We start from the raw sequence: 1,153,433 nt of genomic DNA, 5'->3' as shown, positions 1-1,153,433 counted from the left end.
GCTCCTTCTTCCTCTCCTTCCTCATTTAAAAATATCTGTCTTGCTGCGTTCCTGCTTCTGTCAGTTAACGTCAACATCCCATCCACAAGATACAATACAGAGTCTCTATGCCCTGTGGAAATTTGGAGAATGCATTCTTTCATCAGTCTCCACAAAGTGCTCACAACTGGGTAAGTTTATAGGCAATTAAGAAACAGAGTGTTCTAAAAATAACAGCCTATTTATAGTCTGTTTATAAGCTACTGTGTTGCTACTGTAGTGGTCGTAGTTTTCCCTAGCTGGCAAGACATAATATATGGGGGTTTTTGTCTTAAAAAAAAAACCTTAAAAAAGGAAGGAGTTAATAGGGACTTCTTTAATGGTTGACTGGATTAATGTTATGCTTTAAGCTTTTGATTTTCTTAGATTCTGCAGCCAAATTGTTTGTCAGTTATAAAATATACTAAATCAAAAGGATTAAAAATTACTTTTAAAATTGCAGGAGGAGCAGAGGCTATATTCTCAATCTGCTTGCAAAAATCTGTAGCTTGCTTGTGTCATCTGTCCTAGATTTGCCCGCTCTGATCAATATTTGCACCATCATTGATTAGGCCAACAGTGGACAGTAGGAAAAACTGGTAACATGGACTCAGTTGCAATACACAAAAGGAAAGAAAAACACGTGTGTAACAGACTTCTATGTCTGTTCATGGGGTTTTGCATCCAAATTAATATTTCCTTACCTTACCGTCTCTGTAAAATTTCCTTTAACTCCTGGCTGAATTAATAAGTGAAAGCTCCATCCAGGTGATGAAGGAGTGGGAACTGGATTCTAGAGAGCTTCCTATTTACAGATTACTAATTTATATGAGGAACACTGCTGAACAACGTGCTGAGCATATGTTCAATAAGAGCTGCAAGATTGAAGACCTGCTAAAATCATTTGGAAACAAGTCACTTGCATGGCTTCCTTCATCGGCCTTTAGGCAATCATGTATTTAAACTCTCAGCATCTCTATCTTCTATTTCAATGAGCAAAGGACCACAAAAGAAATCCTTTTAAAATCTTATTCAGTCAATGTCCAGTTCTGGGTTTTTATTCCCATCGAATTTTGGTAGGTTCAATAACTATGGCTGAAAGAAATGCAGTCCTCCGGTCCATAAAAGAAGGGGCTGGAGGGGTGGGGTGAAAACAGACATTTTTATAGTGAAGTATTATTATAGATAATGATTCTTGTGTAATCATTTGGACAAAAATTGCAAGGTAATGATGCTTAAACCTTTCAGTCTATGTTTTGGAACCAGTTTAAAAAAGAGAAGGTATCACCTTATTATCTAGCAGCCATTTGATGTCACATGGCGTATTATGAATTTGGAGACAACTTATCTTGTTATGTTTGTTTCTTGGACTTTATTGTTTAGGCTTTGTGAGGGTTTCATTGATAGGACCCAGCTCAGGTTGTTACTTGGCCTTTTACTATAGCTGCTGTTTTTGGAGCAGTATCTCAGGGAATATCTGCTTTCAGGACAGGAGGAATGGATGCATTACTTCCATGAAAAAAAAGTACTAATTTCTGAATTGTTTGCTGGGAAATAAAGAGTTGGGGCAAGTTATCAGCAAGGCTTTGTCTGGGTGTGTATCAGATTATTTCTGGGTTAGTATGAATTGTTCATGGCCAAAGCCAACTTGCAATTTAAAGGGGAGTTCTTAAGCCATCTTGTCTTCTCCTCCCTCCCCACATTTAAAGAGGGAATTATGGAATTGTTTGGGTTGAAAAAAGCCTCTAAGACTATCAAGTCAAACTATTAACTCATCACTGCCAAGTCTACCACTAAGCCATATTCCTAAGCACCACATCCTTTAAACACCTCCAGGGTGACTCAGCCACTACCCTGGGCAGCCTGTTCCAGTGCTTGACTACCCTTTCGGTGAAGAAATTTTTCATAATATCCAATCTAAACTCCCCCTGGTGCAACTCAATGCAATTTACTCTTGTCCTATTGCTTGTTAGTTGGGAGAAGAGACAAATTATGTCTAAAAATGCTTATTTAAGACCTCAAGACAAATCTTTTAATGCAAGAAGATACAAATGTGCAGTCCTTCAGCTGCAAGGGTTGCCCCTGCACTGAGCAACACCTGCTTGCCTGAGCAGTCTCAGCAAGTTGAATAGGGCTGGTGATTTGGAACTTGGTTTTACGGTTCTCCACTAATGTCCCTGGATAGCACACTGCAGCTGGCAGGAGTGGAAGTGTCACATATTGCAAGGATGACTGCTGTCTCCTAGCCAGGGAGTAGTCTCTGGCAAGGCTCTGGGACACCATAGAAATGAAGGATGCAGCTCCCTATGTGAAGTGTGGAGACCTAGGTCTAAGATATGTAAAAGCAGGGGCAAAGTGAGCCCTTTATGGCTCTCCAGAGGGACTATTTCCATCAAAGTTGTGCTGACAGAGACATCTGTTTAAGTACTGGTAGCCCTTTTTACAGGGCTGGCATGGGATTAATCTTCTGTCAGCACTTCTGATTGGTATTTCAAAGATGCCATTATTTAGAACCAAGCAAAGTAGAAGGCTAGCTCATCCAAGGAGATGGCTCAGGAACAGCCTTTCTGACTAAATCAGCCACGTCTCTCACAGAGTTATTCTGTAAATTTAGGATAAAGGCACAGGGCTTCACTCCCATTTTGGAAGGGAAACAAGCTCTTTCCCTTCCCAGGGAAGGTTTGGCCTCAGCCATTCTGTTTGGCACAGCCTTGTATTATCAGATTCTTGAAAACTTCAGCCTAAAGGCAGGTGGTCCTAAATCACTTCTTTTCTACTGAAATATTTAAGGATTATTTTAAACAAGAGCCTTAGCTTATAGTGTGTTTTATCGGCAAGGCTATCAGGAGAGCTGTCCCAGGCCATATTTTGCTGCAGTGCTTGCTTGGTGAGTCTGTCTGTGTAATTTCAGAATTGCTGATTCATTTCCAGGCTTTGAAACTAGTGACCCCAAACACAGCCCTTTTCTAACCTGAGGAACATTTTTTTAATGGTATGTAGACAACATGATTTACATGTTAATGTAAATCATCAGACTTAAGCTAGAGTTAATCTGATTTGCTTCATGGAAGGCAAAACAAGCAAATTCTTTCAAGGCTGTTCCTTCAATTCAGACTCCAGTCAGAGCCTCTTTCTGGAGCTACTGTCAGCAGTGGTCAGAAAATAATTGTGCTTCACCATGGGGAGTGTAACAGCTTACAAGAGCAATGCCTGACCCATCGCTCCACAGTCTAAACCAGTGCACAAGGACAGTGCCAGAGCACTTGCCAGACCTCTTTCCTTCTCCATTATTTCTTTTAAGTTGGGGCATGTGCAGAATTCAGTGAGGCAGAAATGCCTCCACTTCTTCCTCTCAACACTTTTTCCCTCTGGGGCAGCTTGTTAATGTTGGGGGGAGGGAGGGTGAGTAGGGAGGGTGTGGGGGGCTGGAAATCAAGCCTGTGAGTCATACAGGGGAAGTTCATTACAGGTCACACAGCTGTATACCCGGGCTGAAAAGGGCTGGGTACTTGCTGATGAAAGAGTCTCTCATCGCTGGGGTTAACATACACAGTAACATGGGATTCTCTGGTGGCACAGGAGATTGTTGTACAGAAACTGCGTTTCTGAAACCAGATTAAAAATGGGTGTAGGGTGCAATCAAAGCATGGGATTGCTAAATTGCCTTAGAGACATGGATATCTGGGCTAGGGCATGTGCGCATGTGTGTGGGCTGCTTGCATTAGGAAAGGTTCAGCTAAGAGTAAAGAAAATCCTTAGATGTGTCCCTTTGGTTTTGTTTGAATTTCAGTGCACTCTAGAACAATGTGTAGAGACTCAGCTGCTTCCCTTAGGGATGTGAAGTGTACAGAGTTTAGAACTTTAGATATTTCCAAATACAGAGAGATCTTGCAGAGTCACCTCTTGCTTCCTACAGGTGAGCTTCTGGATGGATGCACCGAATGCTTCGTCGAAACATAGCGAAGTATTTGATTAAAAACAACATTTTGGAGAAGAGAGAAAACTCCCAAGTAATTAACATCTAATAGAGTGCTCTTCTTCTAATTGCTAGGTGTATATATTAGCTACCAGTGAAGCAAGTACTTGCGGCTAATTGTGATAAATCTGTCTTTGGAAAATAATCGATTAAAGTAATTTAAATTTAAGCAACCTAAGACTGGACCTTGGCTCCAGGTATCAAATCCTTTTTTCCTGTGCTTTTAGGTTGTTGTAATTTAATCCTCCAGAGTGTATGTGATTTACCAGGCAAGACCACCCATACCTTCTATTGATATCTTAACTGTTAATGTAGGGTACATTTCATACTCTTCTGAAAACAAAATGTATGCAGTATATTCACTTGTGAACAGAAGAATACTTTTTCACTCTTCCATAACCATCTGTGTTTAAAATTATGGAAAAATAAGAAAAGTAGAGAGGATAAAACTTTGAGGTTACTCTTTTGGAGTGAGTATTCCTGCCAGATGACTCAGAATTCAAGCTGCTGCTCATTTTGCAATGCCAAGTGAAAGTCAAGTACCAGCCTCACTGATGTGAAAGAGTAGACTGGACTGAAGTGAAATATCTTGGCAAAAAATTGAGGTGAACTTGTTTAGTTGTACATGACCATCCCATAAACTTTCTGAGCTTTCCTTCAAGAGATACATACTGTAAAACAAAGACAGAGCAAGAGAAAAGGCATACGAGGTCACTGCCTACAGTTTTTAATAATGAAAAATAGTTTGAATGGTCTACTATCCATCTTCCATAGCCTGCAGTTAACTTAGGTAGAACATTAAGTATTTATCTGTGAACTTTAGAGTTCTGCCTGGACAGCATGATGATGCCCTGAAAGGAAACAGCTTTTTTGACATTACTTCACATAAAATTCTTGTGCATCAGCTAGGGAAATGCGATCTTTAAGAAACTTGTTTGGATGAAAAATTTATTTTCCCAGATAAGCTGCTCTCTGGATGTGGTTATCAATGTTACAGCTTCGAAATTGAAGGAGATACGAGTTGGATCCTTTTATGAAAGAATGTTTCTTGTTTTGTTGGTTTGGTTTTTACATAGCACAAAGGAAAAAATGTGATCTCAACACTTCCAAAATAGAGCAAAAACCTCTGAGTTCATGGAGCATTTTGCACAGGGAACTTTAATTGCAGCAACAAAGGTAGTGATTGGGTGCTAGGAAAAAAACCCTAAAGGAAAAAAAAAACCCTAGAAGTAAAGGTAATGAGATATATTCTTAGACCTCAGAAGCTGAGAAGGTCTCTTTAAGAACAGGTTGGACAAACATTAATCAGAAATGACAAGACTGAAGCTGAACCTGGGCACACACTGTGCCACTTCATAGAGTCATTTCTAACCATCCCTTGTATTGTGCTATAACTTATGATAAAGCTTACATTTGAAAAGTACCCCACACATACTGCCTTCACGGAAAGGTTAACTTCTAAATGGCTGAACCAGAAGTGAGGTCTTTTTCTCCTAAGGAATTGAAAAATACTAAATTGATAATGATGTACTGAGTCATTCTTTCCACTGCACCATCAAATTACATGCTTGCATCTGTCAGCCATATGCCATTCCAGTCTTTCCTGTCTTGATTTCATTAATAGCACTGGGCCAAACCAGGCAGAATTCCTGTTTGTGTAGGCAGGTGACCTCTCTCATTAGTATCTTCTTGCTTTCTGTTTTAGTGAGTATAGCCCCAATAATATGACATTTCAAAATCACATACTTCATTAATAGATGTAACTTAGAGTTAGTTTTTAGATGGCAGAAATAAAAATGCCCTCTTAATTTTCAGTTCCCTGCTTATTGGACCTTACAGGTACCCCATTTTTGCCATGTTCTTCCTGAGTTGCTTGTTTTGTACCTCATCCCATACAGTGGGACTGCTAATCTTAGGAGGAGCTTTGTAATACTGACTTTGATTTTGTCTGACATGAATATGAACTGTATGCTTTGTCTGGAAATAATTATGCTACTGAATTGATCCTCTCCTGAAGTGATGGCCTGACCTCCCTACTCCGAGTTGTTCCCTGAGAAAATGCTGTGGGACACATGCGGGAGGCTGCTTTTATAGGGCTGGATGACAGTTCAGAGATATGGGATGTAATTGTTCTCTGGCAAAAAAAAAAAAAAATCTCAGTAGGAGAGATATGCCAACCGACCTTTGCTGGTTTAATGAAAGGGCAGCTAAATGTCTGCTGCTGTGCCCAGAAAGCTTTTGGAAGATAAAGCCCAGCTCTCTAATACAGATAAGCAACTTGGATATGGTTGCAGATTTGAGACTGGGGATGGGAGTCGTTTTGTTTGAATTGGTGAATATCACTCCCAATTGTATCACCTTGCTAAGAAGGCATTGTAGTGGGGTTAATTCTTAATCTTCCTCCTAAGTGTTTCTCAAGCCTTTCTCCGTGCCCATAATTATCATGTGGAAACCCTCAGACTGCCTTGTGAAAACCCTTGTGGTTCAGGTGGGTAGTCAGTTATTGCCCAACTGGTGCTGCGAGCTGTGGGGAATGAACCAGCCACCAATAGGTTTCTGTTTTTTAAATACTTGGGATGTTCTGAGAAGAGGTTAGAAGGAAAAAAATCTTGACATGTACAAGAAGAAAAGTGGTGCACTGCTGCAAAAATTGTGGCGCAATGAGGAAGCTCTTTATATTTATAATACTGTTCAGAGGTCTAAGTCATGCTACCCTAAGACACTTCCTTCACAAGTGAGAAGAAAGGGTTTGGATCTACTGAATGTCATTTATCACAGAGGACTCCAAGTTAGTGGGGATTTTTCTCCTGTTTATGTTTAAATTGTTTTGTTTACTGAAGGGGCTGTTTTTTTCCAAAATTATGGTTTTCCTGACCTGTCTTAAATGTTCAGCATAGTTCTGTGGTTTTATAGTCTCTTCACATTAACTTTACAGTAAAGTTAATATGATAGAATGACATTGTGCCAGAATCTCTCAGCATTTTTTTTATTTAAAAAAACATATTCATAACCACAAAACAAACCATATTGCTCTCAAAAGAAAGGGGACATTCAATCATTTCAAGACTCATTCAACTGATATGGAGGTGAATTGTTTTGCTTTAGGAGTGTATTTTGAAAAGACCTAGTATCCACTTAAAGCAATTTTTTATATCCCTTCTCAGTCCTCAGTTTCACCACTGACAATGCTTTTTCCTGGTGTCAAGACTTTGACTAAGAGAGATTTACAGTTCTTTCCCAGAACAGAGTAGATATTTGGCCCTCCTATGTAAGTCTTTATTTACATACTGACTACTTCTGATCTGGGAGTCCTTAGGCTCTTTGAGAGGAAATGTTATTATTTTTTTCCATTTATATCTCAATTTTATTTTTATCTCAGGTTTTATTCATCTTTATCCAGGGGTGTTTTGCCAGGAAGAAAATGTTGACTTTAAATTTCCCTTTGTTGCAGGAATGCACTTTAAAAATCCCCTTAACAAATGCCAGTTCCTTTGAAATTATATTTCCCAAATGTTGTTTAATTTGCAAAAGAAGTAAAACCTCCAAAGGTACATAAAAAGGTTCTAATTCTTTCAGCAGAACTAGCAGATTTTTAAATCTAATGAAATGTGGTCAAATCTATTTGAATGAGTTCCATTTCAGCATTTTTACTCAATATAACCAAACTGTCAGAAAAAATATTTATTTGATGCTTGAGATGATAGGTATAATCTTTTTTTTTTTTTTCTGGCAGAAAAAAAAATTTCATCTGCATTCTCTGCTCACAAGGTTAGGAAGAGGCTTTGTGGGGCTGTCTTGCTATCTTGATGTGAGTCCCTGGACTCTGTTTTAGGTATGGACCCTCAGCCGTTGACAGCTCTTGGTGCTCTTTGCTGCAGGGAAGAGGGAGAGAATGGATTTGCTCAGAGCAGATGGCTCACGGTATTGGAACAAGCAGCTGGAGTGAGGTCTTGCCTACAGGTGGGATTATATTATATTTGTATATATTGACATATGTTGGAAGAGGATAAACCACTTTTACCACTTTTACTTGAGCTAGTGTCACTTGTACAAGTGCCTACAGTGCTATCATTTAGAAGCGAGCCGGTAATATTACTATACTATTTCTGACCTACCTCAAAAAGTGTGGATTTTCTTTGACTTAGCTAGAATGTTTGCATTCAAGTGCTGTCTAAGAGGGCCTTTCATCATGAACAAGTGAATGCCAGACTAAATCATGTAAGAATTACAGAAAGTTCCACTCTCATAATGGCCTCATATGCTCGTAAACTGAGTTGTGTTAATTGGATGGATTTTCCTAAGAGGAGAGAACAGGAGAGCTGGAAAGAATCTCAGCTGAGCTACTGTTGAGTCAATGCCCAAGTGGCTTGAATAGGCACTGAGATAACGGTGTCAGAAGCAAGGGAAAGATTTCTAGCATCTGCTAATGAGATAAGAAAAAACTGTAGAATCTTCACACAGAATCTAAGCTGGTTATTTTTTCAGGAGAAATAAAGTTTTATTGGGATGGTTTTTGTCTCAATTTGTATCTGGAGACCATATGTACTTCTTTTCTTCAGCTTCTTAGTGTTGAGTTTGTGGTGTGTGATGTTATTCCTGAAATTACTTGATTAGCTTGTGGTGTTATCCCTGAAATTACTTGATTAGCTTGGACTGAACCCATCTTGCTGCCCTTTCTTCTATTTATGGAAGTACCTATGGTATTTTTTCATTGTAAAGTAGCCAACAGAAATATTAATAGCATAAAGACTTCTGTCTCCATCACAGAGATTTCAGGATTTCAGTTGGGTCAAATCTGTTACCAGAACCACTGGAGAATGTACACCTTCACTCACCCCCAGCCTCTTACAGGCCTTGAAGGGGTCCCACATTCCGTGAATGGGATTTCTAGAGGAGGGTGATAGGGTACTAGACACCTCCTCTGAGTCATTAGATCCCATAATGCTCAGCTCTAACCAGAGGAAGTGCACTTCAGAGTGCTGAGGCTGGTGATCTCTTGTCTTTTTTACTACATACCAGGGACTTAGTGTTCACAGCTGTCTCCTGAGGGGGTTGGGAGCTGTGCATCCAGCCCCTCCCTGGCCACACAAGCTTTGGACACACAGCATGTGTGTTGTGCAGCACATAGTCTCAGTTAAAACCTTTTCACCTTTTTAAGTTACAGACAAGGGCAAGAGAGAAATACACTCATTAGCATAGAGAAGTAGGCTGCATACATCTATATAGGTTACTGTCAAATTCTAAACATGCTATCTCAAGTGCAAGGGGCAGTAGGAAAGTGAAAACATATTTAATTGAATAGGATATTCATCCTAGAAACATGGCTTCAATGTACTTCATGTCTAAAAAGACTGGAATATTCCTGAAATTTTCCAGCTTTTCTAACATTTGCACAGGTAACACAGAAAATTAAAAAAAAAATGGTCTTGCTTCATATGCCTGTATCTTCTTCTCCACTGGGAAGGCTGCAGATGATGAAGTAATGTGGAAAAAAGGAGGATTTCAAGGGGAGCATTACGTGTGGGAAGGGCTTTTGCCCTTAAACCAGTTGAAGAGAAAGACCAAAGTGTTTGAGCAACAGGACTTGCCAGGATACTAAGGCAGGAAGCTAAGAGAAAAATCTGTGGGATGGAAATTGCAACAGTGTAATGAAATCTGAGTCCAGATTTATGGCATGAAAGAATATTAACCATCTCCTTCCCACGTCTATTTCCTTCCTTCTCTTCACTCACTCTTTTCTTTGTGGAAAAGTCCTTTCTTCTCCTTTGATCTCAAGCTAGCATATCTATGTGCACACTGGCCTGGCAAGGGTCTCTAGAACATCTTTGGTTTAGAATTGTTCTCTGGGAGGTTTTATATGGTGCTATTTGGTAGGACAGTGGTAGCAACAGTACAGACCACCACATCCCCATTCCCAGGAACAGTCTCAAGAATTATCTAATTAACAGGCACAGAGGGCACTGGTATTTACTTTCTAAGATTCTTTGCTGGGTGTTCCTGGGGAGCTGCAGTGAAATGACAAAAGCTCGACTGATATTTAGCAGCTGAAAATCCGATTGTCAATTGCCAAGAGGAAACTGCAGTGAAAGAATTACAAGAGGTTCCTCTTCTTTTAAAATCTCTTCATCTGTCACATGCCTGGTTTTGTAGAGATGATATTCAAATTCATGATACCTCCTCCTTGAAAAGCTGTTGGTTGTCATAAACAGAATTTATTCTCAAATCCAGATAAACTGCTATTCTAGATCTGTAGTTCAGATGTATCTGAATTAATCTGGAAGTGAGATGCCATGCATCTTAATATGACAATAGAAAAAAAGGCTACAGGTCAGACTAGGGGATTGGCTAACTCTCCTAGCTGCTGTAGTGGCCGCAAATGGAGGCATGTGGGAAAGTGAAAAGAGTAGGAACACAGGTAATCCTGAATATTCTTCCAGATACAGCTATTATTGTCTTAAGGAATGTTGTAAAATGAACCTTTATCCTTTTGTTTGCTTGCAACTTGGATCCAAATTGCTTTCTTTAATGCTTCATTTGTTTTATTAGCAAAGAGGGCAAACTAGTGATGCCTTTTTAACCCGTTCTGAATATCATGATTTTGTACAATTCCACCAAAACCTGCTTTCATCATCTCCTTTTGTGGCTGAGCTGTCCAGTCCTCATGTTCATGATCTTTGTTGCTTTCCATCTCTGAATCTGTTCCAGGCTCCCACAAGAGATGTGGAGATTTCACTCATGATCTCGTAATACTCATGAACCAAATGAGCCATGGTGTCATGTAGGTCATATTTTTTCTCTCTTTATCACCCAATAGTGCCTAAACTTTAAGTTTTTATGCACTGCAAAGAGTTGAGCTGGTGTGTTCATGGAGCTTCCTATTACATTTATATAGATATATCTTATATTTCTATTTCTGTCATAGTCTCAAGATACCACTAGTGAGTGGTAATGGTCAGCAAAATGGTAAGGACCATCATTTATAAGTGAAGCTGGAATTGTGCTTTGTCTACTCTACATCCTTTATTATCACCTACACTGAATGTCCTCTGCTCCTTTATTAGCCACTCAGCTTTTTGGCCCTGCTGTTTCTCTGTTGGACCTCATTCTTAATAACTTAATATTAACAAAATAAGAAAACTTTCTCATTTAATTTCTCACTCTCTCTCAGATACTTCACTAGGATGGAAATTAGCACAAATTCAGATAGAATCATTAGTCAGCAAGAAATGACCATTTACTTCCAACTTCAGTTTCTACTTTCAAATCATTATCTGTCTATTCTAGCACATTCATCTTTTATGCTGTACTTGCTTGTTTTTACCACTTCAGTTAGATATCCTTTTGGAAATTGAACTAGTTATTTTCTGCTTTATGAGACTTTTCTACAGAATTCTTGCCCCCTTCAAAATGTAGTTTTGCAAGGCATAATTTTCTTCAAAGCCCTATTGACTCCTAAAGTTGATCATTCAAATGACTATTTTTTATGCTTTTTTTTTTATTTGAAGTTGTCATTTACTTGCCCACTACAGGTCAAGCAGCCTGAAGTTTTCTTGAAACCAATAAAAAATGACATCATATTTTTTGTGGTCCTCTCACACTAATGCAATGAGAGGCTGCACACTATCCTTGGTAATTCAGTTATTTCATCCTTGAGTTCCTTTAAAGCTCCTGGGTGAATACCATCTGGACTTGGCAATTTGTTAAGTTCATTTTCTGAATTTGTTTCATAACTTATTATACAGTTACTTCAATTTCCGACAGCTCCTCTGAGTCACTCATTTAAAAACAAACTCCCTCAAAAGACCCCCATCTTTTTTTTTTTTTTTTTTTTTTTGTTCTGGGAACACGGGAATCTTCCCAGCTTCTCCTAGAGGGAAAAGCTGTGCAAGAAATTACATTTTCTCTTCATACATTTCTGCTCTTACACTATTATCAATTGACTTTGCAATCAATCTATATCTCTGTGGATGTATTACTTTTATCAATTGTGCTTCGAAACTTTGTGTTTAGGTGTGTGTGTTTAGGTTTTAGTCTGTAGGAGTTCATGATCTTTTATTTTGTTCATTCACATCTTCCACTTTCTAAGGGCTGCCTCTGTTAAAGTATCAGATAGAAATATGAAACTCCTTTTCTTTCTCAAGAATTTCTCTGTAGATGATATTTATTGCCCCCGTGCTTTCAATATTGTGGCTTTACACAGCTTTGAGTGTGTGGATGTGATTCTTGTCTTTAACAAGTTTTTCTTTAATTTTACAAAGAGTTTTCGCTTTTTGAAAGTCATTTTCCTGCCATAAGGAAGAAAAGTTTTTTTCTTTTTTTCAGCTCTGAGCGATTGGGTCAGGGATTCCTTGTTTATTTTCCTGGAAGCTTATTTTAAATATTAGCTGCAGCTATGCACCCATTTAGATGTGCCTTAAAGGTGCACACCTCCATGTGCTCATTGAATATTGTAATAAAAAAATTAAAAAAAAAAAAACAGAAAAAAACCCACATCCAAAACCAAAAAAAACACCACATATATGCATACCCATATATGTATATACATGCATTTTATGTATATATGAAATATGCATACACAAGACTGAAAGGGAAATTGTGTTGTGTTCTGAATCCGTAGCAGCGTGTGAAATGAGCTGGCTAATTCTGGATCATTTTTATGATTTCATATAGTAGAGGTCCCAATGTGCTTGCTCCATAACCTTTTACATTTTTCTCTGTAAGTCTCTCTCACTGGGTTGCAGTGACTGTAGTGAACAGTTCAGATAGCTCATAGTTGCTAAGCACCAAGCAGGCCTTTAGTAGAAGGGGAAAGATAAGTGTGCAAATTTTAATATGCACAAGAAATTGTATTTATCCCTAACTGCATTATTTGCTTTGAAATGATATGATTTTGCCATTCTCAACCTGCCCTTTACTTCCTTTAGTTGCATATGGCATGTCTTGGAGCATATCTTTACAGGGATTTTAAAGCTAAGGTGACTCAGAGAGGCTTCCTCCTTATAAATTAACAATCTTTATCAGTTACTAAGAAACACAAGCAATATTATCTGCTGGTAGCAGCTCTCTGCATGTGGGCATCCTGAAATATTGACATCATTTGAACCATAAGGGTTCTGTGCAATTACATTTTTAAGGCTGATTAAAACACTAGGAGAGTTGCATATTAGTTTTAAATGTTATTAATAAAAGCAATTAAGATGCTTTCATTGTATGTCTGCCTTCCTGATGCTATGAGTCCAGTTGATTTGTGGGAATATCCTTGTGTACTATACATTTATCCTAGTCTCCCTGGGAAAGATGAGAAAAATGCTTAGTATTGAGATGGATAAAGGAAGATATGCTGCTACCTTCCTAGAGATGACAAGTTTTACATCTACTGCTTTGATGCTACTGGCCCACTGCAGTGAGCTTTGAGCCCTGTCTGTGCACTGAAAGTGCTCAGAATGCACCACAAAACTAATCGAAAAAGGTTTACCTGCCAAAACCCACTTTTTTTTTCTTTTTTAAAATTCAGATTGTGTTGAAAGGCTTAAGCTGAGGAAGGTCAAAAGACAATTTGGTTGTGATAAGGTTGAGGCATTTTAGCTCAATTTTATCTAGAATCTCGTCTCTTACATCCAAAGTTAAAAGTCCTATTTTAGCGTTTGATCCAGCTTTTAAAGCCGTGTTGTGCCGTGACCAGAATAGCAGGCAGGGTGTCACGCAGAGGACACCCGCTGCAGGCACCCCTCTGAGAGCACTGCCAAACCAAGGCAAATATGCCTGAGTCCCTCCAGCTACTGCTGTCATCCAAGAAGAAGGAAGATGATTGTTCCCTGTAAATACATCTTGACACAATATGACCAGCACTTCCAAGTGCATACACTGTATTATATAATACAGTGTGTAGGCATTCATAGGAAACTTTGCAGTCATTGTCATTTTTTTTTTTCTTGATCAGATGTTGATTTACAAGGTCTTTCTGATCTTTTTCAGTAGTGGTAAAATCATAACTTAACATTTCTTTTGGGTTCTAATATTAATACCAGCATGAATGCTATTGCAAGTAATAGTTTATTTTTCAGTGAGGTTGTTTAATTCTGTGTTGCACATCTTAATGGCTTGCAGCTGTTGATAGACCAGTGAGAAACTGCAACAGCATTTTCAGCCTCTTGAGAAACACTTTTGAAGTGAAGTTAAACTTGCCTGCTTATTTATAAGAAGACCTACTTGTGGTGAAATAGGACTTATTTCACCTGAACCTTGTCCTCTGAAACAAGTCTAGTTGAGTTGGCTTGGACATATATGGCTGATGCAGAGAGGAAAGTTCCTTCAACTCGTGAGTCCTCCCATACACAGAGTCTGCCTCCTTTGGATGTGACAGATTGTCCTGTGGAGCAGGCTTTGTTTTTTCATTGGCTACATGTTTTTTCATCCAGCTCATAAATGGCTTTATGACTGGTGCATAAAATCAGAAATGTAGTTGAAGGATTAGGACTTCAGCAATCCTCTGATAGGATTAATCTATGCAGGTATATCAAAAGACCTCTACTTTCACTTGCTAGCCAAGCAATACTATTTGCTCAGGTGCGGGGTAATGTCTTTTTACCTTTGATCTGTGCAAAACCAGTATTACCCACTGCTCTCAATGTATAATCCACAATAGACTTCCTTATAAGCTGCATCTTGTTGTGTCAGCCTTACCAACTAGCAAACAATTATTATTTGCTGAATATAAGATGTCTACCCATGTTAATATGCCTGGCTTCTTTAAACAAGTCTGAGCTTTCCTGATGCATGAATGTACCCTTTTTCTCTTTCTAAAATGCTGAACTGCTTCTGAAAGAAGGTTCTTCTCTCCAAATGAATGGTATTTCTGAAGCAATTACTTACAGTTTGAGTATTTATTTACTTCTATTGATAAGAAAAACTTTTCTCCCTTACAAAGCAAAAGACTGAAAGTGTTCAGAGACAAATGGAAAATACGAGAGACACTCCATACCTTGTATAAACTGGAACAATCTCTCAAAATGTGGGGGCTGCTTCTCAGGAAAGGAGGTGAAAGGCACTTCATATCCTTTTGGAGTTACTCTAGAGAAAAAAACTAAAGGCACCTTAGGGAGTCACAATCTCACCTTGTCTGCCTTATAAGCTTCCCATACAAACACATTCTGGTATTGAATGACACTGGAGTGCTAGTACTTGATAGTTTGCTTTAACAATTATATTTTTGTCTCCTCTCCCTATAGTTCTCAAGTTATTTAATGGTTAAATCATTACTTCATGACTGTTGCTGAAGTTAAATTGAAGCAAATAAGCTTTGAGTTTAAAAGGGAAGAAGACAGAATATATCCAACATTTTTTGTCACTTACATCTCTTTATGCAGAAATGTGAAAATATTTTCAGTCTCTTCCCAGCAGGGATTTCAGTACTCAAAGTGATTGCTGCTTCCCTCTTGATTTGGTACTAATATGTCCTTTAGGAAGGCCTGTGAACATCTGAAAGATGAAGAAAGTATTCTCCAGTGCCTGCCAGCTTTGGAGTTTATTGCTAGCTTGGGCTTGAAGTAGCAACAGAAGAAAGGAATCATTAGTAGAAAATGCTTGCTACTTTGAGTTTGTTGTTTGTTTTCCCCTCCTTCATTTTAATCATCCCAGCTATGGAACAAATGGTCATTTCCAAGTAGTTCTGTTGGGCTAGGGCTGGAATGTCTGAGTTTAACCTCAGCGCTGGCACTGAGGTTAAAAGCACCACCACCAACACCCAGGACACACTGTCCATAGTCTGCTTTTGTACACAGCCATCTCAGAAATTAGGCAAATTAAATGGTGAGAAACCTCAAAAGCAGAAAGCTCAGTATAAAATGCTGTGAGTTAAATTACTGTGCAGCAGATGATATAATTTTGTCCACAAGCATTGTCTGCAAGGCATGTCTAGCTAGTAGGATGATTTCTTTTTTTAACCAAGTCACTCTTAATTACAAAGAAAATATGGCTGACAAATTATTACTATTGAGTTTCTGAAAGAGGCATTTTCAGTTGCAAGTGGTAATTATAAAACATAATTATACTTAATATAAGTTACATGTAAATTAAAGTTTATTTCAGCTGCAACCCAAGCTGCTCTTTCAAGATTATTACTAAGTGTGAAGAAAGAAGCAGATCTGAAAAGAGAATAGAGTTTATGAACTAACAATAAAATTCTGAATTTTATTTCAAAATTTAAATTTTAACTAATTAGTGTCACGGGTGCAACACAGTTGAGAAGACAGAAGAGGTTTTGTAGTAAAGACCTTTAATTTTCCATAAACTGCTTGATATATTAGATAGGAATAAAATTTCACCCATTTAGTAACTTTTAACAAGGTATTTGGAGAGTCTTGCTTGAAAAGGGTGGGCAAGATTTGCTGGTCTGAATCCAGATACAGTATACAGCTAATTAACTTCACAGAACACCCAGCCACAAAATAACTTTTACATCAGCATTTAAAACCACATCATGTTTAATATGCACACTGGAAATACACAGTCTGAGGGAAATTAAGAGGCGGGGAAGCAATGCACTTTTAGAGTTTTGGGCTCCTTCTCGATCACTCCAATGAAACAAGAAACAGACAATTTTCTGGAGTGAGTCTAATGGGAACATTTTTAGTTTGCGGGTAGGACAAACATATCCCCTTCAGCCAGGTACTTTTTTTCCCCCCCAGATGTCTTTCAAATTAGTAACTAGAACAGCCTCCTTCTGCCTGCAGTTACCTACTGAAGCAGTCTGGCACAAGAGTTTGTTTCCCATGTTTGCCTCCATGAGGGGATTTCTTGCCACAGACTTAATATATTACAGTGCTGCATTGAAACCAGGGCTGATCACTCCAGTGATGCATGGTTGCACTGTGATGCATGGCAGTGCAGCAGTGCCTCCAGTCAAGCTGCCTCCTGGCCTGTAAAAGCAGCTCCAAAGCCATTTGTTCCAAGGCAATGTAATGAAGTTGTACAAAGAATCTGATTGCTACCAGGAATCTTTGCTGACTAGGAAAATCTTTTCTTGGAAAACTTAAAATCATAAACCCATTAAGTTGGAAAAGACCTCAAAGATCACCTAGTCTAGTCCTTAATTCAGCATTGCCAAGTCCATCACTAAACCATATCCACATCCTCACAACATTTGAACACTCCAGGGATGGTGAATCTGCCACTTCCCTGGGCAGCCCACTCCTTGTCAACTGCTTCTGTTGAGAAGGTTCTTATAATATCCAATCAAAACCTTGTCTGGTGCCACTTGAGGCTCTTTCTTCTGTCCAATTGCTTGGTACCTGGCAGAAGAGACCAAACTCCATCTCACTACAACCTCCTTTCAGGGAATTGTAAATTCCAACTTGTCTTCATTGCACTTGTCTTCATCCTTTGACCAGCTTAGAGTCCCTATCAAATAACATCTGTCTGTGGTCCTGGAAAGCCCTGGCACAGCTGCCCTCTGACAAAGGCAAGAGGACCTGAAAGCTATAAAATAACACAGAGACATTGATGTTCTGTCTGTCATCAGCTATAGTTGTGATCCTGTGGAATGCACCGTATTGATTTCAAGCAACAGGTTCTGTGTTGCTTAATGCAACAGCCTTCTATTTCTGATTTCTTCTCTTCTCTGATTTTTCTTTCTTGTGTCCAAAAACTTTCAGAAGTGGCCACAGACAAGTTCTGGTACCCAGTTTAGAGGATGTGAGGAGCCCAAGTCAAAAGAACTGGTTTTAAGAAATGCACAGGAAACAATATTATCAAGTAAGTTTTTTCAGTAATGTTTTGAAGTTGGCTCATTTACACTAATCATAATTACACAATGCATACTACCTTTCTCACTTTTAGGGAAGAGAACAACTTTCTTTTTTTGTCATATTGAACTCTGATTTTTCCTAGTTTAACTTCCTTTATTGGTGCAATGTAGATATAGCATATATAACCATGGTACTGTGTCAGGGTACTGAATATCCTTGAGTTTCTCTTCTGGAAAACAAGTAGTGCAAGCACCCTGTTGTGTTACTGGGTGTACTTATTAAATCATGCACCATTTAATATATAAATTTTTTTAAAAAATCTTTTAAAGTACTTATGCAAATTTATTTCAAATTAATTAAAAATTGAAGTCGATAACAATGTGTTTTCAATATGGAAAAAAAAGTGAAATGTGGAGATTAATTAGAACATTTTAATGTGGAACTCTACAAAGCTGCTTTTGTAGCTTAAGTTTTTTTCCTGGGTGGCTCAGTATGAACAGAATCAGACTTTGTTCAGCTGGCAAGGCCTTGATTTTAATCAATTAAAGAGAAGCAATGTTTAGCTCTTCTCATATTTGAGCCTTCTAGATCCTGTGTTCTCACACTAAAATAATTTTTCCTAATTGGAGGCAATCTGGGAGTTTGCTGGGATTAGCACTAGGACTGTGAGTCCCCAAGCTGAGTTTTAGAGCTAAGGTTCAGCACAGCTTGAGTTTTTGTGTTATCCCATGCAGAGAAGATTGGAGAGTCTGTGCAAGACTCCTGTATGGGTTGGATTTCTCTTCCCCCTCCACTTATTCATTACTTTTTTTGTAACTTGTACTCTATGCAAAATGCCATACATAAATTTATTTGTCCAAAGGCTAGCTGAAGTTGAGAGTTGACTTTGTCTTGCCTAGTTACAGTCAAGAGGTAGGCAGCCGGTGAAATCCTGACCCAGATGAAGATAATGGTTGTTTTGCTGTTGACATCAAGAGACAGCTTTTTCTTTCACCAGGCTTTGGCACAGGAAGGGATATCTGTGTAAGGGTCAGAGGACAGATAAATGTGCTGAGATGTGCTATCTACTGGAAATAAGCAATATAATCAGCCCAAGAGCCAATACTAACTGTCCTCTCTATCTAGAAAGAAAGGGGGTTAAGGGGTGTTGGGGTTTCTTTTTTTAGGAGTTTTTAGGTTTATATAACCAGTCTAATTCATCACTAATCTTGCTGCAGTTGGTACATACAGCAGGTTCACCAGTCCTCATTTTTCAGTGTCTCCACTTTATTTTTCTTGTTAAGCCAATTACAGACAAAATTAATTCATGAAAAGCTTTGGTGGTCCTACATGCTGTATTAAACTGAGGCAGTAATGAATGATCCACAGCTCATTTGCAGGGCCATATAAACATACAGGGCTCCTGTTTCTCTTTATTTGCCAGAAATTTTCAGGCTTACTCCTTCAGCCTAAAGAGCAAAAGCAACTGGAAAAGCTTCAACTTCTGTCTAGTCCACTGGGCAACAGAAAGAGATGTTCAATTGTGCTCCACAGAAAGGTTTTTGTAGGATAGATTGATCTTTAATGCTCCCTTCTCTCAGAAGGAATGCACTGACATCAGGCTGATGGAGAGGGTGTCTGCAGCAGTGCTCTTCTGCACAAGCACGTCTTGCTCCCTTCTTCAGAAGCCCAAAAACAAAGACAGGACTCTTGAACTGAGGCCTCTAGAATGAGATTTCATTCTTCCTGTACTACATGGCACATCTACTTAGTTTCCTTGTGTCGAATTCAATAACAATTGAGGAAAATAGCAAACTCCTAAAATCTAATGTTACCACTGAAAAAAATTAAATCTTTTTTTTTTTTTTTTTTTTTTTGAGAGAGAGAGACTTGTTTAAAGGTAATTCCTTTTTCAGTCAGGAAGTATGTGAAGTGCATCCTCTGTTCCTCATAACATTACAGAGAACATATATTGAGCTATAAAATATTTCATAAGCTTTTCCAGAAAATCTGTATTTCTCTTTCTCTGAAGTACCCATTCTCCTCCCACTTTTTTTCATAAACAGAAGAAAAATATTCTTAAAGAAGATGGTTAAATATAATAATGTAATATGTGTATTTTTTTGGAAATGTATGCATTGCAATTAATAGAGATGATACTAAATGAACAGCAGTATGATATTATCACATTAGTCACTCCTTCAAGCTAAATTCCTTTGCTATTCATGAAACTCTGACATGTGCGCAGAAACAATTTTCTTTCTAAGACTATATGCACCTGTACAAGATCACCTAAGAAATCTGTCATACACTCAAATAACTCTTGGTATGCAATAAAGTTACAGCTCTATGCAGATGTATTGCAAGTATTCAAATGGCTACATAAATACCTGTCCACAAGTTTGACTTGCTCCAGCAAAGAGAAACTTTTGCAGTACTCCTAGGCCCTGCTAGGAGGCAATCCAGGCAGTTTACTATACACTTCCTGGTGGGGTGAGATTCCCAGCAGAATTTCAATTGTGCCTAGCTAAACCCCTTTGACATCTCTCCTGCCAGCTCTCCATGTAGGGACTGATAGCTGTGTCAGGAATAGCTGGTGTAGCTTCAAAGCAGCTGTATATTCAGGATGTAGAGATTTTCATGATCTTTTTCTGATTCTGAAAAGTGCACTGCCTTGAGAGAGCTGGGTGCTAACATGGTGTAGGCATACACCTTTTTTACAAAACCTTTTTTTAGGGTTTATGGTGATATTTTTGTTACAGTTCTCACTGTAGTGATACATCCAGAAAAGAGCACTATACAAATATGTAAGATCCTGCTACCCTTGTACACTGATTTTGTCTATTTTATGGTTTCTGTTTAAAATTGAAAAATAAATTAAAAAAGCAAGGCAGAAGAATTGCAAACTGTTAAAAGAATTGCTATCCATTTTCTATGTAATACATTCAGGTACTACCAAAGGACTTATCTATGAACTGGCAACCAAAATTTGAATGTGGTAGGACTCTGCATCTATTCAAGAAGAGTAAAAGAAGGGGGTGGAATCCTGGTTTTAAAAAGAACTGGTTTATGTTGGAACTAACCCAAAAATAGGTTGGATATTACTACTGTGTTACAACAGCAATATCAATGTTGAGGACTCCTGCAAGAAAAGTCCTGCTAGTTGCTGTGCATGGTATGCAGCCTTCCTTGTGCTTTAGAACTTCCATAAAGCACAGATTACTTCCAGTTAAACTGAGGAGCTGTCTAGCCCTCCCACCCCTCCAAGAGTGTGGAGGAGAAGAAATTACTGTTTTCACACTCCACTTAGAAAAGAAGTTTCAACTAATGTGTGTTAATGCTAAAGAATCTGGCTACTATGCATTGCAAATTTGATTCCTATAGACAGCTACACAAAGGAGTATTCTAAAATGAGACTAATACACAATCCTTAACAAATACTGAGGTGGATAGAAAGAGGAGGGCAACTGAGAACACAGCAAGTCTCTAATGATATCCTTCAAATAAGTTATTTACATGCCAACCCTGTAGTTATATCCTCACTCATACAGTATAGGTCTCTGAGGGAAAAGAACAGAAATAAATTGTGTTTTGCATCACTTGGCATCTCAGTATAATCAAAGCCCCAGATCCAGGTGAGTATCCTATTGAATTGTAAAGTATTCTTATCCTTTCCTAAGAACATCCATTCATATGTATCAACTTTGCAGTCCTTGTTCTGCTGCTTGAGCTCTGCTGCCAAGCTACAGGGAAAATCAAAAGCTCAGTTCAAACCAGATGTGATCATAAATGGAAGTGATACCAGGATTTTTGTGAAACTTGCAACAATGGGATTAGAAGAAAAGTCCGAATTTGATAAGTGCTGCTGAGAGGCAAACTACTTGAGGTCCACATGAGAGGCAGGGGTCAGAATTTTCAGTCATGATGTGTGTAGACTGGAAAGTAGATGCTACCTGGTGATTTTCAGACATTTCTGAGAAGCCTGGTTTCCTAAAATTTGTGTTTATTTATGTGGACTGCGTTGTTTTGTTTTGCAAGTGGGCTGATGATAATTTATATGTCTGTATATGAAATCAGTACAACTTGTCTGTGTTCTAGGTATAAAGGAGCTCTTTCAACATCTGTGAGAGACTGGAGAAAATTGTTATCAGCTCAAAACAACTGAAGTGTGTGTGAGGGGGAGTGGGCCAGAGCAAGTTCTGTGAAGGTGGGGTGATGCACTGCTCCCTCCCCACCCCACTGGAGCCTCTAGCCCAGCCCAGAAAAGCTGTCAGTCACTGGCACAGAGACAGCAATGTCCCACAGCCCACCCTGGAACCAGTCTAGCTTCAGAGTGGCCAGATGGCTGGAAGCCTCACCTGGGAGGAGAGGGGTGGCAATGGCCACAGGAGACCAGAGCAGATAAAACCCATTGCCCTGAGATACACATGGTCACACATCCCTGTGGTCTTTGGATGGCAGCTGACAGGAAGCTGGATCCAAGGCAATAGCTGTATCTTTCTTCACTCTCTCTCTCTTTTCTCTCTTTCTCTCTTTTTCTTCTCCTAATTTCCTCCTCTTGAAATCTGGGTAATTTAAAGTTGATGAGTTAGAGATTGCCAAGTCAATGCTTTGTTAAATGCTTTATTTTGATTGCATATTTGCTTTAAATTTTGCTGAGTTCCTGACCTTCTATTTTACCAGTAAAGTTTGGTTTTTAACATCTTGGGAACTTTTGAATCCCAAAAGGGATTTGAATCCCAAAGGGAAAAGTAGCCTCTTTTAAATAAATTCACTAAGTGAGGACCAGGGCTTTACAGCATGTTTTCATTTTCAATGTGCTCCCTGAGATTTAAGCATGGATTGAACTTGCCTTTAATTATGTTTTTTAACATCTTTCTGATTGGAAGTTTGACTCTGAGCTGGCCTATTTCAGTGTTATTCTGCACTACCCTTTACAGCTGGTAGTTTTTGCAACTTTTACTGCCTTGCACAACCATATGCCAGGCCATGAAGCTGAAACTGTTGGTTCCAGGCCCCAATCTTGACATTAGTTGCTCAGTTTAATGACAACTTAGTAAAGCGTGCATGACAAATGTATCTATTCAGCAAGTTTACCTTGAAGAGGGCTAGAGGCAGAAATTCTATATTATCCCTTTCTTTTGTTGATGCTCAACTCTTATGTTTTACCCCTACAACATTGTTCACTGACTTTTTCTCCTGATGACTATGTGTAATGACCAGCAACTCTCTTATAATTGCAGGAATATTGGTAGCTTGCAATTTTTTAAAATTTATTTTTATAAACCTCAAGTCTTCCAGATGTCATTTTTCCCCAAGCTTGCCAGTTATGCTATGTGCCATGTAAGTGAATAAACAAGAAGCAGAGGGAGCACCACAACTTGGGCATGTGACCTCACAGTGACCTTAGGGACTGACTGTATTTTCTTTCTCTATTTAAATTGCCCCAATGCACTAAAAATAGCAATAACAGTCCTGCTCAAATCAGAAGTGGTACAGAGCCTAGATATACATAACCTGTCACAGGACTACTGCTAAATAACTTAATTCCTCTGTGACTGCAACTTTGTACTATTCCCCATGCTGCTTCTCTGCCCTGGGAAGCCTCAGCAACAGCGACTTGGGCTCCAGAAGAGTGTCTCTGCTTCTGGCACTGAGCACTGCCACCAAGCTCAAAGAGGAGAAACTTCCCCACAGGAAACTGAAGTCTTGTCAATTGCCCCCAGCCTTTCCAGTCCTTCAAAGAATGCTTTATTTTCTTGGTATCTTGATGTAACTCAGGTTCTCCTGTTTTTAATAGCTAGAAATTTTTTTCCACCGTACAGGGCGCCTGGGGAAACTTACCCTTCCTGCCCTGTGGCCCACAGAGAGCAGCAATGGTTAGAGCTCTGAAACATTTTCTGACCCAAAGTGCACTCCCAGGAATACCTGGGATACTCACAACTGACCATAACTTATCCTGCACCCTTTGACTAAGACTCAATCTCTCTCTGTTGCTGAGTTTGTTCAGAAAGTGATGTCCTTCCTTTTGAAATACAAAAGGTCATTAAACTGTACCAACAGTAGTTCTCAATACTAAAGGCTCTGCAGAGTTCAGTACTAGTTTGGACTTTTAGATAGAGAAGGCAAAATTAAATTTTGCTTTCACAAGTATATGGGGGAGGGACCACTCTGCTGCTGCTGTAGGAAAAGAATGGGGAGGCAGGGGCTTAGAGAGGAGCAGGGCTGGAATGGAAGGTGGTTGTGAGAGGTCCTGGGAAATCTCGTCCTGCTTCTTCTTCCAAGGCTGAATGAGGGAAGGATGTGGGAAGGGGAGTTTACTGTTGGTACAGACCCCAGTGACAGCCTGTTGTTGCACAAGCCCTGAGCCTTTCCTTGGCAATGGAGAGGATGCCAGCCCTTCCCTCCATTGCAATGGCAGTGAATGGTAGGCTGCTCTGCCCCTCCAACAGCCTGTTGTCTGGAGAGCTGTCCTAATCTGATACCCAGAGATGAGGTGTCTCACTGGGGACAGAGCCACTGTGCTGCAGAGGAAGCAGAGCTCAGCTCCAGCCATGCCTGAACCGCCTGGGATCTGCTCAGATCTGCTAAAGTTGCAAAATTTGAACCTCCATCTCAGAAAAATGTGTCTAGCAGATAAACACGTTTTTAGTTAAACACTGTGGTACAATCCAGCTGCTTCTTTTTATTTTTTTGAGTATTTCTTACCAACCAGATTGATCTTTTTGTTGATTGATCAGTTCACCAGATTCTGTCCCTTTAGCAGATGTGCTGTGAAACATGAAGTAATTCATGGGACATTCATCACAGGGTGTTCCTGGGGGAGACAGAACTGGAGAACTTTTGCTCCTCCTCTGTGGTGGAAGTATTTCCAATGAGCACTGTATTTGCCTGTTTGGCAAAGCTTCTCTCTGCTTGTCTTCTCCCAGACTTGGAGTGGAGCCATGCTCAGGGCCAGATGTCTGAGTCTGCAGGCCTGCTTTCAATTCCAACATCAGTCAGAACTCAGCTCCATTAATAATTCAGGTTTTTTCTTCTGTTAGGAAATTAAGAGCTTTTCCTCACTAATCTTTAAAAGATATTTTGTTCAATTGGATCCATTTTTTCATATTCTTGTAGGTGGCAATACTGTCTCTGGTTGGGTTCTGAAGGTTTTGTATTCTATAGCTTTCACTTTGAAGACCCTTTCAATAATGTATTATGCAATGTGATCTTCCCTATTTAGTGTCTGGGTTTTTTTCCCCACACCCTCTCTTGAGACACAAATGTGTTTAGGAAGCTTCTTATTTCAGAAGGATGGGTCCTGTTCTTCTATGAAGTAAAGGAAAAAGTTCTCTTACATTTTAGGGGTGTATTTTAAATTTACTTGAATTAATACTTGACACACTATGTGATTATGCTCTAAAAGACCAAGTTTGAGATGTACCTGCTATTTGGCTTGGAAACAAGTTTGTTTTGTGTGTGATTTTTGTTGGCTTTTGTTGTTGTTGTATTGTTGTTTTATTGTTGTTTGTTTTGGTTTTGATTGTTTTTGTTTGGGGTTCTTTTTCTAAGTTCATTTCAGAATAAATGTGTTGCCCAGTTTCAGATGGGCCCTTCATCAGTTTAATGTGACAGCTTTATAAGGTACAAAGACACAATTTCTGCTGTGACATCCCCAATCTTTAATAATTTATGAAGATTTGTCCTGCAGTTTGGCTTTCTTTGACATTCTGCGCTTTTGTTTAAGCTAAATTTAAGCTGGACAAATGAAAAAATCTTAGGAGCCCAGGAAGAATTAGTTCCAAGGTAAACATACTGTCCAGATGCATAAAATGTTTGGATCTTATTTCATTGAAGGCTCACATTCACCTGACCTAACACAGAATGACATACTGGCACTTCTTTCTCACTGACATCTTGTTCCCAAGAATCTGATTCCTTTCATTTTAAATGGTCTCTGACACGGCCACTGAGAAAGCTCTGAAAGCTGAATGTCTCTGGTAGAGTAGTGGCAATGGGGTGCTATGTCCACTGGCATTTTTGGGAGCCTGAGAGAATGGCTTTGCAAAGGATGAGTGCTCCATTCACCACAGTGCCCTGTCACAGTGCCATAAATGCCAGCCTCCTAATGTGCTCCTTCTCTGAGTGTATGGAAAAGGCCTGGTAGGGAAAATTCTGCCCTTCTGCAATGATGGCCGACTGCAGCAGCTTTACAGAAATGCTTTTCCTGTTCATCACAGTGAGAAGCGAATATTGCACACTTGGAAACAATCAGATCTTTCTCTTCTCCCATCACTTCTAGTTGACATGCATGCCTTAAAGCAGAAGATTTAGCTAGCTATCCTGAAACGAGCTAGCTTTCTCTGTGGAATGACATTCACTTGTACAATTTCTATTACTCCAGACTGCAAGGTCATCCATTTCTGCCAATACAAGTGTCTAACCCTATTACATCTCCCTAATGCCTCCCAACTTCATAGGATCACTAACTTCACCAGCATGCTCCAAGCACTAACAAGAACATTATGTAAGGTGAGACCAAAAGACCAACAGCTGAAAAGCTGCACACTTTTTTTTTTCTTCCAGCTTCATAAACTTTTCCAGGCCACTCTCACTCACAGCCCATTTCCTGAAGCTTATGATTCTCACAGGTATTCTCTATCTTCTAGATAATAGGTTTAATAACTACCTATGTGGTAGTAATTTAAATATTTTCTGATGTTAGATCAACTATATCTTTCCCTGTGTGAATACTAATTATCTCAGCAGAGAAGAAAATCAGTCTAATCTGATCTAACACTGTCAATTCACATTTCAATTCCTGTCCTGTTTGCTATTGCCTAACTAATTCCATGTTTGTAAAATTATTTTCTTTAAAATCCACTCTGTTTTGTGAAGAAGCACAGTAAAATTGCTGCCAAAATATTTTATGGCACCTATATTAGATTAAAGGCATCGTGTTCACTGTTCTCCAGTCAGATAACGCTGCTGACTCTCACTTCCCATGCAAATGGGACATACTGCCCGTTGCTTTCCCCAAAACTCTGGGATTTTGTTGTCCTGGGGCTTCATCTCAAGTGCATCACTTTCTCAAGTGTTTAACTTGTACCTGGCTTGAGGGTATGTCATGCGTATACACCAAGTGTCCCATTCTTGCTTTCTCTCAAAGCAAATTTGAAGTAGTTCTTAGTGTTTTGGGACCACAGTTGAAATGCTTTCACCCTGAATGTCCTTCTGTGGCAGGGTGGATGGGCTCAGGACAGCAGCTCCCCCCTGTAGGCACTGAGGCAGCCGAAGGGAGGACTCCCAGCTGGTGGTTTTCAATGGCATGTCTCTGGGAAGAATCCCAGAGCAAACTGAATTCAGTCAAAATTCAGTGAAATCTTTACAGGTGGAGGAGGTTCTCCTTCTCCACTCCAAGCTGGATTAAGGCATTGAACCCAAAACCTGGCATCAACTGCTGCTCTTACCCATTTTAGAGGTATATCTGTGGCAAACATTGGTAGGCAGCAAGAGACAATGCACTGACCTTTCCCACCCTTAAAAATAGGAAAGGGATAAAGAAGAAAAAAATCAATTTGTTTTAAAGAAGAAAAGCATTTCAGGGCAGATAGTGTCTGTTTGGGGATATGCCACTGTGTCTTTGTGCCAGTGTCAATGAGAGACAGTAGATGCATCTGGGCTAGTAAAAATAAGTCTGCAGCTCATTTTTTTTTCACAGTTGCACAAACAAAAGCTGAAATCGGTTCCAGCATGTAAGCAGCAGGGCCTGTATCTTTTCTGAAGTCCCAGTGCTACAGGCCCAGTTCTGGGCGAAGGTCTGCAGTGTTTCACAGTGAAAAGCTTTATATGAATATGGCAGGGTACCTTGAGAAGCTGTAAAACCTACTTCAGATGGAATAATCTGATACATAAGTTTAGCTTTTGGGCTACCTGTGATCTACTTAAAATTATAAATGTAAATTTCTTTCTACAAATAGAAGTAGGGATTTTTTTGACCATTGTCTTGGGGTAGAAAGATGTGGGGAGCAAACAATCTCTCTGACATCCTCCTGGGACCCCAAGACTTGGCTCCTTTTTAATCAAAACGATCATCAGCAGTGTGAATTCTTTTTCATGATACTGCAAGCACAACCAAAGGACCCCTAGGCACCCCCTGCAAACCTCTCCTTTGCAGGAGCAAAAAGCTTGTGTCACAGTAGCATGATATATAAGACAATAAGCACAGATTGTTGTTTATCTGCTGTGTCCCTTGCCGGGGGGGATCATGTTGCAATTGTTTAAGAGCCTAATTGCAGTTCTAAAATGTAATCCAGGGTGGGCAGTGAAGACTGACTTTATTATAAAGAGTGAATTAAAAACAGAATGGAAAAAACCCCAAACAGTAGCACAGAGTCCGGGAAGTGAACCAAAGTGGTGAAGGGTATCACCTTATTTCTCTAACACTGTGAGATTGATTTATAAGATTACAGTTTGAAATAAAATCTGGTTCTGCAAGGAGAGTTTTGATTTTGCTTAATAAGGGTTGCCCCTTCCATTTTATTTTTTTAACCTGGATCTAGAATATGAGAGGAAAAGGAAAGCATATACATTCTTCCATGGGCAGACATCTGAATAGCAAGGATTCAGTGTTTTCAGTGCATGCAAGGACTCTCAGCCGTCACCTTCAAAATACATTTGCTCCCAAAGCAGTTTGGCCACCTTTGGGGGCTGCAGAACACAAAATGACTTATTTTAGTGTTGAGCTAAAAAAAAAATCAAGATTTAGAATACATGCTAAATAGCAAAATGCTAGTAAAGTGACCTTTTTGTCAGAGGTTATGAGAGATTATGCTGCTGGACTGGGCAGACTGGACAGTCAGAACACTCTTTCACTGGAGAAAACTGGAAAGAAATATTTAATGGAAGCAGCAAAAGACTGCATTCCTGCATGGAATATGCCCACAAGAACAAATTTGCAAAGGGGGGATCAGTGGTATAAGACTGCTACAGGTTTTCTGAATTTGGAGGAAAAAAATTCAGTAGACTTGAAATTTCTAGGCCAAACTGAACTCTGATGTGATAGTGAAATACTTTTTGCTACTCTTCTGCAAAAGTTTAATGCATCAGTGCTTAACAAGCTAAGAAACCTCACCTACGCTTTGACCCATGAGATCTTGTCTTTATGACTGTGAAAGTAAAATAATCCACAAGAGGTAAAACTTTAGGTGTAAATACAAGTTTTGTCTCACAACAATTATGCACATTAGTGCAACAAAGCAGGAGGGATGAGCAGGATGCACACTGACAGTCCAACTTGTCCAGAGGAAAGTTTTCCTTGATAAAACAGAGCTACTTCACTGTTAGTTTCAAATCATAATATTGCAGTATTCAAAATTCCAAACATCTTGACTTTCCCCTGTCTGATATATTTAATTAATATTTCTTCTCCTAATGTTCTGTGTGGCTCATTCTTTTTGTGGCCTTTTTTAACTTATCATCAGTGTTTCTTCTGTATAAAATGAGGTAGAAACATTTTGTTGGAGATATACGGAAAATGGTTTTTTCCATTGTGTGATGAAAGGGGCACTTGGCTCATTCTGGTCCATAGCACCTCAGAAGGCAACCTGCCAATATTAGGTCTCTTTCATGTGCTACAACAAGCAGCAGCTCCAGTAGAAATATTGTTATCTCAGATTTCAAGAAGCACTGAGAGTTTTGGCCTATACTGTATTTTTAGAGTCTAGTTTCAAAACTCAAAAACTTGCATCAGAACTCGGCTATTATCAGCAATTCTTCTCAGTTATAAACCACATTTCTTCCCAGAAACAAATTGCAGCAGACTTGGTCAAGCTTCACTGAAATTCAGTCCAGTCTTTTCATCAAGCTGTGGCTCCTGGTGAATCATAGCTGAACTGTGGAGCTCTGCTGGAACTGCCAGGCACAGACAAGGCAGCTTTGGAGATGCAGTGTTTTATCTGTTGCTGAGCATGTGCTGCAACTGACTAAAAATTAATTGAAAAATGTTATTTCCACACAGACTAAAGGAAGCTATGTCAACAGCTACTGTGAATAAGTTCAGGAGAGATTTCTGGAAAGATCTGTCCCAAGCAGCCCCATTTGGAGGCAGCTGTGAGAAGGGGTTTTAAAGCCCTGAGCAAGTACAGATGGCAAGGCACTCTCATTCATGGCAAACTGCTGCTTTGTTGGCTGAGCCCCTTTTTGAGGATTAGCTGGGAAAGGATGTACCTGCAGGTGCTTCTTATATCTGCCTTATAAAGGCAGACTTTCACAGCTGTGGAGACATCTGGCTTGACATTCACAGGAAAATTATGGCTGGGTTTTTTTTTTCTTGACTTGCAGTGACCCAGATCACATGTGCAAGGTGGATGAGTGTACACAGGGACAATGTAACACTGTGTGTATAAATGTAGGATATTTATATGTATAAATTTAAATATGTATACAAATGTGTACGAATACAGGGTGCTGATGAGTGCTTGAGGGGGAAGGTACTATTTGTTATTCACATTTGAACATGTTAGTTATTAGACTTTGTTTTTTAAAAAGGGATGTCATTTTTCTCTAGAGTCTGTGAGTTGCTCAGTGTCATTAGGATGTCTATAGCCCTGGCATTAAAATGACATCTCTTTTATCTCCAACTGCTTGATTCTGCAAAAAATGCATTTGCCCTAATGTGGTGCTGTTTGCAAAAGCTGGGGCTGCAATATAAAACATGTTCATAAATATTAAGTTTCATAAAATAAAGTATTTCCCTTGACACTATCAGGGTTTCAAAAGAGTTTAGGAACTCTCTTTTTCATTCAGAGCAAAACAAAAGTGTAGCTTTGTTGTTAAAGCCAGATAATAATTGACCTATATTTCACACACCTTCATTTCCAAAAGTTGACAATGGCAATGTGCTCTTGAAGCTGATAGGAGCTTGTACTGGAATTAGGCTTAAACTTTTTGTGGTGGTCCTCTTTCCAGAGGTTTTGAAGATCAAATAACACCAATAAAATGCATATTGAAAGAGTTACTGTGATGAGCTGCAAATTTAAAGAGAAGGGACAAATTTTGTTATTTATTACTGACAGGCTGTGTGATGCTGTCCTACTTAATGTCCACAAGTAAACAAACTAATAAACAAAAGCCTTAATTTTCCTTAGCCAAGACATGATCTCCCTAAAACAGCAGGGAAACTGTAAGATTTTTGATCTTTGTTGGTAGTAAGAGCAGAGAGAGAAAATCAGAAGGGCACAGTGAACCAAATATGGTGAAATCTTAAAAAAAGCAGTTTAGCAGTAGCCCAGAAATTAATCTACCTTACTTCTATGGCCTTCTAGGGCTCATATTTTAACCTGACCTAAAGATCTTGGATATGTATCCAAATACTTGCAACCTTATCTCAAATCTAAGTAAGTTTGAGCTCAAGTTTTTAATTTTTACCTTCTTCTTTTGTATCTCTGATTCAATCTAACTTAGATTTTTCAGAATAGCAATAGTCTTCATCTTTTACCAATATCTTATTTTCTTGAAAATACCATTGGTTTCAGGTGGTGTTATGATCTTCAGATTGCTGACCTGCATATATAGTTAAAACATAAAAGAGTAAGGAAGATCATCTGCATCCCAAACAAAATCCAGACTCTCCTGATGGTGTGTCTAGCTGCAGAACTGAACTCAGCATATGTGAGGATAGGCTCTCTCCTAAAATCAATGCTCCCTGACAGCCTGGGGAAAAAAATCCAACTGCAGAATTATTCATGTCCAGTAAAGAACAGCCAATGTTGTTAATTGCTGTTTCAGCTAGTTGGGAGTAAAAGCCTTGTGTTACAGAATGAATCAGACCTCCTGGTGAACTCCCTTTCTCAAGGTGGCACAGTCTGTCCATGGGGTCTGAGCTGATTGTGTGTGTAAATAAGGTATGGCAGTGAAACCTCTAAAGACACATAAATTGAACCAGAAAATCTACAGCCTTAAAAGCAGTTACAGCTAGGAACTGGAGAAAGGTCAAAAATAAGGAATCATAGAAACAATGTGCTTGATTGAATCGCATTCTGCATTTTGGATTTTTCTATCTGGTGTAATTGCACTATATCATGAACTTGAGCTTGTGCTGTGAGAGGAGAAATACCTTGGGGTCTGTCATTAGATAAAATTTTACATTTATAATATACCTGTCTTCAAATGAAGGTTTTATGGAAAGTAAGCCTTGATTTGAAAACTTATTTCCCTCCAATTTCATTAAAACCCTGCCATCCAATAAAATCAGGTTTGTTTACATTGAGGGTTTTTAGCTGGTTTTAGTAACTAAGTAAAACTTAGACGTTTTTAAGTAACAAAGATTTTTTTTCATTTCAGCTTTTCAATTAGGTTTGCTTTCAAAAGCTCTCTTCCCCTTCCCCACCGCAACCCACAAGGACTGCTGTATTCGCATATTACTGCTAGTCACCGAAGGGAGAATAACATTCCACAGAACAAGTTATGAAAGCAGAGCCAGCTTGATGATGCTTCGTGAAGGGAAGAACCAGATTTCCAGAAAGAAAAGGTAATGCTGAAATGAGCAACCTGAAGGTTGTCAGACACCTCTGGCCTCTTCCAGGTGTGTGGAGTCCTGAATTCTTCACACTCAAGTGAAATCTCTTCTAAATGAGCATGGTATTTTCTTTAGCCTTTTTGCAACAGAATGTATTTTCTCTTTTGAGGTTGGTTTGGGGTTTGTTTGCTTGCTTGCTTGTTTGTTTCTGGGGTTTTTAAAATAAAATTTGGGCAAAATGTTCCCAGTCTAGAAGAAAACATAGGATGTGTGAAAGTGCAGGAGAAGGCTTGCAGACCGATGTTCTTAAGGCACCATACTTTATCCCAAGATTTGTTGTTTTGATGTATTAAGTTAAAAACGAAGTTCTCCTCCCTCTACTAAGTATTCCAGTCTAAGAATAAAACAAAGATCCTCTAATTAAGGCAACAAATAAGGAAGAACAAAAATAAAAAGGATAGTCAAAGAGAGAAGTTTGATTTAATTATCAGTCACTGCTGAATATTAAACCAAAATGTGTGGGTAAAACCTGCTGGCAAGTTGAGTCTCAGATGCAAATATACTGGGAGTTTGCTTTGCCAGCCTGTTATCCCTCATTAGGCACTTCCTTCTTAAAAATGGAGCAATTTCTATTCATCAAAGAGAATAGCTATATTCTTGCTTAGGAGTACACATTCATTTTGATTCCATGATGAGTTATGAATACTTCAAATCATAATTTCTTTTTTTTTTCTTTTAAAAATGCATGTTACAAAGCTTAGTTTATTACTAGGAAAGGCTTTCAGGTTATTTTCATTTCAAACAAAAGGGAAAACATTTTATATTCAGAATTGATGTAACTGACTGTTCTCTAGCAAACTTTCTGAGGACATCTGCAGACATTCAGTGTGTTGACATAATAGAAAAAAAAAAAAGGAAGCTGGGAATTTAAATTGGACCCAATATAGAGATGCATGTGTGTTAATTGAACAGCTGGAAAATACTAACATTTTGTTGTGAACAGGTAAATAGTTAGTTAATGTTACTGAAATTAACATAATTGAGGCAGATCCTGAATTACTTAAAAGATCATTAAGCTTTGGCCCAGAGGACCCTTTAGTCATAGATGTAAGTCTGTTCTGCATTCAGAGCTCAAGGGGTGACAGATACCTGGCACTGGGAGCATTGTGTCCTCTTCTCCCTGGTGGGGGCTTCTCCTGCCCCACCTCAGCACTTCATCGTTCAGATGAGGTGGAGGAAAGAGGCTGTTCTTCCAAATCCAGTACCATATTCCAGGTGTTTTCAAGACAAATCACAAGCAGAGTCTGCTGAAAAGACTGGATTTCCTGACAAGGATTTTCTCACCCTTGGAAAGAGAATATTCCTTAGGAAAAACATAAAATTTCTTGTGTTCTTTTTCAATTGTCCTTCACAGTCCAGCTAGATCCCAGCTCTGACTCACATTCAGTTCTGCTTTAATGCTTGAAAGAATCTTGATGTTTGAAAGTCTTGAATTCTTGAATCTTGAGTGCTTGAAACACTTTGATCTCTTAGAAGGACACACTTCCCAGATAACATCAACATCAGAATGAAACTGGGAAAATAGCCATAGTCATCAAAACCTTCTGGGTAACTTTTTTTCACCAGGTTGTTCATAACAGGAGACTGTTTCTGAGGCAGCCCACCAGTCACATCTCTGAGCTTCCACCTCTGCATCTGACACAAATATAAATGAGAGAATGTTTCTTAAGAGTACTTCAGCTGAAATAATCCTCTCCAATCCCATACTGGGTCGTGCTTTTCATAAGATTAACTTATAGGAAAGTAGTTTTATTTCTTCCCCTAGCGTCAGCAAGAAAATTCCACTCAGTTTTGGATTGGCTTAAGTCCATAAGTGCTTACTGAAAAAAAAAAAAAAAAGACAACAAAGAAAAGTTTGACTTCCTCAAATAAAAGTCTCTCTTCAAGCAGATGTTGAGGTGTTGCATCCTTCCTCCTTGCTGATATCTAGAAAACTTTGTGCCCTCAACAAATGCAGGGGGCCTCCTATTCCCTCAGTTTGGCAGTAACTGCAATGCTTCTCTGTGAAAGATCATGATGGGAGTAAAAGGCACTGGTTTCTGAATTGTAAGGTACAGCAGGAAAAAAATAAATTGTAGGGGTAACGATAGTACAGATTTCTTTTCTGGTCCCTAAACTCTTTTGAGATCATTTACAGCACATCCAAGATCAGGAGCCAGCAGCAACACGGTCTCTGCCGAACCTCTGGAGTCAGCAGGATGTGATCCTCCTCTGGCAAATGGTCTCAACAGTACCTGACTGTCCAGAGAAGGATGCCATGCCAGTGCAGCCCTGAGAGTGGCCCTGCTGAGCCAGAGGATGAGCAGAGCCATTTCCTGCAGCGTGGCCAGGGTTGTCCTGCCTGGGCTGTGCCCATGGGGTGGTGCAGCCAAGCACATGCCATAGCTGGGGGTCAGGTGCCCATACACCTCCTCAAGAGCTGCTTTCCTGAAGTTAATTTGTGTGCCTGAAGGGAAGAGTTGCTGTGCTATTAGCTACTCTGGCACCTGCCAGAGTGGTATCATGAGCTCTGGCTTATTTAATGCCCTACCATTGTGGGTCTCCTGCTGCTTCCTGTCTGAAACTTGCAGGAGAGTTGGCCAGTGACAAATATCCAGCAAAGGCTTACCAATATTTGTTGCATAATATTAGCAAGGGGAAAGACTTTATGCTGTCTCATGCTCATAGGTCATGCCCTATCTCCAGAAAACTGCCAAAAGGAGAAATTGTGAAGATGTTGAGAGGAGAAAATGAATGAGATGTGAATCAGTGATAAATCTCTGGAGAGGTACAAGCTTCCTCTAAGTCATCTTCTCTAGGAAATAGGCTGTACTAGGCTTTTCTGTCTTTTTTTTTTCAATAATCCAGCTTCAAAAGTTCCTAATAGCTTTTAAAATTCTCTTGCAGCAATTGTTTCTAACATTTCTGGACTTCTGGCTCCCTGCCCTCTGCTTTGCTGAGTTGACTGCAGAAAAAATTGCTTCTCCAGGCAGTGACCAACAGCCCACTGCCCCGGGAGCAGTGGTGCCTCAGAGCTGGTTGATGTCACTTGGTAGGGAATGTCGTGCCTTCCAGATCTTGCTGCTCTTCCACATGCACAGGCAGCATAGCTGAAGAAGAAACCTTCTTCATGTCTCACTGCATGGGAAGCACAGGATGCCAAATTAACAAGCCTTGATGTCAGTATTGTCAAAATGCCTATGAAAAGAATAAAGTTTCAATAGGCTGCTGATCCATCCCACTGTTACAAATAAAGTTTCAATAGGCTGCTGATCCATCCTACTGTTACGAATGGATGTGGGGGTTTAGATGAGTCCCTTGCCTTTTGCCCAGGCCTCTGGCAGCAGGCAGTAGATTTATTGAGGCAGCCAGCACCCCAAAACCAACTCTCATTTACAAGTTCTTTAATAATGGCTGATACAGTCTACTATAGAATGAATTTTTGATTTCAGAAGCAGAAAACTGACAGTCATAAGACTTAAAACTAACACTACACAGGAATAAGGGTAAAAAGAGAAATTAGTAGCAGGTTCATACAGTGTGGGGTTAAAGTTACCATCAATGTTATAGCTAGCCAAGAAATAATATAGCTCATTATTCAATGTATCTTACCATCCGATTGGTGGTGGGGCACCCATGGAGATCCTTTCCCTCAACCTCCAGGCAAGTAACCACAGATTTGTATGCAAACTCCAGGGAGAAGTCTCAAACATTTTTAGGGTGTGTGTGTAGGAGGCTTCTGCCTCTGTGATAACTCATGTGGTAACTCTTTTATAGTTTCTAAAACAGTGTCTCTTAGTCAAGAATATTTCTTTTGTCTCTTCCCACATCTGCTCTCAAGACTGATGTCGATTCTTAGCTGAGGCCTGAGCCCTTTTGGCAGCAGAGATAACCCCTTGCTGGCCTTCCAGCCTGGGTTATCTCTTTATGCACCAGCTATCTGTGGTAGAGAGGACGGGGGACTGTCCTGTCACACCCACAAAGAAAATGTCATCAAGTCTATTTTTACAACCCCGTTAAATAAGGACTTGATTTGTCTTCTGCCCTTTGACACCTCTTACAGGACAATCTTAGTAGCTGGGGTGGTGTCTCTGTGTTTGGGGGACTGTAGAGCTATAATATTCCAGATATTCCCTGACACACTCCGGGCCAGTGTGGCTGTTGAAACTACAGCACATTCACAGGGGCAGCAAGAGAGGAAAGGAATGGCAGCGTGGAAAAGGCACCTGGCTGCTCGCTGATGTTGTTGTCAGCAACCTGCAATCACACAAAAGCTTTACTAGGGTTTAACAGAAGAAATGATACTGCACAGCCATATCTGTGTAGGGCAGGGTCAGAAAACCAACCTGGAGAAAGAATAAATCACCTACTTGAAGATTTTGTTTTCTCCAGCTTGTAGCTCTCCTGCCAAAAGCATAGTACAACCTGCAATGTCAGAGCTGTGTCCTCAGCACTGAACTTTGCAGCAGGGTGCTATTATTGGGAGTGGTCCAGGAAAGATTGGATATGGGCACAGCCAAGATCTGTACTTCTGTTCCTGCATGCTAGGGCAGCCACAGCACTCAGACTGTGCTGTGGACAGCATGGCAGTATGGAAAGACAGGTCCTGTACCAAAGAGCTTAAGATTGTTATAGATGCAGGAAGTGGAAGGAGGAGAATAAAAAACAGACTTTGTATCAGAAGAGACTTTGTATCTTTGCTAAAATTAAAGAGAGCTCCGATGCAGAACTGTAGGAGTGAGATCTTAATGCAAACAAGTTTTAAATATTCAAAGTGTATTTAGAGGTTTTCTGGATATGTGACTTCTTGAGAAGGGGTGAGGGTTTACAGTGAGGAAAACCAAGATTCCCTAATGTGACAAGTCATGAATGCAGAAATGTTGGCATCCCAGATAATTGTTTGATTTCACAAATTTTCACTTATGTACAAAAATGTGGATTAAAATACACCATATTCTTCAAAACACATAAGCAATGTTTTGAAATGGTTCTCACTGGTTTTAGCAAGGGATTGTGTGCTTTTAACTAGAGATAGCAAGAAGTCAGTTTGTGAACATCAGGGAGGAAAATGTTTCTGACTTGACAAACAACAACAACAAAATGCCTTAAACTTAAACCCACAGGACCTGAACTTTAAACTCAGATCAGACCCGAAGCAGCAAATCCAACATGTGATGTAGGATGTAAGCCAAGCCAGCAGCCTGCTGAGCTGATGCCCTGCCTGGAAGGGAGGCCAGTGGTGTTTGTGTCATGCATAATACAGGCCAAGAAGGCTACAGGCTTCAGAGTGGGTAGAATGCTCTAACCTGGAGCAAATAAGAACACAGAGCTTTGCACCAGTTTGTCAAAGTCTTATTAGAACCTTCCCACAGAGTATCAGAAGCAGGCTAGCTCCCAGACACAAATTCAGGGCCTGCTGCGTATGTGGCTTGCATGGTAAAAGGGCTGGTGGCTGCTCAGCTGATGGAGAAGCAGTAGAGTAGAAAGATTCTTCAATAAAATAGTCTAAAAAAGAACAATTTTCCAGTGTTAAAGTTTAAAAAATATATGAGAGCAAAAGAAGTATGTACACAAAGTGCAACCCATTAAAACTCAGTATAGCTCCATGACTGTTTTTAGAATAGAGATTTCTCTTCTGCAGCTGCAGAGGAACCAGTTTGCTGCCTCTGCATCAGAGTGCAGCTGGGAAGAAGAAATCACCCTTTCTGATGAGAGTGGTTGCCAGCTTGCATAGGAGCAAGGCCTACATCTTACAACCCATTTACATGCCCTCTTCTGGATTTGGTCATTTTTCAGAAGAAAAGTTCAGCCTTTTGCTGGCAGCCGCAGCTACAGGGCAGCCCCTATAACCTGCATACCTATGGATCCCCTTTGGCAAGCATGGCCTGCAGGGCTCAGTGTGTTTGTGCAGGGGAGCAGAGACTTTTCCCCAAGGAAAGCACAAGGTTAGTTGGATGGAACTGTGGCACAGTTACACATGGATGTGCAAACTGCTCCCAGAGTTATCACCCCCCGGCTGCTCTGAATGCTGTGTCACAGCCAATGTCTACTTTATTTGCGCCTCCTATGGGGATCTTCTTGTTCAGAATTTCTGTGTCCAGTGCAAATGGTTTTTGAAAGTCTGGATCTTTTTAACAGTTTTAACTGAGCCCAAAGTAGCTCTCTACAGCCACCTGAAAGGAGCTTCTGGTCAGGTGGGAGTCAGTCTCCTGCCAGGTAACAAGTGAGAGGACCACATGAAATGGCCTCGAGTTGCCCCATGGGAGGTTTAGATTTGATATGAGAAACAATTTCTTCACTTAAAGAATGGTCAGGGAAGTGGCACAATCACTGTCCCTGAAAGTGTTCAAAATGTCTGTGGAAGAGGCACTCATGGATGTGGTTCAGTGGAGCACTTGGAAGTGCTGGGTAGCCAGCTGGACTTGATCTTAGGAGTCTAATCCAAGCTCAATGATTCTGTCCTTCTATAGAATGAAATAACATATGCTCAGTCTCAAATAAAAACACCAGAAACAGGTTCCTGGGAAAAAGCCTGTCTTAATCCTACCCTTAGTCTTCTATCTGTTTTTCTCTAAAATCTGTAGGTCTAGTATGGCTTCATTGTTAGAGCCAAGAATAATGAATTTACCTTTCTTCCCCTAAACAGAAAACAAAACTCACTGAAAGCAGAAAAACAAAAGTAGTTTAAAGAAGACCTAGCTAAGCTTTAAAAGGCAGTATTTACCACTTCAGGTAATTGCAGAAATTTGCAGTTTAATTTAGATGGAGGCATTAGGGCACAACTGCAGGTGCTGAGTGCCTCTTAAGGGAGTGCTTTTAAGGTAACAGCTTCTCTTTTTCCCCTCCTTCACTAAGAGAAACCACACACAAGACAAGAAGAAAATTATTTGGTATTTTTTCACTAGGTGTTTGATGCTTAAAAGGTCATGGTAGGGTATTGCTTTTTAGATGTACCAGTAACTGCAAATTTTTTAAATTAGCTTATGTTCTCTGCATGCTTTTAAAATATCTGCTCAAGTGCTTTTGACGTTTTGCAATATTGTGTGTGCAAAACCTGAGAAGGTTAGAATTGACATACTTACTGGCTTGGGCTTTCTTTCTGCTGCAGAAGGGATAATTTAAGACTCAAAAGATGGTGAAAGGTTTTCATTTGGAAAATACTTGTATAGAAAACAAGTCACAGAAGAGATGCTGAACAGACAGGATTAAAGGACATGCAGGATTGCTCAAAAATGCTATTTAAAAGATCGTGATAACAGACTAATTAAAAGAGCAGCAAAGTTTAAAGGATTATGTAATCTAAAACTAAAAAATAATTATTGATTTTAAAAAAGAGGAGAAAGAAAAGCACCTTACTTCTTGTACAGGAAGAGGGAAGTCTTTCAAGTAGTAACCAAATAAAAGTGACATTTTGATTTCTATGTTTGCCATATGGTAATACTTGATGACTTCCAAACACACGCCACCTACCAAAAAAAAAAAAATGAACCCAAAAATCATTCCCAGCTTCCCAGCCTGGGTAAACATTGCTTCTGGTTACTCTTCTTCAAAGCAGTTAGGAGCACAAGTGGTCCAGGCCATCAATTGTCTTGATATCCAATTTTCACTCCTTTCCCAGCTGCTGTATCTCATGGTGTGTGCACATGTGGCATCTCTAATTCTGATTTAAATGCATTAACCTTAAGTACTGAGAAAATAATGTTCTGCAGAGAGGTAGAGGAAGATGGACCTTCAGTATTTGTTTTAACTTGTTGTGAAGTCAGAGCAGTGCTTGCTGGCTGGTGCTTGAGTTGATGAGATTTTTAATGAACTGATAGTGGTGATCTTTCGCAAAAGAAGAGCTAGTGTTTCTTCTAAGGTCAAAGCAAATCAATACTGTCTTCTTAACTGTTGCCTATTCAAAAGAGAAAATTACAGATTATGGGGCATTTCACTTTCCCAGGTTTTCTACCCTTATGTCCCTGGATGACCTTAGCTCTTCCAGCTCCTTCCTATTCAAAATTTAATTATTTCCCTTGTTTCTGGTTTGTGTTTTCCAAGATCCTTACTATTTCTTCAGTATTATTTCTATTGGGAATTCAGCTTTAAAATCAATCTATGTTAGAAATACAGAATCTTTACTTGATATTGGCTTTCCCTGAGATATTCACCTATGAAAAATTCCAGCAATAGTTTTAGACTTTTAATATTTCTTCTCTTTTTGTCTGGGTCAAAAACATTGCAGAGAAAAATTGCCACTTGAGATGTAAATTCATGAACATTTATCTTATGAGTTTGAAGAGCTCGAAGAAATTGAGAAAACATGTCTTTTTTCAAAAAGGAAGGAAAATACTTTTTTTTTACTAAAAAAGTACCACTGTGCAAAACGGAAAATTCTTCTTTTTAAACAGAAACTGGAGGAATTTGAAGTTCTTCTCTAAATGCCAATTTAAAAGCAGACTTAATTATGTAATTTCTCGCAAAGCTGATTCTTTGCATGGCTGAATAGCTGGCAGTGTAACCGAGCTTGTTCCTCTGATGCTTCACACCTCGGGGAGTTATGTACAAAAAAGCAGACCTTATTTTCTCCTTGCAGTAAGTGGCCATAAATGACAGGTTTTGAACAATAGCAAAACCACTAGTCTTCCTCACTAGTTGGATTTCAGACAACCTGGATTCTGGGAAGAAGTCAGTGACTATGAAAGTGCATTTATGTGAAATGAGAGTACATTCCTCATCTCTGTAGCCAGAAGACATCTGAGCTTATGACACAAGACTCACATTGCCTCCACTCCCAACCAGCTCCTTTCTTCATGACACCCTTGGATTGCATGTGGCCACTAGCAGAGGATGAGTTCAACAATCTTGCTGGCAAAAATGTACTCAGTTTCTTTTAGGTCAAGTTCATGATTTTGTAGAAACTGAAGTCTTCACAGTACTGGACTGGGAGCTAAAAATAAAGAAAAATCTCAGACAAAAAAAATCTCAATAAATGTGGACATAGCTTTATTGAAAGGGTGGTGAAAATCCTGATAGCTAACATTTCGTGGTTAACTTTATCATGCTGCAAAGGCAGGGGAAAGGAGAAGATTCCCATCTTAATCTGAAGTTATGGTGTTGTATCACAGTGGTGCTACAGACAGCTGATCTCATGGCTGTGTCTCACTGGCTTGTGCAGTGGGGGCAGAAACCTTGGCACACTGGAGGGAAAATACTGTGAGTCTTCTGCATCAGGGCTGTTTGTGTTCCTTTCTGACTCACAGAGCCAGGTACCTAGATGTAATTGAGGTAAAGCTACTTCCTAATGGCCAGGAAAACCAGGCTCCTGACCTAGACCTATTCCCTGGATGCAGTTACATGAACAACATAAGGGCTGGTTTTCAGCCATTCAGGCCAGGCCGAGACTTTCCAACATTTGCTCATCTCGGTCTGCAACTGCTGAGCTCAGCACCAGGCTTCAGCTTTGCAAACTTTGAGAGGCAGTTGAGATCTGACATTTTGGTTTGGATGCACTGTGAAAAGGAAGTCTGATTTTGAATGTTAAGGGTGGTCCAGCCAGCTATAGAAGCACTGACTGTTCAGCTCGTAGTACTTTTCGTTTCCATATGTGCTGAGTTTCAGCCAGCTACTGAAAAAACAAAAAAAAAAAAATAGGCTCTGTGCCATACAAAATAGGTTTGGCTGCAGATTGGGTGCTCATTAAATCTAAAACATTTACCTGGGTTCTAACACCTATAGTCTTGTGGCAGAAATTAGACAATGAAGGAAAAATCCCACTATGTTCCTCCAGGCTTGACTTTCCTTTTATTTTCCATTCAGCAGGGCTTTATGACAGAGCTAACGAGGTGATGTCACTCTGCTAGATAAATTAATTTAGATTCTCACCAGAAAGCTGGCAGTCAGAACCAAGGAAGGGAAAGGACTGCAGGAGGAGTGAGAAGGCCACCATCTGCACAGAAAGGTGGCAATTGCCAACTGGACCCAGGACTAAAGGATGGAGAAGAGGAGAAGATGACCAGTGTTATTTTGTGTGCTTGGCTTTGGTTGTTTTCCTAGCTACAGAGGAGACATGCCCAGCATTTTGAAATTCCTGAAGCTGCTAGGAGAGAAGAAAGATGGAGAACCTGGTACTGCAAGCAGAAGTCCGGAGTACCATTGTCTGGAGTACAATTTTTGGTGTCTAAACATGCACGACACAACAAATTATGGCTTCAGTAATTATAGTCCTGTCCTTCTCACTGTGTTTCTTTTGGAGAGTTGGAGGGTTTAATGTTGTGAAAATATTGAAGAAAGAGTTGGTTCCTCATGCTTAACTTTCATCAATTTGTTATCTGTCACTTTTATCAAAGCAGTATTTTCCTAGTCTGGAGAATTCAAGACTGTGATGACATATAAGAAACATCAGAATCTTTTCTCTGTATAACCCCATTCAGTCACTAGGAATCTGCTATCAGCTGGAGACTGCTAGCGTTGCATCTTCAGTTCAGACACAGGCTGTTGCAGACGAGATGCAGACTGTGTTCTCCCACAGAGTATTTACTTTCAGCTTCTTTTGTTGTTCCTTTTTATGCAAAATAAGTATTTTTGAATGTAAATACAAGATTAGGGCTTGTACATGGAAAATGTGATTAGCGAGTGTGCGCCTACTAGCATGCATATTATTTTCATTAATCAGCGGTGACAGTCATTTTGTTTTCATGGTTTTTGGCAATCCATTTGCTCTATTCTGAGCGACTCAGTACCTAAGGAGTTTGGTGGAAAACAGAATTTTGTGAGAAGACGCTGGAAAAACACATTCTTTCAACCAGCTAAATGCTGTCACTGACAGTTACTCTCACATTATAAGCAAACCACGTGTGAAAGCTCAACACAAGGCCACCCTACCCTCCTGTTTTGTCTGGTGAAGGCTCAAAGAGGTGTATTGCACGTATTTCAAACTTTATTTCTTAGGACCCTAAGCATTATTATGTCCTTTAATAGTAAGGAAAAATAAAAAAAGAAAAGAAACCAGTGAGACCAGGTGCTATTATCTAACCTATTGCCACTTCTGAGCTAAGGCTTGTTTCTTCCTATGGAGACATCCCTGACTGGATGGCTGCATCATTTGGCTCTTGGCCTAAATAAGCATACATATGACTGATGTGTCAGGGGTAGTTTTCTTCCTGATGTAAACCAGCTGTTTGGCAGTATTTCCTTAGCATCTCCTCTTGATAATGTTAAACACAGAAAAAAATGGGATCTGTCCAATCCAGATGTAGCCACACAAAAGTTATTCCAGGTCATCCAACTAGGTTCTTACCATAAAAAATTCAGGCACTGCTTAAGAGTAATTTGTTCAGCCTTTTTTTCTTCCCACCAACTGGAGAGATATGTACATGGCAAGATCAGATATCTAACTTTAGCGGGGCTAACTATAAATGAGATGATTCTTCTTTAGAGTGAACAGCTTAGTTCATGCTTAAAGTAGTAGTTTTAGTAGCAGCTGGCAAGAAGCCTTTCATTCAGTTTCCTACCCAGCTGGGACAGCTGAAAAGTCATAGAGGGTTAAAGCTGCAAAAGGACTCACCTCTGGTTTTCCAGGACCATTTGAAATCAAAGTCTTGAATCTGGTGCTTAAAGTGAAAAAACCTTGGTTCACGTCTCTTCCAAGGGGAAGCTGGCACTCTGGTGGGGCGTTTCCAATAGCTTCAGCATTGAGCTGTACATAGAAAATGCTTCAGACAAAAATTTGTTTCTTAAATCTTTGCCATGTTCTGAATCACATAAAGCTTCATTTGATATAGCCCTTCAGGCATTACTTGGACCACTTGGCCAGGTGATCTGGAGTACCAAATCAGTTCCCAAAGCTGGGAGCATAAAAGATTCAGGAGGCATAATTTTTTTTCATTTAAAACATCCATCTCTGAGAGAGTCCTACCTGTATGAACTAATCTCTGCCATGCAGTTATTATTCATTCATTTTTTGATGACAAATAATTGTTAACAGGCTTTAGGGCAAAAAAATTGAGTTCTTGCTTTGAGATTTTGAAAGTTTAAATGCGCTCTTGCTGCCCAGTGAATTCACATCTGTATGCTGCAGGGCCACGTTTGAAAGTCAGGATTGAGAGTATAAATTAACTGAGGTCCAGTGTAGGTTTTGTGTATCCCAAGGCTACAGACAGCAACTCCAATCTGAATATCTGAATTAACTGGTAATTAGGACACTCCTTGCTAATGGATGGAGTGAATATGTGTGTGTTGATATGATGAGAAAGGAATACTCAGTATCATTCTCCCCTTTCTTTCTCTGTAACTTTGAACAACTGCAGCTTCCAAAACTTTTTTTTTTTTGGGGGGGGGGGGTTGTCAAATCTACTTGTGCTTATGTTTTCTGCATAATGTGCTGAGAATGGCTGCTTTCACTATGGCCAAGAAGCATTTAAATTGAGGAGACTGTCCAATTTGGGGATTTAAATAAGTTTGCTGAGCCTGTGAGATAAAGAACTTTCTCTGGAGTTTAAAAGCAGGAGAACTCCACGGAACTTATCAGTGAGAATAAAAAAAAAAATAATTTTAATTTCTCAAAGATCTAAGAAAGAAATTTGAGGACTCTAGGAGTCTAGAAGTGACAGTCATTTATCATGGACTTGCTCCTTTAGCTCCCTAACACCATCTAAGTATTAGGAGAATAAATTCTTAAAGTGGCAAGTTTTAGATTCTGCAGCAGTGGGAGCCCCATAAGCACTCAAGAAATAAATAAAATAAAAGAAGAGAAGTCTCAAGCCTTCATTTTACCCACTCTCAGAACCGTTTTATCATATTAGGCATATAATTTATTACAGTTTTGAATGACTGTTCTGCTATAAGGATAGAATTTTGTTTCTAAATCCAAAGTGGCTTTGGCATCACATGCATATTGAGGCCTTCTTGCACTTTGGAAGAGGAGCAATAAAAGTGGCATGAGACAGCATAACAAAAAGAATAAAGCAACCAATTTCTTATTATTTATCTCTTAAACTAATATTTTGTTCAGATTCATTCCACATTTTGCCTGTTATATACTTACAAAGTTTAAGACAGAGGAATTCTACTATATTGCATTTCATAGCATCCTGAGAGGTGTGGGCAATCTATTCTCTTTTCTTGATGTAAATATATTCATCTCATACTATTTCACCATGCCCCAGGAACTGTTGTTTCATTGAGATCATATGTTTCAATCTCTCTCCCTTTTTATTTTGTGACTTTGTACCAGATGTCAGTGGTTACTGCCAGAGACAGACTCAGTTTTTTCAATAGTCTTTCTTTGAATCCTCCTTGTCCAAAAATGTATCTATTCTCATGGTTCAGAGACTGAATCTGTGACCTTTCTAATGGTTTTTTGGGTATTCTTCAACCTTTTAAAATCACATGAGAGTCTTTTAGAAGATGAAACTGCTAACAGCTTTAGTTGTCATATACATAAAAGTGTACAAAACCCACTGCATCTGTAGAGTAGTTCACAGTCTTAATACCTGGTTGGCTTATTGATGGTCAAAACTCCACCCAATAAAACATTCCTTTTGCATCTGCAGCTTTCCTTGTGCAGTCTGCTAGGCTCAGGCAGGCTGGCTGGCTGCTCGCCTTATACCTGAGTGCCTACACCCTCTCCAGTCCAACTCAGCCCCAGTGCCCTGGGTCTGCTCAGCCTTCCACAACCACCTTGGTCTTGTTGACTATGGTCAGCCTTGCTTAATTTCTCTGTTCTTGCCAAGACTACCAATATAAGGAAACTGAACAAAAACAACCTTCTGAAACCTTTTGTCTTCCAGAGACAGCCCAGTTATTAAGTGGAATTTTTCTACAACAGAACCTATGTTTATCCAACTTTTAATTTAAAAAGCACTGTTGCTGTAAAGTAATTCAAATGAGTATTTCTCACGAGCTATAAAACAGTAAGATTTTTTAATGAGTTCATGGCAAGTGCTCTGGGCACATAAATAACAACTGCATCTCTCTGGATAGCTGCCCTTAGCCTCTGCCTTCTTAATTCCTTCTGTCCTTAATGATTTTCCCTCATGTTCCCAGCCCAGACACAAAGAGAAGAATTCCAAACCCGCTAGTATGTTCAGATGCAAGTACCACAGTACCTACTGTGATTCTGTCTTTCCTCCTTGTAGGCAGGACCAAATTCACCTTTGATGTAATTTTATCACTGTCAGTGGAGTTCCATAAAAAATGATTTTCAGGTAATTCCCAGTGGACAGCTCAGCAGGAGCTGCTGACATTGATTAAGCTGCTGATTCCCAAAGACATCTCTGTTAGTTTTTAGGAGAAAAGCTTGAAAGAGTAGTTTTGATTTTTCAGTATGATGTTCCCAGAAAGTACTTCCCCTCTGAGTAGAAAATAAAATAGCTTAAAAATGAACAAAAAGTGACATAAACTGTATGCAATCTCTTTTTATTGGGTTGCCATTACTGTTGAGAAGCTGTAAAGGACTGGGGATGTGATTGAGTTAATAATGTTATTGAGCTTCTCTGACAAGGGTATACCCATCAATAACTTCTGTTACTATATTTTTATGTCCTCCAAAAATAGCCTCTTGCTTGCCTTATGTCTTTTTTTTTTTTTTCCCTCAGAAACAATTCCCTGTAAGGAATAATTAATTTTAGTTTATACATTACAGAACTCCTTAAAGTTTCCCTGAAAATGTTTAGAAGTTATCATAAGTTGTTCTCTCTCCATTTTCTTTTCTCATAGTTGTCTATTGCGTTGTGTTTGGGAACGGAGAAAACTCCTATGCTGGTGTGGAACTCAGTAAGGGAATCTGGGGTTGACCCATGAGCCAGGAATTTGCACAATTAGCTGCGCAGGAACAGCCTACTCCCACCTGGTGATTTCAGGACTTTTACCAGGGCCTGTGGAGAAGATTTAGGACCCCTTTGGCTCATCCTGGCTAAGAGAAAGAGATCACCATCAGACTCATAACACATTTGAGAACAAGAAGGTAGGCATACAGAAAACAAAATATGGCTTCATCTCATTTCAAACAGCAACACCAGTTCCCATCAGGAATGTTCTCTGGAGACTGATATCTGCTAGCATTTAATGAGCCAAGTACAATGTGGGCCATTAAGTCCTCCTGGCTGCTTATCAGTTCCCTGGGAAATGTCCTACACCTCACTGGTAACTGTTCAATTATACCCCCATTGCTGGCTTCTGCAGCCTTGCTGTGACATCTCATTTCTAACAGCTGTGTCTGGCAGCCACTCACTAAAAGGCTGCATCCTAGCCTGAAAGCCAGTGGAGAGAGAGGGACATGGGGGCTGGTTGGTGATCAGCTGTGGTCAGTTCTGCATGCCCTGGCTTTCCCTCAGAGTGGAGCATACTGACAGATTCAAGTGGAGAGGAAAGAAAGCAGCAGTCGTGTTGGCCTCTTGGGTTAGCTGGGAACAGTGATCGAGCCCATGGAAATTAGGAGCCTGCTCCAAGCATCTGCCCTGCAGAACATGGCAGCTTGGCTCCCATGCAGAGATACTCAGGGACCTGCATTGCACAGGCAAATCTGATTTCTTGTTTTGTTTTTTAAAGCCTCATCTTTCAAACTTCCTATTAATAGCGTGTAGAAACTGCAGAGTGAATCCTTGTGACCTTTTTCACAAGGTTTAATCACTAGGTCACTGTAATGTCAGGATACTATGTATCTATATTACGTGTATGTAGCAGCTCATTTATTATTTAAATGCACGGTAAAGCAAAGTGATAAAAGTTGAGATGAATTGTTTTCATGGCAGAAAATTGAAATGAAATGCCTCATTTTTCAAAAGGGAGAAGTCCAAATGAATCAACTCTGTCATTCTTTCCTTGAAATGTGTCAATTTTAATAGAACTGTCTCTTTAGTGGAAATATTATTCTGTCAGAAATTTTCCAACCAGTCATATACCCAGCAGCAACTGGTAAAAATGGCAGCACTGGCTTTGAAGGCTGTCCCTGTAGCCCAGGGCAGTCTGGTCAGTGAGCCAGCCAGGAACCTCCTTTGCCTGTGAGGAGCTGCTGCTTTTGGTTCCATGTGAGGGTGTGGGCAGGCCCTCCTGCCAGCCAGTGGTGGGGCTTGCTCCCACTGCCCAGCTGCTTGCAGAGTCCTCAGTTTCCCTCTTTGCCACCTTGCAGCTAAGAAATGTATCATTTCTTGCAGTGTCTCATACCAGAATGCAAATATTCCTCTGTCAGTCAGAATGGCAAACCATGACATCTCAAGGATTCACATCCTACCCAAATGCTCAAATCTAAAGTGGCAGCTGGATAGGCACATTCCCATCTCTTGGAATTTTTTATCTGAATTATATGTGAAGGTGACTTCTCTTAATTTGGTGTATTAAGTGGAGTGAGTCAGCATTAAATAAATTAATATTTAAATGCCTGGGGGAAAATTGCTGAAGTTTTGAGGAGTCACAAGCACATGGAACACGGAAAATGAAGAGTTTGCAAAGCAGATGGCTCTTTGTTGGCTTTTAGGGGACACTTATAGAAATCCTAATAATGCCATGGCGTTTAAACTAAACTCCATCCACTAAGAGCTACATATGCAAGCACAGCAAATAATATCAAATTAAAATCCAAAGTGTCACTTGTTTTCATGGATAACTTTGGATGTCCATGTGGACTCCTAAAGTATCTCAAACAATCTAGCTCAGGGAACCAGGCTGGAAAGTTTTATCCTGATTACTGATTGTGAATCAAGGTACAGTATTGTATCGTTAACACCTATTAAATTCTCATTAGGTAAGCATTTGTGTTAGCTAGGTTTAGTCAGGAAAACGGTCTGTTGTACAGGATCTACTTTTTAAAATTAAAAATTAAATAAGGTTTCTTTTCCTCAATGTAGATTTGAGGTTGGTGTTCAGCTGGAGTTGTGACTTGGAAGCTCCAGAAACAACATAGTATGTGTATGAAATTAAAAAAAATCAATTTAATTTAAAAGCATCGTGTTAAGAGCAACATCTGTAGAGTGAATTCCAGACAGTCTCAAAATAGACTTTTGATCTTCTGTTCTCATCCATTGCAAAGTGAGAGGCTGTTGCTACAGCAGAATGCCAATCAAGAAGGCAGTCTATTTCTCTGTACCAAACCTTGTAATCCTCAAAGTCCACACGTACTCCTAATCCTGTTCTCAGCTCATTAAAAATAATCCTTAAGAATTCAGAAGGTTAGTTAAAAGGGTTGAAGAGCAGTGGTGCTGGGTGAGAGCCCTTGACTGTTGACAGGCACATGGTTATGACCCTTGTGGAGCAGTGTCAGGGCTGTGCTCTCCCTTCCATGTATTTGCAGTGGTGGCAATGCAGTCAGTGCCTGCACAGATCCTGCCAGGGAGAGGGGCAACTGGGTTGCATTCAGGCAGCTTTTTCTTTGCACATCTCCAAGGCCTAACAGTTCTGTTTTCCCATTAGAAGATGCTGTTTCTGGTAGAATCTGTCTGCTTTTTCTGTCCAGGGCTTGCCCTGGACTGACCTTGCAGCTTTTTCTGCCTGCCTTTGTCCCTGAGGCCAAGCTGAATTCACTGCCTAGAAGGATGGAGTGGAGCTCAGAGCAAGCCTCATTGCTGAGGTCTTACCCAGTAGATCTCTGTGTTCTGCATTATGTTCATTATTATTGTTAGCATTTACTTATTGTAGTTATCTCAAAGAGAGTTTACACTAACTCCAGATGCATCTTCAACAGGAGCAGCTAGGATATGGCCATTGCCTTTTGAATGTCAGGTGCTTAGTAATCTGCTCTCCAGAAAAAAATAAAGTCAGAGCCACAATGGCTCCTTCAGCAGTGATTCCAGGAAAGCTTTCTCCTGCATACCTGTCCTTCAGCATTCTTTCTGTGAAAGACAGCAAGGAGCTTCTGTCATCCTTGGACTAGTAATACATAAATTATGCTCCGCTGCTCTACTTTGCAAGCTCCAGCAGCAAGGTTCACAGACCGTAATCCAAAACAACTCCCCATAAGTGCTAATGAGGGTCATGTAGATAAATAAATCTTTACTTTCTGCATGTTAAACTTACCCAGAAGGACAATTTCCAAGACTTTAAACCATCAGTGAAATGGGGAAGGAGGAATATTAAGACTCCCATCTAATGTCAATGCCTTCTGGCCAGTTTCGTTACTTCCATTTTATTCCTTGCCATTGATCCTTAAAAAGAATTTATAGCTGTCCATTCTACACTCACTTTTTCATAGGGTCACAGATGTACCCATGCAGAATGAGTACTCTCATGCAGCCACAGGACATAAATGCTCTGGGAAAAAGGGCTCCAGGTAAAAAAAAAAAAAAAAAAAAAAAAAAAAAAAAAAGATAAAATCTCCTGGAAAAAATCAAGCTTCTCTTATCTGCTTTAGAAAACACCCCAAAGGGACTGAGTAAGTTTTCAGCTTTGCATACATTATGGGGGCAGCTTTGTGGTCAGTACTGACACATCCAATGTCATCCTTCCCAGAAAAAGTCCAAAGTTTGTGGAGAAGTTATACTTGCCACTGAGCTGGCAGAATATCATCTGCCATTTACTTATAAAGATCACATCCTTTCATGCCATGAGAAATTATATGCAGTCCCAGGAGTGCCGTACCTGACAAAAATGCAGAAACAATAATTATACTTCACCCTGTTATTGTGACTCCTGCAAGTGCCATGGTGGTGTGATATCAGAGAAGCATGTTATCTCAATGGACTGGGTCTGTATGTCAGATGGAGTGAGGCACCACTGTCGATGCACCACTTCAGTGAACTCTTCTTTCTCAGGTCAGAGGTCTGTTTTCTATTGGGAGGTGCTCTGAGTGCCAGTACTGGTCCAGCATGGTCCTCTGCGAAATTCAGCTGTGCTGGGCTGGCCCTGGCTGCATGCCAGGTGCCAGCCAAAGCCATTATATTGCTCTCCCTCCTCAGCTGGACAGAGGAAAGGAAAAATAGAACAAAACATTCATGGGTCAAAATAAGGACAGGAGAGATCACACACCAGTTACCATCACAGGCAAACAGAATTAACTTAGGGAAAAAAATAATTTATTACCAATTAAATTAGAGTAGAATAATGAAAAATAACACCAAATTTTAAAAACACCTTTCTCCCACCCCTCTCTTCTTCCCAGACTCAAGTTCACTCCCAGTTCTCTCTACCTCCTCCCTGCACTGCAGCACAGGGGAATGGGGTTTACGGTCACTTCATCACACATTGTTTCTGCTGCTCTTTTCCCCTCATGAGGAGGACTCCTTTCACTCTTCCCCGCTCCAGTATGAAGTCACTCCCATGGGATACAGGGATACAGTCTTCCATGAACTTTTCCAGCATGAGTCCTTACCAAAGGCTGCAGTTCTCTGTGAACTGCTCCAGAGTGGGTCTCCTGCAGGGTCACAAGTCCATCAGAAAACCTGCTCCACCGTGGACTCCTCTCTCCATGGTGCTGCAGGTCCTGCCGGGAGCCTGCTCCAATACAGGCTTCCCAAGGAGCCACAGCCTCCTTTGGGAATCCACCTGCTCTGGCATGGGGTACTCCAAGGACTTCAGGTGGGTCTCTGTTTCACTGCAGACCTCCACGGGCTGCAGGGTGACAGCTGCATGGCCATGGTCCGCCCAACAGGCTGCAGGGGAATCTCAGCTTTGGAGTCTGGAGCACCTCCTGCCCCTCCTCCTGCACTGACTTTGGTACCTGCAGAGCTGCTCCTCTCACAGACCCTCATCCTCTCTTCTCCAGCTGCACTTGCTTTTCACAGTGACTCCTTTCTCCTAAATCTATTATCCCAGCAGTGCTGCTGCCATGGCTCAGCCTTGGCCAGTGGCAGGTCTGTCTTGGAACCAGCGGGCATTGACTTCTCTGCCCACAGAGGAAGCTTCTGGCAGCTTCTCACAGAAGTCTCTCCTGTAACCCCCATTTGCCAAAACCTTTCCACACAAACCAAATACACCATCTTGTTACCATCTAACCTGATTAGCCAGGGAAACTTTGCTGACAGGAAGCAGTGGTCTGAACGGACTTTCTGGGAAGAGATTATGTGGTGTCTACAATACCTTCTGCAAAGAAAAACTTATACAGACCAGCAAAGAAACACAGAAATGATGAGGTTCTCACTGATTTCACTGTGTTTTTAAGGATTCAGAACATGAATTTTTTCATTCAAATTGGCTGAGGGGTTTCAAAATTTTCAGAACTTCAAAATTAAAGATAACACTAATTATCCAAGGGAACTAGCACTATGGAATTATCTTACTCACTAGAACAGCAGCTCTTATGTGATCTCTGTTAACTTTGTCATTGTTGTCTTTCTGAGAAATGGAGTTTAGTGTGACACTAGCCATGTTACCTACTAATCACCACAATATAACTATATTGTGAGAGTCAATGGGCAAAAAGTTTAAAAATTTACCATCTCCTTTTGAAGAATTCTGTAAAAGTAAACTGGTCTTGATTTTAAGAAGAAAAATACAGGTTTTTGTCTTTCCTCCCTTATCTCCTCCATATCCTTTGGTCAGTCTTGGGCCTAGAATTAGAAAGGTCAGTACAACATCAAAATGATGTTAGGCACTCAGGTCCTGTTTCAGCTGGAGCTGAGCACTGAAGTATGGGGAGACCCTTTCAAAATCACAATTTTACTACAAGTGAGCCTAAAATATTCTGGAATTAAGAAAACAGGGGATACACTTTAAAAGATGCCCACTGCACTTTTGGTAATATCACTAAAGTGAAGCACCCAGTCTCCTCAAAGGAAGAGTACATGAAACCATGCAAACATTTGTCCTTGGGAAATTTCAGCTCTTTTCTATTTTTTAATAGCTCAAGAACCTGTAGATCTGAAACAGCCACATGCTTTAGTACTTTAAGTGGGGGAACTGGAACTTTTTGGAATTTTTTCTCATTTCTTTCACAGTCAGCAGAGGGTTGCAAAGCAAAAGGTTGACATGTGGGTCACTTCTGCAGATACAGTTGCTAGATTGCAAGCAGCTGCCAGTTTGTTTCAAGGACATAGAAATTGTTGGCTTACAGTAAGAGAGCTGCACACAACTTAATCAGGAGCTCCTCTGCAGAAATATTTACCTGTGTGAAAGTGTCTTGTTTTTATTAACTAGAGAATATACTGAAGAAAAAATGGTTTGTATGTATTTTAGAATAATTTATTAGCTAATTGTAAGATTTTTTTTTTTTTTTTCATAACATGGTAGTTGGATGAAAACCAAAGTGCCTAGAAAATGCATGGACATAATTCCAAATACATAAACTTCCTATAAAACCCATAAGATACTTCTCAGACTTCTGAAATTTCTCCTGAAAAATATCAGACTTCCTTCAGTACCTGCTTAGATGGAAGAATTAGTGTGGCATTTGAAGACCTTTATGGCAGCAGTCTCCATGTAAGGTTTGCAGTTTCCCTTTGTTTTGTGTTTGCACTGATCACATGTACAGCAGAGAGTTTGTTTATGATCCTAAAGGAAATAGCTATTATTTATATGTAATTCTTCCTGAAGGAGTCTTCTCTATCGGCATTTCTTTCCTGCCTAAAAAGCTCTATTTTAGGATTCTAATTTGTGAAACCAATTCAATAAGGGGAAAGCTATCATCAGAGCTATACCATGATTCACAGCTAAGAGTTACACTTCAACTGATGGTCATTATTACTGCAGAGGACACAAATTACTTTCGACTTGAGCTTAGGCTTGCTGGACTGACAGAACTCAGTTAAAGAGAAGCCTCTGAGAGGAGGAGATAAAACCTTTACTAATATCTGTAAAAATTAACTTTCCTGAAAATAAAAAACTTAAGAAATAAAAAAAACTCTGAGTGGAATTCTTGTCTCTGAGAAACAAAATTATTAATGATGGGCTGATCTTTTTCTGCTGCTTATTCCTCACATCCACCTCAGTCTGTAACACTGCAGTCATTTACTGTGATGATGATGGCACCATGGAGAGCAATGACTTCAGCTGACAAACTAGGCATGGAAGTGGCTAAGTGAAGCAATATTCTTGTTTATACCACTTTAATTCACTTGCAGCCCTGAAACTGGACAAATAGGTAGCTAGTGTAATATCCTTTGCTTACTTTGGCTACCTTAAATTACTCCCTATTTCATCATGTCTTAATGTTGGCTTGAATATCCAGATCTCCTCATGGATGTCTTGCCAACACAGGCACAATACAGATCTCCAAATCTTTGCATGACAAGAGCATTTTTTCTATTGCAGAAACCGTTCCATCTTCTTTGCCCATTTCCTTTTTACAATAGTTCTCTCCTTGATCCTAAAGCTACAGCAGAGATGAAGTTTTCCCCTTATTTCCTCTATAACCTTTCAAAAATTGGCTACCTCTCCTCTCCACCCTCACAAATAAATTTCATATTCCCATGCTATGAGCAGAAGGCTACTGCAACAATCCTTTTCCTGGCTTGTCAGTCCTGTCTTGAGGAAGGCAGAGGGGTTGCATTTACTGGTAGAATGAACTATCCATCTAAAAAGAAATTTTAGCAGCATTTCTTGTCACTTCAGCTATAATCCACTACAAACCATTTCTCTTTCTTTGCTGTGAAACACCTACCTAGACTATCCTCTTCTTTCTGTTTTTGACCACTTCCTCACCTCTGCCAGCAATATCATTTTTCTTGTGCTCTCCTCTCGTGTAAGTGGACGCCTCCAAAAACTCCCCTCCTTCAAAACAATCTCTGGTCCTAATAAAGCCAGAAAACACGTGCTTGCTAAAATTCAGGTAGCAGACAAGCTGGGGTTGCTTCGTTTCAGGCTAAGTAGTATTGAGTCATCCTTATCTCCCTGTTCCCCCTCTTCACTCAGTGCATTTTTGATTACCAACGTTTGAATTGCTCTGTGAGGTAGGTAGGTGAGTAGGTAGGTAGGTAGGGAGGTAGGTAGGGAGATAGGTAGGTGGGTTGGTCAGTAGGTAGGTAGGTAGGTTGGTAGGTAGGTTGGTAGGTAGGTAGGTAGGGAGGGAGGTAGGTAGGGAGGTAGGTAGATAGGTGGGTAGGCAGGTAGGTACTCTGCCTTGTAGATTCAGGCCCACAAGCTGGATTAGTTTCTGACAGCTGCCTCAAGGCAATAACAGAAATGACACATTGCTACTTAAGTTGTAGAAAGTGAGACCTGCACTTATTAGCTTGTCAGTCTAATTAGCACCGTCAACAGCCACCATAATTTACATTAAAATAGCTGATCCAGAGCAAATTCCACTTTTACATTAAAGCATCTAGCAAACACAGACATGAGGACTCAGCCACATTTGAGACAGTCACAGGAAAGCTGTTGATGGAACAATGTTTCATGGTGTTCAGCGTGTTCAGCATTACACAGTGTGGGGAATCTAGGAGTTTGGGAGCTGCATAGATACTGTTGAGACGGGAGCTCTGCAGTAAGGAGTTCTTCTAGTTCGAAAGGCAAAGAGAGAATCAGATTAACAAAATTTACATGGAAGATCGTTGCTGTTCAAAAAAAACTCCTTCCTAAATGAAAAGGCAGTCTTTTCCCCATAGCCTAGTGCAGCCTGTAAGACCAGACAGGAAATCATCAGTCCCTCCCCAAAACAGGTCCCCAAAACTGAGCTGGCCCAGTACTTTCTAGGGTTGAGGAACTGTCTATGGAGGTTTTATGTCAGCAACGCTGCTTGCCCCTGAGTGCACAAATAAACCAAGGCTGAGGTCCTTCAGGAAACCCATTTCTCATCTCCCTATTGTTTAAGAAGAAGCAGGTCCATGTGAGGAGCTGCATTTAGTGTCTGAGATGCTGCACTTTGTGATGTGGGCACTGCTTGTCCTGGCTGACCCTGCTGAGGAATGCAGGTACATTCCTGTTGAACAGAGGCAGACTGGTACAAGACACTCAATATTTCTGAACTGGCTGCTTTTACCATCCCCATGAATAGGTTGATAGGTTAGAAATATATTATTAAAATAAGCTATTTATGAAAATGTGTGAACTCAGAACCAGGTGAAAGCTTTCCATTCAAAAGCCATTTTGAAAGGAGAAAGTGTATGTATAGCTCTATAAGAAGTGTTTGCCACGAAAGAAAGACCTCATGAGAAACAAGGTCTATAATGTGAGCTTGTAAACTCAATGTACTACCAGCAGTTGTACATTATTTGTCCTAGACATATTGGGTTTTTGAGTAGTGTGAAAAAACACCATATTTATGTTCTTCTGATTCGGTGTTATAATCTCACACACACTCCTTGCACGTCATATAAAACAGCACAACCAGTTGTCTCCACAGGCCATGTGGTCTCCTCATCTTGCCACCTGCTATTTAATGCACTCCTTAAAAGTTTGCTGATCCAGCTTGACCTTCTTCTCACGCTTCTCACACTTATACATCCCTTCTCAACCCACTTGACAGCCACCTTGCCAGCAATCTAGTCCAGACACAGTCTGGGTCCTTGCTCCTCTGCCACACATTCATGTCTGCATGCATCAGTTCAGATTTTCCATTCCTCCTCTTCAGTGGAATTCAGTTATGTATAATTGAGTTACCCCTGACATCCTCCAGTGACAGAGAAGAGACCTGGCCAACCATCTTTGTTTTGCCAGCTCTAATTCTCAGTTACACTTTTATAACAAGTCTCATGTCCAATTCACTGCCTGTTTCAGGGCAGGGCTGGACAAAGCTCAGTTTGAATGGCAGCAAGTACACAAATGGCTTATTAGACCAGTCCCTGGAGTCTCTGGCAGAGCACCAGCCCCCATCAAGCTGGAAGCTGTTCCAGCACCCAAAAGACTCTGCACTGAAGGGCATCCAGTTAAAATAGGCAAAAAGAATGACTGCAGGGAAAGTGGTAACATAACGAGAACGTGGAACTGAGGAAATGCTGCTTTACCAGCCTGATATAGAAGAAAAAGGAACATTTACCATTAAGAGTTGACTCTGTACCTCTTCTCATAACAGCACTCCTCTTTCCATCAACAAGGTCATTTTTAAAACTTATTTCGTCTCCATTCTTTCTTCTTTTTTTTGGTTTTTTTTTTTTTTTGTGGGTTTTTTGTTTGTTTGTTTTAGTTTTTGTTTTTATTTCCAGCTCAAGAGGGTTAGAGATGGCCAGTTCATTACCCAGTGCAAGGCTCACTGTCCTGTTGAAGTCAGTAAGGGCATGCTGGTACACACACCTCCATCATGTTGAGCCTGATGGCTTATATTTCCAGGAAATAAAGGGTTGTATAAAGAGTAAGGATTTCTCAAGGTTTTATGGAAACTTAAGATAGCATTTGATGAGTTCCTGTTTTCTGAGAACATTGTAGTGCTGTCAGAGAAACAGCATGGGAAAAACAAAAGCAGACAATCTTTTGCCTCTTAAAATTTCAGAACAAAATTATGCAACAGATGTAGGAAATATGGATTTATACACACACTAACTCTGAGAAATTAAAATCGCTGATACGTTTTTTGAAGACTCTTTTAATTCTTTGTCACATAACTCAGTACGTCAGAAAACCTTTTTCTTCACACATGCATTTTTAAAGATTAGCTTAAGTTCTTGCTTCTTAATGCAAGTATAAAGGTAGTTTGTATTTTATTGCATTACCATTATCAATTGTGTTTTATTTGTTTGCTGTCTTTATTTTACTAGTACTTTATAGTTCAAGCTTTGAGTATGTTATGGTTTTTGAAGGGAAGAATTAGCTGCCTACTATTCTACAATAAACAGATGTAAAACATAGGCAGCAATAAAAGCACAGTGGTCTTTTAGTAAGCAGCTGGATGTGATACCAGGAGCAGAGATTCAAGCAAACTAAATCTGATTTTTTTAAATGAGAGATGAAAAACAATCCTTAAAAAAGTAAGACCTAAATCTGATAAAATATATATCTAAGCATATGTCTCTACAACCATACCAAGCACTGTAAAGGAAAGAAACTCTATCAAGATTTCTTAAGCCTGCATTTCACTGGCATGCTCTGAAAGCATGGCAAAAAACAAAGCTGATGGAAAACATTACTGAAAATGTCAAATTCCAGTTTTCTTACATTTGTGTTATTTTGTTCTAGGGAATGCTGTGATCTCTTTCACTCCCCTGCTGCCGCTATTTATGCATATATTTAATGCTATTCCTCTGAACAGTCTCATCAAATTCTCTAAAACTGATCATAATTTTAGAGTTAAAAGGGGACATGAGAGTTTGCAGGATTTACAGTGTACTTAACTCCTCCAGTCCTAAACTACAGATATAAACTTTCTACACTTTACCTTAAGTGGTGTTCTTCCAGTCCCTTGCAAGATCTTGAAACTTTGCAAGACTAGAAAAAAAAAAAAGAATAATTTGCATGTTTGGGGCTATATTTTCTGAGGCAATTTGGAGCCTTTATTTTATTTAGAATAAAGCATAATCAAAGCTGAAAATTATCTTTCTCATCTAAATTTGCCTCTATGGACCTCTAGACCTCAATATTCCTTGACAAGTTTTAGTTAAATTACAATGTTTTTTGTTGCTGCACTTATGAAATATTTGAAAAATCAAAACCTTTCTGGTGAAAAATTAGATTGAGATGCTGATATACTTAGAAAATCATTGCTTCTGAAAAATTTTACTTATAATTGTGTTTTACACCTTTCTCTCTACAAAAATCATGCCATGTTGGTAAATGCTGCCCAAGAAGTCGCCCTGCCCAGACTCTTGATTATTTTCATTTGGTGTTTTGGTTTGGTTTTTATGTTTGCTTTTTAGGGGTTTTTTTATATCTTCCATTATTGCTTAAGAGGAAATACTACATATTCCGTGTAAAAAAATTATTTTATGCAGAACACTCTATATTAAGTATTTTGATTTGTTATCTGATCTCTGAACAGATAGATCTTCTAAGATTTACAAAAATTCTCCCCCTCTTTTTAAAATTGATTGTGTAACTGAATCTCACTTTGTTTTTCTTTAAAAAAAATAAGTAAACAGGGAGAATCACAAAATCTACAATCTCATCAGAGTTTTTTAATTTCACAAGGATGAAAATGGCACAATTTCTAAGAGACATCTGTTTGGTTTTTTTTTAATCAAAACCTTTCCTGATCCTTTTCCTGTGTCTACACAGTCACCAGAATTTGTAATCCATTGACCCATGCATTTGCACAAACTGAAAAATTCAAGCTACACTTCTTTTATATATCTGGCCTCAAAATTGAATATAACTTGATAGCTTTAGTGACCTAAGGCAGGAACTGCAATAAATATGACAGCATAGATGTACTCTAGTTTTAATCCCTAAAAATTGAATGATTATGTACTTTAGCCTGGATACTGTTAATAATAATAATAATATATTTTTAAAAATAGTTAATAAATGTATTTATATTTTCATATCTATTAATAGATTTACCAGCATGGAGTTGAGGTGCATGCTGATATGACATATTCCTAGTTTGGACAGAGGTACAGATTAATGTTTATTCATAGGAGGGCAGCTATTTAATATAAAAATCTAACAATTAAAAAATACTTGATGGTAAGATAATTAATGAGGCAGCCCTGGTGTGGAGATCTAATGTCAGCTATAATGCATCAAAGCATTTACAACAGTGCACAGCTAATAATCCCTGGACCACTACTTCCTAGGAATCGTGCTTCTTGAATTATCTGTTCTTTGCCTTCAACTTGCATTACACTGACATAACTTGCATTATAGAAAATAAAACAAGCTCTAGCAAGCAACAGAGACACGTGTTAATCTAATAGATCATGATATAATATTGCCACTTCTTATTAAATTTTTTAGTATGGCTAAAACCCTGTTCCTATGTTCTTGACCTTTGAAGAGCATGTTACCTTTATCTTTGCCTGTTCTCAAAATTTTCGCACTTATTTGAGCTAAAAAAAAAAAAAAATTAAAATTACACTGCATTTCTAAGTAAATGCATTTCTCATCCTTAAAGCAGGGCCCTTATTTCATATGTCAGCTACTGCAACTAGCTTCTTTATTTCTTTGAGAAATGCAGTCTCAGCCTTGCTCCCATACAGCTCACACTGACCACTGAGATTTCCCTGTGCTCGCCATCCCTGGCCTTCCATTCCCTATCTAATCAGACCGTGCTGCTTGATTTCCTTCTGCAAGAGTGCTGATACCCATCCTGGTCATATGCACTTATTCTCATTTCTTATGAAAATGCCAGCCTACACTTCTCCTGTTAACCTTCAAACACGGATGCTTTGTGTTTCTGGCATGCTTCATGCTCTGAAAGAAAGGTCCATGATTAGTCACAAAGCTACCTCATTATTTTTTCCCCTATCTTCCCTATTATTTTCCTTTGCTCTTATACCTATAGATTTTGGACAACAGTATGTTTAGAGACTACTTTGATCAATAAAGACGATTTCTTGAGTCTTTATTAGCTTTTTCACTTAGCCTAAGCTTTTACAGAGGGAGAGGATGTCTTGTGGTCCCTACTGTGCCAAGCACAATGCGTCTTTGCCTATGAATTAGGTATCTAAATGACATAATATTCTGAATAATAACTTTTATTCCCTATGAGGAGGTCACTACCCATGGAACAGACATATAAACAGGATTCTAGAAGCTTAAATTAGGAAGAAATGTGTTCTAGGTAATTTTCATGTTAAAGCCTCAAGGAAGCAGCATGACTGACTTTTGTACTGGGATTTCCCATTGTACTTCTCTATTTTATATGCCCAAGGAAACCTTTCACATCAGACTTAAGTTTGTCTTGTTCTGTAAAAACTGCTGACTGCTTCAGGATAAGATTAATAAAACTATGTAGAAGAAAATTATGTAAGAAATATTATAAAAAGTTTGTTTAATCCTATCAGTTGATCACTGTTTTATATGCTGAAACACAAATGTTCAAAAATACTAATTTTCTCTAACAAAAACAATTATTGTGTGCATGACAATAATTCTGGATATTTTAGAGGGAGGGATATGTCAAACAAAACAACAAAAAAAAAAAAACCAGAATATCTTTTTTATACATTTCTTTATTTTCTCCCATTTTGTCTCACTAGGAAAAAGCAAAGAACAGAAATACTCACTGACTTTGGAACAGAGATTAGGAAATAAGAAGGACATTAATCACCATCAAAGAAGCAGGTGCAATGGCAAAAAACAGTAGTATTAAGCTGGAAAAGCCCAGTAAGTTAAAGATAAAATGTATTCATTGTATGAATAGTTGTTGCTAGTTTCTGCAGCAAAGGGAAAAAGTACCCAAGGCAATGATGCCTTAGTCACTCTTGCAAAAATGAAGATTTTACCTTTCTTTTCTGCAAAGTGAATGGAATGCTACAGGGAGGAGCATGATGGAAAAGCCTTAGAGTGTATAGCAATAAAAAGAAATGGCTCTACGAATGAACTCTGTGGCACTAGAAGGCAAATACAGCGATTACTAAGTCTAAGGGATGACAAATACAAAATGTCAGCATATGTGCAGACATTCTTGAAAGAAAAGGTCATGAAAAATGACAAATAAAAGACACGTGTTTGCTGTGAAAAGATATTCTAAGTCAAAGCTAAAAACCTGTATTTAAAGACACTTCCACAAGAAGAGTATGTTATCCCGAATATCTAGAGTATATGTCCTAATCACTGTAGTATCAGTTAACTGAGGCTATGGATGTATAAAATATTAAGTGTAAACTTTTGAAAATATTAAGTGTCCTTTTGAAAAACACTCAAGCATGAAGAAATATCTTTGTACAGAATAAAGATTTTATTTTTTTATTTATTTATTTAAACAAATACTTTTTAAAAAAAGAAATCTATTAGGCCATTTTCCTTTACAATACCTCCAGAAGTGCTGAGAGCTCTTGAACTTTTTCATACCAATAATCTTTCCCTCTTTGATTTTGTTTTTGGCTTTCCAAACATTAAGTCGTTTCTCTTGCTTGACTAACACATATGTGTGACCTAGCCACATATTCTGTCATTGGAATCGTTACACCACTAAGATAAGACCAGCTAAGGGACTTCCTGAGCTAAAGACGTTATCTTTGACTGTATCATAAAATCTGATAACCTCTGTGGAGAAGTGGTAATAGAACTTCTTCATACTGCAATAAATTAATGTGGCCAGTGTTATTTGTGTTTCAGGTACTTGTGATAGCAGCATATTTTGCTTTTGAGATTCTTGGCAGTGTAAGACGGCATTCAGAGGTCTGGTATCTGAAGGCTCTGGGCTGTCTCTCTGCTTACTCACCACACCAAGCTCTGACACTGAACTCACCTCAGCAAAATGCTGTGGCCTTGCTCAGGGAAATACAAGACCTCAGACATGCTGTTTCTTGTATTTTTCGTAACAACAACAATTTAAAAAAAAGTCTAAGAGCTGTCATTTAAAGAAACACTACCCAAACAGAGTTTATCCAAACTCCAAGATCATTGTTGACAGAAAGGATAAATTCCCTTATAGTGATGGTATATACACTTTTCTTATTAATATGTTGTACCAGGGTCATTCCTGAACCCTACTAGGAATAGGTCCCTGGATCTTCTGAAGGTACCTTGCGAATGCAGAGGGAAAGAATGCACCAAGGATGACTGGGGCCACTGAATGCCAGCAACTTCTTCTAATTCACGTACACTGATGTACATCTAGACATTCTCATCACCCAGTGGCAAAAACTTCACCCTTTGAATCACTGAGGAGCTGTCATCACCTTCCACCAGCACTAGGAGGTGTTGAACACCGGACTGAAAGACACCATGTGAGAAAGGAAGAAATCATTGCGTAATCAAGGTGTTCCTTAAAAATAAAGTGTCCTAATCAAATAGTTCCTGACTAAATATTTAAAGAAAATCTGTTTTTAAGAGAAACATTAATTCAATTTGTTGTTCTACTCTGCTGTCTTGGGAGAGAACTTAATAATCAAATATCCAAATGCTGTTCCATTAAGAAAAATGCACATTTATACTCAACAAACTTGATGTGATAATTTAATGTTAATGTTGTAGCTTATTGACAGTTTAGTTAATGCCTCTTGCATCTTCTCTGCAGTTGTTTGACAACATTGCCTTATGACTTCCCTGAGCTGTCAAACACGCTGAATCTAGATCCTCACATGAGTGCGCATGAATGGTTCAGTAGCTTCTGTGCACAGCAAAGCCAGAATGATGAAACACAGAAACACAGTTAGAGGCACAGATAACCAAACTCAATTACTCCACATAGTTTTCACTCTGTTGACTCTGGTAATTTTAATTGTTTTCAATCACAAACAAGACAAAGGTCAACATGAACGTGAATCATACTTTGTCATGTGGTTCTTGCAGACTTACAAACAGGTTTGTCAGCATTTCTGGCAAACAGCAGCTGCAGGGTGATACCAAATGTTTTATGTCTAAAGCTCATTAGTTGTTCCTTCGCTTTACAAAAATAGAAATCTGTGCATTCTTGGAAACAGGAAGCTCTGAACTTAAACTGTACATCACACTCAGCTATCTTCTCTTGAAATGTCTCCTCAGGTACGGCCACTAGCATATTTATAGTGATCCATGTAAATTACAGGATGAGCAAGTTGGTTAGTTTAAAGGAAAATGGGTCTATTCCTCATAGCCAGAATCAGTCTGCCTGGTGGTTTACTTGTAAATCAAATGTAGCAAAAAGGAATGAGGGAAGACACACAGATGTATATAGGTTAGGAACAAAGATTTCTTATGCTTTCTCTACCATTGCCCTCATTTTCAGAGCACTCTTCTACTTCTAACTACAATGAGGATTTTATTTTCATAAATCCAATTTTCCAGAAATAATCAAATGAGTGAATGAGATAGACTGAAAAAAGAGAGATCAGATATGCTGTCTAAAATTAAATTCCTGTTAGGAACTGCTTAGAAGGATAATCTCCCTGTTTCTTTAAATTTCTCTGTTTGCTGATTACAAAAATAATTGTTTTAGTTGTTGACACATACAAGGGCTTGTCACACCTCACAATTTATAACCACTAGATTTTTTTCCCTTTGGCATTGTTTGCACACAGTGTAGTCAGAATGATTAAAAGCTAATGTAGGCTCTTCTAAAAGTTTTACTTGGGTTACAAATATATCTTAGGCCTGGTTTGCTCAAAATCTATATGCACAAATAGATCAATGACACAGGATCCTAAATGATGAAACACCAGAAACTCTGCCAAGATGCCAAGGGAGTGTTCACTCTGGCTTGTTCAGGATAGAAGCAGGATGGTCTGGAGGCAGGGCAGTGCAATAATTAAATGGGCATTGCCCAGCAGGAATTGACACAGCCAAGCTGGCCACTGTATTGTCCTTCTAAGCTCCTGGAAAAAATTGCAAATAAAAAAGATTGGCCAACTCTAAGCCGGTGATGACCCACTTCTGACTAGCAGACAGGAAAGAGAATTCTTTCTTGGAGCCACATAGACTTTCAAAGCTGGAGAAACAGGAGAAGATTGTACCTTTCCTCTGCCACTGCCAAAACATCAAGAATAATGACAATGTACATCAGGGCCCAGATTTCACCAAGATACCTTCTCTTCAGTGATGTGATGAAAATCACAGCAAATGACAGAACACAGAAACTCGCATCCAAAATTTAAAGAATGACAATTCCTGTGCTAATCTTCGTGGACACCAGGAGGAAATGCCAGAAGGTATTAATTTGCCTGTGCAGACCTTTTAGCAGTGAGTGATTTCACACACACCTCAGTGTGGGTAGGAAGTGAGTGCAATATACTCTGCTGTTTTTTCAGTGTGTGATATCTGAGCAGTGTCCAACACCTCTGCCTCAGACCCTCACAAGCTTTAATGCAATTACTCTCTAGTGCTGCTGTGAGGACATGTAATGCTGCTGCTCTTATGTATTAGTGCAGAAAGTGATGTATTGGAAGGCTAAGATCCACATATTAGGATACTTAATTCCAATTAGCTCCATTGAAAACAAAGCAAATCAGTAGGATACAGGAATCTTTATAGATTCAAAGATTTTGTTCAAACAGTTTATCTATGGATACCAAAGGGGCTAATGGGATCAGGAGAACTGAACCTTAATGCATGCCCTATTTACAGATCCAGTCTGGTTGGTTATTTCCTGTATCTGAGTATTTAATCTCCTTGTAAGGAAATCTGTATTTAGTGTCAGAAGTGGAGATGAAGTTATTTACTGACTGTAAAGCCAGTACACCACCTAGCCTGAGAGAATTTATGCAAAGGTATTATTAATCTAGGTATGTAACTGCATATTTTTTATTAGTTTTTGGCATTTGTGTCCTAGCTTGTGCTTGTGTTACTTTACCTCTCTCCATTTCAAAATCTATGAACTGAAATGAAACCAATCTTGTGTTTGAATGAATATTTAGTGCAAAAGTGTAGTTCAGTAACACAGAGAAACCTTTTTTTTCCCTTTGACATATGCAAAGCCTGCTGTTAATCTCCTTGTCCTCGTGATACAAGAACTCCATGAAGGTTTCTTTGTGGTTGACTGCTGAGAAAAAATGTTCATCCAAATGAATGGGAACACTTCACACAAAACTGTAGTAGATTTTGGCTACTACAGTTTTGTTTCACCATCTGAGTTACCTCTGATGTCATTGATATTCTTACTTTTGTTTTCAGTACTGCTCATGACACTGTTCAGAGAGAATTATTTTGCTATTACTATAATTGCTTTTCATTTAGACTGCTCATGACTTTATCCAAATTCCTCACAATTGACCAGTAGTGTTCAATGAACATTTACTGGCTAGAATTTTGAATGACAACTTCCCTTTTGCTCATTGTGTGCTGTCCTGGGCACACCTGAGTTGATTTCTTCTGCTTTGGCTGACATCATAATGTGTACTTTATTGTAGGAGCAATTGACTACTAGGACAACATCAGCCTTCAGTGTAATGAAGGCTATTTTTGTATTGGAGAGCAACACCATTTTCTTTTCTCATCCATAAATTCTCAGGTTAATTCAGTCTGCATCATGCAGCTCCAGACTACTCCATAGTTCAGCCCCGAGGCCTTTGCCAGATGACTGAAAAGACAGAAGCCATCTGTAAAATCTGTATCTCTGTGCAAACTTCCTTAAGACTGGAGCCATTCAGATCTGAGGCTTTGATTTGCATGACACACTCCTCAGTGTTGACATTTGGCTGTGTCAAAAAACACAAGTTAAGCCAGCCCAGATCTTTCCTCTCCACCTGTTTGTACAAAGCTGCCAAGCAGAAAAATTAAATGCTTATATTATTAAATAAGGAAGCCAGTTAAAACTCCTGGGCTGTTGAATTCTGCAGTTAGTTTTTATTTAATTGGTTCTATAAAAATGGTTACTAGACTCTCTTATCACAGCTGGGTCTCTGTCAAGGATATTGAGAAAACACTACCAAATTTGGCTTCTCTTTTGGAATATAGAATCACAGAACAGCAGAGCCTGGAAGACGAGGTTGGGGCTCATCTAGTCCTGTCACTGCAGCTCTGTGGTGGGGTCATGTCTAATGCAGATAAGGGTCTTCCATACAGCCCTAACAGTGGTATCACTTGGACCAAAAGCTTGGAGACAGGGATTGGGTACCATCACTGCATAGCCCTTGAAGACTAGTTCAGAGCCCACTATGTTCTGCTATGTCTGAAACTCCTGGGCAGGCTGTGCCTCTACTGCTTGTCCAATTGCAGTCCATTACATCTATTTTACAGCACCAAAAAGAACAGCACCCAGGAGCATAATGGGATAGCAACTGGAAATATAAGGAAGGAGAAGGGGGTTAGGAGGGTAGTGACTCTGGCTTTGAATAGAGGAAATCAATTGCAGTCAGCAGATGGGGAAACATCTCTGTCGATCTCTGGCAGCTTGGGATGACACTGACCTCCCCTTCCCCCTGCCCTATCACATCAGGGAAAACAAATCCAACAGTTGATGGTTAAGTAGGCAACAGAAGTGATCAAACACCTCCCAGGATGTGCCAAACAGTAGGCACCGCTGTATGTGCATCGCTAGACTGCTTCCTCTGCAGAGAAAATCAAATGGCACTTGTTCAGTTCTGACTGGGCTGGTACTTGCAAGAGCTTTCAACTCTTTTTGATCTTCAATCTATTGACTGTATTTCCCTCCAAAATAATGAGAGACCTGCTGAGGAGCCACAAAACACACCGGAGTGGGGGGAGAGAGCAGCACAGCCCCAGGCTCACTGTAATGGCAGTTTAATGGGACCTCCAGGGACAGGTACTTTCAGTGGCTGGGGGACCCCTTAGAGTGTAATTTCTTATTTCCCTTGGAGAAACTGAAATATATAACATGAAGAGAATTACAGAGACATACTGCTATGCTTCCTCAGTCATTATTTCACAGATGTTCACACACCAAGCATCAAATCATGCTGCAAATCATGGGCTTTGAGACAAAGAAGCAGAATTTGGCACAGTTTGTCATTTGAAAAATCCTTTCCTGAAATTCATAAAACAAATGCTTGCTACTGCTTTCTAAGAGGGGGTCTCTTTCCTTCAGTTGGCCTGGGTCTATTTTTTTAAAATAATGCTTCTGTTAAATCACCCCTGTTCAAACACCTTTTCTCCCTCCTTAGGCTACACAGAGCCTGTAACACATTACAGTTTGTCTCAGAAATGTTAAACTCAGTGTCTCAGTTCTCAAGATTAGGTGGCACAAGGCCAGCATAAATTCATTCCTACAGTGGATTCCTCTTTGGCTTAAAAAGTAACAAATCCTGCTGAAAAAATATCACAAGGAGCAGTGTAACATTTGGAAGCAGAAGAGCCTGTGAAGAGGCAGCACTGCCCTCTGTATGACATTCATATACCACAGTGGAAATATGTTATATGCTGAAATTTTCTTTGAGGGATTAGACAGAGAAAGAAAAGGGTGAAGAAATTGGAAGGAATTAGATTATTTTTTTGTGATAAGAAGATGATCTTGGAAATAATAGTTCCAGTGACTGAAAGCAGGAATACACAGGGACAAGGGTGGGAAGAAAGCTCTTGCAGGAACACATCTCAGGAATGTGGAAGCATTTGTCATGACAGCCTAAGTGGGATGAAAATATTTCTTAGACCTGAAATAAAAAACTTTGCCCAGAAAAGAAACCAGCTGTTTCTGGTATTCCCCCATCCTACTCCTCACTGGCACTGGTATCCTGAAAGCTGTCTAGTCCTGCCCTTTTCTATCAGACATGTGAATCCTGGGGCCAAACAGAATTTGGGTCTTACTTTTCCACTACCAGACCTTGACTGATATTTTGTTCTTCTCTTTCCATCCACTTTCTCGATATAATTTCAGTGCAATTTATCTGTTCAGGATTAGCTCTCTGTCTTCTGTCTGTAAATCAACATTGATCTCCATCTTCTTCTTTTAATTAATGCTTGTTTACTGAGCAGTATACTCAGAGAAGTTTCACAAAACACTGCGGCTGCATGGAAAATGAAGCTGGGGGGCAGCGGTGGGAAGGATTGGAAGCAAACTGGGGGACACTGCCTTCTTTATTCCTTTAATACATTTTATATGTCTCATTTGCTATAAAAGACACTGTTGAAGACAATCTTAGAGAAACAGAATGAAGGAGTCAGAAAAAGACAGATACCATCCCTCACTATCTGGATGGCCAGAGCATACACAGGAGAATGCATCTATTTGCCCAGGCCAGCTTAGCTACAGGCTGCTTCCAGCAGTTCTTTTTCCTTCTGGATGCACAGCCCGGTGCCTGGAGAAAAAGTTGCTTATGCCAGTTTAGAAGAGAAGGGAAATAAGAGAAGAGGAGGGAGGGAGGAGAACCTAGGCTCATCTGCACTCTGCAGCTGCCTCAGTCTCTGCTCTCAGCTCACTGGTTCCTGATTTTCTGCCCCTTAAAAGACTTTTGTTCATTTTGGTTATCACCCATCTAGCAGTTGCCTTTACATTCCAAGCTGCCACCCACAGCCTCAGCATCCCACATGACTCAGTTGCCTGCGTATCTTGCAAACCAGTACACTCCTCCCAGGTGGCTTCTACCTTCCTACTTTCACCCTAAATCCCAAACACCATCAGTCTACCCTAGTCCCCACCCCAGAGACTACTGACAGCCTCAGCTGATGCCCCATCCTTGGCCTGGTGACAGGTGAGTGCTGAATATGGGTGAAAAATCCAAGTTGCATTACACAGTCTGACACTGGATGCTGAAATACCTGAGAAAGGCTAAGTCTCAGCTTAATAAATCCCATTTGGAGGAGACCTGAACTCTGAGTGGGTCTCACCAGCAAAACACTTTTCTCTGGGCTGTGTCTCAGAAGGCCTGGCCAGCCAGCTACAAATTCTCACTTTGAGGTAAAAAGTTAAGTAATTAACCTAATTTGTAAGTAATTAAGTTTTTTTGGCCCAGGCTGTGATGTGCAGGAGCAGTGCATGGTGAAATAGGTTTTTTCTTCTGGCAGAGGAGGAGGGAAACTCAAAGGGCAGAAAAATGTCTTTAGGCTGAGTCCCAGAGTCTTGGGGCATCCCACCAGAATCTCGGGAGGTTGTTTGCTAATTTGCATAACAAGACTCAAGGTGATTTACAGGAACTGAGCTCATGTCACAATCTGAGCTATAGTAAAGCACAATCAGCATCTGTCAGCAGAACACAGCACTTCTGGGTATGGGTATCAGCCTGAATTTTAGTACTGTCCCACAGAACTTCTTAAACCAGAAATGAAAAATAAAAACGACAATCACAGGAAGGATCCAGTGACTCTGAAGATGACTCAGGTCACTGATGAACTGGGCATGTGGGCTCAGCATTCTGATATGGTCACCTAAGGTCTGGGAGGAGTAAAAGGGGAATATTAAGCAGCACAGCTGACATTATGCTTTCACTGTATTCTCATTTGCACAGGCACTGCAAGAATGCTTAGTCCAAATTTGCTGTTACAGATCAAACACTACACAGATAAATTGAGAGATCAGAGCAATGAGCAACATGCAGAAGCAGCTCCTGGAGACAAAGAGTGAAAGAACTCAATGTATTTAGCTTACAGAGATAAACAGTGACTTGGTTACAGTCTGTAAGTACAAGAATAAAGAACAGAAATGTGGTAATAAGGTCTCTGAGGTCTAGCAGACAAACAAATAACAAAGTCCTGAGTGGGTGATGAATCCAGGTAAGTTCACTAGCCTTCAGAAATAAAGCGGAAATTTTAGTACAAAAGCTAATTAACAGTTAAACAAAGTTTTGTATTTTACAATGGATCCTCTATCATTGGAAAAAGTTTAGTCACTGTCAGACACTCTTCTAATAATGGCTTCAGCACAAGCAGGAATTAATTCAGCCCCAGCTTCTGTTACAGATGAGGTCATGAAGGGACGTTGATCAATTTTAACACCAGGATTAATGAACATGTATTCATCCCATAGTCTCTGGGGTGTACAATTTTAACATCTCAGCTTAGAAGACCGCGATTCTCACCGATTCTACCCTAAAACTCCCTGACAACTCAGGGAGATGTTCTCTAGAGGAGCTTGAGCCATATTATCAGGTGATTTTAGGAAGGATAAAACATTACTCAGAAAACCAAATTTTCCTCAAAACCTCCGGAGGAGAAAAGATGGTGAGAGCTATTTAAGGCTCTTCTGCTACCACATGTCACACGTTGTGACGCACTCTGTCAATGTGGTTACACAACACTGCCACCTCCTCAGACAAGCCGCCTTTCCATGGAGGGCCTCTGCCCCCTCTGCCACTCCCTGGCCCCCCACTATGCCAAAACCAAAGGAATAAAACTCTGCTGATATCTGTCAAACCCAACAATTGTGAAGCAATGATGCATTCTTCTCTTCCTACAGACTTCTTGCCTTTCTTTGGCACATAAAACCCATGCTGTGACCAAAACACAATTGCTATTTTATTTGTATTAATTATTTACTGACATTTGAATTGGAGTTCTATAGAAGAATTAGAGGATGCTGGCGTTACATATGAAGAATTTGTCCAGCAGTCGTTCCACCTCCTGGCACTGGAGCATGAAGCTATACAGAGAAGGGAGATTAGCTGCACATCCAGTTTTGCCTACAGCCCTTCTGCAGCCTCACACTCGTGAGCAGCCCAGGTGAATCACTGACTCTGTTCACGCAGTAGCAAAGCTGGAGGGCCCTGAAATGCTGTTTTGCAGCAGTATTTTGATCAGCATGAAAAGCCATCAAAAATTAAATTATTACTATGATAGCTAGCAGAAACGAGATAGAACAACATGCAAGTAATTTAACAGGATTATTTTGGCCAGTTTTTGACTGAATGAAGAACACTAAGCTTAAAATATATACTGATGTGGTTATGATTTAGTTTTTAAAATGTTCCCAGGCTTTAGACATAAGCACGTGTTTACATAATAAGCTATTGGCATGAATATGAATGAATGTATGTATGTATGTGTGTATGTATATATATATATATATATATATATACACACACACACTTATAGCTAGATATAGATATAGATATAGATATAGATATATATGCAACAAATAAGGCTACATAAGGCTACCAGGATTCTCAAGTGATGGTTGCCCAATGCTTTCCAGAATAAGACTGTGCCTTGAAGCATTTATGGTTGTGTCACTTTTTTTCCTTTAAACTATAATGTTATAGTGTGGGTGTCTGATTTTGAATGAATTTCTAGTGTGAGGGAAAAACAAAGATCAACTATTTCTGACCTGGAGACTAAAGGAAAATATTGTGTTCTACCATTTTTAAAGTACATGTTCAAGCATTTACTTAAGCAACTCAGACAAACTTGTGGTTCTTTGATGAGGGAGTGAACTCAAGAGGAAAGAAGCTGTCCCTTGGGTAAACTCTGCCTAAATAGAAATTAAAAGTATTCAAAATGTGTGTGTTCAATGCACAATCAGGATTCCAGCTAAACACCCCCACCATTCTGTCACACTGAGAATAAACCAACTTGGGACTCTCAGGCAAAGGGATGTGCCTGAGCCATGGGAATAAAGGACTCATGGGAATACAAGGAACTGAAAGCAGCTGTCTCTGCTTTCATGTCCAGCCACTACAAAGATAAACAACATGACCTGACCCATGTGCATAGGAAGGGAGATCAAATGCACATTAAATCTAAGTTTATAGGTGACTGGATCAAAGGCATCTTGAATTTAGGATGATTTTAACTTTGGCGACTAAGTTAAAGTTTCATAAGTGACATTAGTGGTAGCGCTGAATTTGCAAATTTACCATTCTCTAGAGGAAGAAAAAAAACCACTGAATTTGGAAAGTTTATTTGTAACAGAAGATCAAAGACTCTTTAAAATATCTTATCTTTAATTTTTTACCTAAATTTTTAATCTTCTCTCTGCACCAACCAAAGGAAGAAGAAAACTCTATAATTATTTTGATAATTCAAACCCAAGAATGTTTTCCAAGGCAAGTTGTGTTTTCTTTCTAAAACAGCTTCACATAAAAATATCTCTTCCTTCTCCTTTACAAAATACAAGTACAGCAAGCTTTTCCAGAAACAAAGATCAAATGTGGTACTCAGATCTGTGCCCTCTGGGATTAGTCATGTTTTCAGAAGCTGCTAAGAGCTTTCCACCCTTCTAAGCTGGCAGGAACCCAAAGCACACAGGAACCTGAAGTAAGTTCCCAGTTTAAAACTGCCCAGGGCTGCTTCTGTGAGGATGTCTGAGACAAGTACACTGATATTTTGCTTCAAATACAATTCTCTAATCTCTTAATTTTGCAGAATCACAGAATGATTGAGACTGAAATGGACTTCTGAACTTTTCACTTGGTCCAACCCCCTCCTGCGCAAGAAGTGTCACTTAGAGCCAGATGCCCAGGATGGTGTCCAGATGGCTTTTTGGTGTCTCTAGCAAGGGAGACTCCACAATTTCATTGTTGATGTGGCAGTGCTCAGGCACCCTCACAGTGAAAAAGTATTTCCTGAGGGACTCCCCTGTATGTCCACTGTCCCTAGTACTGTCACTGATGAAAAGCCCCTGGCTCCTCTTTGCATCCTTCCTTCAGGTGCTTTTGTCCTCTGATAATAACTTTCCAGTCCTTCTCTTCTTTGGGCTAAACAGTCCCAGAGCTCTCAGCTTTTCCTCATATGTGAGATTGTTGAGTCTCTTCATCAGCTACAAGGCTGTACATTGGACTTTCTCCAGTATGTCCATGTCTGTCTTGTACTGAAGAGCCCAGAACTGGAAAGAGTGCTCCAGGTGTGGCCTCACTGGTGCTGAGTAGATGGGAAGTTTATTATTGCCACTTGCTGGGAATAATTTCTCTAATCAAGAATACTCTTAGACTTCGGTCCTACAAGGGTGCATTGCTTGCTCACATTCAACCTGGTACTCACCAGAACTCCTAGGCCATTTCCTTCTAAACTGCTTTCCAGCTGGTTGTCTTCCAGCATGGGGTGGTTCCTCCCCAGGTGCAGGATTTTGCATTTAAAATTAATCTGTTGGCTCACTTATCCAGCCCATCAAAGTTCTTCTGGATGGTGGGACAACCTGCTGGCATATCAGCCACTGTGCCCAGTTTTGCATCATCGACAAACTTTCTGAGGGCAAGCTGTCCCACCATCTAGGTCACTGATGAAGATACTGAACATAATTGAACTTAGTATTGACCCCTGGGATACATCAATAGTTACTAGCCTTTGGAATTTGCACTTCCCTCTAAGCCTGGTCATTCAGTCAGTTTTCAGCTCACTGTTGCTCATCCAGCCCACCCATCAGCAGCTTGTCTGTGAGGTCTTATAGGAAACAGGGTTAAAGGCCTTATTGACATCCAGGTAAACAATATCCACTGCTTTTCCCTCATCCACCAGGCCAGCCACTTCTTCATAGAAGCTTATCATTTTGGTTAAGCTCTTCTATCCTTAATATGCCCAGAAATGCTTTCCAAAGTTAGCTGCTCCATTGTCTGCCAAGAGACTGAGGTGAGGTTGACTGGCCTGTAGTTCCTTGGTTTCTCCTCTGCTCTTTGAAGATAGGGATGACATTTTCTTTCCTCCAGTCTTCAGAAACTTCTCCTGGTCACCATATCTCATTATAGATTAATGCCTTGCAATAAACTCTGGCAGCCCACTCACTGTTCATGAGTGTATCCTATCAAGGTCCATGGATTTATGCATATACAACTTGCTGAAATATTCCCTGAACCTATCCTTTTCCACCAAGGGCACAACTTTCTTCCACTAGCCTTTCTCCCTGGTCTGTGGGACCTATTCCTGAAGGCTAGTCTTGCTAGCAATGACTAAATCAAGGAAAGCATTCAGTACTTCAGCCTTGTCCTACACCTTGTGTAATCAGGTCCCCCACCTCATTCAGTAATGGGCCCACATTTTCTCCAGTCTTCCTTTTGTCACCTGCTTATAGAAACATTTCTGGTTGCCTTTCACATCCCTGGCCAGTTTTAATTCCACTTCACTTTCCTAACTTCATCATAAATAACCTTACAGAATGGTGAAAAAAAAATCCTGGCTTTTGGGCACTCTGGTATGATTCTCAGTGGCACCATGGCCTGGCAAGAGACTGCATGAAAGCAATTCTAAATATGAATGCCCCATTCTCACAGAAGAAATGTGAGCTTTTAATAGAAAAGGTCATGTCCATCCATATTTCACAGCATTATTTGAAAACTTTCTTTAGGGAAATGAATTTTCTAGCGTTTCAATGAATTTCAGATAATAGGTACCTCTTTAACTTTTAGCAACACTATTTAATTTAATCCTATTTAATTTTGGAAAAAATAGTCTCTCAAATAATCTTTACATGGTGAAGTGGAGGTAATGAATGGCCATACAAGCCAACTCAGCAAGTGAGTGTGTTTGCCCTTGTTGTTTTTTCTTTTGCAGGAGAAAGCAAATCAAGCTCCAAGGATCTGCTGTGAATATTGTGTCACTCAGACCATTTTGGCCATGGTTAGCACACAGAGGGTGAGGAGGTCCGGGTGGGTCATAGTTGCTGACTCACTAATTGCTTTGAGGTTTGTTTTGGCATTGATGATATTTGCAAAACCAGTCCAATAGTTTAATATTTATTGGTGGCTAAAACCACCCCTTATTATTGGCAAAAAATGGAAAACCTAGCCAAATACTTCAGGTAAGTTTGGTTTTGGAGAGCCAAGTAATTTGTCACTTAAAAATTCTACAACTTTCTATACTGCACATCAGCCTGCAGATTAAAGTATTCATAGATACGTGTGTTTGACATAGGAGATTTGGTCTGACATACTTTGAAAATTATTCAGTTCAATAAACAGGTTCAGCTCAGCTGAAAAAGAGTCAAATCAACTGGCTCAAATACTGCTTGCCTTCCCAGAACAATTTCTTGCTTTATTCTTCTCTAAAATAGTGATTTTATTGATTTGGGGATTTATTCAGTCAGCCCCGTACATGTTATTAGACTGAGCAAGCAGGCTGGGATCTCTAGGACTCTGGAAACAATAAAAAGAAAGGTTTAGTTGATAAAGGGAAAGAAATTTAGTGTGAGATTCTTGAAGAGCATATATCAGTGATGCACCCCTTCTAACATTTAGCTTTTCTCAGTGCATTATCTTATGCTTGAAGTCCTCAAGTCACTTGAAGGAACTAGAGTAGGGAAGGAAAAAGGGTGGGGGTGGGGGGGGAGTGTCTGTCTGTGATTATATTAACCTTAAAGTGTACACCTCCCTGATTTGATCCTCTTTTCAAGATTTTTGCTTGATGGAAGTCCATGGAAGTTCATTTCTGCAGTAAAACCAGCTGCACTCAGGACAGAAAAATTACTGTGGGGATAAATTGGAACCCAAGGAGAAGATACTGTAGGTTTCCCTTAAGAATGTAACAGCTCTGAATGCTGAGGTCCTGATTGCCATACTATAGCATAAGCTAAATTAAATGAAGTGTCCAACCAGTTAAGAAATAATTAAGAAGCAAGGTTTAAATTTTCTGTGGTTAGAAGCACAAGACAGCAAGGGGAACTCCTCTATTTTTAAGCAGCTCCCAAATGTTTGGTGCAGTCCTTCTGCCAATTAAAGCAGAGAGAAGCATGCACTTCTATCCTGTCAGAGTAAGGTGTGAGTTGTCCATCTACTTTAGCACCACTGGGATCTAGGGGAGTCATGGTCACCCTTTCATGTCATGGCCAGAAATGAAGGGAAAGGATTCATAAGTGTGTTTGTCACTGAGGGTCAGGGAAGACTGTCATCTTACACTATATCTTTACAATGATGAAGTAAAAGGAGGGAGAAAGGAGAAAGCAAAAGTTGGTGTCAGTGTGAGGGCAAGCAGGAGGGTCGAGAGGACTGCAGAATGCAGCAACACATCCTGGCTGAACATCTCAGCAGGGGAAAAGGCAGCATTGAAACCCTCCCTTGGCATTGCAAAGGCAGAAAATTACTGCAAATAGCAAAAGCATAGCTTCTCCAAGAATCACAGTCTTTCCCCCTTTTTAGGAATATGGCATATCTGCAGTGTTAGGCACTGCAAACTACAAGAATGCTTTGTGGATCTCTGCAGATATTACACAAATGTACAAAACCCTGTATTAATCAACCTGGCAGTGCAGGCACACACATACAAAATAAAAAAATACACTTTAAAAGCAAAAATAATCTAGAAAAACTCACCAGATTTAAAAATAAAAGGGGCTACACAAACTCACTCAGTGGAAAGGTCTCGTTATGTTCACATAAGATTTGCACATAAAACATCCTAAGAATATGTAACTTGAGAAAAGACAAGGGTTAAATTCTCTTATTGCTGAGTGTTGCTTTTTTTTTTTTTATTTTATTTTTTTGTAGTTTAAATTTTCCTTGAGTTTTTAAGCTATATTGAGAGCACAGTTGAACTACTCGAGTGTATCCATTTTTATTAGCTGGCGATCCCACACACTTGGATAAGCAAGAGGGCAGAAAGCCCTGTTCTAGAAGGCATCCCACATGGACACAGCTCCTGCTGCAAATTCCCCCATCAAGGAGCTTTTCCCTCCATTAACTCTAAGGAAAGCTGAGAAACACAGGCTGGTGGTTCAGGTGAGTGGTTTCTAATATTGTGGGTATGGAGAAGAATGCAAATGCTAGGAGAATATGGGAGAAGAATAGAGTTATCTTCTGAAAGAAGAGTAAATGGGAGAATTTCTTTCTTTTTTTTTTTTTCCCACTCTCCCACAAGCTGACGAGCAAAATAGGAAATCTTGCTAACAGCAGTAATACAACAAAGTTTAATCTTGACTTTACTAAAGGACTGTCCACTTTAAAGGAGTGCTTGAATAATTAAGAACATATTTTGGGGTTTGCTGAGTCATGACCTGCATTATTCATAAACTATGAAACCATCAGAGGGTCATATTTGGAAGTGAGATCTTGATAGGGTTTAGCTCTTCCTGACCTTATTTTTTCTACAGCAGTGTTTCATGAACCTTTTAATACCATGAGGTGTATTACATCTGCCTCTGCATATGATTCTCAAGCTCTCCAGATTCAACAGTTTTCTCACTCAGCATGCAAGTCTCTCCTGCTTTTCATCAAACATGTCTAAATTACAACTCTTAAGATTTCACTCTTAAGTAATAAGGACAAGGGCTTTATCAGGGTACTCAGAAATGGTGTTTGTTCTGTGGTGTTAATTCCCTAACTTGTTTGGAAGCTGGTTTTTTTCCCAACACAGAAAAAAATTATTTACTTAAAACCTGAAGCACAGCTGGGTAGAGATCTTCCTTCAAATTACAGTCACCCTCAGAGAATTTATGTAAATCTTTGGAATTAAATTTTTAAAATCCTACTCTGGAGAATCCATGTTGTTCTCATAGAACACACAATTATATTAAAAAAAATTTAAAACCTCACAAAATCACTTCTAAAACAACCTAAATTGATCCACAACAAATGGGACAAGTTTATTCCTTTCTAAAGGCCAGATCTTTGGCTTTTGCAAATGGCTACGACAAACAAGTTTTCAGAATGTATCCTAGCCAGCCAACTGTTTTCAAAATTTGAATGTTCTGAGCCATACATTTAATTTGAATGTATTTTGAATAAGTATTTAATTACCATGTTACAATCCCCAGCTTAGAGGATTGCTGGAAAACCTGCAACAAAATGAGTTGCCAATTGTTGGGCTAGGTTGGTCAACATTAAATTAATGTAATGTTTCATGGCACATTAAATAAAGCATGCATAAAATCAATGGAGCAGGTTTTGTTTTATGTAGGAGCAAGGGAATCTGTTCTGGAAATAATGCCATTCAGGAAGTACAAATATCTTCACCATTCATCTGAAAACAATGAATCACTTTCAAAGGTCATAAGCCTTCTTATAAGGTGTGAGTGTTTTCCTCAGCCTCATTTTTCACATTATTTTTGTTCTTCTCTTTACTGTACCTAGATTTTTTGTTTCTAAAAGGATCTCCTTGAGGTTCCTTTCACCTTTCATTGATCTATAAACATATACTCCTAGAGAACTATACCTCCTTCTTCCTTTTCTTGGTGTTAGCACATTATGTATGTACAAATGGAGATGAGGTTTTTATTCTGCCAAAGAATAACTACTCTTCCTGGACACAACTAATTAATCAATTGGTCTAATCTATTGGTTATGATTATTGGTGTCATATTTAATCAAATATAAGCTGAGTACTTGCAAGTCCAGTTTTATTCCCTTTCATTTTTACTTTGCCGTTCCAATCTCATATTTTATGGGGAAAACAATTTATTTCTGATTGGCCACATTTCTGCTGTGACCACCTGGAACATGTGAAGAGAATAAGTGTGCTCCTAGAGAAAGGAAGCTTTGTAATGTTCTCTATAGGCTGCTTTAAGAGACCAAATCTTTGTTTCATCAGCATCTTTATCACTCTTCCCAGAGGCAAATTATCCAAACTGCTTTTTGAGAACCCTTTTTACAAGTGTCAAAGGTCATCTCTACCAAAGTCATAACTTCACCTGGGATTTGCAGGATTGTAAAATCATTAGTGACCCTTCCTAAGTGCAATGCTCCTTCTGTATTCTGTGGCTTCTGAGTTCATGAAGCAACTAAAAGATATTATGGTTGATGAGTTATTTTCATTAAAATCTCTGTCATTAAGTCCATCATTTTAGGGAACATTTTTATCTCTGACTTTGCTCTGCTGAAAAGTGAATGTTTTGTAAAATTTTATAAAATTCCACTTGGTTTTTCTAGAGTGAGCTCAGAGAAGAAAAAATTATTTTCCCTCATTAATTTTTTTAAGTGCTTCTTTTCCAGGCAACCAAAAAAAAACAACCTCAAAGAAACACATAATCCCCTAATCAAAAACAAGCCAGTCCTTACAGATGATTGTTTTAACTTGTTTAAAAAAAGCCAAACTTTAAATTGGAGTACATCTCTTCTCTAAAACAAAAAAAGGAAGAAAATAGTTGAGAGACACTGAATATGTAATAGCATAATGAAAACAATGCATACCAATGATGAGGATCCCTGCCAAGAGATCTAGAACTCCACTCAATGACACACCTGTTAATCTGTGTGGGGTGTATGTTATATGCATGCAAACTTGAGTCCTTGACACATTTGACTGAAAAGCTCAATCAATTAATCATAATGTGTAAATTCATTCCAAAGCCTCTCTTCAGCAGTGTCAGATCCATTTTACAAAAACAAGCTGTGGCACAAGCCAGCCATAGTAATGTAGTAAGAAAAACTACTTGGATTTAAGTGTTCTCTCATCAGAAAGGTTTTTACATGAAGCTTCTGATGCCTTGGCAAAATCTTGCAGAGTGTAAGTAGTGTCCTGTTACATATAGTTTCTAAATTCATATTCCAGATTTTGTGGTTAGGTATCACCAGATCACACAAGCAGGAGTAATCATTTCACTGGTAATCTGTCAATTATCTGACCCCAAATTTTGATGGGACTAGCAGGTTTACATTTAACCTCATTTTAATTATAGTTTCAAGTGACTGTATGTGGAGATGGATGAATAAGTGGGATGGAGAAATGGCTGGCTTACCATGCCTGATCTCAGTTCTAGGTATAGCATATTGAAATGAGGGAATGCCACTTGTGCCAGCTGGTATATGGATTCAGGATAATAATGATTTTATGGTTTTTTCAAGGGAAAGGTCAATTTCTGTTGTTTCTTCTTAAAACGAGACAGTCCTAGTAAAGCCCAGAGAGGCTTGTGGAACTCTCTGATCTCCATGATTTTTGGCTCTGCGTTTGGTAACCGACAAAGCCCTCCCTCTTGATCTTGCCCAGTGACTTGCAGGTCACCTTGGCATACATGTCCCTCAGTTACCCTTGTAGCACCCAGCAATAATGCACCCAGCCTTTATTCACAATGAGAATCCCACAAAGATGTAGACATAAAGCATAAAGGTTCCCATGAGAATCAGGGGCATACAGAAGGACATATTTTGAAAGAGAGACTTAGACCTAGTAGTGGTTCAATACCTATAAGGGTTTGGATCTTGTTGGTTTTGTTGTTTGTTTGAATTGTTTAGGGAAGTTTGTAGTTTCCTCTCCTGTTTGTCACTGCAGTAAACATGAACTGCATCATGTTGCAATGACACAAGTTTACCTGGAGACTCTCCCATTTCCAGAATGAACCAATTAAAGATAAGCTGAATATATTGCAGTAATGTTCCTGTTTGTATAGTATTTTGGCTAATGTCAGAGAGTAATAAAGCCTGAAATAAAAAGGAGCAAATTAAAAATACATAAAGCAGCTGTGTGTTTCTTAAGTAGAGGGTGGGATTTTGGAATGTCAATGAATGCTTGCATCCAGTTGTGATTTGGGCCCTAATTCCATTTCATAACTGTAAATCTAATGATATTAGTGACCATCCAGCCATAATTCTTTAGGTGATGGCCACATTCTGTATGTGATTGGTAATATTAATCTTCAAGGAGTTTATATGTGATATAGGGTATTTAAAAGAACAATTTTCACAATCCTCTAATATAAGGGCTTTTTATGGTTATACAGATCTGCCATCTGAAACACCAAGCTAGAAAAATCATAGCTCTTTATTGTATCTGTGTGCTGTGAAGTTGCTGAATCTATAACCTTTTGATTTTCTTAAGAATGCATGGTGAGGAATGGTATGTACCTCTTAAGGCCAAGTTGATTACAATAGACGTGAAAGGGTAATTTTCAAAGCTGGTATAATTATGAACATTAGGAAACTGGAGTAAGCAGCCCAAAATATTGAAATGAGAATGCAATACTTTACAGATTGTCCTGAGATGACCCAACACACAAGCGGAGCCATTATGTTTTATCCTCTCACATGTAACATTTAGATTAAAAATTATGACCTTGAATTTCTCCTCTTTTGTGTTTCCTCTTGCACTTGTAGATGAGAGTTGGAAGGTGTTCTTGTGTGAGAGCTACAGTGCTGAACATCTAAAAATATTGTTGAAGAAGTAAAGGTCTTTCAGACAAATTATTAATAGTCTATTTTGGTTAAATGAAGAAAGTGATCTCACATCTGTCACAAAAATATTCATTACTGAAGTAAGAGGTACCATGATTCAGAGAGGCAAAATAACTCCATTATTATTAGACAGTCATTTCTATTTAAAAGTAAATAAGATATAAATAGCAGCGACAGTACATAACATAGTTGTGTCTGCAAAGAAGGCAATTATGTTGCAACAAGTGAATGCATTATTATGGAAAGAAATATCATGAAAGTAAGAATATATCCTTAAAGAAACAGAAATTTTCCTAAGTTCAATCATAAGACTTCTTTTGCTCCAGTATATTTCCAAGAAAGCATTATTAATCAATGGAAATTGTCATGAATTTAAACCAAAAAAAATGGTAAAACATACTCAAAATTAAATGGAAAACTAAATAAAACATATACTAACAACATCCTGTAATTAGACCCATTCCAGCTGCAGCACTTTTTTGTTTTTTTTCCCTATGAAATGCAGGAAAAGGAGTTACTTTCCATAGTTTTACAGAGGCCAGAAGCTAGGGGAAAAAGTAATGTAATGTGTAATGAACATAAGGAACCAAATTTTTAAAGCTTTTAAGGTAAGGCCTCTGAGCAGTCTTATCTAGCTGAATAAGTCCCTGATCATTGTACTAGAAGCCTTGTAAAGGTTCTTTCCAGCCCAGACTTTTCCATAATTGAACCCTATGTTACATTGAAATTCATGGGAATCCTGTTGTTTTTCCTCTTAATCAGTCTCTGGGTATTTTTCAAATAGTTGCAAGTTTTAAGGTTTACTTCAGAAAGCTATTACTAAGTTTAATGTTCTTTTATTGCGAAAAACATCACTTATCTCCTGCCAAACTCTCCATAGCAATCTGTTGGCATTTTGTTATATTCTTCTCCATGCAAAACCTTGTTCATTTATTTTATCTGAGCGCAGCCTAACTTCAATACACATCATGCTGCAAAAAGTTAACTCCTCCAAAAGTTATTATTTCTCTTAAATATGCTATTTTTTGTGTTCTTCCATCTGCTTCCCATATTTATGTCCTATATACATCTAAGCCATTTTGAATACTGCTAGCAATGTCTAAACCTTGGTTATACAAGCTAGTGACTTCAAGTTACATCAACTGAACATGCTTGAAACATTGTTTTCACATCAACATTACTTTGGAGGTGACTCATTAAAATTTCAGGGAGCAAAACAATTCTGTTACCCAGCTTTTCTGTTTTTCATAGCTTTTTCTTTGTTTTCCTGACCAACTCCACCTTCTTTTGAATAAATTTTTTACTTATGTGGAGCTAAGTGTTTTACCAGGACTTTCTGTGTGTACTTTGTTGCAAGGCAAACATCAAAAGATATTGTAGAAATAAGTATGATACAATCTACATCTGATTTTCATCTGATTTTAGAAGCACATCCTTGGTCATTATTTATAGTTACCTGAGTCTGGAGTAGTTGTACTGGGATGATGCATAATTGCCTACTCTGGTGGCTTTTATGCCTTTCTTGTCAGAGGGAAGCCTGTGTGTAACACACCTCGGATCTGCTCCCGTATCACGGGGTTTCTAAACAGTATCCAGCATTACTGAGCAATTCCACTCTGTACACCTTTGGCAAACAGAAGGAATTGATTGCAGGTAACAATATTACTTCCTCGATTCTGTAAAAAAACCTAAGCCAAAATCAAATCACTTGTTTTTGGTTTTTTTTAAGGTTCATAATTATTGCACACTTGGATTTGGTTTATTTCAATGAACATTTTCAGCAAAGGGCAAATATTTTTTTGTTAAGAGTTATTTTCCATTTTGCAAAGTGGTTTTGGTTTTGTTTTTCTTTGGGTTTTTTTTTTGTTGAGGGTTTTTTTTTTTTTTGTCAGCTGTATCTGAAAATGCACAGAAATGCATCCCCAGCCCCTGGCTCTTAGGCATATTAACCATGAAGCATCACAGCATGCCATGTTAGTGAAGAAAAATTTGCTTTGAACAAGTGCAGGGTTCTGTACCTAACAATATGTAACTCAAGCAAATTGAAGCCATTTTTCACTGAATTTCAGCTTCTAACATCTCTCCATTACAGATGTTCAAAATAACACCAGTGCCTTTTCTTTTTTTAATGAGAAATATCTCATTTGGAAAAATGTCCATTTTCCCATGCTCACATTCTGAAGCAAATTTCTGATCAAACATGTTAAACATTCCTTTTGGGTGGAAACCAAGCAGCAAGTAATACTCCAATCAAATGTTGATTTTTTTTGTTTTTCTGAGTTGGAGAATAATTCAATAACAAGGAAAATCATTCTGTTCCCTCAGTCAAAGATTTAGTTGGCTGCACCAGTATGATCAAATAACAAGCTAGCATGATAAAGTGAGTTAGCCAAGGTAGGAGCTCACTAAGAAAAGAAGTAGAATTAAAAGTAAGTAATTAAATTATCAAAGTATAATAGTAACACAGTGTTAAAAGTTCCTAAATCTCTTGTCAGGGAGTGTTACCCATCCTGCAGACATCTTCACAAAACATTTCAGAAGTTGCACTACCTGCCTATTCAACACTTATCTGCAAACACTGTGAAATTCATAAAAGCCCAACAATTCGCCTTTAGTTCTTGTGAAAAGTTTAGCAAGGCAAAATTAACTTGATAAGTACCCAGAAGTATTTTATTTCCAAACTCATATTTGTGTTTGAAATTCCCTTTTGGGGGTTAAAGAGAAGGTGAAAGTTGAGAGGAAATAGCTGGAAAATGTACTGACTCTAGTGGTGCTAATTAGTCACTCATGCTGATCTATCCTTTGGCAAATTCACAAATCAACTGAAACAAAGTCTACATCAAAGACTAACAACCTTAAAAAGAATTCAAATTAGAAGAATTCTGCATGAACTTCCATCCAGAAAGCACAAATGTACTTCTTATCATGTAGGTTGTACATACATACACGGATGCCCTTAGCAGACCCACACTCACACTGAAGTGTTATGAGCTTTATGGCAAAGTAAAGATGGTGCTCAAGAGTTTAAGGAAACAGACTCCAATGTTAGACACAAAAAGAAAACCACATTAAATATCCCAGACACAATTCTCCCCCAGTCTTAGCAGATCAGGCTTTCCTACTTTCAGATGATGGGAAAGGATTCTGAACATTTCTAGTCCCACTCATACTATACTGCCAGGTAGCAGAGACTGTATCATGTCCGAATGGTGACTAATGGAGTATTTCTGCTACAAATTCAGACTAGGTTAGGGTTGGTACATTGTAAGCTTGCTGAATTTAGCTTTTTGTGGCGACAGAACATATGACTGGCTTCACCAGCCTTACTTTGAGTACTTCCCCACTGACTGTGCAGATTCATGTGTAGAAGAACTTTGAATCAGTTAAGGCTGAGTAAGTATGACATCCATGCAGAGAAAACTCTTGAAAGCAAGAAAATGTCAGGTTATGGAACTCCTCTTAAAGGCACCTCAGTGCCCACACAACACATTTCCACTGACATGAGCAGACTTCACACCTCCCCACAAAACTTCCTTCTGCCTCCCAAATATAAGGGATCCCATCCAGCTCATTAATTTCACACTATAGAACCCCCACAATGTAAGCCTGGCTCAATACTGAGTATTTCATAAAGTTATTAAGGTTAAAATGATGTGAATGTGTGTGATTTTGAAATACAGAAGAGATGGGGGTGTTCAAATTTTATTTATGTTTCAAATTTGTAGTTCAGAGCTGTCCAACTGACAACAATTTTTTTTAGGTTTTTTTTTTTTTAATAGAAGAACATGCAGGATCTATTTCTAATTCTATATTTCAGACTACTAGCTTGGAGTAAATGTTCTGCATTCATGCAACAGGTGATATAGCAGAACAGTTGGTCCAAAGTTTAAATGAGCATAAGTAGTAACTGAGGAATTATTAGGCTAAGAATATGAATTGAGATGTGATGGATAAACACTACCAGAGATTTTAAAAAAGGATAAAGACACTGCCTGGTTTCTGTTGAGTTACTTTTGACGTTATCTGCTGCTTAAGGAGAAAAAAAAACATTGAGTGTCATTTGATAAGGAGGCCGATTCCTGTCTTTCATACACTATTCTGTAGTATTGCTACTTATTGGTGCTACCTGATACCTGAATGTAAAGCAATACTTTATAAAAGCATCTGGTCACATATATTCTGCCTAGAGTAGGTAGCACACATGAATTTTGAATGAAAATGAGAAACAAAGTAAGCAGTAATGAAATTTTAATCACAGTTGCCTGAATATTTCTGTCATTTTGTAGGCAAACTGGGTCTTTAGACTCATATTAGCACAGCTATTTAGGATCTTCTGCATACAGAGAGTCACCAGGGGTAACTACAGATTTAAAAAATCACTCAAAGAGACACTTTTGCAAACCACCCTCACTTCAATAGCTTTGAAATTCTGGTTGCTTCTTTTTTTCTGAATTGTGGCGACATTCTTAGTTAATAAGTTGGAAAGGTCAAAGCTGAAGTCCTTGTTAGGACTGTCTTTTAAAGGAATTTTTAAACTGTTTTAAAAGTTTTTAGTAGCTTGTTTGCTTTACCACTAACAGTTACTAGTTTGGGGAGTAGTTTCCGTACTATGTATCTAATTTCAGCATCAGCTGGTATTTGTTAGAGTTCAGGTATTCTTGTCCTATCCCTACCAAGTCAGCTAAGCCAGAATTGTTGTGAAAGCATCATCCAGAAGGTGTCTATAGCAGTTCCATGTGACTTCAGAAATCCTTAGTAGTAGGAAAGCTTTGAATTCCTGATAAAATTAGAGTTTTCTTTTTCTTTCAGTGATTGGAGCCATGCAAATGCTACTCAAAATTGAGTTTTCTTACCAGACTTAATGTGATCTTTATAAGTCTATGGAAGCAATAGCTAAGAAAATTAACATTGTCTGGTATTAAATTTTTCTTCTTCTGACAAAGTCCTATGCACCATCCATGCTGCTATTGACATAGTTTTTTAAGGTTTGACAAATATGTTGAGTCAAGCCTGTTTGTTCACCACTGGTAGAACTGGCACAATTATAAGGAGTGCCTGTTTAAACAAGTATACCACACCCTCCATATCAAGGGTAAAGCCCAGCTCTACTGGGGTTAATCCTTCTAATATTTCAATAATAATGCTCTTTGTTCCAAAGTGCTTAGACTTTCTGTTTTGCTCAGAACAATGTATTGGTGTCACAGTATCTGTAAAATTCACTGGACTATGCCATCATCATATGGGCACTCATTAATATCAATTTAAACTTCTCTTTGTGTCACATTTAATTGTCATTTGTCTCATCTCTGTAATTCCCACCTAGATAAAAACTCCTTCTGTAGCTGCTGCGACTTCTGTTAAAATAAGTGCACCAAAAAGGACAGACAACCACAGAGTAGGTCTCTAGAAAGCCATAGTTGATTTTTGATAGGACTAATGCAGTGTTAGAGTTCTTAATTCTTAAAATTCTACTGGTGGATTTTACTGATGGTTCTCGCGCACTGTCTGTGATCTTTATAGTCTCAAATGTTAAAGAAGGTGCAAAAAATTATTATTTTGGAGAGATACAAAGATTTCAGGGAAGTTGTACCTTTTTGCATTTGTGTATCTGGTGTGTATCTGTATTTGTGTATCTGGGGTATTGTACTTACCCTGTTTGTGCACAGAAAGGAGCAGAAAAGGAACAAATGCTTTGCTCCCTTATCTGCAATCTAGCAGTGACTTTCTTTCCCCCTTCTGGAAATCTACTGTTTTATCATGATTCTCATGGTGTCCAGTGTTTCTCTGAAATTTAGTCACCTGGCATTACCAAATAATATGTGCAACTTTTCTTATTTTAACAAACAAAGGTATTCCTGGTCCTTGCATTTGGGAAAAAAAAAACAAAAACCCAACCAACTAACCACTTCTCTAAAAATGTCAAAAGCATTCTTCAAGGTTCAAAACATGGACTTTGAATGCAAGGAATCAAATTTATCCTCATCCATTTACAAGGATGTAGGGAAAGCTGATGTGTTAGAACTCTGTTTTTCAGAACACTAAAGCACATGATTTAGCATTAGGCACAAGTGACACACACACTTGAGTGCTTCAGTTTAGGCCCATGATTTTTGATTTAATCAATCAACATTAGTGCATTCATTTTGTGAATGGACACTTACTCTAAAATACGCAGAAAATTAGTGAAGCAAATAATTCCTACGGTATCCCGCTTTGCTACTCCCTTGCAAGAGAGCTAGTTCAGGGGGTTAGTATCTGTGTTTGAAAAAGCTGGAGTAACTTACACACTGAACAGCTGTTTCTGACAACGGGGAAGGCACTTAGGCAATTTATATTTGCAATGTTGTTTACATGTGGGAATAATACTCCAGAGCACAGTATGTGAGCTAAGGAAAGCAAACATACACCCAATTTGTAAACCTTTAATATGCTTGTTTTACAACAAAAATAGACTTGTAATTAGTTCCCAGGGGTTCTGGTACAATAAGATGAAGTCTAATTTCATACAAGATTAACAGAAGATTGTTGCTTCAGCTGAGACTTGGACAAGCATGCCAAGACCAATAAAATGAATGGGAATCTTCCTACGTGTTTGAATGGCTTTACATCAGAATAAATAGCATGAAATTGAGAGTGACTGACAAGCCTGACACAGATATAGAGCTGTATCACCAGACCAGAGGATTTTTTTGTCCTGTCCTCAGTATCTGAGGTGGCTGTGTTCACATAAGCCTACACTTTTTACCAGCTAAACAAGACAGGATGATTAACTGTTCTGAGAGAGAAAGAGGCAAAAAAAGAAGACCTAAAACATGAGAAAGTTTTAGATCAAGAAAAACATTATGGTATAAAATGTCCTCTGATTCAGTCTTACTGGATCTAGACTAGAGATCCAGTTTCGTAAAAATTTATTTGTGACATAATGAATTACAGTCATCCCCACGTGACTGTATTATATTAGCAATTTATATTGCTAATATAAACAAAACACCAAAAAAAAGCAGGCTTGCAAAATTAGTTCCAAATCACAGCACCATGCAGTGAGGCTCTGCGCACATAAATTACATTTAAATATTCAAAGCAATTTTACCGACTCAAAACTCAGTGAAAATCAGAAACTTCAGTCTTCATGAGCATATTTGGTATAAGAAGATGAAATGTCTATGTGGAAGAGCTTGAAGTTTTTTCTGCCATAGGCATTAAAGACAGTTACAATTTTGGGGTTTTTTAGTGTTTAATTTAGATGATCAGCACAGATGTTTCAGAGCTAAATTGTCTTTTTTTGTTGGCAGTATATGCATGTTCTCATTACATCCTTCTCCCTCTCATCAACAGCTTTAGAGATTCAGATGCAATTTTGAGAAACTTGAAGAAAAGCATGAAGGTTTTATTTTGCCATATTCGTAATGAGCTCCTAGAAGATGCTGCATGCCCAAGGCCTGTTCAGCAAATTCCCTTGGTAAAATATTCCAATGTGTCCTTGTATGTGTAGATAACATATTCAAAATATATGAGACATATATTTCAAAATATACCGGATTCCTATTTCTGCAATGTATGATACAAAATCTTTCATGATCTTTCCTACCCCCAAAAAATATAATATAGATTTTCTCTAAATCTATATGATGTTTTATCATTATTGCATATATAAAATATATTATATATATATTATATATAGGTATTTATATATACATATTATAAAGTAAATTAGTTACTTTCAGTTTCTTTGTACAAAGTAATTTAATTATTATCAGTTCCATAATGAGTCCCTCTCTTCCCACTGCTTTATTTTTAATGAATTATTTTTGTGTATATTACTATTCCTTAATCTGGCTCTTGAATTTATGGCATGGATGTAGGCTCTTGAACTAACAAGTCCTGTTTGTTACTTTACCTTCTCTGGTAAAGGACCCCTCCTACAGAGGGGACGTAGAGGGACAAGGATTTCCCAAACATGACCAGAATATTTCCCAGCAAGGTCTCCAGCCCTATCAAGTCTCTGTAGTTGGTGGTGTTTAATTTCAGAATGGATGGGTTCGTTCTTTCTTTTGGTTATTTGGTTGGTAGGAAGAGAATGTCTTGTACTAGTTTAATCAAGAAAGATTATTATATAACATCTGTCAGATTGACTTGTACCATATGGGCCCTAGGCCATCTTCTGTAAGAGAACTTACAGAGACATCTCAAAATGTCTGTGAAAATAGAACATATTTTTAGAATTGTAGAATACCTCCCACACTGCCAAATGAACCTGTCAAAAGCGCATCTTGATTTCTTCAGCTCTAACAACTCATGCTTGTTTGCAGTAATGGTATTTATTGACCAAAAGTGGGTGGTAGGAGTTTTTTGTATCTGCTTTTGCAGATGTGAAATTAACAGTATGGAAGGAGTTTTGGAGTTTTTTTGTATTTTTTTTTTTTTTTTGCTGGGAGTTTTTCTAAAAGTTCTGAAGTGATATCTATTTTAATGTTACATGTGAGGAGGAAAGCTAAAAGAGACCAAGTAATAAGAAGAAAAGAGGAAAACAAAAAGTGACAAAATAAATGAGAAGCATTTACAGAATCCTGTGTTGTTGACAGGATCCAAACACAAAGATTACACATACTTGACCCTATTCCTGCTCCAAAATTAGATTTTCAGTAACAGTAAGAAGTAAAATTTTGAAATAGTAATGCTCAGTTCTGGGGTGGCAAAATGCCATCTTGGCATGGAGCTACTAGAGCTGGTGTGAGGGAAATAGGCAGTAGGAGAGCAATTCACCTAGCAGGGTTAAAGGGTCTTTAAGGGAGCAGAGGAGACTGGAAGCAGAGGATTTGAGAAATATGGGAGAGCATCTAATGGCTCAGTATGTGGATTTTGGACTCCGTATGTTTTGTTTACCTGGCTAGTGGTCTTTGAAGGACAGTGCACTCCTAGGCTACTTCTACTCCTACTGTGGTAGGCATAGAATCTTCTATTGCTGAACAGGAAGGTGTTCTATCTAGCTCCTAAGAAGAAAGTAATCGAGCAGGTGGCTGCTATAATCATGGCTGTTGGGATATGGAAGATAATGAAGAAGCCCAAGCATAATTAGGAACAAACATAAATGAGGCTATAAAGAAAAGGAAAGTGAAGGTCCAGAAATTATTCTAAAAGTGGGCGCTGTCATAAGACTAGCAGTAACTAGTCTTATGACTTAACTTTCATTAAGTGATGTGTTGATGGAAGACCATTTTGTCTGGATGCACTCACACCTTTCTGTTGAGAGCACCACTGTAAGGTGGGAAAGCATCATTCACATCTTGTAAAGGAATCACTCTATCAGTGGTCCACAAAAAATGTGTCTTCTCTTACTCCTGCAGTCACCTGGCTATTATCAGATATCTATAAATTCTGGCAAACTACATTCATTGAGGACTAGATTTTTAAAGGCAGTAAGCCTGTAGATGGTTACCAGCACCATGCATGCTCCGTGTAAAGAGCCACTGTTCAGTCATTAGTTACTCTCCCAGATACCTGGAGGGGAGCTCCAGCACACAAGGAGGGGAGTGCAAGAGTGACTGAGCTCTGCCAAATGAGCTGGTATGACAATATGGTGTAGCACAAGTGCCAGCATGCAGGTTTAGCCTCAGGAAGTGGCCTGCCTGTGAAAGGAAGCCAATGTACATGGACTAATGAGCTTTACATCTCAGCAAGCCCAATGAGTTTGGGATGACACTGTGCTGATATGACTACAGTGTGGACCATGCTCCTTTTTGCAATATGGATCATTTATTTCCACCCACTGACATCAGCTTCCATCTCACATTCCAGCTGCTCAGAGCCTGAGTTCAAGGCACGGCTCTGAAGGTGCTAAAGGATTTTAAGTTAGTAAAGAGGGCATCTCATAGCATTTTTCAGGGCACAGCTGGTACCTGTGATAAGTCACATACCCTTGTATTTTGGTAGAAAATCTCATTCTGAGGCCTTACACTAGGCACAAGCATGTCAGCTCTCCAGTGCCATGTACTTCTGAGTAGGAATATGGAAAATTCCATTAAGAAGCAGATGGACCAACACTTGCTCCAAGAATGCATGTCTTGGTAGATGGATGCTGAAGGCCGGGCAGAGGGAAGGAAGACTGCAATCTTGGTTAGTGCAACTGGGAGTTGTATAGGATTATGATGTTTACTGCCTCTTTGCATACTCTACCTCGCCATGTAGCTGCCCAAGTAATCAGTCTGTTTAAGCCAAAGTCAGCTTCAGGGCTAGAAATACTTGCATTGTGTTTCATCAGTTCTTACCCAAGAACCAGTAACTAATGGTTGAGCAACTTTTTGAATTGTGTCCTCATGCTAGAGACCACGTTTGTTTGTGAGCTGTGCCCTCAAACATTGGCCCTAAATCACTGATGCTTAGCACCAAAATGCAGTGAGGAGAAACATTCTCAGTTCAGGCAGCACTCTCCCTTGAGAGGCTGCAATAAAAACCTGAAAGGTGGTCCCTGTAACTTCCAGGAGAGTCTTTCCCTGCCTGTGGGAGTGCTTACTGCCATCTTCTAGAGCAAACATTGAGGAGCCACGTGATAAAGTTCTTGCTATCAGGAAGTAAATTTAGGCAACAGTTTATGCAGCTGAGGCTACCAGAACACTCTGGCCAGAAGAAGCAGCGGCAGACCATTGACTCAGTGAAAATAATGGAGAGTTAGTTTAGGATGCTACTACATCAAAGCTGTAATTGCCTGAAAGCAAAGGTTCACTCAGCCTCTGCTAAATACATGTTTGGCTGCAAACAACCCTGCCACGACCTCTAAATTACTGAGTGAGCTGATAATATTTTAAGATGCTTTGAGAAGTGGCCATGGTGCAGCTGCCAGAGGGTAGAAGGACAGCATGGCTCCCATCAAAACATGGCTGAGAGGCACAGCTAGAACAGCACATCTCTGTGAGATGCCACTTAGAAGGCAAGAGAATTCAGCTGCTGGTCACAGGCTTATAAGGGTTCAGAGACACTACCCAAACTTACCCCAGCACAACCCACACTGCCATAACTGGCAGTGGTTTCTAAGGTGTGTTTTTAAAAGCACTTAAGATACCCACAGTTGGCATAACTGGTTTCATGTAGGCACGAGATCTACTTGCCTGAGCTTCCACTGTAGATGTTCTTGGCCATTACCCAGTGCACCAGGAGATTACAGATACTGCTGATGGCAAATGTGATGTCAGTAGGGAGCATTTCAGAGGGCCGAATGTCAATTTTGCATTGATCTTCAGAGAAAGAAAAGAGATTGGTAGGAGACTACAGTGCTCAGATGAAGCAGCATCACAATGCTAACATGTGACATGTGCCCAGACTAACATATGCTGCTTCTTAGCAGAGATTTGTAGCTTGGATACAATGCCATGCTCATATGGCCGTGTGTTTGCCAGAGAACTTGGAGTACAGGCAAAAGTAATCCGAGTACATCTATACCTGCCACGTAGCCAAACAGGCAAGAATACATGTAAAGCTACTTCATAAATTTTTGTTGCAGATATATGGAATTTGGTGTGTCTGCATGGTTTCATAAAAGAAAAAGACAACATCTGCTTTGAACACAGCAGAAAGAAAGTATTGCTGGCTACGCCAACTCTGAAAACCTAATAAAAGCTTTTGAAGACTGTTGCTGCCTTTGAGGTAGCATTCCAAAAGACAGGGTATTGACTGATAGGCAATTACAAGGTTTTGATTTATTTTCACAAGGAAGATTTGAATACAAATATAAATATTGCCAAAGCGGATTGCATAAATGGTAGACTGCTTATATAACTGTGGATATGTGTCATAGGCAAGCATTTATAGAAATTCAGCAAGTTTCCTTCATTAAGTACAGATTACTCTCACTGATCTCTAGCTTCATCTGCTTCAGATCCAACTGAAAATGACTCTGCAAAAATCTGTATTTTCTCATGTCAGTTTGAAGGCTTCTGAACTATTGATCAAACAAATTTGGAAGATCTTAAAACACACAGCAAAGAGAAAACAATCACGTGTATTTCTTCAGCATGAATTGGCAGGAGGGAAAGGTCATTCCATTGACAGGCTGCAAACAAAGGGCACTTCTTTTTCTGGCAGCTGGAAGCAAAAGTTATCATTGCCTCAGAAGTGTAATATTTGTGAGCTCAAAAATGCATTGCAACAGCAGGAAAAAGTAAAAAAAATTGCTCAGCCTGTCCAGGGCACTGAAGATGTACTCTGTGCCTATTGTCCCCACTTTTCTGCTTCAACATCTCCCACAAGAATGGTGAGGCACCTTCTAAATAAAATTAAGAGAGGAAAAACACTAAATTGAGCAGCCAATAATTAATCTGTTGGCTACCAGTATGTAACTTCCTTGGTAACCAACCACTTAGGATAAGAATAGGAGGCTACTAACAAAATGTGAATATTCTGAAATAACGGTATTTGCAAACAAGACATAGCTTTGAGAAATGGAGCTCATAGCTCCATATTACAGCTACTGTTTAAGGCTAAAGCCCTGATGAATGCCAACACTCTATCCATTAGTATTTTGCCTATTTCCTTATTGACATGTGCAAAAAAAAAAATTATGAACTTTTAAAATTTGCTCAAGACAACTTATTAGTTTTATAGTGATAATGGGTTTGGTGTCTAAAATGTGTCTATCAAAAGCATACAAGGCTGAATGATATCGTAGGGAATTTTATTAGGCTTGGCAGTGGCCTGTGGTAAGATTGTGTCTGTATTTACTGAGATCATCTTGGCTATTATGTTGCATGAGTTAAAAAAATATTTGCTATGCAGTAGCATTAAAAATAATTATTGTCACGGATTGGCTTTTGCTACTTTAGAGGTAAATATAGGCATGTTTGCATTCTTTCTCCTAAGTGGAACAGACACTGAAACTTCTTGGTTTTAAACAGCCCAATATTAACACTTACTTGCTGGGTTCAGATTTTGATATCTCTTCTCTATTCTATTATTTATCATGGGGCACTACTTCAGCTGTGTTCTCTGCTTTTAGTCAGCTACATCACAGCAACTTTTGTACAATATACATTTTATTTCTTAGCTTTGTCACAGCTCCAATAAGACAATAAGAAAATGAGCCAGGTTTTACATTGTCAATAATCAAAACACTTATTCCATTTTCCTGATGTACTGTGTGATTAAAACAGTGTAATTAGAGGCAAACCAACTATTTCTGTTATGCTTAGGGTGCCAAGGGGGTGGTCCATTATCATGACATGTGAGACAGCAAAACACCAGTCTTGGTTTTCACTCTCCAAAGCAGTATTTGCTTTGGTGCCAATTAGGAAAGTCTTTTTTATCTATAAATCTGGTAAATTTTAGTTAAAACAAAAAAAGCACAGATGGTCAATAGACATGGAATTCTAATTTTCAGAACAGAATCAACAAAGTTGAACACAAGCCTGTGTTCAATTGCAAATGCAATTTTTTTTTTAAAAGTCCTTTCTTACATTAATATCAAGAGGCACCAGTTTTCTAAAGATCATGTTATCTTTTTAAAAAGTGCATACTCCTAATATTTTATGTAAGGAAAGGAAATTTTCTTAGGCAAAAATATGTCTTTTTTTTTATTATTTTCTACTGCGGATAAGTGACGTACAATTTCCAGTGCAGAGACTGAAATAACCACCACACTGGTCTCTTGGTGTATTTAGGAAAGTAAAACACAGATTTGGGAGGCTGTTCACCCCTCAAAATTCACTCATCTCCTTACCAGCTGCAAGATCAAACTGAGGAACCTCTAATGACTAACAAGAAAGTTGTCTGTAAATTTGGTACTACCCATAAGACTTCTGAGATTCCTTCACTGGGCAGGATATTAAAGACTCAGTCCAAGTTAAAGTTAATACATCATTTGTCACACAGAGGGTTTCTATTAAAAATTTCAGACCTACATCATTATGCACCATCTCACCATCATTAAGTATGTTCTTCATGGCTGACTAAAGTTAGCAAAGACACACTAATAATCAGAGAGCTATTACTGCTGAGAATTGCCAATGCTTCCTTTCACACAGATCATGCTCAAGCATGTAATAGTTATATCTTCCTCTCAGCTCTCTTTGGGTACCAGCAGGTTCACAAATCATTGTCCTGCCCGGTAGCCATTCCCTGCAGAGAGGTGTCTCAAATGGTGTTAGAAGGCTAAGTATAGACACCTGTCGAGGCTTCACTTTATTTTATCTTAATCAGACTGTGTAGACTAACAGAATATTAGGCTTGGTGGAAGGTCTTCTCACAGTTAGCATCAGAAGTCATTGTCCTGATTTTTTTGGGTCTTCACACTATTGATTGTAATTCATGTCTGGCTTATACAGGTGTATTTCAGAGGTTTCACTTTGATAGGGGATCCCAGATGGCTGGAGAATTGATTTTTTCTTTGAACTCTCCCCAGGAGAACTGCCTGTACTCTCTTTTGACCCTTCTCATTTGATGTGTTACACAAAAAACTCAAGAGGATTCATACTTTCACAGTGAGTTTAAGCTCTTCAATGCTTTTTCTTTAAACACAAATTCTCACTTTTTCATTCCTTTGCCAGATCTGAGAGCAAGGGACAGTTCAGCCCAAAAGAGAAGCTAGTGGTAGAAAAGAATTAGGGGAAGTAATTTTTTTTTTTTTGGCCCTGTCCTTTGACAGCACTATAACCTAAACACTGAGTTTTACTTGCAGGCTGAGTTGCTTTTAAGATGTTCATTCTGAGTGTGACTGAAGCCCTGGGCAACCTCGAAAAACTCCAAGGCAATTGATTAGTGAGAGTTGTAGACTTCAGTCAACATATCTATCAAAAACAAGTTTTCTCTCTCTGATTAGGGATTTATAGTTTGTGCCACTCTAGTATCTGAAAAATGATGGAGTAATTCCTGTTTTATATCTGTGTTGAATTCAGTCATACCCAGTGCCAAGAATTTCTTATGTGAGCTGTCCTACCATTGGGAAGTGCAGCCCTCCAAGGCCTGAATCTCATATCTCCAGGGCTATCATAATGCCCTGATTTTTCAGATTAGCTTTTGATTCACTCTTTTCCTTCTTATTTTGATTACTAATCCCCACAATAAAAACCTTGACCCAAAGTAAATGTATATATAAAACATTACATACATACATACATATAGATACATATAGATATGTATATATGTGTGTATATATATGTGTGTGTATATATATATATATATATATATATATATATATATATATATATATATACCTACACACCAAAGTATTTGCATGCTTCGACACAAGTAGTTCAAGTGTAAATTCCTTTGCAATGTTTTGGTGTGAAGAAAGCACTGTGATAATTTGAAAACTTGTGAGTGAAATAACCACTAAAGTGCTCACTCATAAATCTCAACACTGGGAAAAACTCGCATATGTTGTTAAAATTATGGATCCGAATGGTCATGCTAAACTTATAATTCAGTAAAGGATATTTAAAGAAACATATGTATGTTCAGTGGTCTGTAAAACAGCTTTTAGATTTAAAAGTGCACATCCTTCATAACTCCCTTCAATCCTGAAACAGTGCAAGTATTTCACAGAAACAGACATTTCTTTGCACATGCTGAAAATTTCTCCTAAAGATATCCAGGCATAAGTGCTGGATTTCAAGTGTCTTCCAGGATTCTTGTCCAAATATTCCTAAGTTTTTGAAGGTCAGATACAATGTTTGCACAATACATATAATTTTAACATGGTTTCTCAAACACATATAAACAATAGAGGGATTTTTTTCTAATTTATATTACTCAGAAAGTGATGAATTGTCCCATTCATATTGTTTAGAGGATGGGAAATGCTTGTTCCAAAATGAAGGGAAATATCATAAATCAGGGAATTGCTAACAGTAAAGAAATCTAGATACCTGTAAGTATTGTAAACAAAAAGATACTCAGTCATAAGTAAAAAAGCTAGGACAAAATAAACAAATGTTGCCTTACTTGGGAGCAGAACAGCTGTTTACCAATGGAATTAAATCAGTGATCCACTTAGTCTTGTGTCTGTTAGCAGACAATATTGAGGACAGGAAGTTAGGAAAAGACCTCCAAAATGAAGAAATGCAACTCATCCCTCAGTAGAAACAATTCCTTCCCTACCCCAGTAAAATTCTGATTAATTTGGTCATGAGTGTGTATATGCAATATTTTTCAAAGTTGTTGCCTAATTATCAGTGGATGTGCTCATTTCTCATCCAAATATCTTTAAAAATCTTTCACAGCTCTTGGCTGATCAATGTTTTCTCCCATTAAATTACACTGCTTCATTTTGTATAGCGTAACAGATGCAGCCTGTTGTCAATTTTAATTTGTTAGCTCTTAATTCAGTGTTTTCCTTTTTTTTTATTTTTTCCATTTTTTTACCAAATATATAGACACATCCCCTTCTCATAACCCCTTGTAACCTTCTCTTTTCCACTATTATTTATATATAAATAATGCCTCCTTGATTCATCTCATTCCTCAGCGATGTAGACTTACTCTCCAATACCTTTCAATTTTCCTAAACAATTCAGATTCTCCTTACCTTTTTTTATTTCACAGTAGTGTTTAGAACGATAAAGTTCACTCTCAGGCTAACATGCATTAGTATTTTCTAGAAATTTAGAAATAGATTCCATTGATTTGCTATTACCAAGCATAGCTCCTCCCTGAGCTTACTACAGGCATGATGATAGTAATTTAAAACATGAAAAAAGATATTCATATTTTTATTTGAAATTTCCTCACTGTAAATATTAATTTACAAGCATTTTTTTACAATTCATATGGCTCTTATTAGTTTGGTGAAGTCTTCTGACTAGTTCTTTTGCCTAGATGCCATAAGCTGTCTTTTCAAGATCATTAATAAATATATGCAAATGCACATATTAAACATATGTTGAAATATTTTGCTAACATTATTATTGTTTTGAAGTTGCTACTTATATCTGAGGGGTTCTTTACTTTCATTTTTTGTCTTTTACACAGGTCTACTCAATTACTTCTTTTTACATAATAGCTGATCAGATGGACAACACTAGCAACTAAAGAGAACTCACCAAGTTTTCCTTTATCTTTGACAAGCTACATTTCACTAAATTATTCCAGACAGCAAATCTGGGGAGGGGTATTCACTTTATTGTAGAAGGGTTTTTCTCAGTTAAAGATAAATTCTTCACCCTGAGGCTACTTTCAGCATAAGGTCAAGAAAGGAAATATTCTTGAGAGTAACCTCAGACATGTAAAATAGTTCTTTTGAGTGCAAAGATACTTCAAAAAGAAAGAGTGCTCTTCTTTTCTTTCAAAACAATCTCCTGTGATGTTTATGTTTTCCATGTGTAAGGTATATCGATTCAGATCCATTATTTTAATTTCTTTTCGGTTTTTTGCATTTTGGTTGGTTTTTTTGTTTTTTGTTGTTGTTGCAGGGATTTTTTTGTGTGCAATTTGGTTTGGTTTTTTTTTTTTGTTTTGTTTTGTTTTGTTTTGCTACAGCATGTGCTCTGTGTTTGGAAGGAAAAGCAATTGATACACTATGAGAAAAATGATAATTATATGTAATACAAGATACAACTCCTCCATTTTTTCTCCATTTAAAAGCCTATCCTAGTTCAAGGACTTCTAAACTAGAGCAATAAAATGAAGAGTTGAGGGGCATAAGTGTTGAATAAAAGAAGACTAGGTGGAAAATGCATTAAAATACAGGGCCATGTAGGGTTACACAGTCCTTTTCATAGTTCACACTCATGGAATACTGTGCAGCTGAGGTCAGCTGAAGTACTCACAATTCCACATTCAGACAGGAAAGAGCTGGAAGAAGAGACCTCCACTAAAGGATCTTCAGTTTTGGGATGTGTTTCTCTGTTAAACCATTGGAGCTGGAAGTCACTGACCTCCAGACCACACTATTTTTTATCCACTTGCATACTTTGTATTATCCAAGAGAAATATCCAGCTTGTTCTGACTGGAGAGAGTGGGTATCTAAGCCCTGTTTAAAATTGTAAGTTTATTACACAGACACTACACAATGCTTTTAATTACTTCAGAAACTAAATATTAGATCGTGGTAGATTAAGATCATTTTCAAAATGTATGCAAAGCAAAGCAGAATCTTGCTTTCACCTATTTATGCTCTTCTTTTAATTTGCTTAATTTTGATATTTTTCAGCATGAAAATATATGAGCATAATTTGTTCCTATCAAATTTTAGAATGTTTTACTTCTACTGGACAAAAATTTCACTTGAACTCTCCTATGAGTTTTGGGCAGCAAGAGTTCTATGGGGAAAATCTATTTAAACAACACTGCTGTTTATGTATTTACTTACGCTATGTACATTCACAGAAGAAAAATTTCTCTCTGCTTTCACCTTAATGAAAGCTTTTCCTTTATTGTTTACACTAAGTCCTATTTCTTTACTAAATTAAATTTACAGTTTTCATGAAATATGTATTGTCACAAATATTATCATTTTCTGCTGAAGTGCGAGGCATATTTCTTTGATCATACCTTCTCTTGTACAAAAATACAGCAGCAGATATGTGCAAACAACTCTCCACCTCAAAGAAAACTACAAAAGGGAAGAATTATACTGCTCACATAATTCTCTGTAGAGTCTGAGAAAAAACAAGCTGCATATGACATATGAGAGTTCCAGTGCTCAATAGCAGCAATAAGAACCTACGCAGATCACAATAGAAAGACAAACTTCTTATTCCACTCAATCGTTTACTTAGCTCAAAGACACCATGCTTTCAAAAGGTGTGAGAAAAAAAGCATTATTCCTCAGCATTATGCAAACAGTTTCATATACAGGGCAATGTTTGTTAATGCTTGTATGTTCCATTTCAGCACAGCTGAAGTTACTTTATGATAATATCCCAATATGCTTTTTTTTTTTCTGGGAGGACACCTTTTCAATACATCTGTCAACACCTGTAAGCTCCAAAGCCACAGGCATTAAGAATCCATCTGTTAGAGATATACTTCACTAAATTTATGCTTAAACAGGAATAATTCTTTGAAAAAACTGTGTTTACTGTGGGATCAGCAAGACAGACAAAAGTATTTCAAAGCACTTACTAAAAGATAGAGCAGCCTCTCTTCTATGTGGTACCTCTAAGGGATTCCTGAAATTCAATGTGTCCAGGAGTGTCTCCAAACCTGAATGGCATATCCAGGAGGAAGACGGACGACACAAATATATCAGCTGATATATGGAGAATATATCAGCAAAATATAAATACAAAGCAAGAAAATAACCCAACAACACTTTATATAATGGTTATTTATGGGATAGACCTTTATCTTCAAAAAAAAATGGTTTTGCTGGACTTCTAGACAAAAATATTAATGACCTAGAAAAATATTTCCATGGGACATAAGACTGCTCTTCAGATAGGAATTGCTATTCTAGATGAAGGCATAAAAACGCCAAAGCCCTGGGGGCACTCAAAGCCCTGACTGTCCCTGGCAGTCCCCAGGGCTTCCCATGACACAGGACTCATGTCAGCACCTGGAGTCATCAACTCCTGCCCCAGAAACGCTGCAGCAAGGCCATTCTGCAGCTTGCCATGGCCCTGCCCAGCCATGGGCCCACATCCCAGCCCAGTCTTGACACATCGCCATGGAGATTCCCCATGGTGCCCAGGTTTGTGGCTGCCCTGGGGCCTCCTGGCTGGTGGGTGTCTCACATCCTGGTTTTCAGGCTGTGCCAATGGACTCCCATAAGCAGCCATTCATGACCCACAGAGCCACCAGCCCTCACACAGTGCCCTGACTACATGTTAAACCATCTTTACAATGAAACCTTCATGGCCCAGAGTTACTCAGTTTAGTATTTAGTATCACAGAAGAACAGTGGGCTGGAAGGGAATTCAAAGATCATGTAGTTCCAACCACTCTGTCATGGACAGACACCTTCCACTAGACTAGGTTGCTCAAATCCCTGACCATCTTGGCCTTGGATACTTACAGGGATTGGGAAAAGAGAGGGATATCCAGTTAGGCTGGAGTGTTTTTCAAAAGCTTAGCTGCCATTTTTACCTTAAACCGTTCAGAATGTAAGTAAGGGCCATTCAGGCTCCACCGGGAGAAGGTGTCCTGAGGAGAATGAGTGAGGGGCTGGGGCTGGCTGTGGAGAGGGAAAACGGATCTCCACTCCCTAGCTGGGAGGCAGAGGTGTGGGTAACCTCAGGCTGCCAGCAACCTCTGTGATTCCTCCAGACACACCTCAACATTGTTCCAGGGAAGTTACTTGCTCTCCATGTAAGGGGAGAGATGCAAATCTCATGCAAATTAAACGGCTCCTAGTGCAGATTGTAATTTAGGCACAGCTGCACGCAGCAGTACAGGCTGTACCACAGACTCGCACAGCTAAACCAGCACCGCTCGCCTTGTGTGTGTATATCTCAATTTCCAGTTGCTAAAATTAAGGCAATCTCTTTTTTCCCATTAACCTGTCAGTCTTGCCTAAGGGGGGGGGGGGCCTCTGTGCCAAGTTTTTCTCCCACTGTGACTCAGGAAACATCTTCTCAAACTGAGCATCTATATGGAGATGGGCTATAAAATAAAGGTATAATTCATAAACGTTGGCTATTCCTAATTGACGTTGGAACCAGTCTGACTGGAGTGATACAGCAGATGGGATGCTGACTCACAGGGAGAGTTGAAGGAGCAGATATTAATGACTTCTTACACACCTTGCCTGAAGTAAAGCTGAAAACTGTGATAATACATCAAGTTGCTCAACCCAATCTCAGCAATAGGTCTGAATTTTGGTCACGACAATGCCATGCACTATGGAGCTTGCTGAGCTGATCTAGTTAAAGTTTATAATTTCCTCTAGACTTCAATTCAATCACCTACTTCATGTCAAAGTTCAATTGCCTCAATTAGGACTTCAAAAAGTCTTAGACTAAGTCATCAGTTGTATCTAAAACCAACTCAAGAAGCTCACTGATTGTTTGTGTCCTGGGACAGACCCTAAAAAAAAAAATTAAAGAATGGGAGAAATGAGAATTGTCAGGATGACTGACTTTAATGAATTGGAATCCATCCTGCATACTCTAGGCTTCTCCTACCCATTTGCCTTGTTACCTGTTTACTTTCTCTGAAACAATTATTTACCTTGTTAATTTCAGATTATTATGTTGTTCTCAAATTGGAGCACACCAGCATTTTCTTTGAAATATCTCAGCTGTCTTTGCATTTCACCTCCTCTCTTACTAGGTGGTGAGGGAGAGGGGGAGATGCAGGAAGAGGCAGATGAAGTTAAGAGCATGCTAGAATGCATGTTCGACTGCTCATTCCTTTATGGTCAATGTTTTAATTGTCATGAAACCTGAATTTATTTCACAGGATGGAGCTAATAATAAAATTTAAATATGTATCTGGTGTTCTTATACTGAAGAAGGGTTTACATTCATAGAGAAATGGTAACATGGATAAAAATAACTGTATTAAAAAAATGAAGGCCTAAAATTAAAAGAAGCATTGATGCATTTTGGGTCTTCTAGCTTCAGCATCTTTAAAGGGATTGTCCTCTTGCTTGAGTGCTTAGCCTTGCAGTTTATGTAATTCACCACTTTTAATTTAAAGCAAGAGAAAACACCAGTGAAATAGGAGCCATTTTTAACAAAGGCCTAATGTTTCTGTAGTCTGAGTACTTGTCTAATTTGTTAAACTACTGTACAACAGACCTTCCAACTAATGCATTGTAATTAGAATGACAGTAAAAAAAAAAGGGGGCTTTTTTCTTGTGTTTGACAATCACTTTAAATGATTTGCTGATGAAAGATCCTGTCTGAAATGCTATACTTCACAAAAAGTACTGCATATAAGCAGATCACTGTATTTGAAAGACATTGCACCACTATAATTCTGTTTTCAGAATGGATAAATTTGTTTTGTCCATCATATTTTAGCTTTAATTCATTTAGTACAAAATGAACCTTCCTCACTTGGCAGACACTCATACTTCATCCTAATTTGGCTACTTTATAAAGCTTTTGTTGATTTCACTTCTAATACTTTGCTTTCTTTTAATGGAGACAGATTGTAATTCATATTTACTTCACACAGGACATAAAATAGCACTGTAATAAGAAGCATTTGTAATATACTTGACCAAAAACTATAAAATGTGTATGAGAAATATATATGAAACAATATTCATTATTCAGTAAAGTATTGGCCCATATTTTTCCAGATGGATAATAGCCTTAAGCTATTAAAAACCTGTTCTGACCAGCACTGTATGTCTGAGGTTTTAATACTGACTTAGGCCTGCTATTAATGTAAAACCTAGAAAAGAGAAATGCAGCACATGAAACTGTAATTTTATTTTGTAATAGAGAAAAAAAAAAAAAAAACCTCAAATGTCAAAGAATCTCCATCTTGGGAGGCATGCGAAAATTAGACATGACTGTAAGCAACATGCTCTGTTGCATCCAATTTATGACTTGAGTAGACTTGAGTAGACCTGTGGACCAGATGATCACCAGAGATCCCTTCTCACCTATTATTCTTTGTTTACATGACTCTGCATTACTATGTCCCAAACATCCATCAGAATAGATGGAATTACCGAAGCAATATGATAGAAGGCAAGTAATGATGCAATTTATGTGCTGGTAATGAACATGTCACTCTGTCATGGAGTAAACCATGTCTTCTCGTGATGTAGCTTAATTTTATAGAGACTGTTAAGAAGGTGCCTGCATTGAATTGAAGGAAACATCAGGTTAATTACATGTTGAAGTGATTGCATAAATAATGTAAAAATAAGAAATTCCTTAGAATCATTGTTTGTAATTTTGCTTTGACATCTAAAGACCTACAACACATAAAGCAAACCTCAATGTTGAATATATGTATTACCTGCTCCTCCTGTAAATCTTGACTATCCACTAACAGTACCTGTGTAATAATTTTCCTAAAAAACACAGAGACTGAAACCCCTTCAGTTTGAGATAAATATTATGAAATCAACTCATACACAAAAAAGTATCCACAAAAACTATAATTAGTAAGGAATGGAATAAATTGACAAAGGGTCAGATCCGAAGTATAACAGATGTGAATTTTACGAACCTAAGTACAACACTGCACTTCAATATTAAGTAACACAGATATTTTCATTAGATGCAGTAAATTTCAATGCACAGTTTAATAGCTGACACTGCCTTAGTCTGGTCCAACATAACAGTGGTGGGACAAAGGTGCAAAGAAGCATGTGAGATAGTGAGGAGAATGCTGCACAATCTCCTTCTCGTGTTCCCACTGGGCTGTGCTGCTGTCATTCCTCTCTTTTGCCTTATGTACTCTCCCTTCCTTGAGCATCACAGTGGTTCACCTCATCACAGTAGTGACCAGCAGTCAGAGACCCACAGAGCACAACTGGCAACAATTCCTTGAACTCTTCCAAGACATCCATGCCTTTCTTCTGCCATGCTACAGCTCTGCACGACAGCTACACGGACACTTGTATATTATTTGCTATGCCGGTTGTGTAGATCAGTGCTGCAGAGCCTTGCCAATTCAGATTTCAACAACCAATGTAAGCACCTGTCATTCTATTCGCTGACCCAAGCTGAACATGCAGGAATGTTGGTGCAGACTCTGCAGCAGCAGATCTCTCTCTGTCAAGTATGTCTGTACAGCCTGATGGCATCCTTATACAAGTGCTAGTCATGCTGTTCCATAGGACTTTTGTTATGGATGCCCCAAGATCTGTGTGCCTGCCAAAGACCACATAGGCTTCCAGATGCAAAAACTCATTGTATCAGTGTAGATAAGATCCATCAGGATGTTTCTGAAATGGGTGCATTTACAAACACTAGACAGTTCACCTCCAGCTGTGGCTCTGGCGAGCACTAGCATAGCTTTTTTTTTTCCAGAGCTGACCAGCTAATTGACACATGCTCTTAGTTTCTGTCTTGATTATGGCTTATTCAAACCAAGCTGCAGAAAAATCAAAAAACTCACCTGCAGCTGGAAGTCCTCCTTAGGATTCATCACCAGTACAGATTATTGTGGGGAAAAACATCACAGATGTTTGTTTGTTTGGCAACAGCTCTAAGTCTAGAAAGCTTGAGCAGTTTCCCAGCAGGCAGGAAAGATTCCAAAACTTACTTGGAGCTGTGGTTACACTGTCCTGTCCAATACATTTGAGTAGGACAACCTGAATAAGATTAGTCTAGAAATGTTTCCAAGTTTCTTTCTATTTAAGGCGAGGAAATGTTTGGCTAGGGCTCAGTCAATTCTGACTGCAGTGACTAAGCACCTTAAGAAGTTCTCAGGAAAGCTAAGCATGCTTCTTAGACTTCAAAGTCTGGATTGACTGACTTTCAAAATCTTTAGTGCTGTTAGAGGCCAAGCAGGGATCTTGAGGTCACTTCTGATGATCCATTTCTCATACACGCTGAGTATTGCAACAATTACCAAAAAGTTTGCAGGGTGTGCAAATCCCCTGCAGCCTTCTCTGGACCCAAACCAGTAACACTTTTGGGGCTCATGTACAAATTAATGACAAACACCATATGTGGACCTTTCACTTCATTACCTACCCACTTCTCTTGATTATTCCAACAAATTTTAGAATACCCTATAATTGGGTGAGCTTTTACTCATTCTGGCTCATGCAGGACTACAACCACTCCTTTCTTCTTCAAGGTAACACTGGTGATATATCATCCCACAAAAACAAACAACCATCCCCCCCAAAAAACCTACCAGTAAGGCTCATAAACACAGTGATAACTGCACCCTAAAGTCATCTGTGAAGTTATTGTGAATACCTTGAGGCATAAGACCCAACAAGTCTGACCTACACTAACTAATGGTCTGTGGGCACTGATATGTAGAACACTTCATGCCCCACTGTCTCAGATACCTATTAGGAACAGTGGCTATTTATGTGGTATCTGTAGAATATCAATCAAGAAATGAGCAAGTGATTCCCTCTCATTTTATAGCAGCCTTAGATAACAAGATCAGTAAGAAATGACAGGCAAAGAAAATGTAAGCCATGTGGATTCATTTGATGGCAAGGATTTCCACAGCACTGCTGGGGTCTAAGAAACTTGTGAACATATAAGACTGGCTCTGTCTCAGCTGGACTCTGTCATAGCTGAGTACAACAATGTTGCACACTAGTTGGGTCTGACTGCTTCTTGTTCAGCTGTGCAAGATACTGGACTTTGGACCGGGGTATAAAACTGGCAAGTGATTTCTGACATTGGAGGCTGGAAGGTCTGAGTGGCAGCATGAAGGAGGTTAAGCAGAATGGTCTTGTTTGTAAAACAGGATGTGGTTATTGTGTAAGTGCTGGAGGGCCCAAAGAAGCTCTCAAATACAGCAGCTAAATTCTGAGAGATAAAGAGGATATCTACTGAACTATAAACTTAAAAGGCCTTTTACTGTTCCGACTGATGTCCCAGTTGGAACAGTAAAAGGCCTTTTCCACTAATTTGCTGGAGAAAATTTTTTGAAACATTTTTACAGGAAGAGCTGAAGTCCCAGAGAACAGTTTCCTTGAATGGCATTAACCTGAAAGCATGAGGGAGAGGAACTAGTGTTGGGCCAATCAAGTGTATATTGTATCACTTGCCTCAATATGTGCATGTATTGATACAAGGTTGCAATAATGAATGAAGTGCTCCTCTTCTGTAGTAAACTGAAAATCAAATCCAATCTTTGCTCTAAGAAAGTAAGAAAAACAAAGAGTCTGTAGTATGCAAAAAGAGAGCTTTTAATGTCCTTTAATTTGTCACCCAGTTTTAAAGAGGTTGTTGCTGTGATTAATATTCCTATAAAAAAATCATGTTAGTTGTACTATCAAAGTTGTATCTAGGAGTGTTTGCAGAGCCTGGCCTAAAACATACTGAACAGAAGGACTCAAAGGGACTATAACTTACATTCTTAAAGTTATATGTGTACCTGTCTTTACCTGTAACAGCTTATATTTACCAGTCAAACATGGTCAAGTTCTACCAGTTTCCTTCCCAGTTCAGTGTGTTATAATAAGCATGTGTGAATAGATGGGAAAATAGACATTACTTCTGTAACTTATACACAATTAGCTAAAATATGTTACAGAAAATTAAAGATATGCTGAAACTGCACATATTCATCTCTTAAAATTAGGTTGACTTTCACATCAGATATTTACTGAACCTTATTTAAGTTTACTCCTTTCTTTTTCCTAGGACTTTTGTCATTCTTTCACATTTTACCAAGTTGATTTCAGGAAATGTCCAAGATTTCTGTCCTAGTAATGCAAGGAACAGCTCTGTAAGCTCACTTTGCAAGAATATGTGAAATGTCTTGGTTTCTTTAAAATGATTGTACATCATACACCTGCTGGCAGTACAGCTGTAAATTAACAAGAACTTACAGGTCTAAGAAGAGTTTGTGGGATTTTTTTCCTTCTGAGGTTATGAAGATGGCTGAATCGTAGCAATTCCACTGCATTCGGGTTACACTCATCCCTCGGTGCACTACGGCACTGGACACTGGGCTAACACAGCGTGGCTGGCCATCAGGCTGGAAACACCACCTGAAAGAACCATTTTCCAGTCTGCAGAGCCTTCTACTGCTAAGGCATTCATGCTGAGGCTAGGAAATGTGAGCCAACGTCTTGATTCATATCTCTACAAGTTTTCCCTCCAAAAGGGATTGATCAGTTAATTTAAGCTGAAAAGAAGTTCAATAAAAAGTCACAAATAATTATGACCTTCATGAATAAAGAAACATGACGAAGACGGAATACTATCTACTTCCTGACCACTGACTACCCCAAATTCCAAGCTCGCAGTAAAAGAAAAATTAAAGCAAATACAGAATTCTCTACAACAGGGGCTATCAGAACGAAACGTTTGGCTCTGTGCCACCTGTTTAAATTGGTTTTGCAGCCGTAAAAATGAATGGAAGCACCTTCGTAACCCCGGCGCTCGCCTTGCGACGGCAGAGTGGCCGTGACTCCGCCGGCGGTGTTGGGCAGCTCGGCCGCGGCCCTCCGTCCAGCCGCACAGCGAGCGCTCTCGGGCCGGGGCCGCAGAACCAGCAGGGTGCTCGGGGTGAGTGCTACGAGGAGATCGCACCCCTCCTCTGGGATCGCACCCCTCCTCCGAGCTCGCCCGTAAACCCGCCGGCACTCCGCGCTGTCCCGGCTCCGGCGGCCGCCGCCGCCCAGCACGGCCTCGTCGCGGGACCCGCCGGCGCAGCTCCGGCCGCGATCCGCACCAGCCCTGCTGCCCGGGACGAGGCGCAACCGCGGGGATCTCCCGCGGGAAGCCACGCGCGGGGCCAGACTCCACCGCAGCCGTCGAGCGCCTCCAGCGCCGCGCCGGGGGCAGGGACGGCGCTGACAGCGCTGTCCGCGGCAGCCTCTGGCCGCCACCACCTGTTACCTGCCGCCGCCTCCGCCCTGCCGGAGCACAGCGCCCGGTCCGGCCGCCCCGCCGCGCCGCACACGCGGCCCCGGCCCCCGCACGGCGCGGGGGGAGCGGCTCCGCCACATCCGGGCGCCGCCGCTCTCAGCGCGCATGAGCGGCCGTCCCGCCGCTACCGGGCCGGGCTCCGCGGTATCGCCGCCGCCGCTCCTCCTCCCCGGGGCGCTGCGCTCCGCGTTGTCAGGCAAGGGGGAGCGACCGAGAGGCGGGGGAGGCTCCCTCCGCGGCAGGAGGAGGAGGAGGAGGAGGAGGAGGAGGATGATGGTTGTGGGGGCGGGCGGCGGCAGGCGCTGGCAGCAGCCAGGAGAAGCCCCGCTGGTGACTGGCTGGCGGCACACGCAGCTCTGAGGAGGAGGCGGAGGGTGCTGAGCCGAGCCGAGCCGCGGGGCGGGCGGCTGCTGCCGCCGCGGGGGGAGAGGCTGCGGCGGCGGGAGGGGACCGGCACACGCGCGCACACACGCGCGCACGCACGCGGACGGGTGACAGCGGCGGCCGCCGCGATGTGAGGGGGCTGTGCGGGGGGCGCGGAGGCTCCGCGGGGCGGAGAGGCGAGGCGAGGCAGCCCGCACAGCCCCGGCGGCGGGAGGGGCGGCCGGGGCGGGGCCGGCTGGGCCCGGGGCGAGCCGCGTTCCCCGGCGGGCAGGGCGCGGGGCGGCCGCGGGCGGCGAGCGTGGGACCGGCGGTGGCGGCGCTCGGTGGGCTGACCGACTCCTGTTTGCTTGGCTCCAGTCCCCGTCTCCGAGCCCGCGGGCCCCGATGAGAAACGTCGCTGCGCTGCCGGACTGACGCCTCGCCGCCCTCCCCGCGGACGAGGAGGAGCGCGGCGCCCCCGACCGCGGGCCGCCCCTGCACCGCCCTCCCCGGCGGGGGCTCGTCTGCCGCCTGCGGGGCGGGCGGCGCGGCGGTGACAGCGCGGCGGCGGCGAGGCCGGGGGAGCGGGAGCGCCGCCGCCGAGGACCATGAGGAAATTTAACATCAGGAAGGTGCTGGACGGCCTGACGGCGGTCTCTGCCGTCGCCTCGGCGTCGTCCGCCGCGCAGCAGCAGCAGGCGGGGAACCGGGAGACCGAAATCCAGGAGACGCTCCAGTCCGAGCACTTCCAGCTCTGCAAGGTGAATGAATGCTGCAGCCCCGAGCCGACGGGCGGCCGGGGAAGGGGGCGCGCCGCCGCGATGGGCGCTGCGGGCTTTGCTTCTCCATACCGACCTCGCCGAGCCTCCCCGCCGCTTCTGTTTACTTGTTTGGATTGATTATTTCGGGGGCGAAGACGGGAAGAAAGCGGTGGGTGTAGCTGTACAGGTCTTGCTGGATTTCTTTAGTCATCTTTCTTGGAGAGTTTCGGGGTTGTCGTCGTCTAGGCTCTTTCATGCGAGTAATCCTGACAAGTGTTCACTAGGGCTTCGTAGAAAGAGTTGGATGGATGGGGGAAGGAGTGATACTTAGCTGTAGTGCAGATCTGATTATCGCGGCGTTTGAGTAGAAGCCTCTGCTAATGGGCCCGAAGGACAGGGAATCTGTCCCTCTGCATTATTTTGAAATCATTTATCCTGTTCCTTTATGCCTGAAAAAGGCTTTCGATGTTTGTGGTGATTTCACTGCAGTGTGTTGCCAAGTTGGTGATGCTGCTGTTGCAAATTCTATCTAGAAACGAAGTTCCCGTTTATTTATTTGCCTGTGTGTGATACTATAACTGCAGTTTGTGTCTGCACACTTCAGAAAATGATGCAGCGAATTAACCACCAGCTGTATCAAGAGGAATAAAAGCTGATTGGAATATCAATACTCATTTTTATCTTTGTGAGGCATTCATGGCCTGACTTGACATGGATGAGCTTGTTGGTGGACTCTCCTCGGTTTTGTTGTGTATTGCAGGCATTTCTGTTGCTTTCAGGAGTTGGTCACGAAGAATGTGGAGAAGAGCAGAGCTGTTGCCAGTTAGACTTTATTCACTTGTGAAATACAGAAAGTTGTGGGGTATGCCGGCAACTTCAGTGAAGTACAAGGAGTATATCAGAAGCTTGCTGTGCGTTTATGAGGTCATGAAATACCTCTGCTTTAAACTAAAGCCTTAGAAATGGAAAAGCTGGCATTTGTATGGCTTAGGATGCGTGCATTTAGAGTGGAAGTAAGAGTAGGTGACACTTTTATTATGTTTTCAGTTCTGATTAATTGCAGCCTGAGAAGTTTAATGGAGTTATTGCTTGGTCAATTACCAAATTAGTCTTGGCTAACCAAAAAAGCTAAATGTGCCAATAGCTCCATATTAACAAAGAATCCCATGGTTGAGGGGGTTTCCCTTTGTTCAATGAAGTATTTTTTTGTTTGATCTAGTCTGGGGCTGCCTGTTCTCTTTGAGGGAAATAGAGGATGAGAGATTCATTCTGTCAAGCTCAAGTTGCCTTTTTTTTTTTTTTTCTTTACTGAGCTGAGAGAGGTTACACTATCATGTTGGGTCTGTTGGATTGAAATTGAAGTGATTTTCAGAAAAGCAAGTCTAGTAGTTTATAATAGTTCTGATGATAAGTCTGGCTTTGTTGCCAAACTTGCTAGGAACATCTCAGATTTTAATAGTTTAATGTCTTTGTTAGAGCTGAAAATAAGATTACTCAGGGAATGAGGTAGATGAAAAAATGAAATGCTGAGTTGATTCAGCCTTTATACAGAAGAAATGGAAGATTCAAATTAAGTTTCAGAAAGTCTGACTGTCTCTTGATGCTTCAAGATGAATGAGTAATTATGACTAAAAATCTTTTGTAACTGGTTCATGTAAGGCAGGTGATTTTCTCAGTCTGTGATTAAATTGCTTTGTAGTTCCTTTTTAAATTGTGATTAACATTGAATCCTCTTCTCTAACATACAGTCTTGATTCTGTTTGTTTTTGGTACCCTGCCTGACCCATTGTTACTGTGCTCTGGCTTGTTAGACTGTACGCCACGGTTTCCCCTATCAACCTTCAGCCTTGGCATTTGATCCGGTTCAGAAAATACTGGCCATTGGGACTCAGACTGGAGCACTAAGGCTGTATCCTTTTGTACTCTGAAGTGGATTTAGTGCACCTCACACAGGTGATGTCTTGATTCAGCTGCTGAACCATTCAGAAGTCTGGTGGGAACCAGGTATGCAGGAGGGGAGTAAAACAGCAAGCTCTCTTTGCTGTTGGTGGGTGGCTTGGTTGTTCTTTGTGTCAGTTTAAGTTGTGTAAATCATGTGCAGTACGGCTGCTCAGTTGCCCTTATCTCAAGGTAATAGATAAATTTTGTAGAGGGTTACTGGTGTGCTGACAATTTACAGCAGCTGACTGCAAATCTAAAGAGAGATGTGGGCTGAGCTCTGTTTTGTTGTTCTGCTCTATCCTCTGGGCTGTAAACATTCTGTGCTGCTTGGTAAGGTGGTGTTTGTTTGGTTGGTTTATTTTGTAGGGTTTTTGGTTGGGCTATTTTTGGGTGGTGGGCTTGTTCTTAAGATAAACTTTGTAATGCTCTAGTGACCTGCTACTACTTCTGTGTTGCCAAATGAGGGTTTCAAGTGGGGGCAGTAAAAGGTACAGGGATTGTATCTTGCTAAAAGCTTCCAAGTGACAGAGAGAAGCGGAATGAATTTGTGAAGTAAAGCACTAGTAACCCTGCTTCTTTTTGTTCACTAGAAAGTGAACTACCCATATGTTTATAGCCATATGGTACCACAGCCATATGCTACTATCCAAGCCATGTAACAACATATGTGTTTAAACTTTTCTTTTTAAAAGAAGGTGTCCTGTAGAGTCTCTAATCCACAGTACTGTTGTTGGGACCTTTACTTGTCAGCATAAAAGAATTAATTGAATTCTTTGTTGTCCTGAAATTAACTGGATTCTAAAGATCATGGGGAAGGTTTAGACCATCTTGCTAGAGAAATTGACTTAATCCTCTTTAAATTGTAGGTAAATCTAAAAATTTCCTTTGGTGTTTATATTAGTCTTCAAGTGGACCTTTTTTGTTTCTTTCTGGTATATCACTACCCTGTCTATAAAGTTAATTGCCATAAGAGGGTTGACTTTTAAAAGTTGAAAACCTAGAACTGAAAACTAGATTTATATTAGAACTCTCCAGATTTCTTAGCTCAGAGCGTGAGGAATAGGGGTAATAATGCAATGTTCTTAATGCCATATTTGAAACTACACTTAATTTAATAAATTTTCCTTTTTAAGAGGTTATAGAATTGAAATGAAGAGTGAATTGTGTGTGGGTGGTGTTAATTACTCTCATATTGGTAGAATAGATGAGAAAGCAAAAAGTAGAAGTTAGAACTTGGTTTGGAGGCAAAGAAGAGATCAAAATGTACCTGTTTAGAGCTTACTCACCTGTAATTTTGGGCAACATGATGTTGCAGTTTGGGTAATGATGACTCAACAAAACCTGTTTCTGGGCAACCATCCATGGCTACACACACCTGTGAATTCTTGGAGTTGGAATTGCTTTCTAAATAATTGAGAGACGTATTGCAAGATTGTTTGGGAAGAAAATATTACTGTGAGAAAATGACAGAAAATGTGTTTTCTAAGGGAATGGAGAAAGCTTCATGCAGAGGCTGAAATGTTAGTGCTCCTCATACTTGATGAAGATGAGTATGCTTCTTAGTACTTTGATACAGCTCTTGATTCTCGGAAGAACTGGTTAAAAGCCCTCAGCTGATAGAGTAACCCTGTAACCAGAGAGCACTGCAGGATTTGCATCTCCTGTGATTACCTCCTTATTGTGATGGAGGAATGCAGGCAGAAGGAATAGACTCAGACATATTCCCAATGTAAAAGCAGCCTCTTGCTTTCTGCTGGTTTGAGAAGAATGGGTAAGAGTGAGGCTTGCAAGTGCTTATTTTGTTCTATTGCTTAAAGATAGAGCCAACCCTCAGGATGCTTTGCCCGTTAAGGTTTTTATGAATAATAAATTACGTGCAAAGGTTCATTAAAGTGGGATCCACTTACTCTTTAAAGCTGCAAAAGTGTTTTTAATTGGAATGAGGTGTGGACTAGAAAGACTAAGTGTCAGTAAAGTGTTATTCATTGAAAAATCATAAAAGTGCAATGGAAGTCAGTCCTAATTTTCTTCTGTGTTTGTGTTGGGAGAGTATAGAAGTGAAGGAATGATAATGTTTCCTTCATTGCCTACCAGAAAATGGGAGGTGGGTATTATTGTTTTCCTTTTGTCTTCAAGTACAGGTACATCTTTTTACGCTTTCTTTTGCAAGTAATTTGAGGAATGGGGAAACAAGTTTGGGGTAAGTTTTGGAAAGGATATTAAAGGTAAAATATTCTTAAATCAAGGAGTGAGAACCTGTTAGAGATTTCATTAATATGTGAGGAAAATAATGTTAAAGTCCTGATTTGGCTTTGGACTATTTATCGGACTCTTTACAGAGGTTCTCTGTATTTGATCAGTCTTCAAATTGGGTATTTTAAATTCTGAACCAGAACAGGTTAATGTGAGTTTTCTAAATCACACTCTTACCTTATTCTTCTTTATGATGCCTCTGTAACCACTACTGGAAGAACAGAGTGACTTTTTATACACAAGTACTAAACGTTTGCAGTACTGTTAAAATTATTTGTAAAAATAGAGCTGAAGTTTTTTCTGAAGAACCAAAATCTGTGGTTACAAATATACTGCCAGTTAAATGACGTTGTCTTTCTTTATCTTAATGGATAAATATACTTGAACATCAACACTGTGTTGAATTCTCTAAATCCACAAAGTAATTGTAAAAATGGAAGTGCCTAAATTAAAGGTATAATGGGATTAGAAGTAGAATTACTATTCTGTTAATATTTTTTGCCTCTAGGCTTGATGGATGTAGTTGGTAACATAGTATTCTAGAGGGGCAACTTTGCCATTCTATGCCAATAAGACACATTTGGTTATAGGTTCTGCAGTTTTAAGTGGGAGAGAAGTCCATAAAAATACTAGGAAGAGACTGCTTTTAAAGTGTAAAACTTTAACCTTATGAGTCATGAAAGTTAGTTTGTGATTATTCACTGGTTTAACTTGAGCATTGTATTCATTTTAAAAAACTTGATTAGTTATTAAGAAACATTTCTAACTCTTACTTAGCTGGGAGATTTAAAACCAACATTTTTTGGAGGCAGACAAATCCTTAATTAGAGAAGTGTTTCCCCACCCCAAAAAGAACAGTTTTAGGTATCAATAACAAAAGTTCTGTTCTGTTCTCACCTATGAACATCAGCTTGGTTACTTTTCTGTGTATAAGGAAAAGTTACAAAGTGAGTAGCTTAGTAGAGTAGAAACCTTGAGCAGCCTGATGTGACCCTCTTCCTGACACTAGGATCTGTAAAAAGCAGTTAAGCTGTTGTATTCTGTTTTCTCTGTTGCAAGGGAAAGTGGGGGATGAGGTAGGCACGTGGGCAGAAGCATTGTGCCGAGTAACATAAAATCTCAAATGATTCCTCACAAGTAGTAGCACTCACCTGGGCATGCTGGTCCAGTTGTTCCTCTGAGTTTGTGGTGTGGTTCTTCCAGCTATTTGAGGTGTGTAAGTCTTGGCTGGTGGCCTGTTTCTTGTGTGGCAATTCTGCCTCAGGCTCCCTGTCCTCTGTGCTGGATTTTTGTGGGTGTGATCTCCACAGGGAACACTTGTGCTCACTATTGATTTCAAACTGCTATGGTCAGTATAAGCTGCTGGTGTCCTCTTTTGTCAGGTCAATACCTTTGGTTGTCTCCATAACTGGAGGGATTTAGCTGCTGTTACCAGGGTGGCTTTCATCTCTTGATCTACTGTAGCAACATGTGAGATAGCAAGTAGTTAAAAATTCATCTGTGCTTTGCTTCTTTTCTGTGCAGACCTGAACCATTACTGTAGGACATACAGTCCTTGGTCTTAAGAAAGTTTTGTGCATAATTGGCTGTGCTATGTTTTCCCAGCAGATATCAAAACCTTCTAATGAGTTAGAGTTCAGTTTATCTACTCAAGGTTTAACTTGGTATAATCAGTTAGACTTTACCCTGTGACGTCCTGACAGTGCTCAGTGTCATAAGTAATAGCCCTGCTTCTGTGCTCTTCATTGCTTTTGCTCTTCTATTTAGAAGGCCCTCTGGAAGCCTAATGTGATCTGAACAGGGGGATGTGTAAACTCTGAAGAGGCTAGGGAAAGATGTAATGAGCTTTTTTGGTATTTTTCTTGCCTTTAGAATGGTGCTTCCTCAGAAGTTTTAAGTCCGGGGCCCTGTACAATTAATAATAATAGTCAGCTGAGCTTTTTTATTTGCTTTTATAAGGTAGAATAATCTTCAAAGCTAAAGCAGAAATATTGAAGGAGTTTTCCTGGTCCCCACTGTTTAACTCCTCCATCTTAAACAAGCTTCTTCATTTTTCTGCACTTTAATTTTTCTATAGCAAAGATAGGACAATATATCAAATTAGATGTTTGGTGATAATCTCCCAATATAAATACAATATCTGCTGGTGCTTTGTGACTTAAAAATACGCATTTGCAGCATGAAGTTCAGCCTCTCTCTTGATAGAGGGAGTTCTAGAAAGGAAGGCCATTTTCACTAGAAATAATTGAAAATGAAGGGAATACCTGTAAGAGTAAGTGTTGTACCTTCCACACAGACCAAATTGTGCCTCCGACTCTTTATTCCCAAGCAGAATAGGTTATTTAATTAAAGTTTGGCTTTTTTTCCCTCTTGCAAACCAAGTTCACAGGAAGGACAAAAAATAGATTGTTCGTCATTCCATCGTTAAAAACCTGAAGATTCCAATCGTCCTGAATGTCAATGTCTGTATCTGTTAATTTCCCCACAGGCCTTTCAGCACTAAAAGTTGACTTATGCAAGGAAATGGCTGAAGTTTTTATGTGTTTGGTGTGTTTGGGTTGTATAAAGCTTGTTTTCTGTGATTTTCTGTGATTTCCATTCTCCAGTCTGTCAGTCTTTTTGAGACCTCACTTTTTTTTTTTTTTTTTTTTTTTTTTTTTAATCAAAATATCTCAAAACCCTGGGTATGTGGTTCCATGCAGTCAGTTTCTGATGAAGTGCTTGTTGCAGAATCTGGGTAGCTTTGCTGTAGCGGTATAATAGGTATAATACAAAATTCAAGCAGTTTGGTAAAGTTTCTGAAGCTCTAACAAAATAGCTTTTCCAAGTTGTGATGTGATTATAGCCATTAAAATAATTTCTCCTTTGGATCATTCAGACTTTGCAAGGCAGTCTGACTGATTTTGTTCCTTGATGGAAGCATCAGCTTGAGATATTTATATATTGAGGTTTTTGCTTTTTGGGTATTGTTTTATTGAAGTAGTTCTATACCTGCTCTTCTCTGTAGTAGCTCTACACTGGCAGTAGGACAGTGGCTGGAGTTGTTTAGAGTATGCAAAGATTTCAGTTTTTTAAACAGAGCATCCGACTGATGTTGGCACATCTTCAAGTGAACCAGATGAAGCTGGGTGATCCTTTCTGACCTAAATTAGTCTGTAATTTTGTTGATTCTGTGAACATGCCAAATTTGAGCTGAACTACTCTTTTGTGGATGGTCAGGGTCTTTTGGCATTTGTACACTGAAGAAAATGGTCTCAGCCCTTGTCACTGGTGTTCTGGACTTTGAATAAATATGCCTGTTTTGGGAAGAGTACTTTGTAAAGCTATTAAAAATATTGCAAATTGTCATGTCAGGGACATACTGATTATTTATTATTACAAAAATGTTTATTATCTACCTTGCTACTCAGTTCACACAAAATAGTTCAAGCAAGAAAACTACTTTGCTTAAACCGTATGTTAATTTTGTCACATTTCCTTTTAACACTACTGCATTTCTTGTCATATCATCCAGCACTTTGTTCACGTGGCTATTGTTATCTTAATGAAAAATTCCCATTATCTGAATGAAGAAAAACAGCAACTTTTGGGTATTCTGAAATGAAATAGGGCCAAAATGGCATGGTAAGGCATGTATCTCCTAAGTGCATGGAATTAAAACAATGAGTCCTACACAGACAAAGATTTGACTGAATTCTTTATAATAAATAGGATGGTGTTTTTATATCTGTGGTTTTGCTTGTTGGGAAACTTAGTGTGCTGGTTTTGGCTGGAGTAAAGTTAGTTTTCTTCACAGTAGCTGGTATCAGGTTGTGTTTTGGATTTGTGCTGGAAACAGTTGTGATAATGTGGGGATGTTTTCCTTATTGCTGAGCAGGGTTTATACAGAGCCAAGGCCTTTTCTGCCTCTCACCCCACCCTACCAATGAGCAGCCTGGGTGTGCACAAGTAGCTGGGAGGGGACACAGCCCAGGACAGCTGACCCAAGGGATATTCTATGCCATATGGTGTCATTCTCAGGATATAAAGCTGGAAAGGCTGTTTGAAGTGGTGGCGTTAGTCTTCCCAAGTCACTGTTACACATGAGGGAACCCTGCTTTCCTGCAGCTCCAGCCCTCCCACGGGTAACAGTGAATGAATTCCTTGTTTTGCCTTGCTTGCATGCGGGGTGGGTTTTGCTTTGTCCATTAAACATTCTCTATCTCAAACTGTGAATTTTCTCTCTTTTCCAATATTTCTTCCCCATCTCACCAGAGGCAGTGCGCAAGTGTCTGTGTGGAGCCTAGTTGCTAGATGGGGTTAAACTGCAACAATCATTTATGACACCCAATGTGCAGCTCAAACGATTTGAGATAATGACAGGATTTGACTGGAACGTGCTAGATTGAATGTATAGCTGCAATTGCTGATTAGCTATTAATTGGCAGGTGCTTGTCAGGAGCCTGGCTTGCCTGACTGTACATGAGAGTCCAGTGCTCATTAGTGGCTGGTTTTTGCTCTCACTGCTGCTGTGCTGCTTTATCACCTGGCTGTGCCGAGCCTGGGAGCGCTGTGACAGCAGCAGCAGCAGGGATGTGCCGGGCTGGCAGGTGCCCAGGGACTCGCTGTGTGTCTGTGCTGCTGGCCTGGGCTGGCTGGGACTGAGCTGGAACTTCACTCCAAGGGACCTGACCCACGGTGGCTCCACGTGGGAGCAGCTGGGTCTGTGTCAGTCAGGACAATCTGGAGGTGGCTGTGGCTGTATCAGGGCAGCAGCAGGAACCCCTGAAGGGATGGAGGCGCAGGGATAAGTCTGTGCTGCAGCAGGTGGATACTGACACATCAGTGCCTGTGGATAAGTCTGTGTTGGAGCACCTGAAAGCGTGTGGCCATGGATAATCCCACATGAGAGCAGGTATTCCCCTGGAAGGACTGCAGCCATGGGTAAAGCCACGTTAGAGCAGCTTTATCTCTGAAGGGACTGTGGGTAAGGCCATGCAGTAGCAACTGTGGCTGTAGGGAAGCAGCAGGTCTTTCATCGGGAGCGTTATTACATATACTTTGATTCTACTAATGCAACTTCTAGTAGTAATTCCTTTTGCTTAAGAATACTTGAAGTATAACCCTATTAAAACTCATACTATAATCCACAAAAATTTACGATGAAAACTTCCCTCTAGGTATTTCACTGACAGAGCAGAAACTTAATGGATATAGCCTTGCAGCTTCAAACTTGCTAGGTCATGGTGAACATGAGGAAAGAAATATTTGGAAAGCAAGCAAAGTTTGTAAGGCTGCAGGTTACTCTAGCAGGAGCATAGTTTGTTTCCTTGAATCACTTTGCTATTAGTGAAACACTGAGGTGGTATATGGATTGTGTGACCTGATGAGGTTAGGCTGAACTGTGAGAGGAAATTGGACGGCTGGAGCCAGGCTTAGGCTTTCAGACTTGTGGTACATTGCTCAATTCACTTAGATCTTAATTTGGCATTTTACTAGATTTGTTCTTTCTTGATCACTGTGGAATGGCTTTTAGAACTGAAGTAGCATTATTGCTGCAGGAGATGACATGAGCAGTTTTAGTCAAGTCACATCTGGAAGAGTAGAAACAGCTTAAGATTTGAGATGGGATAAAGAAAGCATGAAGGCACAAATCAAGGTTGCAAACCCTTCCTAACAAAACTTTGACAGAAATTTTGTGGCTGCATTTGACTTTGAATTGTCCAGGTCTCTTTGTTATAAAGAGGTTTCAAAAGGCAAAGGTAAGTGTTCTTACACAATAAATTTAAGGTGACCAAGTTGGTTTATCTATGTAGAACCTCAGTGAGAAACAGAAGAAAACCTGCAAATTATTACATTCAATATGATGATAAACAGAACTGCAGGACTTGGATTTTGGGAACAGTTCACTTTGCCCTTGATCTTAGCTATCTGCTAATGGTTTTACATTTTGAAAAATATTGGAGTACCTAATAGTTTTGAGAGAATTAATACTGTCATAGATCTTTAATCTGTTGGGTCTTCTCTCTTCCTGCTCTCAATGTGCCTATCTTAAAGTGCACCATCAAACTAATCTTTTTTTTTTTTTTTAAAGTATGTGATACTTGATCCTGCAAAGCTCATCTCGTTAAGTAGAGAAGACTCAGCTTTCCCAGAGATGCAGTTCTTTGACATGGAGTAATTTGTTTGCCAGTCTGAGGAATAGGTTTGTGTTACTTTTGAGGCAAAACCACATTGCTTACCCACTGCCTGTGTGCTGTCTGCCAGCAGCTTTTGGAGTTCCCGTGTTTTGCTGACCTGTGAGTTTCAGTTGTGGTATTGTAATTGGTACTTGAATGCCAGTCAAGTGTAGCCTTGTAGAATTCCTGATAACTTAGTGACCCCATTCGTGTCAACGCTTCTATCATAGGCACTGGTAATTGTACAGCTTATGTGTTTATCAAAGGAAGCACTCTGTTACCACCACTGTTGACTTTCAGTGCAAATACAGGTGAAGGTCTAAAGACATAATTTAAATCTCTGTCAGTGGTTTTTGTATCACTGAATTTAGACACATTAAAATAATGAAGGTCTTGGAAACAGCTGAAACAGAAATATTTTTGAAGAGAGGACTGGTAGAGTGGTATAATGCCTTATTTAGTAAATTTCTGAAATATGTAGCAGTTCCCTCAGTCTCTGGGGACTCACACCCAATCCTGATTCCTTGTGATTTTTACAATGCATTTATGAAATTACTTTTTTTGTGGCTGTTGTTTAGTTTTGGAACAATGATGTTCAATTTAAGACTGATGCAAATGAGAACCATTTTGTCTTCCCCTTAAAAATCTCTCCTTTTACGAAATTCTAAAGCTGGCTTTGTGTCAAGATCTGCACTATTGGATAACGTCCTTGGTCTGTGTACTACTTATTTTAACTTATTCACTTTGTGCAATGATTCAGTGTATTTTGAATCCCTAAGCTTTGCTTAAACAGAAAATATAGTAATTGATGGTGCTTGTATTGAGGCAACTCTATCAATTGCTGAATTAAGATTGATTTTAATACTGTATTAGTAAAAATTTTTTTTGAATATCAGAAGTAGGCCATGCATAGTCTTAGTTATCTTAATGCTAAGATTAAGTAGTTCTAATCTTATAGATTTTTACTGGAGAATTTTGAGATTTTTTTTTTTTTTTTTTTTTTTTCAGTTACTTAGTGCATCCCCCCTGCTCAAACAGATCCTGGTAGATTTCATGACTCAGGATTGTGTCCAGATGGCTTCTTCAAAACATAAACCCAGAAGTTCTTGTAATAATAATGATGCAGATTTTGTAATACTTGAAAAAGGGCAGTCCAAAGTGTTGCAGTTTTCCAAATCAATTATTTGATTCCTGTTATACAGAGAGAAGTTTACAGCTTTATGGAAATAATTCAATGCTACTATATTTGCCAGTTTTGCTAAATATCTAGGATTTTGTTTTATAAACACCTTAAAAAGGTAGTAACAAAACCTGATTTATGTTTAGGAAACCTGAAGCTTAATTTTCTTCTAGGATTGACATAATAATAGTTCACAGTAAGTCTTTAACCTGTCCCCCTCTAACCACTCAGTGCTCCTTCAAGCAGTGCTGGTGGAGAGTGGAGGCTAGGTTCTCCGCCTAGAAGGCTATAGACCAAACTCACCCTTTTCTGAGCTGTCTCTCATGGATTCTCCAAGAATTAATTGTCATTTCCTACTTTATATTCTCATGTAAACTCCACAGGAGTTTAACTTTGGAACTCTGTAAGCCAGGGAATTAAAGAGAGGGTGCGGATCCAAATGAAGCAATATGTTTGTAGTTGTGCTTAGTGAGCTATTATTTTATTTTGTGTGATTCATATTATTTAAGTAGGGGTTTGTATTTTTTAGCCTCTTGAAGCTGCTGTCTGGCTTGTACTCTGTACGTGTACAAGTAACCTTATTAGATTTTTGGTTCACATAATAATGATAAATGCAGTTCTTCAAGAGTAGCCAACAAAAGAGGTAATCCAGCTGGTGTCCAATGTTTCTGACAACAGTTTCTACTATAGGCCCTCCCTCTTTCCCAGCTAGTAACAATGATTCCTAGTCAGTAGCAGCAGATGGACCTATTTGCATTTTCCAACTTGCTCATTAGGGAAAAAGATGGAATACTAATTTTTTTTTTGTGATCACTTAATGTTCAATTAATAGTTTAACGTGCCTTAGATTTTTAGCATATGCTCTATCCAGTCATACTACCTTGTTAAACAGAGCAGATGTTCTTCACACCTGAAAAACACTCTTAACTGGACTTTGTAATGTTGATGTTAGAGGTACAGTTACTAAGCTTTAGTGATGCTTATTAATATGGAGAATGGGCTGCAAAACAATAACTTGCCTGGTGTTCTCTTTTATGTGTTCCAAATCTGTGTAGTAAACTGGTGCAATAAGATTACCTGCATAGCCACTCCTAAATGTCAGATAAAAAGGAAAGTCACCAAAAAAAAAAAAAAAAAAAAAAAAAAGCTAGCATGGTGTATATCCCCTCATTCTTTAAAATAATAAGGTGGAAAATATAGCCTTTTTGAAAATCCTGGTGAGTTACTAAAAGGGATGGAGAGAGATCAGGTAGCCTACATGTCAAAAGCAATGTTAGTAATTGCTTGTTAGTAATGTCCCCATGTTTTCATAAGGGCTGTTTGTCAAAGGAAATAGAGTTCAAGCTGACAAAGAATACAACCATTTTCTTAAACTTTTGTGCTTTTCTATCTTTAGTTTAAAAAAAACCCTAAACAGAGGTCCACATTTTTTTTCAATTACCCTCAGTATATATGGCTGCCTAGGATGTGACTGTTATACCTGTTTTCTTACAGACTTGGTCCCTGGAAGTATTGTGACTATAGCCTCAGTTATGTTAATAGTCAAAGGGTTAGTAAAAAAAAAAAAAAAAAAGAAGGGGGAAAATATGATTTATATATATTTTAGAGGAGAGGCAGCAGGAGTTAACTTGCAAAGTCCTGTTCCTTACCTGAGTAGCAAAGGACAAAAATGACATTTGAACTCTGGCAGTTAAAAAGATTTTTTTTTTTTTCCTATATGAATGCTCTGCCAATAATTTCCAGATCAAATAAATGGGTGTTCTGGATTTAAGAAAAAAAAAAAACAAAAAACAAACAGGTAAGGAGGAAGTGGAATTTTTATTACTTATTGACTTATTGCCAACTTTATTGACTTTTGATGAACTGTTTTTATGTTGGCAATTCCCAGTGAGAGAAGGAGCACATCAAATAATGCTGACAGTGAAGTTTGGTTTCAAAATATTTAGAAACTGCAATTTATATCATAGCATATGACCAGAAGCACATCTTCATTTCAACTCAATACTTCATATTGTTATCATTTTTTGGACACAACTTATTTTCTTAGCTTTTCTGGTTTGTTAGTAAGGAAAAACCTTTGCTACTAAAGCTAAAAATCGAGATGTCTGATCAGTTGATGAAAATGTATCAGTGCTATGGTAAAAAGTAAAATGCCAAGACTGTTGAAGTGGTGTGGTGGTGAGTTTATCAAGGAAGCTGTTGTGCAGACAGGAGTGTGTGATCACGCTGCCATCTGAGGATGTTCTCTGCCTTCAGTTTTTTGTCTGCAGCAGAAGTTACTGTTGCAAAGCGAACACAGCGCTGGGCAAGTTCAGAAAACAATGCCCTTGAGTAAGATTTAAAGGAGAAATGCTACTCTGTGCCATTTCTCAGTGGTCACAGTGTGCTACCAGAGTATTTGTAACAGATTTGACAAAGAAGACACTGCTAATGCTTGCTATTTTCATACACCGAGTAATGGACTGGCATTTCTAGGAGTCTAATCTCACTTGCTGTAGAAAGACTCACACAAAGAGACTATTCTTGCAAAATATTTCTGAAATCATATTTCTGTCAAACTTGAATTATGCAGGCTTTGATTACAAAACAGGTAAAATATTTAAAAGCATAGTTTGAAAGCTTTTTCCGCACAGTTAATTCTACAAAAATACCACCCTAAAAGTTTCAGAATACCAGAGGATTCTCTACCTGTCTTTATTTGCTGTAGTACAGACAATAACTGTAAATTGTACAACTGTATTTCACTTGGGGGAAGTTCACATATGATGAAATTAAACTCAGTTGTGCATACTTGTTGGCGTTGTCTTAGTGTTTTAATGGACAATATGTGAGATGATCAGTGTAAGTGAATTCTGTATGAATGTCACTGAACTGCTATAAATATATAATTTTCAGCTCCTAAAAATAACTTTTTAACATATTTAGTAGCCTGAAGTCTCTTAGTAGCTCAGTGCTGCTCACAGCTATTATTTGATATATTAGATCTGTGGCTGTCTATTTCTTTTTTAATGACTACTAATAAAAACCATTCAGTGTACTAATTTTCTTGATGTTTGACTGGAATACATGTATCAGTCTATCACAGTGGTTTTCAGTAAAATAGGTTTCATCCTGGATTTTTGCAACAGGCCACTAATTAATATTTCTTCCTTCATTTTATTCAAGGAGATTATATTGTTTCTTTTATAGTTGCTGGTTTTTCCTATTAGAACATGTTGGGTAATAGATATAATTTCTACTTTTCCTTTAAAACGTCATCTTTAAATTTTTGGGCATCTCTATGTGACTGATTTCTTTCTCTCAGAAAATAATTCTTAAAAAATACTTATCTTAATTTTTCGAGTGTGCTTTATAGTATAGCACTTTTTCTGGTAGAATTAATTGTAGCCCTTGTCCATGAATAGTTTCTAGGAATGTAACTATCCTACATCTCTGGTGATCTGGGGTGAATTATTTGATTCTTTCCTCTTCTCTGCTCCGAGAGGATTGAGTTTGTGCATGGATATGGTTTGTGAGGAGGGGTGAGGCTTGATTCTGTTGAAATGTTTTTATCCTGACTCTGAAGTCTTGTACCTGACAGTGAGTTTGAAGACTACTAGTTCTCTGCAAAGTCTCCAAGTTTAGAGTTGAGCAGACTATGTGTGAGGGAAAAAGGAGTAGTATTCAGACTTCAGGTTGTAGAGCTAATGTATCAATTGGGAATTTTTATAGTCCTTTGTTGCCAAAGAAGTAGGGACACTTTGCAGGTGAAACACTTTCAGATTTGTAACACTTCAAAGAACTAAAATAAATCAACACGAAGTTAGCCAGAAAAGGTTCCTTAGCTTTTTCTCTTAATACATATGTTACTTGAATTTTGTTCTGGTGGAGTTCTTTACTATCAGGAAGTCTAATGCTCTTCTTGACTTTTTTTTAATATATATATATTTTTTTTTTAATTCACACAGAGCTGTTGGACACTGTAAATATACAATGGGATTATTTGTTCCTATTTCATTGCCAATCTGCTAGGCTGACATTTGAAAGAAGAAGTAAACTTTAAACAATACCTTGTAAAGGTAGTATTTGTTATCTTCAAACTTTTCTAGTGAAATCTTGGAAATAGTAGTTTTCTCCCATGGTTTTGTTTGTTTGTTTGTTTTCGGTTTTTTTTTTGTTGTGGGGTTTTAGGTTTTTTTGGTGGTGGTTTTTTTTTTTTTTCCCCTAGTGAATGTTTGAGGAGCACCCAGGTGACTTGTCTGACAGGTACCAGCTCAGATGTTCCAGCTTATATTTGAGCCTCACGTGTTTTTTATTCCTCACCATGCAGAGCATACATAAAACTTCCACAGTTTACAGCTTCTAGGGAATTGTAGCTGGCTGACAATTACATGTTTTCCTCTCAGATTTTTGATGGAAGGTGATATAGAAGTGACCTTCCAAAATGAATTAATTCAATTTTCTCTATTGCTGAGTAGAAAAAGCTATCTGACACTCAAAACATTGAACACTGAACTACCCTGCATAAATGGAGGTTCTGACTCAAAGTGGGTCTGAATTGATGGGGCTACAATGCCACATTAATTTTAATGATCTGAATTTGCTGCTTAGAAACTATCTTGAGGTTGGATGATGAGTCCTGTTCCAGGCAATGCTTTTCTTCTCTCTGAGCCCTTGGATATTTTCATGTTATGGAATTTCTGAAGTGTCCTTTTTCACAGCTGGAAACTTCCATAGAAAAGGTAGGAAACCCTGTCTATTTGACATCTACAACTACAGGCTTTACATTAAAACCTCAGTAAAGCTCTGGACTGTGGTGATTGTCTGCCTCAAACAGCAAGTGATTTTCTTTTTCTTTCTAAATTTTCTGTGTGGGCTAGTACTGTGACTAGTGGTGATGATCAAGGTTACTTTTTTGGAATAACCATAATTGGTAGGTTTTATATTTTAACTGAACAGCAGCCATTTCACTTTCTTGTAAGTAGTTCTTGTGTAAATATGTTGCTGAAGATTCTAGTGAGACCCAAATTACTTGGAAAAAAAGAGTTGAAACTTAGTTTTGTATTTTAACAACAGTCACTCTGAGGAATCTGGCTGTATTTTTCTTCTAGCATATCTTTGTGCAGACTTGCTCTTTGCGTTGCCTTCTCTCTATCATGGTTAAAAATGTGAGAGGAACATTGGAAATGTGAATGTGTTCTTTTGGCATTTGGAGAACAGGGTGGTAGTGAAGGAGATGAAAGTGCTTTGTGGAAAGGAGAGCTCTACTGTTTCTGCAGCTTTTCTTTTGCTATGCAGGAAGTGTACTTAAATGCTCAAGTTTCTTTACAGACCCAAAGCCCGGAACCTTTCCTTGCTCCTTTTCAATCAGAGATCTAACTATAAACCTTCAGTGCTTGTACTTTTTATGAAGACTCTCTTATGATGCAGAAATATTGGTAGATATTTCTGTTAAGGTGCAGGATTGTACAAGAAATTAAAAGTTCTAAGCAACATCAGTAGCCCCTCTGTGTCTTTGAGGGGCTTGAAGCAACAATTTGCTCTATTTGGCACTTCTTTAAATTCCTTTGGAACTGGAATTGTTTCAGTTGTGTGAAGTGAATTGTAATATATGGGCATCTCTAATTTTGGATACTTTTATCTAGAGGAAAGACATTTTCACTGTGGAACTTGCTGCTGTATGACTCAATCTCCTAGTACTATTACATGTGTGTTGTAACTCTTGAAGTGCTTCCTGTGACTATGCAGAGCATGTATTTTAGGACATTGAGGTAATGCTTTGGATAGGATATGGGCCTAATCTGGCTTTCCCCCCCTCTTTCCATCTTCTTTTCTCCACTCTTTTTAGCTTGATATTTTCATGAAATTTATGGCAAAGTATTATCTGAAGATTTCTTTCCTTCAGTCAAAGTTGATTGAAATAACTCTTCAGACTCAGATTATTTGTTTGTTCTGCTAGTAAACTAGTCATTCTTGCAATAGCAGGGCAGATAAGCACTGCCTGAAATATCAGATATCATTTGGAATCTGACAAGCCCTGGAGTAAAGTGAATAAGAGATGGGGACATTCTCTAAAGTCTCAGGAAAAAAAAATCACTGAGGCTATAGTTGCAAAGTAATACCTTCCTCCATCTTGTAGTTAAAGCACCTACTAGGAAAAACTGCAGGAAAGATATACAGGAGAAGTTCCTTGGACTGTGTTTTATCTGTTGATAATCTGTTTTTCTGTTTTCCATCTTGTTGTAGTCTTTAACTGGGCCTTGGTTTCAGGGCCCATAACACTGTTGGAATTATCCCCTTCCCAGTGCTAAGAAAAACCCTTGGGTTTCTGAAACTCACAGCTTGTGCAAAACAGTAGCTCTGTATTTGTACTCCCGTGGGAACTCCTGAGCACTGCCCAGTAGTGTGTTTCTTGGGGCTAAGGAAAGGACCCATCTGAAGTCCTCGAGTACACTGAGAAAGATCCTGTAGTTTGCTTCTAGTTTGGCACCTGCAACAAATTTTAAGAGAAGAGTTAAGATGGAATGGGTAGGGTTATTTTTAGGGCTACACTTTACAACTTAATCATGTTGAAGACACGTGTTGTAATGCCAGTTTTTTTAATCTGGCAATTTAGGTTTTGTTAGTGACCAGTTATCTTTTTGACACTTAAAAAAATTAGGCTGAATAATGCAAAACATTTACAATTGATCTTGAGCTGGTGCATTAAATTTTAAAAATAAAATGCCATCATGGATTTGAGGAGATGTGAATTAAGGTTGCATAAGCAACTTCTAGGGACAATGTCAACCTTTTAATATTATGTGTCAAATTGGATTTCTGGTAAATACAAACCATAAAAATATTACTTTTTGCAACACTGGTGTGCAGCTATTTTTGTGTTGTGAAGTGGAGCTCTGTATAATAGCAGAAATGCCTCATCAAAATAGCTAAGTAAAATTACAACTATTTTCACAAAACAATGATTTATTTGAATGATTTGGCATGTATTTTTCCATGTTCTATAAAACACACGAAAAAATGAAAGGCACTCTAATGAGGGAGAATTGTTTTTTGCATATTTAAAATAAGAGTTTGAGCTCCATGGTACCCCTTGTTTATGCAAGGACATAGTTTCCTCTCTTGATTTTTGTGGAATAGTGCCATCTACTGAATTTTTGGAATTGTACCTTGGATTTCATTTGTGGTGCTAATTTTGAGCAAACCTATAAAATGGTCACTACTATTTTGATAGCAGTGAGATAGTAAGTTTCTCAGTCCTTTGGTGAAATGCAAAAATAGAAATTGTGCTGAAGGGGAACCTGAGGAGGCTTGATGTAAGATAAAGTGAAAAACACTGTCTTAGAGTTATAAAATACTTAAAGTAGCAATTAAAGGATAGCTGTGATTGCTCACACTTGAGGCTAATTTTAACAATTTTTTAGTGTCATTTTGAATAAGACTATTTAAGAAGCCTCTACTTCTGCTTTGACCAGACAAGGAAAATTTTGTCCCAAGACCCATTTATTTCAATATGTTTGAATTACTAGGGTTTAGGGACTGCTAGCTGAATTACTTAAAAAGCAATAGCAGCTTTTTGTGATGCTGTGCCTGTGAACATCTCGTGGGGTATTTGGAAGGTCTTTCAGCTTGTATGGGGACAGGCTCATAGCTGAAAGACTGCTATGTGTCTGGGGACAGATTGTCGCATCAATTTAGTACAGACAGAAGGGGTTAACTTGTACCTGCCATCTGGATTTGGGATCTAAGTTTCTCCATCTTGCCTATGCCATGGAAGTGTTGGTACTTCTAATCCTTGACCTGCTCAGTGCTTCAACAAGTGACTTTGCTGGTAACTTTTTCAAAGAGCTGTGTAAGCAGAAACATGGTATACCTGTGTCACTGTGTTGATGAAACTTCCAGTGATTAAAGTTTTTTCAGAAGCATGTTTGGAAGAGGAGTTTTTTTCATCCTTAGTACAATGCAAAGTTGTGTGGGAAGTAGAAGGGTAGATTAAACCTCATCCCTAAGCTGGGTGTTAAAGGACTGGGTCTAAAGGAAGGAGCTGATATCAGTACTGAGAGGAAAAGTACAGCAAAGTCTGGGGGAAAAATTGAGAGATGTGACCAACTTTTAATTTGAGATCTTCTTTAAGACCCCTTCCTATGCCTAGGTGCCCTGCTTTTTCTGCTGCCTTTATCAAAGCAAGTAAAAGTGGCTGCATGAAGAGTGGTAACAGTACCTGTGGTCTGATTCTAAAGGACTCCTAATGGTGTAAAGGGTTAATGAGGTAGAGGTAAAATTGGCTCAGGAGACTACACTCACTGCTATGAAGTTTGTGGGGAGTGGATTAGAGAGTGGGCTTGTGTGTGCACAAAGTTGAGATGGAATGACTGGGGATTACAGTTGGTCTTCTGTCACTTCTATCCAGTGGTTGGTGATTTGGAAATAACTGAAGAGATTTTATTTGTCAGACAAGAGTTAAAGGAACTATTTTAGATCATACTGTGTGAATGAAGAGAGTTCTTCTGGACCTAGCAAAATGCTTTACAGTCAGAAATAGGTGATGACAGACAATAGTTGATTGGGCAAGGATTGGCTATGTTCTTTGAAAATGTTAAATTGTCCTTTTATTAGATAATATCCAAGGTTATTTATGTTTTCATAAGCTAAATTAAATAAGTATGTAATTCACTTAGCATCTAGTTCTAGAACATTACACTTGTTAATGCTGCTCTTGGCAATGTTTGTACAAAATATCAGGACTCTGAGAAGAGACATCATTCTTATTCCAAGTATATACCTCAGTTCTGGGAGCACAGAATGCCCCTGCCTTTATTCTTGGCCAAGAAGCTATGCTTGTAAAGAGGAAAAGCCTGGTTAATTATTAATACTCAGATATAGCATGTAATAACATGTTGAAATTCGACTTGAAACTAAACTGGATTAAATGTGTAACAGGTGAGCAGGTCTTGGAAGCATATAACAGATAGCAAAGGTTTTATCTCTGAATTTTGATGAAGTTCTTCAAAAACACATCGTTATTTCCTGAATTTATACTTACATATGCAACTGCAACCTTTGGAAAAACTTTACTGAATTACCAGTTACCACCCATTTCACTGCATCTTGTGTAGTCGTAGAAACCAGTATTTGTAAGAGTTTCCTACCCTTGTGTTCTGCTGTTCTCCTTCTCTTCCTTCCCACCCAGAAAAAGTGCTGGATTAGTCATCTTTGTGTTGTTAGTGCTGAAATAGAGGTCTTACACTAAAGGAGTACAACCTGTGTCAGAAAGCAAAGTGATTAAAATCAAGGAAAGCCTGTAGCCTTTTTAGTTTTTTTCTTTTTTGGTCTAAATTGATGTTTTTACCTCTTCATTTAATAGCATGCTTTGCCATCTGTGAATTGTGCCTATAAAAACTTATCATTAAAACCAATCTTGTTTCTTGTTTAATTTTAAATCATGTTTTTTGGGTTTTTTTTTAGTCCTGTTTGCATTTGTACTGCTCGATTACATCTCGTTCCAATGAATGATTGCCTCTCGCTGGCAGCTCTGAGAAAACTCTACCAAATACAGCCTTTACAGAAAATTTGCTGGCACTTTTTATAGCTGCTTGGGAAATGTATTTGTGCACATTTATGTAAACAACTTTGATGTTTAAGTGCTTTGACCCCTGTGTGTTGTTGTTGGAAAGCGGATTGTAGTTACTGCTCCCTACCTATTCCCTATCAGTTTATATGAAAACTAGTTCAGGCATTGTTTAATTTTGAAATAAAAAAACTCAAGCAAATTGAGACAAAAAAGGGTGGGTTTGTGCTTTAAAATTGCTACAACTACCTTTACACAAAAACCACTTAACCAACTTTTGCTGAGATCTATAGACTTTGGTATTTTTCACCACAGAGCTCCTTTTTACTGTGTCAGTCTGAGACTGTTTTCTTTGCAAGCTAACATGGAATCATTCGGCTTCTAGTCTTTAAAGGAGCTGAACATTGTTCTATAAACAAAGTGAATACTTAAGGAAGCTGATCTGCACTTATGTACATTATTGGTAGCTGATTTGGAAGTTGAGAAAATCAACTTCCAGCCAGTTGTTTAGTCACCACTTCACTGGAAGTTCTAAACGTGCAATAGCAAACAGCAGTAGTAGTTTGCTATACCCTGTTAAACTACTATGATATTTGTCACAGGATCTAACATCAATTTTTGAAATGCTGTACCTGTTATTGCCCTCGCAATAGGACAAATTATATGTTATCTTGTTTGGTAGTACATGGATCTGAAAGGTCAAAGTGTATTTCCTAGACAGTGTTTGACTGTAGTACTTTCTGACTTTTTGAAAAACTCTCTCTTGCTAAATAACTGCGTCTTGACAGATTGTTCTTTGAGATGGTTGTTGTAGATTATGTATGTGAAAGTAATAGTAATCATTATATTTAATGAGATACAGTGGTAAATTTTTATTTTTTTAAATTATTCAGGCTCTGATTAAGTGGAAAACTGCTACGCATACATTACTGTAGTAAAATATGCAGGTGTATCATGCAGTCCTGGAATACATTGAGTAATCTGCTGGTTTTAGTGTTTTGTATACAATTCAAATCAGTGGTTTGTGTCTTTCTCTAGCCAATGATCTTTTTTGTCAAAATTTTCAAATGTTTAAGTACTGTTAGGTGTTACAGCTATAGTTTTGAGAAGTATCTAGGAATGAATATGAAGAGCTGCTACGGTTTCAGATTTATCTTAATACTCGTGAGCTATTGTAACAGTAGCAAATGTGATACCGTTCTGTATTATCAAGACTTTTTATCACAGTGTAATAACTAAAGATGCCAATATCTGTGTGGAGACAATTTGGAAAATAATTTAAATTATAAATGTGCATGTATACCTCAAGGTAACCAGCCCCCTGAGCTGAAAGACAGGGACAGGAAGCAGAATAGACCCCCTGTAATCCAGGATGAAGTAGTTAGTGACCTGCTGAGCCATTTAGGCACTCATAAGTCTGTGGGACTGGATGGGATTCATCCAAGTGTGCTGAGGAAGCTGGTGGAAAAGCTCACACAGCTGCTCTCCATCATTTATCGTCAGTCCTGGCTACCCAGGAAGGTCGACTGGAGGTTGGCCAATGTGGCATCCATCCACAAGAAGGGCCAGAAGAAGGATCTGGGGGTCTACAGGCCTGTTAACCTGTTCCAGAACCTTCCTGGTCAGCAAGGTCAGGCTATCTTGAGTGTGATCACATGGCACTTACAGGAGAGCCAAGGAGTCAGGCCCAGCCAGCCTGGTTTAGGAAACTGGGTGACATGCATGAGGGGCAAGGCTGTGGATGGTGTCTACCTGGACTTGAGTAAAGCCTGTGACTGTTTCCCACAGCATTCTTCTGGAGAAACTGGCTGCCCATGGGTTGGACGGGTGTACTCTTTGTTGGGTTAAAAACTACCTGGATGGCCAGACTAGAGGGTGGTGGTGACTGGTGTCGTATCCCGTTGGTGTTCAGTCACAACAAGTGCTCAGGGCTCAGTGTGGGGGCCAGTTCTGCTTAATACCTTTATTCATGGTCTGGATGAGGGGATCAAATGCACCCTCAGTAAGTTCACAGATGACACTAAGTTGGATGGGAATGCTGCTCTTTTGGAGGGTGGGAAGGCTCTGCAGAGGGATCTGGACAGGCTGGATCAATGTACTGAGGCCAGTGCTATGAGGTTCAGGAAGACCTAGTGCTGGGGCTTGCCCTTCAGTCACAACAGCCTCGTGCAACGCTGAAGGCTTGAGGAAAAGTGGCTGGAAAGCTGTCCAGTGGAAAAGGACCTGGGGATGCTTTTTAGCAGCCAACTGAACATCAGCCAGCGTGTGCCCAGGGGGCCAGGAAGGCCAATGGCACCCTGGCCTGTATCAGCAGCAGTGTGGCCAGCAGGGCCGGGGCAGTGATTGTCCCCCTGTACCCAGCACTAATGGGGTCACACCTGGAGTGCTGGGCTCCTCACTACAAGAAGAGCACTGAGGTGCTGGAGCATGTCCAGAGAAGGACTTGGCCTCAAGTGCTACAGGGAGCAGCTGAGGGAGCTGGGAGTGTTTAGCCTGGAGAAAAGGAGGCTCAGGGACCTAGGAGACCCTACCATTGTCTACAACTGCCTGGAAGGAGGCTGTAGCCAGGTGGGGGTCAGCCTCTTCTCCCAGGGAACTGATGACAGGACAAGAGAACATAGCCTCAAGCTGTGCCAGGGGAGGTTTAGTTTTGGTACCAGGAAAAATTCTGTCATGGAAAAGGTTGTTAAAGAGTGGAATGGGCTTCCCCATTCCAGGTGATGGAGTTACCATCCCTGGAGGATGGTTCAGGAAAAGACTGGACATGACACTTAGTTCTATACTCTAGTTGATAATTGGTCAAAGGTTGGACTTGATTAACTTTAAATCTAAATTCTGTGATTTTTTGATGACTGCCTTATGCTAAAGGTTAGATTGATAGCTACAGATTTTGGACTATCTTGTATGTCAGATGGGTCAAGCACAGGTGAAGAGGTTGTCCCTAGTAGTCCCTAGGTCTACTTAAAGTAACTAAAGAATTAAAAAAAAAAGCCAAAAAAACCTGGTCTTCTCTGACTTTCATAAACATTCTGGAATTTATTTTTACTTTCAAATGTGTTTTCTAAGGGCAGATGTGCACTGAGTTGCAACTATGTAGCTAAGCTATAAAAAATAGTAATAACTATAAAAAAGAGTATTTTGTGGAGACAACTTACATATTGCTAAAAGAAATCCTTAAAGTGTAAGCTTAGGTCTGAAGCTTGTTTGAAAAAATAACTTTTGGAAATGTTGCTTTTTCTCGTAAACTAAAGTGAATTTAGTCTTATGTGATATTAAATTAAGGTCCTACTGTGATTTCCTTGTGTATTTCCTGCACTTCTAGCAGTTATGAAAATGAGTACTAATGCTAGGACATGAGCATGTTCTCTTTTTCTTCTCTCAGGCACGACTGTTGTCTCTTGTTTTCTCAAAACATATGCAGTGAAGACACTGAAATGCTAGTGTTTTCTAGGGTTAATTTCTAAATGGCAGTGGGGAACATGGAAGCAATATTCAAAGGTACAGTTTAGAAGCTATTAATTTATCCAATTCCTTAATATTTTGAATCAGAATGAAGCATGAATAGTAGAATGGCTGCTTGTAATTGAAGAAGTAGGGATGGGTCTTTGATTAGAAAACTGCTCAGAGCAGAGTATTTCCTCTAGAGCTACCCAAGGTCTTTGGCAGAGAGTTTTTCCTGTCTACAAAATTAAAATGCTTGGCTCATCTTGTCATTATTCATTATAATTTTTGCCTGTTTTGGGAACGACGATGTAGTAGATGATCACTGCTTAGTACAGTGAGCTCTCTTGCCTAAAGCACACATACACAAGCGCAGCGGATTTGGGCAAACTGCATTCCCTGGGCTGCTGCCTGTTTTGTGTGGTTGAGAAATGCTTCACATGTACTGAAGCAGGCATGTATTATCCTTCTGCAGTCAGCCTTTGTGACGTGCTTTTTCAATTCAGCATGCCCTGCAAAACTGGGAGGCTTTGCATTGCTTTAGAAAAGAAGATTAATGCTGGTTAGGAGGATGATATTAATTTGAGATGAGAAGAATAATTTTAGCTACTAGGTGAAAAAGTGAAGATGACATAATCCTTGAGTAAAGGAACTAAATAAGACTAGCTGCAAGGACTGGGTTTTTGTGGGTTTTTTTTTTTGTTTTTTTTTTTTTTTTGTTTGTTTGTTTGTTTTTTAAATGACAGCAAGCACTATAGAAGAGGCCAAACTATTTTCACATCTGGATGTGAGGTTTCCACTGATTTGTTGAAGAGAGATTTGCTCTGAATATTTAAAACTTGTGTAATCTTACTCCCAGTGCTGCATATTTACTGATTCCTTGAAAATGTGGAAGAATTTTTTGTTTAAAGAAACATTGAAATATTCTTAATAATGACTTTTTGACTGACTAGTTATAATAGTGCTTCCAGAAATATTAGCATCAGAAGTGCTTGCAGAAAGCATCTGAGGAATAGAATCTGAAGGAAGAAGTAACTGGAGCAGTCTATGGACTTATGTTTTTCTGGGTCATATTCCTCTTATTTTGAGGCAAGGTAGCTGTAGAGTCTTAATTCCAAATAAACTCCGGGTTTACAAACAAGGTTTGCATTTAATTATGTTGGAAAATGTTGTTCCAGGGAGAGGCTGGGAAAATATTTTATTAGAAAACTACCTGTGTCAGTGAAGATAAACAAGTTTTAAAATTCAATTCCTGTAAGCATTTGAATTTCACATTTGAAAATTGTTTTTGTCTACTTGTGCAAATAATTATTAATTCAAGCGAATGCAGATGCATGAGCAGGGCCAAAGGCAATCAGCTCTGAAACTTATGTTATTTCTTTTGGGTTTTTTTTAAGTCTGGCAATTTGTGTAGTCAATCCATAGTTAATGTAAAAGCAATGACCTTGCATTAAAAGTATTCTGAGTTTGTGTAGGAAGGTATTGTTTATGGAGACAACACCCTCTCCACTCTTTTTTTTCTTTTTTAAGCCATAAACTGTGACTGGAATACAGACAACTTCTTTGTAAAAACACTTATTGATAAGAATGTAAAATAAAAGCAAATAAACCAGGTGAGGCTCTCTGACTCTTTAGGTCCTTCCATGGCAGAACAAAATTAAATTACTAATTCTGTTTGGGAAAGAAAGCTGGTATTAACTTAGGTGGATTATTCAACATCTGTCTAGTGTGTATCTCACCATTTAGCTAGATGTTATGCTGATTCATTAGTCTAGAAGAATGTGATTCAAGTTTAAAAGTTAAAATAGAGCAGTGTGTTGAAGCAGACTTCTCCCTGCTGTTGTACTTTTTTACTTTACCAGCTTAGAGGCTGAGCAGGAGATGTGTTTGAGTTTTGATTTGCATGCAGCTTAATAGTCTTTTCAGCCTTTCAACTGTCTGTAGAGAGAATGCACATGTTTTTTAAGAATGCACGTATTATCCACTTGGGTTTAATTCAGCAATTTCTCAGTAAATGGAAAGCTTGCAGAATGGGTGAGAATTGTACTGTTTTATTAATTTTTAGCCTATACTGGGAGAAAAAATTGTACATATATTCCTTGTTTTGCATAAAACTTTGGAATAATTTCTTTTCTTCTGAATGCTAAGGTGCTTCTTTAAAACAAGAAGTGTTCAACACTGACAAATTATAATCCAGAAACCCTGGGCATACAATGATGGTGAAATACTGACCAGTTTGCTTAATTCTTCTCTTATTTCTGCTCGATCTCCTAGACATTGGAGAACTTAATTTTGTATCAGAAGCAGGTACATAACCACATTTAAAATACAGGATGTTTGCAACTGAAAAATGAGTTAAGTATGGAGAAGTGAAAGAATCTGTTTTGCTGCAGCTTCCAGCAATATTTGTTATGGAAGGAGAGGACTGATTTATGTGTGAGGGTGAAAATGAGCAAGCTTTTGCTATCTCATAGCTGGTGTGAATCCAGGAAGTCTTGATACAGAGATCCTGAAAATTTACATTATACATAATTTTCCATTGACTCCTCCATATTTTGACTACTGATCTTCTCTGTCACAGCAGTTTTTTTTTTTTTTAATGTGCCTTGCATTTTTCAGGTCTTTTCATCCTTAAGTAATGTTTAAATGGAGAGAAAGATCCTTTGGCATTTGAAAAATGTAATGATTTGTTTATGATGCTTATTTAGATTAACTTCCTTTAATTCTAGTCCTGATATTGTTAAAATAACTGCTTCATCGTTCTTCAAGTTCTTCGTGATGAAGAATTCCTTAAATCTCTGTAAGTTAGCAGTTATACATAATTTTTTTTATTTCAAGGTAGGCCTTTTGATTTCTTTGTGTTACTTAGTGGCATTTATAAATTACTGTTTTGGTAACTATTCAGCTCTGTGTGGTTAGATATGTTGAGTGCACTGGCTAGAAGCAGGATGTTAGCCTGTGTGAATGTGGAATTAGTGAAAGTGAAAACGTTGGTTATGCTGTGCGTTTTGTTTGTTATATGCAAAAATTATTCCTTAATGGTACTAATTCCAGCTTTGGTCGGCCAGGAGTTGAATGCTACTGTCAACATGACAGTGGAGCTGCAGTAATCCAACTTCAGTTCCTGATTAATGAGGTTAGTAAAATGATTTATGTGTAATTCAGAGAAGATATGGAGCACATTTTCTTTAATTTTTCATTAGGCAAGCATTAAAATTAGCTGATAAAAGTGGTGTAGCACAAATAACAAACTGTAATAACAATTATAAATAAATTAAGTTTTTTAGTTTTGGAAAATGCTTGACTAAATCCTGAAAATATCTTTGTCACTAGAGTACTCTTTTGGTATAGGCAAGAACTAGGATTTCTTTTCATGTCCTTGAACATTGCAAGTTATCTCTGGAAGTGGTGAATTACTTTTTCAACAGCTCTACCAGTTTCAGTAGGTAGTTAATTTTATTTTGATTGAGTTACTGTCTTAGACATGAACTGAATAATGTTGCCTCAGTTTCAGACGCGTGTTTCTCGGGATGTAGCAGCTGAGATTTGACAGCAGTGCTGTTCTTGAGCTAGGAACAGGTTTTTAGAGGGATCTCACTAGCTTTGTCAGCACACAGATATTAGCAGTTCATTGCCTGATTTCTCTGCAGAGATGGGCATGAGGAAACTGATTAGCACACACTGGAAAAAGCTACTTCCCCATCACCTCTCAGTATAGCACTGAACCAAATATGAGTGAGCTGAACATGTGATCACATCACTTATCTCACCCTACTGCTTAGAACCTAGCTGTGCCATGGTGCTGATGCACATGCTTATATATATATTTTTTTCATCCTGGTAATAAATATGTAATGTATTTCCACTGTGATGCTACAGTGTTCCTAGGGCTATGAAAACAAGCTGACTAAAATGTTTTTGTTCTCCTAGGGAGCTCTTGTGAGTGCCTTGGCTGATGACACCTTACACCTGTGGAACTTGCGCCAGAAGAGGCCGGCTATACTTCATTCCCTCAAATTTAACCGGGAACGGTAGGGACTGGTTATTGTTGCAGTGCCCTTAGCACCACACTATGTGCTATTGTAAGATGAGATCTGTTTGATGCAGTCCAAGTCATAACTTGGTACATAATTGAAACTGGGCTTCCACTGGGTTTGAATTTCAATCTGTTGGGCCCCAAAGTAGTTGTGAATAAGACACACTAGTGACCTAAACTGAGATGCCTTTTCTATCACTTTGTGTTGCATTGCTGAACATCAATTTTCATATCTTTAAAAGGTGGGGGGGGGGTAGAATAATTTGAATGTATGTCTTCAGAGGAATTTTGGATCAACAGAAAGTGGGTGCACCAAAAAGACAACCAGGAAAACTGGTCAATTTTTTACCTGGAATTTTTTCTCCCTTGATGGCAAAGCAGAATTCTGCAGTGTTAGAGCTCTTGTTTGTATCACAGTAGCTGAAAACCACTTGTATTTTGACTAAAAATTTTTATGCTCAAGTAATAGAATTGTAAGCAAGCTACAGAGACATTTAAGATGAAATTTCTAAAAGTCATTTGAGTAAATTTCTGAAAAACATGTCCTTTGTTTTAAAAGCAAGTATTCCTTCCCTTTTAGGAGGTATTCCTTCTTTTTCAGTGCATGTAAAGTCTCAGCTGGAAGGCTGTGCTTGCTTTTCAACAATATGCATTAGAGATGGACTGCTTGGGGAGCTCAGAGGATACTAGCAAGAACACAGAATAATCTGTCACTTGTATTTCTTTTGAATAGGGCAGGAGGTAATACATTTTAAGTAACAGATAGCAATAGAAAAAGTTAAATACTTATGTAATACCGTCTAATGTAGTGTCATGCCAAGTGCTAAACAAACTGTTGGTATGTGAAATGGTACCCTTGTAGTTTTAAAGAGTAGGTTATGAACAAATTCATCAGGAACAACATAAATGCAGATTACTGGGGATTCTTTGTATAGAGGATTAAGTGATTCTAATTCCCTTTTGAAATTATTTCTGTGATCACTGTGCATAAAATCTGGCCTGGGCCTGTAGGAATAGGACAAGGGGTAATGACTTTAAAGTGAAAGAGGGTAGATTTAGGTTGGATATTGAAAGAAATTCTTCATTGTGAGTTTGGTGAGACACCATAAGTGCTTGCCCAGAAAAGTAGTGGGTGCCTCATCCCTGGAAGTGTTCTAGAAGAAGATGGATGGGGCTTTGCTCAACTATCTACTGAAAGATGTCCCTGGCCACAGGAGGTGAGTTGGACTAGGTGGTCTTTAATCATCCCTTCAGGGCCAGACAATTCTGTGATTCTGAGCTGTTGTACAGAAAACAGGAAGCTTCCTTGACTGAGGCAAATTCTCTGCTCCAAAGGAGTGGCAGTGTTCCTTTATGCAGCATAGAAGTCAAATGGAGGGAAATGCAAATTATAACCATTTAATGTCCAAATGTAAGATATACAGTAATGTGTCCAAACTGAATTTTCTACTTCTCCCTTCCTTTTTTTTAGTGACTTTTCTCTTAGTTGTAGTGTCTACTTAAGTGGCAGTGTAAAAGTGGGATTTGTATCCTGAAACCACACTTAAGCATGGGCTTCTAACCAATGCACTAAAACAGGTATCTGATTCTGAGTAAATCTGTTGTAGGCTGGCTTAGAGTTTTAGATGTGTGGTATCTTTGGTTAAGCAAAGTGAAAGTTTTAAACTATCCTTTTTTCTGTAAATGCAATGATGTCAGTCGCAAAATCCACCACAGCAAGTTGAGTGGGGGTAGAAAGGACTCTTGGTCACTGATGTTGCTTTAGTGGCTGACTTAGTTACAAATCCTGTCTCGCCAAGGTAGGTAATGAAAGCACCAGAGTTACCATGAGTGGTGTGAGCATAGCTTGAGACAAGGGCTTATTCTTCTAGCAATTTGAGTTTTAAAACATCTGTTATAGTAACATATGAAGTTAGCCAGAACACTTAAAATTCCCAGATCTGTACCTTGTCATACCACTTAGGTCATGCTGGATGACTGTTAACTGTTTTCAAATATTCTGTTTTCTTTTGACTAGTTTATAAAATACAGCTTTAAAAAATAACATGTAATTTCATTATCAGGTAAATATTTTGATTTGAACTTGAACTGCAAAAAATTCACTGTTGAATAATTCTAAATAGGAGCCTTTATAACACTCAGTTCTTTGTAATTCATTATACCTAATAATTTCAGTATGCTGTATGAATCTGAAGTAAATGAGCTTTTCTTTGGTCAGTTTTATGCTATATATTAACAACTAAGTTTATTGAGAAAAGTGTTCATGATGTAAATTAGTTATGCACAGTCCATTCTGTCAGCCCTTTCTGGAAATGTGTCAGGGGGCTTTGGAGGTCTTTGGTGGTTTTAATCCCACCCTCTAGTCCATGTCCACTTCCTGCCTCTCATTCCTGTATTGTACTGTGAAAGGAAAAGTGCCTCTCTATCTCCCCTTGACCTCCCTTCTCCAGAAAAACCTTGTTCTTTCTCATGGTGTGTTAATGCCAATAGTCCTTGGATTTACCAGGAATTCCTGTCTGCTAGTAATAACAGTCCTTGACTGGCTCCACAACCATCCAGTTATCTGTGTTTGAGACGTTAGTCCCTTATCTTCTGAGAATCAAGAGCTCAAAGGGATCTCACTGTGGACTGCTGTTCATAGGGTTGTTAGACAATGGGCTTCAATATGCATTAGCCCCTTATAATCAGAAGCTCAAAACCAGCTCACTTTGGACCACTGCTTATAGGGGTAGCAAGAGAGTGGGCTTTAGTTGTAGTAATTTTCCATTCTGGCCAATTTGAGTTGGTAACTTTCTTTGTTCAACAACAAAAATATTATTCCATTTGTGTTGTTATTAAAAAAAAAATAAATTCCAAGGCTGTTTGTTAAAAACAGATGTTCATTAGACACCTGTTAGTTCCTGGGAACCGACAGTGTTTCTGATAAGCTGAAGGGGAGTTTAGTCCACGTGCAGTTCATCAAGGCCAGGGCTTAATGAGCATTTCTCAGATCAGAGAAATTGGTGTCCTGGGTGGCCGAGGCATGCAGCACCACAACCCATACCACAACTAAAGTCAGCCCCTCTCAGCCTCTACATTCTCAAGTCATGAAGCTGTTATAGACCTAATTAATAAGAATTTTAAAGTACTTTATGTTGTGGGAGTTAAGATCTGTTCATAAGGATAACTAACTTCTCAAACAGGACTTATTTGAAATATTTTGTGCACTACAACACGGGCTTGTAACTGTCTTCTCTAATGATTCTTTGTCAGTTTGTGAAAGAAGATCAGATATGTTGCAACTCATTATAGGATGGAAGCAATGACTGTAGTGGCATCAGTCTTTGCTCTAGGACTCTGCTGAGGCAAAGGTTTAAAATTATTTAACTGATTGGGTTTATCTGGAAGTGTGTTGAAATTGCAGAAAAGCAGTATTTGTGTCCTATGTAACAGGAGTTGAACTTTAAACTGTCACAGGCAAATTTTTATTCAGATTTTGTTTCTAAATAACTATTTTATATGTAAGGGTTAGATTTGATCTAAAAAGTTGTCTTTAGCATAGAAAGCTAAACTGTAGCAGTTAGCTACTCAGATGAAAGGATTTTCTTAGTCTTGAAAACTATTCTTTAACTGTGTTTAAGAAAAATAGAATTAAAAAATCAAGTGGTAAGGCTATGACTTCATTAACTCTGTCGTCTTCTGGCACAGCCTTCTAGCAGCTCTCCCTAATTCCTTTCTTTTAGTCATGTGGAAGAGCTACTGCCCAATGTCTAACAACACAATTTCTAGACTTCACATTGGTTTATCCTGTTGGTAATTGAATTTTGTTGCCTCACTTTCAGGTGTTTTAAACATCTTTAGATGTTTAAACAGAGCTAGCTTGTTTATAAATGCTTCTGTTGTGAATTTAAATATTTTGTAAAATTAGCTGAAAATTTGAGTTTTAAATCTGTAAATTATTTCAGAATGCAGTCTCTAGTATATGACAGGAAAGTGATGTGAATTCTTGCTCTTCTACTCATGAATTTTAAGAACAGGGAGTGGTGAAAGAGGTGATTCTTTTTAATATAATTCTATGCCATTACAGGCTCTGTTCTGATACATGGAAAATGTCTTTGGGTGGCTTACATCAATCTTAGATTTGAGCAAAACATTTTTTTAAAAGCAGTGGCCAGGAGGCCTGAAAGATGCTGCTTTGTCTTGAATTATTAAATTAGTAAAGAATCTGTAGATAACAAACTGACCATTAATGGATTCATAGCTCCTCACTGCCTTTTTTAACAGTGATGGTTAGTCATTTGAAGCAAGTCTTCCAAAGCAGGAATTGGTGAGGTTTTACATGTCTAACAAATCAGTTAGCTGAAGTTACTGACAGATGTCAAAAGCTCAGTGCAAAACATGCTAGTTCAAGTTTTTAACCTTTTGTTTGCTGCATTTATGGAGGTTTTGCAGCTGCTTTATGTTCTAGATACCAAATAAGGGTTGGGAGATGGTAGACCAATGTCATGCTTGGCCACTGTTCCTTGACTGTGGGAAGCAGTGTGTAGGGGCCAGGACAAAAATGCATAATGATGTGGAACAGTTTTTTGTGTGACTTGTCATGCAAAAGTGTCTAAATACTCCCTCTTTTCAGAATGCATAATTCAGTGCGTGAACTCAGTATCTCCGGTTTTGTACATCTCTAAGTTGACTTCAGTTGATCACTATCTATTTCCTTTGCCATCTGCATATCTATGTATAAGTCTCTTAAACACAAGATTGTTGAGTGTTAACAAGTAATGCAAGATTCATGTCAAACTCAGTAGTAAATATAAATGTTTTACTAGGCTAGCTCTGAAATAAGTGCACTTAAAACATCTTATTAGAGTAAATATTGAAAGCATGTTGTGAGATACATACATACATTCATACATAACTGATCTGGCTTCATGCCTGCCATGCAGAAGCTGTTAAACTTGATGCTGATCTGAGGTGTGAAAAGTCAAACATGCATCACTAACAAGCCAGGGACTTTGACAGATCCTGTTTGAGAGGGTGGAGTGACAGACTAACTTGATTGAAAAAAGAAAAAGTAGCATGGGATGAAATATTTGAGGCCCCTTTGCCAAAGCAAACCAGCTTTGTATGCAAGTATGAAAAATTTGTTTCATTTTCCAAGACTTACATCCTTCCTGAGTTGACAAAAGAAAGTTTGTCTTTATGGTAAGTCACAAAGCAAGAATGGCATAAAAATAGAACAGAGTGTTTTGTGCCAGTGCTCTGCATATCGATCTCTGAATGCCTTGATAGCAGTTTAATTTTTAATATGTCAACTTCCGTGCTGTGGGATTTAAATAGTTTTCCTCAACATGAAACTGCATAATTTAGAGTTACAAAATTATGCTTAAAATATCTTTGGCTTTGTATCCTGCTGTAAACAGCAGCTTTAGCATTGTGTTTGGAACACTATGGAGAGTGGAAAATCCCACTTGTATTTACTTATTAACAATAAGATTATAAACTTCTGTTGGCACCTTGTTAGATACCGTGTGTTACCTTGTTAGATACCGTGTGTTACCTTGTTAGATACTGTAACTCTGTACTCAGCCTGTGCCTTAGCAGACTTGGGAGTTTTCGTTCACCTTGAATTTATAAACTGACCAATTCTGCCACTTTGTGGATAACAGAAGGACATACAGCTTGTCTTGCCTATGAGAGCAGGTGGTGATAGACATTGTTTATGGGGTTTTGGTTCATTTTTCACACATAGCTTAATTTTTGGGTTGGGGTTTTTTTCTTTTTTTCACACTTTTTAAAGTGACTCTCTTCAGAGTGAGAGGCAGCAATCACCTGGTCTCCTTGCCTTGATGGTGTCATATAAAGCCTTTTGCCTAGTGAGTTCAAAATTTTAACTCAGTGGTAATTCACTAGGGCATGTAATTAGAAGGAATTTGATCTTGTTTCAAGAAACTAGCAGAAGAAAACATATTCACTGTCTGGATTTGTTACACATGTGAATGTTTTTTTCACAAGGATCAAATTGCTTTGAAAAATGTTTCCTTGAGGCCATGCATGCATGCAGAGTTCCACGTGTCAGTGTGGTTGATGGAGCTGCAGTTCCATCAGCTGCCTTCTGCCTTTAGCACTGAGGCAGAACCAAAATGCCAAGTCCTGTCACTCAGAAATTTCGAATTCCAGAGAAACGATTTTTAAATTGCCTCAGTTGCCCTCTTAGCTATACCTTTCACACTGACTTTCATTGTGATATTGTGGGAACTCAGCACATCATTTTATTAATTCTCGCAGTTCTCATGGTTTTTGTACCATGCATCCTTTCGAGTGTACGGCACATTGTACGTTCAGTTTCAAAGGAAGTGCTTTTTGTGCAAACAGAAGGGGGAGATGTGGGAACTCAGCACATCACTCCTGATGTCCAGAGCTACTGAGAGAACCCTTGGGGGGGGCTCGGAAGTCTTGAAATGTTGCCAGAAGCACTTGGTGGCTTGATTTTCATCCATCTAGGGATGTGCCACCTGTGTATGAGGAAATGAAACCTGTGAGAATCACTCGGGTGTGAATGGTGAAGGTGCACGTGGTGACGAGGGTGATAGGTATTGGGAATGAAGGGTAAATATGATGAACGTAGTTTTGACTATAAAAGACGCGACCGCCTCGTGGGCGGTCAGAGTGCCTTCGGCTGCCCTGCCGGTCGGATCCAGGTCGGGCAGAGAAGGAACTTTGTGGATAAGAAATAATAAACAATTCTGAAGGTTGAAAAAGCTAGTGTCCAGACTTGTCCTTTGAGGCCCAGCATGCAAAGAACCATCCTACGTGTGTGTGGGAGCAGAGACGGACAGCCAAACCCCATATGATTTGAAGCATATAATGGCCAACTGCCACGTTCTTGGGCAGAATTTGACCTCCAGTCTTTAAGTTCTGCCTAAATGACAGGCTTCTCCATCAGCGATAGGAGTAATTTTTCTGCCTCGTGTGGTAGGGCTACATCTCTGACATGGCCATTTTTTTCCTGCACTTTAAGTTTGTGACTCCCTACATGTGTTTTGAGGCAAATGATTTGAAAATTAAGAGAATTTTTCAGTATGGAAAGAATTTACACAAAACACTCAAAAAATCTGAAACTTTTTTACCGCTGACAAAATACCCTGCACTATATATTTGTGAACTCCTCTTGGTGTGTCTGACATGCCAATGGTCTGTTACTTTTTGTGTCATCCCAAGACAGTTGAGTATCTTGCTCTGACACATGCTTGCTCCATCTTGACACCCCTGAGTTCACCACAACTCAGATACTGAGCACAGGTGCTTCTCTGCTGCCTGAAGAGGCAGCAATTCAAGTCAGTGGATTTGGGGAAGTAACATTTGGAGTGCTGTTGGGGGATATAAATGGAAATGAAATACCTAGTGCAGTTCCTACCACATTTGCCTAATGTTCTTTTGGCGGGACATTTTGGGATGCATTGAATAGCATCTTCTTTGGGATGCATCTTCCTCTGCTTATGCCTCCTGGTCTTTGAGGCCTTTTTTGTAAGGGTAGATGTTCTAAGCTTATCGAAGTTATGAGATGTGGAAAAAGATCCTTTTGCAGCAGTCAGACAATATCAAAGCTACTGCTTGTTTCCATCAGAATGTCATTTTGACACTGGCTTTTGACTTTTAAAGCCCATGGAGGACTCTAACAAGAGTCCATTTGGAGTCTACACTAACATCAGAATTAAACCTCTCAGCTTCTGAATTTTATGAGGTGCTATCTCATACATGAAAGGTTGAGGATAAAGGTGTGCAGAATACAGCTTTGATAGCTTAATCTTTTGCTTTTATTTTGCCTATACAGTAATGATCTGAGCAGCTGTGTGCTTACAGTTACTGCAGACCTATAATGATAGCCTGAGGCACTAGAAATATTTAAGTGACTTAACAATAAAACCTGTTATCAGTGTTTGTCATACTTCAAAGTATTTGTCACTGTGCTTTGTTAAAGCAGTGAAAAATTCTGAAGTATGTATAATGCTTCATAATGCAGTAGACTAGGAAAAGGTAAGGATTAATTTAGAAAGATTTCTGCTGTCATAATAATACAGTCACGTTAACAACCTGCCATTTTTCCTTAGTATTTCCTCTTAAACTAATTCTTTGAATAGTGTACTAATTTAATAAGTTGTGTTCTTTAATATTTCTGTAATTAAATTCCTGTAGGTAGTATTATCACTTGCTGAATTAATTGTTTTGATATATGTTGTGAAACAGCAGCAATTAAGATTTTTTTAATGTCTTTGACAGATTATCAGAAAAGTTACATGGTCTGCAGTTAAGAAAGAGAATCCTTTCAGCAGGTTAACAAAAAACTTATTGAAGAATTTTCTGTCATTTCTAAGACTCTACCATAAGTTATATCCGAAATTAATTTTAATTAGTGTAAGAACAGTAAATATTTTATCATTGTTTTTCCCTGTGGGTGTGCCACCTGCTTTTCTGTATATAATTTTGTTTTCTTGAACTATTGGTTCAACTTTTGTGAATTCATTTTGCAAGAAAGGAAAATCTTGGGTTTGTATTTTTTTTTTTTTTTTTTTGAGGGGTGGGGAGGGAGCAGCTTTGCAAATATGTGTGTGGAGAGGATGAAGCTTACAGTAAATTACAGCTACAGGAGAATTTAAAACTATTCTGCTTTGGGGTTGTGTAACAGTGCCTCATTTTAGTGGTGATGTTAGTTTATACTAAAATCTTGCAGTAGATTTCACATTGAAAAGATAAATGTCCTTAAAGCTTTTTTTTTTCTATAAAGGGTTTTTTCTCTTTGTGAAGATATGGGAAAGTGAAATATTTGAAATGACATGCTGTGCCTTGTACTGGTTTATGCTAAAACTTTGTTCTGTTTCACAAAATGTACTACGCTTACTGAGGGAGCTGAAATTGCCTTGGAGACAACATGAGGAATCTGTTGTGCCATGAAAGAGCTGCCTGCAAAAGCCTGCTTTCTGTGACTGCTGGCTCCAACAATCCCAGGCTGTCGCTTTAGATCTACAGAACTGGACGATTTTAAATCAGGGATGCTTCTATTTTAGTATTTTTGGGCAGAATGGCTTGCTACAGGAGAAAAGTATGGCAGTCTGCTTTTGACTGCTGCATTGTTTTCGGGCAGTTGGGGTTTGTGTGCAAGAGGGATGAGTACAAAATTTTTTCATCTATAGTCTTTTTGATGTGTTCTCAACAATTGATTACATTTTCCACTTTTATATATATATCCATTCACAAATGGTAGGGAGAGAGGGGGAAGACTGCTCGAGTTGTAGAAATGGCTAGAGGATTATGTGGCCAATTCTGCTTCTTTTGATCTTAAAATACATTATGGATGAAGTATATTCTAATCTGGTGGCAAAAAGATAGATTACCAAAAGAAAAATCTTCATTTTTCAGAACAAAAAAATGCTGTCTGTGGCCAAACGTCTAATAAGCAGGTATTGCATCACTACCAAGACTCTAACCTTTTGTTTCCATCCTCCAAAAGGAGTTTGAATCCCTTCAATCATCAGTCCAATTCTCAGCAGAACTAGCAAGGCTGCTCAAGCCATTCAGGTGGTCCTAGCTTCACTGATTTTTAATTTTAAGAGGGCTGTAACACTTCTGAATTTTTTAAAGTATACATGGCTTAAGGTGAAGCCTTAATTAGTGAAGAGGGAAGCTCAGTGCATGAACTTTGATGCTGGAAATATTATTCTGTAAATTTTTAAAATAAATGCAGTTATCTGAAAAGAGTCGTTAAGTCAAAATATAGTGGAGTTTCTGAAAGTTGGAAGACATACAGTTTTTCTATTAAGAAAATAAAATAGTGATTTTTTTTTTTATTTGCAAATGGATTTTCTGGATTCAGGGAGAAATGTTGGTTCTTATAGCAGGATCAGCATGCCATTCCTTTTGGATTTAACTAGTTTTTCTGTGAAATAAAAGATCTAGGAATATTTCTTAGTTTATAGAAAAATCACACAATCTGATTGTAGAGGAATAAGGTTAAGAAGTCTGTTATGTGCCTATTCTTTCAATTTTGAAGTCTTTTCAACGTCCTGCCTTTGAGAGTTTGTAAATATATTGTGAAGCTATTTGTTCTCTTCATTCGCTATTAGCGTTGAAGCAGTTCATTGTTTGCTAACTCTTGACAAAATTAATCTCAGTTGCACAAAGGAGACAGTAAATTGAATATCCCTGCATATTCAAGAAGTGTATCAAGAATATTGAGGAGCTCCTTTAAATGTTACCCTTGGGCTATAACAGTCGAAAGTGAAGGCCAAACTTTTATTTTTGCCCACTTTGAATGATGCGAAATAGATTTATTTTCATAACGAAAGTGTCGGACAGTTGTAGTTAACAAGATTAACTTGCTAATCAAGACAAGCCTACAACCCTGCTACTGATTATTTTTTCTGGCTACTAGGCCATGGTTTTGGATCCAACTGATGTGGTTGCCAGCTGCTTCTGGCATGTGGAGTGCTGGCACAAAACGCCACTGTGGTGTGGCAGAGTGCTGAAGGTTTATCTTATCGTTCTGCCTGCCTAGGAAGAATGTGTACCAATGTATGTAATTTAGCTTCCATCAAAATCCTTTTTTTTAAATGGTGTTGGGGAAACACAAGTTTTCAACCTGTGGTAGTTGCAGGTTATTGTGCTTTGTTAAATGTGTTACAAACTCTGCAAGTTGAGTTGGAAGGGCATTTTAAATCATGTGTGTAGTATTTTTTTTCTGTCAAACATCAGTGAAAAAGTTAATGCAGCCTTTTATTTTGGCATGAATGTTCAAGGACAAGAAATTTAGTTGGAAAGCAGGTAGATTAATATTTACTTGAGCAAAGTCCATTTCCTAATAAGGGAGAAATAATTGGAAAAACCCCAAGATCCAGGGGTATCTGGATCTGAATCCAGGTAGTATCACTACAGAAGTCTTAACTTTTGAAATCTGCAGTGCATATTAACATCTCTTTGGCCACCGCAATTTCTCTCTTTGCTGTTGTTAGATTTTCCTTTCAGCTCAAGTTAGTGTGTGTATGCAGCATCTAATGCAAAGGATCTAAAGCTGTTCTTTGCATAAATACTTAACAGACTTGTGAAGTGATGCATGGATTTGGCAATAAGCAACCCAGCTGGGAGAAAACAAGCACATAAAAAACTGTGAAGCCAAGGATTAGAGCCGACAGAACAAATTCTTGTGGAATAATTGTTTTACCTTATCACTAAAGCATTTCTGAAAGCCCAAGTTCGATAGCTAGGTAATTTGGCAATTTCTTTCAATGTCAGACCCTGTCAGATTAAAATGGTTTAGAGTTTCCAGAAAGTTTCTAGACTCCAATTTCGAGTTAGCATTCTGCCAGTTTGTACAGAGGTAATTTCCTTATCTTGAAGAAATAGTCAACAGTAATCAGGACCCAAGGGTGCAGAAATAATGAGGTTTTCAAATGCTAGTATTTGGGCTGGAGCTTCAGTCAAAGAGGAGTCCTCTGCTGGTACATACAGTTGTTAGCTGTTGAGTCTTGTGCAGGTACACCTTTCTAGCAGAAGAAAAAACTACAAGGCAGAAATTTAAAACATGATTGAAGTAAAGCTACAGCCTGAAATTTAAACTACTTTTAAAGTGACTTTTATAATTGTTTAGGATTATTCTAAGGCTTGCTCTTTAGGCATTAATTTCGCCTTATGCGAACTTACTTTTCTTGAGTTATATCTTTTGTCTGTCTCCTTACTTGAAATCAGCCTTATCTGCATGTGAAAACTTCTAAAATCCTTTGTTCTTTAAAACTTGAAATAGATAGATTCCAAAGGGAGATTTAGAGACTTTAGGAGTATTGTATTTTAAGTTTGACATGACAGCAACCAAATACCTTCAAAAATTTTTAAAGGTGGCTGTAATTTCTGGGGTTTTTTTACATGCTTTATGAGTTTTAGAATACCTTGCTTTCTATTTTTTTTGTTCAGCCTAAGGTTCTACTTTGTCTGTTCGTCTCTTACTTTGGTCATGTACTGGATTTTCTACTTTACCTCAAACTTGTCTTATATGTTCCTGTTTGCCTGTTGCCTTTTGGTAGCATAGACCTTGCAATGTAGGATATCAAAAAGACATTTATTTAATTCCTTTTTGGTGGCTTTGTCTTTCAGGATAACATTTTGTCACCTGCCTTTCCAAAGCAAATGGCTATATGTGGGCACTGAAAGAGGAAACATTCACATTGTCAATGTGGAATCATTTACTCTCTCAGGCTATGTCATCATGTGGAATAAAGCCATTGAACTGTGAGTTTAACCAATTTTTGTCTCTGGAGGGGAGGGAACAGCAATATCCCAGCTGTTGATAACATCAGTTGCTGGAATATCATTGTTATCTAGAGAGGCCTCCATATTCATCTTACTGCACTACACACCCTATCAAAATACATAGTCATGTAGATATTTTTATTTTCAAGAATGTGAAGTGCTAATGTTAATATGTTTCTGCCATTTAGCAGTATTTTATAATAGCTCCTGGGATAGCCATGGAAATAGACAAAATAGATAGTATAGAAGTAGGTGTAAAAATCACAATGTGTTGGGATAAAACAGAAGAAAAAATAATATACAATAAAATATAGTGTGGCTGGTACTTGGACAGACATGTCGTTTCTAGAGTTGGGGATTAAAGACCAAAGTGTAAAGATAATGCATTTTTTAAGAGGGCTGATATATCCTGAATTGGAAGTGACTTTCTGAAATGCAAATTTAAAGTCTATTCCAAGACCAAAATACATTTTATAGCTATCATCACTGCATTTCCTTTTTTCAATGTTAAAATTGTATTTACAAATATAATGGTTTGTGGGGGAAAGATGTGGTTGTGTGCTGCTCTTTCTTGTGCTGGTGTTTTGTTCCCAGTACATCTTCTTTCCAAAATGAAGTCCATCACTTGCCAAAGGGTGTTGAAGCAAACAAAGCTGTTTATTAGTGCATCTTCTTCATCAGCAGGAAGTCCACACAAAGTGTTAATTCTCTTATTGTAACAATGGCCATCTTGGGCAGTTTATGAAGAGTGGCAAAACCTGTATTCCAGTGTAAAAGTAATCATTTTATCTGCAGTGTCTGTAACAACAGATGCTAAGATAAAATGTTTAAAGTTAATGGTTTGTGGTTTTTTTGTTGTTGTGTCTACAAACAGACAAAGTATCTATGGGCTTGAAGACAAAAGTAAAAGTAACTCCATTTTGAAATGTCACAACTTTTTTACACGGAGTCTGTATCTGCAGAATCTGTATTACTTCAAATCATTTTGAGGTACCATTTACGGCAGGGGACAATTCTTTTTAATGGAAATATTTCTTTTTTAGGTCATCCAAATCTCACCCAGGACCTGTTGTGCACATTAGTGACAATCCAATGGATGAAGGAAAGGTAGGCTATTTTAAAGACTCTTCAATATGTTATTTTCACAGCAAGACTTTTTTAAAGTATAGATACCACTGCTATTTAAGGAAGGATGAAGTATATGAAGACAGCAAAGGTTCTAGGCCTTTGTTGTAAGTAACATAAAGTTACTTTGTTGAAAGTAACATAAAACCAAGTGCAGACATGAGTGTAGGACACATTACTGGAATGAATCATCTTGTAATTTGAAAACAGAGATGAAAATGATTAGCTGAAAAACTTTTGGAAACAAAAGCAAAGATTTTCCTTATGGAAATAAAAATTAGGATGTTACCAAAAAAACAATCATAACTAGAATGCTAAAAGTGTGATGGAAATTAATTCCACTTCATCATGTTGTTGTGTGTTATTTCACAACTTTAAAATGCTTATTTATATAGCATATTTTTATAAAATACCATGTACTTTGTCTTTAGATTAACTAATCTGAGACAGGGTTTTGTGTAATTTGACATCTAACTCATGCTCCCATATTAGGCCATTTATTATGATCCCTAGATGCTGTTTGCTGATGAAACTGGCCTAGAGAAAAGCAAGATATTTCAGAAATGTAAAGAAAAATATGTGAGAAAGATCTATGTATTAGACTTGTATTTTCATTCTTATGTGATAGTATTAACATAATCATCTGTTCATCTTAAAAAGAAGCTTTACAGTGCTTGTTCTTGAAGCCCTTGCAAGACAGGAGTCCTTGTCCTGTGACATACCATTTTGCTTACTAGTGTTCTACATATGCTGGAGAAATAATTTTTGTCTACTTTGTGTTTTTCACATCAGTAGTAGATTAAATTGGAGATAGGGAATGATCCCATTGTCTTAGCAGTGGTTTGAAAGCTTTAGCTACTTGTCAGCTTGTACCCTAAACACCTGAGGTTTCAGTCCAGCAGAGAATTTAATGAGGTTTTTTTATTAGTATGATGTTCACTGCAGTAAGTGCATAACTAATGGGTTTCTCTGTAGAATTAGGTTTGAATTACATTCCAGGCTTATGGACTCTAGCATATGAATGCATTGAAGCTGTTGTAATTTCAGGAAATACAAGTGATCAATTTATTTTGATGTATTCCACCCCACATCTAATTATTGTCAATTAAAGTTTAAAAATTACTGGTTTTATTCATCAGGCTGTAAATCAGTGTTTTGAGATCTTGACTTTATGCTTTTCTTATTTATCCTAAGAAAAACATTACTAAAAAAGCCCGGTGCAGTTGCAAAAATCCCACATGTGCATACTTTTAAATTGTGTTCATGCTTTTAGCTTTCTAATCACAGTGGATTTTCTAATGTTTTAAGTTAAAAAACAAAAATGTCATATGGCATATGATCACTTAAAAATAATCTTGCCTACATATACTTAATGATAATGGGAAAAATTGAATATTCACTTCTACTAGATCAAACGTGTCTAATATTTATGATATTTTAGTGCTGTATACCACCAAAACAGATGAAATCTATTATTTGTAAGCTTGTAGGACATCTGTTATTTTTGTACTGGAGACAGCTGTGCACCTTAAAAATCTTAACGTGCTGAAAAGGCTGTCCAGGCAAGACCTTTAGGTGTGGCAGTAGATTGTTACTATTGCCTTATGTTGGACATGGTTTATTTCCTTTTTTGCCATTAAGAGAAGTAGCAGTTAAGTTAGGAGACTGAAACACTTAAATAGTCAATGATGTGTTAGACCAACTGTTATGGGCAATTTGAGTCTTCACTCCCTGCAGTAAAGATTTAAACTTGCTTCTTGCAAAAAGATTATTTGGGAAATTATCTACTTTAGTTAATCTAGCTTTTCTCCTATGAACAAATAATGTTTTTGAGGTTACCTCAGCCAGTTATCTCAATTGTGATTAACTTCTAGAGAAACTTCATAGTACATAGTTTCTTTATAGACAGTGAATTCTTACTGAGAACTTCAGGGGGAATGTTGTATTGTTCCAGCAAACTTAAGCAGAATGAATTCCAATGAGGAAAATGCACAATAACGTTCTCCTTCTCAACACCTCCTATTTTCACTCAAGGTGGAATACACACAGCAAGGGTTAATATAGATCTTTCTGCAACTCAAAGTGATTTCCAAGGAAACTTCAGAAGGATGCCTTCATTTTTTTCTAATAATGCATGAATGTCCATTATATTTTCTGGAACTTGAGGCCAATAAGTACAAAGTTAACCTTTCTAATGTTGAGGCCTTTGCCTCTTTAATTTTTGTTTTTATAACTACTTGCTGTTACTATATATACTATTACACTGCATATCTTTTTGGACAAGAACCTCAGGCATTGTTAGTTATATAATTTTGATTTTCCTTACAAAGAATTAATGTATCTTCTTATTGCAGCTTCTGATTGGCTTTGAATCTGGGACAGTGGTATTATGGGACCTGAAGTCAAAGAAGGCAGATTACAGATATACACATGATGAGGTAATATTTTTTCATCTGCATTACTTACTCTGAGGATATAATTCACTACTCAAATGGTGACTTTTATTATTTTTTAATCTCCTGCTTCTGTCACCAGTGGATCAATAACTACGTCTCTTTGAAACTGCAAGTACTGGAAATTTTCTGTAAAAGAGCAGTGGGGCTTGGATAATAAACTTCAGACCAAATAACTTCACTGAGTTTAAGTCTGTAAAGTAATGAATGGTGGCATGGATTGGATTTCTTCACTGAGCTTTTAGATCTTAAACAAGATGGTTTAGCAATTTCTGTAATTTGGAATCTCTCACATATTCTGGGAACTGAGAGAGAAAAGAAGAGAAGAAGCCACTAAATAAATAGTCTCACTACAACATTTCGCTAACCACCTTTTCTCTGTCAAATAAGATCATGATCAATTCTCTTTGAAATAAGACTGGGGAAGGTTTAAAAAAACGTTGGCATTAGGTGCCATTCTTTTCTTTAAAACTTGATTATTGAGAGAACAGACTTTTTGAACAATTGAGATTAAGAAAAATGAGTCAGCATAATATACAAGTTGATGTATTTCATTTAAAATAATATAAGATGGGTCTTGATTGCATTTTGTTGACTCTAAAATGGCTTTGTCATTGTTCAGTATCAGCTTTAGAGTTTTTGTGGGGGGAGGGGGATGGGGTTGTTAGGTTTTTTTGGTGGCAGTTCAGTACTTGTACTGGTATGTATTCTACCAATGAAGAATTTGCTTGGAGGAGGAGGCTCTGAATTAATCTAAGCCTTAGATCATCAGAAATGTCCATATAAGCCCCAGAGTGTGTTAGGCAAAAAAAAAATTTTCTTCCTTCTATTTTCATTGCATTAACCTAATTAATTCCCTTTATCTTTTTTTTTTCATAAATTTACTCATGTCTTTACCATCTTTTTCTTCCTAGACCTCTTAGTTGTTGTGTTCTTCTCTAACTTTTTTAACCATTCTATTTTGTCTTTGTTTTGTAAAACAGAAACACAGCAGCATAGTATATATGAAGATGTGAGCACACTGGATTTATCATGTGGAATAATTGTCTTTGGCCTTGCTTTTTTTTTTCTCTTGATATTGGATTAGCCTTTTGATGCTGCAGGCATAAAGCAGATGCTTCCTTGAAACAATCAGCTATAAAACCAGAGACTTGTTCTTCAGGTGTTACTTGTCAGGTCAAAGTCCTGATATTAGGCATTGTTTTCCATTGACATAGTTGGACAGTAAAAATTGAAGTCTTTCTGCAGGTTTTCACTGAAATCCTGATTTCTACTTTGAGTGTGGTTTGGTAGTGTCAGCAGACTTTACCATCTTAATGTTGTTGTTCTAATTTTCCAAGTTGTTTATGAATAAACTGAGCTGATGAGATCCCCGAGGGTCTCTACCGTTTAGCTTCATCCATGAACTAATCAATTAGTGCCAGCCTGTCTTTATTCCAGATTGCTTTACTTCTTTAACCAGTTATTTATTTGTTCAAAGCTTTCTAATCTGTTTAGTTTTAGCTTCCTTTGAAATACGTTGTTCAAGGACTTTGAAAATTTTGTAGACAGCTTAAGTGGTGTTTCCATGAACCTCATGCCTCTTACTGTTCTCGGAGGTTTGTTTGACTATAATTACCTTTCACAAAAAGCATGCTGACTACTTCTATCTGGTGTATTATACTCTTCCATTTGTCAATTAACTCTGTTCTTTATTAAAATTTTGATGCAGTTTCTAGAAACTTGTCTAAGATAGTCATCATGCTGCTTATTCTGATTTTTTTTTTTTGTGGTCCATTTATTTAAAAATTAACTTAATATCTGCCTCACTGCTTTTTGTAACCAATTCTGATTTGAGATCAGTGAACAGTTCAGGTGTTCCATCTTTGAATTTCTTTAAGATTTAGAAATGAATGCATCTAGGTGTTCAATTTGAGATTTTTGATTGCAGAAGAAGTAATGAAATATCTCAGGTCAGACTCAGTAAAGAAATGTGTTTATCATAACTTGGGAATGGTTAGGAAGGGAAGAGAAAAAAGTGCCAGTCTGGAAATGTAGTGGTTTCCTTGCTCACAAGAGTGCACACAGAAGACTCAGAGTAGAGCAGTGTCCTGTCTCAAGAGATCTCCTCTGTCTGTGCTTGCTGTGACACAGAGCAAAGTTCTTTGCCAGTTTGTTTCCTGCTAACAAACTGTGCAAATTTGGACATTTCTGTGCAGAGAATCTTTCTGGCTAGTTTCTTGTTGATTTCCTGGTTTCATGGCATTGTTGGAGAACTTCTTGCACGCATTGACTGTAAGGGCTGTGTTCCATCATGAATATTTGCGCCAACTTACCCTCAAGGGACAGGGAGCATCTAATGTCACAACATGCTTCACCTCTTCTCTCACTGAGGGTAATGCATGTGACATTCTGCCCCGTAGCAGGAGCAGGATTTTAAGCCTCAGGATTTATGCACTTGGTTCTCTGCTTGTTCTTGATGAGGGCTCTTCTGAGTGATGAGTTGACAACCAGTAAGAAGAGAGCTACTTAGTCCAGTCTTGTCACACTCGCCATCTTAGTGGGTGGCTGGGCTTCCTCAGGCATCATGAGCAGGGTGGCCAGGACATTGATACCATAAAGAACATTTGCTAGAAACTTTGCCATTGGATTGGTTTCCTCCTCACTCATCACTTTGTAGATGATGTTATTCTCAAAGCATGTAACTTGAAGGTCTGTGCGGTCTTTTGCCATCATTTGATGCAACTTTCTTAACTCAAAACTTCAGATATCTGCAGGGATCCAAATGTCATCCTTTCTTCCTTAGCAGAGGAAGATCATAATGAGGGTCAAAATGTCTGTGTGTCCAGAGGTCTATGGAAAGATACCTGTTATTTCCTGAGGGAAGATTTTGAATCCAATTATATGGGTTTGTAGCTTCCTGCTTGGTTTAATTTCAAATGGCCTGACCTTTAGGAGGCTTTCTTGAAGCAAATTCCCATGTTGTGGTAGGGCAGTCTCATTTGTTGCCTGAAAGCCAGGTTAATGGAACACCGTGCACACTTTCTTCCTGTCTGAACACGTGTGCCTTCCCAGCACCCTGGGCCAATAGCTGCAGCACAAGGACACTAGGACACTCACCCCAAGGACAGGAGCAGGTGGGTAACATTAACCATGGCTGGGGAACATAGCTATAGGTCATGATTAAGGTTAGTGCTGATTGCTGGCATATTCTTCCCTCCAGAACATTCTACTTACAGGAAAATTCAGGGAATTTAGCTATAATTTGTGCTTGATCTTTCTATATTATTAATTAAATCCTGAACTTAAAGTAGGGTATATTTTTTATTATAACAGTAATATTTTGAATATTAAGAATTAGTTAGAGTAATGCACAAATGTAACATTCTTTTACCGAGAATTCAGAGGAAATTATTTGTACATAGTGGAACTGCAGCTGTGAATGAACTTTTGTTTAGAAAATTTCTTTGTAGCCCTTTACTCAAACATCCCTTTTTGTCTTGGGCAGGCTCAATGAAACAGTAAGACTAAATTCCTTTTGCACCATTCTTAAGCCTTTTATATGCAGACATTGGGGATTTAAGTAAGCTGTGAATTTGTAATGAGAAATACAGTTCATATTGCAGTCATTTCCCAACCTGTATGTTCATGAAACAAATAAAATTCTCAAGTATTGCTTTTTCCTAAAAAAAAAATAACCAAGACAAATCCCTCAACTGTAACTTCTTAAAACTAAAGCTTGTTTTATAATCAAGTCTGTTCTTCAAGTAATATTTTGTTTGTTCTGATGTCAAGTAAGCTTTGACAGCATTAACTATAATGCATTATAGATTACTATTTTTAGACTCAGTGTTCTGGTACATGGTTGAGTGTAAGAGATTATTTTGGAGCATTAAAAACATGTCAAAGTAGCTTGTGGAATTAAGAGGACAGGAGAAAGAGAAACAACCCTGGTATGTGACTTGCCAGAAACCAAAGTGTGTCAATGTATTTCATGTCATCGAAACAATCTTCGTGTTGTATTGTCATTTAAGTCTCATTAGCTACATTTGTTTATTTATTTTCTTCCTTTCACAGCAAATTTTTCCCTTCCTTAGGTTGTTGACAAGAGAGTTAGCATAAGTATTCCCAAAATTTAAAACACTTTCTTTGTATACTTTGGTAGAAAAGGAATCAGTATCATCATCTGTTCATGTTTAGGCAAAAATGCTGCCCATATCCATGGAAATTAAAGGGCTGTCATAATAAGGCTGTGAAATCTGGATAAGATATGGTAAATAACCAGTCTGGTTTGCAGAATAACTAATCATGGACTTTGCCAGTCACGCACAGTGTATTTCAAGCTCAATTAATGTCACAAGAGAGTAAAGGATCATTGAGAAATCCAAGGAATTATGAAAGGACTTAGCAATATCTCTTGTGCATTCCATATTTGCAGTAGTCTAAATTTGGTGTCAGAAAAGTGGATTAAAAAATTTCTCTTGAAAACAGGGTAAACTGCTTAAATTAATAACTTTTATGTTTACGTCATTGAAATTCTCCATTCACTGTTCTGGTTTTGGCTGGAATAGGTTTAATTTTCTTTTACTACCTAACAAAGAGCTTTGTGTTTAGATTCACTACGAATAACTTTGATAACACACGGATGTTTTAGTTGTGCTGAGTACTTCTTTTTATTGAAGTTATTGTACTGTTCTTACCTCAACCCATGAGTTGTACCTTTTTTTTTTTTAATTCTTCCCTGCATCCCACTGGTGAGTGAGCAGCATTGTGGCGCCTGGTTGCTGCCTGGGGTTAAACCATGACAGATGAGAAGAGTGGTCTCAAAATGTTCCAAAATCATATGCGTGTGGCTAAAATATGTATGAATTTAAAAGAATGAGATTATTTGTATCAGTATTTAATGAATTGAAACAGCTAAATTTCCCTGGTGGAAAAATACCATAAAAGCTTTGGTCTTTATTGATGAACTTGTCTCTTAAATTGCAAGGTTGCATTTAAATTATTCATTTTTGTACTTCTTAAAAGTACCAAGAACTAATAGTTATTTCCAGGGATATTTACAAGCTATTGCAGAAGAAAATAAATTTCGCAAAATGTTTTTAAGTATGCAATAATCTCTTGAAAAGCTAGTGATCTACTTAAGATATTTTTGTAGGAGTCTTGCATATAAATGTTTTTAATTTTGTTCCTCGGACTTTTTTTGGTTTATTTGTGATTGCAGAGTCTCCCTCAGTTAACTGCTGCAGTTGCTGCAAAAATTTTTCAGTCTTAAAATCAGGTATACTCACCTTCTTTGCAGGCAGCATAGCAGTAATTTTTCCACATGGGATCATCTTTCTGGAACAGATGGTGAATTGATTTTGTGTTTGAGTACAGCCTGTCTCTACATAAAACTCAGGGATAGTTTCTACAATTTCTAATAAAGTCTAGGCATATGTAGGACAGCAAAGTCAATTGTGTTGTTAGTTAAAAAATGTAAGATTCAATTCCCCACTTCCCCAGAAAATACATAACTGTCTCAGAAGTTTGAAACAAACTTCCCTAGAGTTCAGAACAGGTACCTTAAATTTGAATTAAAGTGAAGAGGATAGTAGGAATACTTCTAGTAGGAAACCTTCCCTGGTAATTAATTAAATATAAAGTTTTATCTAGACAAAAAGTTGGTTACTTTTTTCTTAGAGTTCTTTCTGTTTGAGTTCCTGTAATGATTCCCTGTATTTGTTTCATGTTCCTTAGCGGAAAGACTCAGAATGGAAGTAAGGTCAAGACTCAGTTTACCTGTGCAGACAACTCCAACTATGGATACAAATGCCTTAAAAATAACAACAGTCCTTTGTGTTACCTGGGTATGATCTTGTTATAAGGGTTTTTTTTCTGGTCCCATATGACCAGAAAAGATTTGAGACACAGTTAAATCTGATATAAGCATACTGCTGCATTATGGTACCAAAAAGAAAACAGGAAGTTTTAATCATGATGAGAATTAAGATTAAAGCAGAGTGTTTTATTCTGCATCAGTAAGTTTTGCATAAAATATTAGAATAAAAATGTACTACTCCTAGTGGCTCTTTAGTGTCTTAGAAGATTTGTTTTGCAGACTCAGTGGATTCTGCTTCATTTTTCTATTTCATGCATTTCTCCAGATTCCAGCACTAATATTAACTCTTGAAAATGTTAAAACTTCTTTGCTCTTATGTATAGAAATGATTTTTCAGATATCAGTTTTGTTTTGGTGATTGAGAATCTTGCTAGTCAACAGCTAGTGCTATCAGCTAACTAGTACTACTTAGGGTTATTGCACTCTTTTCATTATAACTTTCTTGTCGCTAGGCCAGCTTGTTGTGTACCTTGAGATAGTGCTGGAGCTACTTATGAAGTTGGTTTTTATTTTTCAGGCTTACAAGAATTTGTGAATCGTGCTATAGCAAAGGATATTGCTCTATGCAAAAGTTTATCATACACAACCCAGAGAGTTGTTAGTTGGATCATTTTTAAAAACATAAAGCTTATATTTCAAATATTTAGCTGCATTACTAAATATAACAAGTGACTCTAAAACTAAAGAGACTAAAACTAGACAGTAAATAGAAATAGCCATAAACCTGAAAGGCTCATTGTTCTCTTTCAGAGGTTTTTTTTACCTCCATGTTCCTTGCAAAAAGTGAGAGCAGTCATCCTTCTTCTTTGTGCTCAGATCTTTTTATCTTCTTAAGCATTAATGCTGTTTCAAGATCAACAAGTTTTTGCATTTCCCTTCTCTTGACATCTTATTCAAGAAGGGAAAGAAGTGATCTTTTCTCAGATTTATTCTTGCTTCCTTTTGTGAAACTTGCTTTCTTACTGTAGAAAGAGTTCTTCAGACCTATTTCTACATAAATGTGAACCAAACTGTTTCATTTACACTATGGGCTGCCTACTGTTGTCAAGGTTAGACTTCATAAGGGAGAATGTAAAATATATTGATTATATTGTATTGCTAAGCCTGTTGTAGACATTTATTTTGTCAGTGATGAGCTTTTTTAAATGCAAACTTCTCTTTACTGAGTCTGCACTCTCAAAATTGTTGATCCCTTGCTTTATTTGATATGATGTTGGTAAATAAAAATTCAATATTTATGCAAGATTTCTTTTATAATACCAGCTTTTGCTATATAAAAAATTATTTGACAGGCAGAATGGGCAAGAGTATTTCACTTTGATAGTAGGAGACTTCATGTAAGGAATGTAGGTTTGTTTCTGAGCTACATGTGTAGATGTGATACTGGTACACAACACCTGTCTTAAAAAAATTCTATAGTAATTCCACAAGGCATAGGGAACAATATTAAATTTCACAAAGAAATGCTAAACTTAATCTGTAGTTTACATATATCCAGATGTTATATTAATTTATATTGGGGAAATTTTTACTGGAGACTCTAGACTCCTGTAGCATAGCCATTTTTCTCTGTCATTTAAGCTCTGGATTCTCCTATTCAGTTTGTTGGAAACTGTCTTGTCTCTCTGTATAACTTCATGAAACATGAAGACCTGATCTGTGTATGATCAGTTTGAGCAAAGCTCGCTTGGATCTGTCCTCAGATGTGCTCTTCCCCCAGTAATTGCTGCCTAAGCTGTCATTGCTGATTACAGTTCACTTCTGCTCACACACCCAGGGCTCCTCACAGAGGAAATCCCAAGGTCCCTGCACAGCTGGAGTGAGCGTAAGCCCTTCTTACAGACAGAATCACTACTGAAGGTGTCCGCTGAGGGTATTGTAAAGTCCATCAGTTTTCACTTATTCAGCACCTGCTTTTCTAGTTTAGCTAGAGTAATGTCTTTGTGATAAAACCTAGCTTTTCAGTAATACCAAAGTTCTGTATTTCTTGCAGTTAACAGTTCCTTTTGTACCTTCTGGGTCGTAGAAATACTTTAAGGTTTCATTATTTACTGATATTTTCATGCTATAACTAACAGAGTTGCTGGAAGCAGAAATGAAATGGCACCAATCCTTTCTTGCTAGTTAATATTTTTGCCTTATTTGTATTCTTTGCATCATTGTTTACTTTCCTCTTGCCTGAAGGCAGCAACTAGATTTTATTAATTTAGCTGTTTTCTGTAGCTTTTATGTGGCATGGTGTAATCATTCCAAATTTTAGGTATCTAGAGATGATTTTGTATTTATGGAAAGATTTACTTGTAGCTTCCTTTGCTTTCCTGCACCTTGAAGCTACCATAGCAATATTAGAGCATCCAGGCTAATACTTTGCTTTCATCACCATAATTTCAAAAAAGTCTTGTTACTTCAATTCTTCTTTCATGGAAGTTTTTACCCCATGCTTGCCTCTTGTGCACATCCACATAAACATCTCAAAAAGATATGTTATACTTGAACTTCATAATCTCATCCCATGTTTTTTGTCTGGGCAATATTTTTTTCCCAATGCTGAAAAATTTTGGTTAGCAAAGCTTAAATAAATGCTTGCAGTTATTCTCTTCATGCTACCCTTCATGGAAGAATACTTCAGTACTATGCTGAGGAAGGTGGGTTCTTGCTCTCCCTAAACAGGTCACTACAATGAAGACAGTATTTTTGATGGGTAAAGTGTGTCAGAGAGTACTACTTATGTAAGAAAAACTTGACATGGGTAAATTGGGACATAATAGGGTAGGTATTATTTAATTAGTAATTTTTCTAATTGGTGTTTTCTGTTTAATGGCCTTGAGGAAGGTGTAAGAATAAAATTATATTAGATGCACAACCTATGTTGTTCTGCTTTCTCTTGCGTAGGCTATCCATTCTGTGGCTTGGCATCATGAAGGAAAACAATTCATTTGTAGTCACTCAGATGGTACCTTGACCATATGGAATGTAAAATCTCCTACCAAACCATTCCAGACAATCACTCCACATGGTAAGATGAAAATGGATACCCACTGCACTTGACAGCTCTTAAAACACGGAGAACTTGTTTTTAATAGAAGTGCGTTTTGCAAAAAAACAAGTATTAAAAGTGCACTTGCGATGCAGTAAAAATCTTTCTCAGCCATGCCAATTTCTCATAGATTTCACCTGAAAAAAATTCTTTATGAAATAAGAATCCAAATGAGTGCAGCTTCCTCTAAATCTCTAATCTTTAAGTTTGTCTTTCGCACCATGGCGCTGATCTCAGAGTTAACTAATGCATATTTTGCCAGAATTGCTTATATTACAATCCCATAGATTGTTTAAAATACATATAAGCAAGCACCTGTTTTATGTATAAATGTGTAGATTACCACATAAATTTTCAGAAGGGTTTGTAACAGAACAAGGATAGCATCTGGCAAGATGTTCCCACTTCTGAAAGGTCTTTCATTGATGTTAATCTAGGAAATTAACATTACATGTTGTTCTTCTGTGAAATATACTGCTGCTCTTCAAGTAAGTTGTACACAAATGCCAGGGTTACATGGTGTGCATGTCTCTATTTCATGTCTTAGCAACTTATTTACTTAAGGTTTTTAAGTGTGGATGTATCAGTGAGGATAATTGCACAGTGAGGATAACTGAGAGAGAGTGGGCTTTTCATGCTCAATTGAAGTCTTAGCACTTAAGCATACTACTCAGGATAAACCTCATTTTACTTGTAAGCTGACCAATTTTAATTGAAAAAGGGTAGACACAACATAAATTTTAAATCTCCTAGTGCTACTTAAAACAGCACTTTAGGGGAAGATTATATGTTTGAAAATAAATTTTCTACAGCAGTCAGGTTTAGAGTTGCTCTTTTTCCTAAACCTTCAAAGTTGGTGTGTTGAGAGCTTTAAGAAATTTTTAATTATATTATTCCAAGGCATACTCTATAACTGTCAAAGTTGTTGAATAAATGTTGTGTGAATTTTATACTTCTCAAGCTGCACAGTGAATTTCATTACTTGCCATAATGTTACGGAACTGCAAGATTAATGCAGGAAAATAATTTACTTTAGGAAAGCAGCTGAAGGATGGAAAGAAGCCAGAACCCTGCAAACCTATCCTTAAGGTGGAATATAAAACAACTAGAGCTGGGTAAGACTTGTTTTGTATGCAAAATGAGCATATGTAACAGTGCAACACTCTGGGAATGGACTTTGTTTCCCAGTTGTTGGGGTGCATATTCTGATGGTACAGCTTTGTTTTAGCTTTAATAAATCAGATATTGATGAATAAAATACAAATATTTGTGTGAATGAATTACTTTATACAAACCAACTATGCTGCTAATGCATTATCTGCACTCTTCTTTCATGCTACTAAAACTTGTATGCATTTTTGCTCAATTTTTTGAGTTCTGAATGAAAAAAAGGCTGATAAAGCAAAGAAGACACCAAAACACAGATATGATAAATTGAACTTTGACAAATATTATCCCAAACTGAATATTCTTAATTTTGAATACATGTTCCTCCCCCCTAAAATGTTATTAACAGAAGTTTTTCTTGGAGAGTGCAGTAATTTATGCAGTGAAATGTGCCTAATTATGCACATTGAGAATGTAACAAAGCAGTAATTGCAACAAGAGGCGCAGATGCAATTACAGGATCTATAGAGTAGCATGTTTTGTTATCCAGACTGCAGCTAGGATGGATGGATTTCCTGAACTGTGTGGAATTTCTTTTATTTGTGGTTATAAAGTGTTGAGTAAAAAGTGCAATATAAGATAAAATATTCATGGAAATCTGTTCAGCTATTTGCAAAAGCTGATTTTTATTTTTGTTTGTTTTCTTTTCTATTTGGGGTGTTTGTGTACCGTTTTTATTTACTTTTCAGACATTCAAATATGTAGAAGATGGTTAATTAAATGATACAATACAGTATTGTGTTTATATACTCATAATATCACTGGCTTTAACTGTTATTATTTTCTCTAAAAATGAGGTAAATAGAAACTTAAAACTGTGTCTGGCTCCCAGTTTTATAAAAATCTATCATCATCTGGAAAGCCATATTTTACTTGCAAAAGTCTACAACTATCTGAGTAACCCTTTCTCTGAAATATCAAAAAAACCTGAAATATCAAAAGCTGATTTTAAGAGAGAGAATCAAAAAACCTCAGCTTCAGCAAATTACAATTTCTGCAATCAAAAGCCTTCTTTTGTTATGAATAGTCATTCATAAAGAGACAATTAGTTTGGAGCTTGTTCTGTGACATAGTATTACGATGTGAAAACTACTTGACTTTTCACATCTTTTGAGGAGTTCATTCTAGTATAATTTCTAATAATTCTTGGTGGTTTAGGGAAGCTACTTTTTCCTGGTTTGGTTTTTTTCCCCTGTTGCACCTCTCACTTTCTGGTGTTTATCCAAACTGAATGTTTTGATACATTTCAATTTACTCTTCTCTCTAATGTTTTCTGTCTTCAGTGTACTATAAATGTACAATTATTGATAACCCTTCCTGAACTTTAAGTAAGAGAGGAGAAAAAAAATCCTGCAACAAGCAAAACCACATCAGTCTGCACTGTGATAGAGAAGCAGTGCACTGGAAATCTCCTTTCATTTACTGCTATGTGTACTTCAGTTTGTACTCAATTTTCAGTTTCACTTGTAATCTTACAAGAATTTTAAGGCAAGACAGAACTACCTTTCAATACCTAAATTTTCAATAGATTTTCTATTTATCATTTGGAATTGTTTATTATGAGCAAGATTTTAACTTTTATCTAAAGTGGTGTCATTTCTTATTCATGGTTTAGTTTCTGTAGCACAGAGGAGAATTGTTTCTGGACAGGACAAAAGTTTTTATGCTACTGAAACAATGTAAGAAACATCAAATAACGTTTTTTCTATGGCAGTTCACTAAAGCTGTTTTTAAAAAACAAATTATAAAAAACAAAACAGAGCAAAAAAGCTTACATGCAACAGGTACCATTTAATGCTTATTTAAGATATATTTCAAATCTTATATTCCCTATTTCCATGCTCTATTTTGAAAATCTTTCTATCAGCCCTTATTTGTTTCTCCCTTATCTATCTAGAGTGCTCAAAGATCTATGTCTGTTTCAGTATCTCATCCAGTGGAAAACATTTCATTGATATGATCTGAACTGGTTTTTTATTTTTTGCTGCTTCTAATTCTGGTAAGCTGGTTTTGGAAAAGTGGTTCAGAACTATGCAGAAGGAAGGACCGTAACCTATGGCAACCTATATTAAGGGCTAAAGACACTATTCTTTTTACTGTTGCAGCTCTTTTTAATTCCTTCTCACTTTTTTTTCCCTGCATTTTGTTTTCCATATTGTAAAACTGGGGTCAGGACAAAAGGAGTACATGAGGATTCTCCTGGGTTTTATGGGCTGCCTCTTTATTGACTAACTTTGTGGGGTTTTATGCTGCTTTTTGTTTGGTCGGTTTGGCTTTTAAGTTTTTTGCAAATAGTGCAAAAAGTGAAGTGTCCAGAGCCAAAGTAACTTACCCTACAACAAGAGTATGTCTATAGCTTTATTTCTGGGAGAAAGGTTACTATTGATGAATAAGGGGTGAAAAAGGTACATTCTTTGTATATTCCTTGTGCAATCTCAGAGCATAATGTCACTGTACTGCAGCCACTCTTCATTTAAAATACTTCATCCTTTTCAGAAGCACTGAATTTCAAAGGTAGCTTACCTTTTGAGCTTTCTGAACTGTTCCCATATAGCTTTTATGTGTACTTTTTCTGTCTGAAGTGAATCTAGAGGCACTGTCAAGCTTCCCTGTGCCACTGCCTCCCCCTCCAGATTCAGTCCCTCCTGCTGCCACTTTCCACATGTTCAGGCTCAGTGCCCTACAGTATTTACTCTGGTTGATATTAGTAATATGGTAAAATTGCCTGTGTCTAATAGAAATTAGAGCTCCAAAGTCTCCATATAAAACATAATTCAGAAGGGTTTTGTCTTGGTAGCTGATGCAGCTATCATTGACTGACGGAGTCATCTTAGCGAGATGGTTGTGTGTAATTGGGATCCCGAGGTTACATTAGTGATGATGCCTCCTACCAAGTAAAAGTTGTTGATCTGTTCATTTAATTTGAATAGTGCTATCTTTTTGTGCCAGCTTATTGGTTTAAAAACCACACTTCCCAAAATAAATTCAGCTTTGTCTTCACTAGTACTTCGGGACTTCAAGTATTAAGGTAAACTAACTCTTGAAGTCTTTTCCATCTTCGTACTAGGATTAACTTCTCCACAGATTTACTCAGGGTTTGAAAAGTAAGCCAGATGGTATCAATGACCTGATTTTTCTATGTACCATTCTCTCACACATCTGGATTGTCAGAAGCTGGCTCACACTTGATAGTCTACTACTAAAATTGAACAGAAACATCCTCCTGGGTTGTGAGCCACTCAACTCTCAATTGTATTATGTTTTCATACATTGCAAGACCTAATCCCGTGTTTTCTGATTTTTTTTGTCAATGACCTGTTGCCCCCTTTTATAGTCAATTTCTTATAGTATTCTCCAAGTAATTATATGTATTTCACTGATGAGGAAATTCATGTTAGGGCATTACTTGTAAACCTGCTGAAGCTGAACTGTTTCAAAGAATCTCTGTATGAGCAGCTGCTATAAATTTCTGTTAAAAATGCTATAAAGCAATTCTCTAAGATCTGAATCCTGGGTTTTTTAAAATGTCTTCCATTGTTTCAGGTAGGAAAATGTAATTCCCAAAGCTGAATCAGTCTCATCTATTATATAAAGTACAACTCTTCTAAATTTTTATTTTAAACGATGTATTTCTAATTGATGTGTACTAACATTTTAATACGTATCACAGCTGAAGGACAACACTTTAATTAGGAAATGCACTGTTTGTGTCGTTGCAAATCCATGGTTTTGTGAAAATATGAAAAATTCATACACAAACTTTTAGCAGTCTTTCTGTCAGACTTAAGTCAGGTTTAATCTTTGATTCATTTATGAAAAATCTGTGTGACAGATCAGAGTGTTTATTCTTACCTCTTCCATTTCTTGCATCTAAACTGGCAAGCCTGCCCAAAGCAGTTTGATTACCTTGAGAAATAAAATATGGAGAAGCTGACATACAATTTTCATTGTGATGTATGAAAATTAAAAATTGAAATTTGTTACTTTGTTAAAGTCAGTTGATACCAATGAATCTTCAAATAGGATAATTACTACAAATTGTCCTGGCAGCATTATTGTTTAAAAAACCTGATGATTTCTATGGACAAAAAAAGTACTGCAGTAAATCATTCCAGCACGAGTCCTCACCAGTATTTTTCTCTTCATTGACATCCTGAAAAATACCAGACTAAGTTCAACTAACTTTCATGACATTTCTTCATAGACCTGACCATAAAAGATTGTATGAAGTTTCAAAATGAAGAGCTGAGATTAAATGAAGACTCAGAAAAAACTTAATCCTCTTCTAGACTTACACTCTGAGCTACTGTTGGAGGCAGGATATTGAATTTGATGGACCCTTGGTCTGATTTATGGCCGTTCCTTTGAGGTCTCTTCCTCGGCCAGCAGTGCTCCTTGATCCTATCAAATCTTGGGTCGTAGGTCTTTCTGGAAGATCAGGCAGATTGTGAAATACTTGCAGAAGCTGGAGGCTTATCTCAGTCTGCTTTGCCTTCAGTGCTACAAACCCAAAGTACATCTCAGCCAAGTCTTAAACTCATGAACTGCAGCATGGGCATAAACCTAACCCTTAATATACAGTTTTCAAGAATTCTGACATATCTAGTCTCACTTTGTGGTTCAAATGCCAACTATAGAAAGCCATTTAGACAGTATGGAAAAGATGGTATTATTGGAAAGGATTAAAAAAAAAAAAAAGGTTTCCTCTCTTTTTACAATATATCAGGATGGGGTTTTTTTCTGTAGAAATTTTCTCCAGATACTGATATACTAGCTATTTCCAAGGAAGATGCAAATGAAGGGTAGAACTTCTGCTGAAAGTGAGCAGAAAAGTAGATCAGAGGCAACTGATAGATATGCAAAGTGCCTATTTTTCCTTCAGAAATATAATGGGAAATTTCAGGCAATAGTCAGTAATGAGTAACATTTATTTTTTGAGCTGCATACTTACAGTCAGTCTACTCTCTAAAAAGAATTATATCCTATTTCAAACATAAGTGGTATAAAAATGATTGATTCTTGACAATCAGGAAATAAAAAAATACCTGGTGAAATCAACATATTTACTTCATCTTGTTTTTCAATTAATTATGGATATACTGTAAATTATGTGCATATTGGAAATATGTGTATGTATTTAAAAGTATGTTTCTGCAAAGGCTTTTAAAAAAAGTTTCAAGGGAAGTTTCTAAACTCTTCTCAAGACTAGAAGAAATATCTCTGCTTTGCTCTTCTTGGCTATTTGATTTTGAAGTAGGAATAATGTATGACAAAGTAGTTTCTTGAATTTTGTGCATGGTGGTAGAGAGAAAAATGGATAAAACATTTTGAGTAAATGTGTGATGTTACTTAAAAGATGTTCTGTCTTTAAAGCTTATCCAGCAGTTGGTTGCATCTCCAAGATAGTCATATTACTGTACAGCAAGTAAATGGGACTGTTTCTTCCTGATTTTGCTGGGGTGTTTTATGTTACGGAAAAATGGGACTGTTAGCAAATCTGAATCTGCAGTTCAGTAGAAAAGAAACAACTTTAAATTAGTACAATTTAAAAAAAAAATCTCATCTTCATCCAAGAAGTTATAAAGATTAGTTAAATCAACAAAATGTTTGGAGGAGATGTCTGACTTAAACAAGAGTTAGAGTAAGATCTGAAATACATACCCAAGCTGTATATTTCATGAGAGCTGATTTACATTATTTTTTCTCCACCTCTGCTTAATGATATTTCATTGAATTGTATCATTAAGTTGCAAGACCTGCCCAGTCTCTTTTAGCATGTTATCCTGACTTGATCCTAAATGCTTCTGTTTTATTCCAGGGAGCCTTTCATCATTCTCTCAGGAGGCTTGTCATATGACACTGTAGGAAGAAGACCCTGTTTAACAGTCATGCATGGGAAAAGTACTGCTGTGCTAGAAATGGATTATTCTATTGTTGATTTTCTAACACTGTGTGAAACACCGTATCCTAATGGTAGGCTCTGTAAAGATTTTTCTCTGTACCTTGACTTCTTATCGCTGGAGTTTTATCCCATCAGAATATTCTTTATGATTGTCTTTCTGTTTTATCTCTGGGGATCAGAGTGCAGCAGCAATATCTGTTATTCCTATTGTCTGAAGTGTGGTTTGCTTGCCAAAACATGAATGGAATAGTTCATTATAAAGCCAATTTTGTGTCTAGAAAAAAGCAGTTACTCATAGCATTTTCTTTTTAATCCCAAAAGCATGTGCAGACCAAAAGCATTACAACTTTAAGCTGTAGTTATTGGAGCAGATGTGTGCATCTCTGGATATTTGGGCACAAAAGGCCTTTCCAGTCAGTGCTAAACCATGAGGAGCATTTTTGTATTATTTTAAACTTTTAGTGGCTTTATTCGTTCCAATATTTAGATGGATTTCATAACTAACCTGTAATCTCTCTTCTGCAGCAGGGGATTTCTTATCGTAGTTTGGGTAGATATTTCAGGTGAATTGTATTATGTTGCTGATGGTTCCAATGGTTTTAGCTGTCAGCTTCCATCAGAGTATATTAAACTGCTTAGCTTGGAATTCGAGATCTGGCTGAAAGTAGGCAATTTAATCTTTGAAAACTTTTTCAAGTTTCTAATTTTCCTGTCAAGTCAGCTGTCTTTTGAGCCATTTTGTAAGCAAGTAAAACTTAAACCCCACTGAATATGAGGAAAAGCAGTTTAGGGGTGGGAGGATGTTACTCAGAAATTGGCTCTTTCACTCATATAACCTGCTTATAGAATTTACTCTGCATGCTCCTTTTTCTGTTATTTGAGCTGTTGAGAATATTGAATAAAAGAACATGATGTTTCCAAACTTAACTTGGGTGATTCAGGAGTCTGCATATATAAAATATCTTCAAAAACTAGAGTAATCTTAGTGGCTTTGTAATCTCAGCTGCCAGAGTGCAAACACTGATTCCATGCATGGGCTTTATTTACCAAAAGGTAATGTTTTGTTGTTGTTTTCAGACTTTCAGGAACCATATGCTGTAGTTGTTCTCCTAGAAAAAGACTTAGTACTGATTGACCTTGCACAAAATGGGTAAGAATCTTCTTAATCTTTTAAGTCTTTTAAATCATTGGCTCCAGAACACTAGCCTACTGTTCTACTTTATAGCATTTTAGTCTAACTTAATACCTCAGAAGTTTGAAGTTTTGGGAAGCTTGCAGTTTTGAGGAAGGCAGCAGGGAGAAGAACTGGTCAGATAACCCAAGTAATTTTGGCTGTTGTAATCATTAAATATTTGCTGACCTTATTGCCAAATAAATTACTACCTGCATTGCTTAAAGTAACTCCATACTGGTGCAATAATGTCATATATATAAATGAATGATAGCATCTGCTCTCTGGTTTACATGTGTGGTAAGAAATTGCTTAAAAGGAGTATGCTATTGCAGTATTCACAAATAATACCTGCCTAAAACATTGGGTCTCTTGTTGCTTTGTCCATGAAGTAGTCCATACACTATTATTAGTGATGATTGAAAATTCTAGACACAACAAAATGTTTTTCTGAAGGGTATTGAAATTTGTGTAGACAATAGCAACTAACTGTTAAGGGATCAGGAGCAGAGGAGCGAGGTAAGACCTTGGTACTGTTCCTGATTAAAAATCTCCAATGGTCAATGGAGAAAGATCCTTGTGAAGAACATCCTTGTAAGGCAAAACAGAAACCTGTGAATATTTGTCCTCAAAGTCAGTGGTGACACCTTGGAGAATGAAGGCTCTATGGAATTTGAAAGAAGATGAAGTTTTGTCCTCATATCTCTCCAGCAATTGAGCAATTTCATTTAGGTTTTCCAAATGTTACATGGCTGTATGCTGTATCCAAAACTTGTTTCTGATGTGCCAATAGAACGAAGTATCAACATTCATATTTAGTTTGAAGTGCCTGAAATTTGAAATTATGTTAAAGGTTATTCTATTTCATACTAAAAGATCTTCCACAGTTCATGTTTTTACAATGGCCTTTGTTATGATTGACTTTCAAACTATTAGGTTTTTGACGCCTGAAAAAGAAATAAAATTAATGCCAAAAAAATCCACAGGTTTCCTTTTATCTTGTGTTCTCCCAGGAATTTGACATATTTTGTTAAATATAGCCCTGTATAAAGTTCCTGATGCACAGAATGTTTTCATCTGTTGTTAATTTTTCCTTTAGACGGGTTGAGAAGCTGTGTCTTTTCACCTCCACCAAAAAAGGGGAGATAAAAAAGGGAAAACAATGTATAGCATGCATTTCTCTGGAGATAAATGTTCTTTGAACACAGATACATTTACCTCTGTTAGTATTATTGACCTTTTTCCTCATTAAGCCTCTGTCACTTTTCAGATGGACCTAGTGGTGTGTATGTTCTTCTAATTGGTATTTGAGTATTGCTATTTGTAATTTTCAGAAAGTGATCTTGGAGTTGCAAGTGGATTAAACAAAATTTGTCCATGCAAAACCCTGGACAACTTCCTGTTTTAGTACAGTGTGCTAGTACAAAGTGAGATGGGAGTCTTCCTGTCTTTATCCCTCGAAGAATAGACTGAAGAGTTAGAGATAAATTCATAGCTCCATGTTACTACCACTGAGACTTGGCCGCTTAATTTTTTCCACAGGCTGCTAAATTAGTAAGCTTTTGAAAATATAAAATGACAGGGGGTAGTAATGCTCTAGAAAAACTCTAAAAACTGTACAAACTTGAGATTCCATCTAGAGTACTACACTATCTTTATAGTGTACTGGATGAGCAGTTAAGTTGTCTAGTTTATTTGTTCATAGTCTAATTTGATATTTATTTTTCTCTGTACGAAAAGAATGCCAGCTTAGTCCTTAGTATTTTACTTGTGTTCTGCACTTAAAAAAAAAAGTTTTCCCTAGATTAACAGTTAGCTTCTTTCTTCCTTTAAAGGTATCCTATATTTGAGAATCCCTATCCTTTGACTATACATGAGTCTCCAGTTACCTGTTGTGAATATTTTGCTGATTGTCCTGTGGATCTCATACCTGCACTCTATTCAGTTGGTGCTCGACAGAAACGTCAAGGTTACAGCAAGAAGGTACAACATCTACTACACATGTTTGTATTTTAAAATACTGAGAACCAGAAGCTCTAAATAACAGGAGTGGCCATGATAAGACCAAAGCTACACCTGACAGCCTGCCTTTGACAGTGACTAATAGCAGGGGAGGATCTGCAGTAATTTACCTTAACTTTGCACTGTATGATATTTTCTTCCTCAGTGTATTTGTTAATCTTCCAGGAATGGCCTATCAGTGGAGGCAACTGGGGTGTGATCACTCAGAGCTATTCAGAGATCATTATTACAGGGTAAGTGATACCATAGTCTACTAATAACTTTCTTAGCTCATTAAGTAGAAGTGGGAATTTTTTGTTTCTCTTGTAAAACATTGTTTTGTTTGAGTGATTCATGAAATTATGATCACCAGAAAGTCCTTGGCATAATCTCCTTGATGTGTTGCTGAGAAAGTAAAGCAGAATGTGGAACAGAAGGTAGTAACAAAGTCATAGAAGGTGTTTCACGGCATCATTATTATTGTTGTTGTTGTTGTTGTTATTTACATTATTGTTTACATTATTATTGTTTACATTATTGTTATTTACATTATTTTTTACTATCAAAGTATCTTGGATCAAAATTACCTTTCATTCTTCGATTTTTGCAAAATAGCTAAGTATTGTTTTAAAGCATGGTAGGTCCATTAAGTAGTTATTGAGCTCAGTTCTCAAAGAGAAGCCAATTTTTTATCTCAAAAAGGACAAGCAAATACTTAAATCTGATCATTTTGAGACTGATCTTTCTAATACTACTGTAAGGAACATAACTGAAATTTAATTTATGACTGTGCAGTGTATCACTTGAAGTGAGAGGGCTACTAAAGTGATTTTGGAACAGCCCATTAGCCCTAATCAGGATTACTGTCACCTTGTACTACACATTGCAGAGACTGAGACAGTCATGAAAAAATATAGTCATCTGATTCTCAAACTCAAGACTAAATAAACAAGTTAGGTGACTCATTAACAGTGGGATACTGTATATTTAGACATCTTCTTTACAAGTGTTGCTCCTAATATAGGGCATCTTTCAAAAAACAGTGCATGGTAAGGTATGCCTCAATATTTAAAATGGTATAATGAATATGTTACAGTGGGATCATCAAGAAGTTACCTTTCAAATGTTTTTTAGTCTCTTCTGTCCAAAGTAATTGGAGCACATGTTGGTAAAATATCTGCTTTTAATAAACTCTGAAAATAAAGTGTCACTAAAAAGACAAATAAAAATAGAATGTTGACTATGGGGTCGGCTGTCTGTCTCTGCCCCCGCACACGCTCAGGATGGCTCTTGCACGCTGGGCTTCAAAAGATGAGTCTGGATGCTAGGTTTTTTTGGTCTTCAGAATTGTTTATTATTTCTTATCTAAAAAGTCCTTTCTCTACCTAAAGGATCTGACCAGCATGGCAGCCAAAGGCACTCTGCCCACCCCCAAGGCGGCCGCATCTTTTATAACAAAAACTACGTATATCATATTTACATTTTTGTCCCCAATACCTATCATCTTTGTCACTAACTACACTCTCATCCCAGACCAATCCCCAAATGCCAACACCACTCCAGAAGATGGAAGACAGGAAGAAGAAGGAAGAGCCTGGTGGCACACCCTGATTCCTCCATCTTGTCTTTGCAACCCCCCTGTACCAAAACCCCAAAATTTGTGATTCACCCTATAATGATATCTTCCCTTCACCATTTACACCCGAGTGATTCTCGCAGGTTCCATTTCCTCATACATCGGTGGCACATCCTTAGATGGATCAAAATCAAGCCACCAAGTGCTTCTGGCAACATTCCAGGACTCCCGAGCCCCCCAAGGGTTCTCTCGGTAGCTTTGGACATCAGGAGTGATGTGCTGAGCTCCCACAGTTGACTGTGTACTTTCCCATAGAGGTTGAGCACTCCAACTAATCATTTCATCATCTCTTCTTTTCTTGTATTTCATAGGCATGCTGATGGATCAATCAAGTTTTGGGATGCCTCAGCAAGTAAGTGTTTTCAGTAGAGATTTTTCCTGTGCAGCTTTAGATTTTTCCTCTTCAATTAAAGGGTCTATTACTTCTGATATTCCACACAGCTCACAGTGAGAAATGCAGCAAGAATTCAAAGTAGAAATGGCACAAGGTTTGATGTTTGAATTGCTCTAGCTGGAGCTAACCTTACTCCTGGTACTTAAAAGCTGTTTAAAGCAATCTTGGAATCATCATCAGTTGTCTTTGAAAACTTGTGGAAACCTGGTGAGATTCCAAAAGGCTAAGGCGTGTGTGGTTGTGGGAGGGAGCAGATGCAATGTATATGTTTAAAAGCTGGGAGGAGGACTGTTTGGAGTGTTATAGATCTTTAATTTCGGTTTGGAGTAGGAGTGGAACCTGGGAGAGAGGAGGGGGTAAGCCAAACCTACTTGATTGTGTGCTTAAAAATTCTATGTAGCATAGATCTGTCAAAAGGAGATTCTGTTAAAGATACTTAGTTTCTTTCTGAAACAGATAAATAAACCTTTTAAGGGAGAAGTTGCAAGTATCCTCTTTATTGATTTAAAAACTTTTGAGTCTTTCTAATAAGACAGTTGACAGTTCATTACAGATGAACAAGGGAAATGTGATTCAGGTAAAACCAGTGAAATATGAAAGAGGAGAAAGGATGCTATAATTTAGGTTTTCCTAATGTTGTGATTAGCATTTATAGCAGTAATTTGGGCCATTGATTAGACAATATGCCTGTGAAGTTTGAAATCAGCATGTAGACAATTGCAAAAAAATCTAACACAGAATTAAAATTCCAGTTGAGAAGGATACAACTCAAGAATTAGCATTATTATATATCAATATATTAGCTATATGTTTAGATCAACACTGATTTTTCTCTTTTGCTCTGTTCTAGTAACGCTGCAAGTACTCTATAAGCTAAAAACAGCCAAAGTATTTGAAAAATCACGGAATAAAGATGACAGGCCAAACACAGATATAGTAGATGAAGATCCATATGCTATTCAGATCATCTCATGGTGTCCAGAAAGTAGAATGCTGTGCATAGCTGGAGTTTCTGCACATGTCATTATTTACAGGTTCAGCAAGCAGGAAGTGACAACAGAAGTCATTCCGGTAAGCAGTTATGACCATTTTTTACCTTTGTAGGATTTAGCTGTAATGAGACTGTTCTAGCAATTTCTTTTTTTTTTTTTTTTTAATCTTTAATTATATTAGTGAAATGGACAAAAGTAATTGACTCAAAACAGAAATGTGGGGTTTTGGAGACAAAATAATTAATTATGAAATTCAACAAAAGTAAATATTGCACACAGAGATACTGGTTTCCAGTGACATTTTGAGACTTTGCAGCCAATAATCATTCTTTGGTCTGTCTATGAAAACAAATAGTGGATCAAAACTTGGCTGTATCAAAGGTATAATGATAACAGGAGTGAATGAGCTATGGAGTAGAAGAATTTGAAGCTTTTAGGGAGTTGATCCCTTGAGTCTTCATAATTACCATCTGTCCTGTCAAAACTTCTTCTAGCAGAGCTAGAAGAATAAAAATGTGCCAAACATGCTCTGAAATCTCTTAAGAACTTTGCTGTGTCACTGTTTTATTCTGTATATGATACAATGATTCTATTACAAGAGTTGTGAAGTTTCTTGTTAAAGCAGAAACACACAATTGCAAATTTATGTACTTGAATGTATGAACTAAAACTTAACATTTAAAGTGTTGCCTGTTGTAAGTGTTAATTGCAATGTAGTTGGTTTTTTTTCTCTCACCTCCTTCAACACACACACTCTCCCTCCCTATTCTGCTTGCTTGTAAGTCGTAGTTTAAGGACCTGAGATGGGGGCTTTTTTTGTGTGTTTTTTATGTACAAGTACATTCCCTTCTCAGGGAATAGTTTTTTCCTAAGTTTTTATGAATCAGCCCAAATCGAGTTAATCTTCAATACTGTTTGACATTTTAAAAAATACTATATAGTTCTATAGTCTATGAGTTAAGTTCTATTTTGCAGGTGATAATAAAACAGTTGAAAACTTCCTTTACGGTGCACAGCAGTTAATTCTGATGTTGTTACAGATTCTGGAGAAGGAAACTAAAGTCATTATGAATTCTCAGTTCTTTAAAAAGTATGATCCAGTTCAAACCACTGAACTAAGTCACCATCAAACACTGAACTAAGTCACCGTGTGTATAGTATTACATCAGTAAAAATTTAGCAGTCTGTGTGACTTTAGCTCTGTTTTACCATTCTTGAAGTACATAAACCAAGTAATCTTCATAACTAAATATGTATGTCAGCAGAATGATAATTAAATGGGTCCAGTATTTAATTTCTTTCTCTATTAAGAAGGAAACTTTTAAAAACTGGGAAATATGTCAGACATTCAAGTTCTAGCAATCTTCAGATATTCAGTCTGTAGTAGTAGGGCTCTGTATTTCTGAATACTGCATGTGTCTTTGTTACACTGTTTATTAAACAGTTATCTTTCAAAAGATGGAAAAGTTCTGGATGTCACTTTTATCTTTTCTACCTTCAGTTGCACTTCATTTATTTCATATTCAGTATTTTGAAAGGCAGAACTTTACAGATATTTTTCTTAACTTTAATTAACAGATGCTGGAAGTACGTCTCCTATATGAAATAAATGACGTTGAAACTCCAGACGGTGAGCAGGTGCCACCTGTACCAACTCCAGGCACAGGTTCCAATCCCCAATCCATTGTTCCCCAGTCTCATCCATCTACTAGTAGCAGTTCATCTGATGGACTTCGTGATAATGTCCCATGTTTAAAGTAAGTTTATTCTGTTAACTTTCAGTGAGTCTGAAACATTGCAAGAATATGTGAGAGTATGTGTACTTTGCTATCGTTATAGATAGGTCATTGCTGGTGAAAGTGTTTTATTTTGTAAAGCAAAGTTTTTCAAGTATCTGAAATTTGAGCTCTGCTTTAAGAAATGAATATTGAAAAATTAATTTTTTAAACTTCTTAAGCTGACTTAAAAAAAAAAATCCTTGCCTTTTGGTCTACCTGATTTTAGGAAAATTTGGCATAGATGTTAGTATGGCTATAGATTATCATGCCTAAGAGCAAACAGTTTTTAATAGCAGCAGTTAAGTCACTTTGAAATCTTATTGTCCTTGAAACGAATAGGAAAGTTGATCTTTTGTGGCTCTCCTTAACTTTAGACCAAGTATGTCTGAATATGTTTCATCTCAGTTTTGCAGAGCCTTAAGTTTTAGAAGCAAATCAGAAGTGAAAATTCTTACAGATAGCAGGCTGAGTGTTAACTCTTTAGGCTTATAAATATATTTCTTTTTTGAAAGTTTTGCAAGGGAACAACTTTGTGTTTTGGAAACAGAATTAATTAAAAGTCGCTTTTTCATGGATCTTCACTTTGCATGATGCCTAATAGTGCTCTCATTGTAGGTTTTTGACAAGTTTTTTGATCTTTTTAAATTGCAAGCTTTTCCTGCAAGCTTCTTTGTGTGAGCTTTTACCCATTTGAGAAGTTAGAGTTTAAAAAGTCTTTTTTTACTCTCTCACAAGAGCATGTTATGTGACTTATGAGCCATGACTTTTTCTAACAGAATGTAAGAAATATGTAATATATATCTAGAGATATAAAGATAAGTATATAATTGGTTTCTGAAGTTTAAGATCCCAACTTGGATTTTAATTCTTTGAGTGTATCCATCCAGAAAACAGTTCTGTTAGGGTTGCTTTATTTGGGTAAGAGTTTTCAAACTGTATTGATTGTACTGAGTTGGAGAGGTGTATTTCTGAAGGAAAATTATCTAAGTAGAAAAATTGAAAAATTCTAAACTTACGTAAAATATTTTCAAATAATTTTTCAAATATCAACTTCAAATGTGCATTAGTGAGAATAAATGGGTAAAATAAATGGGAATTGAGGAGACAAGAGCTTGTTCTACAAAACTTCTTTCATGTAAAAAAATGCAAGACCTAATCTTTTCTGTGTAAGCTTGACAGCATGCAAACAAAATCTTTACAGGAGTTTCAATTCCCCCAGTCCCAGGTTCATTGCATACAATTGGTTTACCATTGCAATAATTTACTTGTTTTCATTTTGGTTTTGCCATATTGTCAGCTTTTTATTTGCATTTATCTCAGTACACTGTGCTTCTGTTTCCCTTTTCTTTGTGCTTATTCCATGTACACCTCTCACCCCCTTCTGTTCTCAAAATCAGAATTCTTTTGAAAACTGAAAAAATGTGTAACACCTTCTTTTTTAGACACTAACTGAGCACCTGTATCTATTAAAGGAAATACAGCATAATAGCACTGTTATGCCTTGTTCTGAGTTTGGAAAAAAAGAAAAATATGTGATCATTGTTCACTTAAGTTTAATTTCAATTCGGTAGTGAATCAAAAGAAGTGAATTCCTAGTTTCACTGTGGCTTTTTCTTCTGGTTGCTTTTGTTCACTTTTGATAATAGTTTTTACCATTTTCCAACATTTTTAAATCCAGCATGGTGTAGAATTTAATGAACTCTGATCCCATAAGGAAAAAATAGAGACACTGGGAATGCCATGTTTTGTTTACTTTGCAGAGTCAAAAACTCTCCTCTCAAGCAGTCTCCAGGCTACCAAATCGAGCTCGTCATCCAGCTGGTGTGGGTGAGTGGAGAACCTCCCCAACAGATAACCAGCTTAGCCATCAACTCAGCATATGGCCTGTAAGTATATTCTACACAGTTCCTTCATTATTCCATCACAGTGGTTTAAAACTATCCATTAAAATTGAGTCTCTGTGTGTGTTCACATGAGCTGCACAGCAACATAGAGGTAATCAGTTTCTTGTGCTTCTGAGAGAATTCCTTTTGGGTCATGGCAGAATCTTATGATGCTAGCAGCAGAGGCAAATCAGCCTCATTCTTCCTCACCTGGCACTATACAGCCAAGAGTAAGTGTCACTTAAGGCCCTGTGTCAAATAGGTTGGCAAGGACATTGACAGTGATCTGTTCTACTTGGCACCACGTTTTTACAAGAGAACAATTAATCAATACTGCACTCTAAATTACAAATTTATAAATAAGTGCAATCTAAGATAATTCCTAAAAATTAGGACGTGTTAAATGCTGATCTGCAAAAAATATTTGTGTGAAACATTACCAACATTTAATTAGCATTGTCTTTCCTTTAACTTCTCTTTCTCCAGAGTAGTTTTTGGAAACTGTAATGGTATTGCCATGGTTGATTACCTCCAGAAGACAGTGCTCTTGAATCTAGGAACTATTGAACTGTATGGCTCCAATGATCCCTACCGCAGGGAGCCACGATCTCCCCGCAAAACTCGGCAACCATCCGGAGGTGAGTAACCCAAAACATATTTTTAAGCTCAGAAGAAAAGCCCAATTGGTCATCTAGTCTTTGTTTGTATTCAAAGAATACACACTTTCTTCACTGTGGTTTTCTTTTTCTGGATCTGTTTCTAATGTCACTATTGCAGCTTGGTTAATTCATCTTTCCATAAAAATTGTTGCTTAGTGGAATCTACTGATGCTTCATACCATTACTTATTTTTCAGTGTAATGTGTATTTTAAGAAAAAATAAAAATTTACCATGGATTTATGCAGTTTATAAGGATTTACACAGCATGAGGACGTATCCTGATATTTCTGATACAGCTAGTACCCATATTACATGTTTGTATAAATCCATTAATGTTTGCAGATAGCCTGAGTGTTTGCTGGGATCTTTTGGCTCCTATTTTAAAATTTGAACAGAAATGTGCCTGATGACCTAAATCATGTTATGTTGTTAATACTGTTATGTTATGCTTGAGAGGAAACCTTTGATTGAAATGAACAAAATAAACTTCTACACACAAACTAGTAAAATAACTCTCTTTGAAATAGTAAAAAAGGACTGTGATTTTAAAATATGCTGAAGAGTGTTCCCTTTCAGCTAAAATGGAAAGTGACTTTTCAATCAAAATGCAAAGCTTTTTGTAACCAAAAGGAAAATTAAGTATTTTAAAATTTTCTTCTCCCTGATGTGTCATGGATACTCCTAAGTTATTTCAGAAAACAGCACAAGACATAATAATAAACTGTTCAAAAAACCCTTCCTCATGATTGAGTGCTAATTTCTTTAAGAGATCCAGAGTAAAGTCCTTGTAAGTTTTTCAGGTAATATTTTATTCAAATTGAAATGAATGCTTTAGGTGGTGTTTTAGTAAATCGATAGTTTGAAAAAGATCCAGTTAACACAAGTCAGCTTATTTCAACTGAGGAATTGGATCTAAAAATCATTCGTATAGAGCAGAGCATATACAGCCGGTATCCTGACAGATAAAATATTTTCTTGTATTGTATAAACTGTGAGTGAAAGAAATAGCTTTACTGTTTGACTGTGTTAATTTCTCCTGGGCGTAAAGGGCTTAAATTCTGCCTCATGCATATAGATTATAAACTGCCTTTTGGAGCTTTAAACATCACTTGCCTTTGTTTTCTTAACTGTTGGTATTTTAATCCAATAAATTGGATTCACATAACTCTGTGTTTCAACTGTGTCTCTAAGATGTTCATAATGAAAGCCCTTTTTGCTCATTAATGTAGCTTTTATATGAAGTCATATTTTTTTCATCTTAACTTCTGATACTAACAATCTGCATGGCAATGGCATTTTAATAACCTGGTTGTACAAGTTACTTGGCTGGCTTTTCTGTCTCAAATGTACTGTTAGTGTCTCCGTCTTTCCTTTTCTCATTGCTTCATGAAGGTATGCTGACTGTGGCTTCTTGCATGTGCGGCCTTTCTAACTTATATTCAGAGTCTGTGAAAAAGCTTCGCACCTCTTATATAAGTAAGTCATCTCATGGCATTCAAATATTTTTTGAACATCTGAACTTGATTTTTTTTGTTTTTTTCACTCACCATAATTACTTTCTTTAGTTCTTTTTAAAGTAATTGTTTTATTTGTAGAAACTGGTTTCAATCCACCCTGCATCCATTGTATTTCTTGTTCATGATATCTTTAAAAGAAATATAAAGGAATAAAGCAACCATAAATAGTCTCTGTATTTTGTGGTTTTGAATAAATTAATCTCAAAATCAAAAGGAGATCTTATCTCAGAATTTACTAATGTTTATAGAGCTAAGAGCTTACTCAAAAATTTAGTGTTATTTTACTAGAAATTTTCTTTGCTTGGTTCCCTTTTCAGCAGAAAAAGCTTCAGAAGTCCAGAGTTAGAGTATTAGTATCAATGATAAGAATAAACATTGTGATTACAGAGAGATTCTTCTTCTAAAAGTGAAAAGCTACTTCTACAAAAATGCTGTTTATAGGGATTAATAGGTGTTTGTGAACAGCCCTGTTCAGTTTCCAAGCAGTTTTGAAGTTCAGGTATCTGTGTGAGGAAGGTAAGCCATCAGAACCAAGTATCTGGAGAATGTAAAGCTTATTTTTTTAAAAGCGTAGCATTGTTCCTTTTCTTAGGACGCCAGTTTTCTCCAGCCCTCAGGCAGAGGTAGGTAATCTCAGCCTTTTTTTAAAATGAAGTAGAGATTAAACTACTGTAAAAATGGAGTTTAAAAAGAAAGACAACAAACAAACAAAACTGCAAAAAAACCTTGAAATTGTCTTAGTTCTGCCATTTCTTTTCCCCCAACAAGAAAAAAGAAATACATCTCAGAGGATAGTCTCAAATACCAAATACTGCTTTCTCTCTAGTCTTTCTTTCTCTACTGCCATGGCAGAAAGGGGGCTAGGCATAAAAGAAATACCTCCACCTTAAGGTGATACAGAACTGAAAACCAGGATCTGGCACTGATTGATAATTGTTTTGAAAAAAAAAGAAAAAATGGGTAGAAATCCCAAAGCTGAATTACTTGGACTATTTCATTTAGGAATAAGTTTAAACAAGTTTTGTACCCAAGAGTTAACTTCATAACCATGTAGTTCTCTTTCTGTTTACCATCCTGACAGTATCTGGGTTAACTGGAGCTACAGTGGTTTAAAAACTGAAAATAGTTTCTTTGGTTATCATTTAACATTTTTCATTATTTGTAGTTCTTTCAGTGTATGTGTTGCCCAGACTTCAATAATTGCTTCAATAATTTTCCACAGATAATGAGTCTGTTACATTTAAGTACTACCCTTTGATTTATTTATAGGATTGGAACTATATGAGATAGTCAGAACGCCTTTGGATTTTACATTCTCCCTTTCTTGGACATTCACTATCTGCATTTAGTGTTTTCAAAATGCAAGGAGCTCATGCTTCCTTGTTTTTGCTTTGAAAGATGCACCTTCATTGAATCTCTATCTTGAAAACATTTCTATTTAATACTTCAAAATTATTTCTATCTATGATTAAGATATTTTCAGTGGCTATAGAACTAATAATCTTCAGGGAGTACTATTACTTAATATTTAAGTCTTCCTAGAAAAAGTGTTTTCCTATCTAATGTGGATGGATTAGAAATTCCTATTCTTTGAGACAACAAGAGTGTATTTAAGGGAAAAGAAAAAATCATACTAGCTTACATATGGATTCAGACAGCGTGCAACACAGCAGCATATTGCTATTGGACATTCAACCATGCCTAGAAAAGGCAGGAAGGATTGGTCCTTCCTCATAAAAACCCAGATATTCTGTATTTTTCAGCATAAAATGTCAATTCAATAGCTTATCAATACCTGCCAGCATACTCAAGATCTAGTAAATGGTATGTCCTTAATCAATTAAAATTTACAAAGACGTCTTTTAAAAAATTACATAGAGTAAGAGTTACGTATCTTCTAAAATATGAATGAAAATGCGAGCTTTTTTCCCTTCCCTTGTGTTGCAAGAATATGATGTATTTCTCTGTCATCTTATTTTTTCTACTCAGAAAAGAAATTCAGATTCCCGTCTTAAAGCAGCATCTATTTAGAGACAAGGCTCTCTACACTAGCTAGACTGTAAAATGTCATTTCAGGCTAGCTCTACAGATACAAGCTCCCAGTTGGGATCGTGTTTTGGAATTTATCAGTGATTCGTACCAGGTATACTACTCACATGTTTTGGGTGGCAATTTATAGTTTGTGAAGCATGCAGTATATGTGTTTTGTTTAGGCCTGCCAGACAGTGTCATTAGTTGCTTGTCAGGGTTAAAAACAAAATCAGATTTTGCCTTCAGAGTCTAATAGTGAGGGGGGAGGGTGTAGAAAATCAGCTTTGGCCACGTGCCAAAGACATGAAATGTGTAAGTAAAAGTTTATAGTGTGATGAAAACTATACACGATGGAGGCTTACGTTGTTAGGCTACCATTGCTTGATGTACTCTGCTAAATAAGACAGGAGTCATTAAATCAGTACTGATAAAAAAATGAGACACGTCATAATTTCATGATGAAACACCAAAACTTATACAGCTGTTCTTTTTTCCTGCTTAGTTCCATAAGTTCACAGAGAACAGGAATCATAACTCTCTTTTTGCAAATTACTGTTGGTAAGAGTTACAAGATTTGATGTGACTCTTTGATTAATGCAACTTTTTAAAAGTTATGATTTCTTGGTTCTACCAGAGGCAGTTTAGGTTTCTGACAAAAATGAAACAGTTCTTACATGCATGTGACTTTTTAAAATTTTTATTTTATATCAAAAAGTTTTTTGACAGTAATCTATGACTGATTCAAAAAGTGGGGAGGAGACAAACTGGAAGAAAATACATGCCTGGAATTCTTCTGGAGTTGCTTGGTCATGTTCTTTTTCCTATCCTCCCACCATGAACTTTTAACTTCAATGTCATCAGATCAACATCAGCTGTGGCTGACATCAGCCAAGGCCAAAACTGTATCACAAAGTTTTATTGTTGGGCTTGGGGTTTTTTTTTTTTTGGACCCTGTTTTTCAGGTTGTTTTTAATTCTAACTTTAACATCATATCAAGTTAGTTTTAGTTGTAATTTTTAATTGCGCTGTTTTCAGCCAAGTTGTAGGTTCTTCTGAGACATGTCTGCTTAAAGCTTGTGAAAAAAACTAAGACTCATGAAGTTTTATATATCAGTTAATTTCAGCTGTAATTCTGTGAAGTTTTTAATGCAGTATGGTAATGATGTCTTCAATGACATTATTTAATTTTTGATAATTTGGAGAGTTTCTAATTTTCTTGCTTCTGGAGTTTACAGAGATAAACTAAAAGCTTATTAGAAGGTCACTTACACATTTATTGGTGTTATAGAAGGATATAGTTTGTGTTTCTGAAACAGAAAGTCTTGGATCAATTTTCTTTTGTAATTCATAGCAATTTGCATGGATACTGTAAACCTGAAAACAGAGAATTTTTCCAGGAGCACTATCTTGCTCCCAGTGCTTCTATCAGGATACCTGGGGTTTTAGGATGAATAGCAAGAGATTATCTTGGAAGTTTCTTCAGCTTGGTCATGGGCAGACCCTCCTAGTTCACAAACTTAGATCATTCTTGTTATATTCTGTTTGGTTTAATTACTAATACAATCATAGTTAAAATTACTTTTCATCTATTCCTGTTCCTTTTCTCTCCTAAGTGATAGCAATAATGGCTATGAAGAGATATCCAAGATTTGTATGCCATAATGATTACACAATGCACACTTATTCATAATTAAGATGTATATTAATCAAATTATAGCCTTGAGAGTTCCTACAAAGAATTCAAGTGTGCAGGTGTCTTCATTCTTGGCTAAAGACTATTTCTGTCAATTAATGAATTTTCATAGGAGAACTTGTACAAGAAGTTAAGCTCTTCCTTTGAAGGTTAAGAATTAATCTTTATTGGAAAGGAGGAAATTGTGTTCCCGAACTGCATGTATGAATTTGTTTGGTTTGGCTACTGAAGGTGCAACTATTTCTAAGAGCACAGTATGGGTTTATTCTCCCAGCGCAGCTATCATCTAAAACTTGTATTGCTTGTTGTGAAAGCAACTTTAGGATTTTTCAGAAATCTTTTTACACGATCCTGTCTAGTTCAAAACATTTACTCTCCCATGCCTGTTTAAAACTCTGGTGTAAAACTCTGATTATCCCATAGTGTTCATTCATTTACTGACAGATGACCAAATAAATTGCTCTTTTCTTTCTCCTGTGTAGTGGAAATTCTTTCTCCTGTGTAGTGGAAATATATAGCTTCCACCTGGAATTTCATTTGACATTTTAGAATTTCAGTTGGTTCAAGGACTGTTAAATGTAGGATTAAGAAAGCCAAAAGGTCATTTGACAAGTCTTGTCATTGAGTTTTGGGGTTTAAGCTATACATGCTCTTAGTAATCTTAAAAAAGATTATTTTGGATAAATGGAACTGTTACTGTAATATATTTTCAATGTGTTCCATATTGATATGTTATTTCAGGAGAACCTTTTTCCCTTTGAACTATTAAATTCTGATTAAGTTTTTGGGAATTTTAAAGCTTTGATGAAGTAGAGCTGTTGTATTTTTGTTTGTTAACAGATATGTACAGATGCACTTGTGAATGTGTAGTGTGCAGTTGTATAGACAGGCTTTTCATGTGATACCTTTATTGCCTTAGCCATTACCATTAACACTCAAATTTTTTGAGTATTGTAAATATTTGTGTGCATACAAAACTCTGTAATTTTAGCAAATATTTCTTAGCTATTACTGTTCAGCATTACATGCTTGTTTGCCTTAGTATCACATAATGAAATTTCTGTAGGAAAGCTTCATGTTATAAACCTGAAGATGCATTACTAACTTTAAAATATCAACAAAATGCACTTCTCCAATTTTGGGCAGTCTTGACAGCAATTTCTTGTCAAAAAGGAAAATAGAAAATTTCTTCTATACTTTTAGTTTATGCAATGAAATAATATTTAGGACCATTTTGAGGCAGCTTCCATCTTTTGCATCTGATTGTGTAGGACTGGGGTTTTATTTCCTTCACTGAAATGAAAGGAATTAGCTTTCAGATGTTTACATACTGCAGTTATTCAAATTGATCAGATTTGATAATCTAAGAAATTAAGTTAAATTCTTCCATGCAAGGGAGAACACCTACCTAACACCTTAGTTCTCTAAGTGACACCAATAAGGAGTGTTTCTGGAAAATTAACTTGGCAATACAAATTGGCAAATAAAAGGAACAGTGGAAAAGTAGTTTGAAAAAAGGCACTGTAATTTCACACATCATGTTTGCAGTCTTCAGGACCCTCTTTTATATGATTTTCTTTTGCAATTACATTTTTAATATGACTGATTTTTTTCAAAGCAAATTATGTTTATGTAAATAATTAACTGTTCTGATAAGTATGTCTAGATAAAAATATAATGTTTTTCACTGAAATTTATTGAAAGAGTGTATTTTGCAAAGAAAACTTTAGTAGGAAGAAGTGACTCTACAGTTACTGTGGGTAATGTCAAACAGAGTAGTATGTAACAGAAATTCTATCACAACTGGCTTGTTTGTCTCTAATAAGAAATGAAGTTCCTGACTGCGGTGGAAGTAAAAATGAAACAGGAGCTGTATTTATAATACACTGGTTCTGTGTTTCAGCAGGTCTTTGTGATATAAACGAAGGTACGGTGGTGCCAGAAGACCGCTGCAAGTCACCCACGTCAGGTAATCATAACTTTCCCTGATCTTCAGCTTCTTATTTTCCCAGAAGATGGCATACATTAAATTAACACTTACTAGTTGAGTAATTATGTTAAACCTGTTGTCCTGTCATAAACTTTTGGAACTGTCATAAATTTTGCCATCTTGCACAACTGCATTTTTAAAACAAGACTGACTTAAGAGATGCAATAGGAGTATGTTATAAAGATGATTGAAGAGAGAATAAGCTGGAATATTTATGCCTCAGGGAACATACTGCACAATGGAATTTTGAAGCATTGACAAGAGATGCACAAATTCCTGTAATAATTCATATGGTTGTGTTTCGTATTCCTCAAAAGTGGTAGAAATTATTTCTCAACAAGTTTACTTCTGCTTCCTCATAAGTGGCACATTACTATTTTTCTGTAGAATCAGAAATCTTCAGAAACCAGCATCCTAAGAAAGTAGGAGTTCCCTACTTAATACTCCTCCTCCTGCACCCTTTTTTTTTTTCAGTTTTCCAGTTGCCACTGCTGTATGTGAATATTTTAAATGAACCCTTCAAGATTTATTATTTTCATATTGTCTAGTTGAGGCTATAACCATGTAAATAATTAATAATGCATGTCAATGTATAGCTTGAATAGTTTTTGTAGTAGCTAAAAATTGTCACTTATCTTTAGTTCTTGCTCTGAGAACTGTTAAAGATGTCGTTTTGTTTCATTCAAAACTACTCAAGGTTAAAGGAATCAACTGCAGATTTAAATGAAGCATGTAAAGTAGTATGTAGTGTAAAATGCTAATTGAGATGGGAATCTAAAGATAGGTTCTTTTTCTATTGTAGCCTGTATCTTTCAAAGCCAAATTGAAAACATATCAAACCAAAACATTGTGTTCGTAGCACTAGTAGAAATTTTAACATAAACTTTATTTTCTGATTAGACAATTGTCTTTTGATGTTCATTATAAATTGAACAACCCTCCTCTAGATCAATCAATGTAATTTTCATTTTTGCTGGCTTTCTTAGAGTAAATTTGATTTGTTTATAATTAAAGTAAAACATAGCTGTGAGTTGTAGTTAAAAGTCTTGCCTGAAGATGTCATTTCATGACAAATCTGTGTTGCTAAGTATTGGCATGCTGAAGTCATCAACTTCAGTATAGTTTACAATGAAAGCATTTTTTGTGGTGTTGAGAATAAAGAGTGTGTTTCCTATTTCATTTTTACATATTGAGAACAATGCCTGTAAAAAATTTGCTATACATTGCTGCAGTTGCAGTAAATCCTTTGCCTGTCAAAGTTGAGCATAGTTATCAGCTCACTATGGTATTTGAATTTGACCCACTTATAAAATGTCTGCAATGAGCAGCTAATGGATTATAACCTTTAATGTGTATCCTTTTTCCCCCCTGCTCCCGAATCTCCCAAATGTTAGCCCAACCAGCTCCTGACTTATAACACTTAAAACACTGATAAGTTTCAATAAGAGAGTTCTTTCATAATTGGATGTTGAAGTAGAATAAAACTAAATTCAGCACTTCTGCAACAGTGCAATGAAGGCAACTCCAAAGATGAAAATTAAGGTTATTGAAAACTCCTAAATTTAACAATTGGTTTCCCCTACCTTCCTCCTGCTTGTTTGAGTTGAGTGTGAGCTGAAGAAGGTTAAAAAATAATGTCTAAAATACCAAAAATAGTGAATGGACAAAAGATGGAGGGGGAATGTAGCTCTTGCATTCTCCTGTAAAATAGCAGCATCTAGTAGCAAGGTTGGACTGTGCCTTACCTCCCTTGATTCTGTTGCCTGCTCTCCATGAATGAGATTCAATTTATGGTAGATTTCTCAACTTTTCCTTTGAAAAAAATCTTGGATGCACCACCCTGCTATGGAAATAATTTGTTGATGTTTTTGAAGAGAAAAGAACTGCAATTCCTTAGGTTTGGTTTGAGTTTTATATCTTTTCTGGGCAAAAGCTCAAGACTGAAAACAAGCTTGAAAGTGGCATTTAGCTTTCGGAGGTAATAGAAGACCTTTTTGAGAAATTTGCTGCAGAGTATTGGCACGCTTGAGAAGAAGAATGGAGGCTAAATTTAAGCAAATTTTTGCAGTCTAGAGGCTTTCTAGTTAAGAGGAAAATACACAAACACAAAATGCTTGTGTGCTACTAGCTCTAAGATTTGAGGATGCGATTGGCGATTGAATGCCTCATTGGCGTTCACTGTTACATTGTGATCTGTAAAAGAGACCAGTCACTGTCTGGACTGAAATCTCAAATCCACCTTTCCATGTCCAAGTGAAGTGGAAGGTAACTTGCATTAGGATTCCTCCAGTGGGTGGTTGTATAGATGAGAGGACTGCAAAAGGGACTTGCCTGCCTGTGCAAATTAGGAGAGTGTCCTACAGTTTCAGTAACACAGAACTATAGAAATACTGTGAAAATGCAGGAGGAATAATCTTACCTCCTGCTTTTTCTATGGATGTCAAGCAGCAGTAGGCTTAGACTCTGGGAGCATTTATCTGATCTAAAAGATTGTACAGCACTTAAACTGTCAAGTTTTTGTCTTCAGAAGTGCCAAAATTCTTGTTTTATTCTCGTTTCACACTTCCACAATATAAAATCCAATTAAATTTTAAAATTTTTAGACAAATTGTATTAATTTCCTGGCAGTCTTTTATTTTCATGACACTGGTAAGCCTGAAGTTGTGATCTGTTGCTAAGATCAGTTTTTCAGGGCTGGGATACAGAAAAATACAGGTGGCACTATTGGCCTAGAGTTGTCTGCAGAGCAGTTGAAGAACTGTGGTCCAACAGTAATTTACTGCGCTGGAAAAAAAAAACTCAAACAGATTTATAGAACTTGTTTTTATTGTTACAGCTGTGTTTTGTGAATCATAACTTAGGCAAATCTCTGTGTCTGGAGCAATGATTAGTAGAGCCGTTTAGTTATTCAGTGTAAACATTTGTTCAGTGAGGGCATTATTTCTAGAAGTAAACTCAATGTGCAGCGTTATACCTTGCATTGTAATTTCTGTGGCTAATTCCAATATGCCAGAATTGTGTCATGCCAAAGTAATTTGTACTTTATAATATCTAATACAGCTACAGAGAATACCAATATCAGTATTTGATATTTTCTTTGTATCTTTGTCAAACTCAGATCATGAATGTAATTTTGTATATTAAATGTGTACATATATTGTATAATATATGTATATCATAAGTGCATTAATATACATTGATTTTTGTGTCAAAACTAAATCCCCTTCCTTCATGTCAAACGTATATCCATTTCATTCTGTCTCCACTTGTAGGTTCTGGTTCACCAAACAATTCTGATGATGAACAAAAAATGAATAATTTTATAGAAAAGGGTACAGTATTTTTCTTTTCTTTAGTCTTAATTTTTCTTTAGTTCACCTTTTCATACACTTAGATTGATTTTTTTTTTTTATTATAATATTATTTACAGTGAAGACCAAAAGCAGAAAGTTTTCCAAGATGGTAACCAATGACATAGGTAGGAACTAGAAAAAAATCTACCCTTTCTAATCCAGTGCCTTACTCTATGCAGCACTAACCCAGCAGCAAAAAAAAGGCAAAATAACATTCAAATTTCAATGCATTCTGTTATTAATTTTTTTCATTCTTTACGCTACTTGGTAATTCTATGGGCTGCTTCTGTACTAAATACACTGGGCACAATAATCTAAAAAAATCGAGGATATTGGTGATTTAAGTTCTCTGATTTCGCAGTTGCACTTCTCTTTTTCTGAATGGGTGAAATTCTAATACACAGTAAGAGTTCAGTCTATACAAGTCACAACGTGATTCCACTTTTGCAAAGATGCACTGGTTTTGGGAACATATATTTTCATATGTTGTATTCATAGCCATATGGTCAGATTTTTATATGGCTGTGGTCAGGAAAGAGGTACTATCATGGTTTCAGTTATTCATTTGGAAGAGGACTGGCTTGTATATATATCAATATTCCCTACTGCTGTTCCAGAACTCTCTACTTTTCTGCATCCAACAGTGACACAATACTCTGCCACCTCTAGACTTGTGTCTTAATTTGGCAACAAAATTGCCTTGGGATGTATCGTATGCAGGTAGATTGAACCCTTTCATGGCTGGGATGGAAATAACTCTGCTTCTGACAACTGGCCCATTAAATAAATGAAAGCAAGAGGCTGTATGATTTAGCTTTGGGAAAGGGACTCTTCTTCCTTAACTGGGATATGGTTACTTTGATTGCAGAATCACTTTGCTAATGTTCATTTTGTTTTCATTTAGCAAATTAGAATATCATTGTAGGATAATTTCATTTTTTCTCTTCAGTCAGTTTAGGTTGAAATTATAGAGTAAAACTAGTTGCTAAGCTACTATTTCACAGATTGTGTGGAAGCATAGCTTGAGACCAAGGAGGAAGATATTTCTTTTCCTGAAGTCTCCCCTTTGTTTTTCTGTTTGGCAATTTAAATTTTATCCTAAAATAATAATCCCTTTCATCATAATTCAGTATTTGTGGCAAAGAATCATTCAGAATTCAGGGAGACAAACAGGAGTATAGCAAAGTAGTCCTTGAAATCTGAGGTACAGAATGAGAAAATATGTTGCAAAGGGCATATTTTTGCTCTATGTTGGACCTTCTTGCAATGACATGAGAAATGACAGGGAAAATTAATTTTGGGGCAGCAAAAGTCTGAATATAAGTCAAGAAAGCAATTGGCTGTCAATAATACATTATGTGAATTCATCTGTAATTAAAAAAGAAATTAGTGTCTTTTACATGAGTATTAATATGTTCCCCTAAAGGAATTTCAGGGTAACTAGAACCTAATGTTCAAGTTGAGAAAAACATTAAAAAAACAACACCTAATCTTGAGGGTATTATATCAATGTCTTTTGAGGTAATGTTTCCCTTTTGTCTCTTTTGAAAATAAGACACACTGTCTTGTGCGAAACACATGGAAAAATTGACTGACTGTGACTACTTTTTTTTTCCCCTTCTTTTCAAAGAGTTATGTTACAGCATTAATAAAGTATGCTAATGAGGATTTTATAGAGCCATTCACATCTGTTTCAGCTGGAAGCCTTTCAACTGAAAGTATTTGAAATGTTTTTCACAGCTAAAAAAAGCAAAACGTTTATTTATAAGCAATGTATTCTTCAGGGTGTAAGTTATACTGTGATTTGTGTAATTCACACAGTTTATTGGAAGCTTAAAGATAATTATTTTGCATTTTCACAGTTTTGAGTGGTTTGCTGTGCGCTGAATGTGGTCATTTCGCTACCATGTTTTCTGTATCTTATCTGGCATGCTTATTCTAGCTCTTTCTGAACTTACTTCTAAGCTCTTTCATGTAAATAAAACACCTTTCCTGTGTTAATAGTTGCATGGTTTTGCTTTTCATTGTTTTAAACTGAATTGACAACTGTTGAACGAAATGTGCATGGACAATGAGTTTTGTAAAATGTCACTGTCATCAACATCACTGTGTTGTATGAAACAAATTGTTTGCCATCAATTGTATTCTCAGGGATGAATTAGATGTATTTGATGTATATGGCATGGTCATAGCTCTCTGCACTGGCACACAAAGCAGTCAGCTCAGGTTCTTTCCATTCCTTGTCAATGTGTAAAATACAACCTGCTAAATGTGGTGCAAAACAGAATTAAAATAATTTCCATTGGTAACTTCAGTTGCTGTTAATATCCCGCTTGTGTATGCCCCATGGGAGCAAGAAGCAAGGGAATGCTGCTAGCAAAGTGTGAAGTAATTTCATTTCAGTGGTAGGGCTGCAAGGTGGTAACATCATACTCGCAGTTGTAAACACAGAAGCCATTGTCAATTTATCACTTTATTGCAACTGATGTGAAGCATCATCATTTCTACAGATTTCTGTAAAACAATATGCAAATGCTTCATGCACCAACATTTTGATCAGTTGGTCTGGTTTGTTGTCTTCTTCTAAATTCTCAGCTGTGAATGCTCTGTGCTAAAGAATGGATAAAGACCTGTTGGAATGTGTTGCCTTTGGGTCATGCTTCCCTTTAATTTGCATCAGAGATGAACCTTGGAAAAATCATAGTTAATTGTTTCCTTGGAGATATTAAGATACTTGATTTAACTAAGCATTTCTAGAAATTTTAGAAAGTACTATGGCCATTACTGAGTCCAATCCATCTCTTACAAATGTCATTTATTTGAAGGTATAAATAATATGCTATGAAGTAATATGAAGGAATATACTAAATATAAATTATTTACAGAAAGAAGAATTGGTAGGAAGTACTTCTTTTCTAAAACTATGGCATTTTTATGGAAAGACATTGGGATCCAACTTCAGTGAAAGCAAAACCTTCAGCTTTTTTACTGATAATTTGGTTAATTAAGTATTTGCCATGAAGAGATACAGATGATTAAATATTATAGCTACAAATTGTGTTGAAAGTTAAGATATAACAACCATTTCTGGAAAAACCTTTAGTAAAGGTGCCTGCAAAATATGGTAGATTTTAAAACCTTTAACTGTTCTAGTAGCCTGTGTCAAACAATTCTTAGGAAAATTGGTCTTATTTCCTTCACTTTACAAATTTTTAAAAAATTGTAAACAGTATTAGTAGATGAACTTAAGTAAACTTTTGTAAACCCTGCTGTTAGTACTGACAGAGGTTTCTCACATTTCTTACATTTTAAGCGTATACCTAAGTTTTTCAAACGTTGCTATAATAATTGACCATTACAGCTCTTTTCATAGAATCAAATTTTAGGATGTTCATAATAAGTTCTTATCTGCCCTAATGTCAAAGACCAATTCTTTCAATGTGGTTTTAATACTTTGATCTAATTTTTGATGCATCCAAGCACATGTTTTCTTACAGTTTCTTGTAAAATGGTTTTATTGTTCTCATGTGAATTTTAGAGATTTCAACATTAGTTAATTGGTAATGTAAATATTTCACTTTGTGTAGTTGTCAAATATAGAATTAGGGAGCTTTGGTGTCTCTAACAAATTCTAAGCTGCTTAGTTATTTCTCATATGATGTTATATGAAAAGGGCTTCATAAGTTGTTCTCTTGGTTGTCAAAGCTCTGAGACACATCTCTTTTATAATCTTTAGAATTTTATTTTAAAATAAAAGGAATGGAGGAGAAGTCACTGTATAGCTTTCAAACTGATGTGCTATACATTTAAAGCATCAGCTCAGGATAACCCACTGCAAATGAAATGTAACTGGTGCTTCTAAGGCACAGCTTCATAGTGAGAAGCCTTCTCACGCTTCAGGTTTTCTTCATTGAACTGAAGGTTGTTCTGCTAGACTGACACACAACATCTTATGGATAGGCAGTCTTTCATATTTTAACACCAACCTTCCCAGGCCTGACCTGTGAGAAATCTCCAAGAATCCCTGGGTTTGGACAGTTCTCTAATATAATACCTAATTATATATATTGACAGAACAAGCGTGTGCACCTGTGTATTACTCTTAGGTTTTTTAATATAGAGAAATATTAAATGTAGGACTAAACCCAGGCAAAACAGTCACTGTTGCCTTGAGCAGCAATATGCCAGGAGGAGCACAGCTGCTCCCAGATCTCTCTCTGGGCTGTAAATGCTGCTGCAACAAGGGAGATACTGAACTCTGATATGACAGCTACTTCTTGAAGTCAGCCACGTGCAGCAGGAGCAGTCAGCATCACCTCTGCCCTGTTGTACAGCTGGAGTGAAAAGCCTGGCACTGAATGCTCTCTCTGTAGATCTCCATCCTGTATCTTCCATTTTTCTGATTTATGTCTTTTGCTTTGTTCAAGGGATCTAGCATGTTGGTGGTTTTCATCTGCGGCATAAAAAAAAACTGAATTTATCAAAAATTGCAAAAATTAAGCCAATGTGAATGCAAGCAGGGTTTGTTTTTTTTATACTGAGTAATGTTAGTGAAAAAGGGCTTAGCTGGTGAAATACTCCAATTTTCTTACTGCATGTTTAGGCAGTTTTTTGTTTAAACACAAGATGGCACCATTGATGTTGGAATAGGTTCTTATTTCTCATTTACATTTGAATTATTGAGGTTTCTGACACATTAACATATGTTTTGAAATGTTGGGGTTTTTTGCATAGCACAGTAATTCACAATTTCCCCTAATGATATCCTTTTTAACAAATCTTGTATCCTCTTTTCCTATTAATGAGGCATAGTTCAGTGTGTGTTGAAAATTGTCTGACAAATTTGTTTTATCTTACCAGCCCAGTTCACACAGCTGGCCTTTCACTAAAGAACAAAAAGCTAAAACTGGATTGGCTCTCAGAATCTAACACATTTGCCTATCCTTGCTATTACATCTGATATTATCTGTAACATTGCAATTTCTTTTTTTTTTTTGTCAATTTTCTCCCAGTTGTTAAGATCGTGCCAAATGTTTCTATTTGAAAAGCCAAGAGTGGCTGTAGTGGTCTTCAATTAGTTAAATAGGTTATTTACACGTGGTGAAAGCTGTTAAAAGCCAAAAATAGCTCCAGTTATTTTCTGTGTACGTACTCCAGGTTTTGTTCAGTACCTCAGCTCTTGTTATTTAAATGTCCAACAGAGAAAAAAAGTGTTATGAGGAATGCCCATCCTGAAATTCACTATTCCAGATAAGATTTCATGATGTCTCCAGAAGTTGATTTAAGTTCAATCTGACAGCAAAAAGATGGGCTCCTTGTCACTACTGCTGTTGTGTACCCTGGTTTTCTGTTCCTGTCTCTGAGCTCTGATCTGAAATAGGAGTTGATCTTGTTTGGAAGCAACCCTTGGCAGAAACCTCATTTGGATGAGTTTTGCCCTCACCATTAGGCTAGGTATTTGCTCGTGCTAAAGCCAGGATGAGGGTAGAAAACACCCTCATCCTTGCTTTAGGTAGTCAGGCTGCCCTTTTCAGTTTCAGCCTGCACTAAAATAGGTGATTAGCATTTCTGCCTGAGAGTAAGTAATTTCAATTTAATTCAGGCATACTTTTAACATTGTCACATAAAGGAAATTAGAAGATTATTTCTGGAGTCTTGTTCTCAAATTTTTATGATGTATGATAGAAATAAAACCGTTCAACTATTCAGATAACTAGAATTTGCAATATTGATGAGCATAATTGATGATACGGTGAAGTATTTCACTTTTGGAGGAGTGGACCTAACTTTAAGTCACATGCTGTTCTTCAGGGTATGTAGAAATTGGAATGATTTCTGTTAAAGTGATAATTAGAATGAGATAACTCCCAATTTTAACATAAAAAAGCAGGAGGATTCAGGCTGCTTTGAGAGGTATCCATTACAATGTACTCCTAGAATTATGAGGCTAAGCTCAATATCTACTTTAGGAAAAAAGTATTACCCATGTAAGATCATAAAAATGATACATCAAAGCAGAAGCATGTACCTAAGAAATAAATTTAGAGTGTAGTCCTGGTCTAGCAGATAGACTATATCAAAATAATTTCTTCTCCAGTAATTACTGAAAGTAAGATGGAAGTGGTGTATATGCCTACTAGTTTATTTGTGATGGTTTTTGTAGCAGCATTTGTTTGTATTGTACTGCAGCTTTAATGGACTACAAGATTTCCAATACTATAAAAATAATTTCTAAGTTAGGAATTAGTTGAAGTGCTGGTTTTTGCTTGAGCAGTATTATCAAAATCTTTCTGGTTTTTTTGAATGTGTTGCAAGTGTTTGTGGACTGCTGATTTTATGATTATTCTCTGTAATGTCTTCATTGTTCTCAGTTTGTGGACTTTCTCGTGATTAGCTTTTTACACATGTGCATTAATTTTAGTGTAATTTCAAGTTCTTTTTTTTTTTTCTATTTTAAATGTCTCAGGTTTGATCAGAAAGTAGAGCATAGAAAAGGGGGATGGGATCTTAACTTTTTATAAGAATCAGTGCACATCCTTGCAATTCAGACCTCTCACCTGAGGATTTAAAACTTGAGGTTGAGCCAAAGCCAAATTCATCCAATCCATTAAGTCCCGCCTGAAGAGAAATCAAGCTCAGCAAAAGTCATAAGATGCTGTATTTAGGGATTTTGCTGTCTTCCATGATTTAGTTTGTACCACTCACTTGAGGAAGTGAGGCTCTGCTTTAGTGGAAGTCCTTTAAAGTACCTCAATGAATGTAATAAATATGTATTAAATATTGCAAAAGAAGCAAATAAGGACCAGCAAAATTATGTTTATTCTTTTTAAAAAAAAGATATACTTCACTTTTCAGCAAAGATGTCCAGGAAGCTAAGTTTGCCAACTGAGTTAAAGCCTGATTTAGGTAAGTTTATATAGTTGATTTTATTTTTACTAAATCTGAATGTGAGTATGTTAAAGTAAGAGGCCTAAATTATGTAAGCTATCATGACTTTATGTTGCATTTATCTAAAGTGTAGAAATAAAATTTTAATTCCACTCTTTTTGGGGACTCTCAGGCACAAAATGTCATTGCTGTCATCATAAGGTAAGCCTGCAATTCCTGTATATGGCTTATCACACTTTCATCATAATTTTTAGGTATCTGTCACTCACTTTATCAGTAGTACTGTGATAGCAAAACATGAATAAGCAGACAGCATTAGGAAAACTTCTGCTGCCTGCTTAGGACCATCTGATACACTTTAAATTGAAAAATGAAATATCTTAACTGGATATGTTGAGGTGCTCTCAACAAATAGTTGGGCATAGTTTTATAAATGTTACTTGTCTTGTGACCACTCTCTCTAAAGTAAAGCAATATTCAGCTGTTTGGATGGATGACCAGTCTGAGAATTTATTTTTCTTGAAAATGCACCCTAACTTTTTAAGTAAGGATCAGCTCAGTTATGAGGTCTCTGGTACTAAAGGTCATTGCATTGCCTAAAATGATGTACAAATGTGTCGGTTGGGGGTTTTTTAAACACTTTGACTGCCAGCTGTTAGATCAGATCCAGCTCCTCTGACTTGTTCTCTAAAGGTGATTGGGGACAATTGTAGACCTACAGTAATAAATGCAGCTGCCTTCTGCCTGCCACAGCTTGCTCCTCTATCTGCAGCAGAATTGCTACCACCAGCCCAGCAGAAGACAGCCGGGATCAGATGGGAGCTGTAGCACTGTGTGTTTGCCAGGTGCTGCTGCTGTCAACAAGGGGAAAAGTCTGTGGCACTGGGATATTCTCAAACTGAGCTGGACCACCCTGATTTACAGTTACAGCTTGCTCCTCTCAGAGAAATGTTAAGTTGGAAGCAATTCTTACAGATTCTTTATCCAAGGACTGGCAAGGATCATTTGGCAGGGATACAGATATTTTGACAATTTAACATCTGATCTATTCATGAGCCTCCAGTAAAAAAGTTTTTTAGAAATATATCATAGAATATTTATTAAATATATCATAGAATATTTAGAAAGTTTCAATGTTGTGTAGTCTAATTAGATAGATTTTCTGTTATTTAATCCAACTTCCTTGCTTCCATATTAACTTTTTCTTGTCCTTTGCGCAATAAACAGGGATAACATTTACTCCCTATCTTTGTTAGTAATTTTTTTATGCTGTTGAAATCTGTCGTCATATCTCTAATTTCATTTTTACAGAAATTTTTTTCTTTACAGAATTCAGTTCCTTTAGGTTATGTTATCTAAACCTGGGGTGGCTTCTGTTAATCTCCTCTGGAATTGAAATTTTTCCTCATCTTTATAAGCTCAGTGTCTGGAACCAGAGCAATTTGACTGTGGCCATGTTGGCACAGAAGAGCTGAAGAATTTGATGACTTTTCAATATGTTTCTGTTGTTCCATGCTATGTTAACTAATGGTTTAGGGATAATTTTGGGTACAGGGTGAATTTCATACTTGGAAAACTGGAACACATTTATACTTAAGTATCAACCAATTGTAATTCTGCTGTTTTACTCACATTTCTTTGATGGCAATAATTACTTGGAAGTGTTACTTTTTCCTAATGAAGACTGGTGAAAAGTGAATGCTGAATTTTTTTCAGCACTTTCCAATCTTGAAAGAGTTACAGTGTCTTCTACATCACTTAACATTTGCTGTTCCTTCTACTGAAATAATGGAAGGGTTTTTTCATCACGTCATTTCTGATAAACTCATAAAATGGTTCGTACCTTCTGAATTGCAATAGCCTTTGACTGGTTTTGACTTTGCATGCATGTGAATATCTGTGCTTAGAAACCTCATTTTGTTCTGTGTAAAATTATGCTAGGTTTTCAGACCTGTAAATCACTTTCTTAAGCTGTTACATTTAATTTTGCTTCTATCTTTTCTTGTAAAGATACAGGTTTTATATAGAGTTCTTCAGTGTTGGCTTGCTTGTATTTTTGTCACATATGTGGCCATATCTATGGGCTGTAGGAGACAACTGAAATTACTTTCTCCTAAATTCATTATCCTTATCATTGTCCCTTGTTTCTTGCCATGGCTTCTTAAAACCTACTCTTTCATGATTCTGTTCTTTCAAATTAATTTTCTGTCTGTAGATCTTTAACTGGCTCCTCTTCCTCTCTGAACAGATAAAATCTAAACTATATGTTTCTGTACTTATTCTCTGCTTTCTAAAACAGAAGTTATCTTGATCATACCCTTGTCTGCATTATACCATTGCTTTTCAATGTTCTAATCCAGTGATTAAGATGCTACTGCCACTAGGTGCTATTCCTTGCTTTACTTCCTCAAACGAGCCTCATCTTTCCATCCTTCTGGTGGTGCATAGCGATTCATTACACTGCTTCCTCTTCATCTAAATCTAATCCATTTACAAACTTCTTCCTTGACTTCAGGATCAGTAGAATGCACTAAAGCAGTTAAACTTTTAGCCCTCTGTTCTCTCTTCTGAATGGATTATCCACTCTCAAAAATGCCTGTTTCTCTGCCAAGTTAGTTTTCCTTGATTTTCTCCTGTCCATTCCAGGTCTTCTGGAATTTTTGACACATGTTCTTCAAATCGAATAGCTAGAACACACAAATGGACATGTAAAGCTATGCTTATTGCAGTTACTGTATGATTGATTATATTCAGACTGATTAATCCATGTTAAAATTGGAAAAAACCCATTAAATTAGTAAATACTCAAGCCTGAAAAAAACAAGCATCATAAGAGGTGGTGGTCATTAGAAGACTTCTAAAAACAAATTATTGTTTTCATTGTTTTACACTGGATTTATTGTTTTTAATGTGAAAACTTAGTATGTCAACATCTGATTGAGTTAGTTCCTGTAATCCATGTTTTATATTTGACAGCTAAAATTCAACAGGACAATGGTTTTTTTCTATCCTTGTTGGAATGAGGCAATTCCTCAGAAGATTCATTGTTTGTGTTAAGTAGATGTGTGTGTTTAGTCAGTTGAAATCTGTATGTATGCTTTCCAAATGCATGTTAGATATTCTTTGTAGAAAGTTTTTCAATAATTTAATGAAACTAACATAGTAGTAGTTCCAAAAAGTACATGGTTGAATGTTGTTCTTTAGCCCTTAATCCTGCTTTAAAATGACAATTGCATCTATACCCTACTCAAAAGCTTTTTTATTTTTTTTTAAAAAGCATAACATAAATTGCGTCCAACTTTTGCTGGTGAGAGCTGTCTTGTGCTAAAACTTTACAATTACGAAATAAAGACCATCATTAATTTGTGGATGCATAGACAAATTCAGTGTCTGCTGATGTATCAGATATTGCCACACGTACAGATAGCATACAGCAAGAGTGGAGCAGCAATTTACTTTTGTTAACATTAGAATTGACTTGTTGCTGAACAGTGAGCAAGGCATCTGGAAGGGCTTTAGTGCTATTACTGGCACTATGCTACAGCATTCCCAGTGGAAATCTTCAGCTTTGCATAGCAGTTCCAGGTGGCATTTGGTAGCATTTGTTTTCCTCTTAGTAAAAGTTTGGGGGTGTTTAAGTAGCTTGTTAGATCTCCAGCACAGAGTTTCCTAAAGTGGAACAATATTGGGAGTCATTACAGGTTCCGTGCTATCATGCTGTGCAGATGTCGCTGCATTTCCTAAAGTAAAATAGTTGTATCTTCTTAAGATTAGTTAACTGTGTTGAAAAAAACAATATTTTTTCATCTAGTCAATGAACTAATTGGCAGAGAGGTTTGTCATTAAACTTTTTTAAGGACTACCACTTGATAACTATTCTCTGGCTCTAGAAAACAAAAATATGCCTTCAAGTTGTTCATTATAATTACCTAATGGCAACCTCTGCAACAAATATTGGGTGCTTTGCTCAAGAAACAGCTGGAAATTGGGGAATAAGGAGATAAGACTTATGAAGGATAGGGGTACAAAAATCAATGGCATTATAGTTAGTATACAGGTGATGCTAAAGAACAAAAAAAATTTAATTATCTTATTTCCTCCAATTTGCCATTTTTTTTAATTAATACTGGTTTATTTTCAGATGTCAAAGACAACTCTTTCAGTCGATCCCGGAGTTCTAGTGTAACTAGCATTGATAAAGAGTCACGCGAGGCAATTTCAGCTCTTCATTTTTGTGAGACTTTCACAAGAAAGGCTGATACATCACCTTCCCCATGCCTGTGGGTTGGGACCACGCTGGGTACAGTGCTTGTCATTGTACTGAACTTACCCCCAGGAGGAGAGCAAAGACTTCTTCAGCCAGTAATTGTTTCTCCTAGTGGTATGTACAAAGCAGACAGGCTAAAGTACGCTTTGATAAAGTATTGTTGTTGGTCTTTGTATTTTTTAAGAAACTGTTTGGAGTTTTCTTTCCAATAATTGATTAATTTTAAACATGTATTGCATTGATTTCGCTGGTAAGTTTAACAAGCTACAGTGGTTACTTTGTTACCAGAGCTTCTCAAATTGGAAAGGTGGAAAGTACAGCTTCATAAAATAAAAAAATATCGCTTCAGTGTTTAGTTGCTGAGAAACGATTTGTAGTTGTTAAACAGAGATAGCAGAAGAGATTAATAATATCAAATGCTCAATTTATTACTGTTTTTTTAGTCATGAGGTAAGAGTCAATCAGTTTTCCTGCAGCAAAAAAAAAGAGTGCAAACTCAGGCTGTAAATTAAACAGCTAGCTTGAATTTTTAGTGATAATTATATTCCTTCAGATTGCTGTGAAAGGTCTTGGATCTTGTTTTTCTGATGCACAGCCACTGATGTGGTTGTAATTATGTATTAATGGTTTATTGGATAGACTGTTAGTCATAGATTTAGCTTTCCTGCTACCATTGTCTCATGCAGAACATGCTGCTCCAGTTCATTTTGCTACGCAGATGGTATCGAACATACAAATTGCAATGCCATTTGATTTTAGGAATGATGAGGAGTGGACATCTAGACCATATATGGGATTTGTGTCCATTGAGTGAGGGGTTGGCAGCAGTGGGCAGATTTGCTAACATTTGGTCATAAAGGCAATGCTGCAGGCTAGGCACTGTGTTTCCCCTTTGGATCTGCAACATAATCCTTAAAAGACATTGCTTTATATTTTGGATTAGCAAATGTTCATGTTGTTACTTACGTGTAAATGAATTAAGTAAAATAAAATTGATTTGCTAAAGGTCTGGACTACAGAGACAGTGGTTTGAACTGTAAGGAGGGAAAACTTTTTCATTTCAAGCTAGAGAAGTGGATTCAAAAGTGAACTGCAGGGGAGAAATAAAAAACCTACACCTGCTTTTCTCTGAACCATCTGAAGGAAAAGGTGGTGCTCACCTTTGACTAATAACATTTATTGTTGATATTAAATATACTGTGTACTCATCAGGAGAGAATTAAATGAGTTGTATTTATGACACTGATCTTAAATACAAATACATTTCCATTGAAGTTAATGAAAGAGTATGCACCCACTTTACCCTTGAAAACTGGTTTAACATTTTCCTGATTACATTTGCGCTTCATTAGTTTTTAGATAAATGCCCAAGGTTTGTGTACATCTGTTTTGCTAGGGGGGCAAACTGATGTTCTTTTTTTCTTTTCATTCTCCTAGCTTCTTAAAGGAATATTTTGTAGCATGGAAAGCAATTTAGGAGAACTGTTTTAGAAATGTGTTCAACTACTCTTTCCTAGGAACCATCCTGAGGCTAAAAGGGGCAATCTTGAGAATGGCTTTTTTGGACACCACAGGATCTTTGGTCCCACCAGCACATGAAACCTGGAGAGAACACCATGAAGATAAAGATGAAAAAGAAAAAGCAAAAAAACGACGACCTGTCTCAGTGTCCCCTTCTTCCTCTCAGGAAATCAGTGAAAACCAATATGCAGTGATATGTTCAGAAAAGCAAGCAAAAGTTATCTCACTGCCATCCCAGAACTGTATTTATAAGCAAAATATAACAGAGACTTCTTTTGTTCTTCGTGGAGACATAGTGTCGTTGAGTAACAGTATCTGCCTTGCATGTTTTTGTGCCAATGGACATATTATGACTTTTAGGTAAGACCGGTTTGATCGTAAGTTAAATACAAAAAGAAATAGTCCTCTGCTGCACAGAAAGGTTCCTTTTCCACAGGATGATGAATTTTAAAAAAATTACATTCACTCAATGTTGATGATTTTCTAATACTTGAACCTGAATGCTTTTCATTGTACATTCCTTTTAGTTATGTCTTAAACACATGAAAAAGTTTACCACTTTAGCTCAAGCTACACTGATTCAACACATAGTTCCAAACAGGTGATATAGGTCCATGGCTTTAAGTTTGTCTAAAACTTGAATTTACTTCCTGATGGAGAAAAGTGCCTTGAGTCAGACCTTTAGCTTGCACCTGACCAGAACTCTGCCTGGTTTTGTGCTGCGGTTTGCATCACACTCATGCCTCAATATTTTCTTGTGTAGCTTGCTTGTGCCTTAAAGGCTTAAACCGAGGCTATGAAGGTAAGATTAACTGCCAGTTGTGTAGTAATAAGTCATCTAAAGTAAGGGGTTTAAGTTATGAGTTTAAACATGTGTTGTAGTAGTAGAAGTGTTTAAATATACTTACAGGTCACCTATGTAATTTTCATGTCCTTTATCTTAAATGTTTCTAAGTGCTATTTTATTCTGAGCCAGCAGTGTTTATGTACTTAAACCCTTGCACCTGCAGTTTAGTTGTGGCCTGATGATAAGAGGAATGTAGAACATGGCCCTATAAAATTATGCCTGTGAAGTTCCTAAAACATTATTTTAAGGTTGCCAAAAGAAGCTTTCAGCTTGGGAAACTCTGTAAAAAAATACTTCTTTAGGAAGTTGTTAGGAGTAAAACTAAAACTGATACAATCAAAGCTTGTTTTTTAATTGTAGTATGTAAGTCTGTAACTCCATTGTTGTATATCCCATGTTTTATCTAAACATCTCTAAAAAATGCTGCTCACCTTGCAGGGCAACCCAGTATTGTTTTTCCTAACTAAAACTAAACTTATGTTCAGATACCATATATTGAAACAAATCCTGTCTTCATCAGGATTCACATTGTTTTCTAATGAACTTTACATATGTGATAAATTATAAATGCTGAATTGTTTCCTTGTGTGGGGAAGTTGGATTCCAATGCTGAGCTCCATTTTGTAAGCATTAATTGCTGCTGGGGATCAACCTTATGTGCAGTTCCTGTAAAGTTGTCAGAACACTGTATCATACCCAAGATGCCCAGTACTAAACTACTGATGCAAATTCAGATAGGACTAGTAACAGACAAACCTAACAGAAATGATGAAAATGCTTTCATGGATATCATGCTTGTCCTATCTGATCTAATGTTTTTGTGTTTTGCAGCTGTAAGAATGTTTTATGCTCTCATTGATCTGAAGCAAAACACTTCCCTGTTACTGACTCCTAGGAATATTCTTATTTTAGACATGCATGGCAGAGGTGTCATATCTGAGTGATATGTTTACAAGAGAATATTGCTTTTTATTTCTCATTTTTCAAACTTGCCTCCAAAGGCAATCTCAGCATCATGCTAAAAAAAGAAAAATCAAAAAAAACAGAACAAGGCAGCCTGACACTGTTGTGGTTACTACATCTTTTTTTTTTTGGTTTTAACTTCAGTTTTCCTCATTGGCTGCTTTTTTAGTGTCTAGAATTAATAACCTTATGTGGATGGTGTCTGCAGCAGCAGCAGCCGTTTATTTTATTACTGGCACATTGGCAGCTAACAACTTTTGTAATTTTGTTTTTTTAGAAGAACTTCGCAGGGGATGTTTGAGACTATTTTATTTTGGGTTCTACTTGTCAAGAAATTAGGTGTTTTGTCCCTTGCATTTATTATCACTTTGAGGGAGAGGAATGTTTGGTAGGGGAATATTGCTCTAGCCCAAGTGTGCTGTCTCCTCTTCAGTAGATTAGTACAGTAAGTTCTGCAGTTCCATATAGAATCAGAAAATACAAGGTAAGCAAACTTTGCTCTAAGAGGACTTTCTCTTCAACATCTAGTCAGAGAAAAAAGGGGGACTTAATTACTAAGATTGCTTGAAGCTACTGTATTCTGCTTTCCTTTGACAGCACACTCATGTTATATTTCTAAATTTTCTTGAGGACAGATCTTTTAGACTTGTATTTTTAGTCAAGGAGCAATTATTAACCTGAGAGAAGAGATGGGATGTTTAATTGTTAACTCTTGGTAGATACTTATCAAAATGCCTTAGTAATTACTAAGTAATGCCTAATTCATTAAATACTGCATTTGTGATTTACATGCTCAGACTAGCATTTTAAAAAATGCTTTTAAATGCATCTGTGGTGCAGATGTTTAAATTTCACTTTTGAGGTGCTACCTTGAAAAATCTGATGTTTTGAGATTCTGTAACATCATTGAATGATACTTGTTTATGTGGTATCATGCAGATGGTGAAGAGAAAAAATTATGTATTGCAGTTTAAAAATCAGCCATTTAATCAATAAGAGACATTTCTTCTATATTTATGGGGGTTTATTCTTTTCTTTAAGTTTGCCAAGTTTAAGGCCATTGTTGGATGTGTATTACCTGCCACTCACCAACATGCGGATAGCCAGAACGTTCTGCTTCACTGATAATGGACAAGCACTCTATCTTGTCTCACCAACTGAAATACAGAGGCTCACCTACAGCCAAGAAACATGTGAAAATCTTCAGGTAATGAACTCTGTTTAAAAAATCACTTTTTTCTTAGATACATTCTGAGCTGAGCCTTTAGGCTTTTGTGCTTTGATTTTTGTTTTTCCCTTTTGTTTTCCTTCACTGTAGAGAGGGATTCTGAATGAATCACTTCTAGCTTAAATTTTTGTTTCGTCCATCCTATTGTAGCTGAATCAGTTTCTTGCTTAATTTCATTTTGATCAACAGGAAATTTCCTCCTTTAACATGCAGTTAAAATTCCCTTGATCAGTTGACACTGGGGGAGGTGTGTGCTGACACAAGTGGGGAATGCCAACTCAGGATATTTGAAGGAAGCTATTATGTTTCAGGGGTATTAACAGCTTGAAAAATTCTCAGTCATGCTTCGGCAGTTGTATAGAATAATGAAAAAGCAGAGTTGCAGGCTCTACTTTCACACTGCTGTGGAGATATAGGTATTTGTAGATGCAGTTTCAATAGAACAAAGTCAGGAGTCTTGCCCAAGTTGTAGAGGGGCAAATAAGCTTTACTTGAATGCATTTCTTTGCTTCTGAATTCTATGAGCTCTAAGCTTGTAACCATTGGAAGCAGATAGTTTGGACAAGTTTCTTAATATGTTTTTTATTTTTCTATTTCCTACATCACCTTGCAATGACAGATGCTCATTAAAGCGTATTTCTTTTGAAATTCAAATCCTGAAAGTGAAAGAATATGCCATTATTTTTAATAATTTATGCCTTGTTATGTCTCTTTTTCATTGCAAAGGAAATGTTGGGTGAGCTCTTCACTCTCGTAGAAACACCAGAAGCACCAAACAGGGGGTTCTTCAAAGGCCTGTTCGGTGGTGGGGCACAGTCACTTGACAGAGAAGAACTCTGTAAGTTATTATTAATTGTTATTTTTCTGGTATTTCTTCCCAATGAACCTAGTGATCCTTGGTAAATGTATTATCTGTGTTCATAGAACATTACCTTTGTGGAGAGGAGAGTAAAATAGGGAGTGACAAATATTTTTTTTCATAGATTTTGTGTTGTACAACCTACCTACAAGATCAGAAAAGCTTGGATGATTTTTTTCACAGGTTCTTTTAGCTCATTTATTCAGCAGTAGATGAGTTTTGTTTTATACCATTTTGGTTTTGTTTTATAATAATTTCTTGTTTTGTAACCTTATTTTTATTCATCTTTATGAAGCGTGTAGTACTGACCATGATTCTATCTATGCTGGTAAACTGAAAGGCACTGCTTTTGGAGAATTCTATTCTGGACAGTGAGAAAATTAAAATTTCACTCTACGTCAGTTATTTGCTAGATTTTCCTTGTTTTGCTTATGCACAGATGCCTTAGAAATGACAGCAAAGGCAGAACTGTATGATATTTGAATTCAGTCCTTTGTTTATAGGACAGTAAAATTCAGTAAAATTCAATTTATAGGATAGTAAAATTCAGATTTGGCAAAACTTTCATTGCTTTATAATCTTTATAATTTTCTCTTTTTTTTATTACCTTTTTTTTTTTCCTGTGATGGCATTAAGTACTTTAATATATTTAAGGAAAATATCTTCCATTTATTTATGTAGATATTTGCTAGATGCCACACCATATTATGCAAGCTTCTTTTTAAGAACCTTTTTCTTATTAATGTGAAATGTGTCTGTTAAAATGGACAAGGTGCCCTGCCAATCCTTTCTTTTATGGTGGTTTTTTAATCTCTGCAGAATAAAAATGAGACTTCATTACTTGTGCCTGTACGTTTTGAGCAACTATCAGATATTTAGAGGTCACTTTTTGTGTCAAAGCTTTCTTTTTTGTGTGTTTCTATATACATATATGTATATGTAATACTATGGAAGGTTGGTGAAGTATTCCAGTAGAGAAATTTATGTGCACAAATTATAATTTAATAAGAATAAGAAAGAGGAAAAATACCATATAACTTTAGAAGCTATCTCTTTATATCATGTCAAGTTTCCACTATTAAGTTTTGGCTTGGATCTTTAGAAGGAAAATAGTATTGAATGGAAGAAAAAAATCCTAATGAATGAAAAAAAGCCTGACAGAGACTTCAATGGCAATTCAAAAGAGTTTTGAGAATATCTTTAAAGTAGCCATATTTACCATGAGGGTCACAGCAGAATCTGTAATAAGTGAAATTATTTCTCTTATTTTGGGAATTCACAGAAAGATGTTTATGGTACTAATTTAAATGTAAATTATTCTTAATAGAAGCAAAAAATCAAATCAGAGTGCCTTGAAATACTGCATCAAAATGTATTTAACCAGTTAAAATTATTTTTAATAATTTAAAAAAATTATTTTAAAAAAGGTAAAAAAAAAAGAAAATATTCAAACAATATTTCACTGTTTAAAACAAATACTCATATTTCTGTTGTCTTTATAATTCTGCTTGAGATTGGCACATCAAGTGTCTAGATTGAACTGGGTGACTGATGTGCCATTAAGAGCAAAGTTAATGTAGTCAGTGCTGTCACTGGAGTCTGGAGCTGTTCAGCTGACCTTTTGTGCTGATTTGTTCTTACAGCTGTACTGTCTCTTTACATTCCTTTTCTTTTTCTTTTTTTTTTTATTTTTGCAAGATTTTTACAATAATGGTGGCATTGACACCTAATCTTCAGGTGTCTGCGTGCTTCCATCAAAAAAACTTTTGCTGGTGGAATCACACTGGCTGGCTTACATACTGGCAAAGCGCTTCCAGAACTGACCACAACTTTTCAATATTTCAATACCTTGCTTTGTCTGTTGAACTCAAAACACATTCCTCATGAAATAAGCTGTGTTGTGCTGGTGACGTGTTTCTTTAACAATTCTGTTGATGAACATCAGAATTTTAATTTCACACTTGAGCTGTGAGGAGCTTACAGTTTTATAACCTACCTGGAAACTTGGAAATACGTTTGAATGCTTCAGTTCTAATGTTGAAACATCTACTAACATAGAGCAGTGAGTGTTGCTCATAGTCATACCTACAATAAGCTGTTTGGTCTCCATGCAAAGAAATTACACCTCTAGATAAACTAGTTTCAGTGATATTTATGTCACAATGATAGAAAAACTTACTCTTCTGTATTTGCTGCTTTTGCAAATGCCTCCAGTTGGAGAATCAGCATCTGGGAAGGCATCAAGGAGTCTTGCCCAGCATATTCCAGGACCTGGGGGTATCGAAGGTGTCAAAGGAGCAGCATCTGGTGTAGTTGGTGAACTGGCACGTGCCCGGTTGGCACTGGATGAAAGAGGACAGAAACTGGGAGAACTGGAAGAAAAAACTGCAGCTATGCTTTACAGTGCTGATTCTTTCTCAAAACATGCTCATGAGGTGAGTGTGTTAAACTGAACATTAAACTGATTGTCAAATAAATGCAAATTCTGCAAGGGACTGAGTTCTGCCAAAGGCATGTTAGCGGTATCTGAAGGGCATGCAGTATAATTGATAAAGGATGCTTCCCTTTCATCCATCACTTGTCACTCCTAACAATTAAGTACTCATTGTAAACAGCCTTGTCTCCTGGCACATTGCTCTAGAGCATGCAGTCTGCTGGAGTGGCATTTAAGCTTCTAAATGCACAACTCAATCCCCATTACTGAAAAAATTACTTATTGTCACTGAATTAATAAGAAGAGTAATGTTTTATGTCAGATTCCTGCTGTCCTTAAGAAAGATCCTGTTGTATGCAAACACTCTGAGTGCAACTTCATTTTTTTCCTCAGTGACTTCCACAGAATGGCTGTTCTCATTCATTTTCATGCCAACTTCTTTCCACACCCTCAACTCCTGTGCAACCTCCCCATTCTCCCAAAAATATCTCTTTCTGAGGCTAGCTCACCAGCAATGATGTTACCATTAGAAAATTCATCATGCTAAACTCTCAGTGTTCAGCGATGTGTTTGCAACTTTGAGAAGCCTTGCTAAAATCCTTCTTTCTCATGCTGCTTTGTAAAGCATATTATTTGTTTGTGTCATTGTACATTTTGGTACATTACAGAAACAGTAATTAGAAATTTTTTTTTTTTTTTTAGATGATGTTGAAGTACAAAGACAAGAAGTGGTACCAGTTCTGATGACTCTCATCAATCACATCTGTTTAATTTTGTCCTGATGAAAAAATCTTGTTTTTTCATTAATTTTGGCAGGACCACTGAAATTTAAAGGAGTATTCACCATCGGATACTATTGTTTCCTAGCACAAGTGACACAGTTTTACCTCAGTCCTGGCTTTAACTGAGGAGCTTTATATCTAAGAAACACAAACAAAAAAAAAAGAAACTTGAGTGTTTCTTAGCTGTTGGATAGCATAAAGTTGGAACAGAGAAGGTAGCTGGAACATGTGGAAAAGAGAGTAAAGGGAAATCGTGGTGAGATGGGCAGGGGCAATGCAGGGTCAATCCTGTGTTAATATTTCATATGCCAAAAGTTTTTTGTGCTATTGTAATTGCTGCCAGTGTTATACCCTCCTGTAAGGAGAGGCAATAAATCAGGGGTCCAAGAGCTGGAATCGAGCTGTTTGTCTTGCTGGACAGTAGCTGACTTACAATTACCCTCTCTAGGACTCGCTATATTTACCATTATTGTTGAAGAAGAGTTGAAGTTTCCTGTCACTTCTTTCATTTAAAAAGCTGGAAGCTTGGAAGATTTCTTATTGAAAATTGTATACATAGTTGACCTGTGCATAGTCTTTTCTTGGACCCCTGATCTAGTACTCTTGTGTTCACATCATATTCTGTGACGTGCAAAACAAAAGAATACGTAATTTTTGCATTAAAAAGTCAAGTGAATAATATGACTGGAATGTGTCATGCTGGGAGTTTCGTTTGTGTTATGGCTGTGCAATGTGAAATGTGGTAACATCTTCCTTGTGGTAAGAATTCTTCAACTTCTGTTCAGTTAAATATTATTTTTGCCAAAAAATATTTATTGGTTCAGGTTGTGTAACATTTAGAATTGGCTGTGAGTTCCATTCATGCTGTGAGTTTTTATAAGTGTTTGACAGAATGTATCTTTACAGCCATTAATTGAAATAGCTGAGATAGTTTTGCCAAGACTTAAGTTCTAGATGCCCCTTTAGTCCTTTACTATGAAATCAGATAACCTTGGACTCAGGTTTTCAAACTTTTACACACCACGGAGGTGCTGATGCATGAATAATGGCAAGCAAGCATCTAATACTTGATAATTGTCAGTATGTTGTTTAGCCAATCTCTAAGTTCTGCCAGTAGTGCTATTTTACAAATACCTGTCTCAGCCCCATGCAGCACTAAAGGCACTTGTCCTCAAGTTTGGATTTAATCTCTAAGGCAGTGTTTTCATTGTAAGCAGTGGTAAAGTGTGCATAAAAACTTTAGAAATTGCTGAAATAATGTTCCGTTTGGGTGAGGTAAATAATACAGCTGAGCTAACTGGTTAGTGGCTACTGCACTAAAGCTGTATCAGTGTGAATAACCAGGGCTCTTTTTAAAGAGAGGATTCCTTAAAATAAATGCTTGCATTTCAAAAACTAATTTAGACCTTTTTCCTCAAATCAGGAATAATTGTTGACTGGTTTTGTTTTATAAAAGGGAGTACTTAGAAGCTGATAGGTCTACATTGTCTGAAATTAATCACTTAGGTTTGCTTCTCCAAGCATAGCATTTTGTGTACTTTTTTCACAAACTTCCTGAATGTTCCCAAAGCAAAACTTTGGCTATATTTGTATTGTGAAGGGATGTTGCAGGTACACAGATAAGGCAACCTTACAAAACACCTCAAGGATGCAAAATATTGAAGTTATTTATGGTTCCTTAAATCACTTTTCAAATGAGAGGAAAATATGTTCTGGCTTTGAAGCACAAACTGATAAATTTTCTCACTTTAGGTAGAGGAACATTTTAAAAAGACAATTGAATTGTGTTGCCAGTAAAAGGGCATGCCCTACTATGCCCACTGCTCAAAGGACTTAAAAAATGAGAATGTGACAATTCAAACAAGCAGTATTATGAATTCTTGATAGCTCTGTCCCATAGCTACTGAGGCAATGTTTACTTGAGTTACTTAAATCAGTTTGCCATGCAATATTTGCCTCTGCATGTTAATTTATTTTCTAGTGTCTAATTAATGCCTCTTTAGCACCATTTTGTGAGACATAGAGTTAGAAGAAAATGAGATAAACCACTTCCCATCCCACATCCAAAAAAACCCACCCTAGCTGACACTTGTCCCCTTCCTTGTCTCACATTTATAAATTGAGTTAACTCATTATTATGTGACCTGCTGAAGATAAAGTACATTTCAGGGCAACAGAATCCTGCGGAATTAATCTGGTCAGGCTCTGGGGGAGAGGATTGCAAGAGTATTCTTCAAAAAATTATGGTATCATTCAATGGAAGATGACCTTGGCTTGAAAGGAAAGCATACTTAACTTTCTCATCAAGATGCACTTGACAACCACCAGCGAGCAAAATAATAAGAGGCAATCTGAGACCATCTGGCTGTACCAGAGGAGTAGTGGCTTATTTGGTGTTACAGAATCTATTGTAGCTGTATCTCTTCTGGTGCTTATGTTCAGGGCATGCTTCTAGATAGGAAGAATAATGACATGGTTGCTCATGAGATAAATACATAAATGGTTCTTGGTCAATAAAAGGGGCTATGTACAATTTTAGTCAAAAATGTTACTTTTTCCTTCCCAGTGGAAGGAAGGTGATCACACACACATCATTGCATCTTATTGTGCTATTGGTGGTGCACCTTTTGTACAGCAAAGTGTATTGAAATCCTGGCAGGGAAGCACCCCTGTTTTTTTCACTAGCATTTTAGTTGTGTGACATTTTTTTAGAGTGTTCGGAAAACTATAAAATACAATTGAGCTATTACTTTTTTTTTAATGAAAGTAAGAAACTACCTGCTGCTACCTATCTGTTTATATGTAGTGTGTCTTATTAGGAACTGTAAACTGAAGAAGCTTTTCTTCACCTTAGTCCTGCCAAGTCGTAACTTTTGAATCCTGGTATGTGTAAATATGTGTGTATTCCAAATCAGTCTGAAAATGTTACACCACAGGCATCTCCAGTGATTTGTTCTTCAGCAGTCAGTTATAAAGTAGAGTAATATATAGCTGTGTTCTTTGTCTGTCTTTATGCAAAGTTTTTGTGCCTGAGGTGGTACTTGCATGGCAGGTGATTGGAAAGCTACATCCAAAGGAGGATTTTTGGAAGCAAGTTCATTTTCTTTTTTTTCCTTTTGGTTTTCCTTTTATTTTCCTTTCTATGTTTTCTTTTTGGTTTTTTGAATTTGGTTTGGTTTTGTGATGTTTTGGTTTGTTTGGTTGGTTTTGTTTCTTTTTTCTTTTTTTTTTTTTTTTTTTTTGCTTAATGGCACTGATCTTACCTGAACTTTTAAACTTGAATTTTTCCTGCACTTTAATTCAATCATGGTATTTTATTCCTTAATTTTGTTTCTGCATTTGTGCAGTTCAGGTTCATTATTTGTATATAAACACACATGTTCAATAAAGACTTTAGAACAGATTACTTTCAGGCACCTTTGCTAATTATGTGATTTATTTAGAATGTCTGTTTTCTTAGCAAAATATGTATATACAATATAGAATCTAATGAAAGGCACGTATTCTGTGTCAGCATTCAGTTTATAAATTACTGCAACACTGTCGCATTTGTTACTAGATAATACAAAAGAAATCTGTTATATTTATACATACTGCTTAAGAATATACTTTTAGTTTTAAATAATTTTTATATGTACACTTCTACCTTTAATTTTAAAAAGACTTACGTTCAAGTTTTAAGTCAAAGTACTTAAAGTATGTATATTATCCATAGAAGTTGTTTTAAGCTTATGAATACATTCATATCTCATATCGAGATGATACAATTACTAAGCAATTAAAACAAATAGCCCATTTTGCTTTGCAGAAAATAATCAGTTATTTTTACCTCCCATTATGAACATCCTTGATCAATTCTCCAAGTATGGAGCAAGAAGATAGGGAACTAGCCTAATATTCAAGTTTTCTCAATAGCTGCAGTCCATGGCTGACTGGTTTTCTATGGCTTGGGTTTTTTTCTGGTACACATGAGAGACTTTTTTCAGCTCTGTTTCTTGGACTTTTAAAATTCTCCAAAACCGAAGTGAGGTTTGTCCAATAAACATTTTCTTTGAGTAATCTGCGTATTTTGATTATACATCAGCTCTTTACATGTAAGTCAGGGTTGGTTTTTATGTGGGTTTGTTTTGTTGGGGTTTTTTTGTGTCTGAAACATGTTAGAAAACTTAAAAGAGTCTGTGGCTGAAGTGCCCATTACTTTCTATTTGTAGTTTAACATGTCTGGGCAGGCACTGACTGCAGACGGCCCAGTGTGGGAGGGAGGAACTGCAGTGCCTTGCCTCCCTCTCCAGGTAGAAGGGCAACCTGTCACTTCAATCTTCCCTCATGCCAGCCAATTTCCTGGGTAATTGATTTGAGTCTTTTTGGGTGGATGTTGATAACTTGGCTACTACCACAAAATCTTCAAATGCTCTGTAGACAGAAATTAATGATGTTTGAGGGATGGAAGTGAAATGAATCAGGGGGGAACAGGGTGTAATGTAGATGAATTAGTTAAACCAATTTAACTTCAGTTTTCATTGAAAAACTGACCTGGGCCGATTTTTTCTTAAGCCCATTATAAAGATGTGTTATATATCTACCTTATTACTGTTTCAAATCTAATGAGTGTATTGTTTCTGGGTTCTTTTCCACCTTATAAAGTTTAAACTTAAAGATGTAGGCATTAATTTTTTTAAAGTGGAAAAAAAGGAAGAAGATAAATGAGGCAGAAACACCAAACAAGCAAATGGAAGATGTCAATCAGTATTTCTTTTAGTAGTTCCATGTGCTCCTAGAAACATTTAAGCTAACCTACAGCTGTAGGTTACTTTGACACTTGTATTTTTCTTTTAGTACCTAAGTTCAATATTATCAGGCAAATAACTAGAAGTTAAACTGTTTCAGTTGAAAACATGTAAGAAGTTGTATGTGGATTACCACTACCATTCAGTCATAGGTGATGGAAAGGGAGAGGGGTGGGAACATGTTTTAAATATTCCCTTTTAAAACAGAATTGTAAATAAGCAGTACTGTGTTATTTTAGACCTGAGCTCTGCTATCTGTAGTGGTTAGAACTAGGAAAACATGCTGCTTTCTAGTTATGCTGCTGTTTCATTGTACCAGCACCATGGGGGGAAAAAACACATCCGTAAAATTTTCTAACATTGCCCACTCCTGGGTAAGCATGCTTGATGTGTAGCAGTTCTCGTTTCTGTATATGTTAGTGTGTACATGTGTGTTTTCTTTTTCCCTTATGTTCATTGCAACTTATTCTTCAGTTAAGTCTTGCTGAGCCCCACTAGCTCTTCTGAGGATGATTACTGGAATATGCATTTTTAGATAGGGTTGCAAATCCATCTGTCTACAAATATAGTTTCATATGAACTGCAAACTGTACTGTTACAAACTCAACTATGTTAGATTGCATAGAGTTATTTTACTTACATGTACTTGGACTGAACTATGTCATCATAATGAAGTTAAAAAATTAAGTATGGAATATTTTTGTAAATAAAAATACCTGTGCAGCTGGTATTTTAAATTTCAAATGTATTATACATTAATGTTTCAGAAAAAAATGTTCATATATGTGTATATGAATGTGTCATTATGCTGAAGGGCTCTTGATTGGGCAAAATAAACTATTCAAATCTCTCCTGAAATGAGTGTAGTTTACTCCTTTTCTTCCTGACCAGTTGTTTTTCTGCTGGCTGGAGCAGCAGGAAGGTGTGAATACTGCTTTATAGCAAGAAGAACAGCCAGCCTGGCTGATGAGGACCAGCCCTGAAGGACCCCGAGAGGTGTGAAATTGTTCCTCTGCAGTGAAGTCCCTAAGCATATCTAAAAACATTCTGAAATGTGTATACTGATGGTGACAATGTGAAGTCCTGTTATCTTTTTAAGTTACCAGAAAAGTTTAGGTCGTTGTACAGACTCAGTAAAGCAAAGTATTTTCTGTGGCTGCATTTTGTCTATTAAATGAAGAATCCAATGTGTAAGGGGAGAAGAGATGAAACTGTTATTTTTTTCTTTGCCATGTTTACAGTACAGCAGATGGATTATTCTCTTGGATTGAGGCTCAGCTTTGCTGCAGAGCAGTTTCTAGCTTGCAGGGTTATTAAATTTGCTGTCTTTTGCTGTTGGGGAGAGAGGGAAATACAAACAACCTGGCTTTGTAAACATACTCTCAGTGGTGGGGAAATAATGAATCCGAAGAGAGGCTCGGGCAGTAAATTTGAGAAGTGAAATTGCTGTACCTTGGAGAAATTTTTGGAATCTCTTGATGTCAAATAGCAAAATATTTCACTGTTGGTTGTTTTAGTGTGTGAGAATACAGTTTCATCTGTGGGAAAAGTCTACCAGTTCCAGACTTGTTTTGTTTTTTTCTTTCATATCTGATGGTTACACATAATAAACAGGATGCTCTGCAGTGCATGGAGTTATAAAAAGGATAATGCGTTGGAATGAAAAAATTGTTTTATCTTCAGTTTAATTGGATTCAAGATATTTGGAGCTGTCACACTGCCTCCAGCTACTCACTAGGTCTGGTAGTCTCCAATAAAAGTAAAAAAGCTACAGTAGAAGTAGCTCCCTCCTATGGGTACTGTAGGACTGCGCAGACCACGGGACTGACGAGAGGGGGGGTGCCAGAGTGAGGTTACAAAGTGAAGCATTTTCATTTAGTGAAACTCAGGATTTGATGAGACCTATATTAAAAACGTATTTTCTTTGTACGTCCTGTGATTCAACAGTTTTGGTGCCAATGTACTGTAAATTAAATGCATTTAAGACTTACAGACATATGATTATATGCCCATCAGCACTTTTCTTACACTGATTTTTTAAATTGGGAATTTTTATTCAGGCAGGGTCACTGAACCAGCCCCTCCTTGTTGCCCACTGGGCTGTGGGGGCTCAGTGGTATCCCTGATCTTGCCTGCTCCCTCCTCCTGCCTTGTGCACCTGCACTGCTCCCTTGGCCTTGGGTCAGCCAAGCAAGAGGCACTGTCTGCTTCCTCTTGCAGGAGGCATCCCAGCCTGGCCTGAGGAAATGGGATGTTTTTCCCCACAATCCTGTACTGAGGTTAGCCCACAAGAGGAGGATGGCAGCAAGCACCAGTTTCTCTCCTCCTAGTTTGCTGGCTGATTTTTCTCAATGTGTAATTAATGTTCCCTCAGTGAGGGCTTGGGGGCTTGCATATGCAACTCATTATAGTAGCAGACCTCTGCTCACTTGCTGTAGCAAACAGCTTTCTGCATTTGCCAGCCACAGGAGGCAGTCTGGGCTAAGGCTTGTGCATAGGCTGCTCAGAAGGAGGAAGCTGTACTCACCCCCACTGCCCTTGCTGAGACCTGGGGAACACTCATTTAGCCTCAAACACTCCTTTAGAGCTGTTTGATTCCAACACTGCTCAGAAGGGCTGATGGAGGTCTCTAGCGAAGCCACAGCCAAGACAAAAATGGAAAGGTTGAGGTGTTTTGGAGCGGGTAACTTCATTTTTGTATCTTGCTGAAGTCTCAGTGTGAACAGGACTTGTTAGAGAGTTGAGTGTTTGAAGGGGTTTGCAATCAAAATGTCAGACTATGCTTATGTTTTGATAAATTTAGGAACTCCTCTGCCTAATTAAGCAGACATAATGAGAAATTTTCTATAATTCTGGTTTCTGTGGTGCAAGACACTCCTGGAAAGAATAATGTTGAATGCAGTCTCCCGTAACAGAGTGAACAGAAAAGAATTTCAAGCTGGTATCCCCTAATTCTCCTCTGCACCTGCAACTCTCTTAGCACCACTTGAGTTAAGTACTTTTTACCTGAGTGTTAGCATCACCTGCTGTCTGTGGTGCTTTTTCTTCCAGGATCTCCAAGGACGCAGCACAGTGGTCCAAGGTCTCATGAGACTTCTCTTCCTTAGAGCTGCTGTCTTCAGACTGAGTATGCACGTCTGCTGTTCAAGATGTGTCAGAATTTAATATAAATTTATAGAAGGAAGAACTGCTGTGTTTTTCTTTTTTAAATATGAAGGAGTTAGAAAAAGGGCTAATCAAGGCCATTGCATCATGTTTTCTTTTTTAAATGCTCTAACCCAAACTCAATTCTAGCTGTGAACTTAGAGGACCTTTACCTCCCATTTTGTCTTTAGCAGAGCAGTTATTGGTTGGGTTTGAGAGTTCCCAACCACTTCACAGAATTTTTTCAAGACCTTCTGGAAATTAGCTCCTTATTCTGCTGTTTAAGGTAAACCCCTTAAGAAAACTTGTTTTCACACATTTTTAAATGTAATATGTCATCAGAGTAGGATCCATGAAAGTTGCATTGACCTCTGGAGTGTTCCCTCATTTTAAAAGGCCAGTAGATGGTTTGGCTCTATGTCTGATGTGCAGCTCCTTGCTCTTTTTAGGATTCTTCTGTATGCGTCTTCTTTCTCTCCCGTAGTCTAGTTATGCTGCATGAACCAGTTTTGGCAAGTAGCCTGTGGATTGTAGTCACCAATGCAAACTTTCTCCAGCTGAAGAGAACTGAAAAATATCTAAATATGGCTGGGACTATGAGGGTCTAACACCAGTATCACACCTACTTCAAAGTATTTAGCAGATTATGGCCTAAGGAGCAATTAGAAATCTAGTGTGCCCTCTGCAGGGAACAGTGCAACTCTTGGGATTTGCATCATGTTGCACCTGGGGAGTATTGCATCTGAGGGCTTTCAGTAGTTCAGAGTATTTCAACAGTAGGAGTGGATATGGCAGAAGTGAATGCAAAGTTTAGTGAGGGTTGTAACTCAGACCATCAAGATGTCTTTCAAAGTATAAGGTGACAGGGATTGGCTATGTCCTGGAGACATTGATGACATCCTGGAGAGCAAATTTCAAGCCTGAAAATCCCACTCCTTTTGATTTCACCTGGGGAAAAGGCAAAGCCTATGTGAATAACGGTGGTTTGCTGTATTCCCCCACTGGACAGATGGGAAGCAATTACCCAAATTTTTCCTGTAGGCGTTAAAGGAATTTCTTTATATTTGCATTATAAGCAATAAGGTTGTCATTTGCTTTCAGTCAAGAGTGTGAGCTGCATGTCTTGCTTTATCATTGAGCTACTATCGTTGGTCTACTACCTGATTGTTCCAGGCAATGGAAAAACATGGGAAATATGTGGATCTGAGCCTGTGGTCCCATAGGCTTCAGCCTGGCAAATGAATTTGCAGCATAGCTCAGAGAGGCAAGGAGGCAGAAAGAAGAAAGAGGCTTGAGCTGGTTGGCACAGCACCGATTCTCTTCTTGACACGTTTTTTGCAGCTATTGTTCCAAAGAAAGTCTTTTAAGAATGCATTTAAAATGAGAAAAAGTGATGGTTTGTGCATTTACAGGGAGCTGCTCCCTAAAGTAAACAGTATGAAAAAAGAGGAGTTGGACTATTTGAAAAACCCAGCCAGAAGTGGTAGTGTTTGGCATAACTCACTGATCATGAGAGACCTGGCGTCCCACTGAAAGAGCAATGATAGCTCTGGAGGGGACAGGGTGCTGAGAAGGCATTGGACATGGAGCAAGCTGCTTGCATTTGCTGCTCTCAAGAAGAGGAAGGCAGCAAAAGCCTGACAGCCAGCTCTGAAATTTTCTCTGTAGCTGTGTTGTGTAGGATGGTGTTTGTCATAACTGGAGGAGAGCATCTAAGTGAGTGCTGGCACAAAGTTTTGTTCTGGGGATGTGTACAACAGGATTTGCTTTAGAAGAGGGGCACAAAAAAGATCCCACGAGGCAGCAGGCAGCCTCATTGTCAGCACCTGGAGAGAGCAGCTGGAAACAAAGCCTGAGGAGACATCTGCTTGACCAGAGGATCCATGTTATCCCAGGTATCACTTCACATATGAGCACTGTCAGGAGCCACGTGTGTCCAGTCACACCTGGGGCCGACCTGTGGCTTGTGACAGCCCAGGAGAGACTGGCCTCAAATTCGTCTGGCAGCCAGGATGAGGGGAACACTGCCCCCAAGGCTTTTCTGTTGGTGGTGAGAAACTGAGAGCCAGAGTCTGACACTGCAGTCTTGGCAGACCCTGACTGCAGACCAGAATCTCTGTCCTCCTCAAAGGGATGCCAGCGGGGTTCTTGCCCTTTGTGGATGGTGGGAGGTGTGTGGTCCTGCTGGCTTCTCTGACTCTGACACTGGGGTTCTGACCCCTGAGATTTCCCAAGGTGGCTGTGGACTGAATATAAAGATACAGCCTTTGATTTTTACAGTTCTTTTTCTTTAAGAAAAGACCCACACCCTCCACTGCTCAAGGCCAAATTAACTGGCAAGCAGTGTTTCTTAATGTAAGATCGGCAGCTTACTTCAGTGAACTGATATGTGGCCACATCTGTCCAAAGAGCACTGCAGATGCAAGCACCCTCTGGTGCAAAGAAATTGATTTGCAGCGCACGCTTTCTTTTGGCCTCACAGTTGCTGTTCTGTTGGTCTGCCGTGCCTTGGGACATTTGCTCCCTGCAAGCAATTCATGTGACACAGGAGCAGATTTTTTCATTGATTCATTCTCAGAGTTTTCAGTGGAGTGTCACATTTTGGCTAAAGACTCATGAGACAGGGATTTCATGGGCATGCCGGGTTTCAGAGCTTCACTGCCAGGTCTCTGTGAGTGGGATCTGCAACAGCCTCATAGACTCGGCAGTGAACGTGCCCTGTAATAAGTTGGGTTGTTCTCAGGCACCAGATGGCTGTTCATGGGAGGAGTACTGGTAATATTGCAAGTTAATAAGCAAAGAGTCACCCCCTTCTCATCATTACCACCCATCCTACTCTGGAGTGAAATAAAAGCCCTTCCTGCTCCATAGTTTTAATTAAAAGCTGTGCTGGTATGTTATAGAGCATCAAGAATGACTGAAATTACAGATACCTCTTGTCCTACATGGGATGATTAAATGCATAGGAAATGGGAAGTTGTATATCTTCCCGACAGCATTATCCTTTGCTCCTCTGCACACGGGAGTAATGCAGTAACTAGTATATGCTGTAGTAAAACTTCCCATTAAAAGCTCCTGGATAACTAAAATATGAGTCTCAAACTTCCACTTTGATTGAGTCATGTGAAAGATTCACACACTTAGCTACTTTTTATATTAACTCTTCCTATCACTGTGTAGGGTACAGGGAAACCTTTGAAACCTTTCCCAAAATCTGTGCTCCACTTTTTTCACTTTTTTCCCTTTTTTTTTTTTTTTTTTTTTTTTTTTTTTTTTTTTTTTTTTTTTTGTGGCAGCTCTCTGGGGAGGGTTTTCCTTGCTTTCTGTGCCAGGGAAACAAATGCCACTGGGCCACAGGACACAGGAGTGGAGGTACATTGTGGAAGAGGAAGGTTTCTCCACAACTTTGTCTTTTCATTAGCAGCCGCCGTTTTCCCATGAGGCGCGTGAAGAAGATGCTGTTATACCACAAGGAGGAGAAATGAGAGGCGGCAGGGTGGGATGTGTAGAGTTTGGGGTTTTGCAGGGCTGTTGCCCCTGCTCTGTGCCCCCTCCTTGGTGAAGTGACCCCTGGGGCTGGGCAGGTTGCACGTATGGGGACAAGGGACTGGAGTACACAGGAAGGGAGTATTTTGAGGGACCTGGGCTCAGGAACAGAATTTCCAGTGGAGGAGGGGCTGGGCAGGGTCCCAGCCACATCTGCTGGAGCCCAGGCAGGGTGCAGCTGTATTTTGGGCAAGTGAGGGATAGGAAGAAGAAAAGCCTCTGGATTGCCACCCAGGAGTTTTGTGTGCAGCTGGGGAGTTCAAAGGTCGAGGGGATGGGCCAAGGATGGCAGGAAGAAAAAGCTCTGTGTAGGGAGAGTGGCGGCTCCAATGGCTCGCTGGGATCCAGTGTCATGTTTACCAAACACTGGGCATCTCTGGATACCTGTGAGATGTGGTTTGGTTTCTCTGACTCTTCCACCTCTTGCTATTACCCTTCAATTTAAAGTTTTTCTCTAACAAGCAGACTACAACAGAAGGACTAGCAATGCACACAGCCTTCCACCTCTCTTAAATTCTGAGAAAATCTCCCAGGGACAGTAAGAGCAGCACCAGTCTGGGGGTCACCCAAAGTCTGACCAAATCAAACACTTGGGTATGCTGCACCCTGTATAATCCATCTCACCTCTAATTTGTGTTTGCCAGGAAAATCTTGTTTCTCAGAGGATGCTTTACACAGACTTGTGATTACTGCCTGCCTGGAGGGGGCCAAGAGACAGAGCAAGAGGAAAAATTTACCCCAAAAGACATAATGAAAGCAACAGCGTGGATTTTTTGCAGAGGTCTGATGGCAATGAAGGGAACCTTGGGTCATTTAGCAATTGTTATGGTTGATCAATACAACTTCACAAATTATGGGACTCAGTTCCTGTACAAGACAAAGCTGTATCAGATCGCAACTTTTGCTATATTGTAAAACCATTGATAGAACCATCCCAGCCTTTTCTGGAACTGAAAAAAAATCAGCTTTTGTCAAAAGCATAATGGGGTACTAGGCTGTTTGCTGGTCTGGATTCAGAGAAATCAGCCCTGTGGTTTCTCAGGAGTTTTTTTAAAATAAAAACAAAATGCCTTTACTTAGCTTAGGCTGCTATTATAAAATGTCATTGTGTGTAGATTACAGATTTTGCTATAGTCTAACAGTCAGTCTTTTCCATATGAGTGCATGCTTTTGGCTGGGAAAACTATTATCTGAATATAATGGCTTTCTTTTCAAGCCAAAAGCTAACTATGGAAGGCACAGCCAACTGAAATGAGAAACACTGCATTATTTGAGTTATTGTAAAACTGCTCTTATTTCTGACAGTGGTTTTGCTGAGGACAGTGGTTTTGCAGAAGAGATGCAATCTTTTTAAAATAGACCACAAATAATGGCTAAAAACTGAATTGGAAGCAGAATAAATAGAGACAATTAATTCAATGGGAAAAGGCTAATTTTCATTCTGATTACCCATGGTAGCACAGAATTATCACTTAATGCCATTACAAGACTGTAGGATAAGGAACAAATCATAGAATTCATTTGATAAATGGTACAATGCATGTACTATTCACTTCAATCTTTCAGTAATTACTCTCCACTGTGCTACACAAAAATATTCCCTTCCAGTTTGAACACAGTTTCAAAAGCCTCATTAGGAACTTTGAAACATATATATGGGTGAGGTTCCATCCTTTCTGTGTGTGTTTGTGTCTTTCTGCCTTCACCTTCCAAACACATTATTGGAAACTCTTCTTGGTTTGCAAGTATGTTCATGTGTCCTCTCTATATTCTGAAATACTTTGCTGAGGCTATTCCTCAAACTTCAAACAAATCTTGCTGCTTCCCCTCATACAGCTAATTTTCCAAGCTAAACCACAGTTAATTAATTTTTTGTCATCCTACTGTTCTGGACATGTTTTGTTCCTACCACCAGCTGCCAAATGAAGTCCTCTGTAAGTGGCAGCTGTCACGCAAAATTGGGTCTGGAGGAAAATCGGTGCTGCGCTCTGCTGGGAGGACCCAGGGGTGCATGCAGCACCTGATGTTGTGTTGGTTTCACCCTGCAATGCTGATGTCCCCTGGACATTGCAAGAAAGCCTTTTATTTAAAAGTCCTCAATTGTATTGGTAGTGTCTTCATTTTCTGTTTTAAAGAATCACTGTCTAAAAGCTGCATTTCACTGTAATACTGATCTTCCTCACGCTGACTCATTTCTGCCAGACCAAACACTCTCCAGGCCTCAGCATTTCTGCCATGGGGTGGGGGCGTGATGGTACAAGTGGGACTGCTTTTCTCATTCTAACAGTTGATGACCAGAGAGTGAATCAGAATTTGGAAGGGATTGCTTCTAGTGTGATGGGAAATTTAAGAGAAATTGTAAGTTGAAGTTGGAGTTAAAAAATAATTTGCTCAGCATAGGCAGATAGACAGTATATGCACGTAACATTTGTTTTTTTGAGAAACTGGCATAAAGACCCACTTTGGAACCCTCAGTACATTTGAATCAAACAGTATTGAGAAATAAAATTGAGAAATCATATAAACAGCGGTCCCTTCAAAAAAATAAAAGTAAGTTGTAATTTCTAAATGTCACAGTAATGTGCTCCTAAAAATATTCTCTTAGATGGCTGAAAACTTTTTCAAGCCTGCTTTTCAGCTTATCTCTCATCTTTATAGACTCTGGAAAGGCATGTTAGTCTCCAGGCGATGAATATGATTTGTTTACTCAAAGCGCTCCCCGAAATCACAAAGCAGCATTACTGTATGTTATTAAAAGATAAAAAATGCATTACTGTCAGGTGAAGGGTCAATGTCAAATCCTTGTTATATCAGGCAAATTCAGATTTAAAGCTGAAGCAGTCTTGAGGATGCTCAGTTGAAAGTGTCATATTCAGCAAAAATATCTCATGATAACACATTGTTTCCTGTGTCTGGGTCAGTCTAGTGTTGTCAGGAGAGAAATATCACCCTAACATGCACCTGCCTGTCAATTTACCCCCCTGGATATTTGCAATAAATTACAAATTGTATGACAACAACAACAAAAAATGTTAGAGAAAGGCCATCCTTAGAGTGCATGAGCCCAGGCAGGGGGAGAGGAGAGCTGAAAGGCCTTGCTGGAGTCTTGGTCTCTTTCTGGCTGCAAGAGGTGGTTCTATACTGAAAGGAGACTTTAAAAATGGCCTTGGTTCGTACTGTATCTCAAGGGGAAGAGGCAGTAAAAGTAATTTCTGTCAAACAACTAAGCAGATATGACTAGATATTGTAAGAAGCCATTCAGTTGGAAATCAGAAGTAATTTTTATATAACTGCATTCCAGAAAAAATATCCTCTAAGTTTTTACTACAGGACTCAGTCAAGTCCTGTATATGTCTTTTCATTCGATTTTACATGGAGCCTTCTTCGTAAGGGATGCTATAATGCATTTTGTAGAAACCCTGATTACAATCTGCATAATTATTCTTGCCCTGAGAAATTTTAAAAAATAAATAAGAAGTCCGGTTGAAGCAGTGATAGTCACAATAATGCAATGAAGGTGAATTAGCACAACTGTAACACTTTTTTTCAGAGACTAAACCATAATGCCTCTTGAACTGGGAAGGGGGCAGCTTGCAGAGCGGTGTATTAAGACCATGAGGCAACTCGTCCTTTCATCTAAATTGTTGGAATCTATCACTTTGCAATGAGGTTCTCTGAGGCAATTTAGGTAACTTTGTTTGATATGCATCTCAAAATAGTAATGGTAACAATAAACTGCAAAGAAAACAATTTGCCCTGTTTCTGACAATTATTCTTTCAATACTGCAGTGACCTCATTAACCAGCCACATGCATTAGCAAAATCCAGCATTTCAGCTAAGAATAAGAGTAAGAAAAACAATGTGTAAATGGGTTCATTCTAAATCTAACAGCCAGTTGAAAACCCTATAAAGTTTTTATCAAGCGTATGGATTCACCTAAATATTTTTATTTTTCCACTACAGAAAAAGATGAGATCCTTAAATCCAATGCCCTTTGCACAAGGGGCTTGAATTTCTATTACAAATCTTAGCTGCTGGAAACTGTCTTTGTATTGACTTTTTTCTGACAGCAGAGGATCAGCTGTTTAAAGTGCCTAATTTATTATTGCTCACATGCAAACAATTTCTCTCTTGTGGAATGAACAAGTGCAAATAATTACTTATGCATTCCTGACTAAAGACGCCTGTGAATTTTTCCCCACATGTAGCGAGACCATTGACCCATCAGGTATTTCTCTGGTTGTTGTTCCAAAGAAAAACATTGATGTCTTTCAGCACCTTGGATATGATAATGTGTAACATCAGCAGCTTACGACAAACTCTCTTCTCAAAAGATTTTGCTGAAGCAGGAGTTCTGCTGCCTTTCCATACAAGCAATACTCACTGACGTATTTCTGCCAGGAGCAACTGCTGCGGGTGTTAACAAATCACATTTTTTCCCCTGGGACAAAAGTGGAGTTTTATGTTTCAAAATTGTTATGTATTATGTTTCATTCTTGCTTCGGTCTACTCAGATATTTTATTTGGGTTGCAGATCCCATTTACTAACATAATAACAGACCGTATTCTCACAAAGCTGCTTGTGCTTTTATTCCAGTGACCCTATGCAACCCCAGCCTCGCTTGCCTGTTTTGTCCATTATGGTGGAGCTCCTTGGCCAGTAGAAGATGTACATTCATTAATGCCAGCTGTGAAGTAGCAACTTGATAGTTTCAATTCATTTAGAACATTAAAAAAAGTTTTAGATGTTTCCTTTCAAATGCAGATGTGGCAGAGTGTGATTATTTCAAACTCTTCAAATTCTATGACAACAAATTGTGAGGACAATGACGGCAGTGTGCCAGTCAATCCTAGTGTGGTCTTTGAAACATTTGGGCATATGGGAATCACTCTGGAGTTTGCCTGCTAGCACTCCTCTGTACACCAGTAAAAGAACTAGTCAATGCTAAAGAAAACCCAGAGCACTGAAAACTTGGGGTCTGGCTCCATCTTACGCTGGAATCTAGGGTTATAAAGCAGTTAGAAGCAGATCCTCAATAAGTTCTGAAATAAGCGGAAATCAGGCCATGCTTACCCATAAAGCTTTGCTTCTTTGGGCATTTCCAGAAGCACTTAAGCACCAATGTTTTCCTGAGAAAGCTGTGAACCTGCGGGCTTGAGTACTGCTTTTGGCTATCTATCCATGTGCTTTGGTATCTACACATCACCAAGATTCCTGCCTGTGGAGGTATAACCTCATTGAATCACAACAGGTAAATGGTATCACAGGTCATAGTTACTTGAACAATCTCCCTGATGCACCAACAAGCCGCAGTAGCCCTCCTCTCCTAGAGATGTCCTGCTTTCATTGCTTGGGATCATTCACAATCCCATGGCATTTTTAATGAAAGATTTCAGGCGGCAATTTAATTGCAAGCCTAAACTGCAGCACCAGCACAGCTGCTATTTGAAATGGTAGATGAAGATGGTTTGGTGAGGCTGAGGGGAGAAGGGCAGGCATGGAGGAGGGGAGCAGGGTGAAGGACTGGACCCCACTCAGGCAGCAATGGCAGGACCACTGTCAGCTCAGCCCAACTCCTCTCACACCAGTCAAGGACAACACAGCCCATGCCACACCTGTCTGTATTCCCTCCTTGTAGTGGTAAATTACTGTCATTATAAGTAAAGAAAAAAAATTAAACTGCAATGAATTAAGCAAAAGCAAAGTTAGAACTTTTTTCATAAACAAATTCCAACACTGATGCTTTGTAGCCTCCAGTTCTTTTGTTTCTCTGGATTTGATTCATTACATTAAGTCTTCATGTCAAGCAAAGCAATTGTTTGTGACCCTGGGAAAATGACTGTACAGGCACTTTATAGTTCAATAAATGCTTTCCCTGCATTTCAGAGCAAAATTTCTGTGGTGTGGTGCTATAAATGCTGTAGTCTGCTGGAGCTTATACCCCTGGGAGGAGCAACCCTTAAAAATGGGGTTTCCCCCAGTGTAAGTAAATTTTGTCAACCCATAGTGGTATGTGGGGTCTCATACAGCTGCTTTGCACTTTGTATGCATAAGCCAAGAGCTGAATGTGTTGGTTGTATGAGGAGAGGTTTCTTCCTTAGTGTTGTCTTCAAAGTAGTGTGGCGGTCATACTGTTTCCTCTTGCTTTCCATCTGTGAAGCTACTTCATATTTCTGCAAAATGGAGATAGGCAGCCTGGATCCAATTTACTTAATCCAGGACCTTTCTTCTCACACTCATCGGAGAAGTCTCTTTTGTGCCAGGCTGAAGAGTGTGCAGTCCTTCTGATCAATTTTTGCTCCTATGACCTGGTTGCCATTCCCAAGCTTGCATACTGTTTATTTTGCTTATAATTACTCATTCAGCTTTTAGGAGTATACACCTGTAGCTTGGACCTTTACTTGTTCTAATATACTCTTTTAGGAGTATACATCTGCAGCTTGGACCTTATTTGTTCTAAATAGAACAAATTTAACAGAGTTTGCATGGAACAGAAAACCATATTGATAGAACAACAATGTCCACGGTCCATTTTCTATCAAACTTTCCCCACTATCTGTTAATCCAGAAAAAGAACTTGCAAGGTTTTTATTTACCATTTCCCTTTTCTCTACTTTGAAAGATTTATAGCAAATTGAGTAAATGATGGCATAATGACTTGTGGAAAATCCAGTTCAGGCTACAGAGATCTGTGGGCAGATAGGTCAGCATGGCTTACTCTGAAGGAAATTCTTAGAGGGTAAAAATACCAGCTTAAAGCAAAGACGTGATCTTTTTTCCCTTTCAAATGTTGAACAGAAATACAGAGAGCTATGATAGGAAGCTGTATTTTAGGTGTTAAATTATGCTAGTCCTTTATCTTTTATGCATATAAAATTTGTATATTTTATGCTTACATGAAACATGACAAACAGATCAGAATAGATTGCTTTCCTAGTTCAAAAAGTGAAAATGTAAGCCAATTAAGGCAAAATAGCTTTGTTTTATATGAGTATTGTAGGAGCAGATCTGGTTGCTAGGCAGACCTTTTCTCCTTGCCCCTGTTCCCTCACATCAAGTTTCCAGCCAATGTGCATCCCCATCACTGCTCCCCAGCCCATTCCAGTGTCCTCGGCTGGCCTCTGAGGACTGCTGGGGACTGCAGACCCCAGGCAGAGCAGACTGTCCCCATCACTCTTCTCCTGCTGCTCCTTTTACCCTATAGAACCTTTCATCTCTCAACTATGCACTCCTCTCTCTAGGCTAGGAGAAGCCTAGAAGGTCCAGACAGGATCCTATTACCCCTGCTTTGCTGATTGTCCCCAAAATTCCCGTGCTGTATTCTTGCCAGATTTTCCCCTCTCCTCTTGGGCAATCTGCTCCCTCTCTAGTTTCCTTCCCTGTCATTCTTTTATAATTTCTGTCAATCTGACTTTCTTCAAATACTCCCATATTCAGGATTTTTCTCCCATTCCATAATCTGGCATTGAATTCCCAGCCCCAACAAATCCTCCTGAATCAATAATTTTCAGCCTAAAAATAAACAATCCTTGATAAGCATTTGCAGAATTGAATAGACAAGGTTTAGAAAACTATTTATTTTCCCTAATACCCTCAGTGTTCTCTACCATTAAATACCATGAAGAGGCTCACTCAGAAATCAGGAGCCATCCTTTTAAAGAACCTGCTGCCAGGTAAAAAGGGCTTGTTTCCAAATTCCACCCTACAACTTTGTGGAGCCCCAGTGATGGGTGTACAGTGAGGGTTATGCCTAGGGTTAGAATTCCAAAAACCACAAACCCCAGAGCTCCAAGCACACTAAAGCTACAAAAGACATGCCAAAAGGAACACAGAACTGCCACAACATGGCTCCATCCCAACTTTTCTCCTTGGCAGCAGCCTCACCCGTTGCACTGTGTACTCAGCAAACAAAGGTAAAGATTATGCCTAAGGAAAAGGTCCCACATAGAGTTAGGGTTCTAAAAACCACAAAGCCCAGACCTCCAAGCACACTGCAGATACAAAGGCATGCGAGGGTGAACACAAAACTGCCAAAATGTAACTTGCAACACAGATTTCACTTTTGAACCAGCCTAAATGCAAGGATAATTTTAATTCTCTGCCAAGGGTTAGGGTTTCATCAAAGGTTAGAGTTTTGAAAACCAAAAGCACACATTTTTGAAAACCAGTAAGCACACTAAAATTTCAAAATGTAACCCAAGGGGAAGAGAGAAATGCCAAAAAGTAAATTCCCCAAAAGGTATTCAATTTGACAATCCTCAGCCCAAGGCTGATTATAGTGCTCTGCAAGACTTAGGATTAGGGTTAAAATTAGGGTTCTGAAAAACAAAAAGCACTGAGATCCAAGAACACCGCAGCTGCCAAAGGCATACCAAAGGGAGCTCAAAACTGTCACAAAATGACTGCCTCCACGGCTTTTCTGTCAGAACCAGCCATAGAAAAAGGCCGCTATTCCTGCCAAGGGTTAGGTTAGGGTTACGCCTGGGGTGAGCAACTCAAAAACAACGGAGCCCAAACCTCCAGGCACAGTGCAGCTGCCAAAGGCATCCCAATGGGAGCGCAAAACTGCCACAACATGGCTGCCTCCATGGCTTTTCTTTCGGAACCAGACCTAGCCCCAGGATGCCTTTCGTGCCTAAAGTTAGGGTTAGGGTCACGCCAAGGGTTAGCAACACAAAAACCAGGGAGCCCAGAGATCCAGGCACACCACAGCTGCCAAAGGCATCCCAAAGGGGATAGAAAAACGGCCGCAACGTGGCTGCCTCCACGGCTTTTTCCGGGTGACCATGCCTAGCCCAAGACAAATTTTCCTGCCTACGGTTAGGGTTAGGGTTATGCCTAGGGTAAGCATCTCAGAAATCATGGACCCCAGAGCTCCAAGCACACAGCAGCTGCCAAAGGTGTCCCAAGGGGAGCACAAAACTGCAATACATGGCTGCCTCCATGGCTTTTCTGTTAGAAGCAGACCAAGCCCTAGGATGCTTTTCGTGGCCAAAGTTCTGGTTAGGGTTACGCCTAGGGTTAGCGTATCAGAAACCACACTGCCCGGAAGCCAGGGCACACCGCAGCTGCCAAAGGCATCCCAAGGGGAGAGAAAAACTGCCACAACATGGCTGCCTCCAAGACTTTTTCCGGGTGACCATGCTTAGCCCAACGCAGATTTTCCAGCCTAGGGTTTAGGGTTAGGGTTACGCCTAGGGTAAGCGTCTCAGAAACCAGGGAACCCAGAGCTCCAGGCTACCGCAGCTGCCAAAGGCGTCCCAAGGGGAGCGAAAAAAGGCCACAACACGGCTGCCTCGATGGCTTTTTCCAGGTGATCATGCCTGGCCCAAGGAAGATTTTGCAGCCGCGGGTTTGGGTTAGGGTTACGCCTAGGGTTAGCGTCTCAGAAACCATGGAGCCCAGAGCTCCAGGCACACCGCAGCTGCCAAAGGCGTCCCAAGATAGAAAAAACTGCCACAACATGGCTGCCTCCCTGGCTTTTCTGTTGGAACGACAAGTGGCCCTAAGATGCGTTTCCTGCCTAAAGTTAGTGTTCGGATTACGCCTTGGGTTAGCGTCTCAGAAACGACAGTGCCCAGAGCTCCAGGCACACAGCAAATGGAAAAGGTGTCCCAAGGGGAGCACAAAACTGCCCCAAAACACCTGCCGCCATGGCTTTTTCCTTGGAGGCAGCCATATGCCATGGTGAACTTCCTCCCAAGAGCAAGGGTTTAGGGTTACGCCTAGGGTTAGCATCTAGGAAACCACAAAGCCCAGAGCTCCAGGCACACTGCAGCCGCCAAAGGCATCCCAAGGGGAGTGCAAAAGTTCCGAGAGATTCCAGCACCCACGGCTTTTTCATCAAAGGCAGCTCTAGGCCAGGGCTGCATTTTCCTGCCTAGGGCAAGGGTTAGGGTTACGCCTAGGGTTAGCGTCTCAGAAAGCACAAAGCCAAGAGCTCCAGGCACACTGCAGCCGCCAAAGGAATTCCAAGGAGAGCGCAAATCTGCCGAGAGATGCCTGCCTCCACAGCTTTTTCCTCAGAGGCGGCCCTTATCCTGGGCTGCTTTTCCCGCTTAGGGCTAGGGTTAGGGTTACGCCTAGGGTTAGCGTCTCGGAAACCACAAAGCCCAGAGCTCCAGGCACACTGCAGCTGCCAAAGGCATCCCAAGGGGAGGGAAAAAACACAGAGAGATGCCTGCCTCCATGGCTTTTTCCTCGGAGGCAGCCCTAATCCCGGGCTGCTTTCCTGCCTATGGTTAGGGTTAGGGTTACACCTAGGGTTAGCATCTCGGAAACCACAAAGCCCAGAGCTCCAGGCACACTGCACCTGCAAAATACATCCCAAGGGGAGCGCAAAACTGCCAAGAGATGCCAGCCTCAACAGCTTTTTCCTCGGAGTCAGCACTAGGCCAGGGCTTCTTTTTCTGCCTAGGGCTAGGGTTAGGGTTACGCCTAGGGTTAGCGTCTAGGAAACCACAAAGCCCAGAGCTCCAGGCACACTGCAGCCGCCAAAGGCATCCCAAGGGGAGTGCAAAAGTTCCAAGAGATTCCAGCACCCACGGCTTTTTCCTCGGAGGCAGCCATAGGAAATGGCTGCGTTTCCTGCCTAGGGCTAGGGTTAGGGTTACGCCTAGGGTTAGCATCTCGGAAACCACAAAGCCCAGAGATCCAGGCACACTGCACTTGCAAAAGGCATCCCAAGGGGAGCGCAAAACTGCCGAGAGATGCCAGCCTCCATGGCTTTTTTCTCGGAGGCAGCCCTAGGCCAGGGCTGCTCTTCCTGCCTAGGGCTAGGGTTAGGGTTACACCTAGGGTTAGCGTCTCGGAAACCACAAAGCCCAGAGCTCCAGGCACACTGCAGCCGCCAAAGGCATCCCAAGGGGAGCGCAAAACTGCAGAGAGAGGCCAGCCTCCATGGCTTTTTCCTCAGAGGCAGCCCTAGGCCTTGGCTGCGTTTCCTGCCTAGGGCTAGGGTTAGGGTTACGCCTAGGGTTAGCATCTCAGAAAGCACAAAGCCCAGAGCTCCAGGCACACTGCAGCCGCCAAAGGCATCCCAAGGGGAGCGCAAAACTACAGAGAGATGACTGCCTCCATGGCTTTTTCCACGGAGGCAGCTTTATTTTAGAGCTGCTTTTCCTGCCTAGGGCTAGGGTTAGGGTTACACCTAGGGTTAGCATCTCGGAAACCACAAAGCCCAGAGATCCAGGCACACTGCACCTGCAAAAGGCATCCCAAGGGGAGCGCAAAACTGCAGAGAGATGCCAGCCTCCAAGGCTTTTTCCTCGGAGGCAGCCCTAGGCCAGGGCTGCTTTTCCTGCCTAGGGCTAGGGTTAGGGTTACGCCTAGGGTTAGTGTCTCAGAAATCAGAATGCCCAGAGCTCCAGGCACACTGCAGCCGCCAAAGGCATCCCAAGAAGAGTGCAAAACTTCCGAGAGATTCCAGCCTCCATGGCTTTTTCCTCAGAGGCAGCCCTAGGCCAGGGCGGCCTATTCCTGCCTAGGGCTAAGGGTTAGGGTTACACCTAGGGTTAGTGTCTCGGAAACCACTGGGCCCAGAGCTCCAGGCACACCGCAGCTGCTAAAGGCATCCCAAGGGTACACACAACTGCCATGACTTGGTTCAATCCTTCTTTTGTCTTCTGCATCCGCCTCATCTTGTTGCATCCTTTATTCTCCTCAATTATGTTTTTTTCCTTGGATTAGTGTTCCACCTAGTATAAGGGTTCTGAAATCCACATATGCTGGACCTCCTTGCACGCTGCAGCTGTTAAAGTCTTGCTAAGGGGAACACAGAAGTGCAACAACATGGTTTCTTCCGTGTCTTTCTCCAGTTAGTCTTTCTTAGCTCAATGTGACTTTTACTCGCCTGTGTGGTGTTAGGGTTCAACATAGGGTTAGTGTTAGGGTCTAGGCTGTCTATGCTTCTCTGTCACTTCATGACAGACTTAGACTATGGTGTGAAATTGCCTTTGTTATTTTTATTGTAAAATCTCTTTCAGTGATGCCTCAGCCAGACTTTCTGGTTTTTCTCTGCTTCATGGGTTTTTTTTTTTACTCTCGTTTTGCCTTTGTCTTGCAATGTTTTAGTTGAGGCCATTACACAGTCAACTAAATTCCAAGCACCTCTGAGATCTACAGAGAGTGTTCTGTTAGCTCTTTCTACAGACAAGAGGTCCAAAAATTGGCTTGTATATTTTTTTCTGAATATGGCAAATATTTTAGTCATCTCAGTGTCTATTTGTAGTGTGCAACAAACCTCAAACTCCTGGACCAGCTGAGAGGAAACAAAACGTGGATGGTGCTTTAGTGCCACTGCATAGAGCTGAGTGCCCACTGTTGTGATACAACTACAGATCCCCATTCCAAATTCCAAATTTGGACTCTACAGACACAAATTATAACTTGTTCACAAAATAAGATGAATCAAATCTTTCCTTTGATTTGTAGTTGCATATAGAATTGCTAAAGACAGAACTGGGATCATACAGCTTTGATATCCTACTGTCTAGCATGTGTCCTTTGGTCAGCAATGCTTTTCTTTTTGCAAACAATTTACATTTATACATCAAGGTTTCTATGTAAAACAGTGTTTATCATACAGCAGCCTGAATTCAACAGGAAAATTACTGCTGCCTTTCCAGCTGTCTGTTGGATCACGAAAGTGTCATCCTCCTTTCTACCAAACTCTCCCATGAGACTCTTTCAAAGCCTGAAGAGTATCTTTAGAATTTTGATGGACAAGTAAAGCATTAACATAATTTCTTTCCACATCACATATTTACCAAATATCATAGAGTCATATCTTATAAGGGTTATGCATTTTAGTGTTTCTATCACAAATTATGAGTTTTTTCAGAAAAAAAAGCAAAAATTATTTACTGTCTAGTATTGAATTTCACATTCCTGAGAGTAGGATAACCACAGAAATGGATTTTTTTTCATTCATTGTTTAAAAGTCCTTTGACTGTTCAGGCTTCTCCATTGTCTTCCACCAGGGATGAAACAAGCTTAGATAAAGGCCAGGCTTAGAGGCTAGGATGTTTTTTAAAATCCCAGTGAGGGGTAGCATCCATTACTGTTTTGTAGTTTTAGGGATCGTTTTTTCCCCTGACACACAGAGCCTCTCAGATCTCTCTGTCTATGCACTTAACCTTCTGATAGGGATTCAGATTTTTCTTTACTCTGGGTCATGAATAAAATGGTCTTAAGAATGTAAAGTAGGCTCTGGCCATCCTCTGAATATTGTCTTTTCTTAATGTCCTGGGATGACGTTATGATGCTTGTATCCCCATTAGTGTGTTCTGTTTATGCTGGATATTATGTTCTGTGCCTTCAAGACTGGCTCTGAAGAGTGAAAGTCTTGTTTTGGTTTCTTATCAGCTGCTCCCCCACAGGTGGTGGGACACAGAGATGAGACAGTACATAGTGCGGCTTTTGCTTTTTGCCTGTTTATTTTGCTTTGCTCTTGCTCTTGCTTCTGCTTTGCTTCTGCTTGCTCTTGCTTTTTTTGCTTCTGTTCATTAGTAGTTTAGCTGAACAGTCCAAATTCCTTCCTGGACTGTTTCTCCTTTCCTTTTTGGATCTACTTGAACCTGCTCCAAACTGGGACCTGGGAAACACCGAGAGTTTGCACCTTGTGGCTGCAGCAGCTGCCCCAGCACCGGAGGGACTGATAACAGAGCAACCACCCCCAAGAGAGACTTTCTGAATTTGTCATCTTTTTCAGAGTGGTGAAAGAGTGGTGTCATCCAGTATTGTTAATTTTGTGTGCTGCGGGGTGCTGTGCCTATTAAATAAGCAGGTTCCTTCCACTTCTCTCTGAGGAATCCTTCCCGTACAGGTTGGGGGAAGGGGCCCCCTTTTGGAGGTTTTCTCCTAAATTTTCCCTAAACCAGGACACTTTCAGACTTTAAGACTGGGGTCAGTTAAATTATCTGACTATTACCTGCTCTTTCAAAAGTCCAGCAAAGCTTAGTGCAAGGAATTTTAGAGTCCTTGGATTAAAGGAAAGACCTGAGCTAGAAGAAAATCAGTGTGAGGCTGTTAGGGTGAGTAGGAAAACTACTGATGGTGACAATGACACACAGTCAGGTCATAGCTGCCTCTATGATTATTTGATATGTAAATTATTCACTTGGCTGAAAAAGGCAAGGAGAAAGAAAAAAAATGCACTGGAAACTATTGTCAATTATGGGTATAATGAAAATTTGTTTCAATATTTTGTCTGCATTTTTGTTTAACTACTAAATTGTCCTGAAATTTTGTCTCACATGCTTTTCAATTTTTCAGGATTAGAAAGTGGCTTGCTCCGGTGAATGTCCTTGGTGCAAAAGTTTCTCTCACAAATCTCAGTGCTTTCTCTCTTGTAAGCATTTAATGGGCTTTTTGTATGATTTTTGAAGTTGAGTGACCTCTTGCCATGCACAGTCTTCAAAGGAATGTGAACTGATGACAGTGAAAAGGCCATACTTTGGGGCCATGACTTCATTTTGGAGATCCGGTATTGCTGTGGTGAGTTAAGCACAAGCAGCAATGCTGAAGTCTCTCTCCCCTTGCCTTCCTCCTCATAAAGAAACAGCTGTGACTTCAGAAAACACCCAACATCAGATATTAATTCAAATTTGAGGAGTTTCATTTTGAATATTTCCATGAGCAGTGTGCCAGGATACTTTCTACCTTTCTGAGCTCCATCCATTTAATTTCTTCATTCTCAGCATTAATCCATGTGAATAGCAGATGACATGCAGATCTTGAAGTAGTCTTGTTGCTCCACTTGTTTCTACTTAATCAGTCATGAAAATCAGCCTTGGGGTAAAATTTTCCACATTTCTCACCTTCTAAGCTTTTGTCATTTTACCTCCAGCAATAACAAAGTTTCTACAGAGAAAGAAATTGAAATCAAAACAAAGCAGAAAAACAAAGGACTGCACTAACCTACCTTGGAAAACAAAGAATAGTTGATGGAGAAGGAGAAGCCAACAGTGGTATAATTTTCCTCTGCTCCAAAAGAAATACTTGGGATATTTATCTCCAGAGACTTAGTTTGCCCTGGCACTGGAGGAAAAGAAAACCTCTAAATTCTATGGAAATACACCTGGAAACTCAATTGTGGAGGGATAGAATGTAGGAAAATAAAGATAGTGCAGAAGGTAGTCTCACGTCTGAGGAGTTGCAGCTGTACTAATGCCCAAAGATTAGGAATAGACCTGCCCTTAATAGCTGTGTCCAATAAGAAGAGTGCTACAAAACAGTGGATTAGGTGGTTGAGGAGAGTTGTTGGAGTTTGTTGGTTGTGCTGTGAGGAGAGTTGGGGTTTGTTGGTTGTGCTGTGAAGGAGTCAATGCTGTGAGGAGCTGCCCATGAGAAATCACTGAGAAGGTATGAGAGCTTTGCAATATGATGACAACACTCAATAATTATTTCTTCTCTATTTATTTATGTGCAAGTAGTTCTGGTTGCTGGCATACATTGCAGTAGAAATCATCTTGCTAGGTTGTAGGTGGTGGGGTGGAATTTCACAAGAGTCAATGGCTTTGTTAAGTTGTAGTCAGTGTTATGAAAGCTACTTTTCCATGGCTTTAGGCACTCAGGCCCTGCTTCCTCTTGCTGCTTTTCAAAATATCGACCTGCATGTAAATCTGTATTGGGTTTGATTCTTTTTCTTGTGGTTTTTTTTTTTGGGAGTCGGGTTTTTTGTTTGTTTTGGTTTGTTTGTTTTTGGTTTTGTGGCGGGTTTTTTGTTGTTCTTGGTGGGTTTTTTATCAACTGCACAGATTGAGGATTATGTCACTGCTTCTGATATTCTAATGCTCTGGACTGGAATCTTTAAAGGAGCTTGGGTGCACAAATTCTTAAGGCTGAATTTTGACCTTACAGTATTTCAAACCCCTTCTCGGGCTCACCTAAGCAGAGCCCCTACCTTCAACTTCCACTCCCTTGTTGGCAGTACACTCCTGTCATCAAGTCACAGTACTTAAAAGACTTAGAAGAAAACAGCAGGTTTTGTTAGTAGATATAGTATATATCCCATTAAAAAAAAAAAAAAGTAAGATCTATCTCTGCTTTGTCACTGTCTATGGAATAAGAGCTCTTATGTCCCCTCTTCCTTGTCACCATGCAAGCTTCCCAGTCATAGAGAATAAATGCCTTATAAAGACTGCAGTAAGTTTGAGTAAAATGTATTGTATATAACCAAGGGTAGATCCCCAAAAATAAATTTAATTACATAAATCTGTACTTTTGAAGAAATGATTCTTATTCTGCTACTTCGTTATGGATCAGCACCACTTAGGCACCAAGACACTCTCAAAACTCCTGAGTAAGATATCTTTCTTTTAACTCAGTATTTTCTTCTTCTTAGCCACTCACACAAGAGCCTGTTCTTCCTTGAACCCAATATGAACTTCTAAGCCTGTTTTCCAAATCCCTTCTGACCAAGCTAACTCTGGTTTAGCATGTTGTGGGAAGTGGGGGCTGGCTGACTGCTATCACAGCTTTTTAAATGCAAATATGCAAATGACCTTCAGTTTGTCCTTCTTCAAATGCCTCTAAGCATAGCATGAATTTCCCCCAATATTTAGACTGCTAATACCACCACTTTCTCCAAATCTCTAATTAGAATTTGCTTCTGTGTTGGTGCCTGCTGGAATTAATTGATATTTGTTAGATGCTGAAGGGCAGGAACATATGGTGCCACCTTGTGTGCTGTGCTGATCTATTTGAAACCCTGCTGCTGTGACTGCTGAGTCAGTTCTTTCCTTTTCTCAGAAAAAGCAGTAGCTTCAGGACTGACAAGTAGAGAAGGTGAAAGCATTTAACCCATCGTCTGAGCAATGTGGTTGCAGCTGCAAAATAGTAATAGCTGCAAAATATAATAGAAAGACACTGGAAGTGAGAAACACTCAGTGTTAAATATCTGCTTTTCAGGCTATACCCAAGTCAGAAAGGCTGCTTTGAAATAGGTTGATTCTAGTCCCCAGGGATGAACTCCAATATGCAGATGAAGTACATTGATGTATTTCTGGAGTAGTTTTCTTTTTTTTTAAATTCATTTAATGTTGTTTATTTTTGACCCGAAGGATAACAGCTCCAGTGTTCCAAGGCTGCCCTGTAATGCCCACCAAGAGTTTGCTAATCTCTACCAAGTTTATCTGTGAGTTACTGGGACCTCACCCACAAAGCATGTCTCAGTGGTGCACAGGAGCCCAGCTCAGGAATACATTATCCTGGTTTCTATGCTTTGAAGAGATGGGTATGGTGGCTTTATGTAGAAGGCAAACATTATCTGACACTGTATATGGGCAGTGAGGTGTGAGGAGAAAAGCCACAGAGCTCAAAGGCAGGAGGGGCTTCCAGAACCACTGAGCCATTTTTATTCCTGCCTCATGACAGCTAAGCAAAGTCTGAGCTGCTCAGGCTCCTGTTCTTCATGTCTGACAGGGGCCAGGTGCCACTTCTGCATTGCACTGATCCATAGCACAGCTCTGCTCCCCAGCAGTCTGCCACAGAGCACAGGGCACACATCCCTCCTCAGGAAGCTTTGCCCTTGGATGGACCCTTGCCCTACTGCATCCCCCAGGCAAATGTTACTTCTTAGAAAGCAAGGGATTATAAATCTACTGATGTGCTGCTGCAGGATTAAGGGATCTGGTTTTGTACTGCACTTGTTGTGAGTATTTGTTTTCTTTTAGTTAGTTAGTTTGTGTTTTGGTGGGTTTTTTAGTTTGGGGTTTTTTCTAAACCATCCTATTCAGGAACTAGTGCTAGTAGTATCTGTACAGTGTATCAGTGGCTTCCTGACTCCTTTGTCCATTTGCTTTCCTTCAGAATAAATAAAATGAAAATACACTGAAAAGCCCTGAAAGAAAACAGGGGAAAACCAAACCGCCAAACCTAAACTTAAAACTAACTTCCCTTTGCAAAACAAGGTGGTTCCTAGGAATGAGAGGTGCTGAAGAATGAAATGGGCCATAGCTTTTGGCATTGATTTGGTAAAGTTTGCTCTCAGCTCTTCAGCAGATGATAGTCTCAGGGAATTAGCACAGAGCTGGGGAGGACAATCTAGCTTTGTTGTTCCTAACCCATCCAGTTTAATCCCTTCTTAGAGAGAACACATGCATTGAATCAAAGTTTATTGGTTTAAAGCTGACCAATCTATAGAGGGGTTTTTGGGGTTTCTTTTTGTGTTTTTTTTTTTTTCTTTTGTTGTTTTATTGTGTTTTGGTTTTATTTTATGGACTTTACATACTAATCGAAAGTTGCATCCACATTTTTGTCAGCTGAGGAAAACCACAAATTGGCTGCATTTACAGACAGAGGAAGGTACTGTTAAGGCAAATATTCAATTTCCTGCAGAGAGGCTGTGAATCATAGCTCACAAAGCAATACACGTGGGGTTTTTATTCTATTGTAAAAATACTGGGGTGAATTTGTTGCCTGAAAGAAATGAAATGCAGTGAGATAGCAAGGAACAAATTAAGGCATTTTGCACTGACATAGTGTGCTTTGGATAGCTTTCCATTATATTACCCTAAACAGCTGGACATTGAAGTTGATTGGATTTTTTCAAATTTTCATAATTATTATAGTGGGTTTTGTCAGAGGGAATGGTATTTCTAGCATAGCAAAGAGTTATTTTGTTTTCCTTATTTCACTCTCATTTATCTTCACATCTCTCTCACTGACTTTTTATTTCAGCACCTTTTGCTTTTCATGGGTCTTTAGTTCCATTAAACATCCAGCGCTAATTAGACTCTGTTGTCTAGACTGTACCAAACACTTCACTCAAAATCAAAGAGCATTTAATTAGTTAGTCTACAGGTTACACCCTATCTTGCAACATTAACACAAATGAACAGTTGAAATGCTTGTTACAGTCTAGCAAAAATGAAAAAAAAAAAAGCTTCTTTAATGGCAATCAAGATTTTAATTTTGTTATTGCTGAAGGCAGGCATGACAAGTCCCTGTTACTCAGGTGACTGTCAGGCTGTTTGTGGTGGAGGGAAGGCAGGGAAGCAGTAATGTTTATTTCTGTCCTTTCTGAGGAACTGCTACACAGACAGAGCCCCTTGTCTGTGCTGAGCACCCATGGGGTGAAGCCACATGGTGGCCTTGGCTTAGCACAGCCTGCCATGACCATGGGCAGGATCCCAAATAACTCCTTATTTGGGATTCTGCCCATGTAGGATATAAAATATAAGATGTAGGATATTATATACATAACTCTTATATTTGGGATCTCTGGGTATTAATTTAAATGGGGAGCAATGATGGCTAATATAGTAATATTGTACTGTTTCCAGTGACTATGATAATAGATTGCAAACTGTATCCTGGGATGCTTCAAGAGGTTGAGGGAGGTGATTCTGCCTCTCTGCTTTGCTGAGATGCCACTGGCAGTGCAAAGTTTATTAAAATTTACTAAAACTCCAAATCACCAAAGCAAGTGATTTTGTGAAAATTTAATCTTTATTTCTTTAAAAAAAAATGGAAAGAAAAGGAGCTCTTCTGCACTCTAAGCTGCCCCTGCAAAAAAAAACAGCTGTCATGAAAAACCATATGAATGACATAAAATGTCAGACATAATTCCCAATTTCTGAATATTCTGGATTGAAAACACAATGGTTGCTACAGAGGCAAAGAACAGTAGGCATTTTACTGAAGGAATTAAATATCAAGTAATTACTATTTAACTGCTCAAAACTATGAATAATTATTTGTGCTCTCTGTAGTGGTCTGAGTGTCACATTGAAAAAATGGAGATGGCTAAACAAAGCCAAAAACTTGATCTGAAAGTGCTTTAAATCTGTATGATCTCTGGAGTACTTGGAGAAAAATATCTGCTGAAGTGAGTGAACAATTCTCAAATCAGTACAGGCTAGTGACCAGCAATGTTTTCCAGGAATGCTTTACCCCTCCTTTCTCTCCTCAATAACAATCATCTAGCAGCATTCAGAAAGGAAACGACTTCAGGTTCAGAGTCTGCCTCTATTTTGCAAGACATTTAAGTGTCTGTTGAAGTCAAACTCACCAAGTTAGCTTCTTCTTGCAGATGGATCTACGTAAGTCATCTTTTCAAAGAAAATTTGTGCTGAAATATGCAGAACTGCTCAAGATGTACTTGAGATAATTTGCTGATGGCATTAGTTAGGCAGTGCAATCTACAAGAGCTAGTTCTGCAACTAAAAAGGAAAATAAAATTAACTAAACTGCTGGGTGAGGACTTCAAAAACTTCAAAAATATTTTTGATAGAGAAAATAACAGAAGCAAAACAGAATTGGAATTATAATGCTTAACTCACTTTAGTGATCTTCAGAATCTACACTTCAGTCACTTGCTTTGGTTCACTAGCATTGCTATTAACAGAGGCAGATGCATTTGTGGTGTCCCTGTTGTAAAATGAAATAAAAATGATATTGGCATTACCAGTTTATAAATATTATTATAATTTTTACAGTGCTTGGCTGTCAAGAATGATTGCTGCAAGACCTCTCTCTTTCTTGTTCATTCTAGCAGTAAAAACCTGATGAAATAAGGAAGCTTTAACTTTCTTCCTCATGAAATTAAAATCTTCAAAATTACGTTGAACTGTACACTGACAAAAAATAGTATGTATTCCTGCTCAATGTGTTTCTTTCTTAGTTTGTTTTTTGCTATAATAAGATCTTGCTACAGAAAACTTTTAATATGATTACGTTAAATGCAAATAGGGAGGGCCCACATATACTGCTGCTATCTCTGCATGACAATTTCCAATGGATGTGCAATGCCATGAGTATGAGGTGCCTGCCACTCCTTGAGGGAAGGTAAGTAAATAAAGCAAAATTTCCTTATTTTTATTTATTTTAGTATATAAACCAGCATGTGTGACAAGCAGCTGTGACATGTTAGCAAAGTAATATGTCTTTAAACAACTATCAGAATTAGCATGTTAGAGGCCACATCTTTGACAACTGCAGCAATGTTTTAGGGGTGTTATGTCTCAGGGGAACTGTGGAGACTGTTGGAACATAGGCTGGATTAGAAAATATTAAAAGAGTAGTATTGAATATTTTCAGTTTGCAGTGTAAGAAGATGCATTTTTCTATTTCTACTTCAGGCAGGGGCAAAATGAAGGTAATAAGGTGTTCTACCTTTACTTTTTGGAGCTCTGAAAGCCCCCAGCATCATTGGTCTGGCATCCATGAACACTCACATGCACCTCACTTAGGAGTGAGACAGTGTTCAGATTTAGTTTACTTTGGAAGTTCACTGAAGTCTTCTAGAATAACAAAGGTTTATCTGCATGCTTTGTACAAAGTGCCCTCAAAATTTTACCTAAGGTTTTTATTAAATGAATTATGTATAAAAGTTTCTATTCATGAAGGTTAAGATTGAATTACTAGGCTGAACACAGAGATATGTGTCCCCCTTCTACAGTTTTCTTTGATCTCGTTGATAGGCTCTTCCATTTCATATTCCTTATCTAATTCACAAGAATCTTTAGCCCCTCTCTGTCTCTTCCTTCAAAAATGTGCCACTTCCAATGCTCCCTCCTACAATTACAGTAGACAGGTGGTGGGTAGTTCAGCATAGCAGTGACTAACGGAAAAAACATCCATGAAATAGGGACTTCTGAGTTTAAAAGCTCTCATTGAAACCATCCATAGAGGACTATCTTTTTTCTGAAAGTAAAAGAGATTATCTGTGTGACATGGGATTTTGTTAAAAGCTTGTTACAGAAAACCCATAAACCCTTCATTGAAGGTAGGGCATTTTGCCTGGGCGGGAGCTGATGAAGCTTCCTTTGGTTTGATTTTTGCAGCTGTAAGAGAGGTGATTTTTTATTGTAAAAAGACAGGGAATGCCCACAACCCTATCTTACATGTCTGCTAAAGGAAAGGTAGACTACAGATTGCCTCAGAAACCTATTGACTGGCATCACTAGAAAGAGTTAGCTTTTTATATCTTCTGGAAAAAGGAAAAATTCTTCATTACAGCACATCTCCTCAGAATACTTCTAACACTTCAGCTAACCAGCCTGAACCAATGACAGTTTTTTAAGGCTAACACTGGTAAGAGACAGAGATGCATTGATTTCTACCTGGTCTTCAACTGGGCTTGAATGAAAGAGGAATTGGCCTAATACTTGATTAATCCAAAATAAGCTAATTCATCATTATGTTAGCTTTAGATCAAATCTTGACTCTTAATTCCAAATCAGAGTCCTGAGTTTTGAGGACATGATTTGACCTGTCTCAAATCGCTAGCAGGATTGCAGAGGCTTGTTAGATGGAAAGGTCGGTGGGTTTCATGAATCACAAGTCACTTTGGATTCCTGTTCTCTCAAACAACCAAATTAAGGTTTTGGTCGACATCAGCAATAGTTGCCTTCCAGGCTGTGTGACTGCTGTTCTTACCATAAGAGTTACTGCAAAGATAATTAACTGGACCCCCAAATTCTACTCTGGCAAGAGGTTGTGACACAGCTGGAGAATTTACGTGCACAGAATCTGGGAGCACAGAAATGTCCCTGGTCCCCTAAGCTAAGATAGACCCTTTCCTGGATACTTAAAAACCAGGGCTATAGACTTAAAACTGTCTTCTGAATGTCACAACCTGAAATGACAACAAAAATCAGGATGCTGACAAATGCCAAGGTGTTATCAATGAGGCTATTTCTGGGCCAGGGTTTGACCCATGTCTAGATCAGAGTTGGTGTTACAGCTTGGATTATCTCATGTGTACAGCCCCTTTCCACTTCCACAACACTCCTATATTGCACACTCAGCTGAAGTAGGTGAGATGTGAAAGTCTACAGATGCCTGAAAGGAAAGAAAACATCCTCCATCCCCTACCAACACTTCCACGGTTAAAAAACAGCAGTGATTTGCACATATGGTATTTTTTAAATTTGAAAGTTATTTGCTTTTAACTCATTTTTCTCTACCAGAGAAAAATGTCTTCTACCAGAGGTGCAGAGGTTAACTCTCAGATCTGTCTTTCTGCAGCCAAGGTCTCTACCCCTCAGCAGTCTTCCCAGATTCACTTCAAATATAAACTGATAATTAAAGATAGATGATGATTCATGCTAATGAAAGTGTTTGTACATTAATGGAAACTGCATGCAGGCTATCAAGAAATGAAGACCAAGTAATACAAAGATATAAAAACTTCTGTTGAGGTACTGGCTGTTAAAAAAAGAATTAAAACCTAAGACATCAAAAAGTTAAAATGGATGTGTTCTCTGGAGATAAAACCTATCATCTCAATTTTGTATTTACAGAAAAACTTCAGGTTCTTTTAATTATCATGACTCTGAAGAAGAGTAAATGCAAGTTACATTTTCCTTTTTCTTACTCACATTTCTAATTATACTGTTGCATCAAATTTAGCAGAAATATATGTGGTGTAAATGAACTCATATGACTGTGAGAACTCTTGTTTGGTAATTCCCTGACCTTATTATATTCTGCTAGCCTTGTGTTTATCTATCTAAAAAGTTGAAACCCCCCAGATGCACCAGCTCTGTGTATGCTTGTGTCAGGAAGATCCTGGGTATCAGCTGCAGGAAGGCTGGAATCAACCCTGACTTAATGAAGAGCTGGTGCAGTGTGGTGCTGCGGCAGTCAGTGGAGGCAAGGAGAGTGTGATGGGTTGGGCTCCTGTGATGTGTGATCGACTCCTGACGTATCAAGGAATGCTGAAATTAGTCCTAGGCAGAAAATAAAAAAAGACCATACAAAAGGCAGGAGCTGAGATGCAGCGCTGTCTTTTGGGACACCTAGCTGAGTGACTGACAAAAATCTATTATGGTGAGAGGGGTGAGCATGACTAAAAGGTCTCACAGCATCTATTTTGACAGGATGATTAATTTCTCATTACTCATTCAGAACCAGGATAGCTAGGGGGAATTAGGGGAAATATTTGATTCTTTCAAACATTGATTATTTGGAGAAAAGCTTTTGCACAAATCAGAACATTTTATTCTTTGTTTTGAAATGGCACAGTGAAAGATACCTGATTTTGGAGGTTCTTCACAGTCGCAGCAGTGTCAGGACTCCTTATTTCAAAGCCAGGAGCCAAATCCTTAGCTGTTTCAGATGGTCTAACATATATAGCCCATGTTTTCATGCCAGCTGGTTCTGTCTCCTCCTCCAGGACTTATGGTCCTGCTGATGTGATGGATTCAGGTCCATAAGGGGACAAATCCTGACTGCTAACCTGCAGTACTGCTTGACTCCCGTAACTTTTACCTGATAGCCACCTGGGTAATAATCTTACCTTCTTCCTCCAAGAAGCACTTTATGTTCAATGGCCCTCAAGAAATAGAATAACTATTTGCTTCTTTGCTCTTGCTGATTTCTACCTTGCACAGCTCCTGCTTTAAGACCTTGCATTTGAAGCACCACTCAGGAAGTTCTGTGTGTTAAGCTGAGCTTAAGAGAGAAAGGCAAAGCTAGGATGGTGCTTTCACCCTTCACAAAAACCATACCTAGTAATGGCATGCTGAATCAGATGTGAAGTCTCTCTAGCTCGGTATTTTCCTTGTAATGTTTTCCCTGTCCATGTACTTATTTTTTACCTAAGTAAAAAATAAGTACATGGACAGGGAAAACATTACAAGGAAATTTTACCACTTAACTATTTTTGTTGGAGGTGTAGGGGGAAAGAATTAGATCTGGACACAGCAAGAGAAGGAGAAAATAACTGAAAGTGAGAAGTGTGAACAGAAAAGCTATTCAGAAGGGATGTTGTAAAAGAAAAGGGGAGGAATTGTGGAAATTGGAGATGGTAAAATAACACAGTTCGTGAGGCAGTGAGAACTGCAGAAAATTGCTGTGGATAATAAATATGGAGGAAGCATGGAAGAATGGAGAAGTTGGAGAAGGAGCCCATGGAATAAGGGAACCTGAACACATCCAGGGGGTAATAGGAACAGCCAGTCTACCATCAGCTATGTACCTAACAGAAAGAAGTTTAAGGACACGTATTTGTAATGCATATTTACTTAAGAGAGTCTGGGTTTTGAGTAATTTTGAAAATCTCATTATTTTCTATCTGTCTTTTGCTAAGTACTTTCTAAATCTGGACCTTTGAGTATATGTTTCTGAAGAGAGCCAGAGTAAAAACAAACATGGGACAAACTAGGACCTGTGTGTCATAGGGCAGCTTTGATGAAGCTCTGTAGGATGAGTGGATGACACTGCTCTGGGAGCACACAGAAGGCTGAGCTGGTCTGAACTGAATGGCAGGGCTCTTTCCCTGGGATCCACCATGGCCAGGATACTACCTTGAGGTTTTAGGACACCAGAGGACCCTTTTGGAAGGGAGAGGATAATTTCTGGAGGATTGAAAGGTTCTCATCTTCCCTGTCATATGCTTTCTCTTGCACAGGACTTACAGATAATAATAATAATACAAAGAACAATAATTACAAATTATTTTTGCCCATTTTATTAAACCCTTTTCTTTTTGGTTTCCTGGAAACCTAGTGCTTGATGTTTGTGGATTTTCACAACATATTTGTTTAAGGCATGTGACTATACTGACTGTGAGTTCAATTTTGTTAGGCATTAGCCAATGCTTTAAATTAAATTTCTCACTGGAAAAAAACCTCCAGCTTGAAAGCCCCATAAAGATTGTTGTTTTATGATTCATGAATGGTTCTGATGAAGAAGCTCTTCTTGGTGAAGAAGAGTAAGTAGAACTTCATAGAAAAATGGAAAGAGAAATAAATGACCAAGAGAGCAAAGCTTTAAGCTTTTCCTTCATTATGATTTCCAGACAGTATCACATGGAAGCACTAGATTGTAAACTGTGAGGTGTAAATATTTATTAGTTTTCTATCCACCGTGCTGATATTCAGCTGGTATTAGTAGGGATTTCCACAACTTATGAAGTAGTAAAATACAACTGTTTGTAATAATTCAGGATTTCTTCTTATATTTATTGACAATAAGCAGTTCACTTAAAGAGCATTTAGTGTGAAGCAAAATGTTTTGAGTTTGGGTAAAATTCAACCATACACACACCCTATCAGCACTACCTGCTGGCTCAAAGCTAGTCGCAATGAGAGCTGCCCAGTGGTTTATGTTTGTAAGACAAACACACCTGAATTATTATAGGGAACCATTGCTTTGTGAAAATAGGTGTCTGGTAAAATAATCACAAAATTTTTGTTTTGGTTTAGGATAATTTTGTTTTCATTAAGGATAGAGTCTTTGTTACAAAAGGCCAAGAAGGTAAAATATGTGCAAGCCCATTTACTTTCTCATGGACTGTGATATCAAAAATAAAGTGTTTGAAGTTGACTGGTTAACGGAGAATTTGCTAGTCTGTGGAAGAAGTTTGGCTGTTATCAATTTTCTTTCTGTTACTAAGGAAAAAGAGAGTAATTTTTAGACTGAATCCCTATTACAGGACTGGTTCTGATGAAATCTCTCATTAAAAAGAACTGAAATTAATGCCTGTAAATTTTTACAGGAAAGGAGAATCACAGTAAATAAAGTAACTGTTCTGTTTCAAATGCACTCTCAAATCCAAATTAATTTAATATACACAACAAAGAAAAATGGATATTTAATCAGCTAGATCCTTTCACATTCCCTGTTGTAGCCTCAGTGAGCATTAAGTTATTACAAACATAGAGAGTAAATTTAGAGTGGGGTCATGTTTTTGTGTATTTTAAAGTTTCCTTTATAATTAAAACCTTGCTCTGTTTATATAAAATTCTAATTGATAAATCTGTTTTGTAAACAGTTCTATTTTTACATTTAAATTTCATATAAATTCCTGATGGCAATGTTCTTATTAGTCTTCTTTTTTTGTTTGTCTTTTCCGTGATAGAACTTTTACTTACATACCTCACAAACACGCTTTCAAGTTTTTGTCTGCTGACAAAATATGAGAAGAGGCTAGGAGAACTTGGTTTGTTTATTGTACAGATGAAAAGGCAAGGGGATCACACTGCAGTCTTTCATTGCCTGTGGGGAAAGCCATGGAGAAGACAGAGCCAAACCATTCTTAGAAGTGCTCAGCAAAAGAACACGAGACAAAGATTACAATTGCTTTGACCAGACAGGAGGAAAAAATTCTTCATGGTGAGAGTAGGTCAGTGCTGGAAGAGACCACCCAGAAAGACTCGTGAACCCCCACTCCTGTAGATTTTCAGAAGTCAATGGGGCAAACCCATCTGCAACCTGATCAGAGTTTGCAACTAGGTCTGCTCTGAGTAGGGTTTGGGACTGGGTGACTCCCAGGGGTCCTCTCCAAACTAAATTTTCCTAATCTTCTATGAAAGAGTACTTTAAATAATGGCCATCTGATTTTTTAATGAGGAAAAGTCAACCTCCAGAATGCTTAACAGATAGTACTTTCCATTAGAGTTAGTACAGCTGTGGGAATCGACATGATATATACCAGTTTTTGAAGTTCTAAGTTTATTTCTCTGTAAAGTTTACATGGCCAAATCTCCCTTTAGATGCTGAGTGATCTTGCTATGTTTTTTAGGATTAGCAGTTGGGGAAAGACATTGGATACATTCAAAGCTCTCACAGACATTGTTATTTCCTTCTGGACTCTTTGCCAATGTATACCACGTACAGACAAATAATCACAACATTTTACACACAAGCATAAAAAGCTCTATTTACCTGAACTAATAGCCACGTTCTGCAAACATTTGCCATTATGTATGAGGAGTTCCAGTAAATCATTCACTTTGCGCCCTAGTGGAAACCCTAGAGAAATATTTTAGAGTCTGGCTCTCTTCTTTTAAAAAACCCCACAGAAATACTAGCTTCAACTCGTTCATTGTGCATTATTTGCAATATAGGCTTGGGGTACTCATTCTTTGTGTGAATCTGTTTCCTGTTCTACCTGTACACCTTCACAAATATCTTGTTGGAATTGTATTCATTCATCCACTATGTGAGTACTCAGTTCTAAGTGTTTGTGCTCTGGTCTAGCTTTTTTTTTTTGACCATCAAATATGTGAGTACATGACTCAAAACACTGAACAGTAGTCAGGTATCCAGAGCAAATACCCATGCTTCTTCCTTAATGTGTCAAAAATCAAATAAATCTTGAACATAGAAAAAATAAACAACCCTAAGTGTCCCTGAATAACAATGCTGCAGTTGATAAAAAACACATAAAGGGCTTCTTCGAACTGAGTTTGCTATTGCCAATTAAAACATGCCTCCATTTTCTGCTCTGCCACTTTTTGACTTTCTTCCTTCTTTACTCTTGAATTACCTTCCCAACATATTGACTACCATCCCCCCTATTTGGTGTTGTCTGGGAACTCCCTGAGTATGTATTCCACCTTGGCACTGGGAGCATCAGTCACAATGATGAACAGTGCTGGCACTAGTATCAATGCTGAGGAACATTCTTTCTAACTACCCACCCAAATCTGATGTAAGTCTTCACAAAGACTTGCCCCAGATTTCTCTGTGGGGCTGAGGTGAGGTAGACCAGTCTTTTGTTTCTTGGACTTCTGATTGTCTTTCTTTCTTTCTATTGTTGTTTATTTTTTATTTTAAAGTCCCATAAAACTTTAATATATTTGCTGACAGATGACTTAATTTTGTGAAACCAAAATCAGTGCCAAACCACCAGAGAGGCTGACAATGTTGCAACCTTGCCAGCCTCCACAGTCCCATGGGAGCGCACCACTTCTCCTCCTGCAGCCCCATCAGAAGGGTCTTACCCTTTCACCAAGCACATTTGAATCATAACATTTACAATATCTTAAAAGCCTTTCAAGACCCTTCCAAAATGCACACATAAAAATGATATAATTCAGTATGTATTGTCAATAGGACCGATGAATAGGGCCTGCATCAGTCAGATTTCCTGCCTCTCATACCATCAGTTCCAGCTCCAGATCACAGAACCTCCTTGCTAGTTTTGCCAGTGCTGTCAGTCTTTCACCAGATCTGTGAAGAGAAGATAATTGCTGCATCAATCTGTCTGTACACTGAGAAGATATTTTGACATATTATGTGGTCTGAAAGGAAAATAAAATTCAGGGGAAAAAAAAAAAAAAAGGATGGACAGAGATTTTAAAAGGAGTAAAATGCTCTTCCTCCTTTCCTCTCTCTTTAGCAGACAAACCTGTGAACCCCAGGCTTCATACCCAGAGGCTGCATTTAACTGCTGGTAAGTAGCTAACCTTTCCAAAACACCTTGCAGCGCAATGCTTTCTGTGAGAATGCCGCTCTGCTGCGCAATCATGCGGCGAGCTACATGAAGCCCGGGGACAAATGTGCGCCTAACTCTGCTCAAAAAAGTCCTCCGGGAAACCCGTTACGAATAACGCCCCCGCCAAATTACAAAATTGGAGGAGGGGTGCCCCTCCTCCGGCATCCCTGTGCTGCGGGAGGCTGGTGGGTGCCCCACCGCCTATCCCCATTTCCCCCCAGCCGCCATGAGGAGGGATCTCGGCAGGAAAACAAGTTTCAAGCAGTTTAAAATGAAAGTGGCAGGGGGTCCTCGCCGCAGCCCCTGGGGACTGGCGAAGGGAGCCGCGGGCGGCGGCGCCGGGCCGGGCCGGGCCGTGCCGGCGGCACTTCCCGCGGCGGCCCCGCGGGGGCGCTGAGAGCCCGGTGTTGGCGGGCAGCGCGCGGCGCCTCAGCGGCCCCGGGCGGCCCCGGCGGCGCGGGGGGAGCGGGGCCGGCGCCTCCCGCCTGCCCGCGCCGCTTCCTGGGCAGCGCCGCTTGCCGGGACAGCGCCGCTCTGCGCCCCTCCGATCCACGAAGGGTCCCCCTTCCACCGCGAAGGGCTCGCTATCCGGCTGTCCCAAGGGCGCTGGGGGGCAGCTCCCCGGGCCGTACCCCCCTTGGCGTTCCCTTGCCGTGGGGAAAACGGGGACGGGCAAGCCCGGCGGAGAGCTCACGGAGGGGTGACAGCCCCGAGCCGCTGCCCTGCCAGGCTGCCTTGCCCACCGGGCCGGCTGCACGCCGCCTCCCCGCGCCCCCGGCGGGTCGGGCTGGGCAGACGAGCGGCCGGCGGCAGAGACCGCGGACTGCCGGCAGGGAAAGTTGGAAAGGCCTGGGGGAGAGCCGGGGCAGGGGGCTGGCAGCGGGGTGGCGGGCGCGGAGGAGGAGCGGGGAGAAGCCGCACCGGGAGGAGCCGGAGGAGATCTGCGGGCGGTGCATCAGGCGCCTCCGGGATAGAGGAGAGGGAGGACCCGGGCGGGGAGCACGGCTCCGGGTACCGGTGGCCGGGAAGGGAGAGCTCCGGCGGCATCCGGGGAAGGCGGGTGCAGCGCCGGTGACCTGCCGCAGATCGGCTCATCCGCCGCCGCTGGAGGATGCACGAAGCGCCAGCCGCCCGCACGGCTCCGCCGCCGCCGCCTCCTCCCCAGGGCGGCTGCGGACAGCGGCGGGAGCGCCAGCAGAGATAGGGGAAGGCGGGGAAAGTTGTGCGGGCCGGGCTTAGGGCTGCGTGCCCCGCTGGGGCAGGAGGGCACCGCCGGCATCACGCGGAGAAAGTGGGGCTGGAAAGCAGTTTCTGGTCTCGCTGCCAGCGAAGCGCATTTAACCAGCATTACGGGGACGAAGGGAAACTGGGAAAGTAACTCGGAAAAGTGAGTGGGATTTTTTTTTTTCCCCCTCTGTTTTGCTCCTAATCCGAAAAGAGTCGTTTAAAAGGAAAGCAAAAGCCGCCGTGTGCGCCCGCTGCTGGGAGAGGCACGGGAGAGGAGCGCACTGCACACCGGCACCCCTGCGCACGCTGGGCGAGGGTGCGGGATCCTGCGCTCGGCTCTCCCCTGACACCATCGTGTAACAGAGCAGCTGCTTATAGTAAACAGAATGATCATACGACAGAGCGCAGGAAGGTGAGACAGAAGCAGAAACAGAAACTAACACTGAAAGGAAGAAAGAAAAAAAAAAAAAAAAAAGACAGCGACTGCGAATTACTTCCAGAGAAAGTGGGTGGATATTGTGCGGCAGCGACCTGGGATTTTAGGGGATGCACCCTTATATTTTGCTTCTCTCCAGTCCGAGCCTCTCTTCTCCTGTGGCAGAAAGCGGCTGTACTCAGTACAAGAGGAGGAATAAGCAGGAGGGGTTCGGTCAGCAGTGCTTGCGGTGCCCTACTGATCTGCTTTAAGGATTTTTTTTTTCCTTTTCCTGGTGGATGTTTTCTTGACCTTGATTTTGAGACCTCTTACTTGCATCGCAGTTTTTGTGGCTTTCTGTCCTTTGGCGAAAAGTGTAAAAGGGGAGGCTGGCTTCAGTGCTGAAAGTTGCAATCGTTATTATTTTGGAGCCAGCATGTGCACCAACATAGTCTACGAGTGGCTGAAGACCCTGCAGCTCCCCCAGTACGCGGAGTCCTTCGTCGATAATGGCTACGACGACCTGGAGGTCTGCAAGCAGATCGGCGACCCGGACCTGGATGCCATCGGCGTGGCCGTGCCCCACCACCGGCGCCGAATCCACGAAGCCGTGCGGCGGCTGAAGGAGGCGGACGAGAGGGCGGCGGGGCTCTACTTCACCCTGGAGCCACCGCCGCCGTCCCCCGCCCCCGCCGGGCGCTGCCCCCGCCGGGCGGGGGGGCCGGAGGAGCCGCGGCGGGGGGCGGCCCCCAGGGCCCGGCCCGGCGGGCGGCGGGGGGCGGCCGGTGGCGGGGGGCTGGTTGCGTACCCCAGGCTGAAGCTGAAGATCATGATCCGGGACAAGCTCATCCGCGACGGCATCAACCTGAGTAAGCCGCCCTACTCCAACAAGGTAAGAGGGTCCCCGCTGGCCGCCACCCCCGGAGGAGCCGTGGCTGTCGGGAGTAGCGGGGCGGCTGGGATGGAGATGGGGGGTCCAGCAGGGCCTGGTCCCGCCTCTGCCATGTACCCGTGCTAAGTTTCTCCAGTTGTGCCAGTGGCGTTTTGGACGGGAATTTGGTAGGGATTGAGCACCACCAAGGTGTGAAGAGTAGTGGGGCCAATAAATGTCAAATCCACCAGCACGTTTTGGCACTGGTGGTATGGCATGGTGCTGTGTTTTGGTTTTGCCTCCCTTTTTTTCCATTAACCGTTTCTTTTAGTCTGGTTTAGTTTGAGGTGGGAAAGTGGAAATTGACAGGATGGTCTTAATGGTTTGGGTGTTTCTTTGTCTTTTCAGTGAAACTTTCCTTTGTGTTCAAGAGGGATGGCTTCTCTCGTCTTTTGTTAGTGATCCTGATTTAGTCAGTTTTTGTTGGTGAAATGGCTCCTGAAATAAGTGGTCATCTGGCTGGAGGAAGAACTCCAGCAGCTGAGTCCAACTGTTGCCTGGATTAACATGGTATTGACTGGTGAATGTCAAAACTATTAATCAGGCTCCAGCTCAGGTCAGTCTCCAGGACGCACAGTCTGCTGAAAGACCAGAAAAGGGTACATCTCAGTAGAGTCCATTTCAGGCTGATGAAACCTCAATGTTTACCTAATTCTTATCTTTTGAAAACGTTATAATGCAAGATTCATCAGATTTGGAAGTTTGAAATTGTTTGTCTGAAATTTTTGGTAGGTTTCCTGCTGGAAATGTAATATGCAGAATATGTAAAACAATAGAATAAAATGAATAATACCATGGAGAAGAAAATTTTTTGTGAAAGAAACTAAGGTATTATAATGCATGGGGGTTTATGAGTTCAGGGTGAAATGCTTCAGAGTAGTTTGATGACCCAAGTTGCCTATATTTTCTTCAATGATTTGAAGTCTCATTTTTCAGAAAGACTGAGAAGTTGATCCTGACCTTCAGCTTGTGGTTACTTTTTCTCTCTGAAATGCTTATGAATGTATGGAGGCAAGGTGGCGGGGAGGGCTGCAAGTCTGGATTTACTGAAATCTGAGGAATTAAAATTGAGAATGTGTTATCTGCTGTCATGGACATGGCTGTGAAGATAATGGGCAAAATTCAACTTGGGTAACATTGGGAAGGTGCAGATAATAAAACTGCAAATTTCAGTATTCCAGTTTTTTAACATTTAGGTGACAGAGGCCCATAGTCACTTCTCAAGTACAGCACAGTTGTCTGGTTTGGGATATTTATTTGTTCCCTTTTCCTGAGCTTCTGGCTGAGGACATGATAAGAGACCTTATGTCAAATTTAACACTCATGAATATATAGTCCAAGGACAGCATCTTCCAAAAGTTACTGTGTCATTTTGCGGAGATTTTTTCCTGCCCTCATGGTTTGGAGTAACACGTCATTAGATTGAAATTACTAATACATGTTTGATATAAAAGAAATTCCATGGAAGTTATGGCTTGTCAGTGTAGCTGCACCACATTACCACCTCCACAGCTGTGTTTCACGTCTTCCATTTGACTTTGTGTGTGTTCTTAGTTACCAATTCAGTCTTTCCAAGTGGATCATCTACCTTCTCTCTGTGTTTTAAAGTTGTGTAGAAGTGGCTCTTTGGGACAAGGTTTGGTGGTGGACTTGGCAGTGCAGGGTAGCAGATGGACTCAGTGGTCTTAAAGGTCTTTTCCAACTTAAATGATTCTATGATACTTTTCCACAGGAATTGTAAAATTTATAGGATGCCAGCATATGACATCAAGGCAATTCAAATCCTTGGCATTGATTTCTTCTTTAGCTCACTTTATTTTAATTTGATGAGTCTGATTATAATGTGGATTAACTGTCAGGACAAGCTTGACTTACACAGAAAGCATCACTCAGCTTTAATTTTTTAAAATCTAAATGTAATATTTTGAAATACAAAGAGAAATGAAGTTTAGTTTCCTAGTTTTTTTTTCAGACTGTGGTGTCAATGTATTTATTTTGGATAATAAATGCACATAACATCATTTTTTACAGTAACAGAAAAAACTTTTCTCTGTGTGAATCACTTCACATTGTAGCATGTTGTAGGAAAGCATAAAGCTGGCAAGATTTGAGTGTGTGTTGCTCAACATGCATTATTCTGAATGCCACCCACTGTAGCAATCTATCTCCAAAATGGCTTAAAGTAAATAGCAGAAGATCACGTCACTGTACATTATTCATTGGATGTTGTTTAGAGCAAGAAAGATGAAATACTGTATTTTTGCATTTGGGAAAGAGCCATATTATACCAGTGTCTCTTAAAAAAAAAAAAAACAAAACAAAACATAAAGAAGCCAACAAAGCCAAACTTAAGAAAATTGTGGGTATAGTTTAAGCATTGGAGTTTTATATAGAACATACAGCATATGTAGAATATAGAGGCTTCTACATGTCAAAAGAAATTGAATATATTTTCTGCAGCACACGGGACTGAAGAATCAACTTGAAATCTATGTCATGTTTTTTTTTTGTATACATTTACCACTCATCTTTGTCATGTGGGCATTCTGGATTGAGGCACTAGACCACTGACCTATTCAATAGCTATTTGCATTTCTGGTTGTGCTGAGCTGCATACTAGTCTTCCACTTCCATGGCTTACATGGAGAATGCCATCTTTTCTTCTTAATATCTGTGCATAGAACTTAGTGTCTAAGGAGGAGCCTGCTGGTATGTATATGTGTGTACATGTACATGTATATATGCATTTCACTTGTTTCCTGAGGACTGCTTCTTGGATTCAGTAAAGAAGTTCTCAAGCAAGAGAAAACATCCCTGAGAACTGGAAGTGTTTCTCCTCTGGCTTCTTCAGAGTCTTTTGCTCACTGGCTGAGTTGTAAACATGTCAAAAGATCAAATATTAATATTGTATGTGGCTGTGGAGATGTTAAAAGCATCCTTTTGCTGTCTTTCCTTTTTTCTGTAGTTTCAGATGAAAGGGGGAACAACAGAGTGGGCAGAATAGAAATCTATTGCTATGGTAAAATTTTAGTTTAACTTAGTTTGATTTCAGTCAGCAAAAATGGCTAACAGCTACTTTGCAGAGCTTAATATAAATCTCTTGAAAGACGTGCAGTCTTGGAATTGAAGCCATGTGTGTGGGTGACTTCAGACACAGAGAATTATCATAAGCCATCTTGATTATTTCCATGGAGAATTTGAATGAGGCCTCACCTCCTTATATTGTATCCTATGTGTATTTTAGGTAAACCAAGGAACATAACTATAACTGAGGAAAACTCCAGAGGAGTCAGATTTTGTTCCATGTTGGTAATGCTCCATAGTACTCAAAGCTTTATGTTTTAGTTTTTTCACCGAGCTTGCTATTGCTGGCTGGTAGCCTAGGAGTCTCCTATGTCTAAGAAACTTCTTGTGGAGGTGATGGGATTTAATGCCCTTCAAAAAAGAGCCCATGACCAAGTGAAACTTTTTGTCATCTTGAAACATCTAGCTGCTCAAAAAAATTATCTTTGATGGTTATAATTCTGTCATTAATTAGGAAGTGAATTATGCGCAATGTAAAAAGACTTTTGATGGTCTTTTGCCCCTAGAAGTTTTGGGAAATGAATTGATGGCAGAAGGAAACCAAAATGAGCAGACCTCCTGCATTATAGTGAAGATGAATGTGGGAAAATACAGCACTGATCTGAACTAAGGGGATCTGTGAAGTATAGCCATCAACTTCACACAAAACCACTTTTTTCTTTGGTAGGCATATTCCAAAATGGATAATGTCCATGCTGGGTTTGAGAAGGAGTAAAGTCACTAAATGTCACTGTGGAAGAGAGCAGAGGAGCATTCAATTCTGTCAATAAAAAGACAAGTAGGGTACCTTGTTGTGGAACATGCCAAGAGAAATTTAGTACTCCATTTATCTTGAACGTAGATTAAGTGACATTTAATAGTTTACTGTAATTTCATTATTATTTCTAATTGAAATAAATAGCCTGACCTTTTTCTTGAAGAACTTTATTCAGTTTTTCAGCTGCATAGAATTGCAAGTACATTAAAAACATACATGCATTAAATCTCTCATACCAATTTAGATTATTTGCTTAGCCTCAGTAAAGTTATAGTCATGGAGATTTCAATATTTATTAGAGAGAATAAAACTGTAGTGTGACACATGTACATGTACGTGACCTCATTGTCACTCACTGAGCTCTTCATGATTATCAGCATGCTTGGAAAACAAACTAAACTAAACAAACTAAAAATTCAGATACATGAGATCATAATCTCAAGAGTTCAAGCAGATGTAGAAAAGTAAAATGTCAGATCCAAGTGAGTATCTGCTTAAACACCCAAACACATTTTTAAGTTATGTCCTGATAATATAGCACAGATTTGTGGTTCTGATTAAGTCTTTGTTTAATCCTTGCCCTGACAAAATGAGGAATATTTCACAAAAGTTAAGTTTTAAGAGGTAAAGAAGCCAGCAATTATGCTTTGAAATACACTGGCTCAATCTGGGGCTGGATAATGTAATGAGTACTTTAGATATCTACAGAAGTTAATTCAGCAAATTAAAAATATTGTGCTTTGAAGAAATGACAACACTCACCTGTACTGGAATTAAACATGAATCTTTTTCTAAAGATCTGGCTGCTTTAGAATAACTGCATCAACTCTGATTAGCAGAGCGTTCTCAAATATGCCTTGGGGAAAGCTGCCTATTGACAGAAGTACTAGTGCATTAAGTAGTAACAATATTTTCATGGCAATAAATTAGTAAAGCTACAGGCAATGTTCAGGAAGTGAAAAGGTATTTTATATAAGATATCACAGAATTTGCCTTTGACTTCACAACTCTTTTCTTTTAAAGAAAATGTAGCACCTCATATATTTGGCAGCTGTTTCAAAGTCCCGGTTTATTAAACTCACAAAAAACAAACTGGAAAAGATCTTCCAATCAGCCCATTAAAGCAAAAATGTTGCAGAATGTGAACAATACAATACTATATTGTATATGCATTTGAATTGTTCCTGAATATTTTAAGGTGTATTCAATCTCCTCTGGAAATGTTGAATGCAAATCTTCATGGGTTTCATTATTTTTCAGTTAAGAGCGAAGGAAGATCTCATTGGGGTACATTACAGGTGGCATCCTGAGAGAGGATAGTATCAACTCTACAGCTGTCTTTCCCCCTTTCCACGATTGTGTTAAGAATAATTTCTGAGCTCTGATAGAGGTGTGGGCTGGCAGAGGAGCTGTGTGGGACTGAGCAGCTGCCCTGCAAGGGGAATCCTTCCTACATCCTCCACTAGGCTCTTACTTTGAAGGAAAAGCCAAACTTAAAGGTTCCTGGCAAAAGAGAAATGCCTAGCCTGTGGTAGTTCCTTGAGGGCTTTTTCCTTCCCCTAAAGGACTTGATTCAGTCAGAGCTCTGTAGTGCAAAACTGAACTAAACTTTGCCACCTGCTTTGGGGTTTTGTGTAAATACTGCACCTCAAGAGGGACACCACATCTGGTGTGATAAAAGTCTGTCTACCAGTTTCACTTCCACACACCGATAACCTGTCTTGTTTTAAATAAGTTTGGTGATCATAAGTCTTTCTGAAATGTAAATGCATTTTAAGGAAAATATTTATGTTGATAACCTTACCCCCATAGCTTCTGCCTATCCCATATGTAGCCCATACACACAACTACACATGTGGAATACAAAAAACCCAAGATAATTTCTCAGTAAAGAAGTAATCTTGTGAGCCATGTTTCTAGTTTTGCGTATGACCAATATGAATATCTCACATATTCCATAACATGGGCAGCTGTGTCCCTGATTTCTGACATGAAATTTAATAATTGAATTGTTTAAAGTCATGACAGATTTTAGACAGATGAGGCACTGGAACCCACTGCTGCAGTGTCTTTGTCTATTTCCTTAGGATTAGGAGTAAACTTCCTTACGTGTAAGTAACAGGAAAGTGGTCAAGGAATAACTGGTGGCCTGGCTGCATGGCAAGCAGCCATTCTCCACATTAGTTATACCCTTTTTGCATATGTCATTCTGGTGGGTCCCTTTCCACTGTGGTGTATAGATCCAAACATAACCTGAAACATACTAACAGCCATTACAGAGTTTGTGATAAGTGCAGCAGAGAGGTTTGATTTGACAGGAATACTATTATTGTAGATTAGGAATAAATTTATTATATCATTTACAGGGACTCACTGGTTTGAGACTCTTCTACAGCAGAAGAGGATGGAATGTGTTAATACTATAGAATGTAGGTTCAATGTTTGAATTTCTTGCTTTGTCAGTTTGAATGAGCCCCTCTGCTTGGTGTTTGACAAAGCTATCTGTTCAATCTCTTTGTCTAGGCTAATATGACATCTCATATTGATGTGCTTATCTTGACAAATGTGGTGGCTTGTGCACCCTGCAGGAATTGTCTTTTATTAAAAGAGCACAGCATGGCTATGTTTAGCACTGCCACGTTATTTTGGGAATGGCTGTGCAGCAGGAAGGGGAGATTTGGGTGAACCTTCCATGACACTGGCAGTCTGTGAGCCAAGCCAGCCCAAAGCTGTCTCCAGTGACTCATCCAGCCTCTTCAGTTTGTTACTTGCAGATAGTAAAAAAACTTTTCTTATGATTTTGCAAAACAAAAAGAAGTGGCGTGTCATGTGAAACACAAGTAGAAGGGCCTCAGTATCTCAACTTCATTCTCACAAACTCAGCAGGATGGGAATGATGGTGATTCATGCCTCTCATGGGAGCCCTGTTCTTCCAGTTGGTCTCATTCCCAGTGAAGTCAGTGGGGGTTTTGCCAGGGATTTCATTTGATGCTGCTTTTTGAGTGAGGTGTTCAAATTTAAATCAGCTAACAAGCATACCCCTACAGGCTGTAATTGTGGTGGTGGACAAGAACAGGATAACATGAGTTTAGAATGGTAAATATAACAGTAGCATGAAAAAAATAAATCAGAACTTTTCAGGTCTTTAAGTATCACCATTAACAGCTCAAACAGTAGTGAGGCAAACTTTTGAACATAGATCTTACAGATCTGTGCTAGAATAAATGTTTGGTAAATATTCTCTGAAATCTCCACTAATGTGTATTAGTTGGAGCTAACATAGTTTTTTACAGCTGTCCTCTCAGTAAATTAAAATCAGGGAGAAGTAGCAATAATATATGGCAAATAAACCTTATAGGCAGGTACAAATGTATGCCCTCTACACATTTGGGTTTTTTTCTGGAATAACTGCATTGGTTTTGAGGAAACACACCCTGATGCAGGCATGTGGTGTTATCACTGTATATGATGTCAGTCTTTTGGGGAAATTAAGTCTGGTTTGATGTCTGTGCCTCAAAAAATGCATAGTAAACTGGGCCTGGTTAAGAAAAGAGCTAAAAGTCTGGGAAAAAAACCCTTGCCTTTTAGTCAGGGGCTAAGGAAAGCTTGTACTGTTTTTTTTTCCCAGAATTAGTTTAAGTGGCCACTTGGCCATGCTTTCACATGCACAGAAGGAAATATTTTTATTAGGAGAAAAAGACATTGAGAACTTCAGTGGCTGAGTTCTATAACTAGGCTGTTCATGCTGTGAAGAAGGCCAAAAGCCAGTATAAACCAAAAACTTAGTAAGTATATTCCATAGAGGAAATAACAAAACAGCCTCCAGACAAAACTAGGAGTGTGTGCCATTTTTGCACCAGTGCGCTTAGTTTGTGAAAAGAGAAGTTTGCTGGAAGTGGTACCTCTGCCTTTGGGCTCCACATTTCCCAGCTCTTCCCAGAGCCTTCTGTGTTCCCCAGAGCTACCCATTCCCTGACTCCTCCTAAATTATCTCCCCAAAGTCTGCCTCAAGATACACTATCTTCTTCCCTAAAACCAATCTTTTTCCCACCCAAGAATATACATCTTTTGCCTTTAGTCTTCCTAACATTTTTTTCTCCTAATCTGCATTCTGTGTGAGTTTCATTCCATCTCCCTCTCCTGCTGCCCAGTGTCTCAGGCTGCTATTTGGATCCTTCTCTCTCCTCCCTTTTGTTCTAATGAGAAGAGAAACTTTCTCTGCTACTCAGGAGAGCAGGGCAATCCCTTCCCTGCCCATTGTGGTCACTGTCCCCAGCTGCCTTCCCACTGACTTACACAGGTGGCTGAACCCAGATTGTTCTCATAAAACGAAAGCTCTAAACTTTGATGTTAAAAATTTCAATCCTAAAACTGCCATAAGCAGCAGTCCTCCAAAGTCCCTCCAGCCCCAGTTTTGTGGCAGAAAGAAGGGATTGATCTAGGAAAAGGAGAATCTATAATAGCTTTTGAACTGCTGTATGGGACTGATTCGGTCTTTTTGAAGCAGGACTCAATGTATTCTTAAAAAAATAAGTTGTAACCTCAATACAAAATGCGTTCAATGCAAAGTTTTTGAAAGGCTTTTCTTTTTTTCATAATTTTCTAGTTCAAATAGTATGATCATAATATGTGCTTCTAATTGCAGCATCTCTGAATTCTTGTCCCATTGTTTTTTGTTTGCCAAAATGTTTTTCTTGAGATTTTATTTAAACCTTTTCTACTTATAACTGCTTGCATTGTACTGCATTAAGAATTTTTATACAATTGCATCTCTGACATCTTGTTTTCCTCGGAGTTAAGGTTTCCCCCTAAATATCCAGTAATTAGTTTAGCAGAGGTTTTTCTGCAGTTAGGGAATGAAAAGTAACAGAATAAAGAATCATCAAGACTACCATAGGTCTTTATGTGCTAGTTCCCAAGATAAAAACTTCAACCTAAATATAAGGGCAAATGGTTATTTCAGCATCTGAGTCTGTATTCTTTCTCCCCTCATAGAAGGGGATCTCATTTTAAAACACTAACTTGAAGAAACTAATAGTGGAAATTGAAATTGCTAACCAAGAAGATTTGTTCCTTTTAAGGTATTAATATTAAAAGAGGAGAGAACACTAAATAAGGAAAAGGGACTAAAACAAGAATAAATTTGATTTAACCTGCAGTTTTCATGTGAAGAAAACTTATTGGACTTTCCTGTGATAACTTCTAAATAAGATTTTGCCAAGAGGGAGTTTCAGAGAGAGCATTTTCACATGCACTTAGTATTTGCACAGTGTTAAAAATAATGCTCTATATTTTGTGGAGTGGGATGGAGCAAGAGGAAGTTTGACAAGAATACCACTAGCTGGTTTCTGTCCTGCTCTAAAAATTACACACAGTAGGGACATACTTCATAGAGCCAATGATTAGAAGTGATAAAATGTGTATTTTGTGTAAAATGTGTTTGGTTTTGACATTTGTCAGTAATGTCAAAATCAAACAAACCCCCCAGTCACTCATATTATATCTTTTCAAGAAGTAACATTTGTATCCCTAGCAAAGGTTTAGGCTAAATTCTTCAATATTTCTCAGGCTTGTGGTCTAAAAATTCCTAGTTTGAAGCAGTGTTGAAAAATTCTCTTTTCAGTAGTGTTTTGGATCCTGATGCAATAGTTCCGCAGGACTTTTTTTTTTTTATCCTCTTTGATAGAAAGGCATGCATGTGCCATCAAGTGAAAGGAAGGGAGCTTATTTACTATCAGGCCATGATGGGAATCAGCTGAGCCAAGCTTGCTCCTAAGTGCTCCCAGGCTGGTGGCCTCAGTGCTTATTTACCTCTATAAATAAGAGTAGAACTGCATAACTTTGAGTTATGTCAGAGTATTTTTTCAAGGAAATTTTTGCTTGTAATGACTCTTGTCATAGGTAAGTTTTATGCATGTCTTTGAAAGCAGGGATTATCATAATAAGAGGTGGTCTGAATCTCTTGTGGAGGTTGTCTTATGCTGATAGTGTAGCAAGTATGTACTGGTTTGTGTGTTGTGCTTTTTATAAAACATTGTATCACTTATGAAATTGGGTGGCTTTCCTATGTGTCTTCAGTAGCAGGTATTAATTCACCTCTGTGAGAGGTTGTGAAGGATTGAGGTTATTTCCCTAAGGAGTTGTTTCATCGTAGAGCTGGAAACACACTTAAAAGAAAATTTATATTCTTTACTTACATGTGTTAAAAAGAACTGCTTATGCAACCACTGGATTCATTAAGTCAATTATTATGGTGTCTATCAGGAAATAAGCTGTTGCTTTATATCCTTCCTCTGTATCTGTGATGGGTTTGGAAGAAGCATGATTTTGTCTAGGTTTTTATAGAACTTGTTTTATAGACCTCTCAGTGGCTGAAATTGATGTAATAGTTAATATTATTGATCTCATTTTGGAAAATAAGGCAGAAATTCCTTTGTGCTGAGTATATTTCTTCCTACAGGGACAAGGAAATGAGTATCATCTTCTCAATAATAAATAGCAGCTTTGTACTTACAATGAATATGAATTAACTTCAAGGTGAAGGTAGTGAAGGAATTTCAAGAGCTTATTTTTCTTTTCTTCTCCTTGTATCTTTTGTCATGTTTGTAATGGAAAAGGGTCTTTCTCTAATTTGAATTTGCCATACAACTAGATAAGAACAATGTGTTACTTTTACTTAGCCCATTCTAACTTTAAAATCTTCGTTTTTTGTTGTTGCTTTTCCTGGTTGTGCAGTATGAATATATGCTTCATGTAGTTGATAGTTTTTCATTTCATAGATGTCTAATTGAAAGTTTGTGTGTGTTATTTCTAGCTAAGTGCTAGCTTTGATGTGCCTTCAAATCCATAATGGTACCTAAATTCTGCTCTAAATTTTTCCAGTTGGCATCCCAAAAATGACTTTCAGAATGACTTGGATGTTATCACTGGCACTTTGCTACTTTATGCAGCCTCTACAGACCATATGTGCTCTCTGGTAGTTTTTTTTTTTATCTGCCTTTTTTTTTTTTCTCCTTCTCTTTTTGATCTCTTTTCCTTTTTTTAGTATGTGTTTGTCTTACTACATGTTCCTTTTACCAAAAAAATCCCCTCATTTTCTTTAGATTCTTTCAGATAGGTATCTGATTAGTAATTATCTACTAGTGGTTATGTTTATCTCATGGGCTATAATAAGCTAACAGAGAAATATTTATGGCTTTAATATTACATGGGTTTAGGGGCATGCATGAATATTTAAAAGCATTACAAAAACCCCTAAAACTAGAACCCGAAGAGACTACAGAATTGAATTTTTGTCTTGCTGTACTTTCTTGTGGTCTGCTCATTAGTTTCTTGAAGGTGAGACCTACAGAATATGTAATTGTATGATGCTGGGTAGATAGTTCCTAGATAGAAGAGGAAATTTCTGCAGTTTAAGTGTTATCAGTTATCTTTTCTATAGTAGGGTTTTCAAATTAAAAGCATACTTACACTAGATTCTGTCAGGTTTGTAGGCTGCGGCCATTGCTCCCATCATGTGAGTTAGTGGAAATTTTGCTATTGATTTTGTTGGGAATGAACTGAGGGTTTTGCCAAGGAGCTACAACTGTGCTTTCAAAGTACTAAATAAAAAATGTAACCATTATGGTTTCTGGTTGAAATCTTGCCTAGATTTAAATGGTTTTTAAAACATATTTTTATTAGCTGCTATTTTCACAAGCTGGTAAAGTCCCTTCTCCTTGGAATGAGCTGCTGAGATTGTGGGTACCCCTCCCCCCTGCTCTTAATATTGTTAGCCAAACGCTGTTAAATCCATCTGTGTCTCTTTTATTCTGCTTGTTTGCTTCATTCTCTTTCTTTCTCACTCTCACCCAACCCTCCCCTCCCTCCATGGCCACCCACCCTTTTCTTTTTCCAGTTTGGAGGCTCTTATGTTGTAGCCTGTCAAACAGTCTGTGAAATTCTTGATGGTTTCCCATTTTTCAGCTAGAAGTTAGGGAATAGAAGATGTCATCAGTAAAAATGAGATTTTATTTTTTGGTACATCAAAAATACTGAGAAGTCAAGAAGTGGAATAAATCTATAATTGTGTTATAATTATCTACTGATGTGATATATCTCTTTCAAAAGGATTTTTAACCTATTTAAGAAGAATAATTCCATATTTTAGTTATTGGTGCCTTACTAGACTTAAGCTGCCTGGGAGGAACGAAACTTGAAAAGGGGGTATGAGCTATAGTAAAGAAACTGCAAGAAAGCCAGACTGAGGAAAGAAGGGTTTTTGCACTGTGGGTTTGTATCCTGCTGTTCTGGAGCTGTATGCCCCAAGGACAAGATCACTCTGACTTTGGTGGAGGGGTGGGATTTAATTGGAGATCAGTAGATTGCTTTGCTTTTGTGTCTGATCAATCCTAAAGGTGGAAGTTTTACCGACATTGTTACTAATTTCCTGTTCTTTTTTAATTTAAAGTCATGTGTTCAGGGGAGTTTTGGCTGTCTGCCCATATGCTCCCTTGCTTTTTCTTCAGAATATCTGGTTTCTGCTCCCTTTTCTGATAAATACACACATATTTTAGACCTGTGAGCCTGTTTCTTGTGCTCATGTAGACCATCAGCCTGGAGAAAAAAAAAAAAAAGGCACAAAAGGTGTGCTAATAACGCCCTAAGGATATTTTCTTTCTATATCCCCAAAACTATGTATAAAGAATATTTAAACCCTGGCTATCCAAATATTGTCAGTGTCTTTCAAATACAAGGAAAAATGGAAAAGAAAAGCATATTTTTTTTCAGAGGTTCATGTTTAAATCACAGCTCTGGATGTTGTTTAGACAGCTTGCAGCTGAAGAATGTTTCTTGCAGTTTTATATAAGCTTCTTTTTTTCCCCTGTACAAATAAGTGGTAGTGTTGCATGGAAATGTGTATTTCTAAGTACCAGAAAAAGGAGTGAAAATGGTTCAGGCCTTTTCCATGTGTTCCCTTTCAATGTATCTAGGATTTGATCAAGTTGCCTGAGTTGTAAGAATAATTCTGTTTATGTGACATCAGATCTACATAAGAAGTTAAATGTCCTTCTGCTGTTCAGCTAATTGGTAGCACCAATCCTTGTAAGTTTTTGTGTCTGTAATACTTGTCCAATACCTTTGAGTAGAGGTGGCATGCTGGTTAGTTTTTTTTTCCTCAGTTATAAGCTTGATTTTGAAACTGGTGACTGACAAGCAGTTGTATAACTTTTCAAAGGTCACATTACTGGTGATCTTAATCTTGGCTATTAATTGTTTGACAACACTAAGCTGACTTTGCTGTTATATTTTTTTCCTGGATCTTCCATGCAACAGTTTAACTTGTTACTTCTTGCCATGTCTGCCATGGTCATGGAGAATAAAGGTTTTTGTCTTCTCTTCTGGTGACAAGCTTTAGCTGCCCAAGGATGTTACTGAGTTCTACCTAAAGGTGTCTGCTTTAACTAATAAAGATGGGTAATTCTCCTTTTAGGTTTTACTTGCTGGGTCAATTCTTGTTCTTTGAAGTTGGTCCCCTCCCTTGTTGGGCTTAAGGGCTCTGGACATTGAATACCACTGGAGCCTTGCTGGTGTTGGGCATAACTCTTTGCAATTGACAGCTTGGTTTTTTTTTGCTTCCATGAGGCTGTTGTCCTTTTCTAATGTTGCGATACAGTGGATTCATGCCTTGGATCTACAAGGCCCTGAGACCTTGGGTAACAGAGCCAGACATTTATTTTACATCACTGGTGTATGCAATGCTTTGTGGTCAGTTGTGCTTTCTTGCTGTTGTCCCTGATGAATAACACTCCTGTATTTACCAGGCTCTCCCTCCAGTGTAAGCCATTTGGAAGTCTAAACCTGTTGTTCTGTACACTAATGCTCTATCCAGTTGAATGTGGCCTACTGATATAAAAAACTCTGTTTCTCTACCCAAATCAGTACTAAAACCAGTGATTATTGCTGTAATGAGGATAGACCCCAAAACTTGTCGTGATCTCTCTTGAAGTTTCTATTTGTAAAAATACATTTTTCCTATATTTTGTACTCGTTTGGTATTTTGATTTATACTCTGCTTCTCTAGTTTACTAATCCAAATGTCTAGTGAAACAACAGCAGACAATATAATGAAGTTAAGATTTTTGGCATCCACTTATTTCCTTTTTTTGTGGAAATTTGTTGTCTGGTATACCAAGAAGTTAGGTTGAGTTGACATAATCAATTCTAGACAAGTCTAGGTTGACTGTTAAACATCCTGTCACTTTTTGATTAATGAAACAGAAACATTTTTATGTGGGAGGATTAATAAGTATTCTCTGTACAGCATAAAAATCTTGTTTGTTTAAAATTTTTGTTTCAACCTTCTGTTATCTTCCTTTACCCAAAAAGTCACTGCTTTTGGTCACTTACACCACCAGTTTTGGGCAAGGGTGGCATGTTTTCTTGCTGAGGCTGCATGCAAGGAGATGGGCTGCTGCTCAATTTCCCCTCATGCTGTGATAACAAACCCAGCCTTGTAGGTAAGTGCCTCTGCACAGCTGTTAACTCCTGCATGGATGACAGTGTCTGTCAGACAGAGCCACCCATGTGTCCTCTGTGTTTCAGCTCCTGCTGGTTTTCTGGTGGGTAGAGGAAACTGAGGTAACTTTGTTCTCTACTTTAAACACTTTGTGCCTGGGCAGGATTCACCTGTAAGTGCTGCAGGAACATGTGTGTGCAAAAGCAGAGTCTGCAAAGGATGTGTCCACAGTATCATTAAACATTGCACAGTGATTTAACCATGGGAAGGGATGTGCTACCGAAAGAAATCAAGTTCATGGAAAATCCCTGGACAGTTCAAATGCACAAGCAAGAAAAAAGAACAAAAAATGTCACTCTTGTGTTTCCTCAAGCCTTAGCAATGGAAGGGATAAATGAGAAAAATCCCCATGTTTGCATCTCTGTAGTGCTGTATATCTTAGTTTCTACTTGTATAATCAGCAGATCTTCTGTTTAATGCAGTGGGAGCACATGCAGTGTCTTTGAATGTTGTCTGCATTATCATCCTAATGGTCTGAATATATTTTGATTCACAAATGCTGATCTTAATGAGAAGAGGGCAAACTGCAGCAGTGGAGATTTTTTTGTGCTTAATTGCTGAGCCACACATTCCTCTACTTATGTGAACTTTGGTGTTTTCAACAGTTTATTTTTAAATAGCAATCATTCTTAAATAATACGGTTGTTACCCACTTTTACCATACAATTCCTGAAAACAAACAGTTCAATATATTGCTTTCAGGGGAAACATTTTGCAGTTGGTCCTAGCCTGAAGCTTTGGGGAAATTAGGAAATCACTTAGAGGAAGTTATAAATTTGTGTGAAGGGGCTTTTAGATTAAGGAACACTTTTTCAACCATGACTGTGGCTCAGGATAGGATGTGTAATCTGATCGTGTAGAAATTACTGTGTTGAAGCTCGGGGATGAAGGGGTGAGTGGGGAGGGAAGGGAAAGAAAGGGTGAGGAGAAGAAAGGAAAAGAAAAGGCAAAGTATAGTTTTTACCTTGTTCTTTTCAAATTCTATCCCTGGAGGTTCTTCAGGAAGGATCTGCAAATTGTCTCTTACTGGTTTTTTTGCAGTGTCATTAATTGAGGAAAACCCTCACCAGAATAAAAAGGAATTTTTATTGCACACTAAAATACACTTCAGTGACCATTTGAAGCAGATAATGACATCAGTATGTAGGTGTGGAGGAATCTTTCTGACTTAGCAACTGGTTTATTCTTATCAGTCATCCTAAGAGAAGCTCTGCAAGATCCTCAAAAGTGCTTTTTCAGGTTTTTTTTTTAAATAGAAGCTGTCTTCTAATTGTCAGCCTACACATTTGTGTATTTGCTCTTCATATTTTAAAAAAATACTAATGACCTTTTTAAGTAGGTTATTGTGTAACAATAGAACAACCCAGACACAGTGCCCTGTGCATATTCTCCAACATGGGTGTGTCTCCTTGCATGAAGAGATTAATTGCAACAACAGTCCCCATTTGAGGGATAGCCCAGACTCACAGCACGGTAAGAGCAGGTGTATCTCTTCAATGCCCTTGTTCTGATAGCTGAAACAAGGAAAGTTCTCCTGGTCTCTCTTTGTTCAAATAGCCTACAACCACAAATATTCTGATGTCCCTTTCCTGCTAACCCCATTGAAGTTATAATGTGTGCTTGTTTCAGAATTTTTTATCTGGTAATGTCTAGCTAGGATATGTTTTCATATCTCTAAACACATTAAAGTCTTTTCCTGTTATGAGTTATTTAATTTTCCTGATTTCCTTTCCACCTCTCCTAAAAAAAAGCATACATTTCTAGAAGCCAATTTTCTTTTTATTATTGAGGAAAAGCAGTAGATTGCTCAAGTAATGTGTAAGCATTTCCTTTTTTGTTTCCTGGGTTTCATCCTGTTTTGTTTTCTCTTTTTAAAATGATGTACAGTGTTTCACTACTTTGTGGAATATTCTTGGACACTGCTGAGAGTGGTAAGTTATCCCAGGTGTTATAAGTTGTGTCTTGAAGTTTTTAATTACAGGTCCAAAGTCTGTGTATACCACTGCTGACCTCTTCAGTTTTTGCTTCTAGCACTTAGAACAGATTCTTTTTTTTAATTGGTGAGTTTTTTAATTGGTGTAGCCACATGCATTACATAAACAGGGGTGCCAAATCTGATCTTTGACAGTTTTAATTTTTTATTTACATATCTCAAAGCAATGGCTACTATCCCTGCCCCTACTGCTTTCTTAGATAAAGTAAATGTTTGTAAAGTCAATTTTGCAGGGCTGAAATTCTTGGCAACAAAATAATTTTGAACACTGGTAAGGGAATTTATGGATTTCAATTACAGTTTGTAGTATATCATAATTCTAGTTTTATACCCTGTGCAGTTCAGTGTTTTGGATTTTTAATGGGTATAGAGCAGTAATCATAAAAGTGATTCAAAATGCACCCAGTAATTACAGAGATTTGCTGTTGCTTTTGCATTAAAATGATTATGATTTACAATCAACGAAATTGCAGTCTGTGGTTTTACTTTAGATACTCATGCTATTACACTGCTTATTAGTTATGGTCAGTGATTTAGAGCTTAAGAGCTGCACATTAGAAAGCTGTAAAATTAGTTATTCTTTAATGGATGATAACAGTAAATTTTAAAAATAATTTATATTAGTTATAATCTTGTATATTAAAGAATACACATGTAGCCCTTTGTATCTCCTTTTGTTGCTAGAAATTATCTACAGCTAAAATGACTTAGATGGACTGCAATAGCCATAGTCACATACATATGCATGTGGGTTTTTTCCTCTTTGTTTCTGTTATGGTCTAAGAATTTAAGGTTAGCTGCCAGCCTCCTTTCTGTTTGGCATGTAAACTAAGTACTTTTCTTCACTCCTTACCATCAAACCCTAAATACATATCTAGGTATAGATGAGTTATTGGAAAGGTAGCTAATATACTGAAGTTCTGAGTACTTAAAGTCATACAAAAAGAAGAAAGATCTATTTTTCTTGCCAATTATTTTAGAATGCCTTTTGCATAGAATGAGGATATAGAGGAAATTTGCTCACATTTCCTCTTTCTGTCCATTTTCTCTGTTTTATTTTTTTGTGCCTTCATGCACCAAAACTCAAGAACAGACAACTACCCTTAAGTAATATTATTTGGATGGACCCTACAAGAAAAATGAAGAGACAGTTTACAAGAGCATGTAGTGACAAGGTGAGGGGGAATGGCTTCAAACTGAAAGGGAGTAGGTTCAGATGAGATATTAGGAATAAATTATTTACTGTGAGGGTGGTGAGGCACTGCAAACCATTGCCCGGAGAGGTGGATCCCTAATCCCAGGAAGTGTTCCAGGCAGGTTAGGTGGAGATCTCTGAGCAACCTGCTTTAGGAGAAACCTGGAAAGGTGTCTATGTCAGTGGGGTTGGAACAAGATGGTCTTTAAGATCCTTTGCAACAGAAACCATTCTGTGATTCTGAGTTGGGCTTTGGGAACTCTGCAATAAAGCTGTTTTAAAAATGTTTCTTGAGAACATTCTTGAGCATTAGCATAGAGAGCACTTTTCTGTTCTTATTAAACTTGGATTTTAACTGAGATAAGATAGCAATCAGGGGCATTAGCAGTCAAGTCACGATGTAAAATGTACTCCTATAGTTACTGATTATATACCTGTTATTTAGGAATACTGAATAAAAACCTCAAAACTAGAGAGGTTTCTAAAAATTTGAATGAGAGTGGCTTGTTTCTACATGCTCTCATGCAAGGCCTTTATTATTTTTGACCAAGTGTTACAAGAATAAATGCAGTATTTCATTTTAGCTTGTGTTTAATGTGAATTCTACTTAAGGTTTCAGTCACTGTGTTGAATTAACACTTGTATTAATACCACTGATGTAAAATGTTCTTAAGAATAGTCTTTAGAAATTTTACATATTAAAATTTTTCATCAGAAAGTGGGTTTTGAAATGCAACAGAGATCCAGTACTGGTTGCTTTGGATTTTGCACACTCTGGCAGATTCTCTCCAGCCTGGCACCTTTAGTGGTTATGGTAGTGTGAGACAGGGTGCATTGGGAATTGAAAATACCAAGATTTTATCTTTTATTCTTTTCTTAAGGACTTAAGTACTTGTAAAATCAAGCAGGAGAGATGCCAACCAAAATTGAACCTGAAAAAAATTTTCACCAAAGTCTATTTGTGTTTAGAGATTGTTGGATATTTTTTAGTTAAAATTAAGCATCTGAAGTGTTCCATTTATATTCTACCATTTTTAGTGAACTTTTGATTTCTAACGAGACTTGGCCCAGAGTACCTGCAGAATCTCTCTGGTCTGTAAAGCCTCATCTGTTCATTTCTCCTTCTCAGCTTCTTCACTGGAAGATCTGCGAATCCCTAGCTGGGACTGGTCCCCAGTTTGTGCAGATGATCTCTGATATATTTGTGAAGCCCAGATGTGTGTCTAGGGTGTAGCAAAAACTCCAGTGTTGGAGGCCCAGAAATTGGAGGCCCAGAAATTGGAGGCCCAGAAATTGGAGGCCCAGAAATTGGAGGCCCAGAAATTGGAGGCCCAGAAATTGGAGGCCCAGAAATTGGAGGCCCAGAAATTGGAGGCCCAGAAATTGGAGGCCCAGAAATTGGAGGCCCAGAAATTGGAGGCCCAGAAATTGGAGGCCCAGAAATTGGAGGCCCAGAAAGTTTGCCTAGGAGCCATTTATCCTGTAACCTCATACTCATAGCTGCTCAATGAGGTTGCATTCTTGCATGACTAGAGATGCCTTTTGCCGAATTAGATTTTAACTACTGTCCTTTCACTGCATTATTTGTAGTCTGTATTAGAATAAGACCCTCATTTTATAAGCAATTTAGACAAAGCCCCAAATACAACCTTTTTATTAGGCAGTTAATTTTAAATTTCTGCTACCTTCATCTTGTCTGAGCACAGACACACACACACAGAGCTCATCTTTGTGCCCTTTGAGAAGGGTTAGCTTTGATTTGGATAAATCCTGTGATGTGAGCAAGTCTATGGCCACATGAAGATGGGTAGCAAATGGAGATGGAGTAGAGGCAGAGACGAAGACATAAGTGATGGGGGAATTCACAAATGCCTCTTTACAGTCAGAGTTTGACTCTGCCTCATTATACTATGTGACCCTCTGTCCTCTGCATTGTAGATTCATGTTTTTTGAGCAGGATTATTTTAGCCAAGTATTAACTGGGAGGGGTACTGAGTGATGGATGAGTAGCCAAGGACCCTGACAGAGTCCTTTGCTCAAACAAGGTTTTCTGCCATTTGTCAAGAGAATTCAAGCTTGCCTGTTTCATAATAGCTCTATATTTGTGGAGATAAAACTGTTGGGCAGTTTATTTTTTGGTGATTAGTACAGTAGATTGTGTTGGATGGGTTAATACTTGCTGCTAGTAATTCAGTGGTTTCTCTGTTTAGATTCTCTTTTCCATGTAATACAGGAAGGACAGAAAAACTAAGACCTTAAGTTTCCAATAAGTCTGTAAAGCACGAACATCTGCTGGAGTCATGAACTGTGTATTGGCTGTGTTTGGTAACAGGGCAAAGGCAGCTGATCATGATCATCCTTCTCTTAATTACTTTGTCAAATGTCACTACAGTTCCATGTAGGGAAAAGAGGCATTTCCTTAATGAAAAGGAAGTAAGATAAACAGCAAGCAAAAAAAAGCAAAAATAGGATAGACTGCTAGTATGCACACTGCGGCTCTTAGAATTTAACATGACAATTATGATTAAATAAAACTTTCTTGCAAAAATCTCTATCTTTTTTTCTTACCAAAATACAGAGTCTCTAGTTCTAGTTTTAAAGGCTGTTGGCCTTTGACCCGGCTAGTTACCCAAAGTGAATGTAGGTCAGAGTTTAAATTTGGCTGTTTCTTTCGACAGTTATTTTCTCTAGGCTTATGCTTATCCACCAAATATTCATAATATTTTTTAATAGGGTCTTAGTTTTTTATGCAGCAAGATGAGAAGGAGGTATACTTTGCAAATGTGAGTGTCCATTTTACATTTCAGTAAGCCAGATTTCAGGTGAATCTATCACTTGAAGCTCAGCCTAGCTATAGAAATTACATTTGAGGCCTTTGGACCTTCATGGGGCAGTAGTAATCTGTAGCTAATCTTTATGTTAGCAAAATCAAAGACTATGTTAATGCATATTTAACCCTGAGATACTTTTACATATTCAATTCCTTTTGGAGTAGAATATCATGTAAAAAGTGTATTATATGCTACTAAGTCTATTTTGATGGTTTAGCTTGTGAAACTTGAATAAGGTATTTATGGTCTAAAAAGGCAAGACAGATCCATGACTTTTTTTACAGTCATGACCTCTGCCTGCACAAAGGCAAAGTGAGGCTGTTTCAGGTTAAAGCTAACTAGGTGATAGCATTAGCTCAGTTCAGACTTGGGTGTTGACTCTGAAATTCTGCTGGGAATTTTCTGGACAGCAAGGCTCATATGTTAGGTAGATGTACAAGTTGCACTTTCACTGTCCTGGAGCTGAGTTTAGTCTTTTCGATTTGTTAAGTAATGCTGAGTCCCCTGAGCATTTCTCTCTGTGGGAGTATGACAGCAATAGTTTCCTGTGCAAAACAACCCACTACAGCTGTTTTCTAACACTTACTATAAAAGTGTCTGTTTGCCTTAAGTCATGCTGAATTATGTTAGCCTTTTAAAATGAAATATTCTGAAACCAGCTGCATTTACATACATTAGCTGAAGCTGCCTAATTAGCTTAATTAATTAGCATAATTAGCTAAGTCTTCATTGTTCTGTAGAGTCAGACTGCTGGGTAAGCCTTTGGGCTCAAAAATAGTATTTGAAGTACCTGGACTAAATGCGGGTAAACAGGGATGAACTGACTTACTTCTAAGATTAATCTTGGAAGTAGTAAAAGGTTATCTGGCAATTACTGAAGGTACAGGTGGGTTAAGCCTGTATGTATAAAGGAGATCCTTGAGCCTGCTAGGATGTACAGTTGTCTCATATGAATACTTAAATGAAACTTATATGAACAGTTTTCCTTGTGGCAAATACAAAACATGAGTTTGAACTGTGTTCCAATGAGATTGGAGTGTAACTTGTTGGGATTGTTTAATGAAACTTAGCAACGAAAGGTCCAGTCACTTTTATCTTCTTTTTAAATAATCAGTTCCATGTAGGTTACATGGGAAGCTTTTAGGTGCCTGCAAATGGCACTCAGGAAACTGGAGATTGCCAGATGTGAAAGCTGCCACATTCATCTGTTTTCAATGTCTGGGCAGCGTCAGTTGGCTGATGGTAGAGCAGCATCTTGTCTCTGATGTCTGAGAACTGCATACCTGCACTATTGGAGTGCTTGCACCTGCAGCCTGAGGCTGTCCTGGGCTTCCAGGCCCTTTCATAGCACATCCATGTGCAGTACAGGTAGATGATGTGCTGCTGTCACCATACACAAGTGTGTGCTGATTTTCTCAGGCTGTTCAAGGGACTGGTGCTTGCTTCTAGGTCAGGTTGCTTCTGTGAGGATGTAGATATATTCTCTGTGCCTGTATGGCAACAGTGTATAGGGTTGGGATTTCTGCCGGACTGCTCACAAAATATGTGGGGCAGGGTCTGCAACCAGTGTCACAGAACTTTAGCAGAGTCAGTGCAGAGTTAAATTTGATATGTTTTGTCTTGTGTGGCTTTTTTCATACTAAAACAGTAGTAGCAGATGAACAATATTGAGTAAAACAAATAGATTTATGCTGTAGATACTGTAAATTTTGAGGCATGATGTGTGGTAAATCATAGTATCACAAAATAGATTTATGGAGTCTAGGAAAACTGAGCCACTTCATTATTTGCTTTGGGATAATTATTTTGGTTATAATAACAGAACTGCATCACAGACATACCTTCTTCAGTTTCTTATTGAATCAGAATTTTCATTTCTTTGTCCTAGAATGACTTTTGTGTAAATAGGCTTTTATAATCATTTCTTGTAATGATGTGATTAAGTGAGAGAGAGAGGATAGCTCTTACCATTTTTTTTTTCCTTACTGGTTTCCCTCTTGATACATTGCAAATGATCTGTTTGAACGTTTTTGAGGCTTTATTATATGTTTCACAGCATGCAGTACCAAAGTGTGCAATGCCCTTCAAGAGCAACCAAAATATTGAGGCTTATATGGTGAAGATGGGAAAGGGAGATAAGGCATAGTTTTATGTTTTGAATTACTTGTGAGTTCTAAAATATTATTAAATTAGGGAAATTGAGCAATAAAGAGAACACATGAAATGTCAGCAGCTGGCATGGACTTGCATAATTCCAAGTGTGATTGAGATCATAGTAATTGTCTGCATTATTAATGCCTTGTGTATTGGTTCCTACAGCAATAGTGCTATCACTTGTCTGTGAAGCAGCATGTAGCAGACACTATTTCAGTGAATAGCCTAAATATAATTGTAAAAGGTGCACATTTAGGGGCTCAGTTGGATCCAGACACTTGTGACTGATCAGTCTTAGGACTAAGCTAAGCTTCAGTACTGAATATATTAATTCTAAATTGTGCCCATTTAACATAAGTGGGAATATTGTTTTACTGTGTGAGAATTTCCTTCACCAGCACCACTTGTTTCAGAAAGCACTGTAGATTAATGATGAGTGTATAGTAGGGGCCATATGGATGGGAGAAGTAGTCTTGAAAGCCAGATTAATTTATTACAATCAGCTTGTGTCTGGAACAGGTGAGGTAAATCATTAGTTGCCAAGGACATCTCATGAGTGTGAATAGAAGCAATACATTAACTGAGGAAAAGGCAGGCCAGAACTTTATTATTCTCTTGTTCCAAGTATAAAGGAGGAGAGTGGTACAAACAGGACACTCTGCCTTACGAGAACTAGAGATGATGTTTTGGAGTTTGTTGTTGTATCAAATGTATTTTGCTGTGAGTGGCTACATTTTATTTGTTTTGCTAGTTGTTGCTGATAGGTAAAATGAGCTCTTTTGAGTTTGCATCTTGTTCTTTTTGCAGGGTTGTTTGGTTCTGACTATAGTCCCAGAACTTCAGATTCTACTGGCTTCCCTTTCTTAATTTTAAAACCAGTTCTTATACTTACTTGGATGGTAAAGCTGGTTCCATTTTTTTATGATAATATTTTAGGAAAGCAGTGTTTTTATTAGGTATGTGAGGTTTTTTTTTAATGTTTTGGTTTTTCACAAAAAACCAGCAGCAGTCATAGTTTTTAAACAAGAGCTTAAATGGTCAATGTAGAATTGAGTACTTTAAGCTGAAGTACAGACTTATTTAAATAAAATAGCGTTGTGTTTTAGGGCTTGTTTTGTCTCTACCCCCTAGGGAAATGGTGATACTCTTTTGGAAAATGGAAGTGATAGTTTGACTTTGGGAGGAAAAAAAAAAGTAAGTTTTGATGTAAGAGTTGCAAGATAAGGAATGTGGGAGGTGGAAGTAAGGGAAATAATGGGGTGGAGGCCATGCAGGAGAGTTATTCCAAGTTTATTCTTTGTCTTTTGGAAGGTAGGAAGGAAATGTAGCAGAGTAAAGACATAGAAGGCTGTGATGGAAGTAGAGGTTAGTATAGCCATCCAATGCCCAAGTACAAAACCTTGTGTGAGTATGGTGGCTTTCTGGGAAAGTTAGTTTCATATTATGGGGTATATATAAAGCAGTGGCCTGTCATATAAGCTGGTAGCTATTGTTGTTGAATCTTTGAATAGTAGCTAAATGCTGGTGGATAAGAAGGTGACTTGCTGTAGGTAAGTGACTTGCTTTGGGATCTTCTAAAGCCCATCTACATTTTCCACATTTGTTTATACCCTTAAGGTTTGCATATCAGTATTCCAAAATAAACTTGAGTCTTGGCATTCCATGACAGGTTGTCTGTCTGCTGACAACCTATACATGTTGTGTTGTCCTTCTGCTGAAAACCTACCCTCCTTCTAGTCAGTATTTGTTGCAATTGATTGCTTCCAGAGCTTTTTTAATTCTGTGATGAGTAAGAGCAGTCTTTTTCCCCATTGTCTTTCTTCCTTCACGTGCTCAAAGCTAGGACTCTACTACAGCAGCGTGCACAATGCATCACACAAAGTTTGCATAGAACTGTTTTTGTAACATTCTTAAAACTCAGCAGACCTTGACTGCTGCATTTTTCTCAGCTGAAATGTTGAGATCACATACTGTAGTTCTAGCAGTATTGCAGGTTATAGTGCTTACTGTGCTTTTTTTTTTTGGTACCATCAGTCTCCTGTATGTGATGTGCAGAAAATCTCTCCATGTCACTCTTGCTTATCTTGATCATTTCGGGAGTGAGAATCTCCTGTTTCATAATACCAGTTTGAAACTTGACTGCAGATGCTGCATGTTGTTGACATGCTAGGAAGGAACATAGCCCAACCTAGGAATGGTGCCTCTCTCAAGATTTCCATTTGTCCAGACAAGATGACAACCTTTTTCTTCTTCAGAAGGCTGTTTAGCCGGGGGTCTCAGGCCCTCATGTTTTCAGCACTTGCCCTTTCTGTGTAGGTTGGTGTGCTTGGGAGGGGAGCTATGTTCTGGGTCTCTTGGGCCTTCAAAGAAATCTGTGTGGATATAAGACAGCAGAGGCGCATCTATTGTCTAAGAACCCTGATACTGGAATTACTGTGGTAATCAAATTAGTTGTTGTAGAAGATGGAGATTTTTTCCTAACATAATTTTTGTCATTTTCTATCTCTTTTGCCTCTTCTCTAATAGTTTATTGAGGCACCCAGATGACTGAATTAATAAATAACTTGCATCTTCCTCCTGCTTTGCATACTAATCTAGTTCTCTGAGACTGCTGTGTCCAGTAGGCAGTTGTGATTGGCTCTGAGGGTTTTTTCTAAACTACTTAGATCTCCTCTGAACTGCTCAGCTGGTGCTTTCCTGCTGCAGTGGAAGGCAGGAAATGTAATCCCTGATTGGTGTTGAGTAGCTGGAGTCCTGCTGAGGGCTCTGTCATTAGTCTCCCTCTGCTTCTTGAAATCCAAGGATTTCTTTCCTAGAGGTAAAATATCAGTCATTGGAATGCATGTACAGCAGTGTAAAGGGGTAACATATGAAACAAGTAATCTTCTGATGATGAATTCAAGAAATATGATCTGTCACAGATGGCAGAAGGGCTGTAACAGAGATAAATAGATGCAGTTTAATTCTGTACTAAAAACGCCAAAAAAACCCTTCACAATAGCAGACTTGGTTGAATTCCTCATTGCCCTGTAAGTGAAAAAGCAAAACATTTGAAAGTGAAAATTCTTTTGTGAATGTTAAAAACTGATAATAAGAAGGTTTACTCAAATGGAAATGTTTGTTTTAAATTTTCATTTACCTTTAAGTTAAAAGACACTGAGGTGTTCCATCTTTAAACAATTGATGGACTGTGTTTGAAGTCCTGGAGCTGGAGTCAGGAAAGTAGATGCACGACTGCAATTGAATGGGATGCTTCATATGTATTTGTTTGTGTAATGTGGGTGTATATGTGTTTTTAATCAGCTTTACACTACTTTGGTTCCAGAACTTCAAACATAGCACAAGAGTATTCTGTACATCATGTATTGGTTTTTACAGCTAGAAACAGGGGGTCTCAAATTATAAGAAATTTTGAAGGATGGTAGAAGGAGCAATTGGAGGTTAAAGTGGACCAAGCTGTTCATGAAAGAATTGCAGGGGGGGAAATGAATGATGTTCTGACCTTCAACTAAGTGATCAGTGTAAAGAGTCAAGTGTCATTTAAAAAAAAAAAATCCAACCAAATAAAGAAAAATTCTGAAACTCCTCGATTAGTCAATGTATAATTATTGTAGGCAAATATTTTATTGCAGTAAATATTAGATAGGTAAAATGTCCTCTATAATTTAGATATACCAAGTTCAGCTAACAGTGAGTGATTTGGAAGACTACTGGTAAAAAACTTATCTGCAACCTAATGGAGATAATCTTTATTTATTATTTAATACCTCTGTATCCCCCAGAGGTGATACAGTGGGTATCACCCACTTAGCCTATAGAATCTATGACGTGAGGTGTCAGGCTAAATACTGACAGTATTTAGTTTGGTACTGAGTGTTGTGATATTTGTTAGTGAGAATTATCTCTATGCCAAGTTATCTTGTGCTGCTGTGGTGAGGAGCTCTTGGTCTAGCCATCTGAGTGGGCAAGATGAAATATGAAACAGAAAAATTTGTGAAAGGTAGAGCTGAACTGGGACTGGGTTTTTCAGGTTGATTGCTGGTGTTCAAAGCTCTGTTGAAAAAGGGAAACATGGACCTTTGTTTTAGCAGCTCCTGTCCTTGGTTCAGCAGCCTTGTAATCTTGTTGGGGGAATCCTCTTTGCAAATGTGTGAAGCCTAATGGCTTTGTACATTAGGGGGATATAGTCTGCACTTAGTCTTCTGGTGCTGCCATTGTACCAAATGACATAATTTTGTATTTTGCTTGGATATCTTGCTGAAACACGACAAGAATTTTCCTGTTTTCCCTTTTTGGGTAGGAAGGAGTAGAAGTGACAGCTGGATGAGCTGGCTGGCAGCCTCCCAGTTCCTGTAAACTCTCAATGACAAAGGAAATGTAAAGTTTGGAGTGTTATATAAATTGTGTTCAGTGATAGAGTAACCTGAGCATGAATAAAATAATCGACAAAAATGCTTTTGTTATCTTTATATTAAGCAAAGGCTTGGTAATATCTCCCCAAAGATAAGAACACAGTAGTTCTGCAAATCATAGTTATAGACCACTTTCCTCTGTGCTAGTTGGCTTTTGTTTCTGTTTGTTACTTTAAGTAACATTGTTGCTCAGTGTCAATTATTTCAAGTTAGTGTTTAATATTCCAGCAATTTGATTTTAAAAGGAATTGAGAAAGAGCCAGTTCATAGTAAATAAGTTTTGTTTTCTAGCCAGTGCAATTGTATTTCTGTAGAAGAAGACTATGTACAAATGTAAATCAATACGTTCTTAAACTGAACTATGGGAGATTTTTTTTTTAAATTTAAGAAAGCTATAGATAATTTTTAGAATAAATGAATCACTTTCCATCAAAATTTTTTTCCTAATGGGGAACAATTAGTTTAGTAAGGTTTTGGGTTTTATCTGTATTATCTCAGCAGTGATACTCTCAAGGCTGTGGAAATACTTTTTAATATTGCATGTGATAATTTTTTTGTTCCTTAAATCTTAGATTCTGTAATCTCTTGACCTACATGCCTACTTAGTGAACTAAAAAATAAAAGTACTTGATTATGTAGAGATCTTCATCAGTGCATTTCAAGTATTTTACAATGGAAATAAGTACCATTTTACAGGTGATGAAACTTATGTATAATAGCAAATTAAATCACCTGAATGTGCTCATTAGATCAGTTGAAGATCTGGAAATAAACCACAATATTCCTGTGCTGCTCTCCCATTTTCTTTTCAGGGAAAAAAAAAAAAAACTTTCTTGTGCAGGCAGGTTCTTTTTTTTCTTGAATTTTTTCCCCAGAAAGAATAGATGGCAGTTCCTGATACTAGTAACAGGTAACATGCATGTGTGTAGCTGGTGCTATATATAGAGCATGCCTATGCATGACACCTTGCAAACACCAATTCTAACTCTGTGTGAGGTTATATTTTATTATACATTTTAAGTATCTTTAATATGCTAATATACTTTTAAATTCAATGAGGCTAAGTTGTCTTTATTCCAAATACAGGATCATTCTCTATGGTTTAAAAGAATGAGGAGAGCTTTGGTTTATTGCATAAAGTGAGTTTTCTTCTTCCATGGAGATTTGTTGTTTTGGGGTTTTTTTAAGGTTGATTATTTTTGGTTTCCAGCATAGATCAAAGCAAGAAAATACAAAGTGGTATTAAAACTTTTTCTATCTTTATCATAAATGTCCCATATACATGTGTTGGGTTTATTACCGCTGTAATAGAATATTTCCATCGTATATACTTTGCTGATCCATAACTGTATTACATCTGCTTTTCCTATGGGTGGGATTGTCCTGCTGACACTTGTGGTTTGATGTAAATACAGGTCTCTAGTGTTTTGATATAAAAAGGCCTTTCAAGTGTTTTACTTGTCTGTTTTCCATACAGTAATCCTTGAGTTAATTGTTCTGTGTGAGACTGGCCCTCCTGTGTGTTGGGGAACCTTCTATGCTTCTTAACATTCAGAAACTTCCTTATTTTTTCATATTAAATCCCTAATGAAATTGATGATGTTGAGCTGTCTTTTTTTTTTTTTTTTCTTTTTGAGAGGGGATGGGGGGTGAGTTTGATGGGGCTATCTTTATTTTTCAGATTTTTTTGAGTGCTCATATTCTGTGGTGGTTTTGGGGAGGAGCTTCACAATACCAAGTGGGTGAAAGGCATCAGATATATGTTGTTCTGCACTAAAGATAAGTAGTACATGGAGCAGAAGAGTAATCCAAACCAGGCTTACCTGTTTCTTGTGGGAAGTAGTAAAGGTAAGATGATTTCTAGAAAGTTGTAGAAGTAGGTTTTAAAAATAGAATACAGAAATTAGAACTGGTTGTAGCTGTGAAGTCTAAAAGTAGAAAAAGTTGCAATAATATAGCAAGTAAAGACATGAAGCAATAAAAAAAGTTCCCAATACAGTTTCTGACCTTGGAAGTGCCAGATAAGATTTAGAAACATCACAACCTGACAGAGTGGGTTTGTTATTCACCAAATCTTGTGATGTGAAAACTACAGTGGACTCAAAACTTGTAGGTCATAGGTGCAAAATGGGTAAAGAAACTGTGCCTGACACAGCAAATCAGTATCCTTTAAAACTGCAGAAATTGTCTGTTCACATGCCTATTCTAAAACCCCCTTTCCCACTGCAGCTGCTGCCAGGGACAGAATAGGTAGCGGAGTGGTCTAAACCACTGAAACATTTTTCCTCTGCAACAAATGATCTGTTTGCTTTGTCTAAAAATCCTCTCACTGACCTAATGACCTTTATTCCTGCTCATGCTTACTATTCATCTAGTTTTTCAAATCCAAGCATAAGCCTCTGCCTTGATGAGTTTAAGAGCTCAGGCCTCTCTAGTTCTATCTCCTGCCTTTTTGTTCTCTATCCTCTGCTATTTAAAACTGATTCGAAGTAGGTTTTGTTCTGTATATACCTCCCAAAACATTTTTTAGTAACTGCTGAAAATAATCTACTTCATAACATTGTCTTCAAGAGTGAACATCAGGGCTTTATTTTTTTGATATTTCACTTATGTTTTAAAAAAGTAAAAAAATGCAACATGTGCTGTAAACAATCTGTATTTGTTGAAAGCTTTCACTTGTCATCATTTGGCTTTTGTCTCTCAATTTCAACCTCATATAGAGTTTATTCTTTGTCAAAGAATTTTTCTACTAAGGTTGCACAGCGGTTTGGTTTTTTTTGTATGGAGCAACACAATGTCTTTTTAAAATTTGTATTTAGAACATTGATCTATTTTTTCCACTTATTCCACTTTACTTTTCTTAGTTCAGTATTTTAATATATTTTTCCTTTTCTAAACATTGCATAAGCAGTAGTTTGAAAAGATGCATGAGTGAAATTATCTGTGTAATCTGTCTAGCATTTTGTGATTGCACTACACAGTTTAGTTGGGCACAAAATCAATTATTAACAGCCTCATGGTTAACATACTGGCACCATCAGACAATTATTTGAAGTGTGACTTCTTTTTTTAGCATAATGAAAATAATACCAGATATAAGTATGCTTTTAATGTATCTGAGTATGCTTTGAAATAAAATTTTGGTCTATAGACAAAATTTATGTTCCTTATGGAAAGGGGAAAGTTAAAATCTAGAATAGGAATATTTCAGAATGTTGATTGCTTTTAATAGTAAGACCAAGAGGAGATGTTCCTGGGTTTTGGAACATCAGAGGAGATTGTCAATGACATGAAGATGTTTTGATAAAAGAATTTCTCCTAATTTCACCTGTGTCTCTGTATTCTGTGTGGAATCTTAGAATGGTTTGAGTTGGAAGGAACCCTAAAGATCATCCAGTTCCACCCCCACCCTGCCCTGCTGGGCCACCTTCCACTAGACGACAGGTCTAGTGGTTCCTCAGTACCCTGTGTAACCTGACCTTGAGCATTTCAGGAATGGGGCATCCACAGCTTCACTGTACAACCTGTTCCAGAGCCTCGCCAGCCTCACAATAAGGAATTCCTCCCTAAAATGCAGTCTATACCTACTCTGTTTGGAGCCATTCCCCCTTGTCTTGTCACTATTTGCCCTTATAACAAGTCCCTCTTCAGCTCTTTTGTAGGCCTCCTTTAGGAACTGAAGGGCTGCAAAAAGTTCCTCTGGAACTTTCTCTTTGGCTGAACAACCCCAACTCTATTTTTCCTCACAGGAGATGTGCTTCAGCTGTCTATTTCATTTTTGAGGTCCTCCTCCAGACCTGGAAATCTATATCATATTACAAACTTATGCTTACTCCTCTGGCATAGCAGGTTGAGGTACAGACTTACGTGCCATTTAAACTATGTGCAAACCTCTTAGTAAGATTTTTATTGGTGACCGTATAATGGGTGAAATTGAAGCTTACAGGGACTGCTAGGGGCTTTCTCCCCAGCCCCCTCTCCTGGTTCTGGCCCTGACTCCCTTTTCTCACCTCCCCAGAAAGGTTGGGGGAGATGTGCCTGCTGTGACATGTGCTTCTGAAGGGCTGACTCTCAGCCTTGGCAGATGGGCGGTGAATCGTAAATTCTGCCTGCGTTCAGTTTTGCAGGGCTTGTCGTTCCAGTGAAGGCAGTTAGAACTGTCAACACCTAAAAGTGCTTGTGGATAATGAATGTAATGTAAACCTGAGAAGGCCATGAACAGCACTGGCTTCCCACATAGCAGATGAAATCCACTTGGTCTCTTGTTTTTCAAGAAAGCCTCTTATTCCTATTCAGGCGTTCATAATAATGCAGTGTTTTGGAAAAAGAATTCTGCTTGTTCAAAGATGCATGTTAACAAAAGAAGTTAAAAAGATTTGAGCCTCCTATGTTTAATGTGTTTGGAAAGCCATTCCAGAATGTTGACGGCTGATTATTAATTACAGTGCCATGGGTAAATATGCCATGATTATCCAGCACATAATTTTATGTAACTTACATGCACATTTTCTAGTTCTTGCTCAGTATTTTTCTGATAGATTTTAGGAAGAAAATATATAGCAGAGGTGTTTTTGTATTCTTCACTAATTTAGTTGCTTTTAGTTGAGTGCAGCATAGAAGCAAATACCATTACCAGTTAGGTATTTGTGATACTTGTTTATTCTTCTAGAAGAGAAGGCCTTGTATTTAAGTAATTTTTTCTTCTTTGGGGGAGGAAGGTAGCAGGAATGATCCCTTGGAAAGGCTCTTCCAGAAAGACTAAATGCCAGAAACCAAATTGTGGAAGACGCCTGGCTTTCAAAATCCTTTGAAATGAAAAAAGATATGGAGTATTGTAGCATAAAGTAATCACCAAGGAAAGTAATCATCAAGGGATTAGTCATGAAATGTATGAAGTAATTGCTGAGATTGATGTGTACTGGAGGTTTTTTTCCTTTTAGTTTTAAATATAAAAAAATGTTATTTGAAGACACAGATGCCAATTAGCCATGGATTGTTTTTATTTGACTATTTCAATTTAAGTGGCTCAAGCTCTTTAGTTATGTGACCCTACATGATTGGAGGGATTTATAGTGAGAATGTATAGCTCTTATTGTACAAGTCATGTGGCTGCTCTAAAAGTGTTCAGTAATTATTTATTACAAAAACGGGTCCATACACTTATCCATGCACATACATTGCATTTATAGGCCTATAAGATTCTGACAAGAATCAATTTTATTGCAATAAATGACTTATCTGTGTGACCCTCAAAATTTTTCCTTTGTTTCAAAGGTGTGTGTGTTGTTCATCCTCAAGCAGTAGAGTACTAAGTATATTATTAGTTAAAACAATAGAACCAAGGATGGCAGTGGCGTGCAAAGTGAAGTTCAGCAGCAGCACGTGTGCATGCACTTGCTGAGCTTGCAATGCTCTTGGTAAGTCATGTTGTTGTGGGAACATCTGAAAAAGAACAAATGAAGCTGTGGAGAATTTGCACTGGCTATGAAGGCAATAACCCATTTTATGTACTTCCTTGAAGGCGCCATTCAGAAAGGACTTTTAACTTCCTAAAATAGCAAGATTGTCCAAATTAAATCTACATGGGGGAAAAAACTTAACTTCCTTCTCTCCAGATTCTTTTGAGGCAGGGAAGGCGATAGCTGCTTTGCCCTGGGTAGTTACATGCAATGATCTGACTGATATCTTCTCATAGTCTCTCTGTGGAAACTCATAATCACTACTTCTATTTTCTCTTCAATACTGTTTCTACAAAAAGAAAATGCACCTTGTACAAACTCCAAGCATCAAATTCAACAAGTGACAACATTGTATGATGAAGCTGTACAGTAGATCTCCTGCTGAATTTTTAATTAATACCAAAATATATGCTTACATTTGGAGATCCCTGTGTTGAATGATCCCAAGAAAAGCTGCAGAACCTCCATGTAAAGTTTCAAAAGCTTGCCTTTATTTCAGCTATTATTGCCTATAAAATGGATTTTTTTTGCAATTTATATTATTTACTCCTTTGTAATATAGAAGGGAAAGTTGGTTAGGAGAAGAGATGCATTAACTTCTGGAAATTTGCAAGCAGCTAACAGTGAAATGCAGCACTGTGGGAATGACTCCAGCTAGTGGAGGATATAGATAAAGCTGCAGTGCACTAATAAAACTGATACACTGAGCAATTAACTGGCTTTGTACAATGAGGGTCTATAAACTCTAATGATATTAACTTACTTTTAGTCTAGTGAGCTGTTCCACTAGAAGAAAAAGTATCATTCACTCATGTCTAAAGTTCAAATGTTTCAAGTGTTAGTCCTATGGAAAGTGTTTTCTGGAATGTGACTTGGTATGAAACAGCTATTGCTGTAGTTTTTGCATATTTGGAGAAAAAGGAAGTTTTGACCATGATTTTGGGGATTTTTTTCTGTGTGTTGAGTTGTTTGGGTTTTTTTTTTTTCCTTTTTTTTGTTTTCTTACCTTTTTTATACTGGTGAGTATTTCTTGGTTTAATGTGCTGCAAGTGCTTTACTGATACTCCTTTTTTATTCAAGGCTTGGGCATCTTCCCTTTTGTTGTGGAGTGTAAGTAGTTAATTTTTTTCCCCCATTTGGTCTTGGGCCAAAAAGTGCATGCCTGAGTGATCAGGTTGTTATGAAATGGAGAGTGTTTTACATGGATGTTTAATAAATGTGCTTAATTCTAATCCTTGTTTCTGTAATACTTAAGAAAAAACACTAAATGGCTGCAGTGAACAGCTCACTGCAGAGTCAGTCAGGGAGGAATTTCTCCCAATGGAAAGGTTGTTGAGAGTTATGAAGAAATAAGTTAAACAGTTGGAAAAAAAGGGAAAGTTAGACTTTTCAGTTAGTTTCCCAAATAATCTCTCTGTAATTTCTCAGGAGAAAAAAAATATCACAAGGCAAATAAGGTGAAGTGATTATTTTAAAGAGGATTATTTTAGTAACTTAAAGCTTGAAAAAGACTTTAAAATTTTACAAATACTAGTGCTCATTTCAGATCAGATATAAATGGGTTAAGCTCTGCATTTAAATCTGCTTTCTACTTTCCAGCTAGTTCTGCCAAAAAGTCATTCCACTGGAACATTAGGAAGGAAATAAACTTTTAAACATAATTTAAGACCGGAAAAATCTATTATGGTTGTATTTTGTATCATGACTTTTATAAAAATGACAACATCTATTATTTCAAAAGTGAAACAATCTTTCAAATATGTACAGGATAAGAGAAGGAACCATCCCTGGGACTGAATGCCACGCATGTCACTGATTTCTGTATTCATTTTAATGGCTCGAAGTGTTTAACATTCTCCAGGAACTAGTGCTAATGGCTTAATTCAGTGAAATCCTCTAAGAATAGGAAATCTGCCCAGTCCCTGAAAAATCATTCTGGGGCTTGCTTAACAATGCGAGTGCTTATATAAGAGTGTGTGAGGTCTTTTATTTAAATAATATTCTAAAAATATTTCCCTGTTGATTTGGGCTTTTTGAGGGACATGTATCTCTGAAGGATTTTGTTCAGTCTTTTCAGACAGCATAAATGTTACTTTAACCTTTCTTTCTTTTTACTTAAAGCCATAGTGGCCGTAGAGCAATACTTGATGCCATTATCTCTGTTGAATAACATGTTATCTTTGAAGTATTTTGAAATTTTTATTGCACAGCCATTGAAAGTAAAATGTGCTTGTGGGCAAAGCAGGTGTAGGCTGGTGGCAGTGGTCTGCAGCCATGTGCCATCAAGGATGTGGGAGGCCCTGTATTTATTAATAACAAGGTAAGTTTATCAGATGTTAAAACAACTGCTTGACTGGAAATTACTTGATTGACTGAAAAAGGTAAACCATAGACATACAGTTGAGGCCTGTTGTTCTAGAGGCAGAAACAGATGACTGTGGCCTCCAAGTCCACTGAAAGAATATTTCAACATCTGCTCTTTTTAGACTAACGGGTTGCATGTTCAGTGAGGGGGTCATCTGGGATATATGAAGAGGGTAAAAAACCAATTCCCAGTCTTCCAGCTGAAACCATTTCCCATAAATTCTGCTGAGCCTATCATAAACTAAGTTTTCTTCTAATTGACAGTAAACCAAGGTATTTTCAACCAAAATTATAATTTTCAAGAAAGGATGAATAAAACTCTCTCACTTGAGCTATAGCTGCAGTCAGTCTCAATAACACTTGAGTGTTACAGACATCCTTAATGCTTGTAATTAGGGAGGAGGAGATTAGCCAGATATCCTGCTTTGCAGGCCCCTGCCTTGGTTGCCCTAGGTAGTGGTTTATTCATTTTATTCTATTCAACATGGTGCAGTTTTACCTACTTTGACAGGGTCCTATATAGTTCCAAGTTTGTTTAAAAAGCCATTGTGAAATGATGCATTTTCAGGCTTTTATTTCCATAGCTCCATACTATATTCTAGCAAAACCTATATACATCTGTGGTTCCTTCACTCTGCGTGGTTACGGAAGACTCAGGAGGTCAAAAACCAGAAAATATCAAAATCTATGACCAAAAAACTTCACAAAATTAAAAAAAAAAGTCTAAATATTTGAAGTAATCAGAAGAATCTGTGCCCCTGGAAAATGGAAGGCAAACCTACTTTTCAGCCTTCCAAATGAAAGTGGTAGAGATGGAGGGGGAAGAGCTTGCAGAGCTGCATCTGAAAGTTCCAGAAATAAGAACAAGAATATTTTAAGCAAAATAATAAAATATTCTTCATGGGGAGTATGTTAAATAAATGGAGAAAACAGGTCTATGCAATAAACTTTAACATGTGCTGAAGAACATATGAACTTACTTTGCTATCTAGTCAATTGCTTGTTGTTGAAGTAGAAAATTAAAATAACATAGAAATCATTTATCTCATTGAAATACCTGTTTCACATGCCATGTTCTTTCCTATTACCATACAGTGTGCAGAACAGATGAGATGAAAAATTCCAGCTGCAGAAACAAGTTACAGCATTCCCTGACAAATTGTAGAGAGTGTATGTTACTTAATGAGATGAGACTTTAATCAACATGATCTGAAACTGAGCACAGGGAGTTTTGCCTGTGTTTATCTAGTTAGTATTATTGAAATGCATGTGGTAAGGATGTGATTTTTTTTTTTTTTTTTTTTTTTTTTTTTTTTTTTTTTTTTTTTTTAGTTAGAAACCCTGAGTTTACATCTCCACACCCTTCTGCTCCCCTCCTGAAAATCCTTTTACTGTATTGGATGCCCTTTATTTAAAATATCTCGATTGATCTTGTTTGTTTTGTATTAATGATACAGTATGTCCTTTACTGCCTAGATGAAATTCAAGTTTTTTCAATTAAATTTATAAATTCAGTTTCTTAAACTTACTTCTATAAATGCCAACTTCTCATAACTTGATCATATTAGTTGAGCAGAATTTGTTTTATGAATTGTAAGCATAAAATAGAGAGTTCTTAAAATGTTTAAGTCTCCTGGAACTAGCAGTTATCTTTGTAATTGTTAGGAGATTTGCAAGTCATGTTACTTCATAGAATTTTTTAATATTTCGTGGAATGTTTTTCAGAATGCACTGGTTTACACATTCTTATGTCGCTGGGATGATTCAAGATCTAGCCTCATACAACTCAATAAGTGATTAAACAGCATGCTGTTATATGTCTAATATGTAATCTGCTTGCTAGAAGAGGGTTAACTATAAAGGAGAAGACTTGAACAATTGTAAACATGAATATCAATCATTTTTCAACCTTGCTTGGGAGCAATGGGCATTTCTGTAATTAAAGGTGCATGTTTAACCACCACGAACATTAGAGAAAAAAGTATTAATGTCTTAATACTGACTTGGAAAAGCTGTGCTCATTTTGTTTCTGAACTGGACTACACACATTAAGTTGTTATATTAAAATCAGATAACTGCATTATTTTCAGTAGTTCTAATGAAAAAATCAAAACCAAACAAACTTCCATGGTGGTGAAAACATTTTGGTTTTGCAGGGTAATGCTGTCTGTCAATATTAGGTAAAAGATAACACTCATTAAACAACCATCTCAGGGAGTGTAGAGAATCTGGGTCTTGGTTTTCTGGAGAAGAAAATACTACTTTTATTGAGATGTTAGTTTGCTGAAAGAAAAGTTCAAACACTGAATACTGACTGTTCTTGAAAGTTGTCCTGTCTCTGTTCTTTCTTTCTTTCTCCTCCCCTCCCACTGCCCCCCCGCCGCCCCGGTCCTTGCATCTTTCCACCTGGGTTTTGTATAAAACAAAATGGTATTTGTAGGTCTTGATTTGCTAAGGTCTGTTTTTGATTAACCCAGGGTAGATTATCCAGTTTTGAGATTAACTCGACCACAGAGCTGACAGACCTGTGGGCAGTAGGCTGGAGGGGCTCTGCTGCACAGGCTGCCCTTGGGGACAGCTCTGCATGGGAGTTGCAGATGCTGCTTTGCTTTGCCATTTGCACCATCTTCTGTTTTGTAATCTCCCTTAGGAAGTGTTGTAGAAAAACTGAGTAACCTACAAATGTAGGAAAAAATAAAATGAAAAAAAGTGCATGATTCTGGACTTAGAAACACAGTTGGAAACGAACAAAAATTCTGTAGTGTTTCTCCTTCCTGAAGATATTTGTGCTTTTACTGTGAAAGCAATCTCCTGTGTGTTGGAGGTTCAGCCATCCTAACATCCGATGTTTATCATGACAGACAGCAGCTCTTCTAAACCAATTGTGTAGCACAATTGACATAGTTAGATCTTTTCTCAGGCTCCTGGTGTATATTAAGAAGAGTTAAATTGGATTGTCTTGTGTTACTGTAGACTGTACCTATGTCTCATTGATCAATTTGTATGGATACTGTGTCCTTTTCTCTTCCATCATTTCACCTTACCTTTTTAGCTCCTCTACTTATTATGTTGTTAATTGTATCTTTTCTCTCATTTCATCCAGAAGTCATTTCTTATTTGCTGTCTAGAGGTTTTATTTAGGTTCATAAGTTTTGATACCATGTTGTTTCTGCTTCAGTGGGTACAACCATTTTGCTCAATGTTTCCACTGAGCTGTAATATTTCAAATATATTGAAAAACACTCTTGTGGGTGTCTCTTAACACCATAACCTTCTGAATAAAATCATTGCAGTTCTCTAAGTTTAAAAATAAGAGCAGATTTAATAGAAAATAATGTACAAAATTGTGTGGTTGAATTTAATTCTATCTCAAAAAGCAGAATATGAACATGACAACTGTGGTTGCCTACAATGTCATTCTGAATGATATTAAATGCAGTAGCTGAATATAGTCTACTTAAACTGATAAAAATAAAGAAGTCTTCTCTACTACAAGCTTCTCCCTTGTGTGCACATAAAATGTCATGTGAAAAAATCTAGTTGTACAGTGGCTTGGACTCTTTGCAAACCCTGTATATTACTGCTTTTTGAACTGCAGACTTCATTAAAATCAAGGCAACAACTTTGGTAAAAAGGGCCTTTTAGACAATAAACAAGAAAAGCAAATGGAATGTCATGTCAATCTGCATCACTAAACAAATATAAGATACGTAGATGCATTTACATCAAAACGATATGTTTAAAACAGAAGTTTAATTTAGAATTCTTTTGGGTTACGTACAAATAGCCAAGAACTGAGACCCTTGAGACCTGTACAGGAATATTAAGTAAACGATTGCAAAAAAAAATCAAATGCATCAAACGAATAGAACTATTAAATAGTTTATATTTAAAGAGAGAAACTGTGCATTTGACAGCCTTTTAGTGTATAAAGCATTCTGAAATACAGCTCTTTACACAAGCCTGTGTTCTTTTATTTCTCACAGTATTTCAAGATGCTCATCTTCAATCTACCACTTGTCAAAATGAATTAGTTGGCATCTGCCTTTATTAAGGACTTCAGAAATCTTGCTAAGTTGGTTGAAAGATTTATTTGCAGTAATTACTAGGGAGCCTTGCAGTATAATTAATATTTTGTGTATTATCATAGAATATCTTGAGTTGGATGGGACCCACAAGGCTCATCAAGTCTAATTCCTGGCCCTGCATGGCACCATCCCCAAGAGTCACACCCTGTGCCTGAGAATGTTGTCCAAATACTTCTTGAACTCTGTCAGGCTGGTGCTGTAACCACTTACATGGAGAGCTTGTTCGAGTGCCCAACCATCCTTGGGGTGAAAAACCTACTGGTAAAATATGACATTATGATGTCATATATTGCACATTGTATTGCATAATAGTTCTGAATTTTTCTTGAAGAAGAAAAAAATCTCCAGGTTGTTTGAGTGGAGTTAGTGGAGTGTTGATTTAGAAAATGTAAAACTGTGTAAAATGATTTAGTATGATAATCACATATTCATTTATATATATTTCTTTATATATATATATATATAATTTAACCCTATATATTCTTAGGGTTAAAATATAAATTTATTTAAAGGTATTTATAGGAGAAAATGTATGTAAGGGTAGATATGGAAGAAACAGGTTACAGCTCATCAGGTTTTAGTCTTCAAAATTTGTCTAGCAGAACATGAAAAGTACCAAAATTGATTCCTGCTTTGTTTTCTTCTCAGTTTAAAATCTATGTGCTATACTAGGAAATACTGTTTTGTAGGAGAAAGCTGGGGCTTGCAAGTGAATCTCATTGGGAATTTTGGTTGGAGGGGGGGGGAAATGTGTACACTTCCAAGGCCGTAATAGTGTGTAGTATGTGCTTGTGAATAATTTTCTAATGCTGACTGTAACTTGCTCTTCCTGAGGCTGTCTCAAAAGATCCTATTTTCAAAATCCAGAGAAAGGATGTTAAGAGAAGAATGTCTTAAGTTTTTAAATTCTAGAAGCACTTTGGGCTTTTTTTTAAGGGCTGAGTTATTCCAGCATACAGTATTTTCTTGTTAGCTATGGTTTTTTTATATAAGCACAATACAGGTCAGTATTGAATCTACTTTGCACCACTTGCTTCGAATCATATGTTCCTCACAATAATGTTATGGCAGGGTTTGAAATGCAGTTTAGAGAAGTAACATGACCTAGATGGGGTAGTGCAAAGGTATAGATTTTCTGGATCTGTGTGGACTGACATCCAAGAAGCATCATGCTATGGTTTGTGCTGCAGGCTGTGCTCTGGGAAGCCTGGCAGGACATCTATTCCAGAGTTGTTCTGTTCAGTGCCTAGAAATCCTAGAAATGGCAACTCCTCAGAAAGCTAGAGTCTTTGGAGCATGTCTCCTGGCGTGATGGTCCTAAAAAAAGCTGTGTTCAGGTGATGCAAGTGCAGGGTATGTGAGGTTTTAATGGATTGTGCTTACTTTGGTAGTTGTTTGTCAGATCTAGAAAGGTAAGAGTGTAATTTGGAGAATTATACTCTTGTTCTCTTTGAAGAACATGTGTAGGTGCAGGTGACATTATTTTCTTCAGTGCTAGACTTCATTTGATCAATTTTTTTTAAGAGTAGTTTCTAATATTTCCAAGTTTAAAACATTTCTTTGTTTTACTGAGAAGCTGTTTCTGCATTTAATCTTCTTATGCCATGTTATATTGTTCCCCTTTTCCCTTCACATATTCAGGTGAAGCAAGGGATTTTACAGCAAAATGACAAAGTCCTTTAACCTCTGGGTTGCAAGTTCAATTTTTTCCTCTGTCAGAATTTGTAGATAGGGTCATGGTTGTTTTAGAACTGCAAACATAATATCTTTGCTAAGAACTAGATTAATTCTTACAAAATATGTTTTACAAGAACAAGAACAATGGGACTTTAATTGTGAAAATTTGCCTATGACTCATAGATTAAAACAGTTTATAGGATTTCTCAATAGTGCATTGCTTCTAAAATATTGTGAAGACCAATCACTTCTGAAGTGATTTATAAGTGAGTAATAAGCATAATGATTGGTTTCAGTTTATTTCTAGGGATGATGCAGAGCACAGAAAGCTAAAGACTTTGGCTGAAAAAGCCTTGGGTTCTTATCCTTGTATGCTAAAGGAATAAGGACACGTGAGGGAAGAAAGCTGGGTTATGATGAAAGGAGGAGTGTTAGGTTACCCTTGATTATGTTTATTTTGGCAGTGTTGCAGATATGGATTCATGATGAGATATGGTTTTTTCCACTTTCTGTTGCACAGCGTATATGTACATGTTTTCTTTGGAACTGGTAGAGAAAAGTAAATGTCATAGGATACACTGGGAATACTGGTGTTTAAGTGTGCTCTTCTCTCCCTGTAAAGTTTGTTACTATGTTACTCAAGATGAGAACAAGTTGTTAAAAGTTCTCCAAATGATGTGTGCTTTTATTATATTTTCAGTTTAAAAATGCAAGTGATTTTTTGTGGGTTTTTTTGAATGTTTTCTTATGGATATTATACAGAATAGAAAAGGAAGCAGATGTTTCAACAGATGTCACAGGGGGCCTCTGGAGGGAATGGATGTTTCATGCACCAGAGGAAAGAAAACTACTGAAAGGGGGAAATCTAGAATTGTGTGGCTTGAGGTCCACTGAGCTCAGTCACTCACAGATTTTTGAGGTTGCAGCTGTTAAGAGCAGAAGGTTTTTATTATTATTCTAGTGTCAGGACACAGATTCAGAAACCTTCATCACAGAATTTCTTCTCATTGAGCAGCTATGAAATGATCTGTAAGGATTTCATGGGCCCGTTGCAAGCTCCTGTGTAAAGTGCTCCATCTTCAAGAGGAGTGTCAGAAGGATTCTTCTGCCCTGGGAGGAAAAACCTTACTCGGGCCACTGCAGAGATGTGCTTCTTGGAAAAACTGCCAGGAGGAAATGAGGCAGACTAATCTGGAAATGTTTTCTGGACTGGAGAGAACTGCTGAAGTGGAGGAAGGATGAAGAAGAAAAATTAAAAACAACTTTACATAAGGTAGAATGGGATATGAACTTTAGACTCTTGCTGCACACTGAAGTGGTACCAGTTGCAGTGGTTAATCAGCTCTACATTGAGACTAATTTAATTTTACAGCAAGGAAGAATCATAGCAACCTTCACGTACTGTCTTGCAGTGCTTTGCTCTGGAAACAGCTTTCCCTATGATCTTTCTTTTTAAAATCAAAATGCCTTTCCTAGTTGTAACCATAACAAGAAAAAAACCCAAAAAACTTGAACTTAAAATTAGGTGATGAGGATCTCAGTTATCTTTATTCCATAATGTCTTTTACACAGAATGGCGATATCGGCTCCAGCAGTCCTGAGCCAGCACAATTCTTGGTAACGTGTTAGTGCTGTGAATGTGATCTGCTACATTCTATAGATGCAGTTTGGTGGAAAAATGTAATCTTGCTAATGAATATGAACACATATTTGGGAATAAAAGCTTTTGTCATGGGGGCCTAGTAGCTTCCAAATATTTGAATCTTCTGTCTGAATGACACAAAGCAACAGGGAAGATAAAGTGGTCTGTCTTCAGGGTCAAGAAAACCTTTAGAAATGTAACACAAGCCTTTGTCTTTTAATTAGTCAAAGTGGACTGTTGAAAGGAGTGGGATGATGGAGAGGGCCAAGAGCAGCCCATGATTTCTCAGAGCGGAACTTGCCCAAATCTACAGAATTAGAAGACACATTTTTCCAGTTCATTAAAGGCAGCAAGCTGTCAGTCAGATGTTTGAGCCAGCTCAGCTGAGAGAGGGCACCTGCTTTGGGTTTTTTACACAGAAATCCTAAGACTGGTGGGGGAACACTTTCACAGCCACTGTTGGCAGCCCTTAACAGTGGCACATGGGTTTGATTTCAGTCATCCTTCTTGGTTTGGACCTACTTGGCCACGTCCTCATAAATGGGCTCAGAGGGATAAACAGTACCCTTGGCTTTTCAGTATTTCAGAACTAAAATTTACATCTTATCTTCTAACTGAGATTGAATGTGTATCTACTACTTTAATCTGTGAGTTACTGCTCCTAAGAATAAATTGTATAATGGGAATCTGTAGTATTGAAATAGAATGGTGTCCTATAAATCCATTCTTTCCCCTGCTGCATGCTCCAATATGAAATACTGCCATCATCCGACTTAAGGGGAAAAGAAATGCCAGGGCAAAAGGAGGAAAGAGATTAAAATTTTAAGAAGACTTAAGAATTCCTGACAAAATAGTTTTTGCCTCATGCTTTTCTAAAATGTGAGAAGCACAAAATGAAGGGGAGAGAAAAAAACAGAAAGAAAAAAAAAAAGCCCAGAAACATGGAGCTATAAGAATGTATGAGGTGTTGGGGTTCTTTTGGTCTAGATTTATCTGCATGTGGGATTTGAGAAGCATCTGTGGACAGCAGAGAGCTGCCTGAACAGCACCACATGCAAGAGTTTAGAAAACACTCAAGAGCTCTAATAAGAAGAATAGAGCAGAACCTGGGACCAACCTAGGCTAACATTGCCAAAACAGCCTGATGTCCAACAGAGAGATGACATCAAATGGAAAACAACAGTTTGAGAAAGTACACTAGGGAGGCAACACACACTAATCCCTCACGGTATGAATATACTGTGTCACAACATTGGAATAATAAAATGTTTTGGTGCAAGTATTGTGAAAGATCTACATGTGTTATCTGGTATCTGAATGAAAAGAAATGTTCTGACAAATTCATAGTTGTGAAAATGTTGCTGGCTAGAATTATACTCCAAAAGGTATCTTCTATTATTTTTAATCATTTAGTAGCTCCTGAAAAAAATAGCTTTGCTGATTCAAGGGTTTTGGAGTTTGTTGCTATTTTCCACATGTACCATAAATCCTATTGCTTGTACTTTCAGCAGTAAGCAAGCTGATGTGCCTGTGATATAGTGACTGAAATTTATGTAAGAAGTACAGAACTCCAGTGGCTTTAAAAGAGTCTACATCTAAATAGAAATAAGTCCACAGCAATTAAATTTAAAGGCAATAGTTTCTTCCGATCTTTTTTTAAGTGCAATACCTTTTCTCTTCAATGAGTTTTCTTTTTTATTGACACTTGTTTTTTGAAAGTCATGTAGCTTGCGACAATTAAAAAGAATAAAGAATTAAATATTGCATATTTGGGAGTCTTATTTGATTATCTACTTAAACCCTGAAAATCAGCCTGTTGTGGTAGCAGGTTTTTTTTGGGTTTTTAGCTTGCTTTAATCTTTTTAAATAATTCACAGTGAAAATATACAAAGATAGTCTCCTATGTGGAGGAGATTTATGCAAAACAAATTGTATCTATAATACACTACTATATATATATATTTGTGATTTGATTTATATGTTCCAGTATAAGATCCTCCATGCTGCACTGCAGAGCTATGAAAAAAGCCGCTTTTACACATAAGGGCCAATGCAAGTTGAAAATGAGAAATTAAAGCATTAAAGAAGTGTATTTTTTACTTTTTATCATAGTTTTTAACGTTTTCATGCATTTGTGATATGAATGTAAAGCAGGTGGTAAAAGTGTGGTCATACTTGATGTGCACATTAAATAAGCCCTGTGCACTGTGGAGGTGTAAATGTATTTGTTATGGTGCAGTTTTTCTTATTTTCCATTGGAGTCCCTTGACAGAAAATCCGATGGAAAGATCTGGGACTTTTGAGATAAGAATCTGTTGCACAGCAGTGGCATTCTTTCCAAAACTGTATTTGTCAAAAATCATGAGGTACTTGAGATAAAGAAGTGAGTAGAGGGAAACATGTATTACATTTTAGCAGGGCTAGATTTGTTACCCAGAGCACAGTCAGAGAATTCATGCCATGAAGAGGCTGAGGTGAATGAGGGAGAAAGGATGCTGTCCTTAGGACTTCTTGATGGTGTTCCAGTTCCATTCTCTCTGCTCTCTTTGGGAGCCGGGGACTTTTTCAAGCCCATGAGCACAAACATGTTTTTTTAATAAAAAGGAAGGGAAAAAAGTATCACATCTATAGTGTGTCTTAAGCCATCAAGATAGCTCTTAATGGTTGTGAAAAACAGCATTGTGAAATCCTTACGAGTTCTTTCCAGAAAAATCTCAGTTGCATTCTCAGGAATAGTAGTGCTGGTGCAGCAGTGGGGATAATTTAACCCAGTTCTGGGTAATGGAGGGTATGTGGTATGTGCTGCAGGGGCCTGCACAAAACTCTGACTGCACTCATCACCCTCATTCTGCAGGGAATGTCACGTGTGCTGGATTTGTTGAGGAGCTGCCATGATTTTTAGATCACATGAAGAGCACAGACTTGGGACTTTGAGGCCGTTCATGTTGGTGGTACTTGTCCCCTTAATGGTGATTCTTCATTACTCCAGCTCCTTCCTAATTAGGGCACTGCCATCCACAGATTTTACTGAATGTAATAGCCCATTATTAGCTCTTCCAGACCACCACAGCTGTGTTGTCACTGTATTATCATCACTTAACTTCTGTCTGTTATTTTTGCCTTTGTGCTTTTTAAGCACAAATAACACTATTAAAAAATGGAAGCTGATTGGGTTGTTACTGAACCATATGCCTTAAGGGAAAAAAAAGTGCGGTTAATACTTTTGACAGTGTTGTGGAAGTTGGCAACGTGCTCATATTCTCTGTGTGTTCTTGACAGAAAGGCAGACTGACTTTGACATTTATATTTTGACACTCTAAATTATTTGGCTGACATGCGTGTTAAAAACAGAACAAGAAAAAAACCCAAACAACGACCAAACACCCCCCAAACTCTATTCTTTCCACTACTACTATCTGAACAAAGAATTGAGAATCACACTCAAATACACTCGTGTCATAAGACTTCTGCTATGGTCAAGCACAGGTATAAAATCCCATTTTCCAAATTTCTCTCTTCTAGTTCCAGTCTTCAATTTTATGTTTCCATATGGGTTTGTTCTTAATTTTTTAATTTTATATGACCATTGCTTTTCCCTGTGTTAACTTCCTTTCCTTTTTCTGCATCGTCTACCATAAAAATTAGCCTCTCAAAACAAATACATGTTTGTTGGATTGGTGGATTGGGTTTTATTGCACTTTGCTGCTCTCAGTACAGCATAATGTTGCAAACAATTTAAGGAGAGGGTGTTTTAATAACAATTAGTTCAGCTGCAAGAGGGATTCCATAGCTGGAACTGTAGCAATAACAATATTTTCAGTATATTTTTAAGACCATTACAGAAATCTTTTGCAATAGCAGCAAAGGCCTCTGGCATTACCTTTAATCTACTGACTGACAGATCACCTGTCATCTGCTGATGGTGACCAACTACTAAAGGCTGAATGCAGTCATGCTTCAACATAGCTAGAAGTTGTCTTCTCTCCTAATACTGAATGGGTGAAAAAAGACTTGTAATTGTCTTTCTCTATACCACCCTAAATAATTACATTGTTTGAGTAGTTTATTTTTTTAGAATGTCAAAATGCCAAAAAAGGACAGAAAGACAAAGGGAAAGGTAAAGGACCTTAGAGGTGCTACTTAAGCCATCAAGAACAGTCCTGTGCTCTTTGCTTAATTTTAGTAGTTTGGTTCAATATTTTTTTCTTTAAGCTACTTTTCTGTTCAGTAGGTCTTTTCCATGCTCATAAAATAATCTCCATTTAGTTGATGTTTGCAATTTAAATGTATGGTTTGGTAACTCTTATGTTAGGGGACTTTTTAGGTTTCTCATGGTAACAGAATCATTGACTATATGTGATACTTTCTTAAATAGGCATCAAGAGGAAAGGGTGTCCAATGCAGAAGAAAAAATAATATGAAAAGTCACATGACAAGTTATGGAAAAAGGTTATTTCTAGAAATGCAATGCAAATGATTTATTTTTAACCAGTTGATCCCACTTGGTTCATCTTCCTTCAGACACTTTAGTTATTAATGTAATGCAAATAGTAAATCATTCAGGTTCTCTTTACAGTTGTCAGACACATTTCTATGCTGTCTGTTTTGGCAGCAGCAGTGATGAAATACTCTTATTGACTGCAGTCACCACAATCTAAATAGATATCTGTCTTTCCCTAACACCACGTAATAGGAATTTGTGGATTTTATCCCTGAAATAAATCTACTTGAAAAATTTTTCTACCATGGGCTTCAATGTTCATTTTTTTTCTAGAGTGGTTTTGTTAACTTTTGGTATACTTAGAGAAGGCAGGAAGGTGGTTTCCCACACACAAAATTCCTCTGAACATATTTTGCTATGTTTTCTACTTGTTTCTTAAAATTCGTATTTCTTCTTTTTCTGTCAGGTGAAAATCATTTGCTCTTTTTATAAACGTGATATAAAAGGAGCCTGAAGCAATTAGATTTTTCCCTTCATCCCAGTACATGATCCATCTCATTTTTTGATCATTTATCTTCTTTCCAGGTTATTCAGAGGACGTCTTCACTTAGTTGCAGTTGGGCTTTGAATTGTGAAAGTTTCTAAATGAAATAGACAATTTTAATGGGGGATTCCTCAGTATTGTGGGTCTCTATTCTGCTATCTGTGTCTTTATCCTGTATCAAATAGAAATAATAATTGCATAAAACAAATAATTCTGTAGGGAAAATGCTGTGGTTGGCTGAATAGTGGATGGATGTCTTTGTCTTAGACTGTGTAGTTATTTACTTTCTTTTTCCGTCCCCCTTCTCTATTTTTAGACCTGATTGGGTCATTGTAGAGACAAACTTTGCAGCTACAGTTCAACAAGGTACAAAAAACGTTCTAGTGTGTTCTAGCCTATAATTTGATTATTAGTATGTGCTCTGGGGAGATGTGATGGTGGAGAGCAAGGGGATGCCTGAAGGAGGCTGAGACAGTGTGGCAAGTCTGCACTAGAGCAGGCTCCTGGCAGGACCTATGAATGTGTGTGGAGAGTGGAGCCCAGAGTTGAGCTGGTTTGCTGGCAGGATTTGTAACCCTGTGGGGTCCTGCACTGGATCTTTGTGTTCCTGAAGGACTGCAGCCCATGGAAAGGATCCACACAGGAGCCATTTGTGAAGAGCTGCAGCCAGTGGGAAGGATTCACACGGGAGAAGTTCATGGAGGATTGTCTTCTGTGGGAGTGATTCACACGGGAGAAGTTCATGGAGGATTGTCTTCTGTGGGAGTGACCTCACTCTAGAGCAAGGAAAGTGTGAGGAATCCTCCCTGTGAGGAGGAAGGAGTGACAGAGTGTGATGAACTGACCACAGTCCCAATTCACTGTCCCACTGCATTGCTCATGGGAAGGAGGTGGAGAAATCAGGAGTGAAGTTAACCCTGGGAAGAAAAGAGAGGTCTGGGGAAAGGGGTTTTCAAGACTGGGTTTTATTTCTCATTGCTCTTCTCTGATTTGATTGGTAATAAACTAAACTAATTTCCCCAAGGCAGCTCTTTTTTGCCCATAGCAGTAACTGATGAGTGACCTCTCCCTGTCCTTACCTTGACCCATGGGCAGCTTTGGATACCTGGTGTCCCAACATAATCAACCACAACATCTTTCCACCCTATCCTTTCCCAAGCAGCCTGAAGGTTTCTCTATGTGCTTCTCCCACTCTCTATTCAGTTCTTGCTCTGCAGATTGCATTTTGGGTGAGTTGCAGTGTGTTTTAGAAGCTCAAGTTGTGCAGGTATTTGGTAGGATGGAAGTTTATGGCCAGACTTACTTGATCAACATTCTGTTAAGGAACTTCTGATTTAACATACAAGTGCAGAATTTGTAAGTGTTTCTGAGAAGAAATATTGATTTTGATTTTAATCAAACATTACATTGCAGGTAAAATAAGCACTGGCCAGAGCTAACAACAACAAGGTTTCTATGTATTTAAGTCATAGTTTCACTTGAGCTATAGATTTCTTTCCTTATATCATGTAGTTTATTATAATTATCTGGCACACATTCATTAAAAGATTTTTTTTTTCTCAGAGGAAGCTGTGCATAAAGTGATGCTGTAGAATTTTAAAAACATCCTTGGTATTTCTTCCCCATTAAGATTCTACAAGGAACTCCATGAATTTTTATGTAACTAAGTAGCTTTTATAATTTGATATGTGGTATGGTTTCTTTTAGTCTTTGACTTAGCTAATAAACTTCATTTTCTAAAACTCCATAGCATGCAAAGATCTCAAAAGCTAAAGAATTCATGAATGCAGGAAGAGAGAGAATTTTATGTCTGCAGAAGCAAGTACTCGTAACGGGAAAAAAAGTCAAGTTGTGGCTTCCTTTGCAAATTTAACTACTTTATCCTATCTCCTCTCCTTTCATGTGTAGCTATTTCATAGTTAATTATTTTCCAACTGGTTGTAAATTTTTTTATCATGTGGGATGTTTCCTGTGCAAAATGTTTTTTCCTCTCTGTATCCCTAATACATGTTTTTATCCTAATTAAATGAAATTCCATGCAAAATGATCCATTTATCTGTGGGGTTTTGAGGTGAATGACAGTAAAGCACCTTCATGCTTCACAAAATTCATTAATTTATTTTAACAGTACTCCTTGATGTACTACCTGCATTCTACATTTGGCAACTTAGACACAAAGGAGGAAAACCAGCATGAGAATTTTTAGCATATTTAACATCAAACAGACATACTGTCAGATTCAGCTCTGTTGACAGGAACATTCTGCAATGAGATCTTTAGCTCATTATTAAATAGAACTCTAAGCTGGCTGTCACATATTGTAGATGATTATGGCTTGTATGAAATGCCTCATATAATTTCAGCATTTCTTTTCTAGAAAGGGATATGTCTATCTTGATGAGATAAGACAAGATTATTCACAAACCCTGCAGCCCTGCCATGGTTTTGCATAGGCTCCTCTCCCCTGTTGTGTGTCACTTGCATACCTTGATGATTTTAAATTAAGTAATCTTCATAGGCTGCCTCAGTTTTTTGTAGCCCCACACAAGCTTAATGTTTAAAATTGTTTTTATCGGATTCCCATGTCAGGGCCATACTTCAGAATGAAGAAATAGGTAAATTATCATTAGTAGCATTTGTCTTGAGTGGTGTGTGTATGTGTATATGTATGTATATGCTATATACCAGAAAATTCACAGCCTTTATATTTGCTCTGGATGTTCCTAAGGCACATACAGTCTTTTAAGTCTGTCAGTACTTAGTTAACATGTTCTGGAAATGTGAAGTTAATCATGCAGATGGGCATTTAGGAAGTCAGTGTTTTCTCATCTCCATGGGTAGATGATGATTTTCTTTAGGACTAATTAGTAGGATTATTAATCCAAACAATTAAATTCTCTTCTAACACTACAGCTGTCTAATTAATGCATCTATTAATTAATCAGTAGGTTTTCCAGATGTCTACTGAGATACTGTCCCTTGAGCAGCAATATTAGCTGTTGATTTTTGCAAACCAAGAACTAGAATCTTTCATTTGTGTGGTTGCAGATGAAGCAAGAGCCTGATTTATTAAAGTTGTATTTTTTCCTCTGAGTAAAAAGCTATTTTTATTGGTTATTTTTCACCTGACGTACATGTGACTAGATAAAGTGTCATTAAAATCTAAGGGAATGGTATTCAAATTCTTTCTTTCCAATGATCCAGAAAAAGCTCTTGCAGAAATGAATGTTACCATACAAACATGCAAATAGCTCAATTGTTTTCAATTTCAAAAACGACTTACCTTGTGGCAGTAAGTCATGATCTTACCACTGTGTTCTTATCTGTGGCATGCTGCCTTGCAGTGCAGCTTGAAAATGTGCTGTCATTTGGGTCAAGTCTGGCAAAGTCAGCCTGTCTGATTCAGTCTGACCATTTCTAAGACAGGAATGAGAGCTGTTTTGAGCACACACTATGTGCACAGGTTTGAGAAATTAAAAAAAATCAAAGCAGTTCTCTGCATACTGCAATATGTAGGATTTACTGTACGTGCTGTGCTGGTCTGCTTGGTTTGTAACTTCATTTGGAAAAGGGGATTTTTCGTAGATGAGTGTTAAAACTTGTTATTTGGCAATTTTTTTCTTTCACAACTAAAGCAATTATCAGTTTATTCAGTAATGAAGTCGTGGTCATCTAAAAGTGCTGAAACTGATGATCATGCTTTCCTCTCTGTTCCATAGAAGCCAAGGTATAAGTGACCTCGTCAGTTCTAATTATCGTACAACAGGCTGGGATGTAATTGCTAAGTTACCATGGCTGCATTTTTCCTAACACATTGTCTTCCTCAGTGACAAGGATCTATTTTGTTTCTCTTCTCCCTCCTTCCTCTTAGAATTTCCTCCCTTTTAATTTATTAGGTACAAAAGAGGGTAAGGAGGAGGAATTTAAGCCTCAAGAAAATTGTATTAATTTTAATTAATTCCTGGAATGGAAACCACACCCCCTCTATTCCTGTGTTGGTGCGCACAGCGCTCCAAAAACTTACCAGCTCACAGCTGCCAGTGTTGCTGTATTATTGGAACATATGCAGAGTTGGCTGCTTTTCCTAGTGCCAGGCATCCATGCTGAGGAAGGTGCTATTCTGTGAAAGGACAGTGTCAGAGGAGCCGAGGGCATATGTTCTCAATTGGCGTTTGTCCGTGCTGACATTTTGCTGACGGCTTGGGCTGTTTGGGAAGGTAGTTTTACTGAGGTGACAGGCTGGGTTTTGCCAGCTGGCATCAAACTTCACACAAACTACTGGCAACAAGAAACAAGTGCTTTGAATTAAACATTATAGGAATTCAGACCTGAGCAAAACTGGCTTTATGGAGGAAACACCTTGTTCTTGATCCTCAGCTTCTGCCCATTTTATTTAGTGTTAACACAGATATTTTAGGAGGCTTTGAGATTATATTGGCTTGGTTTTCAGCTGAGTTCTGGGAACTGAAGACCAAGCTGGGGTATAATTCTGTTTCTAGCTATAGACTGAGCTAGAGATAACTGTTAAGTGTTCATTGTCTGGACTATGTTGTGCAGAAACCTACAGTTGCACTATATCAATAGCTGTCTGCATGTGACTAACTGAGCAAACAGGATGATCTGGAAAATAGAAATAATGCTGGCCAACCAAGGAAATAAATCCTGAATCTATTAAAGGAAGAAAATAGAAAACCTAGCTCTATAAAACTCTTTTGAATTAGAAAGACCCTCAGTCTTCTCCAAGGGTGAAAGCTTTATTTAGCTCATCTTTAAGAATTCTCAGTGTTCCTATAAATTTTTGTGCTGGGATTTAGAAGACAAATCTGACCAATTGTTAACTGAAAAGCTTTTAGTGGTAGCTGAAGTAGTAGCATTTTGGTGTTCAGTATTTTTTTTTTCTTCTAACCTATGTTTCTATTCCTATAACTGAAAAGTACTTTAAAAATACCAACAAATAACTTCTTCCCCTTCCAGCCCCCCCCCCCCCCCCCCCCAAACCCAAACAAACAAGGAAAAACCTTAACTATGTAAGCATTTACTAGAAAAGAGTAATCAACAACATTATCATTTGATTTAGGAGTGAAGAGCATCTTACATATTTTCTTTGACTAAACAATCTTTAGAATCTGGCTAATCAGAAATGGGAAAAACATTTTTCTTTCTCACACATCCCCACTCCTCTCCTTGATTTCCTGTTCTCCCTCTAAATAGTCCACCCTAACTTCCCAGCTTTATTCATTACCTTGTTATAAAGTGCTACCAAATATCCTCTGCTATTATATTAGCCCTTGTATATATTGTAGATTTAAGGCAACAGTGCTAAGATTTGTTTGAGTAGTAATGTGAAATGAGCAAAACTCACTGTTCACCTACTTTTTTTCTTGATTTGCCACTATGTCATAAAGATTTTCACTCTGTGGTTTGCAAGTTACTGATGGTCTGGTAAGTATGTGGCAAGTATTTGATCCTTAGAGAGCTAAGTAATTGTATGTGTCCTCTTCCTTTTAAAATTAAAAATTGCATTGAAATGAAGAAAAAACCACATTGCTAATGTTGTTCTTCTACATGAGCAACTTATATAGTCATTGAAAAGATGTTATGAGACTTGTGATAAGTTGTCAGCTCCTATGAAAGATGCATGTAAGACTATGTCAAGACAGTCTGTAGTATAAAAGCATTTGGAGAATCCTGCTATCCAGCCTAGATCTCAGTGTGTTCATGGATTCAAATCCATGGACCAGTGCAGTGTAAAACCTGCATCCAGGAGTTTTCAGAGACAGAATTAAGATCTGCTAATCTTCAAGACTGTTTGTATCATGGGATTGTATTTTGTGCTTTTGAAAATGTTTTCTGGCAGTGGAAGCAAAGGTCTGTTTTTTGATCTTGGCTCTATTAATATTTTGATTTTTACCCATCTTGTGTCCTAACTAAAGCTACATGTATTTTATATATATATATATATATATATATATATATATATATATAAATATAGTATATATATTATATACTATATATATAATATAGTTACTTCTATTTCTTTCATCTTGTTTCAGAAAAAGTACAAAATAACTATCGCTGCTACGTAGTCTGCACCTTATACTAGCACTAATAAGACTACTTGAATGAGGCAGAATTTTTCCCTATCTTGTTTAAGTGTTTTCTATATTATAGATTTGCACAATAAATGCTCAAGAAATACAGTTTTGTTATCACCACAACTTAATGAGAAGCTTCCTCTTAGGATGGACAAAGTAGATAATTCGTTGCACTGTGTTCCATTTTTGGCTAGGCTTGAGAGATTCCTGCAGGGCATAGGTTTGAAAGCATGTTTTAAAGGTGAGATTATTTCAAGAAATAGTAGTCTTTATCTCCCTGACAAACTCTTGTATAGGCTTGACTTTTTCACTTCCTTACTTTGGCTCATTCCTTTGACATTAGCTGTTAGTAGTGTTTAGATACACTTTTACTCCATCAGGATGTCTCCAGTACAGTACATTCTGGCTATACAGATAACAGGCTGGGCAACAGGGATGTGCCAGCCAAATTTCCAAGCAGGCATAAATAAATAAATTCCAAAATGGGTCTCACAGAAATGGGTGTGTGTCTTTGGTCATTTCTTCAAAGTGTAGGACAGCACGGAGGCTACACTATGTTTGGCAAAGAAGGGTTTTGAAAGACAATTCAGTTTGAACCTTCTTTTTTTTGATGTATGTGCTAAGGATCTTTGAAATACAAATCAGTTTTTGTTCTTGCAGACAATCTAAACACAGCTGCTAGAATGTCAGGTCTGTGCTGAATGAATGTGGAAGGACCCCTCAGTCTCCTCCTGTTCAGGCAGACTCTCTCAGTATACAGTGCATGACACTTCAGCACTTTTAATAAACATGCTGCGTCAGGCATACTTGATCAAAGGTAGCCTTCTTCTTCTGATTAGGGCAGGTAAGCTTAGTGTCTGCTTTTTCAGAAGTGCTGAGCATCTACAAAGCTCTGAGTTGCTTGGATTTGCAAAGACTCAGCATCTTTGGAAGTCACACCACTAGCGATGACAAAATTGGAGTATCCAATTAGGTGATCTCATTGTAAGTCCAGTTAAATTATAGATGTTAGTGTACTTACAGACTCAGGTAATCACATGAATGCATACTTCCATTGAAATCAATAAATGTTAAATTACTCAGTGCTTTTAAAAATCCAGTTAGGCCCTGAGACAGCTAAATAACTGTAGAAATCTGATGTATGGGGACATGAATTTATATGTATGGTATCCATTATGCTAGGAGACTGGGTAGGAAAGCTGAGGAATGAAATGCCCAGTCAATGGGGCATGCAGTGGCTAACTTTCATAAGCTGCTTTAAAGCCTAGGATTGCTGCCTCTGCTTTCAGAAGTAAGTTTATGGTCCATATGTGGGAAGAGAATAACTTGGCATACAACAAACCTCAAGCCCAGCAGTATATTTATATATTCAACATTCTATTGCCCTTGGCAGAGAAATCTAAATATTGACCCACTGCCATACTTTGTAACAACCTTTTGCTGAATTCTCTTCTTAGATATATTCATCCAGTGCCATTAAGTTTGGTGGATGGAACCTAATAAACACAAAAAGGAGCAATATATGGGAAAGCAGGAACTCTTTAGAGGGCTTTTTCCTGATCTTTGTGAAATATCAAAGCATAACATATTCTATTTCTTTTTTGTAAGAAAGAATTATAGTCTTTTTGGAGGAAAGGGGTAATTATGGATGGTAATCAGAAAGCCTGAGTGGGAGAAGTCCAGTTTTGTGAGGAGATGCTTAGCCAACATGAGTCATATGAGACAATGTGAAGATATTCAATTTCGTTTGTCTGGCAGATTTTCAAAAGCTTATTTCAAGGACATGCCTAGAAGACTTCAGTAAATATGGATGTATTAACATAGTTTTTTAATTATTTTAAAAAACCTCAAAACATTTAGGCTATCACATGACTCAGATCCCCAAGAACTTTTGCAAAACCCAGCCACAGAGAACAGCAAGAAGTTTTTCATCATATATTATTAGAAAAATATTATGTCTTAGTTTCTCTTTATTGAAATAAGTGGCATATAGAAAGGAATTCAGAAATTTATTTGAAATTTCCTTCAGTTGTGTAGTAGTTGTCTTGCTTTGCCTTGACTAGTCAGGGCAGCTTTTTTAAAAAACATTTTTAAGATCTTAAGATGTTAAGAGATTTCTGTTATAAAAATTTTATAATCTGGCCATTTAATACACTTAGAAAAACAGTAAAAGGTGTGAGATGCATTGGTTAAATGTTTGAATACAGAAACTGCTAAAATGAAGGACTGAATTACAATTTTATATGATCTGCATATATTTATTGTCTCATTTTGTACTAATAGCAAAGATGTAAATTTATACCTAAAAAGCATCTGGGGAAATGCAGCTGAATTAGTGAATGTTGCTGCAAGGCTGTTTACTTTTCTTGGGGCAAGGAGAGAAGGGAGGAGGGGTTGATCTGAGGGCATTCTGATGGTAGTGTCTTGATGGGGAGAGATGTGATTTTTTGGGAAGTTTTGAGAATGGGCATTTAGCAGAGCTTTCAGCCTTCACATTATTTTAGTTTTATTTTTGAAGATAGGTGTCTGGGTTAAGAAAAATTCTATGTGCTCATTTGTGATAACATTTAATAGCACTGCACAATGATCCCTGAGAATGGATTTTTCTGTATGATTCTTCCCTGTTGAGTGGCTTTTTTCTCAATGTGGCAGGTGTTTAGAGACATGGAAATTTTCCATTCCTTGACTTGAGACCTTTTTTTACCTCGCTGGAATGACTGACAGCAGTCAAGGTGTAATATTTTTGGTGGGGCCTGATCACTACATTTATACATGTGTGTGTGCATGTGCATGTTAATCTTTGTTATAATTAAATTTTTTTTTTGTATTTTTAAGTTTTTGGACTAAAATATTGCACATTTTCTGGAAATAGGATGAGGAGAAAAACATGTTTTACATTCAAAATAATTCCAGCAGCTAATAATAATAATTAGCTTTATGTACTGAGATCAATAATAGGAGCACTGCCTTGAAGTTTAGGAGCGGGTGGCCTTTTTGCCAGGGGTATCTCTTCTATAATTCTTTTGCCAAATTACAAACTTTTAAAGTGTGCTTGCATGGGCTGAATAGAGACAAAAGGGAGATTTTGAAAAAAGTTAATCTTCTCTGTAATTAATGGGAGACAAGTTTTTCCTGGACTGATTCAAAGGATCAAAGTTAGGTTCCAGCTGAGTTCCACTCTTCATTCATTACTTCTGGAAGAAGCCAAGGGAGAGAAAACGTACTCGACTGAAGTTGGTGAACTCTCATTTCAGGATTTTCTCAATTCTCTGAATTTGTGTGTGGGCATTTTTCTGCATGTTTTAGTTCTGCTGGTGCAGACCAGTCTGTGCACATATCACCCCCTGCCCCGAGATACTTAACATGCGCTAGCCTGGAGCTACGTCATTAAAGCTGGATTCATTTTGCTGCAATTGCTGCTCCTGGGTGAAGAACTAGCACTGAAACTGAAATCATAGCCTCTCTTTTGCTGTGCTCCTGGTGAACCCTGTGCTGCCCCTGAGGCAATGCTGTGTAAGAAGCTGTCAGACAGGAGTGTGCAAAGCAAGAGGGAAAGAGCAGGGCTGAAGCATTTTGGTGCAAGCAGAACAGCGCTGGGAGGAAAAACAAATAGTAATCTTGAGAGTTCATATCTGTTTGTGATACTGGGGAGGACAGGGATTGGAGAAAAAAATCAAAGCCTAGCAAACTGAGAAAGACCCCACTAACCCAAAGCAAAAAACCCCTTCTTGGTTTTTCAACATATCACTAAAACCCCTGTTCTTATGTATTCTCTTTTACTTTTTCCTATGTTGCCCACTGCTTTTTAATTTCAGATTACCATAATAAACCCATTTATACTGAAATGTATTGAGAGAATGATGCTTTTGTGTGTTCAATGTGCTTTTACATAATTTATCTAGAACTTGACAGGGCCTCCATCCTTGTTGATTAAAAAGGCATTAATGAGATGGGTACTTGTCAAGACTGGATTATGGCCATCTTCATGTTAGTGAAAGGGCAATGGAATGACTACTGAAAACAAATGTGAAGCACACATTTTTGCAATGAATTATTGATTGGGCTTGATAGATGATAAGAAATTGGAGTGTCTGGGAAACAAAATATAAACATTCCTTGATTCCTTTTAATCAGGCGTTTTTTGACGTTGTTAATGTAAGATAGAAAGGTGTACATGATACAAAGTATTTTCTTTTTAAAGAAGCATAATTCAGTCTAGGAGGAAAAAATGGGTGTATGTGGATTGTATATTTACTAAGCCATAATGCACTATAGCTTCTGTAACATGCAAATTGATTTCTTCAATGTGCACATGAAAATTCGTAATTACCATCAGATAAACTGATGATAATTCAGCTAGATACCAAACACATGGTTGACAATACATCTATAACAATTCTCAGAGCTTAAAAATTTAAGCATACACTAATACTGATTTAATTTCTTAGCTATTTAGCTATTTTTATTTGACAAATTGAAATAGGTGGCATCCTGGGGAACAGACTAAAATCTGATATGTAAAGGCTTATTATCTTTACACAATGCTTTATGGACACTGCTTTGCTGTGACAGTCTCTTCACAGATTTTTATCTTGTAATGTCAAAACAATTAATGGGAAAATAATAATTTAAGGATGCTTCATCTTACTTGTCTTCAAGTTGCTAATGAGCTCCTGTCTCTATCTCTGGAAATTTTTAATGTGTGTGTGTGAGGAGTGCAGGGTTGATGCTGCTTTAGTAAGGTTTCAAGAAAATTTTAACTATGAACATTTATTTCTACACAGACACACACACATATCTAATCCCAGAAGTATGTGATGTGAGATGCAGTAAACATTTCCTGCTCACCATAATTTATATGTCTTCCAGCAGGAGATAAACAACAAAGTATTAGGGTTTGGCATTTGCATAATTTTGCCTAAATATGTGGAGATACTTTTATGGCATGTTAATCTCTAAAATTGGAGAAAAAAAAAAGATTTCTTTCTTTTGCTGTTCATGTCATACAATTGGAGAAAAATGCAGCAAAACAGTTTTAATCCCATTTAATTCTGAAATACATATTTTAATTTTTCTTGTTTGCATAAAATCGGCAGTCTCTATCCATTTTCTTGTTTGTTACTGTACTCAGTGTGTTTTCCTGTTGGAAGCCCCATTAAAAAATGGTAGCTTGAATTCTGAGACATGATGAATGTTGCTGGGGTTTTAACACTTCATGTGAGAATTTTAAAAACCTTTACTTTTACATTTCTTTTTCATCATTATAATTAACTACAACAAAGTAGTAGTTAGGAAGATCCAGCACTGGCATTAATATTGTCTGGTCTTGTGGAAGGACAAGAAGTCCTCCATTCTGAGTCAGCCACATGCTTTGGTTGGCACATGGGTTTTTGGGTAGCAGCACAGGGATTACAGGATTATATTGTCCTCTAGATTGGTAAACAATTCTTGTGTGGCTTCAAGGCAGGTATGTTGCAAGGACAATCTAACCTTTAGCTCTTCTTTTTAACTTTTTTGTTTCATAAAGGCAATAACTTGAAAAACTGCCTCCCATCTCCTCTGTTTATTCTAGCTGAATAGTTTTTTGCTTAGCAAATAATTTCTCTTAGAAATATCTAACCATAGATGTCTTCTAAGATATTTACGGGTGTTATGTGCCAAAATACCCTAATTAACTCACTAAAAAGTGTGATCATCATGTATACAAACATTATCAAGCACATGATCCCATCTTGTGACTTCAGTTTCACCCATTTGGCAATAATATGGGATAATCTGCTTCCATTTAAGCAGTGCAAAGGGAACTAACTTGTTTCCTGTTCCCTGGCCAAGCAGTAATATTTGAAGTAAGTGTGTGGGTGGTGGTGGGGCTGGATAAAGACCACTTCACCAGGAGAAGAGTTTGGTCTGCTGGCTTTTTCAGCTGAATTAGTGCTTAAACTGAAGGGAAGCAACCTGCTCAAACTATAAAGTAACTGTTGGCAGGACAGCAAACGGTTTCCTGTCTGGCTGGATTGTGCCAGGATATGAACAGTTACATTTTAGATATAATGTGTGAAGTAAAATCTGTTCAGTTTTGCAATACACATTAGCTTTTTCACTGCAAAGTGGTAACTTACAGAGACTTGGTTTTCTCTTTTTTCCAAATTTTCTGCTAGTATAAGATTTCTCCGTTTAGAGAGGAAGACTGTTTTTTCTGGTTTTGTATGATTGTGTGTTTTATCTTTACATTAAGGATTTCTAAAATAATGAGAGTATTTGGGGATTAAAATTCTTCTCTCACTGAAATCAGTCAGCAAAAATCAAAAGCTTGGTTGGGAAGAGTATCAGGCCAGTAATGGGTAGGAAAAAGCTGGTTCCACTTGTGCACAAGCCCACAGCATTTTCTCATACAACAATTGCTGAGAGGTTGTGTGTGGTCAGCACCACACTGGTAGCCTTAGGCTGACTGGAACTGCTTCAAACAGACCTAAATATCACCAGATACAGAGGAATCTGCTGCATGTTCCCATTGTTCCTGCTTCTAAGAAGCAATTCATGCATAGGCAGGCATAGAAAGCCTGGTTATCTTTAGTTTAGGTTGTAATGATAGTTTTAGCAGATCTGCTACAAACTTAAAATTCAAAATAGTGGCATGTTATTGCCAAACCTGTTAATACACCTCTGTTATTCACCTCTGAGCGATTTACTCCTTGCTGAGAGTTAAGTTAATAGAGCAAGTTGTAAGGCCTCATGTCAGCAGTTTGCACCCTCATAATCACAAAGCATTAGACTCACAAGAACTGTTCTTAATACAAGTCCAAGCATATGGTGAAAATTGTTTCCTGTAAAAACTCTCTCAAAATATTAACTGTGATTATTCCACTATTATAAGTAGTTTGATCCTATTTGGTTGAGGAATATTGTGGGAAAATAAGTGACTATTGAGGGATAAGAACTGTGAGAGAAAATAGGTTCTTTCCCCATCTGGTAGATTTAAAAGAAAAATTATGCTAAATTAGAGGTTTATGTTATCATTTATTGATGATATTTTTATGCCTCCAAAACATCTTGTATTTGAGAATATTGGGGCCTCAGGAAGCTAACTCATTTCTCTGTAGGTGCTAAAATTTCCATAAATGTGTAGTATGAAATCTGATAGATTTGCTTTTACTGAATTGAGGTTTAACTGACAGTATGACTTGTTATAATCCCTCTGCTAAATTGGGTTCTGCATGTTTTCTCACTATTACATTTCACTATGCACTGTATGTACTTTAAATATCTAACTCTGCAATTGACTGGGAATAGTTGTGAAGAGGTTGTTATAGTCTCTCTTGCGTAAGTAATACATCTATAGAAAACAGAATTAGGTCATTGGCACGCATGTTTAAGTGATTTAGCTCAAACAGAAGAACTGGAACTGAGGAAAGAGCAGTTTTCTGTGTCCTGAGGTTCTCCTGACTTTTCATCTTAAGGCTGCATGTTATGGCAACCGTCCTTCCTCTCGAGGACAATTAAATCTTTTTGGTCGGTGTTTAGCCTTTTCTCTTGGTAAATGAAACACGAATCAGCTCTGGGGTATTGCTGTGGCTGTATACTAAATCAGTAATACAAGAGGCGACGAGGTCAGAAGTCCAGACTGTTAGATGTTACTTGTGGTCCTTCCCTGCAGCCACGGGAGCAAGTCAGTCCCGGCTAGCTGCTCCCCAAGCTTGGCCGGAGGCAGCCACGAGATTTGCCACCCCCAGGATCTCTTAGAGGACCCCAGGTGGTGGTGCCGTCTGTGGCGTGGGTGGCACAGGCGAGGATGAGACCACGAGGAGTCCAAGGTAAAGGAAGAAAGAGAGGACACTTGCGTGGCTGTCAAGGAGGCTTTATTCCCCAATGGGTCCAGTGGCAAGTGACAAGGGAGACAGGCTCGGGGAGGAGCTGATAAAGGGAGTGGGCGTGGAAGGAGGAAACTCAGGGTAGCCAATAAGGAAAGGGCAGGGAAGGAACGGACAACATACTTGAACCAATGGGGATCATACATAGGAGGGGAAAAGCCCTGGAGGCAAATCATACAGCACAGTAAGGATGACTGACATCGAAAAATCTCGAACAAAAGGGGGGTGGTTACAGTAACTGACAAGGGGAGTAGGTGGCACCACTGGGAGGGGAGAGGACTTATAAGGGCAGGGAGGGAGGAGGGAAGGATCACTGGGTTTGATGGGCAGGCAAGTGGCGGGAAAAGAAAGTCACAAACAACCTGGGACAAACCATCGTGAGGGGAGAACATGGGGGGAACCAAGGACCAAACCATTTTCTTACCACAAAGCAACTAACACAACCAATAATAACAAATCTTTAAGAACACAATGCCACAGTTACTTCTGAACTTCTACTTCCTCTGGTACCTCTAACTTAATAACATCTAAAAGTCAACTATACATCCAGAACTGGTAAGGAGTTTTAAAAGTTTCTGTGAGAACAATCCTTAGATTTTTGATGGATTTTAGTGGTGTGAAATTATTTTACAAGATACATTACTGATGCAGGATGTTGGCTGGCTGGAGTGGCCCCTGTCCACATGAGTTCCTCAGTTAAGGTGTGATTTGCTTAGTCTGTGTGTGTGGTTGTCCCCCCACTCTACAGGAAGCAGAGCATCACCACAGCTGTGGAAAGTCACATGCATAGATCTCAATGTTCCCCCTCCTCACCCTCTGCTCTGGTTTGAGTGTGAATTGTTGTATAGAGTATCATCTATAAGTCTCCTTTCTTTTGGCTGCAAGAGATCCTATTAATGCTGGTTCTTTGTTACTCAAGAACAGTTTTATGGTGCTTTCAAATGTTAAAGATTTCATATGGCCTCAGGTTACTGTCCCACTGATGGGAGTGTGTCTCACTAGTGAGCTGAAAACACCCTGCCTGTAAGCTGCAATGCAAAACATGAGCAGGTAAACTTTGCCCGACCTGCTCTAGTTTTTGCATGGTCAGTTTGTTATTTCAGTCCCTAAATCTCGATGAAAGAATTTTGTAGCTGTGAGTTTCCTAAGTGCTCTGGCTGTGAAAAAGCTCAAAGCAGTGCCCCACAGTATGAAAGAATGTATAGGAGAACTTGTTTCCAGCAGTTAAAATCTCTTCATGGTTATGCTGGTCAAAACAGAAAAAGTTCATTAAATTCAGTATCTATATTCTGGACTGGCAAATAGAGCAGAATTGTCACTTGCTCTTTTTGGAATATTCTGTTCCATGCTTTAGATAATGTCCCTGACAAAAGGGAAATTTCTATGTATTAAGAAAACCCCAATGACTGGACTGTAGTAGTAGATTGCATAAGAATCTCAGCATGCTTTAAAAATAAATATATGAAGTAATGATATATGTAGCAATTGTCATATGGTTTAATCATAGCTTAATACAACTGAGTTCAGTCTGAGTCCAAGAGATAGTTATCCTATTAAAATCCAGCGTGATTACAGAGCTCCTTTCAGGAAAGAGGAGAAAAAAGGCTTGTCAGCTTTTGGCAGTGCTGAGGTGTTGGACTTTGATCAGAAACTCTGATTCCTGTGGCTTCTATTACACAGGGAAGGAACTTGTCTTGGCACATCTTCTAACGGGCTGTCAGAGATCTGTTGCTCTTGCCTATTGGAAGAACTTTCTTGATTATCGGACATCTTGGTTTGATTAAATCCTTCCAGAGAAGTCATGAATTAGAACCTGAGCATTCACAAGAATGGTTTTAATAATGAGTTTCCAGGCACCATACTTATGAGGCATGGGAGAATAGCACTTCTCTGCCTAGCAGATGTGGAAAGACAAGTTTATGGAAGGCTAGAAGATGTACTTAACTGGAGGTTAAAACATGGTAAAGGAATGGAAGGTTAAAAGTCATTTGTAAATAGTGGTATGAGAACTAGAAGCTACAGTATATGTTTTGTTTTAATAAGTATATTAAGCAATACAAACGGTTGAGATTTTACATGTATTCTTAGATTTTACTTTTTCTGTTTCCGCTTGATATGTTGTCATCCCTCTCTTAAAATCAGCGAAGTGCTGCAAAAGGTCAGGTTTTTCTGGGTTTACTCTTCAGAAGAGCCACTGGAAGACTTGAAATAGAAACATATACAATCCCAAGCAGTGTCAGTAAAAAGAAAGTAAACAGTGAAAAGATATTGACTGAATACACCTTCTATTTTTTTAATTAAGCTCAACACTACAGACACTTCACAGAGCTCCACAAATAAAGACTGGACATTAATGGAAATGTAAGTGCCAATTTTTGAAGCCTCTAGTCAGGCATGGGTTTTCTAGAAATGCACAAGTGTTGCTGCTTTTGCAGCGCTGCTTCAACTTCCCCCATCTTGCCCATGTGGGATGAAAAAGGATGTGTGTGATCCCCACTTACAGAACAAGCAGCCAGCCCATTTCTGTGGCTGCAGGTAAACCTACTGCAGTTTTCAGAGATGTGGGCCTCGTATGGCTGATCTCATCTGAGGCCTCAATATATCTGAAAGCTGATTCTTTGGTGGCCTTCCCGATGTTTCTTATTAAGGCAGAGTGTTAATTTAAGGTGTAATAGTTGTATCTGATCAGTTCCACATCCTGACCCTATCATCCAAAGTGATAGAGACGAGGAAACAGATTTTCAAGTATTTTAAGTTCATGCTTGTAACCTTAATGTTTAGTTTATCTCTCTCTAAATGTAGCTATTGCACTACTTGATGAACAGTGTGGTCTAACCTTGTGTCTGTAACTATGTTCCCAAAGCCTGAGATGGCCAAATGTGGAAAACCAGACTTATGGGATAGCCTTTCTAAAGCTAACCTTTCCTTATGGGTTGCAGTAGGGGTACTGGAAGTTTCTGAGTGTTTTATTTGTGTTCTTGCTACAAAATGGGCAAGCGCTGACTGAGTTTAAACTAGACCCTGGGCTCTAAGCCATACTGCCATCTGTGCTAGCTAGTCAGGATTCAAGATATCCAGACTCAAGTTAACCTTCTGTCTTTGTGGAGGTTGGGAGGTTTCAGCCAAGATTCAGTAAAAATTTTAAACTATTGATAGCGCAAAAAGACAAGGCTTATTTTTCATTAATTTTCTGCACTGAATTTTTTTCTTTCATCTGTAATTATAGATAAATCACAGATTGCAATGTTTTAAAAAAGCTTGAGCTAACTGTTAGTTTCCATGCAAAATAGTAATAAAAATAAAATAACCTCAGGATCTGTCAGGAATCAGTAACTTTTGGGTTTTTTATTCTTACCCTTCCAAGGGAGAATTTTTTAGTTCCACTCTGGGCTTGATTATTCAGTTTGGATCATACAGCTCTTGTTTTTACTGAATAGCTACACCTGTCCTACTGCTGTAATAGTTATTTAAGACAAAGGTGTTATATGCAATTTTTTAAAATGTTCCCTAGTTTGGAGAAAAAAGAAAAAAAAAAAATGAGGATAAATTAAAAACATAAGGGCTTTTTTTTTTTTTTTTTCAAATTAGGTCCTTACTATGTTTTGTATACCATAATTTCATGTTTAAACTTTTATGAAAATCCAGCTTACTTAATGAAGTACAGCATACAGATCAGCAGTTTCCAACTTTGTGTTGTATGAATCCAGTTCCAGCAGCACAGTATTATTTCCCAGTTTTTCTTTTGGTCTGTTAACCCTGATTTAAGAATCACTGACTTTGCAGAACGATGGCTATGGGAAGCCTCAGTGATGAGGAATGAGCCCTTTGTTTGTGGGAATACCAGTTCCCAGTGCAGCCTTGGCTGGTGTCCTGGCTCTGACAGTGTACTTGACAGCATCCGAAAACTGAAGTTGTAAAAATGGCACGGTAGGCATATAAGTTCTTCTTCCAACTGTTTTCACTCTAATTACAGTTATTTAAAGACAGGTTTAAACCCATAAAACATGAGATTTTAATAACCTTTCAAGATGTTATGTTGGTTTCACAAAATCTGAGTATCCTTGACAGCTGTGCAAGTTACGGCTGTCAAAACTTTAGGTATATCTTTGCTTGTATTTTGATTTTTTTTTTTTTTAATTCTGCAAAACGATACTGATCAGTTTTTTCCCTCTGCATTTCTCTGCCTTCAGTTTAATTGCACAACTCCTTATGTTGCAAGATAAGTCACACTCATTCTAACTTCTCTATGCAATTGCTGAGTTTTATGTTCTAGCTGGTTTTTTTTTTTTGAAAAAAGCAAAAAGAGTTAAAATTGTAGTCTCTTCAATTAAATGCTTCCAACCTTCTCCCGTTTTCCTTAATCAGAATGCCCAGATCAGGTTGCCTGATGAACTATGGCAGATCTTGGCACATTTCCCTGTGTATAAGGTCTTTCCCTTTTTCCATTCACAGTACTCCCAGTGGCACGTTTCTCTATTTTGCCTCTGTATTATCCCCACTAATTCCATGACATCCTCTTTATCTTAATGTATCTCAAACATTTGGCCGTCTCTTGATAGATGAACGTGCATTCAGGCTGGATGAGTAATGGAGGTGGCTGGGAACTGCTGGACCAGCTGGCTTCTGCCTCTTGCCTGTCAAGTGCTTGTGGCAATGCACTCTTCCATGATGCACTTGTTTCCATAGCACGGATGTGATACAGGGGGGATGGATTTAGGCTGAGCCTGGGTTGGGTAGCTCAGTATGTCAGTGTATTGTTGATATGTTTGCTGTCTGAATATGCTACCTCAGTTTAGAAGGGAGCTGTTGGAGGAAAAATAAGTAGTAATGAGAAGGACTGTCAAATGGTAAACAACTTCTGGCCATTTCACATGGGAATGCCTTTTTTTCCAGAGGCTCTGGGAATGCTGTGTGTTTCAAGCTGGCTGTGCAGTCAGTCACTGGTCACAAGCATATGGGGGCACAGCCTGAGACTCTGTGGTGCTGAGGCCTGGGGGTGCAGTGGGGTCTGTCATGTGATGGGCTCTGCCATAGGGCTGCAAAGCCTGTGGGTCTCCCGGTCTGACTGGACCCATCCTGCCGAGCAAAACAATGCTTCTCCTCTCTGAGAGAGACAGGGACAGACAAGGGAGCTGGGGCTGACTGCCTGTCTGGGAGGGTGGGTCTGGCTCTTTCCTGCCCCAGACAGGAGTCACTGCTGTGCCTCATACTCTTCTTCAGCATCACCCTCAGCCATCTCACTCCTTAGAGAGCTGGAATGGGGAAGCAAGTAGCAGGGACACAAGACTGTTTTCCTGCCTCCAGTAATTTGCTGCTGTTGGCAATCATCAGCTTCAGCTGCATGCTTTTAGAGGATCCTGCATTGGAAAGAGTCTGAACAGAGACTGGGTAACACTCTGGCAGCAGGTGAGCTGCCAAATGCCAGCATATCAGAAAATTGGATTTGAAGAGGGATGAAATTTTATTGTATCTTGATTCAGGATGTCAGTGCCGTTTTTTTTACATTTTTATATCTAAATAGATATATAGGTGTATGTATACACACACACATATAAACATATGTATACATATGTAAAATACTAACAAATCCAAAGGGGAAAGTTGCTGGGACTATCAGTTCACAGAACAAAGCAAACTGAGAGACTCTACCCTTGGATTGGGATAGACAGCATTTTCTAAAGCTGTAGTTTATTGTGCTGTTCTGGGTGTGGCCTTTCTTCAGTAAACAGAAGACAAGCGAGATACTTTCTGAGCCTGCTAGCAGCTAGGGTCTTTAGCATCTGTCTGTTGAGGGGATGTAAAGTTATTTTACAGGGTATTTATACTTCTTTTCTGTTCAGCTTTGGTGTGTGTGCCTTGTCCCATAGTTTTTGTTGATAGCTGTGTTATATTCCATCTGCACTTGCAATGGACCCCAGAAATTGTTAGATGGAATTTTTTGGCTGGGCTGCAATGTACGTTTCAGTTAGTGTTTTTTATAGTAAGACTGTGATAAAAGATCTGCTCTCATAGAATATGCATGGCTTTTCAAATGCTTTGAAAAGCAGATTAATTTTTTTATTTCCAGCAATTCCAATAGCAACTTATTACTGGAGTTTTTTCATTAAGTTGTTGGAAACAACTGTACTGCAGCAAATGATAAATACTCTATATTATTCTGAAAATTCTGTACTGTAAAGCATGAACATAATTTTCTTACTTATAAGATGCTTTCCATGCTGTGCACAAATCTCTTATTATGTGTCTTGTGTTGTGGTTGTCCTTATTTTCATTTAAATTTATTGCAGTGCTTTGTCTGAAGAAAATATTTTGATTGGTTAGTAAACATGCCACAGGGGGTAGGTAATTTACATGAACAGCAATTCTGTTGAAATTGCTATTCAAGCAATTTAAACTACCTGTTTCATCCTTGCTGTAGTTAAAGGAGGGGAAAGTTCTCCCAAAAACATGGCTTAGGAGGAGAAAAAAACAAATAAAATGACCCACAGAAAAAACAACTGCCAGTTCCTGAAATACAAAATAGGTGGTTTGTTTCTAATAAGGGAATAACTTTTTGGGAAAGTAGTAGGACCATGACTTGTTAGTCTCTGTGAACACCCCAGCAATTTGTTTCTATTGCAACAAATACCTGTAGCCTTCAGTGCTGCTCCTGTTCTCCTATAAAACTAGATGGGACTGAAATTCTTTAGTAGCTTGAGACAACTAAAGTTAATTTTTCAACTACTCCAATTAGTACTAAAATATACTTACAAAATAGCAACTTCATTAACAAAATGAAGGAGATGAAAGCCAATGTATCAATCACTCAAGCAGGAAGATTGCTGTTTTCTCCAGAACATGATTTCTTTTTAAAAGCTGGTTGTTTGTGTTTGATCAAGTTATAGTAAATCTGTTAATTAATTAAAAGCTGAGACATTATGAATTCTATAAAAGCTTCTAATATATTAATGATCACCTGAGGCTTTTAAGAAAGGTTTAAGCTATGGATGGTGAGTTCTGATGTAGTACTTTTGAAAGTTTGCATTCCTGGACCTCCTTTTCCCAGTCTTTGAGTACTGGGAAAAGCTGAGGACAGTGTCAGGCTGCAAATGAAAGCACTTCTGTTTGGGGAACCACTGAAGCATACCTAACTATGATCACTTTAAATATGTAAAAGATTCTGCCCTGGGACATGGTGTGACAGAAGATGCCCTTTGTCCTTGGACTTTGCAGGGCATCTTTCTCTCTATACACACTTGCAGAGTGTTCACTGACAAACTGCTTTCTTCTGCCTCACTCCTGTTTCCATTTTCATGTGTTTCAGTGACATACTGAGACCCATACCCTAGTGGGCCCAAAACTTGGTAGAGAAAGAAATCTAGAAGCCTAAATGTGTTATCAAGGTATGTCTAACAACAGATCTCAAGTCAATTTGTACTCAGATTTTGATAAGCAGAATTTTCTGAGAGCTGACAGATCTGATTTTAGGCATTAAGTTGTCTGCCATATCCATATGATTATTTATATCAACTTGCCACACTGAAGAGTTACAATGGGAATGAAAGATAGGGAGGAAAAAAACACTCCAAAACATGAGGAAGAAGTCTTCCCATCTCTGTTTTAAAGGCCTCAGTGAGGATGTGAAAGATTTAAGATTGTTTCTGTCTTGCATCTGGGATTATGTTAGTCTAGACTCAGGAAATGGTCCTGCCTTGCAGATGACACTCATCTGGGCTGAGGGACAGTCCTCAGTTGAAACTGCTTTTTTGCACACAAAAGACATAAAAGATGTTTTTACTAACAGGGGACGGGGGGTTGAAGATGCACCAGTGGGGTCTCCTGTTGGCATTTTTGGTTCCTGTTGGCTAACTGTGACACCTGGCATGTTGCTGGTCTCTGAGGCACTTCCTTTTTCTGTGATTTTAGAGTGCAGTGTAGAGTGCCTCAAAATTTGGCAATGATACCTAGGCAGCAGGTAGTTCAGCTGTGCAGGGGCTGATAAATACCAGGTAGCATATAGATCAAGTGGTATTCTGTGTCCAAGGGAAAAAAATCCATAAAATTCCTTTGTAAATAAGTATTTTCAGCCTGCCTAAACACTTAAACTTCAAGGTTAATATTAACCCATGCCATTTCCTCATCTGAAATCTGCAGAAAGTTTGTACCAGGACATCTGTTAAGCATGTCCACATATAACAGAGTAGTTGAAAAGGCAAAGATTTTTCTTTTTCCAGAGAGCCTTCACTAAAACATAGAAACACTCTTAAGGCCTGTACATCTAAAGGATTTTTAGTAAATCTTGAAAACAGCTGTAACACATCTAAAGATTAAATGTGCTTGATCCAGGGACAAAATAATTAATTCAGTGCTGATGCACAGATCTACAGCATTGCTTTTGTATTTCATGATTCCTGTGGATAATTTAGTGTGAGATTGACTCACTACCCAGAACACACAACAGAAGCTCATTAGCTTTTCACTCATTTTTCAAATACTTTTTGTTCCAATAAAAGCAATGAATTAAAAATCAAAGCATAAGTTGCTGTAATGTTACTTCTCATAGTTACATGCAGACAGTTTCTGTTTTTTCTTTTATTCCTTATTTAAGATCTTCTGATTCAGTGACAATTCATTTATGTAAATATAATTTTAAAAATATACTCACAGTTCATTCCAATTTCTAAAATGGTTGACTTTGGAATGCTATCTCTTCACTGCAGTTCCATAATAGAAATACTTCATGTCATGCACACCCAGAACAGCCCAAGCAGCAAGCTACACCAGAATTTTCCTGGCTTCAATCTTAATAGGAAGTGGTTGGGAATTTCCTGGTTTGAAATGTTTTTGACGAAGTTTTGAAATTATTGTGACATCCTAATTTAACACTATTTAAATGAAATCATTCTCTTTGGTGTTTGTTTCAACAGTATAATAATTAACATTAAAACAGAAAAAAAAAATGCAGCCATTTAAGTCATGATTGATTTTGGGTTACTTTTGGCTTTAGGCCATGTTTGGATTTTTGACATTTTATTATTAATTTTAAAAAATGAACATTTTTGTGGCAAAAAACCCTCTCCTTTGTCTCAGTCTAGTGTTAATATTGTGTTAAGTAAGCTTTTCATATTGGAAGCCATGAAGGGAGGAAAAATACAGTAAGACTATATTTATTAGACATAAGAATTAATCATTATGGATGACATAAAAACCTTCTAACTGTTAATTGACAAAGACAGTGTCATAAATCTATGGATATACTTGTATATACTCAAGCCTTAAAATATTTTAAACACAACCTCTGCTATTCCACTTGGGCATTTTCTCACAGTTTAAAAGTCTCCTGTTTTCCATTTTGCTCCTTTTGTGTTTCCTTATTCATGGAAATGGATTTTGGTATTTGTGATATTGTAGTTGTACTTGTGTTCCTGAAGTTTGTAAAAGCTCAGTTGCTGATGAATATACAGCATAATAACAATCTTGATAATTTATTACTCTGTCCAAAGCCTAATCCAATTCAGTTGTCAATGTCAGATGCCTGTAAGATTGCTCTTCTTTCCTTCTTACCAAGTTAGGAGAAAATGGAGGGTTGGCAAAAAAAACCAGGAACATTTGCACTCAAAAATTATTTTCAGTGTTTATAAATGTTTATAAAATTCAGTCTTTTACTGTTGGGGTGAGTTCTGTGAAGATTTGTTGGGTTTAAAGCAGAGAATACTCTCTCCCAGAAACTATACTATTGTTTTGAATTTTTGTAAAGATTTTGGATGAGGTTTTATTGGAGTATTACTATAATCCACTGTAGGTATCAGAGTGGTGGAAAGCCTATCTACCACCTTCTTTTTTAGCTATTTACTAATACATTTGGAAGCATCTATTTTTTCAAACATCCATTTTCAATGAGTAGCTAATTTTCTGACTTCTGGGTAGTTAAACTTCAATTATGGAAGCACATTTAATTTTTGGTTTTTTTGTCTGCACGTGGAGCGTTTCAAAGCCCAGGTTAGAAGCAGGAAACAACAAACCTCATAAAAATGGCAGCTTGGGAAATGTGTGATGTAGTTATCACAAAGAATTAATGCCACTGATTATTTTACAGGCACAAAACTAGTTATAGGCCACAGCTGTGGATAGGGATGGAGAGAGAAGGAAGCATGCCAAGACTGCAAAGAAGAAATTAATTTTTGTCAAGCAAGCTTGAGATGTTCAAGGCAGCCTCCCAGGGCGCTGATGCATGAGCTGTTTGCCTAGCTGAGAAGCAGAAATTCACCTACCAGGGAAATGCTGACAATATTACCTACCATGTTGTTAACTGTAATAATTTAAAATGTCTTACACACAATGTTCATTTGGAAGGCAAGGAATTTCAAGGTGCTTTACAATCAGAGTCATTTAAGCTGGAGGAACCTCTGGAGAATTAAGTCCTGCCCTCCACTGCAGCTAGAGGCAGTACAGCCGTGCCTCATCCAACCCAGTTTTGAATCTCTTCAAAGATAAGCATTCAACAACTGGACTGGCCCCTTGTTCCAGTGCTTGACTATTTCATTTTGAAAAGTTATTTCCTAATACCTCATTGGAATTTCCTGTATTACAGCCTGTGTTGGTGTCACTCATCCTGTCCTTCTGTGCTTCTGAGAAAACTCCAAATGTTGACATCCCCACCCCCAATTTAGCTACCTTATTTTCTGTATTAGCATATTTATGCTGTGTGTAATGGAAACAAAGAACCAGCAACCTTGTATCCAAGATGAGCTGCACATAATATTTTATAGAACCAGAAGGAAAATTAAGAATACAAACCCAACATCTAAACTGCAGCATTTTGTTAAAGTGTCATATTAAGTACCAGTAGCAACAGCGCAATAATGTTACATCTGTTTTTTTCATGTTTTTAAAAAATGCATCTCTTAAAGTATTTAAAACCCACATCCAGACAGCTATTACTGATAGTAGTCTAGTGAGCACTTTTCCTCTTTTTCTATGATTTCCAGTCACTCTGTTGACACTTGTTAATTAAATTTAATAATGAAATGTCTTAGTGTAAACATAACTGTCTATAGATGCTCCTTGATACATGTCATAGCAGAAAGAAGTGCCCTGTCTTGATCATGGTCTTAGGAGGTTCTGTGCCTGCCCCACTTCACTGCTGAGCAGCTGCTGATTTATAGGATACCTTCTGTGCCAGTTACATAGTTCCTGACTGGTCAAGAATTTGTAGAGCTGATCACAGTAAAAACTAATTATTTTTAATCTGATGAAATACAGAACAACACTGGTGCCAGTGTTGTGCTTTGATGAGCCAAGGACAAAATGCCTGACAATATTTTTGTGTAAATAATTTAGCCTTATTTTGTTGCCTAGGGTGTGTTTCAAGTCACCTAAATCTAGCTGGCTGGGCAGCCACCAGTGTTGAGCAACTCCCTGCTGTGATTGTTTTCTGTCTTCAAAGAAGCTCATACCTTGTCCCTTTCATTTTAATTTTTTTCAAGCTGGCCAAAGCCAGCTAGAAAAACCATGCCCCTAAGCAGTGTCTATCCCTTGTGTGGCATCCCAACTTCATTTTCATAATAGCATAGTTCCTTTCATACTTTTTGCTTCTCATTTGTAGATTTGAAAGCACAGTGAAGACGAGTAGCAATATACCAGTATCTCACTGGGAAACTGAAGAATCATAATCAGAGAATTGAAGCAGATAACAAGAAAGTTGTGGTTAGTATCTGTGTTTTTTATTGCCCAGTGTACTGCCCCAACCTCCAGGGCAAACTGGAACTTAAGTCCTCTTTGGTTTCTTTTTTTTTTTTCCTGCAGAAATGCTAGAACTTGGAATTCAATTATTACGTGATCATTTCCAGTTTCTTTTAAAATTTTAATTACACTCCCATCTTAAAGATGTAGGCTGAAAACTTCAAATGTGTGAAGAATATGAAGGCTTTGTATGCATTCTCTAAAAGAAAGGACCTGTTTTTAAGCAATCTCCTGAACTTTGAAGAGGACTTTAGTCATGGCTCTCCCCTCCTGAAATGCCTAAGATTTCACTGATTCCCCCCCAACCTTTACTGTCTCTTATGTGTTTGTATTCAGCCAGTACAGTATGCTCTGTTTATGCAGGGTTGGTAAACAGTGCAGCATAGCAGGTCTTTGCATAGAGAGCAGTGGTAGTGCTCCAATGTGTCTCATGCAGAGAGATTCAGTTTAGAAAAGCTGGGTGGTCTTGGAGGGAAAGGAAACAATAGCCTGATATAAGTAGCTATATTTTAAGAGACCACCTCCTTGCCTTTTTAGGGGTTGGGGGGCAGGGAGAAGAAGGCAAAGTGACAGAATTTGATCCATCATCAATAGCCAAGCAAGTCTGTAAAGGGCATCTTTTCAAAATCTGTCACTTCCCCCCCCCCCCCCCCCCCCTCCCCGTTTGAAAACAAAATGAGAATCCTGTTGGAATTCTTTATTGGATTTGGGGGTTTTGCATGGGGTTTTTTTTGCATAACAATGATACTGAGATACACTGGAGGGAGTATCTCCTGGATCAAAGGCAACTTACAGTAATGCTCTGCATCTGTTGGTGTGGAGTATTTAACAATACAGAGCAGTGCAGATTCTTATGCCTGAACTGAAGTCAATGAGACCTTTTGTGGGTTTAGAGCTAATTGCAGTAATTCTACATAGCAGGGTATTATGCTATAGAAAATACCTCTTAATGTTGTGGTTTGGTCCAATAAGAAAGAATTTAGCAGTAAGGCTGATTAGGATTAAAGACTCATGTGGATCAAAATTATTTCTCTGGATGATTATTTTAGACTAAAATTAATACAACTTTGCTAGGGATTTTCAGTCACCTGTAAGCAGGTAGACACTGTCTTTTTTGCCTAATATATTATGTGATAATGTTTTGTGTAGTGTTAAATAATGCTGGCTCCCTAAACTTAACAAATATAAGTATAGTATGTATGAAAAATGCATCATTCTGGCAGTCTGGAATGCTGTTAAAGGGTATAGAAGGGAGTTCATAGAGGTACTGAACTCTCACACACTCTGTGTGTGTTCTTCTGGAAAAAAAATTGAGTGAAGAATACATAACTGCTTCAATGTGTGTGGGACAATAAAATATATGGACTCTTGTTACCGCCTCAGCAAATGTATATGCATTTACATTGCAGTAACGTGAACTTACTGCTCATAATGCAGCAAAAATCACCATTAAGTGATATTTAAGAAAGTTTTTAGATTCAATTTAAGCCTCTAAACAATGAGTAAGTTTTGTTTCTTAGTGGCTTCCAAATAAAAGGGAACTTGTTTTGCTTTCTATTGAAGAACAAATTGTTTCATAAATACCAAGCTGCTTCAGAACTTTTCCTTTCTAAGTCTTTAAAGGCTGATTTGGTCTTTACAGAGGAAAATTCAGTTGTGGCTCCCACTTGTGTTGCACTGCTGCCAACATACCTAGGGTATGATTAAGATGGTAGTGCATGTTACTGAACAGTTTAAAGCAAACAAAGAATTTTCAGTACTATCCATTATTTTGCATGTGCACCCATGCAAACATTATATGGGCAAAAAGTAAAGAGCAAGATTTCTAGCTGAAACTGTTTGTAAGCAGTCCCTTATTAGCTACTCACTTTTTTCCCTAAAATTGTGGCTATATTGCTGTGTATATTTGGAGTCATTTTAGGTACTGTTATTTATTTCCCTTCAGTGAATGTTGGCTGCCTGCCTTCATTTCTTTATGTCTTTGCCAGTGATAAATTTCTGGGCACATAGAGCTATCCTTTGGAATTGAGCTGTTGTAGCTCAAGCATTGTTTTATCAGAGACTTGAAGGGAGTAACTCTACTGTAATTTTGACTGAGCTGTTGCCTTTTTTAATTGGCAATGTAGTGTACGCGTTGCCATATTAGATTTATGAAATCAATTTAAAAACACATTTTCCCCTACTTTTAAAAAATTTTGTAGTCCCTGACAACTATCTGAAACCATAACTACTACTGTTTATGCCTCACTTTTGTATTTATTTCTTGCATTTCTTCTATTTTCCTTACACAAGTTTTGCTTGCTCTTTTTATGTAAGATATTTAGATTCAGTGCTTTGCTTTTACAATAACTAAATTTTATGGTATCATATTAAGCAAAGAGAGGCACTACAGCCCTTGTTATAAACTCAGTGCATGGCTCAGATTTGTTTTGTAAGACAGTGCAAGCAACCTGGAGAAAAGGGGAATGGCTTCATGGGGATAGAGAAGTCATTTTACAGCTGACTGTTATTTACACAAGCTGCTGGTAGGAAAACGAGAGTAGAAACTGGATCTACAAAAGAAAGTCCTCCACCTAAGGAATTGGGTAATGGAGCATGTTTTTTCAAATGAGTTTGTGCTCTGCACCACTCAGTGCAACAAATAAGAGGATGTGTACTTCAACATCACAAACACAGTAAACTTTATACTTTACCGGAGCACAAGGAACAGAATTCAAACTGAGTCATTGTCCCTCTCAGCCTGCTTCTGAGGCTGTGAAACTGTATCCTATTTGCTTGTGACCTGAATTGACTGTAAACTTAGGAAAAAATACCATTTTAGGCACTTAAGGTCCAGAGTAGTTTATTTGCAGGACTGCCCTGAACAAGGCTGTATTTTAATGCTAAGTAGTTAAGCTTGTGTAATTGCAAACATGTGACACAGCACTATTTGCTACACCGCCCGGCTCCCAGCATTTGCACTGCTTGTCCTGAGGAAATCATAAGCACGTCTGTAAGGTTACTGCCACTGGCCTTCCTTTTGAAGACTGGGAAATCAAGGCACAAGGTGACATGTCTAGGTCAGTGAGGCACTGTCAGGACTTAGTCTCTGGAGCATCAATGCACAGTGCAGCACACCATCATCTTCTGTTTGGCCCATCTGCTGCCAAGAATAGCATGATTGATTCAGGTGCCCTTTGGATATTTAAGAGCACTGCGTGATTGGTCTGTTTGCTCCTAATATGTTATAAAAGATTTTTTTCCTCTTTAAATCTGTGAAATATACATCAGTGTTTTGCAATCAGAAATTGTCTTGAACTTCATCTTTTGTTTTTATATTGTAGCTAATCCATCTTCCTTATTTGTTAGTTTAAAACTTTTTTCCAGTTTGGCAAAGGTTGCTAGATTCCCATAGTAGTCTTTATCCCTAGACAATCTTAATCTGAAATAAATTTTCAACAATAAGGATATAAGATGGAGTAGAAGTTTCTATGTATGGTGTGATTTTAAGCTGTGGAGAGCAGTGGTAGGCACAGGTGCTGCAACTCAGCCAAGAGAAAGGCGTTTGTCATATGGCATTGCTCATTTAGGGCAATCCAGGGATGTAGTACTGCACACCCTGCTACAGCCTTATGAGCATATACTAAATAATGGTAGTACTTGAAAAGATTTTCAGAGATATTTCAAATGGGCATTTAGTCTAATATAATATTGAGGTCAAGTGACACACAATTTTACTGAAACCAAATTGAAATGGTGAGCACAATCTACATGGGAACAGATTTTATTTCCATATGCTGCACAAGAGAATGTGTTAGCAGTGGAGGGGGCACTGGGAAATCATGTACTCTTTACTGAGGTAAGAAGAAACAAACAAGCTCAAAACTAGTCTGATTGCTGCTCATCACAAGAACACCCTTAAAAAAATCTTTAAGTATTCTAAAGTAAGTTAAAAAATTTCATTACTCATCATTTGTCTATCAGCACAACTTGTGATTCAAGCCTACATACTTATCTTTTCTTTTTGCAACAGTTTTTCTACCCTCTCTATCTCTGCATTCCCATGAACTTTGGAGAATCATTGACTTAGGAGGCAGCATGTATTTAGTGAGTCAGGGTGCAGGGAAAAAAACCTGCAGAGCCATTAATGTAGACTCTTTTAATATGGTGTGGGTGGTAAATTTCAGATTTAAAATAATTTTACTTTTGTGATACTTAATTGGGGAGGAAAAAATGGAGCTGTATAATCCTTTAATCCTTATATTGCTGATAGAGTACTTTTATGCTTTGGTGTTTGTTGTGGGTTTTTTGTTTTGTTTGAGGGATTTTTGGCTGTTGTTATTTTGGAGGGTTTGCGTTCTTTGGGTTTTTTTAAATTTTTTTTTATATATGCAATTTTACAAGAATGACAGATTATTGTCAGAAATCATGGGAACAAATCAAGCATAGAAATTTTGTCCTGAAGGATGACCTTCCTAAGAGAATTCATGAATATACCTGACATGAAGACTTATGATAAAAAATTACTTATTCACAGCTATGACATTGTCCCTCCTATCTTAAAGTCTGTGTTCTCAGTGAAGCAAACAAGATGGGATTTTGTTTGGCTGTGGCAATATGTTGCTGCTGCTGCTACTACTAATCATTCATGCAGCTGGTTAGAACACTTATTCTGTTACTTTCCTGGAGCATTAACTTAGTTTTAAGTCTGTGGTATGCCTCCTGCCTACCTACACAATTCCAGGTAAAATGGATACAGCATAATGTGCTTTTAACAGAAATGTTATCTTCATACTGTCAAGTAATTGGAAAACATTTACATGCTGGGGTCGACTTTGGCATTGGTAAAAATTAAATTTTGATGTTGCCCCAACTTCATTCATGCTGTAGCATCATTGGCTTCAATGGCACTACAGCAGGTCAGAGTTTACTCTATTGTTATTATGTTGCTTGGTTTTTCCAGGCACAGATACAGGAAGGAACAGGGTGGATATAGAATAGCTGATATCGTCTTTGTCTTTCCCATGATTCATTTTCCTTGAAAATTAGTTTCACTGAAGGAAATGATATAACTTAGTAGATACTTGGGCCAGTTCTTCATACAAGCAAAACACACTACGGGAAAAAAAATTCTTTGTCCGTTATAGTTTGGCAGCATTGTGCTCACAGACGTGTCTGACATCTGAGAACATAATGGGGATATTCCATCTGAAGCAAGAAACAAACAAAACCTTTCAAAAGGGATGGCAGTGACTAAGTAACTTTTCACAATATGGGAGTTTGTGTGTTCTTTTGGATGTTTTATAACATTGTGGCAATCTTTACAGAGTGCAATGAAACCAAAGAGCTTACACAATAGTTTTATTTGGAGAATTGTCAATGAAAGTAGAACAAATAGTAGAAACATAGGCAAATTCAGTCTATGCAACAAATTTGCCTAACCTGATGATTGTTACCATCATGTCTTATGGAAAGAAATTAAAGAAGCAGCATGATCTTGAATTCTACCCTGTAGGCAAACAACAAAGTGTGAATTGTGAGTCTGCAAATTACATTTTTGGGAGTCTCTCTTCATATTTTACTTGTTTTCCAATTGTTACTTCAGCAGCAGCTCTTGGAGCTGGCAGAAAAAAAATTAAGACAAAAGTAGTTTCATCCTGCCTATTCTGTAGGCATTGATCCTTCTTTTTCCTCTGCAGAGGAAGCTTCTTGCCTTACCTCCTTTTGAGTTGCTGCATAGTATGTCCTCTTCATGACCTGTTGCATGAAATGTACTGCTCTTTGAGTTTGTGCATTTGCTCCTTCTTTACTACGCAGATACTTGTCTTTGCTTGTTTTTTGTGATCCTTTACCATTTGTTACTATCCTGCTTTTGCACTGGGTAGCTCTAGTGTGAATCTGTTCTTGTGGACATCTTTTCCTTGCATCAGACTGACCAGTGACAGTCTCGCATGCAGCTTTCCATACTTGGCTAGAGTTCAGCATCTACAGAGCTACTTCATTGCTCCCCATCCTGTTCCTTCTTTAAACTGCCAATGAGGCCTATGGAAAACAGAATTTATAGAGGGCTGTTGGGCTGACCTGCACGGCTCTCGCTATTTATTTTGCTGGTTTTACAATGCCATTGCCTCTCCTTCCCTATGGATAATATTTTAGTAAAAGGAAGAAGCATCCATTTGTTCTTCATTCTGTTTTCTACAACAGTTAGATCTTGATCTATGGCTAAGGCAGAAAGTGAGTAATCTTACTCAAATTTTTAGTTTGTTGTATTATGTAAGGACTCAATGAAAGAATAAGGAGAGCAACACTTTAAAAACATGCTAAATTAGAAAAGTGGCTGAGGTATTGGGACCAGTCCTCTTAAAAACCATGTCACATGGCACTTTTCCTATCAATAGGATTAATTTTGGGACTATTCTCCTTAATTCTTCTTTCAGCTTCAGTGTCAGTGCTCTGCATTATTTATCACCAGTCATTGTGAGAGAAAATTCTTCTGTGGTTTAGAGTTGGCATGCAAATCATAAATTAAAATAGACTGATAGCTAAGCAGCTCTTTGAAAGCAGCATTACTTTGAAGTAAAATCTGTTCTTCCTGCAAACCATTTAAAATACAAGGATAGGTTTGTGTGCAGGAGAGCCTAGCCATGATATATAGTACAGATAAGCATTAGTGAGGTTTTTCTTTGGGGTGGAAGAGGTCAGGGAAAAGCAGCAGTGGGAGAAATTTTGATTATAGATTTGATTTATGTCCACTCTCCCACTTTACTGAGCTGTTTGACAGGAAATTAGTGGAACTCCCTTTAAGACTTTATTTTGGGAAGGGGCACACTGTCTGAGCTTGAGCAAACCCCTTCTCTAAAACTCTTTGCTATTCTTTCCCATGTCTCTGTAAGAGCTGTGCATTCATGCTGAGTGCTGTTGTACTCTGAAGTAATTGCATGTATTATTGTTTCTGAGATGTATAACTCTGGGATTTTTTTTATCTTTTTTTTTTCCCTCTGTTGTCTCTATATAAGCATACATAATTACAGCGGTATATTCTTCTGTTAGAGAGTTTCAATATCTACTCTTTTTGAAGGTAACATTGCAATTGTGTTCGATTTTTTTAGGTGCAGTAATTAATTTTTCTCAGAGTCCACTGGTGAATTTCACAACTCAGTGAAGTAGCACAAGTGTGTAGGAGCTATTTTTACCCATTCTAGCAATGCCAAAACCCAAATCCTGTTCTGTTTTATACCAGTGTAATGCGGAAGTTAAAGATTTTCTGGTGTAGCATGGATTTACACCGATGTTGTATGTGCATTTGGTTCTTTGAATTTTACAAAATTATGCTGCCATTAAATTAAGCAGTATAATAAAACAGAGCACAAAGCAGAAAAAATCTCTCAATATTATATTTTCAATTTTTTTATAGTAAGTGCAAATAATAATGGGCCTGTTTTATGAAAAAGTAAAAGTACTTTGAAAACAATTAATGTATTTTCTTATTTTTAAATCAAAATGTCTTTTCATAAAGCTTCATTGTGCTGACAGTGCTTTAAACGAGAAGGAAAAAATGCCCTAACAAAATGCAGAACTGATACTCTAGATTATTCTTTATTTACTGCCTATGAAAATCAGGAATTGTAACATTTATTTGGGGTGGTGATAGAACTTAATGGTGCATATGACATTGGAGTCTAGTGGTGCTTAATTATTAGAGGGATGGTCCTTTGCTCTTTTGTGTTGAGAAGCAGGACATTTGTTTAGTCACAGAGGAGAACCCATTGCACCATGCTTTCCCCTACAAGTGGGCAGCTGAGAGGGCTGCTGAGTTTGCTCTTGGACTGTGACAGGTGAAAACCACCATTTAATGAGTTTCCTTCCCAGACAATTAGCAGAGGGAGGGAGCTTTCCCATCTGTGCCCGACACAAACAGGGTTTGCTGGTTGCCACATTTCCTTTGTGAGAATGATGGGTAATGCATTGAAATGGGTAATGACAATGATGTTGCTGGCTGCAGTCAGTCTCACTAACTGTTTTGATCTGTTTAATCTCAGGGGTTTTTATTAAATACTTCCTAACAAAGTAAAAGGGCAATGTGAAAGAAGAGTTCCCACCAGGGCAGTGCTGGATGAGGATTGTGGAGGTCTTGCAGTAAAACGAACATAAATACAACCAACAACTCCCAGGCCGTACTTAACATTCTCATCTGCACGTGTAACTTATCAATAAGATGTGGGTGTTTTGATTGCTTACTCTCTGCGTGCACTACTAAATATGGCCTTATTTTTGAATACTGCTGGCTTTCTTGATGCACATTAGATCAGTAAAATATACATAAATCCTTCTGAAGTCTTTATTAATTTCTTCCAACTCTTTTCAGAGTGCCGTAATAAAGAAAATTTCATTCTGACACCAGAAAACACACAAAAAATCAGTAGATTGCCATTCACATGAATGCAATGTGCCCTCCTTTCTGCAAATTCTCCTCTTAATTTAAACACTTTTCTAGTTGCGTATTTTATTCATCCTAAACTATTAATCCGTCTAATGCACAGACTTTAATTTCTTCACACATCAGTTCTGCTGAAGTAATCAAAATGAGAACACATTAACATATCACATCCTACTGTTGATATTTGGTACTTACTTGCAGTGATAGAATTTTCAGAGGAAAGAACAAGAGGGGTAGCTATGTTTTCTATACAGCAAATCACAATTTCTTTCCTGGAAAGTAAGCTATAATTATATAGTATTTGGCTAAAATTTATATATTGGATGGCATTCAATTGCCTGGTAGCAGTGTTATTCTTGTTCTGTATTTTCTTAATCTTTAATTTACACTTTCTAAAAAACATTTTTGTCTTGAAGTCTACTTGAGCAATTTTATTTCATATGGTTTATTACCCATTTAGAAAATAGAATAAATACAGTTTTGAGTAGAGGGTGTTGCTTTGGTTTTCTTTTCCTTTTCTTTTATTTTAAACCTTCAATTCTGTGAAATATAGCTGCCTTGGGGATTCCTTTGAAAAACCTGATAATGAATGTAAGATGTGAGTGACTGGTGTGTGATTGTGTTGATGTTTTCCCTTCTCTTGAGCCCAGTTTGAAATTCAGCTCTGCACAGCAGGGATTGTCCTCAGCCACATATTACTATTTTGAGGATTGTGTGCTTGAGTAGCTGTGCAGGCTTTGGGCAACTGGCAGCAGTTTGTCATGGCTGCCTTTAGGCTAGTAAACCTTGGGGCTTTTAATCCCTGTCCCTCTCTGTCAATCAAGTCTGTTTCACTTTTTAATGTAATATTATATATTTTCAAACAAATGGTGTTCATTCTGCAGTAGGTGTAAGAAAACTAAAAGGCCAAGTGTATAATGTTTACCTATTTTCCCCTGGCTGTGTCACTGAAAATTATTTGCTTTGTGATAGAATTGTTCATATTTCAATCATCAAGCTTTGTTGCCTGTTTTCTCATTGTTTTATTTTGATTGAGTACTTTGATGCTGTGAATCTCGTCTGCATTTAATTCATTATAATCATGTGAAATGAAACCCTGAATGGCTTCCAAATGAATATTATTTAATTTTCCTTGGCATTCATACAAACAGTGGCTTTGCCAGCTGAGCAGTAAGTAGAGACACGTTTTTCACTTCTGTGTGACCCAGTCAGATTTTAGACCTGTTCTCTTTTACATTTCCAAAATTCTGAATATGGTAGTCTGAATATTATTATTACAAATTTACCTTCCTTTTATTCCCAAAATATGAAAAATAAAGAATAAATTGTGTAAACTGTTTTTTTCACTGCTGTCAAAGTTTAAAAAGTGAGTCTCCACATTTAAAAGCCAGACACTCTGCAACGATTATCAGGCCTACTGATGTCCAGGAAGAGTAATTTTAGGTTTATTTGTGACATAATAAAAATATTGTAAAACATGGAAAGAAGGAAAAAAGTATTTGTATGGCTTTATGTATATAGCCATGCGACAGAGCTGCAAAACCTCACATTGTAATGTTGACAGAGCTTCCAACACTCCAAGTGAATTAGTTTTGATTTTAGGCTTCTCTTTGTCACTTGTTCTTTCTTGGGCAAGTCAGTGAATGCAGTTGACAGTCTTTATAGGTAACTCCTACTGAAACACTGGAATTTTCATTTCAACAAGTTAGTAATAGAAAAACAATTTACAAATAAATTGTGCTCAAAAAAAAGTGATTTCAGGAGGAAACTGTGATTGTGTTTTATTGCCTCATGTAGTAGGGGAATCAGTGTGGCTTTCAGAGGCTCTTTTGATTGCTGAAGTCATACAATTCTTTTCATGTTTGAGAGGAGCAGGCAGCCAAAGAGTCAGAACTTGCTCACACTGAGCCAAAGAAGCTGCACTGCTAACTGTGGTATGCTTGAAGCAAACCAACAAAACACAACCTCCTGGGCTTCTCTCAGCAGAAATAGGCACAGAGTCTAAAACTTTTAGGGATTGTTACCCTTATTGTACAAAGATCAGTTTGGGAATAATTTTGGGGGTTTTGTTGGTTTTTTTAGGGTTGTTTGGGAGTTTTGGTGGGTTTTTTTGTTTTCTTTTGTTTTTTTTTGGAGGGGGGGAGGATTTTTTGTGTTTTGTTTTGGTTTGCTTTTTTTGTGGTCAAGTTTTTGTTGGGTGTTTGGGTTGTTTTGGGTTTTTTAACGAAATACAGGATCATCAAGATCACCAATCTTATAGCAAATTATATGATGAGCAGAAACTTTGATATGATGGTAGGGCTTGAGTCCAAGAATGGTCAAGTCCCTAAAGCTTAAAAGACAGATAAGGTAAAACCCTTTCATAATGGACTCCACATGGGACAAAAACCAGAGACTTTGTTCAGAACATGGAGGTCACCCTCTAATGGTGATTAACAGGGGTTCTCTGGTCACCATAGTACATGTGCTCCTGGGAGAGAATGTCTTGCCTTCTACTCTGATTTTCTAATTATGGTTTGAATATGTAAGAGCTGTAGGCTATATTACATCTGTTTGAGTGGCAATGACATCAGCCTAAAAGAGGAATCAAATGAGAGTCCAAAGAAGTAAGAAATGAAGTGACAGTCAGTTCTGATAGACGGACAGGAAAAAAATCTCATGAGATGTTGTAGACAAGTCTTGCATCCCATTTCAATATGATACTAAGAAGGTATGTTAAATACAACTTAAAATGTTTGCCTTTCTTGTGTTCTGTGAGTCTGCCCTGACACTTGAATTTTAGAACCCTTGGTTATATTTCCTGGCTGAGGGACATGTTTATACGTCTGCATTTCCTTTAAGGCTTTTCCTTAAGCCTTTTTTCCTTGTAATTATCATGCTGTCATTACTGTGTTACCTACTCAGTCACCTCAACACTATGTGTTCTACAAAACTTTGACCCAGTATTCATCAGGCTGCCAGACTCCCACGGCACAATTACAGGATGCATGAGGGAGGTTTAAAAATTATTTGGTCCCCTAGTTTTTAACAGTTTTACATATGATTAACTACTAACTGTCTCAAAATGCTGCTGTAAGCACCATCTTTATATTCCACCAGAGACATGCTCTCGGGAGAACAATGAAACATTTATGGTGTTTGGAGGGGAAGGAGATTAGAAAGTGTAAAATAATTTCTTACTCATAAACTCCCAGTAAATTATCTTTTCATTTTGTAATAAGACACTTAGTTTCAATAAAGATCTACAGCAGTGGATTGCCAGAAAATAGCACTGTGTTAGTGCTGTTATCCAGTCCTTACTGAAAAATAACAGTGAAGCAATCAGGTGTTTTTGGAAATTGTTTCTCAAATCCTTGGATCTTTATTTGTGGGAATTCTAGTGCTGAGCCCTTTCATTTATATTCTACTCTCATCATCCCGTGTTCATTAATTTAGAACCTCAGGTTACTGAATTGCAAAGTCTGCTGTTATTTTCATTTAAATTGCAGAATATTAAACAGTAGTGTTATGTTATATTCAGATGGCAGTGCTGTTTTTCTCCTGAAAACTGAAGATGTACGGCCCAAACCTTCCTCTGCCCCAAGAGAGTAGGTGGTTCCATAGAAAGACAGGGTTCTAACCCTGACTGCCTATTGGAAAGCATCAGTCTGGTGATGCTTTACATGGAAGATACAGTCACACATGACCATGTCATTTTTTGTAATGTTCTTAGTGGTGATCCTTCTCTGTAGCCTGCCTGGTATTTTTTGTGCTGTTTAGAAAAGCTCCTTAGTCTGGAGTACTTTTGTGTGGAAAAAAAAAAGAAAGAATAATAGATGTTATGAAGTATTGGAGACCTCTTTCACTGTTCATTTGTAAAGTCACATGGACTGAATATGCATAAGGATGTTAGAACAACTCAAGTTTCTCCTGCAGATGAAGTTATTGCCTTTTTTTACAGTTTTCTTTCTGGAGTAGGTGAGCTCACTTTGAACTGGATTCTCCAAGTTGCAGCACCCCATTTGCTCAAAAATTTCCTTTTGGGTTGGAAATTCTTCAGGCTTAACCCTGGGAATGGAGATATAATGGTCTTTACAAATGACATCAAAGACACATGGCAAAGAGTCCGAAGGCTGTGTCCTTGAGCATGGAGGTGGTTCAAATCTCCATCTTTATGCTTTGCTTATATTATGGTTCTTAGTCTTTCTTACACTCACCTTTGGCAAAGCAGCCTGAAACACCTGGTGATAATTGCTTAGAGATCTTCAATATCTATAAGACACCATTTTGCATAGAAAAATATGCAGTTGGATAATGTCTGATTGATAAACTGAGGTACAGGTAATATTCCCTGTAATGAGCATCCTTCTTTCATTATAATCTTGTTTATTCCTCTGTTTTTAAAATAAATAATTGACATTTACTGATACTATCACTGTTGAATTTTTCTGTAAAAGTTATACACAATCTGTTCTTCTGCCTTCCAATTCTGCACTTAAGCAAAGTGTAAGTAAATTAATTTTCTAGATGGCAAGTCTTGGCCTTCAGGTCTTTTCTTCCTCTCTGTTGATTCAGGTTGCTGGTGTTTCCACTTAACATCCAGGATTCCACAGCCCAAACTAATGGACCTGTGTGTGACTCTTCCAACAGCTCATATCAGCTCAGTGCTGAACAGCTGGAGATTCCTTCACCAGTGCCTCTGCCCAGTGTTTGAGGAGTGTGCAGCTCCTGGCTGATCTGTAGCTATCTTAAATCTGAAATGTTTTAGATGGGAAGAAGAAATTTGAAAACTTCCATATTTTTCTAAGGAAAGTTCAGCCAACTAATTTCTTTTTCTTGTATTTATGAATTTCCAAGTATACAGCTAGGTTTCAAATAGCTGATTAGCTTGCTTGATAAGAAGAACTTGCATAAAATTATAGTCATGTGTCTACTCTTCTTTCAGTCTAATAGGAAATGTTAGATGGAATATGTGGGTGGCATCCTCAAAGCAATAGCTTCAGGAAGTGATCACAACTGAATACTGTTGCATTTGCCAGCTTAGAAAGAAAAATAATACAATAATCAAGGTGCTGTGGACTTGCATGAGTACTTGCATGTTGCTGCGTGGATGAATACAAAACTACCCTATCTACTGTCCTTCTCACAATAAACCAAGCAGCTCATTCTGCACTCCTTTTGCCTCAGTTTAGGCCAAAAAGAACTTTAAAAACATCCAAAACAAGCCAAAGCACAAACCTAAATAAATAGATAAAAGCCTAACCTGACAAAAATGCCCGAAACCTGCAAATGCTATGTTCAAGTACAAAGAACTAGAAACTATTTTGCTGTACTATCTTTCCACACTTACATGTAAAGTAGTTCCCTGTGGAATTACATGGGGATGTTTTCATTTTTAAAAGGACCATAGCAATTATGAGGTCTTCTACTCAGTTGTTTTCTTCATCTGTAACACAATACATATTTATAAGGTAGTAATACATATTTATATATTGCTTCTGATACAGCAAGTGTTCCACAGTTTGTAAAGAAAATGGTTAGGGGGCTCTACTATGTATTTTCAGAGCTTACAAAGATGCAACTATCTGTGACCTTCTAAAGAGAACACAGCCTTAGTAGATTTCACTGTTAAGTTAAAAAAAACAAAAACCAAAATGCAACAATTAGAGCTTTCCTGTGTAGCTGATACTTTGGTTTTGAAACATGGAAGGAATTAAATTTTTCCGAAGTGGGGTTTTTTCTCCCCCTACTCCACAAAGCCCGCGGAATGGAGGAGGAGTGATGTGTGTAATTTGTAGTCTTCCCTCTCACAACGTGATGCACAATTCATTGTGCTTGGGAGGAAGCCTGTGGACCAAACTCCACTGTGGCACTTTTGTGGGGTGAAACTGTCCTGGTAACTGGGGGAAGGAGCTGATGTGAGTTATCAAGCATCCTTTAAACTGTTTAATACATCTTGGAGACACAAACAGGACTTTTGCTTCTCCATTGCCCTAGACTGAGTGTGGTCTGCCGTGTTTTTTAGTTCACCCAGCACAGGACATAGCTGTTAATGTTTATGGTCCCAGTTCAACAGAATGAAGCTTGTGGGTAAGAACCAATCACTGTTCATGCATGTATTTTTAGCTGCTTTAAAAAAATTCAGTTATTTTAGAGAAAAAAAGATTCAAGTCCTTAGAAAGTTGTTATTGAAGGAGTTGTGCCGGCTTTTTAAAACTGGATAGCAATGGGAAAGAGTAATTTCCTAGACTTGAAATGTTCTGCCTCCATGGTATGGTATTTCTGATCACAGTAACTTTTGTTTCACAGGGGAAAAAAAATGGGGTATCTGATTCCACAATTATTTCATCCTTGTAGTGTTATTACTTCTGCCTTAAGGCCTACGGGTCCAACCACATACCCAGGAATCAAAGATTTTAGTTTCTGTGGCTCTTAGTTGCTCAAAATACACATCTCCTGGCAAGTGAATCTGAGTTCACATAATGATTTGAAAACAGATTGTTCTCTTGCACAGGGAGGAAATATGTTGTGTTCCTAACATGAGGGAACTGAGCATTTTGTTTGTGCAAAAGCTCACACTGAGTGAGTGGAGCAAGTGAAAAAGATGAAAGCCTATTTCTTCACCTCTGCTCATCTTTAAATTATTAGTCTTGTAATGTCCCAGCTTCATGTTAGGACAAGTCTAGAACATATGGTAATTCCTTCTAATTGTGTTGTCCTTTTTTTTTTTTTTTTTTTTTTTTTTTTTTTTCCTTGCACCCATACATGCTTAGGTCAGGTACCCTGCAGTTCAGGCACAGTTTTTGTGACGAATAAACCTCAATGCTGATGGGAATTTCCAACTGCCTTATTACTGCAGTACAAAAAAAAAAAAAAAAAAAAATATATATATACATATATATGTATATTCTGAAACCCTGTATAAAAAAAAAACTTCAAGATTTTACCTTTTAAGTTTCATTTTTGTGATTTTTCTATATTCTTCTAGTTATTGCTTTAAAGATAAATGCTTATGTTAGTTTTCTGATGGCTTTGCCACAGTACTGCAAAAACGTTTGAAGTGCAAAGAGAAATGTTTTCAAAGAGATCTGAAATTTACAGGAGCTCAGATCCTTTTGGTACAATAATTTATATTCAGCTTTATTAGAGTCAAAACTAGTGGGTTTGTGAACCTAGCTTTGAACTTCAGAGGCTGTTGGTGTCTTGCCTTCTTTCAATAAAAGTCCTATTTGGAGATCATGCTGCTTTATAAATTTGGAAGAATAACTGAAGAAACTGTGGCAATTGTGCTTTTGTGATGCATTGTCCTTCACAATGAGTAAGGACCTTTGTGCCAAGGGGAAGAAGAAGGGAGCTTTCTAATAAAAATTCTGGAGAACCGCAGTCACTGTATTTTGTTTGGAGGACTTAAGCACAGTTAATATTTCTTCCCAAAATTTAAATCCTGTCTAACTTGGCTGATCATTGTAGACAACAGTGAGAAACCACACAACAAGCTAAAATTATATAATATCATAACCTTGACTGCAGCAGTACCAATTTGATGCATTTGAAAATAGAATTTCCTGCTTCAGGGCTTGGCACAAAGTCTGGGAACATAATGCCTGATATTAAAACCATGGCTACTAAACTGCCATGGTGAACTAAGCTGTGATTCTTAGCAGCAGTGTTCAGTTAGCAGCATCCAGACAGGCGCAGAGCTGAGGGCTATCTTGAAGTGAGTATGCAAACCTGCTGGTAAGCAAGGGAATTCACAGCAAGGCTGAGGCATTAAGGAGAGCCATAGGTAACAGATACTTTCTGTTTGCCATCACTGCAAGGGGATGAAAGTGTAATAACGTTTCAAGTAGTTCTGTATGCCAGTTTGGTAGGTGTTTAAGTTGACTTATTTCTTACAGGTTTTATTAAGGGATTTCTGCCCTTTGTATCTTTGCTTTCCTTACTGAATCTGTTACCTGTAGCAAGAATGAAGAGTTTTACAGTACTAGAAAATATACAATAAGCTCATGCTGCCAGTACACTCCAGCTAACCAGGCACTGTGATCCACTGTGCAATTTCCCCCCCCACGCCCCAGTTTAAAATCACTGATGTTGCCACACATGATTTTCTTAGTGTGTTCTATGTTTTTGGGTGCAGACCGTGTGAGCTAATTATCTGTGGTGTACACATGCACATGTGAGTTCAGCTACTTTTCTGTTCATAGAAGGGCTGCTTGGGGAGTATGATTCACGCATTAATCCTCTGTCAGTTGCCTAGAGCTGGTCAGGTGAATCACAGCCCAGAAATGCCCTTCTCTCATGGGGAGTCTAGGCAGTTAGCCAAGATGTGGATGTCTGCAGAAGTCTGAAGCTGTGTCCTTAAAGTAAAATGTCATTGCTTTCATTTCCTGAACAGTGCAGCCATGGTATTCTTATGCTGTTAGGCTATTTAGATAATTCTGCAGAAAAGGTTTACTTTCAGAGACTGAAATTTAGGAAAATGAAATTAAAATTAGTGTTTAATAAGTTAAATAGACAAGAAGGCATACTTATTTAAAGTGATGGTTTTATGATATTGGTATAGCTTTTATTCGTTTTTCTTTCATGGGAAAGGTAAGACCTGTACCTTATACACAAGATGCAAAATAATTTTTGTGTGTAATACAGAATATGTTGTAGGGACATGAAAACATTTGTTCAGTGACTGTAAAGACAGATGCTCCCTCTAGTGCCTAAGACTATTTTCTTGTAACAGCAATAGCTTTATTGGGCTTTCTGCCATATTTTATTATGCAGTTACATAAGTCCCTCAGGTATTGATCTTAAAATGGTTATATGAAATGAGGATAAACCCTTTAGTATTGCATGCTTCCTGCATCTTTCCCCTTGTGTGTAGAAGAAAGAGTCAGATAATACAGGTGGATAAAGAAAGTTAATGTAAATATATTTTTTTTAATTAATGATTTTTATAGCCTATCAAGTCAGTAAACTGTTACTTAAATTGAATACCACCTGGGAAAACTTTTTTACTCAAAAGCATTTTTGAACCAAATGAGGGTTGCTTGGACCATGAGGAAATCGAAAAGTACCTGGACACTAATCACAAATTCAGGTCATTGTTCTCTTCTTGATATTTCTGTTAGGTGGTGTTTTAATATGGCTATTGAAGGTATCAGACTAAAGTTGTAAGTGTTGTGAACCAGTGTATGACTGTGTAAAAGGAAGAAATGCCTGAACTGTTGAGATGCCCAAATACATTGTTTAGTAGGAGAGTACAACTGGGAGGGTCTGTGCTGGCATCTGGGAGGAGGAGAGGGAAGAATGGAGTATATTTGTGTGCCATGTGAGGTGCCCAAGGATACAGACACTCTTTGCTTCTTAGGCTGTAGCTGCCTTCATCCTGACACAGTCCTCCCTGAGGGCAGCCTTTCAGCATTGTGGGGGTTCCAAAGTTTTTAAAGGCCATCTTTAAAAATACGCATTCTACGGTTGTGTGTCTATCTGTAAATCATGCTTAAAAATCAATTCTATTAGAAATAGTACATGTAGAGTAACATGTATGATCCAGTATGTCTGGAAAAGTATTTATGAATCAGTGTATGTTCCCAACAACATTTGATACTAAACTGTAAAATCCAAGGTTATGAATAGTTCCGCAATAATGCATTACCTACACTATTATCAAGCTCCTGTAGATATGACAGGAGAGGATTTGAAAGGGATTTGAGGGAAGAGAATAGGTAGGGGCTATTTTAGAAATATTTTACAAGTGTGATGATGAATGTATATAGTGCTTTGTATTTTTCCTAACTAAAAGCTGTCTGAAGTGATGGGCTTTTAGTTTGAAGGGTTTTCTATTATTTTTGTAGGTAGCCTGTGCATCCCTTCTCCCTTATTTTCCTTCTTTCAGTCTTTGTCTCCATAAGGAAAACAAATGAAAAATTTATTGTAAAGCCTCTGTGGACATCAGCATTCAAACCCAAGGAAAGTGTATACAAGTAAATTGTGTGTTCTACTTTGGTGCACTGGGAATATCAGTAATATTTTTCATTCTGTATCTTGCATTCATACAGCTGAATGGAAGAGTGACACAGTACAATTTGAAGCAGTAGCCAGCAGCAGCAGCCTCTTTTCCTTCTGGATCCTTGAATGTTTTTTGTCTTTCCCAGGGAGAGGGAGTGAGAATGTGTTTTAGCAATCTTTTTTTCAACATGTGCCACCTATACACCTATATACTTGTAAGAACAAGTAACTGACAGTAATTAACTGTGCTTGATTACATTTTAAAGTAGTCTGATACTAGAGCTGAGTTTAAATAAAATATATAATTCAGCCATTTGTTTCAATTGTAATAACTGACTATTTAAATTCACTTTCTCAGTGTTGCCACTGGCAGAGCTTTTAGTCTGCTGTAAGGATTTCTTTTCCCCTTGTGGGAGGCATTTTATCAGTAGTAGTGAGCATGGCAGTTAAACAGCAAAATCATGTTGTTTAGGAGTCACTCCTCTCTGAATACCCCCTCCATGAAAGGGATCCATTTTAAATTATTTAAGTTGTGACAGGGTATGTTTACATCCTGTTGGATGCCTCTGTATGCCTTTAACCACTTGGTAGTCTAAATGCTGCCTAGTTACTCTTTTGTTTCCAGCTGTGCATTGTAGATTTTGTGTGGCAAAATGTTCCATCAACCTGCTTCAAAATTACTAGGTAGGCTAAAACCTCAGCCAATTGTCCATAGTTTATTGTGGTCTTTTGGGTGGTCTGTGACCTTCTCAAGAAGAACACATCTTTCTTAGGAGGGGAAATAAGCCCCTAACTTTTTATTAAGTGCTACTTGATTATCTTTGCTGAAGTTCTCTCGAGAAATGCAGTTTCTTGGCAATTGCACTATAATGTTAGGAGAGACAAATATGGCTCAACAGAGTCATATTCAGGAGTTTTAAAGATCAGGTAACATGTCAACATCCTGAAATACAATGGAAATACATGGAAATGATAATTCATGAGGATGCTAATTGCATGCAAATATCACATTCCTTTTCTTCAAGGAAACAGGAAGGAATTTATCCATCATGAGTATTTGCCTTCCTCTTTCAAATGAAGGGCTTTTTTTGAGCTCTGTTGAGTCAGCAGGATGTGACCCATTCCTACCTTTCCCTCCTTTTCTCTGTCTGCCCAGCCAGAATCTATCAATTATTCCAACAGGTTATCAAGCTGATAACCTGTTGGAATAGCAAATCATTACTTCCTCTCCTGCTGGCTCTGCTTAAAGAGGAACAAAAGGAGGATAAGATTTTGGTTATGAAATGCTGAATTACCTGTCTTTCTAATCTCATGATCAGCTCTTGTGTATTCAAACCAAAGATGTGGGTGCTGTTTAAGAAATATTTAATGAAATAGACATTGTCATATATCCTTAATGTTGTTTTATGAGGATTGCTGTTGTAGAACCCAGCCTTGGATCTTAGGCCTGTTTCTGCTCAGCTGAGTATGATTAGTGTCTTGCTTCTTAGTTAAAATTGTGATGATTGTTTAGAACAGATCTAAGAATCTTGTTTAGAATAGATCTAAGAACATAAGTGCACAGCCTGGTGCTGCACTGATGTAGTTATTCTTGATACTTCTTTCTAAACATCAACTTCTATGTGATTCAAACTTTAATAAGATTTTTACATCTATGTATGTGGTTTTATTAATAAAGTGTAAAGTCTGTCCTGTAACTCTGTAATAATGCACTGGCTTTTGGTTTTTCTACTATATAGTAGTTTATCAGGTAATGATAGAATAATTTACTGTAGCTAAATACATATATTAAAAAATACTGTTTCAGTAATTGTTCCTTGGAGCTATTATAGTTTCACTTCCCCAGTCCCAGGGATGTCTGAGCAGTGGGGCACTGACCTAACCTGTAATTCTGTAATGAATTCAGGTCCCATCATAGCTATTCTGATTTATATCACTGCTGAAGTTCAATTAACACCTTCACCATTTCTGTTTCATATAGAGGGTTTTTTCATGTGTTTTTTCTTTTAAGTCTTTCATTGAAAATGGTGACAGTTGTCTTTCTTTAGATTGTAGAATTCTAAATTTTTTCTGTCCTCCTATTCCAAGTTAGATTTCCCCTGAAAACATTTGTGAAAGCTGATTTTTCTATGATGGAACATGAGGGCAGTATTTGTGTTGATTTTGTTTCATTCTATTTATGATCTATTTGACACAGTTTGCCTTTTTATCGGTATAAATTAATTCCTTGCATTTTATGTAATTGTATTTAACCTGGATTTTCTCAGGCTAGACCCAGCAGAAAACACTGTGTTTGACAAGAGCTTTAAGATGCTGAAGCTATAGGCTGCATCAGACCTGTATTTTCTGCAAAACAAGACAGACATAATAATGAAACAAAACCCCATAACCCCAATAGGGTTATCCTACATTCCTAACTTAAAACTATAACATAAAGCCATTGCTATTTCTCTCAGTTTTCTTTTGTAACAGTTTATCATATCAATAATCTCATTTACACCATTCATCTGACATGTGCTACCAGGGGTTATCTTCTAAGTGTAAATCAAGCTTTTGGAAATAGTCCAGAATATATCACAGTGTGGTATATGTCATTGTATAAACATGTTGGCCAAGCTTACGTCAGTATAAATACAGTGAATTGAAAGTTTGAGCCACTGTTGTGTTCATCTATTTCCAATAGCTATTTTTCCTTTCCACACTTTTCATGATAGTTGACCTGCTTATCTTGTGTTCTTTTCTCTGATTTGTATGCTCTTTCTCTTTTCCCATCCAACTGTTACAGTGCTGTATGCATTTCCTGACAGCCAATTAATTGGCTGTCTCCTCACTCAGCCAAGGATAGAGGTAGCAGTTCTACATGAACCCCTCATGTCCATTGATGTGCACAGCAGACATCCTAAGAATGGGGACACATTTCCCTGGTCTTGTGGCTGCCTGCTGTTCACATCAATTTCCCATTAAAAGGTAATTTAAAGGTATAGCCCTAGGCAGACTCAGGAGAGAGCTATAAAAAGAGTTTAATTAACAGTTCAGAATAATATAATCTAAGGTTGAATAGTCTGTAACCAGTTCATTTTTTTGTTCACACTTGTCATTTCCTTTACTTGCAGATTAGAGGAGATTTCCTTGTTTGGTAAAGAATGCAATGAAATAAGTCTTCGAAGAAGCTTTATTGTACATGTCTTGGAGCTAGATCACTGAATTATCATGAGCTTTAAACCTGCCAGTGCTTATCTTCCCTCTGCATTAGCTCACCTCTTCTCATCAACATATTTTAAGGAAAGAGATGCAAGTCACCTCACAGTTGAGCATGGGAGCTTCCTCCCGTGTTGCTTGTGTTTTTGGGAGAATTGCTTTGTTGAAACTTTTTCTTTTTCTTTTTCTTTTTCTTTTTTCTTTTTCTTTTTCTTTTTCTTTTTCTTTTTCTTTTTCTTTTTCTTTTTCTTTTTCTTTTTCTTTTTCTTTTTCTTTTTCTTTTTCTTTTTCTTTTTCTTTTTCTTTTTCCTTTTCCTTTTCCTTTTCTTTTTATTTTCCTTTTCCTCTCCCTCTCCTCTCCCTCTCCTCTCCTCTCCTCTCCTCTCCTCTCCTCTCCTCTCCTCTCCTCTCCTCTCCTCTCCTCTCCTCTCCTCTCCTCTCCTCTCCTCTCCTCTCCTCTCCTCTCCTCTCCTCTCCTCTCCTCTCCTCTCCTCTCCTCTCCTCTCCTCTCCTCTCCTCTCCTCTCCTCTCCTCTCCTCTCCTCTCCTCTCCTCTCCTCTCCTCTCCTCTCCTCTCCTCTCCTCTCCTCTCCTCTCCTCTCCTCTCCTCTCCTCTCCTCTCCTCTCCTCTCCTCTCCTCTCCTCTCCTCTCCTCTCCTCTCCTCTCCTCTCCTCTCCTCTCCTCTCCTCTCCTCTCCTCTCCTCTCCTCTCCTCTCCTCTCCTCTCCTCTCCTCTCCTCTCCTCTCCCCTCCCCTCCCCTCCCCTCCCCTCCCCTCCCCTCCCCTCCCCTCCTCTCCTCTCCTCTCCCCTCCCCTCCCCTCCCCTCCTCTCCCCTTCCCTCCCCTCCCCTCCCCTCCTCGAGTCTCCTCTCCTTTCCTTTTCCTCTCCTTTCCTTTCCTTTTCCTCTCCTTTCTTCTCCTGCTCCTATTGTTTTTTTTTTCCCTCCACTGCACATCCTCCTGTGTTTTTTCATTGTGCAGGTTTCTGCACAAATCCAGCCTGGCTGAATATAGCAGGATAAGTTACTTTCATGACTCCTAAAAGCCTTCAAATCAGATTTTCTGTCACTCTGGCCTGACCTTTTCCTGCAAAAATTTATTACCTAAAAGAAGGAGGAAAAAAAAAAGACATATTAAGGAGATCTCAAGTACTCTCTTCCTTGAGGGCTAAAGATATACAGTACTTGTTGTCATTTAACCATCCACTCACCTAATTCATTTAAAAATGCCAGCTACAAGTGCAACAATTTGTGGACATGACACATCTTGTATGCTTGGTATCTAAGAGCTAGAAGCCTGCCAATTTTACTCTCCTGGAAAAAGCTGTCTTGCTTTTAGATCTGTTTCCTTTCTCTACCAGTGAAAATATGTAGATTTCTTTAAAACTTTTGGTTTTTACCTGGATCACCTCTGAGGAAGAGTGGAAGCAGTGACTGAACTTCTGCTTTGTCCACGTATGTTAAATCATTCATTAACTAAATATAGCTATGCTGGGACACATTGTGCACAAGTCATATAGGCCTGATGTTTCAAGTATTGAATTTGTTTTGATTGCAGAGAAAATGAGAGGAGGCATAGTTTGATCTTCATTCTTTTGTGTGCCAAGTTTTTAAGTATGTTATGACAGTTTGGAGAAAAAAAAAGTAGCAAAGCATGAATCTTTTTTGTATGACTGACAGAAAGACCCCTTTAAGAAGTGCTTGAAGTGACTGCCTCAGTGAAAATTGTTGTGGAGCTAAATCAGCTTTTTCAGTATCTAATTAACACTGCCACAACATCCAGATAGTTAATTACTGTTCTGCTTCTCCCTCCAGTTGCTGTGTCAGGCTCAGAAGTTAACATGCACCTTCACAGTATACATCAAATCTGTTAATTTTCATCATGCTCCAACAATAGAAAGCTGTAGCGGTGATCAAAATAAATTTGAACCATAGCCATTCTGAAAGCTTAGTAAGGTTTTATGTGTCTATTTCAAACATGTAGTGGGTTTATGATTCTAATTGTGGAATGGTGGGGGAGGCTTCTTTCTTGTAACTCTGAGACTAAAAGCAACTTTTTTCAAACAAGACTGAAAATTCCCATGTGCTGACAACAGGGATTTTCCAAAGTGAGCAAAGCCCAAGCAGGCTTGATCTTCAGTGCCAGGAAACTTTGACTTCAGGGGTCTCCAGCTCATGACTTATAGGGAGTGGGTGAAGGAAATTAAAGTAATTTAAAATCGAGCTCTGTTTCTCTGCTGTAGTGTAGACATGCTGTCTCATGCAAGTTGTCACTGTGGAATTTGGTTTTTGGGTTTTTTTGCTCTTTTTTTTTTTTAGTCTACCCCCCATTCCCTCCAGTCTCAGCACAAAATTTCTGATCTATATCAGTCCTATACAACAGACCCTGTATATTCAAAGGTACAGTGTTTCCATATGGAGATGAGAGCACTACAGTAAAAAGGAATTTACTATCCTGTATGCATAGTCCTTCACTGCAGGACTGAGCACTGCTGTGGAAGAGGTCTAGTGCTCAACTTGTACCTGTGCTGAAGCAAACTGGAGATGATGTAAGCAAGACTGGGAACATCAGGAGCTGCAGGTTTTGTGTAGCTTTTGGTTTGCTCACAGGTGCTTGCTGACCCTTACACACAGCATGTAAGCTACTCACAAAGCAGGTCTGGCTAGCATATGCAGTCACCTGGAAACAAATAGCTGCTTATCTGTGGTAAATATCTGCTCTGAGAGGAAAGAGGACAAATCAGGCCAAATTTCTCTTGTGCTGTAGTTTTGAGGACCTGATAGGTGAAGATGAAAAGATGGGAAGCTTCTCACTGGGTTGCATAGCAGAAATCACTGTGTAGCTGTAACTAATCCAGGCCTGAAACTACCAATTTTCAAGGATGACAGTAAGATACATCTCTGTCAAACTGTCACTGTCTTACTTTAGGGTCTCCATCTTGTATTGCTGCAGGAACAAATCTAACCTTGCCCAGGACTGTACTGCAGATGTATTACCTGCTGAGAGGAGCATTTGACAGTTTGTCCCCGAGAGCCATTGCAAGGTGATCCTGAATTTGGACTGTGTTTTGAAGTGGGCTGGGTTGGCAGGGACAGTGAATTTTCTGAGAAAACATCACTGAATAACTAATAACATCTGACACTTCCTAGCCTTTCTACATGGCAGAGAGAGAGAATGCATTCGAGAGCTTGTTAACCATCCCTGTGCAAAGATGACTGGAGAACAAGAAAACAAGACATTCTGCCTGCCCTAGAATACTGGAAATTTTCAGATTCTGCAAACTGGGATTAGACAAGAGTAGGCAATCCCAGTACCTTTATTATTATGGTTTGAATTACGATTTCCAAACCCTCTAGAGTACAGAGGGATTAAATAATTCCTTTCTTTAGCAAGAATTGGTTAAACTAGGAACCAGGGGAACCTGCAGTCAGAGTAAGGACTGAGGAACAGTGAGTTCAAAGCAGCACCAAAATATTCAGATAAGGTATGCCCCAGGCCTAGAGAGAATTGAATCTGTTAGGAGCTAGTGAGTGAGTCTGCAGGTGCACAAACTGTTCAGTGGTGGAATGGGCCAAACCGCTTCACTAAACATCTTTTGATGGATAGCCTTAAGTGCCACAACTGCAATCAGAAGAAAATCAACACACTGCAGTTTTGAAATCTATTTGCAGTGTGTTTTCATTTTGCCAGCTGTTCTGTCCTTACTTTATACTAGCTTCGAAAGTTTTAATTATTCTGGCCCATAGTTAAAATTATGTTTGTGTGGCTAAATGCAAGTGTGTTGTATCTAATGTCAGAGATAATTGCTGGCTGCCTCAAGAGACTTGATAGATTCATTACCTCTACATATGGTAGGAAGAAAACTGTCAGATTTTATTTAAGCTTTGAAGAGCCTTTAAAAAGGGTTACAAATTGTTGCAGAAAGAGCATCAGTTTTCTAAACAAGGTCCCACGCATTGCTACATTAGTGTAGGGTATTTAAATTGATGCATCTCTTCTATCCGTCTTAGAAAAAATAGTCTGGAAGCAAAAAATAAAGGATTTATAGCTGTCTTCCTGATGCTCATAGATCTTCCAAAATGAAAGCATTTTATGCTGGACTCTGTCATTTTGAATATCTGTATGAGATCTGCTAAATATACAGAGGTATTTTCTAAGCCAAATCTGTGTTGCATCTGATGCTATCATTTACTAGGAATGTGGCTAGTTCAGCAAACATCATAAAGTGACATGTTCAATTTGACATCTTGTTCTATCTGTTTTATTATTTTTCCAGTGTGATTGCACTTAATGGCCTTATTGAGTTTAAAGTTGTATCATATGAATGCAGATGAGACAAGTTCCTATCTCAGAAAAATAACTGAAGCTCTTGCAAGCACATAAAAGGAATTGAAGTTGATCTCACTGTTGTCTCCACAGTCACAATCTGTCCCTTTCTTTGCCACGCATATCCCGCTCACATTTGACAGTTGTTGTTTTCACCAAACCTGCATTTCACCACACCAAGCCAGTGAAGCACAAGTCCAAGTAAGCAGTAGCTGTTCTGCTTGGCCTGCTGTGGAGTCACAGCCTAGAGAGGCAATTACGTGTTACAGCTGAGCTCCTTGAGAGGTGTGGAGACAAGTCCTCCCTTGCTCCTCCTGTCTGCTCCTAAACCACATGGTTCTACCCATCTCCTTTACCACAGCTTTGACTCCTAACTTTTCATTTAAAGGTTTAGGCTGCTAATTCAGCAGGAAATTCTTTAGCTCCTCTGCTTAGGCTTTGTTTCTGAGGAATGAGTCTACCCAGTGCAAAATTAGAAAGTACTTGATGTGGTGCAAAGGAAGATGAGGGGAAGATGAAATGACTGGGATCAAAGCAGGGGAATGCCAACTCTAGTTGGCAACACAGGAAGCTCCTCCTGCAGTAGCAGTGTACTTCAGATCTTTGCTCATAATGTCCCAGAATCATAACCAGAGGAGCAAATAAAGTCAAGATCAGGAAACAAAGGTGCACAGAAGACATTAGTAGCAGAGATCTGGGAATCAGATGCATCCACCAGACTTTCTGTCATCATGCATTTTTTTTATATTTTTTTGTGAACTTGTAGCAGGATTGTGGAAATGTAGCTGCTCCAGAAAAAAAAGCACAATAATTTTTATTGCATGTTTTCCTATTTGAATCCACCTGCTGTGCCCAAAATATTTTCAGGAACTTAACAGATGCTGATTTTTTTTTTTTTAATGATCTATAAACATTGAAGAGTAATTTCAGTGTGTGAGTGAAATGGTTAAGTAATAAAAGGAGAGGAGGGAGTAGTGATAAGAGCAACAGGTACTTTTACTGTCACAGAGGATATGTGAAGGCTGTAGGGCAGTGTGGTTGCCTAAGGAGGTTTTCCAGTGGCACTTCCTGGAATTCTTAAAAGCTTGAGTCGTCCTTTTGTGCTGACCTGTCATGGGTGTTTAAATCTGTCATGAGCGAGCAAGGAATTGATAAAAATATAGCATGCATTTGATGTAAAGGCAGCTGCAGAAAGGGGGATTAAATCTGCTACAGATGCTGACATATTGAAGTTAGCTCAAGTGGAAATCGAGCTTGTCTTAATCAACACACAGAAAGTTGGAATACACATAAAGAGGGAAGTGCTTCAGAGCAGATATAGGACCTTTCAGCTAGTTAGCCCTTGTCTCAAATTCAGAATGACGTCTCCTCAGAGAAGAGTTGGATGATGGTGCACAATTTTTTCTTATTTTTTCAACATGTAATGTTATAGAACCTAGTTGTTCACAGGAAGCCCATGTATAAAATAGGTTTTTTTGCATAATATCTGTAGCAAGGTGTTGGGAAACTGGAAATGAAAAATGGGGAAGGTACAGCAACAAGGTTCACAGCTGTTCCAGTTTTGAAGTCTCCTTGCAGTCAGTCAAGCACCACACAAGTGTGCTACTTACATATGAGTTTTATATTAAAGTAGATGAAAAAGCACATTAGGTCACTATGCAGAGTAATCTTATGAAGCAGTGAAAGCAGTTGTGAAATTTTCTTCCAAGTTTAAGACATCTGAGGAAGAGGACTACTCTGCAGAGTGATGTAGGAAAGGAATTTGTTTAATTGTGCATAGAGTCATAAAAATCTTCATAGGATTTTATTTAGGAGCAAAAGCATATTGTTTGCTGTTGTGTAAGCCTCCCTTGGAGAGATTTATGTTGGGTCTTTAGCCCTCAATTTTGTTATTTAAAACATTTCTGTGCATTCTGCACATTGCTCAGTTTCTCCATGTTGCAATTTTATCTGGTACTCTGGGAAGAGAGGTTTTGAGGCCAATAATTTAGAAATTTTTCAGATGTCAACTGGAAAGTGAAATTTATCTCACTAGTGTCTGAGCTGTAGGAATTAGCTTGCAAGGTTAACAGTGAAATAAAAAATGAGGTTTGGTGGGGTCCTTTATTGTTTGTGATTTATTTGTGGTAATAACCTCTGTCATACAACTAATGATTTTACAAGTGTTCAAGGAGGACGTTCATTGCTCTAGGGAACTCAGAGCATAAGGAAAACTGACCAAGGGAACAAGGGGACAGGGACAGGCAATTTAAAGCTTTGAATGTGATGACAGGAAGCTTAAATTTGATGTGATAGAAATGGAAAGCTTCAAAGAGGGAGTGACTTGACACAATCAAATTGACAGGTGAGAAAGATGGCTATTGCAGCTGTGTTTTGCATGAATGAGGGGAGTCTTTTGACAAGTCAAGGAACAGGACTTATCTATTTTTAAGTGTTAATAAGGGTCTGAGTAATAGACTTGTCTGTAGGAAGCACAAGCAGGGTCTTGGAGATGCTAAGAAAGAGGTAGCAGTAGAATTGGAGCATCTCAGCTGTGTTGTAGAGGAAAGAGGGAAGTGATAACTAACTCTGATGTTTTAAGTATCAGTAATGGTGAGAATCAGTTGATTTGTCATCTTGCACAAAGTGGAAAAGCAGAAAAAAAAGGTGTCACAGGGAAAGATGTGGCTACTGTTGCAGTATTGTATACTGTCCATGCGCTTTGTTAGTGGACATGGAAAAATCTAACTGGAAGTTCAATGTCTTTCCCTTCAGTTTTCCATACAATAGGACAAAGGCACAAGACAAATTTTCCACTGTGTGAAGTCTGTCAACAGTGCAGAGCAGAACTATGTATACTGTGAAAAATACAGGAGTAGTTTAGACAAAGAAAATTCAATTCACCATGAACTGGGTTAAAAACTGCTCGAAGCAAAGTCAGAATAATTTTACTGACAGGAAAAAGTTCATCTCGGGTCTCTCAAGGCAGTGAGATACAGAGAAGCTGTGTTCATCTGAAACATAGCCTCTGAAAGTCTGACTCAAAGTGAAGCAAAATAATTTTAGTACCTCATGTCAAATTTAAAATACTTCAGTTTTCTTCCACATGCAGCTGGAACCACCCTTGTCTGAGGAGCAGAGAGCTAACCAAGCACAGAGAGCTGATATTGTATAGTAATTTGAAACATTATTTTTTTTTGTTGCTGGTAGATGAACTTCTTAGGGAATTTTGGTTTTTGTTTCAGTGTGAGGAATCCAGGATTAAAGAGAATTTCTTGGAAGCATCCTAACAGACTACTGGGATTCAAAGCCACAGCTTGCTCTTATCAGGAGAGTTTTCTAACCAAATGACTTCAGAGGGGTTGTCTTTGGGCAACCATCTAATTATGAGGCAGCACCTATGGAAAAGATGAACCTTTCACCAATATGTATCTCACTTCTTAGCTTCTCTGAAGTTTGAGGGACTTTTTATTCTTGGTAATGTCAGAGGATTATTTAAAATTTTGTGTTTGATTTCTCTAGATTTTTTGAAATAATTTTTTGCTTGCTTGCAAGATATGAAGTCTGTGACTACATTATTCTATTGCTGACTAATTGTGCAGGTTATTAAAAAAAAAAAAAAGTAGAAAAAAGGTCCTTCCAAGATCAATTAGCAGTCAGATAGCACTTTGAGATGCTATTATTTTGTTGCCAATAAAGGAATATATGGAAAGCCAAGCCCAAATTATTTTAACCAGAGTCACTGCATAAGAAATAATTATCTGCCACCCTGTATTTTTTGTGATTCTTCTCCTAGCCTTGAGCTTTATGAAGCACATTTATTTTAATTTCGTTTTCTGTTACCATCTGAATAACATGGTTGCTGAATGCCAGACTTGAGTAAAATACATTCTCTTCTGCTATGAGTTTTCACACAACTTTTAATTCCTCCTTTTACTGAAGAGTACTGTTTGTTTCTGAGCTCTTATAGTGAAATGTGCTGCAGTTCTCTCTCACTGTCTTGGATATTTATGGATTGCTGCTCTAAGAAGTAGGAAAGTTTGCATTATTCCACAAACATGACCCTTAAAGTCGTGTAATGTAAGAAGCAAGATAACCCCGTTAATGCTGTAATGGCACAAGCAGGGTTGATTTCCCATTGCATTGCTCATGGTGACCAGAACGTGCCAGGTTTTTTTTGCAGGAGTAAGTGGATAGTGGGACAGGACTAACAGAAAACCGGTCCTTTAAGACAGGGAAGAAAGATTTCCATCAGTGTGATGGAAATCACAGCCTTCCTTGGAGTCATTGGGACTTACTGCCCACATGGGTGGGCAGGAACTGTGTTGACTTATGAACATGAACATGTTTGGTTGTATTTTTATTTTGATATGGTTGAGATACTTTGCCAGCATCCATCAACTATGTTTTAAGGGGAAATGGAGCTTAAAGCATATGTGCAGATAAATTGTGTGTTTTCATTGCAAGAATAATGTAGTTTTGTAGGTGCTCCCTTATGTTGGTCATTTCTTTACTTCAAAACTTGTAGAGTGAAATTTCTAAGTATTAATTCCCTTGTTCTTTTCTCATCTCCATATATGCCTGATTGCATAATCCAGCTTTCAGTTTACAAGGTCTTGTTACTCAGTGGCAACGCCTTTGTGGGATCCTTTTCCATGCAGGTATCGTGGAAAAGACAACATGGAAAAGGGAAACTCATAAGGAAATGCCAGAATGTTCAGAATAAAAAAAGTATTTATCTGTCACAGTAAGTCATATTCTGTGTATTTATATATTTTGCACTTTTTTGCAAAGTAAATGTAATTTGCAGGGGCTTAAGCCTTGGAAAAAGAAACATTCAAAACACAGGCAGACTGTAACAGAGCTATGTAACATAAAGGCTCTTTTACAATAGAAAAGATATTATTGTCATGCAAGAGGAAAGCCCTTTGTATTTTAACTTCTCTCTCTCCAAGAGTTAGTGCTGTTAAGTGTATGTGTGACCAGCTGCAGTCACTCACCAATTATGAGTAAGGAAATCCTTTTTTTACATATTATGTAGCTCTTTCAGTGGTTATACATACATACATACATATATACATATATATATATATGAACTCACCAAAAGTCATTGAGTAATAAGATAGCTAAAGTTATATCTATATAGGGATTGTAAAAGAAAAAAAAAAAAAAAAACCACAAAGGATGGAAAACAGGAGTAGATATATTAAAACAGACTTTAAATACGTGTAAAACAGATACCCCAATTATATGATGAAAAGTTATTCCATACAAGAAGGTCTGTCTCCCAAGTATCACATCTTTACTTTCCATATCAAATTCTAAAATGTGCAGTTACTTCTGTGTTTTGGCACCTTCTCCTCTGTGTCCAAACGAGTATTATTTGGATGTGCTTAAGAAAGAGGTTGTAGTAAAGAGAGACTTTATAAGAAAAGAATTTACTTGTGATTACTCAGTTTCCTATTCTTATTTAGTAGCAAAATCTAAGCAAAAAAGAAATGCAGAGCAGATTCATGGCTTGGAAAAAGTACATTTGAATGTAATAAACTGCTAATATAGTTGTTATTGGTAACTTTAAGTCCACTGCTTTAAAAGTTTTAGCAAAAACAGTATTAATAAAGACAGACATTCAAGCAAATTTCTATACCTTTTTTTTCTGATAAACATGCTTTTCCAGAATGTTTATATATTCTTGGAAGAGGGAATTTACCTGTATGTGTTGAAGAGATAATGTTTAGAGGACTCTGTCCCAAATTCTCTAAGAAATCATGTGCTGCACTCTAAGTAATAGAACTGACTTCTGAAAACTCAGAATAGTAGCATAAGATTATCCATTTGTGGGCTTCCAGAGAAGAAGATAAAAGTGATTAATTTTTTTTAAAATTTTCATTTCACATCAGATAAATGTTAACAAAATTTTTGTTACTTTAAAAAAAGAAAACCCCATTTTTTTTTCAGAGGAACAAGAAAAGGCATATGGATAATGTTGGTAAAGCATATGGAGGCCCTTATGTAAAGACAAAACAAAAGCAAAATAAAGTTACTGACTGGCCCCCTGAGGTGCAGCACATAAGCATATTTGGTGGAATGTTGCCAATTCTCTTTTCTTCTAAGGAACAAAACTCCCTTTATATCCTAAACAAGTAAAACCAACACAGACAGTATACATCTGGTAGCAGCACACTACTTGAATCTCTGTTTTCACACCGGTTATTTTCACTCAGTGCTCAGAAGGGAGTGACCTTGGGTTCATACCAATTACAGTGTAACAGTAGTTGGTTTATTCCACACAAATGCAATGAACTTTTTTCTTAGGTTGGGCATCAACCATATAAAAAGATCACTGCTGTAGGAACCTCCTTTCTGTTAACAAAGATCTTTACCTTGAACTGATGTTTTCCCACTGTGTTAATTACATTTGGAAATAAACCTTCACAGGCTGAGTCCAGAAAGAGATTCTAATGCACTTACTTGAAATTTTAAGCAATTTTTTTGGTAAATTTTGCTTCTTTAATATGGTTCATATCTTTTGTCTTCATTTATGGCAGCTATTTAAACATACCAGCTCTGCAAAGTTAAACATGTACTTCAAAAAACTGAAACATCTTTTGCTGAGCATAGTGTCTATTAATAGCTTGCTCTGAATGTATTTAGATCAACCTCTGGTATCTGCTATAACTGACACACACTGTCATTACTAAATTAAACATGCCAGAACTATTATGGTATATCCATACAGCCATAATACATTTTCACACACTTTTCATGTTCTCCTAAGCAGGGCCAGCATGGCTGTAGGCAGACTGCCTGTTAGAAACAGTCTTCAGTGTGTACTAACTCCTGAACTGTGCAGGAAATTGTTAGGGAACACCATGGTCATCACAGCCCAAAAGCATATTCTAGTGATTCAGTAGTAGAGACCACTAAGTCTTAGTACCCAGGAACATTCTATGGCACAGGAAAAAATTTACTTCTGTAGGTGTAACCAAGGAGTAATTCTACTAATTTTTTTTTTTTTTCCTAGGCTACTGCTGTCTCTCCATTCTGAGTTATTTTTAGAGACTATTGCTCAGATAATATTGTTTGGATAAAGAGACCCTCCTCACTGAGTGTTGCCTCTTTTCAGAGCACACACATAGACAAGAACTCATGTATCACTGTGCACATTGTTAATCTCTATGGAGATTTTGAGCTACGAGACCTTTCCAACATTGCTTTTTATTAGATGGCTAATGGATTGTGTTGACATTTTTTGAAGGGCTCATATTTCTTGGCAACAATCAATAAAGATGAGTTGAAAATTTCAGGTTCTTTTAAAATAAGTCTTAATTTTTATACTTTTTATTATGTCCTTAAAATTATTAACTAAAAAAGCCCTGTAACAATTGTCATTGCATAATAATAGTTTATTTCTTGCAAGAGGGAGCAAGAGCTTTTGATGTGTAGCTGAGGTTAAGTTCTGATATGTGAAAAATATGTTTAAGAAAGCTGAAGAGTTGCCATACTCTTCTTTAAGACAAATATAATATCTTAAAGTATATCTTTAAATTACAGACCACAGTGAAGTAGGAGCATACATGGACAGGACAAGGAGGGAAGAGAAAAGGATATTAAACCCTCAAGGTGTACTGGATGCCAGAAACAATATCAGTCAGAGTCGTAGCTAAGACAAAGCAGTGTCTGCGAGGGCACTGAGACAGGACTTCCAGAGCACCATTTCTACATCATCTGTAAACTCGTTTAAATGCACACCTTCACCTCCTGCCTAGCACAGTGCATGAGACAGGCTCCTGTGTCCAGTTTCTCCCAAGCTAGGATGAGATCCTGCCGGCTGGAAGGATGGCACTGGCCTTTCTTTCAGTCTGTGACCCCTTGCACCAGTGAGAGAAGCTCATACATCTGCCTCTGACCCTGGAGATTGCTGCACTCTGCTGCAGCTGTGTGTGCTTTCTTGTGCAGCCCTGTGATGAAGCCAGTCCTGCTAGAAGGCTTCTTGTTTTCCCTCCCCATTTTTGGAGAGGACTTGCACAGCCCATCTCCTTTTATGTGGCCAGAAATAATTGCTGTGCACACCTCTATTGTGTGGGCCCTTGAAGAAAAGGAGACTAATCTCAGCCTATAAAGTGTCTCACGTGCTTGTGATGTTTCCATTTTGGTCTTGGGGAATATCTGTAGATTATATTGTTAAGCATAATTCATTAGGAAAACCATTTACCATGCATAAGAGTGTCCAGCTGTTGGTGTGAAAAAAACAGACAAGCAATGCTTGGCCCCAAGCCATGACTGAGAAGCAGCTGGACAACCTGTGCTACATGTCATAATTTGTTTTGCTATTTTTTGGATGAAATTCCTCTGATACAGACATTTTACCTTTTATTCCCATCTCAGCGTTTTTAGAATGGCAATAGAATTTAAATTGAGAATGGTTTCTGGACAGCCTTAGCATTCCCTAAATTCTAAAAGCATTTCTGCTGTTTACTGTAAATGGGGTAGAAAAGTATCTCAAAAAGCCATATCCCGTTTTATGTTAGTCATCTTAGCAATCTGCTGTGATTAGATTCAAAATTCATAATTTACCTTTACTTTTATTGCCTATCAGTTGCACCAAATGGAATTGTGTATTTTTTGCCCTGTGAGTGTTCTTGAATGTCAAACTGATGGAAACAAATGCAGAATGTATTTTCTTAGATGGTTGAATTAAAAAACTTCAAAATGAAATGTTGATAACACAGTTGTGGTCTTGAGAGTGAAATTCTACTGCAGATAGAGCATTTTCTTCATTTTTCCCCACCCCCAATTTGATTGTGTTGATAAAGATTTATGTTATAATCCTGTATTAGAAGATAAAACTAGTGTGGGGAGCTTATGCAGAGTGTCCCTGCAAGGCACAGACCATCTTTTCACATGGCTTTGCAATCCCATCAAGCAATATTTGAGGTGGAGGCCACATTGAGCAGAAGGAGATCAAGAAAACTGGTAGTTCTGCTCCTACAAAGATCACAAAGTCTAGGCGTGGGAAAAAACAAGGAGCAGCTGCTCTGCAACACAGTTAAGGAAGGAAGGTGGCTTTCCTCCTGCTTTATTACTATCAAATGTTTCTGCTAATAAATGTTTTTGTGCCATGACAGTAGAAATATGTTGCATTATTAAAAGGCACCTAAGAGAAGAACAGAGAACCTGGAAATTACAAGACTGTCTGTGCATGAAGGCAATTTTCCAGAAGACTTACATTGCTAATACATTCAAATCTTTCTAATATGATGCTGAATTTTTTTTTAAACTTCTGCCAGTTCAAATTATTACAATGATATGATAAAATAATGAAGACCTTTTTAGTGCTGTGTATTATCCCAAGCAGTAGGTAGCAGCAGTGTTTCCTCTGTATAAATTGTTTCTTTTAAGGATTTACCCACCAGTTGTTTTATCATGGGGTTAGAGAATAAAGCCTTCCTGTTTCTGTAGCAGAAGGAGGCCTGCATCAATTTGCAGGCACATGCTGTCACAGTATGTAGCTTCTTCTACTGGACACTTAGAAGTGCTCTCCAAGTTCTGACCCATTGACCCAAATCCTTGTTTGGAACTTTCCCTTATGGTCCTATAATTCAGATTGTTTACAGTGTTTCTTCTTTCTTTGGGCTCAGTGGCACCCATGGGGGTGAAGGCTCTACACTTGTTAGTCCTCTGAGACAGTAGCTACTTTAGCAATTTGGCTCTGTTAGAGCCCCAAAATATTGCTGGTTCGTCAGAGACGTTCCACTTGTGCAAGCACCATCTGCTCTCATAGGAGCAGAATTTTACTTTTTAGAATATAGCTGATACATTCCAGGTACAGTGAGGCTTTTTCTAACAGTTTGATAAATCAGCTAAAATTATGAATTCACTTGTGCATATAAAGTTTATTAGAATATTTGGTCTGCAAACACTCCTCAGACTACATCCCAGTCTCCTGAATATGAACTATAGGTATCAGTTGGGTAGATTTATGTAGTGGAGTTTGAATATTGAAATAAAACTTAATAGATTGAAGGAAGTTGGAAGATGGCAAAAGGTAGCTGTTTGTTGTTGAAGTACAGTATCAGGTCGAACAGCTGACATTGTGCACCCAACAGCACCATGGTCTGCCAGCACTGCATGTTCTACAGAATAATTTTGAAAGGCTTGAAAGAATTCTCTATTAAAAGAGGGCATTCACTATCAGTTTTAATGAAGTAGAACATCTTGGTTACAACTTTTTTACTTTTTTCTCCCATTTTCAATTAACCTCTGTTAGTTTTGGATTTTTTTGTTTTTTGGGGTTCTTTTTAACATTGACAGCAATAATAACTACTCCTAATTTAAGGTAAGAAAATGTGTCTAATGGGGAACTATTATTCTAGATAGTTTTACAATTTAATCATATGTGGGGTTTTTTTTTCTCTTCAAATCAAAGAGACAGTTATTTCCATTGGTAAACTGCTTTTTTTGTATGAAATAATTTAGAGTATATTTTAGGAATTACTTTAAAATGCCATTAGTAATTTGAATAATGGTAATAGTAATGGGAGGGCAGGCTTGGGATAATATGCTCGTCTTCAAAAATCAGAGGCTCAATTGTAATCAGCATAAAAGTAAGAAAACTTTCTGAAAGTGAGCTGTGATAGATCTTCATTGGTGTGCAGGGAAAGTCTGCTAATATCAGTGGTTCACAGATTGTGAACGGTCCCATGGGTTCTGGTAATTTGAGGTCTTCATCTCCCAGTGTGGTGTTTTTAATTTCTGTTGTTGGGTATATGAGTATGTGAAGACGTGCAAGGGAATAAATATTCAGCGAGTAATTTCCTCTCCCTTTCAAGTAAACTGATCCTTTTATCACCAAGTGATTTCTGAATTTCTCATTTTGTTTGTTAGGATATATCACATTATTTTTTGACTTTCAGAAAAACTCAGACATAAACTCCAATTTTAAAGTGTTGCTTTTCAGAATGGAAGTTGCATTTAGCACCTCTGGTTTCCTACACAGCACATTAGGAAGATATTCATATGTGTTTACAAAAATGCACAACATTGTTCAAGACTATTAATGCCAGGCTATCCAAATTAATTTTTAAAACCAGAATTGCAGATGATTTAACGTTCAGAGGGCTAATAAATGCTAAGGAAAAAAATAATCTTAAGCATGAGAGTAATTTTACAGAGCTAAGGTGAGTCAGAACTTAGTTGCACTAAATGCCCTTGAAAAGTGTTCTCTGCCTTCCTACCAGCTTCACAGAGATGCTGTCCAGGTATTACGCAGCATATCCTCATGACAGAAAAGTTGTCACATCCTCCAGCTCCCACTCACAGAGCTTCGGCACAGTGAAGATGATTTGCTAACTTGAAAGGAGCTTGAGAGTAAGATTAGTAATAAAATTAATTAAGATATTTATAGCTTCTTCTTACCACTAAGATGATCATGTGTGCATCCTGTGTCTCTGACCTTGCAGCTTCACAAGAGGATATTTACTTTAGGAATATATGATAAGACATGCATTTGGAAAATTTGATAAGTATTAGGTTTTTTTGTGAAAAAAATGATAATGCATAATTGAAAATGAAAGCAAGTCACGTTATGTAGAAAAATGTCATTATTCTCATCAGAGAGATGAGAATTATAATTGGTTGTTAGTTTGATGTAGGTTTTAAAAGAAATTATAATAATCTAAACCATATGGAAATTCATAACCTTCTGCTATAAAAACAGCTGCAGTTTTCATAACTAGTAAAAATTATGCATATTTTTATTTGTCTGATCAACTGCTGGGTTTGGTTTTTGTCAGAGCTGCTCCTACAAGATACTACACAAATAAGGAGTTTAGCTTTTTAGAACTCACTTTCTTATTGCTGCTGTTATTTGTTTTTCCACCCTTCTCCACTCCCTTATCTCACTTTCATAATTCCCACACCATCTCCAAAGATCTTTTTTCACACAGGCTTAAGTCTGTTGTTGACATCGTTGTCACTGTGCTGTTAAGAAGGTGATAGAGTGATGCTCCTGGGCCTTTGCAGTAGAGAAAAGTTATGAAGGATTAAATGTTTGATATTGAAGAGTGTTCCAGTTCCTATTTTTTAACATTTTTCTGAATCCTTACCTTTCAGTGCTTATTCTGTGTTTACACATGTTTTTGTCTTCTGTGTAATTGACTCTGAGAGAGAGGCTGCTTTCTGAGTGCTTATTGTTCAGGAAGGAGTGGTGTTATCCAAACAGGAGAACAGCACTATCATATTTCACGACAGGACACTGATTTCAGAGCACAGATTTGGTTCAGCTCTTCCAAGGAACTGATGTTTGTCCTTTAGTTATGTGCAACGTGGGATGAAAGGCTTCTGCACTGACTCCCCATAACTTCAGCCTCCCATGTCCCCTATACAAACATAAATGCGCTGTGTCTGCACAAGGTATTACCTTTAGATGGTGTTCAGAAGCTTTGTGTGTTATATCATCCTGTGAAAAGTAAGCAGCTGATGCTGAGTAATAAACATCTCATTCCCACTTTGCAAAGGAGAGAGGTGGGAGTTCTCTGCTTACTTCCCTTCTCTCTCTGCAGCTGCTCCCTTTCTCTTCCATTTCAGACTGGAAAGATACATCTTCTCAAGTGCTGGTATTAGAATACTTGACCAGGGGTTTCAGGTTGCTTCCATTTGTGTCTATTAATTTAGATTAAATTAATTTTGAATTAGGAGTTATTGCACAGTCTTTTCAACCTGCTTGTCTTTAGAAAAAAGTCCTTAACTCTCTGTAATTATTGTTTTCTACAAGCTTAATATACATTGGTTTAAAATAGAAAATCCATTACTCAGGGGAGAAGAAATCTCTCTATCTCACTTTTATTCTAGGTATTTTTGTACCATCTGGTTTCTTAATAATGATGGGTTGTGGAAAAAGGATGTTTGTATTTACAGCTGTAATGAACTGCATGATCAAGTGAAGAGTTGGCAAGGGATTGCTGGGGGTAATTCAAGAAGGAGGAAGTGAGATGCAGAACATAAGTGCCAAACACTGTGTAATTAGAAAATCTGCAGCACATTCTTAAGAACTGCAACCACTCATCTGTCCTGCAGGTTTGTCCTTAAAAGGCCTGATGCAGTGAGATATTTACTGTGATATTTCCAGGGTATGGTTTTCATTGGCATTAGTAGGAACTGAGGGCATATGTCACCTTGCATGAACATATGTTTAGAGGGCTTACTTCCCACCATGTGAGCGCCAGGTTTGATCCATCACAATTCACTTTGCCAGATGCGTCCTGGGTCAGATGTCTGTGCTTAGCCAGTATTGTTCACCTAGAGGGTGACTGTCCCATATGACTCCTGAGCACCTTTATATACATGGGAGGCTATTTAAACCAGCGCTACTAATCCAGCACTGTGGAGATATCCTGTGAGATTTTGTGGTTGAGTCTCTGTTTGTGAAAAGTAAGGAGTTATTTACTTTTTGAAAAGAAGAAAACTGGTCAGAGGAAAAAAAATATGAATCTTAATTCTTCTGAAGGAACTTCATGCTGATGGGATGTTTTATTCAACTCTGTTAAAAAGTGCTCAATATGTACTTACGCCACCGCATCGATTATCATGACAAAAAATACACAAGAGGACTATTGCTGGAGGCACAGAGAGCACTGGAATGCCTCACAATTATATTGCCTCTTAAAAAAAAAAAGATCTTAAATTCTGCTTTTAATCAGCATCTTCATCAAAGTTGTTTGTTGGGGTGTGCACATGTCTGTGTCTGTCTTCCTTTCCATGTTGTAATGGAAATGCAGGATGCCCGTGTACAATCTTTCACCTCTGACAGCATGTGCTGCATGCTGCACACAGCTGTCATGGTAATGACAAGTCTGGTGCACCAGGATAATTGGGTACTTGAAGAAGATTCATAAGGCAATGTACTGCACAGTTCTGTGTTGTGCCCTGGAGCAAGGGGAAGGAGGGAGGGTACCAGGCAGAGTAGGCAGTGTATTTGTGAGAAATGATGATTTAGTAATGTGATTTTGTTTCCTTATGAAGTGGTTTCCCTCATGCCCACTCACCCCACAGAATTACATTAAGGGTTTAAGAGTTGGTTTGTTCTACAAAGGAAATTGGGTTCCATTTTAAATGTAATGGAATTGAAATATCCCAGAGGAGTGAAGGAGAAGAGTGTCGTCACAACACTGTGGCTCTCTGTAAGTAGTTTGGTGTCAAACCATGCTGTAATCCCACTCTCTGACAGCTCGTTATTAAGAAACAACAAGAACTGACTTCATTACTGTAGACTATAGCTGGCTTATCTGCAAATTAGCATCTTTTCTTCCCTTGTGGCAGATTCTGTCTGTTTTTCTGGCATCTGTCATGAGGTGTTAAAGGGGAGCATATTTTTAGAGTCTAATGTGATAACAATTAACCTTTGATCTCTTTCTGATACATCTCCTTTTTCATTATTGCTGAAGTTACTTGTCTTGGAGTGAAGATGAAATGGTTGGGTGGCGATGTATTTATGCACACTGATACTGGTAGTCTATGCAATACACAATTAGATGTTTAACAGATAACTCATTAAATTTTTTATGATTATTTCACTCCAGCAAGAGGAGAGGAAGTGTTGGTCATCAAGAAGCAGGAACCCAGGATACAAACCTTCCTTCTGAATCACTGATTTGTTTCTGCATCCTTGAATATGTCATTTAATCTCTTGTTAGGATGAACCTCACCAGCATGTTGAGAAACATAATTAATTACTGTTCATATAGCACTTGACTACCAGTGAATGACTCGTGGCAGAAATATGAAGTAATATTAGTGTTAACAGGTTGGAAAATTAAAAAAATGCCAATATTGTTTTTCTGGAGGGTTTTCTTGAGGTACCATACACACAGAATTTTCATCCAAAGGAAAAAAAAAATCATTATAAAATAAATCTATAATGCAACCTGTGCTGCAGATAATATAGATAATGATACCAGCGTAGCACAATACCAGCACTTGTAAACAAGAGCTGACTTGCAGTTAGATAGAGCGAGGTCATGTGCCTGAAAAGCTTTTCCAGCATCACCAATTTTGACTATTACAGAAAATGAAACGTGTCAAGCCATCCTTATCTTATTAAGAATAATGGGATTGACACAGGCCACAGAGGAATGCTGAAAGAAGTGCTCCTTAACTGCCTAAGTGGTGAATTAGACTGAGCTTCCTTTTCATACATCTTTACAAAGAACTTTGTAAGATGAACATTTTTTGTTTTGTAGATATTGTGCTTTGGAAGTCCAAGTTTTAGAAGACCCTTCAAGGAAACTAATTTGTGAAGCTTTTAGCTTTGCAGTGCCATATTTAATAAAAAAAGTAATCCAGAAGCAAGCATGCTGTCTTTACATATTCTCTATTTCTGGCTGACTGTGTGCATGGTCCTCCTCTGAACAGATGCTTGCCTACATGCCATTTCATTTCTCTCATCAAAAAAGCATCTTAGCTTTTTCACTGTGTCCCTATCCACGTGTGTTTTAACTGTCCAAGGATCACCGTGTTAGGACATGCCAGGCCCCATTGGTTTTAAATGAAACTTCCAGGCACAATCCTTCAAGGTGCAGAGCACAGCACAGCCACTTTGCAGTGTCCTCTGTGGGAGATAAGAGTTTTTCCTGCCCTCAGAATGTTTGTGCTGCCTTGCAGTATATTGTTACTTTAGTAATTGTGTTAGAAATGTGTCATTTAAGAGGCAGAATGCAGGTGGAAGTCATGCAATATTTACCTGCTGAGGTGCTGTGTTACCTTTGCATTTTGATGACTTCTGATGAAGCCATTTTTATTCTTTAAGTATTAAAGGAAATAACCTTTTTACTAGTCTGTGCTTTATGGATCTTTCCAGCATTAGTAGCTCCCTCAGATTACACATAATATGTATGCAAATCCTAAATACGTAGGGCCTTTGATCAACAATGGATTCTGTTGGCAAAATTTTTCTAAGAATGAAATAGAATTTGTTTTCACTCCTCTGAGAGATCTGGAACTTAAATTATTTCTTTGAATGTTATTTTGATTGCAGTGATGAAGTACAAAGGGTTATTTTTGTGGTAATACCCAATTTATTATTGGTTAGCACTGAGGTTATTCTGGCTATACTGTGTGATGTGTACACCCAAGTCTTCTGAGTTTTGAAGGCACATAATGCAGGAAAGTTTTGCTGCCCAGCTGATAGTGCCATCGGGATATCTGGAAAGATCTGAAACTGGTTTTGGTGGGGCGTTTGTCACTCTTTTTTGGTGCTTTGTTTGTTTGTTTGTTTAGGTTTTTTTTTTAATTCATTGTTCCTTTAATAAATACAGCAAGATTCAACCTTAGGAGCACTTAGAAAAAAGATTATTTTGTTTTTCAATAGGAAGATGAATGCTAGGAAAAATTAAATATATTGTATGGAACTTTATTTGTGGTGTGTTAACAGAAAAAAGATAAAACAAGTAAGGAATTCAAATTGTAGCAAATTAGACACAATTCCCTTACACTATTTTGTATGCTGTGAACTAAGAAGTAAGCTTTAGAGAGAATCATGTTTTGTCCTCTGAGGACTTTTAAGGTTTTTCATTCCTACCCCATTGGTTTTAGTTCACCTTTAAGACTCTTCCATGGAATTGAAAGGTCATTCTACTCGATTATTGTAAATAATGTTAATCTGGAACTTGAATTGATTTTGAGAGTTTGGTGATTATAGCAGGCAGATAACCAAAGTCTTGATAAAAACAGGTGAAGACATTGGCCTAGATTTCTAACTGCTAAAAACTGCTTGACTGCAACTCCTGATTCTGATGAAGTTTGTGCTGATGTGGGCCTAGGCATCCTTTTTGGGGGCTGTTCTGTGTCTACTACTTGTGTTGGGTGATAGAAAGGCGAAGTTTAGGAGTGCCAGGCAGGACAGTCTGCCTAATCTGTCCCTACTGACCTGCCAAACAGGCAGGTTGGTGCGTCTGAGGATTTGACACTGGTTATTTAAAGTAGTAAGACTTGAAATCTCATTTACAGAAAACATTCAGATTGCCAAAATGAATTTAAATATCTCTTTCCTTTCAAGAATGGGTTGTCACTTATTTGAACCATGTTAAGAAGTCTTTTGAACCTCAGGAAAAGGATATCCCAATTGAATATTACCTAATAGAACAATTTTGCTTTGCTTTCCATAAGTCTTCCTGATTATAAATGTACATGTGAAGAACTAAACTGTAGAACAAATAGACATTAATACTTCCAGTACTTTCACTCACTGCAGTTATTAACAGTCTTTGCTCATTAAAAAAGGTATAAAATATTGTTATTCAGAGGTTTATTAATCATATATTTTGAGATGCATTACCCATATCAACTCTTAACCCTTAGTAGAGTAAATAAAACCACAGTAAAAAATTATGCTTACCCAACACAGCCAATAAAGCACAAAATGCTGTTCAGTAACAGCTTGATGTTTAACATCTGAATTACAGCTTACACACATAGCAAATTATCTAGAAGTAATAATCTGTAATCAGTGTTTTAATTTTAATATCAAACAAAGAGAATAATGAAATGTTGGGATGAGAGAACCTGGTTTTAATAAGGGAGTACACCTTTTAAGTCCTAATTGATTCATTATTTATTCATCTTTCACCGTTTGTCTCATGTTTTTCCTTTCTTTTCTTTTGAAGACCATTGTTGCAGCACCCTTTTGTTCAGTGCCTTGAGCTTATATGCAAAACAGTCAGACATTCATGTTGAACTGAATTTTAAAAATTATAAATGTCATGTTTATATGGAGGAAGTGCTTCAGTCTTCCTTTAGTTTTGTTATTTTATATATTAAAAAATCACAGTGATGCCCCATGCCACAGAAAAGCAAGTGACAAAGGAATTAAGCCTTTAAGGAAATTACCCTTAAGTTGCAAATAGAGGCCTAGAAAATATCTGAGGAATATTTACAGAGCCTGTAGGATCCCTTGTAGGGGCCTTTTTTGTTGGGGCTTAGGGCCCTTTCAGTCCATCCCCCAAGCAAGGCTGTTAGCAGCATTGGTAGGTGGGAGCTTCATTAAGCCTTTCCTGCTGCAGGTGCTTCAAAGTGGAAGCCACTTGAGGGGCTTTTTGGCATAACCAACTTGAATAACCTTGAAAATCAGATGGTATATTTATTGTGGTAATTGCTCCTTGGGTACTTCAGCTCCTGTCCTAGACATGCCAGTCATTCACTGGGAATGTTAATATTGCAAAGTAATGATAAAAGGTGCCCGAGGGGAAGCTCAAAGCAGTGGCTCCGTTATCTTTTGTCATCCTTACCCAACTCACCCAGCTTTAGTTGATATCATTGGGAGAGTTGATATCATTTTGTTGAGACCATTGGGACCAGTATCCAGAAAGTACCAGAACTATAACTGAGGTAGAAAAGCCTCTGTCCTAGGGCATTAGTTTAAAATTTAATTATGTTTTTAACACGTCTGATATGTTGTAGAGTAGTAGAGAGGTGGAACTCAGGAAGCTAGTTCATTCTTTGGCACAGGTTGAGGCTTAATGTGACCAGGCTGACAATACTGAAGACACTATTTAAAAATGAAGCACAACAAAGCACCACATGGTTGAAAAACATTATCAGAAATAATGACAGTAAATGTGATTTGCTGGTAGTAAATTGAAATCACTGATTAAATTACATCTTTGGCTAATAAATTCACAGGGGTAAGAGTGCACAGCAAGTGCCAACACAGCGCAGCCCTAAGGCATAAATAAAAGTTATCTAATTGATGGTAAAGATAAATCAGAATAGAAGTAAGTGGCTTGTTAATGTGCTTGCATGGAATTCATTACAGCTGGAAAAGAAGCTCCCCCTCCATTCACACTTCACTGCACACGGCAAATCTAGTGCCTGTCACTTCTACCCCCCGGATTTGTTACCTAACAACTTCTCTTGCATGAGAGTTCTTTTGAGGGCGTACAACTGGTATCTATGAAATAACTCCGTTCTTACGAGACTACATTGTGATGAAATTGACACTTATGCTAACTGTAATTGCTTGCGTATTTTTTCTCTGTTGCTCAAGAAGGCCTGAATATTTTACCAGGAGGTGACCTGACTTTAGTTAATGGAGTGAGTCAGGGACCCAAGCTAATTCCAAACCAATCACCAAATGGAGTGAATGAATTCCTCAATCAGTTCTGATAGGGAGATGCAGTTTCTAGTTAGTGCAATTACCTGTGCAGAATGATGCTCTCTTCAAAGATGGGACATGATATCCAAATCATCAGACTGAGCAGCCATTAAAATGTGCCATTCAAAAAATGTGGCGTGGAAATTATGTTTTCTTTTAAAATAATTTGTGGTCTCTGTGGTTGCTGCATTGGGCTGTATGATTGTGTGGTTAGCAAATAAAGGCTTAAAAGCATCCATTAATCACATCAAAAAAGGGGAGTCTGGTTCTGCAGCCTCTGAGGTTCATCTCTAGGAGAAGTTAACGGGAATTCGGATATCATATTTCTTCAAACTTATTTTTTCAGTTCTGTAATAAAAGCTCTTTTAGATGTCACCTCTAGGAGAAACAGATTAGCATCCCTGCATGTGCTTTCTCATCTGCTCCTATTTATGGTCATGTTCTGATATCAGTGACACTGTGTATGGCTCTCAGGTAACTGCTGCTGCATTTAAGGAAGTTATTATTTCTCTACATATTGCTGAACAGAACTTGTCCTGCTACCTCAAGCTGCAATTAGCGAGGACCTAGTCACTTCACAGAGGTTATATTGTGCTGCTTTTTTGAGATGAGACTTTAGTGATTGATATTCATAACGTTTCTGCAGCCAAGGAGCATAAACATGAATATGAATGCTCAAATAATGGCAGCAGACTTAAGCTTCAGTAGAAATCCCAGAAGTGTTTTCAGTTGTGTAGATAAAGGCAACCACATGCTCCATATAAGATAAAGTATAAAAGAAAATAAAATTTTACTAATGCAAGTAGCTGTTGGATTTGGGAAAAAAAAAAAAAAAAAAAAAAAAAAAAAAAAAAAAAAACCCACGCAATTCAAACCTGACAAATCTTGAAAGACTTTCAAGATTTGATTTCAAGTCCTTCTATGATAGCCCTTGCAGTCTAGTTTTCCTTTGCTTTTTGAAAGTTTGGAGCTGCAATTTAGTGAGAAAACCAAGTCATCATCTCTCTTCAAGGCTGAAGGATAATGGCTCAACTCTTTTCTATCTTAATAGTTTATGAAAAGAGGCAAAAATTGCCTTACTTGAAACAATTGTGTGGTTCTCTGCAAACCAATCGACTGAACACTCATAATAACCATATTGACGTATTTTACCTGCCTTGTCGAGTGCGCACATCATTCAAATGAATGCTAAATCAGCATTGCACAATCCTTTGAAGAACATTGCAGATTTTTCTTGTTCATCATAAAATACGGCTTCAGACACTGATGAGTTTGTAAAGAGAAGTGAGGTGACTATCAGGGAAGATTATTGTAGTGAATTGCAAACTGGAATAGGAAGAAACTTTAAAAAAACGTAGTAGGTGTACTTAATAAGTGAGACAGCCTACATTTTCATCTCCAGAGGAAAAAAATGTTCTTTGCTGTTGCAGTATCTTTTACCCTAATGTAGCTTTTACATAGATGTATCAACTGATTGTGGACAAAAAACATTTAATTTTCTGTGTAAGAAACTAAAATTAGATTGAAATACCTAAAAGAGGTTTTCCCTGATTAAAGTTCTGGTGGTCTTTGCTGGTGCTAAACAACTCTGAAAAGAGTTTCTTTTGCAGGGTAGACTAATAGAAAGTTCTAATCTTTGAAGTAAAACTGGGCATGATTTTTATATCATACACCTATTCATTCAAAGTCTAATGTTATATATGCCATGTGCAGGTATATCCTGAAAGCTATCCATGACTGGATATGGCAGGTGCTTTTTCTTGGCGAGTCCCATAGCACTCATCTCAGTAGCAGAGTAGAGCAGTGAGTCCATGGCAGCTTCTGAACGTGGTATAACAGGAGGAAGGTAAACTAAGAGATGATTACGATTTGCTCCTTAGTCTAGATGCTGAAGAAAAAGATGATATGGAGTGACTGGGCCTTTCCAGAGGTCCACAGAGCCAGCTCCCATTTTGTAAATGGGTTCTATACCCCAAAGACCTCCATAATTCCTTGCCCAAAGCCAGCTGCTGCTCTTGCTCTTATGCATGGGGAGGAGTAGATTTCCCCTGTAATGAGTATGGCTGTCTCGTTAGTACTAAAATGCATTAGTTATTATTAATGGCAGCGATAGATAACCTCCTGAGATTATTGTCACGGCTGTGTGCTATCACATGCCTTGACATCCCCATTCAAGGGATTAGAGGAACAAAGAGAATGCTCAATGAGCTGATTAAATCAAATAAACAGATTTTTAATTCTCATTAAAAAACATTAAACAGCTACTGCTTTTACCAACAGAGAATGTGTGTGTGTGTGAAATAATAAAAATCTGTTGCGCTAATTCAGAAAATTTAAGGTAGTGTTTGTATTAGAAATATTGGGCAAATGTAAGTCTATCTTACTGAATGTTGCAAACCTTTTTCATTATAAGCAGCAAAAATGTCAAGGTACATTTTGTATTAATCAGTCAAAATGCAGAGAGTAAAACCTAAAACCTTATGGAGCAACCGAGGATATCCCTCAGGGGCTATTTCTGTGAATTGCCTGACTTTTGCCACTGCACAATCCAGATATCCAGCTATTGATTTAAGTCTAATTATATGCTTTTTAGTAATGGTTTACATGCGTATTAGAACAGGTTTCAGGAATAGAGTAAGGAGGTTGAGAAGCCGAGATAAAAGGCAGGGGTGATCAGGAACTGAGGAAAATAAATTCCAAATATTTTTGGACTGTTGTGAAAAAAATAATTGCCTATACGATGGGAGAGTTTCATAACCAGAAAGCCCTTTTTTTCAGTAATTAAAGTGTTTTGTTTAGCATTTTTGCTATTATCAATGAACTCTTATTTTGCTCACCATTTTGAGCTACCTAAAAGCAGAGTGAATGTTTTTATTTAGTTTGCTTGTGAAATTGTAAAATGTCTTGAAAAGGGGCAACTGATTTTCAGTCTGTAACAGACAGAGAGACAGAAGGGAAGAAACAGAAAAATAGAACTGTGAAGAATTAGATGAATACCATCTTGGATTGTCCGTCTGGTTCCTTCTTTCCTTCATCCGTCTTCTTTTCATCCTCCTCTTGGCCATCTGCCTTGGCAGCAGCTCCCACAGGTGCTGGGGACATGAGCACAAACAGCAACTGGTTTCCATTTACTAGAACTGGGGGGGGAGAGGATGTGTGTTTTTACTCTTTATAAAAATACCAACTACTTTTGACCACCTCCTGAACAAAAATACTTCATCAAAAGTTTAATAGGAAATTAGCAGAAGAAAATCTCCCAGTAGAAGCATAAGGTAAGCACCTGGTGGTCACAGGCTTTTCTATGGTCCTCCTAGCAGCTGTGGATTTAAAGACATTGCATTTGAGAAGTTCTTTATTAGGTGAGAGTAACAAATTGAAGAAGGGGGGAAGAAAAGGGAAAGAAAGCTCTTTCCAGACTGGGATACTACTGTGAAGGTTTTTAAGGTTAAAGAATGCGTGTAGTGCCAAACATAACTAAACATAGCTTGTAGCTCTGTATTTCAAGGCCATTAAATTAGTGTTGAGAATGTTGAGGGTCTGAGTGAACAATTGGTATTCCTTGAGTGGCCCGTTCTAGCAAACAGTTAAATGACACAATATAAAACACCCAAAAAAAGAAATAGAATTAAGTGGTCAATAATTAAGGTACTTGGAATATACACACAGCAAGAAGGAAGACACACTGCATGCTTCTCAAAACCCTTATTTACCCACATTTAGTTAGAATAATTAGCAACTTCTTGGGATAGTAGTGGAAAATCAATATTTTGAGGTAAGATTTTACAAAAGGAATTAGAGAACTGCAAAGAATAGTTGATACATAATTTCCTATCCTGTCATTACTGTAAGAATAAAAAGAACTTTTTTCTCTCTCTCTCTTTGAAAAAATACCTAGTGATTTTTCTTTAGGGAGTTGGTCCAGTTTCTTCATTTTCCAATAATAATTTTTAGAGCATGTTTCATCACAACAAATATTTATTGTAAAAATAGTTGACTTGAGAAGTAGTCTGAAGTAGGAAAATATCATATTTTCAGGGAAAATTATTATCAAAGGTAGTCATTTTGAGAACGTCCTTATATGTCTGTCAGATGCCTGATGTCCTGAGAGCACTCAAAGATCTTGACAATTCTGGTTGTGACTTTGGAAAATAGTAGCTGGGAAGTGGAGGCTAAATTACATACTTTAAGCCAGTATTTATTTGGTATTATGACTACTTTATTTGGTTTTTTGGTTTTGTGAGTTTTTTTTGCTTAGTACTTTGAAGCCTGTCAACCAACTTCCCATGCTCACAGCTTCCTTATCTTCTCTGAGCTTCCTGCAAGACAGCAGCTAAACACTTGCTTTATTTATTAAAATCTTTCAGTGGTATGAACATCTGACCTTGTTCCTAGATAACTTGATTGTATTTTTTCCCCAAGTAATTATCCCCACTGGATATAGTCCCAAAATATTAGAGAATGGAATGATGCCATAGATTTTCTTAAGTGATGAATGAGTCATGTGGAGTCCACTTACAACTTGGGTGATCTCCTTATCAAATTCTTCCTTTCTGAATCATCTGGTTAACGAACTGTGTTTATTGTTCTCTATGGAAGAACTCTACAATGTACTGCTCTGAAAATCTAATGTGGACAGAGGTGATATATAGACTCCTGAAACAACATTAACAGAACATTTTTCTATCTTAAGGTTTCTGTATTTTTTGTTGGCTTCCCCCCCCCCGCCCTTGTCAATGTCACTCTATTTCTTCAGTCCATTTGGAAGAAAGAAAAACAAAGAGGATAAATTATTGCATGGAATAAATGTATAACTGCAAAATATGTTGGGTTTTTTTTCTGACTGTGCCTTTCCCTTTGCCTCTTGAATGATTAACTTATGTTTATTTCTAATTAGAAAAGCCACATCAGACTAAACCACAAAGCATGTCAAAGAGTATGCAAATAATGCAGAGTACTTGAAAACCTAGGGCACTTTGCCTTTAAATGCCCCGCATGGTTTATTAAACTGTAATTGCACTCTCTGAAATGTCATATTGCAATTATATCCTGGGTTATTAATTAAAAGAAGAGAAACTGTAAATGGTGAAATAATTTTGCCTGTGGAAAGCTTTAGTGAGATTTTAGAGAAGGGCATTCAAGCAAAAGTAATTTGTGATAAAACCCACTGAAAGAAAATGAGACGTTTTGGTCTCCTACTAGGGAAGTGAACCTGAATCCATCCTTAGTAGCTTGGGAAGTGTAGCTAAGATGCAGAGACTCACAGAAGTAGAATTATAGGTGGTAATGACCAGTTACTTATATTAATAATTCATTAACACACAGCCTATATAAACAAGCTCTCTATCTTTTCTAAAATTTTCTCTAGTCATATCTTTCTGATAAAATAATAAAAAATCTGCAACAAAACCAGCTTGCTTTTTAAAAATACTTTGCTTGTTGGAGTTGCCATAATAAGGGAGTTGTTAACACTCTTTAAAAATAGGTGCAGATGTTGAAACTTTCGAGATTTTCACCAGCATTACCAAGTTCTAGTAAAAGTGGAGTGAATTTTCACTATTTAGGAAACAGTACTTCAAAACAGTAAGTGTTAATGCAGCTGATAGGAGTTTACTTCTCATATTCTATAGAATAATGTGGCTTTTCTTAAATGGAATTTAATTTTGTGATTTACAGAGAAGACCTAAATAGCTGTTTTTCTGAAGTAGAAATTTTTTTTTTTCCCTGGAATCTCTTGTATGACTTCCCTTTATGATTGAATTAATCCTGAGACTGAGAGATTTCAGTCTGGCCAGAGCTTTCTGGTATAAAATGATGAGTTATTTTTCTGAGAGAATGTAGGGCTAGTTCTCAGAAATCATTGTGCTATTGGACTGCATTGCTGAGATGGAGCGTATTGAAGGATTTGCTGGTTCTTTTTTTCCATGAAAGCATTCCTCCAGTGCAAACTGCACGCTCACACATATTGCTTTGCATCTGATGTCAGAAACTAAATCTGGCAAGGTGCAGTGCATGTTTCTGTGTACATGGATATTTTCAGACAGGCCATAAATAGACTGTGTTTTTGCCTCTCTAAATGTAAACGTAGGAATTTTTTTTCCCACAGTTCTTCAATTAGCTGTCTTTGGTAGAGAAGAAGGGACATCCATCTGATTACTTGGTAGATTTGGCTCCAAAACCAATTCTTCTGTGCTTCTGCACAGTAGTGGTAGGTCAGGAGTTGCTTCTGAAAAGTAGCTCTTTGGGGTTTTTCTCTTCTAAGTGTTGCTCTCTCAGTGCGAGTCAAAACATTGCTAATACTGAAGGAGTCTTCAAGTTATGTGTTTTCAGCATATGGCTTTCATTTAATTCCAGAAAGACAGAGGAAGCTTGGTCAAGAAGTTCTGGCAAAGGAAAAGGATCAAAACCGACTTTAAAAAGTAATCTTTTCTTTTAGTCTTGCAGATGTAATTATTACAGTCAAAGGGGATGGGAGAATGAATGGAAGAGTGGATAAATAATGAATAAACTGCCTCATAGACTGCACAGAGATAAAGCTTTTTTATCATAAAAAGTCCCTAGCTCCTATTATTTTCTTTCAGTTGTTGAGAGAAGAATAAGCTCAGAGGTTTTGTTAATTTGTGGAATACTTATCGGGATATGCTTTTTGTTATACTGTGTCTTTTAATAGAACAAGAGGTAAAAAAGAGAAAGTATATTCTTAAAGCTATTTTATAATTTCACTGAATGAAGAAAAAGCAAATCCTCTCCTGTTAGGAAAAACTATCAAAACCAAAACAACCCAAAGCACTATCATGTAACTAGAGGCACAAAACTCTTTAAATTCACATTTGAATAGTTTCCAAATGTGTCTGGCAAAAACAAGTTGAGGATAGTAAAAAGTTTCAGTGAATCTGGGGTCCCAGTTTGAGATTTGCTGGAGGAAAGGAGAGCTTCTTGGAGACATGCCACAGTCGAACCTATTCCCTTCATAGGGAAAAGGGAGCAAATATGTTTGCTTTTTTCCACTAAGCAAATTATTGAAAAAAAAAATCTTCCTGAACTGCCAGGAAGTGGAGTACATCCTGGAATGAATCAGGAGCTCACCACTTAGTTTCAGCCAATAGTCCTTTGACGAGCTTGCAAATGCAAAATGCCTTATCAGTGTAAGACCTTACCTGCTCCCTCCCTGATAGAGGCTGTATTTCACCTTCCATTTCTCAATTTCTTCTCTTAGAGATATGTCAAATTCAGGACCTCTTGGAAGTGGCTAGGGAGACCGGCTGAGAAGTTAGTTTTGAAGTAGAATGGTTTTTTTTAGGGAAAATAATCTGTAATCATCCAAGTGATTGACTTAACAATGAAATTTGGATTCATCAGAAGCTCATCCCTAGAGTCAGAATTTGAAAAGCTCAAAAAGTTTTGTGTGTTTATTGTCATCAGCCTACATTACCATCTTTGTGAGGTTCTGAACCAAAGCATCTGTTTAAATAACTAATTGAAGAGTATTGAGACAGCACAAAAGAGACTGCCATGAAAGTGTAATAAAAGTTGTAGTACTGTAAAAAACTGATTTACACTTCAGACTCCTTCTAAATCCTTATAAAACATTAGCTTTAAGTTTTTCAACTGTGTGAATAAAGGAGTAATGAAGAATTGGATTTTCTACTCTATAAGACTGCACTGATCAAAAGCACAAGGGTTATGAATTGTATGAGAATGGGAATTACTGCATCTGAATTTCCAGAGCTTAGTGTGTTCACTTCTGGAGAACTACAAAGTTTATACCCCAGATTTCAGAGGACATTGCAAATAGGTTTGTTGGTTTGGAATTAATAATTTTGAGAGAATCTATAGTGACAGGAATAATAATGACGTGTAACAAGTTATCTGTAGAGAGAAGAGACAAAAATTACTTATTAAACCAGGGAAGATGAAGATTAGTAATAAGGAATGTTAGGAAGCGTAAGACCTGGCTAACGGGATATGATAGTGGATTGTATTATAAAAAAATATTGGTTTGAGGGTGAAACAGAAGTGGGATTTCCTAAAAATTAAGACGTTAATGGAATAATTAGTATTTTTCATTAAATTCTAGTAAGTTAGCATTCTGTTTTTGCAATTGACACAAATTTAGGAGGTTTCTTTACTGTCAAGAGAGGAAAAGGATTGAGATAGGATGAGGAAAATATGATGACCTTGAAGATTGTAACAGAAATGTAATGAAGCTCAGTTTTAGGAAGTGCAGGATCATTCCTTTGGATTACTTGTAGACTGTAAATATTTGTGTAGATTGTACTGCTTGATTTTTAGCATGGTCTCTAATTTATAGCATGCTTTCTCATGAGCTTTGATGCCCTCTTCAAGACAGTGGTCAGGTATGGCTTAGAAAACAGAGAGGTCCAAATACCATTCCTGGCCACCAGTTTGGACAGTTCTGGTAGCAATTAACTCCCACAGCCTTTGCACTTCCAAACAGTCCCAAATGCTTTCATATGGCATCCGCGTGCTGCACATTGCAGATAAACTTCATTTTGTAGCATAAAAGTGCTACAGTGGTAGGCTATAACACAGGGTGCTTTTTTTGTTTTTGGTATGAGTATGTTGAACCGAAAAAACCCCACACACTAGCAGTAATAACACTAATAGTAAAAATGATAGCAATTGTTGTCAATGTTGTCATCAACATGTGTCCTTGGATCAAGGACATACAATATGGGCCCAGCCTTACACTTTAGTGCTGTGTGCTGTGTACATGGCTTTAGGGATAGAGAAGTTCTAGGACTTAACCAGTTTCTTCACCAAGTTGGTCCCTTCAATGAGAAATTAACAAGTTAGAAAAAATCCAAACCTACTAGAACCCTATGTATCAGAGGTATCTGTATGCTGAGTCCATAAAAAAGGCCATGTTGTTAGGCATTGAGAAACTGCATTTGGGTAGAGATAGGTGAGCATTCGCCATGTACAGCATGGTGCAAGGACTCACCTGACAGTTTTGTTTAGCCATGCTCATGGAAAATGAATTTGAACTGGAACAGGTGGAGCTAGATTAATTAAAGAATGGAAAGTCCACCATGTGCAGGGTACAAAGAGAGTTTAGCTTGTTAAATGCTGTACAATTAATGCTGAGGAGTGTGATTACTGCTTTGGGAACAGGCACCAGAGAAGAAAGTGAAATAATTGTTTTAGATAAAGGGTGGTAGTAGCAGGAGGGCAGAATGAATGTAACTGTTCCTGAATATATTTGATTTGGGAGAATTAATTACAACTACAAAATGATAATGCTTTTATAGGCTGCATGAGAGCTATAAGCTTGCACAATTTTCTGGTTTATTTTTTTTAGATGTTGATTAATATTTTACATATTTGCAAATAAAGTCTTCTTTTAAGGAAGCCTGTTTGTTATATAACACTATTTAATGCTCTGGTTTTCCCTTCACTATTTTATTTATTTTTGCAGTAGTTCTGGTGGTTGATTTCAGAAGTACATCTTGGTATTAAAATAAAAATATTAAGTTAGCCAAAGTTTAATAAATAAAATTTTTTCCCCAAATGTTAGTAATAAGATAGTATTCAACTCTACAATTAATTTGGTAGTTTTATTTTGTGCATTACTACCTTTTGCAGGTGTTCGAGATAGTATTTGGGGAAGAGGAGAATTTAGGAACACTTGCTTTTAGAAAACTTGTGACCAGTTACGGTTTCCTTTCCTGTACAGTGATATGATGCTAACTGGACAAATTCCAGGAGCAGGTGGTCACTAAGTACAAATGTATTGTTCCTTAAGAAAGCAAAAACCAGCAAACACTGCTATAATTTTGAAAGAAAAATTGTTAATTTACTGAGAGTAACTTAAGTTTTCAAGGTATCACCTGGGGTCAGGGGTTGTACCTACAATGCTACCCCATTGGTGGAAATATTAATTCATTAGGGACCATGTCTGGACATCTACCAACCTGAGCTGTTTTTGTAGGATATGCTGCTATAATCTCAGTTCATGACAGTGTAGTTGTGTGAAAATTTCTTTTTGTGCTATGTTAAAAATACCATTCTAAGCAGTATTGCTGGGGTGGGGGGGAAAGGCTAATTTAAATATATCATGCAGTTGTCTTGATATATCAGCATTCTCAACCATTTTTAATGTCTAATAGCTTCCTCTGAATAAAGAAACCAAATATATGCAAATTTATGAGGAGGCATCCATTGTTTGGCTGCTTTTGTGCCTGAGGACACTTTATGAAGTGTCGGTGATTACAGGTGCTTTTGTTTCCAACAGCATTTCCCCTAAAATAGCAACAATCACCAGTAAGAGGAAAAAACAAGCCTTGCCAATATCAGCTGAATAAATGAACTCAAGGGTGTTCAAGGGCCCTTCTAGTAAAGATAGCTGGTAGGGAGATGGTCTCCTCTGGAATATGAAATGTGTTTTATTGGGGCTTTTTTTTGTGAGAGAGAAGAATTACGCCTCTCACGAACCCGGTGGGAGTGACACTGCTGCATCATGGGGGCTAACTTTAATGCCTCCACTTGAATAACCTCATCACAGTAGTGGGAGATTCAGGGAGTGGGAACTTCTAACTACTGCCTGCATGCAGATCCCACTGTGCAAAAAAACTGGACAAAAGCTAAGATCATTATAACAAATGCTGAGAATTGTTAAATAAGCTAAAGGGCTCCCTTAGGAAAAATGCTATTGTTTTTCACAAAGACAGGAATTTAAGTATTCTCCCTCTCTCCCTGCTTGCTAAGGACTCTGGAGAGGCTGGTCGTTGGGAAAGCATGTTGTTCTTGAGGATACCTTGAGCACTCCTGCCCCTCCTCCTGCTTGTGATTCCTGTACCTTGGTGATGGATATGTTGGTTTTCCATCTAACCTTAGCTGCAGATATTGAAGAAGGAATAAAATACTCTATCCTTAGACATGAATGTTTGTATAAGTTTAGATGTTAGTATTTAGACCTTAATATTTATCACTAACACATATTAGAATTTGAGATTGCAAAATACATGAAAATCAAGATCATACCATCCTATTCTTTTGGTTAACTAATTTTAAATATTTTTCTCTCTATTACATCTTGTTACACATGATTAGGATACTTGCATGACATCACAGCTTGGATTCATTCTTAATACAGATTCTTGCTCCTAGGCCTTTTTTGCTGAGCCCTGATTTGAAGATGCTGTGTTTGATACATGTCCAAACAAGCTAGGGTGCCAAGGATGCTGTTGCCTTCTCTTCCCTCAATGGCTTTTCCACAGAAGACAAAGAGAATGGAGTGCCCACTTCTAGAAATGCAAACCTGGATGTGGCATCAGGTTGCAATCTCATATCCAGGCAGAGAGAAGAATGTGCAACTTGGTCTCACATTTTAGAAATACCCTGCATTTTTATTAGTTCATTCTAAGGTAAATCCTTCCATCTGATTCACAGGCAATAGCTCTCAGGTCAGGTTTTTCATGCTCCAAGAACTACCTTTTGTGTGCCAATAAGCACAGATTCTTAATACAAGGGTGCATTTAAATAAGAAAAATGTACCTGTCTCATGGCTAGCTCTTAAATGAAACTAGACTTAACACAGACAGCCACTCTTAAGAGAAAATGTATTGAGACAAAAAATGTTGTAAGAACGTTTTTTTCTCCATTAGCTGTATTTTGTTGGACCAGCAGAAATTTTGGATACTGCTGCACATGTAAAATGGGAATATAGGAATCAAATGAATATGCTCTTTTTTACATGAAATAAAACAGTAAAGGCTTATTTAAAACAAACATAAGTAGATTTTTATGTTTAATTAAGATTGACTGATAAGAAAAAGAATTGATGTGAGAGTATAGCTAAATATTATTAATAGGTTGCACAGATAGAAAATGATGCAGGCTTTCACACTGGGAGAAGAATGACTGTATAATCCAAAATCTAAATAGCAGAGAGCAAAAGAGATAGATGTGCCCAGCAATATTTCAATGTGCTAGGCCACTGTGAACTAAAATGTATGATAGCTCCAAAATCAATAGGAAAATCCATTTTGGGGAAATAAAGGATGAAAAAATTGTGGAAAATGTTGGTTCCCCAGTAGACTCTTTAAAAAGCCATTTTTAATTTCTGGTGATGCATCAAAAGAAAGATAACATCATCTTCTGTAGTGGTACTCTTCTAAGGCAGAACACATGAGCTTCTATAATGAAATAGATGAAACATCAGATGCAATTAACTTGCATCTAACCCCTTATTTTTGTATAGCAGTAAATGCCATTAGCAATTCTGATCTTTTCTTTATGATAAAGTGAATCAGCTCCTTTGTCTTATTTTGGTGTCTGTATGGAGACCAATTAATTTCAGATGAGTTTTTACCAAGGTTCTCACTGAGAAAGTTTTTATTGTAATGCATATGACTTCCCAGAGAAAAATAATGTCACATGGTTTTCAATAGACTACAGTAAGTAATCCAGGTTCTAGTTGTCAGAGACTGAGCCAAAAAATTAAGTCCAGGATATGGATACAGTCTCCTTTCTACAGTGTTAATGGCAGGAAGCTGAAGAGTAGAGACAGAGAGATCTTGCAGTATAAGGTACCTGTGATACATGAAATAAATTAATTTAGAGCCATATATTTTTGTGCCAATAACTAAATAGCTATCAGGAGTTTGAATTGGTTTTGGATTTCTAGAAGGTCTTTTGGCATACTCTTTCATTAAATGCAGGTTTTACAAAAGTTCTACAAGCACTTTCATATTGTAAACCATTTTAAAATAGATTAAGAAAAATCCTATAAAGCAATAAATAATAAATAAAGACAAGTAATTCCAGACAGGAAACTCCTTGCATGAGCTATGGTCAGAAACAGTATTTAAGGAGGCTTTTCAGTATTAGGTTAGTGAAAGAGTTGTGGAGTACACACAGCCCATTTTCTTTGTAGGGAAAAATTTCCTGGGCATCTGAGCAGACATATGACCCTAAAGAAGAGAATTAGTGATTGCAATCATGTATAGCTAATCAAGCCTTCTGCAGTGAACCATATTTGAAAATCTTCCGCATACACAGGATGTTTCAATCGACTTCTAATTTTTTCTCACACATTTTCACAGCAGTCAAATGTTGAATATTTGCTAATATTCCCTGGTCTCATTAAACAGAACATGGAAGATAGTTGGCTGGGGAGAAGAATAATGTCAGACTTCTGTAAACTGAAGCTGGGATGCTGTGGCTGCTTTTTAAGAACTTGTGTTTGTTCCTCTGATGTGAGAATTGAGAAAGCTCTGCCATGCAAAACCAACATCACTTTTGTGTGAGGAATGATGCTTGATCCCCTAGAGAAATTCACAGGCTCTGTTTTTACCTTTACCAAATCAGTTGATTTTTCATTTAATGAAAATCAACACAATGTGCTAGATACACCCAAATAATAATCTCATGATTAAAAATGTTCCTTTTTACTGGCAACATTCTTGATGAGACTTCTTTTTGAGACAGCTCCAGTGTAAAAATCACAGTTTCTTCTATACCTACACTGTCACTTGTGTTTGTGTAGCAAATGAATATTTTCTGAAGGTTCTGCCATAAAGAAGCAATCCTATATGATTTTAGACAAAGAAAAAAAAGGAATTACCAAAGGGAAAAAACCTAGCCCTCAAATATTCAAACTATGACAGAGGTCTTCCTTCTGACTGGTTCCAAGTAGTCATTTAATGGAGTATTAATACTCATGTAATGTATGCCAGCTCTCTTTCCCATTTAAGTTGTCTCACTGTAGAAAGTGGGATTTTTATTTGTCTTTGCTGGCTGAGCTACAACCAAAGACAGCAACACAGGGCAAGACTGTTTTATCTGCAGTAAAACACTGGCTTCAAGGCAAATTTTCTATGCCTAGCTCCATAAATTAACATGAAATTGAGCTGGGGTTTGAAATTTTGCATTCTAGCATGGCAGCAGCAGTTTTCTTGATTGATTTTCACTGTCCAGCTTTGTACAGAGATGGTGGAAGGTCTAATAGCAGGTTAGTTGATCACATTGTCCTTTTTTGGCCTTAAAAATCTATGGATAAAAACACTCCAACCTCTTTGTTCCCTAGTTTTCCCATTTTTAAATTGAAATAATTATTGTGTACATGGGTCATGGGATTTGCTAGGACTGTTCAGTTTTTGTGAGTGCAATGAAAAGAGAAAGGCATTTCTTTTCTAAAATAGAAATATTGAAATACTATTAGAGACTTGGTTTAAACATTTACCAAAGTATCATCTGGCTGTCAGAATTAATCTAATATGATTAACAATTTTATTATTGTGATTGCAGTGCAGGCATTTCAATACAAGTTCACAAGGGATTCCTCCTGCTTAATTTGTATGGTAATCCACAGTCATTTATTCTACTTTGTGCCTGTTTGTATGGGGTGGTTATAGTCTATGTTAAGGTGTTTGTGAGCTGGATAGGCAGCTGGATTCATGCTCATTAAGCCTCAAAGCCTCTCAGTTTCTCCCCTGCTAGCAGCATTCAACGTGCTGTGGTTTTGTGATTTGGAAGTACAGCACTGAGGGAACTGATCTGAAACCACTAGTCTAATTTCACTTTGGTCTTTTTTCACTTGACTGATCAGAATGATTTTCAGTCACTCCAGTCAGGGCTGGAATCCCAGAGGTGAAAAGTCAGCAAGTAATCCATTTAGCCACCAGGTCCTCCAGGTGGAGTTTAGCAAACTATAACAATTATTGTATTCTTTTCTCTCTTATCATGGCATGGCCATTGCTAATGTTGTATTGGAGCTTCCATTTTAAACCATGCTTTGCAGGAGGTGTGGAATTTGCTGTAAAAATTCCCTACATGATGAATCCGGACACAAAAGGTTGCAATGCAAGAACCTTTTTTGGCACCAATTTAAAGATAAGCTTCAGTGACTTTTAATGAAAAATTGACTTTTCCATCCAGAATATTCTCCCTCAAAATCCAAGCACAGAAGGCACCTTCTGTGAGAGAAAAAGGTGTATTTGGTGGATATGTATCACTGTTTCTCTCCAGCTGCTGCACAAGTTGCAGAGGGCAACTTCCATATTGAAAGGTAGAATAGCAAAGGAAAAACGATGAATTTCCCTATTAGTTAAATAAGGTAAAATAAATACCTTTATTTATTTGACCGGCAACACCTCATTTTGTTATGCCTAAATTGCCTTTTAACCACAGAAATTGCTTCTCAGGTTTAATGGTTTTAAGTTCTTGCACTTCTTTCAGGGTGGACAAGGTAGAACTGACAAGTCACTTATGTGAACAGGCAGTTGTAGTTTTCTAGTTACTTGAACATATGGGAAGCAAACAGCACAAAATTGTTTTGTTAAGTATAAGATCATGGAATCAGGATGACTTTGGGTTTTTTATTAAATGCATTTTTTGAATCTCTGTTGTAAAAAAAAGCTCTTTTTATAAATTTAAATTATACTAAAATAATAACTATTAAAAATAGTCTTGGAAAATCACATGTGCATGTATGACATATATTTTATCACATGTGGAATTTTAACTCATAAATTAAATATGTAAACATCTCTCTTGTAAACATGAAATCGTGGTAACAAGGTGGAACTTGGAAAGAATACTTATTATTTTTTATTTTTAAATCTACTGTTTTATAATCAGTCTTATGTTTTGTGAGGCATACATGTAAAACTAAAGAACCAAAATCACTCAAAAGGGATATTTCTAAATAGTATTCAATTTAATTTCAGTTGTCCTTTTAGGACTTGGATTTTGGTCTCATCTCCTTATACTCCTGTCATTCCCAGTAAGAAAACATTTAAAGGTCAGAGGCTTTTTTTTTTCCCAGTCAGCAAGCATTTATGCCCTTAACTTGTTTCTACTGCTAACCAGGCAGATACCTTCCCAGAGATTCTTTCTCCAGTTTATCTCAAGAACTACTGTTTCTCAGGATTTGATTGTCTCCAAAAAAATATGACTGGTGGGGAGAAAAAAATCCAGCAGGAAAACCCCCCTTCTGTTTCATGTTACTGGGCTTTCATAGGGTTGCTGTGCAACCCTTCTAATTTTATCCCAATTTCCAGTAAATGATGTAACATTTAGCAGTATTAATTCTAGGTTTTTATTCTCTTAAATCCTTTGCACTTTGATCTACTTTTGTATGTGGGAACAAGAAGATATGCTTTAACTCTATGCACCCAGGATAGCCCAGGTATTTTCTCTTTGGGAACCAAAAAATAGGGAACATTATCAAATAGGAGGAAATATTTTGAATGTGTCTTTCAGTGTACAGGACACAATAGGAAAGATGACAAAGCATTCCTCAACTGAAGATTCTTTCTTTATTACAAATCTTTAACACTCTTGGCTGTTAGAGGCAAAATGGATTCAATTATTTTGAAAGTGACAAACTCTAATCAATATTCAATTGTTGGTGTGCTAATTAGGAGATGACACCTTGTCTCTATTATTAGTACAGACAATTTGTGCTGAAGTTCTTCTCTGTTTTGACTGCTGAGACTCCAGTTAAGCTACTGACTCACTACAGAAGCACCAGCACTTGTCTTCTTGGAGCTTTAGGTTAGCATTCGACTAGCCAACACTCTCAAGAAACATGAAATTTCTCAGAAGAAATATTTATGTGGGATTATGTTACATGAAACATTTTAAAGAGCCTTTCTTCATTCATTAGGCAAAGACAAAACTGCAGGAGTTGCTACTATATCTGCCTGAGCTTGTTTCTGTAGGGCAGGTGCATTGCTGTGGAGTCCTTGGCTTCAGTGTCAATTTGCTTGGATTATTTGTGTGTGATGTAGTTGGGATGGTCTTTCTATGAAGATGACTCCCTTTTAAATTCATGTCTGGTCTTTGTTTTCAAAATATTAGGCATTGTACATACTTTTGTGTTTACTGAAGGCACATTTTAATTTAGGAATCAGGGTGGAGAAAAACAGGAATTGGAATTATTTCTCACAGACATAAAAGCCTAGAAATTTATATCCTAGCAAGTGACTGAATTATTGTTTGCACAAGTAATTTTTAAAAATTTGGTAAGAGACTGTTTATGTGCTTCTGCTTCTGAAATTTCATTTGTTTAATTAGGACAATAGAAATAAACCATATATCAAGGAGCATCATCCAGAAACTTCTAGTTATATGGATTAGTTCTGGGTGGTTTGGAAGGAGCAGGGATTTGTCTTTAAGATTCTTGTGGCTGCCTTCCAATTTGAGATATTTTAGGATTCTCTGAAATGGTCTCAGTCAAGGATTATTCATAATGAGGCAAAGTCAAATGCAGGCTCATTGTAACCTGTGTGATGTGAGTAAATACTGCAGCTCTGCAGCAACACACTTTTTGAGAATCTCCCTGTTCCGACAGATGTTGGACTCCTGATACATTACAAATTTTGTATACTTTCCAAAAGTATTAGGGTACTTCGCTTTTTTCTTAGTGGGAAGCTACATTGTTCTAGAAGATAGGTGGTACTTAATAATCTATTATTAATTAATCATTAATAGATAATATTCTATGTAATAATACATTGAACTTAAAAATTGGTGTGTGCTACATAATTACATAATAGTTTTTATATTGTAAATGATTTCATTTATTATATTATTATTGCTTGTATACTTATTATTAATAAAGATGTATTATTGTGATAGGGAAAGCAGTGTGTGGTGTTAGCATTTAGCATCATGGTAAAAAAATCAACCATTTGTTTTAAAAATCTATAAATTCTGCAAAAGATGTTTGAGTACAATCACTTTCCAACCCCAGTATAACCCTGGTGCTTTTTTTCCATTGTGGTTCCATCTGTGTTTATGGTTTTGGGTTTTTTTTTTTTTTGTTTCCCCAAGACTTTCCTGCTGGGCTACTAAATGTGCACTGCACCACAGCTCTGTGTATTTTTTTAAGTATTAAATGTTAATTTGGATGCGTGCAGTTCATCCTTACTAGTTTTTCCTTGTTGTCTGGTACTGCATTTCTCCTCTGAGTACAAGGGGGAGAAAATGAATGTTGCATGTGGAAAGGGAGGAATGAGAATGGGAGCTTCTGCTCATCAGTAAGTGATGGTGTATAACCCACTATAGCTCAGTATATTTTCAGATACAGCCTTTTGTCTGGTGACTCTGTCTTACCATCTCCATGCAGAGATGGAAGTCCTCAGTATTTTTACCACTTTCCAAAGCTTTTACCTGTGTGATTTAGCTGGGCAACACTTAATTAAACTCCATTTCCTCTCTTAACGCTTCAGGTATTATTATGCAGCTCCCTTCAAGAGGTAATTTGTAGGCTGTTTATCAAAGCTGTGAATTTAATAATATCAGAGACATGCTACTGCACTCGCACTTAATAAGATGTATTGACATTTCTTATGAACAGAATTTTCTCTCCATAAGTATGTTGTTCATCTGCTGAATATTGTGAGCTTTCAAAATAAGTAAAAAACCCCACAATATATACATTATTTAGTCATATTATTCCCTTACCCTTACCACCTTCATAGTTTGATACTGTTGTCTAAAAGCAGAACTTGAATGCTGTAGTACTTTCATAGCAACAGGAAAACCATGTTTCATTTAGCAGTGTTACCTGCAGCACCCAGCTACTGGTTCTGTTTCGAGGCATGAGGGAAATGACAGCAGTGCCCTGTCAAACTGTTGGATACACAAGTAGTCTCTGTTGTGGTTCCAGAGCAGCACTGATAACATAATGCAATAGAACAGGTCAAACTCAGTTTCAGATTTCCTGTTGAAAGTGGGCATGACTTGTTAAAAAGTTGGGAATTTTTTTAGGTGAGAGACTTCTCAATAAAAATAATCATTGTAGGAAGAGCAGATGCTTTCTTTAATATAATGTAAAATTACTCAGTGTTTTTTCTATGTACGTTCACACTAATACGTAGCATGATTACGTTTGCTCTTTCCTTAACTATTGTCTATAGCTCTGCTTTTCGTGCAATTTGCTCTCCTTTCTCTAATTCTTCCTGCTGCATTCAGTAGGTCTGCTAAGATTGCATATCTAAAATACCATAAGTGCAAATGATGAAAAAAGATTGTGGACGGAAATATAGAAAAAACCTGCAACTTCCCAAGTCTAACTCCTGCGTCCTTTATTTTAGCTTTTCTCTCCTTTAACTTTCGGAAAAGTAGCAGAATGACAACAGGAGCACCTTGCAGATATTATACAATCAGCAGTGAGTTAGGTAATTTAAATTTAAAGCTCATAATATGAGGTTAGGTATGTACATTAATGCTAATGTACTTGGAAGCATTGTGGAAGACCTGTGGTATTTTTTGAACAATAATTATTCTTGATTAGTCAATCCAAATTTTTAATAGCATTTTATTTAATACTTTTATTTTATACATTGTTCAACTTTCACATTTTGGGGCTGGTTCATCTACTTTTTTTTTTTTTTAAAGAAAGTATTAATTAATTATTAAAGCATTGAGAACCAATGACTGATGTTTATGGTAGTCTATATGGACAGCCCAATTCTTGTCTTGTTTTCTCTCTGAATAAATGTCTACAAAGATTCTATATTTGTTTAATGTGTGACTGATGTACATGAGACAAGATTTATTACAGGTTCTGCTGTACAGCTGTGGCCTTGGATGCTGTTATTTGAAAATTCCTGATATGAGATTGCCCTTGCTTATGTAACAGAGTACTTTCTCTGAGCAAATGCAGTTGTGTACTGGCTGCAGAATCTCTGATAAGCTAGTTCTAGCTAGGCATTGTGACAGAAGATACAGTGTCTTGGAGAGAGCCTCAAAAAAAATTTGGCCTGTCATCTGCACTATCCTGTAATGTCATCTGCTGCCTCAGTGACTGTAGGTGCTGGTACAATCACAAAGTCAAATCCAGAGGGCTTTCTCACTTGCAGTCCTCTGAGACCTTCAGTACTGCACGTGATCTAGGGTTTCATTTGCATTGGGCTGGGTATGCACAGAAGAAGGCACTCTAGGATTCCCAAATGGGAATTTTGCTGCCAGTTACCTAAACAACAAAAGAGGAGCTGAGATGTTTGATCAGCTCAGCAGAGGAAATTATGCAAGGACAGCATAACTAAAAGTAGACCTGCAGGGTAGACTAGAAAATATTTTTAGGTCATCCTAAAATGCTCCTTTGAATTAACCCTGGTAAATCGGTGTCAGGATACAGTAACCAGAGGCTTGGATCTGAGCAAACAAATCAGTTATAAGATCACTGTATTGTTTGTAGGTGATGTATTCAGGAGAGGGAAAAACTTCAAAGAGAATTAGTCACTACCTTTAAGTTTTGCTAATTAGTTTAGTAGACTTGTAAAAGTGTTTGTTCATCAAATGTCTGTCTGTTCTTACATGAGTGTTCTCTCATAGAATGTAAGAGTACATCAAGTGAAGAAATTGTTGTTGACCACAACAAAAGACCAAGTCAAACTTAGTGTGAAACCAAATGCTGGCCATGTGCTTTGTCTCTTCTATGTCAGAGCTTACTTATGTGAAGAACAGATGCACTCTCATTTTGTGATTGGATCTTATTTCTCCTCTTCTTTGAATTCTATAAATTTGGTACTTCAGAGGGAAAGAAAGTGACTTTATATTGCTCTGTAGACTTACCTTCTCCCTACTGATTGTGCTTTTCAGGAGACTACTGTGGCAGATCCCTAGTCCCCTGGCTTTTAGGGCTGCCTGCATAGTTCTCCAGCTTGTAACATTCTTTGGTTTCCTCAGCTCTGGACACAGCTGAATAACTAATTTATTACTGCTAGAGGAGCTGAGAAGCCTGGAAAAGCTTCAAGTTTGCTATTGTCAAAGGCTGTTCTTGATCCTAGGCTCATTATTCCAAGGTCTGAATGTTTTCTTTTTCACAATGGTTATGATGGTATTTTCTCCTCTGCAGCATCTCAGACCCAGACACCTGTGATTTCCACAGGCTTGGTGTTAACACCCATCATCTCTTGCCCAGCCACGTAGCTCAGCACTGAGCATCATAGAATATCTCGAGTGGGAAGGGCCCCTCAAGGATCAGAGTATGTCCCTGGCCCTGCAGAGGACAACCTCAAAGATCACATATCATGGCTGAAACTGCTCACAGTATTGGCCAAGCTTATGAGTTAGTTCTGTGTTGAATTTTGCACTACTAAACTTCATGAAAGATATGACATTGAGAAAGATGGCAGCTCCTATTGCACTTGAAACAGCATGAGGTGAAATTGGCACTCTGCAGATCCAGGCCCTTAGCTGATGATTTTGTTCCTCTTTCAGCTGTTCCTTTGAAAAGAAACCTGAGTGCTCTCTCCTGGCACTTCTCGGTCACAGATCTCATAGAAATAACCAATGCACTGAGCCATTTGCAAAAGCCAATAAAGGAGGCATTTTCCTCAAATTATCAGTTCATCTGCTCACAGTGTCCAGTGTTTTTCAGGAGCCCTGTAGGCCTTGGATATCTGAGGCTCTTGCATCGTGAATTTCGTGTAAAGAAAGTTCTCATAAATGATCCTACTGTTCCAAGGCCTCTCTCAGAGTAACTGGAGTACATGTTTGCCTTTTGGACCTCTGTTTTTGCAGTATCAGTCACTAGAAAGTACTTCAGAAAATCACTAGAAAGCAAGAAGTACTTCAGAAATTTAATAATGGTACTTCTTCTTTTAATAGCAGTGCCTCTTCTAATTTATGTGGCACTCCTTATCAGGTGCTTTCCATGCTTAGTCTCCTCTGAAAATACAGTTTAAGCACTCATGAAAGGATAAATTGCAAAGATATGTAGACATGGATAACTGTGGAGTGGTATCACAACTTTTTTGATAATGTATAAAACAGAAAAAACTCATTTGTTGACAGTGGTGTAAGCACAATGAAGTCATGGGGCACAATCTCATCTTCCCCAGAAAAAAGAGTTTGAAAGGACTCCAAAGTCACAGCCAAGAGAGAGGAGAGATCTCAGATGGCAACATTGAAGGAATGGCCCATCCACTGGAATGTATGTTGGGTTATGTACATGAAGGATGCAAAACTGATCCTGTGGCAAGAGACTACTTAATGAAACAGTCTGTAGGCTTTCCTTCCCAAAACCATATTCCCACTTCTATACTTTGCATTAGATCAAGTGATTGTATCGCAAGAAGGCGAATCAATAGATCATGTTAAATCATCAAAAAACTTGCCTTCTGCTTTTTCTGTGCTGGCAGAGTTAATTTTCCAAAGGATGAGCCAACTGAACTAACTCATCATGTAGTTGTATAATTCCATTTATCTGACACAAGGCAGAGAAACAAGAATCCTTGCCACAAAAATGCAGAAAAAACTGAATTATTTTGGCTGTACAATCTATTCAAAAGGTAATATCTAAAATGAGGTAGCCATTGCTCAAGGTCTCAGTCTATAAATCTTTCTCCTAGGGCCCCCTAAAAAAAAAAAGTTGATTTTTTAAAAAAGAAAGTTATTATTATCTTGTGCAAATAATGTGAACACAAATGAAAAAAACTCACAAAGCTATCTATTAGCTTGACATTTTTATATAATTTTTACACATTTTTCAATAAAATACATGTTATTGCTGGCTCTCTAGGACACATTTTCTGGCTACCTGTCTCTTTATTTATTTTCATGCTTCTTTTTTCCTAATCACACATAGACTGTATTATGGATCAGTCCTGTTTTGAGGCAGACTGCTAAACTTTTTATTTTAATATTTAGCTGAACTAAGTTCTGAAAGGAAATAATCTTTATGCTTTTCTGATACAACAGTGCATTCTGTAGTCTCTTGGTCTTGTAGTCTCAGTGGTGGTACTATTTACTCAAAAATGAAAATATAAATTCATTGCAAGGAAGGGCCCATTACATTTTTTAAAACTCACTTTAGAAGCTGAAGGCTTTTCTTTGAATGTGCTGCAGCTGTCCTATGATCTTGTGAATCAAATGCTAGGTTGCTGAAAATGAATTGAAGCAATTTGTTCTTTCCAGCCAACAAAAAATACAATTAAGTCAGATGTCACAGCTTGTAAATATTACTGTGCTTGTCCTTTGAGTAAAGCGAGCAAAATCCAATCCCAAATTTCCTTCTGCTTAGCTTGTCATGTCTTCTAAGGCTACAGTGTCTTCTAGTCATATACTGTAGTAGAGCATTTGAGGGGTGTTTTTTTCACCTTAAAAAATTTAGCAGCAGAAACATGTACTATTCCTCAATTATATATAAGAATGAAGATGAAAAATAAGCATGTGCCACAGTTAAGTATGCATATCTAGAAATGTTTGAAACAGTTCTTGAGATGAGAAGCCTGTAGAAAACATAAATATAGCCTTCGTTTTGATGTTTTTACTTTCCATTGTAAAAACTGAAATATGGGAGCTATTAAATGACAGTTGTAAACTCCTTACAGTAAACACAGAAGATTTTAACTCTCTGCTAGGCCATAAGGTAAACTCTGAGAATATTGTGTGTTCTCTGAGCTGATCCCAAGGAACTCTGTTTAGGCTCTAAATCAGAAGTAAGAATTGTGTGCACAGCAGCATGTTACTCAAATAATTCTGAAAATATCTCCAGTTATGTCTCTAGGAAAATATTCTCATCAGCTGCATGGAAACAGCAGTTAAAATACAACAGGACACTGCCCTCATTGTCCTTTTCCAGATTATGTCAGTGATGGTCAATGCACTGAAAGCAGAAACAGAAACGAAGGCTCTTTTTCTTCCTTTAGTTTGGAAATCTGACAAGGACAGGCTGTGCTCTTATCCACTATTGCAATTTTATGTTTCACAACTGGAAGGAGATACCTTTATATTCAAATAACTTCTTCCTCTGTGTTCACCAGAGAGTGTCACCTTTTTGTTTTCTTTCTGTAGCCCAAAATACTTTGTCTGTGGCTTACTCAGCCTGCTGAATAATATTCATACTACTTTTTGTTCTTCCAATTTTTTCCTTCTGAATTGTCTATTACTTTAATTATCTGTGTCTCCCATGGGATATCACAGAATGTGCTCAGCCTGGCATGGTGAGAGAAGGGCTCATTCAGCCTTCCTCTCTTGTACTTCTCGTGATGGATTGCGGAGGTACTTTTTTTTCTTTGGTTGTGTAGCCACCATGAGAGTGATATCAGGAAAAGCATTAAACTCTAGCCCACGGTAAGAGCAGGTGTAAGTACCAGCATGACATTCAGGGATTACTTTGAAGGTGGCTAGAGATGTCTGGTTTAGATTTGGGAAAACCAAAATGTAGGAGTGATGCATAACAATGTGAAAGTGGGATCATTTTTTCAGTGTTGGGAAGAAATACAAATGGAAGAAAGGAAGGACTGGGATGATGCTGGATAACAAGGGGGATTGTTCTGGAGAAAAACAGAGGGAGGTAGAAATAGGTCTAATGATAGGACCAGGAATTGCAACATGAGAAAATAATGGTAGTTGGGAGCAATAAAGGATTGCATAACAAAGGGAAATCAAAGGAACTGACTGTAATTAATAGTTAGACTGGAGGAAGATTTCAAATAAGACAGACATAAAGAAAAAGAAAGGGAATGTGCAGGAAATGAAACCAAATTTTTTCCACATTTAATGTTAAACTACTGAGCAGCTCAACTGTAATGATTCTGAAGAAAAAAGAGAAAAGAATTGGACAGCTTGGATTGGAATGTGTAGATGCACATTAAAAACAGAACAGCGGCAGTATCTGTAGGAGATGTGGAGCAGCTGTTCTGCAATGTCCAGTTTTATTCCTAAAGTCTTATATTTATAAATTCTTTTTTTATAAATTCTAAAATTCTTCTATCTTCCTGGTGTTCAAGTTTCTTCTGGATAAAGTTGTGCTTAAGGTCAAACCAAATGTGGAAACAGTGCAGGGGTCTTATCTAAAGCTTTATTACACACACTTTGGTGGAAGGTCCATTCAGAGCTTGCGCTTGTGACCGAAAAAAGTCAAGTCAGAGAAAGGTCATAACATGCAAAAGGAGCAGTATAATAGCAGATGTAATTTGTGCCTGTGTACATGCACCATGATATGCTGTGATGTCCTTTCCAGGAGAAAACAAATGAGGGTTTGTTGTTTACTCCATGCTTAGTTCTTACCATGTTGCCATAGATTTTGTTGACAACCATGTGTCTAGTTTTATGGAGAACTTAACTTTTGGCTAGGTTTTAATTAAATCAAGAATATTAATTAATATATTTACATCATAAATGCATAAAGTGTTAATATTTTAAAATTAGATTACTGGTTATGAAATGTTCCCCAAAAAAGCACAGGAAGGCATTAAAACTAGCTTTTACTGCTGTGTAGAACATCAGTGCACTATAGTAGCCTAACACAGCATTTTATATCGCTCCTCTGGTGGCTCCTCCACGTGTGCTGCCATTAGTTACAGAGATCAAAATATTCTGAGAACTCATCTTGCTCCACTAGGATCAAGCAGGCTCAGCTGTGTTGTCAGCTTCAAGGCTGTCCCATGCTATAGGTAGGTAGCCATGGCATGGATGGTGAACAGCAAGCTCACTGCTCTAGCAGCCCAGTGCACTGTCATGGAAAATTTCATGTCTTCTGGTTTTTCTCAGTTTTTCAGGAATTTCATTGTCAGAAGTAGGGAATGGATCAGGATTTTTTTAGTCGCAGCACAATATGCTTATGGATGAATTAATTTATTAAAAAACAAATAAAGTTTAGTGTTGTAACAAAACATTCTGTTCATGCTGCTGCTAGGTAATGCTGCTAAAAAGAGAAGGAAAACTTATGCTGTGAGGTAATTTTTGTCTTAATACTTTAGAGGAATATTTATAAATTTAATTAAATAATATTTTTAGTTCTATTGCAGTTAATGGCAGTATTAATAATTTTCAGTGTCATATTTCTCAAATCCACCTTCTGTAGCTTTGTTTATGTGTTTTTAAATTATTTTCAATGCATGCAGTACATCTGTAAGTGAAAAATACTCATATCTTTAATTTCTCTCCCCTTTAAATCTCAAATCTATTTCCAGTTATTTACAGTAACTCTTTTCTCCATTATTTTGGCTGCTTGTCAGCAAAGAGCTCTGGCAATTATTTCCTTGGGAGATCTGCCGCAGGCTGTAGCATTCTGAGACTGTAGTTCTTTTCTACTCAATTTTCCCTTAAAAGCAGAAGAGTAAGGCTTTAACTGTGAAGAACTTTTCTGAATTGCTTTTCTATTTTGAAGGTAAAATTAATAATATGATCTTAAAGGGAAAGACACATTATAATGAAATTTAGATTAAGGTTTAGATTTAAATTATAGGATGCTTCAGTATCTTTATTAGGCTTTCCTAGAAAGAGAAGGTTTCAACATTTCTAATATTTGTATGAAGTTTTATGTTTTTTGTAGTATTTCCTTATATTTGGTATTTTGTGTAGCTGCTTCATTCCTCAGCTGTAGATACCTATCAGGCCTGAAGTTTCATTCCAGTTAACTCCTTGGATTGGGAATATGTTCACATCTTCCATTGTTTTTTAGTACTGGATTAAAGAAGAAAGCAATGTATGGAGGTGGAATGTCCTTTCTCAGATAAACTCCTATAGGCAAAACTAAAATATGGTATACACTTAGATATTGTAAAGGTTGGCATGTCAGAAATTTTTCAATTATTTGGATCCTTTGTAGGACATGATATACTGTCTAGCCAAAGATTTTGCCCTTGGAAAATTGTTCGAAGATCTCTGTTACTCCCCTTAAATCACTCCTTACCCTGTGGGGTTTTATCTTGTTTTTTTTCCTTTTTCTCGCTTTCTTTTTTTTTTTAATTGTTACTTCTAGTACCATTCTGATATGAAATACCATCTGTGCCTTTTTCAAAGCTTTTAGCTCATTTCTTTTGTAAAATTTTAAGGCATATGCAGGAACTGTGAGTTCATTTATGACTTTGCAACTGTTCAAGGTGTTGGGTCATTCTGAATCTGCATTGGACAAATAGTTTCCATGAAATGTTATTTGAATGTTAAATTAATTACAGTACTTAAAAATTATAGTCTGTGCATTTTTAGTGAAAACATGCAGAATTATGGTTCAGAGTTGATTATTTTATAATAGCCTCTAATTATATTATTGTTTGCAAAAGCAAGGTGGTGTTTGTACTTGCAGCAATTTGAAAACTATAATTTTCCTGCATAATAGCCTGGCTGGAGTAAGACAAAATTGACCCCAACAAAGCGTCTGGCCTGTGATAACTCCAGCATAGTACCTTTGAGAAAGAGGAAAGAGGGTGTGTTCAGCTGCAAGCTGCGGCATGTTGAGGTTTGTTTGGAATTCAGACCTCTCTTTTCAGTGATGCTCAGTGTGTATTTAAGGTAGGAGCACATTCATCCTGGTCAATTTGAGAATTACTGTAATTTTCTTTTACCGCACTACTCCATGCCTGGTAAATTGCTTTATGATACAGAAATAATGCAACATATTGCCTTTGTCAAATACAAGACTTTCAGGCCCTGAAAGACGTGATTGACTGGCACTTAATCAATCCCATGATAATTTCTAAAAGGACAGAATGCTAAAATATAACAGCTTCATTGTCCTCGCAGCATCAGCTGAATTCACTTTCTTGTTAAACTTGACTAACACAGTAACGCTATTAAAAATATGTCTGGGAAGTACTTAGACATTTGTCAGATAATATTCTTGTATACTGGCCAGTATAGGATTGTTCAACCCTTTCTCTTCCAGGGCTGTTAAAATTCAGGTGCATATTCAGAGACAAAATCTCTGCTGTCCTGTGTCTTGTCCAGGAGAAGCTGTTTGGCACAAACATCTTAATGGGGTTTTTTTTGACAAACAGTAAAATCCTGTACGTAAAATGGCAGGTTGTAGCATGCACAGAAGTGATATAAGGTTAGGTGGATAGAAAATCTGGAGAGGCTTTCCAGTATGGTATGGTGAAGGGTCTGTGTCAGTGTCCTTGTATCCTCTTTAGCTCCTGCTGTTTCGGTGCAACTACAAAGAATAGCTGAGTTAGAGCCAAAGATAGTGCAGTATGAATAAGTGATGACCCTGCCTGCACACTATACAGATACCATACTTGTGATTATATGCATTATTAAAGTACTGTAGTCTTTGAATTCCAGTAAAATACAAAATAAGAAATAGTTGCTGAGTATCTTAAGAAGGTGTTTTTACTCCCCTCTATAGTCTGGTCAAGTGCCCAAAGACATTGTTCTTAGCAGAGAATTTTCAGAGTGGGTTTCTATTCAACATGACTTTCAGCCTTATGTTTGCATGGGAAGTCATCTTAACTTTCATTAACTCAAATACTTGGACTATACTTTCCTGTAAGGTGCTTTAAAATTGAACATAAATATATGAATATTAAAACTTGATAAAATATCAGCGTATTTTAGCTGCTGACAAGTTCTGGAGGCTTTAGTGGTTGCAGATCAATGGAATGGTGAAACCAAACTCTTAGCTATTTTGATCAAAAGTCTGATTATCCATCTGTACTTGTGACTTGGGTTCATCACTACCTGAAAAAACTTCCTGTAGCTTCTTCAAAAATAGTAGGGCATACCTTTGATCATCTGATGACCAAATTATTTTCTAAACATTAAAGTGTTTTTAAGCACGTATAATATATGATACTACACAAGAAAATTTCCTCATTTTCTAATGTGGGCCTCAGCTATCAGAAAGGATTATGTGGAAGCAGGGATCATTTCATGAGCTTGTTTTAAAAATTGAGTGTTAGTTTGCCATTTATTTTTGTAATTGCTTCCAACTTTGTCTGTGCTTGATTAGAGTTTTACCTAAGGAAGGACCAGTGACTGAGAAATTCTAAGATATTAGGAAAGTTCTATTAAGTTACCTGTCCTTCTGTGTGCCACTGCACCATTATTCTCCACAAACAATTTTCCAGTGTTTTGTCTAATTTGCTTTTTACAACCCAATACAAATTGTGCTTTTGCTATTTTCTATGGGAAGATAATGTTGAGCAGTCTCAAAAACCTTATATATAATTTATTTCTATTATATATGATTTAATCAGAACTTAATCATCCAGATAAAATTATAGCAGATAAAGTATTTTTATATTTATTTTTTTCAGAGAAGTTCTGGTATTGTGGTGATGTGTTATTCCTCATAGTATAAATTTTATACCTCAGTGCACAGCAGCTGCCTGTAATGCCATGTCCTACAGGACACTTCAGAGGAGATAGATTTATATAATACAGTCATAATTTATAGGTATTATAGGAAGATGTTTTATCAATTACATAAGCCAAAATACCCTGCAGAATTTATACCTTTTAGTTATTAAAAAGCAGTGAGTTTCCTAAATTAGTTATTGGAAATAAAGAGTTCAGCAACAGAAATTAATCTCTGTCACATTCCTGTGCAAGTCTGGCAGATGCTAGGCAGTGTGGAACATTTATTTGGAAAACGGAAAAATATTATTATGATACCCTTAATAGAAACAGACAATCAAAAAAATCTTAATGTGAAAAGGTTTTTGCAGTCATAAATCATAATGAAAATGTGCTGTAACAGAGGGAAAACATCTTCATAACTGTATGACCTTGGTGGAGAGGGCCACATTCTGGGAGGGATATGCTCTCGTCACAAATTTTTCTTTTTCATAGACAGATGATGCATTTATCAAAATGCAGAGTAAAAGACATGCACTGTAGCTCCTGGTAAGATCACATTGTATTTATCCTTACATTTTCTGTCAATTAAATATGTTTTTCTCCTTTGTTGAGATTATCTCTCTTTAAAAGGAGAAAATTTAAAATGGAACTTAGGCTGTGCCAACCTCAGCCTGCAATGTACCGCACATTAGCTGCCATTCAGCCAACCTGACGGTGTCATTGAGAGAGGATTTATTTTTACATAGGCGTGCATATGAAAGCTATTTAATCTCTAATAATAATTTCATAATTTCATCCCTATTGAAGGGGAGAAGATAGTAGAATATTGAGCAAATTAAAAGCTGAATGGTGAAAATATTTATCTTCAGCCAAAGAAGAGATTGGTATGAAGTTAAACTAATGAAGAACCAGGTAGCCAATTAAGACAGATGAATAGTTATTTACATACCTTTATTATTTGTTAATGTAAAGTACTGTCATCTCACCTAATGTAGCATCAGTGGGAGATAACTATCACCTCTCTGGCCAATTTGTTCCAATGTCTCACCAAATTCATTGTAAAAATTTCTTCCTTATATCTAGCTGAAATCTACCATCTTTTAGTTTGAAGTTGTTATGTTCTATTGCAGCAGGCCTTACTAATATGTGTCACTACTGAAGCAATGAATGGCATAGCAAAAAATCAGTGATGTCATTTCCTGGTGAAGGTTTGTCATCTATTAGAGTGTGAACTTGTATGGTGCATGTCTTCTGACACTCTTTCTTTGTGTAACGTTATGCCCTTCCTGCAGGTTTTCTCAAACAAGGATTTTTGGAGTAACATTTTGGAGTAATTTTTAAGTGTGACAGTTTTTGTGCTGTGAATGGAACAGGCCCCATAATAAACAGCTCAGCAGTATAACATAATTTTTTTCAGGTCACCTTTAAAGAAAGACATGGTGTTCCTACTGTGCTACATGCCCCCAACAAACTGCTTCCTTAGCAGGAGCTCTGTTGTTTTATTGATAGCACAGCTAACTACAAATAAATCCTCTGATATCCTAAGTCCCTTGTTACCTCCCTGATACAAAGCATCTCCTACTGTGTTTCCTGACAATCAGATGATCAAAAGTCTGAACTCTGAAAACAACAGTAACTGCAAGTCTTTCTTTCAGAATCCAGTTTTTGAAATAAAAGTTTTGTAATAAATTAGTAGATGAATAAAATATATCTCATTAATATACATTAAAACAGTAAAAGAGAGAAGATTTTGAGCTAATTAAGGAAATACAGAAGAAGGAGAGTTCAGCTTTGCTCTGTTCCTAATGAGCTATATAGTGTGGACAGTTGGTCATTTAAATCTTGAAGCTGAGGATTTAAGACTACTGGGAAAGAAGTCATTTTAAGATTAAAAAGAGCAACTTATTGCTCTGAAAAAGAAGAGAGAGACAAGCAGCATAACTAGTTTGGTTTTTTCTTTCTTTCTTTTTTTCATAAAATTCCAGCTCTTATAAAAAGTAAGGTGCTTTCACTGTCAACCAACATAGGTCTTATGGCATCAAAAGTTCGTATCCCTAACAATGGAGATTATACCAATGTGATTCAGAAGACAACTACGATTGTAGAGTCAAAGAGTAGAAGACTAATGATTGTATATTAGATGGTAAATAGTAGAAGAATACTGATTATATTTTAGGTGGTCCAGTGCCGAGCTTTTCTGTACCTAGGATCATGCTGCGATCTTGGGCTATTTTTGTTAAGAAGGCACTCACAAGGTTTCAGCACCCACTCTGAAAGGAGACGCCAGGAAGGTTACTGACTTGATTGTATCAGCTGTTTGTCAGAGTTTCATAACTTTGCTTTTGCAAATCTCCATTTTGGGAAGTAGTCCAGTCACACACTTCCTCATGAAATCTCACTGCCAAGAGTATACTGACTGTGACTGGTGTCTCACACACCTCGTGTGACCCTGTCAGAGGGATTTTAGGAATGCAGTCGTAAATGAATTACTTTGTAGATTGCACTTCAGCTATACTGTGGTATTTACTCTATAGGGGTAGGAACTGGCAAGTCAGAAATGCCTTGAAGACATTAAGGGGGCTTTGACCCCGTCTTGGTAATAGTCATGCTACATATTAAAAGGGCTGTTAAAGAATCTGGAATAGCTGCTTCATTATAAGAAAAGTGGGTAGTGGGTTAGACCATAAATTTGTATAAAATAGGTCTTGCTGGTTTTCTTCATTGTTTTTGAATGGAAGTGTTAGCTAATAAAAGTGGCACTTGCTAGAATGCAAGAGTTAATTCTGGAAGAATTTCAAGCAATTTGAATATGTTTGCAGAAATCTAGGTAAACATTCAGTCACTGCATATACTGACTGCACAAATCAGTCCAGCACAACGGAAAAGAAACCTCTGCTTTTCATCAGTCTGGCCACAATAACTTGTCTGGTATTTCTGTGATCTGGCTGTAATAGGGGAAGAAAATGCTTATGGGAAAAATCTAGACAAGTATTTCAAAGTTTAGAAAATGTTCAGTTTGACTGTGATTTGGGTTTTGGATAAAGAGACAGTGAAAAGAAAACGTTTCTCTATTGTCAAGACTGGGTTTGTTGCACATCTGATTTCATGTTATTTCTGGGCCTTGTGTATTATGAAGATCTAAAGATCATTCCATTATATTTGCAAGAAACATAGATAGCTCTATAAACACCCCATTTTTCTTTAGGAAGCCAAATCTGCATTTTATGTCTGACATGAAATATTTAAATAAAAAATTATTTAAAGGAATAAGTTAATATTCCATGATTGTGACTATAATTGGAGTACCAATATTCCTTTTCAGAAACAGATATATGTTGAAATATTGAAACACAGCACAAAAGGCCTCAACAGTGGGTGTAATTGCTTTTAGTGTGTTTTCTATGCACTGAGAATAAAGATGGAGAGACGTTAAGAAAAAGGAGGTAGAGAAGAAAGTAATGAAAACCAAGAGGCTACTGAAACTTTTCAAAATGCAGTAACACTCAAATGAGCATCTATGCAGTATTCCCTGAGTAATGCATTCCTGAACTTAGGAAAAGGGCAGGAGAACTTGTTTTAGATTTTTCTCTTGGAGAAAATCCTTTTATGTTTTTTATTAATGAGGTGCTCTGGAAGCACAGGAAGCTGAAACTGTCACTTTGATTACTTTATGACAATACAGGGCTCAACATAAAAGGGTTGAAAAATGCTAAGGATTTTTTTATTACTCTTTTCATAAATTATCATTAAAATTAGGGCAGTCTCTTTTGAAAATAGAGAACCCTATTGTTAACAGTTGGACACAGTCATTGTAATCACATTATCTTTTCACTAAGGACAATTACATTGATGATTTAAGATCCAAACCCATAAACTATCAAAACAAAAATGTGTTTTTTATTCTCAAAAATCCTATAAAAACCAACTGTGTGATGTTCAAAACTGAAATTGTCCTGTGCCCCTTAGGAAGAGAGCATCGAAGGCAACTTTCATTATGCACTGATATAAAAGCCTTATTCCACCAAATTTATTTTATTATGAAACAAGTTTAATGTGTTTTGATTATAGATAAGAAGAATAAGGATGGAATACGACAGTTGGAGCCTACATCTGAACTATTTTCTGCTAAGCAGAAAATTATCAAATGTTTATCCGGTTCAGACAGTGTCTGAGGTTATCGCATGCTGGAGTTCAAAACATACAGCAAACAGAGGACAGACATTCCTGAAGTGAAGACATTCTGCTCTCTCTTGCTCAGACACATACATTCCAAATTCTCAAGATTTGAGCTCTAACTATAAAGGTGTCTTTGTTTCACAGTAATATGTAAATGTTAGAGAAGCAATGTGTAGGTGGCCTGAAAATGACATGTCATTTTTCAAATTCAGTGGATATTGTTAATTGCACAAGATGCTATTTACAATAATAATTTCTGAGCCAGGTAATGATCTTTTGCACTTTATGTAATAGTTTAGATGTTGTATCATGCTCCAATGCATTTGGACTTATTACCAAGTCATTACAACAGGAGTAAGGCTTTTGTAATTTACAGAAGTGATTATGCTGTGGAGTGTAGGTTGTCATCAAATAAATAATTGAAAATGGTGTTTCTTTCGCTCAGGTCCCCTGTCACAAGCACATTTCTCCACTCTGACCATTAGAAAACTGTGTCTTGAGTTACTGTTCAGGCAATTCAGAACATGGTTACAAGCATCTTCGTTTCCATCAGTCTAAATGTGATATGTGTTGAATTCATTCATGCAAACTTGGTATGCTGGTTGTACTCTACTGATAACTTATGATGTAGGGAATGGAATTTTATTTTTTGTTTTTCAAATGCTTGATGATTTCACTCCATCACTTTGTTTTACAGTTATGTATGCTGTACAGATTGTCACAGCTTTAGTTCTGCAACCCATATCTCTTTAGGGCTTTTGCCTCAGGGCAAGCCATAACTGTCATGCTTCCTTGTTTAAATTAGTTTGTTTAGAGTGTATTGCCGGAAGAGACTGAGTAATGAAATTTAAATCCTGGCTGTATATTAAAAAAAAGGGTTTTTTTCTTATTGGAAGATTTTAACTTGTGTAGTAATTTTGGGCTAGTTTTAGGAAAATCTGAAGCACCAGTACTAGAGTTGTGAGCAATCCTAGTTGCATAGTAGACCAAACATGCTCCAGAGATCAGCCTTGTTTCTGAAGAAGCAAATTGGGGTCCAAATTTTAATCTTGTATTTAATTTTCAGCTTTTTGCAATTAAAAACTTAAGTACATGTCACATGGTAATCAGCTGCAAAAGTTTAAAAACAACCTCTTGGACAGATGTGTCAACAGGTTATCAAAGTGTTCATTAAGAGTGCAAAATTAAGTGGTTTTATTTTATATGGTCATCAAAATGTGGGTTGGGATGAGCTGCTGGATTTCAGACGAAGTGGCTGAAGAATGCAGATCGATGCAGTAACCTCCAGCACCAAGGCTGTAACATATTGCTGTGGAACAGCAGCATCTTCAATTACTGCAGGTTCTTGCTAGGCAAGATATACATGTAATCCTTAAAATTGATATTCATTTGCTGAAGACAGCGACTCATGACAGCCTTTGCCTTAGTTACAGTACATAGCTGTACATTGGATCTTTGAGCTGAAATTTGCATTTAGTTTTTTAAAAGAAGGTATAGCTTTTGAAGTTTCATCCTCTTTTTCTTTGTTCATGCTAGAAGGTTAGTTTATATGCCTATTTTCAGAGATCTAGCTGCTCTGCAATGAGGATTCTAAGACACTGACAGTGTTTTCCTTGACTGCTGATATATAGTTTTTGGTATGCAAGAGTGATGTGTTCATTATAAGGGTTTATTTAGAAGTATAATAAAAGATTAGGAAGATAGACTAGAAATTAAAAATTAAAATTAAAACCGATCCCTAAGAGCTCTTTCCCTAAGAGCTTCTGGATTCTGTCGTACTCATAAAACGGGGTTGTTCTTGGTTACTGGTTCTTCTACAGAACATCTTAATATTTTCTGTTAAGAAAAAAGTATAGCCAAAGAGGATAGTGTGTGCCGCTTATCTGCAAGGTGCTCAATAAACCAATTAAAACAATGTGCATGAGCAGGGAGTAGTATCAAGAAAGGTTAATGAAGAAAACAAATTTGTTGAATCTTAAGAAAGATGTACTGAAGAAAACCATGTAGGATTATGAAAAATTAAATAAAATGTGTCAGGTTGGCAAACTGCCACGTTATTTCAAGGGCTTAGCTCTGTATTGCAATCTTCCTTCTGCAGTGTCTTCTTCACTGGCTGTTGGGGTGGCTTACAGCAACAATTGTGTCATAGATGATTGGCAGCTGCTGCAGTGACGGGCTCCAAGTGGTCACTGTGCCATAAAAGGCTTTCAACTGAGAGGCATTTCCCTATTACAATGTCAGTTTCTCATTTATTTATCATCCTTACAGAAAATAGAGGAGATTGTGTATATTTGTGGGGAGGTTGTATGGGGAAGGCAAAGCCCTAAAATTGTCCAATGAGAAGTAACCGCAGACAGAACAGTTAGAGGTTAAACTTGATTGCTGAAACTCAGTTATTGCCTTCTTTGCCATGTTTCACCAGGAGTTTAACAGATTTTCAGGGAAGTAGATTATGTAGGGAAAGAAGCTATGGGCAAAGCCCCACTCCTTGGCCTTAAGCTCAAGTAGCACAACAGAGTTTTTACCCATATAGTATACTTTTTTCCCTCAAAAAAATATCATGTCCTCATCTACACAGACTAATAAGAGCAGCCCTTGCATTTTGCTACAACCAGACTATTACTCACGTGCTACCTGGTGTGTGAAAAAGCACCAGACAAGATATTAATTACAGCTTTGACAGTAAGTGATCATGGAGCAGTGCTGGAGCCTATCCTCAGCTGTGTTATCCTTACATGTTGGGGAAATATATGTAAATATATTAAGTTAGAGATACTTAGACAAAGTTAGAGATACTTTGTCTGGACTCACAGAGATGACTGAGCCCTCTTTTTATCACTTCTGGGATACCAGGAGTGATAAGCACAGTTGACAGCACTTGAACTGTGGGACTTTGTAAGTCACTGGGGCTCAGTGGCAGACTCAGTAGACCATGTAGGATGGAATGCCTATCCAAGAGAGGATTGACTAGGTAATTTCCATGTATTTACAGCAGCTTGGTTAAAAGGCTATGGAAGCACAGGTGTGATAGAGGAAAGCCTTCACAAAGAAGGTAAAGGAATTGCGCTGTAGCTGCCACAGTGTCACTTCTTATTCATGTTCATACCATGAAAGGACCAGGTTTACTCCTGCTTATGTAATGCTTTAAAATGTTCTAAAATTGCTCTGACTGATGGTTCTTTCACTCAGTCTAATCTTCAATTGAAAATTACTGTATTGTAAAATGGAACAAACCTACAAGGTCATACAGTTACTATAAGGGTATCTTTGAAAGTTTTTAAAGAATTCAGAGTTGATATACAAAATTCATCCTCTCAGTAGTCTTTAATATGTAAAACATCAAAAATACACATCTCTGTGTGCATATAGGTTATCTTTGAATTTCTAGACTGCTTGATGATAAGAATTCTAATCTGATAGCAATTTTCTTCTTCCTTATTTCTGGCATGGTATAGTCTATCATAAAAATACACTGCGTTCTTTTCAAGTGTATTCACAGTAACTATAGGGAAGTGAATTTCATGGTTTTACAACAGCACCTCAGACTTCACAAAGCAGCTGTATTGGGTTTTATTATCCTTTCAGCATCTAAGTAACTTTATTCAGTAGTAATCATGAGTATAAGGCATAGCAGTCTCTTGAGATGTGGAGACAGTGATTGTTAATCATAGTTTTGTAGTTGTTCATTATAGGAACTAGGGATATCAAAATATATGTATTATTTTTATTTAAGTGCTTGACTTAAATTATTTTTCTTTACATGACTGACAGTTGGGGTGGAGGGAAGAAACACTAAACAGAGAGCACAGACATAAGACAGGCTGCCTTTTCCATGTTCAGCATGGTTTTAGATCAGTACATGAAAGTGCCATGACCACAAGTGACACATGGATACTGTTTTGCAGGTGTAGGCTGTCTTGGGCAGCTTCCTGCATATCCTTACTCTGGTTCTGCTACTTGCCTCCTGAACTATGTGGTAATTTTTCTCAAACCAACCAGAAAATATGCTCTCTTTAACTGATGTTCTTCCTCTAGTTTTTTTTAGTTTCTTAAGTTAAATCAGGATTACTGTTATTTCTAATTTTTTTTTCAAGATTTTTTAGAACCTTTGCAAAACTTATAAGCTGACTGAGGAGATATTTGATCCCCTCAAATGAAGGAGGGGAAAGAGGAAGGCAGCTGTGTGGACAGGAGTGCTTGTCTTGGTGTTAGAGCAGGTTTAATCTGGCAAAATTCATGAATCTACACTGGTTATCTGTCTATCTGTCTCCCCTTCCTCTTGTCAGAGTTGAGGACAAGACTTTGTTGATGTGTGGGTTTAGCGAATAGAGCAAGGTTTATGCCTCTGCAATATTTATAAGTGTTGCAATTGCTATACAGCAAACCACCCTATTCTGCAGTCTAGATTACATTGTTAGAGCAATGCCTCAATATTAATGTGAGAAGAAGACATTTTTGGTCCATGTCTACAATGGTAATCTCTTTTGGGGTTTTTTGAGTATTAGCTGATTTGCTCTTCAACTCTTTGGCACTTCAGTTCTTGAACTTTGCAACACATTCATTTTTTTCTCATGCTTCAAGGGAGTTTTAAATAAGGTATATATTTAAAACTGAAAATTCAAATTCAAAAGTGTGAAAATTGGCCCCTTATTGTTTTGCAGAAAGGATAAGACATGGTGGTTGAATGGGGGATTTGGAAGATAAAAGGCATTGATAAAATGTCAGAGAATATATAGAAAGTAGAAGCACCATTTAGGAAGTCTCGAAAGCTCTGTAGGAGACTGTAACCTTCTGGATTTTCTTATATAAATATTTCACAGAATTTAAAAGTAATGATGACTTCTTTGATTCAAGAGATAGTAGCAAACATAAAGCCTGATCATAGCTTGGTTCTGTGAATATACCGAAGCTTTTGCCCCAGTAGGAGCAGGCCAGTTGACCCACTTTAGCAAAGCATATTTCACCCCTGATGCTTAAAAGAGCAGGTTCTGTGGGCAGAACCATAGCCATTGTAATCAAGAATGAATGCACCAAATTTCAGAGCTTAAAGCCTTCAGAAAGACCCAGCACATTGGGAACATCTTTCAAAGGTTTTAGGAAAGGGTTTCAGCAGAAAAAAAAAAAACTGTAGGTCTTCTCAAAAACAGTTATGTCAGAAAGCAGAAGGAGATTATTTCTGCATTTCTTATGAGAATAAAACTTATGTAAATTACTTCATAGTGGTACTGCTGACATCTGGAAAGGTTGACACCTCACAGTAGTCCTTGTTTGGTCATTGGTCATTAAATTCCAGGAACGGCCTGAAGCCACCAGTAAGATAATAAATAAATAATGTAAACCTTGTAAGCATTGAACTTAAAATGTAGCAAACTCTTATTAAAAACTGTAGTCGTGCAATAAATAGGGTCAGCAGCATTAGTTAGCTATCTAGGAGGAAAAATACCATCACTCCAAGCATCCCCTCCTCCTCCTTTTTCCATCCACTTTACATACTGAACATCATGTCACGTGGTCTGGAATGTGCCTTTGGTCACTTTGGGTCACCTGTCCCGGCTGTGTCTCCTCCCAGCCCCCCATGCACCCCCAACGTCCTCAGCAACGTGGCTGTGCAAAAAGCAGAAAAGGCCTTGGCTTTGTGCTCAGCACTAACAAAAACAGCTGTCCATTATCAACCCTGTGTTCAGCACAAATCCAAAACTGTTGCCAATAAAGAAATCCATTTCTGGATCGCTTTCTCCTGTATTAATGTTGCCACTTGGCCTGCTGATTCACTTCTGCTATTGAGATTATAGATACATTTAAGTGAATAGCTCCAGTTTTTAGTGGTTTTAATTTTTATATGACTTCTGCAGATAAATGTCCTTCAAGACATGGAATTAAATAAAATAATTTTAATTTAGATATTCTGTTTGAACACTAAATAATCATCCTGGCATTGTCTTACTGGGATACTTAAATAAGACATCTAAGTCCACACTTAGACATCAGAAATACACACTTAAATTGATTGCCAAAGGATCCAGATTTCAGAAATTTAATTATATTTCTGTCAACCAGGCAGCTTTCATTTTTATAGAACTTGGCCATTCAGATTTGAAAACACTAATCAAATTTTTTCACAATGCCAATAATGGTTTGATGCTTTTTAGAAAAAATTGTAAACAACAACAAAAAAAATCTTTTAATGCTTTTGGGATTTTTTTTCCTTAGTAAAAATGTGCCTGTGCTCTCTATTAGTACATGGATACAGGTAATAAAGAGGCCCCAGCTGCTTGTGCTGTTGCCAGCACTTTTGAGCGGAGCATCAAATTGTGTCTTTTCTTCTGCTTGTAGCAAATATTAATTCCAATAGGTTGTGACGGTGGTTAGACATTTTTTCCAATTATTACATATTTCAATGTGTTTTAAGGGGCTTTCTCCATTATGTTCTCAAGAAGTATGTTAAAAGAAAGTAAATAGATAAATTATTCTAATCTTTATATGCAAAGGGAGGATGGTGACCCTTCCTTGTCTCCACTGTAACTCTCCATGTTCAACTGTTTCAAAAAAGACCTGCCCTGAGGTTTTCTTTTTTACCTAGGTTTATCAACTGCTTTGCTGCAGTAGCCTTTGCTGGTTGACTTACCATCACTTTGAAGGGGCATCTCACATATCCCATTAAGCAGTTCTGAGTTTATTTAGCTCTATAGGACACAAATTACAACATTTTAAAGTGTAAAGCATACAAAGACTTTATTCTGAAGTACTGTTTCTGATAAAGCGTGATTGTAGGCAGCAGGAGCAAGGTAGCCTATGAACACCTACATTATGTTCATATTTGCTGCATATGTGACTGCATTCTTCTGTTCTTGTAAAACACAGAAAAGGGTTTGTGCTTAGACTCGTGGTTCAGAGCAAAGACTGCTATAATAGAAATTATATGTTGAGATTTAACTGCTCCATGGATTGTAGTACAACAAAGTACAAAGTACTACAAGTAGAAATTCGTCTCTCCAGTGGTGGTTCTAATTTTTTATTCAGCCGTGGCATTCTGTACCATGCTGTTTATTTTGTCCTTTCATTCACTCACGGATCTGATAGTTGTGAAATTGGCAGATGGCTTGTGGTGCTTTTCTAGGAGTGGTTGCATCAATCGCAGTGATTAAAAGGCTTGCTGATTTGCTTACCCATAAGGATTAATGGCAGGCAATGAAGGCTTTGTTTGAAAAATCCATGCCATGTAATTCAACAAAGGGTCAAAAAAGTAGACTGGAAGTAATCCAGTATTAGAGCTGCATTATAGAGAAGCTTTTAAAAAATCTTACTGACTCAGCAATTGGATGTTTCTTGATGAGGTCTGAACTATCAAGGAAAATGCAGCTTCACAGTTTTCTCAGTCATTCCATGAGGATAAAGTTCAAGTTTTTTAAGAAGGTCAACACCAGAACTGAATGACACGTTAAACTTTGGAGAGCTGCCCTGCATATTTTGTTTCTGTAAAAAATCAGAAATGTAAAGTACAGAAGTATGACCTTGACCCGTCCTCTCCCACATATGTAATTTAAGCATTCATAGCTGCTGATTTTTTTGTTGATATAGTCAAATACTTAGGCAGACCAGACTGAGCACTTTGGCCTGCTGCTTAGACTTTCCTAAGTTACTGTGATGGTTTCCTAGGAAATTATAGTACAAAATTGCAAACTACAGCCTACTATAATAGTAGACTATTATATTTAAAGTTAAATGTCAAGTATGCAATTTATAGCCCAATGAAGAACAAATTCCTTTGGGAATTCAGGAAGCTGGTTCTGAAAACCGTTTTTAAGCTGTATGCAATGGTCCGTGTATCGGAACAAAGCTACCATATCAACATCTTTCATGTGCATTCTCTCTTCAGCCTTTTGCCTCTACCATTCTTGATTTTCCAGCTCTGAACAGAGGCAGCTCCCTCTCAGTTGTGTCTCTTGTCAGATAAGCAGGACCCTCCCAAGCAATGAGTTTCAAATATTGTCAGGCTGGGAATGCCTGTGTCCTGCCTCTGCCGGCAATTGTGCTAGCTACTGGATGTCCCACCAAGGTAGGCTTGGCTTTGTCTGCCTGGTGTGAGCTTCCCTTTTCCGTCAGGGAAGGTTTCCTTAGTCATTTTTAGATTTGTTCTAAACACACCAACTGACTTTATTTGCTTGGAGAATTTAGGTGGAGGTAGGTGCATGCAAATTTAGGCGGTAGACACCTCCCCACAGACTAAGGTGCTTCTCTGTATCCATTTGTCAATAAAGAATGGAGCTGTTTCTCAACTATGCGTTTCTGAAAATGATCAAATACACCAATTTTGCATCTCTAGCCTGCTGTAGGCAGTTGGTATGCTGTCATACAGACACAGGGGCTTCCACCATTCCTTCTGTGATTCAGCTGAAACTGGATATTGGTATTCTTTCTTAGAAATCAATTGCATCCCTTCTATTTTTTTGCCTCATTACATTTTCTCAGTTTTGGCACTTTGGGCAAGCTCCAGGTATTATTAAAAAGACATTGAACTAGCTCCATTTGCTTTTTGCTTCCAGCCCTTCCTTGTGATACCATCACATTTTTAATCTCACCTGTGTGGTCAGAAACTACAGCCTGATCAGCATGGCTGTTCCTGGGCAAATGAGGATCTCCCTGTAAAGAACTCATTTTAAGTGTCCTTGAATCTCACTTTGACATTTCTGTCCTTTAGACTGACCAAGAGTTGGTCTTTTATGTCAGCTAATCCTCTGAGAGTTGCGAATAGTTTTTCAGTCCTTGGTAAGCTACAAACATTTTCAAGGTTTAGGTTTTCTTCTGTTTTCAAGCACAAGACATACGTGTTTTAAAACAATTATTGGTTTTCTTCTGTTTTCAAGCACAAGACATACGTGTTTTAAAACAAATATTGGTCTTACCTGAGGTATGATTCTTCTCAGTCATATACAATGCATCTGCACAGTCAGCTGCCTCTGACGGCCAACCAAAATACATCAAGAACACAAGAATCAGCTACTATCAGACTATTCTCTGCTGGCTCTTTTCACCAGGAGCCACTTTTAAAGTACTGAATATGATTTTGTTTTCTTTCAGTTGTCTTTATTATATCCAGAGTTTCCATCTTTGCTGCTGAGATTATTTTCTGTAATTTCATTTTCTCTCTGGTGCTAGATGCTGTTCAGATATTGCTTTGGACAATAGTGCTTGAGAGGAAGATCCTTATTTAAGGGTTCATTTTCAGTCACCCCTAAATTTCTCTCAAATGGAGCAGATGCTTCATCATGAGATCTTCCTGCATCTTCCAGAGAAGGAGCAGAATTATGTAAAGCTTTAGTTCTACTATCAAGTAATATTTGTGATGATATCAACCAGATTAGTCATCCTGAGTTGTTGTCTACAGATTCTGTGACCCAACTAAAAAACCTGTCTTTTAGACCAAAGATAAAATGGTTAAATGTGCCCAAATAAACTAAGATCCTACCTGAAAAAGAAATAAAAAATAATTAGGATTCTACATGTAATTGAAAATATTTCTCCATTCTTTTGCATTATTGGTTCAGCTAGGTTTAAATCCAGGGATTTTAAATATGCATGTTTTCCATATTGTCTCACTATACCCTGGAGATGCTCTATGTAAGCTGTTTTTAATTAGATTTGTGGTTAAAAGAAACTGCCTTTGCCCTAGTTGAGCATCTAGATGTGTTGAGCACTTTTAATGGCACTCTCTACACTGTGTGTGTGATCATTTACTATTTTTTTCCAAGCTGTAAAAGAGACAACCAAAATTAGCTTCTATTAATAGAGGTGTGATAGATGTGATTCTGATCTCACACATAGTAGATGGGAATCAGCTAGTGAATAAACACCAGAAAAGTGAATGAACTTAGGATGCTAATTTACCTAAAACTTAGGATAGCTTCCACAACCAAGTAGTTTTCCTTTTGGTTAATGCCTTCAGATGTGGGCAGTTCAGCACACAGATATGTTTTTCCATTTGCACAGTATCGCTTTCCCAGAGGAAAGTTTGGTAATATCTTTTTGGGTTGATAGTGTTTTGGCCAATCCTGGCTTTGGACCATGATCTGGTATCTCATTTTGGAGCTGTGTAACGTAGTGATGAAAGAGAGGAATTCTTAGCCTTGGCCTAATGCACTCTGCTTGTTTAATGACCTGATAGAGTAATGTGATGTGCATATTGAAGCTAGTTGGTAATGACTTCATTTGAGATGGAACCAGCCTTCGGCTACAAAAGAAGGCCAGCCAGATATTTTGGGGTTTTCTTAATAGATCACAAGATTTTTGAAGGCATATTCAGCACCCAGTTACAGTGAAGGACTTTTCTTCCTAACGTCTTTTCTATGTCTGACTATATGACATTAAAAAGCAAAAAACACTCACACACCACTCCTCCTTGCCCCAGATTAATTCTCCAAGCTGGAAATTTACAAGTTGGGAATCTGTACTAAATTTGGAAACAATGTATTTTGAGTGTATAAAGAGATAGTTTTTCAATAACTGATGAAAATAAAAAGCTACAATATCCTACTACTTACTAGTGAGGGACTGGGGATGTAGTTTTTTGAGAGAACTTTCAAATAGGGACTAGAAGTACAAAAAAAAAAAAAAAAAAGAAAGAAAGAAGAAGAATCACAGAATCTTTTTCCTTTCCCAAACTAGATCCAGATTACTCATTTCATTACCTCTTCTTTGGGAAAAGCTAGCTGTTAATTTTTGCCACTGTAAGGAATAGTAGACTGGTATGGAACTAGATTTGTATTACAGATGAAGACCATAGAACTGGTGCAGTATAATGACAGGTGCATCAACTTCAGCTGAAGACAGTGTGAATCTTTGTGTCTGTTGCCATGCTCATGAAAAGGATGTATTTTTGTAACTTTTCCAGAACTGTAATGCCTCTCTCTCCTCTTTGCAGGTAGTGGTATCTTGTCTGCAATAACAAGATGAAAACAGACCTCTTGCTTTCTGCTGGTTATTGGGTCATGTTTGCAAGCTCAGCAAGTCATGTGTTTTCAAAAGAATAGTTTTGTATGGTATTTTAAAAGCAGTGATGGCTTCAGTCTGATTTGGACTGGGTGACCATGAGACTGAAAGGAGAACTATTTTTTTTATAAAAATCTACCATACCATAGATGACTTTCAATCAATCAAACAAACCTATTAAACAAAGTTGCTGACACAGGTGGTAACTGATTTCTGCCAAACATCCACAGAGAAAGTGACTTCTGTCATCACAACATGATACAGAATAGGCTGCCTTGTGCATTTCCTTTGTGAAGGAGTCAGGCGAATATCTTTATAATGCTGTTGAAGACGAGATTGCATCTCCTCACCTGAATTGGTAGCTGTCATAAGGTTTTCCAAAAACTATAACATAAATCTTAGTTTTTGATGATTTCCGAGATTGAATTCAGTTGAGCTGAAGCCTTTATTGCATTGAATTGCAATGAGAGTCAAGGACCAATGGACATGAATAAGAATTAAAGAGATGCAAGAAAATAGCCCCAATAAAAAAGCCCAGCACCTGGATGCCACAGTTAGATTGAGTCCTGAATTGCCTTTGATGGGTTTCTCAATCTTGTCAGTAATGATGGTCTCCCATGGTGCCAGCAAACCACGAGCAATTTTCTGCAGTAGCTGCTGCGACCAGATTGTATTAAGATGAAATGTTGTCAAGAGACATATACAAAATCTTCTCCTTGCTTGTGTCTGATGCAAGGAAGAAAACCATCTTTTCTATGCTTGGTGAAGCATAGAGAACCCACCTCAAATCAAGGCTGGAAGAAATTATGTTTGTGTTCACTCACAGGCTGTTTATTGTATCTTTATTAGAGACAACTTTTGTAACTGGAATAAAATGAAATTGTACAGACTATTTTCAATATATTAAATAGCATTTGGTCATGTATGTTGGATATATTATTACAGGATGTTTTTCAAAGTAACAGAACCTGGTAGGAACATTTTTAGATATTGTGTTGTATTGTGCCTAATGCATAATATTTATAATAATAATATTTAAATAATATGAATAATTTAAATTTTTATTTCTTAGAAGCCAGATTAGCAGTGGATAGATAGAATAGGATATTTCAGTTGGAAGGGACCTAAATGAACATCTAGTCCAAATCCTTGACCTATTCAGTTGCAGATGAGAAGGGAGAACAAAATTGTTTAGATGTTTATCAAGGAGCACTGACAGAGATAACAGGTATCTGCATCACAGATGTTCAGTTCTGTGAAATCCATTGCAGTCTTCCCTTTGAGACCTTTAAGATTCAGAAGTTCACAACAGTTCTCTAATGGAAATTTAGGTATTTTAAATTAAAAATAAATATGAACCTAATTATGCCAAAATCTGGAAACAATGGGAAGTCATAGCCACTTAAGTTTAAGTAGGAATTCTTGGTCAGCATTTTGGTTAAGGTTTGTGTTCTTGTAATTTCTTTTGCCAGTAGTGAAAGAGGCATACCAACAGGTACTGCATACAAAACAGTTTCTGCTCATAACAGGTAAATCAGAAAATTTCTATCTTTGTGTAATTGTGAGGGTTATTACTTTCAGTTTTAAGTGAGTAAAGTGCATAAGCAGTCAGGTGTAGCTGAAAGAGCAACAGTTCTAAATCCTTTAGAGATGTCATTAGCTGATAGAATTAATGGACACATGAATAATTATCATGAACTCTTATAATGGTTATTTAAATAGAATGAACTCATAAAGCCACTGGAGTTCTTCTAAGTTGTTAGCAAGCATGAGGGTAAAGGATATTGTTAGAATTTACAGGTGGCTTTCAAAAAGGTGCCTTCCCAAAAGTTTTAGGGAAATTAAGTGACTAAAGGGTTGCTGCCTATACAGTTCCTTTAGTAGTCAGGTAGTGGATAAAAGAAAAAAAAAGAAATAGAAATAATGAGACTGAATATAGAGATGACTATGTCTGTTCGTGACATTAAGGTTAACTCAGCATAGTAACCACAAGGTTCATCAGCAACCAACTGCAAGATGAACTTACAGAATCAGTGACTGAGCAGTGAAATGGCAGATGAAATGCAATGTAAACAGATACAAAGTGATACAGGTAGAAAAAAGTCAGGACTTCACACAGAAAATGAAGGCATTGAGCTCACTACTAGTACTCAGGAGGACCATGAGTGACCTGGCCAAGCTGAGCACATCTTCCTCTATAATTAAGAGGGGGCTGAACTGAAGCCAGCAGAAAGCAGGTTTGGAACATTAAAAGCAGGCAGGTTTTCAACAGCCATGTTACCTCTTGAGGCAGGACAAAAGTTCTTATGTGTTAAAGCTAAGGAACTAAAATTGCCCTAAAAATAATTTCTGGCATAGTTCTCTCTCTGATGGTGCCACAACATGGCCTCTATTAGTACTAGCAGATGAAAACATAACCACCTTCTGTGGCTAGCCCAGAGAGCTTCTGAACTGTGCTGCTGTCAGCACCTTTCACAAGCAGCCATATAATAATACTGACATACTGTGATGTGTTGCTTCACTGATACTGTTTTCAGTCTTGTGAAGATAAAAAAGACAAATCTCTCAGGTACTGTGCTGCCCTGCATGAGAAAGAGGCCTAAACTCTGGAGCTGAATCCCTCACGGGTTGATGAGGTCATCTGAACGAACAGGATGCTTCTGAAGTGGTGAAAGGGAGAAATTGCTTTTCTGAACTCCTGGACCTAAAAGCTGAGACAGGATAAAGTGAAATGAAAAAGATGAAAATATGAGAAATGCACCAGCCAAGGTGATTGAGGTTGATGGATACATGTGAGCAAAGTGCAATAATAGCTCCCAGTTAGAGAATCTCCGAAGCTGCATGACTTAGCAGGAGTAGGACAATGTCAGTTTCTGAGTCATAGGCTTGAGCAAGATGTGAGTAACTTTTCAGATCTCTGCCAAAATGAGTACTTAACACATAAGCACAGTTTATGTGTATTTGAGAAGTGTGTTGGAAAGAAATTCTTCCAAAGAGTTTGTGAGATTTTTTTCCTTTCATGGCAAGATGTGACTGCTTTACAAGTGCAAACTCAGAGAATAAAAAAAAAAACCACTATGTTTTTTCTTCCTTTTATTGTGTCAACAAATTTCCTGTAAACTGAGTGGAAGTAATAACTCATCTTTTCATATCAATATCCCAGTGCATGTCTACTCTCTGGCAGGTCTTAAAACAATAGTAAGTGCTTGCTGGGTAAAACGTTGCATATTAACATCTTCTAAGATTGTTTTGAGTCCTTCAGTAATATAAGTTGCAGCTTAGACAGGCAGTAAATATATACTGCAGTAATCAATTTGAGGTAACTATTTGGAGAGAGATGTACACACTTAAGGCTCTTAGTATACCTTTTATCCTGCAGGTATGCAGCATATGTAAAAAAATAGAATGTAGCAGGTGGGAATGCTAGACCTCTGGAAATTTATGAAACTTGTGGTTGTTCACCCTGAGTAAATATGGGGCTAACTACTGTTAAATATGATTATTTTTATATGTTGCCTTGATTGCTCAGTTAGGAGGCTTAGATTGATTAAAGTTGGTTCTACCATTTGTCATGGATGCAGGTAGTATCTATGGCTGACAGCATTCATTTAGTTCTCTCCACTTTCTGCATCTTTGGTTTAGCTTCTGATATTTCTGTAGGCCCATTCAAATGTTTCTTGTGTACTTTGGACATCTCTCTTGGCAAGACTGCCTTTCCAAGTGGAAAAATCCCATCCAATACCAATTCCTTGAACTGTCTACCTTAAACTACCCATATTTTCCATACAATTTTTCTGTCAATTGTCCTTTATTAGCCATTTCATTCTGAAGTGACTTTAAAAAAAAAAAAAAAAACATCTACAAAGCATTTTTTTCATCCCACTTCAAGCCAAAATTCTATTTTCTTTTTGCTGGAAGCCTCCTGATATTTTTCCTGTGAATCATTTTTCATACCATGCCTGGATAGCTTCCACTTCAAAATATCCCTTCCCATCTGTCTTCCAAGAATTTTGTTTATTCCCTTTGTTTATTCTCTCCTTGCAAACTCTGACGTCTTTCTTCTTTACATATCTTATGGCTACCCAACGTATTTACACATTTTTGCCTCTCATTTGCATATTGCTGTCATTTTCTGGTCAAGATCTCTTCTGTTGTATAAATGACCTGCTTGCTTTGCTTCCATGTACTGCCTTTGTAACCCTCTGCCTCATCTCACTGGGTTTTCTTCTTTTCTAGTCCTTATATTCTTCTCCATATCTGAGAGGGCACTTATATTTTCTAGTCCTGTGAAAGACCTTCTAACCTTTAAGAATTTCTTTGCTAGCTCTTTTTTTTTTTTTTTTTTAATTCTCTTTTTGGGTTTCCTTCTTAGTCACACAGAATGTAAGCTATGGAAAATGAGGGGTTTTTAACAGCAGTCCTAAAAAAGTGAGACCTATATTTCTCATTCTCCTTTGTGGCTTTCCTATTGTGTATTTCTGGCATAGAAGGATGTTCCTGTTTTCTCATGAAAGTGTAGCTGCCTTTTTAGGGCCTTGGTATGAGTAGAATTGCACTTCTGAAAAGCTGAGGCTGTATGTGCTGCAGCTAGTGCCCAGCCACAGGATCAGTTTGTGGACCAGAAGATTAATTTGAATCATTTCTTACTGTGAGATGAGTTCTTTGGATACTGGCTAACCTCATTTATAACTTGAAGTGAAACAATCTATGTGAGCATTAACAAATAAAGCCTTTGCAACAAAGAATTGCCACAGAAGCATTCTGATATTACTTCCAACAGTGCACAACCTGAATGCTGAATCTGTAGGACAGGTACAGATAAAAATGACTGGTCAAGAGATTAAACTTCTCTGTCAGGTACTCAAAAGATATTAGCTGCCTAACATCTAAAATATCAGCTGTCAAAGTCCTTAAAATCCTGCTTCTTGAAGCAGCATGATCCAGAGCTAGGGTGAAAGGAAAAGTTATCACATATATAATACTCTGAGATGAATGTGTGTTGTAGTGGTTTAGGTCAATTCCACTTTTGCCAAGCTTTCTGTGTGCAAAAGAAGAAACAAATTAAAGTGGAATAAAGACTTTAAAATGTATGCTAGCTTAGAATTTAATTGGATTTATAACTGGTTATAGTCCATTCCCCACCAACCCATCTGAATTTTGGGTTTTTTTTTTCATAAAAACACACTGTTTTGCAACTTCTAATAGGACTGCAAATAACAGAAGACTGTTTATTTAATATTTAATAGCTTTTAAATATTTGCATCTTTTTTTCTGAAAATATATCTAAATGCCTAATTGGCTAATTTCTTCTGATGCTAATGCATCTTACTGAAAGCAACTCTTCTAATGCTTAATTCTTTATAGGTATTTAATCCTCCATAGTATTTGTAGCTGAGTGAGTCAAAAGGTGCTTAATAATGGGGGAACAAGTGTATAGAGGAAAAAGTTCCTATCACAGCTCAAATATAGCAAGTGTCTCCTATATTAAATTTTCAGTATATGACTTGGGAATAGGTATGTCAGTATTCTGTTTCTGAGGGGGAATTTCCTTGGCTTTCATGGCCATAATCGTTCATAGTTCACACAATCTGCAGTCACATAGGAGGTGTTCTTGACTTCACTTGTCATGTAAGCAATGGAAAGTTACTGTAATATTTGCAGGGAATCTGTAAGGCAAATGCTGAATGTCTTACAGTAATTACAGAAAAACCTAAATATGTTTTTCTCTTAATATTTTAAAAAATTTCATAACAATCTATGTCTTTCCATTTCAGAAATGAATGGAAAAGATAGCCTGTAAAACATGGCTAATTTTTGAGTAGATTTTTACCTTGGTAAAATTTTTCCCTGAACAGGGTCAGACAAACATCAGTGATTCTGCAGAGCAGTTCATACTGAATCAACTCATCATGAAAAGCAGGTGAGGACGTGTCCTGCAAACACAGCAAGACGTTCTCCCAAGCTCCTCTCCCTACTGCTTCCAGACTGAGATGCCATTCAGCAGGCACAAACAGGGAGACTGAAGTGTCAAACACCTGAGCTCAGTGGTCTTGGTACCTGTGCATTCCCACAGTCAAAACATCATGCTGGTTTCCTATCTGAACTGTCTGGCTCCAACTATTTCTTTCCTTTTTTCAGGGGTTAGCTCTGGCCATTGCAACCCCAGCCAGGGATGTTTCCAGCTGAGGAGTCCAGTCTGTGTTCTGCCTTTTCATACAGGGGGTCAGAAAAAATGTGGACTGGGGAGGGTGTACCCCACCATTTTGGGATGATTCCTACCTGCAGAACTGCTGTGCTGTAGCACCTTTCAGGCATGGGATGGGATAGAAGCACTGGGGCAGGATAGGGAAGAATTACAAAGCTGCTTATCTGATCATCATGAAATAAGTTTCTTGATGTGTGGTACATATGGATTGGTTCTGAACATTTTATGCAGCAATATCAAAACCAAATTATTTTTTAAAAATTTTCCCTGTAGTTTCTTCAGTTTCTGAAAATCATGTTTGGCTTATGCATGCCAAGTACATGTGAAATGCTCTTATGTCAATTTAGCACTGTGGTGAAGTCATTATTTCTGCTTAATACTTCTTGCTCCTGCTCAAGAATTTCATTAGTACTTTATAGCATAACATCAACCTGCAGGTTAATGTTCTCTCTGAACCTTTTCCAGCCTCATCATTTTCCAGAGTTCAAACTTCCTGTTCTGTTACTGTGAGCTGTATTTGTGGTTCCTAGATGTTCTACCTGCCCAGTAACTGGTTTCTATGCACTACTTCCTTCTGCAGATCTGAATTTACAAGTATTCTTAGCGTCATTTGAAAAATCAGCAATCTCATTTGTTAGGGTTTGTTTTATTTACTCCTTCATGCTTTTAAAAAAAATTTAGAGGGTTTTCTTTAGTACTGAATATTACAAAACTGTACTTTAGGCATTTTGAGAATCATTAGATATTATTGGATAATTTTATGCCTTGTGCATTCTTTACTGGTATTTGTCTAGGGTTGCACTATTTTCTAGTTTGTAGTTAATGTGATTCTAGCTGAATCAATACAAAATTCTAAGAATATATCAGGTTTGTAGTTACCAATTTATAACCTCTTTAAATAGTAGAATTAGGTATGGCTGCCAAGACCTTCATTATATAACCACAATGGTAGTGTTTAACTGTATTCCCATCCTCTAGAAATCAAATCTTTGGCAATCTTTTCTTTCATTATGCACAGTATTCATCATACTTCTTTGTTTGCCTTTGTTGGGTAATGAAATGCTAGACTGCCTTCAAATTTCTTAAGTATCCTGAATATTAAGGGGTTTTTATAAAACATGGTAGTAGTGGTTAAAATATCTCTGCACTCATCTCCATAGAGTTTTGAGAGGTCATTATAAAAAAGAAGCTGTTTAAGTAATTATTTTCCCTAGTCCATATTGTGTATTTATACCCTTAATTTACTCACACAGTGAAAAAAAATCTTTCTGCATTCTCATGTGATGAGTACCGCATTGTGCTCTTTGTGAGTTCAAGTATTACTTGAATATCTTAGTTTCATTGGCATGTCATGAAATTTTATCATTTCCATTTGTAATTGAAGTTTTTACTATTGCTAAGTATTCTCATGTTACTATACTTAAAAGCCTTTTTCATAATGGCTGTATACCTGCCATCTGTGATTTTATTCTGGTTGATCTTAGATTGCATTCCCATGTTTCTGATAACATCCATCCTACTAAATAATTTCCCCTTGCTTTATCATTCTCCAATTTGGCAAACAGCCCTTGGGGAAGTGGTGATAAAAAAGAAGAAATGTCATCTAGTTGAAACCTATTATGTGTTCCAGTTCAGTCACTGTGTAGTTGTGCTGGAATAAAGAACATAGCTCATTTTTAGGTTTACCACAGCAGTGACATATTTAAAATTTTGTTGTTTGCACAGAATATTAAATGAGTTTCTAAAAGCCTCTCCAAAAAAAAAAAAAAAAAAAAAAAACACCACCAAAAAAAACCCACAAATGCGATTTTTTTTCCGGATTTTTTTCCAGAATGAAAAGTAGATGTAAAAATAAAATAAATTTTAGCAAAGCAACCATGTCATTTTTGTCAAAGAAATGACATAGTCCTCTTGGAGGTAGTTAAGGTTTGACATAAAAATTGTGTATATCTTTTGAAACAAGTTTTTATTACCTTAAACTTCACTGTAGTTAAATTGCTTCCATTTTCAAAACCTTTTCTAAATATGCCTGTATCAGTAGGCCAGGCACATTTTGATTCATATTGTGAATCAAAAATCGTGTTGCTTTTTGCTCCCTCTGTAAGTCAGGTGTTGATATTTTCTGAGGAGCTGTTTGCTGTGTAGTTGCTGTGCTGGAGCAAGGCTGAAGACATATTACTGTGGAGTCTGTTGTTTTTTGAACATAAATGGAACACCCTTCCAGCCTGCTGTGACGAATTTCCTGCACAGTCATGTCCTTGAATCACAAGCAATCAGTGAACCATGGTTGCAGGCAAAGATTCTGGGAAAGAAACCTGGGGATAACTACCTTTTAGAGGAAAAAATGTAAGCAATAAAACTATAGCTCAGATACCACACTCAGCTCCAGGTTAATTCTGGAAATTATGTGTATTGAACGTGCCGCAGGTTATTTGGCTTGAAAAGGCACATGTCAGTAGCAATGATTTTAATCTTAAATGATACAAGAATTGTCCTACTAAGTTAGAGATGCTTTCATTCTTTAATACACGTGGAAAAAAAACCTACCTTCATTTATTTTATCAGGGGATGAATGCCTTGCTGTTAGTTACTCATGCTAAAAAGCTGAGCATCTTGGATATCAAAGTATATAGATTTAGTTTTTTAAGAACTCCTGTAAAGAAATTAGAACATTTCTGAATGCTCATCAGGGCAAAAATCTATATATCTCTCCTCTCTTTTGGATAAATGGAACTAACAAAAACTGATACAAAAGATAATAGCGGTAGAGTTGGTATCCTACTCATAAAAAAGCAATTGCATATATTCTTATTGAATTCCTCAAGGGAACTGGGTTTTCTATGCATACAAGAGCTGATTGGTCATCTTCTTGTTCTTATTTTTTTAATTTTATTTTATTTTTAGGTTATCTCAGCATCCATTCCCAACAAGTTTCCATTTTGATATGGATTCCCATTGGGAAATGAAGGATTGAAAGTCAGTTTTTTCTATATTGAAAAAAGGTAACTTAAAAGGATAAAAGAATAAAGATAGGCCCAACAGAAAACAAAGTGTTAACTATTGAAGTACAAGGCTAACATATGTTTTTTTTTAAGAACAGGTCATTTGGGATAGAAGAATATTGTGGAAAGTACCTTTAAAATCTAACCTGAAATACTGATAAAGTCTTTTCATAACCCAAAGAGAAGTCTCTCAAATGCTCCTTTATTTTTATGTGCTCTTTCAAAAAATACTTGCCCAGTAGACCATAAAAATCTTAAGTGACATTGTAGTTTGTTAGTGTCTTAAATATTATTAATTATTAAAGTAGCTGTGTTGTCCTCTTTAAAGTAGTTATCCATCTGAATAATTGATAACATAATTGGTTGTGTTTATTCCTATTACCTAGGGGCCTGTCTATTTGCTGTTTTAACATGGCTATCTAGAAGGAGGGTATTGATAATACGTAAAACAGTTTTTAGTGCTTATTGAAGAGGATAAAAGTGTATTATACTGATTTTTGGTGAAGGATTGTTACACATTTCTACAAAAACAATGCTACACTTGAGCTTCAGGGAGGAAATATCACTGTGATTCACCTTGGGATATTATAATATACAGCAGGGGGTTAGGACATTTTTGCATTACTTTTGTGGTTTTTTATTTTTCAACCAAGCAGTTGTTGACCTCTATCCCTTATGCAGTGGCTTTGTCTAACAGCACACGTAATCACACAGCACTGTTTCCCACATCCCAGATCAGACAGCAGCATGCAAAGCAGCTTAAACCAGCAGAATGGCTGTCAAGGGATCAGAGTGGAAAACCGCTAAGGCTAGGAGGAGGGGAGTGAGGATGAAGAGGAGCTTGAACTGGTCTCATGATACATGTAATGCATGGCAGCCATTCTTGGGTCCCTCAGACTTGGCATATTTTTGGCTAACTCTGTGAGAGCATTATAAATTGTGAATAGGATTTGCATGGGCATGGTATAAAATTTTCCCTGGTCGTGTGGGAGGATTGGCTGTGGAGCACCCAGGCAGTGAGCTGGGTCGCCCAGCTGACTGCTGGGCCTCCAGTCCATACTGCAAAGTGCAGTTTGCTGTTTGGATAATCCCTCTATTGCATTAGACACCTGCAGGAGGTGAGATGTGGTTTTTAAACTTGCTCCTATAGGCAGCCAACAGAGCAGCCCATGTAGTTAAGTTCAGCTCCACTAACAGTCCATGGGACACGTGGTGAGTGGTTCACCATTCATTCTTTGGCTTACAGGGTCTTTGACCTGGGAGCCTGTTGTATGGAAAGGGAAGCAGCTCTTTGCCTTCTCATAAAAATTGAAAGTTGTCTCAGCATGGCTGTAAGAAATTAAGAAAAATATGAAGGAAGACATAATCCCTGTGGAGAGTGGTTTAATTGTGATGCTTCAGGAGTAGTTGTACGAACAGCTAACAGCTGAGTCCTTTCTCAGCTTCTATATTAGATTGCACAAAATGGGTATAATATTATGGTTTCACAATACATTTTTGTGAATATCTAAAGACCACAAGGTCTGGAGAAATTCTAGGTGTCTACTTCTTTATAAAGCAGCAGAGAACCCATTGCAAAAACTTTTTAATGGACATGCTTGCTTATTTTTACATGTTAACAGAAAACTACCACTTCTTCTTAGTAAGTGGCACTGTAAGAATTGATAAGTATTCTCCTAAGACTCCAATTTAAGCCTGTCATGCTGAATATATAACAATATCTGGGCTGGTTCCCTCCCAAAACTACTTTGTCAGCAAAACAAGTACCCCTTTCATTCTATGCCAGAGCAGTGGAAAAGTAAATGCCTGTCTGTTTCTTCAGAAAATGCAACATCTGAGAGAGTATCTATATACAAGAGCATTCTTTGTCAGAGAAGTAATGCTTTATCTAAGAAAAGAAAAGACAAAAAACTTTAAAATCACAGTGTACTGCATTAACATCTGGTTTAGAGTGTGTTAAGAGCCAACAACTCAATGTCAATTTGGTCTGACTTTACGGTATGACTTGCTTGATTATGGCTCTCAGTGGGGGAGCCGAGCATTTCGATATCATCCAAAGCCCCTGAGAACGATTGGAACCAGCTGGTATTCTCTATATTACATAATTACAAAGCACGCGCCGCCGTTTGGCAGACTGAAGAGGCACTGGGGGCCCACTTCTCAAAATATTTACAGCCTTTTATTCTTCTCTAAACAATCATTTGCATAGTAAAAGTGATATACAGCACACAAACGTGGGTTTACTCTATTTCCACTTTCTCAAACTTACCTGGAAGTGGCTGTGTGTAGCAGTGAGTAGGCAGAAGTGAGATGGAGTTAGCAGGGGTAAAGGCTGTAATATTTTCAGAAAAAGCTTCATGTTGACTCGGTCAGTGAAAGACAGTGAATTTTTCAAAGAAAACCTGAAAGATGTATAAATATTTTGCCTATGTGGAAGCATATCATGACATGTCTGCCCTGGAAGTGGAGAAGTTAAGAAACTAGGAGAAGCTACACGTCAGCAAGCTGGTCATGGCAGGGTTGCTAATGTGTAGATGAGATGCAGTGGCTCATCTTGTTAAGAGCTCTGTGTGTGTGCATCTTTAAATAACATATTTTTGATTGTGAGATTGGTTTCTTTCCATGGCCAAGTTGGTAAAATTCTGTTTTATCTAAAGTGAGCAAAAAGCCTTGGAAATTATCAATAGCTGAGATGCTGGGAGAAAAAGAAAGGGAACAAAAGAAAAAATCTGTTGGAATTTCTATCCTTATGTATCAGTCTGAAAGATTTAAAGTTGCAAAGAGATAGGAGAGGGATTAACATTTAACTGTCTATTTTCTCCCTACCACACCAAGAAAATACATACACTTCTTGTACACACACAACTTTGAGTTACAAACCTCTGTCTGTCTGATCTTAGCACCCACAGCTTCCCATCATGCTATGTATGGGAGGCATTGCACAATGTAGCTAAATTCCTTTAAAGCTCCAAATTCTTCTCGTTTTCTCGTATTAAATTCACATTGGTACAATGGAATCACATATAGCAATGTTAAATGATTGATTAATGAATGTTTAAAGGTTTCTATGTGGTGTATGCAGGGTTTTTTTCTCTTTTGTCATGGTTTTAATGAAGAGATCATTAAAAGTGTTTAGTGGTAAACCCAAGATCTTTTGTCTTTTTATCCAGAAAACCTAAAATCTGATTTGCACCAAACTTTTACATCTTATAAAATGATTTTGAGGTGGAAAAGCTAAAAGTGAGCATAGGCAATTTCTTAGAGGCACTAAAGGGAGCCTAGTATTTCCACACTGTCCAGGATCTGAATGGTGAATCATTGATATGAATAGATATGATTAGTTGTAAATCTCTTCATCCCTGTGGGGGGGTTTATCATTCAATTTCCACACAGCAAGGGTTACTGAAACTAAATCTTGGTGCTTGTTTGTTTCCCACTTTCAAGATGTTTTATTGCATTGCATAATTTGGACTACAAGTGAAGGAGTTATAAGAGCAGAATCAAAATGAGAAATGTAGTGGCAGTCTGAGTGGGCTCCTGTAAACAGCTGGCTGAACACAGTGGCACAGCCTGGCAGGTGTCACTGTGTAAACCTGCACACTGCAAACCTTACTGAATTCTGAACTATGGTTTGCTGTCTGGTCCACTGCAGAATTTGACTGAGTGCCAGTTAGTTTCACAGCCAACTTCCTAAAACAGGGCAAAGAAAGGATGCTGCTGTCACATAGAACAGAGAGACAAACACCTTCATAACACAGTGCCATGTTAAATTACCAGAATAAGCAGATCACCCATTGCACTATTTCTGAATTTGGGAATACCACCAGAGTATCTACCACAGAAGATGCTAGAAAATTTATTTTAAGCCTGCTGAGTCGCTGGAGATGAATTTGTGTAAGAAAATACCTGACTGCATTTTAATGTATGCTGGTTTTTCAAGTGCTGCATGAATGCTCAAATAGGAAAACATACCACCAACAGTTGCTTTATAATTCCTCTTGTCCCTTGGCTCTCATTCATTACCATTCTGCTGGTTTTCCTTTGCAATCTTTCCTGTGCAGAGACAACATCACGGAGGAAAAAAGTGAATTGTAGGGAAAAAAATGTTCACTTATGACAAAAGTGATCAATTAGCCAACAAAAATACCACTCTGGGAACCACATACTTACAAAAAAGGAAGAATTGCTTGGGAATTTGAAGCCTAAGGTGGGCAGCCTTTTCTGCAGTGATCATGAAATAGAGAAGTTGCAAAGCTTTAACAAGGCAAAAAGCAGGATCAAAACACTGTGCTTAAGAGAACAGGCTCTTTGACGTTGATGGATCGATCTTCTTGGAATAACACCATGGGATATGGCCCTGGATAGAAGAGGTGTCCAGGAGAGCTGGTTGATTTTCCAAAATCTCCACTTTCAAGCTTGGTAATAGTTCTGTATTACATACAGGAAGTGAGGCAATGTTAGTAAGAGACCCGTGTGGATGAACAAGGAAGTTGTCACAGAAGCCAAATGCAGTAAAAGAAAGTAGAAGTAAAGAGGTGGAAACAGGGGTAGCTGACTCAGCAGGGAGATAGAGACATCATCAAGAGCACAAATCCATCTGATTCAGGAAAGCCAAAACTGTAAGAAATAGATGCTGATATAGATTAAAGGCTTAGCTCAGGAGTCTCACAGACTAATTTCTGTTCAGAAGTGGATCTGTTTAGCCTGCAACCTGTTATCCTAGTAATAGCCACAAAGCATAGAAGGCAATCCAGATTTATTTATTTATTTATTTATTCCCCTAAATAAATTAAGTAACAAGGACACGATTGACCTCTTTCTGAGAAAAATCTAATGTTTGTGAAGAGCTGCATCCTGTGGGAAGGAATCACACTGGAGGAGTCCATGCAGGACTGTCTCCTGTGGGAGGGATCCCACAGGCAAAGGCAAGGACTCCTCTTCCTTAGAAGAAAACAACAGCACTAATAATATGCGGTGAACTGGTTGTAACCCTCAGTTTCCTTGCCAGTGTGGCAGTACAAAAAAATAAAAAAAGGGCCTTAGCTCTGTGCAAACCCTGCTCAGAATAGCAAAACATCTCCTCATTGTCAACACTCTGCACAAATCCAGAACACAGTTCCATACTAGCCACTGTGAAGAAAATTAAGTCTACCCCAACCAAAACCAGTACAGCCCCATTCTTGATCTTCCTACATTGCTCTGGGGAAGGAGGTAGAGAATCAGGAATAAAATTGAGAACCTGGCACCCAGCTAGGATCAAACCACCACATAGTGAGAGAACACTTCATAATGGAAGTCTGATTTCTACTAATAAGACAGATGCCTTGAAGAAGGCTGCACATCGATCTCTAACCAGGCAATGGGTTCTTCCATGTTGCTGCTGTAAGGTTGTGCTCTGAACGCTCACCTTCCTGAATGGCTCTGATCTGAACAGCACAGTAATGGCTTTTCTTTCACCCTGACACTTCAGATACATATGTACATAGTTTAAGAATGGATGTGACACAAGAGTCAGATTGAAAACAGGTTTCTGTCCACCTGCTTGTAGGTTTTGCTCAAGTCAGCATTCAAATTGCCAGACTTTTCTCTTTGTCACTTTTCCAAAATAGTACTTCTTTGCATTCTGACTTTTTTCAACACTTCTGCTCCCTCTCCAGCCACATTAATAAATGTGTGACATCTGGTTCCATCCTGTACGATGATGTTGTTGTTTATGGAAATTGGAAAAGGCAGCAATAGCTGGAAGCCTGTCTGTCTTGATGCAGATAGACCTTACTAGTAGTAATTCAAGGCTGGATGAAAATTCCATGAATTCCAATAATGACATACAAGTCTCCACAAATCTAAGATATTTTATAGTCTGTTCTGTGTTCTAATTGCTTTCGAAACAGAAACTTCAATGAAAAGTAGCCATAATCTTTGCTAGTGATAGAGGTAGAGTAGATAATGAGTTGCATGTAGAACAGACAACATACCTCTCCAAACTTATGTAAAGCAGTAGTGCTGCTTTGTTCTTTGCTAAGTTTAAATCCATTTTTTAGCTAGCAGATTCAATAATCTGTGTGGTGCTACTATGTAATTTAATTATATTTAATGACTGCATTCAATACTATTATTAATGAAGTTCAACAAAAAGAACAGTATTGTGAAAAAGAAATAATATCCTCTATGATAGCTCAAATAAGTGACCCTTATTCTATTGAAATATGCATTGTACCCTGATATGATTAACATTAATTCTATTTGAGAAGACTTTTCACCTGTTATAAGAGAATAGGCCTTTCACACATAGTTCAGTTTCTTCTACTGGCTTTAATAATTATATTTATCGGGTACTAAGTTTTCTCCTTTGTAAAAATATGCATAGTAATTTTTGTGTATATATATTAAGTTGAATTGCCTAATTTCTTAGTTCTGTAAAACTGCACTTTAAAACTGTACATCTTGCAATAGGAAAAGAACTTTTGTGCACTAGTGTCACGATACTCAAGGTGGATAATGCAGCTTGTGTTTTCCTGAGTAGTATTTGTGCAACCTTTAAAAAGTTGTGTGCCGTTGTTTTAAAGTGTGATTGAAACCTTATCTGCTGAAAGTTTCTACGAAACACTACTTTAAAATTTGTCTTAAGCCATTGAAAGTGATATCTCTTTAAAATGCATGTCAGCTAGCATTTTACTACTTGAAAAAAGAAATAAAGCCTAAAGCTTAATGAAGCAAATGCATCAATTAGATAATTAGCTGAAAAAGCAAAAGGGAATTTCATGTCACTTTTAGTTACTGAACCTTAGGATGTCTTACTAATTTACACATTAGATTTTTCTCATAAAGAGGTCAATCATACACTTGTTACTTTACTTATGAAGATGTTAAAAATAGCAGACATGAAGAAGGAAATTTTTAACACCTGAAGAATTTTTCCTGCGATGGACAAATAGTTTTCTCTTAAATAGGTCTCATATATGAAATTTAAATGTTGATTAATAAAATCATGCTTAATTCAGTTGCAGAAAGAACTTAAGAAGAGTGCACAGAGAATGTCTTTTTGCATCAATGCTATCTTGCAGAACTGATAATTATTTTTAAAGAGGAACCTTTTAGTTTCCCTGTCTTAGAAGCAGATTAGGGAGGCAGTTTCCACCTTTCTTTCTTTGCCTCTATTTTATGGGAGTCAAACATGATTTGCCTGTTATGACTTAGCTTACTTGAACAGCTACAGGTTCTCAGTGCTGGGTGAGGCCAAGTGCAAAGGGTTCCTGCAGCTGTGTGCTGGTTTGTAAACTGATGTGGCCTCCTTTAAAACAGTCAATAATCCATATCCTTCACTAAAAAGCACCTATTTCCTGCCCTTTTCTGGGAAATAAATAAGCTGGATTTTTTATGCATGAGGATTGTTCTTTTTATACACACAAAAATTTTCTACTTCAGAGTTTAAGAAACTTGTGCAAGATTGCATTGGAAATGAAGCAAAATATTTTTTTTGGTTTCATCTATTTTTTAGTACTGTAATGTAACTCAGGAAGTGCCAAAGAAAGTGGCATCAGTGTAGAAGTGTGATGTTTTTAAAACAATGAAATTACTAAGAAATGTTGTATATCTTTCTAACCTCTTCTTGCAGGCATTTGATATAATCCTTAACTAGTGTGTCCTTAACTTGCATGAGGATTTTATAATCAAGTACCCTGTCTATGTTGATGCAGCGCTTGATACTGTCGTTAGAAACTTCTTTTGGATCACACTTGGATAACTTCTAGGCTTTTGTTACTGCTTTCTCACATTGATTAATATCCAAGGAAAATAGCTAGTGAAAGAGATTTTACCTAGGCAAAATCCTGACCTTGAGTTCTGGTATCTTGCCTTTGCATGCAGCATCTACTCCTGGAAACTGGTTGATAAGTGACTTTTCTTTAAAGCCCAAGGTCTTGCCTGTTGTTCTAAGAAAGGGATTTTCAGAGGCTTTTTAATTCTTCTAGGTTCTGTTGAAATCCCAGATAAATTCTTGATTCATTTGGCTACTGACCGCACAGTTCCTTTTCCATTATACTGTTGGGCTCTGAGTTCAAATAAATTAAATTGTGTTTAACAGGATTTTATAGCTATCTTTCTTAGAGGTACTTAAAAGGACTTTTAAAACTCAATTTATAACAATTCTTAAAGCTTAACTCTAACTCCAAATTGTAAATTCCTCAGACTGACCAAAAAAACTGAGTCAGAGGAAAAGCTTCCCATCAGGCTATTCTATAAGTCAGTTTCCTGTATGTTAGCTGCCAACCTGGCTGTATTTGGGATGTATCAGTATAGCTACTTTAAGCCAGCTCAGGGCTTCTGTGCCACAGCAGAGAAGCAGCAGAAATACAAGAATTTGCTTTACTGTGTCAAATTTCTGTGTGAACACTGGTAAGCCTATTTGCAACCCAACCACAATTTTTGACAATAAATCCTGTTAAAATAGACCAATATGCTTCAAAAGTCAGTTTGCAGTTCCATATATCACGAGGCAGTGTGCTTGAACCAAGGTCACTGAGATGTGATCAATCTATTTCAGTTCCCCATTTTACCTTTGCTTTCACCTCTTTTCCCTCCTTCATTTTCTACATCGCGGTTCAGCTACAGACCAGAAAGCTCGAGCACGCTCTGTGAGCCCACACAGCTGCTGCTTGGCCTCCCCTCTGCCCGGGGACCTCTCCTCTCCACACCTGCTTTTCCTGCACTGCCAATCTGCATAGGCCAGCAGGCACAAAAGTGACTGGAACATGCTTGAAGAAGTTCAATTAGCTTTTTAAAAATTTCTTTCCTTCTTCCCAGTTTCTCTTTAATTTGTGCAAGATTGGCTTCACCTGCAGCCTTACTAAGCCTAGCAATGGCTGTTATCTAAGGAATGTTGATGAGAGTGTCTAATTTCCCACCCCATTGGCCTGCCAGCTCCAATGGACTGGCTAAATAGTTGTGGACCTTCAGCACCAAAGGACAAGAGGGCAATATTTTGTTGCACAGCTATAAAACCCCTTCATGAAAGCTTTAAGAATTGAAGAATTTTATTGTACTCGCATGCATGGTATTGTCTGAAAATTTCATAATACTGGCACTAAAAAGTAAGAATCATGATGCTTCAAATTCTGTGATGCCCTGAAAATATTTAGATTATGTTTTAAGAGTCTGGGGGTCTCTTTCCTCTGTACCGCTGTTCTCTTCTAGACAGTCTTGGTTTTATTGTGGACGTGAGGACATTCCTCTGGGAGATTTTTGTTACCAGCTCTTTTCCTGCAACTTCAGTGCACTCTTTTTCTCATCAGTGACCCCCCAGCTTCTCTCCAGGTCCATCCAGCAGCCCCTGACCCCACACCTGGCCTTTTGCTGGTCCAAGCCTTTTTTTCTGGTGTGCACAAGCCATGCTTCCAGCACAGTCCTCATGCTAGGCCTAGCTTAGGATAGGCTTGGCATAAGGTCCAGGCTACATCTGGGACTACAGAATGAGACAGACATAGGTCAGGTACCACCAGTTCCATAGTGACATTAATATGTAATGCCCTTCAGAACAGTAACAGGTTTCAGTTTATTGCTGTTCCAGGAAGAGGCTTCAAGCAACCGAGTTCATTCCTGACCCATTGTCTATTACATGGATCCTCCTTATCTTCCCAGAATGATGAGTTATCTTGAAAGTGGAAGTATTTCAGGGAAAAAGGATATTAGAGGAGTTCATCAAGTGAACAATCTTATTTAATATTCTCCTTAATGACCTTGACTCACGAATGAAATTTGCTGATATAACAGAGATGGGGTCAATCTCAATGCAGAGTAGGAGTTGAATAACAAGTAGGATGAAGTGGGTAATATGAAGAGCTGAAATGAATAAAAAGAGATGGATTTTAATAGTGCAAGAGACAAAGCCGTGTATCAGGAGCAAATAATAATATCTGCTATATTCTGAGCCCTCATCATTTAGAATAAGATAGACTTAAGTGCATTAAGCATTCATAGGATGTTTATGAAAAACTGATGAGATTTTGTTGTGCAAAACATGCAATAGCAAAAGACATATGATAAGGTATTTCTAGTTCTTGTACTGAGTAGTATATCTATTTAAAATGTTGATGGAATTCCTTCTGAAATGCCACGAACGTGTGTATCTTCAACAAAGGTTAAAAATTATATTGAAATCACTGTAAATAAAGGCTAAGATTTCAAGTGATCAAGGATATTATGTTTGTTAAGAACAAACAGGTGTCAGCCAGTTGAATATTGCATTTAAGTTTCTTGGTAGCAGAAGGAGAATTTGCATGGTATTGCCTCTTCCCAGCTGGTGAGACAAACCTTTTCTTCAGAGAATATGAGTCTCCCTGGTTTGAAAAAAACAATATTTATGTCCTGAAGTTTCATATAATCCTAAAAGGAAACTGCCCTTCTGTGTTCATTTCTCTGAGTTGAATTTTGCTACAGTACCAACTGAATCATGGCAATACCTTTCTGTCCACTTGGGTTTATTTTTTCCCCTAGCTGCATTGTGTGTTTGGGTTATGACAGAAAATTCATAAGCATGTTGATAGTGATGTGACAGTGACAGGGTTGTTCAGCTGAAGACACCTTTTGAATTTCTCTTAATTTTTAATTCTCATCCCAGGTTTAGCTATTCTAAAAGAAATATTCTTAGTTTTACTTCAGATAAAGAAAAAATTCCCACTGTTCTTTTTCTGAGAATTTCCAAGTATTTGATCCCAAGGAACTGTAATTACTTTGACAGTTACCAGATATAATGCTGGTAATTTTCTAAGTTCTCATTAAAGACCATTTCAAAGACTTCAGAAAACAGGCATCTCATTATTACGAGTGACTCCATCTGAACAAAAAAGGTTAGTGGTTTTACTAGATCCAATAGAATTCATGAGAATGAGAATAAGAGTCCCAAGACAGTTCACAGAAAGGTAATAATTCATTTACTGTGAGTTTTAATAGATACCAAATCAGTATCAACAAGCACTTTTCTATCAGTCTCTTACATGTCCAGACACAGCTCAGGTATACTTTTGTATACAGGTACTGTCTAATGATCTGCTTAGAATAAAAGTTTGCTGTTTATTAGGATTTCCACAGGCTGCTCTGTATTAGCTGATAGGAAAGTTGCTGAAGTATGAGAAATGTGTCGCCCTTCTTAAGCTTACTTGCCCTCTTGGCCTTTGTTACAGAGTGTCTTCTCCCGGTGAGAGCTGTTCCCAGCAAGTGTTGGTGATTGAACGTGTGACAGAAATAAAGGAATTCATTGACTTAGGTGGTATAAAATCTGTTGGGCAAAAAGAGCTGGGGTTTTTTGTGGGTTTTTTGGGGTTTTTTTAATTGTAGTTCTCTTTTTATTAAGTTTATCTGGGAATTTTGAGTCCCTCTCCTAACTTTAAAAACCTTAAAGCCCCTATAGGTTTCTCTCACTGAGAATGTATCAGATTATTCACTGACATTTTAATTAATGTTACTTTTCTCCTTTGTTTTTTCGTAGCTTTAGTACCCCGCTCACACACAATTTTAAACTCAAAATATTCCCTTGTGGCCATTCCACCTTCAGGTGGATGGTTACCTTGAATGATTACCAGCTATGACTACCTGTTCCAGTGAAGAAAATACTGGGTGGGACTTTTTCCTTCTTTCTCTTTCATGCTGCTCCAAAAGAAACTGACACCTGGTATTTTAGCCTTTTGACACAACAGTTGCCATGGGAATCTGAAAGTTTACCCCCAGGCCCTTTACAAAAGTGCACCTTCCTCGTGGCAAAGGTGTTTCTATGGTAACATTTTACTGGAGGCCATAGAACTTACATGGGATGTGCCATAAGGCTTCTTTTGCACATTATCTCTCTTCAGTTTGTCAATATAGGTTTAGCTATGTTAAGACAGGAAACAGTGAGAAGAAATGTTTCCCTTGCTGACTGGGCTCTCTAGGAGTTACTGAACACCATTCATCAGAATTTTACTTTATTCCATGTTTTTATGCTGTGCTTTTTTGTTTTCTCCAATGGAGTGCCCTGTTATTCACTGGTAGTCATTGTCTGAATAATATGGGCTGATTGTATTATCTTAAAAAAACATACTGGATCAGTGTGATTTCTAGCTCTTCTTTAATAAACCAAATAAGACTTTTGATTTCCAAGATGTCGTTGATGTTTTTCAACTTCCTAAGAGATTGTGGTGTTTGTGAGGAAGTGGCTATCTGTAGTAAATGTACAAGACTGAGGGGTTAAGTATGGGGTCTTATTGTTTCTTTTCATTCACTATAGATCATTGTCACCTCTGATAATGGCTTTCACCTTAAAAAATGAGATGACACTTCCCAAATTAAAATGGTCCATGTTTTCTCACTGAGAGTCATCCATTGATGTCAGCTTCCATTTACAGCAGAGCCTGAGCAAGCAGCAGCATTCTTGCCTTGTAATAAATAATTTTAGGTTATCATCATTGTTTTATTACTGTGCTATCAGCCTCTATATTTATTCCTATCCATCAGTGAAAGGATTCTTATTGCTGCCAGGTATGTGGGCCCATTTTGTTTCCCTGCCTGTTTTAAAACGCTGGTCCTGGCTTTGCATCAGCCATTGCTTTGCTTTAACTATTGGGAGTGGCTACAATCTGGCTTATTATTAATGTCAGTCATTCTCTGCTGGCAAAGGTAGAAACAAAGCTTTCAGCCAACACCGTGCTACTTTAACAGGGCTCTTAATTAGATCTTCTTCCTTGGCCAGGGGACAGTGGAGAAGAGAAAATGAGATGAGCTAACAGAATTAGGACAAATAAAAGCATTTTGTGGATGCATTTCTGACAAATTAGCTCAGACTGCAAATAGAGATTGATTTGTTTGGGTGAAACGAATTGGTTTTCAGGAATGTAAGGATCAGACCCTTCAAGTTTAAGGTGAAAGAAGGTGTATTTAGAACCAATGTTAGCTTTTCTTCTGGCATTAACCCTAAACTGAAAATTCTGTCTGAAGTTAGCACTGAGGAAGCTTCTTCCATAAAAAGTCTTCTCAGGTAAGGACCATCTGCTCTCACACAGAAATTGGAGAAAACACAAATTATGAAAGTGAGAAACAGAGTCACACCCTCTATTAAATGCCTGCCACCTTAACACTGTGCCGTGACAGAGGAGGGTGCCAGCAACCGCCGTGCTCACTTGCCCAGAAGACTGCAGAGTCTTTCTTGCTCCCAGTGCCCTTGGATTTGTATCCACTTGAGATGAGTTTGCTCAAACTAAATACATTGAGCTGTTTGCCACTGTATGATTAATGCTAATTTTTATCTTTGTCATGTAGAAGCAAAAAGAGGGGAGAGGAAATTATTTCCATCCAACCTATTGGCATTTGGAGTATTTAATTCAGACAGCATTGCTTTATTCTGCTTTGTAACATAGGCATCACACAAATAAATGCTTGAGATGTGAAAAATTCATGCACACATGACTTTATCTGGCATTAAATCTTCTACTTGGAGTAATTAACAATTCAATAAAATAGGAAGCCATATTTTCAGTATAGGCTCAAAGAGGCATTTTAAATTATTCAGATACTTCTTAACATGAATTCATTGCCACACATAGGTTAGGTGACTGTGCACAATCTGATCGTTATTGTACCATTTGGTGCTCATTTTCAGACTGACTCCAAATTGGAACATTTATTTACTTAGCTGGGTTTCTTAGAAATGTGTTTTTCTAAGAGTTTAAGCAAGCCAAATATTTACAGCTGCTATTTGCTAAGGATTCTTCCTAGGGGAGAATCTGCCAGAACCCAAAATTTAAAGCATAAAGTCAATTTGTATGAAAAGGGATGAGAAATGCTCTGTGTACATTTCTGTCTCCTCTTTGGTTTATTTCCATCCATGTGTCTTTACTTCTCTGAAATAAATAATTTCTGTCTTCAAAAAATCATCAGCTGAGCCCTTTTGTAATTGAATTGCACCCAGCCAAATGAAGTCACTTAATTCTAGTACCTTGGCCAAATCAAATTAATTAATGCTGGCCTCTACTCCTTCCTCAGGTTTTCTCTGCTATTACACAAAACTGCACCCTGGTTATGTAGCAGGCCTTCAGGGCATCATTTATTTATCTTTACTTAAGCCTGCTGCCCCCTCTTCTCAGCAGTTCAGAAACTATTTAAAACTGCATTTTTGTGCTCAGGAAGAAGAATGAGGCACAAAGGTCAGGATAAACCTTGTCCTCATCTTGTAGACTGTGAGAATATAAATGCTATCTCGCTTCTTTCTTCTCTTCCTTTAATTTCTATCTCTAGCAGCACCTGTATTGTTGGTTGGAGGTTTTTTGGGGTTTTTTATTTTGGTTTTTTGTTTTTTTTTTTATATTGGTTCTGTCCTCCTACCCACATTTGTTGCTTTTGAGTGCAGCCCACTGATTGAAGACAGATCATGTGAAAGGGTAGCAAGGCTTTTTTTTGTTCTTTCATGACTTTCAGGAAAAAGAATATTTTGATGTTTTGTCTAGTGGTTCTTTTCATGATGTTAGAAGATAATGATAAAGTTAAATAAAGAGGTGATAAAAAATCTGCAATTTGGCATGCAGGGAATTCTCCTGTGAGTTTTCATAGCTCCATCTGTGCCCTATGAGCTGAGAAATTTTACAGAAATGGAGGGAGAGAGGGCCTGGTGATAAGCCAAATTCCTGTCCTTTTTTCCCTTGGCCAGCACAGGTTTTCTTATCCCTTGAAGTACCAGATGAGAGCTGTTATTTTTGTCCTGTCATAGGTGGGGAACTAGCCCAGGGAGTCAATCCTGTACCTAAGGAAAAGGGAGCATGTAGAGAGGGTACCACAAATTTGCGGGGCTGCGGCCTCCACTAGGGATTTTAACCTTTCCTGCAGAATCTAATTTGAAGGGTCCAATTTAAAGTAGAAAATGAATTTCCTGTCTTTGTTCATTGTCTCCTCTCACCTCCTTGAAATTTTTTGTAATATTTCCATTTAATCCATGTGGAATTTTGGTGAGAAAGTTCAAACAGTATCGCCTTGGATATCATTGAGAGCCATGGTAACCTCAGTAACAGTCTAGTAACAAACATTCTCTTGTGGCATCAGTATTTGCTCCATAATTAAAGTAGAAGTTTCCATTATAAGTTTGATTTTGTATCCTTCAGTGGAATCTAACAATTCCTATCAGCTTCAAAATGGGTTAGATTTCCTACAGGACTGAGAATTTGTCTCTTCATTTCTTCTTCCCAAAAAAGACAGGAATGATACAATATTTACCTGAAGATGACATTCATTAAAAAGAGGAAGGTGTGTATTCTTCTGTATCTAAACAGGAATAAAATAAAAAAGTGGGATTTCAGATTGACATGGGAGAATAAGGATTTTTCTGGATAAATACTTGTTAAGTATTTCAGTTTCATAATAGTAATTTATAAAAATATGATGTAATAAATATTTTAATGCAGTAATTGATTAGAGTTGTAGTACAATTTGATGGAAGATTTTTCCATCAATGCACTTTATGTTTGTGGTTTCTAGTTCTCATTTATGTAAAATGAGGGAGTGATGGCATGTGGCGTGTGTTTGTTTTCAACAGTTAATTGCTATTTGGGATAAAAATGGATATAGTTAAATATACCTTGTAGCTTGGCATTCATAAGCCTTTCAGTACTCTCATGGTAGCTTTCCTTTGACAAGGTAGGTAGAAAGTAGCCCCTAAACCTGCTGTTAATGCAATTACCTTGAAATTACCCATTACTCTAGATGGAGAGAGAATTAAATCCAGGGCTCTTAACTTCCTGGGAAAATTATATAGCCACTAGGCTGGTGATTCATGCCACCCTTCTCCTTCCAGAACCTTAAACCAGGTAATTAAGCACAGCTCAAAATTTGGAGCTTTCCATATTTCTTGCACTGATATCTGGGAAGGGCTTTAGCTGGGGGGGTGTTAGTCACCCCTCCTGGCCAACATTTACAGTGTCTCTTGCAGTAAGATGTGTAGACCCCAGTAATACAGCACTCGATCGTGGTGTGGGTGTCCTGTGAAGCTCTGCTCCATGAAGCTCCAGCAGCACATCCTGTGAACTCAGTTATGACTGACACAAGATTTTGAAAGAATTGTTGTGACTCTTTTTGCAGTCTCTCAGCTAGAAGCCAAGGTATCATTTTTGTTCTATAGGAGCAGAATAATTTAAAAACATGTGAATGAACAGAATTTATTATTCTTCATTGTACCAGATTCTTCTCCAATGAATTTTGGCAGTAGGATCTAATTAAAGTAAATAGTAGTAAATGGTGACAGTAATACATGGAAGCATGTCAAATGAAGAAGTAGGTATCTTGAGAGACTTTATTGAATGTGTTTCATAGCCTGTTCAAGCTGAAGTATTGTGAAGTGCTGTATTTTGTATGTGGTGTAGTGACGCTTTATTTTAAAAATTTTTTTGGGTTTAGGATTTTTTTTTGGGTTTTGGTGAAGGTTAGCTATTTTTGTACAGTCACTTAAGTCTAAACCAAAGTTCTCCTTGCCATATATTTTGTTTCCCAGTAAAACAACAATATGGCCTGCCCTATTATTGAAATGTAGCTGGCTAGATTTTCTTAGCTGTCATTTTCTTTTGGAAAATATATATTTCCTGTTCTAATCCTTGGTACCATGATACTGATCTCTTTATGTAAAGACATATGGTGTGGATGCATTGTAATCTACTAAAATAGAAGTAATTATTTTAGAATTGCAGTTCTTGGAAATCTTTTCTTGTTTTTCTGAGTTTATCTGGAGTGCAGACTGACTACATTACATGGAATCATATTGCTAAGCTTAAAGTCTTTGAATTGCAGTTCAGTTTTTTCTGTCTGTATGTGTTAGGGTTACTTCATATTAGCACACCTGTAGACAGAAGATGTCTTGTGAAAAATATTATTTATTCAAAGGCGAGTTGAAGACTTCAGAGTGGTTCTCTTAGGAGGAGCTGTCATGACATCCAATGCTCCAGTTCAATCCAGCCCTCATGAAAGGTTAGTAAGCACAGAGGGGCAACTACCATTTTATCCAGATACTTAAAGTCAACAAATTTCAATAATGTAAAAAAAAAAAGTAAATGTTGCTTGTCTTTTGCAAGGTAATTTTAACAAAGTCCCATCCTAGTTTCTTTCTGTGTTTTTGGCTTTCAGTTATATAATACTACACTTCTGTTAAAAAAAAAAAATCAGGAGATTAGGATGGAAAAGGACTGTTGGGTTGTCTTTGTTATCTCAAACACAGTGAGCACACTGGGTAGGAGGCAACATCAACTAGCAAGGATTCAGGATTTTGTCTTTTTTTTCAACACTATTAACTTTGCTTCTGCATAAATTCCATGTGCCTCAGGGGCCCGCTATTTTGGACAGAGGTTAGCCATTAACTGCTAACCCTGTCTGCATTACTATTGATTCTGCACTGTTAAAAAGACCACTTTCTAAATAAAAATTGTGTCACAGTCCACTGCAATGTGTTTACAACAACGAGAGTAAAAAATGCTTAAAATGTTCCCTTGTGTCTCCTCATTAAAAAGTAGGACTAAAGTAAATGCAGTTGCTTTCCATGTGCCTTATGATAAATATTGCAATTGGATATAGTGTTCTTTGATGAGCAGTAGAGGTTTTTAGATGTTTCTTCCTACTTACAGTGTAAATATCAAATCTTAAATCGTTAGGGAAAGACGGGAGAGAACAATGATGGATGTCCTGTAAACCTGGTCACCATTCCTTCAGTTTAGCCTTCTGGACAGGATGCTGGAGAAGGTTTCTCTTTCCCAAGAACAACCAAGCTTTCACTTCTTTCACTCATTGAAGAGTACAGCTGGTCAGCCAGTGGGAACACTCAGCTGTGTCCCAGCAAAGGTCACCTGGGTAAAGGTGGAAGCTGCTGGGCACTGGGAAGCCCAGGCCCAGAGCTGATGAAAAGAGGAGAGGCTTTCCCTCTGACACAATGGCAAGGAGTTTAAACCCTTATACCAAGAGTTGCTGAGTTGAAGGCAAGGCAAGAGTTTGTCTTCCAGCCATTTTGTTTAATTTTTGGCATTCTGCAGTTTTGAATTTCTTTAGCTGCAGTTATCTTTTCCTAGTAATTCCTCTGATTAAAAATAAAATTTAAAAAAAAAACCAGCAAATCTTCAGTTAAAGACTGCAAATAAGACTATGTCTTTACAGATGCTGGGAAGAAAAAGAGAGACATTTGTATCCTAGGGCTCCAACTGACTTGAAATTGTGTCAGGCTTTTCTTCAGTCACTCTCTTGGTTTGCATGATTAACTTGAAATTCCAACCTTCCTGACTTGAAAAGGGTAGCAGGGGCAGGCAGTGAGTTGGTACTGATCTATTGTGTCTCTATTCCAGGTACTGCAGAGTTACTCTTTACATCACTTATGCTGTAGTATGTTTTGTAATTTTGTCCAGTCTACTTCTGGGAATCCCAAATGAAAATTTCTTCCTGTGATCTCATTAATTTCATCATACTTTCATTTTTGTCTCTTCTTTACAAGGACTTTTAATATACTCTATCTAGTCTACAGGTTGGTTTTTCACCCTTTAAAACAATTTTAAAATATAGTTTTGCTGAAAGACCTGGGTGTGCTTGTTTACATTTAAAAAATTAAAGTCTTATCCTAGTCTCCAGATGTTTTCTTGGTGATACTGAAAATACCTAGAACCACTGAATCAATGTATTAAGGTAAAACTTGGACATCTGTAACCGTTTTTCCTGTGGCATTCCCCACAAGTAAAAGACTGGTGAATGAAATCCTCTGGTCCAATGTCCATCAGCACATAATCAGCAGTCCTGCTTTTCATTTACATGGATGAGTCTACTGTGACAAGTCTTTTTTACCTGTTATTGGATAGAGAGCATGAGGAATGAGGTTTTCATCTCAGTGAGTCCCAAGATCATTGACTGCAAACTTTGCCTCATGAAAAAACTAGTTCTAACACTTAAAATAAATATCATGGATGCTCACATATTTTCTGTAATGGCAAATGGTAAAGTTGAGTCTTTTCATAAGTTGCTTCATAGTAATTTATTTGCACATCACAGATCCTGCTATGCATTTTTCTCAGCTGTGTAGTAAGAGCAATGTATATGGAGCAGCTTGGGCAACAATGTTAGGGGAGAAATGGGATGGAGAAAGCTCAAGGGAATCAGTACATCATCTTTCTACAGGAAAATGATGTTGCAGTAGTAGTGATATTGTTTTTACTGAAAGCTATTCTAAATAAATGGAATATTCCACTAGAGGAAATGGAAAGCAAATTTGTTTTGGCTTTACTACATACTAATAAATATTATATTTTCAGTGGTGTGAAAGGAAACCTTTCCTAAAGCCCAAGGAGCAATATATTTCTATTGTGAGAAATAACCTTAAAAGGCAAAAATAAACCCATGCAGTACCTTTCTTTTCTTTTAAACAAACAAAATTTCTTTAATGAGGAAATGGAGAGAAAAAAAGTCATTACTTTCACTCGACAACTAATCATTATGCCTTTGCCTTGGTAAACATATATTTTTCTCAATTTAGCTACATTACATAATAAAACATTCTGGTTTCAGCAAATGTGTTTTCTGCTGAGTGTTGTGAAATTAAATAAAGAAGTAATGTCTTATTGATGCTTAGTTTTTGTGACCTTTTCCGTCTTGTATTAGTGACATATTGGTCCTCTGTCTCCAGTACTATGGGATTCTAATGGATAGTATAGAATGGGTCAGATAATGAAAGTCCCTGGTACATTAACTTTCAATTTCATGAATGTCTGAATACTGCCTGCAAGATGAATAACAGGCATTTCCTTCCTTTTGCATTTTAACATTTATGACCTGGTTATGATTTTTTTTTACTGTGTTACCTCACAACAGGTCCTATATTATCATATTAAACTGTGTACTTCTGCTTTTTTGGCAAAGATCAAATGTAATTTGCAGAGAGAAGCAAATAATGTCCAAATTCTGCTAACTGAGACAGTCTAATACCCATGTCTTTATTAGCAAAGGCAATTTTTTCCCCCAAAATTTATGTTCCTTGTTTAATAAGGTCTCGCTTAGATGGTTTAGAAAAGCAGTTAGACTTTGATAGTGGCTGGTCTGTAACTGGAAAAAAAAAAATAGCAATTACTGTTATAAGCAGTATTTGAGCCTTGTCAGGCTGTAATAGTAGGCATGATATATGGAAGAAAAGCAAGCACAAGGATTGACCAGTGTTTGTAGGATATATGCAAGTCTCCATAGGACACAATATTGCGAATATAAAGTACAAATTACATTGTATATATTATATAATGGGAAGCTTGCCATAATCCTAAAGTAGGTTCATATCGCCAGTGTTAAAATAAATAAATTAACAAATAACTGTTAATGGTAGCACTGAGGGTACAGCAGATGGGAACTCAGTCTTCCACCTCTTTTTAGTTTATTATTATAGTAATTGGCCTTTATGCAAAATATGTAAGAACCAACCTGAATCTTTCCAGGTCGGATTTTTAGATAATACTTTAGAGGGGTTACCTTGCATGTCAGAGCAGCATCTTTGCTGCTTTCAAGAAGCCTCTGCAATGTCAAGTTCTATAGAAACGAGCACCAGATGTTTAATAACATCAGCATAGCATATTCAGAATCTGTCAGAAGCACTGCACAATACTTTCAGGGGATGAGAACAAGATAAAGCTCACAGTCCATAGGAGACTTCAGCTCCATTTACTCTACTTCCCTTCAGCCACATTTGGAAACTGGAAGTAAAGTTATTAGTGTCAGTACTTGTTTCATCCATTGAGATTGATGCATGTAGATGAATAGGGTGGTTAACAAGGTTGGAGTATAGACCATGAATTATGTCTAAGTAGGAATTGGGCTAGATTTCCTCATTAAACAAAGTCCCTGGGTTCTGTTCCAGACAAAATGGAGTGAGATTGGGACTAGTGAGAAAAAGATGTTTCTCCCATGTCAAGAAGGAAGAAAATCCACAAAAATCTTAGATTTAGGTGAGATTTTCTAGAGGGAGGTAAAGAAATGTGATTCTGAAAGCGAGCTAGGTTACATCAGAATGCTTTATTGTTTTGTGGCTGCAACAGCTGAGTCAGTTCACAGTGCATCTCAGAGACAAATAGTATGTCAACGATTTTTCAGTTCCCAGCATCAACTATATTTACGATCGCAAGAATTCAAAACATTCTGGAGCCTGATTGAATCTGCTGCCTAGGAATCCATTCTTTCTCTGAAATCGTTTTATATTGGAGCAATTCAGAAATGAGCAGCAGTGTGAAAGTAGAAGAGATTCTGTGGAGCCAATCATAACACTGCTGTGGTTGCGTAGGCACTTTATAACAATCTAACCGATTGATAGACATTCTTTTTTTACACTCAAAATTGTAAGGAAAAAGAAAAAAAAAGTATTCACCTTTTTTTTTTAAACAACCCATATTGATACTTTTGCTTTTTCAAAAGATGTCATTTAAAGGCCAACTGGAATTTAATAATGCAGTATAAAACCAAACAAACTACCTATTTTAGAAGAAAAAGGCAAAAGAAATTTGGCAGGCTGTATGTAGGAATACCAAATTTCATCTGCAAAGTAAGAATGCAAAGTAACTTCTGTGGTGTGCTTTTTAATTTGAAAAGTTTCAAAGGTGCCTGTTTAAAATAAGTATTTTGAGAGGGTTTTGTCTCCCTGTCATTCTCAGTCCCATCTGTTGCAAGAGCAAAGACTTGGGACTTTGGGAATGCCTGGTGATTATGCAGATGCTGCCTCTTTTACAAAGGTTCTGTAACGAAGTAAAACATGAGTGTGTTTGCACATGGGGCATCTTTTATCTTGGTTTAGAGGATTGCTTCAGCTTTGGTAAAAAAAATGTTGCAAAGACTGTGTCCAAAACACTGTGTAGCGTTTTGGGGAGAGATACTACCTGACAGGCCATGAATCCTGTTCATATATTTGGCACATGTAACAGGCTGCCTCATACAGTAACCTATTATAAATAGCTACCTAACTGCTTTTCTGGTAAATTCTGTTCAGCAACCAGTGGGAAAGCTGGTGTTTGGGGGATTGGTGCATGCGTAGAAAACAATTCATGTCCCAAGTTTTTCTCATTCCATCCAGGTCTAGATGCCTTGGAAAGACCCCTGCTGTGCTTGTGAGGTTCCTGCCATCCCTTTCAGGACAAACCTGACTGTCCCTGTAGTTGATGACATTGTCAAAAGCAGGTGTAAGTGTATTTGGCCAGAGGTAAATTCTAAAAAGTACAGATGCCATCTATTTAAATCATCTGGTTTAAAAGGATGGCCTACCCTATTCAGTGTGAAGTAGAGCAAATCTGTGAGACAAGGCAGACACAGCAGATCAGGCTGCCAGCTCAAATGAACTTGATTTACGTGCGTTTTAAAATTAACTGGTTGCATCAGTTGGTCTTGGTCTATTCTTAAAAGGCAATTTATTTCAATGCACAAAAAAGGTATATAAAGTCATTGTTTAAAACTGCAGGCATAAAACATTATGCAGCATGTTTTTCCCAGATATAAGAAAGAATCATTCGAATGAAAAAGAGATAATCTGAAGTTTAATTTTGTTACTTTTAATGCAGATACAATAGAGCCAAAGAAGAGATATACTTTGGGGCAGAGATGAATATCCAGGTCTTTAAAATGAACAAAATAAATCTGGTAAAATAAATATAATAGGCAGCCTGAAAATCTGTTTTCAACCAAGGCATGCCACTCTGTATGCATTACATGACACATTCGTGATATTGAGTCAGACAAATACTATAAGGTCCCATTTTCAGTTTAAAAAGGCAGTTTAATTTTTGTTGTGCTGCACACAGATCTGAGTGACTTTTATGACTGGGAGGTGACTTTTACTGTTCATCATCTTGCTATGGCTGTGATCATCATAGCTTTTTTTTAATGATGAAGAGATTGACCTCTCTATTTCTGGGGTGAATACTGTTTACTAGCTTTGTGAAAATCAGAGAGGAAGCACGCTGGACTATTCCTGCACCAGTACATTTACACAGATCCTAAACAGAAGACCTTTATGCTTGAGGAGGTGAGAGTTTGTAAATAACTTTTTGGAAATAAATAGGTTCTACTAAGAAAATGCCCCAGCATAAGGCTGAATTATGGTCTCTTTAAGTGAGGAATTGCTCTGGAAAACCCCTGACTCTGGGCCTATAAAGCAAAGCATCTACAGAAGTAAAATTTCAGTTATCAGCAATTCACCTTTCTATTGGATCTTAGCAAAAGTACATTCTTGCTGCAACCTTGCTAAGAAATGCTTCTCTGAGAAGGTATGGGGGGTTGTACTGCTGAAATATGTGTGTCTGACCTAGGATAAAGGCTGGAACAGTGGCAGTGCAAAAAACACAACTGGTGTCTCTTAGAAAGGATTAAGAAATTAATTAAAACAGAAGATTCACATTGGAAAAAAGAGGCTTGGTCGTTCTTCTAGATGAAAATGAAACTATTTTCAGGGTGAAGCTCCCAGAGACCAATGTGCTTGGAGAGAGCTTTAGCAGGGAAGAACTGATTTCAGTTTCCAGTGATTACAGCTACAGCCTGATGGGTTATTGGTAATAAATTCATCAAGTTCCATTTGAAAACTAATTAGAATGGTTTCCTCCCTTGCTTATGCAGATGAGTAATTTCATTTTAATTCTTAAATTAAATTTATTTATATACTCAGTTTTTCTCATGCTAACATGACCAGTTTGCTTTGATGTCTTTTGCTCTTCCCTAGTGTCTGTGTGTCTCTGGTTCCTTGTATTATTGTCTGCCCAGTTTAGTTTCTATCTTTCTCATCTGGGAAAATTTTCCTTGACATAAACATACGTGCACATACTCTCACTCACCAAAAAAACAACCTAAAAACTTAACTGCTTATTAACTACTGTACTGTTATCCCTTAAAATTAAGTCCTTTCCCTCATTTAACTCCACGTAACCTTTCTGCAAATATACTGCCCAGTGCTAGGAACTGAGGCTGAAAACCTCTCCTCTCATAAAGCAATATAAAATGCTAATCTGAACATATTCCTCCTGCCCAATTCAATGAAAGCAGAACATATTAAATGTAGAGATGACATTTAGCTTTCATTCACCATAACAGGGAAAAATACAACTAGGAAATTCTATGACAGTTATCATATTTCTCTCATTTTCTTGGAAAGTTCCCTTTAACCCATATTAGCATCTTACACTAATTGAGAATGAAGGAAAAATTACTCCATGGGACATTCAAAGTCTGATGATGCAGTGACATACAAAGATTTTCTCTTATGAGTCATTAACTGAGTATTTAATCTTTGCCAGAGCCTGAAATTCTGTATTTATTTCTAGGCTTTTTTAAAAGACTTAAGTGAAAGATGTGGTGGTCATATCCTAGAGATGCAGTGCAGAGAATTAACAGTGAATGTGTAATCAATATTTCCAGCATCTATTGATTTATGTCAGTAATTACTTCTGAACCCATAATGCTGACTGTTGCCTTCTCCCTGTAGTGAAAAATACTGTTTGTGCCAAGGGATTCCTTATTTATCTCAATAAATTAAGTATAATAGCGGTAACTCTAAACAAGTGTTTATATTATATGGCACCTTTGGCACTGACCTTGAGAGTAATTCATTCAGAATTTTCTTGGCATGATTAGTAAAGAAAGTAGTAATTCTAGTCAGAGTCAGACAGCAAAACCCATGGGCTGAGCCAGCCTGGGCAACGCTGATGTAGAATATATAATTAAAAGATAACAAGTCAGCTCTCCTGAAAACTTGCACAGATAAGCTAAGAAGCAACAGTCTAAGTTGTATTGCTGGGAAACTTGTTTTGCAGTAACTTACAGCTTATGGAAATTGAAGTAGTACAGTACTGAGTTTCTCTAGGTCAGTAGTTCATAAATGAAAAAAGAGACCTGCAAATTTGCCCGTTTATTGTGACTCTGTCTCTGTAAAGAGCACTTCTAAAAACCAAAGGCTTTACTTGCTCACTCTATTATGCTTTTCCAAGGATTAAGGTGTTCCATATTTTGTCAAAATTCATAGGACTGGAGTAATGGATATTTAGTAGCTTCTATGTATACGCAGCTCCTTTCAAAAACAAACCTAGAGAAACTGTGGCTGTGTTTCCTGTAATTGAGAAGCAGTATTGAAGAGCAGTGGTTGGTAAAATTACCATTCAGTTTGGTCCATCTTAGAATATTTACAGAGTGGCCACAGCTTTATTCCTGACTTGGTTGTAATGATGTTAATTATCACAGCGGTAATTCATCTCTTGAACCACTTGATTATTTGAGCATTCACCTGTTGCTTAAATGTGTCCTTTTGTTTGCGATAGACACCCTCCTTTCCTGGCCCTTTATTTTTTCTGACAAAATCACCAAGATTTTAAAGGAACAAAACCCATAAAACATCATATTTTTAAACTGAAAAGAGCACAAAAAACATGGCCTCTAATTAGGCATGATGGCAAAGACTATGTGTTAGTGCTCTCAGTGCTAAAAAGCACTAGAGCTTAAAATGCTTAATGGAAGATAAACTGTATTTTTCTAGCATTATTTAACATTGACAAAAGATTTTGATGCTTTAAAGTCTATTGTTAAAATTAGCAGTGTGGTTTGCACATTTGTAACTAAGCATAAGTGTAAGAAATGTCTTTTGCTACAAAAGTTACCAAAGATATAGAAAACATTTTTATAGCAGAAATCCTCTAGTTAGAAATGCTTGTCCCTTATGTGATTTCCCCATATTTCTGAGTTAATGAAATACAAAGCAATATCCTTTGATAGGTCACATCTACTGAAGTTAACAAGAGGAGGAAATGCATATGGATGTAGTGAGCTGTCATTCAGCATTTATTTCTGATTGGTAATGCCATAGTCAGCCCTTCTGCAGTAGAGAACTGAATTAAAAATCTTCACATTAACTTACGTTATTAGTACTACAAAAAGTTAACTGGAAAAAAAAATGCTGACAGAAGGTATTTCTTTGAGCTATCTTATAAAAGCACTGAATCTTTCATTTTTGTCAGAAAATGGATGTCAATATTTTAATTACCACAAACTGGCTTTACCTGAGAGAAGAAGAGCCTGTGGCTCTATGATGCCAGCAAATAAGTAGGAGAGATAACACTGCAGCCTAATTTTAAGATTCTTTTCAATTCTCTTTTTTATTGATAAAACCTGTTCATTACAGGAAAAAAAAAAAACTCAGCAAAACTGCCAAAAAAACCCCAGGACAACAACAACTGCCCCTCAAACCGAAGCACCTAAATAGCTCCAGAAAGGTTCAAGCTTTAGAAAAACACCCCTCTTTCTGTGATGCATCCCTTTGTGATGGCCACAGCTTTTAAAAACTTTTCCCTCCCTGTCAGAAGCATTTCTGTGAAGGCTGCAGGTAGATGTGTATTGCAGCTACAGCTGAGATCAGCAGGTTCTGCTGCCACAGCCATTATGTAAGACTCTTCCTCAAAGAGAAAAGTTATCTTTTTTGATTAAGAACCTAATGCCTTTAGCTCTCAGCATGACATGCAAAGTCCCAGTTACCTAATGGAAAGATTGAAACGGCAGCTCTCAAGGAGGATTTGAATTCCCATCTGTACCAGAAAAAGAAGTAAGCAAGAAATTTCATATTCACCTGTCTGCCTGTACGCCAAAGTTTCCACTCAGGCTGGAGACACAGGGATGCAAGGGATATGTTTATATTTTGACAGAATATGGCATCCTTTACAGACAGATCCTTCCCTGCCTGGTGATATATCTCTGTGTTTCTGAAGACCATGGGCTACACAACAGTAATGTTTTACTTGATTTGGAGAAAAAGCCCCTATGACAGCTGTTGGTATTTTTTTTCAGTTGCAATTCCCAGAAGTTAGCATTAGCAACTACTTTGAAGTGTTCCTTCCAGTGTAATTAATTGCTGAGAATTTAGTATATCTGAAATATATCTCAACCTTCAAGGTTTGACACGTTTGCTTTATCGCCTTGCATATGGCAAGTCCAGGGGCAATCTCTTTAATAAGTATAGAAGAAGTTTATTGTGCTTGTGAAATCTGGGGGAAGAGAATCAAAGGCAGAAAATATAAAATAGGCAGGTTTTGTTGATAGGTCGTTCTGGGCTAAGGAATGATTAAAAATTTGATAGTAAGACAAAGTGCTAATAGGTATAATTGTTTGATGAATGCAGAGTGCTAGCAGAATGGCTCGTAAAAATAAGTTGTTCCTGACAGTGAAGAATGGGTCAAATCTTACCTTTGCCAGTGACATAAAGATGTCTAGCTACCACCTTATATTCCATCAAGGGAGTCACAGTGAATGAGTGCAATGCACATATTTTTCTGAAGCAAAACTGCGAAGCTGTAACTGGCATTGAATTCCTCAAAGACATTGGCTAACTTGACAGTTTGACCTCTTGAGTAACACATGGGAATATGCATGAGAAGTTAGCTTGACTTGACTTCTTGTTCTTTGTTTGGTGCTATTGCTGCTGCCTTTTGGCTTTTGTGAGGGAAATTGCCCTTTTTTTGCATTCTCAGCTCTAGCTGTAAAGCAGACTGCCATGAACAAACTTCTGCCTTGGAAACCTAATACATAAGATTTGGTTGCCAGCAGTTTGCTAGTTGCTCTTAAGCACAAAAAATGGTGTCTTAGGGTATGATCAAGTTTTTACCTTAGCTTTATAAATATTCATTATCTTACATTTTCACTAATTGCTCTAGAGCAAGAGAAAATGTTAATTTTTAATCAATAATACAGCATCCTTGAGAACATTTTACAAATTAGGACTTCATTACAGTCCCAGCATATGTTGTTAATGTTGGTTGTTACATGCTAATTAGTTGAGATTTTTTTTAATCAGGAGTAACACTGAAAGTACAAGCTATGAAATTGTCATTGTGCTGAAATTCTCCAGGCAAAGGTCAAGTAAAAGCTCACATATAGAAGAAGTGGGATGTAGTTACTTGCTGTCTGAATTTACTCTGTGAAATTAGTTGGTATGGAAATTAGGTTCTTTTCCTAATATAGGTTAATAAACTGTATATGTAATGCACACACATATTCTGATGTGAAACTTCTGATTTCTGATTTCACCATTTTAAGGCACCATGATTATAAATTGATGGGTTTTTTGAAGGCTAAGCATTTTAAAGCACGTAGATTTATTCATGCAGACTATCAATTACTTTGATATCCTTTGAATTAGCATTCAAGTTGAGGGTCTTTGAACTGAAAGGATTTCATTAATTGAAGGCAAAAGATAGGGAGTCCATAATTCCTTTGGATGTAACTGCCATGAATCTTGAAATGCGGCAGGAAGAGTCATTAGCAGAGTGCCATTCACATTGGCTCATCAGAAAGGGAATTTGATGTGATTGCCTCAAGCAGAGTACAGAAGGTCAGCACGGGCCAATACCCTCAGCTATCAGAAATGTAGAAAGTTCACAGAGCTGCATGACAGCTAGCTCCAGTAATCCTGACTCCTCTGTCTACATGAGTTGTTTCTCTGGGAGAAACCTATCGTCAACTGCTCAAGGCTCTTGCCATTTAAATTCTTAAAGGGATTTTATTTTTTATTAGCTGACATTTCTGTAATATTCTACATGACTTAACATTATTTTTAGGAGTAGTAGTAAGGTTCAGTAAGAGATTACAGATCAAGACAATGACCTGCTCTCTGTTCTGCATGTTTCACTTCCAGTTTTTCTCAGTGTTTAATGTTCTCCTATTATAGCTCTTCTGTAATTTCACATACTATTAAATGCAAGCAGAAAATCTTGAATCTTTGCACACTGAGAAGATATGTGACCAGTCAGGAAGGGCCATTTCTCCATTTCATTTAGCAGAGAGAACTTGGCTGCAAAAGGGATGGATGTTTGAGAGCAGACAGCACCGATCACCAATTCTCAATTCTTTTCTGCTTTAGTTTATTCTACTGGTACAGGACTGGGCAGGAAGGCACACTTGAATGACTGTAGGAATTTACCTTTCTTCCCCCTGCACCACCAACTTGGATAGGCACAATTCTGAGAGCAAATGAGGAACTGTGGGATGGCAGAGCCGCCAAGGCAGTGAAATATGATGGAGGGCCTGAGGGTCTTTGTCCAATATAAGAAATTTGAAATTATGTTAGTGGGAAGGAGAATATTCCTCTAAACATTTGCTTTTTGTCTTATCCAGATTCAAAACTATGAGATCTGCAGCTGTTTCAGCTCCTTTACTAGATTTCAGTTACAAAAATTTAAATTTTAACCAGTTCTGTAGTGGGCAAGATACACATCACTCTTTATATGGCAATTGAAATTATATATACAACTTTATGCCTGCTGATTGACATCTTTAGAAGCACTGTCTGCCTCACTATTCCTTGCTTATTAATCCTTCACTATCCCGTTTTGCCCCATTAATGTTAAAATGAATATTCCCCAAAATAAGAAGTTGGGACACCAAATTGATCCAAGTGGTTTTGTTTTCTATCTGAGAAATTGATGTGACTTCATGCCTACAGGGAAGTAAAGGGAAGAGATTAAGTTTTCTAAACCTCAGTTATTTCAGTTACTTCTGTAGAACACCTACTGTTTCTTCAAATAACAGTTCCATAAGAAGGACTGGAGACTGGAACTGATTGAACACATTGACTTTATTCATAAACCTTTCAAATTACTAAACTGATAAATCCAGAAGAAGGCATGGAGAAGTCTGGAGCTGAATGATAGCAAAAATTGCTCTCATGTAAAAACTGCAGTGCAGACAAGGTTCTCTGGTTTGGTTCGATTTTGTTTGTGGGGTTGGGTTTCTTTGGTTTTTCTGGGCTCTTTTATTGGTTGGTTGGGTTTTTTGCTTACGGAGAGCAAGGCTTTCTGTGGTGGTTCTAACTGTGGTTATTACTTTTAAAACTGCTGCCTTTTAAGAACTGTGTGAGATGCACTCGGTTGTGGTTGCATGAAAGTTCATGCTTAGCCTCTGGGGCTGTGAAAAGGTTCAGCTGATAGTTAAAATAAAAGGTGGGTCATTCACTGCTAGTCATATCTTGAATCTGTTGACACTTTTGGGGAAGTACTTTCCATGCCATTACACGCAAAGGCTCTGTTTCCCCTTTCAGTTGGCACTTCAGGCTGTGGCTATATTTTCTCTGATAGTCAAGTCTTGAGTTTTTATGTCTCCTGTCAGTGTTACAAAATGTTAATGATTTCATTCAAGCAATTAGTCAAATTAAAATCTCACACCATTTATATTATTTATCCGTCTTATTCTACTATCTCTCAATAATACTTTTGATCACTAATGCTCAGTGACTCTTAAACCTTGACCAAAGTTTAAGTCCCTGGATTATTTAGGTGTTTTCTTCTTTATTATTTAATTAAGCATACTAGGTCTGTGGCCTATCACAGTACCAATTTTTTCATTCACTTTCAGAAGTTTTGGTGCTGTGTGTACCCTCAGATTCAAGCCTCCCATGCAAGTTTCAGACCTAGAAGTCACCTCGAATCAAAAGGAATCAGAAATGTTTAGGTACTGGAAAAATAAGGAAGTCACAAATATTTCATTTTTAAAGCAACACCTTCACAACTCTTCTGTGTATCTCCTGTTTAATTCTTGCCTGGCATTATTTTGAGTCAGCTGTGAGTACATGCAGCTTTCCAGGCAGTAAATGCTATGGTTTAAAAAAGGGGTAATTGGTGACACTACTGCCGAAGAGTGGAGCACCAGTATGTCTCAGTCTTTTGAATCCACACTCAAACACATGCAGTATTTGGAAATACTGCTATGCTGTCCAACTTACTTGCCTCTTATGAGACAGTTTTTCTGGCAAGATGCAGTCCTCAAAAAAAACACCAAAAAACTTTGGAAATGGTGACCTGGGCAATGGCAATCCAGCCTTTTCATATTTCTTCATTGCAGTCCAGTAGGGAAGATTCAATAAGTTTATTTTGTGGGATGCAGAAATGACAGTATTATGGTGAGGGAAGAGACCAGAGTGAATGAGGGCTGGGAGGGTATATACAGAAGTGTGTCTTTTTGTGTGTATATATAAAGTATAAGGGTAGATGCATCTGATAAGAATGAGTGATTTTATTTGATCTGATTTTCTAGTTATCCCAGAAATCCATTGAAGAACCTTTTTTTCAGATGTAAATTAAATCTAAACACAAAGCCAAAGCAAATTGCATATCCATTTATTCCACACAAGGGAAGAAAATCCCATAAATAAACTTAGAATCAGGTTAGATTTTTTTAATGTTCATTTTATTGCACATGCCCCTTGACAGTTACTTAATTTTAAATGTTTTGAATTTTGAATCGTAGATTTTGAGCACATATCTCTTCAAAGAGATTATCGGTGCTTCTGCATTCTAAAATAAACTTTGATATAAGTAAAGCAAAGTAAAAATCCTTCAGTAATAAAATTTAAAGGTACTTTATGTTGTAGCTCAAAAATCCCAGATAATTTAAAACACCATTCATTTTAATACCTAGCTGTTTTCTTCACTTTTTATATTAAAAATGTAATATAGTAGACTTTAAATTATAAATGTAAATATATAGACAGTGTATTTAAGAAAAATACATTAAAATATTGCATACAATATATATGTAGTTTCACTTACTGTTAGCTAATTCAAAAAAACCTGCAAGTCAAATTTAAATATTCCAACACTGATACCAGCTCACTTACTAACATAAGACTTGTTTTGATCCAAATCTGTGTATCTTGGTCTAAAATGGGGGCAGGTGGAAACAGATACGGTGCTAGTTTAAGTTCATTTGAACAGACATCCAACTGAGATGATGCTATAGATGGAAATATTTCAATTCAGCAACTATAATAGGATAACTAAATAATGTTTGCCTGTTGGTTTTTTGTGGGTGTTTTCTTTGGTTTTGGCTTTTTTTTTTTTTTCATTTAGCCTTTGAAGGACAAAAATCAGGACTTTCTTCAAAATACTACAGATGAAGAAAGGGATAGATGGACAGACCCAGAGAAACATACTGGGAGGTTAATCAGTTTCCTAGGACAAACTCCTCATCATGGTAATATATTAACTCATTCTAAGTTTACCCTCCACCTTTGCCTTGTACTTCCTCAAGTACCCTCATCAGGATTTAGAGAATTCTTAGCATTCTTTGGACAAGACTTATTGGTAAAGAAAAAATTGGCATGGAAGCACTCAAAGCAGTTAGAAATGTCACTGCCTGGCATTAAAGTGCAATTAATCCAGCAACACTGATTAATTTCAGCTATTTCAATATTTTCAAAGCCACAAAATTATCTCTCTCAGGCTATCAAAGGCTTTTTTAGGATTATTTGAACCCTTTGTAAGAAGAGCCCTTGAGGATTCACTGCCATTTTTGATCCAAATGTGTAGCTTTCATATTGATTGAATTGAAATTTTCATGAGAAGAAATCTTGTAGCATCTTTCTCTTTTATACCTCTGGGTAAAGCTCTGCTCCCCACATCTCGATTAAATCAGCATTGACCTTGCAGCTCCCAGTGGAAAACACAAAAATTTGCCTTGACAGATTTTTCCCTTGCTGTTTTCAAGAAATTTTTGTTCTCTCCAGAACTGTAGGATCAAACTTTCAAAAAAATACATCCAAGGCACACCATGGACATACTACAAATAAAATCTCTCTATTAAAGGTAACGAGTTGCACAACTCTACATTCTTCTTCTGGAAACAGTTAAAATCATACACAAGTTCAGCAAAATGAATTTTACAGTCCTCATTTGCACTCCTGGCTCACCTCAAGCCTCTGTAAATTGCTAGGAAGGTGGTGTGCCGTGGGCCAGGCTGGACTTGGTAGTGGGGATTATTGGGATGGAGCAGAAGCATTACAGACAGAGCGGGTACCATAACTGGGTTTCACTGCCAGTCAGTAACTGGGTCTTGTAACAACAACTTGGTGTAGAGGACAAGCTAGGAGTTTTCTCAGGGTCCAGGTCTTCACATATCTCCTGTGAAGACCAGGACACTGAGAAAAATAGATCTTGCAAAGCAGTTGTTCGGGATGGTTTTTTTCCTTCCTCCCTGCAGAGGGGCTCGTGCACACACATATGTATTTCATACAAAACACAGAACAGAGACCTATAGTGAAGGTGATGCTTCCTGAATCCTGAAGATGGAGGGATATTTTTATAGAACATTCCTGAATAGGGAATGAATAATAAAAAGACAGGTATAATTGATTTGAAGGCAATTCATTTTCTACGTTATTCTCTACATTTTATTGAGCATTTACTCCAAAAGAAATTGCAGCATATTTTGCATTTTGATTATTTTGACTTGTAAAAATAGACTCCTCAAGTAGTTTTAACAGCCCTTTATATTTTGTCATATATCTAGAATATGGTATAGGTGTTTTATTTTTCACCTCTTCAATTTTTTTGTACTGGAATTTAAAAAAAAATCCTTTATTAGGTACTGGAACTTATGCCATACTATATTGTCAGAGTACAACAGCCCAAAACCTTCAAGCCCATTCAGTTAGGTTTGCTAACATTTATGCTTTTAACTATTGCATGATTTTCAGAGGCTTCTGTTGTATTACCTTGAAGGCCTTTTTCTTCCTAAGAAGCATTTTTGTAAGGTTGGGTATTTTAGAGACTTATTAAAGAACTGGTCAGGGAGAACTGTTTGTTGGGTTTTAATTTTTTTTCTGTTTTACTGTTGCATTTGGATCAGTGTTAAAATCACATATGTTAAGGATTGGCTTCTTCAGTAAAATATGTTTCTTCAGGCATTCTCCCCTAGACTACAGAAGTCATATCCAAATTCATCAGTTCCTCTCTATTTGCAAGCCAGGTAAGATGCTCTGACTGGCTATTTTTCATCATTCTTGGGGGCATTTGGTGTATATGAAAGCAGATGGTTTTGCTCAGCTTTGTCTTTGATAATATGTGTATTACAGCAGAGTTTACAGAATCAAGGCCAGAAAGACCTATTAAATTTTTTATGTCCTCTAAACAGGTTTTTTTTTTCCTCCAATCATATTGGAATATATATGTTGATTGTAATTTCTTCTGCAGAGAGTAAAGGGGTATAAGAAAAGTAGATACTTGGTTTTCGTTTTACTAAAACTGTGGCCTGGTAAAAGTAGGACATAAAAAAAGCAGAAATAAGGTCTGAAAATCTGGGACTCAGAAGTTGTCCAGTCATAGCCTGATCTGCCATGCTTAGCAGAAATAGGTCATGTAATCAGCAGAAGAACTATTAAAGCAGCAGGCATTTTTGCCAGTTTGGATGGGTTTGTTGAGTTGAGCTGGTATAAAAAACTGTCGGATACAAGATATATGTATATATTACAGGGAGTAAAAAGCAATTATTGCTTAGGTAGCACACAGAAGACAGGTAGGATTTAATGAGCCCTTAGGCTCAGCCCCAGCCCATGAGCATCAGCTCTTAGGCTGAGCCTGGGACACCTGGGGCCAGCACAGCCCGGGGCAGGGTCAGCCCTGCGGCCCCCGGCACCAGCTCTGCTGCTGAGCTGCCGTCTGCCACCAGCTCTGTCACCACTGCTGTCATTGCTGCCTCAGAGCTGTGACCTGATGATTCCCAGCTCCTTGACTGGCATCCGTGGCTTTTCCCTTTAGATTTCAGACATCGCTGTGTTGGTGCAACTTTCCCTCTTGAAAGTTAGTTTACTTTTCTTTCCCTCTCGAATCCTTGCATTGGTAACAAGCCCCAGCTCAGCAACTGTTCCCACTTGTAATCTTTATTTTCTCATCTTTCTACTCTTTCAGACAGCTCTTTCTCCTAACTTAGTCATTTTCTCAAAAGCCAGAGGCACAGTAACATAGTTGGGTTGGATCAGAGCTGGCCCTCGAATTCTGGAAACACAGCCAGGCAGGGCCCTGGGAGTCAGAGTGGGAATCTTACAAAGTGTTGCTGTTGCTTTTTGTTACAGCTTTTTTTTTTTTTTTAACTGCTAATATTTAGTTTTATCAATTTTTTGACAACTGAACAATAACAATTCTGAGCATTATATTTGTGCAAGCATAGCCTTACCTCCTGCTTTCCTCCATATACCAATAAGTATAAGTTGCTCTATATTGACCAATATTTTATCTTTCCACATCGACCTATATATTGATCTATTTCATCTTTCCCTACATTTGTCAACCATTTACATTTTTTTCTCTTCACAACCAATTTCAGGTGCATAGCATATTCTGTAGGCTTATGATAGAAAGTTTAACACCAGGAAATGTATGTATTGCATGCATTACAGAGGAAAGTAAGTTCCATTTCCGTGAGGAAAATGGAAAATCTGTGTTTTCATTCCACAGCATAACTGTGTTATCTTACTGTGTTCACAGAAGCAGTTCTTATAAATGTATATGGAGGTGAGTGCTGAAAATACCCAGATATTCAGTGAACTACTTCTAGTATAGATTTACTTTTGGTACAGATTCCTTTTTTGAATGCAGATTTCTCTATTTCAATGGATTTTGTATACTTATGCAAATTACTACTCAGGTTACATAAATTTAGTTTAAGGTCATTTTATGGATAATTTGTTACTTAGTAAAGTAGTTTGCCAGGTTATGAGACATTAATCCTCCAATAGGTCTTTAATTAGGAGAGATGAACTAAATAATTCATAGCAAGACTTGGTCTGAAAACATTTATACTACACAATTATACCATTTTACATGCAGTGACAAATTGTTTTGGTGTAGTCTGGAAATAGCAGGACTTAATTAATTGCTTCCAAGGTTTTAGACATCTATGATAGGTTCTTTAAATGCATTAGATTGGGAATTCGTACAAAGGCTAAAAATAGACTTCAAGTCCTTGGAGTTAAAAAGCTGAGATGAGAAGGAGGCTTGCAGAAAAGAGTAGGAAGAAGCTGAAAGAGCAGAGGAATGGCAGCTAACAAGCATGTCCAATTCCCCAAATATTATTTTTGCAAAACTGAGCTGGAAATCATTAAATACGGGAAATATCATGGTTTTACACTTGAGTAAAAGGAATGTGCCTTTTGTGTATCTGGTCCATTAGATGGAAGAGGTGGCTGAGAAAAGAGCCCTGAATAGTTTAAAGAACATACAATCAAGTAAAAAAAAAAAAAAAAAAGAAAGGTGAGATTTTTTTTCTATTCGGAAATCACATGGCAGATGAAAACAACTAAATTAAAATAATTTGTTAGACTGAAATATTAGAATTCATTATACTATTTAAAAAAAAAAAAAAAAGCCAAGCCCGAGCAAAATGAGCTGGATTTTGTGGTAACCAAAGGATCAATATATGTCATTAAGTGGTGTTTTCAGATGATGAATTGGTGAATCATGCTGCTATTGCACCCACAGCTAGTGGGAAAAGCAAATAGCAAAGAATTATAGTCATATGATCATATACAGCTGAGGAGAAAAACCCTTTTGGTAAGAATATTTACCACTTTATGCCATGGAGGAGGGTATTTTTCCTACAAATTAGATGCCACATTGAACACTTGAATTGTGAACTTGAAACGATGGAAATTCGTGACCCCAAGCCTGGAATTAATCCCTGAAAATGATCCTTTTGAGTATGGACAAATAACTGATTTTTTTCTTTGCAGACAAGTTGCTGACCTTTACATGTAGCCTCGCAGCTGGAGCACTCCTCCAGTGCTCTCAAGTCAGCCTTTAGTTTCCTCTATGGCCTGAGAAGACTCAAATGCACATTGATACCTCTCTAGAGGACATGTGGGTTCAGTTACAGGAGCTGCACCATTGTGCTGAATGCACCTGTGGGAGACCAGAAAACGAGCAATCAAAAAGGAAAATGGCAAAGATGAGTCATTTGTGGAGTATGTGATGGGAAAGGGCAGTTTGAACATGATACAGACTGAAAAGTGTGTTTTATCTGTGACTGCTTTCTGACTTTTTGCTGGAGCCATCTGCTGTACACCTACCAGCAGACCTTGAGGTTATACCTGTTTAATTTACTGGTGTGAATATGGCTTGTGGGGATTGAAGTTGTGAAACATCCTGTCTGAGTCCAGGCCACTACCTTCCACTTAAACTGCATGTTAGGTGTCTTAGCACTTGTGTTGATTTAGACCTTTCTCACTTGAGTTTCAGGTTCTCTGTCAGTTTGTGAAAGTACTGAACTGAAAATCTCCTCTGCCCAAAGCACTGGCATTGGGAACAGCGCCACTGAGGACAGCAACGCGTGTGACAACAACAGGAGGTGTCTGAAGGGAAATAAGGGAAACAGTAGTAGCCATCCAGTAGCCCCTCTTGCTAAAGTGCACATACCTAGGCTCATTCATAATAAATTTCACTGGTAACTCTTTAAAGTGATCTTAGGAATTCTCAGAATACCTGCCACTTCTGGGACTGTTTTAGACATCTATAGAAAATTTCAAACATAAGTATTGACCAGGCATCCCCCTCAGAAGCAAAACCTCTCTGTGTATTATGAAAAGGTACTGATTGTAGAGATGCAAGAGGTTGAAGATAAGGAACCTGTAGTGTCTCAGTGAAACAATATCATTATATCAAAAGGGATAAAAAGTCGAAGAGTAGAGTTACAGATTATGTTTTTCCAATGCCCGTATGTGAGTTAGGTTTAAGCTGAATTTTATGGGTTACATATGAGAATAGAAATCACATTTCACAGCTTCAAAGCACAACTTCACAATCATCCAAAATCAGATTAAGTTTTCTTGTTCCATTTCTCAGTCAGAAACACATTTGTACAGAACCTACTTTTTAGCAAGACAGGGCACTTAGAAGGAACTGCAGTAAACTCTTTCAATTCACTTATCAAAGCAGGGCCCATTATAAAACAACAATACATGGCAACAAAAGGAAGTTAATCTGTATTCTATAAATAAAAAGCTAGAGACCATCAAAGCTACTTGCAAAATCTTATGTTTCTTTTAAGTTTTGTTCCGTTCTCCCTCTTTGCATCCATGTGATGGAAGTTTATTTAAGGAGCCCAGCTAAAATATTCAGCCTTAGAGAAAAACAAAAGAATGGCCTCCATAAAGGAGAAGTTACAAAAGTGCAGCTGAGTGAGGAAGATGTCACAAACAGCTTAGCTGTCAGTAGCTGTGATATGTTGCTGAGGCAAAACCCTGCAGACAGGCTTTATTGAGTTGGCTGCTGCCTCCCTCAGCATGAGAGGTCAGCGTCCTGAGCAGCTCCAGCAGCACTGCTGCTAGGAATCACAGGAGCACACTCTGTCCCTCCAGCATCCACAGCCTCAGTGCCTGCCTGAAACTGAGCCTGGATTTGAAACTAGCTGATGCCACCAGTATTGTTTCTCTCAGTTTTCCTGAAAAAACACATGAGCTGTTGATCTTGCTTTCTGTTTGACGGTTCAGACCCTGCTGCAGGTCTACTTAGCCATTTTGAGTTTGTTCTGAAGAAATTAATTGATAGAAGTGATGGCTGCTCATGTGCCTCTGGCAGTTGGAGCAGCACCGTTGTCTGTGGCATTGAAGAACACATGCCAAGATAGCACCAAAGCAGTGTGTACCTGACTACTTAAAACCAAAATCAAGAAGAAAAAAATTAAGTCAAGTGGGACTCTCAAGGCAAATTGACAGTGGAGGGGTCTAGTAGAAAAGCATCCTCTGCCTAGATGAACCATACATGTGAAGGATGCAGGGCAGAGCAGCCATGCCAGTAGAATTCAGTATGATCTGTCTCACTGTAGCCTGACTGCTGAGAGACAACTTCAGGCAGTGGCAGATACAGTTCAAGTTTCCTTCCCTACAGTAGAGCCCATAAGACCTGAAACAGGTGTTCTTCCAGGGCTAGATTGTCTCTGTCATTCTCTGAAGTGTTTTTAATTGTAGGGCTTGTTGTGTGTTCTCTGCTATTGATGCATCTCAGTTTGCTGCTTAGATTTTTTGAGGGCAGAAGTGGTGCTTGATTTGCCTGGTTGGAGAAGCTACCAAGACAACTAATGGGGAAGTTCTGCACTGATCCATTCAGAGGTTAATTGCTAGTTATGTCATAGGTGAAATCAGCCTGTGAAATTGTTTGAACGTCGGTTAAGCACTTGTAGGATTTATGGTTCTTCAGAAAGATTTTTACAACTGGATAATAGAGATACCATTCAGGGTTTTTTTACTTTGTTTGGAAAAAAAGCCCTTGCACGCAAACCAAAAACCCAAGAGTCATCTTCAAAATAGTAGAATGTTGTTGTCATATATTTCTTAGTCATCCTCATTAAGAATGTTACAAAAATGAAGAATACTGACCATTTCTCTAGGTACTGAAGTATATTTTGCATTTCTCTTATATTTCAAACCATTACTTAGATGCATAAAATCATTCTAAGTGTACCACTGCAGTTGTGAGATGTATCTTAAAACAAGGAGACCTTGTATAACTCAAGCAGGGTTTGCATATCTAGCAGGAGCAGCCACACACACAGCCTCCTGGGGCGTCCTGTGCTGCTTCTGAGGCACAGATGTGTATTGGGGATTATAAAAGTCAAATAGAACATAATCTATCATATAGATAGATATAGATGTTATATATATAGATTAGATATAGATGATATAGGTTAGATATCGATATAAATAGATGTATATTAAACTTTTAAAGAGCTCTAGTCTTTCCCTCTTCTGTGTCTATGAATCAGGAAAGGATGAAAAACACTGAACTAACAAATAGACAGCTGTTGGGTATTATTTGAATTTCACTTCATCCTGGTTGCAGTGTGGAGAGAAGTTTGAAAGTATATATCTTATGCTTCCTTGCTATAACACTGCATTAGCTTTTGGCTAGAAGTAAATCAAGTGCTAATGCTGCTTTTGTGGAAATACGATATCCATGATTACTGGTAGTTGGGAAAATAATTCACTCAGTTCAGAAACTATTGACTCTGCCTTCATTTACTGCTGGTTGTCAAAAATGAGAGATACTGTATAAAATACCTGTATAATAAATTAATCTGTAAAACTAGTGGTTATATTCAGAAGACACATTCAGAATGCTCTATGTTCAGAACATTAGGTAGCATATTGTAGCTCTATGGCTCTGGATATGAGCTAAATTTACTCACCAAAATTCAGTGTTTTAAAAGCTTAATTAGGCTGGAAAACAGAGCTAATTTTTATACTGCCTTCTGGTACCCTTGCAGAAATGTTTCAAAAGTGAAATAAAGCTTTTGAAGCCTGCCTGTACTGAGCCCCTCAAGGTGGTGTTTCTTGATAGCTCCTGCCAGACTTCTGCACAGCCAGATCATCTGGTGGATTAAAGTTGGTCTGTAATTAGGCACAGTTACATGCCTGGTCTCTGCTACATGATGGCAGCCATCCAGTAGTGACTTTAACCTTTACAAAGCTTCCTGAAATTTACTTTTTCCAAATCCATGTGTAAAAAACAAATGCCTTTCTCCCTGTTAACCAAGAGCCACTATCTTAGAGCTCCTTCTATGTTCTGGCAGTTCTTCTTCACTGCCTTTCAGTGTGTTAAAGCTGCATCTCTCTGAGATGGTGTCATCCACACAAACCTTCATGAGAACTCCCAATGGCAAAGAGTATTGACAAAATGTGTAGTAAAGTCTTAATGGGATGTCTTCTGAGCAATCCTCTGCCCACAGGAAAGCCATCTCACTCCCCTTTGTTTGATATGACCTGACCCTAGCTATTATGACACTATAATTCTTCAGTCATTAATGCTTCTCTCTGCAGTATTTGTTTATAACTTTGCATGGGGATCTTTTGGCCCTCCTTGACCTCTTAAAGTATTGCTGGAGGAAGCTTCATGAAAATATTAATTGGGAAAGAAGGAAGAGAGGGACGAACTTCGCTTCAGTCTACAGAGAAACCTACTTTGACTGGCTTGTAAAACTAACTTTTATTAAAAGTGCAATTTAAAAAAAAACTTTGAAATGTCTATGAACAAGAGTAAATGAAATATTCAGCAGTCTTTGGTTTTAAATGTTGTGCAGTGGTCGTTAGGCATGCATTGTTTGAGCTTCCTGCCTGTAAGTGGTGTGTGCCTGGACCTAGTTTTGGTGCAGAGAGCTCTCCCTGTCCCCTGTTATAACCTTAATTGTGTGAAATGTAGATTGACTTTGTCCTATAACAACAACATAATAACGAGTGAAATTAATCATTTTATAACTTCTAATACTTCTTTAATGGTATATCCTATTGTAATGGCAACTAATCAATCTCTCTAAACCCACTTGGATTCATAGAATTGTTTATGGTTGGAAGAGACCTTTAAGATCATCAAGTCCAACCATTAAAACTAACATGGCCAAATTCACCACTTATCCAAGTCCCTAAGTGCCGCATCTAAAAGTCTTTTAAAGATCTCCAAGGATGGGGACCCAACCACTTTCCTGGGGAGCGTGTTGCTGGAGAGCCTGACCACCCTTTTGGTGGATAATTTTTTCTGATACCCTGGCTATACCTCCCTTGGCACAGCTTGAGGCCTTTTCACCTTGTTCTGTTACTTGTTACTTGGAAAAGAGACCGATCCACTACCTGGCTACAACTTCCTTTCAGGTTCTTGTACAGAGAGAGAGGATCTCCAGTTATCATTTAGGCTGCAAGATTACATACGTAGATCTCTCTTATACTGATGTATTTATTTTTATACCCTTGTGGTATTAATTCAGTGCTACTGGAGATACATCAGGTGTTTGTGTGGTCAGACCCAAATGGCAAATGTCCAGTATGGCGTGGGATCCCTCACATATGAGTAGGGCAGAGACTTTTGTTAAGTCTGCAAGAGCCATGAAATATGTTGGAGAGTGAAAAAGCACAAGCAAGGAGCTGGGTTTACAAAAGACAGTCTTTAGCAGGTGACTTGAAAAACTGCCAGTGATACCTGCTGATTTGGTGTAGCAGCTTTTTTCTTTTAATTGTTCCTTTTATGTATTGCAGACTTTTCTGTGTGAATGAGAATAATTGTATTATATACTGCAGTGTGCTGTTTTAACTATGGGTAAAAGGTGATAAATGTGTGAGAATGGGAAGCGAAGTAGTGAGATGCATTATATAATAAATCACTTTCAGGTCTTGCAGATAGTAAATGCATGTAAAATGAAAATGTTTCCTTAGGTTTCACTACTTGTCAGTTAAAGTTCTGCCATATTTTCCATGGCAGGAGGCAGGAAAAGCTATTCTGGATCATTTCCTTGAATACGACTTGGGGAAAAAAATCTTTTAAATGGAAACCTCCATTCCACAAATTATCCTTTGCTTATTACATCTTAATAATAAAAGAAGAACATGTTCACAAGTTGATTAGGTAATTCTTATTATTGAAATGCTGTTTTCAGTCAAAAATGATCTTTTCTCACATTTATTAGGAAACCAGCTTTAAGACACGTTGAACTAAAGCTTTTATGGTGCTGTAAAGCTGCTGTCCACAAAGATGATCTTCAGTTTGTTTGCTCTCTACAGCCTTTATTACAGGCAGCTGGCTGCTTGATAAGCTTTTGGGGAGAGGAGGGGTTTTCTCATATTTTGGCTCTGTCTTCCTGGTCTTTCAGTCTCTGCTGCATGTTATTAAGTCAGCTTTACAAAGCTTTTGCTCTGCTTAAATTCTGTGCATAAAGGATGAATAAGAAGGGGTTTTAGGTAAAAGATTGTCCTCTGAAGATTATGCAGAAGTCTTATTACATGGGCTACTGCATCAATGTTATCTTTAGATGTTGAATAAGGTGATTTTGTTTTAATTAAGTTATTTTAGAGAATGAAAACTTGGTATTTTCAAATTTGATTCTTATCTTCAATTTAGTTCTATTACTAGTTTTCTAGTAATGGCATTTTATATTAGATAAACTTCTGGCTCCTTTCTGAGCCCTTCTCATCCTGCTAAACAACATGGGAAGTACAAACAAGGATCTAACTATGCTGACATTTGAAAGAAGAAGAAAGAAATTAGAGGAATATGATGCTATTTGAAAAATGCTTTCACCTACTGTCTTTTATGTTTCTTCTTTTCTCCTCAGAGTTTTTTTTTTCAGAGCAGAATGTTTATGTTTGCCTAATATTTCTTTATGTGATTTTTACTGTTGATGATCATGGTAGGGAGTTATCTTAGAATATTGGGGTTTGCTATAAAACTTTCAATATTTCATATTTTCCTGCAGTACTTGAAAGTACTTAATCATCTGGTTTTCTGTAGATTAGTTTCTCCTTTTTGTGTGAGAGTAAAAATAGAAATCTTACTGAAGATTTTAGCTGTGTATTTTCTCAAGCTGTAGTTTTTCAATAATAAGTCATTGCATACCACAGCTATGGTATGTGAATTGCACTCCTCTACGTGTTGTTAAGCGAAGCTTTCACAGTATTTTATCCCTGTGCTATTCTTTACTATGTCATTTACAGCTGTGCTATAGAGGATAGAGATGCCTCATTATTTTACACTGAGAGTTGGGTCTATCTTTCTTAATGCATTCCCAACACAGGTATTCACATGTGAAGCAGATGAGTAGATCCCCCCTTTTGTAGTCAGTGCAGAGAGAAAGCCTTTTTTAGGATGTGGTCAAGATCATCCTAAGATTAGTGCCCAAAATACAACAGAAGTGTTTGTTTCTTTCCACTGACAATAAAAGTCATCTAGAAGTTGTCATTCTCTAGACATCTAAAGAGACATTTCTATCAACCATTCTCTCAGCTGTGGAAAGTGCAGAGATAGAGAGTTGAGAGCATTGCTTACTGATGGTCCATAATGCCTCTGTGCGTTCAAGTTAATTGCTGTGTGGTTTTTAAGCTCTTTTGAAAGAAAACTTTGTGGGTTTGGGGACAAGTGGGATTGGCTTTTAGATGGGTGATAATTTTTAAACAGTAGCGATGCCTTATGGCTTGATACCTAGGGATGTCAGAAATAGCACAGTGAAAAAGGGAGAGAGGGATTTGTGGGCAGAGGGCAGGTGAAGATAGTCAGAAGTACCAAGTAAAAGCTATTTATCAAGTGGTTTTACTGCACAAAGAATTCAATTTACTCTGTAAGTAGTTACCACATAACTTTTTTTTTTTTCCCCGTGATTGACCATAAGCTGTGTCTCTATTACTGTGAGGGGGACAAGGTAGACAGTGACTTTTGTTCTGTCCCTGTGCAGGAGAATGGCAGAAGCTCCTGATTTATTGCACAGGTTCTCATGAGGCTTTGTAGAGGATCTTAATGGTGTCATGCTTTACCTAAGATTTTGCAGGAATACCTCTGTCTGCAATTTCAAAGCATTATGATAGATTTGGAGGAAACCTGTCTTTTATACCCTGACTGCTTGATGACCTGACAGAAGAATGCAACCTCTCTGCTATTGATGTACAAGCGCCTTGGAATTATGAAACATGAGGTTTTTTGGTTTCATGCAACAAAGTATCAAATTAAAGAAACTTATTTGGGTTTGAGGGTTTTTTTGGTTTGGTTTAGTTTTTTGGTGCCTTTTATTGTAAAATCTCTTTTAAATCTGATAAAAATCTCCTAGAAGACAGAGAAAAACCTTTTTAATAAAGAAAGAATTCTGTTATGTATACATTGGACAAACTGGCAAGATACCTCCACAGTTAAGTGTTCTAAAATCATTCAAGGAGCAAATGGAGTACAAACCACAAAGTATCTATACATTTCTACCACATAATGTTATCTGTTCCTATATAATATGATGGTAGACTGGAATTCAGGCTGTATGTCTCAATTTGTTTACATAAGGAAATTGTTCTTAATGAAGTATAATTAGCCACAGTATCCCAAAATTAGAGGAGAACTTTTTGTCTGAGAGGATGAGGTTCTCTGTGTTTGACTTTTTTTTTAACAGGAAACTTTACCAGATTATTTTGACATAGACATTGAATTTATGTGATGTTGTTATTTCCGATGCTACCATCCTAAAGACTAAATTTAGGCAGGTTTTGACAGAAACGTGACTAAAGTTCAAAGCATTTCTTTCCTTCAGGCACATGTTAATTCTAAAAACAACAAATGGTTGTGTGATGTCTACAGTAAAACCTATTGGGCCTTTTAGTTATGTCTTAAAAAAAAAGGAAAACAGCAAAGAAAGTTTTCATCAAAGTAATTCCAGTGTGCAAACAGGAACTATTAATGTTTGGATGCAATGTTGTGTCATAAACTACATGAGAGCTACAGGGACCAGTACTTATTAATGGTGTCTGTAACCTCCTAGGGCATCATCTGTAAATTCTGGGCTGGTTTTCAACTTCAGCATCACAGTACAGACATAGAAGCTGGATATGGTGTCAGTGAATTTGGTGAATGAAGAACAGTCTTATACTAGTATATTTTAGGTCTGAGGGATAAAAATTCAGCAGTCAGAAGATAATTGTTTTCTTCCTTAAAAATTAAAGACCAAAGGAGAATAAGAGTAGACAAATACCTCAATTTGCTCTTAATTTATTCAGATGTGTGATTCTGTGACTGGGTAGGATAATTTGGTTGTTTAGGTGAATTTCTGACTTTATGCAAATAAAAATTCAATGAGGCAGAAAATGAGAATTCCACAGTAAATAGAAGCTGTTCTTTTTACTCACAGTTAACTGATTGGAACAAGTGGAAATTAAAAGCAAGCCTGGAATTTAGTGACCCACTGATAAGATGCCTCAATTCAAGTGGCACGAGAGTAGAAGAAAAATTCATCAGGTTCAGGAAATAATATGCAAGGGTGCTAGTAGCAGACAAAGAAAGGTCAATTTTCAAATTGTGTGATCTTCATCAGGAGCTTCTCACAGACTCACAATTCTATTATACATACATATATACATATAAATACAGACATATGAATTTATAGTATGTATACTATACATACTATAAATGTATAGTATACATTTATACTACATAATGTAGTGTCCATTTTACACAAAAATTTTATTTTAAAAGCACATTTGTTTTCTGATGGCATATTAATCTGCAGACTTTATTTTGGTCCCTCAGTAGCTTATAAAAAGAAAAGGTTCTTAATATTACGTTTCTGGCTCCTCTAAGATTTACAAGGAAAAGTTGTAAGCTCCACAGTTGATTTCTGTGTGCATGACAAACCATGTAAGGAAGCATATCTTTCTGGGGTGATTATTGCAGCAGAAGTACTGAAGTCATTGTTAAATACTGTGGTATCTCTGCTGTGCAAATGCTTCTTAAAACTCAGTTTTAATGTAATGACTCTATTTTTTTTTAATTTATACATTTTATGATTATGCAAGTGCATCTCCAGAGAAGGGCTTTAAAATTAATATTATTTGGGCTTTTCAGTCACATTTTTCATAGACTTCCTTTTTCTCAGTTGTCTTTATAGTATAATTTCCCTTAAGTAATGCTATAACTAGACAGACAAGCCTTTATCTAGTCTCTGCTGATCTTTCTCAAGCTAGAAGCAGATTCATAGAGAGAGAGTGAAATTTCTGTCTGATGGCAAAAGTCTCAGCTGAAGTCCTAACAAAGGATTTTGAAATCTGAATTAAAACCTAAATATCCAAAACCCTTTTCTGGGTCTTATTTCTTAGTAGGGAAGCAGAAACTGCTAGTGAGGGAACAGATTTTTTTCAAGGAGACAATCACGACATTTCCACACTTCTCTTCACCTGTTTAAATTAACACTTTATACACTGTAGAGGTTGAAATAAAGCTGAAGGCTACAGAAAGTGGTGGGGTTTTGTTTGTTGGTTTGTTTCAAGTCTGATTTGTAGCTAATGCTGAAATGAAGTTTCTATATTTAAAAAGATGACAGATGATGTTATAAGAGTACAGAATTCAGCTGAAAAAAATATTAAGAGATTTTTGTTACAACTTCCAATATACAGTTGTATATGGCATAAACAAAAGAAAAAAGTGGATTTGTTCTTACTTTAGTAGTGCCTTTCATTTGTACTGTTGATTACAGACATTTGCTTTCCTGACAAAACAAGAGTATCAGCCTATTTTGGGGGTTTTTTGCATGGTGGGTTTTGGGTTTTTTTCTTTAATTTTGTTGTTTGCTAATTGTACATTACTAGCAGGAATAGGCAGTAATATCACCTACCTTTGAGTTCTATGAATTTTTACCTCTTACATACATATTTAAAAATTAATAACTAAAATTTGTCTTTTTCATCCCCTTTCACTAAATTTAGAAGGGAGGTTTAACAGACAAGGGTCACTTATGTGTGAGTGTAATATGTGTAATCCACCGAGTGATGGGTAAAGGCTGGGAAGGGTATTTTTATTTATATGCATTTCTAATAGTATCTTAGAAAGCATTCTTCAGACCACTGTCAAATCTGCTGCAGCTTTTCTAAGGTGGTGAGTGGAGAGGAGATGTGCTGCAATTTAAAAAAGGACTCACGGAGTCTACTTGACAAAGAACAGCACAGTACTTTCCCTTACTTCACACACATCACCTGAGAGGTCTCATAATTCCAGAGTTCACTCTTTGAGCTTTTTCTCTGATGTGAAGCCATGAGGCCTTGGCAAAAGTTTGATGATTGCACTTTGCTTTCTGTTGTATTCTGTAAAACTTTTCAATGAAATGGAATATAATCCCTTTGAGTTTTCAGGGAAATAGCATTTTGATGTTGAAGGGGAGAAATCTTCTCTGACCTAAATTCTTGAAAGTGACTAATGCTTTGGGGAATTGCATTTTTTAATGCTTGAGCTGAGGTTATGTAAGGAGACCTTTTATGTCAGATGAGTGTTAACAATTGGGGAATTGACAAATCTTAAATTATCTAAATTACTTGTCTGAATATTCATGCCATAACAATAGATGCAATAAAGTTTCTTCTCTTAAATTGTGTAAAATAAATACATTTTTTTCAGTATTGCAAAATCTATTCCTATTAACTGGTGCACAAAAATGTGATAACATGAATTAAGGCAGGATTATTTTTTTCTATTCTGATTGAATTGCTCCTCATATCTTTCCCTTTCTCCTTCTCACTTATTTTACAAAAGCTGCATTAATTTTTATGGAAAGCATAAAGATATGAACAAAAATGCAAATCCACAGTAGTCAGTAAAAAAAAAAGTATGGTACTTTTTATATCTGTCACTTTTGCTATCCCGTGGAAATATGCAGCATTTTGTTCCTGAGATTTGCAGTGCTAAACATGTGGCAGAAAGGAGCTGATGCTGGGAGAAATATTTTTGTACTTTAATTTTTGTGCAATTTTTGTGTTTATTCAACAGGAGTACCTCAAATTTTGTTTGTTTCTTTCTCTGGTTAATGTAAATTATTTTCATTAAATTCCATTGCAATTCCATATTGTCCCCTTGCAAAGAAAATGTGAATAAATAGATACTTTATTTGAAGGAGGGATATAGAGGTAGATGTAAGGTTTCTTTAGTCTCTGATGGAATAAAATTTTTAGACAGTTGGTTGTCCAGAAAATGTAAAGCAGCTTTCCTAATTGTGTTTATTGTAGCCAGTTTTTCACATAGATATTTAGAATTTCAAAGAAATTCTAACATGCCAGTAAAAACTGTGTTCTCATACACAGATTAAGCAGCTGGGAATCACACTTCTTTCAAGGTGGTCTGAAGTCTTCATGACACTCCTGAATTAATTTGCCGACACTGTATGAAGTGTATAAATCTGTTCTTAGAAAATGTATATCAATTTTGAAATACAAATACCTATTTGTCCTCTAATTTAGGCAGTCTCTGGGTACCTTCAAAGCAGGTGACACCTGCATCAATGGAATCTGAAAACAATGGATATTACTTAGAGAAAAGAGATTCAGCCAGACAAGCAAGGTATTCTTAACTTATTTACATATTTCTACTTGTTGTTCAGGAGGCTGGAATTTAGTGGAGGAAAAAAAAATGGAAACATAATCAACAGAACTAAGGCTAGCTAGAAATGTGTCTCCAAACCCTTTGAATTTCCATGGGTTTCATATTTGGGAGATCTAGGGGTGCTGCTATGCTATAACTGAAATTCATTTGTTGTATATGAGAACCGACAATGTTTTTAAGTGATTTGTAGAATAAACTGCTGAATTTTAGACAACTTCTGAAAACTGCATGTTGATTGCATTGAATGAAATTTAAGTCAACTTAATGTGATTGAAACTTACATCCAGAAGGCTTGTGTATTTTCAGGGTGATCCTTTGATTCTTAGCACATCCATGCCCCTTTAAAAAGCTAGTTTTCACAATTAAGAAAATAATTCTAATGTGTGGGATGCCTAAAGATGCAGTGAATGTCTGGCAGAATTTTGGAGTCACATGCATCTGAATGCTACTGATTGGCAAGGTAGCCCCTGAAACTCAGCATGGAGGGAAGATTCTACATAGAGTTGCAGCCACCTAAGAGTTTGACTGTACTGTGACTGTAGGCACTCTGAAAGTGATGGGAAATTGCAACTTTCAGCTCACTCTGTAACTTGGAAAATTTTCTCATTTTCTCATACATGGAATATTGTTTTGTACCTTTATGTAAGATTTAATGGCAAAAGATAGCAGAGAGGAAAAATCTAAATAAAGAGAGAGATACAAATACCCTATGAACAGAACTCATCTCTGGGAAAAGAGAAAAGATGCCATAGTAAATGGTATCTTTCTTAATTTAATTTACTTTAAGGAGATTTTAAATCTGAGTGCAGAATTCTGATGCAAAAAAAAAACAGCCACAAAAGCAGCTGTTAGGATTTACTCAGTAAGGTGATTTTTTGCTGTTGAATGCTACATTCAATGCAATATCTGGATACATCCCTGCTGCACACTGTTTTCTTGTCACTTCTTTCCTAAGTAAATTTTTGTGAAGAGGTTAAGAAAAATTTTCCTTTTCTTGAATTTTCTACTCCTTCTAGTGGCCTTCTCATACCTAAGGAGGCCTAAAAGAAAACTGGAGAGAGGGACTTTTCACAAGGGCATGTAGTGATAGGGCAAGGGGAATAATTTAAGAGTGAAAGAGGGTAGGTTTAGATTACCTGTTCAGAAGAAGTGCTTTACTGTGAGTGTGTGGATGCACTGGAAAAGGTTGCCCAGAGAGATACAAAGAGAAGTGAGGGATGCCCCATCCTTGGAAGTGTTCAAGAACAGGTTGGATGGGGTTCTGAGCAACCTGGCCTAGTAGAAGGTGTTCCTGGACATGGCAGGGAGTTTGAAATTAGGTGAGCTTTAAGATCCCTTCCAATCCAAATCACTCAACGAGTCTATTATTCACTATGCAAAATTCCATCACAAAAACATACTTGGGGAGAGGGCAAAGGAAGTTAACATTATTAATTTATTCAACACATCAGCCTCCTTAATCTCATAGGATTTAGTAGTCTTCTGCATTATTAGTTCACTTTTACCATCACCAAAGTAATTATTTCTTGTTCCTTAAGATGGTATGTGAAAGTTTCTTGTTACTTTTGTGGATACTCTTGACTATATAATCAGCTAGTTTGGGGAATTAAAGTCAGCAGTATCAGTGTGTAAGTTGTATATATTCCTTTTAGTTCTTCCATGCTGTTTTGTGAAAACAACACTTCTTGCTTTGAAAGTCTCTCTTTTAGCTGCTGAATACTGAATATATTCAGGTTAAAACTGGAGAAGGCATAGCATGGAAACTATCACATCTAGTAGTTTCTGATGGTCTGACTCAGTCTTTGATCAGGGCTATCAAGGGATGCATCCTACAGGATTTAACTCAGTTCACTGTGTTCAAAGAAACTCTATGCAGACATGTACAAAAATGTCCTGAAGTAATGTTCATTAAATCACCTTCCATAGTAAGATACTGGTAATTTGCTGCAAGTATTACACTAAAGCACCTATAAAAGCCCTGGTTAAAAACACCTTTCCAGGGATGTCCCTGTTTTGAAGTGATGTGGAAATTTTTCTGACTTCTTTGAAACCCCTTTATGTCCATAGAACCAACAGAAAAGAATAAAATGTGAGGAAAGATAGAGGGTTACATTAAAAATCCATTTGGAAAAGAAAATACCAAAATATATTTGAACTGATAATAAAATTATTCTTTCCTTTCATCATGGAATTGTTTAGATCTTTGGATTGTGACATCTTTGAGAAGTGTTATTGCCATTACATCATTCCTTGTCCTGAGTTTGTAGTTTCCTCCTGTACAATGTGAGCTATGGAAGCACAGTCTAAGCTGCAGCATTTTTCTTTATTATATGACAACAACTGATCCTGTGAAAGGGCTATGTCATGCTGCATTGTGTATGTGCATTCTCAAAGAGAATCACCATTCAGAATAATTAATCATAATTAGCAGCAAAGAAGCAACAAGGTCAAAATAATAACTGGGTTTTTTTCCAGACACATCAATCTCACGTATTTATTGTGAAGTCAGGGAAAAAAAAGTCATTTTTCAGAATGTGTGCTTTTGTAGATTGGATCCAGCAATAATAGATATTAAAATGCAATTGTTACTGCTGATCTTATGCTGGTTTTTTCACCTTAAGGAAGAAGTCCCAATTTAAGCACCCAAGTTATGAAATATTTTTTTCGTCATCCCTTAGGAATTCTAGCTAAAATGTAGTCGTCTCATTCAGGCCTGTAGGTTGTTGGAGTCTTTTTAGTTCCTTATCAGTCTGTTCTCATCAGTACTCATGAAATGTGTCAGCACCACAGAGTTAACTGCAGAAATTAAAACAGAATTTGAGGCCAGCACATTTGCTAAAAGCAGCGAAAGAGACATCCTTCACAATAAGAAAGAAAATAAGAGGGAAGACCACGACAGGATTTTTAGTACATCCTCCAAACACACACTGAAGCTATAAAGCTGTGCAAATGGAAATAATACCCCTAGGCTTGACTCCAATGACTGATAAGAAGTAGGAGGAAGAACAAATCTGATCTGATGATCTGAAGGCTGAGGAACTGGAGAAAAGGTTATGACTGATTTAACCCTGAATACATTAGGCAATCAAGCTGAATGCAAGACCATTAAAAGATGATTCTGTATGCTGGTTATCCATGTAGATAGAAACCAACTGACTAAAGGCACATTTGAAAGAACTAGATAAATTGTATTTAATGGGTCAGAGCACTCTGCAAATGTTGAACTTAGTCCTTGTTTAGTTGCCATGCTTGTACTTCAAGGACAAGAGGTTTGACAGAAGTAAATAAACCAACAAAATAGTGTCTGCTGTTGAAAGGTTAATGAAAATTAATTTTAATCTTTGCCCCTTTCCTCTTTACATTTTCTGGGGGTTTTTTGGTTTTTGTTTTTGTTTTTTTTTTACAGAAAGAGGGATCACTCCTGACACGAAAAGATTTATTCCTGACCTTATAAACAACGTTTTGCGCATCACTTACATGCTGTACACCAGATGTTGTAACTACAACCTTTGATAACTTGGAAGCATAGGTTTTTGAATGCAAATACATCAATGTACTGGCTACTAAAACTCAGGAGGGAGTACTGCTGTGACATATCACATATCACAAATGATTGAATCAAACCAGGGAACACAATGAATTGCTCTTTAAGTAACTGCAAATCAAATAAGGAAAGGGAAATATTGTTGAAATGCCTCAATTTGCAACAAGCTTGTTAGAAATTGCAGGCAAACAACATTTTCTACAATGGATATGTGTTAACCTCTATAATTTTTTAACCTAGTCAAGTTCTGTAAAATACCCTCTAGAAGTGGCAGTGTTTCTGAAAGGAGGGAAAAACATATAAATAGGAAAATACCAGGAAAAAAATTCAGTGAGGCCCTGAGTGACATATTATTTGGGAATAGAATTAAATTTCAATGAAACAAAACAATTTAGACTCTAAATTAGAGGTTCTGGAAGAGATTTAAGAACAGTGAACCAAAACAGTGCATTTCAGTGGACTTGAGTGCCACATTACAGATTTGGCCAAGAGACCTTTCGTGATAAATATCAACCTTTAAAGCTGATAGAGGTGTCAAGTGGCTCCCTATTTCCCCCTCTCCATTCTAGTATCTCTTTTAGCTGAATTATTTTAATGTTTTTTTTTTTTTTTGTTCTGTTTTCCCTCATGGAAGATCTGACATGAGATTTCTGAAATACATTCCATTTCTATTCTCATTATGTACATATCAAACTGAAACAATATAACAGTACAGTGATGTGTTTGTGTATTTTATATACATTGTGAGTATATATAATGAAATATTTAACAAAACCAAAGCAAAAATAAAAATAAAGGAAGAGTGTATCCACTTTCCTTTCTCTGAAGGGATACAGATAGATAAAAACTCAACTGTACTTAGATAAACTGAGTGGGGCTGGAGAAAGTCATATACTCTTAGCTTCTTGTATATTCATTTGACTTGGTTACTGGATAACTTAAAAACTCTGAGGACATGATTTGAAACAGGAAATTGTGGACATGAACATAACAATAACTAATTATGAGTGCTGTTGACTGGAAAACAGATGTGAACTGAAATGCTCTTGTTCCAAGTGTTTGTGCCCTCTTTATAAAGGACTCCGGGGATTTTTTTTCATTGCTGTAGAATTGTTTATTACTGCTGTCCTCTGTTCCAAAATGCTGCATCATTCTAGAGTGCTCTAGGGATACTTTCCCAGCACCTAAGTGTTGTGTCTTAATGAGCAGATATATAAAGCATGTCATTATTATTTTTCATGAGAATCCCCTGCATGTTAATGTTGCTGAGGTGGTTTCTGTAAGATTATTAAAACAAGTTGCTCAAAAGTAACAAATCTGAGCCACCAGGGCAAGGCAGACTAAGAGAATTTAGATGAAAAGCATGAAGTCAGCTTTATAGTTGCTTTATTTTGCTTCAGCAGCCAATATGCCCTTGACCAGATAGGGTCTAACCATCTAATACAAATTCTTACACTTGCTGCTTCAGTGGGTTTTGTTGAAGATACTGGCTTCTTCTGTATGAGTCAGCAGTGTTTATCAATTTTTCTATCATGCCTCAGGAATATTGCCACTTACACTTTAATATGACTTGGCTTGTCATTTCAAATCTTGGAGGCTTTTTTGCAATTTCAGCTCTCATGTTGTTATAATTTATAGAGCTCCATGATAATTAAACTATGACTGTCAGTTCACAGATAAACACTTTAGGAAGATGTGGCTTTTTGTTCTGGAAATGAGCTGATTTATTTGGTGAGTTTTACTTAAAGGTGTAACATTGAGAAAACTCTAAATGCAAGTTGAAAAGTTCATGTTTGAATCACAGTGGGCATCCTAATTGGAAAATGCTCCTGTAGTTTCCATCCTCTAAAGATTTAATTCTTGTTGCTGATGTGCCCTACAAAATTCCTTTTATATTCATGTATTCAAATAACAGCTTTTATAAGACTATTTATGTGGGAAATTATACCTTTTGATATAAACTGATACCTTATTCTGTATCACCCATCAAAACACCCACCAAAAGAGTTCTGTTTCCCAGTATGTGCACAGCCCTGAAATCATAACTCCTTGATAGAGCCTTTGGTGTAGAATTTTGCAAAATCTTGCTGAATGAACACTGAATCCCCAAAGACTGCTGGTCATTGGGTATGCTGCTAAATAGTAGCTTTCAACATGTTTGAGTCTCAATTATGGGGGAAGGTGGAGGTGAAATAAGGGTTTAGGGTTTTTTTGTTGTTCTCTTACCCAGCATTTTACCAGGCCCAGTTTTTTTATTTCCCTATTTTCTTGTGTGTAGCCTATGCTACTTGTACATATGCATGTTACTTGGTACACTTTTTTTTCTATCCCTCCCTCTACCAAGCTACTTGATACCATTTCCGAGGTGAAACTTCAGGTGCATAGATGGTTACTGGTGGGTTAAAACCTTTGTCAGCTGTAAAGGAATAGTTTAAACAGGTTTACTGTAAAGTATTTACAGCCATAGGGTAAACTCAAAACATCTGCTTTAGGAAAATACTATTTGCAAAACACATTGTTGCTATACTGACAGAGAATTTGTACACTTCCATTGTTCCATTGTTGGGTATCACAGTCTACAGGTATAAGCTGACAGAATAAGGAAAAGCAGGAGTTCCAAGGATTTAATTTATAGTATATGATAGAGTTATAAAATTGTAATCTTGTTTTATGTGTTTAGTTTTCTCTAAATTGAAGTTTATGGGATAAAGAATATAATAAATCCCTATATATCCCTTTCCTTTATTCCAGATTTATGACTTCAAAAATCTTCAGTGAAAAGCTGTTTGTCTCAGCTCTGTGCATTCTGACATACAGGACTCATGTGGCTTCATTTATTTAATCTCGAATGCTTGTGAAAGAAACACCAATTGAAACTGTGGATATTCAAAAACATAGCACAGTGATATAAGAATGGGACATCTTTAATACTTTATGGTCTTGATTTTTCAATACTCTTACTCTCTCCTGAATAAACATGTAGGTAAAATTGGTAGAAATTTAGAATAAATCTCTTTTAAAAATCAAAATGAGGAAATGAAATGTTTTGTGGGTTTGTATCTGTGTATATACAAGTATGTGCACACTCTCATTTACTAAATAGCAAGTTTCAATATCTAAAATGCATTTCATATTTACAGGCTATTATTTCAGTGGAGCTACCTGACAATAAAACTTTAAATTTGTACAGGTTTTCTTCTGTGGACATCTGCCCTTTGCCATTCCACAAACTAAGAGTGTCTGTAGCATATTAATACTACGAAGAAGTTTGAAAAAAGAGAGGAGCTACAATACCTCTAAGGGTTGCTGCAATTTATTATTTCTTTTGGATGCTTTTAATTTATTGTTCTGAGAGTAGAGCTGAGGGAATTAATGAACTGGTCTGCAGTTTTATATTGGGAAGGTAGCAGAGGTGACAGGCTTGAGCTGTAGGAAAAATAAATTTGTGATAGCTTCTAAGAGTTTGTGTAGAGTTTGGGCGTCTTTTGGGGTTAGTTTTTGTTGTTTTTTTTTTTTTTTCCACAATGCTCAACACTTGTTAATCTTAAGTTTTCTTGGTGTCAAAATCAGCTTTTCTTCCTTTTTCATGGTCTTCGTTACAGGCCCATCTCAAGAAACGGTTGAATTGATGTTTGTGATATTTACAGTGAAGGTCAATATATACAGTGTGCCCTCCTGAGACACAGGTTAAGCATTGGTTCCATGAGCTGCTCTGTTTCCTCTGGGCAGTGCTCTTACGTCTGGGTTCACACAGAGCTGAACTCGCTGTGTGGTCAGTGCTGCCATGGCTATCAGCCATTTCACAGATCACATCACAGCCTGATGTGATGCTTCTAAATACCTCCTTGCTCTGAAAAAATATTCTACTGACCCAGCCTTCCCGCTCTTTCTTGACCCTAAATACTGTGGTTTTTCTCCTAGAAGTTTGGCTTTCTTGATTTTGTACCTGCTTGCATTCATGACTTTTCTGTGCTCATGTACATGCAAGGAATACTAAATATATGGAAGGATCACTAAGTCTTCTAAGTATATGGAAGGTGTTCCTTCCTTCCTAAAGCTCTGTGTTTTGTTCCTGCCTCCAAACCAAACATATCATGGAAATACATCATATTTCTGAGATGCAATCTCCTTGTCTGTTTGTGCAAAACCCTTTATCATTTCTGGATGACCACAGTGTAGCTCTCTTTTCCCTTAGAAGACTACCCTGACTGAGTTTTTAACTAAACAGTGCTGTGATTTAACACCAGCTGGCATCTCAGCCACTTCTTTACTCCCTGCATCAGGATGGGGGAGAGAGTTGAAAGAAAACTCATGGGTTGAGATAAGGACAGTTTATTGTTAAAGCAAAAGCTGTGCATACAAGCAAAGCAAAACAAGGAATTCATTCACCACTTCCAGTGGGCAGGCAGGTGTTCAGCCCTCCCCAGGAAAGCAGGGCTCCATCACGTGTAGTGGTGACTTGGGAGGACAAACACCATCACTCCACACATCCTCCCCTTCCTCCTTCTTCCCCCAGCTTTATACACTGAGCATATGGTACAGGATACGCCTTGTGTCAGATGGGGTCAGCTCTTCTGGCTGTGCTCCCTCACAGATTTTTGCACACCCCCAGCCTCGCCATTGGTGACATGGGCTGAGAGGCAGGGAAGGCCTTGATGCTTAACAATAGCAGAGACATCCCTGTGTTATCAACACTGTCCCAGCACAAATCCAAAGCACAGTCCCATAGGAGCCATTATGAAGAAAATTAACGTTACCCCAGTGAAAACCAGTGCAGTATTTAAATAAACTCTATGACCTGTACCACACAAACAGTGAGGGGATGTGTCCTTTAATAGCAATGGATGGAATTTCTTAGGATGGACAAAATTTTAAGTAGTGGTCAGGAGAAACTGCAACAGCAGAGAACATCTCTCTGGGCTCCCCTGCCAAGCAAACATCTGCCTTGGCTCTTGGGTAGATTACAGCTGTTAGTCACTTCCAGCTGCCCTGTACGGATCAAATACCTTGGCTCAGTGGTTGTCTCTGTCCTGCTCTAGTGAGCCTGGAGTGAGTGGTGAGCTGCTGAGTGACTCTGTCTTCAGTGTGATGGCCTTGACATATGCTAACATTCTACCACACAGCAAACCCAGTGTTTTGTGATACTGCTTGTCTACTGTGCTTCATTGTGACTTACCTAGAGAGGTTCACACTGCCCATTTAATGGTCTAAGTATGTCTAAGTGGCTCCCGACCTTCTTTTCATATTTTCTGGGCATCTATCACAATGAGGTGTAAATGAACTGTGACTGTCAGTAGCAACATTTTTTCAGTAGTGGTGTGTAGCCCTGCTGATCACTAATCAGCCCCACAGCCTGTTTTACTCCTGTAGATGAGTGCAGAACCACAGCAGTCAGCTGTTGCTATGAATTTTGATCAGAGTAAACACTGAGGCTCATTTGTTATGGAGATAGGTAGGAGCATGGCAACAGGCAATGATGGAGGCTATGTGCTGTTAAAAAATGAGACAGTCAAATAATGTTACACTTCACAAATTTTCAGACACAAAATATAGTATGAGGCTTTACAATGCTGGCATATTGCACATTATCTGGTAGCACTTGGAATGTTAATTCTGAGCGACTGTGTCTTTTCCCACACTGTTCAGATAAATCTTTTAGGCGATGCCTCTAATAAAAATTAGTGAAAATTGAAAATGCTTTCAATGAAATGCATTTACAAACCACCTATATGTGCACTCAGTTTACAGCTGTTAGTATATGTCAAAAGAACATCTGTGTTAAAATTAGCTGCTTCATCAAATGGAAATCATATCTGATGTCTAGTTAAATGTTGATTTTGCTTGTCTGTAACATATTCTGTGACTTCTCTTCCCAATCTTGGTGACATCGATTTGGGTTTGTACAAATTCCAACCATGCACATTGCCATGGTCTATCAAAAGCAAGAGATCTCTTTTCTCCACCATTCTGTCATACTCATTTTAGTACTTTGTTTACATGCTTATGATAAAGATATTCTAAAAGGAGGCACATGGGGATAGGTGGGACTGCATTGGAAACTGAAGAGATAGTCAAGATCCAGGGGGATATTTTCTCTCTCTGGGGCCTTTATTTTCTCATTAACTAGCAGCTCTCAGTTTTACACAAAAGACTTCTTGTGATAATTAACTTTACAGAATATTAAGATAACTGGAAGAGATACTGGTTTCTTCACTATTTGCACTGTGCAATATTTCTAAGGCCCCAGTGAGTTAATACATTACTACATTTTAACAAAAAGTTCATCCCTGCCTCTAAAGAGTTAAAGTCTGTTTAAGAGAACATTGGAAAGTCAAAGGCTTGGCCATTACACTGCCCAGTTGCCCAGGCTGCTTACAGCCTCTCCTTTTCTGTGAGAATTATGGCATGCCATTCCCTATGTTTGCTGCTCCCCAAAAGCCACTGCCTCATGTAGTACTCAGGGTCTTGCTGGGTGCTCTGTGGAGAACTAATGCCACTGGCTGTAGATCATCTGCCTTGGTTAGTCTTGTTTGACTGTTTGTAAATAACTTCAGTGCCTCCAATTGCACAACTACCTTGGGTATGTGTGTATGTGTGTATCCTCTTAGATGGACTCAGAGTTCATCAGAGCTTCTACACCACTCAGATTCTTCTCTGATTGAGCAGTGCATAATTGACCACAACCGATTTAACAATTCTGCTGGGATTTTGCTGGAGTGCACCAAACATAATTCAGGACAATGCAGAATTTCACAAAGATAAACTCTGAGTGTCCACTCAGCAGGTGCTGCACAGAGATAAATCTTTCGGCACCAAAATCACACAATCCATACTTTTACTGTCATGGGATATATCTACATTTTATCTGCTTGGTGCTTGGTATTTATTTTTGGGTTTATATTTGTATGCATTTATGGATCATTCAGGTGCCAGGATGCCATATGCAGTACTGAAGGCCTATTAGTGAAAAGGAAAAAAAATTATTATAAAGGAGATATACATGGAAACAAAAGATTCCTCAAAGAAGGACATGGTTTGGCAGGGATTTTTTGATTAGCACTGACTGGTATGCATTTCTGCAACATGGCTCTATGCTACAGAATCAGGAATTGTGTGTTTTATTTAGTGACATGGTTTATACTGAAAGGGATTCACCCAACACTGACATTAATTCTGTTCACCCTGTCACTGAGCAAAGTGCTGAGCAAAGATGAAAAATCTGATTTTTTTTTTTTTTTTGGAGTATTTTTTTTATATTTGTATGGAAGAATTGAAGAAATATGCCAGAAATAATATCCACAATCCTGTTTTATCAAACAGTTCATACATTATTGAAATGATATAGACACGTCCTGCCCTCCACTTTACAAAGTTGGGGGTTTTTTTCTTTTCAAATAATAAGTGACAAGCATTGGTCTGGAAAACATGTTCTCATAGTTTATGCAGTGTATGTTCAAGAAGAAGTTCATTCTCAATCACTGGGCCTCTGTCAATTTTTCCAGTGCCACAGTCAATATAGCTCTCAAAATATGATGAAATTGTATTTTATGCACTTCTTTTCAGATTTTCTTTTTTGACTTTCACTTGATTTTTTTTTTTTTTGAGAAAACAGTGCCCTCCCCAGTGAGATGATATATGCAATAACTCCATTATTTTAAATCTCTCTGACTTAACAAGACCTCAGAGGCTGAGCTGACATTATCTGACTGTTTACATTTCCTGCTGGTGGATTACTGTCAGGAATCAGTGAAGAAATTCTTGGTGGGACAGATAGAATCTACCTATCAGTTCTGCTGTAATTTATGTAGAATTTACAGCAAAACATCCAGACTCTCAGTGTTGTGTTCAGTAACTCACACCAAGGCCTTGTTACCAAGTTCTTATCTTTGGGAGAAGCACAGTTAATTTCTTCAGTAGTCTGTAAATTACTGCAGAACTTACAAATCTCTTATAAACTCAATGCAATTAATTGTAAATTAATAGATTCCTAAGTGTGAAGGAGCATGTAATAGTGTAGATGAGTCCTTGAATGAGCATGCCAGTTCTGGTGTCAGGGGTGGGAACTTCCCACTGTTTTATGTGACATCTTCAAGTGTAAACACATTTCTTTTCCTTCCCCCAACTGATTTAGCTTGCTACCATAGCAAGTAACATTTCCATTAGCCTCCCACCGTTAAATCGTGGAGTAACTATAATCACAAAAACATCCACCATGCAAGCAAACTAATAGAGCAGCAACTGTGGTCATAGCTTATCTCCATCTTACAGGCATTTTTTGTGAGTTCACCACAGCTGGTGCAGAAACAAATCCCTTTAAACTGAGTCTAATGAAGGAGAATAAAAATGGTTGGTTGCAATACAGATTAAGGGCTTATAGATATTCTTGAGTGAGCTTGCTAGAAGGAAAAATGTTGTGTTGTTTCCCTTATGTGCAGTATTTGACAGCAAGGCAGTGTCCTGTGTGTCTAGACTGCTCAGGCTTGATGGGGCAGAAGAGGAATAGTCTGAATTCAGGATACTTCAGATTTTACTTAAAATAAAATACATGTAGATGTTGACAGGTTTAGCTTTGTTTCTGTCCTGCTACGTGTAATAATCTTAAAACCAGAAGAAGTTTCCTCTTTATTGTTTGCACTATTTTGGTTCTGGACTGTAACACACTGTGTTTTCATATGTGAAATAGCCACAATTTTCTGTGATTTAGCTTTACTTTTAGCTAAAATTTTAAAAGAAAAAAGAATAGCCTTCATTGTATAGCATAATCAGGTTTTTTTTTTCCTACAATCCCAGTTTTGCAAAGCATATAGACTTGAAGCTGAAGTGACTCTGAGTCAAGGTTAACTTTTGCATACAAGTTTTTCTGATCTGGGATTTCAAGGTGTCTTTATCTTCCTCTGAGGCTGAAGCCTGGAAGCTTGGCAGAAAGCCATTCATGCCAAGGGCTTATCTTGCAGCACAGCTTCTCTCTTCTGGATACAGCTATAACTGTTCATATTAGTCAATCTTACATCAGCACCTTGACTACCTATGCATTTTGGGTTTGGCTTGTGGGTTTTTTTAACAAAATAAAATCATGAATAGGGTGGTGACACAAGGTATTAATAAAGAGGAGTCTGTATGTTAAATATATGTAGTAATAGAACATTTAAAATGCCATATTTTGGAGGGAGAACAGAGTCTTAATAAGCTTTGCAATGAACTACTAGAACTAAAGTGTGTACAAAGTAGATGGTGTTTCTTTTTTGCTGTTGTTGATTTTAAAAGCAAAATATAGGGTTTTTCTAACAGCATGTTAAGTGATGTAACAGCAGGGTGACATGGAGGGAGGAAGCACAGCTCGCTGTGCAGACCTGCCCAGGAGGAACAACAGCAGCAGAACAGAGAGATAATTCCTAACAGTATCAGATGCCACCCAATCATTCTGACACCCACCCAGCTTAAACATTTTGATAACTCTTTCCAGGACTGCTGCTTGCAGTTAAGTAACTCTTAATGTTTATATATGTTTGTTAAAAGCCAACTGTTGTTCTGGGTTTCCAGCTATCCTGTAGCAGTACAATAGTGGTAGAAATAGGAGGTACATTAGAAACAGTATCAGACCTGCACTCTATGTTCCCAATCCTAGTTTGTCAAATGCATCATGAATGTGATTGTTTTTGTCCAATTTGAGCATTTGTTTAGGGCCTTAGCATTTGAGTCTTTTCCTTCAGAATGTCTCTTTGGAAAGCATGAAGAAAAGCAGTGTCTTAGCTATGGGTAATATGAAACCATTAAGCAAAAGGCTGAAGGGAAATGTATTTCTTACTAGGTCTTAGTTTACTTACCAATGATACAAATTTTAGAAAAAAATGAGAGTTAATGAAGAGCTTTACAGACATTGTCAAAGGGGGATTTTTGGTGTTGTGTCATCCTCAACACATTTTCTCTGGCCCCTGACCCATCTGCCCCTCTCTCCCTTGGGAGAAAGGAGCTGGGTAACAGGTGAAAAGGGCTCTACAACTGTACTGCATGACACAGCCGTGTGCTAATTAGATGGCATCTCTGTCTCCAAAATAACAGGAATATTTCTGCTGTGTTAAGGGGAAAAAACCCAAAAGGATGCACTTTAAATATATATTGGAGGGGTACAACTGCATGCAAACTATTTTAAATCTTCTAACAATTAGGAGTTTATTAAATAGTCAGCTATACTCTGTAGGAAATCCTTTGCTTCTCCTTACCAGGCTTTCAAAGTTTCTTATTTAAATGTACATCATGTTTTAAATTATTCAAACACTTCCTATGATGGCAAATTTAGAAAAGAGCTAGTGCAGTTCAAAGGTGGTATCAATTGTAAATAAGGGACTTTGTTCTTTTTCTTTTTCTCTCCTCCAAACCTTTCTTTTAAATGTCCTTACACATTAAGTATTTCATGTTGAAAGGTTGAAGAGTGATGTACCCTCAAACAATCCCTTCTTTGATAGTACATGCAAGTATTTAGAAGGGAATTGAATGTCTGTATACATTCACAGTGGAGACAATATGTTCCATTTTTTCAAATTTCATATCCCAGGAACTCTCAGATACTACCTCATTTCATATTTCACTGAATTAATTTTTGTTATCACAGTTTTTGCTTACCAAGTTAATGAATTGTGCAGGACTTCTGATCTAACACCAGTTCAGTTATTAGGAACTATTTAAACAGAAGGGATTAAATACTGTGCCAATTTTATAGTTGTTGGGTTTATAACGATGCATGAATTTAGTTTTATCTTGCTTTTGAGTAAGGCCACTAAAATCAATCCACCCATTCAGAAGGGGTGAAGCTGCATCAGGTGTGCAGTGATTGAGTAACCCTTTGGCTATTTTCTCAGGCAGAAGGGTTCCTCCTGACACGATCCCCTGAGGGAGTGGGGAGTGAGATGTGGATCTGGCCCCCAAGCCAGGGAATTGCCCGGAGCAGCTGCTCTGCCAATCCCTGCTGAACAGGATTTGTCTGGCATATTGGTGAAGATGTGTGTTGATTAAATATGTATGCTGGTTGTAGTACATGCAGACTTCTATAGTTTTTCATCCCCTGCAAAAAAAAATTTTTTTTTTCTTTTTTTGGTGAGAGGGTGGGGAAAGAAGGAAAAGTTAAAACTAAACGTAATAAAACTAATTTTTCTCTCTCAAATATTGGATCTCTAACACTAAGAGTTTCTGATACATTATCTTAACCTTATTTGTTTCTTTTTTATCTTTTTAGGTAAGTGGAAGGTTTCTCTTCATGCCTTGGGGCCACATTTAATTGCTGTGGTAAGTGTTCATCATAAGAATATAGGGATCAGCTGTGTGTAAATTACCACCTTAAGTTGACTTCACATGCCGCAGTGGATTCTAGGAGGCTGCATGTATATCTACATGCTGCCTCCTGCACAGGTTACTGATGGTTTTGGACACAGAAGAAGATGTTTCCTCTGCAGACCTGCTCAGTTGTGCAGCTTGCAAGTATCGTGACTCATTTTTTCTCATGTAACTATGGTTTAGCGTTAGCTTGTTGTGTTTGGTCTTACAATGCAAAAGCTTGTTAGCTGAAGTGGTTTATTTGTGTTTCTATATTGACAACTTATCCTCCAAATTTCTTGTGTTTAGCTATAGAAGTAAGTATTGTTTTTCTCACGTCCTTTAACATTATTTTGCACTGCTTTGTAGCAGCACAGTTTGGATTGTTACTGGCTTGGGTTTATTGTGGTATGTGGTTTTTAAATTTACATTATAAATTACATGTGTATGTGAAAAAGAATTTGAATACCTAACCATGACTTGTTTCAGAGAAAAAATAATGTTTGAATTTACTTTTGCCCACTTACTACTCCCAATGTATCATAGGTGGGTGAAAGGAAAGGATGGACTATTTTTTAGGAACGTGTGTTTTAGATGATAAGGGGAAAATTTTCTGTTGAGGCCATGCAAATTCCTCAGGGGTTTTATTTTTGCCTAAGCTGGTGTATGAAGAAAGAGGCAGTGGACTGCAGGAGTGACAAAATTCCTTTTGCATTTCTGGCATTGTCCTGGGAATAGCAGTACTTGTGTCCTCCTCTTGTTGAAAGGACTGTGTTGTAGCACCATCTATTCAGTTGTGGCTTTGAAATTAAACTTTATGATTCTGCTTGAGTTTTGGTTTCTTTTGGAGGGGTTTGGAGGTTTTGTGATTTTAAATCTTTATCCTGCATGGATTTTGTTTATACACTGGTTTAAATAATGCATTGCTTACAGCAATAATGTTTTAAGCATATTCATTGTGTTTAGCCTATGCCAACAGCATGATTTATATTGATGGTATTTTTGGTGCAGATAAAGAGGGTTGTGGTAGTGGAGAATAGTTCCTCAATAAATCGGCTTCTTTTCAGTATATCACCTTTTCAACCAAATGAAGTCCATTTATTTGTGTTGTTGCTTTATCAAAAATATAACAATGGTGATACTTCTCTTTTTTTTTTTTAATGCTTTTTAAATGATGAAAGTGATGGAGCTGTAATGTGTCCTCATTCAGAATGGTCATACAAAGGCTTGGCACAGTCGATCTACACTGGCATGGCTATTTCATGTGAAAAAAGTTCATTGTACAGTTAAGTCCATACTTGTAAAATTCATGTTTTATGCAAGGCATTTGTGAACTAGCTGGAGGATACCCAGATGCACTTTTTTTTTTTAATTCTGGGTTGTTTAGGGTTTTTTCTTTTTTTTTTTTTTTTTTTGCTTGCTTAAGGGAAACATTTATTCAGTACCATACATAGTTCACAACTGGATATGTTTTTTAAGGGCTATAGGTTATTTAGGTTATTGTAGAATGAATACTGGGGTTAAAGAGAAGCCAGCACAACAGACAAAATCACAACCAATGTGTGATTATGTAAGTACATAAATATATGAACTGTTTATTTAAAGATGCTGTCCGATTAATCAAAATTCGTTCAGTGCTTAAAATAACTTAAACCCTACAGAAACCTTTCAGTAGCATAGAAGTTAATAACAAGTTAATAGCATATGTTGTAGTCAAATAATTTTTGTTGGACTCAGTGACCTAATGAAGAATGCTATCTACTTATTACAAAAAAATTGAATTTATAATGGAACAGTACTTCCTTGCTTCCAGTGTCCTTTCCCCTCCTCCTTTTTTCACTCAATATTTGCTAAACAATTTGACAAGGCTTTTTTTTCTTAATAAAAAGAAAAAAGATTAAATTTTTTTGTCAAAAAAACCCATAGAAAAAAATCAAAGTAACCAAAAAAATTGAATCACCCCTTACTAATACAAATAATAATTTATTGCTCGGTGATGTAGAGTAGAAAAACTGGATCAACTCTAAGAAGTAGAAAATGTCCAAAGGGAATAATATTTGGTGTCAAAGTTGAATAAAAACCTCATGGGAATTGTCATGCCTGGTTGCATTGGTTGAGCAGGGGGAAGGAAGCCATATGTGTGTGTAACATTATATACAAACTATCTGCTGAAGAGTTGCCAGTGGCCTATGCATAAAGGAAACTGTGCTTGAAAATGCAGTTATATCAGTGTCAACACTAGTTACATATTCTTTTTCAGCTTTTAAATTATATCTTCTTGTTGTGTAGGAAACTTAAAAATTAATTCCTGGCAGACAGATAATTTTTTCTTGAAACACAATAAAGACAGCAGATTTTCCTTTAAATGCAACATTGAAGTCTGTGCCCCATGCTGTTCACCAACCCTGTTATGGTTTTATTTTCTATTGAAGAAAAAGGACAAAAAAAGATCAGAAAACAGAAAAATGCAAAGGCGAAGGTCAGTTTTTCTGCTTTCATAGGCTTTTTATGCTTGTGCTTTGAACCTTTGTGAGGAGGACAGAGGCACGCAAATCCAGATGTTGTTTGAAGAGCTACCTCAAAGGAGGCTGGTCAGAGGAAATGACACAGTGTCAGGGCAAAGCTGTGATTGTGGTTTTTCATGACCTTATACAGTTTGATATCCAACAGCTTGACAGCTGTATCCCATTTCAAGTGGTAATGGTGTACTGATATGTCTGTCTTCCTCTGCCTTTTATTTTGGGGGTGCTGGTTCTTGACGCCTGAATTTGTTGGCAGACCTTGCTGCAGTTAAAAATTTGTCATAGATTTGGGTTTGGTTTTTTTAATACTGCTTACCCAGAGTGATCCTTATTTATATTGCACAGCATTTTACATGAAGCTCTTTTTTTAGCAGTAATATTCTTCTATTTCATTGTATTTCAACAAAATATTAGAAAGTGAATTTTGGAATAATACACATACTCAGATCTTTTCAATTTCAATCTTTTCAGCTCAGGTTGCTTTCAAATTTCTGTGGGGAAGCTTTAGTGAAAGAAAATAGGGTTGTAGAAACTGGGAATTCAGATTTGAATCCATTACACATAGCAAAAATTCTAATTAGTATGCATTTTCTGGCTTCCTTAGTAATGATCATTTTAGGATGTAAATGCTTCTAGTCTTACTTTTCCTTATTCAACTACTTGTTACATTCTTCTAGTTCGAGTTTACTTTTGTTTTCAGGAATCAAGTGACATTTTAAAAGCCTTTAGCTTACAGCTTCTGTTACCATGTTGTTTGCTCTCCTGTATTAGTAGCTACATCAAGGGCTGCAGCCAGGACATTAAACACAGAAAGAAACTGGGGAGCCTTTTGCAGTTGCGCAAAGAAGGGCCAAATGAAAAGGTACACTATCAAGAACTTGTAAATGCAAAAACTATGTTCCAATGTAGCTATTAAAAATAACTATTCAAGTAAAAAATATTGTATTTTGTACTCATGCCAATTACTTCAGACTTGTGAAGTCTGCTATGTGTATGTGAAGCCTGCTGTGTGTATGGGAGAGGAAAGCATTTCCAACCTGCTCCATAGGTTACTTCAGGTGAATGTGACTTTGAGGCATGCCTGAAGTGCATGTACTCCTAGGTGAATGAAGGCTATCGTAAAGTTTATCCATCTGGCAACTTCCCTTTCAGAAATAATCCTGCATTGAAGAACTTCTAGGGGTGGGGAGTGTTAAAGGTTTTTTGTTTTTTTCAGTTACTACATTTCTTAAACTACTTTAAAAAATAATTGTGCTAGACTGTTTCTATACTTATTAGGAAAACAGATTTTCAAAAATATTTTGTTTCAGAAAGTGCTCCGTAAGCCTTTATGTTATAGGATGAAGCAATGTTTCTCAAAATGTTTCATGAACAAGAATGAAGCAAATAAGATCTCAATTTTCTGACAGTACAAGGTGCAAAATCAAAGCAGTTCATCTTGTATTTTGGAACAGATGTGAAATTTGCAATAACACATTGTTTCTAATAAATTTACTTCCACTGCATTAATCTGTTTAGTAACATTTAACTTTGCTTTTCATTATTATATTATCGAGATTTTTCTAACCTGCCTTGTTTCTACAGCAGGTTGGTTAAGGTTGTCTCTCAAAGAAACTTCCACTAAGAAACATGCAGTGTCTTTGACTGAACTGAACCACGAAAACAATAATCTAAATGTTTTGAAACATTTTTGAGTTTGTGTGCATAGATGTATAAGCATGTATGTAATAGAGCAGGCTTATAATAACAATCTGGCTAGATAATTTGTTTCAATTTGTTGTTTTGACAGTCATAACTGCATTACCTTTCTGATTATTTACACAGACGTTTTGTATTGCATTCTTATCTCTTGTAGTCCATGACACCACCTATACTTTATCTATTTTTTCATGGGATTAGTTAGGATTGCATTCCATAAAGCAAAAAGTGCATTGTTTGCATTAATTCAGAAGTCCAGCCCAGAAGGATTGTAGTCATAACCTTATCATTGTACTTTTTAGTCTATTACATTTCATTCAAAAGGCTTAACAATAACCAGGCTGGGATTTTCGGTTTTTAATCTTTGGTTTCCTTATTTTGAATGTGAGGGGTGAAATTGTATGGATATAATCAGTGTACTCTCAGAAGATGCACGTGATCCTCTGTAGAGCTTTTGTTTCTTTATGCTGGGGTGAGCAGAACCACCATGGCAGCAATAATAGTGAGCTCATGTGTGACAGGGTTTCAGATTGCTGGTTTTACTTTGTGCCTGTGTCCCTTGTACAAACCCACTGCGTGGTGATTTAGAGGTGACAAACTGTCTTGTTAAATTGGCCCTCTCAGATTTGCCTGAGACCCTGTAGAGAGCACTTAGGTGTTTGTGTACCTGCCCTTATTTATGCCAGTCAAAGCTGGGGATGCAAACGCAGCATCTGCTGGTTTACATGCTAATGGAGCGCTTGGCTGGCCCTACACCTTTTATGAAGCCTTGATCTCTTTGTGGTTTTGGGGTTTTTTTCCTATCAGCTGAGGATATAAAAGGAAAGTTATCTGGTGTTGTGCAAGAGTGTTGGATGTTAAAAAAGAACCATAGTGTTATTTATGGAGCAGAGTAACTCCAGAGTGTTTAATTGCTGTGAACATGATAAAATTAAAAATCACAGTGTGGATTGCCAGTTAAATATTGATCTATGCATTTTACTACTGTGAATTTTTTTTTTGACGAAGTGAAATTTGTGAACTGCGACTGACATCCAACTCTTAATTATTTATGAAATATTGAACTAAAATATTTTATTTTGCTATTATTTGAAAGAGTGCTGTCCTAATTATATGAAATATCTGTTTTCCTCAAGGTTTGCTTGACAGGAAACGGTAAAATACTATTTTATAGTTCTTAAGTAATGGTGGAGGGGTCATGTATGTTTTAGTTTTGATTTTATTTTGTCATCTTTGAGAATTTCTCCCTGTATTCTATAGTCAGAACTTAACTTTTCTTTTATGGAAAAGAAATGGGAAGAGAAGCTTCCCATTGTTGTTACATATCTGTAATAAGACCTGAATGAAGTGACAGCAGAGGTGTTGACAACAAATTGTTTTAACCTTTATTTAAAAATGTAATTAAGAAATGAGAAGATTACCTTAAAATAAAATCATGGGGGAGAGTCTTATGCATGGCAAAATCTGCTTTTCATTACTGCACACTTTCAGCACTCATTTACATTGTTATTTCCCTAAGTCCCTGCAACTGTTAAATTATGCAAATCAAGTTGCCATAATATTCAGTGCCAAAATGTTTTATTTAATAGCAGTCATTAATTTATTTCTCTAATCGAATCCACTAGGAAATCATTTTAAATGTATCATTTTGCTTTAAATAGGTCCCAGTTCAGCAGAAAGAAAACCTGTTGGGTCTTACAATCATGAGGGTTTTTTAACACGTGCATGACAATTCAGCAGTGATGCCTCCCTTTTTCCCTCCCATTTACCCAGTAATTTTTGCATAATGGGAAAATCAAACAACATGTTTAAATGTGACATGACCAGTTATTTTATAATGTGGAGAATAACTACTATTGGTAATTCTCTTGCTCAAAGTGAAGCATTGTAAGAAGGAGAAGAGTTGAAGCTGACCTGAGAGAACTAGGGTAGCCCCTCTGAGAGATGGTAGAGGCAATGCTAATGAGATTGAAAAAGGAGAAATTCTTGTATAGCTCCAGGTCTCTTATTCACATGATATTTAGAATAGAATGCAATAATATCTTGAATGCAAATGCTGCAGTGAGGTAAGTTCAAGTGGTTTCTAGATCTCGCCAGGAAAGTGATATTTTTTGAAGTCTTAGCAAAAGGGAGGCAGGAGAATTTTCTGTTGATTCATCCATCTGTGAAGTGTATTTCAAATGTGCTGTTTAGAGGAGGAAAATTTTAAGGAACATGATTTGGTTCACTGCAATCACAAGAAAAAACATTATGGAGTTAGAGCTGCCCTAGGTTTTGGGAGGGCTGAGCATAATTTAAATGTTCTGTGATCTGAAAATACTATATGAGTAACATACACAGAATTTCTTTTTGTCAGAGGAAACTATTGCATTTGAAATCCTGAATTTTAGGTATAAAATATAAGGATTTGTATTCACATTTTTATAAGCAAAACTTGGATGTGGACAGATATTCTTTCACTTAACTTTAAACCTTTTCACCCCCACCTTCATCCCAGTACTCTTTTGGAGCTGTGACAGGAAATTAAATTCAGTGCAGGACTCAAGATTGCAATCATTTCTTCTCCTGTATCTGACATATTTTTTACCTTGTTCTGTTGCAGGGAAGTTCTGGCAACTTGAAAATGCACGTGAAATATTTTTGCAGGGACAGCTAAGGTTACCTTTGCACCATTTAAAAGCCACAGGAAGCAGAATATCCTGTTGTCTTTGAGAACATGCAAATGAGATTCTTGTCTAATTGAAAAATAGGACGGTTCTGGGTTAATTGCTGGAAAAGACCAATTATCCAAATACCTTCAGTAAAAGAAACAGCACAACCCCTCTGCTATCTTTCTTCAAAGAAATTATCATCTTTAATCTGTAGCACATTCACCAGAAGACTACATGACTCTTATTAATCACCTTTGTGAATAACTGGTGAGATTGTTTCCCGCCTGCCTTATTTCCCATTTGAAACTAAAAGGAGCAGTAGTTCTGTTGTCAGTGCCTTGCCTGTGGGTGTCCCTCCTGGTGACCAGTTGTAGATCCTTAAGCACACGGAGTGATGGGAAATAGTAGCTAGAGGGCCATCACCTTGTATTTTCCCATCTTCCATCTATGCAATTTTATCCAGCCCTAAACAGGCTGATTCCTTCCACATTCATTCTTCCTTCTCTGCTTTACCTCTAGAAGTGTTGCTATAGGAAGCAGAGAAATGAAAGGGGTGGATAACCTGAACCCCCTTCATATGTGGTGAAGGGCAAAACAGAGCTGCCCTGGACTCCTCATGCTTCTTCTTTTCCCCTTCCCAGCAGCTGGGCTTCAGATAGATCTGGCACAGAGGAGGAACATTCCTGGCTTTCATCTTAGAAGCAATCTGTAAGTGTTCATAGGCTTCTTTGTATAATTATGTTTTTCATACAACGCTGACGTGAGCAACATGATGGGGTGTATGCATCTTTTTGCCTAGTAAATGGTGTTTACCTCAGGTAACTTTGTCTCTTTATATGTAAAGTATCAGGACCTTAAATACATTAGAAGTATAAGTAGGTCTTTTGGACAAATCTGCTTATATTTTGTTGGTTTGAAAACTAAGAATTTCATCACTCTGGATGCTTACTTTCATGCTCAGGAAAGGTTATTAATTGTTAATTAATTATTTTTTAAGTCAAAACCATAATCTAAACAAGAATGGCACATAGAAAAAATATATTAACATTATCCAAAGTAATGCAAATTAATTTTGACTAATTTCCCCATATATATAGATGTTGTGGCAGAATTAAATATTCCATGTATTTTAAAATAAAACAATAAATTAAAGTAACAAGCAGAATTGGTAACTATCTCCTTTCTTTCTCTACCTCTTGACTTTGTTCTCAACTGATTTCCTGTCTGTGATTGTGTATTTCTTCATTCCCAAGATATAAAGCTCTCTGCTGAATCTCAGCAACAGGAAAAAATCTCAGCAGGTTTATTCTTTAGTGATCTGACCTTTCCTCTGTCAACTTGTTCACTCAGAAACAGTTCTGCATCTTTGATTCAATTTGCAGTTTACTGAAAAGCAAGAATGAAAACTTTTCAATTTGCCTCTCTACTTCTGTGCTCTTTAACTTCTGTGGCAGAATAATAGTTTGGAAGAATTAAGGAAGGTTTTCTTCTTGATTTGTCTGTCTTTTTTTTTTCCTGGAGCAGGGGGTCTCAGGCTTGAAATTTTGTTGGCATTATTTGTCTCTCTTGAAGTGCTGTTTGCCTTGATCCAATGTTAATTGGATCAAATGAAGGTAACCAGCTGCTAATGCCTCAGCTCCTGTCACTTCTACATGGAGATAAAATACGGTAGGTAGAGTCCTAGCTCATCATTCCTAGGCTTTTTTTCCATTTTCCTGGCTGAATTTCTTGAGGGTGATCTAGAAATACTTTTGCAAACTCAGCAACGTTGGGAGAAGCCGGTTGTGAGGGAAACATGTCTGTGGGCATGAGGAATGAGGGGAGCCTCTGTCAAAGCTCACTCTCAGGAATAATAGTTTCATCTAGATCCCTTTTTCTCCTCGACATTGTTTCCTATGTCCTCAGTGACCAAACCTGTCTTAGTTAAACTGCATCTACCTAATCTGCCTGCCTCTAGCACTTCATGTGGGCATACATGATTTCCTGTTGGTTTTGCTGGTCATGGGCAACCACGTGTAATTTTTGGACTTCTGTAATCATAATGCCAGGGTAAAGACTGAACTCATACATACAAGTGTTTGTTTTTTAAATCTAACATAACTTAGCTGAAGACTGTCCAAAGCTCAGAAAGCACTGCTTTTATTGCAATGTTTATTCTTGTCGTGTATCACAGCATGTCCAATGAAACAATCCAGGATTTTCTTTCCCTCCTTCTACTGGTTTTACTGGTGAGACACAGACTTGGAAGGTCTTCAAAGACAGAAGTGTTTGCTTAAACTAGTTACCGCTTTGCTTAAACTAGTTACTAGCTTTAGCTGTTCCTATGCTTCTGATCCCCCAGATTTCCCTCTAAAAGAACCTCTGTGCTCAAGGCTTGGGAGGATGTTTGAGGACCTTTCCATTGCCTGCAAGGGCTGAGCTCTGAGGTTACCCAGGGTGCCAAGGTGGGCTTCTCTACCAGCACACAGTGAAGACAGCTGGAAATTAGGAATTTTTTTCTGAAGTTCAGATATTCCCTGCCCTATTGCTGCCCCTTCTAACAATTAGCATTATCTACAAATAATGTGTCAGATACTCATTAAAGCCCAGATGCTTGAATTTGTTTGTATGACCAACTTCTTTAGGTTTCAGTATGGAAAATTCTCACAACTTTTGTGAAAAACACAAGTGACTTCTCAAACATCTGCACCCAGTTTGCACTCAGCTTCATTTCCCTGATAGCCATCTGCTCTGCTGCTGCACGCTCTTGCATATAAAAAGTGGACAGGGGAACTTAAAGTGTATTTGCAGATTAGTTGCTTCTTTGTTGCTTCCATCAAGAAGATAGTGCCTATGGGATTTCTTTTTGTTTTGAGTTTGGTTTTTTTTTTCCTCAAGCATGTGGTGTGAATCACCTGAAGCTGTGTAAATGAAAGATATGTGTATTTTTTACTTACAACTTTTACTGGTTTGTATTGTTTCATTTTTCTTCATCATCAGAGGGGTTTGTTTGCTTAGTTCTGAATTTATTTTTACCAAGATATGATTACTTTGTATGCAAGAAGCAGTAAATTATTTCAATATCCCTTTTTCTCTGCAAAGACTCTTGTTCAAAGTGTACAAAGGATAAATGTTAGCAATGTTTAGTACCCTTTAATGACATTAGTTTCAAGTACCATTTTAAGCCATTAGTACTTGTTAGTGGTCTTTGGGACAATCCACATGAAATTTTGAAGTGGTTTAGAATTTCATCAGGAAATTCTATTTCATCAGGAAATTACATTTCTTCAGGAATGTAATTAAATTGGTATTATTCAAAGAAATCTATGTAAATCAAATACACTCTATACTTCCTTCTCCTGAAAGAACTAAAACTACAAATTTTTAAGAATTTGTTGTAAGAATAGGTGGAAATTTTGTGGAACATGGAAAGGAAATAATTTGAAAAGAATGCTGACCAAAAAAGATCTAAGCTATCTAACTAACCTTATTCTGACTGAGTTACAGACAGTGCTGGTACAGCCTGCATGCACCATCAGGCAGACATTTCATCTGTTAGATATCTGTTTTTCCTGGTCATATGACTCAGAATAAATCTTGCTTGAAACTATACTGCCCCTTTTGATTTCAGTGAAGATTTAGTCATGAAAATGCTTTTTGTGAATGTATTTGCTGGATGAAGCTGAAGCCTGAGTGCTGAAGTAATTTTTGCATGCCACAGAATTCTATTCAAAAAAAGTGGGAAAACTTGTACATTTGTAGGATTCAAATGTCATCTTTTTTTCCTGACAAATTATACTTGTTTGTTTTCAAGTTTTAATCTTTAATCAATGCGAGGCCTGTGTTTTTAACAGAGTGAAACTGTGTAGAGTTAAGGAAGTTGTTAATGGGTCTTTGAGTGTTAAGGAACAATGTGTTCTTAAAGTAATCTGAAGAACATTGAGACAATGTTGTGTAAGTAAAATGTATATCCTCTGTAAGTATATAGCAAATTTGATTGAAGAAGGGATGAAAGTCCTAATTCTATTTTAGCAGCTTGCATAAGATTGCTGACCATAAAAGATAGCACAGCCCTTTTGATGCTAAACAGGAGTAAATGAATTATATTGGTAAACAGTAATAAATAAAGTGAAGATAATGATTGTGCTTTCAATATTACTCCATTTGGTTTCATAGGAGTCCTAGAAAATGTTTGACAGTTTTATAAACTTCATAAACTGAGGAAAATGCTCAGACCAATAACAATGCATCAGCATCTAGAGTGTACATTTTTAATTGTGTAGAAGCTGTACAAAATCCTCTCAGTCTGTCTTGTACCTAACAAGCCAAGGAAGAAAGATGTCTGTTTGCCAATATCCTTCCTATTCTACGTTTAGCATTGTAAACACCTCAGACTTCTATTATTTTTTTATACTAAACTTTTTCAAAAGAAGGCCGAACACTGCAAACAGCGCAGCATTTTGGTAATTAAGTGCATGTTACATAATGTACTCAAAACCATGGTTTCTCTTCTGATTCAAAGATGTTGGTCTTTGGTTGACTGCATGATTGCTGATAATGAACATCATTAGAAAACTGATAACAATACTCACCTCTGTTAAATGTATTTGCTGAGCAGATGTGTATCTCTGAAAATGGAGTTAAATTCATACTTCACTCAGAACTGGAAGGAGGTTATCTTTGGTATAGTGTAGTCCTGAAAACTGAAGTGATATCTGAATTAAGCTTCTCTGACGGGCGTTTTTTATATTTAACAAATGGAAATGCATTGCACATCTAGAAAGGCACTGGAATGTGTTGCTAATTATTGTTTTAAAAAGGATTCATCTATCATCCACATAGATGACATTTTGTTTAAGTGTGATGAATGCATATTTCTGTAAGAAGTGGGGCATCTTGTTTCCATTGCATACATCTTGACAATTACTGTAGTGCTCTCTTCTAAGAACCAGGTTTTTTGCAGATAAATATTTTACCTAAGTGTGGTGCTTAAGAAAGTCACAGGTCTTTGATTGCTCTAGTGATCCCCAAGAGAATCTTAAGGGTGTGTTCCACAGTGCAGAATTGTCCCTAGAAGCAGCAGTAGGTCCTAACAAGCACATGGATGATTTCTTAGGTTGGGCTGGTGGCCACAGCAGGAGGATCTCAATTCTCCTAGGCTTTGCTGTGTTGGTGTGCCTCCAACACACCAAAGGACTCTGTATGTTGATGAAGTGGAATGCCTTTGGAATTAGTTTGCCTTCTATGTGGCCATGGTGGCAGCTCCACTATTAAATGTCTGGGATATCTTTGCCTCATGGAGACATTTGGTGAACTGTGTAACATGAGCTTCCCCATCAGCTATTCATCCTCAAAAGGAAACGAGTAGGTCACATAACAGCAGGCCAGGTTGTTCCTCCCTTTACAGCAATGAAAGTTAAGAGGTGTAGATCTTGAAACAGCAGAATTTGTGATACTAGCAAAAAAAATTGAATGGATATATCAGATTGTTTTTTACTTTAAACTCTGTTTGCGATTTGGTTTATTGGTTATCTCTCAATTAGCTTGCTCAAAAATTAAAAAAAAAAAAAGTGGGCAGATTATTTCTGGAGCTTTAATTTGTTTTCTAATTTCTTGGGCTGGGCTCTTAAAATATGATATTTTTGTGTTTATTTATTTATAAAGTATGATTTGTATATTAAAGTGCATTAATATATTACTTTGCTTGTTAAAGCAATAGTGCACTGACTATCCCTAAAGTGCAAGCCTCCCCTTTTGAAGCACTCTCTCTGATTAACTTACCTGCCTTCATAATTAGAATAATCACATAATGTAATTTTTAATAAAGTGAAGCTACAAGGATTGATGTAAGATTTATAACAGAATAATCTGGTGTGGTGCTTATAATGTGTCAAATTGTGGCATGATTTGGAAATGCAGAAAATTGTGGAAAATGTGTAAAAATAATTTGTTTTTTGAAAGCAAGGACATGTTTTCAGTGCACGTGGGTGTTTTGTTTGATCATAGGAAAAGAACAGAATATTTTTGGAAGATCAAACAAGCTCATATGCAAGAGCAGATTTTCTAGTTCACCTAATGTCTGAGCCTTTTCCTCTAAAATTCCTCTGACACCTGTAACTTCAACTCTGGGGATTTTCAGTTTATCAGAATGGTATTCTATATAACAGTCAAGTGGCTGCACAATTGTCACGTCATCAGTATCTGTCTGTGATACCAGAACAGCCACCATACTGGAATACTTTGAAGGATGGCCAAATTTGTACTTTTAAAAAGATACACTGAAGATTTTTCAGTAGTAGTCAAGTTTTCACATACATTAGAACCTGATATTAAGGGTTATTTCATATTTCACTTTGATGTTGTTTGGAATATTAAACTTGATCAGTGTCACAGGCAATCCTCCCTGTGGCCAGATAACTGGCTACTCTGCACAGAGCAGATCAGTTGCCCACACTCAAGAAGAATTTCTTGAAGTGTATGTGTGTGTGTATAAAGGCTTGGCAGCTTAACAAGTACCAGGTAAAATTTAACAAACAAAAAAAAAACCCAATCAACCAAAAAAAAAAAATGGATTCAAGTCCCCTTTGGTTTGTATCAGCTCTTGTACATGCTGAGTAGTTTAGAAATTTCCCCACCTAATCATCAGTGAATAATATGATAATCTTTCAACATTCTAGCATGTTGTCTCCTGGCGATAAAACAAATTTTGAGTTTAAAGCAAATAATAGTAAAGTCAAGGATGTATTTTGGATGTATTTCTGTTCCGGTTGGCATTTTAAACAGCAGGCTCCTGATTTGTGGCATTTGGCTCAGGTAAGGGAGGGGGGTTCCTTTCGGAAGGGCAGAGGAGATATTCCCGCACATACTCCAAAAGCACCCGCGGAGCTGCCCTTCTGTGACCCTGCCATTTGTCCGGCCTTTGCATATGCCTTCCTCAAAGCATAGGCATCCTGACAGAGCCTCAGCTCCTGCTGTTCTCTGGCCTGTCTTAAACCCTGCAAGCACTTGTACTCCTACCTGAATCTGGAGAGGAGCCTTGTGCAAGTACTCAATGAGAATGTAGCGAGTGGCTTCTTCAGGTAATGCTTCCCAGCTTTTCTCTGAACTGTTATTAAGGCTGGTATGGTGGCTGGAAAATAGGAATGTAAGAGTTTGCTGTTACCTGCTTGTTTCTTTTACCTCTGCTCTGTTCTTCTATCAGTCCATGTGGTCTGTTGATAAAACGAGTTGCCAGTTCAGTCAGATCACCACCATATTTGTTTATACTCTTTTGTTTGAGCTATGGTTTCTTCATATTTCACTACAATTAATACTGTTGACATTACATGTGGCAATCTATTTCCTTATCAATGGAAATAAAAAGGCCAAAAGCAACTCTGCCTTTTCTTTGTGTTATGCAGTTGAGCCAGATGCAAGACTAAAACTTCCAAGCGGAACCCTTAACATCTGCATTTCAAATCATTATTACTTTATCACTATTTCACTTTGCACAGACCTGCTCCTTCAAAATTCCTGTTATCCTGTTTCAAGTATATGATCAGGTCACCCCAAAATCGTGGTTGTCTCTCCTAAAGACATAGTCTGTGTACTTCCTAGAGAGCAATATATTACTGCTCTTTCAAAGTTTATTTTAAATTGTGGGAGAGGATGATGGTCTAGTAAAAAGTGTGACAGTCTGAGGAAATACGATACTCTAGGACTCATTCTAAAATAATTAAATTTTCTTAGGTTGCATGCACAGGAAACTTGATTCCTTTCCACATGTCCCATATTTCAGTTTGTCATTGCATGTAGCTGTTTTTTTCTTTCTAAACTTGTGTGGCATGTCTTAAACTGTATGTAAAATATGATATGGAGATTTGTATCACTGGCATTTCTAAACATAGCATTTCTGGTTTCCTTTCCCATCTTTGACGTCAGGGTTTGACAATTGCCCTTTAATTGTGTGCCTACATGCTGCATTGGAAGCTCAGCTCATATGCCATATTCTATCTTGAAAGCTATATTATTTTTCTTTTTACATTTTTTAATCTTTTTTTTTTTAACTCTCAAATGCATTTGTGTTTTCATGCTGATTTTCGGTTACTCTGGTTTCTTGTTCTAACAGAAACAAGTCCACTCAGGTTCAGTACATAGGTGAGGCTTTTTTGTTTCTGTAGTTTTCCAGCTTTCCTGTTGTTCACAAGGTGTTCACAGTCATGCTGCACTTTACAGACAGTATGCTCTGGTCTAGCATTATACTCTATAAAAATTCATAATCAAAATGGACTCAGATGTTTTAACAAGCAACACTGAATGAAATTGCCAAGTATAGCTAGTATGGAAGCATAGCTGACTTAGACCCTGCTCTTAGTTCTTAAGGCATAAATCTACTGGTGCTAAGATGGTAATGTGGAGACAACTGTTAGTTATCTGAGCCTGGCGTTACAGAAGCCTAAATTAGGTTAGGGCTGTGGTCTTCACATGTAACAAAAGCTGCCACGCATAAGGAGAGCACAGAGAGACATAAAATCAGCTGTCTGTCAAAAGTGAATTCACTTTTGCATCTCAAGAGGATGGGCAGCATATTTGTAACGTTCTGGTAGAAATGGTAACATTTGGTATGATGGTTTCCTTGTTCTAAAACAATGGGATTGTTGTCTTTTACTTGGAAAGGTTAAGATGGGGGGAATAGTATTTCTCCTTGGAAGAAAATAATTCCACTTAAAAATTCCAAGGCTATGAAAGCTAATGAGTATAAGCGTGACTGGGTTTTGTGGTGCAGATATATGACAAGAAATATTCTTGCAGTCTGTGGTTGAAGAGGTTACATATGTTTTTTACTTCTACAGGTGTCTGTAGTAAGCCTTATTCATTATATTTCTCCACCACTGTCTCTGGATTTAACTTAAAGAATTCAAAATCTAGCACTGACTTTAGTGGTAATTTCCAACAAGTTCAGACATCTTAAATGTGTTTCTGAAACAGGTTAACATATCCTACTGATGTGTTAATGAAGCTCTTAATTATATCAAGGTGCACTATGACAATATTGTATGATGTGACATCTTCCCCAAACTATTCATGAGAAGTTTTGTATTTGAAAAAAAGAGTAGGAAGGAAGTTCATTACCACTAATATGGTAATAATGCAGGTTTTTTAATCAGTCATATTTTGGTTTTGTGTGAAGAGATACAGCTTTAGATTATTTGCATTTTGTACTGTTATTATGAATCGGATTTTTTCCGTTCTTCATATTTATTGGCTTTTTCATTCTCTTGCAGCAAGTTTGTCTGCAATTGAATAAGTGGTTTGGTTTTTTTTTTTTTTAATTTTTAGAAAGTGGAGGTTAGCAGTACTTCCTATAGAAATATCCAGGTAACAAATTTAGCACCTTCCTGGTGAGCTGCAGGGAAGAGAAGAGAGTTCCTTGGGAGCATTTAATTTGCCTGAGACTGTCTTTTCAATTGAAGGGAATTTATTATTATGAAAAATCAGAAGACATTCAACCTTTTTGGTGATAAATTGGCTTGTTGCAGTCAGACAACACTACTTCCAAAGATAAGGGCATGGATAAGCTATTTAAACTGAAAGGTGTAACAGACAAAGGGAATGTGAGCTTCTAATTTGTGGTTGCCAAGCCAGTTTTTTGTTGTTGTTGTTGTATTGGTGGTGAGGTGGGGGGTGGTTTTAGCTTGAGTAATTTGAAGTTGAATGATTCAGAGAAGGGAAACGAAGGTGGTGAAGGGTCTGGAGTGCACATTCTGTGAGGAGAAGCTGAGGGAGCTGGAGTTGTTTAGTCAGAAAAAGAGGAAGTTCCAGAGTGACTTTACCACTCTGCAAATCTTTGAAAGGAGGGTGTAGCCAGGTGGGGTCAGTCTCTTCTCCGTGGAAACCAACAACAGGATGAGAGGACACAGTCCTAAACTGTGCCAAGAGAGGTTAAAGCTGAGTATTAGGAAGAATTTATTCTTCCAAAGGCATTGGAATGGGCTTCCCAGGGAGGTGATAGAGTCACAGTCCTTGGAGGTGTTAAAGGGAAGGGTGGATGTGGTCCTGAGTGCCATGGTCTGGTTGTCGCAGTTGTGTTAGGTCATAGGTTGGACTCAGTGATTTCAGAGGTCTTTTCCAAAGTACTAAATTCTGGGATTCCTTGATCTCAGGGAATACATTAGTGAGCTAAGCCAGAGTCAGAAGCTACTAATGCTGTTGTTTCATGTGTGGTGGCAAAGATAGAAGTTCAGTGTCAGGAGTTTTTCGCTGCTAAGTGATGTACCTGTGCCTTGGCAGTAGTGTGATACTTACTGGGGAATAAAGTCAGGGTGAAGTGGTAACAGAGGGTTGTGGTTTAAGTGCTCTGTTATGCTGGTCCTTAACTATGCTTTTAATTTTATTTTTTTAAAAATCTTTCCAAAGTTATTTCTATCTGCACAGTGTAATGGTGGTAGCATCGGTATGGAAAGACATAGCTGCCCTCTGAAGCTGTTCACAAATACTGCAGTCTCAGTAGCTGCTCTGTTCACTTCTAAAACTGATACATCCTAACAGGTGTTACAAATATTGGCTGTCCCAGGAGAAGAAAAAGAAATGTTCTGTTAAATAAGATAATAGTATATCTACATAGTATCTTTGATTCTGTAATTACATACTAAGGCTGGGAACTATAATTATTTAACCCACCTCCAGTTTACAATTTGACAACACTGCTATGTAAGCCTAGAGTTATAAAAGAGGATAATTTCAGGCTTCAAAGCTCCCAGAACAGATGTGTCCAAAAGTCCATTCTGCACTCTGAACTCTCTGTGGTTTTCAATTACTGCACACAAAGGTCATGATTTTCAACCCTATTGTTCTGCTCTCCCCTAGCTTTCCCAGCCTCTGATTTATTACAGCAGAGAGTGAGATAAGAGCCAGTAAGTTAAAAAGTGTCTATGTTTTGGTGGGGGATGTGAGCAAAGGCTACAAATGCTTTCAGTAAAACAGAATGCTCTCCTGGTGGCTGCTTTTCTGAAGTTTATTAGTTCACCTGCCTTCAAATGAGTCCTGCAGGTGCTTTGACAAATGGATTGAGAGATTGCCTAGTAAATTCCTCAGCTTCTTGTAAATACTTCTGTGCCTTACGTAAATGATTTGTAATTTCCTATGCCAAGGTGTCTTTGTAAATCACACCAGAGACCCCTGTGCCTTCCAAAAGCCACAGTGTGACTTGGATGAGGAAATTAATAAAAGCTGAAGAAAAATACTGACAAAAAAAAAGTGTTAATAGAAAATTAAGGTGTTGAAATTCTAAATGTGTATTGAGGAAAGAGATTTCTTTTACCCTTGCCAGTTTCTCCCACTCATGCCAATATGTGCTGTTTGCTCATGGAGTTACAGGACCAGTTATCTCTTCTGCCAAGTGCCATGGTCCTAATATGAATCTCCTCCTCAAAAGTCACATTACTGTTGTGAATTCTCCCTGAACTACTACTGATCACTGAAGTGATACATCAGACACTTGAGTTTGGATCATCCCAATGCCATCTCTGCCTTGAAAAATAAGTTTAAACTTGACACAGGTACTTAAATAATTCGCAATTCCTGTTGGCATGATAATGTATTTGATCTCTCCCAATAGTTGGAGAAGAGATGACAGCTATGGTGTTTCTGATGCGTGAACAAAGTGGGGAAGATCATGCTTAGAAAAACTAAATAAACCATTAGTTATACAATAATCAGTTTCATTTCACCCTGGATATACTTTGAAAACATCTGAGTTATCTTGTATGCAGGTCTGAGATAGGCAAGTAATATTTTTACAGAGGGAAGAAGTGGGGAACATAGCATAAAGTTCAATGCTCAGTTCAAGGAATTGGAAATTCCAAGGCTCAATTTCAGGAGCTGAAAATTCTGGAGCCCTCATTTCAATCCCTTCCTTGTTTAAAAGCTGATTTTTGGTTTTCTGCGAGATCCTGCAGGTCAAAATTCAGGGCTGGAGGTAGTTAAAAGAGGTGTAGATATGGCACTTAGGGACATCATTTAGTAGTGGACTTGGCAGTGCTGGGATAATGGTTGGTCTCAAGGCTTTCAGAAGTCTTTTCCAATCTAAAGAACTCTTTTATTTAATCAATTCTGGAAATGTTTCCTTCTCTATGTATACTGCATATGTATATCTGTGTATATATCTGTGTCTTAAGGGTGGGAATAGCACCTATGATGTCAATTTCTTTGTATATATTCCTACTTTATAATTTCTTCTGAATTGATTACTGTCAAAGCTGAGCTCCACATTTTAAGATTGATATAATTAATTACATTCAAAATTAATACCACTAGAAAGCTGAATATACTGATTTTTTTTTTTTTTTGCTTGTTTGTTCCTAGCAGAAAAAAGGGTTTACAAAGAAGAATTTTCAAGTTTTAGACCTTTTTTGCAAATTGGTCAGGTACTTGGAGTCCTGATTTCATTAAACATATTCTGAAATATTTCTGAAGTCAAAATGAGAAGATAGATTATTTCTAAAGGCGCACAGAAGAACTTTTTCTAAAATCTCTGCTCATTTCATAATTGAGAGCATTTTGATATAGGTTTTTTTCTTATTTACATAAATTAGTGGAGTGGCAGGGGCACTTTCTGATTCCTTCCTGGGGCTCCTAGCCTGTACTCTGGCTGGACCTTAGTAATTTCCTTTTTACATCCATAACATTTTAGCACCTAGTAATTTCAGAAAAAATAGAGGGGTTGAGCAATACTTTACCTTCACTTACTCTTCCCTGTTCATACAAGAGAACAATTTTTTAATCAGCTGTGTTTTCCTTTGTGTTATCCAACTTGGGAAAGCGTTTTCCCTACCATTTCTCCTGTTTGTTTTGTACCTTAAAACTTAGTCTGTGGCTAAACTGGGCTAGTATGCAAAAGTTTCTTGCTTTTAAAAATGCTGGTGTTAGCTCTTAAAATTCCTGATGGAAAGAAATTAAGAAAGCTTGTTAAATTTTTAGAAATGTTATTTTATCTGCAGGGAAAGTTGAAGAGCTTCAGATGATGTAAGTGATAAATGCAGTCCTGGGAGACCTACAACTTGCCAATAACCTTTGACTGACTATAGCAGCACACAAAGCCTTAATAACTGACTCCTTACAGTAGCTGTAGTAAGTGAGGGCTGTTAAAGTCTGATAGATATTTGGAGACTTGTACAAAATGAGGTGGCTCTTTCAGGCTAGACTAGAGTTGGCTCTAGTAAAATATATCCATAACTCTGTATCTTCTCTTATTGGCAAATGCACAACTTGGCCAGGATTGCTGTCAATTGTCTTTCTGTTAAGATCTCAAATAAGGACATACTTCTTTCGTTGGTCAAACAAAATGTTTAAATAATGGTTTTTGTTTTGTTTCAAATCAGAAGTAAAAAAAGAACTGATACAGATATGAGTTACAGAAAAATATTTTAATAAATACATATAGACATCTGACTTAAACAGCAATCATTTTGAAAGGCCTGTCTGTCTTTTAATATTGGAATTTCTAGTTATTGACAAGATTGTGTATTTAATTTTCTGAGTGTCAGGAAAATCTCTAATACAATTTAATTTTAAAGGGAATTTTCAAATATTGCTTCAGACCAAATGGAGAACTGGTGCTAATAAAAGAGCTCTACTTCTTTCTTTTCATGCATGTGCATATATACTTCCAATATGCTTTCTGTTTTCTCTTATGCAGTGCTTGCTAAGGAATGGGCACTTTCTGATGATCCTTACCTCACAGTGAGATATATGGGCTTGGAGGCTGCCTTAGTTTACTTTTTGTTTTCCTTCTCTTGCGTGACGTTGAACTAAGATTGTCTTTCTTTGCACAAGAGAAGGAAACAAAAATGTTCACTATTACAGTTTATCAATGTTGTCCCTTCTATAAGCTTGAGAGGTGATAACATTTAACAAGAGTGGTGTCTTTTTCTCAAGGATTTGTTAAGGGAATGAAGACAAGAAAAATATGGAGTCATAATGTTGAAAAGATATATGGTGGAACACTGCTTGCCTTTCTTGATGATCCTTCTTCAGAGCTCTAACAGGGAAAATCTGAAAGCAGTCATCTCAGTGTAACTTGACATATAATTTTAGGTAGAAATGTCTAAATACTCTGAAAAATCTAACCTTTTTTACACACACTAAATAAAACTATTTCCCATTAAAATAAATAATTTTCTGGTGAGTACTTGTTACATTTCACTTAATTTTTTTTAATCCTTTTGGTTTTTAACTCTTTGTTTTGGGCACTGTTTCTTCCTGTGCAGGAAGGAATCCTGTGCAGAGGAAAGAATGTTTTTTGTTCAAGTTCAGGTTACTGAAAGTGTTCAGAAAGAAGAGTTTAGGCCAAGGACAGGGTTGTTTTTTCACAGTGGCCTTGAAGGAGAGGAGCCTGGAGCTGTGCGGGCATGGCCAAGATATTTCACTGTTTGATTGCATCTTATGTCACAGCCAGGGTGAGGGACAGGGATTCTCACTTCCCAGAATGACTGGGGTGTTTCTTTTCTGGGGGAGAAAGGGGTAAATGGAACAGTGGTAATGCTGGTTCTGAATGGAATATTTGTCACTGTTGGTTTTCATTGTCTCAGGCTTGGGGGAAAAACAGAGGGTCTGGGAGGGTCTTTTGTTCTTTGTCTCAGGGGCTGCACAGTGCTTGGTCAGTTGGTCAGTGATCATTTTTGTGCATAAATTACCCCCTTTTTTGTATAATGTTTTTATACTATTATTGCTCTTACTGTTTGGTTTTTTTAATCTCATTGCTGTTTCCAAAAATTGTTCTTAAATCAACTTGATATCACTGCCTTTTGTCTCTCTCTCTGACCAAAAGGGGTGGGAAGTAGAGCAGGGCGGCTCGCTGTCTTTCATTTTTGTGGGAACACCAACACCATTCCTTAGCCACAACACAGAGTAAAATCCTCTTGAGTTCATTTAAAATGAATATAGCAAACAAACCAAAGCAAATTTATTTGTGTTGACATTTGTCTTGATGAATCTGTATGCATTAAGTGTAGTAACTTCAAACTATGCTTTACTAATGAGTTAAACAAATTTTCATTTCCACTTGCATTTTGTTGTCTAGTTTTGTATTGTGAGTACAAGGCAGATTTATAGTAAAGTGGGGATTGATAAGGTGGTGAATTTGGGGTTTGAGACAGTTTAGTGCTAGATCAAAAGTATCTCAGCCATGGTGAACAATCTATCCCTGTTCCAATTTGTTTAAAAGCTCTGAAAGAATAACTTTGTCCTGACAAAATTCCAATGGGATTGTGTCCTTCCTGCTTTCTTATGCTATTTGGTATTCAGGCAAGTTTTAAACTGGAACTATGCCTCTGTCTTGTTGCAGCACAAACACTTGCATGTACTTGGGTTAGATGGAATGATGCACAAGTTTCTTCATGCTTGACCCACCTTAAAGTGGTACTACACGGTCTGGCATTAGTGAGCACAGCAGCATGGTGTGAGCAGCCTGTGTGAAGAAACTGAATGCCCATTCAGAAAACCTTTGTTGTACACCTTAATATAAAACAAAGCAAAGCCATTGTGGTCAGTAGAAGTAAAAATAGCAGTATAGATGACAGCACCACAGTATGAGCTGCCTATTGAAGAGAGCTGAAAGCCGTGTTTGTAGCGGATGCTTTCTGGATTCTGTCTCAAGCTGTACAAGTAGATCACAGCTGGAGTATTTGCAGAGCCTCAGATCTTTGGGGCATGCTCAACAATGACGTTTAGTATAGATCCATTTTTCCTTTTCCTGGCTTTAAAGTAATTGAAGTACAGGTCAAAAAGAACATCTGACTGAAAATACCCATGTTGAGATAGCAGGACAATTAAAACAGGAAGAGAAGGTGGAGGATAATAGCAGGACTCAGCAGTCACCCAGGCATGGTAACCTTCGTTGCTGATCCTGACCTCTTTGCCTCTTTTCCTTTCAGCTCCCAATGTCATATTTTCAGAACATGTTAACTGAAAAAAAAAAAAAAGGAAGAGAAAGCAGACACTAATCTAAGGATACTAAAATAGCACTGCAAAATGGGGTGTTGGTATTGCAATTTGAATGCTATTTAAACATTTTTTAAAATGTTAATTTTCTATTTTTAATCTTTTTTTCCTAACTGAGCACAGATATACCCATGAAAAATGACACTTGGCATGCAGTGATTTGAAGATCACTGTCTCTCACTTGATGTCTTCATTTGACAACATCTATATGTTACCAGGTTGCCATGACAACTAAGTACAGTTGTAATTGCAACCCTGGAAAGGTAATTCTTTCACTCAAAAACTGGCATACATTTAGCCTGTCTGAAGTTTCAACAAACCATCTTTTAATGACAAGTATTTTGAAATGCCTGAATGAGGTGCTTTCTTTGATGTCAATTTTTTTATTATCTTGTGTAGTTTAACCAGAAAGATATGTGGCTTTTATTCAGTGGAGTCTGTATTTTTTAACCTTTTTGTGTCTTATTTAGGTTTCAAATATATGGTATTGACTGTGAAATTAACATATGAAAGCAAAATACCACACAAAGTGTTCATTGATTTCTATTGCCAGTTCTGGAAGCCTATCTTGATACATTCCTCATGCTTACTATCCTTTGGGTTAAGTCAAATGAGTTTTTTATGGCTGACTGTAATTTTTTAAATTAAAAAAAAAAAAAAACAGAACAAAAAGGAAGAAAAATACAAACAAAACCAAAAGAGAAACTCGACCAAATGCCAAAAAATCATTAATTTCCTCAAGTTGTGTTACCATTCCATGAAGTCATGGTAGGAGCATTTTCTGTGTTTCTGAGTTGTTGCTCACTAAAGGCTAGTGCTGTTACTTGGGATTTCTGGGATAAATCAGGCAAGTTTAGCAATCAGATTTGTTAGAGGTTAAGTGAAAGCTGAGCATAAATAGTGTGGGTTTAACTTTATATAGGATAAATGCCTGCATTTATCTGTTTGTTTGTCTCAGCAATACCCAGCAGTAAAATTACCCTCCATAAGACACACACATATATGTTTGGGATTAATTTTTTCCTTCCCTCAAAACAAGAGCAGGGTGGGGCTTTGAATGTGTTTTGAAAGTCAAGCTGATTTTACTACAACAGCTTTGACTTTTCAGCATACACTTCATTTGTCAGTTGAAAAATAGTTTAAATGCATCAGGGCCATTCACACTCCCATGTTGTTGTTCAATCCCAGCTGGCAAATAAGCTCCAGAAAGACACTCACTCACTCCTCCCCAAGTGGGTTGGGGGAAGAGAATTAGAAGAGTAAAAATGAGAACTTGTGGGTTGAGGTGAAGACAGTTTAACAGGTAAAGCAAATAACACTCACACATAAGCAATGCAAAACAAGGAATTCATTCACTAATTCCCATCAGCAAACAGGTGTTCACTCATGAATAACAAGGAAGGAAGGAAGTGAAGGAAGTTCTCCTTGGGAAGATAGATGCCATAACTTCAAATGTTCCCCCTTCCTCATCCTTCAACCTTCCCCTTCAGCCCTAAAGAAAGACTTGGTGCCCCCCCAGCCTACTTGCTGGTGGGGTTGGCTGACAAGCAGAAAAGGCCTTGACTCTGTGTAAGCACAGTTCAGCAATCATGAAAACGTCCCTGAATTTTCAACACTCTTCCCAGCACAAATACAAAACATAGCCCCATACAAGCTGCTATGAAGAAAATTAACTCTCCCCCAGCCTAAACCTGCACATCCAAATATGAAGGGGTTTTTAATCGGTCTTCTTGCAAGTCTAAACAGCCATGATAATTTCAGAAGAACAGGTCCTCTGCCACAACTGTGGCACAACGCCAACTGACTTGGCTTTTATCTCTTCTTTTGCATTTGAAATAATTCAAAATATTTTTGTTTGGTTTTCTTCTTTTGTTGCCTTCTAATGAAACAGAGGAGAAGAACCATAGTATCATTCAAAAAAAAGGACCTGTATATTTTGAAACAAGTCGTAGAGGCATCACTTGAGGCATCCTAAAGCTCAATATAACCAAAGTACTGACCTAGGCTTTCAGTATTCTTACACACAACACAGCAGTATAAATTGCAGAGAAGGAATCACGATTGTTTAATTTGAAATAATCCTTTTATCTCTGAGGCCTGTGCTTTGCTGTATTATTTGAGCATTTTGTGTTATCTGGTAAACAGTATTCTAATTGTTTTTGCAGATCACTAATTTAAAAAGCCAGGCACACTTACACAGGGTAGAAAACAGGTATTCTGTGATTAAAAGACATGGAACTTCAAATATGTAATACCAACTGGTAAGGCAAGAGGATTAGGGATGGGACAGCAATCCCCATATCTCTCAATGCATCTTACTCTGAATATTCATAGAGGAATATAGTCTCATTACTCTGAATAAACAAACTAGGTTGTCCTGGTATAATTCAGCTCAGAATTTGCTGCTTAGTATATGAGAAATATGAGGTGTTTTATGTTGAAAGAGGTGGCTTTTTTTTTTTTTTTTAACTGGCTATTTATGTAGTAAATCCCTTATTTACTTTTTTCTATAAACTTTAAATATTCACTTTAGCACACAGGGAGATCAACAAGGATTTCTGATTTCTAGTTTATGCTGTATTTATCCATTTTCTTTTTCTTAAAGCCATTGAATTAAAAATTTGGCCCAGTGTTCTCGCAGGAAGTCAAGTTGTTTGTGTTTCGAAAGCTAGTTATGACTGTGTCTTTAATTTTTTATTCCAGTTGCCAGTGTTTCCTGCCAGAGGCACTGTTTTACACCTTCAAAGTTTAGGAAGTACTCTCAGTCCTGTAGTAACTCTGCAAAATTTGGGTCTTCACCTTAACTGCTGTGCTCTGAATTTTCTCTTGGCATATGAGAGGCCCGAATCCCTTCCTTCTTGTTTGTATTTGTTTGGTTTGTAGTTGCATATTTGATGAGTACATGGTCTTGCTTTCCCTTCATGAGAATTTTGCTTTCTGACTAACCTGGAAATCACCTACATGCTGTTGTGGTCTTCCCCCTGAATGCTCTGTACCTACAACTTATCTGTTTACGGTTGCATGACAGGGTATAGCTTATAGAGATGTTTATGTGGCACAGGATTAGAATGTAACTTTTTCAAAAAGTAGGGATCCCTTTAGTGTGTTTTCTCAGTTGCCTCAAGGTCCTTCAGAACCCCTGTGTTTTAAACCCATTTGCTTTCCGCCTTGGTCTGACCCTGTACTTAGGCAGGACTGCACCTGCCAGGAAAGCAGGCTCTTCACTTTCTGTGTTGTGCCAAGCTCTTTGGGAGCTCGGTTGATTTATTGTTATGGTGACTTCATCGACCACTCCAGCACTCCTTTGCACAAAGCCTTAGACAAACTGTGCCCACTGAGGCAGTCTGCTTAGCCTCCCAGCCTGGGGTCAGCACAGCAATGTTAAGAGATAATCACTTCACCCGAGCCTGCTTCCCACAGAGAGGTGTTGCAGTCCCCTTTCCCACAGACACACACTCCTTAAAGCAAATACATATCAACATCATAATGGTGCCAAGAATTCATAAATTATATATTGACTGCCTGTACCATCATATTTCTTATTTGTCAAGGAAACCTCATTAGGACAGAGGTGATCTAGTCCCCTGGGTGCCTTTCTGATGTTCTGGCATCTCAGTCACAACGCACCTTATAATCCTTATTAATTGAGACTTCAGCATTCACTCAGTCAACAGCCCCCTGTCATGAAGTTATTTTAGGTCTGTTTTCATCTACCCCATGTAAATCTCCTTTCTTGTTACATGAGGGAAGCTATACAGAAAGAAGCATTCATAGCTCCCACTTCTTAAGTTCATTCATCTATGAAATCTGCATTTCATGTGTTTCACACATGAATATTAAAGGAGAGGATTTACATGAGGTAGGTGTGAATTAACCTGTAATGCTTTTACAAATCTCTACATCTGCGTGTGCTCATTCAGGCAAATGGGTGGTTGTGGTGTCTGTATGAGAGAAGCCACTTATGTGCAGTTTTGTTATTACTGGAAAGCCTTCTTGGAGAAGTTTGGAGTCCAGAATGTGTTTGTCTGCCAGTCAAGGTGGGACCTGTAGTTAAAAGAGAATAATGACTATACATTTTGTGTTGCCCATTCAGCATGTATGAAGAAGTTGTTTCTCAGGTAGAAGTGTGATACAGATACGGTGCCTTGCATACTCTGTAACAGAGGGTCTTTAATATGCATATTGTGGTTAATACAGTCCTTGCAGCCTTTGGTTATAAATGTGGAAATGGGTTCTCATCTGTAAGAATCAAACTTTCAAAATGTGCAATCCATGCCTATAAATCTGAGAACCCATTTTGGCAATGACAAACATGTTTGAAGGGAAAACAGTATTTAAATCAGAGGGTCACACAACATTTTCTTGAAATTACAATTCAATAAAGAAATTGATGCTAATTAGTGTTTAAATCTCTCATCTTGTCAGCTCTGTGTGGTGCCTTGTTTGAAGTGAAATGTTTTTTGACACAGCCTTCCTAATGCAAAATTTGTTTTCCTTAGTTCTTTGATGTTGTTCTTAAAATGAAAGACATAAAAATGTTTTTTTTTTTTTTTTTAGCAATAGTAGTAAAGGAGGGGAATTGAATTGATTTGATATTCATATTACTTTGCATGCAAAGCCCCAGAGGATTTATCAACAACTCTGACCTACCTTCATCAGGAATGGAGGAGAAATGATTTATATTTTGTATTATAGTTACACCTTGAGGCCCCTTTCAAAATAAGTTTTATCAAAATTGATATTATACATGTCAGTGAGCGTGTCTGTCCTCCAAAAATTCACAAATAGGCCAGGCAATGACTATAAGTAAAACTGGTGTTAAGTGCCTCAGTCTGTATTGCTGTGTGGAACTGAACACCGCAATGGCAGTATCAGCTCAAGGTGAGTTGAAGGAGGGGGAAATGGTAAAATAAAGGCTTCCTCTGAGAACATTGGTACTGTACCAATTTGCATGTTTCTGCACAGCATACTGCTAATGCACTGTAGTATAAACACACATGTGCTTGGTTTAAATGCTGTGAGAGTGCAGTGCATTGTAATCTGCTGTTTGTCTTGCACCTGACAGATGCATAAAACAAAAAATTCCAGGTGCAAGTGAAACAAATTGTAAAATATGCATTATGAAATAATAGTGTGAGGGAATGTTTATTGGGGAAAGTATGTGTGCATACAGATATTGTGTAAATCATAAGTAAACTAAAATTATATAATATCATGCAAAATAGCAGTGTTAAAGTAGCTTAAATAAAGTCAGCAGATTTAGTTTTTAGGAATGTGGAGATGTTGTGAGGTTTTTCTCCCTGGTCTCTGTTTAATCTTTTCTTGCCCCTCTCCTGTTCTATCTTTGTGCACAGTCTCTATTACCTGCTTTGTCACACCTTATTCAGTTCAAATAGAACAATTTATATGCTTGTGAGTATTTGAAGTTGTTTTATCATTACACATATAATATTAAAAATTAGTATCAATATCCTCATTTATAGATTATTTTTATGGAGTTTTATCAGAAAAAGGAATAAAAACCATTTGAGTAGTAGGAAGTCTAGAACTGAGGCAAATAGATGGAGCTCAAAATAGCAGTGTATTTGCCTGATCTACCTGGGGTCATGCTTCTCTGGGTACTGTTTGGTTCAAAATACAGCTCCTGCTTGGATCCACAGCTGAGAAGTTTGGATATATATCACTTCCACAGATAAGAACCAGAGTCTTCAGCTAAAAACCTCAAAAATGTAAAAGGCAAACATTTAACCATTTATGAGAGTTAACATTCTGATTTTGTCCAGTACTCTGTCTTCTCACTCAGTGAATATGTAAATGGAGATTTAAATTCACCATGGCAACATCCTTAAGTCATGGCTGGTTTTTTTTCTGCACTATCTCTCCAGCTTTCATAGGGACATCCAAGCATGAAACGAATGTCACAATGATTTTGTGGGTGTTAGTAATTTTTACAGATCCCCAAGGGGAGGTACATGGTATCCAACCACATTTCACCTACAGAGTCAAGTAAAACAGTATCTGGTCAATTTTGAAGATAGATGATGCAGCTAGCAGTCAGTGTGACAGATTGTTTTATTATCTGCCTTATGTCATTGTCAGGAATGGAAGCTGTAGGGCTACCCACAAAGGATGACTGAGTTAACAGAACACTCAACAGTAATGGAAAGTTATTTTTCTTTAAGTCAAACAGAAGATACTGAAGGACTGGTAGAGGTGGGTGGGTCTTGGGTTTGGGTTGGAGAGTGGTTTGTATTTTTTGGGTTGTGGGGAAGGTTTTATAATACCTTGGGTTTAGTTGGTTGAAGATTTTTTTTCTTCTTGAGACACAGTACAGAAGACAGTTGCTTACAACCAGAATAGCCTGTACTTGAGCATATTGTCTTCCATTTTAAAAAGAAATCAGATTTTGGTAGTGCATACTGAAAAGTTTAAAGCTTTTTCTCTGAAATGAAATATAACAAAAACAGTTTAAAAAAATTTATATTAAGTCTGGGTGTATTTTTTAATGGGTTTTTTTCAAGACACCTTGATCACTCTTGAGTAGTATAAGAAATCATAAATTGGGCTAAACTTGGGGACCAGATTGGAAAATAAATAGAAATCCACACTAAAATAGATTCTTATCCTCTATACATAGCATAGAATTAGCTAGAATGCATGGTACATCTAGAGATTATTTCAAACACTGTGTTTGTATTAAAAGGATGTTTCATATCTAGTGTTCTTAAATAATAATCAATTGAATGAAGCTTACATTTCTAGATGGATTGATTCATTCTGTCTGTTACTAATGATGATTTGCAGTTGCAATGCTTGTTTATATTAATTATGCATCTTCAGTCAATAAACATCTTCCAGCAAATATTTGAAAATGCTATCAAATCTGTTGATTTTCCAACAGATTTGATAGCATTTTCCATGGATTAATTTGTATTGTATAATGCTGATTTTCTGCAGAGAAATTTTCTCTCAAAATGGCAATTATTATAATATGAACTTTGTATGGAATATCTTTGATTGAGAAACCTAATAATTATTGCTTTCCTTATGATATGATATGTTTTTTCCTTATGAGCCCTGTCATTTGTTGACGTCACAATTTGGAAGTTTTCAGTCCTCCCTCACATCCTAAGGCAGCTCTAAATGTAGTACGATAGTGCCAGAGACCAGTGAGTGTAGGGAAACCATCTCACAGCTGTCTGATCTGTCTGAAAATCAATGATAGTCATTACAAATAAATTCTAATTTTTATTGCTACTTCCAGATGTTTTCTCTCCTTGGATTAGGTTATGTTGCATTGGAATGTTTCTTCTTTCTTTCTTGCTGTGTGCTGTAAAAATGTTAAAGCATTTATGCTATTTTAATCATCTTTTTTTAAGTACTGCTAATACTGTTTGGTTTGCTGATCCACAGTGGAGCATTATTAGTCAAATGAGTCATTTCCCATGCTCTAGCAATAAGTGTCATATTTAGAGATATTAATAGCACCTTCAGTTTGGGAGAGGTGGCACTCTTATTTCAGTGGCTTGGAAAGGTCTCAAGTCTTGCTTCCTTAGGAGGAGATTATTTGTGTGAGGTCCAGGCGAACTCTGCCTGGAGAAGTGTGCTTTGGCAGGGGGCGTGGGGGACGGCGCAGAGCGCGCTCCCCGTGTGCTTCTTCTCTTGTGTCACACGTTTGTGTGGTTCACTCTGTGACTGCCACTTAGGTCAAGGGCAAGCTTTGACAAGCCTGTGCCTTTCTGTGACTGGAGCTCCAGGCTGTCTGTTCAGGCCTAAAGAACTAATTGTAGTGTTAGCATGGTATGTCAAAACATTTGTACAGTCAATATTCATGGATTCTTTAATATAGCACTTGCTTTTAGAGTTTCCTCAAAGCAGATGAGCAGAGAACATCACTGACTGTATTTGTAATTACTACCAGCCCTGCCTGCCTATGGAGCCATGTGAACACCCACTGTTTGCAGGAAATTCTAGGGTTGCTCAGCCCAATTCAAAAATGTCATTGTTGTCAGACAATACATCACCATTAGTGTGACCACGTAAATGGCAGAGAAATTTCCTCTTGTCTTAGGGTGATATGTTAAATAGAAAATGCTAGTAATGTCAACCTGAATAAAATAAAAGGTTGTCTGTGTTGGTCATTTGGATTTTTTTTTTCTTATATTACATATCAAAAGACCTTTCCCTTTAAGTTCAGGTATTCTTTGGTAGTATTTTGATAAAGAAACTTTTTGATTACTGCATGATCAGTTTAGACTAGTAGCACCACAAATATCAGTGGCTATCCATCTCAGACCTTTCCCTGCCTTTGCCATGTTGCTACCAAGTGCTGCCCATCTCTGAATTAGTGAGAAAATAATGGATCTGCCAGAGCAGTTTAAATATTTAGGAATTGTAGCCAGGCAGGAGGGATATTCTAACAGTCCTGGGGCTGCAAGCAGAGAACTGCTTGTCCTTGGGTTTATATTTTACAATATATAATTATGTTGAAGGTCTGGGTGTATTGGCCTGCTGAACCTCTCTGACATCCATACGTAAATCTGTTTTGTATGCGTAGTTAATATTTCATTTGCCTACAAGCATAAAAACTTTAGAAACTTGAGAAAAGTTGGATGTATAGGTTTAGGGGTTTAGTCTCTGATTAAGCAAGAGACTAAGGAATTTTTCAGGAATGCTATCTGAATTTAGTTAATAGCATGTGGAGGATAAGCCTGTATTCTAAACACAGCCATAAAGGGCCCCAAGTTTAAAGATATCCTACGTAGCTCAGACCAGTATCATGTGTGGAATATCCATGTTATCCTTAAAGCTAAAGGCTCTTGTAGTCTTGAAGCTAGTATTGACTTGAAGCTAATGTTGCCTATGGCTGTGCAGATAAATAACAAATTTCAATCAGTATGCTTTGTATTGCATCAGTTTGTTTTGTCATGAAGAAATAAAATGGCAATAATTTTTTTATTTGTGAGCAAAACTCGTAAATTCTATGACTTTTTTTAAATCAGTTCATGTGTATTTATATTCCATAAAAAGTTTTGGGAAGTTCTTTTCTCATATTCTCCATATAATTCTAGTACTGACAACATGACCTGGTTCACCTCCCTATTTAAAATGTGGCTGACAAAACTTATTAGTAGATAGATAGATCTAGACATTACAAATATATATTATTACACATTTAATTCGTTTAAATGTAGAGGTAATTTTTGAAAATACTATGAATATGACTGACTGCATCTGTAGAAATTATATCATGCTTGAGTACCTCTGAACCAGGAGAAATTTGCATGCAGGAAATCAGAACACTTGCTCATACAATTTTATATTTTTGCTACTGAATTATTTGGAGGAAAAAGTAAAACCAAATGCATCTGAAACAATTACTCAGAATGAAGAAATAATCACAAGGTAATTCTGTAATGCTTTCTCAATGTTTTTTTTCTTCTTGAGATAGATTTTGATGTTTTGGGTTCTTTTTAGACAGTTTGTATATGGCAATTATTTGGAGTTCAGTCTGCCAGATAAAAGCAGAGAAGTTTAAAGGAAAGTTGCCTTTTGGTATGGCAAGAGACATCACAATACTTCTTCTCTTTAACCCTCTCAGACTAAAGGAGCTAAAAATATGCAAGGAGTGGATGTGTTGGTACCCCAGAGAATTAGAAAAGATGCACCTCTTCCTTTTGTCATGGGAACACACTTCTGTGGGTTGGAGGAAAAGAAGCTCAAGTGGGGAGAGTTCCTTTGGCAGAAGGCAGGCATTTGTAGGCCTATGCAGTCTTATCCTTTAGGTCCACTGATATAAGGCTTTGATTTGGGAGAGTACATTTGAAGGTACTTTGCTATGCATGGCTAGATTGAATGAGAAAGATCCAAAGGCCCTTAAACTTCAATTAAAATTCCTGGAAGACAGAACACAGTCTGGATCTCTTCTCTCTGAAAGCAGTCAGGGTAGCTTGTGAATAATTTTGCTTTTTTGAGAAAGCACAGTCCTCAGGCCCAAGATTTTAAATCTTGATTAGATTCAGGCCTCATGGGTTGGTCTTGAAATAAATTTATGTATTCAGTGCAAGAAGTTAAAAGAAATTGCTGTCTCGTGAAAAATGAGTCAGCCTTTGCTGAAGAGTCCCTTTAATTATATTTCTAGTCTACATTTTTTCTTTTAAATTCATTCAGCATAATCTTCATTGCTGTCTCCAAAATAAAACTTAGTTTAGTTAATTGGCTGCTGAAAGTGAACAGGCTCTTACCTAGCTGCTGCATGACTCTTTCAGTGATAAGTTGGGGAGTGGGCTGTGTCTTCTTTGCAGAGCTCTCAGGACATGCACGTTGCTGCTGGCAAGAGCTGCTGCACTTTGGTTTAATACTTGCTTTCCTTCTGTCTATATTCCAGACCAGCTGTGACTATTTGTATATGTTTTCATGCACAGCTCTGCCAGCGTATTTTTTCCCTATGCAACCCCCTTTTATTTCTTTGCAATATCCAAGCATTAAATGGCAAAATATTTTTTGCAGTGAAAGTTAGATGGCAGTGATTTGTTTGAAGCCATCAAGTAAGTCTCTGCAGCTTTGGCCAGAAATGGATTTTTAACCTAGATCATGGTGATAGAATGGCAGAGTAATTAGTACAGAAGAGTCATAGGTGAGATTAAATTAATAACTTAGTAATTCTATTGTTATTGAACTGCATGTTAAGTTGCAATATAAAATTGTGACAAAAAATAGTTTAGAAATAGTTTTTTAAAAAACCTCCATTAGGGAGAATTAAAATGCTGAGAAGTTCTGTCCAAACTTAGTTGCATGATTTTAAATACTTTAGAATAACTTAATATATTTATTTAAAAAAAAGGCCCTTTGTGAAAAATTTTATTAATGGGGTCCTTGAAGCAAGTGCTAGGAATCGGCTTTTCCATTAGTTTGGAAGCAGCAGTAAAGTACGGTGAAATTCAGAGCTTCTGATTTTATTACAGACAGTTATATGCTAGTATTTAAGCATTTCAAATATAGTCCTTATATCTAACACCCAGCATTTTAAGAGAACTTATATACCTGGAGATGGATCACCAAATGATAATTTAACAGCAAGTTATAAATCTATCAGATTTTCTAAGTGTTGCAAATACTTGCATATCACTAACTTCTATTAAAAACATATTAGGTTTTAATTAAAATTCTACTGTTCATAGAACTAGATTATATAAAAGGAAGGTATAGATTTAGTGCACCTGAAGCAAGTTATTCTTTTGTTGGGGTTTTTTTCATTTAGGTGGATCTTTTACAAGTTAAAATAAATTATTAGTTTATGTTGCATAAATGAATGAATATTCAGAGATAATTTCAATTATAGTCATGATTTTCATGAAGTTTTCTTTCCTGTTTCAGTGTCATCTGCAGTCTATGGAAAAACTAGATTTGCATTTTATTTCTCCCTGGAGACAGTTTACAAGAAAGAAGAATTAGTAGGTAAAACAGGGCAAGTCTGAATTACAGCACTTTTGCTAACTGTCTGCCTTCCCATCAGTCCCCCCCTTTCAGCAAATTCACTGAAGCAATATTTTTCTAGGCCTGCAGATTACTTAAGGTAGCTGTGGCTGATGACTCTGAGAACACAGCTGCTAACACCTGGGTTATAAATAGGGGTAACTGCAGGGGAAGAGCAGATGCATACCTGTCTCCATGCCAAAATGTTCTACTCAAGGAGCACTTTCAGAAAAAGAACAGACTAGGACAATGGGAACAGTTTTGAAGAAATATGCGTAAGTGGCAAGGAAGGGGCAAGAGGGGATACAAAATAAGAGCAAAGGCTTTTCTTAGTATCCAGAATACAGCTTACAGGAGTCCAAAAGGAGGGAGCAGCTGGGCAACTCAAGAGGTTAGATGGGCATTGCCAAACATTTGCTATGACAGTTTTTTTTCTTAAATACTGATAGTAGAACATGGTATTACAAGTCACTTCTCTTTGGGAGATATTTGTGTGCCCACCTAGCACACGAGGCAGATGTATTGTTCTATTCCTCAGTTACTGGTCAGATGACCTCTCTTTGAATATTCTGGTTAGTGTTAACATCACAGAAAAATATATTATCTTATAGCCATAGTGTTTTGTTGTCTTCTTTCAGCATGATAAAGGTCAAGGCACAGGGAATGCTGGCCAGTCCTTGATTGATAGATCTATCAGGAGCTTGAGACAATTGATAGAACTGGTTGGTGAAGGCTAAGGGGGGGTAAATGATTGCATTAATAGAAGATTGCAAAAGGTTTTTTCCTCTTGGAAAAGTTATAAATCTCAGGTTTGATCGCTTGGAGTTTTGACATTCTATTTCACCTTTCATAAGGTTCTTTCAGAAGTAACAACTACTGACATTCAGACCAAATTTGATATGAGGCAATTGTGTCTGTGTTGCAGTGCTTCTAAAGAGGTGTAATCACAGCCTCTCAGAAAATATGGTCTGGTGGAATTGCATATTTTATAGAATAATTGTTCCTTCTTCCCTAAAGCATATGTCTCGAAGGAGAATAGGCAAATTGTTTCTGATGGAATAATTTTAGGCAAGCTAGCAGGGAAATAAGGTTGGCTAATGCTTTCCATCATTAAAGTCTGCTTCCTGTAGCTTATAGTTTTACCAGACTTAAATTTCTGGTTTGGGGTTTTCCATGCTTGATCTCTGTTTTAGGGCAGGTATGAACTCTTTGCATAGAACAAGGTTTACAGGTGTTACACAGACCTATAATTATATGACCAGGTCATTGCAAATAAATTTAGGTTGAATTGGTGGACTTACTGTTATATGTTTTTGGACTCTGCTTGATTTAAAGAAAGTTGAACATTTAAGTAAAATTAATGTGGCAGTCTTGTGTTTGGATAATGTAAAAAGTAACTGAAAGCTGAGAAGGCAAAAGTTACCAAATACTATATTATGTATAATGTTCTTTCCAGAAATTTAAGGTCAGTCCTTAGTATGGTGAATTCATAAGTTTGAAATTAATTCATTTGTTCAGTCACCAACAAGCTAGGGGAGCCACCCAGAGGAAAAGCAGTGGCTTCTATTTCATGGTATTCTTTCATTGGATCACATTATTGTTGTGAGGAAATAAAATTATCTGGATTTGAATTTATTTTCATCTCATTTATCACAAGGTCTTATGAAATATCACTTGAAAATATAATTCCAATTGACTTAAATACCCTTTGATGGATAAAAAACTGAAAGTCAGTAATCAAAAACTACTGAATGATCAATGACAGAGCACTGATTATAGGAAGCAGGATCTATTGAGTTGTTGGTACCACTGCCTATGCTGAGCAAATGGTTTCAGTAGCTATTTCTTGTGAAAAAAATGCCATGTTTATAAAACATGTTAATCACACTAAACTGGAAGAGGAAATAAATAATGGAATGCAAAGCAACTATTAATACAGAGAGGCAATAATAGATTTAAATTGGTTATGCAACAGAGGTAAGAAAAACAATTGGAGATTTACTTTTTTAAAAAATCTTTTGGTAGGGTTATCCCTTTTTGTAGTAAGGATATAGTTTAGTGGTCAAGTTCTAGTGCAACAACAACAAAGCAGTGCAGTTTGGTGTTAGAAAGTTACATGCTGAAATAGAAAATCACAAGCTGAACCTACAATAATGAATCATTGTTTAGAGATTGATCTCTGACTTGTAGAATAAAGAGGTCTAGAGTGTCTCAAGTTCACAGCATTTGCATTAAACCCCTTGATGGTGTTCCTGCCATTACTCATTGGTGTACAGATTGCTCTCCCCTGGACTATATGGGGCACCTCTGCCACTCCCAGACATACTTATGTGAGCATTGGGTATGGACAGAAGGGGAGGACTTCATAAGTTTAAACAGAGGTAAGACTAGGTCACAGCCCAGCAGAGTGGTGGTTTATGGCATTTTGGTGAGGTCATGACAGAGAGCAGTAGTCAGCTTCTCTAAGAGGGGAGCTGGTCCTGCCAGAAGGGGACATTAAGAGTGCTGCCTCATTCATACTGCCCCTCAGAAGGAAAAGCTGAAGTCCTTACAACATCACCTCAGTAGTGTCTGAGTGAATACTTTCTTTGAGGAAAGAGGCACAGATAGTCAGTGGGATGTCACCCATTAGAAATCTGTGGGGTTTTGTCACATATGTGCCTGGTCACAGTTGTTTGTGTGGGCTGGAATGACTTTGAGTCTCCTTGTTCTCTGTAATGATATGTAAGTAATAAGCTACAAAAAATTATTATTAAGCATGCCAAATTAAGATGAGAAACCACAAAAGTTTTTGTTGGACTAGTTCCAAAAAATTTATAACCATTGGTCTTTTGTACATATATATATATATCTTCAGTGTTTTCCACACCATTGAGATCAACAGTGGCTACATGCCTTTCAAAAGCCATGAGTGACTGTGTTGGTAAGAAACTCCATCACTCTGAGGATTATTATTCTTCCCAAGCTAATGTATTTGATGATTGTTAACCTGAGAATTATTAGGTCTAACATTGGGTATTAATAAAAAGGTTTCCATTAGAAATTCTGTAATTGATAGAATCAATGGACTAGTGAGATTTCACATCTCTTTGTATTAATTTCAAACATCTAAGTTTTGTTTTGGGATCTAAAATAGAGATCTAAATCTATATACAAATTCCTAAGAAGTATCAGTGCATGTTGTCAAAATTTAGCAAAGTTAAACTTACTGATGCTTTTACAAAACCAAGAAAGTTTTTTGTTTGTATTTTTTTTTCCTTATCTCTTTGTTTTGGGGTTCTTTTTATTGGTGTTTGTTTTAAATCTCCAGTGTATTTTCCATTCTTTTTCTAGGAGTGGAGGTTTTCCTGAAATTAGAAACTGTTGTAGGATAAACAATAAATTCTTTTGAAAAGTCTAATTAAGCTCTTTGGTCAAAATTGCTATTTGAAAAATATTATTACAGTCATGGAATCATGGAAGAGTTTGGGTTGGAAGGGACACTTAAAGGTTGCCCATTTCAACCCCCTTGCAATGCACAAGGACATTTCTGTCCACATCAGGTTGCTCAAAGCAACCTTGAATGTTCTCAAAGATGGGGTATTTACCACCAGTCTAGGCAACCTGTTCCTGTATTTCACCACTGTCATTGCACAAACCTTTCAAATCTAACCTAAGTCTACCCTCCTTCATTTTAAAACATTAACCCTTTTCCTATTGCAATAGGCCCTTCCAAACATTTGTCCCCATCTTTCAAGGCACCCTTTGTGTACTGAAAGACTGCAATAAGGTCACCCCAGATCCTCCTCTTCTCCAGGCTGAGCAATCCCAACTCTCTCAGCCTTTCCTCATAGAAGTGCTCCAGCACTCTGATCATCCTCATGGCCCTTCTCTGGACCTCCTTCAACAGATCCACGTCTTTCTTATGTTGGGGCTAAGTGCCGACTCCAGGTGGGGCCTCACAAAGGCAGAGCAGAGGAGCAGAATCTCCTCCTTCACCCTGCTGGCCACGCTGCTTTGGATGCCCATTGGGACTCTGAGCCATTGAGCACTACCCTCTGCATGCAGCTGTGCAACCTACTCCTAATCTCCAATTCAGAGAGAGGGATGTTTTGGGGTTCGTGTCAAAGGCCTTACATCCAGATAAATGACATATGTAGCCCTTCCCTTGTCCACCAATGTAGTCCCTCCATCAAAGTAGGCTGCTAGGCTGGTCAAACAGAACCTGCCTGTGAGGCACTTATAAAAATACAAAATATCCTGGTCATTAAGGTATAGCATATTGTTTATGAAAAATACTCTGCAACTTGATGGCAACATATATGATGTTGTTATTGGATATTGAGGCAGATTTTGCACAGTGAGAGTTACTATTACAAGGCATTTTCTGTGACACTTTCCTTTCAGATGCTACTTGGTCTACAGGCAGTTGCAGGTGTAAAAAATAGATTGTAAAAGTTGCTTGTGAATATGTTCACATCAGTCACTTGTTATGAAAACAGGAATTCCATCTGAGCAATGAGCTACGGAGAGAGGGCAAAAGAAGGGGCAGTAGGATCTGTGCCAGTAGTATGTCTTATGTCTTGAGGAGAATGACTTTCTAAGATTAATTCATTTTAAGCAAGAGGAATCACCTTGTTTTATGACCATGCACTAATCTCAAGGTCTGTACATTACAATTTGTCATTATAAAAGGTTTTTGAAGTCACATAAAAAACATGACCTGTTAGAACAATCCAGTGTACAAAGCCTATTTGCAAAATTTCTTTTATAAATCATGATTTGATTGTGATCAGTATGTTGTACAAAAAAAAAAAAGAATCTTTCTCAGTGGTGTATTCTTTTATGGCCTTCTTTTTATACCGTTAAATTGGTTTACTACTTTGTTTTTTATCTGAGTTTAAATTGTTCTTACATCTTTGCTTGCATATTTTCACAGGATCTATTTTATAGCACTGAAACCTTTAAAAGAAAAAGGAAGGAGGTTTTTTTCGTTCTTTTGTGTTTTATAGAGTCTTTCATTTGCACTCATGCATTAATGTTTCAAACCCAAGACTAAGCATGTTTTAGTGAAGTATCACCCTGCTCATTTTTGACCCAATTTGTGGACAATTCCTATTGGCAGAAGATTCCCTATATCATCTGCACCACTGTCCTGGTCTGTAAGTTGTAACCCAGAGGGCAGCAAAGCAGTGCTGCCAAACATGAATGAGAGCTGAGGCAGAAATCCTTCCTCACTGCTCCTTTCCTCCTACAGTGTACCAGAGCTGTAACAGAGGTGGGAATGATTTGGAACGCCATAAAACTGTCACTATGCCCCTTTCCTTTGAGTTACTGCCTGTACAACTGCAACTCTGAGTTTCTCCCTTGGGTTTTGTATCAAAGGTAGAATTTAGTCTCTTTTATGTAAGCCGAGAATATAGGTGTTTTCAGTCTTTGTGAAAACTTCCATTTTCAATGACTCTCAAATGATTTAAAAGTATAGTTCTGGTCTAAAACGTGATGACAACACAGATTTGTAACTTTCCTTTACATGACATGAGATCAATTTACACCCTACTTTTTTTCATTCTTCTGTGCTTGAAGTACTTGAAAATACTTTTCTCTGCCAGCAAGTGCAGATAGCTTACAGACCCTCTGTATTTAAATACCCTGTGTATTTAAGAGTGTTGCCAGTTACCAAACTTCAACAGTGTAAGGAACAACAGATGGAGAGCATAATAACTTTACTATCTTGGTAAAAAGCCAAAAAGCATCAAATTGACACACGTGCTTGAGAGCACATAGAATGATATGGTTTTTTTCACTGGAGAAATTTGAATGTAAGATCTCATTTGACACACAAAATGTGAAAGGTACACTTGGACATACTCAGTTTTCAATTAAAAAATGCATTTGCTCTAAGCTATTTAAATTCACATCAATACATTCAAGGATCTATACCCATAATAATTAAAAAATAAGTAGTTATAACACTTCACTCTAAAAATCTCTGATACAGGGTACTCTATTGTTGAACTGAGTAAGACATAAATCTTTCACTTAGGTGCAGAATCTTGAACTCTTCTACTGCACAGTATTGAGCTAAATGTGCTTTCCTCTGCATACTACAATTAACAGTGTGCAGGCTTTTGAAACTCTGAGCTAAGCTTTTCTAAACATATCAGTGACTGATTTTTCTTTCTTTTTATTCCAATGACATGACCTCTGAATCAAATCATGCAAGGCTTGCCGGAGAATAAGTCTTTGATGCTTTGAGAGCAAGCCAGCAAGGGATGTGTAAATTATGCAGAGAGCAAATCCCGACTGTGTGTCGTTTACTTGCACAACAAGCTCAACTTTAATTAAGCCAGGGCCTGAGATCCTTTGCCAAGTTGCTTTCAATACTGATTTTACAGTTCATAGAGCAACATCCTCACCTATATGAAGCCTTTTTAACCCTTCCAGACCCTGCCTGTGGTAGAATGCGTGTGATAAAGGGGGGGGTCATAATTCAGCAGCTGACAGAAACACTCTTTGATAAATATAATTATTTTAGCAGACTGCAGAGTTGAATTAAAAGATGTGGATTTTTAGACTTCTTTGGTGGAACAGGTATAATGATTGACATGACCTACCACTGTAATACTGGTGTTAAATCTATGAGATTATCACCTGCTAACTTCAAATGGGAAGGATTGAAAAGAGGTTACCTAAAGGGCACACCCAGGATTTGGAAGTGAGATAAATTCTCAAAACTCAAGAACACAGAACCTCCCATGTGAACTGAGAAGGTGTTTCCCATTGAGTGTAATCCGTTCTAGGGTTGCACATTACTGTGTGAATTCTTTCCTCCTTGAGCAAATAAAATATTAATCCATTTTGCTTATATTCTACAGAGCTGTATTTTTCAATTCTATTACAGCTGCCACCTAGCAGCTGTCACTGTTTCATTGTGGAGGGATTGTGGTTTCAGTAATTTATATTCTGATGTGTTAAACATTATTTCTAAAACTGATAGAGTTTGATTTCTAGTAGTAAAATTCAGTGGTGTACCTAATGGTAAGATCCATCTAAAATCTTCATTTTAACAAAGAAGAAGTTGAAAAAAACTTGCTCACATTACAAAATTTAGTGGTAGCTGTAAAAGGTTAAACGTGGCACCTGCTGTTAGTGTTTTGTACTTAATTCAAGAAAATTAAAGAAAAAAAGATTTAAAGAAGAAAAACAAGTGAAAAGATTGGAAGGATTTTCCTCTTTTTTTTATTGCTGTGTTTTTTTAAGCCACTGTACTAGCTCTGATAAAGGACTTAGTGCAGAAGCAGAACTTTGAAGGGTATATAAAAACTAGTCAATAATTGGGGTGGGGCAGGGAGAACAGTGTTTTGTTTTATGCTTTTTGCTGTTTGGGGGGATGTTAGGGTTTGTTTGGTTTTGTTTTTCAATATGAGATACCTCATGAATGTTCAAGAGCTCTTTCTCATTGTCTTTAATGAGCATCAATAGGTTTGCCTTGCTTACTCAGTTAATGTCAAATTTCTGTTGGATCTCAGATGAGGATGGGGATTTGAATTTTAAATAAGACTGAAAGGAAACTTTGGATGTTGGCAGTCTGGTTTAAAGATGCTGCTGTGTGTCAAATACAGCCAAATTTGATTCTTTCATTGAATTTCAAATATTTTCATTTATTTATTAGCAATTTCAAAATCTTTTAAGCTTCATTATGCCTCAAACCTTTTGAATTAGGCTCTCTGAAGCTTGGTGGTGATGGTTAAAATTAGGAGCTGCTCTGCATCCTGGTCATTGAGCTGAAAGCCACTATCAGGTAGTGCTGTTTGTAGCACATTGCTCGTATTTAGTTCAACTGCATGCTGTGATATATTTTTATGAGAGATTTCCCTTTAGTGCAATCTCTGGAAGTGTAAGTAATAATGTAATAGTAAATGTGTGTGAATATTAATGTTGGTTCAGATTATATCTTTGACATTAGCTTACATGCCAGCATTGTTTCTAATTTCTGTAAGACACTCAGTGAATTGCTTAAGTTATATCTTTGTATTGGTATTTTAAAAACTCTGTATGGTAAGTAAGAAATTTTCTACTGGTTCTTTTTAATTTTCAGCTCCTAGTCATGTAGAAATTCAGCAGTTGTTAGTTTCCCACTAGTCACCCTCTGTTTTACTGAACTTTTCTCTAGATTTTTTGGTTCATGAATTTGCTACTGATAGTCATGTAAATATTAAGTATAGGTATATAATGAAAATTCAATATTTAGTTTTCAGATATACAGGTACAGTCTGCACAGAGATTTCATACCTTTTTTTTCCTTCTAAGATTGGCACACATCTTCATATCTTTTTTCCAGTTCTTTATTTTTTTTTCCATAGTTTCTTTTAACATCTTTTTTTTTCTAGTCATTATCTGATTTTGTCATGAAACTTCAGCCTTTGTGTCTTAATTCATTAGTCAAAACAAATTGTCGTGGTTTCCTGTTACAGCTGTGTAAAACTCTTGTTCTCCTAACCCAAATTTTATGCAATATTCTTCTCTCTACTCAGTATAACTTACGTGCCAACTCATCTTACGAAGATGAAGCTTGAAGAAGAGAAAGATAACCAGGGATATAATTGCAATTTTCAGTTAAACACGGGGGAGGAGTGTTCAGGAAAAAGAAATTGGATTCCTCTTGGAGGTGTGTGCACAGAGAACAAATAGCAGCGAACATTTGATTGGACATACTGGGGTAAAAAGGTGCCCTAGTATGCTCAGTACTGTTCACTGAAGTGCAAGTTTTTGGATGAGCTGGGTTAGACATGGAGGAGAAAAATTGCTGGCACAGTTCTTGGTTCTTTTGCTGGGCTTGTATGGTGGGGAACAGATAGAGAGTTATCCAATACTCAGGTAATGTTACTCATTTCTTACCTCAGGCTCATATGAGGAATGGCTTTGAATATGCCCTAAAGACTATCAGATATCTTTAATGTATTGGATTAAACCCAATTTAGATCTCACATGCATTACCAGCAACAGGAGGGGGAGGAGGAGGAGGAAGGAAAAAATTTAAAAAGAGGCCTTTGTAGGATATATCAGCAAAAGTTATGCCCAAGAAATAATGTCACACCCATGTTGCAGGAAAAAGAAATTAATTACTTAAAATGACATTATGTAGCAGGAATTTCTATTTGTATTGTTTTTGTTTGCTTTAATTTTTCATTCATGCATCACCCTTAACCTTTAGGGTAAGAGGTATTTCACATTAGCATAAATATTAAGCAGATGCCATTTCTGCTACACAAAGAACTTTCAGCTAATCATTTTTCCATGCATTTAAATAGGAATATTAGAATGAGGGTAATTACTTCAGTTTTCCATGAGTGATCCATCAAGACATTGAATTTCACTGTATTTTGTTGCACAGATTAGTAAGTGTGGAATTAAATTACAAACCAGTGTTTAAATATTAGAAGTGTTTTGACAAGTTTGATTTTTTTTTTTCCTAGCAAAGTTAGGGTTATATTTTGAAAATGTATAATATATAATATTATGACCTCTTAAGAAGAGGTTATTTTGTCAGGAAAAGGTTCATCAGATTGGATGATAGGAGAAAATTTTAGGTTTAAGATATGGTCAGTTATAGGAAGGAATAACCTAGGAGTGAATTAGAGTGCGTCAAAAAATTAGCTAGAGAAATTGCATTAGATATAAAGATTTTCAGATTATTTTTGTTGTTGACATTATTTGATTTCACATCAAAGATAGCATTCTTGGCATTGGCGAAAGACAGTACAGCATTGTTGAAGCAAATGTTATTGTAATAAAATCATACAGCTTCAACATAAATATCTCTGGAAGTTTCAAATTTGGCTATCATCTAGTAAAAAGAGCTTTTATTTGCTTTTCCAGTTTTTGGCCGTACCCAGAGAAATTTTATTTTCCAGGTCTTTACAGGAGGATTTTACATTAAAACATCACACTGAAATAAGTGCAAGAATGTACTGTTCGTGCCCTTTCCAAGTTGGGAAGCAAACCTTTTTTTGTGCCCCTCTCTGCCTGACTCTATGCTTGAAAGCCAGTCATCAGCTAAGCAAGTGATGGGACTTGGAATGAAATTTGCTTTTTGAATAAAACAGACTGCATTGCCAAAATAATGTATCAGAGGAACTGCTTATTGCGTGAGAGCAGAACTGATATTAACAGGATGCTTTGTTGGTTGGAAAAATCCTAAGTAGGCATTGACTTCCCTTGCCAATATCAAGATTTATTGGCACGAGACATATTGACTTCAGCAAATCCATGACATTATTATATCTCGAAGACTAATAAATCTTGTTACCAGCCAAAAACATAAGTCAATATAATTATGCTTGATGATGCATGTTTTCCCTAAAGATCTCAGTGTCATGTTATACTTCCAAGAAATATCAAAAGATCAAGGAAAAAAAAAAAAAAAAACAAAAAAAAGAGAAGTCAGTATAAATAGCCACATTCACATGAACGTTAGTCTCTGGGTATTCACAAAAGCTAATTGCCTGTCTCTGTGTCATTTCATGTGCTTTTTGAAACAGATTCTTTTTTCTTCAAAAGTTGGACTCCTTTTCAGCAATAGGATTTAATTTTTATTATTGAAGAATAAACAGATGAAGCATACATGTGTCCACAGGAATTTCTAAATTCACAGATAGTCTTGTTTCCAAATTATATTGTAAAATACGTAGGCCTGTTGGGCTACACAGGACTGTGGTCTGCCGAAGAGACCATGTTTTGTAGTTCACGAAGGAAAGCAGTGCTGCAGGGTGCAATTTAGATAGAAAATCAAAAACATGCTTCTTGCTAACCTGATTTATTTTGAGTTTACTGTTTTATGGAACAAAAATAGTTTTTATTTTAAAAAAACCCGTCTGCCGTTGATTATACCAAAGGTTTCTTTTCATGGGCTTTTGTCTTGGGTTGTTCTTTATAGCAGAAGGAAGGTGGGGGAAGTCCAGGAAGGCTCCTCTGTGGTGGGAGGGAGCCCCCCCTCACCACCCCTCCTGGGGATGGCATGGCACCCAGCTGGGAGCTAAAACATGGATGCTCCTTGTTGGGAGGCATGGACCAGAGAGCTGCTCAAGATTAAAAATTTTTGCAGCTAGTATTTTACTATGAGAACAGCATCACTCTGGGACTGCATTTGTGGTTGTACATTCATTTCTGATTCTCTGGGAGCTGTTATGAAAATTTTTTTGCCTGGACTAGTTTTCTTTCTTGATTTATAACTAGTTTTTAAAAGTCTGAAGCAACTTCTGTCTGAAAATATATAAATACTTCTCTATTTCTCAAACTATTACATATTTCAGTTATATCTTTTTAAATATCCTCTTGCTCAGCTCTTCTTAATTTTCTTTTATGAAGCATGGTATTTTCTTAACCTCTTGACATAATCAGCAATAGCAGTTTTTCTTTCTGATTTACAAAGTAAGTGAAAATCTTTTTATTGTGGAAGCTTGGGTTTAATCTGTTGACTTGCAAAAATATATTACATCAATGTGGGAGCTGAATGGCAGCAAATGCATAAATTTCTGAAGAATAGGACAGTTCCGAATATGTAATGATACATTAAATTCCATGTCTGTATTTTTTAGAAGAGGATATTAAAAGAAACCATGATGTGACAACTTACAATCACACAGCAGTGACGATAACAGGTCTACACAGGAGTTGAATTCAGTTTTGCAAAAAGAAAACCAGTTATTGAAAATGCATTTGAACAAAACTGAAGATACTGCTGGGCTTGAAAAAAAAGATAGGTTCAGGACATTTATTTAAGAAGGAAAACAGTGTTAAGAATAGGTGCTCTGTCAGATCTGATGTAGCTGAGTTCACAAAACAGTTTCCATGTAATATGAGGGGTTGTAAAATATTAATGGCTCGCTAAAATGTTCAGTTTGAACTTAATTTGGCAACTTTTGTAAAGGATAATAAAAGATGTTTTTACAAGTATATTAATGGCAAAAGGAAGGTAAGACCAACATTTGTTCTCTACTGGATGTGGGAGGGAACTTAGTAATGGCAGCTGAGGAGAAGGCAGAAGTGCCTAACGCCTTCTTTGCCTCAGTCTTCAGTGGGAAGGCAGCTTGTCCTCCTGGGTTGGTAGATGGTGTCAGGGAGCGAAATGGTCCCCCTGTTATCCGGGAGGAGGCAGTCGGAGAACTGCTGAGACGCTTGGATATTCATAAATCTATCGGCCCAGATGGGATCCATCCCAGGGTGATGAGGGAGCTGGCAGATGAGCTTGTGAAGCAACTCTCCACCGTTTACCAACAGTCCTGGCTCACTGGTGAGGTTCCAGATGACTGGAAGCTGGCCAATGTGATGCCCGTTCACAAAAAAGGTGGGAAGGAGGATTTTGGTTACTATAGACCAGTTAGCCTGACCTCCGTACCCAGTAAGGTGATGGAGCAGTTTATACTGAGTGTCACCATGCAGCACTTACAGGATATCCAGGGTATCAGACCCAACCAGCACAGGTTTAGGAGGGGTAGCTCGTGTTTGACCAACCTGGTCTCCTTTTATGACCAGGTGTCCTACCTGGTGGATGCAGGAAAGGCTGTGGTTGTTGTGTACCTGGACTTCAGCAAGGCCTTTGCCACTGTCTCCCACAGCACACTCCTGGAAAAGCTGGCAGCCCAGGGCTTGGACAGGAGCACTCTTTGCTGGGTTCAGAACTGGCTGGATGGCCGGGCCCAGAGAGTGGTGGTGAATGGTGCTGCATCCAGCTGGGGCCACTCACCAGTGGTGTTCTCAGGGCTCTGTGCTGGGGACAGTTCTGTTCAATATCTTCATTGATGACATGGATGAGGATGTTGAGTCTTTCATTAGTAAATTTGCAGACGACACTAAGCTGGGAGAGTGTTGATCTGTTGGAAGGTAGGAGGGCTCTGCAGAGACCTGGAATGGTTGGATGGATGGGTGGAATCCAATAAAATGAAGTTCAGTAAGTCCAAGTGCTGAGTCCTGCATTTTGGCCACAGTGACCCCCTGCAATGCTACAAGCTTGGGAGGGTGTGGCTGGACAGTGCCCAGGCAGAAAAGGACCTGGGGGTGCTGGTCGACAGCTGGCTGAACATGAGCCAGCAGTGTGCCCCGGTGGCCAAGAAAGCCAAGGGCATCCTGGCCTGTGTCAGGGATAGTGTTGCCAGCAGGAGCAGGGAGGTCATTCTCCTGATGTACTTGGCACTGGTGAGGCCACACCGTGAGTGCTGTGTCCAGTTCTGGCCCCTCAGTTTGGGAAGGACATTGAGAGGCTTGAGCACGTCCAGAGGAGAGCAGTGAGGCTGGTGAGGGCTTGGAACACAAGCCTGTGAGGAATGACTGAAGGAGTTGGGGTTGTTTAGCCTGGAGAAAAGGAAAGTCCGTGACCTTATCACTCTCTACAACTCCCAGAAAGGTGGGGGTTGGTCTCTTTCTCCAGGCAGCAACTGACAGAATGAGAGGACACAGCCTTGAGCTGTGCCAAGGGAAATATAGGTTGGATATTACGAAAAAGTTTTTTACAGAAAGAGTGATGAAGTACTGGAATGGCCTGCCCGGGGAAGTGGTGGAGTCACCATACCTGGATGTGTTTAAAAAAAATACTTAATGTGGCACTCAGTGCCATGGTTTAGTTGAAGTATTAGGGCATGGGTTGGACTCAATTATCCTGAAGGTCTCTTCCAACCTAGTCATTCTGGGATTCTGTAAAATCAGGCAGCAAAATCCCTTCCCATAATCTTCCTGTTTCTCCCAGTAATTAGCTGGAGGATTGCTTTACTTCAGAGCAAGTCAAAACTGTCAAGTATTTCTCAAAAGCACGGATTAGATCGGGGAGATTTAACATGTTACAGGATCATATCAGTCATTATTTTAATATTTAGCCACATGACGTGCTTAGATGTTATTCAAATTTGAGACAGTTGGTTTTACATGATTTGAAGCAATTTTGAGATTGGGCCTTCAGCAGAAGAACATGAAGATAAATTTAAAAATCTGCATCTAAACACACAGAATTGCAACAGCTTTTTTAAGCCTGTCTGTCCTGTGCTACTCAGAGGGTTTCAAGGTGGCACCCCCTCCTAGAACCAGGGGTTTTGTGCTAATAGAGACAGTATTAGCACTGCAGGAAGAGAACTGTTGCCACTGTAGACTCAAACATCATGGTTTTTTTCATATGAATTAGTACATGTTCTCCAAACAAAATTTTGTTAATTACCCTTTTTTACGTACTCCAAATATTGTACTTCATATTTTAAAGACAGTTTGATAATGTAGTTTCCCCCTTAATGTGTTATATTTGTCACAGCACAGAGTATAACACAGGTGATTGCATCAAAAAGAGGTAACTGAGTGTATAGTAAAGTCTAACTTGGTAATTTTCTGTTGTGATAATCCTTCTCCCTTCTCCTCTGACTTGATGCACACTCATCTTTTTTTAGCTAATGATTCTGACCTCTACAGTCCTTTGGAAGAGATGGCACCTACAAGTCTGCCTGATAATTTGGGAGGATTTGTGGAGGTACTGCACGATCCTCTTTTGGTTTAGTGGACCATCACATTCTGAAAAATGTGAATGTGCAGTCAGATTACCTCTTTAACTGTCTTCTTAGAAGGTCCTAGGAGTGCAAAGGAATGTGTAGGAGATGGGGACGAAGCAAAATTTATGGAAAAGCTGTAACAGAAAAAGAGAGAAGTATTACACTGCATACAGATACAGTCAAACTGTTAACCCCTTTTTGTGAAGGTAGTGGGGATTAAAAAAAAATAACCCCCATACCTGTAGAACAAGAGGGTTCCATGAAAATGAAAGACAAATCTTTATCCAGCGGGGGGGATATGCTCTGGCATCTGTGTGTATCTATGATGTAACCAAGGCAGAAGTGTGATCGGCTGAGGTACACGTGACCCGAATGAATTTCATTCTTTTACAAAGCATGTGGGTCAGCTGTACGAGGTCCTAGCACAACTCTAATGCAAAGCCTCTAAACTGCTGAAATCTGTTATTCAGCTGCATATCTACAACAAAACAATTTTTCATGTTTCTAGTAGCTCTTCATAGCAAACTTGACCGAGTCTTTTTTATTTTTATTTCCAGTTGGTTATAATAAAGATAGCATTGGATGGCTGAGACACTTTTACAATATTACATTATCCTAATTTTACTGACTTATATTGTCTTTTTCAAGGTGAAACACAAGATTTCTGAGTAGTTTATGAAAAGGTGAAAGCTAAGATGGGATCTGCAGTTTTTTAAGAACTTTAGAGTAGTCTGGCTAGAGCCAGTTTACACTGCAAATACCAAACCACTGCAGTGAATTTCCTGATGAATTAGTGATTTGTCTTTTTGCTGTATGGATAGACTCAAAATACAGAATCCTGTACAGTATCCCTGACCTACTGATCAAATAACTTTGTTTATGAACAATATAAGATTATGGTATGTTGTACTGCGTACATAACTAGACTAAAAACCTTTGCTGTCTGCTCTGGTACAGGTTAAATTTGTAGTCTTTGATTTCAAGCTATTGCTCATTCCTTTTATATTCTTTGCTCTTGGCTGGCTGAGTCCCAACACAGTTTGTTCTTTAAGCAAGCACTGGGAGCAGTAGCCATTAACCTTTTTAAAGCAGCTTTTTAGCATGTCATGAGTTTATGTCCTGCTTCTTTTTGCCATTAACCTTTCTGATGGGACAGTGTGCTGTGTTTTGCTTACTTCAGCATGTCATGCCCATTTCCACCCCTTGCCCATTTGCAGGCGCTGTATTTCATTATAAGAAAGATGGGGGAATGTGGTGGGGAAGGGACAAAGGCAGTGCATGCCAGGCCTTTTCCCTATGCACACGAGCAGATAGTATGACCCTAGTTAAGAAAAGCAGCCCATTAAAGAAATATCCTTGTTTAGGTGCAAAAGCAGTTCCTCTGACACTGTCCCTGGCATTTGCTACAAGGCCATAATTGTCAACCATGATAAGGCATTGCAACCAGAGCCCTCAAAACAAAAGCTGTTCATCTGAGGCCAGCTTTAGTGAAAGGTTCAGTTATTCTTGCTTTACTGAGCATGAAATGGAATTGAAAGGCAATATTAAATGGGTTATTAAACTTAAGACATGGTGTCTTTTGATCTTCTCTTGCAATTGCCCTTACCAAATGCATATATAATGTATTCTCAATAGGGTTAGTCATTTGTGTGGCCTTTGAGTTTCTACAAATGTTAGCATTGCAATTATTCAGTTGTCATTTCCCCATAAACTAAAAATACAGTTCCCTTGGAAATTAAGTGTTTGTCTTCTGGTTATTTTCATCCTCTCTCTACACAAGAAAGTATCTACCATAAATGATTAAGAAGTAGAAAGAATATACGTATTTCTAGGACAGTTTCCCTGCCTCTCAAAAATCCTTAAAGTGAATGTACTTTTTTTTTCTCTTCAGCCTTAACATTTGTGTCTCAAACTTTGGGTTTATTTTGTCATATATATAGTCATATATGTGACTTCTCATATATCCTATTGGAATGGTTCTAGGACAATCAATGTGTTTCCTAAAAAAAAAAATACAAAAAATAACAAAATGACATGAATTTAAACAGGAATGCCATTGTTTAATACCATCTTTATCAGAACCTCTTCTCCAGTAAACAGTGTTTTCAACCAACTGTAGCTGGCTTAAGGGCAGGCCCAAGGGAATTTCATGAAAGCACATTTCTAGTTCTGGATTCAGCATTTTTTTCAGGTTACCTAGAAACCAGAAAGGGCTGGAACATCAAACAGCAGGAGTTATCTAAAGAACATTTGTCAGTTAAACCCAGCAGCTGGTAAGGGTGCCTGGTAACAGCATTTCTGCTGTTTGCTCAAAAACTACCACCAAACTGGATTAGGAAGCTTCCTAATTGTAAAAATTTGTCATTTTCCTGGCAACAAAAGTATTTTCTAGATATTAAATATCTCCCTAAATAATTGAAATACTTAAGCAGACAGTTATCATCAGTCAGGACAGTAGCATGAAGCAGAAGATGGAGGAACTGACACCACACCTTACTGGCAATTAAGCAGAAGATGGAGCATGAGTTAATTTTGCTAAATGAAGCTTAGCTGATATCCAATTTGTGTTTAACCATTTACCTGGGAATTCTTGCTAAAGATGTGCAGAATTTAGAAGAAGGGAAAAAATATTTTCTTTGTGGAATGAAAGAAATATTATAAGATAATTCCCAAAATATATTGCTAGAAATGTAATCACTTCTACTAGGATTTGTCTGTCTTATTTTGACAGTTCATATTGCAAATGTCATCTTGACTTAGGAGTGGCTGAGAAATACGGTATAAATGGGTCTACCTGTATTAGAATTTCTGGTATGTATAGCTTCAATGTATGATGGCATTTCTAAAACAATAGTAGAATAATTCCACTTTTTCTTTAATGATTCTAAAATATTTTTGTTATCTCTTTAGTATTTCCCCCATAGCTCTGGAAGATCTGTCAAACCATAAAATAAAAAGTAGTGTCAATACAGTCAAAGCATTCACAAATAGCCTTAGAGCATGAAAATATTGAATGGAATCAAAGGTGCCACTGGGGGGGATTTGGGTTTAATCTAATGAGTTGGTTTGGTTTATGTCTGCTGACAGGCAGGTCAACTGCCACAGCTTCATTTCAACACTTCACAAAATCATTGTCCAAATTACTAGAAGCACAAAAAACATGTAAAGGCAACTTTGACTTGAAAAATTTCTGTATCAGAGGACAAGTATGATTAGAATTAAATGCTTTATCGGGTCAGGTTTGAGTTGCTTGGACTAATATAGGTGATGTAATGTTACTCTAAAAATGCTCTGAAATTAAGGTTCTATCTTATGCTGAACTAAAATGACTTAGTTTCAGATATTTAAGGTCCTATCAATTGTTGGTATGTTCTATGCACAGGATTTCGGCTTTTCCTAGTGGTCTTTCACAGGAAATATGGAATGTGTCTTCTGATTGTGGGGCACCTCAACCTGTACCTAAATCCTGGATGTATTATTCATAAATCATTTTTCAGTCATAGTGTTTTACAACTATACAGAGGGGGATAAAAGTATTTGTGCCAATGATTTTATGTATATTCTTATTTTGACTTGCAGTAATGAAATCCCAAGTTGTATTTTTTTCACACAGACATTTTCTTTCCCACCATTAAGTCTTTCTTTGTTCTTCAGCACAAGTGTCAGAAATGCACAGAAATGCTTTTTATTTCAAACACTGACACTGGTGATCCAACTTTCTCTGTTAAGGAAATGGGTAAATCCACCCTTTCTTCATGTCTCAATCGATTTCCTTTTGAAAGGGAAAACCTATGCTTCCTTTACCTTCAGACAATGTGTCAGTATATCTACTGTGTTACATTGACAATAGATTCAGAGGGATTTCTTTTCCCCCCTTAAACCAACTAGACCACGCTGCCTGTTTTGCTCTGAAGTTCATGTTTGAATTTATGAAGTTTGAAGCCACAATTAATCCTTCAAGGACTGTTTTTAGCATTGCAGTTTGTGCTTCTGCCTGCATAAGGTTGGTTGTTCTCACGGCTTCTGCTCTCTCCTCTCACGCTGATTCTGCGATATAGATTGGCACCGGTGGTGCAGGGCTCTGTGCAAGCAGTGATGCTCAGTGTGTTGTTGTGTTCCAGTGACTCTGTGCACACAGTGAAGAGCAGGTTTTGAGTGCCCTCCGCAGAGCTGCCAGCAGCCTCTGTGTCTGGGCTGTGTGTGGTTCACACTGAGCTTGCAGAGATCCATGGAGAGCAGTGGTACAGTGCACAGAGATGTTGGGAGTGCTTTGTGATTTTGTACAGTAATCTTTTCCATTCTAATTAAGACATGAGGTTTTAGAGGTTTGCTCTAAAAGTGACAGGAAGAGAAAGTTTCTGTTTTGTGGGAAACTACAGGGCCTAAAATTTAGATTAGATCAAATTGAGCTTGGATGCTTCAAATCCACCCTTTAGCTTCACTGTAAAGCTCAAGTATCCCCCACCCAGCTCATGGAATCCTGTTAGGAAGCCAGGCTTGTTTTCTATCAACAGCTTTGTGTTCAAGAAACACAAAACATTAAAAAAACCCAACAAACTAAACCAGAATCCCACCCAAAAAAAAGTTCATAAAGATTGATTTTTACAGTTTCATATTTAAAAAATCAGTTGTGTTTCCCTGAAAAATCTTTAGGGCAGTTCTGCCTGATGTCAGTTGCAGCTCTCTGACACTATTAAGGGCAGGGTCACAAGCAGGTGAACATATTGTCTCCACAACATGCAGAAACTATATGTTGACATCCAAGAACTGGACACATTTATTTTGATTTTAGCTCCTACATATTTTATTTGTTTTCCTTTTATAATTTGCAAAATATATCTACTAATCAAACCAATAAAAGATTAATAATATTTAATCTAAATGCACATGTTTTTAAGAGAACCTCAGTTTGATATCTAAAATTGTTCACTGAGGAGAGAAGTAAAAGTTTACGTTGGTTTTCAGGTCTAGGATGGTATTCCAAATATGGGAGAGCATAATAGAGAATATAAAACAGGATATGGTTGTCAATCCATCATACCCCTCACTGTGTTCCCTTGGTAGAACAGTGACTTCTGTAACCTGTTAGCAAATTTAGGCACAGTTTAAGCTCAGCAGCTTTAAAAAGATTGGAAATGGTTTCCTTTTTATTTTTTCAATTTTTAAGGTATATCTAAATCTCACTGGTGTCTGCTGTCATATGCAACAGGGATTCTTTTTTACTCTGAGGCAAGGCCTGAGGCTCTAATCCCTGTCTGCAGGTGACCTGCAGTAAAGGCTTGTCAGAATAATTACATCTTGCTGTGGATAGGCATAAGCATTCCTTCTCTTTTTTTAAGATTCTTCTCTGTAAAATACCTGGCCTGAGCTGACTACTCTTCACAATGGGGGCAAGGAGCATAAAGCAAAATTAGCTATGCATGTCCTGCTGTCAGCCTGAGATCTCCATCATTGGCTTCTGTCAACCTTCTTGGCAGGAAAACAATCTATTCTTCCCAAGAATTTGAATTTGCTTTATGAAAACAATTCTCGTCCTTTAAAGTAATGAAGAAGAAACAAAAGAACCCCTCTGTCATATGTTAGTTTATAACAAATTGTCCCAGAAACCAAACCCCACATGTTTATTAAGATGTGTCTCCCTGTTGCTGTGACCACCTGGTGTTGGCTTGAATTGCAAAGAACAAAAAAGAAGTGATCGAGTGTGGATTTTTCCTCTTTATGTATTATACTTTAGTTTAGTCTCAGTCTGGCTCCTAAATAGAATAATCAATGCCATTATCTCTTCCTCCCTTATCTAAATCACATCAGGAGATCAATAGCTACAACAAAGACGGCCAGTGCTTTCTTTCCACTGGGACTCATTACTTCGTTGCCCAAGATGGGGGTATAGATATTCTCGGGAAGGTTATCTGGTGTTCCCTGGTAGTTAACAACAACTGTCAGGTATTAATGGTGCTCTGCAGCCTCACCTTTACAGTGCTGTGACTGATAGCAGGACATGTTTATAACAAAATGAATCTCTGCTGCCTTTTTGCCTCATCCTCCTGCATCTTGTTCTTTCTTTTCTTTCCTTTCTCCCTTCCTGTCTGCTGTTGCAGGCAGTATGTTTGGTATGTTTGAGAAAATCAAATGTTGGGGCCTTCTCATTGAGATTCCTCACAAGTGCAGGTTTGCTTTTATACAGGCTAACATCTGCTGCAGTGTTACAAAGACTAATTAAAATAAATTCAGATCCTAAATTAATCTTTTCAGTAACATTTATTGCACAAGACACTGGGTGATAAAGTGTATTATATGGTTAAGCTGAATCAAAAGTCATATTTTTATTGGATTTGCTGGCCAGTCAGGAGCAATCTCTGCAAAGAAGCTTATATTTGCAATACGGTGTTTTCTACTAGACTAATAAGGAAGTCTACCACAGTGTTCTCACATTTATTTATACATATCAACTAAATGTAAAAAATTATGTTAAAAAAAAGAAGAAAAATACACTTCACCTGTTGGTTTGGGCTACACCTGCCATTTTTCTTATCAAAACCAGAGTCAGTTTGCAAATCCTAGGTGAACTGATATGACAGATCATTCACACATCAAGTCATCCAATCCTCCAAGGGGGAATTATCCACTAATTTAATGGCTTCACTCTCTGCAGTGGAATAGCCCCCATTTAAGTGCAGATCCCACCCTACCCCATCATTCTGCTGTGGGAAGGTGGGCCTGGATCTTGGGTAACCCCAAATTCCTGTGTAGTGATGAGCAAAGAGAAGCAAGGCAATGGCACCTGAGGTACAGTTTGTACATATGAAGTGCTTACAGGAGTTAGAAATACACAGATAACCAGGACTGTGTTTATTCCTTGTTAGGTGTGCCAGAGAAGCAGAACAGGGTGCTAAAACAACAACATTGTCACATTTCTGACCTGCAAGGCTGTAAATGAATGAAAATGAGGGGAGAGCAGTTGTGAAATTGTGCCCTCCAGACACGCTAAGCTAAGGAGCCTAAACATAAAGCAGTCATGCTGCATCTTTTTTCTAATACAACATCAGAATTTGCTTGTTGAATCTTATAGACCTGACCTTATGCCAAGTGTAAATAATGAAAGTTTAGTGGTTGGATTTGATGTGAACAGGAGTCACCTTTCTCTGAAGGAAAATGAGGAGGTGTCTGACAGATGGATGAGAAAAGAATGTGGATATTTCAGGCCTTCAGACCATCAATGAACATTACCATGATGTGAAATATGTAGCCATAAAAAAGCTTATCTTAATAAAAAATTAAATTACTTGTATTTCCAGTTGTACTGCATATTAGGAGAGGTTATTACGGTGGAGTTTCTCAAACTCTGTATTCATAATTCCTTTTAAATTTTTGTTGACTATTTTTATCTGCAGTCATGCTTAATTTTTGATGAAATAGACTGAGAAAGAGCATAAAACATTTTTACTCGTGTTTTGGCTATTTCTCAATGTACCTAAGAAAATACATATCAGGAATTCAGAGTGCTGGGAGGATTGTTTTCCTTTGCCTATGCAGCATTTCAAGTGCAAGACATCTTGGCCTGGACCATTCCCATTTTAGGTGCTTTTTTGGTCATCTTTTTTCTTGAGATATTTTGACTTTTGCAATTAAAAATTGCCTTTGACAATTAATGACTTGGCTTCTGTACTGCTACACAAAGACTTTGTATGCTTTCCAGTGGGTGGGAAATAAGTTAGCCGGCAAATACCTGGGATTTTTTTTCTGTATGAATGAGAGAGAGGCCTTGCATAAACTGCTTGCTTTGATAGCTTTTATTCAGGGCCTAAAATAAAGCTCAAGCACATAATTTCCAGTAGCTCTCCATTGGTTACTTTGTTTTCCATACATGAAAGAGGAAAGCAGTGCAGGAGTTAATAAAAATATGGGTCCGTAAAAAACCAGTATAATGTGTTGCAGATAACTCAGCAATGATATTTATGTTTTCTTTTACTCTGACAGTCCCCAGATTATAATATACAGATTGAGTATTTCCAAGGACACCACAGGGAAACGTGCAGAGAAATCAAAATGGATTTTGGTAGAACATAAACAAAAACTGTCCAAAAAATAGCTTTGCAAATAACCAAGCTTCAGAATAAGAAAATCTCAGCAAAATACTTAAAAGGAACATAATGAAAGAAAGAAATAAACAGTGGAAGTGACTGAAGCTGTCTTCAATGAGAAAAACACAAGTGAAATGGAATTTTTTGTGTCTGAATTTCTTGAGAAATATGTGTAAGGTTTCTCTTCTCTGATGGTTTTATTTTGTTTGGGGTTTTGGTTATTTTGTTGGTTTGATTTGGGTTTTTTGGTGGTGTAAATAAAATTACTTGCATCTAGTTTGTTGCCTAAAATCAGTCTGGCAGAAAGCATGAACTGGTAGTTAAATTTTGGATTGGCCATCTTTGCTTCATGGGTGACATTGTGTCTTCATCTCATATGAAGAAGAAAGGCTTAAACTTGTTAGAGCACGGCTGTCTTGTCTTCATCTGACAATGTTTTTCAGCTTTTCTTTGCTGATTTGGGGACTTCCTGTGCCATCCACTGTCTCTGCATTACTATTGCTGTCAGTACTGTTCTAGACCAAGGAAAGATGGAAGCAAATGTCTTAAAATCAAAGCATGACCCTTAACTAACACAAACACACGTCTCTGCAGTATAAAACTGGGAAGCTGTATTAATACACCCCTTCACCGTTGCCACAATGGCAGGTGAGTGGATCTGGATTTTGGGTTCAGTCTGGCAGGAATAGTACTGAAAGCTTGGTCACATAGTTGCCAGGGCAGTGTTTGGCTACAGTTCAGCAGGAAGCTGAGAAGGGAGGAGCGAGGCAGAGACAGGCACACCACGCAAGAGCACCGGTGCTGATGAGACGTTTCACTAAGATGATTAATGCCCATTTACAAAATTGGGCTATTTACAAAATTGAGCATGCAACTTAAAGACTGCCTGGGTTAAAAGGAGATGTCCCTGCCTGCTGACACCGCTTTCGTGCCACACAGTTCCCTCTGTCCCACTGTGCCATAATTATGGCTGAGCCTTGCGCAGTGGCCTGTCCCAGGTGGCATTAGTCCAGGTCCTGCTCGCTGCAACTGCTCCTGCCTCTCCTGGGGAGTTGTGCCAGGCTGTGGCAGCAAGGGGACAAGGGAGCTCTTAATGGAAGGTGAGAGGTTTCCTTTTACGGCTGTTATTTCACTGTGATTCTGGGGTAAGAGCCATTATAAGGGTGTTTCAGAGCACAACAGGAAAAAACTGCCATAACTGGGGGTAATGGGATAAGGTTGAGAAAAGGCAAATGGAGGCTATTTCCTGACAGTGAGATCTGTTAGACTGTGGAATAGGTAAGTCTCCCTGGGGAAGTGATAGAGGTCCAAGCACTTGAGTCATTTAAAACTACAGTGGACAAAGAGCTCAGGAGGATATAATAGGGAATAATCTACCAGTGACCACAGAATGAAAGACTGATGTAGTATGTCCTTCCATCTCTAGTTTTTAGAATACATACAGTCTGACAGCAGCCTTCTATCTTAGTTTCCTGCTAAACATATTTTGGAAAGCCCCATTTTCAAAGAAAGAAAAATAGCTGCAGGTGTCTCTTAAAGGAACTACTGCTTGTTTTGTAATGTTGTTCCACAACCCCTTCTGTAGACGTTTCCTCTTTAGGTGACAAGTTTCAGGCTTTTGCAGGTGAATGAACTCCAGCTCAGGGGACAGCTTCCTTTTCAGACATGCTGTTTTCCCTCCTTGTACCCTTGTGCTTCATTACACCCTGGACCTAAATATGTTTAGCAGTGTTAATATTAGTTGCAGGCTCTTCTTGTACCTTGTTTAACCATTTCTATAATTAACTTAAAATGCAGAAATAAGGTATCATCTCTGGGTTAACAATCTCCTTCACCTTACAACTGTATCTTGGCATGATGGAGTTGGCTTTGCAGGAAGAGGAGTTCATGGTCCTACAGTGAAAGTCGGGGGAGGGAAAGCACTTCATGCATAAGGGACAGTAAGAGGGAAGCACAAAGAAAGTACCTGTGAGAAGCACAGCAAAGTCCAGAATTATTAAAAGAGCAAGAGATGGGGATAATGTGGTGCAAAAGGGTGGGAGAGTGGGAGCAATGGAATTTGTAAGTGTGCTTGTGCATGAACAACTGATGCAGAGAGATAGTGATGTGTGCAATGTAGTGCCCTAGAGCAGTAGACCCAAGATGCCAAGTTTTTTATAACTTGGAGGTAAAAGGAAATGTACTGAACATTTCAGTCACTGAGGAGGGCAGAGAAGCTCATGAAATACTTCTGATTTTGGAAATTCCACTGCCTTCACTGGTCAATATTGTTCTCATAATGCACTGAATTAAAAACTGCATCTAACCAGTCGCCTTCCTGTCCTTCTTTAGCTGTTGCATTCATGGTGTAAGCTTACATTAAACCACAGACTGCAGAATTCACAAGCAGTTGTGCAATTCATTTATGACTTGCTCCTCCTCTCAGGCTTCTACCCCTTAGTGGGTATTGACAGAAAATACTACTAGCATAAGAAATGGCTTGATCTAATCTGCAGTGTTATTTGTGCTAGAAAATGGAGAAGAAAATTGAAATAGATTATTTTCAATAAGCCCTAAGGGTAAGCTAATATACTCAGAAATCTTTAGCACCCCGTAATGATTTGCTGTCTTCAAAAGGTTGGTTTCTTTTTAACTGTGACTTGTATTTTTTTAATGTTGCAAAATTAATTTTTGACAAACCAGATCTGAATATTGCCTTGTTTATTCCATTTTTTTTACCTTCTTTCTGTGGTTTATTTTTAAACAGTGATATGCTTCATGTGTGCCATTCATATCTAAGCACAGATGCATCTCAAGATTCTCTAGCTAAAAGCCTTATCTGAGAACTGAAACAAACACATTAACCATCTTTGAACTATGTACGCATCCCATTAAATCTTTTTTATCTTGTTCTGTGTTTTATAGATATATAAATAAAAGGGGTTTTTTATATATTTAGTTATATTAGCTGTGATGGTTGATTCTGAAATTTTGACCTCTAAGGTATTCATTTGATCAGCACATGCATTTCACTGATGAAAGTGGTCAAGATTTTGAAGACAATGCACTGAGATGTAACTTGGTTTGTCAAAAGACAAAATTTTTATTGGTCATTTTCTAATTCAAAAGCTTTCTTTTGCTTGATGTGTAATCTCAAATTAACAATAGCATCTTAAGACAATTTTATGTCTTTTCTGCTCTCTATATTAAGCAGATGTAATTTGTTTCTCACTAGTTTGGTTTTTTTGCTGAGCAAATCCATAAACATTTTGTCTCAGAATTGATTTTTATAGAATAATAATAAAACTTAAGTATCAACATTGTACCTGAATAGCTCTTGCTTTATATGTATCTTATATTTGTAATGCTCTTTTATATTTAAAATTATAAAGAACTTTTAAAGGAGGAGTGGAATTTCAGTGACTATAGTGGTATTTATCCACTAAATGAACACCTTTATTGTATCATTTCTATAAAAGATTGGTATATTAAAAAGCTTATGTTATGGTAGGATGCAGAGTGTGTATGCATACTACATATAGTCCAGTAGAAAGCTGTGCTGAAGTATGTAAATGGATTAACACAGCATTCATAACCATAGCCTACCAATATATATTTCTATGTAATCTCTTGCAAAGTGTTTTCCAAGAGGGAAAAATATAAGCATGTGACTGGAATACTGATTCCAGTGGTGGTGATGGCATCTGGTCTAGAGAAATGGCTAGTAAATTGTTATCAGCTCCTGCCTTCTAGGCAGCTATTTTTCAGTGCAGGATTTACCATAAAGATCAGAAAAACAGCTGGCAACTATAAACTTGTTATAAAAAAGACTTTTAAAAGTCTTCTTCTATCTAGCTGTGATGTAGTGCAACTTTAAAGTGTAACTATTGAATGCACAAACTTATTCAAAACCCAGAACTCCATTTAGCTGGTAAAATCCTGCGATGGCTTTAATTGTTTAAAGGTTTCTCTGGGGATGTGAGTCTGTGAAGGACTGAAAGGGGATGGGAGTAGGGGATGAACTGTGTTCTGGAACTTCTGTTTCCAAACTGTGATAAGGATGTTTCACTGGACATATTTGCACTGTCATTAGTGAGCAGGAAGCCACATGGTAAATATTACAGAAGGATAAATACAGCAAGCTGCAGAAAAACATACCTGAAAAATATATACCAGATACTGTGTGTGGGAATGGTATATCTGCACCAGAGTCAATGCTGAGAGAAGTGGATTGGGGTGATTTTGAAGATGGATTTTCAAGGCATGTTCTGTCCAAAGCAGAAAGCTAAGAGAAAATGTAGTTGCTACCAGCTGGATTTTTATTTCTATTTCTTTTTTAGGGTGCGAACTTGTTCTTCAGTTTTCCATACTCACCTCTTTTATCTTCTTTATTTTTGTTTCCCTCCACAATTCCTGGAGCTCTCTCTGTATTGCCAAGTATCTAATTCAGCTTTAATATCTGTTTTAGCCATCTCTTTATTATAGCAACATTTCAACAAGCTGTCCCACTAGAATATCCTGTCTGAAAACTCAGCCCAACAGCTGAGAAGAGTGAGCTTGGATGGATGAATGGATGGATAGATAAACAGTTATCCAGAATAGCTCCTAGAGCTGTCTATTTTAGCAAACTATTTAAGCTGTCAGCCTGTGTGTATTTATAGCCTATTTATCACACTGGTATCTGAACACCTATCAATTTAGCATTAGAAATCCAGTCCAAGTCTCAGTTGAGTTGTGGAGACTCACTGACTGTTGCTCCCTTGCTTTAGATTAGTAGAATAAAAGATGTGATATCCAGCCATATTTTGCTTTTTCCTTCCTAGTCTACTATCTGAAGCCTTGATCTAGGACCTCCTAAACTGTCAGGAAAGACTCTCATGATTCCTTGGTTGTTCACAACTCTTATTTGAAAAAGGTTTACCTCTTTCTGAAAAGGAATTTTCCTTAAAAAGTCTTGCAAAATTTCCAAACTAAAATGTCAAATTCTATTTTTCCCAATTTTTTTGTCTCCTTTCTTAGGTTTTTAACCTTCCAATTTCTTTTATCTGTGGAGGCTTTTCTTTGTTTTTGTTTTTGACATCACTGCTTGGGCAATATGTCAAAGAGAAAGTCAAGAGGTTTTTTTTTCAGTAGCGGAAATGGAAGACGCTTTTAACCTGACAGTCAGAAATGCTAAGCTTTGAAAGTGAAGCTCTTCTACAGGTACTGAGCTGAGAGTCATCTAGAGAGGGGGAAAAGGAAATCTTAAACCAAATTGAAAGTGTCAGGTTTTGGCACTTGTTTTTTTTGTTTTTTTTTTTTTTTTATTTCTTTTGGGTTTTGGTTTTTGTGGGGTTTTTGGTTTTTTGGGGTTTTTTTTGGGGGGGGAGGGTTGGGGGGGGGGGGGGGGGGCTGTGCATTGTTTCAGTTTTATCTTCATATAGCAGACAGTCTTTATCTTGACCACCAAGACTGAGAGCAAGCTTATCTTGCTTTTGCTTTTCTGATTCTCTGCCTTGTCCCACTGTGGGGCAGTGATGAAGTGGTCTGGGTGGGAGCTCAGCTTCCAAGCAGCCCCCGCCCACCACAGTCCATAATTACCTAACTTACTAAAAGTGTAAAAGGTCAAGTTTCTCCTGTTGGAGAAAAGAACTTGGTGTCAGCCCCTCCCTACTATGCATTTATATTTACTACTAAGATATTTGCTGTATTTGTTGGCTGCTTGCAATAAAAATATTACGGGGAGAAAAGGATATGCATATAAATATAAATGTGTGGAGGTTTTAATGACAAGTTGCTCTCAGAGGAAACAGCTGATCAATGTATAGGGAAGATGAAGGGGTGTGATCATGATCAGACAACAAGGTTAACAGTATCAATCAGGTCTCCTAAAATAGATGGAAGAGTTGCAGTTTCACGTCTTCAGCTACAACCTGGCCTTGTTTTCTGGCTTCAAATATAAAATAGCAATAAAGCATCCATCTACCTGACATTCTTTTATGTTCTCTTTCAATCATGGGCTGCAAAATGTTTCTTCTTAGGTTTACCCTGGTTTGACATCCCTGTTATTGCCTATCACTTTAAGGAGTTGAAAGGCTGGGGATTGATTTCATTTACTTTCAGCTCTCAAGGTTTTTTATGTGGAATCTGTTTCTCACTTGGTTTGCATTTCATCTAAGATAATGCTGGGTATCAGTGCTTGAATAATAATTGAACTGAAGCAAGCTGTTCAGCCGAAGGTCTCAAGCTGGGAAAGCTGTGTTTGTCATGTGTGGGTATTTCAAAATAATTTAACATTCCAGAATTAAGTTGCAAGCAAACACAAAAGTAGGGGAAAATCTGTGCAGCTCTGGCTGTACAGCTGCACCACTGCCTTCAGTATTTCCTCACTGAACATGAGCTAGCCCTTCATGTTGTTTAAAAATTTTCATCAGTGGTATGTAGTAAAGCATTATAGCACTGAGAGGTGGAAAATTACATGCTGGTAATTTAGAAACATGGATGAGCCTTGTGGAATTGTTCCTCCCGCCCCCTCAGATGCTGTTGAATGGCTATTTAATAGTTACCCTGCTTGAAATTGAAGTTTTATTTTGATTGCATTAGTGCTGGTAAAATATAGATGCTGTTTGTAGCTTTTATAATTATGTTGCTACACCTTTAGTTGACAATAACACTGTACTATTACAGTTCCACCATCTGTAATCTCTGGTAATAAGTATTTGAAATTGTAGCTCAACTGGCAGAAAAAGCAACCTTATTTTACATTATCAGTCTATAAGTGGATGGGTGACCATGCAATTTGAATATTGCTTCTATTGAATGCCACTGTTTGACACATCCTACTAGAATTTGGCAACTCTGGGGAGTTGGAGATGCACAGTTTTGGGCCCAAGTTTGGGTTCACCTGCAGAGATAAGCACCAAGTACTCAGAAAGCAGCGTGACTCAGCTGTGTCTTTGGGTAGAGGAGATTTTTCACTTTGTGAAACTTAACAGATGTGTGCAAAACTACTGGATGCTTGTTTTCTTTTTTATTAAATTGCTCATTGAGCCATTCTAATAGTCTTTAAACTCTCCTATGCGAACCATTTTTCTTCAACTTGGGAAAAATGTTTTAATGGTCCAAATAGTAATCACATCTTGTAAGTCATAATCTGATGGCTTGAAAATATGGGTTAATTAAAATTTTGCAGACTGTTTTTGAAAAGCTTTAACTTTCTTCTGGCATATTTCATCCAGACGTGGCAGTGAAAATTCACCAATATATAAGCACTTTTTACTAGGTATTGACATGCACAGTTACTGTGCTGCCAGTTAGACAATGTGATTTCTGTGTGTTCTGGAGACCACTGACAATGAAGGATGTGTTAAATATTAAGGAAAGGTCTTTCTATGAGAAATTCTGTCATTTGCATAAAAGATGCCACAAGACACAAAAATGGGAGTTAATCACAGAGGTTAAACCATAAAAGAAAAAGTCATGCTTAGAGAGAGAGATATTCCTGTTGTAGCTATCTGTGAATTTATGATACTGCTGATGGATCTTTTAAACTTCAGAATTAATGAGCACCCTGAGGACAATGAATGACAGTTGGTTAAAAAGTAATAGAAGAGTGAATGGGCAGTATTGAATATAGAGGTTTTTGCTCTGCAGGGGTAGGCATGCTAAAATCCTTTTGCTGATAAATATCAAAAAACTTCTGTTTTGAAAAATATTATGCTTCAGCCACATTAAAAATTGCACCAACAAGTACATTATAGCCCCCACAGCTTAGGTCCCTTATAATTTAAAAGAAAAGAGGTAAATAGCATAACTTAAAAGCCCTGGATTTTTCTTTGCCTTTGAAACTTCAAGGAGAAATGCCAAGCTTTTAAATGTTGGATTTAACCCAAAGTGTTAGTGACTTTCTTTTTTGGAAAGAGAAGAGTGGAACTGGGCTGCGCTGGGACTGTACTTTGCTGTGTAACATCAAGTTAGGACTGTAGACTCTTGAAGCATCCCCCCCCCTCCTGGGCAAGTGAGTGCAGAATCCCCTAAAAGGTGCATTTGCAGCCTTCTTGAACTGTTAAAATGTTGCTATTCAGTGTGAAGCTCTTGCTTAGTATTTGCTTTCTTGGGTTTAAAGTGCTTCTTGTCAATTTTGAGCACTCCAAATCAGCAATGAGGTTTTCTGCTTTCAGCGCTGCTCATGTTGATCTTGATGGGTTGAGGGAGATTCTGACCAGCCTCAGATGGGTATTTATTTTAGAGTCTGAGTACAAAGTAACATTAGTTACACCTACAGCAATCCTCCAGCTTTTCAAAATTCAGAATTTAAAATTCAGCTTTTCAAAAATTTGCAAACATGAGCGTGGGCATCTCCTGGTGGTGGATGGTCCCTGTCATGGCACAGGGAGCTGGATTCAGCTTCCCTCTCTTCTGAGCACACACTTCATTATCACCCTCATGCAGATTTGTGGGTTGCAGCTGGTCTCTTGCCTGGCTGTACCAAACCAGTGGCCATAAATGTGTCAGTAGCCCATCAGTAAGTGACTTTTTTAGGTTGTAAGTCTGCTACCTGCCTTATGGAAGAAGGGAACATTGTATTTTATGGAGTTGTCTTGGTCACATAACAATGGTTTTTCTCCATACCATATGCCTTCATCTTTGCTCCATTTATAGAATATTCCAGCAATTGCCTGCAATTTTTCAACTTACACACCATTTAATTGTGAAAGCAAATTAATTTGCTGAAGTTTTTCCTCACCTCTAGAAAAACTTTTCTTTTAGCCTTTAAGACATTAGTTCAGCAATTTGTTGAAAAGCTCTGTATGAATGACAGACTCATTTCAATATCACTTATCTGTTCATTCCTCTGCCTTGTCAGCCCTTGTCATAAGAACCCCTCTTTCATATGGGTATTTTTTCCTTATCAGTGCTGAGCAAGTGCCTTGCTGTTTAATATAAAGCACAGGGATTTCCCTGTTACGATGGGGTTAGACATGTAATTTCAACAAGCCTCATACTTTTTGAGTCTCAGGCTCATCAGTTTTTTCTTTGCCAGAAGAAACTTGTGACAGGTGAACAAACAGATGAATGTGTAACTGTAGTAAGTAGAACAAAATCTTCCCTTCCCTTGCAGGGGGGAGTTCAAATGGTGAAGAGAAGGAATGTATGCAGTGTTCATCTTGTTGGGTTATGTTATCAGGGCAAATAGCAGTGCTGCACCTCTCAGTCACAGCAGCTATCAGCTGAACATAATCGTCCAAGGCAGCAGAGAGGCTAATAAGAGGATAATTGCCGCCTTTAGATATTGAATTTGGTATGACTGCTTCTGGAGAACTGTGTATGGTCCTGAAGTACAAGAAGGAAACCGAAAATTTGAGAAGGTCTCGGGTGAGAGTTTTGCTGTGACTTTCTAAAGGATCTCAATTGGTTCAGTTGGTCAAGGAAATGGTTAAGAAAGAACCAGATTATTTTAAATTAGTATTGCACAGAGAACAGAAATGTCATGTTAGAGGGCTTTGTTGTCCAGCTGACAAATGTATCTAACAAGCTAGAAAAAATTGAGAGAAATACAGTGATTAACATAGGTAAAATACGCCACAAGCAAGGACAGATTTTCTAAATGACGTCAGTGGTAGAACTTGACTCAGTATTTTCAAATTCAAACATACATTCAGTTGTTGGAATATCACAGGTTCTTTCTAACCTCATATGAAATTCTTTAAGAAAATCCTCCATGATGCACCTTCCACCTTGCTCTTTAATTTTTCTGTTCTTTTTTACTATGGTGTAATGCTGTATTTCCAGGCGCTCCAGCAGCTTCTCTTTCTGCTAGGCACAGAGGCTGTGTTGGATATCTGGGGCAGTCAGATCCTGACTGGGTTTGATCTGAGTGCAGAAATAGCAATATACAATGTGAGAGTAATTATTTGATTTTTTTTTCTGGGCTTTGAAGCTGCTGTCTTAGAGGACAAAGGAGAATAGAAGCGCATGAGGGCTTTTTTTTTTCTTTCTTTTTTTCAAACCTGTCACAGATCCTACTTGACAAACAAGTCTGTGCTAGTGTTAGGTTTGAAGTGTTATCATTAGACTGCCCTACTGGTTACATAAAGGTGTATAAAGCCTTCTGTCCAGCTCCCCACCTTAATTAAACATGGAGTTTTAAAATAATCGTTCCTGAAGCCCATTCCTTCACTCTACAATACACTTAGACCCATTGCATGGATCTCTTGAAAACAATCCTTTCTTCTGCAGTCTTCTGAGCCTTCTCCAGGCCTACGGATGCAGCTATGCTTGTGGGTTTTTTTTTTTTGTTTGTTTGGTTTTTTTTTTTAATGAAGGTGGTTGAGTGCCTGCAGTATTTCATGTTCAGAATTGAGAAAAAGGCATGTGCTCTCAGCAAGCATCAGAATATTTAATCCCCAGGGCTGGGAGGTATGGTGTGTATATCTATATTTATTTCTCAGGAGGTTTTAATGTCTTGGGTTCTTTTTACAAAACAGGGATGTTTGCACTAGTAAATTTTTTTATGATGAGGAGAATACAAACAAGACAATAATAACTTCCGTTTTCATTAGCTATATCTCTGCCTGTCCTGACATTTTCTGATGAATGCCCCCTAGAATTTCAGCAGCAGCAACAACAGCAAAAACTACCAACTTGAGGTTTCTTAGCAGGTTGAGAAACAGGGAAGGAGGAAAAAAAAGAATATTCTAAAAGTATATTGACTGTGCCAGAATTTGGGCTGGCTTCTGATTAATGTAACCAAAAATACACTTGAGAAATGAGTAGGAAATTATTAATGTTCTCAGACATACAGTTTGTATATCCTCTCTCCCAGTTTTCAAAAATATAAAACTCCTGAGTATGAGAGCGACTTTTGAATTTTAAATCTTCATCTGATCTGTGTGTAAATGGTATAAACCAGCTGCAAGTGGTGCCATTTGTTTCAAACACCCTCATTTTATTGAGAGTTGGCTGACAAGTGGCTCTAACTAATGGCAGGGGCCAGGAGGGCAGCTATGCCTACAACTTTAGTAGCAGACCTGAGTTGCTATTTGGTCTGAGTCCTCAAAATAAGTATGAGCAATTTTCTGCAAAGAATTTAGTGGCTAGTCAAGCCTTCGCCTGTTTTCTTTTTTTTTTTAAGTATTTCCAAATTTGATCTGTACAATTATATATCTGTCCCAGCGTTTCTGTCTCCAGCAGTGGAGAGTATTAGATCTTGGAGAAAAGTGCTAAAACTCCCACAGTGGACAATTATGGAATAAGCTGCTCTAAGGAAAAGTTCTTTCCTAACCGCAGGATGCCTTGAAGTATTTCTGTTCTGTTTAATGTAATTGGAGATCTTCATATTAGTCCTATAAATGCCAAATCCTTTTATTAATCCTTTTGCAAGATTAGGTCTTTTAAAAGTCAGTTCTGCACAGTGGCTGTTCAAAAAATAGAAATTCAACTTTAAAAAAAACCATCTTTCTGTTTTCAAAGCAGGACAAGATCTAACTGATCATTTTAAAATGTATTTTTCTTCATGACTAGCCTGATATATTCCAGTTGAAAGACAAGCATGATAATTCATGCTGGTTGTAGGAAACTGAATAAATCTTGTTGCTGCTAGAGAGAATATTCTTGAGACTTCTTTTTAATGTTGCTATTTTTCATTTGCCTGTTCCAGGTATTCCTGTAATTCTTTGTGCAAGACTCATTCCCTAATCCTTGGAAACACACCTCAGATGCTCTCTTCAGAGCATTATGCACCTTTTTTCTTTTTTGCAGGTTCATGATCTAAGTTTTAAACATCTAATTCACTACTAATCTTTATAAGAAATAGGATCATAAATTCAAGCATTAAAGATAAATATTAGGTAAATTATGAGGCTAATGTGTTCCCAACTAAGTAATTTTCTGGTAAGCATTGACATTTCAGAAGACATTTAATTATTGATGTGCAATAGATCAGGAATGATTAATCAAAAGGGTATTGTAAGTTCAAATGGATATAAATTATAAGTTTTATAATGCTGACATTATTTCATTTACTAGGACTTTAGGTTAGTAGCCATCTTGGATTAGACAATTTAGAGGCACACTGTGGGAATATTAATTTTTTTTCTGACTTCCCACAGATTCTGAACTGTCAGGGACTGGCCACAGTTGCCAAGTCTAAATCCTATGTCGAATTTCAATATAAATGCATGCCTGAAAGACTGTTTAACATGTGTAATGGTGTCAAACACAAGCAGTCTTTTAAAAGAAAATTACATTGGCTTCAGTTTTCCAGGACTGGTGGGGAGGTGGTGTTAAACCTTCTAATGATCTTACAAGCAAGAACTATGTTGTACCATAAGGTGGTGAAAAATACCATCATCTATTTTTATATAAAATGGCATATTTTAAGATTACACTGAATAGTTTACATGCTGTAGATTTGATTTTTCTAACACAAATTTTTCTCTGATAGTGTAGTGCTGATGCTGCTTTCTCATGAATATGTAACAGCATAAAGAAAGAGCTGGACAGTACGTGTTCTATATTAAGAAATCTATTTTCTCATCTTATAAAACACAAATATGTTCCTAACAGAACTATTCATACTGTTAAGTATGTTTGAATCAGCTGTTACTCACTGGTTTTATGCAAAAATATGATTCTTGTGTAGCCAGGTTCTGAACATGCTGTCTATTGTGCACACTATGTGCTATCTGACAGCTCCATTGCTATTAGGGTTGGGTCTGTGGTGATGATTTCTCAGCACTTGTGAAGGTTGTATAAAGATGTGGCCTTTCAACTCTGAAATGAGTTTGGGTTTCAGAGTCAAACTCATCTCTAAAATGGCTTTTCCAACTCAATAATCAGCTTACTAAAAATCTTCTAGGTTAGCACAGTACCAAAGTCATTGTGAATCTAAAGCTTAAAAAAATAAAAAACAAACCAAACAAACAATAGTAAAAAAAATCACAATCAGCAAAAAGAATGGAAACATTTTGGTGCCCTTCAAGGAAATTTTTTTTAAAGAGAATTTAGATGCAGTTTTTACTAGAGAATCCGTATTGGGAAATGTCAGCAGATAAGAATGTTTGAGCAGTTTGGTATTTTCCCTCAATCTGACCTGCTCAATTATTCAAAGCAGATAGGAAGCCCACTATAAGCACCTTTGGTTATCAGTTCCCAGTGTATTGGGGTAATATTGCTCTTCCCACAGCTTCCATGGCAACTGAGGAATATTTAGAGGTTCAGTTCAGTGGCAGACATCAGTGACAGCAAGGAGAAGACAATGGCTGGCTGACAGTAACGTCTCTGTTCTCAGTTACCCTTGAGAACAAGCTAATGGTACAAGAAATACCCCGTTTCTGCTACAGCTCAGAGTGCTCCTGGGTTTGCTGGCACCTCATGCATGAAAGTATCAGTGACTTTTTAGGCATTCTTGCTTCCCCAACATACCATCCAGCCATTAATGGAAGTCATGCAGACATATATCAATGTATTCCTTTTTTGCCTTTTTGTTTTCCGTGGAATAAGTGACAATGACAGTTGTACAGCCAATATTTTGTTAAGAAAGGTAATGTCCTTATTATGGCAGACTTCAGCATTTATGGCAATGAAAATTCATGTAATTTTTTTATTACTATGATATCTGTGCAAAGACTGTGATAGCATCTTCAGTTTGGAAGAATTAAAGAACAAAGCCTCTTAGAATTTGCTGAAGGATCTTCAGTAGGTTTTGCCTATGAGTTTATAATTTTCAATAATTTTTTTTTAGTGGTGGGCTGAATACTGCAGTAAGACAACTGTTCTTTTTCTCATCCATTTCCATTAATAGAAGGAATATTCTTCAAAGGGTGGAGATCAGTGCAATTTTGAACAATTGCATCAAACTGCATTTTTAGAAGAGAGAGATTTCTGTATCAAAATAAACATCACCCAACAGCCTAAGTATTGAACCTGGCTAGAAGTTCTTTAACAAGCTGTACGGCCATGACTGTGTAACAAACCTTTCTGTTCTATAGCTATTGGCATGGGATTTTTTTTTTTTTTTATTGTTTGAGTTCCACTAGGCTTTCTTCAGGCTCATTGTGCCTTGCAAACACTGTAGTACAATAACAGAAGTTTGAGCTGGCAAGTTCTGTACAAGCGCCTGTATTTTAAAGATATGTGAGGAAGATCTCCCTTGTAATCTTACTCATTAAGATGTGTGTGCAGATGCCTTTGCAGAGATTCCTAATTGTCTGCTCTGACTCTTTTATGATCAGCAGGTCTGCTTCTCATGTCTGAAGTTATTACTTTCATAGTGGCCTTTTCCTGTAGGCTTTACTAGATTTTTCATGGGGGGGGTGAGCTCTTTTCCCAGCTGTGTGCTTGAGCTACTTTGGTGCAGGCCAGCATGGCTGGGATTTTGCTCAGAGTCTTAGCTTGAATTTAGATAAACAATAATTTTGTTATTTGCAAAACAATCATGTAATACAATGAAGTTTTAAGTAAAGTAACAAAGAATAGAGAAATATAATTCCCTCATGCGCATCATGTGTTTCACCAGGTGATGAAAGGACCAAACACCAAGGACTCACTCAAGGTGAAGGGTAAGATGGTGTGCGATGAGCTTAGTGTCACCCCAAACCCAGTTCTGCTCTCTAGGGTTAAAGAATTCAACTGCCACAATTAACCAGTGTCAAGGAAAGATTGGAAACAGCAATCAATACTCAGTGGAATAAATCCTGAGGGTTTCATATAAGTTTGTATACAGTAATTTTTAAATTGCATATTTTAATGCTAAGATTGGTTTTTAACTTCAGAAGACACTGCAGAAATGACCATGATAGTTACTGTATTTTATAGAGCTTGAAAAAACCCCACATACTTTCACGCTTATTTAAGTTGTTCTGTGGGGAGTAAACCTTGTATCCTATAAATGAAATTCACAAGCTACACATTGCATTTGGTCACATTTAACTTCAGATTTTTTGTTTAAGCTTCTCTCTGCAGGGATCAGATGGCCACAGTATTCTGAAGTGTGCTGCATTTATCTAAAGAGGTTTTTGCTATTTTCTTGTATAAAGGCTCACAAGCACAGAGCTCATGAATTTGGAATGGAGAAAAATACAGAAACTAGTAAGCATTTTGCACTTGAGAAATATTGGTCTATTCAAGGATAGCCTTATTTACCAGTAGAGATATTCTACTTCCTTTCCTCTTAGACACCATGAAATGTTGCTTAATACTGGTGATCTATTGCATGGTGTTTATGGTGCCTGGCTGCATGGGGAGGTGCAGGGGGCAGTGTGCCTAGCTGAAGGCAATCTAGTAAGGACTCATTTCAGTGCTGCTGAGTTAAAATTAATCTGTTTAGGGAGAGAATTTGTCTTATCACTGATCTCTAAAGAGGCAGGGAAAGGCCACTTCTGTGAAGGGTTAGAGGCTTTTCAGTAGTCAGAGTTGTCAGCCCAGTGAGTGCTCTGTTTGCTTTCCCTCTGCAGGGGCCTGTGAGCAAAGTGGAAATTCAAGGTTGAAATGGGATCTCTGCAGTCATTTATGTGAAAGTTGTACGATGATGCCCCCAGATGAAAGAATACATAAAAATTCATAAGATACATGAGGAGCAAATTTCATTAATATTTATCAGCCTTCTTCTTTGTGGAATATACAGATGTTAGCTCATTGCATTTAAATGTAGTATACGCAAGACAGGAAAAAAGTAATGGGCAGTAAATTCCAGTGCCCTAATGCTTCTGAGTACACAGCCATGCAGCCAGAATGATTGTATCCCTGCTTTTAAAACAGTATTTTCATCTAGTCTTCTCGTGTGAGTTTGTGAAAATTCATCAACTTTATTATCATCCCAAGTTAAGTACGGCATTAAAGCACTTTTTTTTTTAAGGACTGCCCTTCAGACTTTACCAAGCTTACCACTGCAATGCCAGCAAGACTGGAAAATTAAACTATGGTGGTAAGACACTATTTCTGTCAACATACCTAGGTTTTAATCTACTGCACTTTTTCTGAGAGAGGAAAAAAGTTCAACCTGTAGCTCATCATTCAGTGCTGCCTCAGAAACATAGCTGAAGGGGAGAGGGTTATTTGGAGTTACAAATGTGCTAAAGCCTATCAAATTCTGCTGTGGCTACTTGTGTTCTCTTGCTAGGGGGTAATTACTTGGAACCAAGGTTCTTGGCAGATGTACTTTGTGCCATACCAGAAAAACAGGCCGAGCAGTGCAGTGCGGTTTTGTATAACACATTGTTCCAATTAGCTCATGCCAGGACCTATTAACAGCACTTTCTTCCATTTTTATCTCCTAGCCAAACACAACAGTAATACCCCTGGAAAACACAAGAGAACAATTGCAATCCATCCATCAGTTCTTACCAAATGACAACACATAATCAGTTACTGAGGAGTCCTGCACTGTTTGTGGTGGCTGATGGGGCTACCCTGAAGTAAAACCAGAGTGTGAGCAGCCTTACTGTGGCAATTCTGCTTTGTGCCTCAAACTTAGCAGTTTCACCTGGCAGGGTTCTCACCTGAGACTTCCTTGAACAAAACAGCATTCTTCTCTCCCGGGATGTGGGAAAGATACCACCACCTAATTCCATATTAAAAGGGCCTGCCTTGGTTGAGAAGTTCATGCTATGCCACCAACTTCTTGTGATGTCCTGCTATCTGTAGTCATCATTCCCTGTTGTAGGCATTTGTTTTCATGACAGCCTCCAGGAGCCACATGGTTTTGCTTTTTCCTTCTCTCTCTTAGCTGCTGCAAGTCCTGGCTGTGTCTGATGTTGGTTTCCAGCAGCGCATGCCTTCTCTTTGGAGTTTTTGGTTGAGCAAAATGAGATAGCTATTGAGAGAATTTCTCCTCAGCCTGTGTTTTAGATTGGATATTTGTACAGATGCAGGATATACTGAAGTGCCAGAAACATCTGTGTGAATTCCTGCTAAGTGGCCCCTCCAGTTTCACACTGGGTTACTGTGAGAGTCAACTGCCAGCTGTAAGATAGCAGCTAGACCCATACATGTTCCCCAGGCTATCCAACAGACTTCAGAGAATTACAGCATTAATCTCAGTGTCAAAGGTGGAAAAAAAATTAAATAAAACAATCAAAATTGATGCAGTTCTCCCCACAGTGGAGGCTGGCTCTAATGGCCTGTCGGAGTCACAGAACTGTGTATGTCAGACCTGGGCAGTGCTCACTGCACAACAGGCTATTGCAAAAATAGTACCAGAGGAGCAGTTTCAAAAGGCCCTAAGGGAAAAAAATAATCAATGATCTAGAAAAACAGAGTTGAAGAAATGATGATAGGGCTGTAAGAGTCCTGAAGGAATTGAGGACTCTGACCCTCAGAGGATTTTAACTAAATGGCTGCTTAGTTGATTGGATTTACTTGGGGACAGAGGGGCAGAGGAGCAGGGAGGAAAAAAGCTTAAATGAAGCTAGATGGAGAAAAGATTCTCTAATAGATCAGACTGAACAATAGTAAGAGCTTTATTACAGTCTTGTTAAAATTCCCCCAGCTGAACAGTTATTCAGTTATCATGTTAAGATCCCACTACAGCATGTTCCTAAGGGGATTTTTTCAGTCTCAGAGGTTGTATTCATGCCATAGTAGAAACAAATCAGTATTTCTCCAGTTAATGTGCCAAGGTGAGACTGAATTCATTCCTTCTGAGACATCTGGAGAGCTCATCAGCCCAAAAAGAGCCAGGTATAAACCATTTACATCAGAATTCTGCAACTATCTTTTTATCCAAGCCATACTGTGTCTTTAATTTCTTGCTCTTTCCTGTGTACATTCAGTTTGCTTCTTCTTTCTGCTATGAAAATGTCACTCTGGTTTTCCTTCATTGAAAGGCTTGTGTATGTGAGTCATCCCAGTAACTCTTGGATCTCATTTTTTTAAAATCTGCTACTAAGAGCTACTGCTTTGTATTGTCCTGAATACATTCCACTGCTCCAAACATCAGTCTCCCTCCTCCCTTCTCTTCTCCTAACACTTCACTTTGGCTGTGGCTCAAAGGCATTCTGGTCTTACAGAAGGGCACTTCACCTCAAGCGATGGCTCTCCAGCTTCAATGATCTTTCGCTTTCTCCAGCCAGGAAAACAAGTGGTAGAATCCCAAATGGATGTGATTGCCTGCCTGTGCACCAAGGTGTTGCTAGAGGAGCACTTACTGCCTTACTTCATACATTCCATACAGGCACATTTGTGACACTGTCACACTGGGTCTAGGAAGAGGGTGGTTAGGTGTTCCTATGCAAATACAAAGATAAAACATAGTGCAAAGGACGGTGTCAGATGAAAATGTGTCAGCAGATGGCAAGCTGCTGCTGCTACTTGTTTATTTGTTTCCATAGCAAAAAGCGCATAGGAAAATACAGGGTGCCATGTGGATTCTTTAGGGCAACGTTTTACCTTTTATGAGAGTCATAATGGCTGAGTTTGTCATGTGATATTAGCAGGGAGGTTCGACTAGTTGACCCCCGGTAGTGAATTATTAGTGATGTTTATACAAAGTATTTCCTTCCATAATGGTAGTAGCAGCACTCTGAATTTTTTCTTTTTTAAATATAGCACATTCATCAACTATTTATTCTTAAAATTACTACTAGAAATTTTTCTGTATTTGCTTTAGAGCTTTGTAGAATGGAGATGAGCCATTATGCTGACAATTAGTTTACAAGACTTGTAAATATGGGGGTGAGGTCTGTGAATTTAAATAAGGATATAGGAATTAAGCTTTGCTTCAACAAAGACAATTCATAATAGTACTTTTGGAAATGCTGCAATCTGTTAAAGCTGAAATGACATTAAAATACACATATTAAATATGTATTAGATAAATATTAAGACTGAAATATGCTAAATTTTGAGCTCGTAATTGCATTTTTTCTTTTTCCTGATGTGTCTTTTGATTCTTCTGATGACACCAAATTTTCCTCTTCTGATTTTTTAGTGCTTAAAGAAATGTAGCAGTACCAGGGTTAGCTGCATTATTGTCAATACCTCAGTGGGTTGTTCTGTTGAACTAGTGACTCACCTCACCTTCAGTATTTACAAAGAACATTTGGTATATCTTAGATATTAAGGGAAGTAAATAGGTATGTAAAACCAATTTCCAGTCAAATGTCATTTGAGACTTCGGAGTAAATATTGCATTATTTTATGCACTATCATTTATTATTTGCACTGAATAAAAATAAGACTTTGACCTTCATTGATTCAGTTGTTTTCTAGGACACAATGAAGGCTTTAGTAAATGTAATTTAATGGTCTAGGACATGGGTAAAAAGATGTGCAGATACAGACTGTAAGGAAAATGCTAATTATCTTAAATTTAATTACAGAAAAAGATCATGATGAGAATTCATAAAAACCCTTGAAATGCAGCCAAAACATTTTCCAAAGAACATTAAAAATGATTGCTGTTTACTAATCACAGATGATGTAGACACAAAGCTGCAGCGAGAAACAGGTTTAAATTTCCCCTATGTGGGTAGCAGTGGAGAATCTGGGCCAGATGTACAGAAAACTGGGACCTTAGTGGTAAAGAAGACTAATTTGTTTGAGGCTGAAGCACAGACTTCCCCATTACCTCTGGACTGTGCCAGCTGAACATGTCAACAGCCTCCACACATGACAGATGTCTCCGCACAGACTTCCTCATCTGTGAGTTCCGATGCACACAAAGTTGCATGATCTTTGGAAGAAGTCCTGCAGCTTTTGGTGGTCTCCTTTTGTGCTTAATGTAAAGTCAGAAGAGTACAGGTAGGAGAGAAATGGTGGTACGTGACAGCAGCATTACTTACCCAATAACTGTGGATGTTCAGGGATTATTCTCTTACGTGTAGCTGGGAGCTTCCTTCATCATGTCAAAGATGGAAAGTTTCACAATCCTTCATTTTCAGATAAGAAATACATGGCAACCAGGGCTGAAGCAGAAAGTCTGTTTATTGAAATAATTGTTTGTGACAATTTATTTTCATCTCAGAACTCTGACTTCCACTTCCATTGAAAGTACTGCTAATTTCTGAAAAGTCTCATTTCATTCTTGCATTGTTTTATCCTAACCTGAATGTTGCCTGTTCAGACAAACTGAATCCCATAATGCTAATTTTGTCCCTATTAAATGTAATATTTGATATATTTGATAAATCACTTAATTCAAATGAAGATTAGGATGTTCAAAATTATAGTTTCCCTTCAGAACTTTATCCTAAACACTTCTTTACCCCTGTTCCACTAAGGAAAAAAAGTGTAGGTAGTTGAGCTGGTTGTTTGTCTGGTTGGCTTCCAGTTGTCCTTCCTAGTTTGAGATGAATAGGAAGAAAAAACAGCAAATAAAAATATCCCCAGAGACACTAATGAGAATGGATTGGGCTTCTCACTCATGTTTAACATCCAGCTGGTTTGTTTGAACCTTTATTTTCTCTAGAATGCTACTATTTCTCAGACTGCTAGATAATCTGAACTTAAACTTCCCAAATCTGAAAGTGAGGTTTGATACAGTAAAACAAAGGAGAAATCTTCAGATAATTCAAGGACAATCCTGAGACATGGGATCAGGATCATCTTCCTGATGGTCTGTAGTACAGTACTTGAAAGTATCAGCCGCCTCATCCCACCCATTTCCTTTTTTATTGTCTTAAAAGATGAATTGATTACTCAAGTGTCACTTAAAGTGAGACAAGGATAGAGGCCTGGGATACTGCAGAAGGGCAGTACTGAAAAGGAAGGAAGTGACCGGGGGGCAGAGCGTGGGCTGAATGCGAAGGCAGAGCAGTGCAGGTGAGCCTTGGTCCCGCATCCCTTACGTACCTTCTGCTAACAGTGAGAGCTGGCCTGCCACTAACCTACCCCTGACATCTTGTGAAAAACACGATTGGAGAGTAATGACCCACGGACCACAGTTAGAAACCTCATGCAGCCTTGGCCGTGGTTTTGGCATGTGCTTGCAGGATGTTTTCAGGGAGCTTTTGTTCTGACCTCTTAAGCAATGAGTGCTGTCAGCTGGAGTGAGGCTGGCCCCCATGCCCAAGTGGGAACAAAGGGAACTAGGGGAGAAAACAAGTACCTGTCAGAGCCCCTGGAAGGCTGCTTGGCCTGGGCGTGTTTGGGGAGAAAGGATTCATTATAATTTAGGCAAACCAGAAAACACTGTGGTTCACAAACCTTTCAGGCTGTGCAACAGATGGTGTTGTTTTGGCTGGCACAGGAGGCAGGTGTTAAAGCAACTTCCAGAGATAATGGAGCTGCAACCAGCAGAGTTGAAAAGAGTACAGAGAATTAGAAGGCGTAACACATTTACATGGAGAAAAGAAGAGGCGCTTTGAAATGAAACTTGACTTTAAAGGCAGGCATCAAACTTGTTCACTGCGTCTAGGCAGAGTCACTGGTGTCTGCAAAAAGGGAAGCATTGCATGCATTTTTTAAAAAGGTAGAAAGGAAGACCCTGGGGACTACCAGCCTGTCAGACTCACCTCTGAACCTCGGAAGATCATGGAAAAAATCCTCCCAGAGGATAGGCTACGGCAAATGGAGAACAGGGACATGATTCAAGACAACCAGCACAGCTTCAGCAAGGGCAAGTCCTGTCTAAGCATCTCAGTGGCCTTGTATGATGGAATGACTATTTCAGTGGACAAGGCAGAAGCCATGGATGTCATCTCTCTGAAATCTCTAAGGCCTTTGACAGAGTCCCCCACAACATCCGTCTGTGTTGGAGAGATGGATTTGAAGAGTGGACTGCTTGGTGGGTGAGGAATTGGTTGGATAGTCACATTCAGAGAGTAGTGGTCAACATCTCAGAGTCCAGATGGACATCAGTGACAAGTGGTGTCCCTCAGGGATCTGTATTCAGACCAGTGCTGTTTAAGGTCTTCATCAATGGCATAAACAGTGGGATCGAGTGCACCCTCAGCAAGTTTACAGATGACACCAAGCTGTGTGGTGCAGTTGGCACACCTGAAGGATGGGATGCTGTCCAGAGAGTCCTGGACAAGCCCGAGAAGTGGGCCCATGGGAATCTCATGCAATTTAACAAGTTCAAGTGCAAGGTGCTGCACCTGAGTCAGGGCAGCTCCCCATACCAACACAGGCTGGTGGATGAACAGATCAAGAGCAGTCCTGCAAAGAAGGACTTGTAGGTGCTGGTGAATGAGAGGTCATGAGAGGCACATGAGCTGGAAATGTGCATTTGCAGCCTAGACAGCCAACTGGATCTTGGGCTGCATGAAAAGCAGCATGGCCGGCAGGGTGAGGGAGGTGATTCTGCTTTTCTGCTCCACTCTCATTAGACTCCATTTGGAGTACTGCATCCAGAACTAGGGTCTTCAGCACAGGAATGACGTGGATGTGTTGGAGCAGGACCAGAGGTGGGCCATGAAGATTGTCGGAGGGCTGGAGCCTCTCTCTTAAGAAGACAGGCTGAGAGAGTTGGCCATTCAGTACTGAAAGGGGGCTTAGAAAATGGGGCTTTTTAGCAGGGCTTGTTGTGATAGGACAAATGGTAATTGTTTTAAACTAAAAGGGGGTAGATTTAGACTAGTTCAAAGATTCTTACAGTTCAAAGAAGATTCTTACAGTAAAGTTTCTTACGGAAGTTTCTTTCTGAAACAGGTTGCCTGGAGAGGTGGTAGATGCCCCATTCTGGAAACAGTCAGGTTGGATGGGACTCCAAATAACCTGATCTAGCTGAAGATGTCACATGATCTTTAAATGTCCCTTCCAACCCAAACTATTCTATGATTCTAGAAGGAAAGGAAATATGATGACATGACCTGCTTTGGGCTCCCTCGTAAATAGTGTAAATTGCTGAAAATACATAAGCTTGTCAGGACTGAGACTTTGTAGTTATCATCTTTTATTGCTGATGTTTTCCATCCTCATATATCACTGAAAGAAGAGATTTGCTGTCTGAGAGAAGTAAAAGTAGTGAAAAACGGGTGTAGATGATCCCTGTGCATGGTGATATTAATCCACCAGAGCACAGAAAATATGTTCAGCCAGGGAATGGGTCTTCATTCTGCAGAGGATCTTGTCTTCAGTGATTAATCCCAACCTGTCAGTTTCTGGGGTTTGTTTCTGTAGTTGAATTTCAGGTTATAAACCCTTGCTTGCCCTGTGATCCAGGGTGGATCACAGACCTGCTGGGCTCCAAGCCCTGGGGGCAGGTGCCCACACAGCAGGCACTGCCTGAGAAGCCTGCCCTGAGACACATCCTGCTTAGATCATGATCAGCATTTGCTGCTGTGACCAAATAGTGCAGGCTAGCTAGCAGTACTCATTTCCTGATTAATTTAATGCTCGCTTGACTGCAACTACTTGTACTGCAACGATGAGGACATACCTGATATTCAAGCGAAAGTCCCAAGGCTTGTGGTACAAGCTTAATAGAAGGGCAATATTGAATCTTATTAACTCTCTATTCATATTAATTTGCCCCTTGGCAAATACCTGCTGCCAGTCTCTCCAATTTATTTTGCGATTCAGGCATAATTTCCCACAAAGGGACACTTGAAATTAAAAAAAAACCAAGGCTATCACACTCTGCACGAGTAAAGAAGTACTGGATGCACCTGCACAGTTTTCTTCCAGGTCAAATACAGATATTGTTGCAACCTCAGGTCAAACAAGCCTTAAGAATGCAGATGACAGCACATGTGATGCGCATACAGTCATTGGTGCCTGTCCAGCTTCAGAGCCCCCCACTGAGAGAATGACTTTTTAGGAATTGCTTTCAAGCTGTAATTTCAAGGGTTATTTCATCTTCTTACTCTCTGTCTTATTTTAGTTAAATTTATTTTCATTTCATTGTGATGTATTTCATCATTGTTACAGCAAAAGTAAATAGTAGCACAGTTGCTATAATAGTTGCTATGTACAGATGATTAAAGTAGAAAATATTATTCTACTCATTTCCTTTCACTAAGTTAATGAAGAGTCATTGAAAGTCTCAAATGCCACTTACTGTTTAAGATGCACTTGGTGATTGTGTCAGCTGCTCACTTGGCAGATATTATAAAGAAATACGAGCTACGTGTCCCAGTTAGGGAACTGTAATAATACCTGGGTTATTGCATCATGGGGATTCTTTTCCTCCAAGGATTGGTGTGAATAGATTTTGCAAAATATTTTAGAAGTCTTTTTACAAATTTGTCAATCACTTGGTCTGCTCTTGAACATGTGCATGGATTATAACCAGTGTTTATGGATAAGCAGAAAAAATAATCTAGGAAATATAATGTCTTTTCTAATTTAGACTGCTGCAGTTAGTGCTGAATGTTGCTTATCATCTGCTAGAAAGATAGATTGATGCTCAAATTGCCTAAATAGGCAACTAGAAGTCTCCCTTTACAAAGAGAGCTACAAAATTGCTTATTTTCCAGTGAATGAATGATACGAATACGTATTATTCTTGAAGTATAGTTCTATATTTTAAGTAATTTGGGGACTTATCTTGCAATAGGACATTTTGCCTAAATTATTATGTCTACATATGGCAGTGTTGTGATATCATGCGTGTTAAAACAGGTGCAGTACCAATTGCCTCGTAGACTTGTCTGTGGGAGGGTGAGTGATCCACTGTTTGAACTCCCTGGTCTGTGCATATTGGTTTTGGCTGTGTGCTGCTTGGCACTCCCAAGCCCAAAAATTTCAACATTTGAGATTGACATACCAAATGACAAAATAAACACAACACCCACCTCAAGGAAAAAAAAAAATCTTGCATAGAAACACAATGCAAAGAATATTTAAATTGTTTGGTGGTAGGGCAAAGTGCTTACAGATTTAAATTGTCTGTCTGCATAAAAGCATAGGTATTTATACTTAATTTCTTGTTGTCTAGTCAAGCAGACTTTCCCCTCTTTCAATTTGCAGTTACTATAATAGGAGCTTTGAGGAGCCCTTTGTAGTTTAGTTTGATATGTAGTTTGTATACGCTGCACAAATTTAGAATATCTGGCACTAAAACACACTAAAAATCAGTCTTACTGATTTTTGCTAGGCAAAGAAGGATGAACAAAATAATCTTATCATGAATCTTAGGAAAAGTCAAAATGTATTCTTCCTTCCAAGTAGTGCATTTGTCTTGCCTCTGGCCTAAGTTCTCAATAAAATGTGAGATTTTGCATGGCAGTTGGTAAGAAGTTAGCAAGGTGCTTTATTTCTTGGCAAGTATTATTGACATAAGATTTGAATACTGTCATTAGTTTAGAAAATTTTAATTGGCTTAATATTCAAGAATAGATGGGTCTTGTTTTCCTTCTTTGAAGTGTGAACTATCACAGCATAATTCGAGTTTGAAGAAAGATCAGGAAGCATGAACTCCAATCTCCTACTCAAAGTAGGGTGAACTATGAGTTCAGATGAAGTTGCTCAGGATTTTTTTCCAGTTGGTCTTGAAATCTTCCAAGGATGGAGACTGTTCAGCCTCTCTTGGCAGTCTGTTCCACTGCTTCATTGTCCAAGAAGTAAAAAAAAAAAACCTTTGTGTGATAAACAATCTGGACTTCTCATTTCAGTTTATGCCTGTTGTCTCCCATTCTCCTATTATACACCACTGTGAAGGGTTGGCTTCATCTTCTCAATAACTTCCTTGTAGGTACCAGGAGCTTCTGTCAGGTCTCACCAAAGGTGTCTCTTTGGTGAGACCTGACAGAAAGTGTTCCAGGCATGACCATGCTGGTAGTTGTCTTCTGAAATTGGTTGCTAATCATTGTCTCCTGTGTATCAGAGGAAGTGCTGACTAAGAGAGGGGCTGTGGTTATGGGGTTCCTGTACCTGCAACCCTAGGTGCTGCTGGCTGTCTTTGCTGCCAGGACACTGCTGGCTTCTGGTCAGCTCATCCCTGCACACACCCAAGGGCAGTGCCCTGAGAGCTGCTCCTCAGCCATTACTGTTGCAGGAGTTTTCTCCCCAGGTACAAGGGGTTTTCATTTGTTGTTGTTGAGTTTCATAAGACTGCTGTCAGCACTCTCCTTCAGCCTGTCTAGGTTTCCTGGAATGGCAGCTCTGCTCCCAAGCATATTGATGGCTCCCACTGCTCTGGCGTGAGCTGCAAGCCTCATGGCAGTGAGCTCTGCTACCTTCTCTTTGTCATGGATGAACTTGGTCACTGCTAACCACAACATGTCCCAGGGAAGACACCGGCATCTAACCAGCCTCCTGGCAGAGCACAACCCATTGACCCAACGCTCTGAGCCCAACCAGCCAGTAAATTTTGTACCTCCATAGGCTGTAACATCCTATCATGGATTCAGGAGTATTGTGGGAGATGTGTTGCAAGCCTTACTGAAGTCAAAAGAGCCCAGTTGTTTCCTTGTTTGGCCTTTTACTTCAGAAGTATCTGTATTGTTTCTGTGTTTTAACTGCTGTTTGCTGACACTCTGTGTCCCTGTTCTTCGGAAATTTTTGAAACAGCTCTTTTGACTGACTGGATCAGAATGTCTTCTTCCAATGAATGACTTTTCACTTTAATTTTATTGACTGAAAATCAGAATGAATTATAATTATCATTTAATAAAAGAAGTAAAGGGAGATTTTTCTGAAAAGGACTACTAAAATGTCATAGTTTGTTCGATAAATAATTACTTACTCTGCCAGACTCTGTTTTAGGCTTTGAAGAAATGCCTATCTGCATTGGAAGTTATTTTTATAAATTATAAAGACAAATTATAACACAAACTAATGGAAGGCTTTATTTTCATAGCGGTAACTTTTAAAAAGGTCATTCTTCACTTTCAGCCTCTGTTTTGGCTGATTTTTACATCTGTTCTTACAGACACCCTGTCCATCTAAGTCCTATCAGAATACAACATTTTTACGTAAACGCAGTCCCTCAATTACACAGGTTAGGCATTTGAATGTCATCTTTGGAGGTAAGAAACTCTGCTATGTCTGTAGGCACATGCACAAAAACTTGGATCTTTGAGACCAAAATACTGAAGAGCCTGAATTTCACTTCCCAATATGGCAGACCCTGCAGGTCAGGCTTCTAAAGCTGTCTGGGTAGCAAAGGATTTATGCAAGCCACTGACATTGTTAAAAGCATCTGTTTATCTACTTCCATCATATTTTACTTCTCTCAACTTTAGTCATCTTAAGCTTGTAGTCAAATAGAGTATCCTAGATTTCCCCAGCTATCCGGAGACAGAGACAGATCCATTACAAAGGGAATTCTTCAGTGCAATCCAGATACCTCCTAGATGGCTTGTGCTCTATACAGTTTTAGATTACATAGTGCTGCTGCAATTAAATATCAAATTGCATTTTTGCCCAAATAAAATTATTTTATCTACTTAGTAATTTGATATTTAAGGCCTGAAAAATCTAATGCTTGTCAGCATTTACAAAAATGATATTTAGGAACTTTTTCAGCCCTGATTTTTATTGCCCGTATTTATTACAAAAGACCTATAATTCTGAAAGACCTTGCAGACTTCTTTTTGCATGTAAAAGCAAAATGGAAATAATTAAAAATCATTCATAAATTATGTTAAAACATACCTGTATGTATATTGGAGGGGATCTTCCTTTTGTAGTGTTTGTGTGGCAGTTTTCATGAGGGTAGCTATCTAGTTGTCTTCTGCTATGTATGCAAGAAAACAGGAGCTTGGACACTTTTCACTTCAGAGCTGGAATTGGAAACAGAACATATGCACCCACTGCAGAACAGCTGCCTTGGCCAAAACCCACTCTCTTTTATCAGATCAACTGCATTTTTCTTCATGCATTCAGATAATAAGAAAACAATGTATTCTAATTTCTTTATCCTGTGAAAAAAGAATTATGTATGCATCAAAGATTAAGATTTTATTATTATTAAAGGAAAAAAGTGTGCTTAGACAGGTCAGATGTACTAAATGCAAATTCTTCAGAGAAATATTTCACATTGTAAGGAAAGCTTTATGCATGCAGTAAAAGACTGCATAAACAGGCTCTTTTTTATTCTGTGTGGTAAATGGTAATGACTTTCTTATAGAGAGGTGTCTACCAGAAGCTATGAGACAGTATGAATTGCAGAAAGATTCTTGTTTGGTATTTGAGCTCATCAAAATAACCAGACTGTGGGCTCCGAGTCCGCAGCCGTTTTTCAGGGAACAGCACCTCGGGATGGAAGGTAAATAGGTCCCACCTAGTGTCAGCAAGAACTGCAGGGAGGCAGTGAGGACCCGTGTCCTGCTGCTGTGAGCAGAGCTTGAAGCAGCAGCCCTGGCTGGGGGGGGGTAGGAGAGGAGGGGAGCGAGGTGGGGAGGCACTAATGGGTACCTTGAGGCACACTGCAATCAGGATGAGCAGCCAGTTCTCAGGCTCCTCAGCTCTGTCACCCTTCAACTTGAAAAGCTCTGGGAAAGAGATAAGTCAGTCGGTTAAATACAATAATTATACTCCTTCAAAAGCCAGTGAAAGTGGCACATGTTCAACACGGATCTCCTCCCCCCCTTCTTGATTGTAACAGAAGATTTGGGCGGATTTCCTATTCGGAGGCAATCAGTGAATGTGGAGAGCGAGGGATGAAGGATGCCCTGGCTGACCTTCAGAAGAATTATTGTTTCTTTCACTCATAGTTTCTCCCCCCCAGCCCCACCCCCATCTCCCTTATACAAGGCTTGGGAGCTACAGAAGCTTTTTATTTAAAAACAGGTGCATAAGTGGAGCTCTCTGCTGCGGGGATGTAATTGATTCAGGACAACAGTGCCCCTAATCAGACAGCTGCTTTTGTTGTCTTGCCCTTTTGTATGACGGAATAGGAAAATAGCTATCACCATGTGTCTTAGTCAGGAAATACTCAGCAAATATTTGTCAAGTAAAATGTGTTTAGAATATTGCTTAAAATTACACATATATTTAACACTTTCCCCTCCTTTTCTGCTCCAAACTGCCAAGTTTTAAAGGATACAATTTAATTAGCAATGGCATTTTAATATAGTTACTTGCACTGGCTGTGCACTATGCAAATAATTTATTTCATGAAAATTGTATTGGGATTGAAAATGTTTTTTCTTTCTCATGAAGTATTATAATTCCTAATTGGCTGAAGCTTTGCTGATTTAGAAATGTGTTCAAAGAAACCAAGGCGCAAGTCAAGGGTATAGGGGGATTAAAGTTACTGTCACTCTTATGCAAATGTCTGTCACCTCACACAAGGCTCACAAATTAAAATTGAAGTGCTGGTTTGCTGCTGCAGTCATGCTTTTGGAATAATCAGTAATGAATTCAGCTACATACCATAACTGTTTCCTTAAACCAGAGCATTATTCTTGTGTAAAATGCCACATTTATATTGTTAGAGAAAATTTATACCCATTTCATCCTACATTCAGATCTTTAAAGTTGCTAGATATGAGCCAAGTGCCTTTGCCTGCCCTGAAGATGAGTTTTCTATGTGCAGCACCATGCCTGTCATTACAGATTAGTGCACCATTTAGAGGGAAAGGGAATAGATAGAATAGATAAAATATTTTGCATATGCATAATCAACACAATTGCAAATAAAGGCAAAAGTCTTGGGAGGCAAAACACAGCTGTAATGCTAATGCTGAGTGAATAATTTTCTTGATGAATTTAGCCTCTGTGTCTGCTCACCAAATAGCCTCAAATATATTATAATTTCTGAAAATTTGGTTGTTCTTTAGAATCGCTGCACTGTTTTGTGGGGTTTTTTTTCATTTGTTTTATTTTTAACTCTATGGATTACATTCAATTTGTGATTATAAAATATTTGCTCTCCAGCCTGCAAGCTTTATTAGGTAGTTCTGTCTGTCATATAAAGAAACCTACTGCTTGTAGAGGTATAATTCCTTTAGGAATACCCTCTACAGTTGGCCCATAGCAAAGAGTTAGAGCTTTATTTGTAGTGGTTTGTGGCATGTCCTAGGAAGAGTTGCTCTCTCTATGGAAAAGAAAATTTTAACATTTATTTTGCTTTGAAGTAAGCAAAAGATAAAGTGGGGGTACTCTTCCCATGGGAGCTATATATATATGTGCTTTGCTTACCACATTTTCATCTACTTGGTCTGGTTGGACTTGCTTTTTTTTCTGTGGAAGGGAATGTTGATATTTATCTGATGTTTATAATTTAATTTATAGCTAAATTGATAATGACCACAAGCATTTTGAGAAAGGCAGTTCTAACAGATTGTATCTGAAAAATGTTGCTCTTTTTGGTATTACATAAGCAATTTCTTAGCAAGGACTAAGGGAATAAGCATTATTTTAGAGCAGCTATTGTCCTTCCTAGAGTGATTAGATGATTGCTTGACATTTTGTGGTGGGAAGTATTTGCTTTAGTAGTAATAAGTATTATTTCACTTTCTTATTCTAGTTATTGGAAAGCTCTGTGTTGAATCCTATAAGGCAGGCTGCCCTATGATTTGGGAATAATTTCTGTGATTTCCTTTCAATGGATAGCAGACAAAAGCCATTACACAAAGTATAAAGCTATGAATCCTTTGAATCATTTTCATACAGAAATAAAACCCTGTGTTTTCAAAAACAGTAAATCAGAACTACGTGTCCTTGCAACCTGAAAAAACACCAAGACAGTAGATGGACTTTTATTAACTCATGCAGTTTAAAACAGTTTAGATGTACAAGCACCAAACAGGCTGCTGCTTTTCCCAGTAGTGTCTGTATTCTTGCATTTGCCTTCCCATAAATCCATTAGTCAGGCACCACTCTGCAACAGCCTCTCTACTGGATTTTATAAACCATTACAGTCAGTTATTCTAAAATCAGCAGTTTATGTACACCAGATAAAACCCAAACACTGTGTTTATTGGAGGCTCTGTACCACTGCTAGGGTTGGAATCAAGCTCCCATAAATACAATATTGTTAATGGTTCTGATTGTGTAATAGTCACCCTCATAACACAGGAGAATGAATGATTGCCCAAAGCAAAGCAGTGTGTGCAGAGCTCATTGTATGCCATTTTCTTTCATGATGCATTTGATGATGAAGTCCAAAACCTTTCTAACTCCATAGCTGTTATTTAGGAACGTGATTTGTTTTGATGTGAAGAAGGAAGGTCACACTCTAACAACACTACACATTCCCCACCTATGTCTTTGATATGTGTAGTGCACAGATCCTGACTAACAAATCATGTTGCTTAAGACCTTATTTGAGAAAATAATCTGGATGCTGCTTTTATATGTCTTTGATGTGCACAGGGTTTTCAGGAACTATTAGAAGTAAATCAATCAAACAGATTCCTATAGCACCTGTAATTTATGTTATCCATTTTATGGCTTGCTGTCACCCTACCCACAAGCATTCATCTCCAGTGAGGTAGGCAGTGCTGTTCTTTGTCCAGCAGCCCTCTCGGGTCTGAGAGATTTGTTTGGAGTTAAAGCCATCCCTTATAGGACCAGCTTTCACTGACTAAACAAATAGCATTGTGATTTTTTAATTAACAGTACACCTAAGTAAAGCATATTGGCTATTGTTACTCTTCTACATCACAAAGCAACAATCTACAAACTGGAACTACCTTTCTTTTTCCCTCTGAAAGTAATTATTAGCTACAAAGCTGTAATAAATCAGAGCACTTAAAGGATACCTCAAGAGAGCTTTCAGGTTTGTAAAACCTTGTCAATCAGGGTTTGGTTTTGCAAAACCTCCAAATGAACAAAAGTTTTTTTATTTCAATTTTATTTGAACTTTCAGAGCAATGCAACTGAGAAGGTTTGACTTAAAGTTTCTTGTCAGAGTTTGTTTTTTGTTTTTTTTTTTTTTTAAATCCTGTTATCAGTGATATCTCAGATATCAGATATAGTAAATTGGTTTTCTTTAATTCCCAGTCTGGACAATATTTAAGCTGATATGAAGAAAAGATACATGTTTTATATCCTTCTTACAACTAATTAAGCGTACCCAGACCATTACTTGCTTATGTTACTCTGTATTTGAGGACTGTCTGCCTGGAGCAGAGAGATAACTTGCAGAAGGAGATGCATTGTGCTGTCAGCAGAGTGGCCGAGCTCATGCCAGGCTCAGACAGCCCTGGAGCACATTTCATGTGCTCACAGAGGTTACTGCAAACATGGGCACCTTGGGTCGCTGCATTACAGCAGCAACTTTATTTTACATACTACAGATCTACAGGTGTATTTCACACACGGGAAGGAAGGTGCCTTGAAATACTTCTGCTGGAGGACACAAAATACACTGTAAGGGTGAGTAGGAAGAAATCTCTTGAAAGGAAAATTGTCACAGAACATTGGCAAAGACTGTGCAGTTAGAGTGATCGGGGAAAAAAAATGCAGTATATTTATTCCTGAGTCCTTAGTTTTATCTCAGTAGAATGTATTTTTTCTTTTTCTTTTTTTTTTTCTTTTTCTTTTTCAGTGAATTAGGTCAGAGTTTTCAAAGCTGATGTATTCATTCTCTTAACAACTGAAAGGAACTTGACCTAATGGCAGTTTTTGGTAGGACAGACAAGGTTACAAGCATTGATGGAGAGATGGAGAGAGCAGAGTTACAGCCTATCTAGAGAATATCTGTTGGAATAGTGGGGGTTGTTTTAGCAAGGAGATTGTAGTCACAAGCCATAAATTGCTGCTAACTGTCTTTCTTCTCGGTCGAGAAGTGTCTGGACAATGCTCTCAGGCACATGGTGTGATTCCTGGGGCTGTCCTGTGCAGGGCCAGGAGCTGGACTTTGATGAGCCTTGTGGGTCTCTTCCAACTCAGGACATTCTGTTACTATAGCCAGTGAATCTACGAACCAGTTAGTACCTGTGAGGAAAAAAAAAAGCAAATGGGGTGTAGAGGGGGAGGTTTACAACAAGTGCTAATGCCCTCATCAAGGTATATGATGACTATCAGAGCTATAAAAATTAATTGGCATGTCTGCAGAAGGAAGAGAACAGCCCTATAGCATTCAGGTTCAGGTGGGCACAGCCTGGAGCTGCTGATTTCTCATGTTCTCAGGCTTTCTTGTCCGTTACCTCTCTGCTCCTCTGCAGCAAGAAAAACGTTCTCTTTCAGTCAGTGGTATATATTGTAAGCAATTTTTTGTTGATTTCCTAATCTGAAACTGAAGCTGTTACTGTAATTCTTACTGTATTTGTAGAGTAGCTGCAGCCCTGATTAAAAAAGAAAAAAAAAAAGGGTTCTTAAATTGATGGGAGTGTTCAACTGCTGGAGGAGTGGTTAAATATATTTGGAAAAACAAAGCATTACTTTGGAACAGTCAAGACCTGGGCATAGTGACAGCAATACTCAGGACTGGTGATTTAAAAACACTAGACCCTCATTAAAATAGACACCTTTATACTATTATTGAAGAGTCATTGAAGTATGACATAGAATGGCAGAAGAACAATGAAAAAGGAAAATTAAAGAACTGCAAATAATTCTTCCCTTTCAAGTGCTTTGTAATTAAATGCCTGAATAATTTCTACTGCTCATTAACTGAGATCAGCTAATGAAGAGTCCACTAGACAGTTGGGCCGTAGCTCTGCAGTACAATTGTCTTGTGAATAAAATTGTTACCTGACAGTAACAAAGTGTTACTGAAGCTGACTGATAGTAAAATTCCAACTAACCTAGATGGGGAAATAGAGCAGCCAGTATCTTGTTCCCCATGTTTAGCTAATGGAGAGACTTCTAACATTATTGAAAAGGGAAAGATATTCTGCTTCAACTTTTCATGGAAACACCTTAAATAAATAGGATTATACATTTATAAGCTGTTCTGACCTAAAATAAATTCATCAGACTAACAAGTGCATGCTCAAGCAACTAAGTCTGTCATCTGATTAAAGAGGGCAAATGGTAACTCTGAAAGAAAGGAGAGGTATGTAAATTCAAATTATTCCTTTTTTAATTTCTCTACATGTATATTGGGAGAACTAGTGAAAAAAAAAATTTTTGTCAACTGCCAGTGGATTACTCATAAAAGTATCACAAATTACTAAAACCGACCCACACAGAGTTTAATGGCGCATTCCCAAATGACAGGAATCTTCCCCACTTCTAGCATGTTAAAATATACACACAAGGCCAGGCTTTGGGTGAGGAGGAGCAAACATAAAAATGACTAGATGGAAAGGCTAAACACTGAAGAACTAAACGAATATTTTACTTTGGTCCTTCAGTCCCTATTCAGCTGAGCAGTGAGAAGCACAAGCTCCTTTTTGATTCTCCGCAAAAGTTCAATGCCTTGATTTTGTTTATTCTCTTCAGGCTCTCTTGAAGATGTCACTCCTTCCTCTCTAATAAATATTTGTGATAGCATGCACATGCTAACTCCAGGCTCAGCAATCCTAATTTATAGGCTTTGTAGCTGCATGTGAAAATGTGGTGCAGCTCCCAGCTGGCAGGCTGTCCAGCTGCCTTCTGGGACAGCCCCTTGGACTGCACTCAGGCTGGACTCCTTCCAGCAGCTTCAGTCACCCCTTGCTAATCCTGCTAACAAGGATCTGGTGCCCATTTTTGTGTGAAGAGTGTAGTGACAGCAGCAACAGCTTGTTAGTTTTAGGTTTGTTTACTGCTTTTTGGCAACTCCCTGCCCAATTCAAAGGGCCATCTGAGAAGTCATAGTTGCAGCCCTTCTGCTTCCCTTCTCCAGTGCAGGCACGTGCATTGTCTGTTTACCTTGCTTTAACAAGGTGAATCTTTTAATCATCCAGTTCAAAGCCAAAACGCAAGGAAGGGTGTTCAAAAGCAGCAATTACTTTGCATTTTTCTATAATGACATCATCTTAAAGATTGTATTCATCAATGAGCTTCTCTGAGAAAGTCAAGAACATCTGGTCATGGAAAGGCAAGTATTTAGGTGAACATCTATTTTGACCATTGTTCACCATGAAAAACTACTTTCTGTCAAAAGAAGATATTTACTTGGCATTGCCTTATATTCATAAATCTTAGCTCCTTTTACTCTTGCCAAAATAGTTTTTATTTTGAAAAGAAAATGTCAGTCGAAAACTTGAAAACTATTGTCTGAATTTGTTGCCATTATATGGAAGGTACATGAGTGTCATAATGATAGGGATAAATGTAAAAACCTTAAAAGAAACTTCTTTTGGAACTGAAATGATCCAAAGGAATGAGTAGAATTGCTATAGTATGAATCATGGCTTGGCCCAAAGTCTGAGTACTTCTGCAGGTTTTGGTAATTGCATGTAAGGCCCCTGTAATTTTGTCAGTGTACAGTGCATGCAGTCAGTGTTGCCATTTCCTTCAGGCTAGCCCTAGTCGTGCTTATTTCTGTTATTTTCTAAATGTGCTTTTAGGGGTGAATGGTAGCAGGCTGTTTCTTCACCTGTAAAGAAACAAAAAAAACAGGGAAAAGAGTCCCATAATGCTTCCTTAAACTGGATTGTTGACAAACCCTACCTAGTTTCCAGAGAAAGCAAATATTCTCTTATGTTTCCCTAGCACAGAAGCTATCATCTCAAACCAGGAATAGTGCCAGCAAACTCTGGCACTAAAGAATAAGCAGTTTACTTGCTCAAACTCCCAGGCCATATGGGAATCGGCACTCTTCTCCCCCACAAATACCTCTGTTACTTGAAAGTAGTCCCTGTGTTGCACACATTGTGTGCAAGGGTTCATACTTTGAATCCCAGTTGAAAGGGTTATTTTATCTAAAGCTTGATACCTTTCCTTTACTCAGTCTCTACTAGGTATTCCAAGTTGGTTAATAACAATGTGCAACTGTACAAGTATGGAATTTTTTTCACATGTTTTTGCAGGATTAAATTGGATGTAGTCTGATGAAATTAAATAAAATTTTATCTTTGATACATTTGGTGTGCCTTTTAGAGTTCAAGATTTTGGGTAGGCCCAGCACTGCTTGAAAGCTGCTGACTGGGGGAGGTGTAAAATCCTCTGTCATAACTTAAATGCCAGCATCAGTGCAACATCCAGCATCAAGTTTCTTCAAATCTACCTTGGTCTGCTTCTAAGATCATGACAGAGGATGCTGAACAGGCTCAGGCACAAGATCTGGTGTATGTGTTTGGTCGCTTGCCTTTAAAGCAGCAGGAACAAGTGGAAGTGTCAGGGGATCACCTGAGACCTGCTAGGAGCTTGTGACACAGCTTGGCACAGCTTGGCACGTGCTGTTGCAGTTGAGTCTGCTTTGGACCACTGCCAGGCTGGAAGAGAAGTCGGGGGTGCTGTTAGGAAGCTGCATACATCCTCCTCAGTGGGACTGGTTTTCGGGGGACTGGGGATTTTTTTATCAGCTTCCTGGGTTTCTCTATTGGCTTCCGGTAATTCTCTGAAGAGAATGGAAATGCTTTAATAGGTAATAAATTAGCCTTTTAAAAAAAAATAATGAAAAAATTGCATTCATTTCTCCAGCTATGTGGTGTTGAGGGGGTTATGTTGGGGGAGGATATTTTTCAGGTTTTTTCCTATTTATATTTTTCAATACTTATTGCATAAGTATGAGAAACTCAGGTGTGATCCAAAGTGATAGGCACTTTGGAAGTCCAGGGTTGTGGGTTATTCCTGCTATGGGTGGAGGCACTGTAAATACTCAGACTTCACAAAAGTGCAGAGACATCCAAAGTGATTTTCTCCTGGAAAAGAGTCAGAATGAGCTGTCTTGGTGCTTATCTGCAGGGAAAATTTGCCAGTGTAATTAAACTGCTCTAGTTACACAGGTAAAACCCCTTGCTCAGTCACTCTTGTCTCAGGAGCACCCAGGCAGGGAGTTTACAGCAGAGTAACCCCAGCAGCACGCTGCCCTACGAGTACAGCAAGGCCATTTGCCAGCTGGTGTGTGCCAGGTGGTTTCCATCTGAGATGCTCAGGACAGCACTGCTCACAGTGGAAAAAGTTGCTGAGTTGTGACAGGGCCTTAGGCAGGACACACACATTCCCATCAATGCCCTGAAAATAAACATTTTAAATCACAAGTCAAATTACTTCCCTAAGCATAGAAGCTCCAGCTGCCATTGAAAACCCCCAATCACAGCTTTCTTTTGCAGTTCAATTTGAGAAAAAGATGAATGTAACTGTTAAAATTCAACAAGGCTTCTGAAGTTTGATCCTTTGCTACCACTCTTCTTTTTCTCCACCTTGCCCTTGGCCACAGAACGATTCCTGACTGAAGAACAGGTTAGGAAAGACATGAGATGACTAGGTGGAAGTACAGGCTACCTGGCTTCAAGTCCTTGCTTTGCTGCAGAATTTCTGTTTGGTCTTGGGTGAGACAGTCTCTCTGCAGTTTGATTTCTGTCTTGCAAGGGTGAGGAGCAGCATGTCCACAGCTCTGTGGAGAGTTGCAGGTTGTGGTAACTACATCAGAGATGGCGAGTTATACAGGTTGTGCAAGAGGAGAGATTGTGTCAGTATCTCAGCTGTGTTGCATTTCACAGGAGATAGACTGAAAAGCTGTTCATTCCCCAGCCAGCCAGCTTTTCTGGAGCAAATGCAGAGCTAGTCCCCCCTCCCCTTTTTCTACTGAGCAGTTGTCCAGAGCCTGAACTACCCAAAGCATGTTTCTGTTTGCCCTAATGCACTCAAAAGTATCTTTCTTAACAGAGATAAGGCCCCTTGGAGCCCCTTGTGACCTCTGGTTATTACAGCCTGGAGAAATAATTGATTTTAAAGAAGAAAGGTTCATGAAACTTCTCAGGTCATTTGTCTTGCATTGAGATTTGGCTGGAGAAAAACTCATTCAGAGAGACAGAATGAAAAAGAGAAAAGGAAAAAGTGGGGGGGGGGGGGGGGGGGAGACAGGACACACTAGGTTGGTCTTCATTTCTTTCTCATCCATGTGTAGCATCCCTTCTTTGCCTGTCTGGCCTGTAGTTACTTTTTTGGTTAGTGAGGTTTTGCAGGGTATTCCTGAACTGCTGAATAATTGAGTTTATCATCTTGCATAATTTCCTCTTACTTATCTTACAGCAATCTCTGTCTGAGGAGAAAAAAAAAAGGCATATCTTATGTGGGAACTTTATTATACAGCTGATAAAGGCAGCTGTTTGAATCCTACTATCCAGACTTTCCTTCATTTCAAATGGGACGATTCAGATTGCGAGTTTAGCGCAAGGATATACAATGAGGGTAATCAAATGTCTTTATATGGCCTCAAATTTGTGTCATAAAGAACTGCAAAAAAGGCATCCAAACACAACGTTGGAAGTTAGAAGGCATTTTATGTCTACAGTGTAATCTGGCAGTCATTTCCCTAGCCTACAAAAGGCTTGGAAGTGCTCTGCTGTGATTTGTACACCCTAGAAAGAAAGAGATCCTCATGAACATAGACACATGCTGATGTCAAATGTACCTTCTGTGTTTCAGAATTACTGCTTGCTGGTGTCACTGTAGGCACACAATATCCCTGACACAAAAAGGAAGGGATAGGCTAATGCTCTATCTATAATCACCTGTGTTTCCTCTGGCAGCTGTGCCACTTTTTCAGTGTTGGATATCTGGTGATGGGACAGACAAGCCATAGCTTCACAACAGTACATGGATTGTGCTGGCTCTCCACTCAGATCCTTGAACAGAGTAATGGATGGGGGGGATGGAAAATACTTAGCAGGGGCAAAACGGTGGGTCCAGCCCTTATCCAGACTTTGAGGAGATTTCTCTCCTCCACAGATAAGTGAGTAGTCCCGTGGGGGCAGGGACACCCATCTCTGTTTTCTCTTAAAAGCTGCCTGTGGTTAAGTGTCCCTTTTATTTTTCTTTTATTCTCCAGAAATAGTTTCTCTTATTTCCTTCAAGATGCAAAACACTCTCTGCTTTCAGGCCAGTGACAGATCTTTGCTCCTTTTTGTGAGGAGGCAGCCCAGTGGGGTACAGTCAGACCCCAATCCAACAAGCATTATTGTCCAGAGAAAGGGAATGAAGCTGGTGAAGGGTCTGGAACACAAGTCCCATGAGGAGAGGCTGAGGAGAGCTGGGGACATCTGGGGAAGAGGAGGCTCAGGGGTGATTTTATAACTCTCCAGAACTCCCTGAAAGGATGGCGTAGCCAGGTGGAGGTCAGTCTCTACACCCAGGCATCCAGTAACAGGATGAGCAGACATGGCCTCAAGCTGTGCCAGGGGACATTTCGGTTGGACGTCGGGAAGATTTTCATCACAGGGTGATGAGACACTAAAATGGGCTGCCCAGGGAAGTGGTGGAGTCACCATCCCTGAAGGTGTTCAAGAAAAGACTGGATATGGCACTTAGCGTAATGGATAGCTGACAAGGTGGTGTTCCCTCATACATTGGACTTGACGATCTCAGAGGTCTTTTCCAACTTAATTGATTCTGTAATTGACACGTGCACAAAACTAGAGCTGCTTTTGCAGTCGAAGCTATTTAGGGGAAAACCCACAGAGTAGTCGGAGTTTCGTAGGATTTCATGAGCGCGCTTGCTTGGTCTCCGTGTTGGCTTGAACAGCCACGGTGGGGACGTTCTGTTCAAAACTTGATTTGCTGGGAAAGAAAAAAAACAAAAGAAGGGGGAGGGGGGAAGGCAGAACAAGCACACACGGTATTTCTGCAGGCGTATAAATAATTGTCTCCGGACCTGTGCGAAGTTTCGTGGCAGGTTTTCTGCGGAGAGGTGCCCGGGCGCGTTCCCCGCGCTCCCACACCTCGGGCAGGGCCCGGGCCCGCGGCGGCTCCGCGAGCGCGCGCTGCCACCTAGCGGCCACCGCCGGGCAGCGCACCGCGGCCTTGGCACCGCCTCGGGAGCGCGGGGCCGCGGGAACGGGAACGAACGGGTTCCGAAAGGCAGCAAAGCCCAGTCGGACTGCCCAGACCCTGCCCAGACCCTGCCCAGGCTTCCCCCGGCACTGTGCCGCTTTCCTTCGGTGGTGCGGGATGCTCTCTGGGCTGCCCAACCTGTGGTGGGATCTTCCGGGAGCTCCCGCGTTATCCGGTGAGGGGTTGGCTTTGCCATTTGCTTTTGTGTTTGCAAATAAAGTAAACGTTTGCTGAAGGAATACTCTAAGCCCACCGGAAAAAGTCTATGCCAAATAGTTTCTTCCCTGCCAAACTTCAACAAAGTGAAAGAAAAAAGAAGAAAATCGTAGAACAACTTAAACGGGCCGAAAAAGAAAGGAAACCGTGTTTTGCTTATGTGCATTGTACAAGATCACAACACAAACACAACATAAAGAGCTGATATTTTGTCCTGACATAATAATCATAATTCTACTTGCAATTTGGTTTTGGGTTTTTTTTTTTCAAAAAATTAAATGCCTCCAAGCAGGATGGTGATCTGGCTTAAACAATTTAGCTATTCAAGCGGTTCTTTCAAATTATCTGGCATATAGTAATTGAAATGAAGTTATGCCATTAGCTTTTTTTCAAAGTCTAGATATGAAACTACAGATTTATTAGCCATTTACAGTTGGTTCGTATAAAAAGATTCCTACTGTAAGGTGGCTCATTTGCAACCATTTGAGCACGTGCTCTGTATTTTATTATTAAGCACTGCAAGATCGCTGGGCTGTTTGTTGCACAGGAAAATTGTTTCCTTTTGTGCTTCCCGCTGTGCCACACTACCTTTCTGAAATCTATGGAATGCTGGAAGACTGAGAACATCTTGAGCTGTTATGATACTCTGCACAGATCTGGATGAGGCAACTACTGTGGCTTATGTTAGACAATTGTGGATATAAACAAAATGCTAAGGGGTTCAGTTGGTGCTAAGAGATTCTGATTTCTCCATTGCTAATGTCAGATATTAAAAAAAAAATTATTTACCTTATTACATTTTATACCTTTTAGGTATTAGAGTTTATGTTCCTTCTCTGAGATCCTGAGTATTTAAAACAACCTGATTTTCTTCGTGAAAACTGAACTTCTAATAAATAGCGTGATTCCATGAGCTGAAGCTTAAAGAATAAAGCTCTGCTTATATATGTACGAGAAAGTACAAAGTTATGAAAGTTATATTAGTTAAATAATAGTATTATTATTCATGGGGTGTATGTGTCATTTTTAGTTATCAAAGCATCTGTGGATATTATATATAGATAAACAGGAATGAGTCTTACAAAAAATACTGCTAAAACTTGTTCTTTTAAAGCCAGATGCTGGGGGAGGGATGGGGGCACAGCCATTGCTTTTCCTAAGAGCCAGGTTGGAGCTATATTGACATCTAGCCATGGATTCTTTTTCCCCTATCAACTATCAAACCCTGAGTTAACTTTGAAATAGTACTCTCCGGGAGTTTGATAGATATCTTGCGATTATTTATACACTTTGTATAATTCTGCCTTATTTTTGACAAGTAATCAGTCTTTGCTGCAACCTAGCTTGGACTATGAATGTTTTTCTCGTGCTGCCCAATGTTAAGTTGGACACAAGGACTGTCTGGCAGCCCTTGTGATGGAGAGAAAGTGATGCTGCATGAGAAAATGGTGTTTAACATTCTGTGTTTGCAAGTCTGAGCAAGAGAGAGGAACAACATTGTTTACTGCTGCTTAATGGGAATTTACAGAAGAACAAATTAATTTTTTTGTTTCCAGTCAAGATTTGTTGACTGAAATATACTTTGCCATTGAGGATGTAGGGTTGTAAACCCAGTAATTGGCAACAGCCTCCTAATAATGGAAAATTGTGTAGAAAGCCAGCAACAAGAGCAACATAATTTACAGATCCATTGGAAAGTTCAGAATAAAATTACTTTTGCCTCTTTTTTCTGTCTTTTTTTTTTTTAATTAACTGATAGCTTTTTTTAAAAAATCTACCTTTACCGCATATTTTTCAAAAAGCACAAAATGTCCATATGTGGGTAGGCCTGACTGAGCAGAGTGTCAGTGGTTTTGTGTTCTGTCTTCTAGCATGGACAAATTATAGAGTAATGTGCTGCATAAGAAATCCATGTAAGCACAAACCCGCTTTTCCCAGAGATTGCTGGCATCGTTCCTGCAGAAGTAACAGAGCTGGATAATGATTTTCTCTTCCCCCTCTGAAATGGCAGCGCTCTGTGTCCATTGTCTGCAGCATTGCAATATTGTCATCAACCTAAGTACATAAAACTTAGGTCAGATGTAAATAAGGCAGTTAGCAGACATCAGGTGTCTTCAAAAGAAGTTTTTTTGTTCTGATTTGGTTTGTTTTGGTTGTTAGGTAAGCTTAAAATTGCTGTTGTCAGTCTAACCAAGATGGTGAACTCTGCTAAGGAAGAAATACTGAGCCACTTCCTTGGAAAACAGCTAAAAACACATTTTTTAAAAACAGTAAGTATTTCATGTGCACTCCTTTGTTCAAGACAAACCCTTTCTTTGCTTGTTTTGATGCCCAAGTGTCATGGTCCGTGCATGGGACATATGTCCACAGATACAATTCTTGCTTTAGTCTGGCTGCAGATGGAGAGCAATGTCATCTGCTACCTTTAACTCACAGCCCCAAAGACCATAGATCTGATCCAAGGAAATGACTTTGTGCTTCTCTGCTTCCAGTATTTTGTGTTTCTTACATCTCACACAGGATCTGACCTTGAGGTCCCAGCTTCGTTTCAGCAGGGGAAGGTTACCTGCTACTCCAAATTCTTTTTCATACCAGAGTTTTCTGCTACAGAATCTATAAAGAAGAAAAGAGCAATGGGAGCTCTTCCTGTCAGTATCCTGATTTCAAAAAGTATCATTGTTCCTGCAAGGGAAAACAGAAAAAAAACAAACATAAATAGCTAGAAAACTAAAAACAGCACTTCCCTGCTCTTCCATTTTGGCAGATGTTGCTGGGAACTTGACAAATTTTAGTACGTGTCAATGCTGAAGACCTGTGTAGGATTCCTGCAGGGTGAACATGCTGACCTCTGCTTTGAATTCCCAAACCTGCCATGAACTTTACCATCCTCATTAGTGTCCCACCCCTCTGAAGACTCCATGCTCTTATAGTGTAAATTAATGAAAACAAGTACTGAAGAAAATTGAGTAAAGGGGTTATAAAGTTTTTCCTAAGCAAATTTTCTTCTGATTCTTACAAGTGTCTGTAGCATAACAAGCAAGAAAAACCAGTGAAATTTAAGGTTCCCTTAGCACATCTATGTCCAGATTTACTATGTAGTTTGCATTTGGAGTTGCCATCAGAGAGGTTGGAGACATTTTTATCCCATTTTGTCTTTACTAATAACCAGAGTCCTTTCCGTTGTATTCTCATATATTCTTCTGCAATAAATACCAAAAAGAATTCCTCTCACCTCTCAGACTTTTTAGTTAGAACTGTTGTCATTTCATGTAATAATTCTCTACTGTAAAATTGAATCCAGTATTAGAGAGTTTACTTAGAGTTTAGAACTGTGCAATTTTATGATCAAAACTTGATATTTTTTGACCAAGTTGTATTTTGGGTTGTCAGAGGATGTCATGTGCACAGATAACAGCGGGGACCTATACCAGCTGTTTAACCATTTACATTTGTCACAGAGATTCAAAATAATTATCTTTAAGAATCACTACAGTGGTACCTAGTGAGAACACCATAATTTTTAATATCCAAGGTTAGAACCACTGTTGCTTCTTATGCCCATACTACACGTTTAGCTCCTCTCATATATTTTAGTTTGATGAGTCTTATTCAAATTCCATCGGCATTAATGAAGAACACTCATTGACTTCAATAATCTTAGAATTGTGTCTAGTATCAACTACATTACCATAATCAAGTGAGGCAATTGTTATGGATGCATTATTTAGCACTGATTGGGAAGGTACTGTCAGCTCCCTTTGTCATATGGTGTTAGATGTTATTTTATAAGGACTTGATTATTAAATTAATACTGTAGGCTATAAATCTTGCAGTTGTGCTTTCACTTCTTATTGTGGAATAGTCTGTATTTGTGTTATAGTTTCCCTAAAGTGTACATTGGAAGAGTTCAGCCACTTCATATTATTTCCAAATCTGTAATCTCATCTTCTGTGAAGTGGCATTTCTTTCAAACCAGAGTGAAGTGAGGGCCATGATGTGCCTCACATTCCTCTCCACGTCCCATAGCAACATGCACCCTGCCTGGTAAGGCCTTGACCTGACAGAACTAATTTGGGCATAAAGCAATAAGACAAAGGATATCAGAGTACTGATGGTGCATCCTGGAATAACTTCCTCAAGCCCTATTCAGGGGATGTGATCAGCAGTCACAAAACAGGCAGTTGCAATTAGGAAGCAGGACACTGGCAGGTCACACACGCATGGCAGTGCTCTGGCACAGCTCTTTATCCTGATGGTGTTAGATGTTGCCCTGTCACGAGAGGATCTCCCTGTGCCCTGGATGGGTGGGTTTAAATTTTTTTATATCAGCATTCAGTATTTAGGTCATAATTATAGTGCATTTTGAGTGAGCAAGTTGAGAGCCACAGTGCTGTGGAGACAGGATACTTTCTACAGTGATAATCTCAGTTTTGTTATTATCTATGGGGCAGTTAAAAGTAATTTTGTTGGTGATCAGTTTTCCTTCAAAGAGCTGCAGGGGACATAGGACTCTTCTGCAAGTTAGCTGCCTTAAAGGAACACCTAATTTGGTGTCAGTGAAGTTATTAACTGTCATGTTAACCAATGCATAGACTTGTTTCAGCAGCTAGAATTTCACATCAGATTCTGACTTCCAGACTGATGGGCTTCTGTGCTGGTGCAATGCTTCTTCAGTCAATAAAAGTCCATCTGTGACCTTATTTCATGTTGCAAAACATAGACCTCCCAAAGTAAATCAGATGTGAAATCTTCCTCTGCTTTTCAGATTGGAGTGATGGTTCTGGAGAATAGTGTGATTTAAATTTTGGGATAGAGAAATGTGTGCATGTTGTATCGAGAACAGCAGCATTACAGTGGACTGTCTTAATCACCCACAGGATCAGGGAATTCTGAAGTGTGACAGCAGTGGGTAAAGAAGGCCCCTTGCTGGGGTGAAGTGCTCCACTTCCACAGCTCAGAAAGGAGTATGTGGCTGCAGGAGCAAGCTCTGCTTCAGAAATAGGGCATGAAAAAACAGAATATACTTGTGCTTACTACAGGAATGAAACCTCAGAGCTAGATGATGAACATGTGAAAACGTTCAAACCACGTTTTCTGGGGGGGATCAATATAAAAGAACTTCAGGAAGGGTACATAAAGTTGATTTACTTCGCACCTTTCTGTGGCTTACTGCAGAAAAATGTAATTGAACTTCAACTGGTCTCTGAATTATTTGCCCTTCTGTTAAGGCAGCAGAGAAAGATCTCTGATATCTGATAGCTGTTTATTATGATCCTGAAGAAAGATTTTATGCTGTGTTGCATGAAAACTAAGAGATTAAAAAAAAAAAAAAAAAGAAGAAGCAAAGAAATAGACTTTTAAAGATGGCTTCTACCATGCACCAATTCACCTCTGGGGTTTACCTTGCTGTATCTATCCCGAGTGCCAGCTTACAGGATCCTGCAGTGCACAAGCTGCCATCACTCCCCCTTTGCGCTCCTTCTCCATGCTCCCCCCCAAATGTTACTTCAAAACTAAGAACTCAGTCACTTAGCATTTACATCACAGCTTCTCACCACAGTATTTCTAACTGTGGAAATTGTTTCCTCGTTTTTTTAAATAACTAATCTATTATGAAGTAATTCTCAGTGTAAATTAAGTTTCATAACACAGTCTTAAATGCTTCTCAAAATAAAATGGCTGAGTAAAATAAAGTAATGTTATCATGGTAATGCAATGGATCTACAAAAATTCTTTAGTACTTACAGTGGAGACATATTTCCAACCCACTGGGTTCAATGAACATGGTTCAAAGCAACAGATAAGGAAATGGAGATGTTCTGTTCATAACTGGAAAGCCCAGAGGGTTATGGATCCTTTGCAAAGATGCCTGTGTTTCACAAAATTTCAGAATTATATTAATTTGCTGAGTTGCAGGATTCAGAGAATAAAGCAAGAAAAAGGTACATACCAATAACAAACAGTTTGCTGATTTTTTGCAAATCAAAGAGTTTGAAAAGCACTTATAATAGATTTATTGCAGAATAACATCCTTTGAAGTTATATATTTCTGGACAGATACAGGATAATCAGTATCCTGTTTTATTTAATTTTGTTTGTATAAGTAGAACACAGAAACTATTAACTGGGGAAAAAAGTGCTGATTAAAGGTACATCTAAATTTATTCCACATTGTTTGGGGATGGCACAGATCAGGATATCTGAAATCAGGTAGCTGGATTGTAAATGTAATAATTGTGTTAAACAGCCCAAATATATCCCAAAGTGTGCAGTCAGAGTCCAGTATGGATGTTTCACTGGCATGGGAAACTTTATTGGGTGTAAACACGGCATTTCTATTCTCCTTTTCATTTAGGCCCCCTGATCTAATTAAATGCTGTCTGAGAGTGTGTAACTAGTTTGGGTTATAGTAGCATAAATATTATGCCATTTTATATATACATATGTGTGTGTGTGTGTGTGTGTATTATTAGGTGTTGTGTAGAATTTCCTAGGCTGTAAGAAAGCAGAAGTTTTTTCTCATGTTTTCAGTTAATCAGGCCAGTAGCATTCCTGCCCTCTCACCCAGTGAAAACCAGCGGGTAGGAGTTTCATGCCCCAGCTGTTGAAGGGTCACCCCAGCCATGAGGCTGAAGTGCCACAGGCTGGCCCAGCTACCTCCCACCACTCCAGCCCCAGTAGAGGGTGCTGGGGCTCCCCTAAGAACCACTCCCTTCTTTAATCCATGTCCTTACCTAGTTTTGCCTGCCTGTTTCTCTGAGTTGTGAGAAGATCCTGCAAGCACAGCAAGGGCATCAGAGGAAGATGTTAAAGACAGCAGCTTGGAAGAAAACATGAGCTTTTAAATGTTAAAACTTATAGCTGTGGAGAGCATTCATCTTGATGCAGTTTCCAAGGCAGTGCGGGCTGCAGCACGTGCAGCCCTCCCAGCTCATTAGGAAACGTCAAGTGGTGTAGAGGGAATACTACCTCAGACCTCAGTGTGTCAGAAAAAGTAGAAGCTGGCAAAGGAAAAAAGGTTATTCGATGAATCCGGTGAGGGTTGATGGTCATGTAAAGGTCTGCATCAGCATTTATTTGCTGATGTCTGGTGCTTGAAAGATTTTGAACCTTCACAAGGTTTACCTGTCAAGGCAGCTGACATAAGCTTTAAAGATTGATGAAATAAATGACACATCTTACACTGGAGGCTCCTACCTATCAGGCGGTCATTAAGTTGTTATGGATTTCTCCCCTTTTCATCTTAAGGCAGAGGTTTGTGTCTAAACTCTGCCTTCTCAGGGCTCAGACAGGTCTGCACCTCTGTGGAAAGGAAGACACAGCTTTTAGATTTTCCCTGAATCTTGTTATCCCCATTTCTTAGAAAATTACCGTGCAAATGCTTCTGTGCTTTTCTTGGCACTTGAGGGAGGAGGGTGTTAATTGTTAAAAGATGCATTTATAAACCTATTTAAATACGTTTTTGTAACTTATTCCTATCACAGTAGTTTTTTGCATTAATCTGGAATTGCATTGTGGCAGACTCTATGTTTTTAATGTGTGGCTTATGATGAACTTTATCATATTTATATATGCAGCAAGCAGGAATCCACAGTTACATTCCATACGCGGAATGTAATTTCATACACCTTAGGGACTTAAACTTCAGAGACTTTTAAATACAAGCCTCTGGCTTGAAGCTGTCTTTCTCTTGGCTGCACACAGCACCCAGTAGAAGTTTCTATCTGGCTCGTCGTTTTTGAGGTGTGGCAGACTTAGAGATGGTAATACAAGTAGAAGTTTTACAAATGATTGTGTTAGAGACGTGTATGAATCCCTGAGTTCCTTTATTATACGTTGTGCGAGCATTCAGTTAGCTGAGGCATACTTCGCTTTTGAATCATGAGGAAAATGCCACTACCCAGCTTGCTTGCAAACTTGCTCGTTTGCTTAGAAGCCTCATTGCATCAGCAAAAACAACAGAGCGTCTTTAGAGTGCTCTGTGCAGCACTATGTTTCCTTTTCTGCGTTCAGTAATTTAAATGATTGGAGTGATACTTTTGACAAGGAAGAAATCATTTCATTGTTATGGATCATTTTTCAAGTGAAACTGAGTTTTGGAATAAAGTGATGGTGAGTAAACCATGTGAAAGGGGAAAGGGATCTTTATTGTTCTGAGTTTTATTCAGCAGTTTCTGAAAAGTAAGATGGAAGTGATTTTGCTATTCTCTCTGCAGAGTTATATGTCTTTTATTAAGCAGAAAACACAATGTAGCCATTATAGGCACTTAAAGGCACGTTTGCTGTTGTGTTCTGTTGTGAAGTGGAATGTGATTTCTTTTTTAATATCAAGATACAAATCTGATTCACAGTTAGTTCATCTGGCTTTCGGAAGAATCTGAAAGGGAAACGTCAGCTCATTAAACAGATGTATTTTGTCTAAGCAGCTACTTTTAAGATAAGTGTAACCCAGATTTTCAAAATAATTTATGATATTGCTATCTTTATATTTAAAGAGGTGGGTATTTTACTTAAAAAAAAAAAAAAGGAAAAATAAAATCTGATGGGGGAAAAATTTTATTTCTGATGGGGGAAAAATTTTTTACAGGTGACTAATTATGACTGTTCTCTTTATGAGAACAGTATTCTGCACGTTCTGTAAGTAGCTGTTTTCTCGTTTTCTTTTTGTTTTTTTTTTTTTTTTGCCATAAAAATGCAACTACTATTTCAGTCATTAAATTATTGATTTTAATCAGAGAGACACTGTGGATTTTTTAAGTCCTAGTTTTGCCCATAAGAGCAGAAAGGCCAGACAGAATAATGCTGCTTATGTAAAGGGAGGTACTTATATGCATAGCTGCAGGTTAGGACAAGTAAACTTTATTGTGCCTTCTCTTGTTGCTGATGGTAATCAGGACATTCATATTAGCCCGATGAAAAGGAAAAATCAACTGGAGGCTTGCTGAAGTAACTTAAAAAACACTTTCTTTTCTGAGGGAGAAAGGGAGCCTGATCTATCTGGTAAAGCTTATAATCAGTGTGTCTGGCTTATTGTCTCAGGCATTGCCACAGGCAGCCTTAGATCAGTTTGAGGCAGCCACAGTACAACCCTTTTTACTACACTTGCTTACAAAGTGAGTTGTACTTTGTTCATGTGGTACGCTATTCCCACAAAATCTTTCCATTTCCATATTCTTAAAATGTCAGTAATTTTTTCTTGCTCTGCTGGTGTATTTAATCTCATGGCACTGTTTCAGCTGTCTCTAGGTCTTTTCTCCATGGGCAGCACTGCAGTTGGGAGAGCATGATTAATATAAAACTTGTTCAAATTTGTGAGGGCTTATTTGTAGTTCCTTGTTTTAAAAAGGTGACTAAAGAAACCATTTGGCTGTCCCACTGCTGAAAATACAGGATTACACAAACAATTAGGGATTGTATTAGTTAAGGAAATATTAGGGATGTATGAGTTAAGGAAATCTTTTTCCATATAATTTAGCTAACATCTGCAAGCTATGAAGTTCTTAATTTTTTTGTCTTGTATATGTGATTTGTGTTGATGTCATTAGCTCACGACAGCAAGTTCGCAAGTGGAAATTATTGTCCTGTTGAACCTTTGGGCCATAATCATGTTATCTGGTTGTAAACCAAGAGTTTTATGGGTAAAGACAACCTCTGTGGTTGTCTGAAATATATATATTGAACAGGTTCCCATGCATGGAAGTTACCTTTGCAACTTAGGTATATCAGCTTCAAGTCCAGTGACCACTTTGAAAGTGTCTCCTGCGTGATTTATTTGCTAAGTGGATTAAATATCTCTTTAAAAAATAAAACTAGGAGAAATTTTCTGATTGTTCTTTTTTTGCAGTGACTGGGGGTTTTTACAACCATTTTCCCAGAACTGCAGCACTTCCATCATCATCCGATTGTACTCTTCTCAGATGAGCTCTCTCTGCCAAGAGCAGAGCCATGCACTCAAGACTGAACTTTAGAAACACTACATGAAAAAGATGCAATGAAATCTGCTGTATGTGGGATTTCCCTTTTCTTGAAATCAAAAATGGGGCTATGTTTGTGCAAACATTGTGATTTTAAAGAAGTATTTTAAAAGAAAGGTGCCTGGAAATGTTGGTTGGGATTTCAAAAGAGAGCAGCAAATGCTTTGTGTTCCTGTGGAGGAAGCCAGCTGATTGTCATGAAGAAGATATGGTGGTGTTCACACTGGTAGAGAGGTTTGCAGTAACACTGCTGCGCTGAGCCGAGATCCAGAGGGGATTCTCAAGTTACTCTGCGGAGTATCTCGGTACTGGAACCTGGTGAACTGGTTCCCCATGTGTCTTGACTGTGGAGTTATCCAGCCAGCTTGGCGAGAGTGAGTCAGGATATCTAGTCCTTACTGGATCGTTGGTCTGAACCACATTCCCTGTCAAAGATAAAGAGAAAACACTTTGAGGCATGCTGGATGTTTCAGAGGAAATAGTGGACCCGTTTTCCTGATCCACAGGCATTTTACTTCCACTTTTGAATTTTAGTAACCAAATACATAGTAACAGAATGTGGCTTGTGATGTCAGGATAGAAATGGTAACAGTGGTAGAAAAGTATTTAACCACGAAGTAATTTTCATTGAAAACTGGTAATGGCAGGAACATCATTAGAGCAAAATGGTTGTTTGATGCAAAGACACCAAATCCTGTGGAAGATTGTGGTTTTTTTCTTTGTTTCAAATTAGATGCTGAATTTCTGCCTCTATTTATATCCATGGGTTGGGTCTGGACTGTGATTCTCATCAAAGGATGATTAATGTGGAAGGTCTCTTGACTTCCTTCATGGCTGCTGGTGTCCTGAAGTCAGGAGTCACTCCTGTGGGCTCAGAAGTGCCCTGCCATCCTTATCATTGTCTCATTTCATTTGGAGTGCAGTAGTCACAAACAAAATCTCTTGCTGGTGGGGATTTTCTTCATGTAAATTCAGAACCGCTCTGTTTTGCCAGTTGCTGTCAATATAGGGTTTGATACAGGTTGAGATGGGCACAGAACAGAAGGAGTGTTAATTGCCAGGTCATGGGTTCTATTCTGGGGTCTGTCTAACCATACAAATAGAATGTGCCAGTGTTTGCTCTTGACAAGTGCAGTGTCCCTCTGCTAAGACTTCTGGGGTGTAGTTCAGAAACTTGGCTCTGCAGAACTGTAAGTTAACTCTGTACGTTGCCAGCTTCCCCACACAATGTGATCACACTTTCCTTTAATTAAAGTGCTTGAAGCAAAAAGATAAGCTAAACCGTTCTTTAGAAATAACATAAATAAAAGCACTAGTAGGTTTTAAACATGAACACTGAAGAAATTGTGGTTTAAAATGAAAGCAACACTTAGCTGGGGCACAGCAAGGGAGTGGACTGCATCTTCTCCTTATTCCGAGTTCTGGGCACATCGATTGTATCAGCTTCCCTTACCAAGCCAAAGTCCCATCCTTTTTGAGAGGCCTGTTCTTGTCTGGATATAATCCATGACCATCTGAAAGACTTCATGCTCCACTGACCAGGTGGAAAGTTCAAATTCACATGCATGAAGAAACTGCAGATCCATTTGCATGATAAGCCACAATTATACTGAGTTTGGGTAGTTAATTAGTAGATAGCAATATATTCTTCCATAGTAATTGCATATAGACTTTTTTCCCCTCCTAATAATCTCTCCTATTTCACTACCTCAGTTTATATTTTGTGTTTCTTTCACCCCATCTATCAATCTGAAAGTGCTGTATCTATATCTACTGCACACCTACATTTATTTTCTATTGAGACATCCAAATTCTAAAAATCTAAACCAACTGTTAACAGGTAATCTGCTCATCTGGAAGCCAATAATTTTTTTATCATCAGGTTGAAGACTGTATTCTTCCCCAGAGAAAAGATAGAGATATATATATAGATATATAGATGTGTTTATGCTTTGCAATAATAATATTTGTCCATGTGAGAAAGTGTGAAGTTTTTTTCTCCTGCCACACCATATGGCTTATGACTATTTACAATCCAAACAGTAACAGCTGCTGCTGTGTGAGAGAATCCATTCCTCTGAGCTGGAGATGCGCTGAGTAGGGAATGACAAAGTATGTGTCCACAGATGTATTCCAAATATCCTCATTTACCACTCAACATCCTGTCTATCTTTCTCCTCTTAGAAACCATTGGAGCTTTTTTCTTATATTCAAAGCTGATGGGGAGAGCTTTGACAGCTTTGTTTAGGAGTTCAGGAGCAGACAGGGAAGCTATGTTCAATAATGACTGTCCAAATGAGAGAAGGGAAGGACATTCCGGTCGGGTGCTCAGCAAAATGAAAACATGAATCATGCTCTTAACACCTTTCAAAAAAATACCAATTGACTTTCTAAATAGTTGACTCTCCTAATCAATAAATTAGAAGTTTCTAGTTGGAAGAATAAACCAGGTAGTCTCTAGAACTTTAAAATATATGTCACTTCGTGCCCTTCATTGATGCATGCTTAAAGCTTGGAACTCCATATTACAAAGATGTATTTGCATTCCTCAGATAGTGTGAATCTTTTGAATTCCTATCAATTGCCTGTTTGAACCTCTTTTTCTTTCCTGCATTTTTCTGCTGGCCATTTTGGTAATTCCTGAATTTTTGTATCAGGCATTGTAAGAAAATACTTTCTCTTGTCAGTCCTTCCTGTCCACGGCACGAGGACACTTTCCAGCTATTACACAAGTGCCCGGCCTTTACCTACAGTGCTGTCATTGAAAATGGCATTTAAACCACATCCACGCCTGTCAGCAGGTTCTCCCATATTTGCATCAAGTTGTTCATGTACCTACTCTTTCCCAATAGACAATTGGCACTTTATATTTATTATGACTTATCTCACAAAAGCATATTCCAGGGAGGATGAAATGTTCAGCAGGGTATTCCCTGGACATATCCTTCCTGTCACACAATAATCTAGCAATGCTCATTAGCAAAGAAGAATTACAGTTTTCTTGCAGTGATTGCTTTATCTGCTGTGAAGGTTTGCTGATAAATAAAACCCAGTGGATTTTGTCCGGCTTCAGAGTACATTGCAATGAATAGAAGTAAGCACACCTTCTAGCAACATTTTCTGTTACACTGAGCCCTTCTGATTGAAAAGTCTTAAAATTAAACCAGGTTAATTCCCTCACAGCATATAATGATACATAACATTTGCATTTCAGGTTTCTTAATGTATCTGCAGTAGTCCTGTGCCACTGGGATGTTTTCATGTCAAGGCTACAGCTACCATAGAACAAAAGAACTAGAAGGAACTTTCTGAGCTTTACTGGTAGTTAGGCTGGCAGCCCCAAACCTCACTGCTTCAGCAGTCCTTTAATTTAGATGCCCTTGTGGTCGTCTTACAGAGACATGTTTTTAACTTTAATAGTTTTCTTCCTTGTGCTTGGTATGAGCGAGTCTCTAGCTCAGACTCCACTTACCAAGGTCGACAGCCTCTGCCCCTCTCCTGAGGTGCTATAGATGCTCTGCTGCCATGATGACACTGCCTGCTTACAATTTCTCTGTCATGGCTGTGCAGTGACCAGAAAGGTTTTGAAGTAGAGACCCCACAGGAATGAATACAACCTTGTGACCACTGATAATGACCTGTAGGGCACAATCCCATAAGCCATTTCAGCATATGAGTAAAGTGGAAGTCCAAGTGGATACAGATCAAATCCCTTTATTGCCCGAGTGGTGCTGTTTATAGTTAAGGCAAAATCTTTATTAATCTAAGCACTGTAATATGGCACCATGTATTTGTGACTCCATAATTCATGTGCTGAGTCAGCTCATTCCCATGTGAAGAAAGAAGTTACTTGAGAACATGCTCCTTGGTGTGAATTTCATCTTGCTTGTCACAGATAAAATGAAATTAGCAGAAATATTTGTATCACAAGTCATAAGTGCAAGCTTAATCTACATCAGTGTTACAGCAAAGAATTTCTAACATATTCCTACCAAAAAAAAAAAAAAGTGGTAGGTGCCATTTTCTCCCCCATTTCTGCTTCACTAGAAGAGAAAAATTACTTCAGCTTCCTTGGTTCAATGCAGCTGTGCCCAGATTAAACTTGGAACTGCATGGAGAGAAATCAGTATAAACCAACTGACAACAAAAATGGCAGATGGGAAGAATTTCTCTTTATAAACTACAGCTATGTTTTGTCATGGCCTTTGCTTGCCAAAGCTGTTCTATGAGCAATAACAATGGGTTGCATAAACAAATTTAAGGGATTGATGGAATTTGATTTCATGCTTTGTTCTGGCTAGCTTGTCTGCTGTGTTAAGTAGAGAATCCATTTCAATACTCACTATGCCAAATTCTAGAAACAGCTGTGAGTATTTATTTTTAAGGTGCTGCCTAGGGATAGCCAAGTTTCTTGGCAACTGTGTTAGAGCACTCTGTCTAGAAATCACCTGGAGGATAAATTTTTTTTGCTGACCTCTGACATGATTTGATACCTTCAATAGCAGATATTAAAGCCTCTCCCGTCCTGCTCTTGGTTAATACAACACTGAAAGGAGAATTTGCTGTTGAAAGCTGTCCCTGCTTCCTAGCTGGGAATGAGTGGAGACTGAATTTACACTCATTCCTTTCTGCTGCCCCTTCACTTTGGAAACACTGCAGAAAAAAATTGCAGAGGGTTTGTGCTTCACTACTAGCTTTATAAGCCTGTGAAATTTGCCTCTCCTGTACACAGTCAGCCTTGCATACTGAAACTGCTTAGCTTTGGGACTTCATAGGTGTTGTCTGCATCTTGGCTTCTGACCAGCAAGCTAGAATCTCAGAGAGTAATCTCCCAAATCCCATACACTTGCTTAGCATAGCAAGTTAGAGCAAGAAGCTGTATTTGGACAGCATCCCAGTGAGACACCATGGAAAGTATGGAACCAGTTAATGTCAGAAGCCTGTACCTTGATGTGAATCTGAGTGTTGCTGAAGCACACCTCTCAGAAACCTGCTCCTGGAAGTTAGACTCGTTGATTTGCCCAGAGACTCTGCCAGGGCCCAATGAAAGATCTGAATGCACTTATGCAATAACCTTGTGAAAGCACACCCAGTAGCATCAGGCAAGCACCTCCAACAGTGATTGTTTGTATGGTTTTTCCTGCCGTGCCAGAAAACCTTGAGGTAGAGGGATGAGGTAAAAGGGCATTTGAGGTGGTCTTCTTGAGGTGTATCTACTCTAAAGCAGAGAAAGTCCTGCTCCTTCCATCTCATATATGTAAGGGATCTTCTTTCCTGTGCTTCCCAGGCTGATGATATAAGGTCTCATTTTGTTGGAAAATACGAGGTGGGGATGGTAAGACAATGTGATGGCAGAATCTTACACGAGAAGAATTGAAGTGCAAATGCTGTGTCTTCCTCCTTTTTTCTGCAGAAATGTCCCATCTTAGCTCCTCCAGAGAGCAGGAATGCCAGCAGCAGGGAAAGCTCAGCAGGGCTGGGACTCTGGGATCCTCAGGGAGCCTCAGGCCTGACTGTACCATAGGAGAAGACTTTTGGGCCATTTCCCCTAGAGTGGCTGTCACTCCATTTCTCAGTAGCACAAAATAGTCAATCAATGGCCCAAGTGAGGATCTGACAGGCTGAGAGCTGTGCATGGGCAGATGGGTTGGGAAGACTTCAAGCATCTGCATTATCTGCTTTAATGCAGGCCATTTTAGATTTTAAATGTACTTGAACAATCATCCTAGATTAATTCCTGCAGCATGAATTGCACTTTATAGTGCCATTGATCTCATTATTTCTTCAATTTCCTTCCTTTTACAGTGAATTTTATCTGGAAAAAAAAAAAAAAAAACAACCTTCCTCACTTTGTGTTATCACTGGATAAACTTACTTTCTCCAATACCTATACTAAACCAGTGGTGCAGATCCTGGGTTAAAAACCTGCAGCTGTTACAAGAATTTCGAATGTACATCTTCAAAATCCATCTTTTGCCTCTTGATTTTAATAGTCTTCTAAGCCATTACTTCAAAAAGGGATGTTGCCTATTTTTTATTTCTCAGGTTCTATAGCTAGTGATAAATGTATCTCAAGAGAAAAAAAAGCTGAAGATGATGAATAGAAGAAAAATGTTCATTATTAGCTCAGGCAGAAAATGAATCCCTTTTCAGAAATTCAGGAAGTTGATAATAGTGGATTTTTTTTTTTATATAGATGATTACCCTCATGACAAATCTATCACTTTGCCTTCTCAAACAAGTGTGATATGTTTTGTCTTTTTTTTCTTCTTGACAAGGGGATTCATGACATAATGTCACCCTGTTGGAAAATGTGTATGTTTCTGGTAATTACTGGAAATGATGATGTTCTTAATTTCCATATTATGCAGGGTGGTTGTGATTAAAAAGTTAGACATTGACATGCAAGAAAGTGCTGGGATAAGTCAGGTAATTTCTCCTAGCTGTAGCAGGCATTTCTCTGTGAGGAGACACACTACCACTCATGTGTGCTTTTTTTAACTGTTTAGCAGCAATCCCTGTACAAAGCAGAGCTGTGATCCCTCAGAGATGCTGAAATTTTTTGCCATCTTTCTTGGATGTACCCCATCCCTCATGTAAATTTTTTCAGGAGCTTTGGGGTACTTTTTTAGTGTTCCCACACAAAGAAAAAAACAAACAAACAAAAAAACTGCTGCTTTCTTACCTATTTCCAGGTCTCTATGTATTATTTTCAGAGACACAGAGGTGAAATTCCATCTAAGGCCCTCCCCCCACAGTGATGTGCTGTGGTGGAAACTCAGGCAGAGAACAGGGTGCCAAACTGTCCTTCTTATTTGTAAATCAAAACAGGATCCCTGCCTTCTTAGACATACCCTACCTTTGGACTTCATTTAGTATTTCCCTCCAAATTGCTCTGTTAAAAAGTCAAAGCCAAGGGTGACAGATCCACTCTCTCACCATGTGTACTGGTCTCTCCTTGCACTTAAAGAATGAAGTCACAGCTTGTGTTAAGTCTTGCCCAGCCCTTTAGAACTCCTCAGCCACATTTAACATGTCACATCTGGCCACCCTTAGGCGTGGTCGGCATCTTTATTCAAAAAGTGTGATGGAATGCTTACCTAAAACGTTTGCCAAACTAAAAAACAACGAAGCAAAGATTTAAGGTTCCCTTGAGAAATGGAAAGAGAGGCTGGCAGCAGGGCTGCCTCTGAAAACTGCTGGGAGAGGAGTATTCAGTAAAGGAGGAGGAATCAGAAGAAGGGATGATCTTCTCAACCAGTATGTCAGAACAAGGCAAAGTTTGTGTTAATGGGTTGCTGCAACACAGACAAATCCTGAGAGCTTTCTGAACTTAGGAAAGGGTTTTTTTCTAATTTTTTTTCTTTAAAGGATTACTTCTCTACTCATGGTAGAGAAGTAATCCTTTAATGCAGTGAGAAATTATAGTATTGCAACACATTTTTCATTCTCCAAATAGGAGGAAGAGCCTAACTCCTAAGATGCATTATAAATTCACAAACTAAAAGTAATTAAATAAAAAATTAATCACATCAGCTCCTTGTGTTTTCTGCCCCTTTCCCTTCCATTTTGTACCTTGTTTTCCCAGTTTTCTCATTTAAAATTGCTAATCTTTAAAAAATTATTGCTATGGAAAATAAAAATTTATGCAATAAGCAGTGTTCTTGGTAAATTGAAATATTTTATAAACATAGGATGTGTTTATTGAAAATATCTGCAGTTGACTGAACTTTACTCTTGAAAATAGTCCCTTTAAATTCATGCAGAATGCAGATAAAAGCCCCTTGGTAGTCTCTTTCCCTGGACTATGGTTAAGGAGTCTGGGTCCCATGGGCTCAGAACACAAGATGAAAACCATTATACAGGCTAGACCACAGTATAATGTGGCTTGAGCAATGGCACTGATTTTCATAGCACGTGGCCTAAAATGTTCCAAAATTTCCTATCCAAGGGGAAAGGAGGAGCAAAGAAACCTTGTGTTGGTGCCTGGATGAAACTCCAGTAAGCCACTGTGTTATAACTGAATAATTGATAAAGGAATAACACACTATAAAATGATGTGAAAAAGATGAATACTGTTCAAAAAGATTGCTGTGCTAATAAAGGGCAGGTTTTGCTCTGAACTAATTGTAAAATCCACCTACTGCAAATGACTGAATAGGCTCAAGTTGCTTCTTCCTAGAATTTCTTTGCTGTTGGTTATCTTTTAGCAGTAAAGTTCATTATGTGCAGTGTAGTAGGATAATGAAAAGCAAGAGACGGAATTCTCATCACTTCAAGAGGATTTCAGTGGTTTTAATCTTGACAGGCTTTCTGGCAGTTTCATTTACCTTTTAAATGTGCAGAAAATGTATTCAGATCTTGGATGCAATGTACAAAAATTTCAAGCAGATGTTTTTAGCCTGAGCAAGCACCATTCAAGAGAAAGGAAGCCCTGCATATCTGCTCTGGAAGCTGATGTGCGATGATCCCTGCGTCTGCTCCAGGGTGCATGCTGGATCACTTTGGCTTATTGAAAAGGCTTTTTCAGGTACAAATGACCAAAAAAAATTCCTTTCTGATATGGTGTGGAGCACAAGGAGCTGTAAGGGTGGAGTTGGTAGAAACACAGGACAGCTGAGCCAGAGAAAGTCCATCCAGTGCTTTGCTAGGAAGGTAGCAGGATGCAGTTGGTGCTGCTTAAACAGGACAGATGTGTGGCAACTCTCTCAAAAGGTTTCTTTTTCTCCTGCAAGACCCTCATTTGCAAAGTCACCTTGCTTTCACACAGCTTTTGTCTGATCTCACCTCTCTCATCTAGCATCAGAGGCCTTTTGGTCCTACCAAAGGCTGCCTAAAACTTGTGCTGCCTGAAAGAAGCCCTTCTTTATCTTTCTAAAGCATCTGTTCACCATCTAATTTCAAAGCATAGCTAAAAATCTTTTTTGTTTGTTTACTTTCTTTCCCCATGCTAGTGCTTTTGAATTTCTTAATCACTTTGTTGTTGTTGTTTAATTTGTAAATTTTTAGATGTGGTTCCTTTTCTTCTTTTGAGAGCAAAAAGACTGCCTCAGGCGCTGCCTTACGTATGGCAACATATATCAGAACTTATTAGTTAATAATACTTTAAAAAAAACCCACACAACATCCTCATGCTTTTTAAATCAGTGCAATGATTTGGACCTGTTTTGTTTCACCTAAGAAAAAAGCACAAGAAAGAAACCAGTTCTTTGGGAAGATGAAATTAGTTAACCCTGATGACTTTTCACACACATCAGTTGTGATCAATTTTTTTAAGATTTTTTTTTTTCCCCATAATGCTATAACTCCCCTTTCTGACAGTGAGATGCTTGTCATGACTCTGTAATTCATGGCATACAGAGAATGTGTTTGCTCCTTAGTGCATGGAAGAATAACTTTGGTTTTCATTTCCCATCCCTTACCTCCCCCTCCACCTCACTTTTTTCTTCATCCATATTTATACCAACAGTTGAAAAATAAGGGGAGTTGCCTCCTACCATTTACTTCAAGGCTTAAGAAATTGGGGTACATAACCAGTTGGGTTACACATTTCAGTTTATGGGGATGTTTTTACTCTCTCAATTTATAGACTCAAGTCAGGAAATGCCTTCCTCTTACAGCCAAGGGTCTTAGAGACGAAAGAGGAAGGGCAACCAAACTGGTGAAGGGGCTGGTGCTCAAATCTTAGCAGGAGCAGCTGAGGGAGCTGGGGTTGTTTATCCAGGAGAAAGGGAGGTTCAGGGAGGATTTTATCACTCTCTTAAAACTATCTGAAGGGGAGGTGTAGGCAGGTGGGGATTGGTCTCTTCTTCCCAGGTGACAAGTGGCAGGACAAGAGGGAATGGCCTCAAGGTACACTAGGGGGGATTTAGATTGAGTATTAGGAAAAAAATATTAATGGGAAGGGTTGTAAATCATTGGAACAGACTGCCCAGGGAAGTGGTTGAGCAACCATCCCTGGAAGTGCTCAAAGAATGTGGACATGGTTTAATGATGGACACAGTTCGAGACTAATAGTTGGACTCAATTATCTTAAAGTTCTTCCCATCCTTAAAGGTTCTGTGATTCTGTAACTCTCAAACTTTTTCTTTCCCTTCTCCCCCTACCTCTTTCTCTTGAAATCACTGGTCCAGACATTCTCATCTCAGCCAAACACATATTTTGAATGGCATGCATACATACCTGATTTTTGAAATTCTTTTTTCAAGTAAAAGGATTTCCAAGTAAAATTCACGGTCCTTAGTGTGGGTGGGAAAAGCCTTGAGAAGAGATATCCAAACACACCACGCTGAGCTTTTGTCAGACATTGCTTCCCCTGAACACTTTTTGAGCCACATCACTTGAGCCTGCTTTCAGCAGTGCAGCTTTCCTAAATATTCTGCCATGTGGTTGTCCTGCACCTTGCACCACTAAGCATGTTTGAAATCTGAGACTTAGACAAGACAAATTATATTTTCACCAGAAAACTGAAAGCTTCATCTTATTCCTCTGTAAAAAATATTTTTGTATCAAATACTTTTCTTTTCCTACTAAGTGTTTGGGGATAAAATCTCCTTTTAAAAAATGTTAATAATTATGAAAATGGCATTTAGGTTTTCATAGTTCTCCAAAATGTTTGAACTATGGAAAATTCATCCTCCAAGAACAAGTACAGATGATGTGAGTGTAGCAGTAAAAGTAATTGAAGTTGTAAAGATATGAAGATCAAGAAACTCCACTAGAAATATTTGTGCAATGTGATGATTGCTGTTCTTCCCTCTGTAACAGATGCCAGTGGCTGAACATCAGGGTTTGGATGTATACATACACTCAGCTGCTGTAAAATTTGTCCTACTGAATCTAACAATCCTGAGAATTCAGTTTAAAGGTTTCGAAAAAATACGTGAATTTTTTGAGTTACGTTTGTACCAAATGAGAATTCTGCATCTATTGTCAGTGCAGTAGTTTAGAGGAGAGGAAGTCTCATCTAAAAGCAGATACAACAAGTATGATTTGCCTGAGTTTCTTCTTTGAACTTAGAGAAAAATGGTCTCCACCTAGGTGAGCAAGAGCCAGCTGCCTTCCTGCTTATGCACATGCATGTCTGGTCCTGTAGAGTGGGCAGAAACTGAGCTGATGCACTGAGCAAGTGTAATTTAAATAACAGGTTTAATTACACTCCTTGAACTGGAGTGTCAGGTTTGTGACAAACGTGTAGTAATTTCCACTGCACCATACAGAGTCAGCAAATGTTGATCAACAGGTACTGCTTATTTTGTCTTTTTGAAGTTTTGATTTAAAATAACTGAGATCAAACTAGTTCCAAGAACAAGATATGCCTGCACTGGATTCTTAAAGTTTATTAATTTTACCAATTCATTGTTTTTCATGATACATATTCTTAGTAGCAACAGAAGTCACAAAGCAACTGCTGTGAAAAGATAATATGGTTTTTGAAGGCAATACTTTTGAGTGCTGGGAAAAAAAAAAAGATAAGTTAATAGCTTTTGTACAGACTTAAAATTTGTGTGTGGTGACAGAGTTGATTTCCTGGATGTCAGTGGTTGTCAATAATCACATCCTGGTCAGGGGGTGTGTCATCAAACAGTTCTAAAGGCTAAAAGCTATACATTTTCATTAGTCAGTCAGAGCTATATTCCCACAGCATTTGACAGATCTGCTCTTAAATCTTCCTTTTTGTTTAGATTATGAAGGAAGCCTCTTATATTAAAATAATTTTGCCTCTGGTTAAGAGAGAAAAATGTTTTTAATGCAAAAAAAAAGAAAATGGTGCACAAGCACTTTATTTTTAGAAGCCATTTTCTAAGCATTTCATTTGTTTTATGTCCATTACCTACTCTAAAAATGAAGGCAAATTGGGAATTATATTTTAGAAATAAACCTTTTTTCCCCATTAAAATATACTTTATGCATTTTTAGGCTCTCTGGAGAATTAAAGCAAGTAGCTGTCCTCAGGAGGACTTTCATTTGCTTAAAAGTGAGAATTTTCCATTTTGGTTTTCTTACAGAATATGGTAGTTTAAAAGAAGTTATTCAAACAATATGGGTTGTTGAATTCCTTTTCCTTTGTTTTTCCTAGTATCTTTGCTTTTCCACAAGAATTTTCAAAAAACCCATTTCTATGTATTTAAATATTTATTTGGTGCTGTTAAATCAGGGTTAGAAATAAATAAACTACTCCAGAAGCTATTTTGAAATTCAAAACCTGTCAATTTCATGTTGTCCTTTGTAATTCAGACACACTTTTTCTGTTCCCTTGATTTTTCTTCCCTCTTCCTCTCCCCTAAATCTCTAGAGCATTTCAAAGTAATATGTTGATGACGGCAGGATTTTTGCCTTGTTTCTCCATTCAACATTTAAATTCAAGAAATAGGTTGTATCTAATCTGTTCAGTTTTGACGCCTCTGATGTCAAAACCCAAGGGACATAACAATGGATGCCACCTTGGTCTCTTCAAGATGAGAAGCCAGTTTTGTCTTGTCTTATATGTGGCCCTATGTTTTTCCATAACGCTGAATTAATGGAAAAAGCTGTGCTTTAAAATCACTTTTTAAATTAATCAGTTTTCAAAAAAAAAAAAAAAAAATTCACTGACAAATAAATTTACTGTGTGTTAATTCTCTGCTCTTTTCCTTTGGCAAATTTTAGTGAATCTTGCCAATTTCAATCATACTTGAAAAATAATACTTGAAAAAATATTTGAAAAAGCCTTGAAAAATTTTGGTTTTAGTTTTCTAGCCATGTTTCTGAAGACCTATGAAATAATTGAATAGAAAACAAATGCTCCATTTGCACATGAGCAGATTCTTGCTTTTCTACTTGCAGCATGAGGATAAGCAATTCCATTAACCAGATTTGAATACAGGACCTGATGGCAAGACAGACAGTGAGAGCGTGATGAGCCCTACTGATTGTGAGCCAATGCAGTTATTCACAGTGAAAAGGCTGTGGTTCTGCACATTCTACAGGCCCCCAGCCTGGTTCTCTTATTTTTATACCTTTCCATCTGAAAATTCCTATATTCAGGTAGTGTCTTAGAGTCCAAATCTAACAAGACTGTGCGCCATCTTTCAGTGCTTTGGTTCCAACCATTCCCTACCCCACCCTGCAGAATGGACCCTCCCAAGAAGGTTTATGTCACTTCTGCCCCAGACTATCCTGTGTGAATGTAAGGCTTGAGCTTTTCCCCACACATAAAATGTCCCAAGACTTGACTTGACAATTGCTACTCTATAGTGTGACATGACGTCATGACTCCATGCTCCTCTTGGGATTGCTTCAGGAAGAAAAGCTGCAGTGCCTGCCACTGCACCACAGCGAGAGTGGAATTATGTATGATCCCTCCAGGCTTTCTGCTTCTCTTAAAGCATTAATCAAAAAGCAGCCTTGGAACCAGAAGACTTAGGGGATGATGCTTTGGAGGTGTTCAAGACTTTCTATTGCAAAGTGGGAGAAAGATCTTCAAGAGTCACAGCATCTGTGCAGGTTTTGCATTCTCATATTATTGTCTCCTCAAGGGATGATAATAGCAATAACTCTGTTATATACCAGTGGCCTTTTTCTGTCACTGATATAAATCTTTCAGGTGCTATTGTTCGTTCAGAAGCAATCCAAAGAAAGGCTGGCTGATTAAGAAAGACCCAGTTGTCCGGTGTTACAAATACTGGCTTATGGCTTTGCCCTTAGTGACCTGAGAGGAACCATAGGTTGAATTTTTATTATCAGTACTTCCCCAATAAAGCTATTTTTCCTCAAACCTCACATATTAAATTGATTATGCATCATGTAATTTTAAAAGTATGCAGTTTGTGTTGATTTATATGGTCAGACTGGCTGCCAACTCAGCAATTTCCATCCTAAAATAACAGATCCAAAAAAACCCCAAGTCCCACAGTCGGCTGCTTTATGTTGTAATGAGTCAGCTGCAGATCTGTGCAACCACTAATTTCAGCCCATTTGTCCAAAGGGACAAGCAAAAACATGCAATTTTCTAGCAATTATAATCAGTGAAGAACTCTACATGGAAATGGTCAGCAGAAATATCAAGAAAAGAATTTAGACCAGGAAACATCTTCTGCTGTTTTCTACATGTGCTCCCTCTATATCCATATATATATGTTTCCAGTAAATAATTAGATGACAACCTGGTTGGCTAGTTTTAGGAAAAGAAAAAGAACATAAAAAGCTGTAACAACAAAAGAAACCTATAAGAACCTAAATCTATAAGAAAACCCAAACCTGATGAAATCAATGAATTTGCTGAAGGTTTGCAACTGTATAGTTGAGTGAATGGATGCTGGCAAGGCAGTGCAAGTTTTCATAGCATCTCTTAACACCATAACAAAATGAATGAAAAATTTTCTACATGTGGTTATTTCAGATGTAAATCAGTGAGGCCTTTGTGTCATGTGTGATTCTCTGCCACTGAACAGCACGCAGACAAACAGAGAGCAGTGGTAAGTGTGGCGAATGTACAGTATCTCTAAAAGCAAGGAGAGATAGAGAGGCAGCCCACAAAGCTAAATAAGGCACTCTTCATGTGTATAATATGCATCTTGGTATTAATTAGGAAGATGTAAGAGAAGAAATTAGTCTATGCTTACTTCTAGTAGTTCAAGATACAGAGCTTGCTGATCTCTTCCAGATACTATTGTAGAGCTACCACGTGTTAATCACATAAATCCCACTCCACTGTAGTGATACAGTCCTTTCTTTGTGACTGAAACATGGAAAGCTGTAAATTCAGAGAAAGAAATGGCATCCTCAGAGTTTTCTGGTGGCAGCAGGAAATGAAAAAAAATCCAATATACGGCATCTATACTAATGGAGTAATAGAACCCATTTCCATTATCTTCCCTTTTGGCACAATGAAGGGCACCAGGCACTGAGGTATCTTTTTTTGTTGTGAAAGAGCCAATGACCATCTGACAATCACTGCGGACACCAGCTTTTATCATTCCCATTACTTATGACCATAATCATGTGTGACTGTGTCATTTTAAGGTGATCTATAGAGCTTTTTACTTAACTTGTGTATTGTTTCTGTTAATGATGCATAGTTAAGCCTAGAGCAGTAATGTAATGAGATGAATCAAATAGAGTTCATTTGTAGGGCCTGTGGAAAAAAACATCTTTAACAGACCTTGCATTTAATGAGAATATGGTATTGATTAAATTAGATCCACAATGGCATAAACAATAACACTGAGTTTTCAAAGTGTGCTGATTGAGCTTCTAGCTCAGATTTAGGCTCTGGGGTTAGAAATGGGGTGAATGCATATCCATAAATAGTTTTTGCTTGGCATCAGTACTAATTAGTGTAATTATATGCCAATGTCATTTGCTTAATTTATGAGTTGGCAGCATGGCTAAAAGTAGGGTTTTTTCTTGCCTTTTCTGTTTAGAATTTGGTTATTAGGATGAGGTCGTTAGTTTACAATTAAGTCACTTTATTTCCTCTAGCTTTAATATTAATGGAACACTTCATCACTGGAGCCCATATCTTGCCTTTCTGGTAAATAGAGGGAGGAATTCCTATGGGGTTTAGCTTCCCACTCCATCATTAAAGCTGCAGGAGGAATTTCTTATATGTGTTATATGAGACAATGAGGCAATTTCCTATTAAGTCATTTTTGTACACACATTCCCATCTTCATGCCTCCAGTGGGCTCTTTGGATCTTACTCCTAACCCTCTGCTGGCACAATCCACCAGTTCAGATGGAAGAAGCTTTTGCTTTGCAGAGAGGACAAGAGTGAAACTGGCTATAGTGACAGAGTTTTGCCAACCCAAACCAGCCCTAAACATTTAGTTCTAGGGTATGTGTCTGGCAGCGGTTGACATCAATCCCTCTGATGAAAGCTTTTTCTCCTTGATGTGGAAAGGGGATTAGGGAGGAGACCTGTTCTTTGGATCACCCTGGACAATGAGTGTGCCACATAAATGACTCCTATTGTTAGGAGTGTGATGCTTAAAAATAAACAAGCAACAAGATCATAAAAAGCTAGGAGAGATTCCTTTTCCTTCTCTCCCTCCATGCCGTTCCCTCTAGTGGTGGATCAGAGGAGGAGCTGCTGCCTTCCCGCAGAAGCTGCTGCAGAGCACAGCAAGCTCCTTGCCATGGAACTGGGCAGCAAATGTTTGAGTCACCTTTCAGGACACAATTTTAGAAGCAATTTTTCCAGTCATTTTAAATACTGTATTTTCCAGACAAGTATTCATATATTTTCATAGGTTTTCTTTTTCTCTCCCCAAAATTAAATAACCTACAAGTCCATGCTACTATAGTACAAAACTGCATTTTAATCCCAGTTCACTAGTTGTGTCTTTAACTTTTCTAAGTCATTCTAGATGTTTTAAAAGAATCCCAAATCTAATGCCCTCAGGAGTACATGCAATGGCTTTTTACCAGCATAGCTCTGTTTTGTGTACAGTTTTTATGTCCCTGTGTATAACCTCTGTGCCTGAACCTTCTGAACCAACTATCTTGAGTTCGTTAAAAAAGCTCCTCTGTGCGGTTCCTGATAGAAACCCTGGGTAGTTACAGTGGTAACCATGTGAGGATGTGTCAGAGTGGGACCCTTGCCAAGGCTGGCCTCCTTCCACCCTTTCTGTTTACTCCTCAGCCTCTGGAGGAAGGTGCACACTGGAGAGCTCTGCCCCTTGACAGCAGGATTAGCTGTTTTTGCAATTTGCTGGGGTGGGTGGGAGTGCAAAAAGGCTGAACTTGAGCAGCTGGCAGGGCTCTGAAAGCAGTTAAAGGGAGATCTGGGGATATTGCCTGAGAGTGGAAGTCCTGTGCTGGCATTCCTTCATCCATTCTACATTCCAGCCTTTTGCATTCATCTCAGATGTCTTCCAGAAACCTTCCCAGGAGAAACAGCTGCCTCATGCTTAAAAGAGGAAATATTCAAAAGCTCCTGAGGTATTAAATCTTGGAGGATTGATGCAATTTCTCCTTTTTGACAACACAGTTTTTAACTCATCTCTTGCTACAGTCAGAGGCTGAAAGACTAACATAAAATATTATGTTTATTTGAATAAAAGGTGGTACCTTCTGCACGTTCTCAATGGTCCTGAAAGTGGACAACTCTTTGATATTAAATCATGTAGCTTAACATGATATGAAAAACTGTATTGAGAAAAGAATCGCTGTGATGTGATATTGGCATGTGTGTTCAAAGGTCTCTAAGTACTTTAAGCTTGATCATCTAAAATTGGCATTTCAATGAGCTTTTTGAAATATCCACTACTAGGTAGGAGATTGATAGATAATTTAGCAAATATACAATTTTTTGGCCCTTTGATATCTTAAAAATGTTCTAAAAATAAGAAATGTGGAAAAAAATTGTATGCCTTTCTGTCTTACAATGGCTGAAGTTTTACTCCAATGCCATTGGAAGGTAGAGACAAATGTTGATCTGATATAGGACTGACTGAGGGATTGCTCACAGACAGAAGTAGGAGCCTGACAAGAGTCTGGCAGAGAGGCTGGAGCCTGAACATCTACACCCATAGATACGTTTATACTTGTATTGTTGTAAATAGGCAACTTCTGGGTTGGACTTGCAGCAGGTTAATGTTAATTGCAAGTAAAATTTTGGGTAGATACTCTGAGTCATAGACATATGGCCCCGTTCTCATAAGAGTGTGGGTCAGCTTGTGTTAACACTTGCGAAGCTGTAAACCCAGAGCAGCTTCCTAGAGGCAGTGGCTTTAGCATAAAATTTGCCAGGGTGTGAAGGGGAATGAGTACCTGAAGAAGGGTGGTTAAGATATTGAAGGGAACTTAATTGCTTTGGTATACTCTGTAATTTTGCTAGAGGAGGTGGAGATGACATTGATATTCTTCAGAAAAACAAACAGCAATTGTTCTTAAAGATAAAAGATTTAAAGATAGAAAACTTCTGTAACTAAATGCGTATGAAGTATTTTTCCTTCTATGTATTTCTTCAACTTGCTTGCTTCACACATTTGATAGTATTTTGAGGATGGCTGTGTTTGCTGCAACCCCTAGCATATTATTTAATCAGTTTTCAGAGTTGTGCCCAGGTCACTGCTGTTAAGTGTTTGATTGAGTACCAGCTGTATGCCTGGCATTGCTTGAGAACATGAGGATGACAGCTTGGAAAACTGTGAAAGCAGCTGAACAATCAGTGTGCTTTTTAAGCAGTGTGTCAGAAACGGATCTGCCAAGTTCAGGTAAAGCAGAGCTTTTGGAGAAATTTCGACAGAAGAGATGATATAGGGGAAAGACAAGGAAACTCCAAAAATCTGGTAGGCAGGAGGTCTGGGAGGAAAAAGGAAGGTGTGGAGGGAAGCAAGAAGTTAAGGTAAATTGAAGTTTATATAATGTATATATAAACAAGATAAATTAAAAGGACCCAGATTTATACTGAATTTGAAGGAGGTTGGTGTGTTTTGATTCTGAAAGAATGATAATGGTGAAGCAAAAAATTGAGGGGTGGGAGAAGGAAAGAAAAGAGGTGATTGAATTTTCAGGCAAGAAACACGTTTAGTTGGCAGCACTTTGATTTGTGTGATTTTTGTGCACACAGGAAGAGTGGAGGCTGCAGTAATGAAAATGGGAATGTGTGTTAGGATTGAAGTAAAGGATTGCACTCTAAGGATGGAAATGAAAAGGTAGATTTTGAAGATGCTGAAGAGATTGTTGTCAAGACTTGGAGATGCTTTGAGTGTAGCAAAGGGGGAAGAAATCAAACACAACCCCCAAATGTGGGCTGGAGTAATCGAAAGAGAAGTGGTACTGTCCACAGAACTAGGAAAGTTTTGTGAGGAGAGGTGTATTTGTTTTGGCCTTAACCCATCAAAAATGACAAAGAATTATAGACTTTCTTGGATAACTTATTCATACTTAAACAATGATTTTTTTCATGGAATTAACAGCATAAGCTCCCAGCATCTGAAACAGTTGCCAGCTTATTTAAAACAACCTTACATAGATTTGTAAAAGGCCTCACATTTCATAGCTCTGTTGAAAGGGTTGGTAGTTTGGGGATTTTATAGGTTTTTCAGATACAAGTGGCATAGGAGGAAAGGGAAAATGTAATTGAAAGATTGGAAGTTGGTAGGAAAATTTAAGGCAAAATGTTAGTACCTGAAGTAGGTAGGCTGTATGTGCAAAATGCTCGAGCAGGGACATTGGACCAGATGGCCCCACTATTGTCTCTTCCAACCTTACCTATTCTCTGGTTCTGTGATTAGTTACAAGTAGGTTCTGCGGGTTTTTTGAGCATTCCAGATGGGGTTTGGCCTTCCTTGTTTCATTTCTACTTACAGTGACAGCCTTTCTATATTCATTCCAAGTGGCCTGACCCTGCTTCTATATCCTGTGTACTTCCTCCTTATGCTTAAGTAATAACAGGAGTTCTTTATTCATCCAAATATCATGGCTAGTATTGCTTTTGACGTCTTCCTGGACCACAGTTTAAAAAAAGCGGTTTCTCAGCCACTGTAAATACAGCTACATAGAGCTGTTTATTCCAAAGATTTTTACAGTAACACAAAAATTACCAGTTTTACTCTATATAGCTTAAAGTCATGGTTCTTTCTTTCAGGATTGACAGCAAGGTTTGTTTTCTGCCAGCTGTCAGGTCTAGGGTATCCATGAGAAATCACCTCCTAATGAACCATTGTGGACTACCCAAGTGGAAGAGTCTGACAGCTGTTTGACAGACATGCATCAATAAAGTGGCACCATCCTGACTCAGCTGATAGACAGCGTTGAAACAATCAGTTTCATATTATTGTGGCATTCACGCTACTAAAAAATTAGTGGATTATGCATTTCTTCCCCTCTTCCTTGGCTGTCGTCATCCCCAAGTGGGATGGTGCTGCTGGTGCCCACCTGCCTATTCCTTCTGGGGAGGTAAGAGCAGCCCCACTCCTGAGGAAGGTGTGAGGGCAGCCACACTTTGTTTCCATTCCTTCTGTCTAGCCCCATGCAGAGTAAAGTTCCGCAAGGACACGCCTGGGATGCCAGCATGTAATTTTAGAAGCAGAGAAGTTGGTATGGCAAAGAGATTCCTGTGCTGGTGGGATACTCACAGTCACCTGTCTACTGTATGACAGTAGAGATCTAAATTCTTGAGTGTGGTCCCTTTTATCAACATGCAGATGAATGTACTACCTCTTTTTCTTGGTGCTAAAGAGAGTCTGTAGTGTGGTTGAGTTTAAAATGTTAAAATGTATTTATAAACCTAATGCTTCCTCCAGCTGGGAGCTGGAGCAATTCCTTTTGTTCAAGGACAGTAGTGGCTAGTCTGTGGTAAGAGAAAATTATTCATGGAAATGTCTGGAATACAGATTGCATCCTTTATTTCTAAACTGTTAGAGGAAGGACATGCACATGAGAGGTGGAAGGAAATAAAAAAAGTAAAAGTTTTAGGAAAGTCAGTCTACCTCCTGCCCCTCCCCAAAGCAAATATTTCCTTGCACAACGTCAAGGCCACTTCAGTCATTTATCAGCAATCCTGGCTAACCGGGAGGTCCTGGTAAACAGGAGGTCAGTACATGTCATTCTGTCTGCCAGAGAGGTTGGAAGAAAAATTTGGACAACTACAGGCCTGTCAGTCTGACCTGGGTGCCAAGGAAGGTCATGGATCAGATCATCCTGAGTGCCATCATATGGCACATAGAGGACAACCAGGGGATCAGGCTCAGCCAGCTTGCATGTGTGAAAGGCAGGTCCTGCTTGGCCAAATCTGTCTCCTTCCGTGATAAGGTGATACACATCATGGATGAGGGAAGGGCTGTGACTGTTGTCTACCTGGATAAATCTATGATTCTGTGATCAGGAGTTTTGCTTTCCTTGGCATTACTATATGCTATCATCAACTTACAGTATTCATTATTATTATTCATTATTATTATTGGAAAAAACTGAGCTGGAAACTCCCCATTTTTAAACAAAGCATTGCTTGCTAATCAGGGTATTATATTTCATTTAAGGAAATCACAGTGCAATTTCCTGCTAGGCAATCTATTACACTGGGGTGGGGAGGAAGCTTTAACTGCTGCTACTGCTGTTTTAAAGTGCTGGTCTGCATTTTCTATAGGTAAAGTTTGGGGTTGCCTGTTTCACATGTATGTAATGATTAGGGAGAAGGTACTTTAGAATGTTCTGATGAATTTCCTCATGAACCAGACTGTGCTGTTCCATCCCTTCTGGTACACTATACAGGATTTGCAGCAGTCAGAAGTGCAGATAGCAAATAAAAGTGGCAGCTGTGGAGAAGCACCAGCAACCCTTCAGCTGCAGGTTGAAAGTTATTCAGACCATGACAGCTGAACATTTATTTCTTTTGTAGCAATTTCTCCCAACATAAATTTCCTCCAGGACATAATTGGGTCACTTGCAGTGGGTTTTGCTATCTGTCTGCTATGAAGTCTTGCATGAAATGTAGAAATGGGTCAAGAACATTAAAATCTTGTTGGGACCTGTTTTCAGGCTTAGGCCAGGGTTTGTGTGTGCATGTTCACAGAGACCAGGTATAAGGCATGCTGTCCTGTGTACATTGACTGCATGCTGGCAGATGGGAGGTCTGTGCATACTAAGAAGATTGACTTCTTTCCACTTGGACAATGACAAGAATAAATGAACATTCTGGGGTAGCCAGAAAAAAATTGAAACTAGATTACCCTATACTTGCTGCTAAGAAATGCAAAGAGCATCTCCATTCATATAACATTTTTCCACTCAAACATTCCACTAAGTAGACATGAGGCAGTGCAGCTTTACTCTTGTTAGAAATAAAGCAGTCCTCATCTCCTGACTCAAAAACAGTGCTCTGTGCCTTCTGCTTGGCTTCAAGACAAGCAGGAGCTCCTGTCTTGTATCCTTCCAGTTTTAGTATTGCTTACCTATATATAGCTTTGCTTATCAGTCATCTAATCCTTTACAAAAAAAAAAAGCTGATATTTTTTAAGGAAAATAATCACCTAAAGACATTCTATTTCAAAGCTCAAAACAACATTGATTTCTTGCCTTGCTGCATTTTCACTCTGACTTGTCAGGTCACGTCCAAACATTGTTTTGGTGGAAGAGCAGAGCTTAGTATGTACTTGAAATGTCCAGGACCAGAGTTGAAGGATGCAGTCATGTCTTAACCACTACCTCTAAATGTATGTACCTGTCTCTCCCTTTTGCTATCACACTGCAGCCTGTGCTCTGCTTTGGTTGCCTCCACTATCCATGGTTCATGTTGTTCTCTGGTTGTAATGGCTCAGCTTCCAGCATGGTTCTAGTGCACAGATGTTAATGCTGGAGAATCACTGGTATCACCTGCACAATACTGTGCCAGGGATTTTGGCATGGAGCCCATTCAGTCAATGATTCATATTGGATCAGTGCTAGGGGTCCCAGATGTAGTCCAGTGGAGAGAGTTCATCTTTGTCTGTCCTTGAGTTACAGAGGGACTGCTGTGAAACCACAAATAGTTCAACTTCAGCAGTGTGATTGCATTTGTTGGTGAAGACTGAAGTGGACAAAGATGAAGAGGAAAGCTATTGGAGAGGCAGAACATTGATCATTTTCCAGGCACAATTTACCAGGAATTACATTTAGAATGGCTGAGACGTAGTGGCTGCTTTGTCCAGCTCTGTCTCTTTCCCGCATGCATGCACACACGTACACATATGTATCTGCACACACATATACAAACACACACCCCCTCAGACTTTCACATAAATAGAATTTGTGATGCTTGCTCGGCTCCTTTTCCTGCGTGTGATTCCAGCTATAGTGTATGGTTCTGGGAGCACAGTAACATCACTGTGCCAGCGGAGATCTGTGAGCAGTCGTCAGTCTCTGCTAAACAAACGTGCTCTTTGTCCTGATGAGATGCCATTTCTTATTTACATCATGCCCCTTGTGCTATTGCATCCTTCAGGCTGGGGTCCTAGGAGGGCAAAGAAAGAAGGACGGCCTCAGCAGATTGGCTCGCTCATTTCAAGTTGGCTTCTGAATGTCCAGGTGTTATCTCAGTAGAAATGTAACCCATCATAGTATCCACATCTGCTACTATAGATCCCATTACTCAGGAGGTGCCTTAAAATTTTGTGTAGATTTACCATAAAACCAAGATATGCTTTAACAAAATAGACACAATAGTCTTGCTTGCATGGTCTGTTTCGTGAAGTAAGTGAGCATGAGCACTGATGAGCGAAGTATAAAGCATGGTTTGGAAAACATGCAAATCAAAAAATAGTACATCAAATTTCAGGTGAAAAAAAGAAGAGGGAACAAAGATGTGAGAGTTTTCCCTCAAGCCAATATTGTTACTGTGCTTGGGGAAAAGGAGGAACTGTTTTGAAATACTGAAGCAGCCCAGACCCGAATGCATAACTCCACGTTCAAAGACTATATTACGGTTTGGTTTTAATTTTTGTGACCCACCTGGACATCAAGGGTTCATCATCCTTGCATTCATAAAAGTTGCTCTTTCTTTCCCTAGCAGTGCCACAGAGCAGCAGAAGGCTGTGCTTGGGTTCACTGAGCTGGAACAGCATATTGATATAAACAGAGCTGGGACCTGCCGAAAGAGACGCTGCTTGGCACTGACACCACCTTGAGTTCAGACAGGATGTGCATCTGTGCCTCATTGATAATGTAATAACCTTCATTACATTTTTGGCTGAGAGCACCTGTGCACAGCCCAAGATGTCAGCCCAGGGCAACCATTTTGATCGAGGTGATATTAACAGCTCTCATTAAAACTGATGACTATAGCAGTGCCCAGTAGCACTGCTGTACTAGAGCGTCTGTCAGCATTTCTATTACAGACCTCTGTTTTCAGGAGTTAATAATTTAGCCATAAAAGTTTTCCTACCTCTGAGCTGGACCTTGAATACAAAATATCAAACTGGGGTTTCTTCAAAAAAATACAACTGTTACCAGTCTGATTTTCACTTTTTTTTTTCCTGAGTCTGCTTGTGCTTTGTTAATAGCGCAATTGCATTTATCTGGCAATTGTAAGAAAAGTAAAAAAAAAAAGCCAGAAAAAGTTGTCTGTCTTCCTAGGCTGAAATGGGAGAGCTGGAAATTCCTGAAAAGTCTTGGAAGTCCTTTGGAGGAGGCATCCTCCATCAGCCCTGGGAGGAAATGAAGGTTATTACCTAACCTTTAACATTAGACATTGTGCTAAAGTATAGCAGTGTGGTTAACGTATTTGTATTTGAACTTCAGGGGTTTTTTTTTAACTGGATTTGAATGTATGGACTCTAGAATAGTACTACATGTCTGGGTAATAATGGAGCAATAATGAAGGAATAATTATTTCAGAAAAATATTCCTGGTTAAATTTCTGTAGGTAGACATGCTTATTCAAAATAAGAGTATCATCTTAATGCAAAGTTTTCATACTTTGAAGAGTTTATTTAAGTAATTTCCAAAACTTAGTCCTTCTGATTTTGGAATGTAAATTTTTCTACTAAGCTGTTCCTGAATGGTGTTAATTTTAAATATACTTGCCTCTGGGGACAGGCCCAAAAAGACTCTTATATTCATTTAAACATGTAAAGCTAAAACATAAATACAGACCCTGAAAATGTCATCTTTCCCATGCTTAACTTTACTGGTGAAAAACATTAATGTGTTTCAAGGGATTAAATCACAACATTTAATTATACAATTCCTTACAGACACAGAATGACCCGTTAAATCAGCGGGGACTGGAAGACAGCAGATACATGTCAGCAAAAAAGAATGTGGATAAATAGCAATTATGAAAGAGATCTGACAAGTCAAAAATCCAGCTGAGCTCTAGAAGTTTATATTTTGGCACCTGGCTCTTTGCCAGCACCAGTGTTTCATACTTGACACCTTAGTGTGTGCTTCTGAGAATATTCTTGCACAATTATGTGCATCTTAGTGAGCCAATGTCCCCCTTAGGGAAAGGAGGGGGTGGGAGAAAGAGAGGACAGAACAAATAATGGGAACATTAAAAAGGCCTCTTATTAGTCATATATTATATAATCACATAATAATTTAAGTTGAGAGGGGTTTATGGAAACCATTTAGTCCCAACTGCATACTTGAACCAGGGCTAATTTCAAAGATGGATCAAGGCCTGTCCACTTTTGACTGTCTTCAGGGGTTCTAATTCTGCTCATTCTCTGGGCTCCCCTTTCAGTGCTGAGCCACTCTTGCTGTGAAGAATTTTGTCTTTCTGTCTAATCAGAGTTTCTCTTGTTACAATTTGTGGCTGCTGGCTCTTGTCCCATTGTCATTCATCTCGGAGTAAAGTTTGGCTCTGTCTTCTCTACATTCCTGCTTTAGGTAGGTGAAGACTGGTTAGGTTGCCCTTCTGCCTTCTTTTGTCTGGGTAAGCAGACGTGGCAGCATTTGGCTTGGGCTCAGCCTCTGCTGCAGTAGCCTCCACTCTTTGTGAGTATTTCTCTTGTGATGTGTGGCCAAACTGGCCATGGTGGTTTGGACGTGATTTCAGGTTCTACAGAAAAGAGAAAAAACTTCTCCTTAGACCTGCTGGGTATTATCTTGCTCATGCAAGCTGGTAAAAAGGTAATCTCCACCACTGCAAGGGTGCACTGCTGGCCCACATTCCACTCTGAGGTTTACATGTAATTTTCTTTAAAAAGCATTGAAGATGAGAGGACAGAGGGAAATTAGCTCAATTATTCTATGGAATTAAGGCTATAAATGAAAGAAGTCATAGTCATTCTAGAACTGCTTAACACACATTTATAAAGTTTCATCATCCAGAAAATTTGGTTTGTATACAGGTGGGTAAAACAGGGCTAGGCATCCTTTCCATGTATGTTACCCAAAGCACAGCACAAGAGTATGCTAGTTTAGCATTCCTCCAAATGCTTCAGCAAGGTAGGGGGATAAACATTATGATCACTGTGGATGGGATAGGAAAACTGAGACACGATGGTTCCACTTTTACCAAAGGTCCGTGCAGTAAATCATTAAGGAAAACAATCCTCCTAAGCGATGTAGCAATCTGTCACCCAAACTATAGATTATGCATATTTTAAATCCAGTATCTTAAAGCTTTTAGTAAAAATTATTTGAGGATGGTTCGAGGAATGCATGAGTGTTCAGCATATTTAAGTTATGAGTTAACTAAGTGGTTCCTATTTTTGCCTTAAAAAAGCAAACACTTAAGAGAGGATATATAAACTACAAATCAACAGAAAATAATAAAAAAAAACTTCTCCATTTTCACAAATGAAAGTAGGATTTATGGCTTAATGTTATCATGAGTACAATTTACAGGGAAAAAATCCCTCCAAATTGTATTAAAAAGAATCTAACAGCAGTAAAATGGGCAGTAAATCTAAAGTTTAAAGACTGAGACAAAAAAGCTGTGATTTGAGAAATGTGCTTCTCAGAATGCAAAGACAGATCCTTAAATCTTCACTTTCTGGAGAAATCAATCTAAATAATGCCTTTGTGATCAGTCCTTCCCAGAGGAAATAGACAGTGCTTAGTGTATTAGGTGGTTTAGATTAATTGACATGGAGTCTCCCAGCCAAACCAGAGAGATGGGAAAGCAGATCAGTTGCTTGGCACTCCTCTGTAGCTGAGCACAGCCAACAAGCTGTTCATGATGGCAGCAGATGTTCTGGCCTTTGCCTTACTCCAAAGTTTGCCGTATGGACTTAGTTCATGGCCCAGTCCTCCCAGCTGCAAATTCCAGTGCAGACAAAAGCCCATCAGAGTAAAAAATTGGATGCTGAGGCATCAAGACCTGGAAGTAGTTGGTGTTTTCAGATAGGCGAAAGATAGGATAACATGTAGAGGTTATCGGAACTGCTTTCCCTTCCAGACATTGTCCTGGTATGGCTGTCTTTTGTTTCAGTGCATTAACACTGAGGTTTTTGTGGCTGGACCCCATTAAAATTTGCACTTCACAAAGTCCATGTTTCTTGTGACGTAGGCCATGAGTGTTCAGGGACAAGGTTCCTCAAGGCTGTGATCCAGCCCTATGGGAAAAATGCTGGCATGGGTTTGTACCCATTTTCTACAAGCAAATAATAATAAAAGAAGATTTTTTTTTTTAAATGTATACTTCTTTTATCCAGAAAAATCCTGGTTTTGGTAATGAAGGGCTTCACAAACAGCAAATTAGAGGAGATTAGCTCAAGAGGGAGGTAAACAAACTTCATCATGTGCATCAGGGAGCAGGGCACAAGAGCAAGCTCCTCTCTGGGAGCGCTGCATCCTTTTGGAGCCTTGGAAAGGTGAGCGTGTGTCGAAGCCATGAGGAGAGCCTGTGTGGAGCCTGCTGTGGCCTGCCCTGGGGAGCAAGCAAGGCTGTGCTGGCCAGAGCAGGGCTCCACCCGGGAGATGTGACTCAGGCTGTGGGACTAGAGCCTGTGCTCACACAGGAATGGCCTTCAAAAATCCACTCTTAAGTAAAGAGATCATAATTCCTTATAACTTGGGGAATTTGCAGGGTTTGGAGTGGGCTTGGGGATTTTTTTTAGAAAAAGAGATGGATGGCACGTTGCTTGTAATTTTAAAGAAAATGGATAATTTTTTTCAGTAGATCATGTAATCTTGCTATAATAAATATATTCATTGTTTAGTTTTTAAGTATGGAAAGTCAAATGGCTGGTTTTAAAATGCAGGGGTTTTACATATTAGAGGAACAGACATGGACCCATCTTCAATTTGATATTCCTTTTCGTGTAACCTTTTTCAATGTATAGAAGTTCTTAATGATTTGTCGATTTTACTTTTAAAATATTAGAAAATATCATACAAAATTTAAGAAATTCTGATTATTTTCCACAAAACCTTTTTTTCTTGCACATATTGTACCATGAGGCTGACTCTCCTATAGAGGAGGAAGGCAGAAAACCCACAAGGGTGTTCCTTTGGAAATATGAAAGCATTTCTATATCCATTACTGCAAGGGCATTTTTAAATGTATCATCTTTCACAAATAGGGATTTCAGAGTCCCATTTGGGAGTTTTGGCTATTCAAGATAGTGAGAAACCTAACTGAGAAGTATTCCAGAGCCTTTGGAGGTCCATTCCTGATTTTCAAAACTGAAATTATTTAAATCCATTTTGAAAATAGCACTTGGGTTGCAAGACCAGTGTTACCTCTGGAATGGCTTGCCTTTCAATTACACTACACCAGAATCACAGGATCTGGTTAGAATATGTTTAAAATGTACAATGTGTCTGGTATCTAATGACAGTGTGTAACATTTGTTTATTTTTTAAGAGGATGCACTGCAAACCCCATCCTTTTTCTTTAATATTGGTTAGTTATATGAGCTTTAATTTTTCCACATGCTTACTGACAGTTTGACAGAATTTTAAGTAAGCCTTGCATAGGAATCAATTCCTCTGTTTTATGCAGCGCGCTAAGAGTAATTTGATTATTCCTATGGCTGCAAAAAAAAAAAATCTGCATCTGTCCTGAACTGAAAACAGATCTGCATTAAAGAGCATTACCTCAGTATCACTGATACGCTAGAAATGAGTCAGCTGGGAAGTACATTTTCAAATAAAATATGATGAAATTACAAGCAATTAACTTCTTCTTTTGAGTAACAGAGATATAAAAAAACACATGTTTTGTTCTTTAAAAATGCCTCACGCTGTTAGTTAGAGAGTAAAAAAATAGGAATAATGTGCTTAAAGAGTGGGCTATGCAGGTAACAAGGAAATACATGCTGCAGAGTGTCAGGGACTGCTTTAGCCCGTGAAAGCAGTGGATGTTCAGCCAGTTAATGGTCATCACTGCTTCCTCCTCCAGCTGAAACCACGGTTTGACAGATCTAGTCATGCTGGTGCCTTGATAAAATCATATCAGGGTCTAAAATGTATTTTAGATTTGCTCTCACTGCAAGAGACTACAACTCTGTAAGGCAAACATATTTTTAATTCATATAATACAGTTCTTAGGATTGAGCTTATTTGGGTACAAGCCAAAAAATTATTTACATCATGAGCATTTTTAGCTCTCTCGAGGAACAAGGAGAACGCAGTAGTTAGGACTTCTTGATAACCACCAAAATGTATTTAAAAATCCTTTTGAAAGATAGGTTGACCATAGCCCTTTTTCATTTTAAACATTATGTGTTATTGACCTTTTTTTTTATGAAAGGAAGCATCATTTTAGCAAATTAAAAGACAATATGTCAGTATCTCATAATTTAAAATCTATATAAGGCATACAATAATTATTATCCACTTAGGATGTATTTAAGGACCAGCTTATGCCAGAGGTGACAGAGCAAAGCACAGAGAATTCTGCTGTAGCAAGTCATTCACTCTGAATCTGCCCTTGACTGTTTCACCTCCCCAAGAAAAGCCAAAGAGTAAAGTTACACCACTTTGCTATTTTAGTCCGTTGTTTTGGCATTTTCTTGTAAAATGAAGTCTCTTCTTGGCATCTGGGACAACAGTGACAGAAATTATAATTGAATCATCTAGATATATGTTGAGTTCAAAAAGTGGTTAGCACAGATGGGACAACCACTTTGTTGATTTCTTTTGGATGGCCTGCTTGGGACAGGACAAGACTGGGGGGGGCAATAAGCCTAATTTTTAAGGAAATGAGGCTGTGAATCAAAGATTGACTCTCTGCAGGAGGTATGAGTTAGATCCAGTGACTAAAACCATGTGAAGGATAGGGAGCCAAATAGCTGACAAAAGTGGAAAAAAGGATTTTTGTTGATTCATTATAAGAGAAATAATGAAAGCTAAAAAGATTTTGGAAAGCTGGAACAATAGCCACTGGGAGATTTTCTTCCTTTCTTTTACAGCTGTTGGAAAAGTGAGAGAAAAATCTGATCCACTCAGCTGCTACTTTATTTTTCCAAAGTCCATTGATCATAAATATTGTGATGGTGTTAAGAAAATTTATGTTACATGAGATTCTCATTACTGAAGTAATGATGCATTGGCCAGGAGGTGATGTGTTCTTTGGGTTGTCCAAAATTTTGTTTTGTTTTGAAAACCTGCCAGCATCTCTTAAATGATGTCAGATTTTTGTGTATGCCAGACATTACTGCAGAGTACCATGGGACTGTCTTTGCCTCAGTATAAGCCAGATTTTTTATTTGGGTTTCTTTGGTGGCTTATTTGGGTTCACCTAACACTGAAATATCAAAACTGTTGATTGATAGAATTAATAGATTATTAATCTATTAATTAGTTAACCCAGTGTCTCAAACCTTTTGAGCAATGGGCAGTCAAGGGTCAGTTAAGGAAGCAGATTGATAGATAGCTCTTTCATCTCTGAAAATCCAGATCTTGTCCTTCAGTTCATTTTTCATCAAAGTTAAAGACACAATCCTTGTTTTTGACTCACTGGCCATGGCTGGTGCCAATCTTGGGGTGGCAGAGGAGCACAAAGGCCAGAAAGACAGTGCTGTCCTGGGGGTGAGATTGGGATGTGCTCTTTCTGCTTAGATACATCTTCCTGCATTGCTTATGTAAAAGAAAGAAAGCTCTTACTTAAATGTTTTACCAGTGCACAAGCTGGATTTTTAAAAAATATGTTCTACACTGTTATCATTGATTTAGGCTTATGTGTATGCTGTAAAAGAAGCAACATGACAACATTTGTGAGAAAAAACCCCACCTCTCTGCATTTACTTTGTTTTCTCTGTACAGTTATCTTCTTTGTGCGTGTTTGTAAGATTACCTGGTATTCACAGAGTTTGAGTTACAAATGTTGGCAAAATCCCAAAAATTTCACAAGTTACTCCTGACCTTGCTTTGCAGAGTATTATCAGGCATTAGTCACCTCTATTCCATAATCAGAGAGCAAGAGAAATAGCAGAAAAATAAGCAAAAGTGGCAGTACAAGACAGTACTAAATTTTTTGGGTGCAAGTTATTAAGATAAAATATGTTTTCCTTACTAGACCAAAGGAAGGTGCCGTATAGATTAAGGGAGAAACACGGAACAATGAAGGGATGTGGCTGTTGTGCCATCACACCAACTAGTGTTACTGGGTACCTGTTAGATCAGGGAAGATCCTTACCTTCTCCCTGAGAGATCTGCATTTGTCATCTGTTGGATTAGATAATGAAGCTGTTTTGTGGAAAAATACATCAACTTAACATAAATGTAGTGGCAGTGATTTGGCTGCACCAGCCTTGCCCAGTGCAGTGGTGAGTGGCCTGTTGCAAGCTCTGATAAATCTGCCATGATAAATCCACCAGCTAATTGACTCAAGAGGATACGCCATATACTCAAGTGACCCTTATTTTCTCATCTAACAAAACTAGAGCCCAGTCTTGCAGGATATGGCATTTAAGAATGCATTTAATTGTAATAAGATAAAAAGTTGAATTGAGATGACCCACATTTTTATTCTTACATACATGAACATTTGTCCTGTTGGACTGACACCACAGCATTTTCCAGCATCTTGTCAGAACAAGACGTCGGTTTTTTATTCAGCAAAACAAAGTAACATAAGCCATGTATGTCTACACTACACTTGGAACCATTTCAGGGCATCCAGCTAGAAGACCACAAGTTTTGTCCACCATTGTAGGCCTTTTATTTAGTTAGTTGGCTGGTTGAAGGAATTTTTATTTCGTGTGTGTTGAACCCCCATTAGAGTGACTGAAGAATGATGCTTATTCTTTTTGTAACCATCCCCAGAGATGAGGATCTTTCCACATCGCCATTACGAACAACATGCATTCTTTCTTCTTTTCAGAAAGCTGACACTCAATAAAGAGTAGCTGTCTACTTTTCTCTGGCAAATGTAGCAGAGAAGAACAAGAATAATAAACCTGATCACAACACTTTGTTGACCATATCACCAAAACTTCCCATATCCTGTGTATCAATGCATATCCCTATCTAGTATAGTGCTTTTGTCATCAAAGCTTTTTCAGAAAAAAAAAAATCCTCATTTTCAATGGGAAAAATTTATTTTATTCCCAGATTTAGTCTGTGTGCTTATTTTTTCATGCATTAACTTCAGGAATAGGCATTTATTTTATTTATAATTTTTGAAGGATTCCTGTCATCTGAGCATTTTAAAAGGAAAGAGGAGATGTGTATTGATGGATACTCTATATGTTTTTACTCGTTAGCAGCAATGCCAAATGATTTGAAAGCAGGTTAGTACCTTAGAGGCAGCTACCAGAAAGGCTTTCTTCATTTATTCCGTTATAGACCACATGACATAAAGGACAAATAAGTGTCAAGAACTCAGGTGAGAATTATACACTCTGTTTCAAGAGTCTTGCAATTTTGATCTCTGTTTGCTTGGCAATATACCAAGTTTTTGAAATTCAGTATATATGTACATTTGGGCATGCATGTAGAAGCTGTTACATTTATTCTATTACCATTATTGTGAGCATCATTGCAATTATTGCTTCAAGAAACCCAAAATTTCTCTGATCTGCAAGGGATATAATCTTTTCCAGGCTATCAAACCCAAAGAGAATTTAAATTTGAAAGCTTTCAAAGGAATTACTGGTGACATTTTAAAGTTTACGACAGAAAGACAGATAATAAAGTTCTGTCTAAAGTGAAGGCACCAAAATGAAGCACTGTGTTTGCCTTTTCACAGGCTGTTCAATGTCAGCCTCCTCTCAGGAGGATCCACTGCACTGTTAATAACATCAAGATTGCTTCAGGTAATTCTCTGGCTTCCTTAGGGTAAATTTCAACCTGAACTAGACTGTTTGAAAAAGTGCAATTTACCTAAGTAGTCTGTAACCTCTTCTTTTTCCTTATCTGACCTGAATTCTCACCCCTTTGTCACTCACCTTAATCATATTAGACACCTGATAACAGTTAACATCGTTAGGGAATGAGAAACAACAAGATCTTTACAGGAATTAGCGGTCTCTGCAGTGCATGTTTGCTTTAGGTTTCTCTTGAAGTGTGGATCAAAGCGTTTCCTGGTCCCTACAGTTCATCTACTGTGCTTTCTTATTAGGCCTCCAAACACAGGAAGTTTACAGCTCAGGCTGCACTTTGATTCAAGTATAAGATATGTAAGTAAAGCAAAGGTATTTGCCCACTCTTAAGCCAGTAATTTATTCCACAGGGTAATTTACATTTTGACTGGTGTGTCTCTGAGTCTTGCTTGAAAAAAAATACAGCTTTTCCCTTTTGCCTGGTATGCATCATTATTTACTATTCTTGCATGTCCAAGTTCATCTGGTAAGATAATTTTATGAAGGTGTTCCACAAAGAATATAGGGAAAAAAAATTTTTATTTTTGAGATGGCTGATACCTCTGTTTATTCTTTGGGGACTGGGAATTACATCCCTAAGGAGGAAAAAAAGTCCCCTTTGGAACAGTTGTTCCTTTCTGTTGTGCAAAAATACAGTGGACTACCCTGGCTGCTGCCGTAGTTGCCTACGCCAGCAGCTCTTCTGTCAGTCACGTAAGGTTTTGCAAGCACTCGGAGCAAACCTCACTGGAGAAGCAGTGCCCCACACTGTCAGGAAAATATTGCTGAATTCCATTATATGAAAAGTTAAGTGTTCTTCAAGCATGAAGACCTCTTTGCAAATGTTTTCCATTATCTAAACTGTTGGCCCAGATCCACTAGCAAGAGAAATAGTGGGAGTGTAGAAGAAATGGTGAATATTGTTGTCTCTTTTTGGTTTATTACATTTCTCATGATATTTGGTATTTTTACTAATCCCGAGTTGCTGAATACAGTGATTATATGGGAAAGAACTTTCATTTAAATAAAATAAATGAGAAGTTGTAACAGTGATAAAATTCAGCCATTGCTGTTGCAAAGAAACATTTGAAAACATACACTCTGGAGGTGGAAAACTCCAAATGGAAAAAGAACCCTGAAATTTGCCTTTTATACAGTAATTTAAACTTCTGTAGGACACAGGGGAGTGAAAGCTACAATATTTGAGAGTGGGATGCCCACAATTTAGGGCAAATGCATTGCAGACCACCCATTCCTTGCAAGCTTCATAAAGTGGCACATAAACCAGTAATTGCCAGTTCACCACATCTATGCAAAAGCTCTTTTTCTAAGTGAGATGGGAACAGAGGAAGTTGCTGGGGGACCAGGCACTTGCAGATAACACCAGATACATGTTAGAAGTGATATGCAGCATTCTCCTGCTCTTTTAAAATAGCTTTTAAAATCAGAAGGTGGTGGTGTTTACAAAAATGAAAAAGAAATCTAACACTAAGTACTAAACAGCAAGATTTAATTGAGAAGATGACATAATTCAGGTCATATCTGTTTGCTAGCACCAAAACAAGACCAAAGAATAAATCTTAAAATGCAGGTTTAATGCAGTGAGTGGTGTGGATGAGCAAGGCAATTTCTAAAATCAGCTGAATACTTCAAGAAGCCATGTTGATGTGAACCGGTGCAGGAGTTACGGCCGGCAGCCGGGAGCTGGAATCCCCTATGCAGCGCTATTCGGCTGTCCCAGTTCTGAGCCCGTGCTCCAGGGGGCCCTGCGCAGCCAAAAGTGATGCTCCATTCACTCACCGTCTGCAAGCCGGGGGATGTGCTGCTGCAAGGGCTGTGAAACGCCCCTTTGCAGTCCCACATTAAATAAAGTATCTCAGGGGCAGCCTCTTCTGCCCCGGTCCTGCACACTTACAAGAGTCATTGCTTGCTTTTTACAAGCCACAGATTGTTGTAGGGGCGATGGTATATTTAGAGAGAAGTATTTTATTTTCAAATAAGAAGACAGCCAACATGAAGAGCAATAAATTCTGTGTATTGTGCTTACATGTTTGTGATTGTTCCCAGATTTAAAAAAAAAAAAAAAAAAAAAAAAAAAAAGAGTGGTCCAGCAGGGGCTTGTAGTGCTTTTTATTTGTTTTCTGTTTTGAACTGAGATAGAAGGAAACCAGGTTTTTAGTTATTGGTTTTATATAGTCTTGCTGCCTCACATGTTTAAGACAACTGTAAGTGCACCTCTTGGAGGATTCCTGATCTTTGTCACGTTGGGGTCTGTATCCCTGCTGCCCTCCTCTTCCCATAGTCTTTCAGGTCCTGCCTGCAAAACTGATGCACATTGCAAAGGGTGAGAGTAGCTGATTCAGTTAGCTGCAAAATGTTTGGACTGTCCTCACCTTTCTTCCTTTAAATAAAAGCGTGTTTCCGTATCCTTAAACGGAAATTCAGACTTCCACCTTTTCTCTTTGCTGCTTGGGTTTCAGCTGTACTTGGTCAGGTGGCCTCTGACACTGTACAAGAAAAGCAACCTGTCCCTTTAACAGTTCCTGTCATTGAGACAGGAGCCCTTCTTCAGGGATATACTGGGAAGTTTTAACCAGCAGTATTCCCTGTGGCAGAAGAGACTTGAAATGACACTTCTCAGAGCTTGGCTAACCTCAGAAGTCACAGATTTATTCCTAATAAGCTTTAGTTATTTCAAAAAGCAGTGAATTTGGAGTTGAGAGAAAGATATTTTTTCTTTTGTATGCAGCCTCTAGTTTTTCTGTACACAAGTAGACACAATGAATCAGGCTTGCCTGTTAGATGTAGCTGATTTTGTATACGCAGATCAATAGAAACTGTGACAGGTCACAGAATAAGCCTTAACTTCTTCGGCTACCTGCAGATTTCTATAAAATGCTTACCTAGTTTTGTCTCATTGATGGCTGCAGTCCAGAAGATATAAAACTACTTAGCCTTAGCAACAGTGACCATTTTCGCTTCAAAGACCTTCAAAAATATCTGTGTGGCAGACCTGGGACGCCACTTAAAGATGCAGTTAGAGACTGCCATGGTCACAATCATGGCCTGTTTCCACAGGGCACTATTACCAAGCTTATAAAAACTCGTGCCCAGCTTTATTTAGCTTTACAAGGCTTTATCTTCATTCTAGAACTGCATGAGCCTGTTTCCCCACACACCACCATGAGAAGGAGAGAAAATTTAAAAAGGGGGGCCAGGCTATTACAAATGAATATCTGAACTGTGCCCATAAAGGCTACTTCTCAGGGACATAGGAGAGGGCTTTGGCTGTGGTTCCACATCAAGGAGCAGCACTGTTTGAATAACACCTCCCATTGAGCAGCCTTCTTTCTTTGCTCTTGCCCACCACAGGCTATGCCAACAAAAGTGTTCATGTGGCTTCCTGATGTACCACAGAAGTGATCAGGATGGATTTTTTTTTTTTTTCAGGTTCCTTTTCTCCCTGCCCAGATCAGCTCCTTGAAACATTTTACCACACAGCTGCATAAATAGTTGGCTTTGGCCGAGCACAGGGAGGGAAGTGGGGTGGACACCAGTGTCTAAAGAAGGAGAGCCAGGGCTGTTTAAACTACCCTTGCCGTCAGAGAAATGCTCCAAGAATCACAGTTCCAGCTGCATGAAGTCCAAAAGCACAGGTCTAGATTGCCAGCTGCTTTCAGTGTGTATGAAGAACCTGTATAAAACTGGGAGGGCCCTGCAAACAAATATGAGACTAGCTCTGATCTGTTTCTTTTGTGGGGGCTGTTGTCAGTGCTATGGGCCATACTGGTTGTTCAACATTATGTTGTTGGATAACATCCAGAAGTAGCTTTGAGCCTCTAAAAAAGCAACTTCCCGAGGTAAAGTGACCTTTGGAACGAGTGGTGCAAGCACTGAGGTCCCACAAACACCCATCCTGCTTACTATGCCATTAAGATCAGGTCTGTACAACACCAGATCCTGATCAAGTGGCAACCTAGATGTGTCCTGTATCAGACTTGGGTGCGTGGTTACTCAATTAGCCTGCAAAATAACCTGCAAACCAGCATGTATTTCAGACTTGTGTTTATGCTGGATTCAGGGGACAGACTGTTCCTAGTCAGGAGTAATGCCTGCCAGAACAAAAAAAGCTATTCTTCAGAAATACTTCAAAACAAATTATAACCAGAAATGTAAGTTTGGACAGATTTGGTGGTTTATGCTAAATAGCTAGGTTTTATTTTATTTAGTACTATGTACCCTAGAACCAGAGTTAGCACATTGTGTGACAACATCCTAGTAGTCTGCACAAGAGTTACAATAGGAATAAAAAAAAAAAAAAAAAACAGCTAAAAAAACCCCAGCTAAATTCACTTGGTTAAAATCCAGCTAACAAACTCTAAAACACCAGTAGCTTTTGAAGTCTAGCATGTTTTCTCTATTTTGAATGCCTCAGACTTACAAAATGCCCTAAGACAGCTGAATGAAAAGTACTAAGAGCTTCTTGTTTTGTTTTCATGTTGGCCGTCTATGGAGGGGAAGACTGTTGATGTTGGTAGCTACAGCAATGGAGAGAGCATCCCTATATATTACTGAGTCAATGGGTGTGTAGTTTTTAGGTACCCAAGAAAAAGCTTTTTACATGAGGAGTTTAGCTCTTTGCAATTTGAGGGTTTTGAAGATGTCTCTGGAGGTGGTTGTACTGCAGTCTGTGTGGACACATTACTGAATACCTGCCAGGTGTCTGCATCTGACTGAGCAGGGTGTTTTGCAGAATCCTTCTGGAAGGAAAACCGGTCACAGAGGTCTGCTTGAACACTTGGGTTGATGGCAGAAAGGAACAAACCAAATTTTTATGGAGTTCCGTCCTACAGGTCACAGAAAGCAATTTGCAAACATTGAGGAGATGTCAGGGAAAAGAGAGGTAACATGGTCCATCCAGCTCCAAAAGCATCTGTGAAAAATTACATAGCCCAGATGGCTGAAATTATTTTCACATTCATTGCACATGTAGTCTGGTTTTAGCTATCTCCAGTGCAGTCATTCTGCTGATCTATGGAAGTTATTCCCCCCTCAGTGCATGAGCATGTTTCCCATTCACATAAATAAGAGTTATGTCTTTGTATCCAGGGAGAGAGGATTTTATTTGTCTAGTGCTGAAGCAGCTTCTCACAGGACTGTTTTCCTCCCACATTCTCAGTTGTGTTCTGCTCTTCTGACCTGTGTTTTCTTTGTTTTGATCTGTTTGAACTTTTGTATTTTAGGTAATAAATGCTAGTAAACTATGGAAAAGGTGACAGGCTAGAAACGAGACCCTAGCTAAACCACCGCAACCTAAAATCTGAGAAGTGGCTAAAAAGAGAGAAAAAAATTTGGAAAGTTTTGCAGCATAGATGTAATTTGATTTTATGTTATGATATCACCACATTTTCCTCTCTCCTTTCCCCTGGTACCTATCGGTGAGAACCTTGTTTTGCTGTATGTGGGAAAGTTTGCTCTTATTTCCAGGGCTGCTGTCAATTGATTTTAAAGTATCTGTCATAAGGTACTATTCAAGCAGAGCCAGGGATGATGATGGTTATCACCGCTAAAGTGATTTCTTTAGTATGAGTTTGGGTGGTTTAATTAATGGAGTGCAATACTGATGACCAGGGTACCTCAGCCCAAACAGACACTGGTGCTGCACCAGCAATGACAGGGTCTTATTTTGACACCTCCCATTTTTTTTCCAAGACTATTGCTGGGAGGGTGGAGCTATGATTTACTCAGAATTAGGTTTGATACACCAGGGTTTTCTGAATCAAAAGTCTGTCAAGTTGGAATAGTAAATTTTTGCCATTTTTTCTTCCCCTGTTTAGGTCACTTGGTTATCGGCATGCAATGATGAGGTTAGGTGTGCTCTTCTCCCTGTGAGTTTCTAGAAGTGTTGCTATCTGTCTGCTTCTTGTCCCCTCTTTTTTTTTTTTTTTTTTTTTTTTTTTTGTGTGTGTGGAGGAAGAGGGGAGAGATGGGAGAAGAGGAAGAAAGTAGCAACAAATTTTTAATTATTTTTAATTTTTTCCTCTTTTTTTTTTTTTAATTTTTAAAATTTCTTTTTATTACTCTGTTACTGTGACAGACCAGGTCTTCCAGCCACTCCAAGCTATCCTTCTGTGTGACAGAAGCTGTCATATAACTTTCTGATGATGATATTTCTTTTTACCTTTTCTATCTGTTCTCTTTGCAGGCAAGTTCTCCTAACATGCTCACTGCCTGGTTAATCAAACAAATTGACACGCAGCCGCCTTGGGAAACAATTGTGTAACTGGAGAGACCAGGGAGAAGGCAGGGGAGATTTCAGCAGCCCACAGTCAGCAGCAATGTGGGATGAATGAGCTCGTGGATGGCGCTGCAGGCCTGTCAGCATCCCCTCAGCTGGCTCCTGTATCAATCGGGGTCAGCCAAAACCACTGCGGAGGGGGTTCTATTGTACTCTTAAGCGAGTGCTGTATGGTCACTGTAGCTCTAGAATAACTTGGCATCGGCATATGGATCGATCCTGCTCTTTTGCATCTTCTGTACTGATGAAAAGCAGTTTTCCCTCAACTCCTTGTGGCGCTGGGCAAGCGTCCTGTTTGCCGGGCGGCTCCCCGGGTTATCAGGAGCTGCAGAAGAAGCAGATTAGGGCCATTCACACCGGCAGTTTCCTTAGTGCCTTTGCGAGACCGATAACCCCTGGCGGAGCGGCAGTGACGCCAGCAGGCAGCAATCTCGTCCCCAGGGAGAGCTGCCTGCCCTGCATGTGTGTTTATCCCCGCAGGTGTGGCTCCTGGAAACCCTGGCTCTCCCTCTGGTTTTTGGCGCCTGCGGTAGTCTCCCAGATCGGTCATCACGGCTTGTCCGGCTCCAGCCATTCTCCCTGGGGAGCCTCTTCTGGGCAGGATCTAGGGGAAGCGTTGCTCAACAGCAGCCTCATCCTTCACAGGTGGCTTTCTGGCGCTGCCAAGGGGGATGTGCTGAGCCAGCCTGGCTGTGGCACAGCACGGCCCGCGCCCGTTTCCTCCCTGCTGCCTGGCAGCCTGTGGGGAAAGGTGTTGGCTTCAGAAAACAAGACGGGCTAGGTGAGCAAACAAGAAGAGGCATGAGAACAGCTAGGTGTAATTCCTGAGCCCTTCAGTGCTGCGAGTGGGAAGGCAGGGCAGAGCCCGAGGAGCCCGGGATGGGTGGCAGGGGAGCGCTCCCACCCCGGCAAAGCGCCTGCCTGGCCCGGGGGCTGCGCCGCGCTTCCCGCAAAGCTCCTGCCCACAAGGGCGGCACAGAGTGCGGGCATGCCCTTCATCTACTGGCCTCACCTTCGGCGAAAGCAAGGTTTGAGGATTTTTGCACGTGGCTGTGAATGTATATTAGCTTGCTTGGCCCAGGATATAGTGAGCCACTGAGAATGAGTGTTTACTGAAGTGTACCCTGGCATCCTTATCCTTCCTTTGCAGCTGCTATTTACCAGACAGCATTTGTGGTGAATGTAGCTGGCAGGAAACATCGTCTGGAATGAACTGGATGAGTTAAAGAATTTTTCACACTAACATTGTTGCAGGCATTTGAAAATACTTCACATGAGAGCATATTTTTGCAACACTGAATTAAATTAACATTGCATGAAGCTGGCTGAACTAAATCGAATTTACCATCAAAATGTTTGGTGTTTTTGTTTTCGGTCCCTGCCTTGTTTACAGCTCCTCTGTGTTAGGCTCTGTGTTGCAGAGAGATCATCTCCCTCCACTCTACTGACATGTTGTATCACAAATGTGGCAGCAGCACAGCTGATTCTTCAGCGCTGGGTGGGGAGTTTGCTTGGGGGGAGTGGAGGGTGAGATTTAAACTTTCTCTTGTCAATTTAAGAAACTCATGATGAAAATGCACTCATTCCTGTGTTAGTCAAAATGGCCTGCTGTGACACTATTTCTTTAAGAAACTTAGACTGCTTAACTGGAATGGTAATGTCTTCTTTAAAACTTGCCGAATAAAGTAGCAGGATTGTTTCTTCTATAGGCTGTTCCGAGATTGAGAAATTGCTTTCTCCATTCTGGGCTTTAACTTGATGGTCAGATATAATTATTTTTCTTGTAGTTTGGTAACCCACGACTGGAACTTTTTCTTTATTTAACTATCATCACAGAAACTGAGAAAACTGCTTAAAAATAGATCTAAAAAGAGATCAGATCCCACAAAAACAGACAGCCATTAATATGCATGTCACCCCACCATGCTGAGTCTTTCTTTGTACGTTGTGCAATCTACTCCTTCTTTTACCCATTGCCTTTGTTTTCTTACTCTGTTCCTTGTTTAGATTTCATGTAGTACTGTTATTCTCTATTTTTTTCTTGAGAAAGTTTATAGCACATTGTGGTTGGTATAGCTATATGGGAACAGACTATTTTGCTCGAGTTATTTATTTGAATTGGGATTCTCTAAAACCCCCTCCTTGTCATCAATCTAACAGAGATGTTCCGACAGTGCATTAGTCATTACTGGGGTGACATGAAGCAGAGTGTAGTTCTGGAGACGCCCTTCCAGTGAAAGACACTGAGCTTTAAACCCTCTTCACAGATGTGCAGAGCTGTACTAGCCATGCCTAACTCCCTTGCATGCTTAATAGGCTTTTTGCCTATAAATCCCCATGTGCCATTGAGATACTGGATCTTAGTAGTAGGGCTGGATTTAATGGGAAGCCTGGATGTCTCCGGTTTATCTCACAGCTCCCGCCCTCACAGTGTTGCATATGGGGATGGGTGGGGTGCACTGCTGCTGTCACCCTGGTAAAAGCAGCAGAGGGAAAAGATCTCCCTGCCCAGCACCCAGAAATAGGCTCAGAGCTAGGGCTTTGTCTCCAGAGGTCTGACAGCAGCATGGCCATGCAACGGATGAAGTAAACAAACCAACAATACAGGCATTTTTGTACAGAATAGGTCTATTATTCTTCCTGACAGCATGACTCGGAATTTGAGTTGTCATTCTTTGTATTGTTCCTTATTTAAAAAGAAAGAGAAAGCAGAACAAGGAATAATACAAATGAGACAGCCTGGGGCTTGTGCTTGCCTATAGGATATTCTTAAGGGTCTCTTGGTGCTACAAATTGGAACGATTTTGAAACCAGGTCCCTGAACCCAGCTGTATTCTTAAAGCAGTTGGGCCTTAAAGTCTGACATGCTGCTGTGATTTATTCACCCAGGACTGCTATGCAGACCAGCAACCAGGAATCCATAACCAATCACTTACCAAGACTAATTCATTGATCACTCAATGTGCAGAGTTTTCCTTAGCTGGCCGATGCGGCTCACAGTCATACGGAGTAGCATCTATGTATTAATGCCCTCTCCTTTCCAGCCCTAGGTGAGGTTTAGGCAGGAGGATGTTGGGTGGGCTGTGGCAGGGATGCACACTGCTGCTCCTGGGCACTCTGAGCAGGGAGCCCTGACTGTGGCAGGCTGCCAGGCTAGATTCTGCCCTGACTGTCCCTGCCAGGCAATGGCTTCTGGCAGGAGCCCATGGCCAGAAGGCTGCTGGAAAGGTGCATGAAGCTGTCAGGAATTTGAGACAGCAGTTTGTTGCAACCCTAACTTAGTAAAGCCTCAAAAAATTGCATCAGAATAATTTGGAGCCCTTTCTGCTCATTTGGACTGGAAATCCATACTGTATTCTGGGCACAGAAAAGCCAAGATGGATTTTGGGAGACAGCCTTTTCTGCCTTACTCCAGCAGAGCCTGGCTATGCCTGAAAAGCAGTCCTTGGGCTTGCTGAAGTATCAAGGGTGGGGATGTTTCACAAAGATATATCAAAAGAATATGGAGTTACACACACCTGAAAGTACACAAACTCCCTGCCAAGGGATAAGAATTTTGTTCTTATCTGCCTGGTAACCTCCTCACCTGGCCAAGGAAGTCCTCTGGAGCATTCCCTTGGCTGGGGGGGGAGGGGGGGAGGGTTGGCTGCAGGGAAGCCCTGCACAAGGGGAGCACACAGCATAAATCCTTATTCCACTTTTCAAGACTGTGTAAACCTCAACTTAACTGGGCAGCCTCGAAGGTCTTTCATTCCACTAGACCATTTCTGTTTACACATCTGTAGCACTTAAACATTGCAGGATTGTTTAAAGGCATTTAACATTTAATGCATTTATGTTTATCTTTAAATACATAAACAATGCATAGATTTTGTTTAAAGGCATAAACATTGCATGACAAGCTCAATTCATGGTCTTAAATAATTGGGGGATTTGGCCTGAAGCAAACGAACTGACAGTGGAGGAATTAAGGGGAACCACAGCATACCTCTCCATTATTGACAGCTAATAGATAACAGATTACCTTTATTGGCAGATAAATGAATACATGATTGAGATCATATTCATTAATAGCAACCAGCAAACATCTTCCCCACTTAGTCTCTTGATATAGTTTATGAAGTCAGTGCCTGAATGCCCAGGAATGCCTCTTGCCTCCCTCTTGCAGCAGGAGGTGGGAAAATGGAGAAGCAGCAAGAGGAAGAGGGTGCCTGAGAGAAAGAGAGGAGGCATGAAGCACTCTGGCAGGCAAGTCAGATGCAATTAGAAAGTCTTTGAGAGACATGGAAAAATGAGGAAGCAAGCTCACAAAGGCATCCAGCAAGAGGTGCAAATGGGACCAGACACAGAGGAGGGCATTAAAATGTCCTGGTCAGGAGATGTGGATGGGGAACATAAGGGAGCACACAAATAATTTATCTAGATCAGACTGTGGTAACCAGTGAGTATCAAGGGGTTGAGGCACAGCAGGAAGAAAAGGGTCACGCATGAGTTAATGCCTCATGCTCACAAACCCAGGTTCCTGGATCAGGCACACAGTTTGTGGTAATTGGGAGTGGGGCTGTGGCCAAGCCTCATCCCCAATGGGCCACAGCTGTGAGCAGCATTGAAGGCAGTGAGACCTGGAGTGCCCAGGTGCCCTGACCAACCACCAAAGGGAACAGAGGGCACTCAGGTGCCATGCATGAACATGAGGGGTGTGAAAGGTTGGGCTAAACAACAAGAAAGGTCAATGCTTGTAGCCTTCTGAAGTGATGTTCTTGTGTGTGGGCCAATGCTTGAAGCCTTCTGAAGTGGTAAGGTATTACTCTGTATGGGTTGAAGCTTTCTGAAATTGTATGATGATCCTCTGTGTATTGTGGCCATCTCAACTGCAATGTGGCTTATGCTGTGACACCTGAAGGTGTTAGAGAAGTCCACACTGGGAGGACACATAGGATTGGTGGCATGGGGACACCATGGTAAGCTGCAAGAACTTCTTGTATGGCGCTGGGAGAAGTCCAGTCCCTTTCTCCCCGTGTCTTTATTGTCTGATGCCTCTATTGTAGAGGCAGCATATGCAATGAGACTGTTCTCAGCAATGCACTACACAAGACTGATGGCAATACAATTTTCTCAGGAATTTCTCATTATGAACTTGTTATTTTCAATGAATATAAGGTGGGAGAGTCAGCTAAAGGTAGTTCCCTGGCTTTCTTCCTACTCATATTTAAAATTTGGAAGCTTAAGCCTTTTCTTTCTGATGTTGTGGTGCTTGGCAGAGGTTGTAAAGCTTTGCTTTCAGTGGGGAAATTGATCAGCTTGAAAACTGAAAATTGGTTCTGACACTGCCATACAAATAAGACAGAGTGCAGCGCATACTGTTCTTTTTGTCTCTTTTATGCTATAGATTTCCTAGTGTGGGGTAGTTGTACCAGGTTTGTGAATGCACACTCATTTTTAATTGGATATTTGTTATTAAACATTTGTAAAGTTCACAAGCATGCAAAGCATATGGAAGTCTTGTTAAGAGGGATTTAGTCGCTTTCTGACTATGTACAAACATTTCAATACTTGAATCAGACTGAATCATGAGGTTAAAAATAGATTGGTAAAGTCTTCAGATTTACTTTCTAAGTTTTAAACTCTGTGGAGGCATATGGAAGAATTTAAAGTTAGTTCACTTGAATCTCTTTCTCTGATACCAGAAGGAGTAAACAAAGGGGTTTCCTTTCCTTTTCTTTTAATGAAAACAGGAGATTCTCAAGACTTGAAATGAAGCCCTGAGAAGAGGCAACAGCTTGTTTCCTGCTTCCTTCCCATTTTGTTTCTGCCAGGGACCCTCAGCTTTTGGGCTCAGCGCCTACCCTCCTGCCCCCTCATCCCACATGCTGTCCTTTCTCTGGTGCTTCTGCCTCTCGCCTCCCATGGAGAGCTTGCATTGTGCTTGGATGGGCTTAGGCTGCTCCTGCTCACTTTGTCCACAAGGCCATTGCCACTGAATGTACATGTGGATGTAAATCCGTGGCCTGGACTGTGAGGATGGCAGCTGTTTGTAGTGTGCATCTCACCTAATCTCAGTCCTGGTTCCTCTTCCCACAGCAGCGGGGATGGTTGGTGGGGTTGGGATGTTGTGCAGTTGTAGCCTGTGCTGTGTGTCCCTGTAATACTGAGGTCAGGCCCTCTTTGTCCTTGTAGGAGTGTAGCAGAACCAGATCCTCCAGAACTGCCCAATTTAATAGCTGACGATTAAAGGTCACCTATAGCAGCTGGAAAGAGCTGCTGCTAGAGCATAGCTTTGCTTTGCAAATGCAGGAATTGCTGAGTTGGAAAGGTGAGCTTATGCAAGTAATGGGGTGTGAGGCAAAATCATCAGTCACCATCATCTGTAGAAAGTGGTTTTCTGCCCCTCGTGGTACTTCAAAACAGCAATGCCATTTTTGCTCTTCTAAGAAGGACATCAAGATGTTTTTAACGTGAAAGGATGAAGTCTGAGAGCATCACTGACTTACAGTAGTGTGGTGAGACTTTACATATGGCGCTCCATCTCAGAATCATTTTTCCTCTTTTGAACTTGTAGTGATAAGTGATAGATTATTTTGGGTTTTTAATTTGCTTCTAAATAGAGCTAAAAAGGAATTTTAGAAAAGTATATACAGGGATCTTGCTAAAGGCCTAACATTTAAAATCTTTCATGAGTGTGTGTGGGCATATGCCTAAGAGAAATTTTTCTGTGTATGCTTATGTAGGAATAAGTCACACAGTTTTCAACACATTTACTTGCTTTCTGCATTCCAAGCTCACTTTCATTTGTGCAGCTACAAAGCTTCTGCTGTTTTCAGTCCTAGATAAGATTCAGAGGGCCACAACAAATTGGCGGTACAATCCTTATCAGCCGTTTTCATAACTGGCGGAACTCGGGTTGGTCCGGTCTGGAGGGGAAGCTGTGAAGGGACCAGCCTGGGCTGGGCCGAGGCTGCAATCTCTGGGTGAAGGGTACCCTCAGGGTGCTGCTGGGGAGCAGGGCTGGCTGCTCCCTTCCCAGGCTGGAGAACCCGTGTGTTCCAGGCACAGACCTGCCACCCCGGTGCTCTGGCAGTCGGTGTTAGCGGCAGCCGGCTCGAGGTGGTGGAAGTGACACATGTCTAGCAGGAAAGGAAAAAGGGGTTTTCAAAGCCAGACAACTGCAGCTGGGTGGCTCTGCCTTTGTTTGAAATGTAGTGCTGGGGAGTCAGCAAGGCCTTTGGCTCAGCTCCTGTGAGCCTTTGTATGTGCCTGTCAATTTACTTTTTTTGTTTTTTAAGGAGTGGTTACCCAGCGTTTTTAGGACACATGGCTCTTCCTCAGGAATAGGACTGTTTGGCTTGCTGATGCTTTTCATTTGGAGTAGGACCTACTGCTTTGATGGCTGATGGGGCCTTTTGCCCTTTCTGTGTCTAGATGTTGATGGAGAAGTGAGTGGCACAGATGCTTTGGAGAATAGTCTAGGCTGTAAAGAAGAATAAATTTAATAATCCCTCCAAGGCAGTTGCTGTTCATCAGTGTTAGATGGTAAGTCACTGTTATCACTCCATCTTCATATATTTCTTTATTGTTTCTTCAAACTATAGACTACATTGATGCTTTTTAGAAATCTATCATATAGTTAATTATAGCTGAATTTAGTAATTCCTGGCATTGACTTTCAAACTCGTTTCATCTGAGAAATAGAAGCATTACAGTTCTGCAGCTTCCTGTTGTTTTATAACAAAAGATAAGAAATTAAATTAGACAGTCCATTATCATTACAGGTGAAATTCAGGTGTTGGTTTATACATTTATTTTATCCCATAGAATAAAATTTGTGGATAAATATGAACATGAGGAATGTTTAAATTGGAAGGAATGAGAGTGATAAATAGAAATTTTGAGAAGTAGGATGTGGATAAAAAGTTAGTTATGCAGGTAGTGTTTTCTCTCCATGTTCTAAATACTAGTGAATTCGATTCCTTGTTGAATTTAGCTTGAATTCAGGTTGTTTTCTGTTTGCTACATCTTCTAATTAGTCACCTATTGACATTGTTTTAGAGGCAAGAGAAACTGAATGTTGCTCCTATGTGTTCACTTGGTTTAGATCTAATTTTCTGTTCAGGGCACCCATATGGAAGAACATTAAAAAAAACTTCAATGATTCATTGGGTGGCTGAAGCTGTTAGTACTCCCCAGGGATGGCACAAGAAATGAAATCTCAATTAAGACTGACTTTCCCTTACAAAGTAAAGCCTTTGAATCAGAGCATACCTCTGAGCCTTTTGTCTGCCAAATGGGTGGGGGTAATTCAGTTGAGAAAATGCAGTCAAGATGTGAAAAAACGTGCCTGGGGGCATCCAATGTTTCCAATGATGCACGGATGTTAGCAACATGCTGAGCTTTAAGATCCCAGAGCACAATACAACAGAATATTCACTTCTCAGTCTCTGGGAATTAAATTAGGTGTCAAACCGAAGGCCTTCAGGGAACTAAAATCAGCAAATCAGTTTGGTTTTCAGTTGGAACTTTTACATGACTTACAAACTTTCTGTGTGTGAAAGCTTACGGTAGTATGGTTCTCTGCTGGCACTGAAATGAGCACTTGTCACTATTTTAATGGCAGTGCCTTTTGTATAAGCCAGTTGTAACTTGGAAACTTAAAAAAAAATCAGACTATACTTCAGTAAAATAAATTCTAAAAACTTTGAAAGCATCAAGTGTCCTTTATAGTACTCTGCAGTATAGACTTTATAATAGGTGGTATAAAATTGATCTAAAGATTCTTAATTCCTCAAATTATGTGTAGGCCTGAACTAAATTATTTCTAAAGTTCCCGCAGAGACCCCTGTTCCAACTAAGTAAGTGGATTTCCACAAGTTGACCATCTCACATTATTCTGTTACATAAGAATTTTAAATAAAAAAAGAAGAGGACTGAAGCTAAATGTGTACTCCTCTGAAGGAAAAAAGTAGACAAAGTCAATAAAAGTGGAATATATTGTAGTGGTGCTATAAATTTGTTTTAAATGAGTTTGAAGTACACCACTTCAAATATCTTGTAGTATAGTATCACTATGGAGGGAGGATCTCTTAAGTGCAGATTGTCTGTTTTAAGATATAATAATAAAATTAAAGAAATTGGATCTTATTCTGTGGTTTTTCATAAAATATGAAGACCATCTTTAATGTTTTCAATTTTCTTCCTCTTATAGACTGTTGTAAATAGGCACTATTCTTGATCTCAGCTGCTCAAGTTTAGGTTAGGCTTCCTGAATAATGAGAATTCTCCTGTAAGCAATTCTCCCCCAATATATTTTTTGTTTTCTTTTATGCTCAGTGTTTTTTTTTCAGTATTTGAAAAATGCTGAAATTGTATTTTCATGTGCTGTAAAATCAGAAGGACTAAAAATCTCTGCTTTCCTTTCCATTTCATTAAAAAAAAAAAAAAAAGCCTATGTAACTTAATGTAGAGGGGCAAGGAAATGTCAACTATCATAAATTCTCAGGTTGAAGGTCTTCCAACTGAGCTAGTGGTAACTCCCAGGCAATTGGTTTTTCAGATGGACATGTTTTGTAGACCTAATAACTTTTCCTCTAGGTTATTTAAGGTGTACTCCTCTGGACTCCTCACAATTGCTTGAGGTTTTTTGAAGTGCAGTGTTAAGAATGAGTCTCATAGCCCAGATGATGGAGGTCTTGTAATGCTGAGGAGAGCAAGAGATTTATTTTATGTGCCATCTGTTAATAAATCTTTATTTAATGGTTGCTTTTCTATGACAGCAGGAAAGAAGTTGACTCATGCTCAGCCTGAAGCCTGCAGATCCTTTTGTGAGAACTGCTGCAGGGCCAGCTGTCTCCCATCCCCTGCTCATCCTCCTGACTTATTTCTTCCAAAGTGAACTATTTTGCAACAATTTGTCCTTTTTGCATTCCCCTTTGTCTTAGCCCATTTCCCCGATTTCCATATCCATCTGTGTACCTAATCTGCTCTGCTACTCCTGCAGCTCCTTCTAGCTTTCTGCAGTCTGAAAACTCAGAAATCAGGTTGCATCATCATCATCATCAACAGACATGGTCTTCTCTTACTCAGGGTTTTTAGAGCTTTCTGCTGTCCTCTGCAGGCTCAGGCACTTCTTGCAGATTTCTGCTGAGCACCATGATCTGGAGAGGATGGTCACTGAGGCCCCAGAAGAGCCTCAAAATGCATGTCTTGGTCACAAGACTCAAAATGTGAAAAGTTCCTAAACAAGTACGCTGTAAGAATATTGACTAGTGTGCAAATGTCTTGATGCATCTTTCCAGATTGGTGAGGAACAACTGGCAAGTAATTTTTGATGTGGTTTCCCTGTCCTGCACAGTTTCATGTAGATCCTTCTCTTCATGAATGTGCCATGTGAAGCAGCATTGGGAACCCTGTAAAAATGGAGTTATGTCTTATTTGTTTCCTTCTTATTTGTAAGGTGTATTATTGAACAAAAGTTAACTTTATTTGACAATAATTTACAAAGTTGCTCACTAAGGCAAGTGACCTCAAAATCTTTATGTGCTTGCAAAATAGTATGTGTGTTTCTTTTCACACTTCTTCCTGCAAATTTAGGTCAGACTGAGAGGTCAGTTGGGCCCTTGTGAAACCTACTTTTGCCCCATAGAGATAAACATTTACTTGCCTTTTCTCTGTGCTCTGCACTGTTGTGCCTGGATCTGTGCTACTAAACTCTCCAGACCTGTGTGGAGGAGGATTTTGCTGTCCAGGGCAATGACAGCTGGAGGGCAGAGGCAGTGTGGACCAGGGTGCCAGTGTGGGGCAGCCCTGCAAGGGGCTGGCGAGCCTGCATCAACCCAGACTGCTCTGGTGACCTCTCTGGGAGTGAGAGGACTCAGTTTCTCTACCTGTGTCATGCCCAAACCACATCTGCCATGACCACTTCCTCTCACGTATCAAAGATATGCTCAGTGGCCTGTGGTGTTTGTGTTCCAGCAGCATTTGGGTAGTTAGGTGTCTCTGCTTACCAGCAGGTTTTGCTGTGTATGATACCATTCAGGAAAAATCTTTATTCAGCCTGCTTTATACCTGATGTCATCTGAAGTAGATGTTGAACAGTATCAGAACCTTTGTTATTTTCATCCCTTTTTAATGCCCTCAAACTAACTGGTCTTTCTGCTGTGTCTTTCTGAGTTTGGGATGAGTTTAGGTTACCTCTGAAATACAACCACAGGCCTCTCCCCTGCCTATCATTCCCAAACAAGCTGTACATTTTCTGCATTGGTAATTCAGTTGTGTGAATTCCAAGCAAATTTCTCTTGTGCCAGTTAAATATCTTACTTTTTTTAGCAATAAGACATCCGGTTGTCCTGGTTTATTCTTCGTGGCTATTTTATTAGCACACAGGCTTTTAATATGATGGCCAGAGTTTGCTATTTGTTCTTGTCCCTTTTGTGACCTTACAGTGAACTCCAGTGTCTCTCTTCCCCTCTTCAAAGTTTGTGCTTTTTTTTTTCCCTCTTTTTCCATCATCTGCCTGGGTTTTGACTGTTAGTCTGCATTGTTTTAGTTGAGGGGGAGAATTTAGTTCACTTTGCTGTTTTCTGTCTTTCTTCACTAGATGGATAACAGCAGAATAGTGGGGGGGGGGGGTGGAATATGTCATGGAGCCATTATTCCATGATCAAAGAAGTCAAAGTTCTTGGCAGTGTCCTCTGCACATCCTGTGTGTGCAGCCCCATCATGTCCATGTGTGTCCATGTGTGCCCCTCTCTGCCTGGTGTTTTACTCAAGTTGGTAAGGTCTAAGGTGATGCTGAGGCAGCCCCTGCACCTTCTTGCTTAGCCCAATTATTGTCCAAATTTGTCCCACTTTCCCTAGGAAAACATGGGTTTGTTTTTATTCATTTCCTGTTCCATTTTTTTGAAGTAAGAGAAGTGTTCTGTCCTTCCTGAAAGGAAGTGTTCTGTCCTTCCTGAAAGAGACCAGAATGGCAGGAGGTCATTAAGGCACCTGGAGAGGAGCAGAAGCACTTCCCACACAGGCAGGCAATGCCTGGGCTCCTGATAAATTGAAGGGCAAACAACAACAAGGGAAGAAAATCAAGATCCTCACCAAGGGAAACAAACTTCTAAACAGTTTTTAAATAACACTTGGGAGAAAAATCTTGTGACATCTTAAAAGTGTTTGTTGTTTCCTTGAAAATATTGTAGCCACTTCCACCACTTGATTGCTCCTTCCTCCTTCCTTTAGAGATGGTGTAGTTTAGTGCAGTGATGGTGCATTTGAGGGCCTCTGTGCCACTTAGTCACCTGACTCCTTGGACTTCGCCATGAGAACTGATTGCTAAACTGACCCAGGATAAGCAATTATCCCAAGTACTTTTTGCTTGCAGCACTTTCCATGGATTAGCTGTGGCTACTATTAGTACTTAGTGTTAAATGGCATTCCCTGCATGTTTAACCATTGATCTGACACCATAAATTTTCTAGTTAGTTTCAAACTCTCAACAGCAAAAAGTAATTTGCAACTTTTCTGTATTCCTGAAGATGTTTAGGCACAGATGCAAATCAGTGTGGTGAACTTAAGAGTATTAAAAACTTAAGAGATTTTCCTAATGACTTTATAAGGACTTCATTAAGATACTTACTGAGATCTCAGAAGTCCATGAACCACAAGCGGAAAACCTCAGCTTCAGATAAAATCTCTTAGGAATTAGTGGTGAATTCAGTGTTTGTTACCTGCATTACTACTAGTAAACAAGAGGAAGCATCTGCTATCTATTTAAGCAGCAAAGATTAGCAGCAGAGGTTTCAAAGTAGTCATTTTCTTCCTCTGATGGTGATCTGGAAAGGCTTTCAGGATCTAGATTATTCTAAATGTCTCATTTCTCATTCCCCCCTTTCACCATATTGCCATATAGTTTTCATTATGGAGGAGCATGAAATCCAGAAAGATCTGACTGCCTGAAATGAAGAGATATTGCTGTATCATATAAACCTAGGTTAGTGCAGTTGTAGTTGAATTCTCTATGATTCTTCATCTTCAGTACAGTGTTAATAAATTATGACCATGGCTCCCTATGATGTAGTATCCACAACTTCTGTATATGATTAATATAATTTTACATGGAAAATACAATTGAAATATAACTGTCTGTTGCTGTGCTACCCTCCACAATGATCATGGTGCTGATAAAATTCTCCCAACTATAATACTTTTAGGTGTAATGTATCAAGTTTCCTTGCAAAAATACTTCAAAAACAGTCGATATTTCAGTTTCTTCTGAAACTCTGCATTTTTGCATGCACTATATAGTACAGAATTACTGCTTTCCAGCAAGTGCTTCCATGTCTTGGCACATGACTTGGGACTTTCTTTCAGAGCATTTCCCCTTCCCATTTGCGAGAGTGTCTCCTTTCAGCTGCTTATTTTCTTCTGTTGCTGTAATTTTTTTAGCAGGTTTCTGTTATGCTTCATTGTATAAATGTTGCTCAGCAAAATAGATAATTTCTTAAAATATCTTTGCTTTCCTAGAGTCATGGAGCATGTGATGTGCAGCCTGTACTGGTGCATAAATATTTACGGCACAAGGAGTACAGATAGCGTGGTCCAGTTGGCAGTGCCCTGGACCACAACTTTGGAAGACCCTGATTTCCTTTTTGGCTCAATTACTTATTTGCTGTGTTTCTCATAGCAGATAACTTTAACTTTGTGCATCTTCACCCTCTATTTCTGACTCAGATGTAGAGTGAAAATGCTTTTAATCTGTAAGCAGTGTTTTGTATAGTATGGCAGATCTTGTTCTTTAGGTGATGCTTCTGTAACAAACACTCGATGCATGTTAAGTAGTATTAGAAGGAGGTACCAAAACATCTTAGAAAGTGAAACACATAGGAGATCCATTTGGGCAAACATTTGGCACAAAAAATTTGCAGTGTTCTCTTGGAGGTCAGTGCCTGTCCGCACAGAAAATGTAAAATTCTCAGTGACTAGGGTTCCAGCACCTGGTCCTACTACTCCTAATTTCCTACTTCTATATTTGTTCCTGCACTATTTATTTCTGGACTCTTCAGAACCTTATGTGTAGACAAAAGCTCCCATTTTACTTAATTTTACTCTAATTTTGGTAACACTGTCTGTCATTATTACTGCAAGAATTGTAATATGTTGACTTCTGGGTGCCTGGCAGTTTAGGCAAGTTGCTTTGAAAAGAGGGAACTCCCTTTTGCAGCTGCCAAGGTAATTTTCAGCCACGATGAAGTCCAACCACTGATGATTTTATACTGAGTTCAGTTTTTACCAGAGAAGATAGTCATACCAAGGGGGGAACAAAGCTCTTTTCAAAGCCTTGCTTGGTCATAACTTTGCATCCATGTCAACACTAATTTTCTGTTTTCTGCAAGTTTCATTAGTTTTCAGACATTTTAAAGCAAGCCTACATGGCCAATGCTGAGAGGCTGCAGGAAAGGAGTGCTGGGATTTCTGTCCGCTCAGTGCAACAGGGAGAGCCCTGCCTGGATATTGAATGAGAAAGGAAACTTCTTGCTGCTCCTTTGCACTGGTCTGGTTTCCAGGGAAATGACTGGGTGAATTCTGATTGGCACTGTAGCTTTTGCAATGTGCAAACTTAGAAATTACTACAAATGTGATTTAGACCCTTCTGGGAGGGAAATGAGATACATAAAGTGTAAGTTGTCAACTTAATTCTTCTTTCAAAATTTGTACTTGAGGGGAGGGAGTGTTTTCCTGTCAGTGGAGTCTTTAGCTATAGTTTTTGCACCTTCAAAGTTATAACCAAACTGGCTGACTTTTGTGGTATGGCTAAAGTGTGGAAAGGTTGGGGTTGTTTTTTTTTTCACATTCTGATATAAAATACTACTGAAAAAAAATCCGAACTTTTCTGAAGTACTTCTGAAGTACTTTTGCTGCAGAAAGCTTTAGCACAAAGAGGCCTTTGTTTCACATAAGTATTTATATCTGTGGTAAACTCTTGCTCTTTTGTGTTTGGTGGGTTTTTTCTTCCCCAGACAGGTGCCATGGGGCTCTATGACATTTTTAGAGCAGATGGGATGCCATTTTACTGTTGTATCTAATTGACAGAACCTTACACTCTCCATGCATCCTGCCTTGGAAAATGTGGGCCTTGGAGTTTTAGCACTTTTTTCCTCAGGAGCAGCTTGTTTAACTCTCTGCTGGATGAAGAATGAGAGTGGTAGCTCACTAACTGGCCTGTGAAACCTCTTGGGAATTCATACCTCCTTGGTGCTGAATTTGCCATTTTGGCTGATTGGTCACTTGCTGTTGACTTGGCTACCATACATTGTATTAGGTACAGCCACAGATGCTATTGTGCACGTGCATTTTAATAGAAGTAGCAGCACTCTCTGTGAAATCCTGTAATGACAGAACATAAATGAGTATGTGTAAAAACACAAAGATGTCTGTGAAATGCTGCCTCTGGAGATGTGTGAATGCACACATCCCTCCATGCCTCCATCCCCTTTCAGATTGCCAAAGGAGGGATTTTGCAAGTGTCCAGTTTGGGGATTCCGGAAGTGGTGGAGGTCTCCTTTCCAAAAGGCTGGTGGATGAGAAGGTCTCAGAGAAGAAAATATGTCCCAGTTATTTTTGCTAATCTTGACATGCCACCATCATGCTCAGTTCTTGCACATATGGATGTCTCATACGAAAAACATGTAATAACTGTTTCAAGTGTAACTTCACCTGAAGGCTGTACACTCGCTGGCAGGTCTGGTGTATGCCAGAAAACCACACTTGCAATGTGCTTCCAGCATTTAAATCCTGAAAGATACATATGTTTCCCTAGCAAGTGCCTCTTTGGAGAAAGCAGGTGATAATTTCACTTTCAGAAAGGTAGCTGTAATTAACAGTGGTTGTCACTGGATATGACCAAGAGGAATAGGAATATCCAAACAAGTATTTAATGTATTTCAGTTGGAATATAAATGAACAAATAAACCCCTTGTCCACAAGCAGCTGTAATTTTTAGAATTACTCTTACGAAGCACATTGAGTGTGAGATTCTTGGCTTCCTTGTGCAGCAGCCTGTCCCTCTGGCAACTGCCATGCTGAGTCATATCAGTTACATGCTGCCACAGCCACTCTAACGTCTTGTGCAAATGTTAATATTAAAAGCAGGCCAGGTGGTTGCAAACTCTGGGATAGATCTTCAGTTCAAGAGCAAAATATAGGATTTACAAATAGCCTGTATAAAAATTCTCCAGTTTTCCAGGTGACAATGGTTGTTTCTGTGTCACTGTCATGCAAAAGCATTTTCATGTCCTTTGTGGTATCCTTGCTACCTGTAAACTCTAAATCTAACTTGTGGCATTGTATCTTGGCCTTTTGGCATGAGTGCCATTCAGACTCCTTTGGAGTAAGTGCTGGCTTCTGTGCAAAGGACTTCCACAGTCTGGTTTAAAGAATTAAAATGCAAAAAGTATTAAAAAAAAAAAAAAAAAGGAGAAATCTTAACAGGTTATGTAGTCAGCTCCAAGCCCCAGAGCAGCATCCGTTGTACTGAAATAATGGGATGTTGGAAGGCACTCAAGAACAGGTTAGACAGTGATGAAGGCACCACACTGACCCCAGGCAATTAATTCCATTACTTTTATGAACCTTGCTGTTAGAAAGCTTTTTCTAGTGTTTAACTGAACACTGCCCCAGCTGCAATTAAACCTGTTCATTCTTGCCCTATCCCCTATAGATAGAGAAGTTTGTTTTTCTTAGTGAAGGAAACGTTTTACGTATTTGAAAATTATTATCCTGTTCTCTGGCCATCTTCTTTTGTCTTCGATAGAGCATCCTCATTCTTTCAATCTCTGCTTGTAAACATCTCATTTATGTGGTTGTCTTCTATATTTTCTCTCATTAGAAAATGTCAGTCCTGATGTGTAGGGCACACTGGGTCAAAACACAACCCAGAACTCCAGCTGACAGCTTGGGCTTGGTGAGCGGTGCACGTGAGATTGCTACATCTTGCAGGTACTGGGTACTCTCTTGTTCTTCTGTAGCAAGATGACTTTTTTTATGATGCACGTTCAGGAGCTATTTTCAAGCACTCTAGCTGTCATCTGTAAATTTAATAAGCATATTCTCTATTCTACTGGCCAGCCTGTTAATTAAAATATTGAAAAACAGATCCCTGCAAAGCCTCACTCAATATATTTTTCCCCTTTGGTGCCAACCACTGAAAACGAATTGCTGAAAGTGTTTCTTTCAAGCAGTTGTGAACCACCTTATAATGGTATCATCTGTGTTGTAAAAGGTGGAAACCTTATTAAATTCAATATGTATTCCAGCTGCTGCTACTTCTTATCCACTACCAATTATCCTTCAAAGTAGGAAATTGGATTGATTTGACAAAATTAATTCTTGTCAAATTCATTTGGCTGTTTAAAACTCTTACAGGATAATAGGGTAGAAAAAGAAGCATTATATAATTCATGTGTCTTTCCAGCCTGTTGCTTGCCCTCCCTTAGCCTTCTTGAACTCTTATTCTTCATGTGCCCTTATTTATAATTACCATGGCACAGAAGTGAGAACAAGAGATGGAGACAGCAGTCATTATTACTGCCAAAATCCTTGTATCTTGAAGCCAAGTCTGGGTGTTCTTGGATGAAAATGAGCAGGTTTAGCTTACTTGAAACCATCAGGCTCACTAAGTACTCTAATACTGTTTAGCCCTTTGATACTGCCCTGAATTTTCTGTCATACCTAAAGCCTTTTATAATCCTTTCTCATGCATCCATATAAAACAATCCGGCTATTTAACCTCTGTTACCTGTGTACATACACACTTTGGGAAATGGGTGCTAAAATATTTAAAACCTGTTTCTCCCTTGGTGGAATCTATTTGCAGATCAGGATAATACTGTGCATGTTGGGGGTTCATTTGAATAATTTCCTGTTTGCAGACAAACATAAACACTAGCTAGGCAAGTACAGGCAATAGAAAGCATATGTTTAAATCGTGTTTTGTACACTGAAAACTGATTTAAGTAACTATCCGCGAGGATAATTATATTTCCTTTCTATTCATATGAAGTCCATGTCTATTAGTATGTATTTGGAAATGCTAGGAGTTAAAAAGGTATCGCAACACTTGAAGAATGCTTTTAGGAGGTAAGGAATTTGTCTTTTTGACAAATCAAAAGGCAATCTTTTCTTAGATCACTCTGCACATACAGTTTACATATACAAATGTAATAAATAAATAATAATATACAATAATATAATATTTTTTATCTCTGGGAGTTTTAGATTTCTATATAGACCCCTGAAATTTGGTGAGTGATGAAAATTGTCTTCTTACTGTGTGCTTATGTATTCCCTAAATGCCTCGTGTTACCATGGGAAACCTAAGGGCCACATAGGCTTTTCAGACTTCTAGGCAATTGCTCAGATAGCATCATCCATTAAAACCACCCGAAATAATTCATGGAGCTGCAAGTCATGTGAAATTAAGTCATGGATTGTATGTAGCCCAAAGCCTTGTGTGCTCACCACCCATCGCTGCTGCTTCTTCCTCAGTGGTAGGGACAGCAAATATACAGAGTATCCATAAGGTCACTTGGCTTGTCCTTAAGACATAGGGTTACTACTGCTCTTTTTTATATTCCCTTCAGTAATATAGCTACTTTTTTTCATTCCTTTTAATTCCCTCACATATTTTGTCCTCAGTGACACACGACTGAGGACAGTCCGAAATGTCCAGTTTGGATACACAAATAACGTGATTGTTTTATGAGCCGGTATTTCAGGGCTTAAAAACACATACACTTATCTCATTGCCCTGAGTTCCACCCTCTTGAGCTTTCTTCTGCAATCTGGCTTTCCCCTTGGTGCTTACACACCCTTCATGCTTTCAGATAATTGCTGCATCCTTTCCAGTCCCTTTAACCTTCATCTAGCCAAGCAACAGTTGTTTGTTTAAATGTATTTTCACAAATAACATCTTCCCACAGAAGTCAAAAGGAACGTGTGATGCACTTCTGGGATCAAGTGTATTAGTAATTTTCAAAAACCCAAGTCTCAATTACTTTTTGTTAGTCATATGTTGCCACAGGATACACATTGTACTGAAGCAGCATATTTGGCCTTGTAAAACAGAATTGCCTAATTATTAAATCCTTGCAAATGAAAATTCATTTTTTTTCTGAGAACTAGAGCTACCAGCCTACTCTACATATACTTAAACAAAAAAACTTTCCTGTAAAACTTCATCAACATGGAGCCAGTGCAGTAAACTCACTGCCCTCAAGGGCTGTTTTATCATCATTGATGCAGTTGGTTGAGTTGTGGAGGGTAAATTCCTCCCACTCACATCACCACAGTCACAATAATCCTTCTGTTCGTGAACTTCCCAAAATATTTATTGAGAGAATAGCTTGGAGGTATGTTTTCAGCAATGCTTAAGCCTGTTTTCACTTGTCTTTTTTTTTTTTTTTTTCTTTATAATTACATTTTGGGAGGGGGTTGGCCAGTGCTTAAAAGCTAAAGTCTCAGATAGATGGCTTCTTCTCATTTTAATTACTTTGACAGGCACCTCTCCTTTCCAGCTGAGCTACCCTAACTGGAAGCAGCTGCTCCTTGGAATTACTCCCCCTCCTCACTGTGTTGCAGAAGTAACAAGTGTCTCGTGCCCCTTCAATGAATTTATGGACATGAAGTGCGGTGTGGGCCTGCTTGTATAGAGATCTTTCTCTCTTTTCTCTAGGATTGAATGAAGTTTTATGAAGTGAAACGTGCTATTAACAATATAGGGAAAATGAAATCTACAGATTGGATATGATTCTCAATTTCTTTCTTAACTCTCGTTAGAGAGTGCAAAGTAGGTTTTATTGTATTTTTCCATGGCAATTTGAAACTCTGATTTGAGAGAGTCCAGAGTGATTGATGGTACAGCTTGCTGGGCAGTGAAAAATAAGGCTTCTCTGGAGGAGCACAGGCTCTGTGAATCAAGCTTATGCCTGTGTTTACAGCCACAGCTGAAATGAATACTTATCATCTTAACTACATTGTCAGTCTTGTGAACACTCCAGATTTCATCACTGGCTTGATGATTTATTTCACATACTAGCACCTGCAGCCAGTGATGTAAAAATTTCAATTTGCTGCTGTTTTTTAAATAATGGAAATGTAAATTCTGGGTTTTATTTTTCAATAAAAGAATGAAGAGGAAGACCTAAGTGCACCTTAATGACTTAGACAATTGAAGCTGAAGCACCCCAAAAGTCTTACTTTTGAAATTTCATTATATTTAAAATGCAAGTGTAATATTCAGGTCCCTGACATCTGTGATTTTTGAACACTAATCATTACAACAGAAATTGCAACACAACTGCTTTTCTGCTTGCTGTTTAACTGCCATTTGTTTTACCATAAACTCTCTCTTTATGTACACATCTGGGCTTGCTGCATGGCACAAAGGTCAGTCAGGGGCACAGCTCTGATGTGGGGAGGAGACCCCTGTTTTAGTCAGATGTAGTGCTTTGGAGAATGGGCAGAAAGCATTTAAAAGGAAAGATAGGGCAGCTGTTTGAAAAGTGAAACAGAAGAACTGTTTCTAGGGATGGAAGCAAGAGGAGAAGCTCTGGTGATGGAGCAGGAATTACCCCACCAGAAACTGATCTGAAAGAAGAGGTTGAAGCCAGTAAATTGTTGTCCAGTGGCTGCAGGAGGGAGAATTGACCTCAAGATGATGTGAAATGCAAGCAAACATCAGATTGTCACATCTGGTCGCCTGCCTAGCTGAGAGCATCAGGCAGATTTCTTCGATCAGCTTCTGCACTAACCCATTAGGCCCACCTACTCCTTCACTGCTAATATATATATGTGACTTACAACATAGGCTTTAAAAGTGCGAAGCCTAAGCTCAGTTCTGAATCCTTGTGGGACTGAAAGTCAGGCTTTGGTAGGGTCTGTTTTCTACTGGTTCAGATTGGGGATGGGGGGGGGCAGTGTATTAACTTTCAGAGGATCATTTGAGGAAAAATTTTTATTCTGCTATGTTTCATGGCAGTATTTAATTGGTATTGGGGAATGGGTGTTAGGTGAAGCGTGGGGGAGGTGGCTTTTGGATGGATGTGATCCCTTCTGAATGAGGAGCTAAGCAATTCTTCCTCTTTTGTTTTCTTCCAACTGTCTATAGTTGACTTGTTTGGGTCACACGTACTTTGTTGTAATAATATTTTGTTAAGGGCAACTATGTAAAGTTTTCTCTCTATAACAGGCAGATAATATTTTTATTTAAAGATCTGCATTTGCATTTCATGCTTGGTTGCTTTTGCAAATATACAATTAATGAAACTGAAATTACTGAAAGCTCTTGGGTTTCTTTTTCCAGGAAGTATTGCTTTTAAAAATGTTTATTTCCCTTTCAAAGGGAGATGCAATAAGCATCATCTCTGAGGTGCATACATTTTTATCTTAATAATTTGTGCTGGTCACAAAGTGAGCAGTAATATAGGTGTCAGTTTGTGATTGGTCATCTCATCTTACCACAGCTAACTTGGAGTGATACATCAGCACTGAGCATCTCAGAAATACACAGTTGCCACACACTACTCAGTTGTACCTTATGCTATTTTTATTATGTGCTTTAGGATGAGATCATCAGACTCCTTTTCATTAGTAATTTACTAAGAGTTTCAACAAAGGAATCAAAGGACACCACACTTGGAAAAAGGACAGGCTGATGTTCTACTCCCAGTTTTGAGGCTAGCTTTTCACCTTTTTTACTTCCACACTTCTAAAATCATCTGGAAGAAGAGCAGCCAAAGGACACTGAACTAAATATTTCTGTCTCTATGGCCTTTGTAAGTCTCTTACAAAAAAGATTTGTATGCATCCCTTCTAACAGCTGCTTATGAAAATAATTCAATCTGTAGAGCAACCTCCTGTGAATGACAGTGCGGAGACTACCCCTAGATATCTCAAAGGATGCTGAACTCCTTTCTGAAAAAATAATAAAGGTTTAGAAAACATTTTGTAAAAAGTGCTGCAGAAAACTAAGGAAAAAGTAAGCGCTGCTGACAGGAAAAAACAACACATCAAGACTGGTTTTGTGGTGCAGTTGGAGAAGAGGGGATGCTGAGTTTACGTGGAGAAGGCAGAAGTAGCACAGAGAACAAGAGTCTTAGTAATGTCTGGAAAATCTCCAGACAGTGCCTGACATTGTGGGAAGCGGTTGGAGTCCTGATCTGCAGGCACTTCTGGAGTGGCTTGATGTGCACCCAAGCAGGATCGTGGCTGTGGTTTCCCTCACCAGCCATGCTCCAGCTCCCAGAGCCCCTCTGCTGTCTGAGCTAGTGGTACCACCTCGCAGTCAAATGTGATGCTGTGCTCCATGACCGACAGGGGAGCTGGACAGGATATGAGAGGCCTCTTTGGAGCAGGAAGGGAAGGATGTCAACCTTTCCGTTCTCCTTATGAGTCAAAAGATATCCTTCCAGGAGGGCTGTGATGCTTGCTGTGATTAGATTTCCTTATATGATTTGTCATGTAAAGTCACAGTTACTGTATCTTAAATGAAGCCTGACAAGCTTCACAGCCCTACTGTGTCTACTGAGTGTGGTGCTAACCCAAAATATTAAGACTACAGGAATAATCCCACCTCGTAATTTTTTAATCTAGTAAAATACTGATATCTATGAGAATGACAGATTGGGTGTAATGTGCAGAGTTCAGACTTCTATCAGAATAAAGCATTTTGTTGTTCCTAACTCCTTTCTACTGATAGAATTAAACTGATTTAGCTCCATCTGGTTTCTGTTTGGCTTATTAGTGTGCCACTCTCACTGGGATGTGCCACTCTGGTCATGAGGCTGGCAGTAAGACTGGGAGCTGACAGCTAAACCTCTAAAAGAATAAATAATGATTGCTGACTATACAGCATGTAGTATGTGATCTAAATACCATCCATTTTAAAGCCATTGGAAAAGTACTGTCTGTATCACTTCTAAAATCAGGAATATTTTGTTTTCTGTAGTTGTCTAACTGGCAGGTGCAGAAACGTGACCATTTGGAACATATATGATGGATCATGGATGCAGGATGGATCTTGTACAAGCATGAACTGTGAGAGAGTACATTCTAGGAGGGTCTGGGACACTGATAGCCTGTTTGTCAGATCGACTGATGGGTCAGGTTTGTGGGTCCTCATTCTATCCCACGGCAGAGAGCAGTTTTTAAAGCAGCTGCTGGCATGTCTGCTTTCTGTTGGAGAGCAGCTGCTGGCCCCTTTGGCTGACACAGGTGATCTCTACTCCAAAGGACCATGCTACCAGAAATAATACTACTACTTAAACAGTTCTTAAGGAAGAACTTAAGGGGAGAAGTAAAAGAAATTATATTTTAGAAGGGCTTTGGAAAAAAAAAATGTAGCAAGGACAATGGGATAAAATTGTTTTAAGATGGGTCTTGACAAGTTGATGGGATGAAGCCTATAGCCACTAAGAGCTGCATTTCTAGTCAAAGACTGTGATGTGAAGCTTTGTGTGTTTCAATTTGATGACCTTCACCAAGCAGGAAGAGGGAGAGAGCTAAAAGAAGATGCAATCATTGGTAATAGGTGTTCCATTGTAATGTGCTTGTGCTAAGAGTTTTAGGGTTTTGGCAGGTCACCTGCAGGAGCTAGCTGGAATTTTTATTTCTCCCTTTCCCTCCAGCCTCTCTGCATACAATGGCTTGCTTGTTTATTTCTCTGAGGCTTTGATGTTCCTATTTGGACTTGATCTACTGGGAAGGGTGTTGTTAGTGATGTTGAGAAACCTCATGTGTTTTGTTCATGCACGCAGAGTTAATTGCCAGGTCTCTGAGCAGGAAACCATTTCCCTCAGGTCATTTATCAGGAACTCATAAAGTTTGGTGTCCATTTACTCTGTGGAGCATGATCCCCTTTCCAAGGCAACTTTGCATGTAGTTTAAAATTGATATCAAAGTGCTCAAGGTTGTTGATTTCCTGGATTAAATGCCTTTGATGCGGGTGACAACAGTTGTGATAGTCTAGTTATGATAGCGCATGTTGGCTTTTCCAGTTTATTTTGATGCATATTTCAGTTTTTCCCTATTAAATGCTTTGTTGAAACATTTATGTGATGTTGGTGTGAGATGGCACACAGCGCTTTGGAACAGAAAGTTTGTAATTTATTGCCTTAATGACTCAGAGGTTTGTGTTTGAGGTTTGTGCTTTACACAGAGAATGGATTTGTCCTAGTGAAGGCCATCTCTCTAAACCCTCAGTAAAGAAAGGAGAAAGATGAGCTTTTCTATGGCCACCTTAACCTGGAGCTGGGAGTATTCCTCTAGAAGAAAGTCCATCTCTCTTGAATAGACCAGTGCTCTCCAAGTTGGTTAATCCTGCCTGGTTCATATATGTGGGGAACTCATATTAACTTTACACCCACGTGTAGCTGATGCAGTGATAGGAGGACAGGCTCCTATGCACAGTGCATCTGCCATAACTCGGCAGGACTAGATTGACCACATATGTGTCAATTGTTTCCATCTCCTCTTCAGAGATTTGCAGAACAGCCACAGGGAGTTCATAGCCACTCTGCAACACTCTGGGGAATCGTATCAGGATTGCTGCCCTGCTGCCTCGTGCTGCCCTGAAGGTGCACAGTGACCATTTCTTCAAGATTTCTGAAACACACCTGGTCAGAGCTCTTGCAAAATATCATAAACATCTCAGAAAATTGATTAGATTTATTTCTTCCAATAGCCATAGAGAAGTCCAGCACAAGATGCTTTTAGAGAGCAGTCTCTTGTAGATGCTGGAGTTATCATCTAGGCAACTACAGGTAAAACTGCAGAGAAAAACTGTACTCTGACATGCCAAATTTCCAATAATTTGTTATTTTGCAGTAGCAGTTGTAACACAAAATACTGCACTTATAGCTGGGCTTCAAAACCCTTTTAAGATCTGATTTCATGCTTTTTCTAAAACTCCTATACTCTTGTTGCAGCTGATTTTTGTAAAATACTCCTGGGATTTAGTTCTGCAGGACATTGGCTTCATTAAAATAGAGGAACCCTGTCCTATCTAGGAGGGGGTGATTCTACCTGAGAGACGAGCAGGGAATAATTTTAGCATGTCATATTAATTGAATGTCTTGTGAAAGTGGCATGTTTTGAATGTCTGAAAATGCATAAATACTGTAATTGCATGACCACAGAAGATGGTAGCTATTGTAAACGGCCATGGATTTGTTTTCATTCACTCATGTCCATTTGCTTTTAGAGCAACTGCGCCTGGAGTCACGTGATTTTGCAGGATCTTTCTTTCCTTATCTTACTTCTTGAAATCAAAGGCTCTGTGTCTCCAATTAAAGGCTGGGGGGAAGACTGCCATGCATCATACTCCTCTGATGAAAGCTGCTCCCTCCACAGAAGGGATGACATAATGGCTCAGGAAGCAACTCTGGGACCACCACAATTTACAGTCTAGTTTCTGTTACCTGTGTACTGCGAGGCTGAAAAGTGTGGCTATTCAGGGCCTGCTTCTGTAAGTGATGTAATCATCGTTGCACAGAAGCAATGACCTCGGCCGGCAGGGAGGGGCCAGGCAAGTGGGAGTGCTGCCCCTTGCACCTATTTGATCTTTATCTGTTGCTGCCCAAGACACAACACTGAGGGGGGTTAGGCTGTGTGCTGCAGAGTTGTTGTTTTGTTTGTTTGTTTTTCTTAATGTGCCTCTGTCTATAGAAAAGACAAAGTACAGAAGATAGTGTGTATGACGAGCCCAGAATACTTAAATCCTGAGATCAAGTGAGCCTTGTTCAGATATTTTAAAGTAGATTGACATTACTACCGTAAGTGGTTCAACATGAATTTCAGAGGGTCAGTCAGTAAATTACCCCTGAGTAATTAAACCAGTTTTGAGTTATGCAAGCCATCTCAGAGTACCGAGAGACTTCAGTGACACGCCTTTCGTCTCGTACTTCATAGGCTTATAGTTGTGTACAATTTAAAGGTCAATTAGAAGAGATTTTATACCTGGTTTGGGTCTTTCATTATTTCTCATTACTAGTCAAAAAGATGCATTACACAGGGTGTATCCTACATGTGCATCCTAAAGGAGGGTCAGTCATCAGTGGTTTCTTTGCCACTTTCTCTCAGCATAATTTTCTTTCAGTTTTTCTGCCTCTGCTCGCCACCTCCTTTTCTCTGTTCAATTTGTGCTGTTAACCACTCCAGCAAAAGCTGCAGTAACAAAGTACTTAAAAAATGTCTTGTCCCTTTCTTTGTGTGGCAGTTGGTGAGAAAGGAAGTGTTTTGGCCAGCTTTTCTCTCCACTGCTAGCCTACAAACAGAATCTTAGCTTTCAGGACAGAAAAAGAGCATTGTTGAGAACATTTAGAGAAGATGAGTGCAATAACCACACTTTCCTTTATTCATTCTCCAGATACTATTTTTAGCCCTGACAGCAAATGGTATCATTTGTTGCTCCAGCCCTCCCAGGCCACCGGTGCTGTGCCCTCAGAGGGAGCCTTGTCAGCTGTAGGGCTCTGAGTGGGCTGGGGCGAGCCTGGTGCCAGGGGGCCCCAGGGCTGAACAGAGAGCATGGAGGGGAGCACAGGTTCTAGGGCAGGCTCTGAGTTGTGTTTGGGTGGCGCAGGGCATGTGATGTACAGCCCAGCAGTAAGCAGGGCAGGAGGGATGTTGGAGGATTCACTGGCTGCTCAGCTTTGTGAGACCTCAAAATGCTTGGCCAGCATGTGACAGCTGCGTATCCATTAAATACATCACTTTCCCTGCCACCCCAGGCAGACAGGTGCTTCCAATAAATGGTAGCTTGAAAGAGGAGCTTTTCGAGAAGCATCTAAACATTTCAAAGCTTAGGAATGAGCACTAAGAGTAAAGGACTTCCTTGCTGCTGGTCATAGCAGAAGCTGGGAGTGAGGTGTGAGGTGGTGGATAGGCCTTCAGGTCATTCTGCTGACCTCTGCCACTCCTTCTATTCACAGGCAGTGGGGTTTGGCCACTGTTATTTCATGTGCCTTCCACAAGTGCGTGTGTGCGGGCACTTAGCAGTTTCCCAGGTAGAATGCAGGAGCATGGCTGCTGCTGTCTGTAGTAATTATTTAATTTGACCGTAATGGGGATTGGGGGTGGTACCGGGGAGCATGAGGCACAGACGTAGGGCAGGCAGCATTCTCACAGTCCCGCCCCAAGGGCGATAGGTGACGGACCACCGCTCCTCAGGAGAATGATGGGGTCCCGGTAGCCAAACTCTAAACCTGAACCAACAGGGTGCCCCTTGCCCTGCCGGCCGTGCGAGGCGTGCGGCTGACACCTCTTCCCAGAGAGTCTTTCCCGGGTGTTAAGAAAGCGCTGCTGCCTTGACTGCTGGAGCTCCTGGCGAGGCACCGGCACGGGGGTAACGAGAATGGCGACAACAAGAGCTACGCCGGCGACCACAAGTGTCCCGACACCGCTCTTGACTTTTGGGGTGCGTTCAGCCGCCGGGGCGGCGCTGGGCCCTTTGTTGCCGCCCTGGGGCGGCCACATGTGCCGGGCGAGCGCCCGGGCGGGCGAAGGAGGGGTTTTGGGCCGCAGCGGCACCGCCGGCTGCTCTGTCGTTGGGTCGAAAGTTGAGGGGCGGCGGCGGCGGGGCCGTCCCGCGGTGTCCCGGGGCGGGCCGGAGCGGGAGCGGGGCGGGGGAGGATGGCGGGGCGGGGCGGGCCGGCGGCGGCGGCGGCGGCGGCGGGGAGCCGGCGTTGATCCGACGGCCGGGCCGGGGCATGGAGGGGGAGCGGGCGGACGGCCCCGCCGCCCCGGCGGACAGCGGCACGTCGGAGGTGTTCGCCCAGCTGTGGGCGGACGTGATGGGCATCCTGGTGAGTGTGGTGAGGACGGGGTCTGCCACCGGGGTGGCCGTGGGGGCAGCCTGCCGCGGGACGAGGGGTTGGGATGGGGGGATGGAGATGCTGCGGAGCGTTCGCCGGGTCTTCCCGGCACCTGCTGCGGAGTTTGCCCGTGTTGGAGCGTGCTCGCCCTGTGCGGGCGCGTACGTCCCAGAAAAAACTAACTTCACGGGCAAAGCCCTGGGTTGTGTCGGTGACCGCCTGCATCGCGGCTCTGGAGTAGGGCTCTTTGGGCTGTCGTGGTGGAAGGGGCGGAAGGGGAGCGCCGAGCACCGCCAAGGAGCCGGTCTGTGCAGGGGCTGCCCGCTGCCCGCCCCGGGGAGCGCTGGTTCAGCCGGATCAATGGGCGCATTGTCCCCTCGCTGGCCCGGCGTGCCGCCGATACGGGGCACTTTGGGCTGAAGGCGGTGTCGCTGCAGCCTTTACACCTCCCGCACGCGTTTCGGGGTGAAGCCCCGCGCGGGGCGGGCGCTGCCCCGGGGTCCCCGGGCACGGCCGCCAGGCCCGCAGCGCTCCCGGGGCCCCGCGGCACTCCCAGGCGCCGGCTCTGGAGCTCTTACTGCCGGTAGTTTTTCGGAGACGAGTTGCTCGGTTACGGCCCGTGGAGTTTCTGCGCCGGTGATCTTCTGAGGAGCGACTAATCCTCGTAATTCACTAGTTACAGACAAAAGAGATGGCCCCAGTAACGAGGGCTCAAGGAATTACGTTTAATGGGCACGTAGCGTACCGACAGGACGGACTGGATGGCAAACAGTAAAAATACAGGAAGAGTCAATCCTTTATTTCTACTTGCAGTGAGAGAATAATATTTACTTTAGTTGCAAGATGATAATTACTGCAGAGGACTGCCACTCAGCAAAAAAACAAATACTAACGTTATATATGTACTGGAGCTGGCAGCCTTCCAGTGATACAGGAATGTGGTAATCAACAGTGGAGTGCCTGTTTATTAATTTTAAAAGCAAATGAATAGGCTTGATGCGTGTTAGTTTTTGTTGTTAACATTTAACCAGCAGACACTCAAGAATATTATTAGAAATACTTTTTGGAAAACTGCCATGGAACGTAATGAATGGTAAACCCATAGGATGTAATTCAGAAGAAATGTTATAGAATTGAACAGAGAATTTAATTAGCATTTTATGCTGCATTTTTTTATGACATGGATTTTATTGTTAATATTCAAAGTCAGGTTCAAAAACCTGTCTTATTCCTTTTCTTCGTAGAAATTCTCCATTGACTTGATGTTCAGTCTTATAGCACCCAACTGGGTACACTTTTTCACTGTTAATGATTTTAATCTTAGAATGCAAGAAGAGTCAGTTCTGCCAGTTTGTAAGGAGCACACAGTTGGTACTTTATGAACAGTCTCTTTCTGTCTTTTTCTGGCAGGTTTCAGTACTGCATTTAGTAAGAGCAAAGTGCTATTGGATGCCTGGGAAGGAGTTTTTGAGGAGGCCAGACCAGCAGCCTAGCATGCTGAAGCTCAGGGCAGAAAAAGATCTGATTGTCACACAACTAATAATTTGAATAGGTTTCTTTTGGCAATACGAGCTAGTTTCCTTCCTGGGAAAACAGGGCTACTTAATTATTATTTGTCTTCTAGTAAAACTATGCTAAAATAATTTGTCTTAGAGTTGGTCAGCTTTACAGAAAGGAATCATCTGCTGATTATGAAGTTGCTGGTTTATATCAGTTGCAAACATCGCCCAGCCTTATTAGCATTTCTTGCTTCAGTGTTTTGTGTTGCAACACAATTACAAATGAAAAGATACCTTGTGTTGGGGCTCCTATAAGAGGGAAGACAGAAGTTCTCACTGCATGCTGTCAGTTTTATTCAGATGTAGACTTTTAAAGAGTTTCTAGTCTTTCAGGCTGCAAAATAAGGTCCTAATATGAACTGAGTATAAATTTACTTAGTGCTCTGTCCTTATTTGAAGGCAAGGAAAAGGTAGCTCCAATGCCATTTCTACTGCTCATCTTGTGGTACATTGAGCTTTGTTTCTTTCAAACCTGTGCTGCAAAAGGCAAGCAGTGAACTGGAGTTGTGGCTTCCAAATGGGAGTCAGTAGCTGGTTGGTTGTAGTCCATGATGCCCCATCAGTGGCCTGTGGAGCTGGCTTACTTCTTTTGCATTGTCAATTATGTGAGAGCATGGGTCTTAATTTCCTGGGATCTGTGGCAGTTCATGACTCAAACTGTCTGGGGAGCACAGATGTAGACACCAGGGTGATTCACAGGGGATGGCTCTGTAAATGAAAAAGTTGGTGCAGTGATATGCTGGCTGGGTTGGCCCTGCAACAGCCTAGAATCTACCAAAGGAATGCATTATCAGAGGGAGAGAGGCAGGAGAGAAAAGCCAAGATCGTTCTTGTAAGACTCCCACCTGCAGTGCTCCATCCAGCTCGGGGGTCCCCAATACAGGAAAGGACATGGACCTGTTAGAGCAAGTCCAGAGCAAGGCTGCCGAGATGGTCAGAGGGATGGGACATCTCTCCTGTGAAGGAAATGCCAAGAGATTGGAATTGTTCTGCCTGGAGAAGAGAAGGGTTCAGGGTGACCTAGTTGCAGATTTCTAGTACCTGCAGGGAGCCTACAACAAACATGAAACTTCTTACTAGAGCGTGTATTGACAGGACATGGGGGAGAAGCTTTAAACCAGTAAAGGGTAGATTTAGATTAGATATTAGGAAGAAACTCTTTACTGTGAGGGTGCTTAGGCACTGACACAAATTGCCTGAAGTTGTGGGTGCCCCATTCCCATAAGTGTTTAAGGCCAGCTTGGATAGGGAGCTCTGAGCAAATTGGTCTAGTGAAAGGTGTCCCTGCCCATGGCAGGGGTGTTGGAATTAGATGATCTTTAAGGTCACTTCCAACAGACACCATTCTATGATTCTGTGATCTTGGAAGGAGAAAACTAGAATGAAATTTAGAAAGAAGGTGATTATCGGATATTTGTTGATGGAATGAAAGAGAAAAATGCATTCTTAAGCCATGATTGCAGGATGATGCAGGGTGGAAAGAACCTCAGGCAGCATCTAGCCTATCCTCAAGCTGAAACAGGGAGAGCTCTGAGATCAGGTGAGGTTGCCTGGGGCTTTACTCTGTTGTGTCTTGAAAACCTCCAAGGACAGAAACTGCACAATCTCTCTGTGCAGCCTGTTCCAGCAATTTGCTGTCCTAATGGTAAAAATGGTGTTTTTCATAGAAGTGATAAAATGCCCGATTCTTCCCTCCCTATACTGAGAAGTTAGAGCAGTGGGGAGGAGGAGGGAAAGGTGTTGTCTTCCTCCTAGTGGCCCTGCTGGAAGCCTTGTGGAGTGTGGTGGTGTCTGCTCTAGGTGCTGAATTAGGAGGAGAGGCCATAGTGTCAGCCCAGCTGGTATTCAGTACTGAAGTTACTTGAAATACAAATTGAGCCCCCCTCCATATTTATATGGATAAATATATTTCATTGTTTCTGTAGTTTTAGTTGTGTTCCTCAAAATAGGACCTCATTAGGAGGAACCTGTGATGGCAGATCCCAGGTCTGGAGGGGAAGCAAATAATTGTAAAGTGCTTCTTGTAAGGAGCATATTTTATGGCCTTTGAAGTCACTTAATAGCCCTATACTTGATAAATACTGGGTGTGTTCTTGCAGCTGTACTAGGTTTTGCTGAAGTAAATGTGTTTTTTCTCTTTTGCACTTTTCTCATGAAATATTCCATAGGTGCAGCTGTGGTATAAGCATCTCAAGCTATTTGTGCTGTTAATGGAGCTTGCTAGATAACAAAATTGTACCCAAAAAGCTTTCGCTTAGTCTGTAGCAAGCACATGCTGGAATGTACTGGATAATTATAATTTTCAGTGTTTCACAGCAACAGTGGATGTTGGAAGTGTATTAATGTTTTAGAAAGAGATGGACTGTGAGTAGTAATAAAGAAATTATCTGCATTGCCAAAACTGAATGCTATGAAAAGGGTTATTTTTGGTATAGAATCATGTATTGATGTGGTGATAGCAAACTCTTTGTTTGCTGTGTAAAGGTCTAAAAGTTTGTATGTTATGAGATCTGAGAACAAATTTTAATATGAAATTAAAATCAGTAACTTCATCCTTTTAAAGATGTGCTTTCAAAACATGGGCTATTGACCTTAGTACAGGGAAGTCATTCCAGTGCCCCTCTTGTTTATGCCAAGTTCTTCCTTTGTATATACATAGGAGAGATATCTAGGTCAAATCCTGACATTAATGAAATCACTGGCAAAACTGATCAATTGTAACAGGAGTTTCACTAAAGAAAGTGTCTTATTTGTGTGAGGAGATTTTGTCTTCCATGGCCAAGATGCTAAACATACAACAGAACTTGAAAGAGATGCCACAGAATTAGAAGTCTTTCCAGCTTTTTATTTCACAGCAGTAGCTAGTTTCTTGTTTCAAACTACTGAATCAATTATAACAGCTGAAACAAAATAAAATTATTTCTTTTTCAATAGTATTTTGCAGTTATGCTGAGAGAAAACCAGTCCTTTCCCACCATCTGCTCTTAGTTGAAGAGAACAGAGTGTTTTGAGGACAATAAAGTTCACTTGGCTACCAAGAGCCCTCCTATTTACATATATAATCTATCTTGGTCTCTGTGTTTAAGTGACTATTTGAATTTCTTATCAAAGTAATAAAGAAAAAAACCAAAAGAGAAAAAGATGCCAGCTGATAATGCTGCTGTGATAACATGTAATTGGATGCTGGCTAACATACTTTGGGAAGAGGAATTTGATATTAAGCCAGGGAGTCTGGGTATCTGGAAGGATCAGGGAAGTAGATCCCCAACTGATAAAAGCAGTTGTAGAACTGCCAGGAGGAGTTGTGGCAGCTAAGACCAGCCCAAGGTTTCTTCCAGGATTGCTTTTCCTTAAACCCTCATTAAATAACTGTAGCCTCTTATGGAAATCACTGCACTGCTGCTCTCTCAGTTTCTCATTGGGTGACTCTGTTTTTCTGGTGTCAGATTGGCACCAAAAGGCCACTCCAGCTGAGATCATAGACACTCAGCACAGCTCTGTGGAAATGTGCAGGTAAATGAATAGCTGCTACAGGTAGATATGCTTTTGAAAATGCAATATACTTGTTTTTTATTATTTGTATTGATGACATGTCAGCATAGTGCCTGTGGCACTGTGTAGTTAACTCAAAACGCGCTGTGGGACATTCTGATTCAAAACGTTTTTGTTCCGACTTCTATTTGGAGCACATTTTCTAAAGCATATCCCACTTGCAACAATAAGGATAAACCCAGAAGGCCTGTTCTCTGCTTTCAAACTGGCAGATATTATTTTTTCTATTTTACAAAACCATGGAGGGTATTTTGCTTTCAAATAAAGAAGTCAAAAGAGAGAGTGACTGGCTGTCAGTTTAGGTGTTGTATTCAATTTTATAATTTAAGCTTAACCTGTTGCATCTCCTTTGCCTTTCCAAGAAATGTTGTGCCTAGCAATGCTAATCCCTTTATGAGGAAAGACAGCTCACAGAGATAACCTTTGGTCTAGGCTTTTCCTTGCACGTCAGGGCACATAAAACAGATGTCTCGATCAGAGAGTTTAGTCCCCATAAGACCCTACACCATGAGGAGTGATAAGAGCTTTTGGTTCTGGTGCCTTCTTCATTCTTTCTTGAAAGCAAATTCTTCTTCTTGCTGATTTGCTGTGAATACCAACTTGGAAATACTCTTTTTCTTCATACTTTTTTTATCTTTTGAAAGTCAGTCAACCAAGCTCTCTCTGTTTTTTAAGAGCAGTGAAATACAAGGTTACTAGAATTTGCCCGTAATGATGCTTTCTTCCTTTTGTGAATATGAAAATAATGACAATCTCTAGGGAGAAAGAAAATGTGAAAACTGATGTGGAAAAATAAAAGGTGTTGCACATGAGCACTTAAAGGACTTTTATTACATGGAATGCAATCTACTATGCTGCTCATGTTGGCTACCATTTTCTACAGTCAGGTGAAAACTTCTTATTTTTAGTGCATCTTAGAGCAAATGACATTTTACAGGAGCAGGTAATGATTAGTTTAACTTAGTCTGATGCTGTGTACAAACCTGTGTAAATTAGTGCTGATTGTATAAAGTGCTGTGCAAACAGGAGCAGAGTGGAGGGACTGGGGCACAGAAATGGAGCACAGGGTCACTGCTGGATGTGGCACAGGGCCAAGGGACAGAGGGAACAGTGAGTGCCCAGGGCAAAGCAGTTTGAGTCAGATTGTCTCCTTCCAGACCTGGGTTGAACTGTTCCAGTTTTGGCCCTGGGCTATGCTCCTTCAGGATTTTTTCCCCTGCAGAGGTGGCATTGTGAAGGAGAGGGTGCTCAGTGCTCGTGCTCCCAGCCCTGTTTCCTGCACCTTTCTGGGTCACCCTCTTGTCATTTGGAATCTCTGCTTGTAGCTTTTCCTTCATGCAGCAGCCCAGGCCTCCTCCTTTTCTGCTCAGCCTGTTGTGACAGTATTAATGGCCATAGAATACACACTGTGTTCGGACTTTAGGAAGTTCAGAAACAAAGGAGGAATAGGAATTACTTTGAATTTACACCCAGCAAAGTGATTTGTCACAATACCTGTTTAACATTGGATGCTGCTAACAATTTTCCTCTTGGTGATTGCTTGATACAGCTGATGACTTATGAACCGCCTGGCATTATTAGTGGTGGGAGGAGGAGGAAGGTGCTTGTGGCTGCAGGGATGCTGAGGTGGCTTTGCAAGGGGATCTGGATTCCATGTTTTTCATTGAGAAAATGGGCAATAGGAGGAAATTGGGTTTTGTATGCGCAAGTTTAAAAATCAGATTTCTGCTACAAAAACATGTTCCCCCTTAAAATATATGTGGATGTGTTGTGTGATAAGGTAAAGAGATGGGAAGGGGTTTTATTTCTGCCTGACATCAAGAGACATCTCATTGACAGGGAAAAATTACAACACCTTTTGAGCACAAAGGTTCACAACACAGATTTCCATTATTGAAAACAACTACATTAAAACTAAAAGGAGCTACCTGTGCTCTCTCCTCCCACAGTGCAGTTGCTGTGGTGTGGGTCAGGTGTGGGCATGGTGGCTCTGCTTTCATCTTCTTGAGGCAAGGGGAACGTTTTTCCTGGCTTATGGTAATAGCAGAACTTTTTTGTCTACTGTAGTGTTTTGAAACATAGACTTAAAATGTACCAGGTTTATTTGAACTGAGATTAGTGTAATAAAATACTTGATGGTGTAGGTTCTAACGACACCTGTATAAGCATTTCTGAGGTACATACTAGTTTTAGAGGCATGTTTCCTATGAAGAGCTGAAGAGTGGGGATTGTATAACCTATCTGGAAAACAGTTTTAAGCAGGGTGTAGCTGGAAAATTGGATGGACAAGCTTAAGTGTATAATACAATCGTGATTTATAAATCACACTTTCAGGCTTTTTATTAGAAAGCCATACAATAAATTGGAGAACTGGTTTCTAATATCCGTGTCACAATCTGAGTGTGATATGGTTGGAGTGCTGTTGCGGATCTGCTCTCCTTCAAGCCCATTAGACTTTGGTGATTTGACTTCCCTGTGGCCCTGCATGGACATGGGGATATGCTCTTGACATCAGTTTGCATCATCAGGCCTCCAGATGAAGATGTGTCGTTTCATGTGTGTGGGTAAACAGACACCGTGAAGGTTACAAGCATGGTAATACAGTTATCTAGAATATTAATACATCCTTTTATGTTTCATTATTGTCACTGTATTTATAATGATATACAGTGCTTTTTGCTCTTTGTAGGTTACAGCCTACTAACATTTAATCTCACAGTGTTCTCCACCTGGACTGTGTTCTTTGTGCGTGGGAGTGTGTGTAAAGGAGATTAGGTAACTGTTTAATATAATAATAAAAGCAATGCTTTGAAAGCTTTGCAGCAAGTGTGATGAGAGCTGATAGATGATAGTGGAAACAGTACCATGCTTGTTACAAAATTAAATTCAGAGTACATGAGAAATCTCTTGGTTGTGAGATGCTCCTAACCCTCTCACCTGCAACTGAAGATGCTTTGTGCAGTGCTGGTAGGTATGATGAAAACAAAAGATAAACAAAAGATAAGGGTCTACTTTCTGCACTGTTTACATAAAAACTTCAGGAGCCTAAGGCATGAGTTTATTTATAGTGAAGCAGTGTGTGGCCTGTAGGCTTTTAAGAAAAAAGGAAAATGCATCTTTTGTTGTTCTTTCATAAATTCAGTTGAGTTGAGCCTCCTGCCCCTTTCAATGCCAGCACCAGTCTGACCCTGCTCTGCAGAGCTTGCTCTTTGCTTGACTGCAATCCCAGCACAACTCGATGGAGGAGACATGAGAGCTCCTTGCACTATGGTGGCACTGTTAAAAGTTCTGTCAGCGAGTGCACATCCACAGCTGGAGCTTGGATGAAAACATGTGCTAGAGCTGATTGCATAGCATTACATTGCACTTCAAAAAAAAAAGCATTTTAGGCTTTTAAAGAATTCTGCTTGCCAGAGTAGTATCTTGTGAGTCATAGTATATACCTTTAGAAATGATATATCACTGGTGAAGAATCTGTGGGTTTTACACATTTTACACTTACAGGGATGTTTGGATGTTTGTGTTCTGCCTATTTATTATCTCTGTTTATCCACATCTGTTACAGTTCTGAAACATTTTCCTTCTCTTTTGATTCTGTGCTTGCTGCTTTCCAGCAGACACGTGCTGCATATTGCAACTCAGGCAAAAGGGGTTTTTGCACCAGAAATTTCTAGTGCAATCCTAAGGATGGAGTGCAAATTGAAAATATTTATTTTCTATTGCTAAACTAAGAGTAATCTCCTTTTACCATCCACATCAGACATATTGTTATCAATATAATTGCACAGGATTAACGCAGCCTTCAGTTATACAGAATAATATTTAATACTTGTGAGTTCTGGAGCTTTAGTGGTTGGCCACTTTAGGGCAGTAGGTCTGAAAGCTGATGAAAAATCCTTTGCACTTGAACTGCAGTTTATAATCTCTGAGGACGAAAATAAGAAAAATCCTGTTTTATAAATAAACATGTTTGTATTTATACATAATATCCACCAACACTTGGAGGTTGTGATTTCCACTCCATTATTAGGTTTCTTTCCCACCTCAGAATTCATAAATAACCATTGTAAAACAGGAAGAGGTGTGGGCATGTTGTATGTCAGTTGTGGTTCCTGTCTTCAAGTTTCCATCTTCAAGATGATTGTATGTTTACGCTTTAAAAACACAATGCTTCAGAGTATTTTTGGGGATATATCATATTTTATACAGAGGCTGAAGAAAGAATTCCCAGTGCAACATTTTATCAGAGGACTGGTAACGATACTGTGCTTCAAAACCAAAAAACCTGGTAGGGAGAGGAAATTTCTAGAGGAAATTTTTCTTCTGAGGTTTGCAGGAAAGATCTGGGGTTTTTTCTTGTTTAATCGGTGGAGACTGCTCTGTTGTAGGTAGTGGAAAAGGACTGGCCCTCCTTAATAATTGTTTTCCTCTCTAGTTACACTTACCTTTATTCTGAGGGGTTTACAGTGAGACAAGAAATGGAGTCTAATCCTGTGCAGTCCCGCTCCACTGCGGTGCCGTGTACTAATGAGTGCTGAATTGAGGGGACGCCGGGATGTTTCAGTTCAGTGAGGTGTACTGTTTCCTGCTCAGCCCAAACCCAGCAATGCATTGTTTAGATTTTGTATCAGGGAGTGAGTATATATGTGCAGAGGGATAAACTTTCTAAAACCTAAACTTTGTAAAACCTAAGCTTTGCATGATAGCTATCTAAACTCAGGAAGTTAACAGGGAACACAAGGTCAAGGACCTCACCAAAATCACTGGCATGATGGTGATGATGAAGAATAGCTTCATACCACATGTGGTGTGTGGTCACACATAAATGAGAAGGGAAAGGGATACTTCTGCATATCCTTGTTATCCTAGTCATGATGAGTCTCACTGGATTTGTTTAGTATGGAGCTTGAGTTCCTTAATACCAAAAGTAGGAGGAAAAAAAAAAGAGGTGAATTTTCTCACTGTTGCTTTTTCTCTCTGATGGATTGGTACTTTCTTCAAGTAATCTTTGCCAAGTTACTTGTGGGTTTTAATCTTTGTCTCGAGTGTACATAGAATACAAAAGATTGTACAAATCTTCATTTTTCATCTGCCAAACCTAATAACTACTGCAGAATGCTTACAGATAGTTTATTATTTTTTAAACTGCCAAGAAAGAGAGAGGAAAGGGGGATAAAAAGGTATGTTAACTGCTGCTGACCCTTCTGCCTTTCTTAGGCAGATCTGTTGCTGGGGGAGCTTTGAACAGTTTACAAAACAAAAAAATTAAAAAAGAGCAAAACAGGGTTTTTTCTCCAGACCGATGCCTGTCTCATATACAGGGGAAACAGAGGATGGCAGGGGATGGAGGTGCAGTGAGTCAGTATCCAGAGTTGTATTTCTGTGGCCGGAAAAGTGAGAGGAGTCCCAGCTGAGAAGGGTAACTTGCAACTGCTAGGAAGAGGGATTTAGAAGGATCATGTGAAAGGAAGAATTGCCACCTTCATGGCAGGAAATGGCTGGAGCACGGGACATTGGCTGGGGAAGGTCAGTGTGCAGGCTGACTTCCTGGAGACCCAGAGGAGGTGCCTGAATGGTGTGGACGTCAGGGAGCACGTGGGAAATAAATAATGGACATTTAAGCTTGGTTTAGAAATGAAAAGACTTATTTCAGGCACCGAGTAGGGATATCATAGTGCAAAGTAAGCCTTCATGTCTAGTTGGTCACACCTTGTTTTGTTTTTGCTTAGAGACAAATGCAGGCTATAGGTGGGTAACCATTGATGTGTGTATGAGTCATGTAAAACTAAACCATCAAGGTATTGCCAGCAGATGCTTTGAATGGGTAATTGGTAGCAGAGGGCTGGTTAGCTGCAACAAGCTGGGCATGAGAGTGCAATTTACTGTTTTCCCAGAGACAGTCTGATGCCCTGTTTTCCTATTCACATGTAACTCCTCTGAACCAGCCCTCGCGTCTCTCAAGCTTTGAAGAGATTGCCATATCTGAAAATACATTATTTTCCTTTCCATTTGAAAGAGTCATACAGCAAAAATCTTTGTTTTCTTTCAAATCCTAATTCTCTTTGAAAGAAGGAGCTTATTTACTATACATCCTGTGTTTTGAAATTGATAATGGTGCAGACTGTGAAAAGTGATGCAACATCTTGCTCAGAGAGCTCCCTGCTGGTTTTGTGTTGCTTCAGATGCAGCCTGGTACAGAGGCTGTCCTACCACTCTTGCTGGGCTTATGGGGTGGCGTTCCCTGAGACTGAGGTCACTTTTTTCATCTGAGCACAGTCTGTGAGGAAACTCCTTCCAATTGAGACTTTCTTTTCATGTTACTGCCACTTTTACAACTAGGTGAGATGTTTTTCTTTGGCATGACAACTGTCCTGGCAAATGGTTAGTTAGCAGGATGTTCTCCTTTTGATCTTCATGTCACTATGCAGAAAGAAGTTGCTCAAGGGCTTTGCTTGCCATCCAAGTCCAAGTGTCTTTATCTACAATTGTTTTCTTTCAGCCTGTGGTTCAGGGCCTTGTGTCAGTGAGAATCAGCTACCAGGTTTTATAGAGACACAATTTTTTTGTGAGTTTCATTAACACTGGATTCTGCCAGCTTCTGCTTTTTACGACCTCTTTAGCCATATGGGGCTTTTCAAATTGTGTTGTGCCTCAGTTTGAGGTGCATCTGTGATGTGAAACACTTGAGTAACTAATTCAGTCTCCAATAAAAGCATCATAGAATCACAGACTATCTAAGTTGGAAGGGACCCATAAGGATCATTTTATCCAACTTCCAGCTTCTCACAGGGTACCTAAAACTGAACCATAAAACTAAAAACATTGTCAGATGCTCCTTGAACTCTGATGGGCTTTGAGCTGTGACCAATTGCATGAAGAACCTGTTTCAGTGATGAACCACAATCTAGAACACTTTCCTAATGTCCCATCTGAACTTCCTCAGATGCAGCTTCATTCCATGTCCTCATGTCTCTTATCAGTGTGCAGAGCCATTGGACTGACAGCAGCCACAGGATTAGGCAATTCCTTGAAACAAGCACATGACATCCTTCATGTCCCCTCTTCAGAAAGATATGAGTTTGAAATACCTGTAAGATATGGCAACCACCCAGTTATTGAAGCCCAGACTCTGTAGGATGTGCTCTGTTGATAGGCAGAAATATTCCTCTTCTATTTGTGCAAGAGGCCTATTTAGCCTAATTAGGAAATGCTTTGGCAATGATGAAGCAGTGTGAGCACACAGGAACGCAAAAAACACCTCTTCACTGTACACAGATAAAGGGAAATGAGTCAATAAAATACGGAATCCCAGAGTGGAAAGGATTATAAGCTGGCAAGCGATAGAGTTCTTCTTGCTAGGTTGATATCCCTAATTGATATAAACATGAAGCCCTGTGCAATCTGTGGTACTTAAAAGACACGCATCTAAATAATATTTAAATAGATTCTTCATTTTTAAGACCCACTGGAGGGTAATTGTATTCAACTTAATTAAATGAACTGAAACCCCTTGGTAACCGTGCTTTACTGTTCCTAAATAAAACACTCTCCAAAGAGACTTGAGGAAGCTTAGTTAAGGCGATAAAAAACCTGAGCCCAGCACCATGAAGTTTTGCATGAGTACAATTATATTTAGTTCATCTGTACGCTACATACAGTGATTGAGACTGTATTAACAGTGCCATACCTCTGTTAGGAGTCAAAAGCTGAGGCTTCACTGAAGTGCTTTAAGGCAGAGTCAGCCTTTCTGGTTTCAGATTTTTATGAATGTGGGGTGTCTACTTAAGCTAGTTTATTAATGCTGCCCCTCTGTGCCAGCTCAGAGCACGTGTTCCCTGCAGGAGCGAGAGTTTGCAGGGATAGCACAGGCAGGATGGGCGGCATTGGTGAGGGAGAGCCTGGGCACAGCTTGCTTACGGGAGCTACAGGAAATCATTTCTTCTGCTGCTAAGATTACAGGGGGAAACATGGATTGCTGCCATGCTCAATTACAGTTGTTTCCTTTCCTGGTAAAAGATGACCTGTCAGGAAGCGGTAGGAGTGAAGACAAGGTTAGTCCCTGCTTATGTAGACGTGTTGGGTGTATCTAGGCTGCAAGTTGCTGAATTTCTAGCAGGAAAAAACAGAAAAATATCAGAGTTTGAGAAAGCAGTTTAAACATCAGCATTCTGGCTTTCCATGGCTGCTGGCTGGGCTGCCCTCTGCGCTTGCAGCAGTAAATCAAGGGCTGTGTCTCTGGGACACACAGTGCCCTGTGCTGCTGGGCACCTCAAACAGGATTGCTGGTGCCCATACCTACTCCCAAAAAGAGGAGTGACCTTGTCATGCCTTGGTGTGGTGTGCAGAGCAGTGTTTTTTCACGTTTTGTAAAAACATGAAAGTGAAGTTTGAAGTGAAGGCAGATATTTGACATTTCCTTTGCCCTTTCTGAAATCTTAATATAGATAGCAGGAGAGCACCTTCCTCTTGGAAGTCAGCATCCAAAATGGCACAAGTGGGAGTAAGTAAGTATGCTTGCTGTCACACCCAGCTTCCTAAGAGCAGCATTTCTGAAGGCTGGGTTTGTCACCGCCGAGCTGGGTGATGATGCAAGGTGCATGCTGCCCCGTAGCTCTTGCCATGTTAGTGCAGATGAGGTAATAGGCTCATCCAGCCATGAGAAATGTGAGGCAGGCAACTGCATCCCTGCTGGGCTTTCCCAGTGCTGCACACTGGGAGAGGACTCTGCTCTCTCTCCTCTACCTTTCAGTAGTTGTAGTTGAGGGGAAGGTCCCATGCAGGATTTAGCTGCTGGGATGGTAAGAAATGAGGGAAGGCACGGAGTGTTCTCCTTTACTGGTGCATCTCCAAAGCCAGTACTGCTGGGGGAAACTGCTGTCCATAGGGACCTGCCCAGGATCCTGGGCCTGGATCTCAAAGTAAAGCAGCGAGGAGTGCACAATAGTACACTGAAGAGGCAAGGGAGAGGGGTAGGGGGAACAGAGAAAGAAGGATGAGAAGTTTTTTTTTGCGAACTTGACTTTTTCTGGACAAGGTATGTCCTCCTTCTGCCAAACTGTCCAGGGGAAAAGTGTAGCACAGTTCAATTTAAAGGCAGTCATTCTCTCCTGCCTTGACACTTGAAAAGTAGTTTTGTTAGTGAAACTAGCACATAACCATTACCAAAGTTTGCTTTCTCTGAGCAACTTTAACACCTTGGGGTCATACTGTAAACAAGACTTGCTGAGCTTACACATGTGACTTGAGATACTGTTGACTACTCAGTTTGTTTTGCCTTTAAATATCCAAATATTTTTTTTACATTTTTTTGTTTATATTTTTTCAGACTACTCTTTTAATGATTACTCACACCTCAGTTATGTAGTTCCATATATCACAGATTTGGATTTGTCATACTGTGCTACTACTAAATATAAGGAAAAGAGCTTTAATGAGACTTCCTCTACTATTGAAGCTGATATGGCTATCTCCATAAAATATTTATTTCAACATCTACTTGAGATGTTTGCCTTTTGCCTATCTATTTCACTAGACACTAACTTATCTCAGACATGAAGCCACCCCCGTAATATATGCTAAATTTTCTAAATCTGAAACAGGAAATTCACCTCTATCTCCTTAATGGTATTTTTATCAGATATATGTACATTTCTTAACCCTTGCCATTCTTTTGTTTACCATTTGTTTCTGCTCCAAGTCTCAGGCTAGAACCCACTGCAGCTGGTGCACACGAAGTGACAAATTTTCACTCAGTGTGAGAAAAAGTCTCAGCAGAGTGTGCAAAAGGAGGAGGCAGTGAGAGCAAGGGAGAAAAAACTAATGAGAGGTGATGTCAGGTGCAGCTATTACATGGCTTAAACTTGTTCTGCTTTACAAGCTGACAATGGCAACTTGTAGCTGACTGATGACCAGTCTGGTGGCTGGGGGTGGCCTTTTAGGTATCAGAGTAGACAAGGTTTTTGAGTTACATTTTGATGAGCTTAGTGCAGAGCACCTCAGGGAAAGGAGGATAGAGGATAATACACGGTTATTAGGGACGCTGGACATTACGGGTGCTTTGAACTAACTGTCATGAATAAAATTTGCATATATTCTTGTCTGTCAAGACCTGGTTCTACTTGTGATAAATACCAACTTTTTAAGTATGTTGGAATGTACATTTGCATAGATGCAACTTTTTTGTTAGCATTTTTTTTTTTCCCCAGAGGACTTCCTTGGTTGCAAACTGCAGAGAGGGATCCCAGTAATGTGCTTTTAAATTTATTTTAATTTACAGAGGGAAAAGGAGAAATCACATTCAGAATGTTTTTTCCAGAGATGTTTTGTTATACCTTCTTGACAAAGACTTTGGGGCTTTACAGTAAATAGAAGGGGGGAAAAAAACCTGTGGTGCTACTGGTAAAGGAAACAATTATTTTCAGAATTTTGAAAAGAGTAAGAGGGTTTTTTGATGTAAAGATAGAGCAAAGTTTTTTATATATACATATATATATATACATATATATAAATAAACTTAGATAACTCTGTGGTTTAATGTGATTTTTTTGGGGTCTAGAGTGACTGTGCTCTGAACTCGGTGGGTTGTATTAGTAATTTCAGATAACAGCTGCAAAATCTTTGATATCAAAGTATACCATTGTGTTTTCTGCTTAATGTATAGAATCTATAAGTGTTTTAACCATGCTGCAGAGAGCTTGACACAGTAGTATCACATCTATTTTTGTAACTGTCTGTAAAGCCACATAGTTTAATGACTCAACCCTCAGATGCCATAAAAATTAATGGAAAGTCTTTTGAATCAGTCTGATCTGTATGTTCTTTTTGTTCTCACAGTGTCTGGCTATAGAGAGGTCAAGGGAACCATGACAACTTTTCAGCATCCTCAAAAATAGCTGCTCTCAATATAAAAATGTCATGACTTGTACACTGAGTATTTTATGCCTTCTTCTGAATATCAAGGGAAGCGCTGGCTGCCTGGCCTTGCACTTCTGTCTCACTCACATTTCTGACCCTGCTGACTGTCAAGACAGGCTTTGAACCTGTCATTGCATGGATAGTAGAATTGTTAACTCTGCTGAATGGAAGATTGTCCTTACTGAGCCCTAGGAATAGAAGGGAGTATTTCTCTAGCAGCTTGTTGGGTTCATTTTTGATGCAAGCATTTTGAAGCTGTGCCCGAAGGCAAAACATCAGCCCTATTCCCAGCAGAAATACATTGGTAGCAAGAGAGTCAGAAATGTGTAACAGAATCAGAATGGAGCTCTGCAGGTTTTCCTACAGATGCCTGTCCTCACTGTGTATTACTGTAGTAACCTGAGACACAAGCTCTAGCCAGAGAGATGGATGCAGGTTTAACTCTTGTGTTTGGAAAAGGTTTGGATCTGATTTCAGTCTGCCTCCTTAGAAAGAGCTGTGAAGGAACCTGGAATACTGTGTCTCAGGTTTATCAAGTGCAGCCTGAATTCAGGTATTAGTATATTTTGGAATGCAGGGAGTTCTGCCACGAGTCCAAGTTCGCTTAGGGAAGCATGCAAAGTTTCTCAAGCTTTTATGAGCTCTTATGATTAGTAAAAATATCTAAGAAGGAGTGGCATCTTAGTCAAAGTTGTCCCAAGAAAATCTGATAATTCCTTGCGTTTATTAGGCACAAATATATTTTCCTGCAACAGATGCTCTCATTTCACTGCTTTTTTGTCCCTCCTCCCTCTTACCCGTCTTCCCTCCCGTCTTCCCCAAAGAAGCCTGTTTGCTCTGGCCCACGTTCTGGCTTTCATTTATGTACTTCTTCGAGCTATCCAAACCAAAGGTATTATTGAAATGCAAGGTCATGTTCCGCAAATTTTTAGTAGGCGTTCCTGTTAAAATCTATCTGCCAGAAATAAACTGCTAATGTTTACAGTGACTCTCCACACAGTAGTCCTGTGTTTCAGGCATGGAAATGGATTTTTCTCATCTTAGCTTGTAAAGGTCAAAAAATGTGCCTTTGCCAGTGCATGATTGCTGTGTGTTGTGAAATGTGCCTTTGCCAGTGCCATTTCCACATTCATTTATACCTTATTAGGAAAAAAAAGTCAGATTGTCTTCCAGTTTCTGACCTATTCCTAAGATGCCAGATTATGCATGTGCTGTGGCCATAGCTGCAGTGGCTTTTAAGTTTTGAACTCGTATAGTTGCATTGTGTGCTGTAACCTGCATTGCCATGTGCAGATGGAGACCCATCTGTCTCGCTGAACAAACAGGCTTGTAGCATCCACATCTTTTTACATTTCTGAGATTCGTGCAGTTACGTGAATTTCACCCAGGGGCTGGGAGAGTGAGCACATGTATCCACTAATCAAGACCTTTTTCCTGACATTCCTAATATCTGCCAGAATAGGAGGAGGATATGCTGGAATATGCAGCTTTGTAACACATTTTTCAGATTCTGAGACAGAAAAGTACAGAGTAAAATAGTTGTATTTTTGGAAGATTTTTCTAAAAATCTTGTTCTGGATAGAAATTTATGCAGAAGGTATGCATGCTCTATTAGTGCCTAATATTTCAGTACACATGCAGGTTCATCAAATGTATTTGTTACTTAGAAAAGTCTGTTATTCCTCATTAGCTAATAGTGTTTTTAATATACTATTAAAATATGAATATATTTTTACTTAATTTTACAGCTAGCAGAGCTCTCTAGCAAAACATTTTTCTCTTTAACGCTTTCAGATGTCAAATACAGAGGATTCTGCCAAGACATTAAATTAACTGATGTGCAGTGACCGATAAATTCTAACTTTATAATAAGTGCCAAATCATTCCAACTTTTCTTTGTAGTCGTTCCATTAACAGGAATCCCAATGGATTCCTTTGGTATTCACATGCATATCAGAACTAATTCTCTGGGAATTTCAGGGCAATTCATCATTTTGCTCTGTGTTTTATGATGCCAAAAAATGTTGCATGCATACATTATAAAATGGAAATTTAGGAACACACTTCACAACTGAAAATAGAAATCTGAGAGAACTTCATTAGGCTATTAGATCTTCATTTTACATTTAACCCTTTATAAATTAGAAGTTGTGTATTTCCCTGGCTATCAAACTATATTGTGAAAGAGTCTGTGCTGTAGTGAAGTCTTAGGGGAAACGTGTTGTAACTTCTTACCAAATAAGTGTTTGGGGAATGGTTTTCCTGCTCGATATTTGTATTGCTCACAAACTTTTTTTCCATCAGAGAAGATCTGTGGGATTATATAGCGGGAACATTGCAGTTTGCATGGAAATAAACATAATTGGTGTAAAACACTCTTCGTGTTAGGGCTTTAACTGTTAAATTTGTTACAAAATGACAGAGGTTTTTATGAGGTTTTGGTTTTAAAAGTGTTACTGACAGTTCAGAGCATTTCAGAGGCTTCTGAAATACAGATATATCAGTAAGAACAAATTTGAAATCTATATACTTTTTCATTGCTCACATAAGCAGTCTCAAAGATGCAACCCATCTGTATCAAAATGGGACATAGTGGTACATGATTGAAGGTTTATTATATATTACATTGGCTTGTTATTTTTTGTATCAAATAACTGTATGCTTTTTCCTACCCGTGAAACTAAAACGGCACTCCACATTTGTCTAAACCTATGAAAATTGTCACTGGGTCTCACTCTTTGTGCATCAGAGTGAAACATTTTTAAAGTATTGTGAGTTACGCTTTTAGTATTCTATTTTATTAATAATTCTAGAGATTTTTAAAAACATCTCCGACTATTCCTTTGACTTTGTTTGTAAGGGAATGCATGACTTATCAAGCTGGAGCTCATGTTTTGCATCTGAATATTTTTAAAGACTCAAAACCAAAATAGAATTGCAAAGTACACTGCTGGTGATTTTGTGTGAGACAGTTTAGACTTTTTTGGAGACATTGTGGGGGGTCCGTTTAAAGAGCAGACAAAATGTCATGGTTTTTCAGATCAGTTATACTTGGGGTTTGATGATACCTAAAGTAGGCCTTGGCCATTATTTGTGCAGTAGAAGAATGAAGCATCTTCTCTTTTCTAAGTTTTACCATGTTTTTAGTAGTGCTTGAAGAATAAAGGAGGATGATGGAGATAACTCTATGTAGGGATCAAATTTAAGGTCATATAAATCAAATATACAATCCTTAGTTAAGCTATGACATTTACTTTTGTGAAATCATGAGTGGATGCTGCGGGTCATGAGATGCTTGCTGTCTTTTGCTTGGGTTGATTTATGTATCTGTATTTCTTTCTCAAAACCAATGCTCTCTGCATTGCCAGCACGCATAAACTCATAACAGCAACTCTTGGCCACAGACACAAATCCTTCAATTGGCATTTTCCACTGCAACTTTCTGGCAAGTTGAGGTGCAAATGCAAATGTTTGTGGTTTTGTTCTAATTTTGAAGCTATGGGGCTTCAAACTCCAAAGCTGTCCATATCTAATAAGGAGGGTGTGTGCGTCCTTTGTGGAATGGCAACTGCATAAAGCTGTAGCTGTCCTCTGCCTGGACCCCCAGCAAAAGCATGTGGCAGGGCTGTAATGAGTGTGTGTGCCAGCTGTCTGCTCTCTGTGTGTCAGCTGTATGTTCTAACATATTGTGGGATTTGTTTCACTTCCTTCATCTTTTTCTGGACATCAAGCTTGTTTTCATTTGCAGCATAGCCCCCCTCATGCTAGCCCTGAGCACTGCCAGCAATCCCTGCTGTCAGTCAGGCAGGGTGATGCCTGCAGCTCTGCTCCTCTGGACACAGTGGCACTGGTGGACTGGTCACTTGTGAATAGGCCTTTCTTTGCAGCCACGTGCTTGCTGGCAGTGGGGCCACCCACCTTCTGCAGGCTTTAATTGGAGTGCTGCAATCGAGCTAATTTTGTTCTAGGGACAGTCAGAAGCTTTCAGCCTTTTGGAGGCTACCTTTAAAAATAGCACAGTGAACTGCACTCCAGCACAAGCGAAAAATGAGCACTTGTTTGGCTGTGTTTGATCCACTGGCAGTGCCATTGCTGTCCTGCAAATGGTCCGTGACCACGTGTCTGAGGAGGTGTGGGGAGGAGCACTGGAGCGTGCTGAGATCCTCAGCTCTGAATGGCTCTCAGCTAAGCTAAAGTTCACATGATATGTTTGGATTTGGAGAATTTCAGGCAATTTCAAAGTCATTCATTACCTTTGAAAATTTTGGGTAGCAGGTTAACTTTATGCAATGTGTGGTTTCCAGAATAGTGAGAGGAGATGGACTGATAGGCAGTTTTCATGTTGTTCTAGTAAGATGATGCTTCCCTGTGTAGCTCTTATGTCATTACTGCTTCCAACTTGAATACTTTTAACTGGCAAAGCTTATCAAAGAATAAACAGACTCTGGCTGGGGAAGATACTCCAAAGTGAGAATTTTTGATAAACCTTAGAGAGTGATATTTGTTATGATTGCATGGCTGGGATTCAGATGTCACATCATCTCTTTGGAAGTCATACAGGTTCTCTTAATGCCCACAAAAGTGAGCAAATGAAGTTTAAGTTTTGGGGTTGCTTTTTCAGTTTGGTGTTCATTTTTTTTCTCCAGCAATGCTCCCCTGGTTATTCCTACTGAGTGTTTAAACACTGAAAGCACACTCTCAGCTACCTGAGGAGTGTCCAGTGGCACAGGGAAATTTGTGGAACTTGTGGTACAGGCAAAGAGTCCAAGTTTCCTCCCCAGCTTGTTGGGAAGTGATGGATTTCAAGGAGGTGGTTGTAGGAAGATGTAGGCTTCCGCTGTGAGCAGGTAGCAGTGTGGCTCCTGTAGAAAGGCAGGGTAGCACCGTTGTGCTCCTAAGGCTGCTGGCTTTTCCCCATGTGAACTATACATTTGATTAGCAGCGCGGGAAGTTGTTTGTCCAAAGCTCTGGAAAGTCTGATGTTCCCAGAAGTGCATTTGTGTAGGTCCCCAATCTTTTAATGCTTTAAACATCTCTGGTGTGAGACCTTTGGCAGGTTGAGAGATAGGAACTACAGTAAAAAAAATATGTAGGTATGGGGGCAAGGGACAAAGTGTAGATAATATTTAGTGTAGTTATGTTGCTTCTGCTGCTCCAACAAGTGATGTGCAAAATGCTTTCCACCTGTACTGAACACAATAGTGTTGAGAAAATGCATGCTGTTCTAAATTTTGGGAATGTGAGCTCTGCAAAAGTTTCTGGGGAAATCTGCAAAAGTTCCAGGAGATAACTGTTCGACTGTGGAATTACACTTTAAAAGAGTAGAAAGTAGTTTTCACAGAATCTGAGATTTAATAGGCTTTCACTTCGACTTAAACTGGAAAGTTTTTTCCAATTCTCTGGAAGTGATACTTCATTAGAGCAAACCTACCCCTTCAGTGTAGTCCAGAACCCTGAGAGTGGGACCATGTGCTTATTTCCAAGTTACAACAGCTTCATTAAGGTGTGGTTCCTAATTAAAAGTTCCTCCTAGCTCGTATGCTATAACTCAACCTTGCAATTTATGTATATTATTAGCATAATTATTTTTAGATTATTCCTCTCTTGCTTAGCTTTTTCTTAATAACCAAGACATAATTTTATGTGTGCATATATTAACAGCAGCAATAAAATAATAGTCTGCAATGTATTCTTGTCCTTCTCTCAGGATAGACATAGAGAGCCTATTTTCTTCATCTGTGTGACCTTCTGAGGAATGCACTCAGTGATATACATGCTCTGTCATAAATTAGACAAATACGGATGCAAGATTATTCCATCCCATCTTTTGGACCAATCTTAAGTGTGTGCATATTGTACCTGCCCACCCCCTCACTTTACAGATGGAGCATACATATCTGATGCTTAGAAAGGTTTCTCAAGACACTTAAAATTCAGCCTTTTGATTGTTCTGGTCTTATTTTCTTCATTCATAATTTTTAAAGTATGAATTTGGACAGTAATTAACAGATTATTACAATTAGGTTTCTGGCTATAGCCATTTTATTAGCAGTGTAGCAATCCTGTCCTGCAAAGCAGACATTTGGGACTCAGCAAACCATGTTGCCACCTCCACTACATCTTAAAAGACCACCTGGCAGAGTGTCTTTGTGGGTGTCATCATTTGCAGTCTGGCTGATATTTGGCGTATTGGTAAGAAATGTTTTGGTTGCAGTTAGTCATTGTCACAAAGCAGGGCTACTCTTGGTGAGGTCAGTGACATGTGTGTAATGACTGGCTCTGGGAAGAGTGAGCTGCTGCATGGGAGAACCAGGTGCTGCTGGGAGAGAACTGAGGCAGATAGTGCCTGAGGATGTGTTCCACTGCATTGTTGTCCCTACCTTCTTTCTCTCTCTGGGAATTAACAAAATCCCACCTGATTGTGAGGAGCTGTTCTGGTAATCCAGTTCCCAGCTGCTCTTGCTGTTAGTGTGCTCTGGGATAGGGATGGAGAGGATGACCTGAGCATGATGGGACGGATGAGCTGCAGGGACAGGGGTTTCCTTCATAGTTGGAAGTTACCTTTAAATTAGAATTTTAAGATTGATTAACCTGTTTTCTTTGTCTTCCCTGTAGGACGGGTCACTGGGAAATATTGATGATCTGGCACAGCAGTATGCAGACTACTATAACACCTGCTTCACAGATGTGTGTGAGAGGATGGAAGAGCTGCGCAAGAGGAGAGTTTCCCAAGACCTTGATTTGGTATGTACAACAGTTACAACTTTATTAACAAATAATTGCCATTCATGCTCCAGATGAAGAATCAATATTACAGCTTGAAGAATTCTACCCAGGGAAATAACTGTACGTGGCTGTGTTCACGCATGCAAACGTTTCAGCCAACTCAATTAAACGCTTGGAATTAGCTGGATTAGGTTTTTTCTAGGTATTTTTTATGATTCATTAAGCCTTGGAGTCTGCATTTCTTATTTCTTCTTTAATTAGAGTACTTCTTGCTTGCATGCATTTGGTTGCAATCCTCAACTCTCAGAGGCAAGATACTGTCTGACGACAGCATCGTTTCCTTGCTCCAAGATGCTCCCAGTGTGAGCACAATGAAACTGTGCAGGTTTTCAGTTGCGCTGTACAAGCTGTAAAGAAGTGCTTCTCAAAAGTCCAGAGTGCAAATACTGGTTCCAGGCTCCCAAGTGTAAGCAGTTCTGCCAAGCCCTTTCCCTTACTTTATACATTATAGAATCTGTAGCAGGTGATACGGGGTCACAGAGCTTTTCAGGATGGATGGGACCTCAGGAGGTCCCTAATCCAGCACTCAGCTCAAAGCAGTGTCAACACTGAAATCAAACCAGGTTGCTCAGGGCTTTATCTCATTGAGTTTGAAGACCTCCAGGGATGCAGATGTTGCACTGTCTCTGAGAAACATGTTAATACTGCTTTGCTATCTTCATAGGGAACTTCTGTTTTTAAATAATGTTTTGTGAGAGCCTTCCCATAGCAATTTATACCTGTTGTCTGTTGTTCTCATGAAACACGCCATTTTGATAACCTCCCCACAGATACCAGTAGATCTTCTTGAAACTGTCTTTTCTGACAGTTGGGAGCTGAGTCTCCCAACTCTGCTTGCTGGGCACAGGCACAAGTCCTTGAGAGTGCCTTGGTAACGGCTGTACCTGATGATGTGGATTATTTAAGGCTACTTTCTTTTTGGGGTTCCAGGATACCAACTGAGAGGCTTCCAGAGTTTGTAGAGACTACAGATTTCGGTTACACAATTAATGGCAGCAGAATCAAGGCAGGGAGTCATCTTTTGTCCCACTGAAGTTTGTTAGTTCCTTCTTTATTTTAAAATAGAAAAAAAAAAAAAAAAAAGCAAATGTTTTTGCAGATCTGCTGCTGCCAAGAAGTTCCAAGGGTTAAACAAAAAGCTATTGCAGGAAATTCTTTTGTAGACAGACCCTTAAGGCTCCTGTGCAGAGAAGTGAAGGCACAGAACTGTGATGCTCATGAAAACCCCAGGCCTGTCAGGCCTGGTATTCTCGGTAGCTGTTGGCAGCAATGAAACCCCCTTTCCTGGTGCTCTTGGAAGGCAGCTCCTGTGCAGGGTAATGGAGTGTGCCTTATGGCAGGAGAGGACCCCTTCCATAGACAGATGGGCCTAATTTGGCTCCCCTCACTTCTGAAGCTGCAGAAGCCAGGCTGGAAAAAGCCATGTGAGCTTAATTAACTCACATCAAAGGTGCAGATCTTCACACTGGTTTAAATAGATGTGAGCTAACCAAAGGCAGACCATGGAGTGATTCATTCTATTCCAGAGAAGCTCTAGTCAGAGAAAGTGGCTGTGTGAAAAACAGCCTGGAGATTCCTCTTCGGTGTCTGAAACTGAATTTGCTTCCTCTAGTGGTCCAGTGATGACTTCTTGAACTGCCAGGTCAGAGAGAAGACAATGCAATTGAAAATTAAATTAGTGCTCCATTTTTGCTACGTCTGTCACTCCTATCATACAGTTTCTATACATAAGGTAGCCATTCTGCTGATAATATATGAGCCTATAGATATTAGCTTACTTGCCCAACAATCACATCCAAACAGTGCTGACTACAGCTAAAACTTGCCCTCATCAATGAACAGGCAGGCTTGACTTAGCTACACAGAGAGGGGGAAATAGCCATGTAGACCAGAAGGTTAATTTAGTGTGATGAACAGAAGAGTGAGTCACTTGTTGTGCTGTTTTTCATTTCTATACACCTTGAAAAAAGGCAGTGTATTGGCAGACATTTGGGGATAGTGAATGGGAAGTAATGCTGGGGTAAATGCCCAATGCACACCCCAGGTGTGCTATGATAGCAAAGAAAAAAAAAGTGCCAGATAGCAAATATATGCAGCTCCAAAATTATTATGCACCAGTATTCTTGGTGTGTTAGTCTAGCTGACCTTGCTCTGCTATACATTGCTCTTCCAGCACAGATGAAGAAGGCAGTGCTGTCTCTACACCCTGTCTTCCCAACAGTGGGGTTGTGCCAGAGCTGAAGGTGGGCAGTGTATCAGTTCTTCCTCCCCTCCCCAAAGGTCTTCGCCCTCTCTTTAGCAAAGTGAACATGGCAGAGCTGTCATGCATGGAATATGTTTGCAGATTTTCAGGGGTCTGCTGGGGTGGCGGTTACTGAATCCGTATGAAAATGCAGTATTGAGTGAATAACAAAACGGAGCAGAAACATAAAAGGCCAAGGTTAGGTTGCTGTTTTTACTGAGTGCTCTGAACAAAGAGAAAGAGCAGGTCATCCCAGGAGTCAAAGCATCCTGTAAACGCTGCACAGAGAGGCCCTGTCAGGAGGAGCAGTGTAATAACAAAGACATGCCTGAGTTGGCAGAGCTTTGGCAGGAACATGTATTTAGCACCGGCTCGCCCAGATCGCCCTTTGTAGCACGTCCCCTGGAAGGACAGAAATATGAACTGTTTATTGCTGCTTCTGTACCCTTTGAAATAATTTTAAGCTGTTTGGGCTCAAGTGTTGATATCTTGATTGTATATTGTACTTTCTAATCAGCTCTCCAGCCTTTCCTATTAAACCATGGCCATTTCAGTCTAGATATCCTGCTCTGAAGTTGAATGTTTTAAAAAAATCACTTGGTAAAATTATTTGGGAAAGCAGCATATCTTGTAACAAAACAGTGGGGGCAAATGGAGCTGAACCCAGAATATTTTTCCAAATGGTAATGCTGTCAAGGATTGTTAGTTTCCCTAAACACGATAACTGATTTCTGTGTTTGGAGTTTTGCCTATGTTTTTGTAATGAAGAATGTGCTTGGGTTTGGGCACTAATGTTTGTGAACAGCATGGGAGTTGCCCACATTTCCTAGTATTTGGCCTATTCCTGTACACCATGTGGGCTTTTGGCTTAGGAAAAACTGCAGGTGGAGTAGATAGAGTGGATTTTCAGACCCATAATGACTGGTAATATTGAGGTGGACATCTGCTAAAATATAGTTATGGCCAGAGAAGTGACTCTGTGAGGATGATATTTTCTAACTGTTCACATGACATCCTTGTCTTTAAATTGGAGAGACATGAATTAGATGGATGAACTGCTCAGGTGTATAAGGAACTGGCTGGATGGCCAGACTCCATATTGGCTCAATATCCAAATGGAGATCAGTGACAAGTGGTGTTCCTTAGGGATCAGTATTTGGATTGGTGCTATTTAACATCTTTGCTGGTGACAGGGAGAGTGGGATCAAGTGCACCCTCAGCAAGTTTGCTGATGACTCCAAGCTTCATGGAGTGGTCAACACGCTAGAGGGAAGGGATGCCGTGCAGAGCGACCTGGACAGGCTTGAGAGATGAACCTGTGAAGCCTCATGAAATTCAAAAAAAAACCAAGTGCAAGGTCCGGCAAATGTGTTGGGGCAACCCTGTGGACAGGTACAGGCTGGGAGGAAAATGAATAAAGAGCAGCCCTGGGGATAAGGTTTTAATGGTGTTGGTGGAGGAAAAACTTGACATGACTTGCAGTGTGTGCTCACAGCCCAGAAAGCCAGCCAGACCCTGGGCTGCATCAAAAGGAGTGCGGCCAGCAGGTCAAGGGAGGTGATTCTTCCCTTCTACTCTGCTCTGCATCCAGTTCTGGGGTCCCCAGCATAGGAAAGATGTGAGAGAACTGGGTTCATTCAGCCTGGAGAATAAAAGGTTCCAAGGGGACCTTATTGCAGCCTTCCAGTAGCTAAAGAGGGCTGCAAGAGAGCTGGAGAGGCACTTTTTACAAGGGCATAGTGATAGGGGTGAGACACTAGAACAGAGAAGTTGTGGGTGCCCCATCCCTGGAAGTGTTCAAAGCCAGGTCAGATGGGGCTTTGAGCAATCCCCTTGCAGTGAGGTTGGCTTCAAGAGGCTTTTCAACACAAACCATTCTATGACCTACTTCCTTTGTGTCTCTGGGGTCATATCTGCATGGCTTACTGACAAAAGCAGCTTTGCCTTGCCTGTCAGCAGGGCAGGACAGCATTGACTTAGCCGTGAAAGAGCAAACTGCATTCTGTTGTCTCATCTATCACTGACAGCAGCCAGCTAACTGCTGCTGCCGAGGTCTGTATTGGAGCTGATGAGCTTGAAGTCAAAGAATGGCTTGAGGTTTTCTGATGGAGTCTGACAGCTACAGTTGGGGCACTGAGAAGTTGCATCCATCTTTTGTCTTGCAAATTATATAAAATCAATGTCACTGAAGAGCTAAATGGCATAGTAGCATACTTTTTTCCCCACATTCATGTAATTAATTTCATTGTGTGTGAGGAAGTGTTCAGAATCCCTCTCTGTACACTGTGATAATGTACAATGAATGTATTTGGAAAAATTGCCTTGCCTAATCCTGGGTGTTTTTACAGTACCTGCACAAGTACACAGGCAAAGCCAGAAAATAGAAAAGAACATAAAACCATTGTAAGTTTCTTGTCCTACTTCCAACATCAATGTAGTCTTCCTAAGTCTTGTCTGTGCATGGTTTTAAAAGATGCTCAACATCCAGTTGTTTGATTACAGACGGAGTTGACCATCTGGGTAATGTCATCCCATATAAATGGTATGTCCAGCAAGAAAAAGGGGAGGAAAAGCAGCAAAAGTAGACTAATAAGTAATTTGAGTGATAGAGTAATAATGATTTTTCCTCTTTAGAGCTGCATTTGTCTGTTATAGTACTACTAGTTGGCAATATCATCAGGCTATTAGAGAAACTAGCCAGCCTTTGCTGAAGCACACTAAAACACCTAGAATAGTTGCAGTCAGTGATTGATGTATTTTAAAAAAATCTTCAAGAGAGTTAGCCACCAAAGCTGGAGTTGGGATGCTGAGTTCGTTTGTGGAGTGTGCCTGTGTCTACTCGATAGCTGACACTAGTCATGTCTGCCTTCTTCACACCATATATTAATATTTCAGGATCCTAGAATAGACTGCTTATTCCTCCTATGAGATGATCACCTCTGCTTTGCAAATTCAGTACTGGCTGCTGTTACCATTAATCCTGGGAGGGCACCTCTCCATCTCACTGGAATAGGATCCCACTGTTTTGTTTTGTCTTGCTGGCTGTAAGAGGCCCTCCAAAGTATAAACAACATCTGAGTTTAATTTAAAAGGTATCTATAGCACAAAAAGAAAATAAGAGCTGGAGAAGACAGATAAGATTTCCAATTTTTCTTTAAGTCTCCAGGTCTTATGGGGCAGATACGCCGAAGAAAAAGTAGCAGTAGAAGGTGTGGACTTTGAAGCATCGTTGTGGATTTTTTTTCCCTCAGTATTGATTGAACTAGGGGGGATTAGGCCTGAGTATGAGTTACATAAAATAGATCCACCTAGAAAATAATTAATGGAGATTTACCATTATGTGTGTGCAGTCTCTCAGTATTTTAGGCTTATCTTAATAAGTTAAATTCATAATGGCATTTCATCATTAATGGAGCTTTTCAAAGGTAGACACAATGGAAATTCTGGAACAGACGGGCTATTTTTAGTGTCTCACATCACAGACCAAGGCGGCAAAGGCATTTAAATATAGAGCTAGCATTAAACATGAAAACAAAGCGATGCTTGTTCCATATGCAGTAAAGTGAATACCACTCTTAAACCGTTCTTAGTTTACTTAATGCTAGCAGACTAAGTAAAAATCTCTCCACTTTCTGCAAGCTAATGACCTCCTGCAGTCTCATCACTGTTTTTGTTGGAAGGCCGTTTATGAATAATCCCTTAGGCAAAATCTGATCATTTGTAGGCTGGAGACTCAGCGGACTTTGCAGCTGTGGTGGTTTGGGTGACCTTGTCTTCCTTTCATACTTTTGGAGGACGCTTGTTTTTTGGAGTAGGATCTTTTGTTTAACACTTCTGGTCTTCTGAAATATTTTTGATAATGTCAGTGTTACAGGAAAAATAGGTTGTCAAAGATAATTGGTTTTTGTTTGTTTTTTTCTGAGCTGGTAATACTTTTATAAACAAAATAATATTTATGTTATAAATAGAAAAGATAACTCACTTCTGTCAGTCCGGTAATTGTGGAGGGGAAAAATTCTCTTTAGCTTTACAAGTGTCTAGGTATTCTTCATCTTCTAACAACATTTTTAATCATTTTCTTGCCCCTTTACATACAGCAGGAATTTTACATGGAACCTTAGATCAGTTGAATATATTCTTACTGTGCTCTTCTTTTATCCCAGAAACGGCACAGATCTGTTGGAACTGACAGACTGGATTTGTATTAACTCTGTGATTTAATCTCATTGGAGCCTGAGGACTAGAGGGAAGGAGTAATTGATTGACTAACTTTAGCTCCCTTTATGTATTTTTTTTCCTTTCTCCCCTTAGAATTTAAAAGTGACAGCAAAACTGGAAATGTACAGCATCATGCTGGTAAATTTCACTGCAATGGATACAATTGTTTAAAAAGAGAGCAAATTAAATTGTCATTTAGAAGGTGCATAAAGGTCATTTAGAAGGGGGAAAAAAAAACCAACAAAACAACCAGAAAAACCAAAACTAGCAAACAAAATCAACTCAAACCTGCCCAAACTCTGTAGTGAACAGTTTATGTGATGTGCAGCCCAACTTGCAATTCACATATTACTGGATTTCCAAGATACCCAGCGTAGTGGCATTACTCTGGGAGGACAGCAATGTGTATTGGCTGTGTTAGAAGAGTGTCAGACTTTTGTAATGTGATAGGAGCTAAAACAACGGAGGAATGAACCTAAAAGATGTAATGTTTTCTATTAAGATTACTCCTTTGCCTTTGCATAGTGTCAGCTTGACTCCCCAGGCAGCTTCTCTGTGCACTCCTTCTGTGGCTCCCCAGCCACTGCTTACCAGTCCATCTATGTGTGTTGAAGACAGCTGGCAGCAACTTCAAATGTCAACTAAATGTAGCACTTGCTTGTGCTTCTTCTAAGTCCCCAAGTAGGGAAACACCACTGTGTGTCCTTGAGGAATAGTAAGGATACTGCTCAAGATGGATGTTGTGAGGTTAGCTGAAAAATCTCACTTGTAAGAACCATAACAGCCTTGCAGGTCATTAGGGAAAACAAACAAGTCTTAATCAATAATAAATCAAGAGCATGTTGTGAGGAGAATGAGAAACACGTAGTGAGTATTGGTGCACATCTGGATGTGCTTTGGAATGTCTGTTTCTCTGCAGCAGAAGGACACTCTTCCAGCAAAGAAGCCCAGAGGAAGGCAGGCCTCCATCTGTGAATTCAAAGGGACTGATTCCTTTTTTTCTCTTCTGCTGGCCTGGCCCCTGCTCTTCATGATGTAGGTTCTGATGCTCCACAGCTACTCTCCTTTGATCTTTCCATGCTTTATCTTCTCTGAGAGTTGTGTAGGTTTCCTGTTTCAGCAGTGTCGCCTGAAGCGCACAGAGAAATGCTCCATTTCAAACAAGAAGCTCTGTGAATTTTGTGTTTGAAGGAGAACTCAAGCAGTTTGAAGAGACAGGATTTCTTTGGTGAATGATCAATCTGGTTCCCACAAAATAATGAAAAGAAATGGCTATCAGCTGGAAATCCCTCTTCCCGAGTCCCATATGTCATATGCCTCTTGATTTATGTTTTTAGGTTTTCCCCAATGGTTTAGATTGCAGCCATAAGGGAACAAAGTAATCTGGGATTACTACATCCAGTTTTTCCCTGATTCTAAGGCTTCTTTGCTTGTTCAAGCATATAGAGTTGGGAAAGGCAATAATCCTGTAAAAATATACATATGAAAATGAACGGGTAATATGTTCAAAAGAATTCCATTTCAGCTTCTTATCAGAGGGATTAATTTCTTGCATTGCTTGTAGGCATGATGAATAAAATCAGTTATGGATTAGGAACTAATGAAAGAAGAAAGACTTGAAAAGATTAGCAAAATTTGGAATTCATAAGCTCGTTATGAAACACAGACTGGTAATTTTTTGTTTATGTCAGTGTCTTTTGCCTGTTGCTGCTGAAGTTCCTGATAAGACCACAGTTACAATTGTTTGGTTTACAATTAATGTGAAACTAGTGGCAGTAGAATTGTGTACCCCAGTGCATTTAAGGCTGTAAAGATGATAGGAATAGCATCATAATGAATCAATGTTTATAGATGTGGAAAAATAGACAAGCTTTTCATCATATAAGGCTTTACTCATGAGACATCCAGATGAATTAGATAATAAAAAGATAGCAAATGAAAAATCAGAATTTGTAAGCTTTCTCTAAGACAAAATAGGCTGATTAACAGTATTTGAAAGAAGCCCATCTCCCCTTCCCTTCCCAGGGGCACAAAATTCAGTCTTCTGACAGCTTTCTGTCTTGGTGTGTCCACAGATCACAGAATCAGAGTCTTCTGAGATGGAAGAGATCCACAAGGATCATCAAGTCCAACTCTTAAGTCCATGTAGGAATTGATCCCTGAACCTTGGCAAGGTCTTCCTTTTGGCAGCAGGCTTTAACCAACTGAGATAATCTCAGGATCGTGGTAGCCCAGCAAAGATTAGGCTGCAGTTGAAGTCCATTTTGACAAAAGAGAGAGATTTTAAAGTTTTGAAGCGTGTGCCAGGTGCTGAAAGTCCCACAAATGAGAAGAAGGAAGTCAGTCATTAGAGTAGCTTTATTTTGTTCATGTGGTTAACTGTTGAAAGCTGCATAATTGGAGCCTTCAGTTGCTAGCCTACACAGAAGCTCACCAAATAGTTTTATTTCTCCTTTGTGTAGCACTTTCCACCCTCAAAACCCTTGAAAAATATTAATTAGCCTTTGTTGCTTCCTTTGAAGCTGGTAATTTTAGGATCATTATCCCTATTTAGGCCTCGCCTCCCTGAGATTCAGCCACTGATGAAGATTTACCTATGTAATTCCCTAATTCCTCCTCTGTAGCTAAATTCACAACAGAGTAACCTGAAATTTATAGTAAGCTCCGAGCAACTTAATAACACAGTGGTGTAGCTGTAAAGAAATCCTGGCCAGTGAAGCACTGAGGCCAGCAGGTGACATGCTATGGCTGACCTGCAGCTCAAGCCTCAAATCCAGTCCATTAGACCACACTTCAAAAAAACAAAATTCAGATGTACTTCAGAATTGTGCCAGACTCTTAGAGTGTTCCTGGTCTGGCAACTTCCCTTTGTGGCTGGCATGTGGAGGTCTGATGAGGAGTTTAGCTCTCTTGGTCAGTAGTTGACTGCCACCATCTCGTTCCTACCATCCTGCCTCCACTTGAAATAACTGTCTGATGTATAGCAGGGGTAATAGAAATGCAGAGGTGCTGGATTTCTTCAGCGTGTTAATTTCACTGGCATAATGTCAGTTGGTGAGGACTGGAAAAAATGCCCATATTAAAGCCTAAATGAGATATTTCATTTTGAGCACCTGTGGGAAAGCATGAGAAATGAAGGGCACGGTGTGCAAAGTAGTAGGAGGTGGTGGTTTGATCCACTGCTGTAAAAAACCAAAGTTTGGTTCTTCCCTCTGCCTGAGGAAACCTGAACTCTTATCTCTTATCTTGAAGCACAGTACTCTGTAATTTAATATTCTGCCTTAACCTTATCTGTTAATCAACCCTGTTCACATATGTAAACAGTTCCTGGTGTAGCAGTGGGAATAGCTACGTCTCATCTTCCAGGTAGGCATCTTCACAAAGTTAGTGAATCTTTTCTTTTTCACTTGCAGGGTAAAAAAATCAGATATTTTAAACATGGTTCAACAGGAGTGGAGTGGGAATGTGAATCTTAGCCCAAGGTTTTTTGACACCTTTTGTATTTTTATATCATACATTCTTATTTAAAATAAATAATAAAATAATTACATTTATGTATTTTAAATTATATATTTTGGTTGCTTCACATCAGACTGATAGTCTAAAAAGGAACTAAGATGCTGACCCTCTAGCAAAATTCCAATTTATTTTTCTTGTTTGCTATTTTTTACTCCATAATTAGTTTGGATGTTTTGTTTGTAGGACAGACAATCGCAGAAAAGTTATCTTCCTTGATCCCTTTTTCTTTGATTGGCCTCTCAAGTTAATAGCAAGACTAGCTTAATTTTAGGCTGGATGAGTGTTAGGAGTGACTTGGTAACTTTGTCTGGTTTTCCTCCTTTGAGCTGAGTTATGTTTAGCCTTAGTGGGTTCGTTTTCTTGTGGCTATTGAATTGCAGGTGGTGCCTGTAAACTCACATTTGCTCTTGAAATATATACAGATGTTATGTAGCAGTCATCTTAATTTGCAAAGAAATGTTAATGTTCTTCAAATTTTCTTTAAACAGTGGAAATGGAATAACACCAAGAATTGCATCAGCTCTACACTTTGTATTTGCTATCATGGAAATATGAAGTGTCTGATAAAGCATTCCATGCCTGAATGACAGGGCGTATTTAGACATGGAACATACATTGTTAAAAACATGTAGATAAACAAATTAAATACATTCTTTTCAGTGTTTTACATTTTGGCTAAGGTAAACAGTTTCTACAGAAGCTAAGTAGTCATCACGTTTTGTAGCTGAAATGTTGATCTGAAGGTAGGAAAGGACATTTGGAGAAAGGAAAGGTGAATGTAAGTTTTGGCAGTTGGACTTGCCTTCTTCAGAGCTTCCTGCTCAGTTTTTCCACTCTTTTTTTATGTTTTGTTTGGATTTTGGGTTTTTTGAGGCACAGGAAATATGTGCTCAAGGAAGAAACCTCAGCTTTGGGGCAGAAAGTGTGAGGTGGGGAGTCCAGAGCATTAGGAGCAGGTGCCCCAGGAGCTGGGACCTCTCTGCATTTCTCAGGTGGAAGAGGAAAGAAGGAGATTTGGTAATTGCTTGCTTACAAGGGTAAGGAGTGAAGTGTTAGAAGGTTGGGTGAGTAGGTCACTAGAAAACTAAGGTGGAGTAAAGAAGAACAGGTGATACAGTTTTGGGGCTGCAAAGGGCGAAAAATGTCGCAGGGCAGCAAGACACTTGTGCTTATGTGAGCCCTGAACTGTCTGCATGGACCAGAATATTGTAACAGTGCAACATAATTTATAATTATAAATAACAACTAAAAAACACCCACAGTTACATAGCACAACTTGTCATTATAAGGTACAAAAAAAAGTTATAATCTTTTAAAAGTTAGAGCTAGAATGGTTGCCCGTTCTTGGCAGAAATGTCTTCACCCACCAGTGCACTTTTTTCTGTGAACCTCTCACGGTCACTGGCCATAATGCAGGCTTGCTTTGATAAGACACAAGGTCAAAGGAGGAGATTTTGAGTAGCAGTTTTGACCTTTTCATTATAGGTACTGCAGGAGAAGAGGCTGAGCCACAGTCAAGGTTCTGACTGCCACTACAATAGGTTACTCTGGAACTCTGTAAGCTCCAAGATGAAACTAATGAGAAAAGAGAAATTGAAAAAGAAATTCGTGTCATGGTTGGACAGTTTTTTTCTTTGAGTGTTTTATACACCTGAAAACACTTAGGGGCAAAAGAATAAAATTGAAGTTAGCCCTGTCTTAGTCCAGCTTCACAAAATAACAGAAGGAATTAAAACTGTTAACGTTTAAGAATGAACTGCAGAAGCTCAGTGAAAAAAACTAAGAATACAGAAGGTATCGACTGTATTATAGCTTCATTTGGAGCAGTGGAAAGGTATGAGTATCCCTAGAGTTTGCATCCTAAATGCATTTCTTCTGCTTTTTAAAATTACAAAAATAGAAATACCTTCCTGACCATAGTTCAGTCAGCAAATGGAGAAGAAAGCAGGAAGATTTTTTATCTGAGTGAGTGATACTGAACATCTGAGGTCTGCAATGAAGTTGGAGATGGGCATTTTTCCAAAAGTCACTTTCATGGGAAGCATAGCAAAGTATGGTGGGAAACACTCTATATCCATGCTACATGCAACAGGAAATATTATTGTTTTCCCTAAATAGTCCAAACACAATTGATTTTCTCTTCTTAGTGATCCATTGAGATTCTTCTGATTGAAACTATTTAGATTTTTAAAACAGGCATTATTCTATAGTGGCCTTTGTTGACAGTAAAAGGGGTATAGTTAGGGCAGGACATAACTATTGGGCTTATAGCAGATTACCTGATGCTTCCTTTCATTTTTTCACATAAATGGCTTTTTTAATTCTTCTCTGTTGAATCTTGAGGTCCTCCTGAAGAATGTTTTATAATTTAATATCATTGACATACTGTGAGGTAATTCATTTGAAAGGCTATTTCTGGTTGACAGTAGCAGCTCTTCAAGTATGAAAGCTTTCTTTAGAGATTATCACAGCACTTTTCAAATCTCTACCTATAAACTTAGGGGCTCTCTTAAAAAGCTGGTGTTCTTGCATCTTTTTCATGATCTCTGGGACATGTCTTTTTGTATTTTTTGTTACACTATTTCCCTTTATCATTTTATGACCACAGTCCTTGTCACCCTCTATCAGTCTTGAGAACAGGAATATTTTCTGTATGAGATCACAAGTTTGCCATGAACTGAGGCCTAATAATTTCCATCTTAAAAAAAAATCTGAATTTAATCTTATACATTAGATAGTGCCATCCTAGTTCCTACTGCTAATGCAATTCCTTGTAATTGATCTTTTAGCTTAGGAACACCTTGAAAGTTTGCAACTTTCATTTACTTTCAGGGAGACATATTTTGTCAATGAGTAAATCCTAAAAATTTGGTGGCAGTGTTTATCTGTTTCCTTTTCCATATAAATGCATATCGTATCATGGTAATACATTATGTAATGTAACATTTATAACACAGAAATGCTGGCCCTGTAGCACATAGATTATTCATAGCCCAAACCCACCCAAAATGGAATGATACAAAATGAGCTGTGTTTTGTCTCACCTTTTTAACGGGAGGGAAATGGCACATATTTTTCACATCACACCAAACAAACACCATAGGAGATTTGGAAATCTAAAAGGGTGTCTTACATAGTTTTTACTTTAGGCTGTCTGAACAGTGGAATGAAAACAAAATAAAGACTTCTTGTGAACAAGTACAACCCATGAGTATTTAATGTAATTTTAATAGCTCCTTTTATTAAGAGTAGCCTATTAGAATTTTTTAAGGAATCTATTGATTGTCCATGTCTCTGGCTTTGGTAGAGTTCAGTATCTATAGTAAGAGTGTGCAAAAAGTCATCTAATGCATCATACTAAGAAATTTAACTTTATTTGGCATGAATCACACTGCTTATCCTGGTCTTACTTGCTGTTGCTCATGTCAGGACTGGACAGGTGAGCAAGACTTACAGAAGTCAGACCTGTTTCTTATCCTTGTTCATTACCTTCAGAACATTGGAAATTCTTTTGAGCAAGAATTTATAAGCCTGCAGAAAGGGGTTACACAAAAGAAAGACATTTCTTGAAACACAAGCATATCAATCTTTGTACCTTTCTCTAACCAGCAGCTTCAGATCAACACAGATGCAGTTATGTTGAGTGGCAAGATATTTTCCAAATGGGGAATGTTATGGATTATTTATCTCTGGGTTTGAGCATAAGACTTTTATTTCCAGTGCTGTGTCCAGGCAGCTAAGTGGCAGATGAAGGGCTTTGATCACCAGTGCTGGATTTGTCAGCCTCTTTCCCAGAGTAGATAGAGGATAAAATACCTGAGGAAGCAGCACATTGTTCTAGATTAATCGCGTCTAGCCTCAGTGAGAGCTCAGGTATTGCCTCTGAACTGCCCTGTTACAGGAGACATGAAGTTATGGAGGACCCTCTGTGTTTCTTCTCGACTGACTGTCCTTCTGTGACACCACGTTTGTTCTCCAGGCTGTTCTCATTACTAGTCACTGTCATCTTCCCCTTGCATCCCACTCCTTAGTAGCTCAGCCTATGCCCTCCTGCCTTCCTCATTTTACTCTACCTATGCACCTTTTCAAAGCTTCATAAGATTTTCTTGGAGTAAAAGTCCTCACAGCACCCCTTCTCCATTCACATTGTCCCATATGCATCATTTTATTTTCCTTGAGCACCTCCTACATCCTACTTTTTCCCCATCCTTTTCCTGTATTTGTCTCCCTGGCTTGGATGTTGTTACCTCTTGGAGAGCAGTGATTTTGTGCTACCAGCTATGCTACTTCTGCAGAATAGCAATAGAAAGAATAGAAAAGATCAGAAATCTATGCAAATTCAATCCCTCGAAGACTAGTGAGTTGAGGGTAGTGCACATGTAAAATGTCCCTTGAAACACAGAATAAACTAAAAGTGAAGCTGTTTATTTAACTTCTCTGCTTACAGCTTTGGATTAGACATCACCATAAACAGTCTGCATCTCAGCTACACCAGATTAAGTTTGCAGCATCTGCTCTGGGATAAAATTTCCAGTTATTGCAAAAGGAGGAGTGGAAATTCTCTCTGTAGTTATGTGTGAAATGCATAAACCAGAAGTGAAACACAAATACAACAGTATCTGAATTTTTTTTTTATTGTGGCTGAAGGTGCGTTACTGAACCTATTTTGTTATAGGTACTGTTGTATTTCATGGTTTTTACCTTGTTGTATAATTTTGAGAAATCACCTGGTGCCTCCTTTGCCCCAAGACAGATTCATCTGTCCTTATCAGGCTTAACAGATGTTGATCAGACCTGTCTTTAAACTGTCCCAGCATGTTAATTCCACTGTCTCCCTAGGCAAACCATTTTAGCATTCATAATATCTGTAATACAATGGTGGTTCTTTACACAACAACGTGGCACGAAGCCTTGTGCTTACCTTATGATTCACTTCAATCCCTGCATCCTTTTTAGCAAACTGGCAGCTCCCCAGATGTTCCTCACCCTGAATGTCTTTTTCTGGGTAATTCAGTTTGAATGCAGTAACTTTCAGTTTTCAGTATTACACAGCATCTGATTCCCAAACATTCGGCCAGAATAACCTGCTTTTTCAGTCATTTCCCTAGAAGTGGTGGTAGATTGACATGTTCATTTCTTTAGGATGGAGCCTTAAATGAAAGCAACCTTTGTCTCTCTAATGGGCAGTGTCAGTACCTTCTAGCCCTGTGCTTCTTGGTAACAGAAACAGGCAACAGTCTCTTCTTTGCACTTTTCTCATTTAATCTTTCACCAGAGATCAAGCATATATTTATTGATCTAATAGGTATGTGTGAACCAATATGTATATATTCATATAGATTTCACTAGCTTTGACAAGAATTATTTTTTAATTGCCCAGTCCCGTTACATTTTCACTGATGGAGGTGGTTTTTTCAGCTCCTTCTGAAAAGCATATCCCACTGTGGATATTTGCAGGAAGGGGTCAGTCTGTAAGAGTGGAGGGTCCAGAGACCATCCTGTATTTACATGTGACCTTGCACAAAAACAGAAGATAAGCTGTCTCAACACAGAGGCCATGTGCAAAATGCTAAATAGTTTGTTCAATGCAAATTATATTACATGGATTGATTTGGCATGTACTTGCTATGTAGAAAATTTTGCCATCCTCTCAAGTGGAGTTACCAGTATTATGAAGTTGTTTTATTCATAATGCCTTCTTTAGTCATTCTTTATTGATTTTTGTAGTAGAGCCTTCCATAAATTTAGTAATTAATTACTTGATCTTGAACCCTGAAGGCCTTATTTATTGCTTGAAAATTAAGAAGTCAACTCAGGTTATAAGATAACTGTTATCCAACCTTCCTTTCAAAAGAATTGACCTGAAAAATTAAGTGGGTTTTTTTTTTTTCTCAATTTCATGTAATAATAATAATACTTTGTATTTTGTATATGCTTTGAAATTTTCCTGAGATGTTTGTGAACTAAACACAGTTGCATTCTTCCTGTGCCTGATGACTTTGAAACCAAATGACAAACTATATTGCACAGATTTACATTATGTAATAGCTTTGTGATACAAAATTATTTGTGTAACTTGTTTTCCCTTGTCAGACATTCTGTTGTTCTGTGGAACTGCATTTTAGAATCCTGACTTATTTTTTATTGTTTAAAAAGCAATATCCTGAACATATCTTATGATGGGGAAAACGCTATTGTTTTTTAATACAGTTTTATGTAATTATTTATATACATAAATACATATAAATGTATATTATGTGTGGTTTTGTATATTTAATATATTTTTAATATATTTTCTGCCAGTTTCTTAGCTCACAGACTATTTTATGATCTGGTTTTCATTAATATGAAAGAATACCCTATTCACAAACTCCTGCTGAAATTAGTTTCATATTTCCCCACCAACGCCCCCGTTCCTTTCCTCTGGAAAATACTGTTCTCCATCAAAAGTTTAAAACCATGCAGGAAGGAAGGCAGATTTCTGCTGTGCTCATTTGATTTGTCTGTAAAAATAATTTTAGAAGTGTGAGGACATGTCACGTAACATACCTTCTGTCCTTCATCATCACGACATCTCTTTGTGAAAACACATTTTGAGGTAGTGGTTTATGACTGCTCTGAAGAGGACAGACTTTATAGGAGTTTTGTCTTGGTGGTGTGGTGTTGCTGTGTAGGCAGACAGGTTATTGTGACATATGATGTGCATCTGGGCATTGAATGCTAAAATTTCCATTTTACAGATAGTTTAACAGAGGTATTCAAATGTTAAGTAATTTGTTGTAAGTATTAGGCTTTGATGTAGCATCTACTGACAGAGATAATTTTCTTGATTGGGTATGGAACAAGCCTGTGATGAAACAGTGGAATTGACTGGATTTGACAAATGACGTTTCTTCAGTGACACTGAGGAATGACACAGCAAGCAGATGTTCCTGGTGTTTGCCATACAGGATGTTCTGCTGCTTTTGGTTCCCCCATTTTCTTGACAGTTTGCTTTTGACCACTCCTGGATTTTCATTTGCCAAGACAAATTTTCTCAAAATTGCAAGAAAATAAATTAAGCCTGCAAATGTTCAGTTGTAGCAATGTCCATTTTCCAAAATTGATGAAAATTTCAGGACGTTCATGATATGTGTTTTCTGCACTCTCAAGTGCAGAAAGCAGCACTTAACCAAAGGAACCTAAATTAGCATTTGAAGGAGTTGCAGCAAAAATTAAGGATATGCTGTTTAAGGGATGCTAAGTCAGAAGAAGGAAAATAAATGTATATTCATGATGCTGTCCCTTTAATAACTATATACAAAAGGTAACATTTTAATGCAGTCAGCAGAGATTTTTCTGGAGGAGCAGAAAGCTCTCTGTGAATGGTTCCCTTTTCTCATTAATGTGTGGCAGAGCCTAACTCTCCTTTGCATTGCTAGATGAGGGCCTTATCTTAAGCAGTCAGCAAGGCAGTGCTGATAATTTGAAAACATTTGTATATACCAGGAAATTGACATATAGAAGCATTATATTATAGCTGCAGAGGGAATTTATGGAGACCATAAATATATTGGTTTAATTAGGGGCACAGTGCTAACTGCTGACACATTCTCCTCAAAGTCTGCTTTCAGAGCACAATTACTAAATGGTTTTATTTCAAAACACAGGAAGCTTAAGGATGAAAATTATGTTGGATAATTCAGTTGAGGTTTTTATGTGTTTGAAGTATTGTCACAGTCCATGAAATCTACAGGGCTGCTTGTGAGTGTGTATCCAGAATCACAGCCGGAACTGAGAAAGAGTAAATCATGGATTGCTGCATTGATTAAAAATTATAACAGTAAGAGAAATGTATCTCAATTTGGCAAACACTCTTTTAATAAAGCAGTGAAAACTGAGAAAAATGAGGATTCAGGGACTTAGAATGTTATTAAAAAAACCAGTTGTACTCTTTTGTTTTCTCCCATTTATTTTTCAAAATGATTATTTCCTGTAAAAATCAAGGACCTGAGAGTAGCCATGCAACTACATGAGGCAGGGTGAACTATTTAACCTACTCAACATGACTTTATCTGTCTCTTGGGGCTTTTACCAACTTTGCTTTCATAAAGACTAGTCCAAAATAGCTCCTTTCTGTCTGTTTTTTCTCCTTCTGCTTTCTCAGACCACTAGAGATAGCTACCCCTGCCTTTAGTCACCAGATCTAATTAAAACTTAGTCTAATGAAAATACACAGGTAGAAACACTAAGTATGTATCCCTCTAAGAATATGGAGAGAGATTTGTGTGGTATTGAGTGGGAGGCAGTCACAGAGTGTTTTGTGGTTATTTTCTCAGTAATCATCTCACCAGAGGCTTTCAAGGCTGGTTTTGCTAAGGAGGGGGTTGCTGTAGCAGAGTCCTCTCCTCTGCTGCAAATGCAGGACACCAAGGAAAGGAGATGTACGCTGTGGTTCCAGTTACTTACACCTCCATATGTCTTTTCTGAATGTGTTGGCAGCTTTGACAAAGCTGAGAAATACAGTAGGTAAGAATTCTTGTTTTCAGGCAAATATATTGAGACACAAGGGATTTAACTTACTGAAATAATACAGAAAGGCAGTAGCAGAACTAGAAGAGGGACTGAATATTTTTATTATCTAGATGTCCTTCTTGCTGTTTTGGGAGTGCCATTCACAGAAAGTGAGAGGTAAAACACTGTAGTTTCTGTGCTGTGTTTATGGTGGGTTTGGGTTTTTCACTTGGGTTCATACCCCAAGAGGACTCCTTTTTATCATTTAACAAACGATTCTCATTCTTTTCTTTGGGCCCTGTAGGAGCCAAGTTGCAAATAGTTTTTGGCAATTCAAGGTAGAACAAGCACAAGTAAGAGCTGTGTTTTACTTTCTGTGATGTCATAGTCTGGGTCATTCAGGCTCCTAAATCCTGGAGGGCCTTGTTCAGATTGTTTGCAGCCAGAGCATATAAAAATAGTAGAGAGGACTCTTTCTTTATAGGTTTGCTGGATGAACTCTGAGTCACTCAGCACTGTGCTGAGCTAGTTTATGGCAAGTAGGAAAGCCTTGCTGTCCATTGAAAGACCACAGCAGTCTGAGTGATGTCAAGTCTAATTTGGATGCATCAGCACTGCACTACTGCTAATTTTGTGTCCAGCTGTTTCCTCTCAAGGAATGCCATCTTCTGAAGCTATCTCCTGTCTGTTTGGGTTTTGTGCCTCATTCTCTTCTGGCCATCACACCGTATTTTGACCAGTTTTTACTGCTTAGGTGCTGATCTGCTCCACAGCAATACCAATGAGAGGATTCAAAGCAGTATGACAGATGTGAGCCCAGTGGCTGTCTTGGTGGCAGGTATTAAGACTGAGAAGGTTTGGGATTAGTTTTTCTCTTCCTGGGAGTAGCAGTGCAATGTGTGTTTCATGGTCACCACATCAATCATGGCTCTTACTTGTGTAGCTGTGGAAAAAACCCCTGGGGAGCAGGTCCTACAGAGACAAGGACAGTGTATAGTAAAACAGCTCTAAAAGGCAAATATTTAACTTGAGGCAAAGTGCAAAATATGTAGAAGAAAACTTCAGGGGAAAGTTTTTTCTCTCTGAAGACTTTTACTTTCCCTTTTCATAGTGTGAAGGACATCAAAATTTATCGCTTTGTAGTGTAACTGGAACTGGAGAGATGGGAGAAACAGTTGGAAAGATAAATGGGCTCAAATTAGCCCTGCATGCCAGCCCCTAAAACTGCAGTGGTCTTTCTGTAACTCATCCTGTTTTACATGAAGTGCTAGCCAAGAGTTTCATTCTTTTTAATTTTGTTGAAAATAATGATTAAAATCCTATTTAGAGCTACCAAGAAGCTGATTTTCAAGATAGTAAAGCAAATAGTTCATTCATTTTTTCATTCTGATCATCTAGTACATTTCTTTTTTGGAGTAAACTTCAAAATGTCTTTTTGTCCTCTAACACTGAGAGTTGAAGTGATAGAAAGGAATGGTGTAAAAGACAAGTGTTTGCCAGTGCTAGAGAAGCCAAGGACGTGCAAAGAAAACAGATTAATTTAGTGGCCAACAGGCAGAGACCATGAAGAACACTTTTTACAGGCAATCTCTTGTGTAGCCAGCAAAGGGATTGGGATCTACTGAGATAACCTCACATTTTAATACCTAAACAGCAGCAGCAGCATTTTGACTCCTTGTAAGTGTTTCAAGGCCTTGTCAAGGGAGGGCAGATGCAGAGGAGTTGTGAGAATCCATTCAGTGGGAGGCATTAATTAGACCTGAAGGATACCAAAGGAGTGAGGAAACAGAAGTGTTAATATGAAAGGCTAATAATTGAGTTTTTTTAATTAATAGTGTCTGACTCAAGCTGAGAGCTGGGAGGCAAATTGGTTACTGTTTAAAAATTTTAAAGATAAAGATCACGGTAAATCAATTCTATCACCTTATTTAAGCTTAAGTTTTGGCCTTTTTTAAAGTCATAGTAAGCTATATGTGATACCCTATATATGATATGAAAACAGGCTCTGTTATAGTATATATTTTCACCATGGATTATTTTCAAGAAGCCAGAATTGAGTACTTTTGAGGGACAGGGAAACACAAGAAAGAAACATTGCTTCAAATAAGAACTTAATCAGATTTTGGCCTTACAGTTTTATTAAGACTTGGAGTTTGTTTTCAAAAGTGCTGAGTACCAGTAGATTTTTGATATCTAAGGAATTCTGTTAAATCCACTCTTGCAGTCATATTGAAATTACTATTTCTTGTGGAATTTCAATGCAGAAGGGGTATACCTGGGTGTTAGGATTTCCATGAATTTATAAGGAATGTTGAATTATGAAACAGGCTTCAAGTAATCTCTCTATCATTGCGGCAGCCCCCACTCTTTCTTAGCACCATCCAGTTTCCACCCTCATGTCTTCTTTCCTTTTGTGATGTGATGCACTGATAAAGAGTGGCCTCTGCATATGCTGGGACAGCAAGTTATTTATTCTTTTTCCAAATTTAAAAAGATTTGTCCTCTAAAGGCTTGGATAGTTGTATAGAAACTGCAGTTTATGCACTGTGAAATAAAAGCTGCAGTTTCTACAGGAGCTGCAATCCTGTGCAATGAAAAATGAAGGTATCCTGTATTATCTACTAACTTGTCTTACTGCTAGTACTGTCCTGATCAGGACTTAATGCAGTAAAGCATGCAGAAACATGCTGAGGTTTAAACACACTAGTACTGTTGCAGGCATGTGCTTAAATACTTTGTTGTCTTAACCCCTCAGTTTCTCTGAAATATTATATTAAATATATGTGTGTGTAAGAGTTATCATAAATGAAATGAAGTGCAGATGAGACAATGAGGGAATAAAAATTGATGCTGATGGGCTTCAGTGTGTCTCTTTCTGCTTTCAAAGTCAATGGAAGTGCATAAACCCATAGTTTCTTCACAGAAGTGAGTAGCATGCTGAGCACGTTGCAAATATACTTAATCTAATTCCTATTAGATTAGAGGGACCTGTTGGTGTATGTGAAAGTCTAGTGTAGCATATGGGATATTGTTCTGTAGTTTCAGCTACATTTACTAATGTACTATTTTTATTTCACTTGTTTTTTAACAAAACCTTGTGTAATTGACAACTCAATTCTTTATCCGTTGGCATGCATTTATTCACAGACTGCACATAACCTTGAATAAGAAACAGTATTGTTGAGGGGAAGTTTGTGTTAGAACTGGATCTGAAACAATAAAAACTTAAACAGAAATTTATGCACTAATAGAGCCTCAAGATGTTGTAAAAAAACTCTGTTAGGGCTATAACCTGGAAGAAAACCCCCTAAGGTACAAAGAAGAGTGTGAGCAGGGAAAAAAAAAAATTAAAAAATAATTTAAAAAAGCAAGAATCTTTTGGTTGAGACATTTTGTTGCTGTCCTGATTAGAGCAGATTTGTTTCCAAGAAGTCTGGGCTGCTTTCCCTGCTGAAGACAGTTGAGCAGAGGAATTTGTACCACGGACACTCCGATAACTGTGGCAGCACCTGCCCAAACAAGCAGGTCTTGGCTGCAAAACCCCAAGCATTTAGAAACTCTTGCAGGTGTTTGTACAGCTTTAGTTTTACTTCTCTCGGGTTTTCCATACCATGGTAAATGAATTTAGTTGGAATGCCTACCAGCAAACTGAGTCATACTGCTTACACAAAGACGTTTGCAAAGACAGGGTGTTTGGTGATTTGTTCGTGGAGCTTTGCATTCGTAATTTACATTTGCTGGAGGGAAGAGCAGACAAGACTGAGCACGCTCCCTTCCCACAGCAAACCCTTGGCTTGTTGCGGGCAGGCAGCTCGCAGTGCGCTCGCTCCCTGGGATTGCAGCAGTGACAAAGCAGAACTGAAAGTGCTTAGCAGCAAATTATTAACTGAAGTGGTTTGACTTCATTAGCTTGTCCCCAGTCTAAAGCTTTGACTGCCATTTGGTTTAGATTGAAATTGAGGATTGTTGTTGCTCGCAGTGCTGCTGCAATGTTGAGAGGCACCAAGGTTTCTGGAATTGTGAGTCTCATTTACTAGTTGTTTGTGAGTTTTGTTTCTCTTTTGTACCTTTGGTACTGCCTTTGTCTTTGTGGGTTTTGTGCAGCTGGTTGGGGTTTGTTATGGCTTCACTGATCATATCATATTCCAGGTATTTTATCCATCTCCAGGATGAAGTCTGGCTCAACACTGCTTACCTTGAGGATTACAGTGTAGAGTCTGCTTTGGTCTTTCTCTTACTTCAAATTCCCCAGCTGTCAACATTATTTTTTACCACTTCTAGTCTTGTGCTTTGGTATGTCATTGCCCATATTATTTAATTTTTCTTTCTGGTTTTTAGTGGGTTGGTTTTTGTCTGTTTTTGTTCAATGCACACACTTATGTAGAAGATTGTTGCAAAGACTTAGTTACATGAAGTAGGAGCCATGATGAAGCGCCAGGTTTCTGTAGCATGACAGTAACAGATGACCTTTATATTGACCTTAAATTAACTGGGCTTAACGTGGAGCTTGATTGCTCTCACTGCCCTTCAGTGTGCTGTGGTTTAACCCCAGCTGGCAACTACGCCCAGCAGGGCCACTCACTCACTCCCCTGCCCTTGTGAGATGGGGGTGCCAATCAGGGGAGTAAAAGTGAAAAGATTTATGGGTTGAGATAAAGACAGTTTAATAGGTAAAGCACAACCTGTGCACACAAGGCCAAACAAGGAATTCTTTCACTCCTTCCCAAGGGCAGGCAGGTGTTCAGCCAGGAAAGCAGGGGTCCATCGACTGTAACAGTAACTTGGGAAGACAAATGCCATTACTCCTAGTGTCCCCATCCTCTTCCTCCTTCTTCCCCCAGCTGTGTATGTTGAGCATGATGCCATATGTCCCATTCCAATTCCTTGTGCACTCCCAGTCTGTTTGCTGGTGAGAGGCAGAAAAGGCCTTAGCTCTGTGTAAGCACAGCTCAGCAATAACAAAAATGTTCCTGAATTAAAAACACTGTCTCCAGCACAAATCCAAAACAGAGCCCTATACTAGCCACTGTGAGGAAAGTTAACTCTATCCCAGCCAAAACATTCTCCACTCTTTATTCATTACCATTTACATCATTTTCAGGTACCACACTATCCAACACATGCTCATTATTTGCCAGCCCCTTCTCATCCCTTGATACAATACACAGATATTATTTCCGAGCCTATGGACTATGCCTGTAAAATATCCATAAATGTCCACGGAGTTTACTGGGGACAGGAGAGGTGGTGTTTTGTCTGGAGTTTTTGGGCATCAAGGCCAGTTCAAATGAGTTTTTTGCTACCCTTGAAACTTTTTGTAAGACTTGTCCCCCAGTGTTGTGTGGTTCCTGCTATAGCCATTCCTCTGACATGCAACCCAAATCATGGGTTGCAGTGATTTAAACCTGTATCCATTAAAATCTCTGCCCCTTGTCCCTTTGAGCCAGACCATAACACTGAACATTCCTTCTCTTGCTCCTAGCCTGCCTAGGGTTTATCCACAGACTGCAGTCCCGTATGGCTGTGCCTGCTCCAAGCAGAGCCTTTATCTCTGAGCCACGGTCCCTTTGGGGATGTAGCTGCTGTGGCATGGGCCTGTCCACAGGCACAGTTGCTTTGAGGTGCACCTGCTCCAGTGTGGCCTTACCCACAGCCGCAGCCCCTTCAGAAATAAGCCTGCTCCCATGGCTGCAGTCCTTCCAGGGGAATACCTGCTCTCATGAGGGATTATCCATGGCTACACACTTTCAGGTGCTCCAACACAGACTTATCCACAGGCACTGATGTGTCAGTATCCACCTGCTGCAGCACAGACTTATCCCTGCGCCTCCATCCCTTCAGGGGTTCCTGCTGCTGCCCTGATACAGCCACAGCCACCTCCAGATTGTCCTGACTGACACAGACCCAGCTGCTCCCACGTGGAGCCACCGTGGGTCAGGTCCCTTGGAGTGAAGTTCCAGCTCAGTCCCAGCCAGCCCAGGCCAGCAGCACAGACACACAGCGAGTCCCTGGGCACCTGCCAGCCCGGCACATCCCTGCTGCTGCTGCTGTCACAGCGCTCCCAGGCTCGGCACAGCCAGGTGATAAAGCAGCACAGCAGCAGTGAGAGCAAAAAACCAGCCACTAATGAGTACTGGACTCTCATGTACAGTCAGGCAAGCCAGGCTCCTGACAAGCACCTGCCAATTAATAGCTAATCAGCAATTGCAGCTATACATTCAATCTAGCACGTTCCAGTCAAACCTGTTGTTATCTTGAACCCTGCAATACGCATGTTGGGCACCAAGAAGGACTGTTGTGGCTTAACCCAAGCTGGCAATTGGGCCCCACACAGCCACGTATTCACTGCCCTAGAGTGGGATGGTGAAGAGAAGGGGAAGCAGTACAGGTGAGGCATTACTCCCTTAATGTCCTGGCTTTGCCTTCTTCATCAGGACATTGCTGTAACTTTTGGCCAACTCTTGTGCAGCTAGATTGCCTGCATAAGTTCACTGTTTAGTGCTAATAAAAAGGGGCAGGGTTTTGAATGGACCTCTGAACAAAAGCAGTTATTCATTACTGAGGCCTCTATTTTGCTTCATGTGTTCGAAAGACAAGTTATAAAAATTCAAAGCATGCTGGACTTTTTAATTTGATTACCTGTGATTGCAGGATTCCTTTAACAGTAAAACATGGCCATTAGTGGAAAAAGAAGGTGCATGAGGGAGTGCAAAGCTGTACAGGCTTTGCTGAAATGAAGTGCAAGTGCTGCTTGTACACACAGTGTCACTGAAAAACTGTGGGTGGCTCTTGGAGTGCAAGGCTGCCGTGCACTTGCGCTTCATTTGTTTCTGCAAGGCTAGTTTTGTGCATCCCTCTTGAAGTCAAGTGTGACCCAAAGCGTGGTGGAGAAAAAGCTGAAGTTTCAAGTGGAACTTGGGAAGAAATCTGTTGTAGTTGCTGTTTCAGGAGCAATTTCAGGAATAAGCAAGGAGAAAACGTTACGCGAGAGAATAATTTGTAAGACTTTGCTGCAGTACTCTTAATTCTCCAGTGAATAGTTGTAGATAATGATTGCAGATGATTTGCTTGGAACAGTGGTAGCAGCTTTCTTTGCAGATTCCTCTGGCCTGAGTTATCTGTACTGACTGCAGGATGGATGTTTGCTGAGGTTCAAATGCTTTGTCTGTAAGCAGCACTTGTCATTTCTTCTCGGCAGACATTCTTGGTACTAATTTTGTTCATCATTCAGCAACTGGCCTTTTGTTGGGAAAGGTGGGAAAGGACCCTTACTCAGTCTGTGATGAGATAATCCCATGTTGCATAACAGCACAACAAGGCAAAGTAAAATGTTGCATCAGCACCCTGTGCTAGCCTGAAAGTGGGGCGATGCCCCTGGGCTGGAGGGAGCAGCAGTCAGGCCCAGGGACTGAGTGAGCAGATTTTACCAGGAGGCTGCTGTGGCCCTGGGGGGAAGGTTCTGGCCCCCATTGTCCTCTTCAGGGGAAATTCTCTGCTCCTCCTGCTTTGAACAAAGAAAGGAACATTTTACAGCTGCTTGATGGAGCCTCAGAATTCATATTTGTTACCCTTTAGATTTAAGAATCACTGAAACTTGTGTTAAGCACTTTTCTTCTGTTTGACCTGTGTGCCAGAGCAAACCCCACCTTCTACCCCAATTGTTGGTCATGGGGCAGGAGCCCACTTGTGCGTTTTCAGCAGAACAGCTGAGCTTTTCAAAAACTGGCTGGAGCTCTGCAGCTGGGCTGGAGCCTGGCCCAGCAGCAGGAGCTGTTAATGGCTGATTGAAGCCTTTAATTTAACCCCTTTCCAGCAGTTGTGCTGACTTGTGTTGGAGCTGTCAGGTGTCACTGTGGCACCATTACCCTTCAAAGCAAAGCATGCAGCAGTAATCCCATAGAGCAAGGGCTCCTCTTTGCTGCACCTCCAGCTGGGGCTGTTCCTCTTAACTACTACATCTATGGCACATGGATTTCTATCCCAGTCTTACTTTAAATGTAAACAGAAAACGGAGAAAATTCCTATCGATAGTTGTGTAGATAAAGATTTTTATCTTGAATGTGTAGAAGGCAATAATTACTTCTTAATTTTCTCAAATAGGGATGTTGCAAATCTTCTGTGTAAATAACCAAATTGTGCCAGATAGTCTAATGGTATTCAATAATAATTTTTGCCTCAGATGGGAGCAATCTTCCATGATGACTTAGAGCATCAGAGTTGATTTGAAATTTAGTTTTGAAATAAGGATCATGTGATGACTAGTGACGAAGATTTAAGTAAGATTCTGGCCCAAAGCATCCATCAAATACAGGCTTCAATTTCAAAGGTAAAGAGAGAACAGCTAATTTAAAAGTTCTTTTATCAAAGGTAGTTTTTATATCAGGAATAATGAGTAAGTACAGACTAGCAATTTGTGGTCTAGTCTTTTTTTTGCATTAATATGATTAATTTGTTTTCAGTTCTTTTGTTCAAGAAATTAATTTCTCCTCTCACTTTGTAGAGGACTTTGAAGTTAGCATCCAGCTATCAACCTCTGTCTTTCTCCCCTCACCCACTCACATTCCTGGAGTGTGTTTATGCAGGTTGAGAGGAAGAAGTGCAGTGCCCAGCTCTAGGGAATTAGTCTTAATTTTCAGGTGTTCAGTTTCACATGTCAACCTACTAAACAGAACCATTTTGATTTCAAGTTGTACATTTATTCTGCTTTTTTAAATGGCTGTAAAACTAAGATTTTTAAAATGTGTATCTAATATAAAACTTTTCCCAGTATGACCAGTTTCTTTCCTGCTTCAAGTGTCTTCTTAAAAAGGATCCTGAAATAAACTGTTTCTTCAAAATGAGTTTATTGTCATAAAGAAATGTCATCAGAGTTAGTTCCCAATATGCTCACACATAGTAATTGTCTGATAGAATTTTTTTTTCAAAACCTTTTCTCATTTGTATTCCTGCTGTTTTCCTTGTCAAAGTGGCTGAAATGGGGGTCAGACCCCACCAGCCCTGCATGCTTTTAAGTCCTGAAATATGCAGAATATGTCATGTTGTTACAGCTTTTTAACTGTGGTCCTCTCATGAAATAATGAACATAGAAATCACTAAGGGGGAGCTGAACTGAACTAAAAAATTAACGTGATAGTGCAAATCAGCAGAAAGGGCTTACCAAGTCTCAACCTTAAAGAATGGATGGCTTGAGAGCTTGGGCTGCAAGGCTTACTGCCAACAAAGATCTGAGTTCAGGATGTCTGCTTTTTTGAGCTAGCAGCTGTTGATGTTTTTAACCTCTGAAAGAGGAAAATAGAGGTACAGTGTTACTGTCAGCTGGAAAGCGGCAATCTATTTTGCCCAAATGTTTATAATTTTGATGTAATTATTTTTGCACAAAAAGATGCAACAGTAGGCTGTTTGAATTTCTTCATGGAAAGATGAGAAAACCAGTAAATGTGCATGTGGGCACAGCCTCGTGATAAGACTACTTGTCAGGGACAATGTGGCTCAGGTCCTGACTCAGCACAGCTCTCTGTTACGTGGTTTTGTTGCCTCTTTTTCCTGGTGGGGTTGGTTTGGGATTTTTTTCCTGTGATCTTGTTTCTCATGGTTTTGTGTTGTTTGTGGTTTTGGGGGTTTTTTGTTTTGTTTTTTACTGGATTCTTTCACTTCTCTAAAAGGTTCAAAGTTAAATCCATTTCCTGAACAATAGCACAAAAACTTTCAGAAATTCTGTGCTGGGTGTGGGAAAGTCTTAAATCAGTTTTCTTGAATGAAATAAAAGCTTTAGTCATGCTCTGAAAGGATCAATTTCATGTTAAAAAAAACCCAAAACACAGAGCAGGTATATGCACATCTATACAAATGGGCTTTTAAAAAGTGGAAATGTGGATGTAGGTGCAGGTTTTTCTAGAGGATTATGAAGGAAGAGGAGGTCAGGAGTTCTGAAGAGCACAACCTGATAGCAGCCCAGAGAGCAGCAGTTGTGGAAAAAAAGGGTCATGCCAGATTTCTTCCACTGCCCACGGTGCTGTTGAGTTCTGACTTTTGCGTGTGCCTTCTACAGCTAAAGAACCTAGCAGAAAGAGTCAAATTTTTTTCCATGGGTACTTGGGTTTGAGTTTGAGTCTCAGCAATGTGAGGCCTCAAGTAAAAAAAAGGGAAAGAACTGTCTAATTCTACTGCACGTTGCAGTGACTATTTGATGGAAGTTCTCAACATAAAATGCCTCTCAGCTTATCAGTTTGTCATAAATTAGAGAAGAAAAAAAAAGTGTGGTGAAGATTAAAACTAAAATATCCTTTGTGTTCTACTACATAACCTTTATGATTTTTAAAAAATCTGTCTACTTTTTAACAAAGAAAAAACAAATCACTGCTTTCCCAGAATTAAATTCATGCAAAATTTTGGCATTTTTCCCCCTGAAATGGGGGGCTTCATTGCTGATACTCCATGCATCTGTGGTAAAAAAATGTTTGTAGGTCTCTTAATGATCAGTGCTTTCTTTTGATCTACCTCCTCCTCAATTTTACCAGGGTTTTTAAGTAACTCAAAGTCGAATTGGTTTCTGAACTTCTTGGTAAATTATTGTTTGGTACAATATAAAGTAAAAGCAACATATAGTTTTTAAAAGTTTGCTATCATAATGATGATGTGAATGGGGGTATACTTGCAAAAAGTCATCAGTATTATGGTAACAATTGATTTTACAAGAATCCCTGAGCCTTGAGCATATTGATTAATCCAGCACAAAAGCTTCCATTCATTTGCAGTATAGATCATCTGAAATTCCATGTGCTCAAGACATGGATATTGGCATGTAGGTACCCAAGTATTGTATCAATACAAATATGACAGTGGTCCTGTGTTAGCATCTATTTCCTATGGTGTGTCTGAAAGGATTTATAGCATGGCTGTAGAAGTTTTCCTGCAGGCATTGGTCTAAGTCTGAGCTTTCCTTTTTCTTTCCACTTTTCAAAAAGAAAATATATTTTTTGTTGTTCATGGAAACACCGAAGAGAAATTGAGAAAATGGCAAATAATAGAAATATAGTACAGCTTTGTGTACATGAAAATGAAGAATTGGTAAGATCTGAAAAGGGTTAGTTAGGGAAATGGAGAACATCGTTGACCCTTAGGAATCAGTGGCCTGAACTGGAAGAGCACAGAAAAACAAATCAGGACCATTGGTATTCAGAAAGAGGTTTGCCATATTCAGCCATGGCTTTCATGGCAAGGAGCTCCTCATGCTTCTTTTCTCATCTTATCAGTGAGTGCTTCACTTCAAAACCACTCCAAATTCCTAGCCCCACGCTTACAGAAAGCAGGCTGCAGGGTGGTGGTGATAGGGACGTGTGGCTCACAGAGGTGCTGCTTTCCTCATTAATTGTGGCTATTGGTTGAAGAGGTGATTGAGGCCAAGGTACCGCACACTGCCATCAGCTCTCCTTGCCACAGGGCCACTGTAGCAAACTGTTATTTGCTTGTTTGTTTATTCATTTATTTTCTCTCTTCCTTTTGTTGTGCTTTTCCCATAGGACAAAACGCTCTCAGTGGGGGAAGTGGTGGCTCTTCCCCAGGCCCATTGTCAGCTCTTGAACAAGAAAGGCCCCATTTGGGCAGTATCCAGTTGGGCTTACCTCATGCCTCCCTTGTCTGTGTCACATCCTGAGTCCTCTGGCTTCGCATTTAACCGTTCTTGATGTGGTTTGTTTAAGGTTTTTTCATTCCACTGAAACATTACAGCTCTTTTTGATGCCAAAACCACTCTATCTTAAGGTCCTCCCTAGAAACCCATGTCTTTCACTGTTTTCCAACATTATTTCACAGAAGTTTTTGGCTTTACCTGTACAATAAAAATCAGTGCTGACTAATGTAAGGACTTGTAGGCAGAGCTGGCAGGTCTTACCCATCTTTTTATACCAGCAAGAGCTCTAGTACAGAGGCAGTTTCTGCCAGCAACAAGAACACTTGAGTATTGTACCATTTGAGTAACAAGTGTAAAATGCATCAATCAAAGGCCTGCTGTGTCTCAATCACATATTGGCCTTTATATTAATATAGTTTTAGCACAAAGATAGCTGCCATAGTTCTGGGCTTGCTTCATCTTGTTTGGAAAATTGATCAGAAGGCATTTGATTTCTCTGCTGCAGTATGCTGTGTTCCCATATCGACTTTCCTTTCTCTGGAGCCCATTTCTATGGAGGTTTTCTTGGGTTTATGCCATAATTTTTCTGGACTCTGCTTCTGTTTGTTACAAGTGAATTTATGTCTTAGCACTGCCTCACTTTTTATTGTTACATGGCTTTACAAAAGCTGCAGTTTCTCTATAATTGCTAATGAATTATGTTTTTCAAAATCATTGTGAAATGTTTTTCGGTCCTGTGGCTCCCAGCCTTACTGTTGAATGCAGAGTGTCTGAGATAGGTAAAAAAATCCTTCTGCTTTCATTGTTGGCAAATGGGAGAGAGAGGGTCCAGTGTTTGCCTTGAGATGTGTTAGGTTCGATAGATTCTGGTGTTTACATCAAGCTGAGAGGCAGGATATTTCTTCCCTCTCCAATACTAAAAGCAGACATGTGAGTACTCTATCAGTGTGTTCCCCCTGAAGCTGCATTTCATCAGTAGTTAAGCTAAGTGTTTACCTTATGTCTGCACTTTTGTATGAGGCATTGAGACACTTGGACTTTTGTTTTGTGCTTAGAAGTATTTATTGTTTGAAATGTCTTTTTTTTTTTTTTTAACCACCCCTTCTGTTTAACTCATTTCCTTTATCCAGAGTTTTGCTGCTGCTGCTGCAGGATGGTATCATTTAGCATGTGTCAGCTCAGGCTCTAATGTGCAAGAGCAATGGTGCAGAAAAATCTTCTTTCTTCTGAAGCAGCTACGGGGATGGTCCAGAGGTTGTGGTTTGAAACTCAAAATGAGACTTTAACTAATCTGTACCACTGGAAACTCACTGAGATTTTAGTTCCCTCAAACACTTGCTGAGATGGTTGACACAGGAATAGGTCTTCTTTATTTCTTTATTCTGACCTCTGGCTCATATCTAGTAACTCATAGGCAAATTCCATTACATACCTGCACTGTCTCTTTGCAGGGGTTTCCCTGCTTCTTCCCCAGCACCTCTACAGAGGCTGAAATACAGTGTGGTGGAGGACTCCAGGCAGAATTATTGCTTTCAAAGTAAATCAAACTCTTACAAGCCTTCAGTGCTCTGCTGTCTTTCAGATACCTCTCCATTTAATCATTTTAGAAGCTAGACTGGAACATGCAATGCATGTTCAGAACAAAGAGAGAAAACATTTGGGGAAAAGATTGGCAGAATTCTCTAACAGAGGTTTTCTGCTCTATATATCTTCTTCGCACCTGCTGAAATGGTTTCATAAAATTATTTATACATCTATAAGCTTTTTAGTCATCTCCTTTTTACTGATTATGTCACCGTATTTTCCCAGCACTCATCTGAGTCTCACTTTCCACACTTTCTGTCTGCACAGTGAGATTAATCCTGTCTTGGGATCAGCAGAGGAGTGCTTAAATTTATAATTCAAATGGATACAGCTCCTGTGGCAGAAATTGTGAAGAGGTTCATGAATTTTTAATTAGAGGGATTAATTCAATGAATACAATTTCCTAAACTAAGTTGTGGTGTGGAGCATAGATGTGGCTTAATGTTTAAGTAATTAAAATATGCACATTCCCCCTAGAATGTGCCATACCCTGGAAAACCAAGTTTCCTTTCAGATGCTCTTGTCTGCTATGTTTGTGTATTTCAGGAGCAGAACAGCAATGCCTTCAGATAGGCTGTGATATGCCTTTTACCTGTTACGTTACAGACAGAAAAAGTGAACTGAAATTGTTATGGAAGGAAAAGTTCCTCATGAATTCTAAACCTGCCATTCCAGTCAGGAAATGGTTTTTCAGCTTCTTTCCCATGTATTTTGTGCTTTGTACTTTCTTCACAGTTGCTTTTTTCGGACTTAGCTCATAAATGGTTGCAAAACTGTTTTGAAGATTTTTATGAGGAAACTAGTATATAAAAGCAAAATCACAATATTTAGAAACCTGCATTAATTTGAAAAGAAAATGTATGCAAATGATCATATAAATTCATTCACAAAGTAGGCAGAAAAAGCTACCTGCGAAGGAAGCTTATTTCTTGGTCCCTAAGGCAAGCAACTAAAGGTTGGAAGCGTAAGCTACAAATCCTGCTTGTTAAGCTTACTGCTGCGTTTACTTCCAAAGCAAGAGATTGGTAAAAAGCATTTCTCCAGCTTGCACTTCTGCACCAGAGCTCCCAAAATTACCAGTGTGGCTCTGCAGTCGCTCTCTGTGGCACCCACAGTGTGGAAGGGTTGGTGATCCCGGGCAATTCCTGGGGGGCGGGACACGTGACATCCATCCCTTCTTCCAGCTGCTGGATCAGAGCTTCTGCCGGGACCTCAGGACCTTGTCCTGCGCCCATCCTCTTGATGGTATTGGCTTTGGATGGAGGAAAAAGGACTCCTATTAGGACTTGGTGAGAAATGCGAGAACAAAAGGTGGGAGAACAAAATTCTCAAACAAACAATCTCAAGCTGAGATTGTTTTAGGTCAGGTGTAGGTGACTTGATAGTGGAATCTCTACTTTAAATTCAGTGGGCTCATTCTACAGTATATTAGCATTACTGATTTTTAAAACTTACTCCTGGGTTTATTGTCAGTATTTGAGATTCTGTGCTGTGCTGACCTTGGACATCCAGGGGAGCTGGACAAGCTGTTGCTAAGCCACTGTTCGCTTTCCATCTAATGTGTTCCCTGGGGATTGGATACTATTTATGGACATCTCAATTTCTCCAAAATGTTCAGGTCTTAGTTGCTGGTTTTAATAGTGTATTGGACAAGTTCAATATGCACTAGCAGTTTCTGGGTACAGGATGGGTGCCCTGCCTAGGGCCCCTTAAATCCAGAAACCATGCAAGTAAATCAATCGCCTTTGGGAAACACTGGATTTAATAGTGTAGCTTAAGGAACGTGCACTTGCTCAGATACTTTCTCAGATCATTGGGTTTCTTCAGAGCACTGTGTAGCATGTAGGTGATATGAATTTTCTGGTACATCTCAGACAAGCTTTATGGGCACATGTAGAAGGCAGTTATCTGGGGCAGCAAGGCTGCTCACACAGAAGATAGGTATTGCTCTGATGCCTGCTTTGTGTAGACAAGAGCTCTGGAAATGCAGTCTGGGGATGGCTCTTACTGCAGCCACTGTTTTTATAAGCCCAGGCTATCCCTGGTTTCATTTTTAAGTTTTGGCTCAGAAGGATGAAAGATGCACTTCAATGAAACTAACAATCTTTTCAGAAAATATTTTTAAAGGTATCACATGCTGGAGAACATGCCAACAGTACAACATTTGCTCAGCCTTCTAGAATTAGCCTTTGGTAAAAAAGGGCCCTGATCCTGATGGATTAAAGTCAACCCAACTTGTGGATTTTAAAGTGAGACTTAATGGATTTTAACCAAAATAAATAGAATTGCTCAAGGCTGATGAAAGTTCTATGATCTCTGATACAGATCTAAGCCAGAAGTTTAGTTGAGAGTACTATTTCCCCAAGTATTTTCTTTTTGTTTCTTGTGTAAATAGCCATAGAAAAAAATACCATTCTGCTGGAAAGGCAGGTAGGAATATTAATCATAACAGTGTAGGACTATCAGGTGTTTTGCATTCCAGCATTGTGAAGTAGTGCTCTGGAGGAGGGAGAGGCAAGTTGTCCTTGCTTCTGCCCTCTACAGTCCTCTTGGTCCTATAAAACGGGTCCTGTTCTAACAGGGTGAGCTTGACAGCAAATGAGAAAATAGAAAGTAAATCCAGTCAGGTTTTTTAGGATTTAGTTACATGGGATGCAGCTTACTGTTCAGCTGAGTAGTTTTATGCTGAAAGTAGGAACTTTTCATGAAATTGTAGTCTCAGGCTTCAACTGCTCAAACAGTTACACAAATTTACACAAAACTACTATATATAAAAAATAAAAAAACAAAACACTTGAAGCAAAGCAGCTTTTCAAGACGGTAGATAAATTATCTGGAACTTGGGTTCTAAAGGCCTTGTTGGAGACACGGTGGGTTCTCCTGACTGGCACTCTGAAACTGTAACATAAAACTGATAAAAGATTCCTTTTTTCATTAGTGCAGCAGAGCATGGACAAATGAGGTGGTCCTGAATGGCAAATGTTTGGATGGTGGAGCTGGTCTTTCTCTTCCTCCTTGCAAAGAGCTAGGCAGGGCTTGGAGAGTGTCTGAGGAAGATTCTCAGCCATGTGCCTGCAGCGTTTTCCAGGTGCAAAATTTAGGTTCCATTTTGACAGAACTAAGGGAGAAAGAGAGGGATGCCTGGTGCCAAGTAGCTATTTTCATTTCTCTTATCTGTGAACATCTCTGGAATTCCCCTGGCCTTGATCCAACTTCTGCTTGACTGGAGGAGTCCTGTTGGATCTGTCAGTAAGTGAACGTGATCGCCTTTTCATGTCCACTTTCATTCAAGGACTTCATTTCCCTTTTTGTGCTACAAAATCAGCAGAAGCTGATGCACAGACAATGCATGGTCAGGCAAAATCCCCCAGCAGGGCAGTGACCTGGTGTCAGCCTTGCACACAAGCAAGGACATGGCTGTGAGCCAACCTGTGCCCTCCCTGGCTCCTCTGGCCAGCAGTGCAAGCTGACTCAGTTGTGTGATGGCAGAGCAGGCTCCGTTCTGCTCCAGATCTTGCAGACTTCCTGAGTGGGTTAGTCCAACACCACCTCATGGCAGTCAGTAGTAAGTTCCTGTTAAGTATTAAAAGGCTGCATTTCCAGAAAATTGTGTCTGATTTTCTTTTTCTTTAATTAAATCCCAAGAATGTTTTGTCACCCTTTGTGTAAACAACGGGAATAGGAAGTACAATTTCACAGAGATAAGAGTTTTACATGTAGGCTGAGGAATGCATGAACAAGAAGTCCTTCAGCACTGAGAAACAAATCCATGTCCTTTTATTTAATTTTCTTGAAGCGCGTACACCACTGCTTAGCCAGCTGTGATGAGTAAGTTATGGAATTCACTTTGCAATAACTTCACAAGGGCCAAGGCTGGCTGAGAATAAAGTAGGAATAAGTAGTTTACCCCGTGATTTCACGTGAAGATCAACCAATAAAGTGTAGTTCTCAGTACTGATGACTCGATTATCTTCCTCCATTCTAACTGGAGTTTTCCCACTAATTTCAGCTAGACATGTTAATAGTATGTGCCTTTTAAGCAGTTGGCTTGCAGTCTTCAATTAGATACCACCAGTGGGACTCCCTCATCTTACTTGAGGTAGCTGAAACCTGTCAGGCAAGTTGTTCTGTAGGAGTTTCTGTGTCTCCCCATCAACTGCAAAGGGAGCCTGGATAATTGAGTTCTGGAGTAGATGGTTATATCCTAGTTGTTTGTAGAAAAGTGGTTTGAACTCCATACTGTTGACATGTTTCTGTGTGAGAAGCTGGTCTTTCTGAAAGGTATCTGCATCCTCTCAGTGTTTTTTCCTCAGAGAATTTTCTTTTAATGCCAAATTTTTCCTGAAGGTAATTTCTTGGAAATTGCACTTGAACTTATCTAACAAATTGTGTGTGGTCTAGTGAAAATAAAACGCCCCTCTTTCTATTTTGTTTTGAATGACTTCTGTCTGGCAGCTTTACTTTCTGTATTCTGCAGTGATAAGTATGAAATCAGCTGTTTTACTGGATTATTTCAGAATTTATCCTGAAAGCAGTTCTTTCTAGAGTAGTTAATATTTCCTGTATGAACTGTTTTGAAATAGTTTTTTGTTCTGTTACTGTCTTTTCCCTTTTTCTCCCCTTCATATTTCTTCTTTCTGGTGTTTGGATATTTCATTAACTTGATATTTGTTGTATTTTAGGAGAAACCTGATACCAGCCCCACATCTCTACAGCTGCGATCCCAGATTGAGGTAAGCCCTTAGATTTTGATCATCAACTTTTGTTTGTTTGTTCTTTGATTTGATATACTGCATAAATGGGTAAAAGTTTCTCTAGTGTCTGCTCTCAGTGCTGCATGTCTTCTCTTGCAGGAGTCACTTGGTCTCAGCAGCACTGCATCAACACCTGACACTGAAAGAAAGTAAGTGAATGCACAGGAAGTGAGAAAGGAGGGAGGGGGAATTTGGTACGCTTATTTTTCCTTGGAGTAAATTAATTCTAGATTGTACTTAGAGCCCTAGATTTCAGATACAGACACCATGAATGAAACCTGTTTTGGAGCCTGCTCCTTCTCTTCCTCACTTTTGGCCATCTATTATTTTGTGGTTTTTTGTCAAGGGAGGGTTTTTGTTTCTATTTTCTGTGAGTGCTTGGGGTGTGCATACACCAAGATGACTGCTAGTCATTTCTGAAGAATATCAGTGATTTTACATTCTCTGCAAATTATGCCTGCTTTAAAAACTACTTTCTTTGATTAAACCTAAATGCAGCCAAAAATATATAGGTGAGGAGAAGGGAGAGTTACAGAATTCCATCGTGTTCCTTTTCCTGTGCACTCCTGAGTTTGTAACTGTGCTTTTGAAGAAGGTGCCAAGGGCATAAAGTACTTAAAACCAAGTTAAAAGGAGCTTTAATTTTAGCGTCCTTAATGAAAACCTCTCTGTGAGGACTGAGAGGGTTTCTGTTTACTGTCACCTCCTGCTGCAATGTGTGTGCTTGTTTTCTGTGCCTCTTTCCTTTGATCCCAAGATCTTGGATCCCTGCTGCTGAGGGTAACGTGCAGTGGTGCATGAAGACAGCTGACACTCTATGTCCAATTGCCTGCACTTCCATGGGGTCATGCCAGCTGGACGAGTTCAGAGGGACTACATGGAATCCATTTGTGATGGGACTTGCTTTTGTACAGTTTTACAGTCCCACATTTGAATATCCTCGAGTGATTCATCACTGGGCAGTAATAGGAATGTTTCTTGCTTTTGCTAGTGCAGTAGGACTGTCAGTCCCAGAGCAATCTTTGGGGGATGCGGTGTATGGGACTTTGCTGGGCACTGACCATATAGAAGTCAGTTGTATGGTAGTGAACAACTGCTTAGGGGCTTCCTTTGGGCTTGTCTGGAAACTGATTCATGCTGAAGGTCTCAGAAAGTGATATATTGCCTTTAAGAGGTGCCTTCTCTTCCTTCATCACTCAGAGAGAAAAGCAGAGATGGATTGCTTGAGGTAGATGCTCATTTTCAAAGCAGCCTAAGACAGATAGGGTGAATCACCTTGTGTGAATTACCTTATTCTCACTAACCTAAGACAGATAAGGTGAATTACCTTGGGTACCATCACTGTCCCCATATTGCATGCTGGCAAAAGAGAAGGCCTAGAAGTCTTAGGGTTTAATACTTTGTGCTTCCAATACTCGTATATGGAAAAGAATCTTTGAAGGATACATGGCTCTCCAACATTATAATGAAACCAGAAATGCCAAGTAGATGGGAGCTGTAATCTGGGAAGTAAACCTGCAAGGTTATCCTATAATCATACCACTTCTCTCTCAGCCTCAAAGCACTTTACCCATGGGTAAATATCATAATCCCACCTCAGGTAATAAACAGATGAAGCTCTTGCAGAAGAGCAGCACACAACTCAGAAAAAACTTCACCTACCAGTTTTAGCCAGCTTCCTAAGTTGTGCCTCTATGTAGGTGTTCTACCACAAATAACTGAGTGAGGAGACAGTATCAGCAAAAAATCTCCTGAGTGACTCCTCTGAGACAGCCCATTTGTCTCACTGAAAGGAAATTATATTATCTTAGTTCAGATGAAAGGGACGTGTGATTTTTGTGGACCTTTCAAGAATGGAAGTGTGCCATTTGAGGTTTTGTAGAACGGTGTATGTGATTAACCTGATCATATATATGAAACTGGTGCAGGACAGGTTGTGCCAGATACTTGCACAATAAGAAGCAAGGCCATGTGACACATGATAATTGGACAAGGTGTTGAAAATAGTAAATTGTATCTACTCAGTTCTGTACAAATTATTGAAATCTGAAATTATACAAGTCAATGCCTATTTATTACAACCTGCCACATCAGTGTTGGCTTCACCCCTCTAGCCTGGAAGGCTCAATTCTCACAGAAATTGCCACTTCCAGGGAGCCAGGGTTCATAAAATTGATCTGCAGGGAAATTGGTCTGCAGGAAAATAACCAGTTCAAGCCCTTCCTGTATCAATACACCTGTATTTGCTACTAACATGCTGAATTTGATATTTTTCAGGGAAGGATGTTGTGTTGGCCCCAGGGCCAACAACATTGTGGCGTTTAGTATGTATGGCTTTCATCTGAATTTTCTGTGTGGGCATACTGCTAAACATGGAAGCTTGTCCCTTTGGGGACACAGTTTTTATGTCTCTCTCATGCTGCAGGAAAGATGTGTGGTAAACCTTCTACAAAACTTCTTTTGTTGTAAGAAGACTAGTTTGCCAAATGTGAAACGATGCAGATGTACATTGGTTTCTCATATTCACAAAAGATTTGGGGGACGAAAGGAAAGATTTGTTCAAAACTCAACACACAGACTTTCAGGAGCTGGAAAAAGTGGTTTTTTGAGTACTCTTCCACAAGTAAGAGCTTATCCAAGAACAGTTATAATTCTACATATTGAAAGTCCAAATGTTTTCCTAGGGTGAAATGTTGTTTCTGGTCTGGTGTTCTGAGCAGGTTGCTTTAGAAAATAAGGGCAGTCCCAAGGAAAAATCTGTACTAAAATACGGAGAAAGCAAGTGTCTGGCTGGAATACGGTCACTCTCAGTAGCACCCTCATCCAGCACTGCTGCTGGCACACCCTACAGCTTAATGCTACCAAGGTCTAAAGTTTTAAAATAACACATCTGGATGGTTGTTTAATTTGCCAGGGTTTAGACATTCCAGACAGAAAAAAGCTTTGAGGGAACCTGGGAAGAGCAATGTTTGCTTTAACCTGGTTTGGTTTTCCTTTTCTGTGCTGCTGAGCTGGAAGAGAGAGCCCAACAGGCTCCACTGTATGCCACACTGAAAACAGATTAATCTTGGTGGTCTGTGGTAGGAAAAAATCCTGTTTGTGTGGACAAGAATTGTATGTTCAGTCTTGCCTTGAGTCTTACTAACCTTGCTGCCCAGTCTGGTGTAAAGTCAGTGCAGAATTAGTCAGTGCCCTCAGTCCAGCAAGTTGCTCAACAAGCATCTGATTAGTGAGTGGTGTGCTCTACCACAGATGAGCAGCAGCAGAGCTTGTAGGCAGGCAGGAGGGATTAAATGAGCCTGGAGCAGAAGAGTTTGTCACTGTGAGTCATTGTTGCCCCCCACCACCCCCTAAGGCATTTGGGGCAATACCTTCCACTGTTGCTAGCAACACTGTTCCTGTTAATAAGATGAAGCTACCAAAACAGACTGTGTATGTGAACCTGCTTGGTGTTAGATGTGCCCTAACCAAATATTCCTTTTGTTTGGCTGGTTCTGACAAAGAAAGAAAAATCTTCACTCAGAGGCAAAACCCTCTGAGATTTATGTGAATAGCAGCGAGGGTACTGATGTAGCCTGAAAAGCTAGCCATAAGCAACAGAAAACAAAGTCATGTTTGTTCAAGCTTTGCTTCACAACTGCTCTGGTTTTTTGTTCTCACTGGAGTTCCTTCTGTAAATTGAAACAGTTTGCCAGGTTTCTAAGTTATGTCATATTCAGCAAATAATGCAGAGCATGGAATAAGGTGTTTGTAGCTTTCTTCTCTGAATAATAAACTCCACTTTCCTCTGCCCTTTCCGAGATTTCCATCTTTTAAACTGTGGTCTTGCTGACAATTGTGGTGCTAGTGTAACTTTGCTGTTTCTCAGTGTGCCTTCAGAAAAGTGGCTGCAGCATCTTTAACAGTGATATTATTAGTTTTAAACAGAAATCTCCCCAGAACCACAGGTGCTTCTATAGAGACACATTGGAAGAATCGTTAGTGTAGAAAACATGCAGTAAATGTGTTCTTTAGCAATTACTGATACTTCTCTGACCCCATACCATGTTCATCTGGGGATGTATTGTATATACAATTCCTATTATTTCGAAGAGATGGCAACACCCCAAGGATGTTTATTCAGATAGGGGACTGAGCAGGGTTTTCTCATAATTGTAAACAGAGCATTTAAACAAAGAAACCCAACTTTTAGCCTGTTCCCATTTTTGAGCATTCAAGTCTACATGACAGACTGATGAGCTCTGCATGTTTGCCAGGAAATCCAGGTTAAACCCAGTCCCCTGAACTCAGGCTTCTGCATCCTGGCTCTCATCCTGTTTTTAGAAGAACTGGGGGGATGTTGCAGAAAGGAAGTTGTGTGTTTTCCCTCTTTGGAAATAGATCTGTTTGCTGTCACTGTTTGCTCCATCAGCCTTTGGGCTGTTCTCAGATCTGTGTATCTGAGATCTGCTGGGAAAGAAAAGGAAGTGGATGAGAGATTCAGGAGAACTGCATTCGAATAGGATGAGGCACAGACATTCCTATAGACTAATATTTTTCTTAACATCTTCTTAATATTTCTCTTCTTGCTAGAGAAAGAAAGGATGAAAACAATGCATGATGTACCAGTTGTGTCATGTATTTGATGTTTCAGTCATTACCACTGCCTTTATGTGGCAGTGGTTGTTATGAATTGTCACCTCCTATGTGGATCACCTGCACTTTCTTGAACTGTACCACTCAAGTGCACTCCTGACCAGTAAATGGTCACCCTTCATATCAAGTGCCACGATTCATCCTGCTGTACTCCTCAGGCTGTGGCTCAGCACAGTTCAAATGTTCTTGACCCTATGATACTCAAGACCTAAATCTGAGACTCTGCCAGAGCAGGGAACTGGCCAGAAACATACGTGTCAGGCAGGAGGAGAAAAGCAGGCATGTGTGGGGTGCAGGTGACACAGGGCAGCATCGCTCAGAGGCTCTGCATTCCCCCGGCCTGGGGGAGCTGCTGTGCCTCTGGCAGCTGCACCTCAGCTCCCTCCTTCAGCTGCTCCTGGGTGGATGGCTGTCACCCTGTGTGTGCAGGATGTACCGAGCCACTCATGCGTGCCAATCATGCAGTTTGGCCAGATCTCTGGTGGCTTGTTGGGAATGTCACGGCAGGGGCTGTAGGCTCCTCGGGCGTTGTGGCTTTCTCCGAGGTTGTTAGCAGGCTAGCAGTGAGGCCACAGCACAAGTGGCTGCTATCTGCATTGAATCTGTTGTCACTGCAGGAGACATGATTGACTCAATCTGTTTTTAAGAATTTTTCACAATGAATGTGCCATAGTGCAGCCATTCCAGTGTCCCATGGCATAAACTGGAACTCTGTATCAACCTAAGGCTGGGAGAGAGCCTGTGTTTCAGTCTTCCTATTTTCCACCATGGTTTTCAGTGAAAGCTGCAGAAAGGTTGATCCAAGCCTCAGTTCTGCCCCCTTTGGTACGCTCATCTACTGGCCTTTGCCAGTAGCTTTTAACACTTGATTCCCTAGTCTTCCTTCCCTGCAGCATTCAAACTGCAGGTCAATATTTGAATGGAGGAGGTTATTAAATCATCCCTCCAGGTCATGGATGGGGAGGGGGTTTAAATTGTATCAGCATAGATTCTGGCAACTTCTCAGAGTGCCCAGATTAATTCTGGCAGGTATTTGTAAGCTCATCTTGGAAGAAAGAGGAGTGTAGGTCTGAAAGAGGATGTAAGGCAGAGAGAGGGCAGAAACTGAGAAGAACAAAGCAAAAAACAAACAAATCCCCCAAACTGAGGTAGCTAAAGGCTGCACATAATTGCTAAGAGAATAAATTTTTCCTTTTGCATAGTTTTAGAATGGAAAGGAATATTGGAAGAAAAATAAGTAAGAGGTTTTTTAACTTGAGGTGTTTGGACTTAAGATGCATTTTTTTATACCCTGTCCTTGCAGGAATTGAAAAAAATCAGTGAATGTGTATGGCCCTGTTTTCACTTGTTTGAGGCCTGATTTAGTCAAAGGCAAATTATTCATGCTGCCTTTAAACAGCTCCTCAAGAGAAGTAGGGCAGGAAACTCCCACAATAACCCACACAATGGGAATGAGAGGCCAGCCAAACGCTGCCTGGGACACGTGAGGAGGGAAACCAGTGTGCCTTTGAGCAGCTGGAAGAAGATTTCAAGCCTGGTAATTTTGTACAAGGAAGTATGAAGGGCACATTTCACGAGAAAGTCTGACTTGTCACAGCGAGTTGAGATGGCACGGAGTGAGCAATACACGGATAGGAGGGGAAGCATTGCCTGCAGCACTGGGCCCTGCTCTTTGCTCTCAAAGAGTTTTTGGCTGGCAATTATCTGCCCCCTGGCTGGGAGCAAGTATTCTGTTAGTAAATACATGGTGTACCCCCGTCTGCCTGCTGCCTGTCCGCGGACCGAGCCCACGGGACCAGTGTGGGGGCTTCCATGCTGGTGATGCTGCAGAGTACACATACACACGCACGGCCCACAAGCAGCTCAGTGTTTGTTTCCACTGAGAAAGTTTTGACCTGCTTAAAGAGCCATTGCTATGGAAACCTAATGAGAAGATAATTGAATGAAACCTCTTTGCTTTCCATCCCTTTCTCACACTGGTGCCAGCAAGGTCAGAACCTTGCAGGCCTCCTTTCTCTTCAGGTTCATGCAAATTTGATAAAAATACCAAAGGCCCATTTTCTTCCCTGTGCCAGCTCCAGTTAGATAAATTACCTTGTATTCAGTCAGGAGCAGTTACAAGTCTGTCAGTTTTTCATACTAATTATGTAAGTGGGCCATTTCTAATGCACACGGATAACCAAATGGCTTTGCAGCAGAGCCAGCATGGGCTTTTGCACTGGTTTATTCACCACTCTGAATATGCATAAATTTTGTATACTAAAAATCCCATCTAAAACATTTTCCACAGAGTACCACAAATAATCATTGGTAAGGAATGAGAGGGGCACTATCAGTTTATGGAAGGCAGTAACAGTGGTGGTTTGATCATCACACGCTGCTGTGCACCTGTGGATTTTATGGCCCGTAAATGAGACACAGACATTTGTTAAAGCACATCTGCATTTAAAATGCCCATCATTCTCAGTTCCCATATTTGTTCTGTTTTGAGAGTGATGAGATTTCAAAAATCAAGAGGCACATTCATGAAAGCAGCGCATGGTGTCATTTGTTTCTATTCCCAGTTCTGTGGAGTACCAGCACGTTCCTGGGGCACGTATGACTGTGTCTCTTGTGATATCAACCACTCTCTATGAAAGATTAGCTCCAGTGTTTCTGTCTGAGATCAGAATCAGTCAAGAGGATACTGGAAAGCTGTAGCCTAGTTAAAACCAGTCTTAATAATCATACAGACTTAGCTGGCTTGTGACCCAAATGTGTGCCTTGGGTCTTCCTTGCACACCAAGTTTTGGAGACCACCTCCAGGTTTCAAAGGTATTGCTTAGATGCAACAGTGTTATCCCCACTCAAGCACTTTCATGGAAAGATAGATTCAGAGACCATTTTAGATGTCAGGCTTTGACATTGCTCTTACAAAGCCCCCAGGCTGCAAAACAAGAACCAAAAGTGCCCTCCAGAGGCAATCCTTATGATGATGTCTCGTCTTGTCTGTTTAGGATGTCTGGTCTGGTCTCTTATCTTTCAAGCAGCCTCCTGTAAAAGCAATTAAATAAGTTTTTTAAGTTGTTCTCCCTTTCTCTGCCTACTGTTGGAAGTTTGTCCAAATAGTTAGGAAATGCTATCTTATTTTTTCTAATTTTTTTCCAGCATGTGTCTGTTTGTTCCTGTGCTTGATTTATTAATAGGCAGTAAGTTAATCTTCCTGCAGCTTTCCAATTTGACAGGCAAAACTTTCTAGCTTTCTTTTGTAAGATCAGCTGTCCAGTTCCCTAGATATTCTAACAGCTTTCTCTATACCACATCTAGTTTGAATTTATCTTTCTTGAGCATGAATAATGATGGTTATACAGCCATTCCCATATATATTTGTTCTTTGTATTCTTCGTACTGCCATTGGAATTTTCCATCCTTATGCCTTTTAGGAATAATATGTAGGTTTTCTCTCAGTCATCCTTGTCCGCCTGATACTCTGATACTCTGTCATTTGCAGACCTCCAGCATTTGAAAGACTGACTTTTGTGTCTGTCTTGTTTGTGTGCTTGAACAATGTTGAATGTTACTTGAACACTTCAGTGTTGAAAGTAAGCTCATTTCTGTTAAGCCAGTCTTTCTAATCAACGAGTTCCTAGTCCAGGTTCTCTGCTCCAGCTGTTGCTACTAAGTTTTGTGTCACTGACCACTGAGTGGCCTGATGTAGTTTACTAAATTCTGCTCAAACTCATCGACTCACTAGGGCAGTAATATTTGAGTACACTCAAAAGTAGCTCCATTTCAGTTTTGGGGTTTGTGAGGTTTTTTTCTCATTTGTTTATTTCAGCACTTTGGCTTGAAAAGGCACAAAGTACCGGCCTAGAGATGGTTTTGTATTTGTGAGATTAATGAATTAAAGTTTTGACCCTATCTCCTGCCTGCTTCCAGGGATTATGGGTTGATGAGAAAATACTCCTTCCCTCTGGCTGTAAATCTTGTTTTGTTCTTCTTTGTGTGAACATATACCCTTACATTTCTTCTGCTTTACGCAGTGACAGAGTACATTTCATGTGAAAGCTTGCTAATGAAGTTGTACATCAGACCACAACAAAAATGAAGGCCTCCATGGTGGAGTAATGGCATTTGGCTCCCTTTCAGACACACAGTGCTGAAACTTCTGCCAAGTGTCACTGCATCATTAACTTTCAGTACAAGTTATCAGTCTATGAATGGAAGAACACAAATCACTTGCAGTGCACGTTCACAGAAGCGCTGCAGATTTAACAGAGTAAGGGAGTGTCATTTGCAAATCAAACATACAACGACACCAAGGTAGTCTGGAATTTTTCACCGGACATGTAGGAAGTAAAATCCTTGATTGATTTCACTGAGGATTTTTAAGCATTGGAATTGTCGGGTGAAGCTAAAAAGCAAGTGCCTTATCAGGCACTATGTGGTAAGTTTTGTTGGCATTTCCATCTCTTCAGAGCAGCTGTTAGCATTTTCAAGGTCAGCCCAGGCATGGAAGATTTCCTCTTGAAGGAATGCGTGAAATGATAATTGAAATTTGCATCCTCTGATGAAAGTCAGCATAGTTCTTAATTCAGTTATAAATGAGAAGGTGGTCTGCTTGCTGTGGATCCTGCTTTTCTCCTCACCCCCTCTGGTCGGGCGTGTCAGATGTTTGCTCCTACAGCCCTTTCCCTTCTTTGGAGGCCAGTTTATGATGAGTTGGTGGCCTCAGGCTAACTCATACTGAACAGATGTCCACATCACAAATGTTGCTGCTACACCTGCTGCTTACTTGCATCGTTTTTGGCAACTGTGCAAGATAAGAAAAGGATAAAAATGGATTTGGAGGCCGCAGAGCACAAGAGACTGCCTCTCCACTTTAAGCGTGATTTCACTAGTGTGGCAGAGTTCTGATCATTAGCAGATTTCATTTTCTAAGGATGGTGATTTGGTACATTTCATGGATACTAAATTAATTTAAAATAAATAGAATAACTGCTCGATGGGTGGAGTCCATGTTCATCTGCAAAAAATGTAGCAAATTAATTCTCTCAGTTCCAACAGAGCTTGGCTTTCATAAAAAGAAAAATCTCCATTTACAACTCCACGTACTTTTTAATCTGATTTACCTTTATTTAGAAAAATACTTGCTAAGAACTTTACTTTGAAACGTCTGGATTAATTCCTGGCCCTGTTGAAGGGCTTTTTCTGGAAATTTTTGTCTGTAAAGTATGGGGTTTCTATTTTTCACCTTTCACTGGGCTTCTTAAAAAATAAGCATCTGCTAGCATATTATTGACTTTCCCCCTTCAAGAGTAAACACCGTAAGACACTAAATGTCTCCCTCCTCCTGGTGCACTAAAAATTTGAAGTCTGTTTGCCTCAATTAGTTTGCATTTTGTGCTGGATTAAATTTCTGAGCAGTCTGAGTTTCAAAGATTAAATTTCTGAGCAGTCTGAGCATTTCAGAGCTTCGCTATGCCAGACCTCCCTTGTCTAGATGAATTACGAATCACACTGAAACGTCGTACTGTCTCGTTTCCCCTTTAATGATACCTTCGCAAATTGATGCGCATGTGTTTCCTGCTTATAAGATGTTGGTCAGTAATTGCTTGCTTCTTCTGAACACCGACCTGGCTTGAACTGTAATTTCCCTTCGAGTGGTTTAGTGAATTGATCAGAAACTCTGTATTGCCCTCTGCTGGGGGTCTGAGAGAGCTCGAGGAGCCCGTGCCGACAATGTGCGTGGACAGCAACAAGAGTGTGTCACGTGTGTGTTACTATATGGCCTCATCCAGGGGACGATTTGGCTTGAGGTCTCCTTGGTAGGCTGTGCCGTGTGTGTTTCCATCCCGCAGGGCTGCAGCACAGCCACCGCACAATGGGACATTGGCGTGTCACAGGGCCGAGCCCACAGCAAAGACACTGCAGTGATGCTTTGCACGTGGAGCCTCCAGCAAAGCCCTTGATGCTTGCAGAAGTCGTTTCACTGCCTTGCTGCGGTGTGGTTAAGTGGCAGTTCCCACAGGGGGTTTCAAAGAATAATGCAAGGTTTGGTAATTTCTGTTAGCTCCATTTATGCAGACAGAGAAAAAAGGCAGTGAAGCGGGGTGATGTTGTCTCATCGGAGATCCCACAATGAACTGTTGGCACTGAGTTGGAATCCATTCTGGAAAACTGGTTCAGTGAACATAAAGACCAAGAACAAAAGATATATTTGCTATTTTAGTGAGTTGTTTGTAAAGCCCATGTGCTGGACTTGGCTAAGTCTCTCCAGCTAGCTTTTGAGGAAGGGAGCATACCCTGGTGAGAAAGCACACAGAAGGGATTTGGGAGAAGCTCTAGTCTCCAGTCAGTTATGGTTGCACTTCATAGGGTCTGGACAAACTTTCTCCACCTTGTCTTTAAATCTCTACTGCTGTCTTCCACATGGTGGCTTCTGGAGGTGTAGTGAGCACATATTTATACAGATTGTCAGATAAAAACCAAATAGGCTGAAAATTGATGTACAGCTAAACAAGTGCAGCATCCCAGTTCTACAGGTTCTAAGGCAGCAAAATTACTGTTTTGCAAATGCAAGTGGGGAAAGTATGTGAATAATTGTTTTTCTGAGGAATCCTTGGACTCCTTTGCCTTAACTGTTGGTTTCTGTCAGTATATATTTTTCTATGCTGGTCACAAAAGGCACATTTCAGAAGGAAACTCAGTTACTGTGGTCAGACCAGTAGGTTCAGTTTTCATTTCCAACTTGCTGCATTGGATAGAAAAGGGAAGAGAAAACAGCTCATGATATATTGTTTGGAAACTATAATTTACTGTAACCAGACAACTCCCCTGAAATGTGAAAAGCCTGCATCAATAAGTCCATTTCTCTTTTGTGTCCTAGGCTCTCCATTCATAAATCAAGTTCAGAAGAAGGCTCTGTAGGTCAGTATATTTCATTTTATTTGATACTCCTGTGGAATTCTTAAACAGCTTTTGAGTTTTGCTTGTGCTGGGATGTGAAGAGCTGGCAGAAGTCAGCAACATTTGTGTGTGTGGAGGGCTAGTCTCAGCAGCTTTCAGTTTGATGCTGAGTGTCTCAGTGATCACTAAAACTGCCCAGCCAGCATTGTCATGTGATAAATATGCATCTTTTGACTTGTTACATTGAATTGAAAATGTTTGCATGTTAGATCACTGCTAGCCTGTCATTTTGTATTCCAAAAATTACCACTACCAGTAAATAATGGGGGTTCTTTGTTAGTTTTCTTTGTGTCATGCCAGAGTCTCTTTCTTTGTTTCTAAAATTGCTTATTGGAAAAGAAAAATAAATTTGGGAGGTTTTTCTTTTTTGTTTCCTTTTAATGCTATTCTAGGGACACATCCACACAGTCTAAACTTAAGCAGTATTTCAGAGAGTCAGGAAGCTCAGCTCTAGGTCATCCAGGGCAAGATCTTAAATACATAGCTCTTTGTCAGTAGCATTTCTGCCAGATCAGGCACAGTATGTTCATTTGTAGGTGGCATAAACTGTATAGCATGTGCCCTGGTTAATTCAACAGAAGACAGATATATATGCCTTACCTTGAGCTAGGTCCCATTTTTCTTTCTAGAGCAAATTATTTACTTTGAGGTCATCAATCCATATGGAAATCTGGTACTTGTGGACATGGAGACCCAGCCTTGTACAGTCCAGGCATACAGAGAGCAAGAGTCAGGTGTAGCTGATGATCTCATGCCAAGTAGCAGAAAGTGTGTGCATGTTAATTATTTAATTTCTTGATAGATATGTACAGATACACTAGAAAATCACTTACCTGGGCTGTGGCTTAGGCTGCATAATTGTGATTCAGTCAAAGAGAACAAACCAACAAAATACTTCAAAAACACTTCTAGACTTGACATTAACAACTCAACAGACATCAAAATTGATGTAAAATATTTTCTATTTATAATTCAAAATATGTAAGTTACTGGCTTATCTCCATCCTCTATAGCATTGGCAATTATAAAAGAATGTACATTGCCCTGAAATTGCTACATCAACATAGTTCTAGTATGGAATAAATCAAGAAAAACAGAAAATTTGAGGGTTTTTTATTCTTGTTTCTGATTAAAAAATGGAATGGAATGTTTGAAAGTGTCTCTAGAATTTACTAACTAATGTTTCTTCCTAAAATTGTTTTTCCCTTTCCCCTCATCCTCCCGCTCCACTTTCCTATTAGGGAAAGCAGACTGGAAAAAGAAAAATAAGTTTTTTTGGCAGAATTTCCGAAAGAACCAGAAAGGACTAATGAGGCAGACTTCAAAAGGTAAAATTTTTTTAATAGTGCACATCCTATCCATGTAAAACATAAGGAGGCAGCATCACAAAGGAATAAAATGCCTTTGTAATAGTGTGGCAGCTGGGGTCTGTGGCTCTGCAAGTGTCACAGGTTTGGTTCACTGCGAGAGTCCTCAGGATGACAAGTCAAATTCTTGAGACTGCAGACACGAAGCTGGGCTGCCTTTGGTCCTTACTGTCAGTAATGGCATGCATGTGAAGTGGTGCAGTTAATATATAAGTAATAGATGTAGCTAAACAAGATGATTTTTTTTTTCCCTAGTCCTGACTTGGTAAGAGAAATACTGTTCTGTTTAAATTAGAAGGATATTTCTCCTTTCTTTGGCATTTTGTTACTTTGACCTGTTTGCTTTAGGCTTGAATCCAGCCTGTCATAGTAGAAGACACTGCTAGAAGGAGCAGTAAAAGTGTCTCTGGTGACCAGTGCAAATGTAGGATTGATTCCACTTAAACTGTCAGGTGTCTTTCTCTAGTTCTTCTGCAAAAGATGCAGCTGTGGGTTGCATTAAGTGTTTCTCTTTGCACAGAAAATTTCTGTTTCCCCATGTGTATCAGTTAGCTTCTTATGTTGCAAACTGATGTTTCTCCATTTCTCTCTATGTTCAGGTAGATTGTGAAAGATGATAAAAGCCCATTTAGTAGGTCCAAAAGGCACACATTTCCAGTTAAGAGTGGGTCCTTGCTGGTTCTCGAGGCAAGTTCTAACTGTCTGTGCTGACATGCCAAGCAGATAGCAGAAGGAGAGGTAGTGGGCGCCGTGTGCCAGCTTAGGGTGATTAGCTAGTCTGCATAGATCACAAACAGTGGCCAGTCCACAGGAGAGAGCTGCTAGGGCCCAGCACACCACTCCTGAACAAGCAAGTTCTGGCAGCTGATTCCAGTATTCCTCAGGGCTGAGTGCTTGACTTTTCCAGCATTAATTAGCACCACCTCTTTTAATTCTTGTCTTTCAGGGTCAATAGCATGTGATGACAGTCAGTTTTTATTTCTCCTTTTCGTGCTTGCTTGCTTTCAGTATCAAACTAGACTTTGTTTTTTAGTTCTAAATTGCTTCCTTTTATTGCTCAGTTACTTCGAAATCATTCCGTTCTTTGAAATCATAGCATGAGCCTGCTCTAGGGGCGGTCTGTTTCTGGCCAGCCAGATCCACGTGGCAACCAGATTTTAGAGTACTGGGTAAAATCCAGTTTCAATGTACTCTGCCCTGTGCATGAATTCTTAGATGTGCTTAAAATATTTGTGCTTTCTTCGTGCAGGAGAGGATGTCGGTTATGTGGCCAGCGAGATCACAATGAGTGATGAGGAACGGATTCAGCTGATGATGATGGTGAAAGAGAAGATGATCACCATTGAGGAAGCACTTGCTAGGGTATGATATGTGCATGCTTCAGTCTCCTTGACAAACATGTTTTAGAATGTAGGATGTATCAATCTGGAGTTTTATTTCATTCACAAAACATAGGAGAAGGCCTGCCTGTTTGCCCCATTGCAAAAGGTAGCATAAATTAGGTAGGAATTCCTTTGTTTATTGAGAAAAATGAGATTTAGCTCAACCAGAAATTGATATCCAGTATGTGGTAAATTGAGTCCTAAAAGCATTGCTTCTCTCCATTAACAATAAAAGGTACTAATCAGAGAAAAGATTAGGTGTAGAGTTTTTCATTGCAGCTGTCTAAAGTGAGGGAGAAGAATCTCTCTGACTTGTACTAGCTCTTATTTATTATGTTCATAGGTTTGTTTAAGAACTGACAGAAATGCTTCAGGTTTTGCTGAGCTTGCCTTACTCAATCCAGAACATACATATTTCTTACTATTTTCCTTGAAGCTAAGTTTTTTGATGCTTATTTCTTAGCCAAAAAGGTGATGTTTTTGCTTAGACAACATTCAAGAAAACTTATTCACCCATTTTTGATGTATGTCATTATGTCAGATGTAAAACACAGATATGTTTTTTTTATAAGTGGAGTGGCTGTCACAAATGTTTCTTTACAAACTTTAAATGTTAATAAACCACAAGAAAAGAACTATAAAGTATTGCATTTGTGCAGCAATAGGGCCAAGGTTTTAATTGCTCAGGAGCCAAAAGAGGGTCAAAGTTTCAACACAACCTTTGTGTAAAATACTGTGATGGAACACAGGATGTTCTGTATGGGAAAACATCATTTAGATTGGTTGGCAGTCAGATAAATATCTTTACTGACATACTGCATTGTGAAATAGATTATTGTAGAATATAAATTTATGTTATTGTCTGAATAAAATATTGCTTAGCTGGAAATCATATAACGAAAAATGCACTATTTTAAAATTACTGTGTTGGAATATTGGGAGTAGTTTTTCTTCTCTGCTGTTAAAGTTTTGTGGTGTGAAAGAGTTGTGCCTATTCTGATAGTTTATATATGGACTGGTAGAGTTTCCCTTTAGTGGTCTGAGTTACTAGCAACAGCCTTGTTTTTTAAAATATCGGTTCTTGATCCTTACAACACTTTGACTCCTGTAGTATTGGCTTTGTCTAAAGCCTTTTATTAGACAATGGGAGAGATTTTTTTTTTAATTTTTTATTACAAAGGATGGTTCCTAGTCTGTACTGCAGATCATTTTCTTTATGAAGGAAATTGGCAGGTCATTGTGATTTAGTCTGTCCACTGTAAACTCTGCCTCTGAGATGGGGACGTATAATTCATGTTTTACCAGCAATAGGTCATTAAATTTCAGTATTTACAGATCATTTCCTTCTAAAAAAAATAGCAACTCATTTTTCATACTTCCAATTATTGGGCAATTTATTTTGAATGAGTGAGTTGCACAGTGAAAAATTCAGATTTTCCCAGATCCACAATGATACAGGGGAAAAAAAATGAAATTACATTAACTCTTGCTATTTTGATGAAGATTGATCTCTTCTTGTCACTGGAAAATGTTCTTTCTGTCCTTTCACATTTCAGCTGAAAGAGTATGAAGCCCAGCACAGGCAGTTGAGTGCTGTAGATGCTACAGAATGGCCTGATGGCTCTTACTCGACACTTGATGGGTCTTCCAATTGTAATGTAAGTACCTGTCATTGTGATATAGCTCCCCAGTGTCATTTAATATTTAAATTGTTTCATTGCAGTACTGAAATATCCTGATTTACCTGGCAATTTCCTTAATAGCAAATGTATCACTGACCTTGTGATGGTCTGTTCTGTCTGCAGAGAATCTTTAACTTGCATTTTAAATCTTCAAAATCTATTGTCGTAGATTTCAACAGTCTTATTGTATAATCTTTCTTTATTTTATTTTTTTTTTTAATCTCACCCCTTTGTCACTGAGCTTTTGAAACACAAGTTGTCCCAGGCAAAAATCCCCCTTGTTTCAAAATCCACAGAAAATGGCTTTTAGGTCATTTAGAGGGAAGTTGTTGATTCATCAGTAGAGTTTCTCAGGCTTTTCTAGCCCTTGTTGATACATTCTAGATGAGGAACTGGCTAAGTCCTAGCTGCCTGCTGCCTTCAAACACTTCTGTCTCTGCATTTGCAAACTCAGCCCAGAGTTTGTGGCTTTTGTCAGATCCATAAACAGTAAGGCAGCTTTCCTCCTTTTTTTTTTTTTGCTTCTGAGCTGTTTAACTTCTGTTGTTTTTATGGGCACCAGACAGTCTTTGTATTATGCCATACTGAATTAATTATTTTTTCCTTCCAGATATCTTCATTTTCACTGAGTAGTTTATTCCACTTCAGTTCTCTAATTGGAAGTTCACAGATAAGTCTTAGAGAAGAACACTTTGGACTGTCAAATTCAAGCTCTTTGTAACCCATATAATTGAATCCAAGGCTTTTGAGACGATTGGTTGATTTATTTATTTTATTGTCAATGGAATTTCCTGCTAACTGCAGCAGCCAGTTAGCTCCTCCTTCCTAAGTGAAAAAAGGAATGCAATGTCATTTTATGAGATGTTTGACAGATTTGGTGGCAGAGAAAGATTTTGTTGTTTGTGTTCAAAAAAATATGCCCATCTTTAGTTACATTGGAGCAGAGGGGAAGTGATGTTGCCTTATACTCTGTTCTGATATATCAAAAATGTGCAAAGAATAGAGAAGGAAGGATAGTGACTCGCCTGCACTGATTGTTTAGCCAGCTGAAAGATGTCTGATCTTTCCTCATTAGTTTTTATAGATTGAACTTTCCCTTCTTTTAAGGCTTTTGTCCAGGGTACCTATAGCATAAGCCCCTCAAAACTCTCATTTACCATGGGCAAATCTCAGAAAGAGGATGAATTTCTCTCTTAAATCTTTTGATAGTGGTTTACACATGTGTTGAATTACTGAAAGCTGTGTGTATCTCTTGAGGACTGAACATGATTCAGTATTTCTGCCCTAATGGAATGACTTGGCACCTTTTCTCTAAAGTTGTTTTCCTAAGCCATCTTTGCACTTTGAGCCAACAGCTTGGTTGCCTCTCTCTGCTGTTCTGGTAGGATTTGAACCAAATTTCTGCTAACTTCAGTGGGGGATCTCTATTCACTCACTGTAGATAATTCTCAAGACTTTTGCCCTCGCTCCTGATTTTTGTCCCAGTTGACTTTAACTGAAGCTGTGAAACTGCTTGCCTTCAAGGGAAGAGGATCATCTGCAGAAATGAAAGTTCATGTTAGAACAAAACTCAGCCTGGTTTTTTTTTTTTTTTTTTTTTGTGGGCAAGAATGAAACTGAGGTTAACTGGGGTGAAAGACTTTGGGCTGTAATTGACAAAAGGGAAAAACAAACAAAGAAAAGTATCAGATAATGTCTAGAGATAGGATATGTGTTTACTCAGATTTTTTTTGCCAAAGGACCTCTCTACTATTCTGAAATGACCAGCTTTTGAGACGTGCAAAGATGATTCTGTTTTCACGCCCTTTCTTTCCCAAATGGTTTGAGTTTCAGTGCCATTAGTGTGATTTGTATTTGTATCTGCATATTTGGAACCTCAACTTAAAATTACCCCACTCATTTTATATAGGCCATGAAGCACAGATGATTTTCCATATATTAAAAATATACTTTTAGGTAGCCCACTGCCTTATACTTAAACTAGGAAAGTAATTGAAAATTCAAGTCCCTGAACTAAACATTTCCGCTTTGAAGTTGAAGTCCTTGGGCGATGATTCTTTTGGTTCTGTTTGCTTTTTAATCTTATTTATTTATTTTTCAGTCTCTCAGCCAAGTTGTTACTAGGCAGTTTTTAATGAAACAATGTGATCATTTTGTAAACAAAACAAAAACAAGTTAGAATCTAAGCAATGAGAGAATCTGAAAATGAAGGCAGAATGTCTGCAGTGTTCTAAGTTTTTAAGTAATCCTTTCAAGTCAGCTGTGCCCACAGCAGACAAATAATATCTAAAGTGCATATATCATAAGTTATTGTTTTCCTTTTTAGGAAAGACCACTTTTTAAAAACAGCTTTTATAGCTATCGTGTTTATGACTACCATAACTGGTGTTGATTTAAAGATTCTCATTTTAAAGATTGATTTGAGGATTCTGTTCTCCAGGTTCTCCTTTTTTAAATTACTCTACCAGGAAATGAAAACTTGTGTTTCATACCCTTAACAAAACTAAACCCTAAAGATGAACCACAAAGGAGTGAGGAGCAGAAAGGTCAGCATCCCAAGGCAGACAGCCCTGTGTCATTGTTGTGCTCTTAATTGTGTGTCCTGTTTGTTTGTTCTTAAGACACAAACAAACAAACAAAAGCCTTGCCAAGCCAGTAGGTGACCTGGTTATTTGCCACTATGGAGTAATTAGCAGCTTTCAGTCTCACTACTGTGATCCCCATTTCAAAACAAAATATGTGTGTTCTTTATTTGCTAATGTTGGTATGCAGTTGAAACTGTTTTTCTTTTCAGTCAGATGTATCAAAGCTATAAAAAGCCTAATGACTTTCTTACAAATTTATTTCTGAATATTTACATTTCATCTCTGTTGCAATGAAGGCAGTTCACATTAACACTAGACAAGCTTTCATTGCCTTGTGCCAAGAATTGGGATGTAAAGCAGGTGCAGATTACAAATGGGTCCCTTTCTGGATTGTAGATAAGGCCCTATTTGTCCTCAGGAGTCAGAAAGTCCAGGGAAAAAGAGGACTTCAAAATTGTATCACATTCTTTCTTTACACTGAGGTGCCTTTTATGCTTCCTAAAGATAGAAGATCATTTGATAACTTTTGGGGACTGACATTCTCAGTTCATCTAAAAGAGGGCTGCCTCGGAGCCCTTGCTGGTATGGCAGCAGCCCAGCTTGGAGAGCCATGCATGAGGAGAAGTCAGTGTGTTCAGTGTGTCAGTCAGTTTCTTTCCTGTGCTCTCTGCTGAAGACCACTAATTGTACCACTTGCCATGTTTCATGCCCGGGGAAATGGAAGAGGAAGCACCAGGGAGCTTGACAGAAGTGTGTGTCATATGTGTGCTGACACTGACACAAACCACTAATTAAATTCACTGACAGTTTCTGTAGATGCAAGTTGAATGAAGTTGTAATTATCTCTGAACCAAACTGGTTTGTTTGTCTCATCTTCTGTATTTTGGTTTCAACCAGTGGGTAATGCTCACCCCTCTGGGGGAACTTCAAGATAGTGTAGCTGGCCTTCATTTGAAAGGTGCCACAGTGAGCTGTGCCATGCTTGCCTGACATCACCCCACCTACCAGATGTGCCTTAGCAGCCTCAGGAGAGAGGCCATAATATTTATGAGTGGTGAGAACAAAAGCAGCATTTCCCTCCAACAATATGGCCCACACATGGGCATTGGAGGGCTGCAGAGCTGTTTTACGTCCCTGCCCTCCCAACACTTGTGTTCCCAGGATCATTACATGACCAGCAGGAAACTGGCACCCCATTTGGTTTCTCTGAGGAGAGTGGCAGCAGTGGTGCAGACCTGTAGGTGTGCTGTGCACATCTGCATCTGCTGTGAGGCTGATGCTGGGTACAATTCCCGCCTGTGTTCCTCTCTTTTCTGTCTTCTGCAGATCCATTTTTTAACAGACGGCAGTGCATGGAGTCCACAGCAATAGCTCTAGCTGGACTGAGATAATAATTTCTTGCTCCTGTACTTTCTTTTTTTTAAACAAGTTGTTAAATAGGGATAAAAGTTGAAAGGCTGTGCAGAATTGGGTTTGTGTCTGCTACAGGCATCAAAGGCAGAGTAACAGATGATAATGGACTTTGAGCTGTATTCATTTCAGTCTCAGAGGTGCTGAAGCTGTTGAATCAGGATTGTGTTACCCAAGGTACAAACCTGACTCTGACAAATAAGTCTGATATAATTATCTCTGTCTCATGACAGTCATTACTGTGTTTGGTAAGTGTGAGGAATAAGAAAAAAAGAAATAATGACAGTGTAACTTCTGTAACACCAATTATCTCAAGAGTAAATCTAAGCATAATTACAGCAAATCCACATTATCCAGGGTTATACTGTATTTCAGTATGTGGATGCTTTCTAAATGCAGCTATTTTTAACTGATTTTTATTCATAGTACTGATGGATTCTTAAAATTTTTAACCATTGGTTAATATTATTATTGCTCATAATATTGGACTGTTAGCATAAACAGAAAAAAAGTCCTTCTTTTGGTATTTTCAGTTTAATTTGTTCGAAATCAGCTCAATGTATGTTGGGAATCAGCATTGGGTATCATAGAGAGTAGAGTATGATGAGGGTTTTTTTTACTTTAAACAGTAGTATTTAATTTGAAGTAATGTGAATATTTTGAAATGTTAGCCCTGGTTTTGCTGTTATCCCAGGACTCACCATTTTTGGTAAGGTTTCTTTTCCATTAAAGGCTAAAGGATAGAAGAAGATTTTTCGGTGTTTTAGCTCTTCTTGGAGAACTTGTAGCTGCCTCCAGGCCCTGCATGCTCTTTAAAGTAACAGAGGGGAGCTGCTGCTGAGTGTGCCTGTGAATGAATGAAGAGCTTTCATCTTTGCTCCAAAGAATCTAGTGACCCAATTTCTGTTAAGATTTCCTGAAAGGCACCGATGTGCCTCCTCGTATTGGGTGGTGCATTTATTATTACTACCCAAATTCCTGTAATTCTGTTAGTGCTTAGTAACAGTTATGATGAAAAAGAGCCTATAAAAAGACATGCTTCAAAATGTAATGGTGAATTCCCACGCTATGTGCCTGTCACAGGGACCTGTCCTGGGAGGTATTGGCTGCCCTCCTTTTCCAGTGATCACAGGGACAGTGTCCAGCACCTCTGGGTGAAAGCTGGTAGCAGAAGAATTACAGCATATTTTGTTATGATCTTTCCCCTCTATCTATGCATAAGAGCAGGAATTCTCATGTGTACAGTAATACAAAAACCTTCATGAGAGAAATGGAAATTGTCATTACAGTTCCCATGACACAACCCAAAGTAAGGTCAGTGCTGGGGAGTGATGATAGCAAAGCATGAGATCATTGATGTGTTTATGTTTGGTTTTGTAGAACACTTACGGATTTTCTTACCTGTTTTTTTTTCTGAAATTTTCCAGAACACTTCAGAATTTGCAGGAGAAGCAGCTGCAAATTATTCAGAATAAAACTGTGTCATGTCTTTAAGTATTATTTACCACACAAGAGCCACCCGTGTTGTTATCAGATACAGCTTGGCTAGGTGCCTGTCCCTCGCAGGACTAAACATTGTCACCACAGGATTGTACTGAGCAGCTGGCAGGAATGTAGCCCAAGTAAACCTCCTGCTCACTGCCAGCAGGAGTTTCTACTGTAGTTAGTCTGTTGTAAAGTCTCTGAGAAAAATCTTCCTTCTGTCATGACTCAGCTTACAGTAACACCCAAGCAGTGGCTGCAGTTGGGCGTTCATAACCACTTCTGTTTGCATGCATTCAGACAAGCCCTGTTGACTTACTTTATTGCAAAATGTTTGGCCATGTGTTTGAAGAGGATGGGAGATGGGAAGGCAAATTAATTTAATATTTATTCTGACATACTAGTTCACTTTTTTTATACCCTTCTTGCCTTTTGGCAGCTGCCTATTTTTTCTGCTTCCTACCTAGAGGGTGAGGGGGTGGTACCAGCTTTTTCCTGTTCTCCATGCATCAGCCAGCAGGAGATGCTATAATCCATAATGTAGTTTCCCTGCCCCCAAGCCTATTAAATTAGAACAAAGCTTTGCTCAGTTCAAGAATTAGGAATTTCAAAATCCACATGTTTCACTGCCCTATTTGGCAGACACAGGCTGAATAAACTTTCCTTGTGGTACAACAGAAAATTTTAATTGCCCTTTCATTGGTTACCACTTGTGCCCCTTCCCCAATGCTGGTGTTTCCTTCCTCATACTTTGGATGGTAACATTAACAGCCTGATTGTTTGAAGATACTATAAGAATATAATTTAAGTTACTACAGCCTTCACTAAAGGGTTCTCATTTTTCCTTTGTTTCTCTGATATGAGTTTTACTATTTCATGTATTGCTGTTTCACCTTTGGTTTTCCAAGAAGCCGAAAGTTGAATTTCCAGCACCAGTAGAGTACTCCATTCATTAATAGTACAGCCTATGCCAAAGTATAGGAATCCTCCCTGAATTTTCTTAGCCTTGCCAAAACATAAAATTCAGTTGAGAGAGTCTTGTTAAAGGCTTTTGATTCCATGTATTGAGGAGTCTGTGGGAGAATTGGAAAAGAATGTTGCATTGTAACAGGTACAAAATAATGTAATACAGAGCTTCATTCTGCTACATATACCTATGACAAGTGGTACATGAGTGCTGTTGTAATGTCATTAAAATTAATTATGCTAATCAGTGAGAGAAGCACTTTGCCATGAGGAAATGTGTCTGGCTTGCAGATACAAATGTCAGCAATGTGCTTCTCAAAATTAAACTAAAACCTGGAAACAGTTAACAGCTAGGAATTTGCCTAAGCAGCTATTCTTGTATCAAGACAGACCTCCTGGGAGAATTAAACTTTTATGCTCTCGTTGCTTTTGACAGATATTTCCCACTAATTTCAGCAAGCAGTGTCGTCACCAGCTAATGTGTAATATATCTCTCACCAAAGTAGCCATTGGATGCTCCTTTGATTTTCTTATAAGTAATCACAGACCAAACCCAGACGTGGTTACCTACGGGGTCTGACACTGCACATTCTAGACTTGCACAGCCTTTGCGATTCATGTTCTTGGAAAAAAATATACTGATGACCTCTGTTAATTTTCTTTAAAATTTTGGAGGCTGTTATTTGTAACTTCAGGATATGATACAGATTATCACTTCTAAGTTTCATGCAGTTTTCTTAAACAGCCTCTGCAAGGATTAGAGGTCTGTGAAGCTTTCTTAATGAAACCCAAAACCTTTAAAACTCAAGTTGCAAAGCCCCAAACTTAAAACAGTTTCACTCATGGCCATGAACTTTTAAGGAAATCTGGGATACATTTCAAGGAAGTTGCTGTCATGTTTCACTTGATGTGGGCTTGTATGTTATTGAAACTGGAGAACACTAGCTGGTTTTATCTGTAGCTTAGAATTTTCCATAGGGCTTTACATCAGAGTTTTGGGGCTGAAGTAATTCAAGGGTAAGAACCCAGCTACAGCACACTAGTCCATCTAGTTTACATGACCACTCGGGAGTAGAAAAGCTGTGTACGGTCACTACTAAAAAGGTGATTTGAGAAATTGAAAAAGGCTATTTGACTGGGGGGGCTCATTAAAATTAGCCAGCCATCAAAGGAAATAGATGTTTAGTCCAGCTATGATTTCACAATGTGATTGATTTGCAGTAAATCCAGATGAACAGGCCACTTAAAGTGTGGTCCTGATAAAGAAGAATCTTCCCTGCCTTAAAGAGAGTGCTGTTGTGGTATGCCTATGCTACTGCTTTCCACCCCTGGATAGCAGTGTTCCCAATAAGCAGTACTCTTGGTCCTTGTTTCCATGTGCTCTGAGAAGAAATATCCAAATTCCGGATTTTTTGTGAGGTTTGGGATAAGGTGTGGTTGGTAAAAGGCGTGCCAACTTACTTGAGCATCTCAGAGTCTGTTTCTTAGGAAGGAAGATCAAAGCCCAGCCTAGGCAGAGAACTTTAAAGTCAGACTACAATACTTCATAAAGCCACCACTTCTGGACCAGCATTTCTCTTTCCAGTTCTTATTTATGTTCTTTTCTAGCACTGAAACTGAGGGGAAAGATAAAAAAATGTATCTAAGTTCACCAAGTTAAAAAACATTTAAGCAAGGTTTATTTTCCTTTCAAATTAGCTGTTTCTAAAGGGAAATTCTCCAGGGATTTTTGTCAAAAGAATTAAAAAAGAAAAAATAAAAAAAGCCTGGTAAAGGATTTAAGTTACATTTCCTATAGACACAGCCTCCACTCTAGTGGTGGTGTTTGGGGGTCACTCTTCGTCCTGGCTTTGCAGAGATTCTCTGTATTTTTTTCTTTCACTGAAATTCCATAGACAGTAATTAAGGAACTGGAGGCCAGCAAGAGGTCAGCAAGCCTTCGTCAGTGAAAACAGGGATTGTTTGCCATGTACAACACTCCCTTTTTTCCTTGTGGTGAATAGAAGATTTGCTTAGAGCTGATGACTTATGCCTTTCTTGCAAGTTATGCAGCTAGCGAGTAACTGGGGGAATCAATCAGTGAGCAGAAAACAGCTAATTGAGTCCAGCATCACGCTTTTTTCTTCTTTACATATTCAGCGCTGGAATCGGAGCCAGTTTGGTGTCTGATAATGTAACTCGAGAGAAGAGGCATTTTGTGTGCAGGATTCAGAGCAAATTCAATACTTAAGAAGAAGTGTCTGCTCCTAAATTTTAGGGTTACAAAGCTGACAGCGGTTGAGGACTCGGGGGAAAATACTCGAAACTGAGCTTTAGGCCTATAAATGCCGAAGCTGGTAAGTCACTGAGCGTGTAGCATGATGTGGAGAGGATGTGCCTCCTGTTTCAGAGAGGGAGAAAGAGAAAAGGCTTTTGTGGTTATTCTTAGGCACAGCGCAGCATGCATAGCTTTTCTCAGCTTTCCTTTTTCTTCCTTGGGCTTTTAAGTTCTTTTCTGTTCTATTTTCCTGTCTCTGACTTTATCCAGGCATCTTTAATAAAAAACTTTTTAAAGTTAGAATGGTTGGGATTTTTGGCAGATGGAAAGCCTGTTAGAAAGAAGAAAGGACACGTGTAGCCACATCTCCTAAAGGGAACAGCAAAGTCTCTTTTAAAACCACATTTACTGTAGAGCTTGTAGTTCTGAGGTGAGCTAGCCAGGGCTGGGGGACGTGATGTGATGTGTCTATGAATCTAAATGTGCTTTTTTGCTCCACTTTGCTGAACAAGAATTGTCTGATAGCAAAAAAGAATTGCAGCTTAAGTTTATGCAGGTATTAAAAGATTTCCTTTTTTTCTTAGATGGAAGGTTTCCTAGAGATTTCAGTTTGGGGTTGAACTATTACTAGGCATAAAGTGAACTGTAAAATTTTAACATCTCTCCAAATGGCTTCACACGGCTCATGTAAAAGTCATATATGTTTGGGGATTTTTCTGGAGCTGAAGCAAATTAATCAGTTATGATAGCTTTAACTGGATGTTGTCCTAGTGTTTCTTACACATTTTTATTGGGATATGGCTACCAAGCTTTGCCTGTTTTTAAGGGCTGCTGCTATAACCCTGAAGTGTTTCCAAACATAGTCCTGTCGAAAGCTAGCTACTTACTTCTGGTTTACATTTTGCCAGTTAATTCCAAGAACAGTAATAAATGTTAGTTCTCTCTCTCTCACTCTCCCTTTCTCTCTGTGAAGCACTAATTCAAAGAGGGAGGTTAAGATTGTTATTTCTGTGGCGTGTGAAATGGGCTGGATGTTAGAGAGCAGCAGAGCAAGGCGTGTGCCCTGCCTCCCGAGCAAGCAGCAGCAAAGGGCCGGTGTGAGAAAAGCAGGAGAGAAGGCAAAAAGGGTGCCAGGAGCAGAACTGTAAAGAGCTCCTAGAATGTCAGTGTGTTAATTTCCTATTTGTTCCTGAACCTAAAGCTCTTTACTTTGATCTTACATATAAGGTGATGCAAAGCGTGGTCTTTGGGGGTGCACAAGTCGGGAGTTTTCCAAGGTGAAGGGAGGCGAGAGGTGGCAGAGGAGATTTATTTCTTCTGGATTTAAGAGCCTCTTCATTGTTTGTGACCGCATTTATTTGCAGTGGATAGCTGAGCAGTGGGTATGGGCCTTGGCCTCCCTGTAGTTTTCCAGCCGTGTGGTACGTGGTGGCTGCAGTCCTCTGCATGCAGTTCTTGGTATTTCCAGATGCTGTTAATATATTCCCCGTTTCCCTGCAGTCCTTCGCGCGTTTGTGCAGCCAAGCTCTCCGAGCTGGCGGGTTTCCGCACCGTGAGAGCATCGCAGATGCGGGATGCACTTGCTCCAAGGCGCGGGAAGGGCGGCCCCGCCCAGCCAGCCCCGCCAAGGGGCCCCGCGGGCTGCGCCGCGTCCCCGGCAGCCCGGCCGAGCCCTGCGCTCGCTTTCGACCAGCGCGAGTTCTGTGCCTCGGCTTTGGCCAATTCGCTATGGTTTAGGGCTGTGGAGCCAGCTGTCTGCAATCTGATGTAATGTTGCCCTGGAAACCAGAAATGAAACACTTAAGCATTCACCACAGAATTACTACATACAGCATTAGCCAAAGTAATTAAAAGTTGAGCCATATGGGCTTTCGGATGGAAAAATTTGGAGCAGAGGAGATGGAAGTTAAGTTGTTCCTATTTGCAGTGCTGCAAATCTGTTTGTTGTCCCCTTGAGGGCACAGGGAGAGGCCTGCCTTGGCTGTGCACAGGGGGACAGGGAGCTGGAGGGGCTCCGGCTGTTTTACTGGCACATTAAGGACACCGAGGCTTGGCCTGGTGGGAGAACCAGGTGCCAGGGCCAGGAGGCATGGGTGGACAGGGCTCAGCATGGATTCCTCCAGTGCCAGAGAGCCTGTGTGTGGCTGAGCATCTTGCAGACTCACCCACTCCATAACAGACCACGTCTGCCCTTCTGCAGCCCTGCAGCACACCGAAGTGCCTGTGAAGGGGGAAGAGAACAAGAGGGGCTGGCAGCTGGCTACATCCAAGCCCTGTGCCAAAGCCTTGCTGCTAGAGCTGTCCAGGAAGCCATTTGCCCAGGCCACCATGCTTTGGGGACACTGGGGTAATTTTCCCGTCTGAAGTCAGGGACAGCTACCAAAAAAAGCAATTTGGTCACCATGAAAGAGAGGAGGGTAGAGTGGGTTGGGGAAATCAAAGCATGGAAGTTCAATGATTTCCAAATATCTCGGTTATGGCCTGAATGCTTTACATTTCTGTATTCTTTTTAATATTAGCTGTAAAGGAAAGCATTGCTTGAGCTGGAAAATTAAGCTCTGTTTCCCATGTGCCAAAGTGGAAACTTTTGATAATTCCAAGGCCTTTCTTAAAAAGTTGATTCAAAACCAGGAAATAAGTGAAGAGTAAGCCTTTTGAAAATGCATTCATTTTCAAGGAATTGGCATTATTTGACAATAAAGTTTCCTGAGCAGCACCACTGGTGTAGTTGCAATTTTTAGGCCTTTTTGCATAAACTTATTGTCAATCCTTTTTCACTGTAGAAGACTTCTCTGTCACATGCTGTCTGGTATGATAGGAAGTAGGATTCTGGAGGGAGACTGTCTTTCATCCACCCATAAAGCATGACTTGCTCTCACCTATCTGCGAAGCACGGGTGATAGAAAGGATCTGTCGCTGCTTGTGGAAGACCCTGGCTCAAAAGGGTGCTAGGAGTCCTGAAGCATTGGGGAAAAGCAGCTGGCACTTAATTGTGATTGGACTTTATTTATTTTGAAATATGGTGAGCACCCTCTGTACCACGCACTCGGGTTTGATTTCAGTACCTTGCACTGAGGCTGTTTTTACACTTGCTCTTGCTGTGCGACTTGTGAATGTGAGTGTCAGATGTTTTAAAAGCTCTTTCTTTGTTGTTGTTGTTGAGTCCTCATAACCATGAGGGGGCACAGTTCCTTATCAGATAGATATCAGTGGTGCCAAGCAGGACTAGCTGTTTATTTTTCAATGAAATCCTGGGTGGGAGGACCAGGTTTTAGCTGTTCTCTAAGTCTTACAGAGCTCAGAGTTTCAAAAACAGTAGTCTTGCAAACTGAGGGTACAAAAAATAATGATGGAAAGCAATCTCCTAGAGTAATTGCATTTAAAATAAACATATATTGAGTGCAGAATATGCATGATGGTTTCTTGCCAGGATGCACTTAATGGCCCAAGAAGTTGTGACTGAACTTCTTGATTACAGTCAATAATCCATTCATCATCTTATCTAAATGTGTCTGTCTTGTTTGACATATCACTAAGTTGTCCTAGGCATAATCTCTGAGCTAATGCTCATGTTGTTGCCTAATTTACTTCATGTAAACAGCCTGGGTACTCTTTACAGTCCTATTTTTCCCGAAGGAAGTTTATTAATTACCTAGCCAGTCTGTAACCACAGTCAACACATTTGTGCAATTCTTGGATGATGCATTGATAATTCCTGCTGCCATATGTGGTCAGTTTGGTATTCTTCCTTATTTTGGAGTAATGCAAAGTTCGTGGGAAGCTGGTAATGGACAGTGCCCTTACAGAAATGTGTTGAAGTTTGCTCTGGTGTGGTTCTGGGGCCCTTGTGAGGTGCATGCCTGGGAGGTAGGCTTTCAGAGCTGCCCTGGCTCTGTCAGGCACTGTGTGCCTTTGGAAGCATTCCAATGCAGCTGCTAATTGGTGTCCTGCCCCATGGCATCTGCGTTCAGTACCTCATCCTGGTATTTAAGTGCACTACAGAAGTAGAAAGCATTTTTATGTTTGGCCTCTCTTATTCATCCTTCAGATAGGCAGACAGAATTTTTGCTGGGAAGAGAAGGGGATTGCTTTTTTTTGTTTGTTTGTTTTTACTTGGCTTGCATCTCTTGGGGATCTTTATTTTTAAAAGTTTAATTAAGGAAAAGGAGAAAAAAGGATGAGCACACTGTGGAAACCCAGATAGCTGCACTGACAGGAAGTTGCATGAGGGTTTTTAGAGCTGACCATTAGGAATGCTGTGAATTGGCTGGGACTGTGAGTGCAAACAAAGTAAGGTATATGATCCATACCGCACTCCAGCTGGAGCCTGTGCTGTGCGCAGGAATGTGCAGCGGCGCAGGATGCCAGGGCTGTCCTGGCCAAGCCGGAGAGCCCTGCTGGCCTCCTCTCCTCTCCCTTTCCCTGCCCTTCCCCCCGCCGCCTTCCACATTCTGAACTGATTAAAACAGAGGAAGTAGCACGTTGAACATTGGATCTGGCTCGAAAATCGAAGTTGTCTTCTCGTTCACAAGGAATGGATTGTTTCAGCTTGTTGTGTCACTGCTGCTGGAGAGAAGGGAATTTTTTTTTGTCTCTGTAATGTTTGATACTTGAGGGAAAACAGCTGGAACTGAGCATACTGGATCAGATGCAAAACGAAACGGGATGCTGGGGAATATGGACTGCACTGTATATCTGAAAAGGTCAGAGTTTTCCCTTGGTCAGTGCTGGAGGAATGCTCTGTCCATCTTAATTCGAGCCTCAAGAGCCTTAAGGAGGAGTGTAAGGAACAGGGAGGAGGAAGGGAAGATTCTGTAGCTGTGGCAGTCTGTGAGTGAGGCAGATGAGGTCTCCTCCTTCCTTTCCTTCCCATCCCTTTCTTATGCTGCTGTTTTTGATTTTCTGGGAAGACTGGGGGGGGGAAGAGAAGTCGTCAGTGACAGCTTCAGTTTGGAAAAGCTGTTTATAACCAGGTTTAAATAGCAAGTTCTGAGATGCCAGACAGACCAGGGACTGACTAAACCACGGCAGCATAACTGGTATGGTAAGAAGAACCCTGGAAAAGAGCCCTGCCTGAAACATACTGGAAGAGGACGTGGAAGTAGTTATTACACAATGCATATGAAGAAAGACAAGGGCAGGAATGCATTTCGGTGCCTAGGATCTTACATTGCACAGATTTAGAAATCAAAATGGTATGTCATGCTTTTCGAAAAAGAAAAAGAAAAAAAAAGAAAACAAGAAAACCCTCAGTAATTTAAATGTTTCTCTCTGACTCGAGCTGAAAATATAACACCAGTTACAGAGCTGCATTGACACAATGCAGCAGATGAGCTGGGCTAACTTGACTTGAAGGAGCAAGCCGTGGAACTGCTGCTTTATTAATATTCCCTTTGTTTCTTTGCCAGTCAAGAGAACAATCCGATGATGAAACAGAGGAGTCGGTGAAGTTTAAGAGGTTGCACAAGCTGGTGAATTCTACTCGCAGAGTCAGGAAGAAACTCATCAGAGTTGAAGAAATGAAAAAACCCAGCACAGAAGGTAAAAAGCAACGTGGTTAAAACTGTTTGTGTGAATTCATGTTTCTGTTGACAGGGACAGAAAGTGGAGGATAGGGGGAGGGAGGGGTGGAGTATTCATAAGGGATGGTAGGAACAACTGCCTTGTCTATTGTGCATGCCTAAAGTTACTGAATTTTTAGGCTTTAGAAGGAGGAAAGTGACAGCCTAGAATGTGGTTACTGCTGATCTGGTATTCTCAGAGCAGCGCTGGAGAGCCCCTCATTAAGAGATTAGAAGTTGGCTTGTTTTATGCCCCATGCTGGGGAGGGAATGAGCCTGGGAGCAATCCCAGCCAGCTGCCCCACAGGCTCAGCAAGGAGGTAAGTGGAGCTATTACCATACTGCTCCCTCCTCCCAGGCCCTGGGTGGCACACAGGTGAAGCGCCTGCTCGTTTTGGGAGGGTAGCAGCTGGCTGGTGGTACAGTTGAACCACATGGCATCACCCTGTGGCAAAAATACAGAAACTCTATCAGTCATTCTTGTGGGATAGAGGCTGCATCGTGACTTCTACTTCCATGGGTTTCTGTCTGCAATTTGGCTTCTAAATGAGCCCTGCTCCCTACAGAAAGGGGGAGAGAAGGGAGGAGAAGGGTGGGGAAAGGGAAGCAGAGTTCAGGCCCTGGGAACATGATGCTGCAGAATTAACTCCGGATGACCTGCATGCACGTGTGAGCACTCAGATTAATGGAGCCTGATCCTCAGGAGCCTCTCTGCACAGTATGCTTGAGTCCTCACTGGAATTGTGGGCACCTCTCTATGTTGGTGGCCTTTCCGGCATCGTATGTCAATTCCCCTCAGCTCTGCAGTGACCTGAGCAGCTTGATGATTCTTCCCTAGTGCATTTAAGGAGAACACGTGCGTCTTGCGTATGTGGCAGGAAGCTGCTGGCAGATCTGTGACCTAGCCTGCCCCTCTTACATTATGGTTGGTGTTATTGGCTGGTGTGAAATGCACAGCCTGTCTAGAGCTCTGGAATGGGCAGCTGTCTCTGTCTGGAAAGGTTTTATCACCTCATATGGTGAGCATAAAGCCCAGATACCTTGGAAACAGATGAGGATTTTGAGATGGGACAAACAAAGTAGCACTGGTTTTCCACTGCTCTGGGGAAAGATGGCCCTTAGGGAAGCCTGTCCTACCTCCTCCTCCTCCTCTCCCCAGGGGTCTGGGAAAAGCTGCAGGGAACAATCGGGGGAGGCTCCAGGGGATGGGAGCAGACACAGGAGCAGGCAGCTTAGGGACTGCTGGGCATGCAGATGCCTTGCTGCAGTTGGACCAGACTTTCTCTTCAGCATGTTACTTATCTGTCTTGCTCTCCGTATCCTCTCTTGCAGTGCTTTGCCTCCTTATTTCCTTTCTCTCCCTCAGTCTTTCACTGAAGTGTGCCACTCCTTCCAGGGCTTTTATTTCCTTAGAGTTTTTCCACCCCTACCCCCTGCAGAAAAAGCACTGAACTAGCAACTGTATTTAAAAAAAAAAAGTTTGTTCTCCTTCCTTCTTTTCCCATCTGCTGTCTGTCTTCTCTAGCTCTAGGCTTCTCTGATTAAACTATAGCTCTGAGTTTGTATTTTATCTGTCATTCTGGAGTTTCATTGTATAGTCACTCTTTGAAAAATTGATGGCAGAACCAAGTATTGCTAAATAACAACATGGATTAATTCTGCATTACTTCTGTCTAAACTGGAAGGCCTACCTAAGTAGCCAGGTCTACCTTAGCAGTAGATATCTGTGACTTTTCTTTCAGGAAATTCGACACCCAAATTTTCACATGGTAAATTAAAAGTTCTTCATAAACATTGTCTATCCCAGTCTCTCATAATACAGGTCTGTATTCCCAATTGGATATATCAGAGAGCCTTCTGACAGGCTGTGCAAGATGACAAAAAATAGGGTGGTCAGGTTTGGGATTGCTGTCTGGCCTTCCGAGTTACCTGCAATTGACTGGAATGGGTTTTGAGCTGTTTGCTATGGTTCTTTGAATCTGTGTTATGCACATGAAGTAATGTGAAATCATAGGTGACTAGGTTTTGGGAGTTGGCTATAATATTTGATTGAGTAACATCAGCAAAATTTAAACAAATTCATTAATGTTCACCAGGCTTTAGTATAGTATAAGAGTAGACTTACTTTGAAAACTGACATGCACTGTCCTGGAAGAAAGATCCTGCAAAATCCTACTCAAAAATTTCTTCACAAAGAACAACTTTGCTGAATTTCCCTTATGAGTTTCTGTAGATTTTAAAGAAAAGCACACTAATCTCAGATTCTGCTCCCACATTTCTATTACTGACTCTGTTATCACAATGAATGTACATTTGGCTGAGCTGATACTCACTAGTATCTAAATCCATATGTATTTTGTCTTAATCTGCTCCTTAGTGAGCCAAATAACGGAAACTTCTAATTCCTGGGCACCATTCTTATATAGCACTTAAAAATGCATCACATCTACGTCTGTGTTATTATGGCTTTGTGTCATGGACTTACTCCAAATAACATCTGTTACAGTGTTGACACACAATGCATATTTTACAAGCTGTTTAAAAACATATTTACTTAGTGGACTAAAATTGTTTATCAGTACATACTCAGTCCCAGGAGAAAGTCTATTTTCTGTTCAAATTAAGATGTAGAGGGGGAGAAGCACAAGCTGGACAGTCCAGGGAAAGTGGTGTCAAAACAAGACTCCAATCTGCAGACCTACCCCAATAAATTTCTAAAGAGTGAAAGTTGCACATCAGATGTGATCCACTATCCCTTCAATGTCATGATGAGCCTTATCATAGTAAAATAGCATCTTAGGTTTCAACAAATGTATGTCAAATATGTTTTGCCAACAAAGTGAACTGAAGGTGAGGCAGGAATCCTATACAGGGCTGCTAATCTGTCATGGTGAAAGGTGTCCCTTGGTATTGAATGAGCCAGTTTAGTAAATTGTAGGTATTTTGGTAACCGTTCAAATTTTACTCTGCTAAGACTGTGGAAGCAATCAAAGATGAAGGCAAAGTTACATCATTAAGACATTTATTTTGGCAAGAAATAAATACAGCCATATTTGTGTGTGTATGTGTCTGATACATAGCTAGGAATGCTGTGGAATTTGTCAGGGAGACAGAGGAGGATGTGTACTTTTTTTTTTTACTCTAACCTTGTTACTGCATCTAGAACCTGTGCCTATATTTTGCTAAAAGAAAACCCCAGAGAAAAGTTTCTTATATGATAAATGTTAAAAGGAATTTCAGTTTGAAGTTCTTTATTTTCTTCTCTTCACTCCGAAAAGGAAACCTGGCTATCTGCCCATGTCCAGTACTTATGTTGCAAAATATTTCTGTGAAATATTTTCTGGAAAAATTTGGTGAAAACTAAGTGTTTCTTTCATTACCAGGACACTGTTGAAATTGGCACATCTGCAGTTTGACCTACTTTGTTTTTGCATCTGCTAAATAAATTCTGTGTGATTAAAACTGGTGTGTCTTCCCCCATCAAAACTCCAGAACTTTAAATTTCATCCTGGAGTTCAGCTCCATAACTTTCTGTGAAAAATACTCTTTTCTGCAGCCACAGGGGAACTAGGTATTGGAAAACTGTACCTGAGAGGTACTTGTTTGGCTTTTAATACCCGGGTGTACTTCTGACCTATTGTAAGCTCACTAGAGCTGAGCATCATATGCAAGTATCAGAAGAAAAACAAGAGAAACAGATCCCAGCTCCAGCTTTTAAGGGATTGTTAGTGGGAACATCTGTGGTCTTAGCTGCAGATGAAAGAGAGAAACTTAAAATAATGATGAGTTTACTTACAGGATGTTGTCTTCTGTCTGTTGTTAACTAATACCAGCATTCTCACTTCACAAATGGAAGGAACTACCTCAAGTGTATCCACTCAAAAATAACTTCTGAGTAATTTACTTTAAAAATAGTTTTCTTCCAATTTAAGTGGTTTTTATCTTGAATAAATACAGTAAGGCTCTACAGGGAAACATCTTAGAGAATTACGAACAATGACGAGCATTGTGCTGCTTTTGTCCCCTGTAGGTGTGGAAGAGCACTCACTTGACAACTCTCCTATACTGGATGACAGATCAGCACTTTACTCTGGAGTTCACAAGAAGCAATTCTACTTTGACAGCTCCTGTGAAAAGCAGCCAGAGGACGACTCGGACTCACTCACTACTTCTCCCTCATCCAGCAGTCTTGATACGTGGGGAGCTAACCGGAAGCTGGTGAAGACCTTCAGCAAAACTGATAGCCGTGGCCTTATCAAGCCTCCCAAGAAACTTGGGACATTTTTCTCTTACCCAGAAGAGGAGAAGTCCCAGAAAGTTTGCCGCTCCTTGACAGATGGGGAAATGAAGAAGAGCCTCGGCTCACTGAGCCATGGGGTAAGTACAGAAAGCATTTGCTTTTATGACAGCAACAGGCACAAGCACCATCTTCTGGTGTCCCTGGAGGAGATTCAGAGTGTAAGGAAGCAGATCCGATTGAAGAAAATGGATACTAACTATTCCTGTTCCAGAGCTTTTCTTTGCCAGCGCCCCGCTAGGAAAGGAGCATCCCCCACAGCTTGCGACCTGCAATTACTGCGGCACAAAACGAAAGGGGGTGGAGGTTGTGGCTTCCCAAACAGAAGGCTACGAGGGCGCACCTCTGTCAGCGAGTTCAATATCACCTATGTGGTGGAGAGAAGCCTGTACAGTCACCTCAACCTCTCACAGCTGGTGCGTCCCGTTACTGACAGGACCCTGAGCAAGGCCGACAAGCAGGACCTGAGGAGATGCCTGCTGGAGGAGGATGAGGAGGCCAAGAGGAAGTGGGCTGCCACAGTGGACCGCTGTACTAAAAGGGTTCTCTTGAGAATCCACCAAAAGTCTGTGAGTCAAAGAGTTGCCATGAAGGTGGTCTTCCAGTTTCTGTGAGGTTGCAGCGAACACTTTCTGCTTTGTACTTTTAACTAAAATTCAGCGTTTCTGCTTTCTTTGCCATTAGAAACTCTTAAGCACTGTAATGCAGATATAAGGGAAGAGCTTGATAAAATCATGCCAGAGAAGAGTTGTGTTGAGTCTGCCGTTTCTGTGTACAGAGTAAGTCAGTGAGAGCAAATACGACAAAATTCTGCTTTTTTAATTCACCTAGTGCAGAAGTAGAGATCACCAGTGAACACAGAAGGTTGGAGATGCCACAAATATGTTCTTTGTAATACTTTGGAAGTCAGTATTCTCTTCAAGGAGTACCAAGAGATGAACAAGATTTTCAGAGTAATAGAGTGTTGTTACTCAGCTGAGCTCTATTTCTCTTCAGCTGTCATTGCCTTAAATTAGCCCTTCCCTTCTGAGATTGCATCTCATCAGTTCACTCACCCAGTCAGTATTCTCCCTTACATACACAGCTGCAGAAAGATAGAAAGTTTGGCATTAGGTAGTCACTGCCCTCCTGCTTGCTGCTCACCACCACTGCTGGTGGTGAATTGTCACTGCTGCTCCTTCTTTCTAGCATGGAATGAAGGTGGTACCTTCCCTCAGGGCGTTACAGAAAGGGAACAAGGGGTGGCCAAAAGAGGAAATTGGGCTTACAGTGAGAAATTTAAGTGATTTGAACACTCCAGAGGGATCCAAAGCTGCTTTCTGATTATATGGCTCAGTTTTGACAGTTCCGTTAACCATGATTCTGAGTTTCCTAGGAACTTGCCTTTGGTGCCAGATCTCCAAAGCTGAGCCAGCTAGTCTGTTTTCTAGTTGACAATATTCCCTACTTTAGTGAATGGAAACAGCAGTGCACCCATAACATTAAGCAAGATATTCCAGTGAACAATGCAGTAGAAACAGCTTCCCCTCTTAAATAACAGATTTTTTTTTTTTGAGAGGTTTCTGCTTAATTCCTTCTGATATAAGGTACAAGAGTGACAGCTGTGGTCTCCTTGAATAGCCTGTGGGAGGTGACCAAGTCTTCATGGTTAACTTTTTGCTCTTTGGCCACAAAATACAGGGGTTTTTTTCCTACTCAATACCATGAATATTCTCTCTTGGCAGCCTTACTGTTTCTTCTGCATTGACTGCTCACCCTGCCCCTCACAAGATACTGTTTATAGCTACAGACCTTGTACTCAGAAGGTGTTGTTTCTTGTTAGGATATTGCAGTGTTAGGAGAAACCTTGCTCATCCTTCTGTGGGTTGAATAACAAGGTTATCTTGAACCAAAAACCATACTTGAGATGTTCTAGAGATACCCCATAATGAAAAATACCCTCCAAAAATGTCTTGGTAAATACAGATGACAGAAGCAACTCTTGGATTCTTCTAATAAGTTAGTCTTGTCTCACCATAATAATTTCATTATGAAAACTATCTGCACTGGCCTTTGCTTAATCACAGAGATACAGAGATAAAGAAATGGACAGTGCTTTGTTGTTGTTGAGGAACTTCTCAGTCAGCTGCTTCTCCAGCCTTGTGTGAATGGGATAAATGTTGGAGACCTGCTGCCCTTACTAACTTTTTCAGTGTTCTTCCTGAAGCCACAAATAGCTGACAAGCTTCAACTAATGCCGCTCCTTCCTAGAAACGCTCAATGTTTGTTTGCTGCAACCTCAGGGAAATTGCAATGCCTCTGTATTCAGTGGAATTGGTCACTCTGTCTTGCCTTGCCATTCATTTTTGTCATTTATATTTGTTTCAGAGGCCTGGACATGCATGAAATTTTCAAATGGCATCAGTTTTTCTTTTCTCCCAGAAGAATAATACTGTTGATTGCATGGCCATTCCATTGAATATCCCTCTCCTCATCCACAGACCTTTTGTTTGCTGCAGGATTGCCAGGGTCCCTGCTGGAATCTGAAGATGGAAGTTAAATTTTAAATGTATGGGGAGGTCCATAGTGAAACAAGCATCCTTAATAAGGTGCATTTACTCAGAAGCTTTTAGCCAACAGTTGTCTTAATCCGCAAGAAGACTTCTTCAGGAGGAGCTCTGGCTGGTTTGACAGACAAGTTTGCTTAGAGCAGTTCCAGATGTCCTCTCTTCATTGCTGGGATTACCATACGCTGTAGGATTAGTTATAGTGGTTCTTCACAGGAGGACCAAATTACTCCTAGCTAAACATGCTGTGCTTAAGAAACTGATCTTATGACTTGTGGTTGGTCTCAAATGTTTTCTAAAAACAATTTTTAAGACCTGTGCCATAGTCACATTGCCTTCTGAAAAAAAAAAAAACTTAGAAAAATTTTACATCACAGCATTCTCTTTAATGTGTGTGGGGCCTAGACAAAGCTGGCTTTGAGTTCCACTTGAGTTGTAGTGGGTACAGAAACTGTCATCCAAGTTTGTTGGGTGTAGCAGCAAGGAACTATAAATAAAACCTTTTAAAAGCTATTAAAACCTTTTAAAAGCTTCTAAGTGGTGAACAGGAAGAATGTTTACTTTAAAAATAAGAATTCTTATAATTGTTAATTAAGTGTCACAGTTTATACAGCTTGCTTCTTCCTAATAGATGAAGCGGGCTGGTGGTTCTCAGGTGGTGGGTTTTTACTTACTTACAATCCTTTGTAGGTCTGAGCTGATACTTAATTGATTCCTAAAGTGTCTTTGAAGTTACTCTGTTGGGTAGTTCAGACCATAAGAACTTTTAGTTCACAAGCGTTGATTTTCTGCCTCCTGTTTTTCTCAGCTCTGACTCTGAAAAGAATACTTACAGCAGGCATCTGCCTGTCTTCAAAACCACACTCAGAGCCCAGAGCTGAAGTTGTGCAAGTTCATTGTAATGGCCATACCTTCATTTCCCTGCATTGCCCCATGAGACTTCTGCCAAGGCCAGTTACTTGAGTGCTGTGCAGCTGGTTGTTCATTGGTCAGGCTTTATTACCTCTTAAAGAAAAAGCTGGAAGTGACTAATCTGGAATCAGCTGAGTCTCTGGGGGACACAATGCTTGTGGATAGCTGGGCTGGGTTTTCCCTCCTCTTACTAAGGGCTTATACTACTAGGCTTCCAGTGATTCCCTGTATTTCAGTGGAAATGCAGCCTATGCAGCTGTTCAGAAGGTAGGTTATTCAATGCTTTAAAAGATTTAGAAGATTGGTGGTTCTCTGTTTCAGTGTTGCTGTGGACTTACTTATGAAGGCAGACAGGAGTAAAGAGATGGAGTTGCCAGCACCTTGGAAAACTTGATGCATAAGATCAACAGTTTCCTCAGACCAAAAAGTTTTTTTTCTTTTTAAAAAGAGGAGTAGGCAGTAAATGACTCAACAGCAGCAGACCTTAGGCCAAGGAGTTGTCTCTGGAAAAGAGAGACTCATATTGCCTTGCAACAGATTTCCAGATTTGTGATCTCTCATCCCTTTGTTTGTTTTTTTCTTTCCATTTTTGCAGACATTTGTATTTCAGTTGCTCTTCTCCAAACTGCAGATGTTCTAAGTGAGCTAATCATGGTGATAAAACTATCTATCCTTGGTTTTTTGCAGAGAACCTGTAGCTTTGGAGGCTTTGATTTGACAAATCGTTCCCTTCATATTGGAAACAGTTCTGACCAAATGGTGAGTTTGAGAAGGTGCAGACTTGAAATAGCATAAAATGAAATGCACAGTAGAATTATAATAGACTGAAGTGTAATTTAGGTCTGTAATAATAGTTTGGGAATCCAAGAAAACAGAGCATCTTTGTTAACCTCAAACTTCCTTAGCTTTGAGAATAACATTCCCACCCATATCCATGTGTGTATAAGTATTTATATACAGTATGTGTAAAGAGGTAGGAGCAAGTGATCAAAGCACAGATCTGGGGGCACATCTGTGGGCTATTCTTATATCTGACTTCCTCAGAGCATCACCCAAGGCAAAATATGTGCTTGCTATACTTCCTTGGTAAAAACATTTACTATTTGGAATGATGAGGCTAACTTCACAGAAGATCTGCAAATTATTTGCATGGAAGTCATTATGTAAGAAGTTCATTATTAGTTTTCTCATTGTATCTCAGAGCTGTGGAGTAGACCAGGATCCCATTGGGCTGGGTGCTGTGCAGTTGATCTCAGAATATTCTTGTGTTTAAAAAAAAAAAACCACATCTCCCCTGAGAATTAATTCCATTTTATGTTAGTCATGTTGATCCCACTGTTACTGTTGGTTGGCCTGTGGCCAAAAATAACAGAACAGAAATGAGCCAGAACATTATATCAAATGAAATTGTGAACATATTTTTTCCTTTTGCCCATATATGCTTTTCTGTTTCAGAATTGGATTTGATAACCTTCCTGCCCACTTAAGTCTAAATTGTCAACCATTTTGTTTGCCAGCCAACCATTATATTATTTTTTATGTCAGCTGGGGTTTTGGGGCATGTTTTTTGTTGCCCTATTTTTTTTAACATTGTAAATTACCCCTAAATTTACTAAATCTCTGGGTGGTTAGTTTAGTCATCAATTTTCAACTCAGCAAACAAATTACCTTCTGAACTTATAGTGTTTATCTTTAAACACAGATACTTGTTTTGATCAGATTGGTTTTAATATAAGAAAGTGTGAAGTCTAGATGTTACATTTATCCCTGGGAGCATCAGCAGTGGGAGGGATGCAGTGCACTAGATCAATACATGTGGATCAAAGCAGGTTTTTTTCTTGAAAACATATAAGTCCATTAAGTAGAACATTTTTTTCAAAAAAGATTAGGTAAAAAGCTGTCGTTAATTTCTGGTAAAAGATCAAAATTACAAAGGAAGTTGTAATTATGAACAACTTTTAAGGGAAAAAACAACAGACTGTAAGAAATGAAGTATCAGTTGAATTTCAGAGAAACTTTTTATAAGAGCATTGATGAAGTAGAAAACATACACAAACGTAGAAAAAAAGATAAATCTTTAATGTAAAATATAGTACATTTATTTTAGGGTTTGCTATATTCTTGTAGCGAAATTTAACCAGTTCAGAGACCAAACTCAGTAGTTAATCTCTTTGGCCTGATGGATTTTGGTCCTTTTTTGTGCTGTGATTTTTGCTGCACCCTTTCCAATGGAGGGTGCCGGAGAACATCTCATAGAGCTGCATTGCTCAGTGGTTCCTGAAACAGAGTAGAACATAAGACCATGTTTAATTGTCCTGCCTGGGCAATCTGAATAAGGGCTGAATCATACAAGTTTGGTAAAATGTCAGCTAATCCATGTTAACTATGTACTTGTGACACAAGTAAGTGCTCAGAACCTTAAGCTGGTTTAGAAAAGGTTAAATGAATTCAAAGCAGCTGGTCTTCGTCATCCACTATATAGGAACCAGCTAATTTAATTCGTCAGTACCCTGTTGTGTGCCTTAAAAAAGCAGTGCAAGTTTAACCTACCATGGTTGATGGATTTAGTACTTTTTTTGTGGTATTTGGGGTTTTTTTGGGTTTTTTTTAGGGTGAAAAGTAAAACCACAGAGGTTAGCAGAATGCCTATCTGAAAATAAAAAGTAAATTTAGGTAGACAAATGTAGATACCCACATATATATATATACACACACAGAGATATATATATTTGGCTAGTATCTCAGAGGTACCTTTGTTCCTGTTAAACTCTTTGTAGTATTGAACAACATGAGCCACAACTACTGTTGTGTGTCCTGTTAGAGTGGCTTAGCCTGAAATGTAGGGTTTTCTATCAGATCAAATACTTACTGAAATTCAAAGGATAAAGGCATCCTAACAGTCCCCAGCACATCCACACACAATACTTTCACAAATCAGGCCTTAAGAGTAAGCAACAGTGGACTGCTGCGGTGGTTTGCAGGTCTCAACAGTGAATTTGAAACAGGAAACAGGGCAGTATACTGTTGTCCTGTGTCTGGCTGGCCATCTCTGCAATAACTGCTGGCTGAGGGAGAAAATGGCTCTTCTGTTTTTAAGGCTTAAGCCCTGTTTTATTTTGCAGGGCAAAGAAGGAGACTTTGTTTATAAAGAAGTGATCAAATCACCCTCTGCCTCCCGAATATCTCTGGGCAAAAAGGTGAAGTCTGTAAAAGAAACTATGAAGAAAAGGATGTCAAAAAAATACAGCAGCTCTTTGTCTGAACAGGTATGTAAGGTCTGCAGTGGAATCCACTTAATAATGGGGAAGTGATAATCAATATTGATTCTCACACATCAAGGTATCTCTGAAGAAATTTCTAACAAGATTATATGGTGTGACTTATTCCTACGTTCTTATAAAATCCTTCACTGTGAAATGGCTTCCTATAGATGCCAGTACCATGGAAAATGCACTTTCAGATTTTCATTTAAGTAGCTCATCAGAAGTCTATCGTTGATGGCATTACACACCTCACTCTCTACTTCCATTTCTTTTCTATAATAATTTATTAGGGGAACCAGTCTGTGACACAGGGTCATAGTAATGCATTTAATCTGCAATTTACACCCTAGTTTAAATTCCCAGCATAACTTCACATATACACAGCTCTTCTCTGCTGTTACAGGGCTCTTCTCCATCGTAGCTTGCCCTGTGCTGCAGCTCATTAAAACAAAGGCCCAGTCTAGTCAAAAAGAGGCATCTGACAGAAGATTTTCCTATTATTCTTTCATTACAGATTTTTATAGTCTATTCTTAAAGGCAAACCTGAAGTACATTAGTTCTAAATTAGACTTTAAATTTCAGTGGCCTAGAAACAATTGCTGTCTTTTTCCCTTTTCCTTTAGTGGAGTGTCAAAAATCTTCGGCATTTGTTTAAAACCGGGCTCTCCACTTGGATTGTGTCAGGGATAGGTTGGAGAGCCGCTGGGAAAGCAAAGTTCTTCCTGGTTAACACCGCCCCCCAGTGGGCCCGGACCGCTCGCGGGGGATGCTCGAAGTCATGGGAAATCGGGAGTGGAAGTTTTGCTCTTAATACAAAGCCTTAGTGCCGTAAAAGGAGCACTTCATAACATTCGGAGTAGCAACCCCAAACTGAAGAATCCAGAGGCACCAAGAGAGGCAGAAATATGGCCAGTGTCATGGCATGCTTTGTGACTATAGAATCCATTTCCTGTAGGACTGTTTATTAGCCATACTTATTCATAACCAGGGCTGTGCCACACTTATGGTTATTTAAACTTACAATTAAAATATTTGATTTAATATTTATAAGATGATCGTTTGGTATCTGACTGGCTTTCCAGTGTCCCTCTCCAAAGTCTGCCAAAGAAAAGGGATCCTTTGAGAAATTGCTTTATAGTGATTTAGCAATACTTCTGCTTTCTGTCACTCTTAAGATTGACCTCACCTCTGAAGTCATAATGCTGGGATGAGATTTCCTAATGATTCTGCAGCATGCAAATAATAGTGTTAATCTAGAAGTTTTATGGCCATTTGTCTCCACAGAACACTCTTGTATGCAAGCTACAGTTCTTTTGTTTACAAACTTTATGGCACAGCTGTTTTAGATTATTTATAACTTTTGGGCATCATGATTCAAAGTCTTTCCAGTATCTCTTTCTGCATGCATTAAACAAACAAAAGTTATGCTGGCCACAAATATCTTCTGCTTTGTTTTAACTGTGCTTCACAAAGGCTGACAGAATTTCAGTTTAGGAAAGACCCTTTTGATTTTCTGTAATGTTTGAATGAAAAGAAATTGTCTCAACTATTGTACACTGTAGCAACCAGGACATACAAATAGCAAAATCTTTTTATATTTATGCATTTATGCTTATGAGTATTTGTACTATACACAGGCTGCATTTTCTAGCTAATTCTTTTTTTTGTTGTTGTTCTTATAGATAAATGAGCAATGATAAAAAAATTAACTGAAAAAAACCCCAAAAACATTGCTTCACGTCCACTTGCATTGTCTGATTTGTATGTGTTCATCTTTGTACAAAATTCTGATTCAGAGACCTGAATTTGGCACTAGCTGTTTTGCAAGTACTGCTGGTAAAAATATAATGTGTCATGAAAACCCTTGAATTGAAAGTTTTATGTAAGGGGGTTTTTTTTGTACTTACTTTTGTACAGCTTTTTTAGATTGGTCTGTTTGCTCCCATCGCCACTATCGTGCCTAATAAAGTGGAGTTTCTACCACAGCTGGGTACTGCTCAATAAGTAGACAGAAGTTTTCAGCCTGTCTGGTAAAGAGCAGGAAAACAGAATCTTTTTCCTTGGAGGTGGACAAGTAGCTCCCGTCAGTGCCTGTGTTCATTTCTCAAACTCTAATGGTCCAATCCCTTTCAGGAGTCCAGCCCTGGGATCGTGCCGGGTTCCCCACAGTCGCCACCACCAGACACTGACTCCCTGGACAAACCCAAGCTGAAAGCTGGTGGCTCAGTGGAGAGCCTGAGGAGTTCCTTAAGCGGTCAGAGCTCAATGAGTAAGTTCAGTTGTGATTGTGTTGCTCCATTTTTGTGGCTTCAGGGAGCAGAGATCTCCACCGTAAGCAGAATCAGAAAAGGTCAAAGCAGAAGCAGTGGTTAAAACATGGAAAGGCTGATGGGTTAGTCATTAGGGGTATGCAAAGAACTGTAAGTTCTTTGGTGCAAAGGCAGGGGCTTTTTTGCTTTATGTTTATACAGAACCCTTAAAAAATGAAATCCTGCTTTCTATCTACTGGGTCCTGCTATTACAATATAAATATTGTAATATAAATGTAATGTAATAATGAACCTGTTTACTACTGATCAAGTAGTAAACAGGCTCATCTTTCCACTGGATTTCTCCTGAGCACTCCAGAAGGGCCTTCCACTCTCCCTTGAGAGAAACCTTGAGTTTCTCTCATCCACTAGTTAAAGGAAGGGTAGTATTTAAAACCTATATAGACTGTCTCTACAAGAAACAGCCTAAATGGAACAGCCACACACATGATGTGAATTTGCTACACTATTCACCAAATTTCTGGACTTGAGAGGGATTCTGGAACACCCTTGCAGGTTTCAGAGCTTGTTTTCCTCACAAACATTTTGTGAGCAAAACTGCCCAGAAAGATGTCATCAATCTCTTGTGACGTGCCATAGATGAGACACTTGTTAAACAGCTTCTTGGTTAAATATTGAGGGGGGTGAATTCAGGAAAGCAGGAGTGCAGAGTACATTTGCTAACTCTCCCATCCACATGTGTGTATAAGAAGTAGCAGCATTTGAGGGCTTTTAACTTTGATTACTGTGTTTGGGAAAGAACACCCATTTTCTGTCTTGTTTGTGAAGCTTCTTCACAAAAAAACTATTTTGTGAACTGATACAATGTCTCTCACACAGGTGGTCAGACAGTGAGTACGACAGATTCCTCAACCAGCAACAGGGAGAGTGTGAAATCAGAAGATGGTGATGATGAAGAGCCTCCTTACAGAGGACCTTTTTGTGGAAGAGCCAGGGTTCACACTGATTTTACTCCGAGTCCTTATGATACAGATTCTCTGAAGCTCAAGGTACCAGCTGTATCTGTTTTTAAGGAGTCAAACATTTATTTTGCTAAAATTAAAACCTTTTTACAATAACTGTAGAATTCCTAATCTTTTAATGAATTTATATCTGTTTTTGAAGACCTTTAACCTGTCTTCAGCATTTAAGATTTCCTTATATAGCAATTATAGAACTACAGCAAAATGTTACAGAACATAAGTAACTACTAGTGTTTCTCTGCATCCATGGAAAGACACTTGTGTCTTTAGTTTCTGGAAAATTAAAGGTGTGCCATGAACTTATTTCCATTTTGCAAGGGTTTTGCTTGAAAGATTGGAAAAATACTTTGTCTGCCACAATGAAATAATCCTCAATGGAAAAATTTTCAGAACTCTTGGAAGAAATGTGCATGCACCTGCACACAGTGTCTCTTAAAGGCATTTTAGTTAATATAACTTGGTTTGAGCTAATATTGAATTACTTTGCTAACTGAGTGGTCACTGCCCTTTAATTTTTCTGGATATCAGCTCTGATTATTTTTAGTTATGCTGTAGTCAACTCAAACTATCTGACTCCTCACATTCATTACCTAAAATTCCAAAGGCATCTAATTCCTATGAAAGCAGATGTATGTAAGGTAATCTCTTGAGGCATGCAAAAGCAGTTGCATGTCCATTTCTTTGTTATGGTCAGAAGCACATTAGGAAAAGCAACTTTATTGGTTCCCTCTGCATTGGCTTCTTTTGCTCAGGAGATTTGATTTGAAATTCTGCTCTTACAAATTCTGCTCAACACTGAGCTTGCTCGTTTGCACAAATTTCCGGTAGCTGCAAGCATAGAGACTTTTGTACCAAACAGTACTAATGCTCTACAGAGATGTCAGCAGGTTTGTGAATCTGGACAGCTGGGGTCCGTTCCAGGATCTTTTGTTGACTTGCTCTGAGGCATATCACCTAATTCCTTTTTCTTCCATTTGTAAAACAAGTTTAATCAGACATCTTTGCAAATGCTGTGGTTAACCTTTTGAAAACTGAAGTGTGTTGTCCATCCCATGTACATGGAATCCAAGTAGGTGCATTTGCTTAAATATCTGTCAGAAAGCTAAATGGCTTTCATACTTCTTTGGTCTGCAGAAAGGGGACATCATTGATATAATCAGCAAACCCCCCATGGGCACTTGGATGGGTCTGTTGAACAACAAAGTTGGCACCTTCAAATTTATCTATGTGGATGTGCTAAATGAAGAGGAAGAGAAGCCGAAGCGGCCCACCAGGAGACGTCGAAAAAGCAGACCACCCCAGCCCAAGTCAGTTGAGGATCTCTTGGATCGCATCAATTTGAAGGTCCAAATTCTCTCTCTCTCTGCTTACCCTTTCACTTTTTCTTGCAGGAAGGGGGCCACACCTTGGAAGTTTTTTGTTTTGGAGGCTACACACTAGATTCATAATCCTAAGGATTGTCACACCACTTAGCAGAATCAGGTCTTAGCTGCAGAGCTGAAGTGCAGAACTGCCTGTCAGGCTTGATGAAGTGCTGCAGGCTGTGAGTCGTGTACACTCAGACACCATAAATTGTTGCACAGTATGACCACAGGCTAGCACACTCCAGAGGCAAGCAAAAAGTGTAAAATAACAGCAGTTATCCTGTCTTTAAAGAGGACATTTTTTCCACTTTTCTATTCAGAAATGCTTGGGATAAATTGGTGAGGCTGTCACTCACCATTCATACTTGTCCCCTCATACAGAGCCATGCCACGTTGTGCCTTCAGGTTGCATGATACCTGGGCCATCTAATACACTGCATTCCAAACACAACAGTACATGCAGCGTTTTAGTTCTGGCACAGCTACCTCCCTGAACTCAGAGCAGTGTTCATGTAAACTACAATGCTATAATTTTGCTGTTGTGCATTGGTTTGCACTTACTTAACTTACTGTTTTTCTTGCTGGTTGCAAAAATCTCTTTTAGTATCTTTATTGACAAAATAAGTTGAATAAATATGTTGTCTTATCACTCATTTTTTTCCCCTTGTGCAGGAGCACATGCCCACTTTTCTGTTCAACGGTTATGAAGATCTGGATACCTTTAAGCTTTTAGAAGAAGAAGATTTGGATGAACTGAACATCCGAGATCCTGAGCACAGAGCTGTTCTCCTCACAGCAGTGGAACTTCTTCAGGAATATGATAGTACGTGGGATGTTTGAGGTTTTCTGTTTTACTAGAGCTCTGCCAAGAGCCTTGTGAACCCCTTAAACCAGAAAACTTGTTCCAGGATTTTGATCTTTTTTTTTCCTAATATAGTTATTTCCAGGGCAATCCTGTGTAATGCTAGATTTTTGAGAGATGACGTTAAGACTTCTTTTGTTCTGCTGGAATTACTCTGTTCACATAAGCCTTCCCACCCAATTTATTTAATTAATATCAAGTGTGAAACACGTAACAATTTAGAATACTGATGTTTAGGAATAAATCCTGAGATTACCTACTTAAAGTAGGAGGGTGAGACATAGAGAATAGGAAAAAAGAAATTTCCAGATTAGAGGGAAGAGATTAAGATTATCAAGAGTTCAAAAAGTCAAAGCCCAGATGGCTGTGGAGAAAGTGTAATGTGAATTAACTTCATCTGCACATGGTTTTGGTTCTTGGACTGTTAATTGCAGGACTGTAAAGGTAACTTCAGGTTGTGTACATGACAACACAGCAATTTTCAAAGGGAGCAGATATATCAGTCAAGTGCAAAGAGTGAAATACAGTGACCTACCTATCTATGTACAGCAGTGCAGTTTTGCTCACTGAACCATGTGGTCTTGGGCAAGTGGTTGCAAAGACAAGGAAAAGTGGAATAGGCCATGGCAGTCAAATGCAAGGGTGTCTTTGTTGCACAGGCATAAGCAGAGCCTAGCTGCAGCAACATAAGGCAGTAGTGAATTTGCCCTTCCTCCCCAAGTGTCAATAGAAGCTTGGTATCCACCAAGCAGAGTCAGTGGAATGGATTGTGAGAGGGCATTCTCAGCTGCTTCTGTGCAAATTCCTATGTTTTAGCTTAAACTTCCATAGCAGCTATTTAAACAGCTGTTATTAACTGGGAAATGCTTAATTCAATTACAGCAATATGTGTGGTGAATAGCTTTAGACAGTGCTGTGTGGCCTGTGTAGTTTTCTTGTTCATTTCCCAAAGAGGCATCCACTCTTTCCTTGCCCTTCTCTAGCTACTAATAAAGTTGCAGTTACTGAATTTGTTTCTTTTCACTTATATCGGAGTAGCTTTTTGTCACCTAAGATGAGCTTCTTTTCATTATTTGAAGACCTATTTAGAATGCTAAACTTCCCTGAAGTAATATTTTTTTTCAGGACCCTTCAATTTTGGTTTGCAAACTTGAAGATTTGGTGGTTGGAAACTACAAATTCCAGCTCCAAGTCAGGATGATGAGGAGAAAGAGAAATGGAGACTCGACACATGGAATCTGGGAGGGGCAGCAGCACATAGTTCTACCCCATAATTACCTGTCATGTGCTGAGAGTAGGAATTGGAGTAGCCATTTCTGACATTTCATTGCAGAAATGAGGGAAAATTACCACAGCATAAACTGTATTCTTGTATCATGACACTGGTTTTCTGTATCTTCTGATCCAGATTTAGCTTCTTTACAAAATATGATTCCTGACAAAAATTCTGGGTAAATTCCTGGAGTCCAGTGTATGCAAGCTGGATGGACCACACTTGAGTGTTGGCTTTTTACATAGACCAAGGAAGGAAGGAAGGAATTGGCACCATTAGTCTTCTTCATGTTCCTTCATCCTTTCTTAGGGGACAGTATCTAATGTGCCAGACTCAGTCCCAATCCTTCCTCCGGGTCTTCTGGAAGGTAATTCAGAGTTAGGAATTTTTTTTTTTTTTTTTTTTCACTTGACTTGGTTCTTTTCAGCTCTTTTGTTCTGCTTTGGGTGTTGTTCTGCTTTTTTAAGTCTTAGAAAGAACTTTGACACAATCATTTTAAATAAATTTCTGTGGTAAGAAGTTGGCCCCAAGGCAGCTGAGGAGCACAGGAATTCCATTCTGCTTTCATTGTGTACCATGCTGTTCCCTCTTGCTGAGGCCGTTGTTGATAATTTACCAAAGAGGATGAATGTTTCCAACATTTGTGATGGTTTTTCCTAATGCTCACTCTTTTCTGATACAAGTAATACAATAGGAAAGATCATAGAATCATTTAGGTTGCTAAAGATCTTTAGATACACCAAGTCCAATCGAGTCCACCACTAAACCTGTCCCTAAGAGCCACATCTACATGTCTTTGAAATATCCCCAGTGATGGTGACTGAATCACTGCCCTGGGCAACCTGCTCCAGTACCTGATCACCTTTTCAGTGAAGAAATTTGTCTTATTTCACAAACTAAGCGTCCCCTGTCACAACTTGAGGCCTTTTCCTTTAGTTCCATTGTTTGTTGCTTGGCAGAAGAGGCTGACCCCCACCTAGCTACAACAGTGCAATTCTAGAGGGCATTTAGGTCTCCCCTGAGCCTCCTTTTCTGCAGGCTCAACACCCTCAGCTCCCTCAACCACTCCTCATAAGGCTTGTGCTCCAGACCCTTCACCAGCTGTGTTGCCCTTCTCTGAACACACAAAATAAAGGTGTTTGAAATGGAAGGTTGAGAAGTTCAGCTGCATTTTCTGTTTGCCTGTTTTTCACTATATTCTCACATCCTCTAGGTAACAGCGACCAGTCAGGATCTCAGGAGAAACTTCTCATTGAAGGCCAAGGCCTAAGCGGATGCTCTCCTCGGGATTCTGGCTGCTACGAAAGCAGTGAAAACCTGGAAAATGGTAATGGTGACAGCAATGAGCCTTATAGTTCCTGCAATCTTTTCTTTTCAGAAGATATCTTCATATACTTTTGCTCCTTTCCCTAGCTAACACTTCCTGCTTGACTTTGTCCATTGCTCTACCTCTTCCCCTCTTGGCTTGAGCCATTGGTTTCCACTGCTACTGTTGCTAATTTATTTATTTATTTGCATTAGTAGGAGATAAGTCCCAATTCACAGTCTTTGTTTTGTGTCTCTAAAGCAACAGTCTTTCTCACTGCCATTCCCCTGCCTTCTCTACTCGCAATCATATTCTCACGCCACCGTGCCTCATGAGGCTTGCGTTGGTTGCACACTGATGGCCCAAGTCTGAGACCACCAATGGAGAAGTCTCACAGCTTTACTGAGATTAGGAGGCTTTCTTTTGAACCCATGCAAAATCTGTTAAGAAAAAATGTTCTTTATTTTAGGCCATATTTTTCTGTTTGCCTTGGGTTGCATGTTGCATTTTCCTCTGATCAGAACCCAGCTGCAGAGATTTATGACTTTTTAGTGTATGAACTCTAGAAAGTTAAATTATTGACAAGTTGGCAAGGAAATAAAATATGAAAAAAATGCTAATGATAGCATTGTCTATCAGTTCCCATTGCCTTATCCTGCATCAGTGAAAAGTGGTGGACTGAAAAATTACCAAGACAGATGACGTTAATAGAGATTGCTGTCTTTGATCTGAAGAAACAGTTTATTGTGCTCATTGAGCATGTTATACTTCAGGGATGGTCTAAACTTGTCATTAGGGATGAAATATTAAAAGAGTTGAAATGGGTTTGAGTTGGGCATTTTCACTCCAAGCATTTGAGCCATGTCTTGGCCCCAGACTGCCTGGATTCATTGCTAAGATTCACCATAAATCAGACACCAAGAACAGTATAAATAGATTTTGTACACCCCTTATAGGGGCCATTTTTCCAGTTTAAAATAAGAGCTAAGAATCTTACTCTTAGCATGTACATTTTCTGTTAGTCTGCCCCTAAAAAATAACCATTCATTGAAGAAAATTGCAATCTGCTTTGAAGCTGAATGCCTGAAATTGACAGTATACTAAATCTCTGAAATTGGGGAGGCTTTTTTCTTGAATAGGAATCCACATCCACTAGACATGCTGGAATAGAATCATAGCTAAACATATGGCATATGTGACAATTTTCTTCTCTTTTTATCTCTAAGTACAATCATAATGGTAGCTGTAACACTGAAGTTAAAGTGCTGCCTGTACATTTTCCTTATTTTAACAATATAATAAAATCTTTAGAAAGCAATTGGCATTGCATGTCTGGTTGGATACTTACGTTTAAACTAATATTTCTGTCTGAGTTTTTCAGAATGTGAATGCTGATGATTTTTATATTGTTTTTTATGTATGACTTGCTGCATTTCTGCATCATTTTTGCTCACAAATGCATTTACTGCTTGTTTTGAAAACCACTGTGAAAAGAACATTTGATTCATTCAGAGATTTTGTCAAGGCTATTTAATCTGAAAAGTATCCCACCTCCTTTGCAAAGTTCATGGTCCATAGTTGTTTATATGCATATTTTTTTTCAAAGTACAGTATGCTCTCATTTAGGATAGTCACTTGTCTGGTATAAATATCATAACATGCAGATCTGCTCTTCATAAAGGGCAAGTGCATTCTGGGAAGAAACCAGTCTTCAGATTTTCTTGGGAATGGTTATACATAATATTTTTATGACGAGTACAGTGTCCAGTTTGGGGCTGATATTGGATCCTTTGGCATAAGATTTCAGAGCTGCTCTTACATTTTGGCTAGAAAATAGTTTGCTATGTACTATAGCAGGGTATTTTTTGTAAGTACTTTTCTGGGTCCCACTGCAGTAATCCTTGGATATTCTCTTAGGTATCTACAGTGTACTTACAGCAGCATTGTGGTTTTATTTCAATTCACAGAGAGCAAGGAGCATGTAGTCTATGACCTGTCCAGTGTTAGACAGAAAAAACCTCAGAGCAGGACGTAACCATGCATGATTAGTCAATTAGTCCATGTAGAAACAGGGCAGAGAGAGCAAGCTGTCCCTTAGACTTGTGACAATAGTGCAGTTATTGGGCTTGTTTTGCATGCAGGTGTCAACAGACTGAGGTGCATTTGGAAACCATATCAGAAATCTGGTTCTCACAGGACTGGCCAAAAGCAGATAGCTACAGAATGGTATAAGAACAGAGCATGCATATCTGATGCTTCCCAGGACAGTCTTGGGGAATGACTTATTTATGGACTTTAGAATCTGGGTGCTGTTTCCTTGCATTCATCAATGTTCTTGAAACTTGTTATGAATGTCCCTGGTCTTCCAGGGATGTAGAACCTCCATACCCAACAGTATCTGCATATAGACCTCTGTCATACTCCCTCCCAAGTCATCTCTTTGCTAGTCTAAGAAGGCCTATTAATTATTCCCTATAGGTCATTCCCATCACTGTTCATGCTTGGCTTCTTTGAACCTTTACTTGTTATATTGTGTAGCTTTTTCAACAGGATGTGAAGAGATAGGAATTGCACATGCAATGTGCGGTCTTGAATGAGCAGACAAACCAGGCCTTTATCAGGTTGAGATTAGGGTGTTCTCTGATTTGTTCAGAAACTGATGCCCAGATTCCCATAGTACTGGGCAGGCAACCTAAGCACTTCAGCATTCAGTCCTGATCAGTCAGAAAAGGAAGCAAAAGAACAGGTGGCCACATTGCCTAATGTAATGTGCAATTCTACTAGTTTGTATTCAATAAAAAAAGCAATGAGGCCAGTATATTGTGCCATCATCTTTGTTGTGTCAACAGAGCAGTTTGAAATGCACCCAAAATACAGCCACAGAAAGCAAGACCAAAATGAAGTTAATAAAATCTGAGATTTGGACACTGCATTCTGTGTCTGGTTTTGCATACTTAAATTTCTGAGGACCATCTTCCATAAGGAAAAAATACTGTGAGAAAGGCTGAAAATTTTTTGCTGTAGCTATGGTACCTCCAGAAAGATTCCCCAAGACAGTCCCCTCTCTTCTGAGGCAGATGATGGCAAGGAAAGGAAAAGTTGCTTCCCTGTACGGTAATAGCAAGAAGTATCCTAAGAGGTGAACAGATCTTTGTTAAGCAAGAATTGCACCGTAACATCCAACAGAAGAATTGCAGTATTGCCTGTAGCTTGAGCTTAACCTGGAAATAATATAGCTTTGCATTCATTTTGTGCAAAGACCACCTTTGTAGTCTTATTTTTTGCCCACACATCTGTGTCATTCTGCACACATTTGAGTCAGATATGCCTCTTTGGTTAACAGCCCTATGAAAGGCATTAGTCTGCATAACTATAACAGGGGCTCAAAAGACTTATTACCAAAATACCAAATTATCAGAAATCACATGAGTTATTATCAAAAATCCTAACAATAAAAATGTGATTTAAACTTTACTAGCTATACACTTTAACCCTTTCAGGTTGTTTTACTTTTTTTTTTTCCTAAAGGTAAGGAATGTTGCATTTGTGGACATTATTTCTATAACACTCCACTTCGTGAAAACAACTTCAAAATACATTTAAAAAGCTGTTTTCAGGAAATCTTACCTTCCTGTTTTAGTGTCTCAGAAGCATAATGAAATTATACCTGACAGTCAGAAGGGGCAAAGGAATAGATGAAAAAAGAGGAATAAATGATAGCTCCCCTCCTGATAGTGCTCTTCACTTAAATCACATTAGAAGAAATTACATTCTCAGTGACTGTCCTTTGTACAAAGCAATAGCATTGAGCCCAGCACTATCTTTTAAACCATTTTGAAGCTTCAAGATTACACATTTGGTTATATATGTTACAGACAAAATAATTTCCTCCCATTCTCACCTCATTTGTATATGTATGCCTAATAGGGTGGAACGAACTAAAGATTTTATTTTACTTTCACAAAATTTCTCTTACCTTTTTTTTAAATTCATTTTCCTGTTCCTCTTTTTTTTTTTTTTTCCATTCCCAGGCTACTGGCTTTACACAGACATATCCTATTTCTAAAGAAATTAAGTGCTGCTTACTATATAACCTTATGGCTTCAGTAAGAGCTTATATTGCAGAGCAGTAGGGTTTTTCACAACTTTTCTTCTAATGCTGAGATTCCTGAGTGGGCTTTCCTAAAATCAGTGGAACTCCTGATCCAAATATCAGATTGGAAAGAAGGCACATGGATTCTGTAGCATGAGCTGTGACAGCAAGTCCCAGACAATAAGGTGAATTACTGCACAAGTCAGGCATGTGCTAGCAAATATAAATAATAGAAAGAGAACACTCCTTTCCATGCTCATTAAATATTGCCATTAGCGCCTGGAGGCACTAAAAATGAATGTAACATTTCTTTCACATCTTTCTAATGTGATTGCAAGTTATTTTCAGAAGGCAGTGGCCTAGCTCCAGGAAGGGTGCAGACAGAGAGGTTCTTTCTGCTACTTTTCTGAGTTACCTGAACTCAAGGTAGCACCAACGGAGACAACTTCAGTGTAGGATGTGTCTCTGTAAGCATTTTGGGGAAATGGTGATATTTCGCTTCAGCTGAAGTGTGAACAGTACAGATTCTGAGAAAGGAGTTGCTGTGTGCTCACATTCATCCTCATGGGCTCACCCTGATTTTAACTTTCTTTGATGGGACTGTTTTCCTTATATCTCCTTGAGAGTAACCTCCATTATCTTTGCTAGTTTTCTGGATACTCTGGTTTTCAAACTCCTTAAGCAGAGTAAGAGGCAAGGGAAAGCAAGGTATTTATTGTTTTAGGTTAAACAGGTGCTTTCATATGCAAGGTGAACAGTGCATATTATTTAAAAGCCAAGCACTGAATTTCTAGCAGGATAAAGCTCTGAAGGCAAACAGTACAAGAAGAAAGCATCTATTGCTTAAAAGTACGCACTATGACTTGAGACTAACACTAACATTAGTCACACTTGAAACTCCTTTTTGAAGCACTTATCTCATAAGATTATTTTTCTGTAAAACTCTGCTGTTGCTGCAAGTAGCTTTCCAAAGGGGCTGATGCAAAACCAGTCTTCATGCACTTTCTTGCTCTCTATTTTTCCACTGCGAATACTTTGCTGCTCATTTAAAAGAAGTAGTAACTCTATTGGCATATAATTAAAAAATTCATAAATAGGGTGTTTTTTAAAATCCTATGCAAACCAGCAAACTATTAAGATGAACATTATTATTTATATACTAAGATTAGAGACAAAGAAAAAAATGTACGTCTTTTGAGGTGTTTCAGGGCGACCTGTCAAACCACTTCATTCAATGAGTATAAAGTATCAGTTCTAACTGTAGGATTCAGTACTTCTACACTGAGCAAGGTTTATGTGAGCAAAACCTCAAATCTTTGCCAATTGGAGAGTAGGAAGGATATTAAGTATTTTGGATGTATTCTGCTTAACAGATAAATGTTAGGAAAAAAGCTGAAGTACAAATCAAATCTTTATGTTTGAAATGGCATTGAGTTCTTCTACACTTAGAATTAACAAAAAAGGAATAAATCATTTTGTTTCAGAAGCGTTTGACAGGGATCTTTTATTATGCTGCAGATTTTATTTTTAATGGTGGGTTTATTTGTTCCTAGGTAAAACTCGAAGGACCTGTCTTCCGCCCTCTAAATCAGCAATTGAGCATAGCTTTAGAGATTTCAGCAGAAACCAGCTATCAAATTATCCCACTCTTCCACTGACCAAGTCAATAGAAACTCTGCAGCCAGGGGAAAAAGAAAGCCGGCTGGGTTGTGCACATCGTGCTCTGAAGAGTTCTGTCAAGCCTCCGGCCGTCACGGCTCTGAAGAAGAACCGCAGAAGTTTACCAGTTGCTGTGTGTCGAAGCTATGAAACTCTGGATGGCCCCCAGGGTGTAGATACATGGCCAAGATCTCACTCACTGGATGATCTCCAGGGAGAACCCAATACCAACTTACAGGATGCTAACAAGAAAGTAGGTTCTTTTCCTCAGGATTCACTGGATATAGCTAAAAAGGCAACTAGCTCTGCCTTGCTGCCTCAGTCTCATGGAGGCAGCTGTAAGGTAGATGATGTCATGGCTAAGCAGGGCAAAGGAGCTGCTAATTCTCAGAAGGGAAGAGCTAAGGAATTGAGCTGCTCTGTAATGGAGACTGCAGGTGGAAAGCCTGCTCCGTTCCCCCTAAAAAACTGTGAAGCTCAGCCTGCCTTAGTGATGCATCATGCAACAAGGACACCTCTGGAAATACAGAGTAAAGGATTTCATGACCTTGCACGGGCTGATTATGCTCCAGTCCTCAAGGGAGGTCTAGAAGCTGAGCACAAAAGCACAAATGAGGCAAGAATGCAACCAAAAAATCCTTCTCAGCCACCGCCTGTCCCTGCCAAAAAATGCCGAGAACGCCTTTCTAATGGATTATATCATCCTCCCACGACCACAAGTGGAAACCACTCAAGTTTAGAAGCACCATGTTTGCCAGTAAAAAAGACCAGCTCATCCAGTCCCATTGATTGTCATGGAGTACCTGTCCATAGGACATCTTCTGAACAGGAGCCCAGTAGCCCTCCTAGCCCGCTGCCGCCGTGGCTGTCGGAGCTCCCAGAGACTGCTAGTGTTCAGCAGCATGTGGTAAAGCTTGGTCCTGCATCAGCAAGGAAAGTCTCTTGCAGCAGAGGGATGGATCTGGAAATGGTGATAGAAAACAAGCTGCAATCTGAAGACATTGATCTTACTGAAGAGCCGTACTCAGACAAGGTAAGTGGTAATCACTGCAGTGGTTTTATTCCACTAGCATTCCAAGGGATAGTCTTTCATTCATTGTATCTGTCATTTTTTGTGTGTAACTGGCCAAGATAAACCAACAGTCATTGGGACATTAGACATTCTATAGCTCTTGTTTGTCTTTGCTATCAGACTTTATGACTAAAGTAGTTCTTGTGTTGTAGGGGACTCAGAAACCCCAGACTTATTCTGAACCTTTATCTTTTCAGACCACTGGTGCCTTGGTGGCACTGGACATGGGAATGTGCTGAATGTGTGAATCTTTCTCTACTAATGTGGGGGAATAGAGCTGAAAAAGGAAGTAATGATTAGATTTTCTGTTTCCAAGAAACTCTGAATTGATAGCATCAATTAGTACATCTTTTTATAGTGGGGGGAAGGAAGGAGCCTTTTAGGGATTGCTTTTTTAGTTTTCCTGGAACCTTGAGGAAAGCTCCTTCTTGCTTCCATCCTTGCTCTCTTTCTGCTTCTTTGGTTGGTCTGTACAGCTACACTTCTTTAATCAGTCCTCTTTCCTTTGTGTATGGCTGGGAACATTCAGCATGGTCGCTGTGGCATTCCTGAGGCTTTGGTACAAAGGTACTCTGAAGACTTAGAGCAAGCTGAAAAGGATGTGGCTACAAACATGGACCAAATCCGGGTAAAGCAGCTGAGGAAACAGCATCGCATGGCAGTGAGTATTTCCATAACACAGATTTTCTTCTTTCTGAGCGGGCTTTTAAAAGGACTGGCTGGTAGTAAAGGGAGATATTGAGAAGTCCTGGTACAGAAGTACTTCTTATGTTCATCCAGCAGGTACAAGATAGGTAGAAGTATTGCAGGGGCAGGAGGTACCTCCCTCGGTCCCAAAGGAGGACAGTCAGTAGTTGAAAGGAAAATGGATAGCCTTCTCTTGACCAAATAATGATCTTAAAAGTCTAAGCAGATTGCAAGCAGTGGTAAAAGAGACTTGCTCACTAAGAATGGCATATATTAAATGCTTCTGTATTAAAATTTGAAAGGTTTTACACTCCTTTTTCATTTCTTAAACTATACTAGTGTCCACTTCTCCTTAGCAAAAGCAGAAGGGAGAAACCATCAAAAACTTTAATAGCTTCTTCTGAGAGAACTTGGTCTGTCTGAGGAGGTAATAGGCAAAATTGGTATTCTCTTGCCTTACTGAGAAATTAAATGGATCACTCTGAAAAGTCTTATTACTGGGTATTCTTTACTGATCTCAGAATAATTCAGAATGGTACATGGAAGTCAGCCAAGCAGCTGGATACTGCCACTGTGTCTGTATTGCCAAAATTGTTGTCAGTGCTTCTGGCCAAGGGATCTGAGCCTTTCAGTCCACACCACTCTCATACTGACAAATGTGACATGAGAGAAGTTAGAATATCTGCTATGAAATTCTACCAGTTTGAAAAAGAAGGCAAACAAAAAAAAAAAAAAGACTTGTTGTAAAACTAGCAGATGTGTTTAACATTAAGGGTTCTCTGTTCTTTTTTTCACTCCCCAGATTCCAAGTGGAGGACTCACAGAAATTTGCCGTAAACCTGTATCCCCAGGACTCATCACCTCTGTGTCTGACTGGCTGATTTCCATTGGTCTGCCTATGTATTCCAGCCTGCTCACAGAAGCAGGATTCAACACACTGAGCAAAGTGCCTTCTCTGTCACAAACTTGCCTTCAAAAAGCTGGCATCACAGAGGAAAGGCACATAAGCAAGCTCCTGGCAGCAGCAAGACTCTTCAAACCTCTTGATCCAGAGGCAATTTAACATGCTCCATAGTGTGACATTGCCTGGTCGAGAATCCACTGCTTCTTCCTGCACCAGTACCACTCTAATCACTTCACATAGCTAAAAGGATCAAGAAAGTGGCTCCCCAGGACAGGCAGATATCTTCTTCAAAGGATATGAAAGTATTTGGCCACTGAAGGAGAAGAGAGGCAACCACCAGGTAACATAGATGTGGTACTTCCCTCCCCCCTCACTCCCATCTAAAGTATTCCTATTTCATAAACTGCACAGGGTTGGCCTGAGAATCAGACAGCTTCACAGAATTAAGGGACCCTTGCACATTTTCCTCAAGTTTGTGATAGTGATACTAGTAACAGGTCTTTTGTACATCTAGGTTCCAGGTACCTGAAATCAGTTCTAAAGACCAGGTACAAACCAAGGTGCAAATTCCAGTAGAAGCTCTTTGGCAAATGTCTTTTGTTTATTTCAGCAGTCTAGAGCTAAACACAAAGCCCTCCCAGTCATCTTTGCTGTTGCTTGGTGTAGGTCCCAGTTGCTACGAAGCCTTTAGCTAGGCTGAAGTTGATGGACTGAAATTAGTTTTCAGTGTGGTCCATCTCTGTCACTTCACTGCAACTAACCCACAGAGAGTCAGAAAGCTTCTTTTTATTTGTACAGAGCTGAGGTCATTTTTATAACTGCTTTCTAGCAATCAGCTTTTTATTTGCCTTAAAATAAGCTTTTAAGCAGTTACCTAGTGTTCACTTTACCTGTTTTCACATTTCCCAAGCCTTGTTTCAACCTGTCACACTTAAGTTGCATTTAGGGTGATTTCCAGCTGAAGTAGCTTCTATAAAATGCCTCATCATAACATCTCCTGTGTTGTAGAGGTGCTTTTACAAATGCAGGGATATGCTAGGTTTTGGTTGTCAGGTTAACTCCTTTTTCACTACAGTTTGCATTTACTGTTGTTACTAAACTGTTCCAAGATATACTGCCTTGTATATATGTAACTGCTTTTCATTTTAATCATAATCTGTGTACTGTGTTATATTGTCAATCATTATGCTACAGCTTTGACTTGGTATCCTGACCATATTGATTCCAAACAGTGGGTTTCTGCAAATGAAAATTCACTTGCATTGAAAAAGCAAATTGTGTCCCATAGAAATCATTAGACCCAGTAATTCCATTGCATGGACAAGAAAATTCCTAGATAGTCTCATGAATAACACTGTGATTTTTAGAACACACCACTGCATTACTATTACCTCTTACTGGAAAGAGCATTGTTCTGGCAAATGTGATGAACCATTTTTCATGATGCAATGATATTTTTCTGCCTAGCTCCATGTGAAACATTCCAGTCGCATATGTGACTAAATGACAGATTTTATTTTTCTATATTGGGTACATGTTTTGTATACCAAATGAATAGCACATAACCAGCTTTTTATTTGGGGTCTATATATGGTGTGTCCTTCAGCTTCTTGTTGTAGTGCAGATGCTCCATGGAAGACACAGCAAGCTTAGTGTGGCCAGTAAAGGGAGATAGAATAGAAACCTGGGCACAGACCGGGATGTGTGGCTGTTTCCACTATCGGTTCTGACATCAATTTACTGTATAAAACCAGACAAGGCACTTCACTATTTGGTGCCCCAATTATCCCAGTCTCATACTGAACTAATGACTTCTGATAGAATGCTGTCAGATTGATGAATGAAAGATTGTGGTTACTCCATGATTCCTTACTATATCTGGCCCTTTCCCAGTTCATGTTTTAAGTGGATGAGTATGCATTTTACTGCAGATGATAACTAATTTGCCTTCTGGTAGAATTGATAGCTATTGGGTTTACTTCCCAAATTTTGTACTTCACTAGTGTCTATTGACACCATTATATGAAGGCAACTAAGTTACTGATGAAACTTGAAATTGTTCTCAAGCAAAGCTCTTTAATATTCTCCTTGGTGTCTGATAAGCAGCATGTTCTGATATGACAGAATCAGGAGAGATAGAGCAGACATGTTTTGTACAGCTGGTGAAAATCTGTGCAGCCTCGCCTCAAGTCCCATGTGCAGTTTTGGGCACCAGAATATAAAAATTACATTAAGCTATTGGGGAGCATCCAAAGGAGGGCCATGAGGATGGTGAAGGGTCTGGAGGGGAAGCTTTGTGAGGAGCAGCTGAGTCTGTTCAGCCTGGAGGAAACTGAGGGGAGACCTCATTGCACATCCTCATGAGAGGAAGCAGAGGGGCAGGTACTGATCACTCTGGTAACCAAGGGAACAGCCTCAAGCTGAGTCAGGGGAGGTTTAGGTTGGCTATCAGGAAAAGGTTCTTCATCCAGAGGATGGTTGGGCACTGGAACAGGTTCCCCAGGGAAATGGTCACTGCTCCAAGCCTGTCTGAGTTCAAAAGATATTTGGACAATGCTCTCAGGGACATGGTGTGACTCTTGGAGATGGTGCTGTGCAGGACCAGGAGTTGGACTTGATGGGTTCCCTTTTGTAGCTCAGTATAATCTAAGAGTCTAAAAAATAAAATAATTTTTTTTTAATTAAGTTTTTTTAATAATTATTATTTTTCTCTTGTTCCTCTCTGAGGCTTACATGGTGACTATCAGTAAGCAGGAGATGGAAAGAGTATTGAGACTTCCTGGGATTGCTAGCAGGGATCAGAACAGAGTAGAAGTAAGTGGACAGCAGTTATATTGCAGCGAGGGAAAAGTCCAAGCTGACTATAGCAATAAAAAAGGAAATAAATTTCCTTGTGTTGCAGGGAAGATAAGTCGTATAATAAAGCTCTCCCATATTAATCACTTCCCCCTCTCTTACTAATAGAAAGAGAATTATGGGAATAAGCTGAACCTGTTTGCCAAACTCTCTTTGTAAATCCATTCTTTTTAAATGATTATGTGACCCAGGGAAACCAAATCACACCCATCAGGACTGGAGTGAGCAGTTTGAGATTTATGAGTTTTAATATTTGTTTTCTTTTCTTTTATAAACTGTGCTTTGTAGTCTTACTTGAATTGCAATTTTAGTTTCTATTCTAATCAAAAAAAGCCTTAAGCTTCTCAGTGTTTGAGCTTCCCTGCTGTGGTTTCAGTGACCTGCGGCATTCCCCAAGCAGGTGAGGTGGCGCATTGCGAGAGCCATAACCTCTTGCATCTTCTTGCAACCGTCAGTGCTCTAAGCAAAAGTTCACTCATTAACTCTTGGAAAGCACAGAAGAAACCTGCTGCTGGAATCTTCATCTGCTCTGCTCATGCTCACCATGTTAAGTATCTATCCATTGTATCTTAGTAACTCAAACAGCTATTTAACAATAGAATCAGCAAGCCCAAAATATTACCAAATGCAGTCATAATCATATGCTTTGATCAATAACCTGCTGTTGCTACCCAGGTGGCAATTCCCTGTGCTCTTCTATGAGCCTGGTTGTGGATGCAGACTGGGAGCATGATCAGAAGCATTAAACGTTGCATTATTCAAACAGGCCATCATGTCTAAGAGCAGCAATAGTGGTCGATTCACCAAGTCACAGCTGTGCAGTTGTACTGTATTATTTTTAGAATAAATAATACTTTCAGTCCAAGATACTTTTAGCATTAATTGACACCCTTTGGGGAATCAAAACTGTCAAGCAAGTTATGTAACAACTAACAAAGTTGCACTTTCTGTATATGAAATCAATATTTAAATAACTTATTTTTCTCCATTTGCTGTTCTTAAATGATGTAAGTAGCTGTAATATACCAGTACTCAATATGTCCTGCAGTTTGCTTCAACCCAAGAAAGCTGTGTATTGTAAAGAAAAAAAAAAAAAACAAAACAAAATATGAATGTGTAAAGATTATTGTGCTGTTTCATTTAGCAAAAAAATGGTTGACAAAAGGGTTTTCCTGTGTATCAAAACTTGTCTATAATTATATGTCATACTGTTCATAGATAAAAAGTAAATAAATTTCCATGGTCTCTCTCTCTCTCTTTTTTTTTCTTTTTTTTTTTTCTTTTTTTTTGGTTGTTGTTTTTAATTGTCGTAGCAGATCTCTATGTAGTGTGTACATAGTGATGTCTAGTGATGTAATTTTTTTGTTTATTTTTTTGGCCCTCGCCCTGTAGCTTACCAAGCCTCTAGTTCCTCTCCTTTAACCATGCTCAACGCATTTACAGCAGGAGGAAAAGGTTTAAAAAAATGTAAAATATTAAAAGCCTTGATAATTCAAGACTAGAAGCAGCTGTTAAATTATATGATGTGAAATCAGCACAGTCCAAACTTTGTCTTTTTATATCCTGTGAATGTCCAGCTGCTGGGCTCAGTGAGATATGTGTGAGAGGCCTCCCAGGTCTCCCCTTGGGAGCTTTACCACTTTGCAGTGGAATAATTAATAATTGCTGAACCCAGAGGAAGCGCCCATGAGTACCATGCTGTGGAGTTGTAGTTACAACTCTTGCCTGCAAGAAGGGATTTCAAACCTGGTTTGCAAATGCAGCTCTGCTTCGTTTGGCTGGTGAGGTGCTGTAACTCCTGAGCAATCAGGTAATGTCTCCAGTCTGGAATATGATGCCAATGCCCAGCGCTCGGGGCAGAGGAGCCTTGGGACATGACTCTTGGCATTTCCTTCCAGCTCACTTGAGTAACTTCTTGCTGACTATTTTGCATTTGTTGGTCTGGTTAAATTTGCTGTGTAATTAATGGGTGTGCTTAGCCGACTAACAGCGTGCTGCCAGCTCCTCTTGGCAACAGCTCGAAGTTAATCCTTTGTGGGTTTAGCCCCAAGCAACGAGGGGGGGCTGTGTCTGCACGAGCTGTCGTTAACCGGAAGCTGAACTCAGGAAACGACACAATGCGGAAAACAAAAGAATCTTTTGGGCTGGATCCAGACAGCTGAATGCTCGTCCACCCCGGACAGCGCTCCCCGCGGAGCTGCGGGACGTGGCGAGCGCTCGGCGGCCCTGAGGGGGTCAGGGCTCTGCGCGGCCATGAGGCGGTAGGGCTCTGCCCGGCCATGAGGGGGGGGTGAGGGCTCTGCCCGGCCATGAAGGGGTGAGGGCTCTGCGCGGCCATGAGGGGGTGAAGGCTCAGCGCGGCCATGGCGGGGTGAGGGCTCTGCGCGGCCATGAGGGGGTGAGGGCTGTGTGAGGCCATGAGGGGGTGAGGGCTCTGCGCGGCCATGGGGGCTCTGCGCGGCCCTGAGGGGGCGAGGGCGGCAGAGGGCGCCGCGCCGCCGGGAGCCGCTGTTTCCAAGGGTCTCTCGAGTAACAAAACAGAAATAAAAACAAATGCTGCGCAACATGAGAAGCCAGGGCGCTTGCCGTTTCTGCAGCTGGAAGGAGTATTGCTTCCCTTCCAAGATTGCTGTGGTCCAGGATTGCGTTGGGAGCAGCTGAAACACACAGCCCCCATCTATGGCTCTCAGCGTTTTGCTGCTGTGTTTGATCCAAATGTGTGCTAACCGCAGTAGCTGCTGCCAAAACCAAACACCACCACCCCCCAACACATACATACCTATCCTTATTCTAAAAGTTCTCTTTCCACATGTGTTTGCACCAGAAAACGAGATGTGAGAGAAACGTGCTAAAAAATCTTGCTGCTAATACTTAGAAACTTTATGCCTGAGCAGAGGGTTCATGTGTAAGCCCCCAGAGACTTAAAAGCTATGAATATAATGTTGCATGTACCACCAGAGCTACCTCAGGAGTCCACTAAAGGATGATCCTTTAACATTCAGGAAGCAGTGCAGAACAAATGGTGTGACTCTTGGGGAAGGCGCTGCGCAGGGGTGGGATGATGATCCTTGTGGGTCCCTTCCAATTCAGCATATTCTGTGATTCTATGATTCTTAATAGTTCTTAGCCTTGCTCTTTTTCAGGCACTGCAGTCTTTCACAGCATGAATGGACATCATTATTTGTTTCCTTCAATTCTGCAACACAAGTAGTCTGTGCTGAGTTTGTGCATGCAGGAGTTTGTTTGCAGATATACCGGTACTGTTCAAGTCCCAAAGCTCTGATATTACAGAGATTCTGTCATTTCCAGTGGGCTTGGGCCTCTCTCCAAGCAGAAGAATTTTTGCACATGTAAATGGATTTACTAATATTCTATACCAAAAGACCCCAAGCCCTCTTTAAAAACTTTTCAGGACATTTATTGAATTAGTATTCTTCCAAAAAGAGTCAGACGAGAACAAAAAGCCATAGGTCTTATTTCAAAGAAATACTGTTTCTCAGCCTGCTGCAGTTGAAGTCTGTGGAAAATGTAGGTGCCTATGGTCAAACAGAAAGATGCCTGGTGGGATTAGCTGCTTCCAAGACTAGACAGGTTTGAGTAGGAGAGAAAGGTAAGTTGGGATTACAATTTCATCCTCCAAACCACCTTGCTGTTATTGAAGTTGGTTAAGTTCGCCATCTCTGAGATGAATACTGCATAGCCTTGAAGGTTCTGGACTTGGCTCTCCCAAGGTGGATCCATTCCAGGTAGGCAGAGACCTTTGCATCCCTGACAAGTTCTGCATTCCTTATGCTACTATGCATATGCTATTCTGAAATTCCCACAAGTTGCATTTTTTCATTTAGCCACAAATTGCATACATGGATGTGCAAGTTTGTGAGAACAAGGCTGGTGTTTATGTCCACAAATCCTGTATTAAGGGGACACCCTTGTGAATTAGACTATCAATCTATGGCTTTTTTTTTTTTTCTTTTTCTCTTTGGCTCCACTAACTCCTATGGTAATGAATACTCACCAGGTACTAAAAATGAAAGATATTTTTTTTTTTTTTTTAATGTTTTACTGAAGCATGACTAAACTCTAACCTAATACTAGCACTCACTTTTAATTGATTTAAGTGGCTCCATTTGCACTTAGACAAACAAAAAAAACCTCTGCCTCAAAGAGTGGAACTGGATTGTCTCTCCAGTTGAGTGTTGATTAAAGAACCCATGCAATGCCACCTCAACCCTGTGATGAGCTGTTCCTGTACATCACTAGCAGTGTGACAGTAGCCTGTCTTCCATTCTGATGTCCTGAGTCCCCACTGGAACGAGCTTGGTAGTGAGAGCTAAGGTTAGTTCAACTTGCAGGTGTGTTCAGATCCTAGCAATCCTACAGAGCCAAAAAAAAGAATTTTCAATCCTGCCAACCACCTACTGTACCCTGAGGTGGGAGCAGTTTTATAGCTGGCACTGGCTATCTGAAACCAGGATGAGTGACACTTCTGAGCACACTGAGACTGCAGGCGAGCAGGCAAGCACTACATACCTTTTTGTTTTCTTTTAGCAGCACTGAATTGCCTGCAATCCAGAGGAGCTGCTGAGCAGCTCACATTTGCTGATAGTGAAAAGCAGGATTGCCCCCCTCGTGCCTCCCACTGCGATCAGATCTTCTGCTGTTACAGAGCAGCGCAGGCTGCACTTCCTTATAAACATCAAAGTGTGAGCATCATAGAAACGTAGGTGTTTTGGATTTGGAGCAGTGCAATTTCTGGAGAGCAGAAGAAGGGTTTAGATCAATTCAATTACACAAAAAAAGCACTTACGTGCCTAATAAAGTCATGTGCTTAATGAAATGACAGATGAGAGGCTCTCTCAATTCATTAAACCACTTCCTTTTGAAAGAGACTTTTTTTTTTTGATTTAGAGCAGGCCTTGGGACCAATTGCTGCCTTCTCAGTTTTTTTCTCCTCAGCCTGATGAGCAAGTAAAGAAAGATTTTAGGCTGACATTCTAATACACATGTGAGCATGAGTCAAAATTTTGCTTTTTGGCCCATAGAAAACCTCTGGAAGGCATTCAAAAACTTGTTTGTTTTCTTTTTCCTTTTGTGTCTATATTAGCAGTTTTGACAGTTGTGTTTTGCTGCAGGAATATGGGGGGCTTCTACCTGAGTTTGTGAGGATTCACAGAAATTCACATCACAAGCAATGGCCCAAGCTTTCACACAATGCCTGTGTGTAGATATGTCTCCCCTGGAGCTGGCAGGTGTCTGCAACACAATGTTTAACCTTGCAGGCAAAGCTTCAGAGTTGTTTCATGCCCAGGAACACACAAACAAATTTCTCTATGCTTGTCTGCATACACAGTAGACCAAGATTCAGCCTCACTCCTTGCATCCTTGTGGGCTGCATCCTGTTGCCTTCTCCTGTAATTTTATGTGTTTGGCCTGTGAGAAGATCAAAGCCAAGGTTTTTTTAAGTTCTGGTCATTCTCTGATGCTCATTTAGGAGTGTCCGCAAGCAAAAGTGGCTCGAGATGCCTTGTGCAAGCAGCCCAAGAGATGTAAGTGGCCTGGGGAAAACACAGTTAACACGACACTGATCTGGTGAATACCTCCTCAGGGCCTCACGAAGATCCTGGGTATAACACAGAAAGGGAGGCAGGAAAACAAACCAGTGGGCTGGAGACCCTCCATGCTGGTGGCTATTTCTGCTCCTTTTTCCAGGTGTATGTACTTGGCTGAGAATTTTGTAAAGTTCTGTGAATTAAAGATGCTATTTGGAGAAGAGAAAGTCAATTCAATCGGGTAATAGAGAGAGCATCTATACCACATGCACTCTTTAATTTTGAGAAATACTGCTTTTACTGGAAGCAAAGAGTCCTGAAGCACAGGCAGTGAAAGGCCCAGGAAAGCAGGAAGCTTTAGTGGCTAACAGTGAAATCCTACAGATGTTGTCTTCTTGATGTAATTGAAGTAAATCTAGATAAATCCTACTTAGAGAAAACTACAAGCTTGTGCAAGGTTTTCACAGTGCCAGAGTAGGAAACATTTGATTTCTCTTACTTTTTTTCAGTCATTTCCAATATCAGCCCCAAAGGGTTTCTTACCTCTGTTAATTCCTGTGTGTGCTGTGGGAATAACATTTACAGGCTGTGCCTCTCTTCTTCCTTCATGCCCTCCCAAGGTGTGCCTGAGCCACCCAAGCACAGCAGTCCCTCCAATCAGCCACAGGGAAAATCCATCTCTGTAGTATTCCTGGCATGTGTTTGCTCTGACTGCATTAAGGGGACAGGAGGAAGGAAAAGGGATCAGCCAGCTCATGGAACAGCTGAGGTAGTAGTGAGGCTTACTGGGAGAGACAGGAGGGAAAGAAGGAAGGGCTGGATGAAGAAATTAAGGGAAAGCTGATGAATGTCTTAAAAACAAGAGCAGCATTTCTTCTGGGAACACAGAGGTCTACATTCTCAGGCGTATATTTGGTGTGAATTAGGCAAGGTTGTGCCTTGCCTTATTATGCGTTTAATAAGGTAGTTTAAGCATATTTTTTGAAAGAGAAACTCCTTAAAAATATATGAAGAATTTAATGACAAGAAGAAAGTTCTCCTTTACTTCCACTTATGGGAGCTACATGCTGTTCTCCCTCAGAAGAGGCATCTCTTGGCTCAGGACAATTACCACTGGACAAGGTGAGACATGAGGCTCTCGCCGTGGGCCACTGTTCTATGTTTCTGTGCTGTTCTGAGCAGGTTGTGGCTAACTCTGAATTGCAACATCCAATTCATCCTCCTCTCACACAGCAGTGGGAACATAAAACATTGTTAGTTTTCCTAGACGTATTGTTTCTGCTCACTGGGCTAACCTATAAAGGAAGCAGACACTACAAGGTTTGGCACCACCTTTGCATCAATTATGTCCAAAACCCAAGGCCTTTTTAAAAACCCACCAAACAAAACCCAAATGATGACAGCAGATAAAATAAGCAGTCCCACACTTGTTGCTATAGAGCCAATTAGCAAGAAAACAATGTAAGCCTCTGAGCCCCATTTGTACAGGAACTCTGCCACTTGCTGCCATTATCTTCATCCCATGGAAACCTGCAATTTCCTTCAAGCTCCAGCTTGATTCAAGGAGTGCAAATAGTAATTGATGTCTGGTACAAGGTTCTGAAAATGTAAATTGTTCTGTAGTGCTGCTGCTTTTAACTCTGTTACACAAGGGTCAAATATTTGACAAAAGGCCATTTTTGCCCCTATCAGTCCATACTTTTAGAAATTACAAAGCTTCAAAACAAATGCATAAATGAAGCGATGAGGACTCAGAGATATTAGCAAAATACACTTGAATCTGTTGCCTTCACTTCACTTTGTTACTGACTTGTCACTCTTTTCCACAGAAGGGTGTGTCCTACCTCTCTCCAGGTAACCTCACTGGAATATGGGTCTCCCTGATTGTGCAGCCCTGAGCTGGGACACAGCCATTGATGATGAGGAGCACTTCAGCCATCCCTGTGTCATGCAATGCACAGCTGGTTCCAACTCCCCTGATCTCCCTTCTGGTGCCACTAAATCCATATCACCCCTAGCTCCCTGCTCTGAAGGGAAATACCACTTGCACCCACCCTAACCCCTGGAGAAGGCTCTGGTGACCTGGGCGTGTGGGACAGGTGAGTAGGCAGGCTGGCAGCTGAGGCAGGGTCTGTGCCAAATCTGACATATTCTGTGGCTTTGATCTTCCAGTGACAGCCCCAGAAGTGTCCCTGGAGCACTGTGAATGAGCAGGCAAGGCACAGACACTCTTGTGACACGCAGCTGCCTTCTGGAGAGAGGGTCAGTCAGAAGGGAGAGAATTCACGGAGTTGTGCATAATCCTTTAATAAGAACAGGGAATACTCCAAGAGCAAGTAAAGTTCCAAATGAGAAGATACCAAAGTTTACAATTTTACCTCCCAAGTCTTCCAAAAAGTCCATGTAAGAGACATAACTAAAACAACAAGCAGCCATTAAAGACATTAAAATCTTGTCCTGCTCTGAAAGGTCATTTCCACATTTATTTCTCAAGTCTTACTTGTTCTGTCTCATGTGTGTTGTCTCACACTGACCAGCAGTATAATGAAGCACTACTCGAATTATTCACTTGGATAAAGTTTTCCTTCCAAAGTTGGACTTAGAATATATAACTAAAGCCCCCACAGACTTGTATACAGAGAAGGGGTCTCCACATGACTGTTTTATTGGCCAAGTGCTGGATTGCCATCTACTGGAGAGTAAAGAAATAAAATTCAATAAACAGCTATTTCATAGTGAGGGAACTATGTTGTCTGCATTTTTGGCTTTAACTTTCCCTGCTTCTGTACAATTAATACAAGTCTGTGATGGCCTATGAAGTTGTTTCTCTTTTATGGTAAGCAGCTTCTGGTCTTCACTATCTTCAAAGTTAGACTGCATAAATATTACTTTTAGAATGAGGCACTTAGAAAGTTTTTTTTAAAGGTTTCTTCAAAATGAGCATATATAATCTGTTTAAAGCTGGAATTACTGGATAAGCAGCAAGTAAAAATGTTGCTAAAGATTAAAGTTTTCATAGTTCTGATCTACTGCATTTGTGTGGCCTTTGTGTTCTTACAGTTGTAAGAATGGTTATTGAACAGCTAAATAATATTACTACTGGGAGATAAAACTGTTGGCAGAATTTATGCCAAAGGCAAATCAAAGTGAAACATTTAAAGCTTTCTTCCTCTATCTTTTTTATGTGAAATGAATCTGTGTATTTAAGCCTATTAATATACAGTAATCTCTTGCTGCCTTCCATTTACTTTTTTTAAAGACTATAAAGTCCAATGCTCTTAGAAGGTAGAGAAAAAAGTAGTTACAGTTTGTGGTACTGCCTCAACTCACCCTACCTAGTGCACTACAACTGCCTTGGTGAGCTGAATGTTCTTCCTATAGGATGCTCCTCTCATTCATTGCAGAAATTGCAGATCCTGTTCAGGTGGCAGATTTAAAAGAATCTGGGGAAAAATAAATCTGTAAGACTGTGGACTACATTACGAGGAAGCTTGGGGCAGATAGCAAATGAGGCATGTAAGTACAGTAAGAGAAAGAATGGTTTCATGGCTGTGTCAGTTGAGGCTAGTTTGAGTCATGCTTGTAACAGAAAATAGGAAAAAACCCAGATACTTTGTTTAAAAAGACAGATGAAGATTATTGAAAAGTCAGCTGTATTCCAAGAGGAATGAGCTGCAGCCACCACAGCTCTTGTTCCTTCTGCACACCCTGCACATGCCTGCCTCCTGCCCATCTTCCCTTATGCTTGTCCTTTGATGATCCTGTGTTTTCACTCCCCCTTTTCTCCTCATTGCTTCTCCTTGTTTACCTTGTCATTAGATCATCTGTTGAGGTGCTTGTTCCAGTCTGCTCCTCTCTGTTGAACACCACAGCCCTGAGTGTTTCACTCAAGACAACTCACTCATTGCTGCTGAGGCTCAGCTGGTGCAGCAGGAGAAACGCATTTTGGGGAGCATCCCATCCAGATCCTGCAGCGTTATGGCAAATCTGTTGCACAGATTCATATGGTGCACAGCAGCTACAGCCAGCATTAAGACTCGCTTTGAGCTCGACCATTTTCAGTGCAAAATAAGTGAAATCTTCTCATTGTTTAACTGTTACATTTTAGCACAGAAGCGAACAGAAAGGATGAGACCCAGGCTTTGCCAATAGCTGTGGTCCTAAAGCAATGAGATAGCAAGTGCTCAGTGGTGGAAGAGGAATAAGTACAGTTGAGGGATTATTGTTATTGTTGCTATTATATAATTTTCCCTATTTTTTTTCTTGAAATGGTTGAATGAATTTTCTTTCAGGAGGAAACAGATCAGTCTGCAGCTTAACCAGGGAAGTCCAGCCCCCCAGGACTGGACACTAATACATATTAGAATGGCATTTATCCCATTAATTTGGAGATTTCTCTTTAAGAAGTAAGTACATCTCTCCTAATCTCCTTTCCTTGAAAACAAAGCATGCTTTAGTCTCTGCATCTCATACTGGTGTACTGCACCTCTCTGAAGAAAATCTGCAACACCATCTGACTTTTGCAGCAACTCTTAAGACAGGGTTAAATCTCAGTGTTGAGCAATGTATGACTGAAAGGAAAAAATAAAACCAAATCAGTTTGCTATTAGTGCAGTTATCCTCCAAGCTCCAAGTCAGGTGACCAGTCTATTGGCTCAATTTTCTGTGCAGCAGTTTGGATATTTTTCCATTTTGATGAGACTGTATTTCTTGAAAACAGAGACAAAAAGCCAAACAGGGTGGGGAACTGGGGAGGTTTCCAAGCAGCTCTGACAGCGTGGAAGAGATAGAAATGTCATAAATAATAGTGTATTTCTTTTTTCCAACAAAATTTCTGAGTGGCATCAAAACAACAAAGCAAAAAAAGATCTGCAATTCACTGTCCTGTCATTCAATAACATTTTACATAGCTCTGTGCCAAGCCCTTTTATTTGCTTCTAGTGGCTCCTACAAGAATCAGGAACACATTAGCCAGCCATGTATGCCCACTGTGCCACCACCTGTGCCACCTGAGTGTCTCCCTCCAGCCCAGGAGTGCAGGCCAGGGCTGGCACAGCTGGCAGCTCAGTTAGAGCCCCATTAGCCAAGAAGTTTGACAGGAAGGTGCAAAACTGAGGAAAGTCCCATGCCTACTAGAGCACTTCCCTGTCCTCAGATCTAGAATCTGGGCTTAACAGCAAATTATCACTGTCTTGATTTTGTGTCTTGCTGCAGGGGCTACTTTATATTTGTCTAAAAATGAGTGTTTATGTTGTCCTTGCCTCATCCTGAGTCAGCTCATACCTCCCTCTGTGGTAGAGATGGGAAAGCAATTCACCTGGATAGCCAGCTGTGCCTTGCAGATGAAGTATCTTACAGAAGCACCCAGAGAATAAGGCTGTCAACTACTTTTTGCAAAATCTTTTAATTGCCTTATTCAGAGACTGCAGCCAAGCCTACATGCCATTCCTTTAGGTTTTGTTTAGGTGTTTGTTTTCTCTTTCCAGCAACAAAACATACTGATATTCTTCTATATATACTTTCATGGGCTGCCTTGAACTAAGGCACTTATTTCTCCTGTCCTGATCCATAAAAATGATATTGCTGGCACTGGTATCATAATGAAGCCTGGCATTTATCTTGATATAATTACCAAGCATGGGTTTGCAGATTTGTTTGTTTGTTTATCCTGTGCGTCCTTTGCCTTCTTGAGGACATGAAGACAGACTTTTCCCACCTAAAATATTCAGCCTTCTTTATGCGCAAATAGTGCTTCCCTGTAGCTATCCTCCTCTAAATCTTCCAGGGGCTCCAATGACCCTACCCACTTTCTTTTAGGCTACTATAACTACTATCATTAACCCTGCACTCAGTACTTTCCCTCCAAAGTATTAACCCTCTTTTAGCCTCAACTGTATTAAAAATTAACCCCATGAAGTTCCTACCCCTGATATCTGCCCCTTTTCTTCCCCACACAGAGCACTACCATGCAGGCTGCCCCTGCCTTTCTCATGCCTTTGGAGGGCTGCCTTTCTTGGAAGGAAATGGGCTTTGGGCAAACCTTGCTCTGTGCTAGGGCAAATCTAGGACTTGGCACAATTGGAAGAGCCCAAAAAGTGATTTCTGGGCTTGCTGTAAGGCAAATATGGGTTCCAGCAAAGCAGTGAGGACATTGTTCTTTCAGTTGTCTGAGTTAATAATATTTAATTGAGTAATTCCTTCCTAACTTAAAAGCTTGTGGAGTTTGCATGTTTATCTATATCTTATCTACTGCATGTCAGTAAGGTCACTGCTATCCCAGAAAACGTTGTGTCAGAATTGGATACAACACAGGATGAGAGCAGGGATGGTCAGTGCAGCACACCTTTCCTATACAGAGAGGCTAAACAGCCCTGAGGTCTGAATGGAGAGACTGATGCAGAATGGGATGAAGAGCAGTAAAGTGATGGTGGCGAGGGAAAATGTGAATGGAGAACAGTTTGCTCAGGGTCTTCACAATGCAGTGAACAACTGATATCAGATCAGCAAAAGGAAATAATGGTTCATGACTGTGTAGTTATATTGTGGTGGTGTTTACAGCAGACTGCTTCAGAGGCCACAAGAATTAACAAAATGAGGAGACTGTGGTTTAAGTATGTCCTGATGTAAAGCTTGCATTCACACCATATTCTTTTTAGCAGTCATAAACAAAGCTTAATTCCACAGAGAGCTGGAAGAATGTACAGGGGAAAAGGTTTCATACTCATTCCACAAACATAGGTAAGATGCATCTGAAGGAAAGATACTGGGATGAATAAACCCTTAGTCTGACCTAACACAACTGTTCTATGTTAATGAATTTGGGAGACTTACTGGAAGACTGAAAGGTGCAGCTCGTGCTTCCTTCCTTGTATCTCATTTTTTCCATAGTTAGGACCAATGGTAACAACTTGAATTTAGCCACAGTGGTCAAATATGAGGTCACTTTTACCTAAGAGCAATCTGTAGTACCTCAAACCCCAGTTTAATTGTCCAGAACCCTGTAAGAATTGAAATTGAACAGGAAAGAGCCTTTCCATTAAAAACTGAGCAGCTCACTACTGTGTTACCCTACAGGACATTTCAAACTTCAGCAGTTGCCAACAGCAGCAGCTGAAGGATGATCTCTCCTGGCTGACACTCCATTTTCATACACAATTTATGGTGGTTAGTGTTAATATATGGCCATAAACAGATGCTGCTTTTCTCCTTGCATGTGATAATGAAGCTTGTGACAAAGCCAGGAGTACCTGATGAGAAGAAAAAGAAGCAGAAGTGTTTTCATTGTAAGGTCACCTCACCACAGGGAGACTTTGGTGAACTAAGCACCTGCACAGTGGGTGACATAATGGGATTCAGATGCTGTCCTTGACCTCCCACCCTTTCCTTCCAGCTTTCCACTAATGCCTCACAAAGTGGGAAACAGAGAAACTATCCATGCCATTTAGTCCAGACAAATTCCAGATATCCACTTTCTCACTGTTATTCCAGTTACTAATCTTTCAGGATAGAAACAATTGAGAAACAACTGCAGCAGACATGGCCAGACATCTAACTCCTCTCTGGGAGGGGCTGGGGGCTGCCACAGCTTGGAGGGGGACGCCTGGTGGAGCATCCTGAGTACTGGCAGCCTGCCCACAGTGCTCGCTGGCCCCTTCTCCAGCAAGTCCTCCTGGTACCGGTTCCTCCAGGGTCTGCTTTGTCACCATTCCCAACAAATAAATGGCTCTTTGCAGCCCCAAAACCCCATGCTCACCACCTACAGACTTCTGCACACTGGACTCTGCTCCCTGCTGTTGTTTCCTGCAGGGAAGAGGCTAAAAATCCCTCTGCCGGTGCCACGTTTTTCCATGGAAAGTGCCTGTTGCGATTAAGTATGTGCGCATGAGGGAGGTTTCCAAGCTTGAGCAATCCATCTGGCAGCAGCACGCACCACTATAAGATCGTTCCCGCAGCACAGGACCCAGAGCTGATTTAATTGCATTAGTCACCACCAGCAGCACCGCTGATTTTGGACCCAGAGTGCTGGCTGGCCAGCAAGCCTCATGGTTATTTTAACTCTGTTTGCTTGACCTTTCCAGTGGTCCAGACCCCTCGAGGAGCTGAAGAATGCTTCATTCCCCACTGCTGCCTCTGAAACGCAGAGTGGCCAGGGCCAAGTGTTAGGCTAAATATCAGAATGCACAGGCTGAGTAATAGTTTGTCTTCACGAGGGGAAAAGAAACCAGTTTTAGCATAGTGATTGAATTTGATGGGAAAGAAGGAAATGGAGCTGGCTAATGTTTATTGTTCTGAGGATCATTAAACATTTCTTTATTTTGTTTATTAGCTGTGAGATTTCTTTATAGGCAAATAAATTCACAGATCTGCAGAACAGAACCAAAACCTGACATTTAGAGCCAGATTCAAGTTTTCCCAAAGTTTGTGAGTTTTCAGCTCATGTTATCCACTGATTTAAGCAGGATATAAGGAAAGAAGATGAAAAAGTTGTATCCTGGGAGAGAGTTTTGAAAGTCCAGCAGGTAGCAGTCTCTTTCAGGTAGATCATTCAAACATACATATTGTGTATCTAATATGTTACTTGCTGTAATTCCTAACACTGTAGACAAAGCATTGCACAATTTTAAGTAAGGCTCCAAAAAGTACTTCTAAAAAGCTGTTTACTGCCAGACCATTATTTTTTTAACCTCTTAAGCCAAACTCTCTCATTCTGCACAGCATCTGGGGAGGAAATTATTTCTCAAACTGCCAATGTCAAGACAGATGCCAGACAAACTTAACTGCGTAGCAGTGATTTCTCATTCATTGCTGTCTGAACAGCACACTCATCCTGGAGTCCTGTGCTCAACTTCCAAGAGAGCACTTGTCAGAGCTGAGCTGACACAAGAATTTGTACATAAGGAGCCATAACACAACTTGCTTTAATTTGGGAAGATTGACTCCTCTCATCAAGTGGGTTACTGCCACATGGCTGGTTGAAAATTAAGGCAAAACTAGAAGAAATTCATACCAACTGATCTATAAAACTGTGATACTAACACAAAAGTCATATAGAAACAAGTATAAAATAGAGAAAATTTATTAAATTATACCTGATATTATGCAACTCCATAACCTATGGATTTTGAAAGACCACCAGAAAACCCATAAATCTGATAGCCCAAAACAGGCTACTACAAGAATCAGATTTCTGTTTAAATAATCATTTTCTCACAATATCTTGGTAAATTCTGACAATTTATTATTTTTAAAAGATCCCACACCGCTGAGTTTTGAGGATGACAATGATGATGATCTAAATGTGCTAGTGGGATATTTGTTTTTACCTCAACAGCAAGCTCGTAGGCTGATGCTTCTGAAAAAGCAGAACCCTTGGGTTAAGGCTGCTCTTAGCTGGAAATACTTTACTGTTTGAAACTTCCTGATCAACATTTCTAGGGATTCTGTAAATAACTGGGGAGGAAAACATCTATGCTCAGATAAAAGACATTTGTGGATTTGCTGTCAGAGATGTTCAGTTCCCAGAGCAGCATTACTAAGTGAACCCCACGAACCAAAGGAGATGGCTGTGAAAATGATGCCTGCAGTCACACAGGAAGTGAGAGGGACAAACAGACTGTCACCTGCAGACCCTGGTTCTGGAGGTCAGTTACTCTGGCAGACTATCGAGTTAAATTTTTAATAGGAAGAAAGATAACATTTAAATTCCTCTAGATTTGTTTTTGCTCAGATTTATTCTAACCAGGGAGTCAGGGCAAGCAGCTGTGTTTTCAAAATTCACATATTTATAGTGTGAAATTGCTTCATAGTCTTAGGGAGGGGAAGGTGCTGAGGTTAGGTTTTAGCAGAAAGGTAACTTTTCAGACTTCTTTTAGCTAACTAAAACATGATAACCTTTCTTCCTGTTCTGCCACATAAAAATATATGGTATGGCTCTGACCCAGCTTCTGAGGTTAAGAGCTCCAACTCCAGCTCCACTCTGAAATGTTACTCTGTAAAAAAAAAAATCCATATTTATTGGTTCTAAGTCATTCAAACCTCAGATCTGCTCACTTAGAAAAAAAAATGTTTTTTCTAGCTGCTGGTGCTTAAACTGCACCTGACTCACAAATCATCTCTCACAGGCTTCAGCTGTACCTTCACTGTGCCTGTGAGGCATCTCAGTGGGACGGGATTATGGATGAGGCTGTCAGTGCCAGGAGGAACACAGCCTGTCTTTCACAGCCCTGAGAGGGTCTGCAGGGCTGGCAGTCCTATAAAACAGCTTTTTTTAGTTGTGAGCTGAATGCATTCAATCTGCTGGTCAGCTGAAGCATTCTGGAATTCATGTGAGGTTGTGCTACATACCCCAAGAGCAGAGGTGAGTGGTGGTACATGTTCATCAGGCAGTTAAGGGAAAAGGTCACTATTCTCCCTTTAACAAGCTGGGCCACCTCCCTCACAAACACCTCTGGCTTTCTCTCCAATGTGCCTCTCAGCAGAGACAGTGCAGTTATATTACATGAACCACAAAGTCCTGCTGGAGGGAAGAAACATCTCCATGGGTAGGTAGTTTAAGTGACACTATTTACTTTCTTTAAATGTGGTTTTGTGACCTTATAATGGGAAGTCATCTCAGAAGACAGATCTCTCACAGCTTTCTAGCGCACCAGGGAAAGGCAAGGACACTTCCAGGGAAGGAGCTGAGCCTGTGGCCACAGCCATAAGGAGGATGTGCCATCCAAGGTGCCACCAGCCTGACCCTAATGCCATCAACCACCAGGCCTATCAGCAGGAAATGCTTGGGCCCTGCAGCTGGAGAGGCTGGGAGACTAAAATATATGTGGGGAATGCCAAGCCCATGCTGGGTGCAGAAGGGAGCATAGAACAGTGAGGACAAAAGCTGAAGCAGGTGTCAGGAGCCAAGCTGAGAACACAAGCACAGCAGCACCTGCAGCTGGGCTCAATTTAAAAAAAAAAAAAAAAAAAAAAAAGGGGGTGTGGGGATGACTCGTGTGATAATTTCTAATTAGTAATTAGCTCTTGTTTGCAGGGAGTTTGGTGGCTTGGGCAGAGACAAGCAGGGAGAGCTTTGAACTGGTTTTGCTGAGGTAAGCTCTGTGCTGGTGTTAAGGTACTGTGCAGTGGGGTCTCTACTCTAGGGAGGGTGAGCAGGTTTTAAGGTCTTTTAGCTTTAGTTATAAGCCTTTATTGTAGTTTAACTCTTTCTGTTTGCCCCAGCATTGGTGGAAGTCTTTTAGCCTGTTTTCCTTTTCAATGTGTTGTATTTATTTTTTGTTATTCTTTGAATAATTTATTTTTCTTGTCTATGGTCTCTTCACTTCCAGATCTGCTTTGCCCCTTCAGGAACGTGGCAATTTTTCTCTCTCATCTACAGATGTGTGACTTTGCCTGTAATTAAGAGTTCAGTGCTTTGTCACACAAGGTCATTTTCCTTGCATTACAAATGTTCATAAATGTCCTATTCTGAACTGTTTTGATCTGTGCTCTCACTTAGTAGGCTGATAAGAAACTATTTTGCTGAATAACTGCCCATATCTTTACAAGCAGTCCACTTTAGAGAGGAAAAAATTTGTCAGCTGCTTAATTTATTAAATTAATGTCAGTAAAATTATGCTTTTAAATGGGTGAAGTCTGCTGTTGAAGGGAGCCATATCTGCCTCGTATAGGCCATCAAATTCATCACAAATTGGTTTTAAGTGTCAAAGCCACAGTAAGGAATTGCTGTGTGACTACTAAATGCGTTGTCATCTTTAAGCTATAAAAACTAAACCATCCCCTACCCTTTAGGAAGGAAGATAGCATTTATCAACCACTACATCTTCAGTATATAAAAGTTTAAGATGGTCTCTGGTACTGTAAGCACACGTTTTGCACAATGCTGAACCAGAAAGGAGTTATTTCAGCCTTATTTTGAGGTTAAGAGGCATCCGAGCCTTTATCATAGGTTCTAGGAATACAAATATATGTGTATTGCTTGTAATTCACTTAAATCACAGTAAACAGGGTTATGCTTTCAACAACAAAAGTCATTATGGAAGCTGTAGTGGAAGGCAAGAGGATATAAGTAGGAAAAGCTAATGCCTTCTAAATAGGATAAAGTGTATGTCTGTGAGGTGCGTGGCACCAGCCTCCCATTTAACCTCACCAATGGCACAAAAAAGAAGTTGAGCTCCCACCAGCTGGTGGAAATTGGAGGAAGGTTTTTTCAAAAGAGGGGGGAAATTAACATCACAAGATAGATGAAGACTACACTCCTTGTTGGTTTTGTTTTATTGTTATTGTAGCTCCAGGGAGCACAAGACCATTGACTCAGCCTGACCTGAGCTATTGGTGGCTGTAATTTCTACCATCCCTTGTTTTAAGAAGATTTACCAGAGCATCATTTCTCGAAGTGACAGCTCTTGTAAACAGATGATGATAGATTACCTGAGGGAATTACTTCTATATGTAGTGCTGTAGGAGGGTAATAAATGCCAGGTAGCTGGCAGCTGCAGAAATCCAGTGAGAGCAGAGGGACTAACGAAACTTAACCTTCATTCCACTCTTCATGCCCTGCAACAGTTTGACTTTTGGTGGACTGCGGTGGGACTAGTATAGAAAACATGCTCTTTGCATTGCCCATACAGTGATAATGCTTAAACACCACATCTGCTGAAACAAGAGATTGGGATGTAAGGAGAAGAAAAGGGAGAGAACTGTAGCTTTCTCCCACAGAGAAAGCAGATACAGAGGTATCAGCACTGCACATTCATTCTGTTCCCTTCTGCAGCACTGATCTTGTCTCCAAAGCTCTCCAGCAAATCCACTCATCCAATGCCATCTGTATTTACCATTTCACAAAAACATCTGTCTGATTAAAACCAGAACATGCTGCTTGTCAAGACCCAGTCTAGGATATCAAAGAATCAGGCTGGTAGAGCCAGAACGCTGTCTGGAGATGGATACAGGTTTTTGGGGATGGAGCTGCAACCAGTTTCAACTTCTGCCAGCACTCACAGATGCTCTCCCCACCAACAGGCATTCCTTGCTTGTGCTGCCAACCACCTGGCTAGACAACACCTCAGCTGCTCCACTGACACCCCCTCATGTAGCACCACACACCCCCATCCTGCCTGCCAGCCTTCTTGGGATATGCTCAACAGCTTGAGTGTTGAGAACATACTTACCATGTGTTAAGAAGAGAGTTCTTTAAAAATAGAAAACAGGTGTCTTTACTCTCCACCCCCCCCCCCCAAGTCTCTCTCCTAAATAAGCCTGTTGAGTAAAGAACTGTAAAAATTATGCTCTCTTCTCCCCTTGCTTTCAACTCTAAAAGACATCTTTAAAATCCAGTCTGATCAAAAAAAGCCAGAAGTAGCAAAGGTTTCTTTCCTACCTCACAAAAGTGCTGTCTTCTGATGGCAACCAACAAGATCATGCATCTGTTGTTTGTCGTCATATTTAATGGACTTAAGTATATTTCAAGCATCTTTTTATGAAATGCAGACATAGTGAGTTTTCTCTATCAATCACTGAAGATTTGAGACACACCTACAGGAAGCCAACAAACAACAGCTTTTGTTTAGTTAATTCCATTGAAGAGTATTTTATTAATCTTCTGTATTGTGGGAAAAACCTACTTTCATTGTAATACAGAAGGCATGCAACATTCTTCTAGTATTAACATATGAAACATGTATATCTTGGTTTGGAGTTTGTTGAATCTTACCACAGGATTCATGCTTGGCGGTGTTTTGATGTTGGCGTTGAGGTTTTTTGGGTTCTCCTTTTTTTTTGTGTGTGTTTTTTAAGTGGACACATTAGTAAAAAAGGACCTAACATCAGGGAGGACAGACTGTGGTAATGTCTAGGAGCTGGTGGGTCTCCATGTGAATAACTGAGTCTTTTCTAGTACAATTCACGCCCCTATCCTTCTACCAGGGCCTTACAGAAAAATTAAGAGGCTGTGCACCATCATGCTATGTGTTCTGTCTGTGATTTCTGAACACAGCTACCTCTACCCTACCCAAAGAAAGATTGGTGTGATGAAAAACACAGATAACAGTGGGAGCATTTTCTGCAGGTAGGAATGCAGGAGATTTGGGATATGGATGGTGCTGAAGTATGAGCGAGGACCACACAAGTGGGCACACTGGTGCTTAGCCTGCTTCCATGGCTGAGTTGCAGAGCTGCTCAGGTTGCTCTGTGCTTCACAGCTGTGACATCCCTGCTGCAGCTGGGGTGTCCCTACCCTGAGGCAGGCTCCAGAGAGTCACACCATGCTCTGCACCACAGCAGCAGCCTCTGCAGAGCTTGACAGCTAAACAGAGAACAGCAAAGGTGTCCAGTGACAGAGCACTTGCCGTAAGAGCTCCTGGCTGGATTCTCACCTGAGCTGCTAGGCTGTCTCTGTGTCATACTCCCAAGTCTCTGCTGTGCATTTTAGCCCAGGACTCCTGGCTAGAGCCTCCCCAAAGCTGGGCAGTGCTGTGTAAGTGGGGCAGTTGAAGGGAATGACCCCGCCCATAGTTTAAATACACAAAACCACAGGAATTCGGTCATGAGGGTGTTGTCTGCTGCACTTCTAGAAGTACTGAACTGTCTGTTATGATCATACTGACTTTTCTTCTTGATACCAGGCTCAAGCCCTCTGGGAATTTATGAATTTTTGTATATATAGATCAACATACATATATACTAAATGGTGTTGTCATGACCCATTTTCTGTAATGCTTCTAGTTGTGTGCTGGATATAAGAGTTTGAGGAACCTTGTCCACAACGTAATGACAAATCCAAGAGACCACATAGTGCAGCACACTAAGCAAGAGATTTCATCCATGACGTGTCATGTGGTGTCCCCAAGCTCCTGAGGCTACATGGGCAGACTGAAATGCCAGCCATTTTATTTTCAGATGGATGTTTGCAAGTGTCCATCTTGACCTTTCCTGACTACCTGGTATACATTGTAAATGCTAAAAGAATTCCCTAAGGGCTCCCACATGATAGAGCATTAGCTAGTGGCCGCTCCTCCCTTTCCCTTAGGTTACTAAGTGTGAAAGAAGAGGTGCAGAGACAGACTCCAAAAACACATTAGGATCTCCTGAGAGAAGGTCCTGCATGATCCTACTCAGATGTATTGTTTATTAAATGGGGTCTGGAGAAATCTGCAAAGTATGTTTCTCTTCTATCAAATCATGCTGAATACCATGGAGGTTGCAGTTTTGTACGTGGCACAGGAGTAAAGCCAGATTCAGGAAGCATTTATGAAAACCAACACAAAGCTTGATTGTTGGATTTATTTCCCCCATTGAAAAAGCAGATAAGGTTTCAGGATATCTAGCAGCATGCTAACTTTAGGCAAATTATGCAGGACAATCAATGAGAGGCAATGACAAATAGAGTTTCTGTGAGCACTACCTCTTGGTACCTCTTGGGCTTTTTTTATGTTTAGATCTCTGTTTAATTATCTGTTTTATTGTGTCTGAGTGTCTCTCCTATCCCTATTTAAAACCTGAGACAGACCCCGCCGAAGAAATGGATTGAAAAAAACAGTTAATAACCAATACCATGCAAATAAAAAGGTGATATAGGAGTCTAGCACATTTTTTTAACTAGCCTTTTTTTTCATTAGAAAGGAGGTAGCATAGTCCAATATAGAATACATATATACTATATGGATACTGCACACATACATTCCTTCATGTAGTTTGGCATTTAAGTTTGGATAATTTTCAATGAATGACCTAATCATCTTGTTTAAGCTCTACCTCCCATATATGCCTTACTGCTTCTTGGTATTTCTTTACATTTTCTTCATCACTGAAGCTCGCAGTGCACACTAAAACATCCATTGACAAGAGAAATAATGTTCCTTATGGTGTTTTTAGTGATAAAATTGGTGGTTTAAGGCTCAAGTGCTAGTGATAAATCATTTACAATTACTTTTGGCATTATAAAATGTAGGGCAGTGCATTCTCTTCAGAGAGAACGTAACAACTTAGGTAACAAAAAACACTTTTCCAGTCATTTTGATCAAACCTTCTGTACAGGAAGGAGGCAGCCTGCAGAGAAACTGTTGGAAACTTATTTCAAAGGCAGGTTATAGATGATTGAGGAGAGACACAGTAAAATCTGGGATGAATGATCTGTCCCAAAGCCAAAAGATTTTGAAGGAAAAAGCTTAACCAGTTGGAAGAAGACAACAGATGATTTTGTCAGCTTGAATCAAGCAGCAGAGTAAAACCCAATTTCCTGGGAATGCATGAAAGGAGGTATTCCAAAAAAAAAAAAAAAAAAAAAAAAAAAAAAAAAAAAAAAAAAAGTAAATAAGGATGCTGTATCCAGATGGTCAAAATCACACAGTGAAAAACTGTCTTCAGCAGGTGGAGATTGCCAGCCTTTTTGGAAGTGGCAGTGTCAACCTTCATCAGCCAAGGAACTGCAGAACTGGGTAGGAGGCATCAGAAAAACATGGAAGCACCACATTTTCACCAGTCATTCAGTAGATGTCATTTCCCACTATCTCAGTGCTGAAAGGTGCTATTTTCAGAGTGAAACAGTAAAACTGAGCTGCTGACCTCCACATCCATTCAGGAGAGTTTACTGCCAGTTTTACATAACCAAAAGTAGTGATTTCCACTCAGCCTTTTTCTTTTTTTTTTTCTTTTAACTCTTATATTTCCAGGAGGACAGAATGTCTTAGAAACTTCAAAAACAATAATATGGATGTAAATGTTGGTACTGAAATCTCTGAGTTGAAGAAGAAAATGGAGCTAGTTCAGAAGTCCTGGCTCCAACTCCTTCAGGCTCTGGATGCCCTCTGGAGAAAACCACATGTGGTTCTGTCACTGCTGTGGGATTAAGTTTTAGGTGCCTCTGGCAGTCAAGGAGGAGGGATTGCTGGCCTCAAAAGTTCCAAATATTTAAAGCTTTCCTACCTTGTAAGGTAAAGGTCTAAGTACAGCTCTTGTGACTGCCTTACCAGGTGTTTAGGTACTGGTTTTGCCAGCTCCAGCTTTGGGTGCTGGTTTAAAAAAGTTTCCAAGTGGAAACTTTTCCCTTCTCCACTCTCTCCTGAATCTCCCATCCGATCCTCTCTTCTACCAATGTTTTTTTTCATATAAACCCTAAACATCTACCTAGCATTCCACATTTGTATTTCTGAGCCAATGACAACAAGATATTATGCTTGCAGTAGTCTGCCTAGACTATTCATATGAAGACCAAAGTACTCTGTGTGTGGGGTTTGGTTTGGTGGGGTCTTGCTGCTGTTTTAATGGGCAAAGTTCACTTCCTGTCTTCTTTTCATGCCACAATAATTTGGGAAGCAGATGCCCAGCCCAGCTGAAGGAGACCAGTGGGTTAGGAGTTATTTTGACCGACACTAACTCTATTAAAATCCATGGACCAGCTGATTCACATGAGAGCACTGACTAAATAATCATAAACCTCCAAAAGAAATCACCTTTCATTTTGGGATAAATGAACCCATTTCCATCTCCTTATTCTAGAATATTTTTCTAGATGGCCTTGAAAAAATTGTTGAGCTCATCACAAATATACAGAAAATAATAACTTATGAACATATTTTTGGTAAATTTTTTTTCTATTCAGAAATACCCAAGTAAAAATCAGTTTGATTGTACAAGCAGGCTAATTCAGTGCTCTAAGTGGAACATATACATATTTTTGTCTTTAGGTATATTTTCTTTATTAGGTAATATGACTAAAATTATCAGCAGTTGAACAGTTAACAATGTTCACATTCTCTCTGTCATCTTCAGATTCAGTACTGTAAAGGGATGAACAGGTCATATAGATAGAAAATTATTCTTTTGATTGTCTTTGGTCTCTTGAACATAAGACTACATCAGTTCTGTTTGATTCATGTCTTCAATGATTTCTTCACAGCCCTGACCCTGAGAAATATAATTTTATTTTAAATGGAATGTGAGAATTCAGAGCACTGACGTGACAACAAATTTAGTAACTACATAAAATACTTTTGAGTATGCAGCACAAGAAATTTAAGAATTCAACTGAACATGCCCTTCTTCCTTTCACCTTCTTTTCTCCCGTTCATACTTAAGTTCAAGTTGGCATTTGTTTATGCAGTAAGCTAGCTCCAGCTATCATCTCTCAACTCCCCCTGCCAATTTATTTCCATCTCTGTGAAATATTTATTGCTGTTTCTTACACTCTTTTATTCTGAGGCATATGGCTTTTGTTTACATCGTAACAGAAGTAAGTAGTAGGATGTGTTTGCACAAGCCTTACAGGCATGCTCTTGCTTGGGTTTCTCAGGTGTTAATTACAGCTGCTGGTGTTTTGTAAGCAAAGGCCTGTGTTTCTGGTCAACCAGAGAGTTTTACAATACATATCAAGAGAGAATGTGTCATTTTCTGACTATTAACTCAGAAGAGCAGTTTATTTTCCTGCAGGAATAAATGTATTTCACATCTTTCTTCTCTTGATGTAATCTACAATTCTGTACCTTTGCCTATAACAAGGCATAGATACAAATTAGTCACTTGGCAGAAGCTTTGCCAGATTAAAATTTGTTTGCCTGTCCTTAAAGCTGCTGTCAAACAATTTGTCACTTGTTGTTAAAATATATAGTGATCATAACACTGCAGTACTTGATTTACAGGGGAGCATATATCCCTCTGTGCAAGGTGTAGGAGATTAATGTTGAGCCTTCCTCTTGCCTAAAACAATTTAAACTTGGGTTCACCACTTTTCTGCAAAGCTCCCTCATTCAGAGCCTGCTGGCCCCTTCCCCTGGGCCCAGGGATCTTCAAGTCTTTATGCAAAGTGGAGCACCTGTAAAGAGGGTCCTGGTGGGAATAGCACCATGGGTGAGAGGGAACTGAGCCCTCATGTTCAGTTTTGTGTATGCACTGGACAGCCTGATAGGAATCACCAGTGGAAACAAAACCTCTTTGCATGTCTGTCTGGCACTTGAGAGCTCTGAGGAAGATACTGGCAGTCCACTTTTGTGGCAAGAAATTGGGGATTTACTACAATCAAAACTACACCCACAACTCTGCATACCATTACTTACTTCTCCCAAGAAGTATTGAGAGGATTATGTGTGCGGAGTTGTATTTACAATTAAATAACTTTTCTGAGCTGCTTCTGGGCAAGCCTCACTGGTTATGTCTGTTACTGCTTAATAACTGTGGCAGGAAGCAATACAAGATGCATCCTGTCCCGGTCCTCCTGATGCTCAGATTCCCTCTGAGCAGAATGTTCTGCACAGGGTTCTGCCCTGCACCTCCTTGGGGTCTGCTGCACTCAGGCCTCAGGAGGCAACAGGCAGCTTTTGGGGAGAAATCTCAGTATTTTTATTGCTGCAGAAGAAGACTGCAATGAGGGAAAACAGACTGCAGCAGGATTTTTTTTCCCCCGGCTTACATTAATGGCTGTTTATTTGAGCCATAGGTGCTAATGGCTTGGGAAAAGAAAAACAGACATGACTTGCAATTTTTTAAAAATATGTTCCTTTTAAATGGCTTTAATGGTCAAGAGGAGTAAAATGAATGTGTTGAATAGCTGTCTCTAAAAATAATGAATAGAAACAAAAATTAAGACTGGAGCAGGACATACAAAAAGGATTAAGAGGTAAACATGCATAAATATGTAAACATGTATTTAAAGTAACCAGGAAAGATCAACAGCATTATGTACAAGAGCTCTGACCAGAGCAAAAAACAGTAATCAGGACATGAGGTGAGGAAACTCTACTGCACCTGAGCATTTCATTCGGAGTGCTGAGTGCCAGTGGGACCCTGGGTCTTCATATGGAGCCTCAGCTCATCCAAAGCCACTTGGGGCCCAGTCCTGTTTGCCCTATGACTAGATGAAAGAGTTCAGAAATCAGTATTTTGTTTCAACAAAATAAATTTCTGGTCTTCTTTCTAACAGTTCTTTTCTTCCAATAGCTTATATTTTCAAAGGACAAAAATGGATTTAACTCCATAGTTAATGCCTCCTCCCAAGTTCTGCTTTAGCTGTGATCAGAGAAGGACAGAGAAATGAAAATTACCAAAACTGAGATAGAAAATAAGTGCCATGAGTTGTTTAAGCTGAATGAATGGCTAGGCAGAGCAGCTTTCAGAATTGGGAATGTTTAGGAATAGCCTACGCTGTAGAAGGTGAAAGAGGTGCAGCTCAGAAATAACACCAGATATTAGGCCTGAGAGGCTGGCAGGCTGGCTAAATGCCTGAAGAAGAAAATAGGAAAAGATCACATAGAGGATGACTGAGTAATTTTTTCTACTGTATGAAGGGCTGAAGATCTATGAAGTGCAAGGGAGATGGGCTGCAGCTTGGACAGGAGACTCGTCTGAAGTGAATCTGCCAGACCACAAACCCACAGTAACTGCATTGGTGACCATAGCTCACACTGCCCAGAAATGAGAAGCAGAGGCAGAAAACAGTGTCCACAGAAAGCTGGGGAGGACAGAGGAGGGAGAGGAAGGAACCAAAGCCTGTTGTGAATACTGGAGAGTGTCTGGCTTCAGGCAGAGTCAGCAATGTCCAAAGCATCTGGCTGGTCACTGAGAAGTTCTGCACCAGCATTGGATTAAGGAGATGGGCAGCCTGCCTGTTCTGTAAGCAGGAACCTAGGCTATCTAAACTTTTAAAGGAGCATTATTGTTTCTAAATCACTCCTGACTCCCACAGGAAGGGCCCTGTGTTAAAGCTGAGTATTACAGTTTGATCTGCATCACTAATGTACAAATAAGTTCTGCTTATCACCTGTTAATTTATTCATTCTTTCTATGTTCGGAAACGACTTCCACGGTAGGTTTATCTGTAATATCAAAAGACCAACGGAATTGTAGTCCTGTAAACTGTTACTTCTTTAATCAGCTAGATTATATTCCACCAAATATGCATTATCTTAAAGAGAGGTTGATATACTAAAAGGTGATAAACAAGCTACCTTTTTGTAGTGGAAAGGGAATTAAAATGCAATGCATAATATTTATATTTCCATAATGTGTGAAACTGGAAATTTTTGGAAGAAAACGTTAACCTGGCAACTTGAGTTAGAAAACTTCATCCAATCATTGAGCTACTTTAATGTGACACATAAATGACAGAAAACACTATTTTATTTTCTCTTTTGCTTCTATTAATAATAACAGTAAGAAGTAAGAAAAACCTGTTAGAAAAACTAAAAATCGAGCTATGTCAAACCACAACAGCAAGGTAAGTTATTCAGTAAGCTAGTCATAATTCATATAGAAAGACAATGCTGATTTTTATGAAAAGGTTGAAATGAGAAGATATGAAGCATCCTTTTCTCAGATAGGCTTTGGGGCTAACAACTTCAACACATTCAGAAATAAAAACTGCAATTCTACAAAAGAAAATATATCAATAACTAAACAGAATGACCATGACACATTTATCTCAATAACAAAACTCCTTTCATGGAAATGAAAAAAAAAAAACATTTATGGCAGGCAGAATGATCCATTGGAGTAAGATAATAGATGCAAATTTTGGTCTAACTTTTGGTTTTTTCCATGGCAAAATCAATGAACTAAGGTGTATAGTAAATTAGTTAATTATGTAAGATGTCAAACCCCATAAAAGGATGTACGATTTGATTTTACAAATCGGCTCTGCCAGTGAGAAGTTTCACAACAGCAAGTACTAGTGATTAAAATGTCAGCATGAGGGACTGCTGCAGAATCTACCAATCTAATAACAGAATGTAACAATTACATGCTTGGAAAGTCCACATAATAACAAATACAAATTTTAAATTATTTAAAAGAGTGAATTAAATTGAAAATTTAAAAAAGAAGCACTAAGTTCCAGGAAGGTGGTCTCCACATGGGGCCCTTTTTTAATCAGTACATACTCTGCAGCTGCCTTTGCAGCACATTTACCACTCTGCCAGCCAGAGAACCTGTGTTTGGGGACTGTGTCAGATTTTCTGTGCCTGGCTTTTGCAAAAATTACACACGTTCTGAACATGATGCATTTGCAATTTCTTAAAATACTCTTCAATCCTCAGTTATTTGCATTCTTCAATTACCAGCCAGCCAAATCCCAACAGGACTTGACAGTTTCAATGACAGCAGTTTCTTCTCACTTTCTATAGCATAACATAAACCACTGCAGAATTCCTGTAGGCTTTACTTTAGCTCTTAAAGTAACTCTTGCTTTCAATATGAGCTCCAGTCCTTTCTTCCTGATAAGTCTTGTATTACTATTTGCAAGTGTGCAAGGAATGCGTTGCATCACCCAGAGGTGACAGCTCAAAAGTGAACTTTGCAGTGACAGTTTAGGTTTATTTGATAATCAATGTCTTCTTTAAAAGATAAAATGACATTATGAGTATTTTGTATTTACCAAAATGAGAAAATGTTGGAAATGTTGGAAAATAGTGGCAATGGAAGTTTTGTAGGCTATGAATTTGGAAATTTTCCTACTGTAACTTTTTTTTTGCATTCTTCTCCTTCCTTTTGCTTTCATTCAGCTAGCACTCTGCTTGCAAGAATACAGCTCATCCCCTTTTTTTTATTATTATGGCTGTGTTCTGCACACTTTAAGAGTTCTGATAATTTCTCAAAAGCTTTTCTTTGAAGCACTGCAGCCCCTGAAGCAACTTCTTTAAAAATTCCAAAGCAGGTACATGATTACTTCTTTCAAGATGGAGACTGCTACAAAGCACACTCAGAGTGCAAACATCCGTCAGCCTCTCTGAAAGAACCAAGTTGTAGACGGTAAGTTCAGCATCTCATCTCAACTTCTCACCACAGACATCCCCAAAGCACTAACACGTTTGCATATTCACTCAGCAAAGGTCAGTTAGTTTAACTTTGGAGTCACTGGACAAACTTTGAGAATTCTCACCTTGCTGATCAGCTGATCTCTCTTCTCTCTAAGTTAGCATGCAGTGCTGCAGGAGAGAGTAGTTTTCTACTCACTGTAAAAATCACACTATGAGTAATTTCCCTTGAAAAACATAAGACAATGATGTAAATGTTATAAAATGTTTCACAGTCACCCTGCCAAACTTCTGTGGGATCTTCCAGCCCTGCTTTAATATACAAAGGTCTTGAGCTGTGCACAAAAACAGCACGTGGGGTACTCATGTGCCTTCACCATTCCACATTTAATAACTCCCACCATTAAGCAATGTTATCCCAGGTCTTCTGAAACTATATTGATTTTTTTGGCTTCTCAGAGTTTTCCCAGCTGTGAAACTTATGTAAAATTACTATCATCATCCCCTTCTAGCTTTGTTTTCTTACTTACATTCCATCTAATTAATGGAAGAGACCTTTAAACCAGAGCCAGGGGTTGAGAAGTAGAGGCATCCTAGTGGTAGGTACGTTCGTCCAGTTGAGATAAATATGTGTGACTGTCTTCCGGTGAGTTGTGGCTCTGCCCCAACAGCAAATAATGTGTAAATGGATTTAGACTTCCATGTCCACAAGCCTAGAGAAGTTGAAATGTCTTAGCTATAGTATTAGGATGAGGTGCAGTTACATGAACTTCAGCTGCTTATTAGTATTAGAAAATTTGATTAGTAATTAATAGGTAATAAGAGTCTTCATCATATACACCCTTGAGAGCGATTTCAGAGAACACATCTGAAAAGCCTTTGAAAAAATACAAAATACAGTGGGTTGCAAAAGGGAAATGGAAGAGAATGTATCCTCTGTAATAAGAGATGAATGTTTGAATGTTTGTCATTAGTTTAATGAAGGGGCCACAGAAACGTCCTGCAGCCCCCCATTAGTCTAACATTAGGTCCATTGTGCACATATACAATACACAGTCACTTGTCCTTGTGAGGGATAATGTCTGGGGTACGTCCAAAGGCTAAAAATGAAGCCATTTCTACAATTCTGAAGCTTAGAATTAAAGCATCAGGAAATTAAAAAACAAAACAAACCGAACCCAACTTTTGACTGCCCTATTTTTCTAAAATTGCACCTCATCCCTACAGTAAACATTCCTTTTTTGTTTTGTCTGAGAGTTTGGTCTAATCATTATTTATTTCCACCTAATATTTATGTTTCTGGCTAAAAGGAGAAGAATTTTCAAGACATCAGTGTTCAGCTTTGCAGCTCCTTCCCCTGGCTTGAACAAACATACCACATTTATATGTTTAGAAGACAGACATTTTGGTCACTTGTGTGAGCAGTACATGCAGTCATGCAGAGTGGGACAATTTTAGCTTTCCATCTTGAGGACATTTAGAGGTACAAAGCTGTCATTTGGAAGGGGAGCTCGAATGAAGATAAAAAGTGCAGTTTGTCCTATAACTGCTATAGGATCCACAAATGTATGGATGCTTATAATAGACCACTCAAGCCAATAAAAATTAAAGTTTAACTATTAAAATGTAATTTTGAGGAAGAATTTTACTCTTGTGGAGACAAACAAGCCAAACAAATCTTTTAATTCAATGGAAGAATCAGACTTTTGATCCTGTATCATAATTTCTTCCACAGCACTTGCATTTCATACACGTGCAGCTCAGTGTTGTAGATTTTTCCTGACCTGAGATCAGACACAGATGATTGCAGCAAGAATAATTCTTCATCACGTTGTGCTTGGCACAAGGAACACAGGCTGAAATCCAGAAAAGAAGAGATGCAGATGGTGCAATGTGCAGATTTTGGAGCAATAGCCTTGTCCTGCCACTCTTTTCTGGTTATCTGTCCTGAAGGAAAGGGGGATTTACGCACCATGTAATCTCCATATGTGTTTGGGGGTTTCCATGATGCAATTCAGGGTGAGATTTCCTACCCAGATGCACATCTGTCATCTCCCATCCTTGAGCCAGCATAAGACTACAAATGTAAGAGGTCTGTAACTCAGATATCTGAGGGTGTAAGCAGGGACTGTCACACACAGTCCTTGAAACACTCTACTTTCTATGGATAAATATAATGAAATAAAAAGGCAAGGCTGAGGAGAAGGCAAAATGATATTTCTTTTCCAGTAATCTAACATTTTTCTTAAAGTTACAAACATTTATAATCTTTTTTATGTATGCTGTGAATATGAAAAAATACAATTGAAGCAGATCTTCAAAAGATCAGTGTACTGTTCGTATAAATGCAAATGACATATGGTTGAGCCTGCTTGTGTTAATTGGAGATTAAAAGAAAGGAAAAAAAAAGGTGACATCTTTTGAAAGAGTCTCCCATTAGGGCAAAAGGAGCTGCCTTTACAAGGTGTGATGTTGAAGTCTGGCTTAGCTCAATCAGCAGCACATGTGCAGTCCCACTGAAACTGCTAAGGGTGCTGCAGCAAGAGACAGGGAAGTAAACCGTAGTGCCAACAAAATACCAGCAGTAACAACAGAGTAATTCTTTTAATTTCATCAACCAACAGAAATCAGACCAGTTGATCATAATTGTTGCTGGCTTTTTTTAACTCAAGTCTCTAAATCAGAAGATTACTCAGCTGGAGGCCCAGTATAATGAGAATATATGCTTTCTTTTTCCACAAGAATTGGAAGTGCTATGATCTAAGAGTGACAACTCCAGCATCTGGGAGTGCTTAAAGCAATTTGTAGTTTTGCTCCAGTCATGTGGCTTTAGACAAGACTGAGCAAAACTCATATTGGTTCTGAGGAAGTCCCCATGTTGAATAGGACTCAATAAATTGAGCAAGGAGACTTTGATTTATTTGCCTTTTTTCATATAAATGAATAACGTTCTTTCTTCCCTTGCAATTGCTTGGCTGCTATTTTTGTGTAAACATTCATGACTATGTTAATTACATTGTATCTTTTTACAGTAATTTAACAGATTTTTTGCTCTACTTTAGAGGTCCTAAATATTTGATTTGTATAGTATACTTTTTCAACAGGCATTTTCATAAGCATTTTCTTCCAGATGTACTTTGTATAGTTTCAAAAGAAATGCATGCCACATTCCAGAAGTACTGTTGCCAAAGAATCTAATTTAAATGTGGAAATACTTTATGATATGCAGATCTACTTTCTGCTTTGCATATTTCACATTTTAACAACAACATGAAACTGCAAGAGTAGCAAGAATTAATTACTGCGAGCTATTCTTACTGAATTAAAAAAATTAATAAATTCCATATTTCCCACAGTTATTCTGCAAGCTGATACTGACTAAAACTCCTAATCTGACTGTATAGAATCAAAATGAAACTTTACATACAACTTCAAAACCTTCAGGTTTACATGTGTGTGTGTCAAGGAAGTGATGGGAACCCAAGATTCTATATGTAACCATCTCAGAAATGAGTCAAAAAACTGAGTTAGAAAAAGACATCTCTGAGCTGTTGGAATAAGCTGCCAGAACCAGTCTAAGTCAGCATTTTGCATGTATAGGTGCATCTAATACGTGTGTGCATACTTGTATACAGGACAGTGTTTTCATCTTCAGTGCTCCACTGTTTACCAGTCCCTCATTTGAGGAGGGAATTATCAGATATTGGTATGCAGTTGGTATGTTAATCTGTTGGCTTGCTCTTTTTTTGACTTTCCGTTTCAGTTCTCAGCCACGCATCACCACTCTGCAGTCAAAGGCTCCTGATAGAATTGAGTGCCTGGAAGACCAAGTTACCTATGCAGCAAATGCAAACAGTTCTGAGGGACATCCCCTCTGCTGTGGCTCAGGAGGGAGGCTTGGATCCACTGAAGTATGGTGTGCTTCTGGTTTGGGCTTGGGAGCAACAGGACATGGGCAGCCAAAGAGGAGCCAAGGCAGTTTCACACAACATGTGCACTGAATGGCCACCACTGTTGGAGGTTAGGAGATGAAACAGCCTGATTCACAGGCTTTACAATAAACTCCATCTTCTGTGTAAGTCCTTTTTTTTAGACTGTTTTTGTCCAAAATTTGACGTGACATATGTAATGACATCCCTGCGGCAGATTATACAAAAGCAGCCAACGCATAACTCTATTTTTGGTTAATACCACTTTCCCAAGCGAGGGATCCATGCTACAGAACTTGACATTAGATGACTTCTTGATATGTGAACAGTTTTTCTGAAATACTTTGATTACATCCAATCTGTCTATGAATAATTCAGTAAAATAACTTTCAGCTTGTGACTTTTTTCATACATAAGGTCTGAGATGAGCTGAAAAAAAAAAGGCAAAATTTACTGAGGGATTTACTCCTGTTGTTCAGACAGCTGCCTTTAAAAATCCTGTCTGGAGTCTGAGACTGTTAAGCACTAAAGCCATATCAGCTGCTGTTTTCCCACCCCACTAGGAAAGAATTTCCTTCTTCTCTGTAAGTACAAACCACCCCTCCACCTTGCACACCACACTAGGTGTAGGATCTTTGTCTTCGCCTTTGGTGGACCACTCTTTTCCAGTCCCTCATAGGAACTTGCTTCCCACTCCTTTTTTAACTTCACTTTGGCTTTTCACTTTCCTTCTCCTTACACTCTTTGCCCCTAAACCCAAAACCTTGAAGCCAAACAAGTTGGAGAGTCATCTCGCACTGTGACAGAGACCTTGTTTTCAGTTCTCCCTTATTTTATACAACCATAGGGGTAGCACTACTTTTAGTATAATACCGGGAGTTAGAATATTAATTTTAGGAGTAGTTTTAGACATCTGGATTGGGGTTCCATACAGACTAGACTAGGTAGCTGCTTCATCTTCTCACAGTGTTCCCGGCTTCAACACCTACACACCTCTCAGTGTATTAGCTTACTTCTCCCTGAAGCTTTTTCCTATGCTACAGAATGTGGTGCTCTACGGGAAGCTGTAAAATGTCTCACAAACTGGCTGAGGTAAATCAGTGCCAGGATGGCTCCCTGCCCACTCTGTCTAGTCCTGCTGAGAGCCCCGTGCTAACCTGTCACTGCTGCTCTCTGGTGTTGCAGTGCTGTAACACTGCATGGGATTGCATGCATGCACCAACTACTTTGGAGGTAACTGTTTGTTTCCATCCTATTTTGCACTTCCTGGATTTAGACATTCCTGCCTAACTATCTAGTTTAATTGGTACCTAATTAGCACCAGTACTGTGCTTTCCCCGTGTGACCCTCTCCATCTTCACATGTCTAAATCTGTCCAGTCCATCATACAGTGTTACTCTGTTAACTGTCTAAACAAATGAAAATTTAATGGGTCTGTTGTGTGAAAAGTCATGTTTACACACTGAAACTTCTGCCTTTCTATTAGTAGTTTCTGCAGACAAATGCAGGAATTAGACTGCTATTCGAAAATCAATACAAAGAGGACACAAAGACAAATTGAACAAAGTTCGGGTGTTCTGAGTGGATATTTATGAGGGGAAAGGATTGATCATCAAGACTGTATGTTATAGAGCATCCTCTTCTCTATCTAGTTTTGATTGCCCCTTCTGAATGATATGCATGCTGACTAAAAAGGAAAGCAATCTGGCTGAATTCTCTTGTTACCCATTTTCTGAGAAAATTAACCAAACAAATAAAAACAATGGTATCAGGACTTAAGATGGCCCTGTAAGTAGCACATTGATGGAGATAGCCAGCTATGCTAAGGGATTAATATAAATTCCTTGTGACAAATCCATCATACTCCAAGTGATATTGATAGAACATGCTAAGGTAATTCCAAGTACCATTTCAATTACAAATTATAAATTTCTCTTCTGCAGTGACCTGCTCCATCAGAGTGTCACTAAATTTTATCAATCTGGCACACAAGCTCATTTTCCTGTCTTCTGATATTTACTATCATATTTTTCATAGGCAGATATATTCCTGAACCTTCCACAAAGGACAAAAATTAATACCACCAGCACAGAGCTGCAATTCCAGTTCAGCCAAGGCAGATTAAATTTGAAAGAATTCTATATGAATTAAATGAAAGAGTATGGTGCATCCTTATTTCATCTTCATCAAATTATCAGCTGTGTCTGAATAAAACAAAATAAAGCTTGCATAGTTGGCATCAATTACTCTGTTTTACTCTGAACCCTTTCTGAATTGCAGAGTGCTGGAGGAATTGAACTCTGAAATCTTTCATGGGTGCTTCCCAGATGACATTATGTCATTCTGTTATACCAGTGAACCTTTACTCAGTGAAGCCTTATATCTAGATTTCTTCTATCCTTACTGTCTTGTGAAAACTAGGGCCCAGTCTGTATCTAATTCTTTTCTAGTTATTTATACCTTTGCCAACTGCCAACTCTGAAATATAACAGCTGAGAAATTTTGATTACTTCAAGAATTTACTTAGAAAATATAAAATTTTAAAAAGGTATTCAGATGTTCCTAGGAATAAGAAAAATATGTTTTGCCTAGCAGAACTGACCAGCCAAATATAACCCATCCTGATCTGGCCAAATGAGTCTCTCTGCAAAGGATTGCCAGACACACAACCTCCTTGCAGTCTTTATCTCGCTCGTTGAATTTGTTTCTGAATCCATGCATTTTTAATTATGATTCAGTGCAGGAATATTTAGCACAGTTTGAATGTGGACTCACTTGGAAATTTTAGGCAGCTATGCTCTCTGTTCCTTTGTACAGAGGAGCATCCTCTTCCAGCCCTGGGGTAAGTGCCTCCTGTGCTCACTATGTCCTCCTTGCTGCAACTGTTGCAGCCAGGAAGGGGATTCAGTCTGGGCAAAAGCTGGATCCAGTCTGGATGAGGTCATGGAAGAAAACAGATTTGGACAAAGATCTTGGAGCTGAGACCAGATCTAGAAAGGCGAGGAAAAACAGCAACATAAGGTCAGGGCAAGCAGAGGATGAGGACTGCTGCAGTGAGTACCACTCTGAAAATGACTGATTCTGTGTCTGCTAGCCCCAGACCACTCCTACATGATGTCAGGTGCATTACTTGAGCTACAGGTGGCCACCGAGTGCTCTATTTACACTTGGTGTTAGGTTTGAGAGCCTGGGGTCTGATATGTAGTAGTTAGCATTCACAGCTGCATCTGAAGTCAAAGGGAGCTATGCTTCAAACGTACAAAGCACTGTGTCATGCTAGCTATTTCACCAAGGCAAACCCCAGTCATCTCAAGGCTGGCAGCCAAAATTAATAGGCATATTTAACCTTAATCTCTCTGTCTCATTTCCCAATAAGTAAAATGTTGATATTCCCTACATCTCATGAACGTAATTCATAAGCATTCATTGTATGCTCAAGGTACTGTAACAATAAATGCTGTAGAAAAGCCTGCTACAATGTCAATAATTCCACATTACAAGCAGGATGAAACAGCTTTAAACAAAGCCCGAGGACGTATGTTGAAAAAGAGATTAAAAGTAAACTGAAAGGCTGCACAGTGTCTGTCCCATGCACTGTACAAGGCAGTGGTCCTCTGAGCAAAACAGTAACATCACACCATTAAAGGCTAAATTTTAAGTCATACCCTCTACAAGTCAAAACAAGCTTGTCTGAAAACTCTTACCTTTGGCCTACCCTTTAGTGTCAATACTTGGCTTTTAAATCATAATATTCTTTTCACGTGCAGCTTGTGTTTTGAATTCTTTGGGGGGTTTTGTGTGAACAGAACGTAATAATTTAAGTATATATATATTACATAAATTGCTTTACACTATGCATGCAAAATCATACTTTTTTTTTTAAGTGGATGAATAATAGGGGAAAAATAAAAATAGGAAAACAGTTTCAGTGCATCAAGCTATGGCACAAAGTAAATTTTATTTATTTTCCTGTACATTGCCCTAGCTTGGAATTGTAATAATAGGTGTGATAGTTCACATATATGAAAGTGAATAATTTTACAGCTAATTGTCATGTTTAGGCATATGTTTCAACAACACAGATTTCTATTTCTTCTTCCTCCCAAGAGATGGGGTTTTTTATCTGTTGATGCTTAGAAATATGGCAAGAACTCTCAACAATACAGCCTTCCCACTTAAATTTTGCTCCATTTATTGGTCTCTTCTTCCATCCTTTTTTTTTTTTTTTAATCTCTGCCTAGAGATCAAAGACATTCTTTGCAACCAGAAAAATAAAGATTTATTGATTCACCTTACAGGTGTTGTTTGTCTTCTCATCAAAGCATCCATTTTTCTCAAACATTCAGTGTAAGAGCTTATCTGTTTTTCGTCTGCAACAGCAACTAGCACTATTAACCAAATCTGTGATGTTGTCATCCAATTAAGACAGTAGATACTGAAGTGTTCAAAAGAATATAAAACAATAAAACATTCATGGAAGCAGAGTATGGTAAGGTAAGTAGGCCCCCAGTACTTCCTAAGTGTTTCAAAGAAATATTAAGGACAATTATGAAGTTTAACCATGCAATTAGAGTTATGACTTTATCTGGTGAAAGGTGTTGGTGTTGCTGTTTTTGTTTTTAAGTGAACTGGAGCCCTACAGGCTTAGCCCAGAGTGGGCTTATTTTTTTTTTTTAATCCTGTTACTTTCTCTTTTTCAGAAATGATATGTCATACCTCTATTTGCCTTTGATACAGGTTTCATATAAGACTGTGGAGCATCTGTGCATTGATGTCGTAGAACTGTATAACTAAAACCAGGAGACTCCTCTCCAAACTAAGAAGGTCTGTTTTTTCAGGCAATATAAGTGTATTTTTTATCAAGGAATGCAATGAGAATGGTTCTTTATTGTTAGACTCTGTCTTTGTCCTCTAATCCTCACCAGAAAGATTAATTTCCATATTTTACCCTTTGCTGCTGGTTGCCAAGAAAAAAATCAAATTCAGTAGCATAGGCAGCATTTACCCAAGCCTTTTAGGGCAAGTGGCAAAACATCTGAATGCAGTCTCCTGAGCAAAATTTCCAGCTGCAAGTGTGAAAAGATTAAGTCAGATCTCCTAAACAGGAATACTTATTTTTTAAGCCTTAGAAGGAAAAGTGTGATTGCTTTTTAATTTCTTACATGGTGAGTTACACTTGGCTTCTGATTTCCAATTTTTCTTACAAACCACAGCCAACAGAATTTTTCTGTTTCTTAGAAATGAAGAATCTCATATGATGCCATGAGCAGGATCCTGGGAAATCCCCAATTCCACTCAGTCAATAAAACAAAATGGTGAACCAGCATTACCACCCCAAGCTTTCCTCCCTCCACTGCTGTGCTGGCAACATAGCTGCATGGGGAATGAAATGTATTTCTACATCAGACAATGCCCAAGAACAAGAATAGCTCCAAATAAGCCGTCGGGACACATTGGGGACATATGTTGTATAAAGAGGATGAAGCTATTACACAGCTCAGTGCTGATTGAATGCCATTCACCCGCCAGTGGCTGTCTAGGAAAAATAGCATGATCGAGTAACTAGAGACTGTGTCATACGCTATACGTACAATGGGGTCAAATTAAGGTTCTGTCTGCGTTCTTAATTTTGTAATTCCTGTACTTGTCAAACGCCTTGTCCCCAGCAGACAACAACTCTGCTTTAATCACCCCAGCAAGGCTGCAAGGAGAACAGGGATCCCTTTCTTCCCCCACAAACGATGTTACACCATGTTAAGGCAGCGGACCTTTTCGCCGCGTAAGACTTAGCTCGGCACCCCGCGACGCGCACGCCCGGCGGGCCGGGGCAGGTGCGTTGTGCCGGCGGGGCCGGACGGCGGCGGCGCCCGCAGGGGTCGCTGGCGCGGAGGCGGCGGGCGCATGGCGGGACCGGAGGCTGGGGCGGGCCGGGGCTGGCCGGGGTGGGCGGGCTCCGGGGCCGGGCCGGGCGGGGGGCGGCGGGGCCGGGCGGCGCGCATAAGTCGGCCGCGAGTTGCAGGCGGCCGGCGGCGGAGTGCTGGCTGTAACTTGACACCGGGGCGAGAGGCCGAGCGGAGAGAGGGAGCGAAAGCGGCGGCGGAGGAGGAGAGGAGCCCCAGGGAGCGGGATGGTGACCACCTCCTTCCCCTCCCCTTAGCGGCGCTCCGTAGCAGCAGTAGCAGCCGCCGCCGCCGTAGGAGCGCCGGGGACTCTCGCCTGCCGCGGAGCCGGGGGCAGCCGGCGATGGGGACGGGACGGATCCCCTGAGCTCCCGGGAACTTTCCCGGCCGCGGGCAGCCGGAGCCGGGCAGGCGGATGGAGGATGCGCTTCCCTCGGCGGGCTGCGTGAGCTGGCGGCGGCGAAGGGGAGGATGAAGAAGAAGCAGCAGCACGGCGGCGGGGAATGCCCGGCGCCCTGGCCCCCCGCGGCCGCGGCGGCGGCTGGAGGGGGCCCGAGCCAGGGCGGGGGCTTGATGAGGCGGCGGCCCCTCTCGCTGCTGCCCTTCCTCTCGCTGCGTGACTACGTCTTCTGCATGGCCACCCTGCTGCTCTTCTGTTTGGGCTCCCTCTTCTACCAGCTCAACGGGGGCCCCCCGCACTTTCTGCTGGCCCTGCGGCACTGTCTGGGTAAGGACGGCCGGCGGCGGCGGGGACTTGTTGCGGCTCTCCCCCCGTGGCGGCTGGGCTGGGCCTCCCTCCGCACCGGGGACACGGCCGCGGGGCTGGGGCGGCCGGGGTTACCGGGCGGGATGAGCAGGCGGGACGCGGCGCCGTGAGCGCTGACACTGGAGTGGGACCGGCCGCGGCGCCCCGAGAGCCGAGCGTGGGGCGCGCCCCGCCACAAGTTCCTGCTGGCCAAAGCGGAGTCCCCTCGGGAATCTCTCAGCCCCAGGAGCGCTGTGCGCCCGCGGGCGGCTCTTTGTGTGCCCGGTGGCCGTGACAGAGCGCGGTGTGCCGGCTCCTCCGGCCGCCAGGTCGGTCCGAGGCGGAGCGGAGCGGAGGGCAGCGCTCGCTGCCCGCGGGTCGCGCACCGGGGGAGCTCGGGCACAGCCGCCCTGAGCTGTCAGCGCCTCCCCGCCGAGTGCTGTGCCCCGGAGAGGAGAAGCGGGATGCGGATGGCCCACAGCAGAAGATGCTGTTAAAAAAAAAAAAAAAAAAGAGAAAACCCAAAAAACCCCCAACCAAACCAAAAACCCCAGATGCACTTTGTGAACCAAGCATCCCTCCTTGTGCAAGAGGTTGGAGTCTGGAGAGAAGGGTGTGCTTAGCAGGGTCAGTGCAGCAGCGCTCGAACGCTCGAGCTCACTCGGGTGCTTTGCCAGCCTGGCTGCCTGCGTAATCCCGAAAGAGGTGCCCCGGTGTAAGCCCCGGTGGAGCGGGTGAAAGTCCCACGCTGTGGCCTGTAGTTCTCACCCTCATGCTGACCACAAGTTTTCACGTGGTTTTTCTTTGTAGCTAGCGTCCACATCGCTAAATGTTGCTTCCCTGCTCAGCAGAGAAGTTGTGAAAAAGAGTTTATCGTGAGGTCGAGTAAGTACCTTAGGCTGGCAGGGCTAGTTCAGGTGGTGGTAAGACAAGGAGGAATGACTTTAAACTGAAAGAGGGCAGGTTTTGTTTAGCTGTTGGGAAGAAATTCCTCACTATGAGAGTGGTGAGGCACCAGAACAGGTTGCCCAGAGATGATGTGGGTGTCCCATCCTTGGTATTGTGCAAGGCCAGGTTGGATGGGGATTTGATCGACTTGGTCTAGTGGAAGATGTTTCCTGCCCATAGCGGTGAGATTGGTTTAGATTGGAAGGGACCTTAAAGACCATATAGTTCCATTCTGTGATATGAAATAGGGAACAAAAACCGAGTGTTTCTCAATATAGGAGGATTACTACACAATCATTTGTGGTGTGAATTTTTACTGCATTGGCCACACTGCTTTACTTGTGTGTGAAGGTGAGGCTTTGGTGGTACTTGCTGCAGAGGTACAAGCTGTAAGAGACAATGTTAGGTTACAAACAAAAATACAGTTCATGTATTTGAGAAAAATAAGCTCCAGATTCTTTTCTATGTGTCCATATTTTATGAACAGTTTAAGAATATAGCCTTATGTGTGTGTGTTGCTTTTCCTTATGGGAAAACTATCCCTTGTCTTCAGTTAACTAGTGAGAGACTGTGGAGAGGCAGTAGGACAAGAGACTACAAACACTAGTTGCGGCAAGGGAAATTCCAGTGAGCTATCAGGAAAAAAAATTTCAATGTGAGAGAAGTCAGGTGTTGGAACAGGCTACCCAGGGAGGTTGGGATGTGTTTGTAGATATTCAGAACTCAGCTGCACTAGCCTCTGAGCAGCCCAAGTAAATTTTTCCTGTTTTCTTGGGGAAATAGAACCAGGAGAACAGAAGTCACTTCCAGATAATGTTATTCTGTAAATCTGCTGTACAAAATCAGTGAAAATTCAAGTGAAAATAGGCAAAGAAAAATGTTTTGGATATTACTTCACGAACACAACAGCAATTTTGGCTTGAGTTTTAATGACGTTTTTTCCTTTAATATTACAATTAGGAAGAAATTCCTCCACTGAAGAGGAAACTGACAAATTTTTCACCATAGAATCACAGAATTGCTAGGGTTGGAAGGCATCTGTGGAGATCATCTCGTCTACCTCTCATCCCAAGGCAGGGTCACCTAGAGCAGGTCAACACAGGAACATATGCAGGTGGGTTTTGAATGTCTGCAGACAAGGAGACTCCACAGTCTCTGTGGGCAGCCTGTTCCAGTGCTCTGCCACTTCTTGTGTTTTAGTTTATGGCCATTGCTCCTTGTCCTGTCACTGGGCATCATGGAGAAGAGTCTGGCACCATCCTTTAGCACCCACCTTTGAGTTATTTATGTGCATTAATGAGATCCCTTCTGTCTTCTCTTTTCTGGACTAAAGAGGCACAGCTCACTCTGGTAGAAGATTTTATTTTTAATTGATTGGTACTTTTAGTGGGATTAAACATAATCTCTGGTTTCAGACAAAAGTTTTTGTCAATTTTTAAATTTTTCCTCTTCTTCAGAAATAAATGTTGCTTAGGTTGGGTGAAAATAGACACCAAGAAATGCAGGGTTACTCAGCTTGTGGCCTTTTGACTGCTTTTGAGGAATGGGGGAAAAAAACCTAGGATCTACTAACCTAACCATTCTAGCCAGTAGTTGCATGTCTGCTGGAAAATCTTCTGAGGCCTGCAGATGAAAGGCTTGGAAACCACTGCATCTTGGAGAATGGGTCATAGTAATTTTTGTGAGGTACTCAGCAAGTGCAGAAAAGCCTTTGTTGTGTGTGCCTGAACGTGATGAGCCCCTGGGGATGGAGTGTAGTCTTACTGAAAATGTTTTGGGGTTCTTTTGAAGTGTGGGATTCTTGCAGGAGAAAGCAGACAGATCTATTAATCTCTGCTAATGAACTTCTGCACTTGTTACATGAATTAGTGTAGGAATTTCCTTTCTGTGCCTGCGTGAGCTGGGATGTTAAGGAGTTACAGGCTTGGCTAACATCCTGCACCAGGCTAGTGGCTGAGAGGGAAGCAGGGTCCTCGTGGCTGGCTGGAGTCCTAGTACCCACTAAGCAAGTGGTGCTGCTGCCTCTGCAGACAAGTGGGATATATTCTGGGTAGTGAGGTGTCTGTTTGCATGCAACTTTATGGAGTTACTTTATACCTCCTTGGTCTGCAGTTTCATTTGGGTTGTCAGAGTTGATCTGCGTGGGTGACACCGTGCTGAACATTTTACTTTTTCATTTTATAGAGTGGTGCCTACTCCTTTAGGTATCCAGCTGGGAAGACTTTCAAATTAGGAACAATATTTTTTTGTAACTAGAAGGCTTATTGTCTTTCAGGGAGCTAACAGAACTGCTTGGAGGAATAGATATTGGGCATCCCATCCTGCTGGCTGCCAAAGCTGTACATATAAATGTGTGTCTTATACAGCAAAGAGAAGTCTCATGGTGTTAAAAAAAAACACCTTTTTTTTCCCCCCTGAAGCCACAGATTCAGTGTACAAGCAACTCTTTCCTTGTAGTCCTTCCAACCTGCAATTTATGGTGCTAAAATGCACATCTCCAAACAAAAATGAGCAGTTTAGTTTGTGAACCATGTTTACAGTGTGAAGTTTGCAGTTTCCCTTATTGGAATCTATTTATCTATCTATTTCTGCATTTAAATCTACAGAAACCAAGGAATAGCCTAAAGGGAATATTGATTTCTCTGTTTTGTGCCCTCCATAGTGTGGGAGGGATCATCTTGTCTGACTTCAGAGTTTTTGTTTGCATTTGCAAGTTTCAGTGCATTGGTCATGTTTAGCTGTGTTATTGTGAGGGTAATGCTTGGATTGTTTTACCTCAGAACTTGAAAGAAGTTCCTGAGCAACAACACCAAACTTCAGTAGTGGTCTAGACAGAAGTCACGCCTGCATCAGGCAGGTCTGTGCATAAAACAAAATCAAGACAGTGTGAAAACCCTTGGTTTGAAAAACTTTAATTTTTTTGTTAGGCCTGCATCATATGCTGTGGAGGAAGTATACATTTATTTTCAAAGGAATGAAGTGTGAATATTTGCTAGTTCTATTAACTTTCCTTTGGAGGTGGGGAAGATGAATGTGTTTTCAGAACATTCAGAATATTAGTAATTTTTTTTTTCTCTCCCAGACTGACTTCTCTGGTGTCTTGTCCATATATGCCTCCTTTTGTTTGGTTGCCATACTGATTGGAGAGAATCTTGGAAAAACATTATGGCAGTTTGTGGGGTAGACAATAGCTGTATTCAGTATTTCCATTGACATCTCAATTTCTTTATAGTGGAGTCATCCCGAGCAAATGAGAGTAGAGCAGTAGATATGAGGCTGTGTTTTGTTATTTATCCTGTTCTGACTTCAAGCTCACGGTAATTCAGAGTACAGAAAGTCTGTGGAAGGCTGATGTTTCTGCTCTCTGTTCTGGATGTGGCTCACAGTGACAGGGCTCAAGTTTCCCACTGTAGTCATCCCATCGGGAGGGACCCTGTTCTTCAGCACAAAATTATTGGGGAGGGCATAGGCATATGTGGGTTATTTCTGAAGAATCTGTGGAAGATACTTAAAAGTGTATCTGTTGCCAGTAGACTTAAATTTGCTATGGGGGGGGTGCATACCAGTCCTGGATCACAAATGAGCCCCAAAAAACAGGAAGGTTTAAAAACTGCCAGGCTTTCCAGTAATGAACTTCAGTATTGGGATTTGCACAAATGAGATCTTGCTTGTTGGTTCTGCCAAGGTAATTCTGGCTCACTAATTGAAAACCAACTCCAGCAGTGGAAGGAAGTGAGAAGAGTCTTCCCTTAGATGAGTAAGACACAAATCGTAAATCTTGGACAGCCCAGTGGCTTTTAGGGAATGCCCTAGGGGCTCCACTCCCCTGCAACTGCAGTGGTTTTACATTGCTTTATTCTTCTCTTCTTTGACTTGTGAGATATACACGCTTCAAATTACTGAAATGAGAGCTTCCAAGGGCTGGTAGCAACCCTCTAATGGCCAATAAAAGTGTAAAACCTTTGTATCTTCAGTATTTGCTGTGCAAACTTGTTGTTCATGTCAATTAAAACATTTCCCCTCCTGAACTTTCCAGGAGCCGGTACAATAAGTACACTGGTTTGATTGCTTGTGAAAGTTGCCTTTTCTGTGGTTTCCTATCAAGGCAAAAGTCTCAAGTGTCCACTTGTGTTCTTCAAACAATTTCTATGTTTGACTCCCTCTTCATGACACTGGAAGTTCTCAGGTATTTTGGCCAAGATGGGCTTGGTAGCCTTACAGTTGTCAGAACAACAGTTGTGTTTATTTTGGGCACATCGGGGAATATAACCATAAAAGAAGGAGAAGGAAATCTGAGTAGTTGGGGAAGTTGTTACAAATATCTTCAAAATATTAAAAACTAAACAGCAAGTGAAACTTTTTATTTGAATCGAGCTAGTATGAATTGGCTTTATTTTGGTAGGGTGTTGTTGTATTTTCTTGTTTGTTTGGTTTGGTTTTGTTTTCTTTTTTTCCTGACCTATCTGATTTTTTTTCTTCTTAACCTATTAAGAGAGGGATAAAAAAGAAAGCCTGACTATCCAAAGAAAACAGTTAATCTAAGTGTCAGTGTTTTGTATCCAAATTTTTTATAAGCTGTAGAATGGAGGGGCAACTGATGGAGTTTTTTTGAGAGGAATTGGTTGGGATTTTTTTCTGGTAATAGTACATTTATATCTAGAATGATGTAAACCACACAATTCTTCAGGGCAAGCTTTTCCAAATTGTAGAAGCACCTATCATGCTTTATTTTTACAGGTAGACAGCATGCTGCCTTTACATGGCCAGAAAGGGTTGTCTCATGCAGTTTTGTTTTGCACATGCATGGGTCAGGAATCCTTTACTTGTTTTGAAGGCCCTTCAGGTGTGTGAGTAGGAGAAACACACTCAAGGAAAGACAATCAGGTCTGTAAGTGAGGCTGACTGTGGTGATACAGTACCCATTTCTGAGATGTCTAAGCTTTTAAAAAGGCCTAGGTTATGTTCTTACTGACAAGGTTTTTTTCTTACTGTTCTCAGAAGAGACCACTCTTCTGTACTCCAAAGCATTTTCATTTTGGTCTGACTTCTCAGAAGATTATTTAGTTGCAATACACATGGAATTAATTACATTTCAAAATTCATTAACATTGTAAGGCACTGAAAGGTCAGTTTGGAATCTGCTTCCTAAAAGCTCTGAAAAGAGATGGTCTGAACCTAAATCACAAGTCTGTATGTAGCTGTATCTTTCTTAATTAGCTCTTCTGTCCTCTTTGAACTTCCTCATTTTGCTGTTGTGAAGGCCATACATATTATCTTTCAGATAAAGTATGTCTGGACTTCCATTTAGGTTACTGAACTCTCAAGTTATAAGTGAGCTTCTTTGGAAGACAAAAGAGGAGCCTCATCTCCAAGTAGCTTTTGTTAAAGGACTGCTCATCACTCACAGCTTGTCTGATGGCAAGATTAACAAGGCTTTGCCTAACACAAGGTGATGTCAGGAAATACTCTGTGGAGAACCAAATGCATCTAATTTTATAACCAAGGTCATAAACCTCAAGCCTTTTTCTTTCAAAAAGATTGAGTGGTCTCTGGATTACATTGTGCTGGCTGGCTAAAACATTCTGTGCAGTGAAGTCATAGCAAAAAATGCTTGTGTGAATATGTTGTGATAATATACTAAATATATTTGGAAAATTGAATAGTATTTATTCAGGAATGTATTTTTTGCTTTCAAAGTCAGACTCCGGTCTGGGAATCAGGAATTTCATGTAGGTGTCTGTGTACATGTTTCTTTTTCTTATTGTCCACTTTGGCATTTGACAAGGGATTTAAAGGATTAATTCAGTCCCTGATGAGAGGGAATATTACTACAGCTTTTTCAAAATTTTTATTTTTTAGTTTACTTTCAGGTTATATGGCAGTGTGGTATATACACCTGTGTGAGAACAAGTCTCCTGGTTAAATGGGATGTTTCACTTGGGCCTGAGGAGATGGGAGAGGCTTCAGTTCTCTGCCCTGACAGACTTCATGTGACATTGAACAAATCATGTAGAAATTCTCTCTAACCCCTTTTTGTCCAAATGACATTTTGAAGATTAATGTGTGACAGAGTAGGATGGTCTGAGATAGTGTGGTGGTCATGGCCACAGAAATACTGAGAGGAAAAGGATGCTTTTGATAAACCCTTCTGTTGTGTACAGGTTTTGGCTGTGGCAAAGAGATAAGGCAGAGAGTGTTAGAAGGAAGCTCCTATATAGACTGAGGCAAAGTCAGTGGTCCAGCTGCTTTTCTTTCAAGGGTGTCACCACTGTTGACTATCACAGTCTCTGTTCAGTTTTACTTCAGGAGTTATTATATTTGGTTCCCAGAGTCTCGTCAGAGGGCTTCAATTTTTTGATGTGTCTTCATGTCCACAGAAGTTACCAAATAATTTATTTCTTGTTTCCCATAGTGCTGCTTAGACTTCATTTGTGAAAATGCAGTTTCTTGAAGCCTTGTTCATCCCACGTGAATGGCAAGTTCTCTATTGGAGAGTAGGCAGCCAAAAGGGATTGACTGTTAGGAGGAGAAAAGTGGTTGTTGCAGTGATTCTCATATTTTCCCACCAAATTAGGGAGAAGGAATGTTGCTTTTGCTCGGGGTTTTATAAAGACTGATAAACATTCAAGGGTGCTAGAATGAGAGACTGTAGCAAAAGTAACTCCTACAGAAGCTACAACACTTCATGCTCTGTGGGGAAAATAAAGGCTCCTAATTTTTCTCCCCCTTACCTCTAATAAGAGGTTTGGGATTAATTAACATCTCTGCTAACTCTACTGCACTGATGCCTGATAAAAACTGTTTTGAAATCAGTAGCACATGTCAAAATCACCCATGACTTTGGAAGTAAGTGGAAATTCTTTGTTTGTTATTTAAGCACAGGGGTCTTTTAGCAAAGTTTGTAGAACATATGATGAAGGTATAACAGAGGGAATTGGATTTGACACAATTTTTGGAAGGAATATTCTGTAAAATGGTGGAGCAGGTATCCTTTTGTCACTCAGTTTCCAGATGGTAATTGGTCCTTTCTCTCCCATCATTTAAATTTGTATGTTAATAGAAAGTGTGTCTGCTGTCTCTTGTGTCTAGGAAAAATCTGGCATTACTGAAATTGCTCCAGTGTATTTTTTATGATCATCAGCATGTGTTTTGGACATAAATTTTGAGCACATAAGGAAGCCCTTCTTTCAGGGTGGTTTTCTTAGCTTCATGTGCAAGTAGTTGCACACTGTTAGCTTCTGGCTCCTATAACCTATTCAGGAAGACCTGGATATTTTGTTTTCATAGTTGTCACTCTCTGCAAAGACAGGTTTCAGGTAAGATGTAAGAGTTTGTTTTCATCTTGGACTGGGCAAACAAGGCTGTTGTAGGGGTTTTTTTGAAGTTGTGACCCTCTGTGAGCTCTGTTTTAAATTGCAGTGGTGTGAAAGAAGGCCCTGGATTTCCTCTGTTACAAGTACAGCCAAAGAGGTCAATAGCCACTCTGTGTGCTCACGTGGGTATGTATGAAACACACTTAGAAAAATCAGCCACTGCATTGTTATGGGGGCAGATAACTTCAGAGAATATTTCTATTTGGGTTGTCTCTCCTGAAGAACTGGGGTGCAAGGGGGGGGTCCTCCTATCCCCCTTCTGTGCTGTATTTGGTTTTTTTCCTTGGACCAGTAAGTTTTGAAGCTAGGGTTTGCAGTGGTCTGGGTGCTGTTTATTCATACCATGGGGGCAGGGAAGACAAAAATCCTTTTGAAATTGGCAAGAATTAAGTTCTTCTTCAAATCTATAAGATTCAAGGTCTTCTCAGCCATTTGTCTGCTTCTCCTGCCTCATCAGTGAGGGGAGAGAGCCATTTCCAGGCCGTTGCAGTTTACTACAGACAAGATACAAGTAGGATCAGCCCTTTTTGGGAATGTCAGTTGTCTGTAGCCTGTTGACATTAACTTAGAAGGGATCACCAAGCTGGGATAGGCTGCCACTGCCTTTCCCTGGGCAGCAGAGGTGCTTGCCTGAAAGACCAAGTCTAACTGGTACAGCAGTGGCTCCTCAAGCTTTTAGCTTATGGTTTGGGTTTTTTTCTTTTTTCTTTTTTTTTTTTTCTTTTTTTTTTTTTGTTCTGTTTTTTGGTTGTTTTTTTTTTTTTCAAGTGAAAGCTGTAGAAAGTGATGACATGATTTTTTTTTCCCCACCAAGAAATGTTTCCTCATTGTTATTGGTGAGCAGGCAAGTAGATTTTCAAACATAACTTGTGTTTATATAATGAGGCATTTGTTTTTCTTTGTTTTAGAATCTGGGTTAGAGGATGTTTGGAGACTGGACGGGTGGATAGGAAGTGGAGAGCAATTATTTGACTGAAATTTATTATACTCTTTTGCTATTTAAAGCTGCACTGAGGGGAGCAGACCCTGTTGTGTTGGAAATGGATGTTGGGCTTTGTTTGCAAGCATGGAAGCACAGTGATTAGGTTTGTGCTATGGTTTCTGAGTACTAATGCTTTAGAAATAGACATTTGGATGCTTGCCAAGGCTTGCTACTTATCATACTTAATGATTCAGAGTAGAAGTCATCAGGAGACAGGGATGGAGATCATAGTGCCTGTGCCTGTTTGAGTGAAGAAGCAGTACGTCTCTGCCATAAGTAAATAGCATGTTTCAGCACCCCTGAGAGTGTTTATTTTAAAAACTTCTGCTGATCAAGTGGATGGTTAGTTCAGTTTAATGTAGCTGCCCCAGAGAGAGGACGCCATCATAACAATGTACTCTTACAAGGTTTCTAACTGCTGGCAAGTGACAATTCTGGGAGATGAGCTGCTGGCGCCTGGATTAACAGTTGGTAGTCAAGGAGATTTGATTTATTATTTCCACTCTTTTCTTTCTTTTTTTTTTTTTTCCTGATGTGGAATGCTCTGGGTGTTTCTGGGAGAGGACTTGTTCCTTACAACTCTTCTTGTAGTTTACTAATAGATTATTCTGAAATACATATAACAAAGTTGTTAGAATAAGTGAATGTTTCTTAGCTTTTCCTTAATTACTGCTGGAGACTGTTGTGAGGCTTCTGTCATTGCTTGGCCTTTGAATGTAATGGCAGATTTCTTTGGAGGATACTTTGATTTTCTCAAAGATTTTTACATGGTGTTTTAGCCCAGATTTCAAAGCTTGCTTTTGAAATCGAAATTCCAGTTAGATGTGTTTTTACCTTGTAAAATACTGTAGGATTTGGAAATTCTTGTGCAGATTAGAGTTTGCACTACATCTCTGAATGTCCTGTGGGTTTTTTTTTTTTTTTATTCTATACAGATTATGAAGTTTTATGCTTTTCCTTCATGGCAGTGTTCTGTGTTGAAATGGGCATGAGTCTTGAAGGGGTTGGGGCATGGGAAGCCTTATGATGTTGTTTCAGAAGGAGTTTGAGAATTATCTCACAATATAGAATTTTGGGTTGGATTTCAGAAGACAGTAATTTTGTGAATGTTTACAGTAATTGATAAATCTTTATGCCTCTGTTTATCTCATGACAATTAGGAGATTACATCTATATTGACCATACTTAATGCTGTCTCTTTGTTCAGTCTTATTTTTTGTTCTCTTACCTTCTAAGAACCTCTTTTCCTTCTCCTGCCCCTGTATTTATAGGTAGTTTCCCAGTCCTTTTGTTACTCTGTTCATCTGTAACACCAAACCATGTTTAGCAGATAGTGATTTACTAATCATGAATTGCTGGTGGTCCTATTTCCTTCAACCAGATTTTCTTTCTTCGGTGGCTTGCATCATAGAGCAAATACTCTTGCCTCTTTTGCTGGCCTTCATTTAGAGAAGAGCCACCTGAATCTCTGCATTGAAAATCAGAAAAAAATGGGATCTGAGAAGTGTCCCATAAGCAGCCCATGCCTTTGCATTCTTAAAAGGTAAGGAAAAAGGCTACTGGGGTGCTGTGAAATACACAGCAAGATCTTGGAGAAGTGATGTTGGTACACCTCCTCTCTACAAATTTGGTGAGATTACAGGTAGAAATTGCATTCAGATGGGGCAATACAGGGCCAAGAAGAGGATGTTGAACAGGAGAGAGCTATAGGGGGAGCAGGGGACAGACAAGTATCTTGATTAGAAAAAGTTACGCAAGACTTAGACTGCACATGGCTTGTCTGTACGACCTTTACTCCTCATTTCAGAGGTTCCCTCTGAAGTCAGCAGGGAGAGACAGTGGTATCTCCAAAGACTAGCTCAGGCTTCATATGTGGCTGTGATGGCAGAACCCCTAACTTAAGCACAGAGAAATACTTGGGTTTTGGTGGGAAGGATCTGAGTTGTCATGGTAGTTACTCTGAGAAACACTCGTTGATGACCAGTGGTTGGCTTCCAAAGAGAAGGGGGAGAAGGATGGGGCAGGGAGAGAGGAGCTGGGAAGTTACACTAGCAAGATTTTTAAATAGAAAGGTCATTACTTCGTGTCTGTGGGTCACTGAAACTGAGTGCTTAGGATGAATAAAATAATGACTACATAAGGCACTGGAAGAAGAACACCATGAGGGTATCTATCCCTGCTTGATAGGTGGATTTGGTGCCATGTTTGTTTCTCCCTACCTCTTGCAGTTCCATGGAAATGGTGAGCGGCAATAGCTTTGATATGATCTGAAATGTTGCAGCAGATATTGCAAGGCAAAGGCTGTGAAATTGCTGACTTCTGAGTTCCTTTCATGTTTGCAGCTGATTGTTCTTTTCCTAGCAGAACTCCCCATACAAATGTGCAGATTTCTTTTGTGTTGCCTGTTGGGAGATAGCACAATAAGAAAATTAGGGTGAATAACAAAGCAGTGGAGTCTAAACCTTACCACCTGTTTATCTGAGGAATTTTTTTGGGGGGCAGTGGGGTTGGTTTGGTTTGGGGCTTTTTTTTGGGGGGGGAGGATTTTTTTTGTGAAGTGGAGATTTTCAGAAGTGTGATTAAATGAAAGCTGAAATAGAAAATGCTTCATTGTCTGACTGTGAGCTTTCTACCTTACCTCATTATTAATGAGCAAAACCTATTACTTAATATCATCAATGATATTTTCAATTGTATTTTTCTGGGGAGTCAGTCAAATTCAGCATGAGTTATTTAATCTTCTGATGAACAGCCTTACTTCATTAGGCCTGTTGCATTTTCCCTGTCTAGTTTTGAATCTGATACTTGTCTCATCTAATCAATGAAGCAAATTTTGGCAAAGCTCTGTGATTCTTTATAGCTCAGCAGTTGTCTGTTTTTTGCACTATGCTACATGGAAACAGCTGACAGCTTCAGTTCTTTTTGCTCTGCAGCTCTTTGGTTATGAATTTTAGAAGCTGAAAGGCTTTTAAATAGCATATAGTATCTTTCACCTTCTGACCCCAGCTCAAATACAGCTGAGGCTGGCAGTAACTGGATCTTGTTATTACTGTGCTGAGGTGTTCAGTTAGCTGTGTGCAGTAAGTGCATTGAGGTGCTTGTGACCCTGCCCCTCCCCTCTTTGCTCTGCTGGCTCAAGGATCCTGCATGTCATGCCAGTGTCAGAGTGTGTAGCACCAGTGGAGGATCCAATGGCTTTCATGTGGTACGGCTCCCAATGGCCTGATGCTCTTTTCTCCCTCTTTCTAAATGTGCTCTGGCTTTAGTGATGATGTGTGTGCTGCTCATGCTTCGTGCAAGAGGGACTTGAGATTCAGAAAGATTTTAATGAGGGTTCCAAAGTTTGGGGGTGGGAGGGGAGGCCTGTTGGACCCAACTATCCCCAAGATAAGAGCTGTGCCTGTACGGTGAATTTCTTTGTACTACCCTGCTGCATTGATAGGCTTGTTTGTTTGGAGCTATTGTATAAATGATAAATTTATTATCTACCCCAAAAAAAAAAAAAAGGCCTGAAATTTTCTGCTCAAGTGTCCTAAACAAAGAAAATTTTTCCATCATCTGTAAAAGCTACTAAGTGTCCTTCTTGCTTCCTCTTCACTCAGTTGCCACTGACAGGACAACTCTGGTTTTTTATCCTCATGCCTCAGTTTTCATCTAACATGTCAAAGAGGAAGGTAATTATTAACACTCTTTATTTCATTTAAAGGGCACAGAGAGGTTTTGTGCCTTTGGTGTCATTTGCCTGATTAATAGCAGTATCAGGAACAGGGTTATGATTCTCTGCACTCTTAGGAGGGCAGGGATTTTCCCAGAAACCCGTGCACCATGTCCAAGAAAACACTGATGGTCAGCAACATGGAAACGCTTCTGCTTGCCCTTACTTCAGCACTTGCCTGCCTCTCCTGGTTGGGGTGGTTTGAGTTTGTTCAGTTTGTGAGCTTTATATCTGTACAGTGTTCCTGAAAAGTAATGGAGTTGTTTTTCTGAGGGGATTTCTGAGGCACAAGGTCATTCAGGTGAAAGCAGGTCTGCCCAACTGTGAGCAGTTCTTGCCCAGCAGAGCCTCCATCCAGCCCAGGCATAGAAACTCATATTTTCCTGTCTTTGAGGAGCAGAATTTTATAGTCTTTCTAAATCCTGTTTCTCTCTGCAGGGGAGCCTGCTACTGCAGAACTGTATGCTGGGCTTGAGACTCTCAAAATGACAGGGAAGGATGTGGGAGGGAGTGATAGCTGGGAAATGAAAAAGTGGGGTGAGAGAAGCAGAGGTTGCTGGGCAAAACTTTCCCGATTTAAGCTAGAAAAGCATACTTTTAAATGTATTCTGCTTAAAATGAGCTTGTGAGAGACAGGAATAGTACTGGGGGAGCAGACAAGTGATAAGTGGCACCTATTCTTATTGAAAAATATTTCTTGCTCCTTTCTGCAGCTGTCTTCAGCACCTTTGTGGAATTTGCTCACCAAAGCCTCTACTGTGAGTGGAAAAAGTTGTATTTGTGGCACGAATAGATGTTAAAACAGCTGCTTTATACAGGCAGCACAGCTTGAAAACTGTATAGTTAGCTTCAGAAATGTTTCCTTAACTTGCTTAGTCTCAAGACAAAAATATTTTTAATACAAAGGAGCTCATAATGCAAGGGAGTTGATTTGCTCAAGAGAATTTTATCCATCTGTTAAGCTCTCTGATTATTTTAACTGAAATTTTTCATCCACATTTTTATTTTATTCTGAGGTAATGCTTGCATTGTATGAGAAGAATGACCAGAAAACCTTGCACTCTAACAGAGTCATTACCATGCCACAAACACAAAATAATTATGGAACTGAAAGAAGATCAGTTGAATGGCTGATGCTCTTGCAACATGATTGTTTTGGCTCACAAAGCCTGGAAACAGAAAATTTTCATACAGACTACTCTGGATCCATATCCAAGCTTGAAATTTACTGGTTGTGAGAAATAAATGTGGTGGCCTCAGGCAATTCCTTTGTGAATATGGTCAACATCAAAGAAAATAAGAAATGCGCACTGATTAAATATATAGTTAAATCTGAGATAAAAATGACAGGTTTAGCTATTCAGCTAAATATAATGTGTAATATGGCCCTGGTTAAAAATATTTCCTTACTCATACTCTATAAATAACATCATAAGTATGGTTTATACTTTCTCCAAACACCCATTCTTCATTTCTGTTCTAGCCTGTTTGCACTCCTCATCTCTGACTGCTCTGGGTCTGGCAAGGCATCTCTCCTATTTTCAATTAATCTCTTTTACTTTAGTGGCCAATGGATGGTTCATTCATTGCAGAATGGGGAACCTTTAGTTCCTGGTGCTGCATGAGCAGTGGGATTTCTTAGTGCAAACCTGTATGTTGCATTTGGTCCTATTGCACAGAGCCTTGGAATACTGTGCCAGTCATAGCTGTGGTTTGGCAAATGCTCCTGCTCAGCTGGGAAAGGAGGTGGGAGGCAAGAACAAGGAAGAGGAGAACAGTAAGCATTCTTTCATTTTCCTTCCTTTAATGTCTTTATGGACACCTAGAACAAAGTGATGGTAGCACTAATGTGTTCAAACTCCTGAAACTGCACTTAGTAGTGAACCACAAAAAACAGTTTAAAGAAAGTATAAACTCATGAAATGTTCTATTGTGTTCTCTTATGTTCATTGCAATTTCTTTGAGAAAGAAAAGGAATTGCTTTACTGCCTTAATTCTGGAAAGAAAAATAGTTTCAAATTGGGAAAGTTTGCAATCGGCCATGGAAGTCAGGGTTTGCATTGATGGTTCTTATGGTTGTCTTACCAACTTCAGTCTGTCTGTGACACAAAAGTTAGGTTCCTGCTAAGAATTACGGCTCAGTAGAGCCTGATATTTATTTTCTTCTACTAGAATTAATAGTGTGTGACCAAAGTAGGGTTATTATACTGGCATATCTTGAAATTTCTTAGAATTTGCATTTCATTATTTAATATTATTTTATTTATGTAACTCTATCTTCTGTTTGTTTTATTTGGAGATCAGTCTGTAGTGCTGTATTTTCTTTCTTAGGAGGAAGGCATGCTAGATTTGTTTCATGAATAGTAATATTTTTCCTGCATGTGTTTTAGTGTAGAGGTAGTTCAGAGCTTAAATGCTGTGTTACTACAGGACTTTTTCTGTAGGAGAAATAAGACATAGTCTCCTTCTGGAGAAAACAAGATCAGTAATACATGTGTGTGGACGTAAGAATAATATTATTCCAGGTTACACATAGTGTTATCAACATGGTAAGGATGCCACTTCTCATGCATGGCATGAAGCTGAAGCAGATGTAATGAATTATTTAAACCTTTTCCTCTTTCTTCCTTACCTTGCTTGAGAATTTGTGTCCTCCCAGTAAAGTAGAAATGAATAAGGAATGGATATAAAGAATTAAAACACTTACCACTGGATCTCCTTTATCCATGAGGTTCGGATGAGACAGTTTTGATGTTTCCTCTTCATCTCTGGTAATAGCTATTACTGAGCAAGGATTGGAGTAGTTAATAAGTTCTGTGGATAAGAAGAGTTAAATAACCCAGTAGATTGCTCCAAAATGCTTTCTATGTGTTTCATACGAGTTCTTCTCAAGGTGGAAATGGCCAGGTTGAATGTAGATATCAATGTACCTATCAAGAAATTGGTATGATGTGCTGTTGAAAGTAAATTTTGGTTTTTCTGGGTGCCCTTCTCTTGCAGTTTGGGAGTTTGGGCAGCAAGGAATGTTCTTTGTGCTTCAAACTGCTTAAATATTTTCATGAGTTTTTGCAAGTGAAGCTCCCTAATGGCTTTCTGGTAAGCTCTGTATTGAGTTCACCCTGGGAGGAGAACAGAGACATTGTTTGAGCATACAGGGATGGGCTTAGGACAGCCAAATCCCACCTGCAGTTGAATCTAGCAAAGAATGCCAAGGGGAACAAGAAGGGCTCCAACAACCATATCAGCAGCAAAAGCAAGAGCAAGGAGAATGAGGGGCTGCTGCTGAACAGGGCCTCAGAAAAGGCTGAGGTGCGTAAAGCCACCTCCACCTCAGCCTTAACTGATGAGATTTGCCTTCAGAAACCCCAGGCAAGGAAGACCCATTGCCAGGGCCAGATTGTTCCCATTAATACCCTGAGTGACAGGACAAGAGACAGTAGTGACAGAGTGAAATACAGGAAATTCCACTGAAACATCAGAAAACCCTTTTCTTGCAGGGGTGATTGAACCCCAACACAGGTTTCCCCAGGATATGCAAAACAATTCCTGATCTGGGTCTGGCTGGCCCCACTCTGAGCAGGGGATTGGAGTGGACAGGTGGCTCTGCTGAGGTGCCTCTCTGCCCCACTGTGCAGTGGGACTGTGTGCCTGGGATTTCATGGCATGTACTGTCCTTTTAGAAACTTGGTTAGGAGTAGGAGTGAAGATTCAACTCTAGTGTAAAGTGTGGAACATGATAGACATGTTGCTGATTAGTGCCATTTCTAGGAACAGAGGTTGGGTCCTTGTGTCAGTCTCAGTGTGAAGGAGATTGATATGTCAAAATTGCATGTCACATTTATGAACCATTTGTAAGACGAGGATTTTTTTTTCAGGACTCTGGAAAATTATTTTCTAGGAACGGATTAATTAACATATAAAAACATCATTTTTGTGTTGCAGAAGGAAAGGTAAACTACGTGGCTAGTAACTGTATAATTTTAGACTCTACAAATCTTACTTGCTAAGTAGTAGGCTAGAAGGTGGAATATGCTGCTTCAAACTTTTCTTGGTCATGGTGTCCTTTGTATAGGTTTCTTTTAGTGGCTGTGTGAGATCTGCCTGTTGTCTTGCATTGAGTCATTCTCAAGGAAGGAGATATAGCAAGTGGCTGAAGAGAAAAATGAGTAGTGACTTTGGTAAAAAAACATGAGTTTGCTTTATGCACAATTAAATATCCTGTTGGACTTAAGCCTAGGAATCAGGATAATGTATGCTTCTAACATACTGTAGCTGAAAACATTTAGAAATGATGTTTTATTAGCTTCTGTATGTATTTGACAGCAATAAGTTTTTCCAAAAAGAGTCTTGGATGATGTCTGAGTGTGAGGGAGAAAAAGAATGGATAGCTACTCTAAGAGAGAATGCATATGGTAGTGCTGGGAAGAGAATGCTCCTTAGCAATGCTGGTTATAATTTACCACTTTTAGCACAATTGCTTTTTTCCCCCCTTTGTGGTATGTTTTCCCTTCTGGGTCAGTAGGAGAGCAGTTTCTTAGAACAGGGAAGTAGTACAGTAAATCCATTGTGCCTCTAGGATGTATTAACTTCAAAAGATAGGATGGCTTAGTCTCCTAGTGAAAGATAGACAGAATCTAGCCTACTTGTTTGTTGGGTTTTTTTCCTTCTTACTGAAATGTGATTTTATCTTGCAAAGGCATGGTCTAATTCTTTCAAGTGAAAAATGTTGAAGCAGATTTGTTTCAATGAAATTGATACCTCTGGCAAGTTGGATCCAATTCAGGTGGCTCTGCCAAGGATGGAAGTCCTGAAGCTTAAGGAGACAAAAGAAAACAATATTTTCAATTAGAGATTAACTTTTAAAAAAACAGAGCAAACTGATCTTAAAATTACATGTGAATTGAGAGCTGTTGTGATAATTTATTTACTAAGATGAGCAGCAATACTCTGAGATTTTCCTTCACTCAAATGACATTCATATTTGGCACTGGTAAGCATTCCTATCTAAAGGAAATTTTCTTGGTTTTTGCAGTGCTTCTGTTTGCTGGAGTGAAGGAAGAGTAATTTGAATACTTGTGCATTCCTTTTCCTACAGTTCCCCTGTAACTGTGTGTGTTAAGTAGATCTTGTCAACAGGCAAAGAGATTCTGAAGAAGTTTTAAAGGAAATCTTTGAAGGGTCAAGACTGAAAGTATCAAGGCAGGCTCTGATATCTTTGCAGAACTTTAATGGATGCTGTGATGTTGCAAGTTGACAAAGAATTGATTTGAATAATTTAAGGCATAGAATTGAGGTATATAATTGCATTTGATTTTTCTTAATTTTGCCCACTCTCTTTTCCTCATGTCTCATTGTGATAGTCTCCATGTAAACAGATACCAAATACTTTTAAAAGGTGGTGCACTGCTCCCCACTGGGTTGCCTACTGATTGCCTGAACCTCTGAAAAAACTGAGTAGCAGGTAAAGGACAAACCAGTGGATAGTCACTTCTCACCCTTTGACATGGAGTCTGCTGCTGAATCACTGCTGGATGACAGGTGAAGGAGTTCTGAAAAAAGTCAACAGCCCAAAACTAGGAAGTAAAGGAAAGTAAAAAGGATTGAATACTTAAAAGATGTCTTGCGACCTTAGCAGAAAGGTACCTGTCTGGTAAAATTTTAATCAAGTAGATTAAACAATCTCAGATGAGGGGCCTGTGGAATTTTCCTTTAAAACATTTTGCCACACCTGGGAGTGGGGACACCCACTCTTAGCTGCAGGCCATGCAAAATGTACATCTTAGTAGGGTGCATTGTAGGGTCCTTTAGTAGGGTGCATTGTCCTACTTAAGAATTAAATTAGATGTTTTTCTACTTCTTTCACTCCCTTTGATGCAAACCTCAGTTACATTAGTGGGTGAGAGCACCCAGTCTGCAAGCACAAGCCAGACCAAGAGGGTCTCCTTGAGAAGGAGGGGGAACTGTGGTACTGCACCTCTGCCCAGCAGCCCTTTAAAGCTCTGCTCTAAAAGTAAAGAGTGGCAATAAAGAGAGTTGGGAATAAAGACAAACATTGATACTGTAAAGTGAATATTAAATCCTGCTTTGTACTGTAGATTTGTGTGCCATTTTTACAAGGCTGTGCTTTGTTGCTCTGTGGAACTATACAGTCTTTTGCAAGTAATAGGAAATTTTCCTGTTAGCCAAAGTTTTCCTTTGGGTAAGAGTAGTTTCTCAGCATTTTGAGATGACAGTTTTTTTATACACTCACAATGAGCATTTCCTTAACCACAGTGTTTGCTTTTCTATTCTACACCTTCTTGGGAAGGCTGGAGCATCAGCAATTCGACAAAGGATTTCTTGGCAAATTAAAAATTGCTCTACTTAATACACCTTCCTTACACTGTGACTTAGTTTTACTATTTCAAAAAATGCTGATGGGACTTCTTGTTGTTACATATAGGAGATTTTTTCTTTTAAATTAGTTGTGCTGTAGTTAGATTGTAATTTCCGTAGAAGCTGGAGGGAGAAGTTTGAAGTTGAAAATCTAAGTAATCAGAGTAATATTGTAGAAGTAGTGCTTATCAGAAGTAATGCTGAAAACCTGGCACCTATATCCTGAAAAGAATGTTTGAGACCAGAAAGAAGAAAGGGTTTCAACATAATGTTCATGATTATTAAATGCAAACTTTGGTTTTAGATAGACAAGAATTACAAAGGAGGTACATTTTATAGCTGTAGGGAAGAATGAGAAATTACTGGAGTTTTAGGCTTATTTCTGTCAGTGTGCTATTCCCTGCACCACATGAACAAGTATCTAGAGAAACAACTGTGAATCAAATGGTATTCCAAAAAGTTAATGGTGTTCAAAGCTCCAAGGAGGAATGTTTGAAATTGTAGGAATTTTTGAATATATCTTTTGCTGTTCTGTTAAAGAAATAATTTAAATCTTGGATCTTCATTTGAATCTGGCTTTCCAAAAGTAAATATCAATATGGTCTGTTAATTTTGAAATATATTGGAATTGTCATCACGTAGTTGACAGTGACTACTAACAGTTAAGAAAACCCCATGATCTAAAGAGAACAAATAACTACTGCTTACTGTTGGACTCTCATCAAAATCCTTCTCTCTCTCTAAAAAATGCAGCTGACTGTAGCTGCCAGCTAATGTACAAACAGAACCGAGAGAGGGAACAGCTGCGCTCTGAAAAACAACATAGCTCAAAGGCAGCAGCACCCGCCTCAACTCCTCTGCTTTTTGGTTTCAGGCTAGAATTATATATTTTGGGGTACTTTCATATGTGTAAGTAAGCTTTTCTAAGGGATCTGTAGGATTATGGATTTCTCAAAAAGGAAAAAAAAAAACGTAGCAGCATGTTGATTTTAAAAGTAACTTCATCCATTTTTTTCTTACCTTTGTACTTTTAACATTTCTTACAAATTTCTGTAGCAGTCAGTGTTTGTTGAATAGGGTTTGTAGGTCTAGTATTATGCAGACAGCATCTCTGAATCTACTTGGTCAGTGCATGTTGGCCAAAAAAGTCCTGTGCCTGGGTTTTGAGGAATACCATCTAGAAATAGGTCACAGGTACCTAATAAAATGTTTCTTCTTGGTGGGCTTCTGTGTTATGGGAAGCAGGACTCCCTCATAAGGGAGAAAATAGTGGATGTGTCATGTTTCAGGTGGGATTGGAGCTGAATCTGCATGTGGCAGATAGAAGATAAGATAGCAAGTGGTGGCTAAAATCAGGTCAATTACACTAACAGAAAAAAATTAAAGTGATGAGTATGAAGAGTGGCAAGTATAAAGGTGTGCATTCATGCAGCTTTTTGTGTGCCTTGTGGTGTGCCAAATATCATTCTATATCTCACTGGAACACATAGAGCTTGTCACAGGGAATGAAATTTGTTAGACACTAGAAACCTATGACAAACTGTTCTAGTGAGTATAAATTCAATATTGCCATAAAATCTGACTCCAGTGACTCTTTAAGTGGCTCTAGGTTTTTGTGTAGTAAAGTGTCCTTCAGTTACTTCTCTTTTGTCTCTATTGCTATTATGTTTTACTCCAGATGACACATGATAGAGTATCTTATTTTTGAACTCCATAAAAATAAGCCTTAATGCTTTGTTTGCTTCAAGCCAAAAGCCTTTATTTCCTGTTTGTTATGGCTTAGCAAGTGGACTGTATTTTAGAAAGGGTGTAACACTTGTATTTTCTAGGTAGTATGACTATAATTTTTTACTCAGGAAAAAAAAGTGTATTGTTTTGATTTCTTAAGAGGTGACTTGTTTCTGGGTTCATGTTACAAAGTTCAGGTTTACTGAGAGAGTAGGCTTTACTCTTCCTAGGGAGCGTATGGTGTGTTGTTTTCTGCATAAAACCTGGTAATTTTCAAGGGCAAGACAATTGCAACTTGTTTGCTGTTTTTAGAAACTTGGGTGTTGCTGTTGCCAAGCATACAAAATAATGTTGTACATTGGTTTTTCACAGGGACAGTAACATGGAGCCAGAATCTGTTGGCTCCTTCACTGACATCTCGCTCCTGGGAAGTCTTTCCTTGCTGGGAAGGTGGCAGGCGAAGTTTGTCCCCAGTCTTGCTGCACTGGGTCCTTCACCTCACCTGTCTGTGAAGGCACCCCGTGGTCAGAACAGTGGACTTCATCATGGAGTGTAGTTTTGGGCACAGTTTGTCTGACCTAAGACATTTAAGTTCCCCCATAGATGAACAAGCAGTGTTAACTTGGTCATTGGTAATAAATCTTTCAAGGGATATGTAAAAAATAGGCATCCGGGTTTAGTAATGACTTCTGTGAACATTGCAATGCATTGTAAACCTAATTGAAAGTGTATTTCAATTGACAGTGTCTTAAATGAGTCTTCTGAGATCACAATTATGGTAGTTTGGGACAAAATGAATACTTAAGGTAAACTTAGTTTTAATTAGCACCATCATTTGTGCTTGCAGTACCATTGGATTTGCAGCATTTGACAGTTTAGGGAGAGAGGAAAAAAATACAATTACAAAAGACTCAAAACTAGTAATTTTATTTTAGTACTATGCCTCATAGGAAATCTGTATTTCTTATACGAATACAGAAAGTATTCTCTGAAGAAAGAAAATGAGTAAGTCTTTTTCTCTGAATTCTAGTCATAGGGAAAAAAAGAACCTGACTACTGTGCACTTCTAGTTTTCTGAGAAAAGTATTTAAAAAGTGTTATAATGGCAGATGTCATAAAAGTTACACTGAAGCAAAGTTGAAGAAAAGGAAAAGAGAAGGTTGGTAGCAGCAAGATAAAGCTTTGAAGTTTTTTCAGAAATTACAGCATTTTAGCTTTATTAATATTTTATTTCAGATTCTTTGTTTTCTGTTACTTCAGTGTTCTAGAACTGTAGTGACTTGGGAATTTTGTCTGTTCTTGAGTTTTAGTATGCACTCAGTTGTTTTCTTCTGTCATTCTAGAAGTTGGATGGCTCCTGGGCTAGGTACATCTTGGACAAATTAGAAGGCTCTTAAGTTTTGTGAACTGATATAAATAATGTAATACAGATTTTTGTAGTAAAGCTTCTAGTAATACTGAGCAGCTGGAAAAAATTACAAATGTTTTAAGACCAGAATAAACAGAGTAGAATATTGAGCAGAATATTGTTTTAGACAAGCTGTGCCATGTCTTCTGGTAATTGTGGGCCATGTCCTGGTCATGGTGGCTGGTGAACATATCCTGTAGAGCTGGAAGAAGAGCAATGGGTGCTAGGGGAAGCCAACTTCCCTTGGAGTATACCTGTGGTGTGTGTTGGGCTGAGGTTGCCTGTCAGAGCTGTGATTTTTCTGGTAATGCCAACAACTTGCTTAGGAATAGTGTAATCCATATTATCTGTTAAAATATTGAGTTATGTTAGCTAAGGAATACTAGTTGGATGGGTGCTGAATAATTTTTGCTGGCTATTGCAGAGTAACAGGAGATGCTGTTGTAGGCTGCGTGTAGTTCTTCCACTGTTGAATGCTACCATGAGCACCAAAAATGTCTTGAGGGCTGTGAGAGGAAGCACACAAGGACTTTGTGGGTTATTGACCAGAAAGTGTTTGTTTAGTCTTGCCAACAGTAGACCTAAGCTACATGCAAGATCCTGGCCTTCCTCCAAAACAGCTCGTGCCTCTTGTGAAAGGTTCCCTGTCTGTTCTGGGCTCTGACTGAGAGTCTGGACAGCCAGCCTGTGCCTCTCAGAATGGCACCGACTGCATTTGGAGCAGTACCCTCTAGCTCTACATCAGCTTTTTGTGGGGTGTGTGACAATGAGTTGTTGTACGTTGCAGTGAGTTTAGAAGCAGTTGACAATTTTCTTGGGTGTGGGGGCTGAAGAGCATGCTGTCAAGAGGATGCAACACCTGGATGCCTGCGCCAGTCCTGAAACACACTAGGTTCTTCCTTCCTATCCTAAGTCATGGAGTTACCAGTGGCAAACTAACAAGCCACTGAACAGACTTGCTGGGTCACTTTGTGAGATGTGGAATAAGCCACATGCTGGCTAAATATAGAATATGTAAGCTGTATTTACTTACATTTAGCTTTGGATAGATGCAGATGTTGGGAGCCTGCAGTGGTGAATTTTCTAAACAAAAAATCTTCTGCTTGTCAAAAAGCAAGGGATTGGCCTTGATTCTGATACCAGATCCCATGTGTCCTAGATGGTTTCATCACATTGCTTCAAATTGTGTTAACACCTGAATGCAAAGGTAAACATTTGCTCAGGTTTGGGTTTTTTTGCGATGAAAATAAAACTGGGAATTTAAAATTCAAGAAATCTGTTACATTGAATGACCAAGCCCATTTTGCAAAACTTGAAAATGGCATTTACAAAAACTGGAGATGCTAAACTGAATTTGAATTTTGGGGAGGCTATTTAGGTTGGTGAAACCTGATTACGGCAAACTTCTTGAATTGAGTACTGCCAAGTTCCCTTGGAGGGCTGTCTTTGTCTTCTGAACTTTGCAGATGTCGGATTTTTTAAACGCATTCTATGGAAACATTGAAAATATGTGCATCAAACAGTAGTATTATGGAAGCATTTGTAGGATAAAGCTAAGAGTGAAAACAGTGTTCTGTCATGTGCATCTGCCCAGACACCGAAAACCTTTGCAATACTGTGGTTAAGATGTTTTGTTTCAATTTTTTTCCTGTATGTTAGGGCTGTTGACATTTTAGGAATTTTTGTGGCAACAGTTCAGTGGAGGAAAAACATGATTAGAGGCTTGGGATGGGGGAAACAACCCATGTCCTATATATACCTCTACTACTGGATATATCTGGTATGCTGTTTAAAATAACTTACCTCTATTTTCCCTTTCGATAAGCATATGGGCTGAGCTGTTTGTTTCTGAATAGTAAACTGCACTGTGGTGGTTCTAGATCTGTAATTACTGGAAAGGCTCTGAACACTATCAAACCTACTCTTTTGGTGTTGCCTGAATTGGACTGAAATAAGCAGCTTTTCATAGCACATATCAGCAAACCTGCCTGTTCAGAAGTTGTTGACTTTGTCTTCTTACACTTGAATTTTAAAATTCAACTGGAGCTTCAAGATGATGTGGCATAATTTGCTGGGGTTTTTTTCTGTTTTTTAGTTCTTGTGGTGTCAAGAGAAGAAAGTTAGAAGTAAGTAAAAGAAAAATCTAATGCTGAACCAATGCCAAGTTTGATTAATATTTTCAATGGCATAAACGAAGTGTTGTGTTTGAGGAGACTTTTTACCCCTTTGGCCGCTGTTCATCCAGAGTCCGCAAACTTGTAATGTTTTCTTGATACAAGTTAGTTTTTCTTCTTCTTTTTTTTTTTTTAATTGCTGATCACCATTCATTATTTACAGATTGAAAATAATGAAGGAGAGAGCACAAGTTAAAGAAAAAAACTGGGTGATAAATATTTTGGAAGTATCTAAAGTAGTTTTATTGAAATGGAGATTAATGTCTGTAGCTCTGAGGCAGCTGTGGCTCTTGAGTGCATTTTGTACCAACTGATGCCTCTGTGTTGATTGAGCTGTAAGGTGAAGGACTGATTTGGGTGTGTGATGGTCTTGTGTTGAGTCCCTGCTCTGTCTCTTTAGGTATAGATGGAGCAGTAAGCTGTCAACACTAGTAGTAACAGTAATAGTGGTTAAACTTTTTGGGGCAGGTCTTAACGCCTGGTGTTACCTGAACAACAGCATGAGATTTTGCAGGGAGTTGGATGGGGTGGGTGTAGCCCAGCAGCTGAATTGGCTGCCCTTGTGTTTTGTTCTAAGAATACTCATGATCCATAAAGAAATCACCCCGTTGTGAGAAGATATTAAGCTATTAGAGAGCATCCAGAGGAGAACAATGCAGATAAGCCAAGGGCCTTGAGGGGAAGTCACATGGTAGGAGTGGCTGAGGTCACTTGGTCTCTTCAGCCTGGAGGAGACTGAGGGGAGATCTCATTGAAGTCTACAACTTCCTTTTGAAGGAAAAAGGAGCGACAGACTCTGACCTTTCTTCTGTGGTGCCCTGAGAGAATGGTCTGCAGCTGAGTCAGGGGGGTGGAAGTTTGAGGAGAAGGTTCTTCACCCAGAGGCTGGTTGGGCACTGGAAGAGGCTCCCCAGGGAAGAGGTCACAGCACCAGCCTGACAGGGTTCAAGAAGCATTTGGGCAATGCTCTCAGGCACAGGATGTGACTCGGGGATGGTGCTGTGCAGGGCCAAGGATTGGACTCAAGGATCCTGATGGGTCTCTTAGAACTCAGCACATTCTGTGAAATAAAGTTTATAGGCTTGTTCCTGAATTCTCTGTTTGAGGATGCTTTTATGGAGACCAGCTTACTGGGCAAAATAATAATATCAGGTAGGTTGTCCGGCTGCCAAACTGCAAGGATGAAACTGTAGAATGCTATTTTAGTATTTCTCTTGGGTAGAGCTAGAGATATGAGGGGTGTGAAACAGAAATAAAAGCTAGGAATATAGGAGGGTAAGACCCTACAATCCAATTCCTGAAAGCAATTATTTCCTATAAACAATTTAATAACTACTTTAAAACAAGGTAGATTTGTTTAGTTCTGCATTCTTATTGAAAACTTGTCAACAAACAACACTGCTCTGATGTTTAGAAAATTCCTCCCATACCCAACTGAAACTTTTTGCTCTGGCATCTTTGTGCCACAGTCCTTTTGTAGTTTAAGTAATTCTTGTTTCTATGAGCCTGTAAAACCTAATGTAGCCCTTTCTCATAAAAAAACCCCAAAACAACACTTTTAGTTTCCAGCAGGACTTCCTCCTTTCCTCTAATGGTGCTGGTAACACCTCTTGCGCCCTTTAAAGGGTGAATTACTTTCTGGAAAAATGGACAATAATGTTGCACAGGACTTTATATACAACCTCACGCAAAGCTTAAGTGGTGTTACTTCTTCCTTTTTCCACTTGGACATAACTTTCCTGAGGCACACTGTGTTCCTGTTTGCCTTTTTAACATTCATTTTCATCTAGATATGGACTTGTTATCAATCTGTCGCTCCCAGGTGAAAAACTCGTGTCCTGTTAGGGAGGATTTCTCAGTGTGAAGTTTTGTAGTTAGTTGCATCTCATTTCTGTTATTCTAATCCTCAGCATTGCCACAGTTCTCCATAGATCAAGCTGTAATCCACTTCTGATGACAATTCCTTCTAGCTTGGTGTCCCAGGGAGCATCATTGTGGCTGTCCCAACCTTTGTTCCAAAGTAATTACCAAAATTATGCCATTTTGATTATAGACTGCAACATGTCCAAACTAAGGTGGTGCAGCTTTTGGTTCTTACACAATTATAAATTTCTTTTCTCTCTTTCTTGGGTAGAAATGATTAAGTTCAGAGCAGAGGGCCAAATTCTGTTGTGTTTTGGTTTGGTATTGATTTACAGTAAATATATGAAACTGTAACAATTTTGTATTCCTGCGAGTGTCAGACTAAGATCAAACAAATTCTTCCCTTTGAATCTCCTATTTCAGTTATTTATAACTGCAAATGTATTTGTAATACATGGATGCACAAATGGAAATTGTGTAAGTCTGAGGTGGATGACAGCAGGGAACGCTCTTAAGATGACTAATTTGAACTAGGTAGGTGCTGCCATTGCTTTTCTCCTCTGTTTCATGAGGTATTTTTTGCCCTATACCTGAAGATGCTCTGTGGTAGCTTTTGTGTCCAGTGCATTCCTCCCATAACCCTGGCAGAGATGGCAGGAGTTCAAAGGATGACATTAGTGAATTTGTGATTGCTCTGACTGGATCTTGAAAGATTTGTCAAGCCATTAGTTATTTATTTCTCAAGCAGAAACATGAAGCACTGGGTTTTTTTTAATAAATCTAGTACATCTGGAAGTATTTAATATTTTTTCTGATTAATTTTAAAATATTCAAGTGCTGTTTTCTGATAAACCTCATTAAAGGAAGATTAGTTTTGTAATCCACAATTTCGGAAGATGGTGATGAAGAGTAGGATACCTGAACTAAATGTGAGCAATACTTACCTGGTGTGGTGGTTTCTTTGTATGTTATTTGGATTTAGGGAAAGGATTGAAATGGTTTTTGCCTTAGTGTGCTGAAAATTCTTCTTGGTGGTATGAAGCCATTTCAACAGCTGCTGTGAGATCTCTGAATCTGTTGATTTCATTTATGATTAAATACCACAAGTAAAATATTAGTGTGTTAGGTGTAAACTGCTCATCTTTCCCTTTCCATGTACGAAATACAATGCATCTGGCTCTGGATATTATTGGTTGCCTTCAGAAGACTTTCTGAGGAACATATGGAGTCATTTATGTGCGATATCAAAGTATCTTTCTTTTCATCATTAAAAAATATGACATACTTCTAACCATTGACCTCTGTCTCCTCCTATTTTTGTATGTCTGCTGAAGCAAATGAACTGTGCATGACGAGGATCAATGTTTCTACCTCATAAAACCCATGAGATCTGATCTGTTCTGGAAAAGGACTGCACATCTGCAAGGAAAACTTTGTGTAGAACTTTAACATGTGGGTGGTCTGGTTTCCCTCCTGGAGTTTTCCAAGGTTGCTGAAGTACCTGAGTGTTTTGTTGCAAAGGAGAGCTTTATGATGTTTTTTTGTGCTGGAAATTTTCTTGTCCCTGAATTTAGAGGTAGGGGAGAACTAGGATGAGTTTCATTCTAGGGCAAGAAGGCCATGTTAAAGAAACTTGCAAATATGTTTTGCACAAGATTGGCTAAATCACCCTAATTAGGATGTAGCCCTGGAGTGGCTGTATCAGCTCTTGTTCCGCCTGTTGAAGTAAGCAATGATAACATGGCAGTTGGCTGATAGAAAATAACATCTGCTCTTAGAAAACTTTCTAAAATGCCTGAGATGTATCTGGTTTGCTTTCTTACAGCAGTTATTTCTATCTGTTAAATGATAAAAAAGTTGTCTAGATGCTGGGAAGTGCATTAAGTTTTTTGAAAGAAGTAAGCAGTCTGCTCAACACTTCTGAAACTGAGCTGCAGGTTTGTCCCATCAGGTGCTCTTGCTTTCATTCTGAACAGGGAATTAGAGCAGCTGGCAGTCTGCTCTATCTGATGCAGAGAATTTTGTGTTCCAATAGGTAGAGAGTACAGTAGAGATTTAGTCCTTGTTGTAACAATCCTTAAAGTGTTTGAGCATATGCAGCATTGGCTTTTGCACTCTTATGTGCTTCTCTTGGTTACTTGCATGTTTGGTGAGAAATATTTAAACAGCAGTGAGTCTGGATCAGCAGTGATGCTTCTGTCAAACAGTTGAAGGCCTCCTCTCTTGAAATAAGATTTTTACTCTTTGCAAGTTACTATTGCTTTGTTATTAGTTTTTCTAGTATGGCGTGGCAGAAAACAGGGGGGCTTTGGAATGCAGTCACCTATACTGGTGCTTTTCTAGAAAATGACTACTGTGTGAAGGCAGCAGAAAGCTCTTCTGCTGTTAGTGTGCTGGTTGCAGTCACTTATGAAGTAGGTCAAAGGGGCCTGAAGATACACAAAAATATGAGGCACACATGTTGGGTTTTTCATAGTTAGGGGATTAGGTAAGAGAGTTACAATAGCAACAAAGATGCAGTAAACTGTACAGCTTGCTGGAGTCCATAGGCTGTGGGGTTTCATGCCTGTGCCTAAAGGTCTTACTGTGGACACAAATAATTTGCCTACAACATAGGGACTGCATAATAATGAAAGTTACTACTTCAGTTAATGTTTCCCAGAAGGAAGAAAAATTTGAATCCTTTATTTAGGGAATACCTATTTCAATAAAATGCTGTCACACTCTTATACTCTTGAGGCGGGTGAAGAGGTGATTGAACCTGCTGTTGCAGGAGAGAGCTCACACAGTGCGTGCAAGAGGAGGTGCTAGGAGACCAGGCTGCAGAGAATGTGGCACTTGCCATTGTGGCAGGTCCTCTCAGGAGGTGTGATACCTTCTTTTCCCTTCCCACAGCCTGCTTGCAGTCTTTGTTTACACAAGTGATGTTGCTCACACTGACAGGCTTACCCTGAGGGCTGTGATGGTGGTTGTCCATGGCTATTACTATTTGTAGTAGTAGTTAGGATACTACTACTGGGATAGAGTTAATTTTTTCCTAGTAGTTGATACAGTGCAGTGTTTTTTGATTTAGTATGAGAATAGTGTTGATTTGTTGTGCTAAGTAGCGCTTAGAATAAGTCAAGGACTTCTCAGTTTCTTTTTAATGAGGATGATGGTTGAAATGTATATATGGGAAGGAAAGAAGGAAGCGGGGGGGGAATGAATCTGCAGAATGGTAACTTTATTTGTAGCATTTAATTATTTTATTTGGTGTTAAGGACAATATATCTTTTTGGCTATATCCACTCAAATATTTCCTCCATAAGAAAGGAAGACTTTCCATAACTCATGAAGATAAGTTCTGCAGAAGTACATATATCCATGTGTGAGGAAGACATATGCAATTCTTCTGTAAAACATTTTTTTTTCATACAAAGGGTGATGCCTGTATGATGATCAAAGATGTTAAGATTTCATTCAAAGTCATGCTTTTACTTCTGCTACTATAGACTTCATTTTTTTGAATGTAGATGTGCTATTTCACTTCAAAAATACTTGGTACCTGTCATGTCAAAATGGCTATTGACAAAATAGCAGTTTTAACTTGCAGCTATTATTAGCATGCTACAGAGAGGTGTCTGGTTGGAATCAGTCAGTACCTGCTATGTATTTCACTAAAATATTTGATATTAGGTGTTGTGTCTGTAACCAAATGGAAGTCGGTCCAAATCCGTAAGTCAAAAGCAGAATATTTAAAGACTAAAGTATTATTTGTAGACTCTAATAAAACAGCATGGTCCTGTTAAGCTTTCCTTCACTACCACTTGGAAAGCATTGCTGGTATCAAGTATAACCATGTAAGGAGTACAACTTGATTTGATTGTTTAAGTCTGAAGAATCATCTCAGTCTTGCAGAGGTAAATTGGTATTTTACATATTTAAATACGTGTTTAAGAATTATGGCCTAAGCAGCAGTCACTATTTCACTAGTATGTTTGTGCTCTTCAGATTTAGAATACTTGCAAATACTTAAATATAAAAAATTCTGCAATTGGATAGGTCAATATTCAAGATAAAACTTTTGTTATATATATATATCTTTTTCCTGTGTATCACCATGCCCCTCAGACTGATGCTGTGGTAATAGAGGAATGCTTTTCACCTAATTGTGTGAGATGTACCTTTCAACAGTGAAATGACACTTACCTCTGTGTATAGTGCAGTTTTGAAAGCCACATTTTTAGGAGGGTAAAAAAAATGGTAAAAAGTAGTGGGAGGGGAAAAGCATAAAAATTATTTGAAGGCTGGAAAAAAATACCTTGCAATATGAAACTTGTTATTGATTTTGCATAAAGAAGACTGGGATGTAACTGGCTCACAGTGTCCAAGTACCTTTGCAGAGAGAAAATTCCAAGGAAATTACAGTATGTGAGAAAGTAATAACAGGAAGCAATAGCTGGAGGCTGCAGTCAGATAAATTTGAATTGGAAATAGCTATGATAACGAGATTATGTGGAGAACTGGGGACAATCATAAGATGTGTGACAAGAAAAATCTGTTGTGGAGAATCTGTCTGTAAGAAGGTCATTATGAGTAGCATGTTCTTTGTAAAAAGTTAAAAGAAACATTTTGGCCTTCATATCCTGTTTGTGTAGAAGCTATGGAAAAACCCCCACATTTCTTAATTAAGGGAGGAGAAAATGTTCTGGGAGGTTATCAAAAATGCAGGACAAAAACATTTCTTGTGGCAAAGACTCAAAGATACATCTTCTCTAAAAAATAAAATTCAAATGTTCTGGCAAATGCTGGAGTTCTAATACTCAGCACTCCAAAAATCAGTCATTGTAATGCAACCTCATTGTGGTACTTCAGTTTTGAAATAAATCTTAATTATCTTTGTCAAAATAGTTTTAAGCTGTTTGAGAAGGATCAATGGCTTTGCTTTTGCCTCCAAAATGGCAATCTCATGAAAGGAGGAGTATTATGTAAATGCTTTGAAAGCCTCTGCAGGTGGGAGAAGAGGGCAGTAATTTGGAAGTAAAATTTCCTGACCTGTTGTACATGACTGTAATATGAGAATAACTTTTTCTGGCCTTTGGGAGGGAAGAGAAGTCTTCAGGAGATTCAGGAAAGAATCTGAACTTTATGCAGTATTTTTGGCCTTGTTTGTTCACTCTCTGTATTCTGCCCAAGGGTTATTTATACTTGGTGTGCTTGAGCTGGATACTCGGTCCCTTTACAAAAATAAGGGGCTTGGGATTATGAACAATTGTGGATGATAGCTTTCATAAAACAGCCTTAAAAAAGTAGCTCGTGTGGGAGTCAGAGCAGAGCTCATGGGCTCTGGCAGACATTGTTACCATGAGATCTACAGGGATGTCATGGAAGAGTTCCTCGAGAGAGCTCTGAAAAAGCTGCGCAAATATTCACTGAACAGATAGGAAACCATGAGAATGGTTTCCTATCTGTTCTTTCTTTGGCAAGATTCATCTCTTTTGACTGCAAGGGAGGAAGAAATATTGCAGGCACAACATGTCTGGGGAGAAATGTGGGCAAGGAATGGTGATTCACTGAGCCTGAAGCTGATGGAGCTGAGCTGGTCTTTGCAGATAAGGGCAGAGAGGGGAAGGGGGCTGGGGAGGAGGCAGTGAGAGCTGGGGAGGCTGGCAGAGGTGCTGCCGAGCACAACCAGCAAGTGAGGGTTGTCTTTGGTCACACCAGCCAGCCAGCTCTTGCAGCAGACAGCAGCAGTGGAGCAGGACTGTCCCAGAAGTGGAGCCAAGTGAACAGGGAAACAATCATAGCTGCTCCTGGGAAATTCTTGTACATGCCAGGGCCAAGATTTGCCTCTGCTTTTCTTGGATCTCTGTCTTGAGCTTCTCATAGAAAACAGCAAGAGAGTTGGCATTGCATTGAATTGGGAGTTTGACCTTCTGGAAAAGGGGAGTTGAAAATCCAAACCCAAAGCATGTGAATTCTTGTGGTTTAAGAGCAGATGTCCAGTTTAATATCATATAACTCCCCAAAGCACTACATATTTTCATCCAAATCTAAACCAGTCCCAAATGCCATTGTCAGAGTTAGTACCCTGTTTCTGAATTGGCCTTCCATTACTTGAGTTCTCTTTAGATGGTCTGCAGTCAGTCTTTTCTCGTAATGGTAGCTGAGTCTTTTATACTTCTGTTCTTAGTGTTTTGAACAGCTGGACTAAAATTACTGAGTGATGATTCTTTTCTTCTAAATTTCTTAGTCTTAAGATATTGGGAGAAGTAGGAAAGTAGCCTTCTTTCACAGCTGAATGATCCCAGCTTCTCTTCCTCAGTATTTCAGTTAATTCTAGGGCTTCATGCTCCAGGAGTAACGTGTATGCCTAGCATTACCAGTGTTAGCTGGTCATGTGCCTGGAGATAGCTGTTTTGCTTTAGCTTGGGGTCACCAAACAAGCTAATTTTATATATATAGAGTGGTTTTAGAAAAACAAACATACTTGCTCATGTGAAAGTTAAGTCAGATGTGAGAGGTAGCAATTTGGAAAGAAATGTTTTGCCGTTTGAAACTGTGTGTAACAAGGCAGAGAAATTATTTTCCCAAACTTAGTGATGGTAGTTATTTCTCACAAAAACACCCCAAAAGAAATGATACAAGGTTTCTTTACATAAATGTAGAAGTTCATGATGTTCTGTAGTGCTTGATCATCTCGTTTGAATATGTGTGCTCTGGTTACGGTGAGCATGAACCAGCTTTTCAAATATTGAATCTGTTTATTTTGAAACTGATATTTGTGACTTTGGAGAAAAAATAATCCCTTACAATTGGGGTTGGTTTACCATGGATGTTAGATATTGTGATATTGTTGTGTCTGAGTATTTTGTTGTGCACTTTGTGAGGTATTTACAGTGCAGTCACAGATCAAAAAATGCAAATCCTCGCTCTCATAACCCAGCCTTTTATTTCCATAAAGCTGGAGATCTAATAGGATCACCACTTTATTAGGCCAAGAAAATTTGCAAGAAAAAGCTGGAGGAAAGAAAGGCATAAATGGCTTCATTTAAATAATGGGATACCACAAATGAGACTGGATTTAGTTACTTTTATTGGACAGTGTAAAGACAACAAAAGAAGCTAATGGTCTCAGGCTGTGCAAAGGAAAGTATTTACATGGATAGTGCTGGAAGGCTTCTTGCTCTCAGGCTCTTCTTGGTGAGATCTGTACCTCTGTCTCAGCTCTTGTTTATGAACAAATACTTCTGGGAAAGCATGCATCTGTGGTGTAAAAATCTTTTGGTATATTTTTGTCAGACATTAGAAAGCAGAATGGTCCTTTTTTTTTTTTTCCCTAAGAATAAATAGGCATGGTTCCTAAGCTCCTGTGTGAGGCACAACAGCCTGAGACATCTCTGTGAGTACAGCTTCAGGAAGAGCAAGGATGTCATGATGTAGAATATTACATAGCAAGTGTCATCCAGGTTAGCACAACTAAAAAGTCTGTTATGATCTGTTAATAAAATAATCAGTGTAGAAAATGTCTGAAATAGGTATTTTATCACAGTTGGACTAGTTGGTCATGAAGGTCATGAGGCCTTTATGAGGAAGCAGTTGATCATGAAGGTCTCTTCTGTACTGAATGACTTGACTGCACCAGTAGCTAAAATCCACACCTCTTAAAGGAAACCTCCTGTAGGTCAACTCCAACCTGTAAGTTGCCTCTGAGACATACATCAAATAGAAATTGGAAAGTTGACACAAGAGCTGGGCTTACAGAGAAACCCAAATTGTCGTGAGTGATATTAGAAAGAAACTTCAGACTATTTCTGTGTTGTTGTACCAGAACTTTCTGTGTGTCAGTATCCTCATGTCAGGTACAAAAGAGTATCTGGAAATATTAGGCAAAAAAGAGCTCTTGATTGCATGCATTTTTCAAGCTTTTGGATTTACTTGAGTGGCCAAGGACAAAGAGAATGTTAATCTAAAGTAGAGTCATGAAATTGGGAACAAATTAGCACATCATCTGTGTGCTCAAGACTTTGAGGACAAACAACTACTTTAATTCAGGATATATGAAATAGTAACAGCATGACTCTTACATCTCACTGCAGTATATCCATGTGATCACGTTCCACTTTTAATTTGTGCACAACTTTTCCTAAGCACTTACTCAAAACTTGGATTATGCTTTTCACATCCCGTGATTCTGACATTCAACAATGAGTTCACATAGTTAAATTTTCAGTACTTAAAATAACAAAACAAAGCCACTAAAAAAAAATAAAATTGCAACCCCCAAACCAAAACTTCTGTTAATTGAATTCAGATGTCTTGTTTGGAGAACATTCAATTAAGCACATGAAAGGATACGTTTTTGTTCAGTGAAAAGGTGAGGTTTTAAGTTTTAATTTCTTTATTTCTTGTTGTATAATTGTGTTTCTTATGTGTCCTGAAAACTGTTTGGGTAGCAAAAACAGTAAAAAAAAAACAGTATCAAGATTTTGTTTGTATTTTCTTACTTTACTTTTTTCCTGCTTACTCAAAACCCAGGTTATGTTTCCAGCTCCAATTTCCATGTCATGCTTCAGAGTCAGTTTCAAAATAGGCGTTTTGTTTTTACAAGTCTTCAAAAATTTGAGATTTTAGAAGGAAAATGTTCAATTGTGTCTTTAGATTTCAGAAAATAATGTCATCTCTAACAATTCACTTTGACATTATTTTTAACATTACTCAATGCCAGAAGTGGTATTGGCAGTATGAAAATAATGTTTTAGCTGGAGGTGAATAAAAGTGGGTGTTTATTTGCAGTAGTGCCATGTGAAACTGCAGATGCACAATAGCTGAAATATTAGTGATGCTTCCCTCACTGTTTTCATGAAAAGTAGCCACTCTTCATAATTAGTTGTTCTGTTGTGAGCCTGGGAAGATCACTGAGAGCAGGAGGTCTCCTGTGGCCGCCTGGGCAGTCACTGGGCACTCTGATATGCCATCAGGACTGCTGCCAAGGACTAAGGAAGTAAAATCAGTAGAGAAGCTGGAGAATGGGTGCAGGACTCTGTTGCATCAGTGATGCAGGGAGCCAGGCTGCCCTCGGCTTCATCAGGTGCCAGTGTGAGACCAGTCCCAAGAGAGGCAGAGAGCAGGAGGGTGGGAGAGGAAAGCCTCCCACTGGCAGCCCCAGTGCCCCTCTGGAGGCTGGCATTTGTTCTTGCCTTTGCAGTGGGTGCTCTGGTGAGCAGCTTGCTTTTGTCAGTATTTTTGTAGGTGATTGCAAACTGAATGTTCCCCGTCTTCTGGACCTGGAAAGGAAGATGTTTCTGCCAGTTTTCTGGAAACTTTAGCAGCACAAATGGCACCAAGCTGTAATTCAGGCAGGATGTTTATTTGCTTTGAGTTGTTGGAAGATTGTTTTATTGACTGTTCCATAAGCCCAGCAGCCACTGTGTGCATGGATTGCATGCTTCCTGACATGGGAAGTAGGGATTACCTTGGCTTCTCCTGAAGGATCTTCTTCAGAATAGTGGCTGCTGCGACTGCCCATGTGGCTGCTGCAAACACAAGGTGGCAACAGGTCTGAGTTACTGCACAGCCACGGTGCCTCTGTGTGAGAGGGATCCCTGCAGGCGTCTGTGAGCATGGGGAGCATTGTTTTCCGTGGTGGCCTTGCACAAGGGTCCCACATGGCCAGGCTTGCAAAACGCTGCTGTGGGACTGCCAGCCAGGGCTCTGTGGGGTTTGGCTCCTGCAGGCCCTCGGGAGGAGAGCCAACAGCTCACCTGGGGATTCCACTTCTGATGTGAAATAGGGAGGCAGGTAAAGTGCTGATGGGACTGTAAGGATGAATTGATGCCCACTTGCCGCAGGTTGTTCGCTTGCCATGATGGGCAGCAAGAGGCTGTTTGGAGGTTTAGGTTTTGTTTGTATTGCAACAGAAGGCTGTCAGTCTTAGATATTGCATGGTTGGAGTTGTGGTTTGGGGCTTTTCTTTATTGTTATTTCATTAAAACAGCATTCCTAGCAGTTGAAGAAGGTGTGCAAAATTGTCACGGTTCAAGTGTTCACTGGAAATGTGACTGGAGGATGGAGTATACTGAGAGATCAAGTTAGCAGACCTTCTGTTTAATTTGGCAAAATCTCAGATGCCCTTGAATAGTAGTGGGTCGTTCAACTTTGGCTTTGAATGTTCTCTCTCCTTGTATTGTTTTTCCCTCTTGTTGCTGACCAGATGAATGACTGAATCAAAGGGTCTTTGGGAAGGAGCACATCAGCAGCACTAGCACAGATCTCCCTCTGTACAGGACAGGATGCTCTTATGAGGCAAGAAGTGTTATTTTTAAAAGTATTTTGAAGAGTAGGAGTTTCTACTAAAGTGAAGGCAGAAGCTTAAATAAAAGTGTGAATTTGAGGTTTTCTGAAAGCAGCAGTAGGAAGAGAAAGCAAACAAGTTTCAGTGCAAGCAAAAAGAAAATCTCAAAACAGCTTGTAATCCCTGTGTCTCTTCCATACTGCAAGACTTAAGCAGAAGTCTCTGAAGTGAGCAGCTTCTCAGGATTCCTACTTTCAAAATGCACTGTTTCAATTCAGAGCTGCTACAAATGAAAATGTAGTCAGGAGCTGTATCTCGGTGAATTATTTCATATATTATTTCATATATTCATGCATTTTAGGTTTGGCCTATCCAAAGATGCATTTGCTGATTTGGTCATTAATTCAAGTTTAAGAACACTATTGTTTCTAGTGTCTCTCAGTTTTCTGCCAGCCATAAAAATGTTGCTGTTCAAGTGCCTTACACAAAGCATGGAGAAGCCAGAGGGTGAATGCTGTGTGCCAGGAATAATGGATTTGATGCATCTCCATGTTCGGCACACGGAGGTTGTGGTGAAAGCCGCTCGTGCAGTGCAAGATGTGGCACTTCCCATGTGGTGCTGCTCAAGAAGGGAAAGTGGCACTGCTGAGGTGCCTCTCTGGCATGGCCACTGTGACTGGGCGAGGTGGCTGGAGGCTGCTGCCAGGGTGTCGCCAGGGCTGCGGAGTGGCAGCGGCAGCCCAGTGATACAGGTGCCGTGTTTGCACCCAGGTACAGCTCAGGGCAGGTTTGGAGAAGGCAGAGGGATGGTTGTGGGCTGGTTGCGATGGTCTTGTGGGATGCTGAGGGCAGTGATAGTTTGGAATAGGGTCTGGTTGCTGGGTGTGGTTGTGTTTCTTTCAGGGTGTGCTTGAGTGCAATAATGCCATTATAATCAGAAACCTAGTAGTGTTTTATAGAAGTACACTTTTATTACTGTGTTTAACCCTCAGTCTCCATTAGGAGATGTTCTTTATTGATGAGAATGCTGAGTATATGAGTATAATATTTGTCATATATTGTGGTGCTACAGCTATTATGACATATGTGCATGTTAAAGAAGGTGTCTATTAAGGATCAGTACTCTGGTTTTGAGCAATATCTGTTTTAGTGCTTAGAAAGGGGAGATGTAACATTCTGATTGTATTTGCAGGTGGTGCTGAAGCAAAGATACTGTAAGGGCAGAGACACATTTCAGAATAATGTAGAAATAATACATTGACAGTAAATAACAGGTCTGTTGTGGAAAAAAATATGGAACTGTCATAACAGCAAAAAAATCGTTACAATGCCAAAATTGCATAGTGTTCTGGGTCCTAAATGGCATACTAATAATGGAAGTCAAGTAAAAAACCAGATTGTGTGCCAGATTGCAAGGAAGTAAAAAAGACTATAATTTTAACTGTGTGAAAACAGCGTTATGTTAAATGTGAAGACACTCTTCCATTTGTAACAGCAAAAAAACTTCTGATCACTGAAGACATCGTAGCTGGGTTTTTGATATATTTGTACTGCCTTTAAGAGTTTCCTGAAAAGTGTGAACTGCCTTCACTTAATTCTGTACTGAAAACAATTTTTGAGATTGTAAAATGCCTATTTCTCTGCGATCATTTTAACAGAAACCATAGTTCATCCAGAATATTGCTCAGCAACTGGGAGGAGTAAAACTGCTCTCCCTTTATGATCTTGGAGTGACTAAATTGTTCCTAGACTTTAGTTGTACTGTGAAATCACATTTCCCAGCTTTCCCTAGCTACCAGTAACATACATTGCTATCCTGTTCTGCCTGGGTGAAGTCACTGCTGACTAGCAATGTAGTATAAAGTAATACAAACATGTAAAGTTCTTGAAACTTCAGAGTTGTCTTTTACTTGTGTTGTACACTTACAGACGTATGGGTGCTTCGGAAAGGATGCCTTGATTGCCTGGTATTTTTGTTAATATTGTCAGAATAGTGTACGAAAAGTAAAGTGTCAGAAAAGTCCACCTTGTAACAGCTCAGATTTCTGCAGGAAATCCCCCTTTCCTTCAGAGGAGAAACTATTCTGCCTAACCAAAACTTAAGTAGCTGAACGTTTCCAATGATTTCAAGACTGTCTTCCAGCAGAAATTCTTCTGAATGTTCATGTGGGTTCTGGTAATTTGAGAATCTGTTCTGCAGAACAGCTGAGAAATTAGCATCAGGAATAAGTAGCTAGGTAAATGGTGGGTTTCATTAGTTTTCTCTCTCTGGGTTATGGGTGTTATTTTTGGGTTGTTTTTTTTTTTTTTTTGTGATTTGTGGCTAGAGCACCATTATCTAATGTGATGAACCTGTTTGCTTCTGGTGCATCATCTGCCTTAGCCCAGCAATGGTACCACTGTTGGCCAGTGAATAGGGTTGGCTCTGTTGAATCCACAACTTGGAGAAACAGCTGTGGAAGTCCAAAACCTTTTTAGACACTGTTCATCTTCTTTTGTTTTCTTGTTCATCTGTGCTAAAAGAGGAAGGGGATCCACCTGATGCTGGAATGCTTCACTCCACATTTCTTGGCGCTGATGTGCACTGCCCTTTTCCTCTGCTGGCTCCCATAGTTACACTGGATGTGTTTACATTTCAGTGTGTCCAAATTACACATCCAGAGAAGATGAACAAACTTGATGAAAGGTCTAGAGAAAGTCCTATGAGGAGCATCTAAGGAAACTGGCATTGTTTATCTTGGTGACCCTATCCCTTTTCATCTGAAAAATGGTTGTAGCAAGCTGGGGATGTTACATCTCTTCTAAGTGACCAGCAGCAGGACAAGAGGAAGTGGCCTTAAATTGTACCAGGGGAGGTTTAGATTGGATATTAGAAAAAATTTCTCCACTGTAACAGTAGCATTGGAACAGGCTGCCCAGGGGAGTGGTTGAGTCACCATCCCTGGCAGTACTAGAAGATGTGTAGATGTGGTGTCTAGGAACATGGTTTAGTGTTGTACTTGGCAGTACTGAGTTAATGATCTGAGAGGTCTTTTCCAACCAAAATGGCTCTGTGATTCTGCAGTCTCAGCCAAGGCTTGTGACTCCTGAGAGCTCTGGACATTGGCAGTTGTGAGCTCTGTCTCAGACTCTGTAGGTGTTTAACTTAAAGGAAATGGTCCTGCTGTTGCTTTTAGGACTCCCAGACTCCCAGTGATGGTGGAAGAGGTTGAGGACATGACCTGATCCTGATCCCTTGAAGAATGCTGGCATTTTGCATGGGGTCTGGGCTTTCCTGGGATCTGAGTACCTGCAGTAGCCCAGGAGGATGCAGCATAAGACTGAGACTTTGTAGTGTCAGTGACGAGGTGCTGATATCCGTGTTACTGCTGGTTTGTTTTTTTCTTCTCTGGGCGAATTCGTAAGGGATGACCTCTGTTAGTTAATAGCTTTCAGGTGTTGTACTTAAAATTTGACTAAGCGTTCAGCAAGTGCCATGAGAATACATGGTGAAAATGGTTTTTGTCATTCAGCTGCATTATAAAAAGGGAGAAGATCCTCAAAGCTATGATTTGTTGAGTGTAGAAAGAAGCATAAGGCTCTGAAATTCTTTCCTTAAGTGAAGGTGGCAGGAGTATGCTTACCCTGCTGGTATCCTTCCCAGGCCCAGGAGAAATGTAGTAGCCTAATATGACATGATGAATCAATGCAGAGTTTTTTTTCTTACAGTCAAGATTGTATCTAGAATATTATTCCATTATAATAAAGACACACTTCTAAAATAGCAGGTGAGATAGAAGGAGAGAAACAATGAACAAACCAAACCCAGAAAGGATGTATGAGCACAAAACTGGTCTTCCTAGTTCCACTGCCAAGCTCTAGAGTTTTTGGTGTTATTGAGGGGGGTAGGATGATGGTTTGTGTTTTTGTTCTGTGATTCATGTACCAGGCCATTTGTTTTAAAAAGAAAACAAAAGTGATGCAACCCCCCTGGTTTCAACTTGGGATGATGCATAGGATTCTTTATCTTGCTGTAAAATTGTAGTTTTATATATGCCTCATATAGCTGCATATGCAAAATCCTGTTTGTGTTCACTCAATGCATGTTCCAGCTGATGGCACTCTATTTATGCCTCTTTCTTTAAGTTTCCATGATCTAAAATGGCAGTGTATTTCAGGGTTTCTTTGGAGCTAAATGCATCACTTGTTTACATGCCAATGAAAGAGTCAAAAGTGTACGAGTTTGTAAAGTCCTGGGCTTAAATAAATGAATAGTAAACTTTTAAGGATGTGGGAAACTTGATGTGTTTTAGTTAGTAGTGAAGTTAGTGAGAGCTGGGCCCTACATGAGTGTGTCAGAAGGCTGTATCCTCTTTCCAAAGAGGTGCTAATCTTAAGGCTCAGTCCTGCAAGCATTGCTGGTGCAGACCTCATTTTAAAATATTAGGTCCTCTCATGTCTTTCCAGGAACTATTGTATTAAAGTAACCCAGCACAGGACTTGTATAATGGTTCACTTCTATTACAAATTGTTGATGTGTTTTGTAAGAGTATTTAAGGAGGAGTGAAGACAAAATTGCTGTTAGAGATGTTTGAAGTGATGACGCTGTTTTGTCTTATTTAAAGGAGGATTGCAGAGAAGGGAGGAAAGCTGCCTGGCATGGGAGTAGGAGCTCTGGGCCCAGTCGAGTCATTTGAAGCACTTTATTGCTTGTGCCTTGGCTGCAAACTCAAATCTCGGCCTGAGTAAATACACTGGTGTCTTCTGAAATACAAGTATGGGTAATCCCAGTACCATGACATTTTGTCAAGTCTTCTGCCTCAGTTTTTACCTTCTTAAGGTCCCATTTTCAGCTTTCTAATTTTCAATAATTTAGGCTGGTATATTTTCCATGTCAGGAATATGTCTAGGGCTGGGTTGTCTTTTTTATATGTTTCTTTCAATTTTATTAAAAAATAATGTACTGTTTCTGAAAAGGCAGCTAGGGGAATTACTTTGTTTCTTAGAGTTTGACAAATAGAAATTCTGGAGGACTCATGATTGTTAAATAATGTAATACAGTGGAAACTGCTGTGGGAAACAAGAAAACAGTGGAGACCTCTTAAACAGCTTGTGTGAAGCTGCAGTGGCAGCAGAGAGGAGGTATTTTCACAGCTGTATTTTGTTTGGAGTTAGGGGAGCTGAGGAGCTGACACTGGCTGACCATAGCATGAGAGCTGCCGATAGCAGATCCGTAAGGATGTCAAGGCTTGGAACAAAATGACTTGTGGTAGGAAGTCTGAGATGAATTTTTGAGGTCTAAAGAGGAAAGTAATGCCCCAAAAGTCCTGACACGTGTCCCAAAGCCTAGAGCGTTGTCAGGCCAAAAGACACGGAAGCCCAGAGCAAACTGCAGCAATTTGCTGAAAGGCTGTTCCACGTTCATGTCAGGGTAGCAAACCGCTGTGGCAGTGCTGTCCACTGAATGTGCCCTTTTCAAGTGCATAGGTTGTGATCAGATGGAAACAAATTTGGTGTTGGCATTATACTGATTTTTGAGTGGTTTTTGTTTTTTTTTTCAAGAATCTCTTTCCCCCAGGAGTCTGTTCAAAGGGTAGAGTTCCTTATTCTTCAGAAAGTACCTCCATCTTTGAATCAGAGGTCGGGATAACTTAGAGAAGTGGTAAATTCTCCCTAAATAACTAATGTCAGAACTGCAGGCACCATCCCCATAGCCGCTTGTGTGTTCTCATGTTTTTTACACTGCAGACCATTGTTTCTATGTCTGCTGATACTAGGTTCCTTAATTTTTAAGTACCTGGCTTTAAACCACAAGTCTTAAAAAACCCCCGACCAACAAAGAACCCAGTAAAAAATACAAAAAAGTTCACCAAACAAAACCTGTGAGCAGTGAACACTTGAATACATGGAATGAGATTTGACTGTGTTTCTGCAGTGCTTGTGTGGACACATTTCCTGAGTGAAGACTGCATCCTAGATGGGGCTTTCTTAGGAGAAGTCAGTTTTGCAATCTGTTGTTGCCTGGGGAACTCAGTAATTTAACTTCAGAGTTACTTGCTACCAATTGCAGGAATACTTAGAGAACCTCATCTGTAAAGAGACAGAAATCCCATGTGAAGGGAGACAAAGCCGTAAGAAAATTAATGAGTGAGATCTGGGTGTTCTTGCATTGTAAGAATGCTTTTACTTAAGGAAATACATAACTTGCAAGTATGAACTTACCTGTAATTGTATGTAAGTTTGTATTTAAGCTTCTAATGCACAGAAAATCACAACTCTAACTTCGTGACCCCATGCTTCTTGTGTTAGATTTGTATACAGTTCTTTTTTTTTTGGTATTCTTCTTGCATCCTTGGGGATAAAACAGAGAGGGATACATTTAATGGGTAATATTTTAAATATATGCTATATAAATAGTAGTTATTAATAACCTTTTCTTAGTACCACGGTTTCTGTTGACAGATAGGATTGAACAATAGCCTGGCTTAGCTCTAGAGGGTCTTCAAGCTTTTTTTTAAATGTAAAATAATATAAACAACTCTTTAGATTAGATTTCTCTAGATAGATTTCCCTATCTTTTTTTTTTGAATGTCATCTTTCAGAGAAGTGTAGAATCTAATGCAGAATAAAGGACAAAGGATTGCATTTTTCGTGTTTCTGAACATTGATTTCAGTATGCTGCAATTTCTGTACTTTCTATCTCAGCCAAGCTCAATGGAAAATTGTAGAAATTAAATACTCCTGCTGAAATTACCCTGTGAAATGTAGAATAACACCACTCTGCCTGCTGTATAATTAGAACAAGAGGCCTATTCTCACCTTTCAGCAAAAATCAAAAAGCATTGTCATAAAGTTCTGGCATTAGAAAATAATTTTTACTCTTAAACATAAGGTTGACAAGCATGTCCTTAAAATGTTACACCATCATAACATAATATAGTAGTGTATCTAATTTATACTGGTCTGTAGGATGTGACAATGTGAATACCTTTGCTATCACTTTTGAAACAGCTAATTTAATGTTGTATAGAAATCTCTGAACCACTGAAGCAAAGCAGAGGTTGTTGCTTATATATATATTTAGCTAGTTATATGTAGATATAGTGGAAAAAAAATACTTTAATCCCTGTGTACATTGAGAAGTTGAATTTAGATAATGACTACTATACTGTCATAGTCTACACGGCACAGATGTTTTTCATATATTTTAAGATGTCTCTTGTAAGAAAGAGTGCCTGCAGGAGGCCTGGTGAGTGGCAGTTAGAGCTCTGTTAAAGTGCCACATCTCAGTGGTGGCATCCTGATGTGGTTCTCCAAGCTAAATAAAACACAGGAAAATGATATAAAAAGAAAGAGCACGCCTAGGTAATTGTTACCAGTAGTGAATGTTTGCAGCTCAGAGTTCATGAGTGCGGTCAAAGCATCCAAGAGCAGTCCTGAGTAAACAGTCATTCCAGTGAGTCCAAACACATTTTAGGTCCTCTTAGGTCCTCTTGCCTGCAGCAAGTTTGAGCTCTTCCCAGTTAGGTTAGGAGTAGATAAATAAAGTGTAAATCTTTCCAGGACAGCCAGAGAGCCCAAGAGGAGTAATACTGATTTGAAGGCTTCTGCTGAGGCTGATGACACTTGGTCTGCTTCTGTAGTTTTATGGCACTGCTACAAGTGTAGTTACCTTTTCCACATAACAATGTTAATGCAGGACCTGCTATTGCTGACACTTCTACAATGCTGTTTTAGTCATTGGAGAGCTTTAGGCAGAAAAAATTAATCAATACATCTGAAAACTTGTCTTCTAAAGGTTTTCACTCAAACTTTTGAAAATTGAAAGCATACAAAATGCTTCTCAAAAAATGGATAGCCAAACTTTTGCTGTTTCAAATTGGTACATGCTTGTATTTCCTACTGGATATGCCTGAGTTGATGAAACTCATGAGGGCTGAGTCTTTCACACAGGTTTAAGCCTGGTTTATGTATAGTGGGTCCTCAGCTGCAGTAATGATGACAGCATTAGATTTTGAAGAGCAAAACAATTAATTCCTTTTTTTCCCCATAGGGCATCCTACCAGATATTTAGAAATCACTCTAACAAATCACACGCTCATACAAAATGGGTAGAAATCGTATTTAAGATCATGAGAAATGAGGCTAAAGGCAGAAAAGGTAATATTTCTAGACATAAATCATGAGGTTTGTGCTGGAGTCTTGTAGTGCTTTGTAGAGGAAGAAAGTACTTCCAGAAATAATGACTTTTAAGCTACCTTTTAAGTTACCTTTTAAGCTACCGAAGTCCATGTAACAAAATGATTCTTCTCAGTAAAGGCTGAAATCTAAAGTGGAAGTTACGTATTCCAAGGGTTTGGAATGGCAGGAATGGGGCTAATCCTCTTTTTTACAGTTGCAGGAGGTGAAAGGGTGCTGAAATAGAAAGGCAGGTTTAAGTCTAGTGCAATTCACTGTGCTTGCTAAATCTCATCCCTTGTTTTTGGATGTGCAGTTTCTATACAGAAATTCTTAAAATACAGAACTCCTGCACTGAGAAGTCTTTGTGTCACTCAGATGCATCTGTTTGAGACTGGGGTAGGGAGGAGTTAAAATGTCTTCATGAATAGAAGCTGGACAGTGTGAAAAATGAGTAGTTTGGCCAAAGCATTTATAGTAATGGAAAATATTTCTATTAAATCATGTTGAAGTCTCGAAAGCCATCTGAAGCTGCAGTATTTTTTTTAGTAGAGATTAATAAAATTTTATGCTAATGTGTCATAAAGAAGAAATAGCTCATTTAGGTACATTGTGTTCCTTATCTGACCTACTTGTATGCTCCATTTTACAGTTATAGGCATCTTAACAGACTTGGCATGAAATGCTACTTCTAATTTTGTGTCTCTTAAGACCTTGGAGGATGGGAAGTTAATAATGGTTAAACAATTTGTAATTTTTTTTTTTTTTTTAATTCTGTATTCAGAAAAGAAAGCAATACAAAGATAGCTGCTTCTTACATAGAGTGCTCTTGCTTTTCAGGAGGCATATAAGTATGTGGAAGAGTTGTACAGTGGTTCTCCTGTGGCACAAAAAACTGGTTAGGAGGAAAATGAGACAGACTTGTAAAAAGGCTCTTTTTTAAAATTTTCATTTGTACTTTTAAAAATCAGATACTAAAAGAACCTGAATTATGGAGAAAGTGAAAAACAGACATACAGCTCGATCTTGCCAGGCTACCTCATATGGGGGGTCCATTTTCCAAAATGCAGCTGCCTCTGTAAAGACGTGTGACAAAATCATAGCAACCGTATGACTCAGATGTTGTGAGAAGCACACGCAAGGAAAACTCATTTGGCATCAGCACAATAAAAATATGAATTCTTTAGAGATCTATGTGACCAATTTTCTGTGAAGTGTGTTCCTTTTTTCTCTGCTAGGAAGGTGCTGCTGGGGTCAGACCACAGACCTAGGCAGCTTCTCGGAAATGTGCCTCCAGGGACAGGAACTTCAAACCAAACACCCAACAAACCACTCCTTCTGGATAGCATTTGCAGTGTAGTACTTAATAATACTAATAATAGTAATAAAAGTCTTCCTTGAATAACTGGTGACTTGCCAGCTGGGTGTTGTCCAAAATTCATTGACTTGCCGTTTGCCAAGATTGCCTGTGCAGGGGGAAAGGACATAAATATATCTGTGTAAATGCAGCGGACAGGGATAAAGCTTGCAAGTTGGGTTAAGTTTAAATAATAAAACTCTTGTCTCTGGAAAAATATCATGTGCAAGAGCAGAGCTGATGTCTGGCACTGATGTAAGAGGAAACTCTTGACTGGTATCATCAGAGAAGGTGTCTGGTCAGATACAGATTCCCTGGAGTTTGTAGCCTGAGTGGCAGAGTAAAGCCAGACTAAGAGGCCTTGCACTTGACAAGGTCTTCAGTGAAGCCTCATCATTATCTACTATGTCCATCCCTCAGCCTCAGTGTCATCACTTTGGTAAGGGAGCCTTGTAAAGACAAGGTTCAGCTGTGCAGAGAGAGGAAGGTCTCCTGTGTTGGCTGTGCCGTTCCCTGTGTGGCAGAATGTATGCACTGAAAGGGGAAGTCCTGTGGCCATGCCACCATCACTCCCATGGAGTTTCTTCCTCTGCATCATGCATGCATTTCCCCTCTGCTGTGCATGCATTCTGCACAGTAGAGGGGAAAGAAGTTTTCTCTGAAGAAGTCAAATGGCTTGCAAATATTCTTGCCGTTATCTCTCAGTTAGGAGGAAAAGGGGAAAATGGAGTAATCCTAAGTCTTAAAAAGTTTCTTCATATGACAATCCATTAAAATAAACTTCTTACCAAGCTAGTGAAACTATGCCTATACATTCAGCTGGACTGGAATGATCTTCCTGAACAGCTTTCACAGACTGCTCAAAAAGATCCAAAGGTAGGGAACTGATTTTCACCTCCTATCATGGCTCTTTTCTGCAGTTTCCACCTTGTTTCCCTTCTGCTTTTGTGAAGATGTTGCCCTTTTCCAAGTGGAAATTTGTATGCTTGTTTTTACTGGATTGTATCTTGTATTTTCAGACCATTGCTTTAATGAATCAGTATGTTTCTGTTCTCCTCAGAGTTTCAGCAGATTTTAAGTCCCTTCATTTGGTATTGTTATCAAATTTGATACCGGTGCTCTTTAATGCATCTTTCAAGTAATGAATGAGAATATTGAGTAATAGGATCCAGAACAACACCCAAGGGAAGTTTGCCTGATTAAAAAAAAAACAAAAACAAACAAAAAAGGCAAAAATCATTAAAAAGAAATATTGCTGGACTAGGACCTGGTTTAATTTGCCTGTTGGCTCTAAAGCAGCATGATAACACCTGGGTCATTCCTGGCAGATGCCTGACTAATTTCCTCTTAGGTATCTTCAGTGCTGTCCAGTCTTCATCCCCTTATTGTTGCAACACTTTTCTGTTTCCAGTTTAAGAGTGTTGGGTTTTCTAGCTACTTTCAGAGAATTTTCTTTCAGCCATATTTCGACTCATTCAATCCCTGTTAATGCTCAGATACAGTTGTTACTGCAGCCTTCTGCAGGCAGATTCCCAAGTATGCTACCTGGATGTCATGGATTCAATCTTATTTACAACTGTCAGATGTTTCTAATTACTCTCTAACTTGCTGGTTTCTGTGCTACTCTGATGATTTTTGTGTTCAGCCATAATAATTTGATACAGTGTCCATTATTATTCTCACATTGTCCAGCTAAGAAATGAAGTCAGAGACCAATGTTTGTCTGTGTTATTTCAGTGGATGGCAGTTCAGCTGTTGAACTGTGAGCTTTTCCCAGCTTGCCCCTTTAAATTTTGAACAGGTTTGTTGGTAGCTGTGTAGCTGGAGGTATTCTTTGACCACACATCTTGAGAGATGTTTTTTTTCCTCAGGAACACCTGTGTGTATTTATAGAACTGAGTCTGCATTTTGTTAAGGTAAGTCTTGCTGAGGAAATTAAGAAAAGAATAGAAATCATTACAAAATATCTGGTACACTTTTTGACAGAAGGTAAAATAATATTTCGGAAAAAAAAAAAAAAAGGACACCATATTTAATCTGTGCCCACTTGCTGTGTGATACCAGAATGCTGAATTTAAGAACCATCTGAAAAGTAGACTGAAGTTAGCAACAGGTTAATGGGTTTTTGAAGTGCATTTAGTAAAGAGCTGCCAGGCCACAAAGATAGATCATAGTCTTTGTTTACATAGCAAAATGAATTAAAATAAAATTGCAGTAGTTTGGCTTAATGGCATCTTTTTTTTTCTTTTCCTTTTTTTTTTTTTTTTGGTCACTAGGTTTTCTCTGCAGTGTCTCAGTAGAGCTGTATATGTGCTTTTCCTTTGTGTGCAGGAAAGTACCTGGTGGGGCTGTTTAATTTCTTGATTAAATGTTAATTTCACCCCCCCCCCCCTTCCTTCCCCCAGTATTAATAAAGCAGTTTATTGACAAAACAATTAAATGAAACACCTGTCTGTACATTTCTAAATCTTCACAATTCAGAGAGGGTCTGTGATTTTGGAGCAGCTTTGCCTTCTGCAGTCTCCTCTCTTTGCAAGAGGAGGGCCATCTGATGGACATTCTATCCTATACTGGTTTAGAACCTCCTGTTATTCAAACCCTTCATATCTGTATTCCAGTGGTACTTCCATATAGAGCATATATGCAGAATTGCCAGTAAGTTTTCCAAAGCTCTCCTTAAATGTGCCAGCTTCTCTCCTAATTGTGTTAGAAGTAAGAAACTTGTATGTAATCAAATCTCAGTTATATCATGATGAAGTTTCTAGGGTTCAGGTCACTGGGTAATAAAGCGAACTAGGTTTTTTTGTCATGTTCCAGCATTTTTCCTTCATTGTGTGCAGTGATGTAGAGTGAATTGAATGTGGACTTGGTGCTCGTTTGGTTTTGTTTTTTTGACTGTAGGTTGGCTTTTGTTGTGGTTGGTTTTATTGTATTTATGATTTTAAAAATTAGGAATAACTAAAATGATTTTAAAGGCAAGAAAAGAAGGAAAAAAATCAGTTTTGGAATGCTTTAAAAAATAATGTTTACTTTAACTATTTTGTGGTTAAAAATGAAAATTTTTATAGGAGTATAGGCCTTCACAGAGGAAACCAGTTGTAGGTATGCAGCGTTTTACATACGGTGGAAGAAATGACAGTAAGTCACTTTGTGTTCCAGTGCAGAATGTCAGTGGGGTTTTGCTAAATTTTGTTGTGTTAATGTTCTCTGTCCACCTCTGTGAAAACTTTCCTTTTTGAGAGCTGGTGTGGCTGTGCTACCTCAGCATTAGCTGTGTTTTTCCTCTTAGGTTTGATTTGAGCTGTGGGCAACATCATTCTACTAATCTGCTAGTTTTTAAGTTGTAGTTCCTAACTCCCTTCCTGCCTTTGGACCACAGAGGGCTCCAAGACATGATGACTAAGAAAATCATATTGTTTCAGATGTAGAAATATCCATGAAATTTCTAAGTGTGTCTGCTGCTTAACTTGGTGGGAAAAAGAATAAAGAAGGAAGCACAGCAGAATTTAACATCTTCTGATAACTCCCTGGCACTTCAGTTTATTTTGAAAGCGCAGCTCTTAATGATTACGAGGGGCTTGGTGGGGAAATTATTCCTCAGGGTCCGATTTCCAGACCAGAAGACTCCTCAGGCAAGTACTGAACTGTTGCTTTCCTTTAAACATCAGAGAGTCTAAGGGATTGTTTGCCAGCAGAGGTTGTATTGGCGCCTGGAAGTTTGAGATGGTGACCAAGTGAAAAGAACAAAGAAGGATTTTCACAAGACAGATGAAATTTGGCCTTAGCTGGATCCCAGCTCCCTTAGGCTGCTGCTTGTGATACCCTACAATGGAAAAACCTGCTCTGGAAAAATAACCCAAGCTCCACATTTTCATTGTTGGCTTTCTCTCCCTATCTTTACACAGTTCTTTCCGTGGGATATCGGAATTGTTCAAGTAGAGTCACACTGTTTCAGTTGCTATCAAAGGGTCTTCAGTTCATGCCTGGGTCCATTTACTTCCTATTCCTGTGCTCTCCAGTATTTTTTGAAAAGGTTTTTTTTCCAGAATTGCAGTTACTTTCATTGTCTGTGGTTCTGAACTGTACACAGCAATATTTGTCCCTAATCCTGGTTGACTGACCACCTTTCTCTCTTTAAACTTGGCTTGCTTCAAGCAAAACCCCCACACTTCAGTGATTCCAAGAAGAAAGGAACATAACCACAAGGTTTCCCCAAAGATTTTGCATACAGCTGATTCACTTAACCTCAAAGATAATGAATTATGGAAAAATCTGGACTGCCTCCAGGTATTCACCGTTTTCTATACTAAAGCTGACTCTTTTTTTAATCATCTCTGGCAGAGTGTGGAGGAGGCATGTTCAGCCAGCCCAAGTGTGCTGTTGAGCATGTTTGTGGAATGTGTAATACCGCTTGTTTTGAGACTTGATTATTTTGTCTGACTTGTTTCTAATCCCTTAGACTTTTGTGCTATTACAGGAAGGCAGAAAATTTCCTTTTTGAAGAGTAAATACTCCAAGGGGAAAAAACCAAACCAAAACAAAAAAAAACCTAAAATAATCTTGTTATTAGCAGACAAGAGCAGTGATGCCTTTATTAAAGCTTTATTAAAAGAGTTGAGAGAAGTCATCCTAATAATTTAATGTCATAGGTTGCTTTGGGGCAATGGACAAGGTTCCTAGTGAGGAAAGATGATTCTCTCTTCTATCACTTTACCTTTTCTGCCACAGAAAGCCTCTTCTGTTCTTGTGGCATGTAGTGACATCAAACACGTGATGTCTGTGCCATGGCATATAAAAGCTGTAAAATAATGTTCTCCGTCTTAGATAGGCTTGTTAATGCAATTGCAATAAACAGTTGAGATTATGTGCCTTTGGTGCTTTTGGTATCCATTGCTAAGTCTCTGGTTTTAACTGTGCAACGCTCCTACTATGTCAGCTGTTAGTAGCTGGTAGTTCATAGACTGGCTTTACCTTGTACTTTCCAATGGTTGCAGTTTCTATAATGCTGAATTTTTCTTTTGTTTTTAAACTAACCTAATTTGACATGTATTGTCTGAAAAGTGGCCCTATGTGTAAAAGTGGCAACCTGTTTTAAGTTTTTTAAACTTTCAAACACCCATCCTGAGAGTCATGCTTAATAAGATTTTCATGACCTCTTGTGTTAGAAAGGCATCCTCTTTCCTTCAGGTCTTTTGCATATTTTTCATTACATTTCTGCATGCATTATGGCTCCTGTAGCGTGGCCCCTGTTTTGCAGACAGAGGGGAAGCAAGCTGAGATCTATAAGGCAGTGATCAGTGAGGGCACTGCTGTGCTTCATGGGGTTAAGGAGCTGCTGGTGCACCTCACAGGCTGCTGCTGCACTCTGTTGCAGCTGGATTTGTGGAGTTATTGTAGTGTATTTTGCTTAGTGCATGGTATGGATCATGCAGCAAAGGGTTTTGCTTTTATTACTGAAAAAAATTTCTCAATTAAAACTTGAACCCAAAAGAATTCTGAATGTTAAATTGATGTTTTTATCTAATGTTTATGACTTCTCTAGTGTGTTGGTTTGTTTAGACAACAAACATCACTTTTTTGTTAGGTATCAAAATGAAACAATTTTCCTGACTCAATGAGAAATCTGTAAGTAATGTTTTTATCAATAGGTGTCAATCTTTCTGCTTGCCAAATTGCAAAGAGGAGAAAGCTGCTGCGAACTAGCAACAGCCTGGTTCTACTGGAGAGGTAAATTCTGAATGAGAAGTTTTCCTTGCTCTCATCCCAGATTAAGTGGGAGGAGAAATGCTTGAAAATGCTTATTTTCAACTCTGTGTCACTGTGTGTGGAGTAGCTGCTCTTAACAGAAAACCAGACTGCCAACTCTTCTAGCAGTTTGGGAGCTGAATTTCTTCCCTAGCAATCAGAATCATATCAGAGGGATGAGTAAAGGAATTGTCGTGAATGTAGGGCATCAGCCATATTATCTATGGCATTAAATTAAGTCACTGGATTGTTCAAAGGGTGGGTGTTTGTGTCAAATGTAGAGAGAGATGAGTTTCTGGTATGCTTCAGAAGATGAATGAATCTGTGATTTCAGATGACCATACAAAAGTTACTGTTTAGGCTTTTTTAGTTGCACAAACTCTTGCAGGATCAAGGTACATGCATCTGTAAAAACATGCTTGGGGTATTGGGACTTTCCTTTGGATGAGTTGGAAGCCTTTTGACTGAAATTTTTATGGCTTTGTAACATGTGCTGGCAAAGCAGAAAGCAAAATACTTCTGAGAAGTAATCCTAACTCCTTGTTGTACGTAGAAATTCATCATGCTGCTGCAGCAGTAGTGGTGATCCGCAGGCTCTCTCACCCCAAGATGGTGTGGTCCGGGTGGTGGCTGCCTCTCCCAAGAGTCCAGCAAGGGAATGGTGGCCTTTCCACTTCCAGCCCCCTGCTTTTCCTGCTGAAACCAGCCCCCAGCACTGGTGTGCTACTGAATATTCCACAGTAAAGCTTCACCTCCTTGTTCTGTAACACTCAGACACAAACACCTCTTTCCCACCTCCTGGATCCAGAAACCTCTGGGAGGCAGGTTTTGGCACTTGGAGAAATGAGGGATTTGGCCAGATCGTAAAGAGAAAAGCCCTTTGGTTCTGAGCTATTCTTTATCCCACTAGCCTGTGTTTCTGTTGTCTATTCAACACCCCAGGAGCTCAGGAGCAGGACAAGCTCTTTAAAGTCCTCTTCCATGTGACTTTAGGATGTCTAGTAGGTACCTGTAAAAATAATTCTCATACCTCATACTGATGTAAGGTTAGAGCAGAGGTATTTGTTCTGTCTTTGGTAGGAGCATGACTGAGAGGAGAGGCATGTATGGCCCAAGGGGAAATTTTAGGCTTGCTTCGAGGTTTCATCATCTGCTGGAAGGTGTTGGGAAAGCACGTGATTAATACTTTTGGAGAAGGGTTGGGGAGGGACAGTCACAGAAGATAGCCTATGTGTTTTGGGGAGTGTGTATTTTATGTACTAGTGTGTGTTTGTAAGGAAGAGATAAAAAGTCTGAAATTGTTGCCTTTTTGTTGTACCTAAGAAGGGTGAACTTGTTTAGAAGCTTTTTTTTTTTCCCTGGAGCTTTTTGTCTGAATTTAGTAAACATTTTGAAAAGGCAGGTACAATTACATCAGAATACCATTCCCATTCAATCAGTGCTGTTTAGGAACAAAAAAGTAGCTTGGAGTTTGGGAAAAATGCACTTAGAAGAGAGAAGTGTGAATGCTTGTCAGTTGCATCAGACCAAAATTTGATAAAGGCCTTTGATACTTGATTACTTAAGAAAACTTTTTGAAGTTAACCATGCTCACTTGCTTAAAATGTACAAGGATGCAGCTGGCAATTTTTTGTCATATAAATAACTGAATACTGATTGATTAATTGAAGCTGCCTTGGGACATGTAATTTTTTTGGTAAAATGACAATGTGCATCTAATGTTGTATTACAAATGTAGTCAAATAAATTAGTTAATCAAAAATTAAAGCAGAGGGAATTTATTTTCCTTGAATTATTTGACACCACAAAGCTTGTGGGATAGAGATGCACTTGTTCCATGAATTGGAAAGTTTGGAAGTTCCATTGGATGGCTTTTGTTTATCTCCATCCTTCTTATTTTTGTAGGAAATTCCACTTTTCTGGATGACCACGGACCACCACCTCAAAAGGTAAGCTGCTGTTATTTTGTATTTGATTTATCCTTGCTTTTTTGGCTTTTGTGTTTAACTCATTGTGTGTTAACTCGAGTGCCGAGCAACTCTGCTGAGTTTACATCAACAGCAAGCGGTCTTTCCGATTTTTTTCCCCCCTGGTGTTTTCAGATGTTTGTAAGTGACTTGGGTTAAAATGCATTAAGCTAATGGAATTTTTCTCATGGAGTAAAGGGAGGCAGGGATTTAGTGGTGTTGTCTGTCAGCACTTTCATGCAGAAAACCAAGACACTGCAGATGTAACTAAGCCGGCAGGTGAAGATTAGCCTCTGGCTGGCAGCATTTTCTGGAACTCGGGTTCTGCTGCAAAAACAGTACTTGAAGTAGATCAGTAGGATAAATTTAAGGAATGTGAGTCATGAGTCCTTGTTTAGGAATGAGGTTCACTGTTCCTGTCATATGGAACTGTGCTGCATAAGCTTTTCCCTTATGTCATCATGGCACCTCATGACATTTCAGGTTAGGAGAGGCGCCGTGATAGTTTCTTCAAGAGGAAAAAGGTGGAAGTAGGCATTTAGGGTCTCCTGATTTGCTTTTGTTTGTTTTACCCTGTGTTGGTTTGTTCTCTAAACACAATTTGGTCCTATATAGTGCCTGTCTTTCCAGCCTGTTAGAGTTCCTTTTGCACAGTGCAGACCCGTGCTGAAAGGGCAGATTATCTCACTTTTGTGGCCCACCATGGAGGCTAGTGCAGCAGGTGACAGTGAGTAGGTACAGAGGGGGTGAGTGTGAGTAGCCACTACCTCTGGTAGTAGCCCTCCCTCATCTCTGTTCAGCTGACCATGAGGTCACATGCTGAGCCACAGGCCTTGAGTTGATCAACCACATGTGTGCACCTGTGTGGTGAAACAGTTGGCTTCTGATCAGCAGGAGGAGGATAATGTGGAAAGCAATTCCACTTAGCTTATGATTAGTTAAAACAGACAGGAATCTGGGTTTCTTCACTGTTTTTCAGGCCAACAAAATCTGCAATTTTCAGCTGATATGTGAGTATTTATACTTAGTTTAAGTTCAGATGGTTCACTTGGAGGAATGATGTACATTTGATTTTTTTCCTGTCAACAAAAATTACTCAATTACAAAAGCAAATGGATGTAGACAGAAGTGACAAAATCAACCTGTTATGTTTGTCATTGCTGAGATAGGACACAGGTATTCTAAGGCTAAAAAAATGTTTCACACTAAAATCTCTTCAGTGCTCTCTGGTTCTTTTAAATACTTTTTTCTTTTTTCTTTTTCTTTTTTTTCTTTTTTGCTTTTTAAATTTAGTACCAGCTGCTTGTCTTGTCCAGGAGTACAGCAGGCTGATTAAATAAAGAATTATGTTTGTTGTGTCTCCACAGTGAGCACTCTGCTTCAAAGTCTAAAGCAATGCTTATTCAAACCTGTATTTCTCATGCTTGCATTAGCATTCAGAAATGCCAAGCTGTTCTAGTAAGGAAAAAGCTTCCATCTAGATTTAGAGTTTTTAACCTTGAAAACTTTATTCAGATTTTGGTACTTTTTCTTCAGGAATTTTGCTTTACCAATTAATGGTGCTGTGAATGGGATCCATATTCCAATGTGCAGTAGCAATTGGACAGATTTATCCAACGCAGACACTTTTCTGTTTACATTGTGAAAATATCTTTTGCCTGTCTAAACATGTAATTTTGGGCTGTGTTCACATAGTTGTCTGTAGATAGGCCAGCTGAATAGATAGCTACACAATTGATTGGCTGGGTAAATACTCTTTGATAGCTACCTACAGTTAGTAGAGTTTGTGGGCTTCCTCTGTGATCATCCTCGCTCCTGGAAATTTGATGAAAAGCTCAACAGAGTAGCAGGCTGTATAGGCTTGTGTAAGTTAAAAGTAATTTGCTTTTTGAAGTATTTGCCCGTGTTTCAAAAACATTGATAAAATATGGATCATTTTGATCATCCCTTGGACAAACCTGCTTATTCTTAAGTGGCTTGGGTTTTTTTCTTTTGTTTTTTATTCCTCAGATCAAAATATGGGTGGGGATTGATAGATCCCAAGATAATTCCTGGTATTTGCTTGGGGTCATGTTTTGAACTAAGATGCTCTTGCTTTGTAAATCTCATGCATTGCATTTTTGGCTAAGTGCAATTATTTACCCTCTTACAGCTTCATATCTGAACTGTGAACTCAGTGGGTGTGAGTGAAATTCACTGTAATTGTCATTATCTTTCAAGTAGCCTCCATTCACATGACTTGATAGCTGCCTTTGTTTAAACTAACAGATGGTTAAGGTCTATGCATGCTTTAATTCAGCATACAAAAATGCATCAGAAGAAATCAATCCCAAGTCCAGCATTTAAAATATTTCATTATAAAATGCTTAAAAGCTAGAAGTGGAGATAATGAGCATCAATGCATTGCCTGAGGTTGCAATGACTGGTAGCTAAGATGGGCAGTGTGTAGTTAGCTGTAGGGGAAGACCACCAGCAGTTGATATGCACTGGACCGTAGCTGCTTTGCAGAGTACATTCCAGTGTTTGTAGGAAATCATATTAGTTTTGGCTCTTTGTCATGGCTAGGTGCCAGAGGTTTGGATTTTTTTGAATACCTGTGTTGGTTTTTTTTTTCCCAGTGGAAGAACTGAAAATAGCACTTGTTCTCTCAATAAGGAATTAGCATAATCACATTTCAGGAGAACAGGGTACTAGTCTGTTTTTTTCAGATCAAGGTGGCAGCAGCAATTTTCTCAGTGCAAGCAAAGAATGAAAGCCTGGCTCACTTCTGTACCTAAGCATTGCTGGTGTGGTTCTCATTCTTCCTTGAAGGACCAGGTGAGACAGCTTTTATGGTGTTCCCCCAGGGAAAGTTTACTTGACTGTTGAAGATTAGCAGTGGTTATCCTTGCCAGTGATACAACAGTAATGTGTCTAGGTGTGGTGGTTTGATCCTGGCTGGAGGCCAGGCACCCACCAAACCCTCTCTGTCTCTCCCATCCTCAGCTAGACAGGAGAGAGAAAATATAGCAGAAGGCTCATGAGCTAAGGACAAGCAGAGATCACTCACCAATTATAGTCACAGGCAAAACATTCACCTTGGAGAAATTAATTGAATTTGCTGCCAATCAGAATCAGAGTAGGATAATGAGAAGTAAAACAAATCTTAAAACACCTTTCCCCCACCTCTCCTCCCTTCCAAGCTTAACTTTATTCCCCATTCCCTACCTCTTCCCTAGCAGCACAGGGAAACAGGGAGTGGGGATTAGAAACATGCTGTTTCTGCCTCTGCTTCCTCTTCAGGGAGAGGAGGCCTTCCCCTCTCCAGTGCACAATCCCTCCCGTGGGAGACAGTTCTCCACAAACTTCTCCAGTGTGAGTCCTTGCCACGGGCTTTGGTTCTTCATGAACTGCTCAAATGTGGATTCCTTCCTCAGGATGCACTTCTTCAGGAGCAGACTGATCCAGCCAGCATGGATTCGCCCTCAGTCACTAAGTCCTGCTGAGAAACCTGTTCTTCTCTCCATGAGTCAACATGTCCTTCCAGGAACTTCCATGGGTTGCAGGTGGACCTGTGCTCCTCTGCGGACCTCCTTGGGCTCCAGGGGCAGAGCTGCTTCACCATGGTCCTCACCATGGGCTGCAGGGGAATCTCATCTTGGGCACATGGAGCATCTCCTCCCCTTCTTTCTTCCCACACTTGGGTAACTTCAGGGCTGTTGCTCTCACACATTTTAATGTCTCTTCTCTGGTCACAAATTATTTCTGCACAATAACATTTTTTCCTTCACAAAAATGTTATATCAGAGAAAGTACTGCCTATTCCTGATTGGGTTGGCGTTGGCCAGCAGTGGGTCTGTCTAGGAGCCTGCTGGTGTTGGTTTCATTGGACATGGGGGAAACATCTGGCAGCTTCTCACAGAAGCCACTCCTGCAGTCCCCTTGGCAATAGCAGAACTTTGCCATGTATACATAGGTGTTCAGAAGACTGAATAATCCTGGACTTTTCATGAGTTCTGAGACAGATCCGTTTATGCTGCTCTGCAGGTAGATGCAGCCTCCAGTAGCCCTAGCACACCTCTGGTGTTTCTGGTGTTAGTATGTGACAGAAAAGGAATGCAGTGAACCAAACAGCCACTGCTGGTGGTTCTACACTGCCAGTGAAAGTTGACTCTTTCCTAGTTCAAATCTCTGTCTCACTTCCTTGTAGCTTTTTTTTTTTTTTTTTAAGATAAGCATCTGAAAGCGTACATTTTAAAATATTTGCTAAGTGATCATTTGTTTATCCTTTTTCTCTAGATTGGTGTTTAAGTGAGGCCTTTAAGGTGATGCTAGCTGGTTTTTGAGAACACCTTTGAAATGGATGTGCCTTAATGACTGATGGTGTTCACTGGATATATTTCATGTCTAGGTATTTCTGCGAATAAAGTGAAGAAGTGAAGTGTATTTTGTTCCAGTATTTAGACCAGGTATTTCCTTATCAAATCCTGCCAAGATTTTTGTTCCATACAGGGTGGTGAAACTGGCCTTGGAGGACAAATGATACAAACTTTATCAGACCTACAGTTGTTCTTGATTGAAAGCTTTTCCCTGAGAACTTGGCAAGAGCATCAAGATATGTCCCTCTTTCAGTGGAGATGACATATATATTTGTGGGGGAGCTGTGCACACAGCTTACAGATAGATTACACTGAAGTAGTCTATTCTCCTTTTCTTGATGGTTTTCCCTTGGGTTGCCTGTCATGGACTCAGTCTGTCTTTTGGCAGCTGTTTAGGTGTCAGCAAGACAGTATGCTTAGCATGTGTGACAGTGCTTCAAAGCTTTAAATGAATACAAAAATGGATGGGGGTCAGGATCAGGTCAAATTTAATCTAAATAAGAGGCATACACAAAATAAATTTTATCTAATTTTATTGGTTTAAAGCTGCAAAGTGAGTAAGTACTCTTTTCACCATTCTTGCAGTTCTTAGCTAGTAATTACGTGCTTATTGTTCTTGTTTTTCTTATGGAGCAAGACTACAATAGCATAATAGAATATACCATACACCAGAGCATAATAGAATCATTTGGAAAAGACCTTTAAGGTCGTCGAGTCCAATTGTTAACTTAGCCAACACTGTGTTCACCACTATGGGAAAAGGTAGCAGAATCCTTGCATGGCCTTTGGTGTGTCATACTGTACCCAGTCCTAGTCAACTCTCCATTGTCAACTAGGTTATTCATTCTTTTTTATTTGACTTTATATCTTACTAAAAGATTATTTCAGCATTGGCCCCTTTACACTGAGTTTTATGTTTATCAGGTTTATGCCAGTTTATTTTTTTCCTAGTATTTTGATAGCAACATTAGGATAATGGCCAAGACCTATGTATTTTTTTTTCTTAGTTTTGGTGATTTATTTTTTTAGTCGATACTTCAGGTTTCATTGGAACTATTGTTTTAATTCTAGCCATCCCTTATGAGAACATGGTTTTAACCCTTCAGCCCTCTACAGTCTTAAGTGATTGATTTGTTAGGGATGAGTGCTTGATTTAAATCCAACCAAACAAACAAAGAACCAATTAAAAAAATAAACAGCAAACTCCACAACACTTAGAAGCGGGCAAGATTTGAGGTTTTTTAGGTATATGTTTGCTAGGGATTTTAAGAGCATGAACAGTACTGTGTTGTTTTTGATAGAGTTGAAACTGTCTGTTTACCTTTAATTGAAAAATGGGTGGATAATCTTTAAAGTAATCCTTCCAAGGTAGGTTGGGAAAGATTTCAGTGATTTAAAAAATACTCTATCCTGCTTATAAAATGAAGAGTTGAAATTATTGTACAGTGTACAAATTTTCAGCTTGCAAAAATCATCAGAATTTAGCAACACAAAAATAGAGTAAGTAATTTCCTAAGGTTACCAGACCTTAGGAAATTACTTACTTGATTATTTACCAGACCAGACTTGGCTGATAAAATACGAAGAGAGAATTCACCAAGTCCCTTAACCACAAAGATCCCTTTTATAGTTTGAAGCAGTTTTACAGTAAAACTGAGCTTTTAGGCCTAGTACAGTCAATAAAATACTGTGATTTAAAAAGCCATAAAGCATTTCTCCACTTCCCTCTGTTTACTAGAAACAGTGTGTACTGGTTTAACCCATCCAGCAACCAAGCCCTGCACAGCCACTCAACTCTCCCACCAGCGGGACTTGGGAGAAAATAGGAAGGATAAAAGGTTTATCTCTTGAGCTGAGATAAAGACAGTTTAATAGGGAAATTAAAAGCCACACACACAAGCAAAGCAAGGGATTAATTCACTGATTCCCATGGGCAGGAAGGTGTTCAGCCACCTCCAGGAGAGTGGGGCCCCATCACGTGTAACAGCAACTTAGGAAGACAAAGCATGTCACTCCAAACATCCCTCCTTCCTCCTTCTTCTCCCCACTTTATATACTGAACATGATGTCATATGGTCTGGAACATCCCTTTGGATATCCCAGTTGGGGTCAGCTGTCCAGCTGTATCACCTTCCAGTTCCCAGGCACCCCCAAAATACTTGGCAAAATGAAAGCACAAAAGACCTTGGCTCTGTGTTAGCAATAACAAAAGTCTCTGTATTATAACAGAGGATCTCTGTATTTGTGCTGTGTTCAGCAAAAATCCAAAACAGCCCCATAATTGCCACAGTAAAGAAAATTACCTCTACCCTAGCTAAAATTAGCACACGGTGTAAAATATTTGTAGAATAATTGGTTTATGTTCTTTTTTAACTGTGTTTTCATTCCTTCCAAATGACAGTTTCTCTTTTTTTTCTAAATGACAGGGAAGAAAAATCTGGTCTTCACGGGGGATTTTCCCATTGTCTGTTATTCATAATTCTTTGCAGTCCTTCTGAAGCAGGTGGTGAATGATACAGCACTATAGTAGTATGGAGATTTATCCAAAAGCTGGAATTGAATCTCTACTGTTAAGTGTAAATTGGATCATAAAAATATATGAATTATACCAGAGCACTAATTTGTTTGTTTTGTTCATTTTAATTTATTGCTCAAGAATCTTAAGGATAAAACAGTCGCTTGATTCTATGATTTATCAAAATAGATATGATTACTTACTTTTTAATACATCTTCAGTTTATTGCATATCAGAAAGTTGTTGATATGGGGAGGCTGACTGATCATAAATGGAAGTACAGAGAGACTTGGGAAATTAAAGCCAGATTGCCTGTCACAAGAAGATAAATCTGTGTGGGTTATTGTGCATGCTGATGTCCTGCAAAAATTTAAACAGTAGTGAGCTGGATTTTTACTAAGCCTGACATTTTCGGAATTTAAATTTTGAAAGACTTAGACAGCAGGTATGCAGGTTTTGTGACTACTGCAGCAGTCTGTAGTTTTTATCTAATTTCAAAGATTCTTGGAAAATATTTTGCCTTTTGGTTGGTACTTTAATTGTCCCGCTGTGTGTGTGCTTAAAGGTGAATCTTGCTTATCTCTGGCATTAACACAGCAGCCTACCCAGTATTACCCAAAATAGAAAAAAGTCTAATATCACCAAATTTTCAACCTGTAGGTTTTGTTCTGTGTCACACACTGTAGCTAAAAAAGTACGCAAGGCATAATCACAATTTTTGAAGCTAGTAAAGCTCTTTGCTTTCACTGCAGTTTAGGACATAAGCCATTCTGAGATGATCTTTGTTCACCTGCAAATAATCTGTGCAGATTATTACACAGCACATTAATATCTCTTAGTTATTACAGTTTTAGATTTCCAGCTATCTAGTACATTCCTCTCTTCTCTTCCTTCTTTCCATGATAGGAAGGTATTTATAAACTAGCATAGTATATGAGAAGGTCCTGGAAACTCAATCATAACTGCCTTCATTATTTTTTTATTAAAAAGTGCTGGATTATAATACCAAAGTCCAATTGCAGCTGGGTCTGGATGACCTAAACCTTCAGTGGAAAAACAAAAATCTGCCCTTCTGCATAGGGGTAACATGATGGTGTATCTTTTGAATGACAAATTGATTTGGTTAATCTTGTGAGGCTTGAGACTCCGTTGAGTGTCACTCAAGTTTCTACCACACGTCTTACATTTGTTAATGGTATTCTTAAATCCTGAACTGAAAGGATTTTCTTAGCTCTGATGTTTGAAGGAAAAAAAAATCTGAAATTCTAGTATAATTTTGAAAGCCTCGTGATTTTTAAGATGAGCTGGTAGGTCCTGCCAGTCTTCTACTCGGGCTTTAAGAAAGGATAAAGTTTAGTTCAGGAAACTGTAAATAGGAGTGAAGTACTCTGATAAGGGCCATAAGCTTTAATCAGATATGAGATTGTGAACATGCCTACATGTGGTCAAAAGCAGAGTCAGAGCATCAGGCAGAGAGGACAGGGCTTCATGACTGGGCTGAAGAAGTCAGTGTGAGAGTGGCAATATCACGGTGATTAGGGTGAAGGAGGAGTTTGGGCAAGGTAGTTCTTAGGACAGCACCTACAGCATCCTGACATCCCAGGGGAGTGTGGAGACCTTTGTGGCTGGCACTACTGGGGATTTTCAGTAGATATAAGGAGAAGCTCCCTCTGTTAAAATGGAAAGGAGTCATTCCCTGGTCAGCAGGAATGAAGTTTGGTTTTCCTCTGATCAAGTCAGATTAATAATTTCAAAGTGCAGAAGAGTAAAATGGGAGCACTTGATGCTGGGCCTCCTCTGTTACTGACTCTGTTGTGCCATCTTCAGCACCACAAGCTCCATTTGTGATTCAGGACATGGCTTGTGGTCTGTACAGGAAAGTATTTTGGGCTTTTGAGTAACTGCTGGAAGAGTTGGCTAGCAGCATGTTGTCCTTTCTGCAGGTGCTTCTTGGTGGTGTTACTTCCAGGTAACAACATGTCACAAACTAGATTTGAATCTGTTACCTGCAGGAGCTATGGTGGAACTCCCTTTGAGTTCCTGCAAACATGCAGAGCAAGAGCACCTCAGAGACAGCTCATTGGTGATGAGTGTGTGGGTTACAGTCCAGCAGAACTGGCCTGCTTTACAAAATTAAAATCCAATTATGGCTATAAACAACCTTTCTTTTCATACTGTGATTGGCTTACGAAGTGTCTGTGCAAAGTACAGTGGAAAAGACAAGCACGCTAGAGACTATAGAATAGAGTGTGGAGTTACTGAAAGGGAGCCTAAAGTAAAGGGCAGACTGACACTCAGCATGACAGGTCCTCGGCAGTGGTGAACCCGAGTTGCTGCACTAGCTGCAGCCCAATCAATAGTCAACCACAATAGCTACCAAAGAGTTAAACCTGAATGTGAAGAAAGACAAGTGCATACAAAGGAATAAATTATGCAGTCTACCACTCACCACATTCAAATCAAATATTATTGGCTCCCAGGGTGAATTTGTGAATATTGCATTAGAAGGCTAGAAACGACCATAAGGTAGTGAGGTTACTTAAGGGAATGCCAGTGCTGTGAAGTATTATACAAAGTTTTAAAACCAGGCTTAGTTACTTAATATCTCTCATTTTGCAAGTATCCAGTATAAACATGTGGGTTGTATGTGATAGGATTTACTACTTAAACAGAGAATAACTGTGCCAGTGTGTTCTGAGCACATCACAGAATGTACAAAACCCTGGGCTCCGAAGGAAAAACGGCAGTTTTAAACTTTACAGTTCCAAGATACATAAAATGTGATGCTGCTCTGGAGTTAAAATCAGTCTTGCACAAATTCTGCAGCTTAAGGAGTTTTTGATATTGCATGTTAAACCTTCCAGTGGAAAATGGGGTAATTAAAGTGACACTAAAATTCTTAACCTACTTGAACTCATGCTAATTCTCTCAACAAATACCAGTATCATGTTCTTAGATAATTCATCTCCTTTATCTTCTTATGAGGTAGGTGCGTACCAGAAAGATAACTTCCACAATGTGATTAACTTAAAAAGAGATAAATATACTGCTTTTCATAAGAAAGCTAATGGGGGTCTTCCAGTTCTTTTTCTGTTGTAATCTGGATTCACTCATGTAGGGTAAAGAAGAAAAAGAGCAGTAGCTTTGTTCTGCATCTATAGTAATGTCAATACCATATTCTTTGATTCTTCTAAATTTTGTCATGAGATGTATTAAGAAGAGATGTCTCCAAGACATGAACAATAACTGTTTAGTTCTCCTTGGCACCAGGGAGACAAGATACAGCACTATATCTGATTTTGGCCCCAAAAGAGGTGAACAAGTTGTGAACTGCAGAGGAAACCAAGAAGAATGAAGAAGAGGTTGAAAAGTGTGCAGTGTTAATAAGGGCCAAAAGGAAAAGATATTACTAGTCTAGAGGTAGTGGTTGTACCCCATCCCAAAGCAATTATCCATTTGATAGGGTCATTCCCTGTCACCTGCTTCATCCCTGGAGGGAGCTGGAACTGAGCTGCCATCGTTTAAGTACAAGTGAGTGTTGCTGAGTGATGAAAGCCGGGAGTGCCTCTCACACCTCCAGAGGCTGCCTGATATCAGCGAGTACCTGAAAGTGCTGAGTGAGCAGGGCATGTGCTCTCTTCCAACCTGTTTGATGTGGCATGCATGTGCCGAGTTTGAATGTTGCTATGTGGCTGTAACTTCACGTACCTGAAATAAACCTGGTTCTGCACTCCCTGTGGTGGGGGGAGCCTTGTGCAGCAGATTGGAGGCGCAGGGGTTTTGCTCTGCTGCAACCTGTTGTTGTAGATGAGTAAATCAGGTGTAGGGTATAATGTGAGTGAACTCAAACGTGTTGACAAGATGCATCCAAAACTTTGAACATTAGAAACTGGATCTTTGACCTTTTCTTTGTAACTTTCCCAGGCTATTACTGGTGTTATTGTTGTTTCTATAGCTACAGTATCTTGTAATAGGACCTGATCAGCGACTTAATGGGGATACTTTACTATGCTTTGAACTCAGGTCTTCTTAGATTTGTAAGTGTGCAGTGCTTCTTCACAGGAAAATTACTGCAAGTTCTGATTTTGGCTACACAGATCTGTCTTGTGGGACACATCAGGGACCGTAGGCTTTGGAAGGCACTTCATAGTAATACTTTTCTTTAGTCTTAATAAATTCGAGGACTGTCTACAACCAAGTTTCCTTTTGCTGCTGGTGCTCCATTCTTATGTTTTTCAATTTAGTTTGGTGCTTAGGGATGTTGAACCATTAGAGAACACATTTTAACTGGGTCTTCCAAACATGTCATCTGTCTAACAGATGAAAGGCATTGTTTGTGGTGTTGGGGAAGGAAGTCACCCTTTTTCAATTAAATTAGTTTCTTAATGAGAATGCAACAGAAGAATATTCTGTTTCTTCTTCTGCCTTACTTTCAATGCTTTGCTACATCTGTACGACATTTAAACTTTGAAAACAAACAAATCTAATTTTTACCATTTCTTGTGGTTTCTGGTGTATTTTCAGTGACCCATAGAGATGACCGTGCTGTCTGGTCTTCTTTAGAGTTGATTAAAAAGTTGATTTAAAAAGCTTGTCTCTGTCTAGCATAACTACACTCTATAGGTGACTGTATAACTGGAACTGTGTGGTTTAGATGGGGAGAAAGGATTCCAGCTAGTTATAGATTTTGTTCACTCCCTTGTTCATTCTTCAGTCAGGTTTTCTGCTAACATAAGTTTGTGCTAGCAGCTTTTCATTGTGATTGCTTTAAAAGTGATACTTGTTTGATACTTGTTTGAAATGAGATTTTTGAGCAGCAATTCCTGAGCTTAATTTTGGAAGGCTATCTCTTAGTGGCTTTTGGGTTTGTCTTTAAAGACCGTGGCAGGCTTGTGAAACACTGCAGTTAAAAAGAGCATCCAGTGTATCTAAGAAGATTCCAAAGCTGATGACTGAATTATCTCATCTGTCTTCATGAAATCCACAATGTGAGAAGAGAGATTCTCTGGAAATCGTAGATTAACTAAAAATTAAATGCATGGTGGGTAACAAAACTCTGGAACAAGTTGTGTAAGAAATTCTTCAGGCAGCATGGAAGGATGTGCCTTCTAACATGCCATATATAATTTTTGGGGACACTGGAGAGAAATGGGCTTCTGACAGCTCTCAGGTTTGTAGTTACCTTATGAATATGATCCTCCTCTCATGAGTCAAATGGGCTGTTCCTTTGACCAATCAATTAATTTTTAAAATTCTTATAATTCTGTCTCAGTTGGACAGGAAAAGAAAATAAAGAAGTTGGACTGGGAAGGTGTAATGCTGTATAAAGATATGCCAGCAAATGTTCCATTGTTTCCATAATCTTATCAGTACTTTTTGTGTTGGTTGGCCTTACTTAGCTGATAACCATGGAGTGCTGCCTGACCACAGGCACTGTCTGCTCAGAAAGGAGAAGCCACTTCTGGCATCTGCTTCTGGCCCCACTTGTGTGTAAGGACACGGGACACTAACTTGCAGGAGGGGTGAATAAAGTATCCACTGGGCTCCTGAAATGAGTCAGAGACTTGACACCTGGGCAGCTTGTACCTGGATTGGGAGCTGGGCAAAATTGTAATGGATTTGTATCATGAAAAGTGGAATAGTTTAGGCCTATGAGTGAATCTCTACATCGTTGATGCTACAAGTAATTATGCAGCCTATTTTTTTTTTTAATGGTGCAAAGATTTATTTGTAGAAAAAGCCTACACTGAAGATGAAAGCCTAGGTTTTTATCAGGTTATCTGTTGAATGACTCCCTTTCTGAGACTGGCAGACCTCTCTGCAGAGGTACTTGGCAGTCATTTTCTGTTATGCAAGTTCACTTCGGACTAAACTTGCTTTTTCTTCTTGATTTCATTTCACAATGGTTCATCTTTAACTATGAAACAAAAGAAAAAAACCTGCTTGAACTGACAAGTAAATTGTCATATAACTTTCCAAACTCTTGCAGAGAGCTGTTGTAATTATACTGTGGGTTTTACTTTTTTATGGCTGTAAGTGCTAATTTGTGTAACTCCAAAGTGAATTATATGTTTAAATTGTTTGTATTACCTCTGGGCTGTGATGCAGTGCTCAATAAAGTCACTCTGCAATTATTTTGCAGTTGTGTGTATTGTTACATGAATATCAAGTTGACAGAGCATCATCTCAGCAGTTAGTCAGTCTACATGATACCTACTCTTAGGTAGTAAGTAATAATAAAATGTAATCCAATTAGCATTTTATAAATGTCCAACTGCTGGTTTTCACCTTGTTTCTGCTAATACAATGGGAGCCTTCCTTCCAAGTGCCTTCTCTGCCACCATCTCTTGTGTTGTCTGAGTGTCTTGTGAGTATCATGAGGGGGAAAAGAAAGTTCCTCTCTGGAGAAGTTTTCCATTTCTTGCATTTTCAGTTTTGCCTGATACAAACTCATGTTTTTCAAAGTGGTCTTTCTTGTCCTCAAATAACTTCAACGTTTTCTAAATGCAGCAAGCAGATTTGCAGCATCCTGAGGGAACTGGTCACATTAAACAAACACTTGCTTGTACACCAAAAGCCTGTGTGCTGCATGGCTTTGTGCTCTGGACACGCCCTGTGGGGCGTTTGGGTGTGATAAGTGCAATGGTGACGTCAACGGAGGAAACGTGAGCAGAGTTTCAGGAGAGCATCCCAAAAGCCACCCACGCTCAGCAGAGCTGCAAGGGAAGTTCTGGTTACGACTCATGGTTGTGGTTCTGAAGTGAGCTTTGAGCTGCAGCGCTTATCTTGAATCTTGTCTGATTAGACCTAAGTGCATTCACTATGAATGCACTGAAACAAGGCATTGATACATTGGTCTCCTTTAAGCTAAACAAGTGTCTGAAAATAATAGCCCTTTATTTCAGGTTCCTTTATCTGCAGTGAGTATTTGCTGTCCTGTCTTTTTGGGGGTTGCCATGGTTTGTGTGCAGAACAGAATTGTCCTACCTAGGAAGGTGAGTTTCAGAAACAAATGTGAGAGCTGGCCAGATTTGGTAACTACTGTCATTTTTCCAGGCTGACAAAATTGTTTGCACTTCGAATAGAGAATTTACAAAGGCCTCCTTTAATTTTATCTTGTTTTTAAAGAATTACTTTTATAAGATTCACCCAAAGTTCCTGGATAATCCAGTCAAGGATTTAATTAGAAGTTGAGTGTAATCTCTATGCAGTAAAATTGTACTTGACTGAAGTACCAATAAAGGAAAAATTTGCTCACTATCTTGCCTAGTCCAAACTGCTAGGAAAATCAAAGCAGTTAATAATTATGAAGCATTTAAAAATATTTCCATAACTTTACGAACTCTCATCATTCATCTAATTTCTGGGATGCTATGCATACATGTAGTGTATGTGCTCTTGCTCCTTCACTGGCACTTGTCAGCACCTACTTATCATGTGTCTTGAAGGCTTTCACTTACTTACACAGCAAATTATTCCAAAATCATATGTCTAAGCAGAGGAGTAATTCCCAGCCCACAAGTTGCAGTGATGTGTGGAAGGTGCGGCAGTACTGGGGCAAGTAGTGTTTGTTATGCAAAGAAATGAACCAAAAAGGGGACAATCCAGAATAGGGCTCATGTTCTTTTTCATTAGGGTGTGATAATCAGCATAATAAAATGTGTTCAGTTGTTAACCTTTCAGACACCATTAACAGTAGTTTTGGGAACGGTTAGCTACAGCTGTAGCACAGGGATGTTAAATTTATCACCTTTAGAGTTCTCTAATAATTGAGGCTGAGATTTTGCATTTCATTGCAAGGCTTCTGAAGGAAAGATTGACTATGTTTCTCATAGAAAACCTATAAAAATGTTACAAAATAGTAAGACTTAGTGCACTGTATAGGGTTTGTATAGGCCTCGAGAGGCCCTTCTTTGCTTGCTAAATCAGCAGATGCTACGTCCTGCAACTTGGAAAGCTCAGCTGAGGCTGTGATCACCCAGTACTTATTCCTTCCCAGGGTAATTTGGGGAAGAATGGCCTCCACATTCATGTTGCAGCACAGGATATCTTAAACATTGCAACCAGTAACAGCAGCAATGTTCATTTGGCTATGAAATTTTACACTGAGAGCAAAGTGCGAGTAGGTTCCCATTAAATATAAGGGAATACAGATTTCTTCCTTTTTTTTCTTTCTATTTGGCAGTTCTCTTTGAAAGTAGTCTGAAGGGTTGCCTGACAAATGATTTTGCTTCCCTGATGAAGATCTATTAGCAGTTCAAATGCAGTGAAGAAGTACTCTGCACTGAAAAGAGCCGTATGCCTCATCTGACTGCTTTTATGTTAGAATTCCTTCTGCTGGAAGAACATGATTGCATCAACAGCAGGAGTAGTTATATGTTGAGATATGCCACCACTTTGGCCATTCCTTGTGCTGAACACAGGTTGCCTGGAACCCTGGTGCAGGCTCTGTGTCAGGAATGTTTTGTGCCATTGCCTTAATAGAAAAAGGGATCTTTCCTTAAGTGCTGTATATGCACCCCTGTGGGGGGAACTGTGAGCTCCTGAATCTGTTAGCCAGCTAAAAGGCTTGAAAACAGTTTCCCCTGGGCCTGTATTATCACATGCTGCTATATGCTATACAGCAAATACTTGTCTAGTGCAGCAGTGTGACTCCAGAATGCCTTTTGCTGAAACAATAGCCCATAGACATCATCCAGGAACAAAATAAGGCTGCATCTGACATACTGTGAGCCACTGAGTTACTTTTTGCCTGTTCCAATTTCCTAGGGAGGAAAGCGGGGTGCAAGAGTTAGTGTGGGCTGGACACCATTCCCAGTGACCAGGTTGGATGCTGCTGTTCTGTTTTGATATTTAATGAGCATTACCTGTACAGAGGTGATCAGACTGTGCCAGCTGGCCTCACGCCCCCTGTGGCCCTGTGTTGATTATTCTGCACATAGATCCTTGACCAGTGGCGTGATTTGTTCTCTGAGTCTGTTTGAAAGATTCATGTTTATATTTGAAATTAGGAGGGTTGATTAATTTTAGCTCTGTGCAACTGGTTGTTATTTGGTTTCTTTTGTTTCTTTGAATGCTTGGATTGCAAAACTTCAGCTTGAATTCTTCCTGCATTATGTCAGCTTGACTTCAAGTTCCCAAACTGTAGTGCAAATTCACTCCTTTAAATTCTATTTATGGGAGATAGCCAACTAAAGATGAGTATTTACATTGAGATTACAAGCAGTAAGATCAAGATCATTACCAACATAATAATAATAGTAATTACCAACATAGTGTTTCTGGAGTAGTTGCCAATTAACTGCATCTCAAGGGGGAGATCTCACCTTGCCACCTCCCTGAGCCATGCTGTTTTTCTTCTGAAAAGCTTCTGCCCCGCTAGGGGAAGTGAATGCTTCTGACCTGGGACCTAGAAATTCTCCTCTGTATGTCTGTTGGTTTAAGGTAAAAACATGTGATTGAGAAGTACACAGAAACAAAACATCAATGTACTGACTCAATTTTTTCCTCAATCTTTGTTTAGGTACTTCCTTTCCCCAGTCAGGTGGTCTACAACAGAGTTGGAAAGTGTGGAAGTCGAACTGTGGTTTTGCTTTTAAGGATTTTATCAGAGAAACATGGATTCAACCTGGTTACATCTGACATACATAACAAAACAAGACTGACCAAAAATGAGCAGGTAAGTTACTCCTCCTTGTCTTAGATCCTGTTTTCTTATTACAAGTGTATGAAACCAAGAAACAAAGGCCTATGCTAGCAGATAATCCTGGTGAAAAGATGTATTGCTACTTTGTCCTGAGTAATCCTGCGGAATTCATCGTACTCTTAAGTGACTTCACTTAATAACAGAAATGGGTGGCAGAGCCAAGAACAACATGATGTGGCAGCTAACCAGAAAAACTAACTTCCAGTAAGACAGCTCTTGAATTTAGTCAGCATAGCAGTTAGACTACCAGCGAGGCAAGAAAGATTAGTAGAGTGAAGTTAAGTGCAAACAGAGCTGGGGCATGTGTTAATGTATCTGCAGCCATTTATCCTATAACCAGGACACCTTATTCTGACCTAGCTTGGGTCTTAAACAGAGCAGGAGTAAATAATAGCCAAAAAGGTCCTTTATAATAACTTTCTTAATTCACTTCTAGTAATCAGTTGTTTCAAAAAGTTGTTTCCCAGGGCCATGCTAACCCAAGTTTCTATAATATGTCATGTCCTTGATCCTATCTCAGCTTCTTGCTTAGCTGTCTTTTTCATGTTTGCTGCACAACCCTCACTGAGGGAAGTGGAAATACTGCATGAAACCTCTTTATGCAGACACCCTTTTTCATGTTCCCTTAGAGCTGTAGAAGGATTACTTTTGCAGCTTTGTTTCTATGACAGATCCATTTATTTAAATTTTCTTCTCTTCAGGGTATGCACTGTAAGTATCACTTCTGTGAGTAGATTGATACAAGTAGTGCAGGAAAGCCTCAGACTCAAAGATTGATACAAGTAGTGCAGGAAAGCCTCAGACTCAAAGTGCACGTCTGTAGTCGGATGCTGCCCACGTTGCCCACTGCTGCTATTTTGAGCTGCTGATCAGGTAAAGGCTACAATTGCTGCCTGTGTCACTTCTAGAAATAGCAGCCTGCAAACCACAAAAGGATGTGTGCAATGATCAAATATGGATGTGGGCCTGCCAGTGACATTGTGCTGTGATTGGGGGTCATTTACTTGCAGCCTGTTCATGAGCACAAGTTTGTTATTTTGGATGCAGCAGTTCATTCCAAATGAAAATTTAGGAGCTGATACTGCTCCTGCAGGTCCCACCTTCCTTCCCCTCAGGGTGTCCGTAGGGTCCCACCACAGCTGGCTGACCTAACACTCCATAAGTCAAGCTCAGCCAGAGGTGGGGTCCAGCTGGGCAGGGCTGGCATGCCAGCCCAAATACAGCTGCTATGCATGGTTAGATGTGGCACACCAGTGACAGACTGTGGAGGGTGACAGTGTCCCCTCACTGCTCCTGCTTGTGGCCAAGGAAATGCCTGCTCTGCATCTGCTGCAGCATCCCCGTGTGTATCCTACCAGCAGCACCGCGCAGCCTGCCAAGGTCGCAGTATGGTCCCATCAGAAAGGAGTCAAACTATCCCGTGCTACAGAGCCTGTCTGCTTAGTTTTTCTGCTGGGATAGGGGATTTCTGTGGGTAGGACTGCTCGAGTTTTGTTTGTATCTTTCATCAGTTTTCATTGCTGATTGAGGGACATACCATAAATCCCAAAAATCTTTCAGGTTTTAGTAATTGCCAGCTTTCACCGTGATCAGCTTCTTCCTTTCAGCTCTGCTCTTTCTCTGCTAGGTGGATTTTCCTTTGTTAAAACATGATGCAAGATCACTTCTTCACACTTTTCTGTGCTTTAGTCCAGCATGTGGAGGTTTCAGAGAGGCCCGGACTTTTGATGCAACCAATACACTGACAAATAATTATCTGCATTACCTTTTGCACTCCCCAAGTGGTTAATTTACTAAACGGCAAATGTGCTGGAAGTATTGCTACAGAGCTGATGATTTACTCTATAGATTTCCCTGCCATAATTTGAGTCTCTTTATTTTTATTTATGGTTTATTTCCATAGTTACAATAGGCTCATAATTTATTGAGTACTTTAGCTGAAAAGCGCCTTTGATCACCAGAGAACATGCTTGGAGACAGTAACTATTCTGTTGTTCTGGGCATTTTTAGTTGTCTTCTCAATTTTTAAGAGCAGAATATGAAAAAATAAATGATGTTTTCCACCTTTAATGTGGTGTAACAGGAGGAAGTTAAGGCAATGAATGATCTCAGGCTCCAGGCATTGGAACAAGAAAAAAGAAGGCTGGGCTGGGCTGTAGGCTTCCAGCATGAGCATGGCCTTCTCACTTGAGATGCTATGTCTCTCTTCCTTCTGTCATTTCTGTGTCCTGTGTTTGCTTAAAGCCCTGATCCAGCCAAGACTTTTCTGTAAATATTTAGCTTATGCAGTCTGCTGTTGTTAAATAAAGTTAAGCATGTAGGTGTTTTTAATGACTTGGGGGATTGCACATAATTGGAATCCATATTCTCATTGCCTTTTCCAGTCTGCTTCCTACTAAGAAATTTTCCCAAATTATGTGTGTCTGCCAGCAATTAGAAGTGCAGCCTTTGAACATCTGTGGGCATAAGGGAGTGAGTTCTGGAAACAGATGTATTAATATATGGCTTGCCATTTGCTATAATATTTTCAAGTAAATTAAACACAGGAAATAACGCATAATATTAAACTAATTGATGTGGCTTTAAAATGTTACTCAAACTGTTGCAAAATCAAGTCTTCCCCTGCCCTGACTTTGTCCTCCTGACTACCATTTTATTGCATTCAGGGAAGTAAGAATGAGTATGCTTATAGGTATAGAAATGCCAGTCACATACAAGGGTAATTGGTAGTTTATCCTCAAATTGTTTCCTTCTAGCACCCATCATTATGGCTGTGCAGCCAACTTTATATGTAATTCCAGTTCAACACACTAAAAATCCATCACTAATTTTTCTAAGATGCTTTTAAAGACAGAAAATAGGTCATACCAGCTTGGGGAGGTGGAGAAATTCTTGAAACCATTCCAAGCTTTTGAGAGTTGAAAATGAAGATCTAGTCTCATTCCTGGGAGTTGTGAGTTGTTTATGGAAATGAGTACCAAGATGAAAGTGATATAGCAAAATTCTTGTAGGTACTTGTGCCTCCTGAGCTCTACATGCCTTCAGCAGAGACTGAAAGCAGTGGAAGAACATAAAGAGCTCACAGGGAAGATAGGTACAGAGGAGTTTTTATCCTTTTGGTGTCAATATTAGTGGAGACCATAGTATGATACAGCAGACCACACTGGAAAATCCCAGTTTCCCTCACCATTTTCATACATTTTGACTTCAAATTCTCACACTGAAATACAGCATCTTTAAAAAAAAAAAAAAAGTAACATTGACTGTTAGGTGGGATTGTTACCTGATTATTTCCTTTTGTTCCCAGTAGAATTTACTTACTGCAAACCTCAAACGAAGTGGGACTTCCCTGAGTGGTTAGCACAGGGACTGGACTAGCCATCTCCAGAAGAGAGAAAGGTGACCTGTCTCGAGGGCCAGAGTTGAGTTTTTGTGCAGGAGCAAGGCTGAGGCTGGCGAAAATCCATCCCCATCCAGCCCTCCTGGAGTCACTTCACGGTGCCATCTGCTGGAGCGTTATTTGCAATGCAGCACCAGCCCATTGCAAGTTAATTTCAAGAGCTAATTAGCGAATTTTTCAGTAATGTTTCACTGAAGCTGCCTAATTCCTGCAGGAGAGCTCTGGGCAGCAGTGAGAGAGAGAGAAATAGCTCTTTATGGGCCCTAATCCTAGCAGGTACATGCTCCTTTCATACTTCTCCAAATATTTCTACAGCTTTCCCTCCAACCATGGATGTGTTCTGACTCATCTCTTCCCTAGCAGAGTTTGCCAGGGTTGTTCATCTTCTGCTGCTGGTATCTTTTTATTTCTTGTCAAACTTAGGGTGATATGATCATCTGTACTTGTGTGTCATTCTCCTTCATCACTCATTTCATCCAAAAGAACGTGTTTTCTTCAGCCCTCATCCTCTGCTCACTCTTGCTCTCTGTGGGTCGGGTCCTCTATGTCTTATTTTCTTTCTTTCTTGTTTCACCTTATAGAAACAAACATACAAACAAAAAAAAAAAAAACAACAACCAAACCCAACCAACCAAACTTATTCTTCTGAGAGACACTGGAGATTTTTCTTTCAGTTGTTTTTTTTTTTTTTTTTCCTTTAACATAATCTTAGAAAGAGGGAGGGATCACTATGTCTTTCTGAGCAATACATTTGGGTTGTCAGCCTGAAAGCAGTTCAGGACAGCCCGATGAGAGAGGGAGAGGCCCATGGGAAATATGGCCACAATTTGCATGTGGCCATGAGCCATTACAGTTATTTATTTTTCCCTCCTGACATCTGTGTGTCATTTCAGTTGAGCATTACTTACCCTCTTGGCAGGGTTTTTAGAAGAATGGATTTTGCTTGTTTGTTCTTATGCACATTGTAGCTTTATCCACATCTGCTTACAAGTCCACTTGACCATTAGGTGTCTAAATATGAAGGTACTCAAAGTCAAAACAAAATTCTGTTTCTGCTTTAGAGCAAGCTGTTGTCTAGTTCAAGAGACTGAGTTTGGTAGCAAGAGATCAAAAAAAAAGCCAGGAGCCAGATGCTGCCCTGCACTGTGTGCATCTTTCCAGCCTCCCTTTGCTCCTGAGGCTGAAGTGCCTGTGCTTGTCCAGCAGCAGGTTCATGTGACACTGACACAGGTGAAATGGAGTGAGAAATGTGGCAGTGCTGTGATGTGTGTCTGCTTCCTGACAGCAAATTGGTGCCAGCCCTGGGGACAGCTGGGATCCAAGGGAGGCTCATGTGGTACTTTGCAACACTCACGTATGCCCCCAGCTAAGTTTATCCAGCAGAATTTTCCTAGAGCTGCCTGTGTTTTTAGATTTAGTGAGATTACTTTGTATGAATATAGTATCTTTATATCTCTATATTTATACTGTGGTAAGGTTTTTTTCATTTATGCCAAGAAGGAATTACAGTGATGACCATAGGGGCATGAACAGAGTTTTTATACCAGATCAGTAGCATCCTTCTGCTGTCTTCGTTCATTACTTCATGCAGATAGAGCAACACAATTAAAATGTAAAATATAACATCAGGCTTTATACAGTTCTGAGAATTTCACTTCTCCTGTAACTTGTCTCAGTAAAAACAAACAAACAAAAAAAAAACACCAAAAAAAACCACCCACCCTAAAACAAACAAACAAAAACCCCAAACAAACAAAAAACTCATAAACTGTAGCAGGTTGACTATCACAGAATCCAATTGAGACATCTGATACACAGGCTACAGGGTCTTATGTTGTTTGATTCTGCAAGGTGAATGAAGAATATAATTTTTTGGCAGAGTGAGTTACTAGTTCTAAAGAAATGTCAACATATTGGTTTGCTAGGAAAGCCTTTGTCTCTTCAGAGCGCAAAGAAATAATATTCAGTTCCTTTGTGCTAAGTGTTGCAAAGCTTCCTGGGCTTTCTTATTCAGATCTGGACAAGCTTTGCTCTTCAGGTTTATGAATTTCTTGACCAATGCATTTATGTTATACGAAAGAAGCTGTGCAAAGACCAGTTTATGCCTGAATCAAGCAGTCCAGACTCCATATATGACTAGCTAAGGAAGGGATGCTATTCCCTTCCTGACTATTTCTTTAAATTCCTTGTGTTAATTTTTTTTTTTAATTGCACATGTTCTCTCCATATTCTCTCATTTCTCTTTTCCCTTTTGGTGATCTCGTCTTACATTCCATTTCTCTGGGTTTTCAGCCTTTTTTAGATGTAACACACCTTGCTGTACATTCTCAAACCTAATATGTTGTGCTGTATAAGGTCTGTACCTCATACACCCTGATGTACTCAAACCAGTTGGACAGGAAAAGGTCCATCCTGAGAAGATGGACAAGCTGAACTGGTTGCTTCAGTGGTCATAGTGCATGTGTGTGTATAGCATTGCTGAAGACAGAGGGAAAGTAGAAAAAGTCTCTAAGTGTGTGCACTTCTTTCTGGCAGTTAAATGGCTGTAGCTTGTGTTGGCTGAAAGAAGAAGGCAGGGTATGTGCACTGGGAAAAAGTGGAGGATGCAAGATGGATAAGAAGCAGTAAGATGTGACACAAATTACAAAAACCATGGCAAAATATCAGTCCATTGGAAACTGGACATTAGAAGGGGGAAAAATTTGGCCACTTCTGTCTCTTAAATGTGGCTTGGTATTTGCTATGGCATGGGCAGAATTTTTTACCGTGCTCTTTTTGCTGCTAGTAACTCCATATATGCCAGCTACTTTATTTTGACTACACAACAGGCTGGACTACATGTTCTTGCTTATTTTATCTCTGTCAACTATAGCATTCAAGTTTTAAGAAATATATTTTTTAATTACTGTCTCCTCACATAGATTAATGTGATTCAAATCAGAACATGTGGTTCACAGACTTACCTCTTTTTTTATCCAGTGTATAAATTGCTTTCTACTACCCTGTTTGCAAAATCAATAAACCTGTCATTTCAAGTGTATTTCTGTTCAGTGTCCATAGCATAGCCTGCATCTGAGCACACAACAGAAAATTGGAAATTAAATCTTAGGAAATTAGTAAGAAGGAAGCAAAATTAACTGAAACATTGACTTTCTAGCATGATGCTTCACTAGATACTTCCAATTTCCTGTAAATCATAGCTAGAGTTCAGCTCACACAAAATAGATTATCATATCTATGGTGTTGTTTACACTATTCTATCTTAATGGTCTGAAAACTCAAATTATTTAATTCTTTTTTTGAAAAAATTACATTATGTGAATGGGCCTGAACTAGAATTTAACATCATCTTTCTAAAAGTACCCCTTCAGTTTGTACTCCTAATTTATTGTACTAGGAAAAGGAATGGCAAGTCCTGATTTCTATATTTAAACAGGGTAATCAGTTGGTGTCTTGACTGTGTTGGCAGTGTTTATTGTTGCACAAAAATGACCATTGGTTCAGCTCCTGCTTTCTGTTACAGACGTTTTGCATTTTTGGCATTGGGGTGAATAGAGCTAGTGTCTTCAGAGGGTAGCTGCCATTTGGAAGGCTCTTGCAGATTAGAAAGAGTTTAGATTTTTCCTTTAGTTTATGCCTTTGTTTAAATTGATACCCACTTCTGGAAGTATTTTGGAAGTACAAATGCTCCATGGTAGCAGAATGGTGTCTGCAGCTCAACCTTTCTTGCTTAGACATAAAATATTCATCATGTTATCTTGATGACAGTGTTTGGGAGGGGTAGTGGGGAAGGAGGTCCTGAGAAATTCAGACTTGAAAATTATATCATCATCTGTTGTTTGAAAGTTTTATGTTTGTCTCAAATTGTGCATTGATGTAACGTGGAAAATTTGATTTGTTAATTCTTTTTAGATGGAATTGATTAAAAACATAAGCACTGCTGAGCAGCCCTATTTATTCACTAGACATGTTCATTTCCTCAACTTCTCAAGGTAAGGCATTTTTTGGTCAAAAATCTTTTTCATTGATTTCTATTAATTTTAATACATAAAACTTTTTCCCTCTTTTTCTTGTAACCAATACTTTTTTTCTTTCCTTCTGGCACTAGAATTCATGTTCTGAAGTTGTTGGTTTTTTCCCCCCACACTCACTTTTCTTTGAGTATGTTTGTGAAAAGCCAGGATGCTTTTATATGCTTTTGCCTCTTGAGATTATTGTGATTTACAATGTTTCCAGTCAACATGCAAGAGGTGGTAATTTAGGTCTTTAAACTGTGCACTTGTGTTTTAAAAGTGGCAGAACACTTCTGTTAACATTTCATCTGTGTATAGCCAGACACTAAAAGGAGACCTAAAACTGCACTGAGTTCATTAATTTTGTGCCTGGAATGACTCTTCACCAATATAACCAATTTAATTTTGTTCTGAAAAAATAGTCCCCGTTCCACAGGCTATGGAAGTATTTTTAAACCATGCAAACAGATTACACTCTGTATCATGGGAGTGCTGTTTCTTCTGGCAGATATTTAAAAGTATGCAGCAAGACTCTAGAGACTTTTATAGCACGGAATGTGAAGAAGATTGAATTTGGATGAAACTTCTAAGGAATTTTTGGAAGGACTTGAATGAGTGATGCCAGTTAGCATTTAGCCAGGATGCAGAGGTTAAAGCCGACTGCAGATGGTTATTGCCCAGGCTGTAAATTTAATCTGGAAAGTATATTCAGGAACCATGCTGCCTGTGCCACCAGATTGGATTTCTTGCATTTAGATTTTTTTAAATTCTGTAGAATTATGATCGTACTGCAGATCTTTGCCAAAGCTCGCCTAAATACACAGCATGGTACATTTTGTTTGCATGGTAATGTGAGTGCATGGCTTCAGGCTTCTGTAGGCAGTGCAGTAAGAAATTATAAAATTGAGGGCAGGGCATGTTTATTTTTGTTTTCTTGGAAAATAAAATATTTTGAGCAATTGGAAATTCACTTGATACAGAACTTAACTGTGGACATGATTTTTATATGGAAACAAGAGGACTTAAACAAAATTTTGATCTTCTGTGTTCTCTCTTCTGATTCCTTGAGAGTTCCATTTCTAATATATTCCCTTTAAAAAGGTAAAAAAAAATAAAATAAAAAATAAAAACCATTAGGACTTCACACTTCTGGTAAATGATCTCTTTCTTCTTCCAAACTGGAAGACCAAAAGAGTAGCCGCATGTGAGGGTCAAGGGCATGTTTCCTGATTAGACTGATTTTACAGAGATGGTATTCAACATCAGGTATGAGAGAAAAAGATCAACAATCTTACCCTCTTGCTCCTCCCTCTGGATCCCATTTTCTGTACCTATGGTATATCCTTGCCACTAAGGTACCACATTTCTTCTGTAGTGTATACATGATGTATCTACAATGTATTTTCCTTTTTCTTGCAATACAAATCTGCAAAAATAAAACAGTTACATAAGATGTCTAAAATAATTTGTAGTTTCTCTTTTGGCTCTGTTGCAAACCTGAAAACATACCTTTTGTTTTATTGAGAGTATCCTTGGTTTACCTAGTAAGTGTGAAGTAGTGAAAAGGCTGATGAGTCTTCTAAATCAGACAGCACTGAATTGCAGCAACATTGCATATTAGTGTTCAGCATTTCTTAGTGTTTTTTGATAAATTAATCATTTTTCATTTCAAAATTTATTAGCAGTGTTATACTTAACAATGAAGTAGCATGTTTTATATTTTCTTGGTTATTTAATTTTAGGGTGGGTTTTTTTAACTGGTTTCTTTAGGAACTTGATTGTCAAATATTGCATTTACAGAAACTTCAGGATGTGATTTAAATACACATTATAAATACTACAATATTATGAAAGTGTTCTAGTTTTGCTTGATTTCTTTAAACTATTTCTTTATAGAAACCTTCCAACCTCTAGTGGTTAGCTGGACTCAGATTGTCTATGGAATACTTTTCTTCCAATTTGCCTCACCTTTTCTGCCAGCTCAACATAAAAGTCATACAAAGCTCCTCAGACAATAAAAAATGGGGCTCAGAATATTGATGTGATGTTTTCTGGGTGGCAGCTGAAGACCTCAGACAATAGCTTGGCATGAGCAGGCAGCCCAGTGTGGAGCAGGGCAGATGCACAGGGATGGGTAGGAGACAGCAGCTGACTCCTGACTGCAGGTTTAGGGCAGGTCTAGATCCATTAAAGGCTCAAAGATCAGCTTGAAGATTAAAGAACCCTATTTTGCTGAAACTTCATGCTCTCTTCCAGGAGAAGGCATGAGGCTTTCTACATGGCATTGCAGCAGAGCCATTCCTGGAATCCATGAATTTTTGCAGGAGCAGCCTTTTTGGGACATCAGTCCAATGACTCACTTCTTTTGTTTGGCATTTTATACCTTTGAAACCAAGGTTTTGTTCTCAGGAAGGAATAAGAAGCAATTTATTCTCCTTCCTCCTGTATATATTGAGCTGGCAGACAGGTAGGAGTTAGAAGGCATGTTACTTTGCTACTCTTTTGGTTGGTCACATTAGCAACAAAAGAAGTCTCTTCTGCTTGCCTTGCAGCTCTCTGCTTGAGTGTTTTCAAGATGTGTAGGGTTTGCATTAAGCCATTTAGAGCATATCACCAAGGTACTAGAGAAGCAGAGAAAATATAAGCAGAGTCATGAAAAATGTGAATCTGATTTACTTTGGCTTAAAATAGAGATATGGAGTCATTTAGGGTAGAAAAGATCCTTAAGATCATCAAGTCCAATTGTTAACGCAGCACTGCCAAATCTGCCACTAAGCCATGTCCCTGAGTGCCACATCTACGTGTCTTTTAAACACCTCCAGGGATGTGGACTCAGTCACCCCCAGACAGCCGGTCCCAATGCCTGACAACATTTTCCATGAAAAAAAAATTTCTGAATATCCAGTCTAAACCTCCCTGGTGCAGCTTGAGGCTGTTTCCTCTTGCCTGGTCACTTGTTACTTGGCAGAAGAGACCAAGCCCCACCTGACTGCAAATATCCTTTCAGATAGTTGTAGAGAGCAGTAAGATTTTCCATGAACCTCCTTTTCTCCAGGTTAAAGAGCTCCAGCCATTTCTCATATGAATTAATGTTTAGACCCTTCACCAGCTCTGTTGCCCTTCTCTGGACACACTCCAGCACCTCAGTGTCCTTCTTGTAGTGAGGGGGCCCAAAACTGAGTTGAGGTGTGGCCTCACCTGTGCTGAATAGAGGGGAAGATCCCAGCCCTTGTCTGGCTGGCCACACTGTTGCTGATACAGGCCAGGATGCTGCTGGCCTTGGCCACCTGGGCACACACGGGCTCATGTTTGGCAGCTGCTGACCAGCACCCCCAGGTCTTTTTCTACCAAGCAGCTTTCCAGCCACTCTGCCCCCAGCCTGTAGTGCTGCTTGGGGTGGTTGTGACCCAGGTGCAGGACCCAGCACCAGGGCTTGTTGAGCCTTACACAATTGCCCATCAATCCAGCCTGCCTGGAGCCCTCTGCAGAGCCTTCCTACCCTCCGCAGATCAACACTCCTGCCCAGCTTGGTGTTGTCTGAGGGTGCACTTGATCCCCTCATCCAGATCATTATTAAAGTTGTTAAACAGAAGCTGTTAAACAGAGCTGGTCCCATACTGAGCCCTGGATAACACCACTTGTGACTTGCTGCCAGCTGGATGTCGCTCCATTTGCCACCATTCCTCCTCAGCTGTCCAGTTTTTTACCCAGCAAACTGTGCACCCACCCCAGCCATGAGCAGCCAGTTTGTCTGGGAGAGTGCTGGAGGAAGCTGTCACAGGCTTTACTGAAGTCCAGGCAGACAACATCCACGGCCTTGCCCTCACCCACTGAGCAGGTCACCTTGGAGGAGGAGGTCAGGTTGGCTAAGCAGGACCTGCCTTTGACAAACCCAGGGTGGCTGAACCTGATCCTCTGGTTGTTGTGTGTGTGCCCTGTGATGGGACACAGGATCATCTGTTCTGCCACCTTCCCTGGCCCTGATGTCAGTCAGGCTGACAGGCCTGTGCTTCCCTGGAGTTTCCTTCCAGCCCTCCTTGTAGATGGGCTCATGTTTGCTAACTTCCAGTAGCAGGGAGCTCCCCACTTATCTGGTAGTGTTGGTGAGTGATGGAAAGTGGCTCAGTGAGCCCTTCTGCCATCTCCTTGTGTACCCTTGGGTGGATCCCGTCTGGCCCAGCAGACCTGTGTGTAGCTAATGGTGTAGCTGCTCACTGACCGTTTCCTCTTGAGTTAAGAGGAATTCTTTCTGCTCCTTGTCTCTGTCTTCCACCTTGGGGCAGGGTACCCCAAAAATAACTAGTCTTTCATTAAAGCCTGAGGCAAAGAAGGCATTAAATACCTTAGCCTTTTCCTCATCCTTGTTGGTGCTTCTGAGCTTCCCAAACAGTAGTACAGCAATAAACTTGTTGGGTTTTTTTTAACATTGCTGATGTGAACAGCAGCAATGACAAATCAATTGAATTTTCTGCCTTGGTGCCCTGTACCCACTTATAAACCTGTCAGCACTTAAAGCTCTCTGATTATTCAGAAAAGCATTTACTTATGGTTGTTTCCAAATGAAAACAAAAACAAAGACTATATCTTCTTTCCAGAATAAATCTCCAGTGGAAGTGAGCTAAGCCTTCAGTGGTGAGTTTGAGTACATGCATGTTTCTGAAGCCCCATTAGTTTTGCTGAACAAAGTTCTAAAACCTTGAAAATCTCATCCTGACCTGAATGCTTGCCAAGGCCATTTTCCTGTCATTCTTGTAGTTTTTTAAGAGTGCCTGTTGGTTCAGCTGAGTAAACGAATCCCACTTTACTGCATCTTCATCTTCTGATTCAATACTATCTTTTCTCAATCCAAAATAGTGCAGAGAGGCAGACAAAAAAGATAAATATTAAAAGGAGACATGAAAGCAAATCTTATGTGAATTTTTACAGACATAACTCTAATTATTTCCAGCTTAAAACAGAAGATAAAAAACTTTCCTGTTCTCCTTTCATGTTAGTGAATTTCTACATAGCTCTTGTCACAGAGAAAGCTTTTATTCCAAGTGTTTTGCAGCTTCTGTTCTCAGTCTATTCAGTGCAGTTGTGGTTAGCTTCAGAAGATGACCCTGTGCTTCTGGAGGGTGGCTACTCCACCCAGTTCATTTCAAGACTGTTTCTTTTGTAGAAAGTGGTGCTGGTTTTTTGTGGGTTTGGGGATGTTCATTGTCTTCTTCTGATTTGAAGTTTGTATGGTAATGCTGCTGGGAAAAACATCCAAAGTGTTAATCAGGAGCAAATATTAAATAATGTCTCTAAGCAGGTAAAGATTTATTTGTTGATATATTTGCTGAGATTTCAGGTGTTGCTGGTAGATCCAGGGAGTACAGTGTTGGGGTGAAGAAGCAGAATAACCTGCAGAGAGATAAAAAGCTATTTCAGAACAGCTGCAGGTTGTTCACTGTGCATTACCATAAGTGCCTGTTGTCATCTACTTAGTCCAAGAAAAAATTAATCAGGAAGAAGCTTCAAATTCATGGAAAAGCCCCCTTTGATTTCTCAGTAATCTGCTGAATTAAGTATAACAGTCACTGGGCAGTGACTCAAGACACTTGGTGAGTGCTCCGAGTGTCACAGATTTCAGAGAAGCAGGAAGAATGTTTGCAGGAATGCAGAGGCGGGTGGCAAGGCCATGGTTTTGGGTAAGGATGAGTCGGGGATGTGGAGAATTGCACAACATCTGTTTTGGTTAGGGGAAAGGCAGCATGTCTCTCTCCAGCATCAAACTTCTCTTCAGGACATGCACTTACAGACTCCAGTCTGGGCAGAGCAGGGAGCTTGGGCATTCCTTCCTGCCTTGGGCTAAGTGAATGGTGCAGGTGAGTGTGTAAAAATCTAATGTCAGTGACTGGCGAGTTTTGCTTGTTTGAAGGCTGGCTGATCAGGGCAGGGTGAAGTCAGAGAAAGGAGAAGCATTAAAACAACCACCCAGAAAGTGAGACAGGCTTTTTCTTGTCTCACTGGAGCCATGAATTCTTTACTTTCTGCAGTAGCTATAGGCCACTGAGAGATAAAGCACCTATTCTACTCAATTATACACTTTAATTAGGTCTTATAATTCAGTTCAGTATATCTTACTTGTTCAGAGTCAGGATGAATTATCACTCAGCACTGCTGTGTCAGGAGTCATCCTTTCTGTGCTGTCAGGCTGCTGCCCTCTTCTTCCTTTCAGCTGCAGTTTTTAACATCTGAAGTGTGTATTTAGCATGTGTGCATGTGCTTGAGGGAGGGGACAGCACTTCACTTTTGGCATAAGTTTCTAAAGAAATGAGAGCCATGCAGCAGTTTCAGGTGTCCTACCTGTCTTTCCATCCTCTCCCCTCCTGAACTGCTAAATAATTTCTGAACATGTTGGCCACTTTGAAGCCACATTGAGTAGGTCACTAGGCTTGTGAGACAGCCACGCTGCAGGTACATCTGCTGAAGGAAAAGCCATGCAAAACAGAGCTGGTGGACTTGCTGCTGGGCCACAGCACTCACCAGCAATCACCTCCCTGTGCCCTGCTTGGATGCCAGCCTCGAGGCTCTGTTGTGTCCTCGCTTGATGTGAGAGGTGTGGGGAGACAGGTTTGGGGGAGGAGAGAAAGGTCTCTTGGGTCTCCTGCTTGGAAAGGAGCTTGCCTTTAGTCCCTAGAATCAGCATAGGAAATATTTCCAGTTTTCTGTTTTTCATTAGCAGAGTTCATGTATAAAGTTCTTGTTTTTCTTGAAACAAGCCTTTTTTGGTAGACAGTCTGTATCAACATTGTTGAATTTTTTTTTTTTTTATTACTTTTTTGCACAGATAAAATGGCCAACACTAACTAATAAAAATGAATAAATTGAGCTGCTGTAGCAGCCAGACAGTGTCACGTGCAGCAGTGCTGGTCAGGTTGGCAATTTTCCTTCAACTCTGACCTGAATTCTGACCTATGGGTAACAATAAATCACATGCTATGTGAAGGCAGGGATGGACAGAGAAATTCAGTCTGCATAAGCCCAAAAGGAAACTTGATTCCTGAATGTTGCTGAGCTTTTTTTGTTAGTCATTGTTTCTGTGTTTTTTCTCATTCAGAAGCAGCTCTAAAAATTGTGTTTTAACACAGCACTTCGATATTGCACCATTCCCTTGTTCTTGCAAAATGTGTGTTAGCTAACAAACAAAAAGGAGGTAAATGTGGATGAATTAACTTTGTCATGTGAATAAGTTCTATGTTTGAAAGCTGAAGCACGCTCTGTGCTGGCAGCTCGTGTTTGGAAGGCTTGCATGTCAGCTTGTTGATAATTTGGAAGGGCTGGATGATACATTTACAACCTTTTTTTTTTTTTTTGGCAAATAAACATCTTGCTTTGCAATGACTTAACCTATGTATGTATGTCTTCAGTCCGTTGATTTGGAAATACAATTTCAATTCTTTATAGACTCACTGGAGGTCAGTAAAACCAGAGTGATTCTGTGATGCTGTTTTCATTGTCTTAAAGTCATGCGATCTTTGTCCCGACACCCAGATTTTTTTTTAGTAATTTGAGGATTGTTGCTTGTTCTTTTCTTTGGAACAATTAATGCCACACAGCGTGTTCATGTTTTGCAGAACATGTCTATTATGTCTGTTAACCATGCTCCACTAGCATTTGAAAAGAATGTGTTGGGCAAATGCGTGGAGCTGGCATAACAAGATGCTAAATGTCCAGGAGCCTTTGAATGCAAACTCAGGTATGCTTTGTGCAAAAAGCAGTAGTTGGGTCAGCTTGCATTGACTCTGTGCAGCTCAGCTGTGGGAGGGATGGGGCTCTTTTGAATGCCTTCTTGAATCAACATCTTGAAACAATGATTGCAGCCTCAAGATTATCTATTAAAGTAATTTTATATTGTGAGGGTTTTTTTCTCCTTTAAAAAAAATACACACTTAGGGAAATGTCATTAAAAATATGGTAGCAAAAAAAAAAAAAGAAAAAGCTACCCTCTGGGCAAGCTGTTAAAAGTAGGGAAATGTCAGCTAAACTCAAGCATGGCCTTAACACTGTGTCTTTATGTGTGTTCTTTATAATCTGTACTTTACTTTTTGCTAACACATCATGAAACACTTTCTACCATCATGTGAGGTCTCCCTTGTAAAGTACACATTTCATGAATGGCCACATGGTGCTGTAATCCCTCCTACATATTTTTTTTTCCTTTTTTATACTACCTTTTTTTAATTATGTGAGTGTGTAATGATGCTTTTTAACTGTGACTTGATGGAAGGTTAAGCACAACTTTCATGTGCAGTTTGACCTTTATGTGATATAAGCAGGGTTTTTTTGGGGCTTTATTTTTTTTTTTTTTTTCAAAGCATTGCTTTCTGGTGAGTTTTTCCACACATTTTAAGATAATTTAATTTAGAATTTATTCCTCTAGTTTTCCTGTGTTCTTTGGATAATGCACTTTTTTTCTTTCATTCAGCTCATACCATGATATTCTCAGAATAGAGATTGTCGCTTGAAATCTAGTGACTGAAGGTGGGGTCAGGCATGACTCCTCAATTATCCTGCTTTTACTGGTGTTCAGCTTCCATGCTCACAGTCACACTGCAGATTATCAAATTGGGAGAAACTTGATTTAGAAGGATGATGATTAGTCCACAGGGGTCCAAAAGAGAATAAGAATGATCTGAGATTTTAAAAAATTCACCTAAAATCACAGGAAAAGAAAAACAGAGAAGACAGGGAAAGAGGAGACTGTCATAACACTTCTGATTTTTTTTTTTTTTAATTTAAAAGATTCTGCAGAGAAAAAGGGACTGTGCAGTTCTTAATGAATAATGATAACACAAGTGTCGGAGGGGAATTGTATCCAGTTCTAGATCAAACATTTAGGAAAAGGTTAGAACAACAAGGGCAGCAAAGCCACAGAACAGATTATACTTCAGGATTTTGAAGCTGGTAGTGGCAGTTGCTTAGCTGATCCTGCCTTCAGTCAAAAAGATGGACGGTGACAGTTCTGAATAATTTTGAAGCTTTTTTACCCTTGATAAATAGGTTTAAACCTGAAACTTCCATCTTTCAGAAAGGAAATGGAAGTCTTGATTCTAAATCACCAGTGATAGAGAATCTGCTGCACTTGATAAATTCTTTCAATAGTGAATTGTTCTCTCAGATAATAAATTATGAGTTATTTTTCCTCCTAATTTTTCAGAGAAGTTCAATTGAGTCATTTTCCTTGGATCCCAGAGTACATTTGTCCACTATGTAAAAGCTCATCAAATTTTTCATTTGTGTACTTTCATGTATAATTTCTTACACACTGTCATGCAGTCATCTCTCAGCCTTCTCATTCTCTTTGCAAGCTGGAGGCTTTTAATTTGCTTCATAATTTTTGTGATGCTGCATGAACTTTGTTCATGTTTTTTTGAAAACGGAGTCTGTGAATGGTCACAAGTGCTTTGTGAGGCCTTTACTCCTCTCTCCTCCTGCTTCTCAGAAAAAGGGAAACTAGGATTATTATTCTGGCCTGTAAGGTTTCCCACACTGCTGATAATGTGTGGAAGTATGGATGTCCTTGCCAGAACTGCTCCTTCCCTGTGAATATGCTCTGCTTCAGGTTCTAGATGCTTTGGGTTTCATTTTCCGTATTACAGAGCAAAATGTTTTCTTATGTCTTTCCTGCCTGGTGGCTCAAGTGGCTTTTTACCAGCAAACCACTCCCTTCAATATTCCCTCCTTTTGCAGCTTTGTTTTCTGAAAATGTTATCACTTTGCACTTAGCTTCTGAATGACAGATTATCACATTAAACTGTGCAGGTTCAAAGCCTCAAGCAGAGTGACATCCACAGTCTCTCTCTGACAGCAGATTTTCACATCTGCGACAGGGCAGCCATGGTATAACTTTCACTTACATTGATTTTTATATTCTATAGATTGCATACATGATATGCACTGCTGAGTTACAATGGTTTGTTGGTTTTTTGGGGTTTTTTTTGTTATACACAGTTCACTGTATTTCGATTTCCATATGGATATTCCTAACATTGACTTGCTCTCTGCAACAGCCATTTCCACAGGATGGCTGGTGTCACCATACTCCCCTTGATAAATGTATTCATACAGGAAGTCGAATATGCAATGATGAGTACATTGCAGCATCCTTTGCATAATAACCTTCCTAAGAAGTCAAGCCCCAAGATTTTATGCTAATGTAACTACCTCAGCCAAATCTGTGGTCTCATTCAATTTTGAAAATACATCTTTTCTACCTGTCATGTTTGTTGATTGAATACTTTCCAAAGAGCTGTATCAGCTATTCTACTATTTGCGGGAAATTTATTGTAATACTCTGTAATTAGTTTTCCTATTCTCTGTGCAAATGCATAACATTTGCATCTCTGAATTACAGTGAGACATTAATCAGAGGTCCAGAGAAATCCTGAGCCAGACCTTTGGAAGGAAGTCTTAAATACAGGGTATCAGGAATTAGGTGATTTTAATTAAAATGTGGAGTTTAGCTGCTGTTGGTCTTTTATGGAGAGCTAGTGTTTACTCCCCTACTTGTTTCCGGCTGTAACTTTGCATTACATAAATGAAAACATAATTAGATTTTCCTTTACTTGGGACCCATGCAGGATACTTATGCATGTTGGTGCTGTTCATTGTGAGTTTATATATAAAACTTTGATATCATCGGGAGAATGAAAATTATAGGGTGGAAGAAAACCCAAATTGTTTTGCATCCATGAATGACTGACAAAATACAGCCTAAAATATTTTGGTAGATTTACAGGATACTGAAATAGGGGCTTTACAGTGTTAGCTTTTAGCCATTCACTGGTCTGAGGCAGCTTACTAAACAATTTCTAGAGGACTCAGTTGTAATTTTACAGTGATGTGATCCAGACACATCACTTCAGAAACTGAAATTTCTACTGTTGAAATCTCAGGTCCAGAAAGGGTGATTGATGAGGAGTGTGCACTGGGCATTTTTTATCCCTACACACACCTCTTATTGGAGAGCAGGCCAGTCAAAGATAAAGTTTGATAAGGTGAAGTCAAAGATAAAGAAATGAAAATACTTATTTCATAGAATCATAGATATGTTAAGGTTGGAAAAGACTGCTAAGGTCATCTGATCCAGCTGTTAACTACGCTGCCAAGTCCACCACTAAACCACGTCCCTAAGTGCTGCATCTACATGTTTTTTGAATACTTCCAGGGATGATAATTATATCACCTGTCTACATTGCTTGTTTTGTGTCTGGGATAAACTAGAGAGCAATAACAAAAAAGCAGACTGGCATAACTTTTAGTTCAGCTTGCTGGGGAGAGACAGCCTAGTTAGTACTCTGTTAGAAAGGAAAAAGGCCTCATGAAGCCAAAGTTTTCCCCTGAAGTCTGCTCTAGTACCAGTTCAGCTATGCCAGTACTGTCATGACTGAAATAGCCATATAGGTGACGTGGGTGCATCGGTAGAGAAATGCCCTATATCAACTCCACCAGTTCTAAAGAAAAGGTTGAAAGCATCACCACAGGAAGAGGTCATGAGCAGAGGGTGAAGGCTGCAAGAGAGGCACTGCAGACAAGAGCAGGAAGATAAACTCTTGATTTTGGAAGCTGGCAGTACCTCAGCCCATTCCTCTTTGCATCTCATCCTTGAGAAGGATCACTGGAGCATCCCAGAAGTGCCTGGTGCCTTGTGTGCAGGGGATTGCTTTGGCAAAAGTTCATGCTGATGCAAGATGTTATGAAAACTAGTATTTCAAAATAACTTTTTCAGAAGATAAATGTTGAGGCAAATTCATCTTATTTAAGTCCTAAAAAGGTGAAGGTTCTATGTTAATGCTTTTACATGACCTCCCTGTGAAGCTGTGCTGCAGGGCAGGTAATGGAGCTCTAACATAGTTGCTGAGTAAAGATGGCTGGGCAGTTGTACTCTCAGCATGTGATTCTTACTTGTATGGCACTGGAAAAGGAAACTGCTTGCTTTATAAGAAGGACACAATATGCCTGTTCCTATTAATATTATGTGGCTGTTGGTACTTGTTTGCTTCCATTATACTGAATTTCAAGCAACCACCCTTTTTGTTTAAGGGGAAACTGTGTGTGTGCAAAGAGTAAAAGGCAGACAAAGTTTCCTTGAGGAGTTGAGCTTTCCCTGCAAGGATGAAGAAACCATCTTCTACTTGTGTGAAGAGTTTTGTATTGAATGCAAAGGCAGCAGCCTCCTGAAATGAAATGAAAAGTAATAGGAGCTAAGAGACCCTCCATTTTAAAGCCAAGCAAATCACTTCTGTTGATTTCTACCCTCTAACTTGCAAAGGGTTTGTCAATTCAGATTGACAAACCCTTTGCAAGGTTTTAAATTCAGATTTTGGTAATGTAAATACTAAAATTGGAAATGATCAGAAATGTGAAGGGGCAAGCTCACATACTTCTCAGGCTTTTTTTTTCCCTTTTATTAAGAAAGATATAGGGGAATATATTACTAATGAAGCTAAATATCATTGATTGAAGCTTACAAATAGTTTTTTTTGATGAGGACTCCAAAAATACACCTTCAACAACAGATCAGTTAAAATGAATGGGATTGACTAGGACATATAAAATAAATGAGGAGACATTAAGTACAGAAAGAATGTTGTGGGGGTTGGTGTATTCATTTGCAGTGCTCTGGTGGAGTGGTGGTATCCTGACCCGCTCTTCCCAGTGGTGCCAATGTGCTGCTGGAGATGAGAATATTTATGCAACTTCATCATGCAGCATCCAATCATAATCCCACTCAGAGAAGGTAGGTCTGTTGCTCAGGCCTAGAAAATATGATCGTGTCCCATTTTGAATCCTTCACAATAGGGGTTTGAGTGCAAATAAGGTGATGTGATGTATAATGAGAGCAGATATCTTTTTTGCAAGAGCACTTTCATGTGGGTGTTGTTAATCTGAAAAGTTTCACTTGGGAGAGCATTTAATATGTTGTGATTGATAGGTATCTAAAAATATGCAGAACATACTTGAACAAATGGAGCATTGATTTGCCCTTTTCTTCTTTAAATAGCTTAAGGTACTTGATTTTTTTTTTAACCGTTAGGATTTTTTATGCCCTGCGAGTGCTGCTTAGCTTCCATAAATGACTCCAAGCACATTTCATGGAAACAAGTGGTTGGAATTTGAAGTATTATAAACTATGCTTAAAAAAAAAAAAAAAGTACATTTGAATAAGGACCAGAACAGGCTTGATTTTTCTTATAATTCCTTGCTTGTTGCCTGGCGGAGCAACCCACAGCTGAGTGTATAGCAGCTGGTTACATTGTGCAGAAAATCAGAAATTTGAGCTGTCCTGTATTTGGGGAGGTGGGGCACATGCACAAGCTGCTTTTTGGAAATGGAAGTTCTTTCGTAGCATTTGTAAAAGAGTGACCTCCCATCTCAGCTGTCCTCTTGGGGTGATTGATCTTGTGTGAGCCTCTTTTCTCAGGGCTTTTGGTCCTGAATTTACTGTTCTCATGTTCAGAAACATGACCTTACCAGCAAAAGGGTGGGCTGGGAATATGGTGGGTTGGTTATCCAGTCTCACCCCTCCTTTTACTTCAGAAATGTGTATTGAAAATTTATATCATGACAGCTATTAGCTGTCTGATTTTCATTTTTCACTCTTCCGATGAGCATTTAGGTTTAACATCCTCTATGGAAGTGGGGCAGGACATCCCTGCTCTCTTGCTTCTGTAAATCTTGTGATCTTTTTGTCTTAAGACAGCTTGTGGCTGTCATCACTTCTTACTCTCTACTGCTTCCTCTTTTCTTTGCTCTCCTCCACTCACCTCTGTCTTTTGATTATTGCTATCTGCATCAAGCAGCAGGAGGATAATGTGTTCAGTAATTTAGATGCAATCCATTCTTTCCAGCAATTTCACTTGAAAATTTTAGTTTTCAAAACTACCAGGCCAAGGCGTCCACTCAAAGCTTTCTATTTGAGTAAATATTGTCAAAGCTTTGTGCCCAGATTGTCCTGTGGTATTTGCAGGAATGCCTTTTTTTTTTTTTTTTTCCAAATACACATTTTGTATCTGTATAAAGATAAAAAGCAGCAAAGATAAGCTTAGAGAAGAATTCAGGGTACTAAATTCAGGATACTTAACTTGCACGTCCATGTCCAAACTGGGTTGTGCACTAATCAGGAAGCAAGGAGCATATGCCTTTTTAATTTGTTTTAAAATTTTATGCTGTCTGTGCAGTTTCAAATTATGGCAGTGATCCTGCAACGCTGAGGTCAATGAGATTACTGATAGGCATAGTTACTCATGAGACAAGCCTTTGTAGAGACTGTATTTAGGAGTCTGGGGAATCAGGCAGAAGAAAAACCAGATTTAAACTCTATGAGATTTTTCTCTTGTCTTTTACTGGAATTCATAATTTTAAACAATTTTGCTGCCTCTTTAATATTTATGAGAAGCCCTGATCTTTTATTATACAAATTCAGTTATTCATTGCCTCAAAAGATGGGGAGAAACTGAAAGGGTTTTTTTTAATTTAAAGGGTGTCTTCTGTTTTTAATCTAGTATTTTACATTTTAGAAGAAACTGTATAAAATGTGACTCAGAAAATCATCAGAATACCATTTAAATACTTAAATATGGCTATGTCCTCAAGCTCACAAAAATAAAGTACAAACTAGTGCTTAAGTGAGAATTGTTCACCTAAATTGGGGCAACAGAAGAGAGAAGCATAATCCATGTTCTTAGATGAGGAAAATTCCAAATTGAATTTATCCTATAAACTTCTCAGTCCAGGAATGTTTTATTTTATTCTTTATCTCACAGAATTTGTAGTCCATAAGTCTGTTCCATGAATGTCCATTTTTTAATTTTGACCATGGTACAGTGTAAGCAGCTCCCCCCTTTTTTTCCAGTTAGGTCTGCTCTCCTGATGCTGTGTGTTGATATAAAATACACAGTCAGTGTTTTAACATTCTAAAAATACGGTGTAGTCACAAACCTTCCCAAGCTTCTTTTTCCTCCTTTCCTCTTTTGGTATCCCAGCTATTGAACTGAAGATGCTAGCTCCAGGAGGTGCTTACATGAGCACCAGGAGGAGACATACAAGAGGGTATAGCCAAGGTGGTGAAGTTGCTCTGGTTTATCTTCTCATCTCTGAGTTGCAGATATCTATGCTACGTTTTGCTTATGTGCCAGCCTGGTCACAGCTGTTGTTACCCTTTCCTTTTCCTTGGACTTGCATGTTCTTGAGATTGATACCTCATTTCTTTTTTGAAGCATGAATTTTCATATGGACTTTAAAAAAAAAAAAAAAAAGTTCATGAAGTGCAGTACAGGCATAAAGTATTGCATAACCATGAAATAACCTCAAATCCAGCCGGTGGTGCAGACTGGGGATGAGGGGACGAGGTTCTGCACAAGTTCCAGCAAATAAAAAGTTGGAAATACCATGCCTATCTGTCAGTTCATCCAGAGGAAGCTTTTGGAAAAAAGCTTTCAAAGTAAGCTGAAAATCCTTTGCACATTACTGTACAGGCAAAGGTGATCCAAGGCTGCCTTCCAGCAGTTACTGTTGGGTGGTGCCTGTTCTAACATGACTGCCCAGATAAGAAGTGTGTTGAGAAGAAGAAATGCTCATTCTCTGATTCATCTGCTGAAGGTTCTTCATCTGAATACAGCAAGGAGAGATCTCAAGAAGCAAAACTGTTGATACAGTGTTGCACAGTGGGTTTCAACTCAAATGTTTGTAATACACATATAGCTTAATGTGATTCCATATTTACTGTTCACCCTAAAGAGATCTTACATGCATTTTCAAAGGTTTAGAAACTAGTTGTAAGGTTCTCAGTTTCACTCCTCATCTTGTAAAAGCTCTGAGTTTCTGTAGGAAGTAATTTAAAAGCATTCAGATGAGAGATAATAGATATGTGTTTGTGTGGAGCCTGTGATGAGATTCACCCATTTTTCTTCCCACCAGGTTTGGAGGAGACCAGCCCGTGTACATCAATATTATTAGAGATCCTGTCAACCGATTCCTATCCAATTATTTTTTTCGACGTTTTGGAGACTGGAGAGGAGAACAGAATCACATGATCCGTACCCCCAACATGAGGCAGGAGGAAAGATACCTGGTATGTTTAAATAAAAGGTTTTGATTACCAATTTCCCATCATTATGTAGTGCTGTTATTCAAACTGGATGCATGCAAAGTGGGAGACTGAGGCATCTCCCATCTTGTGGTTTTCCTCTGTCTTCTCTTGCCTGGTCCTTAGTTTGCTCAGCTTTACTGTGTAGAGTGTTGCCAATAAATTCAGTTTGATCTTGTTTAAGCTGACAGCAATTTCCAGATTTTCACCACTGAATTATGGTCCTTACACTGAGTTGTATTTGCACTGGATAGTAATATAATAATTGTGCCTATATTTATCACTGTGAATATTCAGACAGATTTTTAGGTTCGGACTATATCTGTAACTCTGCAGCCTCAGGAGAAAATTGAGAAAGAGAGCAATTCAGGGAGCTCAAATCTCTAATGTTCTTGCTGCTAAGTTGCTTGTAATGTTCTTTACACCAGGGCTCTAATCTCAGTTCTTGTTTTGGTTTTGTTACCTTTTGTCTTTTTTGGGTTATGATAATGGCAATAATGCTGAATAAGCTATTCATAAGAAGTTTTAAATTTGTACGACTGCTGAACTGTTGTAACACCTGCCAGCTTTTGCTGCATACCAAGATCCCATGGCAGTTGGTGTTGAATGAATGCTAAATATGAAACTGAAAAGCTAGGAAGGTGGCTAGATTGGTTTGTATTGATCACTTTGCTTGTACACAGACACCTCTCAAAAAGGCAAAATGGTGGAATTACTTCTTGCTCTCTCTCTAACAGAGATCCAGTTGGATTGGACTCAGCCTTCAGGCATACTTGACTGCAGAGAGTTCAGTGAAACAGCAGTGACAGGACAGCTTGATGGTCTGCTGTGAGATGTTGCAGGCCAGACAAAATGTCAAAACAAGATATGTCTGTGGCTTTTGGAGGAGAAGGAGAGGATGTTTTTGTGAGGTTTTGAGGAGACTGTAGAGTACAAGACAAGACGTGATCAGCCATAGAGAACACAGCTCTGAACAACTGCACACAACACCTTTCAGCCCTAGCTGAAGTTAGATGAATCCAAGGCAGGCTGGGTTTTTTCCCACGTTACAGAGCTGTTTAAATTCCATTTCTCTTCTGATTTTGATCATGCAGAGCCCTGTGAACAGACAAGCTTGTGCATTGCAGGTAATTGAAGGGGGAGGCATCCATGTAATGGTCTAACAGCCTTAAACTTAATGACATCTCCTGTACAGGTATAAACTGTGAAGGATTTCTTATTTGCTATGTGCCTATAGATCCCAAAGAGATCCCTCTGTTGGCTGAGTGGGTCTTGATCTCTGGTATGCAGAGCTGGAAGGTTTTGCATGTTGTGTGTGCATGGACTTCTGCTTCATCATCTCTGAATGGACAAGAGTGTTGAGGAAATTAATGAGAGGTGGGGGGGTTTTACTACAACTTTGTAACTCTACTACATTTTCTTTTTTGGAAGTGTTAAAAGTGAGTGCTAGAGCCTGTACTTTACTTTGAGTGCCTTCTCATTTGAAGTGCAGTGGTTGGCATCTCTTACGACTGACTCTGGTATTATTTCAGTACTGACTGTGCAGCTTAAGACATTTTATATATATATATATATATATACATATATATAGCCAGTGAAATTTTACTTCAAGCAGAACTGAAACTAGTAGATCCAATTCATATTGTCTTGGTTTAAAAACTAATAGAAATTACCTTGCATTTTCATTGGCATTGGTATGTTCTTTAAGAAGTTAATTATTTATATGCATATGCAGATATCTGTGCATACACAGATCAGTACAAAAGCTATAATGAAAAAGAAATAAAAAGTGCCTGACTGGGGTCAGTAATCATTTTGTTCAAAAGGCAGTTTGTTGATCTGAGGCACCATTACCATCCTTAATAAAAACTATTTTTGAGTTTTCATTTTGATTTTCTCTGTTGGCAAGTCAGTGTTAGAATCCTGGAAACATTTTTGGAACCTGTTTTCCATCCTTCCTTGGCAGACTTGGGCAGTCACTTGCACTGCTCAAAGAGAGTGACAGTAACACAGAGGTCACTTGCCAGTGAAATTAATTGTCTCGAAAGCTGCTCGTTCTGAATGTTCAGCATTTTTAACCCTTGCACTATCCAACCACATCGTATATTGCATGCCTGCATTTTAATCTTTTCCTCAGTGGTGCAAGAAAATCAGCTGGCATATTTCTTAAAATTCAGGTATTGGGGATTTTGGGGTCATAGCTTCAGAAATCTGCAAAATCAATTGTCAGGTCTAGCTGTTAAGAAATTCAGCATCTGGTTTTACCTCTGAGCATGAGCCAGTAGGCCACTTTAGCACAGGACTGATGGGTGGCCTCATTGCAGGTCTCGTAACTTTTGCAATTCTTCCCTAATATTCTTTTAAATGCAAAAGTCACCATGAAACGTTACTCTCTTTTTTTACAGGGGACTATATAAGGATAAACTTAGATTTAGCATATTGAATAGTTTCAATATCGATCAACATTAAACAACATTAAACCTAAGTTGTTTCAGATGAGGTGTGCCTGACCACGAGCAGAGATACATGAAAGCAGAGGGAGAATATGAGCTTTTACTTTTCTTGTTCCATCAGCCAGGAAAACACATAACTGCTAATTGATCCATGACACTGAGCTCTTTGGAATACTTGATGTTGTGTGATAGCAGTTATAGACTTATAAGTGGACTGGAAAAGCTTTATATATTACTTTTCCATTTTACCAGAAGAGATGGGTTTGCAGGCAAAATATATATATGTGGAAACTGGGTCTTGGAGGCTAATTGTGCTTTCATCAACCATGATGTTCTTGGCTTCCTATCTCTTGGTAGGTGGTGTGGGCAACTGGGAACCTTTCCAGGCCATCTTGGCATCTTCATCGACAGCTGCCAGCACTGGGCATCTCCATTGAAAAGCTGAGGGCAGCATCCATATTCCCTCATACTCCAGGGTGAAGGTGTGGGAGCTGAGCTGCTCTAGAAAGCAGGCTCTTAAGGGTGGAAAAGCATTTTAAGATCAGGTTTTGTGTCTGATGAGTTCCAGGTTGTGATGCCCTTGATGGAAGCATTCCCTCCCCTTGATTCTAATCCTTAAGGAAAAAAGGGAGTTGAAAAAAACCCAAACTATCTTGAAGTCTTGTATTACCTTGCATGCTGGTTTTTTAGCATTGAAAATCTGAACTGCTGACATTGCAAAGGTCAGAAACAGAGACACAAATTTCAGCTGTTCACTGATAATTTGAAATTTTCTCTGAATAGAGCTTCAGGCTTTGAGTTTGTTCCAGGAAACACAACCATTCATTCAGGAATCAGATCAGTTGTTCTAAACATTTTGGTAAATGTCTGTGTTTACCAAAATTTAATTGAAAGTCAGGATAGAAAACAAGCCTTTTATTCATGAGTCAGATACAGCAGAGGCAGCTGCTGCAGTGTGTGAGTTTTTACCTAGATCCACCAGCTTCTTGCAGTGCCTGACCTGGCACTTTCACTGCTGGAGTGAGTTGTTGTTAGTCACTTGAAGAAATCACTTCTAAGCTTCCCCCCCAAAAAATAGTGGCAGCATTGTAGTGGGGAGTAAGGCAGAGAGGTGATTAATGGTGAGCACCTTGAGCCAAGTCTCAAGCACACTGATGTGACTGTCAGCCCTACATTATGGTCCTGTAGGATGAAATAAATTCACAAAAGTTAATTTAAATCTGTTGTAGTGAATGTATTTCAGGCTGAACTAGAGTTCTTAGAGTAAATATGCTTCAATAAAGCAAGCAAACCCTTATCAGTGCAGTTGTGAGTGCTGCAGGTACCAAGCAAACGAAAACCAGGCCTGAGATATGATTTAGTTCAGGGCTTGGAAGTGCAGAAGGTAAGAAGCACCCTGATGAAGAGGGACTACTATTAATATTTTAATGCTTTGTATTAAAATTGTTCCTTCCAGAAAACTTGTTTATAATTATCTAGTGTTTATTAGAGCTTTAGTTTGAGATAGCAAATATTAAAAAAGGCATGTATAGGGGTTTCATATTTTCTTAATACTTGGTAAAACTTTGATCTAAGACTGCTCAGGCTGAATGAGTGTTTGAAGCAGCATGGGCTGTGTGTTGTTGCCTGAATTGCAGCAAATCTGGTTGCAGGGGATTCTGATCCCTGTTAGGCTCATGAATACTGTGACTCCTAGCTCACTCCAGTAAAAGATTTCTGAGCTAATGTATCATAAGTGAGAATTTTTGTATTTAAAAAATCATTCAGTAAGATAAGAATTTGTCACCTTCCCATAGGATATTTCAAATTTTCATTATAATTAGCAGTTACATTTGCACAGTATATCTGGGTGGCTCTGCACAGTTTTTCAACTTCATCTCTGAAAATAAATATGCTTTTCTCAGCAAAAATGAATAATATTCTAACAATATTCAACTTCATTTACATTAAAGATTACTCATGCCACTGATCCCATAAAGGAGCCTCTGTCCTTTTGTCTTTTTAATGAAATGTTAAAATAATTGTTAAAAGTCTATTAAGATTACTTTAAAGGAGGGAAGTAAAATTCAAGTGATGTCAGGGAACTTTCACATCAAATTTCTCATAATAAGGAAAAAAATTCCTTTTGCAATGTTAGCTTTTATGGCTAAATACTTAAACTAATGTTTTTTAGGTTATTTCATAAATTTCAAACAAAATAATAAAAGGTGAATGGGTAAATACCACAGAACATTTTTTTTTTAGTCTTGAATGTTGAGAATTTCCTTTTATGATTTTAATGGTTTTCATTAATATAAGAATACTCACTAAATATATTTAACTACTTTTATTATTTATATCCTCAAATTTCCATCTACAGTGAAAAATATTCTTTTACCAATTACACTGCTTTTTGGACATCAGCTGGCTGTCTTGTTTCCTGTGTTTATCTGCATAATCCCCTGGGTAATTATATTATGAATTGTCATCATCAGTTGTCATCATTGAGATTTCTCCTTTGTGACTTCAGATAAGTTTCTTTAAGCTTTTCAGTTGCCTGACATGTGGTCTCCAGGAGAGACCATGGTATGGAGCCCATACCTTCATCTTCTGACTGTCACTCTCATGAGTGTGTTTCTCTATTAAAAAAAAAAGCCTGGGAGAGAGTTGCCTGCCTGCAGATTTGGTGCAGTGAGGGAGTAGAGGCTTCATGACTGCTTTTCCTGTTGAGGACCTCACAAGTGGGGCTACCAGCGTCTGTTGATTGAACCTGGGAAGTTTTGAGGAGGCTTTGATAAGTTGGTTAACATTGTTTAGACTGGAAACCTGAGGTGTGCAGAGGTTAGAATTATTTGCCTTTGTCTGTGCAGTGCATACCAGATATTGGGGAGTTAAATCTAGAAATTAAAAAGAACATTTTTCACGTACTGTGTTCTGAGCTGTAGTTAAGAGACTAAACATTTTGTGCACTCTCAGTGTTTTCCCTGACATAGCCCCGTGCACCCAGTAGTCATTTTCCTGCCTGTGTTATGCACTGGTGCTGAGGTGGCTGAGCTGGTCACTGGACATGCTGCAGTGCAGCTCTGCAGCTGAGGTCGGCTTTGGGATCTCACGGTAGCGCCGATCCCTGCGCCCGGGACAGAGCGCTGCGGCAGCACAGCCACCTGTCAGCTGACCCAATTAGAACAGTTTGCTGCTTCTTCCCTCTAATGAGTGCTTTTAATAGTCTCCAGCTGTTCCCTTTTGCTGCATTACCTCTTCACTGCAAAATTTCTGGCCCATTTCTGCAGCTCTTCATCTATTGTGTGTGCTCTAAAGCACCATTTTCCCCCTTAGATTCTCCCATTTTGTATTAATAATTTATTGAACCACAAAGTTAATGGTAATTCAGACCTCAGCTGGAGGAGGGACTGATTAAACAACTTATAGTATTAAAGGAAATATTTTCGTGGCTGGCATTTACTTTTCAGTGACTTTAATTTACAAACCAATATTTTTTTAATGTTCCCCTGTGGAGTTTGCATTCCAAACATTGCAACATTATGCATTTATACAAAAGCAAGAAAATGTGCCTTCCAAATCTGTTTTCATTCAGTAGTCCAAGTCAGTTGCACATGGTAAATATGCAATATAGCATTGGTTAAGATTGCAACACTAAAATTCACAATGCATACTTATATTCATAGAAATGCATACTTATATTCATACACAATGCATACTTATATTCATAGAAAATGTAAGATCAATACCGTGCTTTTATTTTAATGATACCATTCTGTATTGCCATTCTCCTTTTTGTGGAGACAGGACACAGGATAACAACAATATATTGCTTCAGAATGTAAAGAGGTGAGGGGTTTTTTCTTGTAGTGTTGTAGTGGTCTGAAAATTTCTGGCTATTGCAGTTTTTAAGCAACTGCACAGAAAACTAGCAGCCAAGTAGCAGTAGAGGTCCCAGCAGTAAGTACCCACAATCTTATTTAAATGTACCATTATTACAGGGTTTTACCATATACTGTGTTTCAGTAGCACTTTTTAAGACATTTATATACATAAGAACTTATGATCTTTTATTAAAGGACCTTGCTGTATTAAGTTTAAAATAATGAATCTTCATTTTTATGGTGATTTTGCCATGTTTTTTATTTGTGCCTTCTGAGTATGAATACAGGACAGCTCTTGATGTTCTCTCTTGTGCTGCTTTTTGGGTTGTATGTGTTGTGGTAGCTTGGGGAAATAGTTTTCTTTAGCTTCTCTATAGGAAGATCCTGTTTGTAGAGTGGAAAATCCCAACCACAGAACAAAGATTCTAATATATTGATGCCAGCTTTTTAATGTCATGTAAACTGTATGAGAGAAAAGGGTATGTCTGTGTTATATTTTAAGGAGATGTATTTTTGGATCATTGAACAAGAACAGAAAAGAGCATTCTTGTGCAGCCCAGGGACAAAAGCCAGTGAGGGCGGGAAAGCAGTTTGCGGGGGATAATCCTTATTTCACTTAGAATCTGATGGACTCTCACAAGCCTTTTGCAGGGTTAGGAGTAAGATCTTCTCTGTGTGTTGGGTGGTTCTACCATGGCATCTGCTTGTTTCCCAGTAGCAGTCAAAAAAGGCAAAGCAAAAGCAATAGAGAGCAATACAGAAAGCTTCCTTGTGTATAAATCTCCATTGTGTCTGCGCTTGACTACTTTCATTTGGCATTTGTGACTTCCTGTCCTAGGGTATTTCCTCCCAAATCTGCCCTAAACCAGGACACCTCCCATTCCCAAAATGGGATTGAAAGAACCAGAAACCCTCACAAATGGGTGGGAGAAATCATTAAATAATTTCCATATGAGGAATGACAAAGGTTAGGGCTCTTGAGGAAGAAGTAGACAAGGGAAAGGATATGAGAAGACAGGTTTCTGGAAGGCATGAGAAAGTGGCCTGAAGGATGATTGCTTTTGAGCTGTTTCAGTGTAAAACTAATAGGAGTTTACAATTGGAATGGGTAGTTATGGGATCCAGTAAAAAATGGAAAATGCGATGGTTTGGGCAACACGTAATGAAGCTGTGGAAGTCCTTTCTGATCATTGTTGTGAATAAGTTCTAATGGATTCAAAAAGGAAATATTTTAGGAAACATTTCTTTACAGAGGGAGTGGTCAAGCACTGGAACAGGCTTCTTAGAGAGGTGGTCGATGCCCAAGGCATGTCAGCGTTTAAGAGCGATTTGTACAACGCCCTTAACAACAGCTTTAACTTCCAGTCAGCCCTAAATAGGTCAGGCACTTGGACTAGATGATCCTTGTAGGTCCCTTCCAACTGAAATCTCTTCTCCCTTCTCCCTTTTCCGTTTCTCCCTTCTCCCTCCTCCCTCCTCTCCTCTCCAGCTATGTAAGCTATGTAGTCTCCAAGCGCTGTTAATTACCAAAGCAACACCTCTTCATCAGAAAATGTCTGATCAGTAAAAATTTAAAGCCTCAGGGGTACCCAGAAAAAGGTCCTGTGTTTATGGTAAATGTTCCTCATAGCCAGTAGTGATTTTCTAAAATTGGTTTCTGCTCTGGGTAACTCAAAAGCAAACTTGAAAGTTAGATGCTTACAAGTGAATTCTACTACTAGGTGATTTATATAAGGTAGTTACAGTTATAGACATTTCCAGTTGAATGCTGTTTCTTGACTTAAAATAGTTGAGTGTTCTTGGGTATATGCCATAGTAGCTAAGACTGTGTTGTCTTACATCTCTGCCAATCAAATTCCTTTTTTTAAGTTTCAAATTGATGTTGAAGCTATTAATTGTTAACACTGTCATGACTATTCTCAAATTTATTGTTAAAAGCTAAGATACAAATGCATTTAAAGTACGAACTGCATCCACAATTTCACATTGTGCACTGTAATACTAAAGGTACCTGAAGAGAAGATGTCAAAATCCTTAAAATAGAGGGATAAAGCACTTGTTTCAGTGCTGTCATTTGTTTCATGCTGTTCAGAAATGCAAAGCCTTTTCAGTTTGATGTTTCAGTATGGGTGAATTTCAAGTGTTTGTTAATTTTTGTAAGCCTCAAGTTGAGTATTTGCATTTTCAGTTCTCACATACTTTGTTAATGTGAAAGTAACAGGAACACGCATCTAAGCAGATAACACTTGCATGATTCCCAGTAAGGGATGACTTAACAATTATAATTAGCTGACGAGTAACTATTTCAAGTGAATGAAAGCAAGAGGATCTGTGTGCAATATGAATGTTATCTTCAGTGCATAGTGCATGTTGGGCATTATGAACCCGAAAGCAGCGTTTAATAGTCATCAAGTAGAACTAATTATTGATTGATATTTTGTTTGTCTTCAGTTGGAATACAATAGTTTTTAAAACTGGAATGTTCTGTCATCCAGAAAAAAAAGAATTCTTTCAATTTCTGTTAGTGCAAATTTTTAAAAAATTATTTTTAAAGTTACAGTTTGTACATGGCATAAATAATGGAGATGAGGCATTGACCAGCAAATAGTATGTCTTAAAAATATGATGTAATAATGTATGTATGTGTGTGTGTTTAGGAGTAGGAGTCAGACTTTTTGAAATTATGTTTAATTAACAATTTTTTGAAGACTTGTCTAATGAAATCATGGTAGCTGTCCCTAGAAAACCATACTCTAGAACCTCCTAAGTAAGAAGGTTTTATACTCCATACCATAAAAACTCCTTGCTAGGAGTTTGCCTTGCCTGTTTTCTTTTCCTTGTTGTGTTATGCTTTAACCACTTTAAATGAAAACTCTTTTATTGGCAGTAGAATGGGGAAGGAAACTGCAGAACCTTTTACTCCTCCTGACAGAGGAAGGACAGAGAGAGACAGCCCTCCTCCTACTGCCAGCATATTGAATGTGTTCAGGCTGTGGCATGATAATGTAATTTCAGGCAGTCAGATACTCACTTCACTCCGTAGGTGTCAAAACCTGCAGGAGCTGACAGCCCATGAAAGTAAAACTGAATTTATTAGCCCATTTTACTCCTTGTCTGTCATCCTCTTTCCTCTTTCCTTTTTGTGGTTTATACCCAAGTTTTCTGGCTGTCAGAGCTGCCAGCAAAGTGAAATAAGCAGAGATCCTGATCTCTAGAACTTCCTAGCTAAAGCAAAGCTGAAGCTTTGAGGTGGTGGATGGCAAGGAGAGTGCAGGGCAGTAGAATTAGGGAGAACTGCCCGCCCATGGTGTGTGGCTGACGTGGTGAGGGATAGACATGTCTTTATACAACATCCAAAGGTGTCCTGAGCCTTAGGTGTTTGTTGACAACAAAATATTTTCCTACTGTGTAATTTTTTGGTGGTGGTGTGGACTCCTCTGTTGACTGCAGCATGGCTGGGTCATACTTGTCAATTCTGTATTTTTAAGACTTGAAGGAGTTTATGTTGAAACCATATGGAAGCAGAGATGGCATTTTGTGGAAAAAAGGGACATCAGTGCCCAGACGTATTCAAGACTTAGTTTATTCTAGTTTTTCTGAAGTTTTTAAGGCGTATACCATGCAGAGTAAAATCCTGTGCCTTATCCTGGTCCCAGCTCACAGGAACCCCAGGGCCTGCTGGAGCACTGTGTGCTTGCTCCTTTCTGGTTGGCACCAAGGCTCATGTCTGTGGAGCACACGTGGGGTGCCTGAGTATCCTGTGGGACACATCTGGGCTGCTTGTCTCCCTAGGAGGGTGGCAGGTTCTTCCCAGCCAGCCCACCCAGCAGGGAAGGAACCCCTAATACAGCAGTGAAGATGAAGGACAGAGGTGCACATTTAGGTTTTATTTCTGTTTCATTACAGAATGAATAGATCTGAACTGGGGAATAGTCTGCCTAAAAATCTGGTGCTGTCTGTCTATTCTTGCTTGTTTCCTTCAGTTTGCTCCTATGATGGAGAGATGGGTGTTTGTGTTTCTCCAAAACCAACCAAATGCCATAGGTTTTTGTTGGCAGATGGATTGTAATGTTCTCTCTGGTTGCTTGGCCCTGCCTGACAAGTGGCTGCTGTGTTTTCCTTCAGGAGTGCTCTTCAGGTGTAAGGTATTCCAGAAATCAGTTTTTCCTTCTTGGCCTAAAAGTATTGCTGCAGTTCTCCCCTCCCCTCCCCTCCCCTCCCCTCCCCTCCCCTCCCCTCCCCTCCCCTCCCCTCCCCTCCCCTCCCCTCCCCTCCCCTCCCCTCCCCTCCCCTCCCCTCCCCTCCCCTCCCCTCCCCTCCCCTCCCCTCCCCCATTTTTTCATTAATAATCAGTCAAGTTAAGAAGGGTACTGCTGCCAGGAAATATTTTTTTATGTCTTCCTTGTAATTCCACATTATTTAAAGAAAGAAATGTTAAAAAAAAAAAGGCCCCAAGAAACAGGCAATCATCTCTTTCAAAGGTGGTTTTGGTTTTTGCCTTAGGATGGCTATTTGAAGTTGAATTACCTTTTCCAAAAATACATGTCCCTGACCAGTTTGCTGATGATATTACACGGTTGTGAGTTATCAGGGATGGTGGGTGCATGTCTTGAATGAAATGGTAACTCCATCTTTCAGGATAAACAGTAGACCTGCTGTGTCAGCTGAGAAAATACGTTCCCTGTGTAACAAGGTAGTGAAATTCTCCTTTAAAGTAAAAGCAGTGATCGTTTTTTCTGATTATTATTCCAAACATTTTTTTTTCTTGTTTTCTAGAATTTTCAAAGTTCCTCTATCCCTTGTAAATATAGCTGCTTTACATAAAATCAAAATCAAACTGTCCAAAAAGCCCAACAAAGGGCGTTAGGCTGATTGTTTGTTGTTCTAGACTCTGGAAAATGGACTGCCATTGTTTCAGCAAATCTGGCTACTGCTCAGTGAGTTATTGAAAGACAGGCTAGTCAGGTTACCTTGAACACAACTTTTTTCCTATGAACTCTGATCCAAGCAAAGCCAGCCACTATTCATAACTGAGCTTGTCAAGAGCAATTTCCTTTTTCATGGGGAAAAATCCACTAACTAGTGGCAAATAGGAAACTTTCCATGGTGAAGATGGATTGTTAAATGAGTTTATTATTTTCTTCAAAATTAATTTTCTGTTCTCTTTGAAAGGAAAAAAGAAAACTAAAGTGTTCATCAGTGGCTGAAGAAAAAAAATAAATAAATATTTCTTCAGAATATAATCCAAAGAGTTGATAAAAAGAAAGGGGGGTGAGGGGAAGCACATGTGACACTTTTTTACCTCTTCCTAGCAGATTTATTAACCTTCATGATTTTATACTTGATCTTGTTGCTTGCTGAGCTTTTTGAAGCCATAGCACCTGAGATGAAAGCATTGAGAGATTTTGGGTTTCTGTGTAGGGAGGGGAGTATGGTTTTTTCTTTCATAGTCATAGAAAAGAACTTCAGCAGATGACTGAAAATTAAAAAAATAGAAAAAAAAAGCAAATAGGTGCATTATTTATGCCTCTGAACCTTGTAATTTTATGAGGTTTTCAATATTGGTCTTGTCAGTATGTTGATAGTCTTGTCCAACTGAAAAGTGGAATCAATATGTTCCATTTTGTGTAAGCTATTGAGAATGGCAGTGCTATGAATAATGCAAAGTATTCGTAATTTTCCAGAAAAGCATTAGAACTGTTCAGCAAGGGGAAGATTCTAACTAGGGAAATTAGATAGGGGCAGCAGAGCAGAAACCATCTCCAGTTGTAGCAGCAGGGAAGCTGCAGAAGCAGTGTGATTTTCTTCTCTGCTCTGCAGCTCCTTCTCCATTTCAGCCCAGAGAGATGAAGGGAGAGATTCCAAGTCAGTCAACACTAGGCAGAAGCCTGATAAGAAGGTAAAATTAGCCCACAACTCAAACTTCTAGCTGTTTTCTCACCATTCAACAGGTTTGTGTTAAAGTGCCAACACAAATGTGGTAGGTCAAGGGGACATAAAAGACATTTAGACTTTGGTACCATGAGGAACTTTTTTCTAAAAAGTCAATACTCTAGTTTTTGAGATTTACCATCTGACTTATAAAATGGTCAAACCCAGAGAAATTCATAACGTGTACTATATGATGAATCATATATTTTCTCTTTTTAAATTCAGACAGGTTTCTTTTCCTTTTTTGCTTGACAGTGTATTTATGTGACTGGATTATTTCAGGGACATATCAGGAGCTGTTGGATACAGCTTCTCTCTCTTTAACTTGAGCAAAAGGGAGTTGTGTCACTGGAATTTGTGACAGCAGATAGTCTAAGCTGTAACTGAGCAGTATGTTGAAATAAAACATGCATTAGCTAGCAAGTGGTTATTTTCTTAAATGAGAATTTTGCTACATCTGCAGATTAGGGAATGCTTAATAATTTTTAAAAATAATTTCTTTCCTGATGCCTGCAATAATTTTTTTTGTTTGTGGGGCATGTCTTCCTTTCTCCATCTCTTCACTCTCTTATTTTGAAGATTTATATTGCAGAAAGTAAGGATTTTCCTCCCCAGTTCTTGTCACATGAAATCCTATTTTAAAAAAAAGGCAAGTGGAATGATCTCTTTTGTTTGTTTTGCCTCTGTCCTGTTGGGATGTATGACAGCAATAATACCTAATGCTCATTGATATTAAATTAATTTTCTTTTGGCTCATGGATTTCTTTTCTCTGGTGATATATTTAGTATACAGAACTCTGACATTTGTTCTAATAAGCCTCTCTTAAACTTTTGTATTGTTTAAACTACTTTTGTGGACCTCTGCTAAAAACAAAGTGTAATGCTAGCTTCAAGATATTGAGGTATTCATAGAATTTAAATGTGTTTCTGTTAATATAAGCATTTTTGAGGTTTGTGCTAAAATCTGCTGAGTATAATTTCTGTGTATCCAGTCAGGTTTTAACAGAATGGGAAGGTTTGACCTAGGAAAGAAAATGGGAGAAAAATGTGAGCTACAGAAATGTCTCATTATTTAAATGGGCTTTTCTATATTGTAGGAAATGCGATATTTTGAAACATTTGAATCCTTGGTAGGTGTGCAAATGATATTGTGTCATGTGTATGGCGGTGAACTTTCTGCATTGGGCCCTTCTTGAGACATGAGCACCATCCAGCCCAGAGGGGGAAGCCAGTACAAACTGGGGACAGGCTAAAAAGTGCTTCCTCTTGAGTGTCCTCCCAGGTTCTGGCATCCTTCAGCTCATCAAGAGACATTGCTGCCATATCTGTGTTTGATAGACCTCTGTAATATAAATATATACTTTCTATTTTATTATTGTAGTTATTTTTTTGGTGATTTGGGTTTTTCTTTTTAAATCAGAGTATCCTGTTGTAAGGATCTATGGTTTTTAATGCTGAATGTCTGTCAGCATTATAGAGTCCTTCTGTATCTCCTTGAGGTCAGATTTCTTATCTGCTCCCGTTAATATTCCCTGAAAAATGTGCTGCTTCACTGTTAACCCTTCTTTGTTATTCTCAAGAACTGTCTCAGCACAGGTGCAGTGCAACCTCACTCAGTGTCTCATTTCACTAAGAAAACCAGCTATTTTATTCCTGTCTTTAGCTTCCTGTCCTTAATCACCCTATCCTTTCTTTTTGTTTCCTTTTCTTTTTTTTTGTACTGGGAACAAAGGACATTTATCACACCTTCAGTGACTGGATTAAAGACCTGTTGTAAGATAGAGTGGCTTTTCTGCTGCTGCTGGTTCTTCCCCTTGCTGATTGTGTTCTTCATTACAGTGTTGTCTAATACTAGCTAAGTTCTGGCAATCTTCTGTTCATTTTATCCATTTTTTTCTAAAGTGCCTTTGACTGTCACTTCAGTTCAAGACTATTTTTCCTGACTTATACTCTTTCTAGAGAGCCCTTCTCTGTATGTGAACAACCTGGTGTAGTGGAAGGTGTCCCTGCCCATGGCAGGGTGGTTGGAACTAGACATTTGCCTTTAACTTCCCTTCCAATCCAAACCATTCTATGATTCTGTGATGTCCTGTGGTTTTCCTCATTACATGATTTTTCATTCTGGGTAATCTGGTCACTCATATTACTGCTCAGTTGTGAGCAGGACTTGCTCTTAATGCAGGTCACAGTGTCTTAGTATTACAGTCGCCTTGGCTGAACATTGATGCTTAAAAGAGTGGTGTATTAGTGAGGTGATGATCCATGTTACATGGTTATTTCCTCTGTATTTCCTCCAATCTGTTTTTTTTTTTAATGTTTTGACCCAAGTTTCTGGGATACAGCATTTCAAGCTAAACAAAAGATGCTGGGTTCCAGAAGCCAGAGATGTGAAATTATTCCTTAATTCCCTTCATGACACCACCTTGTTTGGTGAGAACTTACTAGGGCACTGGCAGGGTCTGTTCTGGTTTTACTGAAAAAGCCCAAGTTAAAAATTGTTCTGTTTTAGGACTTCTGAAAAATTGAAGAGAGTCCAGAAGATGGTCTTAAAAATGAATTGCTGTAGGGAAATATAAATCTTCAGGTGAATAAAAATGTGCTATGAAGCAGATATCCTGCAGCTATTCCTTGAGTTTATCGAGATCAAGACAAAGCACTTTTCTGAATTACATTTGGGTGGTTTTGTATCAGATACCAGTAAAGATTGACAGTAGGAGCAGTAAAGCATTGCTGTGAATTAGAGCAGATACGAACTTTTTCTTAACAGATTGGACAGATGGTAACGTGGTATAGATAAACTTGCTTCTCCTTTAGCAAAGGTTGGGCTAAAATACTTCTCAACAACCTGAGTCTTCTGCAGCAGCCTTTCTTGCTGGGACAGGAGCAGCCAAGGCTGCACAGCATTACCAGGTGTGGTGAGACCACCCTACAGGAGCACCCTCAGCCACCAGTGGCATCTCTGTCCGCTTTTGGTCCACTGACTTCAGCCTCACAGTCAGCTGCAGGCTGAGGCTGTTGCCTGTCAGAAATTAACTTTGTGCTCTGGAGCTATCTTTTGTGAGCGTAAATTGCTGGATGTATCTATTGACTTGTGCAAAGCATTTTGACACTGTCCTGCACAACATTCTTGTCTCTAAACTGCAGAGATGTGGATTTGGTGAATGGATTAGTTGGAATTGGCCGGATGGTCATGCTCAAAGAGTTGCTGTCAGTGGCTCAATGTCCAAGTGGAGATCAGTGGCAAGTGGCATTCCTTGGGGTCAGTATTGGGACTGGCACTGTTTGACATCTTTGTTGGTGACACTGACAGTGGGATCGAGCATACCTTCAGTAAGTTTGTGTGGTGTGGCTGACATGGTGGAGGGAAGGGAGCTGTTCAGAGGCACCTGGACAAACTCGAGAAGTGGGCTCTTGTGAACTTCATGAAGTTCAGCAAGGCCAAGTACAAGGTCCTGCACCTGAGTCAAGACAACTCCTCTGTATCAGTGCAGTCTGGGGGTTGAACAGATGGAGAGCAACCCTGGGGAGCAGGATTTGAGGGTGCTGGTAGATCAGGGTCTAGACATGAGCCAGAAATGTGCACCTACAGCCCAGAAATCCAGTGGTATCCTGCGCTGCAACAAGAGCAGCGTGGCCAGCAGGTCAAGGGAAGTGAGACTCCACCTTCTATGACTTTTTCTTTTATGACTCCATCTGGAGTGCTGAGTCCAGCTCTGGGGCCCTCAACAGAAGAAGGACATGGATCTATTGAAGCAAGCCCAGAGGATGTCCCTGAAGATGATCAGAGGGCTGGAGCAGCTCTCTTATGAAAATGGGCTGAGAGCATTGGGGTTGTTCAGCCTGGGGAAGGGGAGACCTTAGAGCAGCCTTCCAGTACCTGAAGGGGGTCTACAAGAAAGCTGGAGAGAAACTTACTAAAAATTGAATGTAGTGACAGGACAAGGAGCAATGGCTTTAAATTGAAAGATGGCAGGTTTAGAGATTGGGAAGAAATTCTTTACTGTGGTCGTTGTTGGAACAAGTTGCCAGAGAAGTTGTGGATGCCCCATCCCTGGAAGTGTTTGGGACACCAGGCTGGGTAGGGCATTGATACACTGGAGCTAGTGGAAGGTGTCCCTGCCTTGCCAGGGTTTGGAACTAGGTGATCTTAAGGTCCCTTCCAGCCCAAACTGTTCTGTGACTTGCTGCTTTTCTCACAGGCATCAATTTGCTACAGTCCACGTGCCCTCCATTAGGGAGGGCTGAAAAGTTCTTGAGGTGGTGGGTATTTCCTGCTTGGCACTTGCAGAATTGAATATATGCCATCCCTAATTGATTTTATTAAAGCTTGTTATCCAAGCAGACAAATTTTCCAGCTTCTTTTATGCAGAAGTGTTAGTAAACAGAATTAGCAGATGTACTGTCTCCCTCCTGTTAGTTGCCAGTGGGATTCATTCTTGATTACAGTATAATGATCTTCATTTTTGGTCTTCCCTGGATCTGTGCCCTCTGTAACAGGATGGTTGTTTAATGCTTACACACTGCTTCCAGCTGGCAGCCACTCATCCTTTTTTTGGCAATTTCTTTCTATTTTTTTAAATATATTTCCTGTACTGAGATGGTTTGAGGTGAAAAATACAAAAGCAATGGAAAAGCAAGATATGATAAGGTGCCTGCTTATAACTAGGAAGTGATTCCATTCTTAACAGTAAAACTTCTTTGACAAATTACTACCATGATTTCTGATAACAGAATAGAGAGAAATATAGCCACCTATATTTTCCTGATGTTGTGCGTCATTTTAAGTTAGAAAATAGTGATGTACAAATGTGTTTCATGTTTGTCACATCTAAATAGTATCATTGTGGGCATAGTTCATCACTTTTGCTATGTCAATGCCAGCAAAAATTTGTATATGAATGAATAACTTATGTCTGCATTTAATGAAAATGTAGATGGTTAGCAGAAGATGCTGTTTTGTTAGCTGCCACTTCACTCGTTAAGATGCCAAAAAAAAGAGCTTAATACACTGTTGGCTGAAAAGTCAGGCAAATTAGCCCAGGCAGAAGAGTCCAGGCAAATTAGCTCAGCCAAAAATAAATGGGAATTAAACTTGGCAGCCTATTTACTTATGTGGTGGGGGAAGGAAAGTAAAAACATGCATTTTGCCAGAAGAAATTGGAAAGTCAACTCAAAGCAACCCCAGAATTATCCTCCACAAAAATGTATTGAGCTTGCACGGCAGGCTTTTGGTAGCAGTGGTAGGGGATTGCGGGGGCAGAGGGGCTACAGGGGTAGCTTCTGTGAGAAGCTGCCAGAAGCTTCCCCCATGTCCAGAGGAGCCAATGCCAGCCAGCTCCATGATGGGTCCAGTGCTGGCCAAGGGTGAGCCCCTCAGTAATGGCAATAGCGCCTCTGGGATAATCTGTTTAAGAAGGGAAGGAAGTTACTGCACAGGAGCAATTGCAGCTGGTGAAGAGAGGAGTTGCAGTAGATGAGAGGAACAGCTCTGCAGACCCCAAGGTCGATGCAGAAGGAGGGGGAGGAGGTGTTACAGCAGCAGAGCTGAGATTCCCCTGCAGCCCATGGTGTGGACCACGATGAGACAGATGTCCCCCTGCAGCCCATGGAAGTCCATGGTGAGGCAGAGATCCACCTGCAGTCCATGGAGATCCCCAGACTGTAGAGGGTGGATGGCCAAGGGAGGCTGTAAAAGAAATTAATGCAGTGACTGAAGTCATCCACGGTGACCTGTGTTGCCCTGTGCAGCTGGAGTGCTGTGGTGACTTTAATGTGAGCAAGCCCCATGTTGTTCAGTCTTCTGGTGGAAGACCAGAAGGCAGCGGAGGAGGAACAGAAAAGGGTTTCTGTTGCTTTTTGAGCTGGTTGAGCCTCAAAGAAGTGAAGGAGCAATCACAGCTGGTGCGGGGGGCATTTGGGGACAGAAACCCTGCATTCTAGGCTTAGCTGGATCTGCTCTGCCATCTTGTGGAGCTTCTCCCCAAGATGCCCACTGATCACTCTGCAGCCTGCCACTGGTGTCCCAGTAAACTTGTCCAGCCTCCTGTCATCTCCAGAGGACAATCATCCCGCACAGCTTGGCACAGTCCACCCCACCTGGCAGCCCACCATGGGGGGCCTCAGTGCCACATCAGCACAGCATGGGAAACATTTGGCTTTGTCTGTGTTGGCAATGCTGATTTGGGAAGCAATGCCCAGCACCTACCCAGCCCACAGCAATCTGCTGCCAGTGCTGTTGGCATAGATACACAAACAGGTACCAAATATATTTGAAAGAAAGAAGTCATTTTGCTGCTGTGTGGCTCTAGTTATCCAAATACTTTATTGAGATTGAATAGAAACATTAAATATCACCTGGTGAAGTAAAACTCTCTCTAACTAGGGTTAAAAATGTGTTGCATTTTCTTTTCTCTTATGTTTCATTAAAATGTGTAAATAATTTGTGCTCCTAAATAAGATTTAGTAAGTTATGTTACATTTATACCTGGAAACCTTCATGCCAACTATACCTTGACTTTTCAGTGTCTTTCTGCAAGCCTTCCAAAGCAGGAAGTTGTACTCTTCCTTCTTTCATGTCATACTTGTACTCATAAGCCCTTTTCTGAGATATCATGTTTACATTTTCTTTCCAATCACTCTAAGGCCACCCAGAGCTCCCCAGCTGGGGCCAGAGAAGGTGGGAAATTATGTTGGGGGTTTTTTAGCTCATATGATGTGACATTGTCCTCGGGATGTAATGGTCAGTTTGACCTCTTGACAAACACCAACTATGCAAGAAAACGCTTTACAAGCTGCGAGTGGATTCTTGGTGGCTCTCAGGAGAGCAGAAGAATTTTCCTTGGCTGGCAGCAGTGAGGACTAGACTGTAGTGGTGTATGAAGAGCAGCCTTGTAAGCAGGAGAGTTCACTCTAGACTGGGCTCAGTCACTGGTTTTCCACATCTTTTTACTTCATTTCCTTTTATGAAAACTTGAAATTTGGGTTGTTGCTGACACACCTGCACATCTTCAGCCTTCAGCCTGAAGGAACATGCACTGTTCCTGGGCTGTGAGCAGGGTCTCCTGCTTTCACAGAAGTTGTGGTATCTCACAGGGGCAGGGCACGGAAAGAGGATGTGTATTTTTTTGTTTTGATTGTGAGAGAAGGGCTATTTTTGTGTTTTTCCATACATAAACAGATGGAAATGGAAAGGAAATTATTTACAAGGCATGTAGGTATTTGAGTTATGATTTCTTATGTTAAATTGTCAGCGCTACTAATAATTCCAATGCATCCAGGGCAGAATGTGGTGTTTCTGTAATTTTTGGTTGAGACACTCATAATCAAAAAAATAGTGAATGCCTTGAAACCCAAAATTATTTTTTTGTGTGTGTGTTTCTTCTACTGGAAAAAAAGCAAGTTATTATTTCTGTCAGTACTCATTGGATTTTGTATTAGGAGGAAAAGAGTTCTCAAATCTTGTGTCACATCTTTTTTGTATATGGTACAGTATTTGTCATAAGACGTTGGCTTCAGTAAATTGCTTATTGTTCTAAAGAAGAACACCTTAAAGCTTGCTCTTTTTGTGATGGAATTAAAATTCCCAAAGGAATTTTGGAGCCCTTCACCCTCTACAACTACCTGAAAGGAGTAGTAGTTTAGTTTTAGTGAGGAGGAAATGAAAGGATGATTGGAACTCATCCTTAAGTTACATCAGGGAGGTTCAGATTAGATATTAGAAAAAAAAAATCTTAGCTGAAAGAGGTGTTAGACACTGGAATAAATTGCCCAGGGAAATGATAGAGTCACTGTCTTTGGAAGTGTTCAAGAGGCATCTGGGTGTAACATCTGGGGATATGGTTTAGGAGTGATTATGGTGGTGCTGGGTTAACAGTTGGACTAGATGATCCTGAAGGTCTCTTCCAAACCTGATCATTCAATTATTCTATGAAATATTTTTAATCAGGTGCTGACTTCTCTTATAGCATGTCTGAGCTCACTATGGCAAATGAAATAGTTTATTACTGATCTCAAAAAACATATTAATAATGCAGCTTTGATATATTTCTGATCAGTAGTCTGACTCATTGACAGATTAAAGAATTAAGGCCTGTTGTGATTTTCATTTCAAAGACAATTTTACAGAAGAAGGAAGCAGAAATTACCAGTTTAACTTTTCAGACAAAATTGTTACATGAGTAGAAAAACAGAGTATATTTTAAAAGAAAGTTTCTGTTGTTACTTGGAGCTGCAGGGCTGATTCCCAGGCCGGCCACTGCCCCGTTGATGACACAAGCCCTGTGGGCTGTGAATGATATGACTTGTAGCCAGGAGCTGAGGAATGAAGTAAAATACTGCTTTCTTTATTTTGAAAGGTTATGATCAAAGTAGCTCTGTGTGTTTCCTTCTGTATCTTTCCTGACTGTGTTAAAATAATTTTTTTACAAGGCTCCTCCAGTCATTTAAATGAGCAAGGCTGTCATCTGTCACCTTTCAAATTTTTGTCTCACGTAGAAGCATTTCTGCCCCGAAAGATCTGTGTTCTGCTGAGAAAGCATTTTCTTACTTGGAGATGTGGCTTAATTAATGTTGCTTAGGATAGCAGAGTGACACTGCCTAGAATAATGTCATTTCACCTTGACTTTCCTTGCTGGGAAAAAAAACCCAGAAATTCCTGAGTGCCACTGGCACCAAAAAGCATCTCCTGTAGGTGTGTTTAAGTTTTTTAATGACAAGCTCGCCTTAGGCTGACCTTTCTTTCACCCACTTTTTGGCTGAAAACTGATTTCACATCTCATGGAGCAAGCAGGGGCTGCAAATGCATGAAGACACTCCAGCAGCTGGAGTACAGATCATAGCAGCGGTGGTAAACAAAGCCTGGGAAGAGGCAGTGCCTCTACTGTAGAGAAAGCCTGGTGCTTCTGATGCCACGAGGGTGAAGTGCATGTCCTTGTGTGGCAAAAGATTCTAGGTTTGTGTCTTGGTTTGGAAAGACAGGTGCCTGCTAAGGAAGGCAGGAGCCTCCCCTGAAATGGAAAATATACCCACCCCCCCCCCCCACCCCCCCGCGAATTGCTATAAATTTTAAATTAAGGGGCTCTCAGGCAAAAAAAATATGGGAGCAGGAAATAACAGTTCTTTAATAGGGAAGAAAATAAAAAGGTAAAATAAACAATGCAGTAAACTAAAACAACACTGACAGAGTCAGAACACAACCTGACACCCTGTTGGTCAGGGTGCTGGTAGCAGTCCAATTGGAATTGTGGCTGCAGTCCTCCTGGAGTGTCAGGTGTAGTTCTGTTGGAGCAGGGATCCTGTAGAAAAGGGTGTAGTCTTCCTCTGAAGAGCCAGTGGAAGAAGAGGCAGCTGTACCTCTGGGAAATCCAGTGGAGAAGCTGTTATGGCGTTCCAGAATCTCAGGATTAAATCCAGGTAGGAATGCTTGGCTCCTCCCTTTGGGCGGAGCATCTCCCAATGGGATGCTGTAGTTCTTATCAGTCATGCAGTGACTTTCAATAGCCTGTTATCAGCAGATGTCTCCCCAGAGGGAGGAGTGGCTGTGGAAGAGATAAGGAAAGCTGCCCACTTAACAGAAGGCAACTTCCATATAGATGGCAAATAGAACATAATTTGCCTGACAATCCAGGACAGTTTGTGTGAAAGCTCACCTGGCCTTTATCTTAAACCTTGAGTTATCAACAAGGAATGGGGGACATGAGATTAGATTAGAGCCAGCCTGGTTGTTTCAGTAATCCTACATTAGCTTACCCCGAAAAGGACATTAAAAATCTCTCTTTCAGTTAGTATCAGCTGTCTACTTGCTAAAGCTGCAGGATTTTCCACATCAATTTACATTGCTTTTATTGTACAGATGTTTCTCTGGCTGTGTGAATCAAATACTGTTTTCACAATTACAAGAAGGTCCCAGTTACACTTTTGTGTTGGCCATTAATACTCATCTCAGGGAATATTTTTCAACTCATCATATTCATTATTCTTGTAAAGAAATTGTAAGCTTCTTTGTTGAGAGCTAGTGTCCTTTTGCCTTTATATGAGAGTGAGAAAAGAGAAAATGTTCTTAGCTGGGTGTTCCTAGAGATTTTTAAGTCTTATGTAGTTGTTCTACCCACCTTCCATCTAATCTGTCTACCAAGTGCAAGCCAGCTTGGACATAATTTAAAGTATTGTCAGAGCAATATTTCAGGTTTTTTTCAAATCCAAGAGATTTATTCATTTTTTTGCGTGTCTCCAGGTTCTTATGAAAGCCAAAAATATGTGTCACTGAAAACATCTCTGGTGGTCTATAGTAAAAGCACAATAAGCCTTTAAAGAGGTGCAATTTGTAATTCATGTTGAAAAACCCCGTTGGGATGACAGGAGAGACACATTGCCTGTGCAATCTATAGACCCACAGCAAGATTTCTTAGTAATCATAGCATGGAGCATGGGGGGCTGGTTAGCTTCTGCTCAGAGCCTTTAATGGCAAAATTCAGGTCGTGACCATAAATCTTCTGGTATGTATTTAAGGCAAGCCCTGAATATACTGTGGGGAGCAGGGGAAATGGATTATTTGTATCCCAGCTGGCAATTTCTATGTTGTTTTCTTTAATGATTCCTCACCATGTGATTTACTTCCTAGCCCAGGTCTTCTGGTGTGCTTATGAAGTTGGATTCACATGACTGTGAGACAGAGTAGGAATCAGAAGTGTACTTTAAAAGGTTTACAGACCAAAATGGGGATCTAATGAAGTTAGGTGAGAGGACTGAAGTTCTGGGAAGAGCTTTTCTCTGATGAGGCCTCAGATGCAGATGCTGTGGCTGGAGGCTTGTACCTTGCCCTTCTCTGGGGAGAGCAGGGGATGCCCTCCATGTCTTCCATGCTGCCAAGCACATCTGTCTTGTGGAATGTTCTCTATCACATTTTATTTACTTGATAAATTATGGATTTGTTTAGTTGCTGGTTTGATACTGATGTATATAGCGACTATGGCAATGTGAAAGCACATATCTAAATAATAATGAAGATTGATTCTGCACAGGTGAGATCCTTCCATCCTTGCTGTAGCTGTCTTACCCATTTTTTTACCTCTGTCTCTGCAGAGGGTGTGTCTGCTTGCAGAGTAAGGCTCTATTAGATTAGGATAATGGAATTCAGTCCCACGTGTTTATTATTGTGCTGAAGTAAAGCTATAAATGGAATGCAGTTCCTCAGGGTTCAGTAGCTATGCCAAGTCTTTGAAAAATGATAAATAGCTTCTAATTAGATGAATGATATTTCATGAAAATGATGAATACTTTCTAATAACCCGTTTTCTCAGTAGGCTTTGCACAGTTCAGTTCTGAAAATCTGAGAAGTTTACAGAATTGTAACCAAAAGTGATGTATGTTATAATATTGAGTGAGATGTACAAATTACATCTTATATTTGTTTATTCCAGTCACTAAATGCCACAGAATTTAAAAAAAAAAAAAAAGTGGGAAGACAAGTAATAATTGTTGTCTCAATTTAATTTATTCTGGCTACTTCAGGCTTTCTCCAGGGTGTATTTAGAAGAAAGAAGAGCCTGAAAATAATCTTCTGAATATTTTAAATGTTATTTAGTATGAAATTTGATTAATGTGTCCCACTTTGACTCATACAGTAATCTCAGTATAATAATTGTGGGGTTTGCAGCAAGGAAGAACAAATTGCTTTGTGCATTCTAGGACAAAATAACTTTTTGTTTCCCCTGCTGATATTTAGAAGTAGATTAATGGACCAATAGATGACTTTTAATATATTTGTTATAGCCTTGGCACAGTTCTTTGACCCTGAGATGACTATAAAAAGCATGAGATAAAGAAAACAGTTGCTAATAGCGAATGGAAAATACAGTATTTTTTTTTTCCTCCCCCACAGGACATTAATGTATGTATCCTTGAAAACTACCCTGAATGTTCTAATCCCAGGTTATTTTACATCATACCGTATTTCTGTGGACAGCATCCAAGATGCAGGTAAATATATGCAAGGTATTTCAATTTGTTCAGCAATAGCCATTGCCAACATTTTGTCAGAAGTCAGTAATAAAGAGGTGACAATACTTGAAGTACAAGAGAAAAATGAATGTACAAGGAATGTAGCACTGCATGTGGTAACTGCATGCTTATATTTTGAAGTAAGGAGGCCATTGCAAATGTAGCACTATTCTTTTTTTCTTGATTTATAGCATGAATAATTCATCAAATATGAATGTATTTATGTGTATTTTTTTCTGGGTTACTCATTTTATCTGCACCGTAATTTTGTAAAACATGTTTCTGATTTGCTCAGATACTTCTGTCAGGTCTATATGAAAAATTCAGGTTTCTGACCATGTGAGAAACCATATTCATGTTTAAAACCATGTAAAATGCAGCTCTCTACTGCTTTAATTGAGCTACCTCATTTTTAACATATGTGTACACCATTCTAATATTGCTATATTACTGATACCATAGTAATTTTTAATGCAATAATATTGGATTCATTTAAAATACTTTCTTGGCTTTAAACACTTTAGTATTGTTGGTAACAAATGTTTTTTATTAGGTGTGTTCAACTTCAAGGTATTCTGTTTCTATATTATTCAGGCTTCTCCATATTGAAACAACTGCACATTTTCCAGGATTTCTTTTAAAAGCCATACTTCTTGTAGCAGTAATAACAAGTGAAAATGTGTTACTTCTAAGTATCAATGTTGTAAAATCCTGCCTTTTTTTTTTTCTTAACTGAAGTTATGTATAAGAAACAAAACAGGTTAATGACTTCATTTTCGTTGCACATTTTTTTAACATATTTTGGCCTTATTTGCAAATGCTTATGATTGCACATTTAACTTGCATGAACGAGTAATCCCATTAACAGTCACATGCCTGAATACCTTCACAAAATAACTCTGTGAGGTTCCCAAGCAGCGTATTGAAGTACTGTTTTGTACCTTGTTGTAGATTTGGCTCCTGCCATGCCCTTGCACTTCCTTCAGCTACTTCTTAGTCCCATGAGGAGTTACAAACAGGAGGCTCATAGTGTTTGTTAGGACACAGCTCTTCCAGAAAACAGATCAGTGCCCAGAAGGTGGCAGAGCATGAAAAACCTGGTACAAGTCTGCTCTAGCAGGAGTGGAAAGTAGTAAGCTTTTCCACATGACAGAGGTAGAGCTTCAGACAAATGTAAAATTCACTATTGCATAGGATCCACAATAACCTAATGAAGTCATGGAAGAGGTGTGATCTACAGCCACTCCCAGGCAGTGTGGGCAGCTGATTCCTTTAGCCTGGGACGCTGGCATTGTATCCTGTGTCAGTATGAATGATGGCTGCTGCTCCCAGAACATAACTAATGCGAGTTATTATAAGGGATTTAGGATTTGTGTGCTTGTCTAACTACATTGTGCTTTTGGGAAACAGAGAAGCATAAAGATGTAGTGAAGTCCTGGCAGCTTCTCCTGCTGGGAGAAAAGACAGAAGAACCCTAAATTGTTCTTCAAAACCAGTATCAGTCACAGCCAAAAAATGCAAATCCTGTAGCAAAGCTGCAGGGCAACTGGGGGTAATGACAGGGGAAAGGGAAGCTCCTGGAGACTTTGGCAAAAGTTAAAATGAAGGACAAGGTGGAAAATGGTAGGATTCACTAAGTTACAGCAGGCAGTGCTTGGTCCCAGCAGTTCTCCTGATGTAGTTCAGGGACACCACCACCCCTCAGCACCTTCCAATACCAAGGGCAGTCATCCCTCCCATCAGATGGGTTGTGCTTCCAAGTCGAAATACCAAAGTTCACAAGTTTGAGTTTATAAACAACTTGGCAGAAGATCTCTTTAGAATGGAGTACTTTCACACAGTGATTAGCCTCCTTTTAATGTGATCCTGTTTTTACATGCCAATCCAATTTTAGATGTTGCGTGGAAAAGCTCAGTAAGCTACTCGGGTTTGGCGGGGGGTCTTTTTTTGTTCTAAGTATAGCACTGAATATTTTTTTATTCCCTTGTGTTCTTGGCTTGAATCTGAGAAGTAAATGCATTTTTAAATTTTTCTTTTTCCCTCCTCCATCTTCCCTCATCAATTTCATACAGGGAGCCTGGTGAATGGGCCCTTGAAAGAGCAAAGCTGAACGTTAATGAAAATTTTCTGCTTGTGGGCATTCTGGAGGAGTTGGAAGATGTGCTGCTTTTATTAGAAAGATTCTTACCTCATTATTTCAAGGATGTGCTTAGCATCTACAAAAATCCAGGTAACTTTTTCCATTAAAAAGCTATTCTGACAGAAACTTCAGCTAAATCTGCGTGGCTGCTGAAGGGTACATGTTTTTTTCTTGTTCAGTCAATGCAGAAATTTATCTCCCTCTTAGGGAGCAGATTTGATGATGGGGAAGGTAACATATTCCACTTTTATCTTTAATGTTACTGTGTGGTTTTCTTTCCTTGCCTGCACTTGTTGCTCAGTGATCTTTCCACATGCCAGAAAGCTTCCCATTTTCCACTGAAGTGGCTTCTTCTTTTAACTGTATCATACTCAGTTCTCAATACTGTCAAAATGGTGTCAGGAATATGTACTTACATAAACCTTCAAGAAATGGTTTAGGGAGACACTTTGGAGATTCTCCAGGACCAGGTTATTTATTTTCCCTCAGCCTTGATATGAGTTGAAATGAAATGAACCTTCAGCTGAGCTGAGTTTAGGTAGAATACAAATAAGAATGTGCATTTACAGCACTTCCAATACAAAGCATGCTGAGGAAAAAGACTTAGGAGTCTGGAGTTGAGCAATGAAAATGGAGAGCACTCAGCCTACTCCTTAATTTGCACCCCATGGTCAATTTGAAAGGGTTCTCGGCATCAATCCATCCCTCCAACACTGATTTATTGTTGACTTCTTTAAAAGGCAGTCTTGTGTCCTATGCTAAAAATAAATTTGATGCTTCTGGAGGGCTGTGCATGTCATTCCAGCAGAACTGATTTCTTGCTTACATTTGACTGGCCCATCAACATTGTGTGCACCAAGCAGGGGTAAAACTTCCCTTCTTCTTTTGTGGCTTAGCTGGATTTGTGTCAGTGTGAAATGCCTACAGCCATTAATATGTTTTGTACCAAGCTGTATGTTCAAAGCACATGGAACAAAGATTAAATTTAGTTTGTAATGCATGCAACTGAGGGCTTGGCTTCTGACTGAGAACAATTATTAGTCAGTCAAGTCACTCTGGAGAAATTATGGGTTTGTGTCCATAAGTGGGATTTATGCATGACTGTCCATCAAACCCTTCTTCTAGGATGCATCTTTGGAAATTCTGTATTTAGCTGTGATACAGGCACTAGGGGAAGTATGGCATTCCTTCTCTGAACATGCTTGCAGTGGGTCATTGTCTGCTTGCAAGCAGGCAGTTAATGCAGCTCTTTGGAAGGTGGGAGTGTAACTTTGTGGTGCCACGTTCAGCCATTGAGCTGGTTTTGTTTTGCTTAATAACAGACATAAAGAGAGTATTGTTCTGACATAAGTTCAGGATCAGGTATTTCCCTTGGTTTTTATAAATTAAAAAACAAAAATAATGATGCTTGTAGTATGTGGAAGTCATCCTAAAGGTTTGCAGAGTTTGTTCTCGAAGGTTTCCCCATGGGATGTTAGACAAAAGGAGGGCAGGGGGATCAACAGAAGGATATGCTCTCTCTGCCATGAGGGTTTTATTTGAGTTTATATGACTTCTTCAGCTGTTCTGTGCACCATATATTTTCATTTCTTTTACAGTGGGGGAAGCTAATAAGCAGCACACGGGGTTTTGTTTTTCATCAGGGTGCCCTAGAAATTGTCAGGTGGGAAATCAGCAATCTGCCAGAATCATTAAGTGCTGGGTAATCTTTCTCCACTCTTTGTATTTTCCAGTATCAGGAGGAAATTTGATCACCTATTACAGGACAATGATTTCCTCTGGGATTTCATGTGAAAAATGGGTCTTGAATCTAAAGATTCACCACTTTCTGTCAGTATTCCCTGGACATATTAGTAAGAAGGCAGTTTTCTTGTGTTAACTCTCTCCTCCTCTTTTCACACATCCATATGTTTGAGGGTTTTTTTCCTATCATAATTATTTCTTGGTTATTTCTGAGTTTTTGCTAGTACTTACCAAAAAAAAAAAAAAAAACAAACTCTTAACAGAATCAGCTAGAAAAATAAAAAATACTCAAGCAGTGTGTAAGAAATCCTACATTGTTCTCCTCAGAGCATCTTAGACCTGATCTGCAACACCCTCTGCTGTTGCATCATGAAGTGCTTGGAAGAAGACACGTTGTTCTGCCAGCTGTGTGGTGGTCCCACAAAGCAGAAGATAAATTGGGCAAAAACTGACCTTTTTTTGTTGCAACTAACACTTGCAGATTAAATCTATAGAGTTTACAGTATTGTCTGCTGACCTGCTGCTCCACTTGAGATTTTCTTTTGGCAGTCTGTCTTTCCTCTTTCCACATAAAGAAGGAAAGTTTTTCTAGAACTTATCTTTTGTCAGCTGAATATAATAAGATGAGGAAAACAGAGAGAAGGACATGTAAGGAAGGTGATTCACTTTCAGGTCTGTGAATATCTGCACCAGAGTCCACTGCAACAAGCAGTTCTGGATTGGAGGCAGTTCAGAAACAGGATTTGTAAAGCTGCCTTGAAGCAAAAAGTAGCTGCAGAAAGACATTTTCAATCCAGTGTTGCTTTAATGGATTACATAGATTAGAAATCACAGTAGGAAACAGGCAATTGCTGTCCCACCACCATCATAATCTAAACGGTATTGAAAGCACCTTCCTGCTATGGGAAGCAAAATTCCCGATGTTATCAAATGCATAATATCACATGGGCATATAAGATACATCTGCAGGGGCTGTGAGTTAAACCCCTTCTTCCTGAAGTTGGGACTCCCCTCACTCATTACAGGTGCTTTGGTTTGTCACCAGATCATTGTAGATCCCATCTAAGCAAACTTCTTATTATTGGAAACCTTCAGTATAGGTTGATAATACAGAAATCAGGAAATCTAGAAACTTTTTCTCATCTCTGTTCCTTTGAACTGTACAGGCCATATTCAAAGCTCTCAGTTTCTTTTGTGCCTGTAGTAAAATTTCTCCTCTGAAGCACTATGATAACATTTGTCAAGAAACTCTTGCTCTGCATTCTCTTAGAAGAAAACAAAGCCTGTAGTTGTTTTACCTTCAAAAATATTTTTCTGCTGTTGTTCTGAAGCAGATGATTTAAACTGTGGCTCTATGATAAGATAGTGTGAATTTTCATCAGGTAGTTAGTGTCTGTGTATAGCTGATGACACAGGTAACTGTTTAAAGCAGAATGAATTGAGTGCTTTTCTTTTTGATGCTAATCATTTGTCTGATATAAGCTGGCAGAAGGAAACTGTGAAGAAAGGTAAAATGTTAAAAAAACTTGGCAGTTCATCATGGCAGAAAATTTTAATGTCAGAGGACACAAGGAGGATAACTTCCTCCATTGCATTAACAAAAACATTGCATTCAGCTATTCCATATGCCAATATTTAGACTTGTTTGTTTTATAACCACGTGTAACAAAATGTGAAAGCTCTTTGTGGTGCTAAAGTTTTCATTGGAACCAATCTGGTTTTATCTTGTACAGTACTTTAAAGCTATGGGCTTCCTGTTTTTCTGTGCCTCCGCTCTCTCCTTGAAATTAAGCATTATCTTAGTGTTAATAGCAAGTCAAGAACTGCAAAAGGACTCTCTTTTTTGATGCCTGTCTTGTCCGAAGTTACAAACTTGTCTTGGCAGCCAAAACTAGCTTTGACAAGAGATTAAAAGGGCAGGAATGGGGTCAGCAGATTGTGAAATCAATAGATGAATAGATGGGTAGAATAAGTTTTAAAAATATATTTTTATGTTTCATAGCTTTCTTTGCTAACACAGTAAAATTTTGTCCTTTTTTCGCCAGCATTGAAGCAGATAGGGTCCAATTGCAGAGCCTTAGAATGTATTTATTGCAACATTTGAAAGTATTCTTTAACTCTTTGAAAGGCCTGAAATAGTTATAACAAAACTTGACATGTAAAATCTTTCCTCACTCTCAGGGTGTAAAAGAAAAAAAGAATCAGCCAGTCCTGTTCATTTCTGCTGGCTGTAGCCAGAACACAAAGAATATTTACACATTTTCTTTTGAAATGGGCGCATGTGGGTTTCATATCTTTGGTGGTTTTAAGAGACAAAAAATACCTGCTATACTCAGCAAAACAAGAGTTTTCTTCTGTCTTGTCAATTTCTGTGGCATGGGGTAAAAGTTAACAGCATCCAGTGTAAAACAATAGGCAATAAAATGGTTTTTTAGCACCTCAGAAATGAGCCATATCCTCACACCTCAGGAGTTCATAAATTTTCTTTGGCACCAGAAGCCCTATAAAAACACTTCTTCCCAATACTAGGAAAAAACCCCTTTGTTTCCTGAAAGGTGCATTTAGTGTGGAGAATGTATAGGTCATGCTCTGCAACAAGAAGACTGACTTTAGGCTTTTCAGACAGTGAATTTTATTGAGTGCAATGAAGTAACTCACACTGTCAGCTGAAAAAAAATATATTGTTTAGGTAAACTGTAATTTTTTTTTTAATGCAATGAAAATGTGATTCCCATAAGAATTGCATTTACAGGGAATGTCTTAAACTGTAGCAGTAATATTATCTCAGGTAATATAAACCCTCCCTATGTTTATGAATGTTAATGATAATGTAATGTAATGATGTTTATGAATGTTAATGATAATGTAATGTCTTGACAAGTTTCCTCTTCTCTTTAACCCATTAAGGAGAGATGCTGCCATTTGTCTTTATTGCAGAGCTGAGGTCCTGAGAAGCAGAGCATTTTTGATGGAGTTAGGAGAAGGGTGAAATCAAGCTTAGCAGTCTTTGTGCTGTGCTGAAGATCACTCCTGTGCCAGGCCAGCACTGAAGGTGGGACGTGCCTTCAGATGGTTCAGATGCCATGCACTTGGAAAAGTTCAGGAACAAGGGGTTTTTCCCTCTGAGAAATTGTAGTGAATGTGTTTACAGGCACCACCTCCAAGAGCAAAAGCTTTGAGCAAGAAATGATCATAGGACTCTAGTGGAAGGAGGCAGTGCTTTTTGTGCAGTGTCTTTAAATATTGATCATCTTGTCATCTTTTATCCTGTCTTTGTTTAGCACAAAATGAAAGGAAAGAAGAAATTAAGGCAAATTATATGAGGCTTCTTAGTCTGCTGGCTTCTTGTAAGCTGTACTTTCTGGAGAGGGCTCTGACTGGTAAATGGGAAAGGATTACACTTGCTCATCTCCTGTGCTGAAGTGCCCAACCCTTCTCTCTGCTAGAAGCACCTGCCCTCTTGATGAGAGCATAAAATCAGAGTGGATTAGTCTTAATTTAAATACTGAGGGGGTTTTTTTTGTTCAGTTTGGTTTTGGGTGGGGTTTTTTGTGGGATTTTTTTGGATCACTTCTAAAATTTCAAACACGTTCAAATGTTTAAAAGCTTTGGAGACTCCAAACAGACTGACTTTTCTCTTGCCTTGCACTCTAGAGGAGCTTTGTGTTTTCCCTGTGTAATGCTTTGAACAGCAATCACTGACTATGAAAATTTCCTGCAGAAGAGGAAGATTGTAAATGTCGCGTGGAGCCAAAACACGAGGTTGGATTTGGGAAGTCCCTGTGTGACACCCCCGTGTCTGAGGAGAGTGTGAGCAGCGCCGCCGTGTCCAGCAGGTGGAGCGATCCGCCCGCCTGAGCGCCGCTCCCAGCGCCGGCCGCGCACGGCGATTCACATTCCGCCGGGCAGGGGGGCTTTTCCTATCGCCCTGCATCCTGTGCTGGAAATAGAAAGCGTGAGCAGACCGTTCTTTTCTCCCCCCTTTGAAGTCTCAGCTTTCAATATTGCACAGAGGAACGCTGTAAAACAACGTGAATGCTAAAACATGCAGTTTAAGATCTAGGAGAAGCGTTTAATTGTGCTTTTGTTTCTTGTAAAACAAATTCCCTGTTCTCTGTCTGCAAGACGGGCGGGGAAAGAGGAAGAGTCACAGTGCATATCCCTGAGGACATTTCTATTTTATTAGGTCGATAGCATCTAGGACATTCTGCACAACTAATCTGTTCCTTGTTTTTCTTTATAAAACTGAAGGTACTATCAAAAGCTGTAGATAAATTATCTAGCTCTTCAGCCATGAGGATACAAGAGAGAGCAGGGAAAATCCAGACTTGTTTTGGTTTTTAATGTTTTTTTTAAAGCCTTCTGATATTTATATTTTATAATAGAGTTTTTTATACTTTTATGTAAATAATAATTGGTTTGTATTCTTTTTTGAAGGAGGAGAAATTTGGTAAACTGGTGGCTTAACCAGTGTAGCTAGAGAAGTAGCAATTTCATCCTCCAATCCATAGTCACTTTGGAAGATCTATAAATATTGGAGTCAGAAATAAGTCAGAAATACGCTTTTTTGCCTTAGACGCTTCGGTGTGTGCGTGTCGTTCATTTCGTGTCCTGTTGCGACACCAGACTGCCTGCTCCAGGATGCCTTGAAGTTAGTGGATACACCAATGAGTGGTAAGGATAGTCAGTGAAAGTATCCTTTCTTTTTCAGTCCCGTAAAAGAAAAATATGTTGTTTTGTCTTCCAGAGGTTTGAAATCCTTTTGTGGATAAACAAAGCAGTTTTAAGAATAGCTCTAAGTAGTTTTAAGAAGAGCTCTTGGAAGGATTTGAGCACTTCTGGGCTTTCTCATGACTGTGTTATTCAAAAGAACCACTAGGTCTTTGGAAGATTTGTCTCAGCAGCAAAACTTCTCTGTGGTGAGCTCTGAAGCAAAGCTTTACAGCTTATAACAGCTGAGGTTCTTGTTCTGATGAGGAAGGTGAAGCCACTCCAGGCAATACATGTGTGGCATGAAAACCATAACTGTGGCCCCAAAAGATTTATCCAAGAGAGTATCAGTCTCATTGCTAAGGTGTGATCAGGAGTAAAGGTGTGGCAAGTGAGTTTGGTGTGGCTTTCCAACCCACATGGAGCCTGTGTACATCCATGTTCAAGTCCTGAGCCTGTTTGCTCTTCCTTGCTAGCGTGTACTTGTTAGATTGAGTTAGCTCATATGTGCAGACTTACACAGCAGAGCAGTTGCCTGAAAATACATCTTGTGGCCCCAAATGAATGGCATTTTGAGATGAAAAGTGAGGCAGCTGACAGCCTGACACAGCGTTGGCGCTCCGTCTGGGTGAATCTGCTCCCTGAGTCTGGGGTGCAGGGAGGTGGGATTTATGTGTCCATGTGCCAAAGACATCGCTACGGCTCTGCTTCCTCCTGGAGTCAAGAGCTTGAGCTGGTGAGCACAGCAGCACCAGCACCAGTCATTTAGATCAGGTGAGAAATTTACATATTTCCTATTGGCAGGCCAGGATTGTGGGCATGATTCATGAACTGGAGAAATGAGCAGTGAGGCTACTGTTGATCCATAGTTCCCTTTCCCAGCACTTCTGGCATTCAAGGATGTTGGCTGCCTTCCAGATCTCACCACTGATTATGGCAAAGAAGGATATAGTTTCTCTTCTTGCTAATTACAGTACTGATTTTTAAATCCTTATTTTAGGCTTGGATTTTCATGGGTGTTGAATTTGTAAAGGCTCTGCTCAGAATCAGTTGTATTGGAAGGTGAAGTCCATGTTCCCTTAAAGCATTGTTTGAAAAACCTGGATCTAATGTTCCTCTTCTAGTACAGTTTCTGGACGGATGAGCTCATAGACTGGCTCTGACAAACAGCAATGTATTGTAAGATATGCTGAGTGTGTTTTGTAGAATTACTTAGTCTTCCCTTTCTGTGAGCTATAATGCATGTCTAAACCCAGCTTGTGCTCTGCAATCTGCTACCTTTTTCCAATTCCTCTCCTCCACCTTTTTTGTATTTCTCTTTCCTGTCAAATGGCAGGGCCTTTACCTGAAGCCAAACAAATTTTACTTTTTTGCATGCTCATCTGAACCTCTTTATCATTAACTGTTTACCCTCTCTAAAGTTTCTGTATGTCTGTAGGATTATGAAGACTGAGACCACCTAATGCATCATCTTCTTCTTTCAGTGCAACTCCTAGACTTCAGCCTACAGATTTTGCATTTCATCCCACCTATTCTTGTCACTTGCATTCAGTTTCCTTTCATCAGCTCTATCGATGGGCTGTCTGGTTTTGGATTAAACCTTCAAAGATGTAATTTCATACTGTGTTGCAGTAAAAACAAAAACTATTTATGTTCTAAATCCCAAGGGATCACTCAAACAAGTCCTTACATCTCACACATCAAGAATCCATGTATATTTTGTGTGTGTGTGTGTGTATGTCAGGAGATCATTTTGAAGGCTTGGTGCTGATATCTTCCAAGCAGCAGTCATGTTTATTTAATGAGCAGATCAGTCACTAAAGATGTTATGGTTTATAAGTGTGCTCCTGCTGCTCATCTGAGGTTGATTCCCCGATGCATCTTTTGAATATTTCCTGTTCCTGGTGTCACAAAATGGAAAACCCATGGATAGCCAGCTTTGTTAAAGCTCCAGCACAGAAGGAGATCTGCATTTGGATACAGCATTAGTGATATCTCATAAATAATCCAGGGTTACTGATGACAATATACCACAACCATTTTAATGACAGGCGGTTAAAGCCTGCAATGACAGTTCATTCCTTCCTGAGTGCCTTAGTAAATAAAATCATAATGCTATTTTAATCAGTAGCATTTCAGCTACACCTCCCTTACTGCTTCTGCTTTAAAAATAGCATTTAAACAAAAATTACAGCGGTAACAGATTATGAAGATTGTTTCTTTGACAACTTTGCCCTCTGCCCAGGTAACAGAAGGCATAGAGAAGGAGCCATTAAATCCCAGTTAACAGGCCTGCTTCTGTTCCCAGGTGAGCAGGTCTTCATTTCACCTACATGGAAACAAGCAAGCTGCACAAGGTGGCTGAGGCTGGAATATAAAAAACTTTTATTAATAATAGGACCAAAGCTACTGAGAATTTAGCTCAATAATCAGTGTATCCCACAGTATGTTTTCAGTGTTTGGGGGGGAGCATCTCTTAATTGAAAACAAAGCAAAATTGGCATGGAAGACACAGGAGCAATATGAAGCAGATCACAGAGCTGACTATTCACTTAGCTTTTAGGAACAAAATCTTATTTTCAGTCTTCAAATAAAGTTGTTCTACTTTTTTTCTCAGACTAAATCACTGTATCAGTGGCAGAATGGGCTGCAGGTTAAATTGATTATTTTTACTCCCAAGGCATCTTGCAAGAACAATGCAACTACCATGAGCCAGTATCTTTGATGGCTCAGAAATTAAAGATAGGGTAGCTATAGAAAAGAAATTTAGATGTTAAAACACTTTTACCTGTAATTTCTGTACGGCGGGGACAAGGAGCCATCCCGTAGGAATTACTTAGATTTTCACATGAACATTGCAATTTAATATCAGGTTTTTACAGTGATGCAAATCAGCTGCTATAGTAATTAAAATGTTGTAATAATTAAAATTAGGAAGACATGAGAGAGCATAAATTCTGACAAGTTAGGTGTGAAATTATAGCAAGACGCTTCCTGGCATGCAACTTGCAAAAGGCATTAAAGCTAACACCAAAAGGGTTTCTTTCAACCACATCAGGACTAGGTGGCTGAGAAGAGAGTCAGGGAGAGAGAAACAGTGGGCAGCTGGGAGAAGTGCAGGGAGACAGTCTTAGGAAAGAGACATCCCCAGGGTACATCTGTAAAGGGACCAGAGGACACAGTGTATTGTGCTCTAAAATCATCTTAAGGACACTGTTGCTACTATTAGAAAAGAAGGAAAAGAACTAGTAACGTGAATTTCAGCAAAGTGCAAGGGTCAGCTCTTAGTGACAAAATTGTAAGAATTAAAATGAAGTAAATATGTTAGCAGTGCAGCTCTCAGCTGCTGTGTCTCCCAGCCACCACTCCTCACTTGAACACAGCTTCACACCATGTCTGTGCTCCTTCCTGTGAACCCCTGTGCTTTACCTGCCCTGAAGGCAGTTTATGGTGCTGGAGAGCTGACCCCTTGCTCTTCCAAGAGTCTTTCTTGGAGTTATGTTCCCTACTTCCTTTCTGTGTTGGAATTTCCCAACCTTTTTGATCTGTCCCTCCATCTTGAGAACTTGCTCTCCTAGAAGCTATGCAAGAAAAGAGGGGTTTACTAAATATAGCTGTGAAGATTCTGGTTTTCTTCTTTTTCTCTGTTCTTGGAGTTGAATCACAAATTTTCAAATGTAGCATGAAAGAGCATCCTCCCCTCTGTTTCTCTCTAGGCTCATCTTCCCAGTTTTCTCCCCTTCCAAACTGCATTCCCACTGTGTTCTTTTATTACTATCTTCTCTCCTCTTCTCTTTGCCTATCTCCAACATTGTTGCTGCACTGTATAAATCTTACCTTTTGAGTTCTACTATTTGCACTCTGTTTGAATATCTTTTCAGTTACTTGCAGATGTCATCTATAATACAGGTAAATGTTAAGGTGTGGCATTTTTTACTCCACAGCTGTCTTTACTCCTTGGCAGTGTTAGGGATGCTGCTGTGAGAGCAAGTGTTCACCAAGGATTTCTTTGAAACTGAAATTGCCAACTCTGTGCTGTGTCCCCTGATTCAATCAGCAGCTATTTTAGAAGAATAGGTAAGATCATTCTCAAGCTTTTAGAGGGCTGCAATTGTCACCTAGACACCAACAGATGAAAGAATCAAATTGACGTACTAGGAGGAACTGTAATTGAGAATGTGATTAATAGACAGTTGGGAAAAGTCAGCATGGCATTTGTAAAATCTTTAAGGACTCAGCAAGCACAGGGATATGAGATGGTACAGGTGTCATTTTCAGCAAGATCTCTGTCCCAAAGTTCTTTAAGAAAATTGAGTGTCAGGACAAGAGAAAGAGTGGTCTCCTGCAGGATAAAGCAGGTGAAAGAGGTAGGCATTCATTGTTTCGTAGTGTCCCCTTACTTTAAAAAAGCAGGGGAGTCTTGCAGGGACTGTACTCCAGCCTGGGATAAGTGTTCTCTTAAAAAGCTGTGTCTGAATTGAGAGAGGACCATGCTGATAGGATGTTACCAGGGAGCAACAAAAACAACACTGCAGTGGTTTACTAATCATAACAAAGCAAAGCATTAAAATTCAGGTCATTGAAGTGCAGCTGCAGTCTGTCCTCGGCACTCAGAGCTGCAGTCCACAGATGCTCTGAGTCCTGATCCGCAGGGAGCTTGGTAGGAAAGTGCACAGATTATCAGATGGGTGGGTATCTTTCTCTGCACAGGGAAGCAGTCACCTACAGAAGAAATTTTTATGTGAAGCTAGATCAAGTCATGACTCAATTTTTCCAGAAGGCAGAAAATGATGATGCAGGAGAGAAGGGTTAAATCCTGGCTGAATTGCAAGAGCAGCTGAAAGAAAGGCGTTCCCATTGGAGGTGCTGCCCTAGCTGCAAAGCAGGGAGTTCACACAGCTGTAGTTCTGATTTGTGTTTCATGGTAGGTGATTCAGGAGCATCAGAACGTGCCTGCTCTTGTTCTGATTTATCCGTTCTCTTTCAAGTTTGCATGCTGGGTAGGCAAAAGGGGTGAGGATGACAGTGAAGCCAAAGAAAGGTAATTTTCTGCAGATATACCAGGCCTCATTTTCCAGCTAGACTCACCAGAGAAGAAAGAAACTGTTGAGTTGGCCTCTGGTTTTCTAGCAGTGAGCAGCAGCTGTTTTGGTAGCAGTAGCAGCAGCTCATATAACAAATGTTTCATGATGAATGCAAACAAAAGCCAGCCCTGAAATTCCAGCTCCACTATGTACGCATAAAATATAAAACCAGTTCAAAATAATGTAACTACTCAACTTAAGGGGTTTTTTCTTCCCCTCTAAATAAATTCCATATGAGAATTAGTGTTTGGTCTGCTCAGTTCTCCAGGGCTCACCCAGAAAATTTTTATCATAAAGGCCGAGGGCAAAAAGTGAGCACAAAAACAGAGCAAGAAGAAATATTTTTAGAAGAAGTGCACGTGCAAGGAGGTTGTGTGGTTTGGGCGAAGGTTTTGAGAATGCCAGTCATGCTTGCTGAATTGAAATTACTGCTGATGTTTGTGAGTTGGCTGAATTCACTTGCCTCCAAAATAGGTCTTGGAGGAATTCTTTATGCATCTCTGTGCAATTTGCTTTTTGAAGATGACTTGTGGTTTTAAAGGCATCTACATGTTAGAAGAGAGTTATGCCCTCTAGCATAAATTTCTTTCCAGATAGCTAGTGGGAGGATTTCTAGAGAATGCAAGTTGTTGGTCAGTGCATACCCAGGGGAAATGAGGATATTAAAGAGAGAGAAAACTATAATAATTGGAGACTCAGGAGAAATACAAAAGCTATCCGGGAGGCAGTGTCTTAAATTGTTATCTTCCTCCAATTGCTTAAGTTAAAACAGCGAGTAAATGCCAGCATTTACCCATCCTCCCTGCTCTGCTGTTTGCTGGAGCAGCATGTTGTCTGCCCACGCAAGCACTCCTGCTCTGTTCTCAGGCCCTGAAATATTCTCCTCACAGTTTGCTTTCCTCGTGGTTGTTTTTTCTGGGCTGGTTTCCCTGTAATTGTGGAATTATTCAGCTCTATGCATCCAGCATAGGAAAAAACCTAATTTCTTGTGTTCTGACAGATGAATGATAATATAGCTTATTGTTGTGCCTTTTTCTATATGGTTCTATTTAATACCTTTTGTGTAATGCAAGTTTTGAATGAGGTTTGTCTTCTTCCATTTTGTTCCTTTCAACTGAATTTTGAAGGGCCTGTGAAGTTGTGTTTGTCTGTGGTGCATTGCTGTTCTTGGGGTACACATGTAGGTATAAGTCATGGATATCACATCTTCGGTGTAGCAGAGCATGCAAAGGTGGGGCTTAGAACAAAAACTGTGTGCTTGACTTGTCTCTGCTTCTCCTGCTCCTTGACTGCTTTGATTCATTTCCAAGCCATCACCTACATTATTTTATTTCTTGGTATTTGTGGAGTGAAAGGGGGGAAAAAGAGGCTGCTAAAGAGTACTGTTGGATCTAGCAAATAAAAAGGAAAAGAAGGGGTGGGCTCTTTCAGGTTTTGCTTCTTTCTCACCAGAAGGAAGTGCAGCACAAGTTACTGGGAGAGCCCAGTGGTTGTGTGGAGGGAAGACAGGGACAGGGAACACATGGATGTTGCTGCAGCAAAATTTGGTGCATGCAGGGAGCCATGGGCGTGCGCAACCAGAGCCTGCAGTGCTTTGCAGAGCTGTGCTCCTGTGGTTTTTAGGATGTTACCAAGTTTGGAGGTTTTCTGCTTGGGCATGAACACATGCTTTTTCTGTTACATAAAATGAGAGTGTGGAATTAATGGGTGACTGATATATAATATACATCTTCCAAAAGCTAGTGGAAATTGGACATGACAGAAGTGACAGCATAGCCAAAGCAAATTTATTTAAAACATTGAATAAAAATATTCACCGAGAACTCTCTTTTATCCTAAATACCACTAAATATTTTCTGGGCATTGAAGTCTTATTTTTATCTTTTAAGTTTTCTTCCACTCTGTACTGTTCCATGAGTGCTCTGCCAATTTCATAGTAGCCATGACTCACCCTTGAAGGGTCTTCAGACAGCTGACAAACCTACCTTACTTCACTGGGTATTGATATTATTTAATGTCAGTACTTAAATTATGTATTGGGGAGACTGAACTCTCTGTATGACCAGTGAAGAGAGGTAAATGGCTGTTTGGTGCCCTGAGTGGCTGTCTGGAGTTTATCAGCAGGAGTACTCCTGACTCACGCTCCATACTGGTGCACAGTCCAGTAGACAGGGATGCTGGCTTGGAGTTGACATGCAGTAGGGTTTGTAGGAGCAAGGATGAAGTATGCATACTAAACCAAAGTTTATGTCATCCTTCTTAGTGCTTTTCTTGCCTATCCAATAGACAGATGTGTGCATCATTGAGTGCTATTTGATTTAAGTTTTGGTGGAATTGTTTGGGGTTTATTTGTAGGCTTCACTTGGGGCTTTTTTGGCACCCCTCTATATTTTTCTGCAGTGATTCCAGGAACAAAGTCTATAACCTTAGTTCCCCTGTGGGGCAAGGAAACACAGCAGAAGCCCAGGACTCCCTTACCAAGAGCAAAGGAGGTGAATAAAGAAGATGATGTGTTCCAGTAAAGTCTCCAGAAACCCCTGCATGGTGATCAAAGCAACTGCTAGAGAGTGAATGAACTGCAGAAGATGGGAACCTGGGGAAGGATTTTGGACAAAAAAACTATGAAGGGGTCTTGAAGAGAGTGAAGCATGGCAGGACCAGCTGGGATGAGGGGTGATGGTTGAACCAACCTGCTCAGGTATTTGGCAGTGAGGTAATTTCACCAGCTGCTTCCTCCATATTCTCTCCAAGATTTTTGGATCAGCACATTTTTGGATTAGCTCCATCTCTGGCCACTCACTGCCCACAGCTAATATTTGGGTGTTAGAGAAGTCCTCAGTCTGTTTTTCTGCACTGAATCCTGGTTCATAGAGACCAGTGTTTGTCCGGTTGCACCACAGAAGTATCACATGTTTCCCATGTTTTCGTTAGAGTTACTATGTCAGGATTTGTGGATATTTCTGGTGTGGGGTTTTTTCCACTCTAGACTCTGATCCTATCTATTTCCATTCTTATTTAATTCAGTATGTGGTAAACTCAGTGGTAAATTTTGAGTGTCTGTGATGGCAATTAAAAGCTGTTAGAGTCAGGACATCACTGGGAATCCTGCAGACCAAGCAGGGTTTTGAAGAGTTCATATTCTTTCTGGAATTTCAGTACTTAGTCTAGCTCATGACTGTGTGTGCAAAGCCAGTTCATTGATTTTCTGTAATGACCAGGTGAGATGCTAAGCATGGAGGGCGTGTATTCTTTTTACGCGTGATGAAACAATCTATTGTGTTAAGATTGTTTTGTTTTGTTTGCAAATTGTTCTTTCCAGTCAGCATAGTAAAAAGGGTGGGATGAGTGCTCCAAGCCCTTGAAAGAAGCACATTATTTTCACGGGCATACACATACACACATCCTGATATGCAAATATATTTATCCAGATATACCAAGAACAGCTCCTGGAGAACAGTAAAGCCTTTTTATAGTCAGCAGTTTTTAGCTCTTATTAGTGGAAAATAACAAGAACAAATTGTATATTATACAACTTTGCCTTTTGGTGCAGACATGCCAGTGCAAGTGGTTGATAGCAAGAAAACTCAGTCTGTTGTCTTACACTTTAGCAAACAGTTTACCAAAGATGTCAGCCCAGTTCATCTTGGGCTTTTACTAACAGAAGATCAGTGAAACTGCAAAGCATATCTGTCTGTATATTAAATTTCAGAATTTACTTGGCACTGTCTTCTGCTGCTGGTGGAATATGGTACTGGGTCCCTGGCAGGCCCCAGTACTTTGTGCATTTGCAGAACACCTTATTTAGCCTAGTTTAAGGGCAGATATGCCACTTAGCCAAAGGTTCTGCATTGAATCATTGAAAATTATTTTCCTTGGTGTGCATGTTTTTGCAAACTACTTGTAGGAATCAATGGTTTGAGTTCCTGCTTAATTCATCTGCTCAGTTCACAGGCTGCTTCAGTTACCCTTTCAGACCACATCTTGGTGTGCATCCCGCTCCTTCAAAAGTAATAAAAAGTTAAGCACATAGCCACTTTGTATCTCATGTGCAAAAAGGGAAAAACTCCTAGTCTCACACATCTTTTCATACTGCATACACATGTGTGAGTAATTTAGTGAAGAAATGGCACATGACACATTAGTGTATTTTATTAGCAATTGGCAGACCAATATTTTGCTTTTGAAATAATGGCAGAACTTACCCACATTGCTACTAAAATCAAAGGCTGAATCCAGCACTACATCCCCATTTCTGAGTCTTAGCAGGAAGAGACAAAAAGCAAAAGATACAACAAAAGTATTTTGATAAACAGATGTCACCCACTTTAAAGTGTTGAATCTCAGTTTAATTTTTCCCATGCTACATAAATAGCCCCTTCACTTCCTTTAGCCTTGCAGTTTTTCATTTCCCACTGTTGCTCAAACAAAATGAAAAAAAACTGGTTATATTTATGAGGACTCTGTATTTACTCAGTTTAAGGGTTTTCATTTCTTTGGTAAATGTACTTAATAAAATTAAATGTTCTGGGAATGTGCCAGAAATGCTGTCAGCCACTATGGCAAGCAGATGGATGAAGTTTCAGCTGAACGTGATGTGCCCAGGTTACTTTGTTTATTTAGAAGCTGATGACCACAGTCACTGGACACACTAGAGCAGCCTGTGAGGAATGTGTTTTTAAGGAGCTCAGAGTCACAATTTCATACTCCCAGCACCTATGGGTTTACTGATGAACTTGGCCCCATCCAGGCCTTGAATTGGGTTCCAGGACCTGCATACTCAGCACTAAGACTGGATGTGAAGGCAATCTAGCTGCAGCATCTGTCCCCACATTGACTGCCAGGGTTGATTCTGCTGCTTTGACTGGTTAGGCTGCGTGTTCCCTTCCTCCTTCAATAGCTCCATGTGTGTCCCTCCCAAAGCTGCACACCCAGTTGCAGAGGACAACCTCCCCAAAAGATTTTTGTTGTCTGGAAAGTGGCCCAGCGTAGAAGGACCTGAGAGTGCTGTTGACAGCTGGCTTAACATGAGCCAGGGTGTGCCCAGGTGGGCAGGAAGGCCAAAGACATCCTAGCCTGTATCAGACACAGCGTGGCCAGCAGGACCAGGGCAGGGACTGTCCCCCTGTACTTGGAGCTGGTGAGGGCACACCTCAAGTGCTGTGTCCAGTTCTTGGCCCCTCACTGCAAAAAAGACACTGAGGGGCTGGAGGGTGTCCAGAGGAGAGCAACAGAGCTGGTGAAAGGTTTAGAGGGGAAGTCATATGAGGAGCAGCTGAGGGAGCTGGGCTTGTTCAAGCTGGAGAGAAGGCGGCTCAGGGGAGACCTTGCCACTCTCTACAGCTACCTGGAAGGAGATTGGTGAGTAGGCTAGGGATGAGCAAGAGGTTGGGAGAGGATACAGCCAGGACAACTGACCCAGACTGATCAAAGAGATAGTTCATACCATATAACATGTTCAGTAATCAATAAAAGTAGAGGTGGAGGAAGGAGTGAGATCTTTGGCTTCTAGGATGGCCATTGCTTAGGCACTGACTGGGGAATGGGGAAGGGATGTCATTTGCATCACTCCCTCCCTCCCCACCTCCTCCAGACTAAACTGTTCTTATCTCTACCCATGAGTTTTCTTGCTTTTGTACTTCCTGTTCTTTCCATCCTCCCTCTGTGGGAGCAGCAGGAGAGAGCAACTGGCCACCTGGGTGCTGACTATGCCCAGCCTGCCTCAACAGGTTTCTCTCTTTATCTTGATAAAACTTGCAACGTGCAAATATTGCACGTCTTGTGAGTAACGTTAAGTGTCTTTATTCCACCACTCCTGAAGATTGCATTGTAGAAAATTGCAATGTTCTTCAACAAAAGCCTAGGTTGTTGTACTCATAGTGTTCCTTTTAGTAACCTCATTCTCTCCCAAAATTGATTTATCTTGTAGAGCTTTTCCTAATTGCTGTCATAGTGCCTGGTTTCTGTCTCATTTTATTCTTATTCAGAGGTGTTAACATTTACGAGTTCCTGTAAATACTGAAATGGAACAAGACAGCAGATCATTTTATCTCCTGCTTTGTTAATCACAAGGGAAAGTTTTGTGCAGTATAACTTTGAAGCACAGCAGTCATTATGTCAGGTCTAGTATTGTCATTAAACTAATGTGCAGACTATCCTGGAAACTTTGATGCTAGCCAGTCTCTAACACTGGCATGAAACTGCTGGTTGAAATACTGCAGACATAAGACAATTTACAGGATTAAGTGCAGGAGCAATGGCTTTTCATACCCCATAAGTCTCTCATTCCCATCCATGTGTGCTTTCAGTGTTCAGCTAAGTCCTTTAACAAGCAATGGAGTTAAGGCTGCTGAGAATATACTTCCTGTAAACAAGGTGATAGATGGCAAAATGATGCACCCATGTATCTCTTCCTTGTCTGTACATTAATGTTCAATAGGAGCTGAATTTAAAAAGATCATTAAGCAAGCTCTGTTCCCTCAATGGATTGTTCTTGGTGCTGATCCACAAGAAAGAATGGTAAAGGTGTGCTGGAGCTGATTGTGTCAGTCCCAGAAGAGAGGTGAGAGTTACTACAGAGGCAGCTGTCTTTGCTACTGGCTCGTACAGATGCATGGAGTGCTTCTATCTTCCAAGATCTTAGTCTTGTAAGTATGTCAGAAATGCTGTTTTCACACTCCTTCTGGAAGAAAATATAGAGCTTGGAATATAGAGCAAGTACGTGCATGTGTAAATCTTGATGGTGTTTGAACAGCTTCTAAGCACCTAAAAATGTTTTGTAGTAATTTATATTAACCAAAACAGATTAAAATTATACATATCCTGGAACTGGGGCCTGCTTCCAAAAGCTCTCATGCATATAAGGAATTGCCAGGGGAAGTCTCCTGTCACAGGTCCCTGAGACACTACATCCTGTGATACAGCCTCTGAGGGAGTGCTTTGGTGCTTGGGACCAAGCAGGTCACACCAGACCTAGGGAATTTCTTCTGCCTTTCTCAAGCCCCCACCCCTCACCTCTGGCTGAGCTGCTAAAGAAGTGCTGAGGTTGGCACGAGGAGCCAGTGTATCTCAGTAACAGATGCTGCAACAGCATCTGCCTCTGAGATTTCCAGGAGAGACACAAACTCTCAAATCGCAGCAAATCCCAAGTGTCCCAGGTTCCTCACTGCAGACATGGCTGTGGGCTCTGTAACAAAGGCAGTGAAAAACCCAGGCATGAATTCACCTTGACTTGGGTTGCATTTGTGGAAATCCAGCAGGAGTTTTGGTCGCTGTGAAGTCCTGAGATAACTAAATGTTTGGCTTATCTATCTGTCTGTCTATCTTTCTATCTTTCTATCTATCTGTCAGACTCTTGAGGTCTTGAGGTCTCCTAGGTGCATAGGAATTACTGTCTTTTTGTGAGTGAGGACACTTGCCATTCATGTGAGCCTATTAGTGCAGGCATGGAGGGCAGAATGGGTTGCCTGGAGCTTCCTGGAAGGAGGAAAGATGGATTCTTGTTTCTGGTTCCTAGTGACCTCAGGGGACATGAAGACCCAGGCAGCCTTAGGGCTTAGCCCTGTTGGGACATTATACTTTGCCTCCAAGCCTGAACAGTAGAAAATCAAGATGTTCCCTCTCCAGGAAAAGCACAGGGTGAGAATTGCATTAACCACACTGTGAGATTACTCTCCTCTCCCAGGGCTTCTAGTTAATATAATTCCCCTTCTTTTTATTTTTTCTCTTGCTGAAACAAGTCTGCCTGTGTTAAACAACAGACCCTTTTCCTCGGTTTTGGCCAGAGGAGGAAGGCTTTGTCCCGATATCCTGGCAGCTGGCCAAGGCAGTCGGGATGTGGGCCAGGAGGGGGTGAACTTGAAAGGAACAGTGTGTTGTTTCTGCACTGGTAGCATTCTTCCTTCTTCAGCAGTGCCTCGGCCCCTGGCTGCCTTCAGTCACTCATTATACACAAAAGAACCTAAGGGCAAAAGAGACAATTTTCTCTTGACCGCCTGTAACTTGAAATAATAAGAAACAAAACCATTTTGGGGCTTTCAGTTGTGTGTGTGCAGACATGGTTGGGAGAAAATTTCTTGGAACTGGCAACTTTCTCACAAGAGAGAAAAGAACCAATAGCACCTTTTTCCCCCCATTTTAATAGCGGCCTTCATACTGTAATATCCATCTTCCCGGTTTTGTATCTCCTATCAGTTGTGATTTTGCCTTGGCAGTGCATAAGTTTTATTACTGGATGTTACTTGTATCCTAGTTAGTATTTTTGCATTCATTTTTCATTTCAGTAGTTATGTAAAGAAATAAGGAGTCACATGTATGCTCTTGGAAGACTTAGGCTTAAGTCTAAGAGGGTAAGAGTATAAGAGGCTGCATTAAGAATTAACAATTTTTAAGGCTACAGTCTCAACATTTTTTTGAAAAAATATAGGATTATTTCACATTCCTGCAAGGCCTGATACTGCAAAGTGCTGACCACTAGGTTTGAACAGTCAAGAAGTAGAAAACGTAGCAAACTGAGGGTTCAGACATCTTCCAAAAAAAGACATTCATACTGAGGTATCTGAAATGCAGTGACAAAAAGGTTTTTGCATGTAGTTCTTCTGACTTGGAAGCTGACACAAGCAAGATGTTCAAAACTTGAATCTGTAAAAGATTTAAATGGATCATTGGGTCATTGAGCTTAGCTTCCTGTGTGCTGCAGGTCACACAGTCTCTCTTCTGCATAGAGACAGAATCTGGAGTTCATTAGGTTATCCATCATTGATGCAGAATTATCAAGTGATAGCCAATCAAGTGTGTTCGTTTTGTACTAACAATTAATCACCTTCACCACTTCAAGAAAGCAGTGCCATACTTCCAGTCCCAATTTGTCTGGTTCCTGCTTCCAACCCTTCAGTACCCATAGTTTTCTCACCATGAAAATTTGCAGATGCTGTAAACAAGTCACCTCTCAATCGTCTTTTTTTGGTAAGCTGACCAGAGCAAATTTATCATCATTCTCCAAAGCGTCCCTTTCAACCCCAGTGTTCATTCTGAGGCTGTTTTCATACTTTTCCTGATTTAGGATGTGGTTACAAAACTGGATGCTATATGCCAGTGTTTCACTTACAATACTATATATGGAAATAAAGATACCTCCACCTCTCTCCATCCCTCTGGACATCTTAGCTTGCACAGCACACCTCTTCATCATTTCCTTTTTGTGAACAAAAATCACAGATAGCAGCCTACCATGACTTGAAGCACAAAGGCAAGATGCCTGCTCTAGAGTCTCAAGTCCTGGGCTGTATTTCTGCAGGCTTTCTGCATTACATAGCTGTGGTGAAGCTTTTCCTGCTCATAAGCACTGCTGAAATTTGTCTCGGTCATTGCAACTCTCTCCTCTGTCTGCAAAAAAGTGATAATGTTAGTATCTGATTAACCTACTATGCAGCACTGTTCACAAGCCATCTGTAAGAACCTATTTTTAACTTGTGGTTTTGTCAGATCCAGATTTGACTGGATTCATTCAGTAACTCTTAAACAGCTGTAAAAGATACATTAGAAATTGCAGGGTATGAGCTGCAACCATAGCAGTTCTTTCGGCAACTCAAACTAGACAATCCTGGCATTTCCTCTGCAGATGACTTTGGTTTTGGCACCTCCAGCTCTGTCTAGTTCAACTTAAAAGTTGCTTAATGGCTATAAAAGTACCTGACCACATTCTCATAAGAATCTGCTTGTTCATTCTACCAGTGTGGGTTATTTTTCAACATTTCTGTCTCTTCTGTGTTATCCTACCTGAACTGGGAATGCAACATTAAAATGCACCAAATAAAGGAGTCTCTCAGAAGATCCTCCTGAGATTTGTTATCTGATCTTGTGTGAGATACAGCACATTTCCAGGCTGAGGACAGCATCAGAGGCAGTGTGTGGTACAGCAGGGTTGGCTGAAGTGTCCTGTGCAGCTGGAAATTCATGTTGTTGGATCCAGAGCTCTGAACTGGTAGGGGCAAAGGCATAGCACTGTGACATTTCCAGGAGGAGAGTTTAGAGATTTCTTTATCATACTTACTGATTGGAGAAGAGACTTCAGTGAGTAGTAGCTGGAGAAAGTTATATATTAGCATTGCTGAGTGTGTTGTATGGCAAGTGTTTCATAATAGTGATATATAATGCCTTTAACAGCTCAAGTTATGTAAGAGCACTGTTGAATTCATATCGCTGTTGCACTGTCCACTGGACAGCCAGACCAGTGCAGTACTGACCACTGCAATATTTTCTGAATATATGTTATTTGTACAGTGTAACAAGATGTTTGTGATTTATGGCCTTATCAGCCCAGGGTACTCCTTATATTTATCACTTATCACTACCTTTTATTTCCTTTTTTCTTCATCTTTCTTCCTTGCTGTGATTTTATATCATGCCTCCTTGGTGTTTACATCCTTGAACATCAGTAGTTGTTTGATTACGTGTCTTTTAGATTTTCTCTTTGAACTCTTCCTGGCTAATCTCTGTTTTGTCATCCCTCCATTTTTCTGTGCCACCTTGTGATTATCAGAGCTTCCTGCATTTTTATCTATGATAATATAAACAATGAAATTATATAAGGTTAACAGGGAGACTATTCTTTCCTCCAGTTTCTTTATTCAGTGTAGTGGTAAGGAAGGAGAAAGAACATTGCTGTCTCGCCTAGTTCCATCATTTTACAGTGTCTGGGCCAATTACAGCCTGGTGTATTTGCTCCCAAGATCCCTGTTTGATAAATAATAGGATGTTCCATTGCCTGGGATTGCAGATCCCTGAAGTTCTGGGAGTTACTGTGACTTCTGGAAAGCAGCTCTTTCAGAGAGATCCGTACCTGACCTTTAGGAGATAGGAAACGGCAGTGTGCCAGTGTGTGAGAGTTCTCCTAATCCCCTGGAGTTAGGAGTTGCTCTGTGTCAGCAAAGCACCACCAAAATTCAGGACAGAAGTGCTAAAACCAAGCAAGCATTGTTGTGAGCCTGGCATAACTGTCCCCAGTATGCCCATGAGGGTCCAATCTTTATCTTTGTGTGTTAAAACTTACACCATATTTTGTTGGTGTGAATAACTGAGAGTAAAACTAGTGATAAAGAGGTTAATAACTAGGATTCATGGTATTTCAGATGAAGTTGGTAGATACTGTGGGTCAAATTGCTGCTTCAAAACATCAGTTTTGATTTTTAATATATTTCTGCCTGGTTGGTGCCTCTGTTAGATTTTCTCCACCATCCCTGCTTTCCATTAACAAACGAGAGCCAAAGCAAGGTGCTCCATCGCAGGGTGTGGCTGCAGCACACCGTCCCTCCTCTGGCTCGGATCCAGGGACCTGCCCTGGGCTGAGACTCCTGAGCAGCAGTAGCCCAGTGGCCATTGGAAAGACACGCAAGCCCAGTACATCGGGGTCTCATCCATTCTCCCCAAACTGTCCCTTTCCAGATATCCTTCAAGAGCCAGGCTAAAAATTTCAAGTTTGTAAAGCAAATCAGTTGTGCCAGAAGATTTTTTGCTAAGCTGCAGTTGAACATTCCGGGGGAGATCATTTCTAGCGTATCCATCAGAGCCCTGGTTGGCACCAGAGTAACAAGAGGCAGACCAAGCAGAGACCCTCACCCCTTCCAATGTCACATCTAACCACAGTGACACACATTTCTTTCCCTTTAAAACTCCAGAGAAGTAGGCATGTGCTGTAACTCAGCTGCGTACAGTTGAGAGGTGGAGCTCCCTGCCCATGGCAGGGAATGAGTTTGCTGTGTCTGTGGCAGCCATGGTGTGCTCACAGCCGTGGGAGCAGCGCAGCTCGGCGTGGCGTTCTTCCCCTGCGGCTGTGCGCCCGCGGCTCTGCTGGCCTGCAGCCACCCTGCGCTGCCTCCAGCCTGCCTCACCTCTCCTCAAGGGCCCCCCAGGGACACTGGCTCCCTGTGGCTTCATCCAGGAGAGCACTGGGGAGCAGCCTCTGCGTGGCACCCCCCCCCCCCCGAAACAGCAGGACACTGGAGAGCACATCGTTCTGAAAGTTTCTTCTGAGGTGGAGAATGCCTTTAGGATCATTTTGTCTAAATATGGCAATTCTGGGTTTTTGGAGCCACAAGTTATAAAACTCACTTTTCTCTATGGTTTGGATTGCTGCAGTGAGTAATGTCCATTTCTTAGTTTAAAAAAAAAAAAAAGTGAGTGTGGAAAGTAACAGTAAACACTCATCAAGTGGTAACCCAAAAGAATTTAATTTTCTTCATTCCTATCTGCATACCAGTTTAGTCTTAATTTAAGGTATGAGCAGGCTGCCCTGGGAGGTGCATTACTGTATAGTACATTCTTCTAGTAATTTAAAATAATGCCAAAGCAAACAAATTTTTAAAAAAATAACCCTAAGAAGTAAATGGTATAGTTTGTTGCCCTCCATCTGGTTAGCTGTCTCAAGGGTCATAAAATGGGGGTCCTTTGGTGGGGCAGCGTGGTTTATGTAGCATATGCAGATTGGTATTTTGGCTTTAAGCCAGATCTACCTAATTTTCCATTTTGCTTCTATGATGAGAAGAGGTACTTGAGGTGACTTCAAGGGGCAGTTTTGTGATTTCATCCATATTCGTATTAAAGAGCCTTTTAAGAGTATTTAAGATTAAAACATAGCCTAAATAAAGTTCAAGTACAAAAAATAGCAGAGTTCACTTGTTTTATCAAAAGGCTGAGCTTGCAGCCGGGCACAGGCCCAACTCACACCATCCAACAGCCCACACCTCACAGCTCTTTATGCTCTGCTGTTCTTGTGATTGTTCTGCAAGGCAAACAAACAGGAGCCAGAAAATTTACACAGCCCCTGCAGCCTTCCAGAGTGTGGCTGTTCCTGTCTGTTCGGATGGGTATTTCTGGAGTCATAGGTGTGTGAACAGAACACACACACAAGAGAATTGCACACATCCAGAAACCCCTGTGCCACTGCAGCAGCAAATTCAGAGGAGTGTATTGTGCTGCCAGGGTGGCACCGAGCTGCTCCCTGCCCGGCACGCCAGTAGGACCTTGCCTTTGGCTGCTCCTGCCCCCACAGACTGCCCCCCAAAGAAAGCAGTCTCGTGCTTTTCCCCTTGTTGGCAGCGCTCCTGGGCTAAGCACAAGTGCCTCTCTCTGCTGGGAGAGCAGCCACCGAAGGGAGCTGGAGCTGTGAAAGTGGCTTTCCCCACTTACAGTCCTGGAGGGACCATATAAGTAAAGAGCTTTTTCCAGCAAGCTAAATGGAGTTTTCTGTAGCAGAAATAACTTACATAAAATAAAAACAAAGTTGGCGGGCGGTATAAAGGCTTAAGCTAATAAATGCAATATTTAGTAGTGTATATTTGCAGCTGAATTTGTAAAGAAAACCAGACTGCAAAGCTGGCAGGAGCTATCAGTTAAGCACAATAAAGAGGAGAGTCTTGAAGTGCTCAGTAATCTTAAGAAAGTTTTCTCACCCGAGGACAGACTGAGTACATTGGCCTTTCTGGAATGTAGTCATCTCATACCCATCAATGGCAATTTGAAGGTAACTTGAACAACTTGACTAAAAATTTAACAAGATGAAATATTTGCTAGACTGTTCTGGCCTGTGGGCGAAGATGGTGCAGAAGAGAATAAGCTCTTGGGGAACTCAGATATTTTCACCAAAAATACTTCACATTATTCACTAACCACAGGTCCTGCTTTCTGTGCCATTGTCTGTTTGAAATGCAAGCATTTCCTGATCCTTCCTCTACACTTTTTCTTAGCTAAATAGCATGTTAAAAATTGCATCTCTCTTCCTGGTTTTCTTGTATATTTTAATAATTTCACAACTATCTAAATAAAACTAAGAAAATTGATAAACAGTCAGTAAATATAGAGCATATTTCACCTCACATCACTGTATTAAAGAACAGGGGACTCTGTGTACTCAGTTGTTTAATTACTTTCATATATGAGTAGAGACAGATTTCAGTGTAAAGAACTACTAACTTTGGTGTAAAAAATTCCATTTAATTACAAAGTAGTATGTTTTAACAGTTACCAAATAATAAAAACCATTCTTCCTTTAGAGAAGGAATTAAAAGTATAGATGCAAAATAGAATTAATGCTTTAAATAATTTTTTTGTGATTTAGAACAGTGTTGAATTGGGTAAGCTAGTCAACATGTCTTCTCTTTGTATCATTCTTCCTGCATTTCAAATTACTGTGTTGCAGTTGATAAGCAAAACTATTTCAGATACACATATTTTAGATATAACTTTTTTCTTCTGCGCCCGGTGGGTGTGACACAATGAAGTCCAGTGATTAGAAGGATGTCCACCCCAGCAGCACTTGTCTCATGTAGTATTATTAAAATGTTCTGAGTTGTTTTTCTCTGATTCTTTTACTCTGAAGGAGAAAAATGTGTGTTCACGGACTGAAAATTGAACTTTTTTACAAGTGTGGTATATATTCATATACCTTAAGCTATATGAATATTAATCTTTTAAAATTTAAAGAAAACAGTTCATGTTCAGTGCTGTGCTCTGCTCATCTGTTGTATTTTTCAAGATTTAAAATCTTGTACCAACTTTTTGTCTAAAGATCATTGCTGTTGTGCTTGCTAGATGGACTTACTAGTATTTTATTACCTCTTGGGATAGAAGGGTTTGCCTTTGTTTAAAGTTCCTGTCTTCCCTAAAAAGCTATTCTAGATTATTTCCTATGGAGAAACACATCGCTTGTGGGATCCCAAGAACAACTTTCTTTTTCTGCTAGGAACCAGCGCTGCATCCCTTAGCTTTATGTGTAAGCAATTGTGAAAATCTGTTTCTCTGTAGAGATGTTAAGCATTTGTTAAGCTTTGCTGGCAGGTGCTTCAGAAGCCCTCCATTTGTTCTGCTCACATGAGGAAAACTCTGCCCATGGTAAAGTCACATTTTGATTCAGGGACTCCCTCTGGAAGTGAGGGTGGTTGCTACCACTGGAACCCAGCTGGAAACATTTAATGTTCTTTGTTGTAAGTAAAACAAAAAGCTTCCTCCATGTAAGCTTTTTCTTTGCTGTCCTTCGTGGCCTGACCCTTTTGAATACTTCTGACTTGAAGAACTGGTGCTACAATAAGAATTAGGTTCCCATGTTATATACTTAGGATGAAAATTCTTGGGATGCTTTGGCAGCCAATTGCCATCTAGAAAAGAGCAAATTTATTGCCTTCAGATTTTGCTTTATACCTTTATAAATGCATTCATCTCCAGTGATACTCATTTATTGAGAGAGAAGGCAAAGAGACAATTCAGTATTTTTGTTAGTAAGTCTTACTCCTTATCAGCAATAAAAGGTTTGTATTTCAGTTTGCGAAAGCAAAAGTGTCAGGGTGAACAAAAAAGTAGTGAAATCTTCCAGGGCATGACAGGAAGATGAATCTAGTTCCATTAAAAGGTATAACAGGATGAGAAAGTTAATAGGCACAGTTCATCCTAAGGTGTCATGTGGTGATGCCAACAATCCTTCGGTGCTACCCTGAGATGGATTCAGGTTGACAAGTATCTGTTTATATTGACCTATAATAAAGCACAACAGAGACAGGTCACCATATGCCACTCAGGAAATAATTGCTTAGTTAAGCAGCTTGGTGGCATACCTGATGTCATATTTCCAAAGCTAGGCAAGATTGTGGGTTTCTCTACGTGTAGCTCATGCTCATAGTTCATATGACTTGGTTTGCATTTTCAGGTAACCATGGACAATTAGGCTCTTTGCTGACTGCAGACAAGACCTGTGTGAACTAGCCATATTTAAACATGCAAGTCCAACTTCAAACATCTGTATTTTTTCATATCTTGTTAAAAGTAAATCTTCTGTTAGAGACAACTTCAATTCATTTGTATCAGTAATGTAGCAGGGCCTTGTCTTAATGTTTAAATTACAAAGTTTACATCTGGCCTCACTAATCAGCACCCACCATGTTGCTTGTTGTTCTTTCTTTACAGAACATAGGAAACTTGGCAATCTGACTGTGACAGTGAAAAAGACCGTCCCCTCTCCAGAAGCAATACAGATCCTCTACCAACGCATGAGATATGAATATGAGTTCTATTACTATGTCAAAGAACAATTCCACCTGCTAAAGCGCAAGTTTGGACTGAAGTCTCATATCAGGAAACCAAGTCCCAGACCTGAGTTCTTCATTCCTTCTCCCCTGGAAACAGAAGAACCAATAAATGATGAGGAAGAAGATGATGAAAAGTGGCTAGAGGATATCTATAAAAGGTGATGGATGGAAGAGCTATCCTTTCTCTTCTGGTGACCCCTCCAGCTTTCTTAAGATTTTTTTTTAATTATTATTAAAAGTAATTCCTTAAGGAACTGATTTAATGCGCAGCGGATTTGAAATGGAGCAGAAGAGATTTCCCACCTGCTGGAGCCATTGGGAGATACCTGATTTTGCAGGTTTGATTCATAATACAGTGTTGGCTCTATAGCATCCTTGCTACAGCATAGTTCAAGAGAGAAGTACCTACTATCTGTCACAAAATAACTTTTGGAATACACAGTAGTCCTTTGTGAACTGCAAAATGCAAAAGAATAGGTTAGGCATTCTTGAAAAGCAAATCTTACAGATTCTCATCTCTCTCTTTGACCAGAAAAAAATTCTTCATGGCATAACACTGTGGCATGAACTACAGGCAGTGAGCCATTTGGGAAGAGTGCCTCTTTCTGTCCAAAGCACACTGATATCCCAGTGGTATGGTCAGAGCCATTGCTTTGTCTCTTCAAATCCAAGGAGACCAGGCTCAGAAAGAGGCAAGGTAACAGCTCCTTGAATTACCTGTGCCAGAGGAGCAGGGCTGATGTTCTGCCAAATCAGTACCAGTGAGTGTAAGGCAAGCTACAGGAACCAGATATTTTTGGTAAAACCTTCTAGTTCATAGAGTGGGAAACATTACCAGGTCAGTGAATGGCAACAACAAATTTAAAGTGCCAGGCACTTATGTCAGCAGTTGAGTATGTTTCTATCAGACTCTAAAGGAAAAGGTGCAATATATGGGGTTTATGTTCAAGAATGGCATTTTTAGATTTTTATTATTCTTTTGGGTCACAAATCCAAAGAGATGCAGAAAAAGCTACTCATTAAAAAGCTCAGGTGATCTGGAGGTCCTATTGAGCATGACCTGTATTTCTGCAACTGCAGAGTTTAATTGTTCACATCTGAATCTGAACGCAGCTTCCCCACCAGCACAAACACCAAACTCCTGCTTTTAGTGTGGCTAGAAGGAAAATTAACAATATGAGATACACAGCTTCCCTAGTTGAAATAGTTCAGAATCATCAAACAAACACAAGAAGATGCACTCTCTGAAACCAAAGCCGATTCAGTGATAGGTTTGAAAGAGAGTCACTGTGAAAATTGTTAATAACTACAAATATTATCTGCCAACACTAGAAAAGGGATTGGTGGAAGCGGAGTAGCACTGCTATGTGAGGTGCTGTTGTTATTCAGCTGTTTGGGTGTCCCTGGAGTGGGATTCCCTGGGATGTGTGGGTGTGCTGGCTGTTGGCCAGCCTACAAGGCTTGGAGGTGCAGAAGTGACAGACCCACAGGCAGCCCTGGGCAGAGCTCCTTGGCCTTCTGCTACACTGCAGAATAGGGGGGAATTTGGGGTCTTGATGAAGCCTTTGTCTCTAATGCACCATTGTTGCCAGAGATAGCTGGACTCATAGAGAATAAGAGCAATAAATTCCTGTCCCCAGAGCATGGGAAAGAAGCAGGTACAAGATGTTGCAGCTGCTTGCCAGGATGAGAACAATCCACCTCTGTTTTTCTCACATCCTTTCTCAAACATCTACCAGAAAATTTTTGGTTCCTGTTCCACGGCTGCCATCTGCAAGGTCATACTTCAGGTTGCTACATCAAGCAAAAGTTATTTTGTGATGGATGAAGCACATAAACTCGGGATCAGCTCAAATGGGCTTTTCAAGGGTTTCCTCTTCCATGAGCCTGCTGAGAGCCAATAGAAATTATGATCTATCTTCTTCACCCCTCAGTCTTTACCTATACACAGAGAATGAAAATAAAGGAGAGTTAAGACAAGATGCTAACTTACAGAAAATACTAGGAAGAAGACTCTGTTCTCACTATTAACATCCCAGGTTGGTGGTAGCAATGCACTACTGTGGGGGAGCACATTAAAGAAAGCTGAAAATGACACAGATAGTAACTAACATATTAGCTAAAATATGAATCTGCTGCATTGTATATTTTAAGTGGTTTCTATGAAATTACATTGAAAGAGTAATGATTAGTTTACACACTGTGGAGTTGTTATATTTTGGAAAGAACTAGTATTCTCATGTTTCTGAAATTCTGTTTGAATCCTTTCTCTGCCAACGTTTTAACAGAATATAGTCACTTAACACATTCACCCTTCCTGAGAGTTCACTGCCGCTTACAGTAAAGTCTGTTTCTATCTGTTTGTTTATTTAATGGTATCTTCAGCCATCACTACTTATAATCTAAATACAGAAGCTGCTTTGTGATTTACTCGCTAGGTTTTAATATTGTTGTATTTTCGTAACAATCAACCTGGCCTCTCCTCCTCAAATGGTAGTTCTTAAATTTATCTGGCACATAGCATCTAATATTCCTGGTCCTATGGCCTATTTCTCTGTAATTAAATATATTTTGCTTAACTTTTAAAAGGTACGTTATAAGCCGGTAAATCTTTGACTTATTTATTGAAACTTTTCAGCACATTCCAAATTCTAAGTTGCTCAGGAAGAAGTTGATTTAAATAATTATATTTGGGTCTGATGAATATTTCTTATTCAAAAAAAATCACTATATGTAAGCCTTTAGTCAACAACAGCTTTGTAGAAAGTGCCAACTTGGAGATCTTTTTTTGGGGGGAAAAGGTGGCTGTTCAACACTTACAAAAATAAGAAAATATATGTCTACATTAGCTTAGCTATAAATGAAGCAACATATGTTTTGGAATGAAATCTTCTTTAACTTATTCACTACTATCTCCTGAAATACCAATAAGCCATATGATTCTTTATTTTTCAATCCAATGATGTTTAAAAATAAAACTTGCACATTTCTTCCTGGTGCCATAGTCCTCTTGCTTACACTAGTTTTCCTGCCTGGATGCAGTGGCTGTGGGTAGGACGTTGGAGTTGCACCCAGCAGAGCAGGGCTGGATATGGCCTAGGGCATCCTTCGAAGGTCATACTCGAGCAGTAAGACTGGAGCAGGTTGTTCCTGGGTTATTCCATCTCCCAGGCTGTCCGGAGGTGTGAGCTGAGGTCTGAATTGTGTTACTCTCCTGAGATGTGTGGTCAGTACAGTGCAGTACATTGTCCAGTGTTCCATGGCTGCTAAGTAGTTTTATCCAGGAGAGAAACAACTTCGTCTCCATACACTGCATTTTTACTAGATATGGTGTTTGATGGCCAGGCATAAAAGCTTCAGTAGTCAGAGTGATGTTACAATGTAGGTGAAGTATCAGTGCTTTCACACTAAAGAGAGAATCAACTGTTGTTAAAATGCAGCATTCTGGAAAAAAAATAAATTTTAGTCCTAAGTTTCAAGTGACAATGACAAATTGTGCCATTTTTTGTTTCTGTTCAATTTACTTCTCTTCCACGTGAATTTTGTTGGTGATGCAGGGCTAAGTCCAAGTGTCTCAAATGTTCTCTACTTGTCTGTAGAGAAGCAGCTTGGCAGAACTGAAAGACCATTAACCTGATGGTGTATTTAAAGCATTCCAGTTTCATTGCAGTTCTTTCATCGTGGCTCTTTGATGAATCATTTGAGTGTTAGGATGTAAAATGGTACACTGTAGCATAAACACACAAGCAAAGCCACGAATTTTAAAAGTTGGAGAATACATCTGTGAATTCAAGCCATGGAATTTTTCCTCCTTTCAGTATGTGATACAATTAAATTGAGCGTACAGGTATGTTTTTTGACTAGCAAAGGAAACCACACTGCATGCCAACTTTTATCCTCTTATCAAATTAAAAAACATTGTCTGCCAAAGAATAAAATTCTACATTCTTTTAAAAAATAAAGACCTGATAATAAATTCCCAGCTAAGAGTAATGGTGCTCTGATCATTCCCTCCATTTTAAGAAAGGGAACATCTGTGATGTTAGAACATTAGCCTAAAACAACACAGCAACATTTTTGAGAGCAAAAATACTGTAATACAGTACCACAGCATTCCTTCTGTTTTATTTTTAAGGACTCGGCCTTTTTTGCAAGGAGTTCAGCTGACACTTAAAGCACTGGTGATCAGTCTGCTTGCACGAGCCAAGACCAGAGTAAAGAGCTGAGTGTTGCTACATATAGACCTCCACACACAGATTCCATGGGAAGAACAAGGGTGTTACCGAGCCTTGGAAGTGCCTGTCTCCTGGCAATGGAATCACTGGAACAACTTTTGCAGGATCTGTCCCAAGGGAGGGTTTGCAAAGTTAGGCTCTGCTTAAGTACCCACATGGCAGCAAGGTGCCGGAAGGCAACTCCGTGACAAATGGTCACTGGAGGGTAAAACAACTTCACTGCAGAATATTTAAAGTGGATGGGAAGGGATCTTAGTTTGAAGGTTGGAAGTTAAATTGCAACCAGCATAAATCAACTCCTGATGTCTCACAGCTGAGAAACAGTGGTAAGTTTTCTTTGGTTTGTCTGGAAGTGGCGTTGCATGCCAAGCTGCAGCGTGCAGTGAACGTCGGATCTCAGCTGCAAGCTTCAGAAGATCAGTGTGTGTGTAAGGAGAGCACCAGCACACTGTGATGGCTATGCCTCAGAACCCATGGCTGACCCTGTCATCTTGGAAGAGCCTGCAGTAAGCTTGTTGTGGGGGCAGTGGGATGGGAGAAGGGGAAACTTTTCTGCAGATACAAATTTGGTCTTGTAGGCACCATAAGATGGCAAGATTTGACCATTATTTAAATGCAGATTTTGAATATAAACACGTGGATTTCCTTTTCTGAGTGTGTCAAGGAGGAATGTGAGTTGGTTTTGTATTTAACTGATTGTGGCTAGAAGGGTAAGTTAAAACTGCTGTCAGGCAGACACATTAGAGTGTGCTTTATGCACACTTTTGTCATCTCTCTGTTTTCTTTCAATGCAGTGGGCAAAAAACCAAAGGTGAAAGAATTCAGCTATACTGCAGGGCAATTGGTGCTGTGACAAGTAGAGATTAGCAGGAATACATGGAGGGGATGCTGTTCATAAGATTATTGGTCTAAACACAAGGATGGTGTAGAGCAACCAGCAGCAGTGGCACACAAGCTGCTCACTCTGTGGCTTTGTCTTATCTAGAAAACTTGATACCATGCTTCAAAATCAAATGCTTCTTCAAATTTGTGATTTGTACTGTTAAGCAGGACAGTGCTGGATTTTTTACTTTTTCCTTTTGTTTGCAAGTTGCCACTTCACCTCACAAACTTGGCAGACCATAAGCACACAGCCTATTCCTGTATCTGATGTGCAGGAGCTCATCAGACACACAGATGTGATCCTTCTGCAAACCTCTCTCCAAGTGCAAGTGACAGCAGAGTGAAACAAATCCTTGGCACAGTGTTGCTGCTAACAGGCAGAGTAATATTTAGTTACTGTGCCACAAGGGAAAGTATTCCTGTAGTTCTCCAGTTTACTACAGGAGACTTGGGATAACCTCAAGGGTCATGGGACTGCTGTCAGGTAGCAGAAGCAAATTGCATGTCACAGTGTTGAACTCCTGATCATCTCCAGGTTAGGTGCAGGAGAAAAAGAGGTGGTTACAGTTCGTACCAGACACAAGAGTGGCAGTCCAGGCTAGGGCTTCCCAGAGCACACAGGGCTTTCTCTTCTTGAAGCTTCCTCTCTAGTTGGTGCGGTGGGAAGCTCAGGGAGAGGAAGTCAGCTGCAATTGTTAGTCTCTGGCTCCTCAAAGAAGACAAGATTCTCAAGATCATGCTGGATAAACGTGCTAGAAGAGGCGGCAATGAGGAACCTGTGCTTCACAGAAGAGCTGTGAGCCTTTTCCATTTTCACTTTCTCCATTTGGTTCTGTTTGGCTGTATTTGCCAGGGTCAGTCTGTGCAGGGTATTTCTTCATGAACCATATTGTTTAATGAAATGATTCATATGCTTATCCTTTTGATCCACAGTGGAGGTAAAGAAGTGCTGCTATCCCCATTTCATACATTGGGAATGGATACAGCAAGCGTGTAAGTGATATTCCAAATGTCACACAGAAAGACTGTGAAAAAGAACTGATGATAATTTAGCCAAGTGTCTTAGTCCTTGAACTTTCTTTTCTGCTGCAAGATCAGCCCTAGATTGTAAAAGGCAAAACAGCTGCTATGGAAAATTTTAGTTACTTGGACTCTTTTCCTTAAAACTGGGGAAACCTTTCAGTTAACTGCCTAAATGTGAATGATATTTTAGCCCTTCTGCAGACCATTTATTTCCTTTTGGGACAAAGATTAATTCCAAGTTTTATCTGTTCAGTTGCATACTAAAGACCTGCAGAAATGGTATGGTTGTAAGATGTCACTGTGTTTGGGAACAGTGTTCCTGTAGCAGTTAGGAGGAGATAGGCAGATAGGTAGCTGAAGTCACTTCTTGTATATTTAGCCATTCACAAGAATACAGTCACATTTTCTCCTGCAATACATGGCGCTTGTAGCCTACCTGAAAAGGCATCAGACCTGTGTTCATGTACGTGCTCTAAGCTGTGTTTTCATTTGGTTTTCCACAGTGCTTAAAAACCCTGGAAAAGAAGTGATGCCTCATTGTTCAGCAACCACCACAGAGTGAAAAGAGTTCTCACACAGCTCCCAAGTAGTCAGTTTTGTTTGCTGTACTCATAAACCTGAACTTCTGATACCTTCTGCTTGCCAGGCAGGGTCATATGCCTCTCACCTGAGAGATCTGGTGCTTTCCTCTCATCTCTTCCCTGTCCTTCCTTCACCTGGACAGCACACATCATTACAGCTTTTGCATATATCTTCTGGGGAGTGTCTTAAGGAAGATTGTGCAAATGTGGACATAATCCTCTGTTCCAAGTGTCCGTGGAGATGCATGAGTTGTGACTCTAAACTTCAATAATGGGGGAAGGCTCTTGATTTTGAGCCCACCTTGCAGGTGTCAGCTTTGTTCCTGCTCCAGATGTAGTTTCTGTTCTGAGTGTTAGGACAGGTGCTGGCCTGTCTCTGTTGAAATGATGACGCTTAGCAGTACCAAATCCTCCCCCTCTGGCTTTGGGCCGGGAGGCTGAAATGCACTGGCAGGTGAGCCCACCAGGGTGCAAGGAAGCCTCCATAGTGTCAGTCCTCCAGTGGGAGCAGAGACACTCAGTGCCAGCAGCAGCCCTGGGGGCTGGTGTCTGAGTGGGGTGGGGGAGACTGAGCCAGTTCCTCACTCATGGCCTGCTGGTGGGCACTTCTGCCAATCTCCCTTGCACAAGTTTCTGTTAGTCCTGTCAGCACTTGCTGTGGAAAAGAAACTTTTTTCCTGCACTTCTTTGGATGGAAAGCTGGCAAAGAAAACTCAGCAGTGCTTCTCTTCCATAGGGGCAGCAGAGATCCTGGGGAGACGTCAGGGTGTGGGGGAGGGAAAGCAGCAGTCTCCTGCCTGCCCCACAGGGGCTGAGTTCCGAGCTCTTTCTCATCAGACCTAGGCAGGATGGAGCTAGTAGAGGACAGTGCTGCATGAAAGCACTTTTTCCTTGAAGCATGAAAACCCAGCTCTTCACAATGGAATTTGGTGTCAGAAACTTAGCCATGAAACTCCTTGCAGTCTCTCTGCAGAGTTACAGCTTTCCATCAGGTTTTGCCCCAAAGAACATGATTTGGCCCATCAGCACTGGCTGGGAACTGAGCTTTCTAGTTACTCCACAATCCAGCCCTTGTCAGTCACGCCACTTGGGTCTGTGCATGGGGCTCTTTGTGATAAACCTCACTGGAATCTGGAAAACATTCAGCAAATTTGACCTCTACTTTGTCTTACAAATATCAGTGTCAAGCATCATCATGCGTGCTTTATCACTCCAAAACAGGGAAAAGGAGATTGAATTAGTGCAGTCAGCTCTGTTTTTCCAAAACAATATCTTCTGAGTAAAAAAAGCTTTTTGCTTCTCAAAAAGAAAATACAATGTCTTCTTTTTGCCCCGGGAGTCGGACTTCTTCTCAAACTTATTCTAAATCCTTATGGACATGGACTGGTCCACCCAAAGGAGCCTAAAGCGTTTTTGTCTCCTGTAGGTAGAGCACTACGGCAGCCAGCTCCAGCATGGAAGGCAAGGTGAGACCCAGCCCAATTCTCTGTTTTCACCACAGGAAAGGGAACAGAAGCATCAGAAAAACCTGGGCCAAGAACAGCTCTGACCAAAGTTAAGAGCTTCTTACTTCTCTACAAAATAGAAAAGCACAAAATAGATAGCTAAGCTCACTGGGGCTATCCAGGGAAAACACATCTAGCTGCAGGTCAGCATCTTTTCCAAAAGCTGCTGCTCCTGCTAACGTAAGGAAGAACAGACCCTTTCTTCCCTTGACAGTGGATGTGGTCCCACAGTGCCCCCTCCCCAGCCCCCTGGCAGAGCTGCCCAGGCCATGGGGCCGTGCTGGTGCTGTGGCAGGCGGCAGGTTAGGATGCCTTGGGAGCCCTGAGCAGCTGGTGGCCCGGCCCGCTGCCGAATCGCTGTGTGGCCCAGCCTAATTGCTTAAAGCTTTCCTCTTCCCCTCACTGCAAATGCAGAGTGCAGTATTTATCTACTCTGCAAAACTTTTATGAGAATTGGTAAGGTTTTGTAGAATTCCTGAATAACAGGGATCACAATAGCTGCAGCAGAGCCAGACTATGCAAACCCAAACGCTTGCACTGCTGGCCTTGTTTACACACAGTCTCTGCAGGGAGGAGTTGTGCTCCTCTGCCTCCCACCAGTGTCTGTGAAAAGTGCCCCAGACCCCTCACAATCCAGCTGAGGTGCAGCTGCTCAGTGCCCACAGTGCTTCACCCTCCACCTCCCTCCTTCTCTTTCGGTCCCAGGCTCAGCAAAGAGCATGGGCACCATTGGAAGACAGTTGAATGCAGCTCTCTAAACCACTCTGGGACTTTGCACTTGTTTGTCTTCCTCCAGAAATAAAAAGAAGGTCCTGAGAACTTCCCTGGGGAAATTTTCCAGGGGAAAAACTTCCTTGCTTTCCTACCAGATAGTGAGCTAGGAAAAGTAATTTGAAACAGGACAGGTAATCTACGTTCTTCAAAATAGCCCTTCAGGTTTTGGCCAGCCCTTACGTACTGTGAAGCCAGCAGTCACATGTCATATCCTTGAAGACTTCTCTTACTGGAAGTATTTAAGATAAAACTGTGATAGTAATTACAAAAAGTAATGATAATAATGTTGTGGTTACCTCACAGCGATGTTCAATTGAAACAGTAGATTCTGGAAGAAAGATGCTTTGCATGCAGAGGAAGCCTTATGCAGGAAAGGGATTAGTGCAGGTTAAACTGCGGGAGCCTCTTGCTGAGGAGGCCTGGACTGCAGTGCTCAGTGCCTAGGAATAGCCAGCTTTCCCCTTCTTCCTTCCTCTCCAGTGCATGCCAGTCATTTCAGTTTAGATGAAACAGAAAAAACTACCAAGCCAAACCAAACCTAAGTATCCATTGTTTTTTCCAGCCTGTCTGTCCAATAGTAGTTTGCTTTAGTCCAGTGAGTCAAAAGGTTTTACTCCCTTACTCATCATTCCCATTTGCACTGCTCAAGGGGAGATCTGGCAGAGAAATGGTGTGGGCAAGCCCAGAACCTTGAACCAGTACTTGGTAGCTCATTCTTGGGGAAGCACTGCATTGGCTGTAAGGACTGCAGGCTTGGAGACAAAATCTGGAGATTTTGTTCAGGGCTGGTGGAGGCTGCCTGAAAGTGCCACCACAAAGGGGATCACAGTGTGAAACAACCAAGGGGAGCAACACCAGGCTGGCACACGCAGCAATGGCAAGTTCCCAGCCTAGTGCTGCAGTGACACAATCAGTGTGTGTTTGGTGTGGGCGCTGTGTGGGGACACAGACAAGTGTGTGTGCATAGTTTCCAAACACTGTGGCCCTCTGGAACTCTGCAGAAGGGTTAGAACAAAAGAGAGAAGGGTTTTGCTTCTGGAGGATTTAAGAGATATTAGAGACTAGAGCAGGGAAACTAAAACAGAGATGAAAAACAGGTGGGGTGTAAGGAACCCCCACCCGTACAAGAGGGGTTGGGGAAAACTCCTCCTGGTAGAGATATTGGGCATTCTCCGTGCAGCTTGATATTATAAGGGAGCTGGCAAAAAGGCCAATCACAGCCTCTCTGGCTCCACTTTCTCTGCCCCTGATGGTGAAAAGCCTGATAAGGGACAGGAGCACACAGCAATGGGGGAAAGATTCAACCTGTGCCCAGATGAAGTGATGGGTCCAGGTGAAACTGCTTAGTAACCCTGGCAGTCACTGGCTTTCATGTGCTGGAGCCAGTCTGAGGGGAGATGAGCAGAGATGGAATTTGTTCATCCTTTTTTGTTGTGGTCATCAAAGGTGAGTGCTGGTGTAAATTAACTAATGCTGCACGTTTTTTAAAAGGAGGTAAGGCTGCCTATAATACTGTTTGAAGCTTTCTTCTGGCAAGCTACCAATATCAACTTTGTTTAGAGGTTTTCTTCACCTCTCAGTCTCAACTTTGTGCCCTCTGCTTCTCAAGAAAAAGTTCTAAAGTCAGGGGAGGCTCTGGGCTGACTCACTTTTGTCAGAGGAAGGATTTTTCCTCCTGCTGCTGTGGTCCCTTGTTCCCATACTTCGTGGGTCTTTGCATTTCCAGTGCAGAGCCTGTGCTCCGCAAAAATGCACCGCAAGCTTTCAAAGAATGCATCTGTTTATATTACCTCCCCTGGCCCAACATCCTGTTTTGGGAAAAACAGCATTTATAATGAGAAGCAGTGGAAACCAAACAAATTCTCCATGCAAGAAGTGAAGGTCTTCCTTTCCCCCAGCGCTTTTAGGGCGGACTCTGTTCTTTCCCCGGAATTCCTGCCTTGGAGGAAAGAGCCGATGTCCCCAGCGGGGCTCTCGGGGCAGAGACGCGCTGCCCATGCCCCCGAGGCACGGCCGGCGGGGCGAAGCTGCCCGGGGGCGATGCCGGCTCCCCCCGGGCTCGGCCCTGCCCGGAGCCGGCCGGGCACTAGAGGGAGCCGCGGCCGCGGCCATCCCCGCCCGGCCCCGGCCATCCCGGCCCCGGCCATCCCGGCCCCGGCCATCCCGGCCCCGGCCATCCCGGCCCCGGCCATCCCGGCCCCGGCCATCCCGGCCCCGGCCATCCCGGCCCCGGCCATCCCGGCCCCGGCCATCCCGGCCCCGGCCATCCCGGCCCCGGCAGGTGGAGCAGCGCCGGGAGCGGCTCCGGCTCCCGAAAAGCGCCCGGGGCTCGCTGTCGGCGCGGGCACCTGCGGGGGAACGGCGGGGAGAGCCGGGACGGGCCGGGCGGCCGAACGAGTGGTTCTGGCTGGCACCGATTCCGGGAGGGAGGTGGTGTGAGATGTGGCGGGATATTAGAAGATGAAAACCAGGGAGTGGCCGCGTCTCGTGATCTGGGCAAAAGCCAGGCGCGCTGGAGAGAGAGGAAGAAGGAGGATGCGTATTGCTGAGTAGTGAAATGATAATATACAGCTGAAATCAGAGTGAAATGATAACATACAGCTTGCTTTCAAAAGCCAACCAAAGAAGCCGAGGCTGTGAAAAGTCGTTTTCAAGCTGCGGCTGTGACAACCTTTTGTGAACAAACATCAAACCTGCAAGAACATATTCCCATTGACTTTTGGCAGCGGGAAGAACAAATTAAATTTCCACACGCATGCTACCTTTCTTCTGGTAACATCAAAGCCCAAAAGAAGATGAATAGCCTAAACCTTACCGCTCTCTTGAGACATCATTCACTGTCATAATCCCAACTTTGCTGGGCACATTTAGAAGCACATGACATACCCAGTCTTCACTTCAGGAGAGGGAACCTGGATCTCTTCCTTCACTTGAGGCAGGAGTCTTCCCCCATATTTTCCCCCCCCTTTTCCATTACCTCTTCTCCAGCAGCACCTCAAGGGGTATGTGCAGTTTTTGTTAGGTAAACTTGCCTGTGGTTCCTTGTTAGCTATTTTTGTCCAGACAGAACATAGATTCTGGGCCATGGGCACAGAGAGAGATTAGGTGGTTTAAATCTTATGCCTCGGGCCCCTCTCCAAGGAAAAGCTGTTGCTAACTTACAGCTGTCTCGTGCTCTCTGTGGAATGAGAGGGAAGTCCATTCAGTCCAGTGAAAATAAACCCACCATCATAGCTGGCATTCTCGTTGGTAGTCTCAGTGCAGAGGCCAAGGATTTGAGGGTTGTGACACATGAGGCAGCTCACTCCTAAAGAGCTTGATCTGGGTTGAAACGTGTCATCAGAAAAGTATGAGGAGCCTTGTGCTCCTGCTGTCAATACAGTACTTGCCCTCTTCACACAGACCAGCTTTCCTTTTCTGTCCTGCCAGTCTGGCACACGGCATGGGTACCCTTTACTGTACATTCACTTTAAAGGAGAAGGACACACAATTTCCTCTCACTAGACTCCAGGATTCAGCCATCAATCCTGTGGCCACTATTTTGCCTTCACCATCTGTCCTTCTCTCCTGAATAAAAGGTGGTGTCCTATCTTCCTGCTACCTGGCAGACTCATCTCCTCATCTTCTCTGCCTCTTAACCCTCCTCTCTCGTTCCCCAGCTCCTTCTGGCCATGAGGCTGAGTGCCCAGCTGGTACCTGGGTACAGTGGCACATGGGTGGGCAGGCTGTCAGATAGATGAGCAGTTGTTAGGAGCAGTTCTAGGAGCATGGCAGCAGATACAGTGTAGCCTTGTACATGCCACTGTCAGCCTTTCCCTCCAAGTGAGGATCATGAGTGAGTCCAGAGCTGTGCAAGAGTCTATCATGGACAAGAAGTGTTGACTACAACAAGGTTATTTATCATATGATATGAGAAAGCTGAAGCTTTCATCATAGAGACCTGGAAGTTTTCTCCTTGCTCTTTTATCAGCAGGTCTGAGGGTTTATTCAGGCTTCTCACAAGGGTTGAAATCTCTGTCAAAGTGGGTTTCATAATCTTCCTGACTTAATTCATTTAATATGCTAAACATAAGTGTAGCATGCAGCAGACAGGCCAGAAAAGCTCTGTGAGGCGAGAAGCTGCAGGGAGTGAGAAGGACAGATGCAGTGAAGGGATACACTACCAGAAGAAACTGAAATGTAAAGCAAAGCCATCTAGAAGAGTTGTCATCCATCAAAACTGATTTGTCACCATATATCATCACTGAAATGGTTTCACATTTCACAAACTCTTTCCTCATGGAGCTTAATTCAATGGCCACTCCCCCTGTGGGTCAAATGAAGGAGGTCAATCACCCTGGAGATGACCTGTGAGCTTTTCAAGTGAAAGAGTAATTTTTCAAAAAACGGGTTAAAGAAAAATATAGTCAGTGTTAAATCTCCAAGCTTTCCCAAGCAATTTTGGATGGCCTGGTTTTGTCTCCTCCCCTGCATTCACTGCTGTAGGTCTTTTCTTGGTACAGCTTCCACATACTCACCACGAGCCCTCCTCAGAGCTGACTGTGCTATGTGCTCATTTTCCAGTTAAAAAAACCCTGGAAAAATGTAAGCAAGGGGTGCTCCAGCGAGGCCATGTGGACAGATCTGCAGCCTCAACAGTGCCCAGCTCCTGCACACCTTCCTCTGAAGGCTGTGGCAAGGGTTTTAAATTATATGGTGCCAAGAGAAGGGGAAGCCTGCAGCTGGTTTTAGTTCTGGGGCGAGAAAGTTGAAAGAATAAAAGAATTAGAGGCAGTTGGTTCACAAAAGGTGATTAGTGCAAAGGAATGTCAGATTTGGTGAAGAGAGTTTCCTTATCGGGCTGCAGATTTATTAAATGCGTTCCAGACTTGCATTGCTTCATTCAAGTTTAACAGAGCAGTAATACTTAATATGCCCTTTAGCAATTTAATACTCTCTTGTACAAATCATTGGAAAATTTAAAATAGAAAAAATATGTCCAGGCTTAACTGTAAGAAGAAGGGGAACGCTGTACAAAAACAGAGGAGAAGGAATGCATGGGTAAAGCTGAATATTACTGAATATCTTACCACATGTATTATTCTGCTGAGTTATTAGTACGTGCACTCTCAGCTGCAGGCTAAAGGAGGATCTTGCAGAAATAACTTACAGAACAATTTCCAGCATCAGGACTCAAGGCTGGCATCATATCATGCCCAGAAATTACTACTTGGGAAACACATTTTATACAACTTTTTTTTGCCTTTGGGGAGCACAAATGTGAGTTTCTTCTATAAGGAAATGAAAATCAGTTGTTGGTGCTGCTTATAACAGAGAGGAAATACTGTTGTCAGACATCACACAGTTGCTTTCACAATTGAGGGGGAAGTAAACACTGAATTGGCACATCACTGAGACATTAAAGGCAGTCTTTGTTGGAGACAGAGAGAGGACAAGACCATAAAATGCCTGACTGCTGCATAATTACGTGTGAATATAAACACATCCATATAAACATGTTTCTGCATAAGTACTTTTGGTCTAATATCCTGTGTAAGAAAGTTCCTTCAAGGCTTCATGTGCTCAAGGTGAAGAGGGATCTGTTTGGAAAAGAGGATGTTATTTAATATTGGCTATGCATGTGGGAAAGAAGGGAAGGGCTTTATTTTGTGGTAGTCAATTAGACTGCTTGGCTTTTGTGTTTGTTTTGAAGAAGCAAAGGCTCCTAAAGCAGCCTTCCCAATTACTTGCAATATGCAAGCATACTCCTGAGTATCTAACTGCCCTGCAGAGGGTTGGACAGAAGATGCAATGGTGCCTATTGCATCCTGCAAGGGGATGCTCCCAGGATGGAATCAGAGTGCAGGAAAGAGAAAATTACCTACATCACAAGTACATCCTTCTTGACCTAGGAGAGCAACTGATACAGCTCTGGATATTGGCCACTTCTAATGGCACTGAGTCACTCTGTCAGTCTGTGTGCTGCTGCTGACCCAGACTGACTGCCAGTAGCCAGCATGAGTCAGTGCACACAGAGATCACAGGGCCTTGCAGAGGCTGGGAAGAGCCATTGCTCCCAGGGGACAGACTCCCTCAGATCATAAAGGACAGCGATCTCAAAGATCCACCAAACATAATGATTTGAGTTAAGCAGCAGCTGGGACCAGAATCTCCCCTCTCCTGCCCTAGTCACACGCTTCCAGGCCCTGAGCCATTTTTAACAATTACCATTGCTTTCTACTGGCAAGCTCAGAGTAACTCTTTCCATACTATTTAAGGGCTGCAGGACTGGAAGTGACCTCCTGAATCACTGATCCCAGTCCCTCCTAATTGGAGACAACCACATCATGTGAGCCTAGTCAGAAATGTCTCAAAGAGAGCAGGGTGGTGGGATGTGTGGTGATTTCATCCTTCCAAATTCCAGAGGCAACACCCAAGCTCTCGGACTTTTTGGCAAATACAGTCACGTGATAACAAAAGGAATTTGTGGCGAAAGGTGTTGTGGTTGGTCTGTAGTTTTCCTGAAATGACAATGGAAATTCTGTAGCAAGGTGGATCTGGGTAAAGCAGCCACTGCCCTCACCCACTGCTCTCATGCAGCAATGGCATTGAGTGCTGTAAGCAACTCGCCAGCATCCGAGACCTCAGAGAGTCCTATTGAAGTAGAAGCTGAGACAATACACTGAATTCACCAGAAGGATCAAGTGTGGGGCCTACACTAATTTATATTAGGGGAGGAACGTGTCAGCAATATCTGTCTTTGAAAGGCATGTATTTCATGGCCTCTGGGATAAACAGAACAGGGGGAAAGAGCTTTTGGTTCTCCTCCTCTGTTAGCCTCTATCTCCAGCTTCTCTATATTGGAGCCTGTCTCCAGGCCTGCAGGGATGACAGAAGGGAGGACCTGTCTCTGCAGGGTGCAGGTCATAGAGGGATTTTTTTTTTTTCCTTTCTTGTCATCTATTCCATTTAGAAGGGGTGTCCTGGGATCAGTCCTCCCGTTTGCTGGGGAGGAGCACGCCCTGCAATGCCCTTCTGCTGCTGCCTTCCTCTGCCAGTCCTTTGGAGGATGTGAGCTGGGGAGCAGCATGGAAATAGCACCACATGCCTGGGGTAGAGATAAGGGACCACAGGACAGAGAGGCAAGCAGGGTTGTTTGGGTTTTGAAGGTGGGATAGAGAAACCACTGTTACAAGAGGTGTAGGGCTGTCACAACAGCCTCACTGTAGACCTTAGAGGGAGCTGGGGCCCTGGGTCACCTGGATGCTGCTTGAGAAGTGATCTTGGCGATATAAGACAGAGTGTGAATATGGGCCAGAGGCACTGGGGAAAGTGGAATGGAAACAACAATGGAAAGAAGGCACAGATGCATGCAGCAGCTAGAAAGCCAAAGCTACCAACAGGTGTCAGGTTCACCTGGGCAGGGCAAGACCCAACAGCTTCTTCCACCATTACAAAGCAGAAACAAGCAGCAGGAATTCAGGACTTCAGGGTTTCCACAGAAATCCTTTTTTGCTGGTATCTAAAAAAGCTGCCAAAATACAATGGCAAACTGATTTAATGACCAAAGGCTCCTTAAATATCACATAGCACTTTAACTTGCTCCAAAATACAGGAATGAAGCTGAGATTCATGTCACCACTGAATTGTGACAGGCTACCAACAAAACCTACTTTGGAGAAGCTGGTGTAGTTTCCGTGGCTGATATCCAACAGCTTCAAAGGGAGGGTAACAAGCAAAAGAGATTCTTTTGTCAGGAAAGGGGAATCACATGGCTCAGATGTACTGAGGCAGGTGATCTGAATAGCTATGGAGGTTTTTTTTAAAAAAAAAAAACTCCATCTCATGGAAGTCTCATCTTCAACAAGCACTTAACAGAAGAACATGTAAAAGCTGCTTTATCAGGAAGAAGGAGGCAAACTACTTGCTTGCATTGCTTTGATCTCATTCATGTAGCATTTATAAGATGTTAACATCACCGTAGCTCAAGTACAGGTTGTTTCATTTACGTTTAAATTTAAAAGTAACACTCTTGTGAATCCTGCTATTTAGGTCACTATAAATTAATGTAAATGTAAGTTTAATTAGTACCACTGTAAATAAGCTAGGAGTCAAGATTTTTAATTTGGTTTGAAAAAAATTAGTGTTGACTCCTGCAGGAAAACAGCGCTGTCCTGCACCTAATGGCTCAGGGGGTCAGTCATTCACAGCTGGTGGGATGTAATTGATCAGTACAGAGAAATTCAACACATTCCCAAGCAGGTAGAGCGGTCATTCCCTGTGAGGAGCTGCAGTGGTCAGAGGCTTGGCCGTGCTTCAGGCATTGGGGTGTGCCCATGGGCAGCAAGCTTGTGGAGAACTTCCCTCTCTCTTCCTAAGATTCTGTCATCCCCCTGGATGTTAAGGTCAGAGAGAACTTTTCAAGCCACCAAAAAGTACAAAGAAAAGTTAACCTCTTTCTACTGGAGATTTATCTGGTTATTCCTACATGTGGTTGTGTGAAATTTCTTGGCAAAGTTTAGCTTTCCAGAAGGATATTATAGAATAGAGATTGTGCTATTTAAGCATTGTGTAAAGAGATATTAAAATGAGACATAAATAGGAATTACAGGTGTTGGTAGCATCAGCCCTTAAGTCAATTGCATGTGGTTTTTCCATAAAGTCCTTTCTTTATGGAAATTACTGCTAAGAAAATATGAAGGCTTTTGAACCCAGTGTGGAAACATGGAGCTCACAGAGCAGGACCTGAGGAAGAGATCTCAGCTGAAAATGGTGCAGCAGGCTGGCAGCTCCCATTGTGCCTTCAGCCCACTGCTATCCCTGGTGTAGGAGCAGTAGTGGAGCAGCCTTGTCTCTCACCTGACCACTTCTCAGGCTGCTGCTTCTTTCACAGGGTGCTTCCAGAAGGAGAAGGGTAAAATTCTGGCCTCACTGAAGCGACCCCATAACCCTCCCTCCAGAAAAGGCTCTTCCATGCCTTGGTAGTTAGAAGACACAAAGCCTGTCCTTGCACCAAGCTGCACACTCCAGGTAATCCAGGAGCCAGAATGTCAGCCTCTGCTGATCTTCCTTATCTTGCCATGTTTTCTTCCAAAAGACATCAAGAACAATTTGATGTGTGCCCAGCTGGGGTGTTGGTGCCTGGTAGTGGAGCTTTCATCCCTGCCTGGGAAATTCTGGTCGGATGGTGGCATTTCACCAGACTGTGGAAAGCCTATCCAAGGTAAAGGTGGATTAAGCGAGTCCAGTTTCTGGGGTGGTGGAGAGAGATGGCCATCGAAATATTTATCAGGGAATTCTTCACTGCTGTGAGGAAATATTGAGCCTATACCTCCAAGAAAGTACAGGCAGTCCAGAGACATTTTCACTGTCACAATGGATCTATTACAGCTGTATAAAAGGAAAAATGTTCCCATGTTCAAATCAGAGACTGACTGAGCCTGCCCCGCTAAGAACACTCTCAGAGATACCAGAAGGTGGCAATGGACTGACTGCCCATTTCCTGGTGAATAAGTTCATTTATTTCAGTATTTTAAATGTGAGATATTGAGATAATGACTCGAGGATTGCTCAAGAGGACAGGATGCAACCTCTCTGAAAAGCCTCTTTCTGCTCTTTGGCTGGTAATACAGCTAATAAACATCCTCTGGAATGGGGCTCTGGTGCACATTGCCAAAATTCAATTTATGCTTTTGTTCTTCTGAGGCAAAGCGGTTGAGTGATGAAAACCAAATTGCCACTGTTGGCTAGGTAAAACCATTTAACCATCCCAGAAGCTGCATCCTGGAACAAAGTTCTCATACCTGCATTTCTCCTAGGTACATTTCACTGAGTCATTCCAAATATCTGTGGGTGAATACTGTGGGGTTTGGAGGTCAGCAGTGGTTAAAACAGAAGTGCTCAGAGGCTGGTTTGCAGAACAAGCTGTTTGACTGGAGAAAATGAGGTATAAACCACCACCTTTTCCTCAGGCATGAAAGAGTAAGGATAACTCAAAATGGTTTGCTTTCCATTAAAATACAGGTAGTTCTGTTAGGGAAAGGGGTTTCAGTGGACAAGGCTCAGCAGTGTGCCCTGAGCTCTCAGGCACAGAATACCCACAATTTACAGCAGGACAGGAAAGATCTTCATCTATTGACTGCACTGTGCACCTCACAGTGGAAGCAGTGGTGCCACTACACAACAGAGAAATAAATAGCCAGTGACAGGGTAACTGATCTTGAACAGTTGGTCAGCCACAATTAAGAATTTCAGGGAGTTTTTTGTGAACCTAAGAGTAATGAAAGGGCTCTTCTTCAGTTTAGTGTTTTGTATAAAAACTAATTCTGTCTTATTAGCAGTGTGTGGATGGATGCATGCACATCTGCATGCATGAATGTGTCTAGTGAACATAAAGGCTTGACCTGGACAGCCCATATTTTGAAGTTGCTTTGGGTTAGACTGCATATCCTGTTTGGATATCAGATGCTTCACCCACCACTTTGTCTCTAGAATCACGAAAGCTTTCCCTTGTCTCTAGAATCACAAAAGCTTTCCCTTCAGGTGCTGCATGTCAGTACTTCTCCGTGAGAGCTCAGCCAAAAGTTCCAGCTCGCACTGACAAGCCATCAGTGGCTGTGAGTGCCAAGGAGATGAAGGCTCTATTGGCATCTGCTTCCACTGATCTCCACCCTTGGTTTTGGCTGATATGGCCCAGACCTTGTCCCTCAGAGCAGAGTCAGCCCTGTGCTTTCTTGTGCTGAAACAGTGAGAAAGAGGGTATCTGCGACAGACAGACTGAGGGGAATCAACACAGGCCAGGTAGATCAGTGGGTCTTTGTACAGGAAGGAGGCTTTCTACAGGTCCTCCTCAAAAACCACTGGAGAAGCAGCTGGATGAAATGGATGTCTTGGTCAGAGAATCAATGGCAAGCTTAGCCTATGAGTTTAACAACCCGAGCTGATGTGAGGTTCTGTGAAAGGCATTCATCAGCTTTATCTAGCTCAGAGTTAGCAGGCTGAAACCCCCTATGTCCGTGTTGTGTATTTCCACTCTGGGTTCCCTTGCAGAGCACAGCAGCAAGGGAAGGGCCATGCTACTGATCAAATGAACCACAGAGCATTTGACCTGCACTGTAGAGATCCTGGCTTCTGGAAGTTCTCTCTCTGTTCTGTAAATTAGTTTTGAACCCACAGGAGGTTTGGTAAGTGACCCAGAAGTGGCATGGAAAGTTGAAACAGTCAAAAGCAGAAGGAAATTACAGACAGTAAGTACCTCTCCCTGCAAAGCTTGCCTGGCTTTTATACTTAACCTAGTCACTGTTAGAGCTACTCTGAGTGTCCTCTTCTTTCAAGTGATTAAATCCTGACCATACTGGGGGGAGAAGGTGATTCAAACCATAAATAAAAATACAAGTCTAAAGGTCAGGCAAGCCAATGTGATGTTTCAGCTCCCGGTTCATACTGTGCTCGACAGTCAGTTGGACTCCAGTACATATTTATAAAAATCTGTCTCAATAAGTCTAACTCCTTTCTCACTTGCCAGTGTACAACACCAGGAGATGTTATCTCCATGTTGGTGCTGTGTTTTGCATCACACACACACAGAGAAATGCACACTTGTGTGAGTCAGATCACTCTTTATATCCCTGTTTTGTATCTGGGCTTCAGAGCCAAGGTAGGATGCCAAGCTCATTCCCAAAATCCACGAGAAGCATCCCAGGTAAGTGTTAAAGCTCTGACCCATGGCACAACATTCTCTAATTTATCAGAGGTTACTGGAACCATTGCAGAAAGCATCAACGAGGTTATGATGGGCAAACATGCAATCACATAAAATATTTTTGTTTCTCAATTCATGCTCAGCCCTCCAATGGTCACAGGAAATAGGAGAGAACGCATCCTAATGCAGAAATTGAGGTACTTGAAATTTTGTGCTGAAGTAAGCTTGTAGCTTTGTGGTTTATTTTCAGAGGTAGACATTACAGTCATTGAATTGGGCACAAAGTATCTCTAGGTTGGAATCTGTCCTGTAGGATTAGAGTCCTGGACTTGGAGCCAACCAGCCTGTTATTTGTGGAGGGTGAGGAGGTGACTGTCTGAACTGTCCACTCGATCTTGCCAATACTTCAGTGACCTTTCCCTAGATGTGGAGAGCTGGAGTCCAGTGGGAGCACCATCACCGCTTTAGAAATGAAAGAAGTGGAGGCAGCTTCTGATTTCAGCAGCATAAGCCTACCTGTTTCAGGGATACAGCAGCCTCAGACTTCATACCAATAACACTGGGCCTGGAATGTGGTTTTCCCTTCTCAGTGAAAACAAGTTTGGGTTGTATCAATAAATGCCTAAGGAGACACGTATGTGTGTATGTATGTCTTTAATTGCCAGAGAGCTATGGCCTAGAATGCCAACGTGCCCAAGCACTTTGCTCCTTTAATCATTTAAAGTGCTGTGCATGCTGCTTGGATACCTCCTAACACTGTTTGCTAGATCAGATATCAAACAGGAATGTTAAACTTTGGAAGCGGGACAGTGGTATGCCTTCGTAATTGCCCTTCTCTATGAATAATGGAAACGCGCTGGACAGGACAATGATTTATTAACATTACCTCTCTTGCCTTCCCCCTTCTCCATGTGCCATCTCAAGCAATGCAGACAGGAATTTCTTATCACTGTATTTTAATATAGCATACTCATCCTAGAGGACTAACAGATCTGTGCCCCAAGAAAACTTTTCTTATAGTTGATGCTGGCATCAAAAATATTTTTCTACCATTGTTGTGGGAACCGTTTCCCCATTCTCAGAGTCACAATGTCTTGTATTGCTGCTCTGGCTCCTATTCCCTTTACTTCCACCAATAACAAGAAACTGCTGGGAGTTAGAAGCAGTCCTAGGGCTGGGATCTGGCCTGTGAGCTCTTCGCTGACATCTCGGGCATACCAGTAAACCCTGGTGTGACAGAGCAGGGACTGGACTGGAGCCCTCCAAATGCTACCGAATTGCAGGAGCTGCTACAAGAGAGGGCTGCTTCCTCCCCCACAGACACCACTGCTCACATTTCATTTCTAGCTAATCTTGGAAATTATCCATATTTCATCTGCTTATTTGCTTTATGTTTGCTGAGTTGTTGAATTAGTATCAGGAAGAAATCTCACTGTGCATAATGCTTGAAAGCCAGCTTCTAAGCCGAGTGAAACTTTTCCCTCTGTTGTTCCTGAGGACTCCATTTGCCTGCCAGCACCATGTTTAGCTCAGAAAGACCCAATTAGCAGAGGAGACAGGCTGATACCAGCCCATGGTCTTATGCAGCTGATCTCTCTGCTGAGCAGATGGAGGTGTGTGTCTCTCTCAGTATGGATGGTATTCCCTTTTGTCACTCATGTTCCTGTGCCTGCACCTCCACACCTCTGGAATCTGCAGCTCACATGGCCTGCTCTACCTACACTGCTCCCACCACATGCCACTGACTGATGCTCCATACCAGCAGACACTTGCTGTCCCTCAAAGCTGTTTTCTCAGAATCTGGAAATAACAATCCGGCAGGGATTCTTGGACATGCCTGCAAGACTGAGTGACAAGTCGGCCTCTAAGAATCATGAAAATTGCTGCTCTTTCTTACAGGGCCTTCTGTGCTGCCAGTGGGACTTAAAAGGCCTTATTCACCCAACTGCCACTCTTCTCAAGAGTGCAATAAAACCTCCCAGACTAGAATGGAAGCAATTGACATTTGCCAAGTTTATGTGTAAGTGATCGTTTTTTACAGCGAGCCAAATAAGTCACTGGAGCAAACTAGCCAAACACCATATTCAGAAATAGCTGACTCCTGATGAAGCAGGTCAAATCTATCTCCTTCTACTTGAAGTTATTGTGAAACATAGGAAAGCACTCAAATAACTCTTCTTTCACTGTAAACCAGATGTGAAAGACACACAAAATACACGACCATATTCATTCTTAGTGTATTCCAGTTAAATCTTCTCGCTCCTTGGACATCAAGAGCGCACTAATCTTGAAACGTGATTTTTAGGGTTTTTTTCTATGTGATGACTGAGTTGTGAGAAGGAAACTGTGTCAGAACTAGCCTCTGTGGTGGATTGGTACATCTTTAGCAGCTTACTGAAAATGTGATTGATATGTCCCAAATGGATCATATGAAAATTGTTAGCAAGATAAACTCAGTTCATGTTTTGCACTTTGATCAAAATGTACTCTTTCTACCCATTCTTTGTTAATGACAGTCAGTATTTTATCCCTGAAGGGCAGACAAACATCTTTCTTACTGCTTTATAGTGCAAGGTCTTTCCTTCCCTGGGGATGTGGGTAGTAGCTTGCCAGTGGTTCCCACAGGAATGGCTGGATCTGGCCCACGAGAGAACACTGGTAGGCTCTTGGGGATTCCGCTACAGCAGATAGGGGAGGAAGCTGATGTGGAACCTGTGAGGCAGTCACGCCACAAGGAGCACAATGTAGGTCCCATCTACATGCGCAGTGTGGGACTCCCTCTGCAAGCACAGCTGGGACTCGACAGCTCACCCACACAAGGTGGAAGTGAACAAGTCATGCTGCCACCCTTTCTAGGCAGCCCAGGTATATCCATCACATGTCCATCAGCAGGCTTCTCCTCTCCATGCTTATCTTGGCCAGTGATTGTTTACATTCATCCAAGGAACCAGCAAAATTAAAACATCAAGAAAAATGTGCCTCTGTGCCTTCCCATCTTCCTATCCTGCTATTGAATGGGCCAAATTCTGTCCCCAGTGCAGCACAGAGAGATCTTCTTTACTGGGGTCTTCCAAGGACCTCCCTGTGCCTGGGGTCGAGCTCAGAGAGCAGCTTCATGTGAAACAAGGAGAGAGAGTGGCTGTTCCCACTTTGGCGTTACATTGGGATACAATGAAGAGGCTTACATTGAGAAAATCTTAACAACAGATGTTAGAAGCATTCATGGCACCAATCTTTCTAGTGTCACTTACGCTTACTGTGCCTTCCTAAATATTTCTTTAAAGCAGCCTGTGTCTATGGAAAATGGCTGTCTTGTATCAGGAGGCCTGATCTCCATTGTTTTCATGGAGCTAGGCATTCAGTCCAGTCATTTTTCCAGAAAAACTCAGCAGAAAATCCGGTATCGTGTCAAGCAGTCATTTCCTGGTAACATGGCATCTTCTTTGGCAAATGCTTCTTAAAACAAACAAAAAAGGCACAATAGATAATTTCTCAATTCGAGGCTTGTTTTAGACCATATCTGCCAGACAGCAAACACTGTTGGTCCTGCAGTAAGTGACTTTCCCTTCCTTCCTTATTCCTGCGGCAAGGCCCTGCAGACACTCTATGTGTGTTTACGGATACAGCTCTCTGATTACTTTGGAAGTGCAAACTACTTGGCATAAGAGATTGTGACAGGGTTTCATTGGCTCTGACAAGTCTCAGTACCTTCAATTTTGGCTACCCAAATCTTTGCTTCAAAATACTGTTCAGTTTTTCAACAAGAAAACAACCATCTCAGATGGCGCTCTCTGGTGTCACCTGCCCATCCTGCTGCCTTCAGGATCTAGGAAAGAGGCAGGGAGAAGAATGCAATCATACATCTGCAATGGGCAGTGGGATTCCTGGCTTTGATTCCTCCTCTGCGGAGTCCTGTCCACCAGACAGTCGTCCGGATGTGAGTGTTTGAGTGTTCCCTGCTGTGTCAGTGCGAATCCTTAGTCAGCAATTGCGTGGGATTCAGTCCCCTCCTTTGGAGATGACCTTTTGCTGGGATTTAAGGTTATTTGCTGCTTTGTTTTTGCCACAGTTTCTTTACTCTCAGCTGCCTCATACCTGAATTGTACCTTTTGTCCTGTCTCCCTTCTCTTTCCTTGCACCTACCCGCTTCTGCTTCTTCTGGCTCCATCAAGCCTGCATTGGATGACTCAAGCTTATGCTTGTTGCTGGGCTCAGGACTGCTCAAGTGTTTTGCAAGAGCTCCACATGACACGTGCACAGCATTGGTGAATGAAGAGTTTTCTATTGGAACATAATTACTGCGGGGCCTGGCAGAGAACAAGAAACACAAGTCCTTTTCTTACACAAACATTTGCAGTTTGAGTTGGCTGAATACCTGGATACCAGTTCTCTATGGGTTGGGATCCCTGGGTTTATTTATCCAGTTACATTCCGGTTTTTGAATTTAATGACTCCCTAACTATCATCACCATGGTAGAAAAAAATATTGATATGCAGGGTACAGGAGAAAATTTTATGTTCAATTTCAACAGCAACTAAGGAAACTATTTAGCTGGAGGCATCATGGAACAGCTGTCTATTTACACAAAAATTTGGATGAACAACATTACATTTTCTATTTCTTCTGCTTTCCAGTATGGGGGCTTAAAACTCAGACACAAGTAAACAGCAACTGGGGTTTTTTTAAGTACTCCTCATTCTGATAAGAATACTTTGTGTAGGGTTTTTGGTTTTGTGTTTCCTGTAACACAGGACAATGAGGGGAGTTATGATCAGAATGCTATTAATTGCAACAGTATCAGAGATTTGTGCACTGAAGAAGATACTGTCAACACTGAAAACAGTCTAAGCAATGCTGCTTTGAGTTTTTAATAACACAGTGTCACGTACACAAGGCTTGGGGTAAATACAAGCAGTAGATTAGGGTTGAGAAGAGTGCCCATAAGGTAAGGTCACTGTCTGTCTCTCAGTCAGTCATACTCCACCTGTCTGCCTCTACCCCTCCTCCTCCCATTTTGCTTTTATTTCCAGCAGAAGGCCTCAGATGGAGACTTTGGAAGGGCTGAGGAGGAGCAGATATGGTTAAGTACTTTATTTTTTAAAAAGTTCTGAAGAGGTAAGATTTCCTTACAAGATAATCTTTGTCTGAAAAGAATTTCTAACAAAAGGGTATTGTGTCCAAAGAGGTAAATCATTTGGTTTCTTTATACAAGAGAAAGATAATTAGTCACTGGATGAAACTTGATAGTAGCCTGCCTGTAGCAGCATGATGCTCAATAGGGGCAAATGGAAGACACTGCTGATGAGTTGTAGGCATATTTTCATAAAAAACGTTTCCTGGAACTGGGAAGAATTGGGAGAAAAAAATAGAAGAATAATGATAATTAACTTAAAGACAAATGTATACATGTTCATATAAAACTGAAGAGAGAAAGAAATCTTGAGCTGAAAGAAAATAAACTAGGGCCAAAAGCTGATCCACACAGTTGCAACACTCACTCTTATTTAGGTTTTCAAAATGTGGTGAAAAGCAGAGCACATCACGAAAGAGCCTCAATCCTCTACTGAAAAACACTGATTCTTTTAGGGCATGACCCAGATACCAAAACTTCAGACTGTATGAATGTTTTCGTGTCTCTCAGAAAATTTTGTCCAGCCATCAGGAACAATTCACAAGTGAAATTAACTATGCATTAATAAGAGAAAGAGAAAGGTTTGGAGGTTTGGTAATGAGGAAGATGTAAAAAGCAGCTGAACACAGGCAGGAGTGGGGCAGCCACACCTGTATCAGAAGCAGCAATATGACTGCTTTGCAAGGATGCAAGGCATGCTACTAGAGGTAAGTGGCCCTTTGATAGATAAAAATTGTAAAATTATTAATGGTCACGTAGAAAAGATAGACTAATTTCATTCTTATCTGTGTTTGGAAGCCAGAAAGTCAATGAGCATGGATGCCTTCTTTCCACTCATAAAGCCGGATTATATTAAAACACACTGACTCAGAATTAATGTTTTTGAAAATCAGCAGATCTAGAAAATTTGCAGTCAGGACACCTACAGAGATGAAGGAGCAGATCATTTTTAGTGAATCCTGAAACACCAGAAGGACACTAGAACAATGCAAAGTGTTCAGCCAACATCACAGTAGGTCACCAGCATGCTTAACAGCACTGCAGCTTGGTCTGCCTGACAAGGGATCCTAGGCAGCAGAAGAATGAATTGTTAATGAAATTAAATGGGAACACAGTCACTAGAAGTCTACGCTGGTTTACAAGATAGCATTCTTGCGAGAAACTAATGATACACAGTGTCTGTGTGGTTTGTTCCAAAGGGATTCACGTAGGGCTTGAAGCCCCTCCAAAGAGCTCTCCTGCTGGGTCCCTTCAGGCAGCCGTCTGTATGCAGCAGGTTATTCAGTGCTGCTGAGGTGTAACCAGACTGAGCCAACCAGCAGTTAAAGTGTGGTTTGCTACAGAGACTCTATCAGCAGCTCTAGGTCACAGGCAAGAGCGAAGCAGAATCGATCTCGCCACATTGGCAAGAAACTCTTCAGGTGAGAGGCACACGACTGATCTCTGCTGTAAAAAAGGATAAAAACTTCACAAATGGCCTTGATGATTTGACCTTGAAAACCAAGTCAGGTGATCCCTATGACTTGAAGTAAGTGAGCAAGAGACACCATCAAAGAACATAAGAGAGTGGGACCTCCTTGGTAAATGGCATCCAGGCCAGCTTCTGACAGTGACCAAAAAAATCCCAGAAACAGAAGAGTTTACTACCCCAATCCAGTTTGAGCAGGGACATGCTTTTAACTGTGCACAGTATTAGGGATACTCTTTCAACACCCACGGTTTTAGGAGGTTGTTGAAATATTGGCATGGGTGTGGAAAACAGCCAAAACACTGTACAGGAGCTAGAGAAAAAGGCCATAGCAAAGACTTGGAGAGCACAGTCTGTTGAGTTAATCAAGACTTATAAAAAATGAGAAATTGTTTGATTACAGAGAATGTTTCCTGGCAGGAAATGTCACGGAGGAAGGAGCTCTTAATCTAGCAGAGAAATGTGCAACAAATGCCAATAGCTGGAAATGGAAGCCTGGCACCTTCAAATGAGAAAATGAACAGAAATGTTTAACAATGAGATTAAGCATTAAAACAATTTGCCAAAGAAAGTGGTCGCTTCTTCATATCAAGCTATCGTCACATCAAATCTCCAGGCATTTCTAAATGATGAGTTTCTGTTAAACAAGTCCTTTGGCTCCTAATGGGAAAGACTGTCCAAACCTAATGGCCCATCCCAAGGACTGCAACTCAGATTCAGACCAGATGAATTTACTGACTTCCCTAGCCATCATTTTGTGTCTTAGAGACTGGTACAGGTTAGTTTAAGTTTTTTCTTATCTACCAGCCTTATTAGTCATCTCTCTTGTAAACAAAGACTTTCTCCAGCTTTTGTCTGTCTGGACTCCACAAGTGGGCAAGGAACTGTCTCTGCATCTCTGGAGGTTCAAAGGCAATCTGTCCTTGTGGCTAAGTACCCTGCAATAGCCAGGGCTTTTCTTTTCTCAGATTTCTCCATTTTTCCTGGAAAAAGGGCAATTTCTCTCGATCCATCTTTTTCTCCATCTTAAGCCACAATTGCCAAGTCTCCTGGAAAATATTTTCTAGCTTCTGGAACAGATTATTATCCCTGCTTGGTGCAGATCTTTCTCTGGGTGGTTTTCAGAGCCTCTCGGGGCCCACTACTTCCCATGGTCTGGCAAAATCCCTGACCACCACTTGGGACCTTGGTTTGTTTATTTTAACATTTATAGTGAATAAAATGAAACCAATCAATGCCAACCATTGGTACAGAACAAAAAATTAATATAGCCCAAACACATTTCTATCCGCCAAAGAAAGATGTAGAATGAAGGCCTCACCCAGTGTCAAATTAAATAAAGGCCAGAGTTAAAAGTTTTGTCTTACAACACATTCTACAACTGTTCAAACTCTGTGTCAAGAAGCAATAAACCCCAGAGCCAAGGGCTTGCGGGGAGCAAGTCCTCCTGCCTGGTGCAGAAGCTCAGGCCCAGAGACAGACACCAGGAGCATTCTGGTTCATTTTAACTGTAGGACAGAAAATCTGGACAGCCCCAGGACAGTCACAGGCGCCTGGTGGGTCAGATAAGGTGCTCAGCTTCAGCAAAGCTGGTGTCTTAAATAAATGCATGCGAGACGGCACTGAGAGGAGCACTCACCTCCTGCCTTGGGCCCTGCCTTTCCCATACTCTGGTTTTGTCCTGCTCTCCTGCTCTCTGTGGGAGGTGGGCTCTGGGACTGGTGGTCTATACTTTGTCCTCTGCACTTCTCTTCAGAAGTATTTCTAATTTGGGTGATTTCTGTGTTCTTTTAAAAAACCAGGAGGCACAGGAATCAGCTGAGGCATTTGGGAAAAGCTGTCTAATGCTTTGCCACGGCATGCGTGCCCGGGCTGAAGCTGGGGATCTGCCTCGACTCCCCTTCTGGGTCTCTGGTGCCACTGCTTACCCCCGTGGGGGTCCTGGGCTCCCAGCCCTTAGCTCCTTGGCTCAGGCAGTGCCAAAGCCATTGTTTTCTGTGCTGGAGCTATGTGGTTTCTGTGCCGGAATTATGAGTAAACCATGAAAAAATATTAACATTTTTGTGCAGACTTATGCAACTTTTTCCATGAAGACCCTCAAAAGTGGCAAAAGTCTTGTCTTGTCATTAACTGTGCAGAAGCCTTTGGTGCATGGGTGCCTTCTGAAAGCAGCAAATGTTTGTCCAGGAAGAGCATGTTTGCAGACTGGAGAGCTTCCGAAGGACATCACTTATAAAACTCCCACCAAAAGACCTCTGTGAAGGCCTCTCTAAGCAGACACATATAAACCTGCTTTACAGGCAAATTTTGTTCTACAAACACAGCTGCTACTGCTCTTGAGCAGTCATGAAGCATGGCTGCAATGTCAATTAGATTGGGGCAAAGTCCCACCCCGGTGCCACTTTTTCCCAGGAGTGGGTGCCTCTTCCATCCTGGAGCAAGAGTGGTGGTCACCACCAGGGGCCCCAGAAATGCTTCCTGTGCTCTCCTACCAGGAAACACTCTTGTACGTGAGATCCCAAACACTTTATAAAGGGCTTTCAGCCTTAGCATGAGTATCAGCACTTTGTAAAACACATGGGGATGGAAACACTCATGCCAAATTCTTTGAGCACTGAGACTGATCAGTGATTCAAGGTTTGTCCTGAGGAAACGCTTGCTTTTATAAAACAGTGGTCTGCTGTCACTCGTGTGTGAGCAGCCTTCGTTGCTCAGGGGCTCAGACGTATCCTGTGAAATCCAGACAGCCCAGCACGTGTTTTTGAGGTTGGTGGGTGGACATTTGCCCACTCCAGAGCCCAGCCATACAGATGCTCAGTGATTGAGCTGGACTCCTACACACTCGTAAGGTACACAAGGCTCATGGAGAGCCTGCCAAGTTCCTCAAGTAGTAACAGTTCATGGCACCCTTGAGATATCTGCCAGATGCCGACACAGTGTTCTGAAGTTCCTATTTCAGGACATAATTTTAAAAATACTTCTAGCTCAGGATTTAGATGCCAAAAAGTGTTTGTGTATGAATTGTAATGTAAACCATAAACCCAACAGGAAACATCAGAGCCTTCTCCTTTTGTAGATACCTTGTGACTAAGGAGTTAGGAAAATGTTCTTTTATTGGCAAGAAAACAAATACATTTTACTGTCCCATATGTGTAAAATGAAACAACCGATTACCATATATCTGGCAAAGAAAGAATATTTTTACCTTCCAGCATTGCCCACACATCCCACATTTCATATTGATTGCAACATTTATGAGTATTGCACAGGGGGCAGATGGTGAACACTCTGCTGAGCCCTGAGTTTGGCTGACACAGAGACATGGCACTTTTAATAACAGAATCAGCAATTCAGCTCAAGCCTGAATTTTCTCACATTTCTGTAGCTTACACTAGAAAAGAAAAAGCTTTATAATGTAGTCGCTTTCATGTAATAAACTAGCTGACATAATCACAGTACTGATATAATTCTTATCCTTTCAGTAAACATCAAAATTAATTGCAGTAGGAAAAAGGTCCCAAGAAGAGAGCTCTGCCTCACACAGGATCTATATTTGTAAATTCAAGTTCAATAACCCATTGGTGTATGTGTGTGTTTTCAGCACATTGGCTCTTTGAAGTGGGCTTCTTGGTTTTTAAATCTTTTCTCAAGTAAGACTCAGATAGGTCTGAGGAAGTCTTAAAGCTAACAAAACACTAGCCCTGCTTTTCCCAGTGTGTTTTCACAGGGGAAATGCAAGGACAACAGCAGTGTGAGCAGAAGAATGCAACTCCCATCCCTGCAGCAAGCCATGCTCAATGCACACTTTCAGCCCGGCCACACAAGCCTCTGGGCCAGAGTATGCATTTGTTGTTTGTGGGGTGTTGTCACGGGTTAATTGTAATTGCTGAATAGATCCAAATGCCCCATGCCACCATTTTGATCCATGTCCCATCTTCTTCATCGAGTTTGCACATGCTGGGCCCCTGAGTGCAGGAATAAGCCTTGATCAGCCTCAGCTGGAGCTTCAGCCACACCCACGGGGCCAAGAAGTCCAATTGCAACCCAGCCCAGGGTTGTGGTGCCCTGGCTGAGCAGCAATGGAGGGCTGCTGCTCTCCTATCTCTGTCTGTCGCTGTGCCTTTTATTTGCCATGGGCGTTATTGATCCAGACCTCAACCAGCAGACTGAGATCCTGTCTTAATCCAGCCCGGTTGTTGTGGGCTTTTCTGGACCTCATTAAATCTGGTCTTAACCCTGACCTATGGATTGAATTTCCAGCTTGACCTCAGACCTGTTTTGTCACCATGACCCTGCCTCATGACCTGGGCTTTTGGCTGCTTCCAGCTGTCATCTCCAGGTTTGTCCTGCTTGCCTCATTTGGACCCTGTTTGGGGAGGTGGGTCCTGCTAGGTCTGGGTTCCCATTGCCTCCTGGATCACCCATTTTTCACTGGGTAAAGGTAAGAAAGAGCTTTTGAACAGCCTTTATCCTGCACAGCTGTATGGGGAATTGCTTGTCCTTGAATTAGAGCAGTGGGAATTTTTCAAATTGGGAAGATAGACTAGTAAGTGTAGTTTGAATGTGTCTTTCCCCTTTTCTCTTTTTACTGTTTTTACACTAGCTTGAATGTGTAACCAGCTAGTTTTCTGAGACCTTTGTTAGCAACCTTTGTTAGAGTTTAATGTGCAGGCACCGATCTGGATATTATGGGAGTTTAGAGGCCTTGAGGGTGGAATAAATTGGTTTTAAAAGCAATAGCAATTGCTCAAAGGATCATGTTACAATAATAGATTTGGAAGTTGTGAGTGATGCAGTGATGAGAGCTGAAGATGTAGATGAAGCATTTAGTGGGCTTCTGGGAGCAAAACAGATCATGATTATTGCATTGACAGAGGTGGGTTGGGGGGTCAGCTGACACCTCTTTAAAGTTGGGGCTTTCAATCCACCCATGGCTGCCATGGGACTTGGGAAAGCTTCAGGAACACCACTCAGTCACACTGATGGATGAGGCAAGGAGGAGAGCCTGTGTCTGTGTATTCAGGAGAGCTCTGCACTGGCTAACACAAATGCTGCTGTGTTAAATACAACAATAATTAACTCAAATAGTAAATTATGAAGATAGATAAAAAAGAAAAGGGGACCCCAACTAAAAGGAACTCTAAAGAGATCTACATGACCCTGACAGAAGAAACCACGGCCCAGACCTTTCAAATGAGGGTCAGGTGCCTGAGTAACTTTTGACATCTCAGCCACAGTCTGAGAGAGAGAAAAGGAGCTGGCAGTCTGCTAAGCTACTTCTTAACAGATTGCTTTTCTTCTAGTTTGAGAGGAAGCATGAAAGGCTGACGTGTCAATATTTTTCAGGATGCTATTGGGAATTTCTCACACTTTTATTTACTATTTCATAATGTTTGCATTGTGGTTTACATGTGGTATATACACTGGAAGTAACTTCACATTCTAGATGGTTTTTTCACCGTTTTCATATGATCAAATCAAGACCTTGATATCCTCAAACTCCTTGTCAGGACCACACTTTAGCAGCAATGGTCTGCATCTCTAAGACTGAATAGTTATTATTAGCTAAAGCTGAAACATATTCAGTCAGTCAGATTCTGGTTTGGAGATGTTATGGATGGCATGTAAAATGAAGTACTGACAAAATAGCCCAGCAATGAAATTCTATTCATACACTCACACTCACTAGTTTCCAAACTATTGTTAATGGCAATATCTTTATGGATGTCAACTAGGCAGGAGTGGGAAGGCAGAAAAACAAGAATCACTAAATTAACACTTGAATGTGCATGCATATAGAAGCATGTATCCATGTGTTTATTTTCACAGGTGAGATAATGCCCTATCTGTTCTAAGTGTAGCTTTTCTGTGGTTCCATCTGTACAAATGGCTCTTAAAGCAATTATGAGAAACTACAGGAGATGAAGGGAGGAGCAAGGGAGTGTGTGACCCAAGAGAAGTGAATAAATCATGTGGACACATCCTGTGTGGGCAGTTTGAGCTGGCTCACAGGCAGCACCAGATAAATCTGTCCCACAGAGGATGCTACTTTGTGCTCTGCCCTCGGGCTTTAATGTTTCACAAACATCCTGCTGGCCCTCAAATGGCTGCAAGGATGGTTGTGAAAGTGCAAGCCAAAGATAAGCAATACAAAGGTGTCCACAGGCAGGTGGAGCAAGATCTGAAGAGATCTGAACTTTTGCTATTCATCTTAATGGCATGTAATTACTTAAATGATGCACACTGTGCATTTTAGTATTGTTAACTATATTGTTGCTGGGTAAAACTTGCAAGGTAAAACTGGACTGACAAGTAATACAAAGATATATAATGGTCACTCTCATTGGCCTTGCATCATGGTAATGTTTCTATGAGTTTGATATTTGCATTATAAAGGATTGTCTTGAAACTATAAAATAAGCTAATATTGTGACTGTTCTACTGTTTACCTGGCAACCTGCTTTGCATTACAATTTGACATTACTGTGACCACGAGATGATAAATTTCACCCCATGAGGAGAAAAAGGAAGGCAGGGTGATAATATTGGTCTTTAGGAGAGCAGATTTCATCTCCTTCAGGGTACCATGGGAGCCTGTCATAGAGCACTGAGAAGGAGGTTACATTTGTTTGATCTCCAAGAATCTCTTTGGACTAGAAGTACTCAGAAATTACTAGCCCTGGCAGGGGACTGGCTTTGGAATGGGGAACTCCTGACTGAAATTAAATGCATCCTTTGAGGCTTTCCAAACTTGTTGAAGTTTCAAGAACCTTAGAAGTTACCCCTGCTTTGTGCAGCAGAGGTGGGGTGGTCCAAAAGTCCCTACCAACCTGAATGAGTTTTATGTTTATGTTGTGCCATAAATGGGTATGTCTTAAAAAGGCATATTCTTTTCAGTTAACAAGTGGAAGGCACCCAGCCACCCTTTGAACAGAATATGCTGCTGCCAAGTAAAAAAGAAAAGTCTCTGGTGGTCAAATATGATGGTGATAAGTCCAGTACAAATGACTTCACGTTTGCAAATTGAGGAATTGTGTAGTGTATCAGGCAACAGGAGACATCATTTTGCCTTTCTGTGCAAAAATGGGATTTTAAGATCCACACCCATTGTCTTTAACTGGTTGAATAAGCCATTTGATTAATTTGTTCATTCTTCCAATGCTTATTCTGATTCCCCACTGTAATACAAGATACAGACTTCATGGGAAAAGATCAAAGTCGTGCAATACAGACAAAAAGGTTGATGTGTGCTTTGTAGAGTGTTGTATCTTGATTATTCTGCGAGTTTTGAGGCAGAACCTGTGTCCTGTTTCAGTAGAGGAAGCAGGTGTCTCTTCCCCAAACAAAAATACCGCAGCTCTTTGAAGGCAGACACAGATGTCTCTCATGAGTTGCAGGGCACTTTGACAAAGTGTGGCATCTAGAAATGCTTATTTCTTGTTACTTTCCACTGAAAATAGGTGTGCTCTTCTCAGCCTAAGGTGGTGTGATGGGATTCCAAGCTGGCTAGAATCTTGAGGCAGATCTGAGTAAATCTTTTTCTTAAGTTAACTGTTCTCAAAACTGTAAAAGAGCTTTTAAGTACAAACCCAAGTTTTATTTTAACAGAAACTAGATGCCTTAGCTTGAAAAACAGATAAAACTTAGAGTGAGACAAAACAGAAATGAAAGCATTTGGAAACCAAATTCCTTCTTGCCTGCTATGTCCTGGCAGAAAAGGTCCTTTTTTTAGGCTTTCTCTCAGTTTAGAAGCTCAGGAACTTTCTGTACTGCAACAAAATCTCCTCTGAGAAGGTCTTTGAAACTATCACTCTGAAAATACCACTAAGCCCATCACTGAGGCTTGGTTCTGTATCTGCTTTTCTTAGCATTTTGCCAGTCTCTGAGTTCTCACACCCTCAGCGTAGGGTCTTTCAATTTTATTCAGTGTTCAAGTATTTTAATTTGATTGCTTTTTAACTAGATTCTTATATGATACCCAAAAAACTCACCTGAAGAATGAAGAGGCTGATAAGAGGGGAGCTGTCTGACAGGGGGTGGAGGATGTAAACCATCAAAGGAAGTGTATTTTAAGACCAGCTTGGCATTGAACATATGTGGTGAAAGAGTTCCATGTAGAGAGAAGTATTTCTGTATTTTTAGGGTTTGTTTCCTTTTTATTTTGTTTCTATTTAGCTTTAATGTTTAATACCTTAAAAGGTGCATAGGGGATGATTGGAAGAACTGACCCACAGAAGAGATTGCCATGGTTGTCAGAGAAGGACAGACTAATTAAGTTCTTCAGAAAGGGTTGCTGGAGATGAGGTGAAGAAGTATGAAGCACTGGCAGAAAGACAAACTGAAATGGAAAGATGATTTTACCATATGATATGAGGTTTTGGAGCAATATTGTAAATACTGTAAGATATTTATAATTATAATCTTTTATCCTACATTGACTTCTTAAAAGGTTAATTGCATGTAGGAAATTAGCTGGTAAATATATGTTAACATAAGAAATTAACTTTGCTCACAGGCACTTTTTTAGTAAAGATCTTTAAGAGACAAACAGGTTTAATTTCTTTAATTCTTAGTTCATTCAGTTTAGTGCCATGTACTGCCACTGGTTGTTGTAAGGCTGCTCTAGTCCTCAGTCCTGGCTTTTAAAAGTACTGAAAGAGTTTAGTACTGAAAAGTACTAGAGTCTCTCAGAACCTATTTCAAGCAGTGGCTCCAGATGGAAAAGAAAGAAGAAAGGTGTTTGTATACTTCTCTTTCTTTTCCTTTTGATTCAAAAGGACTGTGTGCATAGATAATGGTGCAGAGGGTTTGGCCATTCCACCCTGAACCACAGACAGCTGAGCAAAGGGAAACCCAGCCCCATCCCTGGCTCTGCCAGCAATGACAGATCCGTGCCTGTATGGCTCTGCAGAACAGATGATGTTCCACCAGTGGTTGAGGTGGCAAGACAGAGACCAGGTCAGGCCAAGGATGAGGAGGGTTCCTGAGAGTTTCTATGGGGGACTGGAAGTACTGGGTGTGAGGGAAGAACGGGGTACCCAGCTGCAAGTCACAGTGGCAGATTAGGAGTCTCAGAAAGGGCAGAGTCACACATGGCAAGTATTTGTGTGGGAAGGTTGGAGAGCTATTCCTTAATGAGTTTGCAGTGTGCCAGGCCTTAGATTGATGTGAGTCAACCATTTGATTTTTAATCTCTTCCTCTGCATGCATAGTGACTATTCATGAGGGGATTACAGTGAAGTATCCTGAAACTAAAAGGCATGTTTGGGATTTCTTGGCTACAGGAAAAAAAGTGAGGGGCAAGTTTGGATAGTGCAAGCAGGCTGCAGCCTTGTTCAAGTTTTCTGCTCAGTGTCACACTCCTACTCACATTTATCCTAACTCATAATGAAGCATCAACTCTAAAAATTCTGCTGTTGTTGCCAGTATGTAAATTAAATACCTCACATGGGTGTCACCTCTTGAGGATCACCTTGTTCTTACTGCTCAAGAAATCCAGTAATGGGAGCAGGTGATCACATCAGCTGAGAAGGCAGGGGAGCCAGTATCTTTTGCAGATCTAATGTTTTACAATGTTCTAAACAAGCACATGCCTGCCTCAATTTACTCTGGAAGACAATGTAATACCCATCTGTGTAACTGCAGGATTACTGCCTGCCGAAATGAGACTCCTGTGAAGCTGAAGTTTTATGTAGCTACAGGTACCTCAGGCTTGCCCTGTTCTCCAGAGCACATTTTGCAATGCTTCATGTTTAAAGGTGTATACATATGCTCAGCAAAACAAGATCCCTTCCTTGGGGGGTGTTGGGAATGGGGGCATGGCAGCTAAGAAAGAGGGAAATGAGTCACAGTCATTAAGTAGGTCACTTCCACTTTGTGCAACTGCGCTCTTCTGGTACTCAGGTTAATCTCTGAAACAAGGAACTGCCTGGGCTCAAGTTTTCATCTGAGCTTGCCGTTTCTGCTCCAGAAAAGTGGGGAAAGTAAGGAAAAATTCCCTGTATAAAAACTGGTGCTTTCAGCTGAGGAATATATGATTGTGGATTCTAGTGAAACTCTTTTAACTCCCTCTAACTGAGCATGTGGTTTAGTTTTGTGTCGTGCATCTATGTAGCTTCCTAACAAAAAAAACCACCACCAACAACAAAAAAAACCCACACCAAACCTCTGTAGCAACTGCATTGTCTTCTGCTAATATTTGCTTCCCTTACAGTAAAACCTAAGCAGTTCAGCAAAAGATGTAAACCTTTACTTTTATGTCAGATCCTGTCTTTGAAATGGTGAGTTTCTGCTGGAAGACAGAAGACAAGTTTATCCATGGTGATTGGGAGGTTGTAGTGACAGATCTTCTTTCAGGAAGCTTCTTTGACTCCAAACAGAGGGTCAAAACATTTTGCTCTCAAAGCTCTCAAACAAGGGTGTTTGAAGATTAAGATATAACAAAGGTTTTTTTCCAATAAATTTCTCAAAGATGAGGGAAGGGTATTACTATTGTCATTGTTTTGTTGTGGCACATAGACTGCTGGCCTGGGACATCATCCTTGCTGAAAAACTGATAACAGTTCAGTTTTGAAAAATGGGTGTTTCCTCTGCTTTTAGTCACCACATTAGGCTTTCATAAGGAAACAAACAGAAAAACCCCCAACCAAAAACCCACCATCATTTCTCATGTTCCTGTTGCTTTCCTGGTAGACGTGTGTCACAACTACTCTCTGAGTGTGAAGCAAGCTGCTGCTTCATTTTTCTATCCTCCCCTTCTAGGAAACAGTTGCTTTAGGACTGATTCTAGAAACCTGATACCACTTGATGTATTTTTGCTGGAATATGGAGCCTGCATAAATTGCACCATAAGCAAATTTCTTTATAATGGAAGGATTGGGAAGCTGCAGCTTGGCAGGCCATTTCATTGGTGTGGCTTTTTTAAGGTGGATTTTCCAGATCTTTTTAACAGATGATATTGTAGACTTTTTCAAAGGGTATTGGGAATACGCAGTTGCCACTGTTTTTAGAGCATCCCACCTTGGCTCCCACATTTGGAAAAGCCTGACAGATACCACTGTACAATCTGAAAGGAAAAATTGCTGTTATTTGCACTTTCCAATGTGCCTAATTATGTGTCAGCGTTGCACGAGCCCACAGACTCCTGCTGAAATTGATTCCCATCTCTGCAGATTCGAATACAGATCAAAAGTTAGGTCTTTCCTCTCATAAGCTGACAAAAATCCACAAAGAGTAGCAAAACCCAAGTACCATGTTCATTAAATTAAAAAATCATCCCTCTCTGGCTGGAGCACCGTAGCTGATCTGGGGACTTTTTTAGCTAGAGGATGAGCAGATGTAAAGTGACTCCACAGCATGGTGTGATGCAGGCAGGGGCTCTTCCATGCTGGTCCTGAAAAGGAGCCAGAACACAACTGTAGGTAGGAGAATTTCCTCCCAGCTGGGCAAAAGCTCTTGTACGCTATGGTTACAGTGAGATCAACCAAACCAGCTGGATCCACTGCACAGAGTGCATCCCGGGACTCTGGGCTCGTGAGAGCCTTCCTGTCCTCTAACTGATGTCCTGAGACACTCAGCACCTCCTGCTCTGCCAGGGGCTGGCACTGCCTCTCTCAACACATTAACAGAAGCACGGCCTTTGCCTCAGACCTTTCCAGGGTGCCAATGCTTTCGCTAAGATTTCCTGACAGCTCTGAGAAAAACAATTCCTCACAAGGCCAAGACTCATTTCTGCTATCAGTAGGAGATGCCATCCCTTCCTGCATTCAAAAAAAAAAGGAGTGGGAAGCCCTGGCCAGTGACTTCCACGTGGAAAGTGCTTTCTAGAGAGTTTAAGACCTGCATTGTTTGCCTGGCAGGGGCTGAGGCGCTCGGGAATGCTTGAAACTATGAAGACCATGCAAACTCTGTCACCACGTTATCCCAACTGGAGAGCTCTGCTACAACTCATTAATGCTCCCAGACCATTCAGGCTTGATTTTGTTGTCATTACAGTATTATCTGTCCCTGAGATACTGCAGAGTAGTGCACCTTCCACCAGCTCTTCCTTTCACTGCAGAACATGACTGCACGTTGCACATGGCTGAGCTGCTTGTCTGGCTGCGCCACGTGGGAATTTCTCCTGATAAGGTAAACCTTCATGTTCTGCCCAGAAATGGAGCCTGGCCCTTAAAAATGAAGGAAAGAAGGAGATTTGCACTTTGTTCTTCCACTAGAAGGAATGCTGCCCAGTGGTCAGATTGAAGTAAACACAAGATAGGGGGCTGGAATGCAACTCTTGCCTTATCAGCTCCTGGCCCCTGCCTCAGGAGCCCTCTGTCATCTCATAACATTTATTACAGGCTTACCAGGCATCAGAAAGGGTTCTGGGTTTTGGGTTTTGCTGCTAAATAACTTCTGTGATGATGAATGAGTAATTTAAACTTACAGCACCTTGCTTAATTATCTCCAAAACTCTTAACAGGAATTTCACTGGGCTCCCTGGAAGCTCAGTGTTCATAAATTGCTTTAAGAGTCTTTTCTGAAGTATTTTCTTGTTATGTGCAAATAGTGTAATAACCTCAACTTGAGATTATTATTCCAGAGCCAAGTGCTAAACACCAGCTCAGATTCACACTGTGTGGGATTGCCTGCCCTGGAATGGGGTGGCTGCATTGGTGCTCTGCTGCTGCTTTTTGCCTTGGTTTCCTCTAGGACCCATGTAGCATAATTGTGGCCATGAAAACTAGCTTTTCTTTTAGGGTAGTTTTTTGGTTCAAAGTCTTTGAAATAAGCAGATCTCCTGTTAAATTATTCAACTTACTTTTAAAAGGTCCTTTAAAAATAGTCTCATAGGCTCCTTTTTGAAGAAATGGTTACAAGAAACTAAGCCATGTATCTTCACATAATAATTATGATAATTAGATCCTATCCCTTAGTTTTATGCTTTAACTATTCAAAAATGAGGGTATAGCCTTACAAAGCCCTTTTTAATATATGTTTAGAATATGTGGCAACCTGATTTCTCCAGGCAAAAGACCATTTCTGGTGCTTTCTGACAGCTAAGGAGGAGCTGTTCTGTACTTGCAGGAGGGATTTCCCTAAAACTCAGCACCTGGGGATCCCAGCCCTCAGACACTGACACTTTGTCCTATGGGTTACCCAAACACCTCTGGCTTTGGGTGTTGCCCCAGCTCATCTCAGCTTGTAGGTATCCATAGCCACTGTTTAGGATAAAGTTTTTTTGTATTTTATTAATAATTTTATAATCTGTAACCAAGAGGAGGTGGGTTTTGAAATTACTTGTTCAGATAATTGTCTCTCAGATTCTTAAGTAGTGGCTGCTGTGATCATTTTCTTCCCAGCTGCCTTGCTCTCTACAAGGACCAAAAAGTAACTATGAGCCGAGAGGTGCAGCTGAGGGGTGAAATGTGTCATTTCACTGTAGCTGTGCAGAAAATAGTTGCTGCAAACAGGGAAGAAGCTCAGCTTTTAGAGGGGCGTATGGTGAAGGAGCCAGGGAGGTACCTAGCACAGAGATACAAATTAAGGGCAGTAAAGGCCTTCAGCCACAGGGATTCCCAGAGGTCCCTCCCATAGGAAGATCTGCTGTGTTTGTGCTCTAATAAAAGAAGATTAACTAGGAAGCAGTTTGCTAGACTGAGTTCTACTCTTGATTTTGGTTGGTTTTGGGTTCACTGACTTGGTCTAGATCCTCTAGATGTTGCAAAGGTGAAATGCTTCACTTTAATGACTCTTTCTTTGTTGTCCAGAGATCTGAGAAAGAGTTAAATTATCCCGTAGGGACCCACTTAGGAAAGACAAGGAAAGAATAAAACTAGGAAGAGTGCTTTGGTGGAAAACATGGAATGTCTCTGACAATGTGAGCCTGGTAACAGAAAATTGGTTATGTGGGATTTTTCTGGCAAAGCCCTTTTAAACAAGATTCAGACATAAGATGAAGCAGTCACCTAAAGCTGCTTTGAGACAGATATGCTGATAATAGCCTGTGGGGAAAGTTTTCAAATGGGGTGAGGTGCATGTCTGATAGACTACTTCAACTGGTCAATTTCCACTGAATAATTTATTACTGTTCTTCAGGAGAAAAGGCACCCCTCTCAAGAGCAGAACCTGGCTGATGGGTGGCCCTCTCAAGGTTCTGCTGCAAGAAAAGCTGCAAACTGAGGCACTTTGCAAAATGGAGTGAAAACCGGCAGCTCTTGTTTCAGTGTAGCAAAGGGTTTGTCATTTCCATTTCAAGGCAGATGAACTTTTGACAGAAAACTGCCCATTTGGGTTTTATATACCCCATGATAGCCAGAGTGTGAGTGCTTGACAAGTGCTGTCTTTCCAGAGACTTTGTTTCAGGACAAGTGCAGTGAATGTTGGCATCTGAGAGCTCATGACAATTTTTTAAGGCCATGAAACAGTTAAGTACATGTAGGTATTTGTATATATTTGTACACCCGTACACGCGCTTATGCATTCACTCTATTCGGAGATGTTGCAAATTTTCAGCAGAAGTTGTGCAACTGGGTCTGTGTGACAGTAAATAAAATTAAGTTTTGAGGTTTCTTAATTTTTATAATTTTTATTAAACATTTTTAAAGGACCACCTTTAAAATCCCATTAAATGCTTGCATTTGCCTAAAATAATTTCTTTCAGTAAATGAACGTACCTGTGAATCAACTAAGTTTGTTTATGGCGGTGTAGGAGCATTTGTGTTTCTGTTTGCTGAGTTTTCACTCTGGGAAAAGCAAAAAAAAAAAAGGCATTTTCTCCTGGAAAAGATTCCTCATATGCAATTTTTTTACTAACTTTAATAAAAAGTCAAAGAAAAGAAAACATTCAAGTCTCTTGACTGTTGCCAGCTCCTGCTGCTGCTATTTGTTTATAGTTTATTCCTTTATTTTTATTATTACTGACCATTTATTAGTACTGTAGTGGTGCCCAGATCTTCCCCATGACGATCGTAGGCGCACGTACAAGCCTCGTAAACAGAGGAGCTGATACCATTCCTTCCAGGAAGAATCCCAGCACACAGTCAGCCGACCTGGAGCCAGGAAGTGCAGTACAATAAAATCACATCCAGGCTTTGGGGTACATTTATGAGCAAACACAACCAGGGAGGGTTTGGAAAAACTGCTGGCAAAGACTCAGGTCTGCATGCTGTGGGGACACCATTTTATCTCTTCCTCTTGGAGTAGAAGGGGGCGTTTCTCAGACCAAATAAAGGCTTGTAGTCATCCTGCAGAGGTGGCCAGTGACTGGGTTCTGGAGAAGGTGTGTTCTGTACCTTTAGACTGTGGGTCTGGGGAGTGTGAGCAGTGCCCCAGCAGCACAACTGGGCGTGAAATTTGGAGCCTGGCATCAGCAGATGCTTTGTTTGATGGCCAGCCCACAGTGTGTCACCCCCTCTGCAGGGACAGGAAGGACCTAGGCTGGAAGGGCAAGGTCCAGCCACTGTGCTGGGAGTCTAGGTACATTTCTTCCCTTGTGAGGGCTTCAGTAGGAGTCACCAACATGGGCCCTCAATAAGGGAAAGGGTTTGTGAAGCCAAGAACTTATGCAGATTTGTAGCTTAAGCCAAAAAAAAAAAAAAAAAGGTTTGTCAGATAACCAGTTATACCAGTGGATAAAGTTTGGGAGGACTTTGAGGAGAGAAGTGTGTAGATTTGCACTATTTTGAGACCGTGGAGGGATTGAGAAAGAACTGATGAAATTTAATGGAAGGAGGGAAGATACTAGGTCCACTGAGACTGGGAAGAGATTTCCTCACGTACTCATACTTCTTCACCTACTCACTTCTGTGTGAGACAGTTGAGAGGGAAGAAAATCTCAGGACAGCAGAAATGAAATCTGTGATTTTTTTTAAATACACAGAGGTTGGGGGGGAAGGTTTTAAGAGGCTGCAGATACCCTCTATTAGAATACAGTAACTACAAATGTAATAAAGTCTTTGAGTAGAAGGAATGCAGGTGTAAAGGTCAGGACTGAGTAACAGGGATCAGTGGTTTTGCAGGAAAAGATGTGCTGGGCAGGACTGTGAGGGCTTAGCTGGTACAAGTGGAGAAAGCCAGAAGTGAAGTTAGAGAAAATGATAGAGTAAAGCAGCTCAGGCTGCTGGGGCAGTGGAGTGAGACAAGGATGTTGGGATGCAGCAGAAGGGTAGAGACCGCAAAGCCCAGACATCTCCTGATAAAAATAAAAGTGATTCCCTTCAAGCTAATGGACTTGGTGGGATGTTCATTAGGTGAGGACAGAGAGGGAATGAAAGAATAGGATGATGATGCAAAAAAGATCTCTGGAACATAATTTGTCTTTAAACCTGCTGGATAATGTCTGCCTTGGGCAGGCCTGTGCAGTCAGGGACACCAACAGCAGGAGGATAATTCCATGGCTGCTGGTGGTGAAGCTGAAGGGACTGAAATGAGTTAATAACTGTAGCTTTACATCAAAAGTGGCATAACATTATTCCTGTAATGAGCTTAACTGGTAAGGGCTGTTTGTGGTTCATTCAATTTAAATTAAGCCAACAATAGTAAAATATAATCAGGTATGTTATAAATGTTAATTAACACATTAGAAACATGGAGACAGTCATTGGCAAACAGAATTATAAGTGTTTAAATAATGTAATAGTTGCAGAGTGAGATGTAAATTAAGCGGACAGTCTCAGTGACAAAAAAAGTTATTTGGCAGGTAAGAAAAACAGCATTCTGTAGTGGGCTTGGAAGTCAGTAAAGGCACTAGGAGAGCAGTATTGCATTGCCATATATCAGATGTTTTGTTTCTAAAAAAGCAATGATTCCTGCTGTTTCATGAGAAAAACAAAAAATAGAACATCTGTGTTCTTTCTGTGAAAGAAACCATATCTGCAAAGTTCACCACAGCAACTCTGAAAGAGTATGGAAAGCTGTTTTTTGATTCAATAACCTGCCTTGAGAAGGCGTAAAATACATTGTTTACCACAACTATTGATACCATATTAAGGATGAAATCCAAGTAAGCTCAGCCACCTATTGCAAACAAGGGTAAATTGGCATGTTAAGCTTATAGTTTGTTTACAGTGGTTATATAGTGGCCTTGCAGCATGAAAAACGTGATTTGTTGGAATGCATTTCTTTATGGTATGTGTCTTTTGGCTCTTGGGAATTGTCCTGTGACTCAGATCATGCCCAGTAAAGAAAAAGGCTCCACCTGAAGTATTGCTGTTGTCACATGGTATTTATGTTGCTGATAAATAGGAAAATGTTTGCTCAGCACCTTATTCTAAGGCAATTGTAAAGCAATACACCGTTTCTGAAACAGAACTAAGTGGCTATATCCTGTATTTTAAGGCTAAAATCTGAAAAATTATGTGTGAGATAGGAGTCTTTTTGTTCTTTTCATGTGTTTGCTCTCTTATCCCTTCCTGGCAGAACCAAGCTTCTGTGTGGGAGCTGCTGTGCTGAAGTCTGCAGCTTTGTTTTTAGCACAGTCTTTTATCTGGAGAGAGTTGTGCCTTCTCACCATCCAGCTAAGTCAGGTTTTTACATGGCCACTGCAAATAGATGATCTTGCTGCCATATCTAAATATTTAATTCCTAGATTCTAAACTCAAAGAGCATCTGTCAGTGTTATCTTTTAAAACCCCAATGAGAAAGGAGAAAGATCTCTCCTCCTTTGTTACAACATGGCAGATTTTTTCATCAGAATAAGATCCTTCTGTGTATAATTTGGTTAAAAATAAGAAAAACCCTGATGACAGAATAAATTAAGTTTCCTGGTTTGAAAAATACATTTTATATTCTGTATTTTTGAAGATATTTTACTGCACCTTTTTTCTGTTTGATTGTTTTGTTTTTGTTAGTGGAGAGGAATTCAAAGGAATGAAATTAAGCCTATGAACCAGTACCAGTAATCACATTAAACACAGGATAATTGAACTAGCAATTTCCCCCAGCTGTAGGCAGTTTGTGAGCTGCCAGGCAATAAATCCACTGCCATCTACCACAGAAAGTACTGTTGCCTAGTTTCCCTTCCCTTTGCCTTGGGATTTACTTTGCATTCAGTGGATTGTTTCAAATCCTTGCCTGCATTCAGCACAAAGGCTGCAGTCCAAGTGCAGCTGAGGGTTTCCTCCTTTGCAATCACTGACCAGGGCCAGGCCTTTCAGTATTAAACATGCTTCAGGGGACAGGCACAAAGAAGTGATCAGGTGCTGGGGAGCCTGCTCTGTTGCTCAACTCAGAAAATAGGTCAACTGTCCTTCAGCTGCCTTGAAAAAAATACAGAGGGGGTGAGGAATAAACTTGTTTTTCTTTCTTTCCTATCAACATTGTTCCAAACCTAGAGGGAGGGAAAATATCCACCTCCTACAAGCTGTAAAAATACTGATGTTCAGATTATAGGTTATTTCATCTTTCTTCTGCTGTGAGTTCTCCACTCCTTGGGCCGTTAAGGGGATGTGACTGCCTGAGCAGTGCTGGGGCAAACAGAAATGCTCTTGAAGTAGATCTGCTAATCCCCTGGAGCACGATGGTGTCAGGCCACTGCAATGCTCTGCTGCTGCCACCTTTCTAAGCAAAATCACAACTCTGTAGAAAGATCTCCTTTAACTACCCTGACTTTAATTTCCTCACCAATCCTACAAACGGGGGAGGGGGGGTTATGTTATGTTTCCTTTTTTTTTCCCCCCCTCTGTACAAAGAAAAACCTCTCTGTGAAAAAGAGTGCCTGTACTTGGCATGTAGCATAGTAACATGAGCATAATAAACAAGAGTGGCTGTCCCCATAAATAATAAAAGGAATGTTTCTCCTCACATGGCAGCTTTTCAGAGGAGAAAAGGCGGGGAATAGGTAGCCCTCCTATAATGTACAACCTTGCAAACTCTAATCCTCACTTCTGTTGTTTTCTTTGGCAAGCCACCAGCTGGTGGAGAAGGAGGTGCCTCTCTGCTCTGAGCTCCCTTCTAACTTTTATTCTCTTTCTTATCTCTTATGCCTGGTGCCTACGGGAAACTCAGAGGCTCCTTAAAAACACAGTTGTATTTCTTCCTTCTGCCCGCGTGGTGTTTTACATTCTCATGTCGATGGAGACATGCTCTGCTGGCGATGAACTTGGACTCGTAATATCAGCATAGAGGTGAAAATAGACCATTCACAGTTTAACATCCTCCTGATTTACGTTCTTGCAGCAAAGGTGATGAGCTCTTGATACAAGTGAAGAACTGTATCATTGGAAAATGTTTCTGATGTTGTTTCAGCTGCTTAAGTAAAAATGTTAAGCTTTCTCACCATTAGGAACATGATTTAGTGGCATGTCAAGATTTCCCTTTTCTGGCCACTCAGTTCAGACTTCGAATATATTGTAGTTGGCTTCAGTTTTCAGAGCCATGTGTTAGCTACTGCAGTAGCTGAAAATGCATGCAAATTATCCCTTTATTCTGGCTGAGATTACGACATTAAAACAACAACAACAGAGAAAAGCCTGTGCAGAGAGTATCATAAATAATTTAGCTTAAGTGAATGCTGAAATTAGTCAAGGCACCGCATTGCTTGGCTCCAAGCAGTCTATTTACAGCCAGATATGTTGAGTACCCTCCAGCCAAAGCCTAGGCTTACAAAAATGGAAAGCAGGAAAAAAAATATGATCTTCTTTTAAAGAAGCATGTTGGAATGAGCCACGGGGTTAAATATACCTAGACAGTGCCCTGGGCCATAGCTCCAGCAATCTGGGGAGAAAACAAACTGTTTATAGAGAGCCCTGAGCTGGGGAAGGAGATAATGAAATATGCTCGTGTGTTATTGGCAAGTGTTCTGAATGGTACGGGCGAGCTAAGTGCATACAGTATTATCTTGCATAATTATTGGGTCACTGTACTGTAAACTAAGTGGCTTCTATACTTAGCCACGCTACTGTGCTCACTGCCTGATTAAGGACCAGATCCAGCTCTCTCTCCCACCAGGCTGTATTTACACTGAGCTCAAAGGATTGATTTGGGGCCTACTAATTCTTCTTGGGGCCTTCATTTCTGAGTAGCTGAGATGAACGTGGGGACAAGACAACGATGGGCATTTGTAGTCATAGCAATAGGGATGTTCCCACTGCAGCCAGGCATGATGGAGCCTTTCCAAGGAGTCCAGGGCTTGGAGACACAGTGAGGCAGCAAGAGGGGCAAACCCAAACAGATGACTTGGATCATTTCAGAGAGACAACAGGAACTGATGTGAACTATGGACCAGATAATTTCATATCTAGTGCTTCGTTTGCATGGATCAGAAACCCCAGAACATCTAAGCTGGGGAGAAAGTATGCGCTTCTCACCCGTTTCTTTGAATGTGGTTATCGTGTACAGGTACCACTTGAGGAGGGACTTCTACCAGCACAGTACAGCAAATCAGGGAGCAGGTTTATCTGCAGACTCATGGGTTAAAGGGCAGCCCTGACAGGAAAAAGCAGCAGTCTGTGGAAAGGGGAAAAGTTGAAAGACTTTGTTTATTATGGGCGCTTTCAGAACTAGCCTCCTTAGCACATTTCTGAGTCCCAAAGTGACTGGTGAGATGAATTGTCATGGACAGTGGGGGGAAACACAAGATAGCCCATGGCAATTAACTTAAGCAGCAAAATGTGTGTGAATATATATATACACATATATACATATGTATGTATCCTGAGAGCTTAGCAGGCTAGCTGAAATGACACACTACTGAGACAAAATCAAGAAGAAAGGCTGTGAAAGCAAGGGGTGAGAGAAGGAGCAGAAGTCAAGATAACAGACTGGGATGAGATGGAAACAAAGGCCAGGAACTGAGACAGAGAAATGGGAAGTAGAAAGCATAGTGGGAAGAAATGAGGTTGAGAATAGAAGACAAATGGAGAGAGAGTGGAAAACGAAAATAAAATTAGTATTTTTGTTGTTTAAAGGAAGAACAGCAGCTCAAGCCTTGGGAAATATACAAAGTCAGATAATAAATGACACCGAAAATCAGTCTAGAGAAAGTAGTGTGAGAAATCATTGAACAACACTAACATGGCAAAGGAGATGAGAAATCTGTCCCAAGACACTAGTGGCAGTATTTACATTTACTGACAGGAAAAAAATGGGTTGTATCTCACATCATTAAGATATATCATTATCCCTTAAGCAATGATCCCACTTCTTCTAAATGCCTGTGCTGCACTGTGATAGGTCCCTACCAGTCTTTATTCTGAAAATCTACAGTATAGGAGTGAATACAGAGATAATTAAAAGAGTACCATTTTTTTACATACCCATATCATCTGACATAATACTAATTCTTCAAGTCCCAGAGTAATACTGAATTTCAAGATTGTAAGGCCAAGTAAAAAAGGTTCTTTCTAACTGTGTCTTCTTTCAGTTCTGGTTTCATGGGAAAATGTAACAACAAACCCTAAACACTAAGGATTTCCTGTGCATACAGCCCTCTCCCCAAGGCAGTCCCTGGATGTATCACATTGTGTGACTGCTGCAATAGACCATTTTCTTTGCCAGTCATGCCTGCCCTGTCAATGATGTCCCCTATCCAAACAAGCAGACATGAGGAGACAGCAGTCTCATGGAGAAAGAGGAGATGGTGAATGTGCTTTAAGGGGTAGATAGAGAATCTTTGACACGTCTTCACATCCATATGTGAAGGTGTGAATCCCTAATATCATTTTCATAGAGAGAAGAAAATTCAATAAGAGTCTGCTTTTATCAGTTCCACATGAAACCTTCAAATCTAGGTCAGAGCCTTCTAACCATGTATGTTTTAAGCGCTATAAAAATATCTTTTCCAAAGATTGAATTCTATTTGTGAACAACGTAAAAAAAAAAAGGAAGCCAAGATCTGACATAACATCTTAGAAAAGCTTCATTAAGACATTCAGCCTTCATATAGCCTTGTCAAGGAACAGTGGAAATAGAGGTTTAACCCATTCACCTCTCTTCCTGTGCAAGCTGGGACAGAGCTCTGGGCATGTACACAAGGAAGTGGCTTTTGCTTCCTGACAATGCATAGCCTGCTTAGGATCACCAGTTATCACTGGACTTGGACTGGCTGTGAACCTTGTGTATGGATATGGTGCTGTCAAACACTGTGCTAATGATGCTTCTATTTCTCTCTTTCTTTTAAGCTGAAGACTGCTGGTGTAGTCCTTAGGAGCCCAAAAGTATATCACTTTTATGGCACAAAGGTTAATCTTTCTACTACAGCAAACCAGTCCACTTAGGGTAAATGGCAAGTAGCTTTAATTCCTTGGATGTGTTTACCTGCTTCAGAGATGGCAAGTTATGAAAAAAGTGAGCTTGGTTTTTGAGACTGAGAGGTGTGGTTTTGAAACTATGTGAGTGAAGCATGATGTGTGCTTGCAGAAAGCAACATTTTTGTGGGAACTGTTTGGTTTTTTCACTTTTAAAGCAGCGAAGTCTGCCTTGCGTATTTAAGATTAGGGAAAAACCTTACAATACCTTACTGCACAGGACTATTTGCCTTATTAAGTCATGTTTGCCTCAGGTTTAAAACAAGAGCACTGAACAAGATGTCACTAGGGCCAGGTACATTTATTAGAAACTTACTGAAGTCCAAAAACCTCACAAGAAGATGAACTTGGTTTTTCCATGAGTAACCTTTTAATCTTTGCTTGTGGAGGGGTCAAGGTGCACAGGAGCAGCTTGTGAATGTTAAGGTGAGGTCTAAATGAAGGTTCCAACAAGCAGAAGTTACTTCTGGAACTTTTATATCTTCAGTAAGCTCACACATGAAACAAGTTGCCACGACTCAATAATATTTTTTTTCTGAATCCTTGAGGGCCTTGTTTGGTTTGTTTTGTGGGAATTAAATTACACTTGCAATTCAAACCTGCAGTGTGCAGCAAGGTAGAGGGAGGCTGCTCAGAGGGAAAGTTTTATGCACTCAGTAACCTTTTTATATTTATTTGTTCAGCATGCTAGCTCTTGTGCTATTTGCTGGGAAGGAATGCCTACACAAAAAGCTACGAGGTGGGTCAAATAAAAAAACCTAGAATGTTTTGAAAGCCTCCCCCTTGACTTTGGACTGAAGGGATCTGTAGAATTTTTGGCACATTATAAATCTGTGTTTACTGAAAAGAGAAAAAACCCAACCCAGCAGCCCCCCTCTGACTCTGGGTTTATGTCCATTGAAGTCTGTGCCAGACCTGGTTTACAGAATGTCAAGTGCTAATAATTCACAATAGATCCAAGAGAAAAGAAAACTTGAACTGCATTTTGGGTCAAAACATGTTATTTTAAAGTCTAAAAATACTATGCAATTTGATCTTAATTAGAAGATCCAAGCTTACATCACATTGTTCCAACTCTTCTCCTAGGAACTTGAATGTAAACTTTGTGTTTAAACATAAACCCACCTCTGGGGCTGGCCTATTCTCTTTATTTATTTTATTTGCCAAGCTGCTGAAAAGGTCATGTGCACAAAGAGAATGCCCTGCTCCTAATCTTTTTAAGCTATTGAGAGGGTAGTTAATGCAAAGCACTTGGTTTCATTGTGCCTCTAGAAATGGAAAGCAAACCGTCTTTCTTATTCCACTGTCCTGTTCTTTCACATGGATACATTTCTGGTTTTCTCTCTTAAATACTCATTCTGGCCTTTGCTTACAGACACACCATTCTGTATGGGACATAGATTTATGCTACAGTTTAGAAGTAACCTGGGCACAAAACTCTGACAAGATAAAATCTTTCCTTATGAAGTCCTTACTAATATCAACAGAATAAGATGGCATTTCATTACACACTCCTTGTTTTGATCCTATGTGCCTATTGTTCATATGCTTCCTGAGAACAGGGGCAGGAGAACTTTGGGAATAGCAGATTGTGGGGTTACCTTAAGTACCACCAAACCTGTAATCTAAATTGGAGCCCTGATGATGAAATCTAGCACTCAGGTTTGTGACTTTGTGTCATTTTCTGCATGATGCCTTCTCATTTTTCCTGAATTTCTGTCTTCTGCATTTTCTTGGAAATTTTCACACTGCAGTCAAAGTGCCAAGAGTGGGCTTAAAGCCACCGGCATGATTTATACTTGTTCTTTTTGTCATTTAGCTGTGGATCAGAACTGAAGTATCCAGTTGCTCCTTGGAAGAACTGAGTTTAGGGCATCCACTGGGGACTGGAGCCTGCACTTTGTGACACCACCTATGGCTAAAATCCCCGCTGAGTGCACACCAGTAAATGACCTGGGAGGCAGGAGACGCCAAGGTGATACTGACACATTCTACCCCACCTCTCTTCTGCAGTTCCTAGACCAAGTAAAAAATGCAGCTCCTTTGATGCAGTGCCACATGAAAAGGAAAAGTGTAAAACTTTACTGAAATGGAATTTAATGAGCCATCCACAAAACACACCTAAGGAGGCCTGGGCACTTCTAATTTTCTAGTTCTGCTAATTTTCTAGTCACCTGCTCAGGGTATCTGCCCCTGGTGCAGCTGAACTTCTCCACTGCTGCTTCCTCATAACCTCAGCCTGAATTCACCTCATTCATCCCTGGTCATCTGAGAAGTTTGGTTTCACATGGATACACTGAATTCAGCACAGCAGTGCCAGATCCACTTTTCTCAAGGATTTTCTGGTCTGTGGATCTGCTGGTATGGATTTCCAGTGACCAACTTCCAGCAAGGTGAATGGACCTCTTTCTCTCTTCATTTCTCTTTAGATACAAGTTGTTTTGGAGCAGATAAAGCTATCTACACATGGCAAGGTGAGCTGTGTTGTATGTTTTGAGGGAACATCCAGAAAGCTGACTCTGCTCACAGTAGCAGGATCAGCACATGCATTAAGGGAGGGGCAGGGGAGATTAGATCATAGATTAAAGTGTTAATAAAATAATGCAAGATTAAATAAGCATAACAGTAATTACAAAAATTGCCAGATTCAGAAGCTTTGGAGCCTTCCTGGTAACCAGGGTGTTACAATGGCTTAAACAGAAAGCCTGTGAGCTTTTTATTCTGCTCTAGAGGAATATACAGACTTAGTTTGTACTTGCTGGCCTATTTTATACTTATTTTGTGTGGATCAGGCACAGAAAATGCTCAAATGCAGATTGAATCTTTAAAGCGTGCTACAGTGTTTTGTTTGTTTCTGTACTTTACCACTGCAAACTTGATCATCTTTGCTGGCATTTTGAGACTCCACAGTTGCTCTACTCTCAGCACTGCCTGATAACAGATTTGTGAAGACATCTCTGTGTAAAAAAGAAGGGAGTGGACAGAAACAAACTTTTTACAGTGACTCAGAATTATATCAGTGGTAAGTCTAGGGAAAAACAGATTTTAAAAGCTCCTGCTCCCTTTGGAACAAATTGGGAGGGGGAGGAAGCAGTGTTCATTTACATTGTAAAGTCTTAATTTTTAAACAGAGAAAGAGAGATGTATTTGAGGAGGGAAAATAATGTATTTTTCATAACGATATTCTTTTTACTACCAGTAGTTCTAGAATTTCCACTAGAGAGAAAAACAAATAACAACTCTGCCAACCACAGAGATTAAAGAAGAAGCCAATGGAGAGAGACATATTTTTTCAAATAGTACAGTGATGACAAAATACCAAGGCTCATTGACAGCATTGTCAAAGCTTAAAATTATAGCTAATGATACAGTAGTGGCTCTCTGACATTTTAAAATACCACAGCACTTAGATTTCTCGCTGCATTTGCATTTTCCTTCTTCTCTAGAGAGCACCAAACTTAAGCTGATTCTGCTGCTAGGTAATAACAGCCAGTGTAAAATAATTATTCTCTCAGACTATAGCATAAATTGGATCAGGCGAGCCTCTGTACACTTTGTTATCAGCCTGCTGGGAGCAAATATAGCCCAGTAGTATCAAAAGTCATTAGTTCAAGTCAGGACTTGGGTGACTGAGCAGGTGGAAGTTTTACATGTCAGAAGGAGGAAGCTTAATGCAATATTGAGTAGCAGTTACATAAACTCTGCTAGGGTGTTACTGCTCCTTTACAGACAGGCAAGCTGCAGAGGTTAGGGAGTTTGAAGTGGTTAAAAAAGTCCATAGCCATAAAGCTTCTCCTAAAGTTTAGCTGGATTCAAGTTTTATCTGCAAATTGTGGCTAAAGAAGTAATTTTGTAAGCTTCTTTGCCTGCCTCTATCTGAAGGCAGGCTAATTTGCACCACAGTGGTGTTCTCTCTCTCCCACCATCAGCTGGCACTGAACTGTGAATGGGATTGAGATTTACCATTCATCTAGGGTTTGCTGTGAATCTCATCCTGGAACATCCACTTCTGTGCATCTGATCCACAGAGAGCTGGTATAGCCAGCCAGTGCTGTGGTACTGCTCTGCCTCAGGGTGAAATGCACTACCAGCCTGGGGACTACAGCTCAGGTGTCACCTCTGCCAAAACCCCTGACAGTGGGCTATAAACACACACTCTTTCTTCCTCCATCCACTTTGGGGGCCAAGAAGAAGGGTTGTTAATCTGAACTACACAGTAACTCAGGTACCAAGTGGGATGCAGGAAGCCCTGCATGAGAATTTCCTGTGGTGGTGTGGGTGATCAGAGCATGGATGTAGGAATGACTTGGACCCTCTCTGGTTGTGGAAGACTCCACATGCTAGTTGGTTCCTTTCTGGTAAGTGCTGTAGGCTACTACACAAAATGTAGCTGGTGTCCACTGGTTTAAATAAGTGCCAATAACCAACAATTTGAGGAGAGAAAATGCATGGAAACAAGTAAAGGAAGTAAAAGCAGAGGTAAAAAATTGTATTACCTCTAAGCTACTGAGAAATACACAAGTTAAGAAGAAGGGTGTTTAACACTGAGAAATGAAATGAGAACACCTAAGATAGCAGCAAAGTTTAAAGACCTGAAGATGCTTTTTTGAAGGGTGGGGCAGAGATAATACAATAAAATAATCACTAAATTTGAAGAACTAGCACATGAAATGGAATCTAGAAGTAAAGATTTAGAATAAGAGGTTGTGACTTGGTCAGATAGTAAGGAAAGGGCATAAATAGCAAATATGTTCCTATGATTAGGATGAAGCAAGAATAAAATGTATGTAAGTAGTTGAATCCATTGATCAGATCTCAACTTGTAAATATTGAATGAAGTATAACCAAAAATATTGAGAAAAATTTAAGATAAGATCTAACATATAATTTAGGAATAGATTATATCATAGTGATGAGGTATATGTCTTTACCACTGATCAAATTCTTTTTGCTGACAAGTAAAGCATTAGACTGAAGTGCTTTGGATGTCAAAAAAACACATAAAGGAAAAAAAAAATAATGTATTAAAGATGAAATTTGTAGGAAAAAAACAAAAGGCGGCTAACAGACCAGCTAAAGAAGAGGCCAAGAAAAAAACATTAACCTTAAACCAAAGAAACCATAGAGAGGTTAGGATTGCTATCTCCCTCTCTGGTGGACAGAAAGTTGATATTTAACAAAAAAGTCAATGCTGGCACAAGAATGAAGTAGCACAAACTGCCCTAAACAAATATACTTTGAAAACTTCAGAAATTTTGGAACATCAGAGGAAAGGAGAATAGCTGCCCAGTCAATATAATGGAAGTAGCATTTTAGGATATAACTTTGCAAACATATTGAAGATTGATAAACTGTAGACTGAAAGGCTGACTCTGGTGACCCAAGAGATGCTTTCCAATCCTTTTTTAATAGACTGGAATACTTGTCGACCAGTCTTCTTACTGATAATGCCTCAGATAATCATTTCTGATACCAAATAATACTACAAAATGAAGGGACTTGTTCCTTTATCACCTGTTACCCTGAAGGAAGATGTAGAAAAGAGGGGTATAGCCTTTTGTGAACCATAGGACTCCGTAAGAAGACAGATTTTTTTTCTGGTTACATTGGACAGTGTTTTTCCATATATCTAACATGGTAATGTTTTACAGAGAAAAATAAGATGATCACAAGGGTAAAAGTTATGATAAACAAACATTTACATTTTAAGTACACATTTTTATTGTATAACCAGAATCACATGTAATAGAAATAGGCCAGGAGAGGAATTTAGAGAAGCAATTTCATTTATTCCCTAAAGGATGAACTATACCCTACGGCATTCCTGACACGTTTGTACTGTAAATCCTTTGTAGGTATCTCCAAAGGTGGAGCTATTTGAACTACCCCAGCCATTGCAATGCTTTTGTTGCACTCACTGTTTAGAAAGGTTCACTTAAGCCAGTGCTGAGCAGGGCAGGATTACTTTCTGTTTTTTGCTGACTTTTCTGTATTTTGCTGACTTTTTTTTTTTTTTTGGTAAAGCCTAATATGAGATTGCTTACTCTGAAGTTCTTCCTGTTTTAGAAAAGGATCATTTCCCAAAGATGAGAGCATGGATCAGCCAGGCACTTTCGAAACAAAGAACTGAAACAAACTAATGTGAGTGATGAGAAAGAACTGGTCCTTAGTAGAAATGTTTTAAAGAATCTGTTAAGAAGAAGAAAAAACTCCACACAATTAAAAGGCAAAGGTTTTGAGTTTTAAAGGGAAACACAGAAGCACAAATAACAAGGACAGTTGTTGCTTAATAAATTTCAATCTCAGATTTCTGGAACTTAGTCAAGGGAAAATACCCTAGTAGAAATAAACCAATAAATATGAGTAGAATATTTAATTTATTTTGTTTTCCACATATTGGAAACTAAAGGAATTCTAGTAATAGTTTTAACTTTTTCTAGTAGAAGGGAGAAATGTTACATTGAGAGTGTCATGGGAGAGAAAAAGTGTTCATGTAATGGTTAGGTAATTTGAAATCATGCAGTGGTGCATTTGACCTACTTCCCAGCTTTTGCTGATGTTGAGGTGAGTGAGTTCTGTGTTTCCAGGGTTTTTTGTGTCGTATGCATGCCAAAAGCCAATAGCTCCATGCTACTAGTGTGCTTACCTTCAGACCAGGTTTCCTTCATGCGTTCCAAGAACTCATTTTGCAGCAGGGGGAAGGACCCAGCCTTTGCCCAGGTTAATTCTGCTGCTGTTTGTGGTTTTAGGGAGGTTTTTCTACATGGAAGATCTGTTTGTAACAAATCAGTTGCTGTGCTGTCCTATGTGCTTGCCTTTTAATTAAGGAATTTCTAATGTCTCCAAGTTAGGTGCATGGCACTTACTTTTCTTACCGCAGGAATAAGTAAATACTTTAAATGTAGGCATCTTCCTACAGTGTTAAACTATTAAGAATTACAATCCTAAGTACATTACTTTATTAACAGTATTCCCAGCCCTACACCTGACAGAAACTTCTTGCTTACTTCTTACCTGTTTTTACCATAAACACACGACAATGCCCCCTTTACCTTGCCAGGGAAGGAATCATAAACAGTACTTGCTTTAGATCACATGCAAATAAATGCTGTGCATTATGCAATGTGATTAAAAGACTCACAGTACAGCTTTCAGTATCTGTTGATCACTCTTAAGAGAGGTATCTTTAAGGCACCTGTTGCCACCATAGTCCAGGTACTGTGTGTTGAGTAGAGACATGAAAGAACTCTGCTCATAAAACTATCTTGATTAATGAGGGCTCTATTTTGAGATGGGCTGCAGAGCCAGCTGTGGTTGTAGCTGTGCACCACAAACTGCTGCTTGGTACTTCCTGCAGCTTTGTGCTCCTGCACACTTGTTCTAAAGCAGATGGAAGAGTTCCTGCTTGCACAGTGTGATCTGGAATAGCATTGCAGCCAGGATGATGCTCTGAACAATTTTCCCAGTAACACCTGGAGTAAAGCCATGAACACAAGACCTCACTACAATCTACACTAGTCAGGTCCACAAGGGCAAGGACTAACAGCCTTCAGATTTACATTTGAAATGCTCTACTACCTAGCACTAAACCAGGAATTAGTGCTCACAGCGCTGCTGACTTTTGAGGAGTTTGTAAAGTTTATTGTTTGTTTAAAACACACAGTAATGAGGCCTCTGAATATGCAAAACTAGTTTCTTAACACAGTGGGTTTTTTAACTACTGATACCTCCCTCTAAGAACCAAGCTTAAAAGTTGTATGAACTTAATATGTAGCCAGGTGACCAGAACAGAAGGCATCTCTGCTAACTACATCACAGTGACACTAGAGCTCTGCTCAGAAAAATATTTTAAGAGTACATTTTAACAAAGTGATTATCTGATCTGCATATTTAGAGACGGGGCACTGGGTTATCTGAAGAATATGTAAACTGATATGGATACAGCAACTCTACCATACTTCAATAGCTATTTTCAGCCTAATTTCAGTGCCTAGAAGTCATGCCACCACAATACGGCTAAAAGTACTTTCCAATGTGATACATGCATTTTTTATTAAAAATTTTATCAAATTATTGCAGTTTCAAAATTATCTACTTTTTACTTTTTCTCTAGGAATTGTTACAAATCTGTTCAAATAAAAGGCACTGCTTCTCACTGTTCTTGATCTGAGAGAGACAATTGCAATACACACCTTACAGGAAACGTAGGTGTACTGTCTGCAAGCCAACTCCTTTATTGCAATGCATGGCATTTTAACATTGCACACTATTATTTTATTGCATCATTGACGATTGCATGTTTTTCATTTCAGAAAAAAATTATACGCTGTGCTACAATTTTTTCTCCTCCCTTTTACAATCCTCCTTTCTATTGGATTCCACTCTGAAATTATACCAGGTGTTTTTTTTTTCATCACTACATTGCTTCAGGGTGACTACATATATATAATTTTCTTTGATAATTTATCATACCTCAAAGAAACAGAGAGCACTTGTAATTAAATTGCCCAGTTACACGGCCATGTGGTCTATGTAATTCCTTTTTTGAAGCTGCATTATCTAAACTGCAGTTATGAGAAAGGCTGTAGATTGAATTAGATGAAATCACAACTCAAAATTAATGACATACATTCTTAAAATAAAAGTTGGATAAATTAAATTAATGTTTTATCACAGGTGAACAATCAAAAGGAAGCTAATTATTTAGGACATCTTGACTTACATATTTTAAGACTTGCCTCTTGCACAGCACATGTGTTACTTGTTCTTTATACAGGTACCTTATGAGTCTCAGCTGCAGCATTGTAACACCATCTCTTGTTTTCCACACCTGTTTTTATTTTGTTGTGATCTTCCTTTGAGTTTTTTTTCAGGGTTAGGATAATCATAATCAAAATAATAACTAAAACCTACTTTCTTTTCTGAGGGTTTTATTTTATTTTGGAGTGCCTTCTCTCCTATATCAGCTGATGCATAAAAGCTAGTTTAGATATAAAGCATTGATTTTTAAAATCCATACATTTCTATGAGTACTAATCATACTTGAAACACACTAATTACTTGAATATTTATTGCCTCAAAAGTGCACAGGTTCTTTGACAATTTAATACATGCATTGCCTTTGTAGACCTTCCTTATTCAGAACAAAAAATTCTGCATAGTACTGTAGCAGTATTTCTGGATAGAAATACTATTCCTAAAAATTAAACTGATACTTTCTAAATAGGCAACAAAGCCTGTTTATGGTGTTGGGCATCAAGTATTTATAAACAAGCTGAAAAATTACTTATTAAAAAAGTTACTAACAGTGGTTTAAATATTCTCTTTTTCTTTTTTTTTTGCCTGAGGTTGATGGTCTCACTAAAATAATTATTTATTGACTATTATTTTTATCAATAGCAGTTCAATGCATGTACAAATTTCAGATTACTACTAGGTACTGGATTTTGGTAGTTAGGAAATTGAACCAGATAAACCTCTATGGTTCATTGCACATAGCTGTATGATGCTGCAATAATACCTGTTTATTACATTCAATTACATTTTTAAGCTAGTTTTCACTCACCATTACTGTTGGAAGACTATTTCAGAACTTAATTTCTGTGATTAGAAACTTATTTTTGCTTTACTGCAGAGCGTTTACTACTGCTGGGACTAATTCTGACAAAGATTAACTGAAATGAGTAGGAGTTTTGCTTGGAGAAGGGCTGATGATTAAACTTTAAAATATGTAATGCATTAGGAAGCTCCCAAACTGAGATCTCAACTGGTGGGAGTTTTTATGGTTCCATTACTACAGCTCTTTTAAATGCACAACTCTGAGTTAACTGTTGGTGAACCTGAACTGTCACTCAAGCCATGTCGTACCTTAGCCTGCTCCCTGCAGCTGGTTTCTTTTGGGGGTCAGCACAGCTTAACTTGGCTGCCCAACTTGACCAAACCATTTGCTGCTCTTGACAATAAATGAAACTTCCCTTTCTGCCACACTCTCAGTCAATGTGCAGCTGACTGCTAAGGTTCCTTGGCAGTCCTGTCTCAACACAAAACCTACGTAATTCCAATTTGCATTCCTGTCTCCTGCCCATCAGCAGCAGATGACAGCCATGCAGCGGAATTGAGATGTGACTCATATGTGTCATTATTCTCTCTGATGTTATGGATTGCACTGTGCTTATGTCCAGCTGAACAGGTGGCACTGAGGTTTACTAGAAGTGTGCAATTTAAAAAGTTATTGAAAACTTTAACCTGATTAGTGGTATCTGTACACAACACTGCAGAAATCAACACAGGATCTCAGGAGAGTTGGTGAAGAGGTGAATTTTGAAGAAAAAGCAACCTCTGACATAACTGCTAGGAAGAATGGATTTAATTTTTTTTAACAAACCCTACTAATTAGAGTCCCCTAACTATCCGTATGGATTACTGCAGAAAACATTCCTTTGGAGCTATTTTTCTTACCATCTGTGATCTCATAAGTTTTGTGCCATCAATAAACTTACTGTTTAATGTTTGTTTGTTCTGTAGGGCGTTGGGACCATGACCAAGTCTTTACTGAGCTGTGGGCCTTGTGAATAAGACATGAAAAGAGGATTGCAGATCCTGAGTTCTAAAATCCAGTCAGATCAGGAATTTATTAACAGGGGAGTGATGAAACTTGCTTTTCATGTGTCCCAAGGCTGGTGTTTCCAGTGGATTCCCTCACGTGTCATAAGGGTGAGATAAGATCCATCTTCATTCATCCCTTTGGTAAGGATACTACTTTCAGCCCAGGCACTTATTTTCTGAAAAAGTTCCAAAATAGAAGCGTGTCTATCTGAAACTGTTCAATGGGCTTTGGGGCTGTAGCTGGCAATGCAGAATGAGCATAAACCCCTGCAAGCTGTGCACTCAGCAACCTTGCACCTTTGGAAGACTGGCTATAAGGACAGACTACTAAAGATCAGTAAAGGACCTAATTTGAAAACAAATTATGATGTCTTCTGAAGGAAGGTTTTTCCCTTTGAAAAGGCAGAAAGCGCAATGCATGTGTATTGCCTGGTGATTCAGGTGTGAAGCAATGCTAAAGGAATAGATGACACTTATTGTGGAAGTCTAACACATTTTCTCTTGAGGATATTAGTGAGACAGTTGCTGGTACAGCTCCACTGCTGCTGGGAAGTGCCAAAGTGTTAATGCAGAGTCCTGCTGTGACTGCTGCTGCCTCAATATACAGAATCACAAAATCACAGAGTGCGTCAGGTTGGAAGGGACCACAGGGTCATCTGGTCCAACCTCCCTGCTCAAGCAAAGTCATCCTAGAGTACATGGCACAGGATTGTGTCCAGACACTTCTTGAATACCACCAGGAAGGAGACTTCACAACCCCTCTGGGTAATCTGTTGCAGTGGTCAGTCACCTGCATAGTATAGATGTTCTTCCTCATGTTCAGGTGAAACTTCCCACTCACCAACTTCTGCAAATAAAACTGGTGAAGGATCTGGAGCACAAGTCCAATGAGGAGCAGCTGAGGGAGCTGGGGTTGCTTAGTCTGGAGAAATGGAGGTTTACCACACTTTACAACTACCTTGAATGAGGCTGTAGATAGGTGCGGGGTTGATCTCTTCTCCCTGCTAACATGTGATAGCATAGGAAGAAATGGCTTCAATTGCACCAGTGGAGGTTTAAATTAGATATTAGGAAAGATTTCTTCAGTGAGAGGGTGGTCAAGGATTTGAATAGGCTGCCCATGGAAGTGACAGAATCACTGTCACTTGAAGTTAAAAAAAATGTGTAGATCTGCTGCTTATGGGCAAGGTTTAATGTTGGACTTGCAAGTGATAGTTAACAGTTGAACTCAAAGATCCAAGAGGTCTTTTCCAACCTGTACGATTCTATGATCCTGGTCTTAGGGATGCACTGTTACTGAGCTAGGTGGAACTAGTGCTTGAATATTGATTAGCCATCTTCCCTGCACGGCTGGTTCCCATGGGATTCTTCCAAGAAGGTCACTGAAAGTCAGCTCTCCTGAACTGCAAGGTTGCACTCCTACTTGCTGCCCTTCCTTCCCCATGCATGATGCTGAATCTCATGGCAGCTGTAGCCAAGGCTGCCCCCAGCCCTCACATATGCAACAAAGCCTTCCCTGTTTGGTAGTGCATGGTTGAACAGCTCACCATTACTCGTTTTTTCCTGCACCACCTGCATCAGGAAGTTGTGGCTAACAATTTCCAGAAACCTCCCGGACTGTTTGTGCCTTGCCATGTTGTTCCTCCAGCAGATGTCAGGGTGGTTGAAGTCCCCCACAAGAGCCAGTGCCTGTGACTTTGTGGCCGCTTCCAGCTGTCTGTAAAAGGCCTCACCTACTTCCTCCCTGTGATCAGATGGCCTGCAGCAAACACCACACAGACCCACCCTTACCAGTCTGCTCTTTAAACCCAGCCTATAAACTCTTGACTTGCTCATCACCCACCCAAGACAGAGCTTGATTCAATCCAAGTGTTGTCTTGTCACATAGAGGGCAACTCCAGCTCTGCCCCTCCCAGGTCTGGGTTTCCTGAAGGGTGCATGGCCCTTCACACAAGATAGAGCAGGTCTGAATGATGACAGATTGCCCTGTGCTTTGAATGCCAAAGAAGCAAATAGCTACACTAGAATTCATACTTTGCCCCACTGTTGTTAGCAACAGAAAGGTTTTTCTGGAAAAATTAAAATTAGCATGGACACAGTCTGGTAGAATTGTATTCTTTCTGGTTTTGAGAATGATGTAAGTTCTCTTTAAAGGATAGACCTACAACATCAAATATTCAGAGAGATTCTTAGCATAAAAAATAAATACACACCAGTGCACAATGCATACAAGAGAATTAGTTATCTGACATTTATAGTATATATGCAATTTTGTGAACTTGAATGAGCAAATTCAGGTGCATGTGTGTAATGAAACTGTGTTTAAAAAGCTTGGCCTCCTGTCAGTCCTTCTCCAGGGAATGCAATGGTATATCTGGAACAGCCAAGCTGTTACTAAACAGTGGGGAAATTGCTTTTGAAACTTCTGCTTCCAAAAAATGTTTTTCCTTGATGTGTAAATCAATTTGCTCTTGGGGGTGCAAGGATACAAAAAAATGATTTTCTTCAAATGAAAATTTTTTAAAAAGTGATTCTGTAGCAGACTAATTAGTTTGCTATCTAAAATGTTTTGTTTCACGCCTGATTTCTTTTCTAAATGTATAAATACCAGCTAGTGTTTTAAAGCTTCTGTGACTGTGAATGGCTCTGCTGTCCCTCACTGCAAGCTACGTTTTTATTACTTCTTCCCAAGAAATTTATTTTGCTGACATAGGCCCTAATCCAGTAAAGTGTTAAAACATATGCTTAATTTTAAGCGAGTTGAATAAAGCCAACAAAACTTTCCTATGCCTAAATCTAAGTACAAATTTGTGTTTGGCTTAGCTGGGGTTATAGTTTCTAGGTTATGGTCTAGAGGGCTTTGTGTGTTTTGCAGAAGGGATGCCCTCCTGAAGGAAGAGCAGAGTTTTGTGGAGTTTTAAAGTATGTTGTTATTTATCAGAAGATCTCGAGATGAAAAATTTACCAACAAGTGAACACTAAAATTTTTGGAGATGAATGCACTCTTTTAAATATGTATGTCATGCATCTTCTAACAAATTTGCCACTATTTCCTCCTCTTCCGCTACGTGACAATGTAGTAGTTGAAAACAGGTGCAGTGGCAGCTGATTGTTTTCACAAATGATCACTGTCTTTTCTGTATCAGTTTTCCTAGTTGTATCAAGAATTTTACCTTGGAAAAGAGGTGATCTTTCTTCATGCTAGTGAGCTGATGATTTGGAAGTTTTGTATTTCTTAATATTTTGTTCTGTGATACTGAAACATTTTTAATTGTGGGTGCACACAAGTGATCTTTTCCCACAGAAAGGGTGAAACCACAGGAGATTATGTCTGAAACGCAGCTCAGTTTGGAACTTGAAAGTCACACAAGTATAAGAGGATCTTGAGGATTCTGATGCAGTAGCTAGAGGACAACTGGTTCCATAGAGAAAGGTATTTCCAAAATTTTCACTTCTGCTGGCGATCTCGGACAGACCTAGGACACAGTGGACCCGGAATAAGCTGCCTTCTCCTTACAAGGGCTTGCATAAGACACAGAAGGAAACAAACCAGTACAGTGCGTATATAAGCCCTCATGACTGATTGTTTTGTTACACTAGTGAGTTTTCCACTCAAAAGGGGGACCCAGTACCCTCTTCTTCAAAATTGACTTTGTCTAATACCTATCAGCATTACAAAACTCTGAGTTGCCTTTTTTTTTAATGTGGGATGGCTTGAAGGCTTTCTGTGTTTCATTTGTACCATGCAAGCTGTCAAGTAGTGCAGCTGAAGAGAAGAATGCAGAGAATTTGTACTAAGCTTTAATTTTCCATAATAGCAGGCACAAGATTTGTTCAGAGAGTTTTATTATTGAGTGATAAGGTAATTACAGCGGTGGGGCAGAAGGCCAGAAGAAGACAGAGAAATATAATGCTATGAAACATTTAGGTTTAGAGAGTACTTTGGGTTGTTTTTTAAAATATACTAGCCACCTACAAATAGCCTCCTTCACATTTAGGGAAATTAAAACGTAATATAATTATTGCACCTTGTGTGTTAACACATATAGTGAGATTAAGTATCTTGCAGTTTTCACTCTCACTTCTCACATTTACAAAATGTGTAAAGGGAAGGGATTTGGCTGAAGTCACTGAGACAGAAGAGGTTAAAATCAGTAGCTAGAGAAAGAAATAGCTGTAAGACATTCTGCAAGGGTTTTTACTATGAAAACATTCATGCCTGATTTGTATCTGGAACAGGCAAGTCATTTGTTTGGACTTCAAGGTAGGTTTCCTGTCTCAACTCAGCAAGTTATACCTGTCCAGAAACACTTAAATCCATTCTTTGTCTCCGGTTTCAACACAGCATAAAGTTTAAGCAAGTGATTGAAAAGTATTTGAATAAAGATGGACTTTAGCAAGAGACTAAAGGTGTCTTGCTGATCAAGACCCTAGAGACATGTAGGAACTCTATACCAGTATTACATAAATCTTAAGAAAGGTGGAATAAATATTTATCATTGCTTTCTACTCCATTTCCCACAAAGCACAGGAAACAGTGGATTTGGGAAGAAACATAATCAGTGTTTCTCCTGAAGTATTTTGAAGCCTCAAATGGTCTTGGCTTTTTATATTTTATGTCACTGAATTATCATAAAATAGTTTAAATAAAAGGTTTATCATAGCATTAAGTAATACTAAATTTGTCTCCCTAGTAGTTACTGGCTCAACTGTATGTCATATAAGCATATGAGCTTTTATTCACACATTTTTAATTCTCTTATTCAGAGCGCTGAAAGATGTGTCAAGGATGCACTTTTCCCTATATACTCAAAAGGCTGATTTATTATGACCATCTTTCCCACTTTTTAAAACAATTATTGAAAAAAAAATCAGAATTGCTTTGGGTAGACAAAGATATTTTCCTTCAAGTATAAACATTCTCCCAATATGCTCATGAGCAATATAAATAAGTGTGGATTTTTTAATGCATTAAAAAAATCATTCCAAATCTCAAAACATGCTATTTCTTCATGTCATTTTAATACATAGACCACAATAATGCTCCACTGTAACACAGGTCCCTGTGCTTTTACCACTGAGAAGCCTGGGTAGGCTGGCTGTCCTCAAAAGCTCAATGGATTTTCCTTCAGCAAAAGCCTTATCCAAATCTTGTGAAGCTGCTAGAACTCATGAACCACTAAGGCACCTCTTAATCACATCCTTATCACAAATGTCATGTTTGCGCTCCACTCCCAAACAGATGAGCTGCTAGGAAGGGAAAAAGCCGGTGCTATCTTAAGAAAGGACGGCAGCAACCTGAAAAAGAAGGGAGTCTCAGCGGTAATAACAGGAGCTGTTTGTGTTCTGCAGATTGCGAAGGAAAACATTGGGGCATAACAGCTTTATGTAACTGCACACAGCTGGTAACTTCCACATGGAATGGGAGAAGTACGGTGCCTGAAATTTCTTGTGAAATAAGGTGAATTTCTGTATTTCCTTGTCATGTTATTAATTAAAATTCTAATTGCTTTTGTAGGAGAAGCTGTGGTTGCAACCTCAGGCTAGGAGCTTACAAGGACTGTTCTTGGCCAATGAATGCTACTTCTGTTTTTGTCACCCTTCCAATAGGAGGACTGACTGACCTCCTATGTAGAAGAACAAAAAAATAAATTTCCAGTTGAATGTTCAATGGGAAAGTGTCTTTAAAGCTGCCAATGGTACCTTCTGCTGCGGAAGATGACTTTTAAACTCAATTGCAGACATAATTATGCTAGTTCTTGTGGATTTTAACTGAGCTCCTCATCTTACCTTTTCTAAAGAGCATTCTCAGGAAATTTCAGCATCAGAATTGTCAGTAGCAAACTGATGAAATTGACTGTACTTTCTAGAAATAGCTTTTCTGTACAATATGTTTAGAATAATTCCCCAAACCTACTCAAAATTTCATTTTCTACCAGGGAAAAATATAAACAGTCTGATGAAGGATTAAAAAACATGAACTCATACCTTCTATGGCAAAAAGGGGGGTAATCTCTAAAATCTTAAGGGAAAGATGCAACACCTGTGCCTCACTGGTGACAGAGCTTTGATTTGCACCATGGTAAGTTACACACAGAATGTGCTATTAGATCTGCCTGGTTCTTGTTTCAGATTCACAGGAAAACAGTTCATTTCTGAATCTAGCTACAAAAACCTGATTTCCTAAATAGTTGTGCTGTGAGATTTTGGAAAGGTGCTAAAAACTGATTCCAAATTAGCTGCTATAGGAGAAGAGCTACTTTAGCAACAGGCTCAGACATAGATGTAGTGTGGGGAGCCTGGAAAGGAGTGGGGGAGGGGAGGGACAGTGCAGCTCACTCATGTGATCCCAGTGCTTAAACATTGCAGTAAATTCTGCTGATAGCACAGTGAGAAGTGGTCTCACTTTCCTGTGGTAAATCCCTGTTTTAGCAACTGTAGGCAAAAGGGTCAAATATTTAACTTGGTATTTACTTAGCAAAATAAACTGAGTTTCTTGTGCAAAAAACATATTCATGTAAGTTTATTATCCTATCTGTCTGAAAGGTCAGGAATGGCTTAACAAAGTTTGAAACAGTTGTGCTGGAAGAGCTGAAGAGCAGGGTGCTTGAGCAATGACCAGGCAGACCACGCCTACAGATCATGTCTACAGCGCAGGTAGCAGAAGAGAAAGGTTTTATTCATGTACCCAAACACTTGGAGTGGGGCAACCCCTGGTGCAGCTGTGACCTGATGTTCTCACTGCACCTTCTTTCTAGGTGCCCCATTACCCATTTCTGTAATGGACTGCAATAATTTCTGTCTGTTTGGGGAAATACTATTTTGTTTGCAATAAACAAACAAATCTCAGTGACTCTCAACCCTGTATAAGCATGACACAAAACAGGCTGAGTAATAAGGTTTGGACACAGGCATTTCATGCTCCATGCTGCTGATGTACAAAGGAACTGCAGACTTCTCTGTTGCAGCTTATAAAGGCAACTGATTCTTACTGGAATGTACATACATACACACACACACCCCTTTATTTCCACATTTTGTGAGGGAAAAAAGCTGTCTTCCTCTTCCCCTTTTTTCTATTTTTTCCCCATCACAGCATAACAACTCACTATTAGACTCCTTGGTATTTTCTCTCTCCCTGCCTACTCCAAGCAGTCAGTCCTTGCAGTTGCTTCACTTGGGATTTTGACAGCTTCAACTAAATGTAGTTGAGAGGGATTTTTTCGCTTGTTAATATTTTCATTTGGAAAATGCATTTCCAATCATTTCTGCAAATATCCATTGTTTCAACAGCAAGGATGTCTTTATTTCTTGTAACAGAACACTTAGCCTAAATTGTCATGAGTAATTTAGTTCCTGCCTACAGCATGCTAGATTTTTTATAAGTTTCTGTCATTCAGTGTTGCAATTGTTAATTGGCCAGTCTAACAGCTGAGGTCTTATAGAGAAAGTGCAGCTCTCTCTTGTCACACCACTGAAATGGATAGTGCAAGGGATAGTTTTAAAGTTTGAGATGATTATGGCCTGCCCACTTTGCAGTACCTTTCACACACTGGTGCGTCTGGGAGTTAAGGTGGTGGAGAAAACCTTTCTCTGTATTGATTCCAGCCTAGTCCTACTGTATGAGAAAACCCAAAAGCTTCAGCACATCCCATTCCTTACCAGGTCCCATTCTAGGTTACGGGGTTTCAGGCAATTTCTCTCTGCAATAGATGATAACAATTACTTTAAAATTATTTCTGTGTCTGACTGTATTTTTCAGAGTAAGATGACACAAGAATGGATGGATGGATGGACGGACGGACGGACGGACTATTGTTAGGCAACATGGGCAGCACCTGCTCACTGCAGGGATGAGGGAGGAGGATTCAAGAGGTGCAGGAAGAAATCAAATATAGGAAGAATAAGGAGTAGACAGTGTAAGGTATCACAACCCTGAAACTCAACTGATTTACTGGATGATTTTACTATATCATGAGAAAGTTGTCTTTTTATTGAAGCTGAAACTTCCCTGAAATACAAAGACCTACTTGGATAACCAACTAAAATTAAGGATGCCTGTTGTGGACTGGGCCAGGGTGCTGGTGGAGCTGAGAGGGGAAGAGGGATACGCCAGCATTCCGGGCCCTGTTTGCCTGGCGACATTTTTGGGAGATGATTAGTTAGTCAGAGCTCTACCTCAGAGGGATGATGGAAATCACGTACTCTGAGTAATGTGGAGTAAGCGCTCCTATTTCTGATAGAAAGCGTCTGGCAATTCCCTCGAAATAACCGTTTTGGTTATAAACTGGGAGAGGGAGGGCTTAATTAATATTAATTTTCTTTGGGGTTTTTTTTCCCCCTTGCAGATGCTGCCCCATTCAGATCCTGCTTGCTTTCCAGGCGGGCAGCCCACCTACGCGCCACCGCCGCTTCCCCCTCTCCCTCCTCTGGCTCCGGGCCAGGTGGAGCGGTGGCGGCAGGGCAGGAAGGAGGCGCCGTGAGTTCCCATGCCCGCCGGTGTCCCGGTGTCCCGCTGCCGCCCCGTCGGGGTCCCGGCAGCCCTGAGGCGGCGGCCCCGCTCCCGCTCGCGCTCGCGCCCCGCCCTGAGGGCGGAGCCGGCGGAGGCACAGACGCCCCCCACGCCCGCCCCGGCGCCCATTGGCGCGCGGCGCATCCCCGTTAGCGCTCGCGGCGCGGTCTCGCGATGCTGGGGCCGCCGCCGCCATATTGTCGCTCTATTTTGATTCGGAGCGCAGAGAGCGCGGGGGGAGGGGGCCGGGAGCGGCGCGCGGCCCCAGCGGCGGCTCCGGCTGAGCGGGAGCGGCGCCGCCACAGCCACCGCACGCACACCCTCACACACCCCCACTCCACCCCGCCCGCCGCCGCGGCAGCACGGACCCCCCTGCCCTCCTTCCTCCTACTCCTCCTTCCTCCGCCTCCTCCCCCCGCGGAGCGGAACGGCGGCGGCGGGAGGCTGCGGAGAGGGTCGAGTCGGCGGGGTCCCCCCTGCCAGGCGGAGGCGGCGGCGGCGCTGGTGGCGGTAGTGGCGGCGGTAGTGGCGGCGGCTGCTGCCCTGGTGGTGGGGGAGGCGGCGGAGGAGGAGGAGGAGGAGGAGGAGAAGCGGCAGCAGGGTAAGGCTGACCCCGCCGAGACGGGCCTGGTGGCGGCTCCCCGGGCCGGTTTTCTGGTCCCATCCCCGGGGGTCTGCAGGGAGAGGCGCAGAGGGCCCGCAGGGGCGGGGGGGCCGGGGCTTCCGCGGCCGCTCAGCGCGTCCCGGGCTATGCCAGGGTGAGGAAGACAGGGAAGGCCTGTGCGAGGGGAGGGAGCAGCCCCGGCACCCTGCTCCTGCCGGCGTGCTGGGGCGGGGTGGGAGAGCGGGGACGGGAAGGCTCCGCGCAGCGGGGCGTTCAGAGAGAGATGGAAACTTATTTTCCTTCGCGAGTCTCTGGAGCTTCCAGACGCGGGGAGGGATCGGGGGGCTGCGGCTGCCCGGGGAGGGGCGGGAGCTGCCAGCGGGCTCGCCTGGCTGCGGGAGGGAGGGGGGGAGAGAGAGAGGAGAGAGAGGGAGAGGCTGGCCCGGCGCCTGGCAGGTGACAGGTGTGAGTGCGCTGGGCGAGACTCCGCCATTTGAGGATGAGTACCCGAGTGTGTCTGAGGTGTGAGTTTTTGGTGCCCCTTGTCTTTGCGGGGGCTGGCTGGGCTCGATTCCATATATAGTATATTTGGGACGTTAGTTTCCATTATTCGTGTCAATTTAGTTGTCGACTAGAAATTCTTGAAATGGCTCTGATAAGAGGGGTTTTGCAGAGGGGAGATGCATAGTGTTTCTCGTTTTCTTCCCTTTTTCTGTTTTGTCCCTCTGAGAGACGTGGGAACGCTCTCCGGAGGTGTGTAGTACTCTCTCTCATTCATTGGAAGGCTCGTATGAAAAGTCTGAATGCTCAGTCCTGTTAGATGTAGGCAAGGCCTTCAGGGCAGAAACCTGGTGTTCTTTGTGCTGTGCCTGGTGGCTCGGCAGGGCCTGGTTTGTTGCCAAGACCTGTGGGTGTTTCCGCATTAATGATGGTAAGCACATACATAAAAAAGGAATTCCAAAGGGATGCTTCTTAGCAAGGAGTGGGTTTCAGGTGTGGTTTTCTAGTCATAAGTTTAGGATATCTGATACAGACTTGATAAAGCAGTTTCTGAAGATCACCTGTAGAATGCTGAAAATGGTTCTGCATGTAATTTTCAATACTCTTAACATATGTCTTCTAAACATTAGCATAAGTCAGATAGAGTCTTTGACAGTTCAAATTAGTTCATGTCACGATTTTACCCACCAAAATGTACTGTTCGTACACTGCTTTATAAGGAGGGCTAATGATGCTGTTGCAGTAGCATTAGATTCAGTATTGGCCACAATTTGCTGAAATCAGGAATGATTTTCAGCTTAGCTGTTGATTTGCCAGATAATTAGGCATTTGTGTTTCACATACAAATTTCAATTATTTGTTCTTTGCCTATACTGTTGTAAGTGTATACAGTTACAACTGTAACTGTATTCTGATACCTGCTTTTGGCAAGAGGGAAGTTCAGTGACATGTTAGGAAAGACATGTCATCAGCCTAAGTGAGTCCTGATCTCCATTTTAAATGAAAATTTCGGTCAGTTGTGACTGTGATCCACATGTTAAATTTGGGTATTCTTGCACCTTGATTTGTGCTGCAGCAGAATGAAGTCTCAGTTGAGTCTCAATTTCTTGTAAAAACTGAGAAGACCTGGGTGGTTTTTCTCGTGTTGCTTCACAGGGGAGAGAGCCTCCAAAGGGTAAGACTAAGGAAGGTGGTTGGGGGTGGTACTCAGTCTGGGTCATCCCAATTTTGTGTTTAAGAGATACTTGATAAAGATCATCCCTATCATTACATGTGGGAGCAGTGCCATCTTGCTATGCTGTGCTATGCTACCTTTGCTTATACCAGCTTTTCAAGACTGTGAAATGCAAACCATTATCTTTCTCAATGTAAGAGAAGTCAAGTGGTTCTACTCTCTTCCTTTATGTCTACTGACAGAGTAATAGAATTCTTGAAAATGGGCACTCTTCCTATGACAGTGTCCTGGTGGAAACTTCTCTTTTCCAGCAGTGACAGAACAGAAGAAGATAGTAGTTTTCTGCACCATGGCATTGAAGGCCAAGGTCTTGTGTTGTTTTGTAAATGTTTTTGGTGTTATAGGTAACTGGCATGTTTTTTGAGTCTTGTAGAATTAAACCTGTCATCTGTTGAAGAGATTATTCTCAGGGAAAAAAAAAAAATTTTTTTGCTAGGTAGCTTAAAGAGCTATTGGCAAACTATTTCTTTGTGAGAGTGTATTTTGAAACTTAAAACTATGTTACTGTTCATCCTGTTGCAAGTGTTGCCTTCCTTATCATGATCTCCATGGTTAGAAACACTGGAAGAAATAAGTTGGTCAGAAGTGACCTCAAGTTTATGAAATGACTGTAAATTTAGGACTGCGGGATCAGGCTGATCTTTTCTGAACTGCTGCAAGCGGAATGCTGAACGATGTTACTGTTGGTGCTTTTACAGAAAACAGAACAAAAATTCCAGTGATTCAGAACTGGATTTTTTTAAAGCTGTATTCAAAACTCAAATATTTAAATGTTTGACATGAAAGGTAACTTTTTTACCACGAATGTATACAGTGATTCAAGTTGGGTTTTTCTCACTTCATTGGTGTAGTAGGTTATCTCAATTGAGCAAGTGTGTGCTTTCTGTTTCAAGGAGGAGAAATGCTGTTAGATGCTCTAAGGCATCTTGAATCTTTCTTTGCAACCTGGTCTGGTTTGGATTTCACATATTTAAATGCAAGTGTGAAAGCAAGAAAGCTGTCAGATTGGAAAGTTTATAAAAAAATATTATCCAATGTCATCAGGCGTTTTTCAGTATAATAGTTGTTTCAGTTTCACCCTCTCTTGAGAATGCTTACCAAAAAATCACTGACATAATATTGATGCTTTCCCTTACAGAAGTTTTTGTAGACATTTATCCTAATTATAAAATAAGGGATTTATTTTTATTGAGCTGATCAGCAAGTAAAACTCTCAATTGAGAAATTACTGCAAATGCTATACAGACATTTAATGAGTTTTCTGGTTTCTGTTACACTGCCTTTAGGTGGTGTTCCTTAATTGATACTAATTGGATTCTAGTGAAACCAAGTGAAATAGCTTGACATAAGTAAAGTTAAAAGATCTGTGTGATTTGTGTGTAGTATCACGGTATTCTTGGAACGTGTCCATTGCTAAATGAACGGCATCACTTGCTGTATTCTTGTTGCCATGGGTGCAAGGTGTAGTTAAATGCATAATATTTTTAGAATGTATTAGATTTTTTTGTTGGTTGCAAGAAGTCAAGCATAATATGGTAATGTGCTAAATAAATTCTAAGTTAATACCTAGTCAGAGAATTTTACCACAAAACGGTTTTTTCTACTCTTAGAAAAATGCTATGTGGAATCAATTTTTGTAGCAATGTGCAAAATGTGTAGCTCTTTTCTATTCTAAGCACAGAGGAAGATCAGATTTCGCTGTCTTTAGTGATGAGTGGTTTAAAACTCATTCAGATCCTGGTTGTACTATGAACAGAATTTAATTTTTCCATTATTTAAAAATTTGTGTTTCAGCATGGATTTAAACCTTGTGCTCCCTTTAGTGTTTAAAAAAGCATTAACTTAGGAATACTCCATGGCAGAAGAAAAATGTAGGTTGTACATGTGAGTTTTTAAAAAATTATCACCCAAGCAACTAGGACTGTAAACCTTTTAGTCATGACATTGTTAGGTTTGCTGGAATTTGCCAAAAATGGGACAAAGCCACTTTATATGCACACTGCTTTGATGATTAACTTAAGGTAGATTACCACTTAAATGCAAAGTATCCTATGCTTGTTCCAGAATTAATCAAATCTGGTGCTGTGTGGTGCTGGCTGGCTGGTCTTCTGGGGCTGCCAATGGAGAAGGCAGAATTCAGCCTGCTTTTTCTGTCATTGAAAGCATGAATTCAAATTACTTTTTTCTACAAAGTTGCCAGTTTTCACAAAAGTTATACAACCCTTTTTATCGGTGAGATTTTGTATGTCCTTTAAAATGCACTTGAAAATGATCAGAGGATGCAAGTAGTTATTAAAAGGACAAACAAAACACATAAATGCAATTTCTTTAAGAAACCTTAGTTTACTGGACATGCTAGAAAATAAATTTTTGCAGTTTGGGAGCTCAGAATCAGCTGTTCTCTTGTGGATAAAATGTTGAGATGCACCTATTTTCTGTAGGGGTTTTTAAGAAATAGTTGTTGGTTTTGTATATTTGTGTAGTGTCTAAACTGTCCTTAATTTGGTTTTCTAAAGTCACAAATCTTGAGCAACCATATTTCATTTAATCTTGTGTCTCAGTAAATGTTGAGCTCATCATAATTTCAGAGAAATTAGCCAAGGGTCAAGGTGTGAAAGATTTTACATTATAATAATGTTGAACAAAAATTAAACTTGTTGAAGTTGATGGCTTCATTAAGATCATGTCTTTAGGGAAAAGCTTTGCATGAATTTAGCAGTTACCTGTACTTAGCTGCCAGCGGTCTGTGGGGTAAGAGCCAGGTATGAAGTGCTGTACTCTGTTCTCCAGTCAGTAGTTAGAGGATGTGAGAGGTTAAGTATATTGTGGCCAGTGCTTGGGAGAGAGTGGCAAGATAATAGGTGTCTGGGATAGAGGTGGAACGTGACTAATTGGAGCACAAGGGCATGGCTGAGACACAGAGAAAATCTGTGGGAAAAGGGGCTATATTACTTTTGCACTTTCTGGGACAGCACCCTGAACAAAAATCATGTTAAAATAGGTTCTTAAGAAGATGAAGACTGAAAACAAAAAGGTTTGGTGATGTTGTTGCTTCCACTCATGACAGAGCCTCTTGAGCTGCGGCTGCTCTTGTGTTTTTGTGGGTCTGATTCAACAGGAGTGCCCAGACTGGCACAGTGTGTGAAGCAGCATGGGGCAAGAATGTGCATGAGTAAGGGAGGAGTTACGTAAGTGTGTAAGACATAAGTGTTTTTCTCAAAATACACCATCAAAACCATTAATTTATTGTTACATCATGTATAGTTAGTTTTTTAGATAATGTGACTTACATGTTGGTTGCATGCTGGTAATATGATTCAGTTGTGTCCCTGTGGGCTGTTGCATGCAATGGTACATGTGATACACTCCCAGGTCTGACTGATTTGTTTGTGAAGGTGAGCCATGGTAGTATCACATTGTTTTAGTAAGCCTGAAATTATTTGCTTATAATATAGATTTATTACAGACTAAAGATTTTATGGAGTTTTTTGAGTCTAGAAATAAGTACTGGCCTGGTACACCTCTATTTTGTCCACAATTCTAGTAAAAGTGTGTAAAAAATCACTGGCAGATGGGAAATACTCATTAACAGCAACCGTTTAATTTTATTTGCTGCAGCCTATCTTTATTTTTCAAGAATATGCTTTCCTGTTATCAGGTGTTTTCATAAGTGACTTGCAGAAAGATCAAGCATAAATATGTTTAGGGAGTAATTCTTAGAGACTGTCAAAGCTAGGGCTTTAGAAAGCATTTTTCAAAGGAAATTACCCTGTGTATAAAAATCTCATGCTGATCCATCAGTTTATCAGTGTGTTCTCAGAATGCCTTTTTTAACAGGGTAAATGAGACAGGTTTACTAAAGTAACTAAAAAAATACAGTAAGTTTCAAAATTTAACTACACTATAGACATTAGTTACTGATCTGATGCCTCAGAAGCTGTGAGTAATGTGTATATTCAGATAAATCACCTCTTTTCTTGAAGCTATTTGGGTTCTGGAAATTGATTTCTGTTTTGTACTGAAGGCTAGAAATGCAGAAAAGTCTTTCCATGTGTAAGTCCTAAGCCTGATTTCCCCAGGTAGAAAAAAAATTAACTGTTTCACCTATATATAGGGGGGGAAAAGCTCACAATTAAAGAAATATTTAAGTTGTACAGTGTGGTTTGTAATTGCATCTTTTGTTGATTCATGTTGTGTTTAAACTCTTAAGAGCTGAAATCAACCCTCCCTGCATCTGTGCGGTGCTACACATCTCTTTGCAGTACTCTCCTGTCTTTTTACAGCATTCATAGTTTTTTTGTTTTTCTGTTTATTTTTTCTTTACTCTTTGAAATATCTGTGTCATGCAGAATTTATCTCTTCCAGCCACCTTACTGACAATATATCATATTTGTAGGCAAGCTAGAAAAGAGGAAATCTGGTCATTCATATCCTCTCCATTTACCTTGCCTAGGCATGCTGATCTGTACTTTATAGCTGAAGCATTAGTGCCCTCTTGTTTATACATGACTTTGCTAATCTTTTTGTTCTAATCTTTCTTAAGAGACTCATTCAGCACTTGTCATTTCATTCCCATTTTGTCTCTTCTTCACAGTATCATTGCTAAGTTTGCCCCTGCTTCATTTAGGCATTCCTGAGAGAATGATAGGGAAAAAAAAATATCTTGAGTTCTGTACTTGGATTTCTTTCTATTCATTCAACTGGTTCAAACTCCAACTTTCCATTTGTTGAACAAGCATTTGTTTTTCAAAAGGAATAGTAGGTTATCTTTCTTAAAGAGCCTTCTTAAGTCTAACGGCCTTAAGCCTGGGAACAGACAATCTCCAGGGGCTTAGCAAAAGTGTGCTTAAAAAAGCATTTTAGGTTGATAAGTACAAAGCAGTAAAAAAATCTGGTGTCTTGCTCTCTCTCTCTCTTTTTTTTTTTTTTTTTAAGTACCACTCTTGTCTTCGGTAAATGGGGATAAGATTATTTTGTATGCAAAAAGTTGTGTATTTGCAACTGTCTTGCCATAATAACTGCCAATACCAGATTATTTTATTGTATTGACTGGAGTTTAATGTGTATTAGACCCTTTTGTGCAAAGCAGTGAATAAATATTTGTCAAATAAGTCAGTCCTAGAAGAGTTTGCCGTTCTATGAATAATAAATTTGCTTACTTAGGTACATATATTGGATTAGACAAAGATATTTAGCAAAGTATTTTTATCTTTAATTTATTAGACCTGTTAGTTCTCCAGTAATTTTAAAATTGTTCCAGTCTTTAAAAATTAATTAAAACTGTCTTTGATAGCTGTAATTCATTTAGTGATGTTTTGACATTACTTTTAATATTTGCGTGGAAAACTCATAGAAGAGGTATGAAATTGCTTGAGTTAGACCCTCACTAGTTTGTATTCATTGGTAGCTGCTTAGGGTAGAGGTCAGTGTGTCAAAGCTGAGAGTTGAAGGTTATCAGAGTGGATCACATCTGTGACACACTTGGGGCTTCACTCTGAATGACAACTTCTTAATTTCTTCAGAAAATGAGTTGAATACAAGGAAAATTTGACCACAATCAACTTCTTTAAAATACATATTTTATTTTGTTTTGTATCTGAGTTAAAACTTAGTATGAACGTATATGTAAAAAAATTGCTAAAGGATCAGTTTTTGTGCTTCTACAAGAAGCACATGTTGATCTTTCTTTTCCATGCATAAAGTAAGTGCAACACTTTTTTGTTCCTCTTCCACAATATCTGGTGAAGGAGAATAAAATAAATTGTAAGCAGCAGGTGAAAGCTGTCGTTTGAATTGTGGAAATTCCTGTTCTTTCCAGTCTCTTGTGTTAAGCAGCAAGGTTCAGGGAAAATACCCATTAATTGTTTCTTCTTTCCCCTGCATGGGGCTGAAAACCCCTGTGGTTTCCAGATCAAAAGGAAAATATAGTTTCTGCCAGTAGTGCTTTCATACACATTCTGTGGAGGAAAAATATCAGTTTGACAATGGGGTACCTTGACTGTTCTGATGCTATTGGTTTTGTCAAAGCTGGGAAAGGTACCAGCATGGCTGCATGATTTTGGATGGATGAAAGTGTCATCCTTCCATAGTGCAGCAGTCTGCATACAGAGATCGCTGGTGTAGTGCGGTTACGTGCGCAGAATAGCTCCGTTTTTCTGGAAGAGCTGCAACATTGAATGAGTAGTTTTGGTTTATTGATACAAAAATAGGCCTTAGCTGCCATGAAAGGAATGCTTTCGCTATTTTGTCAGTATTCTGCATACATTAATTATTCTTGAAGTAATATAAAAAAATGGCTTTGAGATAGGAGATTTAGAGCAAAAAATGGAAGAACACAAGTGTTTGTGAGCGTCAGGGGCCATTGATATTTTGCCGTGACTGAACAGGGAAGACTGCTTTCACTGACACAAGCAGCTGGTCCCTTGTTCTGCTCTCATGTCTGTGAGCCATAGCAGTTTCTGTAGGGGGGGTTAGAAAATTAACCAGATTGCTATTAAACTTAGGTGATCTTGTGGGCTGAGACTAAGCCCTGGGTGCCCAGGAGCTGCTGGATCAGTCTGGTAGTCTCCTGTAACTTCACACTGAGGGGGTTGTTTTGCGCTACATCAGTGACAGGGCATGGACTTGCCATCCTTTCCTCTGAGTTCACTGATGTGGTTTTTGTATGAGCCCACAAACAGGTTTTTCTGCAAAACTGAGATATGGTAGAAAAACCAGAAGAATAGATACATAGAAGAAATAAGGGTTAATTAAGCTGGTATTGTGAATGATGTAAGCCCCTCATGAAACTGTAGACCTGAGAGTGGTCCTATGACAGAGAAGCAAGAAGACCTGCTCAAGGATTCATCCTTATGCACTGTGGCACTGCAGCTGTTCAGAGAGTCACCAAATGAAATACTGAAGTGGTGTAAATTAAAAGCAAGCCCTTCAAAAAGTAGAACTAACTTCATAAGTTGAACTGATTTAATTAGTTGAACTAACTTCACCACAGAACCCATGTATGTGGATTCTACCACTAAAATCTTCACTAGTGACCTACGTGGATGAAAGGTGGTTACAGTAATTTTTCTCCTATCTGGACATAATCAAGAAGTCTGAAATGTTTTCAACAACTGTATTTTAATTAGCTTTAAGTGATGGTACCTGCAAGAATCCTAGCAGTCTTCTCTTTGTCAATAAGAGTTTTTTCTAAGGTTTTCTGATCTTTAAATGCTGTAGTCCAGTTTCACAGTTTAGTAGGAAATCAGGTCCCACTGAAACTAGTCAAAGTGTGACTAATAGGTAAGTGTCAGTGCAATGAGTTATGCAAACTAAGAGAAAGACTCAGAGAAAAGGTGCAGCACTTGTTGACTCTTGAGGAAAAATGTGGCTAAATTAGGCTAGCAAAACAGATGTTTTGTAATGATGTTCATGTTTCACCTGTGTACTACAAAGGGAGCATTGTTTGAAGTGTGAAGTTGGAGCCTTTTATAACCTTTACTGATTATAAGACAAAGCTAGTGAATCTCTTAAATTATAATCTGCTATTCAAACATATTAATGAATACAAAGCTTCATTTAAAGATGAGTAAATTAAAACTAGTGTGTAGGTGTTCTCTTTCTTTCAGTTTCTTTCTTTCATTTTTAATGGACTTTGGAACTCAGCAGTAGTTGCTATCTGGCCTTCATGTTCAGATTCTTGGCTGGCAGATACCAACAACTTCTTCAAGCTAAAGCTTAGGCTGTGGTTTCTGTCATGTTTTCTTCGTTGTGTTTATTATATTGGTTTTGTATGATTTCTTAGGGGTTTTGGTTGCCAGTTGTATTGCTGTGACAAGAGAGTATCTTGAAGTACCACCTAATGGAGTTAGCAGAGTTGATGAAGCTAGAGGCTTCCTTCCTGTTGAAACCAGCCAAAAGAACAGGCCAAACTGAAGCTTATGTTTCTTCAGTGCAGAGCCAGGGGCAGCTCTCTGGAAGGATTTTTCCACTCCCCATCAATGAGTGGGGAAATTCTTGCCAATGCAAATGAGATTGAGACCTGCAACATGCCTCAACATAATATAGTTTTAAAGGAATACTTCATCTAGAAAAATATTCAGAGCTATACTAGCATAGAATCTTGTTAGTTAAAAGAAATTTGTCTTTATGTTTGAAGTTTTTAAGAGTCTTGGACAAAACAGTATTTCAGCATTGTCTGTGTGACTTCAAGCTGCTGCCTGTTTGTGATAAGGGCAAGTCATCACCTTACACTGTCATGTTAATGAATGCTGCAGAATGCCTGCAGTGACTATGCAGACTGTCAAAATGCACTGCTTTCAAAAGCCCTTTCTCATTTTATATTTTACTGTTACCACCTTCTCTGGCTATTGTAGTTTTGTTTTCTGGTATATATGGATTGACTGGGATCTTAAATTGATTTAGGAGAAGCCTAGTAGTGGAGCTTTGTTTGCCTTATGAACTTAAGAATTTGTTGTCACTCCTTTATCATCCTTTCTGAACCTCTTGTTAGAATGTAATTGGAAGGAATAGTACTTTGTTTGCTATTTATTTATAGGGGAAACTGGTCATATCACAAAATTAAAGCATGAGGTTGTTTTTTTTGGTTTTTTTAATACATTGGTTCTTGCCAGTTCCTCTGAAAAGTCCCCATCTGCTTTTTTAAATTATGCATGCCTTTAAAAAATGCTGCCTGTAACCTATAGCTTATTGTTTTTTCAAGACAAGCATTAGAAAATTGGGATGAATAAAAATTCAATTCTTGTGAAAAATAGAGCTAAATAGTTACAAATCCTTTGCTGCTTTATCTGTGTGACACTGTTCATTTTATCTTTCAAAAGTCGGTCTACTTCTATTAACAGGCCTCTTATCTTTGTTGCAAATGCAAGAAATGTATTAGTGTGTCAAAGCTGTGAAGAGATATCCGGACTAGTAGAGGTACTTTTTCACCATGCTCTTGTTTAATATTTATTTTCATAAAATGGGTTCTCCGCTTTCTTTAGTTTCCTGAAAATACACAATCTCTGGCTATATCTCTGGTTAGAAGATAAACATTGAGGTTTAACAGTTCTACTTAATTGTATGTACTTTTTATGTTTTCTTCTTTTTTTCTCTCCTTTTTTCTTTTTTTTTTTTTTCTTTTTTTTTTCCTGATATCAATATCCAGAAAATATATCCAGAAAATATCCAGAAAACATAGTGGGAAGTCAAAATCTGAGTAGAAATTGTTTATTTCTACACTTCTCTTTTTCTTCTCTGTCCATAGTTTACAGAGAGTGCTTGGAATAGGGATCACGCAAGGACAAAATCTTAGTTGCAAGTCCTCTGGATTTTTAATGTGAATTTTAGTCGTGTAAAACATACTGCTGCCATTGGACGCTTTTTCTTCCCAAGTGATGTGAAAAAGTGGAAGACCTTCTATTCTCTCCGGGTGTCATGAGACATCTTTTCTATTCTTTCTCAGCTTTCCTGTTACTTTTCCTTGTCTGCCTTTTTCAGAGCAGGTTACTTGTTAATTTTTTCCTTTTGAGTAGCTAGTTGTCTTGTTAGTATGTATCTGTTGTCTGGTTTCTTGTAATGAATTTTATTTAAGGTAGGAAAAATGTTAGATTATAGGTTATTTTGTAAAAGGGTTAGTAATCATCTTTTAAAGGTTGTAACAACAGGGAACAATAGGTACTGAGAACCTGTGAATGCTGGAGACCTTTCAGCTCTTCCTGGCTTTCCTCTCCCCTTTCCTTGTTAATCCCCTTCCCCTGAATCTTGTGTGGAGTAAAATGCAGAAAAAAATATCAGTGGTATTAGTCCCTTACATAACAGTGAGTGCAGTGATCCCATTTTCCTTTCCTTAACAAAAGGATGGAGAGCAACTATCACTCTTCTCTTCCTTGAAGACAGCTCATAGTGAAACATGAGGAACCTACAAACATAGCAATTTAAAAAATTATGTATGATCAGTTTCTTGATGGGAAATCTCTATCTTAATCTAGAAGAAGCTAAGTATGGGTAGCTAACTGGGAGCTAGAGGAATAGCTGCTTAGATATCTGTCTGTTACTTTTCTCTACTTGTGCATCAGATAGGGCCTTGGAGGAAAATCAACAAGAAAACCAAGTTCTATCGGCATCACCATGAGTATTTCTATTTGATACATGCCTTTCAGTGTCTGTTACCTCATCTTAGTGTTGGTGGAGATTATTGGATGGATTTTTTGTTTATTTTCTACTACTGCAAGTGTGGCAGAAAATAAGTGGAAACTAGAGACTTCCTCCCAAATATTGCAGTAGTACACTTGGGTCCTTTTATGTGTTGGATTGGGAACTAATAGAGAAGAAAAAGAAAATAGCAACTAGTTTTCCATTACCACACTTCACCCTTTCTTTTCCCCCTTTTTTTCTGACAGCTGTCAAAAGTCCTCCACTATTACCCCAGGGATTTCTGCCAGTGTAGTTTCACAGGTGAAGATAACCGCAGATACAAAGTAAAGCTTTGTTAGCCTAAAACTATGGCAGTCCAGCTGTGAGTCTCTTCCTAATATGGAAACCCTTTATATCTAAGGATCTCAATTGACCTTCTGGAGGAGAGGATTGTCAGAAAGGGGGAGTTCTGTGGCCATTTTTTTGCTTATGATACTGTGTTAAATAGCTAAAGGTTTTTTCTTCCTTAACTCTTGGTGGGAGATTCTCTTTTGCTGTTGTCCTACCAATCTTTCTGAAACTTCTCTGCTGCCTGTAAGTTCAGGTGCTGTGTTTTGACAGAGTTTCCAATTATAGCTGCTATCAATTGAAGGAAGTGGTTTGCTGTTATTTACCCTTTGTGTAGCTTCTCTAGAACTTGTATGTTTCCTCCTTCCTCTTATCCTACAGGCCTACATTGTTGCTTGTTTATAACAGCTGCCAGAAGCAGCTTTGTGTGATTGGGCTAGGTTTTTAACTTTTTCAATGTTTATTCTAGTGCTAAGGTAATGTAAAATCAAGTAAGTCTGATTTAGTGTTGAATAGAATAGATATATTTGTCCCATCTCCAAAATTGTCCTCAGGAAATGTTAAGGGTGTGATTTGTAGATCATTGTAAGTTTGCTCTGCTTCTTTCCCGGTGTTCACCCTGACATTCATCTGACTCAAAGCTAAACTAGCAAAAAATTAACATGACATTTTTCCCTGTTCTGATTTTGCTCCATGAACTGGCTTGCTGGAGAATCAGATGAGTGCTGGAATTGGGCAGTCACAGGAGGAGAGGGAGAGGGGAATGCTTGCCTGGGAACAGGAGGAATGATAGTGACAGTATTGAATTGTTTTGGGACAGCATTTTAAGGAGTGGCTGAAGTACCCAGCCTTACTATCATTAAAATATTATGAGTAAAGGATATATTGGTAAACAAGTGAAATCCTTGATTAAGATGAAAAAGGAATTTATTTTTTTGCCAGTCTGGCTTCCAGTAGGTATTTGTGCAAATACTGGATTTACCAGCGACATCTCTCCCATCAATTAAAGAAATTGTTTGAGTTTTGTAAAGGGTGGAAGAATGGAAAAGAAAATACTGAGCCAGCCCAGAAGTAAGGGAAAGTATTCAATCAGCCTAGAAGTAAAAGCGTGTGTGAGATACAATCCTCTGTGCTCCTTGATCAGGAGAGAGTATCATGAGTGTTGCTGGGAAATTAAATCAAATCTCAAAGTTCATGAAATAAACTGAGATGTTTCTCAAGGCAAGTCTCGCAACGTAAATGAGAAGGAAGTAGAAGTTGTCCTTTAGTTACTTGTTTTATCTTTAGGGAACAGGAGGGAAGATGGAGCTCATGGTACTTGGCTGCTTAGTTATCTAACTGCATATTCCCTGGCCCAGCTGCTTCAGACCTTTCATTCTGCTTGCATCTGTTTCTGTGGGAATTAGGACCACGGGGCTTTCTAAGCAGTACCCAAGTGTCTGATAGTGGGCACACATTTTACTGTTTTGACTCTTTGGTAGTGATAGGTGATGTCATTATATTATGAAAAGTGCAAGTGTTTTCAAAATGATTGGTGTACTTCCAAAGAGTGGGTGGACATTTTTCTTTGCTCATTAGACTCTGTCCACCTACCCACCTCTATGGAATTGGAGTTAACCATAAGAGATTTCACCATTTTGGAGTGTGCAGGACAAGGTATTAGTGGCCATGCCAGAGGAGAGTGAAAGAGTTGCATTTGTTGGTTCCTTGAGGCTTGTCCTACTGTCCCAGTTTCACATGTAATTGCAAAAACTTTAAAGCATGCCAAAATGAAAAAAGGAGAGTTTATTTTGGATTAGAAGCCTGGCAAGAAAAATTCAAGGAATTTTCTTTAATAATTGTAGTCATTTTCTCAGGAAAATATGGGTGAAATGAAGTACAGCAATGTGCAAAACTGAAGATTTGTTCTATTCAATCATCAAGCATATCTTTTAATTGTATGTTTGGTTATTACTGTGTCTTTGAGCTTGCTGTTCTCAAAATATGACCCATATGAATAAACTCTTGGGTGAAGACGTCCCCAAATCCTTAAAATAACCAAAACTATTTGCCTCTGTTAGAACAAATCTGCTTTATATTTCATTAAAATGAGAGAAGCATAGACTAATTGCATTAGCCAGTCATTTTCTATGCAATCAAAATTTTTGCCTTAGCAAAAAATATGATTTTCTTTCACTTCTGCCTTTCAGTTTGATGAAAATCAACACCATGACATGTATACATTTTAGTATACTGACTTTGTTTTCTGGATTGAAGTGTAGTTATGAGTGTTTGAAATGGTTTTTATCTGTAATCTGAAGCATTTTAATTGAAGATGTTCTTGAGCAAAAGAAATACGGTCTGTGTGAATCATATTAAGACAAACAAGAGACTATTTTCTTTAAAAAGCTTGAGAACCTAATTTTCTGCCTGGATATTCTGAACAAACTGGTTTTCAATTAAGCTTAAATAATTAATTGAATCTCTTAATTGAATTTCTTCACTTTTTCAATGAGTTAAAAGAATTGGTAGTTTCTTGCCACCAATACTTTAACCTTTTTTTTTAAGAAGCCTGATTTGCACAGGTGTTCATAAGGGAGAAGTTTTTTTTATTTCTTCCATTTTTCTTCAGCTGTTAGGGAGAGTGGTGGTGTAAGTATCTTTGCTTTGTTAAGGGACCATGATTATAGCTTTCAGGTATTTGGCTCTTACCTTTAATGTCATGCATAAAAAGCAGGCATTTGCTTTTATTTGAGCAAATAGCAAGTGAGGAACACAAGTCTGTGTGTGCATGGGGAAGTGTTCTGGTCTGAATTTTTTGCTCCTCTTTTCTTGGTTAGGATCATGTGTGATTACTTTGTTCCTTGACAGAAAAAGGGACTTTCTTGTTTTTATTATCCCAAATGTGCAAAATGCTTCCTACAGCTTCATGTAGGTAGCAGTTTTATCTTGGCAGTTTGGACTTAAAGAATGAAATTTAAGATCTTGAAAAGATCTTGAAAATTACTGAAATTAGAGGGGGAGAGCCTGAGCTTTGAGTCTTACTATGCTGGGGTCTTATGTTTTGAGGTAGATAAAAGTTTTATCAGAGCAGGCAGTAAAACCTACCTTTCAAGAGCAGATGAAATTGCTAAGAAGTGATCAGCAAGTCATTGTAGGCAGGCATATGGATTTTTATGTTGAGAATGTTGTAGTTTGCTACAAATCCTACCAAGTATTGTATCAATATATTTTAAAGGAATTCAGCAGAGGGTAGTCAGAGCCTGTTTGTAGTAGGCATAATTGACTCATCTATCCCTCTCCAAAGATCTGCTGTTTAAACTGGGTGTCTGCTGTGCAAGATTTTTTTTCTCATTAGTGTGTTATTTCTCAGGACCTTTCTCCTCCTTACTTTATTTACCTGAGTGTTCTACAAGGGAATCTGCACTGTATTCTTTCTATACCTGTTTTAGCATTTTCTTCCAGCCTACAGTGCCAGACCTATTTCACACAACGTCTTTACCTGGTTTGGTCTTGCTGACTGTGGGAAGATTGCTCTTTAACAGATGAAAGATTAGACAAAAAGGAATATAGGGTAATTTAAGTGTTGGTTTCCGAATATATTTTATTGTTCCCTGGTAGAATGTGCATGAAGAAGTGACAAGAATAAGTAGGAGAAGAAACCCTCTGCCAACTCCAGTATTTTTGCAATGAGCTGCATGGTGCTTGCCCAGTACTGAAGTTAGAATTTCAATATTCTTAAACCACAATCTTCTGTTCTTTAAGACTGAAGAACATAGCTGACATAACTTCTGATTATTTCGAATGAAACAAAGGGAGAGAAAGGAAAAGAAATTGTTCTGATAAGAATTTCTTTCTTTCTTCTTTGACTTTCTTCTGAAGTCTTCCATGACCATTTATATGTGGTCATCTATATTGATGACTGCTTCTTACTTTTAAAACTGAAATTCCAAAGACTTCCAGTAAGCTTCATGCTGCTGATGGCTACAATTAATCTAAAGTGACATTTGTTGTAAAGTTAAAAATGTAAAACTACCCAATGGAATGTTTGGTGTTCTGAGGAGCTTTTACAATTGAGTGATGAAGTACCAGTCTAAGCTAATGCATCGCCATGGCACTCTGGAAGTTATCTTTATGAATTACCAGATACCTGTACAACTCAGTTGCTTTGTTCATGCTTCATGCCTTACTTCGCTTCACTTCAGGAGGCTTAATTCAAATTTGAAGGAATTTAGTGGACAGATGAATTGGTTTTCTGCTCTTTTACCAGACTGATGGGCATTAGCAGAGTTGCTAACAATGGAGTAATTTGTTTCAACTCCCTGGAGATTCATTGAAAGCTTAAAATCGAGTATGTGTGATCTTTACTTCATATTAATTCAGTACTTCATTGTAAAGGGATGCAAGACCAAGAATTCTAAAAGGTGCCTAAAGTCAGCTAAGAGTTTTGTTTTCAAAGTCCCAAGTGTCTTTAAATCTGTATGTGAAAATGGTGGACTTGAGAAATCAACTTTTTTATCATTTATGTAAGCAATATTGACGTGGTTAGTTTTGTTGATGATAACAGTAGGTGGCTTTATTTATAACAAGCACCATGCTAGTTGGCTTTGAGAGTTCAGCAGTCATTCTGCTTGTTCCTGTCCCTGGAAATAATACAGTGCCAGGATAAGAATTCCCTCCTGTTAACAAAAGAAGTGTATCTTACCCTACACGTGGGCTTGGATTGGTACTTCTCAGGTACCTCTTCTAACCAACTCCATTTGCTATAGACAAATTCAGGCTGCCAGATAATCACTTTCTGATCACCTAGCAAATGGACTTCCCCTTTTCAAGTGTCCAGTGAGCGGAAGATCCAGGGAAGTTTTTGTGATGGAGAAAGGAGAGTAAAGCTCTTCCGGCAGGTGGCAGCAGCAACCTGTTGAGCTGGGCTGACTTGGAGGTGTGAGGGCACAGAAAAATGGCTGGTAAATGATAAATAGATGAAGAAACTTCACTAAAGGTAGCTTGCTAGCTTTTAATAGATGATAATAATAATAACTGTTAGACGATTTTTCTCAGACCTTTGCACAAGATGTGATGCAGGACACTTGTCAAAAGAGCTCTGGAGTGGTGTTTAGAAAGGAGCCCCTCTGAGTGACAGCAGGCTGCTGTTGTTTGCTCAGCTACTCATTGTGGGATCTTCTGAGAAGGTAGATTGGTTTAGGCTCGTCTGTGTTACTGTAATGGTGCAGTGAGAGGTATGTAAGGGGAAATGTGCATTTTTAAATAAACTGTTTACTTTTTTTGCAAGGTAAACAGGTAGTATGTGTGTTGGGTGATACATTTGGTCACATCAAAATTCATGACTCTTTATCAGAGTAATACAAGACCAGGTAAGGTGCTAGAACAAGTACCTAAATATAGTATATTTGTGGGCTCCCACAGGCTACAGTTTAACCATGATTTTATCAGAATTTATACTGTAACAGTAATGCAGTGAGACTTGACCCCTGAAGAGGTGTGTTCAGACCAGATGAGAAGCCAGGCTGCTGTCTCAAAAATTCAGTGTAGTGTTTCCTACATGATATGGACTACTGTAGTACCACAGGATGAACAGTAGTTTGGGGTCATTCGGGCAAGGTCTGACAAATGCACTGCTTTTCATTATTTTGTTTCTTAATTGCTGAAGAAGTGCATGCTTCTGGCTGGTTTTTTAAAAAATAGATTTGGAAGTACACAACCTTAACTCCTGGGAGGGGATAAGCAATAGAGCAAGAGGCAAAGGGCAGAAACTGATGTAGAAGAAGTTCCACGTGAACATGAGGAAGAACTTTACTGTGAGAGGGTGACTGAGCACTGGAACTGATTGCCTAGAGAGAATGTGGAGTCTCCCTCCTGGTGCTATTCAAAAACCATCTGGACGCCATTCTGTGCCATGTGCTCTAGAATGTTCCTGCCTAAGCAGGGAAGTTGGACCAGATGACCCTGTGGTCCCTTCCAACATGACTGATTCTGTGCTAAGGTGTATTCAGGTGAGAGGGGAATTCTGTCTTAAACTTAATTAAGCCTATGTCAGTGTTTGACACTATAGTCATTCCTGCTTGAGGTTTGGTTTTGGGTTTTTTTTTTTTTTACGTAGTCCAGAGTCAGCAGGCTGTCATGTATTATTGTTACTGGTTTGCCATATTGTAATATCTGTTGGGAGGTAAATAAAGAATCAAAATACTAAACAAGGCTTGTTCCTCATGACCCATTTTTAAGAAGTACCCTGCCCAACCATGGCTGGATAGAGTACAGTGCGTACTTGGTGTTAAAAATTCTTCCAAATCAGTATTATAAGGCTTATTCTTCAATTACAGTATTTCTTAGCAAAAATTCTGAACTGTATCTTGAATTATATCTGATGATAAACATTTGAAGTTAACAGGTGAAAAAATACATTTATTCTTTATTCTCTAAGTCAATAGTGTTAAAAATGTCTCATGGATGCTTTGAAGCAAGTTCATAGAAAGAAGCTACAAAAGTTGGACATAACTGTTTGATATATTTAAATGTTTGGAATGATACATTTAATTTATTGACTTTTCTGATATGTGTTCAAAGACTTGCCTAAGTGTGAAATATGTATGTGTGAATCAGATATAAAACGAAATAATAGAATGTTCCCAGAATTAGTGTTTTTTTCCTTTTAAGAAAAAGTAAAACCATATTTTCTTTCAATATTAACTGCAGTACTCTCAAAAATTGGGCTGTAACCAGCAGGAAGTAGAAGGTTGTGTGCCAGGGATGCTTCTTTTGAATGTGGTTGAAGCACACGTGTGCTCCCTGTGTGTGTGGAGTATGGCTCCATGCCATGCTAACATGATCTAAACCAGCTTCTGTCAGGAAGCTTTAGCTGTGTAGTTGTAAACCTGAGTATTTGTACGCCAATAGCTTGTGCCCAAGATAGAAATGCTTATATCAATAGAGCACAGCCAACAAGGGTTCATCCCTTTTCATGGCCTTGTAGACTTCTTTTTGAATAAACTTGGAGTACAGTAGATCACTAACAGAAGGAAAGTCTTGTCCTTTTGCTATGGAAGCTTAAAATCTTACCAAGGAGCTAGGGTGTAGCCCCTACAGAAATAGGATAGCCAATATTGTGAGATAAGTTGTATTGTTTTAGTCTTGTTACTACTACATCAGAGCAGAGACAATTTTCTTCCATACAAAGGGGCTGTAAACAGTTGTTACAATCATAGTTAAGAGTTTATTTTCCCCTCCTTTTCCATTGCCTAGGATTTGTTAATAGGACAAATGCAGTTAGATTTTGGCCCTTTTTCTGAAGGATGGAGATCCAAGATCAAGTTTTGTGTGCCAACAAGTGAAAGAAACAGTAAATGATAAAATACACCTCTTCCACAGACAGGAAATGATCCTGGTGAGGGAATGGGGGGAGGCAGTTTGAAACTTGTGTTTTAAATGAGTTTCTAAGAGAATTTCTTGTAACCCTTGTATTGAATGTCTTCAAAAGTAGGTGGAAACCTCCTTTTTTTTAAGCATGCTTATGAGGTAGTAGTTAGTATTCCCTTTTATTCTGTGGTAGTTGGATAAGGCACTTAATCAGGGAATGCCAAAACATTTAAAGACCAAGAGTGTAGTTTCATGAGCATTTCTTTCCGTGTCAGCACTGGCATGGACTGCCCTGACCTTAGCTTCTTGTTCCTGCCTTGCCCCTCAGTTGTGCTGGTGTAACTAGTTAATGTGCCAGGTGGCTTTGCAGCAAAGCAGATTGTGGAATTTACCATCAGAAAAATATTATTTTTAACCTGGATTGATTCCCTGACCGGCCTCACTGCTCAGCTGCACAAACAGTTGTGCCAGCACAGCTGAGGAATGAGACTGCTTAAGCTGGTACTGTAGTGGAAAAAGTGTTGTGAAACTATAGCTTAATCTGTGTGTTCTAGGTGCAGTTGTACTATGCTGGCAAAATGTTCTTCACATAGATACAGCTTTTATTAGCACAGTTTGACTGTGGAATTGAGAAAATTATAATTGTGGGGTATATAATTTGCTCTGATATATTTATGTTGTCAAAATATGTCTATAAAACCTGTCTTGACAGTTCTGTGTAAAATTTGTTATAGTTTACTTAAACTGATTTGAACTACTATGGATCATTAGAAAATTGAGGAACTGTAAAATCAAGACATCCTCTGCTTTTTTATGCTGTCTTCTTAGAATATATGTAATGCTGAGAAAGTTCCTTCCATCTTCAACAACACTGGTGTTCCTGCAGTTCATTCAGCCTTTATTTTTGAAGATGAGAGCAACAGAAAGTCTTAGAAGAAATGAAATTCGCAGTTTTTTTAATAGATGTAATAAGAAACTTAAAGATCTGAAGAACAGATTTAAGATTTCAGGAGATAATATGCTAAGAATAGTAATTCCTTCTTATGCAGCTGTGGGTCTTTGCTGAATCTTTGTAACTATGGGTCCCCTTGGGAAAGAAAGCATAAAAATGCTTTTATTCTTCATCCTGAAACTTTGGCTCAATTTGCTTGTCAAATGTCCTGTACATGGACAATTCAATTCTTTAATTTCATTTCTGATAAGATTTTTGAATAATTTTAGATGTCAGCTTTAGTTCTCACTCTAATGTTATAAATGGGTGGGGGAAGGCAAGTATTTTCCTTTACTCGGACTAGTTAGTTAGAATTTCGTGCTGCTTTACTTCTAAATTTTGTATTTCTGTATATTGGCATGCATAGTATACAGTGTAGAATAAAAGAGCTGATATTACATTTCTTTGTATACTGGTATCGTTTTGCTAAGGTGGGCTTCTTTGAGTCATGTGTGCCTAACAGTATATTTCTAGGATTAAAAAAAAAAAAGCTGCAGTATTTCATGGTTTTTACTCTCTAAGTTGGCAAATATCTAAGCTCTTGTGTGGCTGTAGAACAGTTTCATTTATTTCATTTGGTAATGAGTCTTTGTAATGCTTTCTACCCAATTCCATTTACAAATATCCTTGTATGTAATCATGTATTTGTCATTAATGTTAAAGTCGAGCAATTACAAATCTATTGAGAAACCAAAGGTAATGTTACAATATAAATTTGTGCTTTGTGTGTTCCTTTAAGAGTTCACTATCCTCTATGGCAACAACTGCAAAGAGGTTTTTGTAATTATGCAAAGTTTAAGGTTTCTTTAAAGTGGGGGGCGGGGGGGGGAGCTGCTCCTAAACTTCTATGTTTTGTGGCTTGGAAAGGAAGCACAAATCTGTTCTTTGTAGACATTTTATTCTGCTGACTGTTTGTAGCTTTCCTATGCACTGAAGAGAAATTTTAGTGTAAGGGTAAGCTTACTTATCTGTGCATGAGTGAAATTGTTCCAGTCACTGATATTTGAGAAAATTATGCAGTAGTTGGGAAGCTGTAAAGACAACTCATGCAGAATTTCCTCTGATGTTGGAAAAAGGAGTATGGGCAATGCATTTCACTGTAATTAATAGTGGTTTCTTTGCTGAATTGATAAGATATACATTTCTAACATCCAGTGTTGTTCATAATGGAATTTTCTTTATGGAATTTTAAGTTACAGGAAGAGCTTTTTTTTTTTTGTATCTCTTATAAATTGAGATACAAGGAATAATTTTCTTAAAAGGCAAGTTACATATATTGTAGAGTTGTAAGTAATTAATTGTTAGATGAGTTTTTGCTATGAAACATTATAGTGGGTAGCATGTGTTTTATTCTACTATTACGCATACTAATTTTACTATTAACCCATGCATAGGAGCATTTCATAATTCCTCATTCTAAATTCGTATGACTGAAATGGAGTGTTCACAGAAGCTTTTGTTGTTCTAGAATATGTTGTTTTGTTTTGTTCCTGAAAGATTTAAGGCCTCTCAGGTTGGTGGTATTGGTAGCATTTAGGGTTCTTTTGACTGAGCTATCAATCCTGTTAGGACTCGCTGCTGATAAAAAGGGATTGATTTTACTATAGCTGAAACAATGAAAGAAGTGAGAATATTTAAGAATGTATTTTAACATCGTGAAGTTAAATGGCTCTAGATTTATTAATTTATTTATTATAACCTGTTTTGTATTATGACAGATTCAGTGCATTCTTTGGAAGACTGAAATCAGTCATGTATTCTAAACATACCTAACTCTCATTGATATAAAAGAGCACAGTATGGTCAAAATTCTTTCTGTGATCTCTTGAAAATTTGTCCCAGTGTGATTCAGTTGATTACTGTCACACCCAAACTGCTGTATCTGTCCTCTGTGCCTCTCAGTGAAAGGGTTAAGATGTCTCAGTTGGTGCTATTAAAACTACTGCATAATAATAGTGGAGGAAAGGCCTCTGAAGTAGTTCAGTCACTGAGGGAACTGCTTTTTTAAGATGTGCAAAAGAGTACCCTGACAGTGTCAAAATGAGGATACAACATTTCCAGTGACAGATCACTGACTTTTTTTACAGCTTGAACATAGTTTTTAGGGTAAAGTAGAAGGACACTCTGGCTTTTGTTCTGAGGACTTCTTGTGTAATGACCAAAAGGGATTTTATGACAGTCTTTAGACTAATCAGTAGACCCTCTGGAAGATCTGTAGGTTAAGAGGAAGCCAGAGCATTTCAAATATTTTTAATCTTCTTTTTTATTTCCACATAAGGAATTAACTATACCACTTCATTTTAAAAAGCTAACAATTTATTTGCAACATGGTGGTAACATCTGTTCTATGGAAAGTGTAGCCGTTTCCATTTCTTGTTGGTGAGAAGCAGCTTTTCAGGGCAGTGAGGGGAAAATGAAGTTTAGAAGTCCATCTGAAAACATTTGGTTTTGGTTTGGATTTTTATTTTTTCCTTAGTTTCATAATGACTGGTGCCAGTAGCACCTCACAGTAGCCCTTTTTGATACCTATATGCTTTTCCACTTGCAAGGCTTACTGTTCTCGTAGCCAATAGATGGCCATCCTGCATTTTCTCAGAAAGGCAGAGCAAGATCTGCCAGCTGTAATGACGTGGGAAGATTTGGAGCTTGACAATTTTTTCTGAACTTCAGTATATGATATTGAAAAAGCTTTTCCACTGTCTATACTGGCATCAAAACTTTCCTGCTGTGCAAATAACGTTAGCAGTGGCTTTGATTTTTGGCATTAAGAAGTTTGGCATTTTCAAATTTCAGTTTCAAATATTTAAATGTGTTCTCTGTGATGTCTAGAGAGGACATGTGTCTGAGCTAAAAAGAAATAAGTCTTACTCAAATGGAACCAAATTCCATTGAGGTATGTAAGCATCTAGTTAGTGGAGAGGGATCTAAAGGTCTGGAAAAAAAGTGTTGGGACTCACAGAAGCTACTGATTAAGGGTTTGCATAGAGCCCAACAGTAACAGACAAATAGTTGGCACAGATGTTTGAATTTAATTTGGACTCAGTGTCACAAATTGCACTGAGGAATTCTTCCTCTTGCTCTTCCTCCTAGCATATTCTAATCCATAACTTTAATTTCTCTCTGTGTGATTTTCCCCATTTCACTTCTTATGTAGGCAGGTGTCAAACCTGACTGGTTTTCTCTGTATTCTGTGGAAGAGGGAGATGTGAGAGATGTGTGTATTACACTTGTAAAAGTAGAGAAAAAGTATTTCTATACCAGTTATTGTGTTTGCTTAGATACCTAGCTTTACTTGATTTATAATACAACTGCTGGTGCAAAATCACTGTAAAAGCATCAAGTTAATTAACCTTGTTTTTTTTTAAAAAAAGTATCTTTCAAACAGCAGCTGTGAATGGGCTTCTCAATATGTACTTCTCAATAAGTCAACTTGCTGAAGGATAAGCAAAATGGCAAAAGGGCTTTTTGAAATGAACATAAGAAATAGCATAGGCAGCATGCTGTAGGATGTGATTATTCTTTCTCTTCAGCACTTGTGAGGGTGCAACTGACAGCCTTGAGCCTGCCATTGCAAGAAATGCTGACAACTGGGAGCAACTTCAGCTGAGGGAAATAAGATGGTTAGGCACATAAGTGGAGAGGCTGAGGAACCTCAGCATGCTTTATGTGGGGAAGAGAGTTCTAAAGATGAACTGATGTACAGAATTACAGGCAAGATGGGGCAAGAATGTCTTTCTCAGGTAGCAAACAAAATGACAAGTAATAGAATGCAACAAGGGAAATCCCAATTGGATATAAAGAATAAGTTGCTCTTAGTGAGTGTGATTAATCAGTGGAGGAGATTTTCCAGAAACCTAGTGGAATCTCCATCCTTGGGATTTTTCAGATTTGCCTGTCCAAGGCCTTGTGCACCTTGTTTAAACCTGAAGTCCTGCTTTCAATAGTGTTTGGAGCTGTTGACCTGTGTCAGTACCTTCCAACCTGAGTTTATCAGCAATTCTGTGAAGGTAGAGTTGGTTTTTATTACAGAGTATTCAAGAATCATAGGCCCAAGTTTGGAATAAACATTCTAGATCAATACTGTTTTGTCTGGGATGCTGTTGGAAGTGCTTTAAGACAGAGCAACCTTAGACTATATAGTTACAGCTTTTTTGAGGGTCCATGAATTGAGATTACTGCTTCCTAAAATCTATTTTTACATGTCTTTTAGAAATGCTTTTGTTCTGTTTTTTTTAGGCAGCCACTGCTCTTCTGCACCTGATCTAGGTGTAGAATTGGTTTAATATATAGTCCCATAGGATTATAATAGGAGTGGGATATAAAAATTATCCAGTCATAGCACTGATCCTGTGCTGGCTGTTGAAATAACAGCACGTGGCCCATAACTCACTGCTCCAATTCAGCTTTTGGTCTAGCCATACTTGCAGGGTCTGTAAATCAGATTCTTAATTACAGTTCTTGGAAAGCAAGTGTAATTTATGTCAGCCTAGTTCATTATTTCTTTCAGTTTCGCAGTAAAGTCTTTGATTTCAGAATAAGGCATTTTCAGGCTTTCTGCTTGATGGGATCTTCCAGTCTGCTCCATGTGATACAGTTGAATGTGTCCAAGGTGGTTTGAGCTTATACAGCAGCTCATTGATGCTGAAACACAATGAAAAATCCAACAGAAAAGAAAGGTATTATCTTCTAATAGATTGATCTCTTGAATCTGTCACAGAGAAGAGGTGGACAAATGTCATGGCCAGAGTAAGAAAGAGGGCGGAATTGCAGGGTCTAAGAGCAGAGTGGCAAGAAAGGTAAGATATACTGAAGATTTTAGTCTGTTCAGCTTTCTCTTGTGGTTTCACCCTTAATCTGTAAGTACTTCATTAGTAAAGGAACATGCAAGGCTGACTGTTACTGCCACGCAGTTAATTTGCATCTCATAGTCTTCTCACAGAGGAAGATTCATGTGATAATCTTATCCTCCCAGTGAGTGAGAACAGTCGTTGAGGATTTGTGGTCTTCAGGGAAGCTAAAGGAGCCGGTTCTGTGCTTTCCTGAATAAGGTGGTTTCTTCTCCAGCCTTGTGCCACAGGAGGCAGCTGACAGATCTTATAATCTGAGTTCTGGGGCTTCACTGTTTGCATCTGGAACTGTGAGTGGCCTTTACCCCCGATTTGAAAAGGTTCATAGAGATTTCAGACATATATATTGAAAGGTTGTTTTTTTTTTTTTCCTACTTTTTTCCCCAAAAGAAAGTAGGCCGGAGTGTTAATTCTGGAATTACTTTGAAGAGTTGAAACATAGAAAAATTTCAGTTGGCTGAATTGCCAGCTTTCATTTGTATTCAAGCCAGTAGATTTCTGTCGAAATATTTACAAGTATCATTTGCTTAGGGCAGTTAATAGAGGGCCTTAAATATTTTCTTTTGATAAAACTTTAACTGTTTGCATTAGTATTTATTTGTTTTTTAATTAAGAAAGAACAAAGAAGAAAAGTGAGATGAGTGTTACCCATGGAGTCCTTAATCTGAATGAGCACAACTTTCTCTTTAGCAACTAATTCTTTTTCTTTTTTGCATGCATATAGATTTTGCCGTAAATTATGCTCTTAGTTTGGCAGTGTCAATTATAAGAAAGGTCCTGCTTTTGAGACATTCTAATCAGTATCGTTACCATCCTGGACCAATTAATTGTGTTACCCGAATATTTTTAGGTGATTTTAATTGATGTGAGTGAAATTTTGTTCCTTAAATATGAATATAAAAAATAAGGGGCTTTTTACATATAGATCATGGAATTGAGAGTGCTTTCTGAACAGAGTATCTAGGGAAAGGAAAGGGAATACTTGAAGTTATTCTTCAGCATTGTGGATTTCTTGTGGCTTTTTTGTGACACATGCATTCACTACTTTGTAAATACCAGAGAAAGTGTAATTTGATCATCAAGCCACATTTGGTAAGTACCAGTTTTGTGGGGACAGCCTGTTCTATCCATAGGGAAAAAGGTCCCTGCCAAAAATCTAAAAGCTTTCTCTGTTATTTGGTTGTCTGTTATTTTGCTCCAGAGGACTAAAGCATAGATGTGCATTATTTGTGACACAACAGCATCTGTATTTGTGTTAGTTTCTGTAGTGCTTGGTTAATAAGGTTTTAGACTGCACTTTCGATGAAATATGCCTAAATAGTTATAAACTTTTGATAGATGATTTTGCAAAACTGCCTCTAACATATCAGTGAAACGTTAAAGTCTGATGTGATGTGCACAGCCTGCTGCTTAGCAACTGCTCAAATACTTACTTGTGTCTGGTGTATATGAAATTGATTTTTTTTTTCCTTCTGTTGTTTGATGGTTTCTTTAACTGTCCAAAGCTACTTCCAGTTTTTCTGTAAATAGTGTATTTTAACACATGCCTCCCAGGAGGAAGTTGTGTGGTCTCATGGTTGTACATGACAGCTAGGGAGAAATAAAACAGCTTGTTTCTTCCACTTCTAGTGCAGTGCACACAGCTATGGATTGCTGATCCATTAAATGCTTTGTGCTATGGCTTTTATGAAAATGGGATTACAAATTCCACCACCAAACTTCCAAGTACATTTGTGTGTGGTGTCAAAGGTACGTTTGGATGTACAGGTAACTGTTTGTAGTGTCCAGGAAAGAGCACTGAAAATGGAAGGCAATGAAGTTGTTTTGCTCTTAAATCATACGGTTTGTAACTTGTAATAGCTTACAAACTTGCTCAAAATATTATAGCTCAAGCTATCCTTGGTATCTTTGCTTTTCTCTAAGCAGATAATCTCCCTAAAGCCAGTTTACTGCTCAGGAATTTTTCACTTTCTTTTGAGTGATGTTTTGTATAAACCAGGCATTCTCAAAGTAGCCAGTGAATCACAGTGAAATACTGTATGAATGTGGCTTCAGCAAGCTGAATGGAGGTTTTTGTATATAAGTGCATTGTATACAAGTGCTGACAGAGCCCTTGCTATAAATTTTTGCAAAATGTTAATATTCTTCCTAAAGTGCCTGCTTAGCATATGGGGAATCAGAGACTTTGACCCTGTGACCTGGAAAAATTCTTGTTGTTTCAACAAGTTAGAATTCCTGCTATGTTTTAAAAAGAGATCAGCAAGGAGACTGCATTGATAAGAGTGTTTGGAAGATGATACAATTCAGAAATATAGTGTTTTTTCTCCTGCAAGACAAGAGAAAGATGATGAATGAGCTGGAGTATGATAAGAAGAGAGAAATTGTCTCTTTGGTTGTGTTCCAGTGTGTTAAATTCAGAGTGTGCAGCTCCCTTCCTGGCAGTGCTATGGATTTCCTGCAGGATGTTAGGTGGGACTTGAGCAATGTGTGTGTGAAAGCACATCAGGCTTAGCTGTGATGTTACTAATATTTTTACTCTTAACTTCCCAGTGCATGAGGATTTTTTTCCGCAAAAGTAATGTAATTTTATGCGTATTTCAAACCTTTTCTCATTTAAGTCACCATTAATATAGGCTGCTCTGTAGTAGATATGTCAACTATTGAAAAGTACACACTGGCTTTAGATAAAAATGAAAAATAATTAATGGAAAATAAGATATATTTAAATAAGGTACTACTACTAGAGTTTGGCTGTCATTATATGACTGAACTGGCATTGCAGTTACATGTTATTCAGAGTATCACAGTTATTAGTTTGCCTTTGGTATAGTCATGCTTTTTTGAAGCCTTTTATTCAGTTACTGCGTTGATCTGGCTTTTCATTTGTAGAATATGATGAACAGTACATAACATGGCTACAAGGGCAAAAACCCAGCAGCAATATTCATAAGAATGTTATTGTTCATAGTGGCCTTATTGTCGCAGGAAATGAGAATTTAAAATACTTTTCTAAAAATTATTGTTGTTAGTCTAATATACTGTTAGAAGCTCAGTTTTAAAATTTGGTAATGAGAATTCCTCAAGCTAGAGGCCTCTCTCTCATTTCTCTGTGTGAAATGTTATTGTATCTCATTGGCTGAGTTAAAAACTTAGTAAAATATGTTTTCCTCCATGGCCTGAGGAGGTTTCTTCTCAGTACCACAGCTGCATTCAAAAACATTGCCAGTAGTGATGCCCTTGCTGCAGTAGTAACAACCTTTAGAGCAATAGAATTAATGAAGGATGGAGAAATCTCTTGGCTAGTTGGCTCTATTCTGGGAATTACTAAGAAAACAAGGTTAATTTAAGTCTTAGTGCAGAGATGGTAGTTTCCTCCAAATCATTTTTCCAGACCTGGATTAATGTTCCTGAGCTCCTGCTTATGGCAAGAGTTAGCCTTATATCCTTTGTGTTCCCTTAGATCCTTATAGTTAACCTTATACTTTTGTCCTCAGTAAGAGGATGGACTGAACTGTCAACCTTTAGACAACTTCTGGCCACTTGTATTGGTCACTCAGGTGGGGCTGTACTGACATCTTTTGTATTTGTTCCATCTGCTTGTCTAAACGACAATTCATTTACCTGCGTATCTCATTTAGTCACATTCAAGAGACATAAAGGGAACAGGGGAAAAAAATAATAAAAAGACCATACTCGCCAAATGTAAATGTTTTCCAAACAGGAACATGTATATTTTGATTTTAGTTTCAAACAATTGGAGAGAGTGTCAAAGGTGCAGCAACTGAACTTGAAATGTGTGCTTTGTTTCTGTTTATAGTCACACAAACATTTGAGAACCAGGTTTTCTTGGACTATGACTTGCAGATCTTTGCTTTCTGACAGTGGACACTGCTCTTGCTGGGCTGTGCTCCTGTGACCAGGTTGTGACAGAATGAGTCACTGTATAGAATGGGGCTTTCCCAACTAAGAATTTAGAAATTTAAGTTAAAAAGTAAAGAATAGAGAATGGTTCCATGAAATCAGGCAAATACTTAGAAAATCTTTCTTGTAAGATCAGGAAACAGCCTGTTCATTATGTGTGCCTAAGAAGGAAAGAGAGATGCAAATGTCTTAGGAGTTTTTCCCATAAATTAATCTTTTCCGTCAAAGCAATAAGGAAGATTAACCGTAATTTAGAAATTATCTGTGACAAGCTTTTTTTGTTTCTCACTTTTTATACACTAGGTGTGCTATCAACAGCATTTTAGGCCAATGTTATACACAAGCCATTTTTTTTCTCTAGGGAAAAATGTAATGCAAATACTAAAAAATAGGACACATCCAATAATGTGAATAAGATGACAATTGGCATGCCTTGTTACTGCTGGGATTTCTGTATGTTTTTCTTAATTTGTGCATTTAATTTGCTATACAGCCTGACTTCAGCAACATTGTAGAATTGTATGAAAAAAAATCCAAAAGGCATTACTTAACTGCATCAAAATCCAAGTAATTGTCCTTGGTTTGGACACCATGGATACAGAATGTTTTAGGTCTGAAGGGGCTTGAAAGATCAGGAACACCTTTCAGAGGTTCATGTTGCTCAAAGCTCCTCCTAACCTGTTCAGTGCCAATGAGGGGTGAAGCCACAAATTCCCTGGGCAGCCTGTTCCAGTGTCTCACCACCCTCAACACAAATAATTTCTTCCTTATAGCCAATCTAAATATATGCTCTTCTAGTTTAAAATTATTACCTCATCAGGAGTTTTTGACTTTGGCTATGGGCAATTGAGATACTTTGATTCTGGAATGTTTTCCCTAAAATGCTGTCATATCCCTTGGTCTCTGACTTCTGGCTTACACTTGTAGGATAATGGAACTTCTCAGCATTTTTAGAGGTACTTGCTTTAGTATCAGTATGAAATACTGAAGTAAGTCCTTCAATACCAATCTAGTCATCAGCAAAACCACTGGAAGATTGGGTTACATGATGCAAGCTCTGAGATTTGTAATGCTGTTGTTGGCTTCTGTATTGAACTGCTGAAGTTCAGCTACTTGCCTGGATATAGAGGCTTTTCAGAGCTTCCTGCTGTGAACTGAATAACCCAAAATACATATCAGAAATTGAACAACCTGGAAAGCTGCTAAAACATGGCACAACATGTTTATGTTCTCATATGAATTTTAATGAAATATGGTAATATTGTCATTGGGAACATACTAAAAGGGCACAAAGTTCACTCTCAGACTCTGCACTGTTGTGGAAACATGACAAACAACAGGATAATTTTACATACAACAACTGTAGGTCACAATAGAGGTCACTATAAATTAGAACAAAATCATTGTATGTCATGCGTGTAATTGCATTTCTTTAGCCTTTTGGATTCTCTCGTCATTGAATTGGCAATATAATACTGAAATTGGAGATTTTTTTTTTCATTAATAAATCTGAGTATTATTGCAATTTCAGACCAGCTAGGTTTGCAGTGTTTCTCTGATACAGTATTCTGAGTCATGGGAAAGGGTGTAGTGTAAACTGCACTCTTACTTAGTTCTGAATTGAAGCAGTGACACTTCTTGCTATTCTCTTTACAATGAAAGCTAAGGTATGTGGAATTTTAGTATGAAACCCACCAGTGCTTTTGTACTTCAGTATTTCAATGCAGATTTGAGTCTCTTTGTGCTTGATTAAATGCAATTTCAAGTTGTTTCGGTCTAAATTTATTTCTCTAAGTCATATTTCTGTTTTCAAAAAATAAAATGTTAATGTATGATTTGAATAGAGCTTTACATTGGGAAAACCAGAGATATTCCTGATCATGCAATCAAGAATAAAAAACATCATGTCCTTCATATGTGTCCACTTCTATACACTGATGTCCCATGATGGCTTTTCAGTAGTAATTGTACATCTCTTACTGAAAAGTTTGGTATCTGGTGTGTGTGCTGTCTTGTTTTAGTTTTAAATTGGGAAATCGCTATCAAAAACTACTGCTAAGTATGTAGGTTGCTAGGAGTCGTGATTCTAGTTTCATGAGATGTCTATTTCGTTTATGTGAAGATTTTTAAATATGAGCTTAGCAAGTGTAAGCTGAATCTTCCCTGGGTTCAGTGAAGCTATCATGGGACTGATGCCTCTAGAGTTCAGATTGACAGCTCTGAAGCAGCCAGTCATGCTGTACTGGTTTTCAGTGGTGGAGCCAGAAGTCTGCAAGCTCTGCAGATCCAGGTCAGTTGGAATGTGGTTTCATACTGTTGAAAGGGTGTTTGGAGCCAAGGGCTTTTGAGATGGGCTTCTGTGTCCTTAGGCTGCAGGGTAGTCCCCTTTGGCCTGGAGCTAGCTATTGTAGAGGTTCCTGAAGCTATTTAACTTGTCATTCATGTACATTTTATTGCTGCTGTTGGCAGTAGGTTACTGGCGAGTTCCCTGAACATCTACAGATTTTTCGGGCAGTTTGTTCAAGGAAGACTTCGATTTGGTTTGGGCTAGTATATGTACTACATTCATAACTCATTTTTTCTGAGAAGAGCAATCTTGGATTTGTGAGGAGTTATATAAAACTTTTGGTGCAATGTTAAGGAGCAGATGGAAAAGCCAGCAGAGCTATTGGGCATAATCAGAAAGATACTGAGGACGTGAGAAATGGTGCCATTCCTGTGTGAAGCCCTGGTAAGCCCTCCCCTTGAGAACCAAGGGCTACAGTCTTGGTATTTCAGGGAGCATATGTTGGTGTTAGAGAAGGTAGTGAGAGGATGTTATTTTATTTTTAATCATGGCAACAGCTCTTGCCTTCCAAGGAGGCATTTAGACTACAGGCTTACCAGTTTGGAGAGGTGAAGATTGTAGGAGGGTTTATGAGTGAAGCTTGAAAATTAATGCAGGTGGTGAATGCAGAACTGTTATGAAATCCTGCAACTTGGAGCTGTGTACCACTCAGGACCTGTAGGACAAGAGGTTTGAAAAAAGTCTAAGGAAGATCTTTTGGTGGATTTCAAATTATTTCAAAATGCACAGAATAGTAAACTTCTGGAATTCTTTGCCACAATGTATTGAAGAAGCAGATAATTTCAGTAGGTTAAGAAAAGGAATTTGATTAATACATCGTCAACAGGTCTGTAGAGAGAATAGGCAGGGCACTGCTCTCAAGTTTCCTCAATCACAGAGTTGTACGTGTACATACGGAGAGAATGAGAGGAATGTGCTCAAAAAAGGCTTAGGCTTACATGTTCTTCCTGAATATTGCTTTTTGTTGCCACTCTTGCAAACAACACTGAGCTAAAATGGCCATTTTTTGACTCAGTGGGATATTTATGTTCTTCCATTAGTGCACTTCGTGATTAGACAATCTGTGAGAGATAATAGCATCTAGTTAGATTTCAACTGCTTGCTCAAAATCATTGCTTCATTTTAGGAAGCCCTTTTATCTTTTTGTCAGTCATAAATAAATAGCAGATTTTAAAGGAGATATAGTCAAGTGAATTAAAGAAAAAAATGTTTAATCATGTTTCTTTGTAGACTGTCACTGTTTTCAGTTACTTTTTCAAGATTTTTTTTTTAATGAGGGCTGCCTCTTAAAGGGTTTTTCCCACCTCTTTCTCTGATTGGCATTTTTATTGTCTTAAGTTTTTTTCTCTTCCTTCAACTCTTAGAACAGTTGCACTGGAAACAGTGCATACACTTCAAAATAGCTACACCTGCTTTTGGCTTCAGAGAGTTCATAGAGGATTATCTTTATGAAAGCTTTACACTGCAGCAACATAAAAATTAAGTATGCAGAACAAAAATAAAATACTTGACAGCTTTCTCATATTGTTAATCTGTGGAAGAAACCTGATACAATCACAGGTGGGGATGTGAAGATCAATACTTGCTACTTGACCTTCCTGTGAATTAATAACGGGTTTTTCATTCATTGAGAAGCTGACAAATGGAAGCAAATGTACACATTTGCATAATAAAAAGGGAATAAATCTCCTTAAAGGTACAGAGTTTTGATTATCTAGGTAAAACTGACATGAAGAATATTAGGACTGGAATCCTAATGCAAGCAGAATTTAGAGTTACTGTGGAGTTCATTAATATAATTTTTTAAAATACCCTGACTGGATTATGCAATGCAGTTTTAGCTTTGTGTATTTCATTTCCATATGATGTCTTAGAATTGCCATGAAAGACACACACGAAACATATGATTGCTACTAAGGTGAAGAAAAGGGTTCATAAGGATAGATTTATAGCATTCTTGGACTTTAATTCTGAGTTTCATTCAGTACTGTATTTAAGATAGACCTGTAATTCAGAATTTTTAATGTAATTCTTTTGTTATCTTCACATATATTTCCAGTATAACTTAATGGGTGGTGATGTAGAGTTTTTAGGGCTCTTGTGAGAACTGTGTGGACTGGAGAGCGCATGAGAAGTGTTGCTGTTAAATGGCTGGATGTGCCTTGGTGAGTAAGTGTAGGAAGAATTGAAAATGCCTTCTCAGCTATCTTAGAGGTGTTTTGCTTTCCTCTTCTTTAGTTCATCTCCAATGAAAACGAATTAAACCCTTTTTACAAATTTCAAAGCTTTCAGATCTGAATTTCTGTTGTTAACATACTGTGCAAAGAATACAGGTCAAATTTCAAACTGCCAACTCCTAACAGTGGCTTAAGGCAAGCTCAACTGTTGTGATAGATTTTTCTCTAATAAGACCATATTCCTGAGGAAATTTTTACGATTATCTGAGAAACCTCATTTTTAACGTGCTTGTGTATGAGATTTGCCAACATATTGCTGAGCTGTGAAAAGGTCAGCTATGCTTTGATAGAATTGACAGAATGACCTGCAGTAAAGGGAGGTGGCTTTGTTTTTAATTAATTCTCTGAAGGAAAAGGGAAAAAATATCCAACCCAAACTTAGGTAAAATCCATTAGCTGAATCCCTTAATGTGCCCATTAGCATTACTGAACTCAGAAGAATTAAAAATTCAGTCAAACAAAACCAAACCCTTTTTTTTTATTTGCTCAACATGAAAATCATACAACCCCAACTAATTTCCCTTGAAAAAGAAATTGTGTGACTGCTCATAGTTTCCAAGGAATACCTGACAGATTAAACCTCTTTAAATGTTTCATGTGTGCACTTTTGCTGTGGGACCCATTAAAGTACATTGTTATTCTGGCCAGGAGTTTAAAAGACATTATGAAATGTGTTAAATAAAATTTATTTCTGGAAATTACTCGTTTTAATGAATTTGGAGGAAGAAAAAATACCCGGTTGTGCTTCCAGGTAGGAATTGCTTCCAGGTATGGTCACTAAAATAAATTTTCCATAAGAACAGATTACTTCTTTGAATTGTTCCAGAGTTTGCCGTTTGATAGAAGTCTTCTGGTTTGATCTAATTCAGTAATGTGCTTGGGGAAAACTCTTGGTGATGCTTATTTGCAATACTGATTTTTTTTTTCAGTTTTAAGGTCATGCAGTGAAATCAGATTTATATCTTTCGTGTTCTTGTTTGGATTCAGAAGAGTGTAGAGCACAAATCTGGCAAACAGTTACAAGGAAGTGTCACTGTATCATAAGTTGAAGATGAGATGGGAAACTAACTGTGATACGCTAAATTTATTCATTATTTAAGAGATGGATGGCAATGAGTGAAGTATAACATCTGGATTTGATAATACTATTCTTTAAGCAGAGATACTGGTGAAGAACTGTTGAAATGGTTCAAATTGGCCGTGGAAAAGCTGAATAATATATTAGAACAATTAAATTATACTAGGAATATTTAATAAACCTGTTTCCATCATGCAGTTCTCTCACTTTTTTTAAAAAAAAGTGCATTTAAAGTGTTAGTGATGTTAGTGTAAGCTTTTAGATTTTTGTCCTCTCACTTCTTAATCTCTTTTGCAGAAAGAATATTGGACTCTGGGGTAGAATGTTCTTGTTTCTGTATTTTTGCCCTTACGGAATTACTCTAAATTTTAATTTTAAGAAAACAAGTTTGTGTTCAGGCTGCGTGATATTTGGCTCCATGTAGGCTTTCAGAAAAAGTCTATTAGGGCTAAATGGGGAGAAAATAATTTAGTTGTTCCTTGCCATTTAATTTCTATTTTTTTGTATTGTAGTTTCTCAGAGAACCAGACAATTTTGATTTTGTTTTTCTTGGGTTTTTCTTTTTTCCTGCTTGCAAGGTGTCATTTGACAGAGTTAAGTGTGCTGTCCTGCATGTAGCTTGGAACCAATTTCTTTAAGGAAAGTTGGCCTTACATGCAGTGGTAACTCTTTAATTTCTCCCCCCCTTCATTTGCTAGGCACACATAAAGTGAAAGTTTCTAGTCTCATGTTTAACAAGAATATTCAGTTATAAGTGAGGAAGAAAAGGAAGAATAGGTGTGGAAATTGGAATGTAAGAGGTTGGAGAGGGAGGTTGCAAGAGAACAATATGGCATTTATTGTCTGATGATCTTTTTTTTTTTTTTTCCTAAGCAATAGGGATACAGAAATATACTGCTGATTTTAAGGGGAGTGTTAACACAGAAGTAAGTACATACTGGCAATAAGCTTGCAATGCTTGTTGCAGTCAAAGGAATGGAGATCCTGCTTAGAAGGGATCTTCTGTGGATAGGGATTCATATATTTATAATGTGATTGCCAGTCTTGTAGACTGGAGAGGAAATTATATTTTTTAAAGAAAGCTGGAAGAAATGCTAGCAATATTAATATCAGCTATACTTTGTCATTCAAGCAATTCAGTGTAAAGAATCCCTCAATGGAAAGTGAACTAAGGTTAGTCCTTAGTTGAATTATTGGAGTGAAACATCAGAATTGAGGTCTGGCTGAAAAAAGGGCCCGTAGAAGTTTCACATTTGTTGGCTTGGTGCCTGGTTAGGTGTTTGGATAAGATAACAGAAAAAATGTAGCTAAATATATGGGGGAAGGTAGAAGGTATGGCTCGTGAAGGCATGGACTGAGGAGGGGTGAAGATCATTTTACTTTTTGGAATTACCCAATGCATGGATACATAGTCTGTGTGTCTTAGTCCTGATGAAGGAGCCTGAGATAAATATAGAGGGATTGGGTGGTTTGTTTTTGGGTTTTTGTTGTGTTTTGGGTTTTTTTCAGTCACCTTTTTAATTGCTTGCGTGCTTCTGCTGTTGGTTTAGCTACCTATACCAGGCTTGCTTTGCAAATTGCTGCATCTGATTTGCTGTCATTACAGCAGTCTTTTATGCACATTGTCTGTACCCTGCACCATTAACGCTACAAGAAAATGTTCTCCTGTTTCTGCGTTCACTCTCCTAAGAAATATTTACAGCCTGATTTCTAAAATAAGCTTTTAAATAAATTACTTTTACAGCATTTTAGCCAGGTGAGTAAAACACAGATCAGATGTGATCAGATTAAAACCACAGAAAAATATGAGTTATTTACTTACTAGATGTAGCTGAACTAACAAGGGAGATATAAAGACTGCATTGATTTGAGTTTTGAGAAGGTGAAGGGAATGCTGGTTACTGTGGCAGTGTTCTGCATATTTCCAAAAGCTGTTCTCTTGAACGCACAAAGGTTGTTTCCCAAATGGTAGCTGACCATAAATGGGACTTCAGTCATAATGAGTGCATCATAACTTCAACTGGAATTATTAAATACAGCAGTTATGTTAAAATCTGTACAATTAACTTTCATATTTATTGTGGCATGGACTGCATGTGAATTTGCAGTAGGAAGAAATTAGTAGTGAACAAGAAGTGCAGATAACATTCTAGTCTGTTTAGATTTTGTCAGGTTTAATTGTTTCATGAAATCCATTTTGGCAGAATCTACTCAGAAGAACACTTGCTTTATAAATATTTTGTGAAAAGTCAATGTGATATACTAAGTTAAGGTTTGTATTGAAGAATTTCCGTGAAAGTCCGTGGTATGTTAAATATGTGCCCTGTCAGAAGAAAGGAGACTTGAAAAATTATGTATTTAGCTAGCTCTTGTTCAGCACTATAACAGCCTAGTATTTGGCATCTGAATTATATTTCACATTAAGTTGTCTTTGAATATTTTCATAAACAAGAGAGGCAGTGTATTTTGTGTCTCATACTCATGGTTCTGAGTAGTCTTTGGGAGATGACACATTGTTTACTTTGGTTTCAATAGTTTTCACAGAATAAAGCTTCAACAGGAGCTCCATCATGATACAATTGCCAGGCCTTTTAAGTTGTCTGGGGATCATGCCAGTACTCTTTGAAAAAGAACACAGCTAATTAATTCTTCCGGTTACTTAGTATTTCTGGCATAAATGAGCACTGGGATCTCTGTCTCTCTTCAACATTATAAAGTCACATTAAAGGGGTTGTTTTGAGGTGTTTTTTTTTTTTTAATAGCTAGAAGTAGTATGTAAAACTATTAGTAAATGGGCTTTACTATATGAATAACTTTATATTGTACTGCATGTCAGCATTTAGAAGTGTCCCTTTGTAGTTAAACTCTGATATTAATGATTTTAGGAAGAAATATTTCTCTGAGTCACCAGTGCTGAATTTTCCTTCTTCCAATAATTAATTTCTTGAATAGATTTTTCTGATTACTTCTGTAGTGCTGTATTGCCTTGATTTTAATGCCAGAGTCTCTGAATGAAGCAAAAATATCGCTGCCAGAAGTTTCCTTTGCCTCCTGTTCATACCCTTTTCTTCTACAGTCTTAATTATTGGCTGTCTTGGCTATTCACTCTTGCATTCATGCCTTTTATTTTCCACTTGCATATGTAACTTTCTAACAATATTCTGAGAATATTTCTCAACAATTTTCTGGATGATCCTGAGTTCCATGGCTGACAACAGTGTGGTGTGTCTGTTCCTTACGCTTCCGTCTGTCAAAGTCACTTTCAGTTCCTTTAAGTTTGCCTCTGGACATGCATCCTGACTCCTTTTTGTAGTTTCTTGCAACATCAAGAACTGGGAAAAAAACCTTTTCATCTGTCTTTACCAGAGAGGCCTCAAAAGACCTCATGACCTTTCACCTCAGCCTTCCTTAAGGTTAATTTGAGGGGTTTTTTATAATCTTTTGGTATCTTTGAGCTCTTTAGTGGGTTTTTCTTCTTGAAGTGATGGTTGAAATGAGACCTTCATATTCATATAATACATTTTTCATATGTTAAATTGTCTGTGAAGCCATATCAGTTGCCTATTTTAATTAAAACTAAGGGGAAAAAACTTCTTTCTTTTTGTGTTGGAGTATATTTCTCAGAGTTAAAATAGTGGGGACAGAGCCTCTTTGGTTTACTTCCTCCCATATTACAGTAAAAATATTTTGCATGTTGAGACATTTGATGCAGACGTGCAAAAATTTATCAGCAAATTTAGTAAAGTGATACTGCTCTCAGGCATCTGCTTGGTGCTAAGCCACCAAAACTTAAAAGTACAGTAGAAAAAATAAAAATAAGCAATCTCCCAAGTTCTACATGCTCCCAAAAAATAATGGAACTTTTCATGCATTGAATGATGACCATAAATCATTTTGTGCCTCATGAAGATGCAGACAAGTTTTTCTGTAGCACTTTTGAACTTATAGGTAATTGTTACAGTACTTTGCTGCTTTGGAGTAATAAATGGGTATTGTGGTCATTGTGTGTTTTGTCAAGACTTCAGACATTGAAAAATGAGTTAGAACAGAAAATACTTTATTGAAATGAAGCACGGGGGTGACAATGTGGAGCATTTGTTTTAAATACTGGGTTTTTTATTTATTCTCTGTGGTTTTTTGAAAAGACTACATGGATAATTCTCTTTCAACGGAGTTTTTGCTGTGGCAGCTGTGAAGGTGCTTTTTTGCTGATACAATTTAAATAAAGAGTAAATACAAAATTTTTGTACTGTCCAGAATTTGCTATTCTAGGTTAGAGATATTGGAAAAAAAATTAAGCCATCTTAGGAGGATTGAGGGGAGTTAAAAATTTAGCAGGACGTTCAATGAACTGCTCAGTAGAAGAAGGGTGGAAAAATGGCATTTGATACTGAACTTGGTTAAACCAGTTTTCTTGTTAATAGAATCTTCTGGTTTTGTGGATTTGCTGTGATCTTGTTTGGTTTGAAGTTTAATTAGAGAAGTATTGCAGTACAGTTTTTGATAAATAATGCAGTTGTTTAAGTGTTTCATTTGAAGAGTGTTTTTCCTTATTTCTTTAAAGAAGGTGCGAGATCAGTAGTCTTGTCACTGCTTAAATTAGTTTAGCGCTGTAAACTGTTGTAGAAGTAACATGCATGTACTTCTAGTGAGATATAGACTAAGTAACTTTAATTGCTCTACTGCTGCCACAGAGAAAGTAAATAAAATTCATGGAGATGGTTGAATAAGATTTACTAATTTAAGAGGTAAATGTTCATTGGAGTTGACTGTGCTAGGGGTTTTATGAACCATATGGTCATATTTATTTATAATAGTAGTTTATATGAAGAAGATACCATTCCATTGCTTCACACACAGGGGCATTCTCTGAAGATTTATTGGTAGAAATTCTTCTTGGTAAAAGGCTGTAGATATCATATGGTCTGGACAGATCATTTGTATGAATGTGTTGATTGGGTGATTGTGAAATAGTTTTATTCATAGCTCTTCATAATTTCCTTCAAAGCAGGAACATAATTAGTTGAAGAAGCCTAAGTTGTTGCAGTGTTATTTCCTTCTAGTAATAATTTCAGAAGTATGTTGGGTGAAAACCAAGTAGACAATTGTTAGTAAATTCTGGAACTTAGAGACATTGAACTTCTATCCACAATATCCTGACAGTAAACAAAACCAATGCTGGTAAAGGTAAAAATGCAGGTACTTGCAAAAGTCAAGCAAACACTATTTTCCAGTATTTGATGTGGACTACTTTGTGTTCACTTGCGTTTAAAATAAGTAAAAATACTGTTCTTAAACAAAATAATTTTAATACTTTAAGTATTTTTTTAATTCTTAATGTATTCTATAATATCAGTATACAAACCAAAGACAGAAGGAAACTGCCAGATGTCTATAAATGGGCAATTTTCAAGGTTATGAGTGTGTGAAGGACAATTTATTGGAAGAAGTGTCACATGGGAAAACATCAACGTAAAGTACAGACTTTGGCTGCATGATTGAAAAGGGATTTTCTATGTATGTTTCAGTTTGTGTGGTGTTCTTTTGTTACATCAGAAGTGCCTGCCTTTTGTGTCTCAAGGCTTTCCTTTCTCTTCCAGAAAATGCTGGGACAGAAGAGATGAGTACTCCCTTTACTAAGGCCTAAAACTGCCTGTTGAAAAACAATCCTGACCAGGCAATATACGAATGGCCCAAGGAAGCCAGCAAATTGATATTCAGGTTTTACATGACCTGCGACAGAAGTTTCCTGAGGTACCTGAAGGTGTTGTATCCAGATGCATGTTACAGGTCAGTGCTCTGTTCATTTCTGTACGAGTAAGCAGCGTTGCTAATTTAAGCTTTCTCTATGGGCGTCCCCTTTGAAAGCAGATGTTTTTCATTTTGTTTTTCTCTATAAATGAGGCAAAGGGACTCTGCCCGTTTCTTTATATTGCACAACAAGCAAAGTGTTAAATTGGCCTCTCTTTTTCCATCCATAGTCAGGGGTGGTCTAAAATAAATCAGCCTGTAAATCAGTAATCGGTGTGTGCACAGAGACTACTGTCTCACCAATCAGTATGCTCATGCCTTTTGGCCATCTCAAGAGCCAAAACTAACTGTGGCAAAAGGAGGGATGCAAAGCCAACTTGAGTCCAGCAGGGACAATTTAAGGCAATGCTACAATGAGCAGCATTTTAAAATTTTATTTTAATTTGTATTTGAGTGTTGAAGCAGATCCAGAAGCAACTTTGCTGCCTGGTCTCCATCAGTCTTAAAGGTGGGCCCTTGCCTGCATGCAGATTGGCACCAATGCTTTCCATTCCCAGCTCCTTTGGCCTGCGGAGCCAGCACTGGTGGCCTTAGGTACCCTCTCCAGCAGGAAGCCTGGAGTGTGGTGTGGGCACAGCCAGGTGCTCCAAGTTGGGATCTCTCAGGCAGGATGAGGTGCTTGTAGCCTCACCTCCACCAGTGTTAGACCAGAGGCAGGGGTGAGGCACTGGTGTGCATCTGCCCAGGGCTTTGGCTGACAGACGGGCTTCATTTTGTTGCTGTACCTTTGGAGTCTGTGTAATTAAATATTTGATTTCTGTTGGGCTTTGTAGTAAAAAGTCATTTTTGACCAGTGCTGTAGTTAGTGCTAAAGCTGCTTATACTCAACTTCTACATGCAGCTGTCAGTCTTTAATACTGCCACTATCAGAACACATACCATATTTTGTATCAGCTTCTTGTTCTGTAACATCATGTTAGCTACTTCAGAAGATAAATTAATGTCCCTCCAAAGCCTAAGGGGGACGCCTAAATGCCTAGAGTTAACAAAGGTTGGTAGATTTGACTTATTTAACATGCTTAAGCATGTTTGCTTTGCATTTTCCATCGATTCAAAGCATCCATAGTGGTTGATTTTCTTTTTCATTCTAAGATATTCAGCATTTGATTTACTCTGGTTAATAAGAGAATTATCTAAATAGTCATACCCATTATCAGTATACACTGATAGGAAAAATTATGTTACAGCTTCCCAGAAGCTAACTGTCTCTGGACTATGGCTAGAACAACTGTGGCTGTGATTCAACATTCTTTATATCCTAATTTTTTGTCTTGCTATTCACATGTATTTTTATGCATGAAATACATATTCTTCTATGCTTACATATGTATATGTACTCACACACACACACATCCTAGTAAAGTGTTCGTACTGCTGGGGAGAATGTCTGTGAAATTTTAACATTCATATTGCCAAGGCTTTATCATGACTCTCCAGTCTTTCTAGAGTAAGAAGCTGTGAAAAGTGCATTTCATCGGCACAATTGGTTTTGATTTGCAAGATGGCAGAATTCTGCTCGGGGCTCATGAGGTTTCAAGCTTTCTCCAGTCCTTTCTTTCTCATTATTTAGCTGAAAAGGAAACTGAAGCAGAGTATAAATTGGCTGTACTTGTTCTCAGGATTGTACACTGCTATTTTTGTTAGTGCTCTGTAGGACTTTAAACTACAAGTACAGTTTTGTTCTTGAGCGTGAGAGCTGCTTGTTCAGCAAGGTCTGTGGACTTGGAGTGAATGCATCAGTAATCATATTTTGAATGCAATTCTTGATAAATTTAAAAACTAATGCTTGTCTTTAATAGAGTCAGCAGTTTTCGTAACATTGAATACAGTGGATTTCTTTAAATAAAAAGAGCCTTTTACCTGTGAAGAAAAGATACTGTACATCTCATATTATGACAGATTTATGAGGAAGAGTTTAAATTTTGAGGAAGTGTTCTAAGTCAGCTTTCATAAGAGGATCTTTCAAAAACAGTCTAGAGTAATTAATGTTCTGTGTGTGCAGTATTGTTAAACTAATTTGTCACACTGGAAAGCTGCCTTTTTTGTGAACTAAGACTCACCAAGAAAATCCTGTCATGTTGATGGGTTTTTGAAATTTCATGAGCTCTGGTTTCTCTGATGCACCTTCTAGCTTTGCTGCTCTCTGGCTTGGGATCTTGTTTGTTTGTTTGTGTTTTGGTTTGTTTGGGGTTGTTGTTGTTATAAAAGCTGCCTAACGTGACCTCTTCAAACCAACAAATTTTGTACTTGAACCGATGGGAAAGATTGAAAAGCAGCATTTGAGAGTACTTGTTCACATGTTTTCAATGCTGCTGGCACATTGTCTGAATCCTGAGTTCTGCCACCTTGTAGCTTAACACAGTGAAAGGAATTTCCAATAAGGGCAGTAAGTGTAGTTCAGGTCAAAGACAAGTACTTGAGGACTTTTGGTATACAAAGTGCCTTGCCCCCACAGTACCTTATGTGCAGCCGTCATATGTCAGGGTGAAGTTATTTTTAAGCTAGGAGTTATAAGATACCCCAGGTGAGAATCTGAAAGAATATAAGCAATTATGCAGTTTATAATAGTATTGATGAGGCTTTTATTACAAGGAAAATTTCTTTGAATCATGTAAATTGTGCAGAAAAAATGTACAGATACTTCAGTCATCCTCCATGAATTCTTTGTAAACAAGAACAGCTGTTTCTAAAGGAGGGTTTATAGCATTATATGCTTATAATGAAAAAATTAAGGATAAAGAGAATATGCAAGTACCTCAAGGTAAATAGCCCACTGTTGAAATACCTAAACAATATATAGCATGCTAACAGCAGAGGACCACCCAAGAGCTAATAGGAGGAAACATAAACCAGCTTAATCTAGGGAGTAAGAAGTCTTGGGCTGACAGCGCTGAATATTCCTAAGAAGTTTTGTATCCCTCTGTTCTTCCCAACAAGCGTCCTGCATTCAGCTCTCCCATTCTCCAGATTTAAAGGAATCACTGCAGTGCCCACAGTCAGTGGACATTGTTCCCTGTTATTCTGTTTTTGGTGTTCGAAGCATTGTATGCCTGCTCCTCAAGTCTACATCCTCTCCGTCCTTCCTCATTTCCCTCCAACATTCTTATTCTTTCTTTTTTTTTTCTTTCTCTTTCAGGGTGCCAACATTTTAAACTCAAATGGGACATGGGCAGAGATAAGATGAGGGGTATTGTTTTGCTGGAATATGCTCAGTTCTGCCATCAACCGGTTCTCTGATCTGTAAAGAGCTAGAAGCGGTTGAAACTCTGCCTCTGCCAGCCAGAAGATGCCAGGGGTTCCATGTGCCCCCGTTTCCCCTTTGAGTTCTCCAATTTTCTCATTGACGTCACTGAAATTTTGGAATTGATTGGATGCGGTCTTAAAAAAGAAAAAAAAATTGTCCAAAGAAATGCATTCAAGCTGAATGTAAGGGCCTTGCAAGCTTGGCCTGTTCCTTTTTGGTTTGGTATTTTTGGCCTTTCTGTTAATAATTTTAATTCACTTCATGCAAAATCTGCCTTTGAGATCTTTCTAGCTTGTTTTTCTGTGGCATCCTATCTTTTACACTTTTCTGGCTCCCTTTTCTCCTTTGCAACAAATACCAGGCTATTCTTATCTTACCACTGTTCTGTCTGTGTGTTTCCTTTCTTCACTACTAACTTCCTTTGATTACTTCATCCTCTGGTGCTTATTCCAAACTAGAGCCAATATGTATATCATCAATTTGATCCATTCTCATATTGCTGAGTACATTTTGTAGCAATCCTTATATAGAGCTGGGTTGCTAGATAGCCTTTAGAGAATCCTGTCATTTCAAAAAGTTCTGTGGCAAGGGTTTTTTTGGGATTTTTGTTTTCTTTAATTTGGAAGAATTGAGAACTGTATCTGGTCTGTATGAACACATAGTTTCGGTTTTGTGGGTGAAGTTTAGCCTTGTCAACCCTCTCCCATGTCTGTTTTCTGGGGTTTTTTTTGGGTGGGTTTTTTTTTTGTTGTTGTTGTTGTTGTTTGGGGTTTTTTTGTAAGTCTGCAAGGTAGAGACAGTCTTGCTATGTCTGCGCAACACTGTCACCTTCATCGCGTAGGAAGAATGAGAAATGTCTTCTAGTTTAAGAAAAATGACAAAATAGAAAGCATGTAGCATGAATCAGTTTATCTGGTTGTGTTACTTTTTAACTAACTGATAATGTTGCTACTTGGCACATGCAATTTTTCTCCTTGATCACGTGCATTTTTTTCTAGTAACTGTTTCTATGTGCTGGATGGATTTGCCACCTATTTAGTGTTAATAACATGGGCCTGAACAGGTGCTCTTCTGGCTGAAAGTATTAACCTTTATTTCTTGAGGGATGGGACGTTCTGTGTGAAATTGATAAAGATGTAGCACAGTATGAAGAAATTAGGTCACTGATGCACGTTCACTCTTTCTAACAATCCTTATGTAGGAAACACAATTGGGAAGATTAGAGTATAATATTATTACACATGTGGAAAAGGAGAAGAGACTAGCGGTTTGCATCTGAAATGTTCTTAAAAAAAGAGTTAACTAGGTTGTGGTTTCTGTTCCAAGTCATCCTGTTACTGGTTTTAAAAGGTACAAATAGAAGAATTTCAAACCTTTGCAAGCAGTGATTTAAAATGAAAATACAAATGTCCTCTGGGTTTTCAGTTAATAGTTTTGATCTTACGAAAGAATATGTTTTTGATGTATTTGTATAAACTGAATTTTTGCATTTCTTTTGAAGTCATGTACAGTTTCTTGAGTCTGCATGTTTCTTCTCTTCATAAGATTCACTTTCTGTTTTCAGCAGGAGATAATGCGTAACAGGTATTGAAGTGTTTGGGAAAACATTTAAAATAAACTTGTGGTTTTACTTTTGTTTTTAAGTCATTAATCAATATTATGAAGATGCTGTCATTTTCCATGCCTGCTGTCATTTTCCTCCCTAAAGCCAGAGCTTTGGTCTCTGCTGAAGATGGTTCTGAAACTGAGAACGAATAGGGAAAGTATAGGTGTCTCATACTGTATAAAAGCTAGCTTTCCAAGGTGCAGGATCTCCCTGTCACTGCTTCAGAGGCAATGAAGACCTCTACCCTTGATGCCACTGGCTCAGTCACTGTTCCCAGAGCAGTGAGCTTCACAGGCAAGCCCCTTGTGTGTATAGAGCAGCTACACTAGCCAGCCTCTTAAAGCTTTCTATCTGATGCTATATTGTTCATTTTTCAGTTGTGATTGGATGTATTCATACGTAACTGTGACAGTATTTTATCAGTAATGTCAAACTTTCATCTGTCTTTTTTAGAATAACAATAATTTGGATGCCTGTTGTGCAGTTCTCTCTCAAGAGAGCACAAAATATCTCTACGGTGAAGGAGACCTGAGTTTTTCGGATGATTCTGGGATTCCTGGACTACGAAATCACATGACATCTCTTAATTTGGATTTGCAGTCACAGAACGTTTATCACCATGGAAGAGAAGGAAGTAGAATGAATGGAAGTAGGACTCTAGCTCACAGTGTTAGTGATGGACACCTTCAAACCAGTCAGTCCAACAATGAACTGTTTCAGCAGGAACCACAGACAGCACCTGCGCAGGTTCCACAAGGATTTAATGTCTTTGGGATGGCTAATACAGTTAGTGCTTCTAATCCAGGGCAGCATCTTGGATTTCACCTAGGCAGCAAAGGAGTATCTAACTTGTCTCAACAAACACCCAGATTCAACCCCATTATGGTAACTTTAGCCCCAAACATTCAGCCTGGTCGCAATACCCCAACGTCTTTGCACATACATGGTGTACCTCCTCCTGTACTTAACAGTCCCCAGGGAAATTCTATCTATATTAGGCCTTACATCACAGCTCCTAGTGGTACCGCTCGGCAAACACAGCAGCAGCCAGGCTGGGCATCTCAGTTTAATCCCATGCACCCTCAGCAAGTCTACCAGCCTTCACAGCCAAGTCCCTGGACTACTATTCCTACATCCAGTACTACGCCACATACCTCATCGCAACACTCAACACAGCCAAACCAGCAAGGCCACCAGACTTCTCATGTGTACATGCCTATCAGTTCTCCTACTACTCCACAAGCACCTATGATTCATTCATCCGGTAGCTCACAATCTTCTGCTCATAGCCAATACAACATTCAGAATATATCCACAGGACCTCGCAAAAATCAAATTGAAATCAAACTTGAACCGCCACAAAGAAACAGTTCTTCTAAGTTGCGTTCAACTGGCCCTCGCACCTCCACTGTTCCCTCTTCCCTCAACAGCCAGACATTAAGTAGAAGTCAACCCACTGTTTACATATCGGCCAGTCCTCCAAATACTGATGAAGTGATCACACGTGGTCAGCCCAAGGTCTACATTTCAGCAAACGCCACGACAGGAGATGATCAACTTGTGCGGAACCAGCCCACGCTTTTCATATCGACAAATCCTGGAGTATCTACTACTGCTAGGAATATGTCTGGTCAAGTAAGCATGGGTCCTGCATTTATTCATCACCATCCACCCAAGAGTCGAGCAGTGGGCAACAGCACCACTGCAACTTCTCCTCGAGTGGTTGTTACGCAGCCTAACACAAAATATACTTTTAAAATTACAGTTTCTCCAAATAAGCCCCCTGCAGTTTCCCCAGGGGTAGTGTCCCCAACTTTTGAACCTACAAACCTTCTAAATCTTCCTGATCACTATGTTGAACCAGAGGGTATCCAGCATCTTACTGACCCTGTTTTAGCACATGTGGATAGGATCAGTGATGCACGGAAATTGAGTATGGGATCTGATGATGCTGCCTACACGCAAGGTAATATTCTTAATATAAATTGTAGAGATTTTGACCAGGTTGTCAATTCAGCATGTAGATTGCAGAATAGGAAACAGTTAATAACCTTTATGATGTTAATACAGTGTCTTTAATTTTAGCATTTGTGTTTCCTAAATAAATAAAAGCATTTTATAAGCAATTCATAGATTTCTTTTTATGGTAAAGACATGTAACTGAATACTTGGAGACATTCTTCTGTTTGTCTTAAGAAGATATGTTATCTGTTTAATGAAGTGGAGTCATACCATCTTCATTTTTATGTTCTGAAAGGAACATCTACGTTTGTTCGACTTGTCCTAGTGATTTAAAGCTACAATTCCATTGTCAGATTTTTAAATCAGTTGAGATACTGTTTACATTGGATAATTTTTTTTTTTTGGCAAATGTTATTTAAGAAGAAAGAAAAGCAGACTTCAAAAGCAATTAATGGCACAAAGTGTTGGTCTGGCCTCCATGTTTCCTACTATGTTCCTGACAATAAAATCCTTAAAGTCTTGATACTTACTTCTGTTACATTTTGAAATGTGAAAAGGAACACCAAGCCAAAGGAATCTGTTTTAAGGAATACAGTGTTAATGGAGGGGTAAAACTTAAAATATGTGATAAAGTGAGATAATCTGTTAATCTTTTTCTTCTGTTTTAATGGGTTTGCATGCTTTTATTACCAACTCGATGGTTTATTAATGCTCCTGTGAGCTTTTTACATAAAAATGTTAAATGAGTCTTAGGATATTAGCAGTATTCACAATAGGTTGTCAGAATAATTTGTATTTGACCTCACTGGTCCTCTCTGGACCTAGCAAACAATTCTGAATTTAAAAAACTGGCCTGTTCCATGACCAGTGTAAAGATTCTTCTGATGAACTTATCCATTTTATTTTGTGTAAGTAAGTACAGTGATCAGGACACTGGAAGCCAGGGCTGCATCTGGAGTACTGTGTTAATGAAGTAAACCAAAAAGTTATTCTAGCCTGTGCACTACTTCTGCGTATAACTATCTTCAGTGAGGAATAGTCAATCCTAACTCAAGAGTTGCTAAAGATTATGTGTCAAAACCAAAAAGCTAATCATCCTTACGTTCTTATGTTCAGTGCATAAAGAACTTCAGAAAATTCATCTGTAGGTAAGCAAAAAAATTGCCCCAAGATCATATGTCCTTTTCTTTCTTTGGAGGGAGACTTAGCTGTCTTAGTCTTAGTCCTGGAAAACTTCATATACCAGAAATTAAGCAATTGAAATCTTGTCCTTAGGCTTTAAACAGTCTTTTAGGTCATGAACTTACTTCCCAAGCAAGTTGAGTACTTTTTATGGGTTTGAAAAACTGTACATTTTGGGGAGTTGTCCCTTTTGTCTGTTTTTCCTTTCTAGGGGCTTATACCTTATACTGACTTATACCAGGTCTACCTTTTTATCTCTTGTACCCTTGGTAGTGATGGCCACTGTAACCTCTCTACAAGCTTCAGGTATCAGCATTTAGTTTATCAAGAAGAGGCAAGCTTGATAGACAACCTAGAGTTCCAGAAGCATTGACTTTGTAGTTGCTGTGGAACCCAGCTCTTCCTGAAGCCAAGCTGCAGCTATTAGATGATATGTAGATCTATGATGTGGGCTGGTACAACTTTAGGGACCTCAGGAAATCACCATCCTTCTGTGTCATTCATTAGAAAGTACATTTAATACTTCTGAAGTTCTTTGCTTGTAGAGATGTTCTGCATTCCTGGCATGTGTGCTCCATTTCTGCTGCAGTAAGTGCAGTGTTTCTTACATTATTGTTATTTATTAAGATTTGGAAATTTAAGTCTGTGATAGACTTACTTGAATGATATTGGTATTTGGAAGTCCTAACTGTTGCTTTTAAACATGTTTCTTATACTTAGCAGTGGGTTTATTTTGTTTTACATACAAAAAGGGATTTGAGTTACTTGATGTTTTCTGTATTCTAAACTGCTTATGATTTAGCCAGACTGCCAGAATCCTTCCATGTGAGGTGCTTGTTTCATTTTAATTTTAGCCAGAGAAGATGAGTCATTTCTCTGGCCATGATTAGAGAAAAATGTATTTTCATCAGGTTTCCTGTTTCTGCCAGAATGCTCCTTATCTTGGCTGGGAGAACTGAAACCGGCTTTGGGGAAAAAGAAACCTTGGGGTGGAAGATGGAATTGCTTTGATGTCAAATGAAATTTCCTTTGCTCTTTTTATTTATTTTACATTTATATACATGGTCCAATCCAGGACAACAGAAGATGGGTTGGGCTTCTTTGTAGGTGCTGCTGCTTGCCATCAAAGAAGCTTTTCTTAATTGCAGTGTGTGTAGGCGCCTCAGTCTCCTTCCATAATATTTCTGGTTTTCCTCCCAAGAAAGTTGCAGTGGGTAGTAGAAAGCTGCCCCAGATCTGTCTTATTTTCTGCCAAACCAGGAGGAATGTGTAAAGGAGTGGGTCCTGCTCAGATAAGATCAATGTCATTTCCCTGGAATGCTTGGTTGTATCTCTGGCACTGACTCTGTGATCCTGAGAAACTCACTTTTCAGAACTGGTTGCTGAGGGATATTTCTCATTTTCTACTATACTAGTCTGAGATACTGATGGACTCACTTGTGGAAGTGTTGAGTGCGTGTGTCCGCTGTTGAAGTCAGTAAGAATTCATGGTTCTGTGAGAAGAGTAATGCTAGATGCATGCCCAGAAGGACAGCCAAAAGAAGATGCATTTTTATGTGTTCAGTATCACTTCTGTCAATGTGCAGGAGTATTCCCATTACTTAGTAGAGATTACAATTTAAAGTTAGTTTTATTAATATGTAGTAACTAAGTGGGATTTCAATAAATAATTTAGGTTAGTATAATGTTTCTTATGGATGAAAAATTGGAATCTTATTAGAAATTGAAAATTCTCAGCTACGTTTTTGTGATATATGCTCTGTATGCATGTCATGTGATGAGTAGTTATTTAATAGTTGCTCATTCTGCAGATAGCTTTCCATCTGTATAATGGGAACGCATCCCATCAAGAAAATCCATAACTGTGTAATAAAATCGCTACGTAGATGTTTTCTTCCTAGGGAACTTAAGTCCTTAGGTTTAATATTACACAGCTTTGACTGCCTGATGTTTTCTTATTATTTTCTTTAACTTGAAAGAGAGTGGTGTGCAAAGTTGAGTGAATCATTGGTACCAACTATAGATACATATGTGGATGCATATTTGCTTAGCAATTCTTGCCACTGTGTTTTTAATGTAAATAAATTAATTTATAAACTAGATTAGTAAAAATAATATTTTGCACAGGTCTTGCTTTGGTTTCTTGAAGCTCTTTAAAACTTAATAAAAAATAAATAAAGCTGCAGGAAACAACTTTTTTTCATTCTTAGGCAGTCCTTGTAGTTGTTTAAGAAAAAAGACTTGAATAAGATACAGCTGTGGCCTGTGCACCAGGGGGCTCTGAGCCCATTGCATCATGTGGTCTGAGAAAAAATACCACCTTATATTTGGCTCTGTATATCAGGTCCCACTCTTCACTGATGCTCTTTTTAAAAAATTAGGTGAAGAGAATATTGAAAAGAGAGAACAAAATAAATCAGTTTGAACTATTGAAGTTACATATCAGATGACTGAATTCTGTGCAGTTTCAAATACAGGTTTAGAAAACATGCGTAAGCATAAGTGTGTTTTGAGACTCTCATGAACCTCCTGCCACAGTGTAATTGCATTGCCAGAAATCCCCTCCATATCTGACAGATTAAGAGATTTTAAAAATGCTTAGGTCTATAGGATAGGGTTAAATCGTTGTATTCCTAGAAATGCTTAAAATAATAAAATACACTCTTAACGTTAAAATTCACATAGTCTTTGAGAAAACAATTATGCATACATATGCAAACTTAAAGGTATATTTAGTGCCCGACTAAGAACGTCTCCGGGAGAGGAACAGTCAACTTTTGTCCTCCAGACTTTTATGCTCCTTCCTGTAATTATAATGATATACAGCTTTTATGTGAAAAATGTGCACTTTGGATGTCAGAGGAAACAGTGGCATCTGCCAGAGCATTGAAGTGTACTGCACTCTGCTGAATGCAAACGTGCAGAAGTGTAAAAACCTAAATGTGCCAAATACCCTGTTTGCACTTAATTAAGAAGTTGAACTGCAGTGTTTTTCTGAACGCTTTCAGTTGCTCTGAGCAACACTAGAGGGAGCTGAATACTTAAATTGCCACTTTCCATTCATAAACGCGACCCTGAAATACAGGGAGGGTTTTGTCTTCCCCCCACCATTGTTTTCCTGCAGCTACTAAATTGGTATTAAAGCAAAGTTACCAAATTGTATATGAAAGTCTCCACTTACACCAATCTCTTTCAAGTTCCTTATCAAAGTTGCTTTTAATAGTAAAAGGATAGCACAGTGGTATCAAGTGATTCTTCTTTAATCACAATGGTAATTTTTAACATGTGTTTTTAAAACCTGTTGGGATTTGAAATTGTGAGATGGTAGTCCCAAAGTTCCTAGGAGAATAAACTGCATGACTTTCCAGACACGACGTGAAAATGAAAAGCTTGTAGTAATGCTGGGGGCATTCATCAGTGCCTTCTCCTCCTTGTACAGGTCCATACTGACAGCTGAATTTCTAAATCTCACAGGTGGGAGAACATCAAAATGAGAAATCCTGGGTTCTTTACAAGAGTAGCTTAAAAAAGGAGATAAGGGATGCACAGGCAAAGTTTTGGTCATAATTGAACTCTTGAGGCCATGCCATGCCATGCATACAACCTGTTATTCTGGTAACAATGCTCCTCACCTGCCACATCCAGCAGCACTGGCTACTCGCCTGCAGCCTGCATCCACCATTTGACAGGTTTGAAGAGTTCTGGGTCTGGGCAGTAGAGCATGGCTGTGTTGCCTCAGCAGGCTTCCCAAGGTAATGAAAACAGAAAAGACTGTCTAAAAGTGGAAATAAAATGTAGGAAGAAAAAGGGCTTGTACACTCTCCACCAGACTAAAGGCAAACTAGTCTTTGATTTCCTTTCTTTAGACTTGCAGTTTCATTCTCTGTTTCTAAAAGGCTTTTCAAGAGGAGACGCTGTCTGTTGAGATTACTTACCTGATAATTCCAAGTCTTCAACAAAAATCTTTATACTGAGATTTCAGTTATTACATTTTTATTTTATATATGAGCACAGCTGCAATTTTTACTGCAGTGCAACTACTGTGACCCAGAGTAAAGGTGTCTGTTCATGAAAACTTCTGTGATTTGAATAAAATGTCGCAGAAGCTAGGTGTCATTTCAATGTTTTGTGAGCATTTGTGACTCAAACCCTAGGCTTGATCTCAGTACAGTCTGTAATACTGTTCAAAAATAGTTTGGCATGGTTCCTCCTTTTAAAGAACCTCTGGAAGACAAAATGCAATGTGTGAGTGAATGAATGAATGAGCAGGCAGGATCTGCAGGAGAAGACAGTTCTGCTTGCCAGAGATGTGAAGCATTCCATCTTTTTGATGTGGTGGTTTTTTTTTTTCCCCTCTGCTACTATTTGGGAAACGTAGGCAACCAGATTTGAGTGCTTCTAATTTTTTGGTACCTGGAGAAATTGTGAGGAATTAAACATCATGTTCCAGCTAGAGTTTGGTTTAAAGACTTTGTGAGGCAAATTCAATCTTTTTAAAATACCTTGTTATTGCTACTTTATAATTTCCAGGATGATATAAAAGTATTCATAGTCTGTGAAAATGATCACAGTTTATAGGAATTACTAGTTTAATGGATGAATGAATGGCTGTAAAGAAGTTAAAATGATTATTTGATTTATTTAATTGAATATATTTTTATAGAAGGTGGTTATTACTTTGAGCAGTGATATCTGCTTTTGTGATGATATTTAATAGTAAAACTGCCTTCAGTGAAATTAAATCATTAGATTGCATGAATTTGTGTCATCTGCTACTTAGCTTCTTTATACCTTTAAAAAACTGTGGTTTGAAACTGTGAAGTTTTGCTGACTTCATTGTTTCTACATTAGGTCTCCTTGTGCCTTTTGCTTTACTAATAGTAACCATTGTTAGAAATTAGAAGCTGAGCTAATGGTTCTGGACCGTAATTTAGGGGTGAAGTGACATATAGTCCAACTTTTGACAAATATCAGTTTGCTGATGGTGTGCTTATTTCTGGTTTGGTTTCACTTGATGTTTCATACTATGACAAACACTGGATCCAATCCTAATTGTAATAAGTGTATGTAGTGCTCCATATTGCAGTTGTCTGAAATCCTCTTCATGCTACCTGTTTTACAGTGGTTAAGATGAAAACACACAGAAATATTTCTTCCTGCCTTTGGGTAGTTAGTCTTGTAGGTTTTTAGAGATTACAGTTAAATTTTGCGTGGCCATTTATTACATTGTATGGCTTCCTCATACTTGCTTGTCTGTAGTTAGCTTGTGCTGTTTGCAAAAATGCAGCAATTTCTGTCTTATGGCAGAGATATTCATGTAAGGAAATTGGAAAAGCAGTCTGTAGCAGTGGTTTTTTCTGTTTTTTCCCAAAAGAGTACTAACTTGCATCTTAATCTGATGTTGCCATGTGAAGGATAATAAAGTAGATAAAATGGGACTTTATGTATTGCAGCTTTACTGGTACACCAGAAGGCCAGGATGGAGCGACTTCAACGAGAACTTGAGGTTCAAAAGAAAAAGTTGGATAAACTAAAATCAGAGGTCAATGAAATGGAGAATAATCTAACACGAAGGCGCCTGAAAAGATCGAATTCTGTTTCCCAAATTCCATCAGTAAGTTGAAATGTCTGTAGGGTATAAATCTAAACCACAAGCGTGGTCTGTCACAATAAATTGAAGGAAGACATGTTCATATATTGACAATATACTAGGAACAGACAGTATAGCTAGAATTAAGCTGGTGAACAGTGGAGTTTAGAGTAAGGACTAAAAATGTGTCATTTAACCACAACCTTGCAGCTTGCTAATTGCTTTGTGAAGAATCGCTTTTAAAGGCCATCACTAAAGGTTTGACGTGATAGTCCTTACAAGTTAATACTCATACTGTCATCACACCAAGTACTTTTTGGTCTTGGTGCATATACTGAGCTCAGAGAAACCAATTAATGCGCCAGTTTTCAGTGCTAGATGATCATCCATTGATTTGGTGGACCAGACTACTGGCTGTGCCCTGACTGAAGATTGGAGTTCAGTCCTCTCTGAAGTCTGATGAGAGAGAACTATTCAGTAGGTCTGGAAGCTTTTTCTAAGATTATGCTTGGATTAAAAGAAAGGTGGTCATTAGGGAAGATTCTTTTATCATAATTTCTAAAATAATTAAATGTTGTCTACCTGTGCGTGAATGATAACTGTTCATAAACTGGGAAAATTAGTCTAACAGGCAGATTTATTTTTTCAGCTGGAAGAAATGCAACAGTTAAGAAGTTGTAACAGACAGCTGCAGATAGACATAGATTGCCTAACCAAAGAGATTGATCTTTTTCAAGCAAGAGGTATGTCTTAGTACATCAGTAACTAAATGTTGATTTTTTTTTTCACTGTCCACATGTTTCAAAAAGGTTCATGTCATAAATGATGGATATGCACACTTTTTGAAAAATCATCACATTAGTTTGAGTGCAACCATGGTAGTAACTATCTTTAAAGCCTGTTGTTTTTGTTGGCCGTATGATTTTCCTAATTCCACAGTCCTGTTTCATACAAATCTGATTATCTGAGTATCAAAGAAAGAGAGTAAGTTTTTTGAATTATACATCTATACATATGTGTTCATCTCTTTCTTTTGTCTTCCACCTCTGTCTGTATTTAGCCTCTCAAGTTAGAAAATTTAAAATGTGGTTGTAACTTCTAGTGTGCTCTCTGCTTTCCTTGTCTGCAGGGACACACAGCCTTTGGTCATGGGGGTGAAATTATGAGACAGCTGAGCCAGTTCAAGAACTGCCAACAAGAAAGCCTCTCTCTTCCTTCTTTTCTCTCTTGCTAATTACTGAGCTCTGGCTCTGTATTAGTTTTTTAGACCCTTTGCAGAGCTGATCCTGTTCACAAGCCAAGCTAAAACTTGCATTGCTGGAAAAGCTTGCTATAGCTGATGTGAGGGAGAGGCACAGGAAGGGAGAACTGAGATAGTGAGAGGGAAGGAATTGATGCTTCCCACTTGCAGAAGCAGTGAGCTGTTAGATCAGCTGGGACAGGAGCCACAAAAGTTCTGCTTAAGAAGTGTACCTGCAGTTCAGGAGAAGGCAGACAGGTGTGCTGAATGTAATGCTACACTGAGAACCTGACCTTAAATAGATAAATTGCTTTTAGAACTTCCTCTTGGCTTTTAATTCTAAGCATGTATAATAGACTGTATAGTAGGTAAGATATCTCTGAGTATAGTTACAATTTAGAAAAAGATAAGTTTTACTAACAAAATGATCTTAAAGAGTTGCAGAAAAAGATACCTTTAAAGGAGTTTAATTTGCTAGAGCTTGTCTCTGACTTTATTTTACATTGCATATTTTAGGCAATAAGTTTGTTAAAGTGTATTGTTGAAATCACCAATATCTCACTTCGGTCTGTATTGACACTTTGATATAAAAGGTGATAAGTGAATGATAGTATTGTTACAGAATTACTGCCAGAAAAAAATTATATGCCTCCCTACTCAAGTTTATTTTTTTAAACTGCTGCACTTTTTTTTTTTTTTATTTTTAGGACCACATTTTAATCCCAGCGCTATTCATAATTTTTACGATAATATTGGATTTCTTGGTCCCGTGCCACCAAAACCCAAAGGTATTGTATTGATAAAATTTGGATTTGATACAAATACCTGGTTTGTATCTAATATCAAGTTTAATTTACAAGTCTTGTTTAAGTGTTGATTATGAAATAGATTACTTCAAAAGCATACAGACCTTGCATTTTATTTGTATTGGCAGTAAGTATGCTTCTGTTTGCTCTTGTTTCCTCTCTATGCATACATTCAGGAAAGAGAAGTATATTAAATGGGTTATGTTAAAGAATGGATAATATATTATAAAGCAGTTTATGTAATAGAAGCATCCACCTTTTTCTAAAAATTAGCATGAGGTACATTGCTTAGGGACCAGTGAAACTCACATTACTTCGCCATTATCCATAGCAAAGAGTAGATTTACTGACATGTAGTAACAACTCAGGTTGGTCACCCTCACTGGAATTCATGGTTACTGTAGAATTTGTAGTAACAAGTTACATTAAAGCCTCTTCTGACTATTGGTAAATATAGTTTTAGCTGGTTGGACAGGAAAGTAATGCAGAGCAGTAGGGCAGTCAGTATTGCTGAGTATTAGCCACTCTTAAGCATTCTACTTATCATTAGTGTCCACATTACTTGTTTTTTTCCCTCTCAGGGTGTCAAGCAGAGCAGAACAATTACCTGTTGTGTTTTATATAAAGCAGAGAATGAATTCAGCTTGTTTGGAACATCATTATACTTTGACTTTTGGCAGACCACCTCATGAAACATGGAGATAGTCCACAGGTGTTTCTGTGCAGTCTTTCTGTCCTGGAAGTTCTCCACATAATATAGATGTATTTGGTTAATTGTCCGTGGAGTGTGCAGTAACTGTTGTTACAGAATCTCATCTTGGAGATTTCTGACAGTGCTGCATTGTAAAATGGTCTAGATAAATTGAACTTTTGTGTCCTGCAGATCTTTTGCGACATTTCCAAACTGATACTCTTTTTCATGCTTTATAAAGCACTTTTTATCCTTCCACTACCTGAGCTGGTAGTGAAAATTCTGAGTAAAGTTAAATCCATACACATTCCTATTAGACACATTTTACAACTGAACCATGTAGAACTTTTTAGTTCTGTCAATTATGTAGTTCCTTTTGTAATAAATAAAAACTAACCTATCAAAGAAGAAAAATTAATTTTCTATGATTAGTTGTCAACACTTCTATTCGCTTACCTTTTAGGAACTCACAAATTTAAGTATTTCATTCAATCTGTCTTGAAAATACAAAATTGACCCTGATTGGTTTATAAAGCTCTAAAGTCCCTCTATCAATTATCTTTCTTTCCTTCTTTTTTTTTTTTTAAGTATCACTACTGTATCTTTGTTCTTCATTATCTTTAATTTCATTTTAAGCTTCAATTTAGCTATCATGTAGACTTTGACTTAAAACAGAATTACTGCTGTTCACAAAAGAACAAAAATAATTCTTGCAACTGTGATCAGTACTGTTGTACTTACGGAGCTCTTGTCATTTTGCAGCAATTGCCGTTGCTGTTGAGATGTTTTCCAGATGAAATAATGGGCTGAAAGGATTTTGCAGTTGCCTAGACTGTGGAACCCTTAACTTGAGAAGTCACTCATCTCTCTTCATCCTTTTTATTCCTTTTCTCTCTTCTTCTTTTCTCTTCTAAAATATTTGAAGATTACGGTCTAACACATCATGCAAAAAAATGTGTTGCTATAGCTGGGATGATTACTCTGTAGCATGACAGAGCCAGGCAATGGTTTTTCTTCAGTACATCTGCCTGCTGAGCTGGCTTGAAGAACTGCTACCTTCTTTCTAGAATCAAATTGTTTGATATGTCAAAGGGTTACAAAGCACATACTTCTTGTCATAATGAATTTTAGACCACTTCATAGACCTCAGACTTCTAAATCTTGTCCATGTTTCCCATGCTGATTAATTTGCAAATTTTATCTCCTTTTTATGCAGTAGGTTTGAACTGAGGGAAGAAAACAGAGTTAGGGGATGGGAAACTTGATTTTTGTAGTTTTACCTTGAGCCTTTTGGCTGACCTACAATCAAGCTGTAGTCAAGGGGGTGGTTAAAAGCTGCTTCTGTCACTTTTAATAACTATGCTGTTCTCAGAGGAACAAGATAGTTCTCAGTTACCGGAAAAAAAAAAAAATCTCAAAATTCTTTCCATGCTGTTTTCAGTTAGTAACTGCTTATTTTATCTTATCTCTTCCATGTCACAGATCAGAGGTCCATTGTGAAAACACCAAAGACTGTTCCAGACACAGATGAAGATGAGGGAGCTCAGTGGAGTTGTACCGCCTGTACTTTTTTAAATCATCCGGCCTTAAATCGCTGTGAACAGTGTGAAATGCCCAGGCATTTCTGAGCCAACAGGCCCATTATCTTCCGTAAAACCATAGCAAACATACAAGGAATTGTCCAGGCATTGGGGGGCAAAAAAAGCATTTATGCATAGGATTTTGTAAAATGGAAAGTGTGACGAGATGGTGTTTTGCTATTGTTAAATGTCAGCCCACAGAGCAAGCAATACCTCAGAGTTGTGTCACAGGCAGCTGACGCTGATCGGCTGAAGGTCAGTCTGCTGAGGGACTCGCCAGCTGCCTGAACCATGTACAGTATTACCAGTAACACACACCGTGTTCAGTGCCTGGGTGTTGCCCATCCTCTTCTCTGCCCCAATGTCACTACTGAATTTTGACAGGGGAAAGGAATAGAGTGCTAGTGTTTTTGTTTTCAGAGCTTTCAGTGAAACACTACATGCACAGAGGAGATCTTAAAAGGAACAAGGTTTAAATATTTAAACTCTTTGCTGCCACATAGTGCCTTTGATAAAGGGAAGAACTTCACAAATCAGTGGTACTCTTTGCCTTGTCTTCCCTGAAAACATCTCTGTGAAGCCAGAAATCAGTACAATCACATCTAAAGATGAAAAGGAAAAACTGCATGCGTTGTCTGTACAATACACACAGTGAAATACCCCAAAGCTTTTCCTACTGTACATAGCTCTAGAGCCTGCTTTAAGTGATTTCTTTTCCTCACCTTTATTATTTTCTTGTACTTCTGTATGTATAGTGTAATAGTCTTTTTGTTAACTTTCTTTTTTCCCCTTTAAGTGATTAAGCACGATCATGTCCCTTTTTTTAAGCTTTTATCTGAGAGAAGCAATGCCTTAAAATAAGAGCATTAGTAAAAAACTATGCACAAAATAGCTTTCCTCTGCTCGTTCTGTACATTGCTCTTGTAAATGCTGATGATCTGTGAAGACCTGCAGATGCAGCGTGGTAAAAGTGCAGGAAAAGTTGGAAGAGTTATACATATAGTTCACTCTGTACACTGAGTTTTACGGTGGGTGACACAAAGGGAGCATTTTGTCTGGTGTGAGGAAACTTTATACTAGGAAACTTTCAACCCACCAACAGATCAGCATCCGAGTTAAGCTTGCTTCATCTGCTGGGTGTCTTGCAGACTCCTGAAGAGAGATTCATTGGGGAAGTACATAAAGTGCCAAAATCAACAGCAGCAGCATCGTACGGCTTTGTTCAAGGACTTTAAATGCTTTCCTGTTTTGGCAGCCAGTTTCTAAACCTGACTTTGTGGTGAAGTCTCATATTTATAGAAAACAAGGATAGCAATATTTAGGACAACTGAAATAAAGGCTGGAAAAGAGAAATCAAACAGACTTGAACACTGAAGCAACCTCAAGCATCTCTTTTATTTTGATGATCTATTTTTTTAAGGAAAATACTCACATGATCGGGGATGTATGTAACCGAGATCAAGAAAATGGAATTCCAGTACAATATGCATGAAAGTCGGCACACAAAGAATTATGTAGCAGCAGCACTTAGCGTGAGGCTGGAGGGAGTGCTAACCATGTAGCAAGAGACAAAGTAGACTGTCACCCACTGTAAACATCCGCCAGTGGACACTTTTATTAGGAGTTTTACAAGTGATCTATGTGAATGCACAGAGGCCTTTGTTTTGAAGGCTTTGCAATTTTTTTTATGTGGGAAGAAAATGTCAATCCCAGGTAATTAGGCAGTAGACCCAAAGCAATTGCATTCAATGCATTTTGTTTATAAAATGAGGCCTTGTTTTTCAGCTTCATCTGCAGTTCTATGTGAAGATTGACAAATCAGTTTTTACCTGTTTATTAATAAAACCTAATTTGGATATCTTGAGTTGATGGTTTTGTGATTTAGCTGGGTAAACTGCCTTTGTAACAGATAAGTTATTTATAAAAATTAAAAAAAAATATATTCTAATGTTTTCTTTTGTGATTTGTTTGCTTTTTCCATGCAATGGAGCAACAGAATACTCAACGGAACAATAAGCATTAACAGTATTAAAAGTAGGCTGATTTCTTATGACCAGAGTTTTTATTTAAGCCTTTGTTTTGTTGAACGTTGTCTCTCTTGCCATGCGTTACTCTGTTTAATTCCAATTCAGTGAGCATAAGGAATGTATTTCATAAATTTGCACTGGTGAGATTGTTTTCTGACCAAAGGACCCACTCATTTATTCATGAAGCAATAAGCTAGACACAGTCCCTTTTACTTCCTGCTTCTGGGGTTTATGATTTTTTAAATGTTTTTCTAAATCAAAATGGGCAACTGCTTTGTGGTGACAGATGACAAATTTATGTTGATGTAAGCACAGTTTAAGGATGAGTATGGTTAAACTGTATCTTGGTGTTGTGGCTATAAATGCTGTGACATGTGGAGTGTTCCTTGACTTGTCTTTCCCACATGGACCCTGTTGAAGCAGATATTTGTTATGTGGAGTTGAGCTTTCCTGAGACATACTGATGCTGTATAAAAGGCCTTCAGGAGACATCTATAAACTGATTTAGCAAAAAAAAAAAAAAAAAAAAAAAAAAAAAAAAAAAAAAAAAAGCTACAGATCCAGGAAAAAAAAATCCTTAATGCGTATTATTCTACTAGTGTGCCATAATCTGCAATATGAGACATAGTGGTTGGAGTGAGGGGGGCAACTGAATTTACTGAATTTATAAAGGAAATGCCAGTCAGCTGAGGGCTGAAAAGAACATATTTGGAGAAAAAGGTGAGATGGAATCCTGCTCATTCTATGAAATGCATAATTGATCTTTTCCCTGAATTTGAGTGTTTATTTTCTGAAGGGAAAAAAATGCTTACCTCCTTGCTCCAGCTAGGTGTGCAGAGCCATCTGCTTAACATGAGTTTGTATTGGATAACCTTTTCAGTAACTTATCCTGAAACAGTGGGGTAAGAGAAATGATGTCTCCAGTGGCTATTCCAGACTTTTACCTTCCCATTCAAGAGTTTTCTGTTCTTTGTGTACTTCAGGTCATGTATATCATCAGATAGGGGCATATCAATGTAGTGTGTCATTATGGGTTTCGGTTTGAAGGATGAACTAGAACTAGATTTCACTGCTAGATTTTTTTTCCTCATGGAACATAAAAAATAAATACTTGCAGCAAGGTTAAACTTTGTGTTTTGACATCAGTTCTTTATCTTGGATGCTGATTTATGATCTTTTACTTTCCTGTACTGTCAGGGATCTCTGTAAAAAAAAGTACATATGGGCAGGAAGGTAGTACCCTTCTTGGCTTTCAGAGATGCTCCTGTTTATTTTTTGTGAATGCTTAAGATTACCACTTGGTCAAGTTTGAGAATTGGGATAACTTTAGAAATGTAGCTAGTAAACAGCTAGTACTGACTGGGCTGCTGTGTGACATGAGCTCTGTGGAACTGACCTCAGTTCACCTTGCTGCTTTCTAAATATATTAGAAAAACATTTGTCTTGTGCAGTCTCCAATCAGTAGAGCTGTTCTTTTGTCCAGGAGTGTGGCCAGGTGTAGCACCCGTGAAATTCAGTTTGATTGTGAGAGTCACTATCTTCATTCTCAAGCTAATGATAGATTTTGGCTTTATAACTGTGTGGTCAGTATTCATGCCTGTCTGCTTGCTTTATTTATGTGAATTTAATCAGTTGTGTGATCTTGAAATATCTACTTTCAGTATGTTTTGTAGATGACTGGGGGAAAAGTGTCCTTATCAGTACTATATTCCTTCAGTCAAATTCCTCTCACTTGAATGTGTATTGGAGCCTGGACACAAATTAAAGGAAGACTTGATTAAAGATGTAGAAGAGATATTAGAGAAAGTCATCAATTGAAATCTACTATTTACTCTTTTCAATACTCCTTTGGTATTCTAAAATGGGACTATTGCTACAAAGCAGTGGCAGAAACTTTTCAGTACAGTTAACAGAATATGTAGTGCAGCTTGTGAATGTGCAGCAGTTACTACTTATGTTTAATTCTAACTTTAGCAAGAAAATCATTTGATATTTTATTTCATATTTGTTAAAAATGCCCTGATAAGTTGAACAGCAAATACAAATTAAACTTTAGATTACTTTCAGTGGCACATAGTGGAATAATTACACCGCATTCCTTTTTCAAGCCTGACTGCTTGAATAGCTCTTTTATTGCTAATTTTGAGGAACAGTCTTTGATTTTATGTAGTCCAGAATGCCTTATGAGGATCATATTTTGTGTAAACTGCTTTAAAAGTACAGAGAGAGAACAGGAAGAGTTAGTATGAAATGTTTGGGAGTTTCAGGTTCTAGAACAAGCTTAAGTGCTATAGGAGCAATTGGGAGTAGTGGTGAATATTGAAAATTATATGATCAGACTCAGTTTTGACTTTTTGATATGATTCTTTAGTTTTAATTTGTTTTTTTCTTTCCGCAGTTCTGTATGGATGGCATCTACAGCAGAACTCAAGCAGTGCTGCCTTCAGAGGCAGCGCTGAGTAAAAGTGTCAGAAATTCTTGCTTCAGGCAAGACTTCATGCATGTAAATTTCCGGCAGTGCATATAATTATGCTTTCATCACAAATGCAAATGTTTTTTAATATTTAATCAAAATATAACAATCTTCAGCCAGTGCAGTGCTGCTGCAGGCATGAGTTTAGCTGATTATTTTTCCCAGTGTCGCATTCTCTTCATTGATTTGATTTGCAGATATCCATGTGTACTTCCGGAGGACATTGAGCCAAAATGATTGATTATCTACAGGGGTTCAAACTGCCTATGATTTGCAAGTTCATTTAAAATAATAAAAGCCTATCATATCACATGTGATAGGAGATTTTAAAGGTAACATCTCAACTTGGGTACTACTAGAGCATTTGAAGTTACTTTAAAAACCAGTTCCACTTTTTAAGGGGGTGCATTCTTACAGCTTTGAATTCTGTGACTGCTTTTTTTCACAGTTTACAGGAGCATGGTGCCAAAATAATTTTGATGTAGCTGATGTGGTAACAAATGGAGATGCTGCATATTAAGCATTTTAATGTGCTTTTAGTATTAGTAGATATCAGCAGACCTTATCAGTTTATAATGCCTATAAACTTTACCTAAATTCAGGTTGCCCTTGCAAGTCATTGAAGGTCCAAGGTTAAAGAATGCGATGTTGGAGACGTCAAGGAAATGGACTGAGGAATGCTGTGCCCTTTGTTCTCCATATACAGAAGCAGGTGGTGTTGCTTTCCCTGCACCCCACTGGCAAGATGCAAAATAAAATGTGGCAAGCAGAAGGCCTTAGAGCTGGATAGGGTTTGTTGGAGTCAGGAACTTGGGATATTACGTGAGAGAAGTGCTGGTGTCACCACTGTGTATCTGCTGACAGGACAGCCGTGTCTCCATTGTGTACTGAGGTCTTGCGCTTGCCATGTTTCGTTACATGCCAAGGAAACATTCACAACATTTTCCTGAGGAAAGGACAGTTGGAAGTGAGTCCCTGGAGTTCTTCATCTGGCTGGTACACATCTGCTTACCCACAAAAGAGAAGAGGTGCCTGCTTGTAAAAGAGGCTATTCAGCCTCCGTGGTTTTGCATGTTGGACACCGATTCCTTAAAAGAGATACTTTGTACTCTCGAAAGAACAGCCTGTGCATCATTAATTCTGGGTTACCTTTGTACCATTGTACTGCAACAGTGAACCCATGAAAGTGGTGTTTCCTAATTCGAGTGGTTAATCTAGAAGTGAGTTTGAAAGAGGTTAACAAATATTGATAGCTCTTCTGAGGTGGCAGGAAACATGATTCAGAGGAGAGAATGAATGTGTGTCTGTAATGAAAACTTGATTACAAAAGTTGTCGTCACAAAAACTTTATTTAAATAATTAATTTTTTAGCAGTTTTATGTTGACAAAAGATTACAAGCAAAGCAATGTTTGAACTTACATAATGTCTCTCATCAGCTGATACAAAAAAATATTTCATTTACAATCTACTTATTCATGGTAGCAGCTCTGTACTTCATAGTCTGCTGTAAAGGTTGAGTTGGCCCTTTTTTGATTGTTATTTCGGCTTTTTAAATTATTTTTAATATTTGCTATTTCACAGGTATCCTGTGTAGAACAAAATTGGATGTAGGATGGATGGATGGATTTATTTTTTTACAGAATCTTTTTGCTGCTTTGCTCTTGTTAGTACTTGTTTTGTGTCTTACTTTGTTGTCACGGAGAGCTACTGTTGCTCCATCTGGGGAGCTGCTGTTTGGAAGAGGACATGTTTGGGTGCATTGTGTCCCATCCCACTGCTCTGGGGCTGGTGCTGAGTGTGAGCCTCTGGACAGTAGTGAAAAAGCGTGAAAATACCATTTAGGCCTTAAAAGGCATTTGGCCAAAGGTATTGGAGAATCTTGGAATGGTTTGGGTTGAAGGGACCTTAAAGCTCATCTAGTTCCAACTCCCCTGCCGTGAGCAGGGACAACTTCCACTAGACCAGGATGCTCAAAGCCCAATCCAGCCTGGCCTTTTTTTTGTCCATCTCAGCAATATTGCTGTGTCACTGGCTCAGCTCCTAAAAGATGCTCTGTTCTTGTGCCTTGGCAGTGTGCAGAATGTGACCCCAGGATTTTGCTATTTGCTGTGCCTTGATCTCTGCCTCTGTCTTTTCAATTTTCCTTTTCTCCATCTCCAATTAGAATCTTGAACAACCATTCACGCCAGGTTTCCTATGTTTTGGTGCAACTATCCTGTAGCTACAGTGCAAATTTGGGTTAGAAATAGGATTTATCTTTTGGGTTTTTTTTTTTATGAGCCTTTCTCTTCCCTCTGTGTTTCAGGGCCAGAAATAAAATTTAAACACAACCTGAGGAAAGAATTTTACTGTCTTCTGACAGAGATACCTGACACAATTATGAAAAGATTGTCATGTGGCATTTTTTCTGCCAGCAAGAAAAACCTTTTGGTATCCAATGTCTATAGTTCATATTTGCTGTCATAGAGAGGATGTTGGAGGCTGTCACTGGATGCCCAGCTTGAAACTTGATGGCTTGTAGTTTGGTGCCCTGTCAGAGACTTGTTTGGTGCCTTGGAGAAAGTTGTGCCGGTCATTGTCTGTCTGATCCACAGCAGCAGTCTGGCCTCTTGCAGTGTTTGTTGTGCAATTCTGCTGCAATTGAGGAATGGAGGTGCATACATCTTTTCTACTATGCATGTTTCTGAGTAGTGAGGTTTTGAAGAAGTGAGGCCGTTCAGTAGAAAATCTTGTCTCACTCCAACTGAGCTGCTGCTGGGCTTCAGGGGGTGAGGGGGGAAAGGCAGCATGATGCTTGGCTTTGGGAACTCTGCATAATCCTTGGCACAGCTGCCCTGTATGTGAGAAAGAAAATGTCTTGTTAGTGTTTTTTGAGCTGAAGGACATAACAAAAACTTTCCCTCTTTCATAATAATTAGTAATGTGGAGTTTTCCTGCTGAGCTTGATGCTTTAAAATTAAATGGCCTAAACTTTCTGAAGCCCTAAGGCAAACAGTGCTGGCCTGCCTGGCCACCGTTCTGCCCCCATGAGCTTCACTTCTGGCCCTGGCACTCTGGACTAAATGAGACAAAACAGCCAGCTAGCATGGCCAGGAGCTGAATTTCTGTTGATGGACCCTACAGGTGTGCTGATGGATCTCACCAGGAAGTGTTTTTCTGCCAGCCCCACAGCTGTGGCCACCAAGCTCCACACTGCAAGTGTGGAGGAAACAAGGCTTCATCGTTTTTCAAGGCAATGTCACATGTCCCAGTTCTCAGTGCTTCCTGAAAAAAACAGTAGGGTTGAGTGATGGAGAGAGATACTTCGCTGCTGACATTGTTTACTGTTTGCTCCCAACACAACTGTCAGGCATGGCTGTACCCTGTGATACCTTGGTTGGAAACTTGCATTCCGACTTTGAGCCCAGCCAAGTTCAAAGTGGACGTAAGGTAAGTGGCATGCAAGGTATGTCTTACGTAGTTGCATATGTCTTACGTAGTTGCATAGAAAAGTGTCATCCATCTCCTGATTTGTTGCTTCATGTTGGTTTTCATTCTCTTTCATTTAATTTTCTGTTCTTTTCCTGGACCAATCCCTGTATTTGTTAGCAGGGTTGAACCTATTGATACTTGATTGCACACAGTGCTTGAGTTCAAGGCTTGAGTCAGCATCTACATCTCACCTGTTCATCAGCCTGCCACCCCAGGGCAACCATGCTTTTCTCTTGGATTTTGAAACAGTTGTATTAGTCATAATACTGGCCCAGAAGGTGGTGGGCTGCCATGTGGTGATTTCAGCTCGGTATCTTTTCATTTCACATGTGAAATTCATCTCATGAGACTGAGACAAAATGCATTAGTAATGCTTCAGAGCAGGGACTGCATCACCCCCAGCTGGAGGTGTCCTTGTTACTGGTTTACAGGGCTACACTCCAGGATGCTCCCATTCTCTGTGGAGCTGTTAGTGAGCTATGAATCCTATGTTCTGGCACTGGAATGGCACACCCCGAGGGCTGACAGGGAATGGCTGATCTTGGCATTGCATATCGTTTGGTCACAGCTGCTGTTTCCTGCCTCTTGTGGAAGGGCTTTCACTTCTGTGGCCAAAAGGAAGACGTTGGCAAGCGATGATTAATACTTTTTTCTGAATTTTGGTTTTATGACTCCAGATGAGTCTCAGGAAGGTAACACAGCTCATTTAACATCACAATTGGCTCCTGCTGTTACTGCCATGACCTAATTGTTTTTATTTTCATTTTAAGAGTAAAAGCATTTAAACCCAACCTTCTAAAGACCAATGAATAAAACAGACCAGTAAAAGCTGTGGCGGAGGGCTTGAGGTAGGTGGCATAAATTAGATTGCTCAGAGGCTTGTTTTGTCTGTCATTATTTATCTGTTAGCAACTCCTGTGTGATCCTCTAAATCATCAGCCGTCACTCATGTTTGACAGGGTCCTTTGTGTGGGATTTCCCCCACCCCAAGCCCTCCTATTGTGTGTTTAGCTACAAAAGCTGCTCCATACCTGCAGGTTTTGTTGGCTGCCTCTGTCTGTTTTCATGTGGTGTTTTGAGAGATGTCTGCCAGCTGTCAGGACACAGGCACAGTTAGCTCTCTCTGCATGTCCTTTAGCAGTAACATGAGCCAGCACGCTTGCTGACCTTTTCCAGATGTTTTTTCACAAGCCTCCAGTACCTGGGTCAATGGAGTTTGCTTTGCCTGCCCTTTTAGCACTTTCCAGTCAGGAGGAGATAAGCCTGCTTCAGTGCTGTGAGGGGTTAAACCACATTATGGCCACAGGTAGCTCCCAAACCAAGTGTTTCCTCACTTTCTCTTGACTTCCCTGCTAGTGTGTTTGATCATGCAGAGCTTGATGCAATACACATGAGCTGCTGAGTCACCCCTGAGCTGGCAAGGTTTTATTGTACACTTAACCCACTGTAGAGTGTTTGGTCCCTAGGCAGGCAGGAGCAAAGCTGGTGCTTCTTGCTTCCTTCTGAATCATGTCAAGGCCAGCCTGGGGGAGCCTTTACTCTCAGGGCAGGTTACCCTGCGCCTCAGAGGCTGTGTACTGCAGGGCAGTGTTTCCAGGCTGGGCCATGGCAGCACCATGAGGATGCTCCAGCAGCAGCCTCAGTGTTTAGAATCATAAATATGCTGAATTGGAAGGGAAATATTAGAATCGAGTCCACTCCTGGCCCTGCACAGGACATACCTTGTGCCTGAGAGCATTGTCCAAATTCTTGAATTCTGTCAGTCTTGGTGCTGTGGCCACTTCTCTGGGGAGCCTGTTCCAATGCCCAAGCACCCTCTGGGTGATGAACCTTTTCCTGATATCCAACCTAAGCCTCCCCTGACACAGCTTCAGGCTGTTTTCTCAGGTCCTGTCACTGGTCTCAAGAGTGAAGAGATCAGTGCCTGTCCCTCTGCTTTGCCTTGTGGGGCTGTTGAAGATTACAGCAAGGTCTCCCCTCAGTCTCCTCCAGGCTGAACAGACCAAATGGCCTCAGCTGCTCCTCATATGGCTTCCTCTCAGACCCTTCACCATTCTCCCTTCTTTTAGAGGCCCTTCTTGGATGCCCTTGGAGGCCCTTCATGGCCCTTCTTTGGATGCTTTCTCATAGCTCTATGCCTTTTTTATATTGTGGTGACCAAAACTGCACACAGCACTTGAGGTGGGTCCTTTTGGATTGCAGTTTAGTGTCAATACAATGGAACATGCTGTTTATACATTATTTCACATATTTTAATAATAAAATTTTATTATGTATATATATACATGTTTATAAATAAGACCTATACATTTTGTACATCATAAATTTGTCTGTGTCCTCTGGAAGATTTGCTTTAGAAGTTGTTCTAGAAGGATGGGGATGTCTTCTGTTTTCCACAGATTATTTTACATATGGCAGAGTTTAGAAAGCATGTGTAACTTTTGTAATATCAGTGCTAACGGCTCTGATGTAAATCTGCCTTGAAACAGGATAAACTGCATTCAAAGCTGTATTAAGCCCTGAAAACCAAGAGCTGGGCACCACAAATGAAGCCTTTCAAGCAGGCCTGAGTAAATGAAATGGAGTATGGCACAGTATTGGGAATCATCTGCTGGCTTGTGGACAAATACAGGCTCCATCAGGAAATCCTGCCTTCAAGCCAGTTTTGCTGCTCTGCTGGTGATGTGACAGCTGGACCCACAGGGTTATTTGTGCCTCTGGCAAGGAGCTTAGAAACAAGGCTGCAGGCAGGTTTCAGATGGCTGTGAGCTCAGGGCTCCAAGTGCTGAGTTGCACATCCAGCCTCTGCCTGGCGAGTGGAGAATTTTATTTTCAGTTCTGTTGAGATGTAGGTGCACAACCCAACTGCCTGGCTTTGGGCAACTGTACAGCTGTGGTGACCCTGCTCCCCAAAAATGCAAGGAAAGAAGGTATAAAAGGAGAGCAGTAGGAGCTTGTGCTGGTTCGTTTTGGGAGAAAGTTCCCCCTGCACCCCCCTCTCCCCCAATGCTGCCTTACAGTCACATGCTGAGAATATTTGTTGCATATCCACCTAACGGCTGATTGACACATACAAGACAATAAACTTAAATAGTTAAAATCCCCTGTGTTCTGACTGACTGCCAGTGTCCAAGGTTCACCTGGAAAGACATGGGAGAGAGCCTTGCCTTATAAACGTTATCTGGGCTTGCGGAGTATTTTTTCAATTAATTTCTGCCTGAGGATTGGCTGTGATACTTATCCACTGGCAAACCTAGTTTCAGATTTCAGCTTTAAAATATAATTGGCAGCTCAGCAAATTCATAAAATTGATCCCCATTCACACTTATTTTTGGCTTGCGTTAAGAATGTGCCAACCTGGAACTCTAAACTTAACCCCGAGTGACTTTCCCAGGGCTGCTGCCCTGAAAGGAAAGCCTGGCAGTAGCGCCTGGGCCCCAGCCAAGATAAATCCTGAGGGCCGATGGCAGGGCAGCCACAGCCTGAACTGCAGGTGAGGGGAGAATAAAGAGAGATGGAATAAAGGGTAGATTTTGTAAAATGCCCGCGCCGCGTGTTCCAGGTCGCGGAAGGCAGCAGCACTGGCTTGGCCGGGCAGATCGAGCCTCATCCGTGGTTTCTTTCAGCCTGGGGGTGGCTCTCAGGCCGGCTCCCGCCCGGCTCAGCGTGGGTGCCGAGCGGAGCCGAGCCCGTCCCGCGGAGCCTGCGGCGCGCAGCGTCCCGGCGCGGCTCCCGCTGCTCCCAGGGCAGCTCCTGCTGCCGGGATTTCCCCGAGCGCACGGCACCCGCCGCGTGTCAAAGCGGCCTCGGAGCAGCAAATCCTGCTCCTAGTGCTGCCACATTGACACCTTGTGGCGGACTTGGCCGCCGTGTTCTCTGGAAATAGGTTATGGGTGCGCGCCTCAGGGATGTCGGCTGCGGGACGTCCCCTAGAGGCTTCCATTTGGCTGTGGGCAAATTCGAACATTAGAACATCAAAGAGCAAAGTGCAGAGGCTGACCCAAACCAGTGTCTCCCAAATACCATTCCCAGTTGCTTATCAATATCATAGAAGATGAACAGAAATAACTTGATTTTTTTTTTTCTACTGATGTAGAAAATTGGATTCTCTGCCCTTTTTTCCATAATATTATTTATTTTACATCAATTTAAACTGGTATGCATTTTTTTCACCTTCTGCAAGGCTTAAATATGACCTAGGGAAGATGCTCCAGAGATTTAAAGATCTTCCATCTGCTTCTTTAAGTGAAGCCAGGGCTCCAAACCCACCACATGTCATACATTATGTTATGAACAAAAGGATATGCAGATGCTGAAGTTCTCCGAGAATGTTTCCCTGCTGGAAATAACATTTTTACAAGCTTCTGTATTCGCTTCAGCCTCTTCCTAACAGGACCTCCTGTGGGGAGAACTCAGTATTTCTCATTCTGATGATGGTTTTGAGTAACACTTCTAATTGTCTGCCAATGGCTGTGTATATTTTGGCAATAACAAATCTGCTTCCCTGCTAAATTTTCCTTAGCACCACTTTTGGAGCAGTGTTGGTGGGGGGTGGGGGGGGGACGGGACACTGCAATCTTTGCCAGGGCATCATGGCACTTCTTAGGATTTAGATTTCCCTGTAGCTGGAGAATGTGGTATTATTTAATGAAGTGCATTTTGCTGTTTACCCGTTCAAGTGGTAAAAGCCATCACATTCCTCTGGGCTTCTCCTGCTGCACCCTTGGCAAGCCTTGGCTGTTCTTTAGTCCTCGTAGGCAGTTCTGGTCTCTGCACAGCTCTCCTCCCAACCATGCCAGGAGAACTTTAATTCCTGTAGTAAAATGAAGTCAAATCTTGAAACAAAATCACCAGACAGTGAAGTGATCTTTGTCATGACTTTGTGTTCAGTGTTGTAGCTCATTTGGTTACTACAGCTGATGCTGCTTCTTATTTAGCACTTTTCTCAGTTGTTTGGAGTCTCTGCAGATATTAAATTACAGATTCTAAATTCAGCAAGCTGAGAGCCACAGCAGAGCTGGGCCTGCTTTGCTCAGTCTTGCAAATGTGCAGATGGGGGGCAGGCACCTTTTTCAGTCTTACTTTGCACAGCAGGTCCTTTCCAAGGTTCATCCTACCATGTGTGACATTCAGTACTTGCTTCTTCAAGCTCTACTATTCATTAATTGTATTTAATTAATTGGAATCAATTGTATTTTTGTTCTTTTTCTGAGAAAATCTACTTGTTTGTCCAGTGTGGCATTTTTTTATGCCATCTATATTTTGCTGTCTGCTCCTAGCTTATGTTTTTCTTCTGTCATCAAGTGTGCTGATGCCCCTTTGTCTTCTGTATGGAAGTGTTGGTAATTCCCTGCTGTAACAGCAGTGTTAGTAATTCCCTTCAATGCCCAAACTAGGGAATTGTAGGTCAATGGAAATCCTGAGCCCAACAGGGATGGGAGGGGAAAGGGAAGATGAGGAAAGAGTTTGACTCAGGGAAAGAGGAGGAGCTGGCAGTGTGGTTAGGGTGAACAGTCCTGATGCCACCATTCATGCACATCATCCAGTTTCCTGACTGCACTCCAAGCCCTGCCAGCCCTGCAGGGGTTGTCCTGACTCTGTGGCTCGCTGCCTCACATGGGCTGTGTTCTCTCCCTGCTCTGCTCCACTGCCGTGTCCTCTGGGCTGCGTTTGCAAAGTCAGCACTTCAGCACATCCCACTGAAGAGCTCCTCTGAGCTGCTGCAAGACTTCAAGGCAGTGAGCCCAGCTGGGGGTGGAGAAGGGATGTGGCTAAAATACTATTAAAAAATTTGCTATCAATTGCAAGTCATTGCACTTTCTCAATAATGCTAATGATGCTGTAATATTAAACTCTTCTCAAGAGTTCAAAGCATCCCAGTCCCCCCAGTGCATGGGAGATAGATCCTACAGCAGTCTTGTGTGTCCATGAGTGAGTGCCAAGGTCTGTCACACTCGGTGAAGTACAGGCCTTGTTCTTCCCAACATTTCTTAAGGCAGAGAGAAGCCATGTTCTACATAGTTTTTGTGATTAGCTCAAATATTTGCTTATAAATTGTGCCAGCTCTTGTGGGAACTGAGTTAAAATATTATCAAAACTTCTCAGAATAATTGGCAAATACAAGTGTTTGATACCCAGCAAGGTTATCTGCTTAAAAACTGTTTTGTGGCATTAATTCTTATGGTACCTCAGCTCCCCACATTAGCAGGCTTGTCACCCATGTTCTGCGAAGGAGAGAGTTCTGTACTTTAGCAGAGGTGGTGGGAGGTGTGTTGAGGTGCCCAGGACTGCAAAGAGCACCCTCCTTCCCCCTTCTTATGCTGAGGAGCTATTGGCTATTGCAGGGCTGAGCCAAGACTTCTCAGTGAAATATTTGTGTTTAGTTCCCCTAGCCCTTTGCAAGGGAGGGTGTCTCTGGCTTTCTGCCTTTTTGGGAATGGCTGAGTGTAGAGAAAGTAAGAGGATTTTTTCTCTGGCTTTGGTTTGCTTTTTTTTTTTTTTTTTTTTTTTTGGCCTTTTTTTTTTTTTTTTGGCCTTTTTTTTCCCCCTGACTTTTTTTTCTTAAAATGAACTTGGCAACTCTGTAAATCTCCCTTGGGAAAGCAGCCCATCTCCAGGAAGATTGCTCTCAGTGCTTCCAGCTTCTTCTAAAAGTCTTGACAACCAAAAAGCAGAGAACATCAAGGGCTTTCTGAGCCTGTTAAGATTTATGGGCTCATTTGCAACTTGGCAGTGAGAGCTGGCCTCAAATGCATCTCAGCAGAGATACCAAATAGCAACAGCCTCTTAGCCCTCTGTCCAAGAGCTGCCGCCTCCTTTCTGTTCTCAGCCCTTTCCCTTGCTCCAGGGGCTGACAAAGGCAAATAGAAATCCCTGCTTTGGAAAGTGCAAAAGGCCCTGCTGCAGGAGCTCCTGAGCCCCATGTGCTTGTGCTGTGGTGGAACAGGGAAGCACTCCCTGCTTTCTGTGGGCTCCTGGCCAGAAGCAGAGTTCCTCTCAGGCAGTGACACAGCTCTGCTGCTGAGCTGCCCTTCCAACAAAATCCCCATGAGAAAAAACCCTCTGGTGAGAGCAAGAGCCAAGAGAAATCAAGTTCTGTTTAGCACCAAAGTCTGATTTATTTTCTCAGACACTTTCTCAGTAGAGTGCACATTCTATGTATTTTACAAAAAGATTCCTCAGTAAATATTACAGAAATTAAAAGGAAAAAAAAATTAAACATTGAGAGGGTTTTGGACAACCACCAAATTCCTGTGCATCCTCAAAGGAAAAGGAGAAAAGTTCATGCACATATCCAGCAAGCCAAGGGCACCATGTAAAGGCAGTGTGCCAATTTTTCCATGGATTCTTAAATGCTTTGTGTATTGAAATATGTAACATGCCAGACATGAAAATTATTGTTGACATGTACTGTTACATCCTGCTCCATTGCTGTGCGTGTGTTTTCTGGATGCTGCCATTTGGGACTTGCTTTGTTTGGGTGGAAGGTATTTTTCCACTCAGCATCACACTTTGTCTCCAATATTTTTTGAGGCATGTCACAGAGAATGTTTTCCATAGTTTTATTTTAACTTCTGGTTTGTTGGAACTTCTAATCCTTATGTAATATGTACTGGATAAATTTATAAGCCATTCTGACAATCCATAGGACATATGGAAAAAACAGTCATGTTCTGTGAACATAAATCATACCTCCAAAATTCAAATTGCTATTTCTTGGAGCCAACCACAGGGGCACAAGAAAATGAACAGACACAGTATACTTATTTTCTGCAGATTCTTCAAACACCATCATCAAAAAAAACCCCAAAAAACTAAAAGCTAGTGGTGGTTTCCAGAGGGAAACAAGTCAAACTATCACAGCTTTCAAAAAATTCATCATGTGATAATGTCACTAAGGGTAAATTACTGCTACTCTTGGAAAAGAAACAGAATTCCAACTTCTCATTGAGGACTGTGTTTAATTCCTTCATGAAACTAACAACCCTGCACTTCAGAGAAATGAGATACTGCAGGGTCAGAGAGCTTGAAAATCCAACCTGAATGTTGAAGCATCACTTCTAAGATGACTGGGACTGGGGGAAAAAGAAAACAAAACCAAAACCTAAACAAAATAATAACAAAAAAACCCCACCATGTAAGTAAAACTCAGAAAATTAAGACGTTCTTGAGAACAAAGTGTTATAGATGAACATTTTATAATGTGTTAAAGCATTTTTAAAACATGTCATATTGACATACTTAAACTTTGGTATAATGCCAAAAAGCCTTCAGGATCAACCTTACTAATTGGATTGAACCTGAAGCATTCAGTGGAATAATGCAGAGATTAGCAGCTTTACAGCTTACTGAAAATCAAACATGTCCTAACAGAACATGGTTTTCTGTATAATTGCATCATGGGGCCACATTTGGTAATTGAGAGTTAAGTCAACAATAGATTCCTTGTTCAACACAGGAGACACTTTCAACCTTTTTTTCTTTTTTTCCTCTTTAGCATCATCTGGACTTCTGGATTTTTTTAATTACCATCCCCAAGCCCTCAGTCCACACCAGGACTTACATTGAAGATGTATTTTATTTATGCTCTGTGTGTCCCTTTTCTGAGAAATATTCCTGTGTTTTCCTTCAGGTGCTCTGGTGCACCTCCAGCCCCTTCTGTGTGCGCTCAGCATGGCTTTAGAAGCACGAGGTGTAGCTCTGAAAGCTCGCTGGCAGCAGGTTGGGCTTGAATCAGGTGATGACAGGGACCCAGAGCTGCCTTCCAGCAGAGAGCACAGCCCTGTGCTGGGGGAACAGGCCAAATCACCTCCTGTGCTGGCTGGGCAAGCACAGCTCTTTTACAGAAGTCGAACCATAACTTAGGACTCTAAAAACACATCCAGTGTTTCAGGGCATTAATGAAAAGCTGTGCCATCCTCAATCCAGGCACCAGTGAGCTTCAAATGCTGACAGCCCACTAACCCTGAGCCCTCCTGTTCCCTTTCAGGGGAGGTGGAATGCAATCCCACTGCCGTGGTTGACAGCTTTGCCTAGACTGGATCCTTATACTTGTATTCCTGGAGCAACTGTAATCCTTGCCACAACACCCTCTAAAAACAGGTAGTTAAGCCTCAGAATAAGCCTCAGTTAGTTAAGCTTCCGCATCTTCTTGCCCTGGGACTTGTGCTGATTGGGAATGGTTTGCTCTGGAGGTTTCACAAGTTTCTGTGTCTTTGAATCATTAAAGCCCAGCAGGCAATATCATAGAATCACAGAATTGTTTGAGTTGGAAGGAACACAAAAGAACATGCAGTTCCAACACCCCTGCTGCCATGGGCAGAGACACCTTTCACCAGACCAGATTGCACAGAGTCCCACCCAGCCTGCCTTAAACACTTCCAGGGATGGGGCATTCACAATTTCTCTGTGCAAGCTCTGTCTCACCACTCACACAATTAAGAATTTCATCCTAAAATCTAATCTAAACCGACCCCGTCTCAGTTTGAAGCCATCCCCCTGTGTACTGTCACTGGAGTTCCTGATTACGTGTCCCTCTCTGGCTTCCTTGTAGGCTCTCTTCAGATCCTGGAAGGTTTTTATGAGGTCTCCATGCACACTTCTCCAGGCTGAACAGCCCCAACTTCCTGAGCCTGTCTTCACAGGGGGGGAGCTCCAGTCCCCTTATCCTGGATACTGGGGTACAAAGTCATGACCTGGCTCATCCCACTGTAAGGATAAGGGGAGCACAGCTCCCTGTGGATGTTTATTTGCTGGGCAGAGGGTGGCCTTGCAGCTGGGGTGGGCCAGTAGTTCCTGTAAGAGGCATTGGGGTAGGCATGGGCTGTCTGGAACAATCCCATTCTGTTGCTGCGCTCCAGCTGCGGGGGCTGCCCCGGGGGCTGGCTGGGCACACAGCGCTGGGGCTGGGGCTCGCCGAGCGGGGCCAGCCGGGCAGGGCACAGAGCCGGGCGCTGCAGCAAAAGGGGGGGCTGGCTCTCCAGGGCCTGTTTGTGCTGAGCGCCGCGAGGGAAGGAGCGGCTCCCGTGGCCCGCTCCGTGCACACCTGGGCGCTCCTGAGCCCAGCGGCGCTCCGGGCACATCGCGCCTGGCACGGCCGGGAGCGCTCCTCGCTGGAAAGGGCCCCTGGCAGAGCCGGGGCGCTCCAAGCCCTGAGGGGGATGAAGCGAGAGCAGTTTGTGCCTGAGGGCGGAGCAGGGCTGGGGGCTGTCCGCGACCGCCCTGTCCCGAGCGGTGCATCGGGACCAGCTGCAGCCGTAGGTGTCCTCACGGATGGACACTGCTGACATCCTCTCCAGGAGCGGCTCCGGCTGCGGCAAGCGCCGCTCCAGCCGCAGGTCAGAGCCGGCACTGCTGGCCCAGGCACGGAATGTCTGCTCCGAGCAGCTGCCCTGGGACCGGCCCGGGCAGCAGGAGGGCCCAGAGCAGCCTCTGGCTTCCCGCAGAGTTTCCGTGCAGGCATCGCACGGGGAGCACTGACACCTCTCCTCCTCCTTCCCCAGGGCTAGCGGGGCCTTTGTTTTGGCCCTGAGCTCATCAGCAACCGAAAGCTGAGCTTGATGTTGTCTCTCTGGATGGTAAAATTTGCATTTATTGCCATAGGTGCATTTTTTACCTGAAAGGATAAAACCAAATCAGACAGGAAGCAGTCACTAGCACCAACATCAATTAACGCACACATCGCTTCTCCCCAGCACTGGGTGTGACAAAGGCAGAAAAAAGAGGAAGTACTATTTTCAAACTCAGTACTGTTGACTCCAGATTTAAATATTGCTGATATTAATAGCAGGGTGAAGCAGCAGTGAAAGGAAGTCTCAGCTATTTTGGAAGTGTCTGATATTCATGTTTCAGTTCCTGCACTCAGCGGGCTGGAGGCCTGCTGCTACAGAAGGTGGCTTTAAAAAATGGCAGAGGGACTTACCTCTGAGAAACCTGCATGTTGCTGGGGGCTGTCGGGTGGGGAGAGAGGGAAAGTTTGGATGACCATTCCCAAGTGCTGCAGCAGAATCCACTCCACCAGGAGAGAAGTGTGTGTGGGCAGGACAGCCAGCACAGCCACGGTGCCCGTGGGTGCTGTGTGCAGGCAAGGATGGAAGGGCCAGAAACATCTGCTGCCTTTGCTGAGGCTGCAGCCACTCAAGCAGGAGGGGGAAAAGCATCACACCTCAGAGCAGCCCCAAGCCAAGAGCCCACCACACAAAGCAGGACAGCGCACGGCAGCGGCCCCTAGCCGAGGGAGAGCACTGCTGGGAAGCAGGGGGCAGCTCACAGCACGGGGAGAAACCCACCATAAGGGCAAGGCTGCCATTTTTTCTCAGGAAGCACTGGCTTTTTGCTGAGGAAGTTACTTAAGGTGGGTCCATGCCGGCCTAATGGATCGTCGGGAGGCATAAACCTGGAAAAGTAAAAGAAGCCTTGGATGTGAGCCCATGGCTGTGCATGCTGGATGTCTCAGGGAAGTGTGATTCCCCTGGACACCTCAGCTATTAGGAAACTCAGGAGAGAAGAGAGGTTAGTATGAACACACTGAGGAGCACTCAGCTCAGCCTTGCAGGCGTGTGGAAGAATGAAAACCTTCTCTCAGCAGGGATGGTGAAGGGCCAGAGAGATCAGCTTCTTGTCTCTTCTAGCAAGCTACAGCTGCAGAAACACTGGGAAAAGTCCTATTTTGTTGTGTAGGTGAAGTAAAAATATTCTCACAGATTTAATTCTGCTTCTCATGGGAAACAGAAATTAAAAGATACCAGCCCTTGGTTCAACATCACAAATTGGATTGGAAAGAAGGAAACCTGGCCATTAATGCTGCCATTCAAGTAGAAATGTTCACAGAAGAGTGACATGGGAGGTTTTAAGACCAAAGCTGAGGGAGTAGGACACTCAAGAAACGAGATAAGAAAAGCTGCTGTAAATTCCTTTCATAAAAAGGCTCATGAATTCTGCTGCTGATGGGAAGTGCTCTGATGCTGGAGATGACTTGGCCCATAATGTTTAAACTCCAGGTTCTATGACACCATCATCTCTTACCTGTTACTGACAAAGGAGTACATGAGTAGTCGCTGCTCGATGAACCATTTCCACTCGGGGTTTTCGTTCTGGAGGTCCCGGTAGTGGTCATTGGAAACAATGACTCCGTCCCTCTCGTAAGCCACTTTCACTATGTAGCGATCGTCGTAGCAAACCACCCGCTTGCCCTTCACCTTCCGGGAGGGGGTGTACACCAGGATGGATTGCTTCTCCAGCTCCTCAAGGATGTGCTGATCTGGTGGGGGATTGGCAGAAGTTGAGGAGGGAAGCAAAGAATGAAAGAGAAACAAATTAATTAATTATGGCCAGGTCTCAAACGTCTGCTAGAAACTTACAGGAATATAAAGATACTTCAGCACTTTAGGAAACTCAGGGGGCAATTTTCAGATGCAGTGATATCTGGTGGTCATTTGGCAACTTGAAAATTAGGTCTTTTACAAAGAGGTTTACCTAACCTGTAAATTTTGAGACACCCTTTTTTGATTTTTAAGTCTTATCTGTAAAAGAATGCCTTGAATTCTACAGCAGAGTCTGACACTGAATCCCTGCAGTGCCCTTCTTACCCTGCTAGATGCCAGAAGGCTCATACCAGCCCTGATGTAAGCTTCACATGGAGTTAAACTTGTGTGATAAAATACATAAATAAACCTGTTTTGCTGCTGTTGAGGACACTCTGACCTCTTGCCACTCCTCTGCAGGAGGGCACATCCACCTCATCTGCAGACACCAGGCTGCTGGCACAAACCTGGCTGATTCCCAGACAAAATCTTTCTCCACAAACCGAGTCTCACTCCCCTCCATAGATTTCTGCTGATGCGTTTTCTTCTCCGGGAAGGGGAGCCCACACACCCTCTGTGTTGGGTAGCAGGCTGACAGATAAAAGTCATCCACTAATGAACATCACTGTCTCCTGGCAGGCCTCAAAGGCTCCATAGACTCATTGCAAGCTGACAAACTCCTTCTTTAACTCAGCTTGGCAGCACCTTGTGCTTGTTAAGCAGAAGGTTTAAAGCAGTGTGACAAAGCCTTGTAAGCAGTCTGAGCTGCTCGCCAGGAGCACTGAGTGGGGCAATGAATTAATGACTCATTTAAGTGGGAAGCCTGATACACAACTTGCTCTGTGCTTGTCTTTACAGGAAAAACAACTGTACTGGGTTCTTCACACAGCCCCTCTCTCCAAGCTGCACCTAATGGCTGCCAAATTCCACCAGGATGTGACCCACCTGCAATGGGGCTGTCTTGTCGAGGGGGCTCCTTTCTCCAGAGCGGGACAAAAACCTTGATGTAGGTGTGCCCCCTCTCTCGAAACCAATCCACTGCCAGCTGGATCCCCCAGCAGGAGAACACCTCCTTGTTTCCATGGCTGTAAAGAAAGAGAGAGGATGATGAGGCAAAGCTTTCATCAAGCTTAGAGTTCTCTTGAACTGAGCCAGTAATGAAAAAGGCAAAATAAACAGCTTTTGTGTCATTCACCAGTTTCCAAGAAAACAACTGGCAGGGTGTCCTGGTGGGACAGATCCAAACAGCTCCTCCAGCAGAGCCAAAGATTTCTCTGAAACAGTTTGGATGCTTAAAACCAGAGGTGTCCTATCCCCCATTTCTGTGACCCAAGCCTATTCCTTCCATCTGTATCTGGATGGACTTAAGTTCTAAAGTACCAACAAGATCTTAGGCCTTGTCAAACACTTGGCATGCCTTGTCTGAAAAAGGTTTGAGGGGTGAGAGTTTCTTCCTGCACAAGCAGAAACACATGAGGCTCCTGTGAGAAACAAAATGTGGGAATTTTCTTCTATGGTAACAGGGCCCTTGGAGATGTTAATGGCTGAAGTGGCTGCAGGTATGATCGCAGGTGATCTTTTTTGGAAACTTGAGACAAAATAAAGGGGAAGAAAAACTGTAAGAGGCAGGATAGGAAATGTAGAGAATGAATAAAGGGACAAGACATCAGTGGAGTGGGCACCTCAGGCCCACTTTTGTCTTGCTCTAGTGGATATTTTCTTCATTGCACAGAGAGGTAGGAAAGCCCTAAGACAAGTGTTCTAGGAGTGCCAGCAAGGTGGGTTCTGAAGAATTCAGTATGCAGCATCAAACAGAAAATAACCTCAAGGAAAACAGCTGGGGGTGACATCCTTCTAAATGTCCCACCTTCCCTGAAAGTTCCTACTCCTTGGCATTCACTTATCAGAAATTTGACTACAGTACAGTGTATGTGTAAAGGAAGGTAGTTTGTGAACTTCCTCCCTTAGCAGGGAAACTGAAATAAACTGTACACAAAGTCCCAAGTGGATAAATGCCTTCACAGTACCTACAGAATGCTCATCCTTGTACTTTGACCTTTCTGCATGATATTGCCAGTCTCACTCAGGCTTTCACCTCTGCAAATGCCCTTGGGAGCGACTCTCTTGGCTGCTCCACCCCCCTGCACTGACAGACCAGTCAAGGGTGATGCCACAGTCTTAAATGAGTGTCCCACCACCCTCCCAGGGATTCATCTCTAGGATCTGTCTACCCCAGCCTCATAACCAAAGCTGGTTTTACACCCAATAAAAGCTTCTGTCCCGAAATGGTGACCACAGATGAAAAATAGCACAATTTGTAGGAAGAAACCTGGCTGCCTATTAAGAGCTACCAAGGCAATACGAAGTCATCCAAAACCTTTAGCAATAATAAATGGTCTGATGTGCTTGGCACATCTAACCTACATTTTAGAACTGTTTTGGGCTGTTTTGTTTGGTTTTAAAGGATAGGATCATTCCCGGATATTCGTAACATCATCTGGACTGTTGAATTGGAAGTTTGAGTGACTTTTTCAGATAACTGCCTTTAAAAGGCAGTCCAGGTACTTCTTTGATGCCATGACTCAAAGAAAGTTCAGCAACATCTTTCTTAAATATTGGCAACTTGTATGGATAATCCTGTGCAGAAAGCAAAATACTCAAGCACAAGTGGGTCAGCCAAAAGGCTGAGTGGAGCAAGGAAAGTGAGGCACCTGGAACTGCTGCTCAGCATGATCAGCTAATCCAGCTGCTGCTACACAGCTGCAGCCAGACCTGTGGGGCACCTGAGCAGTCTGTGCACGTGTGGGGGCTGCAGGTCCCCACGGAACAGCAGTGACTGCTGTGCAATGGGGCAGGGCCCTCGGAGCTCCCATCCTCCCTGTGTAGGCACACTCTGGCTCCTGCCTTCCCCCAGAACCCAGGAGTCCATGGACCATAACCCATCCATGATCTGTCATAACTCGGTCTCATCTCTGCCTCTTGCCAGCAGCAGGGTACACTGTCCTTGGGTCACAGATCTGCAGGGCCCATCTCTCAGAAAAGAGATGGTGGTCTATCTGTTCATTGGCATCTCTGTGACTCCAGCAGTTAATCCATCATCAGCATCCTTTTTAATTTGTGCCATTCCGACTCTTGTGAGAGGTAGTTTAGGCAAATCTACTTCTTTTGAAAACTGCAAATGCCCCCTCTCCACGTGGTCATGACACAACATCAGCCAAAGCTTTGTCAGAAAGGCTGGGAACAGGCCTCTGCAGCTACCACAGCTTTAAAACCAGGTGTGAGTGCAAGCACTAGAGGAGATAGCAGTGTGCAGTGAATATGGTTATGACACTTCCCTTTTTCTATTAATACAACTCCATTTATTTTTTCCACCAACCTTGCTCAGCTTCCCATGGATAAGCTGGCGGGCAGTGAGATTTCTCATTACACCTGATGGAAACACCAAGTGTGCTGAGATGCCTGATAAGTGAGACTGGCTGAAGGCAGGGTCATTTTCCATTCAGCTTCTCTGGGTAGGCTGACTGATAGTTGGAGACTGCCCAGCCAGTTGCTTTATTACCCTGGGGCGTATCCATCCTTCTCAAAACCTTGCACTCCACAGTGGGCCCTCAAGGCCAACTCCGAAATGCTCCAGGAACAGCAATCCTGAGATATAAACATAAATGCTCAAGATATTTTTCCCCACACAGACAGCTGCCCCTTGGAGCTCTAACTTCTCAATTCTTTCATTCTTAAACTGCTGCTTCTGCTGCACTTCTGTGGTTGTTGGTATTGGTGATGATGGAGTTTTCCCCAGCAAGGGAACCTAACAACCCTTTCCCCTGACATCTGCAAACAGTCCTTCTCTGTCAGTCAGCAGCAAACCAGATAAATTAAAGCAAGGATACTGAAAGCACTGACCAGGACTACCCTGTTAGCCAGCACCACTTTGAAAGGCATCCAGGAGAGGAAAGCAGCTGCTCCCTTTCAGTACCAGCTGAACTGACAACTCAACAGTCTCCTCCACCATCCACAGACTCCATATCAAGGCAGAGTTTGGGATGTCTGAGAGGAGCTGTAAAACCTCTGCCTTTCTGAAACTTAAGGCTGCTGTGCCAGGAGAGCTGAGAACAGAGCCCATGGCCCACCACGGGTAAAACTGACCCCGGCACAGTGACAGGGTGGGTGATCAGCTCAGCCACACTGCCTCAGTGGGTGCCCAGTTCTTTTGCAGAGGCAAGAAAGAGCCCCTGAGGAGGAGCTTGGGTGAAGAGGCAAAGCAGGGCAGATCCTAACACCTGGCTACCAAGCCCATGACCCAGACAAGGCCAAACAATTTTGCCCTGCTGTGCATTTCCCACTCCTAAAGAGCTGCTTTGAGCAGGAACCTCTTAGTTTGTCTGGGATTTCTCCCTTCACCCACAAGATGGCATAATCTGCTTAGTCTCCGGTTGTTCTGGATGCGCTTGGCCACTTTTCTCTCTAACCAGAGGGGATGTGGTGTCACCTCATCTCACAGGACAGCCAAGAGAAGGAGGAAGCCTTCCTTTGCCCTGTTCCAGCCTGCAGGGATGGGCTCGGCCCTGCTGAGCGGACAGGGAAGTTAACAGAGAAAACAGACGGATAGCCAGTGCATCTTGGCTCCATATTGCTTGGATAAACAGAGGCCAGCTCACGGCTGCCTTGGGACATCCCATCCACAGGGACATGCCAGGCTCCCCATCTGTAAGAGCGCTTTCACAGAGCCAGGGCTGTGCTCAGGAAATGTGATTGGCCAGCATGGGTTGATGCGACGTTTCCCAGAAACAGAATGACTGAGGGGGAATTGAATCTATTCCATACAAGTCAACTATCAATTCCCTGATATTTACCTAAAACAGAAGCCAAATCAAAACCCAACAAAAATTATACAAGCCTTGAAATGTTCCCAGCTTGTATAGTTTTTGTTGGTTTTCGATTTGGCTTCCGTTTCCTTTTGGAGTTTACTTGCAAGACAAAGCAGTAAAACTGTGATATTGTTAGAAACCACAGTCACCTGACTTTATTTCCCCTCTCCTTAGATTAGTTGGGTGGTCTATCTGTTCATTGGATTTTTCCTGGAAACATCTCAGGTTTAGAAATCCTAGGTGCCCATTTGGAAAGGGTGGGTAATCTACTGGCGAGCTCCAAGGGAGAGACACTGCCACAGAGTGGGCAGAGGTTGCCTTAGGGAAGGTCAGAATGCAGATGGAGCCAGTATTTGCATGTGATGTGCATATTCATGGGCATTGAGCCAGCAGGCCCTTAAAAGCTGTGCATCAGCCAAAGAACAGGAATAAGCAACAGTCCATGCATCAAACGCATCGATGCACCTGAAGGAAAAACACACTTCAAGCCATCAGTTTTAAAAGTCAAGAGCTTCAGAGGAGGAGAGGTGCCTGTCAGGGAATGAGCTTACCTCATGGCGACATTGCTGCCGTCGATCACAATGGGCCTCAGGGAATCAGAAGAATCACCTTCATCTTCTCCAAGCCGCTTCAGCCCCGCTGTGGTGCCGCACGATCCACGGGCTACCAGCTTTAGCTGGGAAGGCTGAGCCTGGTTCTCCAGAGCCTGAGGTTTGCTCCCCATCCGAATCAGCTCTTTCAGCACATCGTCCTCCAGGGCCTCTTGGCCCAGGTTCTCCAGCACTTTGCAGATGTCCTGCTTACCATAGCCCAGCTTGCAGAAAAAATCCATCTTGCTCTGGTGCACTTCCACCCCTGCTGCAGAAACTTTTCTGGAGTGTGGTGGTGCTGCTTTGCTAGAAATTGAACCGGCCAGTGCCATTTTAGCAAGCACTTATGTTCCTTTAAGCCTGATGCTCCTGTCTTCCCAGCTGTGTCCCACAGGCATCAGCTTCAGGGAGGGAAAGATTAGCAACAACAGAACACAAGCATTAGGGAAGAACATGCAATTATCTCAATCCTTTGCCTAGTGCACAGCAGAGACCAGCAGGTTAGCTGTCCTCTCTCTGAGGAGACTGTCCAGCCTCCTCTCAGCATTAAAGCATTTTTCTGGTGTGCTCTTAATTATAAAAGCACCAGAGTGTCCCATGCGATGTTCGTCACTCTCCAAATATTATGTCAGACAGGTGTCACTTGACTTGGTGAGCTGTGCCAGGCTGCCTGTGCGCAGGCTGCATGCGTGAGTTGGTTCTTCAGACTTATCTCACAGGAAATGACACAAAGGGGATTTTCAATTTGCTGTGTGGTTTCTCAGCCCCAGATAAATATCTGTCAAGTTTTACTGGACGGGCCCAGATGCCATAGCAACTTAACAAGTATAGCCAAATTTCATCCAGTGATTTAAGAAAACATGCTGTTTGCAAAGTATCTAGAAACAGATTTTTTTTATAGTTTCCTCTTTCCTACTATGTGTCTGTCTGTGTGCATACGGACATAAATTCTGAAATTCTGTCACTCATCAGTTCTAATGATGCCTGACTACTCTTTTCCTGTTACTTGCTATTTTGGTGAGGGCTTTTATTTTCAAAGAAGCAGATTGTTTTTTTGAAAGCAGTCAGGACAGTGCCTTGAAGCAGGTGATCCAGAAAGCGGTTTCAATTTCACTTACGTTTATTGTCAAGGTAATTCAGAAATGAGTGTGCAAAAGTAGCAAAAAGCAACTTCATGTTCTCCAGAACTGCACCACGTAAATTTCTGGTCTACCCAGTGACTGAAGGTGATGGGCAGCACAGTCAGGGATACCCAGAGCTGCCCAAGCCCAACAAGGGTGACACAGGAGAACATACAGGGTGACCACTCCTCTGTCAAGCCAAACACCTTCAGCCACTGTTGGCTTGCTTGCACTGAAGCATCTCATGTCACAAAGCTGAAATTACTGGTGCTGCCTGGTTAAAAGCTGTGTCTGGTTCTTCTACCCACCCGAGAGATGTAAGGGTGGCTGTCCCCCCTTTGTGACTGCAGTCAGATCCAGATTTAACCGACCAAACAACCCCTCCGTGCTGAGCCCAGAGCCAGAACCACATCCCACCCACCAGCTCCCCTTCCCAGCCTGCCAGCCACTGCCTGCCCAGCAGGAGCCACCCCAGGAGCCAGAGGCTGAAACCATGTGGGAGAAGGCATGGAGGTACTGGAAACAAGGATCTGGGAGAGGATTCAGAGAGAAGCTCCTCCCTAAGGCATAAGAGCCTTCTCAGGCTGTGGGGAAGAAATCCACGCTGGGTTCAGTTAATTTAAAACTGATTAGTTCAGCAGGAAAACATGATAATTAGTTATAACTTCACCTAGTGAAACTTTGATTTTTACTTTTCTACGTAGCTTTATAAATTTCAGGAATTCTCTGGGAGAAATCTGGCACTCGGTTTAAAATGAAAAACAGCATCAATAAAATAAAGCATACTTTAAATATGTCATAACTTCAAGGGGAAAACAGTTACCAGGTGTATTTTTCCATCTAAACTAAATCATTACATTTTTGTCAGTGACTGTTTTCCTCACAGTGCACTCTGTAACATTTTTTACATCTAATCCTTGTTTTTAATTCATTGACTAAAAATGAAAATTAAAATTCTTTTTCATTATTGAAATGTTTTCTCATCTTTGGAACAGCTACTGTCTGAGCTAAAATACATTGATGTAACAAAATAAAGCAGAAGCAGTCACATCTGGGCTAGCACCACAGTCAAACCTGCTTCCAGTATGCAATTAGGGGCTACAAACCCTGAAAGTGGCTACTTCATTTTTTTTAAATGCCTAGACTTTCAAAAATAAATAATTTCTAATTAAAACTTTTCTTACTATGTCTTCAGGTTGAAAAGATTTACCACATATTTTAATTGCCATTACTATTATTTTCAAACCTGTACTTCTGTCTACTCTGATGCTTTTTCTTTTTTTTTTTTTTCTTTTTTCTCCCCCTTATCTTTTACTATCAGAACAATTTCCCATGTTAGCACCACATTGTGTTGCATGGATGTTTATCCTGGATTTCACCCGAAATGAGGTTTAATTCAATCCTTTAGAATTTTACCAGCTGCAGAGGGGGCAGAGGCCACGTCCACCCTGCAGCCTCCAGCACAGATGAGCAGGTGCTGAATGAAAGTTGTTCACACAACACTTTCCTAGCTCCATCCCAGGCAGCACCAAGCCCGTGGTCCATGTCTGCACACTTTGTTTCTTTCTGCAAGGCTTGGTCCCTCTGTGCAAGCAGTGAATCCCTCTGGCCTGGTGAGCTTGGGAAGCGCTGAGCTCCGGATGGGTGTCTGGGCTTGATGTGATGCAGTATCAGCCATCACCAGCAGTGTGATAATTCTGCAAAGTTAACCACTGGATTTCTGCTGCAGTGTGGCCAAACATCATAAATGGGTGACACAGGCACTGCAGGGTTTTCACCACAGAGAGGATAATTTGGAAAAACTGAGATGGAAGCCTCGGTCGCAGAAAACACTGAGGTCATGCTTCTCAAGGGGGAATTAAAGGGCAGTAAAATCCCTGGCTTACACATTAGTCAGGAGTGTGCCCAAGTCCAGCATGTAGCTGGCTGCTTATAACCAGCATAAAAAACATGACAAGAGGAGAAATCGTGTATCACAGAGTCCAGATTTTGCTATCACAAACAGGTTGTGAAATTCCATTTATAAACATTATGACCTTCATTTGCAAACTGCCTTGATTTCCTCCTGCTACTTTCCTCCCTTCATCTCAGCTGATCCCACTGGAATCTGTTTTTGTTTTCACTCCGCTGAAAGCCAAAGTCTTCTCATTTCATAGAATAATTTATCCATAGATAGGGGTGTGCCCATCCTATGTTCTAGCTCAAAAAGCACTCTCTCTGTGTTCTTGTGACTACTCTTACACACACACACACACAGAGAGAGACAGAGAAGAAATGGCTTCAGTCAGATTTACAAAATTCTATTTCAATTTTAAGATTAGAAAATTATAATTGAGAACACTTTTCCAAAGAACTGGTTGACTACATCTTGAATGACTTTAGAGAATAACTTTTCCTTCCATCAGGTATTTGCTCCTCTTCTGACCAGTCAGAGCAGCAGCCTCAGGGCACAGAACCACAATAAGGACCAGTTTGACTCACAGGGCTCTTCAAAGCCCCCTCAAAGGCCTGTTCTGCCCAGGCAGAGGCAGAGGGGACTCAGACAGACCTGGCCAAGGCAGAGCAGGATAAGGTCTTCTCTAAAGTTCACATGTATGCCAAGCAGAACAGGGAGCACAGCTACAGCTCCCTGCCACCACAGTGCTGCCCCTCACACCTTGGGGTTGGACCACTTCACCCCTGCCCCTCCTTCACCCCTGAGAATGACACGGCAAACCACCTAAGACACACAGCTCATTTGAGCCCTGCCATGTGGTGGGGCTGCTCTACCTTCAGAAAAGTAATAATTTTTATTTTCACAAATGAAAGATGCACATAACTCTTCATAAACACTTCACAGCAACACCAGACATTTGTTGTCTTGATGACTAAGAAAAGATTTGCCTTTTTCTTCCCCACATTCCCTGCTCAGTTTGCTGAAAATAATGAAGTCAAACTCCCCAGGGAGTGAGCTGTGCCCACAGGTAACCCCTCTTGCTCTGCACCTTACCTGGCAGCTGTTCTTTCTGTGGCCCAGAAGTGCAGTCCCACCATCCTCCAGCCAGAAGCTGGATTCAGAGCAGAACCAGGCTCACCAGGAAGTCACCAGCTTGTATTTAGAGGTAAGGCTGATGTAACTGAGGCAAATAAGTGCAGTGGGCAGAACTCATTTTATAGGAAGGTTTTACTTCCTCATTTGGCCAGCCATGCTCTCATATAACCATAGTTTGATAAACTTTCACTTCATTTTTCAAAAGGAAAAAAAAAAAAAATAAAAGAGGTTCCCAACACATCTCTGTTCTGAGTCACAGGCAAAAATTAGTCAGACTCACTCCAGCAGGGATGCAGAACACTGGGCAGTGAGAACATTGCATATGAATTCCGGGTCAAGTGAAAAATTTTCCACCAGGGTTGCTGGGCCAAGTTAGCACAGCCTCATTCCCATGCATCTGGCAAATTCCTGACCTCCAGGGAAATGTGGGAAAAAATACTTTAAAAAAATCAACATTTTGCTTAGCACCTGATACTGCAAAGCCTCATTCAAACATTTCCATATCTGAAGGAACCTGCTCTGGGACACTTCAATGAAATACCAAAATCCAAACAACCCTCTTTAGCCTGCTGGTGCCTCAAGTGAAAGACTGCTTCAGAGATGTTCAGCCTATCCACAGCAAAGTCTGACAGGCACTTCTTCATGGAAACCTGAGGTGTTCCTCTGCTTTTTCCTTACCTCACTGTGAAGAAATTGTGAAGAAATACACCCAAAATCCAATTTCAGGTAGCAAGATGTGTTGGAGACTCTAAGAGGAGTCAGCCTCTGGGACCTTTTGGATGCTTCAGACAGCTCTTGCATGTGCAGTGCCCTCTGCCCTGAGGGACAGCTGGGGTGCCGTGCTGTGGCAGGAGAGAACCTCTGCCACTGTCAGAAGGCAACACACCAGAGCAGGGCTGACCTTTCCCAGTCAGAAATCCCACTCCCTGCACACTTTGTGGGAGTAAGCAGGGTGGCCAAAGCCTTTGTAGTGGTATCCTGTTTAACCCAAAGGGTGTTTGCTCATTGCTGCAAGCCTCACCCTCACTTTTTCCAAGTGATGGTTGCACCTTTACATCACACCCACACTCCTGGAAACCCTCTGGGAGCCAGGATGCCCTGCTGCTGTGTAAAGCAGGGCTCAGGCAGTCACAGGATAAAGGGGCAGGACACAGCCTCCTCCGTCCTACTTCTGGCACAACATTTCCGCTAATCCAAAAAGCTGGGCAGGTTAAGGCTACAGAAACAGGGAAGTGTTCCTAGAGCCACAACTAAAGAAACATGCTAGCTCCCTGCTGCCCAGAACAGCTGTGAGAGCAGAACAACCTTTGACTCCTCACTCCTTGGACTCAGAATCACAGCATGAACTAGGCTGGAAAAGACCTTTGAGATCATCAAGTCCAACCTAAACTCCAAACATCCCTGGAGAGGAGGGATCTTCTCTGCTCCATTTAAGCTTTCACCATGCTCCACACCTCATCACAAGACCACCACGTAGCAGTACTACTGGAAAGAAAGGTGCTGCATTATTTTTAACCCAGGCAGGCAACAGAGCAAAGCACACTACATTGTGTGGTGGTTTAACCCCTACTTCTCAGTAAAATGGTAGTAAAACCTATTTAGGTTTTACTACCTAAATAGGAACAAACCAGTAATTATAAAAAGAAAAGAGAAGCCAATTAGATAAAAGGAATCTCATTTCTATTGAAATGACCATGCCCATCTAAAAAGCCATGAGCAAAAGATTTCAACATCATTCAAATTGAAGGCAGCCAGGAAGACCCTCAGCCAGTTCCTGAAACCTGTTTACCAAGGTGATCACCAGCTACCAGAGAGAAGACCATGAGAAATAACTCAACTTTTCAGATGGCCTCACACCCTTTCACTCAGCAGCACAGACACACGTTTGAGCACCAAAGGCTGTGGCTTTGTAGACATTTCCTTTCTGCTGTGCTCCCTTGTGCTGACAAGCATGCTGAGTTTTCCCAGCAGATTTATTGCTGCTCAAGGCCATTGCTATGCTGAAGAGGGAAAGAGCTGCAGCAGGAGAAGTTTTCAGAGGGGAAGATCTCCCCACTAATGGATGTTTGGGTGCTGAGGACTGAGGATTTACTGGTTTGTGAAACAACTAGACCTTCACCAGAAAGAATCACCACCAACCTCAAAGTGGGGCAGCCTTGTTGCAGCTGCTCCTGGAGGCTACAGAGTCGACCAAGCACGACTTTGAAGAAGGCTCCCTGTGCAAAACCACTTTCCTGGTGGTGTTAGACTCCTGCATGGAAAAACCACTCTCTTGAAACTGGTTCTGTGGAACACCTCAGGTGTTTTGGTCTACACACCTCAGTGAGGTATTTGCTTTGCTAAAGGAAACACTCACTATTGCATCAGCACAAGAGAAAAACATTATCAGCCTCTTCCTCATCTGAAAAGTTTACCTGCTGTCTACCAAACAAGCACGTGGCCACAGCAACACAGTGGAAATTCTTTAGCCCCTAACCAGCAGAACACAGACAGAATAAAGCAAGTGCTAAATCAAATGTAGGTCTACTGCCAGGAATATTTTTAATAATTGTGGAACTAATATATTCTCCATCCTGCTTCAAGTGAGAGTATCTCCCTACTGCCTTCAGGAAGGCTCAGGTCAGACCCTCAAGCCAAGCTCTCTCAGCAGTATAAGCTATACTCCTGATTTTAATTACAATTTTTAATGATTAGGCGAAATCTGGATGTTTTCTGCCAGTGAATTTCTTTCCCTGTTGGAGACACTGAAAATTTTGACTTGGAGACAGGTGTTCACCCCAAAAGCCTGCATCCCTAACTTAGCACATCCTACTAGAGTATCAGCTCAGTTCCTGACAGACAATCTTGTATTCACACTGGCAGAAAGCCGCTATCTTTAGAAGAGGTATTTCTAAATGCTTGCCAAAATGACCATCTTTCCTGCTTCCCCAAAACTATGCCACTGTAGCAAGCACTCCATCTGACCACAGAACAGAGAGAAGAAAAAACAGGAAAACCAATTCCAACAATGCAAACAATGGTAACTTCTTGGAAAATTGCAACCCCATCCATAATGTCTGATGTAGCAGGATCCCTACTTGGCTGGCCTAAAATATCTATTTTTCCTCCTTTTATATAACAAGATACTGCTATGACTCAAGTTGTTTTCCACTGGGCTTAAAATAAAAAAGTACCTTTAACAGAGTCAGAAAGTCCCAAACAAGTTTCAAGTTCAAAAGTTTACTGCCGTTCAGGTTAAGATTTCAGAAGGCTCTTGGAACTGTCTTTCAGCTTCAATGATTTATTGTTAGCTCATAAGACCTAAACCAACACACAGTTTGCTGGTACCTTTTAACACAGCTACCACATTTAACCAAGGTGATAGTGGCTTGCTCACTGAGAAAAAGCACATTCCATCAGTGGCCAGACCAAGCGTTTTACACAAAAATACCACCCTGAAGCAAGTATTTCCACAAATCTGATGGTAATTTAACATTTTTCAAATTGCTTGCACCTCCTCTGTGTGCAACAGGTGACTGATAGAAAAGGAGAGACATTACCCACGCTCCAGGAAGCTTACAAGCAAAACCTGTAATCCTGTTGCTAATAATGTACAAGTTTTACATGAAAAAAAATCAGGCTACAGCAGGCTGAGATGGACAAAGATAACAGCAGCAACAGAATCAGAAACTGTTCTAAACTTCTTGGAAATTTTAAAAATGCTTGTCCAAATAACTAATAGATGAGGGGAGTGGGGGAGAATTTGGTTTGGTTTGCTTGTGTGGTTGTTAAGGTTGGGTGTGGTTTTGACAAGTGGAAGGAAGCAGGTAGAGCTTTATCTCCAGAGAGTACAGGGGTACCACGACTGGGTTTGGGTAACTCCCACCCTGCAATGCCAACCACTTGGACACAACATTTATGCTAATTCTACTGACTTGTGTGATGTCCATGAGATTAGAAAGAGATCTCTGTTGCAACCTACCCTCCCTCTCACTTGCCTTTAGTGCTCTGCCGCCAGATCCTATTCATAACATGGTTTTGGCCAAGGCCACTCCCAGTCTAGGGCTCAAACTCAAGGGATCTACCAAGAATTAAGAAACTACAACATGTGACAGCAAAATTGTCACAAACTTACTCAAATCCACAGAATAAAACAGTTTAGAGTCAACATCACATTTTTAAGTTGTTGTAGGTAAAGGAATCCAATAGAAAACTCTGAGGAGCTGGTTTTTAAGCCTTTAACCACTGAACAGAGCCCTAAAACATGAGGTGTTCCCCTTCAAAGAAGCATCAGCTAAGTCAAAGTGAAGAAGTTGATGCTTCTGCTACACTTTCAATGCTATTTTCAACATTACAGAAGAAGGTTTTTGGTTCTGTTTTTCAACTACCACAAGAATCAAAGGTCAATAGCGAAACTGAGGCTGGAGAAAGCACTGACGAAAAGGAAATGACAGGGAAGTGTGACTTCTCATTAGATTAAAACAAGTCAACTCTTCAGCTCCCAGATAACGAAGTCCTGTCCACTCCAACACCTCTGGCTGGACAGGCACAGTAGGAAATGTTTGTGGTTTCAGCTTGTTCGTGCCATTCCCAGGAGAACCACACGTACACGACCATAATATCCAATGACAGGAGGAGTAAATCCCATCTAACCCAAGTGCTTTGCTGTCTATGTGCCAGGTGAACTGTGATCCCTCCAGTGTCAGCAGACTAGCCTAGAAATGCAGCCCTAAAATTAAGTACTTGCCCCCAAATTGGGAGCTTTTATACTGTCATTTAATCACCTATTAATATCACCTTATTTTTGAACATCCACATTTGAAAGCTTCCTCCTAAACAATACAAACAGGTAATTTCACTAATCTGAAGGTACTGTGCATTTTTAACAGCACCAAGGCATACTGAAAATCAGAAACTCGAAACCTTTTGGATGCATTGATTTTTTTAACCCTTAGTTCTGAAGACTCTTTGGCCAACAATGAAAATGGACTATTTACTTCCATATACTACTTATTTAAACTTTCAGCTCTTATGCGTTTATCTGCTGCAAAGAAAAGAACAGCCATTTCTGCTGCAGAAAAGTGAGCACATTCACCTGAAATAGGGTGTTTGTTTCTAAACACTGCTAAGTCCTCTATGTTCTACAGGTGGTTGAGGGCTAGCTGAAGCCTAGGAATGGCTGCTGAAACTCAGCGATGTTAAATCACAACTCTCAAACAAGAGGACCTGTGATGTTCAGCAAGAATCCAGCATTCTCTCTAGCTGGAAGCTTTAGTTTGTTTCTATGACTGCCACTTCCTAAAGAAAGCAAGAACACAATTGCCTCATTATCTCCACATCTTTTTCAAATCTGGCCAGCGCTTCTTCAAAGTTAAACATGTTGTGTGGAGAAGGACAGCAGGACTGAGACCAGTAGGACAGTGCAATCCTTGTTTCTTTAACAGAGCAGGCCAAGAGCAGGAAGGAGCTCAAGACAACCTACTGCCTCTATACACTACTCCAAAGGTACCATCACCTGACCTGGTACAGTTCCTTGGAGTCTTGTTACACCCAGACAGAAGGCAGAAATTTTCTTTACAGGAATAGTGAGCAGTCCTCAGCCCCAGATCCCCCAGGAGACCTCCAGGGACAGGATTCCCTTTTACCTCTCCTCTGGGACAGAGGGATCTCGCTCAGACTCTGCAAGGATGGCATCAGCCCCTGCAAGGTCTCAGGCAGTTAGAAATGTTTTGCCAGGAGACAGTTATGGAAGCCCTGGATTTCTCGTTCTGTGCTTTGAAGGACACAAAAGTAAGAGATTCATCAAAAGGCAGCTTCTTAGCCAAGTACACTTCCTGTATTTGGTCAAGCCCACCTTAAGTCTTGGACTCAAGCTCAAGACTACAAAGAACTAAAGGAACTATAATGCGAGACATCAAAATAGGTCTCAAACTTACTCAAATTCATATAATAAATTTAGAGTCTACATCACATTTTTAAGCTGTTGCAAGTAAAGGAATCCAATAGAAAACTCTGAGGAGCTGGTTTCTAAGCCTTCAACTAAGGAACAAAGAGCCTCAAAGCATGAGGCATTCCCCTTCAAACAGGCCTCAGCTACGTCAAAGAGAAGCAGCTGCTTCTGCTACAGCATTTTCTATGTTATTTTCAACACTACAGGAAGGTGGGGTTTTTTGGTTCTGTTTTCTAATTACAACAAGCACCAAAGATGTTGGACTCCAGCTTTGTTTTTAACAAAGCAAAGGGCAGATGGTGCTGGAAAGCACATTCCTGTATTAAATACCCTCAGCATCCCTGCTCAGCTTAGGTCTGGAGATTACAGCCATCCCGCCTGCCCTGCCTAGTCAGAATTTTCTGCCATGGGATAGTTTCAGCTGATTATGTTCCTTAAATATCTGCCTTCCCAGAGAATCAGTAAGAACTGATCTTTCTTCACAGTCCACTGAAATACTCTATCCAGCCACAGGCACTCCAGGGCAGAGCAATTTGCAGTGATTCACCTTGAATTTTAGAATTAGCATGCTCCAATGAAGGGTATCAAGCTGTAAAATCTTACTGCATATTGCAGTCAGACACTACAATAAGTAGTACAGAGAAAACACTATGACAAAAGAAAAAAGTTAAATTTATTATTTTAGTTCCCCTCTGTATTTTCCTTGTCCTTCATCTGTACTTGGACCTCTCTTTGTCTTTTGATTTCTTAGGACTTCTGCTTCTGTCTGCTTTTTTATCCCAGTCTCTTCCTCGGCTGTCTTCTCTGTATTTGTCTTTTTGTCTGCTGTAAGAGTAATCTCTCTCCTGAGAACGGCTGCGGCTCCGATGCCTGTCCTTCTTCTCACTCTTGGTCCTCTCCCTGCAGCGGTCTTCGTGCTTCCGGTCAGAGTCCTGCCAAAGGAATTGGACAGAAATGCAGTTACAAACAAGAGGGGAAAACACACAGAGGCATGAAGAGAACTAGAGAAAACTTGAGCATGGCTGGTTCCTTAGCTACAGCTGGTAGTACCTTAGAGAGATTCACATCCATGATGACTTGAAGAAGGTAACACAAAAATACCTCACTGAAACCATCTGAAGAAGTAAGTTTACAGGTAAGTTTCTGTCAGTGTTTATGGAAAAAAGCATGGCTGTCAGGTATGCTTCTTGTACTGCCTAAGGAGATTTAGCAAAACTGGTTATATCGGGGATTCCATTCAGATGGATATTATCAAACTCTTCACAAGCATCAAACATGTCTGTAAGCTAGATTTGGATTTATTATTTTTTTACCTAAGCAATGCAAATATTTCCGTAAGTTTTGGTTCAAGCCCCACAGGCATTCCAGTGCTATGCAGATGGATAATATATTTTAAGACCTACCTATAATAGTTCTTAATGGCCTAAATTCTAGGCTTCAGCAAAATGAACAACCTGACAGTTTAGTATCACTATATGTGCTAACAGAGAGATACAGTTTTATGGGATTTTAATAATAATACAGTTAAGCACAGACCAACATGAGTTAAGAAGAATGTCTTCGTTAAATCACATAGTATTTCTTTCCTCATTTCAGATATTATTTTTCTTAGGATATACCATGACAGCAGCCTTCACAACTGTATGGTTAAAACCTACACTCCATGTACCAACAAGCAAACTTCATTTATTTAAAACAATGGTGAAAAAAACTCTACTTTAAACAGAGATTTTATGCAGAAAGTCAGTGACTGGGGTGGTTCCCAGAGCAAACACCACCTTTAGAATGACATTGATAATGCTGAAAGTATTGGGGTTACAATAAGCAACACAAACCCTCTGGATAGACAGACACACATATAATCATAGGTTTGATCTGTAACAAAAACATTCTGCTACTGCTGGGTACAGTAATCTCATTGGTGGCCAAATGCCTATTCCACATCTTTACTGGACTTAATTTCAGTACAGATTTTAAAATCTGGATCCACCAAAGAGTCTCAGTGATGCTTCTAGCAACTTGTAAGAGTTTTGTCCATCGACTCTCAAAATGATGCAGAGCCATACTACTACTCTTGTACCCAAAAGCCTCATTCTCCATATGTTTGAAAAAGGCAATAGGTTTCAAGCCCCTCGGTGACAAGTTCTGAGTAAACATCAGACAATGGACATGCTAGTGGAGGGGTAGACAGGAGCAAGACAAAAAATAACGGCCAGAAAACCAAATGGTGGGCTTGGTGTATGGCTGCTTTCTAACTGGTTTGTTGGTGGAGTTTCCTCCCAGAACATGGGAGAAACAGGAGAAAAGCCGGGCAGCACTCAGTTGGACAATCTACCAAGTAAACACTGAAGACAACGCTACTGGCCAACTGGGGACAGGGAACAGGTTAGTGAACATTTCAAACTACAGATAAATGGCCCAAGCTGAATGCCACAGAAAAGGACAACTTGCTGAAAGGTTTAGAAGTCATACAAGCATTGAGTTGTATGCCAACACTGATCTTCACAAAAGCATTTAACGTACAGGTATTCAGGGCAAGTCTGAAAGTGACACAACAAAGTCACCACAGTAGCTAATATGATCACAATGTAAAGGAAAAAAAGTGCAATTTGAATTAATAGAATGAATTGCATCTTTATTTCTTGCTAGCATAAGTTACATTTCCCCTTTTATAAGATTTTTCATTTTAAAGTCTTTGGCGTAGAAAAAGGTCAGTTTTTAAAACACACTAAATTACTAAAAATGATGGTATTTTGAAACCAAATTTTTATGCCCAAAAGCCAAAAACACGTCTTGGAAGAGGAAGAAAAAGATTCGTACTTAAAAACAGGCTCTCTCTTACTGCTGAAATTTTTATCTCTCAATGCAGGATCACAGCCTCTCATCAGTCAATGAATACGTGATGATCACCCGAATTCTAAATCCAGCACTGTGCTGGAACAGACATGAGGAATGAAATAATGAAAGAGGGAAAGATGCTTCTCTGGAAGTTCATGGCTGATTTTGCCAAAAGTAGTAACTGCCTAACAGCAGTCCCAGGTGAAATAGCTAGAAATATCCTGGCCACGGAAGTAAAATGCATATGTCATCTCTTCAATACATTAAACACAGTAGTTAAAGGTTAAAAGGAGCAAACAAATAGAGAGAGCCTTTTCTGGGGGCAGATTTTGATAAAACTTGACCCTGAATATGAAGGGAACAGTGTCCAATAAGCAGTAAAAGCAGGAAATCAAAACCAGAAAAATCAGTACCTCTGCCAAAACCATGCACTACAGAAATCTGAAATAGGGAAGTCCCTATGTCTTGCAAAAATCTACTGGGTAGGCCTCACAGATCCAGTTCTTTTAAAAAATAAAATCCAAGAGAAAACAGAGAAAACTGGAAGGTGAACAAAGTCATAATACAAATCTCAGGCGGAAGTATGTCCTGTATTCAAAAAAACCCTACCAAATCCTATTCACAAACCCACACGGCAGTCCACCCTCCTGCCCCAGACCCACATCCTGTTACTTACTAAAAGCAAGCCACAGCACCCTACCTCTTCTACCCATGGAATGAAGTCAAACAGCACAAGACTCAAAAATATATTCTTGAAACATCAACACAGAGGCTGAAGATTCAGGAAATGGGTATCAGACTAAGAAAAGAATGAGTCAAAATATACTAAAGAAAAAAAGTAACACCAGCAAGAGAACAGAAAAACAACTCAACATCATGGAAACTATTGAGAAAATAAAACCCCTTCAAGTCATAGCTAGAGTTGATAGCACAAACTGCAGCTCCAGTTGCCAGAACTTCCCATTATAAGCCCCATATCTCTCTTAATTAAAATCTCTGCCACACTATGGACTCATGGTAGAAGTTTCTGTATGGCTACTGTGGTCTTTGGCTGATGAGTTGTGGAAGGTCTGCTGCTGTTTTATTTTTAAGTTCTTACCTCAAATAGATTCAGTGATTTACAAAATGGGTAAGGGGAGAATGCTTTGTTTGCCTATACTAAAAATATAGGCAAATAGGCATTCACTAGAATATAGGCATTCACTAAAAAGTTTCCATGCTGCTATGCTTTGTGTTGGACTCAATATTCTTCCTGAATATATTGCACCTCAGGAACATACCTGCTTCCCCTTAGTTTCACATATTATGCCCAAAGTATGAATAGTAAAAAATAAAACAAAACTACAATTTTGTATATGCTAAGCAGGATTTGTCACCTAAGATAGCTGCAGATTTCACTAGGGAGGGCATGCCCAAAATACTGAGTCTGTGTGAGACTGAGTACATACTGCTAACTATATGCATACTGTACAGTACACAATAACAAGGACATTCAAATCCAGAGAGAAAAATCCTTCCCAGAAATTAATTTTCACAGCTCCAAGAGGGAATTGTGATGCTTGCCATCAGAGAATAGAAGTAAGCCTCCATCTGTGATTTCGAGCCTAAGAAAGCTAAACTCCTTACAGCAAAATGGGTAAAGGTGACTAAGAGAAGAAAGCTGTGGGAAAGAAGACACCAGAACCCAGCAGCAGCAGATTACAAGAACAAACCACATCAGGAGCAGGTGACTAAATCACAAAAAGATACACATAAACACAGAGGAGATCACATAGACAAGCATTAGAAAATGCTCTTTTCCAGAACTTGAAAATAGCACTAAGAATCCCTCTGTTCTCATTCATGTTTCTGTGCTATGAAATCTCATAATCCATTTACAACAATTAGAACAGATGTAAAAACCTACTGCTGCCAGCACTTGTGCCACCTGCAGGGGTGAAGGCTTCTAAATGATTTTAAAATGTTCTCTGCTGATAATGCATAACCAGCCAGTCCCATGGGTGCAGCTCCTGAACCATCAGGAACAAAGACTGCCACGAAAAACACCTGTTTCAAGAAGTCTAAAGCAACATTTTCAATCAGACAGGAGAAAGTCTAAACCAACATTAGTTTACACCTCTTGTACGCACACACTGCAGTCAGGACTTCACTTACCTGAACAAGCCCCTCCCCTCCACTCAAAGGAACCTGACTGAATTAGTGCAGTGACAAAAAGACTGGGTCCATGAATGAGCAATAGGGCTCCCTGCTGGCACTGAAAGATTTTAATTGCTGATGTTCATGAGAAAAACAATTTTCAAGCATCTCAGCAAGAAGTGATGCATAAGAACAGAATCATGTATGCTTTGTGTACACAAAACTTTCAGCAGCACTCAAAACTCAGGATGGGACAATAGCCTTATTTGCTGTGGCTGAAACTTTTTCACTTTCTGCAAAGATGCTAGAGACAGCTTTGTTCTCACTCATAAAGTTTGCACTGTTAAAATACTGGGGTTTGTTTTTTTTCTTTTCCAGTTTAGCTCAATTCTTCCTAATGCTCACTTCAGTGGTGGTTAACACACCACTTTCTCACTGCAGACTTTGTTTCCACAAAACACCATATCTTCAGCATCCCAAGCTCACAGAAATGTGGGAATGCTGTCCTGACAGGCTGCAGTGGAACTAATGAATGACAGAATTACTGTCTCCTGGTGCTGTCCTCCACAGCCCCATAGGCTTGCACATTTCAGATGCAAGCAAACCCACATGCAGATTTTACACAAACACTTCCAAAACAGTTAAGGACAAATACAAAAAGATAATGTAAAGATAATGTAATTGTGCTCCCAACTCCACATAGGAAAAACCCAACATATTATGGTCTGGCAAGAAAATGAGACATAGTCTACAGTCATGAAATACTATTAACTACTACTTTATGACTGGGAATATGTGAACAACCGGTTCAAAGTGCTGAAGATCCCCTACTTTATGAGAGGCTACACTGCCTCTTCAGGATGTTTTGGCAAAAAACCATCTAGGCCTGCCAAGCTACAAAAGTCCATGAGGAAACCCTCTTTCATAATCAAATATTAACATCAGCCTTCTGTAAGTTTACAGCTGCTGTATGCTACACAGGACTTTGCACACCGTGTCCTTATTCAATATCACACTCTCTTCCTGGCTTCTTTTATGAGGAAAACAATGAACAGCTATAAAGTTAATGCATGAAGAGTCACGTACCTTAGATTTTTTGGTCCTCTTGTCATCATCTTCGTCTTCAGAGTGGTGGTGCTTTTTCTTTTTCTGTTTTTTAGCCAAGTGTGACTGACTTGTGTGAGACTCTTCTACATCTTCATCTAGCACAAGGTCATACTTGGCACTGATGGTGCTGGTTAAGGACAGATCTGTTTCCCAATATCAGTAAGGAGCAGAACACAACAGCCTGGGAAGAAAAGCCCTGTTTATCTAACGAGAGTTTACCAAGACCTAACAAACACATAGTTCAGTCAGAACACAGCGGTACATATTGAAAAAAAAATCAGCTGCTGTGCCAAAATGGCTGAAGTCTGTCCTGTCAAGACAGCTAGGCTGCTTTCTCCTTTCTTTCCTACCTGTGGATATCTGAACAACCTGTGGTGCTTTCTCTCATGCTAACCACAAGCAAAGTATAATAGAGAATTATTTAATTACTAGAACGGTCTCATTTTGGATGCAGAAGGTCCTCTCTGAAACTACTTAAGATCTCTGTTATGCCATATGTCATTCCAGGGCTGTGGACTAGGAACATTATTCACCTGCATACAACATGGAAGTGAAACAGCACATTTTGATTTGACTAAATTCACCAAAGTGAAAACCACAAAATATTAAATTCCATCTCAAACACCAAATGGTTATATGAGCTAGAAGGGAAACATCCATTTGGCAAGCTTTAAAAATAAAAAGTTTTTTTCCAGGCTGTTTTCATAAATTCTACTTAATTCAAAAAGTACCTTTGACCAGAAAAGGATACTCTTGCTTTGGTTTTATCTTTTTTTTCAGGGCAAATTTTGAAGGTTTGTCACGTTCCTTCTCATAGTCCTTGAAATCTTCTTTGGTATACCGCCCACCTGTTCACAAAAAAATACGTTCATTTCACTCTAACCACAAACACAACCAACACCCACAACTAACATTAAGTTCTGATGATGATTTAGGGGCTCTTTATAACCACAGAGAGCTCCAGAGCAGGCTACAGTTCCAGAAATACTGACATCTGCATAACAGAGTAGAAGAGAGCAGGACAAATTGTGATGTTCTGCCCTTCTCTTGCTTGCAGATTCTATTAAACAACACCCAGATTTCTGCCCATTCACATCCAGTGGACATAACACATAAAGAGGGATCACAAAGCAGGATTCAGCAACTGGCTTAGTCTCACTTCTATTACAGGCCCTATATCACACTACTTAAAATTCTGTTACCAACAGACTGTTCTCATTATTAAATGATTTTTTGCTCTGGTCTACACGGAGGGAAACCTCTGAGACAGCTACAGCTCAAGAATTCAAACGGAAGACTATGACAAAAAATGTTCGCGTCCAGATTTAAAGAGGGGCACGATGGATTTGGCTTCCACTCACTGAAGCACCAATGCACGGATCAACGAACTACGGCACCGTGCTGCCCTCTCACGGCCACGCTTAAAACTGCAACGTTCACTGGCCAGGCCAGAAACCACCACCGAGGATGGAAGGTCATTCTCTGGGTACCATATAAGCACAAGACGACAATACAGTTAGCTTTCCAGTATTTTGGACAATTTAGAGCTCAGGTAAAGTTCCCCACGCAGGCAGTCAATACAGGATGCACTATGGCACCCGGTATAGACAGAATACAGAGTCATCTCAGCTCTGTGCTGGACAAGTTCCACTATCTCAGTGTTCATGGCCACAACCCTACCTGGAGAAACTGCACGCCAGCAGAGGGCTGACTGCATTTTTATAAGATCACACACAAGACTGTCAACAATGCAATGCACAGACACCTCTCCAACTCCAGTGTTTTTCTCATGCCCTCAGTATTCAAATAACCACTGCATCCACCTCTTCTACCACCCTTTTCCTCCCAAAATATCCTCAAACTCCTGAAATGGGGTTTTTGTAACATACAATCTGTCATGCAGTATGTTTGACCTACAGGAGATGAAGAGCAGAAATCCCTGGCCTGAAAACTGACTTTTTCTTGTATGCACCTGGCTGTTGTATAGTGAATAAAGAAACTAGAAAATAACAATGTATTGGCATATTATTTTGCTAACAAGTAATATATACAAAAAAAATCATGTCCAAAATTTGAGAAGAAAAGAATGTTTAGTGGCAAAATTACATTGGCTAAAAAGGCAATCAGTGGCAATGCAATGTTAATATAACAGTAGGAAGCCCTTCTACTTTTTCTTATGAAACAAATGAAGGGAAGAACTAACAACTGTCTTTGCTCTATTTATTACAGTACCAGGAACATTTATATGCTTGAAGATGAGATGACTTAAACTCCTAACTCTTTATATAATGCTTAGTTTAGAAGTCATGGCTTATTAAGCTACGAGGATCAAAGAATTGCAAATATACCTACCTTTTCCCTTCCATTTAATCTTTGCAACAGACTGGCTAAAATCCACATGTATCCGTCTGTCATCTATCAACACATTGTCCATTTTGAAGTAGGCTTTCTCACAGTCTTCCTCCTGACATGAACCAGGAAAATCTTGAGTCATGATTATTTTATAGGAATATTCACAGAAAAGCTCAAACACAAATTCAACTGCTTAGTGGCATACATTTCTTTCTGAAATTCCCTAAAGCATCATCTTGAATTGCACCATTTCAAAAGAAATAGTTATGCTTTCTCTGAATATCAGCATTTCAATTCCCAATTCTTCAGTTCATTTCAGTATTTTAAAAAATTGCCAATCCAGCTACATGTTTAGCACATGTAATACACTCAAGAAAAAAAAAAGGAAAACAGAACAACTGAATAAAGTTCCATTTTAACTACATAAGTAATCCAAAGAAATGTGAGACCATTTTCCAGTGTTGTCCTCACAGATGAGAGATACCAGGACACATAAAGCTATGCACCACCTAGAGAACTATTGCCATCCATCTCACAGTAAGGGCAGTGTGTTGACACAGCGGGTATCATTTACAAGCTCAGAAGAGAAAACCATTGTACACATGGATCCATCTTATTCCATACACCCTCCTTTCTTTATGCTGCATGCTCCTAGCATTCCTTTCTTCAACTCTTCCAAGACTTAATGCACTCTGGGGAGAAAAAGGGCCTGATCCCCTCCCACGGGTTTCAAGACAGTCTAAGCACATTTTTGTACTGGCTGCTCAAACAGAGGCAGACTTACATGCTTGCCTCATTTAGGACCTACAACTTCTATAACTAAGTTATAGTTTCTCTCAGTAAGAGAAAATATTAGCTATTCCACACTTGAAGATGTGTTTTTCCTAAAGGGGCTTTTACAAGCAGGATCTACATACAGTTTATATCTAAAACCCATACCTTTTCAAACTCAATGAAAGCATAACAAAGAGATTCACCAGTCTTCCAGTCTCGGATCACTTCACAACTGAAAAAATGACAGGAAATTAAAATGTCAACACTGTTGGAGCAAAAAATGTAGGGTAGGAAAGCACTGCTTAAAAGGGAGAGTAGGTGTTGAAAAAAATAACCCAAAAAAACCCAACCCACAAAAAACCTAAACACCTTGAAGGTATTAAAACACCTGAGACCCCCTACTGCAAGAAAAAAATGCATGAGACATTGCTTTGAGCAATTATACTGAACTTACATGTGGTTACCATGAAGCACAAAACTAGAGATTAATTTCTAATCAATGAAACAAAACATATTTTCCAACATTACTGTTTGTTTTTAATTTTTTGCTTTTCACTAATGCAAGACCAGAAATTTCACATTCTGTTTTCTCTGTCATTTTAAGCAAAAGTTTAAACAAATATCCTGTGACAAACTTTCTCTTCTTAGCAAGCACCTCTTCAGCAGCCCAACTTTTTATCATGCAGGTCACTGGGCAAAATAAGAAGCCTGACAGTATTAAGTAAGTAGTGCACATGGGAAGAATATAGTATTGTATCAGTATTGCACAACTCTTGTACTGGAGGTAAGAATTCTGACTACAGGATGCTGGAGGAGGGCACACAGGCAACAAGGGCAGGATATGTGGCATTAAGGTGAGAACAATGCGAGACATGTAGAGAGAAAGTGACAAATCAGGATCCACAATCAAAAGATGATCAAAGCTGAAAGAAAAAAGAATCTCTGGGGGAGGGAAGAAAAAAAGTAAACTGTAAGGCTATTCAGACAAACTACAGGAATTCTTTGCAGCAGAAGGCAGAATGATTTTGTGCAAGAACCCTCCTTCATGGATTATTCAGAGAACCTATCTGAAAGTGGAAGGACTGCAGAAGAGTGACAACTCTGACAGAGGTACAAAAAATTAGAAATCCTTACAGCATAGAGAAATCATGCTGGAGTAGTAAGAGTGGCACACAATGCCAATTCCCCCCCCCCCACCACAGACAGTGTAGTTTAGGATCTAGAAGCCTGCAGACCTGTTGCCAGTACTGCACAAACTGCTAGAAACTCTAAGCAGAACAAACTTAGCATCCATCTGAATACACAGGGCCTACTCCAGACCACCTGAATAGACTTAAGTGAAATGCTCTAACAGAGTCAATATGCTCATGTGTGGTGATGATGATGATCCATTCAATGAAGTCTTTTGAAATCCCTCTGCAAATTCTAATAAACTCCTGCACCACAGGCTTTTGGGGAAAGTAAGCAGAAAGGGCATAAGGAACATCTCTGCATTGATAAACATGCAACAAGATAAGCATGGGTTGAACCTTAACTGTATATTGTAAAAAAAACCCCCAAAAACCCCAATGAAAAAAACAACTTTGGCATTCACTAGAAAGGGAGTTAAGAGTAAAACACAGAACAAAACTGTTCCACTATAAATCTGTAATTTCCTCTAAATTGCGAGCAGTTCGGATTCTGTCATCTTGAGATGAAAACAAAAGAACAGGAAAAGGACAAGAAAAGCAAAACAAGGTAATTAAGTCTCTGCTATGAAGAAGCACGACTATGTAGCTTAGTGCTCTTGGCAAGGAAAAAAAAAACTTTGGGGTGTAGGACAGAGGAATGTAGAAAAGCAGATTTCACTGCCCATCCGGTCTTTTGATAGCAGTACTATGAGGAATCAGCTGAAACTACTAGAAGCCAAGATCAAAACTGAGAAGGGCAGCAGGAATGAGGAACACCCTACAAGAAGTGTACCAGATGCCACAGATGTTTGGTGCTTTATCCCAAACCACAAATACTCCCAAAGGAAAGAAAAACCCAGAGACACTATCCAGCTCATTGAGCATCTGACATACAAACTGCTGAAGGGAGTGAGAGGACGGGGGCAAAGAGAAGTGCCACATGCCTTCTTGGTTCCTACACTTCCTTAGGCTTTCCTTAAAACCACTCCTGGGGACAGGATATTTATCTAGCTAGATCTGTCTTTGTATCCCCATTGTTGTGGTCTCTATCCAAACAGAGCATAAATCTCCTGAGACACCAGACTACTCCTTTACAGCCAAACCTAAACAGACTGGGAGGAATCAAGTACCATTTCAACCAAGAAGGTTTTCTCTTTTATCATAATTACCTTTTAATGGGACCAAATCGTGAAAATATTATCTCCAGGTCTTCACCTGTGGTCACAGGATTCAGTTTACAAACAAAAAGCACATTTTCTGGGGGCTTGATGTCTGCATCTGGCAAGTCTCCCACCTGGGATACGGAAAGAAGACATTCATCACTTTGGCCCAAAGCTCTCTATAGGTAGCACAGCACACTGGGAACACGTTTTTTGTGTGATCTCATATTCCTATCACAAAACCAAAACTTTATTAAATATTTTTGCTACTCAGTGTCACAAAAAAAAGTGTTTTCTATAGCACCTAAAATTTATTATTTATTTGCAATTCCACTGCTGGACTTCATGAAAATTCACAAATATGTTCTACTGTGCTTTTTCTGTTCTTAGCATAAAAACCAGACAGTTTCAAAAGGTGGAAGTGCACCCTTTTCGTCCCTCCGAATCTTCGGCAACATTGTGGCCAGATCTGGCTTGATCGTGGAATCAGTCTCTGCTGCAAACTGTTCACCATAAATTTGAATTTGGTAGTTGTAAGGAAGTGAGATGGATTCACTCATCTTTCAATGGTGTGTATTTTTTATTTACTTCTCCTTTTTTCTTAAAAAAAAAAAAAAAAGGACTTCAAAGCCTGACCTGTTACGCCTGTTACTATGGAGTTTACCACTGTATGCACTGGGAGGAGTTTGTCACATATTAGCTCAGCTCCCTCCCACACATGCTAAAACTTTTCCAGGACTGCAGGTATTCCAGCAGCATACTATGTCTGTTACATTTTTTAATTGGATGAATTTCCAGCAAGTTTTTAGAAAGCCTAGACTGGCCCATTCTGACAATGAAGTATCACTGGTTTTATCAGAAAACCACAACATGAGTACTCACGCTCAATCCTTTCATTGTACAACAGATATTTAATAGCAGATTCTGAAACATGACATCATCACCAGATAGGTAATTGCAAGATAAATAGTGCACATCCTCCTAGACTTAATAACATGCACAAACACAGGAATAACATCTAAAAGGTAAATACAGAAAGATGCTCACCATTTCCAAAAGAATTGCACGAGTTTTTGCTTCTTTTTCTGCCTGAAATTCCTCTATTTCATCTGCAGTCCGTCCTTTCATGTCATCAATTTCTTCATCTGCTCCTATTCTGCCACTCTGAAAAATGAAGGAAAAGGCTATTTATTACCAAGCCATGGCCAAAAACTCTTTCTCACTTTCCAACTATTACTTGGACAACCTCTTCCCTCACCCCTCAAGACATGAAAAATGCTTAAGCACTGTCTGCAGAACTGGGATTTCATTCTCTTCTTCCCACTTAGACTAGAACAAAAGAAAAAAGGAGATGATGTTATATTTCAGGCATTGTGAACTATTCTGAACTTCTGTGACTAGTCTGAACCATATTCAGTAAGGTATTCTAAATTCTTTCTATTTACCCACGCACTCAACATCTCACAAGTGTCAACTCACCAGGTAACTCCTGCCACAAATGAAGGTAAGGAACACTGCAAATATTTGTTGTGTCTAGCAAGACATTAAATAGAGCATAGCACAATAATAACTTTTTTTTAAATACATCTAGACCTGGGCAGGACTTGAGGTTAATTTTTTTTCTCCTCACCAGCACCTCTAGAATGCTGCCTTTCTTACAGACATTTCTATGCTAAAAGGTGCATCTTCAGACAGGCTATGAGCGAAAAAAAAACCTCAGTACAAGTCTTCACATCTCTATGCTGCTGCCAGTGAGCCATTAAATACCTTATTCTTAACATATCTGAAGGTACATCAGAGATCAACCATTGTGCACACATACTACGAAACCCTAATTTCAATCTTGTAATTGCATCTATTAAGGTTAAAAATAAACAATATTTTCTCTAGTTAATTAATTCTTTACTAGAAACAACTGTTACCATACAAGGGAATTATCTCACATACAATTTCTGTAACTGTATACCATGAGTAAATTATTAATAACTGCAATTATTTCTTATAAAATTCATTCTGTTTGAACAAATAGCCCACAGCAGTATGTGTGCCTGCACATATAACTCTAAGAATGACAAAGATTACTTCCACTGAAACACAACCTACTCACATTTAAAAGGAAAACAGCAGTAATCATTTTATTATTAATAAATGTTAGTTATATTTTGTCTTCTACCAGAGTATACAGAAAACCAGTAATACTAGTGCTGAATATTCTGAATGTTCTGCTTATCTACACTGTAAATAGTAACCTAAAATACAGCTTTCAAACACAACTCCACTGGAGCCACAGGGGAAAGCACCCAAGTCATGCTTTTATCCTTCTCTTGAAAGGTTAAGGAGCTGTATTTGATTAAGCACAGCAGTAGCCCCAAATAACTGACAAGCATTTGACATATCAGAACTCAAGCTGGCACAGAAGAAGAACACCTCCTGCATGAAAAAATGTGTAGCTCTTTTAGGACACAGATTTGAGACATAAAACCTTGAAGACTGATTTCTTATTTTGGCCAAATCTGTGCTGGACACTAATTTAGATAAACTTTTAAAATTATTTCCTCCAACACTCACATCAAGCTGTTCCTTTGTAGGTTCTGGTGAGCGATCAGGAACACACAAGCCAGGTGGGTCATCAAAGGGATCATCTAAAATTACTGTATGATTTATCCTTAGAGAAAACAAAGTCAAGATCAGCACCGGTTACATGCAAGTAAAACTTGGTTTAACCAACTAACAGCAAACCAGCCCCACTAAATCTCAGCTGTATCCCAAACAGCCAAATATCCTGTGTGCTTGTAAATTCTAGCACTGATGCTTTTGGAAGGGCAACATGGCTAAAGATTTTTGTACATACTTGTTTATTTAGCACTTGTTGATTTTGCCACTAATACTGGGGCGGGGGGGAAGCATTTAAGATAGCACATACAGGTCACCTGACATCACGATATTCATCTAGTTTCCAAAAGAAGGAAATTCAGTCAATAGTAATGTATTCCTCAAAAAGTAAAGTTAAAAGCAGCCACACCTGATATCTTGATATGGGATAAAATCCTTATCTACAAAGGTTTCATTAATTGTCTTCAATACATCCATGCCTTCTGTCACTTCTCCAAACACTGTATGTACACCATCAAGGTAATCCAGGTTTTCCCCTGTGGTAATGAGGAACTACAAAAGAAGATACAAAACTAGAAATAGTAAATAGAAAAGTTCTGTTTTTTTTTTTTTTTTATTACCCTAACACACTCTCACAAAATTCAGAGGGGGGGATAAATATCCTCTTCCCATTTTTGGTAGAAGATTGCTCTGAGAACATGGTGAGCCAATGTACAGCTCACAGTCACTGCCTGAGGAAACCTCCCTCTGCAGAAGCCTGTGGGTGCAGCTCACAGGACCCTTCTGTGAATTGGTAATGGGGCACAAGGGCACTGGAGGAGCAGACAGATCTCTGCTGGGGAGGTCTGGTGAGCAAGACCAGCAAAGGCTGTGACTGGCATCACAGCTGATGAAAGGGAGAGGACAGAAAGAGCAAGGCTACCCCTTGTGAGCTGAGCTCAAATCACCTGCTCACCCAGCAGCATTCAGCAGGTACTTCTTCATAAATTTGGCAAGAACTCCCTAGCACTATCTTTACCTAACTCCCACAGTACTACCTTTACCTACTATCTTTACATATTCTATCCAGACCTTTTCCCTTTCTTCCCACAAACCCTTGTCTCCTGAAAAACAGGATGCAGTAGCATTGAGAGAAGAACTAACATACACTGACTTAGATCAACTCGAACTGGCACTGTATCTTATAACAAATCAGATCTTTCACCTTAAGGCAAAAATGAAACTATGAAAATTTATACCAGTGAGAATTTAGTAACAAATTATATAGGGCACTTGGTAATGGAGGGAGGAAGAGGCAGATATGCACAAATAACAGGACACAACTGCTGCACCCACACCTTACAGTCTGACTGGTAACATCCCACTCCTCATTCTCTCCACAACACGGTTAAGGCTGGTTAGTAAGTGGTAAAGATTACACTAAGCTACACTATACTTGTAAGGCAACTCCATGGAGCTCCTTTCTGGAATTTTTCTCTCCCAAGGAAGAAGCTGCAGTAACGTTCCTGGGATCAGCATTCACTCTCACATGTCTGCACATACACTAGCAGGCTGCATCTTAAAAATAAATTCAAATGTCATCTCTTTTTCCTAAATACCCCAACCATGCCATTTTATATATACAATGCAGGGAAGCACCATAATTACCTGTATATTTTACAAGCTCTAGCTCGAATAAAACCCTACCTTTTTTTGAATTGTTCTTATTTTCAAAAATCCCTCTTTTTAAAAATTAAAATATATGGATATTAAAAGTGAGGCATTTTAATTCATAGAAGTGACAATGCACCTAAAATAATAATAGTTCAGAAATAATAGTGTTCTATGAGCTTTAAAAACAAAAAAAACCTTACAAAATAAGTAAAATTTACAAAACAAGTAAATAAGAATTTTTTACCTATAGCAAAATCTTTGTGCACATGAACAGCAAACAGAAAAAGACCACTTTCAAAAACTGTTTTTATATCAGCACTGGGGTAAAACTGCACTTTCAAGTAACCATACAGGAGAAACTGTGATAGGATTTCAATTTCCAAACTAACACAAAGTCATAACCAGAAAATATCAACATTATTTCAAAACTCAGTTTCCTTAATTTTTACTTCCATATAACTACAGAAATTTTCTTTCCTGACCATTTTATACATTAGCAAAATCACATCAAAGTATTAACATAGTGCTGACCTGTGATCCATGCTGATCACTGCCATTGTTCACCATTGACACAGTTCCCCTCTTCTTGTGTTTGATTCTTGGCACCTTTTCTGCCTCAAAAAATCTGGCTTGATCACCATACAGTTGACTAAAAAAACAAATATAACATATATGTTAAAAGAAAAAGGAATTTTTAAAAGTGAGCTAACCAAACATTTTAAAACTGTAAACAACATCTCAAAAAAATTTTACATTTCACATTTACATTAGGCCTTCAAATAAACCTATATTTTATATTGCACCCATGAAGATATTTATGGACCTGTATACTTCCACAATTTATATTACAAAGAACAACAAATTTTTCTCTGGCCATTTCACAGCGCCTTTTTTGGAGATGGGAAGGGTATACTTATATTTTTTTAAGTAATGTATATAACATTTTTCTGAGGCACAAATTAACTATACATTTTAAGTAGGTTCTGCAAAAATAAGTTATTCCACACTGTAAAAAAATGCAGTTATTTCCATTAAAAAATTATCTCCCAAGAAAAACAAAAAAGCAGTACATCTATGTGCAAAAATCATCATACAGACAAGACTACATACAGTAATCTGGGATATACAGGACATAGCAAATTTCTGCATTCTTATTAATTTTTTATGTCTAACCCTGCTATCACTATTTTGTCTCATTCCATGATGGCTGCATGATCAATAACCATATTTGCCCAAATGTAAGGACAGTGCTATGTTTAAACTCATTCTGCTAAGCAGGTGCTAGCCTCTATGAAGAGAGGATTCAAATTAAACTTTGCCTGCAAGAACAGAAACTCCAGTTCCATGGACTGGAGTTTTGTACCTGCTGTAATCAGGTACAATAGACAAACTGACGTTCTCCATGCTATTGCCAGACAGGATCTGACACTCTCTCATCACACTGTACAATTTGCCATAACAGTAATTCTTAGAAGACTTTAATCATATCAAAATAAACTTAATTTACTTGTGTGCAGAGACAGGCAAGCCTGGCGAGTTTACCTACCTAGACTTGCATCTGCTTAGCACAGGTACACTGCTTCCAGGACCCCTGGAGTGGTGATTCATGGATCCATGGGCTCCAGGTTTTGTATTTAAGAGTCTCTGACAGACTGACTTACAAAAGCAAACACTACTCTAGAAACACTGTCTCTGTTTCAACTGAACTCTTTTATCGCTGTATGTTGTGTTCCCCAGCATCTCCCCGGTAGTAAGTTCTGCTCTGTAACTTTGATTCTACTTTTAATAACTATTTCAAATGAATCATGCAGAACACACGCACTTTAACTCCATCCTATCTGTTTGAATGATTTCTTCAACTCTTGTCTCCATGACCACTGAAAACTTCCTGAACAATTAAGAAAAGCAATTTCCTTATAAACATCCAACGTGACTAAGACAAACTCAAGTAAGGGGATCACTTTCTTATACAAAGAGGAAATCAAGCATAGCCTCTATGCTTCACTCATGCTCAATTTAGTACATTTTGTTATAATATTAAATGTATTCACAATGCTAATTGATTGTCTTCTACAGAGCATTTGGTCATGATTCTTTTCTTACCAAACATAGTTATTTGCCAGCTTTTAGACAGAAATGTATGTACAAGTTGTTACCTGTAACTTCACTTCTAAGGTCAGAGACAGAACAATGTCCAGGAAAAAAGCAATGGATGGCCAAAGGCAGCATAGAAATTTAAAAGGTATCTAAGTATGAAAACCAAAGAAACTTATGCATCAACATTTTTATTTCTCACTAGCAATTCTGCCCCAAGAAAGCTGAAGACAATCTAACTGGAACTCCTTCTCCGTTACACAAATTCTTTGTTGAGATATATATAGAGAGATATATACATACGTATGTATCATTTTTATACATAAACACTTACCAAAATATGGATTCCCCTCCACGACCAGTTCCCATGGGGTCACCAGTTTGTATAATAAAATCCCTCTGTCACAAAGGAGAATACATAAGATATTGCTTTCATGTTTGTGAATTTACACCAACCAAAAAACAAGGAATTGAGAATACTCACCTGTACATTATAAATAAGACAATAATTGTAGTATTTGACTTTGCAGAGCTTGAGGAAATTCAGACAAGCTGCAAGAAATCATACCAACATTTATAAAGGAAACTCCAGATACAATAAGAATAGATATAACAGAGCCCTAGTTTAACGTGCTGAAAAGTGGTTTTGGAGCAGACTGTATCGAGACTTACCAGGGTACAACCTATAAACGCTGACAGAAATGCTCGAAAGAGGCGTAACACTTCCTCCCCTCCTACAAACCATCTCCGGCGATTCCAAGAGCCCTAAACATGGTCGGTTATGGAACATACTTTCTTCCCCCCTCCCCCGTTTATTTTCAAACATTTGAGAAAGAAGCTCACGGCAGCCCTTCGATTTAGCAGATATTACATTAGCGGCCGCAAAGCGCTGACTGCACTCCCCGGCCTCTGTCCCCAGCGAGGCCGCCACCCGCCCGCGCAAGGGAAAGCCGGTGCCGAGGGGGTCAGGGGCGAGCCCGGTGCCGGCGGGGCCAGGGAAAGCCGGTGCCAGCGGGCTCGGCTCGTACCGCGGGGCCGCTCCTCCGTGTACAGGTCGATGACCAGGTCGCCCACCGTGGTCTCCAGCAGCACCGCCATGGCCGCGCTCGGCACAGCCCGGCCCGCTCCGGGCCCGCGCCCCGCGCGCCCTCTGGCGGCGCGGAGGACCCCGCGGGGGATCCCTCAGGGGCGGGACGGGCCGAGCCCGCAGTCCTGAGGGCGCGCGCGGTGGAAAATGTGGAATGTGTAAAAAATTAAGGCAGGCTGTTCTTTGATCTGTAAGATCCTGGTATACTTTCTGACAGAACAATCCGGTTGGAAAAGACCTCCCTCTGAGATCGAGTCCAATCTGAGAGATAACTGGCACACGCAGTCGTCCCGTAAACACCCCCGTGGATGGGGAATCCACCATCTCCCAGGGCGGTCCTTAGCCCAGCCCATCCTCTTGTAAGCTACCAAGTCATTCTGAACTGTTGTGCCCGAGCACGAGAAGCTGGACTTAAAATCATGAAAACCTGGCAGACCCAAGCTGAGAGACATCAGACATCAGACCTTACTGCTGGGAGACATAATTCCCCCGTCTTCCTCACACAGCTGGTGACCATGATGCATCTAGTTAGTGACTGTAAAATCAATGAGGAGCAGGCATCAGCTAAGGACTGCAATAAGTGGAATCATCTAAAAAAGAAGATATTTTAATGTAATCCATCTGTTCAGTTATGGAAGGTGCATAGAAATAATGAGATTAACTTAATTCCAGTTCACTAAAAAGAGCTTCCCAAGCATCTGCTTTACTTAGTGCCCTTCTAGGTTGCTGTAAGGCCCCAAAAACCTTTCTCGAGGAGTGCAGGCAGTCCACTCAGTCTCTTGTGCCACATGTTGGTAAGAGCCACACATTACAAGAACAGGGACACTGCCAGCTTGTTGTTGAACTGAGCACCTCAGGTGCCCTGGAGCCCAGGGTGGTGGAAGAACCCTGACAGCAGAGGCACAGGAGATGTGCTGACACACTGAGGAGCTGTGCAGGGCACCTCTCACCCACAGAGCTGCCATCTGACACAGCTGATGCGTTCCAGCATGCTAGCAGGGCATAGCTGCTCGCAGCAAACACTACAAACCC

At 39.3% G+C, this 1,153,433-nt stretch overlaps 7 protein-coding genes and 1 long non-coding RNA gene across 35 annotated transcripts; 5 read left to right on the top strand and 3 right to left on the bottom strand.

Moving 5' to 3' along the window:
• Nucleotides 1-108,961: 108,961 nt before the first annotated feature.
• LOC132324999 (nascent polypeptide-associated complex subunit alpha, muscle-specific form-like) lies at nucleotides 108,962-109,787 on the top strand. Its single transcript, XM_059841735.1, has 2 exons — nucleotides 108,962-109,063; nucleotides 109,609-109,787. The coding sequence occupies exons 1-2, from the start codon at nucleotides 108,973-108,975 to the stop codon at nucleotides 109,785-109,787; spliced, it is 270 nt and encodes an 89-aa protein (XP_059697718.1). The 5' UTR covers nucleotides 108,962-108,972.
• STXBP5 (syntaxin binding protein 5) lies at nucleotides 109,779-216,897 on the top strand. Of its 11 annotated transcripts, none has more exons than XM_059841723.1 (28): nucleotides 109,779-109,991; nucleotides 111,803-111,900; nucleotides 137,566-137,647; nucleotides 138,442-138,542; nucleotides 150,665-150,799; nucleotides 151,864-151,927; nucleotides 154,300-154,383; nucleotides 163,151-163,274; nucleotides 164,332-164,410; nucleotides 170,281-170,435; nucleotides 171,442-171,514; nucleotides 173,371-173,518; nucleotides 173,723-173,790; nucleotides 175,484-175,524; nucleotides 176,417-176,637; nucleotides 178,137-178,315; nucleotides 180,097-180,222; nucleotides 180,706-180,857; nucleotides 188,024-188,089; nucleotides 191,383-191,442; nucleotides 191,541-191,588; nucleotides 198,319-198,369; nucleotides 202,493-202,732; nucleotides 204,136-204,499; nucleotides 206,991-207,156; nucleotides 207,904-208,015; nucleotides 210,251-210,471; nucleotides 211,173-216,897. In XM_059841723.1, the coding sequence occupies exons 1-28, from the start codon at nucleotides 109,839-109,841 to the stop codon at nucleotides 211,212-211,214; spliced, it is 3,453 nt and encodes a 1,150-aa protein (XP_059697706.1). In that variant the 5' UTR covers nucleotides 109,779-109,838; the 3' UTR covers nucleotides 211,215-216,897. The 11 variants fall into 11 exon arrangements, with proteins under 11 accessions (XP_059697706.1, XP_059697710.1, XP_059697708.1 ...); XM_059841724.1 differs by having other exon boundaries at nucleotides 109,780-109,991; nucleotides 188,027-188,089; XM_059841727.1 differs by lacking the exon at nucleotides 191,383-191,442.
• Nucleotides 216,898-253,934: 37,037 nt separating this feature from the next.
• Nucleotides 253,935-783,930, top strand: LOC132324997 (SAM and SH3 domain-containing protein 1-like). 8 transcript variants are annotated; one of them, XM_059841716.1, is made up of 20 exons: nucleotides 253,935-254,438; nucleotides 685,411-685,539; nucleotides 721,949-721,999; nucleotides 722,120-722,169; nucleotides 733,524-733,564; nucleotides 734,854-734,931; nucleotides 736,220-736,332; nucleotides 737,909-738,010; nucleotides 752,143-752,275; nucleotides 756,326-756,672; nucleotides 760,738-760,809; nucleotides 763,173-763,316; nucleotides 765,447-765,582; nucleotides 766,463-766,632; nucleotides 767,740-767,949; nucleotides 768,642-768,792; nucleotides 771,318-771,431; nucleotides 777,057-778,195; nucleotides 778,764-778,895; nucleotides 779,724-783,930. In XM_059841716.1, exons 1-20 carry the CDS (start codon nucleotides 253,983-253,985, stop codon nucleotides 779,982-779,984), a joined length of 4,029 nt encoding a protein of 1,342 aa, XP_059697699.1. In that variant the 5' UTR covers nucleotides 253,935-253,982; the 3' UTR covers nucleotides 779,985-783,930. The 8 variants fall into 8 exon arrangements, with proteins under 8 accessions (XP_059697699.1, XP_059697697.1, XP_059697701.1 ...); XM_059841714.1 differs by having other exon boundaries at nucleotides 253,936-254,438; nucleotides 734,845-734,931; XM_059841718.1 differs by lacking the exon at nucleotides 253,935-254,438 and adding an exon at nucleotides 593,924-594,102 and having other exon boundaries at nucleotides 734,845-734,931.
• A 36,970-nt stretch (nucleotides 783,931-820,900) lies between these two features.
• On the top strand, nucleotides 820,901-973,195 carry UST (uronyl 2-sulfotransferase). 2 transcript variants are annotated; one of them, XR_009485810.1, is made up of 9 exons: nucleotides 820,901-821,519; nucleotides 875,541-875,584; nucleotides 891,999-892,154; nucleotides 899,494-899,573; nucleotides 915,543-915,696; nucleotides 939,837-939,934; nucleotides 942,028-942,185; nucleotides 947,560-947,793; nucleotides 969,581-969,632. XR_009485810.1 is itself a non-coding variant. In XM_059841713.1 (8 exons), exons 1-8 carry the CDS (start codon nucleotides 821,264-821,266, stop codon nucleotides 969,862-969,864), a joined length of 1,230 nt encoding a protein of 409 aa, XP_059697696.1. In that variant the 5' UTR covers nucleotides 820,904-821,263; the 3' UTR covers nucleotides 969,865-973,195. The 2 variants fall into 2 exon arrangements, 1 of the variants encoding a protein (XP_059697696.1); XM_059841713.1 differs by lacking the exon at nucleotides 947,560-947,793 and having other exon boundaries at nucleotides 820,904-821,519; nucleotides 969,581-973,195.
• Nucleotides 973,196-1,019,082: 45,887 nt separating this feature from the next.
• On the top strand, nucleotides 1,019,083-1,099,556 carry TAB2 (TGF-beta activated kinase 1 (MAP3K7) binding protein 2). 9 transcript variants are annotated; one of them, XM_059841702.1, is made up of 13 exons: nucleotides 1,022,129-1,022,230; nucleotides 1,025,275-1,025,349; nucleotides 1,029,733-1,029,954; nucleotides 1,033,118-1,033,370; nucleotides 1,035,166-1,035,274; nucleotides 1,035,753-1,035,895; nucleotides 1,037,576-1,037,737; nucleotides 1,079,497-1,079,686; nucleotides 1,085,011-1,086,523; nucleotides 1,093,155-1,093,315; nucleotides 1,093,941-1,094,034; nucleotides 1,095,239-1,095,319; nucleotides 1,097,511-1,099,556. In XM_059841702.1, exons 8-13 carry the CDS (start codon nucleotides 1,079,585-1,079,587, stop codon nucleotides 1,097,654-1,097,656), a joined length of 2,097 nt encoding a protein of 698 aa, XP_059697685.1. In that variant the 5' UTR covers nucleotides 1,022,129-1,022,230; nucleotides 1,025,275-1,025,349; nucleotides 1,029,733-1,029,954; nucleotides 1,033,118-1,033,370; nucleotides 1,035,166-1,035,274; nucleotides 1,035,753-1,035,895; nucleotides 1,037,576-1,037,737; nucleotides 1,079,497-1,079,584; the 3' UTR covers nucleotides 1,097,657-1,099,556. The 9 variants fall into 9 exon arrangements, with proteins under 9 accessions (XP_059697687.1, XP_059697689.1, XP_059697685.1 ...); XM_059841706.1 differs by lacking the exon at nucleotides 1,035,753-1,035,895 and having other exon boundaries at nucleotides 1,021,815-1,022,230; XM_059841709.1 differs by lacking the exon at nucleotides 1,033,118-1,033,370.
• Nucleotides 1,099,557-1,103,438: 3,882 nt separating this feature from the next.
• On the bottom strand, nucleotides 1,103,439-1,105,571 carry LOC132324996 (uncharacterized). Its single transcript, XR_009485811.1, has 2 exons — nucleotides 1,105,252-1,105,571; nucleotides 1,103,439-1,104,943 (listed from the first exon to the last, which is right to left on the bottom strand). It is a non-coding gene; the product is annotated as an uncharacterized LOC132324996 (long non-coding RNA).
• Nucleotides 1,105,572-1,112,673: 7,102 nt separating this feature from the next.
• ZC3H12D (zinc finger CCCH-type containing 12D) lies at nucleotides 1,112,674-1,127,588 on the bottom strand. 2 transcript variants are annotated; one of them, XM_059841712.1, is made up of 6 exons: nucleotides 1,127,448-1,127,588; nucleotides 1,123,299-1,123,738; nucleotides 1,118,828-1,118,967; nucleotides 1,117,605-1,117,839; nucleotides 1,116,869-1,116,975; nucleotides 1,112,674-1,116,195 (listed from the first exon to the last, which is right to left on the bottom strand). In XM_059841712.1, exons 2-6 carry the CDS (start codon nucleotides 1,123,667-1,123,669, stop codon nucleotides 1,115,219-1,115,221), a joined length of 1,830 nt encoding a protein of 609 aa, XP_059697695.1. In that variant the 5' UTR covers nucleotides 1,123,670-1,123,738; nucleotides 1,127,448-1,127,588; the 3' UTR covers nucleotides 1,112,674-1,115,218. The 2 variants fall into 2 exon arrangements, with proteins under 2 accessions (XP_059697695.1, XP_059697694.1); XM_059841711.1 differs by lacking the exon at nucleotides 1,127,448-1,127,588 and having other exon boundaries at nucleotides 1,123,299-1,127,421.
• Nucleotides 1,127,589-1,134,069: 6,481 nt separating this feature from the next.
• Nucleotides 1,134,070-1,152,470, bottom strand: PPIL4 (peptidylprolyl isomerase like 4). Its single transcript, XM_059841700.1, has 13 exons — nucleotides 1,152,343-1,152,470; nucleotides 1,151,799-1,151,866; nucleotides 1,151,649-1,151,713; nucleotides 1,149,752-1,149,869; nucleotides 1,147,977-1,148,119; nucleotides 1,147,523-1,147,619; nucleotides 1,146,002-1,146,118; nucleotides 1,144,964-1,145,088; nucleotides 1,142,791-1,142,857; nucleotides 1,141,852-1,141,963; nucleotides 1,140,251-1,140,347; nucleotides 1,139,479-1,139,617; nucleotides 1,134,070-1,134,350 (listed from the first exon to the last, which is right to left on the bottom strand). The coding sequence occupies exons 1-13, from the start codon at nucleotides 1,152,410-1,152,412 to the stop codon at nucleotides 1,134,129-1,134,131; spliced, it is 1,440 nt and encodes a 479-aa protein (XP_059697683.1). The 5' UTR covers nucleotides 1,152,413-1,152,470; the 3' UTR covers nucleotides 1,134,070-1,134,128.
• Nucleotides 1,152,471-1,153,433: the final 963 nt, after the last annotated feature.

Source organism: Haemorhous mexicanus, chromosome 3, assembly GCF_027477595.1.
Source record: "Haemorhous mexicanus isolate bHaeMex1 chromosome 3, bHaeMex1.pri, whole genome shotgun sequence".
In the NCBI taxonomy this organism is placed as follows: Eukaryota; Metazoa; Chordata; class Aves; order Passeriformes; family Fringillidae; genus Haemorhous; species Haemorhous mexicanus.
The sequence above is the reverse complement of the archived record's forward strand: the minus strand, read 5'-3'. Positions and strand labels throughout refer to the sequence as shown.

Coding starts and splice junctions, on each gene's coding strand:
- LOC132324999 (XM_059841735.1), top strand. CDS start 108,973: ATGAGCGGCCGTCCCGCCGCTACCGGGCCGGGCTCCGCGGTATCGCCG. Junction 109,064..109,608: donor GCTGCGCTCCGCGTTGTCAG/GCAAGGGGGAGC, acceptor GCTTGGCTCCAG/TCCCCGTCTCCGAGCCCGCG.
- STXBP5 (XM_059841723.1), top strand. CDS start 109,839: ATGAGGAAATTTAACATCAGGAAGGTGCTGGACGGCCTGACGGCGGTC. Junction 163,275..164,331: donor CCAGACAATCACTCCACATG/GTAAGATGAAAA, acceptor AATTTACTTTAG/GAAAGCAGCTGAAGGATGGA. Junction 164,411..170,280: donor TATAAAACAACTAGAGCTGG/GTAAGACTTGTT, acceptor GTTTTATTCCAG/GGAGCCTTTCATCATTCTCT.
- LOC132324997 (XM_059841714.1), top strand. CDS start 253,983: ATGTGCACCAACATAGTCTACGAGTGGCTGAAGACCCTGCAGCTCCCC. Junction 760,810..763,172: donor GAAACAGTTCTGACCAAATG/GTGAGTTTGAGA, acceptor TTTATTTTGCAG/GGCAAAGAAGGAGACTTTGT. Junction 778,196..778,763: donor AAGAGCCGTACTCAGACAAG/GTAAGTGGTAAT, acceptor GGGAACATTCAG/CATGGTCGCTGTGGCATTCC.
- UST (XM_059841713.1), top strand. CDS start 821,264: ATGAAGAAGAAGCAGCAGCACGGCGGCGGGGAATGCCCGGCGCCCTGG. Junction 892,155..899,493: donor GACTGACCAAAAATGAGCAG/GTAAGTTACTCC, acceptor AATTCTTTTTAG/ATGGAATTGATTAAAAACAT. Junction 939,935..942,027: donor GGACAGCATCCAAGATGCAG/GTAAATATATGC, acceptor AATTTCATACAG/GGAGCCTGGTGAATGGGCCC.
- TAB2 (XM_059841701.1), top strand. CDS start 1,083,008: ATGTGCCCCCGTTTCCCCTTTGAGTTCTCCAATTTTCTCATTGACGTC. Junction 1,083,134..1,085,010: donor GAAATGCATTCAAGCTGAAT/GTAAGGGCCTTG, acceptor TGTCTTTTTTAG/AATAACAATAATTTGGATGC. Junction 1,093,316..1,093,940: donor CTGTTTCCCAAATTCCATCA/GTAAGTTGAAAT, acceptor TTATTTTTTCAG/CTGGAAGAAATGCAACAGTT.
- ZC3H12D (XM_059841712.1), bottom strand. CDS start 1,123,669: ATGGCACTGGCCGGTTCAATTTCTAGCAAAGCAGCACCACCACACTCC. Junction 1,118,968..1,123,298: donor GGCAGCAATGTCGCCATGAG/GTAAGCTCATTC, acceptor CTTTCTTTACAG/CCATGGAAACAAGGAGGTGT. Junction 1,117,840..1,118,827: donor ACAAGACAGCCCCATTGCAG/GTGGGTCACATC, acceptor ATCCCCCACCAG/ATCAGCACATCCTTGAGGAG.
- PPIL4 (XM_059841700.1), bottom strand. CDS start 1,152,412: ATGGCGGTGCTGCTGGAGACCACGGTGGGCGACCTGGTCATCGACCTG. Junction 1,147,620..1,147,976: donor ATCCCATATCAAGATATCAG/GTGTGGCTGCTT, acceptor GTTTTCTCTAAG/GATAAATCATACAGTAATTT. Junction 1,142,858..1,144,963: donor CGATTTGGTCCCATTAAAAG/GTAATTATGATA, acceptor TCATTTTTTCAG/TTGTGAAGTGATCCGAGACT.